We start from the raw sequence: 1,153,433 nt of genomic DNA, 5'->3' as shown, positions 1-1,153,433 counted from the left end.
TTTTCATTTTTTTAAGATAGCTTTTGGTAACTTAATTTATCTTTTTGTTTCCAAAAACAGTAAATAAACTTAACTATTCAGCTGCTAAGATCCAAATGATCAGACATTTTTAAAAAATGCTTTTGTTAACAGAGATCAGTAGTTTCTAAATGGGCATATGTTGAATTGTACTTGAATTTTTGGGTATTTTTCATTTTTTTAAGATAGCTCTTGGTAACTTATCTTTCTGTTTCCAAAAACAGTAACTCAACTTAACTACAGAGCTTCATTTTGTTAATTGCACCTCTTATAATTATATTCCTAATAGAAGGGGCTAATTTGTAAAGGGCTTTTTATTTCCTGATAATACATGGGTTTAGGAAACTACTGAGAACTTTATGTATGCTTGAAATAACTACTTTTCCCAACTAATTTGTCTCAAGAAGTATTCCTCCCTAAAGGACTTAGACACTAGCTCTCCTAAATAAGCAGCGAATTACGTGCTTACTGTCTACTCATATTTTCAGGATTTTTAAATATTGTGAAGAATGTATAGTAGCTGAGAGAAGTAGCTGGTGAGAGAAAAAATTCTGTATCCCAGTTGACATTAAAGATAACCGGGTTTCTTAAAACTACACTTAAACAAGCATTCCTTGACCAACAAACTCTCTGAGGCCAAATCACTTTCTTGGATATTATCCAGGTAAAAATAAAATAAAATAGCCTTTAAGGTTTGTAACCTAGATTTAAGAAGGTTTTGAAACAACTAAAAAGAAATTGCTGGTCTGAATTCTCAGTGCTGGGTGAGTGGGGAGTTGACAATGTCAATAACAGGGGATGCACATTTCACAAATTGATCCCAGCAGAGAAAGTAAGGGTTAACAAAGGCAGCAAGAGCCTAGGGCTTTCACTCATCCCACATTTATTTTGTGAACATTTTAATCTGGCGTTTGAGAGGGAGGAAGAATGATCCCATGTTTGAATACACAGAACATGTAATCCAATACAAGTCAGAGTTGTCATTCACTCATTTACTGATTCATTCTGTTAAAGCCCTTCAACAAAACACCAAGGGAACATATAGGAAAATTTATGAGTCATCTAATGAAAGGTTTGTTCAAGAGGACTTAGAATAGGAATTAGGCTTGTGTTAGGTGATTCTGAGAAGGATTCAAAGTAATGTTTGTCTCTTTATGGAATGCTGCCAAGAAATGGAGTAATTCTATGTTGGCTATCTTAATTCTCATCTAGAAATAAAGAAGAAGAAAAAGGCTAAAGCTGTGATTGTAAAAGAAACATTAGGGACCAGTATTAGAAAAGAAGGATATTGGGCCATTTTTTATGCTTAGGCAATGTTATAATTTTGTCTTGATTCACCAGTCACTGTGTCGCCCTGACTTTTGTTGATGTTATGTGATATTATGTCCAATTGGAAAAACAACAAGGTTTAGTTGTGAGTGCTAAGTTACCCAAACTCTCAGGAGCTACCTTTCTCTTTTTCATGTCACTTATTTAAGAAACATCTAATAAGCATCTAATAGGTATGTGGCTCTAAAATTATAAATATACATTTGAATAAAGTTTAATGTAACAGTTTAGAAATTAGAATGACATATTTAGTGGTTGGCCTATATGAAGGAAGTTTCAGGATGGTGGGAGTAGTGAGTGACAGTTCTACAAACGAGATGATATTTAAGAAAATGTCAAAATATCCATAGCCTTTGCCAGTTGTAAATGAAGAAGACCACTGTGGGCAGAAGTAGCACCTGAAAATGTCCTTGTGTATGAAAAGTGCTCTGATCACTGAGACACATCTGAGAAAGGACCTTACATGTCAGGCTAATGAGTTCATTCCTTCTTATTTCCTTTAACCTTAAGAAACTATGGAGTCATTTCATGCAAAGAAAGCTTAAGATCACATTCACATTGATACTTTTCTGAGTATTTAGTTTGTAGAGTGGGATGAAATATATTCATACCAAAGAATGAATCATTGAGCCTGGTGTGTGCTTGGTACATGAGAGATGATCTCTTCACGTGCGTTTTCCACTGGCCTCCTGATGAGGATGTTAATCCCATGGAACCAGGGTCCCTAGAGGAGAGGAAACGTTATTCATATGTGTTGCAGCCTCTCCAGGCTGGGCAGGTCCACTTGAGACCCAGGTAGACAGAATAAGATGCATGGAGCCCTGGGGATGCTTGACATGCCTTTAACTCAGGAGTCACACAGGCCACAAACCAGTATCTATGTTGACATCCTGTCTCTCTCCTGTCTCTCTCTCTCTCTCTCTCTCTCTCTCTCTCTCTCTCTCTCTCTCTGAAAAGTCCCTACATCCTTAAGTACTAGTACAAACAAATCCAGCCTCAGTCCAGAAAGTGAAGTAACTAGCATCAGCTGTGCCTGTGAGCCTACTCAAGACTTCGGGGCAGTTTATCTCACACAGGCTCAAGGCTGTGAGAACACTGCTTTATCAGACTCCTCCAAGATTGTGAGAAGCTGCTCCTCCTAATTACCCAAGCACCTGGGTGAAGAAGCCAGACAGCCTCCACTTACCCTACATCATGGAAGACATACTGATTTTAAGGAGACAAAAATTATTTACTGTTTTTTAGTAATTTCACTTGACTTTGCATAAGGATAAAAATTCTTGGGAAATTGTATATCAGTATTAAGAATACTCTGGTTTTACAAAATACTCATTCTTTCATAACTTTTCTTTAGGCTACCGTTAAATATGTAATTTAAAATAGTCTGTCAGTAAAATATTATTAAGTGCTGAAAAGCACCAACAAAGGAATACATGGCAGCTCCTCAAAAGGTCTAAAATAGGATGATTCTAACCTTTCATTACTAGTTTTAGAGGCATCTTGTGTGCTGATAAGGAGGTGAAGTAGATATCCTCTCAATGTTATTTCTAGACAAGAAATTATATGATAATGCATTCTAATAAACCCGTGTAGTTAACAAAATAGGAAATGACGTCTTTCTGAACTCTGTGTTATTTAAATTATTTTCCTGTTGAATTAAGAATAATTTTACTTTAACATTAGATTGAGTGTAAGTTGGTTCTAAGATTTGTTTTAAGCAAGAAAATTATCAGTAATTTTTATTGTCTCCTGTTTTCACAAGTAATACATATTGGGACAGTAATACACATTAGGATTTTTTTTCTGATTTTTTAAATTGTTGTTCAAGTACAGTTGTCCCAATTTTTCCCTTGTTGCGTTCCCCTGCCGCATCCACCCACCACTTTCTTAGCCAATACCCACCCTGTTGTCCATGTCCATGGAAACTTTATGCATGTTCCTTGACTAGACCCTTCCCCTTCTTTCTCCCTTACCTAGCTTCCGGATCCCTTCTGATCATTGTCAGTTTGTTCCTTATTTCCATGTCTCTGGTTCTACTTTGCTCACTTGCTCGTTTTGTTCATTAGGTTCCACTTACAGGTGAGATCTTATGATATTTGTCTTTTGCTGCCTGGCTTATTTTGTTTAGCTTAATACTCTCCAGTTCCATCCATGCCATCATAAAAGAGTAGGAGTTCCTTCTTTCTCTCTGCTACATAATGGTCTATTGTGTATATGTACCAAATTTGTTTGATCTACTCATTTACTGATGGATGTTTAGGCTGTTCCCAGCACTTGGCTAATATATATAGTGCCACTATGAACATAGAGGTATATAAGTTCTTTTGAATTGGTTATTTGGGATTATTGGGGTATATTCTTAGCAGTAGAATCACTGAGTCAAAAGGCAGTTTCATTTTTAGTTTTTTGAGGAAATTCCAAACTGTTTTCCACAGTGCCTGCACCAGTCTGCATTCCCACCAACAGTGTTCTAGGGTTCCTTTTTCTCTATATCCTTGACAGCACTTGTTTGTTGATTTGATAATGATGTCCATTTAGACCAGTGTTAAGTGGTGTCTCACTGTGGTTTTAATTTACATCTCTTTGATGGCTAGTGATGTTGAACATTATTTCACATGTCTATGGGCCCTCAGTATGTCCTCCATGGAGATATGAGGGCCCATAGACATATGACATATACAAGGTCATGCACAAGGTCATAAACATGCACAAGGTCTGTTCAGGATTTTTGGCTTTTTTAATTGGATTGTTTGTCTTGGTGGTGTTGAGTTGCATGAATTCTTTATATATTTTGACAATCAAACCATTGTCCAAGTTATCATTGAAAAATATGTTTTCCCATGTGGTTGGCTCCCTTTTTATTTTGCTGATGTTTTCTTTAGCCATGCAGAAGCTTTGTAATTTGCTGTGGTCCCATTTGTTTATTCTTTCCTATATATCCCTTGCTCTAAGAGATATATTGGTAAAAATATTGCTGTGTGGGATATCTGAACTTTTCCTGCCTATGTTTTCCTCTGGGGCTTTTATGGTGTCATGACTTATATTTAAGTCTTTTATCCATCTTGAGTTTATGTTTGTGTATGGAGTCAATAAGGGGTAGATTTTCATTTTTTGGCATGTACTTGTCCACATCTCCCAACACCACTCATTGAAGAGGCTCTTTTCCTCCATTTTAAGTTCCTGCCCTCTTTGTCAATTAGTTGACCTTAGAAACATGGGTTTATTTCTGGACTCTCCACTCTGTTCCATTGATCTATGTGTCTGTTCTTTTGCCAGTACCAGATTGTTTTGATTACAATGGCCTTGTATTACAGTTTGATACCAGGTATTGTGATCGCTCCTACTTAGTTCTTTTTTTAAAAGAAATTGCAGTTCTTTTTTTTTAAATTCCTGAGGACTTTCAGTGTCATTTATGGTTCCATATAAATTTTTGAAATGTTTGTTCTATATCTGTGAAATATGTCATTGGAATTTTAACAGGAATTGCATTGAATCTATAGATTGCCTTGGGTAGTATAGACATTTTAATGATGATAATTCTTCCAGTCCATGAACATGGTATATGTTTCCATTTGTTTGTAGCATCTTTAATTTCTTTCCTCAGTGTTGTGTAGTTTTCTGAGTACAGGGATTTAACGTCCCTGGTTAAGTTTATTTCTAGGTACTTTATTTTCCTTGTTGCTATAGCAAATGAGGTGTTTTTCCTAGTTTCCGTTTCTTATATTTCATTGTTGGTGTACAAAAATGCATTCAATTTCTGAATATTTACTTTGTGTTATGCTCTTTTGCCAAATTCACTGATTAGGTCAAGTGGCTTTTTAGTGGAGTCTATAGGGTTTTCTATGTACACTATTATGTCATCTGCAAACAATGAAAGTTTTACTGCTTTCCAATTTGGATGTCTTTTATTTCTTTTTCTTGTCTGATCACTATAGTTTGAACTTCCAATACTATGTTGGATAGAAGTTGTGAAAGCAGACACCCTTGTCTTGTTCCTGATCTTAGGGGGAAAGCTTATAGTTTTTGCTCAATAAGTATGATATTGGCTTTAGGTTTCTCATATATGGTCTTTATTATTTTGAGGTATGCTCCCTCTACTCACAGTTTGCTGAATGTTTTTGTCATAAATGGGTACTATACATTATCAAATGCTTTTTCAGCATCTATTGGCATGATCATGTGTTTTTATTCTTTCCTTTTGTTTATGTGACGTATTATCTTGTTGATTTGTGAATATTGTACAACCCTTGCATCCCTGGGATGAATCCCACTTGATCATGGTGTATGATCTTTTAAATATAGATTTAAAAGGCTGCTAGATTAAGATTGCCAATATTTTGTTGAGGATTTTAGCATCTATATCCATCAGTGATATTGACCTGTAGTTTTTTGTTGTTGTTGTGTCCGTACCTGGTTTTTTAATTGGGATAATGTTGGCCTCATAAACAGAGTTTGGAAGTCTTCTCTTTTTTTGAAATTTTTGGAATATCTTGAGAAGGATAGGAATTAGCTCTGCACCAAGTATTTGGTAAAGTTCCCCTGTAAAGCTTTCTGGTCTAGGGCTTTTGTGTGCAGGAAGACTTTTGATTTTGGCTTCTATTTTTCTAGCTGTTATTGGTCTATTCAGGCTTTTTGTTTCTTCTTGATTCAGTTTTGGAAGATTATATCTTTCTAGAAAGTTGTCCTTTTTGCTCAGGTTGTCAAGTTTCTTGGAATATAGCTGTTCATAGTAATTTCTTATAACCTTTCATATTTCTGTGCTATCAGTTATAATTTCTCCTCTTTCTTTTCTGATTTTATTAATTTGGTTTTTCCCTTTTTCTTTATGAGTCTGTTTAATGTCTTGTCAATTTTGCTTATCTTTTCAAAGAACAAGCTCCTGGATTTATTAATCCTTTGACTTGTCCTTTTAGTCTCTATGTCATTTAATTCTGCTCTGACTTTTATTATTTCCTTCCTTCTATCTACTTTGGGGTTTGTTTTTATTGTTCCTCTAGTTTTTGTAGTTGTAGGGTTAGGTTGTTTATTTGAAACGTTTCTATCTTTTTTAGGTAGGCTTGTATTACTGCAAACTTTCCTCTCAGGACTCCCTTCTCTGTGTCTCATAGGTTTTGGGCTGTAGTGTGTTCATTTTCATTTGTTTTCAGAAACGTTTGATTACTTCTTTGATCTCATTATTGACCCATTCATTGTTTATTAGCATTTATTCAGTCTCCATGAATTTGAATATTTTTGAGTTTTTCCCTTGTGGTTATTTCCTAGTTTCAAACTATTGTGGTTCAAGAAAATGCTTGATATGATTTCAAATGTATTCAACATTTTGAGACTTATGTTGCATCTTTCCATGTTGTCTATTTTTAACAACGTTCCATGTGCATTTGAAAATAATGTATAGTTTGCTTCTTTGGGTTGAAAGGTTCTGTAGACATAAATTAAATCCATTTGATCTAGAGTGTCATTTAGTGTCCCAATATTCTTTTTGCTTCTTTTTTAGATCTATCCATTGTTGACAGTGGGGTGTTAAAATCCCCTATTATAACTATGTTGCTGCCTATATATTTCTTGAAATCTTTCAAGATATTCCTTATATACTTGGGTGCTCCTATGTTGGGTGTATACATGTTTAAAATGGTTATAACTTCTTGATTGGTTCTTCCATTAAGTATTATGAGGTGTTCTTCTTTGTCTTTTTTTGGACTTTGTTTTGAAATCTATTTTGTCTGATATAAGTATTGCTACCTTGGCTTTTTATCATGTCCTTTCACTTGGGATATTTTTTTTTGACCCCTTCACTTTCAGTCTGTGTAGATATTTTGTTCTGAAGTGGGTCTCTTGTAGGCAGCATATATGAGGGTCATGTGTTCTTATCTATTCAGCTACCCAATGTCTTTTGATTGGAGCATTTTATTCATTTACATTTAAGCTTATTATTGGTAGGTACTTATTCATCATTATTTTTTCTATTTGTTGCTGTGTTCCTCTTCGTCTCTGACTTTTTCTTCATTTTCTTAAAGGAGTCCCTTTAGCACCTCTTGAAATGCTGGCTTATTGGCGATGTATTCTTTTAGCCTTATTTTTCCTGAGAAATTTCTTATTTTGCTTTCTATTTTAAATGAGAGCCTTGCTGGGTAGAACAGTCTTGGTTGCAGGCCTTTGATTTTCATTACTTAGAATATTTTCTGCCATTGCCTTTTGGCTTGTAGTGTCTATTGAAGTCTATTGAGAAACCCCCTGATAGCTTTATCAGAGATCCCTTGTGTGCTACTATCTGTTTCTCCCAAACTGCCTTTAACATTCTCTCTTTCTCTTTGATTTTGTCATTTTAATTATGATGTGTCTTAGAGTGGGCCTCTTTGTGTTCATCTAGATTGGGATCATCTGTACTTCCTGGACTGCTTTACTTTTTTCTCTCATCAACTAAGCGAAGCTTTCTATCACTAGTTTTTCAAACAGGTTTACTACCCCTTGCTCCTTCTCATTCTCTTATTCTTATGATATGGATATTATTATGTTTTATATTGTTTTGCAGCTCCCTTAACCCCCTTTGTTTTTTTAGAGACTTTTTAAAATTTTTTTTGCTTTCTCTGGGAGTTTTTTCTACCTTATCCTCCAACTTGCTAATTCAATCTCCTGCTCTACTTAACATGCTTTTAATTCCTTCTATTTTGTTTTTCATTTCAGATATTGTATTTTTCAGTTCCGCCTTTATCTTAGTGATAGTTTCTATGTCCTTTTTCATGCTGGTGTAATTTGCAGTAAGTTCTTTGTATCTTCCCTATTGCTTTTTGTAGTTCTCACTGAGCTACTTGAACACCTTTATAACCATTATTTTGAACTCAGTGTCTGATAGGTTATTTGTCTCAATTTCATTTAGCAGTCTTTCTGGGGGATTCCGCCTTTACTTTTGATTGGGGGTTGTTTCTTTGTCTCTCCATCTTAAGTGAGTCTTCTTGTTTGTTTCTGCATATTAGATTGACCTGCTTTGACTCCCTGTCTTCATGGTGTGACCTTCTATAGTAGGAGACCTGTGGAATTCAGTGGTGCAGTCTCCTTGGTCTTCTGAGTTTGATGCTCTTGGGCTGCTCTTTATGTGGGCTCTCTGGTTGTAATTGGGTTTTATGTTGTTATTGGGTAGTTCTTTGGTGTACCCTTTCCTCCAGATGGATGACTGAGATCACTTCACTCTGCCTACCACTTCTTATAAACTGTTGTAGAGGTGTTTGAGTCAGCTCAGGCAAAAACATAATCATGTTGATTTTAAGAAGTCTCATATGCATGCAGTTGCTACTGCATGCTCAGTACTGCTGCTAATCTTCACCCAATGCTTGAACTTTGCAGTTGACAATCCTAGGAAATTTTTTAAAATATAAATATATTCAAGAAAGATAATCATCACCCATAATTTCACCTAAATATGTTTCTGTTTAATAATTTTTCCTCTATTCATCTATCATGTTTAATACATAAAATCACTGAGGGTAACATTCAATCCATATCTTTCCCCAGATTCAACTCACCCTCCAAGGGCCTCACCTGAATCTCCAGTCCTTTAAACATCAGTGTTTCTTTTCTTTTCATTACACCTGCTGTTACCTGCCATCAGAAATCAGTGTTTTTAGGCCATTTTACAATTCTGTTCATCTCATTTGCACTGAATAGTAAGGTGGAGAAAGGACAGCATCAACTGCTCTTTATTAATCAAACTCCTTTCTCCTCCCCCAAAGCTTTATGTACCATTAAATGTCATCCATTTAAAATGGTCCAAAAATATGTTCAATAAATAAAATGGTACAAATAACTCAGGAAAACCACTTAGTTGTCTGGTATATAGACATCAGAGCTGCAGACAGCCCTCTAAAGATAATATCAGTGTAAAAACTGTCCTATGTAGAATTAAGTACAAAATAATATACTCTGTTGTATTGCATAAGTAAAGGCAATAATTTTACTCAAGGACTTAAATCAGAAGCAAATAGATTTAAACATTTATTTTACCTATACTTCTTTCAATAAGGAATTTAAAGAAAATGCTGAAAGAAATATAGGTTTTAATTTTAGACAGGGTTGGTACAATATATGCTAGCAATTATTAGAATAAATAAAATATAAGGAAGTACAATAATGTCTCCACTAGGATTCTTTTCCCTAGATTGACAAAAAGAAACTCTACTAAAAAGGAGACATTTAACCACAGCACCCGAAAGACATCAGATGGCATTTCAGAGAGTAACTATTTGTTCCAGGGTCATCTTTATTTTCTTTCAAATGATTCATTATTTCATTCTTTCCATTATTTAACATCTGTGGGTATAATCTCTAAATGCCTTGCATGGTGCTAAATGCTCTCCATTGTGATATGATCTTTACATACAGCATCTCACTTAATCCTCATTATACATTCAAGATAAGTTCTATTATTACATGGATTTTGTAGTTGAGGAAACAGGTTTCCAGAAATTAAGTAATTTGCAGTTTGAAAGTCTATCACAGGTAATGCCTTAATAGAGGGCCTGACCTGATTGTCTTTAATAATGTCTTATTATGTAAATACTATCCATCACTAGCATATTCCACATATATATGTTTTTAACTTTTGGGGTGATGATTATGTTCATTATTTGAATTGTGTTGGTGGTTTTATATACTTACACCAAAGCTTATCAAACTGTTAATCTTAAATATGTGTAATTTATTATATTTCAGCTATACCTTAATCATACTATTAATATATATTCTTATATAAGGAATGAGAGACTTTGAAGGAGAAATCCAAAGGGTTTCAATCAGATCGATATGTGTAAGTTAAAGGAAACTATTTTTGGAGTCAGAAAGTGCTTATATAGCACAAGGACTGATTCTAATAAGTACAGTGATGCAATTAATATGTTGCTGTAATGATGTGATTATTAGTAGTAGTAGTACTAGTATTATAGGAAGCTATAAATGGGAGAGAATATAAAAAGAAAAATACTGTTTATCTTTCATTGAGTATTTCTTTTTGTGAACATTGATTAATACTCTGTGAGGGAGATAGTGAAGGAGTAAGGGGGATAGCTAAAAACCTGAACTTTCATCCATGCAAAAAGTCTTCCATTAATAATCCAATAATAAGTCAGGCTTTGTACTAGATACTGGGGACATGAGATACACAGATGCAGTTCATGCTCTTATGGAACTCCTTTAATAAAATAAAATAATATAATTAATGTAATTAATATAATAAATTAATATAATATATAATATAATTAATATAATAAAAATAATATTATAATATAATAATTAATATAATAAAAAGGGCACAAAGGAAAAACATCTGCCCAGCTAATGGTATAGTTCAATTGGCGTAGGACTATTTTCTTAAAAGAGATATCTTGAAAACTTAGCAGGGATGGTGTGAATGATCAAGAAAAAATAATTAAAGGACTTATGGACATGAACAACAGTGTGGTCATTGTGGCGGGGTGAGAAAGGAGGTATAAGGGGGAAAGATAGAAAGGAAAAATATACAATAAAATTTAAAAAATAAGTAGAAAAGAAAAAGAAGGTGGGAAAGTGCATCTTAATCAGCGAGCACTATGTGCTAAGGCACATTTGAGAGAACAGGATGTTTGGAGAATTTCAAGCAGTTCAGTGTGGCTTCAGCCTATACAGGATGAGATGATCAAGAAGTGAATCAAGAGGGAAAAATATGGTTGTAAATGATTGGAAATAATTCTATATCTAATGTTAAGACATTTGAAAGTTATCATTAATAATGAGAAAGGGCATAACATTTAAGAACTGGATTTAACTTGTGTGATCCACTTCAGTGACTTCTGCATATTTTATTCTATGTCTACATGGTATTTGAAACTCATTTAACAGAATGTGCAAAAGACATCTGTTTTAAGAGTTATAACGAAAGAAGCTAGTTTGAACCCAGAAGGTGCTAACACCCTTTTTTATGTGAGTGCTGTAGATTTTGTTTCAACATTTAAAATCATTTGTAGATGTGAACCACTTTGAGTGTCTGTTGTATTGGAATCTCTTAGGGGAATAACATTCACTAGAATTTATTATTATCTTAGAATCATGAAACCATAAAACATTAGAACTGGGGAAAAAGTCTGAAGTCATCTAATACAATTCTATTTATACATAAGAAAATTTACGATTAGAAAGATATGAATTACCTAATGTCACATAGTAACTGAGAGAACAATTACAACGTAGAAGTGCTACATTTTAGTCCTGATCTCCTTAACGTTCAGTAGGCTGCCTAGTAATTCATATTTTCAATACCTATTACTGTTAGTTAATGGAAAAATGTTATTGATGGCCATTTGAAAAATACTATCTGCAATTTTCAGTGTAAAAAAATTATGTGAAGGTGCTTTAAAATCTTTAAATAAAACAGACAAGATTATGTGGAAAATTTATGGTTCTTTGTCACAAGTCCAACAAAACTTACACTTAAATATTTTTCAAACCAGTGAAAAGTTGAAGCATTCACAAATGCACGTAAGCTTCTGGCTCAAGGTGGCAGAGTCACCTTATTTTCTTCCCAAAAGTCCATTAAAGTGATAAGTGATAACAAAAATAATGATAACAGCATTTAAAATGGGAGTTCGGGGAACATGAGGAAGTAGCCAACTAACAATATTGACAAATTTCTGAAAATAGAAATCATATGGAATAATATTGAGGGACATCCCAGAAGAAAGAAAACTACAGCTAAAATCCTAGGCTGAAAGCATTGCAGACGTGATGTGTCAGGCCCATTCACCCCACCCAACAAAGCCTTGGATTTCTGAGTTCAGAGATGGCAAATATGATCTGTCTGTCAGATGGTAATGAGAGTAATATGCTAATTAGAGAATCCTATGACAGCTATTCCTTCCAAACTATCCCTACTCCACCACACACAAAAAATAAAGAGTGGTATTCAGCTACAGAACAATTCTGAAATACTATTCACAGAAGTTGGCTTATTTGATCAGAGATAGCGAAGATCACAGAATGGATTTGGGAAACTCAAAACATCACATTCTTTATTTAAGTATTAAGAGGTAAGACTGTCATGCGTAGAGGCCCACCATCAACCAAAAACAGACTCAGTCTTGCTAATGGCATGTCCTGCTCACTTAGGTAGAGCTCACTACTTGCTCTGCAATTCCAGAAAAAGAAAAGGCTGTTGTAAAAAGAGGTTTATCTAGCAAACACATAACTTCACATCAGCTGTATTACCAACCATGTCTATCATTTAAAAGAAATAAGAATGAAAAACAATTACACACACAAAAGAGTAAGATTAACAACTATCTGGTTTTATCAGTCAGGATAGGGTAGTTTATGCTATAAAAAAATGACAAGTCTCAAATGACAATACTGCCATCTTAAATATTACTTGTTTCGGGGCAGAAGGAGAAAGAGCTAATGCGCCAACAAGTGTGTGCTCAACCTAGGACTGACACACATTACTTGTAGTCAAATTATACAGATTAGGGCTAATTACACAGACCCACTCACAAACAATAGAGTCTCAAGTATATCAATATGGACTTATTAAAGGAAGCAGGGTTACCAAATGTTTAGGACAGAAAAGTTCAGTCATTTGGGGAACAATACTAATGACCCAAGAAGAAATAAAAGTTTTGGAAAACAAATACAATTTAAAAATTTTAATTATTCTCTATAGCAAGATCAATTATGTTATATTCACGAAGAAACAGGTGTTACACTAAATGAGCAATTGGGGAATACGGTATTTTTAATTAAAACTTTTATTGTTAAAATTATATAGGCAAGAGAGTTATCAAAGACACAAAGAGGGGAAATAAATTTGAGCAATCCTGAAAATAACTGGGTGTGTGTGTGTGTTGTGTGTGTGTGTTTGTGAGTGAGAGAGAAAGAAAGAGAGAGAGAAAATGATAGAATTAATTATTTAGGAGCAAAAATGGTCAATTCAGATGTTCCAACATCCATCTGATAGTAGATCTACAGAAAGAAAAATAAAAAGGAAAAGAACAAATGAATGAATTAACTAAATTAACTAATTAATTATTTTTAAAAATTTCAGGAGCTGAATAAAGATAGAAATAGTCACAATAAAAGGAATAAATAACATGAATCATAAAACATTCATATTTAGACACATTTTTGTAGAATTTAAGAACATTAATGGTATAATAACAATCAGTTCAGAACTATATATATATATATATATATATATTTTAGTTACCTAAATGATATAAATTATGTCTCATTTGAGCTTTTCATTTGTACTTCTGGATATTAGAAGGTAGTAGAATAACAAATTTAAAGTTATAGAAAAATATTATTAAATCTATAATCTGAGACCCTTAAAATATTAATCAAATGTAATGGCAAAAAAAAATATTGTATAATATAAATGGTCTCAGAAGCCTGAATTAAAAAAAAATATTATTTGAGAGAATACATTTTTTTAGAAAAGCAGCTAAACATTTAAAAGATATAACATTAAATAAATAATAACTAAGTCATGATTTCAATGTTAAAAATCCAAGGGTGAGAGTTGGGTTATTAAATCTAGAATGAGTTAGCATCATAAAGAATTTCATCAAGAGAAAGTGAATTCTAGAATACAAATTTTATGAGTGAGAAACTAGAAATTCTCAATGATATAATGAAGCACTTTTTTGTCTTTTCACAAAGAAAACAAAAAAAGGTAATTTATAACATTCAGAAAAGTTAAAAATAAAAGTTATAAGAAAAATGTTCTAAATATATATTTAAAAATCCTCAAAACCCAGCAACCTTAAATATGGCCCTTTTTTGAGGTAAATATATTTTAGCTTTGAACCTAAAATGTTGTCTTTTACAGGTACATTTCATCAAAGCAAATAAATAATATTTAAACAACCATAATATTATAAATGTTATTCACTGGTTGTCTTTTATTAATAAATAATCAGCATATATGCAAACATGGAAGACCAAATTATTTTAATAAGAAAATATCATAAATTTCAACCATGTGTATAGTATCTTTTATAACTTTATGTGTTAGAAACTTAAAAAAAATTAGCTAAACATGATGAAAAAAAGTTTATTATTTAAGTTGTATTATAATTTATAAAATAGCAAAAATAATTTAACTGACTATACTTGGTAGAAGAACGAAGTCAGACAAAGAAAACTAATGAAGATATTGTTATTATTTTTTTAATGTCATAGGAACAAGAAATATGAAAAAAAAAGCTTGAGATTTTTCTAAGGAAGATGTTAAGTAAAGTTTTACTTACATAGACGTGATTTTTATGTTTCCCTCAAAAAATAAAGGCTACCCTAAGAAGGGGATTTAGTACTCTGAATGATATAGTCTCAATAATATCACTTTTGAACTACAGATATATGTGTCTTTAAGCACTCATGTTGCTATTGTCAAAATATATTAAATCAGAATGATAATAACAAACTACCCATTGTCATTTACACAAATTTGCATTGTCAATGACAGAATCATATCATTTGAAAGAATTTTAAAGATTACATCTCCTATCACTATTACTTTAGATGTGGAGAATTAGGTACAAAAACACACAGGGAAGGTTCAGATCTAACTATTAAACTCAGATCCACAGTCTTCATTGTCTGTGTTCCCATTTCAGCAAAGAGAGACACATGGCCTATTTCCTTCAAATTCTCTTTCTGACTTTTCATACAACATATGCCAGCAAGTTCTTTCAAATTTATGTTTGAACTATATTTCAAGTTTTTTCACTTCGTCCCATCTTAATTACAACCAAACTAGTCAGTGAGTCAACAATTACTTGTACCTGTGCCTGCTGCAGTACTACTTGCTGGTGTGAGAGCAAGAGACCCTAGACTCAACTAGCTTATATTATATTGGGAGCAACAAATATATATACATAACATATATATATATTTGTTGCTCCCAATATAACATATATAATATATATTATTTATATATATAAATATTATATATTTTTATATATAGAAATATATATAAATATATAATATTTAGATATAAAAATATATATAAATATAAATATATATAAAATCACTAAATTACTAAATAAATCAAACAGAAAATTGATAAATGCTATAAAGAAAATAAAATCCCAGTTAGATAATCACTTTTTTAGTAATTTTTAGGGAATACTTTTCTCAGATAGTCCAAGAGCACCCTGATCAAACAACTCAGTTCGCTTTGTCATGATGGTGTCTTTTTCTTCTTTCTTTTTTCTGGAAGATAAATTTTATTTTATTTATTTTATTTTATTTCAGTGTTTTTATTTTTTCCCTTTACTTTTATTGTTGACATGAATACCGATAGATGTTCCATTCCCCCTCCCTCTGCTCACCTCCACCCATCCTCCACCCCTCCTTCCACCTGGCTGTCCTTGTGGTGTCTTGCTACTGCAGTCATTCCCAACTAAGACAGAGGTAAAGACATGTAAAGGCTAATAAGACTACCTGAAGATTCTACTTCTGGAATAGAACCATAAGGAAATCTGCAGATATTCTCATGCATAAAACAACCATAACTAGTGAATATTAAAAAAACATGTTTAAAGTTTTTTTAAAAATGCCTGAAAGATATATAGATGAAGAAACATTTATTCAATTAAATCTACTAAATCTCAAAAGGACCTGTGAGTCTGTGAAACTTGAGTCATAATCTGCTGCTACCCTCCTTCTCCTCCCCAACTAAGCATAACAGAAGCTCCACTCTAGGTGGGTGTGGGCAAGAAGACTAATCCATCTCCTCAGCTCCCAGGCTACAGAACATCCCTAGGAGAGGAAGAGAGTGCATTTTTTAATCTCCCAACTTTGTATCACAGAAGTTAAACTCCAAGTGAGTGCAGGCCAGTGGTTGAATTACTTCCACATTGAGCCTCAACCCATGGGTGCAGGTTTTACCCCAGCTGTGGCAGAACATTGTTGAAAAAGCATATGTCCCCCACAGATATCTAGGCAAATACAGGGTCCAGCAGAAATAAGGCCTGCTTAAGTGTGGTTGTGTTACAGAAACAACACCCCTCCAGGGGGTCTTTGTTACTCTAGGTTCTTTATGCCTGCAGCCATATCAGGACTCTGGTTTTCAGTGCCAGAGTATGGTAAAAAGGAAGGAAACTATTTAATTAAAAGTTATACACGTTTAAAATAATGGCAGTATTCTGCCATTAAATTTCAATCCCTTCAGAAACAAAGATACACCCACAAACATACAGTCTTACCCTACCTTCCTTTGCCCAGTCAGGCCAGCCTCAGAGCATTCCAGTCAGAAGTACCACCTTCTAGAAAGAAAAACAAAAACAAACAAACAAAAAAACAGAAGTCCCCAGCTCACTTCTCTCAGTTCCTCCCAGGAACCAGTAAACCATGCTGGGCTGGGCGGGTGCGCAGGTCTCCAGGCGTTCCCGGCACCATCAGCTGTGTCTCTGTGATCTCCAGTTCTTAATCCAAAACCACGTGGCATCTCCTCACTGCCGGCCAGTAAGAGCCTGTTCACCCTTTTTTTCCCCCCTGCATGGTCTTGCATTATTCCCCATTGTCTCCCATTGTCCCCATCCCACATGGCAGTCTGCTATTTTGTTTAAATTCCAGCCTGAAACCTCCTCCATAACCCCATTTCCAACTCCTCCCATAATCTGTTACACTTGCTAGCATTCCCATATTCCCTACCTTTCTTGGTGGCCATATAGTTTGAGCAGGCCTGGCCCAATGACACAGAAGCCACCTTCAAGCCTCCAAGCCATTCTTACAGGTACAAGAAGCCCCTCCAGCTACATTGCATCACAGGTTAGAGTCACTCCCATCTCCCTGGCTCTGTACAGGCATGAATTTTAATATTAAAATGCTGGAGAGAGAAAGATGGTGGAGAACTGAAAAGGAGTCAAGCTAACCTCCTCCTCCCAAGACCAAACTGGACCTGCGACTAAATAATGGAGTAATCACCTGGAAAACAATGGAACTATAGTGGGAGAGGAGCCTTGGAGCTGTGGACAGACAGTGGATTCAACTCTCACACATCCCAACGGGTGAGAAGTGTGGTGGAGGCTCGAGAGGATGGCCGGCATGCCCATGGGCACTAGCACCAGAGGAACATTGAAACAGCCAGTTAGCTCCCCCCGAGAAGAATGGGGTCTGAATCATAAACAGGGACCTCTAAACTACAACAGCAAAAACCAGGAAAATACAGACAAAATGCAACCCTGAAAAGCTTAGGGGCGCTCTCTGCCAGAGACAGGTGGCTAGGGATGCAAAGAGACATTTAAAGGGCCAACACAAAAATTGCAGTGGCAGCCACCCTCCTTGATCTCTGGGTAGAGGCAGCAGCAGGGTGGGCTGGTGCCTGGGAAAAGACTGGTGAGGAAAACTTTGAGAAGAGAACTGACGGGGAGGCCAGTGGAACCCCGGTGATAACGCACCTCCCACTCTGCAGCTACCATCTCACTCAGGCATAAGGGAATCAATTAACCTGCCTTTTGTGTGCTCCGCACATAGCTTATGCACGTGGGAGCTGGGGAGCTAAGTGCAGACAGTCTGGGAGAGCCCTGAGGAAAGACTGGAGACGGAGGCGTTGGGGAAAGAACGGGAGGAGGAACCGGGGAGTCCCGACTCCCTCCCAGTTAGGTAGTCTCCATTCTGAGCAAGCAAGGCACGCCCCCAAAGAGGCAGAAGCAAGGCGCACAGGAAACAGACTGCCCGAGATTGAAACACAGTCCACACAGGTGGTGGATCCTTGGCCAAAGGGGTCACAGAACTGCCCAGAGACCCCTGAAGAGAGACTGGAAACGGAGGCGTTGGGGAAAGAACGGGAGGAGGAACCGGCGAGACCCAACTCCTCCTTTCTCTAGTCTCCATTGCATGGGAAGAGGCCACACCCCCAAAGAGCCAAAAGCCGAAAAGCACACAATAGAGAGCCCAAAATCACCGAATACAGGTACACACACTTGCACCGAATGGCCGGCGGGGGTTGGAGAGTGTGTGTGGACCCAGGTGGGCTGGCGACGGGTCACGCAGGCTGGCAAGGCCTCCCACAGGTTGGCAACGATGGGGTCTGCGAGGGAGTGCACAGATTGGCAAGCACAGCTGTAAATCGACTGGCGCAGGTTGCAAGTGCAGAGCAGGCCCCAGAAATGGTGGATCCTGGGCCGAAGGGGTCACAGAGCTGCCCAGAGTCCCTGGAGGAGAGACTGGAGACAGGATTTACTGGAGAGTGCTGGAGCTGACTTCCTCCCATTTCCATAGTCTCCATTTGGCGAGGGCAAGCAATGCATCCAAAGAGCCAAAAGCGGGGAAAGCACTCAATAGAACACCCTAAACAGACCAGGGCCGGGGTGCCCCCTGGCTAGAGGTGCCAGACAAGTACGCGAAGTTGCGAAGAAGCCCCCAGGGCTGGGGCAAGCACATGCGAGCCCAGACTGGCAGGGGATACTGCCGACCAGGGAGGACGATAAAGGAACCAGCAGGAGACTGCAGAGTAATCCACAGAAATAGTGGATCCCTAGTTGAAGGGGTCACACAGCTGCCCAAAGAAAGAGTCAGACACAGACAGTAGACTCCTGGCAGTCTCAAACAAACGACCCAAGGCCATATAGGGTCAACAACTGACATCATTAGAGGCAGGCCCAGAAAGAAAACTAAACGAAAAATTAAATAAATAAATAAATAAATAAATAAATAAAAAGACCCACCTACTACCATAGATGTTTAATTCAAAAAGTTAGGAAATCTAGATGACCCAACTGAAGCAGAAGCAAAAATAAATAAATAAATAAATAAATAAATAAATAAATAAATACCTGAACAGACTCTCACAAAAATGGGAAGAAAAAGAAGTTCCCCCCGAATCAGTGGTAAAGGGGACTCCCTACAGAGAGTGCTCAATGAAATAGAAACAAAGGAACTATCAGATATTGAATTCAAAACAATGGTTCTAGAAAGCTCAATGAGCTCAGCCAGCTCAAAGAGAAGTATGAGAAACTGCAGAGAAACTATCAGGATCTTACAGCAAACTATAGCAACCTGGAAAAGGACATAGAAACTATCAAGAAGACACAAGAGGATATGAAGACTACCATTTCTGAATTGAAGAACACAGTAGAAGGAATCCAAAGCAGGCTGGATGACTCCGAGGAGTGAATCAGTGGGATTGAGGATAAGGTAGAAAAAAGTCACAGAAAGAACAAGAAGGGGAAAAAAGACTCCAAAAGAATGAAGAGGCATTTAGGGAAATGCAGGACAACCTGAAACGCAATAATATCCGTATAATAGGGATACCAGAAGGAGAAGAAGAGGAGCAAAGGATAGAGAACCTCCTCAAAAAAGCAATGATGGAAAATTTCCCTAATTTGAGGAGAGAAAGGCTCTCATGGATCCCGGAGGCACAGAGGACCCTACTCAAAAGGGACCCAAGGAGGTCCACTCCAAGACACATTATCATTAAAATGGCAACTATCAAAGACAAAGAGAGAATCCTCAGAGCAGCAAGGGAGAAGGAGAAAGTAACATACAAGGGGGCCCCGGCCTAGGAGTTGATTTCTCAACAGAAACACTAACAAGCCAGAAGGGAATGGCAACAAATATTCCAAGCCATGAAAAGCAAGTACTTACAGCCAAAGCTGCTCTACCCAGCAAAGCTCTCAATTAAAATAGAAGGGAAAATATGGAGTTTCCCAGACAACAGAAGGCTAAAAGAATACATCTCTACCAAACCAGCACACCAAGATATGCTAAGAGGACTAGTTTAAGCAGATGAAGGAAAAGAATGAGAGAGAGAGGAACACAGGTACAAAGAGAAAAGATGAGTAAGTTTCTATCAGTAATATCTCTCAACGTGAATGGACTAAATGCTCCAATCAAAAGACACAGGGTAGCTGAATGGATAAGAAAACATGACCCACACATATGCTGCCTGCAAGAGACCCACCTCAGAGCCAAATACCTACACAGATTGAAAGTAAAAGGATGGAAAAAATATTCCAAGCAAATGGGCAAGTGAAAAAGGCCGGGGTTGCCATACTTGTATCAGACAAAGTAGATTTCAAAACAAAGGCCATAAAAAGAGACCCAGAGGGGCACTTTGTAATACTTAAAGGAAGAATCTATCAAGAAGACATAAACATTGTAAACTTATATGAACCCAACATAAGAGCAGGCAAATATATAAGGAAAAACTTGGATGACTTCAAAAAAGATATAGACCGCAACACACTGATAGTAGGAGATTTCAAAACCCCAATGTCAAAAATGGACAGATCTTCCATACAAAACATCTATGAGGATATTGTGGAGCTGAATGATGCACTGAATAAAACAGACTTATTTGACTTATTTGACTTATATATGTCAGAATAAAACTGACATATATATAGACTTACATCCCCAAGAAGAAAAATAAAGTCTTTTCAAATGCTCATGGCAGTTTTTCAAAGATAGGCCACATGATAGGACACATAGCAAACCTCAGCAAATTCAGGAAAATTGAAATAATACCAAACTTTTTCTCAGACCACAAGGGCTTGAAACTGGAAATCAACCTCAAAGAGTAACTTCAAAACCTTGCAAACTCATGGAGACTGAACAGTAGACTATTAAACAATGAATGGGTCAATAATGAGTTAAGAGAAGAAATCAAAAAGTTTCTGGAAACAAATGAAAATGAACATACAACAGTCCAAAAGCTATGGGACACAGCAAAGGCAGTCCTGAGAGGGAAGTTCATACAATACAGGCTTACCTCAAAAAGATAGAAACATTTCAAAAAAGAGACCTAACACTACAACCTCAAGAACCGGAGAAACAACAAAAAATAAATCCCAGAGCAAATAGAAGGAAGGAGATAGTCAAGATTAGAGCAGAACTGAATGACAAAGAGACAAAAAGAACAATTCCAAGGATCAGCCAATCCAGGAGCTTGCTCTTTGAAAAGTTAAACAAAACTGACAAGCCCTTAAGCAGACTCACCAAGAAAAAAAGGGAGAGGACCCAAATTAATAATATCAGAAATGAAAGAGGAGAAATAACAACTGATACCACAGAAATACAAAGGATTGTCAGAAACTACTAGGAACAATTATATGCCAAGAAATTTGAAAACCTTGATGAAATGGACAAATTTTTAGAAAAGTAGAATCTTCCAACACTGAAGGAGGAAGAAACAGAAAGCTTGGACAGACTGATAACAACTGGGGAAATTGAAGCAATAATCAAGAAACTCTTGGCACACAAAAGCCCAGGGCCGGACGGTTTCACAGGAGAATTTTACAAAACATTTAAGCAAGAGCTAACCCCTGTCCTTCTCAGGCTATTCTAAAAAATCCAAGAGGAAGGAAGACTCCCAGATTCTCTTTATGAGGCCAGCATCACCCTAATCCCCAACCAGAAAAAGACCCTACAAAGAAGGAAGACTACGGGCGAATTTTTCTGTTGAACATAGATGCTAAAATCCTCAAAAAAATATTAGCAAACTGCATTCAGCAATACATTCGAAAGATTATCCACCACGATCAAGTGGGATTCATCCCAGGCATGCAGGGATGGTTCAATATATGCAAGTCAATAAATGTCATACATCACATAAACAAAAGAAAAGACAAAAATCATATGATCATCTCGATAGACACAGAAAAAGCATTCGATAAAGTACAGCACCCATTTATGATCAAGAGACTCAGCAAAATGGGAATAAATGGGACATTCCTCAACGTAATAAAGGCTATATATGAAAAACCTACAGCCAATATCATACTCAATAGGAAAAAACTGAAAGTTTTCCCAGTAAGATCGAGAACAGGACAAGGATGTCCGCTTTCACCGCTTCTTTTCAACATTGAATTGGAAGTCCTAGCCACAGCGGTCAGACAAGAAAAAGAAATAAAAGTCATCCAAATAGGAATGGAGGAAGTAAAGCTATCATTGTGTGCAGATGACATGATAGTGTACATAGAGAACCCTGTAGACTCTACCAAAAAACTCCTCAACCTAATAAGTGAATTTGGCAAAACAACAGGATACAAAGTCAATATTGAGAAATTAAAGGCATTTTTGTACACCAGCAATGCAATAGAAGAAGAAATCAGAAAAAAAATACCATTCAATATAGCAAGAAGAAAAATAAAGTACCTAGGAATCTATTTAACCAAAGAGGTAAAAGACCTGTACGCAGAAAACTATACAACTTTGACGAAAGAAATTAAGGAAGACACAAATAAATGGAAGCATATACCATGCTCATGGATTGGAAGAAATAATATCCTCAAAATGTCCATACTACCCAAAGCAATTTATAGATTCAACGCAATCCCTATTAAGATACCAATGACATATTTCACAGAAATAGAACAGACATTTCAAAAACTTATATGGAACCATAAACGACCCCGAATAGCTGCAGCAATTTTGAGAAAGAAAAACGAAGTAGGAGGGATCACAATACCGGACATGACACTATACTACAAAGCCACTATACTCAAAACAAACTGGTACTGGCACAAGAACAGACGCATAGACCAATGGAACAGAATAGAAAGCTCAGAAATAAGCCCAGGTCTGTATGGGCATCTAATATTTGACAAAGGGGACAGAAGCATAAAGTGGAGCAATAATAGCCTCTTCAACAAATGGTGCTGGGAGAGCTGGATGGCTACATGCAAGAAATTAAAATTGGATCATCAGCTGACAATATATACAAAAATAAACTCAAGATGGATAAAAACCTTAAATATAAGTTGCAACACCATAAAAGTCCTCTAGGAGAACATTGGCAGGAACCTCTCAGATATCCCATGCAGCAATATTTTCACTGATATGTCCCCAAAAGCAAGCAATATAAAGGAAACAATTATCAAGTGGGATCTCATTAAAATAAGAAGCTTTTGCATTGCTAAAGAAAACATCAGCACAATGAAAAGGGAGCCAACTCTATGGGAAAATATATTTCCTAATGATACCTCAGACAGAGGTTTGATCTCCAAGATATATAAAGAACTCACTCGACTCCACTCCAAGAAGACAAACGGTACAATCTAAAAATGGGCAAAGGATCTGGGCAGACAGTTTTCCAAGGAGGAGATACAGAGATCCCAGAGACATTTGAAAGGATGGCTCGGCATCACTAGCCATCAGAGAAATGCAGATCCAAACCATGATGAGGTACTACCTCACACCGGTCAGAATGGCCATCATAAACAGATCAACAAACAACAGGTGCTGGTGGGGCTGTGGAGGAAAGGGAACACTGGTACACTGCTGGTGGGAATGCAGACTGGTGCAGCCATTGTGGAAAACAGTGTGGAATTTCCTCAAAAAGCTGAAAATGGAACTGCCTTTTGATCCAGTGATTCCCTCGCTGGGACTATACCCTAAGAATCCCAAAATGCCAATTCAAAACATCCTGTGCTCCCTGATTCATAGCAGCACAATTTATAATGGCCAAGTGTTGGAAGCAACCTAAATGCCCATCAGTAGATGATTGGATCCAAACATTATGGTACATTGACACAATGGAATACTATGCAGCAGGAAGAAAAAAAGAATTACTAAGCTTCCTGACAGCGTGGATGGAACTGGAGAGCGTTATGCTAAGCGAAATAAGCCAGGGGGCGAAAGACAAATACCATATGATCTCACCTATAAGTGGAACCTAACCAACAATACAAAGATGCAAGGAAAATAAGACCAGCAACATTGAAAGGAAAAGAAACTAACAGAGACAAGAGGGAAGGAGGGAGGAGGGATGGGGGAAAAGGAAGGGAAGGAGAAAGTCAAGGAACATATAGCAAGGACTCATGGACAAAACTAAAGGGGAAGAGTTGAGGGAGGGAGGGAAGGAGGGGGCAAGGGAATGTGGTGGGGGGTAGACAGAGACAAATGTATTTTAAAAAATTAATAAATTTAAAAAATGAAAAAATATTAAGGGAAAATATAATTAGTCATATACTAGAAGCCAGAAACAATGGAAAAAATACAATAAAAAATCCATACCAATGAAGAATGCTAGACTTGCTAAAGTGTGGGAGGAGCTAGAACACTGACTATTAATGTTCTAGAAGTTAATGCAGAAGAAAACAGGATGAGTACACAGTTAAAGACATTTATACTTGACTTGTGGTGGTGAACACAATACGATATACAGATGGTGTATTAGAGAATTGTACACCTGAAACCTATGTAATTTATTAAACAATGTCACCCCAGTAACATCAATTAAAAATAAAAAATAATTTAAAAAAATTAAAACAAAACAAAAAAGAAATATAGAGAGAAAAGCAAGCCAGTTTTTCAGAGAAACCCACCCATTCCTGGCACTAAAAGCAGAAAAAAAAGATTTTTCCTGGGAAGAAATCCTTGTGTGATGTAATGAAAACCACATTCAATAAACCCTTCCAATAAATAAAAAAATTTTTTAAAATAAATAAATAAATAAATAAATAAATAAATAAAATGCTGACCAAGTTACCGTGTTGTAGTTGGTAGGGTATGTGAATGTCTCGCACAAGATGAACAGTAATTTGGACATTTCACCTAAAATGTCCCATGGTATGCTTGAGTGTGATATTGTTATGTTACATAATTACATGCTTTTGATTTTGTGATAAAAAGGGGAGTTATTTGTGCTGAACCCTGTATATTTCTCTTGATTGACTATAGTGACCATATCTGTTCTCTTTACTTTCATACTTTATCATTATAACTGAAACGAGGTACTCAGTACTTGAAAAGAAAATTGACTAAAAACTCTTGTATTTTCAGTTACCTAAATCCTTTCCATCTGTATTGGGTTGAATAATTTTCCTCCAGGATCCGTGTCCTGCCCAGAACCTCAGAATGTGACCTTATTTAGAAATAAGGTCATTGCAGATATAATTAGTTAAGATAAGTCCATATTGGGATAGAATAGTCCTTTAATTCAACATGACATATGTTCTTATAAGAAGAGAAGAAACTGAGAGACAGATGCAGGTGGAGACAGAAATTGGAGGTATGCTGCCAAAAGCCAAGAACATCCCCAATTGCCAGTGAGTATGAAAAACTAGGAGAGAGACATGGGACAGATTCCCTCTCAGCCCCAAATAAGGAATCAATTTTGGGAATACCTTTTCTCAGGACTTCTAGACTGAACACTAAGAGAATAAATTTCTGTTTTCAGATTCCCAGTTTGTGGTGCTTTGTTATAGCAACCTTTAGAAGCTAGTCTGTCATGTTTCTAGATTCAGCTCAAATGCTCTCCCATCCTTAAATTCCCCTTGATTCCCACGACCCTGAACACTCAAGGAGGAAGAGCTCTGTCTTGTTCTTATTTGTGCCCTTATTATCTAGAAAAGCACCTTGTGAGTACAATAGGAAATTTAATATCTGCTTTTGAAAAGATGATGTAACTTCCTCCTGGAAGCAATATTCTCCTCTTTTGAATGCTTACAACAGTTAAAGGAAGATTGAGAGGTTGATTCAAGTTAGTATCAGAACAAAATAGTGACTCCAGTGGAAAAATGTGGAACAAAAACTGCAGTACATAATAGAAAACTAGTAACAATAGACTGAATTGATATAAATGCTCTAAGGCAGCATTACACAGCTTTTTTTCATGATTTTTAGGAGCTATGTCAGGTCTCTCAGTATTTTTCCAGGAAGCACTTATGTTTTTCTAGGAATTCTTGAAATCTACAATGAAATGGGAGGATATCTTAGAGAACACCTTCCTCTCCACCCACTCAGGATATGGGGTATTGACAGGAAGAATGATATTGACATTCCCTTGTGTTGCACTCTCTTAGGAGAAACCCAGCTTGCGTTCATTATGATTATTACAACATCCTACATCTGGAAGTGAAAACAGTAAGAGAACTGGTGACAGCGATCCCTCTCCTCTAGTGGTGCAGAATAGTATGTAAAATACTAGGTGAAAGGAGAAAGCTTGATGTTTTATTTGCATTCTCAGAAAACACCCTAGGGTCTAAGAAAAAGAATAATGTCTCATGTTTACTGTTCAGTTTATAACAAAATACAATCATAGAAATCTTATTTCTATCCCTGGATTTTCTGTCTCGGTTTGCAGTTTGTTGGCAAGCTTATTATGACAATATAGACCTAGAGAATGGTCGACATTCTCATGAAAAATACAAATCTTAATGACACATTTCACAGTATATGATTTGAGATGCTCATCCTTGAGTGTGCATAATACTCTGAATCATCATTGTTGTGGCATCAAGATATGATTGATATTAGATATCATACCTAGTGTTTTGTCACCCTTAAGATTTAACTTTTAAAATTAGATTCTTTCAAACATTTACCAACTGCACATTATTATCTCTGGAGAAATGAATATTTGGGTAATTGGGAACTCTAAAATGTTGATGTAGGGATTTATGATTTGGATAAAATTGCCTTCTGCAACATGAATTTTTGAGAGACTGGAAAAATTCTTACATCCCCAAAACACTCAGAACTTATGAAGTATATCAAGATATATTCAGATTTATACTGAGGCTTTATTGCATTTTTCATTTAACAGAGTTGTGCCTCCTTTGATCTTTGATCCTAAAAGACTCAACCCAACACACTATCATATCAAACTGAAACAGATATATTTTCATGCTCAATGAAATGTAACTTTTAAACCCTGGACACTGTTTTACAAAGTGTCTCATGTGAAGTGAAAAACATTTTATACAAGAGAATTTATGTATTTGAAAAAATGAATTTAAAAAATAAAATAAAAATAAATTTTAAAATAAAAGAGATTTACTGTTATCTCCCCCAGGCTCTCCCTGTCTTCCTCACATACATCTATTACTGCATCGGTAAGTTGAGGAAGGGAGCTACGTATGTTTCCGGTGCCATCTCTCCCTTTCTTGTTCTCTAACAGGGATCTGCCAGCCTGTAGAGAGCAAGAAATCTGCTGCTGCTCTCTGCTGTGGATTTACTGGGTGCCTCCAACACACACACAGGACTTCACTTTCACTACTGCCTATGCCTGGCTGTGCAGAGCTGTCCAATTTGGGGGTGCAGTGGCAGGAGCTTAATATTGCCACACCTCAGCCATGCTCTCTAATAGTTTTATCAAAAATAAAGCTGAATGGATGGAACTAGAGAGTATTATGCTAAGTGAAATAAGCCAGGGGGCGAAAGACAAATACCATATGATCTCACCTATAAGTGGAACCTAACCAACAAAACAAAGATGCAAGTAAAAGAAGACCAGCAACACTGAAAGGAAAAGAAACCAACAGACAAGAGGGAAGGAGGGAGGGGTGGGTGGGGGAAAAGGAAGGGACGGGGGCAAGTCAAGGAACATATAGCAAGGACTCTTGGACAAAACCAAAGTGGGGAAGGATTGAGGGAGGGAGGGGGGATGGGGCAAGGGAAAGTGGTGGGGGGAAGGCAGAGACAAATGTATTTGGAAAACTAAATTAATTAATTAAAAAAATAAAGCTGACACTCTGATTTTCCTCTCCTCAAAAAAAAAGAATTTAAAAATTACTTTTACATTTCAAACAACTTTACTGCTTCATATTTTTACAGTGCTAATAATTTCACCATTCTTATCTTTACCTGTAATTATTTCTCTGAATATACTACTAAAAAAGTAGGTGGGTTCAACTTTTCATTGTTATAATCCATTCTTCATCATTATACTTTATCATATTTTATCAATCAATGTGTCCTTATCAAACTTTTGGGATATTTTAACCTAATATTTTTTATGATTCATATTATATCAATAAGTTCATAAAGATCTAGGTATAAGCTAAAAAGTTAGAAACCCCATAGAGAGGCAATTCTGTCAATCACGATATCCTCTTACCTCTTCTTCCAACAAAGATGGATATGGACTGAGCTCGTTTTACATGTGTGGCATTAATTTAAGTACTATACAGAATTCAAATAACAAAGGGGCAGTGAGCCCTAACTGGTATGGTTCAGTTGGTTAAGTTTCATCCTGCAAAGCAAAAGGTTGCTGGTTTGATTCTTTGTCAGGGCACATGTCTTAGTTCCAGGTCAGTTCCATGCAAGAGGCAACCAGTTGACTGATGTTTCTTTCCTTCTCTTTCTTCCTCCCTTTCCCTCTCTCTAAAAGTAAGTAGCTAAAATCTTTTTAAAAAAATAAAAAATAGATAGCAAAATATCAAGGAGATTAAACTTTTGACATCAAAAAGATTAAAAAACACCTTGATTTACAAGGCAATTTGTGTTTAAGTTCCCCCCCCCCCGAGTAACTCAATTACTAGTTGTAAAAGGAAAACAGAGGTGAAAGGGTTTCTGAAGACTGAAAAGTCTACTGCTAAATAGGATGAGGTTGAATCTCATTTTGTTTGTGATTTCAGAGCCAAAAATATAGACTTCTTGGGGGACCAAGCATTCTGACATTTGAACTTCTCATCTTTAAGCATATTTCTCTGAAATAACTTAGGAAAGAACACACTTTTTTATTTATATCATTATGAAAAAAAGCAATACAGGTATCCCTTGCTTTTTGAAAGTTTGCTTTACATCACTTTGCTTTTATGAAAGATCTACCTTTGTATCTGGTTTTACTAACCAAAAGATACCTGAAGAGGATTTTTGCTTTTAAGAGAAAAGATGAAAAATGAAAATGGTGTTCAGTGTTTTGTTGCTGTTATTGTTTTGCTGAAGCCATTACAGAATCAGTAGCACCTCCAGCAAGGAGAGTGGCCTCATCAAGCTCCTTCTCCTGGAACCACACTCAGCATCTCAGCATCAAGCCGCTTTGGCTTTGAACTCTGTTTGTGAGCATCTAGGCTTTATTTTGATTTATTTTGTACATAGCAAGATGTGTCCTAAGGTAATTGCTTCTTCACTTTACACCATTTTCGCTTAGGAAAGGTTTCAAAGGAATACTCTGGGATAGCTGCAGGAATCTGTAAATCACCTGGTCCTAGAAAATCTTACACAAATGGCCATATACAGTAGTGAGATACAAAGATAAATTTTATTGCAGGAAGCTCCAAAGGAGGGTGAGGGGGAACTGTGCCAACAACGTATGAGTAATCACTTTCTATTTTGATTGGTGACTTTCCTATTCCTCTTAAAAAAAAACATCACTCTGTGTCATAAACTTCAAGACTGAAGCATATGTAGACATTATATTTATATCTGTGAACAGGTTTCCTAGCACCCGAAGGTTAGGAGAGGCAACCCAATGCTTCCATTTAGAGTGAGGTGAAGGCAGAGGACTTGTGCTCATCCTCTGTGGCTCACTGCACACAACTTCAGCCAGAGAAGCTTGGCTTTTATCTGATTATTTTTTAATGTTGTACTTCTGTGTAATACTGTTTGTAAAAAAAGATTTTGGAAAAAAATGTTTAACTATTGATCTATCCTAATTATTTTATTTTAAAGATAAAAAAATATGAACATTTAGAGATTGAGGAGTTTCACAAGGTCACAGCTATGAATTTTTTAAAATTATTTTACAAAGTCCCTGTTCTTGTTAGGTTTATCTTTTCTTTCTTTTTTTTTAAATTAATTAATTAATTTTTTCAAATGCATTTGTCCCTGCCTACTCCCCACCACTTTCCCTTGCCCCCTCCCTTCCTCCTTCAGCTCTTCCCCTTTGGTTTTGTCCATGAGTCCTTGCTATATGTTCCTTAACTTTCCCCTTCCCTTCCTTTTCCCCTGCCCCCCGCCCCCCCGCTCCTTCCCTCTTGTCTCTGTTGGTTTCTTTTCCTTTCAGTGTTGCTAGGCTTATCTTTTCTTATTCTTTCTCATAAATACAGACCATCTAAAGAAGGATGAAAATAGTCTTTTTAGCTTTGCATCTCAGTACTCGTAAATGGAACTATACATACAAGACTCCAAGAGGGGTCAGTAAACAAAGCCCAATTAAAATGAATAAATTGCTACAATCAGATTATATATATAATCTATACACACACACATATATAAAATATAGTTATATATGATATATATGCCAATGTTTTTAGAACACAAACCCAAAAAATACTTTTAAAATAAATCTTGCCAAAATACTTATTAGTGAGTATTGATAAGATTTACAGCATGGGAAAAAACATGAAGTCACCTTAGTACTTTGTATCTGAATACTTACAGGGTTCTATTTGTCAATAATTGGAAAATTCAAGTTAATTAATGTGATTTTACGTTGTATTTTATCTTACTTTTCAGATGTACAGGATTCTTACCAAAAATATATTTCTGGTTTGTTGGTTTTTGATATAAATGTAGTCAAAGTGAAATATAAAAGACAATATCATTATGTACAGAAAACTGTAATAACATCAAGAAAAAATAACTGGATCAAAGGACATCCTTTTTACTTCACAGTCGCATTTCCTGCCACATATTTGTAAACAAATAAGCTTATAACCACCACACCCACTGGGAGTAGCTCTAGCCTAACATAATAGAATAACAATGACCTTTGCAGTCAGAAAGGCTGAACTTCAAAGCTAAGCTCTCTGAAACATTTTTCTGAACCTCCATTTTCTCCTACATTTAATGGAAGTAGCAACACCTGTAAAGATGAGGCAATAATTACATGAAATGATGCAATATACAAATCTAATAACAATCTCCTTGGGACAAGGTACTGTAAACAAATATTAGATGCAATTACATGCTAATAATGACACAAACTAGAATCAATAATAGTAATAAGTGAAGTTATACATTTCTAAAAGTGAAAGAGGCAGATAAAAACGATACCATACAATCTCTTCTCTCTCTTAGTATTCTATAAAAAGAAATAAAAGAATTTATAAAATGGCATAAACCAAAAGAAACAGAGGGGGGAAATAGTGATCCATTAAAAAAAAAATAACAATTATTAAGTGAGGGAATGTTGAATGAGGTAGCCTTAACCTTGGCCATGCGCACAGGGTCTCCAGCCAAAATATATGCTGGTCCATTCACAGAGCTTCAGAGACACTTTACATTTAGAAATCAGGCTACAATGTAGATGAGAATGAGTATTCAGGCTTAAATTATGGGTCTAATTAATAGAACATAAGTAAATGGGAGTAGTTCATTCCATGTAAGAACACAGAACACATATGCAGTCTAGTATCTATGTCTGGACAAATATTCTTTATAAATGTGCATTTACTGTCTGGGGAGAATGAGGCCCCAATGAGGACAGGGCTTCTTAACCTGATGTGAAGGTTCTCTCAACACAGCTGCCAGCTTCACCCCCAAGCCTGTCTGTGAACAGGTGGTCTATGAATACTGGGCATCATGGACTTTCTATTTTTCCAGATATACATAAACATCTAAAATGGAGGATCCATAAACACTTGAAGAAATGAGAGGAGTTCATTATTAAACCAGATAAAAGAAAAAGAATTTAAGAAATAAGTTCCAGAAAATGTAAAACTTTTATCTGTAGACAAAAGCAGGATCTATGACAAAGAAAAATTACAGAACTGGATGTTAAAATTATTATTGCCAAAATAAAACAAAAGACAGGTGAAACAGAGACTAAGGCAAAGAAATATCCTGGAAAATAAGACCAAAAAATGATTCATAAAATGAAGGAAAAATTAAAAACAAAGAGGGCCAACTGAGGACTCATAGGTGTTCCAGAAAGACAGAATACAAAAAAAATTATGGGGAAGAAATTTATTAAAGAAACATTTAAGAAAATTTTCCACATCAGAAAGAATATGAGTATTCAAATTAAAAGTTTACAGTGAATACTAAGCAAAATGTCTGAAAATAAAATTGAGAAACAAGATATATCAATTTTAAATTGCAAAATTCTAAGGATAAAGTGAAGGCCCTAAAATGATCAAAGTTGAAAAAAAATAGGTCAGTTACAAAGGCATGAAATAAAGAGTGGCCTGAGCCTTTTGTTTTTTTTTTTTTTTTTTTTGGCAACAATGAATGTAGCAAGACAATGATGAAATGAATCTTCAGAATTGTGAGAGAAAATATTTTTCAAATTAAAATAGCAGACTTTGACACGATACCATAAAGTAAGAAGGCAGGTAAAGATATTTTCTCCATGAAAAGATTCAAAGAATTACCTTTATGCACATTTAGGAAATTATTCCAGGATATAATCTAGTAAAATAAGAAATTGATCTGATTAAAATGAAGACATAGGCTTAAGAAAGCAGAAAAGTAAGTCCTGTGTCGTCAGCTATGTAGCAGACCTGAAAGTCTAAATTAGAGCATAAAAAAAAGAGCCTGAGAGAGATTTTTCTTGAAGTAAAGGAGATCTTGAAGATTTTTCAAGAGATGGAGAAATATTACTTTACTTGAAGCTGCAGACATGACCAAAACAAAACTGAATTTCTGTAAGATCAAGAAGACAGTAGTGCCTTTGTTCTGTTTGTGTTGGTTTACATTTTAATTCTGTGGGTCAGAATCTCTGACTACTCATGCCAGCTCTAAATCCATTAGTGAATTGCACTGGACAGCCCTCCTTCAGCAGCAGAGTTGACCACCTCTTTTCTAGTCCATAAAGGGTTTTCCCTCAACCTTCTTCCTGGAGTGGTAGTTTTATATTTCCCCAGTGTTTTTAGTCAACTATACCAAGTGGTGTATAAGCTAGTATGTGTGTGCCTTGCTTACTTTTTAAAAATGTAGACTGTGAGGGGGTACTTTATCTACATTTGCATGTTCAAATTGCAATTTCTCATCTTTAATACAATTTGCCATTGAGATATTGTACCTTAGTAGACAGCTTTAATTCACTTTATTGCTCTCTCATATGTGCTATGTGAAGTAATGTTCATCAGCCCTTAAGCATTATCTGTAAAATTGTGCTGTTGGTCCAGTTTGGATATCTGGGAAAAAAGTTCTTGTAGCCGTGTGCCAGTCACTAGTGAAGCTGATTATTTGTAAATGATTTACTCAAATTGTTCATCAAATCAAACCAATGATTTTGTAAGTATCTCAGAAATTAGAACTGTGACAAACCAGATTTAGAAGAAGGTCACAGAAAAGCAGCAAACATTCAAATTCCCAATTGAAACCCAGGGTTCTCTCTCTCAAAAAAGTCAAATTTGGCTGGGTGGAGAAGATCACTGGAAAGACAAGCAAAGGGCCAGTGGAGTGACCAAAGTTCTCTTCCAGAGACATTTGATGCGTGCCAATAAATATGGATTTTGCTAATGTAGGAATAAGAAAACCTTGAAGCTCGACCCTCCCTCTCCACCCCCAGTTTGCTAAGCCCCTTTCATTCTAGTGCTGGGGTGGGTATCAGTTTCCCACAGCTACATGGTACATGGCTGTTGACTACTCGGTGCACAACAGAAATTATACCATTCACAGGAAATGAACTATTCCTGCAGTCCAATATCTGCCAACTATACAAGCTGAAGAGTGAAGATAATTTCTAGGAACTGGTTCTTATTTCTTTTTTAAACATAGCAGTATAGATACACACACCATCCTTTACTTAAAAACTAAAAACAACACAGATCTTAGCATTTGCTCTGTCTGTACTTAGACAAAGGCTTACAATAAATGTGCACGCTATATCCATAGGAAACATTTTTGTGATTATAAAATATTTTAGTTGGAAAGGTATAACTTAAAATAATGAGAAGTCTTGGTTTTAGTGTGGAATGTATATGCATGTTTTGGGGACTTGGCCCTTCTGATGAGAGGCCTTCAGTACTCAGTGTAATGAGGCTGTGCAGAGTGGTGCACATGCTCACATACTGAACAACAATACAAAGGAGATGAAGCTATGTCAACCTGAGAGCAGTGTCTCCATTGTTGTGTTGTTTACCAATGCTCTGTAAATGGGTTTCAGTGACCCTATATCAAACTATTGCCTTCAGGGGACTTTCAGTTCCTCTTCTGTCATGTTTCTTTTTACACAGGCTCAAATTTTCTGATTTGTTTTTACTTTGAAGACTCTTAAATAAATAAAACTTTGAAGATGTTTCAATTAATATGAATAACAATTTTATAAAATTTTTAAAAAAATTTTGAGCTTAAAACAAGAACAAAAACAATAACCACCAAAAAAAAAAAAAAAAGAAACAACTCCTCTTGAGAGGGCGGGGTTGAAGGCCATGCATGGGAAGGTTACATTGAACATGTGAGCTATTCCCTAATTACTAATTTCCAGAAAATACATAGTAACTAAATCTTATATATAAAGTAATAGCAGGACATTACTTAGTAAGATGGAAGGAAACACCATAAAAATTAAGCCAAAAGCCAAAAAATAGCCATGTGTCCAGAATAAACGAATGGGGAAGAGGGGCCATTACTATTGCTTTTCAATATGGGCCTATTCTATTACTGTGGTCTTTATGTAGGAATTGCTTTGATAAAATAAACAATAAATTTAAATAGCCACTTAATGTCTCCAAGATAGGTTTTCCATAAAAAGCCCAACATGTTTTCATGTGTCTTGATATGTCTTCATGTACAAATGCTTTATTACTGAAGTGTATTACTGAAGCAGTTCTGGGAGAAACCAGTTACACAGTCTTCTGAGCTGGACCAGGAAGGAAAAGATTCTACCAGGGGTATTTCAGATGAAAGTCACACCTCAGGCGAATCTTGTAAGATCTTGTCTTGAATGTAAGTAAGGGAGTTAGGCTTTTACCCTCCACTCTAAGTTAAAGACTGTCCTTGCTAGGGGACTATGCGGGAGGAAGATGAGAGGGACACAGCCTCCAGGTATTCTTATCTCTCTGGTGGTTCAGGCAAAGTGAATGTCGTAGCCCCTGGACAGTCATCTAAGGAGGGGCAGGTGTTCTCTTTTACAAACACAAGCTCAGAATACTGGAGTAAGGTGACACAGAAATGGAAAAGAGAGCTGAAGAGATGTTGTTGGGACACCAGTGATGTCTACTGCAGAATTCAATTCAAGCTTGCTGGATTTGATAGTCTAACCATGCTTTGTAGTTTAAACTAAAAATAGTCTTACCCAGTTTTTGTAGTAATGGGTCATCCTCTCATCCCCCCACCCCCAAACACATTTATTTTGAACTTTTTAAGCTCTTGCCTTTCCTGTTCTCAAACAGCACAAGCTATTAAGTTATACCTAATTTATAAAATGCTATCATAAAAACAGGCTGTGAGAAAGACATTGGACAAGTTTATGTAATTAGGTTGTGGCTTTGGAAGTTGGGGTGGGACAGTAATTCAAGAACATTTCTAAGAGGAGGTAATGCTAGTGTTGAAGTATGAATTAGTCTTGTCTAAATGAATAAGTGAGAAAAAAAGTCTTTCCAAGGGGAAGTCACAGATGTCAGCCAGGTGCAGAGAGGGAAACCTGAGAGAGCGTGACACATTTTGGAAGCTGAAAGTTCTTCAAAGCAGAAATAAGCATGCATTCATCAACCACTTTTAACAGGTTATTTATTAATGACAAAAAGATCTGATCATGAAAATAGACCCAGAAGGATCTCCAAAGTATTAATCTTTTCATCTTAATTTGTTTTTTATGTATTTAAAACCAATAAGATTTGTAATGAATCACTCAACTTATAATCTTTAAACCCACAAGAAAGTTGCCCAGTCTACTTCTCACAGAAAATACACTGCAAAAGCATTGTTTTGCCATACACAACAGGGTGAAGAAGAAATAAGAAAGTACAGTTCACCCTAGTATTATCATTCACCTTGAGCAATAATTCTTCCTAAAGACTATCGCTAATTCTAACTTTTCTATCCTTGCCCTTTATGAACAATATTGCATTGAACAAGTTTTGTCAAACACACACACACACACACACACATACACACACAGACACGTGTGTGTATGTGTATATATTACATTCACAAAGTTATTGTGTGGACTTAATGAAACCTTATACACAATAAATTAACCAAGGGCATGACTCATGCTAGGTGCTAAACAGATTAGTTTATTTCCATTTTCAGATTCTGGGCCCTACTCACGTACTATAACTTCAGGAAAAGACTATTTCATAATTGAGTTTTATGTTCCAGAACCCCTGCTTGCATTATGTACATTATTCAGTCTCAGAGGAAAAACTTAAGATAGGTATTAAAATTATTCCCCTTTAAGTGAAAAGGTTCAGGAACAAAGGGATTAAGTAGCTCTCCTAATGTCACATGCTAGGTAGGAGACAAAACCTGGGGTTTAACAGAGGTGATTAAAACCCTGAGTTTCTTCCATGACAAAAAGGGTTGTTTCTGCATATGAGATAACAGAATCTGCCACAAGTAATGATTGGATGTAAATATTTATTTAAAATTTCTCAAGAAGTCCTTTCAAATGAAAAGAGAAAAACAAAACTTTAAAACTTATTTGGGTATTTGCAATCATGCCCATACCAGCTGGCAAATTTGATCTTTTATAATTTTATTAGATGGTTAGAGTATGTAAATATGACACACAGATAATTTAAATGAACATGATGCTTCTAGGCTGATACAGGGTGAATCACCCTGTGATAAAATTTGTAGAGAGCATTTTACAGTCATGTTGTTTTCAAACTAAACCAAGACTCAAGATTAGAATGGTGGCACTCTAAAAGGAATTGAAATTTCCTGTGAGTCAAGATTACCTAATTCTGACTCATACGCTGCCTGTAAAAAATTAAATAAGGCAAAGGGTTTTTCCATAGGAACCAACTACAGAAGGCCCTATGAAGCTGACACTGAAATGAAGCTGGGAGGGCAACAAGGTTAAAGTTGAATAACATCTGTGAAAGCAAAATGATTGGACAGGGAGTGTCAAAAGTATGATACCAGTTCTCTGCCAGCTCAGTGGGGGCTAGTGAGCAAATATTAAAATAATCCTATTGTGAGCAGTTTTTGGCTGAGATGGCCCCAAGATCATGATCTCAACTCAAAAGCTTATACACATATGCCAGAGTTAACAGCAGGAAGCTTCCTGCTAACCACTCCTCATAGTTGGACAAGTCTCCCTGAAGGGGGATTTCAGAGTTACATCCCTCCATGTTTGCCACAATCCATCCCTTGTAGCCTGTGGATTCATTTCTCTCTATGCATTTGTGTGACATATACTCATGGGGAGGAAATTTCAAAAAGTAATGTAGCAGCTTAAATCACTTTCTCCTCCCCCATTCCAGGGCCATAACTGGCACTCATCCATCTCTCTCTTTATCCATCCCTTTAAATTCCAATGCCCTCATCTAACACCTAGGCTAGTCTCAGTTCGTGGCTTACCTTTTGATGTATCTCATCCTCATTCTTGTTGGATCTGAGTTCCTGGTAACCATATTCTTCTCAGGTTAATGTCCTGCACTTACTGGTTTACAGTAACTATTGGCAAAGAAATACTGAGCAGCACCCAACTGGATAATTTGTATTCCACACATATTTGTTACTGACATTGTTGCATAATAGCTGAGGTCTACTCTTCTGCTGATTAGGTTCAGTAATCTGCTTGCTTAACAAACCACTGAACCTATCCGCTGCTTTCAGAACACAGGAGTACGAAGTGCCAGCTGGTAGTCATAGTTTTAGTTTTATAAGATATTGATTGTGTCTATAAGCAAGCATGTACTTCTTGTGGAATAGGATTTCTAATCCTGCAGAACCAAGAATTGAAGGAATTAGAAGTACAGAGTATCCAGTGTGGCATTGGAATTGAGTATGACAGTAACTGGCTCTACTCTTGCCTCTCAAAACTAAATATTCTGTTGATTTCTTTTCCTTTCAGTGTTGCTGGTCTTATTTTCCTTGCATCTTTGTATTGTTGGTTAGGTTCCACTTATAGGTGAGATCATATTGTTTTTGTCTTAGGAGGGAGGCGGGGTGGGGAAAAGGAAGGGAAAGTGAAAGTCAAGGAACATATAGCAAGGACTCATGTACAAAACCAAAGGGGAAGAGCTGAGGGAGGGAATGAGGGAGGGGGCAAGGGAAAGTGGTGGGGGGTAGGCAGAAACAAATGTATTTGAAAAAATAAACTAAAATAAATAAATAAATACATAAAAGAAATAAAATTTAAAAAAACTAAATATTCTTTCTGCTGGAGATAAAATGTTATAAAGAGATCTTTAATTTCAAGAAGACAGTAACCCAGGCTCATAGACCATTGCCTCCCAGCTCATATATCAGTTGCACCTTCAACAGGCCATTATGGTGCTCCACCAGCTAGCTGCTTCAGTACAATATTCTGAGGATCCTAAACACATGGCCCTACCCGTGCACTTCCTTTGCTATGAAGTGGGACCAATCAGAAACAGCTACCTGATGGCATATCATAATAATATCATGTTGTGCGCATATTTGGTCGTGTCTCTCTGGAAGATGTTCTCTGCTGCACACTAATATGTAAAACAAAGAACTTTATACTTTATGCCTACTCTCATCTATCCATCTGAATGTTTCTACCCTAGATCTCTTTGTCTTTGATTTTTCACTATTTCTAATCTAGGCTCTTGAGATTTCTAATCTCTTTGGTCAGCTCATGAGGTCATCTGCAACTTTGCATGAGTCTGTGTATATTCTATTCTGTATAATTCTAATTCTTTCTTCTTTTACATAAACTAGATGCCCAGGTATAACACCTAAAGCTTTTCCCTTTGGAAAGATGGACAATGAGGCCCTTCTTGAACATTTAGCTGAACTTCATGTCTGTTTTGAATAGACATTTATTATTCTAATTTACCCATCATTCCTTCCCCATTCTTTGATAACAAGGTCTCCTTCTCCTTTAGTGAAGAACCCTTTCCTAATAAGACTTAATCAAGTTGACCTGCTCCTGTTGACTGTCCTTTTGCAAATCACAGTGTTCTGTAAACTACCCCAGTATCTTTACAAAAATTTTCTTTTCTTATTCATAAGTTAATGAAAGTAAATTTTTATTGCTTGCTATAAAATCCCTAATTCATCTGACACTTTATTAAATTGTACAACTATATGTGAAATTCTAGGGAAAACTGTATTTCTACAAACTAAAGGAAGTATTTTATTTTAGACAGATGCAGATCTCATGCACAGCTTGGTGAGCAGATGGCCTCTTTGTACTAATGAGAAAAAGAAACCCCTTCAAGTGGCCTTCCTGGTATCTCCCTTGTGCAGATTCATCCTTGACTACCTTTGCTTGAGTCAATTCTTCAGGTAATTTCTATTAGATAGCAGGAATAAACGGAATGTAACAAAGCACAAAATGTTTTTGCAATAGAAAAATGTAATACTTGTTATGTTACACACTTTATTAGGACACAGCTGATAGTGACTTTGAGCTCAGAGAATGGAGTAGCACAAATGAAGTTACTAATATTCTTGGAAATGGGAGAAAGAAGATTTTTTCAAAGTAGAACTACACAGCATAAGCTACATATGAATAAGTTTTGCTTTTCAAAGACACAAATATATTTTATTCAGTCGGCTCTAATTTAAAAGTACCAAAGTTAATCAAAGTAATTATTCCAGTTTCAGTACTGAAAGAACCATTAAAGAGAAGAAACACTCCATTTTAGAAGGACACAACTTTAGCATAAACTTTCAAAGGAGTTTGTTTATATTTTTACTTAAAAGGCTTTCTTTAGGTATACAACCTTATAGAATGGAAAGTTTTGCACAATTCCTTAAATAATCTATTTGATAAAAGAAAACAAGAAGCTTGAAATGGAAATGTTAGGATGAGATATGAAAAGTTGTCATGAGAAAACACAGATGAAAATTTTGATGCCTTAATGAATAATAATGTTGATAATATACGTTCCCCTGAATGTAGTAGAAGGACCTTGAGGCCATCCTCTCAATTTCCTAGCACAAGTCTTCTCTATCTGCAGGCATATGGGGTGATTTTACCAATAAGCATAAAGGCAAATTCCATGTTTCTCCTGGAAACCACTTCAAGACAAGACCACAACTGTGATATAGTCATCCTAGCAGAGGTCGATCCTGCTTAAATACTGGAAACAAAGTAGGAGATAATTACTGCCCTATGACACTTAACATGCCAATCAATTACATGTTTAAATTCTGGAAATGCACCATTTTCTTATTGAACAATATTTTAAAGAGTATCTACTATGGTAGATAGCTATTGGTCACTTCCACAATTTCTGTTGAAGATTCATATGGTTTACAGGTAGTAAAATTTACCTCAGTCTCTAGAAATGGAACAGGTGACTAGACCTTATCTCAACAACCATTCCACAAAGCTGGCCATAATTATCAATTCAGGTGGGGCATTTGACCTAAACTGTTCTAATTTGGTTAATGTAAACACATTTAATGGGGACATTGAAGAAAACATAAAAATGACACTCTCTCTTGTTTTGGGAAGTAAAAGGCCTACAACTTTTGCAGCCATATGTGGATCTAGAAAGAAAGCAACCCTGAGGAGATGAGAGTACAGAGGATGGCAGAGAAATAGAGCCAGAGGACTGCCCTACCTCTTAATCCCTTTGAATTACTTAAAACAATAAAATTATATTTACATTTTAATTAGTTTGAATGCAGCTTAATTCAGTTTCTCTACTTAAAAGCAAAAACATCCCAAATTATATGAAATTAACACTGGAAATGTAAAGTGTTACAAGAAGATTATCCTCAATTAAAATATAGAGGAGAGAGGTATTTAATTTCCCTGCATTCCATGTGAGAAATTGATAGTTATCGCTCTTCATTGGCAAAAATGGTCATTAAACTGTGGTCTGTTTAATGTTTGGGCATAGACCTTTTTCTTAGCAAGGTTGCGGTATTAGGGAACATGGCTCAAAAGTCAAATGGAGCTACTTATTGCTGTTTCTAGTGAGGTCATTCATCACAGGGACAAGCTGGTTTGAAATCCATCATTCTGAAAGAAGATCAGCATCTTGACTATGGGATGCATTTCCTGACCATGAACTTCAATCCATGTTGATGAGATTCAGTATTTTGAGTGATTTAGGATTTGAAGAGTTATATTTTTCTACCTCGAACATTAACATTAGTTCTGGAAGAGATAGTAAAGTTAAAACCTTGGCAGGTTTTAAAGCTGGGACACAGGAAAAGATTGATCCCCAAAGCCTCTCTTAACAACTACAGAAGAGCAATCTTGTTTGTCAAAGAGGAAATCACTTCAGTTCAGGTAAGAGCAGGGATGCAGCTGGGATGAAAGAAGAGCTTATCTTTACCTTGCTTCCTGTGTCTACATTGCTCAATTTACCCAAAAGGATTTTTAAATTGTGGGTTAAGGAGATGGAAATTCTTGTTAAGAGCAGGTTGTTGAGATAGTCAGTCTCAGGATTCTATTTACAAATTTTATGACAGAGATGCATTCTCTTTCCTTGGGATGATGTGTTGGCAGATGGTGAGTCTGAAATTGCTGTGGCCCTTTTTCTGCCATGAGGAACTCCAGCATGTATATGATGGGCAAGCACAGTGAGGTTGGGGAAATTTCAGGAAAATGGAGCTGGAGAATTGACCAAATGACACCGGAGCCTTACTACCTCTGAAATATTTTCATTTACATGAACCCATAAACCAAGTCATGTTTAAGTTACAGTTGGGTTTTCAGTTATTTGCAACAATAGGCAGCTGGGGCATTGTGGATTAATAGTGAACACAAAGTAATAACACTGTTTCTCACAAGAATGAGTTTGCATGGTTCTCTCTTCTACATTGTAAGGAAAATATCAAGTGTTAAAAGGTTGTGATCCTCATCTATTGATTCCAAGAAGAGATGGCAGGAAAATAAAATTAAGTTCTGAGGTAGACCCAAGTGTCTAACTTGCACCTAAAATCTTCAGTTGGATTTAAACGTTAATACTGTGAAAAATCAATAAACAAAAACCTCATTTAAAATGGAATTGAGAACCTAGAAGAGAGAACTCTCTCGCAGTTGTCGCTCAGTGCACACTCTTGACCACTATAAGAAGAGACATACCTTGCATTTCAGACAGGAAATGATACTACTTTATTACCTCAGCAAGAAGAAGAAAAGATTTATTTTTGTCCAGTAACCTCTCAGCCAGCCGGAGGTGGGCATAACTCAGCCAAAGAAAAATCACTATACTTCAAATTTTCAATTTCCTCCAATGAACTCTTCCTTTACAATAGTTCCTCCGAAGTCCATTAAAAACATTCTCCCCCTTTGTTTCTCTGTTTCTCCATGAGACCACATGTCATCGTGAATTGCAACTCTTTGTCATTATCAAAGAAACCCACTTTTCTGGAAAAATATATGCTTGTCTATTTACAAGATCAACAGTACTTTTACTCAATATAGATAAATTAACTTTCTGATCTTCACCTGAAATCTGTTTCTGTTCCCAAGGGACCGGAGACTGTCACCGCCAGTATTCACTTTAGTAGGCAGAAGCTGTAGCTTCATTCTTAATCCTTCCCTTTGTTTCATTCCCCATGCATAATCTGTCACATTTGCTTAAAGGATTATTATGCAGATGGCTCTCACTGCTTCCCTGTCACCCATTCAAGCTACAATTGTCTTTCTTCTGATCTAATTTTTAAGGTCCCTGCCTGCTTTTTCTAATCTGACTTTTTCTAGGACAGGCACAGTGATCTTTCCACCACTCAAATCTTCTATTGATCTCAGACTATTTAATATGGCTGACTTTGACTATGATAGAAAGTCTGATGAAGTCTAGCCATTCCCTGCCTCTCTCATCTCATTTTGCACCATGGGCCCCTTGCAGGCTATACTGCAGCCACACCAGCTTGCTTGTAGTCTCCAGTGCTCACCTCTGGCTCCTGGGAGATCTTAGATTCTCAAGCTGTGGTCTCTGCCTAGAAGGAGATTCTTGGCTTTGATTCCCCTTCTGCAAGAAGCCTTTCCTGACTTACTGACAAGGCCAAATCTTTCTAATATTTTCTCTAATAGTAATATCATTTGCCTCTTCTTCTTAGTCTTTATTATGATTTATAAATATGCATGTTTAATTTAAATATACAATTATTTGATTAATATTATGTTTTTTTCTAGTAAGTTTCAAGTTTCTTGAAGGGTAATACATGTCTACTTATGCACAAAAGTTCCTGAAGAAAAGATGCTCAGTAAATATTTTTTGAAATAATAAGAGTATTCTACAGTGATATTTAAAATACATTTATTCTTTGATTATTTAACAAAAATTAACTCTATATACCTCCCTCACAACTTCATTATAAATTCTATCACAAATTTAGAAGGAAAGTACTTTATGTACTTTAGAGTACAGTTGAAACTGTACCTATTCAACTTTGGCAAAGCCACAATAAAATTGGATGCAGCCTAGAGAAAAAAAATGTTATTCTTCTTTAATCTTTTCTTTGTATGACAGAGAGATTACTCATTCTTTTAAAGAAACTCATACAACTTTCTTTTTAAGATTTATTTATTCTTTTATTTTTAGAGAGAGGAGAAGGGAGGGAGAAAGAGAAAGAGAAATGTCAATGTGTGGTTGCCTCTTGCATGCCACCAACTAGGTCCTGGCCGGCTACCCAGGCATGTACCCTAACTGGAAATCAAACTGGTAACCCTTTGGTTCTCAAGTCAGCATGCAATCCATTGAGCCACACTATTGAGGGCAAGATTACTCATTTTTAAGTCAGAGTAGGAAAGTTCTAGACATCCTATTGTACCACACAGCAGTTTAGTAGTGTCATAGAAACAATAGGGCTGGACAGTTGCTGTGGTAGAGAACAAGACTTAAGTATAGAACTATGCTCAATTACAAAGACAGCATGGATAAGCAGGGATTTTTAGTCAATGAGAAGGCCAGGGGTCAGTGGAGAAAAAAATACTAAAAGGAAACATCAGGGGTAAAGGGGTATTTCTAGCTAAATTGACTTGACAGCATTCTTGCCGAAGGCAGGCAAGTTGATCAGACATCACCTAGGGCATGGTGAGGGGCTGGATATTGAGGATGGGGGTCCTTTCTAATCCTGATTTTGCCAGACTGGGTGATGTGACTTTCACAGGGACAGACACTGAATGCTGAGGCCTTTAGAGCATAGAAGAACCTGATTAAAGTTTAGTTAAGAAGAGAGTCCTATCAGTAGCTTAGGAAAAAGCATAATCCTCCAAAGCTTCAGATTCTTCATCTGTAAAGTGGTCGTAATAACCCCATCAAAATTCTTTCATGGGGTTATTTAGAAAATTATATAATGTCAGTCATCAAAAGTTTTGGACTTTTTTTTAAAAAAACAGACTTCAGATTTCTATTGTTTTTAAGCCTCCTTAGATGATCCAACAGGGGCTTTTCCTTGGAACTCCAGGAGCATGTTCTGATCATTTCAATGACATTTTTACAACTGCCTATTACATTCACAAGTTTTCCTCCTGTAAAACTCTTGTAAACTTAATTAATCTGATACTATGAAAGTGACCTGTATGCAAGTTAATCATCGTGTTGCCAGATAAAGAATGAAGGGACTTATATACTCATGGACACTAAAAAATTTGGGGCATGCTTGATAGATACATTGGCTTTGCAGATATACATTTCTGTCTAAATTCTGCCTCTATCACTTAACTACCTGTGCGCAAATCTTATAATTCTGAACCTGTTCTTCATGGAGATTCAGAGAAGATTTGAAATAATAGATACCAAATCTGCCTTAACTTTGGTACTATTAGTGGATAACAAGTGTTAACCATTGGTATTGCTATTGTTATAATCATAATTATTGTTACAAAAGGTCACCTTCATGAGGTTCATGATATAGAAAAAGCCAGAAATATTAAGACTATGATGTAACCATGTTGCATGATTCTTTATGAATTTTTATATTTATTATTACTATATAATATTATTAATATAATATTTTATAGTAATTTTGACTCATTCAAAATTTAATAAATAAAATTTAATAATCTTTATGAAAGACAAAGATTGAAAGTGAGAGAGAATAAGAGAAGGAGGGAAAAAATGTTGGAAGGGTATAATAAATAGAATTGTAACCCTCCAAACGATACATGGCCTGACGCCTGTAAATGTGATTTTATTTGGGAAAGGGTTTTGGTGGGTGTAATTACATTAAATATCTTGAGATGAGATTTTCTTGGATTTATGATGAGTCCTAAATAAAATTACAAGTGTCTTTATAGAACCAGAGAAACACAAGAGACGTAAAGGAGAAGGGGCCATGTGAAGATTAAAGGAGAGATTGAAAATATGAAGGTACAAGCCCAGGAACATGAAGGGAAGTGGGGTTGTAGGGATCCCCAAATTTGTAATCAACTGAGGCAGAATTGCAGGTAGCCTCGGCACTCCTCTTGTGTCTGGCATCTGAAGTAAGAGCAGTCTTGTTGAGCATCTTTCCCTTTCATTTGTGGGGATTAATTCCATGTAATCCCCACAAATGAAAGTGTTAGTGTTAATACTGAAAGATTTTGCCCTTGACTTGTGGCATCTATATTAATTATGAATAGTTCGTGTCAGAATGAAATTGAATTGTAGGATACTCAGTGTCAGAGAACTGGTGTTAGAACACATTGAAATTCATTGTTCAAAAAGTGTGTTCTGGAGACAAGGCCAAATGTTTAACTGGGCAACTTTTTGATGAAGAGTTCAGGGATATGATTTATGGCTACAATTAAGTATCTCAGGAGAAGCCAAGAATAGAAATAAGGTTATACAGGAAATATTTGTGCAAGACTTTTGTGTAATGACCTGGAACCCCTGAGATGATACATAAGAGACCAACAAGTTTTTTGAGAATATTTTATCAGCAAAAACAAAACCATATTTGACTGAAGGGGCAGAAACAGGACACAATGGCAAGATTCTTAGACTTCTAAAAATCTATAGGCAGGAATGAGATCATAGAGTTACTTGGCTGCAAATATATGCTATCATTCAAGAAAAGGAAAACTGACTGAGGAAAGCACAAGCACTGGTGTGGCCATAGTTGCTCAGAAGATAAAGCTTCAAGCCAAAGAAGATTATTCCTAGACCTTGAAATCTAATAAATATCTTCTGGGTTTTGAATTTGCTGGAAAGCAATAATCCCTTACTTCTTTCCATTGTCTCCTTTTTGGAATGGGTATGTATATTCTATGTCTGTCCCTGTATTGGATTTTGGAAATGGGTAACTTGTTTTCTAATTGTACTGGTCCACAAATAGAGAAGAATTTTGCCCCAGTATGGACTATACTGAGTATCTCACCTATACATGGTTTACATGATTGAGATGACGGCATTTGGGACTTTTATATTGAGATGAGATTTTGGATTTATAGTTTGTATTATAATAATTTGGGGTTTTCGAGAACATTGGAATAGTCTGAGTGTATTTTGCCTCAGAGGATAGATCATAATGGGTTGAACTGTTGCCTCCCTAAAAGCTGCCAGGAGGCTGTGAATATAACTTTATTTAGAAAAAGTATCCTTGTGGAGGTAATTTAATTAAGAATCTTAAAATTATCCTGGATTTAGGTTGTGACCTAAACACCACTCCCTCCACCCATGAAGAAAAAAATAGTTCTTATAGAACATCAAAAATACAAAGATACAGAGAAGATAGCCACATAAAGATGGAGTTGTTATATAATCGCCTTCCAAGAAATGACAAGGGATGCTAAGAACCACCAGAAACTAGGAGAGGTATATGGAACAGATTCTGCCTCAGAGCTCAAAAAAGAACCAAAAGGTTTCAGAATCATGGGGGAATATATTCTTATTGTTTTAGATACTAACTTTGTGGGAATTTATTATTGCAGCTCAAGGAAACTAATCCATAGGGACAAAAAGGAGAACTAGGTAGATTCAGTAGTAGTGTATATTACGTTACTAAGGCCAAAGGTTGTTCCACATTTATCTTCTCAGCAAAATGATGCAAAATAAATGTTCAGGTAAAATTCATTCACCAATTAGACCTCCCATGCTTTACCAGTACTCACAGAAGTAGTTGCTGTTCAGTATATACACTGAAAAAGCTGAAATTTTATATGGGTCTCTTGATTTTACACTAAACAGTCAACTTAGATGTTTAACAGGACACTAAATTTTTTATTGGAATGGATAACAGTTGTGTTATTCTGACATTGATATAAATAAACACCACAAATAGAAAAAAAGAAAAATAACAAAAGAAACACATAAAAAGATTTAAATCAAAGAGATGAAATGGGAAAGTTCAGATATAATTAATAATAAATATAGAGGAAAAAACCTTTTTCCATGAAAACTTATAGTGTAGATAAAGCCAGAAAAACACTGTGCAGGATTTCTATTCAGTCAGAATAATATTCTAAATTCAAATGTGTTATCTTAATATCCAATTACACATATACATTTTTCTCTATAATACACACTAAACACATAGAGAAAAGTAAAAATATAAAATGTGTGAAATGTAAGTTAAAGAAAACAACCCAGATACCATTTGTGTGTGTGTGTGTGTGTGTGTGTGTGTGTGTGTGAATATAGCTAATACCTAAATATCCAGCAAGGATAATAAATATTTCAATTTAAACTGAATAATGATTTTACTCTCTACTTGGTTTCTGCATGAGAGATACACATGGATTTGAAAGCAAGCCAATATTTATAATGCAATATAAAGTATAAGTCATAGTTTAAGATGAGATTTTTGAAATATCAGCAATATACTAATTTACTGCTATTTTCAGAAGAAAAATAAAAGCATTGAACACAACCAATACAGACTGAATGTTAACAGAAAATCTCAATTACAAATCATATTTTCCCCTGTAAACTTTACTTTGCTCTAAGGATAGCTTCAGAGGTTTTAAATCAGAGAAGAGAAAACAGAAAGAAATAATATTTACTATTTACTTAGAAGAATGTCATTTGATAGATTTATATGAATTGGAAATTGATAACTTTATATGTGCTTCAATCTAGAAAGTCCTTTTATGGTCAAAAATCCTATAAAGGAATGCTGTGTGTCAAACCCCCAATTATATTTTGTTGGTCAAAAAAAATAGTTGTCGAAGATAGATACCAGTTACTTTTAAAAACACAGATCTATAAATCTAAGACTCAAGAAATTTCCAGGCCTTTGGAAATTAAATGGATTTCAATTGTTACATGAAAAGAAACTCAATTTCAGAGTTCTGTGCCAATCTAAAATGATCCCAAACCAAAAGGATGATTCCAAACTGGTTCCTTATGCTAATATACAAGGTGTTTGCATCTTTACTGCACCTGGATTGTGGTGCTTAAGCAGAATCTGGCAGAGATACAGAGATGTAAAAGAAAGCAATGTTTGACAATGCCAGATGTTAATTCTTACCTAGCGTGAATCTTTACTTAAAAAATGGAATGTTGATGCTTGTTATTTGAGTAGATGATATAAATAAATTGACAGTTTTTCATTCCCCATGGTAAAGTGGATTTAAAAATATCATACCAGAATATTACTTAAGTTTAAGTAGGAAAAGAAAATAATCAAGCATATACCTATTTCCTTCTATGGGAGTTTTTAGCAATACATTCCATTAATAAAATACTAAAATACACAAATTAAAATTGCACATGCCATCTCTCAACATATTGCTTTATACATAGCTAAATGAAATAAAATGATGTACTCTCTGTACTATAGAGAAGAGATGTTATTATATGTCATTATACAATTTTGTGAATTTTCTAGTAGATTGTGTACATTCCATGTGTGCATATGTGTGTTTGTGAGTGTATGAGGAAAAGCAAATATAGTAAAATAAAAAACTAATTACTATAATTGAGTATCATATAGCTTTTTTAAAAAAAGTGTTATTGAGGTTCAAGTGCTGTTTTTTACTGATGTGTCTTCCAGAACATAACAGCTCTAGTTTCCAGCATATGGGGTAAAAAGAAAGGGCCCATAGAATGGAATATTATTCAACACTAAAAAAAAAAAAAGAGCAATCAAGCTAAGAAAATACATGAATATGACTGAGAGAGAAGTCAATCTGAAAAAGCTGCATAATTACAACTGTATGACATTCTGGAAAAGGCAAAACTATGGAGAGAGTAAAATGATCAGTGGTTACCAGGGATTAAAAGGGAGAAAAGGATGGATAGGTAGGTGGAGCATAGTGTATTTTTGGGGCAGTAAATAGTCATTCTATATGATACTATAATGGTAGATAAATGCCTTTATACTTTTCTCAAAACCCATAGAATCTAAACTGTCAAGAATAAATCCTAATGTAAACTATGGAAATAAATAGATAGATAGATAGATAGATAGATAGATAGATAGATAATAGATAGATGGTATTAAATTATTTTTAATGTCAAATACTTTTTCATTTTGTAATGATTAGGCAGATTGGGAAAGAGGTATAAAGGCCTGAGTGATGGGGCAAGTGGAGATGAAACTTTGAAAACAGCAATAAACATTCACATCTCCTGTTGTGTGCATGGGCCTTGAAATACCAACCTGGTATATGTGATGGTTAATTTTATGTGTTAATTTGATGGGGCCTTGTGGTGCCCAAATATTTGGTCAAACTTTATCCTAAATGCTTCTGTTAGAATGTTTTGAGATGAGTTTAACATTTAAATTGACAGACTCAGTAAAGTGAGTTGCCCTCCCTAATATGAATGAGGCTCTTCTGAACAGTTAAAGGTCTGAATAAAACAAAAAGTCTGAATAAGAGAGGATTCCTCCTGCCTGACTGCTTTGAGGTAGAACACTACCTTTCTCTCCTGTTTTCAAACAAACTGAAACATTGGATCTTTCTGGGTGAGCCTGCTGGCCTTTGGACTGAAACCACACCTTTTGTTGTTTTGATTCTCAGGCCTTCAGATTCAAATTAGAATGACATTGCATGTGCTCCTCTGTCTCCACCTAGACAACTACAGATCTTTCTTGGGACAAGCTAGCCTTCATAATCACATGAGCCAATTTTTTATAATAAATTTATTGTTACATTAACATATAGCTAAACCTCACATACATACCTCATAGATACATATTTTCTGTATGTAGATACATGTAGGAAATTATCCATTTACCTATCATCTATCTATTTATCTATCATTATCTATCTATCTCATTGGGTCTGATCCTCCAGAGAACTCTAACACAATGTAATTTAATTCAAGGAATGTTTCTTGTTTGATTTGTTTTTTTAAGGTATATCATGATGATTGCATAACTTACTAAAAGACTTTAATTTTGTTATTCTTTTTATTTTATTCTGTCCAGAATACCTCCTTTTGTCATTATCTCAAAGTACCTGTTTAGCAGTTATTACAATCAAATAGTCTCCTCCAAGTAGACATAACTAAGAATGCGTTTTCTTTCTCTGAATGTTTATATGACTAATATTTTATACCATACCTTTGATTTAATAACTATTAAATCAAGAGTGAGCAAATTGTAACCACTGGGCTAAATCTGGCCTGCCATTTATTTTTGTACATAAAGTTTTGTTGAACACAGACATGCCCATTCATGTATCTATGGCTGCGTTTGCCCAACAATAGTGCCGATCAGATATATTAAAGATTGTATGTATGGCTGACTAGCCATTTACTGAAATAATTCCATGACCCCTAATTACATAAATATCTAGTTGGTTTTCTTCATATATAATATGCAATTTATTGAGAGACACTATCCTATTTTCTACATATATTTCTATTGCTGCTAATGGAGTTCATGGCATGGTAGATACTTAAAAATGGATGACAACCTGATTTCTTAACTTAGAAATGAATAAAAGCAAGTAGAGAAGAAATAAGAGTTGATATATTGAAGAAATGTAATATGTTTTCTGGGGTTCTAAGAAGCGGCTAGTTTGTATTATAGAGAGGTTTTTTGGGTTCTTTGAAAGGACTTGCTAAATGATGGGCTTTTTGAAGCCGAAAAAAACATTTAAAAAAGAATTCTAATCACCAAGCAAGTGCTATGTCTTGTTCAGAGTAGGTGTTTGGTGAATGAATGAAATGTGTTGAATGAATGAATGAAATAAGTAATCTAAGATGCTGCTGGAGCATTAAAGATGGAAGGGGATGGTGAGAAATCAGGTTAGAAAATTAAGCAAACATCATATTATAAAATGTGTAATGAAATAAATTAAGGACTCTCATTATATCATTTAAGTGATGGAGTGACCACTGAATAATAATAATAATAATAATAATAATAGCGAGCACTATAGGTCAACATGTGTTTAGATAGATCACCTTGAAAAGTTAACATTAGAATATTAGAATAAATGTTATTGAATAAGAAATAGCCAATTATTTAGAGGAATATCCTATGGCTTATGAAGCAAATAAAAATACACTATCCAACAAGTGTATTTTTAACTTAACAAGTTAAAAGTTTTTAGGTATATTTTACATTTATTTATAAAACTAAATAAATTACTCACTCACATATATAAAACATGTTGGGAAAGCAGAATCACTGTACTAAATGTTTGGGTAATGGATATATGATACAAAACTGCATTTCTCTTTAACCTCCACCCACAGATCATATTTTATTTGTATAAGCTGCAATTTCCTGAATGTCCATATATGAAATTTTATTAATTGCCATTTTATAAAGCAGACAGAACTATAATCTCCAAATTAAAAGGTCATTTTACCTAATTTTGTTTTGTGTTTGAAATTTCCTACAGACCAATTTGATCTCTGGTGATGCCACAGACAAGCAAAATATAAAATGAGTGAGAGCTGACATAGAAACATTGCTTAACCTAGCAAATTTTTACATAATGGAGTTTTTCCAATTTATGCACATTTTGCTTTTATGAAAGTATGTTTTTTACACAAAAGTTACATTTACATGTGAGATAAAAATAATAACATTAGAAAGATAAAGAGATTTGAAATCATAGAGTTGGGTATAATATCAGTGCCATCAAACTATAATTTTTGGTTTACCATTAAGATTTCTGTGCCTCAGTTTTCTCATCTGCATAGTGATGATATCATATATTGTTGTATAAAATACAGATAAAATATATATAATCAATGTAACTAAACAATAAAATTCCATATAGCATATTTTAAACCTATATATAGCTAAATTCAATTGCACATCAGGAATAGTTTCACTAATAATAAAACAAATATACATGTATATTATACATAGATCACTCAGTTTTCATAAATGTTAACCTATAAATGCTTCTTTAAAATGGATACCTATTAATTTATTTTAAATAATAACAAAACCTTTACATTACACAAAAGTTTTCTTTCTCAATCGATTAACATTTCAGTCTCATAGTTTTGCATTTTTTGCAAAAACCCTTTTTTTATTGTTGACACTACTATAGATATTCCCCACCTTCCCCACATTGTTGTCTGTATTCATGGGCTATGCATAAATGCATATTTGAATTTGTTCTTTGGCTAATTTCTTCTGGTCCCTCCACCTCTTTCCCCTCTAAGATGTGTCAGTCTGGATCATGTATCCATGACTCTGGTTTTATTTTGTTCATCAGTTTATTTTGTACATTGAACCCGATGGATATATTCACAGAAAAAAATCTCAATGTAGTTAGAAAGCACTTGCCTTTTTCAAAAAATCCAGGTTCTTTACTAACTTTATTCACAGTTATATAACGAAAAAGGAGAAAGTATTGGAAATGATGTTTCAAATATTACTTATTTCCTGTATTTTCTTTGTATTCTCAAATGAAAAAAAAGAGATGTTATCTGAAGCATTGTCTATAGACACACACACACATTTTTATTTTTTTATTTTTTAAGTAAAATATATATTTATTCTGTAACATGTCATAATTTTCTTAATTAACTAATATATTTTTTCAAATACATTTGTCTCTGCCTTCCCCCAACCACTTTCCCTTGCCCCCTCCTTCTTCTCCCTCCCTCAATCCTTCCCCTTTGGTTTTGTCCATGAGTCCTTGCTACATGTTCCTTGACTTACCCTTTCCCTTCTTTTTCCCTCTCCCACCACTCCTTCCTTCCCTCTTGTCTCTATTGGTTTCTTTTCCTTTCAGTGTTGCTGGTCTTATTTTCCTTGCATCTTTGTATTGTTAGTTAGGTTCCTCTTATAGGTGAGATCATATGGTATTTATCTTTCACCCCCTGGCTTATTTCACTTAGCATAATGCTCTCCAGTTCCATCCATGTTTTTGTGGTTTAGTTATTTTTTTCTTTCTGTTGCATAGTATTCCATTGTGTAAGTTTACCATAGTTTTTTGATCCAATCATCTACTGATGGGCATTTAGGTTGCTTCCAACACTTGGCTATTGTCAGTTGTGCTGCTATGAACATTGGGGTGCATAGGTTCTTTTGAATTGGCGTTTTGGGATTCTTAGGGTATAGTCCCAGCGAGGGAATCACTGGATCAAAAGGCAGTGCCATCTTCAGTTTCTTGAAGAAATTCCACACTGCTTTCCACAATGGCTGCACCACTCTGCATTCCCACCAACAGTGGACTAGTGTTCCCTTTTCTCCACGGCCTCGCCAGCACCTGTTGTTTGTTGATCTGTATATGATGGCCATTCTGACTGGTGTGACTTGGTATCTCATTGTGGTTTTGACCTGCATTTCTCTGATGGCTAGTGATGCTGAGCATCCTTTCAAATGTCTCTGGACCCTCTGTATCTCTTCCTTCGAAAAGCATCTGCCCAGGTCCTTTGCCCTTTTTTGGATTGGATCATTTGTCATCCTGGAGTGGAGTTAAGTGAGTTCTTTATATATCTTGGAGATCAAACCTCTGTCTGAGGTATCATTAGGAAATATATTTTCCCATAGAGTTGGCTCCCTTTTCATTTTGCTGATGTCTTCTTTAGCCATGCAGAAGCTTCTTATTTTGATGACGTCCCACTTGTTTATTCTTTCCTTTATGTCCCTTGCTTTAGGAGACATATCAGTGAAAAAATTGCTGCGTGGGATACCTGAGAGTTTCCTGCCAACATTTTCCTCTAGGACTTTTATGGTATTGTGACTTATATTAAGTCTTTTATCCATCTTGAGTTTATTTTTGTATATGTTGTCAGCTGATGATCCAATTTTAATTTCTTGCATGTAGCCATCCAGCTCTCCCAACACCATTTGTTGAAGAAGCTATTATTACTCCATTTTATACTTCTGCCAACTTTGTCAAATATTAGTTGCCCATATAGACCTAGGCTTATTTCTGGGCTTCCTATTCCATTACACTGGTCTATGGGTCTGTGCTTGTGCCAGTACAATATTGTTTTGAGTATAGTGGCTTTGTAGTATAGTGTGATGTCTGGTATTGTGATCCCTCCCACCTTGTTTTTCTTTCTCAAAATTGCTGCAACTGCTCGTTTATGGTTCCATATAAATTTTTGAAATGTCTGTTCTATTTCTGTGAAATATGTCATTGGTATCTTAATAGAGATTGAGTTGAATCTATAATTTGCTTTGGGTAGTATGGACATTTTGATGATATTAATTCTTCTAATCCATGAGCATGATATATACTTCCATTTATTTGTATCTTCCTTAATTTCTTTCTTCAATGTTGTATAGTTTTCAGCGTACAGGTCTTTTACCTCCTTGGTTAAATTTATTTCTAGGTACTTTATTTTTCTTGTTGCTATATAAAAAATGGTATTTTTTTTTCTGATTTCTTCTTCTCTTTTTTGCTGGTGTTCAATGATGCCTTTGATTTCTGAATGTTGACTTTGTATCCTGCTGTTTTGTCAAATTTCACTTATTAGGTTGAGTACTTTTTGGTGGAGTCTACATGGTTTTCTACGTACACTATCATGTCATCTGCAAAAAATGATAGTTTTACTTCCTCCTTTCCTATTTGGATGCCTTTTATTTCTTTTTCTTGTCTGACTGCTGGGGCGAGGACTTCCAATACGATGTTGAAAAGAAGCAGTGAAAGCGGACATCCTTGTCGTGTTCCCGATCTTAGTGGGAAAGCTTTTAGCTTTTGCCCATTGAGTACGATGTTGGCTGTAGGTTTTTCATATATAGCCTTTATTACATTGAGGAATGCCCCATTTATTCCCATTTTGCTGAGTCTCTTGATCATAAATGGGTGCTGTACCTTATCAAATGCTTTTTCTGCGTCTATCGAGATGATCGTGTGGTTTTTGTCTTTTCTTTTATTTATGTGATGTATCACATTTATTGACTTATGTATATTGAACCATCCCTGCATGCCTGGGATGAATCCCACTTGATCGTGGTGGATAGTCTTTTTAATGTATTGCAGGATGCAGTTTGCCAATATTTTTGTTGAGGATTTTAGCATCTATGTTCATCAGCGAAATTGGCCTGTAGTTTTCCTTCTTTGTAGGGTCTTTTTCTGGTTTTGGGATGAGGGTGATGCTGGCCTCATAAAAAGACTCTGGGAGTCTTCCCTCCTCTTGGATTTTTTGGAATAGTCTGAGAAGGACAGGGGTTAGCTCTTCCTTAGATGTTTTGTAAAATTCTCCTCTGAATCCATCCAGCTCAGGGATTTTGGGTGCCATGAGTTTCTTGATTACTGTGTCAATTTCCCCAGTTGTTATCGGTCTGTCCAAGCTTTCTGTTTCTTCCTCCTTCAGTGTTGGAAGATTCTGCTTTTCTGAAAATTTGTCCATTTCATCAAGGTTTTCAAATTTCTTGGCATATAATTGTTCCTAGTAGTTTCTGACAATCCTTTGTATTTCTGTGGTATCAGTTGTTATTTCTCCTCTTTCATTTCTGATATTATTAATTTGGGTCCTCTCCCTTTTTTTCTTAATGAGTCTGCTTAAAGGCTTGTCATTTTGTTTATCTTTTCAAAGAACAAGCTCCTGGATTTGTTGATCCTTTGAATTGTTCTTTTTTTTTCCCTGTCATTCAGTTCTGCTCTAATCTTGACTCTCTCCTTCCTTCTATTTGCTCTGGGATTTATTTGCTGTTGTTTCTCCAGTTCTTGATGTTGTAGTGTCAGGTATTTTATTTGAAATGTTTCTAATTTTTTTGGGTAAACCAGTATTGCTATGAACTTCCCTCTCAGGACTGCCTTTGCTGTGTCCCATAGCTTTTGGACTGTTGTATGTTCATTTTCATTTGTTTCCAGAAACTTTTTGATTTCTTCTCATCTCATTATTGACCCATTCATTGTTTAATAGTCTACTGTTCAGTCTCCATGAGTTCGCAAGTTTTTGAAGCTTCTCTTTGAGGTTGATTTCCAGTTTCAAGCCCTTGTGGTCCGAGAAAAAGTTTGGTATTATTTCAATTTTCCTGAATTTGCTGAGGTTTGCTTTGTGCCCTATCATGTGGTCTATCTTTGAGAAACTGCCATGAGCCTTTGAAAATAATGTGTATTTTTCTTCTTTGGGATGTAAGGTTCTATATACGTCAGTTAAGTCTATTTGATTAAGTGTGTCATTCAGCTCCGTAATATTCTCATAGATGTTTTGTATGGAAGATCTGTCTATTTTTGACAGTGGGGTGTTGAAATCCCCTACTATCAGTGTGTTGCTCTTTATATCTTTGTTGAAGTCGTCCAAGTTTTTCCTTATATATTTGCCTGCTCCTATGTTGGGTGCATATAAGTTTACAATGTTTATGTCTTCTTGATAGATTCTTCCTTTAAGTATTACAAAGTGCCCCTCTGAGTCTCTTTTTATGGCCTTTGTTTTGATATCTACTTTGTCTAATACAAGTATGCTAACCCCGGCCTTTTCTTCTTGCCCATTTGCTTGGAATATTTTTTCCATCCCTTTACTTTCATTCTGTGTAGGTCTTTGGCTCTAAGGTGGGTCTCTTGCAGGCAGCATATGTGTGGGTCATGTTTTCTTATCCATTCAGCTACCCTGTGTCTTTTGATTGGGGCATTTAGTCCATTCACATTGAGAGATATTACTGATAGAAACTTACTCATCTTTTCTCTTTGTACCTGTGCTCCTCTCTCTCTCATTCTTTTCCTTCATCTACTTAAACCTGTCCTCTTAGCATATCTTGGTGTGCTGGTTTGGTAGAGATGTATTCTTTTAGCCTTCTGTTGTCTGGGAAACTCCATATTTTCCCTTCTATTTTAATTGAGAGCCTTGCTGGGTAGAGCAGCCTTGGCTGTAGGCCCTTGTTTTTCATGACTTGGAATATTTGTTGCCATTCCCTTCTGGCTTGTAGTGTTTCTGTTGAGAAGTCAGCTCCTAGGCGTATTGGGGCCCCCTTGTATGTTACTTACTCCTTCTCCCTTGCTGCTTTGAGGATTCTCTGTCTTTGATAGTTGTCATTTTAATGATAATGTGTCTTGGAGTGGACCTCCTTGGTTCCCTTTTGAGTAGGGTCTTCTGTGCTTCCGGGATCCATGAGAGCCTTTCTCTCCTCAAATTAGGGAAATTTTCCATCATTACTTTTTTGAGGAGGTTCTCTATCCCTTGCTCTCTTCTTCTCCTTCTCGTATCCCTATTATATGGATATAATTACATTTCAGGTTGTCCTGCATTTCCCTAAATTCCTCTTCATTCTTTTTGAGTCTTTTTTCCTCTTCTTGTTCTTTCTGTGAGCTTTTTTCTACCTATCCTCCATCCCACTGATTCGCTTCTCGGCGTCATCCAGCCTGCTTTGGATTCCTTCTACTGTGTTCTTCAATTCAGAAATGGTATTCTTCATATCCTCTTGTGTCTTCTTGATAGTTTCTATGTCCTTTTCCAGGTTGCTATAGTTTGCTGTAAGATCCTGATAGTTTCTCTGCAGTTTCTCATAGTTCTCTTTGAGCTGGCTGAGCTCCTTGAGCTTCCTTGGAACCATTGTTTTGAATTCAATATCTGATAGTTCCCTTGCCTATATTTCATTTAGCTCTTTCTGTGGGGAGTCCCCTTTTCCACTCATTTGGAGGAAACTTCTTTTTCTTCCCATTTTTGTGAGAGTCTGTTCAGTTATTTATTTATTTATTTATTTATTTATTTATTATTATTATTTTTTTAAATTTTTGCTTCTGCTTCAGTTGGATCATCTAGATTTTCTAACTTTGTGAATTAAATTTCTAGGGTAGTAGGCACATCTTTTTATTTATTAATTTATTATTTATTTATTTTTTCTTTAGTTTTCTTTCTGGTCCTGCCTTTGATGATGTCAGTTGTTGACATTATATGACCTTGGGTCATTTGTTTAAGCCTGCCAGGAATCTATTGTCCGTGTCTGACTCCTGCTTTGGGTAGCTCTGTGACCCCTTTGACTAGAGATCCACTATATCTGCAGACCATAATTGCGAGCCTTCTGTCTACCATGCCAGCTTCTGCCTCTTTGGGGTGTGGCCTGCCTGAGCAAATGGGGACTATGGAATGGGGAGGGACTCTGCTCCCGGTATCTCAGATAATCCTCCGGTTCTTTTCCCCAAACCCTCCATCTCCAGTCTCTCCTCAAGCCTCTCTATGTAGCTGTGTGTAGCTTTTGGCCAGGGATCCTCTATTTCTTCCAGCCAGTCTGCACTCAGCCCCTAGCTCACACACCAACAAGCTGTGTGCAGAACACAGAAAAAGCAGGTTAATTGATTCTCTTATGCCTGGGCAAGGTGGTAGCTGCAGAGTGGGAGGTGAGTTATCACTGGGGCTCCACTGGTCACCATCTCTGTTCTCTTCACAAAGTTTTCCTCACCAATCTTTCCTCCAGCACCAGTCCACCCTCCTGCTGCCTCTACTCAGAGATCAAGATCAAGGAAGGCAGCTTGCCACTGCCAATTTTTGCTTTGGCCCTTTAAATGTATCTATGCATCTCCAGCCACCGGTCTCTGGCAAACAGCTCCCCTAAGCTTTTCAGGGTTGCGTTTTATCTGTGCATTTTCCTAATTTCAGCTGCTGTAGTCTAGGGAGTCCCTGTTTATGGTTCAGACCCTGTTCTTCTCAGAGGGATCCAACTGGCCGTTTCAATGTCCCTCTGGTGCTAGTGCCCATGGGCACCCAGCCCACCATCTCAAGCCTCTACTGCACTTCTCACCCATTGGGATGTGTGAGGGTTGAATCTACTGTCTATCCGCAGCTCCAAGGCTCCTCACCCTCTCTCGTTCCATTGTTTTCCAGTTGATTTCTCCACTATTTAGTCGCAATTCCAGTTTGGTCTTGGGAGGAGGTCAGCGTGAGTCGCGTTCACTCCTCCACCATCTTTTTTTTCCCTTGCTTATTATAGGTGGTGAATTCCCACAGCTCAGTATTCCTCAGCTTCAATGCAAATTTTCTGCATGCATAGCATCCACCTGTACCTCATGTTGCTTACTGTGCTGTGAGTAATCACACATATTTTTAATTCATCCCACCGCACACATACAGAACAACTATTCTGAAACTTAAACAGTAAAATTTTTGCTTTTGAAATACATTGCTAAAATCTATTAGAATTGATTGATTTTATTTCTAGCCTTTTGAGAGTTTCTTTATATTGCAGGTCTTAAGCTCCTGTTTCATGTGAACTATTGAGACAAAACCTGTGACATATTTTAAAAATAAAAATAAATTACTAAACTTGATTTCATTAGAAAAGTTCAAAAGGTGACATATTTTAAGCCAGCCCTGTCCATTGTTCTTGTGCTTCTAGGTTAACACACCTTTGAAATGCCAGAGGAATCCTTTTCTTCAGACATTTTGAAGGTGTAACCATACCCAAGGGCGCTCATAATCTTGCCAACTATCCTGTACCTTGTTTTCTCCCACTTTCATGTAATCTTCCTTATGATCCTTCCTTAATCTCAAATATATAAAAAAAAACTACAAAACTTATTCTCCAGAGCATTTGAGATCTTGTCAGTTTCAGCACAAATAAACCCATAATTCTTTTTTAAAGAATGAAAATATTCATAGCATTTACTCACTTTTACTGTCTTTAAAAGTCACTCTTTGTATATCTCCATTTCATTTGTGGCCAATTCGCCTAGTAGCTTGACTCACTGGTCTAATAATGAAATCGGATTATCTATTCAATCCTTTAGACCTGCTAAATTTAGTTAAATGCTACATCAGTCCACATCACAATCCCCAACCAACTGCTTTCCAATGAAATTTCAGCTTATGTTTTTCTCACTGAGGTAAAGTAAAAGCTAAAGGAAAACAGGCATTGTAATGATGTACTCTATATAAAGGAAAGTTGTTAAACCTGTATATACTTGCATGTGTGTATTCCACTAACACAAATATGAGTCAAAAATTACAATATCATTTCTTCTCAAGATGTATTAGAAAAAAGAAATAATTGAAAGATAATCTTGCTCTATTATTAAAAATGTTTTCTCTAACACAATGTATTTAAAATAATTTCTATTATTATAATAGTAAATTTAAATTTGTGATTAGGGAAGCAGATGATTTTGTTTTATTGAGAAGGGGGATTATAAATAGGAAATAGGAAACTATACTAATATAGACAGAAACAGTTATTTTTAATTGTACTTGATATATTTTTTTTTAAATTTTTATTTATTTTTTTATTGTTCAAATACGTTTGTGTCCATTTTCCCACCACCATTATTCCCTGCCCCTTTCTCCCTCCTTCCCTCAATTCTTTTCCACTTTGGTTTTGTCCATGGGTCCTTTATACATGTTCCTTGACTTGACCCTTCCTTTCCCTTTCCCCACCTTGCTCCCTCTTTCCCTCTTGATTCTGTTGGTTTCTTTTTCCTTTCAATGTTGCTAGTTATATTTTCCTTGCTTGTTTATTTTGTTGGTTAGGTTCTACTTACAGGCGAGACCATATGGTATTTGTCTTTCATTCCCTGGCTAATTTCACTTAGTATAATGACCTCCAGTTCCATCCATGCTGTTGCGAAGGGTAGTAGTAGCTCTTTCTTTCTTTCTGCTGCATAGTATTCCACTGTGTAAATGTACCATAGTTTTCTGAACCACTCATTTACTGATGGGCACTTAGGTTGCTTCAAGAGCTTAGCTATTGTAAATTGTGCTGCTATGAACATTGGGGTGCATAGGTTCTTTTGAATTGGCGTTTTAGGATTCTCAGGATATAATCCCAGCAGTGGAAATCCTGGGTCAAAACAGTTTCATTTTTATCTTTTTGAGGAAATTCCACACTGCTTTCCACGGTGGCTGCACCAGGCTGTATTCCCACCAACAGTGCACTAGTGTCCCCTTTTCTCCACAACCTCACCAGCACCCATTGTTTGTTGATCTGTTTATGGTGGTCATTCTGACCAGTGTGAAGTGGTATCTCATTGTGGTTTTAATTTGCAAATCTCTGATGGCTAGTGATACTGACCATCCTTTCTTATGTCTCTGGGCCCTGAGTATGTCCTCCTTGGAGAAGTGTCTGTTCAGGTCCCTTGCCCATTTTTTAATTATATTGTTTGTCTTCTTGGTGTGGAGTCATGTGAGTTTTTTTATATATTTTGGAGATCAAACCCCTATTTGATGTATCATTGGCAAATATATTTTCCTATATACTTAGTTCCCTTTTCATTTTGCTGATGTTTTCTTCAGCCATGCAGAAGCTTTTTATTTTAATGATGTTCCACTTATTTATTTTTTCCTTTATATCCCTTGCGTTAGGGGACATATCAGTAAAATGTTGCTGCATGGGATATCTGTTTTCCTGCCTATGTTCTCTTGTAGGACTTTTATGGTGTCTCAATTTACATTTAAGTTTTTTATCCATCTTGAGTTTATTTTTGTGTATGGTGTCAGTTGGTGGTCGAATTTTAATTTTTTGCATTTAGCTGTTCTGCTCTCCCAACATCATTTGTTGAAGAGGCTATTTTTACTCCAATTTATGTTTCTGCCCCCTTTGTCAAATATTAATTGACCAAAGAGACATAGGTTTGTTTCTGGGCTTTCTATTCTGTTCCACTGATGTATGTGTCTATTCTTGTGCCAGTACCAGACCGTTTTGATTACAGTGACCTTGTAAAGTAGTTTGATGTCCAGTATTCTGATCCCTCCTGTTTTGTTTTTTCTTTCTCAAAATTGTTGCAGCTCTTCTGGGTCATTTATGGTTCCATATAAATTTTTGAAATGTCTGTTTTATGTCTGTGAAATACATCATTGGTATTTTAATAGGGATTACATTGAATCTATAAGTTGCTTTGGGTAGTATGGACATTTTAATGATGTTAATTCTTCCAATCCATAAAATTTCTTATCTGTGTTAACACTGAGCAGCTTTGGAGGAACACATAAGTGTATTTTCATGAGTTGAAGAGGGAGCATCATGCTTTGCAATTAGACATTCCACTCTCTCAGCCTGTTCCATAGAGCAGATTTCAGGGCACCAGTAATCTGTGCAAGACACACACAGATGATTATCTGTATTAGACTCCTTTTTAGGGTTACCATATTTTTTATTTAACTGTCTGTAACTCCAAAACTTGCTATTCCAACCTGGTTAAAATTTCTCCATCAAGTTGCTCTGTAAATCATCTGAAAGTGTATGCTCAGTGGTTAGAATTATGTTTAAGATAGACCACTCTGGCAGATGAATGTTATAATAAATATAAGAGGGTCAATTTACAAGCCAGAAAGACCAATGAGAGAGGAACACTATCAAATAAAAGTATAATTGAACCATACAAGTCATTTTATGTTTCTCTAGTAACCACATTAGAAAAGTAAAATAAGAAAAAGTGAAATCAACTTTAAGGATTCATTTTTTCTAACACAATGTATTTAAAATATGGTAATTTCAACTTAAAATTTCTGTAAAGTTATTAATTAAGTAGTCTACAATCTCTTTTAAATACCGTATTCACCTCCAGTATGTAGTATACACTTTCAGCTTGTCCGTACATGCATTAGCTGTATTTAAAGTGCTTAGTGTTCACATGTGTCTATTGGAGAGTCATAACTAAAACCTGGCTCTAGTATTCAAAGAAAAAGATTGCTAGCCCCAGCAGATAAGTTGTGGCCAGAGTGAATAAAAAGTGCTGTCCTAGATGAAATCAGTGGACCTTGATAACTTTTTGGAGGTCATGAGTGAGTGCGAAGGATGAACCAATACATTTTCTTATTTGTTGACTTACGTGTTAATATTATGTAAATCTTATTTGTAAATATTAGTTATTTGTAAATATGAAAAAAGAAAGACAAAATCAGTTCCAAAATATCACTAAGTTATATTAAATATGTCAAAAGCAACTACATAACAATACGTGTCCAAAAAACCAGTCAAATAAACAGAAAATATATGGAAAATGTAATTATTTTGTTACAAGTTTGGGAAGTGTTTTCTTAATCATTTAATCACAGAATTATCATATATCTTTATAAGCTTTCTTCAAGGATCATTTCCTTCACATAAATTACTACTTTTAGAAAACATTTCACTTTGGAGAACTTCATAATTTTCACTTTGTTTCAAGATTGCAGACCAAAATAAATTGTCCAAGTAGTAGTGTATATTGATCTAGTTTTCTTTTTTTTTTTCTTTTGTAGAAAACTTCATTAAGAAAAACAGGTCTCATAATAACTTCAGTAAAATTAAAACACAAAAATTTCAAATAATCAAGTTTACAATTATAGATATTTCCTCATTTACTATTTTTGCATGATACATTTGTTTCATTATGAATGTTTGGCTTTCATGTAAAGATACTTATGAAATAATGACAGGAAATGTGTGTTGGGTCAAAATAATATAGTAGATTTAAAATGAGCTGGGTTTAATTTTAAGCAGCAACATGGCCTACCTGGGTAGCTTTGGGTATACTATTTAACTCTCCTGTGCCACAATTTTTCTATCTGCAACATAATGATATACTTCTTATTCTGCAGAATTCTTGGAAAAGTTAGAGAAAATACATATAAACATCTAACACATGTAATAATTTAACAAATGTAAAATTCATAATATATAATAAGCTTTCAAATATTGTAATAACTATTCACATGGATAATGATTTCTGAGTCAACATAACTTTGTATATAAGAAAACATAAGATTAACATTAAAAAACAATGAAAATTCTCATACTTGAGAGTTTTTCCATTCCTTTGGGAAAATTAAAAAAATATATCGGTGTTACTATTTTCATTAGTACTACAGAAATACATATCTGGGCATTATATGAAAGAGTTAACTTTTAAAATTTTCTATACAATCAGATAAAATCTTTATCTTCTAAAGAATCAAAGTTCTTTACCAACATTATTGTGAGAACCATTTTGACAAAGTGAGAGAAAACTGAAATTGTTGTTTTAAGTCCTGCTCATCTTCTCTTTCTTTTTAGTGGTGAAAAGAGAAAAAAAAGAAAATGAAAATTTCTCTATATAGTTTATCTACAGAACCTGAATGTCTTTTTCTTTCATGAATTTCCCTGAAACACCCACATCTTTTTCTGAATTGAACTCTGAATCTATTGCTGCTTTCCTGTGAGTCCCAAGCTGAAATACTTTTAATAAATGTTAATTAACTTACAAAAATTCACTAGATCAGCATTTGCCAGTTTTTAATTAAAAAAATTTAAAAATTCCAATTCATCACAGTTCAATGCTTTAAAATATACAATTGAAGTGAAATATGAGAAAAATAAAATGAACAATAAAGATCAATAATATACAGTCTCAAGGTTTTTTCATCTCTTAGAGTCAACAGCTATATTAATTTTAATATAATCAAAACAAACAACATGGGTAAATGAATATATGCAGTATTAATTGCAACTATGTGTAACAAAATAATGTAAAAAATATTAAATACCTTATTGTCATTCTAAACTCATAACTAAATGGATACTTGGGAAAGATATAACAATTCTCCATATAAAATACTTGCAGTCACACTTTACTACTATACGTGTTAATAATGAAATATTAGTATGGTAAATGAACTTGCTTCTCACTTATTAACTTCTCTAATATAGGTTGGATTGACTATAGTGTTACTCACAGAATGTAATATATAACTGAACTGCTTTAATGTCTTGTAATAACAGTCACATTGGAGAACCTGTGTTATAGTGGTATGCTAATGGGCATATAAGGATTTTAAAGCAATTTCAGTAAGCTAAGGCTATTCTTTTAAACTTTTATCCAAAATGTAACAAGTGATGTTTTATTTTTAAAATCTATTGTCAATCTTTCATCAATAGTGTTTATTTTGTAAAATTAAAATTAAATTTAAGTTTTTTTAACTAAAAATAGATTTTGATTCTAAACATTGCATGCATGGGTATTATCTGGATGGAAATAAAATTTAAAATGTTCTATCACATTTTGAAGATGCACAAATATATAATATCATGATCACCTAATTGATAATTATTGTTAAATTGTTGAATATCATAATTTTAAACCTCTGTTCTTACAGGCTTCTAAACTTTTCTCTTTTCCCTTTTAAATTATATACTATTGACAAACACCTGTATTTCTTCCTTGCATGGAAATTCTAAAATCATTACAAATAATGAATATAGACAAAAAATAAAGTATAGCTGTTGAAAGTGTATGTTTATATCCAAACAAAACTGATCTCCCACTTCACATAACACTACGTCACAAAAATGTGCTGACCCATAATTTAAACATCATTAACAGAATTCTTATTAACCTCTGTACCTCCATATTCAATACGTTTTTTATGATGTTTTGATATCATCACATAATTAAGAGAATAACCTTAAATATAACACATTTTCTTTAGGGGACTCACAGTTTTTACTGAACCAAGAACACAATTTAGTGTAGCTGAGTTTTTAATTTTTATTTTTGTAGCAATAATTCTTTAATTAACAAAGCAGTTCATTGGTTTACATTTAACATAAACTTCCTAATCTGCATGTGGTAGCCAGCCTCTGAGAAGGCCCCCAAGAAACCACACATCTTGGTGTTGTCACTCTTGTGTAGTTCCTTCTCCCACTGCACCAGGGTTGATCTGAGTGACCAATGGCATGTGGACAGTATGTTGAAATATAACTTTCAAATTAAATTATGACTATGGCCTTTTTAAAAGATTTTATTTAATTATTTTTAAAAAGAGGAGAAAGGAGGAAGAAAGAGAGGGAGAGAAACAGGATGTGTGAGAGAAACAGCAATTGGTTAACTTTCTCATGCTCTCAGCTGGGGACTTGGCCCTCAATCCAGGCATGTGCCCTGCTAGGGAATTGAATGGGCAGCCCTTTGGTGTATAGGCCAGCACTCAATCCACTGAGCCACCCCAGCCAGGGTAAGACGGCAGCTTCTGTCTTGAGTGTATTCTCTCTCTCATTCTCTCTTGGATCGCTGACCCTGAGAGAAGCAATTTTATGAGCAGTGCTATGAAAAGGACACTAGGCCAGGGACAGTAGCTAGTGAGAATTGAGGTCTACCCACAGCCATGCGAGTTGTTGGAAGCTAATATTTCCACCCCATCTGAGTCTTCAAATGGTTGCAGTTCTGGTTTAGAATGACAGACAGCACCCTGAACCATAATTACCTATTCAGAGGTCCCACATACCTGACTCATGGAACAGTGAGAAAATATATGTTTGGTTTTTTTGAAGCTGTTAAGTTTTGGGTGATTTGTTACACAGAAATTGATAATGATACCCTGGATAACTAAACCATGTTTTTCTATCTTTGTAGCTTCCCCTCATCAGAACTGAAGTCCAAACTGTGTGATGTTACAATGCTTTGCCCTTCAGAGCTAGCTGTATTTGTTAGCAATGAAGCTAAAGAAAGTAATCTTTACTTCTGATCATCACCACACTGAAAGAAGCATTGTTTTAAAAATTTCTAGGCATTGTAAAACAAAATAAAAAATACTTTGATGGTTTTATGTATTCTAAGAGTTGATATTCTACATCATTAACCATTTCCTAAATATGTCAGACTATGTAATAATAGTTAACTGGTGCTTGACCTATCTTCCTTGCCATAGAGGTACCCGATATTTATAAGCATACATCTCTGATACAGTCTTTAATTACAGTCTCAGCAATTTTTGTGGTTTTTTAGTCTTCAAATTGATGTACTACTTTATAAGAAGCCCTTGAAAAACCAATGTATATATTTGAATTATTGAACATTAGCTTCTTTTGAGTTTTTAATTCAATATGTTTTCTTTCCAACTTTTCTGGTTAATAATTATCAACTATTGCTTATTTTACTTCTTTAATATAGTGGTTCTGTATTAGGTCCTTTATTATCCCTGCATTATTACTCTTGTAAAATAATAAGAAAATATGGATTTTTTTTGCATAACCCATCTGTCTAAAGTTTCCATGATATGATCCAATTTGAAAGTTGCCTGACTTCCTATTTGCTGCTCTTTCCATATCCTAAATTATTAACAGAGAATAGAAATTTGGAAGATTCAAATACATTAGAAATGAGAATGAAGCAAATAGACTTTTAAGATAAAGTAAACTTAAACCTGTAGAACTTTTAAACTGCAATCAGCAGATAAGACTTATTTAATTCAAAAATTCTATCCTTGACATATTGGGGAATGAAATCAGAGCCAAATATATGCATTGATTTATTATGTATTTTAAACATTCAAAAAATAGTATGAGGGTAATTATAATTGTTATAAAAAGGTACATACAAGCCACTGTCTAAATAAATAAAACAAAACCAGTAGAATTTAAAATCTTTATGTACACTTCTGTAATCCAAAAATCCTCCATTCTCTTTTAAATTGGTAACTCTACTAAATTGGCATGTTTTTCTACATGTTTAATGTGAATTATATATAAATATATATCTTTGTGCAAAGTATTTTATACTTTATGTATAAAGTATAGTGTTGAAAAAGGACTCATTTAACCCTAGTTCTTAGCTAATTATGCAATTCCAGGTTTTAAATTATTTCTTGTAGTTCTACAAAGATAGCCTACTGTATCTGGCTTTCAATATTGTGGCTGAGTAGTCATTGTCCTTTGTGTATTATATCTCTCCCCACCCCACCACCTGCAATGGTGTTGCAGTTTCACTCTGATATATCTAAATATTTCTTGTTATTTAATTATCTTGGAATTAATTATAATTCCTGAATATTTACTTTGTTTCAACAACTGAAAAATTATCAATATCTTTTTGAAATATGTTCTCACCCCTTCTCACTATTATATTCTTCTTGGATTCTAATTAGATGTATATTGGATCTTTTTATATCCTCAGTGGGTATAAAATTTCTTTAATAGCTTCTTTTTTTGTCTCAGTGTTTCATTTTGGGTCATTTATATATGTATTTTTAAGTACACTAATTCTCTCTTTTAATGTGTTCTTAATTTGTTTTGTAATATACTGGTTCTTTTTTACATATGCCAATTTGTTTCTGAAAGCCATGTTCATGTTTTTTTATTCAGAATATTACTTTTATAAATGCATATTCATAACATCTGAAGTCTTAATTCTGTATTTTCTTCCTTTATTTGTTTGTCTTCTCTGTTGACTATTTCATATGATGTTTGTTTCAATTGATTTGTAATTTCTGTTTGTAAATTCCTATTCAATGGTTCGTACGTAATGGAATTCCCATCATATCTAGGTTGAGCTTGAGTTTCCTTAGAGAATTTTTATATTTGCTTCTTTGTAGTTCTCTGACACAGTGCTTCTAAGCCTGTAATATGTGTCATAGAAAGGAAAAAAAAAACCCTCCCCAAAGGTGTTCATATCTTACATTCCCAGACTTTGTGTATATGTTATCTTGTGTGTCAAAGGGTTTTGTCGATGGGGTTGGGTTAATGGTAATGGATTATGCAGGTGGTCCCAGTGTAATCATAAGAGTTCTTATAAGAGGGAGAAAGCAGACTCATAGTAAAGGAAGGCAATGTGATGATAGAAACAGAGTGGAAAGAGAGGAAGAGATTTGAAACATTACACTGATGGCTTTAAAGATGGAGCTGCTATAAGCAGCTTCTAGGAACCTGAAAAGGCAAAGTGACAGATTCCTCAAGCTTCCAGAAAGAACATAGCTCTGTACCTTGATATTAGGACTCCTGATCTTCAGTAAGATAACTTTGTTTTGTTTTCCACTGTGAGTACAGCAGTTTGTTCTACTGAATTTATTATAAAAGCAAAATAAATAACATGCAAATCACCTTGGGATCTTATTTAAAAAGAAAATCTGAATAGTAGGACTAGGAAGGAATAAGAGTTTCTGTATTTCTAACAAGTTCCCAGGTGATACAGATGCTGCTGCTATTTGTAGATCATACATTGAGTATCAGGAATCTAGGGTAATATTAGCCTGAGAACACATTAAGTAAAATTCTCAACTTGAGTTTTCTATGACTATGCAGATATTTGAAGTTCAAACCTAAAACATCATGTGAAGGCAAATATTTTGTAGCACAAACTTTATTGTAGATAAGGTCCCTCATTTGTTAAAAAAAAAAAAAGTTTCATTTTTCTTCCCTCCTGATGTAAATTCAATGATCTGTCTCTGATTCCTTAAGAGGCCTTAAAACCAAAGACATTAAATTTATGGTATAAACAAATATATGTAAGAAAAATTTTATCTTATTTCTTATTTGCCTTGCAGGTTTTAGCTACTCTGTATACTTTCTTGTAATTTTAGATATACATTTATGAGGACATTTGTTTCATTTTATGCAGGATTTCTAGATATTTTTGTAGTAAGAAATTTTTCCCCAGAATGTTTAATCTACTATAATTTTAGAAACAGAAGTCTTCATCTCAATTTACAAATTTAAAGATTCTCTACTCATTTCTCAGTAAAGATCTTCTTAATGATTTCTATTTGCTTTTTGGTGATTTTTGCCACAAAGACCAATACTTTGCTAATTAAAATCTTTATGTCCTAAATAATACTTAACAATGGCTCTGAGGAGTAAAAGTCGATATCAGAAAGAACAAGTGGTTAATACAATTAATGTGTATGTGGATTGCTTTAAATGTTTGGACTGAAAAAGAGAAGTCAGTGAGAAAATTAAGGAAATCTACACTTTCTGTTAATTTTCAGTCACTAACTTAAAAATCTGTAAATTCAATGAGCCATGGACATTATGTATATTGATTAATTCAGTTGATCTTCACAACAACTTTAAAAAGATTATTCTGATTTTAGACACAAGAAAACTGAGACTCATTAAGATTGAAAAAAAAAGAATTTTAAAATGAAAGAGGAGTTTTCATGCATACTATTTGATGTTAATTATCACCCAAAAGGAAGAACCACCAATTAGAGACCCCCCCAGGAGGAGACATATCATGCATTCATTCCCAGTAAGAAGTGTCTGTACTTCAAAATCCCAGAAGGAGGAAGGGAGGCTTCCTCTTTTCCCAGCAACCAGCCCAGCCATTGGAATTCATTGCAATTCAGCCTATGAAAAGCCATCACCATTATGAACCCTTGCTTTCTTCCAATGGACTGTCATTTAAAGCACTTACCCCTTCCAACTTTCTCTTCCTTTCTCGATTAAATAACATTCTTCTCCTTTGCTTGCCATACTTTATCATAGTTTTCACTACAGCATGCTTCTCCAGAATTGTAATTCTCTGTTATTCTTAAACAAATCATCTTTTATTCGTAAAAATAACTGCCTGCTTTCTTTTGAAGACCGCTGAAAATATTTTGGGCCTTTTTTTTTTTTGGTTTCATATAAATTTTTGGAATATTTGTTTCAAATCTGTGATATATGTCACTGGCATTTTAATAGGGATTGTGTTGAATCTATAGATTGCTTAGGGTAGTATAGGCACTTTGATGATGTTAATTCTTCCTAACCATGAACATAGTATAGGCTTCCCTTATTTGTGTCTTCCTCAATTGTAAATGAAATTGTTTTCTTAGGATGCCTTTCTGATAATATATTATTGGTTCATAAAAATGCAACTGATTTCTTTTGTATTCTGATACTTTACCAGATTCATTTATCAGTTCTAGCAGGGTTTTTTTGGTTGTTTTTAGGGTTCTCTATATACAGTATCATGTAATCTGCAAATAATGACAGTTTTACTCCTTTTCTAATTTGGATGCCCTTTACATCTTCTTCTTGTCTGATTGCTGTGGCAGAAACTTCCAGTACTGTGTTAAATAAGAGTGATAAAAGCAGGCATCCTCATCTTGTTCTTGATCTTAAGGGAAATGCTTGTAGTTTTTACCCATTGAGTATGATATTGACTATAAATTTTATTATATATGGTCTTTATTATGTCGAGGTATGATCTCTATTCTCACTTTGCTGAGAGTTTTTATTATAAAGAGATGCTGGAATATATCAAATACATTTCTGTATCTATTGATAGGATCATATGATTTTAATCTTTCATTTTGTTTATGTGATGTATCACATTTATTGATTTCCAGATATTGTATCAACTTTTTATCTCTAGAATAACTCCCACTTGGTCATGGTATGATGGTTTTAATGCATTGTTGCATCCAGTTTGTCAATATTTTCACATCTATGTTCATCAGGGATATTGACCTATAAGTTTCTTTCCTTGTAGTGTCTTTATCTGCCTTTGGAATTAGGATAATAGTAGTCTCATAAAGAGCATTTGGAAGCCTTCTCTTTTCTTGATATAAATATCAGGTATATAAATACCTGATATAAAGCTATACTACAAGGCCATTATAATCAAAGCAGCCTGGCATATAGGTCAATGGAACAGAACAGAGAGCACAGAAGTCAGCCCACATTTTCATGGTCAATTAATACTTGACAAAGGAGGCAAGAACATACAATGCAGTAAAAACAATCTCTACAGTAAATGGTGTTGGGAAAATTGGACAGGTACATGCAAAAAAATGAAATGACCATCAATTTACATAATACACAAGAATAAACTCAAAATGGATAAAAGACTTAAATGAAAGTTATAAAGCAATAAAATAAAACATAGGAAGTATAATCTCAAACATCTCTCATAGCAATATTTTTGCTCTACTATATTTGTTATTATAATAATTATTAATATATTATATTATATTATCTCCTAGAGGAAAGGAAATAAAGAAAAAAAATTAAAAATAGGACTACATCAAACTAAAAAGCTTGTGCACCGCAAAAGGAAGCATCAATAAAATGAAAGGGGAACCCACAGCATGGGAGAACATATTTGCCAATGATACATCTGATAAAGGGTTAATTTCCAAAATATATATAAGACTTACACAGCTCAACACAAGAAAGACAAACAATCCAATTAAAAAATGGGAAGACCTGACTGGTGTGGCTCAGTGGGTCAGATTGTGTCCCTTAAACTGAAAGGACACTGGTTGATTCCCTGTCAGTCTAGCCTGGTTAAAGGATGGGATTGGCTGTGGGAGCAGAGCTTCCTGGAGCAAGCAGAAGTTTGGGCCAGGAGATTCAAACAGAGGAAAGGGAGAACATGCACTTCCTCTTAGACCCATAGCATGGACATGTGAGCTGGGACGTGAGGGAACTTTTTGGTCCTGGAAGCTGCATGGTGAATGGCAGTTCTGGCAATACCCACAGACTCCAGAAAGGAGCCTAAAGCCCAACTGCTACTAGGAACAAGTTAAGCCATCTGGATGATTGTACTGCAGCTCCCTGTGGTTCCTGAAGGACAGAGTTTTTAAAAGGAAGAAGGAACTCTGGGCACAACCTTTGGCTAGTCTGCAGTTGGAATCTGGGCTCTCCTCTGGGTGTTCTGGGGGGAATGGGCTTTGAAGCAGGAGCCTGCCATCTTCTCAAATTGTGCAGCTTTTGAGTAAAAGACCTCTTTCCTTTTCTCACCTAACCTCTGCCTCTAGAATTTCCCTGTGGGTGATGGCAGGCAGCCAAACCCCACTTCTGCTCAGTAACAGAAATTGCACCTAATGTGGGGCACCAACTACCTGTGGCAGGCCCACTCCGAGAGTGAGGCTGCGGGGATTTCCCATTCTCCTGGAATATCCCTGCATTCCCACCCAGGCACCAGCCACCTGAAATGCCTGAGTAGGAAACAGACTCTAAAAAGTGGTGAGGATCACCCAAGTTTTGGGGGGGCATTGCTTTTTGGGGGCCACAATATACAGTACCAGTTAGCAAAAGATAAGAAACTAAAGCTTGCTTGTGAACACTTGTTTGGAATAATGGAGGTGTAGATTCAAATTTTGTTTATATATTCCCAGATTGTCTAGGTCCTTGTGGTCATAGTTTTTTGTTTGCACATCTAGGCCATCAATGGCTGTTCTGTTTTGGCTCCTGGAGGGAGCTTGCTGGGCTGCATTTTAGCAGACTGGTCCATGTACAGCCATCATTCGCTGTCTAAGGAAGAATTGTTTTTTTAATGTAACATTGTATGGTCCTTGCATGTTTTGGACTGTGAGGAAAATGGCCCCTAAATATTTCCCCCAAATTACTGTACCATCATGCAGTTAGATTTGTTTTGCCAACAATTAGGTAAAAGGGGTGAAATCCATTAGCTCAAGGTATTAATGTCATTATAAAATAAAGATTCAGTAGGGAAATGGAACCACTTAATTATGCATAGAAGAGAATGTTCTCAAAAACCTTTCCTGACAGTAAGATACAGGAAAGTCTCGGTAATACCCAGAACCCAGGGGACACAGAATTAGAAGAAGACTTCCTCTGCTCGATACCTTTGAAATAGGGCCCAGAGAGCCAACAACCGTACCCAAGTGTGATGAGGGATGGGTCTTCTCCTCAAAGACACATTAGAGCACCCAATTTGTCCAGGGAGTATCCCCATCCAAAGCAAGACAATTCCCTCTGAGGCAATGCACTGTAGGTGGAGTAAATCTGGAAGGCCAACTCAATGGCTACTATTGGGTCCATACTCTGGTTTCCACTTTACACTTATTAAATTTGGGAGAACTCCAACCCTTCACGTAAGGAGGATCCTCAGAAGATGACAGACATTGTCACATCCTTTTTTGCCAATCCTCATTCATACTGGGCAGATATACAGATTCTCCTTAATATACTGCTGATGGAGGATGAACAGCAGTTAGTTATACATAAGACTAATGAATAAATGCAGTGCCTCCTCCAAGAGAATCCAAATGGAACCCCCAACCCACCTGGTGCAATTCCATTGACAGAGCTGAACTGGAGTCCAAATAGTGGGGACCTAGCCTTTCTAGATCATTACAAAAGGTGCATACTAGAAGGACTTAAGAAGGGGGTGCCTTAGCAAAAAATTCAGAATATTATGCTGTTCAACAAAAACCTGATGAAGATCCTTCTGAATTTTTAGAAAAGATCTATTAGGGCTACCAAAAGCACATTGATTCTGGCCCACAAGCACCAGAAAATTTCCAGATAGTAAACATGACTTTTATTTGGCAAAGTACTCCAGAAATCAGAAGGAAACTCCAATGTTCAGGTGGGGCATTGGAAATGAATTCCTCTGAGCTGGTGGACATAGCCTTTAAAGCTTACAATGTATGGGAAACAAGAAAATTAGGACAGACCACCATTTTCTTAGAAACAGTGTGGGGAAAGTAAAAGAAGAGATGGAACCTGAAAGGAAAATGGAAAGACCCATTAGGCACCAGTCAATGTGACCCCCGTGAGGAGGGCCATTGACAAAGGGAATGCCCAAAATTCAAAAGGAGAAATAAAGGGGTAAAAACCCTCACTGAGAAACACTAGAAAGGGAAGCAGAATCTGATGACAAATGGGTAGACCCAAGGGATTCCCTAGACAACCCCCAATCTATTATTTTTCCCCCACAGGAACCCCAGGAACAACTGATAGTGGGAAACAAGCTAACTGATTTCCTGGTAGATACAGGAGCTCCATACTCCTTGTTAAATACAAAATTAACCAAGTTCAGTTCAGTTGCAGTAAACAGTTACTGGAGTGACTGGACAATTTAAAAAAATAGGTGTTCCTTCAACCTCTAGAGTTGCAGCTTGGGGATCAAAAGCTTATGCATAGTTTTCTCTAATTGCCAGGCTGCCCCATTCCATTGCTGGGCTGAGATTTTCTTTGTACATTTCATGCCAAACTAACTTTCTCCTTAGAAGGAACAATAACATAATTGTGTAGAAGTCCTCTGGAACATGCTCTCTAGCTCCAGGTACTTCTGACTTGTCCAGAAGGACCCAGGAGTACACTCTTACCAGCTTAAGATCTACGAGCAGATTGGTTAAGCCAGTTGGGCTGATGTGGAACCACAGCAGGAGCAGTTAACATCCAATCCACAAAACCTACCCTGAAAGAAGTGGCATGGATTCCACAGAAGGAACAAAACCCCCTTAAAAGGAAAGCTTTAGAGGGGATTCAACCAGTAACCATAAATGACAATGTCCAGGACATTCATCCTATGATGCTCAACCCTTCTTTTTTGTTAGACAACCTAAATGTTACCCTACAGACTACCACAGCCTTGGACCAGGCCACCCTGCTTGGAGGGAGACTCTGCCCTCCAGAATGATTGCTTGGACCAGTTGCTAATGGCCTCTGACTAGGAATTATATACACATGGGACCAGCTTTATAAAAGATGGCCATTGATGATCTGGGTTAGGACTTCCTCACAGTATTCAAAGACACAACAGACCATCATTCACTTTAGAGATTCCCTAGGAGATTGGACAGGCACTCCAAGGTCAATAGAAATTAGATACATCTTGGAGATCTAAATCTATAGGAAAGACTGAGAAAATGAACCATGAAATAAAGAAGACCCAGGTCTTCTTTATATGCCAATAAATACATTAGAAATGAGATCAGTCACTCCCTATTGCTTTCCTCCGAATTAGGGTAACACTCAGAAGTGGGCTTAAATTGAGCCCTTGTGAAATAGTTTATGGGAGAACCTTCCAAATTTTTGTTTTAGGGATACTCTCTTCAGATTTAAAGCATGAAACAAAAATTAAACAATATGAGCAATATTTAAAGCAAACACCAACAATTTTGCACAAGTTTGCTCATTGCAGGTCCGTCTACCCATCTGACAAGACTTTGCACCCATTCTGGCTAAGGGACTGTGTCTTACTAAAGACAGGGAAGACTCAAGGCCCTAAACAGCAGTCAAGCAAAAGACCGGTTGCTATGAGGTCCTGATAAAAACATGCTCTTCCCTAAAGCTAAGGGAGTCAAGCCTTGGGTCCACCACACAGATAAAGCAGGTGCCACCTGAGGAGGACTGGGACCCTGCTGCTATGGTTGATACTGAAAGGAAAAGCTGGACCTGCACTCCTGAAAGCAATTTAAAATTCTTCTTTTGGAAAGGGACAGCAGCTCCCAAAGCTAAGTCCTTTCTTTCCTTTTTGCATTTCCCAAGTGGTGTCTTCCTCGGCAAATTTATTATGCTTAGGTGAAGGGGAGGTGCTACCTAAAGCTCTACTGTGCAATAAGGATTTAGCAAGGACTAGGAACAAAAAGCCTGTGTTTCAAAAAGTTATAGACTGTGTTTACAAACCTAAGGACTTTTAGCTGTGTGATACAGAGTTATTGTCCTTTTGTCCAGCAAGTGTTCAAGGCCAGGTAGGTTCACATGGGACTCGGGCAGAGGGAAGAATATACACAGAGCCTTTGGGATGTCTGACATACTTTTATTACAGGGTGGTACCACAAGCCATGAGTTGTGTCCGGGGATGTCCCAACTCTCCTATATACTAAGTACACACAATATCGCAAGGTGCCAATATTGACCTAGTTATATAACAGAGCTTCATTCTATGCATGCAGGCCCCTACTCAAGGTTATATGAACACCACTTAGTTATATTCACCCAGACATCCAGGTGAGGGAGCCTGACTGACTCCACTGCCCTTACACCTTTCCACTGTTCAAAGGACGAGGATTGAAAGTGAGTGAAGCTATTTAATATAGTCATGTTGTTAATATTTACTTTATAGCTTCTAGGTTTGAATATTTTACTTCAGGTTATGAAAAATATTAGTTCTATTTTCTTCTAAAACTCCTTATATTCTATATATTGATTTTTAACTCACCTGAATATTTCTTGTATAATGTGTGAAATGTGGTTCTATATTTGTTTTATTTCAAGTAATAGTGGTCCATGTGCCTTATTTGTTGAATAAGCCTTATTTTACCCATTGATTTGAAATATCAACTTAATCATTTATTGTTATACAGATATATATGTTTGTCTCTAGAATACTCATTATATTTCATTGATCTACTTGATTATTTCTGTGCTGGTGTCATGTTGGTTTAATTGCTGAGACTTTATAATGGTTTTAATTTTTTAAGATTTTATAATTAACTTTGACATTTAAAAAATAAATAAAATCAGTCTGCATGTAAGAAAGAAAGAAAGAGTGAGAGATGGAATTCCCACCTTTTGTGACAACATGGATGGAATTGGAGAATATTATGCTAAGTGAAATAAGCCAGTTGATGAAAGACAATTACCATATGATCTCACCTATAAGTGGACCCTATTCAACAAAATAAATTAATGAACAAAGTAAACCACAGGCACAGAAACATGGAACAGACTGAAAGTGACCAGAGGGGATGGGGGAAGAGGACAATGGTGGAAAGAAGGGGAAGGGACTAGATAAAGAACATGTATGAATGACCCATGGACATGCACAACAGTGTGGGAATTGACTGTGGGAGCGGGAGGTGGGGGTAGGGTGGGTGGAGAGGGGTAAAGGGGTAAAAACTGAGACAACTGTTATAGAAAAAACATGACTTATAAATTTTAAAATAAATAAATAAATATTAAAAACAAAATAAAAAAAGAGAGTTAGGTTAAAATGGTCATTTCTGAATGGATAAGGTTTGTGAAAGTGGTAGAAAGATTTACAGAGGGTTGTGATAGTTGTAGAAGTTTGTAAAATTTTTAAATTTGAAAAGAAACTTCAGTGTTTGATGACAGTTATTCTTTGCTTGTTTTATCTTTTGGGGACTTGGCTTGATTTTTTTCTGTTTTGTACAGGAATCTTGTGTCTTTGCCATTTGAGCTTCATGTCATTTGGACCTCACTGGCATCATTTGTGGTACCAGCTGACGTGACATAAAATTCCAAGGCTAGTTCCAATCCTTCCTTTTAGCCATTTTGAAAGTGAGTTGAGGTTTCTAAGAGTTTAAATTTCACATTAAAATGGAAAGAATTTGTATGGTTTTAGTAATAGAAGACATTAAGACATAAAGATTCAATTTTGAAGAACAATTTTTTTTTCTTTTTGTGTTATATTTTTATCCTTACCTCATCCCTCCAGAATTTGGTATACTTAATGAATGAGTGATGGCATAAAGTGTCTTTGCACAAGTGCCCATCATTAGATGAGCGGATAAAAAACTGTGGTATATTTGCACAATGGAATATTACATGTCTGTAAAGAAAAGGCACTTTTACGTTTTGTGACAGCATGAATAGACCTGGAGATTATTATGCTAAATGAAATAAGCCAGTCAGAAAAAGACAAATGCTATATGATCTCACTTATATGTGGAATTTAATTAACAAAATAAACCAACAAACAAAATAGAAACAGAGGCATGGATACAGGAAATAGACATCTCTCAGAGGGGAAGGGAGAGAGGAGACTGGATGAAAGAAGGGGAAATGATTAGCCAAAGAACATATATATACATATATTACCCATGACCCAGACAACAGTGTGGTGACAGCCAGAGGGAAGGGTAGGCAGGGACTGGGTGGAAGTTGGCAAAGGTAAAGAATCTGGGGACACCTGTAATAGTGTCAATTATAAAAATAAAAGAAAAGGGGAAAAATACTTGTCTTTTATTTTTTTTATTTTTAAGGTCAACAAGATCTTTCTCATACCAAGATTACTCTTTCCACTATTCCATGTTTGATCTAAAGCCATCCAAAATAGGGATTTGCAATTGACTTTGTGTGCTGTGTAGAATTCTACCTAAATGGTACTTAGGCAATATGATAGTCTCTTTCATACACTGTCAGTTGAAAGACAATTAGGGGAAATATTTTCCAAAAATAATCTGGGGAAAAAGAAATATATATATATATATATATATATATATATATATATATAATTTGTAAATAAGAACTTTTTGAATATATATACACACATAGAAACATAAACACATACCTGCGTATTCTGTTGCCGATTGTTGCTATTGAGCATATGAGCTCACAAACTCCTAGCCCAAGCTTCTCAACATATTCTACATGTAATTCCTTTGAAGAGCATTACATTTGCCATCTCACCTCCATTTCATCGATCTCAGTAGATTACTTCACTGAGAAGATTTGTCATTAAGCATAAAATTATTTGATTTCTCTTGCCTATTTTTCATAACTTTCTAAATTCAAAAATATCCTCCAGTTACAAAGGGTCAAGTACCACCTTGATTTCAAAGCCATTTATTCACATGTGTTTTTAATCCTAATACCTTCTATCTTCCAGAGATTGAGTTCTGTTGATTATTTCTGCATCCCTTTACTTTTAATTTCTCTCTCTGACTACATTCTTTTGTTAATTATGCATAAAACTCTCTCACTATAAAAAATAAATCCTCCTTTGCCTCATACACCATGTGTCCTGTAAATACTGTTTTATCTTCCCTTTTCACTTAAGCTTCACATATGCACATGTGCGCGCGCGCGTGCACACACACACACACACACACACACACACACACTACTCTCTTTCATCTCACCTGACATTTACTTTTCAACATGATCAGTTTGTTCCTATTAAAAAAAACACTAAACTTTTTCTTATTAGAACTGAATTGTCAAATTTAATGATATTTTTATGACCTTAATACAATTTTCTTTTATATTTGGCATCACTAGTCACTACATACTTGAGAAAATGTCTCCTTTCATAACTACTTCTAAGTTTTTCTTGGGAATTATTACATATTTGTCTTACATGGATTTCTGTCCTTGAGTCTCTGCTCTTCATATCTTACCATTCATCATCTGTTAGAAGTTTAGGACATCACCTCCACTCTTATAGTTTCAACTTGCTCTTGATGCTGATTACTCATTAGTTCATATTTCCTATCTGCCCTCTTTCCAGCAAGTTTGAGTTATGTTATCTTGCTACCTGATGGCCAATTTCCTCTGAATGCCCTACAAGTACTTCACATTGTCCAGATTCAAATTAAATTGATTTTCTTCCTCTATTTGCTCCTACTTCATATATCAGTCAAGAGTGCCACTATTAATCAGTCTACATCTTAGAAACACCCTTGACTATTTTTTTCTTCACTTTCATAATTAATGCAACATCATTCTTTAGCAGTTTAAATCTAATCAAGAAACAGAAACCACATAGTAATTTGAAACAGAGAAGCAATGTAAAAAACTATCTATATCATGGAATAAAAGAAAGGATAACTCTAAAAAATACCATAGGGATGAAAGAGAGTATTAAAGGAAAAACAAACTTGGAAGCAGGTTCTTTTCCAAGATTAGGTTTGAGACCTTGTTGGAACTGGTGGCAGCTCACCATTTGGTAGAGAAATTCTCTGGTTTTGACTAGATGAAAGCTGTCTTATACTTTCCAAAGAAACAGAGAACACCTTTCCAGGGCAGGTAGGTAAAAATTGTTTCTGAGATTTTTAATCAGGAAGCAACCACTGAAGTACTCGTGACCAACTCTAGATGGGAGGTCAACAAATGAGGTCAGAGCTTTAGGAGCTGCTAAATGGCTGATTAATGTAAGGCCTGAGATCTATGATGCCTGTGTTAGGTGTTACATGACATGCCTCTGGTTGACGAAGACATGTAGATGGGTGCATGGAGGTTTGACTCAGGAGCCTTCTCACTGAATGGTTAGCATAAGTGTCCTTGAAAAGACTGTGGTGAGGCAGTAACCAGGCCAGAACTGAAGCTGCAAACTTACCAATGGACTGCCTGCTCTGAAAATGCCCCTGCATGACAGAAGTGAGAATAAGCCAAGAGAAGCACGTCCAAACTAGAGAAAGAAATAACTTCTTTTTTTCAATTTCTTTCCTATGCCCTCTACTGCTAATGCTTAACATCATACCTGCTGTAAAGTGAATTGTTTACAGGGTCCAACTTTATTATCACACAACAATATTCATAAATGCAAGTAACTGTCAAATGCAAATTATTTTAAGTATATTTTGAATTTGTATACTAATACCCTTTCCTCTATCATTACCACCTTTTATGACCATCCAAATTTAAAAGAATTTTCTCCACTTATCCAACTAAATGACCTGCCTAAATAGGAATTCCAGGTCACTCTTCTTAAACATCTTTAAAATATACTCATTATTCATAAGTAAACTCTACACTTACTTATAGAGAAAATAAGCTTATTTCTCTATTTTATAGCCTTATAGCTTGATATTTATTGGTTGTATTTGTAATTTAGTGCATATAACAATTAGAATTTTTTTTCAAGCATTTGTGAGTTAACTGGTACTTTTTGATCCATAGTGGGCATAGTTAGGTGGTTTTCAGCAACTGTTTAGGCTCAGTTCTACCTCAAAAGTTTCTTTTTGCATCAGCAGATGACTGAGGTTACATTATTCTCAAGATAAGAGCAGAAATGCAAGAGAGCATATCAACTAGTACAAACCCATCTTCTGACATACATCCTTGTCCTAAGCAGGTCGTAAGATAAATTTAAATTCCAACATATGAGAAGTATACATCTCCTACCAATGTGATGTGGGAAAGAGAAAATAGTTTTGTTAAAGTTAATCTGTATGTTACCTCTTGTATTATTACCATGATCACCAAACTGCTAAACTAATACTCTGATAAATAACATGTAATATGTATTGTCATACCATACTAATATAAATCCAAAGAAAACAAAAAATTAAGATTTTAGTTAATGTGTACAAACTTTTCATAGCTCAGTCTATGATTTTTTAGCATTTTTGAAGTGGTGGAAATAAGTTACAAAGCTTTCCATTATTTCGTGTTATTTATTAATCTCAGCTCATGAACCTATGTTATAGAAAGTATCAATCAAATGTATTCTTTCATGGTATCTTGTTGTTCTTTGGAAAGTAAATTTTTTTTTAAAACTCTAGTACTATTTTGCATGTTTGCCACAATCATTAACCCGACCACAGCTACCCTTTCTCTTCTTACCCGATGTATCCCCATCTGTAGCTTATGTGTAATGCTCAGATTCAGATGTCTACTTTGCAGCCCTTTGTCATTTTCCTCTTTCCATTTATTCTCTGTCAGTAGTGGGTTTCTGTGCCTCACATCCCTATTCATACATTATAGAATGCTTATACGGTCACGTTTTAAGAGAATCAGGGACTTACCACAAAATATTCATGCTGAGTATGTTACTTTTTGGCTGATTCCTGCTCATTAGTAGTTACTGAAAAGAATTGTCCTTGCATAAGGAACCTAAAAGAATCAGACCCAAGTGTGTTAAAGAATAACACACTCAAAAAATTAAGCAGAACTTGGAAGGTTGGATTAATTATTAATTGGTTATTTTGCACAAAATATAATTTATCCAGAATAAATAAAGAAGAGCAAATGAAAAATTTCTCAAAAACTTGAAGGAAGCAAAATAAAGAGTACATTATCTTTATATTAAGCATAGAATCCTGACAAAATGGTCTAGAAAGATGCTTTCTGAACTAAGAGTAGAAATTTGAAAGATGAACCCCTTTTACTAGACAAGTGTATATCTGCCAAGAATCCTCTTTGGAGACAGAAATCTATATCATTTTGTCTTTTAGCTAGCTACAATCTCTCCTAAGAAGTTCTCTCTCCATGTTTTCATTCATCTGTTCTCTGAAAGAAGAATTATCAACTCTGTTTTGGTCTTACTGCAAGAAAACTGAATAGTGTTAAATGGAGGCTCCTGAAGAAAGGCAAGGAGCCTAATTCAAACTGCAGTTCCTAGGATGAGAACAGACATTAGATAAACAGGAACAATGAGGAAGATATAAAATCATTGTCAATGATATTTCTTAGTACCTACTGTGCAAAGATCAATGATAAATGATGTAAGGCTATTCTTAAACTTAATATGTCATCCTTCTTTAATAGGTTTAGATTATTTTAAAATATATCACAGAGGAGTTCCACTAGGTCTTAAAAATTTCCTAAAACTACCCCCCCTTTTTTTGGTATACTCAGGAACAGAAATGCCAGGAAGACTTCAGAACTAATGTGCACCCTCCACTTTCCCTTCCAGTTGACACTCTCAGACTGCTCATTTACTCGCCCTTGGTCTTGGAACACAAAACCCCTGGTGTAGTCATTTTAATTAACTATATTTTCAAGTGGGTCATGCTTAAAATAATGTTTGCTTGGGTATACTACAACCACACTTTTAAGCAAATAGAATAGTTTGTCAAAATAAAGTTACTTCATACAACAACCAACCTATTTCTTCCATCTGTCATCAAATTATAAATCATATAGGAATTAGAAATATAAATCTCATGTTATTCTCATCTATGATACAGTTATAGGAGATATGTATTTCTACTTAGATGAAGATGTTGCATAGAAGTTTTTAGTCATCATTTAATTATAAAAGTTTTCTTTGTGGTAGTTATTTTTATTTACTAAATTAAATATTACATTAAAAGGTGTTGAACAGTTTTATGTATGTAAAAATAATGTTTCATTTACCCAAAATTATATAACCTTTGGAACAATTTGAATTTTATAATAAAAGATTGTTATGATGAGTGCCAAGTACCATCAAGATTTTTAAAAAGATAAAATTAGTAAAATATTGAGCTCATTGAATAAAAGCAATTCATCCTTTCTAGGACAGCAGGTCTATAAGTCAAAGGATGCTACTAAACTCTAACCTTTGTTTTATGCAACCAGGATATTATATCATTCAATAGAAAATCATTATAAATCTACATTACAGACCTTTAATAAATATTTATTTAGGAAGTTTATAAAATATATAGAATAGTATATAATATCAACTGAAGACCCATTTAGACAAGACAGAAATTTGGTAGTTTTATTGTAAATTTTTGTGTCTAAGTTTTATCAGTTTTTCTGTTTCATATGAACCCTCATTAAACTGTGTATTGCTGGGTATGAAAACCATTATCTGGGATAAGAAAGACTCTAGGGAGATTCCTTAGGATTCATTAATACCCTTAAGAATGAAGTGAGAGTATTTGCTTTTCCTGTAGTAAGTATATATTGCTACTAATTATCTCAGATGAAACAAAAAAATATTTCTAACAAACATGCTCTATAACTTATATGCCAGACATCACGATTCTCGTGATTTCTATCTTTTTATATAAGACATTTGAAATTGCTGTTTATTTGGAGAAAGTATAGATGGCATTGAAATTGAAACTCAGTTGTTTGCTCAAGAAATCATTTATTTCCAAGACAGGGAGAATTTGGGGTCTCATGTTTGTATATGAGTCAGAAAGGCTCTGAAGAATCTTTTTTAGGACCCAAAGAGTACCTGTAAGATAAGGAAAAAATTATTTGCCATATAATTGTGATTAATAAAGTGAAGATTGATTTAACTTAATAAACTAATTTTATTGTTATTATGTGATCTCTTAATTAATAGAATATACTTTACGTCATGAGAGATTCAATGAAAACTTGAATTGAAAATTGGTTTCTTTATCCAGACATTTGGAGACTTCTCTTCTTTATCCTGTTGCTCTCTATTTCTGACAGAAAAAAAAAAAAAAAGATTGGCTCAAGTCTATGTAAGGAACTGCCTAGACACTTTCATTTATAAAACAAATATTTATTGAGGCGATTATGTGCCAGGCACTTGATCCAGATCCTGAGAACTCAACAGTAAATAAAAACATAAACACAGCAGCAAATCTTCAACCATATTCAGATGAGGTTTTGCCATAAAGGCAAAAAAACAAAACAAAACAAAACAAAAACATGAATTAAGCGGACCATCAAATATATATTAGATAAAGGATAAAGGAATGTGAGGTTTCTATATGTGGTGCTGGCAGTTTAAATAAGGTTATTACACATTTCCTCACAGTGCCAATGTCATGTAAACAAACATTTAAAATATGAGAAGAAATCAGCCCATGTAAATATAGAGAGACATAGAGAAGCACAAGTGCAAAGACCCTCAAAGGGCCTTTGAGGAGCAGCAAGAGGGACCATGTGGCTGAAAGCAAAGTGAGTGATGGTGAAAGTAGAAGGTGGCCATAAAGCTCATAGAGTTCATGTAGGGCTTATAAGCTAATGCTAAGATGATGGCTTTTACCTGAATATTGGGATCCACTGAAAGCCTTTGAAGAGAAGGTTAAGATACATGACATATTTTATCATTTAAATACTTCTGAAAGGCAACAAAGTACTTCAGGAATACAATAACTATAAACATATTATAATGCTGTGTTAATGTCATCTTTTTAGGCTCTTTGGGAAACCCACTAGTATAGAATGGAGAATTATGTTGACTAAAAGAGTAAAGAAGATGAATGTATCTGATAAACTCACCATGGTGTCCAGCAGTGAGCAAACAAGGAGGGTATATAAACAGCAAATATGATGGAACTAGAAAGAATTTTATATTATCCTGGCACAAAAGTAGAACTGAGTGCCAGCTGGGGATGTGTTGTTTTTAATATGTATTCTAATAGAAATCAGGAGGCTCTCACACATATTAATACAGCATGCAAGTGGTGGCTTACCTTTGAGGACATGGATGTAGAAATGAAGCAAGAAGGAAGAGAAAGAGCTGTCAGTATGCCAAGGAAGCTCAGCCCCAGTGTACAAAAGAGCATCAGAAAAATCAAGAGGACCTCTCTGAACTGTTCTCCGCCTTAACAATCTTTATGTTTGTAGGCGATAACAGATGATACTTATTGAGACAGAGACCATATCTGAAAATATTTTATTAGTAGGATAATATTCAACATTGACAATATATTTGAATGTATTCAAATTTACAACTTTAGGCAATTTGCCTTTGTAGAGTTTGGGTGTATTTCATTCTTCATATAACTTTCAACCTACTAAACACTCACAGGGACTCAGAAAAGCCACCAGCAAAATTTTTCTGTATGTCTACAGTGCCCTGGCTAGTGTTCCTACTAATGGCAGATGTATTTTACAGTCATGATGAAAATTGGCTTCTTTATGAACAGAAGCATTCATGTCTTCATTTGCAAATAATAATTGTTAAACTGCAGTTTACCATTCAGCATCATAAGGGGCATTTGTGGTCTACACACATTAAATTTTGTTGCTAAGATGAGGACTTTCAAGGGAATGGGCAGAGAAGAATATAGACTGAAATGGTTGCATGGGAAAATTAAATGTGAATTCCAGTTATAACCTTCATAACCTTTAATGAAGAATTCAAATTATCTGAACTTCATTCTTCTCATCTTTAAAATAAGTGCAATAATTATGTTTCCCTTGGTTGTTAAGATGACCAACTTAAATAACATAAACAGATTATAGTGGTCTGTATAGTAATATGCACTTGTATGGCTTTATTTGATATGATGATGATAATATTAATAATCATAAATATTAATTGTTTTTCCATGCATAGTTCACTTATGTTCCTTGATATATCAAACTAAAATTCCATTGGGAATTCCAACCACATAGTAAGTTGTGTTTTCTTTCCTCCTTTTCCTATTTTTCTTAACCAGTGCCAGTTTCCACCACATTTAAAATCACTGTCCTTCATGTTTCTTACAAGCTAGACATATGAGCAGGTTTTGTGATGACAAAGGTAAAATTAAAATCTATCACTTTGCTTTAAAACTTGCAACGGCTTAACAGGATGGCATAACATTCATTTCTTTTTTATAAGAAAAAAATCGTGCCAAACAAAATTGCATTACTCTTGTTGCATATTGCCCACAGAATGGTCTGTCAAACACATTAATCACTCTGAGAAATGCATATTTCAAAGAGCTCTGTTAGAGTGCACTAAATTTCATTTTTTTGGAGTAAATGAGGGAGTAGATTTTTGCCTACTTAAGCTGAAGCATTTGCATTTCAATTGATATAATCCTTTTGAGTTTCAGTTTTCTCCCAAGAAAGTGGCTCTTTAAGTGGATTGTCTTGTTTTTAAATTTACTTACCAGTCAAGAGAATACTCCGGAAGCATAGCATTGAATATGATTATTTGATTATTTAGAGTGCTATAAAGAAGTCTACATATTGAAAGCACATGATACTTTTTGAGCCACACAGAGGACACTATCATTTCCTCCAGTAATAAAAGCACTGATGGGTGGATTTTAAGGAAACACAATATTAAACCACTGGGTTGTCTCCCTTCTCCTTCTTCTGAACCCATTTACAGGAGATATAAGAAAATTGTTGGAAACAAGACCACTTCAGAAACTTGTCTCAAAAGCTAAACTTTATGAATCTTCTAGCATGTCTATATGCTCAATCCTATCTCCTAAAAGTTTATTCTGTGTACTAGAAGATATTACTGAGCATATAAACATATAAGGCATCCCAGAGAACAATCCCAAAAGCCCTCACTTTACTGATGAAGAAATTGAACCTCAAGAAGTAGAACAATTTGCCCAAGATCTAGAGAGGATAATGACAGAGTAGTGGCCCCCAAACCAGGTCCTTGATTGTTAACTTACACTGCTTTCACTGTGTTTCCTGTGATCACTAGTATCTGACTAACAATGAATTGCTTCAAGATCTGTTCAGAAGATAGGAAGGAAGGAAGGAAGGAAGGAAGGAAGGAAGGAAGGAAGGAAGGAAGGAAGGAAGGAAGGAAGGAAGGGAGGGAGGGAGGGAGGGAGGGAGGGAGGGAGGGAGGGAGGGAGGGAGGGAGGAGAGAGAAGGAAAGCAAATAAAAGCTGTTTCACTTGACTTCCTTACCTAATATAGATGCATAGTGATTCTTTCTTTTCTGTACCTTTTTCCTCCCCTAAGCCACGAGTTCCTAAAACTGGCTACTTAGAGTTATCATTTGTGAGAATAAGTAAAATTACAGGTGCCAGGGCTCTGCCAACACCTAATAAAATGAATCTCCCAAGGAAAGACCTAATGGTCTTTAATTCTAACAAAGTCATTCTGATGTATGGTAAAGTTGGAGGTCTATACAGACAGAGTTTCTGGAAAGCAGGGATAATTTATTCATCGTATAACCTAATATCCAGAATGAAGTAGGTAAAATTTATTAAGTATTTATAAATTAATGATTAAATGAATTGTTCTTAAATCAGGCAATAGCAAAGAGCCACAGGGAAGATTTAGACTCGGGAAATAAAATGAAAAAAAGTTACTCAAAATATTAAAAATAAAATAAAAATTTATAAAAAAAAACATATATAAGATGAAAAAGTCCACTATATACCCTGAAAAAATGTTAACTTTTGCTTAGTTCATACTCACATTTTAGATGTGAAAAAAATGAGACCTAGGGAGATTAAGCAACTCTCCCATGGCCTCTAACAGGTAGTTAGAGAATTGTGACTTGAAATTAGGTGTCCTGATTCCTAGCTGTTCAGTGAAAATTGAAATTGAAATTGAAATGATCTAGTGTAGTACACCAGTGGTTGTCAAAGTTTATCTCAGGATCAAGGATATCAGCATCATCTGGAACTTTGTTAGAAATATATTTTCTTAGGCCTCATAGCAGAACTACCGAATGGGGCCCAGAGTCCATTTTAACAAACCTCCGGATGATTCAGAAGTACTTAAAATTGGGGACCACTGAGCCAGGCAAACAAATGTATCCTTATCCCTCTTTTTTACAAAGTCATTTTTATGTAGTCATGTAAATGTGATATAATATAAGGCTATTTCCCAATTTTATTTTAGGAACAACAAAAATTATTATATCTTGAAGAGGAGATTAGAAATTAACTTGAGACCAAATAATGTAATGTATTTCCTAATTTGAAATTTGTTTATTCTTTTTGGAATTTTTTGGAACCTCTCTTTATGACATTCCCAGAAACTCCTTTATTTTGTGCTCATTGTTTCATGATATGTCTTCAAGCGCAAATTCCTATAAACATTTAGCTATTGTTTAAATTAAATGAATTTTCTACTGTGATCTTAACCAAAACCCTTTACCTTATTTCTCAGTGCTCAAGTTATAGCACAGTGATTAGTATCAGAGGCTATAGGAATAGAAAATATTAGGATTGAATTCTACCAGTAACACTTATTAGCTGTGACCGAGAAAACTATTTAACATCAAATTTCTTAAAGTCAACAAGTATTAAAAAAATAATGTAAATGCTAATTCCCATATTTGATATATAGTAAAATTTAATATATTTTACATATCTCTACTTTGGGAAATCTAGAATTTTCACTGTTCAAAACAAGGCCATCTTATGATTATTATACTTCCCCTTTCCAAGAAAGTCTACTCCACTATATAAATATACTTTCTTTGGAGTGTCTCAGGCATGTATCCCTCAGTCATAAATTGTATCCATCAATGGTATTCATCAAGCCTCCAATTCTAAATGTGGATGGATAGTTACCGTTGCACATAATCCTTTAATTCCACCTTTTTGAATATTGATTGATCAATACTATTTTAATTTTTTAGTGATGTCTGAAACAAAAATTTTCTTGTCTTTTTTGAAAAGTAAATATGTATTATACTTCTCAATTGATCAATGAATTTAATACCAGTTAAATATACAGCTGAAAATTAAAGTATCTAAGATATTACTTATAAAATAGAACTATATAGATGTGTTTTTTTAATTGTTGTTTAAGTACACTTATCTCCATTTCCGCCCCCACATCTCTCCCCACCTCCACCTCCCACCCCCAATCCCACCACCCTTTGACTTTGTCATGGGTCCTTTATACATGCTCCTTGAAGACCCTTCCGATCTCTGTCCTGCCATCCCCCTCCCCCCTCCCCTCTAGTCACAGTCAGCCTGCTCTTTATTTCAGTGCCTCTGGTTATATTTTGCTTGCTTGTTTGTTTTGGTGATTAGGTTTCACTTATGATGTGTTTTTATAGCCTAAGAATTGTGTAAGGTTTTTTTAAAAATCTTTCAGGACAATCTAACAATAATAATGTGGAGTTTATCCTAGGAATGCAAGGTTGGGGCAACAGCCAAAAATTAGTCATAGCGACTCATCATATCAACAAGCTAAAAAAATTAAGATAATATCAGAAGATTCAGAAAATGCTTTTAAAAAATTCAATGTTTATTTCTGACAAAACTTTCAAAATTTAACAATAAGAAGGAAATTTCTCAACCCAATAAAAGACATTTATAAACACACAAACAAGCTATAGCTAACATCAAATTTAAAGATAAAACTTTTTTGTAGAAATCAACAAGCCATTTTCTAAAACTTATATTGGTAAATAAACAAATTAAAATAGCTAAAGTTTAGAAAAAAATAAACTTGAAAGATTTATATTACCTAAGACATATACTTATATGTGTAGCTTTATCATAAAATCTCAAAGACATTGAATAGAGTCTAAAAGTAGATAAAAACACATATGGCCAAAAAAAATTATCAATAAAGTTGAAAGAAAAAATAGTACCTTCAATGAATAATCTATGCAGCAAAATAAGACAAAACAAAACTTGTTTCTACTTCATATCATATGTAAAAATTAACTAAAAATTAACCATAGATCTACATGTAAAGCCTAAAATTATAACACTTCAAGAAGTAAACAGATTAAACTGTTGTATTCCTGGGTTAAATAAAAATGTCTTAGATATGATAGAAAAAGCTTAGCCCATAGAAAGAAAGAAAATTTTATTAAAATTAAAAACCACTGTATTTTAAGAGTAATGGTTAAGAATAAATGAAGCAATGAATTAGAAAAAAATATATTTTTAAAATAATTTATCTAATACAGGACTAGTATCCATAATGTATAATCAATCTTCAAAACTGAATAATAAAGAAAATCACATTTGTTCCCTTTTCTTGAGGACTTTTGATTTCACTCTGTGTCTCATTTTTAGTAGTTTCAATATTTATATCTTCAAGTTCACTTATCTTTGCTTCTAACATACCTAATCTGTATCAATTCCATTGTTTTTTTATCATCTCAGATATTAAAATTTTTCAAATTCAAAAGGTTAAATTTAACTTTTTATAACTTTCATATACCTACTATTTTCTAATTATTTCTTAAACATATGAAATAAAATTATGAAAATTACAAACTAATGCATTTTCCTAGTCATTCAATGATAACTATAATATATTGTTTGATTTTGCTATTTGTTATGAATTTGATTTTCTTGTTTTTTGCTATGTTAGATGCTAGTAATTCTAGTTTGTTGGATTTTCCATATATTTTTATCCTTTATAACTATATTTGTATATATTTCTAGTATGCAGTTTAATTGCTTGGATAGTTTAATTTCTTCAAGGATTCTTTTTACTTTTGTTGAACAGGATACAAACATCCTTTATTCGACAACTAATTTAACTCCCACTGAATGTTATTTCAAATAATCTATTCTATTCCCCATAAACTATGAGGTTTTCCTATTTAATCATTGGGAGCAGACCTGTTCTTGAGTGTGGGAGTTTTAACAGTTACTTCATCTATAAAAATGTACTCATAATGGAACAAAAATATAAATAAAATAGTTAAAATCATAAAACTCTTAGAAATATGACTTTTGATTTGGCAATGAATTTTTAAAGGTTATACCAAAAGCATGATCATCAAAAATAAAATTAGATAAGTTGCACTTCATCAAAATTAAAACTTCTGTACATTAAAGGACACCATAAAGTTAAAAGATAACATACATAATGGAAGAAAATATTTGCAAATCATGTATCTGATAAGGATCGATCTAGTTGCCAGAATGTATAAAAACTCTTACAATTGAAAAAAAATGGGCAAAATTTGCCCTGACTGTCTCAGTTGGAACATCATCCCCTACACCAAAAGTTTGCTAATTCCATTCCCAGTGACAGCACATACCTAGGTTGTGTGTTCATTCCCCAGTTGGAGCAAGTATGGGAGGCAACCAATGGATGTTTCTTTCTTTTATCAATGTCTCTCTCTCTTTCTCTCTCTCTCTCTCTCTTTCTCTCTCTCTTAAATCAATAAACATATCTTCAGGTGAGAATTCTTAAAAAATGGGCAAAGTTTTGAACAAACATATTTTACATAAGCTATAAAAACAGGTAACAAGAACATAAAAAGTTTCTCAATGTTATTAGTCATTAGGAAAATGCAAATCAAAATCACAAGTACCACTTCACACCACTATGATGGTTATTTAAAAACCAAGGAAAATAACAAGTGCTGGTGAGTATTTACAGAAACTAAGACCCTAGTACCTTGATGATAGGAATGTTAAAAAGTTTAGCCACTGTAGAAAATAGTTTGTCAGCCCCTCAAAAAGTTAAAGTAGAATTATCATATGACTCAGAAGTTCCTCTTCTAAGTGTATAAACAAAAGAACAATAAATGTACTTAAACAAGTACATACATCCACATGGTTTTGCAGCACTATTCAAAATAGACAGAAAGTAAAAATAGCTCAAATGTCCATCTACAGGAAAATAAATAAATAAATTTTTTATATACATACAATGGCATAGTATTCAGCCTAAAAATAAATAAAGAACTGATACATACTAGAACATGGATGAACATTTAAATGTTTAAATGTTATATAATAGGTGACATAAAAGGTCACATATTATAACTTCATTTATATGAATTAGTCTGAGTAGATCAACTTATGGAAATAAAAAGTATATTGATTGGGCTAGGGGCAAGGGAAAACAGAGGGTAACGAGCTTAAATTCCTATTAGGGTAATGAAAATATTTTAGAACTAGATAGAAATAGTGATTTTGAAACATGGTGAATGTACTAAGTGGCACTGATCTGTTATCCTAATGTGTTTAATTTTATGCTATGTGATTTTCCCTTTAATAATAATAATAATAATAATAATAACAGTGAGGATCATTCCCTCTGATGCTTTTGGAGAGTAGTAAAGTTTACTATCCAACTTTGGTAATTTCTTTACAAGAATGTACCAATAAGTACTCAGTTGAAGACTCAATGATGAGCATATACAAATCTCTCTCTCATAGTACTCTTGTGAACTCTTAACTGCCTTGGTCCCTCTGGATTCTTTCCTCTGTCTCTTTAAATCAGAGATATCTTTGGACTTCACCTGGTTCCTAAGTACCTATGCTTCAGTTTAAAAATCCCTAGATAATAAAATGGAAGTTGGGTTCATTTTATTTATCTTCTCTGTCAGGTATTGTCTGGCATTACCCATTATTCAGTGTCTTAAAATCATTGTTTTATGCATGATGTCTATTTTTTTATTGTTCTGGGTTGACGCTAATCTCAGTGTCTGTTATCTAGCATGACCATAATGGAAAGTCAACATTTACATTTTACTGAAGTGTTTCATGCACTTGTGCACACATAGAGGTATATTTTTGTCTTTGGAAGATATAAGTGTACTACTTAAATGTAAGAAATGTTAACCTAAGTCTCCCTGAACATAGAAAAGCATATCTGCATAGGCTCACTATGACATTTCAAAGTATATTTTTTTTGCTGTAGCAATAGGAATTTCACCATTGGAAAGCACTTATTTCAGTGAGTTCCATGACAGAGTTCTTTTTAAAGTTCAAAGGATCTTCTCTAATGAGATTCTACTGCCAAGAGTTAATAAAAATAAGAAGTACACCTGCCCATGCAATCCATTGACACAGCCTTTAATCTTAATGGGTAGAAAATGTCCATATGTTGCCTTGGCTGGTGTGGCTCAGCGGGTTGGGGGTTGTCCCACAAACCAAAATGTCACAGGTTTGATTCCAGGTCAGGGCACATGCCCACATTGAGGGTTCAGTCCCCAGATGGAACACAACTAAAGGAAACCAATTGATGGATCTCGCTCTGTTTCTCTCTCCCCCCAATCCTTTCCCCTCTCTCTAAGATCAATAAGCATGTCTTGGGTGATGGTAAAGATTATGTGTGTGTGTGTGTGTGTGTGTATGTGTGTGTGTGTGTATAAAGAGAGTCTAATCCCCTTTGCATACTGAAGAATGCAAAAATTTTCTTCAAGGACAAAAATTTTCTAACATCTCTTGATTATAAATAGCCACTGACAATGAAGAAAATATACCTTGTTAAGGGAAAGAATATTGATTTTAAAAGAAAAAATATGTTCACCAGGTCTACATAAATTTGATTAAATGATTCTGCCCAATTGGTAGATTAGGTAGAGAAACATTTTTTTCTCAGCTATGGGGACACATGAACCTATGTTTTGACATTTTAAAAATTATATTATAAGCAATTGATTTGAAAGGATTGTTTTTCACTTGAAGAATGGTATGTCACTCCTGGAAGTACAGTTTGTGGTTGTGTCATTCTTGTCCTCAAAATTATTTGTTTGGTAATCTAAATACTTTTTTTTATTATGTTTCTAGAGCAGTTTGTATGAAAAATAATTATCAATCACCATCTTCAGAGAAAACTGCAACAGTAATCTTTCATTAATTTGTCCCAGAGAGGCAGTCCCCTCTGTGTCATCCCCCCTACCATTCAGTCACTATGATAAAGGAACAAAGAAATCACAATTGCATATGAGTCCACTGAGACTTAGTCTTCCTAAACACCCTGTGTTCTTTCAAGTCTCTATGGCCTTGTAATTGCTGAGTTCCTATCTAAAAAACATTCCATACTTTCTTCATTATAAGAAACTTATCTTTCAAGGCCTGTTATGAGCATCATCTTTTAAATGGAATCCTCCCCAATTTCCCTAGTAAATTGAGTAACACAGTTTTTTCTAAAGCACTTCACCACAGAGATCATTTCATTGCAAGCAGATTTCATTCAACAGTTGATTTCCCCACTATCTTTTGAGCTTCTGGGAGTCTGAGCCTTGTTTATGCTGTATCATCTTGAAAGTTATGCCCCCCAGCTTATAATAAATCTTTGAGAAATAATTGCTGGGAGAAAGAATCAAGAAGCAAGGCAGATAAAGAAAAAGTAAATGAAAGTAAAAGAATGAATACTTTATTGTAGGCATCAAGCTGTACAGACATAACTCATTTTATTCTTCATTGTGCTTTGCAGATATTGCTTTTTTTGAGCAAATTTATTGGCATAATTTTACAACATATTTTACTGAATATTTTAAACCCACTGCTTGGAAAAAGATTCTTTCAAAATATTACTGCTCATCGACAAGGAACCTGGTCACTCAAGAGCAATAATGGAGATGGACAAGGAGAATAATGTTTTCATGGCTGCTAATACCATATCCATTATATCCAATCTTCAGCCAAGGAGTAATTTTGACTTTCAAATCTCACTATTTAAGAAATATATTTTGTAAGACTGTTGCTGCCATAGATAATTATTCCACTGATGGATCTTGGCCAAGTAAACTGAAAACTTCTGAAAAAATTCACAATTTTAGATGTAATTAAGAACATTCTTGACTCTTAGGAAGAAGTCAAAACTTCAACATAACCGAGAGTTCAGAAGAAGTTGATTCCAAATCTCATGGATGACTTTGAGGGGTTTAAGACTTCAGCAGATGAAGTAACTGCAGATGTAGAAATTGAAAGAAAATTAGAAGTAGAAACTGAAGATGTGACTGAGTTGTTACAATTTATGATAAAATTTAATGGATGAGTAGTTGATTCTTACAAATCAGCAAAGAAAGTTGTTTCTTGAGAGATTAAATCTATTCTCAGAAATAATGTTGTGAAAAGTATTAAAATGACAGCAAAGGATTTACATATTATTGACAATGCAATGGTAGGGCTTGAGAGGATTTACTGCAATTTCGAAAGAGTTATGCTGTGAGTAAAATGATATCAAACAGCCTTGTGTGCTACAGAGAAATCACTGATGAAGACTCGATTGATACCACAAATTTTATTGGTGTTTTAATTAATTGTCACAGCCACCTCAACCTTCAGCAACCCCCACCCTGATCAGTCAGAAACCATCAAAATTGAGGCAAGACCTTCCACCAGCGAAATGATTTCTACTCACTGAAGGCTTAGAAAATGGTTAGCACTTTTCAGCAATAGAATATTTTAATGAAGGTATGTATATTGCTTTTTTTAGATGAAATATTATTATACTCTTAATAGAGTGCAGCATAGTGTAAACATTCCCTGGGAAACCAAAAAAATCATGTGACTCACATTATTGCAATATTCATTATATAGGGGTGGTACAAAACCAAATCTACAATATCTCCAAAGCAAGTTTTTGCAAACATAAGAGGATTCCTATTCTGACATTTGCACAATCAGACCACTCACATTACAAAATTTGGCCACAGCATCTGAATTAACATAATCTTGAAAAACTCATGCACTTCATAGAGTTCAGAACTTTTTTAATTGCATTTTTCCATTACCACTTATGCCCTTTATACCCACTTCTACATCCATCCTGCCCCCCTCCCTCAGTGACCACACTGTTTTCCATGTCAATGAGTCCTTTTTTGTTTTGCTCAAATTTTAAGTAGCTGAAGAAATCCTATCATGAGACAATCTAATAATGATTTTAAATAAATGTTATAAAACTTGAATATATGGAAAAATGTTTATAGAAATTTTTACTATGAAAGAAATATCAGCTAAAGAGTGAGAAAGACTAAAAACATTTTTGATCTCTCCCTTATTTTTATGTTGACTATTTTAATGTTAAATAAAAATACATAATTCACTGGGTACCAAGGAGAGACAGGAAGATCATAGAAGACTTGTAGCTAGTTTAAGATCTAGTTGAGGTGATAATATACATTGTCTTAAAAATTATTTTGAATAAATTTCCAACTTGATATAGCAGACAGGAAACAAGACTTTATTTTCAGCCTTGAATGAATCATGTCCAGCTTCATGAACCTTCAGAAAACAGTACCTAAGAAGTCTCCAATGAAAATATTCATACACAAGAATATATTATCATGACTGAAATCAAATAAAAAAATTAAAAATCTTAGTAAAGAAAAAATTGAGCTATGGAGGCTAAATTAATAAAAAGAATTCTGAAGGGTTTGATGCCATGTAAAAACATAAACCCAGAGGCCATGTTTGGGACTGTACTCTAATATCTAGCCATTGATGGTCATGGCAGCTATGTCATAATACAACATAAAAGTTTGTGCACACAAGAGAGAAGCTACAAGACTACACACAAAATATGGAGGAAAGTTGCAATGTATTTAAAAGTGAACATTTATCCTGTGATGGTTATCTTTGCAGTATTAAGTTGGCTGTATATGAAGTTAGGGTCAAATTAATATTTGCCACAGCTTTGCCCTCAAATATTTAAATAAACACTTTCTAGATTGTAAGAAATAGTTTCCCATCATGTTTAAGTCTATGCTGATATTTCTCAAAACAATCCCAATACAAATTAAGTGCTGCAATTAACTAATTATTGCCTTGATTGCTGGCTGCTATTATTTTCTTCTCAAAAATGTTAGATATTCAAGAGCAACGATGACCTGTTAGGATACAGTGTTAGATGGACATTTTTTGTAAAGGAAGTTATATCTAATGTTTATCTTACTAAACATTGAATTTTTTTTGTCATTAATATGAAATAATCTCTTTCTGGTGAGCTCCCATCATAAACCACAGGAACTAGGATGATTTAATTTGCTATTTTGAAGCAATCATGCTGCATACTTGCAAGGTTTTCAAGCAGCAGTGTTTCTCTTGAGATAAGAAAAGAAAATTTTAGATCTCAGTGTATATAACAATTAATTTTTTATAGCTAATGCCACTCTTATTGCATGAACAAGGCAAAGATACACATTGTCACGACTTCTAGTCAACACTGTACTAGAGATTTTAGTTTAGAGAAAAAGTAAAATTATCTTTATTCACAGATGAAATATTTGTGTGCATAGAAAATCCAAAGGATTACATAATTTAATTTGCACAATATTATGAGGTACATGTAGATTTTATTATATGGATACTGTTTTTTTCTCAGTCTTTGAAAGATTTCACTAGGAGAGTCTGTTACTGGAGTTTTGTTTTGAGAAAATGTTTTAAGTATGGATTCAATTTTTAAAAACAGACATAAAGTTATTCAGAAATTTTAATTTGTTTTATTTAAGTTTTGGTTAGTTGTCTCTCGGGGAAATTTTTCTATTTCATCAAAGTTTTCAAATTTATTGGCAAAATGCCCTGGCTGGTGTGGCTCTGTGGATCGGGCACTTGCTTGCAAACCAAAGAGTCACAGGCTAGACCCCCAGTCTAGGGCACATGCCTGGGTTGCAGGCAGGGGTGCATGAGAGGCAACCACACACCAATGTGTCTCTCCCTTTCTTTCTCCCTCCCTTTGCCTCTCTAAAAACAAACAAAAAAGTCTTTTAAAAAATTTATTGGCAAAAAATTATTCATAATATCTTAATACCTGTGGAATCTGCATTACTGTGTTTCTTTTTATAACTGTGCTGGTCATTGTTTTCTCTATTTCTTGTCCAGTCTTCCTAACATTTATGATATATTAATACTTTGTTAAAAAACATCTTTTGATTTTATTGATTTTGTTATATGTCTGCTTTCTATTTTATTGATTTCTGCATCTATCTTTATTATTTTTACCTCATATTCTTATTTGCTATTCTTCTTTTAATCTAAACTTCATTTTTATTTTTTTATTACTATTTATGCATTTGTGGTCACCTTCCTGCCACCACTTTCACTTGCTCCACCCACTCCCACCTCCCACCCTCAATCCTTCCCCACTTTGGCTTTGTCCATGGGTCCTTTATACATGTTCCTTGCCTTGACCCTTCCTCTTACTTTCCCTGTTACCTCCTCTCACCTCCCCTCTCATTACTGTCAGTTTGTTTTTCTTTCCATGTTGCTGGTTCTATTTTTCTTGCTTGTTTGTTTTGTTGATTAAGTTCCACTTACACATGAGATCATATAGTATTTATCTTTCACTCCCTAGCTTATTTTGCTTAGCGTAATGCTCTCCAGTTCCATCCATGCTGTCGCAAAGGGTAGTAGCTTATTCTTTCTTTCTTTTCTTTTTTTTTATTTCTATATTTTTCTTTATTTCTCTTTCTTTCCTAATTTCTTTCTTTCTTTCTTTCTTTCTTTCCTTCCTTCCTTCCTTCCTTTCTTTCTTTCATTCTTTCTTCTTTATACTGTGCCGTATTCCACTGTATAAATATACCATAGTTTTTTGACCCACTCATTTATTGACCCACTCATTTATTTATGTGCACTGAGGTTGCTTAGAGCATTTAGCTATTGTATATTGTGCTGCTATGAACATTGGGGTGCATAAATTCTTTTGAATTGGTGTTTTGAGATTCTTAGGGTATAATCCCAGCAGATGAATCATGGGTCAACAGGCAGTTCCATTTTTAGCTTTTTGGGGAAATTCCAAACTGTTTCCCACAGTGGCTGCACCAGTTTGCATTCCCACCAACAATGTACTAGGCTTCCCTTTCCTTCACAACTTCCCCAGCACCTGTTGTTTGTTGATTTGTTTATGTTGGCCATCCTGACCAGTGTGAAATGGCATCTCATTGTGGTTTTAATTTGTATTTCTCTGATGACTAGTGATGCTCAGCATCCTTCCATATATCTCTAGGGCCTGTGTATGTCCTCCTTGGAGAAGTGTCTGTAGAGGTTCATTGCCCATTTTTCAATTGGATTGTTTGTCTTCCTGGAGTGGAGTCATGTGAGTACTTTATATATTTTGGAGAGTAAACCCTTGTCCTAGGTATCATTGGCAAATATATTTTCCCATACGGGTGGTTCTTTTTCCATTTCATTGATATTTGCTGATATTAGCCATGCAGAAGCTTTTTATGTTGAAGAAGTCCCATTTGTTTATTCTTTCCTTTCTATCCCTTTCTCTAGGAGATATATCAGTCAAAATATTGCTGCTTGGGACATATGAGAGTATCCTGCTTATGTCCTCCTCTAAGATGTTTATGGGGTCATGACTTATATTTAGGTCTTTTATCCATCTTGAGTTTATTTTTGTGTATGGTATAAGCTGGTGGTTGAATTTCACTTTATTTCATATAGCTGTCCAGCTCTCCCAACACCATTTGTTGAAAAGGCTATTTTTACTCCACTTTATGCCTTTGCCCCCTTTGTTGAATATTAATTGACCATAGAGACATGGGTTCCTTTCTGGGCTCTCTATTCTGTTCCATTGATCTATTTGTCTCTTCTTATGCCAGTACCAGACTGTTTTGATTACAATGGTCTTGAAATGTAATTTGATGTCAGGTATTGTGATCCCTCCTACTTTGTTGTTATTTCTCAAAATATTCTGGGTCATTTATGGTTCCATATAAATTTTTGAAATATTTGTTCTATGTCTATGGAATATGTCATTGGTATTTTAATACGGATTGCCTTGAATCTTTAAATTGCTTTGAGTAGTATGGACATTTTGATGATGTTAATTATTCTGATCCATGAACATGAAATATACTTCCATTTATTTGTGTCTTCCTTAATTTCTTTCTTCAGTGTTGTGTGGTTTTCTGAGTACAGTTCTTTTACCTCCTTCATTAAGTTTATTCCTAGGTAATTTATTTTTCTTGATGCTACAGCAAATGGGATTTTTTTCCCTAATTTCTGCTTCTGATATTTCATTGTTGGTGTACAAAAATGCCTTTGATTTCTGAATATTGACTTTATAACCTGCTGTTTTTCCAAATTCATTCATTAGGTCAAGAAGTCTTTTGGCAGAGGCTATAGAGTTTTCTATGTACATTATCATGTCATCTGCAAACAATGACAGTTCCACTTCCTCCTTTCCAATTTGGATGCCTTTTATTTCTTTTACTTATCTGATTGTTGTGGCTAGGAATTTCAATGCTATATTGAATAGAAGTGGTGAAAGTGGACAATCTTGTATTGTTCCAGATCTTAGTGAGAAAGCTTTTAGTATTGCCTGTTGAGTATGATATTGGCTGTAGGTTTTTCATATACGGCCTTTATTATGTGGAAATATGCCCACTTTATTCCAACTTTGCTGAGTGTGTTAATAATAACTGGATGCTGGACCTTACCAAATTCTTTTTCCCCATGTATTGATAAGATCATGTGATTTTTTGTCTTTCTTTTTGTTTGTGTGATGTATTACATTTATTGATTTGCAAATATTATAACATCCTTGCATTACTGGGATGAATCCCACTTGATCATGATGGATGATCTTTTAAACTTATTGATGGATGTGGTTTGCTAATATTTTTTGAGTATTTTAGTGTCTATATTCATCAGTGATATTGGCTGGTAGTTTTATTTCTTGGTTGTGTCTTGAATGGTTTTGGGATTAGGATGATGCTGGCCTCATAAAAAGAGTTTAGGAGTCTTCCCTCTGCTTGGATTTTTGGAAGAGTCTGAGAAGGGGGGAGGGAGGGTTAGATCTTCTTTAAATGTTTTGTAAAATTCTCCTGTGAACTATCCAGCCATCCAGGGCTTTTGTGTGCTGGGTGTTTTTTGATTACTGCTTCAATTTCTCCAGCTGTTACTGGTCTGTTCAGGCTTTCTGCTTCTTTTTCATTCTGTGTTGGAAGGGTGTATTTTTCTAGAAATTTGTTCATTTCATCAAGGTTTTCAAATTTCTTGGCATATAATTGTTATAGTAATTTCTTAAAATCCTTTGTATTTCTGTGGTATCAGTTGTAATTTATCCTCTTTCATTTCTGATGTTATTTATTTGAGTCCTCTCCCTTTTTTTCTTGATGATTGTGCTTAAAGGCTTGTCAATTGTGTTTATCTTTCCAAAGAACCAGCTCATGGATTTGTTGATACTTTGAATTGTTCTTTTAGTCTCTGCATCATTCAATTCTGCTCTGATCTTGAATATTTACCTCCTTCTACTCATTCTGTGCTTTGTTTGTTGTTGTTTCTCCAATTCTTGAAACTGTAGGGTTAGGTTGTTTATTTGAAATGTTTCTATCTCTTTTAGGTAAGCCTGTATTGCTATGAACTTCCCTCTCAGGACTGCCTTTTCTGTGTCCCATAGGTTTTGCATTGTTTTGTGTTCATTTTAATTTGTTTCCAGAAATTTTTGATTTCTTCTTTGATCTCATTATTGGTCCATTCATTGTTTAATAGCATGCTATTCAGTTTCCATGAGTTTGAATGTTTTTGAGTTTTTTTTCCTTGAGGTTGGTTTCTAGTGTCAGGCCCTGGTGGTCCCAGAAAATGCTTGTTATGATTTCAATTATCCTGAATTTGTTGAGGCTTGTTTTCTGTCCTATCATGTGTTCTATTTTTGAAAATGTTCTATGTGCTTTTGAAAAGAATGTATATTTTACTTCTTTGGGATGAAAAGTTCTTTATATATCGGTTAAGTCCTTTAGATCTAATGCATCATTTAGTTCCACAATATCCTTGTTGATATTTTGTTTGGAAGATTTATCCCTTGTTGACAGTGGAATGTTAAAATTTCCTACTATCAGTGTTCTGCTGTCTATATCTTCTTGAAGTCCTCCAAGATTTTCCTAATATGTTGGGGTGCTCCTATGTTGGGTGCATATAAGTATACAATATTTATGTCTTCTTGATGGATTCTTCCTTAATTGAGTACTATGAAGCGTCTTCTTGGGTCTTTTTATATGGCCTTTATTTTGAGATCTATTTTGTCTGATATAAGTATTGTTATCTTAGCTTTATTTCCTTTCTATTTCCTTGGAATATTTTTTTCCATCCCTTTACTTTCAGTCTGTATAGGTCCTTTGTTTTGAGATGGTTCTCTGGTAGGCAGCATATGTGCAGGTCATGTTTTCATATCCATTCAGCTCCCCTATATCTTTTGATTGGAGCATCTAATCCATTTGCATTTAAAGCTATTATTGATAGCTAATTCATTTTTTTCCCTTTGTACTTGTATTCCTCTCTTCCTCACTCTTTTTCTTCATCTTTTTAAAGCATTCTCTTTAGCATATCTCAGTGCTGGTTTGGTAGAAGTGTATTCTTATAGCCTTCTTTTGCCTGGGGTACTCCTTATTTTGCCTTCCATTTTAATTGAGAGTCTTGCTGGGTAGAGTTGTCTTGGTTGTGGGTCCTTGCTTTTCATGACTTGGAATATTTCTTGCCATTGCCTTCTGGCTTGTAGTGTTTGTGTTGAGAAGTCAGCTGCTAGCTATATTGGAGAATCTCTTTTATGTTACTACCTGTTTCTCCCTTGCTGCCTTTTGGATTCTCTGTTTATCTTTGATATTTGCCATTTTAATTATTATGTTTCTTGGAGTGAGCCTCATGAGTTCATCTTGAATGGAGCCCTCTGTGTGTCCTGGACTTGTGTGACTTTTTCTCTCCTCCAGTTAGGGAAGTTTTCCATCATTACTTTTTCAAACAGGTTCTCTATCCTTTTTTCATTTTCTTCTCCTTCTGGTATCCCTATTATCCAGATATTGTTACGTTTTAAGTTGTCCTGAATTTTTCTAAACACCTCTTTATTCTTTAGTCTTTTTTCATTTACTCTCTTTCTGGGAGCTTTTTTCTACCTAATCCTGTAGCTAGCTCTTTTGATCCTCTGCTTCATCTGGCCCATTTTTTATTTCTTCTACTGTGTTCTTCAATTCAGAAATTGTATTCTTCATTTCCTCTTGACTCTTATCATAGTTTCTTTGTCCTTTTTCATTCTGATATAGTTTGCAGTAAGTTCCTTGTAGTTTCCCTGTCATTTTTGGTAATTCTCTTTGAGCTCACTGAACTCACTGAGCTTCCTCAGAAATGTTGTTTTGAACTCAATGTCTGATAGTATATTTGCCTCTATTTCATTTAGTTCTCTTTCTGGGGATTCCTCTTTTTCTTCTGTCTGGAGGTTTTTTCTTTATCTTCCCATTACTTGTGAGACTCTTGTTTTTTCTTCTGCTTCTTAAGTTGATCTGTTTTGGCTTCCTGACTTTGTGGTGTGAACTTCTATGGTGGGAGATCTGTGCGATTTAGTGGTATGGCCTCCTTGACCTTCTTAACTTGATGCCCTTTGGAAGCCTTTTATGCTGTTTATGTTGGCTCTCTGGACGTAATTGGGTTTTTCTTGTTTTTTTGGTTATACTTTGGTGGGTCTTACCTTCCAGGTGGTCAATTAAGGGTCACTCTGCCTAACACATCTTGGGTGTTTTTTGCAGGCACTTCTAGAACAAAACCATAAAGCCCAGGAAACAAACCTACATCTGCAGAAATAACTTCCTCTTCAATCTCACTATCAACAGCAAATGAACCAGTATTAATAAAGCTGTAAAGAGATTAAGACCATTATAAGAAAGGAGAGAAATAAACTATTCATATAAAATCTAGTGACTTAATATGCACAAACTTAATATTCAAGAAATGAATATTAAAAAGCTATATAGTAAAGAAAATATCATTAATCATGGAGAAGACCACAGTGCATTTCATCTTGGTAGCCTCTAGAATTTACTGCTATTTTTTCTTTTTGGATCTGCCTCTGATGCTGTCAAATGTTGACCTCATCTGACATTAGGCAGTCTGTTCAAGATTCCCAGGGATCTTCTATCTGTGCCTGTCTCCTTCAGTTGTTAGACTTGTCACTCTGCATTCAGCAGTGAGTCTTAGGCACCACAGGGTGGGGCAGAGTCCCTCCTTGGGAAGGGCTATAGGGTCCTCTCATAATGCTGTTTCTCAGTGGAATGGTCTGCCTGGGCAAAATGGCCGCTACTGTATGGGGGACAACTCAGCACTGGGTTCCTGGTAGCTAGTCTCTCAGTTCTCTCCCCGAAGTCTCCATCCAAAGTCTCTCATCAAGTGTCTCTAGTCCACTCTGTGCCCCCTTTAGCCAGGTATCTACTATCAGTGACTGCCACTCTCTATTCAGAAGTCAGGCTTAGGCACCACAGAGCCAGGATAGAGTCCTTCCTGGGGGCAGGGCTATTGTATACTCTCATGCTGCTGTTGCTCAGAGGTGTGGTCTGCCCAAATAAGATGGCTGCTGCCATATGGGGGATGACTCAGCACCAGAATCCTGCTGGATTTTCCCTCAGCTCTCTCCCCAAAGCCTCCTTCCCCAGTCTCTCTTCAAGTGTTTCCAGCCCACTCTGTCCCCACCTTTGCAGGAACCCAGGGTAAGTGGCTGCAAATGAAAATTTATGTATTGGACCTTTAAAAGGCTCTTGTGTCTCCAGCAGCTTATCTCAGAAAGAGAGCAACTCTGCTTCTTTTTGTAGCTGACTGTTATCTGTACACTTTTTGGGTTCTGGTCTGTAGGCTGGAGATTCTCACTTATAGTTTTTACCCCACTCTTCTCAGGGGGATCCAACTGGCCATTTAAATATCCCTCTGGCGCTGCTGCCTGTGGGCTCCAGCCCACCTACTTGAGTCTCTACCACACTCCTTTCCAGTCAGGTTTGCTAAAGTTGATTTTTCTGTCTGTCTGAGGTTTTAAGGCTTCTGTCTCGCTATTGTTCAGTTGTTTGTTCTGGGTGTTTTTTCCACAATTTAGTTGTAATTTCAGACTGGTCCTGGGAGATCAGTGTGACTTCCATTCACTCTTCTGCCATCTTGCCCCTCCCCTATATAACAATTAAATTTAAAACAGTTGACATTACCAAATTCACTTGTGTATCTATTGCTCACATGATAAAAACTTAACCACAGTTTCCCTCCTGCACACACTGTTTTCTCAAGTATTTTCATCTAAAAAAATACATTTTTTAATCCTGAAATTTTCTGAGTTCATAAGCAAAATAAGAAGGAAATTCCTGAAGTCTATTTAAAAACTTTTATTCTAGAACAGAATAAAAGCATGCTATAAGTGATAATTCCTACGGAAAGAAATTATAGCTATTATCTGATTCATTCTTTTTAGAAAATTAGCAAACTTATGAAATTATAATCTTTGAATAACTCATGTTTCAAGGAAAGTATAAAACAATGTTTACCTAGCCTATTGTTGTAAAAGTTTCTTCTACTACAATTTATTCAATTTTTTACATACTAAGAATCAGAAAGACAGCTATAGTTAAAGAGAGCTCCATTTGCACTAAATTCCACAGAATGTACAACTAGGTTCAGTAAAAAATAGAAATTACTATGACAACTCAAAAATTAATGGCTCCAAGCTATAAAGTGTAATGACATCTTTAAATAAATCAGTTATTAAAAAATTGATATTATTATAGTCTAAGTAAGTGGCTATACCATCCAGGAATACCTGTTTTTATGATTACTGATGGCCAATTATATAGATTTCACATAAATACATTATTTTATTTATTTTGTTCAGTTCTTTTCTAACCAGTTTCTTCAATTTGTAGATGAAGTCAATTATAATTTCTATAGTGTGATGTTCCAACTATATTCTGAGAAATTCAGATATTTTGAGCTTCTTTTAAGATTATTGAGCTACTCAGATAGTAATTTCTTGAAGTGGCCTATTCAATTAGACAGGGCTCTTCCTGAGCAAAGAGTTTTATACCTAATGATGGCTTATCCATCAGAGGAGAAATAAAATTATGAGTACATCATAACTTTTGTGAATAGTATTCATTTTCTAACATAGATATCATAAAATTCATAGCCACTTAGTGAGAAAGTTGTTTTTCATTAAGTCTTTTCTCATATTCAAGACCCAGTATCACTGCTTGGAGGGTTCTCTGACAGAGTGTAACATGCAAGGAAAACTCTCAATCTCTCTCACTTTGTATTTTGTAAAAATGTGACATTCTAATTTTGGGGGGCATCAAACATCTTATAAACACTTCACATGAAAGAAAACCTCATGACTAGTTGCAGAAAATATTCAGGATTTATCGTGTCTGGAAAAGCAATGACAACTGTTATGTTGGACGTTGCTAAAAACCTTTATTGTTAGAACATGGAAAAAACGGAAGTGCACTCGATCGCAAAGTTAATGTATCGTCCACTCAAGGGGTATCCCTCATGTTGAGATCTGTGTAAATGTCCTTGATTCTCATGTGAGGTTTCCATTGGGAACTCCCTAAATTCCTGAAACAAGATAGGATCTGTACAGAAGGTTGGAGTTCCCATGGGAGCACGTGGTAATCGAAAGAGAGCAAGATACCAGTCACACTTTCAACAGCAGATGCTTCCCAGGACATTTTCATTCTAAACTTCAGAAACCTTTCCTTATGGAGTTAATTTTGTATTTTCTAATGCTGGAGGGTAGAGCTAGAGACATAGGGTAAGACAAAGCTCTTAGGCTGTATCCATAATGCATTCAGCTTTTCCAATACAACAAAAGGGGGATGGAGCTGAACTTGAGACAAAATAACTCAGTTTTACTTCTAACTGTCACAAATTCTTCACTGCTCTCATAAAGTCCTGTGATCATGTCTGGGCATCTATTTTCTTTCTTCTCTAAAATACATGGAATTATAATACAGTGTCACTATAAAATAATTCTTAGCAATTGAAAATCACTATAAGGATTATGACATGTTATAAAATGAATGTCATTATTCATTTAAAAGGTTCACTTATTAGCCACTGGTTTGGATATTATGAATACATGATTTCTGTCAATATCTTTGTCACGTGACTTCTGGACAAGCTAAAGATGTTCAAAGAGTCATTTTTTTGTTTCCACACTACTCTGTATACTACCTTCAGACAGATTGTGAACTTCCTCAATAGCTGCTAATTCAAGGAAAATTCTTCCCAGTATTTTAATGCAATATTTAATTAAATCAGCATTTGTAAGAATGCACTAAAGATTATATTCTGTTACAAAATGGAATTGCTGGCTTGTTAATTTTCCTCTTCAATATAATCTGATAAAAATTTAACCATGGAAGTCCAGCTTGTCTCAAGTTGGAAGTGTGAGAAGTAAAAAGCTTGGATCAAAAGTTTTTGAGACTAAAATACAAATTCCTTGTCCACAAATGCTTGCTGTGTGATCTGAGGAAATGCTTATTTCTTGTTAATTTTTTAATTCTTTTATTTTTCTAGTCAGCATTATAATGTGTTTCACACCTACTTTAAAAAGAAAAGAGTAATCACTGTCATTTCCAACCATGAAAATGGAAACTTTAAGAGATTAATCATATCACTGAAAGAAACTATAGAGAATGAATACAATACATAAAGCTACTTTTTAAAGACATAGGAAAGCAATCAAGGCTGGCAGGGGATGAAAGTACACCAGCTAAGCTACTCACTTCTTGTTTTGTCTCAGAAAATTTTCCAATCACATGACACATGGTAGCTTGAAGATTTAAGCAGTCAAACTAGACAACGGAGACAGAGTTCAGAGCTACTAGGGTGACAAAAACTTAAGGGGGAAAATCAATAGAGGCAGGGAACAAAAAAGAAGTAAGCCTGAGATTTGTAGGTAATCCCCCCCCCACTTCAGATGTTGTCCAATTCTTATACTGTGTGTGAAAGCTAAGACTCCTAAAAAACAAATGAAGGACTGTATCCGAGGAGCTAAAAATCTGAGAAAATATTTTGGCAGCGTTGTTATTAAAAGAAGTTAGAATTCCGGGCTAGCCGTGGAGGTAAAAAGAAGAAGACAAATGAAGTAAAAGGGAAGAAATTAGCTATTTCTGATGCTCAATTACACATTTAAAGCTTCCAAGAAATAAACAAATATTTTTCCTGACACAGAAAAACAAGATTTCTCTCAGGAAGGACTGATCTTTGATCTCTCAAGTGTCAGGTGCCTCCAAGTAGTACACTGTCAATATTGAATTTACCAAAACTAATTTTAAATTTTAAAATGTCATTTCAATTTACCTCCTCTCAATTCAGAATTATGTGCAGAAAATGACATTTTGTTTGCCTAAGGAGCAGGTCACTGGAACCCTGCAAAAAGTCCCTTTGAAAGGTAAAAATCGTTTTATATCTGGGGAATCCAATATTTACTTGAGCCAGCAGAATAGTCTGGGGCATAACAATAAAATATTTGGTTCAAACAGTGTTAAATAAACAAGAGAAATGAAATACACATATGGGAATCTGATTGAACTTTTTAAAGGATGTGGCTTTCACAAATATTTCTTATCTTACAGGTCTTTTTTCTTTCTTTTTTCTCTTAAATCAACTCAGTAACTAATCAATGCCCTAAATGAATAACACAGCCATTAAACACACACACACACACACACACACACACACACACACACACACACTCGCGTGTGCGCGCAAACATTAATTTTCACCTAAGGACATTGTTTCATTGCTTTTAGAGAGAGAAGAAGGGAGAGATTAAGAGAGAGAAACACTGATGCAAGAGAGAAGCACCAGTTGGTTGCCCCCTGAATACACACAGACTGGGAACCATGCAAGTCTGGCCAGGGATTGAACCTGCAACCCAGGTATATGTCTTGACCCTGAATCGAACCTGCAACCGTTGGCTTATAGGACAAAGGTCCAACCAACTTAGCCACAATGGCCAGGGCCTATATGTACAATACTAAGCCACATGAATCTATGCTCCCCAAAAAATATTTTTGTTGTCATTTTTTTCCTAAATCTTTGATGAAGAAAACCATTTTTATTGTATCAAGGTTGAAATTACCAATACAATACATTATTTTACTCTAAATAATTTTATAACTGAAAAAAACTCTAGAAATTTCCTTGTTCCATATCCTTGTTTTGTATATTAGAAAAATTGTGTGAAACAGGTGAGCTGAGTTGATAAAACTCACATACCTTTTTCAAGCTAAAATAAGAACATGATTTTTTTACCTTTAACTTTTTTCAGTTTGAGTTGACATACAATATTATGTAATTTCAAGTATACAACCCACTGATTATACACTACATAACTTATTAAGTGATCACCCTGATAAATCTAGTAGCCATCTGACACCATACATAATTATATTATTGACTATATTTTCTATGCTGTATTTTACATCCTCGTAAGTATTCTGTAACTACCAATTTGTATTTCTAAATCCCTTCAACTTTCTCATCCAGCCCCTTAAATCTCTCCGAAATGGCAACCATCAAAATATTCTCTGCATGTATAAATGTTTCTGTTGTGTTCATTTATTTTGTTTCTTATATCTGTTTTGTCTGATGCAAGTGTTATTGCCACAGCTTTTGTTTCTTCGTTTTCATTTTCATGAAGTATCTTTTTCTATCCCTTTACTGTAAATCTATATGTGTCTTTTGATCTCAAGTGAGTCTTGTACACAATATATGCAAGGGTATTGTTTTGTTATCTATTTGGCCTTCATGTATCTTTTGAATTGGAGATTTCATTCCATTTACATTTAAAGTAATTGTTGATATATATGCATTTACTGTTAATTTATTATTTACAGTTTTTATCTTCTTTTTTCTTTTTCTTCTTAAAGAAGACCCTTTAACATTTCATGTAATACTGGTTTGGTGGTGATAAATTCCTTTAGCATATTCTTATCTGGAAAGCTCTTTATCCATCTTTTGATTGTAAATGATAGCTTTGCTGGGTAAAGTAATCTTAGTTTAGAGCTTTGCTTTTTATTACTTTGTATATTTCTTGCCAATCCCTTCTAGACTGCAAAATTTCTGTTGAGATATCATCTGACAGTCTTATGGTAGCTCTCTTGTAGGTAGCTAAATGCTTTTTTTCCCCCTTGTTTTTAAGATTCTCTTTGTTTTTAACTTTTTGCATTTTAACTATGGTGTGTCTTAGTGTGGGCCTCTTTGCATTCGTCTTGTTTGAGACTTTCTGTGCTTCTTGGGATTGTATATCTGTTTCTTTTACGAGGTTAGAGAATGTTTTTGTCTTTTTTTTTTCACCTAGGTGTTTTTGTTCCTTGTTCTCTCCTCCTTCTGGCATCTCCATTATGTGACAGTTGCTACACTTAAAGTTGTTCCAGAAGTTCCTTATACAATCTTCCATTTTTGGATTTTTTTTCTTTTTGCTGTTTGTGTGTTTTCTGTTTCCCTATCTTTCAAATCTCTGATTTGATCCTCTGCTTCATCTACTCTACTGTTGATTCCTTGGAATGTATTCTTCATTTCAGTTAGTGTATTGTTCATTTCTGACTGGTTCTTTTGTTTTGTTTTGTTTTGTTTTCTATCTCTGTTTTTATGTTTTCTATCCCTTTATTGAAGTTCTTACTAAGTTCCTCTATTCACCCCATAAGTTCATTGAGCATCCTTATAACTAGTGTTTTGACTTTGCATCTAGTGGATTGCTTGTCTCCATTTTATTTAGTTCTTTTTCTGTAGTTTTGTTCTGTTATTTCATTTGGTCCATGTTTCTTTGTCTCCTCATTTTGGCTGGCTTCCTGTGTTAGTTTCTATGTATTAGGTAGAGCTTCTATGTCTCCTGGGTTTGTGGAATGGTCTAATGTAGTTCATTATCCTACAGTGTCCAGTGGCACATCTTCCCTGATCATACTTATTAATATCTAGAGTATTCTTCATGAATACCTCTTACATATGTTGTATCTGCTATGTATCATATTAGAATATAATAAATATTTAATATCCAGGTGTCTCATAAATTTAAGTATTTTTCAGTTCTTCCATCTCTGCCTATCTATATACACTTCTCATAACCCTCTCCTCGCTACTCTTTTTGGCTTCTCCAGAATTAAATTAGAGGTAGGGAGCAAAAGAAATTTAGAAGTGATTTCATTAATAGAGATATAACATGTATTTGTATATTTAGGAAACAAAGTTGCTCAAATGTTTTCTCTCATGGGACACTTTTGAGTGTTCTTCAAAGACCCTCCTATATTACTAGCTAATTTATACCTGTAGTTGTTTAACGTGACTGATTATATAGCCCTTAAGCTATTGGCTCAGGGAACTTTCTATTGGAGGACACTTCCACATAACTCTTTCAAGTGCAGACCTTTGCCATCTTGGGTCAATGCCTAAACCATGAGGAAGAAGGTGTGAGCTCATTTCTTGGTGGAACAGTTTGGTTCCACCCTGGCCCATTTCTTCTGTTCTGCAATGAGAGGCTATTTTAAGAGTGAACTATGTACAAGTTCCTGCATTCATATATTGAAGCCCAAATTCAATGAGCTGGAAACAAACTAGTTCAAGCCTGTCCTCCCAGGAAACACATGACATACTGCACTTTTCAAAGAATTTTTCACCACTGGAATCTATCTAAGAGCAGAATGAAATAAGGCTTCTAAAACTTGCTTAATGATCTCTTGACCTCCGCTTCCTTGATGGTGTGGCCTCCTCTAATATTCTTAACTGAAGAAAAAAATTGAATGTAATATTTAAAATTTTTTCAACGTCACACACGACTACAATTTTTACTTATTCTTTAATCTACCACTGATTTATCTACTACAAACTGATTAATCCACTACTTATATAACTGATCATTATTTTTCCAGACTGTCAGTTAAAAAGAAAAAGTGTACCTTAATGGAAAAATATATATTTATTATATTTATTTTCTCTATCTATTGTTTTTATTTTAGAAAAATTATATTTTAATGATTTCTATATGCTTCCAGTTCACTTTAATATAGTAAAATTTTCTTAGTCTGTCCATTTTTCTCATTCTCATAAAGATAAATGAAAGAGCTCTGTAGTGAGCCTGAGAATGAACCAATTAAAGTTTTAATTGTAATTTTTCACATTATAGTCACCTTGAGATATTATTCAGGCTAAGTTTCCAATGATGAGGAGGTTTATGTCTCCATTCAGACAAAGCCAGGAGGTAATATGATAATATCATTTTACCCAATTGTGGTCCAAGAGTTAATATAACCTGTTCAACTGAAAAGATGACAAAAATTGTATGCATGGCGCTTAATTCATGATTTTGTAAGTATGTTATAATTCAGTGATAAACAGGTGAGTTTTATAAGCAGGGCATTGGGCAAGTGACTATGTCCTTAGGAAAACCTACAACTAGACAACTTTCTTGTCACTCTGTTTCAGCCTTCTCACTGATAAAGAACAATCCATCAAGTTGCAAAAGGTTGATTTGATTTAGTCACAGCCAGCTGGGGGGAAATTCAACTGAAAATGGCCAATTTAAAGGCTCTGGAAAGACCAAACCAGCTCATGTCACTGGGGGCCACCAGGTGAGAAAAAGCAATAAAGTGACAATCAATAAAAGAGACAAAGGCTTGGCTCAGCCTCAGCATCACTGAGACTGGGCAAGCATTGCTCTGGTGCCTGCAGAGCAAACACACAGGAATTAGCAGTAGTGATCAGGTTTTGCCTAGGTGGCTGTTATCATGCCCTTTTTCATGATGCCTTTTTTACTTTTCTGATTTTAATATTTGCAACATTCACATCATTCTGGCCAAGCTAGAATTGAAAGTTGTACTCTGAGGCCCTTCCTCATCTCTAAAGATAAAGTTATAGTAGATAAAAGAAACATTTAAAAAGATACAGCCATGTTATACAATTAAATAAATATCTGAAAACCAGAAAACAAAGCACGGTGCAGAGCTGAAGCCATGAACCCTCCAGGCTCCAGATTTAGAAGTAGCTGAGCATTTGACTCATACAGGGATTTAAGAAAAACATTCTCCACGAGAGGTGAGGAAATAGAGTCAGGATCACCCGGTTAAAAGCAGGGCATGATAGAGGACCTTTGCTTAAAAAAGTGGAAAAGCTGAAAAACGCAACCACTCCTCGGCAGCATGGTTTCTATACCTGTGCTTTCTTCGGAAGCAGCAGGCCAGTGACATCCCCACCAGCTCAGTCATTGGATCAGCAATATCTGAAGACACCATGGAGTAGGAACTGAGTTACACACAGGAGGCCCAGTTCTCAACAGAGAGTCCTGGTAAGCTATGTAGAAGCAATTGCAAAACCACTCAAGACGACAGAGAAAGTGACCTTCCCCTGTTAAACACCAGGTAAACAAAAGTCTAAATATATAAAGTACAATAGAACAATAGAAGTTACCAGCAAACTAAACACTTTTAGATAAATTCCTTCCAGATAAAATGAAAATGATATAGTAATCAGACAAAAAGCTTCAACATAATTATTGAGTCCTCTGAATTATTAGTGAATAAACAATATTCATTAAAATAACTAATGAATTAAAAAGAATAAAAATGAAGTTTAAAGATGTACATATTCTATACCTCAGCATTGCCTTTGCTATATAGAACATCACAGAAATTGAAGTAAATTTAGCAAAATATTATAGTTTTTATTATAATATTTTACATGTTATTTTGCATAGCAATGAGTTTTATTGTTAAAAATCCTTGAAATTTTAATGTCAGGTTCACATGATTTTTTGAACTTATGGATACTAAAGTATTTGGTGGGACAGGTATTATTTCCATTTAATTGAAGACACACTGAGGCACAGAGTTGTAATTAATGGTCATATAACTATTGAGAGAGTATTACTCAAACTTAGTAATAAAACCCATTATTTATATTCATAAAACCCATGAATATAGCCCTAAAACAATTCACTGAATTTCTTTTCAATCCCAATTTCCTCAAGTGTAGTTCATTGAAATGTTGGAAAGATAAAGTGCCATATGTAAAGCATCAAATGGGTCTTTAGTAAATGTTGATATCTTTTTTTTAATTTCTGTTAGCAGTTTTTTGCTTTTTTCAGTATTTATTTGACTTTTGTTTCCAAATAGGTTAAAAGTCTGTGTGGTTGGAACCAAGTTGTTTAAGTTTTATATTTTTTATCCACTCTACAACCTACAATAATAACTTAGTCCTTCCCAGCTAACATGTAGACAAAGAAGGTATTAGTATTCATTTAACAATTGTTTTCAATCAAGAAATCTGAGGTTTGGGATTACATGATTCACCCAAGCTCACATAACTCAATAAGAAATTGAGCTGCAATTTTAAATTTGCTTTTCTGATTCCAAATTCATAATTTTCTTGCACATATGGGGCTTTCAATTGTCTACCAACATACTGGGTTTTATTTTTCAGTTGTTGTTTTCAGAATTTCTTAAGCAAAATTATTGGTGGAAGCTCAGTGTATAAAATAAATGAAAAGGAATCTGCTGTTGGCGTGAGGATATAGCAGTACATTCTATAGAAAGGTAATGCACCAGAGACCTCAGGGTTTCTGATTGAGTATATCTAGGGTAGGACCCAAGCTTTTGTATTTTCACAGCTTCCCAGGTGAGGCTGATACTGCTGGTCTGGAAATCAGATTTAGAGAATTACTGTTCCAATTTCTTGCTACTCATATGTGGTCTGTGAAACAGAAGTGTTAACTTCCCTTGGAATGTTTTTTAGAAATGCAGAATTTCAGAACTCACCAGATCTGTTCAATCATAATTTACATTTTACTAAGATTTGTATGCACATAAATGAGCAGCTTTGGTTTGATAGAGTAGGTTTCAGTCTTAGATTGCACATTAACATAACCTAAGGAGATATAAAAACATATATGCTTGGTTCTCTCCCTCAAAAAAAAAAAATTTAATCTAGGGTATAGGCAGGCATAAGTCTTTTAAAAAATGCTTCCCAGGTGACTCAAGGGTGCAGACAAGGTTGTGAGCCACTGGCTCAGAATACATCATTCCCACACTTGCTTTAGGTCAAGAAACATCTGACAATCTTATTAAAAAGCAAGTTCTTGGGCACATAAAATGTTCAGTAGATCAAGGAGGGGCCAAGCACATATAATTTTAACAGGAATTCTAAAAAATCTTATTGCCAGATGAGTTTTAGAATCTTTCATACAGAACTCTACACATACCCCTAAAATAAATTAATTGATTTTTAGTAATACTTTTACTTATAGTAGAATTTTTATAGTGCCTCAGTCAACATTTTGAACTTCGTCAAATAATTTGAAGGTTTATACTTTATTTTCTCTATATATAAATAAACATATATATAAAATATATAATATATAATTTATAAATTATATATATTATATATTATAATTTATAAATTATATATAATATATTTTATATAAATATATATAAATTATATATATTTATATATATATGTTTATTTATATATATAGAATTTTTCTCTCTCTCTCTTTCTCTCTCCCTCTCAAGAGAGAAATCCTCAGAGAGTGGCATGGAACAATTAACTTTGAAAGATGGGAAAGTGTAACTGCAACCCTGCTTGAGTTTTTAATCCATGTATCAGTGTTCACTATTTATTTCCTGTCCTTAGATGTCAGGTTCTTCATTCATATAAAAGAAAGGACATGCTGAATGACTATGGCCGTAAAGAGTATCATCATTGAGCTAATGGTGATGAGTGTGTAAGTTAACTGCCAACCTAACTAACAACATTTTACTTTCACATCTGGTGTCTTTTGACCTATATTCCAGAATGTCTTTATTGATGTAGTTAACTTTTGACTCCCTTCAAAGACCTCCAGTAACATGTTTCAAGCCAGCTGAGAAGTAAGGGAGAACACTGTCTTTACCAATTCATAACAGTGTTTCAAAATGGAAAAACTAGGGTCTATTTTGGGTTTATAGCCTGGGCTGGTTGATTTTAAGATAAGTCTTGCAAAGTGGGGACTTGGTTGAGATGAGGCAGGAGAACATATGACCTAGAAACTTTCGATTGATGGGCACAGTAAAGTGAAGTGAGGGTTTTTAAAGTAAGTCTTGATAAGAAAATTGTTAATTTTAAAAAGTAAGCTCTTTAGTTGGTTTATAGAACCATATATTTTCCAAAGCAAGCAGATAATGTTTTTTTTGCAGGGTCCAGTATTATGTAGCACAAAAGCAAGAAAATGCTTTCCCACCTAGAATGGTTTAGCATAGAACAAAAAGTATGTTGATTTAGGTTCTCTGCATTTAATTTATGGAGCTTGTTTTGTGGCAATAATCATTTGTGTGTTCTGAAGGGTTTTATGGTGAATCCTGCTTCTTTCTCATTAGAGTGTGGTCAGCTTCTCTTTTCTGACAGCTGACTTCTATAGCCAGATAACCCTAAATTAGGGATCTTTTTAATCTACCAGTGGGTAGGGCATTCACCAGGTTCTTCCCCTCAGGTTTTCAGGGTCATGTTTATCCCAGGTCATTTACAAAGGACATTTTTAAGTCCCAGGAGCTGTCTGCCCATTGAACATGGGTGACAGTCAGTTCTGATATAACACCGCTGCTACTCTCTGCAGTAGCTACCCCCCGCCCCCCACCAAGCATCTAGTGTCCTGACCTCCAGGGTTCTTTGTTTATGATCCTTTCTACAGAGTGCAGAGGCCACCCACTGTGAAGCTGTCTGGTGTGACATGAACTGTTGTTCTGGGAAATAAGAATGCAGAAGTACTTCAAATAAAGGCAACCGCTAGGTTAGAAAATGGAAACTGAGCATGTCAGCAAGCACTCAAGCTGAGAAAACTGTTCAAATAGCAGGGGCAGTAAAGAGTAGGAACTAGGCATCTGGAAAGGAAGGGGAAAGGAAAGTACCATATATTCAACAAAGGCTATGATTCCACAAATATGGTGCGTCCTTTATACCATCATGCGTGCCACTTAAGGGCAGGGATACATTCTGAGAAATGTATCCTTAGGTAATTTCATCTTTGTGTGAAGATCATAGAGTGCACTTACACAAACCTAGATGGTGTAGCCTATTGCACACCTAAGCCATATGGTATAAACTATTGTGTCTAGGCTACTACCTGTCCCTCATGTTACTGTATTGAATACTGTAGGCAATTGTAACACAATGGTATCTGTGTATCAAAACATATCTAAATATAGGAGAGGTACAGTAAGCATACAGTATAAAAGATAACAAATGGAAAAGCTGTATAGGGCACTTGCCAAGAAGGGAGATTCCAGGGCTGGAAGTTGCTCCGGGTGAGTCAGTGAGTAGTAAGTGAATATAAAGGCCTAGGACATAGTACTGTAGATTTTACACATAATACACACTTAAACCACACTAAATTTATTTTTAAAAATTGTCTTTCATAGCCTTAACTTACTGTAACTATTTTACTTTCAAACTTTAATTTTTTAACTTTTTAATCCTTGTGTAATAATAATAACACACCTTTAAACACAAACACATTGTACAACTATACAAAAATGTGTTCTTTCTTTAAATTCTTATTCTTTCTATAAGATATTTTCTAGTTTTTATTTTAAAACTGTTTGCTAAAATATAATGCATAAGCACATACATTAGCTGAGGCCTATACAGGGTCAGGATCATCTGTAACACTGTCTTCGCCTCCATATCTCTCCCATTGGAAGGTCTCCAGTGACAATAACAGGCATGGAGCTGTCAGCTTCTGTGAAAAACAAGTCTTTCTTCTGGAACACCTTCTGAAGAACCTGTCTAGGGCTCTTCTTGAGAAGGTTTCACTCTTTTTAGAAATATGTCTGCAGTGGTTTGCTTGGTTTATTTCTTTTTTTTCATCATAGATTTGCTTACAAGCTGGTAATGCAACCTGAACATTTCTCTCTATTAGTGAAAATAATTTGTGTTGGGGTCCATGTTTTCAAACTTTTCAAGGGACTTAGGGAGGAGTGCAAAAGCTTCTGCTAAACCCTTTAGTGTGAATTTTCTTGGAGGAGGGAGGGATCCTTTTTTGCTCTCTTACAGTTTTCTTTACTCTTGTTTCTGTTTCAGCTTGCATGCCTGTTTCAGTTCCAGCAACTTCTCATGGATCAATTCCTCAGAATCATCTATAGGAGCTCCTCAATGTCATCTTTATCCACACCCAGATTAAATTTGGTATCTCAACCACAGCCTTGTTGATGTTTTATCTGTCTTTGTGCTATGACATTACAATAGCTATGACATCACTAGGCAATAGAAACTTTTCAGCTCTATTATAATTTTAGGGGACCAGCATCGTATATTGTCCACCATTGATCTGAATGTTGTTATGCAGCATATAGCTGTATTTAAACTTCATTTAGCTCTCATAACCCTGGTGATACACATCCTTATATCCATTTTATACAAATGGAAGGAATCTGTGATTAAAAGATTGGATTTGTCCCCAGTCTCAGAGCAATGTGGACAGAGCCAGACAACAAACACAATCCAGTGGCACTCTATCTTCTCCACAATCTTGTTTTTCTGTGCAATACGATTTGAATGCGTGTTCTGGAATTTATTCTGTGGTGAATTCAGTAGACCAGTCTTGTTTGCGGTAAAACAAAAGGATTCAACTAGCTTTAACATTTGTCTCAGAAAGGTCTGAAACATTTGTCAACATATAAATTTGGAATTGCTGGATTCTACCTGGTAGAGAATGTCCATATGAGAACACGACAAAAAAAGGAGAGCAGAACTAGAAAATAAAAGGTGTTTATTTTAACTGTATTGTTTTGGTTCTGGGTTTAGCTAGTCTATTTCCAGAACATTTGCAGAGTATGAAAATAAGCCCTTTTTTCACTTAATTCTGTTTAAGTTGGATGTCTTTAAAAAGTCCTCATTACAATTATGTGAGAATTATGTTCTTTGGAATTTTATAAAAGACAATGTTTTTCTTTAATTATTTTTTGCAAATTTTCTAAATTTGTCAAAATACATAATAAAAACATGTTATGCCAATTTCAGGTTGAATAACTCAATTTAATGGCATTAGTTTGATACCATTTCTTTCTACTTAGCGAAGCTAATAACTTATTCATTCTTTAAACCAGAGCTCAGAAATTGCATTTTATTAAGAACATCCCTAGCTCCCCTATAAGAACATTTATCTATCTGGCCCCTCTTTCTCATAATAAACTATACAGTATTTGTGAGCAGAGTTAGTGGTTTTAATAAAAATTACCTCATTATGGGATACTCTGTCCCACAAAGTCCCCCAGTTCACAAAGGATGAAAGAATGAGTTGTTCCAGACACCATTTGCCTTTCAAGGAAAGGGGAAGGCGATTACCTCTAGTGGGGAATGTCCCGAGCCCCTGTGTTCAATGGCTTTTGTTGAGAGGGTTACAAGCTGGTGATAAGGAGCAGGAATTTATAAGTAATCTAATTACATCAGTAGCTTAAGCTTACAGAAAATAGATGTTGTTTAAAGATGACAATGCAGGAACACACCGAACTGCTTTGGGTCTGAGTTGAGTAAACACTTATGGTGCCAGGTGGAATTTGGGTCAGGGTCCAGGAGTTTTGTAAATTTCTTTCCCAGCCTTGAGCTGGTTATCTGGTACAGGATTAACAGAGCTTGAGGGAAAAACTAAGCATGCTTCAAGGGGTGTAATTTACTTCTAAGTCTGATTTCTCCCAGGGGCCCTTGGAGTTATTATCGGGTCTTGCTTGCTTCTGGCATTACCAATGTTCCAGCCAAGGCTTACGGGTCCTCTCCCAGGTCCCAGTTTACGCAGGACTATAGTTCCCAATACCAGTCAAAGCAGCCCCCTACACCCTATCATTTTATTTTTTTTCAAACTTTCCAACATTTATTCTGTCGTTACTGTAAACGTAGTAAAATTTTCGCAGCATCACTTTTATTTTTTATTTATTTTTTCCTTTTTCTTGAATTAATTAATTTATTTTTTCAAATACATTTGTCTCTGCCTTGCCCCAACCACTTTCCCCTGCCCCCTCCCCCTCTCCCTCTTTCAATCCTTCCCCACTTTTGCTTTGTCCATGAGTCCTTCCTATATTCTGTGACTTGACCCTTCCCTTCCTTTTCCCCGCCCACCCCGCCCTCTTTCCCTCTTGTCTCCAATGGTTTCTTTTTATTTCAGTGTTGCTGGTCTTATTTTCCTTGCATCTTTGTTTTGTTGGTTAGGTTCTGCTTATAGGTGAAATCATTTCAAATACAAAAGATCCTATTAGGTATAAACTACCAGCCAGCAAACACTATGCTTCCATCTCTTAGGAAACTATAATTTTTGGTGTTATTTATATTTCTAAAAAAATTCTTTATATAAATATATCTATTTATCATTTGAAATAATAAAGAAAGCCAACTGTACATATGGTACAGTTTTGAAACTACAATGTTTTAAAAAAAACACCTAGTTGAAAGTTTACATTTTGGCATAGGTAGATAAACCTAATGTTTTCTTTTTAAATTAATTATTCTATTATGTATTTCCCACTTTTTGTTTAACCTTGTTACTGAGGACACACAAACACACACATTTAGAGTTTGCTGTATAACACAGTGCTACAGTAAACATCTTTTTACATAAGACTTTGCTTACCTGTGAAAATGTCTCTGTGCAATGTGTTTAAATGGATTTGACCTAATGAAGAAAATCTGTCTAAGGGGTCAAAAAAGAAAAGCAGAACAAAGAAATGAACAGCATCTATCTCCATGGTATTTTCATGATGGGAGATAATAGACCCCTCTTTTTTTTTTCTGATTCTGGTTAAGTTGGAGGTCAAAAACTTATATCCAAATGGTCAAAAAGTATGTATATTTATGTTTTGTGTTAAATATTACAAAATTATTCTCTAAGGTGCTTTTACTAATTTTCCCTCATACTAACAGTTAATAAGGGGTTAGCTTATTCTTTCATAAAGTTCATAAATATTATGTGTCAACATTTTTGTTTTTCCCCACAGGTACAGTGTGATATGAGCTTATAATTTGCTTTATCTTATTTATGAGTCAGTTTATTCTAATTATGGGTGCACTTTTTTACCTGTTTATACAACATTTGACCGTAAGTTTTTCTAACCCCTTGTATTAGACTTGGTTCTTCAGAAAAATAGAATGAATAGATGATGATGATGATGATAGATAGATAGATAGATAGATAGATAGATAGATAGATAGATAATGGATATAAAGATGGAGAGAGGTGCATATTTATTATTAGAATTGGTTCATGTGATCCTAAAGGCTGAGAAATACCCCCATCAGTCATCTTCAGGCCAGAGGACCAGGGAAGCCAATGGTGTGACTCAGTCCTATTCCAAAAAATTGAGAACAAAGGGACAGCTAGTTTAAGTCCAAGAGCCCAAAGTCTGGAGAACAAGAAGCTCTAATGTCTAAGGACAAAAGAAAATAAATATTCTGGCTCAAGGCAAAAGAGGCCATTTACCTTTCCTTTGCCTTTTTGCTTCAATGTGCCCCCAGAGGACTGAGGCACTGGATGATGCTTACCTACATTGATGAGGGCAAATTTCTATATTCAGTCTACTGTGGGAATCCTTGTCCTCCTAGCCATCAGAGATGGAAAATGAGTCATTCCAGACACACTCGTTCTGCCAGGAGAAAGGGGTGGCAATTCCCTCTAGTGGAGAATGACTCGGGCCCTTCTCTGAAGTGCCTTTTATTGAGCACAATGTACAGCATGCATGCAAAGCTTATCAATCAATTCCTAAAGGCTATATTTATAGAAAACAGATAGAGATCATAGATAACAATTGAAGGAACACAGAGATTTGCCTCAGGTCAGGGTCTGTTAGACTTGCTGACTCAGGTGGTCGTTAAGATATGGCTCCTACATTCAGGAATTCACTCCTTCTGTTTGGAGCTTAAATATCTAGTTTATATTAACAGAACTATACAAAGCAAAACAAGCTTCAGTGGGTACAATGCATTCTTCAGGCCTGATTTTCCATGGTAACCCTGAGGGCTAGCGTTGGATCATGTCTGCCTCCTGCATTCCTGGAATTCTGGTCAAGACTTACAGGTTTCTTTCAAGGCCTTGCCTGTGCAGGGCTAATTTCCAATACCACACAGAGTGGTCCCCAACAGCCCACTAAATTACATTCTAACCTCTTCCAGAAACACCTGTACAGACACATCCCAAAATGATACTTTACCATTTTACCAGCGATCTGAGTATCTGCTCGGCCAGTCAAGTTGACACACAAAACAATCCATCATACTCCCTATGTCTGCCTATTCTCTATCTTATTGAGTTTTTGATATTTCTCTGATTAATTCTTAATTGCTTTTTTATGTATTTCTCAGTTTATCTTTAGTATTTTGACTTCTGTTATCTTTTTTATGTATACATATTTAATTTTACATAATCGAATTTATAAAATTTATCTTACGAATTCTGGATTCTACTTTTTTATTTAGAAAAAATTTTCCTTCTCCAAAATAATAACAATATTTCTCTTTTATATTTTTTGTAGAGTTTTATTATTTAGTAGTCATAGGTATATTAATAATAAAAATAGTAAAATTAACATTTGACATATATTGTCAAGCATTGTATTCAGGTTTGTGTATTATCTTATTTAATCCTCAAATAAATTTATGAGATAGAAAATTGAGTCTTAAGTACATTATATTAATTGTCAAAGCTGTGAAGATATTGCTAACAGGGCCAATATTCAAACCCAGAAAGTTTAACTGCAGAGCCTCTAGTCTTAATCACTGCAATATATTTAGTAGATAAAATAATATTTTACCCAAATTATTTAAAATTCAAAACACAAACTTAAGAAATTTAACTTAATACATGAATAATAGTTATTTTAATTTTTTAACATCAAATTAGATGAACATTAAAACATAGGATCTCACTTGTTTCCTTACATAAATTTTTCAGTGAATGATAGCCAAAAGCTGAAATAATTTTGATGTCAGTCCTTGGGTAGAAATAGCCTTGCTGGCCAATACTCTCCCCCATGCTCAAATATGCATGCTTCCCCTCACTCCCATTCCCAAACTTTTCACATCAAAATAATTCATGTAGGCCAGATTAAGACTTTAGAAAGTTTAAGTACTCAAAGATTATGATATACTATAAAATAAAAAATAATGCTAAACTGGAAATCTAAAAATTAATATACGGTGGAAAGAATAACTATTTCAAAACTTTTCTACCTAAAACTTTTAGGATTAATCCATTATAACAGCTCTTAATATTTGAAGGAGGGACCCATCTCTGGTTTCCATAGTAGCATCCTCAGACATGGTGTGCACACTCAGGAAATGCTCAGGATCCTCCATTCATTTGAAGGAAGTAAATATTAGAACTTCTACCTGTGTGTGTTTATAAATATGTCAATGATCTTACAAATATTTAAAGCATAGATAAAAATATTTCTCTATATTATATTCTAGCTTTATTTTTCTCAGGGGAGCATGGTATAAAATATAGAGATCTAATATTATTTTGTTTTTACTTGGTTTACTAGTTGTTTGATTCCCATTTACTAACTCATAGCTTTGTTATTCTTTTTAAATGATAGATTTATTATATGTTTTATATATGTTATGAAATCTCTGTCATAGTTCACTTATCTGTCTGTTGACTTATGTGCCAAAATTACTGCCCTGACTGGCATGGCTCAGTGGATTGGATATTGGCCCATAAACCGAAAGGTGGCCAGTTCAATTCCCTGTCAGGGCACATGCCTAGGCTGAGGGCCAGATCCCAATTTGGGGGCCTGCTAGAGGCAACTGATCAATGAATTCTTTTGTGCATTGATGTTTCTCTCCCTCTGTTTCCTCTTCCCTTCCCCTCTCTAAAAATAAATAAATAAATAAAATCTTTAAAAAATATTTCTATTACTGTCTTGTAGTGTTTTAATATTTTGTAATGTAGAAATACTACCATTAAAATTATTTATTTTATCATGATTTATTATTAATTTTGTAATTATTTATGACTATTCTTACATGTTTTAACATATGAAGTTTAGCATCAGCTTGTTAAGTGGTAAAGAAACAAAACAATCAGCCAGTATTTTATTAATACCATTGTCTTTACAGATTAATTTTGACAGATTTGAAATGTTTACAACATTTATTCTTATTGACTAAGTATAAATTATTTAGGTAACTTATTTTATCTCCCTTTGTAAATAGAGAAAATAAAAAATAGCCACAAATTCTTTGTAGTTCCTCCCATCAAGAGATGAAATCTGTTTCTTCAAACCCTTGGATCCAGGCTGGCCTTATGATGTGTCTGTCAAGGACTAAAACAAAAGAAGTAGCTAGTATACTAAATGGTTAAAATTAAAGGCTTATGTAACTAACTTAGTTGACAAAAGGGATGTGGAAGAAATGGTGTATATGAGAAGATGAAATAGATTTCTCTGAAAAGACTAACGTTTTCATAGGAGGATTGGGAGATGAGTCAGTTTATAATAATATTTGTCTATACAGGTATGTATGGACATTTTCAAGGCCATAAAACTCCCCAAAGGGGAAAATTTTAGTAGATTTACTTTCGGGCCCTCTCCTGGGAATTGAAGCCTCCCCAACAAGAGAATTTATGGCAGTCCTCATTCCTCCAGAGTTTCTGCTTTTAGTCAGATAAGGAAAGCTCTGACAAGACTTCTTCCTGTATCTGTTGAATCTCTAATGTCTTCAGCTTAAAATAAACTTTAAACAACCTCTGAGGTTTTGAGTGGATCCCTACAAGTTTTTACGTTAGAGCCAAAATAACCTGTGGCCTATACTCTTGGCCTTTTAGAATGTTGCTGTGACCATGCGAATAAGCCTGAACCAGTTTCCTGGGAGATGAGACCCCGTGGAGACAGTGAAGGCCATTATCACCACACGGGGCAGAGGTGAGTTGTTCCAGCTGAGCAGAGCTCAAACTGCCAACCAAAAGAATTATGAGTGATTGTTATCATTGTTGTAAGCCATTAAGTTTAGAGGCAGTTAATTATACAGTAATGAATAACTGATGGATATTTAAAGTTTCTTCCTTTAGGTCCTGGACTTTTCCTTTTAATTTTATTTGATAATTCATTTGCATGCATTCACCATTGTAAATGAAATCTCTATTTCTAAGTGGTTGTTGTTTGTAAATGTGCAAGCTGTGTACATTAGTTTTGTACCTGTATTAATGAATTTATTTAGAATTCTAGCAGATTTTAAATGTAAGTACTTAAGCTAACCAGCCATATGATATCATTTTTATATAAGAATTATTTTGCTTCTTCCTTAACAAAGATGTTTTATACACACATATGTGTTTTTTTTATGTATTTACCTTTACTAATATTTCTTGGATAATGTTAAATAATAGTGATAATAATGATATATATCTTTTATGTTTCCTGAATGTAATGATAAATTTTTCTGTGCTCTACTATTAAACATTACACTGACAGTATCACTCAATACCTATATTATTGAAAGTTAAGTGATTTTCATAAAAATATATTTAAAATTTTATTATATGTCTTATGGCCATCAATCTAGCTTTTGCATATATTTTTGTACTAATATGTGTACATTTTTATACCAATAGTATAGCATGTTATATATGTTTTATACCCTTTTTTTATTATGCTACATGCTTTTATACTAGTATATGTTTTGCACTATATTATATACTTATATTTCTTAATATTGTCAGTTTTTATTTTGGAAAAAGCTCCAGGTTTCCATGGTATTTTGTCGTTTAGTGTTATGCTAGAGTACGCTTTTTTTGAAACTTAAATCAATACCTTTAAATTAGTTTTCTTTGTACTGGTGTGTTTGGGTTTTATATCAAGGATATGTTTGATTTTTAAAAATAGTTTTGAACTTTTCCTTTCCTCTCAGTGCTCCAGACAAGTTTAAATAGCACCAGCATGATCAATTCCTTGAAATGTTGATAAAATTCACCTCTAATAACATGTGGTTCTTGGTCTTTGCAGAATATTAGAGATTCCATGGTGAAGATGAAGCTGGTTAGTTTTTGGACATGATCAGTTTCTCTCATGCAATTTGTCTGTTTATGTTTTCTGTGACTTCATGTGTTGATTTGAGCAGTTTGCATTTTCCCAGAAAATAATTTATTGTTTTCAGCTTGCTATAGATTTGAAGGAAGTGATGAATTGTTTAATTTCTTTAATTTCCTCTGTACACTTGGGTCTTTTCCATACACCTTCTAATCTTTTGTGTCTGCTTCAACCCTTATCTTTTCCTGATTAGACTAGATTTTACTGCTTTTGAAATAAATCACATTTGGATTTACCACATTTGTTTCAAATGCATTTTTATTTCTTTATTAATTGTATCCTTCCTCTTTCCTTACATTTCTATTACTTACTTTTCCAAAATCTTGACTGAAATACTTTTTTTTTTTTGCTTTTTCCATCTCTCTGTCTCTCTCTGTTTCTGTCCTGCTGTCTCTCTTTCTTTTTGTCTGTCTCTCTGTTTCTTCCTTCCCCTTATTTTCTTCTGGTCTGTTGGTCAAAAATTTTTGCTCCTGTTACAGTATATCAGTTTAATAGTACATATCCCCCCCAAAAAAAACCTACCTTACATATTTATGGAATAAAAGACATATCTTACACAATAAGCTACCATAATCCACATCTGTATTATTTCATATATCAATAAGAATACATATTGTATATGTAAATATACAAATTTGTTTTATCTTGTATCAATTTCACAAAGCATCTCAAATAAATTGTTAGAAGAATGGCTCACATGTAATTGTTAAAGTGAAACCTGCATACTTAAAACATTAAAAGAGCTCTAATTGTAGCCATCATTTTATATTTTATCTGCAAAACAATCCCCTTCCATGGAAAAGGTTTAAATTTAATACAGAAGATAATTCTAAATGATTAAATATTAGAAAGAAAGAGAAGTAATTATCCATTCCATAGTACATACCTTGTACTTTCCTGTTGTCAAACTAATTTGATTCACTGTTATCTCAAGGCTGCCTAGAGAGTTGTTCATGGTGAACACAGTCAAAGCACATGGGCATTTCTTCTTCAAAGACTGGCAGAACTAAAATGTTCATTCTTTGGAATGATGACAACAACAGTGAGACTAAAAATCATAACAGAAGTCTCCTGGCTGAGATTTGAAGAAGCAGTTCTCATTCTGATGGGAAAGGGAGAGAGGGAGCAGCAGCCCACCAGCTTTCCTTCCCTCTCCTTGTACTTGTGTGGTAGCATCACAGAAATAGTTCCTTCGTTTGGTCTAACATTGGGGAACACTTTACCAATGGAAAGTATTTCATATGCATATAGATGAAAAAGCAATCTCTTTAGACCGGGTTTTTGATCACCAGAGAAGCTATTTGTAAATCTGTTTTTATTTATTCAATTTTCTCGGGTATTGTCAGGCTTCATGCAATCCCCTGCATTACATTTTCTACTTTGTTTGTAATGATCTTAAACCTTTCTCTGTTCACACATTTTATCACTCACACTCTAAGAAATGTACTTGGGCATAAATTTCTCCCCAGTGAGCCTCAGGTAAAATTTCAGCTTTAATTCCCAAGAGTTCCTATACTCTGTCTATTTTCCCTAAAAGAAAAAAAGCAGAAGAAAGAATGGGAACAAATTCTTAAGTTATATTCACTTATTTTTAACAACAAGTCAGTTAAATATAGTATCACAACTGCATCCCTCACTGACATATAGGCCTCTTAACTTATAGAATTGGACCAGACAATGAATAGTTCTATATTTTGGTGTCGCATTACAACAGTGATAGTATATTTTAACATTGAAACCGGGAAATTTTTGAGGATGAAACTAAGTTCTGCTAATAAATCTGCTGAGAGTCAACATTGAGGTCACTAAGGTGGTGGCTGTTCTTTCCTTTTATAACCCCCTGGGACATTTTAGGATCCTGTCATCCCCAAGCCTGTTCTCTTTGCCTCTCATGCATTCTGCAAGGTCTTTATAAAATGTATTATATAAAAAATTGATTATAACTTTTAACAAAACATATGTCATCATATAAGTTAAAAAGTTAACATTATTTGTTAAAAAGTTAGCAACATTTTACATGGTGATTATATGGACATAAATACTTTATTTTTTTCACTAGACAATGTTACAATTACCTTGGCTTGTAAATAAGACAAGTTTATATAGTTTACAGATATCAGTTAAATAGGATGGCTCAATTATGTTCAAATGAGGTTCAAATTTGGCTGAACTGGGAAATGATGCTCCATGTGGATATTTATATAACTGTCTCCCCATTCTAAATATGCTGTAATAAGAAATGTCACATGCATCTAAAACAAATCGCATGTTTGGGTTGGATTGCCCATACTTCACCTTTAAGGGAGTCCTAAGGAATTGTGATAAGTGTTTTTTGAGGGGATGGATAGGCAAGAAATGACAGGAGAATGAGCTTTGGATTCTAAATAAAAGAAAGAATGATGAGTTTAAAAATTAAGAATGTTTATACTGGTACCTTAAATAAGATATTGTCAACTATTTATAAGGCCTCAAGTTGTACCTGGTAGTGATTGAATTACAGAAAGAAATGGTAAAACTGGGAGAATATAGAGCCATTCTTCTAGTGTACAGTTAGTGCATATTGCCAGAGGTTTCTATAAACATGTCAACCTGGTACCTTGCTTGTTCTTTCTGCTCCTTACTGTCACCAAGATTGTAGATACCATCCAAAGGGGTTGGCATAGATTATCAGTGAATTCAGTTTCACTATCTTGTTTCTAATACATCATTTTTTACTTGATCTGCCACAAATTGTACTTTTTACAAAAAAGACCATCGTGTTCTTTTTACGCTGTTTGATAACATGGATTTTACATTTGCTGAGATAAGACTGTGATTGTCAATACCCCATTTGAGAGCCTCCTTTATAATGAGAACTCATAATGCTTTTGGGAAAACATGCCTCTAACTGGAGATGTGAATAAATGTGTGCTCTCGCAAGCGTTTGAGTGTACTGGATATCTAAATAATATATAGATGTGTGTATTTATGAATGTGTAGTAGACTGGAAGGACCAGAGAAATAGAGAACAACCCTCACATACAAACTTGTTCTCAGGTGCATGAGGCTTTTGCCTATAAACAAGTGAGAAAAAGGAAAGACATCTAGGTCCTCCTTCACATGTAAGTAAAACAGAGTTGGCCCCTAAAATCATTTATTCTTGATTTAATTCAAGATTCATTTATTGATTCAATAAAAATGTAGTTTATTCACTATGTAATAAACAGTGGACAAAACAGTGTATCTCTGCATTGAACTTTGACTATTAATGAAAGTAAACAATAAATAGATAAAAAAATAAATAACAAGGCTACACTTGAGCAGATATATGATTGAAGTGTATCAGCAAAGCACAGAAAGTAGTGTGAAGCAGGCAAAGAAAGTACTATATAGGAAGGCCTCAAAAGAAGGAGAATATATTTAGCATTTTAACAGGGTCAGGATGCTTAACTAGAGTGAACAAAAGTATTAGAGATACAGACCAGGGCCTAAAGATACAGCCCATGTATGCAGGTTCTATAGATCCTACTAAATATGGCCTTTGAATCACATGACCCATTCAAATGTGCCATGGTTGAATTGTATCCCCTAAAATTTCTATACTGAAGCTCTAACACCCAATATCAGGTAATTAAGGTATAATAAAGTCATAAGGGTGAGCTCCTAATTTGACAGGGTTTGTAAACTTATCAAAAAATATCTCTCCCCATCTCTTGAGGACACAGTGAAAAGATGACCTTCGGCGAGACAGGAAGAAAGTTCTCACTAGAAAATGAATTGATACCTTGATCTTGGACTTTCAGCCTCCAGAACGGTGAGAGATAAATGCTGTCTGCTGTTTAAACCAGCAGTCCCCAACATTTTTTGCACCAAGGACTGGTTTCATGGAAGAAAATTTTTCCATAGACCAGTGTTAGGGGATGGTTTCAGGATATATTTATATTATATTTATTACATTTATAATCATATTTATTGTGTCCTTTATTTCTATTATTATCACATTGTAATATATACCAAAATAATTATTCAACTCAGCATAATGCAGAATCAGTGAGAGCCCTGAGCTTGTTTTCCTTCAACTAGACAGTACCATCTGGGGGTGATAAGAGAGAGTGACACTCGAAGTATGTTGCTTATGTCGTCTACTCTGTAATCTTGTTTTGAATGCTGCAGAAAACACTGCTTCACAAAGATAGGATGTTGTAAATGGAAGCAAGTTTTTCCATACTTTTGTTGCAATCTCAGGATATTCTGCATTTAATGGACTAAAATCCAGAACATGCGGAGGTTTGAAGTTGTCTCAAACATACTTTAAGGCCACCATCATTTGCAGTCTCAAGCAACTGATCCTCCTCTAGCACAGAAAAAATTGATTCACTTGGCTTATTCACAAATGGGACATGGATCTATCCCTTCCCTGTTTTGGGGTCTTTCATTGTTGGGAAGCAAGGCTCAAAGTCTTTTGGAAGTTGAGATAGGTGTCATGCACCAGCTTGGAGAAAGAAGATCCTGGCTCAGTCTCCTTCAAAATCTCTGCCTATATTTGAAACACGTCAAAAATCCCAATATTCACTCATTACCCCCATAGTTCCAGTTTGACTTTGAATGTAGCCCCTTTATCTGCTGACTTGAACCCAGTTGTCATTCTTCCCTGAAGTGACAGATTGAGTTCATTGAGCAGGTTGAATATGTCAAACAAGGAAGCAAGTCTTGTGACCCATTCTGTGTCACTGATATGTATTGTTAATGATGACTGTTTTTTTCTAAAAGAAATCTCTGGAGCAGCAATCTTAACTCAGAAACTCTAGCTAGTGGTCTACCTTCTTAGAAAGCCATCTCACTTCTGTGTATAAGAGAAGACATGTGTGCTCTGTGTCCATCTCCTCACAGAGCTGTGTGAACACACATGAGTTAAGGGCATGTACTTTAATGTGGTTGATAATTTTTTATTGAGTCTCAATTTTTTATTGAGTCTATTATAGTTTTCCCAATTTTTTCTCCTTTGCTCTCCAATGCCCATCCCACCCCTTGCTCACACACTCAGTTCCTACACTGTACTCCATGTCCATGGGTCATTCATACATGTTCTTTGTCTAGTCCCCTCCCCTTCTTTCCACAATTATCCCCCTTCTCCTTACCCTCTGATCACTTTCAGTCTGTTCCCTGTTTCCATGCCTGTGGTTCTATTTTGTTTGTTAGTTTATTTTGTCCATTAGATTCCTCTTATAGGTGAGATCATATGGCATTTGTCTTTCACCACCTGGCTTATTTCACTTAACACAATATTCTCCAGTTCTATCCATACTGTCACAAAAGGTAGGAGTTCCTTTTTCTTTCTGCTGCATAGTATTCAATTGTATAAATGTATCACAGTTTTTTGATCCACTCATTTACTGATGGGCACTTAGGTTGTTTCCAGCACTTGGCTAATGTAAATAGTGCCACTATGAACATAGAGGTGCATAAGTTCTTTTGAATTGGTGATTTGGGATTCTTAGGGTATATTCCTAGCTGTGGAATCACAATCAAAAGGCAGTTCCATTTTTAGTTTTTAAGAAAATTCCATACTATTTTCCACAGTGGCTCCACCAGTCTGCATTCCCACCAACAGTGTACTAGGGTTCCCTTTTCTTCACATCCTCACCAGCACTTGTTTGTTGTAATTAATGATGGTCATTCTTGCAGATGTGAGTTGATATTTCACTGTGCTTTTAATTTGCATCTCTCTGATGGCTAGTAATATTGAGCATCTTTTCATATGTCTATGGGCCACCTGTATGTCCTCTTTGAAGAAGTGTCTAATCAGACCCTTTGCCTGTTTTTTAATAAGATTATTTGTTTTCTTGGTGTTAAGTCCTATGAGTTCCTTATATATTTCTTAGATCAAAACCTCATCCAGCATATCATTGGCAAATATGTTCTCCCATACAGTTGGTTCTCTTTTCATTTTGATGATGAATCCTTTAGCCATACAGGAGCTTTTTAGTTTGATGTAATTCTCTTTTGTTTATTTTTTTCCCTTTATTTCCTTTGCCCTAGGAGATAAATCATCAAAAATATTGCTACATAGGATATGGTTGATAATTTTCATTACATCCTGCAAAATGTTTTTAAGTACAGGTGACATTTTTCAGCTATCCAGCATTCTTCTGTGGATGACACAGTGCATAAACTCACATTCAGAAGTGACCTTTTTGACCCAAGTAGTGAAACTAGAAAGCCTTCCAGTCATGGCAGCCACTCTGACACAAAATGACCAATTCAGTGTTCCTGATGGTAATCATTCAAACACTTGGATAGTTCTGCTGCTGTGATGTTGGCTGGAAACAAAAGTGAATATAACATATCTTCACGCACATTCTCCTGAAAAATACATTGCACAAAAAGAAACATTTTTGCCTTGCTACATCAGTAGACTGGTAAACCTGAATTGTGTACCATGATGACTCATTAATCCTCTCTAAAAATTGTGCCTCAATATCCTGAATTTATGAATTTATCAAATAGCAGAGGATATTGAGACACAATTTTTAGAGAGGATATTTCATAAATTCATCAAAAGAGGAACATGTGCTGCTTTTTGAACTGTAACCTTTCCTAAAAGTTCATGACAAATGTCCTTAGCAACAGGCAGGATCAACTCTTCACCATTAGTAAAGGGCTTCTTAGCTGTAGCTACTAAGTATGATGTTCTCAGTGCAGACACATTTGATGAAGTGGTGGCCTTCAATAGTTGCTTCTATTCTTCATGCTCACATTTGTTTTTTCTTTTGTAAATCTCCAAAGGCTTACCTTTTAATACAAGGTGCTCAGTCTCCATAAGGCAAAACAGTTTTGAAGTTTTTGTGGCTCTGTTGGATAGCCAGTTGCCACATATTATACAAAGAGGTCTTGGATAATGTTGATCACCTTTTGCAATGAACCCGTAATTTAAATAGGACTCTTGGTATTTTCTTTTAAATGCAGCTTTCTTTTTGTTGGCAGTCTTAGAGTCTTTTGCTGTTCCATAACTGAGTCTTTCCCCTTTTTCAAAGAAGCTTTCCAGTGATGCTTGTTTTTCACTCATGTTGGCTAGGGTTAGCTTGTCAGCTTACTAAAACTGTGACTGAGACAAGTGTGCAGTGCAGGAAAGAGATGTGGATGGAAGAGGTAAATAAATAACAGGCAGGCCACACATGGACTAAAATAAGTGTCAGATTCTGACTTAAAGCCTGCCACCAGATGCAGCTTAATTGTCACTTGCCACTCACTGATAGGGTTTTGATATGAGTCTGCAAGCAATTGATTTATTATTGTCTTTGTGCAGTCAAACCTCTCTGCTAATGATAATCTGTATCTGCAGCCACTCCCCATCACTGCCTCAGCTCCTTCTCAGATCATCAGGCTTCAGATTCTCAAAAGGAGCAGAGATTTAGGAACAGCCTAAATCCCTTGCATGTGCAGCTCACAGTAGGGTTCATGCTCCTATGATGATATAATGCTGCTGCTGATCTGACAGGAGGCGGAGCTTAGGCAGTAATGAAAGTGATGGAGAGTGGCTATAAATACAGATGAAGCTTTGCTTGCTGGCCTGCCTCTCACCTCCTGCTGTGTGGCCTGGTTTTTAACTGGCCACAGACCAGCACTAGTGTGTGGCCTGGAGGTTGGGAAACCCTAGTTTAATCCTGGCTGTGGTATTTTGTTATGTCAGCCTGAGCAGAAACTACAAAATCCATTCCAAGAAATCTGAAAATCATTCATTCTCTCTGAATTCTGTAAGTGAATTTCTAGGCAAGAAATAGCCACATCTTCTAATATACAATAAAATATTGAAGTGAAATGACCTTACCATACTTTCCCTGACCTCCAGATTTTCAGTATTACTTTGTTTTTATTATAATTGGGATGACTTTTTACTCAGAGTACTTTCTTCCCACAAGGTGTCCCATTTTTAAAGAGAACAGATCCAGTACATTGAGTTTAATTTTAATGTTCTCTTTAAAATGCTAATAATTATGGCTCAATTATTGTCATGATTTCATTTTTGAAGTTTTATCCCTTGAGTTGCTCTAAATTGTAAGTGGTAGGGAATCACAGAATTTGCCTCATTACCTACGTGGTCCATTGCCAGTGCTATGTGTTTTTTCAGGACCCGTCCTTTGTAATACTTTCCAGATGTAAGCACACAGTTATGTCTGCTAAAGGCACCTTTACATCATTTGTTTTTATCCTCTTTGACAGCATGTTGCGCTCACTGTGGCTATAGAAAATTATTTCCCAGTTTTCAAAACTGCTATTGTAAGACTGCCTAGATATGTTTTTAGGGATTGACATGACTCTTATTGGGATGTTTGAAGATATTCTTGCCACAGCTGTATGTGTAAAACTTCCAGAGGGTCTTATAAAATAAATACCTTGATTTTTAACAGCATTTGTTTGATGTTAGCATTTAAAATCAGCAAAATTAAAGGGTGTGTAAGCAGATCATTGGAACCACTTTTTAAGGAAAAATATATATGGTTCTTTTAATTACCTGTCATTGAAAATTTGTCATTTCATTTATTTTTTTGAATATATACACAATTTTTATTATACTGACAAAAAAGCTCACTCACTTTCCTATAACCTCCCACAACTCCTCTCCTATTCTTTCTTTGCACTAACTTAACCTCTGGATCAAATTGTGTAAAATTCAGGAGTGTCTAACCTTTTGGCATCTCTTGGCTACACTAGAAGAAGAGTTGTCTTGGGTCACACATTAAATACACAAACACTAATGAAAACAAAACAAAATCTCATAATGTTTTAAGTAAATTTATGATTTTGTGTTGGGCTGCATTCATAGCCATCCTGGACCACATGTGGCTCGCAGGCCACAAGGTGGACACCCCTGGTGGAAATAGAATAGATATGTCATGAACATAATGAAACCTCATATTACTGATTCTTCACAACTATATAATATAGTTGTATAACTGCTTTATTGTATGTTAATGCATGCAAATCAAAAATAGCCTAATTGTTTTCTTGATTCTACAGAGTAACTATTTTAGATAAAAGGATTTGCTGAGTTTTCAGGGCAGGGTCTTTCTTTTGAATTAAAGTAGTTTTCATCAACCCAGAGAGGTTTTCCCTAAGTTGGTTCATTCTGAAGTTAGGCTTGCTTATTGTGGTCATTAGGTGTGTTCCTTAATATGTTTACAGTTGTGGTGATATTTTTCACAACTTGCCCTGGTGAAACTCTAGCACATATAGAACTTGGGTTTACTACTCTGACCTATACTTTTGTGACCAGCAGCGCTGTATCCAGCATTACCACATTCTTTTGTTCTATTTGCCTGTCCTGTGGCTTGTTCTTAGCCTCCAAATTCGGGGTGGGTGTTGGCGTGGCTTTGTCTTCCCTCTCCACAACCTTTCCATTGCTGTTGTTAACTAGAAGTTACTCATCATTCTTCTTTTATTCCAATTTTATCACTCTTCTATAGCACTGCCTTAAGTTCTGGCATGAGGGTGACAACACTACTTGGGCAAAATAACCACAGAGATTTTTATTCTCGTGTGTTTGGCATTTTTGTCCTTGATAAGTTTAAATGTAATCTGGAGAAGCATAAGGGGGGGTGTCTAAACATTGGAACCCCCAACAACAACATATCTGAAAATCTGAAAATCAAAGTTATTTTTAAACCACTGAGGGCTTTCAGTAAGAAAACTTAACAAAGTCATCTCAGAAATAATGGTCTATCATATAGAACATATAAAAATGTTTTTATAACACAGAAAATCTTATTGTTAAGACTTTTTTTACATTATATGCACCTAAACACTGAATGTGAGATTGTCTTTTTCTCCCTCAATTTATTAATTGTCTTATAAAGACAAGATAGTATAAACCTGTTTTCCCTATGCCTCTCTGCCAAACACAACTAGAAACTCTAAAATGGCCCAAAGTAAAACTTCATGAAGCAGTAAAAAGAGTTTATCTAATTTGAGTTGAGAGGAAAATACAATCACAGGGCATCTTTTATTCCTCTGACTCCTAAACAGAGAAAAGACACATAGACCCAGTGTATCCTGACCTGAGCTAGCAACAAAAGCAGCTCATTCCTCCTGCAAATAGAAGGGAGTCCTTATGACAATTTCAGGCAACCTGGGCACCACCACCAAGAAAGGGAGTTATTCAGGACCCCTGCCAAAAGTAAGCTACCAGAGGAAACATCCTTCTTGTTGGACCTCAGACTTTCCCTTTTCCCCTAAGAGATACTGAAGTATAACAGAGTCAGATGAAGCTAACAAGAGAGAAAGAGCTAGATCAAGGGGACTGGTATAGCAAACCTCTTTCTCCTTATGAATACGACTCTTCTCCACTTCCCAGAAACATCAGAGCAGTAGGAGCATGGAATGAGGTGCAGTCCTTCTAGATTAGCTCCTTCACTAAAAATATCCCAGTGCCAGGCCTGGGAAATCCCCTTCTGCCCATTCATACAGCACCAACAAGGACTAATGGGAGCTCCAATGGTACCAGATTAATCAAACAGAGCAAAATACAACAGCAAAGACTCTGAAAATTAAATTGCCATTGGAACCAGAGTCTGCTGCACAGAGGATTTCGTCTTCCCTGCTGTTCACCTGGCTCCAGAGATCTTTCCTTGCAAGATGCTCACAGCTCTCTTGCTCACTATACTGTCTCCTGGACTCACAGACTGAGACTCAGGTTCATTATCCCCCAGTTCTCTTATGTGATGTTATCACTGATTGTTTCTGAGTGATTTATATTGTTATTAGGCAAGTATGGATTTGTATTAAATCTGCATTAATAAAAGCTGAGTGAACCTGCATTGATAAAAATCTAAGTGAATAGCCCTGGTTGGCATGGCTCAGTAGATTGAGTGCCAGGTTATGAACCAAAGCATCACTGGTTTGATTCCCAGTCAGGGCACATGCGTGGGTTGCAGGCCACATCCCCAATAGGGAGTACACAAGAGGCAATCACACATTGATGTTTCTCTCCCTCTTTTTCTCCCTCCCTTCTCTTCTCTCTAAAAAAATATAAACAAATAAAATATTTAAAAAAATAATTCAAGTGAATAGCACAGACTCCTGTGTTGGCTCCCTGTTATTTCTTGGTGCCAGTGTCACCTGTAGGATTGGTGGTCACATAGGCAACTTGGTGCTTTCTGTTCTTAAGGCTCAGATCAGACGATCTGAGAAGGAACCAAAGGCTGGCTTATAGCAAAGACTATGTGGCAAACATATACTCACTACAAAAGAAAATGAATGAATGAAATCTCAGAACATTAGGAAGGAAAAACAGAAAGAGCAGAAACATGGGTGAATGAGTTTTATGAATTACATTTGATGATTGAAACAAAACAATACCTAATATCCTGATACCTAATATCCAAGACAGTAATAATTAAAAGTTGGGAAAGCAAAATGACATAAATGGAAGTGACATTTTCAAAGTTTATTAAAAAGTTGATACCAGAAAACTATTGTAAGTCACATGTATATTGTAATACACATAGCAACGACTAGAAAAACTACACAAAGATATATACTCAGAAATGTTTGACATTCATACACTTTAAAAATTTTAAGTATTCCATAGAAAGACAAGAGAAGAGAAACAAGAAATAAGAACCAGAGGAAACAAATAATAACAATGCAATAGCATCAATAATCACCTTCTAAGTAAAGGTTTTAAGTACACCAATTTAAAACTAGAGATTTACAAAGTTGGATAACAAAAATGACACACGTATATGCTGTTTACAGGGAAGTCACTTCAAAGTCAAAGAAATAGATAAATTAAATGTAAAATAATGAAAAAAATGCATGCAAACATTAATTTAAAAAAAAGACAGACGGAGCCATATCAATTTCAAATGAAGCAGACTCCAGAGCAAAGAACATTACTAGAGAGAGATACATTACATAATGATAAATAAATCAATCTTACCAAAAAAGTATGATTTGAAATGCATATGCAGCCAACAATAGACTCAAGATACATGAGGCAATGATTGATAATGTTATAATAAAAGAGAAAAAAACATGATTATATTTGGGAACTTTAACATAACCTTCTGAGTAACCAGTAGAACTACTACACAGAAAATCAACAAAAACATACAAGATCTGAACAACATAGTCAAAAGACAGATACCATATGTTCTCACTTATAAACAAAATAAACTGACAAACAAAATAGATGCAGAATATGAATACATGGAAGACACTGAAAACTGCTAGAGGAGAGGGGGTTGAGAGGCTGGATGAATGAGGGTGAAATGATTTACAGACACACACACACACACACACACACACACACACAGACATAGACAACAGTGTGGTGATAGTGATAGCCAAAGGGAAAGAGGGATAAGGGGTAGGTGGAAGTGGGCAGAGGGAAGAAAATGAGGATAGAAAGAGACTTTGCTTGGGGCGATGGGTGCACGATTCAACATGCCAATGATATTTTATTGACGTGTACATTTGAAACCTGTATGATTTTACAAAGCATTGTCACCAAAAAAATTCATTAAAAAATAAAAACAAAAACAAAAACATAGACAACAAACAAGAAAATCTCACTGGCATGTAACAAAAAAAACCCACCAACCAACAACCTCAGAATGCACATATTTTCAAGAACCCATATTTACTGAGATAGACCATATTCTGGGTCAAAAAAAAAAAACAAATTTAAAAGAATTTAAACTTATATAGTGTGTGGTTCTCTGACCATAATGGGATCAAGCTGGAAATCAATAATAAAATTAGAACAATAAAAATCTATAAAAATGGAATTCGGGAGAAAGATGGCGGAGGAGTGAATAGGAGTTACGCTGACCTCCTCTTCCCAAGACCAAACTGGAATTGCAACTAAATAGTGGAGTAATCACCTGGAAAACAATGGAACTATACTGGGAGAGGAGCCTAGGAGCCGCAAACAGATAGTGGATTCAACTCTCACACATCCCAATGGATGAGAAGTGTGGTGGAGGCTCGAGAGGGTAGACTGGGTGCCTACGGGCACTAGCACCAGAGGGACATTAAAACAGCTAGTTAGCTCCCCCCGAGGAAAATGGGATCTGAATCATAAACAGGGACCTCTAAACTACAGCAGCAAAAACCAGGAAAATACAGACAAAACGCAACCCTGAAAAGCTTAGGGGCGCTCTCTACCAGACAGGTGGCTGGGGGTGCAAAAAGACATTTAAAGGGCCAACGCAAAAATTGCAGTGGCAGCAACCCTCCTTGATCTCTGGGTAGAGGCGGCAGCAGGGTGGGCTGGTGCCTGGGAAAAGACTGGTGAGGAAAACTTTGTGAAGAGAACTCAGACGGCAGCCGGTGATAACACACCTCCCACTCTGCAGCTACTATCTCATTCAGGCATAAGGGAATCAATTAACCTGCCTTTTGTGCACTCCACACAAAGCTTCTCCGCATGTGAGCTGGGGGACTAAGTGCAGACTGGCCGGGAGAACCCTGAGGAAAGACTGGAGATGGAGGCATTGGGGAAAGAACGGGAGGAGGAACCGGGGAGTCCTGACTCCTTCTCCTTTCCCTAGTCTCCATTGCATGGGGAAAAAGACACACCCCCAAAGAGACAAAAGCCTAAAAGCACACAATAGAGAGCCCCAAACCATTCAGTGCAGGCGCACACACTTGCGCCAAGTGCCTGGGGAGGGTTGGCAAGTGTGTGTTTGGACCCGCGCGGGCTGGCGAGGGCTCACACAGGCTGGCAAGGCCTAGCACAGGTTGGCACTGATGAGGCCTGCAAGGGATTACACAGATTGGCATGCGCAGGTGTAAATCGACCCGCGTGGGCTGCGAATGCAGAGCAGGACACAGAAATAGTAGATCCCAGGCCGAAGGGGTCACGGAGCTGCCCAGAGTCCCTGGAGGAGAGACTGGAGACAAGATTAAGCGGAGAGATCTGGAGCTGACTTCCTCCCATTTCCATAGTCTCCATTTGGCGAGGGCAAGCAACGCATCCAAAGAGACAAAAGTGGGGAAAGCAGACAATAGAAGACCCTAAACAGACCAGTGCAGGGGTGCACGCTGGCCTGGGGGGCCAGACGAGTATTCGAGGTCGCGAAGAAGCCCCCAGGGCTGGGGCAAGCACACGCGAGCCCAGGCTGGGCGGGGGGGATCCTGCCAGGCTGGGGAGCACAATCAAGGAGCCAGCAGGAGCGTGCAGAGCGATCTACAGGAATGGTGGATCCCTGGCTGAAGGGGTCACACAACAGCCCAAAGCAGGAGTCAGACACAGACAGTAGATCCTTGGCAGGCTCAAAGAAATGACGCAAGGCCATATAGGGTCAACAACTGACATCATCAGAGGCAGGCCCAGAAAGAAAAGTAAAGGAAAAAAATAAAAATATATAAATAAAAAGACCCGCCTACCACCATAGAAGTTTAATCCACAAGTCAGGAAATCTAGACAGCCCAATTGAAGGACAAGCAAAAATAAATAAATAAATAAGTAAATTACTTAACAGACTCTCACAAAAAAGGGAAAAAGAAGTTCCCCCCAAATGAGTGGAAAAGGAGACTCCCCAAAGAGAGTGCTAAATGAAATAGAGGCAAGGGAAATATCAGATATGGAATTCAAAACAATGGTTCTAAGGAAGATTAATGAGCTCAGCCAGCTCAAAGAGAACTATGAGAAACTGCAGAGAAACTATCAGGATCTTACAGCAAACTATAGCAAGCTGGAAAAGGACATAGAAACTATCAAGAAGACACAAGACGATATGAAGAATACCATTTCTGAATTGAAGAACACAGTAGAAGGAATCCAAAGCAGGCTGGATGAAGCCAAGGATCGAATCAGTGAGACGGAGGATAAGGTAGAAAGAAGCTCCCAGAAAGAACAAGAAATGGAGAAAAGACTCAAAAAGAATGAAGAGGCATTTAGGGAAATGCAGGACAACCTGAAACACAATAATATCCATATAATAGGGATACCAGAAGGAGAAGAAAAGGAGCAAGGGATAGAGAACCTCCTCGAAAAAGTAATGATGGAAAATTTCCCTAATCTGAGGAGAGAAAGGCTCTCATGGATCCAGGAGGCACAGAGGATCCCACTCAAGAGGGACTTGAGGAGGTCCACTCCAAGACACATCATCATTAAAATGGCAACTATCAAAGACAAAAAGAGAAGACAGCAAGGGAGAAGGAGAAAGTAACATGAAAGGGGGCTCCCATAGAGCTAGGAGCTGACTTCTCAACAAAAACACTACAAGCCAGAAGGGAATGACAACAAATATTCCAAGTAATGAAAAGCAAGGGCCTACAGCCAAGGCTGCTCTACCCAGCAAGGCTATCAATTAAAATAGAAGGGGAAATAAGGAGCTTCCCAGATAAAAGAAGGCTAAAAGAATACATCTCTGCCAAATCAGCACTGAAAGATATGCTAAAAGGACTGGATTAAGAAGATGAAGTAGAAGAGTGAGAAAGAGAAAAACACAGGTGCACAGAGAAAAAATGAATAGGTTTCTATCAGTAATAACTCTCGATGTAAATAGATTAAATGCCCCAATCAAGAGACACAGGATAGCTGAATGAATAAGAAATCATGACCCACACATATGTTGTCTACAAGAGACCCACCTCAGAGAAAGAGACCTACAGAGATTGAAAGTAAAGGGATGAAAAAAATATTCCAAGCAAATGGGCAAGAGAAAAAGACCGGGGTTGCCATACTTGTATCAGACAAAGTAGATTTCAAAACAAAGGCCATAAAAAGAAACCCAGAGGGGCATTTAATAATACTTAAAGGAAGAATCTATCAAGAAGACATAAACATTGTAAACTTATATGCACCCAACATAGGAGCAGGTAAATATATAAGGAAAAACTTGGATGACTTCCAAAAAGATATAGACAGCAACACACTGACAGTAGGGGATTTCAACACCCCACTGTCAAAAATGGACAGATCTTCCATACAAAAGATCTATGAGGATATTGTGGAGATGAATGATGAACTGAATTAAATAGACTAAACTGACATATATAGAGCCTTACATCCCAAAGAAGAAAAATACAGTCTTTTCAAATGCTCATGGCAGTTTTTCAAAGATAGGCAACATGATAGGACACAAAGCAAGCCTCAGCAAATTCAGGAAAATTGAAATAATACCAAACTTTTTCTCGGACCACAAGGGATTGAAACTGGAAATCAACCTCAAAGAGAAACTTCAAAAACTTGCAAAGTCATGGAGATTGAACAGTAGACTATTAAACAATGAATGGGTCAATAATGAGATAAGGGAAGAAATCAAAAAGTTTCTGGAAACAAATAAAAATGAACATGCAACAGTCCAAAACCTATGGGACACAGCAAAGGGGGTCCTGAGAGGGAAGTTCATAGCAATACAGGCTTACCTTAAAAAGACAGAAACATTTCAGATAAAAGACCTAACACTACTATCTCAAGAACTGGAGAAACAACAACAAATAAATCCCAGAGCAAGTAGAAGGAAGGAAATAGTCAATATTGGAGCAGAACTGGATGACAGAGAGACAAAAAAGAACAATTCAAAGGATCAACCAATCCAGAAGCTGGTTCTTTGAAAAGATAAATAAAATTGACAAGTCCTTAAGCAGACTCATCAAGAAAAAAAGGGAGAGGACCCAAATTAATAATATCAGAAATGAAAGAGGAGAAATAACAACTGATACCACAGAAATACAAAGGATTGTCAGAAACTACTAGGAACAATTATATGCCAGGAAATTTGAAAACCTTGATGAAATGGACAAATTTCTATAAAAGTATAATCTTCCAGCACTGAAGGAGGAAGAAACAGAAAGCTTGAACAGACCGATAATAGCTGGGGAAATTGAAGCAGTAATCAAGAAACTCCTGGCACACAAAAGGCTAGGGCTGGACGGTTTCATAGGAGAATTTTAAAAAACAATAAGGAAGAGCTAACCCCTGTCCTTCTCAGATTATTCCAAAAAATCCAAGAGGAGGGAAGACTCCCAGACTCTTTCTATGAGGCCAGCATCACCCTGATCCCAAAATCAGATAAAGACCCTACAAAGAAAGAAAACTATAGGACAATTTCGCTGATGAACATAGATGCTAAAATCCTCAACAAAATATTGGCAAACCACATCCAGCAATACATTCGAAAGATTATCCACCACGATCCAGTGGGATTCATCCCAGTGATGCAGGGATGGTTCAATATACACAAGTCAATAAACGTGATACATCACATAAATCAAAGAAAAGACAAAAACCACACGATCATCTCGATAGACGCAGAAAAAGCATTTGATAAGGTACAGCACCCATTTATGACCAAGACACTCAGCAAAATGGGAATAAATGGGGCATTCCTCAAAGTTTTAAAGGCCATATATGAAAAACCAACAGCCACATCATACTCAACAGGCAAAAACTAAAAGCTTTCCCGGTAAGATAGGGAACACGACAAGGATGTCCGCTTTCACCGCTTCTTTTCAACATCGTATTAGAAGTCCTAGCCACAGCGGTCAGACAAGAAAAATAAATAAAAGGCATCCAAATAGGAAAGAAGGAAGTAAAGCTATCATTGTTTGCAGATGACATGATAGTGTACATAGAGAACCCTGTAGACTCTACCAAAAAACTCCGCAACCTAATGAGTGAATTTGACAAAACACCAGGATACAAAGTCAACATTCAGAAATCAAAGGCATTTTTGTACACCAGCAATGCAATAGAAGAAGAAGAAATCAGAAAACAAAATACCATTTGATATAGAAAAGAAGAAAAATAAGGTACCTAGGAATCTATTTAACCAAAGAGGTAAAAGACCTGTATGCAGGAAATTATTCAACATTGAAGAAAGAAATTAAGGAAGACACAAATAAATGGAAGCATATACTGTGCTCATGGATTGGAAGAATTAATATCTCAAAATGTCCATACTACCCAAAGCAATTTATAGATTCAACGCAATCCCTATTAAGATACCAATGACATATTCCACAGAAATAGAACAGACATTTCAAAAATTTATATGGAACCATAAACGACCCTGAATAGCTGCAGCAATTTTGAGAAAGAAAATCAAAGTAGGAGGGATCACAATACCGGACATCAAACTGTACTACAAAGCCACTATATTCAAAACAATCTAGTACTGGCACAAGAACAGACCCATAGACCAGTGGAACAGAATAGAAAGCCCAGAAATAAACCCAGGTCTGTACGGGCATCTAATATTTGACAAAGAGGGCAAAAGCATAAAATGGAGCAATAATAGCCTCTTCAACAAATGGCATTGGGAGAGCTGAACAGCTACATGCAAAAAATTGAAATTGGATCATCAGCTGACACCATACACAAAAATAAACTCAAGATGGATAAAAGACTTAAATATAAGTCACAACACCATAAAAGTCCTAGAGGAGAACATTGGCAGGAAACTCTCAGATACCCCATGCAGCAATATTTTCACCGATATGTCCCCGAAAGCAAGGGATATAAAGGAAACAATTATCAAGTGGGATCTCATTAAAATAAGAAGCTTCTGCACGGCTGAAGAAAACATCAGCAAAATGAAAAGGGTACCAACTCTATGGGAAAATATATTTGCTAAGGATACATCAGATAGAGGTTTGATCTCCAAGATATATCAAGAACTCACTCGACTCCACTCCAAGAAGACAAACCATCCAATCAGAAAATGGGCAAAGGACCTGGGCAGACACTTTTCCAAGGAGGAGATACAGAGGTCCCAGAGACATTTGAAAGGATGCTCAGCATCACTATCCATCAGAGAAATGGAGATCAAAACCACCATGAAGTACCACCTCACACCGGTCAGAATGGCTATCATAAACAGATCAACAAACAACAGGTGCTAGCGAGTCTGTGGAGAAAAGGGAACACTAGTACACTGTTGATGGGAATGCAGACTGGTGCAGCCATTGTGGAAAACAGTGTGGAATTTCCTCAAAAAGCTGAAAATAGAACTGTCCTTTGATCCAGTGATTCCCCTGCTGGGACTATATCCTAAGAATACCAAAATGCCAATTCAAAAGAACCTATGCACCCCAATGTTCATAGCAGCACAATTTACAATAGCCAAGTGTTGGAAACAACCTAAATGCCCATCAGTAGATGATTGGATCAAAAAAATATGGTACATTTACACAATGGAATACTACGCAGCAGAAAGAAAAATAGAACTACTAAACTTCATGACAGCTTGGATGGAACTCAAGAGCATTATGCTAAGTGAAATAAGCCAGGGGGCGAAAGATAAATACCATATGATCTCACCTATAAGTGGAACCTAACCAACAATACAAAGATGCAAGGAAAATAAGACCAGCAACACTGAAAGGAAAAGAAACTAACAGAGACAAGAGGGAAGGAGGTAGTGGGGGCGGGAGAAAAGGAAGGGAAGCGGAAATTCAAGGAACATATAGTAAGGACTCATAGACAAAACCAAAGGGGAAGAGTTGGGGGAGGGAGGGAAGGGGCAAGGGAAAGTGGTGGGGGGTAGGCAGAGACAAATGTATTTGAAAAAATAAATTATTTTTTTAAAAAAATCTATAAAAATGTACATAATATTTAAAAATCCCCATTTCTAAATAATCCATGGGTTTCAAAATATGCAAAAACTGAATGAAAAAGAAAAAAGCAAACAGAAAATGGGGAATGATTCTGAAGCAGTGATGATAAAGAAATTTATAAAAGTAAATGCTTAGATTAGAAATAAGAACAATTATCAAATGAATAACCTAATTTCTTATAATGAGATACCAGGAAAAGGAAAATAATTCCAAAACAAGCAGAAGGAAAGAGTTAACAATTAGGATCAAAAGACAAAGAAATTCAAAATAGTAAAAGAGCAGAAAAAGTCAATAAAACAAAAAGTAGTTCCTTTGAAATACACCAGTAAAATTGATAAATTCCCAACAAGACTGACAAATATAAAATAAGAAAAGACAAATATTGGCATTATCAGTAATAAAATGGAAAATATCACCACAGATCTTGGAACCATTAAAAAGGTAACAGGGGAGTACTTGAAACAACTTTTCACTCATAAATTTGACAACTCAGAAATAGATCAATTTCCCCAAAACTACAAACAACCAAAACTCAAGCAAAATTAAATCCACAATCTTAAGATGCTAGAACTGTCCAAAAATTGATTTCATAATTGAAAAGCTCCCAAAACATAACTGTCCAAGAACAGAATTTTACCAGAAAATCTTATCAAACATTTAAAGAAGAATTAATCAAGCTTTACACAATCCTTTCCAGAAAAAAAAGATAATGGAATATTGCCCAACTAATCTTTAAGACTATTATTACCTTGATACCACATGTAAAGAAAATCAGTTTGCCTCTTCCAAAAAAGAGTTTGCAGAACAATAACTGTCATACAAAATACCTCTGCAAAAATACTAGCAAACAATATCTAAAATTTTCAAATATTACATTATATTACCAAGTGAGATTATATACCATGAGAAAGTTTTAAGACTCTGTGAGTGAGACTATTTTGATTACATCTTTGACCTTCTGTCCATCAAAGCAACGATGTCTGCCTTTTCTTTGGCAATTTAGTGCTGATACTTGGTTCCTGGTACCCTGGCACCTAACTATTCCCCACTGAATTTAACAATCTCAGTCGGTGGGAATAGGTCCAGCTATAAATTCTGACCTACAGGGAAGTATAACCACATAGAACTTCAAGGAACCTGGGACATCCCTCACATATTTATTTCTCATATTATGGTGAAAGGTATGTCTTTTGGACACTTCCATTATGAGTAGGTCTTACGTGATAAATCCACGGTACCATTCAATTCTTAACCTTAAGATACCTGCTTGTACAGTATATCAGGTCTGTTCTGATATTTCAACTTTTGGTCCATGCTTCACCCAACCAATTAATGAAATTCCTAGAGTCCCTTCTAATCTCTTGAGCTGCGACATTGAATCCAGATTTTCTGCTTAGTGGTCCTATTGCCATCAGGATTTACCTGATTATTAACTTTTTAAAAAAGAGGAGCAAAGGAGCTAAACATTGAGTTTAATAAACTGGGGAGCATAAGCCTACTTGCCTAGCCAGGGAGCTAGAGCTTCATACCCCAGGGGAGTACAGCATTGCTCCACCAAGGGTGTTAACTCTCTTCCCTTACCCTATCTGGTACTGGATTTTTGGTGGTGCAGGAGGAGATGCTTGACCAAAGACGACTGACAGTCTAACTAGGGGGTGTAAACCCACTCAAAGCCTCTAAAAATTTGGGAAGTTCACTGACAGATTTAAAAAGACTTCTGGACTTTTCCAAGCCAAGCTACTATAATTCCAAGGAAACAGAGAATCTCACTCTCGCTCTCTTTTTCTCAGCTGGTGACCTGCACTCCCATTGTGCACTCGCCTATTTTCTCCATGGCCACGTCACCCCAGCAGCCATATGGCACATGGCCATGTGGACTCCACATACAGGCTACAATAGGGAACCTGAATACCACAGCACAGCAATGCACTGCACCTGGAAACACATGCTAAGCTTACTAAATACTGGACTGGATTGGACTTTAATATGGATCAGAAACTGGGCAGTGGCCTTTATTCTGGCCTTATTAAGGACAAGATTGGACCTTTTGGTGAGACTGAGAGAGATGGGGCATTGGAAAATCAGTAGAAGAAACCCCTTAATTTTATATCATCAGTAAAGTTTACCATGGAACCTTGTCTTCCCATGTCAGGAAATTCTTTTCTTCATGATACCACAAGAACTTGTTTTTCACTGATAATTGTCTGACATGGATGATTTTGGCCTAATCCAATATTTTTCCCTTCCTCTAAAACCCCATATCCATAACATTAACTACCACACATATTCCCTAGATATCTGTCCAGGCACATTTTCAAAAATATAACACTACTTTTGATGTGTAGTCCATCTTTCTGCAGGTTACATATTGACCTCATCCTCTGGGCCTACTGAGGCATGAGTTTAGTTATGAGCCTTGAAAAGAGATGTAGAGGAGGTAGCTAGCAAAGTGACTACCTCTGGGAAGGTCATTGTAGTTTCTTCAGGCAAAGCTGGGTTAACCTCCTCAAGACAGGGGCTGAAATCCACAGAATGGTGTACCATACCACTGTCGAATAAGACTCAACAGAATTTAGGGGTTTTATGTCCCATCTTCATTGTAATCTTCCCATTTGTTTCTATTCAAATTTTCAATTTCCCAATCAATGCCCTCACTTTAATAGCATCTGAAAGATTAGGAATTTAATTCGTGTCATGATTTAGCCACTAATAGCATGACAGCCTGGGTTGACTTTCAAAAATATCAGTCTTAAATTTGCAACACATAAGGCCTTTTTTTCAGGGCATAGTAGTGTTAAGGTCACTTAGGCAAAGTAGTGTTTGAAGTCCTGGCTTACCATTAATGCCCTCTACTTTCTCCAGCAGCTGGGAGCAACCAACCAATCTCATTATGCATTGGTTTGACAAAAATGCCCTAAAGTTTCAAATATATGGACATTCAGAAACTTGCCTTTTATATTTGATTAGGAATATCAAACAGTAATATTTGTACATCTCTACAACAGAGACCATTGGTGTCCTCTTTACCACTGGAAATAGCCATTGGTAGCATGAAATCTAATCCAATTAGAGAATCAATTCCAAAAAGTCAGAACCAAAGCAGAAAACTCTGCATTAAAGTTTTTCAAACAACACTCTATAGCATCATCTGAACAAATCAGTTTCTCTAGAGAAACACAACCACTTAGATATATGGGGGTATTTAAGTAAGGAAATTGGCTTCATGATTGTGGGAACTGTGAAATCCAAAACCAGAAGGGTAATCTGGCAGGCTGGAAACTCTCAGGAAGGGGTTGATGCTTTTGTCTTGAGACAGAATTTCTTCTTTTCATAGAAACCTCAGTTTTTTCCTTAAAACCTGATTAAATGAGGCCTACTTACATTATTAAGGATAATTAATAATTAAGTCAACTGATTATAGATATTAACAACATCAACTAAATAATACCTCCAAAGAGCACCTATATTAATGTTTGGATAATTGATGTTATAGTCTTGCCAAGCTGACATGTAAAATTAACCATTATACCATATGACCCAGCAATTCTCCTCCCATGTGTACACTCAAAAGAAGTATAAATGCCCTCACACAAACTTGCACAAAATTGTTCACAGCAGCCTCATTCACAATAGCAAAATAAGTGGAAATTTATTATATTCACAAACTGGTGAATGGATAAATAAATGTGGCATACCCTTACAATGATTTTATGAAGCAATAAAATATTGACACCATGCAACAAGACAGATGTACCTTGCAAATATTATGATAACATAATTAAGTCAGACAAAAGGCAACATGTTGTATGATTTAATTTATATGATATGTCCAGAATAGACTGATCTAATGGGACAAAAAAGTAGATTAATAGTTGCCAGGGAGTGGGGGAAATAAGAAAAGGGAGATTGATAATGAGTATAAGATTTCTCTTAGGTGTTTAAATATGTTGTGGATTTAGATAGTGGTGACTATTTAAATTGACACTAACTATTGATAGTCATGTACTTTAATGTATATAAAGCAGTGTTCAATAAATGGTTTTCCATAAAAAATAAGAGTATAGAATTTAAAAACATACATGTCTACTTTAAATCTTCTTTTGCTCTATGACATATAAATGTATATTTATTTTACAATTTCTATATGGGCTGTAAACATGTCTCTTGATAGAAACTAACATGTTTTGCATACTAATATGAATAATACTTCCTAGTAATAAAATCTTTAAAATGGTGCAAGAATTTTAAGATTTTTGTTAATTACTCTTAGCCTATTATTCTGTGGAGTTAATAATTTTCCTCTCTTTTTTATATTATCTTTTCTAAGCTTATTTAAAAAGACTATTAGTATGGTAGCTAAATTTTCTTAATTTCTTAGAAAACAGTTAACATATTTTTCATACAAAAAAGAAACTCTTTTCATGATTCTTTTAATCAGTCTATACCTTACTTAAATAAATTATATAATTAAACTGGGAGTTCAAACAGACACAAAGAAGGATATATCAAACAGTGGGAAGAGAAATACATACACATGAGTCACTCTGTTTTGCTAAGACATAGAAAGCATATTTAACTTAATAAACTCGTTAAATAAGATCACTTAGAGAGAGTTTCCATGTATGTTTTATTTGTTAAATTAACATCAGTAATGTCCAAGGTGCTAGGAAACTGAAGATGACTAATAGAGGTAGATGCAGAGATAGACACTGGTTTTAGTTTTGGCTACAAACCCAGCCTCAGTTTGAATTGTCTTTTCCTTTCTCTTTACTAGTTGTATAATTTGTATAAATTAACCCTTCTTCTCCTTTGTTTTCTCATCTATAAGATGGTATAAATACATACAAAATCCAGATATTTATGAAAATCAAATATTGATTATAGGTAAATTTTATAGAATAATGTTTGTCATATTTCCAGAGATTAATTAATTATTTTTTTTAAAGACAAAGTCTCTGTCTTGAGGAGAGTTTTGGAATATATGTTAAAATAGAAAACTGAAAAAGCCCAAAGACTATGCCTTGTTTTATTAACTGTGTGTTTGTTGCTTATCAAGTTATGTCATTCAGGGAGACATGTACTTAGTTTCTATTAAAATATTCAAACTGAGAAAATATGTAAATTGATGAGTTGTGAAGCAACTACATTCTGCTATTCATATAGAGAAGCAGGGAGAAAAAGCATTTAACTGAGAAAAAATTAATAAAATACTCATATAGAGATAGGAATGCATAATCATATGTTCTTAAAAGTTAGAGGGAGAAAGATTTCTTTCCTGATATCAATGTAAGAAATGTCCAAACCTGTAGAAATTTTTTCTGAAATTAATAATTTTAATAAGTTTTGAACAAGATAAAAAATAGCATTAAATATACATTTTATATTTTCCAGTGAATATCTACATGAAAGGTGAAGCGTGGTACATATAACAACTACTACATTTATAACTCTACATGACAAATGCAAAAACTTGAAATGATGAAAATATATTTTGAGAAATATTAACAAACCATTTGAAGGGGTAGCATTCACTAGGCCAACATTAACATATCTCTGAAGTAACAGGTCCCCATTGACAGTATTTCACAATGAAAATAAACAAACAAAAGTTTTAAAAAAGAATGCTTCAAACAGCTTCACCTTTGAAAACCTCAGCACACAGATTGGCTGTCAGTATAAGGGACAAGATACACTTCACCAAAGAAGCACTGTGGCAGAGCATAAGGGAACTTCTAGCGTGACCACACAGTCCATGCTGTGGGGCACCACTGCTGCTTTTCAGCACAAGTGTTTTGTTTAAACACTGAATCTTAGATCCACACATTATTTTCTGCTTTTGAATACGAGATACATGAAGGAAATGACCTGCCACCAAATAAAATAATAGTAGGAATTTCAGGTTGAAAGGAACAAAGCAGACATACTGAGAAAATCCAAAGTTATATTATTGATTTAAAATACCATCATCACATATTCCTTCCATTTTGTTGCCACCAAATATTCATGAACATTTAAGTAAAATATGTTATGAAGTGAGTAAGTTAAAAAAATACTTTAACAGAAGTTTAGTTTTAAGAAACCATATTTCAAACAATTTTTTTATCAATTATATGTCGTTTTCTTCTTATCTACATATATAGGTGTTCCCATGGCCTGAAGATAGAGTATTTCTAGTAAGTCTTCCTTAAGTTGAGATGATGTAAAGAAACAATTACCTTGGGATACATCATGCTAACGCATGCACAGAATAAATAGAGGTAAAGCACAGAAGTTCACAGATAAAGTTCAAAACTAGGAAGGCTTGATGCTGTGATGCTGAGTGTGGGTCCCAGAGAAGTTTGGCATGACTACTATTGCATCTTGTGGTGTAATTGCCTCCATAATGGATATAATCCATATTGTAGGTGCCCTTGCAGACATAGGAGAGGCTGGTGTAGCAAGACCCTACGTCAAACACCTGTTCGTGGACCATCTCCGTGGCTGCTGCTTGGCCTATATCACACAACTCAGAGAGACCATGCTGTCGCTGCCATTGCCCTTGACCAGGAAGCAACTAGGAAAGCACCATTCAGAAAAGATGGGGAGCCAGTGGATATTTGGACCCACTGCTTGCCAAACTTCTGTAGAGAATTTTTATGAGCTTAGTTGAGCAAAACTGACAACTGCATGGAAACAAAATGTCAATGGATGGAGAAAATGTTCTGGAGAATCACAGTTTTGAATCTTGTTTTATGCATTACAATAAAAAAGGAAGTATGGTAAGTGTTAACAGTGAATGGCACATGATATTAAACCTCTGTTCAGCTACCTTAGTTTTTAATTTCAGCTGGGAAAGAATTCAAAGCCAAGGGACTCAAATACAAGAAAAAATTTACTTAGAAAGTCACAGTGATAGAAGAAAAAAGTTACAGAGACAAAACAAGGGGCCTTGGAATTTAGGAGTAAGGAAGGCAAAGAACACTTGCCTGCGGGAAAGAGAGTAGGGAAAGTGCGGGTGTGCTCCATAGAGAGAGTGCCTGGGAAAATAAAAGGGTGGGGAAAGATACAGGTTGTGCTCAAGAAAAAAAGCACACACTGGGTCCTTCAACTTCAGGGTTTTTACCTGTTTTCCAAAAGCAAAGACTCTGGGGGAAGTACAAGGGAAAGATGTCAATAGAAGACAGTCATACCCCAGTATTCAGTGGCTTCAGAATTCGTCAAACCTGATACTCATTTCTTTGTGATGGGAAAAATTATTTCAGTACTCTACACTTGCTCTCCCCTTGTCACTCTTGCTAGAACTTATATGAGTCACAACACCACCCCAAAAGAGAAAATGTTTCATCAGTCGTCGCTTGTTCACCAGGCATGGGAATGAATTAATAACAAATCTCAAGGTACCACTGTATTCACCAACTTCCCAGGTGCGTCCATTCAGGGTCATCATCTCTACTGGTTGGTCAGCACCAAGACAGGGTGTCATTGGTGAATACAGCTAGTCCTGTCTTCAGTCATGGTGTTGCTCCACCTGCCCTTGCTGCTTTTTTGCGTCTGGAGCTGAAATATAACTGAGGCCTAGATATTATCTCTAGTTTGACCAACAGACTCTCTCTGTGTTCAACAGACCCAAGGCTTTGTTCTAAACCTTATTTGAGGCAGATCCAACCTCATTGTCCTAAAAGCTTAATGCTTAAGAGGGTGGTCATGCTAGGGCTTGTATGGGCATCATATGAAGCTATTTTCCAGTCTCCCTTGTTCCTCTAAGGGGGTCTACCACATGCTGGGGAGGAAAGGTCAGAGGAGAATCCGAACTGCGTGATCAGTGATATGAAAGGCCAGGGGTCTAAGCTATATGACCAGCAATATGATAGGGGAAGAAAAATTACTTAGGGAGTTGAGATCCCACCCCAGTTTTGCCAGTTGCTAGGTAATCAAGGCTTTCCACCCTGCTGACCTTCAGTGCCTGGCTTATTGCTTCTACTCTCTTCATGTCTAACTGCCTACTACATAAGGTGAATTACATAAAATTTATTGGTCATAGATTAAGGAAGAAGAAGAAAGCAAAGTGGGGAAATATCTGTGACTGAATAAGAAGTAAAATGGAGAGACACATATTTCTTTTATAGTGGTGTATATAGCATAGTTAACAATTAAAATTCATAGCACATAGATATAGCAAGTAGGCAACAAGATAACAATGACAGTTTCCATGGTGTTGTACTCTAATGGGCAACTCTGCCCTGAGGGTTCTGGAAAAAAGGAGATTACTCTGACATACCTTTGGGAATGTTGTTGTAGATGCAAAAAGACGACAGACAGGCTTAGTTCGGGTAAAAATTAACCTTTGTCAAGGAAGATATTAAGCCTGGGGCATGACTACCTGCCATGACTTGCTTTTAGTTAGGAAGTTTTACTTTCAGACCATCCTATGTGGTTACTTCCAGTCTCTGAGTTTTTAAGACCCACCATTCAGGTATCCCCTGAGTTTATCAGGTTTAGAATGTAATCTCAACATTGCCTGTGAAAATTAGGCTTTTCTACAGGATCACAAGAAAAGTATTCCAAGGACAAACACATAGTTTATTCATGTGGAAGGCTGCCCCTGGGTTTTCAATGCCCCATATCTATCCATCCTACCACAGAAAAAGTCCAACAGTGTCCTCAGCAAGGCCCAAATAAAAGCGAGTGCCTAGAGTTTCTGCTTCATATAAAGCTTATTCTTTCAGAGCCCACACAGTCTGCTGTGGCCCTGGTAGCTGTTAGACCCATGGGTGCATGTTCCTAAGTGAGAGAGTACACGCATGAAAAAGGGCAAGTGTGGGTCATGAATGAGAGAAAGAGAGCGAGAGAGAAGGAGCTTTTTTGTTCCCCTTGGGTTTGGGATGGACCAAGTTCTTTTTCAAAAGGACTAATTAACTCCCCAAACTTTTGTGAGCTTGGATGGGTCCAACCCCTAGTTAGAGTGAGGCCTCTTTGGTCAAACATCTCTCACTACATCATTTTGACTGGGGTAACACCTTCTTCATTCACGTTGATTTGGGACTCTTTTTCAGGTCCCAGCTCAAGTTTGTTGAGAGGCTGAGAGGATTTATTGTCCTTTCTTTGTTAGTTATGATCAATTCTCTGTCTTTGCTTGTCTGTTTCCTAGGGTTAATTTGAGTGAGTTCATGTTGTCCTCAACCATAGAGCTTTGACCAAGAAGAGTCCATTGTTTCACTTGGAGGAGATGAGAAAGGTAATAACTCCCAGTGGTCAGGCCTCTTCTCTCAGATAAAATGGAAGAGAATTAATTGTGTGGAAAATTCCAAGAAAAAGCACCTGAATTATTTTGGTCAAAAGAAAAGAGAAGACAGAGAGAAAACAACTTTTTCTAAGTTTAATTAATCAAGCTATTATCCGCATGTTAGACTTAAATTACTCAGAGGATTCAAGTTCAGAAAAAACATCTGAAATCTGACATCCTTAGATGTTTTGTGAAGTATCGATAGATTCTATACTTAGAAAAGATCTCATTTGTGATTAAGGTAAAAGCTCACAACAATAAAAGAATTTGCAACTTTTGCAATCCGTAAGAATTGTTAAAGCCCAAAGCTCAGCTCAGAGGATCTAACAAAAAAAGAAATAAAAAAGAAAACAAAAAACAACAACAAAAAAGGGCTTCAATTGGTGTCACTTGCGCTAAAAGACCATGATACCCAACTTAGATTTAATGTTTGACCTAACTGCTACTTCAGCCTTTCTTAGAAATAGAATCTGAATCAGTCAGCCTGGGGTTTTCTGGTCAAGCACCATTAAGGTAATCTGAGCAGTGGGCACTCTTCACCCCCTTCCCCCACAGAGAGAGGAGGCAATCTGTATAACAAAGTCTTATAGGTCTCTCCGACCTCCCCAAAATAAGATATCTTGCTCTAAAAAAATCCCTTTCCTCTTTTGTTAATAGCTTTCTCAACTCACCCTTCTATCTTTAAAAAATAGAATTAAAAAACCAAAAACTTTCATTTTGTAAAATACCTAAGAGCATCCTTCCAGTTGTTAGATGGGACTCTGCCTAAGTCACTCATTGCTTAATAAAACCCATTAGATATTCAAATTTGTTCAGTTGAATTTCATTTTTTAATATTAAGTAAAGACTAGTTGGTGGTGATAGACGTGTACCTTCTACCTCAGAACCCTTTCTATTCCCCAGAGCCAAAGAGATACTCATATTATACCAGGATTTTTAGCCAGATCTTTCTGAATACAAAACTACCCAAACCTGTAAGAGCTTTCTCAACGGTAAAGAGTTCTCTTGTCAAATTGCTGGCATACCTTAGGGGCCTTTTAATCTTATAATCTGATATCTGCTCACTCTTTCATTTTATAAGCACTCGCTGGTTCATTTATTTTACAAACATTTATTAAGCAACCTCTATGTTACCCATTTAAAGCTAGGTTCTAAGAGGTTGTTATGGAAGGCAGTTTTTCTCTTAAGGAATTTGTGTCAAGAAAAAGATCAGAGAAACAACTGAAATAAAATGCCAAGGTATATGCGTGCACAGTGCTTTGAAGCAGAGAAGAAGGGCACCTACCTTACCTTGTATAGAGTTGGGACAGTGAATGTTTTTTGGAAGAGATAAAACATGAATGAGTCTTTATGTTTAGGACAAGAGGACCTTCCCATTAGAGGAAACAGCATGGAGCAAAACCATGGAGATACGGTAGAATATAGCATGGGGGATTTGGGGTTGAGATGGAGTGATAAAACCAGGCTTAGAAAATAAACTATTTTCTTAAAGACATTGAAAATATATTGAAAGAAGTAAACAGAGAAATGACATTCTAATTTTCTATGTCACATATTTTTCTATGTTAAATGAAAATGAAAATAACAGCTAGCATTTATTGAACATCTATTGTGAGTTAGTAGATCTTGTTCAGAATAACTAATTTTCAGGAAAAAAAATGGCCAAAGAAGTATAGAAAGCTTTATTAAATTTTTGATGGATTAACCAGAAAATAGTTTTTGGAACCAGACTGAAATCTCTGAGTTCATGTGTTTTTCACTACACCATTTGCTTCGTGAATCAGAATCCAGGTTTAGTAGTTAAACTGCAATGCCTTTTAATGTGTTATTCTTGATACTTGCAATTGCACTGGCACAGGTCTCAGAGCTCAGACAGAACTCAAATTCATTGCCTATATCACAAAAGGACTGTTTGAGAGGGAGAATGTCCTGTTAGTATCATATGTCACTATTTATGCACATCACATACCTAAAGTGTTTTTATATTTCTATTGTATAACTTCTTTGTTTTATGCTATATTTTCTTTGAGGTAAGAAATATGGCTTATTTTTTCATAATAAAAACAACTTAAATATTATTTACACTGTACCAGGAAGTGTTGTAAGTAGTTCACTTAAAGAAAAAATAATTCTTAATTCCTGAGAAGTAAGTATTGTTTTCATTATAAAAATAAGGAAACGAAAGTAAAAAGGGATCAGATTTGTCTAAGGTCACTCATCAAGTAAATATTAGATTCAGGATTTGATTGTAGGCTTCATGAATCTTTACTGTGCTATCATGTTATTTTTCATGTTTGGCACGTGGTAAGTAAGCACTCAACAAATATTTGTTGATGAATGAAGGACAAATTAATTAGTTAATACATAATATATTGAAAATGAACAACTCTTCAGTAGTCACTCTCCAAAACAAAGTTGATTTAAATTAAGTGTTAGTAAAAATGAGCTTAATGTATGTAAGCAATATTGTGCATGGAGTTTGCGCCTATATTTTATGAAATAATCAAACCAAATGAATAATACAATTACCAACATTGCTTTATCTTATGTGCATTCTGGTTATTAGGTATTCTTATCATTGGTTCTGAACTCACCAACTTGCTCTACACTATCACTGAGAAGTCTTCTTGCATATCTGGTTGTGGATGTGCACTGGGAGTGTATCATTCTCTGCTGCAGATTTGGGAGTGCTATCCCATGACCCTTCCCATTCTTCACTCACTCATTTTGAAACTTTTTTTTTCTCTTAATTTTCCTTTTTTTTTTTGTATTGCTTTGTTTTTTAACCTTCCTTTATCCACATTTGTCTAGACCTCAGACTTTTTTGGTTTGGATTCATTGTCTGCATATTAAGCCAGCACAGCCTCTCTACCAAACCATCAAATGCTTGTCTTCCAGTGCATTCATTTTCTCTACAAGTATAAGGAACTCTACAACCAAGCTGATCTTATGTCTCAACGGCCCATGGGTTAAACCTAGTTTTGTCTTACCTCTATTGTCATAGTAGAAGAAGCATATTTATAAAACTTAGTCTTTCATTATGTCTTTCTATTTAGCTCACTTTTTCTATCAATATGTTTTATATGCTATGAGAATTAGTTTCAGAAAGGTTTAGTGCACAAAATCAAAGTATGTGGGTTTAGTAGGATCTATGCAACTGATGTTTATACTGATTCAGATAAACATGGATTTTTTTGTTTGTCTCTCTAAGTACTATTCATGAATCAGAATTAAGCAGGTTTGTTTCATTTAAATATAGAAAATGCTTATTTTGTTAATAATATGATGAATTTCAAAGTATTTTAAGTCAAATACAGAATTAAATAAAATAACAATATAAGTATAGTTTACAAAGAAGAGTAAAGGAGGCTCTCCCATATTAAATTTCAACTATTAAGGAATTTTTTTTATGGACTATTTGAAGCCAAACATATTTGTCAGTACTTCTTATGACTGATTGAAATAAGGCTTCATAAGAACATTGAGAACTTAAAACAATTTTTTAAATTTGATACAACCAATAAATACAATTTTATACTAATATGTATGTACTTACATCTTTCTCTTTTTTTTTAACTGTTGTTCAAGTACAGTTGTCCCACATTTTTCCACATCATTCCCCTCTGGTCCCACCCAAGCCCCCAACTCCTACCCCCTACTCCCCGCTCCCACAGTCAATCCCTACCCTGTCCGTGCCCATGGGTACTCTAGATATGTTGCTTGACTTGTCCCTTCCCCTCTTTCTCTTGTTATCCTCCCCTCTGGTCACTGTCAGTTTGTTCTTTATTTCCATGTCTCTGGTTCTATTTTGCTCATTTGTTTGTTTTGTTGATTAGGTTCCTCTTGTACATGAGATCATATGGTATTTGTCTTTTGCCAGCTAACTTATTTCACTTAGCATAATACTCTCCATTCCATCCATGCTGTCACAACTTTCTCTTTAATGTAGTATAATTTACCTTTTCCTGTTTATTAAATGTATAACATTACTTAAAAGAACGTTATTATCAAGATTTAAAATTCTAAGAACTGGAATTTAACTTTTATAGCTTACAGCTTAGTGGTTCAAAGCTTAGTAAATAAGCACCTCTTTGAGCTTTTTAAATAGTATTTGAGCTGAGTTAAGTTTATGAGTTAGCTATAAAATTGCAATTTGGTTTTGAAAAGAAAAACTCATTTAGTGGCACTCAACAAACTAATATAGTGACCCTAAATCCCAACCTGACTGTTCAGTTATTACAGCATATCTTATGAAGACTATTAACAGGCTTAATTAAGACATCAATCATCTATCAGAATTTCAACAACCTTACAATAATTTCATGCATTTTTTAGCAATTTGTGCTAATGCATGGGGGCCATATACAAATGAATTGGATATTAAAGGCCCTCATAAGATGAAGCCATTTAGCATGCATTCCCAGCTCCTGCACTTTCATAAGCTCACTGGAAAAAGATCTAGTACCTTTGAAGAAGGACAGAGTGAATCCTGAGTTGGGGTTCATTTAACACAACCTCAGTATGCTACCAGGTTTTTAGACACATATAGGCATTCAAACAGAATTGGACATTTCCAGATTTATAGACATTTTTACTCAATCTATGCCATCTGTAACTACAGTCTAAGTGAAGCAAATCACCTACATTATAGCCAATTTGCAAGTGGCCGTGTGTGCAAACTTTCTGAAGAGAACATTAACACTTTGACCTGTGTTAATGGACTTGACCTTCTCAACTGAATATCTCTAATAAATCAAGTACACTTAACAAAATACGATTGTAGGCAGGCATTATTTGGTAAATCTGTGTGAAGTCACATACTTTAGTTTATCCTAATGTACGCTTGAATATATTCTAACTGATTGGTAAATTGGGAAATTTACAGGAGATCAATCCAAATGCACCAGTGAAATCACCCTGAGTTCCTGCTCCATGGGTCAGCAGGTGTCAGTGACGGAAAAGGAAACAGGTTGACAGTTAATGGCTACACTGGAATAATAGCAATTTCAAAGACTCAAGAGGATACAAATATTATAATGGGGCCGGTGTTGGCGTAAGTAGACAGGAGGATGGTAGTGATGAGGTTGTGATGATATAATGAGGATATAGTCCCTAACTTGGTACAACCAATGGATTGTGAGGCTGAGGGCATCCCTTGCATATCCCGTGACAGGAAACACATTATGAGACATGATAAGACCAAAAATCTTGTTAAATTGGTATGTCTTCCAAAAGTTGGTCATTTGGTTTATATTTTTCATATTAGTCCTTCATTTAAATTATTGTATTGAAGCTCTGAAGATATAAAAGGGATAGCACTTGAGGGACAAAGTTTTAAATCACTTTTGGTTATTTACACATTCGAGTGAATTAGTTAATTATTTTTCAAAGAAAAAAGTTCATGAAGACATGAGGTAGGGATGAGTCAGTTTTAATAAAAGAAATAGGTCAATGTTATTGGAAGAAATGTGTACACCTTTATATTAGGTGAACACGGGTGACTAATTTCTTAGAGAGACCTTCAAAATGAGCAGGATATCATTGAAATAAAGGAATACTGATGTTTTCTTCTTTTTGTGTTTACTTAAGGTAATTTTGGCTGCTGTAACAAACAAATTCACCAAAATTTTATATTTTAGTTCATTTCTTGAAAACATTAAGATAATATAGTTGCTTTATAATGGCAAAGGCTTTCCACCAATTAATAATTTAGATACTCAATTTTCTTCTATCTCATGGTTTCATCATTTTTGAACACTTGACTTCCAAGGTTAACAAGCCTATCTACATTAAGTTGGTGGAAAGGGAAAGATGTGTTAGACATATATAATTGCAAAGAAGTCTGGGAAATGAGCTTAGTGAAAGCTAACTGACCTCTGATACATTGACATTTTCCTGAGCCCTTGTCTTGGCTCTCTGTCTCCCAGCTCCAGGACAGTAATGTAGTCTTAATAAGACAGAAAGAGATATGTGTAAAGTTAGTGATAAGAAGAGCTTTTATTATTGTTGTCCAACTTTGGTTAAAAAAATATATATATATCTCTTGGTGTAAGAGAAATTGATATTTGAGTAAAGGGGGATGGCAGAACCAGATTGGACTTTTATGCTTTGCTGATATTTATATAGTTATTATGTGTGGAATCAGGGCTTCATAATTCTATTGAATGAATAGAGTATGGAAAAACAGTCTTTGCTCTCCTGGTCTTCCTCCTGTCTCTAGCTACATTGAGTTTATCAGTCATAAAATTTATCCAGTAGTTTTCCTAGTTAAGACACTAAAAATATTGTCTATTTTTATTCTCATCCAAGATATCATAGAGGTTATTGTGGAATTCTTTAATTTACTTCTTAGTTGGATGACTCAGCTAGAATGTGGACTCAGCAGTGTGTTCTGATTACAATGATCTTTAAAGATGGAATGATAATCTAGAAAATGTGATCCCCAAAGTATATAGACAAACAACCAAACTGGATTTTCACTAAGTATTTAAAATAAGTGTTCTGTGTTGGCTGTACCTCTGAATTTACATATTTGGTTCTAGCAAAGCATCTTTGAAAACTGTCAAGTCTGATGTTAGAATCTCAAAGCTGGACTATAGTCCCACAATGCAATGTGCAACCAGAATCTTGATTTAAGAAACTTAAACCCTGTGTCCACAAGCTTTGGGTATTCAATGGATTGAGAGTTATACCAGAATATCAGAGGCATGATAGAAGATTATTATTTACTAGAAGAAACAATAGGAAAATAACATTTTTTTTTTACTATGGCTAACTCCTATTTTTGCTAAGAAAAATTATTTTGTTGTTGTTGTTTTTCTTGAGCATTCGATCTCTATAGTGGGATATTGTTACTGATGAATAATGTCAGATCGGTGCCTAATGTTGCATCCCTAAGTGCTTGTGGAAAACATTATTGTAAAGTTGATCATTAGAGCTTGAGGACCATCATTAATTTTAAATCAAAGCCATAAAAAGCATGAAATGTTCACAATGATAATCAGCTCCTTAAAAAGATGTGAAGATAATTGTGCAGATCTCTTACAAATTGCTTAGTCAATTTTATAAGAGAAATACTGTTGATATTTTTCTCATTCTTCTTCATAAAGGATGTGTCTATTCTCATAACATAAGGTAAATCATCACAACTTTGTCACAGTGGGTGGGCAGAAGGCATAAGCCAGAACTCCAGCATTATTCAGCAGCTGTCACTTCCATTTAAGAGACCCACACATCCTGTCCTAGATGCTTCCTTGGGCAGCTTTTGCAAATTTCTTATTTAATAATTAGGAAAACCTGGAATGATTGTTCTCCAAAATAATTTTAGAAGTTGACTTAACATGAAATGGTAAGCTATTCCTATTACCATTGTTTAGGAATGAGATGTTTCTCTTATTTAGAGACATAGTACAGATTTTGAATATTTTGTAGTGTCATTTCTTGTGTTCTACAGCTATTGCTCCATCTGCAATTTGGTGCAACATACACATGTATAAGTCAGCAGATTTTACTGCCTATCATTAAGCAAAAAGAAAAGCATTTTTGCCTCCGTGCCTTATGGAACAGGGAATTTACTTGTTATTTCTTCCCTTAGGAATTATAATTGTTCCACATACAGCAGAGATACCAACACTACCCACCTCCCAAAATTAAGTAAATTAGAAAACTGTACACAGTAACAGTCTCAACAAAATCTGGATTATGTTATTAAGGTAGAAGAAGGAAATAAATATTTTTTAAATATTTTATTAATTAATTCATTCATTCATTCATTCATTTTTAGGAACAAGGGAAGGGATGGAGGAAGAGAGGGAGAGAAACATCAATGTGTGGTTGCCTCTAGCATGGCTCCCACTAGGGATCCAGCCTGCAACCCAGGCATGTGCCGTGACTGGGAATCAAACCCTTTGCTTTGCAGTCTGGCACTCAATCTACTGAGCCACACTAGCCAGGGCAGGAAATAAATATTATTAATAAGCAGCCAGCAGTGTTTGTCACAGGAGGACTGGGAGAGAAATCTTAGTCCTGCTCCCCCCTCTTCTGCTTCATCACCTGCCTTCAATCCATCTCCCAAAGTGGGAAGAATGGCCAACCTGATTGATTAGACATTAAAACTGATTACGCCCTCTTTTACTAGCAGGCATAGTTGCTTATTCTAAAAAGATGCATGCTTGCTTCTTAAAACGTCTCAAGTGTTCTGTGCTAAACTAATAGACATTTATGCATTTACATCATTAGCCAGAACTACAAAGGGGAAGAGGAGGGTGAGAAGTACCACCAAGCTCCCACAGAAAGCAGCTTGTGTGTTGGTTAAATCCTGAATTTTTCATGATTTAGAACATTGCCTACTTCCTAGTTTGTTTGTCTATATTCCTACCTTTTAACACAGTCCTGTTCTGCCTTTAGCCACCCAGAGTCTTTGGATCTCTCCCATCAAGGAAGCTTCCCACTGGTTTCTTTGGGCAATGCTGTTGATCTCCTGCTTATGGCAGCCCTACATGCCCCTTCCAGTTTTATTACAAGGTGCCACCACCTTATAATTATCCACTTTTTTTTTCTCTCAGCTGAATCAATAGCTCCTTAAGGAAGAAGACCATGGCTAAACTCTTTTTGAATTTCCAGGGACTAACAGAATATTGTTATATAGCCCTGAATTAGTAGTATTGATCATTTTTAATATAAAGATAAAAACTAATAGCACTGAACCATAAGTCCTAATCAAGTCAAATTATTATCTTTCATAACAGGCTTGGAAACTCAGCTGAAGTCAAAAATCTTTATAAAGTATGTGTAAGAGACCTATGGCAGTGGATTTTAAACAGAATCATTTATGTCCCATTTTATCTTTAGCATCAGATTCCTATTTAGTAGATTTGGGGTAGAAATGAGTTTTTTGTAAATTTATAAGTATTCCCCAGGGATTCTGCTTCACAAATGAAATTGAACTGATGAGGCAGTGGCCCATGGCTTCTCCTTCTCACTACACTGTGGTGAGCTTTACGTATGCAGCAATTCTCAGCCTTGGCAAGCTGAACCATCTGCAGAGCTTCCAAACCTCCAGGTACCCAGACTACAATCACGAGAATTAAATTGGAATCTCAGAAAGGGTCCCAATCACCAGTATCTTTTAAAACTTTTTGGGTCCCTATCACCAATACAGTTAAAACTTATTTGAATGTGTAGTTAATGTTGAGAGTCAATGACATATAGACATTCTGTAAGAATTTTCACTTGCTGATACAAAATAATAACAAAATAAAATGCAGTCATCCCTCAGTATCAGTGGGGGACTGGTTCAGGACCTCCCTTGCAGATACCAAAATCTGAGCACCAAGTCTTTTATACAAAATAGCATAGTATTTACATAATCTGCCTACATCTGTTTGTATACTTTAAATCATTTCCAGGTTACCTATAATACCTAATATGATATAAATGCTATGCAAATAGTTTTTATACTGTATTGTTTAGGGAATAATGACAATTTTTTAAAAAGTCTGTGCATGTTTATACAGAAGCAACCATTGTAGTCCTAACTACAAAGTACATATTAACAACAATGTAACTTTTTAAAATATATTTTTAATCCATGGATGGTTGAATCTGCGAGTTCCAAATTTGGAGGGATGACTATATAAGCAAATAAATTAATCCCTACAGGGACATTTTAGCTATTAGTTTATACATGCTTAAATTCTCACCAGCTAGACATTGCCTGGGTATTAAATTACTACTTTATTCCAGTGCTCCTTGCTGGCTTGCTCTACTGTTTGGTGCATACCTGTTCCCCAGGTCTTTGAATCTCTCATTCTTACTCTGCACCCCAGATCCATGAACCTCTGAGTTTTGTTGGTCACATGTGGATTATGGCCAAGAGTCTTCCCTCATCTTTGCACATTGTCATCTCTCTGACTCTGGCTGGCCTCATTTATCACTTTCCATAACTTGCTTTTACCTCTGATACTTATCTCATCCTCTGTCTTTACCACATTCAGCTCTTTCTCTGAAGGTTTGATCTTGATCTCAATATTGCATGTGACATAATATCACACTTGACGAATGTTCACCAAGTAAAAAATATAAAAAATTTTTTATCTTAAAAAAATCTGTAGGATCCCAAGACTTGATGCAAGTAGTGTAAGGAAATTAGTGTAAATTTTTTAAAGAATTAGAACTCATTCAGACTTTTAACACACTCCATTCCTTTGTCCTGCATAGTTTTCATGCACATAATCAAAAACCCAGAGATCTGATGGGATTTACACCTTTGGATGTCTCATATTCTTGTGTCTTTTACATTTCCTATGGCCATCCCCCCTAATCCTTATGGAATGCTTGAACATCGTTGATTATTAACCTATAAATGTAATGCTGAAGTAAATGAAGACTTACAGCTCAAATGACCCAGATAACTTCTGTGTTCTATTCCTCATATTTTCTGGCACACTGTACATCTGCATATCCAAACTTCAGTCTCTACGTTGTGATTACTGTGTCTTTCCTCTCACACATTATCTCCTCCTTCACCCTCTCATTTTCTTGTTAAATATTTCACCAGCTTCTCAGAGTGGACATTTAATTTTTCCTATTCTTTTACCACAAATATTTTGTTGATGGTTTTACATAGTACCTTTTTCATTTTTCACAAGCTTCCCCTCATCCTAACAAGGCTCTGTCACCTGCCTTCTCCAAAACGTCATACAGTACCATGCCCCTCAAACAATTCTATTATGCAATGTGATTGCTCTGCTCAAAGACTCTGAATAGTCCATCTCAACCAAGAACTAATTCCTGGGTCCTTCAAGGTCCTTCACAAAATGGTTTGCTACCCTATAGAAGGGAACTTCTGCTCTCCTCACAGTGGATATTGTTTTTTAATTACAGCTTGAGATTTCCCAAATCTAAACTGTTGTTGTTGCGGGCTGTGACACTCTATTTAAACATTACTCCTTTTTTTTGTATTTTTCTAATATGTTTCCTACTGCATAAACTCTCCAATCATCAAAGCTAAGAGCATTCTCTCTTCTCTGAGAACAAAATACTTCTATTCGTTCTCTTGGTACTTATTACTTTCTTCCCTGTACTGTATTTATGTACACTTTGTCTTCATAAATAGACTAAATTTTCCTTGATAGAACAAAACTTACTTATTTTTATATCTTCTCCCTGAACCGTTATCACTGGCTTATTGACTTTATCCATAGTAGTTTGTAGGTAATTATTTATTGAATTATTTTTAATAATTGATTATTGAGTTAACTAATTAATTCAATTAATTAATGAACAAAATATATTCTCAAAATAGAGTTACAAGCTTGTATTAGGGGGAAAAAAGCACTTTTATTTTACAAAGTATAATATTTACATCTATTTCTATATTTCCTCAAATATATACTTATTTTAAACTGAATCACATTCTAGCAGAAAATTGTTGGGTAGCAATGCCATTAAAGGGAGTCTGAGGCTGTTTAAACATTCAAGTCCCATGGAGTCAAATAGAACCTCTAGGCAACATGAATTGGCTGTGACGTACATTTAAATATTATGTACTTGGAATATTTGTGCAGAGTAATAGAGAGTTAATGTTGATTTCTAAGTAGGATTAATATGGGAGTATTAAGTGGTCTACATTACAGAAAGCAAGATATGCCTTGGCAGGAACTTTGGGACTCTCATATGAATATGATACCTGAGGGCCAGTTGTTGTTTTTTTTTTTTTCCCTAAAAAAATGTGTTACCTTTATTAGCATGAACAACAAGTGGAAAATATGGTATAAAATGCACTTTATATAATCACTGAAAAAACAGGGGTTGAGGTTAACAAAATTTTCTGGGGTGAAAAAAATATTTTTAAATAACTTAAGATATAGAAAACTATAGCTTGCAAAACAAATATCTTATAATCTTATTGGAAAACCAAACACACAAAATTTGCACCAAAAAGGATTAATTAAATATAAATATAATGTACTTTAAATTAATTAAAATGTATAATAATCTAGTCTTTTTCTATTTTTTGGCTCCTTAACATTTTTCTCTTCACTTCTGTTTCTGTTTTGAAGTGGATTTTTTTTCCCTTTATGTAATGTGTATTTTCAGTGGCTAGGTTTCTAGGAGCACTTATTTATGCAAATATGAAATCTTTTTTTCATAAGAAAATATTTTTAATAGCTATTGGGTTTTAGAACATTCCCAAAATTACAAATATTTTCAGATTCTTCCTACTATCAATAGTTGAATATTAGTTTTGATTATACTATTCTCCAGCTTTTAAGGTACAGGGAATAAACAGCATAAATAATAGGTCCAAAATAGACAGGGAGAGGTTAAGAATAGTCTGGGAAATGGATAAGCCAAAAAACTTACATGTACAACCTATGGACATGAATTAAATGGGGGTGGGAATGCTGAGGGGCAGGGTGGTGTAGGGTGGAGAGGAAAAAAAGGGAGGAAAAAACTGGGACAACTGAATGACATAATCAATAAAATATTTATTAAAAATAAAATGATTTTAGGGTAATTTTTCTGTAATATCTCTTTATCATCGCTTTTACCTTTCCTTTCCATTTCTCTTTTTACCATATCATGTTTCTTAATTTCTAACAATTTCTGGGTAATGTGACTTAATTTTAAATTCTTCCAATAGAGCCACATATTCTAGAGCTTTGTGAAAGAAAGATTCCATGGCTGGGGAAAAGTTCTGAAGTTACTTTATATTTAACATAAAATGTCAGAACTATAGGTAAACTTAAGCAAAATTCTAGTGTTAAATCTATTTTGAATTAATCTGAATTAAACTGTAAGTAGAACACCCTATTTTTTTAGAGTTTTTATAGATAAAATATTTTTTTCTTTTTTGTGTTTTTGCTTTTCATGACTTATTACAAGTCCTCTTGCTATTTGACTTATGGCCTACTAAGGATATTTTTATACAATTTGTGACTAACTGAGATACCTTAACATAAAATATTGATTCACCATAAAATGTTTTTTTATAGTTGAGATTTTATCAATTGATTCTTATAGATTCTATTGAGCTAAGGAGCAAATATTGACAAATAGAAGGCCCCAATATATTCTCTGTTGAAATGGAAGTAGTGTAAACATTCCTAGACAAGATAATACACTTTAGTTTGTTAAGCAAAATTCTTAAAAAATATAAAGGAGTGTAAGATGTATGAAAGATATACAGGATTACTCCAATAAGAAAGAGGGAAAGAATCTTAATAAGTTATATTAGCTTCTCATCTTTGTTACCAATAGTCAGAAACCTATAAATAGTATTAATAGTGTGACAGATAAAATGTTTTACATTTCTATAAGCAATACAGAAACTGATATTTTAGCTTCAAATGTTTTGTTGATACTTCATGGCTATGCAAGGTTAACTGGGAATGGTCTCTTCCCAGGATGCAGAGCAGAACAGTTTCATGCCCAGGACATTCAGAGGAAAGTCAGTGCACTTTTCCTGCATTTTTTTCAGCAGCAGTTAGCATATAAACAACAAAAATGGTGCCATTAAAATGTCTTCTATTTTTTTTAACTGACTATAAAGCCAACACATAAAAGAGAGGGTGTCCTACCCAATAACTGCATATTATTCTGTGTACCCATGTTATCTCAACAAACTAATTCTTGTATGGAGGGGAAAAATCAAATCAACTTACTCTAGTTTCATTCTAAAAACTCCCAAGTGCACAATGTAAATAGCCCTTAATATTTACCTTTCATATTTTTATCATTGTTTACCTATCAAATGCCAAATAAATCACTTCCCAGAGGCAATAAAAGGCAACATATCCTGCAGAAGCTAGGGAATTAAGTTGAGAGGATTCCAAGAAATACAGTTCTGAGCATAGACATAATTCTTAAATGTAAGCAATTTATTCTGGAAAAAGGCATTATCTACTGAGAGGTTTCATCACAATATTACCATATTACATAAGTTTCTTTCTTTCTCTAAAATGTCATCAGAGCAATAGAGAGTTTTATTAGACTTAAAAATAGCAACTTTTGTCATCAGTGGATGTTGGGCCTAGATACTGTGCCAACCTGCAGTCCCACATGATAACCACTGGCCACAGGTGGCTATTGAGCCCTAGACATATGGCTAGTCCAAATTGGAATGTGCTGTGTACTGTAAAGTACACACCGGATTTCCAAGGCTTAATATAACAGATAATGTCAAATATTTCATTAATAATATTTATTTTGATTAAATATCAAAATAAAAACATAGGATGTTTTAGGAATGTCATTAAAATTAATTTTACCTGTTTTTAAAAAAGTGTTTTAATGTGGCAATAAAACATTTGAAATCACATATTCTCCTATATTACTACAGAAATTGATCTGTCTTTCCATAAGATTCTCTCTAAAGTTGAGGTACACAGACATTTATAAACAATCTCTGCTTGGCACTATCATCAAAAGAGCTAGAAGTTATTAAGAAAATGAAAATTGACATTATTTATAAAAATTTCCATAATTATCTAATGATGAGAGTTCATTAATATTATTATTAGCTATCACCAAGTTGGTCATTTCTCCCTTGGTCTGAATTTAACAAATTGCTCTTAACTTCTTAAAAAAAATTGATGGAAAAGAAACTTTGATATGTAGTGACTACTTGATGATTAACATCAGCTCTTTAAAGAAAATTTTAAAAGCCTCTCTCTTCACTTTGTTTGGTTTTCCAACTTGTGTGAATTACAGCCTTACTCTATCTAAATGTGGCCTACGTTTTCCTCATTGTAAACCAAGCATGTGAATCAAATGAAAATCAGAATACTAAGGAGTTAAGAAGAAAGAGCAACCAGAGACAGGAAGAAAAAACACAAGTTTAGTCGTCCTGTGAATCCCAAATCCTGCAGTGTACATAGAGTGAACATGCAAAAGGAAAAGATAGTTGTCTTTTCTGGTGTGGGGGCAGTAGGCTTCGGAAAGATGCTGCAGCACAGAAAGATACTAATAGAAAGCGGGAAGTGGTGAGGAGCTCACCAACCCAAGCCATCTTAGGGACAGGGTCTCTGTTCTTTTCTCTCTCAGATTGTTCTGGCTCATAAGAGATAATGACTCTCAATAGATTCTAAAAATCATAAAACACTGTATTTATAAAAAATGTATCAAGTAAAATTTACATATTTATTTAAGAACCATTTTGCTTTCTTAAGTGGTAATTTCTGATTCTTAAATCCACAAATTGAAAATGCACAAGAAAAATGAATCTGGAAGAATTTGAAGCACAGAGAATGTACTTTTGGCTGTATTATATTGATTTTTTTATAGGTGGAAATACTGCTTTAAGATACTCTTAATTCTAAGGAGAATGGTGATCTACTTATACAGCAATGAAAATTTCTAGTAGGTCTTCTTAAAATTTTTGCTTGAAGGATCTCAATATCAAGCCATGTTACTGGCAATAAACCATTGAAACCAAATGCAAATCTGTGGTCTTTTGAGAAATGAGCTTATTTTTCTCCTGAGAGTCTTTTTAGGATTGTGGATGTCTCAGTAATACTAGAGGATATGAAACCAATATAAATTGGTGTGTACAACTCTCTTTTTGCCTGAAATAATCTCCTATAAAGTTTTCTCTGTAGGTTCTGGCTTTTTTTTTTTCAATCTTGGCACCCACTGTCTGCTGTATTCCCATAACTGAGCCCAGAGTTTATTGAAAAAAAGATGATCCCATTTAGCATAGAAGGAGGCAATGAGGAGCAGGTGTGTTTTATCTCAAGCCCAGCAGGCTGTCCTTCTACAGAGGCTCCTTCAGCGGCCTGGCCAGCTATACAGCTCATGTGGAGTGGAGGCCAGCGCTATGGCTCAGCATATGTACCTATATCACTAACTTCAACTATGAGCTGCTGCTCACACCATCCTTTGCTTCTTGAAAATGCCTGCACCAACATGCTTTATTTTCTTATAACCATTGAAACACCTAATTTCTAAATCTCTCTCTCTCTCTCTCATGTTTTCTCTTCTCTCTTTCTCTCTGTCTGTCTCCCTCTCATCTCTGTTTCTGTCTCTCACTCCCCAAGCAGATATTTTAGAGATCCATTCACCAAATAGATTATTTTTTGGTAACAACCCTGCAATAAGAGGGTTTAACTGAGATATATTTACACCATATAAAAAATAATGTAGCTGATTTTTGTCTTTATGTTCCTGGGTGGTAGTCCTGAAGCAAGGGTCTCTTGCAAGTTGTTTATTTGAAAGGTGAAGGGGATGGGAAACAAGATAAGGTAGGGAAGGCACGTGATCAAGCCAGCTACCACTGTGGATCACTGAAGCTTAATTCTAATAGGAAAACCCTAGGAGCCAGTGTGAAGTTTATGCCTCCAAGTTATACCACATAAGGGACAAGGAGACTGGTGCAGTTTTTCATTTCCCTTTTAGTCATTGATTAAACACTGGTCCTAAGTGGTCCTAAGTCCTCAGCACAACTAGCCATATGCTTAGGTTGATGAAACTTGCTCACTTGCCAAAGATCTCAGAAAAAGAATGCAGGTTCTAGCAATTGGAAGTCAGGTGAGCTTGCACAACATTGGTAAAGATAAGGAGATATAGATGGGGCACATGTAACCTCTCGAACTTTTGTTATTCAATGGAACAATTAAATCTTTAGGAGAAAAAAGAACTCTGTAGATTAAAGAGCACTCTAGGTCATTCTAGTTGTTACGGATTGTAGAGCCAAATAAAATAAGTGTAGAATTTGAAACATGATGACCTTCACGCTCATGTATTCCATCTCTGCTTCCCCTTTTTTGTCTCCACAGGAAACATAGGGCTTAAGTCTGATTTTTTATACTGGACTGTGCTGCCAAAGTTCTTAACTTTTTTATAATCTAATCGATTAACCCTTGGTTTCTTTTAGAATCTGGTTCAGAACTAATAGCAAAATTATCTTAATACTTATAGCCAGAGCTGTATTTTGTGAAATTTTTCTGGTTTCTCTCATTTATCCATTCCACTACATTTTTTTAACCTGTCCTTTATCTCATCCTAAAGATGCTCATATTTTGGCCTTAACTATTATAATACATCTATGAATTTAATTTTCTTTCTTTTTTAACTTATTTTAGTGTTTTTAATTTAACTTTTTGTTTTGAATTACACTTGACATTCAATAGTATATTAGTTTCAGGTATGCAGCATAATGGTTAGACAGTTATATAACCTATGAAGTCTACTACCCACTTAGCACCATATATAACTATTAAAATATTATTGACTGTATTCACTATGCTGTGCTTTACACTCCCATTAATACTCCCCATTTTGTAGAAATATACTGATATAACACACACACAAAACTCTTACATATGCAAATATTTATGATTGACAGATGCTTACACAGTTGTTTTCCCCATATATGAGTATATTTGAGTATTTGGGTATGCACATGGTATATTTTAACAATTAAACCAGAATAGTTACAAATCTTGGGAAGAGAGAGAGCTTCTGTAGCACCTTACAAATTGTAGTGTTTAAGTGCTCTCTTTCATGTTAGGAAAATACTTCAGAATATACTTCTTTGATCCATTCTGCTCATATTTACCTTCCTATGACCTTGTGTTGTCCACTGGCTCTTTATGCCATGCATTTCATAGTTCACATTTCTAAATGTGAACTCTTGAACAATTAAATTTTAGAATGTTGTTGTACATGTGGAAATATTTGTTTCTCTTCTTTGGATTCTTTTTTCAAAATTATTTATGGCTTAATTTTGAATCCTTCCATTGTGTTGAGATTAAATGTGTTGCTATGTGCATATTGCTCTGATACAGATTAAACAATGAGAGAGCAGCAGTGGAAGTGCCACCATTTAATTTATTTTACTCTCAGGTGACCAAAGAGATGTCCACACAAAGCAATCACGCTTTTTGAAACAGTCTTTCAAATTTCCTGAGGCTTTTCCATTGAGTCATTATGGCCACATGGGGTTAAATGTAAGAAAATCGATGGAAGTGATAATGAACAGTCATGAATGAACCCTTTTTCTGCATTTTTTTAAGTTCTGAATTACCATGCACTCTAGGTAGATCCTAAAGTATAGTGTCTGCTATATCTGTTCCAGGCACTGCTCCCTGAAGGTTTACAAGACTGTGGCAAAGCAGTCATTGAAACTAAGGGCTGCATAAAAAGATGGCTGAGCCCTTAACACTAAAGGTAAGATAATCAAAACCCAAGGAATCACATCTATGGCCAACATGGGATAAAATACCTATTAATCTCAGTAACATGGGAAGAAGTCTTTATATTCATGATGGTCTACCGTCTATATTCAACAAACTTAAAGTGCAGCAAATCACATTAGGTGAGCAACATTTTTCTAAACTTCCTCAAATGCCTTATAAACGTATCATTGGGAGGCACAATGAGAAGCTCAAATGCCACCAAATATTTAATCTTTTTCAAAAAACTGGTACATTAACCAATGGTAAATTCCATTTACCAATGGAATTCTATGCAGCAGAAAGAAAGAAGGAAGTTCTAACCTTCACATGGATGGAACTGGAGAGTATTATGTTAAGTGAAATAAGCCAGGTGGTGGCAGACAAATATCATAGGATCTCACCTATAAGTGGAACCTAATCAACTGAAGAAACAAATGAGCAAAATAGAACCAGAGGCATGGAAATAATGAATAGATGGACAGGGACCAGAGGGGACGGGGGAGAGAATAAGGGAGAAAAGAACGGGAAAGACCTATTTAAAGGGCAAGTATAAATGACCCATGGACTTGGACAGCAGAGTGGGGACTGACTGTGAAATTAATGGACGGGCAGGGCAAGGGAGAGCAATGGGGGAAAATTAGGACAATTATAATAGAGCAGCAGTAAAAAAAAATTAAACACAAACAAGACTAAGAATAAAATATCTTGTCTTTTGAGCTAAAAAATAAAAACTATACAATAGAGATGTTCCGATTAATTTTTTGAGATGTTTATGTTAATAGTTCAGACTTACATGTCTATCCACATGCATGTGGATATGGCTGTGTAAACAATAGTCAGAAGTGAGATTGTTGAATTTTACATGAGCCCTGTGAGGCTGAAAACAGTGAAGGCTAAAAAAAATCCCCTCAAACTTTCATGTTACTGGAAACAGCTTACTGCAAAAAATGAAACAAAACAAACCATGTTGCCCCTTATAACTTAGATAACATTCTTTGGATGTCCCTTGTGTACCTATTATAAGTCCAAACAGACCGTCCAAATTCCCATTTTTATTATAATAAATGATTATCTAAATTGTTTTGTCCATACTGATTCAGCAAGCAAAATGCTTTGAGAGAGGGTATTACAAATGAACAATGGCCAGTCCACATATAAAAACAGAACTTTGATCCACACTTGCAGCAATGTGCTGTAGTAACTAATGTCTTTTCTATAACAAAGATCCCAGGAAGCCAGCCTGCTTGCTCAGTGTCAGACGTTCAGGAAACCGGGTTGCTATCTCCAGTGACAATCCAGAAAGCTATACAATAAATTCTGCAACAATCAGCCCACAAAAAGGTGAGAACTTGAATAATAACTGATAGCATCCTTAAGTTTTGTTCCTGATTTCAACTTAGGATGAATCAGGGAAAGTAAAATATGCACCACTAACCAATCACATAGGATACCTGCTTCTGGTTAGGCCGCTTTCAGCTTCTCCATGCCAACGGCCTCCAATCGCGGCACACATGATACTTTCCCCGCTTTCTAGTATAAGGCTTTCCTAAACCTCTGCCTGCTTTTGAGTCTCTGCCAAACCCAAGTGATGGTGGCTGACTCCCTCACTCTAGCAAAGCTGGAGTATAACTTTTTCTTCTCTCGTTTTGTTGGTCTTTGCTTATTTCCACAGGTTGTTCATCAAACTTCAGTTAAGCTATTCTTTCCCCCAAGTTTCTAAGCTTTGCTCCCCGCAACCTGAGCCAGCGCACTGACCCTCCTGAGAGGATATTAGCCTCAGTAAAACAATGTCTGATCTGTCGACCAATCACAACATCCCCTGTCATCCCACTTCCCCACCTTCAGTTTCTTCTAGCCTCCCTTACCCCTCTCGGTAAGAGGAAAACTGTTTTTGCTGAACCTTTGCAACACTTGCAAGTCTCTCAGTCAGTGTTCTCTTACACAGCTCTCTGTCCCCTATTGTATCCATTCCTCCTCTCATGCAGGAATTGTTTCATGTAGTCTCTCCTTACCTAGTTGGCCTTTTTTTTCACTTGACAGAGGTTTTATGAAAAAAGTTGCTGATGTCCGTGAGTGTATCACTTATGTTTAAAATTTTATTTTTGTGTGAGAAGATGATAGTTTCTGTATAGCATGTGGCAGGGTGCTGCAAAGAGATCACCCAAAATCATCAATGACTGTAAAAGCATTGTGACTTATAGTTCCACCAGAGCATACATTTGGCAGAACAAGTTAGGTGGAAGTTACAAGGGCAATGTGAGTTTGAATTTTATTGAGTCTGCTTTTGGTTAGTTTTAGGTGACAGGAACCAGAGTTATACATCATCAAAATATATAAATATTTAAATTATTTTTCCAAAAATTAGTATGATATCAGAGATGAAGAGTGCTTTTACATATTAATTCCATTTTTTACTTTTATCTTTAATTTTGTTCATTACCATTTATCTACTTTAGGCCCCCTCCCCACTGCAATCACCACAAAGTTGTCCACACCTGTGAGTCCTTTTCCCTTTTTGCTCCAACCTTCCCCCCACAACCACCACCATATAACCATCAACTTCCACCTATGAGCTTGTCTTTCTTTACTTGTTATTTCAATTTGTTCATTAGATTCCACATATGAGTGAAATTATATGGTATTTTTCTGTTTCTGACTGGCTTCTTTCACTTAGCATAATGTTCTCTAGGACCATCCATGCTGTCAGAAAGGATAAAGTTTTCTTTATTTTTTACAGACAAGTAGTATTCCATTGTGTAAATGTCCCATAGTTATTTCATTCACTCATCAACTGATGCAGTGGTCCCTAACCTTTTTGGCCTCAGGGACCAGTTTCATGGAAAAGAGTTTTTTCATGGACTAGGTGGAAGGGTGGTTTTTGGATAATTCAAGCACATTACATTTATTGTACACTTTATTTCTATTATTTTTACATTGTAATATGTAATGAAATAATTATACAAGTCACCATAATGCAGAATCAGTAGGAGCCTTGAGCTTGTTTTCCGGCAATTAAATAGTCCCATTTGGGGATGATGAAAGACAGTGACACCCAAAGTGTGTTGCTTACATCCAGTCTACTCCGTAATCTCATTTTGGTTGCTTTCACTGTAGAAAACCTGCTTCACAAAAATAAGATGTTGGAGGTGGAAGCAGGCTTTTTAGTGCTTTTGTGGTCATCTCAGGATACTCCTTCTTGACTTTAATCCAAAATGTATGGAGCTTTCATTTGTCTCAAACAACTTAAGCTGTTTAAGACACCATCGTTTGCGATCTCAAGGAGCTGATCCTCTTCTAGCACAAAGGTGATTCACCTGGCTTATTCACAAATGGATCATGGGTCCTTTCCTTCCCAGTTTGGGGCTTTTTTGTGGTTGGGAAATAATGAAAGCTGAGATAGGTGTCATGCACCAGCTTGGAGAAAGAAGGCCCTGGCTAAGTCTCTTTCAAAATCTTTGCTAATGTTTGAAAGGTGTCAAAAATCCCAATGTTCACTCAATGACCCATAATTCAATTTGGCTTTTAATGCAGCCACTATATCTGCCAACTTTAACACAGTTTTTATCCTCCCCTGAACTAACAGATTAGTTCACTGAGGAGGTTGACTATGTCACACAAGTAAGCAACTTTTGCAACCCATTCTGTGTCACTGAAATGTGCTGCCAGTGGTGACTATTTTTTTCTAAAAGAAATCTCTGGAGAAGCTCTCATAAGCAAACACTGGCCAATGATCTACCTTTAGAAAACTGTCTCACTTCTGTGTATAAGACGTGTGTGTTTTGTGTCTCTCTCCTCACAGAGCTGCACAAACAGATTTGAGTTTAGGGCACGCACTTTAATGTGGTTGGTATATTTAACCACATCCAGCAAAATTCAGGTGACATTTTTTGGCTAGCCAGCATTTCTCTATGGATGACTTAGTGTAGACACTCACATTAAGAAGTAGCCTCTGACCCAAGTAGTGAAACCAGAAAGGCTTTCAGTCACGACAGCAACTCTGTCCGTTCATATGCTGGCACAAAATGACCAAATCAATTTTCTTTATATGTAATCATTCAACCACTCAAATAGTTTTGCTGCTGTGATGTTGGTTGGCAACAAAAGTACAAATAACGCATTCTCATTCACATCCTCTGGAAAAGTATATCTCACAAAAACAAACATTGTTGCCTTGTTGCCAACATCAGTAGACTCCTCAACCTGGAATGCATACCACGGTGACTCCTTAATTCTCTCTAACAATTGTGTCTCAATATCCTCTGCTGTCTCATCAGTTTGTCTACTTAAGGTGCTAGTGGAAAGAGGAACATGCGCTACCTTTTGAACTGCAGCTTCTCCTAGAACTTCATGACAAATGCCCTTAGCAACAGACAGAATCAACTCTTTACCAGTAGTAAAGGGCTTATTAGCTTTAGCAATGTGGTTAGCCACTAACAATGATGCTCTCAGTGCACACACATGTGATGAAGTGGTGGCCTTCAATAATTGTTTCTGTTCTTCATGTTCATGTTTTTTTTTCTTTTGAAAAATTCCAGAGGCTTGTCTTTTAATGAACAGTACTTGGTCTCCATGTGGTGAAACAATTTTGAACGTTTCATGGCTTTGTTGGAAAACTAGTGGCCACATATTAGACACAGAGGGCTTGGCGAATGTGAACCACTTGTTGCAATGAACATATAATTTAAGTAGGACTCTCGGTATTTTCTTCTAAATGCAATTTTCTTTTTGTTGGAAGCTTTAGGGTCTTCTGCTGTCTCATCATTGGGTCTTCCCCCTTTTCAAAGAAGCTCTCCAGTGATACTTGTTTTTTACTCATTCTGGCTAGGGTTAACTTGTGGGCTTACCAAAACTGTGACTGAAACAATGCATTGTTCAGGAAAAGCATAAATAGAAGTGAAAATAAAATAATGGGTGAACCATGCACAGACTAAAATAAGTGCTGAACTCTGATTTAAAGCCTGCTACCAGATATGGCTATACAATTACAGTATATCAACTCACTTGCCATTATAAAGCCTGTCACTAGATGCAGCTTAATTGTCACTTGCCACACACGGACAGGGTATGGTATGAGTCTGCAAGTAATTGATTTATTATGGTCTCTGTGCAGTCAAACATCTCTGCTAATATAATCTGTATTTGCAGCCACTCCCCAGTGCTAGCATCACTGCCTCAGCTCCACCTCAAATCATCTGACATTAGATTCTTATCGGTAGCACACAACCTAGATCTGTCACATATGCAGTTCACAGTAGGTTTTGTGCTCATATAGGAATCTAATGATGGTACTGATCTGACAGAAGGCAGAGCTCAGGTGGTAATGCGAGCAATGAGGAGCACTGCACATAAAGATGAAGCTTCACTTGCTGGCCTGCTTCTCACCTACTGTGTGGCTCTGTCCCTAACAGGCCACAGACAGGTACCAGTCTATGACCCAGGGATTGGGGACCCCTACAGTGACAGACACTCGGGCTGTTTCCATATCCTGGCAATTGTAAATAATGCTGCAATAAACGTAGGGTGTTTATGTTCTTTCAATTCAGTGTTTTGGGTGTCATCAGATATATTCCCAAAAGTGGGATAAATCAACAAACATGTGCTGGCAAGGATGTGGAGAAAGGGAACCATTTTGCACTGTTGGTGGAAAGGCAGTTCAGTGCAGCCACTGTGGAAAGCAGTATGGAGAGACCTCAAAAAATTAAAAATGGATCTGTTCTTCTTAGTAGTAGATTCACATACTCATCTAGAGAGAACAAATTCAAGACTCATTGAGAAAAGCTTTTTTTTTTGGATGTAGTTAGTCAAATGCTTAAAATATTTTTGCAAATCTATTAAGTCTACAGAATTATGTACTTTCATTAAATTTTCATTAGAAAGATAGGAAATAATGTTTGACTTGTAAATCAGAAGTGACCATCTTCAATTTCCTTGACACTCTAAAAAAGAAAAAGAGCTGCAAATTCAGTATGTTTAAAGTACTATCAGATATGCTGTGGAGTTCTGTTGAGCCTCATTCCTTCACCCAATCATGTCAGTGGTATTCTTAAAAGGACAACCTACTATTGCCACAATTAATGCTTCTTTAAATCCTGCTAATTACAAATTTACAATAATATCACCTAACGTTTATTTACAGCTATTTGCCAGGCATTATCCTAAAACCTTTTTGTGTAGTATTTAATTTAATGCTCACAAATCATTTATGATGTAGGTGTTCTTATCATCAACTGTATTTTATTGATTAGGGAATTGAGTCAGAGAAACAATAAAAAATCATGCCCAAGGCCACACAGCTAGTTAAATGTTAGAGCTAAGAATTAAGCTCATACTGACTGACTTCATTAAATGACACCTAATCACTATCTAAACTTCATGAATATGTCACTCAATCACTATCTAAACTGAATCCTAAATAGAATGGTCACTACTATTCTTTCAGGTAATATATCATTCTGCTTGACCCATGGCATAAAATCTAAAGTCTGCTTGTTCTATGACTTTCTATTTTGCATCCTTTATCCTATACTAGAAAGTCTTAAAATCTGTTTATTCAATTGGCACATATAAAATATTTTCTTAATCATTAACTAACTCTTGATAGGCAGGGTGACCCTTGTGCAATTTTTTTTTCTTTCATTTTAAGTAATACTTGCTTATTGTAATTTTTTTCTGAAACTTATTTTTATTTATCAATAGAATAGACTATAGTACATCGATACATGTAATTTATTTCCAACAGGTTTACAATATGCCAGGTAATGATGACACAACAATTAACATACAATCACTATTCCTTCCCTCATAAAGTTTATACTTTAACGGTAGAAGAATGAAAGGCCCATGTAATAATTACTAGTGGCAGAGCACTGAGTACTATAGAATTGTATAATGAAGAATATAATCTATTTTTCAAGGGACCAGAACCAAAAATGATAGCTAAGATATCTTAAAAAATGAGCTATGTTAAGGGATTTGGTTTGATAAACGAACATGGGCAAATGCCTGAGGTAGGATAAAACTTGGTATATTTAAGGAAATGAGAGATAGCCAGTATACCAGGAATAAAGTGGGGAGAAAAGTAGAGTATGAAATAGGAGAGAAGTAGTCAAGGACCTGGCAATGTTAAGAAGTTTGATTTACTAATTAGGGAGCTGCAAAGAGAAATGACATTGAGACAATGAAATAATGAAATTTGCACTTAAAAATCTTACTCTTTGCTATGTGGAGAAAATATTGGAATGGGTACAAAGGATTTTCTGATGAAACTAGTTAAGTAGCTATTGGAGCACTACAATAGGTATTGTTAATAGTTTTGTGGTTAGTAAGTTATGGTTGTGGAGATGTAGAAAAGGCAATCAATTGGAGAGATTTTTTTGAGTGAAAAAGGTGAAGGGATTAAGTACAAATTGGTAGTTACAGAATAGTCATAGAGATGTGAAGTACAGCACAGGACATATAGTAAATAATATAATAACGATGTATGGAGCCAGGCGGGTACTTGAAACATCAGGGAGACCACACTGTTAAGTCATGATTTTCTAACCACTATGATGTACATCTGAGGCAAATACAGACTAATACATATTGAGTGTAATTTTTTTAAATTTGTAAGTCATAAAAGACACAATAGTAGACATCTCCCTCAAACCAAACCTTATTAACTTGTTCATTTATGTCTCTCTAGTGGAAAAAAAATGTGTGTGTTGTGTGCTGTCAGTAAAAAACAGTGCTTGAACATATTTTTAAGAGGAATTATTAGTCCAATATACATTGTTCACTTTGTTTTCTTTTCCACTTAAGAATGTATATCGGACATATTCTCATGTTTGCAAATACTAATCTCCTTTATTCCTTTCAGTAATTACAGAGGTTTCTGCTGTAGGTAATACTCAATATTTAGAAAGTGATATATTAATGGAAATGTTGATTACTTTAAAAATTTTTGTCATTGCAATATGATACAATAAAGTCTTCACATATATACTTTGACATTTTTTGATAGTATGTCCGGTAGATAAATTCTCAGCAAATATTCAAAGGATACATACTTTTTATTTTTTAAATGTTTTATTGATTATGCTATTACACTTGACCCATTTTTTTCTACCCTTTATACCCTTCTGCCCTGCATCCTCCCTTCCACCAGCATCCTTCCCACCATAGTTCATGTCCGTGGGTCATGAACATATAAATTATTTGGATTCTCCATTTCCTGTATTATTCTTAACCTCCTCCTGTCTATTGTGTATCTACTATTTATGCTTCTTATTCCCTGTACCCACTCTGATCCCCATTCTTCCCCCTCCACCCACTCTGATCTCCATTTCTGTGATTATATTCCTGTTTTAGTTGTCTGCTTGGATTTTGTTTGTTTTCTTTAGGTTCAGTTGTTGATAGTTGTGAGTTTGTTGTCATTCTACTGTTCATAGTTTTTTGATCTACTTCTTTTTCTTAGATAAGTCCCTTTAACATTTCATATAAGAAGGGCTTGGTGATGTGAACTCTTTTAACATTTCCTTATCTGGGAAGCACTTTATCTTCCCTTCCATTCTAAATGATAGCATTGCTGGATAGGTTAATTTTAAATGCAGGTCCTTGTCTTTCATGACTTTGAATACTTTTTTGTAGCCCCTTCGTCCCTGCAAGGTTTCTTTTGAGAAATCAGCTAATAGTCTTATGGGAACTTTGTAGGGAACTGTCTCCTTTTCTCTTGCTGCTTTTATGATTCTCTCCTTATCATTAATCTTGGGTAATGTAATTATGATGTGCCTTGGTGTGATCTTCCTTGGGTCCAACTTCTTTGGGACTGAGCTTCCTGGATTTCCTGGAAGTCCATTTCCTTGGCCAGACTGGGGAAGTACTCCTTCATTATTTTTTTCAAATAAGTTTCCAATTTCTTTCTCTTTCTCTTCTCCTTCTGGCATCCCTATAATTCAGATGTTGGAACTTTTAAAGTTGTCCCAAAGGTTCCTAATCCTTTCCACATTTTTTAAAATTCTTGTTTCTTCATTCTCTCCTGGTTGAATGTTTATCTCTTCCTTCTGCTCCCAATTGTTGATCTGAGTCCTGGTTTCCTTCCGTTTACTGTTGGTTCCCTGTATATTTTTCTTTATTTCACTTTGCATAGCTTTCACTTTTTCCTTCATTTTGCATCCATACTCCACCACTTTTGTGAGCATCCTGACTACCAGTGTTTTGAACTGTGTAACTGATAGGTTGGCTATCTGTTCATCACTTAGTTCTATTTTTGGAGCTTTGATCTATTCTTTCATTTGGGCCATATTTCTTTGTCTCAGAGATCTGGCTATATTGGAAGAGGCAGAGCCCTAGGTATTCACCAGGGAAAGGCAACCCAGGTCACTGCATTGTGCTGCTGTATGTAGGGGAGGGGTCTGAGTGGGATCAGTGTCCCTTGCTAAGCTTTCAGAAGGATTTTAGTAACTTCCCCCACTACCCACAAGCAAATTAGGCCCTTCTAGTGCTCATGACTGAGTGCACGGGTTTGTGTATGTTCTAGGACCCTGTAGATCTCTTCAACTAACTCTCCTGTGAGGCTGGGAGTTTCTCTCACTTCTGCATCCTCCACAGATTTTTACAGCCAGAGGTTTTGAAGCTTTCTTTGCCCCAGCTGGAACCCTGAGTTGCATGGTCTCTCCCCATCTGTTCCTCCTGGTTTATCTGCATGAAAATGCAATACTGTGCATCTTCTCTGCCCCAGCTGCCCATTTCTGCCCCTCCTACCAGTCTGGATAAATGTTTCTTTTTTAACTCCTTGGTTGTCAAACTTCCATACAGTTCAATTTTCTGGCAGTTCTGGTTATTTTCTGTTTTTAAATCTGTTGTTATCCTTATTTTGGTTGTGCAAGGAGGTAATGTGTATCTACCTATGCCTCCACCTTGCCTGGAAGTCAACAATTACTCTCAAAGGGTGTATATTATAGTTTTTTATTATAGACACTGGCACATTGCCCTTAAGAGGGTTTAACAATTTACACTGTCATCAACAATATAAGGGACAGTTTCTCTGCAAATTCTACAACATTAGATATAAACTACTTTTGACAAATATGTGAGAATGTTATCACTTTTTTAATGTTTTTGGTTTGTTTGAATTTTCCTGATAATTTATGAGAAAGTAAATATGTTAACAGGCTTATTATAATGTATGCACACACACACAATCTCTTTTGTAGCTAATCTTCCAAAAGAAAACTATCTTCTATCAAGGAATGCTCTTTTCTAAGGTAGAAGTGAGCAACTTGAGGTTATTTATATATAATAGATGATCATATCATATAACAAGCATGGCCTCATAAGTCAAAGAAAAGAGTTGTTGGAACCTATTCACAAGAAGCTTAAGTAGCAGCTTAATCAAGAGTTATTCACACAACTCTGGGTAGGGAAAGTTTTCAACCTTTTCCCCAAAGGATTTCAGAATTATTATGAACCAGTCTTCTATGTACCTCCTTGTATCCTTTCTAAATGGAATTTTTAACTGTTTGTACTGACCCTGTTTTATTTGGGGTATGGAAGACAGATAAATTGCCTTTTTACTTCATAGGTTTTTGAGGAAAAACTGCATATATTCATAATACAGAGAGCTTCTGAACATTGAGATTCATGCAGTTATTGGATGACAAGAACATTATTGATATATCTTGGTTATGATGAGGATTTTGCATATGTTAGGGAAGTTAACACTTGTGAACACAAAGGGAGACTACGGTAGACTGCACTGTAGTTTCCAAATCTTTACTTCCTTCCTGTGACAGATTAATATATCTAAATACTCTGCTGTGTGTCTTAGCAGTGCTTCCTTGAAGAACACCTGAAATAAACAAACAAACAAACAAACAAATAAATATCTTTGTATGACTTTGGGTTTGTCTTATGGTTTATTTTGGAGATCAAATAAACAATGCCTTTAAATATATAATGGACTGAAACATTGTTCATTTCCATAGTGTGTAGATGATGTCAGAATGCTTTTTTTAGGTCAAGACAGCTGTGGCCCAAAGAACAGCATGGCCAAGGAGCCAGGCAGAGCTGTCTTGAAGCTCCCATAAGGGCTGGCTTTGGGGTCCTTGAGCACCTGTGGTTGTCTCCTCTTCTGATCCAGTATCTAGTCGCTGCAAAAAGTCTTCCTTCAGGTTTCAGAAAAATTGTCTGACATTTCCCACAGGTGGTTATCTTAGCTAGAATTTTCAAAAACTACGGATGCCCATCTATTTGCCTTCTCAACTGCATTAGTTTCTTAGATTTGCTAGTCATCTTGAAGTACGTATGCTGCCCTACATGCAGTGTACTGGCAAAGGCAGGGTTACCAATGTGATTAATAAGAGTGCCACCTCTTGATACTGGGTGTAGAAGTTTAGTGAAGAAGATTATGAACTCAGTGAGAATATGACAGTGAGAGAGGAGGGAATTTGCTGAGACATGTGACCGGAGAACTTGGAGGCTCTTCCCCCATAACAGGGTCTGAAGTACATTGTACTCTGTTAAGGCAAACACTTGCCCTTTTCTAGGGTGAGATACTGAAAATTAGAAATATCCTCAAAAAATTAAAAATGAAGCTGCCTTTTGACCCAGTGATCCCACTTCTCAAGATATACCCTAAGAATATTGAAACACTAACTTGAAAGAATATATGCAAACTTATGTTCATTGTGGTGTTATTTAAAATAGCCAAGATCTGGAAACAGCCTAGGTTCCCATCAGCGGATGAGTGGATAAAAATGTGGTACACTTACACAATGAAATACTACGTGGCCATCAAAAAAGGAACTCTTACCTTTTGCAAGAGCATGGATGGACCTGGAGATTGTTTTGCTAAGTGAAATAAGCCAGTCAATGAAAGACAAGTACCATATGATCTCACCTATACATGGAATCTAATCAATGCAATAAACTGATGAACAAAATAGAAACAGAGGCCTGGACACATGGAACAGACTGAGAGCTGTCAGAAAAGAGGGGAGAGGAGAACTGGATGAAAGAAGGTGATGAGATTAGCTAAGGAACATATGATCATAATTCATAGACACAGACAACAGTGAGCTGATGGCCAGAAGGAACAGGCATGGGGGCTGGGTGAAGGTGAGCTAAGAAGGGGGGAAAAGAAGGACATTTGTAATAGTGTCAACAATAAAAATAAAGTAAAAAAAAAGGATGGAGAAGTACAGGATTATAGGGTATACATGAATCGAGTTTCACATAGCAAAGGAGCAAAAGTAGCTGAAAAGTGAAGGAGGTAGTAATTTATGTGTGAGATAGAGCATTGGGGACAAGCTAACTACTGGCAAGAAAAGTCATACAGAAATCAAGAGTCATAGGATATGGATGTGGAGCAGGACAGACAGGTCATAAATTGATTATGAATAATGTGTTGTTTCAGGCACTACACACTAGATGCCTTGGTGCCTATGACCAGAGTCCATGGAGAAGCTGCACTGCCACCTAGCATGTGTGATGCAATCTCTGTACCATATGTATGAGCACTTTCCTGCATGAATCTCCCAAAACCAACAGCATGGATGGAACTGGAGAGCATCATGCTAAGCGAAATAAGCCAGGGGGCGAAAGACAAATACCATATGATCTCACCTATAAGCGGAACCTAACCAACAATGCAAAGAAGCAAGGCAAATATGACCAGCAACACTGAAAGGAAAAGAAATCAACAGAGACAAGAGGGAAGGGGGGGGCAGGGAAAGGGAAGGGAAGGGGAAAGTCAAGGAACATATAGCAAGGACTCATGGACAAAACCAAAGGGGAAGAGCTGAGGGAGGGAAGGTGGGAGGGGGCAAGGGAAAGAGGGGGGGGAAGGCAGAGACAAATGTATTTAAAAAGTAAATAAATTAATTTTTAAAAAAAAACAAAACAAAAAAAATAATAATGCAAGAATACTGTCTTGCAATCTCACAAATGTACACTTACATTTGCCCACTCCTGTTCATGTTTAAAATATGTATTGTGCCATATATCAATAACTTGTAGCCAAATTAGATAAGGGCATTAACAATATTGCAGATAACCCCAAGTCATGATTAATTTGGAATAGAATCTTAATTGTCAGGATTATCTATTGTGACATGGTCAGTTTCCACTGAACATAAACAGGAAGGGTCTACTTGCAGTGGACTGCCTATGTGTGAGTGTGCATGGGTATGTGTGTGTACATGTGTGTTTTTGGTGATGCACAACACTGTTAGTTACAGGGTAGGTAGTCAAAACATGGTACTTACAGAAACTTCAGTAGCAGCTCTAACACTAGGCAGTGTAATCTCTATACTCTTCTAAGTTTCTGAATGATGGAAATGTTTTGGCTTCATGTAAAGTGAGTTGTTATAAAAAGAAAAAAAAAACAACCCTGACTAATTAATTAAAAATATCTCCTAGACAAGACAAAATTACAGGGACTATATTTAGGCTCCCATCTGAATGAGTAACAATGACAACAACAAAAAAACAGGAAAAACAACAACAAAACCCTGAAAAAAATAAGTTAACTAATAGTTTTCAAGATCCTGGACATCAGAAAATGAAGAACAGTGACCCCAGAAAGATGGGAAGCATAATGAAATCTCTAAAATTTTCCCATATTTCGATCTTGAGAAAGTTTCCAGGTCAATGTTGAAGAAATGGGAGCACTGGTGAGGTAGAAGGACTCCCTTAACTGACATGTGAAGCTGAGAATCTAGGTAGGGGAAGAAAATGATCGATTGTCAAGGACACAGGGAAACTTTTGGATGATGTGTATGTGCATTTCCTTGAGTGTGGTGATAGATTCATAGGAGTATTCTTATCCCAAGACATTTAATTTCACACTTTTTTTCACGTACAGTATATTGCATATAAATTAAACCTCAATAAAAATGTCAAAAAATGAAAAGATATTCCCTTTTGGTAACTGAGTTGGCCTAGAGAATGAACTCTTCTACTAAAGAAGCTCTTATGAAGCACAATTAATAATCAAGGTGTTTGATATATATGGTACAATAAAAATGGGTAGTTTTGGAGCCTAAGTGGCTTCAAAGGCCTCATGAACTACTCTCACTCCACAACATACCACTGACACTCTATGTGCTCCGATCTAGACTGCATTCAATTTCTACTCTAATAACATGTCGAGAACATAAAATATGACATAATTTAATAAAATGAACATAGATATTTAAAAAAAAAAAAAAAAAAAAAAAAAAAACCTAGACATTCCAGAAAGCCTGCTCAGCACTTTAAAGAATTCCAAAAGCTTGCTTTCCTGGTTCAGAAAAATTGTTGAGGACAGACAAGAACCAATGTGGGAATTCAACTTCAAGTTCAAAATATAGTCTCCTGTATTAAAGAACAAATGCATTAAAGGCAGGTGGGGTGGATGCAGTCTCCTGTTCAGTCCAAAGTATTCACACCAATCCCAACCAGGACTGCTGCCTCCTGCAGGTCACCACCTTCAATTTTGTCTTTATTTCAGTTGTTATGAGAATGGTATTCACTTTGTTTATGATCAAGGTGAGCAGACATGCAGCATCATCCAGTGAGACTGGTGTTCTAAGAGTCCTGTCAATGGTGGTCAGAAACTGTGCAATTACCTGGGTGTGCAAGTCATCCTGGACCCAGCACATGGTGTTTGACTGCTGGCATCCTCGGTTCCCATTCTCCTTGATTAGCATAGTCACTATGTTCTGTTCCTGAGGACAGGCTGAGTTAGGCCACCCCTTGGTCATCAGAGTCTTGTGTGGAAGGGTGGCTGGATGGTATATCTGGTTAGTGATAGACATGACCTTCAGATTTCTGGGGTTCCTCTTAGGAGAAGGAGAGGAGTTGAATCATGAAGAAAAACAACTATGACTTCTAAACCTATCTTAGTATAAAATTTTCATTTGAAAGGAGAAATCTGGCCCTATTTTCTGCATTAAACACCATTTGGTATTACTGAATTTGTTCTTTATTTTTTTATCTCAATAAAAATTAGTGGTCTTGCTCTAGGAAAAAATTAGACTTCTGAATGGACAAACAAGGAAGTTTAAGCATTCCTTATGGATCAAAAGAATCTGAGAGTCATAGAATTGTTGCTACTTTTGCTTCCAATTTTGCTGAATATTGTGAATATTCAAATTCAAGTGAATATTTCCTCCCTTTACACTTCTCCAGAAATAAAGCAAGGGACAGGCCTTTCACAATCTTCAAAAAAATGTTTTTCTTCTTAGGAGATATTTATGTGTCTATGTCTTCACTCAGTTTAAAATATTTCTCCCCTTTCACATATTCCAGCAAGAAATACCAGATTTTCAGGTGGCAGCTAAAAAATCTGATAAACTAATTATTAATACTTATTGTAGTATAAAAGGATGCCATTGCAGATTTATTCACATTGGTGAAAACTCCTAGAAACATCATCTTCTAACAAAAAATAATAAATTTCAAATGGCCTTCAACTAAGGATCATTTATTTATGAAAGGCTAATCATTTAAAATGCTTGCTATAAACTCTATCAAGTGTATAATAAGGCCGTTGGCAATGCTGACCTTGTGGATCTAAAAAGTCACATTGGGCATTATCTTAGTTCATGCTGCTATGACAAAATTCTATAGACTAGGTGGCTTGGACAACAAAATATTTCTTTCTTATAGTTCTGGAGGCTAAAAGTCCAAGGTGAGGGTGCCAGCACAGTAGGGTTCTTTGTGAAGGTTTTCTTTCTGGATTTGTCCTCATAAGGTGTTTCCTTGGTTCAGGCATGATGAGAGATCTCATATCTCTTTCCTTCATTATAAGAACACTAAGTCCAACATGCCAGCTTTGTCCTCATGACCTCATTTAAACTTATTACCCTCCCCTACCAATGGCCCTACTCCAATAACATCATATTGGTGGTAAGAGCTTCAACATATAAATTCATTAGGGGACACAAACATTCAGTCCCTATCAGGCATGAACCATTGTTAAAAATGTCCCTGAAGAGTGGAAAAAGATAATTGGGGGGCAAAATGATATGTAATTGTCGATATACAAATTTCATTGTGGTTCGCAACAGACTGAATTTAAAGAAGAATATGTTGGCATGTCAACAAGATTGAGCCTAATATGGACATTTGTAACTGAATCTTAACTCAACTCTGATTCTCAAGTATGGTTTCTAGTGTGTCTTCTGGTTATCCATGATATTTAAACCCCCATTCATTTCTCATTTTGGTCTTCTACCTTTAAAAATATCAAGCTAATGGGTCATATCTTAATCTTTTTAAAATTTTTTTTTTATTGTTCAAATATATTTGTCTCTATTTTCCTGCCACCACTTTCCCCTGCCCCCTGCCTCCCACCCTCCTTCAATCCTTCCCCACTTTGGCTTTGTCCATGGATCCTTTATACATGTTCCTTGACTTGACCTTTCTTTCTTTTCCCCACCCCCCTTCCCTCTTATTTTTTTGCCAACAATTATATGCCAACAAATGGAACAAGAGGAAGAAATAAAAGGCTTCTAAACTAGAAAAGCAGACATAAATCCCTTATTAGTTGTGGATAACATGATACTTTATAAAGAGAGCTCTAAGGACTCCACAAGAAAAACTACTATACTATAACTCATAAATGAATTCAGTAAAGTAGCAGGATACAAAATTAATATTCAGAAATTGGTTGCACATATAAATAGCAATAATAAAATGTCAGAGAGGGAAACTAAGAAAACAATCCTATTTATAATTCCACCAAAAAATCTAAGAATAAATTTAACCAAGGATGTGAAAGAACTGTACTTGGACAATTATAAGGCACTGAAGAAAGAAATCAAAGAAGATACAGATAAAGGGAAACATATGCTACATCCATTGATAGGAAGAATTAACATAATTAAAACGTCTATACTACCAAAGAAACCCATAGATTCAATGCAATCCCCATCAAAATATCATTGACATATTTCACAGAATTAGAACAAATAATCTAAACACTTACATGTAACCACAAAAAAACTGTGAATAGCCTTAGCAATATTGAGAAAGAACAAAGTTCGGTGCATCACACTTCCCAATATAAAACTATACTACAGCCTTGGCCAGTGTGGCTCAGTGGGTTGAATATTGTCCTGCAAAGCGAAAGGTCACCAGTTCAATTCCTGGTCAGGGCACATGCCTGGGTTGAGAGTGTTGTCTGTTTTCTGAGTGTATAGGAGAGGCAACTGATTGATATTTCTCTCACACATTGTTTTTCTCCATCTCTTTCTACCCCCCTTGCCCTTTCTCTAAAAATAAATAAATGAAATCTTTAATTAAAAAAGATAACTATGCTACAAGGCCATAGTAATCAAAACAGCATACTAGTGGTATAAAACAGACATATAGATAAATGGAACAGAATGGAGAGCCTAGAAATAAACTTATGTATCTATAATCAATTAATATTTGATAAAAGAGGCAAGACCATACAATGGAGTAAAGAAAGTTTATTCAATAAATAGTGCTGGGAAAATTGGACAGATATGTGCAAACAAAAAAAAATGAAACTAGACCACCTCCTTACACCTCACACATGAATAAATTCAAAATGGATTAAAGACTGAAATGTAAGACTTAAAACCATAGAAACCCTCAAAGAAAATATAGGCAGTAAAATCTTGGACATTTCTCATAACAGTATTTTTTTTTCTGATGTATCTCTTTGGGCAAGGGAAACAAAAGGAAAAATAAACAAATGGGATTACATCAAACTAAAGTTTTTGCACAACAAAAGAAACTGTCAACAAATAGGCTAAATAGGAGAACAGACTCACCAATAATACATCTGATAAGGGGTTAATATCCAAAACTTATAAAAAACTTATACTACTCAACAAGAAAGAAATAAATCCAACTTTAAAATGGGCAGGAGATCTGAATACACACTTCTCCAAAAAGAACATACAGATGGCCAATAGAAATATGAAAGGATGCTCAACATCAATAGTTGTCAGAGAAATGCAAATTAAAACCACAATGAGGTATCATCTCACACTTGTCTGAATGGCAATCATCAATAAATTCACAGATGACAAGTACTGGCAAGGATGTGGAGAAAAGGAAATTCTAGTGCACTGTTGGTGGGAATGAAGATTTGGTGCAGCCACTGTGGAAAACATTATGGAATTTCCTCAAAAGATTAAAATAGGACTGTCTTACAACCCAGTGATTCCACCTCTGAGGATTTATTTGAAGAAACCCAAAACACTAGTTCAAAAGAATACATGTACCCTTATGATCATTGCAGTGTTATTTAATAGCCAATATCTAGAAGCAACCCAAGTGCCCATCAATAGATGAGTGGGTATAAAAGTGGTACATATATACAATGGAATATTACTCACCCATAAAAAATGAAATTTACCATTTGTGACAGCCTAGATGACCTTAGAGGGTATTTTGCTAAGTGAAATCAGTCAGAGAAAGACAAATACTATATGATTTCACTTATATGTGGAACCTGAAGAACAAAATAAATGAACAAAGAAAATTGAAACAGACTCATAGATACAGAGAGAGAATTGGTGGTTGCCAGAAGAAGGGGGTGGGGATTAGAGCACTAAGTGAAAGAGGTGAAGGGATTAAGAAGCAGAAATTGGTAGTTATAAAATAGTCATGGGGATGTAAAGTGTAGCATGGAAGTATGGTCAATAATATGGTGATAAGTATGTATGGTGACATTTGTGGTACTGGAAATAGTGAGGGGAAGGCTATGTAAACTCTATGATTGTTTAACCACTAAGCTGTACACCTGAAATCAAACATATTAAAAATAATTTTTATTAAAATTTGATATACTATCTTGCTTTTTTATTCCACTTGCAATGGTAGAAAGGGAAATTTACACTGTCTATCAAACCAAGTATGAAAATAATGCCCTAAAATAGTTTTGTGCTTACTGTGAATTTGATGAATTTGACATATATGGTGGGAACATGGAAAAACCACTTAATTCAATCCAGATTTCTTTGAAAGTCTGTGTAGTATAAGAAATATAATTATTTTATCTGATTGCTCAATCTTTTTTTTTTTTTTTAGTTTTAGTCACCAAACCCATTTGCTTTAAAGATACTAAACTTTTATTTGAAATAAGAACACATATATGGTGACAAATATAGCGTGACTTCTGGGGAAAAAATCTATTTCTGCTAAGCTGGTTATTTATTTTTATAAATAATTGAAATATAAAAATTAAAAGTTATACTACTGTGCAAATTTTACCCCATTTTCAACATGATTTTTCTTTTTCTACACTTAAAGTGGTACACTTTTACTCCCTGAAAGACTCAAGGAGACATGTAGTACACTGTCATGTCGTTGAAGTGGTTTGTCTTTTTAAAAGAAGTTTGAAAAGAAAAAAAGGATGTTTCCTGACAGCTAAGTAACAGCCAGGCCTGTGTCCACTACTTCTGATTATATTGACTAGGTAAGAATCAGACAAATCCAGATAATCAAATGGAAGCCTCACTAACATTGGTTTGTTCACAAGTGAGGACTATCACAGGCATGTACCCAACCAGCATCTTGAATCTCCTTATACTTAGATGCCATTTTATTTCAAAAATACTTTAAATGATTAAAACTAAGTTGAATGATTAAACAATTAGATGAACATATGTTCATAAACAAGCATTACTGCTTTGGCAACATCAGGAATTGCACAATAGTATTAGAAACGAATGACTGAGAGAGGTCAATTCTCTGCTTAGCTCTACTTTGCTTGTTTTTTGGGGGAGGGGCAGGAGGGGGTAAATGAGGGACACTTAGTTTCTTAATGCTTTTGAATAGGTATAGAATAAGAAAAATATTTTACATGAATTAATCAAACTAGATGAAACTTAGAATGTAATTGAAAGATACATGATCTAAACCTAACATGTCATTACAGTATATGCCATGAAACTGCTAACTCACTACTCATCAGGAACAGCAGGAGCCCTCCTATGTGTATGAAATTTGTGTAGTTGTAACAGCTAATGTGAACTGGTTGCAAGTAACAGAACAACTGATAAAAGAAGTTTCACTATGACAACAAAAATATAACAATAACTGGTATTATTGAGCATCCTGTGTGTAATAAGCATTTTTAAATACTTTCCCTGTGTTTATTTTAAATGAGGATACTTCATTTACCTCTCTAATGTAGACACTTTTATTATCCCAATTTTACAGATGAGAAAACTGAAGCCAGCAAGAAGTCTATATTAAAGTTCCATGGAACAGAAAATCTCCAAATAATAAAAAGATCACAGGTAAAAAATCAAGGGTTAGTTATTTAATCAATTAAGTGATTTCAAGGCAGTTGATCAAGTTCTGTCAAATTTTCTTGGATTGCTTCATGTGGTAACAGGATGATTTCTGCAGAATTAGGCCACCTCTCAATAACAAAATATGGCCATGTAGTTCAGCTGCTTTGTAGGATGGGGCTTCTCACCAAAGGTCTATACATTTGAATCAAGGAGAAATTTTTTTTCTCTCGAATATAACAAATTCTTATTTTCACTTCATTTGAGATACTGAGCAACATAACAGTTCTTAAAGTTCACTGACAAAGAAAAGGGGTATGATCATAATTGATTTTGGTCAATTACAAGACATCCTCTGGGAATGGACACTTTGTCCCTGATTCCCGACAACATCTAGATTACTTTTTAGCAAGGAAGAAGGATGGGATATTTGTTGGTTTGGCAACCAATATATCTACTATCATCATTATGCATAAACATTCTCAATTGGGTAAATTAAATAAAACTAAAATTGAGATTAACTTTTTATTAATAATGTTGAAAATAATATCTATGCAAAGATATTTTAGCTATGTGTAGTAAAAGAATACAGACCTACAACACAATAAAATTCAATAAAAAATAATCTTATCAAAGATCTTCCTGTCTTCTAATGCTCATAACTTAATGAAACTTTATAAAAAAAACCCTGAATATGGGGGTAGGAGGTAGAGGAATTGAGAAAAAAGAAAAAAATGACTCAAGGACATGGACAACAGTGTGGTGATTGCTAGGGGGAAGGGGGTATAGGAGGAAAAATACAATAATGATTAAAATTTTAAAAATTAAAAAGAAAAAAGTAAAATGCAATGTTTTGCAGATTTTACCACACTTTTTAAAAGACAGATTACATAGATAATACATATATATGAATGAGTGATTGGCAGACAAATTTATTTTAAACCATTCATCAAACATTTACAAAATATATACCATGCTCTAATGTATAAAACTGCAAAAAATAGGGATAATATAAATTGTGTTCTTTAAACATAAGCATATGCATTAAATTAAAATATTTTTAAAGACAACAATAATGTAGAATAAATTAATAATGCTAAAATCATGTTTAAATGAACTGATGCAGGGGCGAAGGCAACAGTACAACTGATGACTAAACCCAATGTTATCTTTTTTGAAAGTGGAAATCCTCCATTTCAAATTTAAAAACATGTTCTGTTAATTAATGTAGCAACTGGGAATACTACAAAGACAAATCTGGAAAGGTTTCTGTTTAGAGGAAATGGACATATTTTTATTCATTTCTTTTTCTTATTGTTTGGGCTTAGAAGTCACAGGGCACAATTACAGAATAAGGGTGACCTTGGATTGCTTAATTTTTTAAAGAAAGTCATTACAAGAGAAGAGACATTTTGGGTGAAGAAGCAAGCATTAACTGAGTCATGAAACATTCTGCAGTTGGACTTCCTTTACTGATAGCCTGTGGTACTCATTTTAGACCTTCTATCTCATGGGAAGAGTTATTCAGGGGCACCTGGAACTGAGCAATGTATGGTGCGGAGGGTACAGGTGCACGGGCTGGCACCATTGTTTGAGGCAGGGGCATATGCAGAAAGTCCAGTGAGCTGGTCCAGGACTCATTGTCTCCCCGTAATAATCCCAGGCCCAGGAGGAGTGGTACAGAGCAGCACAGACCAGGGATGACAGGTTGCAGTGGTGCCGGGTTCCTGGACCCCACGGGTCAGGAGCAGTACCAGCAAGAGGCATCCTGGGGATGGCAGGTCAAAGCCTGGATTCGGGCTGTTCCATCTTACTTGCCCCCTTCAGTTCCAGCTGGCAGTACTTCTACTGGTATAATTACATCTTTTTCCTGCTTCAGGTGAGATAGGTGATAGAATCTGTGGGTGATCTCCTTATGGAATGATTGTCCAGCAGTAACTTCAGAGTTCTTTCCAGAATGTGCTTTCTTATTTTCTGAAATATTGATAGGCTGAGAATTTTCCAGATCTGCAAGTTCTGGTTCCTTTGGATTAACAATTCTTTCTATGTATGTATTTCTCACCTCTTGCATTTTGCTATTAACAATATAAAGAAATCACTTTCAACACTTTTCTTTGAAATCTTCTCAATGAAATATCCAAGTTCATCACAAATTCTACTTTTCCCAAATCACTAGAACACAATTTATAAGAGGGTTGCCTTTCATCCAATTTCCTATAACATGTTTCTTATCCCATCTGAGACCTCACCAGAAGAAACTTCAATGTTCACATTTACACCAATATTTGTTCATGATGATATATGTATTTTCTAAGATGACAGAGTTCAGAATTCTTATCTATAGCTCTCCACTTCTTTTCTGAGCTTTCACCATAATCACCTTTTATGTTCTTATTTCTATCAACAGTCCTTGCAAGTCAATCTAGGCTCTTTCTAGAATTCACATCAAAACATTTCCAGCCTCTACCCTTTATTCAGATCCAAAGCCATTTCCATACATTTTAGGTATCTGGTACAGCACCCCACTCCTCAGTACAAAATAATCTGTATTAGTCTCCTTAGGTTCCTCGAAGGAAAGGCCATGTGAGGACACAGTGAGAAGGTGGCCACCTGCAAGCCAGGAAAAGAAGCTTCACTGGAAAACAAACCTGCTGTCATCTGGATCTTGGATGTCCAGCAGTATTCAGCACTTGAAAAATTAAGTGTATCCTGTTCAAGTCACCCAGTCTGTGTTATTTTGTTATGGCAGCCCAAGCAGACAAACATACCAAGTATAACAAAAAGTTTTGCCAATAGTACACACAGTACTGAGGCTAGCTAAGAAAAAACCTGAAGTTATAGAAATACTCATTATCACTTGATCCAAGGAGTTTAAACTTGTCTGTCAAGTCTTGAGAATGGTAGAATTATCATTTATAATTTTGACTAAGGTTAATGAAAAATTTCTTACCATATTTTCCAGTTTTACAATTTTTATTATAAGAATCACTGCTTGGATGGTGTGCATAAAATTGAGTTAATGACATCTTTGGGTAATTTTCCTGACTAGTTTGTGCAGGTTTCAATTTTTAAATCTCTGAGTACAAATCAATGGGATATGGTTCACAGGAAATGTGGGGTTCTTGTATACCTGAAAATCTTTAACAATTGCTCTGTAGTCACCAATAAGGTTTTTGAGTCAGAAATTAAAAGACTTGGAGCTTCCTTAAAAAATAGAATTTTAATAGTGGTGTAAATTTGCCACTCTTTACCAATAAAGTAGTGGTAAAAATTTAAAGTATGCATGTCATTAACAATGACAGAATTATGATATTTATTCCTCTTTGTCGGGGAAGGCAAATTACTCAGATGGAATTTAATAATTCATATAAAGCTAATCAGGGATTCTCTGGACAGAGCAAATGGACTACTAATAATACAATGATCCAAATATTATATTTAACCCTGTTGTGTCCCCAACTGCCATGGATAGTGCTGTATTTATTTTGGCATAAACATTTTCCCCTTCTGAGGTTAGAATATAGTTTTTACATGACTAGACATTAGAGTTAATAATGTCAGATTATCTCAGTTACCAGAAAAGACCAAGGGAAGCAAATGTCAATTTGGCTTTCATATAAAGTTTCAGGTAATGGATACAAAATTCAGTGTCTGTAAAGGATAGCACTGTGGTCACAATCTGTGAGACTGTAATGGTAGAGTTCAATAACAGCTTATGATGTTTTTGGAAAAAATAAGGAAGTATGAAACAATGGTTTAAGAAAAGTGTCTTCAAAAGGATTATTCCACAGGTTCTATTCTATTAGTAATCTATAAATGTTAACTGGTAAAAATAGAAAGAAGTATGCAAAAATAAAACTAGAGTGCAAGACAAGGATAACATGTTAACTTGAGACTCCGGACATTCGGATGATTTCGTTTTGCAGATCTGCATTGTAACCTGACAATGCACAAGCTTTGTGTCATTGTGCATTCGATTAGAAGGAAAATCATCTAGAAATTCTTGGACTACAAGCAGATTTATATTGTTACAAATTCTATTTGGGATTTCTGTTCAGGCTTTCATAGCTGTTGCCCAAGTATGATTTGTGTCTCTTTAGGTGAGAGACAAGGATCCAAGCATTGATTCTTTTAAATTTTACTTCTATATCAATTGTTAAAAATACTTGTTAAAGTCCTCTCAGAGATCAAGGGCTGCATTTTTTGGACATCTTCTGCGAAAACCAAGACTCTAGTTTTTATATTTTAGAAGGTGGCTTAGGCAGGTATTCAGGTAAAGATGCTCATTCCTGTTGATAAAACTGGGGGCATTGCAGAGACTCTTGCGATATTTGGCCATTCTTGCAACATGACTGTGTATAAATTCAGGGATGATATTCCCAGTGGCAATGGTGGGCTCATTACTAACTCAGCAGGAAAAAAAAATCAATGCAAACCAAAGAAATTGATATTACTGCCCTTAAAGTCAAGGGTAGGGATTTTGGCCAGAAAAGTTCATTTGTTTCTGAAAGTTTAGGTAACTTTGAAAATTTTGCTTGTTCTTTCTTTTTTTTATTATTATATTGGTTATGTTATCAACAGTGGAGTTTTTGAGTAAGTGTTAAAAGCATTGCAGAACTATTTAATGGAAATCTCAGTAAAATAAATACATTTATTACTAGAAAAAATAGTTTGGGATCCCGAAGAGGAAACACAAAATTCGTATCTATTCTGTGTCAGCAAGATACAACTCTTTATCAGAAAAAGTCTGTGTTCTCTACTTAAAGGCATCTAACAACTAAAACACAGTAAAAATCCTCTGGCAGGAGTAATTATATAAAGGTGTTTTGATGTGCTTAAATGAGCCCTGATGTTTGGGTTCTCACCCATATTTTGTGTTAAAATTTTATGAGAATTAAATTCTTGGCAGATAAAGTATGACTAAAGACCTCTTAAAGATTTTGTTTAAGTCACCTACTAATGTGAGTTTAAAATGGTAACTAATTTATCTTTGTTGTTTGATTTCACGTTAGAACTTAGAAAGTTACACTTGAGATACTCTAGCACTCACTACCAGGTAGCCATCAAAGAACACTAGATATTACCTACCTATAATTCATATATACACCTTTCCTAAATTATTTTTGAGGCAAATTTTGTATTCTATAAAGGGCTTTATCTACTTTCTTATTGCTTACATCCTCATACTTCCCTATCTTTAGTTATATTGACATTGTTTTTCTCTTTTTGAATAAAAATTTTGCTCCCATATAAACTTTTATGGTTACCACTATAGTATGAATAAATCCATTAAACTTTTATCAACATTTTTGTAATATCTATAAACTTTGTCTTCTTTTACTTCTTGTCCTTAAAATTGAATGCTAATTGAACTCAGTATAGGATTCTATGTTTATAAATTTTTTCTATAGAACTTCTTGGTGTAAGGTCATTTAATTCTAACATTTAGTGTATCTAATGACAAGTCTATTACCAATATGATTACTGTTCCTTTACAGATTACTTCTTCTCTTCTCTTCTTTCTCTTCTCTTTTATTCTCTCCCTCTTTTCTCTCTTTTTCTAAAGTTCAAAATTTCACAAATGTATGCCTAGAAGTGTTTAGAAGTGTCTCTACATCCATCTTAATTGGTACTCTGCAGATACTTAAATCTCAAGATTCAAATTTATTTTAGAGCTTAGAAATTTAATTATTTTCTTCTCTCTCTCTATTCTAGTTAGACAAATGTGGAAACTACTGAAAATATCCTTTAAATTTTAATCCTTTTTTATTTAGTTCTATTTGGCCATTTGTATTGTATTATAAGATCATTCTTTAATTTGATATTCTATCTTGTTATTTCTCTCTATAACTATGCCCATTCTGCTAGTTAGAGAATTTTTTTAGTTTTTGATTCCCAAGAGCATGGGATGGCTATCTTTTGTTGTTGTGATCTTTTTTTGCATTTTTATGAAGATATTAAGAGTCTCAAGTTTTTAGTTTCCTGTGGTAACTTTGTTTCTTTAGATGTTAGTTCTTTTATTTACTAAATTTTTTCTCTCATTTTTTCCTTAAAACTTTGACATGGTTACAGACCCAAATTTGTACGTAGGCCACGTGCTGCAGCCTCCCTAAGCTAGGCAGGTCCATTTGAGACTCAGGTAGACAGAAGAAGATGCATGGAGCTGTGGAGATGCTTGACATTCCTTTATTCGGGAGAGTCACACAGGCCACAAGCCTGTGTCAGAGGAGTCACACAGGCCACAAGCCTACCTCTATACTGGTGCCCCAACTCTTTCTCTTTCTCTCTCACTCTCTCTCTCTCCCTCTCTCTCTGAGAAGCCCCAAATTCCTTAAGTACTAGCACAAACAAAGCCAGCTTCAGGCCAGAAAGTGAAGTAACTGTCATGAGCTGCACTTGTGGGCCTACTCAAGGCTACGGGCCAGTTTATCGCATCAAGGCTCAAGGCTGTGAGATCCAAGCTCAAGGCTGTGATAACACTGCTTTATTAGACCCCTTAAAGGTTGTGAGAATCCTACTCCCCCTAGTTACCCAAGTACCTGGGTGAGGAAGCCAGACTACCTCCACTTACCTTACAGGCCTTCTTTATGTATATCATAGTTGATAGGCAGTGACTGTGAGGGAAAGAACAAATGGGAAGTAGGAGAAAGTATACTAACTAGCTCCTTATGTTTGGAGCATGGCTGCTCCGTTTCTTCTGTTTTCCTAGACATTTGCAAATCCACTCTGTTGACATTAAGAAAGTTCTAAAAATCTTGGTAGTAAGTTAGCACAGCTTCATAATTTTGAAGTTAGGCTTCTTTTTCCTCAAATTGTATATGATCTCTACCTCTATTATCTCAGAATCCTTGCTTTTTAACTCTGAAAGTTCTTCATCCCTATATTCTGAGAACTTTTCCTCTTGTGCACCTGAGATCTATGCATTTTTAACTTTCTAAATGAAAAAGAATCTTTTAAGTCATATTTGTTGTTTTATTAACTCCATGCTTTAAACCCAGTATATTATGTCCCGGAAAGTTTAAAATCTTTTCCTAATGCAAAACTAGGGTCAGACTTTCTTTAATCTTAACTCTGAGGCTTTTCTCTTTCTCAGTGTCTTCTTTACCTTTTCACTGTTAAACACATGTATGCCTTTCAACCTCAAAGATCTTTACCTATCAGTCACAAAATTTTACTCCTAAAAAGAAAAACTAGTATTTCCTCACCATTACACTTTCAATCTATTAGAGTTTAAACTTCAGGAAGAAGAGACTAAGAATGAGTCAAGGACTTAAGCTTGGAGGGTGATTCCATGTAAGACAGAGTTTTAGCTTTGGTCTTTCTAAAGAATCCCAAAGTCATGGACAAATGTCTAGGTATTTTCTGCGTATATGGAAATTCTCTTGCCTTTGACCAAATGACTAGCTCTAATAAGGGCAATCAGTTCTACCATCTGGGCTTTGTTAGCCTCCTACAGTGAAGATATCCTAAGGGTAAATTGAGACCTATTGTGGTGGAACCAGTCTGATAATTTCTTAAATTTCCATATGTTCATGTATATACTTCATAATGTTGTCTATAAGTATTAAAAATCTATTGCTAAAATACCTGATAAACACATAATATTTTTGTTTGTTTACAAGTCCAATCATCTTCACTGGAAACTTAACATGTATAGCCATGAGCCATGATTATTCCACATCATATGCTTCTTTACCTCCTGTTCTATCCATTGTATTTGAGGAAGATCTACATTATTTTTGAGATCTTTACTCATATTTTGCTTTATTATTTCTAATCTAGTTGTTAAAGTTACAAGGACCTATTTATATGATAGTAATTGCAATTGATGAGGTAAATTGAGATTTTATGTTCCAAATACTGTCCAAAACCATTAGTAAATTTGTGTCTCTTCTGTAGGGAGTCCAAGAAATATAAATAATTGCTTGTAACACAGACCAAGATCGTGTCTGAAAATTTGCCTGCCAGGGCTGACATCCTTTTCTTTTTTGGTAGTCCAGTTTCAAAGAAAATTGTGATTTGGGACATAACTGAAAGAGAAGAATGATTAAGGACTATAAAATTGAATATTGGAGAAAAATAAGTTATAGGAATTGGTGTTGTGGGATAAAGACAATGTTAAAAGAAAAAAACACTGTGGCAATTTAATAAGTGTGATGGTCTTTAAATTTTTACATTTTTAAAAATAGCTATGGCCAAAGAGTTCTTTTGGAGTCACAATTATATTTATAATCTTCTTATTCCATTTAAAAGATAAATACTATTGAATAAGAAGGTTGTTTTCTCTTAGTCACTTCTAAGATGAATATTTGTGCTCATATTGAAAATTTTCAAGGTGATTACTCTAACTCCAAAATAAATATATGGAACATTTCTGTTATATTAAGAATGTATCGATAAAGCAGGTGTATAGTCTAGCTCCAATAGGAGCCCCTGAAAATTTATAACTCCTTGTTGAAATGGTTGTTTCTGTATTTCATTATTTCTTATGCTTGTGACCTGAGTCCCAAGCCCCCATGATCTCCAGAAGACAGGGGGAGAGATTTTGCTTCCCAAATCAACTTTCAGGGACACAAAGCCAGGTAAAATCAATAGAATTCATATAAGGTTTTTGTATGGTGACTTAAAGCAATTTATACACTAAGGGATACTGGCCTGACAACACCTGGAACTTGTTAGTATTCAGGGATGGTTGTTCTATAAATCTTTTTCTCTCTTAGGCATACACCATTTTTGACAAAACAGGATTAGACAAATATGAAGTTAGTTGAGAACATAATGTTACTAATGTAGACATTTCTTATAAGAATAACAAGTACTCTGACAGGATAATTCTAATTTTTCTAGGACAAAATAAAAGTCATGGTTTGAGGAGTTTAATGAGATTGGGACTTGGACTCAGCTTAGGTCAGCATTGTCAAGCACAAGAGATGAAACGACCTCAAGAGGTATTACTAGAGGTTGTCTGGCTAACAAGTCCTAGCCCATGTCATTAAGATTTAGTGCTGGATCTCAATATTTCCTTCAAATCATAAAAGTCTCCCTCTTTGAGTGGAATATTCTGTTGTGCTATACAATAACACAGAGGCTAATTGACTCCCCATAGCATGAAAAACAACACACAGACAATTCTGAAAATGTGTTATGTTAGGGGTAGTGAGTGTATACTTTTTCTTGCTAATGGAGTAAAATCAGAATTTCTTCAAATAAAAGAAGGAGAGTCTTCAGGGGTTGACTGATTTCTTAAAGTGAGGATGTTTACAAGTGAGGAGAGTCCCTGAAACAAGAAATTCAAAGGCATTCTGTAGTTGTGATTGCACAACTTATGATTACATTCTTTTAGTCTTATATTATTGATAAGGGTGTTTGCTTTACTATTCAAAGTGAACACACCAAACAAGTCATATGAATAGGTAGCCAAATTAAAACACACACACACACACACACACACACACACACACACACACACACAGCTACAGAAACTAAAAGGAAAGGAAGGAAGGAAAGAAGGAAGGAAGGAAGGAAGGAGGGAAGGAAGGAAGGGGAAATTAGAAAGATTAAAAATATATAATTTGTCCTAGATGACTTATATGAAGATATAAATTATCAATATTTATTTCAAAAGGGGTACGTGAGAAAAATAAGTATACCTGTATTTGTAAAATAAAGCTAAAAATTTATAGAATGGGCAGCCCAGATGTTGTTCTAGGAAGAATCTTTCATATTGTGAGAGCAGATAATCTTTATATGGATGAATGATTACAAGTGATAAAGAAAAAAAATCTTCACTTTTCAAAAATTAATGTAGGTCTGATTTAAAAAGCTCAAAAATAAAGCACTGTAACATACAATATAAGTTTTTATTATTAATAACATAAAAACATACATTAGAAAACTACTGTTTCCCCTTTGGGATGTCACATAATCACATACATTTAATTTTTCTTTCTAAATTCCACTGAAATGATAAAAGTATGAAGATATAAACAAACACAAAGTATTACAACAGTTGTTAGAAATGAACACAGTAAACAAGATGTCCAGAAATATTGGTAAATTGCATATACATAAAACAATAGAAAAATTCAAAATGGACACTAACTTCTAAATATGCAGTCTTTCCTCAACCTTCATTGCTTTAAAGAATTCTGTGTGTTCCAATTTCTACCTTTGTCTTTCTTTCTTTTTTTTTAAATCACCAATAATGTATAGGAAACATAATTGGAGGAAGGTGGAAGTAATAAAAAATGTACCTGAGAAATGAATTTAAACTATTCACAGAAGAAAAGAAATGTCTTGGGAAAAAAAAAGAACGAGGAAAGCTGGAATGTTTTGATAAGGGCTGGGGTAGTTTGGTGGCTGCTGGTAAATTTTTGTTTGTTACTTTTCATTATTATTGAGCACATTATCATTTTTTGTCTTTTTTTTCTAGAATATATGTTATTTACTTTATGTGCAGCTCTTCTGAAAACAAAGATAAACTAGAAGAACTTTGAAATCTCTAAGACTGACAGTATAGGAAATAAGAAAAAAGAGTATAAGAGACAAGAACCAATTTATACCACGTACGTTGCTTGACATTTTATAAACATTCATATTATCTTTTTTTTTTTACAAGAGCACTAATTAGCTTTGAATTTTTAAACTTTGTATTGAAGTTTAACTAAAATGCAATGAAGTACATAAATTATGTGTACACATAGTAAACATATCCATGTAACCTTATCTAAATCAAAGAACAAAATATAACCAGCATCCCAAACACCACTTCATAATCCTATCCATATCTCCTAACAACATACATAATTTTGGTTGAATTTGTTAATGAACATGAAATTCAAAGAGATAATCCAAGGTCACACAATTATTGAACAAAATGTATGAAGAGTGGAGAACATGGCAGTCTTGTTTCATATACTTCTGTTATCCAGTCAATGGATATCTTCTTTCCAACTCTATTTGCTCCCAAATATTTTGATTTAAAAGAAATCAGCAAAGATATTAAAGTCTTTCTAATTGAGGTTTCTTGGGGGAAGAGGCTAGTATGTACTGAAGTTTTTGTGTCACTCACTAACTCTACACAGGCAGGACTTTGATCAATTGTTGTCTCCTCAGAGACTTCTGTGTGTAAAACAGCATGGCCCCTAACTATCAGTCTGTCTTCTAAAGCTGATTTTTTAATAGAATTTACAACTTTAAAATATTTTATATGCACACACACACTATATTTATGAGTTTGTCTATTTATTGTCTGCTATATCACTAGAACATAAACTTCCTTAAAGACAAGTACTTTGTCAGTCTTGTTACTGATCTACCATTTTATAAAATATTATCTGGTTCTGAGTGGGTTGCTCAATAAATATTGGTTTATTGCATTTTTTAGAAAAGAAGAGTGGCAACTGCAGATCAAATTAAAGTCAAGGCAAATGAGAAGAAATCATAAAAAACCTGCTCATAAAATTTTGGCTCTAAGCAATTATTAGAAGTCAAGAATGCGATCCTTAGAGTCTCAACCTGATATGATCCTGAGGCTTAAATGCCAAACAAAATATTATGCTTAAGCACATCAAAAAGAAAGCAAATGCAATAACATTCTTTTTTTATAAAAGTCTTTCAGGACTCACAATGTTGCTTTTGCTTTCCATTTATTAATTGAAATCTGCCAAAAGTCCAGAGAACTGTAAAGGGAATCTTCAAGAATTAACAACAGAAATACATGCCTAAGCTTATAAGGATGTAATTTAAGTTAATATAACACTTCAAGGTGCATTGTCTATCCTGCTGGAAAGTAATCATCATGTTAAAGAAAAATTACAAGAGAACACATAGAACACATAGTTTCATAGACCTTAATTGAAGTCCTAATTCAAATTCCACTCTCGTAGGGTAGCCTGAGTTCAAGGACAAACGACAATCTTTGTCTTCACCTTTCTCAGATGAACTGGACTCTCCAAACTATCCAGATCAAATATCCTCTGTATTAAAGGTTCTGACGAGTAGAGGGAATAACACACACAGGTGAAAATGGTGAAGGAGAATGGTATGTTGAAAGTCAATGTATTGATAAGAAGAGACACATAGATCAATGGAACAGAATAAAGAGCCATTAAATAAACACGTCTCTATGGTCAATTTATATTCAACAAAGAGGGTAGAAACATTAAATGGAGTAAAAATATCCTCTTCAACAAATGGTGTGTGAGATGAACAGCTACATGCAAAACATTGAAGTTCAACCACCAATTGACACCAATCACAAAAACAAACTCAAGATGAATAGAAGACTTAAATATAAGTCGTGACACCATATAAGTCCTAGAGGAGAACAGAGGCAGGAAACTCAGATATCTCAGGCAGTAGTATTTTTACTGATATGTCCCCTAAAGTAAGGGACATAAAGGAAAGTATAAACAAGCGGGACCTCATCAAAACAAGCTTCTGCATGGCTAAAGAAAACATCAGCAAAATGAAAAAGGAACCAACCATATAGGAAAACGTATTTGCCAATGATACTTCAAATAGGGGTTTCATCTCCAAAATATAAAAAGAACTCACACGACTCCACTCCAGGAAGACAAACAATCCAATTCAAAACTGGGCAAAGGACCTGAACAGACACTTTTCCAAGGAAGACATACACAGGGCCCAGAGACAAACGAAAGGATGCTCATCATCACTAGCCATCAGAGAAATGCAAATTAAAACCCCAACGAGATACCACTTCATACCTGTCAGAATGGCCATGATAAACAGATCAACAAACAACAAGTGCTGGCAAGGCTGTGGAGAAAAGGGAACTCTAGTACACTCTTGGTGGGAATGCAGACTGGTGCAGCCCCTGTGGAAAATGGTTTGGAATTTCCTCACAAAGCTAAAAATAGAACTACCTTTTGACCCAGTGATTCCACTGCTGGGATTATACCCTAAGAATCTCAAAACACCAATTCAAAAGAACCTGTATTACCCAACAAATGGACCCGTGGTGGGTGGTAACCAGATGTTATTACTGAAACGACAACCCTTTCCCCCCACCCCGCCCCGCCCTGCCCGCTTCCCTGGGATCCCTCGGTTGTAGGTCCTTTGCCTGCCACCCTTGGAATTATGGCTCTGAATGGCACAGTTTGGTGAGAAGGGAAGGAACTCTTTATTCAAAAACTATACAAGTTTGATTAATGGCTAAATGTTGCCCTTAAACCTCAAAATCCCTTTAAAACAATCACCAGCACACACACAGTCCTGCCTTCTCCCCTTTGCCCAGTTAGACCAGTCAGGCCAGTCAGGTGACCGTCCTTCAGAAAGAAAAGAACAGAAGGCCGGGGCTCGGCTAGGCAGGCCTCTCACGGTTCTCAGCACCATCCTCTGTGTCGCCGCGATCTCCAGCTCTTAATCCATAACCATGCGGCACCTTCTCATGGTCCACTAGCAAGAGTCCTTTCTCCCCTCTTCCTTCCCATGTGGCCTTCATACTGTTCCCCAGAGTCTGTGTCCCTTTGTCTCTTCTGCAGGCTCTTGTCTCTCCTCCTCCCTCTCCCAGTTACATTCTGTATTAAGTCTTTTAAACCTTCCAGATTAGCCTGGATGACATTCAAAATAACCCTCTTTGTATATGAGAAATGAAGCTATCCTATTATTGACATGCAAAATGACTATCAACAGCCCTGCTCAAGGCTCCCATCCCCCATAGCGTCCCACCCTGGGGTGGGGAGAATATATTTTTCTTGGACATTCCATTTTCTGGACCCTGTTACAAATACCCTTTGGGGGGGCCCTGGATGTACCCCGTTACACCTATGCACCCCAGTGTTCATAGCAGCACAATTTACAATAGCCAAGTGCTGGAAACAACCTAAGTGCCCATCAGTAAATGAGTGGATCAAAAAACTGGTACATTTTCACAATGTAATACTATGCAGCAGAAAGAAAGAGTTACACCCTTTGTGACAGCATGGATAGAACTGGAGAGCATTATCCTAAGTGAAATAAGCCCCGGGGGTGAAAGACAAATACCATATGATCTTGCCTATAACTGGAAACTAACCAAAACAACAAACAAACAAGGAAAATGTAACCAGCAACATTGAAAGAAAAAAGAAACCAACAAAAAAGAGGGACAGATGGAGGAGGGTAGTGGGGAAAGGAAGGGGAAGAGTCAAATCAAAGAACTTGTATGAAGGACACATGGACGGAGCCAAGGTGCGGAGAGATTGAGGGATGGAAGGGTGGGAGGAACAGAGGAAAGTGGTGGAGGGTAAATGGAGATGAATGTATTTGAACAATTAAAAAAGAAAAAAAAAAGAAAGTCAATATACTGAGAACAGAAACTGAAAGGTGAAAAAGTAAGATAATGGGCTGACTTTAACTCTTGCATTTGTCTCCCTTTTTCAGCTCCTTTTTTTCTTTCTGCCTTCGGGGAGTGTTTTTAGCTTTGGATGATATGTCTGGCTTAAGATATATCATCCAATCATCTACTGATGGGCATTTAGGTTGCTTCCAACACTTGGCTATTGTAAATTGTGCTGCTATGAACATTGGGGTGCATAGGTTCTTTTGTATTGGCGTTTTGGTGTTCTCAGGGTATAGTCCCAGCAGGGGAATCGCTGGATCAAAAGGCAGTTCCATTTTCAGCTTTCTGAGGATCAAAAAATTATGGTACATATACACAATGGAATACTACGCAGCAGAAAGAAAAAAAGAAGTACTAAACTTTGCGACAGCATGGGTGGAACTGGAGAGCATCATGCTAAGCGAAATAAGCCAGGGGGCGAAAGACAAATACCATATGATCTCACCTATAAGCGGAACCTAACCAACAATGCAAAGAAGCAAGGCAAATATGACCAGCAACACTGAAAGGAAAAGAAATCAACAGAGACAAGAGGGAAGGGGGGGGCAGGGAAAGGGAAGGGAAGGGGAAAGTCAAGGAACATATAGCAAGGACTCATGGACAAAACCAAAGGGGAAGAGCTGAGGGAGGGAAGGTGGGAGGGGGCAAGGGAAAGAGGGGGGGAAGGCAGAGACAAATGTATTTAAAAAGTAAATAAATTAATTAAAAAATTAAAAAAAAAAAGATATATCATCCAACTTTCCAAAAATGACCAATCGCTAAGGAGAACGAAAGAATTTCCACTACTAACATCATATTATTTCATATCTTTCCCTGAAGCCATTGCTTATTTACCCTGAACTCCAAAAAATTACCATGTTTTTTTTAAAAATTTATTGATCTTTAACTCAAAAACCATAAATAAATAAACATACAGCTGAATTCAAAAGAAAGTTGCAATTGCTGAGAATAAAAAGGCAAAATAAAAATATCCTTTAATATGCTGAGGAAGTTCCTTCTATTTCTAGTTTTGTGAGGGATTTTATTATAAAGGATGTTGGATTTTGGGTGATACTTATTCTATAACAACTGTGATGATTACGGTGTTCTTCTCCCCTATTTTTGTAGTGTGTTACATAATATTTCTTATGTTTCATAACACTTGCATTCCTGGGGTAAATCCCTCTTTGTCATGATGTATAATGCTTTCTAATATTCTGCTGGATTTAGTTTGCTAGTATTTTGTTGAGGATGTTTTTGCATCTATAGTCATAAAGAACATTGCTTTGTAATTTTCTTTTCTTTAATGTATTTATTTGGCTTTGATATCAGGCTATTATTAGCCAAGTAGAATGAGTTAGAAAATATTTATTCTTCTTTTTTTTGAAGATTTTGAGAAGGATTGGTGTTTCTCTTTTAATATTCTTGGTAGTGAAATTTATCATTAACTCTACCTGATCCGGGACTTCTCTTGGTTGAGATGATTTTGATAACTGATTCAATGTCTACTTATTAGAGAGTTGCTGAGATTTTTAAATTTCCTTTTTGGTTAGTTTAGGTAATTTGTGGGTCTAGAAATGTTTCCATTTTATCTAGGTTATATAATTGGTTGGTATGTCATTGTTCAGAGTATTTTCAAAATTAATTTTATTACTATAGGGTCATTAATAATAGTCCTACATTAATTTATTATTTTAGTTATTTGTGTACCTCTTTTGTTTTTTTACCCTAGCTAAGCATTGTCTGTCAGTTTTGTTAATCTGTTTAAAGAATCAAATTTTGGTTTTGTTGCTTCTCCCTATAAGTTTATTCCTGATTTACATTTTATGTAATATTTATTATTTATTTTCTCTTGCTAACTTTGTGCTTAGTTTGCTCTCTTTCTCTCTAGTTCCTCAGTAAAATTAGGCTGTTGATTTGAGATCTTTCTTCTTTTCTTATTTAAACATTCACAGCTATAAACTTTATTTAGTTCACTACCTTTGCTACGTCCTATAAATTATGATACATTGTGTTACCATTTTCTTTTGTAGTTAAGTATTTTCTAATTACCCGTGGGATGTCTTCTTTGACCCAATTGTTGTTTAAGAGTATGTTATTTAATTATTATATATTTATAAAATTTCTAGTTTTTCTTCTTTTATTTATATTTAGCTTTTTTTTGTTGTGGTCATAAAATATACTTTGTATGAATTCAACCATTTTAAATTTAAAAAAAAAGTTTTGTGACCTCACATATGGTCTATACCAAAGAATGTTTCTATATACTTGAAAGGAATGTGTATTCTGCTGTTGTTGCATGAAGTTTCCTTTACATGTCTATTAGACCTAGTTGATTTCTAGTGTGGTTTATGGCTTCTATTTAATTATTGATCTTCTATGTATTTGTTCTATCTACTATTTAAAGTGATGTATTGAAGGATTCAACTATTAATCTAGAAACATGGCTTCTTTCAACTTCATCAACCTTTGCTTCATATATTTTGGGGTTCCATTTGTTTGTTGCATATATCTTTAAAATTATTATATCTTTTTGGTGCATTGACACTTTTATCAATTTATAGTGTATATCTTTTTCTCATACAACAGTTTTTGACATAATTTATTTTGACTAATATTAATAGAACCTATATCAGAGAAGAAAGACCTTGAAGCTTATTGGACAGTTGGGTATCTCCGGGTAAGAAATCAGGGTCTAATCGATAGTCCCTCTCCAGGGCAAGGACCCACACAATATCTCTGCAGTGGGTTTCAGAGTATTTACAAATTTCTCCTTTCTACGTTGAGATATTTACCATAGCTATCTCAATCACATTTACCATTGCATATTGATTGTGATAAGATCATGTGTCTTTTTTAAATATATATTTATTGATTATACTGTTACAGTTGTCCTGACTTATCCCCCTTTGCCACCTACTCCCACAGGCAATCGCCGCCCCCCCCCACATTGTTCATATCCATGAGTCATGTGCATAAGTTCTTTGGATACTCTAGTTCCTATACTGTACTTTACATTCCCAAAGCTATTCTGTAACTACCTATTTGTATTTCTTTTCTTTTTCTTTTTTTGGTATTCTTTCTTTTTTTATTGTTTAAATATATTTGTCTCCATTTTTCCACCACAACTTTCCCCTGCCCCAGCCACCCCCCATCTCCCACCCTCAATTCTTCCCCACTTTGGCTTTGTCCATGGGTCCTTTATACATGTTCCTTGATTTGAATCTTTCCCTTCTTTTCCCCATTATCATCTACCCTCCTTCCTTCTCATTACTGTCAGTTTCTTTTTTTTTCAATGTTGCTGGTTATATTTTCCTTGCCTGTTTGTTTTGTTGATTAGGTTGCACTTATAGGTGATCATATGGTATTTGTCTTTCACCCCTTGGCTTATTTCACTTAGCATAATGCTCTCCAGTTCCATCCATGTTGTCATGAAGGGTAGTAACTCTTTCTTTCTTTCTGCTGCATAGTATTCCATTATAAAAATGTACCATAGTTTTTTGATTCACTCATTTACTGATGGGCACTTAGGTTGCTTCCAGCGCTTGGCTATTGTAAATTGTGCTGCTATGAACATTGGGGTGCATAGATTCTTTTGAATTGGTGTTTTGAGATTTTTAAGATCTAATCCCAGCAGTGGAATCACTGGGTCAAATGGCAGTTCTATTTTTGGCTTTTTGAGGAAATTACAAACCGTTTTCCACAGTAGCTTCACCAGTCTGCATCCCCACCAACAATGTACTAGGGTACTCTTTTCTCCAAAACCTGACCAGCATCCATTGTTTGTTGATATGTTTATGATGGCCATTCTGAAAGATGTAAAGTGGTATCTCATTGTGCTTTTAACTTGCATTTCTCTGATAGCTAGTGATAATGAGCATCCTTTCATATGTCTCTTGGACCTGTGTATGTCTTCCTTGGAAAAGTGTCTGTTCAGGTCCTTTGCCCAGTTTTTAATTGGATTGTTTCTCTTCCTGGAGTGGAATCACAAGGATTCTTTCTATATTTTGGAGATGAAACCGAAGTCCAAGGTATCATTGGCAAATATATTGTCCATACGGTTGGCTCCCTTTTCATTTTTCTGATGTTTTCATTAGCCATGCAGAAGCTTCTTATCTTGATGAAGCCCCCCCTTTTTTATTATTTCCTTTAAGTCCCTTGCTCTAGTGACACAAACAAAAGATTATTGGTGAAAATATTGCTGCATGGAATATCTGAGAGTTTCCTGCCTATGTTCTCCTCTAGGACTTTTATGGTGTGGCGACTTATATTTAAGTCTTTTAATCATCTTGAGTTTATTTTTGTGCATGGTGTCAGTTGGTGGTCGAATTTCAATTTTTTTTACATGTAGCCGTTCATCTCTCACAAGACCATTTGTTGAAGAGGCTATTTTTACTCCATTTTTTGCTTCTACCCTTTTTGTCAAATATCAATTGACCATGGTGACATGGGTTTATTTAATGGTTCTCTATTCTGTTCCATTGATTTATGTGTCTGTTCTTGTGCCAGTATCAGACTGTTTTGATTACAGTGGCCTTGTAATATAGTTTTAAGTCCAGTATTGTGATCCTTCCTGCTTTGTATTTCTTTCTTAAAATTGCTGCAGTTGTTTGGGGTTGTTTATGGTTCCATATAAATTTTTGAAATGTCAGTTCTATGTCTGTGAAATACATCACTGGTACTTTAATAGAGATTGTGTTGAATTTATGAATTGCTTTGGGTATTATGGACAATTTGATGATGTTAATTATTCTAATCCATGAACACGGTATATGCTTCCATTTATTTATGTCTTCCTTAATTTCTTTCTTCAGTGTTGTATAGTTTTCTGCATAAAGGTCTTTTACCTCTTTGGGTAAGTTTATTCCTAGGTACTTTATTTTTCTTGTTGCTATAACAAAAGGGATCTTTTCCCTGATTTCTGCTTCTGGTATTTCCTTTTTGGTGTATAAAAATTCTTCTATTTCTGAATATTGAGTTTGTATCCCACTGTTTTGCCAAATTTACTGATTAGGTCAAATAGTTTTTTGTTGGAATCTTTGTGGTTTTCTATATATACTATCAGTTCATCTGCAAACTGATAGTTTTACTTCCTCTATTCCTATTTGGATGCCTTTAATTTCTCTTTTCTTGTCTGGTCTTTGTGGCTAGGACTTACAATACTATGTTGAATAGAAGTGGTAAAAGTGGACAACTTTGTGTTGTTCTCAATCTTAGTGGGAAAGCTTTAGTTTTTGTCCATTGAGTATGATGTCGGCTGTCAGTTTTTCATATATGGCCTTTATTATATTGAGGTATGTCCCCCTTATTCTTACTTTGCTGAGTGTTTTTATCATAGGTTCACAAGCTAGTGCTCAATCCATTGACCCACACCAGCCAGGGCTGAGTGTTTTTATCATAAATGAATTTTGTACCTTATCAAATGGTTTTTATGCAGCTATTGATATGATCATATGATTTTTTATTTCCTTTTGTTGATATAATATATTATGTTTATTGATTTCTGAATATTGAACCATCCCTGCATCCCCGTAATGAATCCCACTTGATCGGGGTGGATGATCTTTTTAATGTATTGCTGGATGCGGTTTGACAGTATTTATTGAGGCTTTTAGCATCTACGTTCATCTGTAATATTGGCCTGTAGTTTCTTTCTTGGTTGTGTCTTTATATGGTTTTGGGGTTAGGATGATGCTGACTTCATAAAAAAAGTTTGGAGTATTTCCTCTTCTTTGATTTTTTTTTATAATAGGTTGAGAAGGACAGAGGGTAGCTCTTCCTTAAATGTTTTGTAAAAGTCTCTTGTGAAACTGTCCAGTCCAGGGCTTTTGTGTGCTGGGAGTTTCTTGAACACTGCTTCAATTTCACCAGCTGTTATCAGTCTGTTCAGGTTATCTGCTTCTTCTTAATTCAGTGTTGGAAGTTTTTATTTTTCTAGAAATTTGTTCATTTCATGAAAGTTTTCAAATTTCTTGGCATACAATTGTTCATACTAATTTTTTACAATCCTTTGTATTTCTGTGATAGCAGTTGTTAGTTCTACACTTTCTTCCCTGATGTTATTTATTTGGGTCCTCTCCTTTAGGCCTGTATTTCTATGAACTTCCTTCTCAGGACTGCCTTTGCTGTGTTCCATAGGTTTTGGACTGTTGTGTGTTCATTTTAATTTGTTTCCAGAAACTTTTTTATTTCTTCTTTGATTTCAATATTGGCTGATTCATTGTTTAATAGCATGCTATTCAGTTTCCATGAGTTTGATTGTTTCTGAGTTTTTTCCTTGCTGGTTTCTAGTTTCCTGCCCTTGTGATATGTGAAAATGCTTGTTATGATTTCAATTTTTTTGAATTTGTTGAAGATTGTTTTGTTCTCTCATGTGGTCTATCTTTGAAAATGTTCCATGTACATTTGAAAATAATGTGCATTTTACTTCTTTTAGATGAAGGACTCTCTAAATTCAGTGTAGACCATTTGACCTAATGCGTTCTTCAGTTGCACAACATCCTTATTATTTTGTTTGGAAGATCTATCCATTTTGGACAGTGGGATGTTAAACTTCCCTACTATCAATGTGCTGCTGTGTATATCTTTCTTGAAGTCCTCCACGATTTTCCTTATATGTATGGGTGCTTGTATGTCAGGTGCATATGGTTTACAATGTTTATGTCTTCTTGATGGATTTTTCCTTTGAGTAGAATGAAGTGACCTTCAGGTTCTCTTTTTTATGAGTTTTGTTTTGACATCTATATTGTCTGATATAAGTATTGCTACCCCTGCTTTTTTTCATGTCCATTTGCTTGGAATATTTTTTTCCATCACTTTGCATTCAGTCTGTGTAGGTCTTTTGTTCTGAGGTGGGTCTCTTGTAGGCAGCATATGTGTAGGTTATGTTTTCTTATCCATTCAACTATCCTGTATCTTTTGATTGGCCACAGGAGAGTTGAATAGGTACATTTAAAGTTATTATTGATAGGTACTTATTCATTTTTTCCCTTTGTACCTGTGTTCCTCTCTTTCTCACTCTTTTTCTTCATCTTCTTAAAGCTGTCACTTTAGCATATCTTGTAATGCTGGTTTGGTGAAGGTGCATTCTTTTAGCCTTCTTTTGTCTGGGAAACCCTTTATTTCACCTTCCACTTTGTTTGAGAGCCTGGCTGGATAGAGCAATCTTGGTTGCAAGCCTTTGCTTTTCATGATTTAGAATATTTCTTTCCATTTTCTTCTAGCTTGTAGTGTTTCTATTGAGAAGTCAGCTGCTAACTGTATCGGGGCCCCCTGTATGTTACTAAATTTTTTCTCCCTTGCTGCCTTTAGGATTCTCTCTTGGTCTTTGATATTTGCCATTTTAATGATGATTTGTCTTGGTTTAGACCTCATTGAGTTCTTCTTGAATGGGACCCTCTGTGCTTCCAGGACTTTTGTGAAATTCTTTCTCCTCAAATTAGAAAAGTTTTCCATCATTATTTTTTAAAACAGGTTCTCAAGGTGTGCCCTTTGTATGGGCTCTGAGTACACCCTTTTCTTGCAGTTGATGCTGTTGACAAATCAATGGGAGGTATTTCCCCCTGTCAGTCAGCTGCAAGGGCTGGCTATGACCACTTATAATCAACCTCCACCCTTCATGGAGGATCGGCTGTGCAGGTGCATGTTGGTGGTGTTCTGACATGGTCTATAGCTGTCCACTGGGGTTTCCAGAATGTTACAGTCCAAGGCCAGCCTCCGCTTTTGTTTTACCCAGGGCACCCTGCCCAAGCTCTAAAGCAATCTGAGATGGCTGCTACTTCTGCTGGGATTGGAGATTCCTGGACAAAGTCAACCTGTGAATCTAATCTGGTTGCTGCAAGGGCTCACTGAAGCCAGCTTTTACTTGTTTGATAGGATTTAGGATCCAAGACCAGACATTCTTATGGAAAAGCAGCTTGGGTGAGCCCATAAACTGGATGGGACAAAGCCCCTGAGAGTCTACAAGGTGGTCAAACAGTGTTAGCCAGGTTGATGAGTCTCTGATATGACATCAGCTTACTGGCTCTGTCAGGAGAGGCTTTATCAAAGGGGCAATAGCTTCTGCTTGACTTGATACCAGATACTTCATTTTCTCCCTATATACCACTGGTGCCTTTCAAGCTGCCACCCCAGTGCTGAAGTGCAGAGGGAGTGAGTCTGAGTAAGTGAGTCCTTGTGTGGGTTCTTTTATAGGAACTGCTTGGATCTACAGCAGTTTCTTCTACCATTTAAATCCCCACTGGTTTTTCCAGCCAGAATTTGTGGAGACTTATCTTCCTGGCACTAAAATCTTGGGCTCAGGGGCTTGGTGTGGGTCTGGGACTCCTTGTTCCTGAGGTATCCCTCCTGAATTTTTACTCTTGTGGGTGTTGGACCAGCCTGGTCCTTGTTTGCACCCCTCCTACCAGTCTGGATGAATGTGGTTTCTTTAATTCCATAGTTGTCACACTTCCATTCAGTTCAATTTCTGATGTTTCTGAGTGATGGTTGTTCTATATTTTAGTTATAATTTTGATGTGGTTGTTCAAAGAGATGAGCAATGTCTGGCTACAGCGCCGTCTTGACCAGTGATCAGATAATTTGTCTTTTTAATTGGTGTCTAGACCACAATGAAACAACTATAAGGTCAATGAAGAGACCACCATATATCATGTACGTTACCTAAGCTTTGTGCTGGATACTTAAAAATGTATGGGTTGTATCTTTTGGGGCAAGATTGAGTGTTCTCTGTAAAAAGGAGAATGGAGAGAGTTGGTACATGTATAAATAACCATGATAGAAACAGTAATGGTCACTATGTGTTTCATTTGACAATTTCTAGCCTCTTTGTTGTTTGGAAGAACCTTGTGATAGTTCTACTCTCTAGGCTGTGAAGAAAAGTAAACTGGTTTCTGCAAATTGTAAGATTTCATTCTTTTTTATGGCCAAGGAATATGGGAACCACCATTTTTTATCCACTCATCTACTGATGAGCAGGTTGTTTTCATATCTTGGATATTGTAGATAATACTGCAATGAATATAAAGGTGCATATATCTTTTTAAATTAGTGTGTCTTTGGGTATATAATCCAAAGTGGAATTGCTGAATTATAAAGCAGTTTCATTTTTAATTTTTTGAGGAAACTTCATATTGTTTTCCATAAGAGGTGCACCAATTTGCATTCCTGCCAACAGTGCACAAGGATTTACTTTTTACTGCACCCTTGCCAACACTTGTTGTTTGTTGATTTATTGATAGCCATTCTGACAGATATGAGGTGATATCTCATTGTGGTTTTAATTTTCACAACATGGATAGACATAGAAAGTAGTATTCTAAGTGAAATAACTCAGACAGAGGAAGACAAATACTATATGATTTCACTTGTATTGTGAAATCTATGTATGAACATAAACAACAAAAAGAAACATACTCATAAATGCACAGAATGAACTAATGGTTGCCATAAAGCAGAGGGTTTGGGAGACTAGGTGAAAAAGGTAAAGAGATTAAGAAGTACAAATTGGTAGTTACAATATAGTCACAGTGATGTAAAGTTCAGCATAGGGAATATGGTCAATAATATAGTAATAACTATGTATGGTGTCAGGTGGATACTTGAATTATTGGGGGGACAACTTTATAAATTATCTAACTGTCTAACAACTATGCTGTACACCTGAAGCTAATATATAATAATATTGAATGACAACTGTAATTGAAAGATAAAATTTAAAAAAGAAAGAAAGAAAAGTGACCTGAGACTCCTACGGATTTAGTCAGTAAAATTCTTTGCGCATTTTCCAGACTGTTTTCTGTAACACTGCCTGAATGAGAAATAAACCTTTGCTGTGTTAAACCCTTGGGATTTCATTGTTAATTTGTTATAGTTACATTAAACATTCAAACCCAGCTAAACATATGCCTTATAGGCTCCCACTCTCTATATAGTCAACAGCACTAGTTCAGATTTTTTTCTTTAGCCTTTTTTTGGGGGGTGGGGGACTAAGGAGGAAATATCAGAAAAAGGATATCTTAAATGTGTGAGTGGTTCTCTTAAATGACTGGCAATACAATACACAAAATTATTTTGCATAGTGACGGGGACTGTAAAACAGAAATGAAACAGATACATACAATCAATGCAATCCCACTTTTTTTCTTCCCATCACTGTTGTCTTATTTCCTTAATGTTAATCAGCACCGACCACTACTAGGTTTAAGTTTGTATCAGTTAACCCAAGAATACATTAAAGCTACTGAGTTCTGCTCATATCAACATACTGAGCAATGTGTCATCTCCCCATGCACTTTCACCAACAAGCAAGCAACCAATGTTTTCAGTGCAATATTCACCTATTTGGTGAGATTTTCACAAGAAGCCCTTAAAATTCACATTTACTTAATCCTTTTGAAAATTCCTTTAGAAGATACTATAAAATTTCCCATACTTTCTTACTTTGTTAATATGACTTTCTGACCTTGTTTCCAGGTCCATGGGGCATTCTTGATAATATTTGCTCTACTTGTAAGGATAGAGTAAGAGTTGATTTGTATGGTTTTGGAGCAATGGAATACTCCAACACATCAGGTACTTTCAATTCTTCTCAAATAATCATATTCAAATTTTTGGGTATCTGACCATTGACTGTAAGGGTCCTGATCTTGACCATGAAATTCTATTACCTTTAGACTTCAGTCTTTCTTTAAAATACACTGTATATATCTCATGATGTAGTTTTATTTCAGAACATGAGTTATAAGGAGAAAACATAACTTAAAATATGTTTGTATAATAGCACTGCTTTTTTCCCTTTTTATCTTGTGTTTTTCCTAATGTTATCATTAATGGATATGAAAAGTCAGCCTTTTCATATCTATTGTGCCTACATTACTGAACACATTGAAAGTATTTCAAAGTAGCAGCCAAAGATCTACTTTCCATAGAGACATCTTTTATGTGTGAGAACACAGAAAGTTGATAGCTTCATCATCAACTCGCTGACCCACCATGAGCTATGACCTATTGTCACCTCCTTGTTTGTACCATTTCTGGTTCCATAATCTCCAAGGCTTTCTGTGGATCTATTACTTGAAAATTAACTCCAATAACTATTTTAGAAAGTATTTTTTTTTTATTTTCTCAAACTACAAGCAGTATGGACTGGCCTTGCTTTCTTTAGTTTATAGTAGTTTAAAGAAACAGAGAATAGAAATGACAGTTTCAAGAGTTGTGTTAAGTCTCTTGAACTGGAAACTTATTCAGGTCACAGTATTGTCCCTAGCAGTTCTTTATTCCAGGGATGTAATGTCTAAACTTATATTCTCTTTGTCTCCCAAGAGTCATATATACTTATATACTTTACACACATGCATACACAGACACACACATGTACTTCTCCTCTTTTGTAGCTTCTTATTTCATCATCTCCCCACCCCATGGAGTTGCTTAGATTCTGTTGCAACTATTCATTACTTTCTAGCTGTCACTTTTATCATAAAACTGACTAAGCCCTGATTATGTTAGTCTATCCTGTCATCAAACATAGAGCACTTTTATTAATGAGAATTTTTGTTTAAGATACCTCTTAATTTAATTCCTGGCAAAAATATCAAAATAGCTTATTTAATTTTAATATTAACTGATACAAAACATGAAAATCAAGACAAAATCATAAGACCTGATGTCAGGAGGGTAAAAGTGGAAGAAGAAAGGCTTTATGAAAGTAGTGCAAAGTGAAATGCTGAAAAGCCATTATGTTGTAGATATATTTGGAGATTTTGTTGATAAATTAATTGAGAAATATAAAGAGAAAAATTAAAGATGAATGATGAATTTTGACCTAAGCAGTGGGTGATTTGCAATTCACTTTATTGTAAAAGAGAAGACAGGAGTAAGATTTAGGAAGAACATCAAATTTTACTTAGGGCATATTAAGTGGGAGAGGCTCATGAGATATCTCAGTATATCTGTTAAATTAGGAGTTGGCATATAAGCATTCGTTTAGAGGTTGTAGAGTATAATTTGTGGCTATTAAGATTGTAGGAGACAGGTATGTGTTACCATATATAGAGATATGTAGTATAATGGTGGAAAATAATAGCAAGAATATTAAAGTGCTACCTTGCTTTCTATATCACTTCACAATTTTGTAATGAGTAGTCACATCAATATTCTATTCTTATAAGAATTATATCATAAAGATAAGGGAGTTATTATAATCTTTTCATATGAAGAGACTGAAATAGCAGCTGTTAAGGTTACTCGCTCACATATATATCCATGTGTAGTCCATAGGAAATCTGAGATGGTTGGATTGATTGTTCCCATAAACCTATACTTTCTATCTCTACATTTTACACTTACAGAAAAATTAACATCAATAAAAAGACACAAATAAATTACCAAATTTTACCAAGACTTTATAGTATATAAAACTGAAAAAAAAACCAACAATTTCCCTAGTAGTTTCCTACTAAGAATAGTGACAAAGACATGGGAAACCCTTCAAACCCCTTAACCTGGAAAAAGAGTTCTGTGAGGAAGAGAAATCTCTTTATTTGCAACTTCAGAAGGCATGGTATTAGCTTAAACTTAGGTTATATCCTCTTGTCTCTACAATTGATTCTCTAGAAGCATACATTACCAGGTTTTCCTCCATTTGCAAATGGACAACTCAATTCTTGTAACATTTACACTGATGACACAAAACCACAAGCCAAATGCTGGAAGAGATTAAAACATTATTGTTAAAAGTATGCATGTGATTTCTCAAAAGGCAATGCAAAGGACAAGATAATGTCTAGGTATAAGAGATATGATTTGCAAAAATTGTATAAGTAGAAATTTGAACTTTGTTTTTTTTTTTCTTTTCTTATATTTCACTTTTCTTCCCCATCTGTTAATAAGACAATTATTTGACTATTCACAATAAAGATGAGGATATGGTACCAAGACAATTTTTAACAATGATGAGCATAGTTGCTTATCATCTTTTACTATTTCTTTTGGTGTATATACTTTTATTTTTTTAGTGGAAATACCTTCTTCTTCTCTCTTAATTCATGTGGTTTACGTATAATTAAGGAGAACCATGCATACTCATTCAGGGCATATCATTTTTTTGGTCACTAGGAATACTCAGCATATGACATTAATAAAATATATGAATAATTAAAATGTATTAATAAACTATAGATATTAATATCTTGGTTAAAAAACAAACACAAAGTCATCACAACAGCATAGATAGAACTGGAGAGCATTATGCTATGTGAAAGAAGCCAGCAAGTGAAAGACAAATACCATATGGTCTCACCTATAAGTAGAACCTAATCAACAAAACAAACAAGCAAGGAAAATATAACCAGAGACATTGAAATAAAGGACAAACTAACAGTAAACAAAGGGAAGTGGGGAGGGAGATGATGGGGAAAAAGAGGAAAGGTTCTCAAGGAACACATGCAAAGGACCCATGGACAAAGCCAAAGTGGGGAAAGATTGAGAGTAGAAGGTAGGGGTGGGTGGGGCAAGGAAAAATGATGGTGGGAAAATGGAGACAACTGTACTTGAACAACCATAAAACAAAAGAAATCATAGTATACAAAGTGTAATGCAGTAGTTAATTTTAGCTGTTTTCTAAAGCTTACATTGAAAACTGACCCTGCCAACACTTTTGTCTGTATGTTAACATTATTATGTTAAGAACGAACCAGAATTTCAAATTCACATCCATTCTCATTCCAATATTCTACCATTGAACTGAGCTTAAATAAAAAGCTTTACATAAACATAAAAAAAGAAAACAAATACAAAAATATATCATATTTATAAAACTTGGACTTAAATGATTGTCTTTGACATCTGATCTGCTTAGGTAAATTCTATACTTTTACTAATATATTTAAAAAAAGATTGTCACATATATTTTCCAGACTGAAGTGCTTCATTTGGAAATTGGGAGAGTTGGGAGGCTACTCTTTTTACTTATAGTCAATTAACTCAATTGCCTTTCCAATGACATTTTTTAGAGGTGGAGTAAGACTATATTGTGGAAAATTACTAATTTTGCTCCATTTTAAATGTCCAACTGCACATGAAATTATAAATTATATATTCAGTATATGTGTTTGAGTGTAGTTTCCACTAATTCAAGAAGGTTTCTCATTTCAGAAAATCAAAACAGCTCTTCAGAGTATGTTCCGAATGTCTAGCTCTACTAAATTCCAGGAGCTCAAAGATATATAAAAATGACATATTTACTCAAGGATCTCACAGATTATGTGTGCATATTTATGTTTTCTTTTGAGATCTGGGGAATATATATGTTCTCCCAATTAAGATTTATGCTGTAAATTGAGTAGTTCTTTCATAGAGTCTGATTGAATAATGTTATTTTTTCAAACAAATAATTTCTGCTGTCATATGCAAATTTGTTGAAAAGGCAAAGTTCTGATAATTACTTTATCTCATTAACAATAAAAGAAAATACTCATTTATAAATAGCAACAAGTCAGGTTACTTTCAATTCTTTCATATTGACTCTCTTTTCATGTCTACTTCTGAGTTTTAAAGTTATCTAATTTAAAAAAATATAAAGCTAAGTTTTATAGTAGTAATATTCATAATATTTAATCACATGTAAAGTACACTTACTAACTAGTCAGAACTTTCTCCTTAACAAAAAGAAAGCAGATACAATTTATAAGTAGTGCTAATTACCAACTAAATATTAAACATAGTAAGTGGAGTTTGGGCTATCAGTACACCATCACTGACATTAAACTGCAGAGTATTACAACAGGAGTTATGTTTTCTAGTCAATGTTACTTTGTGAAGGAGAATTTTGGGAAGATGGCAGTAACATAGTTTTAGAATACCTCTGAACATTTGTGTAAGGACAGCAAATCAATGAACATATGGCCAACATCTAGAACAAATTTAAGTAACAAGGTATGTCTGTAGTCCCCCAAATACAAGTGGAACAAATAACCAATAAGAAAAGACCTATTGGTGTTAGCAATAGAATAGAAGGAAGCAGAAGGAAGAAAAAGAAAACTCTGAGTTCCCTGTGCAGTGCTTAATGAAGCAGTACTAGAGGTGTTGCAGACAATAAGATGTGATTTCAAACCTCCAGCAAGTGGCTGAATTGACCACTGTGACATAAAGTCAAGTGGTGCTGGAGCATTTGGGAATCTCTGAACCCTTGCAATTGTTCACTTAATATTTCTTTTCAAAACAAAACTTCCAAATTAATATAAACTGTTGGGATCTACTTGTCACAGTTTTACCCATGGATGATTTTGTCATGATAGGAATTGGTCATTTTGAAAATATGGGCTCCCTTAATTATGCAGTTTTTCCAATTATTTATACATTTCATCATATAATATCAAAAAATTACATCATTAATGTATTACTTTCACTCCCAAATTCTTAAATTTTGGGATGCTATTAAAAATTATGGTGGCAGATACTAAATTTTTCTATATTTTAATGTTTACCTTGAAAATAAATGTATTTTATGAGTAACAAATACAATTAGTTGATTTCCTTGAAGTAACAGGTTTTCTTAATTTTCAAAACTTTAAAATATATCTAAGTTTAAATACCCATAATTTGTCATTTTTTTCAAGTAAAAGTCATGTTTTATTTTTAAAAAGTAACTATTTCAGCTCTCAAATCATATAATGACACACAAAAAAATACTTTTCCTCAAGACAACCTTTATATTTTGGTATGCAGAAAAAGTGCTTTATATATTGCCGATTTTATCACTTTATTAAAAAGACATTTCCTCATTGGTTATCATTTAATAATATTAATTTTTTTCTTCATCAAAAACATTCTTAAGTGTAACAGGTTTTCTTTGTTTCCTTGTAAGTGTATGGTACGGAAAAATATAATGACTAATATAATACTAATTGTTTGATATTACTGCCCTACTTACTGATAAACAACATCATTTTTAAAGCTCCAACCTGGATTTTGCATCATCAGTACAAACGATAACACAGTAATTCTTGGATAGATTATAGAGTGAATATAGATGACCCCTTTCTTCAGCAAATGCCAGCAGGTTACTGAAAGTGACTTAAGGTGTAAGGATTGGAGGGAAAGAGGTAAGAATGCTTTTATCTATGTATGATATTATATATCTGATAACTTTCTACAAGAATCAAAGAAAACCTATCCTAAAAACTAAGTATATTTTGTAAAGTAGCTGATTCAGAAAACAGCATATAAAAATCAATAGCTTTCATGTATACAAAGGAAAAACAGTTATAAGAAAGAGAACTGCTCTGGCCAGGTGGCTCAGTTGCTTGGAGTGTTGTCCTATACACCAAAAGATGCAGTTTGTTCAAGGCACATACCTAAGTTGCAGGTGGGTTCAATTTTCAATCAGGATGCATACGGGAGGCAAGCAGTCAATGTTTCTCACATGACTGTTCCCCTTTCTCTCTGTCTTCATCCCTGTCTGTCTCTTCCCCTTCCTTCTTATCTCTCTAATATCAACAAACATATCCTCAAGTGAGGACTAAAAAAGAGAGAAAAGAACCAGACTGAACCCGGATAGCTGCAGTAATTTTGAGAAAGAAGTACGAAGCAGAAGAGACCATAATACTGGACTTAAAACTATATTACAAGGCCACTGTAATCAAAACAGTCTGACATTGGCACAAGAACAGACATATAAATCAATGGAACAGAATAGAGAACCATTAAATAAACCCATGTCACCATGGTCAGTTAATATTTGACAAAAGGGGTAGAAGCAAAAAATGGAGTAAAAATAGCCTCTTCAACAAATGGTGTTGTGAGAGATGAACGGCTATATGTAAAAAAAATTGAAATTCAACCACCAACTGACACCATGCACAAAAATAAACTCAAGATGATTAAAAGACTTAAATATAAGTCACCACACCATAAAAGTCCTAGAGGAGAACATAGGCAGGAAATTCTCAGATATTCCATGCAGCAATATTTTCACTGATAATCCTTTCCTTGTGTCCCTAGAGGAAGGGACATAAAGGAAATAATAAAAAAATGGGTGGGCTTCATCAAGATAAGAAGCTTCTGCATGGCTAAAGAAAACATCAGAAAAATGAAAAGGGAGCCAACTGTATGGAAAATACATTTGCCAATGATACCTTGGACTTCGGTTTCATCTCCAAAATATAGAAAGAGTCCGTTAAACTCTACTCCAGGAAGACAAACAATCCAGTTCAAAAATGGGCAAAAGACCTGAACAGACACTTCTCCAAGGAAGACATACACAGGTCCCAGAGACATATGAAAGGATGCTCATCATCACTAGCCACCAGAGAAATGCAAATTAAAGCCGTAATGAGATACCACTTCCCACCAGTCACGATAGTCATTATAAACAAATCAACAAATAAGTGCTGGTGAGGTTGTGGAGGAAAGGGAATCTTAGTACACTGTTGGTGGAGATGCAGACTGGTGCAGACACTTTGGAAAACGGTTTGTAATTTCCTCAAAAAGCAAAAAATAGAACTGCCGTTTGACCCAGTGATTCCACTGCTAGGATTATGCCCTAAGAACCTCAAAACACTAATTCGAAAGAATCTATGCACCTCCTTGTGCATAGCAGCATAATTTACAATAGCCAAGTGCTGTAGGCAACCTAAGTGCCCATCAATAAATAAGTGTATCAAAAGACTATGGCACATTTACACAATGGAATACAATGCAGCAGAAAGAAAGAAGGAACTCCTACCTTTTGCAACAGCTTAGATGGAACTAGAGAGCGTTATGCTAAGCAAAATAATCCAGGGGATGAAAGACAAATACCATATGATCTCACCTATAAGTGGAACCTAATCAACAAAACAAACAAGCAAGGAAAATATAACCAGTAACGTAGAAAGAAAAAAGAAACCAACAGTAATAAGAGGGAAGGAGGGAGTGATTAATGGGGAAAAGAGGGGAAGAGTCAAATCAAGTAACATGTATAAATGACCCATGGACAAAGACAAAGTGGGGAAGGATTGAGGGTGGGAGGTGGGGGTGGCTGGGGCAGGGGAAAGCTGTGGTGGGAAAATGGAGAAAATTTTATTTGAAAAAGAAAAATAAATAAATAAATAAATAAAACGAACCATATGGACATACCAAAAAACAAAAAGAAGAAGAAGAAGAAGAAGAAGGAGGGGGAGGAGGAGGAGGAGGAGGAGGAGGAGGAGGAGGAGGAGAACTGATTTAGTAGAACAATCAAAAGAGAATATCTATGTTAAATAAAAATATCTATGTTAAAATAAGACAAGCAAATCCATATACAATAAACTACAAAACACTTCTGAATGAAACATAAATCCAAAGACATGCTGTGTTCTTTCTCAGAAAGGCTCAATAATATAAAGATAATACTTGTGAAGATAATTTATCAATTTAATACACTGCCTCAAAATAGTAGGTATTATTACTCTAATATTTTTTGTAATATGCATCATAAAATGCATGAGGAATACATCCTGATAATCCTATGTATTGATTTCCAGGATTTATTTTTGAGTAAAAGAAAAAAAAATAGCTGGGAAAAAGTCTTAATCTAACACTGTTTATTTAAGAAGCCAGAGATGAGTACCAATCTATGTATGCTGTTAAATCATACTGTTTAACATTAATATATAAAAAATATTTTAAGTGCTATGTATGGGGAAAAGATGGGTTGAGGAGATGAGGAATAGAATCTAGTTCACATTTATGTCTTTTATTCTGAATCATGGAAGTATTTTAGGTTTATTATATAACAAAATTAAGAGTAATAAGCACACCTTAAACATTTAAAGAAAAAAATAAAACCAATAATTCTAACTTTATATTGAATATAAGGCATAATTATATTGAAGATTTTTTCCCAAGTGATTTTTAAATCTAGTGATCTGTCATCATACTCCAAGAAATGAAAAAAAATCAAATATTATGATTTACTAACCCTATTATTAGTGGTAAGGTGGGCAGGTTTTCCCTGAGACTGCAATGTTGAATTATCAGCTAAAATAAATAATCATTTAGATTCATTAAAAACTAAAATGAGCACCAAACTCATGACATATATAAATTTTATTTTAAATTATAGTTTCTAACTCTGTCCATTGAAAAAGTTTAGAAACTATGATCAACCCAATAACAATGAGCACTTCTTTTTCTCAAATTATAATGTACCCAAATGCACCCAAAGTACCCAAAGTTCTGAGCCTGGGGAAAGAAATACAAAAAAACAGGACATTTTCTCATACCACGCAAATGAGAGCCAACACAGGCTATGTGGCTTATGCCAAAAGAACTAAGGGACCAACTTAAAGAGGGTCCCACTGTAGAACAAAAGCATGCTTTGATCATGTTAAGATAATTACTTTAATGGATTAAAATCCACAAAGCATAAGGTCATAACAATTTTTAAAATAAATTAATTCCTCATTAAATTTAAAAACTAAGTCAGTTGTCAGAACCTCCTTTCATGTACTGTGGGAAAATCTTTAATGACAATAATTTTTCTCTATATAACTTTTTAAATAAACTTAGAAGGATGAGCTATGTGATCCAAAACTTTGGAACATTTAATGAACAGGTGAATCAAGCTAAGGGTTGTAAAAAGTGTGTAAGTGCACAAAGAGAAAATATATGCCTTCTGTGAAAAGATCCATATAAACGGACACACTATTTGCAAATTATGTTTTGGATAAGAAATTAATATCCAGAATATTAAAATACTCTTTAAAAGACAACCCAATTAAAAAGAAACCAAGATTTTGATTTGACATTTCTCTAAAGAAGATATACAAATAATCAATAAGTAAATGAAAAAATACCCAATATTATTATTTACTAAAGAAAGGCAAATTAAGATCATGGAATGCTTCACACCCAAAAGAACGGTTGTAATAAAAGAAACATAAAAAATATCAAACACGGTCAGGAGGTGAAGAAATTAGAACCATTCTACATCGCTGGTAGGAATTTTAAAAAGTGCAGCCATTTTGAAAAACAGTTTGGCTGTTCCTTAAGTTAAACAGAGTTCTCAAACAATTAACTTTCCTCCTAGGTACATAGCCAGGAGAGTTGAAAGCATGTCCATACAGAAACTTTTACATGAATGTTTATAGCTTCATAAACATAAATAGCCTCAAAATGCCCAAACCCCAAATGTCCACCAAGTGACAAATAAAGAAAGGTGGTATACCTCAAGAATAGGATGTAATTTAGCCACAAAACTTATGATGAGATAATGAAGTATTGATACATGCTTGATCATGGGTTAACTTTGAAAACATTGTGCTTAATGAAAGAAGCCCTTCAGTAAATTCCATATATTGGATGATTCCATTTATATTAAAATTTTGGACTAGGTAAGTCCATAGATAAAGAAAGACTCGTGGTTTTCAGGAGACAGGGAAAAGAAGGCATGGAGGGTAACTGCAGAAAGTTATAAGGCTTCATTCTGAAATGATAGAAGTATTCTGAAAAGAGATAGTGATGATGTTTGCATTACTTTGTGAATATAGTAAGAACCACTGAATTGTACATTTTAAGAGTGAATTGTATGATTCTGTGAATTGTAGCTCATTAAAAAATAAATTTAAGAATAAAATAATTAAAAAACATCTAGATATTAGACTTGATTAAGTTTCAGAATTGCAAAAGTCTAGCAAAATCTTTCTCTTGAATAGAGTATCAAGGTGAAATTCAAATAAAGAGTGTAGTCATTTATTGCTAAAGATGGTCTTAGATTAGCTATCAATATTTTTAGTGTTAAGGAAAGAAGCTCTCATACCCTATCCCTCAAAGGATAGTGTACCTTCTTAAATTATGTGTTAAAAGGAATTTAGGGTTAGTTACTGGCCATAGACCTGTCTGAAAGTAAATACATAAGAAATCTACTTATTTTTTTATATTAAATATAAATGAGTCTGTCTTAACCAGCATTTGACTGTTTAAGACTTAATAAGTTATTTGGGTTCCCAACTGCCTGTAAGCAAAAAACAGGCTAGGAAAGCCTTGTAAAGCAGCCTTATCCAATCTCTCTTTTTTTCAGATGCGACTCTTTAGTTTGATTATCTCATTATTGTTCCAGTTACATGGCGGTCAAAAACCTGATCATTTTATATTTTGAATGTCTTAAGACCAAAATAAGACTTTTATGGACTTACTTGGGCTATGAGCTGGCAGGGATCGGGGTTGTGTCTATTGGGGTGGGGTCAGTTTTGCTCTGTGTATAGAAGGACAAAAGGAACCGAGAGGAATTATTGATGTTCAGAAAAGGTGGGCTGCACCAGTTACAGCCAGTACCCTCATATTCTCCATTTATTCCCCTGTATTTTCAGTCTCTTTGATGTTAGGTTGGGATACTGAGAGCTGTCCTAAAAAATGGATTACAAGCAGATGCAAAATGGAATACAAGCAGATATGCTGAGTGTCATTTAAATGAGGTATTTTGTGTCTCCTTCAATCTTCCCTTCCCTTGACATTACAACATGGAGTCGTGTGTTCCTGATAGCAGTTGAGAGTGAAATAGCTCTCATCAGCCCACAAATGACATCATGTGAGTGAAAAGTATAGCTTTATTTTCTTAAACTACTGAAATTTATTTTTTTTATTTCATTGTATAACTTGTATATCACAATATGATTAATCCATTGACTTTCAGTAATTTTTTTAACTTAAACTTATAGCTCCATCATGTAAGTATTTATTTATTTTTATTCTTGTTTATTCTATTGCAGTTGTCCCAATTTTCCCCCTTTTGCCCTCCTCCATCCCGCCTCACCTGCACGCCCCACAGTCCATCCCCACACCATTGTCCATGTCCATGGGTCATTCACACATGTTCTTTGAGTACTCCTTTCCCCCTTTTTCTGCATTCCCCTGCCCTGCTCTCCTCTGAGAGCTGTCTTTTCCCTCTTTCAATGTTTCTGTTTTCCCATTAGTTTATTTTGTTCATTACATTCCTTTTATATGTAAGATCATGTGGTATTTGTCTTTCACCAATGGGCTTGTTTCACTTAGCATAGTAGTCTCCAGTTCCATCCATGCTGTCACAAAGGGTAGGAATTCCTTCTTCTTTCTTTCTGCTGCATAGTATTCCACTGTGTAAATATTCCACAGTTTTTTGATCCACTCATTTACTGATGGGCACTTAGGCTGTCTCCCACACTTGATTATTGTAAATAGTGCTGTGCATAAGTTCTTTTGAATTAGTATTTTGAGATTCTTAGGGTATATTCCCAGTAGTGGAACTGCTGGGTCAAAAAACATTTACATTTTTAGTTTTTTGAGGAAATTCCATACTACTTTCCACAGCTGCTGCACCAGTTTGCATTCCCACCAACAGTGCAGTAGGGCCCCCTTTTCTCTACTTTTACCAGCACTTCTTGTTTGTTGATTTGTTAATGATAGACATTCTGACTGGTGTAAGGTGATACCTCATTGTGGTTTTAATTTGCATCTCTCTGTTGACTAGGGCTATTGAGCATTTTGAATTTGGGAATCATCCATCCTCTTGAATTTTTTGGAATAGTTTGTGAAGGATCAGTGTTAGTTCTTCTCTGAATGTTTGGTAAATTTTACCCATGTTGTATTTAGTTCCTGATTGCTACCGGTCCATTCACTGGTGGGAGTTCCCCTCTGGCTGGCTGGCTGAGAGTCTCAGTCCCCATTGCAAGTTGTATAGGTGCTGGCAGAACAAAGCAAAATGACACCAGAACAAGCAAACCCCTCTTTCTACCACAATAATTTCAACAACAAGAGAGCGAAGAATAATAAAAGCAAAGGGAGAAATTGACAAAAGTAGAGAAAGAGGAAAGGGAAAAAGAATATGAGAAGACCAAAGGAAAGAAAAGTGATTATGAGAGGAGAAAGGGGAAAAGAACTACTACTTGTAATGAGCTGCAAGAGGAAAATGGGGAAAAAGAAATACAGTAAAGGTAATAAAATAATAAATGGAGAGAAAAAGGGAACAGTGGAGTACTCAAAGATAAGAGTAGAATAGCATATATGGAAGAAAAATTAGAGCAGCAAAAATAAAAGAAAAATAAAAATAGATAATAAAATAAAAAAGCTATGAAAAATAAAAAATAGGTAAGATAATGAAAAAGGAGCAAGTAGATTTTTCTCAGTACAGTTTAGGTCTTGTCTTCTGGTTTCTCCCTTGGACACTGCTCTGGTGTCTGAGTCAGGTATAAGCCAATATCAGGTGCTGTCCACATCTAGTCCTCAGCTGCCTTTTCCAAGCTACTGGTGATCTACAGTTTGTGACTGATTCCTCAGGACTTGAGTGCTACCAGGGTGGGCCAAGCTACTCTGCAAAGCTGGCTTTTATCTGAACTGGGTCCAGGTTTTTGTCAACAAATGTCTCAAATTACTACAGGATCTACCTCTGCCAGTCTCTGCCTGCTCACCTGCTGTTAATCTTAGACTAGTTGCAGGCCAGACTATCTGGGAGGGTTTCTGCTGAAAACAAGGGGCTGATGATTCCTGGATCTCCTGTGGCAGGTGCCTTTCAGACCTCAGGGAAGATGGTGGGTTTGTTACCCATCCTCTGAGCCCCTTTAAGGTTCCTGAGCCCAGATTTTGGATCTGCCAGACATTTGGAGAGTGTTTCTGTGGCTCTTCCATGAGAGAGAAGTACCAGTCTGTTTCCCAGGGTAGTGCATGGATTGGTTGTGCCCAGCTGCCAGTTTCTGATGACCTCTGAGTCTATTTATTGCTGTCTCCTTAGCAAGGGTTAAGATGCAGGATGGTAGAAAAGAAAGAAAGAAACAAACAAACAGAACAGAACACCAAGACAGAGCAAAACTGAAAGAAGAACAACAAAAAATATGTGCTGAGGAGAATGAACAGGTTTTCAGAGGTTGTCGTGAGGGGATTCCCAGAAGGTAGGGGGAGTAGTACCCCACAGGGTAATGTGATTGATTTTACCCTGGGATGGGCTAGCTCTCCTCAAAAAAGATGGCTGTTTGTAGCCCAGGTATGTCAGGGCCCTGAAAATCCCACAGCCACTCCCCAAAGATATTCCTCAGTGCCTCCTACTCCAGACTCTCCTTGTGTGACTCCAGACTGTACCACCCTCCCTTCTCTGGGGCTCAAGGTGAGTAGCCACAAACACAAAACTGCTTTCCCCCTCTAATGGAGGAAAAACAAACAACAAACAGAAACAAAGATGGTGGTTTTGTCTCCAGCAGTTTCATCTCTCCCCAAAGTAGAGAACCTGTTTATTGGTGGGAATTTCCCCTGTCTGGCCCACTAAGGGGCTCAGCCCCTACCATAATCTCCTCTGCCTTGAGAGGACTTCTATGTGTGGGTTGAATCTCCAGTCCAGGCACATACAGGAGGCCATCTATCCATACTTCTTTCTCACACTTATACCTCTCCTGCTCTCTCCCAAAATCAATAGATTATATCCTGTATACATCCTTCTTTCAAGTCCCATATCATCTTAATGGTGCAGGGAAGGGAAGGGAAGAGTCCAACAGCAAAACTATAACATGGGCCAGTAGTGGGGTGCTCACAACCACTCCCTCCAGTGAGTCCCAGCCTCAGGTTTCCACTGCTGCACTGTCACTGAGCCAGTGGACTCCCGGCATGGTCTCCCCAGCCGACGCTGCCCTGGCCTCCTTTCTGCCCAGGATCTCCCAGCTCCTGGGCCGACCTGCAGCCTCCTTAGCAGACTCTGTCCCGTTCATGGTTCCTGTGGTACCTGGGAACAGGGAGGCAAAAGCTTCCTCCCCTGTAGGTACCACAGTCTCCAGACCCTGGCTCCTGGCAGCAGCTGGGTGCACAGCCCAGCACAAGGCAGAGGCAAGTCTGAGCACCCATGTGCAGGCACTCTGGGGGCTTCTTCCTGAGGAGGATATTTTAAATTCCTCAAAATGTCTCCTGCCCCAAATCTGCATAGCCACAAGGAATAGGCTGGGCAGCAACAGTGGCTGCTGTTCCATCAGAAGAGCCCAGGCCACATTCACACACACACCCGCATGCTCACCCATACACATGCTCACTCACTCACACACACTCAGTCACTCTCAACTGGATTTTCAAGTTTATCTGTGGTTTAGCTGTAAGACGAGTCGAGGGCTGAGAGCAAGAGGATAGTGCTTCAAGCCCCTCTCGCAGCCATCTTGGAATGCCCCCATCATGTAAATATTTAGATAGTGATTTTACTGAATTTATGCAGATGCTTTAAAAGTAAATTATGTAAGTCTATTAATGAGCTGGACTTATGTCCAGGTATAGATTAAGCAACGAGTTAGTTTTAGATGCTATTATTATTATCATTATTATTATTAGCTTTTTATTTCCCTAGAAAATTACAAACAGAAAGGTATAATATAAATTACACATATTAAAATGTGTACCTCATTGGAGACATTTATTCAATGAAATAAATAAATGAAAATTTGGTGATTGAGAATTAAAAATAACTAAGGCATATTAGAACTTAGTAACATTAATAAGGATAAAATGAAGAAAATTTCCACCATTTTACAGAGTTTAGATTGTTTAAAATATAATTTCATACACTAAAACTTTTAATTCCCTTCACTAGTACCTATCAATCTGGAGAAGAAAGAAAACTATGCAAGTAATGTTGCTTTCTGGTCCTGGAGAATGAGGTAAGGATACTGGGGGAAAAGAAGTGAGTAAAGCACAAATGAAGAGACCAGTTTGGGGTCTAAGTTGATAGAGATTAAACTGAGTTTTGAAGTCAGGTGGTAAGCTAGGAGTAGAAAGTCATTTTATTTTTTATTTTCTGGAAATATTCATCTTTCAATAAAATATGAATTATTTCAGTTAATAAAAAGCTAACACACCACAAAATAAGAAAACTAAGTTAATTTTTTCTGTTCAAATATTTTTTTTTATTGTTTAAAAATACAGTTGTCTCCATTTTCCCACCACAACTTCCCCCCACCCCGCCCACCCCCACCACCCTCCCTCAATCCTACCCCTCTCTGGCTTTGTCCATGGGTCCTTTATACATGTTCTTTCATGACCCTTCCCCTTCTTTCCCTCATTATCCCCCTCCCTTCTACCCTTCTTGTCAGTGTCAGTTTGTTCTTTATTTCAATGTCTCTGGTTATATTTTGCTTGCTTGTTTGTTTTGTTGATTAAGTTCCACTAGCCATCAGAGAGATGCAAATTAAAGTCATAGTGAGATAACACTTTACACCAGTCAGAATGGCCATCATAAACAAATCAACAAACAATATATGCTGGTGAGGTTGTGGAGAAAAGGGAACCCTAGTACATTGTTGGTGGGAATGCAGACTGGTGCAGCCACTGTGGAAAACAGTATGGAATTTCCTCAAAAAAGCTAGAAATGGACCAGGTTTTTGACCCAGCAATTCCACTGCTGGTATTATACCCTAAGAATCCTGAAACATAAATTAATTTTTTAAAATCAATGTCTCTCTGCCAGAGGTGATTTGGGTTGAGAAATAATTGTCAGAAAATATCAGGGCTTTACTACAAATTTTCCTAAAATTAAGAGTGGGACAGGAAGCTGCTTACAGACCAACTGCTGTTCAGAATGATAATGGGCTCTAGGGCCTTTGAACTTGGATAAAACAAGTGCATTCATTATGGGCTATTTATTCAAATAGGATGGGGCCAAGGAATATGCAATATGGGGAACATTATAAATGACTTCATGGAAGTCAAAACACTATTGAGTATGCCAGTACATTTTGGTAAATAATGACTCAGTCAGCTATAACACTTAAACTAAAATATCCATTTATACATTAGATGTGTTAATTGGATTAAGAGTTAAAAAAAGGATCCTGAGGGTGTACCAACCAGCACAGTGCCTGGCACATAGCATGCACAAAATAGCTTTGAGTTATTTCACAATTTAAAGTCATCTATGAAGATGAAGTTTTCAATTTGTCTTGGCAAGAAAATTGACAATTTGTTCTCCCTAAAGGCTCAAAATCCAATTATACCATAGAGATCATTAAAAGTCACAAATTCTATCCTAAGGAATGGAGAGTTGGAATGTAATAAAAACTATACCCATTAAAAATGCCTATGAAAGGGGAAGCTCTGTTACCTGTGTTTCCTTAGCAGACATTTTCCCTCCATGGGAATAGGCCTTGTGCAATCCATCAGTCAGGAGAATTAATAGTGTGACTAGCAATTCAGGCCTTACAGAGATAATGAAGCCCTCATAAATTGTGTGAGAGCAAATAAAGCCTGTGAAATGGGACAGTTAACAGAGCAATCAAATTTCAAAACTGCCTTCCTACAGTGGAAAGCATACCAATGATGAAGAGGAGAAGTGAAAAGAGAAAACATCAGCTAAGTACAAGTGTACTAACTCTTAGGAACAGAGGGTATATCAGGTGTTCAAGATGTTCAGGTCTTCTGGGAGGAAAACTTTAGACACTATCATATGAAGCATACGTGTAAGACACCCAGCCTTCACTGTTCAATGTCTTGAACTGTGCATCTAGTCAAAATGCCAGCACTAAGGATCCAATTGCCCTTGTTTGGGTATACCTGTCTCTCCTGGGCCATATATACATTTTCCTACCATTCTTAATTATTTCATCCTCACTAAAGAGATTTCAATTTCAGTTATATAATTTCCCAGTCTTCTTTATATCTAGGATAGGAGTTTGCAACCAAAGCTTGGAATTCTGCTTGAGACCTCTGGAGAAAATTATCTTTTTTTTTTTTTTAAATGAAAAGAAAATAGTCATATGTTGTGTCTCTATCCTTGGACATAGCTTTGGAAGGACATATTTCCTGGGGTACCTACAGTTATCTTGAGCCAATTGAAGGGGACAAGTAGCAGATGGAAGCTAGAGAACTGGAAAGGTAGTATAACAGGGTACAGAGCATGGGTCCCTTGGAAATGCGGAACCCTCACCAACCCTACAAAAAGGGCAGGAAATGCTCACACAGTGAAGAGTACAGATTTCATAACGAAAGCAGATTAATAACCTGAGCCTTCCTAAAGGGAGGAGCTGTGGAAGGAGGCTGCTATTCCCTGTGGCAAACTGTGTATGTGACTGTGAGAACTCATGTGTTCTGGCAAACAGACTCATGGCATAGCCAGGGGAGAAGCTGATACAGCACCTGTGTGAGCTGTGGAGGCAGATGCCCACCCTTGATGCATGTGCATGGCTGGAAACTCTTGCTCTGACTAAAGATGGAAGTTGAAAGAGGGTCAGAGACATCGGGGAGCTGACAAAAATGGTGGACACTAAATCTCTATAAGGAAAGTGGATGTTCAGCCATGTAGGAAGTTTTGAGACAAGCATTAAAAATTGGAGCAGGCAGAGTAAGTGTAACACAAGGTCTGCCAGGAGGTCTGGAAGTCTGCCTAGAGGTCAACATGTTGGTCAGTTGTTCGGTCTGTGGCTCTGTCTGTAGACACATTGGAAACATCCTCAGCACCCCACCTGAATAGAAGACAGTGGCAGAGCTGGCAGAGCTGCAGGGAACCTGCCTGGCCAAGCGCAGAGACACATTGGCGAACTGATGGCTGGAGTAAAGTGTGCTCTGTAGGAGAGAAACTGACACCGCAAGAACAACTCAGGCCCGTGCACCCAGACTTGTGAAAGATGTTTGGAGCTGAACTGGGACCCGTAATGCTAAGCTGCAGACTTCTGCATTTCTGAAGGATGGTACCTGTGAGTGGTATATTCTGAAACTGGTCTGGCTTGACAGAGAGAGGCAGGGTTATTCATTTTGGGATGTTTTAAAGGGAGCAGGACTTAGCAAAAGAAATCTTCCACTATTCTAAATCTGTATAACATTTAAATAGACAACTCCTTTTCTTTTTCAACAAACTCTTGCCTTGGGAGTCACACTTCTTGGCAGTGGGCACGCGAACCCCATAGCTGTTTTAGAACACCATTGGTTGGTTCTGTATGTAACAGTAGGAGAAACCTGGGAGTTGATTCCCTCATTGATCTGGTAAACTGTCCCTAAGAGCACCCAAGTTTAGCTCTTTTTTATGGGAACAAATAAAGGTTCTTGTCATTTAAGCCAGTGCTTCTCAAATATCACTGTATAGACAAACCACTTAGGGATATTGTTGTTATTCAGTTTCTTATTTAGGAGGTGTAGGGTGGTACCTAAGAGTCTGTGTTTCTAATAAACTCTCAGGTGATGTCCAAGCTATTGGGTCACTTATTGGGTCACTAGTACTTAAACTACTTTTAAGTTTGCATTGAGTTACTTGAAGCCAGGTACATAATATATGGTAATGTAGAAGGGTGAGGAGTTTGAATGTTGAATCCAGCCTAAAGATATGCACAATGAACCTTAGGCATTCACCAGCTAATAAATTCATAGATGCAATCACTGTGAACAAGAGCTTTGAGGTTACCATTGTCTGTGTTCAAATCCGGAATCTGTCGTTTACACACTATATGACGTCTCTGGATTTTGACTATTTATCAGAGATCACCACCATGCATTTCACATGGTTGCTTTAAGCTTTAGTTGAGATAATGTGATTAAAAAGCCTAGACCTTGAACAAATTGAATTCCTTTTTATGATGTGATTGGCAATATGGAATTCTTTATTGTCAAGTTGCACTCATGCCAAAGATAACTTAGCAAAATGGTGCTAAGCATGATAATGTGAGAGCAAGACAAACAAAATGACATTGTTTTGGTCAAGGTAGGATAAAATATATAAAATAAAATGGTGTCACTCATGTCAACCAAGATGGCTGCCAGTCAGACATGACATTTTTATTCAAGAAGGAAACTACCAGACACATCTGGCAAGGAGGCATGCCTAAAATATTGGCACACATGACCAGAACAGCTTTGTCTACAGAGAAGGACCACCTACAGATAGGTTCCTGGGAAAATCCCCACTCACCATCAGGGGTCCCAAGACACTTACCAAGAGACCCGGAAGGGTGGAGTACACAACCCTCAAGGGTATAACTTAGGTAGACTTCAGATCATTGCTGAGACAGCTGAGCTCCACACACCAAGGTGCTGCTCCATGCTGTGCTGATATCCTGGCTGCTGTGCTGCCGGAGGCTCTGCCCTGCTGGACCGAGGACTTCTTTTGCCCTGCTGCCATCTATGCTCTGGGCTCTGGAGATTCTGCCTCATGAGATGGTGATAGCTCCCCTGCCTACTGCACTTTCTTTTAGACCTGCAGCCTGAGGCTCCGGAATTCAGGTTCGTTGTCCCCCAATTCTCTTGTGTGATGTTATTACTGATGCTTTCCGAAAGATTATTATTGTTATTAGTTCAGTATTGTTTTGCAACAAATCTGCATTAATAAAGACTGAGTGAACTTTCATTAATAAAAGGCAAGTGAATAGCACAGTAACCTGTGTTGGCTCCCTGTTATTTCTTGGTGCCACTGTCACCTGTAGCATTGGTGGTCACACAGGCAGCTTGGTGCTTTCGGTACTTAAGGCCCAGATCAGACCTGGGCAGGAACCAGAGTCTGGCTTATAGGAAAGACTATACTGTGAAACATACATTTGTGACAGATAGAAAAAGACAGATTGTGATCATCCACAAAAACTTTCTTTGTAGTCAAGTTGCTATATCATAAGCCTGTGATGCTTGTATCAGAGTATCTTAAATTGAAAGTCTAATAAAAATATTCAAAATTGGACTTTAGTATGACATTTACTTTTTAAAAACCTGCCTACCTTGCCTTTGATGAGAAAAAAGATGTTTGACTTTGCAGACTTTCTTTTCCAAAATTGATGAAATATTGCCAAGTGAAATGAGTGTTGTTAGTAGATCTGATCAGTGGCAAGTAAATTGCCTATAGTGACAGAAAATTGGGAGGTAATGCAATTCTCCTAAGTAAGATTGTAAATAGGATTGGGGACATCAGCAGTGCATTTAAATATTGCAACATGCTTTCTGGATTTACAGTGCTTGACGTCTAGGTGATCTTTTCATGTTTACAAACCAGGGTGCTTTGATCAATAAAATGGTTTGAATGCCTCCAGGAATTATTGGAAATGTCCTTGGCATAATGTCAGAGCAAGAGATTTGACTAATGACTTCCCATGACATACAGTAGTTGTGGCCTACTGGGCAAAGTTTCCCATGAATAGGAATAGTTCTTACATATCTTCATCAGACATGTTCTCTTGACATTAGGAGATTCCTGTGACTTCAATGTAGCTACAGTTATATATTGGGCTATCATTTACCTTTTAGTATTACTGCTCTCAAATAAGTCTCAAAAATGTCTGGAACTATATGTTTAAATATTCAGAATTCATTCTCATACAGGGTGAACATTGGTTAAAACTCTCCCTATTGAAGGAGTGTCATGGAGGAAAATGTTTGAGAATATGAGCTTCTAAGGTAGCTGGAGTAGGTTTTAGGCTATTCACTCACTAGTTTAATAAATATAGACATGTTATATACTTATCTGAGACTCAATTTCATTATCTGTAAATTGGGAATCATAATACCGATTTTAGAGCATGTTGAGAATATTTCATTTGATAATAAATATAAAGCACTTAGCATATGCTTGGTACTTGGTAAGGGTCAAATAAATTTTAGATAGAAACAGCTTATTTGAACCTGAATGAAAGCACTTCCTTATTCTCATTTTATTTCTTCATCCTGTAATATTCACAATGGTAAGCTTTGTGGGGAGAAACGGTCCCCCAGTAAGTAGAGCTAAGTCAGCAGCTGGTACACTTGGAATTTGTTTAGGCACATGATTTTAGGAAATAGGAGCAGGCAACTAAGAAGAGTGAAATATGAAAGAGGGCAATAGAAACGTATGCAGATGTGGGTGGCAGAGTTCCATGGGCCTTCCAAGGATCATGTAGAATGTCCAAGAGAAGAACAAAAGAAGGAATATATAGTCTTCTGCTCTTGTCTTCCATTAATTGTATTTTAATGGGAGTTTAACCTCCTTATATGGGTTTGCAGTGTGTAAGTGATGAGTCCATTGATTCCAAAAGACAGACAACATTATTGTCAGAGGATCCCCAGGACAAGAAGTGAAAGGTAAAGCATAGCTGAGGAGTCAGTTTTTATTTAAGATGCAGAACATGAAGGTGAAGAGCTTTGAGGAAGGGCAAAAGAAGTAGTTCATACATGATTTTAGAAGCCATGTGCTTTTAATGAGAATTGAGATCAAATCAATCCCGGGGGTCCATCATTTGAGGACAATGACTTAACTGATTATCCTTATAGTAAAGACCAATATTTAAGCCACCTTATTCTAGTAGATCTAAAATTGGAATCTGCAAGACCCTCAATGATGATGTCTATGCTAAATATCCAATCAAAAAAGACACATTCAGAGTGAGCTGAGATTCAGGTTTTGAAGAGCACCCTTTCCCTTGGTTATAGATCAGAAGGTGCAAGTGGATTAGCATCATCTTCTTAGTCTCTAAGTGTTGAGTCAGGGGTCTCAATGGAGGAAATTAATGACAAAAATATGTTTCTCTTTCAAAATAGTTTCAAAAAGTTATTTATCTCTGTGGAAATTTAATACAGCTTGCCTATTTTATTTTATCATTTAGCTTGATTTTTTTTTTAATTTAAGGGGGAAATATCACTTGGAAAACTTGCTACTGGGTTCTCGGAAACTCTTGGAATGTATAAATACATATAAAATATTGGAATTATGACCAAAGACAAATGTATAAAAGGAAAATCCCACTTACACCATTTCTCTAATAACTGGTGTTTAAAATGGACCAAAAATTAAAATGAAAATATCATGCAAATGAAAATTTTCCATCTTCCTACTAAACAGTATGTCTTCGTTTGAGCTCTATTTAGCCTTTAAGGCAAAACTGGGTTCCAGACAAATGGCTTTCACATTATAAACTGTATTAAATTAATTGACAAATAGATAAACATTGATAATAATAATAAAACAAGAGAAATAATGAACAGTAAAAGGTAAATACGTTTTAAATGTTACTCGGATAGACATTCAATAAAACCACATTTTTCAGAAAACATAATTATTTTCATCATAAAAATCTCTAGTGGTCAAAATTTAAAAAGTTGATTAAAAAGCTTCAGTTGGACTTTAAATCAGCCTAAAAAGAAATTTCCACTTTAATAAAATAGGCAAAACTTTCCTTTGAAACATTGCAACTCATTTTTTTTAAAATGCGTTTACTATTGTTGGAAAAAGACCTGAAGTGGGTCTTTCAGAAAAGAGAGCCTTTCCCATTTGAAATTGACTTCAATGGAGTGGTAAAGACACAATTCCAAAGCATTCAGAAGAGCAACAGAATATCCCTATAATGAGTCATACATTCCCAAATACCCAGATTGGAGGGTTAATCCTTTGACTAAATAGGAGGGCTACTGGCAATTCTGTGACATTTTTAAGTTTTCTCCCAGTGTTCTGATGTCATGATTATCCAGCCTGTCCTAAGGAATTTTTAAAACCACTAAAATACACTATATTGCCTAGATTTATATGAACTTTTATAGACTTTTAGACATCTTCTTAAACATCCCTTACATGAGGGGAGAAGATACTCTGAATTTAATCACCAAATTTAATGTTTTCATGACTTAAATTGATTTTATACAGTCAAGTTTATTTTACACTCTCAGTTACTTACTACTGCAAATCAACACAGCACAGGAATTAAGGCATTTTGTGCCTTCGTCTCAAGTGAAAGAGCAAACACTGCTGTTTGTGAATTTTTTGGCCTATGAATAAAAAATATTTCATTTTTAATTCTCACCAGAAGTTATTTAAATTAAACAGTAACAGATGATTTGGGCAGGCACAGAATACTGAATAAGAACTGGCAAAAGAAATAATCCAGCTCTTTACTTTTACAATGAAAATGAGAATGGAGTCTGCATTGAGAGAGAGAAGTAAAAGGACTGAGTGTTTTAAAAAAGCCTTCTCCACCAAAAGAGCAAAATAGCACTCAGTGGCATTGCATTGTTAACAAAAGTTCTTTATCAGAAACTATAATTTAATATTTAAGTATCTAATTTACATGTGACAAGGTATCATATCCAAAAAATTAAACTGCAACTAGAAAACTATTAACCACTAAAAACGATACCAAACACAACCCAAACATTTATAGGAAAGCAATAGCTAGAATTTGAATAGGAAAAAATGTTTCATCATATTTGGCTCATTAAACAAAGCATCCATTATAGCCTGTAAAAGAGCATTTCTTCTAATTCAGCAAAAGTTTATCCTTTGTAGCATGACTAACATGTAAAGATAGATTTATTGAGTGTGTATATATATTGTGAGACACACACTCGTGCATTGATTTAAATATATCACATCTACTGATAACTGGCTGAACTTTGGAAGGTGCCAAAATCCATATTTCTGCATGGCCTTTGTCCCACTTAATAATGCCTTTTTGTAAACAGAAATTACATAAAATACTCTTATTTTATTAACTGAATATTTTCTTAAGCATAATAATAGACAATGAAGGATTTGCTTTTAATGTACAGGTACAGTAAAGTGTTAGACTGCAGCTCAGCCATCAAAGATCAGAGACTGTAGTACTCATAAGTTGTGCATTATATGCAAAGATGATAGTGGCCGTTGAAATTAAAATGAGAACAACTAGTTTCAGAACAAATAGGGGATAACAGAAGAAACCATGCACTATTCCTACTTCAATGCAAAACTAATTTCTCCCAAGAAACCAACCCTCTGACCTTTCTTACACAAAGAAACAGGTTCTGCACCCTTGGCAAAACAGTAGACTTGGAATTCTTTATTCAAATTCTAGTTTATTGTCTCTGAGTGTGCTGTTCCAGTGTCATCTCCTTAAGCTGCCCTTGAAATTCTGGAGCATCTACAATGTTACAGTCTCTAGGTTAGATTTCATTGAGCCTCAATATCCCTTTCAGTTCTATATAAATAGAGTCCATTATTCATCTTCTTCTGGTTCCTGTGGTATCACGGATATTTCTTCCTTTAAACAATCACTGAAGAATCTGAGGATTGTGCTGTAGAGGTGATACTTGCTCTTCTCAGATACGTTATGACCTTCATCTGGGTAGACCTAATATGTTGAGGGGAAAGGAGATTAAAGTTACCAAAGCAAGTACTGTCCCTCAGAATTTATTCTTTTAGCCCCAAATGACAAAGGAACTTCAGAAAATAATATCTCATGAAAATGGTATTTAATTCAACTCTAAGTGCTTCATATTAAACTTTCCTTATTTATTATACTCATAAAGAACATTTGAGAAAAAGTATATTTTTTATGTATTTAAATTAAGATTTGTTGGCCAAAAAACTTTTAGACAGTTTTTTCATAACTCTAAGCCCCTGACCTCCCTTTTTCTTAGAGCATTTAATTTAGAAAATTTAAGATTGTAAATTCATTTGCTGTCCCTTTGAAAAATATGTAAATCTTCTTTCAGCCTATTGCCAGTTTTACAACCCAGAAAATGTCTTTCTCAATGGCTGGAAACAATCTCTTTGATACATAAACATTGAAGGAGACAGGATCCTTATCTCCCAGTCTCTGGGGAAGGGAAGAAGCCAAATTGTAAAACCCTTGTCATAAAGATCCAAGAAAGTTTATGTTACCTTTTGGTAAAGTCAATTACTAAAAGCAGGTGGACTACCAGTCCCTCCACCCTAGCTTCAAAACTTGTACGCCCTTTGTTTCAACAATGTTGAATTTCACCTATCTTTTATTGTGATAGTCTTGAATGAAGTCCTCCTTGTCTGTTTAATCTTGTGGAGTACTATTTTTACTTGGACAATATAAAAGACATTAGTGACTTCTACAATATAAATACAGATATTATCACATCAATTCCTTAGTATAAAGTGTTTGAACAGTGCCTCACTGCCCTCTGAGTAACTCCACATACTCTTTCAGGTTGTTAATGGTATTGATGTGGGAACTCAAGAGTTGGAAATTTTTAGTTTTAAGTAATACTTAATAAGCTTAGTAGTTAATGCATGTAAAAAGCTATTGTCTCAGAACTGAAGGTATGGCCCACCCCGACTCCAGGAGACCACAAGAGACCATAAGCAATCAAGATGGTATCTGAACCACTGTGTTGCAGGGGGACATCCTTCTGCCCAAAACACAAATAAAGAAAATCACTCAGGACACAAGACACTAGATAAGATAGAAAAATCACCAGTCAATAGATGAGAAGGTGTTAGGGAAATTGCCAGACTGCAGCTTTTATTGGATTAACCTCTCTTTCTTGAATTTCAAATCCCTTACACACGCTTCTTCCCCCTTGAATTCCAATCCCTTACCTACACTTTTTCCTCTTTATAAAAAGGCTGGCTTGGAAGGAAATGTAAGAAAGTCTGTTAGGGTACATAACCCACTGTCTTCTTAGATCACCGGCCATGGAATAAAGCGCCCATGAAGATTCAATCCGTTTCTGCTTACTGGTTCTGGCAGTGGCAGGAGGCACAGACAGTGACTTTTCCGGGTTTCAATGTGACCTACCATCTGTTTACCTATATATCTTAATCTGTCATCACCCTAACCCTGGTTCCTGTGTTTTAGATATGTTGAACTGCTTTTAGTTCTTCCACATGTTGAGAAATCATTTTTTTTCCTTTTTCACATCTTCTTCAGACTTTTTAAAAGTCCTTAATAGATATTTATTAAATATGGTTAGAGGCACAGATATAAATGGCGTTTTACCTTCTCCTTTTTTTCTTGTAATATTTACTCAAACAACTTCCCCCCCCACTTTTTAATGTAAGAGTGATGGAAAATGAGAAAAAGACAAATGTACTAGGAGAGAAATAAAGAATTGTTCTTTCTTTTTAAAAAAAATCATTATCAGTAATATGAATAAAAGTCTAGGAGACATAAACATTGCATAAAAGTATTATGCAATTGTAAAGCATGAGTGGATCCACAATATCAATATAATTAAGAAAAACTAATACAAACTTTGGTAGCTAAAAACAGTAAAAATAATAGCGTGAAGGATGGAGCATCACTGAAAGTGTGCTTTAATCTCATAACTAAAAAACCTAAGTAGAAAAACCCATAAACACATTCTTCTGGAAAAGTGGCTTACCTGCATAGTATAATTCACCCCAGCTTTTATTAGGTGTTTGATTAATTCTGCAGAATGCTGGAAGTGAACTTTTGCTGCAAGACATTAAATCATGATATTTGAAGGAAATATGTTTACAAGGATGAGAACATTTTATGTCATATTTTTCAAAGACATTAAGGATTTTTCTTTACATATATTGCACATATAAAAGATATATACCTGGCTTTAACTAGGAAGCCAGTATATACAATAATGATAAACACTTGAGCTTTACATTAGTAAAAACAAATTAGCTGAAAGAGCATCTATTACTAAGGTTCTACTTATTGTACATGTGTTATTTGGATTTATGTCATTGGCTATTATTTATCAATTTTAATTGTTCACATTTTATACCATTTTAACAATTTTAACACAGTAAATGCTTATCTGGGTAATAATAGAGCAAACCAGTTTCTATTCCCTTCTGAGGATTACCAGGGCCCAAGCTCAGTTAGATAGTGGCATTCTGTTTTATTTTAAATTTGAAAAAGAATACTCCATGTTGAGAAAAGAAAGTATACATCTCATTATTCAAAGACTAAATATTTAATGTGGATCATGCTGGTTTCTCCTGTTTCATTCCAGCTTCTTTCTGCCTGAACAGAATGTCCAAATCTCTGAAATAAGCAGCACAGCAGGCCAGGGCTGAGTGGCAGCATTGGCCCTAACTAGATTTGAAAACTTGATGAATCACTCAGATCTCTGGACAGCACTTTGTTCACACGCTGTCTGAGCTATTCATTTCTATACTATGTACATCTTCAAATTTCTGTAAGTAACTTTTAAGCTACCATTTTCAAACTGTCTTGGTAAAATTGGGGCAGGCTTATCAATAGTTTAAGAACCTTCCTTGTTCTAATTCTATGATACTGATTAATACTACTACATAGCAGGCAATAAAAACTTCCTTTTCAACATCTTGGAAAATAACCATGTTATCTCTTAAGAACTTTATGACTTGCTGTATAAAGTTAAGCTACTAAAAATGTTAACAAATAGAAGCAATAACTGAGGTAAAATGATCTCTCATAATGCTCATTTGTTTATTGTAGGAAAACATTTTGGAAAGGACTCCATCACTGATTGGTATGGATACAGCTGCAAAGATTAGTGGATTTTCCAAATGGATTATTTTCCTGCTTAGTTTCTAGTGCAAAGCCTGTTGATATTTGTCATTTGTCCCCTTTTCTTAAGACTAAACAGAGATGTCAAGGTCAAATTGACTGAGTGAACTGATTTGCTGGTAATTTTGAAGAAAATATTAATGATGGTTTATTGTAGTATCATTGATTGAACCACCAAGTCCATATGGGGAGCTATGTGTGTAGTGTATCCATGAGTGTGTGTATGTGTGCATGTATTTATTTGTTTGCATGTGCAAAGTCATGGGTACATTTCCTTTAACATGACCAGTTCTGAATCTCTGGTGGCATTTCATCAGATGGATTAAGCACCAGGCCCATGACTGAGTCAGACAGAAAAAATGATTTACCTTCATAGCTGCAACATATTGACAGAGAAACTTGAATAGCATTAATATATTCTACAGTGAATACTAGATGTGCAATTATTTAATCTCAAATATAATTTATTCCTACAATTGAAACTTCAGGTAAGAATCTCAACATCAGATTCAAATCCTTCTATGAATCAGTAGTTGTGTGATTTTCATCGTTATAAAATTTAATTATTATTTATTTTCCCAATTTGATAAATAAGAAAAGTAACAATACCTACAGTATTTTTGTGGAAAATACATAAGATAATATTAAAAGCATTTGGCACATTTTGCATATAGTATGTACTTAATAATTTCTACTTATTATGATTACTAATATACATTTAATATCTTAATATCTTAGAACAAAATTCTAATGTCTTTCAAAATGTTTATGTTCTCTTTCATCATTTTTCACCCAACACAGATACGGTATCATTTAAGTTTTTTTTTGTTTTTTCTTTCTTTTTATTTTACAGTAATTTTAGATTTTCAGAAATGTTACAAAGGCAGTATCGAGAGTTCTTGTATATATATCCCTTACCTAGTTTCCCCTAGGTAAGATTTTACATTAATTTACATTATCACGACACATTTGTCACAAGTTCGAAGGATTTACACATTTTTGACTTCTGTTGGTCTGCCATAATTTTTCAAACTTTCCTTCTTTTTTTTTTTTTAATGATTTTGACTGTTCTGAGGAGTATTGAGTTATTTGGTAGACTGTCTCTCATTTGGGTTTGTCTGTTTTTTGTTTTTTTTTCTCATTGTTAAACTACAGCTATGATTCTTTCTGGACTAGAGAGTGGATGTAGAGTGCCATTCTCATGAAATTAAATCAAGGGTACAAACTATCAGTGTGAATTGTCACCATCGATGTTACCCTTGACCATTTGGTTGAGTTGTATTTGTTCATTTTTCTGCTGTAAAGTTACTCTTTCTCCACTTCCCATGTAGTGCTCTTTAAGCAAATCACTAGTTTCAACCCCCTGTAAAAGGGGGAAGGAGGAGAGTTAAGTTTGCCTATTTGAGGGAGGGGGAGTACCTACATAAATTATTCAGAATCCTACCTAAAGAAGGTGGAGATTTGTCTCTTGTCTTGTCTCCCATTACCTATTTACATATATATGTAAATATATACTGAACTGAACACTAATTTAATATTCCCCTGACATGCTTGAAAGTTAAACTCTAAACCTGGTATGATTTTTGCTATAACATCTTTTTAGTTATATACTTTTTAAAATAGAGTATAATTACTGAGGCAGGACAGAGAGAAATAACAAAAACAAGTTCAAGATTTAGGAAATTGATTCAAAGCTTTGATCATTTATGCTCAACTGCCAGGCAGCCCTGAATAAATTAGTTTCCATCTTGAAATTGATTTTTCTCATCTGTGAATGGGGCTATAAATAGCCAGCCTTCTGTTGTAAAGTTTTATACAGAATAATAAAAAATATATAAATCCTTTCAGCCCTGAACATTCATGTAAGTATAAAATGATATTATGTATTACTGGTAATATCAGGCACATACATCTCCAATATTTAATGTGATAAAAAATGAGAGTTGATATGAAAGATTTTAACTTTTTAAGTGAGTAGCCTCTTCAGAATTTCATGTCAGTGCTTCTTGCTATCTTGCTGTTCCTAGTTCAGTTTCCTTTTGAGGTACATTGAATAATAGCACAGCAGAAGTCACTAGCCATATGTGGTTATTTAAATTAATTAAAATTAAGTAACATTTAAAATTCATTTTCTTCATTATTCTAAACACATTTCAAGTGCTTATAAACCATATGTGGCCAATGGCTATTGTGCTCAACAGCAAAGATTAAACGTTTCTACTATCCGGGACTTTTAGTTGCCCAGTGCTGCCACTGAGGCTCATAACTTTCTCTATTCTTAGTCCTGACTCCTTCTTGCCACTTCCCACATGAATCAGATTTTGTGCAACTCTGCTCTTTTCTTCATTAGGTTTGTAGGGTCCCTGTAAACAAGGGACCTTTAGATGTACCCCTTTGCTCAAATTTAAACACCACCAGTGACTAGCAGAAAATATAATACTTACTGTCAGCAGTCCCATGAATTATTAATATATTTTCTTCTTTAAAGCCATGGATATTATGTAGCACACTTGATGCCTATAAAGGAAAACACAAAAATCTGTGTATGTAGATCTACCTAATTTTGCATTTTGACTGAGATTTTAGGATAAGAATACTCTTCTTTCTTCGCTATTTTTTAAATAGTTACCTGGTATGTGCTTTCTTCTTTAGATGGCATACCAAGGTATCTTTCAGAGAAAGCTGAGGCTGTGACCCAAGAAAACATAAATTTAAGAATAAACTAGAAACCATTGGAATAGCATATTTCTTATTTAACTTTAACATTTCATATTTAACTCTCATGCTCCAGAAAAACGGATTGAATCAGAGAGGAGAAAAACAACTGAAAACATTTCTGATAACAAATGACAAATGAGCTCAATTGAGCTTCTTGGCACTAGGATTTTCTTTTTTCTACAAATCAATATGTCATATTAGGTCATTCTATAGGAAGTACTCACCATACAACTTCAAGTCTGTGATGGGTGCAATCACTGATCCGCATTTAAAAAGCTTTTCATCTGATTTTAAGATCATCGATGCAACATAGCCACCATACCCCTGAAAAAAAATATGTATCAATTATTCCTGGAGATAATTTTAGCTTTGATCACTGTGTTTGGTAATACGAATATCAGAATGTCTCATGACCCAATTGTGAGTAAAGACTGTATACTAAACTCACTTTGTACAGATAAAATTTTTGAAAAGAGTTTAAATTTTATATAACAAGTTATTTTAATAACTTTAGGTAAAATATAAAATTAATCATATACCACCAACTGTCAAAGCTCTGCTCTTTGGTGTTACATCAAATACCTGCAAAGCACCCCAAATTCACCTTCAATTCTTCAAAAAGAATTTGAAGCTAGATAAGCACAGTACTTATTAAATTACATATCATTTGGGGCAAATACAGGATTATATTTAGAATCATTTAATAATAATGATGGTTACATAGAATTAAGAAAGGATAATTAAACATTTTAAATCCATCATCATACATATAGATTCTGATTTCAATTTCATACAATTAAATATTTGAAGGAAAAGAGATATGGTAAATAATGTTGCTACTGAAATGAGTTGGATTATTATTTAAATTTAATTTTAAAATATCCTCTTGCAATGTTTTGAACTAATTTAATTATAGATTCCTAAAAAAATAAACCAAGATGTTCAGTTTTCTTTTGCAGTCCATGAGCTGGCCAGAATAACTCCACTGGAGACTTTAACAATTAGAGTAATACTAAGCTAAGGAAATGACCTACTGAGTTATCAATTCATTTTAGAAATTAATTTTAAGCTGTGCTCTAGGCAATGTTTTTCACCTTGCTGGACATTACAGTATCCTAGGGGGTATTAAAAATATTAACACCCAGGCTTTAGCACCAGAAATTCTGATGTGATTGGTTCATGATAAAGTCTACTTTTGAAAGATTTCCCAATGATTCTAGCGTGGTTCAGTGCTATAAGAATATGTTATTTTCACCAAACCCATGACATAATAAATACAGAATTTTATATGCTTATTTGGAGCATCATTTAAATATTGGCACATAAAAATCCAAAATACAGTCAGACAAACTACCAAAGTGGCAGAGACCTTGTGTAAAGAGTAGCAGAATATCCTACTCCAAAATATTCCACTATGGCATATTGATTATTTTGAGCTAGAGGTACAAAAAAAAAACAGCTAATGCAGGGGGAACCTTTCTCTGAACACCCCTAAAGACAGATCCTCTAACAGGCACTCAATTTTTATAGATCCTTTCCCCACCACTTTCATCACCCAGGGAAAACTGACTTTTGTCAGAGAAGAGGGGAATAGAAGTTGATACCATGCCCTGAAAAAAAAGCCACAAATTGTATCTCCCATTTATTCTTCTAAAGTTCCATTCATCTTGCTTAACAAGCATTTATCTCTCCTAAAAGGCCTGGATCTATTCTCTTGTTTCCCTATTAAGATGGTAATTTAAGCCTGAATTCTAATCTACCTCAGAGAATTACTCATTTTAACCCAGACATCTCCCTTGTGGACAGGAGGTAACATGTCAGTAAACATCTTTTCATTTTTCTTTTAATCTGTCTTTTGCTACAGGGGGTCTCAGCCAAGAACTCAGAAGAGTAAAGGGAAAATTATTTTTTATACCCTACATATATCAATTTTGTACTGGAATATTCAGCTAGTATCTAGAAGTTGGAGCAAATTTTCCCCAACAGTTAGGAGATAAGTGAAATAAAGTAATATTTTACAGAGTTAAGCCACCAAGAGTGTCTTTGCTCAGTTTCATTAAGAGAGACAAAAATAAATTTTGATTAGCAAAATTTAAAAGTAACAGGCTTAATTGTGTTAACACATCTAAAGAAAGAAGTGAAGGAGAAAAAAATAATTTCCTTCCACCCTTTTGAGTTCTTGGCTGAGATGTGTTGTAATAACCAAATAAATAAAAGAAAGACAAGCAGAAGTTTATTAATGTGTATTCCCTCATGTACATATTGGAAATAACCAAACAAACTGAGTAATTCTGTGAGGTAGCTCTGGCCACCAACTTGAATACCACCTCCAACTAAACAAAGATGTTCAGGGAGGTCTATTACACATGATTACCCAGAAAAGAATAAACAAGGCTTGTTATGCAGACTGAAGTCAATGCTTTCTCTATTACAAGAGTCTCTTATCATTTAGAGTCATCCTTCTCTTTCTGGTACAGAGAGAAAGACACAAATGGAGATTTCTTTTAAGAATGTAAATGTCTCATAAAAAAGGAACTTCAACTCTGAGTAAAAGCATCTGCTGTTTCTTAAAATAATCAGCTAAAAATAGTCTTTCTGCCAAAGAGGTATATTCTTCTGTGTCATATTCTGCTCCCCTTCAGAAGTATGAAAGGGGCATGATGAGTCATGCAAAGCAAGTAAATAAACAGTGTAGAGTGAGCGCATGTTGAGCCTTTAAAAATTCTGCCTCTAGAGTGAGAATTTTTAGTGTATTGTTTCTACTGCTCTAAAATGGAGATGAGACAAAGTTATCACATTCAAGTGGTTTCAAGTATTTCCCACAAGTATTTCTCACAATTCCCATTGTGAAAAATGCATTTTAGATTATTCATCTGAGGCGATAACTTTTCTGGTTCTAATTTCACAAATGCCCAAGCAAAGTTCAGTTGATTATGATATGTGTCATATATCACATGATATATATGACTACTTTGAGAGGATAGCTGAGTATTCCAACCCACAGAACAACTTTATATCACATATATAGATAACATAAATTCATAAATTGGTATAATTTTTTTTTTACCTCAGTTTAATGTGATTCTTAGAGGTTAATTATCTCCAGGACTAAGAAGATGGTACCCTCTAAAGGAGAAGCAGATCCTAGAAGAATGATTCTCAACTTGAATGTCCATTCAAAGTGCTTGGGAATCTTGTTAAAATGAACATTCTAATTCAGTAGATCTGGTGTGGGCCCCAATATTCAGCATTTTTAACGAACTTCCAGGGCATACTTATGCTGCTGGTCCACAATTTGAATAGTAAGTTCTTATAGAATAATAATATAATAAAGAACAAACCAGAACATCTTCCTAGCTTCAGCGATCATTCCCTAGACCAGTGGACCTTTAAAAAATACATCAGTGCCTTTCAAAACAATTCAGTTTATGGAAAATGGGCTGTGGAGCTCTCTGTGTGATTCTAAAGTGAAACTCAGGTTATAAATCATTGCTGCGACACACAGATTGTATTTCACTATTTTTTAAAATATGAAATGTTGATATTAATGAAGCTAAATACTCTTCAAGAAACAATAGTGAAAGCTGTTGAATACAATTCTCTCTGTACCATTTAAGAACCTAATCCAAAATGCTGCTTTAATTTAATTTATTTTGAGAAGTAACTTCTATTTTTAAAAGAAAATCAACATTGGTATGAGCTAAAATAAATTAAATTTTTGCTTGCCTTCCTCATCACCATTTCATATTTATTCACTGAATGCAAAGGTAAATCATAAAAATGTTTCTGGAAAATATATTCCAGAAGAGGGTAAGGTAGATATAAGGATGGTGATTTTAATTCTGAAAAAGATCACATCTATCAGAAGGGTGCCCAAACTAGCAGTCATCTTATTGATTCTGTAGTCAGTTAGGGGTCCCCTACCTTTTTGACACCAGGGACTGATGTCATGGAAGACAATTTTTCCATGGACCAGGGGTTGGAATGATTTTGGGATGATTCAAGAAAATTACATTCAGGCTTACCTCCTGCTGTGTAGCCTGGTTCCTAATAAGCCTCAGACCAGTACCAGTCTGAGGCCTGGAGGTTGGGGACCCCTGGCTTAGAAGATGTTTCCAACATCATTCAGACAAAAAATAATCAATACTAAAGGCTGCTCTGTTTCAATTGTGCTGTCTTTGTTTTGGTTGCTCAATAATATTTTTCCATTCATTACAATTATTATGTCAGTTCTATATGCAAAGCATTTTCGCATTACTTATACAATTTTAACAACTTTATTTGATTTTTATAAAATGTTGCTTACCTATAGAATACTTTAAAATATTGAAATGAAATTTAATATAAACAGCCACAAGTGTTCTGTGCTGGCTGAAGTTTTTATCTTCCCTTTTGCTCTAATCTCCATGTGATAGTTTTAGAATGTAATGTATTTATGAATCATTGCTTTCCTGGTATTTACAGGCTTAAAATTACAACAAGTGAAAAAATAGTAAGAGTATTTTCTAAAAACATATGTATTACTTCACACAAAAAGTATTCTTAAAAATACTATCATTCTATTTTTTTTAAATCAGCTTTCATGGTTAAAAAGCATGGATTTAGAACTGCTTTCCAATTCTTAAACATTGAGACTTGTATTCAGAATATATGAAGAACTCTCACAACTAATTAATAAGAAAATAACACAATTGAAATATTTGTAAAGAGGAACATAGCTGAATAATAGTGTCGCACTCCTATTTCCTGCTCACCAACAATTTGGCATCCTTTCATGGACAAAGTACCTTTGTGGGAGCTGTGGGATCCAGCACCATGTGCAGAGGGACCCAGGAGGAGTTCCACTCAACTGCTTTCCAGGTAATAGGCATATTGACCTGGGACCGAGCTGTGAACTCTCTCTGCAATGGCTCATAAACTGGCTTTAGCCCCTCTTAGCTGTGGTCCAGGAACTCACAGAGAACACTGTCTTAAAGCAACACCCACAGTAAACAAAGTCTTTCTGGAGTCCAGGTTTCCAGGGAAGTTGCAGCCCCAACAAAACTGATACCGCCACTGTGGAAGAGCATGAAGTTCCTCAAAAAAAGTAAATATAGAACTACCATACGACCCAGAAATTCCATTTCTGAGTGTATATTTAAAGCAAATGAAATCATGACATTGAAGAGCTATCTGCACTTTCATGTTCACTGCAGAATTACTCACAATAGCCAAGATATGGAAACAATATAAGTGTCTCCCAATGGATGAAAGATAAAGAAGATATGGAATATATGTACGATGGAATATATTCAGTCATGATAAAGAAAGAAATCCTGACACATGGAACAACATGGATGGAACTTGAGAGCATTATGTTAAGTGAAATAAGTCAGACATAGAAAGACAAACACTGTATAATATTACTTATATGTGGAATCTAAAAAAGACAAAATCATCAGTTTGTAGAATCGTTGTTCCCAGGGCCAGGGGTGTAGGGGGGTGGTGGTGGTCGGGAGAATGGGGAGACATTGGTCAAAAGGTACAAGCTTGGAGCTATAAAATAAATAATCTCTGGAGATTTAATGTACAGTGCGGTGACTCTAGTTAATAATACGATATTGTATATTTGAAAGCTGTCAAGATAGTAAATTAAATGATCTCATTGCAACAAATAAATTATAATTATTTGAGATAATGGAGGTGTTCACTAACCCCACTGTGGTAATCATTTTATAATGTATATCAAATCATCCTGTTGTACACCTTAAACTTATACAATGTTATATGTCAATTATATCTCAACAAAGCTGGAAACAAAAATATTGGAACATTAAAAAATTTTAAAAAACAAAAAAGACAAAAAATAAATTCTTAAACATTGAGCTAGAACAAATTATACACAAAACAAAAATATTGACCAGTTTCTTGCAGTTCACTATTTTAGCATTATAAAGATCAGCAATGAAATATACTGCAGAACATTTAGGCAAAATCAATTATAATGGATAGAGTTAGGTAGCTAGATGTAGATGTAGATAAACAGACCATAAAATAAAACGATAAATTGTAAATCAAAAAGAAAGAAATCAAGAACTCGAATTTCAATAGAGTACTGCTGAATATCAAAAAGTTGATAAAAAAGAAAAAAATACAAAAACTGGAATTTCAGTCAAATATTGCTGAATATCAATGAAAGGAGTTAATAAAAAATGGTGAATTCCTGGCCCTAGTGCTGCTATTTATCCATCTTTCCCAGTGATTATATTTGACTATAATTAATTATAATTTCTTTACTTTTGGTTCTCCAAATATGCTCTCTTTCCTGAAACTGGCACCTACTTGAGATTGTTCTTTTTGCCTTCTATTTGCTGAATGATTTTACCATCCATTTCATGTTGCACTTTTTCCATGAGGCTATTTACAACCTTCTCAACTTGTTCTAAATTTTCATAGTAATAAATGTTTTTACAACTCATTTAGTCCTGTATGCCTGTTTATTTGTACAGTAAGTAGAGTGCTGAAATGCAGAAGCCCAAAGTCCTTGTAAGTTATTACATATATCAGAACCATTAAGGAGTGAAATGTTCTCTACTATATGCTCTCTTATGAGGGTGGGGGTAAAAAAATAACATAATAACACAAGATTTACTATTTTAACCTCTTTTATTTTTAATTTAATTTTTATTGTATTTTTTCCCATTACCATTTAGTCTCCTTATACATCCTGCCCCCCAGCAATCACCACACTTTTATCTTAACCACTTCTAAATGCATACATAGTTCAGTAGTGTCAAGTGTATTCACATGGTTGTGAAACTGATGTCCGAAACATTTTAATCTTGTGAATCTGAAATTCTAAACCCGTTAAACAACTGCTCTCCTTTTCTCCCTCCCCCTAGGCCCTGGCAACCATGATTCTATTCTGTCCCCATGAAATTGTCAACTCTAGGTGCCTCACATAAAGGGAACCACACAGTATTTGTCCCTCTGTTCCTGGCTTATTTCATTAAGTACAATGTCCTTATTGTACAGTTTCTTTAAGTTTCTTCCATGTTGGAACATGGGACAAGGTTTCACTATATGCACATTTTAATGTCTCTGGAGTTTCCATTTCTTTGAAATGATCACTTTCTTAGATTCTATTGTTTTCTTTCCCACTAATATCCTTACCATTAATGATGGTCTTTCATTTATTTATTTGCTTGCATTTATGTTGGGGTAATATTGTAATACTGTTCACAAATACTTTTATTGAGATCTTGAATATTACTGACAGCCAGAATTAAATATAACAAAAACATGGTGCACTGCAGATATCTGGATCAATTAGGCAAGAATGGGAGTGATTTGTGCTGATTTATATTTCACTTATTTGTTAAGTATCCTTTTATGGACCTAACTGACAATATATGCTACTAAAACGTATGCCCCAGAAAAATTACCAGTTATTTCATGTCATGTGTCTCTTGGTTCACTTATGAATAGTAGAAAATATTTCATATTTCAATCTATGAGCACCAAGAATTTGCTTTATCTAAAATAGTGCAAGGTCTTTTTCCTTTCATCTCTCTATCCTTATAGTGTCTAGCCCAGTGATATGTACAGACTAGGTGCTTAAAATATATCTACATGAAGTTGACTTTATTACACTAAATGGTATTGAACATGAAATGAAAAATCATTACAATAAGAAGTAAATATTGTACAGAAAACATGGAGGACATAACTATGTATGAGGTCATCTTTCAGTTTCTAAGCCATGTTAATCTTCCTACACGCTTGCTCTTCCTGCTGTGCCTTAAATGATTTCTATGACTAGTTCCCTTTGATTATTTATGTCTCAGTTTAAATATCACTTAATCAGAGCACCCATTAACCAGAGGCTCTTCCTGCAGTTAACTTTTATCCATTGTTTTTTTTTGTTTTTTTTGTAAGGCTTATTACCATAGGAAACTATTTTTCATTTGTTTACTATCTGTTTCTTCTCTAGAAAGTAAGCTTCATGAAGAGAGTGCCCTTTGTTGTCCTATTATTCTAAGAGTAGGCACTAATTAGATATCCAATAAATAGTTGCTGAATTAATAAATTATTTAATGCATACATTTCAAAGGATAATACAGATAATTTATAGTAAGGTGAGGAAAGTAATTACACACACACAAACACAATATTTCTACTATTTACCTTTCCAAAGATGCTTAATCTTTTGGAGTCAATGTATGGCAGCTTCAGTAAAAATCTGCAATGAAGAAGAAAAAACTACAGTTATATTTTCCTTAGTTAAATGCACATGGGAATTCATTTTTGGTGTGCACACACACACAACATCAGGTAAACTAGAAATACTTTTATGATTGCAGCTCTAATCATATATATGAGTCACGTATTTCAAAATCTTGCTAATTTAGTGATGGTACAGTAGTTTAGGTATCACCTGGCAACTTGCCAACAAACGCAGATTCCTGGATCTCATTTCAGACCCACTGAATCAACATCTACATAGTAACAATATTCTCGCCAATTTCTACATACTATTTTAAAGAACCTACTAGATTTCTCAGATCACTCTTTTATACCAATGTGGTAATGATAACTGTGAAAGCTCAGAAATTGTTAATTAACTAGAGAAATAATAGACATTGATTATGATAAATAAATAATATAGTAGTATAATTAAGGTCTCTTTCATTTTCATAAATCCAAAGTGAGTTCTAATTCCACAGAGAAAGTATGATAATTCGTTTATTACAGTGCTAAGAGAGAAAGGTACTTGAAAAAAATGCAATCTTGTTTCATCACTAAAACACAAATCTAAGTCACCATAAGTTGTATTATATATCATATTCTTTGTTTCTGTCTTTATAGAAAAAATAATAAAAGTATGTGCAGCCACTTACTTCACAGCTGCTATTTGGTCCTTCACTTCCACCGAACCTAATCTTCGATGAATCTCCTGCAAAATTTTCAGGCCCTGGAATCCACTTCCTCTGCCATCAAATCGTGCAATGATGATGTTATCCGTGTCAACAAGTACTGAATCCCAGTCAATATGGAACTTATCTGTAACCTGCTGGCTTCCTGGTTCTTCATCCCTGCAACACCAGCACATCAGACCAAAAGACGAGTGGTTGAAACTTTGGTAGAAATTTTAGCTTTCATTCTTATTACTTAACAAAAATTATGGAAAAGAGGTATGGTGGCTATTAATAGTTCTATTAATTCTTGATCATAACTTCAGGATAAATTCCATTTTTCCTTTGTAAAATTTTAAATGAAAATTTCTCTGAATAAAATGAAAATGCAAAACTAGATTTAAAACTGTGTATGAGAAGTTAATTTAAATCATTTTTTCAAATGGAATAAATAAGGAAAAATTCACACATTTTCCATCATCATTTCCATAGAATGATCAAGTTTATATTAAAACTCAACTTTATTTGATTTCTCCCCGTGTTTTAGAAATGGCTTGCAAATGGCATACAAGAACTAATAATTCTGATAGACAGCAGAATCAGTTATAGACTCTCAATAATCTTTTAACAAGTAATGCACAACCCTAAACAATGTTGGACTCAAAAAGAAAAACTATTACTTTGCCTAAATTTATGTTGCTGTTATTGTGGTGGTGGTGGTGGTAAAATTCTCACTGAGGAGAATTTAAGCAGTGAAGAAAACTCCTTTTCATCACTAAAACTGACAGCAAGAAAAGAAAGCAGAGACACAAGTTTGAAAAATTTGAATGTTAAAAGTAAAGAAGGATTCTCAAATTATAAAGAATGAACATTCTCTCTGTAAGGAAAAGGTGATAAAATTTTAAATTGTCAGATTCCAATGGTATTTAATATTTTATTTTCCAAAATATAGAAAAGGTAAAAAAAATGAAATAAAATAAAGCAGACTTTCATAAAATCATACAGATTATCTAGGTCCAAACCTAAGTGTAGTATGAGCACACAGTGACTGACCTGAGTGATAGTTTTGAAGTGCATCAAGAGATCTAACTCTGAAAAGATTTCCATTTTTAGTTGGACTACACACCCAATATCTTCACCCTACTCACTCTCTTATAAGAACATCAAACTCTTTTGCCTACGTATTTATGCAAATGTGTTGCCTAGAAGCACTAAAACACAAACAAGTTCTTAGGTTACCATGTGTAAAAGAAAATAACTTCTGCACAGTAAATGGAACTGAGCAGATACAGGGGTTGTTATGGACCAATGAGTTAAATAAAGCAGTAAGAAGTAGGAAACAAGACAAAAACTTTGGACAACTAAAATTTATGGAATGCTGTTATGGACTGAATTGTGTCTCCCAAAATTCTTGTCTTGAATATCTAATGTCCTTTACCTTAGGACGTGACTGTACTTGGAGACAGTGTCCTTAAAGTGGTGATTAAACTGCAATGTGGCCATTAGGGTGGGCCCTAATCCAATCTGAATAGGCCACAGGGATTGACCCTGAGGGCATCTGTGCACAGAGGAAAGACCATGAAAAAGCAGCAAAAGAGCAATCACCTGTAAACTAAGAAACCAAACTTGCTGACACCTTAATCTTGGATTTCGAACCTCCAAAACTATGAGAAAATGTATGTATGTTGTTTAAGATACCCAGCCTGTGATACTTCCTTATTAGCTCTAGCCCTGCTGAGGTTGTTGCTGATCTAAGAGAGATAAACGAACCCCTTTCTTAAATATTGTTACGCATTTTGGGTGCATAAGTTCAAGGACATGACTAGCCATACATTTGTATATGACTAATGTTAAGCTATATCATTTAAGTCATCAGTTTTGTTTTAACACGTTTCATAAGGTTGTGTTATATTTGATAGTAAAATGTATCTGAGAGATACCACTATCTCTGAAGCCAGTGTTAGTGTAGTTGTTTTCTTTTGTGAACTTCAAAGTCAGTGGTGTGTGTGTGTGAGTGTGTGTGTGTGTGTGTGTGTGTGTGTGTGTGTGTGTTTCATTTACCATTGACAATGGCTGGCAAATTATATCGATTCAATAATCCAAGAGATGTTGAAGACCCTCAGCAAATGCTACTCAAGTCGCTCATCAAAATATTTTTGCAAGTGTTGTGAAAAGTATTTATGCCTTGAAAGCATAGCATTATTGTTTGTGATGACTGTTACAAATATTTTGCAAAGCCAACTATTGAAGATTCTGATTAATTGTGTTAAAGACATTTTTTGGTTATAATTTTTTAGCAATGTCCATGTTTCTGTTATTTGAAAACAAAAATTTTTATTCTTTATGTTTTTGTATTTCTTTGTTTAATAATATCTAGATTATAACTGAAAATAAATAAATAATTATGCATTTTATCATATAATATAATAAATGCACACTTGCAGTGTTTTTATTTTTTTAAATTTTATTTATTTATTTATTTATTTTTTGGCATTTCAGCACATACTAGTAATGAATGTCTCTCTCAGATACCCATGACCTATGCTGTAATATTTTTGACCACAACCTCTGCAGGTCTAGTAAACTCATATAAGTGCTTTCTGTTACCCAAGTACTTAAGATTATTACTTTATTACTATACACTACCAATATTTATTTAACCATTTTAAAGAGGAAGTTACCGGTTCCATAGTTTATTACATGTATTATAATTCTTGCATCATAAATAAAGAAATTGTGCCGTGGAAGTTATTTAATCACGACACCCACCATTCACTCCTAAATCACAGTGGTGATCCTGTGTTCCAAATCCAAACCTGCTTTGTCCTTCTATAGTGTTTGCAGTCTTAGCTCTCTTTTTAAATTTAATTTTTAATTTTTAAATTTATTTTAGTTTTGGCAACTTTAGCTCCTGATTAGTTTTTTGGGAATTTTTCCCACACATACCCACATGTTCTAACCTAGAATTCTAATTGCCTATTTCAGAATGAAGTCTGGAATTTTTTTTCCAGTTTCCTAGGTGATAGTGATATAACCTGCTTACCATTTGAGAGATAGCATGAATCACTATGCCTAGCACAGTTTCTGGTACACAGAGAGCACAGCAAATGTTTACTGAACTACACCCTTTCAGGGAAAGCAGGCTCAGGTGAAGTTTAAAGTGGAAAGCCCTTAAAGGGCCTTGAGTTTAAAGAGTGACCCTGTATTTTAAAGCATGGGGATTTATTGCAAATATTAGAAAGCAAAACATGATTTAAAAAGGACAAGATACAAGGATTAACTTCACCCTTTAAGCTGAGTAAAAACATGATAAATGTGAATCCTAACTTCACTCTGAACATAGGCAATATACTAAAACTTTAAGATTCTGTTTCCTTATCTTTAAAAATAGTAAAATTCTGTTTTTTCTCTCTCAAAGAATTTTGCAAATATTAAATAGCATAATGTATTTGAAAATAAGTCAAGGAACATATAGCAAGGACTCATGGACAAAACCAAAGGGGAAGAGCTGAGGGAGGGAAGGAGGGAGGGGGCAAGGGAAGTGATGGGGGGTAGGCAGAGACAAATGTATTTGAAAAAATAAATTAAAAAAACCATAAGAAATGTAATACCATGTAACAATGGTATTGCATTGCTTATGACAACAGAAAATGTTATTACTTTTTTGTTGGAAGGCATTTTTGCTCATATTGAGCATATTTCCTTACAGGTCAGAATAAAGAATGATATAAAATATTTGGACAGTTGTGTAGAAATTAAATTGGGCAATATTTATGGATAAAGATACTGTGCCATGTCGTATGACCTATTATGTCAGAGGGACTTCAATTTTGTAGATGGACTAATGATACCTAAACACAAGAAAATTTAAAAAGTTAATTAGATCTTTTGGAGTGATTACCACTGTGCTGTTAATTATTAAGGCAGAATTTTCCAAATTTAACCACTGACAGCAACTCTAAGGTAATGTAAATGTTCTATTAATCTGGAAGATATGACCCATTGCATTGTTCACAGCTACTTTAGGAATTCATGACTGAGTTAAGTTTAGACAAAATGTAAGTAGTTACAGATATTTTATGGCAGGAAAATAAATCATTTAAAAATATCATTTAAAATAAGGCACATTCTTAAACTTTTATGATCAATGAACAGTTGCCAATTTCTTAAAACAAAAGCCTTCAAACTTCTCATCATGCTTGCAATGCCTACATAAAACAGTACAATTTCATTCCTTTGTATTTTCTCTAAATTACCATTTTTAACTTTAACCTTGTCTTCATGATGTTTCAATGTTAGAGCACAATATTATCTTAACACTTTACCAGCCAATGATTTTAACACAATTCTCTGTCTAGTTGGGTTTACTGTCCTTTCATTTTTTTGTTATATGAGACAAGCATATGTATTTAAAGGTGAGTTATAAGAGAACATGAATTACGATGCTAATGCTACCATTAAAAGGAACAGCCCAGACACTTGCAGAAACAGTGTGGAACAAAAAACATCAGATTATTTTTCTTACAAATAAAGACAAGAAAATACTACTCATTAGGTAAGGTAGAGATAGAAAGATCTTTGGTGGTAGACATGGCTACAAGGCATGTACTGTAGACCAAATCACCTACCACACAATAAATTGGTACCACACTCATGTGTATATTGGCCAAATAGACTTTGTAAGCTTCAATTTATCTGGTTTCTTTTTGTTTTTTCTTTGAGTATGTCCTGACCTTTTTTTTTCCTCCTACATTATTTTTCTTTACTCTCTCTGTTTCAGAAACCTCTGGGGACCCAACGAATGGAGGGTTGAGAATGGGGAAATGCAACTTGGTTGAAAATTGTGAAAAGAACAGTTCTATCTTTTTTAAGAATTGGAAAGGTCACAGTGATATGAAACTTGTCTATTTCCTCACATAGGCAGTGAAATTGAATTAAGATGGTAAACTTTTCATAGAAGTTAAGATATTCGAGACCACAGTCCTTGTCTATTTTTGTACCTTCCACACTGAGCATGTCTGTATGAGTGAAGAATTCAAGATGTAAGAATTTAATGAAAAGCAGAAAAAATAGATGAGTAAAATGCACAATATCTAATAGACCTTTAAAATGACAGAACAAGCCACCTTTTTATGACATAAAAGTACATCATCTGAACTACAACTGAATGTAAGAGATTTGTTCAGATTACATATTTTGTCAGATTCACAAAGTGCTATTTGATTTCATGAAAAGAGGGTTGAATTTAGGTTCAGAAAACATAGATTTTAGTCCTAACTTTGTTACCAATAAGCTGAGTTCCCTTGAGCAATTATATACTCTTTTTATTCTCATTTATTATTTTCATTATTAAGTAAACAATATTTTGTAAATATTTAAGATTATAATCAGTTCATTTTAAAAAGCCTTTTTCTTAACTAGTAAAATTTTGGTTAAAATTAATGGAAGAAAAATATTTTCCAATGAGAGCACATTGCATGACTGATCTATTGCATGGCACTTTTTTATTCTTATATGGAAGACTTTTTAAACTGCTATGGATAACCTTGAAGACATTATAATAAGTGAAATGAGCTGGGCACAGAAGGACAAATACTGTGTTATTCCACTTATATGAAGTACCTAGAGTGGCCAAATCATGGAGACCAAGAGCAGAAAGGTGGGTGCCAGGGGCTGGGAGAGGGGAATGGGGAGTTATTGCTTACTGGGGACATGTTTTATATTTGGGAGGATGCAGTTCTGGAGATGGATAGTGATGATGGTTGCATAACAACGTGAATGTATTTAATGCCACTGAACTAAATACTTAATAGTTGTTTAGATGGTAAATTTTATGTTATGTGCACTTTACCACAACAAAAAAAGCTTAAAAATACAAAAAAATATTAAAATAAAATTGCAATCCTGAGAACTGCATATCTGTGTCCATTGGAGCATGGAAGGAAAGAACATAAACTTGCTTATAATCAATATCCATTCTGCATAAGTGCTAGGTTAGGGCTAGAGTTGTTGAGAAGTAAGTGTTGCAATTTTATTTTAGATATAATAAACTCAAAGAGAGTATGAAAGGAGGGTGAAGAACATAATGGAAGGTAAGATAAGAGCCACATCACACTAAATTCTTAAGAAAAATCAATTGTCAGCACTTTTGATTTTGTTCTTTAGAACACATTCATTTCACAATAGAATGCGAGTTTGACATAGGACAGTGGTAGCCTTAAACAATATTTTTTTTGCCTTAATCTGAAATTTACTTTATAGAAATTTATAAGCAGAGATCATTTAGTTGTAACGTATGTATATCTAAAGCCTAATGAAGAGACACACATTAGTTAAGGGCTCCTTGAACCCTTAACTCTCTTTCTAATTTTATTAACCTAAGATTTCTTTTCATGGGTGAATTGTCCTACACACAGATGGCAGAATGAGTTTTCTCATATATTTACTACACCGTATGAGAAATAACATTATTTTCCCTGTCAGAGAACCGTTTCTTGTCCATGTCCCCATCTTCTTCCATTAGAAATATTATTAATATAATCTTCAAAGTTCTGATGCATGGTTTGTTTACAATATAATTTTTGGCTGACTTACTTTTCTTCTGAGTTATAACTAGAGAAGTGTTTGTTATGGTCAAGGTTATTTATGTCTCCACCCGGACCCTATCTCACAGTTACTAAGCCTGTGTTTCTAGCAGTGATTGTGGCAAGGCCTACCTGATAATACACTGAAAATTACGCTAATTGACTAAATTCTCAAATTGTATTACTCTCCATTACTTGTGCTCATATACGTGCATTTGTAAATCTTGTCCATGTTAAATCTTTGAGAAAAATTGCATGTGTTACTGGACTGAACTTTATAGGCATATGGGGACATCATTGGGGACTGGGTGCAGATAATATATTGACAAAACCAAACTGACGTATGCTCAGTGCCTTTAAACAAGTCACTTTCTTTATGCTTAAGTGTGTTAATCTTTGCTGTTTAGGATGATAGCAATAGTGTTCACCCAGTAGAGTTACAGAGGGATTAAATTAAATTATATTTATATATGTGTGTGTGTATATATATATATATATATATATATATATATATATATATATATAAATTGCCTAGCGAAGCATATTGTTCTCAGTAGGTTTTAAATATGATTAACTCAGTTCTATAATACTATGAAACTTGACCTTTTCATTTTCCATTCTTCTGCTAGAAGCTGAGCTCCCAAATTTGGCCATTTCTAGGCCGCTCTGCGCTGATAATTCCTGAGCCTTTATATAACAATAGTCATTTAAAAAAAAATTTGGCATAGTCTAAATAAAGGGAAATTCAATTGCATTATTTTTTTTCTACTTTTCACAGTGGGTGGGTCAAGTTAATTTAGAATGAAAATATGTATGTATGTATATCTATGTTTTTGTTTATGTACTTGATTTCTTTACACACATAGTCATGTGTATTTGAGCATAATTTATGTGACTCTATATTTCTAAGTTCTTTCTTCTTCTGCTACCACAGATATATACTTATTCCAGCACCATAAAAACAAGAGAATTCTATCCAAAAATACCTCCCTAGATTATACAAGTCTTGATAGAACTTAGGCCTTTTTTTTCTTTTGAGGCATTTTTAAAAATGTTTTCTTTATATTCAAATAACTGCTCAGACAATAAATTTATTTATTTTTATCAGAATTTGGATTTCTGAGTTTGGGAAGTTATTTTACCTTACTAAAACTGAATCTTTTTGCATCCTTCCCCTACTCTTCTTCTTAATTCTCCCCCTTTCCTTCTTCTCCTTTTAATAGATCAAGGCCAATTTCTGTCTACTAAAGACATTTTTTGTGTCTTTGTTCTTTTGGTTTCTCTTGAACAGGAGACAGAGATTGTGTCTTTAGAGTTACACAAAAGCTGTGTAACAAGTAGAAAGCCAAATAATAAAAAGCTTATCAGAACACAGACTGAAAATCTGAACAGCATGGATAATAAGGAGCCAGCTATAAAATTCAAAAATGGACTGTTAGTATTAGCCACACAAAATTAACCTCAGATACACAGTTTAGCACATGAAAATAGCAGAAGAGAACCAACTGAAAAGGGGCTACAAGAATATCTCCCAGGCAGAAATTGTGCAATAAAATGGGAGGAAGCACTGCTCTCTAATCACCTCTGTTGTCCAAGTCCTACTACATTAATTCTTATCCATTGGTCAATTTCCATTTAGAATCATTTTTAGCAGAGTGAGTGAGGAGGTAGAAAGGAAAAGGAGTTTAGCGATCTTTACTTTCAGTTGCTGAGAATGGTTATGTAAGCAGGCAGTATTGGGTAATAGAAAGAATAGAACTTTTTAATTCCTATAAAAATAATAGAAGTATGCATAGGATTATGTGTAAACACATCACAAAGTATTAGTAGAACTTTTCCAGTTGATGAAGAAGTTAATGGTCCTTAAAGACTGTGTAACAAACACAGAGCAATGATTGGGAAGCTGGCATTTCCCAGGTTAAAAAAAATGCAGTTAAAAAAAAATCTAGAACATCTGGGTGAAGTCAGATGAAGACAAAGAGAAGAGTAGGAAACAGAAGATTTTTTTTATGCTGTGTTAAGGAATGTGAATTTCTAACCATTGGAGAAAAAATGAAAGGGTTTTAGCTAAGAAAATTTCATTTTCACATAATTATCTCACAAAGTTTACCCTAGCAACCCTAGCAGCAAAGTGGAAAAGCAACAGGAAATACAGGATAGAACAATAAACTAAAAAAAAAAAAAAAAGGTATGGGGAGAGAGTAGGTAGAGAGCAGGTTGGCAGATTAGAAATGAACCATCCAGATATGATGTCTGCTTGGTATGGGGCTTGAAGAAGAAGAGTGTGGAATCTTGGACAACTGCATTGGTCCAGAAATCAAGGCAAGACACTATGATTCCATGAGAATAATGTTATTTACAATTTTCACCAATACACATATTGTTTGTTGAAAGGAAAGTATGTATATGAAAAACATGGTTTTTATCTTGACAGTTGGAAATGAGTGGCTATTAATTTCACTCTTTACAAATGTTAAAAAATAATTACATAGAAAAAAGTTGACAGACAGCTCACTTTCATCAAGATGGCTAAGTTGTAGGATTTTGATATGCATACCGTTGACTGAGTGATAAAATATCTAGAGAAAAATGAATAATGATCTCTCGTTAGAACTGCACTAGTAATCATGTTCATCCAGTTTCTGGACATCATCCATTTGTTCACTCAACATATTTGTGGAGTGACTCTTATGACAAAAACTAGTTGCTATAAAAACATACAAATCAGTGGGGCATTGTTTAATATGTGTAATACATTTCTATTTTCTTAAGATATGAAATATTCCATATGCTAGTCTATTAATTAGTTTTCTAAACAGTCACACCTGGCTTGTCGATTTTTCTTGAGAAACACTGGTCCAAAATGTCATGGGAATCAGAATTTCTTTACATGACATCTTCACAAATATTCAGATAAAATGAAAAAGTGACAATATGACTGATATGGTTTAAGATATATGGAGAGCCTTTAGACAGAAGGTTATATGAGTATAGTTGTATAAAAAGGCATAGATTAGGACTGTAATAGGATATAAATGATCTGATGAAGACTGGGAAAGAAAGTTTCACTAAAACTTGGTGGATAACATGGATAAATGAATTTGAGGATAAGGAACAAGGTCAAAGGACAAGATAGAGTGCACTGCATTCCATAAATTAATTCTTGAACAGTCGCTGCTTCTCTGACAGACTTTTATCAAATGTGGCATACAGAAGTTAAACATGAAAGAGTAGAAAATGGAAAAATATGATGATTCCTTGGCACTGAACAAAACTTCCCAGCTCAACAGTGCTTTTTTCATGGTTACAGCAAACAAAGAAACAAACAACCTTTATCTTTAATAACAGTATATATGCCTAAATTGCTTCCTACCAGGTTCTAGACATTTAGATTTATAGTTATATATTAATCAAATAAGAATGTGTAACTGTAGCTTATCTCACATAATCTTCAGTCTTGCACTATTAACAAAATTAGAGGTTAGTGTGTAGGTTTTCATAAAGTTCCCCTATTTATGCTTAGGCATTTGAGAGATATACTTAACTAATCTAAAAAGCTATTATAGATTTCAAGATTCTTGTCATCTTTTTGTCTCTCTTCAGCCATTGATACAGTTTCTTACACATAAAATGTAAATGTGCATTGCATTAAATTACATATACATGAGAAAATAAGAAAAACATTAACAGGCCAAGGTGATAAATTTTAAATGAATATAGATGTATATCCATTTCATGTGTGTGTGTGTGTGTGTGTGTGTGCGCGCGCGCGTGTATGAATATGGACTATTGGGTCCTTGAAAACTCCCTGTAATGTTAAACAGAAAGACTGGAAATGGACAATTAGGCATCTGAAAGGAGAAAAGAAGTAGGAAAGGAACAAGGGGGTCATGGCCTCAGAGAGACCACTATAAATTGAGGCCACTGAGATACATTTGTAGTGGCCATGCTCCTTGGATTGTCTATTACAGTAAAATGTCCTGTTGCCATTGCTTCACTAGCCCTTTCAATATCATGAAATTAGGTTTGGGTTTCAGATAACACAGAGAGGTGTTCAGAGGACCATATCTTCTGAAGTTTAGCAATAAATATTTAGCAGAAAGGAGTGTGCTAATTGCCAGTGGTCACTTTCTTCGAGGCCAATCTTCCAGCTACTCAGGTATTTGCTGCAGCCTGTCTCCCACTCATGTATTTATTTTAGAATTTCCTGGTTATAAACCCACTTGTGTATGTGACATCACAGGCTCATTCTGTTGGGAACTAGATATACTGCACAGAATAGCATTAAAGTATGGACACCAAAATCACAAAATCATCTCTTCGCCTCATTTAAATAATAGTCACTTTATTTATTATTCATCGCTAATTGCCCATTTAGAGAAAAATCAATTATCATTATACTCTTTCGTAGAATGGGAAATTCACTTGTCACTGAAAATAGCATTTAACCTTAAGAAACAAAATACTTTAAATTATAAGCAATCTAAAAAAAACAGTTACAAAACGCTTCACACTTAAGCCATTCTGACATGTAAAGATTTACAAGCATAAAGATTTTAGAAATGATCATGCAGTTTAAGACAACAGATCATTTCTTAAATTAAAAATCTAAAAAGCCTTCACTTTAGTTTTATAAGTCATATTATGCTAAATGCCTGATAATTTGCATCTGAAAACCAAGGAGTTTAGATAAAGTACATCAATATTTACTATAATCAGCTTATAGAAACTAATGAATTAATACTCACTTTCATTCTTCGTTTCATCAACAAAAAAGTAACAAAGTAAATTCTATAGGCCTGTCAAAATTATTTTTATATGTTTTAGTAGTGAATGTCTGTTAAATAACTTTATGGATGCTAATTTTATATTATATAAAAATATCAAAAATACTATCACTAATAATACAGACACTAATAACTATGATCATGGTTACAATTCATTAATACTAAGCAGTGGTGCTTATGTTCTACCAAACTCTATGGTGACAAGTTTATATAAATTATGCCATGTTATTTTCTCCCATTTATTTATAAGGGAACAGAACATATTGGTAAATCGTTGAGCTATGATTTGAATACAGGCCTACCTGACTCCTAAGCCAGTACCTTCACTCTCCCACCCTCGCTCTAAAAAAGACCTAAATACTCTTTCTAGCAAGAGAAATTGAGCCTTGTGCTAGTTTTACATTCATCTTATAAACCAAATCACCCCCATCAAAGCACAAATCTGATGCCAGGACAAGCTAGTTGGCTTCTTGGAGTCCAGGGCTGCAGAGAATCTGGAACTCTTGTCTACTTTCTCTCCCAACTGTGATGCTTCTCTGGAGCCCTGGGATGTGCAAGAGCAAGGATGCCTACTAGGGTTCCATTCTCTGAGAAAGCATATTTTTTAGTGAATATAAAGAACAATCCCTTTTTCCCAAGGCAGACATAACTGAGACAGAAAATGAGGATATTTTTTCTTTCTCTGTCTCATTTTTAGGTCTTAAATATTTTCCTCAATATATTAGGCATGTAATTCAATAGGAATTGAAGACAACTAGGTGAAAAAGAAAAGGCAAAAGAAAAAATGAAGATGAAAAAAAAACACATAAGAGCTTCCCCAGAGAGACACCAAGAGCTTTGGGGACTTTCTGGATATTAGGGACAAAAGAGAAAGGTCTGAGCATGAGAACTGAAGTGATGCTAAAGGACTATAGGTAGGAATAAACACTGGGCTAAAGGAAAATATTACATGTTACATTTTTCATATTTTTTGGTTTATTAAAATAAGGTGGAAGATTGCTTCTACTTATTAAAATACCTAAATAAAATCTATATAAAATGAATTATAATCACATCAAATATAATAATCATGCATGCTAGGTGTTTCATAAAATGTATTTCATTTAATCTAAAAGCAGCCTTACGACATAGGCTGTACTGCAATGTTTGTTTCCATTTGGGGAAGCTGAGCCTTATGAGAGGTTAAGTAATTTGCTCAAGGACATACTTCTCGAAAGTGACAAAACTGAAGTTTGAAGCTAGGCAGTTGGATTCCACTGACTGAATACTGTCTTCTACGTTATAACAAATAATGTTATTTTCACTTCTATCATTCATTCCTACTGAGGCTCAGATATAATTCTAGACTGTCATGGCAATATGCTAGCTGGGTTCTTAATATGGAAAATAAGTTATAACTCCCAGGAATATAACATTATATCGATATCAAGTTAGTTAACTTTTATGTCTTAGGGTACCATAGAGTCACAATATAGTCTCATAGAAAGTATGGATTAATTTAATTCTAAATTCAATTACATGTTGAAAATACAGTCGAGTATTCTGAGCACAGGAGCTGCTTCAGGCTGGCCATGAATCCAGGAAGGAAAATTGATAGAAGTGATATAAGTGTAACCAAATGTTTCAGCATTGGAAATAAATGTTTCCTCAATATTGCCTAAACAACTGATAAACAACATAGGGCTTATATGTTTCATTATGTATGTACCTTAAGGAAGTTATGCTAAGTGAAATAACCTAGTCACTCAAAGGCAAAAACAGCATGATTCCAATTATGTAGGGTACCTAGAGTAGTAAAACACAGAGAAGCAGAGGGTAGAATGGTGGTCTCCAGTGGCTGGGGGAAAGAGAAATGGGGAGTTGCTATTCAGTGGGTAGAAAGTGTCAGTTATGCAAACCAAATGTGCTTATATTTAATATGCTGTATTGTGAACACAAAAATTTGACAGGTAGACCTCTAGTTAAGTGGTCTCACCACAATAACAATTTTTTTGTATGAAACTAGCTTAACTTTGATATGATATATATATCCCCAAGAAATAAAATTCCAGACCAATCAATATGTTTTTTTTAAAAGAACATAGGGTTAAACAGACATAAACCAAATTCTATATTTCATGATACCCAGTAGTAACATTGAGTTCAATTTGGGATATGAGAAGTACAAAAAATTACACATCCTTCGATGTCATCAAAGGTCACGTCTCTGAGGAACTCATACAAACTGAAGGTGCCCAGCTAACTACACTTCCTCTGTTGTTGTTATTGTTGATTTTAATCAGGATGCTGTTGTGTGTGACATAATAAAAATTATAAAATCTTTAGATTCCTTTTTTTCCCCAAAACAAATAAGATACTTACATTATTAACAGTAGAGCATACTTGTTTCTGTCCGTAAAGTCTTTGGGAAAGGACAACTGTAAAGGAAGTTCTTTTAAAGAAAGAGCAAAATATTAAAGATGTAGAGTCATTTACATGTAAAACTATAAGATGCAGAGAAAGTTGTTCTTAATTCACATAGCATGCACAAAACTTTACCATAGTCATCAATATGAAGCATTTTAATTTCTGACTTTATTATCTTCTTCTTCAGGATAGCTTCCTTCAGCATAGAATTGCTTTCCAATATAAAATATTCTACAAATCAAAAAATGTAGTGTAAATTACTGACTGCTATGTGTTGATCAAGAATCAGTGCAAAACAACAAATAATTATGCAGCTGTTACATTTGGCAGGCACTGTGCTAAAAGCGGTGATTAAATGCTCGTAATTCCTCTCCTGGATAATAACAACAGTTTTCTAACTGAATTCCAGTGACATTTTCTCCAGTTGCCCCTATACTTAGAATTAGCATTTACATTTTCAAATGCAAGTCTGATCATGTTACTACTCTGCTTATGAATATTTAAAAGAATAAAAAATTATCAAGCACGCAATGAGATGAAATTCACAAAGCCAGGATTCCAATACAAAATTACCAAGCATGCAAAAAATCAGAAAAATGCCACACATAATCAGTTCAAAATTTAATCAATAAAAATAACCCAGAAATGATGCAAATGATATAATGGATAGATAAGTATATTCAAACAGATTTTATATGTCATGTGTTCAAAAAGTAGAAAAAGCATGAGGATATTAAGGAGAAATGTGAAAGAAATGTAAAAGGACACATTAAATTTCTAAAAGTAAAAACTGCAAAATCTAAGGTACATGAAAAGTATGAGAGCTAAAATGAAGAAGTACTGGGTGAGGTTAAGAGCATATTAGATATTACAAAAACCAATTAGTGTATCTGACAATGTAGCAATAGAGACTACAAAATTTAGACACCAAGAAAACAAAAAATGAGAGGAAGAATTGACAAACATGAAGGGAGCATCAGTAACTTGCTAGATTTTTAAGTAATATATTAAATTTATAGATTTATCAAGGAAATTGTACATATTAAAAATAGTGAGCTTTCTAGTCTATAAATATGTATGCTTGTTTATATACCCATTTGGATCTTTAATTTCTCTCAAAAGTGTTTTTTTTTATTTTAGGGGTCTTGAACATTTTGTTAGATTAATTTTGAGTATTATATTTCTGATGTTATTTTAAATAGTATTTTGAGCTACTTTTAAATTTTGCATTGCATCATAGTTGATAAAACAGTTGATTTTGTATATTGATCGATATCTGTAGCCAAGACAAACTCATTCATTATTTCGAATAGTTTTGTGAGTGGGTGTGGATTTCATTTTTTGTTGTTGTTTATTTGTTTTATTGACAACCATATCTTCCACAAATAAAGACAGTTTTTCTACTTATATATATTTTTTCTTCATTTCTCTGGCTAAGACCTCTTAACACAATGTTGAATACAGGGGATGAGAGCATATATTCTTTAGTTTTTCCCAATCTTAGAAAAGCATTCAGTCTTTCCACATTAGGTATGATGTTAGTTGTAGTGTTTTTGTAGATACCATTATAAGTTAAGGAACTTTGATGGGAACTTCCCATCTTCTCTGAGTTGTTGATATTTGTTATTATTATTATTAAAATTAATCAAACTCTTCTAAATTATTTGGGTTTACAATATATTGTACTGAATACATTGATTGATTAATTGTTGGATGTTATGGATATCATGGATTTTTCAGGGAAACCCCACATAATTGTAATACGTTATCCTTTTATAAAATGCTGGATTTTACTTGCTAGTATTTAGTTAAGAAGATGTGTATCTGTATTCATAAAATATTGATATTTTGTCTTTGTAATATAAATGTTGGATTTGAAATCTGGTTAATGCTGGCATCATATTTTCTAAAAGTTTACATAAGCTTAGTATTCATATATTAAATATAATACAGAATGTACCAGTGAAACTAAAGTGGGAGCTTCCTTTGTGGAAAGAATGTTAACTGAAATAAAATTTTTAGTAGATAACTAGATATTAAATATTGTATCTCTTCCTGTTTGAATGTTTAAAATACTTTATGTATTTTTAAGAAATTTATCTGTTTCATATCTACTGCCATAAAACTACTTACAAGGTTTCATTACAAAGTTCTAATATATGTAGAATATGTTGTTTACATCATCTGTTTTATTAATAAAAATGGTAATATAGTGTACTTTTTATGATATAAATTTATCTAGAATTTTATTGATCTTTTCAAAGAAAAATCTTTTTGTTTCATGTATTTTTCCCTACTGTTTGTCTATTTTCTCTATGTAACTTATTTCCACTCCTATCTGTATTATTTTCTTCCCTCAGCTTATTTTGTGTTAATTTGCTCTTCTTTTTCTAGTTTCTTAAGATGGAAGCTCAGATGATTGATTTTAAAGTTTTCCTTTCTTGGAATCAAGATGGCAAAGGAGTAAGTGGAAATCACACTGACTTCCTCCCAGGACCAACCTGGAATCACAACTAAATTGTGGAGAGATCACCTGGAATGAACAACTGAACAATGGCGAGAAAGGAGCCTTTTAACCTTGGACAAACAGAATAATCAGCTTTAGCATAACCTAACTGCCACTTATCCTGGGCTCTGACAAAGGTGGGGATAGAGTGGGCTGGAGATGCCTGAAGAGATACTGGGGAAGGAGGCTTTGGGGAGAGAACTGAGTAGCCAGCAGGATCCTGGTGCTGACTCCTTCCCCATATGGCAGCAGCTATCTTGCTCAGGCAGAAACCATTCCCCTGAGCGGCAGCAGCTTGAGAGGACCCAAAGCCCCCCCACCCCCCGCCCACAGTAGCTTACACCTAGGCTCAATAGTCGAAAAATCCTGACGGCTGAGTACAGAGTCACAGCCACAGAGAGTAGATCCCTGGCTAAAGTGGGCACAGAGTTGTCTAGAAACACTTTAGGAGCGACTGGAGATGGAGGCTTTGGGGAGAGAACTGAGAGAGTAGTGGCGGGATCCCATTACTGACTCCTACCCGATATGGCAGCAGCATGAGAGGACCCAATAACCCTGTCCCCAGAAGGGACTCTACCCCGCCCTGTAGCGTCTCCAAGCTAGCCTTCTGAGTGCAAAGTGACTGGATTAACAACGGAAGGAGACAGCCACAGAGAGTAGATTCCTGGAAGTCAAGAAAAGAGAGCCTAAGGTCAGACAGGGTCAAAATCTGACATCATCGGAGGCAGATCCAGAAGGAAAAAAAAATAAAAAACAGCGGTCTCCTACCACAGAAGTTCACACCACAAAGTCAGGAAATCAAGATAGATCAATTTAAGAAGCAGAAGCAAAAGTGAAGAGTCTCACAAATAATGGGAAGACAAAGAAACACCCCCCAGTTGAAAGGAAAGGAGCTATCTCCAGGAAGAGAAGTAAATGAAATAGAGCCAAGTATACGATCAGATACTGAGTTCAAAACAATGGTTCTAAAGAAGCTCAATGAGCTCAATGAGCTCAGAATTACGAAAAACTGCAAGGAATTTACTGCAAACTATATTGGCATGAAAAATGATATAGAAATGATTAGTAAGAGACAAGAGGAAATGAAGAATACAATTTCTGAATTGAAGAACACAGTAGGAGGAATCAAAAGCAGGCTAGATGAAGCAGAAGATTAAATCAGTGAGCTGGATGATAAGGTAGAAAAAAAGCTGCCAGAAAGAGCAATAAAATGAAAAAAGACTCAAAAAGAATGAAGAGGCATTGATGAAATGCAGGACAACCTGAAACGTAATAATATCCGTATAATAGAGATACCAGAAGGAGAAGAAAAGGAGCAAGGGATAGAAAATTGGTTTGATAAAGTAATGATGGAAAACTTCCCTAATTGGAGAAGAGAAAAATTCACACAAGTCCAGGAAGCGCAGAGGAACATTCAGGAGGAACCCAATGAGACCCACGCCAAGACACATCATCATTAAAATGGCAAATATTAAAGAAAATGGAGAATACTAAAGGCAGCAAGGAAGAAAGAGGTAGGGAGCACTGATAAGGCTAGCAGCTGACTTCTCAACAGAAACACTACCAGCCAGAAAGGAATGGTAAGAAATATTCCAAGTAATGAAAAGCAAAGGTCTGCAATCAAGACTGCTCTACCAGCACAACTCTCAATTAAAATGAAAGACAAAGTAAGGAGCTTCCCAAACAAAAGAAGGCTAAAGGAATACACCTCCGCCAAACCAGCATACAAAGTACTAAAGGGACTGCTTTATGATGAAGAAAAAGAGTCTATGAATACCCAGTTCCTTTCATGGTCACCAATACTTGATATTACCAATATGTTTAATACTTATTAATCTGATTGTGGCAATGATGTGTTCTTTTAATTGTTACTTTATTATTTGTTGAAACTAAACCTGATTTTGTATACTTTTTGCCCATTTCTATTATTTTTTAAAAAAGCTTTACATGACTTTTTGGTATTCTTTATCCATTTTTGATTAAATATTTATAGAATTTTTTCCCTAAAAATCAAAAAAATCCAAAATCTATTAAACCTATTATAGATATGTTACAAACCCTTTCCTATTCTATTACTTATCCTTTAATTTTTTTACATGAATATTACTGTATAGTCTTAAGGGTTTAATACAGTCATATTGTCAATACTTTATAGCTTCTGGGTTTGAATATTTTTCTTCAGGGTAAGAAAAATATTAGTTTGTATTTTCTCCTAAAGCTCCTTCGATTTTACTTATTGATTTTTAACTCTCCTGAATATTTGTTGTATAATGTGTGAAATAGGGCTCTATATTTGTTTTATTTCAAGTAATATTGGTCCATGCCCCTTATTTGTTGAATAAGCCTTATTTTCCCCATTGACTTGAAATATCAATTTAATCATATATTACCTTTTTAGACAGACATATATGTGTGTTTCTGGAATGCTCATTTTATTTCATTGATCTACTTGATTATTTCTGTGCAAGTGTCATGATTGCTGAGACTTTATAATGGATTTAAATTTTTTTAATATTTTATAATAGATCTTGACATTTAAACAAATACATAAATAAAATAAAATATGCATTTAAAAAATAAAAAAAGAAAGAAAGAAGGAACTCCTACCTTTTGCGACAACAGGGTGGAACTGGAGAATATTATGCTAAGTGAAATAAGCCAGTCGGTGAAAGACAAATACCATATGACCTCACCTACAAGTGGAATATATTCAACAAAATAAACTAAGAAACAAAATAAATCACAGGCAAGGAAACATGGAACAGACTGAAAGTGACCAGAGGGGATGGGGAAGGAGGACAATGGTGGAAAGAAGGAGAAGGAACTAAACCAAGAACATGTATGAATGACCCATGGACATGGACAACAGAGTGGGAACTGACTGTGGGAGAGGGGGGCAGCATGGGATGGGTGGAGGAGGGCAAAGGGGGAAAAATTGAGACAACTGTAATAGCATAAATATGATTTAAAACTAAAATTAAAAAAAGAAAAAAGAAAACAAAAGGTTTTCCTTACTTATAAAGTAACAATTTAGAGCCATAAATTTATTTCTAATTATGTTAGGTTTCCCCAAATTGGGATTAGTTTTGTTTTCAATTTTACTTGGCTCAAAATATTTTTTAAATTATTTTTCTCATTTCTTCTCTAATCATGCCATTTGCGTCCTTCTGTGACTGGTTTATTTCCTTAGCATATTGTCCTTAAAGCACTCATATGTTATTGCATATAGGCCATATCCATGCTCTTTATTAGTTATTTCTAAGTGCAAGTCTCATGTCAAAACATTTTCAGCCTCTTGATTTTTTATTTTGGCTTCACTTTTGTTACTCTAGTTTGAGGATTTTATTTTGTTTTTTATCTGCATTTTGAACATTTCTGCACTATCACATTTTGGTTTGCTTTCTTCTGATAAGTCCACAGTCATTCATAGTTTTGTTAGTATGTGTATAATACATGGATACAATGTGTTTCTATTTTTGATGATTTAACATTTTTTTAATCACTGTTTTTATATTGGGATTTATCCTGTTTAAGGTTTGTTGAGCAATTTTTTCACCTTAATCAAGGGATTCAGCAAAGAAAAAAAACCATAAACACAGACAAAAGCATGGTGATTAAAAAAGGTAAAGGGAGTTAGAGGATGAAGAAGAGGATAAAGGGGGGATAAATGGTGATGGGAGGAGACTTCACTTGCAATGGTAAACACACAGTACAGTATTCAGATGATTTATGAAAGAATTGTGTACCCAAAACCTATATAATTTTATTAACCAATGTCACCCCAACAAAGTCAATTAAAAATTTGGATTAGTCTCTATTTCATCAAATATTTTTCCATGCCTCCCCTTTCTGACTTCAATTAAAAATATAAATTAAGTTGGGCTCTGTTCATTTCTTTCATTCTTTTTTTTCTCTGTGACTCCAGTTTTCTTTGATAATGTTTCAAGTTCATTGATCTTCTGTAAGGTTTAATCTGATTTTAGTTCATAAGTGTTAAGGTTTTTTTCATATATTTTAAGTTTATAATGTTCCCTTAAATAATATATCCTGTTTTTTCATATTCTCTTAATTTTTCTTGTTCTTTTAAACATATTTATAATAGCAGGTTTTTTGTATTTGTCACTGGGTTCTATCATCTCTCTCATTTCCAAGTCTGTTTTTATTCACTGTTTTTTTTTTTCCTCATAATGAGTCATATTTTCTGGTTTCTTCACATAGCCAGTGATGTTTTATTAGATTCTGACCATTCTGATATTAATGTTAGTGAGTTCTGGATTTTGTTCTGTTATTTAAAAAAATATTGGACTTTGTTCTTTCTGGCAGCTGTTTTAGGCTATTTGCAAGTCAGCTTAATCATTTCAAAATTTTAAAAAATATTTTCTTCAGTGCATATTTAAGTGACCTTTGCTGTATGGATAGTTCGTTTCTATTGCTGAAGCCTGACTCTTCTGGGATCTCCTGTAAACGTTACAGTATCCTGCACTGTGTGAACTCTACATTTACTAGGCTCAAAGAGTGTCTTCCTCTAACATTTAACTTGTATGTTTTGAGATATTTTCAACAATAGGCTCAAGATGAATACTTATAGTCCTATGCAAATTTCTGAGGTTCTTTCTCCCTGTGTCTTCTTCCTCTCTATTGCCTTTTCACCTTCCCACTAGTCTAAAAGTTTCAATCTGACTCTACAGTACCATAATTCAGTTATCTCTTCAACTCCAAAGGTGACTGATTTCAGAACTCCCAAAGAATCCACAATCTGATGATGCCGAAGTCCTTTATATAAAATGGCATACTATATGCATTATAATCTACACACACTCTTCTCTATACTTTAAATAATCTCTAGACTACTTATAGTACTTAAGAGAGTATAAAGAGAGTATAAGAGAGTATGTATTGTTTAGGGAAAAATTACTAGAAAAAAGAAGTCTGTATATATTCAGTACAGGTGCAACCATCCATAGGTGTAACTACATATTAAACATCAGCAACAATGTAACATTTTTCCTTGAATGTTTTAAATTCACATTTGATTGAACCCATAGATACAGAACCTGCAGATACAGAGGGACAACTTGTACTCTTCTTAGATTGCTTCTCATTTCACTAGAATTCAGAAAATGATTCCAGCCAGAAAGCCAGAGCAATTACAATTAAATCTCACTTGTTTCCCTGCTTTCAGAGATGTGCAAACTGTCCTGTTGTCCCATGCTTGAAAATTGTTGTTTTGTATATTTTATCCAGTTTTCATTTTATTTTTTTTTCTTTTCCTTTCTTTTCTCCTTCTTTCTCTTTTTCTTTTCTCCTTGTTTCTCTTTCTGTTTCGCAAGAGGCCATGTCTACTTCCAATTACTCTACGGACAGGTTAAGAATTTTTTTAAATTGTCAATAGTTTATCAATGATAATGTATTAAATTCAAACTCCTTAGAATGAAATATAAGGTTTTTATGATATCTCCAGTCTATCTCTATAACATATATCTTTGCTTTCTTAAATATACTTTGTCCCAGACACATTGAACAACCTTTTCTTGAAAGTCTGAACATTTTCATGCTTTCTAACGATTGTATATTCACATTCTTTCTGAAATGCCTTTCCTCTGACTTTTTTTATTATTTGTGCCCCCTTTTACAAGAAAAATTATCATATTCTATTATAAACATTTAATTTTCAGTTTCCTGCATTTGGCTTTGAATTCTATGTGTAATTTCAGGTACATCAAACCACCTCCCTTATAAATAAATGCCATTCTCTATAATACAAATTAGAGAAATTGAATGTTTTCAGAGATTTTTTCCTTTCCCCAACATATAAGAAAGTTCATATTATTTAAATATCAATATGTTTTCAAGAAAGCTATCCCAAACATTCAATTACAAAATCTAAAATGTAAATACTCTGTAAACTTCATCATGGATTCAGCATTTAAAATCTAAGAACTGTGATGAAAATTCTCTTAATACATTTACTTGAGGGAAAAATTATTCATTTTTATATTGATAAGAAGCCAATATTACTTGATATTTGTTAACTACAAATGGTGCAATTTATAAAAACTAAAGCCTGTTAAAATTTTAACTTTAAGTACAGATCATCTTGTTAAAATTTGTTTTAATAAAATAAACAATGGTTTATTGTAGGAAAGTGGCTAATTGATTAAATAAATGAATAAATAAATAGATACAACAATAGGCACAATATGAGGGTAATATACTAATAATTGTTCAGGGTTTCTCTTTGCTATCAAATATCAATGGGAAAAATAAACCTACTACATGAATATAGGGACAGTTGAGAAATTTTTACTTCTAAATCAAAGGCCATTCATTTACCCATGAAATAAAAACAATCCATGGTTTTACTAATTCTATTAATAAAATAGAATTATAGTTAAGAATAAAAGAATATAGAAAATAAATTTTATTTAAGAAAAAATAAATATAGAAAATATAAAAGCCATTTTAAAAATATTAAGAGCAGATAGCATTTTATCATGTTGAATTCAGAAAATAAGCTTTGTAAAAATGTTTTGTAAACTGTGATGGGGTGAAGGATGTGTCAAAACATAATATTAAGTGTAGGACTGAGCAGAAAAGGGAAGAAAATAAGAACAGAAATTTGTGAAGGAGAAAGGAGAGATCAGAAAGCAGAAATATAAAGCAGGATGAGAAGAAAGAGATAGAATGGGGAGAAAGGAAAAAGAAAGAAGAGACGAAGAAATGAGTGGAAAAGAAAAAACCTCATACGTGTAAAATAAAAAAGAAATATAAAAATATAAAAGGAGGAGACAGAATAACAGTAATGTTAGTCAAAGGACTTTTGAAATATTAAAGTAAAATTTTACATATTTATACCTTGTCTGAAGTCACTGAGCATTTTATTGAAGGGTTTCTTTTTCATTGTAAAAGTAATATACATCTACTGTAGAGCATTAGGAGAACACTCAAGAAGAAAGAAGAAAATATTACCTGGAAGGCTGCCAGGTAGATGCAAGAGTTTTATTTATCACTTGCAAATATTTTCTTCCTGATTTTTTCTATTCATTTTCAAATAGTTTTGTTCAAGTGGCATAAGCATTTAGACTCTTTAATCACTTAGAGATATAGCTTAAACATTTTTTTAAGAAATCACTTTAGTAAATGTATTTTTATTTTTAATTATTTTTAAAAGTTTTCAATTATAGTTGACATTCAATATTATATTATTTCAGGTATACAGCATAGTGGTTATACACATATAATTTAATAAATGATCTCCCCAATAACTGTAGTACCCGTTGGCACCAAACTTAGTTATTACAATATTATTGATTATATTTCCTGTACTGTACATATCTGTGACTATTTTGTAACTATCAATTTTTACTTTATCCCTTTACCTTTTTCACCTTTCCCCCCCAATGCCCTTCCCAACATATTTTAATCTTTAATCTTAATGGGAAACTAATGGCAACTTTATTAGAATAATTTGAAGAAAATTTAATAAATGACTATTTCCAACTATATGGACAATATGCAGGTGATCACAAAAAATAACGTAATGACCTAGGACTTGTATGACAGTAGATAGACCTGCAGGCCAAGGTGAGGGAGCAGTTACTTGGAAATGTTTGTGTGAAAGTTCAACAGGGTCCTCAAGCCAGAACCTGTAGCAAGCTAGGTGACTGCACAGGGGTGAGGCCAGGGGTATAGCCACTACAAAATGACTTTCTCTTTTCTTCAGCCACCTACACAATATACTTAAGATGAATCTAAATGACAGCCAAATGACAACAGAACCTGTCTTCCATACATATTACTTCTGGGGCAAAGACCAGGGCAGAGAAAAACAGAATTAAGAGTGGTTCTGCAAGGACAAATGGAAAATATTCAGCACAATAATCTATATTCCATTACAGTGCATTTACAAATTATCCTTTTTTAATGTTGCATTTTGTTTTTTCACTATAATCAATAGCTCTATTATAATTTTCTCTAGGATTGTTTCCCCAGTGTAAACTATTACAAGGAAAAACACTAAATAAATAGATATACAAGAGTTAAGGCTTCTGACTTATGCAAAATGTTTGCTATAATTTGTATTTCTACCATGAAGTTAAGAGGTTCTCATTATATCCTCATTAGCAATGCAAATTTTTGATGCTATTAATTTGTTAGGAAAAATTATACAGCAGTGTTTTACTTTGCATTTCTTTGGTAACTAGAGGGTTTAAAAGTTTTCCATGTTTATTAAATAATTCCATTTTTCTTTTTTCAATTTTCTTTTTATGTCGTGTTCTACTTCATGTGACCCCAAAATGAGTTGTAACTGCTTGAGTAGATTAACAAAGTTTTACTAAAAGATCCATTAGTCCAAAGATTTAGTTGTAATTAAATGTACATTTCATCTTAATTGTTTTTTAGAAGAAAATTTAGGCATCTGACCACTGTTCACAGCTCCCTTTTATTTTGCATGACCTTATGATGATCAGAATTTGGTTATAAATGGAGAAATCAGAAAGATTTCCTTTAGACAAAAGTGTTTCATGATTTGCAGCAAAACTTATTAGAAAACAACGTTGCCTTGTGATCACAGAATGAAATTAATTAAAATTTTTAATGATTTTTAAAGTTTTACAGAATATACAATGTACACAGATAGTTGCCTTTTATTGAGTGCATCTTATGTTTCAAATATATCTCATCTCAGATTCCACAAAAGGTATGTAATGAGCTCATTATATACACTGATTTTTCTATCTATAAAATTCAACCTACTTTCTATTTTATCAGATATACTGTTTTTGTCATCATTATTGCTGCTGTCAGAGTTAATATTGAATAGATTTAACGTGCTTACCATAACCTTTTAAAGATTTATACTAATAAGTAGGAACCGAAAGATGTGCTAAAGTTTTTACAACCATACAAAACTTAATTACAAATCTAGAAATTTTGTTTTTATCTGGAATAGGCAAGAAGTCATCATATGGTAGTATCTGAAGAGCATAAAAGGTCTTCCTCTGCACTCTGAAACTGAAATTTGTAATTCAACATTGCACTTTTATAACTGCATTTCTTTTAAGTTTAGGCATCTCAGTAAAACTTCTACTTAAATATAAGCATATGATGTGAGAGTCAAAAAGTCAATAGAATCAGATGCCATCATGCAGAAGCAATTACAAACCCTATTCTGGAACCAGACTGTCCCATCAGAATCCTGACTATGTCACCTATTAGTATGACTCTAGCCAAGTTATTTAAACTTTCAGAATGTGTCCCCTCATCTTTAAAATAAAATAATAAAATTAACAATGTCAGATGGTGTTCTGAGGATTAAATAAGTTAAATATAAGCCTAATTTACAACATTATAGTATCCCACAGAAATCATTAGAACCTAAGAATATTAATTAAATAAATTTGTTTAAATTGAAAGAAGGAAAAGAAACATGGAAAAAAGTAAGAAGAAGTAAGAACAGGTGTCAGGAAGCAATCTGGCTATTCATTGTTAAGATTAACTCAGCCATGCATTTACTTAAACACTCTACTATAAGTTCTTAAACATGTTGACTATGTCCTGTAAGCAATGAAGATCCAACCTCTGTCATGTTGCTTGATAAAGTAAGTGCTCACTCAGTAGACAAAGGACAGTTGAATAAATACATAAAAGAATAAATGAATACATAAAATTATAAAGTTATGAATATCAGGAACAAAGAGCTAAAATAAATATATATATATCTATATATAATCTTCATAATAAAAAGCTAAAATTATATATATAATCTTCATAATGTTCCCAGGAGTACACAAAATGTGTTGCTCTAGAGGAATAATTTATAGGAGGCCCAGGAAAGAATAATCCAAGGGCACAAAGGGACGAGTAGACTAAAATATATTTAAATAAGCCTAAGCAATCACTGCTCATTTAATACAAACACAGTAGATAACTTATTTCAGGCATATAAGATCCAACTCCAGCTGTAACATGCCTAAACCACTTGCTTTACTGTTTCACTTATATGCACAAGGTCAAGTTGATGGTGCCTACACAGCTTTCTTTGTGCTGGGGATTCTTTTGAAGAAGGTTCTGAAGAGTACAACACTCAGAATAAATAACATAATACCTAAGAACAATACTAACCATGGCTATTCTGCATTACTGTGTCCCTGTACTTACTTGATGGGTTGTCTGTGGTGTGTAGGCTGATCACTGGGACTCCTGGACCTGGATTTTAAAAATACATGCATAAACATTTTAAAGACATCTAAATAATAATTACTGGAGAGGTTACATGATATTTTCCCAAATGGAAATATTTCATAGATAAAACATAATGAAACAGAAACCAGACCACTAGACTCATTCTTCTATGGATATTTTATTCAGAAAAATAAGAACATATGGGGAAAGAACCTGTTTATATAGATTAATGTTAAGGTACCTTTTTTCCAAAATCTCCTATAGTTCTATATGTCTGTGGTTTTAGCCAATATGATACAACTTCCTCTCTCTTTCTCTAGTCTTTTATAGAATAGTCACAGATATTCAGAAAGCTGATTTTGGCTCTTTGACCCCTCCCTCATCTGCACAAGCAAGATTAAATTCTACTTACCCACTCAGCCAAGAAAAAAAAATGCATGCATATTAGAATTGTTTCATTAACAAGATAAATAAAAATGAGGGCTAATAATATCTTAATTTTTAAAAGTATGTTACTGAAATCACTAATTATTTCAAATATACTAGTTAATTCAGGTGTAACCATAAGAAACTTCACTTCTCTAGGGAGCTCTATATAGAGGCCTAACTATTTTCCCCTGGCATCATCAAACATGTACTTTCTCTTTTTCTTTTTCTTTTGATTACTTCATTTCAGATATCAAGAGGAAAAATAATTTAAATGGGTTAAGTGTTGGTTTATTCTTCACAGTGTGTTAAAACAGGACAGCTTACAGTATGAGCTGAAGCAGTAGCACTCAGTTTATCACATTACAGGAGGACATGTCTCTCATTTCAACTCTGGGAAATATAGTATTTTATTAAAGAGACAATGATTTCTATGAAAATAACTTAGAGATACCATACCCCTGTATAAGACTATACCACTTACAGATAGAAGAATTGGGGTGAGTGTAATTTGTCTGAATTGAATGGGACTAGACCCAGGAAATTCAATTTCTGCTTATCCTAAACCTTTTCACAATCAAGCCAATATTTTAATGACTATTGCTTTTCTGAAATATAACTAAATTAGTTTATTATTGTAGTATAACTTTGCTGATGTAAATATCTTTGTTCACTTTTTTAAAAGGTCCATGTTCAAACAGCCCTTGTTGATCATGTCTACTTACTACCAATGCCTACTTCTAAATGAAGTATATAAATATAATTTATACTTTGGTAAATACATAATTTATAACTTTGAACAAAAACTTATAAATTAAGAAAATTTATATAGCTAGAAAAATAATAGAAAAATCATATAGCTAAAGAGTAACAGTTACTAATGATAGTAATAGATGTTGATCAGATAAAATCAATAAAATAAAGCTTATCAGAAATCATCTTTTACCTTTACAGAGTAATAAGAAATGTTGATTCATAGGACTAAAACTGGCACCAAAATATGTACATCGTTCTTTCATAAAATTACATGAAATACATTGACGATTCAATAATCCTTCAGTAGAAGCACTGGGAAAAAGAAAACAAAATTAGAGGTACTGCCATTCCAGGTACTTCAATGTAAGTCATCTAAGTTTAAATGTTACCATTAACAGAAGAACTACAGTGTTACTTGCATGGAGTTTTATTGTAAATTATGACTTACTATACAAATACAAAGTAAATTTACATTCTTAATGTTGACATACACAGATTCCTCCTATTTAAGAAAATTAAAATTATATATGTATATCTGTATGTAATATGTACGTATGCTTATAAATAAAGAAATTGATTTCCACAGAACTCACTAAAGCTTATCTTTAACAGCATTTTCCGTATAGGTATTTCTTTGTAAAGTATCAAAAGGACTTACCCATAGAGACTAGCATAAAGTCATCACCAATATATATTAATTGAAAGACTAATAAATGGTTTCTCCAGTCACACACAAAAAACAAACTCATTATTTACTCCACTCAACATTCTAAGCATTAGAATTTGATATTAAATTTTTCCCACTAAATATTTGCAGTGATATAATAATATATATAATGTTAGCAATCATACATTGAGACATCAGGGAGGTAATTAAAAAAAAAAAAGCAATAGTCACTTTAGTTTACAAAATGAGTGATGCTTAAGGTCAGAGAGTATGAAATATATCCCCAAGGCTAAATTTCATATCTGGAAATATTTTTTAAAAAAAGCATGTCATAAATTATCTATTCTGATAGATAAAAACACTATTGATACTACATTTAATATATGTTGATTTGACAAAATATTCTCAATTTTACTTTGGAATGAAACATGATTTGGGCTATACATTTGGAAATGACTCATGGTCATGCTGATTTTGATGTACTGCAGGCATGCACATGGGGACAGGGATTTTGATTTTAGTATCAGAAGCACCAGGAGTAATCAAATATGGTTTAAAAATCACAATTTCATATTTGAAACATTCTTAGTTTACAATCTAATTTTTTTCTAGTAAATGTGATTAATATACACTAGGCACTTAAGTGTCTGGTTTATATACTTTCTGTATTAGTTCCTGGTGTATATACACACATACAACATTTGCCATTTTAACCATTTTAAGTATACAGTCCAATGTCATTAATTATATTCACAATATGTGCAAACTTCACTAGAGGAAGTTTACAAATACATACTATTTACATAATGATATTTAGTGACATAACTAGAATTTAAAACCTTTACTTTCTTTACTCCATGTAAGTTTTCAGATCCACGTTTCCTAGAAGTTAATGTTGGTATTTTCTCATAATTTAGACTATGAAATTACTGAAATAAAAAAGCAAATTTTCATACTAAAGTGTAACATTCAATATGGTAGCACTTCTGATTCTGCAAGAGTACCTAATTTGTTAGCCAGTTATTATTTTTATGGCCTTAACAAGACATTGATTGAGTTTTCTGGATTAAACACTAACATTACCTTACAGTCAAGCCAACTGACATTTGATGAGCTATTTAAGGAGAAATTTATTGGTACTATGTTTTCTTTATAGCACAGCCTGTTATGCTAGCACCAGTCACAGAATAATTGACTCTTCTGCCTTATTCACTAAGGAGAAAGTCAAGCACACAAATCTAAGAAGTCATTGTTATTCAAATCACATTTTAGGCTAATAAAGGGAGGAGAAATTGCAGGAGTTCCATTGATTCAACCTGGCCAAGTCTAATATTCTAACACTAGTTTTCCTTTAAGATTTTAATAAAAATGAGAGAAATAAACCATTGGTCAAATATTTCCACATCTTAAAAGGTTTTCATGACTGTCAAAATCAATCATAGTATAAATTTCAATGAAGATAAGCTTCAGGTATCTAAAAAAAAAAAAAGTGACCAGTACTTTGATTAAGACAACTAAACCAAAATTAGAGTCAGTGTCTTTAAATGAAAAACTGTCCTTCCTTTGGAAGTTATTAGGATTGAGAAAGTGAGTTCCAGACTCTAAGAGAAAAGACACAGAATATGAAAATGCCATATTAGAAGGGGTGATAAAAAGGAGAGGCTTGCTTGAGCTCAAAGCAATTTATCCATAAATATAAATATATGGATGAATTAGGGGGAGATAGGTCACTTTAAACATGCATTTTCACTATCAAAGGAAAGTCTAGGCTACTTGGTAAGACTCAGTGGTGATTCTTCTTCTAACATGATGAATTTTCACTGAGAATATTCTGTGGCAGTTTTGACACTTTAAAATTATGAACTGGAAATTAGAGAGTGTATTTAAAGTCCAGAATTAATAAATTGCTTGCCAGGTGAAAACAAAACTCATTCTTGTGAAGTCCTACTGAAACTTTCTAAGTGAGGAGACATTTTAATACTAGATAGACTTGACCTTAAGCCGCTCTTATGAATTTAACTTTCCATCTGGGAAAATCAGACAGATGAAAATATTCCCCATCCATTGTTTTGTTTTAGTAAACAAGTATTACTGACTTTAATAACAAACAATGTATTTTACACACTGTGGTGGGGAGGCAGTGGAAGGAGATACTTCCACTGGATTCAGTCCAATAAGCATTCTCAATGCTTTTATTTTGTTCAGAAATAAACTGCATGTGTACAATATTAATGCCCTGAAAATTCAAAATGAGGCTTAGCAAAAGAAAAGACCACTGGGGAAATATGTGAATGTCTATGATATAGGTAGTTAAGAAAAGCAAGACTCATAAAAATATTTTGAGACTATAAAGACAGGTGAACTAAAAAGGAGCAGCAAGATGGTCTCCACTTTGGTTCAAATGCTTGAGGATCAGAAAGGTTTAAGCAGAGGGACTGGATCAAGAGTGTAAGGTTTTGCCATGCAAAGTTGGCTTTTCCCCAGCCATGTCAAAAACAACTTCTGATTTCTCCACCCCATTGTTAAGCTATAAAGAAGGACATTGAAAAATCACCCTGTGTAGAGAGAGATTTGCGTGGCTTACCTGTACAACTGTCTCCCTCTGGGAGAGGACTCAGTGCTCAAAAAGTAACTGCCCAGGAAAGAAAACAACACAAGCATCAGATACAAATCAATTTTTGCCACACTCTTTTTACTCCAATTTTTATACTGTCAAAAATGTAGAAGAGCTTCTCTATTATTTAATCACAGCACTTTGATCCCTTTGGAAAATATATTTTTTCTAAAAATATCACACTTTTTCATGATCTCTCTCAGTCTCTCTGAGTATGTGTGCATGTGTGTGTGTGCGTGCATGTGCCCATGTAAGTGACTCCCTGGGGGACGGACAGAGACTCTATTATGTGTGCATATTGTTTGGACTAAGACCATGGAAGGTAAAACATAAATCTGGCAGAAAATACTGCAGTTGACAATCTGACGTCCCATCTGACCTTAGAACCAAAAGTGCTCACATTTTTTGAGTAGTTTCATCATATGCCAAGATCTTTATCACTTCCCAGTTTCCTGATGTTAAATGGCGTACAGTAATTTGCTCACTTTTACTCTGCAAAGAAATAGAAGATATTAATTTTTAAAAATGTAAACAGTATCTCTCTGTTCAACACAAAAATAACAGCTGCCTGTGTCACTTTTAATTCTTTAATTCTCAACTGATATTCACTTTCTTGTTTTCCATCTCAATAATGTGCACACATTTGTATACACATAAAGTCAGGGAAGACAGTGCCTTTATTCTTATGCTGTCGGCAAACCACTCAGAAGATATCTCTACATGAGGATCTCCTGTGCATCATCTGGTCAGGTATGTCATCTGGGCATTTGTTGCAGACATAGAACTTTGACCAAAGTCTCATCTAAATGATTGACAGCTGTGCAGCGTGGACAGATTTAAATAAAACATTTCAGAACAAACTTTATTCCAAATAAATATTAAGGGTTATTTTATTTCAAACTTTATACCATGTGCATCACTACAAGATTTGCTATTTTTAATTAATAATTTATTTCTGAGATTAACTCATGTTGATGCTTGAAGCCATGGTTAACTTTTATCGCTATATGGTATTTTGTTGTATAAATATAGCATTATTCATCTTCTTCTTGACATCTGAGTGTTTCCCGATTTATGCTTTTTCAAAAAGTTGGTTGTGACAATTTTATTAATGTCTCTTGATAACCGTGGCAGGGTTTTCTTGGGACAAACAACAAGAAGTGGGATTGCTTAGTCAGAGGATATACATGTCTTCTACTTAATTAGATAGTGACAAAATATTTCCCAAAGTTATATATAGTCTAATAGAAATATGAGTTTCTATTGGTACACATCTTCCTTACTTCCACATTAATAGTTAATTTCATCAGGGTATTTAAATTTTTGTCACATTAATGAGAATGAAATTGTATCTCTTTTGCTTGCTTTTTATTGAGAAAATAATCAAACCTACAAAAAGGCTGAATGACTAATACATAAGCACTCATAAAATCTTTACATAGATTCACCAAAGTCAACATTTCAAATATCTGCTTTTGCTTTTTTTTTGTTTGTGTGTTTGCTGCATCACTTGAAAGTGAGTAGTAAGTATCAGGCTATATCAGGCTATTTCAGCCCTAAATACTTTAATATACATCTGTCAAGGTTAAAGATATTTTATCATATAAGCAAATTGCATATCACACCTGTGAATATTCATATTAATATCATCTAAATATATGGTCTGTACTCTAATTTCCATAACTTCTCATATAGTATATTTTTTTAAAATGCTGAATCCAATCAATGTTTACATATTGTACTTGGTTTGCCATCTCTTTATTGTTTTTTGAAGTAAAACAGTTATCTTTTTTATTTCTACAACTTTGACCATTTTTAAGGCTCTTGGTGCAGTGATCTTACAGAATAGCAATTTTAACCGGTGTTCCACAGGAATTTTTAAAACGTGCAATACCTGATTATTTAGTCAGGTGCACTGAAATCTTTTTCTTTAGATTGTCGAATTAGAAAATGACAACATACAGCACTACAATAGCCATCTGATGTGAATGAATCAAAATTATTCCTATTTTTGAGCCATGGGTATGCGAAGTACAGTACATGGAATTGGGTAGCCAAAGAACTTATACACATGACCCCGGACACAAACAATGGTGGGAGCATTTCCTGAGGGAGTAGAGGGCACTGGGTGGAGGTGCACAAAAGGAGAAAAATCAGGACAACTGTAATAGCATAATCAATAGAATATAATCTTAAAATTTGTATTATTAGTAAAGATTTAGGAAAAAAGCTGAGGATACAAACTCAAGGAAAATTAATATAAAATGGATGTCCATTGGGAAAAGAAAAAGAATGCACTCATCAATAAATCATTTTGATAGCTTTGAAAAAAATTATACATATTTTTTTGTCAGATCAGCAAAAATATATATATTTTTGGTCTGCCTCAGACTTTTAGTAATTATTTTATGTGTGCCATGAGATGAAAAAGATTGAAAATTGCTGTGGTAGAATATTTAGCACTTTTTATTTACCTGATTGTTTTCTAATTATTTAATGTAGGCTAAACTTTTTAGGCAAGAATACTATATAGGTGATTGGACACTTCTGCCTCATATAAGAATGCACATGCACGATTACATACCCTCACACTCATGACACTGTTATTTATATAACTGTGAAATACATTCATTGTGAAAATACATTTTGCTTTGTAATTAAAAGTAGAATAATACTTGCACATTATGTAAACAGCTTTTCTCTATAAACTTTTCACTCAGTGGCTTTGACATCATTTATTTATGACCTTTCCCTGTATAATTACTATTTCACAGTGATTTTTGGATTCAGATGTCACTGCTATATTTATTAAATAGCATTTTTCAGTAAAAAGAACATCCTCTATTTTTCCCCCTCATATGTTAACTCTCTCTCTTTCCTTTCTTATATTATTATAGACTTAAACATTTAAAATATTATTTTCTGTTACTGTTCTTATTCTTTAGAATAATGAAATTGCTAAAAATTGATTAGTGGAAACTCCTTCAGTTCAATCCTCTATTCTTTGAAAATGATATTAATCTTTAAGCATGTCTTTCTTTCTGCACAATAAGATGTTCCAAGAACATTTTACTTCCTATGTACCATATCTGTAATCAATCATTTATCCACAGAGTTTTCTTCTACTGGGTTATGGTATTTATATATAAAAGTTTGGGGTTAGGCACACTCATTGTTTAAAACATTATTAATTCTGGGCATTTTAGAGGCTATAGATATATAAGTAGTGATAAATAAATAAGTAGGTATGTAGGTAGATACATAAATGATAGATTTCTATGCTTCCTCTCTCTGTATGTATACATTGTATATGTTTGTGTTCTAGTTAATATCTTCAATTAAATTTCATATCAATGTGATTTAAATTTAGATACTGAGAAGGCTTGGTCTCGTCACATTCTCACTGATCACATATACAAATTAATTATTTTTCTCTTTGACCAGGGAAACTATATAGCTAAAAATTAACATTTTATCACTATAAATATAAGTGTAAACCTAATTGTGCATATACATATAAATTAGAGAGAGTATAGGGCATGCTCTCTATTCACTATAGATCTTCTGTCTTTTTTTTCCAAACATATAATCTATATTTTTTTTGTTCAAGGAATTACACAATTTCCTTAAACACCTCTCATAAGTCAAGTACCAAAACTTGGACCTTCATAGCTTCTTTTTTTAATATTTAAATATGCCAGTCTTCTTTGCCCTATTAAAGTTTTTTTCTCTTAATTAGTCAGATTCTCATGGTTTCCTCTAGTGAATTTTAAACAAGTGTATTACTCACACTGCTCTTGCAAGTGAATCAGAAGCAACTTCCCATTTCTATGTTCATTTCTGAATAATTCTGTACAGAAGCACCAGAAGGAGGGTTGTGGCACAAAGTGCCCTATACAGACTGACATCATGCATTTCAAAGGGAATAATAAAAGAGCTTTTCTTCCTTCCTTTGGTTAAGATTTATTACCTCTACACTATCATCATTCATCATATAAACACCTATTAGACCCCTAGAAAAACTTCTGTCTTTTTATTATTATACAATTCTTCACTGCGTAGGTATACCATAACTAATTCATCTAGCCTCCAGTGATGCACACCTCAAATAACACTGTAGTAATTAACTCTGTATATGTGTGTGTTTGTTGCTTAATGTATAGGGAAATATCTTCAGGATATTCAAGTTCTGTCCAGAGGGTATCCAGCCATGTACTATGAAAAATAGAGACATTTATTGAAGAAGATATAAGATACAAGAAACATTGTACATAGGACAATGATGCCTCAGCCCCTTTCAAAGTAGGCACCTTGGGACCTCACACAATTCTCTCAGTCACCATCAGCTGCCCCATTATGTTTTTCTGAATCTCATCAATGGTCTGAACTCTCTTCCCTTTCAAAGGTGATTTTAGTTATGGGAAGAGCCAGAAGTTGCAGGGTGCCAAATCTGAAATATAGGGAGCCTGAGTCATCTGGTGATTTGATGTTTTCCCAAAAAACTGCATGAGATGTGATATATGAGTGGTGCATTGTCATAATAAAGCTGTCAATTACCAGTTGCCTATAGCTGTGGCCTTCTGAATCATCAGAACAGTTTCCATAGAGGAATGTTTGAGCTTAACACAAAATCTGATGCAGATGCATTGCTTTACTCACTCCATCATTTTGAATGTGACAGCCACACAGTATACATGTTCACTCAATGGCATTTACTGTCCCCACTGACTAGTACAGTGATATCATCACTCTTCATGCACAAGCATTCCAGTCCACTCTCCTTGGCTGCCACTTTACCTCAATGTCATGCAAACGGTTCTCGTTATATTAATGATGGCCAGACTTTTTCTGGACAGACCTCATCATATTCCTCTATACAGGAAGCATTTTTCACATCTACCAGCAATATGTACGGTACCTGTTTCCCCATGGACGTGTTACAGAACATATTCAGGGCTTGAATTGTTGCCAATGTGATAGGTAATAAATGGTGCTGTAGTAGACACTATGCCAACCAGAACTGTCTTCTGAAAGGAAGGACCTACTCCATTAGTGACCAGCAGTGCTTCTGAAGAAGGCCCTCAGATCACTGTCTTCTTTGGGAATTGCCTAACTTGAATAAAATTGCCTCACCCAAGTTCATACCTCTTTTGAAGGGCACCCCAATCCCTAGACAGCCTGATTAATATTGGAGCACAGCAGTCCAGCCTTCTTGCCCTAACTTGAGACTTTTCTGAAGGGCCATGCTAGTCCAGAATCCTCTGCACGATCAGCTAAGATCTTCATTCAGATGACACTGCAGCTCAAATTCTTCTGCGCAATCTTAATTATTTTTCCTCCTTTCTAAAGTCACTGATCTTTACTGTAATAATTGCCCCACAATCTTCATTTCACAGTTGGTTTCTGGTGAAAATCTATTTGCAACAGTCATGTTGGTGTAATTTCATTAAAAAATTCAGCATCTTTATATCTATGTATAACATACATATATAATATTGCATTTGTATAATTGTTTTATTTAACTCTGTTAATGTTTGTCTATGTTATATATCAGATTTTTTAGTGTTTTGGTCTTCTTAATTTAAAAATTTTTTAAATTATTGTTCAGTTACAGTGGTCCCTCTGTTTTCCCGATTGCTCCCTCTGCCCCATCCCACCCCTGCTCCCACCAACATTCCCCACCTTAACTCATGTCATGGGTCAAATATGACCCAAGTGAAAGAACAGATAAAACTCCAGAACCCCTCCCATGTCACCTCTATTCATGTTCCTAGGCTTGCTCCCTCCCCTTCCTTAATTTTTTAACAGTTCTTTGTATATTTCTATCCTTTTATGTGAAATAGGAGCTGAAAACAGGTTATCTTTATTATTTTATGTTTACATTAGTTACAGTATCTTATTTCTCCCAAAAAGTTTTTTTCTAATCTTTATATAATCAAATTTACCAGAATATTTTTATTGTTACTAGGTGTTGGTGCATAGTTTAAAAGGCTTTATTTAAGCCAAGATAACAAAGAATTTATTGATGTTTTTCTCTAATTATATATAAGGTTCTATTTTTTAATATTAGAGTTTTGATCTTTTAGAGTTACAGTGGTTGTATGGAATTATTCTTACTATTTTCTTAACAGATACTTAGTTTTAGCAAAATTATTTCATTAGAAAGTTCATTTTTCCCTCGTGATTTTGAAATACCATCTTAATTACATATTAAATTTCCATACGTACCAGAAACTGTTACTGTACTATCTGTGATGTCCCATTAGTCTCTGTTTTTTCATGTCTCAGTACCACACAGTTTTAGTTACAGATTTTTTCAATATCTGTGTTATTTCACCTTTCATTATAACTTCTGTTTGGTTATTGTTTGTATGTAGAAAATTATTGACTTCTGTATGGTAAGTATTTATCCTGCTATCTCACTAAATATTTTTCCAAATCTTATGACTGTCTGTTTATTCTCATTGAATTTACATTGACTAATACCTCCAAAACAATCTTACATAGCAGAGGGGGTATCATGCATCCTTCCTTGTTCCAAAATTTAATGGGAATGTCACTATTTTGGCTTTTGGTTTAAGGCATAAGTATTTTATCATTTAGGCAGTTATTCAACAATTTTTATATATGTATAAAATACATTTACATTAAAAAACAGTAATTGGCATTACATTTTGTGAAAAGCTTTAAGTCAATTATAAAGAAAATTCATGTGTAGGACAATTTAAATTGTGTTGGCATTGCCTTTCAAAGTCTGGTAAATTTCACCTACAAAACCATGTCGACCTGTTGCTGCTTTTTGGTGAAGTTTTTTTGTAACACCATTCTATATCTTCTGTCATTAGTCAATTTAAGCTATCTCTCATGGGGACAGCTTTTGCTATACATTGTCTCATGAAATTGTTCATTTCATCTAAATTTTCAAGTTAATTGACATAGACATCTGCAAAATACTCTCTTATGATCTATTAAAATGTCCTTTGTTTTTTTCTCTTTTCTTTTTTTTTTTTTTGTATACTATTGGTATTATTTATTTTTTAAGTGTTGTATAGAATGTACCAATGAAGCTCTCTGGGCCTCTAGTTTTCCAGAGAATTCTTGGGTATGTCTGAGTTCTTTTTAAGTATATTTTATTGATTATGCTTTTACAGTTGTCCTATTTCTTTCTCCACTTTATCCCCCTCCCACCAACATTCCCCCCCCTTAACTCATGTCCTGGGTCAAATATGACCCAAGTGAAAGAACAGATAAAACTCCAGAAGACGAACTAAGCAACAAGGAGATAGGTAACCTATCAGATACAGAGTTAAAAACACTGGTAAGCAGGATGTTCACAGAAATGACTGAGTATGGACACAAAACAGAGGAAGAAGTGAAGGCTATGCAAAGTGAAATAAAGAAAAATATACAGGGAACCAACAGTGAAGGGAAGGAAACCAGAATTAAAATCAATGATTTGGAGCAGAAGAACTAAACATACAACTGGAATAGAATGAAGAAACAGAAATTTTAAAAAATAAGAAGAGGTTTAGGAACCTCTGGAACAACTTTAAATGACCCAACAGCTGAATCATAAGGGTGCCAGAAAGAGAAGAGGAAGAGCAAGAAATTGAAAACTTATTTGAATAAATAATGAAGGAAAACTTCCCTAATCTGGTGAAAGAAATAGATTTCTAGGAAGTCCAGGAAGCTCAGAGAGTCCCAAAGAAATTGGACCCAAGGAGGAATACACCAAGACACATCATAATTAAATTACCCAAAATTAAAGATAAGGAGAGAATCTTAAAGCATGAAGAGAAGACAGTTACTACAAAAGAGTTCCCTTAAGACTCTCAGCTGATTTCTTAAAATAAAGCTTGCAGGCAAGAAGATGCTGGAAAGAAGTATCCACTAGCCATTTCTAACTTGTTTGTTTTCTTTTTTTTTCTCTTCATTTGGTCCACATGTGTTCTTTCTCTCTCTCTCTTTCTCTCTCTCTCTCTCTCCCCCCACCCCATCTATCACTCTCTCTCCCCCACACCCATGTGTGTGTGTTCAAAGAGTAAGTGCTTTTTTATTAGTTCTACATTTTTCTGTGTATAATCTACATTACTTGTGCTTCAAATTTGTTTATATTTATGTCATTTTTGTTAATAATTTTATAGCTATTTGTCTTGGAAATTCAATACCTTTCATTTCATTCTTCCATTTTCATTTTTAAGTTTGTAGAACTATTTTTATTCTGAAAACTTATTCTGATATAGAGTGTTGCTATTCTTATTATTACTATTTTACAAATTTTGCAATTTTTATTTGAATTCTCCAAAGATTTGTTTAACTGGTTTTACTTTTTAAAATTTTCCGGTTAGAAACTCATTAAATAAATCTATTATTGATTTCTGGACTTGTTACATTGTGATTATAACATACTTTCATATAATTTCTAATTGGTAGAACTTGAGCTTTTTCAATGATCTAATGTAGATTCAACGATTGTCAATGTCCCATATACACTTAAAAAGGTCATATATTTTCTTATTTAGATGTGTTTGTACATATATATGTGTGTATTTATATTAAGTTGTGCTATATCTATAGCTTTACTTAATTTTTGTCCAGTTGATGCACTTTGGACTGAGAATGGCAAAATAAGGTTTCAAGTACAAAGTAGTTTCTGTGCATATGCACTTTATAAAAGTAGCTACTGAACTGTCTGCAGCAACGATATGATATCTTCTTTGTAACTTGTCCCCTTGAGTACTATAAAGTTTCTTCTTTTGGTCTTCTTGTTATTTTGGTGAATGAAAGCTCTCTTGTCGGGTATCAAGATTTTAGCATTTATACCTCATTTTCTTCTAGATGTATATTTTGAATGAAAGATTGAATTGTCTCTCCTTCTTCTTCCTCTTCTTCTTCCTCTTCTCCTCCTCCTCCTCCTCCTCCTGCTTAAAGAGGACTCTTTAACATTTTTTTGTATTATTGGTTTAGTGATGATGAACTCCTTTAGCTTTCTCTAATGTGATTAACTTGATGAATTGTTTCAATAGTTTCATGAGCCAATCTAAAATGTTTTTTTTTAATTTTTGAATATAAATAAAGTTAAATTTATTGCTATAACTGATACCTTTTAAAAAAACTAAGATATTTTTCTATTTATCATGGATATTGTTTAATAATTTGTTTTTCCAGGCACTCTTTTATAATTTTTAAAATATTTTAAAATGTTAGGTTTTTATTTTAGTTTTACATGTTATCTTCATAGTAGTAACTGTATTAATGCGCTTACCTCCCCCCTAACGTTGTCTTTTGTTTCTTGAATATTTTTCTTGTTCTGGTTTTCTTGTTCTGGTTTATAGAGTTTTTAAAAATAATTTTTCATTTTTAAATTACAGTTGATATACAATATTATATTAGTTTCAGATGTACAACCCAGTCCTTAGACAGTTATATAACTTACAAAGTGATCCTCCAATAAACTTAGTGCCCATTGGACACCTTACATGGTTATTGCATTATTGATTATATTTCTTGTGTTGTACTTTATAACCCCATGACTATTCTGTAAATACCAATATGTACTTCTTAATCCCTTCACCTTTTTCAATGACTTATCTCTCATCTGGCAACCATCAAAATGTTCTCTGTATCTATGAGCCTGTTTCAGTTCTCCTAGTTCATTTATTTTGTTTTTTAGATTCCACATATAAGTGAAATATATGATATTCGTCTTTCTCTGTCTAACTTATTTCACTCAGTACAGTATCCACTAGGCTCATCCATGTCGTTGCAGATGGCAAGATTTCATACTGCCTGAGCCATATTCCATTTTATATGTGTACCATTTCTTTATCCACTTATCTATTGAGAGACACTTAGGTTACTTCCACATCTTGGCTTTGTAAATAATGCTGCAATAAACACAGGGATACATATGTCTTTTTCATATAGCATTCTGATTTTCTTCAGATAAATACCTAGAAGTGAACTTTCTGGGTCCTTTGTTGTTTCTTATTATATAAACTTTGTTTTACAGTACATTTTGTCTGGTGTAAGTATTGCTACCCCAGCTTCTTTAATTATTTCCATTGCTATAAATTATCTTTTTTCATCCCTTTACTTTCATTCTGTGTGTGTCTTTTAATTCAAAGTCTGTTATAGACAGTATATGTAAGTGTCTTCTTTTGTTTTTTTAAATTCATTCAGCCACAGTGTGTCTTTTGATTAAATTATTTAATCTATTTGCATTTAAAATAATTTTTGATAGATTATGTATTTATTGCCATTTTATTATTTTTATTTTTAATCTTTTCCTTCTCCTCCTCCTCCTCCTCCTCCTCCTCTTCCTCCTCCTCCTCCTTCTTCTTCTGCTTAAAGAGGACTCTTTAACATTTTTTTGTATTACTGGTTTAGTGATGATGAACTCCTTTAGCTTTCTCTAATATGTGAAGTTCTTTATCTGTCTTTTGATTCTAAATGATAACTACCCAGGGTAGAATAATGTTGGTTGTAGCTCCTTATTTTATTACTTTGAATACTTTATGCTGATCTCTTCTGGCCTGCAATGTTTCTGTTGAAAAGTCAGCTGACAATGTTATGGGATCTCTCTTGTAGGATTTAACTGCTTTCCTCTTGCCGCTTTTAAGATTCTTTCTTTGTCTTTAATCTTTGGCATTATAATTATGATGTGTCTTGCTGTAGTACCCCTTGGATTCATCTTGATTCGGACTCCTGTGCTTCCTAACTTGCATGTCTATTTCCTTCACCAGGTTAGGAAACTACTGTAACTGTTTTTTCAAATAGGTTTTCAATTCCTTGCTCTCTTTCTTCTTTTCTGGTACCCCTATGTTGGTTCTCTTAAACTTGTCCCAAAGTTTCCTTAAAACTATCTTTCTTTTCCTCTTTTTTTTTTTTTTGGATTCTTTTTTTCTTTTTGCTGTACCAACTGGGTGTTTTCTGTTTCCTTATTTTACCAATCACTGATTTGATTCTCTGCTTCATCAATTCTACTGTTTATTTCCTGTAAAATATACTTCATTGCAGCTATTGTGTTTTTCATTTCTGCCTGTTCGTTTTTTTGTTTTCTATCTCTTTGTTGAACTTCCCACTTAGTTCACTATTCTCATAAGTTCATTGAGCACCCTTATTACTAGTGTTCTGAATCCAGAAGATTTCTTGTTTCCATTTTGTTTAGTTCTTCTTCTGTATTTTTGCTCTGCTCTTTCATTTGGTACATGTTTATCTGTCTCAAAAATTTGGCTGCCTCCCTGTGTTTATTTCTATGTTTTAGGTGGCACTGCTATGTCTTCCAGTCTTGGTAGAGTGGCCTTATAGGTGTCCTGTGGCATCCAGTGGCATATCCTCCTTATTCATCTGAGCTTGGTGCTTCGGGTGCACCCTCTGTGTAGGCTGTGTGCACCTTCCTGTTGTAGTTGAGCAATATTTGTTGTTGTCACATCAATGGGAGGGATTTACCTCCTGCCCTATTATCTCTGAGGACTAGAAGAGACCAATATGGAGGTTCTGTTATGCAGCAGCTGACCCCACAAAATAGGGTTCATTTAATCATGGCTCTCGTGCCTGCTGAGTTCACCTCCTGAGTGTGTTGCCCATGTAAATAGTGGATTTGTGCTTCAAAATGTTCTGAAGCTGGCCATTGGATCTGGGGCCCCCCAGGAGGTACAGGCCAGGATCACACAAACATAAACTACAAATAGCTACTACTTGTGCTGGGATAGGGGTGCTCAAGAAAGACCAAGCTGCAAAGCCAGGCCAGATGTCACTAGTGCCAGGCCTGGGGCCATTTAGCAAGATGAATGAGGCACACCAAGGCCAGACACTGCTTGTTTGAGATACTTTAGAAAAGATTGCAACATGAACTGAGACAGACCATTTATATGGAAAAGCCACTAGAAGCTGCTCAAGCAGGTCCAAAAATTGAATGATATGGGGGTCTTGAGGAATCACCAGGGTAGGGCAAACCCTGTTAACCAGGTTGTTGGAGACTCAGATACAGAGCTTGCCTATGGTTGGGGGAGGTCTCAGCAAAAGAACAATGACTTTGTCAGCACTTTTCTCTGGATGAAAGCTGCTTCTGTAACCCTTGCTCTAATGCTGGACAATTAATTTCTTCTCTTTATGTCCCTGATGCCTTTCCAACTACTGCCTTGGGACTGAAGCTCAGAATAAGTGAGTCAGAATAAATCTATGTGTAGGTCCTTTAAGAGGGACTCTTGGGACTCAGCAGTCCTCTTTTTCACTCAAGCCATAACTTAGCTAAGTTTCACAGCCAGACATTATGGGGACTTCTCTTCCCAGCACTCTTAGGGTTCTGCTATGGGGCTGGCAACCCTGGTTCCTCCAGGGCTACTCCTGCAGCTGATATACCCTTCCCAATTTTTAACAGCCACATGTGGGTATAGGATGGACATGTTCCACATCTCTACCCTTCCAACCAGTCTCTCCATGTAGCATCTTCTTTATATCCTTAGTTGAAGGACTTTTGTTCAGCTAGATTGCAGGTGTTTCTGAATGACAGATGTTTTGTAGTTGTAATTTTGATATGGTTGTGTGAGGAGGTAAGCACTGCATTTACCTACTCCACCACCTGGCCCAGAAGTTACATTATGGTTTTAAATGCTGTCTCTCTTCTACTGTTTTATTTATCTTCTTTAAGAATTCCAATAAAATATCAGGTGTACCTCCTTTCCTGTCTTCTTTATGTAACTCTGAACCTCCTACTTCTTTAGTTCATTTCATTCTATTGGCTGATATTTCTTTTCTTGATAGCAGTTAGCACATTGTCAGCCATGTCTTTTTATCCTTGATCACCTTTCATTAATTTATTTTTGGTTTTGTTTTCAATTTTATTCCTGAACTTTGTCACTTTTTAGTTTACAACATTTACTTCTACATTGCAAAGCCATTCTTAAGTTTTGAAAATCTCATTTGATAATTTTACATCTACAAATGCTTATTTAACCATATTTAATTCTTTTTGGAATATTATCTTACTTTATTCTTCTGCTTCATAGTTTTTTCTGAAGACAGAGGAATGTATTTATATACTGAATATTTTTATTCTACAGTCTTTTTTCCTCATATAGTAAGTTTGCATGTCTATTGACTGCTATATTTTGGTATGTACCAGTACCTTGGATTTTTCAGGATAGAGCTGCATAAGGATGATGAATGATTAGGTGGTTCACTAGAGTTCTCTTACTAGTACACTAAGGAGCAGTGTCATTAAGGAGTACTCTTACTAGTACTCTAAGAAATATTACTCCAAAGCGTACCCTAAGATGACACCATAGGAGTAGATTTATGTACTCTGATATTTAATATATTTTTTTCTTGGTAGGGTCCTTAATTTCTGCCACTAATTTCCACATTTCCCTTTGCAAGTGTATTCTAAGAGAAGACTCTCTCTGCCAAGTTTTTTTGCCTCTTGTTCTTAGGTAGTAATTTTTTAAAAACTATAATATTTTTAATAGTTTTGTGCACATTCAACATACTTTATTTTGATTGCTTGTTTCAATACTGATTTTTAAAATGAATGTTAGTAATGTTCCCTATAGATCATGCTAAATTAGCTAAGCTTTTGGTGAATGTCTTTTTCAGCTTAAAGGTGTTGCCTTTGTTCTTAAATTTCTAAGTTTTTTGAATATGGATTTTGTTGAATTTATTGAATCTTGTTTCTACATGTATTAGAATCATTATAATTTTTGCATGTAGATGCAAATGTAGTAAATTATAGCACAGGGATTTAAAGTGAAACAAATTTGGATTTTTTTGTGTTGAAAAATAACTTACTAAATTTTTAATTCATTGAAAAATTAGTTTGCCAGTATTTGGTTTAGTTGTTTTTGGCTGACCTGGAATTGACACTTCTCATACAGTCTTCATTTGATTAGGTTGCAAGATAATGCATGTGTAATAAAATGAACTGAAACATTTTCTTCTCTTTTCTGAATGAGTTTCTACAAACTTGTATGTCCTTCTTGGATATTTGGCAGAACCCACATTTAAAATCCACCTGTGCCTGATGTGAAGAAATGCTGAAACACTGATTTCATTTTCCTTAGAATATAGGACAATTCAGATAATCTGTTTCCAAAATCAGATCTGGTTTTATTTTTCCCCTAGAATTTATCTATTTCTCAAGTTTTAAAATTTATTGCCATGAGATATTCATAGTGTTTTAAAATATATTTTTAAATCTGAAATTATACATCCTCATTTCTATTATTTACATTTTGGAGGCTGTCCACTTTTTAAATTAACCTTGACACATATTAGGTTTAATTACTTTTGCAAAGAACCAGTTATTTATTTTGTCACACACCTTTATTTTTGCTTTCTAGCTCATTAAGTTCTATGATTGTACCTCTCATGCTCTTCCTTTAATTGGATTGTCTTCAGAGAATGTAATCCATTAGCTCAGTAACACTTCAAATACATTTTTGATAGAATATATTTAGAGCCTAGCGTTTTTGATGTGAGAAAGTTTTATTAAATTCTCTATTTTCTTATGCTACTAGAAGAAGAAACTAAAAGAACATTCTATTTTCTACTATGTATATGTAGTATTAGAATTTTTCTTCAAAAAATTTCAACGTCTTGGTACACAGGTGTTTTGACATCTTTCTAAATTTTCTATTCCTTACTCTAAACATCTAGCTGTTTAAGGTCAACAAATAAATAGTATATTAATTCCTCATTTTTATATACTCTCTGATGCATCATAGCATCTTACAAGTATTTGCTGAATAAAAGTGTTGAAAGTTGAAACATAACTTCTGAGACATGAAACGTTTTTCTTTCCAAATGGACATGGAGTTCAAAAGTCATTTTACAGATCCTTCTCTGAAAGAGCCAATGGCATGATACTAAGATATTAAGGTTTTAATACATCTTTTGTGCCCAATTTCAAGATGAAAAATATCTCACAACATTAAAAAGTATACTTTGTTTTATAGTTATACATATCTGGAAATGCTTTTGGTTCAAGGATTTCTTGGTGGTTTATATTTTCTGTTTTTCAGGGAATTGTGTGAGAGTGTCTGTGTGTGTGTGTGTGTGTGTGTGTGTGCATTAGCGCGCATGTGTTTTAAACATAGAAGAGTGGCAGCATTAAAAGTGATCATGAGTAAAAATCCTATGCATTGAAAAATGCCTGAACAAAATGTTTTCAATAATAAAATTTGCATATTATTCACCTCAGTGATGTATATAGGATCAAAATTATGCTTCTAGTTCTATAACCCAAACAACTCTTGCTGAAAACAATTTTAACAACCATACAACCTTGCAATTTTACTTCAAATATTTTTAAGTTCCCTGCTCATGTTCTCTCTACCAGGGCAAATCTGTGATGGGGAATAAGTTTGAACATTTCAAACATATTGGCATAGGTTGCCTTTGATAGTTATGTAGTTACAGTTATAAGACTTAAGTTATTTTCCATTAATATACAAAGGGTTATATCCTAGCAGTGAGCGTAATAAGTTTGATCTTGACTCTAGGTACATAATCCCAGTACCAATCAGAACATGGTAGACAACCAGTAAGTTCAAAATGAATATGAAGGGACTTGAGTCTCTTTATGAGGGCTTGCCTGTACCTCAATTTGTTTTCCATCAACCTTCAGCAGATATACAATCACAGGCAAGAGAATTTAACAAAACAGGGAAGAATCATTTTCACTCCAAAGTAATATTCTTTCTGTAATACTATGATCTTTACCATATTCACTTATTTGAACAGAAAAACAGATTATGAATTTGAAACCACAATGAACTTTGACAAGGACAATAGGGCAATAAACTTTAAATTGAACTCATTTTACTTCTAGTTTTAGAATAAACCTCAGTAAAACCAGTGATTTCATTCATTCTCAAAAGAGAGCTGAAAATCTAGGATACACAGAAAGTGTGTTTTTATTTAGGACATTAGACGTCAGACTTCTCTCTTTTAATTGGTACAGATTTTGTCTTACTAAAATTAAAAATGAATTATATATTTCTATTTACAAATTGGAAATATATTGGTATCAGTAAACGTTTAATACTGCATGTGATTTTTACCTGTTTCCACAGTTCATTCAAATTTTTTACATTGTATTCTATTTAACTTTTAGAGCTTCTAGATAAGAGAAACATTGTAGTGCTTAAAAATAGCATGTTTTAATTTAGTGTCTATTCATCACATAAGGTGAACTAATTGTTTTCAGACAATGTCTTAATCAGATACAGTAGTGTAATTTAATGAAAAATTGTATTGGGTTGATTAGGTGGTAAAATTATGGACAAGGGCATGTTATTTTCCTGCAGTATTTGTAATGAATAATGGCATTCAAAATTATTTCAAATGAAATCATCTCTCATGATCAAATTTGGTATTGCCACATAGAGAAAATGAATGGATTCACCAACATATGTAATTTTTCATTTAACACAATTTTAGAAGATGACAAGGCAATTGCTTATGCTCGTGAATCCAAACCACTTAACAAGATTGAAACAATGCCCCTTAAGCCATATTTGAGAAAAAAGGTGGCCATGTCATTGAGAAAAAAACCTGTCTCCTAACTGTGAGTCGCATTACAAGGTGTAGGATGTAATAGTTTCAGATGTGGAAGTTCAGAAGTTAGGAGTCACGTGAGGCATGCTTTGGAAGAAATGGAAGGGGAAAATATCTGAAGTGATCTAAAGTTCGATGATGTGAGGTAAAAGAAGTTTTGTATTATTGTTTGATTTAGGAACTACATAAGCTGATATTAATACTGCATATTTTACTCAAAGGAACAATTAATTTAGGTACATAGATTTTTGAAAAAGCCAGTTTTTATTTTTATTACTATTATCTTTATAAAATACGTAAAGGTAGAGAAAATGCTCACAAATTCTCTTTACCCAAATTTCATTGAAAGTGATCTAGAAATATTCATAACTATATACATATTCAGAAATATTAACTTTTAATGCAGAAATTCTAGTTATCTTAATCAAAACTAAATAAATGATTCATAATATAAATGCGATGTACAGTGACATCAATAATTACAACAAATTGCTACTAAATGAAACACTGATAATAATGATTATGTCAACTAAATATTAATATTCTAAAAATTGTTTTTCAAATTTATTTAGCATTATGGGAAAAGCAGACTTTAGTTTAAAATTTAAATGTAAAATACAATGATGAAGTACTTTAGTTTGCATAAAATTACAATTACAGTATAAGAAGACTGGAGGAGAGTATATGAATTCCTTCTATTTTTCATTTTTTGTAATTAGTTTAATAAAATCACTTTTGTAAATGAGGAAAAACTAAAATATTTGTGATGCAAATCATCACTTTCTATAATGAAAATAGTCTGAAACTGTTAAGCTCTCAAATCCAGCTAAGCATGACGTACTATAGCTAAGCATCATGGGGGTCTTCCTGACTGCCAGCTGCCAAGTTCTCTTCCTGTCATTTCTCACTTTCTGAGCATATCAATTTTAAGTAGAATCTTCTAGCACGTCAAGGGAAGAAAAAGAGGATAAAAGCCATCAATGTTACTTTTTAGACTGAAATCTATTATACTGTTTTTGGAGAGCCAATTTGGCACTTCAAATCTAAACCTAAGCAAATTTACATGGATGTACACATACGCTTTGTCTGGGTATCTTTTGACATCTACAGATATATTTTTGTTGGAATTCTTATCAAAAAATAAGTATTTTTGTATAAAAATGTTTATATCTGAATAAATTATAAGTAAATATTAGAAATGATATTAATGATAATTAAATACAGTATAGCATAGTCACTTGATGAAATGTTGAACAACTTGAAAATCACATTTAAGAATAATATTACAAACAAAAATTACAAACAAGTAAATAATGTGAGAAAATGTTCATAAATTATTTTTTAATGTTACAATCCTAGATATGTGTTTTGGTTATAACTGTTAAGAGAAAATAATATATTTTAATATAAAAAGGTCTTAGAAATATATAAACCAACAGACAGTGTGAGTGTGGGGTGATGAGATTGTGTTTGATTTTACTCATTTGTTCACTTTGTTTAGAATTTTACCAATTTTATACTATGTTTGTCAATATAGTAATCATATACAATTCATAAAAGAGCTTTTTTGGTAAACTATTAAAATTCAGCTAAGGTGATTTGAAGTATTTACCTAAATTTTGTGTGCATGCATGCATATGTGTAAACATAGTTATAAACTGTATTAACCTAAGCACTAACCTCTGATTCAGTAACAAAGCAAATTAATTTTAGTCATATTGTCAAGATATTCATAAATTATCATGCAGCCATGTTTATTTATCAATGGTACTAAGCACAAATTCTCTGAAATGTAACCAGAATAAATCAAAATGTTTTCTATTTTAATGAAAGCTTTTCTATAATCTTCATATAGAAGACAAACAAAATAAACACGTCTGTTCTATGAAGTTGTTCTGAACATTTCAGAAATAATGAGTTAGACCCATGTCAGGATGGTTAGACTGAGGAACAGAAGCTATTTATTGCCAAGACATACAAAGAAACTTCTGTTAGGGGCATAAACACCTCAATTTCTACATGCCACATCAACAGCCTCCCCCAATTCCATACTTTTTTAAAGACACTATTTCTCTTATTAAGTTGTTGAATAGTTTGTACATCTTGGAATTGTATATAGTGTAAAGATGTGTTATACATCTTTTCTTACCCTTCACTATATCTTAAAATATTCAAAATTCCACGTAATTTTGATGACCTGGGCTTTTAAAAAGCTTCTTGAACATAAAATACTTGGATTTAAAGATTCAATAAGATGTCACAGTCTGTTGTAAGGCTTGGAAAGTGATTTATTTTGTAGGCCAAATGTTTCTCTGGTGTTTATAATGACAAAATTTATTATTAGTTAGCAAACATGAATCAGGTAAAGCAATTTGCTAGTGAAGCTTTCACCAGTTCACGTAAAAGGAAAAGTTTCCTTAATCCCACCAGTCTGGCATAATTATTGAATAGTTGGATATTGAATCACCAAAATGTTTATTCTTATATAAATGCATACATTTATTTAGAACATAAATAAGATCATACTATACATTAGTCTTCAGCCTGTTTTCCAAACAATGATACACTGTGGACAATTAATCTACATTTCTACTGTGGAGATTCTATGTTCCAAATTATTTATTTTAGTTTTTATTAAAATAAAAGTTAAAACATGACAATTATTTTAATAGTCCAGACTTTGGAAAAGTTTTTAATATTAAGCTATTGACACAGGTCTTTGCGAATTCTAAACACTAAGCTGCACAATGTAAATATACATATTGATAATAAAAGGTTGAGATATGCACAAGAATTAGAGGTTATAAGAACATAAAAGTCTATAGTTTGGTTAGAGACCTTTTGTCACATTGATATTTACTGTATATTTTGTAGGTACGAAATTGATCCTTAGCTAGCTTTTTTTGTACAACTCTCATAGAAAATTCCAATTTATCCACAATGCTTTATCTTTATAAGTTGTCTCTTAACTATGAGACTATGATGTTAATTTATTTGGATTTAAAAGAAACTTGATTTCTCATGAATATTTGTAATTGGCAATTCTATTTAAATGGACTCATTAACCTTGTCATATTTAAACTACCACTTGTTAATTCACTGATTTTTATAATTAAATAAATTGTATAAATTATTAATATTCAATTGAAGTCTAGAGAAAAAATATTTTCTTCTCTTTTTATCAGAAAGTCCTTAAAAATATAATCCTGCAATGTATCTCCTTGTGTGGTTATACCATACTTTATTCAACTATTCAATTTTTGATGGCTATACCCCTACTGTGTCCTAGGCAATAAAGCTAGAAAGTCAAAATTGCAAACTTACTTTAATTATTACTTGCCTAGTGAAATAAGTCAAGCATGTAATAGACACAGTAGGTGTACACCCATAATTTCAATATAAAATGTTCAATTTATATTTACTCAAGTAATTGAAAACTTTATAAAACCTTGAAAATATTACTTGTACAAAATAGGTAATATGTATTTGTTGATGAATAACAACAACAAAAATCTTCTCCATATTTCTCTCTGGCCCTTGAAAAGTACCCAACTGTTCATTTCTATATCCCAAGGTCTTCAACTCACAGAATACATATGTAGCTCCTTAAATTTTGTTCAGTGTTGAGACTATATTTTTGGGGGGCAGGAAGGGAGGAAAAGACTGAATTAAGGTTATGGATGAGGATTCCTTTTTCTAACGTGTCCCCAAGTTGGGTATATGGCTGGACTCACAGGCATTAACTGTAGGTTTAGAGTGCCACAGGAATCAGGCCTTCATGAACATGATATCAATGTAACCAAGCCATAGAAAAAGTACTTACCTGAACAAGGAACATAGCTATGTGGTGAAACTCTCCACGGCCTCCTTGCTTAACAGGAACTGTCATAAAGAATTTGCTGCCATCTCTAGAAAACACAGGTTCCTCATTCTAAAATACAAAAGTGATATAACACTCTCAGAATGACATGAAATTTGTGCTACCAGCTATTGCTAATTCGTGCAGGGAATAAACCAATTATTTATTTAAAGTTAGTTTAGAAAACGGCCAAATAATTTTAAAAAGTGTATAACAGTATTTTAAAAAATGAACTGAATGCATTATGTACATTGAAATGATGGGAAGGATTGCAAAGTTTCTTAAGTACTGGATAGAAATAATTTACAATTAAACTAAATACAATTTTTAAATTGGTTCAAGAAAAAATTTCCATATTTTTCCATAAGATACAATTTTAGCAATTTATATTTTAAAAATAAGGACAATATGAACATCTTTACCAGTTTATTAAAATAACATTAATACAGAAAATTTAATAACAATATTTAATATATTTTTCTGAAATCTTTCATTCAGCAACTCTACTTTCTTGAAGATACATTTCTAATGAGGTATAGATAAATTTATTTAAAATACAAAAATCAAAAGGCCATAGAATTGGAAGGAATTCATTGAAAAACCTTTAATTCACATTTTCCATCCTCTCTTCTCACCCCTCCACAAGCACACAAACACAAACGCCCCGTTGATGATTTTTTAATTTAAACTCTAGTGGCATGTTAAAGGAATAGAAATATTTTTGATTAAATGATGGAAAATATATATAGATTGCTTTCTCTGGTTCCAGGGGAAACATTAAGAAAATGGATTTACCTGACAAAATATTGCATTCTTTCTTGTCAGATTATTGAGAGTGATTATACATACAGTATAATGAGAGGCTTTGCTATGGTTTCCTCTATGTCTTTAAATGTGTTACAAGCCCTAATGGATGATCTGGCCCTCCACTCTTTCTGATCTCATCTTCTTCCATTCTTCTATTCCTCATTGTGCATGTTTCTGCTTCAGGCCTTTTGCACTATTTATCTCCCTACTCTGGTTCTTTCTCTTATCATTCATATCACTGCTCTATTTCACCTTACCAGTGAGGTGTTTCCTGATTACCCTATAAAAAAGGTGACCAGGGAAGCCAGATCATCCAACTTTTGTGAATCTCTCTTCCCCTTTCAGTTACCTTTTACTTTTTTCCATAGCGCCTAACACCATGGAACTTTTATATTTTGTGTTTTATGCCTTTTTTGCATATGAATGTATGTGTATATGTGCATATTTAGGGCATAGGTAGGTAGCTTCCTATAGAATGTAAGTACCATGATGATGGAACCTTGAATTCTTCATTGCTGTATTTCCAGAACCTGGGACAATGACTATCTTAAATTGTGTTTAATAATTATTCATCAAATTAATAAGTAAATTAGTAACCATTTTAATAATCTCAAGAGTCTGATCTTAGTTTTATTAGTAAGAATATCCATTGATAGAGATATAAGAATAATATTTTACTTATCGACTTCATGAACACTCATGAAAATATACAATGATATATGTAAATAATTTAAAACTGAAGTAACATACAATTCAAGGATGGGAAAGTTGTATTACTGGACATATAATAAATACTGAAAAGACACTTGTAAATCACATCTTTCAACTATGAGAGAATTAATAATTCTGTATATTTCATCTCTTTCTCCCCTGGGCTAATTCTCTCTTTGGCTTTGCACATGGCATTTCTTCTGCTTGGAACCACATTTTGTCTTCTTCTTCCCCCCTTCCTTCTTTTCTCCCTCCCTCTCTTCTCCCCTCCTTCCCTCCCTCCCTCCCTCCCTCCCTCCCTCCCTCTCTTCTTTTCTCTTTCTCCTCTTCTTCCTCTTCTTCCTCCTTCTCCTTTGTCTTCTTGCTAAAGCTCATTTTTTTTTTGCTTAAATGCATGAAACAAAAACAATTTCCAAATTTCCCTAATCAAACAGTCTCTCCTAGCTAAGAAATCTCTTCTCAGAGATTCAAAAAATGTCCCTGTATTCATCTCTTCATGTCTTGCAGTGCATTCTATTATATGCTTGACTTCTTTCACTAGCCAAGTAATAATTAAAGTAAGTTTGCAATTTTGACTTTTCAGCTTTATTGCCCAGGACACAGTAGGTATACTACCATAATTAAATAGATAAATGCATGTATACAATAGACAAAAAATATTTGTTATACAAATCACTTAATCACAGTTAGTCCAATCTGTTACTTACTCCTCCTTTAATCAATACTCTCCATTTGTGTTTTGCTTCAAAAATATTTTTTTTTTGTGGCATGAGAACATTTGAGCATTTTCCTTTTTATATTAGTTCTCCAAATCTGGTGTCTTAGAAACAGCTCAGTAAAGGAACAGATGGGCACTATCATCTTAAATTCATAGTTGAGCTTAAAAACCTTCAGCATGAGACAATATCTGGCTATAAATGTACCACTCTAGGCAGAACCCTTTCCTACAATCAACTGAAGAAGTAGATCCAAAATCACTTTCCATTCTCATAAAATTAAGCAAGTCAGTGTTTATGACACAATGAGCAGTTAATTGGGGATAACAAATTTTATTCCTGACTAAATAGTTAGTACACTGATTATTCTAAGTCTAAGTCTCTTGAAGCTTGGGCAAACATGCCCACTTCTCTCTGCTCTTCTTCCTGTCCAGAAAGTAACCATATATTGATTATAGTAAATATCTAATTGTCTTAGAAATTTGCTTCATCTCATAACTACTACTATTCTCATCTTTTGAATTTCATCAAATTCTAAGTATTTCAGGAAATTTCCTCAGAGTATCTGAAGAAGAAATCAACTGTGACAAACTAACACTTGCATTTTATTAATGAATAATTGAGAATTGGTTTATTTGCTAAAAATGGTTCTATTAAACATTCATAAATTTGGTATTTAAACTGTATATAAAATAATACCAAAAGAACATGTTTTGTGTGTTAGACTATTATGAATGTCACTGGCAAATAAAATGATAGCAAAATAGATTTAATAAGGCAGAATAATTCCAAATACATGACTATCCATATATGTTTTTCATTGTTTTTATATTTGGTATTTAAGTCATTTTTGTGAGAGTCCAGTATTGGCTACAAAATCAAGTTTTCTTTTCTCCAATTTCATTCTGCACATGAATAAGATTAAATAATTCATATTAATATAGATAGATAAAAGATATCTATGCCTATATGCCTATAATTCAATTGAGCAAAAGTGTAGATTATTTGCAGTCCTTCTTACACATTTTTTTTATTCAGCAAATATTTATGGAGCTTTTCATTTAACCAGACTCTATGTTAGTCATTTGGTTTACAATAGAGAACAAAAATGAAATGAGAACAGTAAAAAGAAAGAAAATCACAGAAACAGTTTTAAAAGTTACACTTGACTTTAACATAACTTGTATTAGGGGATGTGATTTAGTGTGGCTGGAGATGGTGATTTCTTAAGTAGGTGATTTAAGGTAAGGTTTGCAAATGAGCAGCCTTCAGATAAGAAAATAGTTGAGGGACTTCTGTTCAGAAGAAAGGGTTCATACAAAGGCGTTGTGAGAATGAGAGCTAATATGCCTAGAGTGAAGAAAACATTGAAAAGACAGTATGACACAAACTGAAAATGCTTTCAATTTAATTCCTTGTAGACCCAATTAAGAATGTTGGGCTTTATCTGAAGAACAAAAGGGTAGACAAAAATTGTTTTAGATGTGAAAGTGAAGTATGAGAGTGAAATGGGTAGTGATCAAATATATATTCTGGAAAGGTCACTCAGCTAGCCTGAAGTGTGAACAGGTTGGAAGGTTGCTTAGGGGTTGAGCGTGGACAAGTGAAGGTGGTACTGCAGTACCTTGGTTTGATCCTGGACAGTGTTTATGAACTGTAAAATAACATTGAGAAAGGGTTCAAAATAACTACTAGGTTTATGATTTTAATAGCTAGGTGTATAACTCTGTCTTTGAATCCTATGATAAGAAGACATTAGACTGACAAAAAAGGAGATGTGTTCCATTATGGAGTGTTCAATTACTTTTATAGATTTAGGGGGAGATGCCAAGCATGAATATGGATGTATTAAAAATCAGAGATGTGAGTAGCCTGAGGCTATACATTTGCAGATCTCAGTATATGCATGGTAATTGAAATCATAGATAGGTATGTCAAGTAGGGAAAGAATGTAAAAGATGACTGCAAAGAAAAAAAAAACAAACAACAAAATCAAAACAAATCAAACATTGTTCTTTGCAAAAAGTAGTGAGGGAGTTATTAGTGAAATTTGTTCAGTCATATATGGATAATCTACTTGTGTTTTCTTCTGAAATGTTCAGTATGAGACCATGTCATAGAGACATTTGGTTGTTCTTCCATTGTGATCATTCGGATGCCATACTCCTTTGAGTCACAAACTAGCACTGGAAACTAGGACTATCTAACAAAGGAAGTGTTTATCTGAATAATCCTCACAAAAATAATTCATTGGACAATCTAAGCAATGTTGATCATTTCTAGTTTTAATGGATTGCCATTTTTTCTTTGTCAGCTGCACATTTATTTACATGAATTACCCTGAAAAATATCATTGTTATTCTGTAAGTTATATTCTATAAAAACAGAAACAGTTTTTTAATAAAGATGTCACAGAAAGGGCAAGTCATAAATATTTTCATGGAGAAGACTGAATCAAACGTGCAAAGGAACATGTATAAATGACCTATGGACATGGACCACAGGGTAGGGATTGACTGTGGGAGTGGGCGCTGGGTGGGGGAAGGGAGAGCAACGGGGGAAAATAGGGACAACTGTAATAGAACAACAATAAAAAATGGTAAAAATGGCCAAAAAATAAAGTAAATGGTTTCAAACCTAAAAAAAAAAAAAAACACATACAAAACCTTAAAATCACATTACTAAAATAACTTTTGAAAGTTATCACATAATAAATGGGTGAACAGGATGGGCACAATGACCAACATGTGACATAAAAAGCAACCTATACTATACCTGTTTGGAGAGCCACGTATCTGATGTCATCTCATATTTCTGAAACAAAACAATTAACTTCATGAAGCATCTAAAGGCCAAAATAAAAACACACATCTATTTAACAATTGTTTCAGTGTTATTCTCAGGCATTTTCCCCTTTCCTCAATTGGCAAAATATGAGACATGCCATTGCAATTGCTGATTTAGACTAAATGAATAATTATAAAATTGGGATTAAGTAATAATATAATTATAAAGTCCTTTTCTTTCTTTCTTTTTTTTCTTTTTTTTTTGTGAACTACTTCCGAATTCGCGGTAGTGTATAACCAGGATAAAAGAACATTTTCCAGTTTTGTTTCCCTATCACAAACTGTTTTCCACCACTAGGCACTGTCTCTTTTCAATTCTAGTATCATCAGGAAAATAAAATTATTAAGTCCTTCAAAAGGACTGGGCAAACAGCCAGGAATAAAATTAAAAGGTGGACTTTTTTTCAACATTCAATCCATTCCGCCATAGTTATTAGCATTCAAAATGACAAAATATTACGTTCTTTTAATCTTACAAAAGACCAAAACCAAAATTGTATTTCAAAAAGCAAAATTAGACTAATTTATTCTCGAATTAAATATGTGTAGGTGAAAAACTTTAGTTACACTGTCTATATGTAGTATTTTGGGAAATATCATTTTCTGTAAAAACTATTCTATTATTATGAATGAAGAAAGTTTTCATTCATAAAACTTCCATTTAAAGCATTTCTTCTTGTTCATTTTTCTCTATTTGTACTTCATCAATAACAATTTTCCCATCTCTAAAACAGAGACACAAAACATGTCAATTTCCACTGTTCTTATTATCACTCTTTTATTAGAATCCACGAGATTCCAAAATTTCACATACAATTACTTGTCTTATTATTTCATTTATAATGGAAAATAAAATATTTTAACTCTATGAATTGATTTAAATATAATTGAATACCAATAAGGTATCAAATCAACAATATGATAGGTTTCCTATGTTTATTTTTTATTGAAACATTTTAATATATCTTTGCGATTACCTGTATAGATTATTTTTCCATAGAAGAGATGATATACAAACTCTAACTAGAAAAAATGAGTTCCAATTTTTTTTATTTTTTACCTTGTTTTTAAATTTTTTATTTTCTAAAAATGATAAGCATAATATTCTCCAATGGACCCATCATCCAGCGTCAAAAATTACAAAAGCTCCATCATTTTTTATTTCATTGACCCTTCAATACTTTATCAGTGAACTATCTAAAAGTAAGGCTCAAATATCATATTATTTTACCTGTAAATTTGTCATCATGTATTTTTAACGTGTACCTTTAAATAGGCGTATTTATCACATTTGACAAAAATAATGAATATCTATTATCCAGATTATGTTTAGTGTTCCTTGATCCCCAAAAAATCTCTTTGTTTACTTTAAATTATTTTTAAATTACAGATGACATAAAATATTATATTAGCCTAGAATGTATTTCCCAGTAATTAGACATTACATAACTCACTCAGTGATCATTCTGATTAATCTCACACCCATATGACACCATACATATTCCCTATGCTGTATTTTACATCCCCATGACTATTCTGCAACAACCAATTTGTACTTCTTAATCTCTTCACCTTTTTCACCTGTCTTCCAAAACCCTCTCATCTGGCAACCCTCAAAATATTCCCTGTATTTATGAGTCTGTTTTTGTTCTGCTTTTTCATTTACTTTGGGTTTTTTTTAGATTGAATTGTTGATAGATATGTATGTATTGCCATTATCTTTTTCTTTTTCTTTTCTTTATCTTCTTAAAGGTTTAGCCTTTCATGTAATATTGGTTTAGTGGTGGTGAACTATTTTAGTTAATTTTTTTCTGTGAAGCTCTTCATATGTCCTCAATTCTAAATGATAGCATGTTGAGTAATCTTGGTTGTAAGTCCTTGCTTTACTTTGAATATTTCTTTCTAATCCTTTCTGTCCTGAAATGTTTCTGTTGAGAAATCAGCTGACTCTCTTCTGGGCATGGCCTTGTAGGTAACTAACTGCTTTCCTGGTTGTGCTTTCAAGAATCTCTTTGTCTTTAATCTTTGGCATTTTAATTATGATGCATCTCAGTGTGGGTCTCTTTGGGCTCATCTTGTCTGGGACTCTCTGTGCTTCCTAGACTTTCATGTATATTTTCTTCACCAGGTTAGGGAACTTTTCTGTGATTGTTTCACATATGTTTTCAATTTGTTGCTTTCTCACTTCTCCTTCCAGCACCCCCATGATGCAAATGTTGACAAAGAGTCTCCTAACACTATTCTTCTCATTTTTTGAATTCTTTTTCTTTTTGCTCCTCTGCTTAGGTATTTTCTGCTTCTTTATCTTCCAAATACCATATTTGATCCCGTGCTTCATTTACTGTAATATATTCTTCATTTCAGTTAATGTATTCTTCATTTTTGACTAGTTCTTTTTTTTGTTTTTTAGTTCCAATTTTCAGTTTCTTACTTTTTACTAAAGCTCCCATTTTGTTCATCTACTCTTCCCTTAAGTTCATTGGGTACCCTTATAACAAGTGTTTTGAACTCTGCATCTAGTAGGTTGCTTGTCTCCCTGCCCCCCCTTTTTTTTTTTTAGTTTTCTGTTCTTTCATTTGGGGCATGTTTCTTTCTTTCTTCATTTTGGCTGCCTCCCTGTGTTTGTTTCTCTTTATTATGTGGAGCTGATATATCTCCCAGTCTTGGTAGAATGGCCTTATGTAATATGTGTCCTGTAGGGTCCAATAACACAGCCTCCCTGTTCACCCAAGGTGGGCCTTCCAGGTGTACTCTCCACACCCATGTGGGCTGCATACATACTGTTGTTGTAGTTGATCCTTGTTGTTAGCACATCACTGGAAAAGATTTACCCCTAGCCAATTAGCTATGAAGACTGGTTGTGATCACCAAGGAAGATCAGCTGTGCAGGGGCCCACCCCACAGAACAAGACCTACTTCAGTGGGACTCTGGTGCCTGCTAACTTTGTCCCTTGAGTGTATCCTATATGGACGTGGTCAAATGGTGCTCCAGTGTGTTTTGAAGCTGTCCACTGGTTGCACTGGTTTGAGAGCCTCCTGGGAGGTACATGCCAAGGTCAGCCACCACTTGGGTTCTGCCTGGGACCACCCACCATGAGCTATAAAGTGACATGAAGATGGCTTCTCCTTGTGCTGGGCTTGGAGCTGCCCAGTAGGTGTCAGGTTATGAACCAGGGCTAGCTGCCACTAGTGCTGGGCCTGGGGCCACTTAGTGAGAGGTACAGGGCATGAAGAAGACAGATGCTGCTTATTTGAGAGATTTGAGGAAATCCCAAAGCATGAACCAAGATAAATCATTCACATGGAAAAGACACTGGAAACAGCTTGGGTGGCCCTGCAAGCTGGGTGGGGCAGTGACTCAGGGAATCAGCAGGGCAGGGAAAACAGTTTTAATCAGGTTGGTGAAGACTCATATACAGGGCCCATTCACAGGCTCTATAGGGGGACAATTTAGAATAGGAACAGTGGACTCTGCTAGCACTTCTATCAGGGAGAAAGCTGCCCCCACCAGTTCTCTTCCTAATACCAGACAATTCAGTTCCTTCCTCTATCTGTATGGTGCCTTTTGAGCTACTGCCCTAATTCTGGAGCTCAGAGAAAGCATGTCCAACTATGTTTGTGTGTGGGATCTTTAAGAGGAGCACGTTGGGCTCCAGAAGCCCTCCATCTCACACAGCCACAATCGTGGCTGGTTTTCACAGCCAGAAGTTATAGGAACTTCTTTTTCCAGCACTGGAACCCTGCGCTGTAGATTCTGGTGTGGACCTGGGATCCATCACTCCTCATGAGGTACCTTTGCAGCCGAGATATCCCTCCCAATTTTTATCTGCCACATGTGGGTGTGGAACCAGCACATTACATGTCCCAACCTTTCTAACTAGTCTCCCCATGTGGCTTGTTCTTTATATCCTTAATTGGAGGACTTCTGTTCATTTAAATTTCAGGTGGTTTTGAATGATGGTTGTTCCATAGTTTAGTTTTTTTTTTGTTTTTCATTTTGGATGTGGTTGTGGGAAGATGTAAATATTGTATTAACCTATGCTGCCATCTTGCCAGAAGTGTTGCTACATTAAATGTCAGTTACTTTTTCTTTAAGATTTCTTCTCACTTGGTTTGAGGTTTCACTAAAAAATTCACACATAACTGGCACTATCATCTTCTTTGTCTTGGCTACAGCTTCTGCCACCCCCATGCCTTCAGCTCTGCTACTAGAATAGAATAGTTATCACTTCCTGGTCCCTACATTCCAATTTTTTAATGACTTACTAATCAGCTGAATACGAAACTTAACAAGTAAATGGTGAAATCTTAGTCACTCTAAGCTATCCAGGTGAAAAAAGGATGATTGAAATACATTTTCTAATAAATACAAGCCAAATTTTAAGAGCATTGGTCAAACTCAAAAAGGGAATGGCTGACTCATCTACCTCATTTCCACATGTAGCCTCACCATTTTAATTAGGTCAGTTTCTTCCTCTTCATTTCTGTCTATTATAGATCATTAAAATGATGTTTTGGAAGTATTGAAGTATAAATTGCATTAGTGAATGTACAGATATGAAATGTGTGTGATGAATTTTGACAAATCTATTTACATGCCATCAAGGTTAAGACCTTTATATTTTCTCACTCATTCCCTCATGCCAATTCCCATAGTTTCTAAAAAGACAACCACTCTTCTGAACTCCTCCTCATATTTTTCCTGTTTTAGAAATTCAGAAAATTAAAATCATGTATTATGTGCTGATTTATCTTGGATTTATTTCACACTACACATTTTTTAGATTTATTCATATTGTTGAGTGTATCAGTATTCTGTTTGTTCTTAGATTGCTGAGTATAATTCCACTGTGTAGATGTTTTCTTTATCCATTTGTTTGCCTCATTTTGTTCATCCATTTCTTGTTAATGGACAATTGGATAGCATTTAGCTATTGTCAATATAGCTTCTCTGTTTTTTTTTTTATAAATCCTTTGGTAAACACAGGATTTTATTTCTCTTGCAAATATATAGAAATGAAGTTACTGGAAATTATGTATGTATGTATGTGTATATACATACATGCACATATATAAACTTTTGCCTCCTCCCCATGTATAACTCTCAGACACATCTTGCAAAACATTTTCTCTCAGTCTGTGAGTAGTTGTTCAATTTTTAATGGTAACTTTAATGGAAAGTTTCTAATTTTGATGATGTTTAATGTATTCTTTTGCATGCTTAATGAGTTTTGCCTATTTAATGTAGTAAATATATCCTACATTTTCATCTAGAAAATTGACAATATGAGTTTTAGATAAGGCTGTAATTTCTCTTAATTTTAAAATATGATATGCGATAAATGTCAAACATAATCATTTTTTACATTTGGTCATTGATTGTTCCAGCAAAGTTTTTCCCTACTGAATTGTTTTGGCACCGGTGTTGAAAATCAATTGATCATACAAATATGGATCTCTTTCTGGAAATTCTGTTCAGTTCATTTGATATATTTGCATGTCCTATGTATTCACTTCATCCTTTCAGTTTCTGTGGCTTTCTAGCTACTCTTGAAATCAGGTAGTGCAACTCCTCCATTTTTTTCTCCACAAGGTTGTTTTGGCTCATCATGATTTTTTGTATTTCTGTGTATTCTTTTAAATTTTTAATTAAATTTATTGGGTGACATTGGTTAATAAAGTTACATAGTTTTATAGTATACAATTCCAAAATATATCAACTAAATATTGCACTCTGTGTTTACCACCCAAAGTCATACCACACTGAATATGCTTGATCTTGTCCATATACATTTTAGGACAAGACTGTTACTTCAGAAAAATTCTGCTGGGATTTTAATCAGTACTATATTAAAACTACAGTTCAGTTTGAAAAGAATTGAAATCTGCAATACTAAGACATTCAGTTCAAGAATGTGGCATAGTGTCTATTTATTTTAATGACATTTTTGTTTATTTTTCATCATAATAAGTACATAAAATATATTTTTGTTTCTTAATTATTTATTTTGAAACAAGTACAAAGTTACAGGGAAGTTAAAGGCCAGTTCAAGAAATGTCTGCATATCCTTTATACATAGTTCTTATTTATATTTTGTATTATTATTATATCTCAATATACACAGTTTCTAAACCATTTGAGAGGAAGATGGAGGTATAATTCTTTAAAAGCAATTAAAGTTTAGGAGTATTATGTTTTCCTAAAAAATTTTACAGAAATTTTGATACACTAAAGCCATTTACCCATAATTAATTCAGTAATAATTTCTTAAGAAAATTACAGTATTCTATATATTTACAGATTTTTAACAGTAAAATAATCAAAATTAGAAAATGGAAGAAACAAATGAAGTTAGTACACTGTCTTGGGAATTGTAGCCTATTTTTGGAAGATTTCTTATACTTTATTTATACAATAATGCTACCCATAAATAAAGACACTTTTACTTCTCCCTTAACAATCATCATTTTTATTCCTTGCCAAATTGTTCTGATTAGTCTCTAATAAACTTTGTATAATAGTGAGAATTTATATCCTTACCTTATTGAGAATCTTAAGGTGAATGAGAAAAGTGTTTCACCATTGAGTATGGTATTTATTGGGGTATTTTCTGGGTGTCCTTTATCAGATTGGGGACACTAATTTCTATTCATTTATGTTGCAAGCTATGAATGAGCATTGCATTTTGTCAATTGCTTTTTTAAACTAATGAGATAATTATTTTCTCCTTTTCTGTTAAAATATGAATTACATTGATTGGCTTTCAATATCATTCTGAAACTCACAAGATAAACACAGTCTAGTCATGATCACTATTTTCTATAGTGCCAGAGATGACATATTAATACATTTAAGGATTTTTTAAATGTATATGTGTTCATAGGGATATCAGTCAAAAATATGCTCCTTTATAATGTCCTTGTTTATAAGAGTAGCATAACCCTGTCTTTGGTAATGGGATCATGAGATTAACTTCAAAAAAATAAACTGAAAAGTTAGTTTTCTTCTCCACTCTCTAGAAAATGTAGAAATAACATTTATTCTTTTGTCCCTGTTTTATTTAGATATTCTTGACATATAACATTGTATAATTTAAGGTATACAACATAATGGTGTGATATATGTGTATACAATGAAATGATTACTACAAGAAGTTTAGTTAACATCCATCACCTCACATAGTTAGGATATTTTCCCTTGTGATGGGGACTTAAGATTTACTGTCATAGCAACTTTCAAATATACAATAGAGTATTGTTAACTATAGTCATCATGTTGATACTATATTTCCAGAATTTATTTATCTTATAACTGGAAGTTTGTACATTTTAATTATCATTATCCAACTCACCCATGTCGCCCACACCCATCCACCCACTTTCAGGAAAGAAAAATCTAATCTCTGTTTCTAAACAACACAAAGATGCAAGGAAAATAAGACCAGCAACACTGAAAGGAAAAGAAACCAACAGAGACAAGATGGGAGGAGGGAGGGGGGTGGGGGAAAATGAAGGTAAGGGGAAAGTCAAGGAACATATAGCAAGGGCTCATGGACAAAACCAAAGGGGAAGAGTTGAGGGAGGGGGCAAGGGAAAGTGGTAGGGGGTAGGTAGAGACAAATGTATTTGGAAAAAATAAATTAATTAAAAAACAAAACGAAACAGAAAACCAACTGTCTACTACGTGAACTTACACAATGCAATTGTCTTGGAGAGAATTTACCAAGTAGAAATGTCAATAAAGAAGTTAATTTGCCTTATTAAAAAAATAAAATAAAAAATAAAATTTGGTGTTTTTTCTTTTTCTTTTTAGATTTCACCAATAAGCAAGATCATATGGTACTTCTCTTTTTCTATCTGACTTATTTGTCTTAAAATAAGTATCCTGAAGGGCCACCCATATTGTCACACATATTAAGATTTCCTTTTTTATGGCTGAATAGTATTACTCTGTGTGTGTTTGTGTGCACGTGTGTGTGTGTGTGACTTTTTAAAAAAAATATATTCATCCATTGTTGTAAACTTAGTTATTTTTCCATGTCTTGACTATTGGAAATAACATTACAATAAACATGAGGGTACAAACATTTCTACCTGATTTTGATTTTGTTTTCTTTGAATAACTCAGGGGTTGAATTGCTAAATATCATGGAAGTTCTATTTTTTTTATTTTTTATTTTTTAAGTATGTGCCATACTGTTTTCCCTAATGGCTGTAGCAGTATACATTCCTACCACAGTGCAAAAAGTGATCCCTTTACTCCACTTCCTTGTCAGCATTTGTTATTTCATGTCCTTTTTATAACAGTCATTTTAAGACAGTGAGGTGATATGTCATTGTGGTTTTGATTTGCATTTTCCTAATGATTAATGATGTTCAGTACCTTTTATTTGTTTGTTTGTTTGTTTGTTTGTTTTTAATTATTCAGATATATTTGTCTCCATCTTCCCACCACCACTTTCCACTGCCCCCCTTCCCCATCTCCCTCCCTCTATCCTTTCCCACTTTGGCTTTGTCCATGGGTCCTTTATATATGTTCCTTGACTTCACCCATCCCTTCCCTTTCCCGGCCCACCCTCGTCCTTCCCTCTTGATTCTGTTGGTTTCTTTTTTCTTTCAGTGCTGCTGGTTATATTTTGCTTGCTTGTTTGTTTTGTTGGCTAGGTTCCACTTATAGGTGAGATCATATGGTAAATGTATTTCGCCCCTAGCTTATTTCACTTAGCATAATGCTCTCTAATTCCATCCATGCCAATCTCAAAGGGTAGTAGCTCTTTCTTTTTTTCCGCTGCATAGTATTCCATTGTGTAAATGTACCATAGTTTTTTATCCACTCATTTACTGATGGGCACTTAGGTTGCTTCTAGCACTTGGCTATTGTATACTGTGCTGCTATGAACATTGGGGTGCATAGGTTCTTTTGAATGGGTGTTTTGGGATTCTTAGTGTATAATCCTAGCAGTGGAATTGCTGGGTCAAAAGGCAGTTCCATTTTTAGCTTTCTGAGGAAATTCCAAACTGTTTTCCACAGTGACTACACCAGCTGCATTCCCACCAACAGTGTACTAGGGTTCTCTTTCTCCACAGCCTCACCAGCAATCATTGTTTGTTGATTTGTTTATGATGGCTATTGTGACTGGTATGAAGTGGTATCTCATTGTGGTTTAAATTTGTATTTCTCTGATGGCTACTGATGATGAACAACCTTTCATGTATCTCTGGGCCCTCTGTAACTCTTCCTTAGAAAACTGTCTGTCTAGGTCATTTGCCCATTTTTTAATTGGATTATTTGTCTTCTTGGAGTGGAGTCAGATGAGTTCTTTATATATTTTGGAGATCAAACCCCTCTCTGAGGTATCATTGGTAAATATATTTTCCCATACAGTTGGTTCCCTTCTCATTTGCTAACGATTTCTTTAGCTATGCAGAAGCTTCTTATTTTGATGAGGTCTCACTTCTTTATTCTTTCCTTTATGTCCCTTGCTTTAGGGGACATATCAATGAAAATATTGCTATGTGGAACAACTGAGAGTTTCCTGCCTATGTTCTCCTCTAGGACCTTTCTGGTGTCGCAACTCATATTTAAGTCTTTTATCCATCTTGAGTTTATTTTTGTGTATGGTGTCAGCTGATCAAATTTCAATTGTTTGCATGTAGCTGTCCAACTCTCCCTATACCATTTGTTGAAGAGGCTATTTTTATTCCATTTTATACTTCTGCTCCTTTTGTCAAATATTAATTGACCATAGAGACATGGGTTTATTTCTGGGCTTTCTATTCTGTTCCACTGATTTATGTGTCTGTTCTTGTGCCAATACCAGACTATTTTGATTACAGTGGCCTTATAATAAAGTGTTAAGTCCAATATTGTGATCCCTCCTGCTTTGTTTTTCTTTCTCAAAATTTCTGCAGCTGTTTGGGGTCATTTATAGTTCCATACAAATTTTTGAAATGTCTGGTTTATGTCTGTGAAATATGTCATTGGTATTTTAATAGAGATTGCATTGAATCTATTAATTACTTTGGGTAATTAAATGTATGGACATTTTGATGATATTAATTTCTTCCAATCCATTGACACAGTATATGCCTTCATTTATTTGTGTCTTCCTTAATTACTTTCTTCTTTGTTGTACAGTTTTCTACACACAGGTCTTTTACCTCCTTGGTTAGATTTATTCCTAGGTACTTTATTTTTCTTGTTGCTATAGCAAATGTGATTCTTTTTCCCTGATTTCTCTTCTGATATTTCAGTGTTGGTGTACAAAAATGCCTTTGATTTCTAATATTGACTTTGTATCCTGCTGTTTTGCAAAATTCACTTACTAGGTTGAGTAGTTTTTTGGTGGAGTCTGTAGGGTTTTCTATGTACACTATCATGTCATCTGCACACAATGATAGTTTTACATCCTCTTTACCAATTTGGATGTCTTTTACTTCTTTTTCTTGTCTGGTCACTGTGGCTAGGACTTCCAATACTATGTGGAATAGAAGAGGTGAAAGCGGGCATCCTTGTCTTGTTCCCGATCTTAGTGGGAAAGCTTTTAGTTTTTGCCTGTTGAGTATGATGTTGGCTGTCGGTTTTTCATATGTAGCCTTTATTATATTGAGGTATGACCCCCTTATTCCCATTTTGCTGAGTGTTTTTATTATAAATGGTTGCTGTACCTTATCAAATGTTTTTCCACATCTATTGAGATAATCATATGGTTTTTGTCTTTCTTTTTGTTTTGTGATATATTATATTTATTGATTTGAGAATATTGAACCATCCTTGCATCCTAGGATGAATCCCACTTGATCATGGTATATAATCCTTTTAATGTATTGCTGGGTGTTGGTTTGCTAATATTTTGTTAAGGATTTTGGCGTCTATGTTCATCAGTGATATTGGCCTGTAGTTTTCTTTCTCTGCTGTGTCTTTATCTGGTTTTTGGATTAGGATGATGCTGACCTCATAAAAAGAGTTTGGGAGTCTTCCCTCTGCCTGGATTTTTTGGAATAGTCTGAGAAAAATAGAGGTTGCTCTTCCTTAAATGTTTTGTAAAATTTTTCTGTGAAAATGTCCGGTCCAGGGTTTTTGTGTGACAAGAATTTTTTGATTAGTGCTTCAATTTCTCTAGCTGTTATCCGTCTGTTCAGGCTTTCTGCTTCGTCTTCATTCAGTATTGGAAGGTTATGTTTTTCTAGAAATTTGTCCATTTCATCAAGGTTTTCAAATATCTTGGCATATAATTACTCAGTAATTTCTTACAATCCTTTGTATTTCTGTGGTATCAGTTGTTATTTCTTCTCTTTCAGTTATTATTGTGTATTTGGTTCCTCTCTCTTTTTTTCTTAATGAGTCTACTTAAAGGCTTGTCAATTTTGTTTATCTTTTCAAAGAACCAACTCCTGGATTGGTCAATCTTTTGAATTGTTCTTTTAGACTCTATGTCATTCAATTCTGCTCTGATCTTGATTATTCCCTTCCTTCCACTTGCTCTGGGATTCGTTTATTGTTGTTTCTCTAGTTCTTGAAGATGTAGGGTTAGGTCATTTTTAAAAAATGTTTCTATCTTTTTGAGATAGGCTTGTGTTGCTATGAACTTCCCTCTCAGGACTGCCTTTGCTGTGTCCCATAGGTTTTGGACTGTTGTGTGTTCATTTTCATTTGTTTTCAGTAACTTTTTGACATCTTCTCTTATCTCATTATTGACCCATTCATTGTTTAATAATGTGTTATTCAATCTCCATGAGTTTGAAAGTTTTTGAGGTTTTTCCTTGAGGTGGTTTCCAGTTTCAAGTCCTTGTGGTCTGAGAAAATGCTTGCTATTATTTCAATTTTCCTGAATTTGTTAAGGCTTGTTTTGTGACGTATCATGTGGTCTATCTTTGAAAATGTTCCGTGTGCATTTGAAAAGAATGTATTGCAAGGAATGCTTCTTTGGGATGAAAGGTTCTATATATGTCAGTTAAGTCCATTTGATCTAATGCATCATTCAGTTCCACAATATCCTTGTTTATGTTTTGTTTGGAAGATCTGTCCATTTTTAACAGTGGGGTGTTAAAATCCCCTATTAGCAGTGTGTTGTCTATATCTTTCTTGAAGTCTTCTAAGATTTTCCTTATATATATTGGGGTGCTCCTATGTTGGGTGAATATATGTTTATAATATTTATGTCTTCTTGATGGTTTCTTCCTTTGAGTATTATAAAGTGTCCTTCTCGGTCTCTTTTTATGGCCTTTGTTTTGAAATCTACTTTGTCTGTTACAAGTATTGCTACCCTGGCTTTTTATCCCTTGTCCATTTGCTTGGAATAATTTTTTTCCATCCCTTTACTTTCAGTCTGTGTAGGTCCTTTGTTCTGAGGTGGGTCTCTTGTAGGCAGCCTATGTGTGGGCCATGTTTTTTTATCCATTCAGCTCTTCTGTGTCTTTTGATTGGAGAATTTAGTCCATTCACAATAAAGTTATTATTGATGGGTATTTATTCATTTTTTCCCTTTGTACCTGTGTTCTTCTCTTTCTCACTCTTTTTCTTCATCTTCCTAAACCAGTCTCTTTAGCATATTTTGTAGTGATAGTTTGGTTGAGATGTATTCTTTTAGCCTTCTTTTATCTGGGAAACTCTTTATTTCACCTTCTATTTTAATTGAGCATCTGGCTGGGTAAAGCAGTCTTGGTTGCCAACTTTTGCTTTTCATGACTTGGAATATTTCTTGCCATTCCCTTCTGGCTTGCAGTGTTTCTAATTAGAGGTCAGCTGCTCACCCTGTTGGGCCCTCTTGTATGTTACTACCTGTTGCTCTCTTGCTGCCTTTAGGATTCTTTCTTTGTCTTTGACATTTGCCATTTTGATGATAATTTGTCTTGGATGGGCTTCATTGGGTTCCTCTTGAATGGGACCCCATGTGTGCCTCCTGGACTTGTGAGTCTTTTTCTCTCCTCCAATTAGAGAAGTTTTACATCATTACTATTTCAAACAGGTTCTCTTTCCCTTGCTCCTCTTCTTCTCCTTCTGGCATCCCTGTTATATTGATATTATTAAATTTCATGTTGACCTGCATTTTCCTAAATGCCTCTTCATTCTTTTTGAGTCTTTTTTCCATTTCTTGGTCTTTGTGGGAGCTTTTTTCTACCTTGTCCTCCAGCTCGCTGATTCTTTTCTTTGCTTCATGTAGCCTGCTTTTGCTTCCTTCTACTGTGTTCTTCAATTCAGAAATGGTATTCCTCATTTCCTCTTGTCTCTTATTGATGGTTTCTATGTCCTTTTTCATGCTGATATGTTTTGCAGTAAGTTCCTCGTAGTTTCCCTGTAGTTTTTTGTAATTCTCTCTGAGCTCAGTTAGCTCTTGAATTTCCTTAGAACAGTTACTTTGAACGCAATATCTGATAGTTTACTTGCCTCTATTTCATTTAGTTCTCTTTCTGGGGATTCCTCCTTTCCCTGTGTTTGGGGGGTGGTGCTTCTTTTCCTTCCCATTAGTTGTGAATCTCTTCTTTTTTCTTCTTCTTCTTAAACTGATCTGCCTTGATTTCCTGACTTTGTGGCATGAACTTCTATGGTAGTAGATGGGGTCTGTTTGTTTTTTTTTCTTTCTTTTCTTTCTGGGTCTGCCTCTAACAACGTCAGATGTTGACCTTATCTGACCTTCGGCAGTCTGTTTGAGACTTCCAGGAATCTACTGTCTGTGTCTGTCTCCTGCAATTGTCAATCTAGTCACTCTGCCCTCAGCCATTAGGCTTAGGCACCACAAGGCAGGGCAGTGCTTCCTGAGGGTGGGGCTATTGTATACTTACAGGCTGCTACCACTCAGGGAGTGGTATGCTTGAGCAAGATGGAAGCTGAGGAATGGGGGAGGAGTCAGCACCGGGTTCCCCCACCCCCAGCTACTCTCTCAGTTCTCTCCCCAACACCTCCTTCTGCAGTCTCTCCTCAAGCGTTCCTAGAGAGCTCTGTGTCCCATTTCATCAGGGATCCTCTCATTGTGCCAGCTGCTTTGCACTCAGCACCCAGGCCTGTGTACAACTTCTTGCTGGGGCAGAGTGTGCTCAGGGCAGGGCTATCATTTCCTTTCCCACTGTTGCCTTTCTGGGGTGTGGCCTGCCTGAGCAAGATGGAGACTCTGGAATGGGGAAGGAGTCAGCACTGGCTACTTTTGAGTACTTTTTCATATACTTGTTGGCTATTTGAATATCATCTCTTGGAAAAATGCCTATTCAGATTCTTTGCTCATTTTTAAACATAATTATTTATTTCTTTTGCTATTGAGTTGGATGAGTTCATTATATATTTTGGATATTAAGACCTTATTAGTTATATGTTTTGCAAATATTTTAATGTTCCTTTTAAAGAGTTTTGTCAATGTTTTGTCAATGTCAAGAGTTTTGACACCTAATTTATAGGCAGATGAGCTTAATTTTTTCAAGGTCTGACTTAAAACCTTATGAAAACCTTATGTCATCTAAAACAGCCCTGGTCTTAATGCATTTTCTTTCTGGGCCCTGAATTGAATGCATAGAGTTTTCAGTGAGAACTTTCTATTTTTGCTGTTCAGAACTTCAAAGTTTCCAAGCATTGTACAACCTGCAGTTTCTCTTTGATCGTCTCTCCCTAAAGCATGTCTTATTCTTGCACAGGTAAGCAATCAGCTAAAGACCTCAGCAGTCCTTCATAGATAACTGGATAACTGGACTTCTTATCTTTATAGCTCCAAATTCTGTTACTTGTTTTGCTTATTTCAGCCACCAAAAGTCTAATACTCTCATTCTTCCTGACTATTGGAAGCAGTGATACTATGGTGCCTTTCTTAGGTACAATCTCCTTGACCTGTGATCCAAAAAATATCATTGATAGTAAGTCATATACAAGCCCATCTTGTGTATTTACACTATTTCACAGTTAATTTCCTAATATCCTGACGTCCCACATCTGAAAACAGGTTTTTAATATCTTTTGTACAGTTTTATAGTTGATTACAGCAGACATGTTAGTCTGATAACATTTACTCCATTCTCTGCAAAAACAGAATTTGAAATTTCTGTTGTTAAATAACTGAGAATCCTTTACCTAGTACCAAGTATATAACATAATAATTTGAATTGATTACAGTATTTCTTCTACTAAAAACCTTAAAATGGCATATATAGAATTTATTGCAGAATTTATAAAAACTGATTACAGAAGTATAATTATAACCTGATTTCAAAACACAATGGTTCCAAATTTTTTTTTTTTTACTATTTTTACTTAAGGACAGAGATACTGTCTGTTCTTTAAAAAAGACTAATCTAAACTACAAAAAACATGAATTTTTCAGAATGTGTTTAAAGAAAACAGGAAAGAAAGTGTTTATATTCTCAACTTAATCAAAGTCAAAATATTAAGAGACATCCCATTGTTGAGAATGGTACTAAAAGGGCTTGGATAACCCTGTAAACTATATAGGAATTTATTTTTTAAAGTAAGTGTGTTCTCTTCTGCTTATCATCTATATTTCTTGCTTCAAATTTTGGAAGCTTTATGGATTAAAGTATATTCTAATAGAATGACTCTTCCTATTACCTTTCCAAGATAAATATTGAGGTGTTTGCACAAAGGATTTTCTATATCTCTCTAAATAATAGCATAAACTACTTTATATTAAGCATATAAGGAAAGTAAATTATACTTACTTTACTACAAGCACCAGTTGTGGTCTCACAGACTGTGAGAATGGAGATGTTCTGAGGTCGGTTTAACCATCTGACCACCGTCTTGGTATTGCTTACCCATTTAACCATTGTGATATAGTATTCTCTAGTTGGAAACAAAATTAAAATTTACATTTAGAGCCAGTAGACTTGTAGAATACCAATAATGTACACTGTTATAAGCAAGAATAAGTGAAACATTATTAAGATATAAGAATGTCACATCAAAAGAATTTCTATTTTGGAAATATACACATCACATTTTCAAACAGTCACATATATAAATGCAAATATATGTGTATGTATGTATATGTATGTGTATAAACACATGCACATACATATACATGCATCTACAAATATATAGAAAATTTAAGAATAAAATTGAAAGTGAATGATTTCCCAGAAGAAAATCCTTGGAAAGGTAAAAATAATCAAGATGGTAGACATTTATGCATAATTTGTTATCCTCTATTTCTTAATAACATATATGCAAATTAAGTAGAATTTTTCTAGGCTATTTTATATTCTACTTCAATTCTTTAAATATAATCAGTAATCAATTCAAAGGCAAAGCTAGTTCTTAACTTAATTATTTTTTTATGCATGGCCTCGATGTTATTTCCCTTAATGGATGGGGACTTAGGCTATGGAGCTATGAAAGATTTGTTTTGTTGTTTGTTAGTTGTGGGGCAAAGGACTAGTTCCAGTCTTATATATCTTATAAGAGTCATATATATCTTACAGAATTTTTTAAACCCTTTTATATCTAAAACAGTTTAAAACAAAGAAGGAATCAAACTGAAGGAGATGAGGCATTATTGAATATTTGGACCAGAGAGTTTATTAATTTATGGGGCCTATGATGTCTTTGGGCTGATTGTACCTTCTGTATTTGGAAATTTACATAACATAACACAAAAACCCCCAGCCAAAACAAAACAAAATGCAATCATCAACATTGATTCAGTTAATTAATAATAAAAAGAAAAAGAGCAATTTTCCAACACATTTGCCCATTTTCAGAATAGATGAGATGCTTTAGGAATGGCTTGAAAGAACTTACACACACATACCATGGACATGAACTAAGTGGGGGTATTACTGGAGAGAAGGGAGACACCTGGAGTATGTGGGGTAAAGGGAAAAACATTGGGAGAACTGTAAAAGTATAATCAATAAAATATACTTAAAAAAAGAAATGGCTTGAAAAATGTCATCCTTAAGTACTGTCTTAAAATTAATCCACTCAGCTTTTATGTGTCTTGGAAAAAAAATCACCTATGGAAGAAAAATCTTGTGAGTCAAATCCCATGTCCTTATACACATCTGTGTTAGACATTCAGCTTACATGAATCTTACATTTCTAACATTACTGAGTTATCTACTGTAGGAAATCTGTTAGCTCATCAAAGTGAAGATGTCAGTAGTAGGGCAAGCATAACTTATACAGCGAAGCCTGCCATATTTTCTTCAACAATCTTTTTAAGACATTTGGCAGCTTTCACAACCCAGCTGAGTCCCACTTGAAAATTGCCTGGAAACTCAGTGAAATCATAGTGTCATGTTCCCCAGAGTTAACAAGGCAAGATTACTTTGAATCAAATATGTAACTGGTTTAGGATTAATCTTTGGCCAAATTAATAGGCCTGGCAGTTCTTCAGAGAATGATGTCCTATTCATTTTCACTGCATTTTGTTTAAATTGGTTCATATTTGTCACCATGAATAAAAAAGGGGAAATATAGGTATTAAACGTTAATAGGTTTATCTAGAAAATTTAATATGGATAAAATGATAACGGTTACTATAATCAATCAGGAAAGGAAATGCTGAATTCTGACAATACATATTTCTGATTTATTGGCATAAACGCTGTTTGAATTGAAGTAAAAATAGTATAATTGTTATAAACAACTGACCAAGGACTGCAAAATCAAGGTCATATTTCTGGAAAAATATAAATAAAACAGGTATAAAAATATTTTCAAACCTGATCAGATATTTGTCTCATTTAGCTAAAGTGGGTAATATTAACTTTTGTGTCAAGTAAGATAAATGAACATAAAAGATTTTTAAATAAACAACATCAATAACAATACAGAATTTAAATATTCATCTTGAGTGGTTTCCCTTTTAAAGTGGCACTCAAGTAACATGTTGCAGGAACATATTTTTGTAATGTCTTCCCAGACGTTGACACCTTACAGAGATTATTACCTATGATGAAAAATCTTGATTTCTGAAAAATATTTTATATATGAAAAAATTAAAATTCAACAAGTGCAAATTCAGTGAATAAATGATTTTTATAAAGGGGAATAACTTAGGTGTAAAATTAAGTTAAAATTATTATAGCCATACCACTGACATTTCTTTTTGATTAATTTGATCACTTTGTTATTTCATACATAATATATCTATGTTCATAAGCAAAATTTAAGTTGATGTGAGATGTCTCAGTATGTATCTTTTTTATAATTTGAAGAATGAGAGTTCTCCTGAAAATTGAATTGTGAAAACTTTCAGGGGTAATTTCAAACCATGAAATTTCATGATAAAATTAGCATTGGAAATGTCCAAAATGAAAGTTAAAGTAGAGCTTGACACTTAAGGAGTGAGGAAAGATGTATTTACTAACTAAATCACACTCTATATCTTCTATTTCTTTATACCAAGATCATAGGTGCATACTTCTTTATGATTCATATCTATGTATTCAATTTGCTCATAAGTATTCAGGCATCCTCAGAATGAGGAATTAGGGAAGCGTCCTTATCTGGAAATGTTACACTCCTTGGCCTGCCTGCTGCAGATGTGGCTGTCCTCTGGAATTCTATCTTATGAACACATTAGATCAGGTGCTCTGCAACCAGTGGTTAGGGGTGTCCCTTCCTTATAACTATTTTTCCTGTTTGTTCCTAGTGTCCATAGCTATTACCCAGGAAGACCTTGAGAATTAGCCCTCTTGACCACAGGGACAGAGACAACCAGGGCAGGGTTGATTGTACGTAAGTCATGAAAGACTTTGTTTTCAGCTGGGTGGTCTGTCACAGGAGATCTAATTGTTCATAAGGGTATGTGGAATAGAGATCCCTGATCACCAGCAGACAGATGTGTTAGAAATTACACTGGTGTTTTCACTGGTTTCCTGTCCAATCACTACTCTGTGCTCACAACATAATCTTTACATATATAGTTACACTGAGATCATTCTTTCCAGATAATCCAGTATCTTTGCCCATAAACATGTTGTGATAGCATTCACAACCAACTCATATTTACTATCCTCCAAAGACCTCTGTAAATAACTATGTATTACTTGCAATAGGCAACATTTAGGACACCTCCATAAAGATAGATAAATTTGTTAATTAGATTATCGAGGAAGGCACAGGCATTACTTGTCAAAATAAGAGATATAGACTAGATATATGCAAATGAAATAGAGAAAGCATGGTACTATCAAGACCAGAGTGACAGGACAATATGACGCTGTCACATCAATGATACAGGCTGAGAACAGTGGATCACAAAGGTTGTATGATTAAAAAATAATAATAATAAAGTAAATAAAAAGTGACAAATAGTCTGTAGAAAAATTTTCATGATTCATTATCATAAAAATATTTTCACAGGAATTTAATTATTTTAAATTTATATCTACAAATTCCAGTAAAGATACTAAGTGCTTGATATACCTTAAACTCATAGTGTAAGAATTCATAAAATGTTTCTTCTTTAGATGAGATTGTCTATAACTTCTATTTGGTCTGAAGATATTTAGGAAGGGTCACTATCTTAGTTCCTAACTTAGTTCTGTGTATATTCTGAAGGATCAACACAGACCATAATTCAAATAAAATTAAGAGCCTGGATTGAATCAACATTGAAAAAAGTTGCATTCATGATCTGAATTTGATGAAGGAATTCTAGCTAATTCACTTTTTTTTTTTAAGATGGGAGTTGTGGAGTAAAGAACTATAAAGATAAATTATGTCTTTCTCCAATAAACTTGTTCATTTAATTTCTTTTTAGAACAATATAATTACATTGATATTTATTTTACATTCTTTAGAATATAAATATCTGGTTGAGGGAATGTTCTATTCAATGATAAAACTAGCAAGGGGACTTTTTTCTGTCATAACTATAAACATTAGGTTTTACAACTAATTAATTCAACCAACCAAACAATCAACAGACCAAAAAATAATGACCTAATACCTTCAAATTAAAAGCAAATCTTGTTCTTTGGGGTAGAGGTCAAGGGATAGAGTTTATAATATACCCAAAATCATAAGAGAATATCTTTCTATATTCATTTTATTAATATTCCTCCCTATATAAGTACATATATATTCAATATTATTATTGTCATCATGGTGGTTTTATTAGAAATAAAAATGTCATAGATGTTGTCAAATATGAAGTTCAATTTTAGTGGATAAAATGAAAAAAAGAAAAAGTTTATAACTAGACTGAATAATAGAATATGGTTCACTTTTTTGATTGCAATCTATAGGTCATGTGAAGATAAAATAAAAATATAGTAGATGATAAGATAACACACACTCAAAAATAAATGTGAATTATTACTTGGTGAATTAATTATTTAAATATTCTCTTATTGTGAATTTAAGCAGCATCTCAAATGATACTAGAAGCTATGCTTTGGTACAATACAAGCTCCAACATGAAGAATGTGCATTTGATGGCCTTAATAGGGCATTGGGAAATTATATTACTAATAAAATAAGTTGGTATTGCTTGGGATTTAGAGAAATACTGTCACTAATAAATATGGGGATATTGTTAATTACTGGTGTCAAAAATAATATATTTGGAATTTTCAAAAATATGAGGAATTTGAGTTAGCTTAGAAAAATTTAATAACAGGGTAAAGAAAAGTAGGAAGACAGGTAAAAGGAGATAAGTTACAGAAGGATGCAAGTTTTACCATAAGTAAAACTTATGTCCAAAAGACACTAATGCAAACAGGTAAAACAATCAATTTCATGATTCACAATGCACATAAGAAAAATATGGCGGGCATTGGTCAGCTAATTTGGTTGGTTTGGAGTATAGTCACAATACACCAAGCTTGGGGGTTCGATCTCTGGTCGGGGCACATATAAGAAGCAACCAATGAATGCATAAGTAAGTGGAACAACAAACTGATGTCTCTCTCACTCTCTCTAAAAATCAATAATTTTTTTTAAAAAGAAATAAAAACACAGGAGGTTTTCAGGGGAAGCATAAGGATTACCTAGATAAGTCATAGATGTATGTGTATATATACATACAAATCAATTTCTCTGTTTCTATGTACACATGCACAGAAACAGAGAGAGACAGAGATGGAGGAAGACAGAGAGACAAGACAAAAACAAACAGAAACAGAAACAGAGAAAGAATACTTCTCTCATGGATTCAGAAAAATCATTGTGTGTTCTTGTGAGTCTGTTCCTTACTCCTGCAGTCCTGGGACAGCGATAACTTTTTGCTCTTGTAGACTCAATGCTGGTTTTCCATCATTTGTGAGTTTCTCTTTAATCCTGGCCATATCTTTGTTGATAGTCCCTTAATTAACTAAATTTTATTACCCTTTGAGTGTGTTACCTTTTTAATTTCCAGGACCCTGATCAATAAATTATAAAAAATGGTATGCTCTTCTAGATCTCAAGGACCTACCAAGAGAAGGCATAGTAGTTTTCAGGAAAATTTATGTTTGGCTCAAGTACTAACTATTGAATATTAGAAATATTGATGCTCTTAAAACAAAATCAAGAAAAATAATAGTTTAGAACCCATTTGATGTGCACCTAGAGAATGCAGCTCTCTTTAATTCACACCATGGATTGATCTCTCTCTTTCTCTCTCTCTCTCCTTCTCTCTTTTCATGTTTATATATTTCTGGGTCCATTCAAGTAATATCTGGCCTCATAAATGCAGATGACATAAATTTCAGTGATTACCTTTGTTCTTTTCTCCATAAACAAGTGATTCAAAAATACATTTCTGTAAAATTAAAACATGGGAAACATTTGAAAATAGAAGTTTTGAACTAAATTTTGATCTTGATTTGTCCAACAAAAATAGTAAATCACACACTTTGGCGCATTTCACATGCTACAGTTGGCACTCGCATAAGGCCAAAAGGCATAAAAAGCAAAATTACAATGTACATTGTGTAGATATTACATGACTCTCTCCAAATTCCAGACCAATATAATTCCTAAACCAATATACCTGAATTACATTTAAGTGCTTTTTCTTCACAGGATTTTTGCTCCCTCTTGGTAGGATACAATATATTATTATGTGTATTGGTCTTCCAAGAGCTAAGATATGTGATATCTCTTTGCAGTTGGTGACTAATTTTATCATATTGCACCTTAGAGATTAAAAATATGTACACTTAACTAATACTCCAATAAATGACAATTGTTTCATTTTTTAGGATTATTTTTTGTTTGATGATACTCTGTTATAGCTTGCTGAACTCATTAGAAACCTTTTGAGGTAACAAATCAAGGTCAGGAATATCTATTATTAAAAGTGAACATGGATATTTTTAAATTGACCTCCATTTAAAAGACTTAAAAATAATTAAAATTATACACTATCATTTCAAAATTAGGGTAGTAAGACCCAGAGAGAGGTAGAATGAATTGCTCAAGGTCACATAATGAGATGGTGGTAGAGATGTGACTCAAACACTCTACTATCCTTTTCTGTTAATTCAGAGCATCAAACAAATCAGAAGCAAAAATAAGAGTTAAGGATCACATAAGATAACAATAGTTTTTCTAATTATTTCCTTTGTACCTAAATTTTTCATGTCTGGTAGACTGAGCTCAGAAGTAGGATTTATCTAACTAGGTCAATCCTACTGCATTGTACTGTCAATTCAGATGGTCCTTTAAGGTTTTCCATCACAACCTGGATGCAGTGTTCTGTAACTTGATGAAGTAGGCTTTACCTCATTTTCTAACTCTTCTACAAACTAATCCTGGGGGTCCATCTCAACTTTTTTTCTTTTTAAATCTCTGGGTCTTATCTTTTCCACTAACAAAAGAAGCAGACTGTTTTAGGTAGTTAATGAGAAGCCTTCCAGTGTAAGCATTCCATAAATTTTTATTACCTTTCAAGTGGGAAGATTTTCCACACACAGCAGGTTGCCCTCTATGAAAATCCCCAACTCTGATGAAATTTTTCCAAATATGTCAATGCAACATTTGAGAGTAATTTCTTTTTGCATCAGTCTCTCTGCTTTGATTGTTTGTTGATATCATCAAAATAAACTTTGAGCTTAGCATTCAATATAGTGTGAAACTATTTTCCTATATAGCAGCTGCCTATTGCATCCCATTTTTAGGGCTGTTTTAAATTTTCAAGGTGCTGCATATTTGAAAGAATCACCATTGATGTTTCAGACCACTCTGGATTTCAAAATGCACATGGCTATTTAATTTGTTGTTCATTATGGGTGATTTCGCTAATATTAAAATTATGCTCTGACACAATAAAATTTGTTTCTATTTTCCCTCCACTTAAAACTTCTTAAATAAGAAGACTTTTATGTTGGGTATTTAAAAACAAAATCTCATTAAAGTTCTCTGCCTAGAAAAGAATGTTAAAGAATCATTGGTAAGCTATGGGGAGAAAGTTGAAAAAACTGCACAAATTTTAGGGCAATTATACTCTTTTTAAAGAGGACAATTAAAAAAATGGTGTGGGCATTTTTGGGAAGAAAAATCAGTAGAAAAACCATTCTTTGTATCCATCTCTCTGTCACATCTCCTGCAAAAGGTCTAATCCTCAGTATCAGTATACTTAGCCATTTTGTGGAACTGCTAATCACCTTGAAATTGTGAATGGTCCCTGGGAACAGAGAATCAGAATGACTTCATTCCTGCACTAATGGAGGCAACCTCAACCTTAGTTTCTAGTGGATTTGTTGAGCTGGTCACATCACTCTCTAAATTGAAACAAAATGATAATGGTGTTAAACTACCTATTCCCTGGTAAAAGTGAAATTGAAATTGCATACCTTGATTTAAAGCTGTCAGGTGGCATGAGTTCCAAAGTATGAGTTGGTCCATATAGGTTTACAACATATAATTTGATTGTTGGGTTCACTTGACCTGCCTTTGAGAAAATGAAAATTGTAATTGCAAATACATTAAGCATCGGAATATATTGAGGAAAGAAAGAAAATGCATTTTGATTGTTTCGTAATTTTGTGTTAGGATGGAGTTTAATTTCTCTGAAGTAGAAATTATTTTAAACTCAGCAACTTGATTGCTTTCAGTTTTTTTAAAGATAGCTGCTTCTAAAAGTATTTTAGTCAGACAATTAAAGGTGATAGAAAAGTATGATGACTTTTTACAATATGTAGTGCTACTGTGTTCTTTTCCTAGAATGACACCAGAGGGCTGACTTTTCAAAAAAAAAACAACAACAACAACAACTAGTAAATCAAGTAGCTAATCATATTATAGGATAAAAATGTGATGGGAAAAAGCTTGGCTGATTTTAAAAAAGGAGGAAGAAAGGAAAAGAAATACCAATCCAAGTGCCACAACCTTATAATTCCACAGTACCTAATTATTCCATGCATTAATCATCCTAGGTCTTACTTTAAATTTATGAACACTAGATGGAGTGTTAGTGACCCTTAGGAGGTGGGCCATGAGCAGGCCCTCATTCAGTGCCTAGCATGAGTAGAGAGACAGTGGTAAGAACATGAAATTTAAGTTTAATAATTAAATTAAATTATATGTATAATAACAACTAGTTTTTTAGCAGTTACTATGTTTCTGGTTAATAATATCTATTAAACATTACATAAATTATCTCATTAAATGTTCCTACTGCAATACTAAGATATAATTAGAACCACTTCCAGATGAAAATGAAGAAGCTACACAAACTGTGAGAGGTGAAATACAACAACTGAGGAAAGCAGTGTTTAAACCCAAGATGCTATTAACTACTGTAGTTTTGCTTGAGTTCAGTTTCAGGCAATGGCCATCAAAGTTTTTCTGAGCATACTCACAACTCTTAGTGGGCAGAAATGGGAACTTTCACCAACATATCTCAAGCATGTTGAATGAATGAATGAAATAATGTTTTTGTGAATAAATGTTTAACAGAATCATTACCAACTGTGGTTTAAAGTGTTGTACCATTGTGGTGTGGCAGAGCATATGAGCTATACAGAGAGCAAGGAAATTAAATTATAAGTGAGTTGAATTCAAAGACCTGACAAAATCTAAAAAGAACAATAAAACTGATTTAATGGTGACAAAGAAAAATCCATGTTAAAGGAACTGTCATCAATAAAACCCAGAGTTAAATCAGAACAAGAAGCAATATAGCTGATCCCATCAATGGTCAGTAATAGCTCAAGCACCATTTTCTTAGGTTATTAGTAATAATTAGCAAGAAAGGAAGGGAAGAAGGGTGAATAAGTGAAATAAGAGAATACGCAGGATAGTAAAAACACTCTGTATGTTACCATGAAGAAGGGTATATGTCATTATACATTTGTCCAAAACCCACAGAATGTACACCACCAAAAATGAACCATAATGTAAACTATGGATGTTGGTTCATTATCATGTGTCAATAGTGCTTCATCAAGTTGAACCAAATGCACAGTTCTTGTAGGGGATGCTGATAATCGGAAAGGCTATAAATGTGGGGAGCTGGAGCTTTATGGCAAATATCTTCTATCCTCTCAATTTTGTTGTGAATCTTAAATTGCTTTTAAAAAAAAGCTTATAAAGAAAAATGATTAGTGCATATGTGGGAGTGTTTCAAACACAGGTCTGAAGTTTTGAGTCAAAAAAAAAAGAAGTCAAGAAATGCTGTCACTACAGAAATGCAGTGACTATTGACTATTAGAAGAGATTATGAAAATGGTTCTTATAGTAAAGGGCCTCCTGGAAGGTAAAGTATGAACCTGGATCACAAAGAAATCTCCTCTGTCAGACTTTATAAAGCTGAATCACTGCTCTAAAATCCTCCAGTGCCTGGAAAGATCTTGTGCAATTTACTGTTCTACCACACTTAGCAGCTGTCTTTCACATCACTTTTGATTTTTTCAATTGAAATTTTCCTCCCTGAATATAGTGGCTTTATCCATATATTTTTAATCTAACCATCTCACTAGCTTGACCAGGTATGTTAAAATTTAGAGCTGGGACATAGTATGTAGTAGCTCTATTCAATGTGTTGTTCTCTAACCAAGAGCATCAATCAGTATCCTCTGGAACCTTAGAAACTCAAATTTGTGGGCCCCACCCAGACCTATATTCAGATCCAGAATCAGAATCTCAGGGTGGGCCTAAGAAAGCTATGTTTTAGCAAGATTCACAAAACTATAACCAGTATGTGAATTTTAATAAAACACTGATATATACATATCAATACATAAATATCAGTGTTTTTACCAAAATTTGCATATTGATTATAGTTATCTGTGAATACTATCAAAACCCACATATGTATATAACAGTTTAGTGGTTATCCAAGGTTAACCTGTTTCTGAATCACCAGTGAGCCTGAAGGGCTTGTTTGACCACTGGCTGCTGAGGCCCATCCTCCAGCATTTCTCAGCCTCAAAGGGGCAAAGGAAATTTGCTTTTCTAAATAATCCCCAAATGAGGCTGAGGCCACTGGTGAAAGAACCACATTTTGAGGAATGGTTTAGCTCTATCTGTGAGTGAGAGAACTTTGACTATTATTTACTGGAGATGGACCATGGACAAGACGTTAAAGGTCCTCAAGGGTTATGTTATTTGATTATCAAAAATAAGACAAATCTCTGAGAATATGTCACAAGTCAGAAGTTTTGAGCTACAAGTAGATTTCTTTTCTGTAGATAAAGATGTCTCAGTGTTTTGTTATATGAACTAACAAAAAATGATTTATAAAAGTACCTAAAAGAGTATATAGTAGTGAATTTAAAAAAATAGTTTTTATTAAGACACCAACTTTTCTGGTTAGTGAAAAACTATGTTTATATATTTTTCTTTCAATAAACTGATTAAAGAAAGAAGAATTTAAATTAAATTTGATCTCTTTGTGAGTTCTTATCAACGTTATGTAATTTTAGGACATATTTTGTCAGAGACATACATGGTTATTACCACATGTTAAGGCAGTCTTTTCATGTCCTTAGCACTGTAAGCTTTTACTTTCACAGAATCAATTATGTCTCAATTAGCTTCTATATGAAAACAAATCAAAAAGTTGGATACATACATGACCAATTTTAGATGCAAGCCAAACATCAGGCTGTTTCTAAAATTCACCTCTTTAGCATTTTATAATCTTAATCAGATTTTTTAATCCATGGAGTTTAGAAATTAAGCACACATTGCAAGTTCATCTATATCTTTTAATATTTGAATTGTTTCAATAGGTTGGAAATTAGAGGAGTTTATCTACGTGCTTTTTATAGTTATATTTGTGACAAAGACTGCAAATTCACAGAATCTTTCCTCTATGATTCTGAAATACAAGCCTCAATAATAATTAACCTTATTTTACTGGCAACTAAGTTGTCATTAAACGAGATAATGTTTTAATTAAGAACATTAACCTGAGGTTACTGAAATAGAACTGCACATTTCCTTTGTGCTGAATTGCTAATGAAGAGTACTTTACGAGTTCTGAATCATGCTGAATTAAGTAAAATACAAATACATGTTTAGTGTAAGTATTTCATTAGTAAATCTGACTACATTGGGTATTTTCTGCACTCATTTTAATCTAGTTTAATGTGAAGCACAATTTAGTGTGAACTCTAGGCATTACTTCAATGTCTGAAGTACCACTTTTGAAAGTTTATTGCATAAGTAAGAGCAAATCAAAATAAGATATTTGTTAGTGAAAAAAAAACAGTTCTTTAAAAACCAGAGTAGAAAATGAGTCTTTGAAAATTCAAGTAATACACCCCACATAATACTGACAGTTAGTATGATAACAAGGAAAAAATTCCACACCTAGTTTCTTTGATTCTTGCTGGATTAATTACCTATGAAGCTATTCCTACTGACAACCACTTGAGGACTTGGGGTTCTTCCTCTCAGGTTTGGTCACTAGAATATCTGTTCATTTTTAATAACTGTAAGTGGTAGTCATTAACATACACTCAGGACCTTCCTCATGTATTAATTACATCCATCATGTAGTCTAGATATCACTTATTATTATATGGTCATATAAATATCTATGTATGGCATGTGTGAGGTTTTCTAAGAACACTACCCGCACTGGATAGGGCAAAAGTAGGTTATAGTTAGTTGTTCATATGAAAAATAAAACAATAATTAATAAATAATGGTACAAGAATCAACCCTGCGATTTGCATACTCGCAAAAGTAAACCTACTTTTGCTTCACCCTGAACACAGCTAAGTTAAGAATAGTAAATGGAGCAAAAGCTCCGCATGTATGTTAACTTGACAAGGGGATATTTCATTCCAGGTATGTCTTCTGTGATAGGTTGACCTCTGGTAGTTTTATAGAGAAGGACAAAATCAATACATTTGACTTATATCACTATTCTTAAAATGTGACTTTAATCAAAGGACTTAGCCTTTTAAACTCTCAGTTTGTTTATTTGTAAAATAGAGCCAACTGTAAAAAAGATTAAAAGAAGAAAAAACATGAAAAATCTCTCTGAAAACATAAAGAATATTATTAGCATACATGATTTATACAATTAATAAACAAACTATCATTTTAGGCTTAACTTTACTATTAAAAATATTAAATAACTAATTAAATAATAATAAAGTGTTTAGGTCTGTTGACCCCATAACTTCTGAATTACTGCTGATATTTTAATTTCCTCAGATGCTTCTCTTTGTTCATTTGTTTGCATCAGTCTTGTTAAAATTGAGAAGCCTACGAATGTCCAAGTTCAAGCACGAAAGGTCCATAACTGAGAAGGAAATTTGAATACGCAGCTATTGCATAGAGCTCTTATGTGTGATTCTTAAAATCCCCACTTTTATTGGGAAAATTAATTACAAAAAGTTTTCCCTTCTCAGAAGTCAATTTTATTCTCTTTGACAGGGCACAAAATGGACAGTTCTATGTGAATATCTCATGTACTGACATAAACTTTTCACAACATGCCTCTAGTTGTTCACTGTATATCTAAATTATCAGATGATATTTCATTGTAATAAGCAAATCAGATGGTGTGAGAATTAATAATGTATTGAGAATAATGTCCTCTCAGTTTTTCTCTGGAAAAAAGCAGGTGCAAGTATGCTGTACAGGCACAAACTGTCAGTGATGAAACATGGCTAAATCTATAACTGGAAAATTTGCAAGCACTCCTGTTGGAGTACAATAAGAATCTCTTAATGATTACATTAATTTTGTTGTTAGGTCACATTGCTGTTTTCTCCTGAAGAGCGCTGAATATATATGACTTCCAATCCATGTCCAGAGAAGACCCTAAAAATAATGTTTCAAAATTCTGGGATCTGGTCCCTCTCATTCTTGCTGTCCTCCTGAGGTGTCACTCAGCTATTTAATGCTACACCCTATGGAAGGAAGACAGGATGGAGAGAAAAAAACAGTACAGAATCTCCCTGAGGAAACACTCTTCTTATTCCCCACTCTCCATATTTCAGTTTTGTTTTTTTTTATCCCCTGACCATGGAAAACTTGAATCTGGCAGATGATAGGAAAATAAGGGAAGTCACTCCCACTCTGACTACACCTTCACTGCAGGTATAAATTAATATGTGTGATAGATTATTTTTCAGTACTTTGCCCAGTTAATATAATGCACAAATTGAAAAGTATAATCTATTGTGCTTGGAAATACAAAACATACCTTACTAAAGAAATGGCTTAAAAATAGTTTCTAAATGAAATCCGCAGCCATGTCTTCTCTAATTAAGAACTAAAATGTGTAAAGTGGAATTTAAAATTTTTGCAATAAGATATCTTTACATGATTAATGCATAGAGGATGTCACTCATGGGGCTTTTTCTTTCTTATACAAATGTGGGGAAAATAAACTTTAATAAAGAGATCTTAAATTTAAACCTAGTGTATACTAGAAAAATCAACGCAGTCCAGGTGTTTGTGGAACCTGCTCCAGAAGCCTCACAGAGCATTTGAAAACAGTTATGCTCTCTGGGCAGGATTTCCATATTTGCTTCACTCAGTAAACAGTTCCACCTAGCCTAGCTATGCTTAGCCATGACTCTACCCCAGCATTTTATAAAGTATGTTCCAGAGTCTGCTCTGCCAAAACGGTACTGAAGTTAATACTAATAAATCCTTTATGCTTAGTCTATTCTTTATTGGTGATTCTTTATGCTTCTGAAAATTCTTTATGCTTAGTCTACTTTTTACAGGAGATTTATAAGACACATTAACATATAGTACATTAAGTGCTCTAAGAAATCATCTGAAAGAAGCTAGATTTTTTCAACTAAGCATTTCCAATGTATTTGACCATGGCTCTTTTTTCTCTTATCATACCTATTGACCTCTCACAGAATATACCTTGGAGAAGAAGCCCTTGCCCTGGCATCAGTATGGTGTCCTCTCTCTTCTTACCATCTTTCATGAGGGGAGGGGAGGGAAAACAAGAATGAAAGCACCAAGGGAAAAGAATTGCAGCAAAGTAAAAGTTCCCACACCCTGAACTGTTTTTATCTCCTCCTACCGTAACATTCTGTATAGACCGCTATGAACTCTAAAATGATGAATCTGTGGACATGGGGAGCTTCTTTTATTCTCCGAAGACAACTTGTTCATGAGCCAAAAACATGATCAGTCAAGTCACTGGTGCAGAGAGAAGGGCAAAGACCTAGCACCACCATGTTACTTACCTTCGGATATGGATACTGCTTTCCTTTGGGATACAATGCTCCAGTAAAGCGAGGAATTACCATATTAGGCACCAATGAATCATTTATCATCAGGAAGGCAAGCCTTTCTCCATCTGGTGACCACCAGTGGGCGATGTGAGAATGCAGAAGTTCTTCTAGAATAAATGAGTGTTATTTGAAATCCACTGTAGAGATGTGGGCTCAGTGACCCACATACATCTGTCCTTGAAATATCCATTTTACAGATATATATATGTATATATAATATACAGTGTGTTTGATTTTTATCAATTTCATGAAGTATTCTTTATTTCTGATTTACTCCTTTAATCCTAGGAAAAGCAGATACAAAGGAAGGAAGGAAGGAAGGAAGGAAGGAAGGAAGGAAGGAAGGAAGGAAGGAAGGAAGGAAGGAAGGAAAGAAAAAAGGAAGGAAGGAAGGAAGTCTGGGTATCATGGGTTGTCAGGAATATGAACAGAAATGAAAGCACTATCAGAGTGAAAAGAATGAGAACAGTAATCGAAGACTGAAGTATGGCAAAAAAACATATTTATGTCATCATTTATTCATATTTGCAGTTAGTATTGCTGTATGCTTTAAATGATGTCACTATTCTTGTCAATGCAACCACCTCTCCACAGTGTTCTCCTTTTATATCTGTTAATGGTTCATATCTATGGCCATAGGCTGCTACTAGTCCATATTTTAGCTCTATTCTTTATATTTCCCCTACAATTTCAACTTTGTAAATGGCCTCTTTGTACATAAATACTCTTCAAATTATTGGAAGTGCCACTCATTTCCTTTTGGGACCCTGATTGATACAATGTTTAGTACCAAAAGAGACTCAGGAAACAGAACTTCAAAATGATATTTTTGAGATTAAGTTGGAGATATATCCATCTCTATAACTATATCTATATTATTTTATTTAATAATAACCTTTCTGGGGGCTGGAGCATAGATAATTCATAGCAAGGGGTAGAACCATGAGTAATCAATTTCACTGGTAATGGCATGCAATGAAATGCAAATAGAGAGGTAAGGCATTGCGAGCACAAGTGGTTGTGACATTTAGTTGCTACAACAGTGGCAACTGTAAAGATTGTGAAGTATACACTGTTCTTATTATGTAAGAGAGATTACACAGGAAAAAACAAAAATTAATACCATTACTGCAAAATTAGGAATAAGTAAAAAGTCATTCAGACACCTTTGAAGGAATCCCTCCCTTCTGTACTTGTAGGGCAGATATGGCTGAGGTACAAGAGATCATAGTAAGGGTTGCAAAATGCAACACAAATCAGGGGCTCAATTGTACTTGTTTTTTAAAGACAGAGATATTGGTGGAGAAGTGTTAAGACCCTGACACATAGGATCAGGATGCTTGTGTAAATATGTGCATTATGCTTTTTGGGTCAGTCTCATAAATACCACATTTCATAGTGTAATACTGCTACATGTGTCTAATTTTATGGCTGAAGATTGTGAACCTCAAAATTCCCACGACTCTTTTTGTTGACAGAGGCAACCTCTGTATGAAGGCATTGAGGTGGAGTAGAAGAAGAATCCCTGTAAAGTCTAAGAGTCTGCACCCTTAGAGAACAGTTAGAAATCTAGTAGACTGGGATATACTGGGATATCTCTTCTAAAGTGATTGAAAATTGGTTGGAGCTGTACTTATGCAAAAGTAAAGAGGGACTGAATTACAGGTTTTGAAGAAAATACAAACCACATTCACATGTGCTGGCTTGTTCTATTTCCCAGGTAAACTGTAAAGTGGCCAGTTTGGGTAGAATTTGAGCAAGAGAGGGCTATATTACAGGTCAAGGCCATGGCACATCCTCCCCTACCACGTTTACTATATGACCCAGCAGACACAATGGCAATGCAAGTATCCATGGCAAATAGAAATGCTATGGAGCTTTCGACACTCACCATATGATAAGCAAAGCACAGGCATTAAAAGCTTCACAGAAAGGCTAATTTCTCCTGTGCCGATAAATAGTCTCTATTTCTAAAACAGCTCTCTGTTGGGCTCTGGCAGAAGCAATTAGCCTGACCATGGAGAGAAAGTGACTATGCAACCCAAACTGCCCATCATGAGCTGATAGTTATCTGATTCACACCATAAAACTAAACACAAGCAAGAACATTCCACTATAAAATAGAAGTGGTACAAATGGGATTGGCTCAGAACACATTAGTCAATGCCCGTGGCATTATATCTGCAGCTTTATCTTCTCTCCTTATCTCACGTCTATGCCTCAAGATATGTTTCTAACACAAGGTGGCAGAGGAGGAAAAAATGCGGGTCTTGTGTATGAGCAGGTTTGCATGATGTGCTGGAAACACGCTGCCATTGGATAGGCAGTGTACTACTATCTGATTCAGTCATGGATTACAAGCCTACTACAAGAAACATAAATCTTCTGAGGTGGCAGCCTTTTGAACTGTGTGTGAACTGTGTGTGGAAAGAGACTTTGCTTGAAGTGTGAATCCCTAACTTATGAACAATACTAATAAATGGCCTCCTGATCAGCGATCTAAGAAGAGTAGCATTAGAAAACCAGTGAAAAGAGTTTAGGGAAAAAATAAGTGCACAGACTTATCAGAAGAGGTAAAAATGTAAAAATATGAAGACATAAGTGTTCTGTTTAATGACCAGAACACATGCATAGCAGAAGGTGCGCTCAATAATCCGATGAACAATGTGACCAGCAAGTGCACATCAGCTTGTCTCTGGCTCCCAATGTTACCTGCCAGTAATAGTGGCTGTCACTAAACTGTTGATATGGCATAATTTACCAGCAGTTTCAACTGACTACCTAGTGGCAGGTGGCTTATATGGGAATCCTTCCATCAGGAAAGGTAGCATTTTCTCATTATTGACATAGGCATGTATTCTAGGTATGCCTATGCCTTTGCCACCTACAGCACTATCAGCACTGCTATTCATGGACTTACATAATAACCTATCTGTTACTATGATAACCCACACTATGTCACTTCCAAACAAGAAACATGTTATAGCAAAAAGAAGGGCAATGGGTTCAGACCCATGGAATTCATTGTTCCCATCAGGTTTCCCATTGGCTAGATGTACCTGGCTTGTTAGAAAAGTGACATAGCATGATCTATCTGGGTTTTGGCAATTTTTTTTGACAACGACCTTATAGATGACCTTATAGTCATCTTATAGCATGCAAATGTCCCTACTGCATAGCCAGGAACTAAGTGGTAGAAATATAGTATTTACTTTCATTGTCACATCAATAACCCACTGCATACATTTTGGTTTTTCATCATCATTATAAACAAATGGTGGTGGTGGGTTTAGAAGTTCTAACGCCTACAGGAGGATTATCTCCTAGAGAGAATATAGTTGTAATTATGTTTCTTTGAAATGGAAGCTGAAGTTTCCTCCTGACCATTTTGGGCTCAATATGACTGAGAAAAAATGAACCAACAGAAAACATAGTCACTGATCTGGGCCTGATAATCACTCTCATCTGCAAGGAAGAGAATGTGTCTTTCCTTTACAAAGAGGCCAAGGGAGACTGTATTTGGAACTTAGCAAATTCACAAATATTCCTTTGTTCAATTCCATCTCACTTTCCAATTTCACATTTCTATATTCCAATGTCCATTTCAATAGAAAAATGATATTGTAGCATCCTTGTTAAGAAAAAAGAAACAAAGGGATACAATTTGGAGAAATAAAGTTTTAGTTTGATCCACCAGGTAAATAATCTGTCTCGTCAAAATGTTGGCAGAAGGTAAAGGAAAAAAATGAAGAAATATATGATTACCAATTAAGGTCACATAATATGCTTATTTATTTTCTTAATTGGAACATTTCCCCCAAAACCTTATGTAAAAAGTGGAAATGTTGGCTGTAGTTATACATTTCAAACAGGTATATATATAAAGGGGCTGATATCACTCTACAATGAAACAATAGCAGAAGGGGTCTTGTGTGCTCCTCTTTTTGGGACATAAAGTTCTTATTTAAAAAATAAGAATATTCCCATGGTTTCTGACTTTTTGTTGGATATGGCCAACATAAAACTAGACAAATCAAATAAAAGAAGAAAGTTAGTACATGTTATTTATTATTTGGCGCCCACCTATTAAAATCATGTGGGCCTGGCTGGGTCTCTCAACCAAAACTCACTGATCTTAGTACTGTGAAAACTGCAGAGTTTTCTCTTTGTAGGTTCTAGTAATAGGTGCCTCCCCTTCCACCTCTGGTGCCAATGGCTAAAACATTGTTAACTACAAGGTGCTGCATACCCCTCCTATTTAAGAAGTGCACTTCTTCACAGATAAAACTTTGAATACTATTTTGAATATGCCATTTTTTCCATATGTGATCTTAACCTAATTCATACAAGTTACTTACAATTCAAATGAGAAGACATGAGTCATCCACATGAAATAAAAGTTAAATGTCAATTGAGTGTAAACTCTAAGTCTTATGGGACTTGAAGATACACAAAAACCAGTTATCCAAAATCAACGCTTAGGGTTTCTAACAAACAAAGAGGGTTCCATCCTGGGTGCTGTAGTATGTGTGCACAAATACTTCTCAAGAATTAGAATGGCCCAGATTTGAGAGCATCATTCATTTGAAATTCTGCATTATCTACTCTTATTTATTTGGAGTAATCTGTGATTAAAGGTGTTCCTCACAACGATGTTAAAATAGTAGGGTAATACAAATAAACAATTATTTGACTTCCTTCAGGTACAGAAACAAAAGTAAAATGGAAAGGGTATGAATAAAATAATATTTAAAATGAACTTTAAATATTATTCCCTTATTGGATAAATCACAAATTTTACTCATGGTCTGAAACTTCCTATGCTGATTATATTATATTACTTATAAATAAAGTATTTTTAAAAATTGCATTCCATTCCATTTCAATGTAGGTTGGGCTCCTCACTATCTTTCTTACACAGATTTGCAAAATATCACTGCAAAGCAGATGGGAATTTTCAACACATGTCATAACACAGACACTTTAAAATACAGCCTGAACACAAAGCATTTACAGAAAACTGATAGACAACCATTGTGTTCTGAAAAGTAAGCTGACTTTATACATTTGTCCCTTATTAACTTCGACAGATAGGATTTCCTGAGGATCTTATTGCTAGTTCTATGGATCTGTGGTTGATTATTTTTCTTTAATTTTCAGTATCTCACTGTCTCCTTTCTTAAAAAGAATTTTTTATATTCATAACTTTCTCACTGCCTATTTATACCTCCATCCACTGAAAACTTGCTTTTGATAAACCAATTGACTGATTTTGCTCTTGTCAAGTTCTGGTAGCAAATCCAACAGTAACTTTGGTGTCTTTAGCTTGTTTGCCCTCCAAGGACCCAGCAATGTCCATTATTCTTTCCTCTGACATCCATGGGTGCATTTCTAATTTTTTTTGTTTACCTGTCACAGTCCAGTTTTACTGGAATTTAGTAAGTGTCCGATAAATCTTTGTTGAATTAGCGAATAAATGAATATGACTTTCTGTGTCCAAGAGAAGGCAAAATATACAGTGAAAATGGGCACTTTCCATTTTGCTCATCAAAAAATAAAAATGTAATAATCCCATTTTGTTGATAAAGATATTTTTTTTTGTAATTTCTTTCTCTCAGTTGTTTGTCTTGTCATTCTTAAAGCTCAGTGCAATGCTCATTTCTTCTGTGAAGCTACCTATATTTCCCTACGTCATCAGACTTAATTCTCTTTATACTTTTATTTAGTATGCTGATATGTAGTTCTATTTATACTTCTGTTTACCGTGTTCCATTATAATAACATAGTTTTTCACTCCAATACATTGGAAGTACACAAAACATAGAAACCCTTATTCTTCATTGCATTCCTCTCAGATAAGGCTTGACAGATAAATGTGCTCAATAACTGTTGGACTTAATTTCAAAGAATAATTCCTTAAAAATATGAGGGATATTTTAATAAGCTTAAATATAAATAATTTAAGCACATTAGTTCTATTATTTTATATGCTTAAAAAATTGAAAGTGTCAGTCATTTTTTGTTTCTATTTAATATATTCAATATTATGGAAAATTTTAAAGTTGTAAACTTGGCAACTGTGAATTTTACATTTTTTAACAAAATACTAATCTGATACTTCATTTAGTTAAGATTCCATGTTAAATACACTAATTTATATAAATAACATTAGATGTGCTTTGTGGAAATTATATTGAAAATGATATTTCATTTTGAGCATAATTCTTTATTTTTCTTCTGAACCTCACTAACTCTTTTTGTAAATTTTCTTTTCTTTTTTTAATTTTTAAATTATTTTTCAATTACAGTTGTCCCCTGTTTTCCTGCATTATTCTCCTGCCGTACCCACCTCCACCTCCCACGTTCAATCCTCCCTGCCATTGTCTTTGTCCATGAGCTGCACTAACTCTTAAAAAATACATTATATTTTATTTGTTTTACTTCTATTAAAAATCAAATAATACTAAAAATAAGGGGGAAAAGGCTTTAAAATAGCACTTGTAAAGACTCGACATTAATTATTGTGATTGGCAACAATAGGTATGCATACAGATTGGCTAGGTCCTAAAAAGATTTAGTTATGCCTTTAAAGTTTTCCATAAAAACATTTTATTATCTTTTTATGTGATTCCTTATCTAAGTTTCTTTCTTCTTCTATGACATTTAAAGAAGACAAATTTCAATTAAAAAAGTAAGTTGAAATGCTATATATTACTTCTTGAGTCTCCCACACATACTAATTCAGCTTGTAATTGAGTTCTATAAAATAACAAAAGGGAAATTTCCACACTAGATTATCACACACATACTGTTGAAATCAGATGCATTCCTAGCAGAAATCTGTGTTTCAGTGAGTACTTTAAGGGAAAAGAGAAGCACTGGATTCTGGGTGCCCTTGGCACACTGGACAAGCAAAATAATAATGGGAGATTAATGTATGTGTGGGACTCTTGAAGTATAGGTTGTGATGGCAGGTAAAATGTTGAGGGAAAATCAATGACATAGGAATATGAGGCTCTAAAATATATTCCTAAATCCCTCTACCACACCTTAACATTGATTCCTGTGGTAGGGTCCCTTTTCATGGAAATAAAGAATCGACTTAATTCCATGAAGAGTAGGGTTCAGAGTCTTTGCCTGAGGAAAGGGATTAATGAAATCTAACATCTTAGGTGCATAATGTAAGTCATCCTTTAGGGAACAATGAAAGGCACCGCACTGTGACAGCTATAGCTGACTAGGACTATCCACTGGCTTTGAAGATTCACATTCAAGTGCCAGCTCTGCTTCTCATGAGTTCTGAGGTTTGGTCCAAGTTGTCTATCCTCCATGATCTGGGTTTCTTCAGTAAGTGATTAGATATATTAGTAAGGCAGGGATTAAATCACATAGCACATCTAGAGTACCCTAGTATACCTAAAACATAAAAGCCCAAAGGATAGAATTTAATTTGAAGGGAAAAAAATAGTTTTTCCACTTCCCCTTTGGAATGTGCCAGACCTACAAATATCATCACAAAGGTTTCTGTTACCTGTTTGTCCTGACTATCCCCTAACACAATGTCCACTCATAGCCCAAATATAAAAATTTTCATTTCCTAATCAAGAAAAAACCTAATTTTTCAGATAATTGTCTTTCTCTCTTTACAAATGTCTTTAAAATGTAATACCATAAACTATATGAAGCCTTCCCTAAAGGACAGATGCCTAAGTCATCTTGATCATTGGTCAAGTCAGTACAGTTTACATTGAGTATACCCCCATTTGACTTAAAAATTCTTTGATGTTAAGGATCACATTTTGTCACACAATGTAGCATGACAGCGCACTGTGAAGCACCAACATGCCTGCTAAACTATTGTTTTCTTTTCTGAAGTCCACTACTCCTAATGAATGTCTGCTCACTAATTTTGTTACCACTCTTTACTAGTGACCCAAACCAGAAGCCAAATAATTATCCTTGTCTTCCATTTTCCCTAACCATTTAACCACAAAGATCTATTCTATTTTACTGGCTCATCACTTTTAGAATCTTCCCTCCTTCTTCCTACTTTCACCATAGTCCCTTTGCTCATTATCTCTTGATAGAATATAAAAACTTTTGTGGAAGCATGGATGGAACCATGAGGTCATAGCATATGACCTCATTTATAATGGGAATCAATTGAACAAAATAAACTAACAAGAAAAATAGAACCAGAGTCATGGAAACTTGGGACAGACTGATAGCTGTAGAATGGTAGGAGAGGTAGAGAGGAGGGGAATGGTGGAGGAAGGAGAAGGAACTAGTCAAAGAATATATATGAATGACAATGGAGAGGGGATTGACTGTGGGCTAGAGGGGTGGACTGGGTGGAGGGGAACAAAAGGGAAAAAAATTGGGACAACTATAATAGAATAAACAATAAAAAATAAAAAGTAAAAAACACCTTATAGGTACTAACTTGTTCTTTCTGCTATTCAATCACAGCTTCATATTGTAGCCAAATGATCTATTTATATGAAAGAACTAATATTAATACTCCTTTTCTTAAAAAGTTTTACTAGTTCTCCCATTTACTAGCAAAAAAATAATTGAAATCCCAGAGTATTTTTAGGGTCACTATACCTTCTTTCCTGTTGCTTTCTTTTCCTCAAATATCATGCTTCAGTAATAACAAGCAGATTTTAGTTCCCAAGGCATTCGCTATATTGTTTAACCCTACTGTGTTTTTGCAAGCTTTTAACTCTTGCTTAAATTTTTCTTCCTAGTTTCCTCTTATGTGTCCCATTTAATCTTTCAGGCTCAGCTTAGAGGTTTCCCCTTTAGGAAATAGCTGCAAATCCCCAAGAATGAGCTAAGGTTCTCTCCTATGTTCTTTCATAGAATTCTGTGTTTACTATGATTTGACTACTTAAAACACTGAATTGGTCTATTTTTTTCATCTGTCAGGATCTCACACAGTCCAGCAATTTTAAAGATAAAGGGCATATCTTATTTAGCTCCTGTAGGTAAGATATGGTTAGTCCTGGCTACCTAGTTTACCAGAAATATCCAGGTTTTATATGTATTCTCCACTTGTTTCTTCAACTCCCTGGGCCACCCCCAGGCCTTTCAAATAATTTATCTTTTGAAATAAGAAAGCCAGAATTAGCATCTGACATTTTCAACCAAAGAACCCTATCTATTTTGATTTTTCAATTTTTTAAAATTTCATAGCATAATAATAGTTATTTTCACAGTAGCTACTCCTTGGGATAAAACTGTGGCCTCTCAAAGCTTTGATTATTTGATACTGGCATATACACAAATATATACTACAGATATAAATACACATGCAAACATACACATATAAATATCAAGGACTACACCATTTCTTTCTAAATAAAATAGTTCCACCCAGCAAAATTTGTCTCTTAATGTAGGGTTCTGGGAGTACTTTATTTTGTTCCCTGATGTATCTCAAACCCAGAAAAGTTCTTAGAACATACAAGGTCTTAAATGATATCTATTAAGTGAGAGAACAAATGAAGAAATAAATGAGCTAAATAATTTACTTTTTTTAACAGAATTAAAAATATTGACCCTGAAGTAAAGAAATTGCATTTGCCAATGTTGCTTCAGAAAATGTATTTTTCTGGGTGATACTTAGCCTAATATTTCTAATAAAATAGACTAACTCAGTTTAAATCTTGACATATTTTGCCAAAATCAGTTTCAGAGTCTTAAACTTAGGTATTAAACTCAAGCTTTGAGTCTTCCCCAGGAAATTGGTACCTATCACTCAGCTAACAATTGGTACATAATCAAACTGGATAGAGGTTTTCACCATCTGATTCCTTTTTATATTCTCAGTTATTATTAAAACATAATTCAATAGTTATTGCAAAGAGCTCTTTAGGTAGGTTTTATTTTCCTCCTTATGCAATGGTTTTCAAAATGTGACAGAACATTCTTAACAGGAATGATTAAAATCAAGTGGCTTTATTGAGCAGTAGAGGTTTTTGTTTCTTCTTTTCCAGAGTCAGAAAAATTCAACATCTAATTCCTGAGTGCTATAAGGTAATCATTCACTTTCATAAGTGTGTGTGTATATATATATACACACACATACACATACACATATACACACACACATATATTCTCAAATGCAGAATCATATAAGTAGATATAAATCACAACCAATCAAATTATGAGTACATGCAAAGATATGAAAGCATGAAGGATATTTTGAGAGGAAATGCAAAGAAATAGTGCTGTATTGTATTGTTCTGAAATGAAAAGATTTTTCTTAGAGATACTGTATTCCAATAGGTCATTTGTGTTCTTTTGAAACTGAATCTATTCAACTCACCTTCATATAACCAGTCAGCAATCCCATTAAAAATAATTCCTTCTTTCCCAGAAGATGTCAGTCGCAATGAACTGCTCTTTATATCAGGTTGATAGTAGATATTGTTTTCAAAAATATAAATCTGGATCAGGAAACATGTAAAACACATAAGCCAAAGACCCAACACATTAGGAAACCTTTTAAAAACTTTCTTATTATAGGACAATAGTTAAAGAGCTGAGTGTTTTATTTGCCAGCTATCAATTTCTCTTTAATGCATACATTTGTACTTTTTTATTGTTGTTCAATTACAACTGCCCCACATTTTTCCCCATTGCTTTCCCCTGCCCCACCCATGGCCCCACTGCTCCCACAGCCAATCCCCACCTCACTGTCCATGCCCGTGGGTCTTCTATGCGTGTTCCTTGACTTGCCCCTTCTCCTACTTTCCCCCATTATCCTCCTCTCTTCTCCCCTCTGTTCATTGTCAGTGTGTTCTTTATTTCCATGTCTCTGGTTCTAGTTTGCTCACTTGTTTGTTTTGTTGATTAGGTTTCACTTATAGGTGAGATCATATGGTATTTGTCTTTTACCACCTGGCTTACTTCACTTAGCATAATACTCTCCATGCTGTCATAAAGGGTAGGAGTTCCTGCTTTCTTTCTGTGTGTAGTATTCTATTGTGTAAATGTACCACAGGGTTCTTTATCCATTCATTTACTGATGGGCACTTAGGCTGTTTCCAGCATTTTGCTATTGTAAATAATGCTGCAGATGATACTTCCAAAAAGGGTTTGATTTCCAAAATATGTAAAGAACTCACAGGACTCCACTCCAGGAAGACAAACAATCCAATTAGAAAATGGGCAAAGAACCTGGAAAGACACTTCTCCAAGGAGGACATACAGAGGGCTCACAGACACATGCTCAACATCACTAACCATAGGAGAGATGCAAATTAAAACCACAATGAGATATCACTTCACACAGGTCAGAATGACCATCATTAACAAATCAATAAACAAGTGCTGGTGGAGTTGTGGAGAAAAGGGAACCCTAGTGCGCTGTTGGTAAGAATGCAGACTGGTGCAGCCACTGTGGAGAACAGTATGAAATTTCCTCAGAAAACTAAAAATGGAACTGCCTTTTGATCCAGTGATTCCATCACTGGGATTATACCCTAATAATCCTGAAACACCAATTCAAAAGAACCTATGCACCCCAATGTTCATACCAGCATTATTTGCAGTATTGCTTTTAATTATTAATGGCTGTTTCTCCATCATATCAATATCAAATTATCTTTAGAAATCACATTTCTCAGTATTGAAACTTTTAAATCCACATTTTTAACAATTTTCCATTTAATAACCTCTTCAAAATTCGCTTGGGTTTGAGATAACATTTTGCATACTTGAGACTGTTAGATATACCAGATACCATTTCAGTGACAGCCAAGCAACTGACTGACTGAAAAGCTTAAGTTTTGGGCTTTACTTACATAAAAATTCATCTTGTGATCAATGAAATAACTTTTACAGAATCTCTCTGATTCTATCTAGCTCAACACAAAAATACACCAATGAAAGGAAAGGAAAGCAAAGATCCTTTTAATTGATAAGCAAGCACACCTCACTATGCCCTAATCTCTCCTAGAAATTCTTTCCCAAAAAGCATAGGAGTAATAATTATCTTGTGCCTGAGGGCTCAAGAAAGAATTTTAATTTGAACACATCACAGAGTCTTCCAAAATAATATCAGCAGCAACAACAGGTCCAACAGTATAAAATTATTTATAACCCACTTTAAAATAGTTTTAATGATAAGCATTTTAAACTGTTGGCCTATGTGATAGTATACCCTTCATAGAACCATGTTTCATCCACATGTTGGAGGAAATATAATATTGTCCATTATAAGCCAAATTATTATTTCAATTGAACATTCTACTAAGAATGTGAAAGCTGGACTAGTGCCCATGTATTCCAGAACACTATAGGACCATAACACAAGAGCAAACACAGCAAACACAAGAACTTCTGAAATAATTGTCTAATTAATTATGAGATCCTAGATTTATAATTATGGTGTGAACAGTGATGAAACAATGTTAATATGCAGAAAATTACATTGATATTCTATTTTGATTCTGGTGATTTGGCAAGCATTTAACAATTAGAGTATTTAATTAAACATTCTAACACTACCTGACATTTATATTACAGGTGAGAATGCTAATAGAAAAAAAATAATTTGGCAGGGAGGGAAGAAAGAAATATACATCAGGGTATTTAAAAGTGTGGGCTTCATAATCAGACAGCCTAAATTTAAAATATCAGTGACTTGAATAATTTTTTTAAGCTTTGTAAATCTAGTCTTCTCCTTTAATAAATGTCCATGTCTCACTCATACCTTAGACGTCTCTTGAAAAATGAGTGAGGCGATAAATATAGAACATACTTCACATGAGGATATTACTAGAAACAAAGCTGAAGTCATGCAGGCTACTGTGGATTAAAATCCTAAACTTTACTGAGATTACAAACCCTAAATCAAAACAAATCTCTATGGCTTCAGCCAATATGTAAATTATCCCGAACTACTGACTAGTACTATATATTATGTTGTGTGTAAATTATTGATTAGGAGTAGTAGCAGAATAGTACCAGTATTAGTGAATTAGTGACAGTGCTCGGTGAAGGAGGAGAAGAGGTATTAACAAATAATATTTACTGCTTTCAGTTTATTTAAGAAGTTTTCAAGTGATAATAGAAAATAGGAAATAAGCTTATTATTGAAAGCATATGTGTCACACTTAAGGCAAATTTTAAGAACTATATCTCAGGTGTCTTAAAACTGGATGAAAGTTTATACTAGACTTTCACAATCCCTCATAACCAAAAAAGATATTAACTTTACTCTAGCCATCTAAATCTTAAGTTTTATATTTTTGGCATACCACCTCTATTTTCCTTTCACAAACAATATATGAAATAGTCACACAAAGTATTCTTTACTTGGAGGGAATCTCCTTTTTGGAACTGAAGCGTCTCATTGGGACTTGGGAGTAATGACAAGCTGCAGCCAGGCTACTTAAGCCCACATGGCTATTATTAGGAATAGAAGTGACTTAATTCAAAGTAATATTTTTCCAAATCCTCTTTCTGAAGGGAACAAACTCTAAGTCAAAATAATTAAGAAAACCTCCACGATTTCATCAGATGTATAAATTATCCAAAATCATTGACCAGTAATTACATTTATATTTGAAGAACAGATTAGATGATATTCAGAATCCATATGAAACTGACATCTGCTTCAATGTAAAAGAACACGCAATATGGAATCAGAATTTTAATGCCATTTCCTCAAAGCTGCAATACCAGAGATTGTACAAAAGATCATTTTTCTGTGGACAAAAATTTTTTGCTGCCTTCATGAAAATGTACATTTATAATATCCTAACCCCTTTCAATTACTGAAGTTTTTCCATGAATTATATAGTTTCAAATAACAATCACAAACTCTAAATACTACTTTAGCAATGCAAGAGCTGCAAATATTCTCAGGTACTATGTGTGTGTTCTGATGAAATTAAACTCCATCCAAGTGACAATCATCAAGGGCTGCAGCTAGTTTTCAATCACATTGAAAATATGACAAACACTGACGCCATTTATTTTAATGTTACTGATTAAACCATCATAATATTTTGATTATGAGCCACCTGAGCAGTATAACAAATACAAATGACTAGCTATTTGACCATTTAACTATCTAATCCATAAAGCAAGCCAACTATCTATTTTTTTTTCAAAACTAACGATGTTAACACACTTACAGAATAATTCAAAACTGCTAAAGGAACAGGGAGACAACTGAAATACTATATGCTAAACTGTGACAGGTTGAGAAATGTGTAATAAATGTTCCAAGAAATCATTCTAATAAATGTGTTAGTCAATATTGCTAATCACTGAGTGATTGGACGCAATATATGTCATTGCTGGAAAGAAGTTTTTCAGAGCTAATTTTAAATTTTCTGCCTTCTCTCCCCCTGCTGCAACCTCCAGCAATGCTTCAGATGGTGGTAAACAGCCGTGGAGCAAACTCTCTCCAACCCAGCCAACTTGTAATGGACATATAGCAATAAAGGTACACTTGATGTTAAAATTCATTAAGATTTTGAGTTTGAGAGTAATCACAATATAAATTAGCCTACTGTGACTGATTCAACCAGAGATAATACCTAATAAAAACATTGCAGACTCTTCCAAGCTTTTAGCTCGCTTAAAAGAAAAAAAAACCAGCAAAATGAAAATATAATCAAATATTGTATCTATTTTAGCTTAAATATTAATGAAAAGCTATTCCATCTTTAAGGATTTAAGTGATTTTCATAATAATTTTACATTTTAAAATTGATATTATTCAAAAATCCCCATACATTGTAATGATAGAGAATCTGTAAAGTTACAGTTGAGTTGAGATAGTATTTAGGTTACATTCTACTGTGACTTGTTTTATGGGGGAAAACATTAAAATGAAAGGACTATCCCAGGTAACATGTCACTGGCAGAGAACTGGTGAAAGGGGTGCTTTCTTATGTTGATAGTAAAATTATAAAGTGCTTGGGCCATATGGAAAAGTAATACAGCAACTGAAAACAAAACATTCTATCTCATCAGCAATCCCAAACTTGGGAACTTGTCTCATAGAGAAATTAAGTACCAATATATAGAGAATGATGAAGAGTATGATATTTATTTCAGCAGTATTAATGATGACCAAGAAGAAGAGTCAAAGTGAAAATTCATTAAAATAAATGGCTGGATGGATTATGACTCCTTCACTTTATGTGATAACATTTAAGCTTTAAGGAGAATAAACTAATGCCATGTGAGCTGACTTTGAGACATTTCATTGAGATATTGTCAAGTGACAAAAGACACAAAGTGAAAAAAATAATTTCAATGTGAACTCATTTTTGTGCACCAGACAATGACAATAGTAATACAAAAATTATTCTAGCAATAGTCTCACCAACAGATAGACATTGGATATTGTCTACTAGCACTCGAGTGCATTGCCTGCCCTCTACAGTCTTTTTTTTTTCTTGTGTCATTTTTTTTTTAATTTTATTTTAATTTTTTCTTTTTTTTTTAATTAATTTATTTACTTTTTAAATACATTTGTCTCTGCCTTCCCCCCACCTCTTTCCCTTGCTCCCTCCTACCTTCCCTCCCTCAGCTCTTCCCCTTTGGTTTTGTCCATGAGTCCTTGCTATATGTTCCTTGACTTTCCCCTTCCCTTCCTTTCCCCCCCTCCTTCCTTCCCTCTTGTCTCTGTTGATTTCTTTTCCTTTCAGTGTTGCTGGTCTTATTTTCCTTGCATCTTTGTATTGTTGGTTAAGTTCCGCTTATAGGTGAGACCATATGGTAATTGTCTTTCGCCCCCTGGCTTATTTCGCTTAGCATGATGCTCTCCAGTTTCATCCATGCTGTCGCGAAATTTAGTAGTTCTTTTTTCCCTTCTGCTGCGTAGTATTCCATTGTGTATATGTACCATCACTTTTCTGATCCGATCATCTACTGATGGGCATTTAGGTTGCTTCCAACACTTGGCTATTGTCAATTGTGCTGCTATGAACATTGGGGTGCATAGGTTCTTTTGTATTGGCGTTTTGGTGTTCTCAGGGTATAGTCCCAGCAGGGGAATCACTGGATCAAAAGGCAGTTCCATTTTCAGCCTTTTGAGGAAATTCCACACTGCTTTCTACAGTCTTTTATTACTGTGGGACATTAGAAGCCTGAAATGTACATTTTCAAGACTCCCTTGGAAACTAGTCTTCTCATTTTCTTTGTTAGATGAGTTCTAGTCTGCCAAAAAGGAGAGGGTTGCTAGTTAGGAATTGAAAAGACGTTTGTCTCTGGCAGTGGCAGCTCATTGGTAATTTATAAGTAGATACAAAAACATGAGGAACCTACAGTCATTATATTTATACAATATATATGAAGAAATTATAACTAGGGAAGAATATATGCTTGTCTTTTAATATAGGTATATGTTTTGGAAGGTGGATGTCCAATGGGAGAGACAGAAGTAAAAAAAAAAAAAAATCCTAATCAAACAGAAAAGACTGGGAAAATACATTAAGTATAAAATATTCTAAAAAGACTTGATCACATTTATGCTTGTATGTAAATTATACAAATTAGCATATTTATAAATAAGTACCAATATTCATTTCAGTGGTAATAAAAATGATGAGAGGTATGCAGAAATTAGTTTCATATGTGGGTTACATAAACATTAGTTGTTATTTTTTTAAATTTGAAACAAATGTAAAGAGTGTTTTTGTAACTTAGAGTAGGGTTTTTTAACCTGTACACTATTAACATTTAGGGTGGATGTCTCTTTGTTGTGGAGGACTGCCCTGACCTTGTAGGACGATTAGCAGGGCTCCTTGCTTCTGCAGAATTGATGTGGGTAGCAGCCTTTTTCCTCAGTGTGACAACCAAAAATGTCTCCAGACATTACCTAATGTTCCCTGAGAGGGGAGAGGCAATATCGCCCCCAGTTGAGATTTACTAACTTTGAGTGAAATAAGTTTATTTTCTTTAACTTTAAAAAAAAATATGTATCATTGGTATACACTCTATTAGCCATATTAGTTTTGTGTGCACCATACAGTGATTCGACATTTTTATACTTTACAATGTGAAGACTCCACAAATTCCAGCAATCTGTTACTGTGAAAACTTATCACAATACCTTCACTTTGTTCACGCATTCCCCAACCACTCCCCTTTGTTTTTTGCATGTGTATATTCCAAAAATGAAATATATATATATATATATATATATTTATTTATTTTCCCAAAGCTTTAAAAGCCAATTTTCGATTTCTTGTTAAAATGTACTCTGCTAAATGTGTACCTGGGCTGTAAAGATTTTTAATGTGTAGTCCCTACCTTCAATTAGGTTATAATTTCATGTGAAAGACAGTAGGGTAGCTTCTAAAATCCAGTGGGAGGAATGGGAACTCACATTACAGGACTTAGCCATAAGTGATAGGAGTCAAGACAGGGGAACTGAATCTAAATTGTGTCATAAGGGACAAGAAGTATTCTGTAGATTTATAAAGCTAAAGAGGAAGAAACTCCAGGTGAGGGAAAAGAATGAGCTAAAGCAACAATTGAACAGCTATGGAAACAATAGGAGACCTGTTAGATACAGAAACAAATACAATTTACATATATCTCAATATGTCTATGGTTATTGTCAAAGTTAAGATGGTGCTAAACCATATTGCAGCATGAACCTTAGACCAAACAGTTTGAACCCCATTTTTCAGTAATTGACAGCTTTACATTGTTTATGAGCAAGTGAGTGGTTAGGAATATAATTGGTGGCAATAAAAGAACAGAAGGTGAATTGGGGGACTGTGTACAGGAGAATAATTCAAATATTCTTCTTAATAGGGATATAACAGTCAAAATGGAGTTACTATTCCTAACTTATGACTTTCTGCTTATGTTTAAAATGTTTATACATTCAAATGCCAATGTTTTAGTATATTTTACTTGAATCCTTTTAAGTCTCACTCTCCAGAATCAATCATTGTGGTTTTTAAAACTAGTTTCTCACTCTTCAAAATCATATGCAGTTATTATATTTTGCCCTGCTGCTATAGACTTTGAACATTCAGATAACCATATCCTTGGCATCTTTTGGCCCATCTGCCATATTCCAACTTCATCATACTCTCTGATCCAACACCAGTTCCAAAATATGTGCGGAACTTTTTCCTTTTACTTTACCAAAAACGGATTTTAATTTGTAATCACAGTAGCTTATCAAGTTCTTCAAAAATTTAAATTAACTAAACATTTGTTATTAAAGTGAGTTTAATGTGATATTATTTTGGAAATACATGACAAAAAGAGACATTTGCTATGACTTAAAGTCATTATTAGGGACAGATGTTATCATGTTCCAATGAATAAGGGAGTTTCATTATATGAAAATATTAAACCATATTTTTGCATATAATTGTTTTTATCAGAAGTGTAAGAATTAGCCATCTTGAACTCCATTATATATATAAGATGTTGCAAAACATTTAAAAATTTTAATAAATGCAAAAAAGATTGAAATATTTAAGCCATATTCTATTAATGGATCTGCTTCAATTGAAGTTGAAGTAAAAGTTTCCTCCTTCAGCAATGTGCTACATTTCAATATAGAAAATATTTTGAACAATTCTTTAAATCATTTAAGTATAAACTTATAAATAAAAATTCCTTATTTTTATTAATATTACTTGGATTCTTTTGGTAAAGTAGACAAATTTTCAGAATATTTTAGTTTTACACTTAGAATAGCTGAAATGAAAATGAGAGCCAATAAAAGGTGTCATCAAGGATCTAAAGGAACTGGGACTTTCATGTTCTTCTGGTGGGAAAGTAAATTGGTGCAATCACATTGTAAATCTCTGTAACAGTTTTCACCAAAGCAGAACATATGTATAAGTACATGATTCAGCAAGTCCATGTAAGGCACAATACCTCTTGACTGACAATGGGGTTTCGCCAAAAACAAACAAACAAACAAAAACCCAACATCATAACTTGAAAATATCATAACTCAAAATGTACCTTTCCTACCAAACAGCATAGCTTAGCCAAGTCTGCCTTAAATGTCAGCACAAAACAATGTCCAGAAATCGCTAGTAACACAGTGCACAGCAGTGTGCTGGATGTTTATCTTTGTGATCGCATGCCTGACTGGAGCTGTGGCTTGGTGCTGCTGCCAGCATCGTCAGAAAGCACTGTAACCAGAAAAATATTAGAATTCAAAATAAAGTTACTACTGAATGGGAGTAACTTTTGCACCATCATTATAAAATTGGAAATTTGAAAATCAAACCATTGTAAATCTGGGTAATATCTGTATATACCTAACACAAATGTACAGGAAATATATGTATGCATATCCATATCTCTGTATTCCCAACACAGAGGTATATGGATAAATATTGACACACACACACACATGCACCTATATCAAGGAACACATAAATGAATGCTCATAGCAACAGTGCTATTTATATTAGCCTGTTGATATTACAAGTCAGGGTAATGTTTACCCTTGGAAGAGAGTAGTTAGTGCCTGGTAAAGGCCAGAACAGGGGCTTCTGGGATATGAACAAAGTGCTCTTTCTCCTCTGGCCATTGCATAGATGGGAGTTTTCACAAAAATTAGCTCTGCATATTTGGGAGATATATGTTAAAAAATGTTATGCTGAATTTTTATTAGTAATCATAATTTATTTAAAATATCACTATAAAGACTATTAATATATTCCTGAAAGCCACAGTGCATCCTTCAACTTTATAAAACTTCTGTTTCCTTAATTTACCAGTATGCAACAAATTCTGAGTATCCATTTATATAATTCAAAGTAAAGCTATGAACACAAGTTAAATAGTTTGATTACCTCTGACATTTTGACTTTGAATAAATCTCTCTGTGGGCTATTAAGTACTGCTTTCACTTCGCTACAGGACCATCACGGGGATATAGAACAAGTCACTCAAATCACTTATTTTACCTTTGCACCAGTACCTGACATTCTGGAGATAGAATCACTATCAGAGGACTCTCATCCCTTGACATTTGCAATTATTCCTATCAGGAAGCCCTTTTAAAGAGTTCTTATTTCTTAAAACCTTTATAGAACATTGTGCATTTTCAAAGAAGTGAAATATAACCCTGTGTCTTAAATTCATAATTATTTAAGTCACTTCCCTGTTCCAAAGCCCTTTTACCCATACTTCAATTTTAGAGAAAAGTGGATATCAGATAAAAGCAGAGATAACTGACAGATAATTCCAATCAATGAAGTGTAACAGTAGACTCTCTTGGCTACATCAGCCCAAAAATCTTCTTTAGATTAAGAGAATATGTTATGATAAATAGATTGTGTTTATAATTAAAACGATAAAAATTATTTATTGGCCCTAAGGAATAAACTGGTACCCACAGAAGAGAGTCATCAACATTATTATATCATTAAAATATTATTATGCACTGATGCATATGTGTTAAAATATGAGAAGATGGTATTATCTAGTCCTTGTAAGATGGACTTACTTAATTCTTGTATACCCATTTCCTCCCCTACTCCACTTTCTTTTCTTTCATTTTTCCTTCACCACACCATTTTCTTGCTTGATTTGCCTTCTTACAGTTTTCTACCATATGCTGAATTTTGTTGAAATTGTATTTGGCATTATTTACATGCTAGGCACTGTGCTAAGCCTGAGATATATAAACACAAGGCCTTATAGTCAATCGAGATTTCTAATGTAAGAACATACAAATCAATGTCAACATAGCAGGTAAAGAAAAATAAAACCAATGCATGAGACCATTAATTTAGGGGAAAATGTTACTGCCTAATATATGTCATGGCAGTAGAACTTGAAAAATAAAAATATTAGCAAAAATATTAAAAAATGATATTTGTATCAGACAGACATGGGCCCTAACCCCTGGCAATGCTCTTTGTAAAATCGGGCAATTAACTTAACCTCCTTGATACTTAGTATTCTCATTTATAAAATGGTGGTATTAACACTCTTATGATGGTCTACAGGATTAAAGGAACTTGTTCATGGATGTCATGTATGTACCTGTACATAGATGCTCAATATTTTAAAAAATAATTGAAGATAGTGTTGTAATTGGTCATTAAAGATATTATAATTTGGGGAGAATCAAACCTTCTTATCAAGTTATCCTAAGAAATTTAAGCAGCTGAAGGGGGTATGTTAATGACTTTAACACCTATTCCTCCATATCAGCAACATAGTGTACATATTTTGCCTTATATGACCATTCATATCAAATTTCCCATCTTATTTTGGAGGCCTCTTTTATTATGTGGGTATTGAGGGAAAAGTGGAGCCTAGTCTCCAATTATAAAGACAAAAAAGCTGGATAAAACATCCCTAGGTGGTGACCAGACCTTTGACTTGGATTCTTAAAGGAATAAAGTTACAGTTGAGAAATTATTCACTAGAGCAACTGTGAACCCTCAATAATCCAGAAATTCCTATTAAAGCAGTTACCAGATATGGCATCTTCACCAAATTATACCAAACACATTCCTGTGTCCAATGATGCCTGGCTCTTCATGGTTCCAGCTTATTTTCTAGTTCTAGAGTGCCAAACTTCCCACTAATCCTGAGAATTTTCAGGTATATTTTTAAGGAACTAATTTTCTCCTGAAATAAGCCTAAACAAATTCTCTCGCTTCTTCCAGGAATCTTACTTGCTAGGTGGCATGCAACATTTTAACCTTCGAATGCCCATACATAAGAAATCCTTACAAAAATAAAATCAAGATGGATAAAAGACTTAAATATAAGTCGCAACACCATCAAAGTCCTCAAGGAGAACATTGGCAGGAAATTCTCAGATATCCCACACAGCAATTTTTTCACTGATATGTCTCCTAAAGCAAGGGACAGAAAGAAAAGAATAAACAAGTGGGACCTCATCAAAATAAGAAGCTTCTGCACGGCGAAAGAAAACATCAGCAAAATGAAAAGGGAGCCAACCGTATGGGAAAATATATTTGCTAATGATACATCAGATAGAGGTTTGATCTCCAAGATATATAAAGAACTCACTCGACTCTACTCCAAGAAGACAAACGATCCAATCAAAAAATGGGGAAAGGACCTGGGCAGATGCTTTTCTAAGGAGGAGATACAGAGGGCCCAGAGGCATTTGAAAGGAGGCTCAGCATCACTAGCCATCAAAGAAATGCAGATCAAAACCACCATGAGGTACCACCTCACACTGTAAGAATGGCCATCATAAACAGATCCACAAACAACAGGTGCTGGCGAGGCTGTGGAGAAAAGGGAACCCTAGTACACTGTTGGTGGGAATGCAGACTGGTGCAGCCACTATGGAAAGCAGTGTGGAATTTCCTCAAAAAGCTGAAAATGGAACTGCCTTTTGATCCAGCGATTCCCCTGCTGGGACTATACCCTGAGAACACCACAACGCCAATACAAAAGAACCTATGCACCCCAATGTTCATAGCAGCACAATTTACAATAGCCAAGTCTTGGAAGCAACCTAAATGCCCATTAGTAGATGATTGGATCAAAAAGTAATGGTACATATACACAATGGAATACTATGCAGCAGAAAGAAAAAAAGAAGTACTAAACTTTGCGACAGCAGGGATGGAACTGGAGAGCATTATGCTAAGCGAAATAAGCCAGGGGGCGAAAGACAAATACCATATGATCTCACCTATAAGCGGAACCTAACCAACAATGCAAAGAAGCAAGGCAAATATGACCAGCAACACTGAAAGGAAAAGAAATCAACAAAGAGACAAGAGGGAAGAGGTGGGCAGGGAAAGGGAAGGGAAGGGGAAAGTCAAGGAACATATAGCAAGGACTCATGGACAAAACCAAAGGGGAAGAGCTGAGGGAGGGAAGGTGGGAGGGGGCAAGGGAAAGAGGTGGGGGGGAGGCAGAGACAAATGTATTTAAAAAAGTAAATAAATTAAAAAAAAAGATTTGGGGGGAGGTGGCTGCCTAAGGCCATAAGTCTTCTTAGTATGTATACTTGTGCCCAAAGGACAACAAAACTCAAGGGCTCATTTGTTAGGATCAACTTGAAATGTATACATTTTGATAAAAGTTGTCTGGTTTTCTTCCCTCTTTAGCAGTTTCCTGCCTCAGTAATTTTTTTTTAACGATTAATATATAATTCACTTGTACTTGCATAGGAAAGCTCTCAGCCTGGTTGGAAATTAAGTAACTATTTCCTATTGATGGCATTTCCTTCGAAATGAAAATTCCCTAAGTGAATGCGCTGGGAAGGTTCTAACTCATAGGAGCTCAGGAGAGTATTAATTGCCCTCTTGCTATTTACAACAACATCACCAAGACTGAACGAGTCACCCATAAATGTAAGGAGGAACAATTGTAAGTGGTGCCTACCTCTATGAGAAAGTCTAGAGAGAAGCAAGATGCAAAAGATCAAACCTATTTCACAGAAGCCAGGGCGGGTGGTCTTTTTGCTCAGATTCTCTCAGAAAATGATCTGCACTGTGAAAATGGCAGAACACCCGACACTTGAAATTAATCTACTATTAAGACAAATTGTTTTGTTGGTGTTCTCCTATCAAATTTTTAGTCTCCTGCCTACTTTCCTAGATTCGAACATAAAAGACTCTCTTTCTTTCCACCCAGCAGCCAGTGAGCACTATAAAATGCCTTGGTTTAATTCTCCACCATGATACAGATTCCGTGCCTCACTTTCCCTACCTTGAAATAGAATTCTCATTCCTGGCATGCCCACTTCATTGAGTTATTGTGGGGATCAAATAAAACAACATATATGAAAAAGTGATGTAAATTAGAAAGCGGTGTGCTCCCATGTCACTAAAATTATATTTTAATTGAATCACTTCATTTTGTAGGGGAGGAATTCTATCTACCCTTCTAACTTCAGTGGCTGGGCATTAAAATCAAACTGATATCAGATTAACAAGAGAAAAAAATGTTTAATTACATACATATGCACAGGAGTTCACACACACACACATACACACACATACACACAATGTGGCTCAAGCAGCAAGCTAGAAAATTGAGGCTTGTATAACATCTTGGCTAACCAAAGGAAAAGGGATTTTAGGGTTCTTTTTTATCCTCACCTGAGGACATTTTTTCATTGCTTTTAAGACTGAGAGGAAGGGAGAGAGAGAAGCATCGATGCAAGAGAGAAGCATTAATTGGTTGCCTCCCATATGTGCCCATACCAGGGATCATACCAGAGACAGGTGCAACCAGACCAGGGATCAAACCCAAAATCTAGGTTAGTGCCCTGACAGGGAATCAAACCCACAAACTTTCAGTTACAGGGTGACGCTCCAACTAACTGAGCCACACCAGTCAGGGCAGGTTTGAGGCTTTTGAGGCAAGTTACGGAAAGGAGGGGAGAGGAAATATATGGTAAATAAGGTTTGTCATATTATACAGGTAAGATTCTCTCAGGTGATAAAATCTGTCTCCCAGAGTAATGAGGAAGACATCTTTACAAACAGAAATTTCCTTTATAAATATAAATTTCATTTACAAAAAGGAAAATTTATACTCTTCTTTTTAGGTAGTTGGGAAGAGGTAAAGAGCTTTCCTGCCTCTTCAGGCTCTTAGTTGCCTTTAGTTCAAAATAACCCATATGCCAAAGAGTCATATTTTGAGGTGGCATATTCCGGCACCCTTCGGTATTGCTAAAAACAAGACAAGAGGCCCTAAATGGAATTACTTTTGGAGTCACCAAACTGAGGCTTAATTACAGTTCCAGCCTCCTGGCGACCTTGCAATAGCCAACTTGCTTTGTTTGGTGTTGTTCTTGTTCCCCTCTGCATGTAGAAGTCTCTTACTTCACACAAGTCCTCAGAACTCCTTTCTATCTGCTAGATTATTTGTTGCCCAATTCATGAATCATTGAATAAAGCCAATAAAATTGTTAAAATTTAAAAAAACAAAAAAAGAAATCCTTCATTATTCTTTATGTTGGAAGCAAGCTAAGGTGACCTCTTTTTTTTTAGCTAGCCGTCCTCCCTTTTATCCACCCAAAGATTAGAAAAATGAATGGTGCATATGCACTTTAGCCTCTGATATTAAAACAATTTGTTTTATATTTTTATTGTAACTCCTTTTATTTCAAAAGGGGAACATTTTAAAAGAAATTCCATACAGGAGGGCTGAGGGAGACTGGAAGAAATTATCATATGCTTATCAATGGGTCTGTACCTACTGCTTTCCAGTTTATAGGCATGCTGATAAGAAAACAAATTGAAAAATGCAGACGGTGAAACCAGCCTTGGCTATCTCTCATACACATTTTCCCTGCAGCTCTAGACTTTTTATTCCACTTCAGGCAATTTCAAGACATCTTTGGTCACAAATGAAAAAATATATATATATACAGTTATTTTTTTTGTTTTTGTGTTTGTAATGCAGAAACATCCAAACATAGTTTATTATATCTTTTAAAAATACTGGATATCAGTAAAATCACCATAGAAACATAGACTAAGTAATGAAATGTCTATGTCCAGAGTTAATTTGTTTACTCTAGTTAATGTCTTTATGAACTTAAATTTAATTAATCCAATGATGAACTGAGGATAAGAGTCATTTAAATTCAGGCATAACTTGGAATTCCAGGGGGTATAAATGGTGATTGACGGAGGCTTGAGTTTGGACGGATGAACATACAATACAGTGTACAGATGAAGTATTGTATAATTGTGTGCTTCAAACCTGTGTCATTTTGTTTACCAGTGTCACCCCCATAAAATCATTAAAAAGGGAAAAACAGTTGAAATATGTCCCTGTTATTTTCCTTCCTGTGAGACTATATAGAAATGGCTACCCCTTGTGCTTCAGTAATCTGTCTGCTACAACGGAGCATAATTAAACCCTACCTGTGAGGATGCGTAGCTGCTTTAACACCATCTGCTTTAATAACATTTTCTTTCGTGGATGAAAGCATGGAAGAGGGTGTTTAAAAGAGTAATTTTTGATTCTTAGGAATTTATGTTTGGTGTAGGCCATAGACTATTCACTGCTGCCCCCACCTTTTATTCTCCTCACTTGCAATGTGTCCAATAAAATGACAAATCAAAATCTTTCTGTCAGTACTTTTACTGTGACATTGTCCAATTAAAGAATTATTCTATTACCATTTCATAAAGAATAAAGACCACATTCTTTAGATCACAATCCTAAGCAAAATGGACAGTTTAGTAATTATGTATTATTTTTTAAGGCAACCTCTGTCTCAGTAAATCTCATCTACTTGCAGTCACATCCATATGCTTTTTTTTCCTGTCTGTACTTGTTTTATTTACTTCTTCCTTGCTGATGCACTGACACACAGAACAGAAAAATCTTCCTTGGACAGAGCAATTACACAGACTTCCTGGTGAAATAACGCTGTTTCAAATACTGATGTCAGATGATGTTATACATTTCATAATATTTAAAGACACATTAAATATATGTTTACAACTGGGAAAAGGTTTTTCAAGTTTCTTAAACAAGAAGGTTTTAAAATGGAAAAGATAATAATTTATGGGGCTATACATGGATATGTGGCAGTTATGTCATATTACTACACTCAATATGTACCATTTCTGTGAGACAACATTGTCTTAGTTCTTGTTGATGAATTCACAGCTTAAAATAATAAAGTTAAGGAAAAACCAATTAATTTACAAAATATAGTATTCCTACAATACAGCCATGCACAAAATTATTAAAATGTGAGTGAAAAACCTGCGATAGCCTGAATGTGATAATCGGGTGATGAAAACACACATAAAAAAACAGAAAGAAAAGGAATAAAAATGACAGGGTAAAGAGACAAGTGTTAGAGAGTAAGAGTGGCCAGACTATAAATATCAAAGAATTATTGGAGAACTGGAGAAAAATGGGAGAAACATGAAGAAAAGGAGATGCTCTCTGGAAAATTTTTCTTTACTGGTTTGAATCTTCACTCTGAAAACCAGTTCCATCTAAAAACTGACTACGATAATATTAATCCATTTGTGGAGATACGAAGATGAATAAAGTGACTTGAAATAAATTTAATGGTGACCCTAGAATCTTTCATTTCATTTTTAATTGATCTGAACAATTATTTTCTGTACCCTCTATTCTACCTCAGAGACAGAAAATTAAATGGGATCTCAGTGATTTCAATGATACTGTAATATTAAAAGCTAAGGCAAAGGATATCTCAAACTGAATCTCCAAACACCTTTCCTATATGGGTTTTCTGACCACACCAGTACTAATACAGCAGACACATACCCTTTTTTTATTAGGGACTGCTTTTCACATTAGCCTTTGGTGGGTTATGGGTGTGTTTCAAGTTTGATGCTTATAATACTTTAATGTTAGATCATAGAATACACAGAGTAATATAAATAGAAAAACAGATGTGACAGATAGCAAGATGCTTTTAAGGAAAGTCCAAATTTAGTTTCCACCAATAACTTGGTATCATAAGTCTTGAAAATCTATAATATGATTAAGAAGCAAAAGAGCAATTGGATTCTGGGGGGATGTCACAGTGCATATACATTTCGGGGTTTGTAAGTGGAGAATGGGATAGAAAAGATGAAAAGAGATGATGGCTTGATTTGAACTAACTTTCAGAACAGTCTTCCTGAAAATAAATTTTTGGGAATTTAAAAATAGTAAGAAGGAGAAGGAAGATGAAAGAGAAGGGAAAAGCAAAGGGAGGAAGAAGAATGAGAGTTGAGGAAATACACCCAGTACTTATTTCCTCCAAATCATTTAGGCTACGTAGTCTGCAAGTCTGTTGTCCAGAATCTTTCATCACACAGTTCAAGCAAGAGGGTGTCTTGTAATAGCATTTATCCTCCCAGTGAGGACCATCAAGCTTCCTATGGAAGTCATTCATCATAGCAATTAAGTCTCCTTGTGCCAGGCTTAGTAATTGCCTTCCTCATATAGACTTTATCGAGTAAATCTCTCATATCACTTATTCCTGTTTGCATCAGTCACCCCAAGATTGTAATTACTGACACTAACAATCATTTCTCCAGCATGCCATCATTCCTGGAATAATGCTCAGTACTCCCTGGCCCATTATTAACTCAACCTTCCATTCTCTTTCATTCTGCAATTGAAAATTGACACTCTAAAACCAACCAACTTCCCCCTACTCCATACCTCCTCTGAAGGTTGCTTCTCCCTCTTTGCTATAACTGAACCCTGGTCTCCCTTCAGGACATCATTACCCAGCAGCTCTTTCTACTGACTCTTGTTTCTATCTCACACCTCAAGGTGCTCATTGCTCCCTGTTGTTTCCTTAGAACATAATTTTTCCACCCTATTGTTAAAAACCCTTCTTATATGGTTTATGCCAATCAGCTTTACCATTCTCTGCTCTTTGTTGTAGAGAAGTGATATTATAAAATATTAGTTCTAATAAGTGGCAGTATATTTTTTTAAAAAAAAAGTTCCACCATTTAGGGCAGGGTTCAACAAAGTATGGTGCATGAGTAATGCCTAGCCTGTCCCTGTTTTTGTATGGCTCACAAGCTAAGAATGGTTTTTGCAGACCACCATTTGTAATCATTTTGATGAGAGGAGCACTTACTTGGAAACTCAATTAAATAAAAAGTTTACCCACACAAATAATTTCATTCTTCACATTAGTAGACATGTACTACAAAACACTGTATTTATTATTATTTTATTTTGAATTATATCAATAAAATTTTGTGGCAATTTGTTTTCTGTCATGATATTTAAGTACCTACATAATACCCTCAATTTTGTCTCGTGTCCTGCAAAACCAAAAATATTTTCTCTCTGGCCCTTTACAGAAAGAGATTCTGACCCTTGGTCTAGGATGAAATAACCAAGAAACATTGAATTAAACAAATTTAGACAGGTTTTTCTTTCTTTTCTTTTTTTTAAGATTCAGGATTCTTCAAGGCTTTGTCTATGGGTTAGCCAAATATTTTCATTTAGCCCTCCACCCCACCCTATATGGTGGTTCTGGTAGCACTTAGCTGTGTTTAACTTCATTTGAAACAATTTTGTTAGATTGTATTGTGACAGCTTTCATATCAGCATGCATAAATATAAAAAAAACACCTATCAAAATTGGTGAATTTTTGTGTAGCCATTTTAGTATTGAAGATGGAAGAAAATATGCCACATTTTTGGCATATTATGTTTTATTCTTTCAAGAAAGGTAAAAACACAACTGAGACACACAACAAAAGATTCATGCAGTGTATGGAGAAGGTGCTGTGATTGATTGAACATGCCAAAAGCGGTTTGTGAAGTTTGTTGGTACTACTGACATTGTGACCAAATAATTCTTTGCTGTGGGGCTGCCTTATGCATTGGAAGATGTTTAGCAGCGCCCCTGAACTCTATCCACCTGAAGCCAATAGTGGGAGATAGCCAACATACTCAAAATATCCAAATTAATAAAGGTATTGGTGAAAATGAAAAATGTGTCTTTATTTTATGGAAAAGAACTAAATGGACTTTTTGGCCAACACAAAAAATTCATTGTGAATCACTGATATCTATGACATTATATCATATTTCCTAAATGCATCTTATCATACCATTTTTAAATCAGAACTTTTTCTAGACCAAATATTCTAAAGAAATGTTTTCTTAAAAATGTATTTTAAAATAGGTCCTATTTCTTAAACAAAAAAGAACTGGTATATGGATCATTATTTGTATCCTTAAGGACCAATTATTTTCACAGCTTTCAAATTGCATAATGCTTCTCTAAGATGTGGGTTAACTCTATATCAGCAAAGTTCAGTAGCAATAACAAAGCTTATTTTGAAATATTAATATAAAATATTAAGGATTATCTGAAATAAACACAATCAATTTAGAGAAAGATTTTCATATTTAGATATAGGGGTAAGGAACTCCCAAACCAATTGAGTAATATTTACACATTATCCTTACTTTAAGTGTATGTCTACTTAAGTTAAAACACGTGATACTGAATGCCAACACCTTATTCATAAACCAGCTTCCTTTATCAGCTTCTCTTTTTCTCCCCCTTAGATCTACTATTTCCTTATTCTTTTCAAATCACACATGAGAAGTTAATTCTGATCCTTCTTATTACCTAGGGCTCTTCACATGACCATGTTTTAATTTAACTCCATAAAAATAATTCTTATACACACCACTTACAAACTATGCAGCTTTTCTTTTCACACCAACAAGGGTAATGGGTTTGTGTTTCACATCCTTATTAGAGTGAGAGTCACTTCAGTGGACAACATTCCACTCAGTCTTCTCCCACTGAAATAAATCCATTGTATGTATACCTGCTGGAGCAATCTTAAACTCCATTTGAGATGTATAAGAAACCAGAGTGGCTCTCAATTTACAAACCCGTTAATGTATAGCCAACATAGTGCTCCAGGCCAACCGAGTCAACCTCATTTTATTCAGCATTCCCCTATTTTATTTTTTTTCATCTTGAGATTCTCTAATATAACAAGTCCAACATCCAGAGCAAATACCATATATCCCCTTTGAACATAACTTTTTCTTTTGAAAAGTCTGTTTTTATTTTCTGAGAATAGATGCATATCACCTTCACACCCCAAATCAAGAAACCACAATTTGAAGAAAATAAATCCACTATTACCCCTTTTAAAATGCTATGCATTTAACCTGCTCCATCTGCATGTTATTGTGCTATATCCATTTCAATTTTATCCAAGTGTTTTTTATCACCTCCTGCTTCTCAATTTTAAGTCTCAGCAATTCTTCAGTTTCACTACATCTGAATTGTTTTTAGCAGATTCTAAAAACAAACTTTCTATTCTTTAAAAATTCATGTGCTTTTTTCTTGTACAGGAAATATTTTCCACCATTTACTAACTAAATTCTGGATGGTCATGATCTTTGGGAGCAACACAGGCTACCAAGAAAACTTAATAAATATTTTATTAATCATATGATTAAAGCTGAATTAGTTTCTCAGAGAATATATCTTAAGTTTTGAAAATAAGAACAAATTGAATGAAAATCTCAAGTTTATAATATTCTAGGAAAAAGTTGAAATGACTATATATTATTAATCATTTAGGATGTACTTTCAGACTGACTTGTTTTAACTTTTCAAATATACTGGGCACAAAAATTGTTTAAAAAATTAACATTGTTTATAAATGCAGGATTTCACCTACCATTTGACTGATAAAAATGTTACCACATACCCTTAAATTCTAAATTATTTAACACATATTTTGATTTTTATTAGTCAAATACACACACACACACACACACACAGAGGATATATATGAGGTCTGTCCAGAAAAACTCCAGCCATTATTAATATAATGAGACCTGTTTGTAAGACATCAATGTAGCCTAGCAGCCAAGGAGAGTGGACTGGAATGTGCATGCATTAACAATGACAACCTCACTGTACTAGTTAATGGGGGTGGTAGATGCCACTGAATGAGCATGTGTACTGTGTGGTCACATTCAAAATGACTGAATGAATAGAGCAACAAATCTGCATCAAATTTTGCCTTAAGCTTGAAGACTTCTTCATGGAAACTTTTAGGATGATTCAGAAAGCCACAGCTATGGGCAACTGGTGATTGGTAGCTTCATCAGGACAACGCACCCACTGATGCATCACATTTCATGCAGAGTTTTTTGGCAAAACATCAAACCACCCATGTAAGTCAGCTCCCCTACAGCCCATATTTGGCACCTTATGATTTCTTTCTTTACTCAAAACTAAAATCTCTTTTGAAAGGGAAAGGATTTCAGATGATCAATGACATTCAAGAAAATATGAGAGGGCAGCTGGTGGCGATTGGGACAACTGTGTGAGGTCCCGAGGTGCCTACTTTGAAGGGGACTGAAGCATCCTTGTCCTATGTACAATGTTCCTTGTATCTTGTATCTTCTTCAAGAAATATCTCTATTTTTCATAATGCATGGCCGGATACCTTCTGGACAGACCTTTTATATGTGTGTGTATATATGTGTATACATCTATATATATGTATGTTGAGATATATATATATGTGTGTGTGTGTGTATATATATGTATTTATGTAGGTATATATACTGCCCATATATCTACATTTCTAACTTTTCATTCTTTTATGCATTTATTTTTGTGATTTTCTAGGAACACAGCTAGCAACTTAAAAGACCTTCCTTGAAAATTCAAGCAGCTGTATTTTAGGTTCAGTCAGAGACTTAACTGAATTTATTCACACAACTGGTTATACCTTTCATTTGACTCTCTCAGGGTTTCCCCCTCACTCTCTGGCAGTTATGGCCACCCAGGTGACTCTTCCACTTGCTCCTGTCTGAAAGATGGTGGGTTTTTCTTTCATAGATTCAGTATCCATTGCATCCACTTCTGCCTCTGGTATAGCAGGCTGTAGGATTAAACCCTAAAAAAACCAAATGGAGAACTTGCACCTTGTTGTTCACTTTACTATTAATTTTGACTCCCTCCCAAAATCTGCCTGGTTTTCTTCAGGTCTCAGTATCCTTAGATAGCTTCTTTTTTTTTTTCATGTGTGTTTTAAGATTTTGTCCAGAGATTATAGTTAAATTCTCATGAACACTGCTTTGTTAGCAGCTTACTCCTCCACATAAGAGTTGAGAAACCATTTATTCAATTTTATATAAAGCTCTTTCAATTGCAGATTGCTATGGAAGTAGAAGGTTATTTTCCTCTATAAAATTTATCATATTCTTAGTGACATATTTTACTTGTATCCTTTTCAAATTGAATTTCTTGATATCAAGTAAATTACAATTTCAAAAAATTGATAGCAGTTTAGAATGCAAAGCAATTCTATTTCTAAGAATTTATGTAAAAATATGATATATCAGTAGATAGATGTCATTGTTTCCAGTGACAAAATAACGCTTTTTTTAAAAGACATAAAACCAATTAAAATAAAAATGATTAGAAGGTGGTGTAATTTTTCCAAGGAAAAGTCATTTGGAAGTCAGTAAATTTAGATAACACAAAGAAATTAGTAAATATTTAAAGTTGGCTATGTTTACCCCCATGTTAATTTAATTCTGGGACATAAAATGTAATTATTAAAATAATTTTGATGGGTATAGTTTTGGGTACCAATTTGTAATATAATTATCTTTATTCTGCCCATATTAGAAACAAACAGAATACTAGATGTTTTAACATTTATTTGATATATTACCTGCTTTTTTCTAACATGTAGAATTGAAAGTACAAGTCATGATTGATTTTTATTGAGCTTTAAATAGGAATTTTTTATGTTCTTTGTTTCTTCTCAGAGTATGATTCCTCTTCTAACCATTAAACAATATACCAGCATTGAATATTTTTTAAAGACTACTAAATCATCTATTATTCTACTACTCTTAATCAGTCATTATTTGTTCTTTGGTATACAGGATAGGACAAGAGTACATTTATAGGTGTTCGTATGGAAAATAATACAATAATTAACAAATAATAATATAAGAATAAACTCCGTGTTTTCCACATTCACAACAGCAAACCTACTTTTGTCCCACCCTGTATTTCCTTGCCACTTTTTCCTTGATTGTATATTATATTTGTAGCACAGGTAAAGTCTCATGCCACTTTATATGACCATTGCTGACATATAGTTCAGAGAACAAGATATATATAAACTTGTCACCTTTTTCTGTATTCTGAAAGTTCCTGATGTGCTTTAGTTTCATATGCATTAATTACTTTCCATTAAAAGTAATTTATTTTGTGTTTTAAATTTTATTTCGTTATGCTTAATAACTTTAAAAATATATATATTTTAAAATATAAGACATGTTAATAAAAAATGTTAAATTGAATACTATGAAAAATCTCTCTCAAACCTCAGTTCTCTTCAAGGAAAAACCTACTCTTTATAGTGTCTTGTGAATTCTATAATTTAAATTATATATTTTTAATGTAGTTAATATATATATCATGGTTATTATGTCACATACAATAATGACATCATGTTAATTAATCTTTTAAACTTTTATTAATGTAGATGGGCATCGCACCTCTGCACATATAGGAGAATCAACTTAATTTTAATGTCTTCTTAATATTTTGTTTTATGTACCCTAACTTATTTAACTAGTTTCTTAAAGATCTATTTGCTTCGTCTTTTATTTTGTTTTTTATTTATTTATCTTTTAAAATTTTATTTTAATTTATTTTTTCAAATACATTTGTCTCTGCCTACCCCCCCACCACTTTCCCTTGCCCCCTCCCTTATTACCTCCCTCTGTTTTTTAAATTATTAAAAATATTCCAATGAACTTACTTTATAAATGTCCTTAAGCATATATGCAATATTATTGACAAGATAAATTCTATATTTGAAATCACTAAATGTATAATTCCATGTTTCTTATAGGATATATCCTCAAACCAATAAAATTGTGTGAGAGTGTGTAATTTCCTTGTTTTTGATTTCTAAATTAATTCCTTTTGCTTTAAGGACATACTCTGTGATTCCATTCTTTCATATTTATTGAGACTTGTTTTATAAACAAGTGTGTACACTTAAAAATGCCACATGTTCTGTAATTGTTGGGTATAGCATTCTATAAATGTCATTTATGTCATGCTGGTTGATTGTGTCGATCAAGTCTTTTATATCCTTGCTGATTTTCTGTCTACTTGATCTATCTTTTACTGTAAGTAAACTGTTCAAATCCCAGCTAAAATTGTCAATTTGCCTATTTCTCTGTTTTCCAAACTCTGCTAAAGTATATATTTGCTTTCAATCTTTTCCTGGCTCTGGGGAATTATTATTTCACATTCCTTAGAGATTACATTTTTGGCTGTGGTTGATTAATAGTATCACAAAAGAAAGAGTTTCTTTTCACATTTTCATTTTCTTTTTTCTTAAGGAGAGCAAAGAGAGAGCTACTGTAGTACACCATCTAAAGTATGTCAAGTTACTTCTGTCATGAAGAATATTGACATTAATATAGACTACTGTTCCCCTCAGGGAGTTCTCTTCCTGCCATTTAATAAAACATAGTAAATCGCTAGAATACAGAACATTTCCTAATTGGAATATTTTTACCTCCAGGGTTGTGCAGGATCATTTGCATCTAACAATAAATAATAAACAATATTATAATCTTATATTTAAGTTTTATTTAGATAGCTGATAGAATATGACTTTACATCGCTGTAGAGTATCCTGTACAGTCAAAAGTAAGAATAATAGATATGCAAAAGTTTAGTTGTAACAAAACATAAAGAATCTAATATTTAGGAACTGTCACTGATTCTTGTCTACATTCTTATTCCATCCCAGCTGTTTGCTTAGCAGGGACTGTCCAAACTGTTCAGTAAATTTCATTACGTATGACTTAGATTTATAGTTTAAAAATGTGCAATCCCAGAACTTCCATGGTTCTCTCTCCACAATTTATTATTTAATTTAATATTAGGAACAGCATGAGACAAGACATATCAGAGAAATTGCTATTTATGCTGGAAAACAAATAGGAAACAAATATATGGTTGTTGCATTTAGTCCATTATTACTAAATAACTCAAAATTGTTTAAATATAAGTTAAGGGGACTATATGAGTTGTAGTTAGAGATAGGACACAATGGCTATTCTTTCTAGTACAACTCAGCTGACATTTTATGTTTCCAGTTTATTTTAGATTTTTGTCCTTTCACATTTGGACGTCATATCTAAGTTATGGTTTTCTGCTATTAAAAATATGAACAAAAGGAGGGGGGAGGGGGAAAAGGAAGGGAAGGGGAACGTCAAGGAACATATCGCAAGGACTCATGGACAAAACCAAAGGGGAAGAGCTGAGGGAGGGAAAGAGGGAGGGGGCAAGGGAAAGTGGTGGGGGCTAGGCAGAGACAAGTGTATTTGAAAAAATAAATTAATTAAAAAAATATATGAACAAAAGAATTAAAGCATGTGACTCCAGGTAAGTCTATCCTATTTCTTTCTATACTGAGAATTTTTAGTATAATCCAGAAGGATACCTTCAGTAAAAGTCCAAACTTTGCCCTGACTATAACTTCAAAACTCAGCTTACAGATCACTTCCTCCAGGAAACTGCCTTCTCACCCACTGCACAATGAGGTCTATATTAGGATCCTCTCATTTTCTATGTGTTCTAAGTGGTGGATTATCCTCACTTTTAACACTATTTTCAATGAGTAAGTTCCTGGACTACAGAGAGCGTATATTCTATATCCCTAATGAGTATCATCTTCAGAACATACTTAGAACCTGTAAAATATTTTATAATTCATGTTGGATAAAATTCAAACACCTCATATAGGAACAAAGACTACCACCTTCTTCCAAAAGAGATAAGTAAATTTCAGATGTCCCATCATTAATGTAATACTACTTATAATAAAATACTGATTTCCATTTGGTTTTTCTAAGTGCTGAAGAAAACATTACAAACATAGCATAGATAAAAGGTATTTTCAGATAGCACATGGAAGACTGATGGTTTTCTTTGTTTCTCTTTTGCTTTTGTTGTTGTTGTTTTCTTTTGGATATAAGTCTGGCAATATTTCTACTCACTCTCTAAATCTCTAGGGCTGGTCTGACCTAGAAACTGAATATCTAAATATCTTCCATTTCTGCACACTGGCACAAGTTACAGTATTTTGCCTGTGCAGCTTCTTTTGTTATAATCTATGAGAAACCCATGCTTGCTGCCTCCATAACTCAGTGCACACTTGCATATGCTATCAGGATTACAGAATTTGAGCTCCTGCCATCAGAGAGTTTATCATCCAAGGCAGTCAACAACGTTAAGTCAATACATACTTATCAAGTGACTTCTAAAAATGCTAATGCAAACACTTTCAAAACACTAACTGTACTGCAGATAACAGTATGGAAGTTCAGTTTCCTCCTTCCATGGGAATATGCAACACTTAACTGGAAGAAAATAATCTAATGTATGTTTATGAAAAACCAAAAGTTCTTTTTTACATTTCTTTTGAAAAAGCTCTGAATTTAGGTAGAAATGTCATAAATATGCTTCTACCTAATTATAAGACACTAAAAAGTTTATGGGAGTATTTACCTTGTGTTTGATTGTCACACAACAATGCAAATTGTTTTTCTTTTAAATTGTAGATTGTAATTGCATATGTTTGTTTCCTTTCTACATATGCATATACATTGCTATACCATTTTACTTATATGAGAATGCATTTCCTGTCACATTTACATACAGAATATATTAATATAAATATAGGCCCTAGCTGGTGTGGCTCAGTGGATTGAGCATTAGCCTGTGAATCAAAGGGTTGCCAGTTCAATTCCCAGTCTGGGCACATGCCTGGGTTGTGGGCCAGGTCCCCGGTAGGGGGCACAAAGAGGCAACCACACACTAATGTTTCTCTCCCTCTTTCTCTCCTGCTTCCTGTTTCTCTAAAAATAAAGAAATAAAATCTTTTAAAAATATATAAATATATAGCTGAATACACTGCAAATTTTATCAGGCAAAGTGGTTGAAATATTTAAAGGGTATTTTGTTGCCATTTTTGTTAAACTGAAACATAATTATCCTATTAAGGTTCATCATTTATTTTCAATCTAAATATTAAGTAAAGAAATTGTAGGAACTTCTTGATATTGTTTTTCCCATCAAATTTTAATTGACACACAATAGACTTTAGGTGTACCTAGTATTATAATATGGTAAGAGGGGTTGCTTTTATTTCCTGGAACTAAACATGAACATTAGTGTTTATTGAAAAGGTAACCTGTCTTCAATTATCTCCACTAATGAAGATGAATAAGATTTCTGAAAGCCCAAGTTCATTTATGTGGGAAACAGTAATTATGAAAAACACTTGAGTATGTTAATGGTGTCAATTTTTTGGTTTCATTCCCTAGCAATTTTCCTCCACAAGTGTGCTAGCTAGGAGTGAACACCACACACACAATAGTGAAAGACTGACTTGACATAGAACTTGACTCTTATGGGGCTCCTTTTTTTTAATGTACTTCTAGACAATTGTGGTATTCTAGGATTCTAAATCTAAGACTTCCATGTACACAGTACCGACAGTAGTGTGTGTGTGCACAGCTATGTGGGTATGAGTGAGTGTATGCGGTGTGTGTATGAGTATGTGGATATGTATATCTTATATTTGCATATGTTTATTATATATTTCTTGAATGTATCTTAATGATAAATAAAATAATTATTTTTATGTTGTAAACATTTACATAATTGTATATAAAGGAAATCATTGATTTTTAGTAAGAAACATGAGATTTCAATGGCATGAATGAAAAATGTTACTTATAACACCTTCCAGTAAACCAACAAGGACTAAATTCATGCTAGAAAAGTCAATGAAATTGTTCAAAATTTCTACTAATAAAAACATAAGCAATTACATCAAGAAAATATAAAATGTCTTAGAGACAGTAACCACTGCCAATCACCTGAGGTTTTAATACAGTGTTAAGTTAAAAATCTAGTAATAGTAAAACTGAAGGAAATAGGAAAATTTGATAGTTTTATTTTTATTTCAAGAAGTATTCATAAAATTTATTTCGGCACAGGGAAAAATGTAGTTTTAATTAGTATCTGGTTGCATTGAGAAATTAATGAAAGGTTGACTATTACTTCGAAGGGTAATAAGATACTGAAGAAGGCTTTAAGAATGGCATACTATGAAAAAAAGTCAGGTCAGTGTGACTCAATTGGTTGGGCATCATCCCACAAAGAGAAAAGCTGCCGGTTCGATTTCTCGTCGCAGTATATGTCTGGGTTGCGGGTTTGTTCGGCATGTACGAGAGGCAACGATTGATGTTTTTCTCTCACATAGATGTTTCTCTCCTCTTTCCCCTTCCCTTCCCCCTCTCTAAAAATAACTACATGAAATCTTAAAAAAAAACAAAACTAGATATTTTAAATTTTTATGCCATTGGAAGGATGGGTATGGTGATTTTATATTACTCTGAACAGTGTGAAAAAAATTAGCAAAAACAAAGAATTATATTCTATGTTGTGTTCTAATCACAAAAATATAAAGAGGGTGGTTGGAAACTTTTGGAGGTGATGGGTGTGTTTATGGCACTGAATATAGCGATTGGTTCACAGGTGTATATTTATCTCCATCTTTCAAGTTTTATACATTGAATATGTATAGTTGCTTGTATGTACTCAATGCAAAGCACATCCTTTTGTATGTACCAACTTTTATTTGTACTCAATAAACGTATTTTAAAAAATTAGGAGTCTAAAATGATTTTTTTGCAAAATAGCTTAGAAATACACATATAATATCTGCATAATTTAATTTACCTGAATGAGTATTTATAAAACAATTTTTATATTTGGACTGCAATAAAATTTTAGATCTGTGTTTAAAATTCATTTATCTCAAATGTGTTGTTATTTATCAATCCAGTTACAGATTTAAATAATAGTTTCTAAACCTAGTTGTCTCCCTCTAGACTCAGTTTCTTAACAGTCTGTCATGACCTCTTTTACCAGACCTATTTTTTCGTGCCTTACTTCATTTCATAGTATGCCATCCTCAAAACTGCTTTTGGTATCCTATTATCCATGGAAATAACAGTCAGCCTTTCATAACTTTCTCCATGCAACCAGATACTTATTAAAACTACATTTTGCCCTGTGCCAAAATAATTGTTATGATAAAAAGAAGAAGGAGGATGGAAAGACAGAGAGAGGAGAGGGGTATTTATCATATTCTGTATTATGTCTGCTCTGGAAGTGACTGTAGGTCAGTGGTGGAAGATAGCAATGTAAATAAAAACACAAAATATTAAATAATATGAGATAAAATAGAAGAATGCTAGAACTGTGAGAAGTAAACAATTTACTTAGCATGTGGAAATGTTGGGGGATAAAACTATCAGAAGAGAGAAAGTTATTTGACAGTGTTCTGATGAAAACAATGACCGGGTATGCAGAGGAGCAGTGTGTCACCCTCTGGAAATTACAAAGTTTAGTTCAAGTAGAGGAAATCTGTGCTTCTGTTCTGTGATGGAGTGGCAGGAGCCAGATGAATCACCACCTTAGTCACATTTGTATGTCACATCAATGACATTGTGTGTCCCTTCCATGACATTACATAAATTTGTGGAAGCCATTAAGAATCTGCATTTTTAAGACATATCTTTGCAGGTGGGAGATGGATTTGAGTCACTAGCAATTGGAGAAGGGATATTAGAAAATAATTTGCAAAAATATTTACGTGAAAGATGATGAGACAATTAAGTGTACTATTGTAAGAAAGAGTATTTGGGATCAAATTGATAGTTATAATTTATTGAGCACTTGCTATGCTGTGATGGCTAATTTTATGTGTCAAATTGGCTGGGTTATAGTGACTATTTAGTCAAATGCTAGTCTTGTTCAAAGATGTGATTAGTATTTAAAACCAATTGATTTTAACTGAAAAAAAAATGAGGGTGGTCCTTATACATCAGTTGGAGGCCTTAGCAGTCAAAACAGGTTTCCAAAGAAGGAAAGAACTGTAGCTCAAGACTGCAACATTAACTCTCACCTGAGTTTCCAGCCTCCCCGACTGCCCCATAACTGCGTGAGACCATTCCTCAAAATTTTTCTCTCTCCCTCTCTTCCCCTGCTCACATCCCCCTCCTTCTCTATTTCTCTAAAACACATACATTATTGATTCTGTTTTCTGGAGCATTTTGACCTATGTACATGCCCTAGCTCATTGAAACCTCAAAAAACTAGGAATACTTATGACTTTCTTTCACTTTTAATATAAATAAACCTTCTTTAAGTCACAAAGATAAAAGAAATGGACTTGAGCTGAGTTTTAATGATTCTAGATAAAAATTTCTAATCACTGAAATGTTTTTTCCTTCTCACTCTAACTTTTAAATCTGCCTTTCAGTTCTTATGGTAGAATTATGAATAAGTGTATTTTTATATATGAATTTAAAAGAGTTCATATAACTATGTAAATTTTTATTTTTTAATTTTATTTTAAAATTATGTTTATTCTATTGCAGTTGTCTCCTTTTTCCCCCTTTGCCGTCCTCCATCTGTCCCACCCTGCTCCCCTCTTCCACAGTCAATTCCCACTCTATTGTCCATGTCCATGGGTCATTCATACATTTTCTTGGTTTAGTCCCTTCTCCTTTCTACCATTGTCCTCCTTCCCCAACCCCTCTGGTCACTTTCAGTCTGCTCCATCTTTCCTTGCCTATGGTTTATTTTGTTCGTTAGTTTATTTTATTGCATATACTCCACTTTTACCAACTGGCTTATTTCACTTAGCATAATATCCTCCAGTTCCATCCATGACATCTCAAAAGGTAGGAGTTCTTTCTTTCTTTCTTTCTTTTAATGCATATTGATTTTATTTATTTTTTAAATGTAAAGATCCATTATAAAATATTAAAAAATTTAAATCTATTATAAAGTCTCAGCAATTAAAATAACATGGCACCAGCAATAACTGTGTAAATTTTTAAATTGTTATACAATGAGTGATTCTAATTTTGTAAGACAAAGTTATTTTTGAAAAGAAAAAGAACATACTGTCTTAAACTGGAAGTTTCTTCTTTTTTATTTTTTTCCTTTTTTTGATTTAATCTTTATTGTGTTTTTTTCCATTACCATTTGGTCCCCTTATAATCCCCTCCCCCCAGCAATCACCACATTGTTATTGATGTCCATGAGTCCTTTATTCTTTTTGCTCAATCCCTCTATCCCCTAACCTCCCTGCACCCAACTACGTGTCCATCTATGAGTCTGTCTCTGTTTTGCCTGTTAGTTCAGTTTGTTCACTACATTCCACATATGAGTGAAATCATATGGTAATTGTTTTTCCCCAACTGGCTTATTTCACTTAGCATAATGTTCTGTAGGTTCATCCATACTGTTACAAAGGGTAAAATTTTCTTATTTTTTATGGCCAAGTAGAATTCCACTGTGTAAATGTTCCATAATTATTTTATCCACTCATCTATTGATGGACAAGGGCTGCTTCCATATCTCAGCGATTGTAAATAATGTTTCAAAGAACATAGGACTGCTGTGTTCTTTCAAATTTCTATTTTGAGTTCCTTTGGATATTCCCAGAAGTAGAACTGCTGGGTCAAAATGCAGATCCATTTTTAATTTTTTGAGGTATCTGCATACTGCTTTCCACAATGGCTGCACCTGTATGCGGTACCACCAACAGTGCAAATGGGTCTCCCTTTCTTCACATCCTTGCCAGCACTTGTTGTTTGTTGTTTTACTGACGATAGCCATTCTGACAGGGGTGAGATGGTGTCCCTTTGTGGCTTTAATTTGCATTTCTTTGATGATTAGTGACATTAAGCATATTTTCATATGTCTATTGGCCATATGTATACCCTTCTTGGAGAGGTGTCTATTCAGGTTCTGTCCCCATTTTTTAATTGTGTTGTTTGTTTTTTTTGGTGTTGAATTTCATAAGTACTTTATGGATATTAACCCCTTATCAGGTGTACCAACAAACATGTTCTCCCATTCTGTGGGTTGTCTTTTTATTCTGTTGATAATATCCTTTGCTGTGCAAAAACTTTTTAGTTTGATGTAGTCTCATTTGTTTATTTTTTTTCTTTTGTTTCTCCTGCCTGGGGAGATTATGTCCAATAAAAAATTGCTACAACCAATGTCTGAGATTTTACTACCTATGTTTTCTTCTAGGATTTTTATGGTTTCAGGTATAACACTTAAGTCTTTGATCCATTTTAAGTTTATTCTTTTGTGTGGTCTAAGAAGGTGGTCTAGTTTATTTTTTTGCACTATGTTTTCCAATTTTCCAACACAATTTATTGAATAAACTATCTTTAGCCTATTGTACGTGCTTGCTTCTTCTACTGAATATTAATTACCTTTAAAGGTGTGGGTTTATTTCTGGACTTTTCTGGGCTCTCTATTCTGTTTCATTCATCTGTGAGTCTTTTTTTATTCCAGTACCAGGCTGTTTTGATTACTATGGCCTTGTAGTACAGTTTGATATTAGGTAGCATGATTCCTCCAACTTTGTTCTTTCTCAGGATCACCGTTGCTAAGCGGGGCCTTTTGTGCTTCCATACAAATTTTTGAAGTATTTTCTTTTGCTGGTGTGGCTCAGTGGATTGAATGCCAGCCTGCAAACCAAAGTGTCACTCGTTTGATTCCCAATCAGGGTACATGACTCAGTTGTAGGCCAGGTCCGCAGTAGGGGGCCACAAGAGGCAACCACACATTGATGTTCCTCTTCCTCTCTTCCCCTCTCTCTATAAATAAATAAAATCTTTTTCAAAAATTGGTGTGTAGCTGGAAAAAAAATTTTGAAGTATTTGTTCTAGTCTATGAAATACATTGTCAAAATTTTGATAGAAATTGTGTTGAATATATTGATTGTTTAGGTAATATGGATATTTTAATGATATTAATTTTTCCTATCCATGAACACAGTAGGTGCTTCCACTTATTTGTATCTTCTTCAATTTCTTTCTTCAGTGTCATAATTTTCCATGTACAAGTCTTTTACATCCTTGGTTAGGTTTATTCCTAGGTATTTCATTTTTTCTTTTGTAGCAATTGTAAATAAGATTGTTTTCTTATTTCCCTTTTCTGTTAGTTCATTATTGGCACATAAAAATGATGCTGATTTCTGGATATTAATTTTGTATCCTCCCACTTTGCTGAATTCCTGATTCAAGGTATCAGTTCTAGTAGTTTCTTGGTGGAATCTTTGGAGTTCTCTATGTACAGTATCATGTTACCTGCAAATAAAGACAGTTTTACTTCTTCCTTTCCAGTTTGGATGCCTTTTTTATTTTTTCTTGTTGTCCAATTGCTGTGGCTAAGACTTCCAGTAATACTTTGAATAAGGGAGGTGAAAAAAGACATCCTTGTCTTGTTTCCGATCTTAAGAGGAATCTTGCAGTTTTTGCTCATTGATTATGATGCCTGCAGTGGGTTTGTCAAATATATGACCTTTATTATTTTTATGTATGGTCTCTCTAATCTCACCCTGCTGAGAGTTTTTTTTTTATCATAAATGGGTGCTAGTTTTTATCAAAAGTTTTTTCTGCATATACTGACATGATCTGGTTTTTATCCTTCATTTTGTTTATGGGGTATGTCACATTTGTTGACTTGTTGTTTTACTTGTTAATTCAGTTACTTCATTAGATTCCACATATGAGTGAAATCATATGGTATTTGCTTTTCCCCCAACTGGCTTATTTCACTTAGCATAATGTACCAACCTTGCATTCCTGGAAGAAATCGCACTTGATAATGGTGTATGATTTTTTTTTTTCATGCACTGCTGGATGCAGCTTGCCAATATTTTGTTTATGATTTTAGCATCTATGTTCATCATGGATATTGGCCTATATTTTTCTCTTTTTTTTTTTTTAGTGTTTTTATCTAGCTTTGGAATTAGAATAATGCTGGCCTGGTAAAATGAGTTTGGGATCTTTCCCTCATTTTGAATTTTATGAAAAAGTTTGAGAAGAGGTGTTAATTTTTTCTGGAAATGTTTGGTAAAAATCACCTGTGAAGCCATGTGGTACAGTGTTTTTGTTTGCTGGGAATTTTTTTGATTAGTGCTTCAATTTCATTAAGTGTAATCTCTCTATTCAGGTTCCCTGGTTCTTCCTGATTTAGTTTTGGAAGACAGTATGTTTCTAGGAATTTATCCATTTTGTCCAGGTTGTCCAGTTTGTTGGCATATAATTGTTCATAATATTTTCTTACAATCCCTTGTATTTCTTGGTGTCAATTGTTATTTCTCCTATTTCATTTCTGATTTTATTTATTTGGGCCCTTTCTATTTTTCTCTTGATTAACATGGTTAAAAGTTTGTCAATCTTGTTTATCTGTTCCAAGAACCAGCACTTGGATTCATTGATTTTTTTATATCAATTTTTACAATGTATTTCATTTCTTTTTGCTATGATCTTTATTATTTCCTTCCTTCTTCTAACTTTGGGCTTTGTTTGTGGTTCTTTTCCAAGTTCCTTTAAATGTGAAGTTAGATTGTTTATTTGAACTTTTTCTTGTTTTTTTGAGAGAGGCCGATAACGTTATGAATTCCCCCCTTAGGACTGCTTTCCCAGTGTCCCATAGATTTTGGATTTTTTTGTCCTCCTTCAATTGTTTCAAGGTATCTTTTGATTTCTTGCTTGATCTTATTGTTAACCCATTCATTGTTTAACGACATGTTCTTTAGCTTCCATGCCTTTGTGTTTTTCAGTGTTCTGCTTGTAATTGATTTCTAGTTTTATAGCATTGTGGACAGAGAAGACGCTTGATATGATTTCAACATTCTTATATTTATTAAGACTTGTTTGATGTCCTAACAGGTAGTTTTTCCTAGAAAACATTCCATTTGCATTTGAAAAGTATGTGTATTCCACTGCTTTGGGGTGAAATGCTCTGAATATATCAATTCAATCTATTTAATCCAGTGAGTCATTTAAGGTTGCTGCCTCCTTGTTGATTTTCTGCCTTAAAGACCTATGCATTGAAGTCCATAGGGTGTTAAAATCCCCAACTATGACTACATTTCTATCGATCTCTTCCTTTATGTCAATCAAGATATGCATCACATATATAGGCGCTCCTATGTTGGGTACATAAATGTTAATAAGGTTATATCTTCTTGCTGGATTCTTCCCTTTACAATTATGTAATGTCTTTCTTTGTCCCTTACTCTAGCCATAGTTTTAAAGTCTATTTTGTCAGATATAAGTACTGTTACCCCACTTCTCTTTCTTTTCCATTGCAATGAAATATTTATGACTCTTTACTTTTAGTCTGTGTGTATCTTTCAATCTGATATGGATCTCTTGGAAGTGGTATATATATGGACCTTGTTTTCTTATCTATTAAGCTAATCTCTCTCTTTTGATTAGAGCATTTAAGCCATTTACATTTAAGGTGATTATTGATAGATACCTATATAGTGCCATTTTATTGTCAGATTGTTTTCCTCTATTTTTTTCTTTTCTCTTTTTCTTCTTCTTAAAGCAAGTCCTTTAACATTTGTTGCAATGCTGGTTTGGTGTCAACAAACTCTTTTAGCTTTTTCTTGTCTTAAAAGCTCCTTGTTTCCCCTTCCATTTTAAATGACATCCATATTGGGGAAAGTAGCCTTGGTGGTAGGTCCTTGCTTTTTATTATCTTGAATATTTCATGCCACTTCTTTCTGGCTTGAAATGTTTGTGTTGGGAAATCAGATGACAGTTTATTTGGTGCTCCCTTGGAGATAACTACTTCCTTTTCTCTTGCAGCTTTTAGGATTCTCTCCTTGTCTTTAAGCATTGTTATTTTAATTATGATGTGTCTCAGTGTAGGTCTCTTTTGGTCCAAACTGTTTGGAATTCTCTGAGCTTTCTGGACTTTTGTCTTTTTCCTTCACCAGATTAGGGAAATTTTCAGTCATTATCTCTTCAAATAGGTTCTAGACCCCTTGCTCACTCTCTTTTCTTTCTGGCCTTCCCATGATACAGATGCTGTCATGTTTCATGTTGTCCAAAATATTTGATAAGCTCTTTTCATTTTTTCATTTTTTTCTTTTTATTGTTCTTCCTGGGTTTTTATTTTCTACCTTCTTCCAAATCACTGATTAGAGTCTTTTCTTCATCTAACCTACAGTTTATTCCTTCCAGTGGAGTATTTATTTCAGATATTGCCTTCTTTATTTCTGATGGGTCATTTTTTTATGGTTTCCACGTCTTTTTTCATGATATTCAGTCATGAAATCATCACTCTAAACTATCTGATAAATTGCTTGCCTCTACTTTATCTAGTTCTTCTGGAGAATTCTCTTGTTCTTTCATTTTGGGATCAATATCTTTGTCTTCTTATTTTGTCTGCTTTGTATTTTATGCCTTAGCTGTTAAACTAATCAGACTTTTGAAACTGATAGGCTGTTAATCTAATCAAATGGTAATCAACACCCTGGCTTAAGCACCACAAGGTGGGGCAGAGTAATTCCTGTATGGGAGGGTATAGCTTTGCTTCAGACTGCTGTAATTCAATAGGAGCGGTCTGCGTGAGAGTAATGGCTGATGCAGTATGGGGAATGGCTCAGCACAGGGAACCTGGCAGCTATTCCTTCAGTTCTCTCCCCAGAGCAACCAACCCCACACTCTCCTCAAGCATCTCTAGTCCACTCTGCTGTCCCTTTGCCAGAGGCCAGGATAAGTGGCTGCAAATGAGATTTTGTGCATTTGCCCTTTAAGAGGCTTTCTGTGTATCCAGCTGTGACTCCCTGGCAGACAGAAACCCTACTGCTTTTCAGAACTGGATGTTTTCTGGGTTCCTTTCCAGCTCTGGTGCTGTAGGCTGGGTAGCCCAGCTTTGGCTTTAGACCCCAGATTCTCAGGGGGAACCCCATGGCCCTGAAATATCCCTCTAGAACTTCAGCTGCTGCCTTTGGAAGCCCAGCCAGCCTTCTTGCACCTCCTCTGTAATCCTTACTAGTAACATTGTGATTAAATGGTTTCTTCTGTCTGTCCATGCTTATAAAGCTTCTCTCCAGCTAGTGGTCAGTTGATTATTCTGAATGATTCTCTCGAATTTAGTTGTAATTCCATGTTGGTCCTGGGAGGAGGTTAATGTAGCTTCCACTTACTATTCTGCCATCTTGAATCCTAGAAGCCTTTCCAATTGAATGAATCACATGATTTTTCCTTTTTAGGATCTCTCATTTCTTTTTATAAAGCATTCCTTACAGATAAAGTCACTGCCTTTTCTAAATAATGCATATTATATTGTGTCAGTTTTCCTTTCACAAAATGCCACATCCAAATTGGCTTCCTCCATACTGAGTGCTACTAAAAAATTCTCCACTCTCTGAATTCTAACTCAGACCCTCTTTTATAAATTATGTCAATTTTTTACCTCTCTTATCTATAGCCAGAAATTTATTTTGCAGCAAATAAAATTGGAAACTGAAATTAAGGATGAGAAATTATTTGTCCTTAGTTTATAAACACTACGGGACTCTAATTACGTATAACACAAACCTAATTAAAGTATTATAATGATTCACCTCTAATAAATTCATATTGCTGAGTTTGCTGAAAGCTTAAAACATTGACAAAGCTTGTCATATTCACAAGAAATGGACTGTAGGGGAACTCACTTAAAATGCAATATGGCTCCAGGAGCAAAGGCATCTGGGAAATGTTGAACTCTGTTTAACTATCTGTGACTGTTTGATGCTCTACAGCCTCAGGATTGGCTGAGCACCCAGAAAACCAGAATGCAGCCCAAAGATAAACATCATGTCCCCAGGAAGGAGATTAATGAATATATCTGTTACCTTAGGAATGCATTGTTCTTTCTGGTAGACTACATGACCACCCACCATAGTAATATGGTTTTACTATTAATCCCCTATATAAAGGGATCCTGTCATGTGAGGGATATATATTTTTCCCAGCCTGCCACTCCTGGGAGCAGCTGCTTTCCCCATATATGTAAGTTCCTCCTATGTAAGCTCTTATGAATTTGAATACAGCTACAAGTCAGTTCTTTGGAATCAATCTTGAATTAGACTTTGAGGACTCTCCCTCAAACTGGACCGTTAGCCATTTGTAAAGATACATCCTTAATTTATATTCAATTTTATGTTAACATGCACACAAAAAATAATCTTGATAAATATGGAATTTATCTCAAAACTCCCAAAAGATTTTGGAAATTTTCATTACAAACAACTTAGGCTTAGTTATTTATAAAACTAGTGAAACTAAAATTCCTGAAGAAGGTAAAATTAAAGTTATAAAGTTATTAAAATATTTTAAAATTAAAATTAACATCTCTAAAATGTTATATGCCAGATACTTTATAGAGTGCTTTATAGTTATACATTAAACACTAGGATAGCACTATTATTAAAGTACTGCTATTGTCACCATTTTAAAGATACTGAAACTAAGGCATAGAGAGATTAAGAAATATTCTCAAGGTCAACAGCTAGTACAAAATGGATCCAATCACTTGCAAAATCACTTCAATGAGATCTATGATTTTTATAAACTTCTGGTATATTTTATGATTTCCTCAAATATAATGAAGAATGAGAAATTAGTAACATATAGAAATAATTAAAGAAACTAAAGTTTTAATGCTAGTTCTTCGAAAATATCAAACAATTATTTTGATGTAGTAGGCTTCTTTCAAGACTTGGAGAATAAGAGTCACTTAAAACAAATCAAAGTTTTAAAGAATTTCCTAAAGACTCCTCAGTGAGCCGAACGTAAATTTATGTAGGGTTTTCTAAGTTCTGGAGTTTGGGTGTTTGTAATTTGCCTCTGGCTTAAGGACCAGCTCTCTTGTAAAGAGCATCAGAGTAAAACAGGCAGAATGAGAGCACTTGCTCATATCTTGGTGCCCTTTCACCACTGTCTGCAAATTCATAGATTCATGCCTTCTCTGAATCAAAACTGGCATCTTCATATACAGTAGCTTCTGCTGCCACTCTTCAGGAGTGTCATAATGGAACTGATCTAGAAACAATCCTACATAGGTATATTAAATATATCACTTTAACACTTCTCTAAATATACATACGATAAAGACAAACATACTGTATATAATCTGTAGTAGCTGAACTCTTGAATTGCTTTCACTTTAGATCATTGACTTGTTTTCTTCATAATGATTAAATCGATTATTCAACCATTTAGTGTTGATATGGATGGCAGCAAGTACAGAGTTTATATAGAATGTCATTTTGAAACACAACAATGAGGATATTTTAGCAACTTCAGGTATAATATCTGGCAATTTTGTGTCTGCTTTTCTCAATATTTTTGGTAAATCTTTTTTTTCTTCTCAACATCCCTGTAGTCAAAACCTATAAAATCACATTAAGCATATGGGAAATTAAAGACTAGGGATAATCACTCATATTACTGCTGATACTTCACTATATTATAATTAGTTTCTTATTTTAATATTACATTTAACACATAGTTTATATGTTTAAGAAACATTCACCAAGATACAATGAAAATTGTTTTTGCATGTGAAAAAAATCTTCCCTATTTGAAAATTTTAATCTATAACACAGCTGACTTTGGAAATATTTCTGAGAAGCAAGTTATGATTTAAAAGAAAATGAAGAAATTCTGTCATGACAATTACTTCTGCACTATTCTCTACTTTCATATTTTCCCTTCTATATCTCATTCTGATTATTAAAAAAATAAAATAATCACAGTTTTTAAAAAGCTATATACTAATGCTTAAAATTATATTATAAAATGCAATATGAATAAGGACAAGAAGCACAATCAAATATTCTCATTTTGCTGCTGATAAAAATGAGGTGCCAAGAGGAAAAATGACTTGGCCACAGTCTTATGGTAAATCACTGGCAGAGATTCTGTCTCAGATACATTCACTTCTAAGGTATTTCAGGGTCCAAAAATTTTTCAATGAAAACAAACATCACTTAGTAACGGTGTATTATTCTGCAGCCTTCTTGTGATGTGAAATTTCTAGTACTATTTTCCTATCTCACTGGTCAGCTTAAGAAATCATTTCTTAGATTTATAAAATGAAATAACATTAACAATAATATTTACCTTATTAATAAAAATACTTCTATTTCTCCAATAATTATCATAAAGATAGTGGGATAGATATTTCTATTTTACAGAGGTGAAATTTTGGCTTATGGGAAAAAAGAAACAAACATCAACCTACCAAGCTGTTCTTTATGCAGCAGTTCTAATTTTAAGAACTTTAGATGATTTTAACTTCTGTTAAAAGCTTCTGTTAAAGGTAAGAGTTACACTTGGTCAATCATAATTTTTAAAAGTAAATAAAATAAACATATTAATAAGGGTACTGAGAAACTCAATTAACTGAAAGATTTATTTAGCATTAAAAAACCACCCACTCTTCAAAATATAGTTCAAATTATATAATTCAAAACTGATAAGGCACTAAAGGAAAAGACTAATAGGCATATAAAAAATATTGTTTATATCACATAGAAAACATTTATAACAGCTATGTTATTAATCAAGTCCAATCAATTTCAAACTCACTGTTAGCAAAGATTTGTTTCTGCACTCTACAAATTGTTTTAACAACGATTCCACAGGATTGCAAATTTAAATAAAAACATCAGAAAGAAAAAACAAACCAACAGTAACCAGAGGGGAGGAGGGAGGCAGGTAGAGGAGAAAAGAAGGGGAATGGTCAAGTCAAGGAACATGTATAAAGGACCCATGGACAAAGCCAAAGTGCGGAAGGATTGAGGGTGGGAGGTGGGGGTGGGTGGAGGAGGGGAAAGTGGTTGCAAGGAAATGGAGACAAATGTATTTGAACAATAAAAAGAAATAAATTAAAAAATAATAATAGCTAAAAAAAATCAAGAGAATGCACGATGGTGAAAGAGTAGGTGAAAGTTGTTACACTCACCTCCTCCTAGGACAAAGTGTAATTACAACTAAAATATAGGGGGGGGGCGCTGAATAACCAACTGAAGACTAGATTAACACAAGTCTTAAAACCAAAGATTTACCGAACCTACATGCAGACTGGTAGGAAAGGCAGAGACTCAAAATGGGTTCAACCCTCTCCTCCCACCCACTCACATGAGGTAGGTGAGAGTCCAGAGGGATATCTCAGCTGCAAAGGTTTCCCCTGAAGAGCATGGTGTCTTAACCCAATACTAGGATCTCTAGCCTACACACTAAAGCTAGGAAGAGGTGCCCACACAATATCTGGCTGTGAAAATCAGCAGGATTCTAACTGTCAGTGAGTGATAGGTGTCTGCTAGACACCCAGACACCTTCTTAAAGGACCAGCACACAAACTCTCCTTCACAGCCTGGGCTCCAGCAGAAGTAAGGCAGAGCAGACGAGAGTTATATGAGACTGTGTTTTGTGGCTCTGGGAAGAGAGCAGAAGGAAGAGCCACTAGCGTCCCTGTGTTGAGTCTCTCTCCTACACCACAGATGCCATCTTTTTTGGGTTGAGCTCCTCTTCATATGGCATCAGCCTAAAGGAATGAAATAACTCTACCTTCCAGACACCCTGTCAACCTGTCCTCCAGAGTCCATGCCCTGTGGAGGACCAATATAACTCAGAGGTGTCAGTGACTGAGTTGTGTAGTTCTGGAAAGCTGAGCTAGTGACCCTACCTACTTGTCCAGCACCTCTTCCTCATGACAGTTTTACTAGCCCCACCTTCCTGACTCTCAGTGACTGGCCTCACAAAGCTGGGGTTCTTGAGGAGGCTCTGGGCAGAATCTGAAACAGACTAAGTTGTACATTTCTGAGACCGTAGCCATATTTCCCTTCTACATCTAACTGGTACAAAACCACTCTTTCAAATGGACAAATCTTGGTTAGTGTGGGCCTGATGAATTCTGCTGGTTTCCCCAATTATTCTCTGAGACTCCACACCACTAAAAAGGTTTGTAGGAATGTAGCAGGGGTGGCAGCTAGTCTTGGTATAGTCTGGGGCCTTCTTTAAATGGCCTCAGATCCACCACTGGCTCCAAGTTTAAATCTATGTCAATCTGGTGAACATCGCAATGCTCTATTGGTGACTCATTGGAAACCTACTTCACACAAATAACATACAACCAGAGGCTTGTTCAGTGACTGAGCCTAATAGATAGCTAACAGGCAGTCAATAAGCAGAAGGTGGAGGTGGGTCTTGGAATTTCTTGGGTCTGTTGCTAACCTGCTCCCAGGCTCTGTGCTGGTGGAAGCCAACATTTGCAGGAAGCCTTACATTTCCCATGCACACCCAGATCCAACAGAGGCATGCACAAACTATAGATTGCTTTGTAACTTCAAACATTTTATCCCAGGACCAATCACAGGCAGTGTCAGACATGGATCTGCACCAGATCCCACCCAAAAGCCACCCAAAACAATACACTCAATGGCAGGCTTCCAAACACATCAGAACAGGATCCAATTAGCAATACAAGTGGCAAATTCAAAGGGGGGTCTTTACATGAACCAAACCCTGCTGGGTGGGACAAATTCCACTTTACGTGTTCAGCAACAGCACAGCAGCTCATACACTGTCATCAAGGTTGATCCTCACAGTCAGCCATCCTGAGAATTGACCACATGGACAGGCCAACAGTAATCAAAACTCAACTACAACAGAAAGGTTTGCATAACCCAACTCTGCAAGAGATATGATGCATGAGTGGGCATGTTGTTGTGATGAAGCTGCTAATCAGCAGTTGCATACACCTTCAGCTTTCTGAATCATCCAAATAGTTTCTGTTCAGGAATGTTCAAGCTTAATACAAAATTTGATGTAGATTTGTTGCTCTACTTGCTTAGTCATTTTGAATGTGACAGCCAAACAGTATACATGATCACTCAACGGTGTCTTCCACTCTGACTGACTAGTACAGTGATCATCATTGTTCACACATGGACATTCTATTCCACTCTCTTTCACTGCCATGTTACATCGATGTCAAGAAATCGTTCTTGGAGAAGATGGTGGAGGAGTGAATGGGAGTCACGCTGACCTCCTCCCCCTAAGACCAAACTGGAATTGCGACTAAATAGTGGAGTAATCACCTGCAAAACAATGGAACGATGGTGGGAGAGGAGCCTTGGAGCTGCAGACAGTGGATTCGACTCTCATACATCCCAATGGGTGAGAAGTGTGTTGGAAGCTCAAGAGGGTGGGCGGGGTGCCCACGAGCACTAGCACCAGAGGGACATTGAAACAGCCAGTTGGATCCCCCAGAGAAGAACGGGGTCTGAATCACAAACAGGGACCCCTAAACTACAGCAGCTAAAATCAAGAAAATACAGACAAAAGGCAACCCCGAAAAGCTGAGGGGCGCTCTCTGTCAGAGACAGGTGGCTGGGGATGCAAAGAGACATTTAAAGGGCCAAGGCAAAAGTTGCAGTGGCAGCCACCGTCCTTGATCTCTGGGCAGAGGTGGCAGCAGGGTGGGTTGGTACCTGGGAAAAGACTGGTGAGGAAAACTTTGTGAAGAGAACTGACACGGCGGCCAGTGGAGCCCCGGTGATGACGCACCTCCCACTCTGCAGCTACCATCTTGCTCAGGCATAAGGGAATCAATTAACCTGCCTTCTGTGCCCTCCGCACACAGCTTGTGCATGTGAGCTGCGGGGATGAGTGCAGACTGGCTGGGAGAGCCTTGAGGAGAGACTGAAGATGGAGGCGTTGGGGAAAGAACCGGAGGAGGAATCAGGGAGTCCGGACTCCTTCTCCTTGCAGTAGTCTCCATTGTGTGGGAAGAGGCCACACCCACAAAGAGCCAAAAGCCAAAAAGCACACATAGAAACCCCAAAACCACCCAGTGCAGGTGTGCACACTTGCGTCGAGTGGCGGGTGAGGGTTGGCGAGCATGTGTGATCTGCGCGGGCTGGCAAGGGTTCACACTGGCTGGCAAGGCCTCCCACAGATTGGCACAGATATGGCCTGCGAGGGAGTGCACAGATTGGCAAGGGCAGGCGTAAATTGACCCACCCTGCCCGAGATTATGGAGAGGCTCACAGAAATAGTAGATCCCACGCCGAAGGTGTCACAGAGCTGCCCAGAGTCCCTGGAGGAGAGACTGGAGACAGGATTAACCAGAGAGTCCTGGAGCTGACTTCCTCCCATTTCCGTAGTCCCCATTGGGCGAGGGCAAGCAACACACCCAAACAGCCAAAAGCGGGAAAAACACACAATAGAAGACCCTAAAGTGACCAGTGTCAGGGATCCCGCTGGCCAGGGGGGCCAGATGAGTATGCGAGGTAGCGAATAAGCACCCTGGTCTGGGACAAGCACATGTAAGCCCAAGGAGGCGGGGGATACTGCCCCACCTTGGAGCACGCTAAAGGAGCTGCGGTGAGAGTGCAGAACGATCCCAAAAAATAGTCCAGCCCTGACCGAAGAGGTCACAGAGCTGCACCAAGCAGGAGTCAGACACAGACAGTAGACTCCTGGAAGGCTCAAACAAACAAGACAAGGTCATATAGGGTCAACAACTAACATCATGAGAGGCAGGCCCAGAAAGAAAAGGGAAAAATAAATAAATAAATAAATAAATAAAAAGGCCCACCTACTACCATAGACGTTTAATCCACAAAGTCAGGAAATCTATAAAGCCCAATTGAAGCAGAGGAAAAATAAATAAATAAATAAGAAAATTACTTAACAGATTCTCACAAAAATGGGAAGAAAAAGAAGTTCCCGCCAAATGAGTGGAAAAGGGGACACCCCACAGAGAGACCTCAATGAAATAGACGCAAGGGCAATATCAGATATTGAATTCAAAACAATGGTTGTAAGAAAGCTCAATGAGCTCAGCCAGCTCAAAGAAAACTATGAGAAACCGCACAGAAACTATCAGGATCTTACAACAAACTATAGCAACCTGGAAAAGGACATAGAAACTATCAAGAGACACAAGAGGATATGAAGAATACCATTTGTGAATTAAAGAACACAGTAGAAGGAATACAAAGCAGGCTGGATGAAGCCGACGATCGAATCAGTGAGATGGAGGACAAGGTAGAAAAAAGCTCCCAGAAAGAACAAGAAATGGAAAAAAGACTCAAAAAGAATGGAGAGGCACTTAGGGAAATGCAGGACAACCTGAAACACAATTATATCTGTATAATAGGGATACCAGAACAAGAAGAAGGGGAGCAAGAGATAGAGAACCTCCTCAAAAAAGTAATGATGGAAAATTTCCCTAATTTGAGGAGAGAAAGGCTCTCATGGATCCAGGAGGCACAGAGGATCCCACTCAAGAGGGACTCAAGGAGGTCCGCTCCAAGACACATCATCATTAAAATGGCAACTATCAAAGACAAAGAGAGAATCCTCAGGGCAGCAAGGGAGAAAGAGAAAGTAACACACAAGGGGGCTCCCATATGGCTAGGAGCTGACTTCTCAACAGAAACACTACAAGCCAGAAGGGAATGGCAACAAATATTCCAAGTAATGAAAAGCAAGGGCCTACAACTAAGGCTGCTCTACCCAGAAAGGCTCTCAATTAAAATAGAAGGGGAAATACGGAGTTTCCCCAGACAACAGAAGGCTAAAAGAATACATCTCTACCAAACCAGCACTCCAACATATGTTCAAGGGACTGGTTTAAGAAGATAAAGGAAAAGAGTGAGAAAGAGAAAAACACAGGTACAAAGAGAAAAGATGAATAAGTTTCTATCAGTAATATCTCTCAGTGTGAATGGAATAAATGCCCCAATCAAGAGACATAGGGTAGCTGAATGGATACAAAAACATGACCCACACATATGCTGCCTACAAGACATGCACCTCAGAGCAAGAGACCTACACAGATAGAAAGTAAAGGGATGGAAAAAAATATTCCAAGCAAATGAGCAAGAGAAAAGGCCAGGGTTGCCATACTTGTATCAGACAAGGTAGATTTCAAAGCAAAGGCCATAAAAAGAGACCCAGAGGGGCACTTTATAGTACTTAAAGGAAGAATCTATCAAGAAAACATAAAAATTGTAAACTTATATGCACCCAACATAGGAGCAGTCAAATATATAAGGAAAAACTTGGACGACTTCAAAAAAGATATAGACAGCAACACACTGATAGTAGGGGATTTCAACACCCCACTGTCAAAAATGGACAGATCTTCCAAACAAAACATTAATAAACATATTGTGGCACTGAATGACACACGGAATCAAAGAGACTTAACTGACATATATAGAACCTTACATCCCAAAGAAGAAAAATACACATTCTTTTCAAATGCTCATGGCAGTTTTTCAAAGATAGACCACATGATAGGACACAAAGCAAGCCTCAGCAAATTCAGGAAAATGGAAATAATACCAAACTTTTTCTCGGACCACAAGGGCTTGAAACTGGAAATCAACCTCAAAGAGAAACTTCAAAAACTTGCAAACTGATGAAGACTGAACAGTATACTATTAAACAATGAATGGGTCAATAATGAGATAAGAGAATAAATCGAAAACTTTCTGGAAACAAATAAAAATGAACAGACACCAGTCCAAAACCTATAGGACACAGCAAAGGCAGTTCTGAGAGAGAAGTTCATAGCAATACAGGCTTACCTAAAAAAGATAGAAACATTTCAAATAAAAGACCTAACACTACAACTTCAAGAACTGGAGACACAACAACAAATAAATCCCAGAGCAAGTAGAAGGAAGGAAATAGTCAAGATTAGAGTAGAACTGAATGACACAGAGATGAAAAGAACAATTCAAAGGATCAACCGATCCAGAAGCTGGTTCTTTGAAAAGATAAATAAAATTGACAATCCTTTAAGCAGACTCATCAAGAAAAAAAGGGAGAGGATCCAATTAATAAAATCAGAAATGATAGAGGAGAAATAACAACTGATACCACAGAAATACAAAGGATCATCAGAAACTACTAGGAACAATTATATGTCAAGAAATTTGAAAATCTTGATGAAATGGACAAATTTTTAGAAGAGTATAATCTTCCAACACTGAAGGAGGAAGAAACAGAAAGCTTGAACAGACTGATAACAGCTAGGAAATTGAAGCAGTAATCAAGAAACTCCCAACACACAAAAGCCCAGGGCCGGATGGTTTCACAGGAGAATTTTACAAAACATTTAAGGAAGAGCTAACCCCTGTCCTTCTCAGACTATTCCAAAAAATCCAAGAGGAGGGAAGACTCCCAGACTCTTTCTATGAGGCCAGCATCACCCTGATCCCAAAACCAGATAAAGACCCTACAAAGAAGGAAAACTACAGGACAATTTCTCTGATGAACATAGATGGTAAAATCCTTAACAATATATTGGCACACCGCATCCAGCAATACATTCAAAAGATTATCCACCATGATCAAGTGGGATTCATCCCAGGCATGCAGGGATGGTTCAATATACACAAGTCAATAAACGTGATACATCACATAAATAAAAGACAAAAATCACATGATCATCTCGATAGATGCAGAAAAAGCATTCACTAAGGTACAGCACCCATTTATGATCAAAACTCTCAGCAAACTGGGAATATGTGGGGCATTCCTCAACATAATAAAGGCCATATATGAAAAACCTACAGACAATATCATACTCAACGGGCAAAAACTGAAAGCTTTCCCATTAAGATCGGGAACACGACAAGGATGTCCACTTTCACCACTTCTTTTCAACATCGTATTGGAAGTCCTAGCCACAGTGGTCAGACTAGAGAAAGAGATAAAAGGCATCCAAATAGGAAAGGAGGGAGTAAAGCTATCATTGTTTGCAGATGATATGATAGTGTACATTGAAAACCCTGTAGACTCTACCAAAAAACTCCTCAATCTAATAAGTGAATTTGGCAAAACAGCAGGATACAAAGTCAATATTCAGAAATCAAAGTCATTTTTGTACACCAGCAATGAAATAGAAGAAGAAGAAATCAGAAAGAAAAATACCATTCAATATAGCAAGAAGAAAAATAAAGTACCTAGGAATAAATTTAACCAAAGAGGTAAAAGATCTGTACACAGAAAACTATACAACTTTGAAGGAAGAAATTAAGGAAGACACAAATAAATGGAAGCATATACCGTGCTCATGGATTGGAAGAATTAATTTCATCAAAATGTCCATACTACCCAAAGCAATTTATAGATTCAACGCAATCCCTATTAAGATACCAATGACGTATTTCACAGAAATAGAACAGACATTTCAAAAATTTATATGGAACCATAAATGACCCAGAATAGCTGCAGCAATTTTGAGAAAGAAAATCAAAGTAGGAGGGATCACAATACTGGACATCAAACTCTACTACAAAGCCACTATACTCCAAACAATCTGGTACTGGCACAAGAACAAATACATAGAGCAGTGTAACAGAATAGAAAGCCCAGAAATCATCCCAGGTCTATATGGGCATCTAATATTGGACAAAGGGGGCCGAAGAATAAAATGGAGCAATAATAGCCTCTTCAACAAATGGTGCTGGGAGAGCTGGACGGCTACATGCAAAAAATTGAAATTGGATCATCCGCTGACACCATACACAAAAAGAAACTCAAGGTGGATAAAAGACTTAAATATAAGTCACACACCATAAAAGTCCTAGAGGAGAACATTGGCAGGAAACTCTCAGATATCCCACGCAGCAATTTTTTCACTGATATGTCTCCTAAAGCAAGGGACATAAAGGAAAGAATAAATAAGTGGGTCCTCATCAAAATAGGAAGCTTCTGCATGGCTAAAGAAGACATCAGCAAAATGAAAAGGGAGCCAACCGTATGGGAAAATATATTTGCTAATGATACATCAGATAGAGGTTCGATCTCCAAGTCATATAAAGAACTCACTCGACTCCACTCCAAGACAACAAACGATCCAATCAAGAAATGGGCAAAGGACCTGGGCAGTCGCTTTTCCAAGGAGGAGATACAGAGGGCCCAGAGGCATTTGTAAGGATGCTCAGCATCACTAGCCATCAGAGAAATGCAGATCAAAACCACCATAAGGTACCACCTCACACTGTAAGAATGGCCATCATAAACAGATCAACAAACAACAGGTGCTGGCAAGGCTGTGGAGAAAAGAGAACCCTAGTACACTGTTGGTGGGAATGCAGACTGGTACAGCCACTGTGGAAAGCAGTGTGGATTTTCCTCAAAAAGCTGAAAATGGAACTGCCTTTTGATCCAGTGATTCTCTTGCTGGGACTATACCCTAAGAATCCCAAAACACCAATACAAAAGAACCTATGCACCCCAATGTTCATAGCAGCACAATTGACAATAGCCAAGAGTTGGAAGCAAACTAAATGCCCATCAGTAGATGATTGGATCAGAAAAGTGATGATACATATACACAATGGAATACTACGCAGCAGAAAGAAAAAAAGAAGTACTAAACTTCGCGACAGCATGGCTGGAACTGGAGAGCATTACGCTAAGCGAAATAAGCCAGCGGGCGAAAGACAAATACAGTAAGATCTCACCTATAAGTGGAACCTAACCAAGAATACAAAGATGTAAGGAAAATAAGACCAGCAACACTGAAAGGAAAAGAAACCAACAGAGACAAGAGGGAAGGGGGGGAGGGGAAAAGGAAGGGAATGGGAAAGTCAAGGAACATATAGCAAAGAGTCATGGACAAAACCAAAGGGTAAGAGCTGAGGGAGGGAAGGTAGGAGGGAGCAAGGGAAAGTGGTGGGGGGTAGGCAGAGACAAATGTATTTGAATAAATAAATTTTAAAAAAAATCGTTCTTGTTGCATTAACAATGGCAGGAACTTTTCTGGACAGCCTCATTCATATATGCTGTCTACAAGAGACCCATGTCAAAACCCAAACAAATGCACACTGTAAGTAAAATATTGAAAAAGACATTTGTTGCAAATGGAAATTTTAAAAAACACTGGGTATCAATGTATCAGTACTTATGTCTGATTACATAGATTTCAGAACTAAGGCTATAATAAGAGAAAAAGAACATTACATAATGGTAAAGGGGTCAAACAAGAGGATATAACCCTTGTAAACATTTATGAATCCAACATAGGAGCACCTCAACAAAGCAATTTTAATGGACACAAAAGGAGGTATCAAAAGTTATACAGTTATATTAAGTGTATTTTAACATCCCACTGACATCAGTGGGTAGATCTTCCAGACAGAAAATCAAAAAGAAAACAGCAGCCTTAAATGACACACTAGATCAGATGAATTTAACTGATATCCTCAGAGCATTTCATCCCAAGCAGCAAATTATACATTCTTTTCAGATGCACACAAAAAGTTGTTGTTGTTGTTTTTAAGGATAGACAACATGTTAGGGCACAAAACAAATCTCTTAAATTTAAGAACATTGAAATCATATCAAGCATCCTCTCTTACCATAATGGTGTGAAAATAGAAATCACTCTCAAGAAGAAAACTGAAAACACAAAGACATGGAGGTTGAATAATGTGTTATTAAATAATGAATGGGTTAACAATGACATAAGGAAAGAAATCAAAATATACCTTGAGACAAATGGAAGTGAAACAGAGCCAAAATTTATGGAACACAGAACAGTCCTAAGAGGAAACTTCATAGTATTACAGGCTTACCTCAATAAATAAAAACAATCTCAAATAAACAGTCTAACCTTACATTTAATGGAACTAGAAAAAGAACAACAAAATTCAAAGTGAGTAGAAAAAAAGAAATAATAAAAATCAGAGCAGATATAGATGAAATACAGCAAAAAAATGAATACAAAATAGTGAAATTAAGAGCTCATTCTTTGAAAAGATAAAAAGATTTATAAACTTTTAACCAGACTCATCAAGAAAAAAGGAGAGAAGATCCAAATAAAATCAGAAATGAGAGAGGGAAGCAACAACTGACACCACAGAAACACAAATTATTAACAAGAAACCCTTACAAAGAACAGCATGCCAACAAATTGGAGTATCTGGAAGAAACAGATGAATGCCTAGATAAATACAATCTTTTAAAACTGAATTAAGAAGAAACCAAATCTGAAGAGACCCATTACAACTATTGGAATAGAACAACTATTTTAAAACAACTCACACCAAACAGAAGTCCTGGACCAAATGGCTTCACAGGTGAGTTTTATTATACATTCAAAGAACACCTAACTTTGCCAAACTATTTCAAAAATTTCAAGAGTAGGGAAGACTCCTGAGCTCATTTGATGAGGCCAGCATTCTTTTAATTCCAAAACCAGATAAAGACAATATAAAGAAACAAAATTATAGGCCAGTATCCCTGGTGAACGCAGATATTAAAATCCTCAACAAAATATTAGCAAAACAAATCCAGCAATACATTATAAAGATAATACACCATGATCAAGTGGGATTTATTCCTGGGATACAAAATTGGTACAATATTCACAAATCAATTAATATGGCACACCACATAAATAAAATGAAGGATAAAAATTATATGATTATATAAATAGATGAAGAAAAACATTGGACAAAATCCTGTACCCATTCATGATAAAAACTTTTAGCAAAGTAAGAATAGAGGGAGCTTGCCTCAACATAATAAATGCCATATGTGACAAACCCACAGTTAACATCATACTTAGGTGGGAATAATTAAAAGTATTTCCCTTAAGATAAGGAACAGGAATGTTCTTTCACCACACTGATACAACATTGCACTGGAAGTCCTAGCCACAACAATTAGGCAATAAGAAGAAATAAAAGCCACCCAGATTGAAAAAAAAGTAAAAAAGTCATTATTTGCAAATGACATGATAGTGTATAGAAAGCACCCTAAAGATTCCACCAAAAAACTACTAGAATTGATAAATGAATTTAGTAAATTAGCAGGGTATAAAATTAATACTCTGATACAGTTGCATTTTTGTACACCAGTAATGAACTATCAGAAAGGAAGGCTAAGAAAGCAATCCCATTTACAATTATATAAAAAATTAAATATGCAGAAATAAATTTAACCAACAATGTAAAAGAAAAGCACTCAGAAAATTATGACACTAAAGAAATAAATTGAAGAAAATACAATTAAATGAAAGCCATAGGTTGGAAAAACTAACCTCATTAAAATGTTCATAATACCCAAAGAAACCTGTATATTTAATGAAACCTATCAAAATACCAATGATGTATTTCATACAACTAGAATTAATAATCCAAAAATTTATATGGAACCACAAAAGAGTAAAAAGTCACAACAGTCTTGATAAGAACAAAATTGAAGGTATCATCTACCTGATATCAAACTATATTACAAGCCTATAGTAATCAAAATAGTATGTACTGGAATAAAAGCAAACATATTGATCAATAGAAGAGATTAGAAATCCCAGAAAAAAAAAACAAACAAACCTGCCCATAAGGTCAATTAGTATTTGACAAAGGAGGCAAAAACAAGCAATGGAGTAAAGACAGTCTGTTCAATAAATAGTGGGGAAATTGGTCAGATACAGGTAAAAAATGTAACTAGAATACCTTCTTATATCATATAAAAAATAAACTCACAATAGAGTAATGATTTAAACTTAGCTTCAAAACTATAGAACACTTAGAAGAAAACATAGGCAGTAAAATCTCAAACATTTCTCTTAGCAATGTTTTTTACAGATACATCCCACTGGCCAAGGCAAAAAAAATAAATAAATAAACAAGACAACATCAAACTAGAAATTTTTTGCACAGCAAAGGAAACCATCAACAAAACGAAAAGATAACCTACTCACATATTATAGAATTTTACACTGGAAACCAATATACTTTTATTAACTAATGTCACCCCAATAAATTAATAACAAAGAAAAAGGAAAGGAAAAGTCAGCCTACTGGAGAAGATATTTGTCAATGACACATCTGATTAGGGGGTAATATCCAAAATTTGTAAAGAACTTATACAAGTCAATACCAAGAAAACACTTAAATTAAAAATATAAATGGTCAAAAGACCTGAATAGACATTTTTCCAAAGAGGACATACAGATGGAAAATAGACATATAAAATGATGCTCAACATCAGTAATCATGAAAGAAATGCAAATTAAAAGCGCAATAAGACATCACCGCACACCTGTCAGAAAGCTATCAATAAATAAACAGGAAGTATTGGGATGGATGTAGAGAAAAGTGAGCCTTCAGACACCATTAATGGGAATACTGATTGGTGCAGCCACTCTAGAAAATAGGATGAAGTTTCCTTTACAAATTAAAAAAAAAAAATCTAAATGTCTTATGACCCAGCAATTCCACTTCATGGTGTATATCCAAAGAAATCCAAAACATACTAATTTGAAAAAGTATGTGCAATCCTATGTTTATTGCAGCATTATTTACAGTAGTCAAGATTTGGAAACAACCCCAATGCCCATCAGAAAATGAGTGGATAAAAAAGCAATGGTACACATATACAATGGAATATTACTCAGCCATAAAAGAGAATGAAATCTTACCATTTGCAACAGCATGGATGGACCTAAGGATATTATGCTAAGTGAAAAATGTCAGTCTGTGACAGTCAAATAACATATGATTTCACTTATATGTGGAAACTAAAGAACAATATAAATGAACAAAGAGAACAGAAACAGTCTCATAGATACAGAGAACAAACTGATGGTTGCCAGAGTGTTGGGCTGTATGGGAATTCAGTGAAAAAGATGAAGAGATTGCAAAGTACAGATGGCTAATTACAAAATAGTCACAAGGATATAAAGTACAACATAAGAAATATAGTACGTATGGTGCCAGGTATGTACTAAAAATATTAAGGGAACATTCTGCAAAGTATATGATTGTCTAATGAGTATGCTGTACACCTGAAAATACAAAATAATATAAAATAATCAAACATCAAAATAACCCAGATAAAATTAGAACATACAATAAAAATTTTTAAATTTTCACATTAAATAACATTAAAATATTACTATCAAACATACTGAATGAATATTAAGCAAAATTTAGAGAAAATTTATAGTCTTCCATATTTGTATTAGAGAGTAAAGAGCAAACACTAGCACTATAATAGAAAGGATCATATATATGTAAACTTTGACTTCTTGAGAAAACAAGTATAAAATTTATATATATACACCAAAATTGATCATGGAAAATTGAGAAGAATATGTATAGAAAACAAATATATAACAAATGCAAATATTAAAAGAATACCTAAAACCTTATAAAATATGTTTAAAATAGGAAATTTAAGTGAGATTGGTTTTTAGAATTGTATAAATTACCAAAATTTATTCCAAATAAATGTAAAACCTAACCCTAAAACTGTAACGTTTTTAAAATTTTAAAATAATATCTATTTTTTAAAAGTTAATATGCACATAATAGGAAACTGATAATCACAAACAACAATGAACAAAGTCATCTAAAACCACAAGCAGTTTACAGTTTGATAAACAACATGCACCTGGACACATTCATAGTGTAGCTAGTGCAAGATTTTAACAAAATGGAAAGTATAAAACTTGGAATGGAAGAAACAAAACTGCCACTATTAACACATTAAAGCAGTCTGAAAAAAACAGGTGTTGGTAAGGATAGGGAAAAAAGGAAACTCTCACATTGTTGACAGTGGAAGTATAAACCCTCACATAACTCAGAAATCAGTTTTCACTGACTAAGTACATCTGAGCATGCACACACCACATAAGGAAGTCATTCCACTCCCAGAGCAGTATTCCTTTGCAGTCTTTATATGGGCACCATGAGACATGTGTATGAATATAGCAGTGCCCAAACTGTTTTATACATTAATAATTCTCTTTTTCAACAAAACAAACAAGGAAGAAAAATATAACCAGCAACATTGAAAGAAAAAAACAAACCAACAGAATGAGAAGGAAGGAGGAAGGGGGATAATGGGGAAAAGAAATGGAAAGGTCAAACCAAGGAACATGTATAAAGGACCTATGGACAAGCCAAAGTGGGGAAGGATTGAGTGTGGGAGGTGGGGGTGGGTGAGGCAGGGGAAAATGGTGGCAGGAAAATGGAGACAAATGTATCTGAACAGTAAAAAAAATTTTAAATTTTTTCTTTTTTTCAGTTTGTGATAATTCTAAAATATTTAAAAATTATTTCTTAAGAGAATATTTTCAAATGTAGACTTCTGTCTTGAATTTTTATCCTGAACAATGATTAAGAAAAAAATAAAATTGACATTACATAATGTAAATATTAGACCTTAATATTCTTGACTGTTTCAGGTTTCATTATTAACTAGCATTATAAACTAGTAAAGCTGTTATAATAAATCAATAACTAGCATGATTAATAACCATGCATTAATCTGTAAAATCTTTTAAATTAAATGATGAAATAATACTAGTGTTATTTTATATATTCTTGAATTAAAGCACTAGATAAAAGATATAACTGAAAAAAATCACAGATAATGACAATCTTTGCGAGGCAGTGATTTGTGTAAACATTCTCCTAGGGCCCAGGCTGACAGTATTTGGTGCATTCCAATGCCTGTGCTTACCAGCTGCTGTCCCTGGACACCCCAGGCCGCGTACTGCAAGACAGAGTCCTCTACTTCTGGAGGGTTTAACTCCCAAACTTCCCTTGAAAAAAGGTAAATATTTTAACATGAACAAATTGACATCTACAACAAAAATTTAGTGGGATGACTTCTCATGAAATCAGAAAATCAAAGATCTTACCTAGTGTGTATGTTGTAAATCACATATGAAGCAGTATATGAATAATGAAAAATCTGAAATAATAAAAAAGAGTTAATGAGCATAGTTTAAAATAAAGGCTCTATCTTAATATGTCTATATGTTCTTATTAAATTCCAGCAATCCAATAATTAGTTTTAAAGAGAAATCAAAATGTGAAATATTCCAGTTCTGGAGTTTATTACTTTCTTCTGGGACTTCCTGCAACAGACTTCTAATTTATTTTTTTTCCAAACAGCACTCATATCTCTTATTGGATCCACTCTATACAATATAATTGTGATTATGATTCCATCTTTTTCAAAATATTTAGTGATTCTTCATTACCCATAAAATAAAGTTCATAGCACTTTATCATATTCAAGGATATTGGGATTTGTATTCTTCCTCTTTCTCCACCCTTATCCTCCACTACTTTATCTAGTCTAGTCTTCTATCACATTAGACTAATTTTCTTTGTGTATCCGTAACTTCCCCCCTCTTTTATTTTTATTTTTTAAATTTATTTTTACTGTTCAAATACATTTACCTGCTACCACTTTCCCCTGTCCCCCAACCCTCACCTCCCTCCCTCAATCCTTCCCCAACAATGTGAAGGACACATTGGTTTTGTCCATGTGTCCTTCATACATGTTCCTTGTTCTGACCCTCCTCTTTCCTTTCCCTGCTAACCCCCTCGCCTGTTTGTTAAAAACCATCCCACCCTAACTCACGTTCCTCTTTCTATTCCATTTCTTTCATAGTCCACTCTAACTCTCAGGACACCTCACCCTTTAGCATAAAGAATATAACCGTTTGGTTTTTCTTTTTCTTTTTTTGCTTTTTTATTTTATTTTTTGGTCATGTTTATTCTATTACAGTTGTCTCAATTTTTCCCCATTTGCCCTTCTCCATCTTTCCCATCCCCCCACCCTGCTCCCACCATCAATTCCCACTCTGTTGTCCATGTCCATAGGTTATTCATACATGTTATTTTTGTAGTCCCTTTCCATTCTCTCCAACATTGTCCTCTTTCCCCATCCCCTATGGTCACTTTCAGTCTGCTCCATGTTCCCGTGCCTGTGGTTTATTTTGTTTGTTAGTTTATTTTGTTGCATAGACTACACTTATAGGTCAGATCATATGGTATTTTTCTTTCACTGACTGACTCATTTCACTTACATAATATTCTCCAGTTCCATCCATGTTCTTGCAAAAGATAGGAGTTCCTACTTTCTTTTTTAAAAAATGCAGATGGATTTTATTTATTTATTTTTTAAATGTCAAAATCCAGTATAAAGTATTAAAAAATTTAAATCCATTATAAAGTCTCAGTAATTAAAACAACATGACACCAGAAATAATGAAGTAGATCAATGAAATAAAATAAGCATTCTGGAAGTAAACTTAACTACCTAACAGTATAATATATGATTAAACTGATACTTCAAATTAATGGGGAAAATAAGACTTATTCAACAAATAAGTGCATGGAGTATTATTACTTGAAACAAAACAAATATAGAGCCTTATTTCACACATGATACAAAAAATATTCAGGTGAGTTAAAAATTAATATGTAAAATCTAAGGAGTTTAAGGAAAAAATATAAAATAATATTTTTCTTATCCTGAAGTAAAATATTCAAAACCAGAAGATATAATGCAAAGTATTGACAATATGACAATATTAAAAATGTAAGACTATAAGTTTAAAAAGTTAAAGGACAAGTAATAGAATAGCAAAGTATTTGCAACACATTTAAAAAAGGGTTAATAGTTTTTTTCATTGTTTTTAGGAATAAAGTTCTACAAACATTTAATCAAAAAATGAACAATAAACACCAAAAAGTCACTTAAAGCTGTTTAAAACTAATAGAAATAAGCAAGAAATATACAAAAACAGGTTAAGTTTCAACAAACAATAAAGTAATACTTAAAATAAAATATCGTGGTCTCAGATTAATAAGTATTAAAAATATTGGTAATATCAAGTATTGATGACTGTGAAAGGAACTGGGTATTCATAGACTCTTTTTCTTCATATTCTTAAAGCAGTCCCTTTAGCATATCTTGCCATGCTGGATTGGTGGAGGTGTATTCTTTTAGCCTTCACTTGTCTGAGAAACTCCTTATTTTGCCTTCCACTTTAACTGAGAGCCTTGTTGCGTAGAGCAGTCTTGGTTGCAGGCCTTCACTTTTCGTGACTTGAAATATTTCTTCCCATTCCCTTCTGGCTTGTAGTGTTTTCATTGAGAAGTCAGCTACTATCCTTATTGGGGTTCTCTTGTATGTTACTACCTGTTTCTCCCTGGCTGCCTTTAGGATTTTCCATTTATCTTTAACATTTGCCATTTTAATGATGGTGTGCCTTGGAGTGGGCCTCATTGGATTCCTCTTGAATGGGACCCTCTGTGCTTCCTGGAATTGTGTGACTTTTTCTCCCCTCCAATTAAGGAAGTTTTCCATCATTACTTTTTCAAACAGGTTATCTATCCCTTCCTCATCTTCTTCTCCTCTGGTATCCCTATTATAAGGATATTATTATGTTTCAGGTTGTCCTGCATTTCCCTAAATTCCTCTTCATTCTTTTTGAGTCTTTTTTCATTTTCTTGCTTTTTCTGGGAACTTTCTTCTATCTTTACTTCTAGCTCACTTATTCGATCCTCTGCTTCATGTAGTCTGCTTTTGATTCCTTCTACTGTGTTCTTTAATTCAGAAATTGTATTCTTCATTTCCTCTTATTGATGGCTTCTATGTCCTTTTTCATGCTGATATAGTTTGCAGTAAGTTCCTTGTAGCCTCCCTGTAGTTTTTGGTAATTCCTTCTGAGGTCACTGAGCTCACTGAGCTTCCTTAGAACCATTGTTTTGAACTCAGTATCTGATAGTTGGTTTGCCTCTATTTCATTTAATTCTCTTTTTGGGGATTCCTCCTTTCCCTTCGACTGGGTGGTATTCCTTTGTCTTCCCATTATTTGTGAGACTCTTCATTTTTGCTACTGCTTCTGAAATTGATCTGTCTTGATTTCCTGACATTGTGGTGTGAAATTCTATGGTAGGATACCACCGTTTTTTCTCCCTGGATCTGCCTTTGATGATGTCAAATGTTGACCCTGTCACAGATAGTAGATCCCAGGCTAAAGAGGGCACAGAGTGGCCCAGAGGGACCTGAAGAGAGACTGGAGATGGAGGCTATGGGGAGAGCACAGAGAGAGCAGCAGCGGAATCCTGGTGCTGACTCCTCCCCGATATGGCAGCAGCCATCTAACTGTTTTAATAATGTCTTCTTTTCCTATTATAATGTTGTCATGTCCAGTTGTATATGTCCTTTACATCTTGCACATTACCTAATACAGTGTCATGTCTGCATGCAAAATGCAACAGATATTCATTGAGTAATGATTCTGATGGAGAAAATCTCACATAGCTAGAAGTGTTTACTGGTTGAAACAAAATGGGATAAAACACTCCCTAACACCTTCATAGCAAGAGCTGAAAATCATATTTTAAATAGTTGGTTACATAGCAGGATACAAAGTCCATATTCAGAAATCAAAGGCATTTTCGCACATCAACAATGAACTATAAGAATCATAAATAAGAAAAAAATCTCATTTTCTATAACAACAAGAAAAATAAAGTACTTAGTAATAAATCTAACCAAGGAGGTAAAAGGCCGATAGGCAGAAAACTGTAAACACTGAAGAAAGTAATTAAGGAAGGCACAAATAAATGGAAGCATATACTGTGTCAATGGATTGGAAGAATTAATATCATCAAAATGTCCATACATTTAATTACCTAAAGCAATTAATAGATTCTATGCAATCCCTATTAAAATACCAATTACATATTTCACAGATATAGAACAAACATCTCAAAAATTAATATGGAATCATAAATGACCCCAAATAACTGAGCAGTTTTGAGAAAGAAGAACAAAGTAGGAGGGATCACTATACCTGATATCAAACTACATTACAAGGCCACTGTAATCAAAACAGTCTGGTATTGGCATAAGAACAGACACATAGACCAATGGAACAGAATAGAGAGCCCAGAAATGAACCCATGTATCTATGGTCAATTAATATTTGTCAAAGGGGGGAAGAAGCATAAAATGGAGTAAAAATAGCCTCTTCAACAAATGCTGTTGGGAGAGCTGGACAGCTACATGCAAAAAAAATGAAAATTGACCTCTAACGTACATCCTATACAAAAACAAACTCAAGATTGATGAAAGACTTAAATATAAGTTGCTACACCATAAAAGTCCTAGAGGAAAACATAGGCAGGAAACTCGCAGATGTTCCATGAAACAATATTTTCACTGATATATCCTCTAGAGCAAGGGACATAAAGGAAAGAATAAACACATGGGACTTCATTTAAATAAGAAGCTTTTGCACAGCTAAAGAAAACATCAGCAAAATGAAAAGGGTACCAACCATATGGGAAATATATTTGTCAATGATACCTTGGACAAGGATTTGATCTCCAAAATATATAAAGAACTTACATGATTCCACTCGAGGAAAACAAAGAATCAAATTAAAAAATGGGCAAAACACCTAAACAGACATTTCTTGAAGGGGGACATACACAGGGCCCAGAGATATAGAACGGGTGCTCAGCATCAGCAGCCATCAGAGAAATGCAAATTAAAGCCATAATGAGATACCATTTAACACCAGTCAGAATGGCCAGCATAAACAATTCAACAAACAAGTGCTGGTGAGGTTGTGGAGAAAAGGGAACCCTAGCATACTGTTGGTGGGATTGCAGACCGGTGCAGCCACTGTGGAGAACAGTTTGGAATTTCCTCAAAAAGCTAAATATTGAATTGCCTTTTGACCCAGCAATTCCACTGCTAGGATTATACCCTAAGGAACCCAAAACATCAATTCAGAAGAACCTATGCACCCCAATGTTCATAGTAGCACAATTTACAATAGCCAAGTGCTGGAAGCAACATAAGTGTCCATCAATAAATGAGTGGATCAAAAAACAGTGGTACATTTACACAATGGAATACTAAGCAGCAGAAAGAAAGAGCTACTACCCTTCATGACAGCATGGATGGAACTGGAGAGCATTATGCTAAACAAAGTAAGCCATGGGGTGAAAGACAAATACCATAGGATCTCACTATAAGTGGAATCTAATCAACAAAACAAACAAGCAAGGAAAATATAATCAGCAACATTGAAAGAAAAAGCAAACCAACACTAGTGAGAGGGGAGGTGAGAGGAGGGTAAAGGGGAAAGAAAGGGGAAGGGTTAAATCAGGGATGATGTATAAAGGACTCATGGACAAAGCCAAAGTGGGGAAGGATTGAGTGTGGGAGCTGGTGATGGGTGGGGCAGGGGAAAGGAGTGGTGGGAAAGTGGAGACAAATGTATTTGAACATCAAAAACATTTTTAAATAATAAAATTAAGTTAAAAAAATAAATAGTTGGTTACATGTATGTGATCTTCAAGAGATTTTAGTACCATCTTATAAAGAACCCTGTTTCTTTTTAAGGGCCATCTTCCCCAGGATCACAGCTCCCATGATGGGTAACATTAAATCCCAAAGACAGGACCATGGTAGATAATGCACAGATACCTTTACATTTTCGTTCTTAGAAATTAGAGATGAAATAGTGGAACACAGAGTAAATGAGAAAAATTACAAAAGATTTGTTAGGGAAAGAGATGATAAATATGTTGTATTTCAGTGAAAATATTTCTCTAAGCTATGTGGTCTAGTGTAGAAAATTTTTCTCTATCTAGCCATATTAACTTATATAATTATTTTTAGGGTTATAGATCTTATATTGTACTTCTGTTTTCAACATGCAATTATAAAAAGCTTATTTTATTCTTGTAGTGGATGTACATTGCACAGATATAATGCTGCCAATTAAAGCTCCCTAGAAGTCAAATTGTTACTTCTTCTCATTGCAATAATAGCTTCAATTGAACATGATTGGCCACATATTTGGTAAAGCACTATTGTTTTCTCTGCGGTGCGATGACAATCCTTCCCATATTTGTTATAATACTGTATTTTACAGTGAAGCTTTATTCCTTTTGAAATAACTATTAAATTGGAGAATGCCTTCACTATAGAGGTGTAGATGTAAAAATAATTTTTCCTGGTGTCTATTTAGACAGTCACATTGTATTCTATACAATTCCATATTGAATACAAATATAGAGCCTTGAACTTGCTACTATAGCTGACAGAAGTGTGAAATGTGACCATCTATATAAACTCTATTTTTTTTTAATCTGAAAAAGTTCTGTTGCCAAAGCAAACTGCCAGATGACTACTTGGTCTTCAAAGCTGACAAATGTGTACATGAAATTATGGGTAAAAGGAGACTATTCATCCCACCTGTTAATTACCTAACACACTGTACCTGGATTCTAGGCTCACATCCACCTATAGAGAAAAAAAAAAATTACTGTGCATTACTTTTCATCAAACTGGCCAAAACAACCAGAGAGGCAAAACTGGTATAACCATTGAATTTGGTGTCTTTCTATAATTAACATATGACTCCAAAGGTCTTAGATGTCCTCCAAATGATATGATTTGGAGAGGGGGACATATAAACCCACTTTCTGTTTTGTAATTCTTAGCCTGATACAGCATTTGCTTCTCTCACCTGGTGTGTTGAGGTAGAAGGCCACAATAAAGTTAACCTTTACTTGCCTGCAAATCCATAGCAGGTTTAAGTAACAAGTTGTAGAGTTTCAGCCTCATCTGTAGGTATCATACAAAGCGATCAGTTTGCCGTGTACAGGTCAATAGAACTTAGCCTTTTATTTCTAGCCCAGATCTCTTTCCTCTAAGTCCACTCTCTTTGGTGTGTGTGTGGGAATATACCCTGAGCAGGTTTCAAATAGTTCTTGTTTGGTAACTTTCCATAACTAAAATAGCATTCCATGCATACAACAGAATATAAAAAAATATGGTGTAGGAGGAAACTTAAACAGGATTGGAGATAGAGGTTTCTCTTTATTTGTTTGTTTGCTTACTGTTGCAGTTATTTTAAAAGGGGGCTTTTTCAATAAGGATTGAATTTAGCTTTAGTAAACATCTGTAGAAACACTGTTCCAAACGTTTATTTGCATCTCTCTTTCTCTCCCCTTTGGATAGCATTTCTATTCTTTTTTCACAGTAGTCATTTCCTCTTATCATAGGTGTTTCTACACTATGGACTGAGTAGATTTTATTTCATGATAAAAGGATAAAACTGGAGTCACTAAAAGTAGAGACAGTTCTTTTCCTCTAAAGTTTGGTTGCTGCATAATGGGAGACCAACTGACCCTTTTATGAGATCCTTGGGGACATAGATATTTCACAGTCACAATTCACATATACAGTGTATCTTTGAAAATGATATTCCACTGCTTGTTACTGAGTATGAATAGTATGGCAAAGATAATGGGAATGGGGCAAAATTCAGATATCCTACATAAAATCTTGATCAAAGCCTACTCTTGAAATATCCAGTCATTCAATCTTGTGACGCCAAAGGTATTTATAGGGAGATACAGAAAGTGCCATTACAGGAAGTATCCCCATCACCTCTACATTATTTGAGAATCCCCCCCAAAAAGGTAGATTATGAAATAATAATTACTAATACTGATACAATCGATTCTCATTATTTGCTGTAGTTATGTTTTATAAGTCATTGTAAACATTGAACTAGCAAATACTGAACCATTGTTCTTAGGACAAATCCAGGGTTGGGTAGCTGTGAGCCCCTGGTTATAACAGTTTCATCATCCAATCAATACATAACCTTGTTTTATGTATATTTCTTTTTGAAGTCACTATTCTAATATTTAATATCATTAATTCATTAACATTGAACTTATGGTCAAGAAAAAGCATTATAACTCATGGCTCAGTGAAGCTTTTCTAGCACATGTACTTTCTCAATAAACCACAACATGACCTTCTTGCACATAGGAACACTAAAAAATACCTCAGCACTATATTCAAGGGGTATTTTAAATAGCAAAACCATCAACAAAATGCATCAATATGTGTAAAATAGTACAAACAAGATCATGACGAGGACACTGTTTTACAGCATGAAAGCTGAAATAAGAAGGCACGGTGTCCCCTTGTATGATCTCAGCTGGGAAAGCAAGCGCTGTGTACCTCAAACGTTGTGCTGCTCTGCACAAGCAGATGGTAAGAGTACTGTGAGTACTGATTTTAGAAATTAAGCAAGTTTTCAAATCCCAAATCCACAAATAATTAAGTTTGTCTATACTAGTACATAGGCATAGCCTGAGATATTATTGGAAGAAAGAAAAAAGAGGCCTACGTAAGGCCTGACAGAACTTGAATAAGAAAAGTAGAGATGTTATCCAAAGTGGTGGATTTCATGCTGTCTAAAGAAAAAGTAGCTGCATTCATTTATCAGCTATTTATTAAACAACCTCTTTGACACAAGTATTGTACTAGTAATATTAAAAAAAGAGATTGTGATAATAAAATTATCTTCAAAATAGATTAAAATACAAAGAAGTATCAGTTGATAACTTTTATTTACTCTTATGTGTTGTCTGTCAGTTTATAAACATGTATGGAATACTAATTATGTACAACTCATAAATTAAGTATGTTACCAAATAAAAAGACGATATTAAACACACTTTTTGTTCCCAAGGAACTCTTGATGCAGTCAGAGTGACAAGGTTAAGAAACTTTCTGTTAGCCATGGAGTACTCTCTTACTGGCCACAGTTAAATTAGGACTTATAAACCTATAGGTTTTCCAAGAAGCAATTAATTTTTTCAACTTCGAGATGGCATCATAAAGAATGTAACAGTTGACTTAGTCATTGAAGAGACCATGATAGTTGAGAAAAATGCAGCTAGTACACCAAACTTTAGTTAACCCTATATATAACTAACAATTCTTGAAATCAGCATTTACTATATACTGAACTCTTCTGAGTGCTTTACACATGTCATTTAATGTTTAAAGCAACCTCAAGAAGTTGATAGTATCATTCATAATTAACATGATAAACCCTGGAAGCCCTGAAAGTTTAAGTAGGAAACAGCCACAATCTGAGCCCATGTCTATCTGATTACAACTATAGTGTGACTCTCTCTCCCTGCATACTCTTTCAGGAGCTCAGATGGGAAGCATGACTACAGCTTTGTAAAACATTCATTTCTGAACGACCTATTAAGCCACCATCCAAAGATTTATTGACAGGAGTAGTCATGAATTAATTGTGATTACTACAGTTAAGAGAGATTTCATTTTGGAAAAATGATCTAATATAGCAGATTAAAAATGTAAATCTCCTTCTCCTTTAGCTGTTTTTCACAATTTTTTCTTGGAATATCAGTTATTACCTAAGACATCGATGGGGATTCATGTCAAGAAGAGTTATAGTTACAAGGAAAAAGAACAGGTACTTTAGTAATTTATGCTTAAACCAGATGTTTATATCTCTAAGTGCCAAACTGTTTTCTGCACTGCAGTCCAACTGCCAAATTGGTATAAAGAGCATGTATTTTCATAGCCTGGAGAATTTTTAAGGTAGGATTATGTTTTGCCATGGACTCAGTTAGGAAAATTAACCTATGAAGAAGCAAGTCTCTGAGCAAATAGCACTTATGAGAGAATGTAAGTGAGAGAAAAGACAACAAAGGCAAAAGGGCATTTGTTTCCTATGGGAAGTGTTAACAATGGTGACAAGCTTGTTCTAGAATAATAGAATACCTTGCAGGATGAGTGAGCAGTAATTCTATTGTTTCAAAAAGTTATCTTTATTATGTAGTGGAGACTAGACTATCAGGTAGGATATTTTAATGTAGTGAAAAGCAACTCACAAAATTACAAGCTTCTCTCTACCAATTTTTTGAAACATAAAAAAAGCCTTTGTGAACATTATGAGCATTATTCATTAAAAAGGAAAAGAAGTATGAAAGGGAATTAAAGGTATAATTAATACTTGCCAGTATTTTAATCTACTTTCATTTGTTTTCTCACTTAACGTTCACCATAAATTTTAAGGTATTTTCCATCCAGGATACATAACTAGTAAAACAGAGGTTTTAGCCAAGTTTCTCATAACTCATTGTTTTAATATGTTACCACATAGAAGAACCAGGTAGGATTCTTTCATTTTATCACCATTATGGCAAGTAGCAGGCAGTACAACACTCAACATGAGGGGACCAAATATAAATGTTGCTGAAGAAGGTAAAGTTTGTGTTGCTTCAATTTGGCTTTATTTATGCCACACTATATGAAACAAATAAAAATGAACTTGCTATAAACAAACAAACAAACAAACAAAAAACAGACTGTCTGCCATAAAAACAATCCAGTTATTCTGTTAGCCTGCAAGCATCATGGTGCCATCACCACACAGAATATGGTAAAGTAATATTTTTACTTTTTCTTGCTTTCTTTGTGTCTAGCAGGCTTCCTGTTTGGAAATAATAGGATTTGTTGTGTTATTTTACCATTCACAGTTTACTCACTTTGAATTGAATAGTGTTTTCACTCAATTAAAATATGATACTGTCAGCATACTGTGAAAGCAGACAACTTAAAAAGAGATTGCATAAGATAAACATGTTTTCATTTAATAAACTTATTTTAAGAAAACAACAATTGTACTTGAACAACAATAAAAAAGAAAAGAAAATGGAAAAATGGATAGCTGATAACTCATCTTAAAAGCAGAAAGATGCCAAATATTACCCCGGCATCGTTTTCCATATAGAACTATTGTGTCCGAGATATAATCTAACTGTTCTGTCCTACATATTAAAACAGTCAGCACAAGAAGAACATACTTTATTATGTAATAGAAGATCTTTCAGTTAGCGAAATAAATTATTTCCTGATTTATGCCTTGTTAAATAAATTAAGAACCATCTCAGTGAAAACCCCTTCAAGTTGTTCTTAGAATGCAATGTTGCCTAGAATGTCAAATTCCACTTCAAAGACAGTCTATGCATTAGTTTTTCAATAATTCAGCCCTGACCAGTGTTGCTCAGTTGGCTGGAGCATCATCCCACAAACCAAAGGGCTGTGGGTTTGATTCCCATTCAGGGCACATATGTAGGTTACAGGTTCAGCCCCCAGTTGTGGCGTGTGTGAGTGGCAATTGATGGATGTTTCTCTTTCACATTGCTGTTTCTGTCTCTGTGTGTCTCTCACACCCTCACTCCCTTCCCATTTCTCTAAAATCAATAAGCTTGCCCTTGGGTGAGGATAAGGAAAAAGAAAAATAATCATATATAACCTGTAACCTTCACCATAATATAGTAGTGACTAAAGCAACAAACTCAATGACAATGCTACTCTTTACAAAAGTTTTTTTTTATATACCAGACTTTTGCATTGATTATTGAAAATAAGCTACATTTCTACCAATTGGTGTTAAACTATGTCCAATGTATCGTCACTGAAAAAGCTGGTTTGATAACCTGAATAGCACGTAAAGGTCTATTGCTACCATTGGTGCAATTACGCTATCAATTACATTGAAATAAATTGAAATATCATCTAACTACTTATAAACTAGCTTTCTCTCTAGAATGTCAATGGAAAAATAAATATATTGCAATAGGACAGAACCAAAGATGAACTATCTGACTTTAGTGCTAGAACTAGAAGGACAAGGTTGAAAATTACTGCTTCCACAAATAGGTATTCATAGGTCCTCGTTAATGAAGCCAAGTGTGTTCCTCAGGAGAGCGGTTATTTCATTCTATGTAACTTTGGTGAAAAGATTCTTTCATCATTTCTGTGGGATCAAGTCTTAGCTTGTGTTTTCTTGAGCAGGTTACTTAAATATTTTAATTTACTCATCAGGAAAATGAAAAAAGTAAAATATTTCCAACTGTTTCATTATACAGATTAGAGAACACATTTTATGGAGATTATTTAATTATTACATAAAGCTATGCCAAGAGGATGGAGGTAAATAAACAAATTTATTTCAATTGAAACTTTTTGATTTCTTTAATAAAAGTTTTACTATCAAGCAGGAAAAAAACACAATACTTAAAATTAGTCGCATGGATTTGTATTAATCACTTTTCACAATACTATATTCCCATAGAAATTAAGACTCACCTGTGTTGAATTTTTAAATACTGAAAAAAATAATAAATTTAATTTTCAATAATGTATAATTTATGTGCAAATTTACATAGTAATAGCTAGTTATGTTGATTATATTTTTCATATGTTATACAAAATGCTGAAATTATTTTCATCCCATATTTATGCATATTTTTAGGATATATATTCCCAGAAGTAAAATTTACAGGTCAGAAGATACGCACATTTTACATTTTGATTCACACTACCAAGTAATTTTCCATGAAAGGTTAAAAACAATTTAAGCTACTGAGTGTTTCAAAAGCATCCTTTTTCTTTAATGACACAAAAAAGTAATATAACCTACTGTGTTGATTTGAATTGTTTGAATGGCAAAAACAAAAACCCTTCATTATTTAGACTTGCAGTTTGTGATTAAACTTAAGTATCTTGTCATAAGCTTTTAATGCTTTGTATTTCTTCACATGTGACTTTTCTATCAATGGTTTCCACAGGATTATGCATCTTTTTCTTGACCTCTAAAAGTTTCTTTTTATGTTTTGAATTTTAACTTGGTTTACATGAATACGGCAAGTATTTTACCCAATTGATATTTGCCTTTTACTTTGTATGTGTGTTCTATAAAGAATTTTAAATTGTATGGGAAAATATTTTTGCTAATGATACATGAGATAGAGGTTTGATCTCCAAAATATATAAAGAACTCACTCGACCCCACTCCAAGAAGACAAATGATCCAATCAAAAAACAGGCAAAGGATCTGGGCAGACACTTTTCCAAGGAAGAGATACAGAGGGCCCAGAGGCATTTGAAAGGATGCTCGGCATCATTAGCCATCAGAGAAATGCAGATCAAAACCACCATGAGATACCATCTCACACCGGTCAGAATGGCCATTATAAACAGATCCACAAACAACAGGTGCTGGCGAGGCTGTGGAGAAAAGGGAACACTAGTACACTGCTGGTGGGAATGCAGACTGGTGCAGCCATTGTGGAAAGCAGTGTGGAATTTCCTCAAAAAGCTGAAAATGGAACTGCCTTTTGATCCAGTGATTCTCTTGCTGGGACTATACCCTAAGAATCCCAAAACACCAATTCGAAAGAACCTATGCACCCCAATGTTCATAGCAGCACAATTGACAATAGCCAAGTGTTGGAAGCAACCTAAATGCCCATCAGTAGATGATTGGATCAAAAAACTATGGTACATTTACACAATGGAATACTACACAATAGAAAGGAAAAAAGAACTACTACTTCGCAACAGCATGGATGGAACTGGAGAGCATTATGCAAAGCAAAACAAGCCAGGAAGAGAAAGACAAATACCATATGATCTCACCTATAAGTGGAACCTAACCAACAATACAAAGATGCAAGGAAAATAAGACCAACAACACTGAAAGGAAAAGAAACCAACAGAAACAAGAGGGAAGGAGGGAGGGGTGGGTGAGGAAAAAGGAAGGGAAGGGGAAAGTCAAGGAACATATAGCAAGGACTCATGGACAAAACCAAAGTGGGGAAGGATTGAGGGAGGGAGGGGGGGACAGGACAGGGGAAAGTGGTGGGGGGAAGGCAGAGACAAATGTGTTTGGAAAAATAAATTAATTAATTAAAACAAAGAATTTTAAATCTGTATATTATTTTTAAAAGTTATTTTTTCTTTTGGGTTTAGTATAGTACTCCAAGAAACACTTCAGTAACAACAATATAAACTTTACATAATTATTTTTTCTAGTACATTTAAAATCCATGATCCCTTCAGTTCACCTAAAATTATTTTTTTGTTTAAGGTATGGAGTACTGAGGCCTGCCTGGACAAAGTCCAGCCATTGTTAATATAATGAGAACAGTTTGCATGACATCAGTGTAAACTGGCAGCCAAGGAGAGTGGACTGGTATGTGCATAAGAACAATGACAACTTGCCTGTACCAGTCAGTAGGGGTGGTAGATGCCATTGAGTAAGCATGTGTACTGTGTGGCCACTGCATTCAAAATGACAGTAAGTAGAGCGATAGATTTGCATCCAATTTTGCATCAACCTTGTGCATTGCTCTGCAGAAATATTCAGATGATTTAGAAGGCTGGTTTCTGGCTTTTCCCAAAACTAAAATCACCTTTGAAAGGGAAGAGATTCCAGACCTTCAATGAGATTCAAGAAAATACGACAGGGGTGGGGACAGCTGAAGGCAATTGGGAGAACTGTGTGAGGTACCAATGAGCCTACTTTGAAGAGGACTGAGGTGTCATTGCCTTGTGTATAGTGTTTCTTGTATCCTGTATCTTTTCAATAGTTTTTTTGTTTTTCATATTACGTGACTGGATATCTTCTGGACAGACCTCATACTTGGATGTTTTCAGCTGTTTCTAAACTGCTACAAAAGATGTTACTGCCTTCCATTTTTCTTAAAATTTTTCCCCAATATATATGAGGATAAATGTATATTCTGCAATCCTTTTTATGTTTATTCATTATAATCCGTATCGTTTACACTTGCCATAAAAGTCTTGCTTTTTTAACTACAAGGTCTGAATCATTCAGCCAGTCTTATTGACAAGGAATAAATCTTTGCCGATATTCCACAAGTGTGATTTTCAGTGTGCTAATCCGTTGCTTCCTTGTTTCATCTTCTTTCTATACAGTACCAATGATTCCTAACAATGCCAAATTTGAGCTAGGTCTGAATCTGTACTTTAGCAGTGATGTGTAATGTGTGGCTGTTATCCAGACCAAAACAAACAAACAAAAAAAAAACACAACCCAAGAAACCAGACTTCTACCTTGCTATCACATACACAGAGTTTAATTATTGGCTTGAATCTCAGGGTATTTAATTTAATATATACTTTATTTTATAAATATACTGATTATATTTCTTCGTGCTAAATTTACCTTATGCCACAAAAATATGAAACATTTTGTGTTCCATGTCCACATAGAAACAACTTAGTACATTTTTGTTGTCATTTCATTATGCTTTAATCTCCATCAGAATTATTGTTACTTAAATAATAATACTGCAAACATGTATGGTTTCGGGTCAAACACATGCGCTTCATTACTTTGGTTTCATAGTGCATGGCTGGATACTTTCTGGACAGACCTCTTTCATTTAAATTTTTAATACGTGTTGCATGGCAATTCATGAAGAAAGTATAAGCTTTTCAAAAAATGCAACCAGAATACTTAGATATCCATATGCAAAACAATAAACATTTATCTATCTTTTGCAGCTTATATTAACAAAAATAAATCACAGTTCTCAATGTAAAACCTGAAATGTCTAACAGAAAATAGTACTAAATAAAATATTTGTGACTTTTGGTTAGGCAATTTTTTTTTTAGGTACAAAGCTAATAGCACCATAAATAAATGGAAAGCTGACTTGGACTTCATCAAAATGAAGAATGTCTGATTTTCAAAAAAAATATTTTCACTTATTTCAACATTAAAATGTCAGCCACAGACTGGGATAAAAATATTTGCAAATTACATATGATAAAGGATTTGTGTCCAAAGTAAATAAAGAAATCATAATTCAACAATAACAAAACTAACAACTCTTCCCCTCCAAAATGTGGAAATATTTGGACAAACATTTATGCAAAGATATACGAATAATAACTAAGACCATGAATCCATTCTAAAGAAAATTTCATTAGGAAAGTTAAAGTACCATTAAAGACTACTAGAATGGAAAATAATTATACTGATAATACATACTGGTGTTTATAAAAAACAACTGGAAGTTTCTAGTACTTCTGGTGGGACTGTCAAATGGCACTTCAGAAAATAGTTTCACAGTTTTTTATAAAGTTAACATATGATTTACTTAACATATGATTCAGCAATTTACACGCAATGTTTATCAAAGTGAAATGTAAATCTATATTTATACAAAAACTTGTGTCCAAATGTGCAGGTGTACAATGGGGGACCCAAAAAACCCTGGAATTATATTCAGAAGGGTGGTTTTCTTCTAGACAGGTTTCCCCTGTAGGATGAGTGTTCTAGGAATCCACTTCCATCACTGTACTAGGTGATGTTGTTGTGAGAGGCTGCATTAGGCTTCAGTGAATTTTTTCAAAAACTCAGTGTGTTTGTCATTTTCATGATGGGTGATTTACAAGAGCACCTGTCCACTCCAGGCTGAATGTTCAGCAGTTTTTGACCAAAAATGTCATGACGCCCATGCCCCACCCTCCCTATTCACCAGATCTTACCCCAAGTGACTTTTTTTTGTTTGTTTCCCCAGAGGAAAAACATCCTCAAAGGGAAACATTTTGCTGATGTGGAAGTAGTGAAACAAAAAACAGCAGAAGCACTTAAAGGCTTCAAAATCAACACTGTTTTGAGCAGTGGGAAAAAAGTCTCAATAGGTGTATTGCATCAAGTGTAGAGTACTTTGAATGTGACTGAAGTTTGAACATGTAAGAATAAATACACAATTTTTAATAAATAAATTCTAGGTTTTATGGGTCCCCCCTCATATATCTGTTTTCTAGAAAATTATCAACAACTTGGAATCCAAATGTCCCTCAGTTGGGGAACGGATAAAGAGTGATATATCAACACATTTAAATACTATTCTGCAATAAAAAGGAGCTAAGTACTGATGCATACAAGAGCATGCTTAAGCCTCAGTGCATTATGTAAAGTAAAAGAAAACAGATTTAAAAGGCCACATACTGTATGATTTCATTTACATGACTTTTGAGAAAATGCAAAACTATAGAGCAAAACAAATCATCAGTATCATGAGTTAGGATTAAAAGGCAGAGATGAGTACTATGTGATGTGGGGTAATATTTTTGGTTTTATGGCACTATTCTATATCTTGATTTTAGTGGTGGGTCCATGACGATATATACCTGGTAAAAACTGCAAAGCTATACATGGTGGGGTGGGGTGGGGTGGGGTAGGGGAAAGTGGTGGCGGGAAAATGGAGACAGCTGTACTTGAACAACAATGAAAAAAATTTTTAAAAAGGAATATTTACAAGCTAATGGCATTAGAAAGAAATAAACCATTGTTCTTTATGACATACACACACACAAATTGCAGACCTCCACACTAAAAAGACATTTTCCTGTATTTAAGAATACCTTAATATAATAAAAAAAACAAATATGAGTACTTGTCATCTGACATTAAAGCCCAATTCATACGATGAATAAAGGGATAAAGGGATATTTTAAGAACACTCTGAATGTATTAACCCACTGACAGGTATAATTTTATATATTTAAGATGTCTTATTCTATGTCACAAAATATGGTTTTGCAAATAAATGGAGATCTGGCTTTTAATTTTACCATTTTTCAATAAATCCAAGATGCACACTTTTTCTCATTTTAACAGCTCTGAAATTGAGATGACTTTAAAACAATGGAACATCATAATTTAATTGCTTCCTGAAACACAAATAATGGTGCATATTTTAATTGATGATATCCAGATTGGATGAAATACAGTGATTAATCTATTTTAGCAAACAAATTGTGATAAAGAGATGTATGTCTTTGTCAAAAGGGTTAAAGGTTAAAGTGCTGTGACTGCTGTGCTTTGTTGTGTTTCATCCCACAAGACAGTCTTAATTACCTAGTGGCAACTGTTAAAGGGAAAGGACACAGTCAATATGGGAATGAGGCTTTTAGTATGTCATGGGAGTATTTAAAGCATAAGTCAAGGGAATTGTGAGTTAAAATGAAAATTTCTAACTGTTTATGCCAGCATTGTCAATAGGACTTTTGCAATGATGGACATGTTCAATCTGCCCTGGCCACAGCCCTCAGTAACTATAAAGTAATTGAAATGTGGTTAGTGCAACCGAAAAACTAAACGTGTAGTTTTATTTAATGTTAATTTAAATGTAAGTGTTCACATGTGATTAGTGGCCTTGTATAGAATTGCATAGGCTTAGACACTAGGTATGATCAATTTTAGAATTAGAAAAGAAGGACCAGGCAGTTGGTGGCCCTACTACACAGCTCTGACAATATCTGTTGCTTTGGCCTTGATTGTCCTGCATCATCAACCTAGTAGGGATTGGAAAGAAACCAGGTTAAGAAGGTGACTAGCACAGAAGACACTTAGGCAAGCAACAGGAATACCAGGCATTTCTCCTTTCTCACTTCCTATGTAAAGTTTCCAGGTTTTTCATGAAATTAAATATTCAATTTCCTAGCAGAGTTACCTTCACTAATTCCAACTTTATTTTCAATTGTTTCCTCAATGTTAGTAGAAAGAATTATAAAATTGGGTGATACAGGGTAAGCATTATTATTAGTTATATTTTCTATATATAACAACTAACAGAGAAAATGATAAAATTTGGGACCTTAATATAGATCTGTATGAGATTAATCAGAGGTTCAACTTTTCCTTGTTAATGAACAAAAAACTTGGTAATGGTGATATTTTATATCATTTTTGATAATTCTACTTTGTCATTTTTCAGCATATTTTTGTATTTTATATATTATATTCTTTGGTATAAAAAATGTTGGTAAATTAAAAATGTTTTTCAGTATAAAATAATTACTAAATTCAGATTATTTCTTAAGTACTTTAACATGTTTAAATTGTAAGAATCGCACAGTAATTTGAATCTCAGTAAAACTAAGTGGCTTTTAAATTAACTTAAACGTCTTAGTTTAATACCATTAGTGGCATACTGCATGCTTATATATAAATACACACATATGCAATATATGTAGATATACCAGGGTGATTCCATAGGGTTGTTCAACTTGTTCTCTACACAAGACCACACAACTGAGAGGAAAAGAAGAGGCTGAAAGCCAGTCTATATTCTGGCTATTCTATGTCACAGAGCTGTGTTCAATCAGAAGAGAAAACATCTTCCTCCTCACACAACTGCTGAGTCCTAGACAAACAATGTGACCATGGATTCAAGTGATCAGAAAGGACAAGTTTTCATAATTTGTCTATCTGGAGAAAGAGTTCCATTTTAACACAAAAATGCAGTAGCTCTGATGTGTTCTTAAACATGTTCCATGCATTTATCATGCTGTTTGTATATATTTAGGTCTTCATTATTTGAATAAAATCTTAAGAAAAGCTCTATCAGAATTCTTTATTACACGTAACAGAACTGGACTTTAGCTAATTAAATATTAGCTAAAAGGAACATATTAAAAATTTATTAAGGATCTCACAGAATATTTGGGAGGACTAAGAAACTTAAGGGTGGGGCTAAGTTTTTAGGAAAGTTGGCTAAAACTGTACCATGAAACTGACTGGTCAAAAAAATAAAAACAACAGAACATTGCTACTACATGGAACCCAATAGAAAACTTCCCATTCATTCACCTCAAAAAAGACATTTTAGTGCTGGGAACATGATTTTTAACAACTGAGGTCAGTGAAGACAGACACCTCTGTGACTTAGACACACCACAGAGAGCCTTTACCCTCCCTCTGATTCACATCGAACTGGATCATTTTTTACTTTCATATGTTGACACAGAAAACTCCTGGTTTTTAAGAATTGTCTCAGAACCCATCTTGACCCAATAGAGTCAGGAAATTTGTCTACAAATGTAGTACATAAAGGATATTATTATTTATTCAATATAAGGTACACTTTACTAATTCCAAATAGAAATAATCTCATGACTGAAATAAAGCAAAACATAAAATAACAAGAATACCTACTGCAACTATGAAGATAAAATTAAGACAATATATATTATGGCCAAGAAAAATATAAAAATAAAAAATTATAATGGAATTTCAATTAAAATGGTACTTTCAATTCACATATTTGACTTGAAATAGATTGAAAAGTTGTTTTACAAGGCATTTATATCATATAACCAAGCAATCTGAATTATTAGGCTCCAAATACTCTGTTTTCAATATAGAAATCCCCATCTTCCAGAGACATTTGTATAATAAAATGTTGGACCAAGAGAGGATATTTAGGTGTATTTAGTCTAAGCCTCTCATTTTACATCCAAATATTTTATTTATTACTTTATTTTACAAAGACTATATAAATAGTCACAAAAATGTAAAGAATAATGCAAGCATCTTGAAATAATTCACCATAACTGGGTTAAACATTGGGGACAAGGAAGAAAAAGAAGGTGCAATTGTCATAGTTGGTTTCCATGGTCAAGGAATCTGTAATGTAGCTGTAATCATGAGAAGCAGACATTTGGAGTAGATAGTAATGTAAGAAACATATAACTAATGATAAAGTAAAAGTTGTTGATTCAGAAGAAAACAAGATTAATGTACAATGCAGAAAGCAGAGAGGGCCTCATGGAACTTTTGCCCCAGGACCACAGAACAGATTTCTAAAACACATTTCTCATTTTTTTTTGAACAATTTCCTTTTTTGGTGACAGCATTTTCTTTGGTCTGATTCTTTCCTTGCAGTTTCGAATAACACATCATGAAATCTTAGAGATTGTGTTTTGTTTTGTTTTGTTTCTCCACTTTGTTTTTATCTTTGGCCATGCTTTCAAAGGCTCCAATATAGTTGGTCCTAGTTTTGATTTCTCTTCTAAAATAATTTTTAATTTTTAAAAGTATATTTTATTGATTATGCTCTTACAGTTGTCCCAATTTCCCCTCTTTGTCCCCTTCTACCCAACCCCTCCTCCCTCTAACACTTCCCCCCTTAGTTCATGTCCACAGGTTATGCATTTTTTAACCTTCAAACATATTAATGTTTCCTCGCGTGTCACAGGATATCTCCAAAATTAAAAAAATAGCTGGTATTTATAGAATGTGTATTGTGATAAATATCAAATTCATCTGGGAACCATGATTAGAGCTCTCTCTATATTAGAGTTTGTTCTCAAAAACCTCCAAGAGATGGGCATAATTATCCCCGTTTTATGGGTAAAGTTATATAATATGCCTATGTTTACATATGTATCAAGTAGAAGTGTAGATTTTCTGATTCTAAAGTCCATGTGTTTTTTTTCCCCAAAAGTAATACAGCCTAAATTTCAATCTAGCTTAAAGGCATTTGAGCCACCCAGCAGAAAGATGTTATAATTGGTACATTGTCTAATTAGCCAGTTTATTTTAACAGTTTTCTGACTTCTCCAAATTCTCCAATTTCAAAGGGATATTCTCATTCTGAAATGACTATGATGAAAATGTTGGTACACTTAAAGTTGTCCCAGAGGCTCCTTATACTATCCTCATTTTTTAAATTATTTTTTTCTTTTTCTTTTCTTATAGGGTGTTTTATGCTTCCTTTTATTAAAAATCACTGATTGGAATCCCAGCTTCATAATATCTACTATTGATTCCCTGTTAATTATTATTCATTTCAGTTAGTGTATCTTCATTTCTGACTATGTCTTTTTTTTATGATTTCCATGTCCTTTTTTATGCTGTTGAAGTTTTCACTAAGTTCATCTACTACTCTTCCCCTAAGATCACTTATAACATAAAGATTAGTTATAACATCCTTATAACTAATATTTTGAACTCTGCACTTAATACGTTTCTTTTTTCCATTTTATGTAGTTCCTTTTCTTTAGTTTTGCACTGGCCTTTCATTTGGGACACAGTTCTTTGTCTCTTCATTTTGGCAGCATCCCCATCTTGTTTCTATGTATAAAGTACAGCTGCTGTAAGATCTTGGGCTTGGTAGAGTGGCCTTACATAGTAGGTGTTCTGTAGGGCCCAGTGGCACAGCTACTTCAATCACCCAAGCTGGGCATTCCAGGGTGTTCTTCAAGTGGGCTGCATACACCTTCCAGTTATAGTTCAGCCTTGATTGCTGTTCACATGTAGATGAGAGGGATTTACTCCCAAGCCAATTGGCTGCAAGACTAACTGCAACTACCATAAAAAGTCAGCTGCCCAGGGACTGACTCAACAGAGCAGGACTGACATCAGTGGGGCTGCTGCCCACTGAGTCAGCCCCTTAAATGTGTCCCATGTGCAGGAGGTTGAGTGTTGCTTCCACATGATCTGAAGCTGCCCACTGGGTGTGCTAGCTCACCTGTGGCTACCTGGCATGAACTACAGTGATCTGTCAATGGCTGCTACTTGTGCTGGGTTTGGAGGTACCCAGGAGAGGCCAAGCTCTGAATCAAGGCCAGCTGCTGCTAGTACCAGATCTGTGCCACTTAATGAGAGGTATGTGGCAAGCCCAGGCCAGATGCTCCTTGAGAAATTTTAGGAAAGCCCACACTCTGAGCCAAGACAAGCCATTCATCTAGAAAAGCCACTGGAAACAACTTGAGTGGACCTGCAAGTTGGGTGGGGTGAGGTCTCAGGGAATCCTCAGTGCGGAGTGAACAGTGATAGCCAGGTTGATGGAGACTCAGATATGGCACCTGCCTGCTGGCTCTGGGGGCACTGCTTGGAAAAGGAACAATGGCCTCTGCCAGCAGTTCTGTCTGGGAGAAAGCTGCCCCTCCAGCGCTGACCTGGTTTCTTCTCACATGTCCCTGACACATCTTTGAAGCTTCTGTCTCAGCACTGAAGCTCAGAGGCTGTGAGTCTGAGTACACCCATGAGAGGCCCTTTTAAAAGGCATGCCTGGGACTTTAGCATCCTTCTGTCTCCCTCAGCCAAAATCTGTGCTGGTTTTAGTTAGAAGTTACAGGGATTTCTTTTTCTGGAACCCTGGGCTGGGGGATCTGTTGTGGGGTTGGGATCCCTTGCTCCTCAGGGGAAACCTCTACATCCAAGATATCACTCCCAATTTTTTTCCATCACTCACCAGCCTGTTCCACATGTCCGTCTCTCCTGCCAGTCTCGATGTAGTTTCTTTTGTATATCCTTATTTATAAGACTTTTGTTCAGCTAGATTTCAGGTGGTTCTGAATGATGGTTGTTCTGTAGTTTAGCTGAAATTTTGAAGTGATTGTGGAAGGACTAGAGTATCACATTTACTTACGTTGCCATCTTGAATAAACCCCTTTTTGTATTTTAATGGTATTGTCTTCCCGCTTGGACAAGTGATCTCACATTTTCATTCTGTTCTAGACCCCATAATTTATGTTGCTGGTCTGAGTATCATCCTGAGAGTTAAATTTTGTTAGTATTATTTACTCTGGTATACTTCTCACATCTTTTTTTTTTTACCAGGTGTTTAATTAAGTTCCATTTCAAACCATGTGAACAGAAAATCAGCTTTGGTGTTAAGACTCTCTCTACAATAAAGAAACCTGATACTCAGGGATGATCATGCTATCTATTGACATGGTTTATCATTAGTCCAATTATTTCTGTCAACTGATGATGATGAGAAAGTCCAAAGTCGTTACCTCTAAATTCTCAGATTTACAAAGTCAGACTGAGAAGAGCTAAAAACGTTAAGATTTGGAATCCAGGGTCCAATAACTATTGTTGGCTTTTCCATTCAGTCACTTAACCTTTGACAATATGCTTAAATTTGCTCACATAGTTTGTCACTGTGTAAAGAGGAGTATTTCAATCGGATAATCCTTAAGTGCTTTCCAGTTACAAATTGGAAATGATATATGATAAATGCCCAGCATACTGAATGTTACACAGCAGTGTTTCATAAGTGAAAAATATTTTTAAATTCTAGGACAATCTATTTTACAAATTAACTTCCAAACCATGGATTTTTATCCTTAGATGACATCATGACTAATCCACTATTTGCATGTTTGTGAGTACAAACTGGTGAAACTAGAAGTAATGACATACAAAAAATAAATACATATTAAAAAAAATGACTCATGATTTTTAGCACTTATCATATGGTTAATTAATAAAAACTTAAAACTGAAAGAAATTTGCCTGGGGCTGGTAGAACTTAAAAACAAAGGAAAACTGAGGAATTCTTCCTTGCAATAGTTATTGACTGAATTCCTTATGTCAAATAGGCAAAGACTCAGTTTCTAGCAAACACACACACACACAACTATCTTATTATTATAAGTATAATATTATTATTAAGGCCATCATGCACCTTCATGTATGCAATGAAAATACTGTCTAAACATTGAATTCATAGTAATTTGGGGAAAATGGGACTAAATCAAAGTATTGACTTGGATGCAAATTTTATTTATTCTCATGTTTAAATGCAGCTTTAAGATCTTGGCTAAATTAAAGTTTTTCACAGATGCATATTAAAGTAGGCTTTATTTGCACTTTGTAGCTAATTGGAAATAGATTTTAAACTAAACCATGTTTTTCAAATAACTTTTATTGGAGAGATAAAAAAATCACTTTGTGGGAGATGGGATAGAGAGTTGGTCAGGAAAACAGAGTTCTGATCTCATGTTTGCTAAAAGTTCACTGTACAATATGGACAATTCCCCCTGCCTAAACCTTGCACTTATGTAATTTATTTACAAAATGGGAAGATGGACAAGCTTTCTTTCACATTTAATATTCTCAGGTACTTTTTTAAATCTATAATTCCACATAGAGAAATTAGTAATGATGTTTTCTAGTTTCTTTATACTGTCTCATGTTATGAAGAAAGGAATATTCAAAGACAAAAATAAACTTTATTTTTCTGAATTAATAGTGACCTGTCTCCTTTAGTTGTTGTTAAGATTAAGTTCCTATAGTTCTAACAGATTTGGGGCACCTAAGTTAACTAAAAAGGTCATAGCTCTGAAAAATGTCATATTGATTTGATTCAATCAGCATCAATTACTTTCTGGTGATTGATATCAACAAATGCCTACCATGGGTCATAATTATAGGTGATGTTTACAATTTTAGGGGTGAAATACAAGTCATAACTAATGATTACTGCCAAACTAAATTAAGTGTGAAAAGAGAGGGATGTTAAGACACCTAATTCATCCTTAAGGGGAAAAAAAGGATGTCAAGTAGAACTAAATCTGTCGGGGAAAGAGATTGGGGCCTAGAAAGGACAAGTGAATTGTTCAAATCTGAGAAATTACAGTGCATTAATAAAAAAGATCCTGATGGGATGATAGAAAGGAACCTCTGCAGAGTGCACATCAATTGATAATCAATCGTGTTCATTTTAAGCAGTTACTTTCGTCCTTTTCAGATTGCTGTTACATTTACTAAGCTTTTGAGATAGAGACTCATATATTGCTAGTAAATAAAATGTTGTCAACTGGTAGCATTTTAGTTAATTTTAATTTTTTTAATTATTTGCTATCTAAATTTTCAAGATAAACATAGGTAATACTAAAAAAATTGGCAATGTTGAAATGAGAACATAATAAAGAATAAATCCCTAACCAGAATTTCTAATTTCCGTCTTTCATATTCACAGATTTATCTTGCTCCTTTTTTAAGCAAAGATGAGGGGGAAGCAAAGTTTTTCATATCTTCAGAATATAACAAAAGCTGCTTCAGACTCTAGTTTTTTTTATTACCCCAGAATTTTAAAAAATGATTAAATTTTAAATTTAAGCATAAGGAAAACCAATTCAAAACAGAAACAATATCTTCCAATACATCACTGTCTTACTGCATTTCCCATAGTTAATTAACACCCATTTCCAAGGCTGTGTGTGTGTGTGTGTTTAGTCTTCTCTCTGTCTTCTAAAAATGTATTTGTCTTGAATAAAAAGCTAATTCTCTGAAGATTATAGTGAACTCAGTTGAAAGATGTTGAGCACTGTGTGATCAACCTCTTAATAAGTTGTATATTTATTTTCTTTTGTTATTGATTTAAATAAATGATAAGAATTGTCAATTTGAAAGAAATTTACCAAAGGTAGAAAAAGATGGGAATCGATATGACTTGAGAATTTCTTTCTATATACCTGAACCAGTAACTCAGTAGAACCATCTACAAGGAATTAGGATGGGATGGTGTAGACAGGATGTAAATAAACATAATTGATAAGCAAAAAACAAATTGTGACATTCACAGAGCCTAAATTAATACAACATAAATTTTTATCACCCAATGAGAAAAATTTCTGAAGGACTTGATATACTCTGATCAAAGCAAAAAATATTCTGATACATGTACACTATTTGTAAATGTTTTTTAACATACAGCACAGAAAGAATACCTACTATAGGGGTTGTTGTTATTGCTCTTTTTCTTTAAATTTGAGCTTTCAAATCCCAATTAAAATTTTCAAGAATTTTAGCCAAATGCTCACAATTAAAGACATCTAAAGAAGTTATATTTTTGGAATACTGTAAACATTACAAAAAGGCAGTCTATACTTTCATATAAAATGATATTGAAATCTAAAATTCACCACACCTCTATCTTCAATTGGTACATTTACAGAATAGCTTAAAGGTAAAATTAGAGAATATAAAATTATATTACTCTCCAAACATCTACTTGGAGGAATATTTACAAGGAAATCAGAAGAAATAGAAATCTGCAGAATATATACTTTATAAAAATTAGAAAAGTTAAGTTTAATCCCATGAAGAAATCCAATTTAAAAGTCAAACTTGTGGGAATTAACACCAAAGACATTTTTCTCCACCCTGATAATTACTCTAATGAATCTATCACCTGCTTTATCTCCTCCATTCTAACATTTATTGTACCTCCTTTGCCCTTTGCTGTCTTAATGGTGACAAAGAGGTTACACATTGGGTTCAAAAGATATTGATTGGTCCATAAACAATAAAGACCATTATCCTGACTCTTAATGGGCAACCTTATAAGGCATTCACTAAAAAGAATGCAGGAAGAACAATGTTCTTTTTCCCTATGACAAGATTACTTAAAGCAAATTATTTAATTTCCATGCTTTCTGTGACTAATGCAAGAACAAGCTCCAACCTTCAATGATGATTTCTGACTGTTTCATTTGCTTAGGCAATCATTATTACTTTTCTAATTCTTGATCTTTCTATATCTTTTTTTAAAGAGAGAGGAGAATGAAGGGAAAGGAAGGGAGAGAAACATCAATGCAAGAGAGAAGCATCAATTGTTTGCTTCTCATATGTGAATGAGCTGGGGACCAAACCCACAACCTAGGAATGAGCCTTGACAAGGGATGATGCCTAACCAACTGAGGCACACTGGCCATGGCTATATTTATATCTTTTTTGTACTCCTCTTTTTAAACACTTTCTCCAAATAATATTTAACAAAAATAATATTTTGTGTTTGTTTTAATCTAATGTATATATCTATTGACATTGTAGTAGAAGGGAATTTTAATGAAATTTTATTTCTTCTGAACTATGTGTGTCTTAAAAGGACAATGCACAAAATTGTGTTTGAGGTTACTCACCCTGGGCTTCAGCAGAGGGAGGGTGAAGTGGGCAAGATTCATGTGAGGTGGCTGGGGTTTGTTGTTCCTGTAAGAGAGCTAAGGGGATACCACCAGGGTCTCCATGCTGAGTCCCTCTCCCACACTGCAGATGCCACCTTTCTTGGATGGAGCATTCCTCTCTTAACAGCATCAGCCTAAGAGTATGCGAATAGTCCAACCTTCCATACTCCCTGTTGTCCCACCTTGCGAAGCTCATGCCCTGTGGAAGAGGCAGCTGCCAGGGACCTGGACATAGAGGTATGAGCAGACTCGGAGGGTGTCAGTCACTGAGTGGTATAACTCTAGAGTGGAGGACATTACCCTCACATTCCCCTGAGCCTGATTGGGGCTTCCCCTTCACAGGACACCCAATAGCCCCATTCTGTAAATTACCAAGGGCCCCACCCTTCTGACCTCGGATTCTTCTGGAATCTGGGCAGAACTTAGGACAGGCTGAGTTGTGTAGTTGTAGGATGCAGGCTATTTTTCTCTTTCATGCCCTACTGGTGCAGAGCCCTCTCTGTACACAACCAAATATTGGTCTGTTTGGGCCTGATAAACTCAGCTGGATTCACTCTGTCAACTCCCTGAGAATATGCCTGACTAAGTGTGTGAGCATGAGCACATGGAAGCTAGCCTTGGTATTACCTGGAATTTTGCTGAGTGGTTTCAGACCCAGAACTGACATAGTGTTTGAATCTGTATAAATCTGCTGAACACCACTCACATCTACCTGGTGACTCAATGGAAACCTACATTATGCAACTTGAGTATTGCCAGAGGCTCTTTCAGTCATTGAGCCTAACAAGCAGTCAGCAGGTGAAGGCAAGTGGAGGTGCATCTTGGGGTGCACTGAGCCTTTTGCTGACCTGTACCTGGGCTTGGCACTGGTGGAAGTCAGCCTTTGTACATAGTGAGGTCCTTACCACACACACCCAGGCCCAGCAGAGTAGCCACAAACTGCAGGTCATTTGGCAGCTCCAAACAGGTTGCTCAAGTCCAGTAACAGACAGCATCTGATGTTGAGCTGCACCAGTGTCCCTCCCAAGATGACCCAGAACCAAAACATTCAGTGACAAGCTTCAAACAACATCAGAGCAGGATCCAATTAGCTTCGCAAGTGTCATATCCAAAGGGAGATATCAGCAGGCACGCTGCTTAGCAAATTCCACTTTGTGTGGTCAGCACCTGCTGGCAACTCCTATACTGTGGTTGGGTTTGATCCTAACAATCAGCAAGCTTGAAGATCAACCCCACACATGAATAAGGAAACATCTATCAAGTTTCGATTAAAACGGGGGAGCCTACATAACCCACACCAGTGACATTTCTGGAGCACCAAGTCAGGTGATCAAGGAGACTGCACCACTGGGTCCAAAGGATATAAACTACTACATAAAGACACTCTACCAATCTTGAGAGACATAGCATTTCTACCTAATACACAGAAACAAACCCAGAGAGTCAGCCAAAGTGGGGAGACAAAGAAACATGCCCCACCAGGAAAGAATAATAGAAATATCAACAAAAATAATTAAATGAAGGCAAGCAATCTACCAGATACAGATCTCATAAAAATGGTCATAAGTTTGCTCAAGAAACTTAAAAAGAACTTCAACAAAGAACTAGCAAGCAAAATAAAAAGACATATAAACAATAAAAAAAACTAGTCAGAGATGAAGAATACAATTGAAATGAAGAATACACTAGAAGAAAATCAGTATGTTTGATGAAGCAGAGGATCAAGTCAGTGATTTAGAAAAAGTAGTAAAAAACAGCCAATCAGAGCAGCAAAAAGGAAAAAAAAAGAATCCAGAAACAAGAGTATAGTGTAAGGAACATTTGAGACAACATGAAGCATAGAAAACATCTGCATCAAAGAGTACCAGAAAGAGGAGAGACAGAGGAAGGAATTGAGAAAATATTTGAAAACCTAATGACTAAAATTTCCTAACCTGGTAAAGAAAAAAGATATACATGTTCAGCAAGTGGAGAGGATCTGGCACAAGATGAACCCAAAGAAGTCAAAACCAAGATGGATTATAATTAAAATGGCAAATGTTACAGACAAAGGAACAATCTTCAAGGCAGCAAGAGAAAAACAGTTAGTTACTTACAAGGGAGCTCCCATAAGACGGTCAGCTTATTTTTCAACACAAAATTTTCAGATCAGAAGGAACTAGTATGAAAGTGATGAAAAGCAAATATCTACAACAGAGACTACCCAGAATGTCTATCATTAAAACTGAAGGAGGGGACTTCCGGTCAAAATGGAGGCATAGGTAGACACACTTTGCCTCCTTGTACAACCATCGACAGAATTACAGCTATATCTCAAAACAAATAACACCCAGAACTCTCAGAAAATTGAGCTATATGTAAGTGTGACAACCAAGCATTTAAAGAAGCCACATTCATCCAGGAGGGGTGGATTTACAGAGACAGGCAGAGAGGTATGGAGATGCAGTGTGGTGCAGAGAGGCAGTGGTGACAGAACGGATGATCCCACGTTCATGTATAGTGGATAAAAATCAGGAGAAATAGCTCAGGAGTTAGTGATCCCAGCTCCAGGTAGACCACATAGCTCAGGGTTACAACATGAGGAAGATAAATCCCCATAACTTCTGGCTGTAAAAACCAGGGAAGTGAGTAGGGTGGCAGAAGATACTGTGGGATTTTCAGGAGACTCAGTTTAAAGGGCCCCGACGGATTAGAATGCAAGCAAACCCACTCACTCTGAGATTCACCAGCAGAACAACAGCTGGAAGAGTGCCAGTTGCATACAGGAAGTGGGTGAAGTGATGAAATGGAGCAAGTTCTGGGCAAACCTCCAGAAGCCAGGCACTGACATTTTCCTCTCTCTGAGCTCTACCTCTACAGAGTGCCACAAAGCAGTGAAGTGGGTTGCCCTTCCCTGGTGATTACCTAAGGTTGTACCCAGAACAATTTACAGGTGCTTTTCTACAATAGGCCACAGTACTAAGACAGGGAGTCAAAGCAGCTCTACATAATACCCAGAAACAAACATAGATTGCCAAATTGAGGAGACAAAGAAATATGGCCCAAATGAAAGAATAGAACAAAATCCCAGGAAAAGAATTAAATGAAATTGAGGTAACCAACCTATCAGATGCAGAGTTCAAAGCGTTGGTGATAAGCATGCTCAAAGAACTCATTGAGTATGGCAACAACATAAAAGAAGAGATGAAGGTTACACTAAGTGAAATAAAGAAAAAATCAATAGGGAGCCATCAGTGGAGGAGAGGAAGCCAGGGTTCAAATAGCAATTTGGAATGTAAGAAAGAAATAAGCATTCAACCAGACAGCAAGAAGAAAAAAAGAATTAAAAAAATAAGAATAGTATAAGGACCCTCTGGGACATCTACAACTGTACCAACATCTAAATCATAGTGATGCCAGAAGGAGAAGAGGAAGAGCAAGAAATTTAAAAATTTATTTGAAAAAATAATAGAAGAAAACTTCCCTAATTTGGTGAAGGAAGTAGACATACAACTCCAGGAAGCACAGAGAGTCCCAAACAAGTTGGACCCAAAAAGAACCACACCAAGACACATCATAATTAAAATGCCAAAGGTTAAAGATAAAGAGAATCTTAAAACCAGCAAAAGAAAAGCAGGAGTTAACATACAAAGGAGTACCCAAAAGACTGTCAGCTGATTTCTCAAAAGAAACCTTTCAGGTAAGAAGGGACTGGCAAGAGTGTTCAAAGTAATGAAAAGCAAGGACCTACAGCATAGATTACTCTATCCAGCAAAGCTATTATTTAGAATGGAAGGACAAAGTGCTTCCCAAACAAAGCTTTTTAATGCAATAAATGCACTAAAATGGCTTGTGGAAGAAGGGGACTGCATGAAAGAAAGTGAAAGGATTTGCCAAAGAACATATATGAATACCCCATGGACAAAGATAATAATGTGGTGGTGTGGCTGGAGGGAATGGTAGGTGAGGGTTGGGTGGAGGTAGGCAAAGGGGGGAATAAGGACATCTGTAATAATGTGAACAATAAATAAAGAAAATAAAGAAAAAATGAAAGCTATAATCATCACCACTCTCCTCTTCTGTCTTATAATTAATATTTCCATTATTGATGTTATCAACATAAACTCAGGGTCCTCAGAATACTAAGAAGAGAGCTACCATATGACCCAACAATCGTTCTTTTATGTATCTATCCCAATATTTGTAAAACATTTCTTTTTAAAGATGTATGTACCTTTATGATCATTATAGCATTATTCACAGTAGCCAAAATATATAAAAAACCTGTGTCCTCTGATGGATGATTGAATTAATTTTATATATATATATATGGAATACTACTTGGCCATAAGAAAGGATAAGATCCTGCCATTTGCAACAACATGGACAGGGATTGAAAGTATCATACTAAGCAAAATAAGTCAGATGTAAAAAGACAAAAACCACATAATTTCACTCATAAGTGGGATTAAAAACAGAAGGAAATAATCAAACAAATTAAACAAACAAAACTCATAGACACAAACAATGGTAAGGTGGTTACCAGAGGGGAAAAGCATCGGTAGAGGCTGAAGAGGGTAAAGTGGATCAAATATGTGTTTACTAAAGGAGACTAATTGGGTAGTGAGCACACAACACATTTCAGAGATGATGTATAACAGAATTGTACACTTAAAAAACGTTTTATTAACCAATGTCACCTCAATAAATTAAAAACAAACTGAAAACATAAACTTTCCTTTCAAGGAATAGAGTTTATGAGTTGGAAAAAGGGAAATCAAGTCATTTAAGGAAGAGAAGTATAAGTAGTTAATTGTGGATGGAATTTACTGTACATAGGGGGATCACTAGCATAGAATACAGCTGGAAATAAAAATGAAGGCATATTGTTAAAGGCATTTATGGGATACAAAAGAGTTTGAATTTCATTTATATATTGTAGATTTCCAAAGACATTTTTAAGCCTGTGGATGACAGTTATTGTTTTAAAAGCAAACTACTGGGAAATCAGGGGAAATCCCAGGGGAAATCAGGCCTAGAAGTAAATTCTTTAATGTATGCTTTGTTTCTCCCTCAAAAGCTATGATAACCAGCTCATGCTGGGAAGGAAATTCACATTATTCACAGACCCTAACCTTAAACCCTTTGGCGCTCTCATGTTTAGTATGCTCTCATGTTTACTTGTCTCTCTTGTTTACTAGTCTCCTCTCGGACCCATGTAAATAAGTGTGTTTCTGCCTTGTTTTCTTCAAAACATCATCTATTCTCTGTAAACATTAACATACTGATGTAATGAGTGAGATAAGCTGCACATTCCTATTACCTGACCCCACTGATAACCTTTTCAATAAAAACCTTTGAACAAAGGGGCTTGGGGCTTCTCCACTAGAGGGAAGTGCCCTTTCCTCTCTCCTGTCAAACAGAAGTGTTTGCTATGACTCGTTTTTATTCCCACCATTGGTGACAACCCCAGGACAGGCTCTATGGGATTCAGAGTCCATGCTTCAATCTCAGCTGGCCCAGGACAGTAACCCTCAGATCCTGGACCTCTGTGATCCCTGCAACGCGATCCATACCCATGGTACTCAATACTTGAGCTAAAGAGATGTGCCTTTGTCATCATTTCCTTTCCTTTGCTTTTCCTATATTGTCTTCTTTTTTGACCTTTTATTTTTTTGTACTTAGTCCTTTCAGTTACTTGTAACAACATTCTAAATTGGACATATATTTTTCTAATTAAACAATTATATAATTTATCATTAAATGACCATTTACTGTGTATGAAATATGGGCCAGACTCCATTCTTCATTGGTGCTTTCCCACTCCACTATCCCTTATAAAACATTATTGTAATATTCATTTGATATTACAATTCTCTTGGTTTTCTTGGGACTTTTATTTACCAGCTGCAGATATTGGATTTCTCAGTGTCCATAACTTAGTGACTTAATTTATTTATAATGAATATCTCTCTTTCTCTCCATATAGATGCATGAATGCATAAATATTACATGAATAATAAAAATAAGTAATATCTGCTTCCAGCTTTTGGCTGCCTACAATACATACTGTCTTGTACTCTGTACTTTATTTATCAAATAATTCATAACTTTCTTTGTTCTCAGTTTCCTTATCTATAAAACAGGTACAGTAACTAGATAGAAATAAGACATTTATTGGGACAATTAAATACATTAAATTTTATAAAGTACTTGGGAGAGTGCCCTGCATTTACTCTGTACTCCTTTAATATTAGTATTTTTAAAAATATTTTACCACCACAAGACTTCATCTATATATTATAGCTGAGAAAATTAATGTGTCCAACATCACAGACAAAGTCAATTTGGGGAAGGCCAGATTTGAATTCACATGTGCCTGAGCCTCAGAGTATTCTCATATCCTCCACAAATCAATGACCTGATATTCTTCAGAGAGGCTTTGACAAACTATCATTAATTTTTAGAGCTAAAGGGACCCTAAAATTTAATTCAGTTTGACTCTGATAGATCAAAGAATTGAATTTACCATTATCTGTTGGTAGATGGAATAAAACATAAAAAAGCTACTCAACCATGGAAGCTCTCCGCTCATTCCTACCGCAGTAAAATTTTCAGTATAAAAAAGGCTAAAAAAGCACAGATAAAAGAATGTACCATTTCTCATTTTTTTCTGAACTCTACACAGTATGGTCATAGTTGAGGCAGTAAGTACATATCTCTTTCCTCTGACTGACATTATTGCATACCCCATGAATTATTCTTGCCATATTCATCTTTTGTCTTGTTATATGTGGGAATACTTTTGGCCTCCAAGATAGCCATTTCTAAAATCAGGGGTTCCTCTCTCTACTTCTAATTCTAAGACATGAAAATGAAAATTACTTTTCTCCAACTTCTTAATAAAAATTAATTAACTTTCTACTTAGCTGCATCACTTTAGGAGATAATTAAGGGTAGAAAGGGAAAGGAAGACAACAGAAGAAAGGTCCCAGTTATGTTATTTATAGTGTGTATATGTTATTCATATATATATAGTGTGTAATGTCTATATAATGTGTATATATGTTCTTCACCTTACCTACATTTTAAAGATTAATTTTCTTCCAGCTTACTGACTAGAAAGACTAATTTACATGTCTATTTCTATTATACAAATAAGGTTGGGTGAGTCAGTCCTTGTTTTGTTCTTTTAAAAAAATAAAATTCTGTAATTTCCATTCACTTACCTTAAAAAAAAAAAGAACAAGGTTTAGCCTTACTTAGTACTAGGTGACAGGGAGATAAAGATAGACCAGACTCATACCTTTCCCTCAAGTTTCTAATCATCTTTATGAGAGGGTAAAAAAGACACATGAGAATACTTTTTAATAGCATGTGAGTTTGCTTTGTGGTGACAGAGTACAAGGTATGGTAGACTAGGTCCATCCGCCAGTGGTTTCAGGGTTGCCTGAGGTAAGACTCGAAAAATTAGTAGGAGATCTTTCTTTCCTACTTGTTTTTCTTCTTTTTTATTTGAGTGCTCCTAAAAGCAGAAGACCATGGGCAAAAGCACAGACATGTAAGGGAGTAGGGAGTGTGTCGGCATCACACCATGTCAGCATTGCTGGAGCAAGAAATACAAGAGGAGGATGGTAGGTGAAGCTGGAGGGCCAAGTAGGGGACCACCACTCGAAACTATGTCATTCTATGAAAAAAAAATTCTGCAAAAAATACAAAGACATTCTATTTTTCTATCAGAAGGTAGATTATATATCAAAATATATGAGACAGAACAATCATTTTGGAAGAAACATGCAGAATGGAATACAAAGAGAAATTATTGTCATAATCAGGCTTATAAATTAACACTACATTTAAAAAAAATACAACTATCCTTACTAGGTGCCAAGTGCATTATTTTCTGACCACTGTTCCTATGCCAGTAGGGTTTTTTTAATTAAATGTATTGGGTTGACATTTGTTAATAAGATTATATAGGTTCTAAGTGTATACTTTTGTGATATATGATCTGTATATTGCATTTCGTGCCCACCACCCAAAGTCATATCACCTTCCTTCACCATATATACCGCCCCCTTTACCACCCACTCCTCTCCCCTCCAGTAACCAACATACTATTCTCTGTGTCTATTAGTTTGTGTGCATTGTTTTGTATTCATGTTTGTTCATTTGTTACTTTTAGTTTTATAACCGTCATGAATGAAATCATATGATTCTTAACTTTTTCTAACTTATTTCACTTAGCATGATATTCTAAAGGTCTATCCATGCACAATTTTATCTTAACACAGATTTTTTGCAATCAGAAAGATAAAAGTTGTAATGTCAAAAAATTGCTAGTGAAAATTTTAAAATATTCCCGGAAATGATCACATTAGTAGGAAAGATTTCAGCAGCACACGGATTCAAGCAGAAGTGAATAAAAGGCACTTCTCTGTATCTAATTACTTCTGAGAAAACAACCATGCCTAAAATTCTGTGTGTCAAAGATTTGTTGATTCTTGTGTGTGGGAGAAGAAGGCAGTCTAGTTTCATTTTTCTACATGTATTTGTCCAATTACCCCAACACCATTTATTGAGAAAATTATCATTATCCCATTGTATGTGCTTGTTTTCTCTGTTAAATACTTGACAATAAAGACATGGTTTTATTTCTGGGGCTCTCTTTTTTTTCCCATTGATCCATGTGTCTGTTTTATGCCAGTGAGGCTGTTTTGATTACTATGGCCTTATAATATATTTTGATATTAGGAAGTGTGATTCCTCCAACTTTGTTCTTCTTTCTCAGGCTCACTGTTGCTATTTGGGGTCTTCTATATGTCCACATAAATTTCTAAAACATTTTCTCTAGTTCTGTGAAATATATTCTTAGAATCTTGATAGAAATTGCATTGAATGAACAGATTATTTTGGGTAGTATGAACATTTTAATGATGATAATTCATGAAACATATGTGCTTCCACTTATTTGTATCTTCAGGGTATTACAATTTTCTAAGTACAAGTCTTTTATATTATTGATTAGGTTTATTCCTAGGTCTTTCATTTTCTTTTGCAATAATTGTGAACGGGACTGTTTTCTTAAATTCCTTTTCTGTTAGATCATTATTGGCACATAAAAATGCAACTGATTTATGGATATTAATTTTGTATCTTGCTACTTTGATGAATTCCTTTATTAGTTCTAGGAGTTTACTGGTGAAATCTTTTGGGTTCTCAAAGTACAGTATCATGGCATCTGTAAATCATGATAATTTTACTTCTTCCTTTCTAAATCGGATGCTTTTTATTCCTTCTTCTCATCTCATTGCTGTGGCTACCACACACAAGAATAAATTCAAAATGAATCAAAGACTTAAATGTTAGACCTGAAACCATAAAAATAGTAGAAGAAAACATGGGCAAAAAAACCTTGTACATTGCTTGTGGCAATTTTTTATTGGATATGTCTCCCCAGGCAAAGGAAACAAAAAAAAATCAATAAACAAATGAGAAGACATCAAACTAAAATGTTTTTGTACAGACATGGATATCATCAACAAAATAAAAAGTCCACAGAATGAGAGAATATATTCCTCAATACATCTGATAAGAGGTTAATATACAAAATTGACAAAGAACATACAAAACTCAATGCTTAAAAACAAGCAAGCCAATTTAAAAAATGGGCAAGAAACCTGAACAGACACATCTCCAAAGGGGAAATACATATGGCCAATAGATATATGAAAAGATGTTCAATGTCATAATCATCATATAAATGCAAATAAGAACTATGATAGGATATAACTACACATCTCTAAGAATGGCTATCATCAATAAATCAACAAACAGAGGAGAATCAAGATGACGAAGGAGTGAGTGGAAGTCACATTGACCATCTCCCAGAACCAACCTAGAATTACAACTAAATTGTGGAGAAATCACCTGGAACAAACAACTGAATAATAGCAAAAGAAGAACTTTATACCCTCAGGCAGACAGAAGAATCAACTTTAGCACAACCTAATTGATAAGGAGTGCAATAGAGATGTGAGAAGGCAGTCAGGGCGCCCATGGGTGGCAGCATCAGAAGGATATAGAAATGGCCAGTTGGATGCCCCTGAGAAGAGTGGGGTCTAAACCATAAGCGAAGATCTCCAGCCTACAGCACCAGAGCTGAAAATATACACAGATAACAGCCAGCTGCAAAAAATGGCAGGGTTGTTCTCTGCCAGAGACAGGTAGCTGGAGATGCAAAGAGCTGGTTAAAGGGCCAATGCATAAATTTTTATTTACAGCCACTTCTCTGGTCTCCAACAAAGGTGGGGTCAGAGTGGGCTAGAGACACCTGAGGAGAGACTGGGGAAGGAGGTTTTGTGGAGAGAGAGTGACATGCAGGATCCTGGTCCTGAGTCATCCTCCATATGGCAGCAGCCATCTTGGTCAGGCAGATCACTCCCCTGAGTGGAAGAAGCTTGAGAGGACACAATAGCCCCACCCCCAGGAGGTACTTGGCCCTGGCCTGGTAGTGCTAAAACCTGACTGATGAGTGCAGAGAGACAGCAACAGATAGTAGACCCTGGCTAATGGAGGAGCAGAGTGGTCTAGATACACTTGAGGAGAGATTGGAGAAAGAGGTTTTGGGGAGAGAACAGAGAAAGTAGCCATCAGGATCACAGTGCTGACTCCTCACCAATATGGCAACAGCCATCTAGCTCAGGTAGACCACTTCCCTGAGGGGCACTAGAGTGAGAAGACCCAATAATCCCACCCCAAGGAGGGACTCTGCCCTGCCCTGTGGTGTCTAAGTTGGCCTGCTGAGTGCAGAGTGATTACATCAACAGCTGAAGGAGATAGCCACAGACAGTAGATTTCTGGAAGTCTGGAACAGAACGCTTAAAGTCAGACATGGTCAACATCTGACATCATCAGAGGCAGATCCAAAGAGAAAAAAAAGTGGTCTCCTACCATAGAAGTTCACATCACAAAGGCAGGAAATAAAGACAGATCAATTTCAGGAGCAGAAGCAAATATGAAGAGTCTCACAAACAATGGGAATACAAAGAAACACCCCCCAGTCAATGGGAAAGGAAGAATCCCCAGAAAGAAAACTAAATGATACAGAGGCAAGTAAACTATCAGATGTTGAGTTCAAAGTAACTGTTCTAAGGAACCTCAATGAGCTCAGTGAGCTCAGAGAGAATTACAAAAAACTACAGTGAAGCTACAAAGAACTTATTGCAAACTATATCAGCATGAAAAAGGAAATGGAGACTATGAATAAGAGACAAAAGGAAAAGAAGAGTACAACTTCTGAACTGAAGAACACAGTAGAAGGAATGAAAAGCAGGCTAGATGAAGCTGAAGACCAAATCAGTGAGCTGGGATGTAGAAGAAATCTCCCAAAAAGAGCAAGAAAATGAAAAAAGACTCTAAAAGAATGAAGAGGCATTTAGAAAAATGCAGGACAACCTGAAATGTAATAATATCCATATAATAGGGATACCAGAAGGAGAAGAGGAGGAGGAAGAGATAGAGAACCTGTTTGAAAAAGTAATGACAGAAAACTTCCTTAATTGGAGTAGAGAAAAAGTCACACAAGTCCAGGAAGCACATAGAGTCCCATTCAAGAGGAATCCAATGAGGCCCACTCCAAGACACATCATAATTAAAATGGCAGATATCAAAGAGGAACAGAGAATCCTGAAGGCAGCAAGGGAGAAAGGTAGTAACATATAAGGAAGCCCCGTAGGCCTAGCAGCTGACATCTCAACAGAAACACTACAAGCCAGAAGGGAATGGCAAGAAATACTCCAAGTCATGAAAAGCAAAGGCTTGCAACTAAGACTACCCTACCCAGCAAGGCTCTCAATTAAAATGGAAGGTGAAATAAGCAGTTTCCCAGACAAAAAAAGGCTAAAGGAATACACCTCCATCAAACCAGCACTGCAAGATATGCTTAGGGGACTGCTTTATGAAGATGAAGAAAAAGAGTCTATGAATACCTAATTCCTCTCACAGTCACCAATATTTGATGTTAACAATTTTTTAATATTCATTAATCTGTGACAATGAGGTGTTATTTTATTACTGTATTATTTGTTGAAACTAAACCTGTTTTTGTATATTTCTTGCCTATTTCTATTAACTTTAAAAAGCTTTAAATAACATTCTGGTATTCATTGTCCATTTTTTTATTAAATGTTTGTAGAATTTTTCCCCTAAAAAAAGAGCTATTAACCCTTTTTCAGATGTTTTGCAAATACTCTCCTATTCTATTACTTGTCCTTTATTTTTTTATATGTATATTACTGTATAGTCTTAAATGTTTAGTATAGTCGTACTGTCAATATTTTATTTTATAGCTTCTGGGTTTGAATATTTTACTTCAGGGTAAACAAATATTATTTTGTATTTTCTCCTAAAACTCCTTAGATTTTGCATATTTATTTTCAACTCACCTGAATGTTTTTTGTACATTGTGTGAAATAGAGCTCTATATTTGTTTTATTTCAAGTAATAGTGGACCATGAACCTTATTTTTTGAATAAGCCTTATTTTCCCCATTGATTTGAAATATCAACTTAATCATATATTACATTATTAGACAGATATATATGTTTATTTCTAGAATGCTCATTTTATTTCATTCATCTACTTGAATATTTCTGTGCTTGTGTCATGTTGTTTTAATTACTGAAACTTTATAATGGATTTAAATATTTTAATATTTTATAATGGATTTTGACATTTAAAAAGTAAATAAAATCAATATGCATTTTTAAAAAAGAAAATAAAAGAAAGAAGGAAATCCTACCTTTTGCGAGAACATGGATGGAACTGGAGAATATTAAGCTAAGTGAAATAAGCCAGTCGGTGAAAGACAAATACCATATGATCTCATCTATAAGTGGAATCTATTCAACAAAATAATCTAATGAACAAAATAAACCATAGGCATGGAACACGGAGCAGACTGAAAGTGACCAGAGGGGAGGGGAAGGAGGACAATGGTGGAAAGAAGGAGAAGGGACTAAATAAAGAACATGTATGAATGACCCATGGACATGGACATCAGAGTGGGAATTGACTGTGGGAGTGAGGGGCGGGCTGGGATGGGTGGAAGAGGGCAAAAGGGGGAAATCTGAGACAACTGTAATAGAATAAACATGATTTAAAAATAAAAAAATTAAAAAATTAAAAAAAAGTGCTGGTGAAGATGTGGACCAAGGGAATGCAGACTGCACTGTTGGTGGGAATGCAGATTGGTGCAGCCACTGTGGAAAGCAGTATGGAGATATCTCAAAAAATTAAGAATGGATCTGCCTTTTGACCCAATGATCCCATTCTGGGTATATATTCAAAGGAACCTGAAACACTAATTCAAAAGACCATAAGTACCTCTACATTCATTGCAGAATTATTTATATTTACCAATATATGGAAGCAACCTTTATTCTTCAGTAAGTGAGTATATAAAACAACTATAGGACATTTACAAAATAGAATACTACTCAGCCATAAAAAAGAGGGAAATTTTAGCCTTTGCAACAGAACAGATGGATCTGGAGAACATTAAGCTAAGTGAAATAAGCCAGTCAGAGAAAGAAAAATACCATATGATTTCATCATATGTGGAATCTAATGAACAAAGTGAACTAACAATGAAAATGGGGACAGACTCATAGATGGAGAACAGGATTACAGCTAGGGGTGAGTGGTGAGGGGATGAAGGGATTGAGTAAAAAGGAAAAAAGACTCATTGACATGGATAACAGTATGGTGACTGCTGGGTGGAAGAGGGAATATGGGAACTAAATGATAATGGCTAAAAATATATTAAGTTTTTTTGTTTCTTTTTTTATTGTTCAATTATAGTTGTCCCACATCTTTCCCTGTTGCTCTCTCCTTCCTCACCCACTCCCTACCCTGTTCCCACAGCCAATCCCTTTTTAAAAGATGTGTTGATTTAAAAACTATTCTTAAAGTGAGGCCATCAGAATGGAAATTGTATTATTTTCTAATGTAGGAATTCTTTGTGCCCACAAATTAGTACTGGTTACATGAAAAAATATCACACACTGTGTTTTATTTTCTGTTTTCTGCCAACAAATTTAAGGATCAATGAGTTGACATATTTGATTTTGCAAAAAATAAATAAGTTTTAGTATTTTTAATTTTGGAGGAAATGTAATATTTGCCAGATAACTTTAATAGCAGCCAGCCTTCTCTGTGGGTATTTAAGGTGAAAACAAAATTTCACAGCTGAGTAGAAGCCAAATATATGGAAAAGGTGTAGAGAGGAAAGGACATATATTTAGTTTTTTCCTATTTGAATTAATATAAAAAACTAAGGCATTATATATTCTGAATATATGAGGTATATTTTTACTCATATTAAATAGCATAGGGCATAAAACATAGAACATAGTACTTAAAAAATCTACAAGTTTAGGAAATGTAAAATTTAATTGGATTCTTTCTTTTTTTCACCATAGAAAACAAAACATTATTAAGCCTGAAGATTATTTTTAAGTATCCTAAAATTAACTTAATCTCATTTTAAAATATAATTTAAAAGAATGAAAATATTATTAGGACATCGATCAATAGTTTCTCAGAAAAAAGAAAAGCACGTTCCTCTGAAAACATTTTGAAAGACTAATAAAGATCGAAATACAAAAAATACAAATATAGCAAAATTTAATCTCTAGTTTGTAAAATGTATTTTATAAAATTAATATTAACCATGTCTTATATTATTCTTCATAATAAACTCCTATCTCACTTTGTTGATTGTCATTTAATTGTCAAAATCCATGTTAATCTCATTCATTGTTAATGACCTCAGAAATAGTAAGGTAGCTCCTCGCACTTCACATTGAACATTTGACTCAGGCACTTGGGTCATTTACAAGCATTAATTAATTAATCTCTCTATGGTAAGATATATAATTTCCTATCATTAATACTCTCAACCTTGCTGTTGCCCTATTTGTTTCCTCTTTTCTTTCCCCATGCCACTGAATTATCTCTAGGATTTGCTATTTTCTTGGTGTTAATGCTGGAGAAATACATATTTAGGGGTGAAATAATAATAACATGGACTCAGGATTCACCTGTGTAACAATCTGGTCGCAATTGCTGCTTTGTTTTCCAACTGGGTTGGTGTCTCTAGTTCATTAATCTTTAAGTCTGTTCTCATTCTTCCATTGCTAGGTGCTAAGGAAACAAAGATGAATGGTGACGAACCTCCATATGATTTCAATTATTGCTTTGCTTTCCACCTGGGTTGGAATCTCTATTATCCTGTAAACTCTTACTTCATTCTACTTTGGCTTTTATAGGTTGTCATTGTCACTTCCTACCTGGTATAAATAATATCTATTAGGACATCTGAGGCTTCACATAGTTCCTTTGATTTGCATTTGAGTAAAGAAATCATAAAGGCTTACCATACCTCTTGCTCTGGTGGATCCTTCTCATACCTTAAGTGAGTAACTGCTTTTATATCTCTTGAGGAACTATATTGGGAGAGGGAGGTCATTTATCCCTCTGGACACACAGGTAAAATAACAGCATAAAATAAGTTCTTCCTTCTTACTAAGAATGAAAGTGAAGAGACAGCCTTCACTGGGTTTATTTAGTCACATCATTATCCAAATTATCACAGCCTTTTGTTTATTAATTTATATTGTATCATGTATTATTGTTAACTTAGTATTTATACTGTTATATTTTATTTTTTTTACTCCCTACAGCAAATGTATTGCCTTGTATTAAACAGTCATGGATTGCTTAATGGCAGAGGTGTATTCTAGTGTGTTGTCCAATGATTTTGTCATCATGCCAATATTACAGAATACACCTTTACATACCTAGATGGTATAGCCTTTTACGCACCTAGGCTATATGGTATAGCCTATTGCTCCTAGACTACAAACTTGTACAGCATGTCACTACTAAATACTATAGGAAATCACAATTCAATGGTAAGTACTTATCTATCTAAACACAAAAAAAGGTACAGTAAAAACTATCATATAAAGGATAAAAAAAATGGCACACCATGGTAAGTACGTATAAGGTACTTACCATAAATGGATTTTGTAGGAGGGGGAAGTTGCTCTGCATCAGTGAGTGAGTGAGTTGTGTGTGAATGGGAAAACCAGGGGCATACTGTACTCTACTGAAGATTTTGTAAATGCTGTGTATTTAGACTACACTAAACTTCTAAAAAATATTTTTCTTCAATGATAAATTAACCTTAGCTTACCATAACTTTTTTACTTTATAAACCTTTTCATTTTTTAAACTCAACATCTTGTTCCACTGGAAGGTCTTCAGGTACAACATCAAGCATGGAATTGTCATCTTCTGTGATAACAATGCCTTCCTCTGGAACACCTTCTGAAGCCGCTGCCTGAGATTCTTGTGGAGGTGTCAATTTTTTCAGGAATATGTTCATGGTGGTTTGCTTGGTTTGTTTCTTTTTTCATCATTGGTTCGCTTAAAGGCAGATAATGTACCATAAACATTCTTCTGTATTAAGACCTTTTGGTACTGGGGTTCGTGTTTTCAAACATTTATTCTTGGAGGTCTTTTTTTTTTCATTCTGCAGTTTTCTTTTCTCCTGCCTCTTTTTCAATCTATGCATTCTTATTCCAGTTCCAACTCTCCTTTAGTCATTCCTCAGAAACTACCTCACGGAGCTCCTCAGTGCCATCCTTGTCTACACACAGGTGAAAATGCTTGCCATCTCACCCACGCCTTGATTTTTGCAACCTCCTCATCTTTGGCAAATCCCTCAAAGTTATAGACAGACCTCTTGAGTGTATTCTTCCAGATGCTATTCATTCACTCCTTGGTGACATCGCCCCAGGCACAACTAAGATTCTTGATGCAGCCATAGATCTGTAACCCTTTCATAATTGCATCAGTGTCTTCCTCAGTTGTATCAATAGCTTGGGCAAAGGTCCGCCTCAGGTACTAAGCTTTAAAAGCTGCTACTGGAATGCAAACCACCAAAAATGAATATTTCTGGGAATATTATCAACAATAAGCAAATATATGAAATGTGTGTTATTCTTTAAACAGTTCTCCTCCATTTAACTGGAATAGCAATTCAGAAGGGTGTCTTGAAAGAGAACATGGGTTATCCATGACTTTATGTTGCTCTTATACTACATTGGCAGTGTACATTCATTATTTAGCTTAAAGGTCCTGGGGTTCTCAATGTGTCAACTCACCAAGGGTTTCAATTTTGCCCCCAAGCAAGTCTTATCCTTAAAATGCCTTGAAACCTGGCATTGACTTGGCCTCCCTATGGATGAAACTCCTTTCAGGCATCTATTTCCAGAATAGGGAAGTTTCATCCATGTTGAATATTTGATCTGGCAAGTAATTTTTCTCTACGGTCAGCTTTTTTAGAATTTCCAAAAATTATTCAGCTTCTTTCACATCAGCACTTGCAGACTCATGACTCACTTTCACATTATATAATGAATAATGATTCTTGAATCATTTAAACCACTGAATCAGAGGTAGCAGCAAATTCAACATCATAGTGAGGTCCAATCTTTTCTTTCAACATCACAACCATTTTTGCTTTGGCCATAATCATCATGGTGCTGAAGGATATGTTCTGTAACTGGTTTTCAATCCAGGTGATTAGAAGCTTCCCTATGTCTCCAAATATTATTAGTTTTGTTGCCTTCAGTGAAGCAGATCCTTTAACTGCCTCCATCACTTTGCTCGTTTTTGAAGACCATAGCTATGGTGGAATAGGACATGCCTGAGTAGCAAAGAATAACCTTCACTGATTTTCCACTTCATAGATCTAATCACTTTTAATTTTATTTCCAGGTCAATCACTTGATGTGGCCTCTTACTTGCAATGATAGCAGTAAATTTTGAACAGCTAGAGGTCATGGTGAACAAAACAATGTGAGAGTAAATCAAGCATAAGAGACAATGATGCAATCAAGAGACATGTTAAACAGGAAATGTATGAGCCAATTGCTGGCATAACATGACATACTGTTTTACAGAAAACTTTTTTCTCATATAAATAGGAAGAATACACACTAAAATAAATTATAAAATGTATGGTATGATAAATATGTAAACCAATAACAGTCATTTGTTATCATTATCGAGTATTATGTACTATACATAGTTTTATGTGCTACACTTTTATACAACTGGCAATGCAATAGGTTTGTTTACACCTGCATCACCAAAATCATGTGAGTAATGTATTATACGATGGCGTTGTGATGATTATGGTGTCACCAAGTGACCGGAATTTTTTTTGCTCCATTATAATCTTACGGGACTGCTGTAATATAGTGAATGCCTGGTTGACTGAAATATTATGTGGCACTTACATCTGGAGTCTCTCTCACAGTGCCTGACAAGTGCTAGCCACTAAAATATGGTCTGTAGAAAGAACTAATGAATGAGGGTAATCCTGTAGCTGCTTCGGGAGGTTTAGAAAGCTTCCTAGTTGTGTTGGTATTTTATGGCTTACTACCTAGTTCTGAGCCTGAAATTCTAGCATTAGAAATGAATTCATTTCTGTGAGGAGTACTTACAAGGATATTCATCAAATAGATTATACTGGTGAGAGAAGCAGTCTCCCTCTCTAATTGCTCCATACCAAGAAAAGCAAAGGTCTGATGTACCTTCAAACTTCTGTGTTACCTTCTTCCTTCATTCCGTCCACGCTTTTGGAGCCCACAGAAATTGCAAACATAGAAATAAATTTCTAGACTTCATGAGAATAATTTGTAAGGTTACTGTAAAATGAATATATCTTACTTCCTAAGCATAACCTATCAAGTCTGATTAATTTATATACAATGATCATTCTCTTTTGTTGAGATTGGTCCAAGCAGTACGTACATAGTGGCAGAAAAAGCAAATTGATGATGTTATAATTCAACATCTTCAATTTAGAAAGAAGGAAATTAATACTCAAGGTTTTCAACTTTCTCAGACTTGTATGAAAACAATTTTTTAACTTGTTGAAATGGGATATTTTGAAAACAAGTTTCTTTCGGAAGACTTAGGAATATTTAACTGATGTCAAACAGAATCTATCAGGGCAGTCACTCACACAATATTATCTTACCTATTAGTCAAGGTAAGCAAAAAAAAAAAATCTAAATATATGATAACACACACACATACTCATAAAAACACACGCACAAACACACTGTTGTCCTGTATTGATGACACCGTACTTACATTCAATGTATAGGACACTGGTGTTTCAGCAAAAATAATACAGCAGATGGAACTCATTGAATTACCACAGACCTCCTGAGAAGCAATTTTATTTTTTTCATAAACTTGTGTTTTCTTTTCTCTTAATTTTGCTGATCTGATTATAGAATCCCCCATATGTTAAGTCCTTAGTTTTTTTTCTTAGCAAGAGGTAGGCTGTTTCCATTCACAGTTCTAATAACTTCATTAAAATAATCCTTAAAGATCTAAGTAGGATGTGGTATTTTTTTTCTTGGTCTTCATAAATATATTAGACTCAAGAGTAATTTCCATTAGTCCTAGAGAGAAGCAAAACAACTACAGTGATTGACTATAATAAGCACACAATAACATTATTGAATATAACAACAAATAAACAGGAAGAGAGAAAGAGAACAAAGTGTGTATGTGCATGTGTATGCTGTAAAGGGATATCTATAGATAGATATCTAGAGATAGATAAAATCAGTTAAGGTTATATTTGGTCTATTCCGTCCATTTAACAAAAGCCAACCACAGTGACTTAATATATTTAAGCTTTTCTATTTTTCCTGACTGATACTTATATTGTGCCTTTTGTCCCAGTAACTATTACCTCGTGATCATGATATGGCTGTTCCAACTTGACCTTAATATTTTATGTAGGAAAAAAGAGGTAGAAAGAGTTGGCCAAAATTTCCCAGAAATGTCCAATAGAGTTTAATTAGATAATATTGAAAAGATAGTATGACACATAGCCAACCATTTTTGCAAGGAAAGCTGGAAACTTAATGTTTTTATTTTTTTTAATTAGACATAAAACCATGCAAATTTTATATTTTGCAAAACACTAAATATACATTTATATCCACATATAGAAACAAAACTTTTAGCAGAAATATATCATAAATAAAACAATGCAATGAGTAATGTCTTACTTGACAACTTAAATACCAAAAATTAAAATAAATCTATTACATAAATTGTAATTAAAAAAATATTTCAAAAATGAAAACAAAGAAATGTGGTGATAAAAACAATTAAAATAAGTCAAACTGGAATGAAATAAATATATAAGCAGAAATGCAATAGATTGTACTTCTACTATATGTACTGTTTTCTCAAAGAAAGAAAAAAAATACAAAACCAGTAATATACCAAATAGTTAATACTGATTAACAAGAAAAATTTTTGGAGAACAAAACCTGTGGAGAAATTATATTTTTATGCATTCATAAATGTGATTAGGAGAAATCTGAAAGTCAAACACACTTCAGCACAACACAAATTGCTTTGTTTTCAAATAGATTTGGTAATTTTTTAAAAATACAAGTTGAAATTCCAGGCCTCTATTATTACCTATTCTCTTTTTAAGATGTACATTTATAGTCAGAGCAGGCTTTTGTAACATTCATTAGATTGGGCAAAAATCAAGTCAATCATCTTGAAAATGTGTTAATCTTGCAAAATTATATTAAGAAAAATCTAGATTATGCACATATAGCTCAGGTTGTGACCAGGAAAAAAGGTAGTGTACAATTTTCTGATGTAAAGCACTTTATTGCAATGCCAGTAGAATGATCTTAAATTAGGTCTTCAATTAATATGACAGTTTAGACTTTTTTATCATGTATGCTTCATGATGCATAATGAAAACAAAAAAACAATCAGGATTCTTTTACAATTTTACCCTTGCTTTAATGAAGAAGGACAAGATGAGCACAATTAACGGTGAAAATTTAGTTTTGAAAAATTTTTCTTAATAAAATATTTTCTGATAAACATTTTTATAGTAAAGAAGAAAGACATATAACATGATGACTCAGGTAAGTTTTATTTTCTGTGAATTCAGGCAAATGATTTTCCATTCATAATCCAAATATTTACAAGGGGAAAAGGGTGTTTGACTAAATACAAGATGGCAAACCCATATGATTACAGAGTCCATGGAGGTGATGTATGAAAAGAAAGTGGCTGGTGAAGATTGTGAAGCTCTGGGAAGTATTTATCTGAAAGGATAGGAAACTTCTCAGCTCCAACTAATAATGGTCATGCAAAAATGTGCACCAGATTTAAATTGTCCAAAACAATTAAAAATTATTATCTTTTTGTCAAAATTTGCCATCTTCAATGTTAGTAACTATAATAAAAATTTTTAAATACAATACAACAAACAAAATACACGTGAAGCTTGGAGCTAGCCTATCATGAAAGAGTTTAGGACTTCGAGGCAATATTATTGCTCAGGGTCCTTTTAGCTAACACAGCCTGTGCCTTGGCTTTCTGTCTTACTCTATTACAAGACACTTTTTATAGCATCATCCAAAAAACAAAAACAAAAACAAAAAACAAACAAACAACCAAAACACTTAAAATAACAGGAGACAATGCTGTATGCCCAAAATGCAAATTGCAGTGCAATTTTCCTTTGGTATCTGACTTCGCTATTAGATAGATTATCCTCCAACTCACCATTGCAAAGAAACATAGCACACAATTATATTGTTGGACATGTTTATGTTTCAACATAAATAATTAAATCTTTGGTGGATATAATTTACCCCAACTGCATTAAATTATGCTAAACTCCACCACACAAAAACACTGCTATGCAAGAAATAACCACACTAAGAAAATATTTCCTTTCTGTGGGTTAGATATGGTTAGGTTTTTCTAATTTACGCAATGGTTAACCTGAGAGCGGATCTGGATTGAGAAATGTTAAGCGGATCACACAGAATCAAGTTCAATGAACCTGGTCAGTCAGTCAGGGACTGAGAACACCAATGGTTATGACAACAGCAGAAGAACCCAAAAAATGAGCACAAGAACTAATGCATCTCTAAGTAGATTTTTAACCCAATAGTCTAAAATAAAGTGTTTAGAAGATAACTTAACTTGTTCTGAGCTAACTCTGATCACATATAAAATAACTGATTAAGTCCATCAGCACCTGGTTCACAGCAGGTGCTGGGAAACACCCTGTCTGTTTTCAGGAACTGTAGCCCCCACTGACAAGTAGCTACACTTGGAAATAATCGCAAGGCAGGAAATAATTAAGGAGGCCTTGGGAAAACAGGCCACTGAGGAGATGAAACCTGACCCCCGTCAGGGGTGCAGCCCCCTGCCTCCCACATATCACCCTGCTTGGCCCTCAGAGATGGCTGGTAGTCAGTGATGGGTAAGATCCCTCAATGGAAGGGACAGCCTAAGACAGGCAGAGCCGTAGCCATCAGGAAAAAAATTGGGGGGGAATGGAGAATGGAGAAAGGACAAAAAGATCCGCTTCAGGGTCCTCATTCTAACTCAAAGAAGTCTCCTTATTTCCTGGTTGCCTTGCCCTTCCCCCTACCTGGCTCAGGCTTGAAACAATATGGGAGACAGTCCTAAACTTGATCCAGCATTTCCCAGGGCAAATCAAGCCAAAAAGTAAATTCTTTAAAGGATGCTTTGTTTCTCACTCAAAAGCTATGATAGCCAGCTCATGCTGGGAAGAAAATGTACATTATTCACAGATCCTAACCCTAAACACTTTTCTGCTCTTATGTTTACTATGCTCTTATGTTTACTAGTCTCCTCTCGGACCCATGTAAATCGATATGTTCCTGCCATTTGTTTTCTTCAAAGGATCACCTATTCTCTGTAAACATTAATGTTAATGTAAACATTAACATGCTGATGTAATGAGTGAGATAAGCTGCACATTCCTACTATCTGGCCCCACTGATAACCTTTTCAATAAAAGCCTTTGGACAACGAGGCTTGGGGCTTCTCCACTAGAGGTAAGAGTCATGCCTCCTCTCCTGGCAGACAGAGAAGTGTTTGCTACGACTCATGTTTATTCCCCTCATCTGTGACAACCCTGGGATGGGCTCTGCAGGAATCAGGGCCCATGCTCCCACCTCAGCTGGCCCTGGACAGTGACTCTTAGATCCAAGAGCCCCGTGAAAACCTCCCAACAAGTAGGAACTCATAAATATTTGTTAGAGCAAGGGCTTAACAAAAGCAAAAACCTGGGGATGGGACACACACACACAAAACTATGTCATTAACTTCCTAAAAGTATGCTGAATATAGTTATATTTGCAAGCCAAAGTAATGCTACTAAGAGTGCAAGTAATTCTTGTAACTAAAAAGAAATCTTGATGGATAATTCTGTTGATATAACTTCATATATGCCCACCCTCCCAAATCTCATCAATTCTTCTGAGTTAGATATCTTATATCTAACTATCTTTTATACTAAATCATCATATAACTGGTTCATTTTAAATCTTTGTGCATAACGTATATTTCAAAATTGTATAGGTAGACCTCTTGAGCCTTCAGTTTTACTGTCCTGCAATTTTACATCTCTCTACTGTTTTTTATTAGCAATCATGTTCACTATAAAATACAATGGTGATTCTTTATACTCTATGTGGTCAAAGTAGACAATTTCACAGTGGAGTGTCTTGAGCAATTAAAAAAAATATTCTGAGCATAACTTTGAACTAGAGTGATGACTTGTGCATGTATTAACAGGTTATGTAAGTCTAACCCACTAAGGCCAGCAATTTCATTAAATAGTGACATTATCACAGTTGCCCTTAAAACAAAAGTTTTTTTTTTTTCTAGATAATTTTATTGCTAGATCCAAGACTGGATTTCATTGCTAAATCAGAAGAAATAAACTAAATTGAGTATATTACTTCATTTTCCTCTCTTAATGTATGTCTAATAATTTAAATGACTATACTTCATGGGTATTACCACCTTTTGATTATTAGTAATAATCTACTGATATACTTTCAGAATTGTCAGGTGGGCCAATATATTTATATACTAAATATATAAATAAATAAATAACCAAATAAATATTTGGATAAGTTATATAAACTTTTTTCATTGGTAGATTTTATGGTTATGGTTCTGTGGAGGCCTAGAAAGTTCAAAATTTTATGGAAAAGGCCAGCAGTCTGTGAACTCAGGGAAGAGATACAGTTTGAGTCCAAAGGCAGTTTGGTGGTAGAATTCCTTCCTGTTCAGGGGAGGTCAGTCTTTGTTCTATTGAGGCCTTCAACTGATTGGATGAGGCCTACCCATATTATGGAGGGTAATCTGCTTTCTCAAAGTCCACTTTTTAAAATATTAATCTCATTTAAAAACCAAACCAAAAGAAAAAAAATACCTCTATGGAAACATTCAGAAAAATATGTGAGCAAATATCTGGGTATTGCCTCATTTCTACTTAAATATGTATCCATTTTGATAACAGAAATTGTATTTTGATTAGAGTTAAGCAATACACAACATGAAAATAACATTTATAATTTTCTTATCTAGCCACTCCAAATCTCATGATTTGGAAACCAGTGCCCTTACTCACTCTCTCCGTGTGTGTTGAAGATTTTTTTTTTAAGTGATCAACTTAAATTCTGTATGAGTTTTCTTCTCATTGCTTCATCTGACTTAGTGAGAAGTTTGTTCCAAGGCTAACTAGCATGACCTCTTTCATTATTTCAGACCCTGTGGCTAAAAAGCATAATACATTTTAAAACTATGATATATGGAATAACATAAAAGAGGTTTTCTCTTTTCTCATAAAAGAGGAAGCCATCTGTATCCCATCATTTGCCTGAATCTGGCTAGTTACTGAGCTATCACATATAAGAGAATGCCTCCCATTTATTCATTCATTTATTTAGCATGTGCAGTGAACCCAGTATGTGACAGACACTCTTCTAGGGACTACAAATACACGACAAAGACATTACCCTTATTAAACTTGCACTTTAGTACCAGGAAACTAATAATACACATATAAACCAGTAAGTAAATAAATTTAGATAGTGATAAGTGCTATGAAGAAAATACAATGGATAATGGTATAGGGAGAAAGTTTAGGTTACTTGATTTAGGTTGGTTTTAAAAGGTTTCTCTTAAGAAGTAATACAGGGTAAGGCAAAAGTATATTTATAATGAGGTGCTGAGCTAGAAGTCCCCCAAAACAGGAAAACCCCTTCTAACGTGGCTGGGGGAACAGGAAGGGAGCAGGATCATTGAGAGTTACTTTGCATATCTAAAGAACTTGGCCAGTGTGTTAGTAATGCTAATAGCTGTGCCTGCAGGAGATGGGAAGATGGGCTGGACTGTAACTCCTGATGCAGCTGGGAGGCAGTCAGTCCCCCAGCTATAATGCTTTCACAAGAGGCTTGGAGGTGGTTCCTATATCACAGGACCAAGCTTGCCTGGACTAAGAATGGCAGTAGAGAAAGGCAGAAGAGACCAACCAGAGTACTGGTGGGTGTAACCCTTTGTGGGAGGAGTTGGAAATGGGGTTATGGAGGAAGATCTGCACCAGAATTTAAAGTCAAGTGCAGCAGCCATAGGGTTTAACCATTGGCTTGAGAAGGAGAAGCGTCTCTCTACCATGTGGCTTGGAAGTGGTCCCGGCCACAGGATTTGAAAGGATGCAGAAGGAACCACCAAAGATAAATATGGAGACAAGTCTGGCATGTTTGATGATTAGAAAACAAGTCTGTGATGCTGGAATATGGAGAACTAAAGGAACATGTAGCATATGTGGCCTGGAAAAGCAGGTGAGGACAAATTACTTGCAGCCTTGAAGCTACGGCAAAATTTATACTGATTGAAAGGGAATGGCAGGATCAAAACTAAATGAGGAAGCAGACAGGACACAGAGGGGATATTTAGGAAACTTGTAGCCAGAGAGAGATGATTGTTTAGGCCAGTAGAGAGAGTAAAAAGCATTGAATTGGGAATATTGGAACCAACAGAATTGCTGCTGATGCAGGATTATTTTCTCCATGTTTTATGTACATCATATAATACTTTATAATAACCTTGAATAAAGACCAGGCCCTTAAAAAGTGCCTTTAATATAGAAGAATTATCTAATTCTCACAGCAACTCCAACCAACTGGTCCAGATCTGAAAGGAACCCAGCAATCTAGCCATCCTTGGAACTCTTCCAGTAGCACCAAAGTTAGAAGGCAAGGAGTTTGGATCAGAGCCCAGCTGCCAGAGCTAGGCTTATCTTTACAGCTGATACCTGATTTCATAGCATTCTTATACTTACTGTTTCTTCAAAACATGGTTAAATAAACTTGGCCAATGTGAATCAATAGCATTGCTTTTAAAAAGATACACAAAGAAAGTCAGATTTTGTTTATTAACTAGAAAACTAATATCACATATACAAGCCGAGATTCTTTTCTGAGAATAAGTGTGAACATTCAGTAGGTCAAGGATAGCGATGGGGTGGGTCCACAGAGAAGGAGGAGGAGGTACATCAGGAAACAGGACAAATGTGAAATTCTCATTTTCTTGGGAGGGATTTTCTCTGACCCTCAACTTGTTTTGTTTTGTTTGTTTTTTGGCTGGTGAGTTGGTGGGGGTGGTTGGGTACCTCAGACTCCAGGACTTTTCTTAGAAATCCACACATACAGTTTAATGGGAGATCAGAACTACTTCTCTTTCCCTGAGAGCTCTCACTGATATTTGTTAAACAAGCAGGTGAGCAATTCAGCGAGCGTGGCTATTTTATCATATTTAACAACCTGAGGATATACTTTGGAGCCAAACAAATATGAATTAGAATATAAACCCAGTGACTTACTAGATATGACATGAATATTTTATTTGACATTTCTAGCTTCAATTTTATCTTCTATAAAAAAATAGCTTCTTTTAGGTTTCAAGTGATCCTATTAACCAATGTCACCCAGTTAAGTTTAATAAGAAATAGCAACATTTATTATATCAGTTAGTTTTGTTTTGTGTTTTAAATTTTCATTTATTCTGCTATTCCTCTGATTCAGTCCCATTCTCAGTGCTGAAAAAGAACAGTGCCTAACGGACAGGACCTGGACTTGGTGTGAATTAGCCACCTGCAAGTTCTAAATCTCCAAACTATGCTGCACAGAACAATATGAGGATCTTATTTGCAGATTCCTCAGACCAAATCCACAAAGTCTGAAAGGAGGTCCCAGGAATCTACATTTATAACAAGCACCTCAAAAGTTGTTATAATTAATTTCCTCATAATTATATTTGGTTAAAAAATAAAACTGCGATATATTTGAGCTTCATTCATCTATGACTCCCCCTGTCATTTCAAGAGGTATGTAAATCTCACTTCACTCTGGATCCTAGTGCAAACCTACTGACCCTTGACCTCCTACCTGCTGGCATAACATATACCAACAGGACAGAGGCCATCTGTCTAGACTCTTTTCTTTCCTGTCTGTCCTCTTTTGGGTGATTTTTTTAATATACTTATTTCCTGACTTATTTCTTTGTTACTATTATTAGCCTCAATTCCTAATTAGCATGCTGCTTTAGACTCCTGATTGTCCTAAATGACATGGAAATCTCTAGATTCTTAATAGGGTATCTGGTTTGTATGCTAGGCTAATACTGAGTATTACACTTCCCAGATACCATTTTCTTTATAGAATTAGAGTTGGCCAGAAGAAAAACTTTTGCTAGGTATGGAAGACTGAGAAACAGAAGCCACTACTTTCAGAAGGTGTTCAAAGAAAAAGCACATCCATGAAACAAAGGTATATGGCACATCTCAGTTTATTCTCATTCTTCTTCTCTTTGAATCCAGTCCATCTTTCCATCTGCTGCTCTGCTAACCAATTGCAGTCCCAGACCTAGAACATGTCTGTGGACCTACAGTGGCTGCAGTTCCTCAACGCAACATTTTCTTACAGGTTTTGCCTCAGTTCCCCTGAAAATTTCCACTTTGGTGCCTTTTTCTTTTTTTAATTTCCCTGAAAGTTTTTACATGTATACTTGAACTGATGTTTCAAACAAACCTGTTAGTGATTCCTTTTCTGATCTCCCCACTCCCGGTTAAAGACCTTTGCTTTATCTGTTGCTCACCTATTTGTGTGAGGTATAATTTCTGTCATAAATACCTATGCCCACAATGATTTAAGTAGCTCTGTTTTGTTGATGAAAATCAGACAAGTACACTCACTAAACCAACTCAACTCTCAGTCCAATCTCTTTATATTTTACAGTCCAGTGGGGGATATCAAAGGAAAACTCAGTAGGACAATTGGCACCTAACCTATTCTTTTTTAAAGCATACCAGATTATTTTGAGTGAGCCAGGTGAAAAAAATACAGAATTCTTCGCACATTCCTATTTTATTCCCAGAAATCAGTACTGGTATTTTAGGCACAACACTTTTATCTGACATTTTGACCTAAAATCCAAGAATGAAGAAAGGAAAAAGCCAAATTCTCTTGCCTGAAGACTCGGATTTAGTTACTTGACTCTAGCAATAAATGCCAAGGTTGATTGAAATATGCATTGATGAAGGAGAGATTACCATTGTAAATTGTGTTAACCTACTTACTGCATGATTGGCCATCATCAAACAAGCTCATCCTTCCAGGTTGCAATCACATATTATCAAAGAATTAAATCACCCATTACCAGCCCTTTAAGTACAGTCTTAGTAAATGTACATAGAGAATCCTGAGTAAGTTTTGACTGAACAAGAAATGTGCAACCAACTGGCAGACTTCAAATTCATGATACTTTTCCTTCCAAAGAATCACAAAGCATTGAAATTAGGCAGAACCACAGATGAATATGAAACTGTATATATCAGAGATTTTTACCAGACCTATTCAGAGGAAGAGTGAGCTCTGCATTCCAAAGGTTTTATTAACCCTCAGATTTCCCTTCTATGCCCTATAGTTAAACCTAACATGAAAGCCAATTTTTGGCTATTATTCTACATGTCACCTTCTTATTTTAAATAATTCAATGCTTTTACTCTTAACTTTCATTTGAATTATACCAGATGAATGTCAGGTTATGCAGTGGTCACAAGAATTATGCGAGAGGCCACAGACTTGTAACATTCAGGCTTAATGGACTTCACACAAATTTGGTTTTATTGGCATCATCAGCATTCATGTCAGTTGGTGAAAGCTGTGTGCAGACTTGCCTTAAGTAAGTACTATAGGCCTCCTAAGCTGATAAAATAGAAATTTAATCAAAACCTTCTGCTTATAAAACATTCTATTTCTGGACTCACTAGTAATTTGAATGATATTGTTAGCCTTAATTCTCATAAAATAACCTGTATGCATAATGTGGAGCTGCTAAATTTCTTCAGGGCTTAGAAATCCTCTCCCAATAATATATTGCATTGATTCTTCCAAACTCTGCTTTGTTACCCTGCCATTATTGTCCAATCTTCCTCTATCATTTACACTGGATTTTTCATGTTTCTCAAGGTTCAATACTCTGCCTCTTATTTTATTATTCTATATTTTTTTCTCCTCTAGTTTTTGATGTTTGTGCTTTATGTCTATCTGTGTATTAGTTATCCTGGTTTAACTTAACAAATGTAAAGATAATTAAGTTACCTACTTCCAAACCATACAAAAATTATGTATGCATACATAATTTGGAAGTACCATACTCACCCTGCTACAGATGATTTTCTGATCAGGTTTTTTGGTTTCTGTCTTTTTTCAAGTTCTAAGGAAGATTTTTCTCATCTTCATAAAATTTCAGATTACTGTTTTATACAGGTATTTGTTTAGCTTTAACCACATATTTACCAATATAATTCCTCCTATTTCTTCTTGCATCGTTGGTAGCATTTTCCTTCTGCCTAAATTATACCTTTAGCCTTACTTTTATTGATACTTTTTGTTGTTGTTTATCTCAGCTTAAATGTTTGAAAATATCCTTTTTTAATCTTTGCTAATGAAAGATATATTACTCAGCATATAATTTTAAGCTATTTTAGATCACTGAAGATATTATTACAGTATATTTGGGTTTCTCCTTGTTATTGATGAGAGGCCTATTTAATTAATTGACCACATTCTATAGTGTGTCATTCTTCCAAAATCTTTTAAGATTCAATTATCTTTTTAATTCTTCAGTTTTATTATGATATATATGATAAAGTAATAGAAATCTTTCTGCCTCTTTATTTCTCTACAATAATTGATCTTTTTCAAATTCATGTAGGTTGTGAGTTAATTATCTCTTCTTATTTAATTTTATCTTTCAATTACATTTTGCATTCAATATTATTTTACATTAGTTTCAGGTGAACAGTATAGTGGTTGGATTCCTTTAAAACTTCAATTTTGGAAAATAATTGAAAGAATAGTATTATGAAGTCCTGGATAATTCTTTGATTTACCAACTCCAAAAATCTTGCCAACATTATTTGCTTTGTCTCTGCTTCTTTCTCCACACAAACACACCAAAGCTCTTTTGACAAACAATCTTAAGTAGATTACATATATCACAATATTTCCACATGACACTATCAAGAACAGATGACCACAGCACCATTACTATACTTAAGAAAATTTAATTTTAGTAACATTATCTAACACAGAGCCAATATTCAAGATTTCACCAGTAATCATATAAACATTTTTTTTAATTTATATTTTAATCTATGATGCAAAAAATTTATACAATGCAATGGCTGTTATGTCTCTCTAGTTTCCTCTATTTTGGAATAGGTGATCTGATTTTCCCTATTTTTACAGTAAAAATCCAGGCCAGCTGTTCTGCAAAATGTATTATTCTTTTTAAAATGATGCTTCTTCACCCATTTTTTTCTTTCTTCTTTATCTTTTGTGTCACTATGGGCACATGCATGGATTTTGTTTTAATTCAACATATTATTGTCTTTTTCTTCTTGATGTTACATATCTCAAATTAGGTCATATATACCCTAATAACAATATCTATGATGTTTTGAACTTACTCTAATAATCTTTGAATACTCCTTTCCTTTTTAGCATAACAAGATGCTCCATACTCACCTTGTCCTTCCCCGTTTTACTCCTGAAACCAGCCATTACTTTTAAGTTTCCTAGTTTTTAATATGTGTGTGGTAAATGGTATTTAGAAGTCATGACCTGGCCATTAGGTGCACAAACAGATAGCATGATATCCTTTAACCAAAAGGGAAAATATTATTAGGACATAGAATATTTAGATGGAGTCAAGATGGATGCTTGTGCTTGGAGGATATATTAACTCTACATATATGTGGGTGGATGTGTGGGAGTATGTGTGCAGGGGTGAGTGTAATAGGTTTATACTGATACTTCTAAATAAAACCCAATACTATAGTGTTGCTCTACCCTTTTCTATTCCATTTTTGTAACTTCTATCAACCAATAATATTTATGTATTTACTTTTTTGTTCTTTCCTACAATACACAAATAGTTTCAGAATAATCACACCAATACAACTCCCAACAACACACCTATCAAAAACAGTTCATATTTGGATCTTTAGATGGAGAATCAAGATGGTGGAGAAGCAAGATGGTGGAGAAGCAAGATGGTGGAGAAGTGAATGGAAGTCACACAGACCTCTTCCCAGGACCAACCTGGAATTACAACTAAATTGTGGAGAAATCACCTGGAATAAACAGCTAATAGTGAAAGAAGAGACTTATAACCTCAGACAGACAGAAGAATCAGCTTTAGCACAACCTAACTGGTAAGGACTGTGGCAGAGACTGTAGAAGGCAGATGGGGTGCCCAAAGGCAACAACACTAGAATGATATATAAATGGCCAGTTGGATGCCCCTGAGAAGAGTGGGGTCTAAACCATAAATGGAGACCTCCAGCCTACAACACCAGAGCCAAAAAGTACACAGATAACAGCCAGCTGCAAAAAGTGGCAGGGTTGCTCTCTGCCAGAGAGACAGCTTGAGATGCAAAGAGCCATTTAAAGGGCCAATGCATAAGTTTTTATTTGCCACCACTTACTCTGGTCTCCAGCAAAGGAGGGGGCAGAGTGGACTAGAGATGCCTGAGGAGAGACCGGGGAAAGAGGCTTTGGGGAGGGAACTAGGAGAGTAGCTGGCGAGATCCAAGTGCTGACTTATTTCCCATGCAGCAACAGCCATCTTGCTCAGGCAGACCACTCCCCTGTGCGGCAACACCGTGAAAGGACACAATGGCCCTGCCCCAAGGAGGGACTAAGCATTGGCCTGGTAGTGCTAAACCTGACAACTGAGTACAGAGTATCAGCCACAGATAGCAGATCCCTGGCTAAAGGGGGCACAGGGTAGTCTAGACACATTGGAGGAGAGACTGCAGATGGAGGCTTTGGGGAGAAAATGGAGATAGTAGCTGGCAGGATCCCAGTACTGACTCCTCCCCCATACGGCAACAGCCATTAGGCTTAGGCAGACCACTCCCCTGAGCAACAACAGCCTGAGGACCCAATAGCCCAGCCCCCAGGAGGGACTCTGCCCTGCCCCGTGGTGTCTAAACCAGCCTGCTGGGTGCAGAGTGACTAGATTAGCAGCTGAAGGAGACAAACACAGACAATAGATTCCTGGAAGTCTCAAATACACTGCTTAAGGTCAGACGGAGTCAACATCTGACATCATCAGAGGCAGGTCCAGAAAGTAAAAACAGTAGTCTCCTACCATAGAAATGCACACTACAAAGTCAAGAGATCAAGACAGATCAACTTAAGAAGTAGAAGACAAAAAGAAGAGTCTCAAAAATAATGGAAAGACAAAGAAACACCCCTCAGTCAAAGGAAAAGCAGAATCCCCAGAAAGAGAAATAAATGAATTAGAGGCAAGTCAACTATCAGATATTGAGTTCAATACAATGGTTCTATGAGAGCTCAGATGAGCTCAGTGACCTCAGAAAGAATTACCAAAAACTGCAGGGAGGATACAAGGAACTTACTGCAAACTACATCAGCATGAAAAAGGACATAGAAACTATCAATAAGAGACAAAAGAAAATGAAGAATCTAACTTCTGAATTAAAGAACACAATACTCAAAAGAATCTAAAGCAAGCTAAATGAAGCATGACATTGAATCAGAGAGCTGGAGGATAAGGTAGGAAAAAACTCCAGAAAGAGCAAGAAGATAAAAACAGATGCAAAAGGAATGGAGAAGTGTTCAGGGAAATGGTGGATAACATGAGCCATAATAACATCCATATAATAGGGATACCAGAAGGAGAAGAAGAGGAGCAAGGGAGAGAGAATCTCTTTGAAAAAGTAATGATGGAAAAATTCCCTAATTGGAGGAGAGAAAACATCACACAAGTCCAGGAAGCATAGAGGTTCCTATTCAGAAGGAACCTAGTGAGGCCCACTCCAAGACACATCATAATTAAATTGGCAAATATCAAAGACAAACAGAGAATCCTAAAGGCAGCAAAGGAGAAAGAGGTAGTAACATATACGGAGCCCCAGTAGGCCCAGAAACTGAATTCTCAACAGAAACACTACAAACCAGAAGGGAATGGCAACAAATATTCCAAGTCATGAAAAGGAAAGGCCTGAACCAAGACTGCTCCACCCAGCAAGACTTTCAATTAAAATGGAAGGTGCTATAAGGAGTTTCCCAGACAAAAGAAGGCTAAAGGAATCCACCATCAAATCAGCACTGCAAGATATGCTAAAGGGACTTTTAAGAAGATGAAGAAAAAGAGTCTATGAATAGTTAGTTCCTTTCACAGTCACCAATATTTGATATTACCAGTTTTTTAATACTTATTAAACTCTTCGTGACAATGATGTGTTATTTTAAGTGTTACTTTACCAGTTGAAACTAAACCTGTTTTTGTATATTTTTTTGCCTATTTCTATTATTTTTAAAAAGCTTTAAATGATTTTTTGGTATCCTTTATCCATTCTTTGGTTAAATGTTTGTAGAATTTTTTTCCCTTTAAAAAAACAATTAACCCTTTTTTAGATGTGTTGCAAATACTCTCCTATTCTATTACTTGTCCTTTATCTTTTTTATATGTATATTATGATATAGTCTCAAATGTTTAGTATAGTCATACTGTCAATATTTTATTTTATAACTTCTGGGTTTGAATATTTTACTTCAGGGTAAGAAATATTTTGTATTTTCTCCTAAAACTCGTTAGATTTTGCATATTTATTTTCAACTCACCTGAATGTTTTTTGTACAATGTGTGAAATAGGGCTCCATATTTGTTTTATTTCAGTTAATAGTGGACCATGCACCTTACTTTTTGAATAAGCCTTATTTTCCCCATTGATTTGAAATATCAATTTAATCATATATTACATTGTTAGACAGATATATATGTTTATTTCTAGAATACTCATTTTATTTCACTCATCTACTTGATTGTTTCTGTGCTGGTGTCATGTTGTCTTAATTACTGAAACTTTATAATGGATTTAAATTTTTTAATATTTTTAGTGGATTTTGACATTTAAAAAGTAAGTAAATAAAATCAATCTGCATTTTAAAAAAAGAAAGTAGGAACTCCTACCTTTTGCAAGAACATGGATGGAACTGGAGAATATTATGCCAAGTAAAATAAGCCAGCTGGTGAAAGACAAAAACCATATGATCTCACCTATAAGTGGAGGCTATGCAACAAAATAAATTAATGAACAAGATAAACCACAGGCAAGGAAACATGGAGCAGACTGAAAGTGACCAGAGGGGATGGGGAAGGAGGACAATGCTGGAAAGAAGGGGAAGGGACTAAACAAAGAACATGTATGAATAACCCCTGGACATTGACCACAGAGAATGAATTGACTGCGGGAGAGGCATGTGGGGTGGGATGGGTGGAAGAGGGCAAAAGGGGAAATATTGAGACAATTATAATAGAATGAAAGTGATTTAAAAATAAAAAATTTTTAAAAAGCAGTTCATATTTGTGTAGTTTTTAGACTTTATAATATATCTTTCTAAGCATATATTTTATGAATAACATAATGTAAATTAAATATTTTATTTAATTAGAATGTTTGTCAGTGAAATAATTATTCAAGTAAAAGTTACTTGAATTATTTCCTTAGTCTGGTATTTATTAGTTTGATATTCAGTTGGAACCATTTATTTCCATTTGAGTCTATTTCTTTTTTCAATCATTTTAAATTTAGCTTTTTTAATATATAAAATATTTTGATAATTCAAACATCAAACTGTATAAATAGGGTTTTCAGAGAGGTCACACTCCCATTCCCATTTTTTCTACCTTATTTTTATATACATCTCAGAGGTAACTATTTTTCATTAGTTTTTTAGTCTTTCTTTGTTCCTTTTCACAAAAATTGGTTTAGAGAAATAGACATATAGCTGGACATACAGGTATAGAGATATTAAGAATGAGTGAATAGAAATCATATATTCTTATTTCCCCATATTTATTGTATAAAAGTTAGCATACTATAATCATTCTATATACCATATTTCCTGGAAATCACTTTATATGAAGTCAAAGAAAACATCTTCATACCTATTTTATGTAAAAATAGTGTTGCATTGGGTGGTTGTACATAAACTATCTCAAAAGCAACTTAGGCTGTTTCCAGTATTTTATAGTTACAATTAATGATGAAATTTAGAACCTTGGATATACTACATGTTGCTTTTAGGTGTGGAGGACTAGATTCATGGTCAATTCCAAGACAGAAGTTTCTTTAAGGGAAATAGATATTTCCAGTCATATAATTTTCATAGTTGATTTTTAAATCTACGTGATTGCCCTTAGTGTCTTAATCCTCTTATCAGTAGTTGCCACCAACTACTTAACTTTTCTTTAATACATTAACATTTACCTTTCTCCCTGAGAGTGGAGTGAGTACAACTGAATCCAACATTCTAAAAATTAAGTCCAAATTGAGGAGCACAATGATTACTACTATTTTATATTTATGTTTATTTGTGCTGGTTATCATACTCATCATTGTGTTGGACTCTTCTGACACATGCCTCTCCTTATCACACCATTAACTCTTATTTTTTCTCTTATAGTCATTATAAACCCCTATGCATTTTCTACACTTACATCTTACATTTCATCGAGTTGTAAGTTGGTATTTGTATCCCAACAAAGGTCTTTCTGTCATTTCTCTATTTTAAAAATAATTTCATAATTTAGGTTCATCACAGTATCTGTCAATACAGTATTGTCATCACTCTGTTATCCAATAGAATATCAAACCATTCCAGCATTAAGGCAGTCACAACTTTGGTTAAATTGCCTTTATATTTTTAATAAAGACACTAATAGAGGTCCTCACTGGATCAGCTACACAAACTAACCTTCGATGGATCCAGAGAAACTTCCTTTTAAATATTAAACATCCCTTTCAAGTATAGATTTACCCACTTTTTAATAACTAAGTTTTCTACATTCTATACCATTGTTCCTTCACAGTCATAACAATATCTTGTTACCTGTATTCATTAAGTCCCTTGTATTTCACTTATTTATCTAGCTGGTAACCTACATAATAAGGCAACTGAATCATGCTTCAGGACACTATTAGTGTTTTCACCAAAAAGAAAGTCATCTTTCTAACACAACTTCTTCATTTGTTAGACCAATGTTATGGATCAGTAATTATATTTACTGCATGATAATTATCTATTTTGTATCTCACAATAGGCTGAGAGAAGTATCATTAGCTCCCTAGATTACATAAGTAAGGAAACTGAGTTGCGGAGGAAGGCAGTTATTGATACAAAGCACAGCTACTAAATGGCATTGTGGAAAACAGCTTGAGTTTCACACAGCCCAGAAATGTAATTGGCTGCACCAAACATTTTAGGTGATCTCCTAGATTGCTTGGTACCTTCATTTCTAACCTAGTTGAACCTCCTTGACAGTGCTCGCTTTCAATTTTGTGGGGTTGTTTCTAAAGGGATCAATTTAAAACAATGGCAAGGGGACTGTGATAGCACTTTTTAAAATACTATCCAGCCATTAATTAGTAAAGAAAGAAAGCATTAGAAAGGAAAAAGGGGGGGATGAAAAGATAGTATTGGTCTTCAAGAACCAAACACTTTACTGGAAAAAATTCATCTTCAAGTCAACTAAAAAAATTAAGAAGTAATCCTTTTAAAAGTGTTAGAGCCCAAGGAAAAATAATGCATTACCTCTCTTTTTTAAATAAGTTTTATTATTATTCTTTTACAGTTGTCCCAGTTTTTCCCCCTTTGCCCTCCTCCGCCCATCCCAGCCCCAACTCCCAGTCCTTGAACTTTCTTCTCCATGATCTTAAAGTGCTTTAGAACAACTATATGAGAGATAGGTATTAAATAAAGGAAAAACTTAACTTTAAAGATTCTTTGAAGGAGGCATTACCATACTAATTTACAGGCCTAATATATACACGAGGGAATGTTTTAAGATTCAAAAGTTCACATTGTACTAGAAAACCAAAGGTGTTAAATATGTTATCTCATTTTGCTTCCAGGAACTTGTACAACTTCTTTTCTCCATCTTTAACTCAATTACTGAGTAGCAAAAATCTAAATATATTTTCCAGAAAATGTTTCATAAAACATTACTCCTGTAAAATGCTCCATAGAACCAAAAGGTGATAATAAATTTTGGGAAATCCAACTAAACATCCATTATATACATGCCACATATTAAAGACTCTGAAAAATAATACAGAAAGAGGAATCTGTTCCTCAGACCCAAAGCCCAAAGGTAATGCGCCAGAGATTTTTTTTTCTGGTACAGTTTTCTCTCTTTCTCTCACTCACAGCACTCAGAAATATTGTCACATTTTGGGAAATACTGTTCTACCTGTTTCTCAGACTAATCCTTATCACCTCTCATTCCCCATCTTCCCTCCAGCCTTCAGCTCTGCTGTGCACCTTGCACCTCATCACTTCCACCCAGTAAGAGGCAGCCTTTCCATAAATTGTGAGCTCTGTTAGAGCAGGGGCCTTGTCCATTCTCACTGCTATATCCCCAGGGTCTAAAACATCTATAAGCACATAGTAAGACTTAAATAAGTATATGGAGTCAATGAATATTTGATAAACATGTTGGATGAATATTAGTGAGTGAACAAATAGAAACACCACCAACCACAAGTTCACAGTGTATTCAAAGTTATTTCAATCATCCCCTCCTTCTGTAATTAGATGAAGCCCCGTGTACTATGAAAATTGTAAATTTTCACACATGTAAATAAAACATTTGAGGATGTGAATTTTTTATTTGCTAAAGAAGGACTGGCAAAATTCTGTAAAGGGCTAGACAGTACATATTTTAGGATTTGTAGCCCACATTATATCACACATTCCATGATATAACTACTCAACTTTGCTATTATTGTGCAAAAACAGCCATAGGAGATAAGAATAAATGATGCGTGTGGCCATGTTCAAAGAAAAATTGTATTTATCCAAACAGGCAGAGGTGCCCCATATCATTAATTACCCACTAAATTAAATTGTTTATATACTTACAATTTTTAAAGGATATAGAGAAATTAGAACCCTCAGACATTGCTGGTGCCACCACTTTAGAAAACAATCTGACAGTTTTTCAAAAGGTTAAACAGAGTTACTATATGACCCAGAAATTCCACTCTTAGATGGAACTCTAAAACAGATATGAAAACATTTTCAAACAAACAAAACATATTGGCATGAACAGCAGCATTAAATGTCAAAAGTGAAAACAACCCAAATTTCTATGAATTGATGAATGGATAAATAAAATGTGGAATTACCTATGTAATGAAATATTATTAAACAGTAAAAAGGGAGGAAGTATCAACACATGATACAACACAGGTCAGCCTAAAAACATTGCACTAAGTGAAAGAAGCAGACACAAAAGAGCACATACTGTATAACACCATTTATATGAAATATACAGACACATAAAGTAGATGAGTGTTGTCTATGGCAGTGGTGGGGGTCTTGGGGAGAAATAGTGAAAGGAATGAGGAATGATTGCTATGGTGTTCAAGGTTTCTTTTGGGGAGTGATAAGAATGTTCTAAAATTAAATGATGGTAATGAATGCACAAGTCTATAAATAGACTAGAAATTATTGAATTGAATCTTTAAATGAGTGAGATTTTTGGCATGTAAATTGTATCTACATGAAGATGTTAAAAAACACAGATTTTTTAAATATGGTAAAGAGTTTCCAACCCCTATATTCACTGATTCACAAGGCTTGCTTTTACTAAAGAAGTAATTCAATTCATCAAAATGAGAGTTATGCATAATCTTCCAGAACCCATATATTAAATGAGAATGCATACTTGCACAGACAGAGAGGTAGATGTTCCACATTTCAGAGATATTACAGGCATGCATTCAGGAAAATATTTAGATGCAAATAAAGATATCCCCCTGCCCCTTGACAACGGAAACACTGATGTGACTTCATTAGTCTGAATTAGTCACCACCTCTGACATCGATTTTGTATTTCTATTTGAGTCCTTCCTGAGATTTTCTGGATTGGCCTCTAGATTCTAAGCATTAAGGACTCTACCTCATTGGTTCATTGATGCAGTCTCCAGAAATTTACCCAGTACCTTTCAAAATGTTCACTCTTAATTTTGAAACCAGGGAGATAAAAAATGCATAGAATTCAGAATTAGAAAGACTGATTTTAAAACTTCTTAGATCCTGACTTTTGGCATGTAGCTGGTTCCATCTGAGCCTCAGTCAGAAAAAAAGGAATGTAATTATAAAAATCCTCTTACTCAGATCAAAAATTCCATGTGAGACATGTGTAGCCTTTAGAGAGTACTATATAAATATCCAAAAAAATGATAATCATGATTACTTTAGGCACATGTGCCTTTGTTCATTTTTCTTTGTATTTTTTTAGTTTTATTTTTATCAAATATAGGAGTGAGTTGTATAATTATACACACATATAAGTAAAATAAATGCATTCAAGAGCAATTTATAGATTCACCTGAATGTAGTTGGGAATCTAATATGTGAAAAAAATCAGTTATATTTAGATTATATATGTTAGTAAGTTAGTAAAGGCAAGTGTTCTAGCACAGTAATCTTTGTAACTACATTGCTAGAATGATGTTTGAATATATGATGATCCATAAATATTTCTTAAACAGTTTGTGCTCTTGTATTATTAAAATAAATGTATTTTTAAAAATGACATGAACCCTTTGGATAGTTATTTTAAAACATCAAAAATTAGAACATGTCACTGGTTCATAAAGGCATATTCAACCAGAAATGGCAAACTTGATAATACCAGATCCTATCAAATAAATGAACATAATTTTTATGAAATTCCAAGTTCATGTAATGACTTACAGACATATCATGTAAGGATTCTTGAAGAAAAAATCCTCAAGGCTTAAGTAGCAGAATCTTAATCTTAAGACTATGGACTTGATAAACTACAGGTGTTAGCCCTGAAATAATTTGCAAATATGCTTGATCATGTGCTCCTTTCCATTTTTCTGGGTCAAAGGTTGGATCAGATTTGCAAAGTGGCCTTTGGCTACTCACAATGTTAAGAATCATTTTACCACACTTGTATAATCTCATCAACATCAATAAAAAATGGACTCACTCTTTTATGATACCAATTACAACACAAAGACTTAACCGAGGATACTAATCACTACACACTAACTGGATGATAATAGATCATGTTGCACTCCACGTGTAGAGAGTATGCTCTTATATTCAATACCCACTGGGTATTTTCCTTTCCTGTAGTAAAAATGGATTTTCTTTCAGTTGACTTGATGGTCAATGGGAAATATATGCCAGTTGCTATTCTAGAATGACTTAGGTGAAGGATTCAGGAGAAGACTGAATCCATTATCCCAAAATATAATGAAATTGGCTATAACCAGTTTTTATAAAATGCCATGTACTAATTTAACAGTAGGATTAAATTCATGGTTAATTTGTTGGGGTTTTCTTTTTTGAGGTATTTTTTGAAAATGTTCCCAATACCTTTAGGCCAGTATTTCCCCAAAAGTTTTCTGTCTTATGTCTCTTCCAGATACCATTAATAGGTATTATGAAAAACACATTTAACATTTTCTAAGTGTGATTGTCCTTGAGAGACAGTTATTTTCTATTATACTTTGAAAAGTACTGCTTTAACTCAGAGATGAAGAATGCAAAATTATTCACAGGTCACCCAGGAAAGTTAAAATTAATTTGTCCTTAATAGAGATAAAGTAATGTAATAAAAATCACCTTACTGCAAAAAAGAAAAGTGACAACAAAAAACTTCAACATTTAAAGAAACCACTCATTTTTAGAGGCATTCACTATCTTTGTTTATGATCATTTTCCTCTAGAATAAAGTTTACAGAATATAAAGAAAAATATCCCAAAACAAGTAGAATACATCATCTTGTCTTCCAAAGAGGGTCAGTGCTATGCATGATAGAAGTGTAAAGAAATATGAGGAAAATATTCATGCCTGCTCAAGAGCCAATTCTGGAAGAAAAAATAGGAGCCTATTGATCTCTAGTGTTTCCCAAGTGACTACTGTAGATGATCCTCCATATGGTACTAGTCTACCTAAGAAGCTTTGTTGAGATTGAGAATGTACCCCAAGAATTAAACTTTCCATTCTAACACTTGCATTATAGATTTTACATTGTGGAATTCCACTGTAGAAGTATTCCTTACATGTTAAAAACTTTCTTTTACCATCCATGAAGCTTATAACCTATAGGAATAGAAAGTAAAGTCAATGAAAAAAAAACTACCTCTAAAATTAATGGAGCTCATCTCCCTTTTTTTAATTTATAAATGTTTTGCATCAACTGTATATCATAAAGCCTCGCTTATTTATTATCAAAGACAAGTAAAACATCATGCATTTTAAGATAGATAGCTAGAAATAATTAAAAGTTAACATTTTATAATAGAAGGTTAATTGTAAATAAGGTATTTGTGCTTATTTCTACTTTTTTGAACACTGGTATTTAAATTAAAAAGATACCCACAATGAAAAAAAATTGGAAGTTGTATCTAAAATTGTTTAAGATTTCATTGTTACTCTGTAATTCAAAAAAATACCGTCAAGCACCATAGCTCTTGGCATCTTGTTTTTCTCATTTGGTGTTTGGTCCCAACATTCAGATGCAAGTACAGAAAGTATTTCATATAATATATTAGTGTTGTCACCATCCCTCTACCCCTGGATGACAATCATGTCATTTCAAAATATAAAGGGCAATTGTGTTTTGAGAATGAGCTAACGTCTTTGAAGGTGTTTAAGATTTGTGTTATTGGAAAATATCTTCTCCTATTAAAAATGATCTAAGTTGACCACATATTCAAATTTATGTCTGCCATATTGTTATAATTTCAAATAGAGCTTTCATTATTCTCAGAGAATGGTCTGACTTGAACAATAAATTATATCTTTGTTCTACACTAATGCCATATTTCTCATAAAATTATCTAAATAATAACAAAGATCTGATTAGAGTTGAAGTTTATGGGAAATAAGACATTACTGATCTTTATCAAATATTAAGAAATGCAAATTTAAAAAAGGCATATATTAAGCAATTGGATAGAGTAATATGACTCTTTAAGCCATTCAAAAGTATTGTCAACCAGAATTGTTAGTATGGACAGGCAAGAAATATGGTTTCTCCGTAAAATATGACAAACTTTCTGTCTAGTCGACAGAGTTTTGCAGGCTTAATTGCTAAGCATAACATTTTATCTTTGTCTTGTTTTATTGTTCTAGGTGAACTTGTAAAATTTTTTAATCTGAAAAGAGTGACAAACAAATGTTGTATAAATCCTACTCCACACTTCTGATGAGGAAAATAAAAGTTGGTAGCTACTGCTTCTGAATATGTGCAATCTAACATCTTTAAACTAAAACATCACCATCTGTGCTAAGAATTAACATCTTTCTTTTGAACATAAATAATATATGGGTGTTTGTGGAGAAAACAAAAAAAGATACAGCGAAAAGGCAAACTAGTTCAGCACACAGTGGTGTATAGATTACAACTTGGAACCTGGACCAGTGCTTTATTTGGGAAGAAAGGCTGGGTTTTCAGGTGAACTCACCCACTTTCCTGAAGGATAGCTGATATATATTAATAGTAGTGAGCGAAGAGTCAGGAGATGGAATGTCCATCTGTAAAGCAGCAGTGGCAGAATGTTCTAACATACTAAATAGAAAATATGAAAATACTTCAGTTTGAGGATAAAATCGAACTCACAGAATGAAATATCTTTCATGTTTTATATTTATTAAAATACGGTTTCAGTGGAGCCCATTTCAATATCCTTTCCAAATTTTTAAAATTACTCTTTCATCCACTCAAATAGTAATCAATTCTCAGGTGTCATCCCTATTCATTTTTGGAAAACAAAGTTAGAATAAAATACCATATTCATTGAGTTTTTTAAAGAAAACAAAATAGTAACTGACTGAAATCAGTAAGTGATATCAGGTGTTGTGATCAATGTTTTACACAGAGTAAAGCAGGGGCATTAAGAAAGTTCTATGCCTAGTTCAGAAAAAGGCTCACGGTGTGACATTTAAGCCTTGAGGAAAAAGTGGGTGACTAGAATAGCAGAGAATTATACCGAAGAATCAGCAGGGGGAATGGCAGAAGTGTTAGAAACAGCTGTACCTATTCAGAAAACTATGAGTCTGGAGCTGAGTATTGGTCTTTATGAAAAAGACGAGAGCACTTTAAGGAAGTAGCCATGCCTATAGACTTGTTACTATAGATCATAGGGACATATAAGGTATTTTAAGCAAGGAGCTAATATATGCAGACATGAATTTAAGAACTATAATTAGGATAAAAATAAAAAAAAAATGAGCAAGATTGCAATACATATTTAATCCAGACTTAGGAAGGCTAACCTATGTAGGTGATATCTGAGATAAAGTTCAAAGAATGAACAGAAGATACTGAGACAAAGAAGTTGTTGTAGATAGGACATTGTGAGAAATAGGACTACAAGAATAGATACAACTAGATCAAGAAGAAAATAGATTGTCATACAGATTTCTACCTCCCTTTTACTATTGATGGCACGTAACTTAGGGTCTCTAGGTCATGCCCCTCTAGGGAGTACTGTTCAAATCATAATCTAAGTGAATGACATCCTTTCTTGTTTTGAAGTGCGCAGCTGTACACAGAAATCCTAGAAAGTTTTAAAACTTAAGTCACATAATTAGATCTGGATGTTAGAGAAACAGGTAACTTTGACTGCATAGTGAATAGATTTAGAGGAAGATCAGAGCCTCGAGTTCCTGGTAAGACCAGTAATGGTGGAGAGAAAACTATTCCATAGGTCAAATCTTACAGTAAGTGAAACCAAGAGATGCAGAACAATGAGATGTGACAACTTGGACCTTTGAGCTTGCTTTTTGGACAAGTCAGATTCTTTGAACTTGCTCTTCCCACTGTGGTCTATTATACTCTTTCTCCAACTCTTCATAAATTCTACCATTTTATCATTCATAAGTCTGACCAAATATCTCCTCAGAAAAGACTTTCTTTACTTCTGCCAGCCTCAGTGGTAATATACAACAAAGATAGTTCATTTAACTCTCACATTTCACTCAATGTATATTTTAGATAAAACATTACCTCCTTTCACTCTTTAACTGCTTATCTGTTTAATGCCTTTTTGAAACACTCATCCCTAGTAGAAAGCATATTATTTATCTTTTTTCAGATTTATTGTTTTATCAAGACCAATCTCTTAACAAGAATAAAGTCTCATGAAGCCAGTATTTTATCATCACCATAATTATAACCTTATCAAATGAAAATTTCTTAATATATAAATATTTTTAAATTATTTAAAAATAGTTATTTTGTGTTCATGTGGATACTTGTATGATATACTATACTCAGTGTTGGTTTCTCAAAAAGTTTTGCTTTTGTCAGATGTTATGTACTACACTCATCATAACGGTATTAAGTGCATTTCATATGTAAATAAATATGGAACATTTACAAAAAGATTAATGAATGCATTAAGATTAAATAATGAAGTTATTGGGGGAGTCACATAAAACTTTCTGGGCTCTAGTGTTGTGTATTGGATATGAGAATAGGTTCCTAGGAAAATAATTTACTATATGCACATAAATCTCTTGGATCAAGTTTATGCACATCAAGCTTTTAATGGTGGTGTCCATTTGGATGTATGAGTCTAAAATTCTGGAGCAGTCTGGACTGAAGTTTATAGCATGAGATGGTGGTTGCACATGTGTAATTGACCAAGGAGAACATGTACCTAAAAATGAGACACTATACAACATTTTTCAATTGTTGTATAGAGGCAGAAGAGAAGTCTATAAAAGAGTTAGAGAAGTGAGCATTATAGGTATAAGAGGTCAACCATAAGAGTACAGGTGTCTGGAAAACCAGGAGCATAATGGGGTCCAGACAGAGTCTGTGGCCAACTTTATCAAATATGACCAATATAGTAAATAAGAAAAAAATCTGAAAAATAATCTGCACCAGTACTGCAAATTATGACATTTTTATAGATAAATAACTGCTGATTTAATATTAGGTATCTGCTTTGAAAAAAAATAAAGTGGAAATATATTTGTGCCAATCACAATATATGTGTATGTATTCTGACTCAGGTTAGGGCAGGGACCCTGGAGGGCTATAAAGCAGCTTTTCTACCTATCAGCTAAATAACTATGGCCAGGATACTTAATCCTCTGTGACCCAGTTATCACATTTGGAAAATGGAAAAATATAGAGGTACTTATCACATATATTTTATGAGAATTAAATTACATAATATACAAAGTACTTACCACACAATTATCACAAATAAATATTTGCTTTATATACAAAATACTATTTTCATTATATAATTGTATAATCCCCTTCCATAGCATAATATATCCTGCTGCTCGGAATATGAGCTTCAAAGCTATCTTGGCAGAGATAAGGTATATGAAGTTGGATGCCCTAGGGTAGAATCCCCAAGTTCATTTACACAGTTTCAACAAAGTAAGTTACTCTTCTATTTCATCTAAATAAGAACTTATTTTTTTAAAGATTTTATTTATTTATTTTTAAAGAGGGGAAGGGAGGGAAAAAGAAGGAAACATCAATGTGTGATTGCATCTTGCACACTACCTACTGGGGACCTGGCCTGCAACCCAGGCACATGCCCTGCCTGGGAGCTGAACTGGCAACCCTTTTGTTCACAGGCAGTGATCAATCCACTAAGCCATACCAGCTAGAGCTAAATAAGAACTTTTTGAATGTAAGCAGTTTTGAATAATGTAGAATTTTTTAAATTTTTACAAGCCCTGCACTAGAAAAGAAAGATCTCTAATTTTTTAAAAAAGATTTTATTTATTTATTTTTAGACGGAGGAAGGGAAGGAGAAAGGGAGGAAGAGAAACATCAATGTGTGTGGGTTGCCTCTCATGTGCCCCCAACTGGGGACCTGGCCTACAACCCAGGCATGTGCCCTGACTGGGAATCAAACCAGCGACTTTTTGGTTCACAAGCCAGTGTTCAATCCACAGAGCCACATCAGCCAGGGCAAAAGATCTCTACTTTTTGAAATGGTCAGTTTAACAGCTCAGACTATATCCAGGTATCTTTCAGAACTCTTTAATTAATACTTATGATGTTACATTTTTCTAAATGCACTGTCAAACTCAATTCTCTAATATAATCTCCATTTCAATTCCCTTTGAAAAGAAAAGTGAAAAGGAATTCAGGATAAAATTTCTATTTTTTGTAAATAATTGATTCTGTTATTTTTACAGAATATTAGTTTGTCATTCATGTTCTTAATCCCATAAATAATTGCAAAAGTCTTAAACAGATATGACTTCTTTCTTCCTTCCCTTCCCTTCCCTCCCCTTCCCTCCTTTCTTTCTTCTCCACATGTACAGTGAAGTAGACTGTATCACTCTGGTTCCCACCAACAAATTTTTCATCTCCTGATAACCTCTGCCAAAATGTAGCAAGTGAGAAGCATATTCTTTGCAGGCAGAAAGATCTGGTTTGTAATTTCATGTCTGTACTTTATAGTTACAGTGATCCTGAGCAAGTTAATAATCCTGCCATTCTAAAATTGCCTAAGAAAATTGTTTTAAAGAAGATAGTGGTAGATGCTTCATTTTCTTTTCATATCCCATTTGCCCTTACCATAATAATGCATGCTCTAAATTCCATCTGATATTACCTTTGTTGCCCTGCCCCAGTGTTTTCTTCGGCCTCCCCTTCAGTAGTCTACGGAATGGTTGGTAATTAATGCCCCTAAGTTTACCTTTCAGTTAAGAACTGAGTCCACCCCTCTCCTTCCTGTGGGAAAGCACTGCAGTATCTCTGAAGCATGTGTTCTATACCATTTCCCAGAGTTCCTCAGAGGGATTAAACTCCAGCTGCCCACAGTACTAATATGCTTGACTATGTATCCTTTAGTGTGCCTTTTCTTTCCTGTCTCATTTTCTCACTAAGTGGGGTTTCTAAGATCATCTTAGATCCACTTAAGTCCATGCTCAGAGTCTGTTTTTGAGGAAATGCAAAATTAGACAATAAGGCATTGGCTCTCTGTGTTAAAAAAGGATCTGAGAAGGAAAGTATGTTAGCAAGAATCTGTTCAAGTTGGGAAAATATTTGCTGAAGATGGAGATTTGTGATAGGATAAGTGGGAGTAGAACATGGGAACACTGAGCCTGTTCTATGCACAGGTGCCTTTGAAACACAGTTCCGATTTTCTGTGGTGGACAGGCAGTAGTTATGTTAGATAAAAAAGGTTGGAGGCACTCAGCCATAAAGAACACATGGACACCAATGCACAGAACTGACCTGATGAAACAGTAACACAAGCTTTTTTTATCCAAAAAGGATCAAAATATTCTATTAGCATATATAAATCAGAAACCACTGATATATAATGCAAATATGAACTTTCAAATATTTCGAGGATGCTTATTAAACACTGGGTTAAGCTTTGGAATTCCCTGAACTTCATTCAGAAATACGAAACTCCCACCAGGCCAACCACCAAAATAAAAACTACCCAGCCAAGAACTTCCAAAAAATGGAGAGATTTCCTTTCTCCTCTACATAAAAATAGTATACAAGCATTTGGCTTTCCTGAAAATCTCTTCAGCAGCAAGTCACAGAAACAAACCATCAAACACTATGAGAAAGAAATTCCTTGATATCTTAGCTAAATATGGATTCTCTCAGCAACAAAGTATAAAAGCCATGAAGCAGTCATGGTTATAATCATTAAAAAAAGAACATATTCTTTGCTTTATGTCCCATTTTATACAACTGATTTATTAACTTCTCTCTGCCTTGTAAGTTTATTCTTAAAGTTACCAGCTGTGATACTGTTATTGTGATTGAATGAAAAGTGATAGAGGTGGTAAAACAAATGTTTTCAGAATTTTTAAAAAGATTTTATTTATTTATTTATTTTTAGAGCAAGGGGAAGGGAGAGAGAAAGAGAGAGAGAGAAACATCAACATGTGGCTGCATCTCACATGCCCCAACTGGGAACCTGGTCTGCAACCCAGACATTTGCTCTGGCTGGGAATCGAACTGGCGGCCTTTTTGCTTGCAGGTCAGCACTCAATCCACTAAACCATACCAGCCAGAGCTCATATTCAGAATGCATCTAACTTTGTTAGGCATACCAATATCTCTATTTCATAATTTCATATAAGTTCACAAATACAGTTAGAATATATATCAATACACACAGCTTTATGAAAGAAGCTCTGTTAGTTCTATTTTACAAAAGAGGAAACTGAGGTTCAGAGAAATTAAGTAACTCTCCCAGGATCACTATAACTTTGAAGTACAGATATGAGATTCTATGCCAGGTCTATCTGCCTTCAAAGCACACGCCTCTTACTTGCTACATTTTGGCAGAAGCTATCAGTAGACTAAAAGTCTGTTGGTGGGAATTAGAGAAATGTAATTTACTTAATTATATATGTGGAAGAAATAAATAAGATTATGACTATAATGATACATTTTCTAGTGGATTTTACAAAAGTTCACTAGAGGTTGTTTAGCCAAAACACATTTGTAAAATAAGCCTGCAAATAGTTATCTAGAAATGCATAAGAATAATCATAACAGTAAACTAATACACTGCTATATTCTAATTAAACACTAGTGTTTGCTGAATGACTTTCTATCCTTGGTCCAAGAGGAAAAATCATGTCAAACAGCCACCAAATGTTATGATTATTAGGCCTTGTTTTTGTAAATAAGATATTGCTGGAATATTTTATGCCTCATCATGATGTTAATTTAGTCATATTAAGAGGAAGTCAAGTCAAGCATAATTAGAAGTTGATGGGGATATAAAAATGTGAATTTTGGTTAGACACACGTCTCACTATTTCTGTATAGCCCCCTGTTTAAGGCCTCAGGAAAGTGTCACAAGTGGGCACCATTTTCCTTCCTTATTTTAATCTATCTCATATGTGTAGGAAGGCATTCAGAATAGTTACATTTTCTCTACCATATGATCCAATACTCCATATCTGGGTATCTATCCAAAAAAATGAAATCAGGATTTTAAAATAGATATAAGTACTCCCATGTTCATAACAATTCTGTTCACAATAGCCAAGATGATATAACAACCTGAAAGTCCATTCATAGACAAATGGATAAAGAAAACAGGGTATACATACAGTGGAATGTTTTTCAGTCTTAAAGAAAAGAAATAATTCTGCATCATGTGACAATAAGAATGAATCCTGAAGACATTATGCTGAGTGAAATAAGCCAGTCACAGAAAGAGATTCTGCATGATTCTGTGTAGTATCTAAAATAGTCAAGTTCACAGAATCAAATAGTCGAAAAGATGTTTCCATGGGTTAGACGTAGGAGTAAGTTGGAAATTACTATTCAATGGGAATAATGTTTCAGTGAAGCAAGGTAAATATGTTTTAGAGATGTACTGTATAACATCGTTCCTGTAGTAAACAACACTATATTGTAAACATAAACATTTAAGAGGGTTGACCTTATGTTAAGTGTTCTCACTGTGATAATATAAAATTAATAAAATAAAAAAATAAAGGACAAAAAAAAGGGAAACAAACCAAAAAATCATAAATCTAATACCTGTGAAAATACCAAACTGAAAGTCAGGAGATATATACTTAATATTTGGTTCAAACCTCACTCTCTATTCAACCTTGATTAATCTTAGAGCCCAAAGATATCTTGGGGACTATCAAGTTCACTGCTCTGATTTGAGAGAGAGAGAGAGAGAGAGAGAAAGAATGGGAGAGGCTGAGACACTCCTGAATGTAAAGTGAATGACTTGAGGCAATGGAATAAATAAGTGGCCATGGTAACACAGGGCTTCCAACTCTAAGGTTAGTATTTTTAAATTTTATCATATGGCTTCTGCAATATGATTCCAAAGTGTGATTGTAAAATCAGATCGTTCTCCGGTTTTCTCATATATGCAGACTTAATAGATGGAGCATAAAGGAAGTCTGGAACCATAAATAATTTCTTTGAAGAAGTTGGAAAGTTGTATTTTTATAAAGGAGTTTCACTTGAAGATGAAAAAAAATGTATCAGCTATGTACTCAAAGCCTGGGATATGAACTCAATTCTGCTGTTAACAGGTTACAAGGGCAGGGAGAATAAAGTTTCAGAATTGAGTTTTGCACAGAAATGTTGGCAAAGCTGTAATTACTGTGACACTAGAATCGACTCCCTAACATAGTGTATTTCATTGCTTTGAAGATATTAATTTAATTTTTGAAATGTTCATTGCTTACATTAAGATTGAGTTTTTGAAATGTGTTTTCACATAATTTATGCAGGAGAAAAATATGATCTTCCCCTAAACTGCAGAATACTGATTTGAAAATGATCTATTTTCTATAATCATTTTACATTTCATTCCCCACTGAAGAGAAAGGATATTCATTATCTATTTTCCTCTTTAATTTCCTGCATGAAGGTTTTTTATGCACCACAATTCAGGAATATTAGTCACAAAACCCAGCTTTATTAAAATTCTTTTATTTTTACTGTGAGGATGTAAGCTACATTGATTTGATATAATATAGATATGGAGAAGGAAATATCTATGTGTTAAGATGTCAATTTCCAGCCATCATTAAGTGGGTAGATTCATTTCCTGACATCCTTAGGAATACCAATGTTCTACTAAGAGGTATGCTTTCTAAAGACGTTCGTTTGGCCACTATCCATTTCTTTCTTTCCTCCTTTCTCTCTTGTCCTCTTTCTTTCACTTATTTGTATTTTCTATTATCTTTTCTCTACCATCCTACCCAGTACTTGTAGTTTTGCAGTTCTCTTAAAGACATTCATACAAAACGGCCAATTTCAAGTACTCAAATCCTGCTTGCACCATATTAGTAGTACTGGGAAGCAGATACACAGAACTTATAGGAGGCATATACCTTATCCTCAGTAACTCAAGATCCCCTTCAATTATGCAGCTAAATATTTACAAGTATTTTAGGAAGAGAAGGTCTAAGACTTGTTTCATATGCATGAATAATTACAAAACGTAATCTTTTTCAAATACTGGGGCCGCTCCTCTGGAGTTCCTTGTTAGGTGTTTTGAGATTGGTTCTAGAATTTATCTTGTATCACACACACACACACACACACACACACACACACACTGCTTGTGGTAGCTAGCCTCCAAGACAGCTCCATATCAAGTCTTCTTCAATCCTGAATTTAGAGTTGATCTCCATATCTAATAATTTGTGAAAATAATTTGTGATGTCTGAGACTAGTCATAGTGACATTTCCTCTATGGCAGCTCTTGAATTACTCACTCTGGAGAAATGGTAGCTGCCATACTATGAGTCTTAAACAAACCTAAGGAAAAGCCCATGTGGGGGAGACTGAAACCTCCCTTTTATACACTACCTGCCATCCACATGGGTGAATCCTTTAGGAAACAAACCCTTGAGCACCAGTCAAGTCTTAATGTCTACAGGTCTGGCTAGTATCTTGACTCTAACCTGATGAGAGATTCTCATCCACACACTTAAGCCACTCCCATATTCCTGATCCACAAAAAATATGTAAAATATATTTTTAATTCTGTTAAAGCTATTAAATTTGTGGACAATTGGTTATGTAGCAACTTATAACTATTACACAGAATTTTCTGGACTTAAAAATTTTATATATTCTATACTCATACCATAGTAAATATTTTGAGACCATACTTTGTACATGCATCCCACATTATTCTGCATCCATTCATCCAATATAAGCCAATATGCAGTTGTTTTACTATTAATGATTGCATAAATACTATCCAGAGCTGAACCATTAAATATATTTTATTACTTGAGAAAAGTTTGGCTTCACTAAAGTAAATAGCTTGCTTTTTAATTTTATTTTACTATTATGTGCAAAAAATAATTATGTCCATACTCCCCAGATGGATTTTACTTTTTAAAGTATATTTTATTGATGATGCTATTACAGGTGTCCCATTTTTTTCTCCCCTTTGTCCCCCTCTGCCCTGCAACTCCCTCCCTCCAGCATCCCTCCCACTAAGTTCACATCCATGGGTCATACATATAAGTTCATTGGCTTCTCCATTTCCTATATTATTCTTCATCTTCCCCTGTCTATTCTGTTATGCCTACCAATTATGTTTCTTATTCCTCATACTTTTCTCCTCCATCTGCCCTCCTCCCACTCCTCACTCATAACACTCCGTGTGACCTCCATTTCTATGGTTCTGTTCCTGTTTTAGTTGTTTGCTTAGTTTGTTTTTGTTTTTTAGGTTCAGTTGTTGATAGCTGTGAGTTTGTTGTCATTTTACTGTTCATAGTTTTGATCTTCTTCTTTTTCTTAGATAAGTCCCTTTAACATTTCATATAATAAGAGCTTGGTGATGATGAACTCCTTTAACTTATCTGGAAAACACTTTATCTGCCCTTCCCTTCTAAATGATAACTTTGCTGGATAGAGTAATCTTGGATGTAGGAACTTGTCTTTCATAACTTTGAATATTTCTTTCCAGTCCCTTTTTGCCTGTAAGGTTTATATTGAGAAATCAGCTGATAGTCTTATGGGAACTCCTTTGTAGGCAACTCTCTCCTTTACTCTGGCTGCTTTTAAGATTCTCTCCGTGTCTTTAATCTTGGGTAATTTAATTATGATGTGCCTTGTAGGGTTTCTCCTTGGATCCAACTTCTCTGAGACTCTGTGAGCTTCCTGGAATTGCATGTCTAGTTCCGTCACCAGACTGGGGAAGTTTTCCTTCATTATTTGTTCAAGTGTTTTAAATTTCTTTCTCTTCCTCTTCTCCTTCTGGCACCCCTAGGTTTCAGATGTTGGACTGTTTAAAGTTGTCCCAGAGCTTCCTAAGCCTCTCTTTTTTTTTTTAATTTCCTGTTTCTTCATTCTGTTCCAGTTGAACGTTTATTTCTTCCTTCTGTTCCATATTGTTGATTGGAGTCCTGGTTTCCTTCCCTTCACTGTTGGTTCCTGTATATTTTGCTTTATTTCACTTTGTATAACCTTTCTTCTTCCTTTATTTTGTAACCATACTCAATCATTTCTGTAAGCATCCTAATCACCAGTGTTTTGAACTCTGCATCTGATAGACTAGCTATCTCTTCATTGCTGAGTTCTTTTTTTGGAATTTTGATCTGTTCTTTCATTTGGGCTGCATTTCTTTGTCTTGGGCTTCCCACAAGCAAATTGTGCCCTCTCAGGTGCTGATTCCCAGATGGGTGGGCTTGTGTATGTTCTAAGGTCCTATGAGCCCCTCCAACAGATTCACTTGTAAGCAAGGGAGTTTCTCCTGCCACCACAACCCCCAGAAGTTTTTACAGCCAAAGGTCTTGAGGCTTTAGATCCCAGCGCTGGAATCCTGGATTACGCAATCTGTCTCACTCCCCAGTTGTTCTTCTAAGCTTATCTGCACATGAATGTGGGGCCATCTAGTCTGCCAGCTACCACTTTGTTGTGTGTCCTCGGTGCCCCAGATTCCCCTCTCCACCTCTTCTACTGGTCTGGAGAAATATTTATTCTTTAACTCCCTGGTCGTCAGACTTCCATACAGTTTGATTTTCTGGCAGCTCTAGTTTTTTGTTTTTAAATTGGTTGTTATCCTTCTTTTGGTTGTCTGAGGAAGTGAAACATATCTACCTAGGCCTCTGTCTTGGTCAGAAGCCCCAGATGGATTTCCAATATCACAATAGGCTCTGGCATTCTGTAAGTGTTTGCTTGCTTGTTTGTTTTTGTGTTAATTATCTGTTTATTTATATCTCATCATTGCTGTATCACTCACATTTAAGAAATGGACACTAAAGGCTGATTAAAAATTCTTATCACAGACATAGTTTGAGGAATAATGATCCTCCCTGCACAGTCACCAGAGAGAGTCATTTTATGTGGGGTAACCATGTGGAGATATTTGTGCATCTTTTCTCCTTTTTTAGATAAAAAATTTCCAAATTCATCCTTTAGATAGTACAACTAGGATTTTTGAATCACAGTTTAAGAAAAAAGTTGGAGATGTCTCATGATGCAGAATAAAGACTCTAGGTATTATTTCCCTCTCTTTAATAAACACTAATGCCCTCAGCTGACTTGTATTCAAGGCCAGGTATTCAAATGTCCTTCTAATTCACAGTGTTTAATCCAAAATCCAGACCACTCTATTTTGGAATATCTCTAAGATTTCAAATACTTAAAATAAAACATGCTGAATTTAATTAATCTCTGTGTGATTTCTACATATTGATTCTGGGCCTGTATCCTGGGCTTCCATACATGATTAATCAATCTGAGCCCCTACTTTTTATATTACACACACAAAATTTTCCTCAGGTACCATGTATCAGACACTTTGAAGATATACCTTAGAATATGTACTATACTAGGCTTAAGATGAGCATGCGCTAGTGAATAAAACAGGTGTGATGTGGAGTTTACAATATAGTGGAAAAGATATGAATTAAACAAGAAATTAGTTGGTAATATTAAGTTGTAATAAATACTAAGGGGTGTAAAAATGGTAGAATGCAATGGAAGCACTATCTGCTGTTATTTTTATACATTGCTTTAAAACGTGCTACCTAAAATGACTTGAGAATGTTTTCAACAGCCACATCATGCTATATGGCTCACATTGTGCTAAAAATGCTCAAGTATTTTTTTTTCACATGAACAGTTGTTAAATAGCATTTCTTCATAGATATTTTTGTAAATCTGTTTGTTTTTATTTATGTGTGTTTACTAAATGTGAGCTTTTATATCTATCCACATTAACTTTCCTCTTGTGAGAAAATATTTAATTTCTTACACTATTGAGATATATGTGAATTAATTTGTGTTTTTTCAACTATATTGGCCAAGTGTCCCATAGTTATGTCATCTCCAAATATAAGCATGTCTTCTTTGACATTTGTATGAAAGTCATTAACAAGATGGGAAAACCAAAACAGTATATCATTTCACTAATTAACTTTAGCCTTTAGGGTTTAAAAAAAATATTTTCTGTGAATCTTTGGTTTTCCTTCTTATACCTATTTTCTTCTTCACTTTTAAATCATTTGGAGTCACAGACAACGTAAAAGCCCTCCCAGCCTTAGGTGGTCAAGGGCACTGAATTTCACTGGACAAGTTCTAAGGCAGGGAAGGGATATTAAAAGCTCTCATTCTTTCTCTTCTTTTTGCTTGATATACTTTTCACCACTTCTCATCTCCCAAAGTAGTAAAGAACAAAGATCTTTTTATGGGCTTAGAAAATAGGAACAGAGATCTTAGTTTTATTGTGGAAACACTTTTATCAGACCCTCACTGGGCAAGTGAAACCTCCTTGAGAAACAACTCGGGAAATCAGCACTGGCATTCACATCCTGTGTTTTTAACATTTTAATGGTATCTGTAGAGCAGGAATGAGTTAAACAAGCAGATGAACCACCACTCCTCACTGCTTGAAAAATGCCCCTTCAGAAATCCTGGGCTCATTTGAACTCAAAGTCCTCTGCTACTAGAGAGGTTGAGAATCCTTCAGCCAAGGGTTTATGAATATCTGTGGATGTGCTGTCAGATCCAACATTTTAAGTCTCAAGAGAAAAGTGAGAGAAACAATTCAAAGGAAATTTATCAGTATGCAGTGATGAGTTACACAGGATGGAGTAGACAAAAAAAAAAAAAAGGTAAGTACAAATATTGGCTTATTTATACTTTTAAAACGTGTTTTTGGTATAGCTTGGTTTTGTCTTCTAGACTCACAGTTTCAATTTGAGCCTAATTTTTATTTTTTATTTTTATTTTTTATAAATCATAATGAAGTAGAATTTATTCCATTTATGTAAAGCTGGGTCACCATTTTTTTAAATCAATCAAGATAATCCAGAATATCAACAGGCCAAAGAGGAAAAGTCACATGATCATATTAACTGATAAAGAAAAAGCATTTGGTGAAATCCTACATCCACTCATGATAAAAACTCTCAGCAAATTATGTAGAGAAGGAAGCATGTTCAGCTTGATAAACACCATCTACAACATTGCATTTAATACTAACAGATTGGACACTTTTCCCCAAAGCAAAGGAACATGAAAGCAGCACATAGATCAGTGAAACAGTGAAGTGGGTCCAGGAACAGATACACCAAAATATATTCAACTGATTTTTGGCAAAAGCATAAAGGCAATTAAATGAAAAAAAAAAAAAAAGTCTTTCTACAAATGGTATCTTATCAACTGGAAATAAAAAAGGAATCTAGACAAAGACCTTATATGTAACACAAATTTTTTTTAATAATGTTCTATTACAGTTGTCTCAATTTTTCCCCATTGTTCTCCTCTGCCCTGCTCAACCCCTACTCACAGTCAATTTCTACCCTGTTGTCCATGTCTGTGGGTCATTTATACTTGTTCTTTAACTAGGTCCTTCCCACCTTTTCCTCTCTTATTCCCCTCCTGCCTTCCCTCTGGTCCGTTTGTTTCCATGCCTCTGGTTCTATTTTGCTTGTTTGTTTTATACATTAGGTTGCTGTTATAGGAGAGATCAATGGCTTTTGTCTTTTGCTGCCTAGCTTCTTTCACTTAGCGTAATACTCTCCAGTTCCAATCATGCTGTGGTGAAAGGTAGGAAGGAGTTCCTTCTTTCTTTCTTCTGTGTCATATTCCATTGTGTAAATATACTGCAGTTTTTGATCCACTCGTTTACTGATGGGCATTTAGGCTGCTTCTAGTACTTGGCTATTGTAAATAACACTGCTATGAACATAGGTGTGCATAGGTTCTTTTGAATTGGTGTTTCAGCCTTCTTAGGATATTATCCCAGCAGTGATTAAATGGCAGTTCCATTTTTAGTTTTTTGAGGAAATTACATACTGTTCTCCACAGTGGCTGCACCAGTCTGCATTCCCACCAACAGTGCACTAGGGTTTCATTTTCTCCACATCTTCTCTAGCCCTTGTTGTTTGTTGATTTGTTAATGATGGCCATTCTGACAGGTGTGAAGTAGTATCTCATTGTGGTTTTAATTTGCGTCTCTTTGATGGCTGGTGATGCTGAACCTCCTTTCATATGCTTATTGGCCCTGTGTATGTCTTCCTTAGAGAAGTGCCTGTTCAGGTCCTTTGCCCATTTCTTACTTGGATTGTTTGTCTTCCTGGCTTTGTCATATGAGTTCTTTATATATTTTTGAGATCAAACCCTTGTCTGAGGTATCATTGATAAGTATGTTTTCCTGTATGGTTGTTTTCCTTTTCATTTTGATGATGTATTCTTTAGCCATGCAGAAGCTTTTTAACTTGATATAGTCCTATTTGTTTATTTTTGCCTTTGTTTCCCTTGTCCTAAAGGATGTATCGGCAAAAATATTGCTGCATGGGATATCTGAAACTTTGCTGCTTATGTTTTCCTCTAGGACTTTATGGTGTCACAGCTTATGTTTAAGTCTTTTTATCCATTTTGAATGTATTCTGGTGTACAGTCTAAGTTGGTGGTTTAGTTTCATTTTTTTTTTTGCAGGCAGCTGTCCTGATATCCCAACACCATTTGTTGAAGAGGTTATCATTACTCCATTTTATGCTTCTGTCTCCATTGTCAAATAATAATCAACTATAGAGGGATTGGTTTATTTCTGGGTTCTCTATTTGGTTCCATTAATCTACGTGTCTGTTCTTAACGCCAGTACAAGACTGTTTTGATTACAGTGGCCTTGTAGTATAGTTTGATATCAGGTATTGAGATCCCTCTTACTTTGTTCTTCTTTCTCAAGATTGCTGAGGCTGTTTGGGGTCTTTTGGGTTCCATATACATTTTTGAAATATTTGTTCTACATCTGTGAAATATGTCATTGGTATTTTAATAGGGATTGTATTGAATCTATAGATTGCTTTGGTTTGTATGGACATTTTAATGATGTTGATTCTTCTAATCCATGAACACACATATGCTTCCATTTATTTGTATCTTCCTTAATTTCTTTGTCCAGTGTTCTGTAGTTTTCTGAGGACAGGTCTTTCACCTCCTCAGTTAAGTTTATTCCTAGGTACTTTATTTTTTTGTTGTTGCTATAATAAATGGGATTATTTCCTAGTTTCTTTTTCTGATATGTCATTGTTGGTGTACAAAGGTGCATTTCATTTCTGAATATTACTTTGTATCCTGCCATTTGCCAAGTTTACTTAATAGGCCAAGTAGTTTTTGGTAAAGCCTATATGGTTTTCTATGTACATTATCATGTTATCTCCAAATAATGACAAGTTTACTTTCTCCTTTCCAATTTGGATGCCTCTTTTTTTTCTTTTACTTGTCTCATTGTTGTGGCTAGAACTTCCAATTTTATATTGAATAAAAGTGGTGAAAGTGGACATCCTTGTCTTGTTCCTGATTTTAGGGGGAAAACTTAGTTTTTGTCTGTTGAGTATGATGTTGGCTATAGGTTTCTCATATATGACTATTATTATGTTGAGGTATGCACCCTCTATTTCCACTACTTTATCAAATGCTTTGTCAGAGTCCATTGATATGATCATGTAATTTTTTTGTTTTGTTTTGTTTATATGGTGTATTACATTTATTGATTTGTAAGTATTGTTCCATCCATGTATCTCTGTGATGAATCCCACTTGATCATGGTGGATGATCTTTTAAATGTACTGCTGGATGTGGTTTGCCAATATTTTGTTAAGGATTTTAGCATCTATGTTCATCAGTGATATTGGCCTTTAGTTTTCTTTCATTGTTGCATCATTACCTGGTTTTGGAATTAGGATAATACTCATGTCACAAAAAGAGTCTTTGGGAGTCTTCTCTCTTCTTGAGTTTTCTGGAATAGTTTGAGAAGGACAGCGGTTATCTCTTCACTAAATATTTGGTAAAATTCACTTGTGATGCCATCTGTCCAGGGCTTTTGTGTGCTGAAAGTTTTTTAATTACTGCCTCAATGTCACTAATTTTTATTGGTCTAGTCAGGCTTTCCACTTCTTGATTCAATTTTGGAAGATTATATGTTTCTAGAAATTTGTCCATTTCACCCAGGTTTTCAAATTTCTTGGCATATAGTTGTTCATAGAAATGTCTTACACTCCTTTTTATTTCTGTTGTCTCAATTGTAATTTCTCCTCTCTCATTTCTGATTTTATTTATTTATGTTGTCTCTTTTTTTTTATTGATGAGTCTGTTTAAATGCTTGCATTTTTTTTTTTTTTAGTTTTTCAAATAATCTGCTCTTGGATTTATTGATCTTTTGAATTGCTCTTTTAATCTCTATGTCATTTAATTCTGATCTGACCTTGATTGTTTAATTTCTTCTGCTCACTCTGGAATTTGTTTGTTTTTGTTCCTCTCTACATGAGTCTAATTTTTAGGTAAAATAATGCTTGAGATGTTAATGAAAAGTTATTTTAATTATATTCTATTTTTGTAGTTTTTAAAAATAAAAATGTATGAAAACACATATTGAGAAATGAATGTCTGATGTTTCAGTTTACCTTCTATAATTTGAAAATAGTATTTTCTTCCTTCAGGAAATAAGATGGCACCTCAAATTGTTATCAGTGCTTAAAAATAAATTTTACTCAACAATTTTTTGTTATACAATAAAACTTTAGTTTTGTGAGTGAACATCCACCAGATCATAATAATTTAAAATGCTTGATAAAGTTTTGAATTAAGAATCACTACATTTTTATTAACTTGTCAATTTTGGTTTTAACCAGAAATCTTCATATTACCAACAACTCTATACCATCAATCACAATATCATCTAAAGATATACAATGATGTCTGTCTTGGAAAAGTCCAGCCATTGTAAATATCATGAGAACTGTGTGTGTGGCATCAATGTAATCTGGCAGCCAAGGAGAGTGGACTGGAATGCACATGCATGAACAATGACAACTTCACCGAACTAGTCAGCAGGGGTGGTAGACACTGTTGAGTGAACATGTTTACTGTGTGGCCATTGCATTCAAAATGACAGAGAAAAATGACTGAGCAAGTAGAATCTGCATCAAGTTTTGCATTACGATTGAACATTCCTCCACAGAAACTATTTGGATGATTCAGAAGGCCAGAGCTATAGGCAAATGGTGACTGGCATCTTCATCAAGACAACATGCTGGCTCATGCATCACATCTCCTGCAGAGTTTTTTGGTAAAACTTCAAGTCACCCAGGTGACTCAGCTCCCCTACAGCCCAGATTTGGTGCTGTGCAACTTCTGGCTTTTCCCCAAACTAAAATCACCTTTGAAATGGAAGAGATTTCAGACCATAGATGAGGCTGAAGAAAATAAGATGAGGGCAACTTATGGCAATTAGAATGGTGTGAGATCCCAAGATGCCTACTTTGAAGGGGACTGAGGCATCATTGCCATCTATATAATGTTTCTTTTATCTCATATCTTCCTCAATAACTGTTTCTTTTTTCATATCACATGGCTTGATATTTTCTGGACAGACCTCATATAAAATAGCAAAGGCATTCAACTTGTGTCTTGAGATCTGGTTTGAATCTCTGTGTGACTTTTGATAAAATTTAACCTATCAGATCTTAGTTGCTGATTCTGCATAATGTGCATACTAATTCTTATTCATAGTGTTATTTTTAAAATGAAAGAAAAGATGACCCTATTATCATATAGTAGGTAACTCAATAAATAATGATTGAGCTTGAGTTTCTTTTTTATTTTATATATTTTTAATTAATTTATTTATTTTTTCAAATACATTTGTCTCTGCCTTCCCCCCACCACTTTCCCTTGCCCTCTCCCTCCTTCTCTCCCTCAACTCTTCCCCTTTGGTTTTGTCCATGAGTCCTTGCTATATGTTCCTTGACTTGCCCCTTTCCTTCCTTTTCCCCCGCCCCTGCTCCCTCCTTCCCTCTTATCTCTGTTGAACTCGTGAGCATTATGCTAAATGAAATAAGCCAGGGAGCGAAAGACAAATACGATATGATCTCACCTATAAGCGGAACCTAACCAACAAAACAAAGATGCAAGGAAAATAAGACCAGCAACACTGAAAGGAAAAGAAACCAACAGAGCTTGAGTTTTAAAAACAAGACAAAAGTTCCTGTTCTTATAATTTACTTTGGTAAATTTTACTTTCTTTGATCACAGGATGGAAATAATCTTGGCTGGAATGTTTCATAATTTGGCACTAGGTAAGAACTTTGCTCATCTGTTTGCTTTTTCTCCCTCTTCTTCCTTTCCATTTCTCACATCCAAAGTTCAATCTATACTGAGGTTAAGAAAAACTAAGGTAAAATGCTAACTCCTTTACTTAAATTTGAGAGGAAATGTACTTCTCTTTAGCTTCGCATGGACAGAGTCAGAATGAGAATATCTAGAATTTCTGTAAAACTGAGAAATATTTACCAAAAAAAAAAAATTAAAAACCTAAGAGTACTGGAATAAAAACTCTTGGTTAAAACAAGAAAAAAAAATAACTCACAGTCTGGATGGTTATTCAGTTACTATGCAGTGTCATTCAGTCAATGAATTTTGTATGACCTCAGTGATAGTCTCACTAGTTACCATGATGGGCAATGATCCTTCTAAAAACCATGGGTTAATAAATGACAAACCAAGTAATACATAACCCATTTTCTAGAAACAAAAAATGACTAAGAGAAAGATGCAGGCACATGGTGAGAGTCACATATTTATCATAAATTCTCTAACATTTATGAAGATTCTTTTCAAGAAACAGGGGTTTAAGAAATTATAAATCCAAAATTGTGTATTTCAAAATAATTTTCAATTACATACATGTCAATTCCAGTTTCTATGAATGCATTCAGGAAATAAATAAAAAATGGGATTTTATTCTAGAAGATGGAGCATGTGTGAAAAGTTGGCATATGCAGATTTTTATCTATTTGTTTACTTTCACAGATGTCTTGCACAGCCCATCAATTAGGACCCAGCATGCATACCTCTAGATATGTGAGAGTGAAATAATTTTAACATAGGAGAGCCAAAAATTTTGCTTGTGTGTTTTGACATTGAAATACATATTCTTTCTTCTTTTTTTCTCCCTTCCTTCTTTTCTCTTTCCTTCCCTCTTTTCTTTTCTCATTTCTTCCACCATCTTTATTTTTTCTCTCAGTTTACAAATTTAAGTATATAAAAGGACTGGCCTGCTCTTGTTTGGAAACATCATAGGAGAAGTTCAACAGAAAGTTACTAAGGTGCAAACAAAACCTATTTATCATACCTCAATAAGCTTGTAAATACTGAAATATATACTATACAGTTAAATGCAGTATTTAAAACAATATAAGTGTTTAAGATTCCAGGAGTGGGCAATAAATGAGGATTTGGCTAGCTAAGAAAATAAAATGTACTAGAGAAACAATGACTTTTAAATAAACTTTATCTTCTACATTCAGGGAGACCATATGGGGTGATAAAAATATTTTGATACTCCTGTTCAAAAGTTATGGTCCTCTTCTAAGCATCAAAATGGGAGAAACTGCAACTAGTATGTTTCTAATCAGCATTAACTGATATAACATATTTGGTATCTCCGACAATGATTACACCCAAAAAATGCCTCTAACTTATCATCTGCTCAAAAAAATGCCCAAATCCCTTTATTTTCCAAAAGTATATTAATTACCTAATCCTGTATAGCAGGTGAATATTAGTGACTATTTTTCTCTATTATTTTATTATTTTTTGTTCATCCTCATATTCTCTTGTAAGATCATGTAAACCTCTCTAGAATTCATCTTTAAGCAATAAGTTATAAAAATTAGTGGTTCAAGAAATCACTTATTAAATTACAACAAATATTTTAAAGGTTAGAATTAAATACAATAGAATATATTATACTTGCTTATGTAATTAATGTTTCCTAAAATATCTGTGGTAAGAATGTCAGATGAAATGGAAGACTTTCAGATTTTAACTGACTGTAACAGTCTCATAAAATTTTGAAAATTGTGGCAAGAAAGAGATGCTTACCCATTGTTTTCAAAAACAAATGACCTGATGGAAACATTGGGCAATAATATTGATATTAGCACATTGGAATAGAGTGGGATAATATTTAAGAGTCTCTGTCAGATGTAGAGTCATGAAACAAAAAAGGCTTGGATTTGGGTGATGGTGTTCAAGGTGAATTAGGTAGCCTAAATCTGAGTGACACTTCCTTGAAGGAAACAGACAGCAGTTGGGAATCGTGATAGCAATTACTTTGACAGAACAGAGCTATGGTGGGCAATTCAGGTTCAGGGAGTGTTGTGTGGCATTGAGTGGGCAAGTGGTTTCGGTTGAGAAACTTCCTCTGTGGTCAGAAATGGCAGGTGTCAGAATTGCATTTAGGCAGCTTAGTTTTAAATCAAAAATAGGATAGCTCTTTATATAGTATACATCGTGCTAAGTCTGATGACAGGGCACTAAATTTTCTGAGGGACATAAAGAGAAAGTCAGATTTCACAGATTCAGAAATAGAATTCCAGCCAACCTTGTCAGGAAGACAACCTCGAGAATCAGCTGTTATCACTCAATTTTATAAAAAATTTAGTCAGGTCACACAATACCAACCTATTTGAAAGGGCATTTGTATATCCTAAAGGGTCACAAGTTACTATAGTGAAATAAAATGGCATGAAGGGAGGTTTATTCAAACTGTGGCTTGTCCTTAACTTAATGTTTTCTCCACCAACCAAAATACATTTACCTCTGTGTTTTTATAAAGCAAATCATTATAAAACCATGTTCTTACACAGCATTCAGGTGCTGATACTCTTTATGTCTTTCTTAAAAAGTAAGCTCTTAGGTTTTTACTTCACTTTGCATACATAGATGACTCTGCACCAAACATACAGTCTGCAAATCTGTTGTTTAATAAGTATCTCCTAATGAAAATCACCTCATACATATTTTACATTTCTGAAAAAACTGAACCCTCTGTTTATCACACCATTTGGACAGTGGGCCAAATTTGTTCATAGATACAAATTCTGATGAATAAATATTACTGCTCTGATATGTTTAAGATTTATTTTGCACAAAGGGCAGCTTTAAAGTCAGCATTGTCGACAGCAGGACTGATGTTTTTTCTCCTCTTCTATGTTAGGCTGACATGTTAATAGCTGTCAAGAAATCCAAAGAAAAACAGAGCTGAAGGGAGGCCGAGTTCTTCCAGCCAAGCTGTATTATTATTACACCCAAAGGTTATATAGGAGCAGCCGACAGCCTATCTTACTTGCCTCTTCAGACACAGGGGAAAGCAGAGAAAGCTGAGAAAACATTTCAGATCTATTATCCTGGTTACTGCCATTATTGGATTTGAGACTGGACTCCTTTTGGTGTCTTTACCAAGTCACAGTTCACAAACAATCTGGCACCTTTGTCAACAGTTGCAGAAAGTATAAGACAATAATAGGCTGAATCTTGACCAGAAAATTTTGATGCAAGTCTAGAGTATTTTTCCATTACTATCTATTCAACTATCAGAGGGAAATACACACACACACACACACACATATATATATTATTTATTTATTTATTATTTTTAAGTAATATCTAGAATATTGACTAGGATGAAAGCAAATAGGACTCAAACATTCCAAGCAGAATAACAAATCTACCAACTTTCTGGAAGGTAGTTTGTCAATGTATATTAAGATCATTAAAATAACCATATATCTAAAATAATATACATATAAGCCAGTTAATAATAATTCTACTTCATGGAAATTTCTCAGAGAAAATAAAATGTGAGCCATATATTGATTTATGTAAATGTGTAATCATTATAATATTACTTAAAATTGCCAATGACTACCTGGATTTTTCAAGACACTAAACAAACTCTTGGCAGATAAGATTAGAGAAATCTGCAAAACTCTGATTTCTCTACAAGGATTATTATCTGGTCTGTGTAGGTCCAGCAATAAAATAGGTGACCCTTGGACAAACTGACACCTTACAAACAGATAATTTTTTTTCTTCTCACACAGAATATTTGTCTGTGAGGAGAGCCCTTATTTCCTTTCATAAAATTCCCAGTCTCCTAAGATCAGCAACTTCACATGAAATAGTAGAAAGAAAAAATAAAGGCAAACTCTATATGGCTCAAAATGGCAAGTAAAAACACTACAGAATGTAGTTTGAAAATATGCTTTTGGATGTAGAATGAGATAACATTTTTCACTAGATATAGAACTAAAATCATCAAAAAAAGCTGAAAATAAACTATTTAATGTGATAAAAAATGCACGTTGACTTTGGAAACAATACATTCCTGTAGCACTTTGTGAGCCATTCATTGCATTTTAATTTGTATAGTCTTGCCATTTTATAGAAATAGCACTCTCCAATAAACACCACATCTAATAATTTGGCACCTCAAAATACATGCCGATGAATAAGATTAATAAAAAAATGTCATTGCTTAGAGCCTTCTATCCATTGACAAGCAGACTTTTACCTAGAGACTCATATCCCTCCTTGCATTCAGGGGTATAATTCATGGAAATGTTAATTTTTAAGGAAAAAGAAAACTAAGATGATTTTATACAAAATAATTTTAATTTCACCATTGAAGAAACAGGAGCCTTAAGAGGTCAAATGATTTGCCTAAAGTTGTACAATTAGAATTGTCCAACTAGTTAAGATTTAGGCTTTCTATCTCCCTACCTAATGCTAATTAATCCAAGTAATAATTCCTTCTTTTGCCTCTATAGATTCCTATTTAATGAGATAGAACTTCTGTCAAATGATCAAATTTTAACATCATGATCAACTTTAATATATACACACTTGTGTAATTTATCTTCATTACAGATAAATTCCAGACATGGCAGTATTTAATGTGGAAAAAGACATAGCCTTTAATCATTGATTTATATGTGGATAGTTGGTTATATTGCTGCTGTTATGAGAGTAATAGGGATGTTAAACCATTTTGAAGTCAGATAATGGGAAAAGTGAAATACATCATATTTTACATGAAACTGATTTTACCTGAATAATTTCTGTGTTCAGTTCTAGTCAATGCTTTAAGGTGATCTTTGGCAAGTTAGAACACTTCCCATAAAAATCAGCCATAGTTCAAAGAGTTCCAGTAAATGAATGGTTTTCTTTTAAGAAGTGGGTAACCGGGCCAAACAGAGAAATATTCTAACCTCCCCTTGGGATGGGATGTATCCTTTCAGTTTGAGTCATTATTGCAAAATTATGAAATCTGACAATACTGTTTTTGCCTAACCTTAGACATTTGGGTCGAGCTGATGAGTGAGACATTGCAAAGATGGAATAATTTGACTGAATGAATGTGGGGGGTGAAGAAGGTTTACCTGAAGACGGGAGAGAGTTACACAAAGGAGTCAGAGGGGATGAGACACCAAAGATGAGTTTCATAGTCTTTACAATTTTGACTGACAATTGAGTTCAAAGAGGCCCGAGGCTGTAGAATATAATCCTTCAGTAATCTTTGGAATTAGCCTAAAAAAGGTTTCTTGTAGCCAAGTCTATGGTTCTGAAATCAGGACCACAGGTCTTTTTAATTCTAACTTCTGTATTTCTCTACCATGTGCATCATCCATTCTCTTTAACTAGTAATGACAGTTACCTTGGATATAATTTCTTGGTTTTTTTCCCCTATTTTTATTGACATTATAAAAGAAACAAGATTTTCTGTGCTGCTGGAGTCTGAGAGCTTATGGAAGCTACTACATAAAGAGAGACAAAAGGAGGCTTTTCTCCTTGGCTCTCACACAGAATGCATTGCTGGCAGCCGAAGGGGTTCTAGCTGGGGAAGGCCAGAACTGTGAATGCAGTTAATGGCCCTTGTATTTGCAAAAAAAACCCCACAGATCTACAAACTGCAATGACATCTTTTTAAATGTGTCCTATATTTGTAAGGCAAGATAATAATTTATAGGCAGGGCGGATGGTGCTTAAAGCAGATGTGTGTGTCTTCAATGTGTCATCGTGTGGGGTGAAGTGTGAGAATGGCTAATCCTATCATAAGATAATAAAGTCTATAAAAAAAAATTCCAACCTCATAAGTGTTGAAAAAAGACATGGAAAAGATAAATAAGTGAATGAACACGAAATAGAATGGATTAAAGTTTTTATTGTATTTCCATGCACTAAGTCTTAACTTTAAAAGACCTGTTCACATCCAAGTGACTACAAGCTTTGCCTATAATCAGAGAGGGGGAAAAGAGATTCAGATTGGTGTCACTTAAATTGTAGCAATTTTTCAACAACAGCTACATTTTTTTGAAAATTTAAGTTTGATGGTAACTGCTTATAGGTTATTAATCAAACAGAAATATTCAACTATGCTTTTCCCTCATAATTAAACTTTTATTTTGCATAATATGCCATTCGCACTTCATCTGCAGCTGCAATCTCACTGATATAAAAGAAATGTCAACTTCAAAGTTGCCATCTCTTACAAATTAGAAATTCAGCTTGGTAGATTAATGTTATAAGTGGCCTACTCTTAAGATAATTAAATGTGAAGAAACCTTGCTTTAGAGGCAATCAAGCAGAAATTGTTTCCCCAATGTGTACAAGAATAGAATACCTGAGCAACTCAGTTCTGTGTATTTTAATACATATACTGAAATCAAGAAAGCACCATTTTATTGTGTTTTTAAAAATATATGTATGTTAATGAGTGTGATAAAAGTTATTAAAATTTGTATTATTCATGTGAGGAAAATTTATTTCATTACTCCTTTCAATATTAAAATATTATTGAATATAAAGTTTATACTTCTAGAGAAAGAAGTGAGCTCCTAACAAACTTATCTTCACACAACAGCCATAAATACTGAAAAAATATAAAAAGCAACTAGATAAAGGGTTTTGGAGACTGAACAGAGCAGGACATTTCTGAAGCACAGTAGCGAAAAGCCAGGAAAATTTCTTAGCAAATAAAATGGGGAAATTGACACAGGTAGCTGATTCAAACTGGGCTCATCCAGACACTGCCTTACCTGCCTCCTTCTCCCTTGCATGAGGACTCCCATAAGCATTAAGCTCTCATAGGACAATAAGGTTCTGATCAGAATCAAATAATCTTAGGAACAAAGCCTAGAGCCTGGTGACCACATAGACAGAGCATTGGTCAAATGAGAGATAACATCTAGGTCTCAGTTGTGTTTCAGCTCTAGGCTCAGAAAAACAGCACAACCAGACAAAGTCACACCATGGCTGACATCAGGACCAGGCTCAGTGACTAATGACCCCTTGCCCTAACGGTGGATCAATCAGTACAAATCATGACCTTGAAAATGACACACCTGGAAAGATAATGAATAGTCTATTGAGATCCTTCCCTGAAACCTCTCCTAAAATTCATGCCCTCAGGGAACAGATAAATACTCTTAAGACAAAGGACCCACTGCATGTTATTACTCTCTAGAGTTCACATGCACATTCTCCCCTTTCTTTATTTTTTTAATGAATTAATTTATTTTTTTCAAATACATTTGTCTCTGCCTACCCCCCACCACTTTCCCTTGCTCGCTCCCACAACTCTTCCCCTTTGGTTTTGTCCATGAGTCCTTGCTATATGTTCCTTGACTTTCCCCTTCCCTTCCTTTTCCCCCACCCCCCCTTCCCTCTTGTCTCTGTTGGTTTCTTTTCCTTTAAATGTTGCTGGTCTTATTTTCCTTGCATCTTTGCATTGTTGGTTAGGTTCTGCTTATAGGTGAGATCATATGGTATTTGTCTTTCGCCCCTTGGCTTATTTCGCTTAGCAAAATGCTCTCGAGTCCCATCCATGCTGTCGGGAAGTTTAGTAGTTCTTTTTTTCTTTCTATTGTATAGTATTCCATTGTGTAAATGTACCATGATTTTTTTGATCCAATCATCTACTGATGGGCATTTAGGCTGCTTCCAACACTGGGCTATAGTAAATTGTGCTGCTATGAACATTGGGGTGCATAGGTTCTTCTGATTTGGCGTATTGGGATTCTTAGGGTATAGGCCCAGCAGGGGAATCACTGGATCAAAAGGCAGTTCCATTTTCAGCTTTTTGAGGAAATTCCATACTGCTTTCCACAGTGGCTGCACCAGTCTGCATTCCCACCAACAGTGGACTAGTGTTGCCTCTTCTCCACAGCCTTGCCAGCACCTGTTGTTTGTTGATCTGTTTATGATGGCCATTCTGACTGGTGTGAGGTAGTACCTCATAGTGGTTTTGATCTGCATTTCTCTGATGGCTAGTGATGCTGAGCATCCTTTCAAATGCCTCTGGGCCCTCTGTATCTCCTCCTGGGAAAAGCGTCTGCCCAGGTCTTTTGCCCATTTTTTGAATGGATTGTTTGTCTTCTTGGAGTGGAGTCGAGTGAGCTCTTTATATATCTTGGAGATCAAACCTCTTTCTGATGTATCATCAGCAAATATATTTTCCCAGAGAATTGGCTCCCTTTTCATTGTGCTGATGTTTTCTTTGCCATGCAGAAGCTTCTTATTTTGATCAGGTCCCACTTGTTTATTCTTTCCTTTATGTCCCTTGCTTTAGGAGACATATCAGTGAAAAAAATTGCTGCATGGGATATCTGAGAGTTTCCTGTCAATGTTTTGCTGAGTGGGATATCTGAGAGTTTCCTGCCAATGTTCTCCTCTAGGACTTTTATGGTGTTGCGACTTATATATAAGTCCCTATCCATCATGAGTTTATTTTTGTGTATGGTGTCAGCTGATGACCCAATTTCAATTTTTTGCATGTAGCCATCCAGCTCTCCCAACACCATTTGTTGAAGAGGCTATTATTGCTCCACTTTATGCTTCTGCCCTCTTTGTCAAATATTAGATGCCTGTAGAGACCTGGGCTTATTTCTGGGCTTTCTATTCTGTTCCACTGGTCTATGGGTCTGTTCTTGTGCCAGTACCAGATTGTTTTGAGTATAGTGGCTTTGTAGTAGAGTTTGATGTCCGGTATTGTGATCCCTCCTACTTTGATTTTCTTTCTCAAAATTGCTGCATTTTTGTCTTTTTTGGGGGTGTCGTTTATGGTTCCATATAAATTTTTGAAATGTCTGTTCTATTTCTGTGAAATATGTCATTGGTATCTTAATAGGGATTGCGTTGAATCTATAAATTTCTTTGTGTAGTATGGACATTTTGATGATATTTCAAATTCATGGTTGAAATTCAGGTTGTCCTGCATTTCCCTAAGTGCCTCTTCATTCTTTTTGAGTCTTTTTTCCATTTCTTGTTCTTTCTGGGAGCTTTTTTCTTCCTTATCCTACATCTCACTGATTCGATCCTCGGCGTCATCCAGCCTGCTTTGGATTCCTTCTACTATGTTCCTCAATTCAGAAATGGTATTCTTCATATCCTCTTGTGTCTTCTTGAAAGTTTCTATGTCTTTTTCCAGGTTGATACAGTTTGCTGTAAGAACCTGATAGCTTCTCTGCATTTTCTCATAGTTCTCTTTGAGCTGGCTGAGCTCATTGAGCTTCCTTAGAGCCTTTGTGGATTAAACTGCTATGGTAGTAGGCGGGTCTTTTTATTTGTTTGTTTGTTTGTTTGTTTCCTTTACTCTTCTTTCTGGGCCTGCCTCTGATGATGTCAGTTGTTGACCCTATAGGACCTTGGGTTGTTTGTTTGAGCCTGCCAGGAATTTTCTGTCTGTGTCTGAGTCTTGCTTTGGGCAGCTGTGTGACCCCTTCCGCCAGGGATCCACTATTTCTGTGGATCGCTCTGCACTCTCCTGCTGCTCCTTGATCGCCCTCTCAGCCCAGCAGGATCCCCCGCAGGTTGGACTCGCGCGTGTTTGCCCCAGCCCAGGGGGCTTATTTGCTACCTTGTGTACTTGTCTGGCCCCCAGGCCAGCCGGCACCCTGGCACTGGTCTGTTTAGGGTGTTCTATTGTGTGCTTTCCCCACTTTTGGCTCTTTGGATGTGTTGCTTGCCCTCACCAAATGGAGACTACAAAATGGGAGGAAGTCAGCTCCAGGACTCTCTGGTTAATCCTGTCTCCAGTCTCTCCTCCAGGGACTCTGGGCAACTCTGTGACCCCTTCGCCCGGGATCCATTATTTCCGCGGCCTGCTCTGCACTCGCGGCCTGCAAGGTTTGATTCACACCTGCTCTTGCGGATCTGTGCACTCCCTCCCAGGCCCCATTGGTGCCAACCTGTGGGAGGCCTTGCCAGCCGCGCGACTCCACACACACACTCGCTAACCCTCGCTGGCCACTCAGCGCAAGTGTGCACACCTGCACTGGGTGGTTTTGGGCTCTCTATTGTGTTCTTTCAGCTTTTGGCTCTTTGGGTGTGTGTCCTTTTCCCACACAATGAAGACTAGGGAAAGGAGAAGGAGTCGGGACTCCCTGGTTCCTCCTCCCATTCTTTCCCCAACGCCTCCGTTTCCAGTCTCTCCTCAGGGGTCTCTGGGCAGTTCCGTGACCCCCTTCGGCCAAGGATCCACCACCTGTGCAGACTGCGTTTCAATCGGGGGCAGTCTGTTTCGTGCGCGCCCGCTTCTGCCTCTTTGGGGGTGCTTTGCCTGCCCAGAATGGAGACTACAGAAGGGGGAGGGAGTAGGGACTCCCCGGTTCCTCCTCCCGTTCTTTCCCCAACGCCTCCATCTCCAGTCTCTCCTCAAGGCTCTCCCATCCAGTCTGCACTTAGCACCCCAGCTCACATGTGCACAAGCTGTGTGCGGAGCACACAAAAGGCAGGTTAATTGATTCCCTTATGCCTGAGCGAGATGGTAGCTGCAGAGTGGGAGGTGCGTTATCACCGGGGCTCCACCAGCTGCTGTCTCAGTTCTCTTTCCAAAGTTTTCCTCACCAGTCTTTTCCCAGGCACCAGACCACCCTGCTGCTGCCTCTACACAGAGATCAAGGAGGGTGCCCGCCACTGCAATTTTTGCGTTGGCCCTTTAAATGTCTCTGCATCCCCAGCCACCTGTTTGGTAGAGAGCGCTCCTAAGCTTTCCGGGGTTGCGTTTTGTCTGTATTTTCCTGGTTTTAGCTGCTGTAGTTTAGAGGTCCCTGTTTATAATTCAGACCCTGTTTTCCTCGGGGGGAGCTAACTGGCCGTTTCAATGTCCCTCTGGTGTTAGTGCCCGTGGGCACCCAGCCCACCCTCTCGAGCCTCCACCGCACTTCTCACCCATTGGGATGTGTGAGAGTTGAATCCACTGTCTGTACCCGGCTCCAAGGCTCCTCTCCCACTATAGTTCCATTGTTTTCCAGGTGATTACTCCAGTATTTAGTCACAATTCCAGTTTGGTCTTGGGAGGAGGAAGTCAGCGTGACTCCTATTCATTCCTCCGCCATCTTTTCCTCTCCCCCTTTCTTTTTGATGGTGAGTAGTTTTGTTTACTTTCTCCAAGAACCTTTCTTTTGCCTCTGTAACTTTTTTCCTGAGTCCACGCAACCCAGCTCATTCACTTCTGCCTCTGTGACTTTCTTTCTAAAGGACAAGGCTTGCCTAGGCTTGACTCTTCTTCAGGTTTCAAAAGGTCCAAGACAGCTTCACCTAGGCTCCCTCATGTTGCTATGATCCTGCTTCTCCTATCTTAAGCCTTTTTTTTGATTCACTGTCCAAGGCGTTCATAAATGCACTCTCAAAATCTCCGGGACTTGTGTTGTGAAATCTTTCCCGTATGAAGTCAAGAACCAAGAGTCCATATTGTCATTAATGTTTCTAGAAGGGAGGCAAAACTTGGATAAAATTACCAGCCTCTAGGAGATCCCTATTTTGTTGGTGCTTTACCTTTTGGCAGATTCAGAGGAGACAGGCTACAATGACTTCTGGTCAAAGGAACTAGGAAAAGGATCATGGGGGTAACAAGGCTGCCAAATAATAAGGGCTAGAATTGAGAGACCCAGGATGAAAACCATTAATTTAGTGCATAAACTCAATCCAAGGTCCCAATTGACCACTAAATCACTAATGTGGGAGTAAGGAATGGTGAGCAGAATTAAAGTAACTTACAACTAAAAATTACAAGATAACAAAATGTGAGTCATTACCCACTGCAGGGATGGCAGTCTACAATTTTAGTTTAAACAATAAAATTGCCTACTAAAATCAAAAGTATAAACAATCTTCAGAAAAACATAGAACAATATAAAGTCTATACAGAACAGCTTTCACAATTTCCAGAATGGAATCCAAAATTACTAAGTATAAGAAGGCAAAGAATGTGGCCAAATTCCAAAGTAAAAGGTACTCAGTAGATGTCAACCAGGATGGCTCAGAGGCTTGAATGATCAGAATAAGATGGTAAAGCAGCTATGTAATTATGTTTGTGAGGTAAATAAAAATGTATTCATAATGAATGAAAATAGGAAATGTCATCAAAGATACTGACAACATAAAAAAGAAATAAAAGGTAATGTTAGAACTAAAATAAATATATGAAATGAAATCACTGGGTGATTTTAATAGTAGATTAACAAGGAAAAGAACCAGTACACCTGAAAATCTATCAATAGATTTCATTAAATCAAAAGATGAGGGAAAATTAAAAAAAAAAAAAGAAAAGTGGACTCACCCTGAGGGAATTATGGAACATTTTATATATTTAAATGCCACCAAAATGATATAGGAAAAAAAGAGCAATATAAACCCAAAGTAAATGAAAAAAACATAATGATAAGAGCAAAAGCCACAAAATAGAAAATATGCAAACAGCAGAGAAAATTTATAGTGTCAAATTTTATTCATTAAAAAATTAAGATTAATTTTTTTAGCAAAAAATACAAAGGCTAGAAATCATTACTCTTAAAAATGAAAGGTCTTTCAGAAATTAAAATAATAAGTAACATTACAAACAACTTTATGTCAAATATTGTCATTTTAGATGCAATAAAAAATTCCTTGAAAGATAAGAACAGATTTGACTTTGGGTGATGGGAACATAATGCAAAATACAGATGATATATCATGGAATTGTACACTTGAAACCTATATGTTTGTATTAACCAATGTCACCCCAGTAAATTTAATTAAAAAGAAAGTGATACGTACAACTCATTTTCCTAATCCAATGATCAGGTTGGTAGCCATCAAGCATTTTGAAAGTCAAAGCATTTTACCCTTAAAGAAATACAAGAATTGTGAAAGCCCAAACAGAAAAAAGTAACCTGGCTAGCTCTGTATTAATTATAAAAATTGAAATAAATGTTAAACACCTTCTTAAAAGTAAAATTACAAGCAAAGATGGCTTCATGAGCAGATTCAGCCAAACATAAGAATGAAATCAAATCAATCAAATCAATTATTCACAAAATCTTGCATAAAACAGAGAACAATTTTCAGCTCATTTTATGTATTTGACACTTAGAAACTGAAATAAACATTAGGAGAAAAGATACAATGAACGATAAATTTGATTTTTCAGATCAGTAAAGAAGAGAAACTTTTTAAACAGGAATAACTGGAATACCAAATTAAAAACCGAAGTATCATAAACTACTCTCACATTGCATAACCCAACAAGTCAAAGATATAAAATAAAGCTGAAATTATTCAAGTATTAAAGAAATAGGAGATTCTCCAGGTGATAGCCTAGGTAAACATGCCTCACCTTCTCGCACAAACATGTCAAAATTACAACTAAACTATAGAACAATCATCACTCAGAACCATCGAAAATCAAGCTGAATAGAAGTCCCACAACTACGGAATTAAAGAAGAAACCACATCCATCCAGACTGGTAAGAGGGATCGAATGGGCTGGTCCCATACTCACATGTGGTAGATAAAAGTTGGGAGGGATATCTCAGGAGCAAAGGATCCCAGCCCCATACCAGGCCCCCCAGCCCAGGGTTCCAGTTCCAGGAAGATAAGTCTCCATAACTTCTGGCTGTAAACCAGTGGGGATTGAATTGGTGGAAGAAACTGTTGGATTCCCAAGCAGTTCCTTTTAAAGAGCAAATACATGGACTTACTTGGACTCAGTCCCTCTGAGCTCCAGTATGAAGCAGTAGCTTGAAAGGCACTAGTGGAATATGGGGAGGGACTAAGTGTCTGGCATCATGGTAAGAGCTGGGGGATGGCTTTCCCCCAGCAATAACTGCTGGAAGAGTCCATTATTCCTTTTCTGAGCCCTTCTCCCACAGAGCCATAGAGTGACAGGCACTATATCTGAGACTCCATCAACTGGAACCACATTGCTTGCTCCACCCTGGTGATTCCCTGAGCCTCTGCCCCACCTAACTTACAGGGCCAACACAAGCTGTTAACAGCGGCTTTTCCACATCAATGTCTTGTCTTGGCTCATGCTTCAGATATACCTAAATCTTCTCAAACAAGCAGCAGCTGGCCTCAGCAAGCCAAGCCCCTGTACTTCTCACTAAGTGATTACAGGCCAGGCATTAGCAGCAGCTGGCCTTGGTTCACAGCCTGGCCACACTTGGGCACCTCAAAATCCAACACAAGTAGAAGCCATCTGCAGATTGCTTTATAGCTTATGCTGTTTCTCCTGCTAGAACACAGGCAGTGGCTGACCCTCACCTGTACCTCCTGCAAAACCCAAGAACCTGCACACCCAGTGGACAGCTACAGTCCACGTCAAACCACCACCATCCAACCACCTCCACAAGTGACACACCTAGGGAGCAGACACAGTGGGCCCCAGAAGCCTGCTGAAGTAAATCCTGTGCTGCAAAGTGGGCCCCAGCAAAGCTGATCTTCCATGGAGGGCAGAGGTTGGTGTTCAGTGGTCACAGGCAGTCCTTGCAGTTGATTAGCCTGGGTAAATCCCTCCCATTGACTTGTTAACAGCAATCAAGGCTGAACTGCAAGGAGGGTGTAGTCAGCTTACCCAGAGGACATGCCTCAAGTACCTAGGTTGGTTGACAGGGGGGTCTGTGCCACTGGACCCTACAGGACACCTACTACATTAGGCCATGCTACCAAGACACAGAGTCGTAGTAGCTCTACCCAATACATAACACACACACACACACGCACACACGCACACACACACAGTCTACCAAAATGAGGAGAAAAGAAACATGTCCCAAATGAAAGAAGAGGATAAAACTCCAGAAAGATAACTGAACAAAATGGAGATAAGCAATCTATTAGATTCAGAGTTCAAAACACTGGTTATAAAGTTGCTAAGGAACTTAGTGAGGACATCAACAGCATAAAAAAGATCCCATCAGAAAAAACGGATATACTAATTGAAATAAAAAAATTTACTGAGAATCAACAGTACAGTAGACAGAGCATAAGGAAGCATAAAACAATGAATCAGAACAACAAGAATAAAAGAGAATCCAAAAAAATGAGGATAGGGTAAGGAGCCTCTTAGGCAACTTCAAGAGATCCAACGTTTGAATCATAGGGGTGCGAGAAAGAGAAGAGAAAGAACAAGAAATTGGAAATCTCTTTGAAACAATAATGAAAGAAAATTTCCCTAATTTTGTGAAGAGAATAGACCTACCAGTTCAGGAAACACAGTGTCCCAAACAAGATGGATGCAAAGAGGCCCACTCCAAGACACATCATAATTAAAATGCCAAATGTTAAAGATAAAGAGAGAATCTTAAAAGTAACAAGATAAGGGCAGATAGTTATCTACAAGGGGATTCCCATAGTAGTTTCAAAAATTTCGAAAGAAATTGTGCAGGCTAAAAGAGATTAACAAGAAATATTCACAGTCATGAAAAGCAGGGATATATAGCCAAGATTGCTCTACCCAGCAAAGCTATCATTTAAAATCAAAGGGCAAATAAAGAGTTTCCCAGGCAAGAAAAAATTAGAGTTCATGGTCACCAAGCCATTAGTATATGAAATGTTAAAGGAATTTATTTTTTTAAAAGGTCAAAACTATGAACAATAAAAAGCAATAAATACATATCTATCTACAATTGAATCTAAAAAACAAAATAAGCAAACAAGCAGAACAGAAGCAGAAGCATAGATACGGAGAATGTTTTCATGGTTGCCAGAGGGTAGGAAGCTCTGGGGAAATGGGTGAAAATGTGAAGGAATTTAGAAGTACAAATTGGTAGTTGCAGTATCGTCAAGGGGATGTAAAGTACAGGATAAGAAAAGGAGCAGCCAAAAAACTTATATGCATGATCAATGGACATGGACAAAAGTGTAGGGAATGCCTGAGGGAGCTGGGTGGAGGGGGTAAAGGGGGTAAAATTGGGACAACTGTAAATGCATAGTCAATAAAACACATTTCTTTAATAAAAGAAAGTCGTTTATTTTCTATATATCCTTAGAGATGAGAGATTCACTGTGTCTTATTCCAAAAATATTAATAGAGAAAATTAACAAATTTGATTGTATAATAATTAAAATGCTTATACATGCCAAAATTACCTATGCAAAATACGACAAACTGGGACAAATATTTGCATTTTATATAATATACTAATAATGGTAATATATATCAAAGTGCTTTAAAATTACATAGTAGACAAAACTTTAATACATTTAATACCTGATGAACTTCAGTGAAGTGAGAGGATAAATTCAGCAAATGGAAAGAAAAATGCACACAAGATAGGAGCAGACAGTTTTCAGGAAAAAAAAATTTTAAATGTGCTTTAAACATATAAAACTCTGCTTAATTTCTTATAATAAGAATAGAGTGATTAAAATACACTTAGAATTATGTTTTCTTCTGAGAGAACAACCAGAATTCTATGTTGAGCAACTTGATACGCCTGTGGGAGTACTCTCTTTCATAACTGTTGGGGATGCGACATGGAATGGAATTAGAAATTTCTCAACTAAACCATATATTTATTTAGCTTTTGAGCCACAATTCCTATACCCCAGAATTACTAAAAATATGCATAAAATATGAGCTAATATACTTATTGGCTATTTTTGACATTATTTTTAAGAGCAAAAGATCAGAAACAACCTTAATTTGCATCAAGAGGTGATTGGTTATATAAACTATATTACATCATCATAATGAATTAGTAAGTAATTGCAAAAAAGCATGGAGTTATCTTTATATATTGCTATGCAGTGATCTCTAGGATATATGATAAGGTATAAAATAAACAAAGACCAGATGCAGAACACTGTTTAGAGTGCTATCTTTTGTGTTAAGAACATGGAGAGACATGTGTCTTTATACATGTAAATTTACTTATGTTTAAAAAGGAAACACTAGGTACCCTCTGCCCTGGCAGGACTACGCACCTGTTGCTGCCAGGAGCCAGGATCTGGGAACTGTGGTACTTATTGGGGAAGGACCAGTCATATCCTGACCCTGGGCACAACATGAACGGAGAACAGGACAGAGTCTGGCTGAGGAGGCTATGGTCTGGCTCAGGAGCCGTGAGCTCTGGGCCGAGACGGCTGGGGTGCTGCTGGCTGCAGAAACCGCATGGCGGGAGCAGGCCTGCCTGAGGATGAGAATGACTGGAGGGCGTGGAGGGACCACCCCGCCGCCCTGCCCCACCCCACCACGTGCTATTATAGTATTGCTGTGGGACTGTACCCAGCACCACCCAGGAGAGGCCCAGATAGAAACTTTATCTAAAACTGTCAAAGGTTCTGGCAGGCTATGGCCAGCCCTGACCAAGAGAGGCTTTGGGCTTTTGGGGGAAGGTGAATGTGTAGACAACAGGCGCCATCCCCCGCACCCCGCCCTCCCCGCGCAAAGCTTGGTGCTGCAGTGAGGGGACCACACAGAAGCTCTTTTAAAAGAGGAGCTGAAGCAAGACTCAATACTCAGCAGGACTCTGTGCTCACATGTACTTGCACACATACACAGTGGCTCTACCTACAAAGAACACAGAGGGATAGAGTCACACTGAAGAGACTGTTGGACACGACTCACCACCGCTGGCAAGCAGGGGACTGCACAGTGTGGAGAGCTCGGGCCAAAGCCTCTGGCGAGAGTGGTGTCACACTGTGCGGCAGCTAGACTGGGCCGGGCCTCCGCAGGGGAGCGCCGCAGAGAGCACAGCGCTCCCTGAACCTGAGCGAAACCGGCTGGGGCCAGCTGAGATGGGAGCAGGGCCCTGAATCCCGCAGAGCCGGTCCTGGGGTCGTCACAGATCAGGGGGATAAACACAAAACATCGGAAACACTTCTCTGTTTGCCGGGAGAGCAGACAGGGGCACTTCCCTCTGACTGGAGAAGGCTGTGGCACATACCTCTAGTGGAGAAGGCCCTGTCGCCCTCTATTCCAAGGCTTTTATTGAAAATCTTATCAGTGGGGCTAGGTAACAGGAATGCATAGGTTATCTCATTACATTAATATGTTAAGTTTCACAGAGAATAGATGCTTTTAAGAAAACAAGTGACAGGAATTCACTGATTTACATGGGTCCTAGAGGAGACCAATATAAACAAAAGAGAATGAAGAAAAGGGCAAGCGCCTTAATGATAAAGGGTAAGGAGTGCAAATAATGTGAAGGTCCTTTGCAGCCTGAGCTGGCCAGAGAGCCGAAGGGAAGAACAAAGCACACTTTAAAGAAATTACTTTTAGGTCTGATTTCCCTGGCAACCACCAGACCTGATTTGAAGCTGACTCCTGCAGTGTTTCAAGCCTGAGCCAGGTGTGGGGAGGGAATCACTAAGAGATAAGGAGACTGCTTCTCGGCTGCAATGAGGACTCTGGCCATGTCCAAGCCAAGCTGAGAGGTGCGGGGGCCTTTTTGCTCCTTCTCCGTGTCCCCCAATTTCTTGTCTGCTGCCTATAATCGGTCAGTGCCTGGCTTAGTTGCCCCTCCCCCAAGGGGTTTTACCCGTCATTGGGAGGGACCACCACAAGGCAAAGTAGAGAGGCAGGAGCTACGCCCCTGCACGGAGGGAGAGGAGAATAGGTCATGTCTCCTCAGGAGCCTGTTTCTCCAAGGCCTCTTGATTGTTTCCAGCCTTGGGGCTCTCCAGCCTGTTACAGCTCCTGAAACTAGGCAGGGCATTTCCCAACAGAGTCAAAGGCCCCGAACTGGACAGCCAGGAGCTGTGTCTGAGATTCACTGCAGCCAACCAGGTCCTCTCACAGGCAGTCATGCCCGACCCCCAGAGTACAGGCTCTGCAGGTTAGTGAGGCCCGGTTCAGGAGTCCCTTGCTGGGCGCATACCCACCGGCTCTGAAAGGGCCCTTTTTACCAGACACTACAAGTTGCATGGTTATTCAGACCCTGATCTACTGAAATCAGCACAGCAGAAAAATTAGAGATGGACACAACAAGGTGTTCAGGACCCTGCCCAGCCTCTGTGCCTAGACAGAGTTGCTGTCTGCACCAAGTAGGAAAGAGCTTCCCCTTTTACACAGGTTGACTCCTCACGGGAAACAGACAGCTAATTCACCAGAAACCATACATTATTGGAAAGAATCTGAAACAGACCACGTCCTGTGGCCAGGGGGCAGGGAAGCACTCCCACTATCTTCCCTATGCATTTTAACATTCATTTCTTTTCCTTCAAGTTTGTGCCTGTTATTTCACTAGTTGTTTTTTTTTTTTTTACCTTATTTCAAATCTCATATTTTGTTCCCCTCTTCTCTTAATCTATTATACCTTCTTCCATCCTCTTCTTATTTTTGTTTTAAATTTAATTTTTTCTCATCTACAACTTGTTTCTAGTATGCACTCTTATTATTTCTGCTCCCTCCAGCCTCTCAAAACCATTTTCTGTGTCATTAGTCATTTCACATTCTTTCTCCCAGTCTTAAAATACCCTTATTCTCTCTCCACATTTATCAGTCTTCACTCATTGATTGTTGATGTGGTGGTAGTTGTGGCATTTCTTCAATTTTATTCCTAAATCCTCACAATTTTTCTATTTCAAACCTCAAATTTTATCATTCTCCTCTCCTACTTCTTTTGCCTTCCTTCTACTCTTTCTTTTTCTTTTAATTTTACTATATATTTTTTACTTTTTTATCATGTAAATTCTATTGGCTTTCTTCACCTTGTTTCTATTCCCCGTTTTTATTATTTATCTTCCTTCTACTCTCTCAAAAACATTTTTCTTTCAGTTAGTCATGTCATAGTTCTGTTTCCTTTCTTGTAATAGTCTTAACCTTCTTATAGCTTTATTAGTAGTATTGACTCATCTGCTGTTGATAGTGTGCTTTTGGGTGGGGGTTATTACTGCAAGTGTGAATTTTATTTCCTGGGTTGTTTTCCTTTCTTCTGGCAGCACCTGTATAACAGCATACAAAACGTGGTGGATGGTGTGACACTTAGGCAGTCAGCCAGAGAAAAGAACCCACCAAAGAATGTCCCAACAACCACCAAAACCCAATATAACAAGAAAGCCCACATAAACGACATAAAGGGCATCCCAAGAGCATCCAGCTCAGGAGCTAAAGGCACCAATGAGTCCCACAGGTCTCCTACCAGGGAAGATCATACAGTGAAGACAGGGAGTCAAAGCAGATCAATCTAATATGCAGAAACAAACAAGGTCACCAAAAATGGGGACGCAAAGAAAGAACCCCCAATTGGAAGGAAAGGAAGAATCCCCAGAAAGGGTGCTACATGAAATTGAGGTAAGAAATCTATCAGATGTTGAGTTCAAAGCAATGGCTATAAGGATAGTTAAGGAGCTCAGTGAGAATTACAAAGAACTATATGGAAGCTACAGGAATTTACTGGGAACTACATCAGCATAAAAAAGGACATAAAAAATATCAATAAGAGCCAGGAGGAAATGAAGAATACAGTATCTGAAATGAAGAATACACTAGAAATTAAAAGCAGGCTAGATGAAGCAGAGCACTGAATCAGCGAACTGGAAGACAAGGTAGGAAACAACTCCTAGACAGTGCAACAAAATGAAAAAAAAAAAATAAAAGACTCAAAAAGAGTGAATAAGGTTTAAGGGAGCTGCAAAACAACATGAAACATAATGATATCTGTATCATAGGGATACCAGAAGAAGAAGAAGAAGGGCAAGGGATAGAATATGTGTTTGAAAAAGTAATAACAGAAAACTTCCCTAATTAGATAAGGGAAAAAGTCCAGGAAGCACAGATGGTCCCAATCTAGATGAATCCAAAGAGACCTGCTCCAAGCTGCATCATAATTAAAATGACAAAATTTAAAAACATAGAATCTTAGAAGTAGCAAGGAAGAAACAGCTAGTAACATACAAAGGGTGATCTGATAAGGCTATCAGCTGATTTCTCAAAAGAAACTCTATAAGACAAAAGGGAATGGCAAGTGGTATTCCAAGTAATGAAAAGCAAAGGCCTGCAAACAAGACTGCTCTACCCAGCAAGGCTCTCATTTAAAATGGAAAGCAATATAAGGAGTTTCCCAGATAAACAGAGGCTAAAATAATACATCTCCACCAAACCAGCATTGCAAGACATGCTGAAGAGACTGCTTTAAGAAGATGAAGAGAAAGAGAGAGAGAGAGAGAGGAACATAGGTACACAGAGAAAAAAAGGCAGTGAATAAGTACCTATCCATAATAAACTTAAATGTAAATGGGTAAAATACTCCAATCAAAAGACATAGGGTAGCTGAACAGATATGAAAACATGACCTACATATATGCGGTCTACAAGAGACCTACCTTAGAACAAAATATCTGCAGAGACTGAAAGTGAAGGGATGGAAAAAACTATTCCACACAAACAGACATAAAAAAAAAGCTGGTGTAGCAATACTTGTATCAGACAAAAATTACTTCAAAACAAAGGCCATAAAAAGAGACAAAGAGAGTCACTGCAAAATACTTAAGGGAAAAATCGATCAAGAAGATATAACCTTTGTAAATGTGTATGCACCTAACAGAGAGCCACCTAAACATATAAGGAAAATCTCAGAGGACTTCAAGAAAGATATCGATAGCAAGACACTCATTGTAGTGGATTTTAACACCCCATTGTCAACAATGATCAACTATATGACAAGAAATTGGACAATCTAAATAAAATGGACAAATCTAGAAACATATAGTCTTCTAAAACTGAATTGAGAAGAAGCAGGAAGCCTGAATAGACTGATAACAACTAATGAAATTGAAGCAGTAATCAAAAAACTCCCAGCACACAAAAGTCCCAGACTGGCTGGCTTGACAGCTGAATTTTGCCAAACATTAAAAGAAGAATTAACTCCTATACTTCTCAAATTATTCCAGAAAATTCAAGAATGAAGACTCCCAAACTCTTTTTATGAGGCCAGTATCATCCTAGGTGCAAAACCAGGAAAAGACACAACAAAGGAAGAAAACCACAGGGTGATATTTCTGATGAACATAGAGACTAAAATTCTCAACAAAATATGGGCAATCCAGATTCAGTAATACATTAAAAACATCATACACCATGATCAAGTAGGATTCAACTCAGGGATGGAAGGATGGTACAAGATTTTCAAATCAAAAAATATAATAAATCATATAAACAAAGTGAAACACAAAAATCACATGACCATATCAATTAGATGCTGGAAAACTATTTTGTACAGTCTAGCACCTATTAACGATAAAACATGCAGCAAAGTAGGAATAGAGGAAGCATAAATCAGCATAATAAAGGCCATATGACAATTCTACAGCCAACATCAAACTCAATAAGCAAAAACTAAAAATTTTCTCCCTAAAATCAGGAACAAGACAAGGATGTCCACTTTCACCATTTTTATTCAACTTGGAATTGAAAGTTCTAGTCATAATGATCAAACAAGAAAAGGAAATAAAAGGCATCCAAATTGGAAACGCAGAAATAAAGCTGTTATAATTTGCAGATGACATGATTATTTATATAGAAAACCATACAGGCACCACCAAAAATCTAGTAAGTTAATTTGGCAACATAGCAGGATACAAAGTCAACATTCAGAAATTTAAGGCATTTTTGTACACCAACATTAAAATGTTAGAAACAGAAACCAGGAAAAAAACACATTTACTACAGCAACAAGAAAAATAAAATATCTATTAATAAACTTAACCAAGGAAATAAAAGACTTGTACTCAGAAAACTACACAACAAGGAAGAAAGAAATTAAGGAAGATACAAATAAATGAAAGCTTATACCATGTCCATGGATTGGAAGGATTAACATCATTAAAATGTCCATACTACCCAAAGCAAAAGGTATAGTATGTATGAACTATAGATTCGATGCAATCCCTATTAAAATACCAATGACATAGTTTGCAGATCTAGAAAAAATATTTCAAAAATTTATGTGGAACCAAAAATGACCCAAATAGCCGCAATGATCTTGAGCAAGAAGAACAAAGTAGGAGGGAACACAATATCTGATCAAACTATACTACAAGGTTACCATAATCAAAATAGTCTGTACTAGCTTAAAACAGACACATAGGTCAATGGAACAGAGTAGAGAGACCAGAAATAAAACCATATCTCTATCGCCAATTAATATATGACAAAGCAGAAGTATAAAATGGAGTAAAGATAGCCTCTTCAATAAATGGTGTTGGGAGATATGGACAGATACATGCAAAAAAAAAAAAAAAAAGAAGCTAGACCAACAACTTATACCATGCACCAGAATGTACTCAAAATGGATAAAAAACTTAAATATAAGTTGTGACATCATTAAAGTCCTAGAGGAAAACAGGCAGTAAAATCCCAGATATTTTATGCAGCAATATCTTTGCTGCTATATCTCCTAGGGCAAGGGAAATAAAGGCAAAAAATAAACAACTTGGATTACATCAAATTAAGAAGCTTCTGCACAGCTAAAGAATACATCATCAAAATGAAAAGGAAACCAACTGAACTGAATAACATATTTGCCAATGATACCTTGGACAAGGGTTTGATCTCCAAAATATATAAAGAACTCATACAACTCAATACCAGGAAGACAAAAAATCCAATTATAAAATGAGCAAAGGACCTGAATAGACACTTCTCCAAGGAGTACATATAGATGACCCGTAGAAATATTACAGGATGCTCAACTCACTGGCTATCAAAAAGATGCAAATTAAAAAAACAATGAAATACCACCTCACACCAGTCAGAATGACTATCATTAATAATTCAACAAACAAGAAGTGCTGGCAAGGATGTGGAGAAAATGGAACCCTACTTCACTGTTTGATGGATGCAGACAAGTGAAGTCACTGCAAAAAACATTGTGGGATTTCCTCAAAAAACTAAAAATGGAACTACCTTTTGACCCTGCAATTCCACTGCAAGGATTATATCCTAAGATTTCTGAAACACCAATTCAAAAGAATCCATGTATTTTTATGTTCATAGCAGTGTTATTTACAATAGCCAAGTGCTGGAAATAGCGTAAGTGCCCATCAGTAAGAGTGGATCAAAAAATTGATACATTAACGCAATGGAATACTGTGAAGCAGAATGAAAGAAGAAGGCCCTACTCTTCACGATGGCATGGGTAGAACTAGAAGATATTTTGTTAAGTGAAATAAGCAAAACAATGAAAGACAAATACCATATGATCTCACCTGTAACCGGAACCTAACGAACAAAACAAACAAATGACCAAAATAGAATCAGAGGTATGGAAACAAGGAACAGACTGACAGCAACCAGAAGGGAGGTGGGAGGGGGATAAGGATAGAATGAAGGGGAAGGGACTAGTCAAGGAACATGTATGAATGACACATGGACATGGACAAGAGGGGATTGACTGTGGGAGTAGGGGGTGGGCTGGGCAGAGGAGAGCAAAGGAGGGAAAGTTTGGACAACTGTAATAGAATAAGAAAATATTTGATGAAAATTAAATAAAAAGGAATCACCAGACTAGAATTATAAACCAAAATTCAATAAAAATGTTAACCAATTAAGGGATAGAAAGAAAAGCTTGTGGATGAAAGCCTTAAAAGCTAGAATTTCTCATTTGACTGTAGACAAGCTACTTTATAGCAGTACATCTTGTTGCTTTGGAAAAAATAGAAAAAGTAAGAAATTGAGAAAGAAGAGGGAAGTGATATGGTTAAAATTTTATTTATTTACTTTGTTTGGTAGTTGTGAGCCTCAAATGATATCACACATGAGTTACTGCAATGTTTGGAAGGCCCTGCAATTACCAATAATAAACAAGAATCTTGGTGAATTGCTAAGTAAGAAAACATATTCCTATTCCTTTCAGTACTGCTTATTTTATTTTTATTATGTCTCTTCAAGAGGTTATTTATCTGTATTACCCATAACTGCAACTGAAATTGATATCTGGGTTATTCACTGCAATTTATTAAAATGAAGATCATTGGAATTTTGGTTAATAGTAATCTAAACTATTTAATTTACTTTTCAGCTCACAAGTGCTTTGGGGACTTGAAAAATATTCCCTAAATGAACTCAAAAACTGATATGTTGCCTCTATAGTCATCAAATGAGGATTTTTTTCTTAAATACTGATTTCTATGACAAGCAGGCACATATAATAGTTACTCTCTGCTAAGCCTATTGCTACTATATCTCTGTCAGTATGGATATTTTGGTATAAACACAGTCAATGGACACAATAAAAATTAATGACTTAATTTATAAAGCTAACAACTGTTAATCACACTCCACTATGTGGCTGAAAAATTGCTTATTTGCTTAAATATTGCATTATGCACCTGGCAGACAAACTCAATAGATGAAAAAGATTGTGAAGGATCATGTAACTAGTACTTAACTACCTTGAACCCAAAATGGACATAGATCACTCTTGCTTATCTTTTAATAGTGTGAACTATACTCCACTAGATTCCAGGGCATAAGGCAAGGCTCAAAATTGTAGTTACTAGCCTAAATGGCTCATGAATAGCAACAACTCTATACCATGGAATAGGGAAATAGTATTTTGTTAGTCACCAAATAGAGTCAATACATCTATTTAAGCAGGCAGCAAATACAAGTACATAATAATGCAGTGAAAAGACAAACAAGAAGAAAGTGTGGGTTGTAAAATGGGTCAGCAAACATTTTCTGTAAAGTGCCTGATAGCAAATATTTTAGGTTTTGCTGGTCATACACAGTCTCTGCCTTGTCCTTCCATCTTCTCTACTTCTCTCTCTCCCTGCCTCTCCCCCTCTCATGTTCTCTCTCTCACATTTTAAAAAAGTTAACTGTAGTCTTAGTTTGAAAATCAGGTAAGAACAGGCTACAGCCTAATATTGCCAGTGAGCCATAATCTGCTACTTCCTGCTCTAGATCAAGGCTGTCTAATAGAACCACCTATGAAAACGGAAGAGTTTTATTTTGCACTACCCATTATAGTAGTCATAGAGACATGTGGCTATTGAGTACTTGAAATGTGACTAGTGCATAGGAGGCACTGAATTTTTACATTTATTTAATTTTAATTAACTTTAAAAAGCCACAAATGGCTAGATGCTACTCTTTTAGACAGTATAGGTAACTCATCATTTTCCAAACAATATTCCAATTTTATTTCTTGAAACTACATGCAGCCTGTAGGTTATACCAATAAGTTTTTTCTCATCTATCTGCTTGTTTTGGACTAAATTAAATCTTAAAATATTATATAATACTCAGGAGATTTTGCTCATATGATTTCCATTCTTAATATATTTATTTTATTAATATGGTCATCTGGAAATATTTGGCTCTCTCTCTACGTTGTATAGAAGAGGGAAGAGCTGACTTCCGATTTGGTGACTGCTCTAGTCCCAAGGTCTAGCACAGAACTTGGCATATCATGGGTATGCATTTGTTGACTGAAACATGAAAGATCCATAATAAAATGATACTATGGCCAAACAATATAGAAAACACTGAATAAAACTGGTTTTCTCTATGACTTTTATATTTTAATATGAACATGGTAGATTTTCCAAATGGGTTGTCAATTGTAGCATTCTCCAAAATACTGGCAACCTTTGTATTTTGTATTTATTTTTACAATCTTATTAAGACCTATCTGAGTACTAATTCTCAATAAACTGCAACTTGAGAAATGCTGTTCTAGGTCTTATACTAGAGGGAAAATGTAGTTCTTGCAACTCACAGATTTTTCTAGCCCAGTTCTGGCATTGAAGTTAAAGCTTTACATTGGTAAATAATGTGTTTTTCTAAAATGGATTCATTTAAAGTTAAAATAAGTTAGAAAATACTACTAGAAGGACTCTTGTATGGTTTAAAAAATGGTTAGCACAATATAACAATTTGGAAACCATTGGACTTAGGAAACCTTACAGATGATAGCTATGGCAGGGGCTGGTTTCTGGAAAAGAAATCTTATTCAATGTATTTGCCCCAAACTACGCCTCCACAGGCAAGTTTAATAGCAAAAATTTTAGGAGAATAACAAAGACCTCCTCTAACTATTTTCTACTTTTTTTCCCCTAGGGAAATCTTTTTTCTACACAGGCAAGACACATCTTTTAATGCTTACCACTTTCCACATTTCACATGTCCCCTTTCCTACGTTGTACAGCATGTACTGACCATGTCAGATGTTAGCATGCTGATCATCATGCAATAGAAATACACAATGTGAAGGTTGAATATGGCCACAAATTTTGTGCCATTTTCCCCACTGAGAGATGATATGTATACCTCTATCCCTTAAATCTGGACAGGCCCTGACTGCTTTGATCATTAGCATATAGTATAAGTGTTGCTACTAGTTTCCACTAGACTCGAAGGTACTGTCAGCTTGATATCTTTTAGAACGCTCTTTGCCTGAACCCTGAATTACTGTGTCAGTAATCTCATTAGCCTGAGACTGCAATATGTGACATTTAGTCAACAGTCCCCACAAAGCACAGTCTCCCAGCCATCTATTCTAAGGCACTACCCACTCCAAGAGAGTATACCTCTTCCAAAGCAACAAGGAGAAGCCTTCTTAGACCTTTCAGGTCAGCATATTTGCAACTGAAAACCATCAAGTATTTCTGTTGATGTTCACTGAAAAAGGACAATCTCAACCAAACCTCTGACTCATAAAAGTGTGATATATATAACACAATCCTGCTGATTTATGCCAGTTACCTTGGCAATGGCTATGTTATGCAACAATAAATAACAAGAATAGAATGAAAGAGTCCTCAGAGGATGTAATTCTGAAAGGACCAAATAGAAACAAATTTCCTTCTGGTCCTGACAACAAATTAAAATGACAAAAGTCTTTTTGTTTGGAATGTGACCTTGGGCATATAAAACCTAAGTATATATATAATCTGAGCAGAAAAAGTCTAGCCGTTGTTAATATAACAAAAGCGATTTGTGCAGCATCAGTGTAACCTTGCAGCCAAACAGAGTGGACTGGAATGTGCATGCATGAACAATGACGACTTCACTGTACTAGTCAGTGGGGGTGGTAGACATCATTGAATATGTGTATTGTGTGGTTGTCACATTCGAAATGACTGAGCAAGTAGAGCAATGAATCTGCATCAAATTTTGTGTTACGTTAGAACATTCCTCCAAGGAAACTATTCAGATGATTCAGAATGCCACAGATATGGGCAACTGGTGATTGCCAGCTTCATCATGACAATGTGCCCACTCATGCATCACATCTCATGCAGAGTTTTTTGGCGAAATATCAAATCACTTGGGTGACTCAGCCCAGATATGGTTCCTGCAACTTCTGGTTTTTCCCAAAACTAAAATCACCTTTGAAAGGCAAGAGATTTCAGACCATCAATCAGATTCAGGAAAATACAATACAACGAGGGAGCTGATGGCAATTGGGAGAACTGTGTGAGGTCCCAAGGTGCCTACTTTGACGAGGACTGAGTTGTCATTATCCTATATACAATGTTTCTTGTATCTTGCACCTTCTTCAATAAATGTCTCTATTTTTCATATTATATGGCTGGATACTTGGATAGCTTCTGGACAGACTATATATGTACATATATATATATGGCATATATACTTAAATCTCTCTTCTATTTAGGTTCAGTTACAAAAGTTTTCTAAGCTTCAAAGGAAAGTTTGAGATTATAATACCTGATCATTTTACAGAGCTGCAAGATGATAAAATAATATAATTACAGAGCTGAGATAATAAACAGGAGAAAACTAACGTTAATTGAGTGTCTGGTAATTGCCAGGTTTGTACCAGTTATTCTCCTTCCCATTGTAGATTGGTGACAAGTGGACAGGCTCAGGAAAGCAAGTAATATTAACATTGAGGTGTCAGATAAATCATTAACATCTCTGAAAAATTCTGTTGTCATTTGACAATGTGGGGAAGTGTTATTTTACCTATTAATCTCATTAGGTCATTTGTATTGGGATTCAAATATGTCATTTGCTATTAGACTTTATGAAGTTAAAAACTGCTAGGAGATATGATATAGTAATGTTGGCCATGGAGGATGAAAAGGAACCCATTATTTTTCTTGACTGAAAACCTCTAGATTCATGTTTCAGTTGCAAATGCATGTGATTTGCGTCCGGTAAGCACCACGGTGGCACCTACAGAAAATAATCTTGTTCTTTGAATTCTACTTCCCCTCAGTCATTCAGGAGGACAGGTTCTGGGATCACAGTAAAACTCAAACCCAACTTACCACGAAATGCCTATTTTCAAATGACCAGATTATTTTGCTGAACATTGCAGAAACTTTTAGCACTGCTGAGTAAAATGAACTCCAAGTAACAGGGTCATTTGTAGGTACTATTCACAACCCTGTCCTTATCATACCTATCATTTTGTATGAGTCTGTGTTTGGTTTAATCTGTTGAACAGGGTGATTTTGTTTAAGAGTTTACTAATACGTGTGGCTAAGCAAGAAACTTGGTAGTGAAAATTCAGGCCAGAAATTGGAAATCTGCACCTGAGTTCTAATTCAGTCACTTTTTTTGCTGTATGACCTTGAGAAAAATCACTAAACCCTTGATCTTCAATCTTCTCTTCCATAGAAAGGGGATAAGAAGCCTTGATTCACTGGTCCAATACTAAGTAAAATGACAAATTATATATTTGCCCTATATATATTTATAACAGTATATAGGGCAATAGTAAAGAGATCTGCAAATAGAAGTTACTTCTATAATACCACTACTAAGCATCTTTGAGTCAAATTCTTTCCTTTAGTTGAGCTGGGTACAGTAATCAGGAAGAGAGTCATTTATATATGAACACTCAGATTTTCTACTAAGACAGAAACTCCACTAAAGACTCTAAAACTCTAAAACATGAGCCTCAGTTATGGTGCTTAGGTTTCTCTCAGGTGAGTAGATGCACAGCAAGACTTTAAGTAAAATAACGTATAACGAAACCAGTTTTATTTACCATAGGCTAATTAATATAAACACAAGTTAAGTACCTATGATATATTTCTGGTGACCAAAAAAATCACCCAACTTTAAATAAAGACTCAAAACGCTTCTAATATTTAAGGCTGAAATAATTGTGAGCTACACATACACTTAAGAAAGATTCATAAAAGCAAATAAGATCATTCTTTCCCTACGCGCTTATTCCAGGTCAGGGTCATGGGTGGCCAAAGCCTTTTCTGGTAGCTCCGGGCACAAGGCAGGAGGACCCATTCCTGGAGAGGATGCCCTTCTATCACAGGGCCGCTGACACACCCACACTCACTCAGACTGGGACAGTGTAGACACACCGATTCACCTCACATGCCCTCTTTTGGGGTGTGGGAGGAAATCGGGCTCCCACACAAACCTGAAGAGAACTGGCAAACTCCACACAGGCACTGGAGTTTTCTCATCAACATTATAATCAAACGACGTTGAATGAAACAATGTTAAGGACTTGATGGATAAGAACTTTGGCTCTACAATCAACTGTCTGTATATACATCCTTCCTTTGCCACTTTCCAGAAATTTGACTTTGGTCAAGTAATTTAACCTCTTGGGCCTTGTTTTCCTTATCTGCATAATGAATATTTGTTCAACAAATATTTATTGAAGATTTCCTATATCAAGCACACTTATCAGGGGTAGGAGACAGAAGTGAATGAAGGAAGGGAGGGACGATGGGAAGAAGTAACTGCACAAAGGTGGGAACTAAAGAGGTAAGGATATTAATAGTGGATGATGCTGAGTGAAGGATATATGAGAGAGGGCATTTGATAGTCTTCTTCTTCTTGTAACATTTATGTATGTTTGAAATTATTTCCCAATTTCAAAAAATAAGACAAAAAATAGGGCAAATTTATGTCATGGGTTGGATGGAACCCAAGGCTACATCCAGTAGGTGGAGCATAGAAGCTTTGGCTTTCTGTTTGCTACATGATTTGAGTTACTCATTAACACCACAGAGAGATTCAGTAGAGTTGAGCAATATTAGCTGAGACTATTTTTTTCCCTTATGTTTTTAATAACTTGTGGGGCTATCAGAGCTTTTGGCATGAACTAGGTATTCAATAAATATTTGTGTTTTACTTCTTTCCCAAACAAGTATACAAAATTAACAAGAATAATTTATTTTATGGAGTCAGTTGTTATATCTGTGTGAATATTTTTATGGGCTGTGTGAGTATTTTAAAGTGTGACTGCTGGCAAATTTGCACAAAAATGACAGCATAACATAGTAGCTAAATGGGTGGACTCTAAAACAAAACTGTCTGTGCTCAAATCCCAGCCCAGCCATTTACTTGCACCCTGTCCTTAAAAACAACTCTACATCTATTTCCCTCTTATAAAACACAGATAACAAAGTGTGTTTTGTGACTTTAAAGAAGTCAACATTTATAAAATGTCCAAATCAGTGTTCAATATGTAATAAATACTATATAAGTGCTTGTTAGAAAAATTAAAAAAAAAAATTTCAGGAAAGGAAGCCTTGATACAATGTAGGTTTCTAGGTCCTACTTATGACTGGAAAAAATCACAATCTCTTGGGTTTATGGCATTTCAACAAGATCTTCAGATAATTCTTAAAAACATTGAACTTTGAAAGCCAGTGCTTTGGTTATTAGGAGTCTTGATGAACTGATTCCACAGGGGCAGCTAATATAGTAAAATCTAACTTTATTTTTTATGTCAGAGTCTTAGGTCTGAAGAATCCCCAAATCCTTGTGGGAGATTTCTCCCTAAATCAAATTAAATGGACCTATAAAACAGGCTTCTGTAATGATTAGCATCTGGAATTATGGTTCTGCGTATGCAGATTTCCTTGAATTGTTTCTTCCAGGTGGCTTCTCCTCCTTGCTTAGTTTTCCCAGGATAAATGTTGTTCACTGCCCATTTATTTGCTTGTCTGAGGACAGTGTAAATGGTGCTCCTGGGAGTCTCAGACATAGCCCTTCATCCTAGATTACTCATTGTAGTCTCTGTGCCTAAATGCAGAGAGGCGTTAATTGGAAATGACAATCACACATGACAATTTTGGCAGTGTTTTTATTTTATTTTCCAAGAAGGGAATTTAGAGTTGCTGTTAAAAATTGGCTGCTTTCCATGATTCTTTTGTCATTGGAGTCAATTTATACAGTTAAACTAGGTGTCTTTATGTAGTTTGAACGGGACCATAATTTGAGGACAGTTTTTCATGTTAAAGGTGACAAAGCCCACAGAGGCCAAGGCACCATCTTCAAAGGCTATTTCAGCAAAGGAAGGCACGGCAGCCATGCTGACAATTCTTATTGTCCCTGAGAAGTGGTGACTTTGTGACCCTAAGGCCTCAAAGGGACCTGAAATAGGCATTCACTATTTTTATAGATGAAGTTCACATAATACAAAAGTATAATTTAACCACTGAACTGGCATTAATCATCATCACCATCAAAACAAGAAGACAGTAATTGTTATGGGCTAAATTATGGCCCCACAAACCAAATTTCATATGTTGAAGTCCTAACCCCCAGTACCTCATAATGTGACTGTATTTGGTGATAGAATTTTTAGTGAGGTAAATAAGCCAAAATGAAGTCATTGGGGTATGTCCTAATCCAGTATGACTGTTGCCTTTACAATGGAGAGGAAATGTGAATACATATAGGCAGAGAGAAAAGATCATGTAAAGACACAGGGAAAAGATGTCCATCTGGAAGCCAAATAGAGAGGCTTCAGAAAGAAACCAACCCTGCTGGTACCTTGACCTAGGACTTCTAGCCTCCAGAACTGTAAGGAATAAATTTTTATTGTTTAAACTACCCAGTCTGTAGTACTTAGTTACCACAGCCCTAGAGAACTAATACAATAACTACAACAGTACTGATATTTTATAGCACTTTAAATTTCACTGAAGATTTACATGATCCCATTTAAATTTAAAAAAATACATAAATGTTTATTCTGAGATAGGCACATTGATATCATAAGTGCCATGTTACAAATGAAGAAACTAAATGAAGAGCTCAGAGAGGTTTGGTGATTGGCATGAAATCCTATTGTTTTCCCAAGACCTTGGCTCTCTAAGTCCCCAGGTAGGAAGAGGCAGTTTGTGCAGTGTCCACCTCTAGTCTGACTCCTTTAGGTCTAGAAACAGTTGGGATATCATCACGACAATTTCTCTTAACTGGGTTTCCTCCAGTGCCTCAGTCATCAGCCCAGTTGAGGCAGAGAAGGATTAGTGGATGTTTCAAGAACTACATTTGTCCTTAGTAAAACCTTATTTCTTTAGCGCTCTCACATTTGGCTGGAAGGGTAACATCATCTGAGGATCTCTCCTGACCCATTTTGAGTTTCAACTTGAAGTGGGTTACAAATCAAAACACTAGTGTATCCTTTTCCTAAATGTATTAAAATTCAGGCTCTATTGCCATTGTGGAATGAAAGATACATGAGAGATTACTCCACAGTCTTGCTCATTTTCAGAAACTGGGTACTGCCAACTGCTCGGGTGAGGGAGATATCCGTGCAAGATTGTGCGTGCACTTGGAGTTGGAGGAGCCAAAAAGATTTTTTTTTGGTGGTTTTCAGCTAATATGTTTTATCCTCAATGCCTCATGAGGTAATACGGACATCCACTTTGAAACACTGATTATTTTTTTTACTCTTCTGGAAAACCTCTCCCTCCCTTCCCTTTCCAAATCAATCCTACCAAACATTAATGCTTGATTCCTACTGTCTCTTCAATATTTTGTTGCAAACTGCAATCGAATACTCTGAATTCCCACATTCAGTGTCATAAAATGTTCAAGTTAATTATATAATGCCAGTTTAAATTAAATAAAGCAATGTTTATTAGGTTAGCTACCAACTCTGTGCTTAGCCTTTAGTATCTACTTAAGACTATGAATTTGAAACTCATTTCTTTTGAACTCTTCATTGAGACACTGCTAAAAACTTAGCAGAATTCATTTTGCAATTTATTATGCCCAGTGATATGCAACTAAAACAATTACTATCTCAAAATATTGCCTTGTTCTTTCATTGCTATTGAAATTTCCATGTACTTATATATTTCCTGATAATAAATTGCAATTTTCTTGAAGGCATTTTATCCTTTTCAAGAATAAGCTATATTTGATAGGTCATTGTATGACTTTTCTATGCTGTAGTATCAAGTTGTCACAAAAACAGTGGCTTAAAATAAGACAAACTTATTATCTTACAGTTCAGTGGTTCAGAAGTTTAATATGGATTTCACCATAATGAAATCGAGGTGTGAGCAGGGAAGTTTTCTGGAGATTCTAGGGAAGAATGTATTCCCGGGCTTGCTCACGTAGCTGGAAGAATTCAGCTCTATGCAGTGGTAGAGCTACAGCTCATGTTTGTGTGCAGGCCTGTCACATGAAGGCATTTATTCACTTCTAGAAGCTTCTAGGCTGCCTACACTCTCTGGCTCATGTCCTCCCTCCATCAGTGTTGCCTCACTCTGAACAACTTTTCTGCCTTCCTGTTCTGCTTTTAAGGCCAATGTAATTACACTAGATTTACTGGAATAATCCAGTACCACCTGGATAATTTAGTTTAATTTTAAGATCAACTGATTTGCAACCTTAATTCCTCCTTGCCATGTAATGCAACATATTCACAGGTTCTGGAGTTAAAAATGGGTACTATGGAGGTCTAAAAATTCTGTAGGCAGTTCTGAAAACACATTGAATACAGCCACAAAGTTGGCGCTTTCTGAGGAAGTGGTAAGCTCTTAGTTAGTGTGCATGTAGAAGGAAAACCTATTTTTGATCCGTTAGGAACAAGGGCCATGAAAAATAAAGGACCCCACCGGCTGTTTCAGTTGACACTAATGATGGTACCTGTGAAATGCCTCCCTGGGCACCAACTCCTTGCTCTTAAAATCCTTTTCAAGATGAAATTATTCAGGTCCTTCGTCCATTTTTAAATTGGGTTGTGTAGTTATTTTGTTTTGTTTTGTTTTGTTTTGTTTTTTGGGTATTGAGTTGTGTAAGTCCATCTTAAATTTTGGATATTAACCTCTTATCAGATGTATCATGAGTACATATCTTCTCCCATTCAGTGGGTTGTCTTTTAACTTTGTTGATGGTTTCCTTTGTTGTGCAAGACCTTTTTAGTTTGATGTGGTCCCATTTGTTTATTCTTTCTTTTGTTTCTTTTGCCCAAGGAGACATATCAGAAAAAATATTCCTGAAGGAAATGTCCAAGATTTTACTGCCTATGTTCTCTTCTAGAATGTTTATAGTCTCAAGTGTTATATTTAAGTCTTTATTTTAAGTTTATGCTTATGTATGGTGTAAGAAGGTGGTCTAATTTCATTTCTTTTGCACACTTTGTCCAATTTTCCCAACACCATTTATTTAATGGACTACTTTTACCCCATTTTATGTCCTTGCCTCCTTTGCTGAATATTAACTGACCATAAAGGTATAGGTTTATTTCTGGGATCTGTATTCTGTTCCATTGATCTATATGTCTGTTTTTATGCCAGCACCATGCTCTTTTGATTACTATAGCCTTGTAGTATAGTTTGATATCAGGTAGTCTGATTTCTCCAATGTTTTTTTTTTCTCAAAATTGCTATGGCTATTTGGATTCTTTTTTCGGTTCCATATAAATTTGCAGTGTTATTTACTATAGACAGATTTGGAAACAGCCCAAGTGCCCATCAATAGATGAGTCAATACAAGAGCTGTGATATATTTACACAATGGAATATTACTTGGCCATTAAAAAAAAAGAAAATTTACCTTTTTCAACAGTATGGATAGACTTGGAGAGTATTATGCTAAGTGAAATAAGCCAGTTAAAAAAAGACAAGTGCCATGTGATTTCACTCATATGTGGAATCTAATGAACAAAATAAACAAAATAGAAACAGACTCATATACACAAACAACAGACTGACAGTTGTTACTGGGAAGGGGGTTTGGAGGTCTGGAAGAAAAAGGTGACAGGATTAGGTAAAAACAAAAACAAAAACAAAAACAAAAACAAAAACAACTCATATAGACACAGACAACAGTACAGTGATTACCGGAGGGAAAGCGGGTGGGGAGATGTAGCAAAGGGTGAAAGGGTAATAAACAGTGATGGAAGAAGACTTGATTTTGGGTGGTGAACACACAATACAATGTATAGGTGATATATTATAAAATTATACACCTGAAACATATCTTTATTAACCAATGACAACCCAATAAATTCAATAATAATTAAATTTAAGAAAGGAATTCTAAAAAAGCACCTCTCATTCCTTATGATGTTGTTTAAAGATATATTTTATCCAAAGAATCAAAACCAAATATAGTAAAGTAAGAGCAAAGGCCATTCATTCATTCATTCATTCAATTGTTTGTTTGTTTTACCATATATGTGACTATGCCGTCTAATCCCCACTGTGCCTCTTGTCTCTCTGCAATCTGTCCTGGCTGTTCAGACCTTTTCATTAATATCAAAACACATCTTTCTAAAAGAGCAGATTTTCTTATCACAGGGCAAAGATAAGATGCAATAACTGAAGAGTTAGTTCCTCTAGATGTATGGTCAAACAAGGAGTGTAAAGTTGAGGCTCTTTTAGATAAAAATGAGAGATAAGAAATGATATTAGCAAACCCCACTCCCAGGAAAACCATTGATGAGTTCCAATTATTCTACAGTGGCTTCTTTCTAAGCTTCTCTGAGGTACAGTGGCAGCCACACAGGGTTCAACACGGCAGGCAAGTAAGCTGCCACTGACAATCCTGCTGCAGAGAAGACTGAGATCATGTGGACACTGAGAGGGCTCCAGAGGTCACTTAAATCAAAGGACCTGCAATGTCAATTAGTTTACTGGAAAAAGATGTATTGGTCACTGGCATTTTCTAGGCACTGTTCCAAGTGTAATATAAGCAGTCCCCATGATCAAGAATCTTACAGCTTAGTGAAAAAACAATTAAGATATTTACTCAGTGAACAATAATATGTGCTACACTGGAAGTACCATAGCTATGGATGCCCAGAAGAGGGTCCAATCAATGTGTTTAAGAAAGTCTTTCTGGAGAAAATGACTATTAAGTGTTGAAGAACAAGTGGGAGATGCTAAAGCAAATAAAGATGGGGCAGACATTTGAATTTGAGGCAATGGTGCAGGAAGTGTGAAGGACGTAAAGCTAGAGAGGCAGAAAGAACCAAGTCAGAGAGAACTTAGTATAAGGGCAAGAAGCTTATGGTACGGCTCCAATCATAAGAGGAGTGGTCATATTTATGTCTCATATCAATTGCCTTAAATAAAATGTGAAGGATGAAAAGGAAACAAGATCAGTGCGAAGGAAATAGTCCCAAGGCTCTCACAATAGTACAAGAGATATTACTCTGGTGAAAGAGTAATATTAAAGAGGAAGAGGGTTAATTATTCCTGAGAATCAGGTGCAGGACTCAGTGCCGGGGAGCAGAGGAGGGGGGACGGCATTGGTAAACGGAGATAGGGGGAGGGAGGGTGTTGGAAAAGAGAAGAGAAGAGTGAAGTATGATTTCCAGGTTATTAGATTATGTGATTGGCTGGTAAATAGGTGAGCTTACAATTACTCTAGAAAATCATGGTACCTGGCATGAATTGTGCTTAGGAAGGACATAGTTTTAATAAAGCTTTAATGGTTCAAGGCATACAGACAAGGCTAGCTAGAGTAAAGAGAGGTGTTATTATAAGATACATGCAGAGCAATAAAAAGATGAGTGTCATACTGGAAATTCAAAAGCTTACAATTCCCAGAAGGCCAGGGCTTCATGAAGGCTTTATGTCAAGCTGGGCTGGCATTGCAGAAGTAAGAATTTATAGATCTTCACTTTATACCTCTGCTCATTAATATGGTGATGCTACTGTATCTGATGACTTGTCTATTTCCCATTTCCTGCTAATAGTTTTTTTTTTCTCACTCTCTACCTTGCCTGATTTCAGTATTCTAACATTCCTGCTTACTTAGGAATCTGCTTAAAACATTCTGCTAAATGTACGTCCAAAGAACCATGAGTACAATTCCAGCTTTTTTTTTTTTTCCAGGACTCTAACAGAGCATTTAGCTGAGGCAATAATCAGCTATACTTTCAGTATGTTGTTACTACAGATGAAATTCTAGATCCATTCTCTTTTCCACTCTCCTTCCAGCCAATGAAACATGAAATAGTCATGGCTAACAGGAATCAGTTATTTCATATAAGACCCAAAGGTATCACCAATGCTTTTAAAGATAGTTAAAAAAACAGAATAAGAGACAAATGTGTTTGAAAAAATAAATTAAAATAAAATTTAAAAAAACAGAATAACAATGGTAAATTTTTGTCTCATTGATAATTGAATGATTTCTTATGGACTGTGTCAAAGCAACAACCCCAACCAATACTAAGATCCTAAATCCCTAGAGAAATATTGTCTTCAAACTCTCAGGAAATTTCAAAAAAATAAAATAAATCTGTATAGTGGCTCTTACACAGGGTAGGAGACCTTGATTCTGTCCCAAGAAAACTATAAGAATTTTTATGTTAGTGCCATGTTCACAAATACAGAGAGAAGAAACACTATGAGAAACACTATGTTTATAAATACAGAAAGAAGAAACAATATGGATACATAAATACATTTAGATGCACATATCATGTCTCTGTGTGTTTATAAATGTATATCTATATCTCTAAAAACATATATATGGGTATATATATATACCCATATATACACACATGCACATATTATACACACAAACATGCACACTTCACATTATCAGATTGGCAAGCCAAGTCTGAAAAATTTGAAGACTATAACTTTCTTACTGATAATTTCAAATTGAGGAAATACATTTGTAGATAGACTGTATCAAAAGAATAAAAGATTCCACTTATTGGTGAGATCATATGGTATCTGGAACTTAACCAACGATACAAAGATGCAAGGAAAATAAGACCAGCAACACTGAAAGGAAAAGAAACCAACAGAGACAAGAGGGAAGGGGGGGAGGGGGGGCGGGGGAAAAGGAAGGGAAGGGGCAAGTCAAGGAACATATAGCAAGGACTCATGGGCAAAACCAAAGGGGAAGGGTTGAGGGAGGGAGGGAGGAAGGGGGCAAGGGAAAGTGGTGGGGAGTAGGCAGAGACATATGTATATGAAAAAATAAATTAATTAATTAAAAAAAAGAATAAAAGACATGAAATTGGAAAATATAGCTAACTAAAGGACACATACACTTTACACCTGTATTTGTCCCACAAAAGATGAAAGACATGTTTGTGGGTGTTTAAGTTATGGTAAAGCCTTTAGTATACTTATAAAACAAATGTATTTATTGTTAACTTTTTTTTAATCTTGATATAATTTAGACATCTCTATAGCAACCCAGGTGTTTTGTTACATGTTTTGATCAGTAAATATATCAAGCATTTTAAAGAGTAAAACATATAATACTGTAATTAGCTTTGATTTGTTCAGACAATAGCTTGGTAAAATTTTATATTTAAATTCAGTGATATGATTGTCCAATAGAAGAATGGCTTTCTATAATTGAGGTTAGAAAAATGAAAATTATTTACTTTATATTCCCTTTGGGGATATATCCCCTTTGGGAGTGTATTTTTATTTTATAAAACATATATAATCACATACATGCAAAGATTTTGCGGAAAAATATATGAAAATTGTTTAGGAAGTTCTCTTTGGGTTTTGAGGTTATTTGAATGATTATTTTAAAATTTTTCTTCATTTTTCATGTTTTTCTTAAGTATAGTTTTCTTCTAAAATCAGGGAAAAAACAACAAAAAATTATATACAATGTTTTAAAGCAAAAGTGGGTTAAGCCCTCTTAGGTAGGGTTCTCAAGATTAAGGGATGGCAAAGTGTTATGATATCAGTGCCCATTTTCAGTATGCTGCTATTCCTAGGGTACTTCTACGCACTGTATATTTGATTAAAGATAGTGGCAACGTTCAAACTGATGTAATGACTGAATGCTTTGAGAGTTTTTGCATTCCATTGATTGATAGTTAATGCCTTAACAGGTCTAATTATTTTGTTTCTTTAGTGAGTTGAGTAAAAAGAATTAGGCTGAGAGTGCAATGACATGGAATTAGACCTGGATTCCGCAATCAAAAATTATGTTTGTAAGTGACTAGGGCAAGGAACTTGCTCTGAATCTTCACTTCCTGATTTCCACTGTGGCTGAAGCCCAAGGACTCCCCATTGGCTGGTTGGGGGGTGGTTAGTGAGTCAATACAGGCCACGTGAAATGCTTCAAAAATAGCAAGGAGTGATCCAAAGCAGTATGTGAGATACAGATATCTCGGGGAACAATTTTGTCTCATTATACTATTACATTTATATTATCTGGTCAAACTATTTAGAGTGTTCTCTCATGCAGAATTACTGTATCCATATTAATAGTTAGGTTAATAAAAATAATTAAGAGAAAATCATTTCTTTTTTTAAAAAGATTTTATTTATGTATTTTTAGACAGAGGGGCAGGGAGGGAGAAAGACAGGGAGAGAAACATCAATGTGTGTTTGCCTCTCGTGTGCCCCCTGCTGGGGACCTGGCCTACAACCCAGGCATGTACCCTGATTGGGAATTGAACCAGCGAACCTATGGTTCACAGGCCAGAGCTCAATCCACTGAGCCACACCAGCCAGGGCAGAGAAAATAATTTCTTAATCTATGCTTTTAACAAAATAACTTTATTTTCAGCTCTTTTCTTTCCTTTAATTGGCATTTATTTTCCTGTTTGGTGATTAGAATAATTATACTTCAGCATCAACTTGGAACAAATATTTGGCATGCCTTTGAAGATGACAAAGCAAGAAGGTAGATGGAGAAGCTGTGATTTCTTTAACAGGATATTCCTACAAAAATTCCTGAAGTTTTCATCAAACATGTGGCCAAAGAGGGAGAACTGTAGGTACAGATTCTATGTATATAAGTTCTAGCTGAAATACTGAAGGCTTTAATACTGGAAATTTTAATCAAATATTTATTTTTTGTAAAATATGTGAAAAAATTCTAGCAATATAAGAATAACTTTTTAACATGTGGTTTTGAAACCATTGAGCTAATTTAGGTAAATGTGGGTTTAAGATTTTCTTCCTTTATTTTGACTTTACTAAGCTCATACAATTATTTTAAAGACTTCTTTTCATTTGGTTTGTCAAATGTAGTCTCAGAATCTTATTTATTGCTCAGTTTCTGTCAACTTACCTATGACAAATATCACCTGTACAAAATAAGAAAAGAGCAGAAATGAAAGGCAAAATTTTTCCAGATGTCTTGAGTTCTCTTCAGTAATGAAGACTCTTCAGAGGCAAACACTTGAAAGCTAAAAGAAATATATTACATAATATTTTCTCCTCAGATCATGATGTCAGCCTTTATTTCACACAGATAATCGTAAGGTAATTGCATATGCAGTGAGATGGATTTAAACAAAAATTTTTGGTATCAAAATTTGTTTTCTGATTATCACTTATTTAATTTTGACTAATTAGTACTCCATGTGGTACATTATCATTTTATTTCAAAATAATTTTAGTTTATATTTGTGATAAATAGATTCATAATAATACTACTTATAATAAACTGGATTGTGCTCATGGGCTAGTATCGTCTGAGTCTCTTGGGTTCTTTCTGATTTCTGACTCAGACAACTTCACAATGCTCTTAGCCTGGGCAGGTGTTTATGCAATTTGCACATGGATGTAGCCATGAATACATAATTCATAGTTGTCTACACCAGATATAATTACTTCTGTTAAGTAAATTCATCAAGTGAAAGTGTATTCCCCACTGATCATTTCTTGTTAGATATTATGTCTTGCACCAAACAAACCAATATCACTAAATCTTATAAACGTGATCTAAGTGTATTTTTAAGTTAATCAATGCAATCTCCTATTAATGAATTCCTTATTAATCCCTCTCTCTTACTACAAAGTGTAATTAAAAGTTGGATATATCTCATTAAAAATAAATTAATTTTCAAAACCACTGACACTATATAATAGTAATTATATATGAACTATAGCATACAATTGCCCTTGTAATTAAAATTAGATATTTCACTTAGATTATGTATTATCAAGCAATCATTTGACATTTTTAGAACTTAGGATACAGTATTATATTTCTTACAATTGTCAAAACCAATGAAATATATTTGTCCTGTGCAACACACCAATTACTGTTTTTTGAGTTCAGGTTCTGAAAGCAGACTACCTGTGTCTCAAATCTGACTGTACCAATTACTAGTTTGTTCTTTCTTTTTTAGTTTCTTGAAATATATGGTTAGTTTATTTATGTGAGATATTTATTTATTCTTAATGTAGATATTTATCTTATAGATATATTTATTGGATTACTTTTGCTTCATTTTATAGTATGTTGTGTTTCCATTTTCACTTGTCTTACAATATTTTTTATTTACCTTTTGATCTATTTTGACCAATTAGCTATTCTTTTTTGTGTTAATTTCCACATATTTGTAAAATTTCCAGCATTCCTCAATTCCTTCTTTTAGGTTTCATACATTGTGGTTAGAAAAGGCACTTGCAATGACATCAACCCTCTTAAATTTGTTAAGGTTGTTTTGTCACCTAACATATGACCTATACTGGAGAAAGTTCCACGTGTATTTGAGAAGAACATGTATTCTCTTGTTGGATAGGATGTTCTGTATATTGTCATTTAGGGTGATTGTTTTAAAGTATAGTTCAAGTCTATTATTTCCTTATTGATTTTCTGTCTGGATGATCTCACCCATTGTTGATACTTGGATTAAAGTCCCCTACTATTATTGCATTGCTATCTAGTTTAGCCTTCAGATCTGTTAAGAGTTGTTTAATATATTTAGTTGATGTAATATTAGGTGCACATATTTGTAACTGTTATATTCTATTAAAGAATTGATACATTTATCTTAACATAATTACCTCCTTTGCCCCTTGTTACAGCTTTTTACCTAGAGTCTATTTTGTCTGATATAAGCATAGCTACCCCTGCTTTCTTTCTGGTTTCCATTTTTATGGAATAGCTTTTTTATCCCTTTACTTTAGACTTGTGAGTATCCTTAAAACTTATTTGAGTCTCTTGTCCTATATTTTTGCCTTTCCAAATTCTCATTTGACTGTACTTGTTGTCTTGGGTCTGAAAGGGCTATTACTTTTTCCCTATTGTAAGACATATATGATATATTATTTCTTTTTGATATATACCAAATAACTTAATAAATATAAGAGTTTTAGAGACTCACTGTCTTAGAACACTGATATAGACTAATATTTATAAAACCTAACAGAAAAATAAAATATACATTTCAAATGAATACAAATTGAGGATTTCTACTCTGAATCAAGAACAGGAAAAATGCTGAGGGTACAGTGATAAATAACAAATAGCTCCTGCTCCAGACACAGTCATAATGCCATAGTTCACATGAGAATGACTGGCACGGTAAAGATGATTGTTTAATGTTTTGGTGTTTTGCAAACAATGTTCAGTAAATAAATTAGTCCTGAAACATGTATACACAATATATCCTATAAAAGATAATTGAATATTTCATGACTTTATGCATGAATAACTGTTGTTTAGAGAGCTAGCCAACTGACTTCATATATTGATGACTTGGAAGATTTTATTACCTTATCATTGATCATTGAGTTTCCTGATGGTCAGTTTGGTACTAATGAGTTGAAATTGACAGCTATGGGACTTATTTGATTATTCAGATCAAATGTTTTTCAGAAAGACAACTTAAAGTTATATAAAGAGTAGAAGGCATAAAATAATCTTAGAAAGTGAAAAAATGAAATAGTTCTGTTCAGTAATATGAATGTACAATGCGGAGATGTTATTTAAGGTGAAACTCAGCAAATGATTAAGTAAAACCCAGAGCTGACAGATGGCTATAATTCAGCAAGAGAGACAAGTAATTGAGGTTGTTTGCAAGGAAGTAGTTATTATTTTAGACCTAGGAATCTATGCTGATTAAAAAGAGGTTTAAACAGAAGGAAATAATGGACAGTGAAAAGAGATAGAAGTACTTAATAGCAGAATGGTGGTATAGAGAGACAAAAATTGTTCAAGTGCGGAATTTTTGGAATCATGATAGATCACAAAAGAGCGCTGTTAATGGTTTTGAAAAAGTGTAGGATTTGAGCATTGGAATGATAAACCGAGTTAAGGTAGGGAAAAAATAATTCTGAGACAAGTAAATCAAGGGATTGAAAGCCTAAGACTTTAAAAGCATTTTGATGTTGAAGTCAAGTAGAATAGAGACAGGAGTAGAGATGAAGATATATAGTGGGTCAAAATCTAAGGCCATAAATACTTGGAAGTCAATGGCAAATATGTTAGTAGATAACAACCATAGGAAAGGGGGATTTGCACAACTAGCTGACTTGAACTTTAAAAGACCTGAATTCTATGAACATTGGCGTGCATAGGTTCTTTTGAATTGGTGTTTTTGGATTCTTAGGGTATAATTCCAGCAGTGGAATCGCTGGGTCAAAAGGAAGTTCCAATTTTAGCTTTTTTGAGGAAATTCCAAACTGTTTCCCACAGTGGCTGCACCAATCTGCATTCCCACCAACAGTGTACTAGGGTTCCCTTTTTTCTACAATCTTACCAGCTCTTGTTGTTTGTTGATTTGTTTATGATGGCCACTCTGCCCAGTGTGAAGTGGTATCTCATTGCAGTTTTAATTTGCATTTCTCTGATGGCTAGTGATAATGAGCATCCTTTCATATGTCTCTGAGCCCTGTGTATGTCCTCCTTGGAGAAGTGTTTGTTCAGGTCCTTTGTCCATTTTTTAATTGGTTTGTCTTCCTGGAGTGGAGTCATGTGTGTTCTTTATATATTTTGGAGCAACCTAAGTGCCCATCAGTAAATGAGTAGATCAAAAAACTATGGTACATTTACACAATAGAATACTATGCAGCAAAAAGAAAGAAAGAGCTACTACCCTTCGCAACAGCATGGATGGAATTGGAGAACATTATGCTAAATGAAATAAGCCAGGCGGTGAGAGACAAATACCATATGATCTCACTTATAAGTAGAATCTAATCAGCAAAGCAAGCAGGCAAGGAAAATATGACCAGCAACATTGAAAGAAAGAAGAAACCGACAGGGATGAGGGGGAGGGAGAGAGGACGGTAGCGGGGAGAGGAAAGAGAAGGGTCAGATCAAGGAACAGGTGTGAAGGACACATGGGCGAAGTGAAGGTGCATAAGGATTGAGGGGGAGAGGTGGGAGTGGGACGGGAGTGGTGGTGGGTAAATGGAGACAAGTGTATTTGAAAAATTAACAACAAAAAGAAAGAAAGAAAAACATAATAAAAGACTTGAATTCTTGAAAGAGAAATAGAGAGATCTGATTTTAAAGTGGCAATGAGGGGCAAGTAAATTATGTATTGTACATTCTACCTCTATACCATATGGGGGATGAAAAATATTGTCATCCCAACAGAGGCTTTAGAGACTGTGTTTTCAACAAACTGACAGAGTTTACAGAAATAAAAGAGACAAAGGATACATTTGGAGAAGGACTTAAAGACATAGTGCAGCTTTGTGGATCATAGAAGAATAATTCTAAATGACCCCATACAATGTTTTTGTTTCCCTTATTTTGTTTAGGAATGTCTGAGAAGCGGCAAAGTAACTTGATATGTGTGTGTGTGTGTGTGTGTGTGTGTGTATCTCCCCAAAGTAAGAAACTCTACATATGAACATTTATTTTTTCAAAATTATTTCCAAAAAACTTCAAAAGATTAAGAAATCAATATGTATTTGTAGATCTTCTTTCCATAAGCAAATCTAATATCCACTGCCAAATTTAGATAATTGTTTTTTATTATCTGAAATAGATGAATCTTTTATATCCAAAATTTTTTTATTTTATAAGAAAGAATTATTTCTCCAATTTATTTCTTTATTAAAATCTTCTTACACATATTATAATAAATTTCTCATAACATTAAATTAATTCCCTCAAAACAAATTGTGACTATGTCCACTATTTTTGGACATGATAACTTGGTGCTGTGTGAGACCTTCAGTTCTTGAGATTTCAGTAGGCACATTCTATCAGTTCAGTGTAGATGATGAGTTAGTTTCAGTCTAGTTCTGTTATAAAAGAGTAACAAAATACTCTAATTCCTAGAAAGAACTGCCTCCACTGACAAACTGCTTTTTCTTCTGTTCACTTTCACTGGCAGGTGTGAAGGGGAGAGAGTCTAAATGACCAGGTGTCCATATTATGACTCAAAGAAGACTGGTGATATCTAAAAAAATTCCTACCCTTTTAGAATGGAAGAGTAAATGATCATAATAGTTAGATGAACTTAACAATGAAAACTAAAACATTAATTTCTTATTCTTTATTTTAAATGTTCAAAGTGTCATTTTGCTTGGTTTTTTCCTATACAATCCTGGGTTTCAGCAGATTACCCACTGCAGACCTGGGCTGAGGTCAGGTAACATACTATCCTAAACAAAACTACCTGGAAGGCTAGATCTCTGTGAGCTCTTCTTTTTAGGTTCTTGGCAACAACAAAACAATGCCTGAGGGCTGTAAGTACATTTCAAAGAAGACAATTTGTAGATTGTCTTATTATCTTAAAAAGCATGAAGACACTGTGGGATCATTTGCACCAGTGTGTTCTTTGAACAGATACCTCAAGCCTAAGGGGAAGAATTCAAACCATGCAGTCCCTATTAGTTCACACAGGAGAAATGACTGTTTTCCTTTAGATTCATGTGTATCATGAACCTAAACAGATAGATCAAATATTCTAAAACCATAAAAAATGTATCTTTTGTAGACACTGTGTCTAACAGAGAGTCACCACACACTTATTAAGAATATTAGAAATAGTTTGAGCCCTGGCTGGTGTGGCTCAGTGGATTGAGTATCGGCCTGTGAACAGAAGGTTGCTGGTTCAATTACCAGTATGGGCACATGCCTGGGTTGTGGGTGGAGTCCCAACTTGGGGGCATGCAGGAGACAACCGATGGATATCTCTCTCACACATTGATGTTTCTCTCCCTCACTTTTTCCCTCCCTTCCTTGTCTCTTAAAATAAATAAATAAAATCTTTAAAAAAATTGATATAAGGTTTTCCACAAGAACTTAAAATGTTTTACAAATTATAATATCTGTTAAATGGCTTTCCCATTCTCTGCATTTGAACTTGTTATGTGTAAAATTAATTGCAGAATACTGAGCAGTACAGATGTCAAGTTGACAGGGATCCTCTACCAAGTTGCACATAATTTGGAAAATAACTGCATTATTTTCCTGAAGTTGTAAAAGCAAAAATGCAAACCACAAAATAATAATTTTGGTTATTAATGGTAACTGAAATAAAGTCTAATGTACCACTCTATCATTTTAGCTTTATTTATATTAGCTCAGATTAATCTAAGCACCAAGAGGTCTTATTCAAATTTGTAAAACAGAAATGAAACTGTGAAACATATAATGACCTCTATTAGATCACTCCAAGATCGCAAACTATGCAGGATATTGTCATAAAATAATAATTGTCACTAATTACTATTTTTATAATACTGAAAAATTATAAAGAATTAATATTAAAAGTCACTTTTTAAATTTATTTTTTCTTGAATTTATTGGATTTACATTGATTATAAAATTATATAGGTTTCAGGTGTACAGTTCTATAATACATCATCTACATATCATACTGAGTGTTTACTGCCCCAAGTCAATTCTCCTTCCATCACCATTTATCCCTTCTATACTTCCCCCAACCCCTTTTCACTCTGGTCACCACCATATTGTGTCGTCTGTGTCTATGAGTTGTTTTTCATCCCTTGACCTTTTTCACCAAGACCTCAATCCCCCTCCACTCTGGCAGCTGTCAGTCTGTTTTCTACCTATGACTCTGTTTCTATTTTGTTTACTTTTTTCATTAAGTCCACATATGAGTGACACTTTTAAAAATGCTTTGTTCACATTAAATTAGTCACTTTTTAGAGTATTTTGCAATATTTTTAGGAAGCAATTTTAATTTATACTAAACCTGCCTTCCATATTTCCCCTGGAAGTTGCATTCATCCCACCCGAGTACATTTTTGTGAGTTTTAACAGCGGGAAAATGATGAAATTCAAAAAGGTAGTGAATGTCCCAAGATACAGTTATCCATAGTGAATCCAACCAGTAGTTGAAGAACAAATTGAGAACAAAAGTACTACTTAAAACTCTACATAGAATAAAATGCTCTAATGATTTTCTCTTTGTTTTCCAAGAGATTTATCTTGTTTCTCAGTCTTATCTAGGAAAAATGCCCTCTTTGACTTGGAAAGCTTGATCAACCAAACTAGCTTAGTGTGGGCAGTTCATTTGCATAAGCATCTGCCTTTCACACATACAGGGATTCATTATGAGTAGAGCAGATAATGGCACTTAGAGTAGCAGAGAGTTACTGGTTGAGAAGAGAAAAATGAAGTCCTCCACATGGCCGCCAGTCTCTACTCTCACTGTGAACTTCCAAAAAAACTGCTAATCTATTGGTATCTCAGTCACATGATATCATGCACCAAGTACAATTTTCTGGATAAATATAAAGCACTCTTAATTCCCAGAGTACATTTTTAAAATATGAAAACCAAACATATCTAACTTTCTTAAATAGAGCATTTTAAAGTGAAAGCTTTGTGTGTTTTCTATGACTTAGGTAGGTCAGTGTTTTTCATTGTGCAATAATACAGACATCAGAATCCACTTGGTTGTTCCTTATTAACTATGCATCAAATCATAATTTTGGAGACTGCAACCAGCATTTTACCCAGCACTTGAGGTTTATTTGAAAACATCTGACTGATGGTTCTCATTAATAATGACCTCTGCCATCATTCAATCATTGTTGAATCTGCTACCCCACTGAATCCACTGTCAGGGTCACTCTGTGTTTCCTGAAGGCTGCTCTCAAGAGGGTACAAGGGCAAGCCCATTTTTGCAGGAAGTAGAATTCCCTTAAAGGCAACTTTTGCTCAGTATTTCCCAAGTTAAGTCTGTATGAAAATTTCTCAGGTCTCCCTTACAGTCTGAGATACTACCGAACCCTAACTTCTTCATAACCCTTTCCTTCTACAGGTGTCAAAACTCCACCGGGGTATGAGAACCCTCCCTAACTATTTCTGCTCTTTCCCTTTTATCCTTCTCAAGCTTTTCCTTAATAAACCTCTTGTATGTCCAATCCAATCTTGGGTCTGGTTTTTGGAAAAACACACACTATAAAGTATATATAATATACACAATATAATGTCTTTAAATATCTTTCTTTCTTATTTTTAAATTTTTCACATACATTTATCTCCATTTACCCACCACCACTTTTCCCTGCTATACAATATAATGTCTTATAAAGTTAATACATTATCCTCATTTAAGCAAATTGTCCAAGGTCCTATAAGTATTAAGTAGTGATGGAATGAAGAACAAAGTGCATCTGACTTCTAAGTCTCCAAGATCATACTTTTTTTTCTTCACTAGACAATGTTGCTTCCTCCTTTTAAGCATTAACCTTGAATTTAGGTTGACAACTTGAAAATTTCACAATAAATAAAATCCTGAGTTCTCTCAGCACATGAAAATGTCTTTCTGAAATGAGCCCTTTCATTTCAGAATAAGTGACAAACCTTATCAGGCTATTCTCTGTTTTCTCTCTGACCTTGGTCTTACAACTCCTGCCCCCAGCCCCTGCCAAAATCCTTACAATCTATGATGAATCTGAGAACTCTGGAATATCTAAAATAAATGTTTTGGATATCTCTGAGCTTTCTACAATATTCCTACAAATTTTAAACCTACTTCAAAAACTATAGAACCTTCTGCTCTGAGGAAGGGGTCCCTATAAAATTTAGAAGAGCAATTACAACAAGTCAGGGTTAAGGTGATGGAGCAGATACTAATGAGGTAGTACTTCAATTTGAAAACTCTGTAGAGGTGGAGGTCAGGATTCTTGATAGAACAAAATCTCAGTGATAGCTAATTCAATGGTTGTCCTATGAAGAATCAAAATGGCAGCTGGCTTGGTAGTCTGTTTTCAAAGGTGCTTCAGTTATCATCCAAGATGGTGGCAAAGTAGGTGGAAGGTACATTCACCTCCACCCAGGATTCCAACTGGAACTACAACTAAAATATAAAAAAATCAACCTGAATAACCAACTGAAGTCTAGCTAAACAGAAGCCTTAGACCAAGGACTTACAGAAGAAGACGCATGGAGACTGGTAGGAAGAGTGGAGCTGTGAACAGGGCTGACCCAAGACTCATGGGTGGTGGCTTGAATTCTGGAGGAATATCTCAACTGCAAAAATTTCCCATGAAGAGCATGGGGTCTCAACCCCATGCCTGACTTACCAGCCCAGAGTACCAGAGATGGGAAGAGGCACCTACATAAATAATAAGGTTGTGAAAATCAGTGAGGATTTTGTGCACCAGGGAGAAAGATGAGTATGTTAGAGACACAGGTGCCCTAATAAAGGGCCAATGTACAAAACAGCATACACAGCCACTCAGTGTGGGCTCTGGTGGAAGGAGGGCAGAGCAGATTAGAGTCGTGTAAGGAGAGACTGAAGTTGGTGGCTCCAGGGAAAGAGCTGAAGAGACAGCTGCCAGGATCCCTGTGCAGAATCCCTCTTCTACACTGAAGACACCATCTTCCTTGGATAAGTCACTCCGCTCCTTAAGTCTTTGGACTAGGGAAATACAATAGCTCCAACCTGTGAAACTTATACCCTGCTGAGGAGTCAGACTCCTAGGCCAGAGTGGAGAGGTCTTGGCAGACTCTGGGGGTATCAGTGACTTAGTTGTGTGGCTTTGGAGCAGGAGCCATTTCTCCCACTTTCCCATGAACCTGACCCATGCCTGATACAGACTGAGGTGTGTGGCTCTAGTACTGGGGCCATTTTTCCCTCATATGACTGACTGATGCAGAGATTTCCTGTCACACAGCCAAATCTTGATTAGTTTCAGCCTGAAAAACTTTGCTGGCCTCACCCTGTCAACTGTGACCCCACCACACCACATAGGTCTACAGGCACCTGGTGGAGTGCAGCTAGACTTGATACACCCTGGGACTTTTGCTGAACGGTTGTTTATCCAGTACTGACATCTAATTTGAACCTATATCAATCTAGTGAACAGCATTTGTCCTTTCTTGGTGACTTACTGAGAATCTACCTCATGCACCTCAATTATCACCAGGGCTTTTTCAGTTACTGAGCCAAACAGGCAGCCAGCAAGAGAAAGTAGGTAGAGCGAGATCTAAGGGTTCCTTGGGACTTTTGTTGACCTTACCCTGGACTTGGTGCTGGTGGAAGCCAGCCTTGGTGTGCAGCTTGGTGCTACCCATGCATACCAATGCCCAGCAAAGGAAGTTACAAATTGTGAATTGCTCTGAAGCTTGAACAGGTTTCCCAGGGTCAGTCACAGGCAGTATCTAATCTTGACTTACAACAAGGCCCCAGAACAGATACACCCAGTGACCAGCTTCAGACAATATCAAAGAAGGATTTGATTAACTTTAAAGGGGCATATCCAAAGAGAGATCTTGGCAGGCACCAGGCCCTGCTGAGGAAAATTCTGTTTTATGATGTTAGCACCTGCACAGCAGGTTGTAAACTGTGGTCAGGGTTGACACAGTCAGCTAGTCTGAGGGTTGATCCCATGAATGAACAGGCCAATAACAATGAAGGCTCAATAACAACTCAGATAAATCACACAAGAGACATGCCTAGAGCACCTGCCTCAAGTGATCAAGACAACTGTGTCACTGAGTCTCACAGGACACCTTTTTCATAAGGTTACCCTAACAAGATGGGAGACATAGCAGCTCTACCCTATACATAGAAACAAACACAAAGACACAATCCAAGTGGAAAGACAAAGAAATATTCCCCAAATGAAAGACCAGAAGGAATCTTCTGTAAAATAGTTAAATGTAAATGGCAAGCAATGTAAAGATGTAGAGTTCAAAAAAATGGTTATAAGGATGATCAAGGATCTTAGTGAGAACTTCAAGGAACTTAGTGAGAACTTAAACAGCATTAAAAAGGACATAGATGCCAAGAAAAAAAAAACAGTGAAAATAAAGAATACAATATCTAAAATTAAGAATACACTGAAAGGAATAAACATGGAAATGAAATGGAGGCTGAAATGAGTGATTTGAAAGACAAAGTAGCAAAAAACAACCAATGAAAGCAGAAAAAAAATTAATTGATAAAATAAGGGTAGTTTAAAGGGCCTTTGGGACATGAAGAGTAATGATGTCTATATCATAGGTGTACCAGGAAGAGAAAAGAGAAAGCAAGGGACTGAGAATCTATTTGAAGAAATAATGGCTAAAAAGTTCCCTAACCTGGTGAAGAAAAAAGATACATAACTCAAAAGTACAGAGAGTCACAAACAAGATGAATGCAAAGAGACCCATACTAACGCACATCATAATTAAAATGCCAAAGGTTAAAGACAAAGACTTAAAAGCAGCAAGAGAAAGCAGTCAGTTACCTACAAGAAATATCTCATAAGACTGTCAGCTGATTTCTCAATATACATTTCAGGCCAGAAGTAACTGGCATGAACTAGTCACAGTGATAAAAAGCGAGGACCTATAAGCAAGACTTCTTTACCCAGCAAGCCTATCATTTAAAATTGAAGGAGAAATATTTTGCCAGACAAGAAAAAGCTAAAGGAGTTAATTATCACCAAACCAGTGTTACAAGTATTATTAAAGAGTCTTCTTTAAAAAGAATAAGTAGAAAATGCAGAGAAACACAGTTATAAAGAATAAAATGGCAATAAATACATACTAGTTAAAAATCACTTTAAATATAAAAAGCTTAAAGGCTCCAATCAAGAGACATAGGGCAGCTGAATTGATAAGTAAACAATACCCATTCATATGCTGTCTAAAGGAAACCCACCTCAGAACCAAAAAAAACAGGCACACTAAAAGTAAAAATATTGAAAAAGATATTTCATGCAAATGGAAAAAAGAAAGCTGGGGTAGCAATACTTGTACTATAACAAAATAGACTTTAAAATAAGGATACTATATAATGATAAAAGATGCAATCCAGCAAGAGGATATAGCCCTTGTAAATATTTCTACAGTCAATATAGGAGCACTTAAATATATAAAGCAAAACCTGATGGACAGAAAAAGGAGATATTGGCAGTAATAGAGCTATAGTAGGAGATTTTAACACTCCATAAACATAAATGAGTAGATTTTTCAGAGAGAAAATCAACAAGAAGAGTGACCTTAAATAATACACTAGATCTGATGGATTTAATTGATATCTTCAAAGCATTTCATCCCAAAACAGTAAAATATATTCTTTATAATTGCACATGAAACTTTTTTTTAGGATAGGTCACATACTAGGGCACAAAACAAGTCTCAATATATTTAAGAAGACTGAAATCATAAGAAGCATCTTCTCTGACTATAAAGGTATGAAAACAGAAATCAATGAGAAGAAAAAATCTGAAAAACACACAAAGACATGAAGGCCAAATAGCATGTTACTAAATAATGAAAGTATTAACAATGGGATGAAGGAAAATAATGAAAGTTACCTTTAAAAAAAAAAGAAAAAGAAAAAGAGAACACAACAACCCGAAGTCTATGAGACACAGCTAAAGCAGTTTAAAAGAGAAATTCATAGCATTCTAAGCTTACCTCAAGAAAAGGGAAAATTTCTAATGAACAATCTAACTTTATACTTAAAGAAACTAGGAAAAAAACAACAAAGCCTAAAGTGAGTAGAAGGAAATAATAATAAAGATCAGAGCAAAAAACAAAATATAGTCTAAAAAACAAACTAATGATCAATAAAACCAACGGTTATTTCTTTGAAAAAAAGATAAACATTATTGACAAACCTTTAACCAGACTAAAAAACAGAAAGGATTGAAATTTAAAAAAAAGTCAGACTGAGAGAAGACAAGTAAAAATTGACACCAAGGAAATACAAAGATTTATAAGAAAATATTATGAAAACTATCTGCCAACAAATTGGACAATCTGCATAAAATGGATAAATAAATTCCTAGAAACATACAATTTTCCAAAACTTAATTAGAAAGAGTCAGGAAATTTGAATAGACCAATTACAACTAATAAAATCAAAGGAGTAATCAAAAAGCTCTCAAAAAACAAAAGTCTTAGACCAGACAGCTTTACAGGTAAATTTTACCAAACATTCAAAAAAGCAAAACAAAACTAACCTATATTTCTCAAGCTATTTAAAAAAATTCAAGAGCAGAAAAGAGTTACAAGCTCATTTTATCTGATGACCATTATCCTAATTCCAAAGCCAGAAAAAGACACTACAAAGAAAGAAAATTATAGGCCAATATCCTTGATGAACATAGTTGCTAAAATCCTCAACCAAATATTAGCAAACCAGATCCAGAAATAGATTAAAAAAGATCATACACCACAATTAAGTGGGATTTACTCCAGGGATACAAGGTTGGTGCAATACCGTAAATCAATAACTGTGATACACCACATAAACAAAATGAATCATAAAAATCTCATGATCATATCAATAGATGCATACAAAGCATTTCATAAAATTTAGCATCCATTTATGATAAAAACTCTCAGCAAAGTGGGAATAGAGGGAATGTAGTTATACATAATAAAGGCCATATATGACAAACCAACAGCCATCATCATATTCAATGGGCAAAAACTAAAAGTGTTTCTCTTAATACCAGGAATAAAATATGGATGTTCATTTCATCACTCTCATTCAATATAGTACTGGAACTCCTAGCCACAGCAATTAGACGAGAAGAAATAAAAAGTGTCCATATTAGAAAGAAAGAAGTCAAATGGTCATTATTTGCAGATGGCATGATACTGTACAGAGAACTTTAAAGATTCCACCAAATAACTGCTGGAACTAACAAGTAAATTTAGTAAATTAACAGCATACAAATTAAATATCTAGAAATCATTTTTTCTATACACCAGAAAGAAAATCAAAGAAAACAATTACATTTACCATAGCACACACACATGTGCACACATACACACACACACAAAGTAGAATGTAAAATACCTGTACTCAGAAAATTATAAGGCACTGAAGAAAAACTGAAGTATATACAAATAAGTGGAAATATGTATTGTGTTCATGGGTAAAAAACTTAATATCATTAAAATGCCCATACTACACAGCCCTGGACTGTGTGGCTCAGTTAGTTGGAGTAACATCCCACACCCCAAAAGGTGGCCAGTTCAGTTCCCCATTGGGGCACATACCTAGGTTATGGTTTTGCTCCCCAGCTGGGGTGTGTATACGAGGTGATGAATTGATGTTTCTTTTACATCAATGTTTTTATCTCTCTCTCTCAAGATATCAGTGGTGCATATTTCACAGAACTAGAACACATAGTCCACAAATTTATGTGGAACGATTAAAGACCCGAAATAGCCACAAATATCTGGAAAAAGAAGAACATAGTTAGAGGAATCACACTACCTATATCAAACTATACTATAAGAATACAGTAATCAAAACAGCTCAGTACTGGGATAAAAACAGAGTTTTGGATCAATGGAACAGAGTGAAGAACCCAGAAATAAACCTATTCCTTATGGTCCATTAATATTTGACAAAGAAGGCAAGAGTATACAATGGGAAAAGGTAGTCTATTCAATAAATATTGTTGGGAAAATTGGAAATACAGAAAACAAATGAAACTAGACCATATATTTCTATCATACACAAATAAACTCAAAATGGATTAAAGACTTAAGTGTAAGATTCAAAACCATAAAAATCCTAGAAGAAAACATAGGCCTGAGACCACAAGAATCCTAGAGGAAAATATAGGTAGTCAAATCTCAGACATTTCTCATAACAATATTTCTTCTGATATATCTCCTCAGATAAGGGAAACAAAAGAAAAAAAAACAAAATAAGACTACCTCAAAATAAAAAGGTTTTGCAAAGCAAAGGAAACAATCAACAAAATGAAAAGACAACCTATTGAATGGGAGAACATATTTGCCAATGATACATCTGGTAAGGGGTTACTATCCAAAATTTATAAGGAACTTATAAAACTCAACCTCAAATAACCAATATAAAGCAAAACAAACCAAACAATTCAATTAAAAAATGGGTAAAGTACCTGAATAGACACTTCTCCAAAGAAGAAATACAGAGGGTCAATAGATGTATAAAAGATACTCAATATCACTAATCCTCAGAGAAATGCAAATTGAAACCACAGTGAGATATCCCCTCATAACTGTCAGAAGGGTTATCATCAATAAATCAACAAACAAATATTGGTGAGGATGTAGAAAAAAGTGAATCCTTGTGCACTCTTGGTGGGACTGAAGATTGGTACAGCCATTGTGGAAAACATTATGGGGTTTCTTAAAAAAATTAAAAACAAAACTACTTTATGACCCAGCAATCCCAGGGAATATATCCAAAGGAACACGAAACACCGATTTGAAAGAATGAATGCACCTCTGTGTTCATTGCAGGGCTATTTACAATAATCAAGATTTAAAAACAGCCCAAGTTCACATCAGTAGATAAAAAAATGCTGTCAAAGGAATATTATTTGGTCATAAAAAAGAAGGAAATCTTACCTTTTGCGACAGCATGAATGACTCTATGCTAAGTGAAATAAGCCAGTCAAAGACAAGTAACATCTGACTTCACTGATATGGGGAATCTCATGAACAAAATAAGCAAATAAAATGGTGACAGACTCATAGATACAGAGAACAAATGGACAGCTGTCAGAGAAAACAGGGCATGGAGGCTGGGTGAAAAAGTTTAAGAAATTAAGTAAAAAATAAAAAAAAAGTACTAATAGACACAGACAATAGTACCTCTAGTGATTACCAGAGGAAAAGTGGGATGGGGGTGGGAGAAAAGGATAAAGGAGGAATAAATAGTGACAGAAGGAGACTTTATTTTGGCTCATAAACATACAATATACAGATGATGTGTTATAGAACTGTACACTTAAAACCTGTATAATTGTATTAATTAATGTTACCCCAATGAATTTAATAAAAAATGAAAACGTTAAAGGAAAATAGTAAAAAATAAAATAAAGTGTGCTTCAACCTCTTCCTGATACACAAAAGCTCACCAATTTCTCATCATAAGTGACATTTTGAAAAAAATTGTCACACAACTAGAGTTTTTGACAGCATTTTATTACACTAAGCAATTAAGCACATTTGCAAACAATATTTCATGTGGTTGTTTTAATTTTTAATATAAAATAATTTCTGGAGTACTTCCAAGTTGCAATTGTAAAGCTTCTGTAAAGGTAATTGTTTACTTAGCAAAGTGGAAATAGAATGGTTATCATAATAAAAATGTTCAAAACTTGAGTTTAGCACGGCTCTGTGACCTTGGGCAAGTGATACAATATTTTATTATCCTCACCTGAAAATGGAGTAAACATGTTTGTTTTAAAAAGCTATGCAAGCTTTATGTGTTATAACTTCATAATAGCTTATACAGTTGTTCTATCAATTTTGACCACTTTCAGACAGTGATAGTAGCTCTAAAATACATATGTTACCTTTGAGGGGAAAACATTAGATATTAGCACCTTAGTCAAACTAATTTATCCAGAATGCTCTTATAGAAATGGATATAGGATAGATTCTATTTTTATTGGTTAAACAATATGTCAGTGTATAGTGCATAGAATGAATGCCTGAAAGTGAACACTAAATGAAAGCTTTTGTATAAGCAGACACATTCTAATAGTATTTTTATTTTGCACACAATTAATAGTGTGATGTTGGCATCATTCATGAGCAAGGCATATTTGTAAATGTAATGGCACCTTCTCTCACCTTCTATCTAGTTCTCCTTTCTAATTTTTCCTGTGTTCATACTGATAATAAAAACAGTGTCTGTCTGTTAAGAAACATTTTCTCATCTTTTGTTAAAACTGAGTTAAAGGTATAATAAAGAAATAAACCAGAAGTTAATCTTAGGTTATACTTTTAATAATCAGAAAAATTGTATTTCCAATATGTAAAACACTGTGAAGGTTCTCAACTGACTATGCAAGATTTAGTGCATGATAATGACATTGACTCAAAACACACAGAACAAAAAAAAAAAATAGGCACTGGCAATAGATTTGAAGAAACTAGCAAAATTTCCCCCATGCATTCTACCCCACTCCCTCAAACACACACACACTCAACACACACAAAAATACATACTTTATCAGTACCAGGATCCAAACATCAGGATTTTCACTATTTCCTCAAATGCTAACATAGAATAAGATAGAAAATGTCAGGAATTATTTAAGGGATACAATTTTTAGATAACAAAAGGCAACAAAACCATGCGTTTCAAATTTTTAAGGAATAGAGCATTAAACAGGAAGTAATACCTTTGAGAACACTCATTTTTGTCTCTGATTTTTAGATTGGGAATAAAAAATTCCCACATGAACATCTATGTTGAGTATGAGATACCAAAGTAAGAGAAGCAAGATGAAACACTAATGTTAGGTCAGACCAGTCACCTTATCTTCGGTTTCAGAGGTGTGAAAATCTGGGCATTAGGACAATATAAAGCATTTTCTCCCAGCACCCAACAGGAGCTGAAGAGTTAGACCTGCAGCTTTGTTAGGAGAATATTTCTGGAAAGAATAGCAAAAAGTTCAATCCAATGTGTGGTGAGTGATTTATGTAGTAAAATAGGCAGAATTTTCACAAGGGGCTAAGGCTATAATAAAAACCAAGGGAATAATTTTTAAAAGATGATTTGATACCAAAAAAAGAGGCCTGTATTTGTGTTTTGTAATATAAAGATATTTTATACAATTATTTATATATAAATAAGGATCCCTGCTGAACAGCATCGTATAATAGTCCTTTCATATAAATGACTATATGTGCGTGCCCTTATGAAGAAAGAATTTGCTGGAAGAATGAGGAGCCATTAACAATAGTTATCTCTGGGGCATGAGATTATATTAAGCTGCCTCTGAGATATCAGGATTGATTTGTGAACAGCATAGCCAGAATGACTCTGACCAATGAATAAAACAGTTAGTGTGGGAAACAAATGCATTTATTTACTTCATCTCCCCATCATACAGTAGGTGCTCACATTTCTGTTGCCTATGAATAAATAGCAGTTTTTACTGTACTTTTAAACCCAAAGAATAACATCTGTGATGGTGTCCTCAGAAATGATAAATGGCTCTCTTAGTGGGAAGAGAATGATAATGCAACCGAAAACAGAAATTTGAATCTCTCGTCATTGTTTGCTTGTCTTAGGGTGAACTCGTTTGATGGCACATCTATAATTTACATCCTATTTTCTCACATGAGATAACATTTCAGCAATTATGACAAATTTTATCTCTCCAAGTTTTGCCAAATGTAATGTCAAAATTATATGGAGATAACATCTTGTAGTAGGTTCGGAGGACATGTAAGTAATCACTGGCTTTAAATCAAGATAGAGTTTTTCAGTAAGTGTCTCTATAAACCTGGAGAAAGCTGTTCATTTGTTGTGTGTGTGAAACAAAGAGGTGACAGAGCTAAGAAGTTACTCTGGATCTGTCCTTTCCAAATACTCACTCCAGCTGAAACACTGAATAATTTAGTTTCTAGTGGCATACTTACAAAGTTGCTTAAGTAGTATAATATCAATAAAAATCATCTAAGGCAAAGTGCACCAAACATAATTTGAGGAGCCAAAAGAGCATCTGTAAGAGCACCTTCCCAGCACAGTCATGAATCTAAATTGTGTGCTTATAGGTCGTCTATATAAAAGTCAGAATGGATTATTTTGCTATAAAGGTAATAGCACAGATAAAGTAAAATGTGCTTTTTTATTTTTTGTAAATACGAGCTTCAATTTGTTCAATAATGCATTTAATCAATGTCCTAATCCAAATAGGATCTTTTCTTTCTTCCGTCCTGTAAAAAGCACATGCAAATGTATTATGCTCAATAATCAGAATGTTTTATGCTAATTCAATATACCACGTATTTATCCATTCAAGGTTAAGATAAAAAAGTTTTCCATTTCTTGAGGAAGAACTATAAATGTGTGCAATGAAAGATTTGAAATAGTTTATTAATATTGGTTAATATACTTATTAGTCTTGAAAATAGTGATAATTCTCACTTATGTATTACTTAATATTGGCTTTGTGTTATTTAGAAGAGCAAGAAGAATTACTATATGGAAAGACAATCTGCATTTGAATATAGAAAGTCATGGTAATGTTATTGTGTAATTTCATAATTAATACCAACTATATCAGGCCTATGATATCTACAGGACATGCTTTAAATGTCAGATGACTACAGGCTTGCGTATAAAATGATATCTGAATAGCACATGAATAATGTAAGAGTTTACACTGAAATGCTCACATAACTTTATCTGAATTGCTTTTGGCATAGTGAATTCCTTTAAATCCATTCATTCCTAGGCCATGCAACAAAGCTGTATGTAGGTTTTAGTTTGCATCTTTTATACTTTTTATCTTCTTCTGATTCATTACAGCTGGATCAGCCTAGTTTCAAATTTTAGACATCCCAATCTAGAAATTTAAAGTGTAAGTAAATTTTGCACAAATTGTATAATCTTATCTTGCCTAAAATCAAAAGAGAAAGAATGTTTTAAAAAGATAGAAGTCATATAGAAATTTTGGTTTTCCCTGCCTGTCTCTCTGAATAATCGATTCTTTAACACTTTCCCTGCCTAGAAATCATGATTTTGAATTTTCTAAATAATATTTTCATCAATGATTATTCAATATACATATTACATGGTAATACTTGAATCAACAAAGGTGCTCTTTAAAATTAATTTTGGACCACTGATTTTATCATACCCCGTAACATACACTAGCTGAGAAACATCTTCCACCTGCTTCAACATAGGTATTACTTGCCAAGGTCAATGCATTCCAAGCTAAAAAATGAAAAGTATAGAAACTACAGAGTGAACATCTCAGAAGCCTCATTTATGAGAAATATTTATTGGTTCAAAAATAATTGTCAGTGTGAGTTCATGGTTACTCTGGAGGTAGCATTCCTAAAGTACACACAATTCTGTAGTAAAGTCCTTTGAATTTGGTGGCAGAAGAATCTTGAATAACAGGACTATATATTGCCTACAAAATTGTCTTCTCCTCCTCCTATATTCTATGCTAAGAGAATTCTAGATGATACGTCTATCTCAGGGAGGGGAAAACACAATGTTATCCCAGGGGATAAATTTGTTCTATATGAATTATTATAATCTTATTCCTCTTGACCATAGATTTTTGCCTTAATTAAAGTTAGCTAGATAAGATTGATGTAATGGACTGCTTCATTGATTTAAAAGAAAAAGATGCAAACAGAACTGATATAGCCATTTACTTAAAAAATTTAAAAAAAAATATTTTTTTATCACCTTCACCTCTCTGCTTGGAATAGATATGATACACCTTTTTTTTTTATGGTAGCACTCTTATAACGAGATGACAAATATAAGGGAAAGGTAACAAGCACTTACAAATGCCAGCCCTGCCACTGTGGAGTCACAGGGGTATTTACTTATGTGAAATTAATAACATAATTTTTATTAAATATATTTGAATTTTCCTTTACTTGTAGCTGAAAGCCTTTCTAGTTTATTCAGTTTGTAATGTGGGAGTCACTTGAAAGATTTATTTTTAAGCTCGAAATTGATATTGCACATTGAGCATCTTACACTGTTCCTTTTGGTCAAATTCTTTGATTTACAGGTTTACATTGTGATATAAGTGTTATAATCTAAAAGGTCTACAAAAATTACAGGTAACATACATAAATGAATTGTACAAGAGTAAGAATATATTAAAAATGACGAGTACCGAGGTTAACTAGAGAGGGAGCGACCTCCCTCTAGTTATCTCTTGGCCAGTCATCGTTTGCCTGAGGAAATGTCATCTCAATATACCAATATTGCCAGGTCTTTCAAGCTTTTAAGAGAGGAAAAAAGAGGAATATGGGTTTACATGTAACATTTTGCAATCTTTAAATGATGGCAAGTAACTCTTTTTTGAAATTTTTTTTGTCAGTAGTTGAACCAACACCACAGGGGCCAATCTGACCACACCTGTGTGGGGTCCAGATTAATATTTTGGAGTTAAATTCTTTAAAGAAGAAGACCACGGCAATGTCTTTTTGATCTATGTCACTTTGGAAAAATGATGTAACATGAAGCTTTCTTTGGTTGTTTTTCCTATTTTACAATAACATAAATAGATCTTAAATTATCCCAGGACACGAGCATTTCAATAGAAAGTCTGAACCAGCTGCAACCCCATATTTAGCTCCTCACATTCCTTTCAATAAGCTTTAAAGTTGATTCTTCAACTGAAAAGTTGAGTAAGAAAATAGGTCACATCCTAAGCAGATGGCTATGGAGTACTTCATACAAATACCAAAAAATGGGCGTCAGTTTCTGCATGAAAAATAAAGTAAGCAGGTATTTCTGTGTTTTGAAGTGCACTGGGGACTCTCTCATCATCTCTTTCGGTATTGTGCTATGCATATTCCTGTGAGCACAGTTTTGTGTGCATTTTGTAAGTATCATATATTTCATTATAGCTGTCAGGTTGGAAAATATTTTAGAGATGCAACGACAATAATGATCTTAAAGAGGTTGGTATTATGAAAATGAAAACTAACTGGGCTGAAGAAGCAAGTCAGCTACATTAGTCATTGGACTGATATGCACAATATATAATGATGACTTTTCTCTATTTTTTTTACTCATATCTCACAAGTTCAGTATAAGGCTGTGTATATAGCCTCTGTAACTATGCATTACAAAGCTATTAGTAACTGTAGTGAAGTTTCACTGTTGCCTAACTAGCATCTATTCTCCTTTTTAAATTTTCTAAATAGTATTTTGACTTTCCTTAGTTTTCCTCTACCTCTTTTTGTATAACTAAAATGATTTCAGTGAAATTAAGTCCACCCAAGCTGCATAGATAGAGTTGATCTTTATATACTGAGCAGTACAGAGAATCTCATCTTCATAGTAATTGTCTCAAGAATGCCGTGAGGTAGGAAAGAGAGTATTACAGTTTTGGGAGTAGGAGCTAAGGTTGAGGCAAGAAGAATTATGGTATATATAAAAATGCATTCTACCCAATATGATTGGAATATATATAGTGAAGGGCAGTGAAGAAAAACAAAACTAGAGCTATAGGCACAACCTAGAACTTGGAAATCATTGTAGACCAGGAAAAAGATTGAGACTTTATCCTACTGTGGTATCATTGATTAGTTTAAGCAAGTGACTGGCATAGTCATATTTGTGTTTTTAAAACATAATTCTAGTTTCTGTGTGGAGAATGAACCAGAGAAGAGGTGAGGTGCCTTGGTAGTCGAGAGACCGCTTAAGAGGCTATTGTAGCAATCCAGGTGAAGGATGATAAAGATTCTAACTGGTGTGGCTGCTCAGATGGAATAGATAGAGATGATCAAGTGGCATATAAATGCTTTGACTCCCACAAGTCACTATTTATGAAAGTATCACAGGGGTGGTAGATAGGTTTATGATTTCAATGACCGAAAAGGCCATCTTGAAGTGAAGGGATAAAGAGCCAATGCATGGAAATTAAGATCTTTGGACTAAACTTTGAAGGATACAAAGCTTGATTAAAAGAGATGGGGGTCAGAGAAGCAACACCTGTGAGTACAGTTAGTAAACCTGGAAAAGACAAAAAGTATTGGGCAGGGCAAAAAAATAATCACACACATTTGGACACAAAGGAAACAATGAAAATATAAAAAGCAATGTCAGAAACTTAGCTCTGGGCTTATTGTGTTGGCGCTGATACCAGGTAGACTGATTTGTACACTATTCAACAGAAGGCACTGGACCACACAAGGTTTTCAGCAAAGCAATTTATCCAAAGTTATGCTTTACTAGTGTGGATCTGCAGCAGCAGGGCCATGGCTTCTAGAGGTCCAGCTGAGAAGGAGACTAACAGGGGCCTGAGTAAGTCTTCATAGTGCAAGTGCAGAGGGAGAATTAGCTGGGTTTGTTGATATCAAAACAGAACTGGATACATGGCAGTACAAGGATAACTGAGGCTTCACATTTTATTAATTATGTGGATACTGAAACCATTAATCTAGAATGCGAACTCATGGACAAAGCCAAAGTGGGGGAGGATTGAGAGATGGAGAGGGGGGAGAAGGGCAGGGGAAGGTGGTGGGAGGAAGGAGGAGACGAATGTAGTTGGAAAAATAAATTAATTAATTTAAAAAAATGAATGAATAAAATAAAATGAGAAAGCCAAAGAATTTATATGCATGACCAATGGGCATGAACAATGGTGCGGAAATTGCCTGAGGAAGCAGGAGTTGCTGGGTACATGAGGGCCAATGGGGGAAAACTGGGACAACTGTATTAGCATAGTCAATACAATATAATTTGAGAATAAAAAGAAAAATCAGGAAAATATTATGTTTTGGTGAGAGAAGAATAATTGTATAAATATTTTAAATGTTATGATATCATTGCCATATTTCCATAGAATCAAGTAAAACTAATTGTAACTGAGATGGGGACAAATGTTATTTCCAAATAAGTATACAACTGCTTCAAAGTGCAGATGTGTTTATATTGTGGACACCTCAAACCTGGGTATGCCATTTATTGATGGCCATTTTTACATGTCTAATTATTGACCTCCTTCCACCAGCCATCATTAGATGGTAAATTCATGGAGGCCAGAAATTATGTCTTCTTTATAATGACTAATGTTTGGAATATTAAAGAGTCTTGCGATCTGTTAAGGATGTAGCTAAAGCCTCTGATACAATGCTCCTCATGATATCATTGACTTTTCTACACTGAGGTTTGAAGAGTATCCCCTTGAATAAAACCTTTCTCTCTATACTTCAGATCCTAATTTGTCTGCTTCACTGACTTTTTCATCACCACCTGCGTGTTTGTATTTTCAGCACAATGCCAGCAAAAACAGTTCTACTGGATGCCAGTTATCTGAGGAATTATCAGAAACTTTTCTTTCATTCTCTGTTGATTATACTTTATTCCACTTTCTTATTTGTAAGAAGAATCTAATGTATAGAAGATCTCAGAAGACTTAAATATCTAAATTGTGATTTAAAAAAAAACCATAAAAAACAAGGGAATCAGAATAGATGATTATAACCTTCAGCACATTTCCCCCCAATTTTCTATTATAGCTTTCTAAATTCCAGGTACTTTTGAGTTTATAATTTAATTCTTTCTGCATAATTGATATTTCTTGTTAGTTTTGTTCAAACTAATCAAGATTTTATTGTGCAAAAGTTAAAATGACATTTACTTGAGTACTATTTTCAAGTCTAATTGGGTTATTAAGTAAAATGCATTTGAACAATGAGACAGAGAAAGGGATTTTATTCTAACAAGCAAAGATTCCAACTCTACTCAAGACTATTAGAAAAGTGCTTCTCTTACATGTAAAGAAATATAAAATATGCCCAATTTTCTAACATTTCGCCCTAATAAAACCATTTATAGAGCCATTTTACTAAAAGAGTGTGTGTGTATACATATAAAGAAAAAGAAAATTATATCTGATACAGACTTATGAAACAAATTTAAATATGGCAAATAAGGCATTGTTTTTTTTAAATATAAGCTATCACTATATCATGGAAGCCTTAAATATTCCCATGGAGAAAGGGATTTTTCAAATATCTTGAAGTTCTAATAAAAAAGATTTCAGTGCCATAACTCTGCAAAAGCATCCTTCCAAATTGGCTTTATAGATTGAAGCCAGACAGCTTTTAACATAGTTCTCCAATTATTTAATAAAATGAAAGATAAAGAATGACCTCACTGAGAATTTTATAATAAGATATCATTCATGTTTTACTTAGAGGTTTTATTTTGTTTTGTTTTTTTCTGTAGGACAATACTGGGATGGAAATGAATGCAAGGTGACATTTGGTGTCAGGGATAAAGGGTAGTATGCAGAGCTACAAATGAGTCAAGGAGAGAATATCAAATTATAAGCTTCTCAAGGGTTAAGGTCATAGCTTCTAAAGGTTTCATGTTGAGTATTCATCAGGCTTAGGAGATATTACTTCTATTAATAAGAGCCCATTAATCAATGTTCAAACTAAATCACATTTGTATATTTTTTGAAGCTGCAATGTTGTAAATGGAACAGGAGGAACTGAAAAAAAAATCTGTAGTCCAACCATACCGGAAGAGGCAAAATGTCTGTCTTCCCCAACATTTTCATGTCACCCAGTGTGCCATCCAACTGTGTCAGGTCTTCCAAAGGCTTTAGGCCTTTAGTTCCTCATGCTACACTTCCCAGTCCTTTACTATCTGCAAAGAAAGGAGCTGCATGCAGATGATAGAGCTAATCTTTGAGAGGTTCAGTTATCAGTGTCTTCCTTTTTATCTATCCCACACCTATATTTTATCAGGGCCATGATTATTTAATTCATCCTAGTAATACTAGGCAATCTTTGTTACAACTTTCAGTATGCAAAACAAATAAGTATTTGGAATGTTGAAGGAAAAACAGAATATGGAGAACAGGAAAGGAAGGAAATACATCTCCTATCCTACTACAAGGGAACTATGGATTTGTTAAAGATTTTGCTTTATCCAAGTTGAAGACACCTGACAAACACAACTGCAGAACAATCTTCATATATGAGGAAAAACACATAAATATACATATGTACACAAAATATGCATACTTAACATTGGGTTAGAGCAGAGCTTAATAGTCAACATCATTACATATTTCAATATTAACCAAAGAAATGTTCATCTGACTGGAACCAGCCACTATGGCAGGTGCTGGCTATTTTACCTTGGATAGAAGTTTTAGTGAACAATTGAGAAGGGAGGGAATGGAACCCATCAGTGTCACAGCCTTCCAAAGTGGAAATGTAAAGAACATGTCAGCAAACCCCAGTGTGGACACTTAGGTTTGAGAGGGTGACTCCTAATTCTACGTGTTCCTTAGAGCTTCTTCTTGCCCTTTTTTCCCACCCCCTCATACAAAGCGTATTAGCAAGGTCCATAAATGACTGGAAAAGCCCTGAGTACCAAACAGGAGAGCATAGAAAATATGAGACCAGACACCAACTTTCACTGCTAGTTCTGAGTTGAAGAGTGGAAAGCAGACTCTGTAGTTTCCTTGATCTTGAAAAGCTCATTATAAATAGAGATGCCATGCCAAGGCAAATACTTTCTAATAATATGTAGCTTTGCCTGCTATAAAAAATTCATACACTCTGTGTGAAGGTGTTAAGTGATTGAGGATTTGCTTTGCCTGGTATCAAAAACTCACGTACTAGCATAGGAAATGTAGTCAATAACATTGTAATAACTATGTATGCTGTCGGGGGGTACTCATTTATCAGGGAAGGATTGCTTCATAAGTTATATACATGGCTGACAGCTATGCTGTACACCTGAAACTAATATAATACTGAGGGCTGACTATAATTTTAAAAAATTAAAAATAGATCATGTACTCTTTGTGAGCCTTTAAGTGATTGGGGCTTGGGAATTCATGATTTTATTTCATTACAACTAACTTCAGAGATGGAAAATATTTAGCAAGAAGATGAATAAAAATTTTTCTGGACCATTTCCACAATTTATTTCTAGCATTCCTGCCATCCTAAGTATCATACTGCTCTGTACACATGATAGGACTTTCTGGGACTCTGTTTCAGTAGAAGCCTTGAGACATCTTCCCACTTTATCTTTTTAACCCTAGAAAAATTCCTACTTAATTACCCACATAGAGTATTTACCTTCTCTTCTGGAGATTTTCAGCTTTCTCTGACTCTTGAAAACCTTGTTCCCATGTACTATAAATCTTCTATTTATACAGATTTCCCTACTAGAATGTAAACTTTTCAAATGAAAACCAGGAATTCTATAATAACTATTTTTATTTGCATTTCCCAGCACATTTCCTGATGTTCAATTATATTAAGGTGATAAGTAGATGTGTGGGGAAAAAAAGTTTTTGAAGTGGATTAAGATATATGTGACTTTTTCAAAGTTTTTTGAAGGGAAATTTTCCTTCTCTTGATATAGAATATTTTAAAAAATAATGTTGAAGAAAGTTTTTTCCTAAGAGAATCAAGATGGCAGAGGAGTCAGTAGGAGCCGCACTGACCTAATCCCAGGGCCAATCTGGAATTACAACTAAATTGCGGAGAAATCACTTGGAACAAAAAACTGAACAATAGCGAGAGAGGAGATTTATAAACTCAGACATACAGAAGAATCAGCTTTAGCACAACCTAACTGGTAAGGAGTGTGGCAGAGACTCCAGAAGGTGAAGAGGATGCCCACAGGTGGCAGCACCAGAAGGATATAGAAACGGCCAGTTGGATGCCCCTGAGAAGAGCGTAGTCTAAACCATAAGCAGGGATCTCCAGCTTACAGCACCAGAGCCCAAAAAGTACACAGATAACAGCCAGCTGCAAAAAGCGGCTGGGTCGCTCTCTGCCAGAGACAGGTGGCTAGAAATACAAAGAGTAGTTTAAAGGGCCAACGCATAAATTTTTATTTACAGCCACCTGCAAAGGCAGGAGCAGAGGCAGGGGCAGAGTGGGCTAGGTGCCTGAGGAGAGATTGGGGAAGAAGGCTTTGGGGAGAGAACTGAGAGAGTAGCTGGTGGGATCCTGGTGTTGGCTCATCCCCTATATGGCAGCAGCCATCTTGCTCAGGCAGACCACGTCCCTGTGTCGCAACAGAGGCAAGGACACATTTGTCCCGCCCACAAGAGAAACTCAGCCCTGGCCTGGTAGCGCTAAAACCTGACTGCTGAGTACAGAGTAGCAGCCACAGACAGTAGATCCCTGGCTAAAGGGGGTGCAGAGTGGTCTAGAGAACTTGAGAGACTGGAGATGAAGGCTTTGGGGGAGACAACGGAGAGAGTAGTCAGCAGGATCCTGGTGCTGACTCTTCCCCCATATGGCAGCAGCCATTTGGCTCAGGCAGATCATTCCCCTGAGCAGCAGCAGTGTGAGGTGACCCAATAACACCGCCTCCAGGAGGGACTCTGCCCCGCCCTATGGTGTCTAAACCAGCCTGCTGAGGGCAGAGTGACTAAATTAACGGCTGAAGGAGACAACCAAAAACAATAGATTCCTGGAAGTCTCGAACAGACTGCCTAAGGTCAGACAGGGTCAACATCTGACATCATCCGAGGCAGATCCAGAAAGAAAAAACAGCAGTCTCCTTCCATAGAAGTTCACACCACAAAGTCAGGAAATCAAGACAGATCAATTTAAGAAGCAGAAACCAAAAAGAAGAGTCTCACAGATAATGGGAAGACAAAGAAACAAGCCTCAGTTGAAGGGAAAGGAGGAATCCCCAGAAAGAGAACAGAATGAAATAGAGGCAAGTCAACTATTAGATATTGAGTTCCAAACAATGGTTCTGAGGAAGCTCAGTGAGCTCAAAGAGAAATACTAAAAACTACAGGAAAACTTAGAGGAACTTACAGCAAACTGTATTAGCATGAAAAAGGACATAGAAACTATCAATAAGAGACAAGAGGAAATGAAGAATACAGTTGCTGAATTGAAGAACATAGTAGAAGGAAGCAAAAGCAGGCTACATGAAGCAGAGGATCGAATCAGTGAGCTGGAGGACAAGGTAGAATAAAAGCTCCCAGAAAGGGCAAGAAAATGAAAAAAGATTCAAAAAGAATGAAGAGGCATTCAGGGAAATGCAGGACAACCTGAAATGTAATAATATCCATATAATAGGGGTACCAGAAGGAGAAGAGGATGAGGAAGGGATAGATAACCTGTTTGAAAAAGTAATGATGGAAAACTTCCCTAATTGGAGGAGAGAAAATGTCACACAAGCCCAGGAAGCACAGAGGGTCCCATTCAAGAGGAACCCATGAGGCCCACTCCAAGACACATCCCAATTAAAATGGCAAATATCATAGGCAAACAGAGAATCCTATAGGCAACGAGGGAGTTAGAGGTAGTAACACATAAGAGAGCCTCTGTACAGCTAGCAGGTGACTTCTCAGCAGAAACACTGCAAGCCGCAAGGGAATGGCAAAAAACATTCCAAGTCACGAAAAGCAAAGGCCTGCAACCAAGACTGCTCTACCCAGCAAGGCTCTCAATTAAAATGGAAGGCAAATAAGGAGTTTCGCAGGCAAAAGAAGGCTAAAAGAATACACCTCCACCAAACCAGCATTGCAAGACATACTAAAGGGACTGCTTTAGGAAGATGAAGAAAAGGAGTCTTTGAACACCCAGTTCTTTTCACAGTCACCAATACTTGATATTACCAATATCTCTAATACTTATTAATCTGATTGTGTCAATGATGTGTTTTTTAATTGTCACTTCATTATTTGTTGAAACTAAACCTGTTTTTCTACATTTCTTGCCTTTTTTTTAAAGCTTTAAATGACTTTTTGGTATTCTTTATCCATTCTTTGATTAAATATTTATAGAATTTTTCCCTAAAAAAACAAAGAAACAAAAAAATACCCATTAACCATTTTTTAGATATGTTGCAAATACTTTCTTATTCTATTACTTGTCCTTTAACTTTTTTATATGTATATTACTATATAGTCTTAAATGTTAAATATAGTCATATTGTCAATATTTTACTTGATAGCTTCTGAGTTTGAATATTTTACTTCATGGTAAGAAAAATATTATTTTGTATTTTCTCCAAAAGCTCCTCAGATTTTACATATTGATTTTTAACTTAGTTGAATATTTTTTCTATAATGTGTGAAATAGGGCTCTATATTTGTTTTATTTCAAGTAATAGTGGTCCATGCAACTTATTTGTTGAAGAAACCTTATTTTCCCCATTGATTTGAAATATCAATTTAATCATCATTACATTGTTAGACAGATATATATGTTTGTATCTAGAATGCTCTAGAATCTATTCAAGAAAATAAACTATTGAACAAGGTAAACCACAGGCAAGGAAACATGGAGCAGACTGAAAGTGACCAGAGGGGATGGGGAAGGAGGACAATGCTGGAAAGAAGGGGAAGGGACTAAACAAAGAACATGTATGAATCACCCATGGACATGGATAACTGAATGGGAATTGACAATGGGAACAGGGGTGGGTGTGGGATGGATGGAGGAAGGCAAAGGGGGAAAAATTGAGACAACTGTAATAGAATGAACATGATTTAAAACTAAAAATTAAAAAAAAAAAGAAAAAAGTCTTTACTTGAGAAGTAGAAAACCTACTAGCTAGGCTAAATTCTGCCACTGCCTTAGCTTTATGTCATTTGATTTCTCAGCGCCTCTCCTTCCTCAGCAATAAATCAGAGTGTTCTCAAGTACCCTTCAAACATAAAAATTTTGTCATTTCTTGGTAACTCTCTCTTTATTAGAAAGAAGGGCAACAAACCTTCATGACAAACTTTCAGTGAATATTTTCTCTTTTTATCAAATAGAAAATACAAGATAGAATAAACCAAAAGGAAATAACCCAAAACTATAAGTAACTTCATTTCCAACATTCAATTCATCTCTGGCAGCAAGGGAGGAACATTTTGCCCCTGTTTCTATGTGAAGTTCCAACTTGTAAGCAGCATATACTTGAATGTCATGTTATGTTGCCCTTAAGGACAGCAAATGCAAGTGAAAATGGGCCTAAACATAATTGGCCTAATTTGGCTTTGACCTTAAAATGGGCCAGGACTGAACTGAGCCAGACTAAGCTTTTAATCAGAGTTCTACTCTTGATTAGAATGAAGGACTGATTATGTAATCTTTGGATATACAATTAGATTTTGTGCTGTAATGTATACTGGGACAAATACAATGTCATCCCCTGAGGTTTACAACCTTGACCAAGCTATCTTGCATTTCCTATGACCTCTATCAAGGTTACACTTTCATACCTAATTTTTAAAGATGTGTTTTTATAGAAATTAATACAAAGTAAGTGGGGAAATTGATCTCAGCATCAAAGTATCTAAAGAAATAGCAATTTTTCATCTTCACCATATTGTTCATGGACACCTATGTGGCAGGTAGCCCAGTAAATTTAAATATAAAAATAAGAAATTTAAACAATAATATCAATCACCTGTAATTTCAGAAGACGGACTGTACTAATGATTTTTTGAGAATACTTTAATATTCTATAACTGAATACCATAAATTAGTTTTTATTTTTATTATCATTTTTGTGGCACAGTATTATAAATAGCTTAAAGCACATTTTAAATTCACTGTCTCACACTTTCAGGAAGAAAATAGCATGTGAGAGTGTTTCTTCTGTTTTGTTTTGTTTTTTTCTTAACTATACAGTGGGGGAGAAATACTTTGAATTCTTTCAAATAATTAATTTTCCTGTTTTAAGATACAATTGTTAAATAAAAAGCCATTTAATATAAATGCCACTTGCACAGTATGCATTCAAATCAATATAACTACTATTTTTGCCTACTGATTATTGACAGGTTTCATCTCTTAATTTTTTATTATAAGCAGAAGAGATAATAATCAGATGTTAGTGCTCATTAAAGGTATTGTCTAGAATTGTTTACAGCAGCAGTCACATTTTCATGTGCACCTGCTAGTCATAACTCGTGTTCTTTGATGTACAAGAAATGAGTCCTTTTCACAAACAGTGACTGAATACCTACTGCTTTCTACTACATTCTAGGCATGGTAAGGAAAGTAAAGGAAAGAAAAAAAACAATACTGTTTGCCTTCTGAGAGCTTACATTTGATGGTGGAAATACAGCATATTATGAGACTGGTAGGTTTCCAATTACATATTACAGGCCAGATCAAATTTGCATGGAGAAGCTAGTCTTTTGCTGAACTAAAAGAACTTCTATGTATTTGGCTTTGTTTTTACCTGAGAATTTATTGTTATCAGCATGTTTGTGACTGAAATTAGGATTGCCAGCTTTCCTTGGCACCAGGTCAATTCAGTTTTCATGAACGGCCACAACTTTAACTGCCTGAACTATTCATTTACTGAGATGCTTTTGGACCCTATCAAAGGAACTTAGATTCTTATTCTTAGACCAAATGAAAGGCTACACCTCAGCTCAAGTTATTTAATTTCCCAAATGACCTGGATTTTCTGGCAGCCCCACTTAGTGCTTGCGATCTGTCATGAACCTCAAAGAACCACACATATTGTCTGGTAAGACCTCATGTCCGTTTCCCCTGTCTTCCATGAGATTTTCTTGTGCTGAAGACCTCACCCTGATACAATGTCCTCTAACTCTGAGGAGACCTCATCTCTGTTCTTCCAGTAAAGTCTTAAGGCTTCTGTGTCCCCTGAGAGAGGTCTGCAGGTACGAGTAGGTCATGGATGATGAAAAAAGTTAAATCTGTTTGCCTCCTCCCTCATGCCAAATATATATAAAGACTTGATAAAATTAATACAAACATTTTTTTAAATGGAATACAAAGCTCATTTATTCCTTTTCAAAGATAAAATTCCAATCAAGATATTTTTCTATTATAAAGTACTAATTTTTACTAGACACCCAGAGAGAAAAGAATCCTTTTACTCTTCCCAGCTTTTGGAAGTACCTTCATAAGAAAATGTTGAGTCACTGCAGTTCTATAATCACTACAGTTTTACAGTCACTTCAATTATACTAACTGTGGAGGGTAAGAGTCTTACAAGATCTGACCCCTGTTGAACCTGATGTCATCTTGTCATGCTTGCTGCCTCTCCCCCACTGCTCTAGCCACACTGGGCTTCTGTGCTGCTCCAGACTTCTACTCAGGACCAAAGTCTTCATGTTCCCTCCACCTAGGAAACACTTCCCCAGAAAAGCACATGAGCCATTTCTCATGTCCCTAACTGTATATTTTGGTCATTTCCTCAGGGATGACTTCAGAAACTACCCCACTTAAAACAACACACTCTTAATTGCATTTCCTTTTCTGCTTTATATGTCTCTGTACACCACTCAGTAACAAAAAAGGAACAAACTACTGATAACACATGGCAATTTCAATGGAACTTAATGGCATTCTACTGAGTGAAAAAAACCTTATAAACTATATGACCCTATGTACATACCATCTTGAAGATAACAAAATTATAGAGATTATAAAAGTGTAGGTAGGGTATGACTATAAAGAAGCAGCAAAAAGATTTCCTTTGTGGTGACAGACCAGATCTCTAGCTCAGTTGCATTGGTGGTGGTGGCTATATGTGATAAAATTGAATAGAATTACATACAGAGGCATGCCAAAAATGAGTGCATGCAAAAACTGGTAAAATCTGAGTAAGATCTATAGTTTCCTTAATTTTATTGTGCAGGCAATTTTTGATAAATGCACTACTTCTGGTTTTGATAATGTGCTGTTGTTACGCAAGTGCTCACCACTGGGGGAAGCTTGGAGATAGGTGTTGCAACTTTGTGAGTCTATATTTAAAAGAAAAAAAATAAAAGGTAAAATTTAAAAAAAAGTTCTCCCTAGCACTTATCACCATCTAATATGCTGTACAATATGCTTATTTGTTTTCTTTATTCTCTATCCCTCAGTATGAAAGCTCCATGTGCACAATGAATTCTCATTTGTTTTTGGTTCATGCCATAACCATGGCACATAGAAAAGTGCTGGGCACACAGTAAGCTTTCTATGAATAGTTATTAAATAAATTTATGATTAATGAATATATCTTACTGTTAAAATCATCTTAACATAGTGATTAATATCATGACCTTTGATTTTGATCCCAGTTCTGCTATTACCTAGAAGGTCTTAATCAAATCTCTTGAACTTTTTATTCAATTTTCTCATCCAAAAGTTAATAATGCTTAAAAGGTTAAATTTAAAAAAAACAGTAATATAAAGCTGCAGGAAGTATTATTTGAGATAAATTCTTGGAAACAAATACAACAATATGACTCAGTGACCCTTAACAATTAATATCATTTGACATAGTGATTTATCAGAAATGGGGACATACTCTTAACTGCAAGGATGTTCATCATGACATTATTGTATAGTGGGGAAATCTGAAATAACCTAAATGTACAAAAACAGGATAAAGGACTCTATGCTTTGACATATTGTACAGTAATTCAGGGCATTTTTCTGAAAACAAAGATCTCGTTCTATTTTATAAATGAATAATAACTGTGGGTCTAATCCACAAGTCAATTAGTCATATTTTAAATTTCTATTCTTTTTTTAACATTGGGACTATCAACAACATTCATTATTTAGAGAAATTCCCCTTTCACACTATCTTTTGCAACATGGATGTATTTTGTATTACATCTATAAATGCAGAAATAATTTTGTCAATTGTAAGGGAGGGTAAGTGAGCATGTATCACATTATTATGGTCTGCAAATAAAGGCTTTTAAGTTATTAATAAAATGCCCACTCTTAGCATGTTATTATATATGATAGGCATATATATTGGGCAAAATTAAATTGCAAAGAAAAAAATAAAAACGGTTGTTTCTGAACTCCATGTATTAAAAAAAGTAATAGTGACAAAGTGGTATCCCTATATTGAAAATTGTTAATGTTTTTGCATTTGAAATATTGCAGGCAGGATTTTTTTTCTATTCAGAAAGAAAAATGATTAAAATCATTATCAATCAGACATGTCCTAAATTTAAAAGCATAATTATAGGTGCAAAAACTAATTTAAGGTGAAAAATTATACATGAAGAACCTCAATTATTTAATTTACCTTTTATGAAGAGTAAATTTCACAAAAATACACTGGCTTTTTATCATCTCTGCAAAGTATAATGACACACTCTTTTTCTGAGACAGGATATTGAAAGGATGTTAAGAAGTAGAGATGATGCATATGAGGTCTGTCTGGAAAAAGTCCAACCATTGTTAATATAACAGGAATGGTTTGTGTTATATCAGTGTAACCTGGTAGCCAAGGAGAACAGACTGGAATGTGCATGCATGAACAATGACAACTTTACTAGTCAGTAGCGGCGGCAGACGTCGTTGAGTGGGCATGTGTACTGTGTTTGTGGCCACCATATTCAAAATGATGAAGTGAGTAGAGCAATGAATCTGCATCAAATTTTGTGTTAAGCTTAACATTCCTCTGCAGAAACTCTTTGGATGATGAAGAAGGCTGCAGCTATGGGCAACTGATGATTGGCAGCTTCATCAAGACAACACACCTCCTCATGCATCACATCTCCTGTAGAGATTTTTTGCAAAGCATCAAATCACCCGGGTGACTCAGCCCCTCTACAGCCCAGATTTGGCACCCTGCAACTTCTGTCTTTTCCCAAAACTAAAAACACCTTTTAAAGGGCAGAGATTTCAGACCGTCAATGAGATTCAAGAAAATAGGATAGGAGAGCTGATAGTGATTAGAAGAACTGTGTGAGGTCCTGAGGTGCCTATTTGAAGGGGCCAGAGGCATCACTGTCCTATGTACGATGTTTCTTGTATCTTCTTTAATAAATGTGTCTACTTTTCATAGTACATGGCTGGATAGTTTCTGGACTGACTGTGTCTCTTAAAAATAGTGTTTGGATTTCTTCAGATACATACCCAGAAGTGGAATTGCTGGATCATAAGGCAGTTGTATTTTTAATTTTTTTTTAGGGCCCTCCATACTGTTTTTCATAGTGGCTACACAAATCTGGAATCCTACCAACTGCTCACAAGGGTTTCCTTTCCACCTCATCCTCACCAACAACTTTGTTGTTTTTTTTGATGATAGCGATTCTGACAGATGTGAGGATATCTTACTGTGGTTTTTATTTGCATTTCTCTGATGATTAGTAACATTGAGAATCTTTTTATATATCTATTGGCTATCTGAAAGTCCTCTTTGGAGAAGTCCCTATTCAGGTCCTCTGCCCATTTTTTAAAATTGTTTATTTTTTTTCAGTGTTGAGTTATATGCATTCTCAATAAATTTTGATATTACCTTACCCCTAATTGGATTTATCATTATTGAATATTTTTCTCTCATTCAGTAGACTTTTCATTTTATGGATGATTTCCTTTGCTGGGGGAAAAAAGTAACTTTTTAGTTTGATGTCATTTGTTTATCTGTTCTTTTGTTTTCCTTACCCAAGGAGATATATAAAATAAAATTGGTAAGAGAGACATCAGAGATTTTACTGCTTATGTTTTCTTATAAAAATTTTATGGTTTTAAATCTTACATTTAAGCTTTAATCTATATTGAGGTTATATTAATTGCAGCAGATTTACAATAGTCAAGTTATGGAAGCAACTTAAATTCCCATCAGTTAACTGGTGGATAAAGAAAATGTGGTGTATATATACAATAGAATATTACTCAGCCATAAAAAATATAAATTTTACCATTTGTGGCAATATGTACAGACATACAGAATTATACTAGGTAAAATAAGTGAGATAAAGAAAGAAAAATACCATATGATTTCACTTATATGTGGAATCTGAAAACCAAAATATATAAACAAACAAAACAGAAACAGACTCATAACAAACCGTGGATTGACAGATGAGAGGGGGGTTGAGGGCCTGGGTAATAAATGTGAACGGTTTAAGAAGTACCTATTGGTAGTTATAAAATAGTCACAGAGAAGTAAAGTACAGCTTAGGAAATATAGTTAATTATATTGTAATAACTATGTATAGTGCCAGGTGGGTATAGAATTGATGACGGGAACACTATGTAAATTATATGATTGCCTAACCACTATGCTGTACACCTGAAACTAATACAAAATAATAGTTTGTCAACTGTAATTTAAAAAATAAAATTAAAAATTAAAATTTAAAACAAGCAGGGAATTTTTTCTTTCTCTGAATGGTGAAGCTTTGTCTCCCACCTCCCCCAATCATTCTCTTAATGGAAAAACAAACAAATGACAATAGTGTGCACCTGCGTGCTTCTTGGTGTTGGGAATGCCACACACATGAGGCTCCAGTTAGAATATTAAATGACCTAAAAGTCACAAGGGTAGAAAACTTTGTAAAAATTTAAAGTAAACATAATTAAGTATAAATAAATAAAACTAAGTATGATTGTGCAATATTCCATTATGTTTCAGGTATACTGGATTAAATCTCACATAAACAAAACTTAGCTGTGTAAAATGAAGTCTCAATTATTTTACCATAAGCCTTGGCTGAGCTCTTTTCAAAAAAGAGCCCTGGTCAGTTAGCTCAGTTGGTTAAAGCATTGTCCCAATACACTAAGGCTGCAGGTCCAACCCCTGGTCAGGGCACATAGAAGAGTCAACCAATAAATACATAAATAAGTGGAGAAGCAAATCAATGTTTCTCTCCCTTCCCCCCTCTAAAAATAATAAATGGGAAAAAATTAAAAATTCACTACTACAGCTATAGTGTCAATAAAAATATAGTTAAGAGACTGAAAAATCTCACCCTGAAAAATAAAGTAAATAAAAATTCATGCTTCATTACTGTAATTATATTCTCTACTCTTTCTTTCTTCAGAAATGCTAAGGTTCTTTTCATTTGGCTAATTAAGAGGCCCCTGATACCACACATTATCTTTGAGCTGGTTAATTACCAACACACAAGGTTTAACTGTTTTTCTTTTTAAAACAGGCAACATAAAAACAATCATAAGTTGAGTAGTGTAAACGCCATTTAGAAACCATACATTATTTCTATGATCTCACCTATACGTGGAACCTAATCAACAATACAAACAAGCAAGCAAAATATAACCAGAGACATTGAAATAAAGAACAAACATGCAAGCAATATATAACCAGAGACACTGAAATAAAGAACAAACTGACAGTACCCAGAGGGGAGAGGAAGGGGGATAATCGAGGGAGAAGAAGGGAAGGGTCATCAAGGAACATGTATAAAGGGCACATGGACAAAGCCAAAGAGGGGTAGGATTGAGGGTGGGAGGTGGGGTGCGTGGGGTGGGGGAAAGCGGTGGTGGGAAAATGAAGACAACTGTACTTGAACAACAATAAAAAAATAAATAAATAAAAATATATAAAATTTAAAAAGGAAAAATAAAACACTACTTCTGAATTTCTTTTCATGTGTGCATATTATATCCGCTTATTTGTTTCTACTTGAAGTTTTCTATTTCAGTAAGAATTATTATTGCTATTGTTTCCTGAAAAGTTATCCTGTATTTGATCCTTTTCAAATGTTTATACTAAATAAAGCAAACTCCACTGCTTTTGTTTGAAATCTCTAGCAGGAATAGTCAGGGGCTGTACATTCTGCAAGATTTCAAACTTGACGTATTAATTAGAGTCATACATCTCTTCCTGTGTTTATGGTGTGATGTATTTCAGAGGGAAAACTGTTGTCTCTCTTGGATGAATAAAAGGCTTTGAAATTAACTTATCCCAACACAATGTCTCTAATTAACAGTTATCAATTTACCTTTTGGAAATTTCTAAAGAAAGTAGGAGCTGTCTCCCACGCTGGCCTCTGAGTTATTGAACAAGGAATTGTTAGAAAGGTCTTCTTCATACTGAAACAAAATCTGACTTCTTGATGCCATTTAATATTAATGGTCTTAGTTTTACTTTGAGAAATACATCTAATTTCTATTTGCTATGATAACTCCACAATACACAACATATCTATTTATTCTCCCTATATTTTTTCCAAGTTTTCCCTTCCCACAACTACATATCTAATTGCTTAATTATAGTTTCTAAATATTTGAGAATTATGTTTATCTCCAATACCCGACTTCAGTTGCGTACAGGATCTCAGGTGTCTTACAATCGCCACTTAGCATACCAAACATTAACCTCCGATGTTCTAGAGCAGCACCAGCAACAAAAATATAATGTTAGCCCTATATATGTAGGTATAATTTTTGTAGGCATAGTAATAAAAAAATAGGTGAAATCAATTATTAATATATTTTACTTAATAGATACAAGTACATATTATAAATATGATTATTAACATTTTACATTTTTTTACTAAGCCTTCCAAGTCTAGAGTGTTTATTTTTACACTTACAGCACAACTCAAATTAAACTAACCAATTTCAAGTGTTCAATAGTCACTTGTAGCCAGTGGCTACAGTTCTAGATAGTTTAATTTTATTAAGTTGGCTTAAAAACATTTTAGTGTTTTTAAGGTCCATGTGACAGTCTAAATTTACACTGAGTTTATAGTCAATAAAATACCTAAGTTGGCATATCAGTGACAATGTTAAGAACTACATTATGCATAAAACACATATGTTGACTTGGGCCAGCATTCCTATCTCTAGATCGTTTGGAATTTTGATTCTGTAGTCTACTAATTCAACTCTTGATTCTAGCCTGCTCATTCAAAACTTTTATAAGTATTCTTTGATTTATGTATTTAAAACAGGTTTAATCATATTGAACAGGAAAGGACCATGAAAATAATACAATTTGTGATATATTGACAGACACTGTCACACATAATATCAGTTGATTAATGCACTGGCTAGTTAGCCAGCTCTAAAGCCACCTAACGTCACTGGCACTCAGCGTGTAATCACTAACTACCATGTTTTCATCATGTACTGTCCAAAGCTTTCATGCAATTCAATTCTTTCATCTCCAGTTCTGTGGCACCCAATGACTCTCATCTCCTGGTTTTCATGGCCTTGCGTATTCTCTTCCCACCTGGAATCATAGCTACCACTGTGTGGTTTGAAGACCATAGTGGCAGTGAAGGTTTATGAGTCCCAGTCCTAGGTCAAAAAAGGGATTGCACGTTCCTTCTGCTTCTTTGTGTCACTCACTCTAGGAGAATGCAGCCACTGTGCCATAAGGACATCAACAGTCCCATGGAGAGGTCCACCTGGAGAAAAACTGATGCTGTCAGTCACCAGCCAGTACTAACTTGCTGGCTGTATGAGTAGCCGCCTTGGAAGTAGCTATTCCAGCTTCAGTGGGGTCTCAGATGACAGCAGCCCCAGTGGACACCTGACAGCAATCTTGTAGGAGACCGCAGGTGGCAGCTGTATACCGAAGCCCTTCTAGAATGCCTGACACATAGAAGCCATGGTGATGATAAGCTACTGTTGTAAGCCACAAAGTTTTGAAGTAATTACCCAGTATTAGGTTACCAGAACAAGACCTTAACACTTAGTATGATAGTATTTTGCCAATATAGTAATTATCCAAGTAGCCTAATGATTTTATCTATAAAGGCAAATATATGACATAAACAAGACTTGAATGAGATCAGTCAATATATTAACAGTGGTTTCCTTCTATGAGGTAAATACAGGTATTTTAATTATATTCATATTTTTCAGCATTGTCAGGTTCTCTATAATAAACATATTATTTTCAAAATCAAAAGAAATGTCATGTGTGTGTGAAATAGTAATAATCTGAGAAATACATTAATAGCCCCTACAAAAGGGAAAGTTGTAAATACTGTCTTCCAAAGCTTAAGTTTTCTTCCTTCCATTCTTTTCTTTTTCCTCCTAGGATTCTTCTGCTTTAACAAAGAAAAAATTCCAAAATTAATATTAATACCCTTTTTATGCTTTGTTACCCTTCTCTAGTGATAAGGAGGTTAACTGAGAAGGCAGTTCAGCAGCAGTTACACCAAGCATGGGAAGTGCATTTTCTGGGCACTGGAAGGCAGGAGGTTCTCAGAGTCAACTTCAAGTCCCATATATTTAAATACAGCCCCTTTGCTATGCTGCAGTTTCCCTGAGTTTATTATTAATGGGATTATTTGAAATATTAGTGTGCCCAAGTGTATGAATCTTAATAGCTTAGGCAATCCCGTGGCCAGATCATCTACGCCCACAGACTTCTTAAATAAGTGTCTGTAATTGTAAAGCACTGAAGTATTAAGACCCAGACTTTAATTAGATAATTCACTAGAGAAGAGTTACATTTTCAGGCACTAGTGCATTCAGTATTCATTTTCCTGTGATTACTTCTTAGTTAAAATAGATATTTATCATAAAGAGGGGCTTGTCTACAGAGCTACAGACAAGTAGGAACATAATCTCAAATGAACGCCTCTAACTCAAGAGAACGTCAGAGCATAAACTCTGGAGGACAGACACCAATTCTGTAACTCTAGCATATAGATAATTGATTTGTTCCCTCTGTTACACACAACTTTAGAAACCCATTCAGTTTCTACTTTTCTATTCAGAAAGAGATTATTCTCATGAAAGTTTGTGTCCCGTTGTGCCAAAACAACACTTAATTAAAGTGTCTGACCCCAAACATTAGACATAATACAGAAGTTGACAATGTAAAATAAATAGTTAAACTATTTATTAGTTTATTTAATGTGCATTGCTAATCTAAATAATAAAAAACCTATAAATGAGCATTATTTAAAGAGTTTTTAAATACTTGTTTCTACTTGTTCAGCTTTAAAAAAGAAATTTACATATAAAACTAAATTGACTTTTCAGGATGGCTTAAAATGCAATTGTTAAATATTTCAAATGGACTAATAATTTCAAACATATCAGGATAATATATAGAGTGAATTGGATTTCAATAGCAAAAACTATTTATGATTTAACATCATTCAGAATTACATAAAAATAGCGTTTTTCTGACATAGAGAATGTCATATACTAGATAACAATTCTTAACCACAAATACTCTGATCATCAAGACGCATAATGTCTGTATTTCCTCATATTTGAAATATTTATTTTCTTCTTTAAAAACATTTTTAAATTTATAGCATTGCCATGCATTCTACAATGATTTAGTTGGTTATTATTGAGAAACAACTTGTAAGAAGCAAATATAAAAATAAAATGTATAACTAAGTCAGGTGAAGTATAACAAATGCTACCTGAGTGTTGCAAATAATAATACGCAATACACATTCCATTTTTTGCGGTTAATTAGAATACAGTTGATATTATTTGAAACGAATGGAAAAATAAATATGCCAGAGCACAGAATAAATCTATGAAGACATGTAAAAGCTATTTCAAAATGACAGTATGATTAAAACACTAGGTGTTTTGGCACTAGAAAAATGGGATTGTGTCTCAGCTCTGCAACTGTGAAGTGGGGACCTTACTTTAAGTTAGCATCCCTAAGTCTCCCACCTCTGCAAAAAATGATATCAAAGGCAATGGAAGAAGGGCTTTGGGAGATTTAAATTGACAAACACACTTCCCCCCTTATAAGAAGTGTGATCTGAGTATTCAACAAAGGTTTGTTCCCTCTACTATGGTCCCTTTTTAAAATAGTTGTTAAAGGAGAAACAGAGTAATGGATTGAAAAGGGAGAATCAAAGGAATAATCCAAGTCTTTTATTCATATAAATACACACTATTTTTACAGTCCAATCAGCAGTAAAATGGATAAAATATGGCATAGGTAGTGGAATGCCTTAAAGTAAGGAAGTGAGTAAGAGACTATACAACTATTGAACTGATAAGAACAGATGCTACATTTGCTCTTAGCCAAAAATCTGAGAAATATACAACTATTGAACAATGTGGATATATTTCACAAAATTATGTTGAATAAAAGAAGACACATAAAATAATACATACTCTATGAGTCTATCTTTCTATGTATGTATATGTTTATCTATCTAAAATACATAAAGAGACAAAACTAATCTAAGCTGCTAAAAGCTTGCACAGTGGCAGCCCTTGTGGTGGGTAGTGACTGGAAAGAACAGTGATGTTTTATTTCTTCCTCTGGGTGATGGTTATAGGGATCTGTTCAGTTTTTAAATATTCATAAGGCTATCTTGGTAATATGTGCATATGTATGCATGTTAACACTTCAACCATAAATTTAAGTATGAATAGCATATAAACTCATATATTTTCCTGCAAATTCCATGCACTACTCACTAAGTCACTTATAATTATAACATGACAGATTAAGCATCTATCTTAAAGGGAAAATGAGACCAGACCGCTGTTCAAGTCCAGAAAGGAACAATTGGACACTAAATCCGGGATCAAATTATTTTCAAATTATTTTGAAACACTAGAGAAAAAAAATTAGTGTATCATTTTCCTTACATGGTATTTTTTCTAAATCATTGTCATGTACATAGTTAATTCATTTCTGGCTACTTAGGTCTTTTGCCAGGTGGTCTTAATTCTGCTATCCTGGGACCATACATTAAGAACTGCTGTTTCAGAAAAAATCTTCTACACTGTCATATAGGTAAGTTTGGGAATCTCCTTTGTATTTCCACACACACACACACAAAAAGACTAATATCAACTACTATAAAGAGAAATTGTAAAGAATAAGGGGGTACAAGTAAAGAAAGCCTTTGTCACAAACTATGTGTGTAACAGAAGGGTCAGGGCAAATCACCAAGAGAAGGCAGGGGGTGGGAAGAAAATTCCAATATAGGATTAAAGATTAAAAGTGGCTTGCCCTCCCTGTGAAGGAAGGGGCTGCCAGAGAAGGGGGACTGCCCAAGGCAGACATGCAGCTAGTGGCAGATTGACCCTGAGAGTACAGCTGTGGGTACTTCCCAGCCTCAGGAAGCTGTCCTGCACCCCACTCAAGGTGCCTGTTTCCAGGAATGCCAGAATGGTGGAAGGAAACAGGTTTGGGGAGGAAAGGAACCCCAGACAGTGAGAGCCAACCTTGCATGTCTGCTGGGCGTTGAGCACTGTGCCACATGGGTGCTCCACCACTTGGGGTGGATCAACATGAATACTTGTCATGGGGCATGAGGCGCATGAGCGTTCCACCCTGTGAGACAAGTCACATGGGTGTTCTGCCACTTTGGCTCCAGGCAACTTGATGGGCTATGTACCACATGGGCACCACACTAGTCAGGTTCTCTGTACAAGTGGGTTTTGATAGGGACAGCTCTGGTTCTGAGGGCTACAAATTAGGGTCCAAGTTCTCAACTGGAGTTCAATGGTGATCATTTGAGCTCAGGAAGCCATGAACCTGTGTCCTATGGGTACACCCCAGTAGCCACAAACAGGGCAATGGGTGAGAACTGTCTGAGCTCAAGGGAACTAGTGAGGAAATGGGTCTGGTAAAGAGACAGACTCTAGGAGGAGTGAGGATCACCAAATCTTTGAGGGGCCACTGTGCAGAGGTCACTGTTTGGTCCTCTGGACCCACACATAGTTCCCCAGGGAAGCTGTGTGGCTAGAATTGGGGTGGACAACACCAGAGTTCTGAAGAGCCAAAACACCAGTTGGCAGGAGACGAGACCCCAAAACCTGCTTGTGAGATGAAGTTGTGAGTTCAAGCATTGCTTGTATGTTCCCAATTAGCCAACACTTTTTGGGTTATAGCATTTAGCCTATATGTCTGGTCCAGTAAGAGTTATCCTGTGTTGGCTCCTGAAGAGAGCCCTCTGGGTAAAATTTTAGGGGACTGGAATAGGTACAGCCACTCTCCAATGTGTAAGGAGAAATCGGCTTTCTATTGCCATTCTGCTTGGCCTCTGTATATTTTGGACCAAAATGTAACACGGTGGTCTATGTATATGGTTCCCTAAATTGCAATGCCATCATGGAGTTGGAACTATATTGCCAATGATTAGGGAAGTGGGATGAGACCCCACATGTCAAGGCATTCAAGTCATTGCACAGTAAGATGTTTATAAGGCCTAGGTTTCAGCAGTTGTGAGATGTCCTTGCAGACCTAGGGATTTTTAGCTACCAGATACTGAGTTTGAGTATGGTCCTTCCTATTGTTAAAAAGAACAAGGATCAAAACTGAGTTATAGCTAAATCTGAAAAAGCATAGAAGGTTGTGAAAGTTTTAAAGTTGGAAGGAAAGGAAACCTCAGCTCTTGGAAACAGTATTCTTAGTTTGCTTTATTCTTTGCCTGGTTGTTTTCTTTTCTTGCTTTCTGATTTTATAGGGATGTGGTTTGAACTTTGCTGTTTTGTATACATGGGAAATCCTCTGTCTCTGTGGTTTGGTCATTGGGAAATAGTAGAGATCTGTGAGATTGGTGGTTGGGAGAATGCCTCTGCCTTGGGACCGAGGAAATGTTGTTTGGTGGCAGTACAGTCCACCTAGGGGCAAGAGAGCCTGTCTCTGCCACAAGACTGGCTTGTGGGAGATCAGGTCTCTGCTAGACCAGTGGATGCACTGTAGGCGAGAGAATGTCTCTCCCACTGGGGCTTAAGGCCAGTTGGGATCTGGGAAGGGTTGTTTGTGTGACCAGTTGGTAGGACTGGTCGGTGGGAGACAATATTCTAAGGCTAGTTCTATTCCCCTCACCTTTTGGAACTCTGTCTTTGCTTTAGATTTTGCTTTGTTTCTGTTCTGGAAGGTAATGGCGGTTTCTGGGAGTTTGTTAAAACTTCATCCTGAGTGGGAAAGTAAGTAATGAAAGATATAAGGCATGGAGATGTAATTTTGGTGGATAATGGATGGACAAAGATTTTTCTTTTGCTTTGTATTTTTCTCCCTGACCTGATCCCCCATGAATTTGGCATTCTTAATGAGTGAGTGATGGCATAAAGTTTCTCTGCATAAAACCATTAAAACAAATTTCCACTTGTGGTTTTGTTAACCAAGATGTTGACTGGAATGTCATACCCGAAGGAACCATACCTGGGCTCTGGTGGTTACCAGAAGGCCTTGAGAAACTGAAATTGAATTTCAAAGCTAATGAAAGCCCACTGGATAAGTGGCCTGGTACCTTGTTTAGGCTTGTGGTTTATAGCATGGCTGTCTTTCTAGGGAAGGGACGTGGGCTGGTTTCCAGAAAGATGGCAAGGAGGAACCTTAAGACACAATGGGAACCTCAAGGACTTGAAGAATGTAGGTACTCCAGGAAAAGCTTAATGGGAGTTGTGGGGCTTGGATTCTGTGGCCTGAAGGACAGAATAAAAGTCAATCTAAAAGTTCCTTGTGTGAGTTCCAGCAAAAAAGATTTTAAAAGCCAATGTGATTAGTTGTTGCTTTTGTTGTCTTTATGCAAATAAATGGGCAAAAATGAAAACTGGACTTAATGTAGTACCTTTTGAGGACAAAGAGGGTGATCTTAAGGAGAAAAATCAGGCACCAAGGAAAATCACAATGCTCAGTGGTGGACATTAGGCTCTAATGCAGCTAACTGTCTTCAAAGTTTTGTTTTTACTTGGACTTTGAACTGAGTGTGATATCATCAGAGATGTTAGGCAGGAAGAATATGTCAGATTGTCACTTTTTAATGTCATTCCAGCAAAGGTCTTCCAACTGGATTGTCTTCTCAAAAGACAATCTCGTGCACTTATAGACTGATTTGTAATTTGTTGTGTGAATTATCCTGTGTGTTCTCCCTTCTGTTTTCACAGAATATATATCTATGTTCTCATTTACCTGGGCAGTTGTTTACACAGAATAGGCCTCACTTTAGAGGTCTATCTGCATCACTTTCTCCTAAGGCTCAATGGTTTTTTTGGAGTAAGTGATTGAGTTGGTGAAGTATAGGGCAGTCTGTTGGCTTAGAATAAAGCTGTTTTCTTTTTATGTCCTAAGGGTTTTGACAGAAAGGGCCCAAAAGTGTTAAAAGGAGGACTCTCAGAGTATCTCCTTCAGCCCAAGTTAAGTATAGCAGATGAAAGGGCTTTGGAGAGGTGTGACAGACTTTGCCCACCTTCCTCCAAGGATGCCACTCCTTTCCTAATGTTGGGCATTGTAGAATCGGGCCCTATCTTTGTCATTTAGTGTTTAAGGTTTGATTGTGCCTTCTAACCCTCTCGTCAAATTTGTCATCTCCAGAGTGTGACAAGGATGTCAACTTGTCCAGCAATGTCATCCTTTAGAGGTTGAACATGCCACTTTCCAGGGACAGCCAACTGACCTGGCTTCTGCGAGATCCTTCCCCTTGTGTGAAGGCCATCCTGCATTCTAGAACTGCCCCCCTCCTTTTTAGGGCTCTCTGGACCTAGGGGATAGGTAGGACTATGCCCATGGCCAGCAGGAAGTAGTTCCAAGAGACCGAAACTATTACCCATTGCCTTTGTAAGACTGCAAAGTCCAGAGAGTGTTAAAGGGGTCATGCCCAATCACCAAGAGAAGTCAGGGGATGAGGAAAAAAAATTTAAAAGAAGGATTGAAGATTAATAGTGGCTTGCCCTCCCTACAAAGGGAGGGGCCTCTGGAGGAGGGAGGTTGCCCAAGGCAGGCAAATAGCTTGTGACTCAGCAGAAGGGAGCTTGTACAGAACATGTTTGTTCAAGACTTCTGCCCTCTTACACAACCTGGTGGCCATAACGGGGGCAAAGGCAAACATGGCCAACAATGGACCTCATTGGTTGGAAAGCTGGACACGCTCACTGGCATCCAGCACATGTGGGGGTTTGGGAAAAGACTTTTAAACCAAAGGTGAGCTGAAGCCTCTCCCTTGCTTTGCCCCTCATGGGCAGGAACAGTAGATGCCAGGACCACTCTCAGCTTAGGTTCAGCATGGTTGGAAGCCAGGTCTCAGAGGCAGCATCCTGCACTGGGATGTGTGCCTCCTTAAGCACCAGCCCTTGGGATGCTATGACCCAGTGCAGCATGGCACATGGGTCCTGGACTGCTTCCACTCTCTTGTCCTGAGGGCAGCACATGGAGGCATGAGCTGGAAAGTTTCTCACAAATGCAGCTTCCCTTACATGACCATCTGGAGTATTAGGCAGCACACCACAGACACTGAGAAAGAGCGAGCTGCTGTGAGGTGATGGTGGCTCTGGCATCCGAGACAGAGAGCCTAGAACTGCAGAGATGGAGACTTGCTTGATTAAGAATCTTGGGCTACAGACAACCAGTAATGGGGAACTTCTGGACATGGATTTGGACTTTAATCTCCCTGGGGACGGCTGGTTTCCTGTGCTTTGCAGGAGAGGTTGGCTCAGAACAGGAAGGCTCCCAGCCACCTCAAATTGGGAACCCTGTTAATAAAAAAGTATTTCCTTCCCACAAATCTTTGTGTTATCCATACACATGGTGACAAGAGGCCAGTTTCCATGCTTCATGGTTAAAGGAGCAGTATGAAAAAGTTGGTATTTTTATTTCTGTTTCTAGGCTTTCCATATTTGAGTCTGAAACATCATCAATAGGTAGAATTAACTAGTTCACTTAAATTAAGTGTTTGTCAACCCTTGTTGCACATTACAATCCCATGGGGAGTTTTAAAATTCCCATATTTGGGCTATATCCCAGACCAATTAAATCAGGATTTCTTCAGGGTGGGAACTAAGCATTAATACTTTTTATTTTTTAATTTTTATTGAATTTTTGCCTTTTTCCATTACCATTTATCTCCCTTGTACTCCCTTTCCCCCACAATCCCCACACTGTTGTCCATGCCAATTAGTCCTTTTCCCTTTTTGCTTAATTCTTTTACTCCCAACACCACCCGCCAAAAAATGTCAGCCTGTTTTCAATCTATAAGCCTGTCTGTATTTTGCTTGTTAGTTCAGTTTGTTCATTAGATTCCACATATAAGTGAAATCATATGGTATTTTTCTTTCTCTGACCGGCTTATTTCACTTAGCATAATTCTCCAGGTCCATCCATACTGTCACAAAGGGTAAACTTTTCTTCTTTTTTACCACCAAGTAGTATTCCATTGTGTAAATGTTTCATAGTGGTTTCATCCATTCATCTACTGATGGATACTTGGGCTGCTTCCATATCTTGGCAACTGTAAGTAATGCTGCAATGAGGATAGGGTATTTATTTTTTTTTACATTAGTTTTTGAGGTTTCTTTAGCTGTATTCCCAGAAGTGGAATTGCTGGCAAAGCTCTCCAGCTGATTCTCATGTGTAGCCAAGATTGAGAATCAATGCTTTAGTTCTACAAAGCATTTGTTTACTATGCCCCACTTACTATGGAAAATTCTATGAATTAATATGAATGAAGCAAAGTTCTTAAATTTAAGGGTCTTATACCAGTTTAATCAAGGGGATGTACTGATAAATGTATATGTGCAATAAAATGACAGAAATATTAAGATGTAAATATGAACCAGATGCCAGGAAGCACAGAGAAGGGCCAGTTAATTTGACTGGGCACTTAAGAAAAGTTTCTAGAGGTTCTGGTTTATTAATTCAAATATTAAGGTATTTTGGTGGGGGTTTTTTTTAGCAACACTGTGACAGGCATTGTGTTCAACATAATAATAATGTGATAAGTTTTACAAAGGGGATGGGGAATACCATGAGACTTAGGACAGGGGATTTGACAGTCAGAGGAGTCTGGAACAGCTCTGACGTTTGAGAAAAAGTATGATTAACTTGGCATGTAAAGAATAAGAACAAGTTATCAATATGAACGATAAAAAGATGGGTCAAGAGTGAGCTCCAGGCAGAGCAGTGAAAGGCCCATGATGGGAGGAAACACCATGTTTCAAGGAACTGTAGGAAATACCAAAATGGCTGAAAGCAACCGGGGAGTTGTGAGGTGAGGCTGGAAGAACAAGCAGGGCCTTATAGGTTGTCTTACAACCTTTGGTTTTTATCTCAAAAAGCCCTGGGAATGTTTAAACAGAGAATGGCAATCAGAATTTTTTAAAAATAAAGTTCAGTTTAGCTGATTAAAAGGCATAAAAATGATTGAAGCAAAATCTGCAAGTGAGCCACTATATTCTCTCAAACAAGAGATAATGTAAGCATGTTATCCCTCCATACCCAGAATTCTGTTTTTTAAATAATTGAAATATACTTGACATATAACATTGTGTAAACTTAAAGTGCACAACTTGTTAATGTGATACATTTATATATTGTAATATGGTTACCATTGTAAAAATAATTAACACCTCTACCATGTTACATAAGTATCCTTTCTTTTAAATAACTGGAATAATTAAGTTTTAGCCTCTTAGCAAGTTTCCTAAGTATAATTTAATGTTGTTATCTAAATTCACTGTATTATACATATCTCTAGGGCTTATCTACTACTTGTTATAGGTTTGAACTTTGAGAAAACATCTGTCCTTTCCCACCACCAGCCAAAAACCTGGTAACCACCATTTAATTCTCTGTTTTTACAAGATTGGCTTTTTAAAATACACATATAGGTGACATCATATAGTACTTGTATTTCTCTCTGGGACCCTTCATTCATCCTTCCTCCATCCTTTAGACAAGAGTGCAGATGTGAGAATCTAGGCAGGAAAACTCCCGCTGAGTTATTGAAGATTAATCAGTGTTCACACCGAATGCCACAAGTCAGAGAGAAAAGCGGTGGGTCTCTCTCCTTGATCAGATAATATACTGTTAATTTAAAAAATATTCCTCTCAAATATTTGTTATGTCCTAAAAAAAAATGTTGGATAAACTCAACAATATGGATACATGAAGTAGAACTTATTTTTTCAAAATATTTATTTGACCTTTAAGCATAAAAATTAAATATCTAGAGAAAGAGGGAAATGTTAAAGATTATCTGATTTCTTACTCCTTTCTCTAGTATTTCATGGGCATCTTTCTCAAGGTTTCTGTCTGCTTTGTTTTTGAGTCTGTTTTTGTGTAAGAAGTCACCAGATGAAATGCCTACAAAGGTCAAACAAGTAATTCAAAGGTGAGAAGGAGCCTGGGCATAAGAGAACTATTGGAGATACTCCCTCCCACCACTAAGGCGCTTCAGGAGAGGCAGCCAGGTTTAAGCACTATGGACACCAGCAGACCATCTGCAAATTGGAATCCAGCCTTTATTGGAGTTTTTCTAGTTCAGCTCATTTGCCTTATAATGAAGATAAAGACAAATCATTGTGCACAGCCAATTTGCTAGGGTGTAGCTATTCTTTCCTCCTTGAAAGACCTTTGTCTAATACCTAAATCTGTCTGATCCTGCATTTTCCAGCTTTTCAAGGAGACTGGCTTTTCTTCTTGCTGAATTCAGGATAATAGCATCTACCTAAAACAATGTTTAATATATGAAAACTCCTCTTTCCCTACTTTTCTGTTCTGTATAAGGGAGGATAAAAGGAATAAAACAAACTAAGGTAATTTTAGAGGATGTGTTTGGGTGGTTGGATTTTGTTTAATATTTTTTTCCATCTTTGTTAATGGACATTATGCACATGTGCATGCAGACACACACACCCACACCATCTCACACATAGTAGGCATGACACGTAGTTACTCTAAAATCACCAATAATCTCAAATTGCTCTCTCAGTATAAGCTATATAGAATACAAAGAGATTCAAGGTCTTCTATAATTTGGGCTTAACAAGATCTACGTATTTGTTTCTTTCCTCTTCTAATTGTCAACATGTGGGCAAGTTTGAATCGACTGCTATCCTCGAAAGACTGAATGCTGCTTTCATGAAATCCCCTGCTCTTTGCCCATCTGGAATGTTTTTCATTCATCTTTATGTATTGGATCTTCAAAGTCCAGTGTATGCTTCCTTCTTCAACATGATTATCTTATTGTATATGATACGTTTGGTAATATTACTTCCACTGAATTGTATGTTTCTTAGGAGATGATTTAGTCAGCACGCACCATGGACATACACACAAACTTGCATAATGTCTATTCCAGTAGATTATACTTGGCAGATGATGAATAAATAAAATGAGTAATAAATAAAGTAAAATGAGATTGTGATATTTAGTTTGATCATTTTTATTAAAATAATCTAGGACCAATGTATCATAAACTATTTTTCCTGAAGTTGAATGAGAGAGAGAGAATATTAAAATTTTCTTAATATGTTAATGGTGCTAATTTACATTTTTGGTATTAAGTATATTCTCAAATAATCTTGACATATTTAGCTCAAATGTGCAAAGTTAACCTAATTTTATAGGTTATATTCCAGAGTAGCCCTCCATTATACATTCCTTACAGCAATGTATGAGTGATCCAGTTTTCCTGTATCCTTGCCATCATTTGGTGTAATCATTTTTTTTCCACCTTAGACATTCTTATATAAATGCAGTGACATTCCTTGTTTTAAATTTCATTTATTTAATGGCTAATGATGTTAACCATATTTTTGTGTTTTTATTTGCCATCTGTATGTCCTCTTCAGTGACATGTCCTATGTCTGCCCATTTTCTGATTTTTATGGGTTTTTTTGTAACTCTTAAATTTGAGTATTGATATATTCTAGATATTAGTTTTTTGTTGAATTCCTGAATTGCAAATATTCTCTCCCATTCTATATTTTAATTTTCATAACAGGGTCTTTCACAGAATAATACATTTTCCTTGTATATACTATAAATTTGATATAGTGCAGGGACTATTTTCATAGCCATAGATCCCAAAGATTTTTTCTTTGTTTTCTAAAAATTATATAGATTTGCATTTCTACATTTAAATCCATAATTCATTTTGAGTTGTTTTATACTGTAAGACTTAGTTCAATGTATTTTTGTTTTGCCTGGAAGTCCAATTTGCCCCAGAACCATTTATTGAAAAAGACTATCTTCCCTTCATTAACACTTTTGGCACTTGTCAAAAGTCAGTTAGGCATATCTGCATGGGACTAGTTCTGGGTTCATTATTCTGTACTATTGATTTATATGTCTATCCCTCTGTCAGTTCAACTTAGCCTTAATTGCTGCAGCCACCAAGACTTGATTTTTAAAGGTTTATTACCAGTTTAATATAGCACTCATTTTAAGTTAAAATTGTTTTGATAAATAATATTATTTTTAAAATTCAGGGATATTGTAACATTTTTGTTTACAAAAGTCAAATATTTTACTTACTATTACATGTGGTTTTTAAAATGTCATTAGAGATAGCATAGCAAAAATTGACCTAAAAGGCCAAGGTATGTTATAGAAAAAAAAAAGATGTCTTTCATTGAAATCTCCCTGACATTTTTCAGTGAAATTAATTATTTTAAGTAGAGAACATAAACAACTCATCTAAAAACATAGCACATGTGTATTCCAAATGACTAAAGCCATTAAACAGAAGGTCCTTCGAACTGTGAAATTTCATGTGTTCAAAACCTTTCAATGCATTATATGAGGCTTTCTGCCTTAAGTCTATAAATTTTTATTGTCCATCCTTAAGCACATAAAACTTTCCTGAATGATTTCAATCATTTTCAACAGAAACTAATCTGCTGATTTGGCTTTTCTGCATTTACTTTGCTTTTTAACAGTGTGAGTTATATCTAAGCACTAAATACTCAACAACTATACATACTGCTCTAACTGTGCTGTAGAGCTACATGGAATAATGAAATCCTATTACAATAAGAAAGTTTTATTTGTTCAGAATTAATTTCTTGACTTGTCCCACTTTCAGAATTTTCTATAACCATGAGGCTTATGCTTAAATACCACCAAAGAACCCATTCACTATAACCTAAAGAAATGTCTCTTCCAACTATCCACACTGCAATTCAGAGCTTAGCCATTAAGAAAATCTATATTCGCATATAGAATAAGGCTATCCTGAAAATGTCAGAATCCCCCATTTGTCAGATTGCTAACCTGAAATAGTCCCCTCTGAAAGAGATGGACTTGGACCAGCACCAGCACCTGGCAGATCGCTTCATGTATTTGCTAGCCAGTTATGGAAGAAAGTGCATTGCCTACAAACCTCTCTTGTGCAATACTGGCCATCAGTGAACCCTGAAACTATTAGATAATGTCAAGTTTTCTCTAGGTGAGTAGGTAGCCAAGGAAAACTATGAACTGTCACATGAATTTAACACAAATAAAAGCTTACAAAGAAGATAACGTCTTTACCTGTTTGACATCATATGCCAGAAGAACATATTTCAAATCTGGTGAAACTGAATGTCTTGATGCTTTGAAGGTTACCTAAAAACAAAACAAAACAATTATCTTTAAAATTCTGATAACAGAGAGAGTAATGTGCATTTGGATAGACAGATATAGATAGATATACATAAATATAGATGATATAGATATAGATGGATAGATATATAAAATCTCAATTCTCATAACACTGTTACATAGGCACTTTCATTCCTGTATTAAATATGCACATGCATCTATGTATGTGTTATTATAGAGACAGATATAAAAACTTAGGTTATATTAGGCATTTCCCTAAGAAAAAAATTTGCTACCTTATCTTTTCTACATGTTATCACCTTAAAACTATGTTAATATTTTCATTATAAGAAATAAAAGCAAAAACTCATTGAACTTCCTAAGTAACCAAAATGTTTTTATATTTGCATGTTTATCAAAATGAAAAGAATTAGACATTCTGTGGTGTCATGATTTTATGGCTGTAATTTTACAGGTTGTCTATTTGTATTTGGAGAAGACACCTATATTAAAGACAGGATCTCTTTAAAGTAAACTCTGAGAGTGAAATAGCTAAAGCACAAATAATTGTTATATACATAAAACTATATATATGTAAAACAACACAGTACCTGATGAATTTTGACCCTGTAATTTTACCATTGAATAGACCTGATATTGGAAAAATAACTCAAAATAAAATGGAGAAATATGTTGAAAGTGGAAAAATAATTTTATTTGCAATAAAGATTATATTTAACTTCCTATCTAAATAGAAGGCAATCAAATTGAGTTGATTCATCAAAAGCCCACAAAATACAAAGATAATAAAGTATATATGAATTTTGGGCAATCTTCTTCATATATTTTTACAGTGATATCCATCTATAATAATTTTATATACCTTACATCAAGTTAGTTTTCACAATATTATTCTCCTTGAAAAATAGAAATAGGTGAAGTCAAGGTCTCCTTACTTAGAAATCCCCAAAACACAATGGAGAAGGTAAGAAATTCTGACTAATATATATTTGGCAAAGTTTGTGTGGAATAATGGAAAATATATTAGGCCTCTCCACCCCACCCCAGGTTCTGGGCAAAGAGCCCCCAAAACCTTTGGAATCTCCTGAACAATAGAAGTGCCTTTTGTTACTAATAACTAATCCCCTTTGAACATTCTAGGTTTATGCTAATGAATGACTTTAGGTACAGGGTGTGGGGAGAGGGCTAGATAGCTTCTGGATGGGGGCTGGCCACCAGAGACTCCAAGTTCCTGATTAAAGAATTAAAACTTTCAACCCTATCTGGAGGTCAGGGTGGAAGGTCTGGAGATGAAGTTCACTTGGCCAAATATTTAACCAATCATGCCTGGATAATGAAACTGGATTAAAAAAACTCTGTATGATAAGATTTGAAGAATGCCTTGTTACTAAGCATATCAACGTAGGAGGAGGATGGTACACCCTAACTCCACAGAGGCAGAGACTGGGGTCCCTTCTGAATTCACTCTATTTACCTCTTCATCTGGCTCTTCATTTGTATCTTTTTTAAACCAATAATCATAGATACAACTGACCCTTGAACAACACTGTTCAAACTGTGTCAGTCCACTTATATGTGGATTTTTTTAAGTAAATACAGTCTACCCTTTACATCCATGGGTCAAACATCTGCAGATTTAACCACTCAGGATGGAAAAAAGTATTTTTGCTATCACAACTGCAGTTTCTGACCTGCAGATTCCCAGCTAGGGATCAAAATTTTGTTTTTGATCCCCAAGATGGTTGAGTCCACTAATGTGAAGGACTTACTGTAGGGCCAGAAGTTATACAAGAATTTCCCACTGTGTAGGGGTTGGCACCTGTAACTCACCATGTTTTTCAGGGATCAACTATATAGCTCTTTCTGTGAGTTATTCTGGTGAATAATTAAACTTGAAAGAGGATCATGGGAACTGTCAAATTTGTAGCCATGTTCTGAAGAAATGCAGGTCGACTAAGAACTAGAGACTTGAAGATGATACCTGAAGTGGGGACAATAATTGCATCCTTAATCTGCGTGGTCTGTACTAAGTCTGGGTACTGAATTGAACTGAATTGAGTTGAAGGTCTACCAGATAGGGGTCAGAGAATTGTGGTTATAATAACATAGTTTAATCTATGAGACAGATTTTCAAGAGAGTAGAGTGGCCTGGGAGAAAATACTATTATATGGCATTGCTAAAATTTAGACATTTTGCCTATATACAGACTGGGACAAAAGTAGGTTTATAGTTGTGAGTACACAAAACACAGCTTATTCTCATATTATTTATTCTTTATTGTATTATTTTCCATATGAATAACTCTAAGCCTACTTTTGCCCCACCCTGTACATCCAACTTGTACAGGCCATATGCAAGATACCTTTTTTCCTTTCTTTTTTAAAAATTATTTTTTTAATTTTTAAGTCATGTTTATTCTATTACAGTTGTTTCAGTTTTTCCCCCTTGACCCCCCTTCACCCATCCCACCCCAGCCCCGCTCCCACAGTCAATTCCCACACTGTTGTCCATGTCCATGGGTCATTCATACATGTTCTCTGTCTAGTCCCTTCCCCTTCTTTCCATCATTGTCCTCCTTCCCCATCCCTTCTGGTTACTTTCAGTCTGCTCCATGTTTCCATGCCTGTGTTTTATTTTGTTCGTTAGTTTATTTATTTTTTAATAGAGTCCACTTATAGGTGAGATCATATGGTATTTGTCTTTCACCGACTGGCTTATTTCACCTAGCTTAATATTCTCCAGTTCCATCCATATTGTTGTAAAAGGTAGAAGTTTCTTTCTTTCTTTCTTTCTTTCTTTCTTTCTTTCTTTCTTTCTTTCTTTCTTTCTTTCTTTCTTTTCTTTCCTTCCTTCCTTCCCTCCTTCCTTCCTTCCTTTTCTTTCTCTATTTCCTTTTATGCAGATTGATTTTATTTATTTTTTAAATGTCAAAATTAATTATAAAATATTTAAAAATTTAAAACCATTATAAAGTCTCAGCAATTAAACCAACATGACACCATCACAGAAATAATCAAGGAGATCGATGAAATATAATGAGCATTCTAGAGACAAATGTATATATCTGTCTAACAATGTAATATAGGATTAAGTCGATATTTCAGATCAATGGGTAAAATAAGGCTTATTCAACAAATAAGGTGCATGGACCACTATTACTTGAAATAAAACAAATATAGAGCCCTATTTCACACATTATACAGGAAATATTCAGGTGAGTTTAAAATCAATATGTAGAATCTAAGGAGTTTTAGGAGAAAATATTATTATTTTTCTTACCCTGAAGTAAAAATATTCAAACCCTGAAGCTATAAAGTAAAATACTGACAATCTGACTATATTAAACATTTAAGACTGTACAGTAATATACATATAAAAAAAGACAAAGGACAAGTAATAAAATAGGAAAGTATTTGTGCAAGATACTTTTTAGAAGAAGGTCGGAATAATCATATATATTTTTAATTTTTTCAAAAATCAATTTCAATGACAATAAAAATGGCAAAAACAAAAATGGAACTACCATTGATCTATCATCTATCATGAGCTCTATAAATTGCTTAGATTTTTGTAGTTCTTAATTATCCTCAATCCTCATGGCAACACTGCGAGGTAGGTATCTTCATTTTTCTCATTAATTTATGATATATTGAAACTTGATAGACATTAGCCTGCGGGGAATTTAGGCTAACACTGAGGACTCAAGGCCCTCTTCAGCATTACCGTAGTAGTAAGGGGAGGATCATTGTTATTTTAAATCAGCTAAGAGGACAATGCCATCATTCTGTTCCATGGGGTTTAGAAAACCCTAATGCCACAGTTCTTAAACTTTTCTGAAGATCACAGAACAACACACAGGACAAAAGAATACAAGAGTAATTCCTTTCATAAATCCTGCATTATCTCACCAGCAGGAGTTTCTTTTTCTCTAACCTCTGCCCCCACCCCGCAAGAACTTCCCGGTCTGAAGTCTGAATTATTTAAAGAAAACCTCACCTCCCTAGTCTCCCTCCACTCTCATGTGATGTTCTTCACACAAATTAACTTCACGCGTTCACAGGTGCATCTGTGCCTCCAGTAACAGTGTTTTAGTATCTTTTACAGTTCCTACAATTATCCCGTCTGGCACTTTATTAATTATCACTATACTGCTTCTAGCTTATGCAGGGCTCACATACTGGGAAACTTTCCAAATGCCTTTCTAGGGGCCAAGCTGCTGAACTGTCTCTGAATTTAGAGAGTTTTATGCAAGTCACTGGTGCTACAAAGAGACATGCTGATGATAACATGTATAAGAATACATTCTTGCAGCTTAGTCAAGGAACATTGGAAGTCTCAGGCAAATCCCTCCTAGTGTAAGCCATTAATGTTATCATCTGCTTCATCTGGAAATTAATTCCTCTTAACAGCCACAGGAAACCCCTGGGTCTACACTGACCCTAATTACAGACATAAATATGGTTTGGTTCAGTTTCAATTTTATATGGTTTCAAATTAGGGTTTTGCAAACTTCATTGTAGCCAATAATGCTATTAAGTTACCTACATATTTAATCACTTCATTATTATTGAAATAAATGAATGTAGAAATATTTTTTATGTGTGTTTATTGGTGTTATTTAGTAATGGTGCCTACCAGTGTATTTTTGACACTGAACATGGTACAAAGCACATTAGAATGCATGGACTGTGCCATCTAGGGATTTTAATTAAAGCCAAATAAGGTAAGGATAAACAGAGAAAAATAAATACGCAAGTGGTTAACTAAACCAATTAAACAAGGAAGACAGGCATTCGATCAAGGTGAGAAACTAATGTATGCTTTCAATAAGCTTAGGAAGATTTTGTAGTACCTCTTCTGTGTACATCATTCTGTTTGGCTAAAGCTCATTTATTGAACATTCACAATATGACAAGCACCATTGTAGATACGGATAGTGCTACAAAGTTAAGAAACAACATCCACTAGAATCTTCTTTATCCCATATTGGGCAAGATAAGGCAACTACTATATTTCCAGATAGTTCACAGTAGAGCAGGGGCCCAAAACCCAAATGCCTCAGTGGACTGGGTATGTACTGGAATAATTAAGTTGTCCAGGTTAACTGAGGACAAACAAAGTAGTAAGGCTGCCTAAAAGATGCAGGGATCCCTCAGCTCCTAGTAGTCACTGTTTTACAGGAAAAGTACATGTCGAATTTTTATTTTCCAAGTTTTTCAAGATAACCTAGACAACATTTTAATTTAGAATCTCATGATTTGTAAATTATAGCCCAATACTTTTAAATTTATATATGGCGGCTAGATTCTGCCTAGAGGCTACCAGTTGCTAATTTCTGGTAAAGTAATAACTATCATAAACAATGGAGGGGAAAGAAGATGATACTGGATTTAAAGAATGAAATGCTATATTATTCATATATTTGGTGGCAATGTATATGAAAACTTCATGACCCAGTGTTTTGCAGTTAAATAAAATTATAGACAACATTAAGAGAATAAATTTCACAAAATGTATAAACAGCTTTAAAAGATTCCTGGAGAGGTGGGGTACAGGCCCAGGGATTACATGCATTATTACCTTCATGAATATAGCAGAGCTGACCACTGTTTTCATGAAATTTAATGCCAAGAGAACAACAAAATCAGATTTGAGTTTACAACAATTACACTGGTAGATAAGTGGAAAATGAGTTGAATCTGTTGACACCTTGAGGTCATGAGATATGGTAAGAGGCTCTCCTGACAATCCAGGTAACCAATGTCAAGATATTGAGGAAGAAGCAAGGACACAGAGGATACATGCAAGAGACAAAGGGACTTAATGACTAGATTTGAAGACTGAGAAAGATATGTACAAAACCATTTCTGGGTTTTTCAAATGTTTATCACTAGACAGATGTTGCTAAGAAAAGCTAAGCTGGGAAAAAGAAAAAAGAAATTCTAAGGAAAATTTTAAACATGCACATTTTAGATGTATTATGGTTATAGTCCCTTAATGACATCCAATAGGGATGCATACAATTTTTGTATAAAAACCTGTGGTTTAAGGGAGATATATGGGAGCATCATCATTAATTAGTCATGTAGAGTATTAGATGAAAGTTTATGTCCAATGCAAATCCATCCTCATCAGATAAGAGGGGCAAAACCTCTCAACACACTAGGTATGGATCAGTAACAATGTAGTTATTATGAGTATTGTTAACTATTACTTTTATTCTTTAAATGAGTGTTTTATTTCTCATGTACTTTTGTTCAACCTGCTCAACTGTTGCAATACTTTCACCTCTCCCTGTTCCTTATTCAAATTGTATTTCTCTAAAATATCACTGTGATTCTCCTTCCCCTGTCCCTTTCAGCTCAAGTGATTCATGGGACCTCATCTGTATAAAATTATATGCACAGTTCACGTTATCATTGATCACTGTTTCATGATTCCTCTTCTATGTTGTTTGGAACTGCAATTTACATTTTTCATTGCCACAGTGATGTCCCTAATAAGAGGCTCCATTGTAATGATTCACTCATCAGTAACATTATAATTAGGAAAAGAAATAAGATAATGATGGTGGTCCAAGATATCAGACATTGAAAATCATAGCAAGAAATCATTAAACATAAACTTAAATGTCAGAAGTGCTAAAAAATGTAAAATATTCATTTGTATGACTTAAAGCTGAGAAGGGACTTGAGTAAAGGAGAATAAGAGATGCAGCTAAAACTAATACAATTTGATAAGAAGGATTTGGGTGCCTTAAGACTGAGAAATGACAGAAGCATAGGAACTGTGCAGTTCAGATGAGTATTGTTCTAAATCCTGTAACAAGCTGGTGGTAAAAAAAAGGAAAAAAAGGTATAAGCATATCTATTTACCCCTTCCAAAAAATACTAGCCCAGAAAATTGAGCTGGACAATCCTGTAAGCTTTACAGTGTAAGTGAACACATTTTCGACAGAGAATGGTGAAAACAAGGTAGGTCTCAGCGGACCCTATGGTCTTTTCTTCCTGTTGCCTCCACTTCCACCCTTCCAAACTCCCTACACAAACATACACTCCCCTTTATGTTTAATTTATTTGAGCTATAACTTACCTCATTACCCAATTTCATTGTTAATTTATTAACACCTGACAAAATGTTTAGAAAAGGCATCTCTTATTCTAGAAAGGTAAGTATTAATTTTTCAAATGTGTTATATACAGTTCAAGCATTTATGTCATAGTATATCAAGTGATATACTATGAATATGTTCCTTTTACAGTGAAGTCTATAAATGATCATGAAATAAGCATGAGGAAGGGTTCTAGAAAGCCAGTTGACCTTAAGTGGATGGAGAAAGGGAAAATGGTTACTATGCAGTGGATAGAGAGGAAAAGAGGATCAAGAGAAGACAGAAAAGAAGGCAACCAAATTGTAGTTCATGGTTTATGCAGAGGAGCTCATTTTCTCTGCCTGGCTTCAAATAAAAGGAAAGAGGAAGAAGCAAATCAACTGTTTTTATTGTGTATCTTTAAACAAAGCCATAACTGTGTTTATATACAAGAAACTTTAAAGTTAAATATTTTATTATCTTTCCATGTTCTCTCTTCTTAGCAGCCTAGTTACTTACAATAGTGCTTGAATAATATTTCTTTGTAAAACCTACAACATTAAAATAGTATAAACATAGTACTTGACTTATTTTTTTTTGGCACCAGGCATCTTACTGATACTAGAATATTTTGTAAAACAACTCAATGCAGAAAGTGCAAGGCTACAAGTTAGTCGTGTTTAAGACTACTGAATGCATACCTACTAACCTATGTAGAGTGGCTCATGTATATGTTTATTACTCAATAAAGGTGAACAGCCATATTAAAAGTTAGTTGATTTGGATCATATACCATACAGTAAAACATTTAAAAAACAACCTTTATTTTTAACAGAAAGTAAAATTTAATTCTCTGAATTCTATTAATTTTAAAAAGGGGGGCAGGCAAGGTGACTGAGAAGAACACCAATAAACTTTCCCCACAATAGTCAATAAATTAGAAAATTTTGGCTGAAAATGGAAGGAAAGGGGTGCTATAAGTTGCATATTTATGCAAATCATATAATTGAAGTTCAGTTTTTGTTAATCTACTGATTCTTCAAATTGTCTTAATGATTTCCTATCATATTTCAAACACTTTCCTCTTAAATGATGCTGTTACATTCATGTACAACTTCATTAAAGAATACACCATATATAAAGAATTTAAAAATTATGAAAGTCCTAAAAACATCACATTAAAATTTCCAAATGAGATTTTCATCTTGGCCTAATGCAATACATTTGCTATAATGCTTAAAAGTTAAGATGGATGGACTAGAGTTCTCCAGCAGCAAATCATTAAGTTCAATTTTGTTATGATAGTCCATCAAGTAAATATTTGAGAGTATTATTTCTTAGACTTAAATAGTAGACTTACTGTTTTTAAAATGTGTTATATACAGTGTAAGCATTGATGTCAGTAATATGATTTTATTTTAGCTTAGGCAAGAAAATGGCTACTGAGCACCTTGCAATTCTTCTATTTTTGGGGAAAAAAAGGAAAAAAATGACCAACATTAGTTTATGAAAAGAAAATCAATTTGTTTTCTTTTGAGTCAAAGGCCCATTTAAAGTTGATATGACATCATTAGTTTAGCATTACCAATAATTCCCTCAAAATAAGGAAAAAAAGAAGACAGTAACTAAAAGGTTTCTTATTTTTATAAATGTGATATATTCTGATATATTCTGCACTAATACCATGTTTGCTATTTATATGTTCTTCTCTATTTTTCTATCTTTGATGAAATTATTATATATAGATAGTATAATAATTATTGTGTATTTTCTTTTACCTTAATGGACCTTAGTGCATAGAACTAGATTGATTATTACTTTTGTCTTTTGACATTGAGACATTCATGCTAAATTTAGCAAATAAAACACTGAAGGGTTAGTAAAATTTTAATAACAGATAAATAACAAACATGTTATCATTAATGAAAGTAATAATTAACTTGAAAATAACATGAGAAAAATGTAATATCCTATAATAGTCATGAACATAAGTGAACTACAGCTAAAATCAAATATGCATAAATTGGTAACAGAATACTGCATGACAAAAGAAAAAAGATCACAAACGGCCTAATGCTTCTATTACAAGTTCATGGCCCATAAAGATAAAACATGAGGGGGCAGCCTCCAAAATGGAATTATCTTTAGGAGGATGGGCCTCCTGCAGTGTAGGCTTCCCCCATTAGGCAAGTGTTCTAGCAACCCATCTGTATCAGTGTACTAGCCAGTGGTGTTGTGAGAGGCTGTGTTTGGTCTCAGTGATTTTTTTTTTAAAACTCTTTCAATGCATTTGCCCATTTCATGATTGGTGATTTACAAGTGCTCCTTCCCAAGCCACGCTGAGTGTTCAGCAGTTTCTGACCAAACACGGCACCTCATACTCTCTATCCACTTGAAGATCTCTCCCTGAGCCACTTTTATTGTTTGTTTCCCCAGATGAAAATAAGTCCTAAAACGGAAACATTTTGCCAATGTGGAAGAAGTGAAACAAAAAAAACGGCGGAAGCACTAAAAGGCATCAAAATCAATGAGTTCAAAAACTGTTTTGAGCAGTAGAAAAACATCGCTATAGGTGTATTGCATCAAAAGGAGAGTATTTTGAAGGTGACTGAAGTTTAAACTTGTAAGAATAAATACACCATTTTTTATAAATAAATTCTGTTCTTTTGGACCCCCTTTATACAAACGTATAAATTTATATATAAATATATATAAAACTCAGTATGATATATATGTATAAAAGAGTATATATGTATATGTATGTGTATATAGTTTTCTGATGTGTTTGTATGTGTATGTGCAACCATTTTCTTATGGTATACATTGAAGGAAGAATATGTGGGTAGTAGGACATGTTAATGTACCACTTCACACAATGACAAACTCTTACCAAAAGTAAAAACACAAATTATACTCCAGGTAGCAATTTTTCCTATACTTGGTAATATCAGAGTTAACTTAGGCCACTGGGATAGGTGCAAAATATTATCCCTTTTTTCATCATCATTTTTCTATTTATAAATTATGTTAAGCATCTACTTATTAATTTACCAATAATATGTGGCCTTTTGTGAAGTCTATTTACATTCTTGCTCATTTTTCAATGGAATTGAATGATTTTTTTCTTACATTCACTACATTAATCTTTTTCAGTTAATTATGCTTTTCACCATATATTTATCATTTACTACTTGGCATTCTTTAGTCTGCACACTCTAATTTTAATGTGATTATACTAAATACAGGATGCAAACACTATATAAACACTAAGGAGATTCTGAATATATAATTCATTTGAAAAACTAGGGAATAACAGTGCTCAGGTTTTAATCTTTGAACTCAACACTTTTTTTAGTACATTAACAGGTAGATTTTTATACCTATGCTGAAGATGCATAATAAAAAAAATGCTCTATTTCTTACTCATCTGTCAGTATCCATATGATTTGATAATCAAATATCATAAATGTTCCTTCTCTACCAAGGTAAAGAACAATAATAAAGAAAAAAATTAACTTCCCATTTACTCCCAGGTGGCACAGCACTTTCTGTCTAGTTGGAGAAAGAAAGCAGGCCTATAAAATCAAGTCAAATCCAATGGCATGACAATAAAAGTAATTTCTAGAGTGAATTCGTTTGGGTTGAGTTATTTACTAATCCTGCATTTTAATGGCCCAAAGCCCAAAGTCATTTATTGTATTGTTCCTTTTCTATGAAATGTTTGTGTGAAGAGTTTCAGTATTTTTTAAAATGCTAAGATTAATCTATTTTCTGCATATTTTTTTTAATTAATTTATTTACTTTTTAAATACATTTGTCTCTGCCTTCCCCCCCCTCTTTCCCTTGCCCCCTCCCACCTTCCCTCCCTCAGCTCTTCCCCTTTGGTTTTGTCCATGAGTCCTTGCTATATGTTCCTTGACTTTCCCCTTCCCTTCCCTTTCCCTGCCCCCCTTCCCTCTTGTCTCTGTTGATTTCTTTTCCTTTCAGTGTTGCTGGTCATATTTGCCTTGCTTCTTTGCATTGTTGGTTAGGTTCCGCTTATAGGTGAGATCATATGGTATTTGTCTTTCGCCCCCTGGCTTATTTCGCTTAGCATGATGCTCTCCAGTTCCATCCCTGCTGTCGCAAAGTTTAGTACTTCTTTTTTTCTTTCTGCTGCGTAGTATTCCATTGTGTATATGTACCATAATTTTTTGATCCAGTCATCTACTGATGGGCATTTAGGTTGCTTCCAACACTTGGCTATTGTAAATTGTGCTGCTATGAACATTGGGGTGCATAGGTTCTTTTGTATTGGCGTTTTGGTGTTTAGGCTTAATGCAGTCTTCATCTGGACATAAATGTCCAGATGAAGACTGCATTAAGCCTAAAGCATAAAGAAGATGTTAATGTGCATGTTTCTTTTTTTCCTATATTAGTTTACTCATATTTCACTTGAAATACTGAGGGAAATTTAAGGCATACATTCCAACACCTTTTGGAGCAAATGATTCCTCTAACTTTAATTAAGTAGGTATTTATATCCAAATGAGTTTATAATACACAGTTATTCACAACTTCTCCCATTGTTCCACCTTCCCTAACACTCATCATTGATTCCTTATTCCACCTGCTAATACTAGATACAGGTCTAGTAAGAGATTTGAAATACAAAAATAATAATAATAATAATTTCATTGGACTTAACAAATGGTGGTAAATTCCGTTAAGGTTCAAGCTAAGTAGAAACACATAAAGGAAAATTTTGCTGCACATAGGCATCAATTGCTAAGTCCCAATTTTATAAGCTAAAGAAAAAAATAAACAAAACCCCATCCAAATAACTAAACCATGCACATATGACAAGATGATGATTGACTTCACTCAAAATTAGATAATTGCAAATCACTATAACAATTAAGTGTCATTTTTCATCAGCTAAATTGATAATAATTAATATGTTAACAATACTCAGTGACAGCAAGAGTAGACTAACAGGCAATATCAAATACTATTGGTGGACCTTATTAATGCAATTTGATACTATTAAATTTCAAATTGACCTTTCCTTTGACTCAGTAATACTACTGCTATGAATTTAGCCCACCAATATATTTCAAAAATAGTTGCCTCATGTATTTGCAGTAATATAATGGGAAATAAATAAATGGTAGTGCAAGGATATTCTGTGTAGCCACTGAATGATATTATAGGGAAACAAGAAGTGGATAAAAGTGTTGTCACTTTTTTATCTGTTGAAATTAAATACACACTCAAGTGTATATATTGTTAAATATACTGTGTAGGTACAAATATAACAAGACATACAGACATATTTTGAGGGAATTTTTAATGGTACAAATATGCGCATGACTACTTTCATCAAAAGGAGTACTGAGGGGCATAGAGGGATACTTTTTTTCATTGTTGATGCATGTGTACAAGTCCTGTCTAATAGAATTTTTGTGAAAATGAAAATACTTTGTGTGTACATTTCCAATGTAGTAGCCACTGGTTTCATTCAGCTGCTGAACATTTGAAATGTGGCTGGTGTGACTAAAAGATGGAATTCCTAATTTTACATTAGTTTAATGAATTTAATAATAAATTTAAATAGCCAGTTATGGCTTGTGATACTCATATTGGGTAGTTCAATATAATACTTATATTATCTAACCATATGTTTTCAGTATCTTATTCTTAATAATGGCAATGAGGAAGACAAAGAAAAATATTCATACTCTTATTTTACTGTATTTTATTAATATATCAATTAAATGTTAATATTTTAACAGATATAAATCTTGTGTCGAATCAAACATAATCAAAAATGAAAAAGAAGAAAACCATAGAAGTGTATAAATAGTATTTAATAAGGAAGCTCTGATTTATTTCTTATTAAAATAAATGTTTTTTCCTAAGAAAGAATAATTACAATGTAAATGTGTTTGCTTTGTTCTTTTTTGGAAACAGTTACTAAGGGTATATATAAAGATGTAAGATTATTTTGTATATTTGTATGAATTAAATCTCTGCTTAATATTTTATTTATAAAGAATATAATTTGACTCTAAGTATTTGTCCTCTACCATAAATATTGTAATGGTACTGCCTGGATATAATGATTTGCATAATTCTTCTCACTTGGCATCAAATATAATTCTACCTCTTTTTTAGGTAGAAACACATATTTTATCATAATATATTTTCTAAAATTATGATGTAGTTATTCATTATCTTAGGTATTTTTCTTTCTTAATGCTCTGTTAAATCTAATATTATATACAATAGGCATACTTCTCCTAGGTATTTTTTTAATGTAGTTTAAGTAGTTCATTCATGATTATCATAAATACCCTAATAAAAATGGGTTCAGAATATCTGTATTCTGGACATTTTAAAAAGTGAAATAAATAAAACAGATCCTATTTAAGGATAGCCCAGTCAACTGAAGTAGTATGAAAAGGTTCATAATGTCAGATACTATAGATGATAGAAGTTAGGGTTTTTATTACAGTTTCTCCTACTTCTTATAATTACCTTAACAACTGATTATCTGCACTAGTGGTTATGGGGATGCAATTATTTAGTTGAAACAGGAATCTATTACCTGAAAAGAAAAGAAATGAAAAGAAAAGAAAAAGGTATTCAATTAAGGTGAGAATAAAATATTATACTTAGCACAGAGCATAAGAATAATATATATTATTCAAAATATATTACAAAATATGTTATACTGGGAAATCCCTTCTACTCCTTCAAGTTTTAGTAAAATTGAATGTAGCATACAAAATGCATGTAAACATATAAAGACAGATAAAAGAGAAAGAAATATTTTTAAAAATAATAACACCAATCTTTTAAATTTGTTGAAAAATGTTAATGTATATATTCAAGAAGCTCAACAAATTCCAGAAGAATACATTTAAAAAGATCCCCCCCTGAACTCATCATAGTCAGTGACAACAACAAAAAAAAGGAAAAAAAAAACCTTGAAAACTGCAAGAGAAAAATAACATCACACAAAAGATCCTCAGTGAGATAAACAGCTAACTTTTCTTAAGAAGACAGATGCCAGAGATTGTTAGAATGACATATTCAACATGCTGAAAGAAAAGACTACCAACAAACATTTAAAGCTTTTTTACAGTTTATTTATTTATTTATTTATTTATTTATTTATTTATTTTTAGAGAGCGTGGAAGGGAGGGAGAAAGAGAGGGAGAGAAATATCAATGTGTGGTTGATATTTCTTGAGGGCCACTTAGTGGGGACCTAGCCTGCAACCCAGGCATGTGCCCTGACTGGAAATCAAACAAAAGACCCTCTGGTTCACAGGTTGGCACTTAGTCCACTGAGCCACCCCAGCCAGGGCCCAAAAACAACTCTAAATTGAGCTAAACTTTCCTTTAAAAATCAAGAATAAATTAAGCCATTTCTGCATAAATAAAAACTGAGAGCATTTGTTGCCACCAGACATGTCCAAAAAGAAACGCTAAAGGGAATCCTTCAGGCTAAAAAGAAAGAATACTAGACCGTAACCTGAAACTACTATAGAAATAAAATGGATTAGTAAAGGTAACTACATAGACCTGAAGAACATTATGTTAAGTGGAATAAGCCAATCAGAGAAAGACAAATATCATATGATTTCAGCCATGTATGGAATCTAATGAACAAACTGAACTAACAAGTAAAATAGTGACAACTCACTGATGGAAGGTGGGCTGATAGTTCTGAGAGGGGAATGGTTGGGAAGCTGGAGGGATCAAATGAAAAAGAAATAAAGAAGAAAGAACTGATGGACAGAGAAAACTGTGTGTGATTGTGGGGGGAGATGGAAGAGGGCATTGAGGGGATAAATGGTAATGGAAAAATGCAATAAAAATAATGTAAAAACCTAAAATGATTTCAAAATAAAAATGAATACTTTGGGAGTCCTATCCTTTCTAGAAGACATCTCATAAGCAGTAATTCTAAAACTATGTTGATAGAATTACACCGTATGACCATAAAAGTGCAAAGAAGAGAGAAGTAATGGGGATATGCTACATTGGAACAGTTTTATATACTATTTCCATGAAAAAATATACCAATTATAAACATATATGCACTTAATAGAGCCAAAGAATATATGAATTTAAAATTGACAGAATTGAATGGAAAGTGGACAATTAAACAGTAATAATTGGAAACCTCATAATTTTAAGTTTAATAATGAATAGAACAACTAGGCAGAGATCAACAACAACAACAAAATAAGACTTCAGCAATATTATAAAGCAAGAATATGTAAGAGACAGAAAATAAAATCAGAAAACACATTTTTATGAGGTACATATGGAGCATTCTCTACAATACACTATATATTATGCAATAACATAAGTTTCAATAAATGTAAAATAATTGAAATAATAGAAAGCGTATTCTCTGATATATATCATATATATATATACATAACAACATAACATAACATAACATAAAAACTTGAGAAATTCACAAATATTTAAATATTAAATGAAACTCAAATAATCAAAGTACCAAAAAGAAATAACAAGGTAAATAAGAAAATACTTCAAGGAAAATGAAAATGAAAATGAAAATGAAAAAAATAAAGCACAAATTATTACAGAACACAGCTAAAGTAGGGCTTAGAAGAAAATTTCTAGTTATAATTCCTGAAGTAATAAAAAAGATCAGTAATGTGGCAGGATAAAAGATCATTGTACAAAAATCAGTTGCACTTATATGTACTAGCAGCAAACAACTCAAAGATGAAATGAAGAGAGCCTTCCATTTAGAATAGCCACAAAAGAACAAAATGCCCATGAAAAATTTAACAAAAAGTATAATATATGTACACTAAAAATTACAAAGTATGGGTTTAAGAAATAAAAACCTATATAAATTGAAATAAATTTCATTCCATGGATCAAGAGACTTAATTTTGTTAAGGTAGACATGTTTTCCAAATGGAACTAACGAATCAACAGAATCCCTATCAAACTCTCAGGTTGTTTTTACTGGGGGGAGGGGGAGAGAAGGATTTATCAGTTAAGTTAAAAATTCATATGGAAATACAAGGGACCAAGACAAGGACTCACATCTTGAGATGAAGTTTTATTACAGAGCTATAGTAATGAACACTTAAGGATAGATATATAGATTGATAGAATAGAGAGTCCAGGAATAAATCCATATATTTGTGGTCAACTGATACATGATGAGTGCCAAAACCACTCAGCAGGGAAAAAATAATAATCTTTTCCAATAGTGTTGCATGGACAATTAGATACGCAGATGCAGAAGAATAAATCTGAAACCCCTACCTCACATTATATACAAAATTAATGCAAAATGAATCATATAACTAAATGTGAGAGCACACAATACTCTTAAAATATATGAGTAAATATTTATAACCTTGGCTTAGATAATATTTTCTTAAATTAACAACAATGTACATAAGTAAAAAAATAAACAAATTTGACTTCATCAAAATTAATCTAATAAGGAACTTGTATTTTGGATACATGGAGAACACTTAGGAGATCCAAGATTGTGGAGGAGTAAGTGGAAGCTACACTAACCTCCTTCCAGGACCAATCTGGAACTACAACTAAACTGTAAATAAATCATCCTGAATAACCAACTCAACACTAGCTAGAGAGAGGCCTTATAACCACAAACAGACAGAAGAAACCACTTCACCACAGATAAGTAGGGAGTGTGGAGGAGGCAGGAGAGGGCTGACTGCACTCCCACGGGCAGCTTCTGAAGCTCTGAAGGGGTATTTAAGCAGCCAGGGAGTTCCCTTGAGAAGTGTGGGGTCTGAACCCCAAGCTGGGCTCTCCATACTACAGAACCAGAGCAGGAAAGAACCCAAATAACATCTAGCTGTGAAAAGCACAGAATTTCTGCCTGCCAGGGAGGGATGGAGGGAGGTGCATAGAGCCTCTTACAGGGTCAATGCACAAAATTTTGTTTGCAGCCACTTACCCTGGGGTCCGTCAGAGGGAGGTCAGAGTAGACTAGAGACATTTAAGGAGAGTCTGGGGTAGGTAGCTCTGGGGAGGGAATGACTGCCATGATCCCTGTGCTGAATCATTCCCCATATTGCAGGAGCCATGTTTCTCAAAAGAACACTCCCCTCTGAGTGGCATCAGCCTGAGGGGAAGTAATAATCCTAAATTCAGGAATTATTGTGCACTACCCTGTGGAGCTTAAGCCGGGCTGCTGATTACAGCTTGATTAGCTCAACAACCAATCAGTTTAAAAACAAATTAGCTTAACAACTGATTAGTTTAACAGCTAAGCTGTTAAAGAAAATACAAAGAAGCAGCAAAGATGAGAAGACCAAGAAACAGATCCCAAATGAAAAAACAAGTTAATTCTTCCAAAGAAGAACTAGATAAAATGGAGGCAGGCAATTTATCAGATGGAGAGGTTAGAGTAATGATTGTAAGGATATTCAACAGCATGAAAAAAAAAAAAAAAAAGACATAGAAACCATAATAAAGGACCAATCAGAAATAGAGAAAGCAATATTTAAAAGAAATAATACACTGGCAGGAATAAACAGTAGGTTAGATGAAGCAGAGGATTGCATCAGTGATTTGGATGACAAGGTAGGAAAAAAAAACAAAACACCTAGGCAAAGCAGCAAAAAGGAAAAAGGATTTTAAAAAATGAGGAGAGCTTAGGAAACATTCTGGACAACATGAAGAGTAACAACATCTACAGCATGGGAATACCAGAAGGAGAAGAGAATGAGCAAGGGATCAAGAACTTATTTAAAGAAATAATGACTAAAAATTTCCCTAATCTGGTAAAGGAAAAAGTCACACAAGTCCAGGAAGCTCACAGAGTTCCAAACAAGTTGGACCCAAAGAGGGCTACTCCAAGAAACATCATAATTAAAATGACAAGACTTAAAAACAGGGAGAAAATTCTAAAAACTGCAAAGGAAAAGCAGGTAGTTACCTACAAGGGAACATCAATTAGGCTGTCATCTGATTACTCATCAGAAACATTTCAGGCCAGAAGGAAGTGGTATGAAATATTTGAGGTGATGAAAAGTAAGGACCTACAACTGAAATACTTCACCCAGCAAAGCTATAATTTAAAATCAATAGAGAAATAAGGAGCTCCCCAACATGAAAAAGCTAAAGGAGTTTGTTAACACCTAAATAGTATTGTATCAATGTTAAAGGGCTTGCTTAAAAAAACAAGAAGAAAAAGAAGAGAAAGAAACAGTCTAAGAATAAAATGACACTACGTATGTGTCTATCAATAATCACCTCAAATGTAAATGTCTAAAATGCTCCCACCAAAAGACATAGGGTAGCTGAATGGATTAGAAAACAAGACCCACATATATGCTGCTTCCAAGAGACCCATCTCAGATCAAATGATATACACCAACTAAAAGAAAAGGGATGGAAAAAGCAAACAGAAAGGGAAAAAAAGCTGGGGTAAGAGTACTTACATCTGACAAAATAAACTTTAAAACCAAGGCTATATAGTAAGAGACAAAGAAGGATACTACATAATGCTAAAGGGAACAATCCAACAAGAGGATATAACCCTAGTAAACACTCATGTACCCAACATAGGAACACCTAAATATGTAAAGCTATTCTTGATGGACATAAAGAGAGAGACCAACAGGAATGTAGTCATGGTTGGGGATTTTAACACACTAATGACTTCAGTGGATAGATCTTCTAGGCAGAAAATCAACAAGGAGGCAGTGGCCTTAAATGACACACTAGATCAAATGGATTTAGTTGATATCTTCAGAGCATTTCACCCCAAAGCAGCAGAGTATACATACTTTTCAATGGCACATAGGATATTTTCTAGGATAGACCATATTTTAGGACACAAAACAAGTCTCAATAAATTTAAGAAGACTGCTATCATATAAAATATCTTCTCTGGCCCCAATGCTAGGAGGATAAAAATAAATCATAAGGAGCACACGGAAAAATACACAAAGACATGGAAACTAAAAGAACATGTCATTAAACATTGAATGGGTCAGTAATGAGATTAAGGAAGAAAAAGATATCTTGAAACAAATTAAAATGAAGACACAACAATCCAAAATATGTAGGATGCTAGGAAAGCAATCCTAAAAGGAAAATTCATAGCATTACATGCCTATCTCAAAAAACAAGAAAAAAGCTCAAATAAACAATTGAACTTTATACTTAAAAGAACTTGAAATAGAACAACAATCAAAGCCCAAAGTGAGTAGAAGGAAGGAAATAAAAAAATCAGAGCAGAAATAAATGGAAAAGAGTCTAAAGAAATAATAAAGAAATAATAAATTCAAAAGCTGGTTCTTTGAAAAGATAAACAAGACTGACAAATCTTTAACCAGACTCATCAAGAAAAAAGGGAATGGACCCAAATGAAAAAAATTGGAAATGAAAGAGAAGATATAACAGCTGACACCAAAGAAATACAAAGGATTGTATGAAAATATTATGAATAACTATATATCAACAAACTGAACAACCTGGATGAAATGGATAATTCCTAGAAATATACAACTTCCCAAAATTAAATCAGAAAGAATCAGAGAACCTGAATAGACAGATTACACCTAATAAAATTAAAGCAGTAAAAAACAAAAACCTCTCAGCAATCAAAAGCCCTGAACCAGATGGCTTCATAGGTAAATTTTATCAAACATTCTGAGAAGAACTAACACCTCTTCTTTTCCAACTATTTCAAAAAATTCAAGAGGAGGGTAGGCTCCCAAACTCATATTATAAGGTCATCATTATCCTAATTCTAAAACCAGATAAAGACACTACGAATAAAGAGTATTATAGGCCAATATCCCTGCTGAACATAGAAGCTAAAATCTTCAATAAGATATTAGCAAACTGAGTACTGCAGTACATCAAAAAGATAATACACCATGAACGAGTGGGATTTATCCTGGGAATGCAAGTTTGGTACAAAATTCACAAATCAATAAAAATCACATTTTAAAGTAAAGGATAAAAACCACATGATCATATCAATAGATACAGAAAAGGCATTTGATACAATATAGCACATATTTATTATCAAAACTTTCAGCAATGTGGGAATAGAGGGAATGTACCTAAACATAATAAAGGCCACATATGGCAAACCCACTGCCAGCATCAATGAGCAAAACTACAAGCATTCCGCTAAAGATCAGAAACAAGAGAGGTATGTCCGATTTTACCTCTCTTATTCAACATAGTACTGGAAGTCCTAGACACAGCAATCAGACAAGAAGAAGAAATAAAAGGCATCCAAATGGAAAGGAAATACTAAAACTGTCTTTATTTGCAGATGACATGATACTTTACATAGAGAACCCCAAAGGTTCCACAAAGCAACTACTAGACCTGAAAAAAAGGAATTCAGCAAAGTAGTAGGATACAAAATTAATATCCAGAAATTAGATGCATTTTTATATGCCAATAACAAACTAACAGAAAGGGAAATTAAGAAAACAATCCCATTCACAATGGCTTCAAAAAAAAATGAAGTACCAAGGAATAAACCTAATCAAGAATGTAAAAGACCTGTACTTAGAAAATTATAAGATACTGAAGAAAAAAATTGAAGAAGATACAAGAAAGTGGAAGCACGTATCGTGTTCATGGATAGGAAGAATTAACATCATTAAAATGTGCACACTACCCAAAGCAATCTATCGATTCAATGCAATTCCTATCAAGAGTTCAATGGCATATTTCACAGAACTAGAACAAATATTTCAAAATTTCTTATGGAACCACAAAAGGCCTGCATGGTAACAGCAATCCTGAGAAAGAAGAACAAAGTTAGAGGAATCATGCTAATATCAAATTATACTATAAGGCCATAGTAATCAAAACAGCATGGTTCTGGCATTAAAAAAAAAAAAGACACATCGAACTACACACAATTAGTATTTGACAGAGGCAACAAGCACATACAATGGGCTAAAAACAGTTTATTCAATAAATGGCGTTGGAAAAACTGAACAGACACATGTAGAGAAAAGAAACTAAACCACTTTTTTATATCACACACAAGAATAAATTCAAAATGGATTAAAGACTTAAATGTAAGGCAAAAAGTTATAAAAAAATCCTAGAAGAAAACATAGGCAGCAAAATCTCAGATATTGCTCGTAGCAATATTGTACCTGATATATCTCCCCAGTCAAGGGAAACAAAAGAAAATAAAATAAACAAATGGGACATCAAAAAATGGGAAGTAAAAAGCTTTTGCACAGCAAAGGAAATCATCAACAACATAAAAAGACAACCCACAGAAAAGAAGAACATATTCACTGATACACCTGATAAGGGGTTAATAGCCAAAATTTATAAAGTACTTAAAAAACTCAACACCAAAATAAATAACCCAGTTAAAAAATGTGCAAAGGACCTGACTAGACACTTCTTTAAATAAGACATACATATGGCCAATAGATATATGAAAAGATGCTCATCACTAATCATCAGAGAATGACAAATTAAAACCACAATGAGATACCATCTCACACTTGCCAGAATGGCTATCCTCAATAAGTCAACAAACAACAAGTGCTGGCAAAGAGGTGGAGAAAGGAGAATCCTTTTGTACTGCTGGTGGGAATGCAGACTGGTGCAGCCTCTGTGGAAAGCAGTATGGAGATACCTCAAAAATTAAAACTGGATCTGCCTTTTAACCTAGCAATCCCACTTCTGGGAATATGTCTGAAGGAATCCAAAATATAAATTCAAAAGAACATAATCACCCCTATGTTCATTGCAGCATTATTTATAATCACCAAGATGTGGAAGCAGCCCAAGTGTCTATCAGTAGATGAGTGGATAAAACAAATATGGGACATTTACACAATGAAATACTACTCAGCAGTAAAAAAGAAAAAAATTACCATTTGCAACAGTATGGATGGACCTGGAGAATATTATGCTAAGTGAAATAAGCCTGTCAGAGAAAGGGAAATATCATATGATTTCACTCATATGTAGAATCTAATGAACAAACTGAACTAACAAGGAAAATGGGGACAGAATCATATGGAAAGCAGATGACAGCCAGTGATGGAGGGTGAAGGGGTGGAGGAATTGAGCAAAAAGGAAAAAGGACTCATGGACATGGACATCAGTGTGATGATTGCTGGGGGATGGGGGGTATATGGGGATTAAATAAATAGTAATGGAAAAAATACAATATTTTTTATAAAAAAACAAACTCAACAATAATGAGACAAAGAGCCCAGTTAAAATAATGGACAAATGGTTTTAACAAAAATTTCTCTAATGAAGACATATAAATGGTCAATAAGCATGTGAAAAGATGCTCAATATAATAGTAAATTAAGGAAATTGAAATCAAAGCCAACATGAGATATCACTTCACATACACTGAGGTGGCTAAAACGAACAAAAAAAAAAGTCAAGAACAAGCATTAACAAGAATATAAAGAGTTTTCATGTGACCCAGAATTCCTCTTAAGAATGGAAATATGTCAAGAGTAATGAAAACAATGTGCCTACACAAAACTTGCATACAAATGGTCATAGTAGCATTATTAATAATATTTCGTAGGCAAACTGCCCCAAATGATCATTAAGTGATGAATGTATGAACAAATGTGGTATATCCATATATTGGAATACTATTTAGCAATAAAAAAGAATGCAGTTTTTATATATCCTAAAACATATAAAACTTGGACATATACAAGTGAATAAAGACAGTCATAAACATCACACATTGTAGGTTTCATTTATCTAAAACCTACAGAACATTGAAATCCACCATGACACAGAACAGATTAGCAGTTGCCTGGGCTATAGAGGGGAAGGCAGGAATGGAAACGGCCTACTCATGTACAGGTTTCCTTTTGGGCATTATTAAATATTTTAAAGTTAGATTGCAGTGATGGTTGCACAACTCTATGAATACACTAAAAAGCACTGTGAATGAGTGAAAATTGTCGTATGTAAAATATATTTCAATAAAGCTATTGGGAGAGAAGAAAAAACAAAATTCAAGAGTAGTGTGATACAGTGAGGTGTTAGGTAATTTCCACACTCTAATTTCTTTGCCAAATGTTAAAAGTAAACTTTAATTCAGCTCTGATTTTCCCATTAGCTGTATAATAGAAAAATATCAGTTACAAAAGTCATTTTACTTATCACATAAATGTGAATTAATATTAACAGATGAGTAGAGTTTACTGACTTGACTAATGAGTAAGAAACACTTCTTTCAGTGCCTAGTAAACAATGAGTACATGTGAGGATGAAGGGAAGCTTCTTATTGCACTTACATAATTTTTAAATGTCCTATAAATTAACAATTGTTGAAAAAATAACAGAGATAGGCTACGAAGAATCAAGTAATTTTTTGTCTTTGATCTTTGTTAAAAATAAGTATTATTAATTTCAGACCAGAGGATCTCTTTACTTGCTTGCAACTGATGGGCTCATACCTTTAGTGGATAAATAATTATTTTGGTATATAAACTACTTTTTCTTGCAGGTGATTCAAATTTTAGGAGAGTAAATTAAATCTCTTTTTTTCTCCTATATTCTCTCAGGGGCTCTTCTGAATCAAATATTTAAATAAATGATGCTCTGTGAAAAAGAAAATAAATACGATAATTCATAAAGTGTTTCTAGGTGTTTAACCTGTACTATGCCATCATTACTCTAGTCACTGAAGACACAAAGTTGACTAAGGCTTGGTTAGCCTCTTCTCTTAAGAAATTGATTAACTAGTAAGAATTTTAAATAAAGACATAAAAATGCATAAAAACTACTTAATCAAAATATAGTAAAAATTGTCTTTGAATAAGGTTACATATTTCTGGATTTCTAAATCAATAAGGACATCATTAATTATGTCAACTGTTTATTTTCTCTTTTAAAATTAGTTTTAGTTTAACATTTCAATACAGGAACATTATGTCTTTAATAATGCTTGATGGCTATCCCACTTATTTCCTAAATATTGTTTAATAGGTATTTTCATCCAACCACACCCTAAACTTCATTCTCACTTAGCATTCCCAACCCAGTGGTTAAATCCGCAATTCATCGTCACATATCCAAAATCCCAGGAATTATTATCCTTAATACCTCCCCATTGTAATCTTTCCCCTCACCACCCCTACCACATTTATTGTTATCTTGCTTTATTTTACTTCTTATTATTTTTCAAATATTTTCATTTCTCTCCATCCCCATCGCCACTGCCTCTGCCAAAGTCCATCTGCTTATGATCCCAAGCATCGTTCACTTCAACAGTGCTTTTGTCTTCTCCTGAGCCACACCTTTTAATTTATTCTCCAATTTCAACAGAAGAGATCTTCATTTCAAAAAGCATATCTGATCATCTTTAAAAGTCTTTTACCTATGACCTGAATGATCTGGCATCCACCTATTTTCCATGCTCACCTGGCTTATGTTTCCTTGTGTGGCTCTAGCCACACTGGCATCCTTTCAGGGTTTTTAATGTTCCATGTCTCACACTATTCCCACTACCTCAAAGTTCTATTTTCATCTAGTTAACTTTTCTTTACTCATCTTCACTTCATTAGGAAGTTTCCTATGACTTCTTCAAAGTAGATCAGGTCAATATATTAGAAATTCTAACATGAGCGCAATATTTTACCTTCAGCCTTTTATTCCTATGTCTCTCTTTTATTCCATATCATAGCTTGTAAGTGTTCATATATCTGATTAATTAGTGCACTCCTTGCTTATTATATCATTAGGGCCAGGACCCTGCTATTTTTTCACAATCATGTTTTCAGCAGCTGGTACAGTGTATAGGATAGAATAAAGACATAATAAAAGCATTGAATGATTCAATCAAATGACTGTAGGTAAAACAGGGCATTTTTAACCCACAGATATGATGGGCTGTATTGCTATGTCTTATGTTAATTTGTTCATTTCATTGCAAGCCTTTTTTCAGGTCAGTAAAACTTCCTTTATTGTTCTGTTAGATAAAGAAAACATATATAAATATATACATAGAGCAACTAAATGCAATGTATGTTCTATTGTCAAGCTTAATCAAAAAATATCAAAACAATTGCTGGTTCAATATCATTTAAAAATGTGACAGACAACATTTATTGTTCTATTTCTGGCAAAAATGAATCAATTAGTCAAAAAAACCTATTCATGTTATCCTCAAACAAACCCTTGCATGCCTATTTTTCATTTTCTTCATTGGTACTATTTTAGTGGAAATGATGAATCTTCTTTTGTCTACAACACTGCTATGGCCTTCAAAGTGGCCTCCCAGTTTCTACTTTAATTTCCCTATAAAGTATACCTTATTCTGTAGAGTGCTCTTCTAAAATATGATTCAGATATTGTGACTTTCTTCAAATTGTGCTTATTGCTCACAAAATAAAACCTACACCTACAAAACTCAATATAATATTCTTCCTACTTATCCCACTGGGTTCATTTTGTACCATTCTCCACATCTTCTACTAAGTATTTTCTGTTCTTGGAATAGATTGACGGTGTTCCCACACAAAGTTCTTTGCAATTATTGTTCTTTCAGCTGATAAAACTCTTCAACCCAACCTTAAAATTTTGCCTCTACACTGAGCCTTTCCTAAATACATAATGATTCTCTAGCCCCCACCTTATGCTATTTTTTGGCAAGAACTCAATGCTAGCTACAATTTCTTGTAATTTTACTTGCTATTTGTTTATTGTTGGCTTACCAAGCCTGCCTTGTTCCATGTACCCCCAGAACCTGGAATATTATCTGACACAAAGAGCAAGGTCTCAATAAGCAGTTGTCAAAGATATTAACAAACTAAGACATATGGGTCATTTCAAGAATTATGCAGAATAATTATAAACATGGTGAGGGAGAAAAAGCTCTGCAAGATTTAAAAAAAAGATGAATACATAATGTAAATAAGACTATTTCAGACAAATTTATCATGGGAAAGAAGGAAGGAAAAACAGAGAGGTGTATGACTTGGCAGAATAAGTGTGTATGTGTGTGTGCATGTAGCATAGCCAAGGTTGGTTCTCTTTGTTCACATAGGCAGTATTCCCACAATAACTGAAAATATTTGTATGGAAAGGAAAAAATATATGTATATACATACATACACACAAACACACAGACTCATATATTTAATGCAAGTAAAATTGGTAAAATGCTTAAGTAAGAAACACAAATTTACAAACTTTTTATACATAAAACACTAAATAGTTTGTTTTTTTTTTACAAGGGATTTTGAATGGAATACTCATCTTGGTATATTAGAAGCAATACTAGGCTAATAAACCAGAAATCTGTACTCTATTCTCAAGACTATCATACATGTTTTAATCACTTCATTTCTCTGGACTTCAGTTACATTTTATTTGAACTGAAACAGGAGACATGGAGCGTGTTTTCTAGCTCTCTAATGTGCTGCCATTATCAATTAAGATGTGCTAAAAATTAAACTTCCTTAAATGCTCATGCATGTTCCATGAGCAAACTAAAATACTAATCTGTTTCTGTTGTAATATGAAAAACTCTGTGCTCTATAATATTGATAGGTTACAAAAGTTCTGCTGATGCATGCTTGTCCCTCAATAAAGCTTCAGAGACCAAAGTAGTCTCAACTTCAAAAACTTTAAAGTTCTCTTGAACATGTATTGTTTTCTGCTTAAATTACACCAAAATTGATAGAATAATTACTGTTTTTTAAAAAAAGTATAACTTACTTTCCGTGACTGGGAGATAGCCCAATATAAAATTTTTCATATAAAATGAAAGGCAGAAATATTCATCACATGCTCCAAGGCATATAACTTGTCTTGAATTAGTCAAAATGAACTTACTGGGCCTGGATAGAATCCAGAACATCGCTGTCTCAGGAAGCTGAATTCCAATACAACTGTAATTAAATGCAGTAAAAACCTCACTGTCTGTTAGCTTCCATACTCCTATCTGACACATACTAAAGCAATTTACACCTCTAAGAAGACTAAATAAGAACCTTTAAAGGAGGAAATATTAGACTTGTAATAATTTTATTGTCCATTTTTAAGAGGATAAATCAGACATGGTTGAAATAAGCTCTGTTGAAATAGTGAAGCAAATGATGTCTAATAAAATGTTATATTTATATCAGTGTTTTATTTCTATCAAAGAAGACCTTTAGATATACTATGTAGGTAATTTTTGTTTCTCTGAAAGATGACTTATTCAAGAATCTGCATAATGATTTATATAATTGATAATGTGGATTTATTAGCAACAATTTACACTGTTGCAGAAAAATGTTATATCATCTAAGGTACTTTGTCCCAGTGAATGAATTTGTTAGTAGCATCTCTTTCCTAGGTCGTTCACAGTGGTAATTTAGGATGAGATGTAATACAGGATGGTCTCTTGTAAAAACTTTTTCATTTAAGGGGAAATGCATGAATAACTGTATGGAATTTTAGAATAATCATATCATACTTTCAAACATATGGAGACAAGGGTATCTCTTCTCACACTTTGAATTTTTACCCAAGTAGACTTCCAGGGTGAGGATCAGAACTTTTCTCATTTTTCTTTACATCACTTTATGACCATCACTTTAACAACTATGCTGGAATTCATTTTTATATCCATCTAAATTACAGAAAAATTTAAACAAGCTAAATATTTATGGCAGACTCAAGGTTTTCCTTCCTAAATTAATAAATATAAAAGAAATATTCCAATCTTTACTGAAATACATGTTACTTCATTTCTGTTTACCTGAATGTACATAGATAATATGAATAAAGTTAGATCTTTCTTTGATGGCTAAGAGTTGGAAATTAAATAATGTAAATAGATACAATAATAATTTTCAAAATGAATACTGTGACTAAAATTAGCTTTATATTTTAAGATGAGTAATAACAATGAAAGAAATATAAACATATCTAACAATAGTGTGTGATTATTCGGAAAGGTAGAGATATGCCCAATCTAAAATCAATTATTTATAAACAAGGTGCCACAATGTCAATAATTATGCTTGGTATAATTATGCTGGAGTCCCTAATGGTCATAAGCTTTTATCCTCTAACTTAACAGATGAACACCTGCTTCCTGGTCAAAGAAGTTGATGGTAGTCAAAAAGGTGATATTAATTCATCTGAACAACAAGAAAAATCTCAATTAGAAGTATCCCACCAAAATTATAAGAAAACTGGGGTTCCTCTTTGACCTGTATCCTGCACTGTCCAAAGCAAAGAAATTTAAGAACAAATGATTCTATTCATGCATGCTGGTCTTCTTTGCAGAATTGTCCATGAAAAAAAATAAAAAGAAAGAAAGAAAATTGTCTTAACATAAGGAACCTGTAAACCACACTTTAAGATCTTCCCTGTCAATTCCTCATTGGACAGCCATTGCTTTGATTCCACCTTGAAAAACTACCTTATAACCATTACATGTTCCTTTGTATCTCAGTCTAAAACAGGATTTCTCAAACTTGGCACCACTGACATTTTCAGTTGGATAATTCTTTGTCTTGAGGAGCTGTCTTGAGCATTGTAGAAAAATTCATGGAATCCCTAATGTCTGCTCATTAGATTCCCTCAGCTCCTTCCTTCCAGCCATAACAATCAAGAATGTCTCCCAAGTTGCCAAATGTGTCCTAGGGGCAAAAGAATTCAGACTGAAAACCACTGGTCTAGAGAACACAAAAACAAAAACAAAAAACTACACTGTCATGTACATGGTAACATGCTTAGGTGTACAGTTCCGGTGACTTCAATGGTTAATCAATACTCATTACACTACTGATGTTAATCACTATTAGGGTACTGACATATATTGCTAAGTCCAGATCTTTTGCAAAATAACAAATTTTCCATGACTATAGCCTGTATGTGAGGCCACTTGACCAGTCAGAAATATATGATCATCTTTCTTTATTTCAAATTTTAAAATATAAAATTTTAGGTGCCTCTATCCAGCAATTCTTTACTTGTGCTGCTATAATATTTCATAGGCATGTATTTTATCAAACAAGAATCAGAAAATAAATTCCTTAATTTCATGGTGGTACAGAAAGTTGGATGTATCCCCCAACCTCCATATATCTAGTGGCAGAACAAATAAAAAATAAACCAATAAAAATACTATGATGGCATGCAAGCCAGCTAATGCTATTTCTGTGCATGGTATGTCAATAAACATTTCCTGGTTATAGTTAAACCTGCTATCATGTAATGACCTATAAATAGAGAGTTGGACCAAAAGAATGTGTAGCTAACATTTTCCTTGGAATCCTTTTGCTGCCATACATAATTCCTTCTCTCTGATTGAGGCTATTTATATATAGCATGTTTTTAAAAGCGTACAGATTTTCAGAATCAAAGAGATTTAATATTTTCATCTATTAGTTATAAGGTCTGTCTGGAAAAGAATCCATCCATCATTAATATAAAAAGAATGGTGTGTGTGACATTGATGTAACCTGGCAGCCAAAGAGAGTGGACTGGAATGTGCATATGTGAATGAACAATGACAACTTTACTGTAGTAGTCAGAGGGCAGTAGACACCATTGAGTGAGCACATGTACTATGTGGCTGTTGCATTCTAAATGATTGAATAGAACAATGGATCTACATCAGTTTTTGCATTAAGCTTGAACATTCCTCTGCAGAAACTATTTGGATGATTCAGAAGGTCACATCTATGGGCAACAGGTGAATGACAGCTTCATCAGGACAATGTGCCTGTTCATACTTTGTGTCTTATGCAGACAGTTTAGGGCAAAACTTCAAATCACCCACGTGACCCAACCCATCTACAGTCCAGATTTGGCGCCCTGCAACTTTTGGCTTTTCCCAAAACTAAAATCACCTTTGAAAGGGAAGAGCTTTCAGACCATTGAGATTCAGGAAAATATGACCGGGCAGCTAATGGTGATTGGGAGATCTGTGTGAGGTCCCCACAGTGCCTACTTTGAAGGGGACTGAGGCATCATTGTCCTATGTATAATGTTTCTTGTATCTTTTATCTCCCTCAATAAATGTCTTTATTTTTCATATTACATAGATGGATACCTTCTGGACAGACCTTGTATGTCTTTCCATATTAGCATGTGAACTTCTTTTATCTTTTTGTAACCTTAACAATGCTTAAGCACATGGCCTGGACACATGTTTCCAATTTCGTTTTAATTTCAAAAAGTGATTTGATACAAGTATTTGTGGCTGCTGGTATGTTCTGCTACAACAACTGGTGAGATTCAATTTATTGACAGCAGAAAGAGAACAACAGCTAATACTTGTGAAACATTTCCTCATTATGTCATTGTGAGTGAGATTTTGTTTGAAATAGCTCTGGCTGTAAGAGACAATATTTTCAAACTCTTAGAAAAGATTGGAGCAATTTTGGGGCTAAGTCACTTCTTTTATATAATTCCCCTTCAAAAAGTTATATAGCCTTTAATTTCCTCCTTCATTAGAAATCCACCTGTGGTTAATCCCAAAGAACACTTTATGAAAATTATTTCGGGAAAGTAATTTATTTTGTTTTATTTTTGACAGCCATGGTTATTATTGTTCCAGAGTCTGCTAACCATGAATACATAGCTAAAAGTACACCACTATTTATATTTAAAATGTGTTTAAGCAGGAAAATGACAATGTGGCATTACTTTAATTTTTGAAATAAATTAAGAGCAAAATGTCTTATTAATAATAAGCCAATCTGTTATCACATTTTTTATCAGTAATGTGATTTTTTCCAGGTAACTTGTCATACTTTTATTATAAAGCTTTTTAGAATAATCTGATTAAATTAATTATGATTATAATTAGAATTATAATTGTTCAGTGAAAAACTGCAGTATGAACAAAATTCTCAAGCTCTAACAAGAGATTTTTTCCTAAGAGAAAGGCCTCGGAGAGAACATAAATCCAGACTTTAGCCTAACATAAGCTTACAAAACACAACTGTATTTAATAATGCTATCTCAGAGTCGGGAGGAAATGATGCAATGAGTTCCTCTCAAATCATCAGGAATCATGGTAATTATTATTTTGGTTTGCAGTTTTGGGTTAACTCATTGCAAACATATGTCACACTTATCTGCCTACCGTTCCATTGAATTCTGACACTTCTAGGACTTAGAGATTGCTTAATTATCTGTGTTGTGAGATAAATGTCTTTAGGGAGCCTATGAATCTTAGAATATCAGTGAATTAGAATATTTGCTAAATATGACTTTGTGGTAATTAAGAGTCATAACCTACATAGACGAAAAAAGAAAAACCTTAAAAGGGTTTAAGACGATTAAACATACAGGCACAAAAATAAAACGACATTAATCAGCATATGAAGAAAAGTACAATGACAAAAAAAAGTACCAATAATAAAATTGGGATAATAAAATATTAAGTAAAAGTTTTGTTTTTGTCTCATTTTGATGTATCATAGAGGCTAAGAAAGCAAGGGATAAATAATAAAAAAAATACATAAATTGTGACTAGAGGGAAGACCTCATTAACTTGTGTAAGGGGGATGATCATTAAAGAATAGTCACATAACCAAATATTCAATGAAGTACTGAGTGTCTACACCTAACTTAAATACTTGGTCACTAGCAGCATATACTACCCTCCAAAGTGATACTTTATAATAAAGGGCACAAAGTTGAAAATACATTTAACTTTTTTTCCGAATTAATTTTATTGAAAATCAACTCACATTGACATTAATCAGTAAATAATTACTATACCATCTCATCATTAGCAACTCCTGTGTTACGCCTCCTGTCCATTGATTTCAGCAACTCTCAATGACTCCTTAGACTCTTGTCTGGTATCCCTAAGGACCATCCAATTAAGACATAGTAGATACTGCTCTATTCTACTTAGTAAACTTTTTCATGAGGATTAGTATTGTCTTCCATAAGGAAAATCATATTCTTAAAAAGTGAGCAAATGTCTTATATATACTCAGTATTCCAAGAATGCTGTAAAGAGTTGCACCTAGAATATGTGTTTCTTTAATATCTATGAATTACCTTATTAGTTTAAAAACAAAAATGTCATTACCCTCTGTTAGTAATAACCTAATTGCTAAAGTATATAGGCTGGTTGGTTCGAGATACCCTAGTAGATATGAACCCATATAATCACTTCATGATTTGCAAAGACCATTTTCTCTTAACACATAGAAACAATAAATAGGAGAATGCTCTAGTCCAGGGGTGTCCAACCTGTGCCCTGTGGACCACTTTCAGCCCAGGATGGCTATGAATGTGGCCCAACACAAAATCATACATTTACTTAAAACATTATGAGTTTTTTTGTTTTCAATAATGTCTGTGTATTTAATGCATGGCCCAAGACAACTCTTCTTCTTCTGGCATGGCCCAGAGACACAAAAAGTTTGAACACCCCTCTTAGTCCATCTCTTCCACTTGGCCATCCTAAATACATATGAATACTAAATGATTCCAAATGTACAAGATGATATAAGTTTAAAACAATGATTTGCTCATTGCTTTATTTGTTGTAGTCTTCTGAGGCCTTGTATGATGTTTTGTCTATATCATAAACTTTTCTAATATGCAATATACTGAACCTTTAGTTACATAGAAAAGTGAGCAAATAACTTTTCAGTGGTGTTTTATGGTTAGATTTTGAATATTTGCAACAATTAATTCATTATCATTTATTCTTAGGCAATCATAGCTAAAACTAATTTTAAGGTGACTGAATTTAACAGAAAGGCAACATTTATATTTCTTTCTAAGAAGAAAATGCATACATTCATTTATCTGAACAATGGTAATGATTTTGGCATAGGAAATAATATTGATAGAATACTAAATTTTAAAAATAAACAAATCAACTCCTATAGAAGGCCAGTTTTAGAAAAGCTGCCTTCTGCTTGATCCAGAAAACCACAATAGAGTAGAATGAATTCATAACAAAGGAAAAGTAGAGAGGGAGAAAAAGCTAATAATAACTTTTTGGAGTAAACATTTTTTAAAAAAACATTGCAATTTGACTAATTTTACATAAAAATATTGGAAGAAATATTCATCATAAGGAATTATTATTCCTAGAAGTAATGACTTATTTACTAAAAATGATAAACAGGAAGAAAATGAAACAGATGGTCCCATGGATATTTTCCATCAATAGATATACTGATTCTAATGGTATCTCAGCCCTAACTTTTCACCTAAAATTATTTGCAAGTGATACAGATGGAGAAAAGAAAGATATGTCCACCTAGAGAACATTCTAAACAATACTACAATGCATAAATGATTAATTATTCATTACTTACAAAAGTTGTGTTTTCCAATAATAATGTGGTAGCATTTGTTTCTATATTCAGTTTAATGACATGTCCATTCTCGCTTTTATACACCACATCTGTATCTGCAACAACAAAGATATCAACAATAGACAAACACATTGACTATCGCATATAATAACCATTGAAGAAAAATGTGCATAATAAACAGATACATTAGAATGATCATTGTTAGCTTTTAATAACCTGAGCAGATTTCTAAACTTGGCCCAAATTAATCATCTTCAATGATATGGAAGCCTGCCTAGCCTGTGCTCTATTGTGCAGTGAAAATAAGGTTAGTGAGAGAGCCACTCAGATTCCTGGTTTAACAAAAAAGTTAATTAAAATATGGGCAATTGGCTGCCCATTCTGAGATGACAAGGGTGGAACAATGAAAAATGCCTCCAGTTTCCTATGTAAGCTGTTACTGATTAATGATCAAGTTAAACTTGCAGAAAGTGTTGTCAGTTAAGCATGATGTCACAATTTTAAGGCTACTCATATTGAACCACCATCATGCAGGCATTTTCAAGTATCCAGTCTTACTACTGTCAATTCCTACTCAACCTCCTTCTCCTTTGGATTGAAATTTTGTCTCTGGTATTTTATCTGGTTTGTGTGATCACAGATCAAAATTTCTGATGAGACTCTTTTTGTGTGTAACATTCTAAAATGAAGACATTTCAAGCTCCACTAATTATCTCCAATTTTTATGATGATGGGATTTTCAATAGATGTATTATATTCATGTATTACATACTGACCAGTGTTGCCTCATTTTACAAATCTTTAAAAAGTTTTATACATATGTGATTTACCAGCATAGTAATAATGAAACTGCCCTCATTTTAAAAGCTAATTAAAGATACAACCACTGAGACACAGATGGCCAATAGACATATGTAAAGATGCTCAATGTCACTAATCATCAGAGAAATGCAAATTAAAACCACAATGAGATGTCATCTCACACTGGTCAGAATGGCCATCATCAATAAATCAACAAACAACAAGTGCTGACAAGGATGTGGAGAACGGGGGACCCTTTTGCACTGTTTGTGGGAATTCAGACTGGTGCAGCCACTGTGGAAAACAATATGCAGATCCCTCAAAAAATTAAAAATGGATCTGCATTTTGACCCAGTGACCTCACTTTTGGGAATATATCAGAAGGAATCCAAAACACTAATTTGAAAGAACATAGCACCCTTATTTTCATTGCAATGTTATTTACAGTCACCAAGATATGGAAGCAGCCCAAGTGTCCACCAGTAGTTGAGTGGATAAAACAACTACAGGACAGTTACACAATAGAATACCACTTGGTTGTAAAAAAGAAGAAAAGTTTACCTTTTGCCACAGTATGGATGGACCTGGAGAACATTATGCTAAGTGAAATAAGCTAATCAGAGAAGGATAATACTATATGATTTCATTCATATGTGGAATCTAATGAACAAACTGAACTAACAAGGAAAATGGGGACAGAATCATATGGAGAGCAGATGACAGCCAGTGATGGAGGGTGAGGGGTGGAGGAATTGAGCAAAAAGGAAAAAGGACTCCTGGACATGGACATCAGTGCAGTGATTGCTGGGGGATGGGGGGTATATGGAGACTAAATGGTAATTAAGGAATTACAATAAATATTATATAAAAAAATAAAAAAGATAACTGATAAAATTTGATAAAATCAGGATTATAAAAACAAACAAAATTTATAAAACTGTTAGCATACCATTGTACCTACTTTGTCAACTTTAGAGTAATGATGTTTTTATTAAAATAATTAAATTGTTTCTGGACAGCCATTGATTTTATACATATTTTGAGCTAAATTCAACCACATTCATCAGTAAATTAACATTTAGGAATATCTCAGTCTAAAAATATCAAACAGAAGGAAAACTATTAGAAAGCAGTCTTGAGTTGTTTTTTTTAAATAATCATAATACCTTTCCAGGTTTACCCACTAACCTTCTCTATAGTATTAAATATCCCAGTGCCCCTGCCCTTCTTGGAAGAAAGGCAGTATTGAAGAGGATTTAGTCCACTGTTGGTAATGAATCAAGTTATATAAATTACAACCACTCAAATCCTGAATGTCTTCATCTGTATAATGATAAAAGAACACTGCAATGGAAGATTATGAACATTATATAGAAATGTCTGACACTTTGGCAAAGCAAGATTTCCTGACCTGTTTTCCAATTCTTTAAATATTATAAATAGTAACATCTACAAATTATATGGTGAGAAGCAATCAATAAAAATGAAGTTTGTTTTCCTTTCTTTTTGTGTTTCATTCAGAAGACTGAGAGTTCGGTGTAACTCTCGTATTAGAGTCAAGGATGGCATGGATAGCGAATAGGTCTTGACCTTAACCACACAGGGACAGCGACATGTGAGACCTATGCCTAGAGTATACAGAAAAACAAATGGTGTTTTAAGAAAGAAGAAAAAGAGACAAATACCTCCAAGTTACTCTTGGAGACAGACTGTATAGAATGCAAGATAGTCCTATGGGATCTTTAAAATAAGGCCCTGTAAAAAAAAATTTTTAATATAGGAACATAAAATAAAATAAGACTTTGTACAACTTTCTTAATGCCTGTTGTCAATTATAAATACATTGGATTACTTTACCATTTATTTTACCTGTTGTCCTTTCTAGAGATGTTGAAGAAATAACAGGTTTATATACATCATAAACATTTATTTTGTTTTATATTTATTTCCTATCTTTTCTGTGTTTTCTATTCCAAATATATGATCCCAGCCTTACATCAATACCAGTCACCTGTGTTACTTGATCTAGACAGCTGATTCTGGCCTCCTGCCTTCTTAATCTCTATTAATCCTTGCGAGAATCAATAGCGCAACCAAACCAATCCCCTCTGTTATTTTTCTTGATATTCTAAATTCTGTATCATTTCTTGGTATTCATGAACATTACCATCATAGATTAGCAAGAAGAGACAAATAGCATGCCTTAACAAATCACCATTATAATAGATTCACGACAAATTAAGAGAGAAAGGATGTCACCCCTTCTGCTGCCCACTGGAGATGGATATAGCAAAAAGTCACTAGATGAGTTTCCCCCACCCCGAGAGGGGAAGTAAACTGCAGAATTCTAAATAGGGCTGAAGTCTGTGGACTTAGGAAGAAAGAACTTAGGGAACAATTTTAGTATGAATGGTGGTTTGATTACAATGGAAGAGACAGAGTAACATGTAGCCCCATAGTCTCTCATAGCAAGAGAAAACCCCAAACAGCTGAGAGATTGTACAGGAGGAAGAACAAGGAAAATTAGTTTATATTTTCCTTAGAATTAAAATATAAGGAAGTGAAGCTTGTTTGAGAAGATAAAAATTACCGTTAATATGTTTTAAAGGTAAATTTTGTTAATTATTTAGACTTGAAAAAAATCTACAGAATTTGAGATTCCATAATTCCTTTAGATTTGCTCCCCTGTGAATTTTACTGTCAATGTTACATTAGTAGGAGAATTTTTAAAAAATTCAAATGTAATTCTCTAGCTTAACATTTAATATATATTCTTGCATAAATTATTCTTAAAGCATCTAATATCTGTCATTATTAATACTTCTTAATTTTTTCTGGTCTTTCAAATCAGGTCCTTTGGGTATCATATTTATCCTACTTTACCGTTTGATTTATAATCACTAGTGGAATCTCCCAGTTTTGAAATTCCCATTATTGAATTTAATAAATTACTTTCAGGAACTGTATTTCAAGACTGTCAGCTCATATTTTGTTTAATATTAGGTAACGACATATGAGTGAACCAGATCAAGGAGTGAAGTACCTTAACAAAGGAAGGTTAAGGTGGGTATATTTGAAATATTCTTAAAATGAAGTATTATGCGTGTCTATACAGTACTTTGATTGAATAAACTATCTTCCTTTTCAGCTCAATGAAAGTTAAGAGTCAATTATCCTAAACACATATTCAAGTCAGTAAGCTTTTTTTAATGAAAAGGTGTGAAAGATGCAATCGCTGTCTAGCCTGTCCATCCTAAGCTCCAAGAACGTATTTTTGAAGTCTGTTCCCCTATATTACTGTCATTTCTCTCCAATCCCTTTTCTAACAAAGGGAAAACAGTAGTTATCCTAGTTCAAGATCTTTTCAAGTAAATCCAACCTTTTAATGTATACCTCTTCCACACAAAGCCACTAGTAAAACACTTCCCATTACATCCCTTTGTGCCTCTACCTCAACTGTCAGGACCATGAACCAGAGTAACCTACGTCCATAAAATTTTACTTTTAGTTATTGAAAACTCTTGCCCATGAAAATAAAGCTGTAAATCAATACAAAAACTCAAATTTTTCTTGTGAAAATTAATTTATCTGAACCATATGCTCCTAAAACTGAACAATTTTCTTAATTGTCAAGCAATTGTTTACTTATACTCACTTTAAGATGCTTACCTCTCTGTCCACCAATCTTAAACTATTACATCCTGAAATGTGCACAGCTACTGCCAGACCCTCATTAAAAGGCCTGTCTTAACAAGCCATATACATACCTACCTCCCCTAACCATGCCTTCTTCGGCACATTGTCAATTGTCAAAATGCTGTCATCCCTGACTGCAATAGGTAATAACTTCGTTTTTCTTAACAGGTTATTTTGGATGTCTTCTGGGAAGTTGACAGTTGACAAAATTTACCTCCCATGTATACCAGTAAAAAGTCACCTTATTGGTTATTGTTGATGTTTTTGATAATTTAATTTTGACATAATTTGCTTTTAATGTTTCAAAATCAAATCTATCATCTATCTATCCACCTATCTACCTATCTATCATCTATATCTAATCAATCATGTACCTAACAAGGAGACTTTTCAAAAAATGGAAAAAATCAAATATTTAAATCCAAATATGATCTTCATCTTTTAAAAAAGTCTATTTTTGTTATATCTAATATGAAATTTGTATATCATCACTTTTAAAATTCACACTCAAACAATAAACTGAGCATTTTTAAAAAAACAGTAAAACAAAATGATGGAATAATTATCACAGAAAATATTCTAATGAATTTTGCAAGGATTTGTTAAATATTAAATTAACAGTTGTTAAGTAATTAAATATATCAATTGATAGATCTAGAATACTGAGCTAATCATAACTGTTACACAGCAGGCCTCTCAGTCATCTCTCTTAAAACACTGGTCACGACTATGGAAAACTTTCCTCACTTGAGACTCAAGTTCCACATATATTTTTTAAGGTTTTATTTATTTACTTTTAGAGAAGGGAAGGGAAGGAGAAAGAGAAGGAAACATCAGTGCATGGTTGCCTCTTACTTGCCCCTTACTGATGACCTGGGCCAACAACTCAGGCATGTGCCCTGACTGGGAATTGAACCAGCGGCCTTTTGGTTTGCAGGCCTTCACTCAATTCACTGAAACACACCAGTCAGAGCTAAGCTCCACATATTTACGTGAGAAAATTGAGGCCACCAGAAATGGCTTTATTGTCACTTTCATCTACTTCAAAATCTTGCTGCAGACACATTCTTTCTCCCCAGACTTCTGTAAAGAGGTGATCTTTCTCCTTAACTAAACATAAAGCTGTTGTGTAACCAAATCAATATGCTTCAAGTGCTTAAATATCTTTGATTTTTTGCTCCCTCTTGTCAGCTAATTGTACCTTCCATCATGTATATATTTCTTTTCTACTTTAATAATAATAATAATAATCACCATAATCATCTTCATTCTGTTCTTTTGCTCTCTCCCAGGTTATTTTCCTTTCACAATAGGTCTCAATAAACATTTTGTATATGGGGTTTCTGCCTTATTCTGTTTGTCTGCCATACATGTTAATCTCCGTATCTCCCTGAAGTGCAACTTCAGTCCTCACTCTCCTGAAATTGCAAACTTCCGATATCATCCATGACCTGCAATAATCAAATCCATTTAAGTGTGCACTTCCCCCACACTTAACTGTGCCTCACTTGACTTCAAGGCATGTGACAATGATAAACAGTAGGGCTTTTAAATTCTCTTCTGTTGACTTTCAAACATTACTTTACCCTGACATTTTTTCTTCAAAAATCTCTGTCTTCCACCTATCCTATTGCTACCTAAACAAAGACATCCTTCAAAGCTCAGTTCTGAGCTTTAATTTTTTTCCAAGCTGATATTCTCTGAGTGATCCCTTCTACTCAGATCTTCTATATTCACTTTCAACTCAAGTTCTGACCTCTCCCATATTCCAGTTTTATATTTCCAATTTTCTACAAGATCACATAAATGCCTTGCAGATATATAAAACTCAGTAGACTAAAATTAAACTCCTTATAGTTTTCGGTACAGATCTCTCAAAGTTATACACACACATACTTATGTTCATTATACCTTCTCTATCTCTTTGTCTTCTATATTAATATGGTTCCTTAAATACTCTCACTTGGAAAATTTGGGGTATTTTTGCTTTAACTTTCGCTATGCCTCTAGCTAATTCTCATCACACAGCTTAACATTCTGTGTAACATTTTGTAATCTCTCATATGCTCCAAAGACACTCATAGAGCCCTAATCAAAATAAACTATATGGTTAAAGACTGTCACTTAGGTTACTCACTGTGTAACTTCAAATACACTTTCATAGTTATTATCACCTGATAGTCTATAAAATAGTCCAAATAATCTGCTCTTTACCATTGTCCACATATTTCATACTTCACTCCCACTCAGTTTTGTTTATGACATCCACTGATAAATATGCAAGTCCAGCCTAGACATTTCTGCTTTTTCCAAGCACTGTTAAATTCCCAACAATTCTAAAGTTCTCACTTAATCTCTCTTTTCCCAACTCCTATATCAGTCATTTAATGTTTAATATTTAGTCATAAAATTCCTTTAAAAAATGCTTTCTATCCTTATTTAGTTTTGATATGTTCATTCTTGGTTTTCAATTATTTTATAAATTCAAGAAAGGGTCTATTTCTTGTTCCTTTCAGAACTGAAACTATTCACACCCATACATCTTATTGTCTACATTAATATGAGCTTACTATTCAATTATCTGCAATAACATGACCTTAATATTTTAGGAAACTCTTGCCAGAGAAATGAAATTGCAAATAACTTCTTTTTTTTTTTTCCAGGAACGTTCTGAAAACCCCTTCACTGAAAAATGGACTCCTTAACTAACTCTCACTAAAGTAACTATCTCGTTCTCTTAGAATGACACATAGCTCAACCAGGTAACTATTCACTATTTGAGAGCTCCTCCCAAACCCTCATCTCCCTAAATTCACTAATGCTAACCTTTTACAAAACTAATTTCACTCAGTCCTAATCTATATTCCTTATTGAAATACCTGCCAAACTAGATCCAAACAAACAAAAAACCTTATAAGCATTCTTCCTTTACCCGTCTTCCTCCATAATGCTACTCACTCTTGATCAACACAGTGATATCCTGTACTACAGTGAGCAAGAAACTCAGATGAGTTTATCATGTTTGACAGATTATTTGGTTGGTAATTTGGGGGAAGCAGCATTAGTAGTTTGTAACTTCTATAGTACCCAATGTGGGTACCTATCCCATTGAAGAAGGATCACAACATATTTCTTTGGTACAAAATTAAAGTCTTTTCACTATTTTTATCATCCATATTTAATGTTTTCCACTACTTTGACTTTATTTAGAGATACATTTAGCACTACTGACAAAGACTCCCTAAATTGAAATTTAGTCAGTTTTCTGTAATCCCTCTTCTAGAGTAGGCCTCTAGACTTGCCTTTAGAAAGAATTGTGCTAAGTCATTTTAGTGAGAATCCCCCTACTCTTGATAATCTTAGTAATCTTCCAGCCATTGTCCCCCTTTCTCTAACCCTTGGCAATAAACACCCAGGAGTCTGCTGTATTCAGTGTTGAAATCAGTCTCTTTCCCCTTGTTGCAACAGTCTTCCCTCTGTTGTAATAGTCTTAAATGAAGTCTTCCTTGCTAAATCAACAAGTGTTAGAATAATTTTTCTCTAAAACAATTGTGCAAATCTAAACTTAGATAACCTACTTTCATTATGTCCTAAAATTAAATTTAAATTATATAAACCAATATAAATCCATATTAATTACTGATAACAGCTGGGGAAATTGAAGCAGTAATCAAGAAACTCCTGGCACACAAAAGCCCTGGGCCGGACAGTTTCACAGGAGAATTTTACAAAACATCTAAGAAAGAGCTAGCCCCTCTCCTTCTCAGACTATTCCAAAAAATCCAAGAGGAGGAAAGACTCCCAGACTTTTAATGAGGCCAGCATCACCCTAATCTCAAAACCAGATAAAGACCCTACAAAGAAAGAAAACTACAGTCCAATATTGCTGATGAACATTGATGCTAAAATCTTCAACAAAATATTGGCAAACCACACCCAGCACATATGAAAAAGATCATCTACCATGATCAAGGAGGATTCATCCCAGGGATGCAAGGATGGTTCAATATATGCAAATCAATAAATGTAATACATCACATAAACAAAAGGAAAGACAAAAACCATGTGATCATTTCAATAGATGTGGAAAAAGCATTCGATAAGGTATAGCACCCATTTATGATCAAAACACTCAGCAAAATGGGAATAAAGGGGGCATATCTCAACATAATAAAGGCCACATATGAAAAACCTACAGCCAACATCATATTCAATGAGCAAAAACAAAAAGCTTTCCCGCTAAGATCGGGAACACGACAAGGATGTCCGCTTCCACCACTTCTATTCAACGTAGTATTGGAAGTCCTAACCACAGCGGTCAGACAAGAAAAAGAAATAAAAGGCCTCCAAATTGGAAAGGAGGAAGTAAAACTATCACTGTTTGCAGATGACATGATAGTGTACATAGAAAACCTTGTAGACTCCACCAAAAAATTACTCAACATAATAAGTGAATTTGGCAAAACAGCAGGATACAAAGTCAATATTCAGAAATCAAAGGCATCTTTGTACACCAGCAATGAAATAGAAGAAGAAGAAATCAAAAAAGTTAGTTAGTTAGTTTAGTATGTTAGACCAGGATTTGACAAACTCTGGCTGTGCCTGTTGTCCAAACTCATGCCTGCCAAATTTGGGCCATAGCTAGCTACATTTATTCATTTACATATGTCTATGGCTGCTCTCACATGACAATACAGATTAGAGTAGCAACAGAGAGTTTATGGCTCAAGAAGCCTGAAATATTTACTATCTGGACCTTTAAAGAAAAAGTTCACTGACCTCTATGTTAGATTATTAATTATTTGCATTCAAAGACATATTTTTACTTACGTTAGTCATTGATCATTGCAATGTCGGTAAAGGAATGCTCTTTTATCCCCAAAATAGCCATATACTCAAGAGTTTTTATTTTCCAACATGGCATAAGAAATATGTTTGCCTTAAAATGATTTGAAATCCTGGGAAATATTAGAAAAGTAGGTGTGCAAAATAAATTCATTTTTGTAGAAAAGAAACCAGAATAAAGGCCATCTTCATTTAAAAGTCATCATAATTGTAAGTAATCATCATTAATTCATATGGAAGTATCAATCCTGTGAATGGCACTTTCTGTGATAAAGAGCCCTTTTTAGGCTCAATAATGACTCAGTTGATGGCCACTCAACTAAATGATGTTGTTTTGATTGTAGCTAAGTGTGAATAGCAGCAATTTTCACTTGATCATTTCATTTTTCATATTATTTGCAAAAAAGTTCACATAAGAGGAAAATAAAACAACCTTCTCTAGAAATTTCAAATATCTCTTCTCACCAGAAACTTTGTACAGAAGTAGCTTAAGTACCATTTTGAACTGGTTTTCAACTTTCTTCAGTTAAAACCCTCAGAAGTCACTAGAGCTTTACTAAAAGCTGTCTTAACTTCAGACACATATATGCAACCATCTTTATTAGAGTGGTCCGCTCTATTGAAGTCAGTAGGCAAAGGGAAGACATAAACAGATTCATGCCTTCTCTTCACTGAGTATCTCACATAAAATGAATATAGACTCTTGTTGGCTTTCCATGATCCAAAAGGTCTAAATGCTTACACTGCACAGACAACATGCAGAGAATAGACCTTATTTTAAAGTAACAGGTAAACTGCAATATACAGAGAAGAAATGAGGCTGGGAAAGTATTTAAATCACTCTGTTGTCCTTTAATTTGTTTTTGTTTTGGCAGGCACTAACTTGTTAGCATTTTTCCCTCATTCTGAAATTGTTATGGGGTGCAAAGGAGAGGGTCCCCCAATATAGCAAAGAATATTCTGCACAGCCCATGGGGGGGTTGGGGAAGGGGATGATAAAGGGTTAAATACTTTTCATAACAATGGCAAATTGGTAGCAGATTAATAGTTGTGCTACTGCCCCAGGCAAAAGGTCTACATGATTTTCAGACCATATAATGACTCCTGACACAGCTGGGGGGACTTATACTGTACCTGCAGGAGAGGCAGAGAGGTGGAGGCTTTGGTGTCATGGGGCAGTCTTGCCCTGACTAAAGGGGAATTTTTAAAGATGGCAGCCAGAAAGGAAAAAAAAGAAAAAAGAAAGAAAAAAAAAAAAAAGGAAAAAGGGGGGGGGGGGGGGGGGGGGGGGGGGGGGGGGGGAAAGAAGGTAAATGATACGGGAGAAATGGCAAATACAGCATGTTGTAGGAGAAGCTGGATATGAGGTCATGTAGGAAGGTCAGGGTCAGCACTTAAAATAAAGGTAGGCAGAGAGAGAAGGGGCCAGTTCCCCATGGGGTAACGAGGAAGCAACAAGCAGCTGTGCCATTCTACACTGAAGAGGCCACCATGTGAGAAGGAGTCTGACTATAGTGGGAAAGGAGTTATGATTACTCCTCTGAGGATTCTGCTATGTGGACTGGTATAGTAAGGAAGAGGGCATGTGGTATGTAGTGCAGCAGCAGTCGTGCATGAGGAAAAGGTGTAAGGAGAGAACTGATAGAGATGTGCATGGATCCAGCAAAGCTGATAGAGCTGTGTAAGAATATGCTTAACCAACTATGGATTCATGGGAGATGCATGGAATGCTGATTTCTTCTTCTCAGAAGGACATATGGAGAGGCCACTCTCTTGGGAGGAGTGCCTTCCTGGACTTCACCATGATCGAATGCAACATGGCACACGTTTTCATGGACTATTACATGGAGGCTGAGGACAGCATACTCCAGATCCTGAAGGAGAGAGTTGCTGCAAGAGGATGGCAATTCTGTAACTCTCAAGCACAGATTATAGAGGGATGGTAAACTGTATGCACAGCTGGTTTAAGAAGAGATGAGGATATGGGGAACTTTTGGGCATGTTTTTGGCTTATTGCCTGGGTGGGGAGTAAGGGAAGTGCTAGGTCTTGTGGGAGAGCAGAGCTTCAAGTAGGAGTGCCCCCAGCCCTCCCAAGGTTGGAATCCTGTAAATAAAAACCTGTTTTCCTCAACATTAATTGTTGGATCATGCATCACCGTGCCACATGCATGAATCCTGGTTTGCTTGGTTACAAAATGACTCAGCTGGGCAGATCTCAGCCTCCAAATGTACTTTTGAAAGATAGGTTACCAGGTATCCAAATGTATTTTTGAAAGGCAGGTTACCAGGTATCCTACACAAGCTAAGAGTTGTGTTTTGTTGGGTTTTTTTTTTTTATTTTGGACTTTTACTCCTGTAAAGCACCTCACTGTATGTGAAGATACCATTTGGCCTTCACCACAATGGGCAATGGTGATTTGTCCGTTTCTATGAGTAATAAATTCTCTTTGTCACTGATTCAGTGGCCACACATTTACATATACAAGGCCTGTCCAGAAAAAATCCAGCCACAGCTAATGTAACAAGAATGGTTTGCATGACATTGATGTAACCTGGCAGCCAAGGAAAGTGGACTAGAATGTGCCTGTGTGAACAATGATGACTTCGCTGTACTAGTCCGTGGGGGCAGTAGACACCTTTGAGTGAGCATGTGTATTGTGTGGCTGTCACATTCTAAATGAGCAAATAGAGCAATGAATCTACATCACATTTTGCATTAAGCTTGAACATTTCTCTGCAGAAATTATTTGGATGATTTCAGAAGGCTGCAGCTATGCACCACTGGTGATTGACAGATACATCACAACAATGTGCCTGATCATGCACCATATCTTGTACAGTTTTTTGGTAAAACATCGAATCTCCCAGGTGACTCAGCTCTGCTACAGTTCATATTTGGTGCCCAGCAACTTCTGCCTTTTCTCAAAACTAAAACCACCTTTGAAAGGGAAGAGATTTCAGACCATCAATGAGATTAAGAAAAATATGATGGGGCAGCTGATGGCAATTGGAGGAACTGTGTGAGGTCCCAAGGTGCCTACCTTGAAGAGGACTGAGGCATCATTGTCCTATGTACATTTCTCATATCTCACATCTTTAGTATATGTCTCTATTTTTTATATTACATGGCTGGATACCTTCTTAAAAGACCTTATATATGGTACTTTGTAAGCAGGGTGAAAGTTCAGCTTCTTCACAGCTACCTACTTAAAAGCTATTCTTCCTCATTTCTCAACATCTCTGTTCCCTCAAAGTTTTAATTTTAATATTCATTTCTACATCATTAAAAATTGGCCTCAAAGTGTGTAGTGACATTTCATTAACTTAATTATAAATAAAATAATCTTTCGTCAGACTTGTAAATTAGAAACTCAAAATAAACATTAACTCATCACATCAAACTTGTGCTTCCATCCTGCATCCCTGACAACCATTTAGAGCTCTTAATTCCACTAATTAAATACCTATATATGTAGACTTAACCATTAATCCCTTAGCTATTTGTTACCCTCCTTGGATCCTTCCTGGCCAGTCCATGCACTTTACTTAGTGTCCATTAACCATTGACAATGTTCTGCTAGCAAACATGTTTACTCTTCAATATCTTTGATAAGACTGTGTCCTTAGATGCAATTTCTTGCTTCAATGAACATAGGTGTGTATAGATCTTTGTAAATAAATGTTTTCAATTTTTTTAGGTAGATAACCTAGCAAAGTTACCATTGCTAGGGCACATGGTAACTTTGTTCTTAATTTTTGGAGGAACTGGCATATTGTTTATCACAGGGGCTATGCCAGTTTACATTCTCACCAGCAGTAGGTGATGGTCCTTATTTTCCTCACAATCTCTCCAACACTTGTTCTTACTTTTCTTTTTTTTTTTTAATTAATTTATTCACCTTTTAAATAATTTTCTCGCCTTCCCCCCCCTTTCTTCCCCTCCCCTCTCGTTTTCTGAGTCTGCTATAGTTCCTTGCTTCCCTTTCCCTGCCCCCTCCTTCCCTCTTGTCTCTGTTGATTTCTTTTCCTTTCAGTGTTCTTACTTTTCTTGCTAATAGTTGCCATTCTAACAGGTGTAAGGCAGTCTCTTACTGCAGTTTTGATTTCATTTCCCTAGTAGATTGTTCATTGTGACATTATTCACAATGGCCCAGACATGGAAACAACTGAAGAGTCCTCCATTAGATGATTGGATAGAGAAGATTTGGTACATATATACAATGAAATACTACTCAGTCATAAGAAAATATAAAATACTGCCATTTGACTATGGCAGTATTTTAAAAAAAATAAAAAATAAATAAAAAAATAAAATACTGCCATTTGAGATAACATGGATGGATCCTGAGACTATCACACTAAGTGAAATAAGTCTAAGTTCAGAACACTTATGATTTCACTTATATGTGGGATATAAAATTGAAAATAGCAAATTAACAAACAAGACAAACAAACAAACAATTCATAGACACAGAGAGCAGTATGGTGGTTACCAGAGAGAAAAGGGTGGAGAGGAGCAAAAGGTAAAGGGGGTCAAATATATGGTGATGGAAGATAAACTTTGAGTTGATACATCATAGAATTGTACACTTGAAATCTAATAATTTAATATTTTAAAAATCAATCAAACTTCAATAAATTTAATTAAAAATAAAAAAAAATAAAAGTAAATGCAATTTCTTGCCAGTGGTCTTTTGGTTCAATGGACCAGTGAATCTATTACCTTTGTCTATCCAGTGCCAGCTCATCTTAGGCATATTTTCTTATCCTATGGAAATGTTTTTCCAGTCATGCTTAATATCAGGACATTTAAGATGACAAAAGAAAAACATGAGATCCAAGACAGTACCTTTCTTCTTCTTTTCTGATTATAAATTAATATAGCACTGTGAATTAGCTAATATATCAAGAAAAATAACTGAAAATTTAAATATGTTTTCTTCTAGAGCACACATCTGAGATCTCAAGGTACATTATGGTTTGCATCACTTTTTCTTCTCTTAAAATTATAGATTAGGCATTACACTACATCATTTAAAATTCTCCATTGACTATTTCAAGTGCCTAACACTTTCAGCCCAAAGTGATGTCGTAGAAAGAAAAATAAATTGAAACCTGACAGCTGGAAATGTGGAAGAGAAAAAAGTGGCCATATTTAATATGTAAAAAAAGAGGAAATTCAGATATTGTAGCACTAAATATAATTTTAGAAATAAGCACTGAGAAATTTTGTTGTCTGACAAACTAATTCAAACATCTAAACAGAAGGTGCTGTGACTCTTCAATTGCATAATGGCATACCTTTATCAGTTTCTGCATTTTCAATTAAATCTCTAGAGACTAAATTGATCACTGCACTCCAAGAAGTATATAACTGAACCATAAGGTGAGATGCAATTGAAAAGAAAATTGACTTGGTTGAATAAAATAGAAATATTGCATTGATTTAAACAGAAACACTGAAATAACTGACAAAAATAATAATTAAAAATTCACATGAATGCAGTCAGACCCTGGGATGAATAATGGGAATATAAAATAGATGAAAATGCCTACAAGATGATTACCAGTAACAAAAAACTGTAGTTAATTCTATGGGTAAGTTTAGTAGCAATGAGGCATTAACTTTGAGCAATAGGTTTTTATTTTTGAATTTGGATGAAATTGCTTCTAAAGCATAAATAAGCTTTAAAAAAGTATTAAAGTTCAAGAGAAAAACAGTGTTAAAGTTCATTAAAGAAAAATTCTGCTGAGCCCAAGCTGCATAATGGGTTTAGTCATATGTATCATATGTTAGGATGTAACATATTCAACTATAAATAGTTACTATACAAATTGATGGACTTAGAAGATTGATCACATAAGGATGCATGGGTAAGTCATTGTTACCATTTTCTATTTCAGAGTAGGAGGTGTAAAAAAAGTAAAGTATCATTTCTGTTTCAAGTATCAGAATCCCCAATTCAATTGGACTTAACCCAAAAAAAAGATTGTGTGGTACAACTGGCTTTAGGTACTTGATGCAGGAGTTCAAATGAAGTTATCAAGATCATGAGTACTATCTTACATCTTTTTTTTTACCCCCTGATGGCTCCATTCAGAAAGGCTTTCCCTTCATGATCAGAGGAGACTATGGCACCTAGAAACTTACAGCCTCTCACTTTCAAGTCCAACAGGAAAAAGTAAGATTCTCTTAATCAGAGATTCATTGCTCTCATTGGTTCTGACTGGGCCAGGTAAGCGTTCTTGCCCTGGGTGTTAGGGACATGCAATGTACTGGCAGGCACAGAAATAAATCTCATGCCTATACCTGCTGAGTACTAGATATATGTTGATTTTTAGGAAAAAAAATTATTTTATGAATACCAGAAAAGGGTCAAGATTGCCTGGTGAGACAACAGATCTATTACACAGTATACGCACATTAATGATGGCTGATTTTAACTATGGTGTTACTTATAACAAAAATAATGCCTCTCCAAACTTATCATAAATCAGCATTTCATCATGCAGTAATGCAGTGCATTTAATTATATATGCATTTGTATGTATATATGTGTGTATACATGGGTACTTAGTAGCAGAAGAATAGGTCCATATAAGGAAATATATTTTAGTAATTATTAAAATTCTGAGAAAATTTTCCAGTTTGCCTGGGCTCCTGCCATATTACCAAGTTATGCTTCCCGTAGAGAAAAATAACTTTGCCTGAAATAATAAGATATTTTTGTGGCCCATTAGGGAAGCTTGCCCGGAGGAACATGTGCTTTTGCCAGGATGTATAGTCAGAGATCCAGTCTCCTGAGGGGGGAAAAACATGTTGGCAGCAGGTCAGTCTGGGACTGCTGAGGAGATTAGATGTATGCCCTGGAAAAATTACAAATCTGCATCAAAAGTTTAAGTCTCCTGTTGAGTTGTTCGAGTTATTAGATTTGCCAGACAGAATTTACAAATAAATCTTGTCAATTGTTTTGTGCCTTGCCTGGTGAGGCTCAGTTGTTTGGAGTATCACCCTGTAGACCAAAAGGTCGTGGGTGGATTCCTAGTCTAGGCACGTACCTAGGTTGTGGGTTCAGTCCCTGGCTCGGATGCATCGAGAGGCAATCAATCGATGTTTCTCTCTGCATTGATGTTTCTCTCCCTCTCTCTCCCTCCCTTCCACTCTCTAAAATCAATGGCCATGTCTTCAGATGAGTATAAAAAAAAATAAATAAAAACCAACCATTTTGTATTATAATGTCATTGCTGTGAATGTTTTTTCTGTTTTTATTTTACTGTGATTATTTTTCCTCAAATTACTGACCCCATTTCTCCATTTCTACCTCTGATTATGATTAAGCAAATCTTGAATACTTGACTGCTAAACATCATCAGTAAGTTCAATCAAGGTCCACCCATCCCATTCACCATGATTCCATTCTAAAAGAAAAAAAAAATACACACACACACACACACACACACATATGTATACATAGTTTATATATGTGTGTCTATATAAGCATATATAGCGTAATGTATATAATAATAAAAGAACCAGTATGTTTTAGAGATTTAAGATAAAATCCAACTAATACTTCCTAAGAATTTAATTTTTACATGATTATATTTGCTATTTTTAATTTACTTTTACCACCTGAAATATAAAAGAAAAAATAAAATGCATGTCCCGAATAAGTTGTATGAATACAAAAATATCCTAATGCATATAAAAATGCAGTATCTTATCTATACAGAGCATATGCCCAATAAATGATCCTGCATTTGTTGATGATGGAGGAAGCAATGTTGATTATGATCATATATTTGGCATTTTTAAAAATTCTTCACATGACCTGTTTTCCATCCTTACTGTTATCAGACATTGTCATTAGTTTCTAAAAAGTACATGTATTCTTTCTAGAAGGAAATAATCAAATTTGCTAATTTACCACATTACTTAGATTAGAACTGAATATATACTTGGTATTTTTGTGTCCCATTGAATTAATGTCTTCCTATTTTGAGCATTGTGTAATCGCTATATACGTCCGATGACAACTCAGCAAGAAAAAATCTAGTGAATTCCTAAGGGTTAATTATCCACTCAATAATGGTGAGGGAGAAAAAAGGGGAGATTAAAGTCCAAAGCCATTGATGAAAGAAAATCAACTCCAAGTTATGAACTGATGAATAAACAAAATGTATTATATCCTTATAATAAAATACTATTTGTCAATAAAAAGAAATGATGTAATGACACAGGCTACAGGCAATTTAAACCTTGAAAACAATCTAATTGAAAGCTGTATATTGTATAATTCAAAGGAGAGGAAATATCCAAATGGAAAAGTCCACACAAATAGAATGTAGATTAGTGGTTGTCAGGGCTGGAGAGAGAGGAGGATGGAGAGCAAGTGGTAATGAGTATTGGGCTTATTTTGGGAGGCAATAAGAACACTTTGGACAAAGTTGTGATGATTGGATAACTCTGGGAATATAGTAACCAATAAATATTCCTGAAAAAGGGTGAATTTGATGGTATGTGAATTTTATCTTAGTAAAATAGTTATTAAAAATACATAAAGTAGAACAATGTTGAAAATGATCAAAGAGGAGAAGGCTGAGATGCCAAAAGTTTGAAATGCAAAACTTCTTTTGAGATTTTTTTTGGCCAAAAAGCAAAACTGCTGACAGAATAAAAAAGAAACACATGTGCTATTTACCTGTTATGTGTTCTAACTACTCAAAGTAAAGCTAAATACTTAGTGTGCTTTTGTGTTAGGGTTGTTATCTGTAATAGCAACCATGTATTTTCCTTTATTTTGAAACTTCTTATCTTTACTTCTATTAATACAAGGCTCTACACATGAATAAACTGATTATTTAAGACTTTAGTCACACAGATATACTATTGGGTTGGCTAAAAAGTTTGTTTTTTGTTTTTTGGGTTTTTTTCCCCATAAGATGGCTCTGGTAGTGCTTAGCTGTCTTGAACTTCATTCGAAACAGTTTTGTTCAATTATAGTGTGACAATGGTCATATCAGCGTGCATTTTTAAAAAATGTATCAAAATTGGTGAATTTTTGCATAGCCATTTTAAAATTGAAGATGGAATAAAGCAGTTTTATCAGTATATCATGCTTGATTATTTCAAGAAATGTAAAAATGCAACTAAACACAAGAAATAGATTTGTGCAGTATACGGAGAGGGTGCTGTGACTGATCCAATACGTCAAAGGTGGTTTGTGAAGTTTTGTGCTGGAGATTTCATGCTCTATGATGATGCTCCATGGATGGGTAGATAAGAATCACAACCTGTAGTTCCTGCATCACTTCACCTGCATTTACCTTCATCACAATTGCTCTAGGGCACAGCCAGAAGCACAAATATGATAAACTAGTAGATAACTATGCTCACAGATACAGATAGGATATAAAAATAAGTACTATTTTGTCCTTATCAGAATGTTCTGATATACAAGATAAGAGACAGAATTTTTCAGTCTATGGTTAGAATAGTTAATCAACTAGTCTTAAGTGTTCACCATGTCCATGGGATATATGAATGGAAAGACAAAAGCACCTAAAATCTAGTCAGTAAAATAAAATAAAGTTATGTGGTATATAAAAAACAAACAAACAGCTCTGGCTGGTGTGGCTCTGTGGATTGAGCTCCAGCCTGAGAACCAAAAGGTTGCTGGTTCAATTCCCATTCAGGGCACATGCCTGGGTTGTGGGCCAGGTCCCCAGTAGGGGGTGTGTGAGTGGCAACCACACACTAATGTTTCTCTTCCTCTCTTTCTCCTTCCTTTCTCCTCTCTAAAAAGTAAATAAATAAAATATTTTAAAAAACAACCAACCATTTATTAACATCTACAATAGGAAAGGCATTCTGTTAGGTATTTATACTTATATCATTTAACTCTCACAATAAGGGCCCTTTTACATAAGAGAATGATTTAACCTCGGAGAACTTAATTAACTGGCCCAACAATTTATATAATTAAGAAAAGGGTTGAGCCAAAATTCTGATTGAAGATAGACTTTAGACACAATTTGGCAAAGAAAGTTGAAATAACTGTTCCAGGGGATGCTATGACCTGATCTCTATCCTCTTCCAGCAGACACCCTGTCCAGTGCTGACTAGTGCAGTACACAGAGGCACTGGTTAAAGGGACAGCTCCTAAAAGTCCTTGCAATGTCCCCATATAGGAAATACCTGATGTCTGAACATGGAAAATTGAGGAGTGTATGCCTCCATGTCTATTCTGTCAGCATCGGACATCAGAATCACGTCAGAAACTGATAATAGCAGCACATTAGCATTTGGCTAACAGTGGACGTAGTTCCTCCTTGACTGGTGTACACAGACCCACTTCTGAAGCTCAACAAGAACAGGGTGCTAATCTCCATCCAATTATCTCGAACTCCAGTAGGGTGGGCTCAAAGAAACCCAGTGAAACACATTATAATCAACCTGTCAAAAGCCAAAGGCAAAAGAGAAGCAACTCATCACATAAAACAGACCCTTGATATGATTATTATCAGATTTCTCATCAGAAACTTTGGAGAACTTGAGACTGATGTATTTAAAGTGCCATAAAAGAAAAAAATCTGTCAAGAAAGAAGCTTATATTCAGCAAAACTGTCCTTCAAAGAAGTAACACAAATTTCACTAAAAAAAAAGTCTACAGGTAAAAGGGTTAGGATATTGTTAAACAAAGCTAAAGATATTTGCCCGTTAATGTTTATTGCAGTGGTATTCAGATTTCTAACTGTGATGGACTAGTTTGCATAAAATCTATTGTTATTACTTCCACATACTTTCTTTACTCTAGTAATAAGGAGATTTATTAACATCTCATAAAATGATGGCACACTATTCTTTGGACATATTGCCAAATATAATTTGTATTTATGGAAAGAGTTGTGTTAGCTCCTTGAGGGCACTTCATATTTAATAATTATATTTGTTGTATATAGGAAAGCTTATGATTACCAATGTGAGGGGGTCGTTGTGTTCAAAAGTAATGGTTGGAGTACGGTTATTTCTTATGCTTCCATAAACTCTGTAGCTGAATTCCTAAAAAAGCGTAAATTCATGTGCTCTCTGGTGTCTTTTAAATGCCTGCCTTCATGGGTTTAAACCATTATAGCCTGGCTGAGAGGCAAAAGGACCCTTATGATTTCTCAACATCTTCTATTTTATATGAAGTTTTTGCTTTAGGTTTTAGAGCAGTGTGGTCATCAGATTTAGATTTTTGAGAGAAAGAAAGATTCTGTTAAACCTTCAGAGAAATGTATTGTAGTTTAAAAAAGAATTTCACTTTTGTGGTTATGGACACTCAGTGAGTAATAGAATGGTATGTGTTTATAATTGGCATTCCCCTTGTATAATGATCTACCTGAGGACAGAAGGTGGGGGTAATGATGGATAATGACAAGATGTAGCCATTCCCAGGTTGAGGGACTTAATATTTCATAGTGCTCTGAATTCCATTTCCATTCCTCACAGAAACTTTAATCCCAGTACACACAGGAGCCCATGAGAATCCAAAGTTCTAGCTTTTTATTGAGCCTAAAAGCCATCAGTAAAATGCTTTCTCTCTTTCTTCCACAATAGTTTTATGATGGAGTCAATGATAGGCCAGCCTCAAAGCATTGCTAGGTAATGTTCTCACACACACACACACACACACACACACACACACACACACACACACAACTTGCAGTGCTGTACATAAAATATCACAGGAAAATAACCATTTTTCATACCTCACAAAAATGTTACCTAAAACAACATCAGATAGTTAATTTAGACTGAAAATTTCTTTACACTAGGTAGACATAAAGTTAAATGATTTCTAGAGTGTTACATAAAACTGTACTCTTTATCCTCCTACATATTCTCCATGGCAGACAGCCAGGGAGAACCTTTGAAGACAGAAAACTCATCCTGGAGCCATTGAAATTTACTCTTGCCCATTCTGAAAAACTGGCTGATATTGATAATTGTTATAAAAAGTTTACCCCATGAGTCTCATAGGCTGCCAAGAATGTAATTGGGCTGAATGGGAGGTTGGTATTAAGCTTGCATCTGGTTCTGAGTCAAGGAGCCCTCATTTTCTGACTAGCATCAAGGGAAGCTGCTTTCATTTGGGGAAAACAGATGGAACATTTTGACTATAATGAGGTTCATTTTGAGGAACTGCCCCAGCTTGTCCAAACCTGTGGCAATTTGGATAGGATTTCAAATAAACAATGAACACCTGTAGGAGTTGAGTTTACTATTACTGGCTCAAATAAAATTAGTATTTATTATGTATCTACTATGTACGAGGCGTAAGTCCACCCATGATTTGATCAAACACGATGTTGCAGTGCTAATTTTGATCCCCCTTTCACTAAACAAATATAACTAAGAGAAGTTAGTATTCTATAATAGTAAAGAAATTTTAGAATATATTTAGATCATGTTTTCATTTATTATGCTAATAACAGTTTTAGCAGAACTCAGCATTTACATATACTATTAAATTGGAACTTTAAAATACATCCTGTTGTCCCTGAGTGCTACAACCATTGTCTTGAATGTCTTTTCAATATTCTAACATATATTTTGATTGCAATACATCAACAACAAAATTCGATAGACATTTGTTATATTTCTACTACATATCAGGCACTACTGAGTCTATGTGCTAGGAAAAACAAGATATGAATAATGCATCCTTATTCAGTAAAGAAGCTCACAGTTCAATGATGGAAACAGGCAAATACACCTATTTCAGTACAAAGAGGAGAGCGGAGATTAAGAGTGAAGACGTGTTATCAACTAAAGGCAGTGATTAGCCACCACAGGTATGTTAAAACGCTAGTTTAAACTGAGATATGCTGTAAGTGTAAAATAGACAATGGATTTTGAAAACTTAGTATAAAATATAAAACATCTCATGTTTAAATAATGATTTTATGTATATATATATGCGCTATTTGGGATATGTTGTATCAAACAAAATATATTAATACAATTAATTTCACTGCCACTTTTCACTTTTTACAAGGTATCTTTTATAAAATTTAGAAATTATACTGCATCAGTAACTCACATTAGATTTTGATTGGGCAGCACTGTTATGGCCTTTGATGTTAAACCTCTTGTCTTCAAAACTCATTTTATCACTTACTAGCTGTGAGACTTTAGGCAAGTTACCTAATTTGTATTGCTTCAGTTTACTCATGTATAAAAAGATGCGACAATAATTACAGTAGTTTACTGAAGAGTGTTGTTGGGATAAGTAAATGAAGTAAAACATGTAAAAGGCTATGGCTATTAAATAAGGAAGAATAGTGCATTAAGTAGGCACACAGTAACCATCTCAGGCCAGGAAAAGGAAACTCAAGGAAAAATTCAAAAAAGAAAAAATATAATGGTTTCAATAAATGTTACAAGACTTTCAGAAAACTGTTCAAATGTAACGGGAGGGGAAGAGTATTCCAACAATACAGAACAATGAATAAAGTCATCAAAACTTGAAAGGACCAAAGAACCATAGTCCATTCTACAGACTGAAAGTGTTTTTCTAGGTGTAATACCGCAAACTTATTTGAAGCAGTGGTTGGAAGAGAGACTAGAGAGAAGGCAAAAAGCCAGGTCACTGTGCTGCACTATATGTACTATTCTAGGGAATTTATGGAATTAGGAATTTTCTCTATAAAATTAATCATACTGTCCCAGGAGAGTCAAGGGAACTATACAATGAGAAAAAAAAAGAAGTAGGAATAAATGATATCATGTAGAAGATTAGTAAAATATTAATTTAAGCATTTCTAGGACGTAAGCCGTATTTCCTCCTTCCCCACTTTTTAAACTCTCCAGCCATGAAGGTAGCCAGTTATCCTTTTCCGCTGATTGAGACTACTAGGCCTCCAGAATTACACTCACTTAATATACCCACTGTAAGCTACACTATAAAAATGAATTTTGGATTTTATAAATATCCATTTAAATAGTCATGCTCAGATTCTATTATGATAATGAATAGAAACCAACACACATACATTGTTTCTAACTTATAAAGACAAAATAGACTACTTCCCAGGTCAAAGGGAAAAGGTTAGAAGCTCTTGAAAAGAGTTCCTTTTGTCTTGGAGATATAATTAGTGTTAAAAGATAAACTAAGACACATTAAAATTTTCAAGATTTTATTTGAGTAAACCCAGTCAAAATGAACAGCACCAAACAGACAATCTTCAGGAGCTGCCTACTGACAGGGGCTTGTGAAAAGGTGTTTATAGAGAAGACACAGAAGCAAAACAAAGAAATTATGTAATTAAAATTAATAATAGCCATAGCTTAAGTTGCCCTATTTACAAAAGTGTATTTGGCTGTTTGTGATTAGTGTTTACTAAATTCATTTTTCTCAAATTCTAGTGCATTGACTGTGTCTTAGCTGTTGGTTTGCTTAGTAGGCTGCCAACACAGTAGATCAACCATTACTGGCCTCCTTTTTTAATTATTTTACCAGCATTTACAATGGCAGGTCATAAAGGAAAAAAAATAATAAGAAAGGTGACTCTTCTGGAAGGATTATGATGGACTAAATTTTAAATATATTAATATAAGGTAACAATATAGAAGTAAAATAGACAAATATATATATGCATATGCATTTATTCTATAGACTAAGTTTGTGATAGGAGAACCTATAAAAATAAGTAATAACCAAAAATATTTGAAATGAATTTTAACATCGAGTCATTTTGTTGTCTTCTCTCGATGTCTTAAACAGCTAGATAAAAAGTTATATGCCAACATTCTATGACAGTACTGAAATGCACTTTCCTAGATGATGCCATCATAATAGATACCCACCCTAAATACTCCTTGGTAGCATGTTGTTAGCATGCTTCTCAGAGCTTTCTGTGTCCCCTCTCTGCCGTAGCGCACTTCCATGCTGAGTGTGCCCTGTCTGTGTATATGGCACGCCCTCCCTCTCGGGGCGGAGTGCCGTCCTATTCAGTCTCATTCTCACACCATCTCTACCACTCATTCATGGCTCGACATTATAAATTTCTTCCATTTATGTGTTTTTATATTAGATTTTTATACGTATTGTCCTTTAGATTTAAAAATTAATGACAGAAATTTTAGAAAGAATAAAATTATAAGACTGAGATGCATCTTCAAATGAAGAGAAATAAAAAGGAAAAAAGAAGTAAGAGTAAATACTACACTAAATTAGCTCTAATATTATTTCAGGACTTAAGCTCCTTAGGGGATCTATATTTTACTGACTTTTTACTAAACTACAAACCTGAGACTTTTAAAAAGAAGAATATTAAAAAAAAACAAATTTTGAAAACAATGATCAACTCAAAAAAAATGATGCAAAAATAATGATGTTGGTTTTGGAAGAGCAGATTGAGACATGCTCAGGCAAAGAGTGATGGAATGTAACAGAAGGTATTAAAAATCCAAATCCATGCAAACATTCAAAATGTTCCTCCTCTGGACAGTTTTTTCTCTTAGTCTGAACTGTAATTGCAACTAATGGGCTTCAACATTCTCAACCAGTGCCCAGTGAGAGAGGTCTGTTTATGTGTTATAACATTTGGGCCGTCTATGTGTTCATATGTTATGGTTTGATGCCCAGGTTTCTTTCTGTGCCATGAAATCCTGGTCCAGGATGAAACTGGAAAATGATGGTGCTTTGACATGATGATAAATGAGGTTCACAGCAGTAAGGTTGGGTTATTCTCTTATATTGTTGGCAACAGAAATAGATTTACCAACATGTCTGCCCAGAATCATCATCTTCTACAAAGTTTTAAAGTCAAATAGCCAATACCCACATTATATCAAAAAAGTAATAGGCAAATCTTCATTTTGTTAGACACCCAAATTATAAATTCTTGCTTTAGAACAGGGGCTTGTATTAATAAGGATTTGTTTGTTGTAATTATAACCAAACTCATATTTTGAAAGTTACAAATTGAAAGGACATATCATAGTACAGCTGTATTTAGTGAGAACTCTTCCCCTTAAAACAAGATTTGTCATGTTTCATTTTAAAAATGAAACTTAAATGCACTTAAATGCAATAAAATGTACAGAGGTAAACTATTATTCAAAATTTTAAGAAAGTTATCTTTTAAATAAAACCCAGGGAAGCTTTTGTGAAAGTAATTTAATTTGAAAGGTTAGTTCTTTGCACAGAGATCAAATTGAAGTAAAAATTGTTTCAGTCATAACAGGAGAGAGGTGACACCTTCTAAATACCAGACCTTTAAAACTGACCACAAGCTAAAATCACAAAGTAAAAAATGACCCAGTAAATCCATCATGTGGTTTCATTATCTTAGTCAGACACTTTATATATTGTTATCTAAACTTAAATAAACATGTCACTGGATGGAACTACATTTGAAAACTTATTTTAGAATGCTTTTAATTTGAAAATCAATTTAGTTTCCCTCATCCCCTTGTAAATAATTTTATAGTTTTTTTTTACATTATTTTCCTGATTCTTCTTATTCCTTCAAACTCTTCTAACATACATACATTTGGCAAAACTGGAACACAGTGTTCAAATAAGACACTAATTTTGTTTTCCCATTTTATGTTTGTATTCTCTCCTAATCACCAAGGGTTATATTTTTTGTTTACTAACAAAATAAATTTTGTTACCATTTTACATAATAAAGCTTGCCTCAGAAGTAAAAAATACTTCATATGGTATTACTCTAATAATAATTTTTAAATGTCATTAAAATGTCTTGTGTCTTTAAGTTTGCCATAATAAATAGTAGTGCAGTTGAATCAATTCCACAAAAATAGTGACTCTCATAGTATATTCTCTCCTGTTTTTAATGACATTTCATTCGTATGTTTGTGTTTTGTGGGCATATGCACATGCATGTATTAACATGCATGCATGTATTTATACATTCTCTTTATTGCCACCAATGAAGCTTATACTTTGGCTGTTCTTTAGCACTACCATAAATTTCCCCTCGGCTCCCCAAATTTCTTAGGAAACTTTAACCTTTTAAAACAAAGCTAGGTACTTTCTCAGGATAATATTTAAATTTTAAGAAAATGGATGGAGAGGAGAGGTAAACTGTAATCAATGTTCCCATCATGGAACAGGTTCTTTCCATATATAAGTCATCTATTTATTAATACAACCTTTTAGGTAAATAATATTATTACCACCATTTTATCTATGAGTGCACACAACTAGAGACATTTCGTACTCTGTACTTAGTCATATTGATAATGAGTAAAGAACCCAATACTAAACCACATTTCTGACAAGAACATCTATGCTTTAGAGCTACATCATAGTATTTCAAAATTCTATGTAGATTAGTAGTTATATAAATAAATAGAAAGCCAAATTTCAGAAAACTAAGATTTTATTCTGTGGCTTTTTCAATTTTTCACAAATGTAATATAACATATAATTTTGTCCTCTCAATTGTTAATTTCATTATAAAATTATCAGCACTATAGATGGACTGATTGCATTGTTTATTATAGGATGTTTTATGAGAAATAAATTTTGGCAATGATCTTCAAAAACTGAAATGAATTACCAGTGATACAAAAATAAGAGTAGGTGTTTAGTATAATTTGGGAAGTATTACTGTTCCTAGGAATGTTCTACTTGTAGAAACTGCTCCCATTAAAGCATCTTGCAATCTGTTTTCTGAAGAATACTACTCTTCAAAATGTTTACTTGGTGCTCTAAACTATTGGTTCCATGACTTAAAACATTAGAAACACTGTGTTATATATAATTTTAATCTTCAACATTTAAAAATGCATTTTAAAGAATCTGAAAGGACCCTGATTGGAGGAAAGAGGATAGAGTTATATGGATTAATACTCTAACCTTAGTTTGGAAAGTATAGAGCTATTATTTTTTAGGGGAAGAAAATAATCAGAGATCTATAGATAAATATCTTGGTGAAATTTCTCCAAAACAATGTTTTTCACACTTTTAAATTAGTATTTACTTAAATAGTTAGTAAATGCAAATTCTTTAAAAATATCATTAACCATAGTTGTCTATAGTGGAATTTTACAACATGTTTTTAAAAACACAAATTATTTTAAAGTAAATGAACTTGGGAACCCCTAGTGTTTGATTCATGGCAAACTCAAAACCTATGAACACATCAACTAAATGACCAAACTGCTCTGCTTGTTACCTTGCACTTTCTAATTCAGTACATTTAGCATTTCCTCCAATCTTAAAATATAATTTCCCACAGTTGAGCAAGTTATATGTGACTATTGCCATTAATCTTTATATTCTGTACTAAATATTTTTATAAAGTACATTTATTTCAATAGTGTTTTATCCCTCATTGTTGCAAATATACTAAATCTTTTAAAATGTATTACTTCTACCTCCTTGGTCTCATTTTTGGTCACGTTTTAATATAAAATTGTATTCCAAAGTTCACATTGTACAAAGGAATAACAATGTCCTTTAAAGAAATACTAAAGAGCATTATTTTCAGAGCCAGAAGAATTAACTGATAAATTTGAGTGCATGTTACTGCAACTTAAAGTCAAGGACAATATTTATAGATAACAGGAAAAAAAAGTACTGCAAATATTTTCAAAAATCTATTGCTTTTATCTTTAGATTGTTGTTTATTTAAATCTATTCTCCTCTAAGATGGCACCAAAAATTAATTGTTTCTAGGAAGAGTATGCTGGTGATTTCTACTTGTTAGCGATATAAAAGGTGAACTAAAGCATTGGATGGTTAAAGAGAAGACCACAGAGTGTTAAATAAGGCCGGTGGTGGGTAGGGGCACAGAGCTCTTCCATTTGAGGTTATAGAAAAAACAACTGCATGCTAATCAAGAACTGCATTTGGCAGGGTTCTCTGTCCTTCCTCTAGCTGCATAACTCCCTACTCGTGGAGCAAGTATTCCATGAGGTATACAGGAAGCCAGCATTTCCTACTGGTAATATACTCATCCAGAATCCATATGTGCTCAGGACCCAAGCAATTCCTCCCTGAGCCCTCTTTCAGAGCCTGCAAGAGTCCATTCCTTAGGTCTTTCCTCCTTAGGATATATTGAGCTGCCTGTACTGACATCTCTGGGTCTAATGAGTAGCAGGGGAAAAACGTTCATGGGAGGGTGTCAACACCTTCAACATGCAGGATGGAGTATGCACACATGTTTGTTCGAAGCTCCTCAAGACACTAAGAGACAGAGTTAGACACAAGGCCAGATGCTAGGTGCTAGTTCGCCTGTGCCATAGAGTTGTGGTGCAGAACTCTAAGGAGTCAGACAATTTTCAATTCAAACTTGACTTTCCACATTGTTAAGGAAGTATCTTCATCAAGGTAAAAGGATGGAATCTATTTTATTTCACAGTGCATCCTCTTGACTGATAAATATTTAATGTGAAAAAATATGTCCATTTATATTCCTGCTCCGGTTCCAAAGACATCATGATTGGTCCTGTTCTCATTACATCCCTCTTGCTGATGGTGAGAGGCACACTTATCATTTGAATCATTTGGGATGGCTAAGAAGTGGAACTGGATCAATAAAGTGGCCTGGAGGTTGAATGGTGAAGACCTGCTGGAGGCTGAAGCCATGATTCAGAATGTCTATAGAACCATCATGAGCCAAGAAAGACTAAACAGACAAAAGAGTACCACTCAATGCAGATAAGGGATGCCAGCCTGAGCTCCACCGCTCTAGGAACTCAGCTATCAAGATCAACAGAGAAAGCAGCAACCAGGGGGATAGAAGATAAAATAGACTGGTGAAAACAGAAATGCCAGAGGGCATTTCACTGCATTGATCTCATCTCAGCACCATGAGATTAGAAAACAACCCTTCCCCAGATGCCACTTTATGGTGAGAGTCATGAAAGGGGAATTAGCTGAAAGATTGAGCATTTTTAACCAAAAGAGTCAGCATTACATAAAGGGACAGTTGAATCTAGTATATTATAGGTTAGTGTAATAGTTTAGACATAAATGGACCAAAATAAAGCATGTTTTACCACTACTCAGTAAGTAGTAAGACCAAATCAGTTAAAGAAAAATGTCAATTTATCTGTATGTTTAAGGTAAAATATTAGCAATTTTGTATACTTGTAGACAAATATTTATTGATACTTTACTCCTGTCTATTTAAACAAATGGGTGATGACAGTATGACCATTTACCCAAGTTTTTTCCCTTCTAAAAAACCTCAAAACCAATTCTTCAAGTATCTGTTTTGGGTTTCATTGATCTTAAAAGCCTAGTAGTAAACCTTTGAAACATTATAATTCTTTCAGCCTAAATGAATCACATAAAATATGAACAGCTATCCATACCTTGCCAAGGCTTGGTGTTTACTATGTGTCCAATGCCAGGCTATATCTAGGAACCTCTGAGATGAATCAGTTTTTGATGTCGTTTTCAAACATCTTACAAGGTAGAAACAGAACACTGTAGTGGCATAGGAAAGGAGTGTTCAGTGCTGCTTCAGATGAATATAAATAATTTCCAAATGTGGTGGACACTTGAGCTGAGTAGCTATTTGACCTCTTTGGTAAGGCCACTCAAGGTAGAAGATACAGCTTAAACGAAACTGTAGAGGAGTTAGATAACTTATCATGGTTTAGGAACTTAGTTCAAGCTGCTACAACAAATTCTAATGGACTGGGTGGCTTAAACACCAAACATGTATTTCAGTTCTGGAGGCTGGGAAGTCAAAGGTCAAGCAGCAAGTTTTGATGAGAGCCCACTTGCTTGTTAGCAGATAGCTGCCTTCTCATTTTATCCTCACACAGCAAAAAAGCAAAGGGAGAGAGCAAACAATTTCTCCAGGCTCATTTTGTAAGAGTACTAATGCCATTCATGAGGACTGTACCCGCATGGCCTAATTCCTCCCCAAGGCTCACTTCTTAACAACAGTACATTGGGAGTTAGGATTTCAACATAGTGATTTGATGAACACAAACATTTGATCTATAACAGGGACCAAACTATTAAGCATGATTGGGTTCTGTAATTGTGGAATAGATAGACAGGTTACACATTGTGGGGGCCCTGTGTGTCATACTAAGGGACTTGAATTCTAACCTAGAAGGGTAACGAGAAGTCAGTAAAAAAGATTAAGCCAGGAACTGACTTGTTATATCAATTTGATGTTATATTGATCATGTTGCCACCTCAAGGTGAATAGATTAGAGAAGAAAAGACTCAAAACGCATATGCAGAACTTGCAGAACAAGGTAGGCAAAAGATGAGTGGAGTCTGAATTCAGGTGGAAGAAAGAGCATGAATACAAGGAGGTAGAACTGATTGAAACTGGACGTCATTTAGACATAAGGGATCATGAAAAGGGAGTCAAGGAGGAATTCAGGATTGACAGGTGATGCTGTTATTCACCATAGTTTGGAAAACAGTAGAATTTGTGGGGAGCGATAATGAGTTCAATTTTGAACATGTTGAACTTGAGGTACCTATGGGTAGTTAAAACCCTGAATTTTTTACTGGAACATTAGTAAAGCGATGTGTTCAATTCTCAAAATAATACTTAGTTTCCGAGAGATATAATTGAATAAAATAAATTTCAAAGCACAATGGGGTCATAGAGACCTATAGGAAAGGGCATTGAAGAATGCCAATTGCTCATGTGATAAAAACAGAGAAAGAGGGAAGGAGGAAGGAAAGAAGAAAAGAAATAAAGGAGTTTGGAATTACTTTTTAATCTATAATTATTCCACAATCAGAGCATAAGAGCAAGGGGAAAGTAATCTCTTTGTGCATAACTAAATATTGACAATATTCTTTATAGTAATACTTATACCTGAAGTAAATAGTACACATAATTGTCTATCAGAGAAAGATAAAATACTATTTTTGAAATCAGCTTTCTTTGGGTGTAATTTTTATGTAATAGATTTGCTCAGTTTAATATTATAAATGAATAAGTTTTGAAAAATATAAATAAGCATATAACTACCATCACAATGAAAATACAGAATTATTTAAACTACTCTAGAGCTTTCCTGTTTAGTGACTAGGTTTTAAGTTTTACTGAAAAAGAAAGACATATATGCCTATATGACCATGTTTAAGAGTATTTTGGGTTTTGAAGTTGAAAAAATATAAGAACACACTTGTTTCAGTCACCTTTTAGCCTCTTGACATAAAAGGCATAGATGAGCTAATCAGTAAAAAATGGTTAATAATGAATTATGCATCATGAGTATATATCTAGTGAATTTAATTTCACCTTTCCCTTAGGATAAATACTCAAAATGCACTCTGTAGTTAATCCCCCATAACTGATTATTTAATCTGAAATGATCTTTTTCTTTAACTCATTATGTGTACGGTCCCGGCTCTCAAATCGAATCACTCTCGGTATAAGCAGATTTTGATCAGGCTAGATAATATCTCTCAATCACATTCATTTTACAATTTATTTGCTCATCATGCACATCAACTGTTCTCTCTTTCCATTTATAAAATCTAGCAGTAGCTAAATCAGACTTACATTCATTGCAACCCTGGAGTGACCCTTCTGTGACATTTCCCAGGATTCTGACAGGGCAGCCTGCGAGAGACCCAGAATCAAACAGTGCGGTCACCATTATGTGACTAGTACCTTGACAAAATGATGCAAATTTCTAGAGACATGTGCAGACAACTGGGGAAGTAAAACAGCTAATTTAAAAATAGAAGCCTGAATACATTTGTAAAGATAAATGAATCACTTTATTCTAAGCATTTTTAAATTCCTGCAAGAACAGCACCACCGAAATCTAGATCTAAATTAGTTTGTTTTAAAACACAGAACCAAGAAGACTGCCTATTTGGCCAAGGAATGTCACCTTGGGAGATATTACTTGAGTTCAAATAGATAAAACTGGTATTTTATTATGTCTCTTCTAGTTATGTGCCAAAAGAGAATAACTAATAGAAGGAGAAAGAAAGGTTTTACATGGTCAGGTCGTTATGAAAAATGCAATCCATTCACACAACCAAATGTGTGATTACTTATGTGGACAACAGGCAGAGTTAATGGGCCTCTGAAACCTATTATATCAGTCACTAGAAAGTAACTATTAAGCTAAAATGTAAAACCCCCATCAACACTAAATATTCAGATGAATACTATGGCTAATTCTAAAAAGGAAAATTACTACATTTATTGCTGTATGCTGAGAAAAAAGAAAAAAAATTAAATGTAGTTTTCCACTCTTGAGGACAAATTCCATATCCTCTTTGGCTTTCTTTCCATATCATCTAGCACAGAGAATGGGAACAAAAATGTTCAGTATGTTTCCTTATGTAAGCCCTGCAACCTAAGGGTAGCCTGATAGCATGGTCAACCATTTACACTTTTTTCTTTAAACTCTAGTCATAGGACTAAAATTAAATCTCAGAAGTTGAAAATTATCCCAATTATTCACTGTTGAAAACTGAGATTTTATTTTGCATATCCTTACTAATTTGAATTCATATTATACACAGTTTTTGTGCCTCAAAATTTTTATTTTTGTTGCTCTCTTTACAGAGTATTTCAGGCTCACCTTTCCTTAACTCGCACTTTTCACCCTCACAGAGCATTTGGTTAAGGGACGGGCTGGAAGGCATTCTGGGAAAATAAGTTTAGTATATTTTTTCTTAGGTTTTATAATGCTAGCACTACCATTAAGGAAGACAAAACTATTCAATTATTGCTATGATAATAAAACCATGGAAACTGCATCTCATGTGGTTTAAAACTTTAAAATCAAACTTATAAAATAAAAACTGACTTATTCCAAATTTTGACAACCGTCTGCCATATGTCCAACCAAATTAGTAAGGTGGCCTCCAAGGAGTTAAACACAGGTCCTTGCCAGTGCTCACGGTCCGCAGTTGCAATGATCACTTGTCAGTCTCTATCACAGCACAACCGCGTCACACAGATGATCTCTTTAGCTGTCTCTGCTGTTAGAATGTAGGCATAATGGAAAGAGCTATGTCTTAATTAGGTTAATACTTTGCAGGATTAAGAGGAGAACCCAACAATATATAAAGCAAGCATATATTGTTTGCATGTGTATTGTATATTTAATATTATTAGGGTTTCATATTATATGTTCAATAAAAATAGAAAAACAAGTAATAGAAAAACAAGAAAAATATATGTAGACAGGCTACATATATATAGGGTTCACATAGTACAAATACATTTGTCCTACCACCTTTTACTTTAGAAAGTTATGTTTCTCTTTATTGACCTTCAATATCATTATTTTAATATACTTGATAATTCCAAAAGTCACCATATAATAGCAATGTTCAAAATAGTGTGTGAGAGCTTGATTAAGCACACACGCCCAGACATAGTGGATGCTCAGTCAATACAGGTTGAATATGGTTTGTCCCTCTGAGGAAATCTCCGATTCCACTCTCCATGACAAAAGAAAATAAGCTTAAATAAACCATAGTGCTGAGACCTTAAAATGGCATTTACCTATGTGGTTTTATATCGCAAATGTCAAGACTGATGGGAGACAAGTTAAATTTTTAGCAACATCACCGAGATAGTAATATAGTCTCCATGCTGGGTTGAACATTTTGTATTTTATTATTATTTATTATTTTTATGGTAAAACATCCAAACATGTACAGTTCTGATCTGCAGTTTTGAAAAAGTTCAAACATTTAGAGAAGTTTAAAAAGGAAAGCGTCAGCGGGAATGACGGCCATGGAGGCAGGCGCAGGGGCTCCGCCCATTGCCACGTCTGAGAACATGGGAGAGTCCAGCCGCTGCGTGTCATCAGTACCCTGAGCACTTACAATGAGGGCCAATTACAGGCCGAGGCCTACTCACAGGGAACCAAGTTCAGTCAGCTTTGACTTACATTAGGATAGAAGAGAAAACCGTTACTGATTAGAAAGGCAGGAGGAGAGCACAGGCCCTATTTAACCAACTTGTTTAAAGTGAAGGTCTGGGATTTTAAGCATTTTCAGGTAGTCATTGAGAGCCCCCATAAGTTGAATTCCACCTAAGTGAAAGTTTCTGCCTTTAGTCAAGTCAGGTTTGCCCATATAATAACCCCTTCAAGATCACGTGTAGCAAGGGAACAGGAGTTTCACAAGCATTTCAGTTCAAAATGAGTATAAATTAATATAATAAAACTAAAGAGCAGGCAGAGTAATGAGAGCATTGAATGGACTGAGATCAATATTCTTGTCTTGGCTCTGCTACTAGCAAACTGTGCTAGTAATGGATCCCATTCATTAACCAGTGAAGTAGTCTAAGTAGGCTGGACAGATTCTAATGTCAGTTCCGGTTCAACCTTTTGGGCTTTAATGAATGTCCACCAGGCACACTCACGCACATACACACACATTCTTATGCAGGTGATACTTTATTCCTTCAAAAAATGATATATTTGTTCTAAATGTATCTATACAGAAATGTCTAGGTATTAGCATTGTATAACGTGGATTTTAATCATTATTCATTATTTAATACACAATTGTTCCTTCTTAAATAGTATTTAAACTTAACCAGTACACAAAACAAATGTGAATGAAACACTTAAAACATATAATTCTTATAGTAGCTAAATCCAGGAGACTAACTGCTTTCCTAATTTTCATGTCTTCCATTGAAAATTTTCAACTAATTTCTCTCATATATGCTATAATAAAAATAATAAAGTGGAAATTGTGATTATGTCAATACACCTCCAAATATTTCACCATATAAAGAAGCTAATGGACAAGTGGCAAAATGCTTTCAAAAAGTTTGGCATACTGATAAAATCTTTGGTGTTGCTTATTCAATAACACATTGAAATTTTGGTACTTATAGTCATATGGAAGTAGAACCTTCTTCATTAGAAGTTTCTTAAAGACTAAATTATGCATATTTAAATGGAATTTTTTCACTTTTCCCATCTAATTATTCATCTTCAATAACTGAATAGTTTCTTGTTATACTGTCAATTCTTAATGAACACATTTGAAGTGATAATTCTACTTAAAGAGAGGATAGGTTTTTTTTTTTCAACAGTAATAATGCTTGTGAACATGTGGCAGGCAATACAGTAGGAAAACCACTAGCTTCCAAGTCAGAAATCCCTGCCCTGTACTTTGCATTTAGTAGGTCTGTTACTTGTGTCAAATCAAAATCTACGATCCTCATAATCTTCATGGAAAAGACAACCATAAAAATACTGGCCCTTAATGTGCAGGATTTGATATTAAATAAGAAATAATATTTTATAAAGTAAAGAATACTATGTTTATATATTTATTATCTCCTAAAAATATGCATAGATACATGGTTAAGTTAAAAAAGAGACTCACTCTGGCCTGGTAACTCGGTTGTTTAGTGTGTCAAGCCCCATACACCAAGGTTGTAAATTCAATCCCCAGTCAGCACACACAGGAATCAAACAATGAATGCATAAATAAGTGAAAAAACACATTGATGTTTCTCTTTCTCTCTCTTCAATAAAACAAAAAAAAAATTAAAGAAAGACAAAGAGAGGTATATAACTTGGCCTCACTAGGAGACCCAGAGTGTAGACTTTTACTCAGGAGGAAGAAGAGCAACAAAGTTTTCCCCAGAAAGAAACAAACTGGCAGTAGCTAAGTGTAGGAACCATCAGGAGGAGCTGGCTGACTGACTCCAGGTGGAGACAGATCAGATGGAGAGTCTTTCAAGCTCCAAAAGGAGAAGGGGTATCTGGAGCTTGTGCTGCTGGCCCACAAACCTAGCAGCAAGATCCTCTATAAAGAGAGGTCAGGGCCAGACCTCAGGTAGAAGTAAGATTTTCATGTAACAGCATCACAAAGGAAGATGGCTCCGTTGGCTGCTGCAGCCCGTGCTACTACTGCCCCGGCCCCTCAGACCAGCCAAGAGACACCCTGTAACCTGGCAGCTTCAATGGGTATACCAGTCAAGTTCAAGTTCTCCTCCTTGACCCTCCCCACTTCCCTGCTGTGAATAATTCTTTTGTCCTCACCTGCCTGGAGGTGCAAGTCTCTGTGTTCCAAAGAGCCCAGTGCAGCAGCAGAGATCAGCCTTCCATCCCCCTGGAGTCACCCCTTCCTCCTTGCTCTCTGAACTCTTTAGACATAAAACACATACACAAGGCCAAGGGATTTGGAAGAGGAGGGGGGAGTGGGAGGGGAAGGCAGAAAACAGGTGTGTTGCTTCCTTGGCTCTCTCGTGTGACCCTCTCCTGCCACTGTCATCAGATAGGAAGGCCTCCTCTTGTTTTGCGTCCTCTTTTGTTTCTGTGGCCTGGTGACGCCAGAGAGCTGGTGCCTTTGGAGACAGGGTGGGAAGGTAAGCTATATACCCAAGGCTGCCTGCTGGGCATCTCACCTCATCTGGGCCTCTCACCTCATCTGAGCCTCTGGGGATGGATGGGGGAAGTGAGGCCCGCCTTTGGGCAGGTGGAAAAAGGGAACTGGCATGGGTTGCGGGGTAAACTGGAGTCCTGTCCAGAGAGACCCACTAACGACACACCAAGCAAAGCCCAACTAAGTCTCCCCTACTAACCCATCCCTTGGGTAACTAGACTAGTAACTGCTGCTCTCTCAATGCTACCTTATTTATCTAACATTTTTCTATGTGATTAGATCCTCCTTTAAATTGAGCCATCTATGAACATCACCTTCCCCCACCCATATTTATTCTGAAATGAGAACCATCCTCCCTGACTGCCCAGCTGCTCCCTCCCAGCAAAACTGGCTCTGAATTGAATTTCCCACCTACTGAAGATCCCTCCAAATTCAGCTCCCAGCACTATTTTCTGATTACAATATTATTTCACCTTAACATCCTCTCGGTACCCCCTCCTTCCCTTCAGCCTCCCCTCCTGGCTTTCCTTATTGGGCCTCTTAGATTCAGGCAGCAGAGGGCGCTGTACGCCTGTTCCGCTGAAGTATTCTACACCATAAGCAGTGAAATGAGTTGGCAAAATAGTGCAGTGGAGGCCGCTGGGACAGAACCCCTTCAGAGGGACTGTGCCTTCCACTCCGCAAAGTCTTTCCTTGCCCTCCCCTCCCCCATCTGCCTTATTTCTCCCAACAGTGACTCAAGGGGGTGGGAGAATCAATCGAGAAAGGGATGACAGTTATCTTTTCCGTGTTTCTCATTCCTCAGGCCACCTAGGCCCTAGTTCTGGCCTTTCCCTTTAAGGCCTGTCACCCTCCCGCAGCCCAGGATGCCAAGTTCTCTGTCCCCTTGGCACTCCTACATCCACTCCAGAAACAGAGCAAGGTTGTCACAGCCTTGACGTTCTTCCCAAGAAGATTTTAGGTCTGAGGCTTCGGCCACCAATTCTTCCCCCGACCCCAATTTTTGACTGCCAACTGTGAAGGGACATGGCTTCTATGATCCCAGTTTCTCCTCCTCCATCTTGCCAGCTCTGGATCATGGTTTTGGCTTCCCACGTTGCCTTACCTTATGTTTTACTGGGTAATTTTATGAGGCAAAGAGGTATTTTTTAACACAGGGCAGGGGTGTGCCATGCCATCCTCCATGCTGCACAAAAAATATTCCATGTGCCATAGCCTGAGGGTCCTTCCCTGAACCTGGACCCTTCTCTTGGTTATTTTGTTCCTCTCCTGGTTTCTAAAAGGCACTTACATGACTAGGAGTACTCCTGCAACCTTGGCTTAGGTCACACTGGCCATCAAAGGATGCCCTTGAACTGGATACACTGCTTCTGAAAAGTGAGTCAGCCTGTCTTGAGCCATCTTTTCTCTGCCTCTGAGTGTCTCTAGCTCTTTTCTTATTGTCTGAGCCCCTCTGGATGTTTCTGGCAGCCTCTAGATGGCTGTTTTCTTAGTGTCTCTCCCTGCCTCTTTTCTCTGTCTTTTCATCTGACCTCATCCCTCAGATTCCTTTCTGACTGTCCCTGATCCTCCAGCTGTCTTTGACTCTGGGTTCATTAGGACATGAGATTTTATTTTCATAACCTGTTTTTTGAGAACTTTAGGAGTTAGTGTGAGACTGTGATCAGGCCCTACCTCTGCTAACCACAATGATTAAATCCCCGACCTCTCGCCCCATGCTGTCTTTGTGATTTTCTTTTTATATTGTTGCACCTGCCCTGAGAGCTGGGGTTGGCTGACACTGAGCCTCTTCCCTCCCTCCATGGTGCTGCACTGTCACAAATAAAAAGCTCTTTGGAAAAAAACTCAGATGATGCTATGTTTAAGATCTTCTGTCCAAAATGTAGATGATGTGTTTATTCCTACACCAGCCATTTCTTAGAACCTTCCGTTTTCTTTGAAACACATCTATCTATAGCTTGTTCCAAATACATATTATTTATCATAATATCATCACTGTCATCATCATCATCATATTTATCATCTTTTGGTGTATAGCAGTATTATTACCGTCTTGCTCCCAAATCTATTAATAAAGAAAAAATACATATTATTTACCATAGTATTGTTGTCACTGCCATCATCCTCATTATCATGGTATCTATCATCTTTTAGTATACAGTGGTATTACTACCATCCTGCTCCGGAATCTGTTAATAGAGAAAAAATATCCCTGACCCTCTCTGACCCTTATCAGTAAGTATCAGCCAAATGTTAATGAGAATCCAATCCTGTTAAGGACCTGCTAGCATAATAACCTGTGGAGGCCTGCGTAACATCCAGGTCTGCGAAACTATTTTAGCAAAAGTACAAAGGTTTATGCACGTATCACAATGCATTACTGCTACACTTGGCGTGATCTTGGCTTTTTAATTGCAACTAGTTTTATCCACTTGGTTCCTAGCAATCTGTTCTCAAACAGGACCTCCTGTAATGTGAAAACCAGAAAACTGAAACACTTTGGAGTTTGCTTCAGAGAAAAAAGGTATCGAAACATCTTCCTACACCATTACCAGGGCTCAGGAAAAAGTTTTGAAATGAAATGGATGAGTAACTACATAAAAGACTTGAGAAGGAATAAATTCCCAAGGTAACCTATGATTGACACAATGTTATATAACATAATTCATCAATGAAAATATTTTGATGTATTATTAATACAAGACAAAATGAAAATTATAGCCTTCACTTCCTTAATTACATTCGAAGGGCAGGAAAGATCAAGTGACTCAGTCTAGTTGATATAAAAATAAATCCCATTTTAATTACATGAGATTCCTCAAAATGCTAAGTTTAGAAAATAAATAGAAGGGATTACTACTTAAGGTCAAAACATTATTAATCTGTGAGTATTCATTCACTCCCTATCTTGAAAAAGAGAGGGAAAAGAAAAACACAATTAGAGAGTGGGGAAGAAATGAGAAGAAAAAAAAAGTTGAAAGCAAGAAAAATTAAGTAAGATGTGAAACTGAAGTGGTCAGAACTTAGATCTTGTCTGTTTACACTTGAGAGCAAATTTCTTTAGGATTCCTGTAGTGAATAAACATGGTGGAGTCCCTTTCTTCTTGTTTCAGAGAACTTTACCATGCACTATAACAAAATAAAGGGCAGAGTATGTTATTTGAACATTATATGGGTGTATGTGTGTAGGGGGCAATTGGTAGGGGAGGACATTGACAACAAAAATTTGTGCCCAGGAGTTATTTGGCAATATCCAGTAACATTTATGGTTGACACAACTGGGAGATGTTACCTGCACTGTGGTAAGAATCCAGGAATGCTGCTAAACAGGCTGCTGTGAACACCATAGATTCCCACATCTAAAAATTCCCTGTTCCAAATATCAAGAGTGCCCAAGTTGATGAACCATAACCTAGAGTAGTTCGCAAACATTAGCCACCAGAACTACATGGTGGACTTGTTAAAAACACAGATTGCTTTAAAATTTATGACTCATTAGGTCTGAGGTGGGGCTCTAGAATTTGCATGTCTAAGAAAAGCTTTGATGTAGCTAATGCCACTTGTCTGGGAACCACATTTTGAGAGCCATCATCTTGACCTAAATTGTGCTGATACAACCACTCATAAAATCCCATACTTCTCCTTATATAAGATAGATATGTTGTATCTACAATCACAAATGTAATTTCCATCTTCCCTTCTAAATTCTACACTCAATGTCTGTTCAGTTCATCACTGCTTTTTTTGCATAGCAGCACTCAAATTTCCAGTGAATAAAAAATTCTTGAATGTAAGTGCTTATAATAGTACTACAACATTTCAAAGTCAAAGAGTTTGAAGATCATTTCCTCTATAGAACAACAACAAATTGCTTGTTAATCATACAGTTTTGACATCAAGAGATAAAAGTCTAGGAGGATAGCAGTTACTACTGCTTGTAAATCTTCTGATTTGAATATTGAAAGTATCAACAAACTATGCTCACTGTTTTAAGCCTTGAAGAGACACTTTAAAATATTTATACAAGTCATTACTACTAATGAAAATCACTTGAATATTACATAACCCAGACTGACCAAATCAAAGAAAGGACTTGTTAGAACATACTGTTAAATTTTTAAACATTTTATTAGCGTGAATGTAAAATAAAGATAAATTTAAAAAGGATAAATAGTAAAATAGTTTATAATACAGACCAGTAGCCTAAACCCTTGTTAAGCCTTCCTTTCTTTTATGCAAATAGTATTATCCCTAGTTTTCTAACTCTATATTCTCAGATAAAACTAAAGCCACACAGTATACAGAGCTGTGAAAGACAACTCTTGTTTTACAGCTCAGGGACCAAACATTGATTATTCTGACAAGTGTTAAAGGTTCAATTTTTCCCTTACCTTTCTCTCAATTATGAAAGCCTTTGAGGGGATGGAGGGGGAAAGTCTGTGATAATAGTTTTAAATATAGTTGCATCAAATGCATTCAAACCATACAGACTTCATTTAGTATTTTTTAGATTTGTGTTCAGTTTAAAACTTGGTATCTCTCATTAATCATCAAAGGCATGAAATAAATAGGATCTTGATATACTGTCTTCTATTTTGTAATATATTCATACGTGAGAAACCAGAAAACATCTTCCAAAAACACTTTTATCTCCATCCTCTCTTACAAATCTTATGCAATGCTTCACTGAACACAGAATACTATGCAGAAAAAAAATATGACTTCAGAAAATCAAGATTTAGGCAAACACAGAAACACTTTCACAATAACATCTAGAAACACACATACATACATACACACAGTTATAGTACAGTTGTTCTTGAAAGATTGAAATAAAAACATAAATCAAGAATAGGACCCAGCCAAGCTGACCGGTAAAAGTAGCCCTGGTGAGAAGGGGCAGGAGCACTAAACTTAGTTACAATAAAGGAACTGGATTTTGTTGTCCATACAAGGCAGAACTGAATCTACTGCATTAAAGCTAAGAATTTTCAACAGTGCAAGCCTAGTGAAGAGAAAACCTTCACTTACCAATGCAAGCAACTAAGAAAAAGTTTGTCTTGACCTGGATCTCAGGAGGATTTAGAAAATCATAATAATCATTTATACTAAAAGTGAACAAGCAGGTGGAAGTAGAAAAGTTTCCTGGAAGAGATAGATGATCGTTCATCTGACTTCAAATTGCAAAGAGACCACCTGTATGTCCTCTTTGGAGATACATCTATTCAAGTACTTTACCCATTTTTTTTAAATTGGGTTGTTTGTTTTTTGGATGTAGAGTTTTATAAGTTCTTTCTAAAGTTTCGATATTAAGACTTCCAGCCAAGATGTAAGTGTATGTACATACCCTTTTGCCTCCTCCCACAACCAAAAGAACAGCAACAAATTAAAAATAAACAGAACTGCCAGAAAATTGAACTGTATGGAAGTCCAACAACCAAGGAGCTAAAGAAGAAACATTCATCCAGACTGGTAGGAAGGGTGGAGAGGGGCAGCCAGGGCGGAGAAGACGCATGGCAAGGCGGTGGCTGGCAGACCGAGCAGTCTCACATTTGTGTGCAAAGAAACTGGAAGAACAGCTGGGGAGTGAGAGAGAACATGCGATCCAGGGTTCCAGTGCGGGAAAAGCAAACCTCAAAACCACTGGAGGTAAGAACCTGTGGGAGTTGTGGTGGCAGGAGAAACTCCCAGCCTCACAGGAGAGTCTGTTGAAGAGACCCACAGGGAAGAATGTACACAAACCCACCCACCCAGGAATCAGCACCAGAAGGGCCCAAATTGCTTCTGGGTAGCGAGGGAAGTGACTGAAAACTGATGGAAAGCCTAGCAAGTGGCATTGTTCCCCCTCAGACCCCTTCCCTACACATAGCCCCACAACTCAGTGATCTGGGTTGCCCTACTCCATCTAATACCTAAGGTTCCACCCCTTCCAATGTAAGAGGTGGGCTGAGACAAAAAAATATGGCCCAAATAAAAGAACAGATCAAAGCTCCAAAAATAGAACTAAGTGATGAACAGATAGCCAACTTATCAGATGCACAGTTCAAAACACTGGTAATCTGGATGTTCACTGAATTGGTTGAGTATGGTTACAAAATAGAGGAAAAGGCAAAATCTATGCAAAGTGAAATAAAGAAAACTATACAGGGAACCAACAGTAAAGGGAAGGAAACCAGGGCTCAAATTAACAATTTGGAGCAGAAGGAAGAGATAAACATTCAACCAGAACAGAACGAAGAAACAGACATTCAAAAAAATGAGTAGGAACCTGGGACAACTTTAAATGATCCAACATCTGAATCATAGGGATGCCAGGAGGAGAAAGGGAAGAGAAAGAAATTGAAAATTTATTTGAAAAAATAATGAAAGAGAACTTCCCTAATCTGGCCAAGGAAATAGACTTCCTGGAGATCCAGGAAGCTCAGAGAGTCCCAAAGAAGTTAGACCCAAGGAAGCTCACACCAAGGCACATCATAATTAAGTTACCCAAGGTTAAAGATAAGGAGAGGAAAAAGCAGCAAGAGAAAAGGAGACAGTTACCTACAAAGGAGTTCCCATTAAGACTATCAGCTGATTTCTCAAAAGAAACTTTGCAGACAAGAAAGGCTGGCAAGAAGTTTTCAAAATCATGAAAAGCAAGGACCTACATCCAAGATTACTCTATCCAGCAAAGCTCTCATTTAGAATGGAAGAGCAGATAAAGTGCTTCCCAGAGAAGGTAAAGTTAAAGGAGTTCATCAACACCAAGCCCTTATTATATAAAATGTTAAAGGGAACTTACCTAAGAAAAAGATCAAAAACTATGAACAGTAAAACAGAGGGGAGGAGGAAGAATGAGGGACAAGGTACAGGGAATAAGCAGAATAAATAGTAGGTACAAATAGTCAGGGGGACGTTAAGAATAGTATAGGAAATGGAGAAGCAAAAGAACTTATATGTATGACCCATGGGCATGAACAAAGTGTGGGGGGGATGTTAAGAGGTGGGGCAGTGCAGGGTGGATGGAATAAAGGGGAGAAAAAAAATGAGACAACTATAATAGCATAATCAATAAAATATATTAAAAAATAAAGTTTGGATATTAACCCCTTATCAAATGTATTGGCAAATATGTTCTCCATTTCATTGGGTTGTCTTTTCATTTTGTTGATGCTGTATTTGGCTGTACAAGAACTTTTTTAGTTTGACATAGTCCCATTTGTTTATTTTTTTTCTTTTGTTCCCCTTGCCTGTGGAGATATATCAAAAAAATATTCCTATAATAAATGTCCAAGATTTTACTGCTTATGTTTTTTTCTAGGGTTTTTTATGGTTTTGAGTCTTACACTTCAATCTTTTTTACTTATTTAGTGATTGATTGATTGTTGTTCAAGTACAGTTGTCTCCATTTCCCCCCCACCCCACCAACCCCCACCTCCCACCCTCGATCCTACTGCTTTTGGCTTTGTCCATGTGTCCTTTATACATGTTCCTTAATGATTCTTCCCCTATATCTCCCCATTATCCTTCTTCCCCTTCCCTTCTGGTTACTGTCAGTTTGTTTTTTATTTCAGTGTTACACTTAAATCTTCAATCCATTTTGAGTTTATTCTTGTGTGTGCCTTAAGAAGGTGGTCTAGTTTCATTTTTCTGTATGTATCTGTCCAACTTTCCCAGCACCATTTATTCAGCCCATTGTATGTTCTTGCCTCCTTACAGATGGCCAACAGACATATGAAAGGATGCTTAATGTCATTAATTACTAGGGAAATGAAAATTAAAACTGCAATGAGATATCACCTCACACATGTCAGAGTGGCTATCATCAATAAGTCAGCAAACAAATGCTGGCAAAGATGCGGAGAAAGGGGAACATTTTTGCACCGTTGGTGGGAATGCAGACTGGTACAGCCACTGTGGAAAGCAGCATGGAGATACCTCAAGAAATTAAAAATGGAACTGCCTTATGACCCACTACTTGGAAAGAATATATACACTCCTATGTTAATTGCAGCATTATTTATAAGAGCCAAGGTTTGGAAGCAGCCCAAATGTCCATCAGTAGATATTGATAAAACACTCATTGTACCTTTACACAATGGGATATTACTTGGTTGTAAAAAAGAAGAAAATTTTACCTTTTGTAACAGCATGGATGGACCTGGAGACTATTATGCTAAGTGAAATAAGTCAGTCAGGGAAAGATAAGTGCCATATGATTTTACTCATATGAGGAATCTAATTAATAAACCAAACAAGAAAAATAGAGACAGACTCATAGATAGAGAATAGGCTGACAGCTGTGGGGGTGGGGGTTTAGGAGGTGGTGGAATTGAGCAAAAAAGAAAGAACTCATGGACATGAACATCAGTGTGGTGATTGTGGGGGGCAAGGGGTGGGTGGAAGTGGAAGAGGTTATAGGAAGCATAAACTGTAATGGACAATATACAGTAAAAGAAAGAAAGAGAGAGAGAGAGAGAGGGAGGGAGGGAGGAAGGAATTGCAAATAGACATACATTGGTCATATGGAAAAGCCCTTCCCAACTTTATCCTTCAAAATTTTATATAACAAAGTCTTTATCTCTGGGTTCACAAAACACAGTTAACCACACCTTTAGCTCTTACCATTACATTTATTTATTTTCTTCTCATTCTGGTGACTAACTTTATAATTTTATTTTATTGGATTTGACTTTACTAGTTATTTCAAATTACTGTTGGAGTTAAAATAAGAAACTGAATTGAGAAATGATAAAATATGCATTTTACATTAAATTATAAAGATTACAGATAAAAGAAGAACATCTTTTTGAAAAAGGAAGAAAGGAATTAAATAGATAAATGAAACTCTTATAAGGCTCATTTAGTTGAATATGTCATTGAACTTACTGAAAACCAATGTAAGAGAAAACAATGTTCTTCCAATAAACTTCATTTTTAATGAAATTTTTTAAAGAAAATAAACAGTTTTGTCAGTACAATCACTTTTCTTATGAAAAATATCACACACACACAATTACCTATCTTTTTTAAGTGATTAAAAAAGGGGCAGCATAAGTTTTCTAATTTGGTCTAAAATATTTAACAAGCTTCATCTCATTTCTCTTGTTATGCTATTTGGTCTACAGATTTTATATGTTTAAATAGAATTTATCCCAGATCCTCAATAAGAAATCTATTTTGCACTCAGAACGGTGACCTGGATAAATATATACATCACAGTTTTTATTTTATTTAATGTTTATAAATAAAAATCTTCCTGCCCAACTGTTTGAAAAGCCAGATGATATTTTAATAAGAATTTCATTTATTTACAATAACTGCTCTAGGAAGAAGATAAAGGTATCTCGAGTCAGGGAAATTGAATCACATACCTTAAACGCCAAATAAAACTGAATTTATTCATATGCCCTAAAAATTTCTAAAATTCTGTTTTGTTAGCTGTGCTTTGTAGAGTACATTTTTTCAAGCTAAAGTATTTGCAATATTTTTATTATGGTAAAATATACAAAATGTGAACTTTCCCATTTTAACAATTTTTAGTGTATAGTTTGGTGACATTAAGTACCCTCACATCAATGGCAGCCATGACCGCTACCCATCTCCAGAAGAGTCCCATCACCCCAAAGTAAAACTTCATAACCATTAAATAATTCCCCATTACCAGCTGTCCACAGGGCCTGGTAACTACTATCTCACTTCTGTTCTACAAATCTGATTGCTATAGGTAACTTGTATAAATAGAATCATACAATATTTTTCATTTTGTGTCTGGCTTCATTCTAGCATATTTTTTTTCAAAACCCATCCATGGTGTAGCATGTGTCACAATGTCATTGTTTTTTAAGGCTGAATAATATTCCATGTATCATTTTTGTCCAATTCTTTTAGTGACAGCTTTTATAATACCACTACCAAGTCATTTATCACCTACAAATTTCACACCTATTTCCTACTGAATGAACTTAAACATACTAGTAATATTCTCAATATGATTCACACATTGTAGTGCAAGCTGTTGTTCCCTACATGATTAAGGTAAAGAGCACAGGTTATGAATATTTAAGTCGCCATCTGCTTTCTTGTCCAGCATCATTTCTATTTATATAAACACCATGGAGACATTTATCTGTGAGATTGTTATAATCATAAATAACTTCATACTAATGCTTTGTTTATCAATATGAATTTTGGGGGGAATAAAACTATGCTCTGCTCTCTTAGACTCAACATAAATCTATAACATGCTTCATTTCACTTACACAATTAATGTAACTGAGGAAGGTCCTCTTCTAATCACTTCCACTACACTTTGAATTCACAGACTCCCTTTTCTGAATATATGCCACAATCTGAAATCTCCAGGGAAAAACTGAGATGGATTCCAACTACTTGGGCCAATAAGTATTGTACTACAAATAAGTAGGGGCTGTAGAAGCAAGTGTTTGGCCATGAGATCAGGGTGGGTAGAGCTCTGGGTCATAGCTCAATCTGCCCTAAAATGTGTAGGAATTGGCAAAATATATTTCTTCTTAACAGTTGGAAACCTAAGTGGTTAAATCAAAGGGTAGTTTGTACTTGTTAAGGAGCTACACAGCAGAAACAGAGTTACGTCTCCTGCCTTCTACACACTAGAAAAGTGTAATTCACCAGGAATCCCCATGGTAAAAGTCTTACCAAAACTTAGAGTCAATTCAAACATCACCTTTTCCATGGAAATTTCTCCTCAGATAGAATTATGTAAGCGGCAGGATTAGATGATATTTATGATTCTAAAAGTATGCATTCTTGGTATATAGTTATCAATAAATATATTCTGATTTAATTTGTACAGTCATGTGTTTAATCACCAGATGTAACCCTATGCTTCCTTTAAAGAAATACTGTCATATACTGGGAAACTGTCATATCTTACAGATTATTGAATCTAAAATTTGAATTAACTGTTAGTTGGTAGAATAAATTACTGTTATTTTGGAAGAAAAAATATTAATTGAACTGAATGCAGTTTATTTGGAAAGTGTTTCATATAGATCCCAATCTTTACATCAACAGCTCTGCACACAAACTGAATAAAGTTTCAGAATCAGGAATCTTTAGACAAGTAGTTTCCTATGGCTTTAAAATTTTACCAGTTTTAGTTTTTCTCTTTTCAATTTTTATTATTGTCTATTTTCAGTACTCCCTCTCTCTATCCAAGTATCAATAACATGCCAAGGCTGTAGATGGGCCTCAACGAATGGCATAAATGGCATTTAAAGTGGCTGATATACTATATCTAATATTTGAGCACTGATTAATGTGCCCAAGAATCCATTAATTATCTAAAATCAGGTGATTTCTTTTTTTTTCTTTTTTTAGTTACTGATTTTTAGAGAGGTAGGAAGGGGGAGAGAGAGAGAGAGATTGATTTGTTGTTCCACTTATGTATTCGTCAGTGGATTCTTGCATGTGCCCTGACAGGGGATCAAACCTGCAACTTTGGTATATGGGACAATGCTCTAACCAATTAAGTTACCCAGCCAGAACTAAAACTAGGTGTTTTCTAATTGAGACCTACAACCTATCATCATTATACCACACAAGCATTTGATGTAGTGTTTTCTTAAGTTATATTCAGTAATATTTAATAAAAATATATTGAATTTATCTATTTATAATTTATCTCAGGATAAAAAACAGTTAATCATATTAAAACCCTAAGAATTTAGAGCTAAATTTGTATACAGTTTATTTAAACCAAATGCCACTAATTTTATCCACTGCACTTAGTTTACATGTGATGCTGAACATAGAGGTAGGCTAATAGAATAAGTTCAACATGTCATTGTAGAGTGACCACTCTGAACTGAGATTTCAGATTTGTGTAATAATTCCACACCTAATGTATTCATTTTACTTTGCATTGCAATAGTTTTTTTTTTTTTTAACTGGTATCTCTGAAAAAAAAATTGTTTCTGCCCTAATCGTTCCATTACCTGAGCGGTTTCAGGAAACAAAAAAATAATAATGTCACTTCCAATAACATCTGCCCCATTGCTTTTATTTTAAAAAATTACATTTCAGCCCTGGCTGGTGTGACTCAGTGGATTGAGTGCTGGCCTGCAAGCTGAAAATTCACTGGTTTGATTCTCAGTCAGGGCACATTCCGGGGTTGTAGGCCAGGTCCCTGGTTGGGGGGGCGCGTTTGAGAGACAACCGATCAATGTTATCTCCCGCACATCGATATTTCTCTCTCTCTCTTTCTTCCTCCCTTCCCAACTTTCTAAAAATAAATAAAATCTTTTCATTTTTATAGAGGGGAAGAGAGGGAGAGAAACATCAAAGTGTGACTGCATTTCACGTGCCCCCTGCTGGGGACCTGGCCTGCAACCCAGGCATGCGCCGTGACTGGGAATCAAACTGGCAACCCTTTGGGTTGCAGGCTGATGCTCAATCCACTGAGCCACACCAGCTAGGGCTAAATAAAATCTTTTTTTAAAAAGTTACCAACAATAATGTATCTTTAAAAAATTACATTTCATCTGCTAAATAAAAGGAACTCTAGAATCTCACCCCTTTTTAATATTTCACTTCTTATTTCTTGTGACTTTGTCACAAGAAAATTTCCTCAAGGTACCTTTCTCATTTTTTTCCATCTTTCTAGAATGTCTGTTTCCCATAAAAACTCAAAAGTTTGGGATCACTGTTAACATGACTGGTGCTTGTATTTTTTGCTGGTCAAAGAATTTCTTTTACTATTTTGCACATTCAGTCACATCATATAAAGAACATGCAAGCAATCCTTACTTTACACAGTATGTGGGACTGTAGAAATGTTCATGAAATCAGAAACTGCATAAAGATCTTAATAATCAGTAGGAAAATTAGGATTGTTGTGTGGCCTTTGAAAAAAATTTCAAAACATTAAGAACTCTCTTATCATCGGTTGTAAATATATGAAGAAATGAAAAAAGTAGTAAAATAATAGTTATTTAGGACAATATAATTTAAAACATTAGAAACAATGAGGTATAAAGATTTTTTGTTTGTTATAAGAAACTCATTAAGAATATTTTGAACAATGCTCATATAATTTAATGATACAAAATATCTTCTCTATGCCTTGGTGAATTATCATATGAAAAATCTCCGAGAGTTCCTTTAATGTGAAGTTATATAAGCCATTACACTTCCACTGGGACACCTTCACCTTTTTTTTCAAAGCCACTTTCCTCCTCTATGTCAACATGCTCCCCTTCACTGAGTTCCCTATATCTAGAGACTTTTGAATGGCAGGTACATCAACATTCCCTCATCAGCAATTTACTGTACAATTCCATACATACTGCATCCAATTTGCACTTTAAGCATTATCACTTTTCACTTCTTTCATGCACTTTTATCTTTGTTGGTATTTCCTTCTTTGATTATTCATTTTTGTAAAATGCCATATGGGTTTATCAATTTGACACAAGGAGGCAACACCACTATATGCTTTGCTGTCTCTCTGTGAACTGAGTAAGAGATATGCAATGGCCACTCGCAGATAAAATGTGAAGAAGTAATGTGATTGGTCATTGATCATGATGCGCATCTCCTGTTTACATAGTAATCTGAGGACTAAAGAGGTAGCAGTAAAATATGCATGTTACGCAAATTATACACAGTTAACATGTTAACTAAAATTTGAACCATGCTACCCTGGCTGGATGGCTTAGTTGATTGGAACATTGTCCAGTACACCGAAGGTTGTGGGTTCATCTCCTGGTCAGGGCACTTACTTGGGTTGTGGGTTCGATCCCCAGTCGGGGAGTGTACAGGAGGTAACTGATCAATATTTCTCTCTCATACTAATGTTTCTCACATCTATATTTCTTGCTCTTTCTCTCTTTCTCCCCCCTTTCTCTAAAATCAATGAACATGTCATTGGGTGAGGATTGAAAAAAAGTTGAACCATGATGTTTAGCTAATCCATGGTAACTAAATTAATGAATATCAGAACTGTACAAAAGGAGGACTCTGTGTGTATGAATGTGTATGCATTCCAACATTTGTGTGTGTTTTCTGAGAGAACAATTACTTATCTCATCTCACCGTTGGATACAGAACCTAGGGGACTTTTTGGTCCCTTGCCTCATACTTCTTTAGCTTATCCAAAACATTGTCAGTAAGGCTGCTTTCCTCTTTATTAATCCATCTAATAACACTTGCCTTTAAACAGGTGCCTCACTCTAAAAACTAAAATTGTACTTTGTCCTTTTAGCAAATTAAAACTATAAACAGTAATAAAATAGAATTATTTCCTTAAAATTAACTAAATTCAAAATACTTTAGTTATTTATTGCCTGTTTTCCGTTTTTGAGATAAGTATACATAGCCTAAAACTCAAGGAGTTTCCAATACCTCCTAGAAGAAATGACCAAAAAATGAAGTTAATTGAACCAATGAACAATTAAATTATATTATATGAGAGAGGTCAGTATTTAGCTAGAAAATATATAATATGAAATATAATATTGTGTGTGTGTGTGTGTGTGTGTGTGTGTATTTCTGACCATCAACTCAACTAACCATCAAAACCACTTGGAGCCTAGGTTAAAGGAAGAATGGTTAGCTTTACAAGGCTGGGGATAAAAAAACGTGCAACAGGATAAAAGATTATTTATTTTTTCAAAAGATTTTATTTATGTATTTTTAGACAGAGGGAAAGAGAGGGAGAAAGAGAGGGAGAGAAACATCAGTGTATGTCTGCGTCCCGCGTGTCCCTCACCAGGGACCTGGCTCACAACACTGTCCTGTGCCCTGCCTGGGAATTGAACGAGAGACCCTTTGGATCATAGGCTGGTGTTCAACCCATTGAGCCACACCAGCCAGGGCTAACAGGTTTTAAAGGTCTAATATAGGAAATGGCCCTGAAGAAAATCATGAAAAATGAATTAGTGCCTATCAAGTAGCTAAAGAGAAGAAGTGGGCCATTTTGGAGAGAGAAAGCCACTTCAACTAAAGTTTAGCCTGCTTTTTCAAACAAAAGCAACTACTCTTCTCCTTCTCTGCATACTCCTTGGATATTGTCATCTTTATTTTTGCACTCTATTCTCTTCAAGGTCATCCTGGATATTCATCTCAAACAAATGAAATTTGTATACCTCTAGAGAAGAGAATGAGAAACCCTCACAATATATTACTTCTGCCAAAATATATACCATTAATAACAATGAAACAATAATAAGATAATAATAACTAACACTAATCAAGCAGCTGTTCTGTTCATTGCACTCACTTGCGTGCACACACACACATGGAATCTTACTGGATTATCTCAACAACTCTTTTTAAAAGGTATTATTTTTAGTCTAACAATACTGAGTAACTTACTGAAGATTTAGAAGCTAAGCAACATCCCAGCACATAGTTAATTATAGACATGACAGGAATTCAAAACTACATCCGTATACCTTCAGAGTCTCAGCTCTAAAGATTTTGCCAACTGCCATAGAAATAGACTGAGATTTGAAATTCAATCAATGCTTTTGGCTCTGAGTAGAACAGTGTCCCAAATACTTCAGATAATACTTGCATAGCATGTTTTTTAATTTTAAATGATTGCCAAAGAGCTTCTATCTGCTAAAAATATCAATTTATGTACCTTATTTTCTATAATAAAATTTAAAAAATGAGGGTTTCTTTTTCTCCACATCTTCTCTAATATTGTTATTATCTGTCTTTTTTTAATAATAGCCATTCTAATAGGTGGTATCTTACTGAAGTTTTGATTTGCATTTCCTTAATAGCTAGTGAAGTTCAGCATCTTTTCATAGATCTGTTGGCCATTAGCATGTCTTCTTGGGAGAGATGTCTGTTCCAGTCCTCTGCCCATTTTTTAATTGAATTTTTTGTTTGGTGTTGAGTTGTAAGTTCTTTATATATTTGGAATATTAACACCTCGTTGGAGCTGTTATTTGTTAATATCTTCTCCCATTCCATTGGTTGACTTTTTGTTTTGGTGGTGTCTTTTTCTGTGCAGAAACTTTTTTGTTTGATATAATCACATTCATTTGTTTTTGCCTTTACTTCCCTTGCCTTCGGATCAAATTTATAAAATCTTCTCTGAGACCAAGGTCCATAAGTTCAGTACTTTGTTTTCTTCTATGTAATTTTTTGTTCCATATCTTATATTTGGGTCCTTAATCCATTTTGAATTAATGTTTGTACATGGGAACACTCTAGTCCAGTTTAATTATTTTGCACTATTTATTGAAGAGGCTTTCTTTTCTCCATTGTATGTCTTTGGCTCCTCTGTCAAAAGTTATCATACTAAGTGAAAGAAGTTAGTCATAAAAAGCTAAGAACCATCTGAATTCACTCATATGTAGGACATAAAACTGAAACTCATAGACACAGACAACAGTATCATGGTTACCAGGGGATAGAATAGGGGGGTAGTAAAAAGTGGACCAGACATATAGTAACATAAGATGATTTAACTTTGATTGGTGGGCACACAATGTAATATATAGATCGTGTATCATGAAAATGTGCACTTGAAATCTGTATAATCTTATTAACCAATATCACCCCAAAATTTTAATAAAATTAAAAAATTCTTTGTACTTTTGTAGTTGATAGAAAATTTACTCAGAAACTTGGAAAATACATTTAGCATAAAATTATAAGAGACACATATATCCAAAGAGTGCAACAGTTTAGAGGCATGCATAAGGGAAAAACTCCAGCTGGTAAAATGTGTTCCATTTCTATTCATACTATTGAAATATTATCTGGGGGAATATTTTATTATATTGTTTTTAGACAGAAAAAAGTTGATTTAGTATTAAATGTAAAGATATACATACTCTCTAATCCAATGAAAACACTTAATGACTTTTTGTACAGCTTTGCAAATTGAGGATGATCTTAATGATGGCCTAAGTGAACCTACAGCCCAGGAAGTGTTGGCAGATACCATTCCTGAGTTGAGTCAGTGGTAGCATTATCAGCCCTGTTTCCATAATAGTTTCTAAAGCATTTATGAAAGACCTTTGTTTGAAAACAGACCAGAGCTTCAAAGTAAAAATTATCCCCAAATATGTATATGTTATTGAAGATAAGCACAAATAAAATACCAATTAAAATATTTCCTCAAATGTGAGGTTTGTCTTGAGCCATCCTACCAAGAGGAGTTTATCAGTGCTTCTGTTTGCTCCACTCTGTTGTATGTGGCTCTGTTACAGCATCCGTCACTCCTCTTCACCAGAACTGACTGCTTTTTTTTTTTTTTAAGATTTTATTTACTTTAAGAGAGGGGGAAGGGAGGGAGAAAGAGAGGTAGAGAAACATCATGGTGTGAGAGATAAATCGATTGGTTGCCTCTCACATACTCCTAATTGAACACCTGGCCCACAACCCAGGCGTATCCCCTGATTGGGAATCAAACCAATGACCTTTTGGTTCACAGGAGACAACTCAACCTACTGAGCCACACTAGCCAAGGCTGAATTGGCTGCTTTTTGAGGACAAGGAATGAATGATCCATCCTGGTATTTCCCAGGACACATTTCAATGTGTAGTGAGTAGTAAGTGTTCAATCAGCTTTGTTAAATGAAAAGGGACACAATTAACTTGGCCTTGAAATGAGCCAATGTTTCAAAGCTTTGGTGATAAAGATTGAAATAATTATACATACTCTCAATAATCAATAAATAATATGGTCTAAATGTATAATTACCCAGGAAATGTCATACCAAAGATTTTTATTTGCTCTGGTCTGCTTTATGTTTTGTTTTGTTTTTTTAATTTTTGCTCTTGCTACTGCTGTCTAAAATTGACATTATTACATAATAGGTAGATCATACTAACACAATCACCCATATATATGAGATATTAATATTTTTCAGAGTCCATTAATATTAATTATCACTCCTTATTTCTGGGATAGATTGCGCAAAAAGCTATGACCACATTATTAAAAAAGGAAAGGAGCCACCATGTACATATTACATTTATGTAAAGATACATGGAAAAAGGTTGTTTGAGCCAGGCTGGAATTCAAGTCTCTAGAAACTTAGAAAATCTTGTAAGGCAGAAATTTAAATTTGGATATGAGCAAGTCTGTCATGGTATCTGAATGATACATGAAGAATTGCTCTTAGTTACATAAAGTTAAATGAGAAGCTCACTTAGAAAACATCATTTAAAACAAAAACAGTCTCTTTGTTTAAGAGCAATAAAGAAATAAATGGAGTTAATAAAGAAAAAAGGAGGAAAATGTTAGGTATATTCAATATGTGAGGCCCTGTGGGTAGATATAGTATGAAGGGTAGCCTTATGTTATATTGATGTTCTGTTTTTAATGTGAAATAAATAGAATATAAAATATTTAGTAAATGTGATGTTACCTAGAAAAAAACTGTTTTATATAGAAAAAGAAAGGATCTTACTAATAGAACTAGTGAAATTTTGGAAATAGAAAATTTAGTTTTTTATTTATAGATGTACTTTTGTTTTTTTATGTCTATGTGTCTTTCCACAGACACACAAAAATAGCTAAATCAATCCTGCACAAATAAAATAATTGAAATTAAAGAAATCAATGAAAGTTTATTTGTTGGTTTTTAATTGGCTATAAATACATAGAAAACCAAATGGCAATCCTTAATATCAATTGTATTCATAAATTTTCAATGCAATAACATGAAAATGTAGAATACATATCTTTCACAGCCCATGAAACACTTATAAAAATTATATATTAAGACCCAAAGAATATTTATAACAAAAAGAAATGCACAGAGAAAATTCTGTAATCATGACTGTAAACCCCATAATGAGGCAGGATCCCAACCATGGGAAATAATATGGTCTCCAACCTTTAGTGATTCAGACAAAAAATACAGAGATCTTTTCCTTAAAGAGGAAAAAAAAAATGCTGTGCCTGATTTAAGTAACAAGCCACTTCTGAATTGATCACAATTTCCAGAGTTGGTTGAAGGATTTCTCAACCTTGACACTTAAAATTTTGAATAAATACCCTTCCTGACAGCATGAATGGAACTGGAGAGCATTATGCTAAGTGAAATAAGCCAGGTGGTAACAGACAAATACCATATGATCTCACCTGTAAGTGGAACCTTATAAAAAAAAAAAAAAACCTAACAAATGAGCAAGATAGAACCAAAGACACGGAAATAAAGAACAAACTGACAGTGACCAGAGGGAAGTGGGGTGGGGGGATCACAAGTGATCCTCTTCCACAGAAGAGGAAGGGGCAAGTAAAGAACACGAATAAAGGCCCCATGGACAGACAACAGGGTGGGGACTGACCGTGGGAGCAGTGGCGGGGGCTGGGAGGGGCAGGGGAAAGCAACAGGGAAAAACGTGGGACAACTGTAATTGAACAATAAAAAAAGAGTATTAAAAAATAAAATTAAAATTTGAATAAATATTCATTGTGGAAAGGCTGCGTATTTGGATGTTTAGCAGCCCCTTGTGTCTTCTGCCACCTAGAACCCAGTAGCACCTCCATCGCAGACAATCAAAAATGGCTCCTAACATCGCTCAATGTCCCCTCAAATGCAAACTCGGTCCCCCATTAATAAGCAATAACTTAAAAGATACACACACATACAAACACACTCACTTGCTTTTTAAACAAGGACCCCTCAAAAATAATGCAAATGATTTCAAGTATACAAAATTAAACTGCAAACAACCAATCATTCTGTGTGTTCATCAATTATCTATGGTATACTAAAAAGAAATAATCCTTCTGCATCAAGTCTAGTACCCTGATGTCACATATGAGGAAGTGAAGACTTGTATTATTTCAATGGCTTTCTTAATCATACAGCTAGAATGCAGCAAAAGCAGCCACCCAAACCTTTCTATTCACATATATCTTTCTCATTTAAAATCAAGTCTTTAATTACAAGGATTATTTCCTAGAAGAAGATTGCTCATTCTTTGATTCAGATTTTAGCAAAATCTATTAACAGTTTATATAAAAGACCAGTCCACTGGTAATGTCTGTCCTGAAGCTGAACGTTCCACCTAACATAATTAAGTATACGTGTCCACAGAGGATGTTTTCAGAGGAAAGATGACAATGAAATCCAGGGTAGCAAACTGAGTGCAAATGGTGAATACATTATCAAAAATCCTATTTTTCAGCTAATGGTGTTCTGTCTACTTTTCTATTTGGAGTATGGGTAATTTATACAGCGTTGACTAGCCTGATTTTCTCAGAATAAACTATGTGGGTTTCCTGCTCTGCTTTGAAAACAGCTTATTTTCCTTATTAGCAATAATTCTGACAGTATTCTAATCAAATTCCAAATCCAACTTCACAGATACCCTGCAGTATTGAAGATTCAGAAAACGGTGTTCAAAATGCAGTTCATGGGGACATTTAGGCAAATACAAGCCTGTTTGTCATATTTTATTTATTTATTGTCAATAAATTTATTATTCCAAAGTGACTAATACACCTGGAAGTGCTGATGGTGACACTGCACAAGATTCCCTGCCCTTTAGTGCGTATACTATTTTTGAATCCAGGCCTTCAAAAAGTGAAGAGATAGTGTTGGGCCTAGAATTGAGGGTCAATACCCAGAGCATGTGCATTTGGAGCAGGTTGAGTCACAGACACAAGGAAGTGATCTGGTTTGACCGCCAAAGCATTAGAGACCAGCAATGAATAGGATTAACACCAGGGAGAGGTCAAGGCCTGTGGAAGGGTAAAGACTTTGCTGTGATTTTTCTGTATCATTTCAATTCCCAGTACTAAAGCTTAAGTGTCTTTTTTTTTTTTTTTTTTTTTTTTTTTTTTTTTGGTCTATTTCCCATCCAGAGACCGCTGGTCTCAGGCAGAATGGTTTAGATAGCACCTTCCCTGTATCACTTCAGTATCATACTTCATTCTTCCAATCCAAGTGCACTTTGTATATAATCAAGATCCTGACCTACTAAAACTCAGAATGTTTTCCTCAGACTCCTGATCCCATGATGTGGTAATCCTGTGCTAGGGTCACTGACCCCTGTAGTCACAGACCTTTTATCCCTGGGTCCTTTCGTGTCTACTCCTTGTCACTCAAGCCAATGCCCAGATGCTGGTGTTCACATTTCTCCAGGATGAATGGCATTCATGAACCTTTCTCTAGACTCCTGAAAGCCTCTCTTGCCTATCTTGTTCCCTTGGAACTCTCTCAGGACAGGCTGTCTAATACTATAATAGCATCCCTGGATCCTTTTCTTTTGCAAGATATTAGTTTATGAAGAATCATTGTGCATTGGCATGAATAATAGCTCTGAATCTCTACTTTGATGTCATCTAATTTTCATTACCTTAAAAAGCTAGTACGTATCTGTTTAACCAACCCAATATAATGTGCCTGGCAGAGTTTCTATGCAGATCGGATCTTAATAAATAAGGAGGAAAATTTATGCCACCTTACTTCAGTATGTTTCATTTAAGTTTTCAGAGTAACAGCCCCCATAAGAAAAAAAAACGAAAAGAAAAACAAAAAACACTTCCATTTAAGGCCTACTTTTAAAATACTATGAATGCAGGAGTCGAGTGAGCAATAAAATACAGAGCAATTTGTTCATCTACCACTTCAGGGATCTTGGCAGTGTGCTGTCTTTATTAAGTCATATCTCAAAAGAACACCATTCTTGCAATGGCATTGCCCAAGGCTTTTCAGTTAGAAAATTCACTGGAAAGCAAAAACATGGAATTATCAATTCAACTGTTTCTTCATATATGTTGTAAAAGGAATGCTGTTTTCTAATGTGTTCCAATTAGAATATATTAAATTGTTTTACTTGTTTGTTGTTTTATTTTTGGTAAATAGCTGAATTCCACAAATACCCAAAAACTTTGTTACTGCTATTCATTTTTCCAAAGCTAAATAATCTCATTTTCCCTGTCCTGCATAAATAGATAAAAATACTGTGCTTGTGTTTATGCATGCGTGTTTTATAATGTTTCACATTAATTTCCTGTCAGTTACTAAGCATGGAAAAAAGAAAATCTGACCATAGATCTGATACTATTTGAAAGATCTTAGAATTGTCTTGTTCAGGAACTTTTCCAGTATTTGAGCCCCAATCTGTAGTCATTCTGTTAAAGCTGAATAGCAAGCATCACTTTGTGAGACAAGTAACTTCACCAGTGGACATATCTGCTCATTATTAAAATAGCTTTTCTTAAACCAAACACCAATCTACCAACTGCCCTCCAACCTCCAACTGCAAGTCCTAGTTTACTCATTTATTTGATTCATTTTCTTCATGGCAAAGTATTTTTAAGTAGCAAAAATGGTTATATGCAGCCCTTGTGTCCATCCCATTTTTTTCCTAGACCTCTCTAACAAAATACTTTCTTCAACCCTTTGTCATACATAGTGCCTTTAGTATTCCACAGACACTCCTCTGAACATGGTCCAGGTTATTTATGCATATATTTTAAAAATAAAAAGAACTGAACACAATACAAGTGTGGCTTCTTCAACAGAGTAGGGGGTAATCTAAGAGTCATTTTAGATTCTATATGACTGTTAGTGAAATCCTGTACCACCACCTTCCTCACACTGTTAATGCTCTCAACATTAATTGTTTATTTGTTTTTCTGAGGGGAAGGTAATGACAAAGTGGACTAAGTGAAGGTTCCAGATAATACTTGATGCTGGGGAAGTGAGCATATAAGAGAATTTCTTAGTTCACACTTATTCTAATGATAAAATAAGCATGCATTTTTAAAACTGCTGGAGACACCGTAGTTATTGTGTCTGTGAAGTATCATTTGACTTCTATTAATATGATTACAAAATAAATATCTCCTTTGCTGAGCTCTTTTTATATACCACGCAGCATGGAACTACACTTTGGGACGTTATTTTATGCATTTTAAGCTTTATTATTACTCTACTTTATGATCACTCATCCTGTATTATTGTTTATTTTCCCAAACATTATATTTATGCTAGCTTGTTGAATTTTATTATCCTTTTAAACCTTTTGGTTTTTTTTTTCAAATAAGGTGAGGTAATATACTGACAAATAGAATTCGGTTTAAATATCATAGCATAGTAGTCCCAAATAAGAGAAGCATATTCATATATAAAATATTTATTCATTTTATTTAATATATTCCAAAAGCAGTACTAGGATTTGAGGGAGGGGGAAACACAAATGTATAAAGAAAAAAAAATTTCCTCCCTTTTTCACAAGACTTTAATTCACACAAATCATCACCAAGTTCAGTATGCATCATTTCAGTTTCTCTTTATGTGTGTTTCTTTTATTCTTTTTATTTCCTTTCTTCCTCCTATACATTCATCAACCCTTCCTACCTTTCCTCTTTTCTCCTATTTACATAGCTAAAAATCAATCATCTATCTTTTTTTCATCATGCTATATACATGTGCTTCTTTTTTTAAGCAGAACAACATTCAATTTTAAGAACCTACATAATATTTTAGCCACTTATTTGCAGAACATTAGTTTAATTTTATTACTATGTAAGAAATATCATTTTAAAGGTTTCTACAAGTGACATTGTTAGTTCAAAGTTTGCACATTCAAATGAACTGAAATATTAGGCCATCCACTCTCCTCAGGAAAAAAAAAAACATAAAAATTAAACTTTTACAAAAAGTATACAATAGTGCCTTCATCATATACATTCTGTATTAATGGATATCCTTAATCATTCTATATTCTTAATCAGTCTTAAATTGCTTCCCTTTTTGGCAATATTTATCACCTCAACTGCTACAAATCATTACATGGATGAGTAGATTCAGGTCCTTCCCCTATTTTATTGTTGATTGTTGTCAAATCTCAGAGAAAAATATCTGGCTGGAAGCAAACCCTTGGTGATGAAATAATGCACCCCCTCCCCGGCCCTTCACCATGATCCCTCTCTTTCCAACACCCAAGGAAGAGCAAAATTAGTTTTTGGTAACAAAATTTAAGAGAAAGGGTAAATAGTCTTAAAGGAATTATGTAATTGCCAGAGGTTTAGCAGGAGAACAAAGATGTTCTTTAATAGGAGTCACCATGTCAGGTATTTATTATCATAAGAATTTGACAGCTGTCAGAGGGGAAAGGGGAGGCGGGCTGGAAGGAAGAAGGTGAAGGGATTAGCCAAAGAACATATATTCATGACCCACAGATACAGACAATGGTATGGTGATGGCCTGAGGGAGCGGGGAGCAGGGGCTGGGTGGAAGTGGGAAAAGGGGAGAAGGTAGGGATAACCGTAATAGCATAAACAATAAAAAATAAATAAAAATATAGGAAACCAACAAAAAATAATTTCAATTTAATTTCAAAATCATGTGTAATACCTAGAGCAGTTTTTGATCAAACACATATTCTCTTAACTACCACTTCCTTATGTCACAAGCCATCTCATTTAATAATGCAAACTCATTACCCCTCTCCAGTTGATTACATAATAGGCTACACCTGTTAGGGGTCAGCACCTGCTCTCAACTGCCAGTTTCCCCTAAAGTCCTCCTTCCATCATGTCCCTTGCTCTCCTTAGAAATTAGCGATGGAATTCCTTCCCCAGAGAGCATTTGTGTGTTTCAAAGGGCAATATTTTCATCCTCTATCCCCTAGCTATAATACTTGTCCTTTCTAGTTAGCTGAACATGTGCATATTTTGCCTTCCAGCCATGCTAGGCAATTTAGAGTGGCCCTTACAAATAGCCCATTAATGCAAACACAACACAATCCCCTCCTACAGACAAATGATAAAACAAACTTATTATTCAGAACCTCAAATCACTTAAATTGACATGAGCAATAAAATATTATGACTTTTGTCTTAATAATTGATGCCAATGAAGCCAAGGCCAAGGTCTTAATTACATTAATCAGCAACCTCTTTTCTGTCATTAATGCATTTCCTTAATCTCCAAAATTTTATATATATTTTATAATTATAAGTATATAAATTTTATATATTTATAAATTATATTAATATATTTATAAAATTATATATTTATAATTATAAAAATATAAAATTATATAAATATTTAATATATTATATAAAATATAAATGTTTTTATATTTTATAATATATTAAATATATAAATATATAACTATGTATACAGATATTATATATTCATATATAAAAATTAAATATATAAATACATAATATACATAAAATATATACTATATGTTAAATACATATTAAATATAAATATATTTATGTATGAAAATTTAAAATATTAAGGATGACTCTCACTTGATCATGTTCTACAATCTAATGTGCTCTTGAATGGTTTGCTAATATTATTTTAGAATATTTGCATCCTTATTCATCAATGTTGGGAAACACCCTGTCTGGTTTCAGAAACTGTAACCCTGCGGACAGGCAAGAGGGTCCAAGGCTGGAAATAATCAAGGAGGCCTTGGGAAAACAGTCCCCTGAGGAGACGAAATTTGTCCCCCTGCAGGGGCAAAGCCCCTGCCTCCCTCGCCTCACCCTGCTTGACCCTGTGATGGTCGACGATCCATGACTGGTAAGTTTTTCTCATGTGGAGAAAATGACCTAAGACAGGCATCGGCCGGTATGGGCAGTAGACAACGGCATGGGGGTCGCGGAGAAAGGGCAAAAAGGCCCGGTCCACTCAGCTGGGCTTGGACATGACCAGAGTCCTCATTCCATCTGAAAGAAGTCTCCTGGTCTTATGGCAGCTCCCTCCCCCGGCCCGGCTCAGGCTCGAAACAATACTGCAGGCAGTTCTGAACTGGATCCAATGGCTCCCAGGGGAAATCAGGCCTAAAAGTAAATTCTGTAAAGTGTGCTTTGTTTCTCCCTCAAAAGTTATAGCCAGCTCATGCTAGGAAGGAAATTTACATTGTTCACAGACCCTAACTCTATATGCTTAGGCACTCATGTTTGCTACACTCTCAAATTTAGTCATCTCTCTTGTTTACTAGTCTCCTCTCGGACCCATGTAAATCAGTGTGTTCCTGTCATTTGTTTTCTTCAAAGCATCATCTATTCTCTGTAAACATTAACATGCTGATGTAATGAGATAACCTGTGCATTCCTCTCACCCTGCCCCACTGATAACCCTTTCAATAAAAGCCTTTGAACAAAGGGACACAGGGCCTTCCTCACTAAGAGGGATGTGCCATGTCCCCTCCCCTGGCAAACAGAGGAGTGTTTGCGAGGACTCCTCATATTTACTCCCCCTGTCAGTGACACCCCCGGGATGGGCTCTGCGGAATTCAGAGTCCCCGCTCCCATCTCAGCTGGCCCTGGATGGTAACCCTCAGTTCCTGGAGCGCTGTGCTCCCCGCCATGCGCCATGCGCTCTGTTTGTTGCCCAGACCAGGGAGGAGCAGTGACCCGCGGCACTCCCCCATGCGACACCTGATACGTGGCACTTCAGGGATATTGATCTGTAATATTCTTTTTTTATACTGTTCTTATCTCTTCCAGTATCAGGTCATGCTGGCCACGTAAAATTAATTTGGAAGTGTTGCATTTTTTTCCTATTTTTTGAAAGATTTTTAGAGGTATTGATTTAATTCTTCTTTAAAAATTTGCTGGCATTAATCTATGAAGCCGTCTGGTACTGGGTTTTATGTTTTTGAAGATTTTGATTACAGATTTGATTTCCTGGCTCATTATTTGTCTGTTCGTATTTACTATTACTTTATGATTTACTCCTGGTAAGTTGTATGTTTATAAGAATTTATCCATCTATTCTAAGTTATCCAATTTATTGGTACACTATTGTTCGCAGAAGCTGCTTATGATCTTTTGTATTTCTGAGGTGGCAGTTATAGTGTTTCCTCTTTCACTTATAATTTAATTATTTTGAGTCAACTCCCTTTTTCTCTTTGTTTAACTAAGGTGTGTCAAATAATTTTTTTTATCCTTTCAGTGAACAATCCTGGAGAATGTTGCAGGTGCAGTTGAGAAAAATGTGTATTCTACTGCTGTTAGATAAAATGTTTGTATATGTCTGTTAAGTCCATTTACTCTAAAGTATAGTTGAATCCATTATTTCCTTATTTACTTTCTGTTAAACTGATCTATCCATTGTTGAAAGTGGGATATTAAAGTCCCCCTATATCCTTGTATTACTGTATATTTTTGCTTTTAGATCTGTTAATAAATGTTTAATATATTTAGGTGCTCCAATATTTGGTGTGCATGTATTTATAACTATGTTTTCCTATTGATGAATTGACCTCTTAATCATTATGTAATGGCATTCCTGGTCTCTTGTTTCAGCTTCTGACTTAAAGTTTATTTTGTCTGATAGAAGTATAGCTACCCTTACTTTCTTTTGGTTTCCATTTAATTGATTCAGTTTTTTTATTTCAGCTTAAGCGTGTCCTTAAACCTTAACTGAGTCTCTTGTAGACAGCATATAGTTAGGTCTTGTTCTTTAATCCATTTAGCCACTCTGTTCTTTAATTAGAGAATTTAAACCGTTTATACTTAGGGAAATTATTAACAGGGAAGGATTTACTATAGCCATTTTGTTTATAGGTTTCTGATTTTTTTTCTTGTAGTTCCTTTGTCCTTTTTTCTTCTCTTGCTGTATTTCTTTGTGAGTTGGTTATTTTTTTTTATAGCTGTATACTTTGACTCTTTTCTCTTTATCTTTTGTGTATTAAAGATTTCAGCTTTGTGTATGACATGATGCTTTCTACAAGTTATAGTAGTCTGTTTGAGGCTTATAATAACAGTTTCAATTGCAAAAAATGTTTTATATATTTACTTTTCTTCCACTGAATATATGGTTTTGATGTCCCAATTTACATATTTTATGTTGTCTATCCATTAACAAAATATTTTAACTACAGTTATTTTTAATAATTTGTCTTTTAATGTATGCTATAGTTCAAAGTGATTTAAAATGATTATTGCAGAATATTGTAAATTTGAGTGCATATCTATCTTTTGTAGTGAATTTTATACTCTCATATGTTTTCATATTGATTGTTTTTTCATTTCAGCTTGAGGGCTCCTTTTAGAATTTCTTTTAAGACACATCTACTAGTGATAAATTTCCACAGCTTCTGTTTATCTAGGAAAGTTTTTATCACTCCTTCACGTCTGAAAAATAATTTTGCTGGTCAAAGTAGTATTGCTGACTTTTTTCTCTGTTTATATGTTTTGTTTTTGTTTTTGTTTTCCTCTTGACTGTTCTGAATGTACTTTATCCCAGTGTATAATTTTTCTGCTGAGAAATCTGTTAAATATCTTATCAGGAATCCATTGCATGTGATGAGTTTTGTTTTTGTTGTTGTTTTTGCTGCTTTCAAAATTTTCCCTCTGACTTTGATTGTTGAGAATTGGATTATAAAGCATCTTGGTGAAGTTCTCTTTAGGTTGAATCTGTTTGGTGTTCTTTGAGCTTCATGTTAACTGGTGGCCATTTCTCTCCCCAGATTTGGGAACTTTCCAGAGATTATTCTTCTTTAAATAAGCTTTTTGTGTTTTTCTGTCTCTTTTCCTTTTAGGGCTGCCATAATGAGAACATTATTTTGTTTGGTTGTGTTGCCTGATTCACACAGGCTTTCTACACTCTTTTTCATTCTAATTTATTTTTTCTCTTCTGATTGGATAATATCTAGACATCTGTCTTCAACTTCATAGATTCTTCCTTTTGCCTTTTTGATACTGCTATTAAAACTTGCTATTGAATTTTTTTTATTTTAGTCATAGCATTCTTTAGCACTAGAATTTTTTTTGCTTCTTTTTTTATGATTTCTTTCTCTTTTTAAAACTTCTTGTTTTGTTCATGCATTGTTTTTTCATATGCTCTCTTGAATCTCACTGAGTTTCCTTAAAATATTTATTTAAAATCTTTTTCAGGTAGCTGGAAGATCACCATTTCTTTGGAGTTTGGTACTAAAAATATCATTGTGCTCCTTTTATGGTGTCATGTTTCCTTGCTTTCTTCATTTTTCTAATTTAGCATTGACATTTGTACATTTGAGAGAACATTTATTTCTTCCAAAATTTTCAGACTGGCTTCAGTTTGTAAAGACTTACTTAAATGTAGATGAAAGGGCATCAAGGGGTTGGGGGGTAGCAGTGTTCTGAAAATCCCTGGGAACACACAGCAGCATAATGTCAAGTTTATCAGCCAACATCAACCTCAGTGTAGACTGTAGGGGTCTTCTCTAGTGGAAACTGGAGATCCTGTAAATGGCAGTCGTGTGAACTGAACAGCAAGGCACCATGGCATCCTGATCCTAGAGAGTTTGGTTGGGCACCCTGGGGCAGGTCTTACTATATCGGTAACAACAGCTGTAGCCTGGGGAACTGATGCATGAGAGTGGACTCTGCAGCTCTATTAGCTGGGATCAGCTTTGGTGAAGACGATGTGAGTCCTTGGTAGCAAAGGCTGCTATGGTCCAAAGCAGCGAGGCTTGCTAGGGTTCCTCTGATCCCCTGTTCCCTGAGGGGTGAAATTCCTCTGAGGGAGTTCCTCCTGGGTCCAATCTGCTCTAGAGCAGGAAATGGGTGACACAGATGAAATGCGTCCTGTGCTTTTCTACATAACCATCCTCAGTTTTTGAGATCCACAGCCTTTTTTTTTCCTGCGTCTTCACTATAGTCCAGAGCTTTCCTTGCACTGTTTTCATCAGTTTGAAACTGTTTATGTATTGTTGTGTTCTTGAGGAGGGGTTGTTGTTTTTGTAGGGGAGACAAGCATTGAGACCTTGTAACCTTCCATCTTGGTAACTCCACTTCTCACTATATTCTTTAATGGCTTTTTTCCCCCCAGTTCTTCTTATCTGTTAAGACTTTATATATTCTGTAATGGCTTTTTTTCCCAGTTCTTCTTATCTGCTAAGACTTTATCTCAATCCTATACCATGTGAGGAAAGTCTGTGGTAAAAATAATAATATTTTATAACATAATAATATGAAATGTTAGAAAGCCATTAAGATGGGTATTCTAATTCCAATTAGGCATTTCATGGTAAAGGAAGTAAATTAATATTTTCACACACAAAATATGCTGGTTAAATGTAAAAACTACTGTCATAGAAAACTCAAACCTTATCTACAGTAATACTACTGTTTTTGTCACATTGACAAGTGAAAAAAAAAATCTCATTTAGAATTTTGTTTAACCTTACCAGTCCCTGCCTATTTTGGCTATCTTTGTAAGGGATACTTCCTAATGTGATGTCCCAACACTTGACTGTCTATGGTTCTCAAGAGATGAGAGTGAGATTACAGATTCCATCAAAAACTCTGGTCATATCGTGAATCATAAAGTCTTAAAGGAACTTGGTGCCAGAGGTGATGGTACTAATACCTGTGTCTGGAGAATCTGGAATACCCAGGAATGCAAGTTTCAGATTTGCTTCTTAATGAGCTTTTGCTACACATACACTTATACAAGTTAAACATAAAGCGAAGCCCAGCAAACATAACAGGTGCTATAAAAGAGTAGCGTACATTTGGTCCTGTCCAAAATGTCCATGGAGTTATTTAGTCAATAGTTAACATGAGCCCCACTCTTATGCAAGATGCAAGTCCTGACCCCTCTACCTAAAGCTAGGTTACCTAAAGCTAACCTATAGCTAGGCTACAGAGGCAGTCAGGATTATTATTGGCAATATAGTCAAAACACAATTATTTAAACCCACAAAACATGGTAGTATTTTTATGTATTAATCTTGTAAACCAAAACTAGAAATTATCATTATAAGCCACTTGAACCCAATGATCTTTTCTACACATGGACATTTTGGACAGGACCAAATATCTTGATCCAGGACCATTTGGCTTGGACCAATAATGTTCATGGATATTTTGGGCAGAACCAAATTTCCTAGACCTTCTGGCATGGACCGTATGTCTCCATGGGCATTTTGGACAGAATCAAATGTCCAGCAAGGCTATATAAAATTTCCTTGAAGATTGATGTGGTTATAATAAAGCAAACACTCATACTTCTCAAATATTATTTTTTAGTTAGTATGAGACAGCAATTTTACAAGGCATTGCCACCTCATTGTACAATATAACACAGTGATACTTCTCCCATTAAATGCTCCTTATATAACTTATAATGTCCAACATCAAAATTGAAATTTGCTGAAATTGCACTGTGACATCCTTTTTGCAGTTTTCTCTGCCACTATCCCAGGCCAAGCCATTCTTTTACTTATCTCTCAGTTCCTTCCTCCGCAAAAACCTTCCACAGATAGGTATGTCTATCCATACAAACAAAACATCATTTAAAAGACATGACTTTATTTTGTTTACATATATTGCACAAAACATGGCATATGTCATTTATAAAATTTATTTTAAAATCCTATTTCTTATGATGTTTCTGAAAAATAATAGTTTTCTATATCAAGAAAAATACATATCCTGAAATTCTCCAAATAGAGTACATACCCTAGCCACATTTGACTACTGAGCATTTCATGTGTGGCTAGTCTAAGCTGAAATGTACTTTAAGTATAAAATATAAACCATGCTTTAAAGAATGTAAAATATATTGGTAATACATATTCTGATTACATGATGAAATGCTAAAATTTATGAGTGAAATTATTTTTTAAAATTAATTTTACCTGTTTTTTTCTTTCTGCTGTGACTACTGACAATTTCAACATCATATGCTTGTATCTGTATCTTTCATTATATTCCAATTGGAGTGCAAGGTTCTACAGAGACCTCAGCTGGGATATTTTTAGGAGAGTGGCTACACAATATAAGGGAGTGGCATTTGAAAGAGTTTCATTGTCTCAAAACTAAATGATTAAAAAGGTTTCCATATAAATAAATAAACCTGAGCAAATGGTCCCATCACTGAGAAAGTCATGGGACATGAACAAATTTTAAAGTTTTAATGCATTCTTCTAAATTGAACTAACACAATATCTAAACTAAGATCACTGGAAATTATTTATTCTCCTCATTATCAACTGAAGTTTATTTAGAATTAAACAAGTAGAGAAAGTCAGGAATATAAAGTGTGGTTATTTACGAAAAGTATATGGAGTCATCCTCTGATTGATAAGGACAGAATGAAAGTCATGGGAAATTACCATCTATGGGTGGTACAGCTTCCACCATTTGCAATTTCAGTCTTCCAACAATAGCAGTTTATTCTTTGCTTTGCAGAATGATGCACATTCTTATCCCCAAAAAATACTCCACTGACATAGTCACACAGGCTTCTCACCTAAACTGTCAAGTCTAAACCCCCAAAATGGAACTGCTTTCTCACATACCACTGGTTGAAATAAATAATACTAAAACATATTAAGTATGAATAAAAAAAAACAAACTAAGACTAAAGTATTCTATGCTGCCTGTTCTATAAATATCAATATAACAATTTATAATATTAAGGAAGTTTCCATTTGGCCTCTCACAGTGAACAATTCTGGAGTGAACAAAGCTCACCTGAAAGTAACAGACCTCATTTAACAACCTTGCATCAACAATTTTCTCCCCCAAATTCATTCAAGTTCACTAAGAAATCTCCCACAGAAGCTCACCTCAGGGCAGTCACTTCTCATATGCTTCAGGAAGAAAACGTAATGAAACAAAGGTCCTATTTATGTCACCTGTTCTATAAAGCGCCTTGGGGTGGGGATAGGGCTTTAAACTTTCTGAGAGATGGAAGGGAACTTTGAAATAGAAAGCAGTCACTGAATTCGACATCCTTAGATTTTAAGAGATGTGAAAAAATTTATGCATGTATATTTAACTTAGTCCCCTCATGGAATTCCCTCCTATATTTTTCACTATTTGCTTAAGTCTAATTGATTCAGATGAATATAAATAAATTGATGATGCTGAGGATCAATATCAGGTTTGACATTCTATGAATATACACATTTATACATGTAGAAAGTTCTTAATGGTAAGAACATGATAAGGGTTTAATAAATAATTGGTATATTAAATGCTATTGAGAAAGAATGATAAAAAAGTAACAAATTTAAATAGGGTGACTGCATTATAGACTAAAAATAAGATTGTTGTCCCCTGGTGCTGAGGCAGCAGCAGACCTGTGTAGTTGCCACCAGGTCCAATGTTAGACAAACCCTGGGAAAAGGGTCACAAATTGGGTGATGCTAACAGTGACATTAACGGTGTATTTCTGCCTTTTATTGCTAAATATCATTGTGATGTCTCAGTACTCACTGACTCATTTCTTAGTCATCTGATATGTTCTTAAGTATCTGATATTTCTCCCAATTTCTGTCCTGATCCTCCCACGGATATCTTCCCATAAAGTTCCTGTTGCCACAGAGCTGCTTGCAGATGTCTCCTGATACGCACTGCTGCCTCTGAGACCAAGAAGGGAGTGGGGGCCCTCCTTCTTCTGGGTCACAGATGAGGTTGTTAACTCAGAGGAGGGATTCACCAATCTTTGCTTCCAGGAGCTCCCGATGCCCTCATCCATAAACCTATGCTATAAGCCTGCACTGTAATTTTGGAAACCCTCAGCATGTCCAAGTAACATGATGCTTTCTGCCAAAGAGAAGAGAATCCTCTCTGTATTTATTGAGCTGTTTGACAGAGACCCAGAAGTACAGCTTTTGAATCTTATGTCTTATACCTTTTATAATGAAAACAGTTGCACTGTCACACATAATTTTTGTTATAGTTTCTAATTCCTTGATCTCTGGAATACGTAGGATGCAACTGAGAAATAAATGGGAATTGCAGATATTCAGTTGTTTGGACAATTTACTTTCTGACCTCACCCCACTCCCTTTTATGAAATGTTCTATCAAACTCAGATTTAGTTATTGGACAAAGCCACAGAAGAACTCACCTTAGGTACAGAGCTCTTCCAGGACCCATCTCGGCTGTCATATGAAATAGACTCCTGGGGATATATTCCCACCAGTTGGCCAGACATTTCTAAAATCTAAAACAGCAGTCAGAGATTTTATATATAAACTGGATGAACCAGAAAAATTCACAAAGGAAGAGTCAAATTCTGGTTACGGTTCTATTAAATTTCTCTGGAACTGTAGAGTGAGGGGAAGGAGCGTGTTACCTGGAGTGCGCTGCTCCAGGATCTGAAGGTTACCGTCCAGGGCCAGATGAGATGGGATCTGGGACTCTGAATCCCGCAGAGCCCATCCTGGGGTTGTCACGGATGGGGGAATAAACACGAGTCATCACAAACACTTCTCTGTTTGCCAGGAGAAGGTACCTGGCATATCCCTCTAGTGGGGAAGGCCCCCTAGCCCCTTTTTCCAAAGGCTTTTATTGAAAGGGTTATCAGTGGGGCTAGGTAACAGGAATGCACAGGTTATCCCATTACATCAGTATGTTAATGTTCACAGAGAATGGGTGATGTTTTGAAGAAAACAAACGGCAGGAATACACCAATTTACATGGCTCTGAGAGGAAACTAGTAAACAAGAGAGACGGGTAAATATGAGAGCGTAGTAAACACAAGAGTGTCTAAGGGTATAGGGTTAGGGCCTGTGAATAATGTAAATTTCCTTCTCAGCATGAGCTGGCTATAGCTTCTGAGGGAAGAACTAAGCACACTTTAAAGAATTTACTTTTAGGCCTGATTTCCCTGGGTACCACCAGATCTGGTTTAGGACTGATGGTATTGTTTTGAGCCTGAGCCAGGAAGGGGGAGGGAGTCGCCAAGAGACAAGGGGACTTCTTACGGATAGAATGAGGAGTCTGGCCATGTCCAAGCCGAGCCGAGGGGCATAGGCCTTTTTGCCTTTTCTCTGTGTCCCCCAACTTCTTGTCTGCCGCTCAAACTGTATCATTATCTGTCTTAGGTTGTTATCTCTGCATGAGATAACTTCCCATCATGGATTATGGACCAACACAGGGCAAAGCAGAGAGGCAGGAGCTACACCCCTGCCAGGGGGGACAGGGCATGTCTCCTCAGGAGCCTATTTTTCCAAGGCCTCCTTGATTATTTCCAGCCATTGGGCCCTCCAGCCTGTTGGCAGGGTTACAGTTCCTGAAACCAAACAGGGTGTTTCCCAACTTGAAACTCTAAAGAAGGTATGTAAGCCTTTTGAATTTCCATTCTTATTGATTTGATCAGGGAGTTAAAGTAGATTCCTACAAACTAATTGCCATCTCTCAAATATCTCAATTGAGGTGAAAATACAAAGAGGTTCAATATCTTCAAAACATTATACTTGGCTTCCGGAATACTTCTCCAACTAGTCCCGGCTCCACACAGCCCTTTTCTTTCTGTGAAAGATGAGTTGGAAATCTTGTTGGTCAGACAATAAGACATTTATTGGGATACAAAAGTGCTATAATAGGCAATCATCCATGATTCATTCCCTCCTTCCCCTTGCATTTCCATTTCAACTCTATTCTGTGCTATCTGTATAAATTAATTCTTTCATAGTTCTGTCATAGTTCTCTCTCTCCTGCAAGCATGTTGTGTATACCAGTAACAAGTCACATATTAAAGGGAAAAGAGAAAGTTCTCCTAGAACTGGAGTCTAGGTCAGTTTTGCCAACTCGTTCTTTGTCATATATGACTTGTAGCATGGGACATTGACAGAGCTGTTGTTAAGGTGATACTTTGATACCAAAATGTACAGCTTCTCCAAGTGTACCTGAACGCCATGGGGAGAATCTGTGATTAGCAGGACAAGAGTGTTTTGTTTTGTTTTGTTTTGTTTTTAATATTGGACCAAAATAATCTGGAAAAACATCAAACTCTAACCCTTACCCCTAATAATTAGCAGTTGGCATTTCACATAAAATATGCTCACCTGAGTCAAGAGTACTTCGTAAGACATCCTTTATCACTCAGTTAACAACAGGATCTATCATCTATGGATATATACAATTTCAATAGGAAAATTTCAGAACCCCAAGTTGAGAAGATTCAACGTATTTCTACATTATTAATATACTACTTAAATAACTACTGCCCTATTTCTCATTTTAAATAGCACCAGGGGACATTTTAATGGTTTTAGATATTTTTAAAATGTATTTCAGTACTTTCTTTTCTATAGAATTCAAGCAGCACATACATTTTTGAGGAAAAATGGACTCATTTAAGTCATAAAAAACAGGAAAAAAATGGTCTATTTTCAAATAAATGTTTGAAAGCTTACCTAAATAATTTGGAAACTGGGATAAGTTGGGCAAAAGATTGAATCATGGAACTAGTGGTGGGCTTTATCTCTTAATCCCACTACTAAAAATGTGATATCAGGAGACCTCAAAGTGTAAACTGTAAGTATAACCTTTGTCACTCATTTCAAATTAAATAGATCTCATTAGTTTCCTTTCAAGATAATTATCTTCTTTCTATTAATCCACTCAGCAAATGAATAGTAGACTCTCCTAATATATTTTCCTAGTATTGGTATCAACAGGTATTTGTGGGGCACCTCTTAACTATAGAGGGCACCTTTTACATTCAGTCATTGTAGAGTTGTATATTTAAAAATGGGTCCTTTTTTTCCTAGGTATTTAATTGTTTTTGAAACAATGGTGAATGGCATTGCTTTCTTAATTAAGGCAATTCCTTTCAAGATTATAATGGCATATTTCACAGAACTAGAGCAAATGTTTAAAAAAATTATATGGAAACATAAAAGGTCCTATATAACAACACCAATCCTGAGAAAGAAGATCAAAGTTGGAGGAATCAGACTATGTAATATCAAACTATACTATAAGGTCACACTATTCCAAACAGCATGGCACTAGAATAAAAACAGATCCATAGAGCAATGGAACAGAATATAGAGCCCAGAAATAAATCCACACCTTTATACTCAATTAATATTTGATAGAGGAATCATGCGCATAAGGTGGGCTAAAGATATTTATTCAATAAATGGTGTTGGGAAAATTGGACAGATACATGCAGAAAAATGAAACTAGATGACTTTCGTATACCATACATAAGAATGAATTCAAAATGGATCAAAGACTTAAATGTTAGACCCAAAACCATAAAAATTGTAGAAGAAAACAGAAGCAGCAAAATCTTGGATATTGCATGTGGCAATATTTTATCAGATATATCTCTGAAGGTAAGGGAAACAAAAGAAAAAATGAACAAATGGTACCACATCAAATGAAAAAATTTTTTTGCACATCAAGGGAAACCATCAACAAAATTAAAAAACAACCCAGCGCATGGGAGAAGATATTTGCTGATACATCTGATAAGCGGTTAAAATCTAAAATTTTAAAGTACTTACAAAATTCAACAGCAAAAAACAAACTATCCAGTTAAAAAATGGGCAAAGGACCTGAATAGACACACCCCTCTAAAGAAGACATAGAGATGATCCATAGACATATGAAAAAATGCTTAATGTCACAAACCATCAAAAAATGCAAATTAAAAACATAATGAGATATCATTTCACACCTGACAGAATGGCTATGATTAATAAATCAACAAACAACAAGTGCTGGTGAGGATGTGGAGAAAGGGGAACACTTTTGCACTGTTGGTGCGAATGCAGACCGGTGCAGCCACTGTGGAAAACAGTACAGAGATACCTCAAAAAATTAAAAATGGATCTACCTTTTGACCCAGTGATCTTGCTTTAGGGAATAATTCAAAGAAACCCAAAACACTAATTTGAAAGAACATATAAGCACCCCTATGTTCAAGGCAGCGTTATTTAAAATCGTCAATATATGAAAGCAACCCAAATGTCCATCAGTAGATAAATGGATAAATCAACTATGGGACATTTACACAATGGAATCCTACTTGGCCATAAAAAAGAAGAAAATTTTACCCTTTGAGACAGTTTGGACCTGGAGAACATTATGCTAAGTGAAATAAACGAGTCAATGAAAGACAAATACCGTATGATTTCACTCATATGTAGAATCAAATGAACAAACTGAACTAACAAAGAAAACAGACAGACTCATAGATGGAGAGCAGGCTGACAGCCAGTGGTGGAGGGTGAGGGGGTGGAGGGATTGAGCAAAAAGGAAAAAGGACACATGGCCATGGACAACAGTGTGGTGATTTCTGGGGGCAGGGGTTATCAGGGGATTAAATGGTAATGGAAAAAATACAAAATAACTGTGGAAAAAAAAACACTAATCTAGGAAAAATAAAAAAATAAAAATGTGTCATTTTGTAAAATAGTTATTTCTAAATTGTACAAATGCACCACTCTCACAGACAATCAATTCAGATATTTCCTCTCTCCTCAAATGTGGAATACCTCCTTCCTTGCTTTTATTTTCACCAGATGTCATTGTTTCACAGAGAAAACAGAAGCCATCAGGACAGCGCTGTCTTATTCCCCCAGCACCCTATATCTATGCATCTGCTTGTTTCATTGTGTTCTGCCTTCCCCGTTACTGTAGATCAACTATGTTGCTCCACTCTCTAAAAATACCTTCTTTTGACACCTAAATTCTAATCTTTTCACCTTTTCAAGTACAAACCTCTAGCAATTAATTAATGGAATTTTCACTATCCAATATCTAGGAGATTTCTCAAGTGCCTCTTCTTTACTATAAGCTTAAATTTGTAGTTAAGTATTTGATACAAGATTAGTAAACACAGGGAAATTCAACACAGTGGTAAGGCTCAGGATCTTCCAGAATGTGTATGTCTTTCATGCTGCTTTGTCCAGACTCAGCTGTGATTTCAATGTTGCTTATTAGCTATACAGTGATGCTACCAGTTTAAAGCTGATTACTTTTCAATTGAAATGGGCATGACACTAGTATCAACAAATTGTGAGATGATAGAGAGGAATATCTCGAATAACCCTCTTCCAAAAACCCATAATGCACTGGACTACACACCAGGGAACCAGGATTGTTCCCTGCATTCTATCAACATTGCATCCACCTTGTTACTTCTCTCTGTGACTTGGCTAAGAAAATTGCTGGATAGCCAGCCATGGGGGTGGGCCATTCCATGGTAACATATTACGCATCGCAATCCAGATACAAGCTGCAAAATAAATTTTAACTTTGGAAGGATATATTACCATCTAATTAGCTTGATATTCTCAGAAGATAGAATAAACACAAGACTTCAAGTTTACTGTTTTGCTTTCAGATTTTGTAATGATTCCATTTGAAGATGTACAAAATGCAACAATCCTAGAATTAGAAACTACTGTATTAAAAAGATAGTACATGCTCTCAAATATTTTTGTCATTAAAGTATATGTGAATGCACATATATTGTATTTACATAAACCTATCAGGTATACAGACAGGCTGATCAGAATTGTCTCCCTCTGGCATCGGGTCGGCAACCCTACTTTTTAACATGCACGTACGCAAACGCTGTTTACAGCACATGCATATCTATCATGTAAATTGCAAGTACAAAGATAAGCAGGACCCTCATTTTATGCATTAGCACAAAATTAGGGGAAGGTCATGTGTTTGAGAACCACAGTCAGCAGAACCCTTGCTAAAGGAAGGTGCAATTAAGATTCAGGCCCTGTGTACTTGGCAAGCTTTCATCTCTCCAGCTTTTGGCATGGAGCCCTTAATGGGCCTTTTAATTAATACAGACCTTGTTACTTCCTATTTTCATTTTTACCAGAGGTCATATACACAAGGGTAGACTTTAGAGGTTAAATCTTTAGAAACAACTATTGATAGAATATTAATGTACATGGGCACAGATATCAAAGATAAATACAGATGCAGCTGTTAGTGCAAATATCTGGTTATGATGGGGCCTTGGAATTTTCTAGCAGAGCTCAGACTTGAACTGAGGAAATAGGCAAGAATCAAAAATGAATAACCTTAAATAAAGGAATTGGCTCAAGTACAGCCATATAAACAAATGCCAATGAGACAGGGTGCAAAGCAAAAGGGAGCCCGATGGAGAACATGTTTCCACACAACCCATGGTCGAGGTGTGGGGGGGAAAGGAAGAAGTGGATGATACATCACAAGATACTTTTCATAACAATGGCAAGTTGATAGCCATGTCCTTCCTGAAGGGAAGCTGTGCTGCCACCTAGGCAAAGGCCTATGTGGCCTTCAGTACATAGAGTGCAAGGTATGAGGTCACATAGGAAGCCCTGAGTCAGCATTTAAATTTAGGGCAGCCAGCCATTTGAAAGGGTGTAGAAAGCCCCCACTGACACACTCTGAGGTCTGGCGTGTAAGGAGGTGCCACACAGTTTGAGTTAAGAATTACAGGAGGAAAGAGGAGACCTGCTTCAAAACCTGCCTGGGAGAACATGGTGGCATGGCCGATGGAATTTCGGGGACCTGAGCAGCCAAGCATGGATTAGCGGGAGACGCCTGGAATGCTGAACTGTGACCAGGAACGCTGAGCCGCAGACTTCTGTTTTTCTGAAGGACGGTTCCTCTGATTAGTGTGTTCTGAAACTGGCCTGGTTTGGCAAAGGGAGGCAGGACTGTGTGTTTGTGGGTGTTTTAAAGGGAGTGGAACTTAACAGCAGAATTTCACCATTATTCTAAATCTGTATAACTTTTAAATAAACAATTCCTTTCTTTTTCACCAAACTCTGCATTGTGAGTCACGCTTCTTGGCGGTGGGCAATTGGACCCCACAGCTGTTCCAGAACAGCCTAAGCTGGGATTCTGTAACACGGAGACAGACTAATAATAAACAGAGAAAGACTAAGGCCAGTTGGAGAGTCAAAAGGAGAAATTTGAGCAAAACTAACAGCTCTTTCACTAGGCAAACAGGCTAGTAAAGCTAGATTAACAGTAGGACCACATTTTACAGGCACAAATGAGATTTCAAGAACAGCAAAGGGTACAGATATTCTAAGATATGAAATAATAATGAAGCTTCATTATAATGCCACAGAAAGGCTCAAGGACAATCTTGACAACAACAGCAATCAGAGAAATCTGTCCCCATCTTAACAAACATTGCTTATCAGCGGAAATCTGGAGATTGTAAGTCAATGGCAATGCTTTCCTTCGAAGGCTCTTCATCAAGTCTTGATGTTGAAATAGTGGTTCTACATTTTCACCTTTGATACAAGTTTGCCCCAGGTATTTCAAGATTTCAGCAGTTTTCTTGAAGTTTCTCTCTCTCTCCCCCTCTTTGAGTGAAGTATTAAATGGCATTAAATGTTTAGAAAGGCCAGGCTGCCTTTATAATATTTTCTCTGGACAGATCCTGGCAGAGCCCCAGGTTCAATTTCATATATATTAATTAATGCAATTTGATGTTACATATACATACATCTGTCTCAAAGTTTCCATGACAACATATGTTGTGGAATTAAAATCTTCTTTTAAAACAAACAATAAAAGAGTATATGAATCCGACATGTGCTACAGAATGTACTCAGTAGTCAATGAGACATTAATTGCTGTCCTATTGTGTGTCAGGAATTATATGAAGTGTTGGGATAAAATATGAATGTATGGGAATGTGCCTCTCCCAGAGAAGGGCAGAACTAGCATCTGGCTAGAAAAAGGAAGATATAGATGTAGACTAGCTCAGTCATGAAATTTGTATATAATCTTGACAAGTTGGTTGCTTGTTTTACACTACATTTACTCATCTCTTCAATACCAAAGTTAAATTAAATTATTTTTAAAGCCTAAGTTTGAAATAAGGTTCTAAAATCTGATCCCACATTGTAGAATTTGGCATGGTAATTATAGGTCTTTATTAATCATTCAGGTGGCACCTGGATAAACCTGGCATAAGCTTAGTGTGTACTAACTGAAGGAAGAAGCTCAAACACTTCCTCAGAATAAAATACGCATCTCTAACACCATGAACTACTCAATCAAAAGCATATATTAAATCCCTTAAGCTCTAGTCAGAATGTCAAAGACATGTTATGACAGAAAAATCTGAGTGGACAAAAACCACTGAGAGCTGTAAAATTACCTGATTTAAACAAAGTCAAATGATTAAAGCAGTCAGTTGGAGAATTAAACTTGATGACTAATATGCTGAAAATCCCCATCATCCACAACTGCCTCTGAACTAAAACGTAAGGTAGAAATCTATGTCTGGCTTTTAGTCAGAAAGTAGGCTTTTTACAGCGCCCTAAATATCAGGTCTAAAAAACTGCATTTTTGGCTTGACCAATCAGTATTTCATTCATAAAGCAACAGATGCAGTAGCTTTTGCAGAATCCTGATTATAAACAAAGGAAAATCTAGTTCAATCAAGTTAGTGATTTTTTCAAAATTTCAGATGCATTTATGTTATTTAAATATATTGTTCTGATTATGCAAGTAACATTTTCTTATCATAGACTATCTAAAAATAGAAAACATATTTCAAAAATGAGACCTAATTTATAAAAATCTCACTACACACATAAACTATTGTAGGGGCTCTGCCTCTATTTTCTGCGTTTTGACATTTACTTCACTCTGTTTCATGAATTTCACTGACTCATGGTCTCTGTTTACTGACATTTTCCTGTTTCCCTTTGCATCTGCTTTCTACATGCTTTCCATTTAGATACATAGGAAAGAGTAGCTGAAGAGCTGTCAATCACTATTCATCAGAGTAACTGCAGTGAGGCAGAGCCTGTGGACTAGGACACTTTGTGACTTCCTGGCCAGCCTTTCAAAAACAGCCTCCCCTTTCAAAGCCTTTCTCTGGTCCAGTTAGCTGTGTTCCAAATGGGACAGCTCCCTGGCACAACACTGGGTGGCCCCTTAGAAAGTGGGATGCAGCCATGACATACACAGTGAGACATCACAGAAAAGAGAACTTACACGCGATAAAACACTCCGTGGCAAAAAAATTTAAGAGCAATTATTTACAGTACTAATATAAATAAATAAAGAACTGTGTATATGCTATTGGGTCCTAGTACAACAATGACCCTCTAATGAATCCCCCTAAATAATACAGTGGAAGCACCTATCTATTTTATTTATATCGAGAGGCTTTATACTAGGATGAGGAAGTTCATCTGCGCTCCCAGTAAAAGCTACGGGTTTTGTTTTTCAAAAACAACATGTTAAAATGTGTGAGAGGATAAGCTGCTCAATACATTAAGGAGGTAAGGATGAATAATCCTAGACCCTTATACTCCATTGAATGGATCAAAATAGCTTAGTTCTGTGCCATTAAAAGCCTTAATATAGTCATCCATGTTCACTATGAAGGAAACAAAGATTGTATACAACTGCATGCCAAGCCTGGGCTAATAACACTACAAGTATTGAGATGAAAATGTGTTTCCAAATTAATTGTGAAGAATACAAAACAAATTTGTATTTTAAATACTCTATAAATATACCTTTGGCTTTATAGAGTGTTTTGATTGTTGTTCCTCAAAATCTGCCCATGCTCATTTAGTCAAATGTCCATCCAAGATGGACAATTCTCCATAAATCTAGAATTTATACTAATAGGTGATTTAAAGTTATGTACTGGGTTGGCCAAAAAGTTTGGGTCCCCCCCCCAGCCGCAAGATGGCCCTAGTAGTGTTTAATTGTCTTTGTCTTCATTCAAAACAATTTTGTCAGATTGTATTGTGACAGCTATCATATCAGCTTGCATTACAACAACAACAAAAAAAAACCCTTATCAGAATTGGTGAATTTTTGTGTAGCCATTTTAATGTTGAAAATGGAAGAAAATACACATTTCCAGCATATCATGTTTTATTATTTCAAGAAAGGTAAAAATGCAAATGAAATGAAAAAATAAGATTTGTACAGCATATGGAAAAGGTGCTGTGACTGATCAAATGTGTCAAAAGTGGTTTACGAAGTTTTGAGCTGGAGATTTCTCACTGGACCAATGCTCTACAGTTAAGCAGACCAGTTGAAGTCGATAGTGATGAAATCGAGAATTAATTGAGAACAATCATTGTTTTACCAGGCAGGAGATAGCCGACATACTCAAAATATCCAAATCAATAAAGTTATTGGTGAAAATGTAAAATCTGTGTGTTATTTTGGGGAGAAAACTAAACAAACTTTTTGGCCAACCCAATAAATATTTTCCATGATCCTTCATAATTTTTTCCAATACAATAATAAAGTGTTTACAGATAGTCATTTGATCAAGCAAGCAGCAGCTCTCACAGTCAATGAAATGTGAACAGAGTAGGCAGAAGCTCCCCTCTCCGCCCAAACCCTTTCCAGTTGTTGACAAATCCTATCATTCAATTTACATGCCTTTAGAAGTCTAATTAGCAATTTAGAGTAAGTTTTTATTTGGAACAAAAAGCCAGGTTTTCTTCTTAAATCAGTTTTATCTCTAAGGCCCATACCATGCATAGTTTATAGTAGGTGCTCAGGTAAATGTGTGATAAGCCTTAGTGAATATCTAAAAAGTAAGGCTAATTCTACATTTAAAAAAAATAATCAATGTTTTATGAACATTTTGAAACTAATAAAAAGTATAACCTATAGGAACCTGTGAAAAATAGGTTTGATGCTGAAAAGCAAAATTATCTACCCCCACACAGTATCCTGTCTGCATTTTCATGATTTGACTATTCCATTGCTGGTATCCCAATTTTATTCTCACTTTTCTAAGACTTTATTAACACTTTGTCAAGGTAATACATTCCTTTACCACAAGGCGAATGCTCCCAACTTTTCCCAATCAACTAGCTTTTGTTAAGAGAGTTCACAGGAGCCCCCGTTTGACAGAAAATAGAATTAAATGAATCTTTTCTGCATTTATTTCTTTTTAAAAATAATATAGTCTTAAAATTTGAAACACATAATAGTTTTATAAATTAAAGTAAATATAATTAAATAAAAGAAACTCATAAAATGAAAGACAAATTAGCCAAATTCTCAATCAAAACATTAATGTGACCACTGATAAAAAATAATTTGTTTAATTGACTTTCGACCAAGAGTACTCACTGAACTTATATTCTTATATTCTAAGGCCAAAAAGAAGTATAAAATATACTGTATTTCATTAAGAGATTTATTTTTATTACTATACTGTATCATAATTTTGAAGCTAGTATGCCTATCATAGGATTAAAGAAATGAGTAAATATGTTAATATTTTAGGAAACAAAATTTTCAATGAAAAAGAAAGAAATATGCATACAAAATGTGTATTATTTGTTTGTTTTTTTTCTTAGTACAAAAAGACAAGCCAATAAAGAAGTAAATAAGTGGGCAGGGAAGACTGTTCTTGTTTAAAAGGGAATAGCAAGACACCTAAATGTAATACAGGAACACAGATTTGAGTAAAACTGTAATAATTTTAAGTGTGGATGTTAACTATTGTAATTAAGTTATGGATTGTTTATTTTTAATAGTTCATTTTTTTGCATTTTTTCATTACTATTTATCTCCCCTACACCCTCTCCCACATCCCCCCACCAAAATCACCACACTGTTGTCCACATCCATGAGTTCTTTTTCATTTTTGCTCCACCCTCCACCCTACAACCCTGCCCTGGAGCTGTCAGCCTGCACTGTGTCTCTAAGCCTGTCTCTCTTTCACTTGTTAGCTCAGTTTGTTCATTAGATTCCACGTGCAAATCAATATTACACAAAATCAGATGGCACTTGTCTTCCCCTGACTTGCTTATTTAATTTAGCATAATGTTCTCCAGGTCCGTCCATGCTATCCCAAAGTGTTAAATTTTCTTCCTTTCTTTCTTTTTTTTTTTTATGGCTGAGTAGTGTTCCACTGTGTCATGTACCATAGCTGTTTTATCCACTCATCTACAGATGGACACTTGGGCTGCTTCCAATTCTTGGTAATTATAAATAATGTTGCAATGAACATAAGGGTAAATATATTCTTTCACATTATATTTACCCTCCAGGTTTCAGGTTTCCTCAGATAAATTCCCAGAAGTGAAACTGCTGGGTTGTAAATTCACAGTGGCTGCGCCAATCTGCATTCCCATCAACAGTGTACAATGCTTGTCCTTTCTCTACATCCCCCTCAGCAATTGTTGTTTGTTGATTTACTGATGATAGCCATTCTGACTGGTGTGAAGTGATATCTCGTTGTGATTTTAATTTGCATCTCTGTGATGATTAGTGATATTGAACATTTTTTCATGTGTCTACTGGCCATCTGTATGTCCTCTTAGGAGAAGTGTCAATACATGTCCTATACCTCATTTTTTAATTGGATTTTATGTTTTTGGTGTTGAGGGTTTCTTTTCATTTTTATTTATTTATTTCTTAAATTTATAAGTCATGTTTATTCTATCACAGTTGTCTTAATTTTTACCACTTTACCCCCTCCACCCATTCCCCCAACCCCCACTCCCACAGTCAATTTCCACTCTGCTGTCCATGTCCATGGGTCATTCATACATGTTCTTTGTCTAGTCCCTTCCCCTTCTTTCTACCATTCTCCTCTTCACCCCATCCCCTCTAGTCATTTTCAATCTGCTCCATGTTTCCATGCCTGTGGTTTATTTTGTTCGTTAGTTCATTTTGTTGAATAGAGTCCACTTTTAGGTGAGATCACATGGTATTTTTCTTTCATCAACTACCTTATTTCACTTAATATTCTCCACTTCCATCTGCGTGGTCGCAAAAGGTTGGAGTTCCATCTCTCTCTCTCTTTATTTCTTAAATGCAGATTGATTTTATTTATTTTTTTAGATGTCAAAGTTAATTATAAAATATTAAAAAAATTTAAAACCGTTATAAAGTCTTAGCAATTAAACCAACATGACATCAGCACAGAAATAATCAAGTAGATCAATGAAATCTAATGAGCATTCTAGAGACAGCCATATATATCTAAAAATACAATATATGATCAGGTTGATATTTCAAACCAATGGGTAAAATAAGGTTTATTCAACAAATAAGGTGCATAGACCACTATTACTTGAAATAAAACACATATAGAGCCCTATTTCACACATCATACAAGAAACATTCAGGTGAATTTAAAGTCAATATGTAGAATCTAAGGAGTTTTAGAAGAAAATAGAACTAATATTTTTCATGATCTGAAGTAAAATATTCAAACCCAGAAGTTATAAAGGCCATATATGAAAAACCATCATACACAATGGGCCAACATCATACACAAAGGGCAAAAACTAAGAGCTTTCTCACTAAGATCAGGAACACGACAAGGATGTCCGCTTTCACCACTTCTTTTCAACACTGTATTGGAAGTCCTAGCCACAGTGGTCAGACAAGAAAAAGAAATAAAAGGCATCCAAATAGGAAAGGAGGAAGTAAAACTATTATTGTTTGCAGATGACATGATAGTGCACATAGAAAACCCTGTGCACTTCACCAAAAAACTCCTCAAACTAATAAGTGAATTTGGCAAAACAGCGGGATACAAAGTCAACATTCAGAAATCAAAGGCATTTTTGTACACAAGAAATGAAATAGAAGAAGAAATCAGAAAAAAAAATACCATTTGATATAGCAACAAGAAAAATAAAGTACCTAGGCATAAATTTAAATGAGGTAAAAGATCTGTACGCAGAAAACTATACAACATTGAAGAAAAAAATGAAGGAACACACAAATAAATGTAAGCATATACTGTGCTCATGGATTGGAAGAATTAATATCATCAAAATGCCCATACTACCCAAAGCAATTTATAGATTCAATGCAATCTCTATTAAGATATCAATGATGTATTTCACAGAAATAGAACAGACATTTCAAAAATTTATATGGAACTATAAACAACCCCGAATAGCTGCAGCAATTTTGAGAAAGAAAAACAAAGTAGGAGGGATCACAATACTGGACATCAAACTATACTACAAAACCACTATACTCAAAACAATCTGGTACTGGCACAAGAACAGACCCATAGACCAGTGGAACAGAATAGAGAGCCCAGAAATAAGCCCAGGTCTCTATGGACATCTAATATTCGACAAAGGGGGCAGAAGCATAAAATGGAGCAATAACAGCCTCTTCAACAAATGGTGTTGGGAGAGCTGGACGGCTACATGCAAAGAATTGAAATTGGATCATCAGCTGACATCATACACAAAAATAAACTCAAGATGGATAACAGACTTAAATATAAGTTGCAACACCATAAAAGTCCTAGAGGAGAACATTGGCAGGAAACTCTCAGATATCCCATGCAGCAATTTTTTCACTGATATGTCTCCTAAAGTAAGGGACACAAAGGAAAGAATAAACAAGTGGGACTTCATCAAAATAAGAAGCTTCTGCATGGCTAAAGAAAACATCAGCAAAATGAAAGGGTAGCCAACCTTATGGGAAAATATATTTGCTAATGATACATCAGATAGAGGTTTGATCTCCAAGATATATAAAGAACTCACTCAACTCCACTCCAAGAAGACAAATGATCCAGTCAAAAAATGGGCAAAGGACCTGGGCAGACGCTTTTCCAAGGAAGAGATACAGAGGGCCCAGAGACATTTGAAAGGATGCTCGGCATCACTAGCCATCAGAGAAATGCAGATCAAAACCACCATGAGGTACCACCTCACACCAGTAAGAATGCCCATCCTAAACAGATCAACAAACAACAGGTGCTGGTGAGGCTGTGGAGAAAAGGGAACACTAGTACACTGCTGGTGGGAATGCAGACTGGTGCAGCCACTTTGGAAAGCAGTGTGGAATTTCCTCAGAAAGCTGAAAATGGAACTGCCTTTTGATCCAGTGATTCCCCTGCTGGGACTAGACCCTAAGAATCCCAAAACGCCAATTCAAAAGAACCTTTGCACCCCAATGTTCATAGCAGCATAATTTACAATAGCCAAGTGTTGGAATCAACCTAAATGCCCATCAGTAGATGACTGGATCAAAAAACTATGGTACATTTACAGAATGGACCATACTACGCAGCAGAAAGAAAAAAAGAACTACTAAACTTCCCGACAGCATGGATGGAACTCGAGAGCATTATGCTAAGCAAAATAAGCCAGGGGGCGAAAGACAAATACCATATGATCTCACCTATAAGCAGAACCTAACCAACAATACAAAGAAGCAAGGAAAAGAAGACCAGCAACACTGAAAGGAAAAGAAACCATCAGACAAGATGGAAGGGGGGGTGGGGGAAAAGGAAGGGAAGGGGAAATTCAATGAACATATAGCAAGGTCTCATGGACAAAACCAAAGGGGAAGGATTGAGAGAGGAAGTAGGGGAGGGGGCAAAGGAAAGTGGTTGGGGGGAAGGCAGCGACAAATATATTTGAAAAAAATCAATAAAATTTAGAAAAAGAAATTGTATTCTTCATTTCCTCTTGTCTCTTATTTAAAGTTTCTATGTCCTTTCTCATGCTGATATAGTTTGCAGTAAGTTCCTCGTAGTTTCCCTGTAATTTTTGTAGTTCTCTCTGAGCTTCCTGAACTCATTGAGCTTCCTTAGAACCGTTGTTTGGAGCTCAGTATCTGATAGTTTACTTGCCTCTCTTTCATTTATTTCTCCTTCTGGAGTTTTCTCCTTTCCTTTTAAGTGGGGTGTATTTCTTCGTCTTCCCCTTATTTGTGAGACTCTTCTCTTTTGCTTCTGATTCTTAAGTTGATCTGTCTTGGTCTCCTGATTTTGTGATGTGAATTTCTATGGTTGGAGACAGCTGTTTTTACTTTCTGGATCTGCCTCTGATTATGTCAGATTTTGACCCTGTCTGACCTTAGGCAGTCTGTTCGAGACTTCCAGTAATCTACTATATGTGGCTCTCTCCTTCGGCTGTGAATCTATTCACTCTGCACTCAGCAGAGCACCTAAGACAGCTCAGGGCGGGGCGGAGTCCCTCCTTGGGGTGTGGTTATTGGGCCCTCTCCTGCTGTCGCTGTTGTATGGGAGAGGAGTCCACACTGGGATCCCGCCGGCTACTCTCTCCATTCTCTCCCCAAAGTCTCTGTCCCCAGTCTCTCCTCAAGTTTCACCAGAAGTCTCTGTGCCCCCTTTAGCCAGGGATCTACTATCTGTGGCTGCTACTCTGCAGTCAGCAGGCAGTTTAGACAGCACAGGGCAGGGTGGAATCCCACCTAGGGGTGGGGCTATTGGGTCCTTTAACACTGGTGCCATTCTGGGGCAGTGGTCTCTGCCTGAGCAAGATGGCTCCTGCTGCATGAGGGGTGAGTCAGCACCCAGATCCCACCAACTACTCTCTCAGTTCTCTCCCCAAAGACTCCTTCCCCAGTCTCTCATCAGGCATCTCCAACCCACTCTGTCCCCCGCTTTGCCGGAGACCAGGGTAAGTGGCTGCAAATAAAAATTTTGTGTTGGCCCTTTAAATGGCTCTTTGCATCTCCAGCCACCTGTCTTTGGCAGAGAGCAACCCTGCCGCTTTCGCAGCTGGCTGTCTTCTGTGTACTTTTTGGGCTCTGGTGCTGTGGACTAGAGATCCCTGCTTTTGGTTTAAACTCCATTCCTCTCAGGGAGATGCAACTGGCCATTTCAATATCCATCTGGTGCCGCCACCTGTAGGTACCCTGCCTGCCTTCTCAGATCTGTACCGCATTCCTTACCAGCTAGATTGGCACCAAAGCTGATTCTTCTGTCTCCGAGGTTATAAGGCTCCTCTCTCACTATTGTTCAGTTGTTTGTTCCAGGTGATTTCTCCCCAATTTAGTTGTAATTCCAGGTTGGTCCTGGGAAGAGGTCAGTGTGATTTCCACTCACTCCTCTACCATCTTGATTTTCTCCTGGTGTTGTTTTATAAATTCTTTATAACTTTTGGACATTAACACCTTATCAGATGTATTCGCGAATATGTTCTCCTATGCAGTTGGGTTGTGTTTTAATTTTGTTGATTGTTTCCTTTGTTGTGCAAAAACTTTTTAGTTTAATGTAGTGCCATTTGATTACTTTCTTTATGTTTCCCTTGCTTGAGGAGATACATCAGAAAAAATAATGCTACAAGCAACGTCCATGATTTTACTGCCTATGTGTTCTTCTTGATATCTCTCTATATCTTGTACTTTAAATTATCCTCCCTATTCCCTTCTAAAAGCAACCAGGGATTTTTAAGAAAGGGCTAATTCCCTGTGAGCCTGGAACTGTGGATGATAGTAAAACATCAAATACCCAGAGTAAGGAACAGAGGAAGAAAGGGAGAGAGAAAAACTGTGCATGAGAAAGAGACCCATTTGTTATTACTATATCCTCTTAATAGAATGACATTTACAGAGAAAGGATGAAGTTTTTCCTGTTATTTTTAAAGGTAAATGTATTTGTTTTCATCTGATGAGAAAAAGCTCATTTTTTAAAAAAGACAGTAATCAATATATTATGAATATATGAATAGTAGGATATAACAATCATTATTTGTAAACCTCAAATTAAAAATCAATTTGTGTAAATGTTGTAAACATATGCAACTATATGCTAAAACCCTCAGGTGAAAGGTTGTAGGAGAGCAACATGGTGTGAAAGTAAACGACCACCTGAGAGGTGGTTTGCTTCTTGCAAAAGAATATTCTTTTCAGTGGAGAGATATGCTGATTACTCTCTTAATCAAATGATCAAACATATCACCCTTAATAAATGAATCACCTGATAAAATATGCTTTTGATATGCTACCAAATGAAGTCAGTAAACTCTGAATTATTCTTATCAAAATCAAAAATCAAGAGAAATTATGTCCTTAAACCTAATTTCAAATATACACATTTTTAGGGGATATAGGAACCAAGCAAATAACAAAAATGAGGATAAATCAAATCTGTAATATAGGGCATTCTAAAGAACAATCACCCTAGTTACTATAAAAAATAAGCAAATAATAAATAAATACATACATAAATACATAAATAGGCAGAAGGCTGTTCTTTATTAAAGGAGAAAAGCAAGACAACTAAATATAATGTGTAAATTTTGAATATAAGTGCATGCAAAAGTATTTAAGAATGTTCTGCTATGATGTCTTCAACTTAATTTAATAATAGAGAAAATAGTGTACATATAGAACAAGCAAATATGGACAAATATGGTCAACATTTACAGTTGATAGTAGGTATGATATTGCTTGTACTTTCTTTCAATTTTAAGTATGTTTGAACATTTCAGAATATAATTTTGGGAAAAAATGTTATATTTTAAATTATCATAATTATTATTTTTCAGTTTTATCATAATGTGAAACAAACTTGTTAGTCTAGTTGAAAAATCAGCTAACATTTATTATATTACCCAATAGAAAACTGACATTCAGCTTAAACAAGTTGACAGAATATGAAAAGTCATTCTCTCTTTCTTAACAAATGTGGGCTAACAAAGCTGTGAGAGTTTTTTGTTTTGTTTTGTTTTGTTTGTTTTTCATTTGTCACCATCAAAGTTTTCACTTTTAGCTGCTAAATCCAAAGTTTTTCACTTATTACTGCAAACTGAGTCAGTTCCCTATGACCTTAAAGCTATTGGTTTTCAATGCCAACTGTTAAAACAACTGTTGATCCTATTGGGGTGTGGAATAAAGATGAAAGCAGCCCAGGCAAGAAGGCCACAGATTTTTAGTCTTCTAACCTGTAGCTCTTGCATTTATTACAAGAGTAGATTCTTATTAACCTGATGTTTGATTTTAGTTGGCATCCAGTACCCTGAAATGTTTTCTTGACAATTTTTTTGGACAGTATATCTGTTTCTTTGGGAGAATTTGACATCTTCATGCTTTCATAACTGAAAGTCCATTATAAATTAATTTCTTCTTTATTGTTCAAGTACAGATGCCTTCATTTTCCAGCCACCACTTCCTTCCCATCCCCCCACGCTCATTCATACCCCCTTTGGCTTTGTGCATCATTAGCCATAAGAGAGATACAAATTAAAACCACAGTGAGATACCACTTCACACCAGTCACAATGGTCATCATAAACAAACAAACAAACAACAAGTGCTGGCAAGGTTGTAGAAAGAAGGGAACCCTAGCACACTGTTAGTGGGAATGCAGACTGGAGCAGCCACTGTGGAAAACAGTTTGGAATTTCCTAAGAAAGCTATAAATGGAACTGCCTCTTGACCTGGCAATACTACTGCTCGGATTACACCCTAAGAATCCTGAAACAACAACTCAAAAGAACCTATGCACCCCAATGTTCATAGCAGTACAATTTACAATAGCCTAGTACTGGAAGCAATGTAACTTCCCATCAGTAAACGAGCAGATCAAAAAACTATGGTACATTTACAGAATGGACCATACTACGCAGCAGAAAGAAGGAAGGAGCTATCACCATATGTGACAGCATGGAAGAAACTGGAGAGTATTATGTTAAATGAGATAAGCTAGGTGGTGAAAGACAAATACCATATGACCTTATTATAAATTAATTGAAATAAGAGAATTTGCTACCAATTTCTTAAAAGTATTAATCTCAAATCCATTTATTTACTGGGATTTATACACTTCTTTTCATTCACAGTTGATCTGGTAAATTCATCCAGTTAAGAAAATCATCTGAGAATTTATCTTAAGAATTTAGATGGCATTGCGATGAAATAAAAATTTTCTTTTCTGATTTCAAATTACATTTTTACTCAAAATTAAGACTATATAAACATGTCTTTAAGCATGTAAGTTAATACAACACAAACTTCAGAAATAAAAAATAAAGAAATACCTGAAACCGAAGTAAGTAGTCCGTGGGTTGAGACTAAAGCAAAATTTCAGGATTCTTTCAGATACAAATAATGTAACTTGGAGAATCAGAGAACAATTTTAACATTAACCAAGTAATTCATGTAAATCATAAATAGTACAAATTAAATATATTCTTATTGCATTATCAGTATCCATTAATTAGAGTGGGAACAGTAGTTTATAATACCATCGTGGTGTTTTCTTGGATTATATATGTGAATTATCAAGAAAAAAAAATATCCTCCCAATAGATTCCCTTTGTGTTTTCTTGAATGTTATTTTATTTTATTTATTTTTAATTTTTATTTTTATTACATATTTGTTATTCTTTTAGAGTTTTCTGAAGTCTTCCCCCTTTGCCCTCCTCAGCCCAGCCCACCCCCAAATCTCACAATCATTCCCTGCCCTGCTGTCCATGTCCATGGGTCATTCATACATGTTCCTTGCCTAGTCCCTTGCATGTTATTTTAAAATTGCTGGATCTCAGTTTCTCTCTGTGTAACATGGCTCAAATAAATAAAGTGATTTTCTTAGAATCCATCACGGTATGAGTATTCAATAAATTATAATTATTAGAGATGATGATACTAATAATAATAACAGTAAAGCAATGAGTTGTTTTGATTGCAAAGAAGGAAAAAGAAGAAAAGGTGAGATTGTACATCAGTCCTATGATTGGGAAAAGGAAAATTGAGAAACTTACATCTGGTTTGTCTCAAGAGGCTGAAAACATAAGTGTTTAATTACTTTTGCTGTGACCCCAGGTTGCTTACAAATATTCAAGGGTTAAAAAAAGGCCTTAAAGTTACTATAGCACCATAATCATATATGATATATACAAATTTATAGCATACGACTTACCTTACCTATCGTATTTTATATATTCATGTTAATATATAACACAATATATAATTTTGTAACAATATCATATAAAGCTGCCATAATTATACATAGTATATATAGTTTGGTTATTAACAGAATTGCAGAAGCCACATTCTTTGAAAAACATTTATGGAAAGCAAATGCCCATTAAATTAAGTATCCACAAAATATATTGAGCCCTAAATATGAACAAGATGCTGTAAATAACACACTTTCTTTCTGTCCTCAAGAGATTTATAGTGTGGTAGGCAAGGAAACAACATAATCAGGAATTTCAATCTAGCTTGTTATATGCTGTGACGTTGGTTCATTCCAGATACTATTGAAAGTATGAAGAAAGAAGCAAGCAGAGCCATCTGAATTGCCCTGGAGGGCCATGAAGTATGTGTTCAAGCAGTTGTCAGAATATGTGCCCATCTCTGTCTCCACAGCTACAGCTCTGGTGTGAACTACTTCTGTCTCCTACCTGATCTACCACAATTACCTTCTGTGAGCCAGTCCATGATCCTACCCTTGCCTCCAAGACAATCTTCTGAAACCAAATTGGTATCTTTGCACAGGAAATTATTTCATGCTGTTACCCTACTTTAAAACTTCTCCTCTTACCCAAGTAAAATCCAAATGCCATTCAACAGCATAAAAACTGCTAAATAACATGAAACTCATCTACTTCTTTGACTTTGTCTTACAATACCTTCAAGACACCCCAGAGACTAATACCTCATTGCAGACTTCCAAAAAAATTGCATTTGCCCCGATCTCGGAAAGTTTACATTTTCAATCCCTTGTTTTTAAAACGTTCCTTAATATTTACAAATGTGTGGATGCCCTCCATAATTTCATTGTCGTGTCCATCTCCTTCCTTAGAGAAGTCCTCCCTAGTGTCCTTGGACTTTATCAACATCTTATTCATTTAATTCTTTATTGACTGTCTACCATCCTTAATTATATAATGTAAAGTTCACAAAAGCTTGACTATCTCTTTCTATTTACTACTAGCAACTGAACCAAAGCTTACATGATATTTGTCTTCATAAAAACATAGTAGCCAAATGAAATTTCAGTACTGCTGCTAAATTGATCAAATAAAACTACAAAACATCCAGTTAAATTTTAAATTCAGATTAAAAAATATATAATTTTAGTGTAAATATGCCCTAAGTACTGCATAAGGTAGGCTAAAATGCGGAAACCTTCACTTGTGCATGGTTCAAACATATCAATTAAAAAGGACATTTTGGGACAATTAGGGATATTAAAAAACTAAAATAATGGTATTATGAAATTAACGCTAATTTGGGTAGATGTGATAATGATGGGTTGGGTATGAGGAAATGTCTTTATGTTTTCCAGATGCACACTGAGGTATTTATAGGTAAAACAGCATGTCAGTGTTTATTTTAAATTATTTAAGAAAAAAAGTTAAGCAAATATGGCAATATGTTAACATGTTTAAAGCTAAAAGTAGGAAAAGAGGGGCCTTCTGGGGTTCTCTCGCCTCCTCCTTGTCTCCCACTGGAGCCTTCCACCCCTGGGATGAAGTGGGTGAGTCCTAGGATGAGGAAGGCCGCAGTGGAGAGATCCGCCTCCCTCAGCAGAGCACAGAGGTGAGCAGGCGGAAAGGTGCAATGAATGCACAGATTCAGGGCCTGCAGAGATTTCACTACACTCGTATCTCTACTTCTTTGTAACTTTACAAATTTTTATAGTAAAAAGACAATAAAGATATATATATTTATCTAGGTCTACAGGTGAATTTGAACCTTTTAAAATCATACTCTTGTTTCTATTTCTTTGTGAGAAATATAAATTTTTCATAAAAAAGAAAATAAAGATATATGTAACATATTTATATGAATGATATATATTTTATAAATGTTATATATGTAGATATATATGTATGTGTATATATACAAACACACACATATATATAGATTCATATATATATGATTTGCAGGTGAATTTGAAAATTTTTAAAGAGGCTGCACTGTACTCTTCATATTTTTATACTCTTACATAGCTTTTTTGAGAACATAAAATATAATCAATAAAGATTTGATTGGCAAAAATATATTTAAATATGAATATAGCTGCTGACACAGAATTCTCTACTTGAGGAAGAAGAGATAAAGAAGCCTGCTTACCTTGCTTACTTGATTCTTTTAATTAACAGTATATCAATTACCCTTGCCTCCTTTATAAAATTTGACTAATACAATTAACTACCTAACAGATTTTTAGTAATAAATATAAGGTATATAAATTGTATAACCACTGATTATTCCACATTATGACAAACACTTAAAAATACATTTAATAAATCCTAATATTCAGTCCCGCCTGTATGGTCAACCTTAATTACAGGTGGCAAATTATTCTTAAAATATCGTTTCAACTCCTCCGATTGTCTTTGGCAATTTTGTTTATGAAAGACAAAAGTATATATCACATCTTGTGTAACATAACACAGGTATGTAGGTATAAATGTGCAGAATCTCATATTTGTTTAATGGTTATATACTTCATATTTGGTCATGTTTGTTATGCTCTATTTCTTTTTTGGGTTAATGTTAGAAAAATAGGTAAGGCAACTCTACATGGCTGAGAAATTATTCTAACCTTTTCTTGTAGGAATCAAAATAACAACAATTAAAAAAAACAGGAATTCATTATATGTTCAAAATAATTGTAAATTATTAATCAAATTATTAAGTGTTTTTAATATATATTAATTGATAACATTGTGGCAAAACAATCATGTTGACATAAAACTGGTAAGTAAAAATCAGGACAATTTTTAGAAAGACTAATTTGGTATGTTGCAAGTAACAAAAACTCAGCTTTTTTTTTTTTTTAATTAATTTATTTACTTTTTAAATACATTTGTCTCTGCCTCCCCCCCACCTCTTTCCCTTGCCCCCTCCCACCTTCCCTCCCTCAGCTCTTCCCCTTTGGTTTTGTCCATGAGTCCTTGCTATATGTTCCTTGACTTTCCCCTTCCCCTCCCTTTCCCTGCCCCCCCCTTCCCTCTTGTCTCTGTTGATTTCTTTTCCTTTCAGTGTTGCTGGTCATATTTTCCTTGCTTCTTTGCATTGTTGGTTAGGTTCCGCTTATAGGTGAGCTCATATGGTATTTGTCTTTCGCCCCCTGGCTTATTTCGCTTAGCATGATGCTCTCCAGTTCCATCCATGCTGTCGCAAAGTTTAGTACTTCTTTTTTTTTCTGCTGCGTAGTATTCCATTGTGTATATGTACCATGATTTTTTGATCCAGTCATCTACTGATGGGCATTTAGGTTGCTTCCAACACTTGGCTACTGTAAATTGTGCTGCTATGAACATTGGGGTGCATAGGTTCTTTTGTATTGGCGTTTTGGTGTTCTCAGGGTATAGTCCCAGCAGGGGAATCACTGGATCAAAAGGCAGTTCCATTTTCAGCTTTCTGAGGAAATTCCACACTGCTTTCCATAGTGGCTGCACCAGTCTGCATTCCCACCAACAGTGGACTAGAGTTCCCTTTTCTCCACAGCCTCGCCAGCACCTGTTGTTTGTGGATCTGTTTATGATGGCCATTCTGACCGGTGTGAGGTGATACCTCATGGTGGTTTTGATCTGCATTTCTCTGATGGCTAGTGATGCAGAGCATCCTTTCAAATGCCTCTGGGCCCTCTGTATCTCCTCCTTAGAAAAGCATCTGCCCAGGTCCTTTGCCCATTTTTTGATTGGATCGTTTGTCTTCTTGGAGTCAAGTCGAGTGAGTTCTTTGTATATCTTGGAGATCAAACCTCTATCTGATGTATCATTAGCAAATATATTTTCCCAAATGGTTGGCTCCCTTTTCATTTTGCTGATGTTTTCTTTAGCCGTGCAGAAGCTTCTTATTTTGATGAGGTCCCACTTGTTTATTCTTTCCTTTGTGTCCCTTGCTTTAGGAGACATATCAGTGAAAAAATTGCTGCGCGGGATATCTGAGAGTTTCCTGCCAATGTTCTCCTCTAGGACTTTGATGGTGTTGCGACTTATATTTAAGTCTTTTATCCATCTTGAGTTTATTTTTGTGTATGGTGTCAGCTGATGATCCAATTTCAATTTTTTGCATGTAGCCATCCAGCTCTCCCAACACCATTTGTTGAAGAGGCTGTTATTGCCCCATTTTATGCTTCTGCCCCCTTTGTCAAATATTAGATGTCCATAGAGACCTGGGCTTATTTCTGGGCTTTCTATTCTGTTCCACTGGTCTATGGGTCTGTTCTTGTGCCAGTACCAGATTGTTTTGAGTATAGTGGCTTTGTAGTAGAGTTTGATGTCCGGTATTGTGATCCCTCCTACTTTGTGTTTCTTTCTCAAAATTGCTGCGGCTATTCGAGGTCGTTTATGGTTCCATATAAATTTTTGAAATGTCTGTTCTATTTCTGTGAAATACGTCATTGGTATCTTAATAGGGATTGCGTTGAATCTATAAATTGCTTTTGGTAGTATGGACATTTTAAGGATATTAATTCTTCCAATCCATGTGCACGGTATATGCTTCCATTTATTTGTGTCTTCCTTAATTTCTTTTTTCAATGTTGCATAGTTTTCTGCATACAGGTCTTTTGTGTCTTTGGTTAAGTTTATCCCTAGGTACTTTATCTTTTTTCGTGCTATATCGAATGGTATATTTTTCCTGATTTCTTCTTCTTCTATTGCATTGCTGGTGTACAGAAACGCCTTTGATTTCTGAATGTTGACTTTGTATCCTGCTGTTTTGCCAAATTCACTTACTAGGTTGAGGAGTTTTTTGGTAGAGTCTACAGGGTTCTCTATGCACACTATCATGTCATCTGCAAACAATGATAGTTTTACTTCCTCCTTTCCTATTTGGATGCCTTTTATCTCTTTCTCTTGTCTGACCGCTGTGGCTAGGACTTCCAATACGATGTTGAAAAGAAGCGGTGAGAGCGGACATCCTTGTCGTGTTCCCGATCTTAGTGGGAAAGCTTTCAGTTTTTGCCCGTTGAGTATGATATTGGCTGTAGGTTTTTCATATATGGCCTTTATTACGTTGAGGAAAAAAACTCAGCTTGAACTAGCCTAAGCAAAACAGGATTTTCAGGTTCACTAACTGGATTGTTACTTATTCCATTTGAAATTTTGTGTGATTCTCTAATCTAAGGACTCAGATTGTCCATTCATGCCATAATCACTGAGTAATTCCCACATTTGTTTTAGAGATTCTTTCAAGTTCTTTCCATAGATGATCATTTGTAAACAAAAACAGGTTCTTTTTCTTTCTACCTGATCTGTATGCCTTCCCTCCCTCCCTCCCTCCCTTCCTTTTTTCTTTCTCCTTTCCTTCCTTCCTTCCTCCCTACCCCTCCCTCTCTCCCTTCTTCCATCTCTCTCTCTCTCTCTCTCTCTCTCTCTCTCTCTCTCTCACTGCATTAGCTACAATTTGTAGTATGATATTTAAAAGGAGTGGTAACAGTCCTGACCAGTGTGGCTCGGTTGGGTGTCATCCAGAAAACTGAAAGGTCCCCAGTTGGATTCCCAGCCAGGGACATGCCTAGGTTGTGTGTTTGGTCCCTGGTCGGGACATGTCTGAGGCAACCGTCATTGTCTCCCTCTCTTTCTCCCTCCTTTTCCTCTCTCTAAAAATAGATCCTTGCTTTGTTCATTTTCTTGGTGAGTAAGCTTCTAGTTTCTCACCATTAATATCATTTTAGACATATGGTTTTTCTTTTAGATATTTTAAAAAACAGGTTGAGGAATTCTTCTATTACTAGTTTACTGAGCTTTATGATGAAGAGTTGTTGGATTCTTGTCAAATGCTTTTTCTGTATCTCTTGATATTATTATGCAATTTTTCTTTTTTAGCCTATTGATGTGATGGATTATATTCATTCATTTTTGAATGTTGAACCTGTCTTGCATTTCTGGTAGAAATTCCACTTGGTCATGGTGTATAATACTCTATATACTATCGGACTTGATTTGTTAATATTTTGTTGAGGATTTTTCCATTTATGTTCATGAAAAATATTGGTGTGTAGTTTTCTTGTAACATTGTTTGGCTTTGGTATTAGGGTAATGCCAGCCTCATAGAATAAGATATGAAGTATTCCCTCTGCTTCTATCCTCTGAAAGATATTGTAAAGAACTGATATAATTTGGCATTTAATTTGGTAGAATTCAGTAGGCCTGTTGTTTTTTTTTGTTTTGGAGGATATGAAATATTAATTCAATTTCTTTCAAATAGACCTATCCAGGTTGTTTGCATTTTAATCTGTGAGTTTTCTCAGATTGTGTCTTTCAAGGAATTAGTCTATTTCACCTATGTTATCAAATTTGTGGGCAAAAAGTTGTTCCTTGCATTCCTTCATTGTCCTTTTAATGAATGTCAAATCTATAGCAATGTCTCTCTTTCATTTGTTATTAGTGATTTGTGTCCTCTCTCATGTTTTCTTGGCCTGGCCAGAGAATATCTATTTTATTGATGTTTTCATATAAGTCCTTTGGTTTTGTTGATTTTTCTTTTAATTTCCTGTTTTTAATTTCATTGATCTCTGCTCTAATTCATATTATTATTCCTTCAGATTTTGGGGGGGAATTTAAATTGCTTATCTCTGTCATTTTTTAAGATGGTAAATTATTTTGTTGATTTTTCAACATTTTTTTCTTTATTCTCTCTGTTTCTCAATTATTTCCTATTGCCCCTTTTAAAAGTACAATTGAATAGGTGGGAATGAATATGGATAGAAAGTGAAAGTGGGGCAAAAACTATTTTAGCTCATACTTTTTTTTAATATCCAACTTAAGCTCTGCTTCACAGTGAACTATCCAAACTTTTACTTCATACCTCTCCTTCATTCAGAGGAATTTAGATGGAAGGAGAGACCTAATAATATGAAACTAAGAGGGACAGCATTGGAAATAAGACCATTATAACCAATGAGAACTCATTACTGAAATTTAGGTTCTGAATATCAGTCTAGAAGAGCAAAGCTAAAAAAAAAGAAAAAAGAAAGAAGAGAAAAGGAAAAAAAAGTGATAGACTATCACCCTAGTAATATTCTAAATGTCAGTCTTACTATCTTTAAAAGGAATACTGAGAAAGCACTTTTCCTAACATTACAGACAAACTCAAAATACCTTTAGGCGTTCATAAAATTCACACATTGTATGTTTAAATTCAAAATTTATATTCCAGGCAATACATCCCTATTACCATTACATCTCAAAAAAATTAGGACAAAATGGTGTAACAATACCAAGACAAATTTTATTTAAAAATCTTCCATCTGCACACAAGCAAACAAATAAGTATTTGTTTTACATGTCCCTGCCTCCTGCTATACCTCCACCAATATTTCTGCAGCAGGAGTGAGCTTCCGCTCCTGCACTTTCTCTCGCTCAGCATTCACCCACCAATGCCTTGTTTCCAGCTTTTTCCTTCAACAGTGTAATGAATTTCTTCTATTAAACACTGCTAGTAAGTTGCAAAGTGCTGGATCCATGATAATTTTAAGTTGCTCTTTTGATTACATTTTTAAAAATATTCTTCCTATTTCTAAGGTCCCCATTTATTTTTCTGGCTCCTTTCTCTTATTCTTATATCCCATGGGAGGGAGTTCCCTGGCATAATGCTCAGATCTCTTTCTCCTTCATTCAATTATCCATTAGCATGTTAATCCATTTACATAGCTTTAATATGACCTTTATAGGAAAGACTTACAAGTCCATTTGTCTAATATGCTGACCAGTCTTGCACATGGACTGAGAGCATTAACATTGTTTTGACCCTCAGCTGCAACACTGCTGTGTGCAGTCAATGATTTTGTATCACCTCCCCAAACATCTATGTTCTCATCTAGAGGAAGGGAAATAATAAGATTTCCTATCTCATTGGATGATCCTACTGAACTACATAGTTAATCTGAGTGTTTGACACAAATAGACAAGCACTCAAATATTTACTAAGGACAACAGTGTGGTGATTGTAGGATGGGGAAAGAAGTGGGTGAGTGGAAGTGGAAGAGAGTATAAGGGGGTAAATGGCAGTGGAAAAAATACAATAAAAATATTTTTTTTTAAAAAGAGTTATTACTTCTACTTTCCCTGCTGGTTTTAGCTAAGTTGTTCTACCTTCCAGGGAACTTTCCCTGTTCTCCTTAAATAATCTGGCAATAGCCCTGTGGCTTCCAAGGGCTGACTGAACTCCCCCTGTTATAGAACTATCAATGCTGTTATATTTATTTATAGTACAGGTTGCATATTTTATATCAACAAGTTGACTGCACCAACAATTCTGTTGGTCATAAATTTTTTGAGGGCAGGCAGATACTGTATCTTGCTTGTGTTTATATTTCTAATACTTAGTCTAAATTAAATAACTGGCATAAGGTCAAAGTAAAGGTCTAGGCTAGGATGCCAATACGAACCTGATTACTTTGACTTCAGTGATGGATGTATGTTTACCACATATGTCAGATTATAAACTCCAGGAACTGGTCAACTAATCTAGTCTCTGATCAGGGTTTATTAACAACCTTTTTCTCTGGTTCAGAGCTGAGTCAATAACCAGTAATCACAAGTAATGGCCTCTAGCTGTGTGATAGTACTACTCAAAGGATGTGGGCCAGTTAAGAGGGTTTCATACTTGGTAAGATTTTCATCCTGCTGCGCTCAGAGCAGAATCAATCTTGTCTTTCATTGAATGTGGAATACTGCAAAATTACAAAAGCTTTTATACTTATTGAAATCAAGTATATGCTAGAAAGCCTGCAGAGATTTTCTTAGTTCTGAAGGGTATGATTACCTTGTCATTCACTGTCTTAATACCCAGGAGTTAAAGAAATAGCAAAACAAAAATTGCAGTTTTCAAAAACTACCACCAGAAAGTGATTGTTCATGTTTCTAAACCCAGAATATCTTACATGTACTGTTTTTCTTCTTTCTAAAGTCTTTATTCAATGTTTTTTCTTCCATAATTCATGTTGAGAATGGCAATTCTCTAATTTATAACTCCATAAATTAAACAACATAATCAACAAAATTATATGTATTAATGAAAAATTATTTTCATAATGCAAGACCCCAATTTTATATTCTTAACTACATGAATTTTAAAAAAGACTTTAAAAGCTAGTTATATAAGGAAACAAGCATTAGAAAAAATTAGCATAAATTATAATAGGGTCATTGTTAGAGCCATAAGGAAATCAACACTCATCCTGTTTAAGAACCTCTTGTAAAATATTTCTTATAAGCATTCATTCATAATCTAAAGACATTTATGGAAAGTAGCAACATTATTTAATTGTTCTACAACCCTGTTTGTTTAAAATTTTTTTTCCTTTTATTAGGGTGAAATATGTTTCCCTATAATTTTCCTACATTGATGCTAGGCTAAATCTAAATATACCCCTTTTCAAATGATGTTTCTTAAAATGTTTGAATATCAGAATTCTCTCTTTAGTACGTTTCCACTGTGAGAACCACACAATCATAGTAAGTTTGGATCTACGTCCAAATAGTATATTCAGCAAAATAACACTCAGAAAGAAAAACATTAATTAAATAAGTCTGAGTAGGTTTACATAGTCAGAAAAGCAAAATGCTATTGAAAACAGCAAAACAACCTATGGCATTGAAAATCTTTAAGGAAGGGAAAGGGAATGTGATAAGGTAAAATTAGTTTGTAAACCAATCATCTTTAAATAATGTTTGATGAAAGAGCTCTACATTCAGGTATTTTCATGAAAAAACTTGTTTAGCTGTATTTAAAAAGATGAGTCTGCAAATATTTTCATGAGAGTTAATTTAAGAGATCACTTCTGCCATCTGGTGGCAATATATTCAAATTACCAGCAAAGTGTTTGAAGGACAGGAAGAGTTCAACTTGAGAGTTCATCTTGAAAATGTAAATAAAATGCACATGGCAGTCATACTGTAACAGCAAAGGTAGAGAATAAATTAAAATTGCAAAATGATCAAACAGCTCCAATTTTGTGAAAAATATTAATAGAAAGGGGTTATGTGATCCAAAAAATTGAGTTAAAAATCATAATACTGTATTTTGTCGTGTATAATGCATACTTTTTTGCCCAAACTTTTGAAGGAAAAATAAGATTGCACATTATACATGGGTAGTACCCGAAGTACCATGTATCTTTTCTTGTGTTTTGTAATTGTTACATAAAATTTCTTGTACCATAGTATGTTCAAAATAAATGCTAAAATTCCTTTATAATACAAAAAAAAAGTATCTCAGTATAAATAAACAAATAATTGAATTAAAATTTTTTAAGGGAAGATTTTTTTCCTGAAAGTTTGGGCCAAAAACTGGGGTGTGCATTATACATGGTAAAGTACGTTGACATTGTCATACTCGTTTGGACAAACTTCGTAAACTTTTGATTTTCAAAACAAAACTAATTCACTTTGTTCAATAACAAAGGCTTCCACAACTCTAAGCAGAAGAGTCATTAGTTTGTCTTTTTATTTCAAGAAGACAAATTTCATGGATTTAAAAAGCATGTACTTTGTTTGTCTTAAAGATTCCGTAAGTGTAGTCTTGGGACTGGCAGCATCAATGGCACTTGCTAGAGATGCCAGTTTTCCTAACACTGAATCAGAAACTGAGGATGCGACCCAGGAATTTCTGCTTACCAAGGCCTCCAGGTGATTCTGGTGCATGCTAAAGTTTGGTTTATCTTACATCTTCTGAGCTCCTATGTTTGTAATATATGACTTGAATTCCAGAACACACATTGGTTGCTTAAACTGATATTCTTGTTTAAATCCACCTACTCATTTTACAAAACATGCAATGCAGGAATTAAAGCTTAACTTTCCAATTCACTTTGTTTGCAAAGGGCAAAACTGGAACCAGTCTTTGAAACTGTACAGATTTGCTCCATGTTTATTCTTCTTTCTGCAGGCTTTTATTTTCTTTCTCTGCAAATTGTCATCTACTACAATTTTCAAGATCAAGCTTTCAGTCCTTCATGAATTAACTTCATTCTGATATGATCAATTACTATGTCTTTTTCCTTGACCTTTTCTAAGATAATCATGGGGCAAAAATAAATGACCTTAAAAAATATAAGTATGAATTCCAAGGGATAAGTGTTTCCAAGCCTATAGATGAGCTCTCAATTATCCTGTCACCTAGAAGAGATTAAACAAGAAAAATGACCACCAGGCTGTCTTTGATAGAGGATTTCAGTTAAATGTATTTTGCTTGTGGATTTACTTTTTCAATGGATTTTTTTTTTTTTTTTTTTTTTTTCCTGGAGAAAGTTCAACGTTAAAACCAGTTTCAAGTGAGACTATTCTGGTTGAAGCAGGGAATCATGCAGCTGTTCCTTCCACAGCTCCGGTGACATATGTTTGGAACCCAGGTTTTTTTTGCATGGTCAAATCTGAAAACTTTGACCTAAAACATATTTTTTTTTTCTGAGCATCTTTGTAGTATTACAGATAGATTCACAAGGATTAATATGAACAAAAAAGAATTTTTTGCTTAGGCAGAATAATCAGCCAATAAACTGAACAAAGGGAGAAAAAAAAAACCAAGAAATTTTTCAGATGTTGAGTAGAAAGCTGCATTCTACATGTGAAGCAACCATTAATCCTTCAGCCTGGAAGGCCGTTTGATCCTTTCTTGTTCACACAGCATCTTCTATTCCTTCTTAAAAACCTCACTGAAGCTCTACTTCTTTTTTACAGGCTCCACCACAGAAACTAAATCTTTCTAATGCTATAATATTTATCTTGAACAGATTTCTAACATTAAATGATACCCAAACATTTTACTAAAATTATTCACCCACTTTTCTATCTCACCCCTGAGTTACAGTATAATTCCTCATTCATCTTTCCCATTCCAATGCCAAATATAGATGTGACATAGACAGGCACTCAGGAAATGTGTATTTATTCCAAACTACACAGGATAATTCAGGCAATTATCTTTGTAAAATTGTTTAAAGGCTCAAAATATTATTTGACCACTCTTAACACAAATGCAATTTTGTTTATAATAATCCAAACTTCAGATGTGAGCATACAGATTACTTTTGAGGACATTTCCTTTCCAGTCAACATTTGCATTAATTTATTTGTTTATACTTTTAGTATAACAAGGCTACAGATAAATCATACTGTATTGATAGTAGTCTGATCATTTATTGTTACAGATAGATATATCAAATTATGATTTTCCACCTATTTTAGGGAAAAAAATTCCCTCTGTTATGCAATCAAATCTTAGAAAACCATTTCAATTAAAGCTCAAACTCAAACAACTTTCTGTTAATGTACACAGATTCTATGCTTAAAGTAACTGATAAAATTAGTGAAAACAGTCCATTTTCCTCAGCAAGTAAAGAATAAAATCATATATTTGACCAGAGATCCATCATAGAAATAACTACAGTAATATTACCATATGAAGACAGTTTGTTATATAAATTTCAATAATAATGTCTAATTTTACTCAAGGGAAATACTTTGAATTACTTCAAGTTTAAAAGAGGAACACCCATGACACAATCACACATCTGCATAAACACAAAACAACATGCAACTCTTTGGTGAAAACATCATACTGCATTAAAACATACCCACATGTCCACTTGATCATAAAAGGACTAGAATTCCTATGCTTTAAAGATAATTAAATTTCTACATATTAATATTTCTTCTCATAATTTTGATAAAATTCAATTCAAATTAGTGGCAATTTAAATACTGCAAAAAGAGATAACTAAAAGTATTAAAATGAATAAGTATAATAAGATAGGCTGTTTCAAATGTTTAAAAGAAATGATGCATTGAAAAAAATGGGCTGTGGGAGAGATTATAAAAGGTAAAGGGGGTCAAACATGTAGTGACAGAAGGAGATTTGACTTTGGCTGATGGGTACACAGTGCAATACAGATGACACAGTACAGAATTGTACACCTGAAACCTGTATAATTTTATTAACCAATGTTATCCCAATAAACTTAATAAAAATAAAAGACAATTACTACATTATAATAAAATAATAGGAAATTAAAGTATTATTGAGCATTTTATTTGTTGACTTTGCATATCACTGGAAGTGTTCAAATACATCCTTTGATCTCAAAACACTATGTGTTGTAATTTTTCATCCTGTGCTCCTTGAAGACCTGAAGATTTCGCATAGGCCTCTTAGGACTGCCAGGAAGAAAGAAGGGAAATATAGCACACTCCAGACCACTGGACCCTGACTTAGGCTTTATTCAAAGAAGCTTTTCACTCTTTCTCTTCATTTCCTGATTCCCTTCCACACTCCCTCCCTCCCTTTCCTCTTTCCATGTATAATTTGTTAGATCAAAGTCTCATAACAAAAAGAGATAGAGAAACACTGCTATAAGGAATTCAGGTAAATTTTCAATAATTTTTCACACCTTAATTCCCTTGTAATGGCTAAAATACAGGCATGCTGAACATATTGATGACCTTGAACAAAGTGATGTCCTTGAAATTGAATAACTTTCCCAAACTCGCACACTGGATAAAAGCCAAACTTTAAAAAGATTTCTTTAATTTCTAAATTGTTGTCAGTTAGAAATCTTAAAATCCAACCCAAAACCTAGAATAATTGCTATTTTTTATTGATACTTCTAATTAAGTATCAACTTCTTATTTTATAAGTATTAAAGCTAGTTTTATTAGCTTTTGCATAGAATTTTAATTTCATCATAAATTCAAAACATATTAAGCATATACTTCACACAAAGATGTACAAGTTCATTAGTGCTTCTTAATAATTAATAATTTAATTCCTTTCAGTTGAAAAAGGCTATTTGATACTATACTTCTCAAAGTTTCAATGACTTAATTGATCTTACATTCCCTTTACATCACAAAAACATGTTATGTTGATTCAAAGAATTTTAAAATCAGTCAAGAAAAAAATTGGCATTGATAACTTAAAAAGTAAAAAATATTAAATATTAGTAGTACTTTCCATATGCTCTCTCAAACTCTACTAAGTTTTAGTGGAAACAAATAGAGTTGTATTTAGTTGATATCATACTATATTGACAAGTAGAACTGCAAGCTTCTTAGAATCTGGGAAGAATTTCTATCCCCTATACTGTCTCTGGGGTTGAATTAATACAAAGATGAAGGGATTAAGACAAAAAAAAAAAGGTCAGACTCCGACAATAACATGATGATTACCAGAAGAAACGTGGGGTCAGGGGAGGTAGAAGAGGGCAAAAGGGAGATAAATTGTAATGGAAGGAGACTAGTGAACACATGATACAGTATACAGATGTTGTATTGGGTTGGGCAAAAAGTTTGTTTACTTCTTTATTTTCAGTGGCTCTAGTAGTGCTTAGTTGTTTTTAACTTCATTCTAAACAATTTTGTTAAGATTGTATTGTGACAGCTATTATATCAGCATGAATTTTAAAAGAACTTATCAAAATTGGTAAAAATTTGTGGAGCCATTTTAATATTGAAAATGGAAGAAAATATGCAACACTTTTGGCCTATTATCCTTTATTATTTCAAGATAGGTAAAAATGCAACTGAAATTAAAAAAATAACAACAATTTGTGCAGTGTATGGAGAAGATGCTGTGACTGACTGAACATGTCAAAGTGGTTTGCAAAGTTTCTTGGTATTACTGACATTTTGGCTAAATAATTCTTTGCTGTGGAGCCAATCTTATGCATTGGAGCATGTTTGGCAGCACCCCTGGCCTCTACCCACTAGAAGCCAATAGTAGGAGATAGCTGACATGCTCAAAATATCCAAATCACTAAAGTTATTGGTGGAAATTTAAAAAAAAAGTCTTTTATTTTATGGGAAAAGCATAATGAGTTTTTGGCCAACCCAATATTATAGAATTATACAACTGAAACCTATATAATTTTATTAACCAATGTCACCCCAAACAATTTAATTAAAAAACTCACAATATTTAGATCACTAGGCAAGGTGGCAGAAAATAAGTAAATAAATAAAAATAGACTAATAAAAACAAAAACAAGGGAACACAAAAAAAGGCCCAAGAGAGTGCACATTTTGCCAACATTGTCTTTCTGTTGGATCTAAAATTCAAGGGGTTATTTTAACCAGACATTTAGACTAGCCATCTGACTGCCACGTAGGTTCTTCCTGAAGTAGCCCACATTCAGGGCTTTATTTTCCAATTAATCTCCTCTCTGCAATATCACTCTTAAAATGTCTAATAGAAATATCAACTTCCAGAAAATACCTTGGAATACAATTTTTTATTAATTCTCTTTAGAGTGTCAGAGAGGCAAGTACTAAAGAGATGGGAAAAGATGCAATAAACTGCTCATAGAGCTACTAGTTGGAATCTGCTTAGACACTGAGAAGTGATCCAGGGACCCAACAGATACACCTATCCTATACATATGCAGATCTTGAAAGACCCAGAAAAGCAAGAGAGAATAACACTGAGTCTAGATAAAGGATCCTTCCTTCAAAGTTAAGAAGGAAAATAGTATCAATGAGTAAAAATGTATAGAACATCATCCTGTGGACTCAGAGGGAGAGGTAATGACTGATTTTCACCTCTCTGAAGACAAGATATTTTTCCTAAAAAATAAATAGTTTAAGAATCTGTTAAAGATTTTTAATAGTTTAAAAATTTGTTAAAATAGTTTAAAAATCAGAGAGTTAAAGGATCTATGAAAATGTGTGTTGTATATAATCATAGCATAAAACTAGAAGGGGTAAAATGGAGATAAAAAGCTTATAGGATGATATGAAGAAGAAACATAATTAAGATCTTTAAGGAATCATAATTTATATAGCAGCACTGAGAGTATTAATAAGAATTAATGCCATAAAAAAGGGAAATAAATAAGACAGAAGATAAACTTAGGACATTCAGAATACGTAGGTTAGTGAAGAGATAAAATTAATAAGGGAGAAGATGACAGATTAAAAAGTCTGAGAGTAAACAGTCATCTTAAGCATTATAGAGGTTTTGGGGAAGAAACCAGATGATTCTATTGTTAAAGTGTCACTTCTCAGCAAAATCCCAGGCACTGACTACCAAACACTGTTTGTGTCCTCTTTCTTTAAAACTGACCTTTTAGATTGCATGGAATCAATAAATCTATAATTAGAAATTTTCATTATAGAAGATCAGAAAAGCTGATAACATATTAGTACTAATATATAACAAAAATAAGAATCACTTGGTTGATTTTAATATGGCTCTAAGAACACATTTTTCATTTTCACCAATAACTTTATTGATGTGGATATTGTGAGTGCGCTGGCTATCTCCTTCATGGTAAAACATCGATTACTCTCAATTAATGTTCTCAATCAATAAATGGCTATCAACTTCAAGTGGTCTACCTGACCATGGAGCATCATCAAGTGAAAAGTCTCCAGCATGAAACTTCACAAACCACTTCTGACACATTCGATCAGTCACAATACCTTCGCAAATCTTTTTTGTGTGCGTTTGCTGGGAAACTCCCTGTCTGGTTTCAGGAACTGTAACCCCACCAACAGGTGAGAGGGCCCTAAGGCTGGAAATAATCAAAGAGGCCTTGGGAAAAACAAGGCTGCTGAGGAGACAAAACCTGTCCCCCAGGCAGGGGCTGCACATCACCCTGTTTGGCCCTGTGATGGTCAGTTGTCGATGACGGGTAAGATTTCTCATAAGGAGAGACAACCTAAGACAGACATCAGCTGGTATGGGTAGCGGGAGAAAGACTTGGGGGACATGGAGAAAAGGCAAAAAGGCCTGTGCTCCTTGACTTGACTTGGACATGGCTTGAGTCCTCATTCTATCTGAAAAAAGTCTCCTTGTCTCTTGGTAGCTCCATCCCCCCACCTGGCTCAGGTTTGAAACAATACTGGAGACAGTCCTAAACTGGATCCGGCAGTTCCCAGGGGAAATCAGGCCTAGAAGTAAATTTTTTAAAGTATGCTTTGTTTCTCCCTCAAAAGTTATAGCCAGTTTATACTGGGAAGGAAATTTACATTATTCACAGATCCTAACCCTATACATTTTGGCGCTTTCATGTTTACTACGCTGTCATGTTTAGCTGTCTCTTTTGTTTACTAGTCTCCTCTTGGACCCATGTAAATCAGTGTATTCCTGCCATTTGTTTTCTTCAAAACATCATCTATTCTCTGTGAACATTAACATACTGATGTAATGAGATAACCTGTGCATTCCTGTTACCTAGCCCCACTGATAACCCTTTCAATAAAAGCCTTTGGAAAAAGGGGCTCAGGATCTTCCCCACTAGAGGCAAGAGCCATGCTCCCTCTCCTGAAAAACAGAGAAGTGTTCACGATGACTCGTGTTTATTCCCCCCATCTGTGACTCCCCCAGGAAGGGGTCTGCGGGATTCAGAGTCCACACACCCATCACAGCTGGCCCAGGACAGTAACCCTCAGATCACAGAGCACCGCACTCCCCGTGACGTGCTCCATCCTGGCCACATGTGTTTCAACTGCATTTTTAACTCTTGTAAAATAATAAAGCATAATATGCCAAAAATGTTGCTTATTTTCTTCCATCTTTAATATTAAAATGTCTACCTAAAAAGTCACTAATTTTGCTGTTTTTTAAAATGCATGTTGATATGACAACTCTCACAACATGATCTAAAAAAATTGTTTGGAATGAAGTTAAAGACAATGAAGCACTACTAGAGCCATCTTACATAAAACAAACAAACAAACCTTTTGGCCAACCCAATACAAAGACAAAATGTAACATCCTTGCCCTGAGAAAACCTAGGTCAGCAGTGTGGGGTCCAACATAGCTGAGCATAAATTTGGCAGTCCAGGGAGCATTTTTAAAAACTAGAGATTCCTGAAAGACTCATGGTTGAAATAGAACAAAACTGACATTTCATAAGGGAAAGCAGGAATCTGTCTCTAGTACAAAAGTAAGTGTAGGGACATAACAACAAGAATAAAAAATAATAATAATAAATGTTTAATTCTCCATCTTTTTCTTTCTTCCAACACAGTCTTCATGTAGGCAAAGTTTTTTGGACTAATTTTTAAGTAATTTAAATTTTTTTTCTTCCCCCTCCCATTTTGAAATATAATTGACAAATAAAATATAGTATATATTTAAGGTACTACTTGATATTTTTTGATATATATAAACATTGTGAAGTAATAACCACAAACTAGTTAGCATATTCATTGCCTCACATAGTTATTACACTCCTTACTCTGTGTGTGTGTGTGTGTGTGTGTGTGTGTGTGTGTGTGTGTGTAGGGGAAACACTTAAGGCCAGCCCTCTACTGAATTTCAAGAATAACAATACAGTATTATTAACTATAATCACATTGTTGTACATTAGATCCTGTGAGGAGAAAACAGTTTTTTGAGTTGCTGTATAGGCATTTCACAGTGTGACAGTCCTGCTCATACTCAGAGTCTGGACATTTAGATAAGGATGTGAGCTTTGGATGTCCTCCACAAGTTCCAGCTTTGCTTTTCCTGGGGCCCCTTTTAAAATGACCACTTAGAACTGAGCCCATGAAGTTAGTGACCTCCGCACAAACCACCTTATAAATTAAAGGTGCTTTTTACCCAGTTCTTTATCTCCTGCTCCCCTGTGACCCAGGACAGAAGACAGCCCTTCCCAAGACTTTTTTTAGTCACCCTCCCCCCTGTTCTGGCATACAGGATCTGTAAGTAATAAATCTTGTGACTTTACTTCCTTTATGTGAATGTGCTGAAACTGAGCCTTTAATCAAAATGACCCTGGGGCTCTCACTTCTCCATGGTGGGAGGTCTGATGCTGTTGACCCGTGGGGGTGGCTTGTGCCTTCTCATTCAGCAGGTCATAGTCTGCATGTTTGTAATTTAATACACCAGCTATGGCTCCAAGTATAGATCTGCAGAATTTCTTTAACTTGCATAACTTAAACTTTGTACCCTTAATCCTTCTTCATTAAATAACCTAAGAAACCTTCCTCCAGCTCTGTATTTTACTCTCTGGAAAAATTATTAAACTCTCCCAGATCAGTTTCTTCAACTGTAAATTGAAGATCATAAAATTAATTCATAAGGTTGTTGTGAAGATTAAATAACATTATACATTACAAGCAGTTAGCCCAGTGCCTGACACTTATTCAGCACCCAATAACTAGTTATTATTGCTGTTGTGATTCTCTCTGTGGTGCTTGAACAAAAGTAATACCCAGAAATATTGGTTGACTTGCACACAGCCATGGAGCCTATGGAAGTAAAAATCAATTCTCAATAAGTATAGAGACAAAAATTTATAAATGGTTTAAAATTTTTAGAGAACCTTTAGTATCCTTTGTGATGCTTACAATGGCTTTAGAAGTAAGGAATAAGAGAAATTATCCCCTCACTCTAATGGGTAAAGACATGGCCACTAAGAGAGGTCAAGTGACTTGCTCACTATGTCGATCAGTCCTAATTTCTGGAGGCCTAATTCTTCACTTGTTAGATACTCCATCTGACATATAGAGAGGCTGCTTTTTCTGCCTGTATATTGGGAAGGCCATAAAGAGCAACACATTTAAGTGGTTCTGAGCATCAGCCCAAGGCAATTAAGCAGTACTTTTGCTATACAAGGCCTCCCTCACTTTTCTGATTTAGAGATTTTATAATGTCTTTATTGTTTGACTATAATAGGATTCTGATGGCTTTCAACTCCAAGGAGTGCAATAGAAAATATATTTTGTGATGGGTGTGCAGTGACAGCAGAAAAACTAAACAACTAGTAAGACTGGTATTGTCAGAAAACCAAATGAGCATTAAGACTCCTATGAAAGAGAGGAAAATGTACACATACAGCTAATTAATGTGTGTATTTTTTCACTTACAAAAGTGAATATTATCAGAGAACAGGTAGGTGCAAACTACCTGCTTTCAGATGTTGTTTGCAAGTACACGGTAGTGACAGGTTAACAGCTAGTGTGCACGGCCCCTTTACTGAAGTTCAAGCTCATTCAAACTGCCATAGGTATTGACAACACAAAGGTGTTATTAACTGAAAGTGAAAATAAGATCTGATTTTAAATTATTAAATTTTAAATCAGCAACTCTATATGACCAGTCAAAACAAAGAGACAAGCACCTCATGTCATATAATGGAGGTTTCTTGTGTGGAAATAAGCAGCAGAGAAGTTTCTATGAAACCTGACACCATTCCCTAGAAACTCTTTCAGGTCAATGTATTAATAGTTTTCTAAACCAAATAACTATTAAAACAGTGGTTTAAATAATACCTTTATATGGACTTTATATGAATCCCATTAAAGTATCCTTACCACACAGTCACCCAACCTGTCTATATTACAAGCAGAGATGGAGAACACACTACCTTCTATCCTAGTCTAACCAAAAATTGTAAAACTATATTCACCATATATGACTGATGACAGATGAGCAAACATGTATCCCCACTGACTTCTATTTTAGTTAATTCTGAAGTCTAAATGATAAATCCAACCCCTTACTACCAGGATGGCCTTCATATCCAGTGGTATTTCGATAGCAACTCTCTTAATTCCTTGTTTCTGTAGGTTTAACTTTCTTCAACCATTTATCAGGATTTCTAGCTCATAATTTGGGTTTACTTCCTTGCATACACTCTTCATTGTAAACTACGTCATTCAGAATCAGCCCAATTCAAGACAATAGTTATGATCAGCATAGAACCTTCCTTTTGACCACAACTCTAATAACTGTTCTATTTCTTCTCCATGTTTGAATTAGATTTATTCCTTTAGCTGTTCCAACCCTTAGATTCCACACTTACATTTATATCCTTGGATGAAAAAAGATTCATAAGATATGATTAAGGACAAAGTTCAACTGAAAAGTTCCATAAAAGATGCCATGACCAGAATATTCTCTTCTCACACTTTCCATGCTGCCTCAAATGCTCAATTCTCATTTGAAACAAGGCACAATTAATATTTAATTCATAAATAGATTTGTAGTGCATTAAGTCATTAGGGATGATAAAAATAATGTTTCCATCTTAACAATATAAAATGGATTATCAACTTAACTCATGTCACTTAGCAAGTCTATTAGAAGTTGAAAAAATAGAATCTACATTTAAAAATGGCAGCAGAGAATTGTAAAATGCTGATATTAATAGTACTATTATTAATAACCTTCCCCAAATTATACTAATAACAGGTGTTATGATATTATCAGAATCAACAATGTGTTAGCCATCTTGTCATTTGCTTTATGGCTTATTTTTCTACAATACCCAAATTTAGATAATTCTCAATATGAAAAACAGAAGAGATCTCAGGTATCATTCAGTCAAGCTCTCTAATTATGCAGATGAAGGATATAACGTTCTGGAAGGTGATGAGGTTTACCCAAGGTGAATATTCAACTATTAAGCTAGGATTCCTCAGTTTCAGTCCAATACTCTGTTGTCTACTCCACCTTAAGTTTCAAATTCCAGTTCTGTGTGTATTTTATTTCAGAGATCTTGTATAAATTGATTGGAAAAATTTTACTTTTTTCTACATTAATTATATAGCATATGTTTAATCTCATATAAAATTAATTTCTCTTCATGTTATTTGCCTTTCTCTTAATATCCTTTTCATTAATTTACATTTGTTTACAGCTACTATGCTTATTTATTACCTAAAGTAGCACAATATGTGAACTTAAATTCTAATTCTGCCACCTTCTAGCTGTGTGACCTTGAACCTACGTGCTCTAAATCTCAGGTCCTCATTTATAATATGAATATATCTCTACTTAAATAACTATAAGCATTAGATATAATAAATTAGAAATGCAGAGCATGGTTCCAGGCAACTATTAGATGCCTCCCAAACATAATTTTTTAGGAGAGTTAGTAATAAATTTATGAAGGCAGATATTACAACTTCATATATTTTTTTCTTCTCTGGAGTATTATGCAAATAGTATTTAATTTTCATCAGGAATAAAAATGAAATGTGAATATAAAAAAGAAGTAGAATTATGTTGACTAGATCTACTATTGTGTGTGCCTCTGTGAACACATGACACCAAACAATTGAATAAGATGGAAAAATTCAGTTGAGTAAATGCTTGTGCATGAATGACTTACCATAGAGAATCTTAGTCATTTAATGATAAAAAAAATTATCATTAGCAATTCATCTACCGAAAGATTTTCTGAAATGCACCTACATGCTTAGTACTTATTTATTCAATGTAAATATTGTAATTGTTGATTGCGTTTCATCTAAATATCTCAATGGCTCATTTAAAGACACTACATGACAAACCTGATTAGGTACAATTAATCTTTCAGAAAGAAATACACACACATACACACACACACACACAAAACATGATGCAAGCACAGCACTTTGTATTCAAAGTTTAATATGTAAATATGAGTTTATTATTATGGCTAGCTGCACAACTTTTTTTTAGTTACAATCAATGATATAAAATAATTACATTATCTCAAAATCACCGAGAATTCTAGTCACATTCAAACAGTCCAATATGAGTAAAAGAAAATCTTCCCTTACTATTATCTGATGTAATATTCCTTTACATCATAGATGTGTTTTATTAATATATAAACATTATTAAATGTTAATTCAATCATAACACAAAAAATTTACTGTAGACATTTTCCGTACTTCAATGTATCCTGCCAAACATTGAACATGAAAGACCTGGATTTTAGTCAGAGCTAATTACTGCTTGATTTGAAAGAAGTGAATAAGACCTTTTTGTATCTCAACTTAATCATCTATAACGCAAAATTAGTACCCACTCTCCCTCCCAAACAAGGATTTTCAAAGAAAGGCAAATACATATGTTGAAAAGTAATTGTGAATTCTGTTTATATAAAGTTCCTTTTACCAATATTTCCCATTTTAATTTTAAGGAAAATAAAAGAGCTGATCAGAGCAACTTCAAGTTTTTACTTTCAAATTATGAAGCAATAAAAGGCTGAATGTGCTAAAAGGGTTAAAAGTTTAATTAGTACAGTAACATAAGCAAGTGTTAACCTACTAATTATATGCCAATACTGAATTGATCAACTTTTTTCATCATTAATTTTACACACACATACGCACACACACAGCATTTTTCTTATTTAACCTTACATGCTATGCTAATTCCTACGACTTGTTCTCCCAATGGCATCCTTTTCCTTCTCCTAGGTTCCTCTGCCCTCTACGATGGAACGGATCTTCATTTCTTCCACAGAGACTACTTCAATTATTATTAACTCAAACTGATCCCTTACAGTTCCAATGTATTAAAAACAAACAATACTTCAGAAATGTATCACCTAATTGTTGTCTAATGTTTCAGGTCTGTTATTTGTAACTATTTCTAATTCTCTAGGTCCCATAGTTATATTTTATTTCCCTTAACCATGTCAGTGGTCTGTGCCTACATTAATCATGACTCTGAATGTACATAAGTAAAAGGTGTATCAAGTAAAGCTGAGGCAAAAAGAATAAAAAGAATGTCATAAAACAAAATGTGCTGGTGTGTGTCCTCCATCATAGCGAAGGCAGGGGTGAGGGAGAGAGAGATGTGTTTCTGATTCTGGGAAAAGAAAGTTAATCAAACCTCATCATAGTTCAGAATAAATATTTCTTATACCTCTCCACTTGCCTCTACCTCCTGCTTGATTACTAATTTCACTTCTTTAACACATACATATGGGTAAAGATACTGCGCACCATAGGGGGAGAACCTTTATAGTCAGTACTTCCTTGAGCGAAAGGACTGTATTTATTCATCTTTATATGTAAAAGATTTTTGCTATTCTCAATAAATACATGTTGAGTGAATAAAAGGGCAGCTGGACATATAGATGGAAAGATAGATGTCAATGTCAAGTGTCTACTGAATGTACATTTCTGTTGACAAACCTAACTCCTGATCCAACAAGGACAAGACCAACCATAATTTTGTACAATTTATTATGACATGAGAACACCACTTATGTTCCTGCAAATCTTTCAAATGGTAACAAATCCCACTTGAAATATACAAAACCCTAGGCAGGGCTCATAGCTAGAACTCAGTAATACTTGTTGATGGACTCTAAATATAACTCTTATCTCTCTAACTCAAACTTTTTCCTTCTTTTAAATCAAAATATAGGTTTTTTTCCAAAAAGTATGGTTTAACATGAAAATTTAGCTCTCCTAATCTAAAGTTTGTTTTCTATTTCCAACTCCTTTTAAATACTTTAAATAATCATTGAATTTCTGAAATATAAAAATATTATTTTCATGAAAATATTTTCTCTGAAATACTCAATTTTATAAGTAAATACTTTCCCCTATTCTCTCTGGGGTTTAATATAAATATTGTCATTTTAAAACAAGCTGGAATCTTAAAGAAAAACATTTCCTTAAAGCAAACTATTTAGATTTAAATTTCAAAGAAAAGTTTCAGTATTTGCAGTTAATATATAAGGTTGCCATAATATAATTTAAAGTATAGGATTGACCAAAAAAGTCTGCTTAGTTTTTTCTGTAAAATAAAAGACACACTTTTCATTTTCACCAATAACTTTATTGATTTGGATATTTTGAGTATGTCGGCTATTTCCTGCACGGTATAACATTGATTGTTCTCATTTAATATCTCAATTTGATCACTATCAACTTCAGCTGGTCTACCTGACCATGGAGCATCGCCCAGTGAGTAATCTCCAGCATGAAACTTCTCAGAACATTTTTGATACATTAGATCAATCGTAGCACCTTCTTCATACACTGCATAAATCTTTTCTGCATTTCATTTTTTTACCTTTCTTGAAATAATAAAGCATAATATACCAAAAATGTTGCATATTTTCTTCCACCTCCAATATTAAAATAGTTACACAAAAACTCACCAATTTTGATGAGTTTGTTTTTCAATACATGTTGATATGATAGGTGTCACAATACCACCTAACAAAATTGTTTAGAATGAAGTTAAAGACAACTGAGAACTGCTAGAGAAATCTTAAGGAAAAAAAAACAAACCCAAACTTTGGCCAACACAATACTTTTAATATAGATTAAACTTAATTAAAATGTTGGTAAAAGTATAATTTAACATATAGATCATATAGAAATAAAGATTTTTTGTAATTTGGAGTAAAGTACATATGTTTTAATGGAATACTTTTTTTAGCATTTCTTTAATATTGGCAGAAAATGATACATTTTTGACAGTATGATACTTTGAAATATAATAATCTAAAAAAGGTCAGCCATGATAATGATTAATATATTCTTAACCTAATTTTCAATTCTCTAAGGTATGAATCGGGAATAAGAGATGTCATAATTTCAACAGCCTTTTCTGTGTATACATTACTGAGAGGAGGAAAAATGTAGTAAAGTACACCAAATAATCTGGCTCAACCTTATGGTAAACATGGGAGTAAAGCAGTTTATCATAAGACCCCACCCATCACTGCACTGAAAATGTTCGGATTCTCCCGGGGTCAGTATCAACCCTCTATTTTTCTGTGGCCTCTACCTCCTTTTGACTTTTGAATAAAAGGAGCACTGTCTTCCATCCCAGCATTGGCAAGGATGGTGGGGGAAGGCTCCCTTTTTAGGGCTAATGTAGAAAAAATTACAAACGTTTACTCTATCACTCTATAAGAAAATCAGTTAATATGTTGGCATATTTAATATTTTTGTACATTCATGAAATGCAATTGTGAATATAACATGCATATAATTCTGTCTTCTATTTTCACTTAACATTTAATTCTGAGCACGTTTATATGTCATTAATTTTTTTCAAAATATCAGTTTTAGTGTTTATAGTATTTTCATTAAATAGATGTAAAATAATTTATTTACTACGTAGCTACTTTTGCACCTTTAGTATTTATATTTATTCAATTCTCTCTCCTTATAAATTACGTTGCAATAAAATGTTAAATTATCTTCTAAAAATATCTTAGTTATGAATTCAACTGCACCTTATTTAAATATCAGCTTTGTAGATGGTTATAAAAAATAAAACATTTTGTACAAGAAAATGTAAGTTTTAAAAGTCTGATTCTGAGCTGAGTACAAACTAATAGAGTAATAACTCCACCAGAGTTGTATCCAGTTTCCTGTGCACAAATATCCAACAGCTTTGGGAACACAACCAAATTGAATTAATAGACAAATCCCTGGTATGAAAAAGAGGGTCAAACAAACAAACAAGGAGAAAATAACAAGCTAGATTCATTTGATTTCCTAATTTTGAGTCTAATTCCCTAAATTATAAATTCCCCTAATTATTGTAAATGTTAATATTGATATCATCTGCAATTATTTGTTTTATATTTCATGAAGAAACAACACTGGATTTTGACTTTCAATATCCTAGATATGATTCATCAAAATGAGACTGCCAAAGGCACTTACATTAAATCTTCGATGTCCAGAACATTTCTAAAAGCAGTTATCAGGATCCCTGTAATTTGATATCATAAGTCTCCAGACTTTTGCTTTTTTTAATTTACATACTTTCTTACCTTTACTTTTTTTTTTAACAACTTTGTTTTTTACACATTTTACTTACTTAATTTTCACTCTACTTCTATTATTCCCAGTGTACAGAAGAAACCAAGCCTTAGAGGGATTAAAAATTGCTGAAAGGCCTTGGCTTTTCTCATTTTAATGTCTTTCCTATTTCACCATGTCATAGTGTCACATATCATTTAAAGATAACAGGTTTAAATATCTATGTTAGGATATTACATGGAAGATAAGTCCAATTAGTTCTAACATGAGACCGATAAGAACATAATTATATCCAGAGCTTCATAGATTATAACTCATCCCAGCTGGCCATTTTTCAGAAGACGTGTGCAACAACTCGCATGCTGGGTGGACATTGGGAAGGACAGGTTTGTAGAGATCAGAGAAAATCTATGCACACCATGAGAAAAAGAACCAAAACAAATCCTCCTCTGATTATGAATCACTTGAACTCATCTTTATATATTGAAAAATATATATAATAGCTTATCTCATTTGCTAACTAAACTGGTAAGCATCAGTTGGGTCTAGACAGGGTGCTGACTGCTGGGGCGACACAAATGTGAATGCACTACCATCCCTATTCCTCAAGGTTTACTTCCTTAGAGTGGGTCTAAGAGTGATGATGTTGGCCCTCTGTGGCCAAGTGAGAAATACTGGCCACTGCTCTGCAGTGGGATAAGTTAGATTGAGAGTAAGAATTTAGAAACTCTTACAGCAGTTTAACATCCTTACAAGATCCAAACCCAGGGCAAATAGACTAACTGCACTGAGCATATGAACCAGTGGAAGAGCCAATAACAGATTAACTATACACAGTAGAACCTTAATACATGATACATGATGTTATAATTTAAATTAGTCTGTCCACTGTAAACCAGATGCGTTTAAAATCCAAAATCTATTTTTGATCAAAAAATAATTTACATGGGATGACAGCTAAGGCAGGGGAGGTTAGGGGTTAGAGGGATTGAGCAAAAAGGAAAAAGGACTCATGGACATAGACAACAGTGCAGTGATTGCAGGAGGGCGGGAGAGGAGTGTAAGGGGACCAAATGTAATAGGAAAAAATACAATAAAAAAATTGGTCTACAGGATAAATTTTGAAATTGGCTACTGGTGAAGAGTTGAAGGTAAGATTTAAAGTACAGTGTTAATTGATTCATTTTGAATAAAAGCTCAAAATGAACATCCTGAGATTACCAAAATTGCTTTACAATCTCTTCTTCCATTATCATCACCCTTATACTGGAGACTGATTTCTTCTCTACCAGGACTGTTATTAAAATAAAAAATAGAAACAGTCTAGATATATGTTATCCTCTGTGAGTAGTGCTATCATCAATCTAACCTGGATATATTAACTTAAAAACTTAATCAGCAAACACACTTATTACATTGAAACCTTTAAATATTGATATTCCAATTCCTGGTCAAAATCTGAGAATCGGCATTTAATATGAATAACCATTATTTCAATATTTGTTTAATTCTTAATAAGAAAAATGTTCATAAGCATAATAACAATCTCATTTAATTACCTGTAAACACTTTCAAAATAATATTTGATATCCATTTATTTTTTCTTATGTTTCAACTCATATTTTTGAAACATAAGTTTAGATCTGTTGAACACAGTAAGATAAAAGGGGTTGTATTTGGAATATGTTATTTTATTTCTTTTAGTAATTCACTTTTACTGTGTTTTTCAAAGGTACTGATTTATAATAAATTGGAAATAAAAACATTAAATTTGAAAATAGTCTTTCCCTACAGATTTAGAAGCACTCTCTTAGAAGAGATTAGACATATTATTATTATTGAGGCAGAAATTTCTATGTGTCAGAGTCAAACTCGAAAGTTTAGAGAAAGATGATTCTCACAGCCACAAGTTAAAAAATAAATATTAAAAATTAAAAATAAAATTAGTCATTGGCTTTGCCCCTCGGCATCAGGTTTGATGTGGAATAAAATATGGGCTTTCAGATTCAGGCAGGGATTCCAGATACAGAAAATAATGTGTCAAATACAGAGGAACAAGAAAGATTTGAGGACTTCTGAGGAATATCAAGTAGTTCAATGTGGTTGAAACATAAAGAAGAAGAATAGGGAAGAGGCTGCGCTTGAAACTTAAAATACAAAGGGAGGGGTACAGAATTTACTCAATTGGCAAAGGTGTTCTTCCGATGATTTCTGAGAAATGCATTGATGATTTCTAGCTGGGCCTTAGAAAGTTGTATTTGATAGGAGGAATTCAAGACTCATGAGACTAAAAAGGGCGAAAGCAATTTTTCTTCTTAATTATTTATGAAAAAAACAAACAAACATATTATACATCTGTTAAGGAATTTTAAAAAAAGGAAATAGGCAAAAAGAAAAAAATCAGATCAAAATCCAACTATCTGGAAACACTGGTACACAATACAGCAACGTGATATTGCATATTATTAACACTTTTGAAGACATGCTTGTTCACTTTTTATATCATGAACATGTGAAAAAATATGCTTATACATCTTTCTTTTATTGAGTGTATATGTTAACATTATATGGATGTACCTGGGAAGATAAAGACATTATTGAACTATTCAAAATGAAATTGTTAATAGCAGTGAGACCTGTGATGGTGAGATTTCAAAGAGGCAGTTGATACATGTATTAGATATTGAGAAAGATATGGTAAAGTGAAACAAGGAGAGAAGGTAGGTTTTACACTTAAACATAGTGATTAAAGCAGGCCCCACTTCTTATCAGTTGTGTCTTTGGAAAAGTATTTTATTTAAGAATCAGTTTTCTGGGGTTAATAACTTAACATTATATGCTTATCATATGAATTATGTACATAAAACATCCTGGGCAAAACCTAACATAGAAGGCACTCAATTATATGATCATCAAATGTATGTAGGGGAGGTGGAACTCAGGGATCCTTGGAACTTTTGTAGATTTGCCCCTAGCTCTAAGTGGGAGGAAGCCAACTCTTTTACACAGGTTGGCCCCTCCTATGCACACCCAGGCCCAGGAGACAGAGACATAAACAGTGAATTTTTTGGTACCTCCGGACACATAGCCTGATGTCAGTTACATACCACATCTGGCATTGACTATACCTGGATCCTGCCCAAGTGGACCCAGAACCAACACATCCAGTAGTATGCTTCAGATCACACCAGAGTTTGACACAACTAGCCACACAAGCAGCAGACCCAAAGTAAGAGTCCAGCAAGCAACAGATCCTGCTGGGAACAACTCTGCCTTTGGATCTGGCAACAACCCCCTGGGCAGCAGCTCATACATGATGATCAAGGTTTATCCTTAGAGTCAGCCAGCCTGAAGGGTTAACTCCACCCATGAAAGAACCAACATTTAAGATTCAACTACAACAGGAGGGCACACATAACCCACAGGAAACATTCCTGGAGCACTTGGCTCAGGTGATATGAAAGACTGTGCCATTGAGTCCAACAAGACACCTTTATCATGAAACCATCATGATAAATTTGAAAGTCATAGCAGATCTACTTAATACACAGAGATGGAAAAGGAAGACACAGCAATATGCCCCTAATGAAAGAACAAGAGAAATCCTAGATAAAGAATTAAATGAAATGGAAGCAACCAAGATACCAGATGCAGAGTTTAAAACAATGGTTATAAGGATATTGAAGGACATTAGGAGAAGAATGGATAATCTCAGTGAAAACTTAAACAGAGATAGTAAACACTAAAGAAAACATAAAAACCATAAGAAAGAACCATTCAAAAATGAAGAATACAGTATCTAAAATGAAGAATACACCAGAAGGAATCAACAGCAGGTTAAATGGAGCAGAGGATCGAATCAGCAATTTGGTGGACAAGATTACAGTAACCACCTAGGGAGAACAAAGAGAAAAAAAAAATTTTTTTTAAAAGTAGAGTATAAGGTTCCTCTGGGATAACATCAAGCATAAAAAGCATCTGCATTATAGGGGTCTCAGAAAGAGAAGAGAGTAAGCAAGGGAACAAGAACTTGTATATTAATTGTGGGGGGAGGGTAGAAGAGGGTATAAGGAGGAGAAATGGTAATGGAAAAAATAAAATACAAATTAAAATTTAAAAAAGTAATTGTTGATAAATGTAAAAAAAAGATAAAAAATGGCTGAAAATTTCTCTAACCTGGTGAAGGAAGAAGTCACACCAGTTCATAAAGCAAAGAGAGTCCCAATCAAGATGAACCCAAAGAGGCCCACACCGAGACACATCATAATTAAAATGACAAAAGTTAAAGACAAATAGAAAATCTTAAAAGCAGCAAGAGAAAGAAAGTTACATACAAAAGTTGCCATAAGGTTGTTACCTGATTTCTCAACAGAAACACTTCAGGCTAGAAGAGACTGGCATCATTTGTTCAAAGTGATGAAAAGCAAGGACCCACAATTAAGACAACTGTATACAGCAAGGCTATCATTTAAAATAGAAAGGAACGCAACAGGAAGGAGTGCAAAAGTAGTTTGATTGCCAAAGGCAGGGTAGCTGTGAAAGTTAGAAATCAATGCTGTCTAGGAAGTGGTTCATCTCTGGGAGTAAAGTCTCAAAGTAAGTAAGCAAGTAAGTAAATAAATAAATAATTGGATTTAATTAAATTGCAGGCAAAATAAAGAGTTTCCAAGACCAAAAAACAAACAAACAAAAAAAAACTCTAAAGGAATTCATTACCCTACCAAACCAGGATTGTAAGAAATGTTAAAAGTCTTGAAGAAAGAAATCTATGTAGAGAGAAATATAGGCATAAAGATTAAATTGCAATAAATAAGTACCTATAAATGATAACCTTAAATATATAAATAGATTAAATGCTCCAATGAAAAAAGACATAGGCAGCTGAAGGGATGAGAAATGACCCATATATATGCTAACAACAAGAGACCCACCACGGAACAAAAGATCACACCAGCTGAAAGTGAGGGATGGAAGAAAATATTCTATGCAAATAGAATAAAAAAATAACTGGGTAAGCAATACCTAGACAAAACAGACTTCAAAACAAAGCTATGAAAAGACAACACGGTCACTACATAATATTAAATATATCAATCCAACAAGAAGATATAACCCTTGCAAACATATATTCACTGAACTAGGAGCACCTAAACATATAAAGAAAATCTTGATGGACATTGAGGGAAAGATCAACAGCAATACAAACATAGTGGGGGATTTTAACACCGCACTAACATCCATAGTTAGATCTTTCAGACAAAAAAATCAACAAGGCAACAACACACATCAGATGAGTTTTATTTATATTTACAGAACATTACATCCAAAAGAAGCAGAACATACATTCTTCTCAGGTGCACATGGAATATCCTCAAAGATAAATAACATGTTAGGACCCAAAATAAGTCTTAATAAATTCAAGAAGATTGAAATTATACCAAGAGTCTTTTCTGACCACAATGGTATAGAACTAGAAATCAATGAAAATTTAAAAAAACTGAAAAACATTCAAACACATGGAGGCTAAATAACAAGTTATTAAACAATGAATGGGTTAACAATAAGATCAAGGAAAAAAATCAAGTTGCCTGGAGAGAAGTGAAAAGGAATATACAACAACCCAAAATCTGTAAGACAAGTGAAAGCAGTCCTGAGAGGGAAGTTCATAGCATTACAGGCCTACTTCAAGAAGCAGAAAAATCTCAAATAAACAATCTAACCCTACACCGGAAACAATAAGAAAAAGAGCAACAAAGCCCAGAGTAAGTAGAAAAAAGGAAAAATAAAATAAAGATTAAAATGGAAATAAATGACATAAAGACTAAAAAAAATACAAAGATCAATAAATCAAGAGCTGGTTCCTTGAAAAGATAAATAAGATTGTCAAAACTAAACATACTTATCATGAGGAAAAAAAGAGAGAGAAGTCAAATAAATAAAAATGGAAATGAAGGAGAAGTAACAACTGACACCACAGAAATACAAAAGATGGGAAGAAAATACTACAAAGAAATACGAGGTCTGTCCATAACGTACCAGCCACACACTATGAAAACTAGACATATGTACTGAAGGAGATATAAGCTACAAGCAACATTGTATATGGAAAAATGACTCCTCAGTCATCTTAAAAGCAGGCGCCATGGGACCTCACACAGTTCTCCCAGTCACTATCAGCGTCCCATCATATGTTACTGAATATCACCTATGGTCTGAAATCTCTTTCCTTTCGAAGGTGTTTTTAGTTTTGGGAAAAGATAGAAGCTACACGGTACCAAGTCTGGGATGTAGGGATGCAGAGTCACCGGGGTGATTAGATGTTTTGCAAAAAAACTCTACAAGAGATGTGATGCATGAGGGGGTACGTTGTCTTGATGAAGCTGCCAATCACCAGTTGCCCATAGCTGCAGCCTTCTGAATTGTCTGAATAGTTTACGCAGGGCCATATTCAATTGTAATGCAAAGTTTAATGCAGATTTGTTGCTCTAACCACTCAGTCATTTTTTAATGTGATGGCCACACAGTACACATGCTCACTCAACAGAGTCTACCGTCCCCACTGACTAGTACAGTGAAGTCATCATTATTCATGCATGTGCATCCCAGTCCACTCTCCTTGGCTGCCAGGTTATATGGATGTGGTGCAAACCATTCTTGTTATATTAACAATGGCTGGACTTTTTCTGGACAGACCTCATATATGTCAACAAATTGGACAACCTGGGTTAAAAGAATAAATTACTAGAAACATACAATCTTTTAAAACTAAGTCAAAGAAGAATCAGAAAAACTGAATATACTAATTACAACTAATAAAATAGAAGTAGTAATCAAAAAACTCCCAGAAAACAAAATTTATGGATCAGTTGGCTTCACAGGCAAATTTTACCAAACATTCAAAGAAGGATGAACATTTATCCTTCTCAAACTATGTCAAAAAATTCAAGAAAATGGAAGACTTCCAAGCTATTTTTATGAGGCCAGCATTATTCTAATTTCAAAAACAAATAAAGACACTATAAAGAAAGAAAATTAAAGTGCAAAATGAAAGGGAGACTAAAGAAATCCAAACAATGAAATCAAACAAATTAACAACAACAACAAAAGAAACAGAAACAGAAAGAAGAAAAATAAAAAAATTAAATTAACAAAAAATAAATGCAAGTTCTGAAGGACAGTAAAGAGAAATTTGTCTTAGCTGTTGGTGTTAGCCTTCTGACTTCTTTCTGGATCTGTCTTTGGTCTTCTCACAGCTCCATGTCTTACTATATCACACTTGCAAAAAAAAAAAAAAAAGCCTCCTGCTGACTTTAAACCTGTCAAGCTAATTGTGCTGGTCTTCCTGGATTCTGCAGGCAGAGAGGGGCTGGGCTCCATTTTTCTCCTTTCCTGCGGTTCCATGAGGATGGTGGCTCAGTTTGGCCTACAATAGTCACAGGTGCCCAGTTTCCAGCCCATGCCCTCAGAGTGGTGTGCAGCCCACACTGTCCATTCTGTGCATATGTGCCAGGCTGGTACTTATAATCCACCTTGTTGTGCAACCCTTTGATTAGTGTGTGAGGTGCACTGAGTGGGAACAAAGGCCATGGTAATCAAAACAGTCTGGTACTGGCAAAAGAACAGACACATAGATCAATGGAACAGGGTAGAGAGCCCAGAAATAAACCCCAGTATCTATGGTCAATTGATATTTGGCAAAAGGGGCAGGAGCATAATAAGGAGTAAAAATAGCTTCTTCAGTAAATGGTGTTGGGAGGTCTGGACAGCTATATTCAAAAACATGAAACTCGACCACCAACTTACACCATACACAAAGGACTTGATCAGACACTTCTCCAAGGAGGACATACAGAAAGCCCAGAGACATATGAAAGGATGATCAGCATCACTAGCCATCAGAGAGATGCAAATTAAAACCATGATGAGATATCACCTCACATTGGTCAGAATGGCCATTGTAAACAAATCAACAAACAACAAGTGCTAGAGAGGTTGTAAAGAAAACTGAATCCTAGTACACCCTTGGTGGGAATGCAGACTAGTGTAGCCACTGTGAAAAATAGTATTGAATTTCCTCAAAAAACTAAAGATAGAACTGTCTTTTGACCTGGCAGTTCCACTGCTGGGACTATACACTAAGAATCTTGAAATACCAGTTCAGAAGAACCTATGCACCCCAATGTTCATAGCAGCACAATTTTCAATAGCCAAGTATGGGAAGCAACCTAAGTGCCCATCAATAAATGAGTAGATAAAAAAACTATGGTACAATTACACAATTGAATACTATAAAGTAGAAAGAAAGAAGGAGCTCCTACTCTTCGAGACAGATATGGATGAATCTGGAGAGCATTATGTAAAGTGAAGTAAGTCTGGAAGTGAAAAACAAATACCATATGATCTCACCTATAAGTGAAATCTAATCAATAAAACAAACAAGCAATCAAAATATAACCAGAGACATTGAAATAAATAACAAACTGACAATAACCAGAGGGGAAGGGGGAGAGGGATAATGGAGGAAAATAGGGGAAGGGCACCAAGGAACATGAATAAAGGACACATGGATGAAACCAAAGAGGGCAGGACCAAGGGTGGGAGGCAGAGATGGGTGGGGCTGGGGGGACTGGTGAGGGGAAAATGAAGACAACTATGCTTGAACAACAATAAAAAAAAACATAGGTTTACCAAAAAAATAAATACATAAAAGAAAATTACCGGTCAGTATCCCTAACAAACAGAGATGCTAAAATCCTCAACAAATTATTAGCAAACCAAATTCAACAATACATTAAATAGATCATATACCATAATTAACTGGAATTTATTCTGGGGATCAAGGTTGATGCAATATTTGCCAATCAGTAAACATGATACATCACAGAGTCAAAATGAAAGATAAAAATCACATGATCATACCAATAGATGCAGAAAAAGCATTTGATAAAATACAGCACCCATTTATAATAAAAACTTACAGAATAGTGGGAATCGAGGGAACATACCTCAACATATTAAAGGTCATATATGAGAAACCTACAGCCAACATCATACTCAAGGGGCAAAAACTAAAAGTGTTACCCTTAAGATCAGGAACAATACAGGGATCTCTATTTTAACCACCCTTACTCAACATAGTACTGGAAGTCCTAGCCACAGTGATCAGACAAGAAGAAAAAGAAGGCATCAAAATTGAATGGAATTAGTAAATCTGTCATTGTTTTGAAAGTGACATGATATTGTACATAGAAAATTCTCAGGAGTCCACCGGAAAACTACTAGATCTAATAAATTAATTCTGTAAAGTAGCAGGATACAAAATTAATATTCAGAAACTGGTGGCAGTTTTTTACATCAATAACAATCTATCAAAAAATAATTAAGAAAATAATCCCAGTTGTTATGCAACAACAACAAAAAATAAGCTTCTTAAGAATAAATTTAACCAAGTAGGTAAAATACCTGTACATGTAAAATTATAAGATACTGAAGAAATAAACTGAAGACGATAAAAGTAAGTGGAACCATATACTGTGTTCATGGATAGAAAGGAACATCACTAAAATGTCCATACTACTCAAAGCAATCTACAGGTTCTATACAATTCCTATTAAAATATCAATGGCATATTTCACAGATCTAGAACAAATATTCCTGAAATTTATATAGAACCACAAAAGACCCTGAATAGCCTCATCAATTTTGAGAAAAAAGAACAAGGTTGGAGGTATCACACTACCTGATACCAAATTATAATATAAATCCATAGTAATCAAACACCATGGTATTGGCACAAAAACATACATAGAGATCTATTTAACAAAATGAAAGCACATGAGTAAATCCATGCCTTTATGTCAATTAATGTTTAACAAAGAAGTCAGAAATATAAAATGGGGTAAAGACAGCCTCTTCAATAGGAATGGAGATTTCCTTTCCCAATAAATGGCATTGGGAAAATTGGATGGATAGATGCAAAAAAAGAAAAGAAAAGAAAAGAAAGAAACCAGACCAGCAACATGAAACATAAATAATAATAAGCTCAAAATGGATTAAAGACTTAAATGTAAGTGGTGAAACCATAAAAATCCTAGATGAAAACATAGGCAGTAAAATTTCAGACATTTCTCACAGCAATACTTTTGCCAATATATCTCCTTGGGCAAGAGAAATAAAGGAAAAAAAAAACAAAACAAAACACATGAGACTACATCAAACTAAAAAATTTTTGGACATCAAAAGAAACAAACAAAATGAAAAGGGAACTCACTGAATGAGAGAACTTCTTTGCCAATGATAAATTTCATAAGGTGTCAATTTCCAAACTATATAAAAAATGTATGCAACTCAACACCAAAAAGAAAAACAACCCAATTAAGAAAGGCAAAAGACCTCAACAGACACTTCTCCAAAGAGGACATACAGATGACCAATAGACAAATGAAAAAATGCTCATCTTCACTAATCATCAGAGAGGTGCACATGAAAACCCAAATGAGATATCAACTCATTCCTATCAGAATGGCTGTTATCAATAATTCAACAAACAAGTTCTGCTGAGAATGTAGAGTAAAGGGAATCTTTGTGTAGTATCAGTAAGAATGCACACTGGAACTGCCTTTTGACCCAAGTGATCCCACTTCTGGGAATATATCTGAAGAAACCTGAAACACTAATTCAAAAGAATATATGCACTCCATGTTTTTTGCTACATTATTCACAATAGTCAAGATCTTAGAAACAGCCCAGGTGCCCACTAGCAGATGATTGCCTAAAAAAGCTGTGACACATTTACACAATGGAATATTACTTGACTATAAGAAAGAAGGGAATCTTGCCTTTCGAGACAGCATGGATGGACCTGGAGATTATTACGCTAAGTGAAATAGGTCATTTAGAGAAATACAACTACTATGTGATCTCACTTATATGTGAAATCTAAAGAATAAAATAAACTGACAAACAAAATGGAAACAGAAGCCCGGATACATGGAACAGAATGACGGCTGTCTGAGGAGAGGTGTGTTGGGGGATGAAAGAAGGTAAAGGAATTAAGCTAACTCACATACACTCACACAAAGACAAAGACAACACTGTGGTGACAGCCAGAGAGAAAAGGGTATGGGGAGTGGTGGATGTAGGCAAAGGTAGGATAAATGAGGATGGGAAGAGACTGCTTTGGGTGATGGACTCACGATTCAGTATGCAGATGATATTTTGTTTAGCTGTACAATTGAGACCTGTATGGTTTTGTGATCCAATGTGACCCCAATAAATTCAATTATAAAAAATACATGTGCGGGAATGACTATTTCTAATAAAGATGCATTTCTACGTTTCAAGGTTATCCAACTAGGAGAAGATGCTATAAAAGTGGAGATTCAAGCATATGAGCAGATATGGAGGCAGGCTGTTTTTAAGCTAACCGTGTACACAAGTATTCATCAGAGGCTACAATGACATTCACAGGTATTTTATTTAAGAACCAGCATAATAAGTGACATTGCTGCACTGCCACCTACCTACGGTGACTTCCAAGAACTAAACAAAGCTTCCAAATAAGCTTAAGTTAGACTTTCTCATGAGACTTAAGTACTAAGAGAACCTGGTGGGACATCTCATGAGAATGAAGAAAGAGCTCACATTCTGCATTTAGATACAGTCTGTGATAATGAGTCCCAGGTTACACATTCTATTCATATAGTTCTCATTGTATTTCCTGGGTACGTGAGGAACCTGTAAATTGGCCAAGTATCTGGTCATTGCTAGGCAAGTGATCTGGGTTGGATAAGAGGAGTGAATAAGCATAAATCTACGCTCCTACTGGAAAAGCAGCCCAGTGCATACAATGTGCTGACAGTGAGTCGATTTCTTCAGTGATGTCTATAAAAACTGCAAGCCTCTGAGAGCTTAGATTCTGTTTAATGATGTTTAAAGGGTATTTTTGTGTGTAAAATTTTTAAATAAATATTATAGATCCTATGTTTCACTTAGAATGTAATAATAACACTGTAGCTTTTCCCCAGGATGTTTTCACAAGGTCAAGATCACCAATAGTTAATAAAGAAATTGCTTAAAATGATTAAAATGATTAATTCCAAATATATGATTTTGGTATCTTGTGAAGTGTTAGAGTAGAGTGTGTGTCCAAGATAATGAAATGGCTTAATTTAGCATGCAGTTCACGGCTTAAATATCCATCCAGTCCTTTGGCATTTCTATATCAAAGTGTCATTTATACACAGGAGTAAATGTCTCTTTAAATTATCCAAGCTAACCTGAGAAGGGAGAGGAGGCACATGATTTCTGCTTACTTTCCAAAGTCAAAGACCACAAATTTCTATAGCTTGGCCAATATCATGGTGAATAAAACAGAATGTTATTCAGCATTTCAAATCTAATGACTCACATTTTCTCCACAATTTTGTTGTTCTCTTCTCCAATAGAAAATAAATTGTTAGCAAGGAAAAAAATGACTTACTGAATTGCTATGGCACATTAGGAGAATGATTTATGAGAGATCTGTGTATCACAACAATGTTTGGTAGTGATATCTCCTTTTTATTAGCCTTCTGTAGTCACAGTGCTCGTCACAAGTAATCATAGCATACAGGCAACAATATGGCAACTCCTTAATTTATAAATGATTCCAATGATATACAAATAAGTTAATAAATTGCTATCTTGCTTTCTCTACCTATAATTCCAGTGATTTTCAACCTTTTTCATCTCATGGTACACATTAATTAATAAAACTCTGTGGCACACCACACATATTGTTTTGCCAATCTGACAAAAAAAATAGGTATAATTTCAATCCATTCACACCAAAAGGCTATTGTTATGTTGGCTGTTGTTATTTTTTATTTGGCGATCTAAGGCAAAAGAGGTTAATGCCCCTGACTAGTCAGGTATTGCATGTTTAAAAAATTCTTGTGCGTATTGCTTGAAAATCCTGCATAAATACCACCACCATGATACACACTCATCTCCAACTGATTTCAACTGAAACTTAGGTTATTAAAAAAATCAGCATAGAACCTCAATTAAATGCATTTATTTATTCAAAAAAAAATCTTGAGCACCTGCTTATCTCCAGGAACTGTATCAATGCTAAGTAAACAGTATGATTTGTCTCCTGCCCTCATGAATTAAGTTGCCTTCTTTTTATAGCTTCCATAAATTACCATTTAATTTGCAGGCATAAATGCACTTAATTAGAATATTAGAGAAGAATGGACTATAGGTGTGATAATCATTATTAGATAAAAGGCAAAGCTCCTTTTATCTATCATAAAATAATCTACTCTATGCCTTGAAAACAAGCAAATATATTATGTCTAAATAAATTGAAGGGCAAAGATTAACAGCTATCTGACTACAGTGATTAATATGGTCAGGCAAATTGGAATAGTCAAAGAATTAAAACCTGACTTCCTATTCACCAACACATTTCTTCTGACTAGATTACCTAATCACTTTTCCTATTACCTTCCACCAAGACCAACTAAAGTTCATGGAGCCACTCACTGATTATATTTTTGGTTATTTCTTTTGTAATTGAAATGCTTCTTAGAAGTATTTTAAAATAATAAAATCAGAGATAACCTGAAGAAAGCTGAGGTGATTTCTTCAGCATGGCAAAAAAAGACAAAGTGTAATATACTTCCATGTCTTTTCTAAGTCATTTCAACTTTTCAAGGACTCTCCAGAGTTTGTAGTACTTTGGACTGAAAACAAATGCCACCAAGGAGAAAAAAAAAACTCATTTGTTTGCTAAATTTGAACCACATACATAGGTGTCTCTCAAAATCTCTTATTTTACACCAAAACGAATAATACGGAGAAACGCAAGAGATATAACACATGTTTAAAGTCACAAGACTAAGCATGTTCATGAAGGAACCCCGATACTGAACAATTGATCTAATGTTTGGGGAATATTTCTATTGATGATCTATCTCAGGAAATGATTTCCTCTCACATGAGCCAAGATATCTGTTTCTGATTAAATGGCATATGTAATCTTTGAAGAATATTAATATTGTTGATTCAAATATTAACTACAAATACCATTATTTACTTTGATTTTAATTATATAGAACTCAAAATACATATAACATAGAAAAAGGTACACACATACCATTGATCCATCGAGCTTCTGGATCATGAAGCACAAAGTCTTTCCTGAATAGGTCTTCTAAAGACAATCGGGTTTCTGATGAATTTGAAAGTTCATCTAAAATGAAATAAGTCTTAGATTAGGCACGTATTTCATGTTCAATTTTTAAAACTGATGAATCACAAAAGTTGAAATATTTTGCTTCAAAAAATGTTAACTAGATAATAATATAAAGTGATCATTTAAACATGGGTTTTGGCATTTGAAGATTGCCTGTTTCATAATATTTTTCAATATATTAAATTATTTTTACCATTAAAATTTTCTTGATCCAGTACAAATTTAATACATTGATCCCTGGTTATGTATTGATATATAATATGAAAGCACTTAAAAATTCCTTTTTTATATTGTGTTCCCAAGGGCATAATTTTCACAGTTTTATCCTAATCCAGGTAATTACTTTTAAAAATCACTTTGACTAATTCCCTTTAATGATAAATTCATGTTATAAATGCCAAATATTAGAGAGTTGAGGACACTGAATATATACAACAAAGAACACTTCCAATCTCAGAAGAAAGTTCACCAAATTAACAGAAAAAAATGCCAGTTCCACCAAACAAATACTGGCCAACAAATAAGTCAACTTAAGAGTTGAAAATATAAAAATTCAAATAATGCAATATCAGAAAATGAATGAAAAGCACATATTTGTATTATTCCCTGACATAAACTAGGTTTACTCCCCTTTTTAATTCCAAAATCTAGGACATGGAAAGAAAATATTCTTAAGCACCAAAATTAGGCATAGCAGACAGTATTAGATCACAAGAAACTATGGACCGGTTAACAATATTTCATTGTCTTTGAAAAATAGTAGCATTGTTTATTTACTGTACAAAATCATCTCTGTTACCTTTCAGTTCTGACCTTCATTCTGATTGAAAATAAAATATCAAAGGTATATACTAACTTCATTAGGCATTGTTTTTTAAAAGTTCAGTACTTATTACAGGGAGTGTTTTGTTTTTCCAGCTGAAGAGCTGGATCAAATAATCAAAATTTATTTTAACATGAATTAACTATGTATTCAACAAGCAAAATAATTGCTAAGGACCAAATAAAAAATGCTACTAGTAAAAATAGTGCAAATTGATTCCAAGCCTAGTAAAAGACCTTGTGAATATTTATAGATTTGTATAACAAAATGCTACATTTGACTGTTTAACAAATCAAAATTTGAACTTTCTTTATTCATTGAAGAAATACAAGAGCACTTAATTCTCAAGGTATTAAGTGAAGTATTGTAAGGTGGTGGACACATAACTATGTCTTGCTCTTAGGGGTTCACACTTGCAAAGCATGAAAGAGTATGACAGATGCCAGAATACGGATACAGAGAGCTGGATGAGTTCAGAAAGGGGGAGGGAAATATGTGGCAAAAGTAATTTAAAAAGGAATTAGATAAAAATAAAATTACTAACTTTCATTCACTGCTGTTTGCAATATAAAACAGTCCACCCACTTTGGAAGACAGTTTGGCCGTTTGGTATAAAACTAAACATAGAAGCCAGCAATTGCACTCTCTGATATTTACCCAAATGAGTTGAAAACTTATGGCCACATAAAAACTTGCACACAGATATTTAGATCAGCTTTATTCATAATTGTCAACATTTAGAAACAAACAAGATGTCCTTCAATAGGTGGCTGGGTAAACAGTGGTATATTCAAACAAGGCGATGTTACACAGTAATAAAGAGAAATGAACTATCAACCATGAAAAGACATAGAGCAACCTTAAACGTGTATTACTAAATGAAAGAAGCCAATTTGGAAAAATATATGCAGTGTATGACTTCAACTCTGTGACATTCTGTAAAAGGCAAACTACGAAAATACTAACCATATCAGTGATTGTAATAGTAATACATGGCACAATAAATACACTTCTCCAAATCCACAGAAAATACACCAGCAAGAGCGAACTCTAATGTGAGATATGGACCTTGGCAGGCAGTGATGGGTCACTGAAGTTTCATCAATTGTAACAAATACGTAACTCTGGTTTGGGATGTCCATAGTAGGGTTGGTCTTGCCTTGTATGAAGCCAAGGAGCAATGGAAAATCTCTGCATCTTCAGCTCAATTTTCCTATGAACCTAAACTTTTCTAGAATATAAAGTCCATGACTTTTTTTAAAGTTAAATGACTTGGACCTTACAAGTTTCAAAAGAAAGAAAAAGGGAATTGGAAGGACAAGAGAAGAAATATTTTAGATAAAATAATGAGTAATTGTTACTGAAATACATTCATTTATATACATAAAAATGAGAGGTAAGAATGTAACTTTATTTCAGTGGGATATATTATGATAACACAATCTATTACACAAATGATCCCTACCTACTGAAATAAAAAATTAACTGTATGTATTATATATAAATATCCCTTATATACCAATATCTGTTTCTCTTTCAATATTTTTTCTCTTTCTAGGTAAATTCCACATATTTTGTTTCCTGTATATTTTAGGCAGATATAAACATTAAAAAATACCTTGTAAGGCAAATGCACTACAGCAAACAATATTATTTTCAAATAAATTTTCAAATTATATTTCAGTAATTCACATTCATAGTTTCATTTGAGCTTTAAAGTCAATTTCAAGTCATCAATTTAATAATTTTATAAAATAGCACAATACATAAACAGTAAATTGAAAAACTTTAAACATTTTATAATACTAAGGTATTTCATTCAGAACTACTTATTCCACTCTCACTTTATGTACATTAATATATTTAATCTTCAATTTATCACATAGATCTTTTAAATTTTTCTGTTAGGTACGGTCTTAAGAATATATATTTTGTTATAATTGTAAAAGGAGCATTTTCTATTCTGATTTTAAATCATATGCAGTTAATGATTAAATTATTAATTATATAAGATTTTCTTTAAAATTCCAATGGTAATTAATTAATCCTTTTATTTTTCTATATATTCAATTATATCATCTAAAATATTATTTATGTTTTCTTTCCCATAGTTTAAGCAATTCATGTATATATTATATATATTCACGTATATATTTTATATATACACACATATGTGTGTGTGTGTATATATATATAAAATATTCAGGCAATTGCGAATTCAAGTGCAGTTGTGAGGAAGATCCTTTATACCCTTCATCCAGTTTCTCTCAACAACATGTATTTCTTGAATAACTATGTCACAAAAATAAATTCATACTCTGCATCAACTTTATTCAGATTTCACCAGTTTTACATATATTTATTTGTATACTTATGAGCATGCATGTGTGTGTGTGTGTGTGTGTGTGTGTTTGGCTCTATGCACTTGTATCTCATAGGACAAGCACCAAACAAAATACAGAAAAGTTCCATCACCACATCTCCTGTGCTGCCCTTTTACTACAACAGTCTCCTTCTGCAGCCCTTGGCAATGACTAATCTATTTTCCATCCCACCATTTTGTAATTCAAGAATGGTATGTAAATGAAATCACACAACATGTAAGGTTTTAAGATTGACATTTTTCAATCAATATAGTTCTCTTTGCAATCTGTCCCAGTTGTTAAGTATATCAATACTCCACTCCTTTATTATTGCTTAGTAACATTTCAGCGTATAAATGTAGAGCAGTCTGTTGAACCACTCACTGCTGAAGGACATCTGAATTATCATTTGTACTTTGGGTTAATATGAATAAAATTGCTATGAACCCCTTTATAGATTTTTGTGTGAACATAAATTTTCCTTTCTTTGGGATAAACACCAAAGTTTGCAATTGCTGTGCCATGTGGTGAGCACATAGTTAGTTTTGTAAGAAAATGTTATATGCTTTTCTAGAGCAGTTGTACCATTTTACATTATCACCAGCATGTAGAAATCTTTCAGTTTCTCTTCACTCTTGACATAATTTGGCGTTACTTTTTAATTAAGCTATTTGGATATCCATGTAACAATATTCCCTATGTTTTTAATTTGAATTTCCCTAATGGTTAATAAACATCTTTTAATGTGCTTATTTGTGATCTGTATATCATCCTCAGTGAAATGTCTGTTAATGTCACGTGTCAAATTTCTAATTAGACTGTTTCTGTTAGTGCGTTTGTTCGTTTGCTTACCTTCTGAGTTTGGAGAGTTCTTCATTCTACATACAAATAATTTGTCATATATGTCAATTTAAAATTCCCTTAAAATTTCTATCCCATATTTTTATCCTCTTAAAAAAAGACTTTTGCAGAGAAATAGTTTGTAATATTGATGAGGTCCAGTTTATCAATTTTTCCTTTTATATTTCATGCTTTTTTTAATCCTCACCTGAGATTTTTTTCCCCATTGCTTTTAGAAAGAGAGGAAAAGAGAATGGAAAGAAAAGAAAGAAACATCAATGAGAGAGAGAAACATCAATTGGTTTTTTTCCTGTACATGCCAAACCAGGGATGGTATGTACCTGGATGGGGAATTGAACCTCTGACCTAAGTATGTGCCCTGAATGGGAATCAAATCTATAACCTTTTGGTTATGGGATGATACTCCAACCAACTGAGCCATACTGGCCAGCACTAAATTATGCTTTTGATGACAAAGGAAATGTTTCACCTAATTTTATGTGCTGAACATGTTTTTCTCTTATATTTTTTTTCTAAAGGGGTCAAGTTTCATATTTTACACATAAATTGCTGATCTATTTTGGGTTATTTTTTGTATATAGTATCAGGGTTAATTTTAGGTTCATATTTCATTTTATTTTATTTTATTGCCCAATAGGATACCGAATTGCTCCAGCACCAATCATTGAAAAGTATTTATTTCATTTTAGTGAATTAGCTTAAAGGTCAAAACAGTGTTCAATAATAATAGTGTCAGTCTTTAATTTTTTTATTGTTGTTTAATTACAGTTGTCCCCACAACCCCCCCCCCATTTCTTTCCCCTGCCCTACCTACCCTTCACCTTCCCCCCTCAAAACTCCTCCCCCGTTGTCTTTGTCGGTGGGTCCTCTATACATGTTCCTTGACTTAACCCTTTTTCTTCTATTATGGCAACATCTTTACTATTTCATTATTTAATAAGATGCTTTTTCACAATTTTTGGGAGGGAATACTTATCATGCTAATGTAAATTGTTTTTATTCCTGCGTTACTAAATTATTATTTGAAATTATTACCATGTTACAACACTCTTTGAGCCTCCTTTATATAAACATACTTTGCCATCTATGGTGTTGATATAAATATTATATAAGTGATATTTCCAATTTCTAACCATCCTCTATTTATATACAAAACCCAACTGTGCGTGGTGACTGAAGATTATTTTTATATTGCTATATTAATATGCTAAATGGTTGTTCAGCTAAACAGTTATTGCGGATGAATGAAATTACATGATGCATGGTTTTTCTACTTTGCATTTTGTTGATCTGTTAACATTTTAATGTTTTTAATAAATATTTTAAAACTTATTTATTTTCTATGATATGAAATTGTTGAATAATTTTAATAATAAGGATTTTTCTTTTAACTCCAATAATGAGGATTTTTCTTTTAACTTATTTTACAATCAATCCATTCAAGTAATAATTGTAATTAAATATGCTCTTTAAATTATAATCAGAGAGAGATACATAGTAACTTAAGGATCCATTTCCTAGGCTTCATTTATTACTGAGAGAGTGAACTATATACCACATATTTTTTCTTTTCCTTTTTTCTTTGTTCTTGTTTTCTTTCTTTAGCTGCCAGGTGCTATCTCTGAGGTCTCTTGAATTTTTCAATCCTAGAATAAAGACTTCCTCCCTCTACATGTAATGAATATTTCAGCTTCTCCTTTAATAGCCTCCCAGGCTGGCTTCCAATCCCCTCTCTCCCTTTGTCTCCATGTCTCATAGTCATCTCTTTGGGTGTTCATCCATTGTAATTAATTATCTCTTTTCCAAACACCTATCAAACCTTATTGGATATTAGTTTCTTTATTTCACAGAAAAAGAACTTAGGATCAGCAAAGTTAAATATCATGACAAAAGTCAGATGGTTATTAAGAGGACTGAAACTGGAACCTTTATCTCCCTGACAAATTAAGTTACACTGTCTCTCACAATGTTCTCATTCCTCATTCTCTTTAAGATTGTTTTAATTATGCCTTTGGAAAAAAAGTCAATATACAATTTTACAAACTATATTATGAAGAATATATATGAAGAGTAGTCTTCATCCAGAGAACCCGTCATCCAACTGAAATTATATTCCTCTGTTTACCCTCTCCAGACCTCATCAGCATCTTATTCTGCTCCAAATTGCCATGGCCCTTCCCTTTTTCTCAAGTAGAGCAGTGTCACACCATTCACTAGAAAGTGAGGGTTTCAGGTGGTTTTCTTCAAGAAAAGTATCTAGAATCTGCCGGACTAAAATTCCCAAATTTACCCTTTGATAATTGTTGCACACAATGAAGTATTAGAACTTCAGGATCATTCCCTGTCACATTTTATCAGCAAACATTTATAACTCACAGCCTGATGACTCAGGAAATTAATTTATGTTAGAATGTTACTATTTGATAGATTTTAATAATTTTCTTAATATTTTAACTCCAAAACTGCATGTATCAAACACAGAATCCTGGATTATCACTCATTCATCCCAACAGATCACATTGAACAATGACTCAGAATAAAACTGGTATCAGATTGTAAATAATTTTAAGAGATGATCCCTCATTCCCTGGCAGGGTGGCTCAGTTGGTTGGAGCATCATCCCATATACCAGCAGGTTGTGTGTTTGATTCCTGGTCTGAGTATATACTAAGATTGAGGGTTCAGTCTCTGGCTGGGGTACATATGGGAGGCAACTGATCAATCTCTCTCTCTCTCTGTCTGTCTGTCTGTCTGTCTCTCTCTCTCTCTCTCTCTGAGTCTCCAAAATCAATGAACATATCCTTGGGTGAGGATGAAAAAAAAAAAAGAGAGAGATGATACCTCACTTAAAAGTCCTTCGTGATAAATCTTCCGAGAAAGTTCTGAAATTAATACCTATTCCTTAATATCAATAAAATATAGCTTAAGGTTAATATTCATCTCTCATAGGCTTTATTCTTCCCTGCTATGGTACTGAGTAACATATCTCTAGTTGTTTTATAACTAAATATGAGATACCTCTCTGAAGTGTGTAAGTGTGAAAGCGTGAAAACTTAATATATATTAAGAGTTGCTATTTAAAGGATAAATATTTGTTAACCAAACAGGACCCTATGATTATGTTTTTAACTATGAATAGCAGCACAAAATTCCAATGCGATACACAATACAACCATAATCACAAGTATTTAAAGAACAGGAAGCAGAGTGATTATTTGTTAAAGAGTTACAAGACACAGAATCTTTAGCTAAAACATTTAGCTTTTGATACACAAATGTAGTAACAGAACTGAAATTAAATAATTCATTGCATGTTCTTTTCTCTGTTCCTGTCATTTAAGATCATAGACTGCTTTTTGGTATTTTTTTTCTTTCATCCAAAAATTCCCATCTTCCTTTTAAGTGATCTTTTGAAATAAGTTAATTGCATAAGCTTTAAAGAAAAAAGAATTTTCTTGGGTAAGAGTTTCAATTCTTGGTTTCTCTTTACTAAAACTAATTGGGTTACTTGTTATCTAGCTTACTCTCAACTTCATAGGTACAGAAGTATTTCTTTTCATTTAAATCCTATTTGAAATAATTTCCTGTTAAAAGAGTAATAAAAAGAAAAATCTGTCCAGGTACTTATTCAAAATTTCCCACAGGAAGAATGGAATGATTTTCCTGTCTCTCTCAGGATATTCTCTCTCCTGTCTGTACACCCAGTACACCACCATCTCCCCTTCCCACTGTTATACTTGTCTCTACTCTTAAAAGTTACTTTCATTTTCCATATTTCGTGTCAATATAGACTAAGTCCTCTAGTGCATTTCTGTTTGAAACATTATTACAGTTTTTAGGTCACTGAGAGGGTATCATCCTTTTATCCCTCTTTATGTATCTAGTTGAACATAGAGAATGCAAATCATAGCTGTCCAAGCTAAATTCTAGATTAAAAAAAGAACATTTGTTGTTTGTATATTCCCTAACCAGTCAGCAGACAAACCTTTAAGTTTTATTTTACTTCTTAATAGCTGAAGCATTAATTCCCTTCTTATTTTTTATCTTTTTCCCCTATTCTTTTCTTTCACTAGGATGCTGAAATACTATACAGCAGCCTAAATATTGTCAAAATTTACATCATTTGAAATCAGATATAAGATCTCAAGTTCATTTTAATGTTTCCTATTTTATTACTGAGACAATAAAGGTTTGTGATTTACCAGTTAAGAAATTACATAATTTGTAATGTAAATTTGAGAAACAAAAATACATATTATTGAAACAAAAAAATCACAAGCTATGTCCTGGCACAAGATACATCTTTTAAAAAAATGAAGACATATATAGAAATCATTAGGAAAGTACTCAGCTCACTAAATGCCAGCCATTGTCATTGTTATTTTAAAAACATTAAAATGCATAGGTCAATATGAAGCACCTTTGAATTTTACAATTCTAGAACCACAATAAAAACTGGTTTTTGTTCTTTTGGAATATTCATCTCTTTCAGAGTTGTTGCCTTCAACCAAAACATTTCCATATGTTCTCAGTTTTACCTTACCAGAAAGCACAGTATTGAGTTACATCTCATAGTTAATGAAAAAATTTCTTCATAAGTCTCTTTTTGAAGGAAGGGTATTTGACCATATTGAATTTGTTAGGTCAGAAATATGAATCACACAAATAATAAATTATAAACCAGTTCTGTCAATGAAATAAACTGCAAGCAGCCTGTCACTTAGTATTGCTGTGAACCACAATTCATCCATTTGAACAAAAGCACAAAAAGAATTAGTGCATCGCATAACACCTGTTCTTTAAACCCCCCAAATTAACCTTGTTCCTCTTGGCATACTGGGTGTTTTCTTTCTGTATTTCTTTCTTTATCCTTTCCTTACTCTGCTTAATATTTTATTGAGGCAATAGTTAACTTTCTTGAACAAAGAGGCCAGTCAATTCCTCATTAACTTACTAAGTAGAACCAGTTTGAATTCAGATTAACTCTGTATTTTATACAATTTATAATATATAAGAATCTAATTAAATATATTTCCTCAGGTTATCTTCCAACTGATGTTCTTTATTTCTTGAGCATATTTCCAGCATGTGACTTTCATATAGAAAGACATTTTAATATAAAGAAATGCATTTAAAAAATTTAACTATGTGGGAAGTTACTAAATTCTAACCAAAGCTGTCTCTCCTCTGAGTACAATGAAGAGGACAGATGGCAAATAAGTTATTACATATTTATTTATGTACCTGTTTCTCCCCCTCACTACCCTGCTCTTTTTTTTAACCACACATGAGAAGAATATTTAAAACATTTACATTAAATGTGAAAAGCTGAAATATAAATTATAAGAAGTTTGCCTCCTACAATGCATTTATCTCATCTAAAGTTCCCAACATACAGTTATCCTTATAATCCTATTCTCCTGTTCTCAATTTTCAAACAGGAACAAGCAGAAAGACTGAAGTAACAGTGATTGGAGTTAGAAAGTCAGATTCTAGCCCTAATTCAAACTTAAATAACATATAGGTCCTTGGCTAGATCACTCAATCTATTTAGGCATCAGTTTCCTCACTTGTCAAGAGAAAGGCTTGCACAGAATTACACTGCTGCCCGCTCTGTTCTAGGGCCTCTAACAGCCCTCTCAGGACAAAGACGGGAGGAGGAAAGATGGTGGTGTATGGTTAGTCCTCTTCTTTAGCCTGTCTGACTTCTTCGTACAGATTTTACTGAAATGCTCTGCATACCACACTGGAGTGCACACACACTCAATGTAACAAAGCAGCTTCCGTTTCCAAGATCCCCTAGTTTCTGTTTCAGTTCCCCTTGTTTTCAAAAGAGGCCTTAAGTGCTCATCAAAAAAAAATACATTTTTGGGTTCTGGAAGCCTTATTAAATTCTACCTCAAACTTGTCGTTTCTTCAATAAATAAATCAAGAACTTTAGAATATATTCATAGGCTTCATTACTCAAGTTCCTTAATTATTCAAAATGCTAATCATTCTCAAACTTCTTTCTAGACTTTTACTCAAATCAAATCTCCTGAATTTGAGTAGAAAACCTAAATATAAGAATTGCACTTACACAAAGGTTTTTCATATTTCTGAGAATTAAAGGAAAATTATACAATAACACACACACAAAGGAATGATAAGCAGGAAGGCCCTACTTTGAACCTTTAAGCTCTCCCATAGCCATGTTTAAGTAGCTTCCCCAGGTATACTATTTGTTTCAACCACATTACCATAAGCAAATTTTTATAGTATACCTTTTTAGTTTACATCAGAATTTTGCAGAGTGTGGTTCATGGAAAAATGGTAAATGTGGGTCCGAGAAGTCAAAACTTTTTTAATAATAATATAATTAATTTTAATGAAACTACCTTTTTACACTGGGTTAAAATTGTCACTCTTAGTTAGTAAAAACCGATGGCAGATAAAACTCCAAGGACATTACTGTCAACATTTGTACATCAAACTATACCATAGTCATTCTATTCTTATTGCCATATACACTCAATTAAAAAAAATATGTATAGTTTCTTGACTAGACCCTTCCCCTTCTTTCCCCCTTAGGAACACGAATAAAGGGCTCATGGACAGGGACAACAGGGCAGGGGCGGGCGGAGGGGTCCGGAGGGTGGGTGGAGCCGGGGACCGCAAAGGCAGAAAATCAGGACAACTGTAATAGAACAACAGTTCTCACTTAAGAATGTCCTACAGTTCTAAAAATTGTTAACTGTATTAAATATCAATACTTGAGATCTTTTTTATATGTGTGTGGTAAAATTTGAAGTATGCCAAAAAAATAACAGACAACACTTCCACTGTTTACCAACATGATGGTTATCTCAAGGAAATGTATAGGGACAGTTTTTTGAGTAATAAACTGAACTAACTCTATTTTTCATGAAAGACAACACTTAATGAAAGGAATGACTAATAAACTACAATTACTAGATTTAAGTATTTGGCAAATGTTTTTCGTCAAAATGAATAGGATAATCCTTTCCTGTTACAAAACATACAAGTTACTGCATGTGTTACAAATTATAAAATTCAAACTATCAAGCAAAAACCTGAACTTAGGAAATAGGAAACTTGATGTTCATCTTGAATTTGACTGCTTCCCGATACTTTTCTAGTTAAACTTTTCTAATGGTATCATAAGTGAATTTTGTTTGGTGCTGTTGTTTTTATGTTGTATAATAAACTCTACCAGCATGTGGAGGATCTGCATAACTCAGTGAACCAATACTTTCCCAATGACCAATGCATGAGGTTAAGGAGTCATGTACAGGTAAAAGATCCTGTCAAAGTAAAAGAGAAATCATTAGATTTTAATGTAGCAGAGTATTAATATTTTATTAACATGGTTTCAGATGCAAAATTAAAACTAACCTTGGAGAATCCAACAACTGTCTTGGATTCTCAGGAAGTATCAAGGAAGGATATCTATAATTATTTGAAAAACATTAAAATACATCTTACATTTCTAACTACATATATTTTGAGGCAAGCCTTCTTTCATATACTACTTCAACCAAAACAATCCATTATGAAGCAATCAACATAAGAACACATACGAAAATGCTGATATCTTCCATTCAGTCAGACATTAAACAGTTGTGCAAAGATGTAAGTGTATGCTATTTTTATTAACTTCTTTTTGTTTTAGAAGATATAATTTTTGTCATATGTTATATATATTTACATATGATTGTTTTATTTTTGCCATTTTAAATGAATTAAGAAGCATTTTAGAAAAAGTCTCAGAAATTTTTCTTTTAAATTTCTAACCCAGTAAATATTAATGGATATAATTCAAATGTCCCTCAAATTATTTTTGGGACTTCAATAATTTGTTAGAGTGTCCCATATTAAGCTCTACTATGTGCACTTTTTGATGTATCGTATTGTTTATCAACTTTTCAAACAGCCAAGTTTATAGTAAATATTATTCTAGGCCTATAATGATGAAGGCTCTCTTTTTGGTTTGGTAACATCATAATATTTAGTGATCATACTCTATTACATTAACATTAAGTTCATCATTAAAAACTTGCATAAAATACTTCCCTGACAGTCTCTAATTTTTAATGCAAGAATAAATAATTGGATAATTTTTCAATGGTCAATATTTACTAATAGCAACTATCACGCATGGTATAACAAGTACAGGGAATTGTGATAGCAGTAAAGATATAAACCCTATACTTGATGTCTTAAAATACAATAAAGGACTCAGTTTGATTACAAAAGATAGAAGAGGATATATATGTGTAAAATGTGTCAGTAAAATCTATAAGAGTGCTATCAGTGAAAATGGAGAGTAGGCAACTACAAGTAACTGTCTCCACACAGAAACATCAAAATGTCAATTAAAACTCTCAGAATAAACTTTTTCAAAACTCTAGAAAACAGACAAAAATTTACAATAATTAAGCAAACACTGAATCAAAGCAAGGCAACTTAAAAACAGTAGGAAAAGCTTTAAGAACTTTTTATTTGTTGTTACCCCAATAACCTTCATGGTACAGTGGTGATTTAAGTCAGTAGCCTGTATTTAGATTATGGGATCCTGGTTCCTGCTTTCTGAAGGAAACAGAGCATATATTATTTTCAAAGAATAGTGTTTGCATCCTCTAAACTGTCTGGGGGATGTCTGAAGAACTGACACAAGTTACTTGTCTTTGTTACACATGAATAAGAACACTCAGGAAAGAAAAGTAATGGTCATTCAAAAAAATTATAAGGCAAATAAAAATGTCTTATGAGGAAAAACATAGAGTTATGGCATAGGATGAGGCACACAAAGCTTGAGAGGAAAAGCTGAGAAAAAAATCTTTGGGAAATTAGACATTCAAAATCCTTATATATATTGGGGAATTTAGAAAGCCACATGCAGGTCCAGAGCAAGATGCATGTTGATAAAAGACCTGAGGGAACCCTCAGGCTTAACTCTCTGCTCAGTAAAAGCAAGAAGCAAAGGGAAAGGCAGAATTATAAATGACCTGGTTAAGTGTTGACTAAGTATCTCAGCACAGAACTAATTTGAAATGAATGTGTTTGTTTCCAATTTGTTCTTGTTTTTCCTTTGCCTTTTTCCTTCCCCACTTTTGACTTCTAGCATTGAAAGAGTTCTCTGTTTAGAAAAAAGCGGCAGAATACAATCTAAAGGAACACAGACTTTAGAGACCACATGGGATAAAGAATGTTTACTTTCCAAAATGCTTCAGTAAAGTCAACTATACAAACAAAACAAAAACAGGTATAGCCTACAGCGAGCAACAAAAACACTCTGAAGAGGAGGAAAAGTCCAATTTTCAAGGTTACCACATTATATAATAATATTCAAAATGTATAGTTTTCACCAAAAATGAAGAAAATGCCAAGAATCCAAAAAGTGTGATCCGTTCACCAGAGATTAACAGAACTGACCCTGAGGAAGCACAGACAATTTAGTTATTAGAAAAAGACTTGAAATTCTTTGTCTTAAATATACTCAAACAGCTAAAGAAAACCATAAAGAAAGAGCTAAATGAAACGAATGTATGAAAAAAATAGATAATAAAGGGAAGGGGAACGTCAAGGAACATATAGCAAGAACTCATGGACAAAACCCAAGGGGAAGAGCTGAGGGAGGGAAGGAGGGAGGGGGCAAGGGAAAGTGGTGGTGGGGAGGCAGAGACAAATGTATTTAAAAATAAATAAAGAAAGAAAGAAAAAAAATAAGTAGAATCTGAAAAAAATAGATAATATTATTAAACAGATAAAAATTATTTTTTTTACCCCCACATATATTCTGAAGCTGAAATGTACAATAGTGGAAATAAAAGCCTAACTAGAGAATTTAAGTAGTGGATTTGAACAGGCAGAAGAAATAACCAATGGACAGATCAATTTAAATTATCTGTTCTAGGAACAGAAACAAAAATAATGAAGCAGACAAAATAAAGAGAGCTTTGAAGAAATGGCATATCATCAAGGATATCAACATAAGAGTAACACAAATTCAAATAGGAAAAAAAAGACAGAAGAGGCATAACAAAATTTTGTATAAATAATGACTCAATACATGCCACATATGATAAAAGACATGAATCTCTATGTTCAAGAATCTCCAAAAAAATACAAAAAGAATAAACACAGAGACAGCCATACTAAGACACATTATAATCAAAATGCCAAAATCTAAGGACAAAATACAATCTTGAAAGCAGGAAGACAGAATCAAATTCACCCATATCAGGAATTCTCAGTAGGTTTAACAGCAGATTTCTTATCAAAAGTATAAGGCCAGAAGGAAATGAAGCATCATTTTTATTTTAAAGTGTTAAAAGAAAAGTGAAAAATTCTATAGCTGGCAAAACTATCCTTCACAAATGAGGGAGTAACTAAAATCTTCCCAGATAAACCAAAGTTGAGGGGGTTTATCACAAGTACAATGTATCTGTCCTCCAAGAATGTCAAAGGATGAAATAAAAGAACATTAAACAGTAACTTAAAGCAATGTGAAGAAATGAAGAACTTTAGAAAGGATTACTACATGGGTAAATATAAAAGCCAATGTTACTATCTATTTGGTTCATAACTCTCCTTTATATTTCCTATATGATTTAAAAGACAAAGGCATAAAGAAATAATTGTAAATCTATGTTAAATATTCACAGCCAACCAAAACTTATGTGACACAGTGAAGACATTACTCAAAGGGATATTTATAGCTTTAAACATCTCCATTAAAAAAGAAAGATTTCAAATCAATAACCTAACCTTATGCATAAAAAATTAAATTAAAAAATCAAACAAAGTGATATGTAGCAGAAGAAAGAAAATAATAAAGATCAGAGTGATGATCAGTGAAACAGAATAGAAAACAATAGAGAGAATCAAGAGATAAAAAAGGTTCTTTAAAAAGGTCAACAAAATTCTCAAACTTGTTGCTAAGATAAAAATGAAAAAAGATGCAAACAACAGATATGAAACTAGATGTGTTAGAAAAAGTTTTACAGAAATACAATGGATTTTGAGAGAAGATTATGAACAACTGTATCCCAACAAATTAGATAACCCAATAAAATGGGCACATTTTGAGAAATCCACAGCTACCAAACTGACTATAGAAAAAATAGAAAACCTGAAAAGATGTATAACAAGTAAAGACATTGGATCATTAAAAATAAAAAACCTTCCAAAACAACATTCAGGAGCAGATGATTGCATTTATGAATTCTACCAAATATTTAAAAAGAATTATCACTAATCTTTCTCAAATTCTTCCGAAAACAAGAAGAGGAGGGAATATTTATTAAACTCTATTATTTTTAAAATTATCCTGATCCAAATCTAGACAAAGACAAAAATGAGGAGAAATGTTTTATCTGCATGTATATGGACTCAAAAATCCTCAATGAAACACTAGCAGAGAATCTCTGAATATCTTTTTTAATTATCACACCAAATTTTTCAGGATATCAAAAGGATTCCCTACCATTAACAAGAGCACTTTACCACAGGAGTGTAGGGATAGCTCAAAAACATAAGGTCAACCAATGTATCAATACAATAGAAGAAAGAGGAAAAACACATGATCATTGCAATCGATAAAATACATGTGAGAAAATCCATCACTCTTACTTTTTTTATAAGACATTCAAAAAACTAGGATTAAAAGGAAACTTCCTCACCATGATTTAGACCATTTATTTTAAAAAAATACAGTTAAGATGATAATCATTTATGAAAGACTGCAAGCTTACCTCTTGTGATCATGAAAAAGACCATGATGCCTACTTTCACCATTTCTATTCAATATTTTACTAGAAATTCTAGCCAGAATAATTAAGCAAGAAAAAGAAATAAAAGGTAGCCAAATTGGAAATAAAGAATTGAAACTATTTTTAGTCAGATAAGTGTTATCCTCTCTATATAGAAAAGCCCAAATAATCTACAATAACCTACTACGATATATCTAGTAAGTAAATTTAGCACAGTTCCATGTATACACTCAGCACCCAAAAATCTGCTGCATTCCCAAATACCAGTAATGAGCAATCAAAAAAGATATTTAGGAATTAACTTTATTCACAGTAGCATTCAAAAGAATAAAATAATTAGGAATAAATTTAACCAAGGAAGTAAAGGCTCTTTCACTTAAATATATAAACATTACTGAAATGTGACAATGTGGGTGAACCTCTAAAACATTATACTAAGTGAAAGAAGTCAGACCCAAATGTCACATATCACTTAATCCTGTCCATAGGAAATATTCAGAATAGGTACATTTGTACAGACTGGGAGGGGATTGGTAATTGTCAAGAGCTAGGGGAAGGAGAAACCTGGGAATAATCGCTTAATGGGCTTCCTTTGGGGTGATGAAAATGTTTTGGATTGAATACAGGTGGTGGTTGCACACAGAATAAATATACTAAATGCGACTGAATTATTAATTTTAAAATGGATAATTTCATGATAAGTGAATTTCATTTTAATAAAATTAAATAAAATTGTTATCAGTGCCATGCTTTGAGTCAGAGAACAAAGATAATGAATATGATGATGAGAACTATGTTCTAATTTGAGTAATTAGAACTTCTAAGTGCTGAACTGTAATCCATAAAAAATACAAATCCATTGAACTTTTCCTCCTAATATTATATAATTATAGAGGATGCCCCAGAAAATGCAAAGTAAACTGTGTGTCTAGCATCAGAGATATTCTATACCCCAAACAAAAGCTAAATTATGACGCGCAGAGATAAGGCACAGTTTTCAGTGTGGTAGGGATGTTTCCCAAGACTAGTTCCACTGAATCCAGTTTTTCTAGTTTGCTCATTTGAACTTCAAACTCACTAGGATAATCTTAGTCTTAGAAGAACTGTGGAAGAACAGACCAAAATATTAAATTTTTCCAGCAATTTTTAAAAATTTTCCAGGAAAATGGTGTTATCATAGAAGTCAAAGTGCCAGAGAGTCTCCCATGTTGGCTAAGATGGTGCAGGGGGAGGTGCGTGCACGGAGCCCACCAAAAGTTAGAAAGATGAATGGACAGGGCCTGAGCATGTGAAAAGCTAGAAAGATAAATGGACAGGACTCCAGCCACCAAAGGCTAGTAAGATAATTGGGTAGAAAAAACACCCTCTCCTACCTATCCCTAGAAGAACCACAGGCTTGAGCAGAAGGAGAGATGGTTTTGAGATGGTCTTTGAGGCACTTAAATAATCCTCTTTCCTTTTGCGCCAACCTGTCTCACAAGCGCACAAACCTGGCTCTCACTGTGGCAGGTAGCGCACCTGAGTTTTTGGTTGCAAAGGCAGAAAGTGGCATATTATTCAGTTAAAATTGTTGTTTAACTAAAGGTAATTTTTTTTGTTTGTTTTACAGAGAGTGTCTCTTCTTGTACCTTATAAACAAACTCTGGAATGGGGTTTGCTAAGTTACAGTTTAGAGCCAAAGAACTGGATGTTAAAACCTCTGGCAAATAACTGCATATTAAAATATCCCATACAAACACAGGGGCAAAGGTGTTAAAAAACACATTTTCCCCATGAAGATGTAATTTTTATTTTAAGTAAATTTACCTCTGAAAGATCAGACTATCTTGGTCCCCCATTATTGGAGGCAAGGTTTTCCTATTTCTAAAGTAAATACTTACATTAGCAGGGCAAATAGATATATGACAAAATAATTAAAGTTGTACAATGACAAATAATTTTTATACAATTTGGTGTAGGGAAAAATGTGTACTTATATTTTATCATGGATATTTGTTGTCTCTACCAAAAATATGAGAGTTTGAATAAGAATTCATATAGAATTTTCAGGCACAATTTTTAATTGCCCACTCCTATCATTTCCTCCCTGTTAATCTCTTGTCTACCCCAGCTTAATTCCTTCTCTGCTGTGCATTCTCTTTAAGAAATACACAGAATTAATTCACTCATTTAGAAAAAAAATCAAGAAGCAGAATGAATCAGAGCTCATTTCACTTTGTTTTTCTGAAATGTTTCTTGCCCATACTTTCCTTTGTTGAAATCATGCATCTTAACCTATATTTCAAAAGTTAAGACACATGCTAAGGCCACAGAGCCTGGGATAGTGACCCAGCTTCTCCATGTTGCAGCTGTGTGAGAGGCAATGTACTATAACTGTTGGTTTCGACTGCATGATGTAGATTATGAATGAGTTCATAATAGCTATTTCATTTTCCTGGTATGGGGATAAATAAAATGGTGCATGCAAACCATGCACTATTGATACAATGTCTGGCATGTGGTAAGTAGTTAATCAATAAATGTTACTCATTAATACAGACTCTTTTCTCACTCTAAACATTTTATAACATAAACTAAATCTATTATTTATCCAATTACAGAATACCAAAAATGAGAATAAGTAAGGAATTCAAATCTGAGTAATAACTGAAATGTAACTGTAAAGCAAAGACAAAAAAAAAATCCTCTTACTTCATTAATGCCAGAGAAAATTATCTTTCATTCAGAGATAAATTAGAAAAGTGACAACAATACATGTTATCTGGGGGAAACTATTCGAATCTGTCATTGTTTTTCTTTGGCAGCATGAATTATATCTGGGTAATACCATACTCAAATGTGTTCATCTGTGCTGTTCTTGGAAAAACAAGCAGAGACTATTTATCTTATGTCTATCAAAACAGCATGCCTCATTTTTTAATTTAACAAAGCAAAATAAACAATTTGCATCTTGGTTGATGTTGATGTTTACAAGTGAGTAATGCAAATCTCACAATCTGTAAAACATTTCCCCTTTATAAAAGGATAATGGGATAGTTTAATTGTTGCTTTGACATTTTAAAACACAGGTCAGATGCTTAAATGACACCTTTTAAATTACAGCTGCCAAGCGATTGCTTGTATATAATATTACATGACATTTTAAGTAACTATAACCAGGAGCTATTATTTTGGTAGAACATAATAGTAACCAGAATAAATTCATTTTGAGTTTTTGCATACCAATAACAAATCAGCTGTCACCAGTCCAATAAAGTATTTTACTTTACCAAACGCTTTCTGGAAAAATTATCTCTTTCTACAAATGGCGACAGATTAATCTTTTTTTAAGCCTTGTGTAAAAATCTGGTATCTAAGACAATATGAAGAGAGAATCCTTTACTTCAGATTCACATGTGCAGGTACACATTTAGGAGAGGTCATGAACTTCAGTCAGTCTGGTATCAAAGTCAACTAAATCACTTTCTCTGCCATACTTTCTCCACAAACTAGCCACCTAAGTCATTCAAATGTTTCAGGCCTTAACTCTATTATCTAGAAAACTACTGTTTTTTAGATGGGTGTATTAGGAATACATGAGATAGTTCTGCACTCTCTTTGGAAAATATAGACAAGTTGGCATTTCTTCAAAAAAAGGCATACATCCTTAAATGTTAACTTCTAGTTTTTGTTTTGTTTGTTTAATTTTTTCTGGATAGTGTTGCCTAAATTCCTCTAGCTCCATGCTTCCTTAGTTCTAAATCTTTGCTCAAATGAACTCTTTGAGCATAATTTAATGGATCAAATTCTTATCTCATATAAAGATTTAATTAAACAACACCACAGTGGCAATCTCAGTGCAAATCCTTCTCCAAAATGGCTTCTGAACCTAGTGCAAAATTAACACTATTAGAGGTATTTCTAAAAGTGAAAATAAAGACATTTATATAGTGGAACTGAATGATCCTTATTCAATTCTTGTTTAACTGTGATCAAGTAGAGTTCTCATGGCTTATACATGAAAGTTTTGCTTATTTTATACTCTGATAGACTCATAAAGACCAACCCAGCATGCTCACTTAGAGAGTAAAAGAAAGAGGAATTGCCTAAAGAAGCAAGAGCTAGAGCTAATGATGAAGACATAATTTCAGTGCTTTACAACTTTGTTTTCAGTCAGCCATGATAGTAAATTAACCCGATGACCCTGTTTTGACACTGATTGATTACACACATCAATCAAAGGGCAGCAGGCCACTGTTGCTGAAGAACTGATAGAATATGCACAGGTCACCTGGGGCTATTTCAACATGGCAATGAACCTGAAGATTGTGATCCTCTACCAAATACTTAGTAACTCATAAATGAAGTATCTTTCTTCTCAAATAGGTAGCTGTATTGTGTACAAACTGTTTCCTGACCATGTTCATTCTCATTCTACATATTAAATATAAATATGAGACTGAAAAGTAAATGCATAGCTACATAAGATTGGTTTCCAGCCCTGGTTGCTATGGCTCAGTTGGTCGGAGCATCATTCCACAGACATAAGATTGGTTTCCACAACTTTAAGCATGAATGTACTCTCATATGTTTGTAGAGTATAATTTTTGACCTCATCGGTATATGTTATGAAAATAAATGCAGGTACTCTGTTTTCTTTAAAAAAATTCAAATTAAACCAAAAAAATGGGATCAATGCATCTAAAAATGTCTGTTTTTTAATCAGAAAAAAAAATGAAGTGAAAAATGTGTTCCTTTCAGAAATAGATACTTATTGAAGAAACACTTGAATGGGTAACCCAGTCTTCAAAAATAATTAGGACTTCACAAGGCAGGGAAGTTGCTGACAAATTAAGACACCTGTGTCAAATTACTTCTGTAATAAAATTTGCAATCAAACCAAAATTACAATGAACATGTGTTTTTCGGGTTATAGGCTTGCATTCCTTAGCACTTACCTGCAAAATGTGATGCTATTTTGAGCAAAACAGTTTCTAAATCATGTCTCAGACTAGGAAACTTCTTACATGCTTCCCCCACCAACCCCAACAACAACAAAAAAATCTAAATATATTTTCAAGGAAGAAAAGGTTGAATGAAAGAGCTCATCAGATTTATTTTGTTGCTATATTTGTTATCAAACAAGCCACTATTGTTGCTATTGCTGTTGTTACTATATTAGATCATCAACATTAGAGCTGTAATCAACTTTAAGAGATCATTTCCCATTCTGGCAAAGCAAAGACTCCCTTTTCTTCAACAAAAAAGTTGAGGCCAAGTGTAGTAACTGATTTGCCCAAGGTCATATAGATAGAAAACATGTACAGATTTCTGACCTCCATCCTTATTGGAAGGATTGTTCTAGAGTCAGCACTTTGGCCTATAGTCTAGTTATCTTTTTACCTTGCTGAATAATCTCAGGATCAGAAATTTCCTCTCCTGATGTGAATTCCCCTTCCTGGTTGAAAGTTTCCACCTCCTGGGCCATGGGAACACATTGGTGGGCAAAGGGTAGATGAAAAGGGAGAGGGGAGATGTGGTATGTTATCTCCCCAGCTGCTAGTTTTCCCTTGTGGATCTATTCTGGCACAATGGAGGGAATTCAAGCCTGAGAGCAAAAAGAGGAAGGCTTGGTGCAATCAGAGCACCAGAGTCTGAACGAAGACAAGCACAGGTACAAACGCTAAATCGAAAGTGTACAGCAGTGGTCTTGATGCACATTCTAGCCTGCAGAACTAGACGTTAAACAAACTCAGTTTTTTTTTCTTCCTAATTTGATAACTTCTAAGAGTGATTCCAGGCTTATGACTCAAGTGTTGGGTCACAAACTGTTAGGTTTCTGGCCTTATATTTCCCTCTGATATGTTTGTTTGAGCCTTTTGTAAAGGCCATGTAACTGGGGCAATGTATGTTTGTTCATAACTCAAGCATATTTCTAACCACCATCATTACACCAACCCCACTTCAATTTTGTAATTTTCCAGATCCCCAGGGGCACTGAATTTACAAAGAGAGAGTATAGAACACAAATTGTCTGCTTCCTGTAACAATACCTTTTCCACTCCAGCATACTGACTTCTTTTTCTTTTTTTCATATCATAACATCCCTGCCAAAATTAAGAGTGAAACCTAAAGATATTTGGATGTGGTACGTGAAATGCACTTATTAAACTGTAACTCTTCCCACTTCTATTTATATGATTAATCTAATATGAAATCAAGTCCTTAGGTTGGAGATGCATTGGTTGTTGTGAGTTTGTGTAGTTGAGAAAGAAGAGGATTGAAGGTCATAGATAAAATGCAAGAGGATACCAGCCAATTACCATAACACCTAGAAAGTTGTAAGAACTCCATTATTGTCTCTGATTAAGGAATACATGAATGAGCAAAAAGACCATTGAAAGACTGACTCCAGATTTCTACGTGTCACAATGTAACATGGAAATCACAGAAGATCTATATTCCTGAGAGATGTTATATTTTTATTTGGAAATCTCTCTCATGAAACACAGTGCTTGGCATTGTATCTAGTGGTCAATAAATTCTGAATAGCAGTCATAAGAGGAAAGCAGCAGCAGTACTGGACACTTTACTAAACACTTAAAGTACATTATCATATGTATCTCTCATAATAACACTATAAAATTGGCAATATATATTATACCCATAATACAGATGAGTGAAGTAAAAGACAAGGCCACATAACTGGCAAGTTCCCAAAACTAGTAAATCATAGAGCCAGACTTCAGACGAAGGTGTGTGTCTTGCCCAAAGTCCTTACTTTAATAAATGAATAAGTGTATGACAAAATGAGTGTAACTATACTGTGTTTTTTATTGGGGCACCCTTAAAAGGGCTCAGTAGAGGAAGTTTAATTTTGTGAATGGCCAACTCTTTAAGTTCTTTGTAATACAAACACTCAAGGACCCCAAAGTATCAGTATGGCTGCAGGGAGTAACAAGAAAATCTTGAGAAAGAATCACCAGGAAAAAATTCTGGAATCAGGATGGAAGGAAGCTTAAGAGAAACACACAGGCATCCTGGTGCCAATTTCCTCCATCTGGCTCACCGTCTACCTATAGAAGGCAGTAAGTCTGAGCCATTCATTTTTTAGTAATTATGTCAAAATTCTAGGTTTAAGTGAAACACTATTCTGAACATAAGCTCATCTTCCAATAACAAAAATTCTTGGCACTCTGAAGGAACTTAGATCCATCACATTGCTCAATTGTACTGTAACTGTGGATGTACAAATGAGGCAATTACAACAGAGTTCCGAAAGACAATGCTGGATGTGCCAGCTCCTACCAAGAAATTTTTCCTTTCTCTTTTTAAATTATTTTTCTTCCCCTTTGCTCCATCCTGGCTCTTAACTTCTCAATCTCTTCGTATGTTAAATAACAACCACAAACTATATTTTTGAGGAGTTACACAATTCACGTCTGTATTTTTGACAAAGATGGCATATTTCACGAAGTACCACATTGAAACAACTGATATTGCCTTTTGTATAATTAGCCATCAAAATTAGCTGACTAAATTACTCTGAAGTAGATCTACTGTTAATCATATTTTGTAGTTAAGGAAACATAGTTAATGAACTCTAGAATAACGAAGCTAGAGCAGGAACTATACAATACAGCCATAATATAACAGAACAGAAACACATTCAACAACAGGCTACAACTTCATAATACCAGTTGAGTTTTGAACTAGCTCAATCTTGTCCCAGAAATGACTATGTTTTTTAATTCTGAGTTGTATATGGGTGTCCAGTCTCCATGGAAGCTAGTGGGTGGGTGTAGCAGCATGCCAAATGTATTTGTTCCTAGAAGACATTTGGGGGAGTTTTAAAAAGGGAGCAGACTTTCCCTGCCTGGCATATGAACACCTAGTAAAGAGTAGTGCAAATTCCGTGTACTGAAAGAATCTCCGAAGAAGAATTAGGCCTACTGAAAATTTGAGTATTTATGTTAAACATTGCAAACTAAAAAACATAGCCCAAAGCTTATTACACGGGCAATTTGGAGAGGTTCTTTAGAGAGAGAGAAACTTAGAATGTAAAAAGTATAGGGAGAGAAAAGAAAAGAAGGAAAAAAGCATTTAGTGCTTAGCTCCTTCTCTTTTGATCTAATCCTCTTTGTCCCTCAAAGCCTGCCTTACCATTGTCACTACAGTTGGTCTATCAACTACACATGGGAACCTTCAGACCCCACTCTCTCATCTTCAACCCACAAGAAAAGTCAAATGTACCCTGAATTTATTAAACTAGCAAAGATAAATCTCTAAGTAGCAATGGAGACCAAAGATCGCCTTGACATTCTCACTGTACATTTCAGCTTCCCCAAAATATCTTGCATGGTATTTAAACAAAATTACTGTGTCATTTGCAAAATGTTTGGTTATACATTTTTTATTCCAACCAACGCTAATGCACCCTGAGATACCACATATGGCTACCCTCTTAAGGCGTTTGAATGTGAAATTATCATCCACAATACCATCATAAGAGAGGAATAAAGACCAATTACCTGGGGTTAAGAGGATGACTGACATAGTGATGAGTGAGCATACAACTAAAATCACCAGCAGGGCAATAGCAATTCCCTTCCAGTTTCTCTGTGGAGGGCTGTTACTTCCCAGTTCCTACCAAGATAGAAAAAAAAGTTTCATAATTATAAATGCTCCAAGAGAAATGTATTCATAAAGAAATGATTCCGTGCATGGCACAATCACAGTTTGAATGCTGATTAGAATCCTTTTCCTCTTTGGTACCTCATTTAATTATGCAAAGATGCATATATTATAAATGGTTATCTTTTGGGGGCAATCTTATTTCTCTAAGTGATAAACCAGGAGAGCTGTATGCCTATTGTCCAAAACATAGGGGATTTTAAATGCACTGACTATAAACACTAGGATGACAGCCAGAATACTCTGAAAAATAATTATGGAAATAAAGTATGTCCATTTACATCTTTTTCTTGCAACAATAGAACTTATAATAAAGACTTAAATACAAATATTCCCAAAGCACGACAGACTACAGTTCTAACTGGATGGGGGGAAAAGAGATGAGAGATGGAGAAATCATTCAAAATCATGCTCACTGCAGAGCAGTGTGCAGTTGCCACACAACAGGTCCTTTTTAAACAGTTCCCCCACCACTCATAAAAATCAACAGGGTGTAGTAACTAAATTAAACGAGTGCTTCTATATCAATGTTTAACAGCATCCTCTCCCTGGGCAGCATACATGATATTGTCAAGGAGGTAAGATTGATAGGGAAGGATAAACTTGAGCATCTCTCACAGTGCACAGAGTAAAGTTCTTCATTTTCAGATGATCTGTGTTCTACTTTCTTGACTAGAAATGTGCAAACATAATTCACCATAGCACAGTACACACCACACTGGTTTGAAATGAATGCCAGATTTTCTTTGCAAAAAAAGTTTATAAAACAGGGGGCTTCCTGTTTCTTCCTACCCCATCTCCCAACCTCTTTCCCTCCTTCCCCAATAGAACCTTCTTTATTCAGAAATATTTAAGTGATTTGGGGACAAATAAACAAAAGATAATGTTCACTGTGTGCATAAATCACCCAAGAAGCCACAGAGAAGCATCAATTTAAACAAAGATAATCAGCATAGAAAGCAGTTAATAAACTATAAATGAGTTCCTGTGACTCTCAGACTAAAAAGCATTGAAGCCAATTTTCATATAGTGAAGCTGGCATTCACTTCTGGTATAAACACTTTGGATTTGAACTAGGCTCTAAGTAAATGCAAGAAGAAACCACGAGTAGGAGGAATTTTGTTCTTGTTTGTTTTACTCCATCTGAGATCAACTATTTTCAATTTTTCTTCCAGGCTGATGACCCAAATTCAGCAGAAGGCAATTCCACTTTTTTAAGTGACTCACTCCACACCTCTTTTTCATGTTTCTAAATGCTTGTAATTCAACACCTGTATTCCCCTTGCATTTTGCTTAAAATTTCAATTCATATTTTCCACATAAGTCAAGACAGTAGGTCCTCAGATTATCAGTGTTAGAGTAACAACATCAAGACAAGAAATAGTTGGATTAAGACCATAAACCAATCATTTTCTGGAATTCAATGTTAGTGCAGTTTTCTAGGTATGGTGTGAAGTTAATTCTCTATATAAAGGCTCTGCTTCAAGACTCCTCAGGGGTCTGAGTGACAGAGTGATAGAGTAGAGAGATCAATGCTGTAAATCAAAGCCTAGGATGGTCAGAAAGTTCTGAAACACACATCTCAAGAACTAAGAGAGAATAAAAGAAGGGGCAGCAAATAGGAAGTGGATGCCTGGACCACAAACCTTAAACACATTTGCATTTGTTGGCTGAAAGGGAGGTGAGCAGAGTAATATTGCTTCTCAGTGTAAGAAAAAGATTAAGAAAGGGTAACTGATTTCTCAGTCCAGTAAAATAATTAAGAGTAAATAAAAATTTAAATAAACTAACTCTGACTCGATTTATTGTCACTTAAATTTAATGCAAACTGTTAGAGAAATGACCTCAGATTGTGTGTTTTGCTTTTTCAGTATGATATAATCACCACGTGCTGTCCAACAGACATTGTCTGAGACAGAAATAATAGCTTAAATATCTTACTATGTGTATTTATTGTACTGGGTACTTTATGTTTATAATCTCCTATAATCCTTATAAAGAGAAGGTGACATTACTATTATTTTGCCAGATTTACAGATGAGAAAAATGGGATTCAGAGAGATATTTTAAAATAAATCCACTCACTGTTAATAAGTGGAGATCTCAGGGCCTAGTCCATAAAGTTGGGCTTCAGAAGACATATTCTTAACCACTATATTATGCTGTTCTAAAAGTAAATATTTCTAGGATAATATCATGAATCAACCAATAAATCAATGAATCAAGGAATGATTTGCAACCCAACATAATAATGGTTGTACTTTAATACTTTTTTGTCAATAATCAATAATTATATAAAAGCTTTCTGAATTCTTTAATGCTTTCAAATAAATTTGTGTCCCTAGTCACAGCAAACTGAGAAAACATACTATTTTTAAAATAATGAAACACTTCAATGATAATGTTTTCTTCTTAAAAGGTACACGTGAGAGTATGTGGCTCCTCTGAAATGACTCACCAATGTCCACGGTGTCTACAAAACCCATTTCAGGAATATGTAGACATTATTCCTTCCACTGGAAAAAAAAATGTCTAGAATACGTTGTATCAATAGGTTGTATCTGAGAGATGAGAAAGCAAACATTCTTGTAAATTTCCCCAGCTTCAGGTTTTTTTCAAGTGTGAACTATAATAATAATGACAGTTATTTTAAAATCTTGCAATAATTAGAACAAATTATTTAAACAAAACTCAAGTGTACAATAAGAAAGTTCACAGTAAGTGTGCTGCATGGGATGTTCTCCCTCTGCACACTTTTACTTATTATTCAAGTCTCATCTCAAACGCTCCTTCCTCAGGAAGCCTAACCCAACCATCTTCTCTAAAACAATATGCCATATCCCCTACTATTTCCCTCACTCAGCTAAAATTTTCTTCATAAAGCTATCATTTTAGGGTATATCAAATGTCAAATATTTAATCATATATATATATGTAATATATATTAAGCTGTTTAAGTGTTCATTTTATCTGCCTCAGCTCTACAGAAGTGACCTAGTTCGTCTTGCTCTCTGCTATATCCTTCGCATTTTGAACAGTGTTTGGCACATACTGGATATACAATAGATAATGCAAAATGAATGAAGTAATGAATGAATGAATGATAGCAGTTATGATGATGACAACTATGACAACAGTGGTAGTAATAGTGATAGTAATGATTAGAGCCATGTATAAAGACTCCCCATATCCCTGTTCAAGTTATTATCTCCTAAAAGTGAGAATAGCATCTTAGACAATTTTTGATCATTTGACATGTTTAACAATCTCTGATTCTCTTGATAGGTGCTCAGAAAATGACAACCCAATTAAATGGCATAAACAGAGTCCTGAAAGGGTATAGAAACACACTGCCCACTAAGTACATATTACTATTAAAGTTTTAAAATTTAGCTACTTGCTAGAGATTAGTTTGATTGCAATTATTGTGGCCTCAATTATCTGATGCCTGGATTCCAAAACAGAGTTGCCATTCTTGAAGTAACCTTCTCCTTCAACAATCTCCTGCGTATTAATTTTCAATGCTGCAGGACACAGTCCCAACTCGCTTTGTGTTTCAATGACTTCCTACCAGCCAACACCTGAAAGCAATCGGCTGCCCAGTCCAGGGTCACAGAACAGCTAAGGTGCTATGCAACAGCCTGAGAAATGAAACACTGAATGCTTGCAACATGGTCATCTGGATGCTTTAGAAGCAGAACAGAGCCAATGCTGGGATATTAGACTCCCAAAAGAGGTTTGAAAGTACAAGGACAAATATCTCATATTCCCCATACAGAGGTGCTTTTGAAAGTCAGTCCTCCAGTGAATGGACACATCAGTTGAAACACTTGTGTCCAATTCCAGATGATATTCAGTGCTGCAACTGTCTAGATACATGGTGCTCCAGATCAAACTAATCTCCATCTACAACCTAGTTATTTATGTTGTAGGTACTGCCGATCCAAATAATCATCACCTTTCAGATAACAGTTTAATCTATAATAAAAAGATGTCCATGACACATATAGTTTACCTAAATCCAAACACATTTTAAATTTGTTCACATGTAAAGGACAAAATATTGACCATCACAGGTAGAAAACAAAGAAGGTTTAAATATCATTTCATTTGTCAAAATAAGAAAAAAAGCCTAACAAACATATTCAATTTCCTTACAAAGAAAGTAAAGTGAAGATTATCAAATTTTTTAGTATTCCATTTGTACTTCCCCTTAGAAAACTCCAATATCATCTGTCATATGAATCATGAGAAGAAATGTGATACCTCCATATTTAAAGTAGTCTCAAAATTGATAACATTTAGAGAAAGATACAAGAGACAAAAACGTTGTGATGCCTAAATTATGTCTGTAAATGTATGGATGTGAGTGTGTTTTAAAATAGGTATTCTTTAACTACGTGTTTATTTTCTAAGAACCACAGGGAAGGTTCTTTAAAATATCTTTACTGCTACTTGAAAATATAAACTTAGATTTTCAGATTAAAGTATTAACATCCAATGCATTGATTCTTGGTCTGGTTTTCAACACAATCACATCAATCATTCAAAAACTCAACTGTTCACTTTTCTTATGTGCCTTTCCTGTATTTATCTTATTGCTTCAAAATCCTTCTGATGTACTTAGGTCTTCACAAAAACAGGCTACTACCATTTTCTGAAATAAATAAATTCCTCAAATTTTAAATAAAATGGGATAACAAATTCTAAAATTAATTCTCTGTTAAATAGCTCAAAAGTTTGATTTTTTTTTTATTTAAGTGATCTTACTTTACTCATGGTGTTCACGTTCACAACAGTGAATAGTTTCAATTCTGAATAGGTCAGAAATAGTCCAAAAACATTTGTAAAGGAAAATATCTTAAAGGAAGTTAAAATACTGTTATATGTTCTATAATGTTTCATTATACTAGAAAAAAATCCAAATTGATAAAAACCACTTTTACATAATTCCTAAGAAATGTTCAGCAGGCCCTGGCTTGAGAAACCTAGAGATATGGGGGTTCAACAGTTAGCCAGTTATTTTTTTTTTTTTACAGATTTTACTTATTTATTAGAGAGAGGGAGAAAAAGAGGGAAACTTTGATGTGCATGAGAACCATGGATCAGTTGATTCTCGCACACCCCCAAATGGGGACTTGGCCTGCAACTGAGGCATGTGCCCTGATCAGGAATCGAACTAGCAGCTTTTGGGTTTGCAGGCCAGTGCTCAATCCACTGAGCCACATCAGCCAGGGTGGAGAATTTTTTAAATAATCCTATTTAACAATATATTAACCATTGGTAACTACCAATATAACTAGAAGTTAAAGAAGAAAAGGTAATATAGCAAATCACAAATTTTTCTATAAGAAATTGGGGAGGAAATAATTAATTTCCTTGTATTGATACAAAAATTTCTCTGAACATCAAATCAACATTTCCTAAAAATGAGGTGTTGATTTTTGTGGCGTTATATAACTATGCAAAATTTGGAACAAAAATGAATGATTATATTTTAATTTTTTTAAATAAGGGGAAAATATGTATAAAAATACACACTAAGGTGTTTGGGAAGTTCAACAAAGTGCATGTGTCTTCTTCCTAGCACAAATAATAATTGACAAAATATACCATCTGAAATAAACCAATAAACATTAAAAAGTAAGATAATTTTTAAGGAGCACCCCAAAAATACAAAGACACAAATTTTGCTTCTAAAAAAATAAAAAATTCTGGTGTCCTGTAAAACATTTTAGAGTATACTGAAAGCAAAAATTTCCCAAATTTTATTAAGTTCATATTGTCTTAATATTATATCTGAGAAAGATAGGACATAGAAAGATCTAAACTCTGTTTAAATAAATAAAAACATACTAAATAACATTTTAATGAATTTGTTACAAAAGCTCAATGTCAATAATTACATATAATGAAATTACATCTACTTTTTAAAAATACAGTTATAATTCCCTACACATATCCATTAAGACTATCAATAAAGAAAAAAAAGTCATAGAGATTGTTTCTCATGCTTAACTGTAGCTTAATACTTATAATACCTATAGCTTCTTAACCTTGCCCATTGTATCCATGGAAGTTCACAATTTCATTTATCTTGCTGCACTAATTTGAAGATTCTATGCTAAGCAAAGCACATATTTTTGGTAAATTATTGCAAGTTATACCTTTTTCAAAATTATGCTTGTGATAATTTGTGCTGTAAATAAATGTACATGAGTCAGTGCTGAATCAGTGCTGCTCATAGTACAAGCTAGAGGCCACAAAATCACTTGGGAGTTTGTTTAAAAAATGCAAAGCCAGAGTATTTTATTGCTATTTGCATTATTTTTAAATTCTGATTTGGTTTTATTTGTTCGCTATTACTTTTTTTTTAATAAAAGAACTAACAGTTATCTCAATTGTAATTTCACATTTATCAAATTACATTTTTATTGCTTGTGACACTTTCCTAGATGGATTACCATTAAATCAGAAATAAAACAAAGATGACAGCTATCATCAATATATTACGCAGTAATAGTTGTACATTTTAATATCATGATTTAGAGATTTAGCTGAACATCTGCAACTCTGAATCTGTTTAGATTTCAAAACCACCACCATTGAAACTATGTAAAAAGTTAAAAAACAAACAAACAGATCTGATACCAGCAGGATGGCAAACTAGGAAGTTGTAGGTCCTCATTTCCCCTACAGAAACATCAAGCAAATAACAAAAGACTGATTAAAATAGCTTTATGGGAGATATTCAAACAAGTTAAGAATCTGCAGCAACTAAAAAAAATCCAATCAAGAAAAAAAACAAACTAAAGAGGGAAAAATTTAAAGTGTTTTTCAGTGTCCCCACCGACTTCCTGACACTGTGCAGCAAGATCAGGAGAAAGTGGCCCAATGACCCCATTCCTTCTCTCAGATGAAAGTATATGATTGGGGTTTCTCTGCAAGTTCTGGCCAATCTGTGGGCTACCCAGGGGGTTTCTGTGCTGTCTGGCTTGGGGATTAGACAGAAACAGCAGCATACTTTCTTATCTAAGGTTGGAAGCCATGGGAGGCAGTGGCAGTTTCCATGATGCATGAAAAATGCAAGGAATCTGTAGACATGCAGAATCTGAGGGCAAAAGATTATAGGATAGGTAGAGGAACACAATAGAACACTTACGGCCTCATGACAAAGCCGGGGTAAAACTTTTTAGGAAATAAAATATTTAAAAACAGTCATGCATACAAGAGAATTTGGGGGGCGGGGAGTGCAAACACAGGCCCCGGGAAGACAAATGCTGCAAAAAGACCTGGTTCCCATGGTGGCTACAAATCTATAAAATATATACAAAAGGAAATGAGAGGGGAATCAAAACACGTCACACACAAAAAATCAACTAAACACAAAGGAGAGGTAGTAAGAGAGGAACCAAAGAGCTGTTAAGACATAGAAAACAAATAAAATGTCAATTTATAGTCATTTCCTATGACTAATTATTTTCAAAGTAAATGGAATAAACTCCCCAATTAAAAAAAAATCAGTTGACAAAATATATTTAAAAAAGAAACAGAATGCACTATCTGTTGTCCACTGAAGATTCACTTTCGATCTAAAGATACATATTAGTTAAAAGTGAAAGGATGAAAAAGATATCACATGTGAATAATAACCAAACGCTAGCAAAGGCTATAATATTATCAGACAATTTAAGTCTGGATCAAAAACTATTGTAAAAGACAAAGAAGGATATTATATAATGGAAAAGTTATAGTAAAGGATTTTTTTCTGAAGATACACAAATGGCCCATAAGCACATGGAAAGATGTTTAATGTAACTAACTACTAGGGAACTGCAAATCAAAACCATAAGACACCACTTCATACACATTAGGACAGCTATTACCAGGTAAACAGAAAATAACAAGTGTTGGCAAGGATACAGAAAAACTGGAAACCTGTACACTGCTGGTGGGAATGCAAATGGTGCAGCTGTTATGGAAAAACAGTATGGAAGTTTCTCAATAATTAAAAATAAAATTACCACATGATTCAGCCAATCCAACTTTGGGCATGTTGCTCAAACAATTAAAAGCAAGGATTTGAACAGTTATTTGTATACTCATGTCCATAGTAACACTGTTCATAATAGCTAAAAATGGAAGCAACCCCATCGTCTACAGATGGATGAATGGAACATTATTCATAATTAAAGAGGAAGAAAATTCTGACATGATATAACATCTATGAATTTTGAAGACTAGTAATTGAAATAAGCCCACCACAAAGTGAAAAACATTGTATGACTCTGCTTATACAGGCTACCCAAAACAGTCATAGAGATAGGAAGTATCTGTCTCTGTATGGTTGCTAGAGATGGAGGTAGGAGGAAATGAGAAGTCATTGTTTAACTGGTATAGAGTTTCAGTTTGAGATAAAAAAATGTTCTGGAGATGGATGGTGGTGACAGTTGTACAACAATGTGAGTGTGCTTTATGCCAGTGAGGTGTACATTTAAAATGGCTAAAATGGTAAATTTTATGTTATGAACATTTTGCCATAATTTAAAATATATTTTATTTTATATTAATTAAAATATTTTTATTTATATTAATATATATCAAATATATATTAATTTTTTAATTTTAATATATATTTAATTTTATATATTTAATTTTTATTAAAATATATGTTTAATTTATATATTTAATTTCATATATATTTAATGTGTATATATTTAATTATATATTTAATTTTATATATGTAATTTTAATTTATATATACAATATATATAATATTTATATTAATATATAAATATATATAAGCAACATTCACAGTAGCACCAGGTATATTAACTAACTTTAAAACATTTTAGTGTCCAAGGAAGAGAACCACAAAACTTTACTGGATGATTTATAAGACCACTTGAAGGACATAGGAAATCACTGAATTTCTCTCAGGCAAGATTCAATATCACAAAAATGTATGTTTTCCAAGATTAATCTAAAAATTCAAAGTAATTCTAATGCAAATCCTAACAGAACTTATTTTTAAACTCATAAAATGTCCTGGGCATTCATCTTAAAAATAATTCTAAAATAAAAAATAATGATGGATGTCAGATATTGAAAGGTAATCTATATCTGTCTTTATAGAAGAGTATATCAATTAAAAAATTAGAAACAGCCCTGGCTGGTGTGGCTCAGTGGATCAAGCCCTGGGCCTGTGAACCAAGGGGCTGCTGGTTCGATTCCCAGTCAGGGCACATGCCTGGGTTCTGGGCAAGGTCCCCAGTAGTGGGTACATGGGAGTGAACCACACATTGATGTTTCTCACCCTCTCTTTCTTCTTTCTTTCACCTCTCTAAAAATAAATAAATAATTTTTTTAAAAAATAAAGAAAACTATATTCCATAGAAAAAAGTTCTAAACACACAAACACTTATAGATAAATTGTTTATACTTTGACCTACAATATGTTGTTATACCTTCTTTCTGTAAGGAAGGACCTTCCAATGAGACATCTTTATGATCTCTATGGTGCCAAAACAAATAGTCAATTTTTCCACTACCCTACCTGAATTTTTAGCAACATTTTAATCCATTAACCATTCAGTGTTCCCAGAAAAGTGTTTACTTGACTCCTGCAATACTCTAATCTCCTGTTTTGGTCCTCCATTGCTTGCCACTCTTCCATTTTCTTTAATAGTTCCTTCTGAGGCTTTCCTCTAAACTATGGAGCTCCCCCAGACCTTGTCTCTGACCCGCTTTTTTTCTCTCTCATGAATCTACTTCAAATGATATCATCCAATGACTCTTTTTATCACTCAAACTTTCAATCAAACTTATATATCACTGCTAAAAAGAATTAGTATGAAAGCTATTTACAAACAAAATCTCTTTAAGTAGGCAGCTAAAAGTATCACCATATCCTTCCAGTGGCCAAGTTTCTTCCTTTGTATGTACACCTTCCTTATGTATCATCATTAAGAGTTACCTACAGTGCCTACGACTTCTTAAACTGGCCATTAGATTCATGCCATTCACAATTTCCCATATTTTCCCCTGCTTCTCCCATGAGAAGATTCTATGTTAAGAAGTGTACATATTTTGATCAAATACCTTACATTTTTCAAAACTGGGTTTCTTATTAGGTTGCTTCTGCTGACCTATTTAGACAGTTGCTTAGCTCAGTGCAGTCCATGAACAGTCTAAAACTGACCTTTGGATGATGATTAATCTCATCCTCTGATGGCTTGTTTGAAATAAAAATTATTTAGCTCCATCCCAGACCTTATGAATCCCCATGGCCAGGGGAGTCCCAGAATCTTTTAATGACCTCTCCAGGTGATCCAGTTGTGTGCTCAAGTTTGACAGACATTTGCCTAAATCAGCAATCCTCAAAGAATGGTCATGCCGCCTCTGAGATCATAGGAATACAAAAGTATTCAGCCACACCACAGAACTCCTGAGTTTCTAGGGAAAGGCTGAGCAATCTTTGTTTTAAGAGGCTTCCAGATGATTCCTGTACACACTACAGTTTGAGAGCCTCAATGATACCGATTACATCCTAGAGTGGCACAGTTCTGGAACTGCTAAAAGGACCCATCTCAGCCTCGAGGAATTTGGTAGACAAGTGGCTTAGAGTCTTGGAGTCAGAATATCCTGATTTAAATTTCCAATTTTTTACTTGATAGTTTTATTACATATAAAATTGGCCTAATATTTTATAACTATAAACCCAACAGCTAATGTCTGAGACATAATGGTCACTTTGATTATATTCCTGTGTGTTTGTTATTTACCAAATCCAGATTTAGCTTCAGAGACATTCCACTTGGTCAAAGACTATTTCATACTCATCTTTGTATCCCAAATACCTACTACAGCACATTGTTATTGTTCAAAAATATTTAGATTGAAGCACTATGCTCAGCTTTATGCGTTATTAGGTAAGAATAGGGTCTTTAATGTTGAAGGAATTCAGCTCAGCCATGTGAGAACTAGATGACGAACTAGTGATCTGCCTCTGAAATCTAAAAGGAAAAGACATTCCAGAGTGTAGTTGTCAATTCATTTCAGGAGCAGTATGTCTGTTGTTTAAAGTGAAATAGGTAATATGGAAAAGGACAAGATTTTACTCATATGTGAGATATAGAGTAAAAAAATAACAAAAATGAAACAAACTATTAAACAGACAAATAGTACAGTGGTTACCAGAGATAAAGGGGGTTAGGTGAAGGATGAAGAGGGTAAAGCAAGTCAAATATACAGTGACTGCAGACTACACACAATGGAATATACAGATGATGTACTATAAAACTGTATACCAGCAATTTATATAATGTTCTTAACCAAGGTTACCCCAATAAATTTAATTTATTAAAAAAAGTATCTCAGTGAATGCAACTGGATGCAAACCCTCAATTTCTGGGTTTGATTCTCTACCAACATGAGTTGCTAACAAGCCAAATAATCACCTTTGAGCTTGATTTCACGAATGAGGACAGCAAACATAATCTGCTAAGTCTTTCCAAAGCTGCAATATTTTATGTAGCAAACTTACCTCACACCTATGAGGGGGCAAGGACTGTAGTCATTTCTCATTGTATCTGCAATGTCCAGCACAGGTTTTGGTACATAATGTATCCACCTATATTTATTACATATATGAATGTAACAAACTAAGAAACCATTATTTTTGCTTTTATAATATTTAATCTTTATATTTACCTTGCAGTTACTCTCAGAATTTTAAAGGTAAATTAATTAAAAAGTTAATTTTAGTTTTTAAATTATCAGTACTCTTATATCAATAGATACAGCTAACTTTATAGCAAGATGTGATATAAAACTAAATTGAAAACAGACTATCCATGTCTAATGTGAAATATTCATTGTAGAGAGATAGAAAATAGTAAACATACCAGCTTGGTTTGCCTATATTTATTATTTGTGTGATTTAAGGTAAGGCTTTCATTTTCTTGGGCACCAAAGAGAAATAAGCAGTGTATGCACAAATAATGCCATTAGGCATTGTCTGATGCAGCAATAATGTCACAAAACCTATCTCCATTTTCTACTTACTAGATAAAACACAGCCTTGCTTGGTTCACAGACAAAATAAAGGTGACATTAACAAATTGCATATGATATTTGTGAGTCTTAAAAAATTCAAGTGAAAACTGTCATAAACTCTTTATTCTGTATAAATTTAACTTCTGTAACCATGCATCTCAAATTTGACGAATAATAGTGCTATATGTAATTGTTCATGAGTACAGCATTGAGTCGGGAACAGCAGTTCCTTTGCAACAGTTTTATAAGACTTTTCTGGACTTGCAATGACATATATGTTGTTGAAGCCTCAATATGACCTCACGCTGCTGCTAGCATAGACATCAATTTATAGGGTGGGGCAAAAGTAGATTTATAGTTTTAAGTGACACAGTTTAATCTCGTATTATTATTTATTATTGTTTTATTTTCTTTATTTTATTTTATTTTTTTAATTTATTTACTTTTTAAATACATTTGTCTCTGCCTCCCCCCCACCTCTGTCCCTTGCCCCCTCCCACCTTCCCTCCCTCAGCTCTTCCCCTTTGGTTTTGTCCATGAGTCCTAGATATATGTTCCTTGACTTTCCCCTTCCCTTCCCTTTCCCTGCCCCCCCCTTCCCTCTTGTCTCTGTTGATTTCTTTTCCTTTCAGTGTTGCTGGTCATATTTTCCTTGCATCTTTGCATTGTTGGTTAGGTTCCGCTTATAGGTGAGCTCATATGGTATTTGTCTTTCGCCCCCTGGCTTATTTCGCTTAGCATGATGCTCTCCAGTTCCATCCATGCTGTCGCGAAGTTTAGTACTTCTTTTTTTCTTTCTGCTGCATAGTATTCCATTGTGTATATGTACCATAATTTTTTGATCCAATCATCTACTAATGGGCATTTAGGTTGCTTCCAATACTTGGCTATTGTAAATTGTGCTGCTCAAAGCAATTTATAGATTCAACGCAATCCCTATTAAGATACCAATGACGTATTTCACAGAAATAGAACAGACATTTCAAAAATTTATATGGAACCATAAACGACCCCGAATAGCCGCAGCAATTTTGAGAAAGAAACACAAAGTAGGAGGGATCACAATACCGGACATCAAACTCTACTACAAAGCCACCATACTGAAAACAATCTGGTACTGGCACAAGAACAGACCCATAGACCAGTGGAACAGAATAGAAAGCCCAGAAATAAGCCCAGGTCTCTATGGACATCTAATATTCGACAAAGGGGGCAGAAGCATAAAATGGAGCCATAACAGCCTCTTCAACAAATGGTGTTGGGAGAGCTGGACGGCTACATGCAAAAAATTGAAATTGGATCATCAGCTGACACCATACACAAAAATAAACTCAAGATGGATATTGTTTTATTTTCCATATGAACAATGGTAAACCTACTTTTGCTCCACTCTGCATATTGGATAATGGAAGGAAGAAGGGAAAGAAGGAAGGAAGGAAGAAAAAGAGGGAGGGAGGGAGGAAAGGAAAGGAAGGAGGAATGAAAGAATGGATGAATTAGGAAGAACTTCAGGTGAGTTTATATCACTCACACAAATGGCAATCTAGTTGAGGAGATCAACAGTGCACTAAAGAAAAAAAATACTTCAAATTCAACATTGTAGTATAAGATGATTAATGTGATAGGAATCCAAAATAGAGAAAAATTTTTATGATGTTAAATGTTAAGGATGCTGAGAACCACATCTATTTTGATCATTTCCTAGGTTAAAAAAAAAAAGAGAAAGATTTCAATCAGGAAGAGCTTAAATATGAAAGAGGGAAACCCAATTCTTTGCTATCTCTTTAACTTGAACAATGTGTGTTTAATTCACTTCCTTTTTTAGTGGTTAAAGGTTACAATTGCCCAGGAGTCAAATAAGATCCCAAACAAGGGCTAAGAAAATACTCAAGCCATTGGCAAAGGAGGACTGCTTGAAAAGAACAAGTGGTGCTATAGCTTCAAGCCAAGTTCAAAGCCAGCATTAGTAACTGGCTCTTCATAAAACAGGTGACCTTTAGATGCTGCTGAGAGCATCTGGGGGAAATTTTGGCAATTCATCAGATCTCCTTATTTTAACTAACTGCATGTCTACGCCACCAACACGAAATCACAAGCCAAAAACCTTCCCAATAGGTCAGTATTGGGTCAGATCTGGAAATCCCTTTCTTTCCTTCAGAGCAAATGCCATTTCTCAGAAAGGCTCACTGGAGGAAACATCAGTGGCTAAGAATAATTCATCTCTTTTAATAGAAAGACCTTTGGTTTCTCAGGAATAGAAACCAATATTGAAATAGAAACAGACACATTTGATGTAGCTCAAAGCAATACTTTGTAAACATTTATATATTGAACATCTATTATTTATTAACTCTAAATATAAAAGCTCTTAAACTCTAAAGGTTAAGCATTTGCTTCATTATAAAAAAATTTTAATTCTGAATTTTAAATATTAGGTATGGAGGTATAGCCATTTATTTAAAGTTTTAAGATAGCATGTATGTAGGTAAAAAAAATTATAATTTCTTCTTCACATACAAAAAATAATATAAAAAGGCAGCTATAGCTAAGACACCTATTTCATTACTTTTACTTCAAAAGAAAAAAATGCCAAAATTAATGAAATGAGGCAGAACAGGAACTAAATATGCTTTTAATTATTTTTATTGCTTTTGCCATTAAAATGTTAATAAGTATCATATAGGTATTTAGAAGGAAAAGAAGTAACAGATTATATTTCCACTGTGATAATCAATATTCTTATGCTCCTTTTAATTGAAAATGCTAAGAATGTGTGTGTTAAACTTTCTACTACTTTGTAATGTTTGTAACCAATTCTAACACTATACTTACTATATATACACAATAAAGAAAACGACAACAAAGATTTAGACTTTTTAAAAATCAGCAGTAAGATAGTATCCAAGCCATTTTTCAGAAACCAACTGGACCAGGAATAGTTAAGTTAATCCTAGGTAAGGTACACTTCATGTGTATAAGTACATACACATCATGCATCATTTGTGCTCTGCTTAAAGGAGGACTTCTCTGGCTGATGTTTTTTTGTATTTATTAGTAAGGCAATTACTCGCCTCAAAGCCAATCAATGAATGTTTCCATTCATCTGCTGAAGACAGTCTTCTTTTTCCTTAGACTCTGTGAATACAGTAGCCAGTATCTGCAGCAACTCTCAGAATGTCCCCTCAGTCTCCTAGTTAAAAAACGGCTATCCCTCATACGCTTTCAAAAGAGGTTTGCTCCATTGGTTCATTTTGCCTGAATTTTTAGATTATGGATAGTTTTAAATCTAAATTAGAACTTTCGTGTGTTTTACAGGTCTTACATTTTCATTTGGCAAATAAAGAGTAATAAAATTCTATCAACCTTATGTCTGAGTGACAGAGGAGATGGGGAGTGAGAACCCACCCATCAGGAATAACCAACTTCATGTCTCTCTCCCTTTTGTAAAATCATCACTGCTTTGGCTACATGCTAAATATTATAAACATGGTACTTATTAGCATGATACAAGCATTCTGAGACTGTGGGATGTTTAGTGCAATAGTTGTCTCAGGCCAATAGGAAGCTCTCTCCTCATAAAATATATTAATATAAAGGTTCCATATTAATAGTCACAGTGATAAGCTTACCAACACAGACCTTGTCATTTTTCATTTTGTTAAGCTTTCCATAAGAGATTCGTGAAGATAAATTTAAGAACAGTTCTTTGAAGAAGAAAAGATGTAAATACTATTTTGGAAGCTCCCTTCTTCAAAAAAGCAAAGAATAAAGTGGAGTGGGGGCCAGAGGGGGACACAGAGTGAGAGGACAAAACAAAGCAATAATTCTCTCAGATACAAATTTGCATAATCTAATTAAAAAATTAACAAAACCTACCAACTACCATATGAACTCCATGCATGCTGATCATTTCCTTTACTTTTTCCTTACCAGGAGCTTGCCTGCACTGCATGGTGGCACCACAGTGAATTTGGGGGATAAAAAAGGAAACACTGCTTTCTCAGAGTTGAATCAGAACACACAGAACTGGTCCCAGGCTACAGAGACAGATGCCGCCTACAGCCTGTTTCCAGGATTCTATCTTGAGAAGCCATGAGACACTCAAAATAAGGTAAATGCCAACAGTGCCCTCCCAGCTCTTGACCACTCTGATTCCCTGAGGCACATAAATTCCTACTGAAGAAATAAATGTATTAGGAAATATTAGACTTAACTTATCAAATATTATAATTGTAAAACTGATTTTCCTTACTCTAATTCCATGTTCTCCAAGCAACTTCTAGACATTCATTTGGCTTCCCTGAAATGTCTATCAATAGGGACAGAGGGCCTGACTAGACTGACCTGAGTCCTGCTGGCTGCAGGCCATTTTTTCTTTTCTTTATCAAGTTACATCTCAGAACTATGGTTTATTTGCCAGTCTCTGTGCCCTCAGTTAATGTGAATCTGCACCAAAGAGATAGATTCATTTAGTGTGATTATAAAAATCAAAGTATCTGTGGCCCGAACCTGAGGGACAGATCTTATACCAAGGTGACTCAATAAAAATAAATGGAATGTTATGAGAAATATGGACAACGAGACAGTTGACTTGGCTGAGTGACAGCCTGAACTTGACATGCACCTGCCTTTCAAGCTTTCACAACAGACACATTTCCAGGTTTCAGTCAACCATCCCCAGTAGGATATTTAGCAGCAGCACATCCTAATATTCTGAGTGACAATGCTCAGACTCTCAGTAAAAATACATACTTCAATTTGATACCTACATGTTTAGCGATCGAAGGGGACAATTTTTGGTAAAGCAACAACAACACTAAATATATTATACCTGTGTTCTAATAAGGCTATGCTCCCCAAGTTTGGACACACATCCATCTGGAGGACACAGAATCATGACAAGAATATGATAAGCTGCAGAATAAGTTCATAGTCCATTCACAGGGGTGTTATTCTACCTGTACATTTGATGTGAAGAAGTGTTCTTTCTAATTAGTAAATTAAGATACAGTGTTTCACAGTAAGTATAGATTCAGTATGGCGTAATAAGAAAAAAGTTGTGTTATATTTTAAAGACAAATCATTTAAACCCCAAAGATATATCAAGAAGTAGCTTTTATTGAGTTCCTAAGAGTCCTCATTATTTTTTAGTAGGAAAGATTGAAGAATGCTGTTCTAAAGCAAGATCAAAAGAGTTTAAATTGGACAATATAGATTTTATATATAAATATACACATTCACACACACACAGAAGTTGCTTTATATGCAGTTATTTAGTTTTATATTATACAAATTCTACTGTGTGAAGGATACTACCAGGAAGGAGTCATTCCTATGGAGGTAAAGCTGAGATTAATAAAAGCTTAAATAGCACTAAAGAATATTAGACTGTATATAATAAAGGATTTCATACATATATGGCATTGTTTAAATGGAATAATGGAATAAAGATTTTCTCCAAAAACATTTTGCAACAGAAACTTATGCTGGCTGTTTTGAACAGTGAAAAGGAAGTTCTGTAAACAAGCAAATGTTTTACCTGAACAAGCGTTTAAAAAACACTTAACAGTTCTAGATTTTTTGATTATATAAAGTTACAGGGAAAGCAATCAATTTTCCTAGTCTTAGTTTGGAAACACATAGTCTATACTGTGCAATGAGTTTTTGGAACAGCACATTGGCACAGTGCTATAGATTTGTAATTCCAGTTACTATCAAGGTCTTATCATTGATGAAACCTAATGAGTCAGCGATGCAGATCAGGTCACTGACCATTTCATTGTCATAAACAGTGAGTTCTGAAATTCTCATGCCTGTATAATGCACAAAAGTTTCCAAGTGGTAGTAACATCATTACTCATAAATGGGCTCAAGAGTCAACACATCTATCATTCATATAAAGTTAGTGGTAGAAAAATACATGGGAATAAAATATATTGATACAGTGGCCATACAAATGTTTAAGAGACAAGTATGATACCAGTATATTGGAAGACTATTCTTCATCCAATATTTAAGGAGGAAAAACAAAACACACCATTAATTTACCAGCTATTGGAAATGTGTGGTGAGTAAAATTCCATATGCTATGTTGGTTAGTAAACTTAAAGTCAAAATTTTTATGTGTCCAAATTTAACAATATTTTAGTAATTACCTTGAATATTTATTCCGGGAAATATTGAAGGAATGGTAAGTGATAAAGAGACAGAGCCTGATCTGTGATCCTATTACAAACATCAGCCTCACCCTTGCGGATTAGAGGCAGAAAGACAGGGCAGATCAGCAGTGATTACCTTGCCTCAGAAACTGTAAATTTAATCTGCTTTACCTTCATCTCCTTTAAAAAGAGAAAGGGGTTCTCTTTGCTGGCTAGAAAGAGTCTCCTGCACAAATAACATGGGAGCATTGGATAAACGAGAGACAATTTTATTGCATGTGTAGTGTTTTTCCCCAAAACATGCACTGTAACACTGCAGAGATCTTTTTTGGGTTAAGACAATGGTTTCCACATCTGATTTTCAGTGACTTAAGGAAATGTTTTGCCAAAGACTTTAATAAATGATTCCTTTTGTATCAAAAGTATATCAATGCAAGATACTCTTGATTAGAACATTGTTTATCCATTCTAGGATTTCGACAAGATCACAAGAACATTGGAGGCTTCATAGAGGTGAACCTTGTTTACATAGTCCGTGACTAACAAGAGTCATTGTTTGAATAATTTCATTTCCAACTACCATTACCTGAATAGGCATTATGGATGTTTTCACCACTGTCTCAGGTAGCTTCACATTTTCCCCAACAATTTGTTATGACAATTTTCAAACACAGAAAAGTTGAGGAAAATGCACCATGAACAGCTATATACTAAGCAGCTGGATTTCAGAACTATTATTTTGCTATAAAAAGCATTAATTGTTTTTAGGTAAAAAATACGTTCAGTAAAATGGACAAATCCCCCAATAAATCCAGCATTGCTATTTTTCATTTGCCTTGATATGTGTCCCTTTCAAATTTCAGTGAAGTCTCCACTGGCTCCCACTCCAGTCCACTTCTGATCCACTGTGACTTGCTCAATGCATTGTTCAATTTATCCACATCCTTAATAACTGCATGAATGTTGACTATATAGTCCTATATTTCCTGCCATTCCATTGTAAAGAAATCCATTTATTAATCTCTCATCAATTATTCTAGATCACAAATACTTGAATTTGTACCCTGGAAAGTTTCAGTAACATTTAGCTACTCACACACAGAAGCAGGAAATTTAGATATGATAGACTGTTATTGCTCATCAGGTTTGTAGCATGTTAGTATATTGTGAATTAAGAAAATTTCCTGGCAAGGATTTTGATCAACTACTTTCTTAATGATCTTATTCATGTTTTTATAAAATGTATTGGGATGACACTGGTTATATACGTTTCGGGTGTACAATTCTATAATACATCATGTGTATGTTGCATTACGTGTTCACCACCCAGACTGAAGTCTCCATATGTCACTATATATTTGACCCCCTTTTTCTCTTCAACCTCTTCCAGCCTCCTTAGCCCTCTGATAACCACCATACTGTTGGGTGTCTAAGCGATTTTTGTTGTTTGTTCCTGTGTTGCTTTTTGTTTTATATCCCACATATGAATGAAGCCAAAGGGTTCTTTCCCTCTTCCCTTGATTTATTTCTCTTAGCATGATACTCTCAAGATCCATGACAGTAAAAACAACAGCCAAAGGGCTATTCAAAATGTAAGTTTTTATAGAGTTTAATAATAACTTTCACCTCCCCCTTCTCTATTACCTCATTCTCAATAACCCCAAATCTGCACCCACATCTCACTCCACCACAAACACCTTCTGTTCCTTTCCCCAAATCCTTTCCAATTTGTATTGCCAAGAATGAGTCACTACTGGTTCAATTCTTAGCCCTCTGTGTGTGTATGCATATATGGTATTTCACTTTAAATTTTGCAGGCTACCTGGGACAGGAAAATAAATCATATTCTAAAATCTCAAAGTGAAAAAGATGTTACTATATATGTATATCTTTTCAAAAATTTTGTTAAATAAGTCTAAATATAAGCTTATAAATAATATCAGCATTTTCCAAGATTCCCAAAGGATTAAATCCAGTTTCTCTTATCTTGAAGCAGAAATATTAGCAAAAAAAGAGCATCAGCCAAAATTTCTCCAAATGTTATTAAAACCTACTATTATGTAAACTTTAATGATATTTGCATACCAGTATTAGGACCCATAATAACTCTTTCTCAGAATATTTTATTACAAAAATAAAACACTAGGGCTTTTTTCTCCTGCAGTAATGAAAAAAGAGTAAATATAAATAAATTAAGTAGAGCCAAGATTATGATTTAAAGTCTAAGTTTATTTATTAGAGCTAATGTAAAACTTTCCCTAAATAATATATATTGAAATGCAACTGCAGCAAGCATAATAATTAACATAAATATGTTAACCCATAGGGAAAAAAAGGCAAGGAAGAAACAACATACAGAGAAACTGCTTCATTAATTACAATATACCATTATTTATTCCCACTAATACTTTAATCACAAAGTGCAAATGTAACTATAGGCAAGAGAAATAGCTATAATGTAATTACATGTGGAAACCACAACCAAAATTGTTCTTGGGTTTTATTTGCAGCAATTGTATCCCAAGGTACAAGACTCTGAGACAATAGAGAGTAAGTCTTTCTCTTTTTCCATTCTTAGAAAAAAGTGTGAACCAGAACAGACTGACCAATTTAACAATGTTTTTTGCTTGCTGAGATCAATCGATCTTTAATCCACCAAGTGCAGTGCTTCTTACATGCTTGAAATGAAAAGTGTTACATCTAACAATGGAATGCCTTTCCTCACTAGAGCTCTAGGTAGAAAGGTCACCAGTGTGTAACTTAACACACATTCCAAAGTTTTAATATATAATTAAAGAGATTTTAAAATAAACGAACACATATAGAATTACCCTTCCCACTATACCCTCACTTTTACTCATTACATGTTTATTCTTACCTGCAATGGGATATATGGCAATTTATATCACAGTCCCAATATTATAGGCAATATATCTTTGAGCTTATGAAATAGGCATCAACTCTCTTTTTAAAAACAAATAGCACTATAATGACTTACAGCTGACGTGTGAAGAGAGTGGTGGTTACGGACCTAAGTTTCTCTGTGAAAAGACGTAAGCCCTGGACTTGCTCTGCCACTTGCCTAAATTTATGTCTAAATTCCTGAAGCCTTGGTTTCTTCATTCATGAACAGAGTTCATAAGAGAACCAACCTCAGTGATGCTGTGAAGTTTAAATGAGATACTGAGTTTTAAGATCTTCAGAGAGCCAAACATGTTATGAGCATACAGTTAATGTTAGTTAGCTCTTACAATAATTAGTCACAAAGCCACACTTCAGATATTAAAACACAATGGATAGACACAATAGATCAACACCATTGAGAAGCTGAGAATTTGATATAACTATGGGCAATGGTTGCTGTTTTAGAGAATATTAATTTTAAAGGAAATTATCTAGAGGGGAAAGTAGGGGAAAGTAATCTGATAATGACATAAATCCTTTATCCCTCTGGTCCTCCTCCTAAGTATGGTACCTTAGATGTATGCTAAATTGTACATTTTAACTCATGTTTCCAAAGCATCTCATATTTCTATAGCATCATTGTAGCATAGGTCATTTTTGAACAAAAAACATATTTACTTTTCCTTTCCCCACTGAGCCAGAGGCTAGTTTTGTCCAATTTTATCATAACTGTTTAACAGAGCAGCTCCACAAATAACATTTTGTGCCATTAATTAAAGGTGCAGGAAAAACTTCTTGATGCCTAAAGGTCTGACAATTTAGAATACGGGGTCTAGTTTTGACTTACTGAGGCTACTTAGAGATTCTAAACAAAAAAAAATTAAAAGGGTTTGAAAGATAGTGATGCATTATTCATAAGATGATGGCTCCTCTGTTTTCAACTGGTTTAAGAAAAACATGACCAGGTTAAATAAATCAGAGTGTTACAGAGAGCAGGCATATTGTAAAAGTCATTTTCATTTGTCTCCAAAAATTAACAGAGTATGTCATTAACAGCCATGATTTCATAAAAACTACACAGAATTTTTCAGCATGTTAATGTGGAGTCCCCTTCTGTGAATTCTACATAGAATTGCTTACGTTTGATATTGTGAAGAAAACTAACGATAACTTTGCTTATAATTAATAATCAAAACCTATTATCAAATACATTCAGGGAAGCACATTTTTAGCAATGCTTAGATAAATTAAAAATTAATGCTAGTTATTTAGCCCCTCCCCTGCCTGATAATACACTTTTTAGACTGAGTTTAAATACTGAGCTGAAAGTAAAAACCAATTTTTAAAACCACTAATAAAATTATATCATATATGTCAAAACTAAGGTAAACAAGTAATAGTTATCAAAAGTGATTGCTTATTATTTGGACTTAAAAAGACTTGACTGATGTAAAACAATACACAATAAGCACAGTTGTAATAAGTATGAGGAAGGTAAGCTGACATTCTCCTTCAGCAGATATCACTCACTACCTGCTAAAATTTCAATAAAATTGTTAATCTAAAATTATAGTGCTATGTCACAGTTTTTAACTGACATATTATAAACAGTTATGAATTAAAGTTTGTTATTAACATGGTGCTATGATTATCTTATGATTCAAAAAGACTATTTGTAATACTGTAATTGAGTGGTCTGTATCAGCTCTGGGCAGCCCAAGATATAGAAACCTATACTACAGTATCTTTGCATATAGGGAGCAGCCCAGGACCAGAAATGAAATTAGGAGAGGAAAGAGTGAGCTAGTAACAGGGCTGAGAGAAAATGCAAGGACAGATTATAGGATCCAAATAATTGGGGTTCATCAGAAGTTAAATAATATTCAAATGCCCAAATTAGATTGTCAGTATACATATATGTATGTTTCTTATCCAAACATTTTAGAAGGAGAGGGGCAAAAAATGTGTCTGCATATAAATATGGAGTTAAGACTCTGCTACTCAAAGCGAGAAATAGGACACAGGAATAATATCTTGCTGAAGAGAGTTAAAACAGCCTTGCCTGGGTGGCTCAGTTGGTAGGAGTGTCATCCCATACACCAAAAGGTTGTTGGTTCAGTTCTTGGTTGGGCACACACTAGAGGCAATTTATCAATGTTCCTCTCTTACGTCATTCATTCTGTCTCTGTCTCTCTCTCTGTCTCTCTCTATCACTCCCCCTCAAATCAATAAACACTTTCTTGGGTGAGGATTAATTAAAGAGACTTAAACAAACAAAAATCTCAAAATCTGCAAATGCTCTTCTCTTAAAATACTAGCTTAAAAGTGGGTATTGTCTTCTATTCTCAAACAAAAGGTATTTCATCTCTTGCTTGATGTTTAACTTGGCTTTGAACCATTTTGAATAAAGTTAGCAGGTGAGACCCTAGAGCAATGGACAAGGAATGCTGCCTGGATTAGATGCTTAGAGGAGCAACTCCTCTCGCTTTAAATACCAAATGAAAGAGCTGGTTTTTGAAAGGCTTATTCTATAAATTTTTATAGGTTAGACACTACAAACATAAAATGTAATAAATATAACTCTACAATATTAGTTGGAGTGGGACTTATGGCCAAAAAAAAAAAAGGTGTCATAAATTTTTAATTCTATTTTCAGAAAACTAACAGCAAATACCATGCACAGGATAAAAATTATCAATATTAGGTATTCAGATATCAAAACAAAAAACATAAAATTCTATTTACAGAAGATATGTTTGTCTACAGAGAATAATAATCCCAGAGAATATAGAAAAAAGTCTGTCCTAGAACTAGTAAGTAGGTTTACCAAGGTATTAGTATAATCACTGTATAAAAATCTGAATAAAAGAGGTGAACATGGCATCCCTGTTTTTTTTCCTGATCTTTAGGGGAACACTTGTATTTTTGCCTGTTGAGTATGATGCTGGCACTGGATTTGTCATATATGGCCTTTATTATGTTTATATTATGTGCCTCTATTCCCACTTTGCTGAGAGGTTTTTTTATCATGAATGGTGCTGTATTATATCAAAAGCTATATCTGCATCTGTTGATGCAATCACGTGGTTTTTATTCTTCCTTTTGTTTATGTGATGGAATGCATTTATTGACTTGCAAATAGTGTACCTTAATACTGAAAGTCAGCCACAGCAATCATAAAAGAAGAAATAAAAGGCATCCAAATTGGAAAGAGGTAAAACTGCCTTTATTTGCATGCAACATGATACTGTACATAGAGAATCCCAAAGATTTCTTGAAGAAACTAGAACTAATAAATGAATTCAGCAAAAGCAGAATATAAAATTAATATTCAGAAATCAGTTGCATTTTTATATGCCAATAATGAACCAACAGAAAGGGAAATTAAGAAAACAATTCCATTCACAATTGCTGCAAAAAGAATAAAATACCTAGGAATAAACCTAACCAAGGAGATAAAAGACCTGTACTTGGAAAATTACAAGACACTGATTAAAGAAATTGAAGAAGATACAAATAAGTGGAAGCACATACCATGTTTGTGAATAGGAAGAATTAATATCATTAAAATGTCCATACTACCCAAAGCAATCTACAGATTCAACACAATTCCTATCAAGATTCCAATGACATATTTCAAAGAACAAGAACAAATATTTGAAAAGTTTATATGGAACCAAAAAAGGCCCCATGTAGCAACAGCTATCCTGAAAAAAGAGAACAAAGTTGTATGAATCCCACTACCTAATATTAAACTATGCTATAAGGTCATGGAATCAAAACTCCCTGGTAGTGGCATAAAAACAGACACATAGATCAATGGAACAGAATAAAGAGGCCAGCAATAAATCCACACTTTTATAGTCAAGTAATATTCAACAGAGGATGGAAGCACATACAATGGGCTAAAGATAGTTTATTCAATAAATGGCATTGGGAAAATTGGACAAATGTGTGCAGAATAATGAAACTAGACCGCCTTCTTACACCATGCACACCAATAAGTTCAAAATGGATAAAAGACTTAAATGTTACACCCAAATCCATAAAAATCCTAGAAAAAAAACATAGGCAGTATAATCTTGGATATTGCATGTAGAAATTTTTTTATCAGATATGTCTCCCCAAGCAACAGAAACAAAAGGTAAAATAAACAAATGGGACTTGATCAAACTAAAAAGTTTTTGCACAGCAAAGGAAATCATCAACAAAGTAAAAAGACAACACACAGAATGGGAGAATGTATTCACTGATACATCTGATAAGGGGTTAAAATTTATAAGGTACTTAAAAAGCTCAACACTAAAAAAATAACTAATAAATGGGTGAAGAACCTGAATAGACACTTCTTCAAAGAGGACATACAGATAGCCTATAGACATATGAAAAGATGATCAATATCACTAACCATCAAAGAAATGCAAATGAAAACCACAATAAGATACCGTCTCACATCTGTCAGAATGGCTATCATCAATAAATTAAAAAAAAAAACAACTGTTGGTGAGGTTGTGGAGAAAGGGGAACCCTTTTGCGCTGTTGGTGGGAATGCAGACAGGTGCAGCCACTGTGGAAAGCAGTATGGAGATACCTTGAAAAATTAAAAATAGATCTGTCTTTTTACCCAGCAGTCCCACTTCTGGGAAGATATCAGAAGGAACCCAAAACACTAATTTGAAAGAACATAAGCAACCTTATGTTCATTGCATTATTTACAGTCACCAAGATATGGAAGCAGCCATGGTGTCCATCAATAGATGAGTGGATAAAACAACTATGGGACATTTATACAATGGAATTCTATTCAGCTATAAAAAAGAAGAAAAATGTACAGTATAGATGGACATGGAGGACATTATATTGAGTGAAATAAGCTAGTCATACAAAGACAAATACCATATGATTTCACTCCTGTGTGGAATCTAATGAACAAATTGAGCTAACAAGAAAAACAGGAACAGACTCATAGATGGAGAACAGATAACAGCTAGTTGGGGGATGGGGGTTAGGGTGCAGAAGGATTGAGCAAAAAAAAAAAAAGGACTCATGGACAAGGAGAACAGGGTGGTGATCATTGTGGGGAGTGTGGTAAAAGGGACTAAATAGTAACAGAAAAAATGTAATAAAGATTACATATTTAAAAAATCAATTATGTGTATATATACATTATATTTAAATGTTAAAAAATTGACATTTATAATAGCATAAAATATGAAGTACTTATAAATACACTTAATGAAATATGTACACTTGTTTACTGGAAACTGTTCACTGAGAAAAATTAATGGAAATCAAAATAGCTGAGCTATATAATGAGATACACCTAATGTTTATCAATTAGGAAGAACTCAATATTACTAAGATATTATTTCTCCCCATAGTTGATCTAGAGATTCAGTGGAATCTTCATCAAATTACTAGTAGGATGTGTTGTAGAAATTGACAAAGAGATTAGAAACTTTTATTTTTTTTATTTTATTGTTCTATTACAGTTGCCCCAACTTCCCCCTCTTTGCACTCCATTGCCTGTCCCATGCCCTCTCCACAGTAAATCCCCACCCTGTTGTCCATGACCATGGGTCATTTATACGTGTTCCTTGACTAGATACTTTTTCTTTCTTTCTCCCCTTCTACCCCTCCACCCTTCCCTCAGGTCACTATTGACTGTTCCTGGTTTCCATGCCTCTGGTCTTATTTTGCTCATTTGTTTGTTTTGTTCTTTAGGCTCCTTTCATGGGTGAGATCATATGGTATTTGTCTTTTGCCACCTGGTTTATTTCACTTAGCATAATGCTCTCCAGTTCCATACATGCTGTTGTGAAAGGCAGGAATTCCTTCTTTCTTTCTGCTGTGTAATATTCAATTGTGTAAATGTACCACAGTTTGATCCATTCCTTGCTGATGGACACTTTGGCTGTTTGCAAAATTTGGCTATTGTATATATTACTGCTATGAACATGGTGGTGCATAAGTTAACCTGAACGGGTTTTTCAGGATTCTTAGGGTATAATTCCAGAAGTGGAATTGCTGGATCAAGAGGCAGTTCCATTTTCAGTTTTTTTGAGAAAATCCCATAGTTTTCCACAATGGCTGCACCAGTCTGCATTCCCATCAATAATGTATCAGGGTTCCCATTTCTCCACATCCTCACCAGCAATTGTTTTTTGATTTGTTAATGATGGCCATTCTGATCAGTGTGAGGTGGTATCTCAATGCGGTTTTAGTTTACATCTCTCTGATGGCTAGTGATGTTGAGTATCTCATATACCTATGGGGCCTCTGTATGTTCTCCTTGGAGAAGTGCTTGTTCAGGTCCTTTGCCCATTTTTTAATTGGATTGTTTGTCTTCCTGATATTGAGTCCTAAGAGTTATATTTTGTAGATCAAACCCTTGTCTGAAGTATCATTGGCAAATATGTTTTCCCATATGGTTGGTTCCCTTTTCATTTTGATGATGTTTTCTTTAGCCATGCAGAAGCTTCTTAATTTTATATAGTCCCATTTGTTTATTCTTTCCTTTATTTCCCTTGCCCGAGAGATAAAATGGCAAAATATTGCTGCATGGGATGTTGGAAATTTTACTATGTTTTCCTCTAGGACTTTTATGGTGTCACGACTTATATTTAAGTCTTTTATCCATCCAGAGTTTATTCTAGTGTATGGTGTAAGCTGTTGGTCTAGTTTCATTATTTTTTTTGCATGTACCTGTCCATATCTCCCAACAGCATTTTTTGAAGAGGGTGTTTTTACTCCATTTTATGTTCCTGCCCTCTTTGTCAAATATTTGACCACAGCGACATTGGTTTATTTCTGAGCTCTATACTCTCTTCCATTGATCTATGTGTCTGTTCTTATGCCATTACCAAACTGTTTTGAATACAGTGGTCTTATATTATAGTTTGATATCAGGTATCGAGATCCCTCCTACTTTGTTCTTCTTTCTCAAGATGGTTGAGGATATCTGGGGTTATTTTTGTTCCATATAAATTTTTGAAATAGATATTCTAAATCTGTGGAATATGTCACCGGTATTTTAATAGGAATTGTATCGAATCTATAGATTGCTTTGGGTAGAAGTATGGCTGTTTTAATGATGTCCATTCTTCCAATCCATGGATATGGTATATGCTTCCATTTATTTGTATCTTCCTTAATTTCTTAAGTGTTCCATAGTTTTCAACATACAGGTGTTTTACCTCCTTGGTTAAGTTTATTCCTAGGTACATTACTTTTATATTTGCTATAGTAAATGTGATTTTTCCCTTGTTTTTCTTTCTGATATTTCCTTGATAGTGTACAGAAATGCTTTCTATTTCTGAATATTGATTTTGCATCCCATCATTTTGCCAAATTCACATATTAGATCAAGTAGTTCTTTTGTGGAGTCTATGAGATTTTCTACATACATTATCATGCCATCTGCCAATAATGACAGTTTTACTTCCTCTTTTCCAATTTGGATGTCTTTAATTTATTTTCTTGCCTGATCACTGTGGCTATAATTTCCCATACTATGTTGAATAGAAGTAGTGAAAGCGGATGCCCTTGTCTTATACCTGACCTTAGTGGGAAAGTTATTAGTTTTTGCCTGTTGAGTATGATGTTGGCATAGATTTTGTATATGGCCTTTATTATGTTGAGGTATGCTCCCTCTACTTCCAGTTCACTGAGTGTTTTTATCATAAATGGGTGCTGTACTTTTTCGAATGCTTTTTCAGCATCTACTGATATGATCATCTGATTTTTGTCTTTCATTTTGTTTATGTGCTGTATTACATTTATTGATTTGCAAATACTATACCATCCTTGCATCCTTGGGATGAATCCCACTTGATCATGATGTATGACCTTTTTAGTGAATTGCTGGATCTGGATTGCCAATATTTTATTGAGGATTTTAGCATCTATGTTCATCAGAGTTATTGGTCGATAGTTTTCTCCCTTTGTTGTGTCTTTACCTGGTTTTTGAATTAGGTAATACTGGTCTGATAAAAATAGTTGGGAGCCAACCCTCTTATTGGATTTTTTGGACTAATTTGAGTAGGATAGGAGTTAGCTCTTCCCTCAATATTTGGTAAAATTTGCCAGTGAAGCCATACAGTATAGGGCTTTTGTGTTCCTGGAATTTTTCAATTATTGCTTCAATTTCACTAGTTGTTATCAGTTTATTCAGGCTTTTTGTTTCTTCTTGAGTTGGTTTTGGAAGATTATGTTTCTCAAAATTTGTCCACCTCACCCAGGCTGTCCAATTTCTTGGCATATACATGTTTACAGTAATTCCTACAATCCTTTATATTTCTGTGGTATTGGTTGTAGTTACTCCTCTTTCATTTCTTATTTTATTTACTTGGATCCTCTCTCTTTTTTTCTTGATGAGTCTGGTTACAGGTTTGTCAATTTTGTTTCTCTTTTCAAACACCTGGCTTCTGGATTTATTGATCCTTTAAATTGTTCTTGTAGTCTCTATGTCATTTAATTCTGCTCTGAACTTGATTATTTACTTCCTTTCTTCTACTCACTCTGGGCTTTGTTTGTTGTTGTTCCTCTAGTTTTTGTAGATTTAGGGTTAAGTTTTTTTATTTGAGATTTTTCTATCTTTTTTAAGTAGCCTGTATTGCTATGAACTTCCCTCTCAGGACTGCCTTCGCTGTGTCCCATAGGTTTTGGGCTGTTGTGTGTTCATTTTCATTTCTTTACAGAAACTTTTTGATTTCTTCTTTGATTTCATTGTTAACCCATTCATTATTTAATAGCATGTTATTCAGTATCCGTGAATTTTAATGTGTTTGAGTTTTCCTTGAGGTTGGTTTCTAGTTTCAAGCCACTGTGATCCGAGAAGGTGATTGTTATGATTTCAATTTTCTTGAATTTGGTGAGGCTTGTTTTGTGTCCTACCATGTGGTCTATCTTTGAAAACATCTAATGTGCATTTGAAAAGAATGGATATTTTGCTTCTTTAGGGTTAAAGGTTCTATACATATCAATTAATTCCATTTGATTAAGAGTATTTTGTTCAATGCCATAAAACCCTTTTTGCTTCTTTGCTTGGAAGATCTATCCATTGTTGACAGTGGGCTGTTAAAGTTCCCTATGATGAATGTGTTGCTGTCAATATCTTTCTTGAAGTTTTCCAAGATTTTCCTTATATATTTGGGTACTCCTGTGTTGGGTGCATACATGTTCACAAGGGTTATATATTAATGATGGATTATTCCCTTTCTTATTATGAAGCGTCCTTCTTTGTCTCTTTCTATGGCCTTTGTTTTGAAGTCTATTTTGTCTAATATAAGTATTGCTACCACAGCTTTTTTTTTTTTTAATGTCTATTTTCTTGGAGTATTTTTTCCATGCCTTCACTTTCAGTCTGTGCAGGTCTTTTGTTCTTAGGCGGTTCTCTTAGAGACAGCATATTTGTGGGTCATGTTTTCTTATCCATCTAGCTACCCTATGTCTTTGCTTGGAGCACTCAATCAATTTACATTTAAGGTTATTATTGATAGATACTTATTCATTGCCATTTTTCCCTTTGTACACATGTTCCTTCCTCTCTCTCTCTCTCTCTCTCTCTTTCTCTCTCTCTCTCTCCATATTCTTAAAGCAGTCCCTTTAGCATTTCTTGCAATGCTGGTTTTGTGGAAATGTATTCTTTTAGCCTTTGTTGTTGTTGTTGTTTAGCGAACTCCTTATTTTTCCTTCCTTTTTAAATGAGAGCTTTGCTGAGTAGTCTTTAAATGAGTAGTCTTGGTTTCAGGCTTTTGCTTTTTATTACTTGGAATATTTTTTGCCATTCCCTTCTGGCTTGTAGTGTTTCTTTTGGGAAGTCTGCTGATATCCTGATTGGAGCTCCCTTGCATATTACTAGCTGTTCCTCCTTTGCTGCCTTTAAGATTCTTTCTTTGTCTTTAAGTGTTGCCATTTTAATTATGATGTGTCTTGAGGTGGGCCTCTTTGGGTTCATCTTTATTGGGACCCTCTGTGCTTCCTGGACCTGAGTGACATTTTCTCTCATCAAGTTAGGGAGATTTTTCTCTCCTAACTTTTTCAAACAGGTTCTCTATCCCTTGCTCCTGTTCTTCTTCTGATATCCCTGTGATATGGATATTATTATTTTTCATGTTGTCTCAAAGCTCCCCTAACACTTTTCATTGTTTCTTTTTATGTTTCCTTGTTCTTCCTGGGAATTTTTTTATACCTTGTCTTCCATCTTGCTGATTTGATCCTCTGCTTCATCAAGCTTGCTTTTAATTCCTTCTACTGTGTTCTCCATTTCAGATATTGTTTTCTTCATTTCCTCTTGGCTCGTATTTATAGTTTCTATATCCTTTTTCATGCTGGTGTATTTCACAGTAAGATCCTAGTAGGTCCCCTGGAATTCTTTGTAGTTCTGAGCTCCTTGAGCATCCTTATAACCATTATTTTGAACTCAATATCTGTAGTTTGCTTGCCTCAATTTCATTTAGCACTCTTTCTGGGGATTCATTCTTTCCTTTTAATTGGGGGTAGTTTCTTAATTTTTATATTTATTTATTTTTGTTAAAATTTTATTTATTTTTAGACATAGGGAAAAGGAGGGAGAAAGAAAAGGAGGAAAACATCAATTTGTGGTTGCCTCTCGTGTGCCTCCTACTGGGGATCTGGCCCGCAACTCAGGCATGTGCCCTGACTGGGAATCGACCCAGCGACACTTTGGTCACAGGGTGGGACTCAGTCCACTGAGCCACCCAGCCAGAGCTGATTAATCTTTATATTTAAATGCAAAATCCTATCTAGTCAAGCCAACTTGAAAAAGGAAAATGTGGAGGACTTGCACTACCTGATTTTAATATTTGCTATAAAAGTAAAGTCATGGAGACACTCTGTTACTAGGGTCAGGCAGGTACATAGACAAATGGAAGAAAAAGTCACATGGAAAATAAATCCACATATAAATAGTCAATTGATTTTAAACAAAAGTACAAAAGTAATTCAATGGCTAAAGGATAGGCTTTTCAAGAGATTATGTTAGAATAATTGGCTGTCCATATACAAAACAGTGGGCCATAATCATAACTATATACCATGCAACAATAATTTAGAAAGAGAGAGTTAAATATAAGAACAATAAAACTTTTAGAATTGAATGATGAAAATGCTTTATAAATGATATTATTGTTGTTATATGATTACATACATTTATCAATACTAATGAAATTGTGTATTTAAATCAGTAAATATTATTGTATGTAAATTATACATTAATAAAGCTAACCATAACTGTATCATGCAATTCTGTTTGATATGTGTTTATCTTCTTAAACTCACTTACTGAATTATATGTTACAAACTGACATCTCAGCCTTGGCTGGTGTGGACCAGTGGGTTGAGTGCTGACCTGTGAACCAAAAGGTCACTAGTTTGATTCTTAGTCAGGGTACATGCCTGGGTGGCTAGCTGAGTCCCCGGTTGGGGACATATGAGAGGCAACTGATAGATGATGTTTCTCTCCCTCTCTTCCTCTCTGTAAAAATAAATTTTAAAATCTTTTATAAAAAATTTGACATTTCGTATCTCTTAATAAATATTAAGGTTATTCAGTGTATTGCTTGTTCATACCAACTTCTTAGCATCAAATAAATTATAAAAATGGATTATTTTCTCCTTCTCTTAACAACCTACCCACCTCCAACTCATAAAAGAAAAAAAAATACACCACAAATAATCAAATTTTATAAAAGTAATAATAACAACAGTAATTTTAAAGTGCATATATAAAAATCAATAATAAACTTAAAGATAATCCCTGGTTTAGGATTCTAGTATTCCTAAAATGCCAGATTACCCTATAATTTTTATATTTATTTCTGAGCATTTTTGAATATGTTATTGTTATAATCATAAAACTCAGCAAAAATTTTCCATATTGAACTTAATGTTTTAATGTCCAATGTGTTTTTTCACAGTGAAATATTGGTCATTCATATTTATAACTTATGCCTTTTTTCATGTGGACTAAAGTATTCATTAATTCAACTAATATTTATTGAGTACCCTCTCTTGCTAGGCACTAATAGAGACAAAACATCATTAATAAAAATCTCAATAGCAAAATAACAAAAGTCATAAGATCATATGTACTTTTAAAAAATAAGTTATATTTACTTCTGCAGGAATAAACATCTTATTCTGGTGGGCTCATGTGCTTATACCAAGAGGTACAGCTCCACTGAGGATGGCATTTCAGAAGAGGACTGATTGTGCAGCAAACATCTATTAGCAAATGAGCTCCACTGAGAAAAGAGAATAGTTTTCTGTGAAGTGTCCATGTTTGTGGTGTCTCATATACAATTACTCCATGGGACTGTCTTACTTCTAACGAGAAGAAACAGGAAAAAAAAAAAAAGAAAGAAAGGAAAACACACCAGCAATCACAGGGGCATATTTAGCTAATGAAACAGAAGACCAAAGCTTTACTCAATTCTGAAATGAAATCAGAAGTTGCCTAAAGAAGGCACCTATTTCAAGTTTCTAATTTAAATAATGTAAGAATTCCACTTTGTTCTTAGAGTGATCAGTAAGAGAAAACTGAAGTGAAGCTTAGGGGTTATGGTGGAATTATGTTTAGAAACAACCTGATAAAGAGTGAAAAACCTCTTCTTCATGGTTCAGCTGACAGAGAAAAAAGCAAACACCAAACATATATGTAATATTGTTTATGAGCACTCAATTCCAGATTCATCTTCATGTTGTTAACCTTTCCACATTTTATAGACACAGCTATTCCCACTATAGCTTTTGTGAGGGGTAGGAGAGAATTCTCATGTTTAAATGAGTATGAACAAATCAGAGGAGAGCAAAGATATGAAATTAGCTATAGAAACTGATTTAGGATTTTCAAAGACATTCCTTCATATGACCTTTCCTAGATAACCAAGAGTAAAAGAACTAGTAATTCTCTCTCACAAGAGAATTCACTGAGTAAAGAAAATGAAGAGTTTTTCAAATCTTTCAAAAAACTAATTATCTAAGTTTAACTAATGAAATCTACAAGAAATATAATTTATCACTACATGTGGAGTACAAAACAAAAGTTGCATCTTGCTTTTTTAGGGGATTAGTTTCTCATTGCAAACTATTTCAGGAGTGTCCATCTAGTTAATATAATGTTGCTAATGTGGGAAAAACTGTAAAAGGCAACCACTGAACTACAAGACTGAAATTTAGTTATTGTTTCTAGAATGTGTCTCAACACATCACCGCTCTCCTAGGAAAAGCCTTAATTCCCAAGCTTTAGACTCAAAGCTTCCAAAGTATAAGGTTTTTGGGGTTTTTTACATAGATAAAAATGTCTGTGCATTTTCACCAGTATTTTTCACCTATCTGTCTGAAAGTAAAAGACATAGATTTTATTTTTTATATTTTAGTAAAATAATAATAAAGTTTGCATTCTTAGTTCCTATCTCTAGGACAATTTTAAGTGTCAGTTTCCACACAGTCTCCTGAACCTAAAGACACATCTTTCATTATCAATTTTTTTTTTGCCTCAAAAATCATATAATCCCAAATTCAAGATCTTTCACTCTATTCACTCTTCCACAATTCATTCAACCAATACTCAACAGTATTAGGACAAATCACTTGCTACCACTGGGTAAAACACTGTGGAAGTATCTTCAAAAAGATTAATGTTCTAATAATCTATAAAAATGCTACCCAAAATATAGTCATAATAAAAAATCATATAAAATATAAGTCAACATGTGATTTTTATTTTTTAAAGCAGTAAAATATTAACTTTTTATTAGAGATATATGATTGCATTATACATTCTGCAGTTTAAAGAAAGTCATTAATTACTAAATGTATAGAGAGCTTTTCCATAGCTTAATTTGGGCAAATCTTGCTACTAAAAGAAAAGTCTACTGAACTATTATATTCCAGCACAAACTCCTTACCACTTAGACACCAGTAACAAGCAGTTCATGGTCTGACACTGATTCACTCAACATCTTCAGTAGCACTCTTGTAGACCAGACTCTTCTCTCCTTCTTCTCCCCTTCCTCATTCTCCTTCTCTTTCTTCATTGACTTTGTGATTCCTTATTCCACAGAATAGTAAAGTATGGTGAATGCAGTTTTCTAAAGTTTGCAACATTACTTATCTACAGAGATTCTCTTCATGGTATTTCCCTATGTTTGTCTCAAACTCTTACATGAGAATAAATGTGTCAGCCTACCATGGGTTAAATATTATTTCCAAGCTAATCAATTATGGTCATGACCATGAAAAATTCATGGAGAATTGGCTTATGATGGTGATCTTTACCTCAGGGAAATTTTTAATTTTGATAAAATCAATTATCTATATTTTTTATTGCTGGTACTTTTGATGTTTAGTCTTAGAAATCAATGTATAACCCAAAATAAGAGAGCTATCTACTCTTATATTTCTTCTAAGGGTTTTATAGTTTCATTATAGTGAAAGAATCACACCATGTAAATATGCTATTGTAAAAGACATTAAACTGTACACTTTAAACTGGTTAAATATATGGTATGCAAATTATCTTTAGAGCTATTTAAAAAAAATTGCTTCTGAGTAGTCACACTCAAAAATGCATCTTTACAATGAATTTAGTGGGCAAATAAGTGGTATGATCAAAAATTGTTTTAGAAATGAAGGAAAAACTGATCCTCCACACAGGGCACACAGGAACAGCTTCACATCAAAGGCAGTCAGTAGACGGATTTGAAAGACATTATCATAAGAAAGAAATTTAGATATTTAGATTTCAAAATATTTTACTATGCACATACTTTGTTATGCATACATTTAATAAAATTTTTAAATACATGTAGAAATAGTCATATATGGTTCTTATTATGTTATACTTTAAACTACTGAAAGAGAAAAATATGAAGAATCCAACAAAATGGCCTTTATTACAAAACCAGCTATTCTTTATAAATATCCAAGAGGACATAGTAAATGAAATGCCCAAATGACTTTGTTATGAAACATGTTATCCTATAAAATAGTGTCATGTATGGAGTACAAAGAAAGCGCTATTGAGTACAGAAAAAGTAAGAAAAAACTCAGGATTTGAGTTTCATTATCATTCTCTTAGATCCCTAGAGTAACATCAGACAGTACACTGTGCTAAAAGACAGTGTAGTATTCCAATCTGAGTACCCCTAAAGATCAGAAGTTTTAAGGTTATTCATTGCCATTTTGCTTTACTGTCTTCTTAGTACACGGATTTCACTGGTCTCTAAGAAATGGAGGGTCAGAAAATCCAGAATCACCTATTGGCAAAGAATTGAGGATGCATTAGCTATTTTAAAGTGGCTGTGTATCCCAATTATGAGAGAGGAAAAGTAGAAAATACTATCTTTTTAGGAAATGACTTATTTCTCTTAATATCTAAGAGATATATATATATGAAATAAAAAATATACTCTGTATACTTATCTTATATAAAAACACAGGATTTGTATTTTTTTAATCTTATTAGAACTGTGCAAAAATGTTACACTAGAATCTCTTTTGGAAAAACAAAAATGGAATACGACTTTTTAAAAAATTTAAACTTTAAACTTTTGTTGGCAAGTGTTTCTGTGCTGAAATGTCTTTTGGATGAACCTAGAAATGGAGGAGCATAGGTCAACAGCAGGACTTCTCGGCCAAGAGCTTTATCAAAATCACCCTATTAGTATAAGCCTTGGAGTATAACAGCAGTGAATCAGAAACATTATTAGCACCTACTTAATAAAGAAGGACAAAAGGAAAATGGTAAGTGTCTGTAAAAATAAAAAAAGATAATCTTGCCATAATCTCTCATGCTTGCCTTTTAGTGTCACCAATAAAGGTGATTGTATCTCTTTGACTATCTTACAGAATTCTCAGAGTAATCCATCTAATTGGTGCTGTCTCAGAACACCAGCAGATAAATGGCATCATTAAGTTACTCTGCAGAAATGTCTCCTTTCTCACTAATGCACAAACTCCTCTGGCAATCTCCCCTCAGACACTCAAAGTAGCATTTTTGTCTCCCTAGTAGGAGTAGCTGTAAATTTTTGGATGTAGTCCATATTTAGGGGGAAAAATGCATTTGCCTGTGGAGTTATAAAAGCATATTTTTAAGATAAAAATAAAGAGAAAATTTGCTTGATATAACATGTTTTCTGATTTACAGAGAAGAAAGTTTATTCTGGCCTATGATTTTCCACCAGACATTAACAAATTATCATCTGGAGTGATACAAGTGACAGGATTCATTAGCAGCCTTAGCGAACTCTCCATTTCTGTAAAGGTAACTGTCTCAGATTTGGATTGGACAGGTTCTGTCTATCTTTATTCCCTCTTCTACACCTCGCAACATGACATTTGAGCATTGTCTCATTATCAATAACTATGCTGAAGCCAAGAGAAAAGTAGAGCTGTAAGTGGCATCTCCAAATATCTATTAAGAGAAAAGAGATGAGCATACAATTCATTTCCCAGGGAGATTTAAGAAACATGTTTCTGTCCCCAAAAATGTGATGAAAACAGAGGAAATGTTCTTATGGCATGCGTGGGTTTATAAAGAAATTTGTCTACACAATTTTTACATAACATTCAGGAAAAGAAGAAAGGCTGGCATTTGCTGTTAAAGTGATGAATACAGTAACTTTTTCCCCTTACTATGCGAATATGGAAAAAGCCCATAAACTTTTAGAGCCTTGGTTTATCATATAAAAAATATTAACATTATTCTTTTAATAGATTTTTACAAAGTGTATATAAAATATAATGCCCTAAGTAGGTGCTCAATACATAGTAGTTATTTATTAATATGCATCAAGAAGTAAGTCATGTAAAATATATCTGAGTGTGTATATATACATACACACACATATATAAGGATAGTTATAAAAAGATTATTATTTAATCACGGAACTCAATATCGACAGTGCATGATTTATCCCAAAGCACTTCTTAAAGGCACAAAGCAACTCTACTTATGCAGAAGAGGTCAATCTGCAATTTTGGAATGTTCTTTTGTGAAGTGCCTTGCATGAAGGCTTTTCAATTATAGATGGCCCTTAAAATTTCAGAAAGCCAGGAAACAACACTACACATACACACACACACACACACACACACACACACACCATATACACATGCATGCATGTGCTTTTACTAAAGCTTTTTAAATCATTGAACTTCCTCTTTGGTTCATAACACCTTGTCAAGATGCAACAGACCATTTCTAATATAAAATGAAACAAAATAGGATTCTATTCTGGAAATAGAGCTCTGCCTTCCTGAAATGCTGAGGAGTAAAAATCTTATAGAGTAATATTAAAGTTAGGAACCAGAACATGCTGATCTTACACATATCCTTATACTTCACAGAGTGAGGGGGAAGGCAAGAAGAAATATGCTACAACAAATTGGAATCCAATTATATGTTTATCAACTAATGAGGTGCATAAACATTCTGCCGTCTCCCTGAATTTTCTGCATCATATTGGGGTAAAATTCTGTCTGAATTTCTGACTTTCCCATTTAAAAAGCTGATGATTGGTAATGTTTCTTTCTTTTTCCACAGCTCATATTGCCATAAACTTCTAATTCCCTGATAGATAGCTGTCAATGAATAATTCATATAACCAAGGCCTTCACTATGTGAATTTTGTATTAGATCTTTTGACAGGACACACTCTACAATTATTCCCATCAGAGTTCTGGAAGGTCTCAGAATTTCTCTGTAGATTAAACAAAAATGAAAAGACGAAAAAAGAAAACAGTGCTCTGGCCATACATCCAGAGCAGTAACAAATCAGATCTCAAATTTCACCTAAGAATTAGGGAAAGAGATAGAGAGTTTATATATCAGAATTTTATTATCAGAGTTGGAATTAATTCTGCAGGTTCTAGTGTTAAAGAACTTCAACATGAAGTGGCAGGGTTCACATATCATGTAATTTTTAAATCATCTTTAAAAATAAAATGGAGAGAGAAGACAATTAGGCTGTATTTTTAAGTATAATTATACAATTATGTATAACAGGAATATAATTCAAATGTAAGACTGATGTAGATAATGACTAGTAACTACAAATGTCATACACAAGAGGATCCCAAATGTATACACAAGAATCCTGGTTCCCCAGGGTGCTCTCCAAAGGTAGGCAATTCTGTGTCCAATCCAATCAACTGACAATACCACATTACGCTGCCTTTGTAAGAGGCACATGCATGATACATCTCAGTACAGTAAAGACAATGAGAAATCTTTCACATGACAGTTATAAGTGGTTTAACTCTGTAGTCCCCAAATTTTTTGGCCATGGAATCCTAATAAAGGAATGCAGTACTGGTTTTCTATGCAAAACAGCTTAGAGAAACTACTAAATTGACTTCATGTTTCAAATTCAGTCTTCATGATAAATGTTCACTATTACGCTTCAGAAAAACATCAATAAGTTTAATGATTTTTAAGAACAATACTTCATATCTCTAGTAATATGTTCTGAAAAATCACATTGTAGATCAGAAGGCAATCACTCATAAATGCTAGCTGTTTGTGAGAACTCTTTAAAAGCAAACAGTCTAAAATAACTGTGGGGAAAAAGTATAGATAATCCTGGTCAACCCAGAAAGTAGTAAGAGTAAATTCAAGTGGATATTTGGAGGGAATAAATAAAAAAAGTAAAACCTGAAAAAAATTTCTTTTAGAAAACAATGTGCTCCACTCTGGATCATGCAAACAACTTACACTGAATGGGAAAAATGACCATTTACACAGAATCAAGGAAAAGCTAACATTCATCCGGGTCCTTTCTCTCTCATTTCTCTGTCTCTCCATATTTATCTATTATCTATCTATCTATTAATCTATCCATACATTGTCTTTAAAATATTACCTTATATAAAAGAAAAAATATTTTAATATAGGGTTTGTTTCTTCATTTTCACCAAATAAAACTAATCAATACAGTAAGTTAGTACAGAGTAAGCCCACTCTTCCAAAAACTTAAGTCCCACAGTAGTCTTGTTTCCTATCATCATTGGGTACATACCTAAGAAAGATTTTGATCATGAAGCATTTCTCGTTTTTAAGAACCTTAATTTTAATATCTTTTCCTTTCAGCAGCTCAAGGTAAAGACTTCGGATCAGAATAAATGACTTACATATTCTTTAATGAATTCATATATTATAGGTCAAAATTAGAATTTTTGTATTCATTTGTAATATTTCTACACACCATATGAATAAATTTTTTTCCTGGGAAAAAAACTGGAATGTCCCATTTTAGGCACTAGGAGCATAGGTCAATATTTCTGTCAGCCCTAACAGTAGCTGTTACTATGCAACACCAGATATTAATTTCTTCATCCAGTAGCCCAAAATTAAGCTCCTACTATATAGTCTGGGCACTGAAGTTGAATTATTTCACAGCTAACAATTATACTGAAATAATATTATATGAAGAATGATTTATAAAAATACTACCTATACAACCACAACATCAATTTACTCTAGAATATTTTTGTTCAATTTTATTATGTAAGTATCTATAAAACACATTTCATCATTACAGATTATTTCCAGGGCATATGAATATAAAAAGTTGGATGAATATATATGCTTATGTTGATTGCATCTAATATTACACTCCAAAATAATCATCAAATTAACAATTTGCACACATATTTGATTAAATCAAAATATTGTTCTCAACACAAATGGAATTCATTCAAAGTTTTTTAAAAATGGCCAGCTTCGTCTTTCTGAATTATAAAATAAAATATATTAAATATATTAAAATACATATCCCTATATTTAATGTTTAAATTTGTTAATATTTTTCAAATTTTAATTAAAATATTGACACTATGAATTCTTCTCCCAGAGCCATCAAATTGTCACCCAAAGTTTTTGCCATTGTTTTTCATATTTTCTTACTCAAATGTTTCTTTATCTATGGTTTATTTAAAACCTGTTTTTGTTTTTCATCTTATGTTTTAGCTTTTAGGTAGATTTTGAAGTTTCTAGTTCAGCAGAATAAATATTTTCAAAAGACATCACAGCTGTTCAGTTGAACCTAGTATCTCTACTGTGCCTTTTTTCTGTGAGAATTCAGTGCTTGCCATTACATTTCTGAAAGCAGTAGGGAAAAAAAGTCATGAACAAGAAAGTGTTCAATAGTAAAGGAAACAAAATGCAACAACTTCAGATAGAAGACTTCAGAAGTCAATTTCCAGACTGACCCTTTGTGTGACTTTAAAATCTGCTCTTAGGAAATGGATCCACAGTTTGGAAAAATGAAGGATACACTATTCAAAACTTCTGTCAAGACTTCCTTACTCCAAAACCTCATCAGCTAGAAAAAAAAAAACAAAACAGCTATCTTAAAAATGTTACTGATCATTCACAAGCATACAATATAATTAATGTTTCTTTTAATGCTGCCCAAATCAGCACAATCAAATCAATTTCCTCTAAATAAATGTTGGCTGTACTTGTAACACCAATTTGTTGATATTTTATACATACCAAAAATGTAAACACATTTAAACTACTAAAAAGTGATCATGAAAGCACTATAATGTGGTGGAATGGGCTTGAGCATTTTTCAGTATGCTGAGCTTGGTTTGAGAAGAGAAAATGTCAGGGTAAGTCCTATGGGTGGCAGCCTCTAAGATGGTCCCCAAAGTCTCCCTCCTGGTAATTATGTCTTCTATAATCCTCTCGTTGAATGTGGGTTAAACTTTGTGACTTGCTTTAAAACAACAGAATGTGGCAGAAGTGATGAAATGTCATTTCTAATTTATCTTTTTAAAAGCCTTTGGCTTCCATCTTGGTCTTTCCCCCTCTGTCCACCACCCCCTCTGTCTGATTGCTCACCTGGGGAAACCAGATGCCATGTCACAAGAAAGCCCTGTGAAGCAAAACGTCATGGCAAGCAACTAACAGAAGGCTCTAGGCCATAGCCAGCAAGAAACTGAAAATCACATGAGTGAATTTGGAAGTAATTCTCCTCTAGTCTTCTAATGAGACAGCAGCCACTTTCAACAGCTTTGCTGCAATTTCGTTAGACACCTTAAATCTGAGGCCCTAGATTCCTAACTGAAGGAATAAGATAATAAATGTTGGCTGTTCAAAGCCGTAAGTTTTGGCCTAATTTATTATAAAACCATAGATAACTAATACAGGTGTCCTATATTCTTACTCCTTGTATCCTATATGCCTTAATAGGAACTCAGTAAATGGCAGCATCTATTATTTTTAAAAACAGAATGAAATTTATTAATCATCTATTTCATACATGACATTGTGTAGCAGGTCTAACAAGTATGAAGATGAATAAGTAAAGTGCCTTGCCCTATGATTATAGCTAAAGAAGTTGCCATGAAACGGAAATTGAAAGATTAACAGGAAAATAAAAATTTAAGTATCCATAGCATATAAATAATAATAAGTCATTTAAATTGTAATACAAACAGACCCACTGTCTCACTCCATTTTCCATTAACATCTTTTTGTCTCATTGATTCCAATACCTATTGAATAGAATTAAAGTATCATCTTTTAAGGAGTCATAAGATGGCTTCTCTCTGCTACTGGACAAATATCATAACTATGAAGTCATGTTTGTTCATTAATTAAATTGTTCAGGGGTTAAAGACAGTGATGAAGCCTTCAAATGAGAATCTTCTGTTTTACTTCTAGTTCTGTTACTTACCAGCTCCTAAGAACTTAGGAAGTAAATTAATGACATAGTCATAATTTGTTTCCCCTAGAAGTTTGAGATATTAATGTCCACCTATTTCCGAGGGTTATGCTGGAGACAAAATAAGATGAGTGCATGAAAAAGCAAATAACCTAGTAGTGAGTCTGTAACACAATTAGAACTCAATGTTGGCTAACACAAGGGAATACAAAGATGAATGAGACTATCAACACCGAGGTACATGCAGTTTTTAAGAGGGACTTCTAAACAAATGGTAACACCAACAAGCATGGTAAAAGCCACATATATGATTGGAAAATGATTCATAGTCAAAAATCAACTTTAAAATCTACTGAGTGCCCATTTTGTGCAACTATGTGTCAATGACTAAGATGTGTGAAAGCAAGACAGAGCCCTTGACCTACGGTAGAAGATTAGGAGAATAAGTGGACATGCATAAATTGCTGTCAGATAAGCCAGAGAAGGATAGCTAAAATTTAAAAAACACAGGCCACAGTGAAAATGGGGGCATAAGATTAAATCTGAAGGAAGCTTTGGGAAACTTCTTGAAGGTTCTGTGATTTCAAATAGATTTTTAAAAAATGGTTACGAATTAGATTTGTATATAGGAAGAAAAGGGGCATGCGCAAAAGAGGAAGCAATATGACCAAATCTGCGGATGAGAAGTACATGAAAGTAATTCTATCAAGATGAGAACACATACAGAGGAGGGTGGGCAAGAAGGGGAGAAGAGGGAGAGGTAGAGCAGGAGGGGGAATGGGAGAAGAGGGAAAGAGAGTGAGAGAGAGGTGAAAAAGATCGTTTCTTGGGTATGTATCACAGGTTGCTATAAAACACTGTTGAAATGCTGTTATATGATAATGAAAGTGTCCACATTTTCAAGAATTTGATCCTTTATGTGCCTGAAGATATCACTTTTATATATAATAATGCTTGCTAATGTATAGATTTTTCTCCTGAAGACAATTCTCTGCTACTTCAACATATTCCTATCTGTAAAATGAGAAAATTCTTCAAAAATTATCTCTCAAGGCACAGAGACATACCTTTCTACAGTTATTATTTAAGATATAAATAACACACATTTATATGTTAGAAATGAGTTCAGCGAAATTCCTCCAGAGTCAGCTCCATGAGAGCACAGCTTTATAATCTGTCTCTGATACAGGCAGTATGGGATACCTCACAGAAACATGATTTGTTCCTAAGATGTTCATCTAAAACAGTTCATCCAAACATCCCTTGATTCCCTCTAGTGTATAAAACAATACCTTTTTATGCTCTAATAAAGTATTTTAAAGTCAAATGGCACCTTCGGTGTTCTTAGATAGTGAAGCCCTAGGGGTGGACATGGAAACAGTGAAACTCAGCAGCCCTCTGTCATCGGCATGACCAAGCCCCTGAAGGGTGAATGCATTTTTATCTATAGCAAAATAGAAACCAGTACCTTAAAGCATAACATAATCAATTTAGTATCCCTGAAAAAGAATCACAATTATAAGGGCTTTGTTTATACCCTCTGCAAAATACTTTATGAGAATAGAGAAATCTCCCTGGCTGGTGCTGCCTGGTGTGTTGAGTGCTGACCTGGGAACTGAAAGGTTGCCAGTTCGATTTTCGATCAGGACACATGCTGGGGTTGCAGGCCAGGTCCCCAGTTGAGGCCATGTTAGAGGCAAACAATTGACGTTTCTCTCTCTCCCTTTCTCCCTCCATTCCTCTCCCTCTAAAAATAAATAAATAAAATCTAAATAAAAAACAAAAAACAAAACAGGCCCTATCTGGGTAGCTCAGTTGGTTAGAGCATCATCCCAATACACCAAGGTTGCTGGTTCAATACTTCATCAGGGCACATACAGAAATCAGCCAACGAATGCATAAATAAGTAAAACAACAAATAGATCGATCTCTCTCCCTTCTTTTTCTTCTTCTTCTTCTCCTTTTCTCTAAACTCAGTAAGTGATTTTTTTTTTTAAATAAGTAAAAAAAAAGAAAAATCTCTCACTATTTTTTACTACATGGTCAATATTAATAGTTCATTCTACTTAGTATTTCTTGTAATTAATTAATTTCTTAGAACATAAAAGTTGACCAAAGTATTATGATTCACAAATCTGAAGCTAATTTTAGTAGTCCTTAAAGAGATTAAGACCACAGACAAAAATAAAGCTATTCTAGGCAGTAATGAGCAGTGTCAACATACATCGGTACTTGGAATAATGCTTTTAAGAACATTTGCAATTCTCAGGATATGATCTGAGAGCTGAATACACCATATCTCCATGAATACCTTCTCAATATTGCACTTAGTTTCTCTTCACCAGAGTTAAAACACAATTCAATTTAATTCTTGCTAAAATGTCATAAGTCCCAGAATGGTGAGGAAAATTAATCTTGTTCAGCGACTAATCACCTCAAAACCAAAGACTTTATTGGAAAATCTAATAAAAATATTCCAAAGTACAAAAGCAGGTAAGTGACCATACTATTAAGTCACCTACCAAATTCTCCTTTTTAAACATTTTTTACATCATTCCAGCCTCCAAATCAGAAACTCAAAAATATTCCCATTAACCAAGGAATAAACTTTAAGTCCCTTGATCTGAAATTCATGTTCAGGCATATTTGGCATCAATCCTTGTTTATTTCATACTAATTCTCAAAACAAATCACTATATCTAATCCATCTCATAAAAGTCATACATAGGCTATCTCCAAATGTGTCTTGCTGAATACCATGCCAATCTAACAATTAAAATGCTTTTTCCTATTAATCCTCTTGAAACACCAATTGGAAATCCAAGTCCCACCTCTTTATCCTTAATGAGGTCTCATATTACTATTTTTACTAAAATTAGCTTCTTCATTTTCTAAATATATTTAGTAAATATGATATGAGTCATTTGCTTAGTATTTGATGATACCAGAGTGTATATGATATGCGTGTGGATGCCTGTTCCTCTGTCTTTTAATACTGGCCACCAGCTGGACCTAAAAATGTTAAAGTAGCATTTTAGAGTGAGCCGAGACATCCTAGTGGGATTTAGTGAGCAGCGTCCAGTACTTACACACAAGGCAATAGAATAGATCAAAATGTATCACGTGTACTAAGGGTAACTATCATTTGTGGAAATTTTGCTTTATGTACATGTGTAGATGTATGTGTTTAGTGGGTTGCAATGAATATTTATTTCTTATAGTGCTACGAGATTAAAAATAATTGAAAACCACCTTCCTAAAAGACCATGTCTTCTACTTATTAAAAGAGTATTGGATAAAAAAAAAGTCTGTATTAAATAAATATTTAAAATGGGTAGAATGGGAAACTAAATAAAGGTAAGAGAGAATCAGATACACATGCGGGAGGCCAAAATTAAAGAACAGAGTGAAGGCTTTGGGAGCATCAGTGACTATGTTCTGACTGAGAAAAGTGGGCAATGTGAAATTGCCAAGGTCAAATTTCATTTTCAGTATTGCCTGGAGTTGGCTCTGATTTGGCACAAGCCTGTGTGGCACATTGACTACAATGCTCAATGAGTTCATCTTTGTGGGTTGTCATAAAACTCAAGTGTAATTTACAGCAGGTAAATTACAATATGCAATTGTAATAAGCATATGAAAGAAGGGCTTATTTTTGTTCAATGAGTAAGATGGGACATTTGGCACTCAATAAAATTCATAAATGGTGTTTTTCTAAATTCATAATTTTCTTATGCACACTTTTTTGTTCTATTACACAGCCCAGAATTGGGCATCCACATTTTACATACATTAAGTAAACAGAGCTTCACATTTTAAAACAAAGATTACATATGAATAAACATTAAATAGCTTACAGTACTGAAATAGCACCGTCTGAATAATCATTTTCAAATACATGGCTTCTTCATCTACTATACACCTCAATTCAAATATATACAAGTAAATTTTGGATTTGCTTATATATTCAAAAATGATATAAAATATAGCTAAGTGTATATCACGTGGCAGATAGTATCATCAATTCACAATTCTTTCCTTCCCCATTTGAAACGGCTTTATTGTGGGGTATACACAATGTGTATATACCTCTCCTTATTACTGACATTGGGAATGATCTTGTGACTTGTTTTAATGATTGAATGTGACTTGATCTAACGATCCACATCAAATCAAGCTTTAGAAGTACACGTACTGCCCCTCAGGTAAACATCAGTCCCTGAATGCAACACACATGGAGAAGACATAAACCCAACCAACAGTCTGGAATAGAGTCACACGTGCAGTCATTTCAGTGAATACATTTTGTTGTTTTTAGTCATTGAGATTTTTTGATGGTTTGTTATGTTATACAGCATTATTTTAACAAAAAATGACTAATACATTTCATGGCTCAGAATATCATAATAATCAAATTAAAGTCCTAAAAATTTATCACAAGAATCCATTAGCACTCTTGAAAAGTATCAGTAGTTCAGGCCTTTCAGCATAATTTTCTTGGTGTATATACAATTTTTAGTTTATAATCTGGTCTAATACTTAATATAAAAATCACTTTTTACTACTTGCCATTCTCTATTTATGAATTAAGACCCATTCTCCTGCTCATTTCAAATGTAGCCTGGTATAATTTATAATCACTTCAATTTTGACATATCACAATGATTAAAATGCGGAAATCAATATAAACTTACTGACTGCCATCTAATGTATATGTGTGTGCATTTTGAATATCTTCAAGATTTTTGCATTACCATTTTTTTAAATAAAAAATAAAGTTTTGAAAGTAATATCAGAAAACAATGCTATTTAGCATGTATATAAGAAAGGCATTTGGAAGTAAATACTAGGAATTCCTGATTTATTAATGAATAACTCTACTAAAATTGAATATTTTTGGAATGACTTAAGAGTAGGACTTTCATGGAACTGCAGTCTTTAAGAGGATAAAGTCTTTCTTTTTTATTGTTGTTCAATTACAGTTGGTCCCGTTTTTCCCTCATTATATTCCCACGCCCACCCAGCCCCCACCTCGCACTTTCAATCCTCCCCCACCATTGTCTTTGTCCATGGGTCCTTTATAAATGGTCCTTGATTTGACCTTTCCCCTGTTACCCTCCTCCCCCTCCCCTCTGGCCACTGTCAGTTTGTTCTTTATTTCCATGTCTCCGGTTCTATTTTGCTCACTTGTTTGATTTATTGATTAGGTCCGCTTATCGGTGACACCATATAGTATTTGTCTTTCACCTTTCACCACCTACCTTATCCAACTATCTTTTTTTTTTTTTTTTTTTTTTTTTTTTTTAGAGAGAAGGGACGGTAGGGAGAAAGAGAAGGAGAGAAACATCAATGTGTGGTTGACTCTCACATACTCCCCACTGGGGTCCTGGAGCAATTCAGGCATGTGCCCCAGCTGGGAATCAAACCAGCGACACTGGTTTGCAGGCTGGCACTTAATCCACTGAGCCACGCCAGCCAGGGCTATCCAACGATCATTTTTAAAGATGCCAAGGTTGTCCCTAGGGAAATCGTCAAAAGATAGACTCTCACATATTGTCATGTACTTAACTAAAACAACAATGTTGAGCAGGTAAGGTCTGTGAAAAAGCTAAAGCAACAGCTTTAAAAAAAGCCTGGGATAAACAATCAGAGATACTTTACCTAAATATACCCTTAAAGATCATCCTAGGTCAGGGACCAAAGGCTAGGCTTCTTATTAAAATTAGCATTTTAGTAACACAAGAAGTGTGTGGCTTCTATTCTACATAAACTCTATGTAATATTTTGGAGAATATAAAACTATGTCCAGGGAAATTAAATGACTGCTTTAGGACACAGCTATTATTTCCAGAGTCTGGGAAATGCTATTATTTTATTGGTTCCTTTAATCATTACTGTGGAAGGCAAAATCTACAAACTGAGATTCATGAGGAATGAGATATAAATGTAAGAAAGTTCTACAGTTTCCTTAGAAAGTACCATGACTTTGGTTTATATTTCCCCCCTGTGGAATGAATGGAATTGGGGATTAACAGACAATGTACTGTGCTGTTTATCTTTGTTATGGGGACCTTGGGAGAAAACCACTTCCTAGCAGCAGAGCATATGGAGAAGTTTGCCCAGTAAAAGTTTGATGAATTCCATTTTGGCAGAAGAGCTCTGTTATATTAAAGTGAAATTTCTATGCACACAATTTATTCAAGAAGCATTACTTCTTTCAATATTAACTTATCTGATTTCAATAAGTGTAATTTTTGTTAACATAATGGATTTTTGTTCATATCAATTACTGATCAACATCTTAGGAAAAGAAAAAAAAATGCTCTTTTTAAATTTTATGTTAAAGTTTAAATGTAGATATACAGTTGACCCTTGAACAACATGGGATTAGGTGCACCCACTCCTGTGCAGTTCAAAATCTACGTGTAAATTTTAACTTCCAAAAACTTTACGAATACATGTCTGGTGTGGCTCAGTGGATTGAGTGCTGGCTTGCCAACTGAAAGGTTGCCAGTTCAATTCCTAGTCAGGGTACATGCCTGGGTTGTAGGCCAGGTCCCCAGTAGGCGGTGTGCAAAAGGCAACCATACACTGATCTTTCTCCTTCCCTTCCCCTTTCTTTAAAAATAAATAAATAAAATCTTTTAAAAATTACTAATGCCCACTAGTAAATAAAAGCCTTACTAATAACATAGTCAATTAGCACATATTTTGTATGTTATATTATGTATTATATTCTTACAATAAAGTAAGCTAGAGAAAAGAAAATGTAATTAAGAAAATCATAAGGATACATAAGCAGGACGGGGAGGGGGGGGGGGGGGGGGAAGGGAGACAAATGTATTTAAAAGTAATAAATAATTTAAAAAAAAAAAAAGAAAATCATAAGGAAAAGATATTTACATTACTGTGAATATTTACTGAAAAAAAAATCTGTGTTTAAGTAGACCTGCACAGTTCAAATCTACGTTGTTCAAATATCAACTGTACATATTACAATCAACAGTGGCTTTAGATTATGTGACTATGTATAGTCAAAATAAATAAATACTGAGTTATATCCATTGACATTTTATGTTTCTGACAAAAATTTTTTTTGTCAAAACATAAAGGGATTAATGAAAATAAAATAGTGGCAAATATATGAAAATGATGACAGAAAACAACTGTTGTGACATGAATAAAATCTGGAAATAGAAGACAAGAAGAAAATGGGAAAAACTCATGACAAAAACGAAGTACTAAACTAAAATGACAGATTTGATAAAAATATGACCAATAAGTTAAAGAAATAATAGCCCAGGGTTTTATACTTGTGGCAAATTGACATACTGAACTAATATGTGTCATCTTCCAACTAAAAAACACAAAAATGGAAGACAAATTACATATCAGGTATTTTAAAAATACCTAATTGTGTTTTAAAGAAATAGACCAAATTTTCATGTGATAAATATATAAACTCATCTTCAAAAATATTAAGCATGGGAATTAAAGACTCTTTTTAGAGCAGGCTGAGGTGGTATATGGAAACTATGTGAATATGCCAGAAACTGGGGTTTCAATTATTACTTTGTTAGTATTATTTACTAAAGCAATACCTAAAACATAGGAACAAGAAAGAGAATAATCAAAGTAAAATATTGGGAAGTGAGCTGACCAACAAAGAGGAAGACAACCAAAAGAAAGTTAGTATAGACATAATATCATGAAGCAAAAAAATATCTTCAGGCAGTAAGCAGTTCTAGACACAGATGGGGCATTACTCAGCAACACAAGGATTGAATAATACTGCATTAATTAAATGACCTCATTAAGAGATTTAAAATATCCCCATAATCACTTATTCCAGACAGTTTTACATATAAATTCAACCAGACTTTGAAGAAAAAAGATAGGAATTACAGCCTTACATAAACTCTTTCAAAGAATGCAAAAAGAATTAATAAATAAATAAATGAGAACACAAACACTAACTGATTTGATGAATAGCATGTAACGTTAATACCAAATACTAACAAGAGTAGAGAAAGAGAAAATGAAAGGCCAACTTCACATATAAACAGAGATTTAAAAACAAACAAAATATTAGTATAATAAATCTAGAGTTCAATTTAGGAAAGCAAGATTGGTTTAATGTTAAAAATCCCAATAAATTAAGTCATTTTGTAGATAAGTCACATTTTTCTAAAAAATATAAAATCATTTCACATCACTTGCCTTCTTCGGCAGTTAAACTTCTGGCAAAGTTGCCTCCTGCTCTTGATAGACTTTGCTCGTAATTTTAAACTTTTTAGCATACAAACAGGACCAGGGTTTTTCTCAAATCTCCCATGGTTAAACTCGCTTTTTACTTAATTCATTTGCATTTCTCTGGATACTAAACAACTTCCACTGAAGTCAGTAGAAAACTTTTAATGGAGGAAAATAAATCATTCCAAAAATAAATAAAAGCATTTGATGGAATTAAATTTATTTTTTAAAGGAAATATGGCTTTTATCACATACCTACAACAAATGTTACAATTAACAGTGAAATGTTTAAATAATTCCTCTTGAGGCCAGGAATAAATAAGAATTAGAGTTATTGAAACTTCTGTATTATAAAACATATGTAAAAAAGTTAAAGGGATTAAAATGAAATGAATAAAATGTCACTAACAATAAATAAAATTTCTTTACATATAGAAAAACACAAAATAGAAATAGTAAAATCAATGAGTCTCTAGCCATCTCTTGAGTTTGTAGACAAAAACAAAGCAATTTCCATAAATCAGCAACAAATAGAATTTAAAATAATAATATATTATACATTCATATGTATGTATATATAAACACATATATATACATATGTGTATATATAAATATATAAATTTTAAAACAAGAATAAGCCAAAATTTTTTAAAAATAGAGCAAATGAACAGAACAAAGATCCCAGCACCAGACCTACTCATGTATGAAAATATGACTTATCATGGTGCTAATAGGATTCATTATGGATAAATCCATAAAGGTTGGTTATTCAATTAATTATTCTATATATCTATATGAAGAAAGTTATCCCTATCTCACTCTCTAAACATCAATTAAATCCATGTGAATTAAAACATAAATGTAAAGAAAAAGTTATAAAAGTTTTAAAAGATAATTAAGTGACATCTTGAGGACTTCAAGATAGGGAAATATTATATAAACGAAATATGAATAATACAAATAAGAAAAATATTAAAGAAATCTGATTAAGATTATAATCAATCTTATATTGGTCAAATAATCCTACAAAGAAAAGGCAAGCTACAAACTGAGAAGAGACATTTTTAAGCCACATAATTGAAAAATATTAGGATCTTGACTACATGAATACTCTTACAAATAAAATTCAGTGAAAACTATTTTGAACGAATGCTTCACTCAAGAGGAGAGTAGAAACTGTAGAGTGATAAGCAAAAAAATAAATAAAATTGAACCACTATCTTATACCATACACAAAAATTAACTAAAAATGGATTAAAGACTTTAACATTAAACCTGAAACCAATAAGCCAAAAAACTCCTAAAAGAAAACATAGGCAGTGAGTTCTCTGATATAGGTCCTGAATCTGACATTAAAAGCAAAAGTAACAAAAGCAAAAATCAACAAATTGGCTTCATCAAAATAAATAGCTTCTGCATCCAAAGAAAACCATCAATAATATGTAAAGGCAACCAGACTGAATGGGATAAAATATTATGAATCAGATATCAGATAAGAGGTTAATACCCAAAATATAAAGAACTAATGCAACTTACGAGAAAAACGTCCAATTAAAAAATGAACAGGCAACCTGAGTAGACATTTTAACAAAGAATACACACAGATAGCCAGCAGACACATGAAAAGATGCTCAACATCACTAATCATCAGGAAAATGCATATCAGAACCACAATGAGATATGACCTCACACCTCTTACATTGGCTATTATCAAAAAGACAAATTATAACAAGTGTTGGCCAGGACGTGGAGAAAGGGGAACCTTGCACACTACTATTGGGCATGGAAATTGATGTACACTATGGAAAACAGTCTGGAGGGTCCTTACAATATCAAAAGTAGAGCCATATGATCCAGCCATTCCACTTCTGGATATTTACCCAAAGAAAATGAAAACACTACCTCAAAAAAAAAATTGACCCTCATGTTCACTGCAGCATTATTTATAATAGCCAAGATATGGAAACAACCTAAGTGTCCATTGATGGATGAATGTATAAGAAATTGTGGTATATATACACAATGGAATTATTCAGCCATAATAGAAAAGAATTCTTGCCATATGCAATGATATGTGTGGGCCTTAAGCGTATTATGGTAAGTGAAACAAGTTAGAAAGACAAATAACATATGACATAACTTATTTGTGGAATAATAAAAACAAAAATAGCCCTAGCTGGTGTGGCTCAGTGGATTGAGTGCCAGCCTGCGAACCAAAGGGTCACTGGTTTGATTCCTAGTCGAGGACACATGCCTGGATTGCGGGCCAGGTCTCCAGTGATGGGCATGGGAGAGGCAGCCACACGTTGATGTTTCTCTCCCTCTCTTTCTCCCTTCCCCTCTAAAACTTACTTTAAAAAGAGGAAAGTAGGGAAGGCCAATGACTATATATGTATATGTGTATGTGTATGTACTTACATTCATACATTTTTACATACATACAAGGTCTGTGTGGAAAAAGTCCAGCTATTGTTAATATAAAGACATCAGTTTGCCTGACATGGAAATAATCTGGCAGCCAAGGAGACTGGACTTGAATGTGCATGGGTGAACAATGATGACTTCACAGTACTAGTCAGAGGGGATGGTAGATGCCACTTAGTGAGCATGTGTACTGTGTCACTGTCACATTCAAAATGACTAAGCGAGTAAAGCAACAAATCTGCATGAAATTTTGCATTAAGCTTGACATTCCCCCATGGAAACTATTCCAATGATTCAGAAGGCCACAGATATGGGCAACTGGTGATTGGCAGCTTTGTCATGACAATGTGCCACTCAAACATCACATGTCATGCAGAATTTTTTGGTAAAACATCTAATCACCCAGGTGACTCAGCCCCACTACAGCCCAGATTTGTTGCCCTGAGACTTCTGGCTTTTCTGAAAACTGTAAACACTTTTGAAAAGGAAGAGATTTCAGACCATCGTTGAGATTTTGAAAAATACAGTGGGACAGCTGAGAGCGATTAGACAAACTGTATTAGGTACCAAGGTGCCTACTTTAAAAGGGACTGAGGTGTCATTGTCCTATGTACAATGTTACTTGTATTTTGTATCTTCTTCAATAAATGTCTCTATTTTTCATATTACATGGCTGGATACTTCTGGACAGATCCCGTATATTCATATATATGTATATAATACACATGCATATATATTCATATATGCATATATGAATATATGTATGTATGTATGTTCATCCTCATTAGTAATAAAAAATGTGAATCAAAATGTTCAAGATATATCAGACACATCAATGAGATTTGGGGAAAAGAATATTACACTATCAAATGTTAACAGAGAATTAAGGCAATTGAAATTCTTATTTCCTCATGAACTGATTTGCTAGTACCTGAAAATAATTTAAATTTCAAAAAAAGAACAATGGATAAATAAACTGCAGTATATTCATGTGTACAATGGGACACTCCATTGCAGTAAAAATTAACAAACTACACCTAAACATCAACAAGAATGAACATGAGAAACAAAATGCTGAAAAGCAAGATACAAAGACTGAATATATATGTGATTGTGTTAAAAATACAGAAAATTATGTAGTAAAGTTTAGTGGCATGTCCCTGTGTGAAAAGTCTTTAAGAAATACAAGGTAGTTACTCAAAATGTAAGATTAAAAAGCTCAAGAATTAATAAAAATATTTACTTTCTGGGTAGTATAATTAATCAGGTTAATTTATTAGAAATATATATCCACCAAGGTCATTAAAACATATACACCCCAGTCAAGTAGACACTAACATTTCTAAAAGTAATATGTTTAATTTTACATTCACTCTAACCAAATATAAATAATATAATACAAAAAAAAATTCTACCTATGCTGTTTAAAAAGAATAATCAGTAAAACAAAGAGCAAAAGCTTGATTTGGAATTTTTAAAAAGTCATTATGTTATGGTAGAATAAGCTGCCAGAGGGGAAATAAGGGCAAGGCCTCCACCACTGCAATCTAACAAAGGACTTAATACAGGAGGCTAGAAGCAAAGGAAGACATGTCTCACTCATTGACCCAGTAATTCTGAGCCTGGTCTGATTAGGCTGCCAGGCATAGCAAACAACACAGACTATGATAGTGCAGGTCGGTGGGGGGCGGGGAAGCCCTTGTAAGTCTGTGTGTATCATCTCCACTAATGGGAAAAGGAAAACCTTGAAACTGTATTCATCCCAAGGCCTAGAAGGGAGAAGGGGACTACAGTGACCAAAGGAAAAGCCCTTTGGCTTTGGTTAACTGCCTGCCTCTCATTATGTGTACAAAATGCACAACATAAGGATTTAGGTAGATAGACCCCCATGCCTACGTTTGAGTAGTCATGTCGCCCCACAAAACCTGGCACTACCTTTATGCGTCAATCAGTATGTAATTTCATCCCCATCTTGCCAACCATGTAAGTCCTCAGAACAAAGGGCTCATTCCCTTGGCCTCTTGGCTCTGTTGTCACATTGGGGACCCTCGCCAGTCAGCCTCTGTTGGCCATCTGGCCTCTGGCCACCTGGGTGCTGGCCGCCCTTGCTCTAGCCACCCTTGCTTTGCTTTTCTATTAGAACTTAGCATTAATAAACTTTGCGTGCATGCTGTCAGCAAGAAGAACCGAGTTTCTGGAAGTTTCTCCTGTGACAATTACAAACACATGTAGAGAAAAGAAGAAATAATAGTAGGAATTTAGAAATATTTAAAATTGAATTTAAATTGAAACACCACATATCAAACATTAGAAACATAGCCAAAGGGGTATGCAGAGATAAATTTAGTACCTTAAATTGCGTATGTTAAAAATTATAAAAATTGAAAATTAGCAAGTTTAACATTTAATTCAAAAAGTTAGTGGGGGGAAAAAAGAAATAAAAGAACCAAAGGTAGGGGCTGCTTTTTTTGTATCATACTACCAGTGAAATAACTATTGAATAAGGTAGAATAAGGTAGAATAAAGTAGATTATTACTCTTACTTTCCTGAACTCTTATTCCAAGGTTTTTCTTTAATGTTTAAGATATCATTTAAGTAAAATTTAATTAAGTCAAATACAGAGAACTGATAATATGATTCTATTGAGTATCGTCTGGCTTATCCTGTCATTTCGATATTCCGAACGTGGGAAGCAAAGCAGTGTGAAGTGTTTGAAAGAGATTCAGAAAACAATCCAGTGCGGGCGTGCACATGCAGGCGCCGAGTGGCTGGCCAGGGTTGGCGAGCGCGTGTGTGTGGACCTGGACCGGGCGGGCTGGCAAAGGCTCCTGCAGGTTGGCACCCACAGGGCCTGCGAGAGAGTGCACAGATTGGCAAGGGCAGGTGTAAACTGGCACCCACACAGGCCTGCGAGTGCAGAGCAGCCTGCAGAAATAGTGGATCCCTGGCCGAAGGGGTCACAGAGCTGCCCATAGCAGGAGTCAGACACAGAAAATAGACTCCTGGAAAGCTGAAACAAATGACCAAATGTCATATAGGGTCAACGACTGACATCATCAGAGGCAGGCCCTTAAGAAAACTAAAGACTAAATAAATAAATAAATAAATAAATAAATAAAAAGACCCGCCTACTACCGTAGAAGTTTAATCCACAAAGTTAGGAAATCTACATGGATCAATTGAAACAGAAGTAAAAATAAATAAATTAATTAATTAATAGACTCTCACAAAAATGAGAAGAAAAAGAAGTTACCCCAAATGAGTGGAAAAGGGGAATCCCCAAAGAGAGAGCTAAATGAAATAGAGGCAAGGGAACTATCAGATATTGACTACAAAACAATGGCTCTAAGGAAGCTCAATGAGCTCAGCCAGCTCAAAGAGAACTATGAGAAACCGCAGAAAAACTATCAGGATCTTACAGCAAACTATATGAACCTGGAAAAGGACATAGAAACTACCAAGAAGATACAATGGGATATGAAGAATACCATTTCTGAATTGAAAAACACAGTAGAAAGAATCAAAAGCAGGCTGGATGAAGCTGAGGATTGAATCAGTGAGACGGAGGATAAGGTAGAAATAAGCTCCCAGAAAGAACAAGAAATGGAAAAAAGACTCAAAAAGAATGAGGAGGCATTTAGGGAAATGCAGGACAACCTGAAATGCAATAATATCCATATAATAGGGATACCAGAAGTAGAAGAAGAGGAGCAAGGGATAGATAACCTGTTTAAAAAAGTAATGATAGAAAATTTCCCCAATATGAGGAAATAAAAGGTCTCATGGATCCAGGAGGCACAGAGAGCCCCATTCAAGAGGGACCCAAGGAGGTCCACTCCAAGACACATGATCATTAAAATGGCAACTGTCAAAGACAAAGAAAGAATCTTCAAGGCAGCAAGGGAGAAGGAGAAAGTAGCATACAAGGGGGCCCCGATATGCCTAGGAGCTGACCTCTCAACAGAAACACTACAAGCCAGAAGGAAATGTCAACAAATACTCCAAGTAATGAAAAGCAAGGGCCTACAGCCAAGGCTGCTCTACCCAGCTAGGCTCTCAATTAAAACAGAAGGGAATATAAGGAGTTTCCCAGACAAAAGAACGCTAAAAGAATACATCTCTACCAAACCAGCACTACAAGATAGGCTAAAGGGAATGGTTTAAGAAGATGAAGGAAAAGAGAAAGAGAAAAACAGGTACAAAGAGAAAAAATGAATAGGTTTCTATCAGTAATAACTCTCAATGTAAATGGACTAAATGCCCCAATCAAGAGACACAGGGTAGCTGAATGGATAAGAAAACACGACCCACACATATGCTGCCTACAGGAGACCCACCTCAGAACAAGACCTACACAGACTAAAGTAAAGAAATGGAAAAAATATTCCAAGCAAATGGGCAAGAGAAGAAAGTAGGGGTTGCAATACTTCTATGAGACAAAATAGATTTCAAAACAAAGGCCATAGAAAGAGACCCAGAGGGGCCCTTTATAATACTCAAAGGAAGACTCTATCAAGAAGACATAAACATTCTAAACTTATATGCACCCAATATAGGAGCACGCAAATATATGAGGAAAATCTTCAAAATCTTCAAAAGTATATGAGGACGACCTCAAAAGATATACACAGCAACACACTGATAGTAGGCGATTTCAACACCCCACTGTCAAAAATGAAGAGATCTTCCAAACAAAACATCAATAAGGATATTGTAGAGCTGAATGACACACTGAATCAAATCGACTTAACTGACATACATAGAATCTTACATCCCAAAGAAGAAAAATACACATTATTTTCAAAGGCTTATGGAAGTTTTTCAAAGATTGACCACAGAATAGGAAACAAAGCAAGCCTCAGCAAATTCAGGAAAATTGAAATAATACCAAAGTTTTTCTCGGACCACAAGGGTTTGAAACTGGAAATCAACCTCAAAGAGAAACTTCAAAAACTTGCAAACTCATGGAGATGGAACAGTAGACTATTAAACAAAGAATGGGTCAATAATGAGATAAGAGAAGAAATTAAAAAATTTCTGGAAACAAACTAAAATGAGCAGACAACAGTCCAAATCCTATGGGACACAGCAAAGGCGGTCCTGAGAGGGAAGTTCATAGTAATACAGGCTTACCTAAAAAAGATAGAAACATTTCAAATAAAAGACCTAGCACTACAACTTCAAGAACTGGAGAAACAACAACAAATAAACCCCAGAGCAAGTAGAAGGAAGGAAATAGTCAAGATTAGAGGAGAACTGAATGACATAGAGATGAAAAGAACAATTCAAAAGATCAACCAGTCCAGAAGCTGGTTCTTTGAAAAGATAAATAAAATCGACAAGCCTTTAAGCAGACTCATCAAGAAAAAAAGGGAGAGGACCAAAATAAAGTATATCAGAAATGAAAGAGGAGAAATAACAACTGATACCACAGAAATACAAAGGGTTGTAAGAAACTACTAAGAATAATTATATGCCAAGAAATTTGAAAACCTGGATGAAATGGACAAATTTCTAGAAAAGTATAATCTTCCAACACTGAAGGAAGAAGAAACAGAAAGCTTGAACAGACCGATAACAGCTGGGGAAATTGAAGCAGTAATCAAGAAACTTCCAGCACAGAAAAACGCTGGGCCAGTCAGTTTCACAGGAGAATTTTACAAAACATTTAAGGAAGAGCTAACCCCTGACCTTCTCAGACTATTCCAAAAAATCCAAGAGGAGGGAAGACTCCCAGACTCTTTTTATGAGGCCAGCATCACTGTAATCCCAAAACCAGATAAAGACCCTACAAAGAAAGAAAACTACAGGCCAATTTCACTGATGAACATAGATGCTAAAATCCTCAAAAAAATATTGGCAAACTGCATCCAGCAATACATTCAAAAGATCATCCACCATGATCAAGTGGGATTCATCCCAGGGATGCAGGCATGATTCAATGTACGCAAGTCAATAAACTTAATACATCACATAAATAAAAGAAAAGACAAAAACCACATGATCATCTCAATAGACGCAGAAAAAGCATTCGATAAGGTGCAGCACCCATTTATGGTCAAAACACCCAGCAAAATGGGAATAAGTGGGGCATTCCTCAATGCAATAAAGGCCATATATGAAAAACCTACAGCCAACATCATACTCAACGGGCAAAAACTAAAAGCTTTCCCACTAAGATTGGGAACACGACTAGGATGTCCATTTTCACCACTTCTTTTCAACATCATATTGGAAGTCCTAGTCACAGTGGTCAGACAAGAAAAAGAAATAAAAGGCAGTCAAATAGGAAAGGAGGAAGTAAAACTATCATTGTTTGCAGATGACATGATAGTGTACATAGAAAACCCTGCAGACTCCACCAAAAAACTACTCAACCTAAAAAGTGAACTTGGCAAAACAGCAGGATACACAATCAGTATTCAGAAATCAAAGGCATTTTTGTACACCAGCAATGAAATAGATGAAGAAATCAGAAAAAAAAATGCCATTCGATATAGCAAGAAGAAAAATAAAGTACCTAGGAATAAATTTAACCAAAGAGGTAAAGACCTGTACGCAGAAAACTATACAACATTGAAGAAAGAAATTAAGGAAGACACAAATAAATAGAAGCATATATCGTGCTCATGGATTGGAAGAATTAATATCATCAAAATGTCCATACTACCCAGAGCAATTTATAGATTCAACGCAATCCCTATTAAGATACCAATGACATATTTCACAGAAATAGAACAGACATTTCAAAAATTTATATGGAACCATAAATGACCCCGAATCGCCACAGCAATTTTGAGAAAGAAACACAAAGTAGGAGGGATCACAATACTGGACATCAAACTATACTACAAAGCCACTATACTCAAAACTATCTGGTACTGGCACAAGAACAGACCCATAGACCAGTGGAACAGAATAGAATGCCCAGAAATAAGCCCAGGTCTCTACAGGCAACTAATATTTGACAAAGGGGGCAGAAGCATAAAGTGGAGCAATAATAGCCTGTTCAACAAATGGTGCTGGGCGAGCTGGATGGCTACACGCAAAAAATTGAAATTTGATCATCAGCTGACACCATACACAAAAATAAACTCAAGATGGATAAAAGACTTAAATATAAGTTGCAACACCATAAAAGTCCTAGAGGAAACATTGGCAGGAAACTCTCAGATATCCCACACAGCAATTTTTTCACCGATATGTCTCCTAAAGCAAGGGACATAAAGGAAAGAATAAACAAGTGGGACCTCATCAAAATAAGAAGCTTCTGCATGGCTAAAGAAAACATCAGCAAAATGAAAAGGGAGCCAACTGTATGGGAAAATATATTTGCTAATGATACATCAGATAGAGGTTTGATCTCCAAAATATACAAAGAACTCACACGACTCCAATCCAAGAAGAGAAATGATCCAATCAAAAAATGGGCAAAGGACCTGGGCAGATGCTTTTCCAAGGAAGAGATACAGAGGGCCCAGAGGCATATGAAAGGCTGCTCGGCATCACTAGCCATCAGAGAAATGCAGATCAAAACCACAATGAGGTACCACCTCACACTGGTCAGAATGGCCATCACAAACAGATCAACAAACAGGTGCTGGCAAGGCTGTGGAGAAAAGGGAACCCTAGTACACTGTTGGTGGGGATGCAGACTGGTGCAGCCACTGTGGAAAGCAGTGTGGAATTTCCTCAAAAAGCTGAAAATGGAACTGCCTTTTGATCCAGTGGTTCCCCTGCTGGGACTATACCCTAAGAATCCCAAAACGCCAATTCAGAAGAACCTATGCACCCCAATGTTCATAGCAGCACAATTTACAATAGTCAAGTGTTGGAAGCAACCTAAATGCCCTTCAGTAGATGATTTCATCAAAAAAATATTGTACATTTACACAATGGAATACTACGCAGCAGAAAGAAAAAGAGCACTACTGAACTTCAGGACAGCATGAATGGAACTAGAGAGGATTATGCTAAGCAAAATAAGCCAGGGGGCGAAACACAAATACCATATCATCTCACCTTTAAGGGGAACCTCATCAACAATACAAAGATGCAAGGAAAAGAAGACCAGCAACACTGAAAGGAAAAGAAATCAACAGAGACAAGAGGGAAGGAGGAAAGGGGAGGCGGGGGAAAAGGAAGGGAAGGGGCAAGTCAAGGAACAGACAGCAAGGACTCATGGACAAAACCGAAGGGGAAAGATTGAAGGAGGGAGGAGGGGAGGGGGCAAGGGAAAGTGGTGGGGGGAAGACATTTCAAAGACAAATGTATTTGAAAAAATAAATTAAAAAATATATAAAAATAAATAAATAAATAAATAAATATTTCTTGGACCTATAAAAAAAAATGAAGTTTAGCTCAGGAATGATATTGTACTTTGCTATATATACACACAAGGAGAAAAAAAAGAGATTCATATATGATTCTCATTAAAATAAGGAATAGAGTTTCACCAATTTTCTCTGAAACTCCTAACAAAATAGGTCATCATTTCCCCCAATATAAAAGGGACAATATCAGCTCTTTGTATCTTGATGACTTTGAACACTTTCTAAATTCAGTGGGGTTTTGTGAGTTCCAATAAACATTGATGTGATCCATCTGCTGCCTCACTACAGTGGTTACATATATCATATAGCTTTACTCTGAGTATTTAGTTTCCAATCAAGGTTAGATGGCAGAATGCTACCATAGCCCAAAGGTTGTTACAATACCCCAGTATAAAAGGCTGAAATCAACTAACTCAGTAACCCTAACATTTTCCTCTCCACAAGGGTAGTCTGTGGCTGTCCTATATGAAACACAGCATGTTATTTAAGCACCTAAAGGACGTCATCCTAGTTCAAGGTTATTAATTCATGTTCCAAACCTACTTATTCTGTCTTGGTTCCTTTGCTTCATACCTGGTTTCTACCTTACTGTTCAACATTTTCTTATCAATGTTTCCACAAGACAGTTTATTTCACTTTCAGTGCTGAAGGATTTCCCAAGCATGAGTTCTTCAGGCTGCTTGTCGTTTCCTCTCTAAGCTTCTGTCAATTGCTTAAAGCTGAAATCCCAAACTGATAAGATATCCTAAGACCCTGTTTATCTGAGGTCAAGTTAAGACAAACACTACCTACCTATTCAGTAAAACCTGACTGGGAGGCTGCATGTTCCTTTGGAGAAGAGTTCCAATAATATCATTAAATTTTGGAAAAGACTTAACAATATGGAGATAAGTAAAATACTTCTGTCATACAGTTGGTAGGATATGGGAAACATTAAAAAGAGAAATGAGAAAAACTTTATATAACCACTGGATCTAGTACATAGAACCACATGCTTTTCAAACTATTCATCACCTGTAAATATTTGCTTATGATTTTATGAAATATGTGAAACGCTGGCTTCTATACAAATAAGCTTTCTCCTTGTCCTATACAACATACGTACACAAGAAATAAGTGGCAATTTTATTTCCCTTTGACAACAACAAAAAAAAGCAAGTGATAAATTGGAGTATAAAAGGTGTTGGAACAGGACAGCCGACATAGTTTAAAATGTTCAAGACTAATTGGAATACCCCATGATGCCAAATGTAGGGAGCAAGACCAATAAAATGGCAATGGTCTGGTCAAGATAGCATAAAGTACATAAAACAAAATGAAGTGACTCATGTCAGCCAAGACGACTGCCAGTCAGCCATGACACTTTGGTTCAAGAAGGAAACTATCTATATCATGCTAGACACATCTGGCAAGGAGACGTGTTCAGAACAGCCATGATATCTGTACACGTGATCAGAACAGCCATGTCTGCAGAGCAGAACCACCAACAGAGAGGCTCCTGGGCAAATTCCCCACTTCACATCAGGATGCCAAGACATTATCAAGAGACCCAGAAGGGAGGAGTATACCACTCTCCAGAGTATAACTGAGGCAAGTGCCAAGCCACTGCTGAGAAAGCTGAGCTCTGCACACCAGAGTGCTGTTACGTGCCATGCTGATCTCCCTTGGCATTGGCTGCCAGAGGCTCTGCCCTGCTGGACTGAGCACTTTATCTGCCCTGATACTCACCTGGCTCCAAGGATTCTACTTTGCAAGATGTCGACAACTCCCTTGCCCACTGTTGTATCTCATGGACCTGCTGACTGAGATTCTGGGACTTGGGTTTGTTATTCCCCATTGATTGCTCTGTGTGTGTGTTACATTTCTCTTAAATTGTTAGGGTGTAAGATATTAATGTATGTTGATATTCTACTTTGAGTGAACCTGAATTCAATAAAAGCTGAGTCAATAGCATAGTTACCTTGTGTGATTCTTGTCTATTCGATGATGTGGGGTTTCTCAGTAGGGAGCTAGCCGAGTAATAGCTTGACTGAACACATTCTATAGGAAAGAACATATTGCGAACATATGTTCGTGACATCAAGTCAAATTTCTGACCTCCGGGTCTATTAAGTCCTGCTTCTTCCACATGGGTTTCTTAATAGTCATAGGGTACACACTAGAAATATTCAAAATGGAAATTACCCACCAAAGTACCGTATGACCCACTGCCTTTCAGGCTCATCAGAATTGGGTCATCTAGAAAAATTTTTTAAAACGTAGTTTTTATACAACTTTTCATAGTGACACTGAAATCCTGAATGGTATAGCTTCAACTGATTCAAGTCAGAAATGTAGAACAAGATATGCTCTGCTTTTGTTAAAACACAAAGATTATAAACTTTCCTCTTAATTATATTCTGCTAAAGTCATTGAGATTTACTGACTAGGAAATGCACTATTTTCAGCCAATGGTTCTATGCAGTATTTTCCACTGTTCCACTTCTGCTAACAAAGACAGTTCAAGGGCAAATACTAATTATGATTTTGACACAGTTTTACTTTTATGTTAGCTTTGAAAGTAATTCCATGGTATGCCCAAATTCCCTTGTCAATTTCCTCTTCTACTAATTTCTAAGTTAATGAACTAGTGAACTCAAGGAGAGGCTCTGACTTTTAAAGTATTTTCCCTTCCCAAAATTTTAGTTTCACTTTTCAGGAGAACACTTCCAATGAAGATTATAAAGAACAAACTAAAAGAATTTAAAACCTTAAAGAAAAACACTACAAAAGGTGTCTAAAAAATTATATATTCATCACTGTTGTCTCAGTTACCACTCATTAATTGGGATACACATTTGAGGTCCAGTTCTCCAAACTACAAAATATATGCATGAACAAGAATACCTTGCACTCAAGAATGCAATGGTGTTTGTCATTGAGAGTCTAAGAAATTTACAAATCTATTCTCTTGAGATCTAACAGATGTTTATGGGATCATTGCATAGCACATTGATTTATTTACTGTCTAGCCTTTGTTGAGTTGGACATCTGACTCTCAACTAAAAGCAAACATATTCACATAGTTTTCATGTGCCTTGGTTCAGAAATGACAAAAAAATAAACAGTAAAACAAAAACTATGATAGCATAAAAGAGAGAGTTACTACCAACAGAATGATTTGGTCCCATTTACAACTTCCTAACTATCATATAAGATGTTCTGATATTTAAAAACCTGAAAATAATACCCTGACTCATATATATACACATATATAAGCATTATATATTAGCTATATATTATATATTAGTGTATATTTATATATATTACTATATATTTATATTATATATTAGCTTATATATTATCATTAGCATATATTTATGCATATATAAATCATATATATATACATGATTTATAGTAACTAATGCCAATTAGTTAATTTAGGGAAAAGCAGTAAAGTAACATCATGGATTTTAAACTTATTTAAAAAGCATATTTGTTTTTCTTAAAAATATACATATATACAAATAATTTTAAATTGTAAATAAAAAAAGAAAAAGATCAAAGCTATGAACAATAAAATGGCAAAAATAAAAAAAAAAAAGACTAAAGGAACCAACTCATGTAAAGTGCTTAACACAGTGCCTGGCCAAATAAATCTCTGCCCCCCCTGAAAAAAAGAAAATTAAATAAATAAATAAATAAATAAAAATGTTTCACTCATAATTACTGTTGAATATACTAAAGCAAGTATAACTAAATGAAGCATTTCTAAATATGCATGTAGATAATACATATATATAAAATACATCATTTAGAGCTTGTGTGTATATGTGTATGTGTATTTTTAAAATTATGCATTGAATGCCAATAAGCCACAGCAAGGAGTGCTATTTGGCCACCCAATTATACTTAGGCAGGTAAGTCTACTTTTGCTCATTAAATAAACCTTATTATTTGCATTATTCTCACCAATTTTGTACCTACTTAATAAGACAATAATATAGAAAAGTATACTGAAAGACTACATATACTTTAATGAAGTATTTCCCAATATTCTTGTTATTTTGAGTTAAAGAATATTATGACTATGCATATAATTTAATACTTTTATATTTAGCAATATATATTTTTAAGTTTATTATTAAACATATAATGTCTGGTAAAAATTAAACTTTTATCTTTACACAGTTACCTTTATCACTACTGGTTATTTTTGCCTTAAATCTTAATTTGTCTCATGTGACCTTTTCATTGTGGCTTTCAGTATTTGCTCGATGCATTTCCCCATCCTTTCTATTTTCTTTTAAATATCTTTTCTGAGATTTAGTTGACATTCAAGACACTGCAGCTATTTAAAGTTTCTAAAAGAAGGAAGAGAAAAACTACACTTAGAGCACCAATATGTCCAGGTACAAACTATGTATTTCCTAGTATCTCTTCTAAGTGTGGCCCTGTCATAAAGTTCTCAGCCAATGAACAGTAAGCAAAAGTTTTTTGAGTTTGACTCTGAGTAGGCTCTTTGAAAGGGATACGGAGAGCTGAAGGATGCTTGTTTTGTCCTTCTTCCTCCTTTCTGCTACCTGGAATGCAGGCACAATGAATGGAACTCCAGGAGCAAGTTGAAAGATAAGTGTTAGCAGGGGCAGTAAATAGACCACCTCTGTCCATTCCTGCCCTGCAATGCAAGCTCTGGACTTCTTTTAGAGGAGAGAGAAGATCTACTTTGCCTAAGACACTGTTTTTTGTGGTGTTCTGACAAATGTGGCTAAACCTAATTTCCATTGGTGATTTATGTATATACATTTTTAAAAAACGAACATTTTTACGTTAAGCGTGAAATCTGCTTTTTCTTACTTAAAATACTGAGTACATGTTTACTTATTATTAAATGTTATTTTATGTACAATTTAATTTCTTTAATTATAATTTATTTAACTAAATATTATGAAGATTTAATTTGCCAAATTGAATTTTGGAGGTTTAATTTGAACATTATTCAAATTTGATTTATTCCTAGGTTTTTCTATTTATTCTCTTCCTTTCTAATCAATTATTTTAAGTCTGAATAGTCTGGGACAATACCTATTTGGTGGGATGCTATGAAAATTAAGAGGCAAAAATGCATGTAGTTGGCACATCATGGGTGTTCAATTAACACCAGCTAGTATCAGCAAGTTTACTGTAGACCTGCTTAAGTCTCATTTCTAGGCCTTTTGCATAATATATTAATTTCAGACACATTAAATAGAAAAAGTCTATTTCAGTGTACCATTAAAATAACAAAATTACCTTGAAAATGCTTTCATTTTACTAATATTTCTGGTATCAATAGATAATATTTACTTTTTTTCCTTTTTATTGAATTTACTGGGGTGACCCTGGTTAATAAAATTATACTGGTTCCAGGCACACAATTTTACAATACATTATCTGTACATTATATTGTGTGTTCACCAACCCAAGTCAAGATTCCATTCGTCACCATTTATCCCTCCTATACCCTCCTCCACCTCTGCCGCCTCTCCCCGATTCTCTCTACCCCAGCAATCACCACACTGTTCTCCTTGTCCATGAACTTTCTTTTCTTTTTACTTAACCCCTGTCAGCTGTCAGCCATCTATCTATGAGTCTGTCTCTATTTTACTTGTTAGTTCATTCTGTTCATTAGATTCCACATATGATTAAAATCATATGGCACTTGTCTTTTCCTGACTGGCTAATTTCACTTAGCATAAAGTGTTCCAGGCCCATCCATGCTGTCATAAAGGGTAAGATTTCACTTTTAAACAGAAATATTTTCAAGTTTTAATGGGAGCTATTTCCCTTTCAGGATTAGGAATAATAATAGACAGAAAAAGAAAAGGCAGGCTTCCTATTTTTCAGTTCTAGTAGAAATTTTATGTGAGTTTCCTCTCTTTTTATAGTTTCACTCTTTCCCTAAACAGAAACCTCTTCTAGAACTCTTTGTACCTTTAAATTTGATTCCACTGACATTATTATCTTGAGAACGTCCTGTTAAATAATTTTAAAACTGAACACCAGATAGGGTATAGTATAAAAGCAAACATAAATATATATTAATAAATTTATGTAACATTAAAAAATGCTGAAATATTTGCCTCTTGATGTTTTAGCATTGGTCCATGTGTCTGTTTTATGTTAGAACCATACTATTTTGAATACTATAGGCTTATAATAAAGTTCGAAATGAGGATATGCCATGCATCCAGCTTTGTTTTTCCTTTTATACAACAGCTTTGGCTATTCAGGGGTCTTTTATGATTCCATATGAACTTTAGAATTTCTTCTCTATTTTTGTGAAAAATGCCATTGGAATTTTAATAGGGATTGTAATAGATCCATAAGTGTCTTGAAATTTTAAAAATATTAATTCTTCCCATTGATGAACACAACTTCCCACTTATCTCTATCTTCTATTTCTCTCATCAATGTCTCATGATTTTGAGTGTATAGCTTTGTCATCATCTTACAAAAACTTATTCCATGAATTTATTATTTTTGATGCCACTGTAAATGGGAATAATTTCTTAACTTGTTTCTGATAGTTCAGTTAGTGTATAGAATGTAACTTAACTGTGTATATTAATATTGAATTCTGCAACCTTACTAAATTTGTATATTTTTCTAACTTTTTTAGTGGAGTCCTTAGGGTTTTCTATAAGGCTATATCATCTGCAAAGAGAGAGGACTTTATGTCTTTCCAATTTGGATGCATTTTATCTCTTGCCTAATGTCTCTAGCCAGGACTTCCATTATTATGTTGAATAGGAGTGGTAAGAGTAGGTATTCTTATCTTGTTCCTAAACTTAGCAGAAAGCTTTCTAATTTTCACTGCTAAGAATGGTACTAATTGTAGGTACTAATATATGTCCTTTATTGTTGTGAGGTATAGTTCTTTTATACCCATTTAGTTGAGATGATATTTTTAATTTTTCATTCTATTAATGAGATATATCACATTTATTGATTTGCATATGATGAATCATCTTGCTTCCCACTTATAGTGTATGATCCTTTCAGTGTGCTGTTGAATTTGTTTTCTAATATCTTATAGAGAAAATTTGCATCAATATTCAGAATACTATCATTGAGTTTCCTTTTCTCGTAGGGTCCATATCTGGCTTTAGTAGCAGAGTAATGATGCCTTCATAAAATGAGGATGGGAGTGTCCCTTCTTCTAATTCCTCTAATTTTTTTTGTAAGAGTTTGATAAGAACTGGCATTAACTTTCTTTAGATAGTAGAATTCACTGGGGAAACCATCGGGTCCTAGACTTTTATTTATTGGAAGGTTTTTAATTACTGTTTCAATCTCCATACAGATTATTGGTTTATTCAACTTTTTTTTTTTTTATTACTTCACAATTCAGTCTTTGGTCTTTGGAGGTTATATATTTCTAGGAATGTATCATTTTTTTCCAGGTTATTAAATTTGTTTTGTATAATTGTTCGTAGTAGTCTCCTGATCCTTTTTATTTCTGTGGTGTCAGTTGTAATGTCTTCTCTTTCATTTCTGATTTATTTAAATCTTCTCTCTTTCTTCTTAGACTAGCTGAAGGAAGTCAAGTGTTTATCTTTTTAAAAAGCCAGCTCATAGTTTTGTTGATCTTTCTGTTGGGAAATGCCCTGTCTGGTTTGTGGAACTGTAACCCTGTCAACAGACTGGAGGACACCAAGGCTGGAAATAATCAGGGAGGCCTTGGAGAAACAGGCCCCTGAGGAGACATAACCTGTCCCCCCTGGCAGAGGCTATGCCCCTGCTTCCCTGCTTGGCCCTGTGATGGTCTCTTGTTGACGATGGGTAAGACCCCTCGATGGAGGGGTGACCTAAGACAGACGCCTACTGGTGTGGGAAGCAGACAAGAAATTGGGGAACACGGAGAAAGGGCAAAAAGGCCCACAACTCCCAGCTTAGCTTGGACATGGCCGGAGTCCTCATTCTATCTGAGAAAAGCTCCTTGTCTCTTAGTGGCTCCTTCCCTGTGCCTGGCTCAGGCTCAAAACAATACCAGAGTCAGTCCTAAACCAGATCCAGCAGTTCCCAGGGAAATCAGCCTAAAAATAAATTCTTTAAAATACACTTTGTTTTTCCCTCAGAAGCTATAGCCAGCTCATGCTGGGGAGGAGATTTACATTATTCACAGATCCTAACGCTATACCCTTAGGCACTCTTATGTTTACTATGCTCTAAAGTTTAGTTATCTCTCTTGTTTACTAGTCTCCTCTTGGACGCTTGTAAATCAGTGTGTTCCTGCCATTTGTTTTCTTCAAAACATCACCTATTCTCTTTAAAAATTAACATACTGATGTAATGAAACAATCTGCGCATTCTTGTTACCTAGCCCCGCTGACAAACCTTTCAATAAAAGCCTTTGAACAAAGGGACTCAGGGCCTTCCCCACTGTGGGAATGTGGTATGTCCCCTCTCCTGGCAAACAGAGAAGTGTTTGCGATGACTGGTGTTTATTCCCCCCCATCCGTGACACCCCCAGGACAGGCTCTGCACGATTCAGAGTCCTCGGTCCCATCTCAGCTGGCCCTGGATGGTAACCCTCAGATCCCGGAGCAGCGCGCTCCTCGCAATGCGTTCAGTCCCCGGATGCAGCAGTTGCTGCCTGGACCTGGGATGAGCAGCAACCAGTGTCGGTGCTCCCCTACACACCATGCGACACTTTTCTTTTGTTTTCTGGTCTTTGTTTCATTTAATTGTGATCTGATCTTTGTTTACTGCCTTCTATCTGCTAACTTTGGGCTTAGTTTATTCTTTGTCTAAATTCTTAAAATATAAAGTTAGATTGTTTAATTGTTACCCTTTTTCTTTTTTTTTACTTCATGTAGATATTTATATCTATATACATCTCTCTTAGCACTGCTTTTGCTGTATCCCATAAGTGTTGGTATGCTGTATTTCCATTTACATCTGTTTCAAGATAACAAAGGGAGACCCAAAAAATGGAATTTATTTACAAAAAATTGTCTATATATTCTACATGTTTAAACTTCAGGTAACCTTAAAATTACTTCCCATGTGATGCAATACACCTATCGAAACTTTTTTCCACTGCTCAGTACAGTTTCTAAACTCGTTGATTTTGACGCCTCTCAGTGTTTCTGCTGTTTTTTGTTTCACTTCTTCCGCATCAGTAAAACATTTCCCTTTGAGGTCTTTCTTTATCAGAGGAAAACAGAAAAAGTTGCCTGGGGAGAGGCTGGGTGAACAGTGAGGGTGGGGCATGGGGATCATGCCATTTTTGATCAAAAACTGCTGAACACTCAGCACAGTGTGGACAGGTCTGCTCATAAATCACCCATCATAAAATGGGCAAACATTTATGTCTTCAGAAAGACTCCCTGAGGCCAAACACAGCCTCTCACAACAATGCCAGCTGGTACACTGATACAGATGGGTTCCTAGGAGACTCACCCAGTGGGGCAAGCCTATACTACAAGGGGCTTGCCCTTCAGAAGATAATTTTGGTTTATTTTGGGTCCCTCGTATATTTCTATTTCTCTCTTATTTTCTTCTTTGATCCATTGTTTTTGCAGGAGTGTGTTTGTTTAATTGCTACACATTTGTGAATTTTTCAGTTTTCCTTTTGTTACTGAATTCTAGTTTTATACCATTGTGGTCAGAAAAGATGCTTGCTGTGTTTTCAACCTTCTTATATTTGCTAAGGCTTGTTTTGCGACCTAACTTATAATGTGTCCTGGAGTATTTTCCATGTGTACCTGAGCTTATTCTGTGTTCGTTTAGTACAATATTCTATATATGCATGTTAAGATCATTGGTCTAAAGTATAATTCAAGCCCATTATTTCCCTATAGATTTTCTGACTGGTTGATCTACCCATTGTTGAAAGTGGTATATTGAAATCTCCTATGATTATTGTAATGTTGTCTGTTTCTTCCTTCAGATCTGTTAGTATTTGCTAATATTTTTAATTGCTCCAATTTGGGTACATATATATTTATAATTATGTTGTGCTTTTCATGAGGTAACAATTTTATCATTATTTAATGATCTTTTTTGTTTCGTTACAATTTTTGAGTTAAAAATCTGTTCTAAGTATAGCTGTCCTTATTCTTTTTTGTTTGTTTGTTTTGTTTTCATCATGATGAAATATATTTTTCATTCCTTTACATGGAGCCTACATTTGTCCTTAAAGCAGAAGTAAGCCTCTTTTTGGTAGCACATAGTTGGGGTGTTTTTTAATCAATTCAGCTGCTGTATGTCTTCTGACAGATAATTTAGTCTTTTACAATTAAAGTAGTAATTACTGATAAGAGAAGACTTAGTAATGTCACTTTATTAATTATTTTTTGACTGTTTTGAAGTTTCCTTATTTATTTCTTCCTATTTCTCTTTCTTTGTGAATTGATGATTTTCTATAGTGGTATACTTTGACCCCCTTCACTTTATCTTGTGTGTATCTATTGTAGATTATTGCTAGATTATTTTCCATTCCCACTTAATCTCCTTTTACCTCCCACCCCCCGCAACCACCACACTGTTGTCAGGTCCATGAGTCCTTTTTCCTTTTTTAAAACTGATAACAACTTACATTTGATTGCATACAAAAATGTAATCCTTTTATTGCTCTCCTAATAGTTTGTTTTTTGATGTCAACATTTCCCTCTTTTTCTATTGTGCATCACTTAACAAATATAATTTTTTTTGGATCTCCTGTCCTTTAAACCCTCACAATTGAATTAATTAAACATACCACCATATTACATTAGAGTATTCCTAATTTGACTATATGCTTACCTTTACTAGTGTGTTATATGATATTCTTTTTCTTTTTGTTTCTTTAATTGCATGTTTTCACATGTCCAGATTACAGTTTATTGATTCTTTCTTTTATTTGGTAAAATCTAATGTTGAAGTTCTCTGTTAAATTCTTCTGTTCAGTCATTACATTTTTCAGCTTTAAAATCTTTTTATTATGACTTCTTTTCATTGAACTTCTTATTTTTTTCATGCACTGTTTTCCTAATTTATTTTAGTTGTCAAAGTTTTCTTGTAGTTCACTGAATTTCTTTAAGAGAATTATTTTTAAAAAATATTTCAGTTTGTGCTTTTACAGTTGTCCTAATTTTCCCCTTTACCCCTCCACCCAGACTACTCCTAACTTCCATAGTCAATCTCCAAATAGTTGCCCATGTCCATGGGTCCTTCATATATGTTCTTTGATTAATCCCTTCAACCTTCTTTCAGTCAGTATTCCCTCCCGACCACCTTACAGCTGTCAGTATGTTCCATGATTCTATGCCTCTGGTTCTATTTTACTCATTAATTTATTTTCTTTATTAGATTCCTCTTATAAGATCATATGGTATTTGTCTTTCACTGGCTTATTTCACTTAGCATAATAGTCTCCAGTTCCATCCATGCTGTCACAAAAGGTAGAGATTCCTTCTTTCCTTCCACTGCCTAGTATTCCATTGTGTAGTTACCACAGTTTCTTATCCACTCATCTACTGATGGGCATTTAGGCTGTTTCCAAATCTTGGCTACTGTAAGTAGCACTGCTATGAACATGGGGGTGCATAAATTCTTTGGAATTGATGTTTTTGGATTCTTAATGTATACTGCCAGCAGTGGAATCACTTGGTCAAAATGCAGTTCCATTTTTAGTTTGTTTGTTTTTTTGAGGAAATTCCATACTGTTTCCCACAGTGGCTGCACCTGTCTGCATTCCCACCAACAGTTCACTATGGTTCCCTTTTCTCCACATCCTTCCCAGCATTTGCTGTTTGCTGATTTATTAATGATAACCATTTTAGCAAGTGTGATATGATATCTCATTGTGATTTTAATTTGCATCTCTCTGATGGCTAATGATATTGGGCATCTTTTGATAGTCTATGGGCCACCTGTATGTCCTTGGAGAAGTGTCTATTCATGTCCTATGCCCATATTTTAATTGGATTATTTGTCTTCCTGGTGTCAAGTCGTATAAACTTTTTTTTATATTTTGGAGATTAAACCCTTGTTTGATGTATCATTAGCAAATCTGTTCTCCCATGAAGTTAATTCCCTTTTCATTTTGATGATGATTTCTTTAGCTGTGCAGAAGCTTTTTGATTCTTTGTCAGGCAGTTTGTAGATTCAATTTTTTCAAGTTAGTCACTGGTATTTTATGTTTTCTCTGTCAGTGTCATGTTTCTTTAATTTTTCATGATTTTTGTGGTTTTTTTGTTGGTTTCTGTGCATTTGAGGAAATGTCTCTTCCAGTGTTTAAAGACTGGCTTCAGCAGATAAATCCCTTCATGTTCAGCTTATCCAGAGACTGTGGGTGGGCTTCTAGCTGGAGTCCTTGAGAAGGTAGGTATGGTGGCTGGGTCAGCAGGTGGGCAGGCTTGACACTTTGGTACACAGGAATCAGCATAGTGCCTGGGCATGTGAACTTAGAGGTTCGGTTTACTAGGGGAGGCCTGGTGCTTGAGTGTGTAGTCATGTGCCTATGACTTGTGTCTATGTAGTTGAATCTAGATCCTGGATCCAGAGAAGCCATCCAATGTGCCAGAGGCCACTTGGGTAGCCTGATATCTGGCTCTGTAGGTCCAGTCTGGTACTAGGATGGATTGGGAGGCTGGTTCCATGAGGCTGGGAACACAGGGGCTAGTCTGGCTCTAGGGAAACCCTAGAGCTTAGGGTCAAGGGAATAGGCCTGTAATTAGAGTTGGGAGGGTGGCCGGATGGTTGGTCCTGAAGGAGCCAGTCTGGCTCAGGAGCAGGTTGGGAGCCTAGGTCTGTGGGAGCTGGCCTCAAAGGCAGGGCCATGGAAGCTAGCCTGGAATTGAGGTAGGCCAGAAGCCCTCATCTGTGGGAGCCTGTCTAGGAAAATGAGGGCTGACCTTTTGCTGAGGTGGGTTGGGGGCCATTGTTGTACAAGCTGGGTTGGTGCTGGGATAGGTCAAAAGTTTGTGCATATGGTGCTTGGCATGGTGTTGGTCCTGGCTAAGAGCTTGGGTTCATAGGTGCCCAAATGATGCCTTAGATAATGGGGCTGGTTGAGGCCACAGAAGCCACCTGAGGCTGAGGGAGCTGGTCACCACTGGAGTGTGCTAGGAGCCTAGATTTGCAGGAGTCCACTGGGAGCCTAGTACCATGGGAATCAAATGGGGCCATGGGAGTCCCCTGGGTCCCCTGGAGCTGGCAGGCACCTAGGTGAGCCAAGGGTGTGGGTTTGAGAGAGCCTACAGGGAGCCACCCAAGGCAAGGCCTCAGGAGATGGTCTAGTGCTAAGGAGGGTGTGCTATGGGGTTTGCAAGAGGTGGGCACTCTACCCTCTCTCCCACATGGAGGTTATTCTCTTTCCACGCTGGGCTACCAGAAATTGGGCAAGAGGTGATGGGGGTAATGTAAGTCTATCTTTCCTACTCACCTCAATGCATCTTTTGTTTTATTTCTGTGCATCCTCAGTGCTATAATGCCTCACCTAGCATCCTTAGCTCTTGTAAAGGTATTTTCATATGTGTTTGCTTTGGAGGGGAGTGAACACTAGAAATAGCTGTGCTGCCATTTTGCAGTCATCACTGCTCCCCTTCTCATTTTTGTTTCTGTACTTTTGCACTTCAGTTACCCTCCACAGATATTTGGTGAAGAGACTTAAAGCTAAGAATTGGGGATTTAGTGTTCAAGTAAAAGCTTTCTAATAAGATTACATTAAGCTCACTCTTCCCTAGTGACTGACTTTATAAATCAATGGAGACATTGGAAACTGTAAGAAAGGTGGCAGAAGAGTGAGACATGAGTGTATGTGTGAGCAACAGCGCCTAGAGAAGGGAGGGGTTGTGTTTAGCAGTGACAGCCTCAATCTCAGTATGCCTTAAAACCATCATTAATAAAATTAGGCCAATCACACCTAATTGTCAAAATTTTCTAAGGAAAGCTGTGGATCTTTTCTTACTAAAGCTTTTGGAAATGAGGCAAAAGTGTTTCAAATAGCTGTGGATTCCAATAAGAATAAAGGAGCAAATACAAATACCTCAGTTCCCAAAGTACAGAGACCTGCCCTATATAGTTGCCACAAGTACTATTATTTCTAATTCTATTCCCAACAGTAACTGCAGTGGCATTTATTTCTATCCAAAGCCACTGGGGAAAAAAATCCATGCAACACTTTTCCAGACCAGACTCTCGCCTTTCTCTCATTTTCACTCTCTGACCCACTACTGCCTGAGAGGAGCCCCAGCCTGTGGAACTTTCTCCAAGAGCACACAAGTGTCACAATTTGGACATATAGTATGTTGGCATTTCATCTAAGTTTATTATATATATTTCCCCATGGAAATCATGCTTGAAATAGCAAAGTACAACTGTTCATTAATATAATTCTAAAGTAAGTTACAGTGAAGTCTTAGTTCTTGAACTTCATTCATTCACCAAGGTTGTTCGAGAAATCATTTTTTCAAAAACCATTTTCCCATTAGAAATAATGTAAAATGAATTAATCATTCCAAACTCCCAAATGATTCCTTGTTTTCACCTTTCTTATATACAGTACATGGCTAATGTACTGTTTTCTATAAATCAACACTTTAAAAACAAAAAGTCCATAAAATGTAAGTGAAAATTTAACAAACAGGAAATGAAACGGTCAGCAAAAAATAAAACTTTGTGTATACACTAGAACTTACCTTTAATGTTGAAAGCTGTTGATGACTAAATATGGAGTAGAAGGATGGAGGGATATTATTGTTTAGAAGGGGAGTCTCCTTCCATAAAAAATGTCAGGTAGCTGTTTCTGTGGCGTTCTTTCTCTCTTTTATTTCTTTGCTCCACTAGAGGTTACTTCCAGCTCACTGGGCCTCCATCTCACTAAAAACCTGTCTAGTGATGTTTGTTTTTGCCTGCATTTTAACAGTTCCTGAAGTGAAATACTGAATTGTAGTTGAAACATTTATCTCAAGGTTTGCTACTTCTTTGTCAGGGCAGTATTTCTCAATAAAACTTTGCATTTATCCCCACTTCCCAAGCATCTCCCTGATTAGTGAAGGATGCATATCCTCTTTTTTTCCTATCTCTTCAACTGAAAATTGAAATAAGTTCAAGAACTGAGTTCCCACTATATTAGCAAGAAAGGGTTGTTGGGTAGACAATCGAAGTTTTGTTCAACAACTGAGACTTTTTTTCTGTGAACAACTTAGTCAAGAACCAAATTGTTTGAGATGAGAGATGTTCAAGAACCGAGGATTGACTGTGTAAGACTTTGGTATGTCAAAGTGGGAACCTCACAACGACACAGTACTTTTTCTCAAGTAAAGATTTTCTTAGTTGCCAATAATTATCAAAAACAATTTTGGAACATAAGCTGTTATTAGGTCAGCATACATAACAACATATTTTTTTCTGGGTGAGTTTTTAAAAGATTTGGGTTGTATGATATACTCTAACATAAGCAACTATTCCATCCAAGGACAGTGAGCAGAAAAAAAAATGTAGGGCCTTTGGAGACTACTTGACTAGTGAACTCAAAAGCCAAAAGAATCATACTTATGTCATCATTTCAGTATTTATTCAGTTTATTGAAAAAACCCTTTACCATCTGGTTAGTCACCCACTGTAAAAATTCAATAAATAAAAGATAATTATAGTAATACATCATAGCTGTAATCATCATCATTCAGGACTGTTTGATCACTTTTATAGAATCAGGCTGACCTCTTTCACTTCTACTAGTGGAAAAAGCCAAGTATCTTTCTTTGATGGTTTGTCCATGGACTTAAATTCATTCATATTCTCTCTCTTTCTCTCTCTCTCTCTCTCTCTCTCTCTCTCTCTCCATAAAAGTGGTTTTAAAAAGATACATACATCATGTCTTCATATCAGCAGTGTTTTCTTTTTAAAGTACCTGATTGCTTTCTATAACAATTTGGCATTAAAACACCCAAAGAAATTCTTTAAGATAAAACCCAAACTCATTAGTATGGTATGCAATGACTTGGCTTCGAATATACTTTCAGCCTTATTTCTCTTAACTGTCTCATAAACCACTTGACCCACTAAAAATAAGTCACACTTCCTATGTTCACTGCTCACTAACTTTTGCCACTTTGCATAGTTTCCTCCACTTGGAATCCACCATCTCTCTCCCTGGCTTTGCAAGGTGCTACTATTATTGAGGTCCAGTTAAAATGTCATCTTTCAAAAGGCTTTTTGCAATCATGTTTTATAGATATAATTTGATTGAATCCCCCAATAACTCATTTCTTGTAATACCTAATATGTCTCACAGTGGATTTTATGTCAAGATATTAGTTAAATAGAAAAAACAGATCTCAGGTTCATCTGCGTATCACTGCAGTGTAATCTATTTTAATATTAAATGCAGATAAGCTATTTATTCTCTGAGAAAAAAATAAATTTCTGAACAACAAGGTTTACTCTCTAGCATATTAAGTACCAAAAATTACCAATCAATTCCCAGGAAAATATTGGGAATTAATTGGTAATTTTTGGAACTAGCAAAATTCCAATGTGGTTTAGAAATATTTCCATTTTAAAATTATGTCTTCTTTTTGTGATGTTCATGTGTATGACATGTAGTAAAGCTTTTCTATATAGTTATTTTAATAGAAATGAAATGTCCCTTGGCTCCAAATGTCACCCAACCTACTGCTGTGATTTTCCACTGGTCTTCTCACTGATTGAATCACAGGTATGGTACTTTTCTCATCTTCTCAAATCATGGTACAGGAACAGAAGTATGATGTATATACTCATGTCCTATAGCATTAATATTCATCATATCAACCACCCACTTGCTTACAGCACAGAGAAAATTATGTATGCTCTTATTTTTAGATATTCATGATAGTAGTACCATTCTTCCGTTTCATTATCATTAGGACTTCACTCCATTCTTATTACAATTTACTGTCAAACACAAGTTAGGCAATTTGAACTTTACCTATTTCTCCATTAGTTCTGTAATCAACTTATATAGCTTGATCTGTACACATTATATTTCATTCACGTCTGCATATCTGTGATGGACAAGTGGAACTGACACACAAAGGAGACATCAGCAAGTGGTCAGGGAAGCTCCTAATAACAAAACTTCATTCTAAGGAAGATGGCGAGACTCTCCAAGTGTAGTCTGAAACCATGAGTCAGGTCTGGCTGGAAGAATAATGGACCACAGCTCATGGTCTAGCACTTAACACAGCCATTCTCCTATGGGACTCATACCTGAGTCCTAGAGAGAAGGAATAGCATTAAAGCACAAAAGAACACATGGAAATGCTGCTTTGCGGAAATACCAGACTCCGAAAGTACAAGACAAACTGAACAGTGTCTGAAGTGAGATTGTGCAGAAATCTCTTCTGTGGAGATAGCATCACCCATTCAGCAAGCATCAGTACTTCAGGGGAAGAACATTTCCATCTTTCATACCTTTATTCCATATAATGATAGAAAAACATCATTACAACCCCTTAAACTGGAATAAAGAAAGTAATTTGTCATGTAATGCCCTGCATGGGGACAACCTAAGCTAACTGATGAGGCCTATGAGGAGGCTAAGTGCCCCCCTCAGTTAACTAGATGGGGGCCAAGGGAAAAACAAAACAGTATATCACTTTATTGTCTACATGCAAACCCCACATGGACTCAGTTTTCTTCTCAAACTCTATATTCTCTTTCTTTCATCAGCAAACTTTATAAAGAATAAACTACACTTCTGTTTCTTTTTTCTTACCCCTACACATTGTCTGACCTCCTCCAATATGATTTCATCTTTTACCTCTCCATTGAAATATTCTAATCAAGACACCATCATCTCTTTGCAGGCAAGATCAATCCCTTCTTTTCAGCTCTCATTCTGCTCATTTCCTATGCAGTGTTCAAACTATGGCACTTTCAAAATTCCCTTCCCCTCTTCTTCTGGCTCCCCTTACTTGCCAGTCAACCTCATTTAGTTTATTTCAGTGCCTTCAGGTTCTATGAGGTTGATATTATTCATGAATTTACCTGACATCACTTATTTGCTTTAAACATTCAATATTCAAGGTTCTAACATGACATGTCAGAACAAATTCTTGGACATCACCTCACCTCCCGTGAGTGTAACTGCCTCACATACATAAATGACACTCAAAATTATATACCTGCTTTGCATATCTTGGTTGACTTCAAAACAAAATTTTAGCTCTATGGTGTGAGTGCAAACATTTCACACTCAAACTGTCAAAATGCAAAGTTAGACCCTATCTGAAATTGCTCCCCTCTTCTTCAAATTCCACCTCCATTCTTTATCTTGTTCATAGCATTACCACCTAACAACAATTTAAAGTAAAACTAGAGAAATTTTCAATATCTTCTTCTCCTTTTCCCAATTCTAGTCACTCATTTCCACTAATAATCACAAATTTGCATATTTCTCCTCATTTTATAATTTTTATTCATTTATTGCTGTTCAGTGACAGTTCTTCTGCCCTTTTTCCCATTGCTCACCCCTACACCATTCATGCCCCCACTCCTACAGTCAACCTCCCCATTGTCTGTGCCCATGAATCCTCTATTCATAGTCTTTTGCTTGCCCCTTCCACTTCTTTCCACCATTATCCCCCTCCCCACTCCCCTCTGGTCAGTATCAGTTTGTTCTTCATTTCCAAGCCTCTGATTCTATTTTGCTTATTTGTTTTGTTCATTAGGTTTCACTTATATGTGAGATCATATGGTATTTGTCTTTCACTGTCTGGCTTATTTCACTTAGCATAATGCTCTCCAGTTCCATCCATACTCTCTCACAGAGTAGAAGTTCCTTCTTTCTTTCTGCTGTGTAGCATGCCATTGTGTAAATGTACCAGTTTTTCGCTCCAGTCACTTACTGATGGGCATTTTGGCTGTTTCCAGAGCTTGGTTAGAGTAAATAATGCTGTTATGAACATGGAGGTTCATAAGTTCTTTTAAATTGGTGATTCAGGACTCTTAGGGTATAGTCCCAGCAGTGGGAACACTGGATCGAAAGGCAGTTCCATCTTCAGTTTTTTGAGGAAATTCCATCCTGTTTTCCACAGTGGTTGCACCAATCTGCATTCCCACCAACAATGCACTAGGATTCTCTTCCCTTCAAAACCTTGCCAGCATTTGTTATTTGTTGATTTATTAATGATGTCCATTCTGAACAGTGTGAAGTGGTATTTCATTGTGGTTTTAATTTGTATCTCTCTAATGGCTAGAGATGTTGAGAATTTTTTTATGTCTATGAACCCTCTGAACATCCTCCTTAGAGAAGTATCTGTCCAGGTCCTTTGACTATTCTTTAATTGGATTGTTTGTCTTCCTGGTGTGGAGTTGTGTGAGTTCTTTATATATTTTGGAGATCAAACCTTTGTCCGAGGTATCACTGGCAAATATGTTTTTCCATACAGTTGGTTCTCTTTCCATTTTGTTGGTGTTTTCTTTAGCCATGTAGAAGCTTTTTAATTTGATGTAGTCCCATTTGTTTATTCTTTCCTTTATATCCCTTGCCCTAGGGGATATATCAGTAAAAACATTGCTGCATGGGATATCTGAAAATTTCCTGCCTATGTTCTCCTCTAGGACTTTTATGGTGTCACGACTTACATTTAAGTCTTTTTTCCACCTTCAGTTTATTTTGTTGCATGGTGTAAATTGTTGGTCTAATTTTATTTATTTATTTATTTTTGCATGTTAGGGTCTTCCAGTACTATTTATTGAAGAGGCTACTTTTCCTCCATTTTATGTCCCTATCCCCTGTGTCAAGTATTAGCTGACCATAGTGACATGAGTTTATTTCTGGGCTCCCTATTCTGTTCCATTAATCTATATATCTGTTCATATGCCAGTATCAGACTGTTTTGATTACAGTGGCCTTGTAATATAGTTTGATATGAGGTATGGTGATACCTCCTACTTTGTTCTTTCTCAAAATTGCTGCAGCTATTTGGGGTTGTTTATGGTTCCATATAAATTTTTGAAATATTTGTTCTGTATCTCTGAAATATGTCATTGGTATTTTGATATTGATTGCATTGAATCTATAGATTGTTTTAGGTAGTATGGACATTGTAATGATGTTAATTATTCCAATCCATGAACATGGTATATGGTTCCATTTATCTATGTCTTCCTCAATTTCTTTCTTCAGTGTTCTATAGTTTTCTGAGTACAGGTCTTTTACCTTCTTGGTTAAGTTTATTCCTAAGTACCTTATTTTCCTTATTGCTATAGTAAATGGGATTTTTCCCAATTTCTGTTCCTAATATTTCATTGTTGGTGTACAATAATGCCTTCAATTTCTGAATGTGGACTTTGTATCCTGCCATTTTGCCAAATTCATTTATTAGGTCAAATAGTATTTTGGTGGAGTCTATAGGGTTTTCCATGTACACTACACAGTGACAGCTTTATTTCCACCTTTCCAACTTGGATGTCTTTTATTTCTTTTTCTTGTCTGATCACTGTGGCTAAAACTTCCAATACTATGTTGAACAGAAGTCGTGAAAGTGGACACCCTTTTCTTGTGCCTGATATTAGTTGGAAAACATTTAGTTTTTTGCCCGTTGAGTATGATGTTGGCAGTAGGTTGCTTGTAAATCACCTTTATTATGTTGAGGTATGCTTCCTCTATTTCCAGTTCGCTGAATGTTTTTATCATAAATGGGTGCTTTACTTTATCAAATGCTTTTTTCAGCATCTATTGATATGATCATGTGGTTTTAGTCTTTGGTAGTCTTTAGTCTTTACATGATGTATTACATTTATTGATGCGTATATTGTACCATACTTGCATCCATGAGATGAATCCCACTCGATCATGGTGGATGATATTTTTAATTTATTGCTGGATCCAGTTTTACTTCAAATATTAACTTTACTACTGATAAAAAGCTGTTCGGTAAAACTGGATTTGGTCTTTGAGAATGGCAGGCTGCCTAGTGCTCTTTATTCACCTGTCCCTTCACCTGTACAGCGAGACAAAAGCAGCGTCCCTCACTGAGCAACACCAATTTGGCCAAGATTACATCATGGCTCAGAGGAAGCTCTTAGGCAGGTCATGTCGTTTTTTCACCTCTTTCCATTATAGAAGCATGATATGGTTATAATCATTTTGCTATCAGGTTGCAATGTATTATATAATAGTAAGTAAAATAAGTGTGTATGTGCATGTGTGTAAAAACAAGAGTTCAAATACAGATGATCCAGGTCCAACATTCCTAAGCATCAACCAGGAACATCTGTGTGTGTGTCCCAAGAATAAAATTCACTCTATTCCTGGTCTGAAATCACCTCATTTTCCTCCTCCATACAACTCTTCCAATTTAGTTTCTATTCATTGTTCAACCCAGACAATTAGAATAGTCTCCTGTCTTGTGGCCATTTCTCCTGTCTCTGCTAGGCCACATACAGTTCATGCATTTTTTCACACTCATCACTCAGTTTATAGTGCTTTCAGCAAAGTCTCTACTTGGAAAAATCCACCAACTTTTTCAAAGCTTAGGCCAAGAGTTACCTATTCTTGAAAACTTTATTGATCTCTCCAGGCATAACAAAGTATGTATTTCTCTTTACCATTGCAACACTTTGGTAATTCCATTGGTTACATTGTTCAGCAAACTATGTCCCTAATTATATTGTGAATAAACTTTATTATCTTTACATAGCTAATAAGTAGCATAATATCTGTCATATAATGAAGGCTTTCTACCTATGTAATGAATTGGAACAAATCTTATCAGTTTATGGATAACTGGCTAGGAACTGTACCCTACACAGCTATTACCCTCAAGAAAATATTCAGTGAAAGTCTGGCTTAAAAAGCTATTAATGGAAATAAATTGAATCTCTATTCTAGGAGTGGTTTAAGTGCAAATCTGGATATATTTAATATCCAGATTTTTTTCACAACACATATAAGCATAACTTTTAGTTTCAATGAATGTTTCACTAATAAAAATAACATCAGTATAAAATTTAAAAAAAGAAAAACATATAAGCTATATATTTTACATAGTTAATATATTTTAGACCTAAAATTCAGTTAATTAACACTGAAATTCTAATGTTTAATTCTATCTTTAAGATAAGTATCTTAATTAGATCTTATCTAAGTATCTAATAAGTATCTAATTAAGATACTTATCTTAATTAGAAAGCCACAATGTATTAATGTGGCATCTATTTTTTTTTGCATCACAGAAGGTTTTCAACTCTGTAAAATAAAATCTGAAAGCAATGATAAAGACAGGCAGTCTGGGGATACAGAGTAAAGAATGCATTTATAATATAATTATGTTAATACTTTTTACTTTATTCCCACTAAAATGTATACAGTATTGCCAAAATAAAAATTTATTCTGACAAGATTTTTCTATGTATTCCTTCAGCTTTGAAATACAATATGTCTCTCACAGTATCCTTTTATGAAGTGTTTGCAACTATTTTAAGTATTAATAAATACTTTACATTACCAGGTCAAGTATTTACCACAAAGTTCTTCTTATGCAAGCTATTTGTTTTGGCTTTAAATTCTGACATCTCCATGGCAATTGCCAGAAACATTGTTATATTTCTTTTATATTACTGAAATATTTTGCTATATCTGTGGCTTAATTATAACAGCTGTAGAAGTTATTTTAAAAAGCCAATGTATCATATTGGATATTCATAAGTATACTATAGTTACTTACATATTAATAGATTGCTAGGGCTTTATTTTCAAATCATACTAACGTACACAAAAATAAGTGTCACAAAACTTTCTTTTAATGTCAAATGATTTCTTGGTCTACTTAGTGTGATGGACATTTATTTTCCTGTTTTAACTCAGTACTTTCTCTAGATTAGTAAATAGCCAACGTTTTCAAGGATAAAAGGTGACAAAAATTTTTCTACTTCAAATTAGTAAGACAGATTCTTTAAGTAGTCTACCAAATTTGAATATTATTTTGAACTGCAGAATATCCATTTCAGCCAAAATATTTCACTACATGTTGCACAAATCCTTCTATCAAGCTGATGTATTATTTGAAAATACTGTCTAGTATTTTGTTTAACTGCCCATAAGCATTTTATGAGGGCTATAAGAGAAAAATGATTAAAAGAAAAATAACAAGAAGATAAAAAAGAAGAGAAATCAACACCTTGAGTCAATGGACATTATGATACAAATCTAGATAAATCAAATACTTGGTGGTTTCCTGGCTTAAGATCTTTTAATTTAATTTACATAAATTTTTTTCCATACTTAACATCAAGTCAAAGACCATGGTGAGATTTTTCATTCAGTTATTCTCGGTTATTTTTAGCAGCGACTAGTTTTATAGTTTTTTATAATTCTATAACTCTTTAAAAGTGGCTAATTTCATAGTTTATTATAATTTTACAAAAATAATATATAATTAGATGAAAATCTGAGGAAATAAAAACAGAGAAAAATAGACTTTTTTGCTGAGGCTTTTTCTTAAACATAAGAATCATTTCAGTTTTAGTCTTTGAGAGAACGTCCAGCCTTTATGGGTTCAGTCACTGAGATGTTCTGCCACTAGGGTTTATGCACACACCGTAATTGAACTTATACTGATACTGGTACCAAAAGCGAGATATTCCAAAATTAAACACAAACAGTTGTCTGGCTTTAGCAGTCAGACAGCTGGCGCCAAGGCACTGTGATTGGAGGCTGGCAAACAATTCTCCATATTATGCCAAAGCAAAGTTTGGGAAACTCTTAACATGCTGTCAATTGGAAGTCAAAATATATGCCCAGTACTTAGTAAATAAAACACAAGAAATATTATGCAGGCACACTAATATGCAAATATAGAAATATGCATATTTACATATAAGCATTATTATAACTTATTTGAGAAATAAGTAAAGTTTACATGGGTGATAGAAATATCAGCAAATACTATTAAGATTTACATAATATTACTATTCACTTTTTTTATCAAATATTTCTCTTCAAGATTGGTTTCAATATATGGGGCAACAGCTTGGCTTCTTCATAAATAATTTAAAAATTGTAGATACAAGTGTTGTCTCTTTAAAGTAGTCCCTGCAATAATAATAACAGTTATTATTGTTATTATTATAATTTCAAAGGAATTGCTAACAAGTATATTAAAATATTTATAACCCTCTGACTTGAATTTATCCATTTTCAAGATAAAAGTCTCAAGCACAGAAGGCTTGACTGATTTGACCAAAGTCAAATAGTTAACAGTGAACAATAAACTCTAATCAGTAACAGTTCTTCTTCAAATTATAAGATCTTTCCGTTTTATATGAAGCCAAAATAAATCTAATGAAAACTCGGAGATAACTGTAAGTGGCTTGATTGGCAACAGAAGACCTTCTTGGACAGCTCTTTTTATGATGCCAATGGCTTATGAATTCCCAGCACAAACAGCACCAGGGCCAGTGAAGAGAGAGGAAGATCAACGTGCTACTACTGATTCATTGCAAATTCCAATATCTAAAAATATATTATATCTTATGTGTAAATTCATTATTGTTTCATATCAATAATCTGTAGAAAAAATATCTGAGGATGTTGAAAATAAGATGGTTTTTGTTTTTTTCAGAGGAAGAGTAAAGTAAGAAGCTGTAGAAAATTTAACAACCAAGAACAATAAAAATATTAGTATAATATTTTGTCTTATAGCAAAACATTTAAACAGGCAGTTTGTGAAAGGTTAGTCTTAGAAATACTAGAAACACTGCTTATTTTTATGTTTTCTGTGAAGAGCTGTGGCTATCAGTAAGTTCTCTGTTGTAACACAAGATTTAAAAATGGAGAGACAGATCTGGTATTCAGTGCAGGACTTGATGGTTAATAGCTGTGTTGTTGATGTGCAAGTTACTGAAGGGTGAACCACACTTATGTTGTTTTTATTTATAGAGGACACTATTTTACTTTTTTTTTTAGTAGAAACTGCATTTCGGTGTGTAGGGAAAACCTGATACAGAGCTGGACTTCAAAGTAAAAGTGAGAAAAATTTTATTATCATCATGGTCGTTTGCGATATATTAAGGGGCTGCGATGAAAACAATATTTTAAGAACCTTATCTTGAATATAAATTGTCCATATCCAATTCTAAAATCTAGTGTGAAAAAATGTGATGCCCTTCCCTGAAATTCTTAACTCACTGTGACACTGAAATGTTAAAGTTGTTCTCCTTGATAGGGAAAGCCAGCTTACTTAGCTCCAAAACAGAGTACCCTATGAGTTAACTATCTTAATTTTCATAGTGCATAAGTGCCTCTTGCAAATTAATACAGTCATACCTCAGTATTCCTTGGCTTCAGAACTTGTCAAACCCTGTACTTGTTGCATTTTGATGAGAAAAAGAAAAATATTTCAGCACTCAGTGCTTGCTCAGGACTCATCATATTTGCTAGAACATGTATGAGTCACCACGTCGCTCGCAAGAGAAAAATACTTCATCATTTGGTTTCCCACTTGTCATGAGTTCTGGAACAAATTAATGATGAGTACTGAAGTACCACTGTATTTGTTATCAACTTGAGTTAAAAATTCAAAATTGTCTTTTCATTCATCACAGTAGAAGAATGGAAGAAAGCCAGAACAGCACAATAGTTTTAATTTTCATGCCATCAACAATTGATTGGTGGTGGCTGGGTAGAGTGTTGTTGGTGAAGCATTTTGTTGACCACTTTTGTTTTACTGAGAATACTACAATCGGTTAGTAATGTCTGCCATAGAAAAAGAAAGCAACTGAGAATCCCTGATGTTTGATTAGGGAGCTTATTACTAATACAAAAATGTTGTATGGAAATAAGAGAACAAAAATACTCTGCTCCCCACTTTGATATTTATTATTACTAGACAAGGCATCTATTGCATTTCCATTAGATGTCTGAAAGGGACCTTCCCAAGAATTAACAAAGGACAACTATACATTAGTACACATGTCTGACAACCATGTAAGAACATGGTGTTAACAGCATGATGTTAAATCAGTAAGATATTTTATGAACCTTTTTTATTTTATATATAAAATGTAGATAATATTTACCTCAAAATTTTATTTTGAGAATTTAACAATATTTAGTATAGTGTCAAACACATGTACACATGAAATGCTTGATGTATGGTTACAATCATTGCCATGAACATTTCAAAACAGCTTTGACTGTGTCTGTGGGTGGGGGTGGGTATAGATAAAGGTTTTCGGTTGGTTGGTCGTTCCCTGAATTCCTTAGCCAAGAGAAAATATTTAATATTAATCATGAGATAAGGAACAAGAGTTAGGGCTTAAAGCAATTTAAACATTTCACTGCGAAACTGCCCATGATGTAGATTGAAGCGAACAGCCTACCACCCAATAACTCAGATGGCAAATACTTAACAAATAATTGAGGCCAAGTCTTTACTATTGCTTACTCCCCTGCTCTCTTGGTACATGCACATTTTTGTGCCCCAAGAAACCATTTCCAGCCTGTATTATTTTTACAAAGAGAAGTCTATTTTTTTAACTTTCTTGCACAGAGCTTTTCTAGAGTAATTTGCCTTTCCCTGTGGAAACCTGAGAGGTCACACAGAGAATAAAATTAACAAGTGTAAAATGAAAGCTAAAACAAAAGAAAAAGAAAAACCTAAGCATTTTCATGTTAATCTAGTAGATGGAAAAAAGCTAACAATTTCTAAAGATCATGTGCTCATCCCAGAGAGATAAAAAATTTACCCTTCAAGGAAAGAGGGAGGTATCACTTTAAATTTTCAAGTAAGAGCTGACTTTCATGCCAAGGTCATATTGTCTGTGATTATCAGCTTCTAAAGTCCCAGAAGAAATGAAAAGACTACTAAAATATAAGTATGTATGAGTATGTATGTGTACTATGTAGGGTCTGAAAAAAAATCAGGAATAGTGGTTTCTCAGCAGGAGTAAGAAATAGTGGGTAATTTTTTTTTACTTATGTATTTCAGAATAGCATATGCTATTTTCATATTTAGTGAAAGCATTAAAATTGGTCTAATAAACATAAGTGCACATGTGCACACACACAGCTATTCTCTATTCAAAGCATACACAAGGAGCAGTTGGCATGACATATTGACTGCTATTTTTCTTGCCTCCAAACGTTCCCCAGTAGTGCAGAAATTACAGCAGAAAAAAATTCCTGTTGAGAATAAAGGTTCTACAATTTTCAGGGCCAACTTTAGGAAAGCCCATCTATTGATCTGAGAATTCATGTACTGGGGGAAAAAAGGCCAACAGGTTTATTAGTCTTTATCTTCTGCAGCAGCGTTTCATGAACAGTGATAACTGACCCCTCCAAAGGTTAGGTAATTGTTTAATGGGTTGTGAAACAGATGCCTTAAAAATTGATAGGACTGAACAGACAATATAGGAATTAGAGGACAAGGTACATAGTATAGAAAAGTATTCATTTTTTTTCCGGGGTGCGTGTGAGAGAGAAGAGGGAGAGGAGAAAGGGAAGAGAGGGAGAAGAGACAAGAGGAGAGGGACAGGAGATCGAGAGGAGAGGAGAACCAGGAACTTGACTATGACGCAAAATGTATTTATTATGGAAGGTTGGAGGAAAAAATGAAAAATATGGATTTGAATAATAAAATTTGGGAATAATAGAATTTAAGAGAAAACAGCATTTTCTTTACCTTCATCCCATCACTTATTAGAATTCTCCTTTCTTTAAGATCAAAGTGCCCTGTAAAGCATTCTCCCTACTCTCAGAACTCAAATCCCTATTGACTTGAGGACTAGTTTATGTTCCCTATCTGCAATTTTCTGTTATAAAGCCACTTTATACTTCTGGGGCAGGAGAAGAGTCAAGAGAGAGATGGCAGAGATATGGGGTGTACATGTGTGTAAGACACAGAGGCTGCATTCCACATCTGGGGTAGCAGATAAGTGAGTTTTGCATGAGTCAGTTGATGTTGTAGAAAGTAGGGATTCACATCCGGTGCAGATCTACAAGAGGATAGCAAACTGGAGGAGGAGTTCCCATCTGTGCCGGGAGTTCCCATATCTTCTGGTGGGAAGGAAAAGTAGGGAATAGAGGAAGAGGGTGGGCAAATAACACCTCAGACCCTGAAAGTTGCCAGTGGAGTCAAGTATAGCCTGTACTGAGAAGGCTGGAAGGGAAAGAGGGCTAGTAATCATATATGAGACTGCATCTTTAGTCTATATTTCAGAACCAGGTCTTAAATTTAAAGAAAACAAAAATAAACAAACAACAACAACAACAAAACACAGATAAGACCCTGGCATGGGAGCTTGGTTAGAGTGTCATCCTGATATGCGAAGGTTGCGGGTTTGATTCCTGGTCAGGGTATGTACAGGAATTGACCAATAAATACGAAAATGAGGAGACCAACAAATCTCTCTCTCTCTCTCTCTCTCTCTCTCTCTCTCAATTTCTCTCTCTCTCCCGCCCTTTTCTCTCTTCCTCCCTTTGTTCTCTCTCTAAAATCAATAAATATAAAAATAGACAACATTCTTTAAATAACAGAAAGTGCCTAAAATTTGGAATGTGACTTTCCTTTCAGAAGGGAGTAGAAGCGGTTACTGGAGAAGATAATGCCACCTACCTAGCTTCAACTGAACTGCATGTAAACATAAACAGAAATACACCCATAGACACATGCACAACATACTTGCACAATTACATACCTTTCTTTAAATTGTTTGAATGATCACCTTCAATTTGTATAACAAAATAAATTCTGTCATTGTAAGTAAGCCTTTAAAATATGACAAAGTTGTCACCTCTTTGCATTGAACTTTTTTTTTTTTTTGCAGGTTGCTAATTACGTTACATGATTTTTAAATGAAGGCTTATTGTGTGCTAAGTACTTTAAAATCCTGATCTCAATCCATTCTTTTTTATTATTTATTTATTTATTTATCATATTTATTCTATTACAGTTGTCTCAATTTTTCCCCCTTTGCCCTCCCCCCACCCATCCCATCCTGTCGCCTCGCTCCCACAGTCAATTCCACTCTGTTGTGCATGTCCATGGGTCGTTCATAGATGTCCTTTGTTTAGTCCCCCCTCCTTTTTTCCTCCATTGTCCTCCTTCCCCATCCCCTCTGGTCACATTCAGTCCACTCCATGTTTCCATGTCTATGGTTTATTTTGTTCATTAGTTTATTTTGTTGAATAGAATCCACTTACAGGTGAGATTATATGATATTTGTCTTTCACCAACTGTCTTATTTCACTTAACATAATATTCTCCAGTTCCATCCATGTTGTCACAAAAGGCAGGAGTCCCTTCTTCCCTTTTTAAAAAAAATGCACATTGATTTCATTGTTTTTTTAAATGTCAAAATCCATTATAAAATACTTAAAATTTTAAATCCATTCTAAAGTCCCAGCAATTAAAACATGACACCAGCACAGAAATAATCAATTAGATCAATAAAATAAAATGGCCTTTCTAGAAACAAATGTATATATCTAACAATGTAATATATAATTAAATTGATATTCAAAAATCAATGGAGCAAATAAGACTTATTCAACAAATAAGGTGCATGGACCACTATTACTTGAAATAAAACAAATATAAAGCCCTATTTTGCACATTATACAAAAATATTCAGGTGAGTTAAATATCAATATGTAAAATCTAAGGAGTTTTAGGAGAAAATGCAAAATAATATTTTTCTTACACTAAAATAACATATTTCAAACCCAGAAGCTATCAGGTAAAATATTGACAATATGACTATATTAAACATCTAAGATTATATAGTAATATGCATGTAAAAAGAGTTAAAGGACAAGTAAAAGAATAGTAACATATTTGCAACACATCTAAAAAAGGGTTAATAATTTGTTGGTTTATTTTCTTTAGGGAAAAAATCTACAAACATTTAATAAAAATATGGATAAGGGATACTAAAAAGTCATTTAAAGCTTTTTAAAATTAATAGAAATAGGCAAGAAGTACACAAAAACAGGTTTAGTTTCAACAAATAATAAAGGAACAATTAAAATAACACATCATTGTCACGATCAGATTAATAAGTATTAAAAATATTAGTAATATTAAGTATTGGTGACTGTGAAAGGAACTGGGTATTCATAGACTCTTTCTTCATCTTCTTAAAGCAGTCCTTTAGCATATCCTGCAATGCTGGTTTGGTGGAGGTATATTCTCTTAGCCTTCTTTTGTCTGGGAAACTCCTTATTTTGCCTTCCACATTAATTGAGAGCCTTGCTGGGTAATGCAGTCTTGGTTGCAGGCCTTTGCTTTTCATGACTTGGAATACTTCTTGCTATTCCCCTCTGGCTTGTAGTATTTCTGTTGAGAAGTCAGCTGCTAGCCATACCAGGGCATCCTTGTATGTTACTACCTGTTTCTCCCTTGCTGCCTTTAGGATTCTCTGTTTGTCTTTGATATTTGCCATTTTAGTGATGATGTGTCTTTGAGTGGGCCTCATTGGGTTCCTCTTGAATGGTACCCTCTGTGCTTTCTGTACTTGTGTGACTTTTTCTCTCCTCCAATTAGGAAAGTTTTCCATCATTACTTTTTCAAAAAGGTTCTCTGTCCCTTCCTCCTCTTCTCCTTGTATCCCTATTATATAGATATTATTATATTTCAGGGCATCCTGCATTGTCCTAAATGTCTCTTCATTCTTTAGGAGTCTTTTTTCATTTTCTTGCTCTTTCTGGGAGCTTTTGTCTACCTTATCCTCCAGCTCGCTGATTCATTCCTTTGCTTCATCTAGCCTGCTTTTGATTCCTTCTACCACTGTGTTCTTCAATTCAGAAATTGTATTCTTCATTTCCTCTTGGTTCTCATTGATGGTTTCTATGTCCCTTTTCATGCTGATATAGTTTGCAGTAAGTTCCTCATAGTTTCCCTGTAGTTTTTCGTAATTTTCCCTGGGCTCACTGAGCTCATTGAGCTTCCTTAGAACCATTGTTTTGAACTCAATATCTGATAGTTTACTTGCCCCTACTTCATTTAATTCTCTCTCTGGGAATTCCTCCTTTCCCTTCGACTGAGGTGTGTTTCTTTGTCTTCCCATTATTTGTGAGCTTTCTTTTTTGCTTCTGCTTCTTAAATTGATCTGTCTTGATTTCCTGACCTTGTGGTGTGAACTTCTATGGTAGGAAACCACTATCTTTTCTTTCTGGATCTGCCTCTGATGATGTCAGATGTTGACCCTACCTGACCTCAGGCAGTCCGTTTGAGACTTCCAGGAATCTACTGTTTGCATTGCACTTTAAAAATACATTGAAAATACATCGGAAAATAAAATTACGCTGCTTATGGACACTATCGATAAAGTTTCTAAGATTTTTCTATTTATGACTCTGCTCTGATGTCTACTAGCTGTTGCAACACATTAAGTTATTTAACTTTCTTGAGTCTCAAGTGACCATATATATGAAATGGATGTAACACACCTATACATTTATAGGTTGTTGTAAAGACATCTAATGATGATAATATGCATCAAATACTCAGCAAGGCTGGTACCTATTGAAGAAACAGCAACTGTTATGATTACTAAGAAATATTAATGCTATACAGATTAACAAATTAACATGAATATATTCACTCCCCTCAAAGAGCCTGTCATGTGCAGTGATTACGAAAGCAATAAAATTAGCTCCCTTGTTTTGTGTGAGGATAATGCAGAATGCATACTGACCCTCACTTATAGCCGAACATCTTTCATGACAGTGGCTGCATGATAATGTGTACTCATTTGCACAGAAACAAGAAAGCACATAACACTGGGGAAATCAGAGAAGGCTCAGGGAGTCTGAAATCAAAACTGTACAGTGAAATATGTGCAAATTCATACAGAGGGTCAGTTGAAATAACGTAAGCAAAATAATTAACCTCTCATTTTAGCATCCCTTAATTTATGCAATGACTTCTTCATGTTTTATATGTACTGTATATAAAGCTCATAAAGAGCCTTGTGTTTTGGGTGTTGTCTCCCAAAAAAGGTGAGGCCCCGAAAAGTTTTACTAGGAGTAACTGTTAGTTTAACTCAAGTCTCTGAGAGAAGAAGCCACACTTGAACGTTGCCTGCCAAAGAGACGTTCAGTCATACTGGAGTAAACAGACATACCACTAGAAGGTTAGGCTGGAGTCGAATGTTAAGGTAGAAAGTGTGATTTAGTCCAGGGGAACCCCATGACATAGATTTAGAACAATAAAAACAATGGAATAGAAAATAAGACTTGTTCCAGCCTAAGTATGTTGTCTTGATTACAGTGAAGTGAGAAACCATAGGTGGCAGTCCCTGTGGGTGCACATGCAGGATTCCTGGACCAGCTATTCTTACTTTTATCAGGTATCAATATCACGCAGGGAACTTGATAAAAATCTACTGGCCCAATCGCTAACTTATTCTAACAAACCTGGGTCTCTGTGTACATTATTAACTCTCCAGATAATTCTCATCCCTACCACAACGTGAGAACCACGGTCTGACAAGAGGTAATGTGGGCCTGATCTAGTGGAGTGGCTGTGGGCTTATGAGAGAGTATGGAGAGAGTCACTAAAAAGAGTGACCTATAAGGCTGGATTTGATTCATGTATCCCAGTTTTTCGATAAAATATTTTGCAGCTACAGTATGTTCCAAATAGAAAGTGTAGAAAGTTATTCCTAGTGGGTTTCATTGCATGTTAATGATGCAATCAAAGAGAGAGGAAACTCTCCTGAATTGAGACTTGGAGTCTTGTATCTTCTACAACTCATGTATTCACTCACCATTCATGATATGAGTGTCTTCAGAAAAACAAGGTGCTGGGATAGGGCTTGGATGATTTCTTAGGGCACTTCAAACTCCAAATGCAGTTATAACTTGTACAAAAAATTTAATATTAATATAAATCATATAGTGATATAAGTACTTAAAATTCTTCATGAGAAAATGTGAGGAATATAACAATGACAAAAAGATTACAAACATATGTACCACAAAATAAACATATACATTTACAAGAATAATGCTCTTATAGAATGGAATAAAGATACACTACTATGTCCATTCTTGTTTTAAACTGTTGAATTTAGAATTATTTTTCTATACTTCATAATCTTAGATTGGTAATTTTGTGTAATTTATTTCTTAGTTTTTGAATACACACTGCTTTTTATCTGCTAGAGAAATTAAAATATTTCAATTTTAACTCAACTTGAAACACAGTTATATAGACTAATAAAAGTAGAGAACTCCCTGGTAGGATACAGTCTAGTTCAAATAATAAATTACAGTTGCCATGTTTCCTTTTTTTTTCATTTTGAACATTAAAGCTCCTTTCTCATCCAAACTTTATAGCCTCAGCTTGCTTCCCCTAATTTAACTAACTAAATTAACTAATTTTGGTATTACATTTTAAGCTTCCTAGTTGACTATCAATAGTTCTCAATTCTTTGAGACTGAATTCACAGATATTATGTATTAAAAAATATTTATTGTATTTCCTAGAAAACTCTGAATGAGAGCTACAAAATTTTCCTCTTGATTTTCTTTTATATGTATCTGCAGTTTCAAATTTATCACAATTAATTTAGTACCTAAAAAAAACCCATAAAAGTATAACAAAATAAATTGTTATCAGATCTTGAGCATTTTAATAGAATTTTTACATGATTCATTTTCATTAAATGTAAAAGTTACTAAAATGCCAACATTCCCAAATAATATAAAAAGTAAATAATAATAATTCTGACTTTCCAAATACTAAAATCATGTCAGTTTATTGGGAAAATCCTGAAAAAAAATTAAAGTATGCAAAATACTAATAAAATGCTAGTGTTCATGGCAGGAACACTACCTATAACATAAAAATAAATTATCAAATGGCTGAAGAAACTGTGGCATATCCATATAATGAGACACTACTTGGCTATGAAAAGTAATAGACTACTGATACACACATCATCATGAATGAATCTCAAATACAGTATGTTAACTTAAGAAGCCAGTCCTTAAAGTTTGCATATTAAATGATTTTATTGATATGACAATCTGAAAAGAGCAAAATCACAAAGATGAAAACATATCAGTGCCCTCGAAGAACTGCCAAGTAGGCACGAGTAAAGAGAGGCAAGGGAAAAGTTTTAGGAACTCTTCCATATCTTAATTGTGATGGCAGTTATATGGATGCATGTATTTGTCAAAAATCAGAACTATTTATTAAAAATAATGGATTATGTTGCATGTAAACTACATCTCAATATATTTGGTAAAACAAAAAGAAAAAGAAAGTTTTGAATTCTAACTGGAAGAATCAGCCGCTTCCTGTACTGAAATATAAATGATCTCCTGTACTCTGAAAAGTAGCCTCATGCTGAAATAATTTACTACTAAAAAGTGTCTGTATGGAAATGAAAAATACAATGTCATTATTTCATTAAATTCCTAGAATCTTACATACTCACATAATTCAAACTATTCAGAATATTTTGTTTTACATAACTTGATAAGTAAGTTTACACATTCTTTGGCTATAATTCTAAGCAATGATTTAAAAATTAAATCTTGAGAAGATCATTTCCCATCCAAATGTCTTGATGTCTTAACAGTGCAAAATGTAGGGTTTGCTTGCATTCGGACCATTGGAGTGTCCTAGGACCATGACTATAAAGCATTTCCAGCTCTTTATTTGAAATGTGCCTTGATGTCAACAGTCAATGCTAATGTGCCTTGGTTTAGTGATTTCTTGTTTTCATTTACTTGAGGTCTTCAGACAGGTACACATCCATTATGCTACATGGAAAGCTTAACCTATTACAATTGGTTATAAAGAGGATACTCCATTAACAAGAATAATCTGAGGCCTAAATAAGTAATGTGAAATAGCTACTTTTGCTCTGAAATCAATCTCTTTCTTCCAGATATTTAATTAAATTGTGTTTCCTCTAACTACTATTGGAAAAACTAAATTGATACAACTGTTATAAGTAGTCAAAATGAATATTTTAATAAAACTCTATGATAGATACGTGTTCAATAACATATCATTCCGAAAGTGTTAAGTATTTCATAGCTAAATGTAACTACCTCATACCATATTTTATGACAGTTCAAAGATTTTGTTCGTTTTTATTGTTTGATTTTGCTATGTGGATAACTGACAATATGTTCATAAATATTAAATTTAAAAAATATCAGTTTACTATGTCTCAAGTAATTTTTATCTAAATATAGAATAGTAGCACATGGTGATTAAGTGGCAATTTTTCTTACTCAAAATGGAAGCAGAACTTATTGACTTATTTTTCTCATAGTGTCTTTGTAGAAATTTATCAGATTTGACAAAACAGTTGGACATACGTTCATTTGTGTAACTTATAAAGAATATATGGAGAGAGTGCTCCATAGTTAAATTTCTTAATAGGATGCACCGAACAGGCCACAATAAACATATTGTGATAGAAAATAGTACTTAGAGAGTGTGGCTCACCCAGTGACAGAATTTGTTCAACATATCATGACAACAAAATCTGCAAACCAGACAAATGACAACAGTACTCTATGTGAAGAGATGTTTAGCATATACACTCTTTTAAAGGGTAAGTAAAATTGAATTTAAGCTTTGTTGACAACTTATGACAACAGCTTGCATTGCTGTCAGATGAAGTATTTGACAAAGAGAGTTTTGATGGTGATACTACTACCAGAGAACATAAGAGAAAGGGCTCATCAGCTGTGTGAGGCAAGCAGCACAAAAGAATGAGATGAAAAAGCATCTTTATCCTGACATGAAACCCTGGGTCCAACTTTGATCTCTCACCTCTTCTATTTGCAACACGTACAATGTTATCTATTGTGTTATTATAAGTTTAAAGGTTTTCACATATTTTTTTAAATTTACTTACCTAGAATAAATGCATTTACCTTGATACAATGTAGAAATGCTTGGAAACATACAAACCACCAAGAGTGAATCATGAAGAAATACAAAATATGAGAAGACCAATTACTATTAAATATATGAAATTAATAATCAAAAACCTCCAAACAATGAAAAGCCCAGCACAAAATGGCTTAACTGGTTATTTCTACCAAACATTTAAAGAAGAATTAACACCAGTTGTACTCTAATTCTTCAAAGGAATGGAAGAGAAGGTAGTATTTCTAAACTAATTTTATGAAGCTAATATTATCCTGATACCAAAGCCAGATAAGAATATTAATGGAAAAATAAAACCTTCAGGTCAACATCCCTGCTGAACATAGGAGCAAAATTTCTCAACAAAATATTAACAAACCAAATTCAATAGTACATTAAAAGAATGATACACCATGATCAAGTGGGACTTATTCCTGAGATGTATGCTTCAACATACAAAAATCAATAAATGTGATATACCACATAAACAAAAGGATAAAAATTACATGACCATTTCAGTAGATGCTGAAAAGCATTAGACAGAATTCAACATGCTTCCACAAGAAAAACACTAAAATGAGTTGTGTGAAGAAGGAATGGGCTTCAACACAGTAAAAGCCATCTATGACAAATCAATTGCTAACATCATATTCAATTGTGAATACTGTACACTGTTCCTCTAAGATCCAGATTAAGACAAGGATATCCATTCTCACCACTTTTATTTAAGAGAGTACTGTCCATCTTAGTCAGAACAATTAGACAAGATAATAAAAGGCCCCTAAATCAGAAAGAAAAAACTAATATTGTCTCTGTTTGCTGATGATATGATATTATATACAGAAAACCCTAAAGATTCTACCAAAAAATATAAGAACTAATAAATTCAGTAAATTTGCAGGATTCAAAAATCAGTTGCATTTCTGCATAATAACGGTGAAATATCAGAACCAGAATTTTAAAAACGTCCCATTTACAGTAGTATCAAAATAATAAAATCTTGGAATAAATTTTGCCAAAGAGGTGAAAGACACCTACACACTGAAAATTGCAATATTGATGAGACAACTGGAAAAAGGATACAAATAAATGAAAAGTTACTCTATGTCCATGGATTAAAAGACTAAAGATAGCTAAAATGTCCATGCTACACAAAGTGATCTACAGATTCAATGCAATCTCGATCAAAATTACCATGCATTTTTGACAAAAACAGAATAAATGATCCTAAAACTCCTATGGAGCCACATAAGATTGCAGATAATTATAACAACCTTGAAAAGAAAGAACATACCACACTTCCTGATTTCATACTATATGACACAGCTCTAGTAATCAAAACAGTATGGTACTAGCATAAAAACAAACACAAAGATCAACAGAACAGAATAGAGGATCCGGCAATAAACCCATGCTTACATGGTCATTTAATTTTAACAAAGGAACCAAAAATGTAAAATGGGGGATATAAATGGTGTTGGAAAAACTGCATATTTATGTGCAAGTGACTACAGCTAGATCTCTATTTTACACCATACACAAAAACAAACTTAAAATGGATTAAAGGCTGAACATAAGACACGAAACTTAAAACTCCTAGAAGGAAACTTACAGGGTAATGCTCCTTGACATTGGTCTTAGCAATGAATTTTTACATTTAACACCAAAAACACCAAAAGAAAAAAATAAGTGGGACTGTACCTAACTACACAGCAAACGAAACTGATGTCCCATCCCTATAGAGATGGGCAAAAATATTTGCAAACTACATATGCAATAAGGTATTAATATCCAAAAAAATAAGAAAAATAAAAAACACATAGAGCTCAAGAGCAAGAAAGCAAAAAAATAAAAAAATAAAAAACCCCGCAAACAACCAAACCAAAAAAAAAAAAAAAAAAAAAAAAAACCACCACCAACCAATCAAACAAACAAACAAAAAAAAATTAACAAAATGGGTAGACATTTTTGCAAAGACATGTAAATGACCAATAGGTACATTAAAAGATACTCAACATATTACTCCTCAGGGGAATGCAAATCAAAACCATAACATTATATTTCCTCACCCTTGTTAGAATGGCTATTATCAAAAAGACAGGAGATAACAAATGGTGGTGAGGATGTGAAGAGCTACCACAGGATCCAGCAATCCCACTTCTTGGTATATAAACAAAAGAAACTAAATCATTAACTGAAAGAGATTTCTATATTCCCATGTTCACTGCAGTATTACTCTCACAAGAGCCAAGGTATGAAAGCAGTCTAGGCGTCCATTGACAGATGAAAGGATAAAGAAAGTGTGGTATGTGTACATAATGGAATATTATTTAGCATGAAAAAAAGAAATCTCTCTACTTGTGATAACATGGATGAAGCTTGAAGAAAGCATTATGCTAAATGAAAATAACTCAGAGAAAGACATATGTTGCGTCATTTCACTTATATGCAAAATAGAAAAAAATTTTAAAAGTCACCCTCAAAGAAACAGATAGTAAGATGGTAGCTGCCAGAATCCAAAGTGTGGGGAAAATAGGAAGTTGATAAAAAGGTACAAACTTTCAGTTATAAAATAAGGTCTCAGCATCTCAGGTAATAACACAGGGACTATAGTTGATCACTCTGCATTGTATAATTGAAATCTGTACTCCTTAACATGATGGAGAGATTCTTTTCACAATGTATATGTATGTCAAGTAATCATGTTGTACACTGTACACTTCAAATACATATATGACCATTTTACTTGTCAACTACATCTCAATAAAGCTGAAGAAATTCAATTCTGTCTCACATAAAGCAATACATGCTGCTTAAATTTTAAAATATTCACACAGGTAAGAAAAGAAGCATATAGAACACTTCTAATATAGCAACAGAAAAGCAATAACTGTTAGTACTTGATTTACATTCATTCATAGCCATTGCTGTATTTCCCTAAGTAATTTCATTCATACCCAAAGTGTGAACTGCCAGCTATTGACAGTTGACTCACTAATCTTTACCTCCAGCCCAGTAATTTTTGATTTTCAGATTTATATATTCATTTACTTTAGTTTCAACATTTACATGTTTTGAAAGCACTCAACAAGACAAAAATGAAACACATGGTCATTACCCCTCCTTGGTCCAGGGATCTCAGCTTTCCTCCCACATAGTTGATCAGCCATTAGTATGAGACCTCCTGAACATCTCTTTCTCTTCTCTCCTCAAAAGATTCAACATATTAGACTATCTAACTTGCCGGTTAGGGATCTCTGAAATCTGTCTTCTTTTCTCCATCTCTACTGTGCTCACGCTAGTCCACACTATCATGATCTGTCTTCTGCATTACTTTATGGCCTTCTAACTGCTTCCCTGCTGTCTCTTTTGTGCCTCCTGAAGATTCCTCGCCACGAATGCCAGAGGAATTTATCCAAAATGCAACATACCAATGGTTTTTATCTTACTTCAAGGATAAAGTTCAAAGTCTAGAATATCATAAACATCCTTAGGATCTGTCTTTTACCTAAAAGGTGAGTACAACACAGTTACTAGCTCTGGGCATTGGGGGTGTTGGTGGAGTGATTGGACAAAAAAGAAAAAGACATGGACACTGACAACAGTGCGGTGAGGGGAGTGGGGGGAGGTGGGAGAGGGTATTATGGAGGGATATATGGTAATGGAGAAAATGAACGATTCAAAAAAAAAGATTTAGTCTGGATTCAGATCCTAGTTCTGCCAGGATTGTGTGACCTGAGATACTTTTTTAATTTTATTTCAGTGTTCTCATCTGTAGAAATGCAAATAATAATCACATCAAAAGATACTGAGAGTATTTCATGTAATAATTGTAGAGGGCTTGATACACAGAAGGTATTCTATATTTGTTACCTAGCATTTTTCATATCACTTTTCTAATTCAACTTCTCTCACATGAACTGTTACCTTCTAAACTTTTGCCACATGTCTTATTTCTGCTTCTAAGTGAAAAAAAAAAAGCAGTATAACCATTTTTCTTTCTTCTCTTCTCCTAAATTCCTAATTCCTGACTTGCACATAATTAACTATTTTATTTTTCAATATAGTTTACATTCAATATTATCCTGTATTATTTTGAGATGTACAACAAAGTGGTTAGAAAATCATGTACTTTACAGATTGGTCCACCCACCACTTTGAGTACTCATCCTGGTCCCGTACATACAAGAGTGAGCAAATGCAGGTTTACAACTGTGACTATACAAAACAAAGTTTATTCTTGTATTATTAGTCATTAATTATTGTATTAGTTACTTGTCTACTTTTGCCCATCCCATATTTATCACAATATATTGACTGTATTCCCCGCATCCTACATCTCTGTGACTATTCTGTAGCTACCAATTTGTACTGCTTAATTCTTTTGTCTTTTTTACCCATTTCTCCAACTCCCCTCCCCTCTGAACACATAGGTGACTTAATTCTCTCCTCCTATAGATTTCGGGAAAGCCCATTCAAACTCCCAGTTAGAATAGATTCCCTTTTTTCATAATCTCCTAAGACCACACTTTTATTTTCATAGTGTTTCACAACTGTGACTTTGAATGTAATTACTTTATTTGCATATTTACTTCACTGATGTCTTTCATTTAATAAACCATACATCCAAAGGGGGCTGAAATTATGCTAGTTTGGGTTCATCATTGGATATAATACTAACTATGCATTGTAGGAGCTAAATGTTTATTGAATAAATTAAATGTGACTTTTTCAGCTTTGACATTGTTACAATTCTACAAGAATAGTTTCATAATGTCCCAAAGTATTTAAATAGCATGGTTAATTAAACAACACATTTTGATGAAAGTGGAGTTTGCTTCCAAATTTTATGACTAACATTCTGGAGCAACTCTGGAATGTTATTAATCATTTTCTTAGAAAAATACTAGTTTCCTCTCCAGTATTTTTACCCATCAATCTAACCCCAACAGTTTTGTCTTTCTAAGCATTTCCTCACACTTTCTAAGTATATTGCTGCTGCTAGAATACATTCTTGTTTACCAGCCTCATTTAAATTTTTCACTTAATATTTTTTTGCCTGTCAGTGCTCACTTCTCATCTTGAACATAGTCTTTTACAACTACTTACTCTTTTTGATTTCCCAAAATGCCATTTTATGAATTGTCTAATTATCAGTTTGCCATATACTTTGTGGGATGTACTTAGGACTGCTAGTTTATCCATTTTATGAAATCTAACTGGATTTTAAATTTAAAGTACTTTTGAAAGTCTCCAAACAAGCATTCCCACAGTGCCGATTAACCCATGGTTTCCAGCCTTTTCACTGGGTCTTGTGTCTCTCCCCTGTGCTCTGTGATAAAGGTAATTTGTACATTATCCTCATCTTACTTGTTAAAAAAAAATACACATGAACATGTATACACCGAGATCGATATTATACACACACCAAATACTTTAATTTTAATGAATATATTTTATTTTTAAGGCCACTGAGCCACCGTGTTTTTATTAAAACAATCACTGATTAATTCAGTATTTTCTGCATAGCTAGAAGCATTCCAAGGAGAAAACACACACACACACACACACACACACATACACAGAGTTGCTGTTATGCGGCCTGGTATTGACAGGTAACCCTTATTTCAAAAGATTAAATATCTAGATTTCTTTATGGTATCTCCTGATTTTTAACTGTTGGTAACAAAATTCTAATAAGCACAGAATCTACATTTTTGGGAGAAAACACATGCTGGAATATACATGCCATATGTACTCTTAATTCATATCTATGTATATGGGATATACATGCTATGTGTATCTGAATTAAGCCAGTTAATAACTTTTGACAAAGTAAATAATTTTGCAGTTTTGGAAACAAAATAAACTACAATTTTGGCTCTATCATTTATTAACTGATTAATATGTTAGTTACATATAAACAATTAAATCATATATCTATATATCTATACAATATATATACATACATTTCAACCACTACAATATGCATTTCACATAATTTACTTACAATTATTGTTTTGTATTTATTCTTCTATAAATATTAATTAATATATTGATAATTTTCTATGTAGGTATCTAGGTTGAAGAATGGGCAAGATAATTAGAAATTATATGAACCACAGAGCAGTGCCTGGTACAGCAATAGTGACTTGTTGTTGTTATTTCCTTTTTAACCTTCTCAAGAATCATAAAAAGCACACTATGTTTGCTTTGTTTTGTTTGTGGAAATATCAATGAAGTGAACTCCCAATTAAAGCAGATCTAATAAATTCTCAAGCTCATTTGTGTTGGTGACATATGGAGGCATATCGCTCCCCTATCAAGCGTGGGTATGTCTACACCATACATAATCATCTGAAAACAGATGACTTTATAGCACAATTCTTCTTGAATGAATTTCTCTTAGAATAATATTAAATTCAAGGTGTTCTTTATAAGATCACATGGGAAATCTATACAAGGAAAATAATCGGAGATATACTATATTTTCCTTATCACTGTCTCAGCAACCTAATAGAAGAAGTATTTGGTAGTAGTAATACCTACAGTTTTGATGGCAATCAGTAGATACAGTGGTATACTTATAAGTAGGCAATAAAAATGATTAAAAATAGACTTTAGTGTTGGATAACCTAAGTTCAAACATTTACCTTGCAACAAGGCTAAGGAAAATGTTCACTTAAGTCTCCCTGAGTATCAGAATTTCCATCTTTCCAGTAGGAATTTTAGTTTTTATAGGGTCGCAATAAAGATTAAATTGGATGATGCTTATGAATAACATAGTGAACATTCAGTGAATCCGGGTCATTAGTGCTATTACTATCACTGCCATCACTCCTCCACAGCCAGCAGATAGGCCATCGAGTTCATACATCTCTCATTATTGATGTCAGATAATATATTCTAATAAAAATGCAATCATTCATATTTTCCATGAAAATTGTTCTCTATGTTATCATAAGAGCAAAGGCAAGCTAGCATCATTAAAGGTCATAAGAATAAGGCAGTATATTTGTATTTTCCTACAAGCTCAATTGCAGGTTAACTGTGAGTCTTTGGCTAGTCCCTTAACTCTTAAGGTTATTTTTGTTCCTATTACTAAATTTTCACAACTTCTATTTTGAGAATTTAGGACAAGGTTTAAAAAAGATGCATACATCCTTCTGTTATGTGTCATGTATGATAAACATCAAACATCTTGATGCATTTACAAAAATTAAGTGGTGCGTCCCTATTATATAATAAATAGTGGAGAAATAAATGCAATAAAATGTTGCCAATTTTCAAGGGAGTACACAGTCTAGAAACCAAAAGTACTCAACCTAAAACTTCAAACCTGTGTTATGAGTGCTTATTATCTTACACTAGAGTATTAACATCTGCTTCTACTATCTCCAGCTATGTAACTTTGTAGTCTGTGCCCCTGATTATCATCTATAAAACTGGAATAATAATAGTTACTTAGGAATATTGATAAATAAGACAGTGTATGTTCTCACTAAATACAGAGGTTAGTTTATAGTAAGCACACAATGTGATTTGGTTGACAATGATCATGGATACTAGGATGTGTAATATTAATGCTTCTAACACTAATAGGTTAATCAACTTCATATTGAACATACAGTATTGGCCTTCTTTAGTAAAATAAAACATTTTAAAAACTACATGTGCTTACCTCAGTTGAAACATAATTTAAATCAGTAGTAATTTATTTTATTAAATTTATTGGGGTGACGTTGGTTAATAGGGTCATATAGGTTACAAGTATACATTTCTATGACACAAGATCTGTATATTGCACTGTGTGGCCACCACCCAAAGTAAAACTATCTTCCATCACCATATACTAGACACCCTCCACCTACCACCCCCTGACACTTTCCCTCTGGCAACAACCCCAGTGCTGTCTCTGTCCACGAGATCCAGTTTTATATCCCACATATGAGTGGAATCATGTGGCTCTTAGCTTTTTCTGACTGATTTATTTCTTTTAGCATAAGATTCTCCCATCCATGTTGATGCAAATGGTAGTATTTTGTGCTTTCTTATGGCTGGGTAGTATTCTACTGCAATTGTGGTCAGAAACACAATCATCACAAAAGTGATTTTTAGCTCATAAGCATTAGAGAGACAAATATTACATATGAGAAATCAGATCATGTTTTCTTACAGTCATTTCCAGTATACACTACTCTACAGAGGAGTGCCTTAGCATAGAAAGAAAGCCAAGGAAATTTTACTCCAGCATTCTCAAAGAGAAAATGTAGTTGATATGTATATGAACTGAAAAAAGAACAAAATCTCGCTGTCTCCAATTACTATTAAAAGGAATCCAGAATCTTTAAAGCATCAAAATTATTTACATTATGCTGTTTTTTTGGAGGGGAGTAACTGGAGGAGTCTTGGGAAAAATCTTCTAAGAAATCAATTTGTTTCTTAGTTTATTAAAGTACATTTTCTTTCTTTACAAAATACGAAATGGCTACTGTTTGACTCTTATGCCAGTACAATAACTGGAAACTATATAACTTACGAGAAACACATTTTTCCTAAGGTACATATTTAATTTAAATGCCATACTCTAAAAAAGTCATGTATAAGTGGAAGGAAATAAAAAGTTTTTATAGAAAATGCAAGGAACCAGCAGAATTTTCTTGCTGCATACTGACTGAACTCACAGGAAAGCTATGTAAGGCTAAAGATCAAACTTCAAGAAGAACTAAAATCCCTTTCTCTTCCCTTTCTCCAAACCTCTAATCTAATTATCTCTTGAGTTCACTATTTTACATATATTTAACAGCTAAAATACCAAGGTCATGAAGTAACATTTTACACAGGCAAGTGCAAAAATAGGAATTGTGTTCTTTAGAATTCAAGCAAATCAAGAAGCTATATTGATAAAGAAAAACTCTATATGAAATATTCAGTTCAGCTCAACACATGTTTACTAAGTTCTTTAAAAGAAATACAAACTAAATCCTTGACAAAACATTCATAATTAATTATAACACTGGAACTGTGCCTGCCCTTGAAAAGAATATAGTCTCATGGGAGACAGACAAAAACAATAATAACAATGAAGGTTAAGTGACATATGACAAGTAGGCCAAGCCTAGCATAGAAGAGGTATACCTAAGCTTAACAGGAGGTATAAGAGAGAGTGATACTTGAATCTTGGAGGAAGTAGGTTAAACAAATAAACAAGGCAAGGGCAATTCTAGACATAAGTAACCAATAACTGTGCAAGCAAAGGCCAAAACACATTTGAATCAGTGTGTTTCAGGAGACAAATTACTTGAGTATGAAGACTGTTGGCAAAGTAATCTAGAGCCAACCTCAGTGATGCAGTTCCCAAAAATGCTTGATTTTCATGGGCAAGAAATTAGATGCTTTAGGATGGGTGATGGGTGGCACTGAAATAAAATAAGATCGACTGTGTATCTGGTAAGTGCTTCTGGAAGCATTTTGTAAAGGAATGACAATCTTTATTCACATTAAATTAATTAAGTACACATAATGTTGAGGACACATGTTAAACTACTGAGGAAAAACCAATACTTACCAAGTCACTGCTGTCTGTAAAGAGTCCTAGTATAATAGGGGAAGTTGTAATATAAGAAATGAATTAAAATGCCATAGTCTTAAATAAATAACAACAACAAACAGTCACATAAAAAAGAATTCTTAAATGAGTCTTATATTCTCTTTATGTGTTGATAATGGAGAAAATAAAATGAAATAGACATTGCTAAGAAATTCAGCTTTAAAAAGGGAGGCAATGAAGGAAGCAGGGTCTTTGCATATCTTGTGCCTCCATTCTCAGAGCTGCTGCTAAGTTGGTAAATCTGTAACTAAACTCATCTTAAGACCTAGACATAAACATTCTGGAACTGCTGTATGGACAAATACAGACTTTATTTCCTTTCTCGTAGTTTTCGTCACCCTCATTTGCATAATGAACTAACCAATCCCAGTTTCTAGCCAGCAATCTTTCATTTGCATGAAAGAATTGCATTTTGTGGTTTTTGCCTTTATAAACTCTGCCTTTCTTTGTTCTCTCTGGAGCCCAGTTTGGGTGGCTACCTGAGTCTGCATGTTTTGGATTACAATCCGTTTGCTCAAAGAAATGCTTTTTATGGTTTATTACAGCCAAAAGTTTTTTGATTAACATTGCTTACCATGCAAATTTCTTTTATCATTCAAAAAAGGGGGTCAGGGGAGAAGATGGTGGCCAAATAGGTAGAAGCTGAGTCCACTTGCTCTTGCTCCCAACTCAGATTCTCTGCTAATCTTCCAACAAATAACCTGAACAATTAATAGAATTTTAGCTAATATGAAGTTGGAATCCAAGGAGTATGAAACACATTTAACAACAAGTGGTAAGGAGATTTTATAAGTTAAAGGGAAAATACCCCTTGCATAGCACCTACAGCTGTGGAGAGACTAGCCAGAAATCACAGCCTTGTGGCTCTCTCACCTCCCAGGGCACAGAACCCCGAGACCCGGGCCAGGAGTGACTTGGGAAGATACAGGAAGTCAGGGAGATCCAGGCTACACACACAAAGTGAGCAGAACATCCCCAGCTGCAGTGCAAAACACCAACTGGGAGAGTGCCAGAGAGAAAGGGACTCTATCTCCCAAAAGGATAGATGGCTATACCTGGGTCAGGCAAAGGCAGGCTGCAGCCAGCCATGACCTTGAGAGACTTTTAGCTTTTTGGAGAGGTGGTATGTGTATAAAACTGGACTGTGATTTGGTTTGCAAGGGTGTGCCACAGAGAGGCTTTTTAAAAGGGGAGCTGAAGTGTGCTGGGCAGGGACCCCATGCATATCTGTCCTACCAGCAAAGGGAAAAAACTGACAGTGCAGCTTGCTCCCACTGAATACAGCTGGGAAGGGAGATTAGAAAGTTGCACAGCAAAGGGATTTCTGGCCCCAGCCCAATGCAGCTGGCAAGCTGCAGGCTAGGCAAAACAGAGAGTTCTGAACTGTGTCAACTGTGATGGCAGTGGGCTGGGAACTAGATGGGCAAGAATGGAGCACCTGAGATTATTTACAGCCAGGCAGAACCCTTTTCCCCAGCAAAGTTTAAACCTCTGGGAAGGGGAGGATGCACCCAGCCCCCATCTCCTGCAGAACTGCAAGCACTGCATCCAACAGGGAAGATCTGCAGGCAGGACAGGCTCAGGAACCACCTGCAGAAGAAGACAGAAGGCCTATCTGCAGGAGAAAGATAGGAAGAGAAATTCCACAAGAGCCCATTTTGCTAACCAACAATACAAAGATGCAAGGAAAATAAGACCAGCAACACTGAAAGGAAAAGAAATCAACAGAGACAAGAGGGAAGGAGAGAGGGGGGTGCAGGGAAAGGGAAGGGAAGGGGAAAGTCAAGGACCATATAGCAAGGACTCATGGACAAAACCAAAGGGGAAGAGCTGAGGGAGGGAAGGAGGGAGGGGGCAAGGGAAAGTGGTTGGGGGGGAGGCAGAGACAAATGTATTTGAAAAAATAAATTAAAATAAAATTTTAAAAAAACCAAAAAAAAAAAAAACAAAAGAGCCCATTTTGTACGTCTCTCAGAGAGACGGATACACTGGTTCCTAAGGTCCTGTTCCTCGGAGGTCAGTAAGGCAGGGAGATCAGAAAATCAGTGCAGCAAGGGGAGGGTGGGGATGGGATCAGGGCCTTGCCCAGCCTCAGCTCACACACACAGCTGCCATCAGCACCAAGCAGGAAAGAGCTGACCCACTTACACAGATTGACCCCTCCCTTGAAACAGACAGCTAGTTCATCAGAAATTATACACTATTGGAAATAAGCTGGGACAGACCAGGACGGGCGGTGCAGGGGCAGGGGAACACACCCAAAATTTTCCCAGAAGATTGAACAGTACTTTCCAGGAGAGAACCAGGGCTCCCACCTTCCCAATAACAATAGAAGTCCCCTCTAGAGCCAAGCGAAGGTAGAACATGCATTGCTTCCAAAAGCTGGACAGTGAGATGATAAAAAGCCACAGGTGGATCCAGAAGGAGAAGACAGAAGACAAACACCAAACTCTGCTGACACAAATTTCACCTTGTTCTTCTTCAGAATTTCTGTTATTTTTCTCTCACATAGCCTTTTAACATTTCTCCTTTTTCTTCAATTATATTTCAACTAATTCACTATTTTTGTCTTTTTTTATTTTTTATTTAGGTTTTTATATTTTTAATTTTATTTTTATTTCAAATCTCACATTGTACCCTTCTGTTGTCTTATTCCATTTTGCCTTCCTCCTGCCTTTTTTTATTTTCATTTTAAATTTTATTTCCCCCTTCTATGACGTGTTCCTCTTCCTTACTCTTACTATTCTCCTCCCTCTATCCCCTCAAAATCATATTTCTTTCCTTTAGTCAGCTCACATTCTTTTCCCCATTCTTATAATATTCTTATTTGATTTCTGTGTATATTAACTGTTGCTTGTTTGGTGTAGATATTGCAATTATTGCTGTTTTTCTTCCATTGTATTTCTATTTGTTTACTATTTTTTTTGTTTATTTACAAACTCATAGGTTGCTCTCCCGCTGTCTGCCTCTATTTTGCTATCCTCCTGCCCTTGCTTGTTTGAGTTTGGAATTTTATTTTTCCCTATCTCTTACCCTGGATTCTATTCCTTACTATTATTATTTCTTCTCCCTCCATCCTCTCAAAATCATTTTTTCTTTACTGTAGACATCTCATATTCTCTTTTTAATAATATTCTTATTCTCTTTCCACCTTTATTAATCTTTGTTCATCTGTCATTGCTACTACCCTGTTGTGGTTTTTCTTCAATTTTGTTCCTATTGGTTCACTATTTTTTTTTTTAATTTCAAACCTCATATTAAAATCTTCCTTTTCTTACTCCATTTTGCCATTGCCCTTCCCTTTTTCACTGATGCTTTAAATTTTATTTTCTCCTTTTCTTCACCTTGTTCCTATTCCCTATTGTTATTATTTCTCCTCCTTCTTGCCTCTCAAAATAATTTTTCTCTCCTTTAGCCATCTCATATTCATTTTTCCTGTCTTATAATATTCTTAGTCTCTTTCCACATTTATTAATCTTTTCTCATTTGCTGTTGATATCGCAGATGTCATAGCGGGGGTATTTTTGCTGGTGTGGGTTTGGTTTTCTGGGTAATTTTACTTGTTTTCCCAGCACATATACAACAGCATACAAGATGTAGTGAGGTTTGGGACTCTCAGTCAGCCAGCTGGAGGGAAGAACTCACCAATGAATGAGCCATAAATAATCAAAGCCCAAGTACAATAAGAGAGCCCATATAAACTGAATTAAGGGCATCCCTTCAGCATCCAGATCAGGAGATCAAAGAGACTGGCCACTGAGTCCGAAAGAACTCCTACCACAAAAGGTCATCCCACAAAGACAGGTAGTCAAAAGCAGAGCAAAATGAGATGCAGAAACAAGAAGAGTCATCTAAAAAGGAGAGGAGCAAAGAAATAACTCTAAATGAAAGGAAAGGAGGAATCTCCAGAAAAAGAGCTAAATTAAATTGAGGCAAGCAATCTATCAGACACATATAGTTCAAAATAATTGTTGTAAGGATGCTCAAAGAACACAGTAAGAACTACAAGGAACTTTATGGGAGCTACAAGGAACTTAGTGGGAACTACAGAGCAGCATGACAAAGGATATAGACACTATCAATTAGAACCAGGAAGGGAAGGGGAAAGTCAAGGAACATATAGCAAGGACTCATGGACAAAACAAAAGGGGAAGAAGGATTGAGGGAGGGAGAGAGGGGAGGGGACAAGGGAAAGTGGTGGGAGGAAGGCAGAAACAAATGTATTTGAAAAAATAAATAAATTAAAGAAAGAAAGAACCAGATATAAATGAGGAATACAATATCTAAAATGAAGAATATACTAGAAGGAATTAAAAACAGGCTAGATGAAGCAGAGGACTGAATCAATGAGCTGGAAGACAAGGTGGAAAGAAATACCCAGACAGAGCAACAAAACAAAAAAAGACTCATAAAGAACAAGGATGGTTTAAGGGAGCTTCAGGACAACATGAAACATGTTAGGAACCATCCCACCTGGTTTCAGGGACTGTAGCCTTGCCAATCAGGTGTGAGGGCCCCAAGGCTGGAACTCAGTAAGGAGGTGTTGGAAAAATAGTCCACAGAGGAGACAAAACCTGTCCCCCAGGCAGGGGCTGTGCCCTCACATCACCCTGCTTGGCCCCAGAGGATGGCTGGTTAGTCAATGACAGATAAGACCCCCCGATGGCAGTATCAACCTAAGACAGGCACAGTCACATAGGGGACATCATGGGAAGGAGTTGGGGAACATGGAGAAGGGGCAAAAGACTCTCACCACTCAGCTTTGTCATGGCCGGAGTCCTCATTCTCTATGAAAGAAGTCTCCTTATCTCTTGGCTGTTCTGTCCACTGCCTGACTGGGTCAGTAAAACAATACTAAAGGCAGGTACAGTCCTAAACCAGACTGGGCAGTTCCCAGGGGACAATTAGGCCTGGGAAAGGGATGCACTGAATCCTATGAAACTTACTTTGTTAAGAATGCCCTCAAGTTAATGAGTACTGATGTCTGGGTTTGAGCATAGAATGTGATCAATTTCCCAGGTTACAGGGTTGAATGGGCACCACCCTGTCTACCAGACCCTGACCTGAGGCAAATCTCTTGTGTTCCTTCAATTGTTATCTATGATCTCTATTTGTTTTCTGTAAACATAGCCTATTGACATTGATTGATGAGGTTTGCATGCATTCTGTATACCCCTGTACATATGGTTCTCAATAAAAGCCACTTCAAGAGAAGGGCTTAGGGCATTCTCCATTAGAGGGAATCGCCACCCCTTTCCCTGGTAGACAGAGAAAAGTGTCTGGCATGAATTATTTTATTTCCCTATCTGTGATGAACTGGAGCGTACTCTGTGGGAAAGAGTTCACCCTCCTCCTCAGCAATGTAACAACATTCACATCATATGAATACCCTAAGGAGAATAAAACCTGTTAGAAAAAAAAATGACAGAAAATATCTCTAACTTGGTGAGAGAAAAAGTGACACAAGTCCAGGAAGCACAGAGGGTCCCAATCAAGATGAACCCAAAGAAGCCCACTCCAAAACACATCATAATTAAAATGGCAAAATTTAAAGACAAAGAGAGAATCTTAAAGGCAGAAAGAGAGAAACAGCTAGTAATATAGAAGGTAGCTCCATAAAGACTATGAGCTGATTTCTCAATAGAAACACTATAAGCCAGAAGGGATTGGCATGAAATATTTCAGGTAATGAAAAGCTAGGACCTGCAACCAAAACTACTCTGTGCATCCAGGCTCTCATTTAAAATGGAAGGCAAAATAAAGAGATTCCCAGACAAAAGAAGGCAAAAAGAGTGCATCGCCACCAAGCCAGCACTGCAAAATATGCTAAAGGAAATACTTTAAGAAGACAAAGAAATAGAGAAGAGAGGAAGAGAGGAACACAGGTACAAAAGAAAAAAAAATGGCAATGAACAGGTACCTATCAATAATCTCCTTAAATGTAAATGGATTAAATGCTCCAATCAAAAGGCAAAGGGTAGCTGAGTGGATCTAAGTGGATAAGAAAACATGACCCACATATATGCTGTCTACAAGAGACCTACTTCAGAACAAAAGATCTACAAGGCTAAAAGTGAAGAGATGAAAAAAATATTCCAAGGAAATAGACATGAAAAAGAGCTGGAGTAGCAATACTTAAATCAGACAAAATGGGCTTCAGAAAAAGGACATAAAAGAGACAAAGAAGGTCACTGCAAAATACTTAAGGGAGTTTTTCAACAAGAGGATATAACCTTTGTAAAAATATATGCACCCAACCTAAATACATAAGGAAAATCCTGGAGGACTTTAAGGAGATTAACAGCAATACAGTCATCTAAGGGATTTTAACATCACACAGTCAACAAAAAATAGTACTTCCAAGCAAAGAATCAACAAGGATATTGTGGCATTGAACACACTCTAGAGCAAAAGGACTTACTTGATATTTATAGGACATTTCATCCCAAAGAAACAAAGCAGACATTATTTTTAAACACATGTGGATCATTTTCAAAGACAGACAACATGGTAGGATAGAGAACATGCCTTAACAAATTTTAAGAACTGAAATAATATCAAGCATCTACTCCAATTACAATGGCTTGAAACTAGAGCCAACCTCGAGGAAAAAACTCAAAAACATTCAAATACATGGAGACTGAATAACATGTTATTAAATAATGAATGTATTAAAAATGAGGTCAAGGAAGAAACCGAAAAATATCTGGAAACAAATGAGAATAAACACACAACAATCCAAAACCTAGGACATAGTGAGGCAGTCCTAAGAGAGAAGTTCATAACAATACAGGCCTACTTAAAGAAGATAAAAAAAAAATCTCAAATAAACAACATAACCCTACATCTTCAAGAACAAAAGGAATATCAACAAAACCCAGAGCAAGTTAAAGGAAGGAAATAATCAAGATCAGAGCAGAAGTGAATGACAAAAACCTAAAAATACAACCCAAAGATTCAATGATTCTAGGAGCTGGTTCGTTGAAAATACAAAGAAAATTGACAAATCTTTAACCAGGCTCATCAAGAAAAACAGAGGGAGGACACAAATAAAATCAGAAATGAAAGAGAAGAAGTAACAACTGATACCACAGAAGTAAAAATTACTGTAAGAAATTACTATGAAAAACTATATGCCAAGAAACTGGACAATCTAGGCAAAAAGGACAAATTTCAGGAAACATACAATCTCCCAAAACTGAATCAAGAAGAAGCAGAAAGCCTGAACACCAATAACAACTAGTGAAATTGATGCAGTAATCAAAAACTCCTGGTACACAAAAGCCCTGGACCTCATTGCTCCACAAGTGAATTTTAACATTCAAAGAAGAACTAACACCTATCCTTCTCAAACTATTCAAAAAAATTCATGGGGAGGGAAGACTCCCAAACTATTTTTTACCAGGCCAGTATTACCCTAATTCCAAAACCAGGGAAAGACAAAACAAAGAAAATTACAGATCAATATCTGTGAAGAACTTAAGATGCTAAAGTCCTCAACAAAATATTGGCAATCCAGATCTAGCAATACAATAAACAGATTATACACCACAATCAAGTGGATTGATTCCAGGGATGCAAGAATGGTTCAACATTCACAATCATTAAACAAATACATCACATAAACAAAATGAAAGACAAAAATCACATCATCACATCAATAGGTGCCGAAAAGCATTTGACAAAATCCAGCGCCCATTTATGATAAAAACACTCAGCAAAGTGTGAATAGAGGGAGCATACCTCAACATAATAAATGCCATATACAAGAAACCTACTGCCAAGATCACACTCAATGGGCAAAAACTAAAAGCCTGTCCCCTAAGATCATGACCAGATGAGGGTGTCCACTTTCACTACTCTTATTCAACATAGCACTTGAAGTTGTAGTCACAGTGATTTGAACATGGAAAAAATAAAGGCATCCAAAGTAAAACAATCACTATTTGCAGACAACATGATAATATGCCTGGAAAACCCTATAGTCTCCAAAAAACTTACCAAAAAACTAGTAAGTCAATAGTCAGAAATGGATGGCATTCTTGTACACTGACAATGAATTATCAGAAAGAGAAACTAAGAAAAAAATCCCATTTACTATAGCAACAAAAAGATAAATAAAGTAATGAGAAATAAATTTAACCAAGGATATAAAAGACTAGTACTTGGAAAACTACAGAACACTGAGAAAGAAATGAGGAAGATAAACATAAATGGAAGCATATACCATGTTCTGGACTGGAAAGGTTAACATCATTAAAATGTCCATACTACCACAATCTATAGATTCAACACAATTCCTATTAAAATACCAATGGCATATTTCACAGATCTAGAATAAATATTCCAAAAATTTATATGAAACAAAAAAAAAGACCCCAAATATCTTCAGCAATCCTGAGAAAGAAGAACAAAGTTGGAGTCACAATACCTGATATTAAACTATACTACAAGGCTGCTGTAATCAAGACAGTCTGGTACTGGTATAAGAACAGACACATAGACCAATGGAATAGAATAGAGAACCCAGAGATAAATATATGCCTCTATGGTCAATTAGTATTTGACAAAGATGTCACAATACCTGATATTAAACTATATATACAAGGCTGCTGTAATCAAGACAATCTAGTACTGGTATAAGAACAGACACATAGATTACTGGAACAGAATAAGGAGCCCGGAAATAAATCTGTTTCTCTATGGTCAATTAGTATTTGACAAAGGTGTCACAATGAAGTAAAAATAGAGTAAACATACAATGGAGTAAAAATAGCCTCTTCAATAAATGGTGTGAGGAGAATTGGACTGGTACATGCAAAAAAAAAAAAAAAAGAAAGAAAGAAACTAGACAATGAACTTACACCTTACACTAGAATGAACTCAAAATGGATAAAAGGCTTAAATATAAGTATGATACCATTAAAATCCTAGCAGAATATACATGCAGTAAAATTTCAGATATCCCTCAGAACAATATTTTTGCCAATATATCTCCTATGGTAAGGAAAATAAAGGAAAAAATAAACAAATGGGACTACATCAAATTAAAAAGTTTCTGCCTGGCTAAAGAAACCATCATGAAAATGAAAAGGGAACCAACCATATGGGAAAATATATTTGTAAACAACACATCAGACAAGGATTTACCGTATTTTGCCACATACAATGCACATTTACTTTCCCAAATTTTTGAGGGGAAAAATAAGAATGCATATTATACATGGATATAATGATTACCTGCCATGGGTATGACAATCCCATGTATAATGTGCATAAAAACAGGGGTACTCATTATACATAGCAAAATATGGTAATCTCCAAAATATATAAAGAAACCATAGGACTCAAAAACAAGAAGACAAACAACCCAATTAAAAAATGGGCAGAGGACCTGAGTAGACACTTCCCCAAGGAGGACATATACAGAGGACCCATAGACATGAAGAGATGCTCAACATCACTAGACATCAGAGAGATGCAAATTAAAACCACAATGAGATATCACCTCACACCTGTCAGAATGACTACTATTTAATAAATTAAAAAAAAAAAAAAAAAAAAAACGCTGGCGAGTATGTGGAGAAAAGGGAACCCTAGTGCACTGTTGGTAGAAATGCAGACTGGTACAGCCACTGTGGAAAGCAGTATGGAATATCCTTAAGAAATTAAAAATGGAACTGCCTCATGACCCAGTGATTCCACTGCTGGGAATATATCCTAAGAATCCTGAAACACCAGTTCAAAAGATCTTATGCACCCCTTTGTTCATAGCAGCATTCTTTAGAATAGCTAAGTGTTGGAAACAGCCCAACACTTCAGTGAGTGCACTTCAGTGAGTGAATGGATTAAAAAAATGTGGTACATTTACACAACGGAATACTACACAGCAGAAGGAAAAAAATCCTACCTTTGTCAGTAGCATGGATGGAACTGGAGACTATTATGCTAAGTGAAATAAAAAGACAGTTGGTGAAAGACCAATACCATATGACCTCACTTATAACTCGAATCAAATAAACAGAAAAAAATAATGAGAAAAACAGAACCAGGGACATGGAACAGACTTAGAGCTGTAGCGTAGAAGGAAAGGGAAGGGAGTCATCAAACAACATGGATGAATAGCTCATGGACATGGACAACATAAAGCAGACTGACGGTGTGCAAGAGGGGTGGGCTGGGTGGAGGGGGGCAAAAGGGAAAAAAATTGGGACAACTGTAATAGAATAAACAATAAAAAACAAATTTAAAATGGGGGCAATTACTAGCAATAAACAGATATTATTGTACCATTTTACATAAGAACATTAAATATTTAAAGGCATTACATGATTATTCCAAGGTCAAATAGCTCAAAATTAGCATATCTAGGTTTCAAAATAAAGTTGTTTTTATTGCATTGCTCCTAACTATGAAATATCTTGGTAAAACCCTTAAGTGAAAATGATTAATTTGGAAGACAACGGGCAATTAATAGGTGAATTAGGTCCTCAGGATGAAAAGAAGTGTATCACATAAAGGAATAAATCCAAGCAGATGACTCAAGAAATTTGAAAGGTATATTGCAATTAAATTCAAATATATAATGATTTTTATTATACTAAATTAAACATGGGTGTATTTACAAAATCAGTCTTTAAAAGTTTCAAGTTCCATGGTCTCTCAATAAAATTACAGTATTTAAATTTTCCATGTGCACATCCACTGCAACAACACGTGGCCTATTTTAAAATTTAAGGTTTTTGCATGAACACCGCAGATGGAAAATCATATGGCATATTTTTAAAAAGCCTTCTCCTTTTCTCCTTTTCAGGGTTAAAATCAAAACTTAATTTGTTGACCAGGTTGGTCAAATAATTTAAAATTTTCATACTGGAAGATATTATGTGAGTTTCTATTAGATGGGAATAAAAATGCTTCTTAATTTGGGCCAATATTAAAGTAAGTCACTCTTTAATACCACATAGGTAGAGGCATAGTATATTTAGCAGCCTAGAAAATAACATTAACACTCTTGTTCTGAGGCAGCTCTGAATAATCAACATTGTAAACATTAACGAATTTCTTACCATATAGGCAAAGTCTCATAGGGAATGAAACACAGGTTTTTAAAACCAAACCTACTGGGTCATTACCAGAAAGTTAAAATTTTTATTTCATTTCTCAATTTGTGTCATGTCTACACCACGGATAGCAGTTTGGCTATCGACAGGGCAATGATATCAGTATGACAACAAGAGCATAGAGAAAACAAATGAGGCCCATATAGGGAAAGTCAGACAGAGTGGATTGGAAACAGGTCTCAGGGAAGCAAGGGCAGTCACAATTCTGTCAAGCAAGACTGCAGTCAGGAGGCAGGTATGGGAATGACAGTTTCTGTGATGAGTTGCCACAGAAAATCAGGCAAACCTTTTACATTTTTCCAGAGCCAGAGGACGACCTCACATTAAGACCAATGTAGGCCCACTGAATGTTACTGAATAAAGAAAGAAGGAGGAAGTCAAAGGAAGGACAGATTGTGAAACTCTCATATAACTTCCAGACAAATACATGTTCAGTGACACAAATAATTATTTCATATAGAAAATGCACATCACATGACAATACTGATCAATATTTCTTTCTGCTTTGTCTCAAAGTAGGCTGAAGTAAAAATTAATTTAAAAAAACCCTCAGTGTATCTTAAAATCACTTCTGTTGATACAGATGATTTCAAAAGGCCTTTCAAAATCCACAGGGTTTAACAATTTCATACCATCCATCAGAACCTGGTACTTAGACTTGGAAATGAGGTAATACCCTTGGGTAAGCTTAAACCCAAAGGATTCCTGCCACTGCAGCAGAATTGGAATAATAAAGCTTTTCATCAACTTGCTGAAAGCCAGGGTTGTCACTAAACCATCTTCATGGGATGTAGCTTTCATTCCTTACATTGACTTGGCACCCAGACCAAACCCCCATTCATTCCACATCCACAAATGTTCTCAATTTGCATGGCACGCTCCAACCCACCAGCCACGTTTGCCAGGATATTATGTTATATTCCCAAGTCTGCTTCTCAACTCCAGTCCACAGAAGGCTTGCTTCTCAAACACAGAATTTCTCTGCAAAACTAACTCCTATGTTTTAAATGCCATTTTAAAAAATTACTCTAATTTTGAATTAAAACTGTTTTCTGATTTTTTTCATCTGTAAATCCTGCCTTCATTTCACTATAATACAGGGTGGGGCAAAAGTAGGTTTACAGTTGTAAGTACATAAAACACAGAGTTAATTATTGTATTGTTATTTATTAATTATTGTATTATTTTCCACACTAACACTGTAAACCTACTTTTGCCCCATCCTGTAAAGAGTACCTTAAGGATCTGAGTTAATTTATTAAGCATATTAATATGCCCCAAAATGTATTTATTATATTGAGTGCTGAAATAATAGTAGCCTAGTGGTAAATAGCTAAATTTAATATTACAGTATTTAGGATTTAGGTTGACATACTGTGCACTGGAATGCACCCCATTAATATTCACTTAGAATTAAGCATATGTATGTCAGCAAACGAAAATCTTAACTGTAGCAATACCATAAAAACAAAATCAAGGAATACTCAGGAAAAGATTATAAACAGAAATGCATACCTTACCTCTCCTGCTAAAACTCATCCAACAAAACTGCATGGAACAAGACTGTCAGAATAAGCACTTTTGAGCAGCAAGTAGTAAATAAATAAATAAATAACTTTTTTAGTCTTAAAAGAGGAAAGGTAAGCAATGTATGATGAGTCAGGATGGGGATAGATTAAACACATACAGATTCATGAAGACCGGACATAAAACAAACTGTGAAGCCCTAAGGATGAGTGCCGATCACCCTTATCACCCCTCCATAGTGTAGGCAGGTGAGGCAGAGTAAAACTATGGGGAGTTTCTTAAGAGCAAGAGATTTGTAAAATAGGTCTATAACATGTTGGAGTGTACAATCGCCATCTTCTCCGAATTAATGCTATTCAAGAACACTGCTTCCCACTCTAACATATCTCACTGATTCTGAGACAAAATATGTGAAATAATAAAGCACTGCATCCCTACAGGGCCAGGGTGGATATACCCCAGCTATCTCAAATGAGTCTTCAGGGAAGACTTTCTCATTATCCTCTTGGAAATTCTGCTCTGCTATAATCACTGATCATCCTTTCTACTGTATTCTATAGACTTTACAAGGGTTATTTTTAAGAACTCATTTAAAGGGTAACAGAGTGATGGAAATTAAATATTAATGGTCATGACTAGTCATGTCATGGATCTCTATTTTATACTTACATAAATGAATTATTTATTGATTCTGGAAAAAAGTAAAATAGACTTTCAATTTCATGTGTAATAAACCCTATGTAAATAACTCAAGGACTTTTCATAATGAAATATTGAACTCATTTAAGACAGAGCATCCATGGTCATGTTATTTTAAGAACTTATGGACAAATAAACCCAAATGTGTATATACACAATGATAGAATTTATACTGCAATAAGAATATGTCAATGAAAAAGGTATTTTAGCATACTGTGTGTGCTTCATGTAGAAAGCAATTGAAGAAATTGGTTTGACAGTATTGTTGCACAGACCATTCCCCCAAATACAAAGAAATCATTTAATTTGATATGTTAAAAGAACATGCAACCATATAGTGACCCCTGAGTCAGCATTGACTTCTTAAAGGTATGCTGAACAAAATTTTATGTCAAATCAAATTAGATGCAGGTCAAAGTGAGGATTTTGGTTATAGCATCTAAAGGCAACCCTCTGATCGGAATGATTGGCGTGTGCCTTCTGGCAAAGGAAAACATTGGTACATACAATATTTGCTGGGCTGCCTATTTCTATAATAAAGCAGGCAGTTTTGACCATCTTTGCTTAATGTAAAACTTTTTCACATCTTCCAAAGAGTCTGTAATAAAGGGTTATGACATCACAGATTCAGGCAAGGGAAGTCACACCAATGTGTTTTCTAAGTGCTAAAGTGCTTAGGGAACAGTAAGTATTTAGTTTAAAGGTAACATAGATAAAGATTAACCTCACCACTTGAAAATTAGCTAATTTGTGGATAAAGTACAAAGGCATCAGCAGAGCTTTATGGAGAAGTAATTGCAGGTTAAGGTCAGAGCTAAGCCATGCATCATTGGTTATTACTTTTGCATAATGCTGATTGCACCGTTAACAAATTAAATGGTTTTGACCTATATTTTGCTTAAGGAGCTAAATAGTCATAGTATCAAGTAGCTTTAACTAGCACATAATTGTTAATCAAGAAAAAATAATAAGCCCTGGCCAGTGCAGCTCAGTTGGTTGGGTGTCATCCTGCAAAGCAAAGGTCACCTTTTCGATTCCCAGTCAGGGCACATGCCTAGGTTGCAGATTCGGTGCTTGTTCCCGTCATGTAGGAAAAGGCAATCAATCAATGTTCATCTCTCATATTGATGTTCCCCTTTCTTGCTTTCTCCCTCCCTTTCTTTCTCTCTAAAATAAAAATAAATAAAATTATGTAAAAGTTTTCAAAAGGAAAAAAATAAATTGACTATGAAAACAGGTCAGCTACTGAAGTATTGTTGCCTCCTACACACCAAAAAAAAAAAAAAAATTAAAAGAAAAAATAAAAAAAACTAATAGTTTATTTCTCTTTTTAATATTGGTATTATTTGTTTTGTGATGAGATTATAAACAATATATGGACAAAGTATTTCAATATATGAATGCACTAAAGTGGTATTCATTTTATTGTTTCTGATGATATACATTACTATCAATTGGCGTATTACTACTATATTAAATAAAAGAACATATCTTCATGTGTCAATATTCTAAGAAGAGAAAGACATATGAAGTTCCTTGTATTATATATTATACAATATATACAGAGCTCTATACATATATATTATATTAAATATAATTCAGTAGCCAAAACAAGCCAATGTTATTAAGTCCAAAATTTTTCTGGGTTGGTGATATTGTACAGCTAATCTCATAAGCAGGAACTAGCAGAAATTAGAGAAATTATAATGATACTATCAACCAGTGGCAATATATTCAGTTCTTCTTAGGGGCTGAAAATGCTAAATGAGTTTCATGTGTTGTCTCACAACTGTCTTCTCAACAGCAGTTGGGCACTGGTTTGGGGCCATTTTACATATATGGAGCCTGATACCTACTTGTCTAGTATCATTATTCTTACTAATCTAATGTTACACACTTAGGAAGGAGCAGACCAGGACTCTAGAACTCTGCTGGCACATTTGAAAGCCTGTACTCTTAGTCACCATACCAGGTTGTTTCCTGTTCAAGAAAACCCAGTGGTTTTAGGGGCAATTTAGAAAAATTTCAGAACACGTCCATAGACATCTTTATTTTTCTTGTTCAAACTGGTTCTTTCTGCCTCATATATCCACATGCACTCAAAGTTTAAAACAAATAAAACCACTTAAAGAAAACAATTTATTGGTTCTAATCATTCAACTGCAGTTACTGTTAACATTATAGATATATTACTCAAACATAAAGGACAATAATGAATTCTAAAAAATAATAATAATAATGTGAGGAAATAAAAATACTGCTTTAGGAAAAGTCAAATACAATGTCAAATTTTCCATGTCAAATAAGTGAAAAAAGAGCATTGTTTCTTAGTCAAACATTTTTAATATGTTGGCAAATTGAGTGTTTTTGTGGCCCATTAATAAATTATCATCTCAAATATTCATTCTCACAGCAAAATAAAATCAAACAAAGGTGCAAGAAAACATTAATAAGATAAAGGAACTAAGCAAGCAACTCATCTTTCTGAAAAGCACACATAAATTCAGCAAAACAATGCTCAGTTGAATGAACAGTATTATTCACGGCAAGGTACATATTAATCCTTACAGTACAAAAATGGTATCAGATTTATACCACTGCTCAAATGTTTGTTGATTGCTATTTGCAAAATAAGCAAACTGCTTTAAAATATAAACGTTTTAAATATGCCTTTTTTGTGTTGCTTGGATTTATTTAATTTTCTTTCTATGCCATTAGCATCTATGGTAAATCTACAGTAGAAATTCAGTGCCTTTTCTCTGTGTTTCTATCATGTCACTAAATCTGGGAAGTATACACTGTGAGACATCTGTAGTTCTTCCCTGTCCCTGCCAAAGCAGCTTCTTCTTGCATCTGCTTTGGCACAAATTCATCTTCAGGAAACACAATTTCTTCTTTACAGTTAGTGTGTTATTTATTTTTTCTTTGTTGTTCTGAGCTGCAAGACCACATTGCCCAGAGGTCTGTTTGCTTGCTCAGAAGATCAGCAAGAGGAAAAAGCAAGATGACAAAAGCAAGGCATAAAAGAAGAAAGTTAAACAAGACAAAGAAAAGTGATAAGAAAACAAAGGCAAAGAAGCAACACCCAGAGAATATTGCTGACTTTACCAAGAAGGCAAATGAATGAGATTACTGGCATTTCACATGGCTCTTTTCATGTTTAAACACACAAGCACACACACAAAAATGTGCATATCTTAAATTTTGTGAAGTAAATTTTTCCAATGAAAGCAATGAAGGAATGGGTTAGTATAGAACATAAAATATGTAAACACCATTTTCTGCCAAAATTTGGACACTTGGACAGAATGAGCATCTTATGAGGACAGTAACATATTCCTGAGAGAATGCTAGACTTTCATAATTCAGTCACTTAAGTTAGAGAAAGGCATTAAATACCAAGGATCTCTCCTTGGAATCAGGATGTCATAGTCTAAGAACAGAAAAAACTGCCGCAGAGGTGAGTACTCTTGTCATTACAACTAAAAAGTGAGGGCTGGCCCAAGATTAAACATGTTGCCAGTTTACAGTGACTCTCTGGTCTGAGAATCGATCTGCTCAAGGCCAATCCTAGAAAGTGTTTCAGAAAAAACATGTCAAAGCAAATCAGAGGGACCAAAAACAAACAGGAAATATGAAGATTATTTTTATAGCTTTGTAAAATTTTTCTCTAAACTTCCACTTCCAGAAAATTTAAGACTATAATGTTGGCACTGTCTTTAATTAAGTTTCAAGCCCAGGGAGCCATTTTTTACTGGGAGCCATCCAACAAAGGGATTGATGTCCTGCCACTGAGGATGTGGACAGCCTGTGCTCCCTTTGCCTGCTGCCCTGTGTATTGCTCCCATTGCTCCCACACTGCACAAGTCTCAAACACAGAGCCTTACTCAGATGTACACCCAACACCTCTTATAGGCCCAGGAACACAGGTGGTGATGAATACCTGCTCACTGAACAGTGGAGAAAAGTGAAACTGACAGGATAAATATACACAGCAGATTTTGGAGCTCAGTGAATGTATTGCTCAGTCAAGTAGCGAGAGGCAGAGGCAGCTGCCATTAAACACTTGCCCTATGCCCTAGGACCTCATTTTAGCAATTTGTAATCAATTAAAAGGCATTATCCTTTTACTCAATACTATATAGCTAAGGTTAAATGGAGGTAATAAAATGGAAAACAAAATAAAAATGGAGAGGCAATTTAAAGCAGTTTCCCTAGAGACTTGGATTCTAATCCTAGCTTTGCCAATAATTAGTTTTGCCATTAACTAGCTTTAAAAGTTTTTAGCAAGGTGGTTTAATTCTCATGAAAGTTAGTTTCCACATCGTAAATCAAGGGCTTGAATTAGTGGGTCTACTAGACCAAAAAATTCTATCATCTATCCTCTAGCTCATAACTGTACATATCAGACGACAACTCGGACTCTCCACTTTCACTGCCCCTTTCTTGCCAATCCACTATATTGTTAGTAGCAAATAACATACTACAGTTTCCCTGCATCCAGTGTGACTCTCTCTAATTTATCCTCCGTACTATACTGAGTCATCTTTGCCTAGAAACACAAATCTGACCTTGGGGCCCCCTGCTGAAAACCTCTAAAGGCTTTCCATTCCCTGAGGCTCAATTCCAAGAACATGGCCTTCCACAATCTACCTGCTGTGTTCCAAGTTTTATGTTATGATATCCTGATTTTTGGACTCATTGCTCTGGCCTCACTGGGTTTCATTCAAATGTGTTAAAGTAATGTGTGCTCTTTTCTTTCTGGAATGTTGGTATTCCTTACAAGAACCTTCCTCTCTAAACTTTATTCAACTAACTTATATTATTTTCATACTATTTACTGTTCAATGGCTGTAAAACATTTAGCAGAGTAGCCTTAAACACAATAGGCACTCACATATTTGTTGATTAAATAATTTTAAAATGACTTAGGCCAAGACAAGTAATTCTCTGGTTTGTACATGGTCTGCAATACAGGGTACCTACTGCACTGAAGAAAAACTGGAGCTAGAAAAGCACTAATTGCCAAGACTGTTGAAGGAAAACAAACCCTCTTCTGTAACTGTACACAAGTTACTCTGCAAAAAGCAGAGCAAGGCTAACTGAAGAGACAGCTGCAAAACACACAATGATATAATGTGTTTGCCGATCTGCAAAATCATTTGAAAGTTGCTGCTTCAACAGCTGGTATCTGGAAAGTGTAAGCATCGTTCGGTCTAGTTAAAATTAAACAGAGCAGGAATGTTTATTATGCACACAAAAAGGAGGTTCGAATGTTGAAGTTACAGCACTTTTAAAAGTCTGGAACAGTCAACAAAACACTTGTTGGCAGTTGGAAAAATTTTCTATAGTCATATTTCTTCAGTCATCTTCTCTTTCTAATTCTACAAATCTTATGATCACATCTTTGATATCTCCCTCAACCTGGCTCCTGTTACAAAATCCTTTGAGCCTAACCTGTGTCTACATTGAGCAAATAACATGCACATGCTTAACCTTAGCATTATTTAACATTGGTTACCATTAGAGAATTAGTTTAAAAAACTGGTTCCATTACTACAGAAAACTAAATATTTGTAACTTCTCAGTACCAGACCACCAGTAAACAGAGGTGTAAATCTAGCTGAATAGTGTAGCAAAACGGTTCCCTAGAGCCTACCTTCTGTCGAAACTGCTTCCCTAATCCCACTATCATGCTTGAATTTGCTTGAATTTTCTAAATCAATCATATTCCTTCAGTTTAATAAAAATTTTGCAAATTTGTTCTGTAGAACTGGTGTTGACTTTAGAAGAGGAAAAAAAATTGTTGCACTGTTACGTGCAGGAAGAATTCCTTTAAGCAAAATTGAATGTTTCTTCTATGGAACTACTTCTCAAAGTAATGGGCAAGAATGATCTAGTAGGCAGTTTCTCCCTCATGTATCTGTAAATTGAACACTTTGTTTATGAAAATCTTACTAACAACATGTGGAAGACACATATTTTTGTCCACCTTCACCCACCCCCTACTTCTCCTTCTCTCTGGCCACCATCACCTGTTATCTTTGTCTATGGGGTACGCATATTTGTTCTTTGGTTAATCCCTTCATCTTCTTACATGCAGTCCCCTCCTCCACCCTCCCCTCTGACAGCTCTCAGTGTGTTCCATGTGTCCATGACTCTGCTTCCCTTTTGTTCATCAGCTGATTTTGTTCATTAGATTTCACATATAAATGAGATCATATGGTACCTGTCCTTTTCTGACTGGCTTATTCACTTAGCATAATAATCTCCAGGTCCATCCATGCCATCACAAAAGGTTAGATTTCCTTCTATTTATGCCCATATAATATTCCATTGTATAAATGTACCACAGTTTTTTATTTAAAAAATGCCAATTTGAGATGTCATAGATTCTTTTAAGTCAATAAAATTTTATGGCCCAAGGAAAAAAAGTGAAATTGGTTTCCTTTCGTATCTACTAAAATATCTCACACTAACATATTTCCCTAACTAATTCATCCAGTAAGCAGTACAGTCACCTGTGAAGGGTAAACATTTTCTCATCCTCCTATTGCCTTAAGAAGCCTGTACCCTGGTCTCACTAGGAATGGCAAACTGCTTCTTCCCTTTTTGGATTCCTCTCGCTGACTTAGTCACTGCTCGCCGGCAGAGGCGCTGTCACTCTCTGCTGGAGGAGGCAGGGAGAAGAAACCAAACTGCCTCTTTTTTCTTTTATGATCTCTTTGCCCTGAAAGTCTGGATACTTTGCTCTCTGTTCATGCAGCCAGAGTCAGGGCCCAAGGCTTCATCCAGATAGGCCACTTTACTGAACCTCACTGTCCTCATTTGAAAAATGCACGTAATACCTGCCTTGTGGGTTGTTTTGCAGATTACCGAGTTTACGTGAGGAAAAAAAAAAACAGGTCCTTGCGTTGTCTGTAAAAAGCTCATCTGTTTCTATCATAAAATTCACCACAATTGCACTCTGGATCTGCATAGTCTGCATAGCAGGTATTGCTCCTCTGGGCTCTAAGAGCTAGAGGCGCTGCTTTTTTCGCTTGGTGATTGCTGAGGCCGGTGTCTGACGCGTGGCCAGTTCTTGGTACATGTGTAGAAAATGACTTCCCTAGAGCTAGTTAAATTAACTTCTTTGCTTCTTATGTTTTTATATCTTGTCTACATTAGAAGTAGTCACTTTGTGTTTTAAGAGGCCACCTGCTTATGTATAGCTTTGTAACAAAGACAGGTAGAAAAGGCATAATGGATTTTTAACTGTAGAATTTCACTAATTAGCTTTCTTTTTCTTTACAAAACCAGGTCAAATCAGAATAACTGAAGAAACTTCATAGCAGTCAAGGGACATCTTTTCTGTTCAAAGTCACCCAGCCCTGCAGCATCCTATCATTTAGATATATATTTGAATAATGGAATTTCTCTATGATATTTATTGTTAACCTGAGTATGATTTGCTTTAATAAGATAATTAGGTAAACTTCTGTAGGTAATAAGAGAGTTTTGATTAGATAACAGGGAGGAAAAAAATTCAACCATAAACAAACATAATAAAATATATTTTAAAGCATAAATAATACTATGTTGGACAGGGAGATTAAAATAAGTCATAGAGAGGTTCAAAATGAAAAACGAGAAGCCAAACATAAAGTGCCAACTTCAACATGTGTGTGTGAGGATGTGTGCGTGTTTCCTTTTCTCACAATGGGAAAATTACTACATTAGGTTGATGAGGCTAAAAATAAAATACTGTTAAAGAAATACTGTAAAAGTTTGGGAGTATGCTACCCTTGCTTTCATCAATTCAGCTCAGCCCAATGTAATGTGGGTAAGCATCTCCCTCTCTAATCTATTCACCCAAGAATAGTGAATTGGAGAAAAATCATATAACTATAAAAGACAAGCATATGTGTGTGGCCCTTCATCTCCTCATCTTAATAACATTTCCCCATTTACAGAGTTGGCTCTTCAGTAGAGACTTGAGAAGTGCCAAGGATCTTTTCAATTTATACACAGTGGAAAGAACTTGGGAAAGAAAATAAGAATGACTTGAAAAAAATTAAGATTAGACTGCAAGTCAGTCCTATTTCTTGCACTGAAGACCCATCCATTCTTGCAAAAAACATGAACTTGGTCACTGCAGTCCAATTATTGCTACTGTTTGGTAGTCCTAATGCCCTCTCTATCCCCCACCTTCCATACAATCCCCTCCTATTTTTCTCTTGATCAATTACCACACAGAACTGATTATTTTCTAAACCTGAGCGGACCAAATATTGCAATTTTTCTTATGCTTTAATTTCTATGCAGAAAGTATCATTAACACCATTTTTTTCTCAAAAGTTTGTTAAAGAAAATTGTATAGGTAGTATATTGCCTGTAAGGTAGTAATATTAGAAAATATTTTCTTCTCTCTGACCTTTATGGATAAAATATTTCGAGAACCACACTGTCCAAATACGGCAGCCACTAGCCATGTGTGATCATTTGAATAAACAGTATGGAATTTCCTCAAAATACCAAAATGGAACTGCCTTTTCACCCAGCAATTCCACTGCTGGGAATATTCTCTAAGAATCCTGAAACACAAATTCAAAAGAACCTATATATCCCTATGTTCATAGCAGCATTATTTACAATAGCCAAGTGGTGGAAACAGCCTAAGTGCCCATCAGTAAATGAGTAGGTCAAAAAACAGTGGTACATTTACATAATGGAATGAAAGAAAGAAAGAAGGAACTCCAACCTTTTGCAACAGCATGGATGGAACTGGAGAGTAATATGCTAAGTGAAATTAGCCAGGCGGCGGTGAAAGACAAATACCATATGATCTCACCTATAATAGGAACCTAATGAGCAAATCAAACAAATGAGCAAAATAGAATAAGAGGCATGGAAACAAGGAACAAACTGACAGGGACCAGAGGGGAAGGGGGCACGGGATAAGGGAGGAAAGAAGGGGGAGGGCCTAGTTAAAGAACAAATATAAATGACTCATGGACATGGACAACAGGGTGAGGATTCACTGTGGGCGATGGGGGAGAAGGGAAGGAGTGCGGCAGGGGAGAGCAATGGGGTAAAATTGGGACAACTGTACTGGAACAACAATAAAAAAATAAAAATTGCAAAATGTTAAAAAACTGATTTAAAACTTTAGTTATTTAGCCACACAAACCCCATCAGAAGTGCTCAATAGCCACATGTCAATACTGGATAGATAGAGAATATTTCATCAACAGAAAAAGTGCTAATATACGCCGCTGCTATAGTGTTAAAAAACGTCTTGCTCTGAGTAGAGAAATAAAAAGGTAAGCAAAATTATAAGCATTCCAATTTAGACATAAAATAATGAAACCTTCCTAACTAAATACAACTGTCAGAAATACACACTTTCGGGGGGCGGGGGGGAAGAGGCAAATATGTCCATCGGGAAGTATTTAAACCAAAGCTATGCAATTTTTAAAAAATCCTCTATAAGAAGCTGAATTAAATGGGTTTACAATTCTAAGGCCATTTAATAAAAAAAATGAGATCAATTCCACAAAACCACAATTTACCTTTCTTAATTAGCAGGTATTTTTCATTTAGTGACAAGCCAGGGAAGGCTGGACTCTAAGTTACTAGGTTGTAGAAAATTTCTCAAGTTTAAAATTAGCAGCTTTTATTTTTTAATTAAGTAAAGAATGGAAATGGATTATGAATCTGTGGCTGAGTTTTGATCAAATGTTAAATAATCTTGGTAATCAGTATTTTAAGATTGCACAAACACTAACTTAACATAAAATTTAGAATTTTTTTTTAATGTTTTATTGTTATTCTGTAACAGCTGTCCCATTTTGTCCCCCTTTGCCCTCCTCTGCCCAGCCCTTGCCCCACTCCCACGGTCAATCCCCACACTGTTGTCCATGTCAACATGGTCATTTATACTTGTTCTTTGATTAGGCCCTTCCCCTTCTTTCCATCATTATCCCTCTCTCCTCCCTGCTAGTTGCTGTCAGTCTGTTCCAGGTTTCCATGCCTCTGATTCTATTTTGCTCCTTAGTTTATGTCCTTGAGGTTCCTCTCATAGGAGAGGTCATATGGTATTTGTCTTTCACTGACTGGCTTATTTCACTTAGCGTAATATTCTCCAGTTCCATCCAAGTTGTCACGAAAGATAGGAGTTCCTTCTTTCTTTCTGTTGTGTAGTATTCCATTGTGTAAATGTATGACAGTTTTTTGATCCACTAATTTACTGATAGGCAGTTTGGTTGTTTCCAGCACTTGGCTATATTGTAAATAATGCTGCTATGAATATAGGGATGGGTAAATTCTTTTGAATTGGTGTTTTGGGATTCTTAGGGAATATTCCCAGCAGTGGAATCACTGGGTCAAAAGGCAGTTCCGTTTTTAATTTTTTGATAAATTCCACATTGTTTTCCACAGTGGCTGCACCAGTCTGCATTCTCAGCAAAAATGCATTGTTTTGTTTTGTTTTTTTCCCCACATCCTTGCCAGTATTTGTTGTTTGTTGATTTACTAACGATGGCCACTCTGACAGGTGTGAGGTGATATGTCATTGTGGTTTTAATTTGCATCTCTCTGATGGCTGGTAATGTTGAGCATCTTTTCTTATGTCTAAGGGCCATTTGTATGTCCTCCTTGGAGAATTGTCTATTCTAGTCCTTTGCCCATTTTTTATTTGGATTATTTGTCTTCCTGGTGTTGAGTCAGATGAGTTCTTTATATATTTTAGAGATTAAACCCTTGTCCCATGTATCATCATCAAATATGTTTCCCATACAGTTGGTTCCCTTTTCATTTTGATGATGGTTTCTTTACAATGCAGAAGCTTTTTAACTTCATGCAGTACCATTTGTTTATTTTTTCCTTTATTTCTTTTGCCCTAGGAGATATATCACCATGTATTTGCTATGTGAGATATCTGAAATTTTCCTGCCTATGTTTTCCTCTAGGTCTTTTATCGTGACATGACTTACATTTAAGTCTTTTATCCATTTTGAGTTTATTCTGGTTCATAGTGTAAGATGGTGATCTAGTTTCATTTTTTTGCATGTACCAGTCAAGTTCTCCCAACACTAGTTATTAAAGAGGCTATTTTTACTCTATTGTATACTCATGACCTCTTTGTCAAATATTACCGTCATTATTTGCAGATGACATGATAGTATAAATAGAAAACCCTGCAGGCTCCACCAAAAAACTATGCAGCCTAATAAGTGAATTTGGCAAAATGGTGGGATACAAAGTCCATATTCAGAAATTGAGAGCATTTTTGTACACCGACAATGAAATATCAGAAAGAGAAACTAGGAGAAAAAATCCCATTCACTATAGCAACAAGAAAAATAAAGTACCTAGGAATAAACTTAAGCAAGGTGGTAAAAGATCTATACTCAGAAAACTATAGAACACTGAAGAAAGAAATTAAGGAAGATACAAGTAAATGGAAGCATATACTGTGTTCATGGATTGGAAGAATTAACATCATTAAAATGTCCATACTACCCAAAGCAAAGCAATCTATAGATTCAACGCAATTCCTGTTAAAATACCAATGGCATATGTAACAGATCTAGAATAAATATTCCAAAAGTTTATATGGAACCAAAAAACCCCAAATAGTCTCAGCAATCTTGGGAAATAAGAAAAAAGTAGGCGGGATCACAATACCTGATATCAAGCTATACTATAAGGCCACTGTAATCAAAACAGTCTGGTACTGGCATAAGAACAGACATATTGATCAATGGAACAGAATAGAGGGCCCAGAAATAAATCTATGTCTCTATGGTCAAAATTTATAATCCTTTCTAACATGGAAGCTACATCCAAAAAACAGAAGGGTACGCATTTTAAAGAATGACACTAATGTAAGGGGAAGTGAAAGATACCTGCATCCTATAATTCCTTAATGCTTTTCTTCTTCAAATAAAGATTTTTAACCTCAAGTTTTCCTGACAGAGTAGCAACTGTGAATATGCAGAAATACTGCTCCTGAGAACACTTCAAACTCCCACTATCCTCTTATTGCTCCACTGTGAGGGACAGGGCTGAGGCTGAGTACATAGCAAAAGCCGGAACATTTTAAAAAAGAGAAGTTCTACACACCTTAACGATAAATGGGTACTTCAAAAGAAATAGTCTCCTTGCCAAGGAATCATTTTTGTTTCCTTTTCTTGGACTGACCTCCTATGCTGTTTGTGCATAGACACAATTGGTAGATCCTACTTTAAGACCTCATTATTTAGACATGATATGAAAAAAATTTGAACTATCTTTAAAAGTCTTTTAGATTGTTTTAAAATATTTTAGATTTTTTTATTCTTTTAGAATTTTTAACCTTAAACAAATTTTTATTACACAAATGCCACTAACTGGATATTTTTCTACTTTCTATACAATTATTCTTATTGTCTACAGAAAGGTTGCTTCTTCTCATTGGGTGATAGCAAACACTACAACCTTGATTTTAACAGGATAGTAGTAAAAATGCCTCAGTGATTTAAGCTGAAAGCAGTACCTTGGTACGTGACTCTTACACTTGGTTATCAGAAATATATAAATGTATTTTTATTCAAAAATACAAAATAAATTATTTGTAGGCAAGGACAATGACAGTAGTCTATCACCGTATGCTGTGAACTGAAACTAGTAACTGGTGGCTGTAGTGACTTTTCTTAAAGATAGCCAGTCTTTTCTTCCGTCATTTCCTTCAGCTGACTTCTCTGAAGTTATAGGTGAGAAGCACTGCCTTGAGCTTCCTCTCACACTTCTCATTAACAATGGTAAAGCACTATTCCAGGATCACGCCACCTCCCACACCATCTCCCATTCCACCCATCCCACCCATCCCAGGGTCTTTCCCTTCCTTAGGAATTTCTGTGACTACAGCTTCTGCTGTTGTTAACAGGAGGCCACCCCAACAGCATCTAATAAAGCACTTTTTTACAACCTTAGTTGGATTAATGATTCCCTTTTTTTCTAACATACAAGATCTGCAAGCATAGCATCATAGCCAGCTTCTGAGGAACTTTGCATAATTTTCTCAACTATCAACCATCCCTAAGACCGGCATTCTTAGCAATGGTTACTACAAGAATGGTTGAGGTCCCATTACTTTCTTTAATTTTTTTTGTTTGTTTGTTTCTCAAGAGAGGGAGAGTGAGGGAGAAAGAGAGGGAGAGAAAAACAGATGTGAGAGAGAAACATCAATTGGTTGTCTCTTGAATGTACCCCAACTGGGGACCAAATCCACAACCCAGGCATGGGCCCTGACTGGGAATTGAACAGGCAACATTTGGCCTTGTGGGATGATGTCCAACCAATGGAGACACAACAGTCAGGACCCATTATTTTCTTAATAGGATTAATAGAATTAACCAAAACAGAACTAGGTAAGTACCATGAATTGAGGAAAAAAGAAGTTTCTTGTTTCCAAATATCAACTTCTTGTTGTCTCCCTTTCTTAATGAATGACAAGGACATTGATTTACCCTTTCTTAGGGTTATTTTTGGGGGATTAAACTCTGTAGTTCTTAGGAATATGAAAATATAATAGGCAAGTCAGTCGGTAGCATTTTAGTTTAAATTAGTATAAAAAGTAAGCTTCCATTATGTGGAATAGCTCAAGTAGACAAACATAAAGAATAATGAAGTCATGGTACATGAGAACAGGATTTGGAAGAGTCTAGATCCTGAACCCTACTCATCAGGGTAGTCCTAGTTAGTGTTCTAGGCCAAACTGCAAACTGCATTGATGAGAAAAGTGGGAAGAAGATTAGGCTAGCAGTGTAAACAGAGAGAGATTTCATAATTTTTGTAAGTGCTGTACCTGCTAAGGGAAATAACAGTCTTATAAAGTCTTATTTTTCTGCAAAATATATTAGTTATTTCCACCAAAGACACCAATGAGTGTGACATAGTTTTCTTCTAAATGAATCTTCCTTTGTTGTGAATCATTTTTAATCTGCATATGGAAAAGATTAAATGCTATGTGCTTAATGACTTCGGAAAAAACTATTAGCGGAATGTTTTATCTCACCACAGGGCTTCCTGTACACCTATGTGAAAATGCAAGAATTACAGCAGAGATTGGCAGTAGTAATGGTTATTTGAAACTACTCCTATACAACAAATGGTCTCTCTCAGTGCTTTCATTCTTCAAATATAGCACTGCTCTAGATGGAAAAGACGCCCAACCAAACCATCTGTCAGAGAAGATAGAGTTCAGCTGGAAAAGGCCGTTTGTTTTGCTGCACTCTTACACTTCTTGCTTCAAGCTAGATGAACTGTGAGGGAACATAAAGTATTCTATTCTCAGATGCAACAAACTGATGGACAGAAATAGTGATGGGACTCAGAGTTGGTGTAATTTCTGTACAATATATGTTCAGAATACAATTGTTACACTCTAGAGACATTTTATTATATACTTCCTGCTGATTAAAGGTCAACTATGTAGGAGGTTGGCCTCCTGCTTTATTTTAAAACACTGTAGGTGTTTAAATATGTATTATGTATTTTGTATCATGACAATGTTTGATCTCAAAAGTGTCAAGTAGAAGATTTTGGATACTGTTTGACATGTACTCCAACTCAAATCTACAACCTATAAATTATGTCTTATAAAATCAGGATATTTTTAAACATCCCATGAAAACAATGAATAAAAAAGGGAATAATAACACAATGACTATCTTCTTTAAAACATCTTGCAGTCTAAATACACATTTAAAACAATATGGTGCTATAAATAAAAATAAGGAATGGAAAAAAGATCAAAGGAGAAAAACAACACACCAAAACCAAAAAATATTGAATCCTAAATGAGTCACAGATTTCCTCTCAAATACATTTGGGAATTAAGAATGAAACTAAAATAAAAATAGTGTAGCATGGCTCTATGGAGACAAAAAGATCCTCTCAGGTATTTGCTATGTTCAAGCTGAAGATTTAGAAGTTCAAATCACTGAAGAATGATTCTTAATGTTAAAAATGAAAAATATAAATCAGGTGAAAACAACTTAATAGTTAACTATAAAATATTTTGATTCCCAGTGCTTAAAAAACAATAGATTCCAAAAGAAACAACAGAATTCACCTGATCCTGATACTCTCTGCACTACCTATGGCTACTGTAAAAGCCACATATAAAATACAACATATCCTAAGTAGAAAAACTACATATATGCATACAAGCAAACATACATACATAAATAGATTTTATATCTATCTATCAATACATAGATAGATAGATAGATAGATAGATAGATAGATAGATAGATAGATAGATAAAGATTAAAGAGTTCTGTGCATAGGGCAAGATGATGGAGGAGTGAATGGAGGTCACACTGACCTGCTCCCAGGACCAATCCTGAAACAAACAACTGAACAATAATGAGAGAGGAGCCTTATGACCTCGGACTAACAGAATAATCAGCTTTAGCACAACCTGACCGGTAAGGAGTGTGGTGGAGACTCGAGAAGGCAGGTGAGGCACCCATGGGTGGCAGTGCCAGAGGGATATTTAAACAGTCAGTTGGACCCCCTGAGAAGGGTGAGGTCTAAACCATAAGCCAACATCTCCAGCCTACAGCACCAGGGGTCAAAAAGTATACAGGTGACATCCAGCTGCAAAATGTGGCAGAGTTCCTTTCTGCCAGAGATGGGAAGCTGGAGGTACAAAGAGCCTTTTAAAGTGTCAACTCAAATTTTTATTTGCAGGCACTTACCCTGGTCTCTAGCAAAGGTGGGGGCAGAGGGGGCTAGAGATACCTGAGGAGAGACTGGGGAAGGAGGCTTTGGGGAGAGAAATGTGGAAATAGCCTGTGAGATCCAGGTGCTGAGTTATTCCCCATATGACAGCAGCCATCTTGCTCAGGAAGACCATTCCCCTTAGTGACAACAGTGTGAGAGGACACAATAACTCTGCCCCTAGGAGGGACACTGCCCCACCCTGTGATGTCTAAGACTGACTGCTAAGTGCATAGTGACTAGATCAACAGCTGAAGGAGACAGCCACAGACAGTAGATTCCTGTAAGTCTCGAACAGACTGCCTAAGGTCAGACAGGGTCAACATCTGACATCATCAGAGGCAGATCCAGAAAGAAAAAACAGTGGTCTCCTACCATAGAAATCACATCACAAAGTCAGAAAGTCAAACCAGATCAATTTAAGAAGGAGAAACAAAAAAAGGGAAGAGTCTCACAAATAATGGGAAGACAAAGAAACAGCCCACAATTGAAGGGAAAGAAGGAATCCCCAGAAAGAGAACTAAATAAATAGAGGCAAGTAAACTATCAGATATTGAGTTCAAAACAACAGTGATAAGGAAGCTCAATGAGATCAGTGACCTCAGAGAAAATTACAAAAAACTAAAGGGAAACTATGAAGAACTTACTGCAAACTCTATCAGCATAAAAAAGGACATAGAAACTATCAGTAAGATGCAAGAAGAAATGAAGACTACAATTTCTGAGTTGAAGAACACAGTGGAAGGAATCGAAATCAGATTGGATGAAGCAGAGGATTGAATCAGTGAGCTGGAGGCGAAGGTACATAAAAGCTCCCAGAAAGAACAGGAAATGAAAAAAGACTCAAATAGAATGAAGCAACACTTAGGAAAATACAGGAAAACCTGAAACGTAATAATATCCATATAATAGGGATAAAAAAAGGAGAAGAAGAGGAGCAAGGGATAGAGAACCTGTTTGAAAAAGTAATGATGGAAAACTTCCCTAAATTGAGGAGAGGAAAAAACACATGAGTGCATGAAACACAGAGAGTCCCACTCAAGAGCGACTCAATGAGTCTCATCCAAGACACAGTGTAATTAAAATAGCAAATATGAAAGACAAAGAGAGAATCCTAAAGACAGCAAGAGAGAAACAGGTAGTGACACATAAGTGAGCCCCAATACAGCTAGCAGATGATTTCTCAAAAGAAACACTACAAGACAGAAGGGAATGAATATTCCAAATCATGAAAATAAAATGCTTGCAACCAAGACTGCTCTACCCAGCAAGGCTCTAAATTAAAATGGAAGGCGAAATAAGGAGTTTCCCAGACAAAGGAAGGCTAAAAGAATACACCTCCACCAAGCCAGCATTGCAAGATGTGCTAAAGGAACTGCTTTCAGACGATTAAAAAAAAAAAGTGTGAGAGAGAGGAAGACAGGCACAAAGGGAAAAAAATGAATAAGTAACTATCAATAATAACTTTAAATGTAAATGGATTAAATGCTCCAATCAAAAGATATAAGGTAGCTGAGTGGATAAGAAAATATGACCCAGACATATGCTGCCTACAGGAGACCCACTTCAGAACAAAGGACCAACACTGACTGAACGTAAAGGGATAGAAATATATTCCAAGCAAATGGACAGGAAAAACAAGCAGGAGTACCAATACTTATATCAGGCAAAATAGATTTCAAAACAAAGTCCATAAGAGACCCAGAAGGACACTTCATAATACTCAAAAGAAGAATCCATCAAGAAGACATAAACATTGTAAACCTATATGCAAAGTGGGAATAAAGGGGGCAAACCTCAACATAATAAAGACCACGTATGAAAAACCTACAGCCAACATCATACTCAATGGGAAAAAACTAAAATTTTTCCCACTAAGATGAGGAACAAGACAAGGATGTCCGCTTTCACCATTTCTCTTCAGCATAGTATTCGAAGTCCTAGCCACAGAGATCTGACAAGAAAAAGAAATAAAAGGCATCCAAATCGGAAAGGAGTAAAAACATGTCATTGTTTGCAGATGACATGATAGTGTACATAAAAAACCCCATAGACTCCACCAAAAAACTACTCGACCTAATAAATGAATTAGGTAAAACAGCAGAATACAAAGTCAGTATTCAGAAATCAAAGGCATTATTGTACACCAACAATGAAATACCAGAATCAGAAATCAGGAAAAAAAAATTCCATTTGCTAAAGCAATAAGAAAAATAAAGTACCTAGGAATAAACTTAACCAAGGAGGTAAAAGACCTATATGCAGAAACCTACACAAAACTGAAGAAAAAAATTAAGGAAGACAGAAGTACATGGAAGCATATACTGTGTTCATGGATTGGAAGAATTAACATCATCAAAAGGCCCATACTACCCAAAGCAATTTATAGATTCAATGCAATCCCTATTAAAAAACAATGACTTATTCACAGATATAGAACAAACATTTCAAAAATGTATATGATACCATAAACAGCCCTGAATAGCTGCAGCAATTTTAAGAAAGAAGAACAAAGTAGAAGGGATCACAATACCTGATATCAAACTATAATATAAGGCCCCTGTAATCAAAACATTCTGGTACTGGCATAAGAAAAGACACAAATAAATGGGACAGAATACAGAGCCCAGAAATAAACCCATGTTTCTATGGTCAACTGATATTTGACAAAGGGGGCAGAAGCTTAAAATGAGGTGAAAATAGCATCTTCACCACACAGTGTTCAGAGAGCTGGAAAGCTACATGTAAAAAAATGAAATTCTACAACCAACTTACAACATACATAAAAATAAACTCAAGATGGATTAAAGACTTAAATGTAAGTAACGATACCATAAAAGTCCTAGAGGAGAACATAGGCAAGAAACTCTCAGATATCCGATGAAGCAATATTTTCACCAACATGTCCCCTAGATCAAGGGACATAAAGGAAAGAATAAACAAATGGGGCTTCATCAAAATAAGAAGCTTCTTCAAAGCTAAAGAAAACATCGGCAAAATGAAAAAGGAACCAACCGTATGGGAAAATATATTTGCCAGTGATGCCTCGGACAAGGGTTTGACCTCCAAAATATGTAAAGACATGACTCCACACCAAGAAGACAAACAATTCAATTAAAAAATAAGCAAAGGACCTGAACACACACTTCTTTAAGGAGGACATAGAGGACATACACAGGGCCCAGAGACATTTGAAAAGATGCTCAGCATAATTTGCCATCAGAGAGATGCACATTAAAACCACAGTGAAATACCACTTCATACTAGTCAGAATGTCCATCATAAACAAATCAACAAACAAATGCTGGCAAGGTTGTGGAGAAAAGGGAACCCTACTGCAGACTGGTGCAGCCATTGTGGAAAACAGTTTGGAATTTCCTCAAAAAACTAAAAATGGAACTGCCTTTTGACCCAGCAAAAGTGGTAGCAGGAAAATGGAGACAAATGTATTTGAACAATTAAAATAAAAAAGTCCCATGCAACTCCATAGCTAGACTCCATTAAACACAATAGTGGTTAACAGTCATCTATAACAGTGATTTTAGACCATTTTTATTTCATGGCACACAAACTACTAAAATTCTGCAACACACCAAAAAGCATATTGCATTTTTTACTAATTTGACAAAAAATCATAGGTATAATTTTGATTCATTCACCAGATGGCTATTGTTGTGTTGTCCATTGTTATTTTTGTAATTTGACAGTTTAAGGGAAAAGAGTCAGTGCCCCTGACTAAATAGTCAGGTAGCAATGGGGGAAAAATGGGGACAACTATAATTGAACAACAATAAAAAAATTTAAAGAAAATTCTTGTGGCACAACAGTACATTGCTTAAAGTTTGGACTCGTCTGGTATCTGGAATCTCCTCTTTACAAACTGACTAGCCTTAAGCAAATTACTTTCAGTCTCTACAGCTGATTTGCATCATATTTAAAATGGGCATAATAAGATACTCATCTAAACTGCTTATTTAAAGTTTTAATTTTGTTAAAAATTCTGTATTTTATTAAATATTTTAATAAAGTTAATAAGAACTTTAATGAAAATTTAATAAAAAATTGTGCCTGAGATTTAATAAGACTTCAATAAATGTTAGGTACTTTTTCTACTACTGTTAATATTATTATCTACATCATCATAAGTATCCTCTGGCAAGTTTTAAGATGGATTGCAAATGTTGCTTAGAAATGTAAATAGGGTCCACTTAATGTTTCAAATATGAAAAACCCTTCTTATTTGAGAAAAAAATGAGAGCTTTTCTTCTATATAACATCTACTTCTTAAGAGATGATACCATAGAGTCTTCCTTAGAAGAAGCTTTTATTAATTCATTTCATATGTATTTATTAAATGTCTATCCACATCAGACTTTGTAAGGTAGGTGCCAGAGATTTAGTAGTGAAAATGAACAAGGAAACTCCTTGTTTTCACTAACCTTATATTCTTCAGTGTTTGAGAGGGGATGCAAAAGAACAAAGATAATAAATAAAAACAGAGCATATTAGAGGGTGGTATGAGCTGTGAAGAAAAATAAATAATGCTTATAAAGAAAGTGTTATAAATTCTACATAAATTTTTCCAGAGAAAGAATTACTGAGAAGTAATTCATCTGATCTAAGCCTTTTCTTTAAAGATTTTATTTATTTATTTTTAGAGAGAGGGGAAGGGAAGGAGAAAGAGAGGGAGAGGAACATCAACGTGTGATTGGCTGCCTCTCACATGAGCCCCCACCAGGGACCTGGCTCGCAACCCAGGCATGTGCCCTAGACTGGGAATTGAAGCAGTGCCCCTTTGCTTTGCACGCCGGCACTCAAGCCACAGAGCCATACCTACCAGGGCATGATCTAAGTTTTTAAGCAACTGAAAGAATATTACATGAAGATGTTTGAGAGACAATAATTCCAGACTAATAGAACAGCAAGGGCAAAGGATGTCTGAGGAACCGCAAGAATTCCAGAGTATACACAGAGAGTGATATACAGTTATATAAGCAATAAATATATCAATATTTTCCAAATGTGAGACTACACAATTACACACACACAATCCGTACTGCAGACATTTAATTGGGTACCTTTGCCACAATCCACAGTAATATCATAGGGCTGAGTGTCATGCGTAAAAGAGTTTGAGAAGAGTTTGAATTCAGGGATGTATAAGGGACATATATTTTATATGTTCCTGTAAACCATTGAAAGAACTTTGACTTCTACTCTGAGTGTGATAAAGGAAATATGGAGAATTTTAAGGTGAGAATTGCTCATTTAAGTCTCAGCCTAATCATCTAGGACAGATATATCTATTTTAATTAGCATTGTTGTAGTTATATGAATCATTTCCAAGGAAAACAAGGCTGATAGGATCACTAAGTTGTGATGAGAAAGTAGTAAATGAGAAATACAGAAATAGAGTTTAAGAGGAAATGAATTGAATCAATTAGCAAACCTCAGTAAATATATCAAAGAGAAATGCATTGCATAGATGAGCTATTATACAGGGTCCAGCACAAATAATACCCCTTTTTTATCACAAAATCTTTTATTAAAAAATCACAAGCATGTAATTCTGTAACATAACAATATAACATTCAAGCATAACATATGACATTTTAGCTGAAATGTTCAAATTAAAACTATAAATTATTACACCCTTACTATTACCCTACCAACCACATTTAAATGGGCCTTATTTCTGCCAGACCCTGTTTATTACAGATATAGAGTAGCATTTATCATGACTATTACTGAAATTACTGTTTGAAGCCCGCAACAAAATTTGGTAATAAGATCTTAAAGAATACAGACACATGCTATTCAGTTTACCTAGCTGAATTCTGAATCACACTAACTACAAATGTTGTAGTATATTCATTTTCTTAAACATTCTTCAAGACCCCAATCTGCTGCTGCTTCATCCAAATGGTATGTGGATTAAGCCAGCTCTCAGGATTTTCCAGCATCCCAAATTCTAGTGGTGAATTTGGTCATTTATTAGGGTTTATGGTAGATTTTAAATGCAGTATAGAAATAATGTGTTAATAGCCAAAGAACCTGAAAATAGTCAATAAGATCTCTAAGCCTAAGATTTGAATCCTGAGCTGAACTAGTGACTAAAAATGGTTGAAGTTGACTGACTTCCAGTGGGAGTATCTTCATTGTACCACTTTTGATGAGAAACTGTTCTGGTAACTCCTGAAGGTAAGTTTATAAGTCCATATTACTAACTCCACTTACTCAAGTCTCCTCTGTTTCCTCAATACTTCATAATAAACCTTTGCCCATGTCACATTTATCTGTCAGAACTGCCCACCATCTCACCACTACCAGGTTGCACCTTATCAATCCATGTTAAAAATGTGACTTAAGGCCCAATGTTAATATAAAGCCACTCCTGAGAGGAAGCTCTCCTCTTACGGCTCTACATTATTTTGTCATAGTATGTGGTTGTATTCAAACTTATGCCTCATTTTGGTTGTGCTTTGTCATCCAAGTGTTCTCTGACAAGCTCCTTCAGGACAGTTACTTTGCATGCCATACTCGTACCTCCTAAAAAGTGAGAGGTAAAAGGAAAGCTCAATAAAGATTTATAAATACCTTAAAAATTTCCAAGAGGACATGGTCAGAAGTCTTATTTGGTTTTGCTTATAGTATAATAAATGTAAAGTTCAAGTTTTTAAAAAGTGTTCTATTTCATGGGAATAGGTACCCCCTAAAAGGAAGGAAAAAACATATATATATATATATATATATATATATATATATATATATATATATATATTTAAGCATAGCTTCAGTTTTAGCCATTATGGATTAACCCAAGTAAAACAAAATTACAGTATATTTCAAAATAGGAAACTTTGAAACCCCAATTATTTATAAAGTATTTAAAATAAATAAAATTTTATAGAAATAATTTTAAAATATGAATTCAGAAGAGAGAGGAGAGGAATAACTGTTGAGGTGGCTTACTGTCAACATACAAAGCCCAGGAAGGAGAAGCAGGCAGATCCAAGAGTCCAGCAAGGCAGGTGTTAATATATTCTATTAAATATCTGACAGCTGAGGGAAGAATATGCTCCAATGATCAAATATATGTAAGATGAACTCTGATTCTTCTCCCCCAGCTGAAATCTTTTCTATTTCAAATAAATTAGAAACCCATATGTGAAAAATCTCTGAGAAATACCACTGTACTTTATAGATTTCCCACAATTAATAAATAAAATGAACATCAAGTTCCTTAAAAAAATGGTGCTTCAATGACATATATTTTTCCTCAATACTAAAACATCTTGGATTGATATGAAGTATTCCTTCTGTGTATTTCTCTTATAACGTATTCTTTATCTATGCTTTTGTTCCATTAAGTACTTGGATGTCATGGCAAATCTACTTTTTCACCCATCTGGAAGTAATAAAGTAAGTGCTATACTGTGTGTTAGTATACAAGTGAACATAGAAGAGAAGCGAGAAAAAATGAGAGCATCCACTGACAAGTCTCCGTGTTGCTTGTTGAGGGTAGAGTGCCATATAATATATTGCCATGGTCATTAAAGGAAGGAATACTGTGCAGCTAAACTAAAGGAGAATCAGCTGTTAAGAATTCTGGCAAAGTATCAGAAAGCTTCTACCACTTCTAAATGACCGAAGTCTCACAATTTTGGATTGTTATCTAATGCAGGGGTCCCCAACCTCCCTCCTCCCTGACCCAGCCACGGACAAGGTTTGCATTATTGCGCCCACCTGCTGTCTCCCACCCCACTCCCTGGCCTGAGCTCAGCCTCCTGTCTCCCCCAACATCCCCAATCCGTGGAAAAATTGTCTTCCACAAAACCGATCCCTGGTGAAAAAAAGGTTGGGGACCACTGATCTAACTTACAGTAATAACTACAATAACAACAATAGTAACTTCTGTGAACACACAGCCAAAGTACCATTGATCATGACAAAACAATCACATAAACTTAACACAAGTAGTCATGAAAGTGTGAACATATGTAGACACTTTGAGTGAAGAAGTAAATAAGTAGGTAGATTTTAAAGCAAAAGTTCAAACTACTATTTGAAAATATATACACACTTTTAGAAGACAAATGTGTAAGATAAGCCTCTTCCTTCTGCAGTTGCCAACCTAACAAATATCCATCTATTCATCTTTACAGGTGTGCAGGGGTGTGTGTGTGTGTGTTGTTTTTTATCATACTAGAACACAAATAACATTTACACTTACCATCTTTAACAGTACAAAGACATGATAAAATATAAGAGAGACAATAATCACATCATCTTAAAGTCACATCTTTCTTGAAGGCCACCATGAAGCAGAATTAGAATCCTCTCTGTTTCATGAGTATAAAAACGTCTTTTGAATTGGAGATCATCCCTCATCCTCAAATTCCACGCTGCTCTCCAGTGTAAGTATGCCCAGTCAGTGATGATGACTAACATGTAATGCATGTCCAAAATATACCCCTAAATCTCCATCAGACACTGTCCCAATTTAAAATTATTGGACAGGCAAAATCTAATACTAGGAAGTTGACCAACACAGCTCTCCAATGCATAACACAGAGAAAATTATTCAATAAGTGCTGTGTCACTGAGGGGATCTGAGATACTGTGTCTTCCAAGACTAATTGGCAAGCATATGAAGCACTGAGTAATTTCCTGTTGAATTCACATCTTGTATTAGTGTATTAAACTTCATACATAAATGCCCTTTCTGGTCCCCTGGCATCTACATCACAGCAAGTGTTCACAGACTGTTGCGAGGTAAGTTACAATGGCTTGAAAATCACTCCAGGCTCTTACAGAGCAGCATGGAAGAATGAAGAGTGTATTAGTCAGAAAATCAGACCACCTGAAGTGGGCTCTGCCAGCGTGTTATAATTGACATGCTTACAAACTCCCCTAAACCTCAGTTTTCTCATCTATACATCAGAAATTTCAATGTCTAGCTCACATTACACATAGAGTCCCAGAATAGCAAGAGCAATACTCAAATATATGATAATTAAAATAAGTTCTTTTTCTGGCAGTTCTTTTTTTTTAATCTACGAATATTCCACTAGGCATATAATATTCAAATTACTTTTTTTAAAGTCACTTAGAGTAGCTCCTTTTTGTGTGACTATGTTATCTATTAAATAGATGTTTGGTCTATTTGTATCTCTCATTTTTAACATTTAGGGATTCTTTTATTAATTTATGTAAATTAATTTAAGTAAAATTATGTAAATTATTTATAGAAGTCCAAAATCACTTCTACAGGATAATGTATATTCTTGGAAGAATATACTTTTTATCCTGTCACTGTCACAGTTTCCTCTTCTTGTCACAGGTAAATATTTTCAAATGTTACAGAAATGAAAACATAAAATTGTCATTTTTTGCAAATGGCATGATTCTTTATACAGAAAATCCTAAAGACCCCACAATAAAACTATTAAAAACAATAAACAAATACAATAAAGTTGTAAGATACAATATTAATGTACAAAGATTCACTGCATCCCTATATACTAACAAAATTTCAGAAAAGAATGGAAAAAATAATTTTGCAATTGCAACAAAAAATAAAATTCTTAAGAATAAACTTAACAAAGGATGTGAAGAACATATATACTAAAAACCCAAAAGCATTATTAAAAGAGATTAAAAAAACATGATGACATGGAAAGATGTTGGGAACCATCACACCTGGTTTCAGGGCCTGTAGCCTCACCAGCAGGAGAGAGGGCCCCAAGGCTGGAGCTGAGCAAGGAGGCCTTGGGAAAATAGTCCACGGGGAAGACAAAACCAGTCCCCCTGACAGGGGCACAGCCCCTGCCTCCCTCACATCACCCTGCTTGGCCCCAGAGGATGGCTGGTCAGTCAATGATGGGTAAGACCCCTCAATGCCAGGGGCAACCTAAGACAGACACAGTTGCATGGGGGCCATTAAGGAAGGACTTGGGGGACACAGAGAAGGGGCAAAAGATCTTAAGCCCTCAGATTTGTCATGTACAGAGTCCTCATTCTCTCTGAAAGAAGTCTCCTCCTTATCTCTTGGCTGCTCTGCTCCACCCGCCTGACCTGGTCAGTGACACAATACCAAAGGCAGGTTCAGCCCTAATCTGGATCAGGCAGTTCCCAGGGGACAATTAATTATGCCTGGATAAGGAATGCATTAAATCCTATGAAACTTGCTTTGCTAAGAATGCCCTCAAGTTAATGAGTACTGATGTTTGGGGCTGAGCATGGAATGTGATCAGTTTCCCAGGTTTCAGGGCCAAATGGGCACCACCCTGTCTACCAGACCCTGAACTGAGGCAAATCTTTGTGCTCCTTCAATCATAGCCTTTTGACATTGATTGATGAGCTTTGCATGCATGCTGTATACCCCTACGCATATCCTTCTCAATAAAAGCCACTTTAAGAGAGGGGCTCAGGGCATTCTCCCCTAGAGGAAATCACCACCCCCTTTCCCTGGCAGGCCAAGAAGTATCTGGAATGACTTATTTTATGTTCCTCCCTCCATAGCAACCCAGGTGGACTCTACAGGGATTGGGTGCCCCCATCAGAAAGATATCTCTGTTCATAGATTGGAGAATCAACAATGTAAAAATGTCTATGTTTCCCAAAGCAATATACAAATTTAATGCAATTCCCATCAAAATCCCAATGACATTTTTAAAGAAATAAACAAAAATCAATCAGATTTGTATGGAACCACAAAAAACCCCAAATAGCCAAAGCAATCCTGAGTAAAAAGAACGAAGCTGAAGTTATCACATTCCCTAATATTAAATTATACTACGAAGTGACAATAATCAAATCAGCATAATATTGGAGAAAAAATAGAAAAATGAACCAACAGAAAAGAATTGAAAACCCAGAAATTAACTCACACATATGTGGACAAATAGTTTTTGACAAAGGAGCCAAAAACATACAATGGAGAAAAGAAAGCTTCTTCTAGAAATGGTGTGGGAAAATTGGAAAGCCACATGCAAAAAAAAAGGAACTACTGTTTGTCCCCATATACGAAAATTAACTCAGAATGAATTAAAGACCTAAATATAAGACCTGAAATAATAAAGTACTTAGAAAGAAACACAGGTACTAAACTTATGGACCTCAGTCTTAGAAAGGATTTTATGAATTTGACCCCAATGGCAAGGGACATAAAGGCAAAAATAAATGAATGGGTCTCTATCAAACTAAAAAGTTTCTGTACAAGAAAAAAAAAATCATGCCAACAAAACAAAAGGCAATCAACCAACTGGGAGAAGATATTTGCAAACAGGGGTTGATATCCAAAATACATAAAGAACACATACAACTCAACACCAAACAAACAAACAATCTAATTAAAAAATTGGGAGAGGACCTGAAGAGACACTTCTCCCAAGAAGACATAAAACAGCCAACAGATATATGAAAAGATGCACAAATTCACTAGCTATTAGGGAAATGAAAATATCAACTACAATGAGATACCACTTTACACTTGTTACAATGGCTTGATAACAATGGCTTGATAACAAGCCATTGTAACAAGTGTAAGTAATAACAAGACAAGTAATAATGAGAGTTGGAAAGATTGTGGAGAAAAAGAAACCCTCAGTCACTGCTGGTGAAAATGTAAGCTGGTACAGCCACTTTAGAAAGAGTGTGGTGGTTCTTCAAAAAATTAAGACTAGAATTACTATATGACCCAGCAACCCCTCTTCTGGGTATCTACCAAAAATTTTGAAAACATATATTCACAATACTATTAAAAGAAATTGGATTGTTTCCAATCTTTGCTACTATAAATAGGCATACGGTGAATATCCTTTGGTGTACTTTTTTTCATATTTTGCCAACATACTTTGTAACAGGGTCTTAAGAGAGTAGTTGCTGGGTCAAAGGGTAAAATAATACATAATTTTACTAGATACTGCCAAATTCTTCTCAGTATGAAATTGCACCATTTCGCATTCCCACTAGCAATTCTCACAGTCACATCCACAGTATATATTACCAAACTTTTTCATTTTTGCCAATCCAAAAGGTAATAATTGGTATTCAAGTATAGTTTAAATTTTTTTCTCTTTTTATGAGAAAATATGAGCATTTGTATTTGTTTTTCTAACCAATTTTCTATTATTGAACTTTCTTGGATTTCCTACATTTTATAACCCTGCTTATGAATTTTTAAACATTTTTATTGATTTTAGAGAGATAGAGAAGGGAGAAAGGGGAGAAGAGAAAGACAGACAGACAGACAGACAGACATCACTTTGTTGTTCCACTTATTTATGCATTCATTGGTTGATTTTTTTATGTGCCCTGACTGGGGATCAAATCTGCAACCTTGTCATATCAGGCGAATGCTCTAACCAACTGAGCTACCTGGCCAGAGCATAAGTTTTCTAAAGAGATATTAAAATAGTGTCTGTTTTCTTAGTACATCTCTGTAGATTTAAAATTAGTTGAGTCATGGTTAAATTCAATGAAGTTCTAACAGCCATAATTATGTAGTAATTAGACCAAATTTTACATAAAAAGACCCAGTACCTGATATTCCCCCAAAACCCTGCTTCCTTAATTATCCCCTTTTTCTCCTCTATCTCCAATCATAGTCTCAACTGACCTTTTGCCTGCAGACTATAAACATTTTTCAATTCTTGTTATCTTAAAAAATAAGAAGGAAAACCTCACAAATAATGTAAAACAAAATTGAAAAAATGGAAAATGCTGAGCTCTATGCCACCTCCATTCTTAGCCTTTCTCCTCCCTTGCTGAACAAAACTCTTGAAATTTTACTTACCATTGCTTTTTCTTATGCTTCAACCTACGGAATTGTTTTTCAGTTCCCAAAATCCTACAAAAATTTATTGACCCCAATTCAAAGCATTTCTGCTACTTTACTGAAACCCCCTCCCCTTGGATTTTTTGAAATAATTTTTTAAATATTTTACTTATTTATTTTTAGAGAGAGGAGAAGCAAGGGAGAAAGAGAGGAAGAAAAACATTAATGTGAGAAAGAAACATCAATCTTCTGCCTTTCAAACGCACCCCAACTGGGAATCAAACCCACAACCCAGGCATGTGCCCTGACCAGGAACTGACCTAGCAAACTTTTGCCTTGCAGGAGGACATTCGACCAACTCAGCCATCCTAGTCCAGCTCCCTCCTTGAAATCTCCTATTTCCTTTGGTTGTGTGATACCTTTGTCTTTATTTTCCTTCTACTGCTCTAGTCATTGATGTTGGTGGCCTTCGTGGACTTCTCTTTCCCCATATGCCCATTAGTTCTCTTTTTTCTTAAGCCTGTTTCATTGATCACCACTTTTCCACTATGCACACTAAATCTAAAAAGCCTATTTACTTCCACAGTTTTCACAAATACATATGAGGGGAGACCCAAAATAAAAAAAGAAAAAACAAAGGAATTATCTTCTGGAGGGCGAGCCCTTTATGTTATAGGATTGCCTCGCTAGGTGAGTGTTGTAGGAACCCACCTGTGTCAGTGTACCAGCTGGCTTTGTTGTGAGAGGCTGCACTGGGCTTCAGTGATTTTTTTTTAAAGACTCTTTCAATGTGTTTGCTCATTTCATGATGGGTGATTTAGGATCCACCTGCCCACATTGTGCTGGGTATTCAGTGGTTTTTTGACCAAAAAGGGCATGACCCCCATGCTCCACCCTTCTTATTAACCCCATCTCACCCAAAACATTTTTGTTTCCCTGGATGAAAAAAGTCCTCAAAGGCAAACATTTTGCCAATGTGGAAGAAGTGAAACAAAAAATGGCAAAAGCACTAAAGGGCATCAAAATCGACAAGTTCAAAAACTGGTTTGAGCAGTGGAAAATAAGTATCTCAATAGTTGTATTGCATCAAATGGAGTGTGCTTTCAAGGTGACTAAAGTTTAAACATGTAGAAGAAATAGACAATTTTTAATAAATGAATTCCATTTTGGGGGGTCCCCCCCTTGTATGTTGATGACTTCCAAATACATGCCTTCCTGCCTCTCTTTTCAAGATTGTGTCTCAGGTCCACAATGTTTGCATTTCAAATTTTATATATCAAAACCTAACTTCTTTTCAGCTGGATTTATTGTTCTTTATATATTTTAGGAGTTCCACACCATCACCCTAAATCAACAGAGCTAGAAACACAGAGGCATTCTGGACTCATGCTACTACCTCAAAATAGATCCATAGTCAAATATCCAGCCCTGATGATGTACCATCCAACTTGATTAGCAAGCCCTGATGAATCAAAGCTACATTTTCAATTTTATTTTACATCTATCCTTTCCTTAAAATCACAACTTTAGTGTAGGTACATTGCTAACTCGCCTGAACTTTGTTGTCAGCCTCTGGCTAGACTCTCTACCATAGTGTATTACAACTCCAAGTTCCCCCTACAAACTGCAGCCAACATGCAACATAAAATTCATCGTGGCAGTCACCTATTTAAAGCCTTCCAATAGGTTTATCATCTTCCAGAGTAGAGCCCAAGCTACTGGGAATATCTTACAAAGACAATGATTTCTATGACATTGTTCCCCCAACCTCATCATATACCACTTCCTTGAACTTTATATGATACTTACATAAAATTGCTTGTAATGCCCTTATAAGTATCAAATGACTTGGATCTATACAATTTGTGCATGATACTGCCTCGTTCTTGAAATGACTACCATCACACCTTATTTATCCTAGTTCCTGCTCATGTTTCAAGTCTCAAGTCAAAGGTCAGCTCCTCCAGGAAGTCTTCTTTGATCCTCCTACTTCTACCACCAAGGATGAGCTAAGCAAGGCTCTTACAAGAGACCTATAGCATTCATGGCAAACATTATCACATTCACCAAAACATTGCGCTGATCTATTTCTGCCTATATTCCACTTTAGGCTGTGAGAGCTATATCATGTCTTGTTCAGCAATATAAATCCAGTAAATAGCAGAAGTCCTGGTGCATAACTTTCAATCTGTAAATGTTTGTTGCCTCAGGCATATAAAATACACTCTTATTTTCTCTACATAGAAAAACTTCCATGTAAAATATGTTTATAATAAAAATACAAAAGAATGAAGATAAGAGAACTAAGTTCAGGAAAAAAGAAAGTAATAAAAACAATGGAGTGGCTGAGTGGTGAGAAATAGAGAGAGAATAAGGGAAGACATAAAAGAAACTTCCTACTCAAGAGAGAGAATAAGGAAAGAAATAAAGGAAACTTCCCATTCAATTGCAAAAGAGTAGAAATAATTAACATAATAGACTTTTTAAAAAATTCAGCCAATTAAAGAATTTTGTGAAATTCATAACTAACACAATTTCACAATTTTGTGAAATTCATAACTAACACAATAGGGTATATTTATTGTAAGACAGAGGTGGTGAGGAATTGCTGTTATACTATAATCAGCTTTATTCTTTAAAGAGGTTTTAATATTTCTCAACACAGAAGTGAGGATAATTCCTGGAGAAATCCAGTATAACACACTTGCATTACAATCTATACTAATAAGTTGATAATTATAGTAATTACCTCTAAGAAAAGCACTCTTCTTATGTAATATTGTGTAATATTATGTAATATCCTTTTGTTAAAATCAGCTTCTTAGAGTTTCCACTATACTGAGTTAGATGCACATCCACTACATCTATCTATGCCCAATTTGATAACATTAAATATATATTGATGTCATTTTCCTCTTGGTTTGATAATTATAACTCTAAAATATCCATACATTATTTGTGCAATTTTCTTCAGAAATTAACACACTTGCAGCTTTAATATAAATTGACAGGAAGTAAAAATATTTCTCATTAACTACATATATCTTACATCCTTTTTATTTTTTAAATATTCATCCTTTTTAGGACTTCAGTGATAATTTTACAGCATAATAAATTTGGTAAAATGGTTAGCTAATACTACCTGAGTTCTTTTTTAGTACAGACTCCATCATAATACTTTAAAACTTTTATCATTACATTTACTTTCTTATTGAAATGCTCAAAGTATATGTTAATGGTATTGAAATTTTAAGTTTTTGACTTTAACTTCTCCTTTAGTATATAATGCAGTTCAACCTCCAAAAATTTTTAGCAGGTCAGAGGCTCCTATAGTTCAACGTATGCTTAGTCTGAAAGTAAAAAAAAAAAAAAAAAAAAAAAAAATCCTATTAATGAAGGCAAACTCCTGGAACAAGGTAGTTAACCTGCTGTGAATTCTAAGCATGGGGCACTTTCAAAACAATGTCATAGCATTTATAAGAGTTGAGAACTCAAAAGTCATAATCCAACTGTGATCTACCTCATTTTATAGTCCTGATATAATTCTAAAAATAAAAATATCAAGCAATGCTATTTTCATACAATAACTGATTTCATTACTTTATTAACATAAAAAAGACTGCTATATTAAATAATGCTTTTCTCAAGCAATAATGAAACTTGGCGATTAAATATTCTTTAAGATTTTCAATATCCTCTTTGACTTTCATATTATGCATTACTAAAAACTGATATTTATTTTTCTTAGCTATGTTTAGCAGAATACTATTACTTAAGGTAACAATAGCTTCTACTAAATTATTCTTTTTTACTGCAATTACTTGAAGCAAGATGCTGTCACCACTCACAATTCAGAAATTCCAACAATATGGGAGGTTGCAAATGTTTACATTAGGATATCTACCTCTTGTACAAATGTTTGAAAGTGTACTGGGCAAAGAGATGAATTGCTGCCTTTCTTATCTAACATTTATCAATATCCACCTACTTCGAAGACCAGTATTGGCCAGGGCCATTTATTACAGTTGGCTTGGCTTTGCCTGCTACAGCTCTCCCATGTATGGCCTCTGTACAGTTGTGATAAATTGAAACATTCCTCCAGGGCAGCTTCCAAAGGGAATGCTACTCCTGTCAAGTCCCTGACTGCAGCTGTGATCATCTTATAAAAGTTCAAGAAACAGAAGAAATCTACAGAAGCTCATGAAACCTTTTTCTCCTTTGTCCTGTTGGAAATTTCCTCTTCTTTTGCCCTATCCAATGCAGGCTAAGCAGAGGCGGCTTAGGTGCAGGTAATCCTCATTAGGCAGCACAGAATCCCTGCCAACAAACTATGTTGTGGTTAAAAACAAAACAGCCAAAGCTCACATCATTCAGATGACTGGACGTCAGTTTAAGTCCTGTGTCCTTCTTGACCCACGATGCCTCTTAGGATAGGCGCGACTACCCTTGAGGTCACTACTCTTCTTAGGTTTTATAGACTTCATTGCAATTGCTTATTCAGAAAATTAATTGAATGGTCTATTCCTTCCCCTGTCTGGGCCCCAAACTTGAAGACAGTGAAGTTAAAACTAAGGTTGTAATACTCTCCTCTGTCAGTTTAGCTTGTGCTCAGGGCTGCCTGATCCCACAGGAAGTCTCCAACTGGCATTACTCCACAGAGCCCTTTAGAGGCTCACAGGAAACACAGTCCCCTCCTTGGGATCCTGTGTATTTCCTGTGTGCTCTTCTAACTTTATTTAAAACCCTTTTGATCTAGCTTTTGTAGTTCTTGTCCTTTGGCTGTGCATCAACTCACTCTAGATTTTTTTTTCTGTAAGATTATATTCCAATAGGCTAAATATCCATTCCACCTGTTAAAGCTAATTCACCCAGGCCTCATCAGTTCACCTTGCTAGTACCCATAAACTAATCCACAAACTGAGGGTTTTAAATGAGATTTTGATAGCTCCTTCTCCAAAATGCTGGACCCTTTTTTGTTCTAATTATTTCTACTACAAACACAATTTATAAGTATTTCTCTAAAGTGCCTTCATTCATAATTCAAATTTAATAATCTGAGGTACAACTGGCCTCAACAAGTACAGCAATTTAAAGAGAGACCGACCAGTAAATAGGCAATTATGAAGTATGATGGAGCTGAGAAAAGGGTCCTATGGTATTGCATTGGCGGGCACTTAGCCCAGACCGCCAAGTTAGGAATGCTTAAAACACTTCACATAACTTTATTCCCAAGTCTCACAAATCAGAGTCAATTTGGAATAATGCAATTTTTTTTCATAGAGTTTGGAAATGGAAGAACCCATCTCTGACCAATGAAATACAATTCTTATTTGTGTGCCATTTTAGGGTATATTGAGATTATACAATAGCAGTGAATAATTTTCCTGTCCTTTTTTGTGCTTTGAGTAAGAGAAAGTAGGTTAAAAGTAGGGTAAAGTATGATCACAACTAGTTCTGCAGGACTTAAATGTTATCGTACCAAGAGACAACTTCAAGTCAATTTCTTTGTTTTTTCCTTAGTTAAGTGTGTACATGTGTGTGTGAATGTGTATATATTTCTCATCTTCCAAAAATAACTGGTGGCATGGTCCATGTGGTGTATGCCACACCAGTTGTCTGAGGGGATAGAGCAAAGTTCACCATCTGGAATATCATTATGTCTACATATCCATCAACCATGAAAATGAGGGAAGATCAAGGTATGAAGCAGTATTTTAAGCAGAACAGAGAGTATGGAAGACTGGGGAGCACAAGAAAGGAACTTCCCATCATTCAGTTTATACAGGGGTCTTCATTCTGACATAGCCCCCCAGCTTCCCTCCTTATGTAAAATTATACCCTTGACCCAAGAGGTAAATAAAGGAGAAAATTATCATAAATAGGGACATACTTAATCGACGGCCATATCTACACTTTGCACTGCAATCCACTTTAAAAGGTTCTATCACTAAAAGCAAGGTACTTTTCATGTGCTGTTACTGTCTAAGAAGAAACAAGATCAATTTTAAAAGATATCCCATAGAGAATATATTACATTCCTGAAAATCCCAAAGCTTTTTTCCAGGTAATTTTCTCCCTATCTGAAAAAGCTGACTTTATGTGAGCTCTTTGGAACTCCAACAATCCCAGCTTAGCCGTTTCTTCCAGCATAAAATGTGACAACATAAAATATTTCACAGTGGCAGAATTCATTAACTAATTATACCTCAGAATTAAAGCATCTTCATAGCCATAATAACCAAACTCTGAGTGCAATGTTGTCCCCTCCTTTATAATGAATGTACACCTTCTCAGAAGTCTAAGCCTATGTCTTCCTTCATGGCACCACCTGACTCTGGTTGGTCATAATTTCCCTGAATTTAAAAATTCATTTAGAATATATTTTCAACCAAGCAATACATTAAATTTATTCCCAAATAAATATCATGACTATACCTAGATAAAAATTACTGCCTTATATCTATTTCTATTTTACAATAAAAATACAAATTCCTGTCCATTAAACATCATTGTATTTGAAGGACTATTTTCTATCAATTACAACTTGCCTTCACTTTCCAAAGGTGCATACGTTGATGGAGTATAGCCAATGCCACCACTCTTATTCTTACAACATTTTCATCATCAAAAACATCTTGAAATTCTCCACACGCTCATATGGGGAATATTTATACCCAGATATGGATATGTTGTTTTGCCTAATGTTGTTTGAGTCTGTTGTGGATTTGAGATGATTAAAAATTCTTTACATCACGTTTTATGCAGACAAGGGGTCCATTTTTCCTCCTCTTGTATTTACGTCAATCTGTGTCCTGGTCTTAACCAATAAAATGTGGCAGACAAGATATCCTATAACTTCTAAGACTGGTTCCTAAGAGATCTGCAATTTTTCCCCTCACTGCTTGGAATGTTCACTTTTGGAAGGCAAGTGCACAATAAGAAGTCTTAAGAGTCATGTTATGAAGAAGCCAAGCTACCAGTGTGAAGAGAATGAAAGGCCATGTGAAGGAGCACCAGACATGAAGGGACCAGACATGAGTGAAGACCTCCTGGCCTTTCAGCATAGTTTAGCTACTCCTGAATGCAGCTCAGTTAATGCACCAGATGGAATAGAAGAGCCGTTGTGAAGCCCTGCCTGAATCCTGGCCAACCAAATCATGAAAAAATAAAACAGTTGTCTTAAGACATCAAGTTATGGAATAATGGATTATGAAGTAATAGTTGAAAGAGTCTACCTAAGATACTTTCTAAATAACTGTAGGTTAGCAAGATAATTTATTAGACTTCCCCTTGTGGCTCCTTAAAAGCAATACAAGCTGCTTATTTTAAGTATTTTTACACAAAATATTTGCGTTAAAATAATTTTTTAAGGTCCAGGATAAAAGGAACAGATGGCCCTTTCAAGGTCTTAGTGTAATGCAGTGTCATGTTAGAACCTGGGTTTTAAATATAAGTTGGTTATTCACAAGTCAAAACAAAGGTGAGTGGTTTTTGTTAAGTGATACATATTTTCAGGAAAAAGGAAAAGATTTTTATTTGTTTCTTTATTTCCTCTTATCTCTTTATTTGGAAGGAAGACAGAATGGAAGAAAGGGAGGGAGGGAAGGAAGGAGGGAGGGAGGGAAGGAGAGAGATTGTAATCCAGAGTGCCTGGAGCTACCCCTAGTCTTTCTAATGTAAACACTTACCTCTGCAAATATCAAGATGACAGATAAGAATTTAGAAGAGCACTTTGGAGCATAAACCTCTGTGTGTATGTGTATGTGTATGTGTGTGTGTGTGGGTTTGTACACACACACACACACATACACACACACACACCTATTTCTATTAACAGAATAACAAAGTTAAATTTTGCTGGGGCAAACTTATAATTCATCCACTGAGTATGTCATGAGATTCGAATAGTACTGGGGAAACAAGGGGTGTGCAGTGCCACAGCATGCGTGAGCATTCCAGGGGCGAGAGGAATCCTGACTTCCTGATAAAGTGCTCTGTCTCACAATCATTGTATTATCTGACCTAAGATTTCCAGGTTAATTTGGGAAAGCAACAGCTCTAACCTAAGAGACACCGGATTAGAATATATAGGAGGGCTGATTTCTCCTGATAAAATCAAATGGTGTCTCTCTGGGTGACTATGTAAGTATAAACATAAAGCTCATTTTAAGTCATATTCATTACTTATAACATAAAATCAGGAATTCTTCAGGCATCATTTCATATACCTTTTCTATCTAGGTCATTTGAAGACATCAAGTAAAATAAACTATGGAAACTGTACTTGATTTCTATTAGTGTATCCCCTAACCTGTGTCCTCATTCTTCTCCTAATATCCCAACTTGGACAGCGGTGGAATTCCAGATATATGCAGATATATATTCCATGATGGATGAGATGAGCTATTTCTTGAGTGGCAGTCAAAAAAGTGAATGACAACGAAAGGGAAACTTATGATATGTCTTAAATGAGACTGTGTGGGTTGCTGTGCCATGTCTCTCCTACAGGCAGCTCTGACAGCACCAACTCCAGGGACAGCTACTATGAAGCTGGATCTGAAACTTTATTTTGCTAGGTCCTAGAAAACGGCTTTTCACCTCCTTCTGTGCAATTACTCCATTTCATCTCCTCCACAAAGAGCCATCTGAAATTACCAAATTGTTCTCTTCTGTCATTCAAAAGCACCTGAACCAATTTGTGGGAAGGAGGCTGTCAGGCAGAGTTGGCTGACTGGCTATATTCCAGAATCTCGCTGTTGGGGAATCAGGTCTGACAGTGGGAGCTCTACAGAAAGCTTTGACAAAACCGCTTAAGAAGGTGCCTGTGAGATCAAGTGTAGGCCCAGACCGTACCATTTTTATGAGGTTGAGAAGGTTAAGAATATTTTTGAGAACTTGGAAATAAAACTTAAGTATGACCACACATCCATCTTTTTCAGTGTCAGACTGAGGGATTGTCTAATCAGCCCACACAAGTATCAGACTCTTTTTTGGAGATTGTACCTTTCTTGGATTTATCATTTAAATCGACATAGGCGCACAGTCTGTAACGTTACCGATGTGAATTGTATAATACAGATACGTTGCAAAAACTTCCTGTCTGCTATGAGAAATAACCCCAAAAGTTAAATGTTGGCTATCCAACAGTTAGCCTTAATTTTGAAAACATTGTATGCTGTTCCTTTCCTGAGTACATAAATCTCTCTTCCACAAATACTCTTTAAACAGACTCTACCATCTTAATGTTTGTAACTTGACTAATGAGTTAAATCCTTGATATATGTTCTTTATATATCCATGAGAGAGCCAGGATTTTTTATTTGTAAACACACGATTTGATAGCAATCAGTAATGTCTTGGAGAACTTCAGATATGATCTGCAGCAGGTCTTCCTGTTCTCTGCCACTTCATCAGACAAATAAGAAATTTCAGGAAAGTTGGGCTTCACCCCAACCATTACACATGTGAAATCCTGCTCCTTGATGCTCCCAGGTAGGATCTACATAATAGCTCTAATCCTATCAAATCTGGTGCCTAGAAAACAATTTAAAAACTAAACATAAAAAGAACAAAAACGACATCTTTTAAACCAGGTAGAACATACCATTGCAACACTCAGCCACTTTTTCTTTTTATAACATCAATACCGACGACAACAACAACGAAAACAGGTTTCTCTGAGCCCACTGGATGAGGACCCTTCTACCAATCCCAACCTAGGGACAAAGAGCTCTGGTTTCTAATTAACCAAATTCATTAGTGTTATAACCTTGAACAAGTCAGCATTTATGATTCTCAGATGTCCTATCAGTAAACCAGTTGACTTAATCACCACAGTTGTTTCTAAGATCCTTTTTTCTACAAGTTTTTTCATAGTTCCTTATTTTATTTTATTTTCCCCATTAGCATTTATCCCCCTATAACCTCTTTCACCTCCACCCAGTCCCCTCCACCCACCGCAATCACCACACTATTGTGTGTGTCCATGAGTTTTTCGTTTTTGCTCCATCCCTCCACTCGCCAAGCACACCCCAAGAGCTGTCAGCCTGAAAAGAATTGCATCTTTTAAAGGGCAAAACTGAAAGAAGATTAGATTCTATTGTTTAAACCTCTCAGTCAGAGAAAAGGAAACAATGCACATTCACTAATAATCACCATCTACAGATTTTATGCTGGCAATTTGACCATTACCGCCCATGCTCAGGTCATTTAATATGTGCCTACCTACAGCATACCCATAAGAATGGATAATTTATCCTTAAAAATTTTAATGGAAGTCAGCAGATGGTACTGTACAGCAGTTCCATGTTATGGTAACTATTTAATTCTTATCCCCTATATAACCTCTTGGTACTTTGTGACCTCTCAGAAGGACCTTTACCTTGTTACAGAGTGACTCACTTCACAGTTTATATAACAATTATGGGCTTATGTCGCATAACCCCAAAGCAGCAATTTTATACCATGATGCTTTTGTTCTGGGTTTTCCCTTAACTAAAATCTCCTTATGTGACCAATAAGCAATGCAAAGCTGACATTTCAGAGCCCAGGCAGCTAATCCTAGACTGTATTTACTTATTTTCAAATATTTGCACCATCTGTGAGTCTACATTATTTTTTTTTCTTTTGGATTCATCGTTACAGCTCAAGGATTCTAGCTCTGACTAGGAATGAAGCAGCACTCCAAATGTAGAATGTATTATATGCATGAGATGGAATGGGGAAAGAAAAATAATGAATTCAGGAAAAGCAAATTCATATTGAGTCCTCCACCTTCAAAATACAAACTCTGTTGATTTTGCTGAATTTATAGGAAATATAAAAACGGATGCCATATATTGTCTTGACCAACCCCCAATCCATGTTTTCTCTGGAACCAGGATGATGACATATAATTTCTGTATCAACAAAAATAAAAGCTCAATATCTAAGGTCCTCTTAATTTTTTCCAAAGTAACAGAGAAAGGAACTTTAAAGCTTGTATTTCCAAAATCTGGGGACCTCCATATCCAGTATAGTTTGTTTTCTCATCACTTTACCCAATTTGTATTAACAACAGAAAGGAAGGAACAAATGAACAAATGAGGAAAGGGAAGAAAATAAAGGAAGGAAGGAGCATCACCATTTTCAGCACCCCATGGATAACAAACCTATTCCATTACTAATCCTCACAGTTCTTCAAGGTAAGTACCATCCCATTTCCAGATAAAGTATTAGATTCAGACATTGAATAACTTGCTCAAACTGAGGTTAATTGAATAGAAAGTCCTAATTTTTCCACTGGAAAGAACATTGTATGACTCAAAAATATTTCTTCTTGATTTATTTAGCATGCGAAACTTTCACATATCTGTTAGTGAATCTTGATATCCTGACAAAATTATCACAGCCTCTAGAAACAGCCTTACTTTCCAAGAAATCCATTGAATCAAAAAAAAAAAGTGCTGTTGTTTCTCTCAATTCTCCAAGCAAGCTCTAAAATTCACCTTCATACTTTCCAGAGTTCCTAAGTGCATCCTTCCTTTCTTAAGAAGGGATCCATCCAGTCACTAGCCCATGGACTATTGAACTGTGATTTCAAATGGTGATGTAGAGATCCATGGGTGCTCATTCCTGCTGAAGGGAAGACAGCAGGCTTAAGAATGCTAGTGTCTGCATGGATGGTGGGATGTGTTGTCACTTCCTTGGAACAGTGGGCTCACAGTTTATGTCAAGAATGGCTTTACGGCTCTGGGTTGGCTTCTTGTCATGGCAAGTTAGAGAAGAGGCACAGGTGATTCAATAAAGTCTTGTGGCCAGGTACCATAAATCTAAGGACCACTGGCCAAGAACCAATACATCACAAAGGAGAAACCAAGAACTGTCAAGTAAGTTTTGCCTACAGATTCAAAGCTCTTAAGAATACAAATGCTTTTAAAAGTTACTCTAATGTAAAGTGTGAAGGAAGGCAGATGAGCCACCAAGCCACCAACAAAGGCTCTCTACTAACAGCTGAATCTGGCAGCAAGACACAGAGAAAATGGCCATAACTAAAGAGACAAATGCATTAGATTTAACAACTAGAACAATTTTTCAAAATCTTATCATCATCTATGACTGAAGGAAGTATTTTGAAAGACAAGGTCACTGCAGACATCACAGTAATCTAAATGTCAAGGACTCAATCTTGGACAGAGACCAGACTTCAGAAATGTAGAGAGGTAGAAGGAACTAGGTTTGGATTTGAAGGAGGCACAGATGCAAGGGAGACCAAGGAACCAGAAGTACCATCCTGTAACACAGCAGTGCTGAATCTGGGAGCAAATAGACACTTTTAAGAAGTGGTAGGTGCAGAAGAACCTCTCCTAATGCCACTGTGGCACTAATGTTGGGCAAACCTCACTTTAGAGTAACGGTAAGCAACCTCCATAGATGTAAATGATGGTGGGTCTCTTCCATTTCAACTCTAGGTTCAATTCACATCCACCTATCACAGTTAATATGATTGCCAAGAAGTGGAATACACATATTTCCTAGTATCAGAGGAAAGGAATAGCTCTGAAGAAAGATATTGAATATAGTTTCAAAATATACTCACTTTATTTCTTGGAACATTTATGTTTTATAGTACTCTGAAAACAGAAAAAAACAAATAACAAAAACCATATGATTCCACTTATATGTGGAATCTAAAGAACAAAATAAATAAACAATATATATTCAGGGAACAGACTGATGGTTTCCAGAGGGGAGAAGGGTTGGGAAACTAGGTGAAAAAGGTGAAGGGATTAAGAAGTACAAATTGGAAGTCACAGAATAGTCACAGGGATGTAAAGTACAGCACAGAGGAGATGATCATTAATATTGTAATAACTATGTATGGTGTCAGGTGGGCACTTTAAATTTGGGGGGACCACTTTGTAAAGTATATGACTGTCTAGCCGCTATGCTATAAACCTGAAACTAATACAAAATAATATTGAATGTAAACTGCAAAATTTTTAAAAAACCAAAACTAGTGAAAATGTATAGCCCTTCCCTTAAAATCCCTAAAAGCTGATAGGATAGAAAATCTATTCATAAATTAATAGATTCTAGGAAATGAAAATTATATTTTAACCTAGCCAAACAAATTATCTACTACTATATTTGGGAAATTCCTCATAAATTTCAGACTTTTCCTCTTGAAAAGGTGTTTTTGACCTCTATTCGAAATGTGTCTTGATTTCTAACCTCTGATTTTGTGTCTCTGAGAGAAGAATTGTTATGCAAGTTTGTGAAACATTGGTTTAAGGGCTTCTTCATTAAAAAAAATTTCTAGTACTTGTTTCAAAACACGTGAATGAAAAAAAATATGGCTATGTCTTGCATTCATTAATTCATTAAAACCTGTCATAGGGGTGAGATGTGATTAATGGAAGTGTCAGTATCTGAGTTTTCACTTATTCAATTCCCCTTGCCAAAAATAAACCCAGTACCAATAACAGGAAGACCTACTTCTACCCTGTACGAGTATTATTAATGCAACTTCAAGTGGTCTCTCTGGTCCATCATTTGAAAATAAGTTTCAGGAAAGCCTGCCATTCACGTTCTCAGTTATATAATTCAGATTTGTCATATTTATGTTTTTTGAACAGAGACTTCCAGATGGAATAAGAAATTGAATCTTCACTTAGATCTCAAAAAGGGGGTGGGGATAAAGATAATAAAAATGGCTTTTTTCTTCACTTTTCTTCATTTTCTACCCTGTAACGTGATACATGGAGTTTTGTATTGACCTGAGAAAATCAGTAAGTATGATAAATTCCAATAGTGTTAAAATCAGATAATATACAGCTTGGCTTGATTCTATTTTCAGACATAAATATTTTGATTTTACACTTAAGTAACTTTTCTTAAATTTCAACTCAACATATCATCAACTTCCATATGCAAATTATTTCTAAATCAATCATTTATAGAAACCAAACTTTTGGAAAGAGAATGTTAAACCATGAACACTTCAAAGAATATCTTAAGTCTTTTGGTAAAACAGGTATCTAAAAATAGCAAAATCTGTCAGGTTGTTATAAATTTATTTTTACCTGATGCCCTATAATAATCTACTTGTAAAATAGTACGTTTAGGTCACATCTGGTATGTGTACATTTGGGTTATATTATTAGGGTAACTAAATAAATTATAAAACCAATGAGAATAGGAAGCATGGATAGTTACTAACATTTTATGTTTACAGACTTTTAAAAGTCTTACCTAGGTATTCTAAATCTAGTATATCACGTATCTGTTAGTACTATTACACATGTAGAAGACTTTACCATTATTTCAGTGTTAATATTTATTGATTGTATCTTGACTTCACTGTTTACTTCTTGCTAAATATTTTCTCTCAGAAAGCAAAAATTTGACTTTATTTTTGCTAATAAGTAGACCAAGTGCTCTGTGTTCGTGCTCTTTCATTTTTCTTACTCTCTTACCTTGTCTCCCACATGCCAAGAGATAGGTGGTGATATTTTAAGCCAGAAGTATACTTTGGTATAGCGTAAGCATGCTCTCTTCATTCAATTTCTTCTGTTCTGTGTATCTTAAGATTTTTCCAAATGAACACTTAATTCCCATTATCCTAGATATTACCTACTCAAACTATAAAATGTACATTATTTACATGCCCTTTGCTCTTATTGCCTAGAGTTTATAGTACACCAGTGGTGGTGACCGGTACTCTCTGTGCATTTTGAAATACATATATGTGTGTGTGTGTGTGTGTGTGTGTGTGTGTGTATACACTCAGTTATATTTTATATATATATATATATATATATATGTACAAGGTCTGTCTGCAGAAAGTCCAGCTATTGTTTATATACCGAGAACAGTTTGTGCAACATCAATGTAACCTTGCAGCCAAGGAGAGTGGACTGGAATGCACATACATGAACAATGATGACTTCACTGTACTAGTCAGTGGGGGTGGTAGACATCATTAAGTGAGCATGTGTACAGTGTGGTCATTGTATTCAAAATGACTGAACAAATAAAGCAATGAATCTGCATCAAACTTTGTGCTAAGTTTAAATATTTCTCCGCGGAAACTATTTGGGTGATTCCGAAGGCCGCAGCTATGAGCAACTGAACATAGCTGATTGGCAGCTTCATCGTGACAATGCACCCACTCATGCATCACACCTCGTGCAGTTTTGTGGCAAACATCAAATCACCCAGGTGACTCAGCTCCCCTGCAGCCCAGATTTGGCACCCTGTGACTTCTGGTTTTTCCCAAAACTAAAATTATCTTTGAAAGGGAAGAGATTTTAGACCATTGATGAGATTCAGAAAAATACAATGGGGCAGCTGATAGCAACTGGGAGAGCTGTGTGAGGTCCCAAGGTGCCTCCTTTGAAGGGGACTGAGGCATCATTGTCCTATGTACTATGTATAATGTTTCTTGGATCCTGTATCTTCTTCAATAAATGTCTCTATTTTTCATATTACATGGCTGGATACCTTCTGGATATACCTTGTATATACAAATATATGTGTGTTTGTATATATATGTATATATACACATAAATATACAGCATTTTAATGTAAATGCAAAATTATCCTCACAAAAGAATAAAATAATCTTCTCAAATGACTTAGAAGCATAGTAGCAAAAAGAATAAAAATACTAAGTTTTATCACAGGCTAAATATTATATAAACACATTCACATAAACTGTCTCTAACCCTTGCAACATTCTCACCATCCTCTGGCTTTAAAGATGATAGAATGGTTTTAAAGGGGTTAATCAGGGGTGACCCACCTGCAGCCTGTGAGCCACATGTGGCTCAGGATGGCTATGCGTGCAGCCCAACACAAAATTGTAAATGTACTTAAAACATCATGAGACTTTTTTGTGATTACGTATCGCAATGTATTTAATGTGTGACCCAAGACGCTTTTTCTTCCTGCATGGTCCAGGGATGCCAGAAAGTTGGAGACCCCTGGAAACAGTTTGCCCTAGGTTGCGCAGTAAATGGTAGAAGAAGGATTCAATCTGAAATCTATTTGACTCTGTCCTCAACATATACATCATGCTGCCTCTCCCCAAAATATAATTAAATCTGAAAATCATTTGTTAATTCCAAATATATTGTAAAATATATTGTACTATCTATTCTGGTTAGTTGAATAAGTATATTATATAAAAGTTGGTTCTAAAAAGATTATTACCATTTTAGCAATTTTCAAATGGACTTCAGCATGACAAACTTGAAAAGAAAATTATGTTTTATTATGTAGAAAACATTACGAAAAATACTATTAACATCAATCACTAAACAGAAAAGTTCAAAATAAAATATTTATTTTATCAGTTTTGGATAAAAGCAAGGTTTCTGTATTTAGCCTGGCAGTGGGTGTATATTTACCTTACATATGGGTATGTCTCAGACCCTGAGGCCCAGGACACCTTAACAAAAATGAGTCTACAATAGATCTCCTTAAGAATCTGCTTCACAGCTTTCTCTACCATCTCAAGAGTAACAAAGCTTTCCTTAAGTTAATAATAAATAAGAATGTCTACCAGGTAGAGGGGAAGGTAGGTGTACAGTTGAAAAGCCTTAGAGAATAGGTGCTGTCTAGGTAGAGAAAACTAAGCAGACTGGTTATTATTGAAGAGCTTTTAGATCACATCAATACATACTTTAAAACAACAATGTGATAATAATAATAAATACTGAGCAGTATGACTTTGAAGGCGGGCAGCATACACTACAGCAGAAATATTTCTAACTTTACATGACAATGTGTTTATGAAGATGTTTACATTCCCTCCATCATTTATTTGCCCTTTTTGGAACTTTTACAGGTCTGCAGATGGGAACATTTCCAAACTTTCTTAGCTGATATATGTCTTAGTGTATGCCCCCGCTGTGATATTTTGGCTAATACATAAATTTGAGAAGCACAAGCATAAAGTCACTCAGCAGCTATGAAAATATATGGAGGTTCTACTGTGGATAAAATGCTAAAGAGAGTATCACATGCTACAGAGTAATTGATTGTGAAAGAAAGAGTCAGTCTGCACAGCAAACTTCATTGCTGCCTTATTTTAAGAAATTGCCACAGCCACCCTAACCTTCAGCCGCCACCACCCTAGTCAGTGAACAGCATCAATATCAAGGCAAGAGGATAATGATGACCCATGAGCAAAAAGGTTATGGCTCACTGAAGTGTCAAATGATGGTTAGGATTTTAGCAATATGTTTAATTAAGATACGTATTTTAGGTATAATCCTATAGCACTCTGAACAGACTACAGTATAGTATAAACATAACTTTTATATTTATTGGGAAACCCATATATTTGTGTGACTTGCTTCTTTGCAAAATTCACCTTTTTGCTCTGGTTGAGAGTTGAGCCCGCAATATTTCCAAGGTATGCATGTAGTTGGAATATCAAGAAATGACATTTGTATTTGAATATTGAACAGGAATAGCTGTAGGAAAAGTTTTGAAAAAAAAATCTTACGAGTTTTGCTAAACCCAACACTGAGTCACTCATTCCCACCTCTGATGACAGTAGACAAAACCTCCCTGGGGGTCCTTAGGGCTCTTTCGCTACACACATTCTCCCGCCAGACTGACTGAAATTTCATCTCCTAAAATAATCCTATAAATTACACCTCTCTTCTGCAAACATTGTCCTTCTCCAAGCTAATTTCCTTATGAAGTGCATTACCCTGAAAACAACATGCAACATATTCAGCAACTAATTCACCGGTTTGTGAGACTTAGCCAATGTTTACTTTCAGCCTGGCCCCTTGCATCACAGGACAGTAAAGAAGTGGGTTTGCCCTGACTGGTGTGGCTCAGTGGATTGAGCCGACCACTCTGCAAACTGACAGGTTGGTTGCCAGTTCAATTCCCTATCAGGGCACATGACTGGGTTGTGGGCCAGGTACTCATTTGGAGGCTTGAGAGAAGCAACCAATCACTGTTCTCTCGCATGTCATGTTTCTCTCCCTCTCTCTCTTTCTTTCCCCCTCTTTCTAAAAATAAATAAATAAAATCTTTAAAAAACAGAAGTGGGTTTGGATTGAATGGAAGTAGATATGTAACAAAATATTCTCAATTCTGTATGTCTGCATAGTCAGGTTTAACAGCCAAACCAAATGATACATATTATATTGTTAATATATTATTTATATGCAAGAATACAAAAATGTATACTGAACAATGCAATGTTCTATAAAATGTTAAAATAATACCTCATCTGTAGGTGGCTCAATGATCCTCTATGCTTTTTATTTTTATTCTGTCTCTGGGTTCCTATGCCTATACTAGTGTACTTGGTATGAGACATGCATTATTCAAAACATTTTATTGAGTATTTCATTTAATCCGAACAGCATGTAAAAGATCTACAGTCACCTCCATTTACAGTAACCTCCATTAGTGAAATATAGAAAATGAGTTATCCTGCCCAAGAAAATACAGTGATTACAGGTAGATCTGGGATACGAACTTGAATCTAGTTTCTAGTTTCTAGTTTCTAGTGCATAACCCAAAGACAGTAGTAAAAAAATAATTTGTGGTTGATAGCACAAAAGTTCACAGTCCTAGCTGCAACATTCTAGTACTGAATATGCTACATGGTACACTGTAAATAAATTAACAATATGTTCATAAGTACTAAGGCTTATAAATGATTTAAAAAAACCCAAAATATTTAAAAAGGTTTATTTTTATTCAGACTGGGAGAAACTTGGTTTCAGTGTTCTGTTTCCAATGTAATGTCCTTCTTAAGATAATACAGCATTAATATTTAATGATACAATTTTCTTTAACTTGTTTTTATATAATTTAATATTTCTTAAATGTGCAATTTGCTCAGTCCATGAAATAAACAAAGACTAGAAGCTTATAAGCAAAGGATGTTCTGTGGTATGTTCTAATCTCAGTGGATTAAATGCCATATATATGAAGATATAATATAGATATAATATATAATGAAACTAAGGGATAGTAGAGAATGCATAGTATCTCCTAAATCATAAGGACTTTTGCATGAGGACTACAGACCATCTAAATGATTTTTTATAATCCTATCAGATAGACCTCTCTCACTGATTGGATACTATATATTTTATGTTGAATGCTTAGAAGAAAAGTAATAAATCTTCTATTAAATAAAGTTTTTGAATATGACTTCTAAAAGTTATTTTTGAGGTTCTGTGTTGAAAACAACAGTTCATAGACTAAATGATGGTATGTTTATATATTAGTCAGGGAAACATGAAAGTATAACTTTTTGGTAAGTTTTTATAAACATATATATGACATTTGAACCTGGTTTGCTAGACCAGACATGAAGTAAAAATACTGAATCCTAATTGCTATATAGAAACATTTTAGGTTAATGTTACTTAAAGGTCAAAAGTACAATACAAAAGACATTTTATACATATACATTTAATCACAATTTTGTCCCATGAAATTATTTGAGCAAGAGGCTGCTACATGTTCAGTTATAAGTGATCAGTTTTCCACCAGAATTATATAAAGAAAAATGCATAACACTATCTTTGCAACACAAATAGTTGCTTACAAAATGTATGTTTTAGTTATACTTCAGAAAGTAGGATGGGTTTTTCTTTTCTGTTTATTAATTAATTATTTTTTTGTTTTGGTTTCTGGTTTTGTTTTGGTTTGGCTTGGTTTTTTGGAGCTGAAAGGACAAATATTTCAGGAAATATTTCTACCCTCTGGATTCAGCAGAAGAGTGCCACCTGGTGGAAATATGGGCAGATTCTAACCCAAATCTGACTACAAATTGTACTCATTCAACAAACCTTAAAAGTCTCATAGTTACAGTGGGTTAATGATACAAACATATTTATGAAAAGCAAGTTCCTATGCACTCATCAAGATTTGTATGGTTCTTTTTATCTTATTGCTATCAAAAGAAAAATTGTTAACTTTAAAATTCTGAGAGCTATTATTATTTGTTGAAACTTTAAAACATTCTACATCCATTTTACATTCAAGGTAAATCTGTATACACAAGCAGTATTTGCAGTTGTTCTGTATTCTTCTAATAGAAATGTGTTGAACGGTGGTTGTGCAAAAATTAGGAGGTAGGGCTTTAAACTTAAATAAACTTATTTTTTAATTTGTTTTACTTAAATGTCATAGACTAAAACTAAATCTCATCACCACCACTTTGAAAACAAGCTTGATCAAATTGCTTAGTTAGTTAGGTCCTCTGTATTCTCATTTCTAAAATGGAAATAACAATAGGACCTACTGCAAAAAAGTTGCCTTGAGGGTCAACCAGGAAAATGCATTCAGTAAATGTGATCAGCCTGGATGATAGTACTCTACACATGGCAAGCATTTTTAAAAAGCAAGTTAAGAAAATAGGTTACAACTAGCAACTCATGATTTTGGATCCCTCAGTGTAAAAATGGGATATTGATCAAGTTAAGGGGGAATTACTGCATCTAACTTTAGCAAAGTATTTATTTTTAGATAGTTTGTAAATGTGAAGTGTTATGAAAACAAAAAAGAAGTAACTGTAGTAAACATTTACTTTATCACTGAAGCTTTAAAGGAAATACTCCTAAGATGATAAAAAATATTTCCAATGATTCAGAATATTAATAAAAGTATACAATCTCTGCTATGCTTATTGCTGCTGCTCCCTGAGGAAGGAGTGCCTCTCGCCACAGCAGCCAGTGCCAGAGGACAGCAACAGATAACACAGAACAGAGAGGTCGAGCTCTTTAAGGACCGTAACAACAGCCAATTTATACATATGGTCATAACCATCTCAAGCAGAGGAAAGACTAAGTAAGGTCTTCTATTGTGCTGTAAGTGAAGATAGGTGGCTAATAGCTTCAGGACAAGGCATTTTTGAGGTTTCATAAAAATCTCTGCCGAGGAAAACAAAAAAACCTTTCTGGCAGCATTCAAAAGCTTGAATCACTCAAAATCAATACACAGTGAGTGATTAGCTGGAACACACCCCCTATTAACCATTAAGTAGGACTTCATAAAGCTATATTTTTATTGAAATTTGTGAATAATTTTTTTCAGGAATATCACAGAAGCCTGAATAATCAATCATGTCTATGTGGAGGTATTATATCTAGCACCACATGGGAGTTGTGTGACAATGGCAAAATTAGACCACGATGACTAATACTGTTAATAAAAACTTAGTAATCTTACGAGTAGTTTAAGCATCCACAGCAGTTGTCCACATTATCTGGCCATTATTTTACATATGTGTCAAGCTTTAGACAAAGACTATACTAGATACAGGTATTTTCTGGGAGTGCTTAGAAACCCCCAGAGAGATTCTGCCATGTATATTTTGACCTGACTTTCCTTCTCCTTACAAAATTAACCCCGTTCATTTTAATTCAAGTATAATATGCATACCACTGACATTTTAAATCACATAAATACTCAGAAAGGCACTTTAAAAACTCAATTAAAACAGTTCTACAAATGGCCACTCCCTGAATATTTGGAATGGCCATGAGAACGCTAACAAGAAAAATGGACTGAAGCTTGAATGTGTCTCTCCATATGAATTGGAAGTACCAGGTTAGCCCTGACAAAAGGTTTTGCTATGCACTATTTACACCTACATGTTCAGCTCCCTGTGCACTGCTAGACTTCTTCCTCCCCACCTCCACCAACACTGAACTGTTTGCAGCCCCTCCAGTAACCAGCTGGTGTCACAGGTTAGTGAGCAAAGATTTCATGTGGGGACTCTCACCTGACTAATCATTCTTATTGGTAGCATCATTCCAAGAGCAATAGAGAAGCTCAGTGGCGTGTTAATGAAATTTAGGGGATGAAAGAGGATGTCAAATCCTAGCTCCTCTCCTGAAATGATTTTAGAATCTGCTAACCAGTTGCTACCTTGTAGTGTGTGTTGAGGGAGCAGGGAAATGAGATATAAGAGGAAGAAACATATAATATAATATAAATGTTTTAATCCTTTCATACTTATGAAAGGGAGCAAAGAGGCTGGTTTAAGAAAACAACTGCTTTGTACAAACTAAAATATTCACCCCAGGAAACTGGGGGGAGGGGAGCTTTGAGGCTTTAAGTAATACCACCTGTGTGAAACATACATGAGGGAACTGAGATGGTGAGGGACGGGTAGAAGAGAGAAACCACAAACCAGGAGAGATGACCAAGACTAGATTATGAATAACAGCAGCCCCGGAATCGCCTCCTCTGCCTCACGGCCACTCCTGGACAATTTAAACAGCTCCCCTCCACTTGTTCCTCGGTGCTTACAATATGCAAAGAGCAGAGCCGCTCCTGGAGCCTAGTCGTTTGCACCCCTTTTCACCCCACTTCTAGAAATTAGCTGGGAGTGTCTCTGCCAGAAATGTCCTGCAGCCTTCAACAGTGCACTCGGGGCAAAAGGCCCATCCTGTACCCCAGCGCCTCTCTGCTCCAGCTTCGTGGTTATCCGCTGACATAACTAAGTGTAGCTTTCTCAGCTCACAGCCTCTAACTGATGTAAACGTGACAGCACCTGGAGCCAACGCATCACAGCCTCCCTTCTCCTAGGCAAGACACCTCAGCGCTCCAGACCCTACAACTTTGGGGGAAATCGACAGCGAACTCCCCACTCCCCCCAACCCAGGGCCAGAGACGCGATGGAGATCCACCGTATGGTTATGATACAGATTCGTAAAGACAGAAACAAAAAAGGGGGTGGCCAGTGCAGAAAAGACGTTGAGGGGAGAGAAACAATCATCAGCTAGCACAGGACATCTCATCTCTGTAAACACAAACACATCTGGACCCAACAAATCATCAAAGCCAGTGTCTTCCCAGCTCTCCACAATAATTGTCTTTTTGCGCCCAGTCTCCGCTCCACTCAGCAGACCACAGATAACCTGGTATACCTTCTTCCCCCTTTCAGCCTTCTGTCCCAGCCTCCTCAAAAGGAAAAAAAGGAAAAAAGAAAAGGAGACGAAAGGAAAAACTCTGCCGGCCTAAAGGTCATTTGCCTCCTCGGGTAGCTTTGGCCAGCGCTCCTCTCAGCTAGCGGGCTCGAACCCGGCAAGTGAACATCCCCAGGAGCGCACCAGTTCCTCCAGTGTGCGTTACCAAGAGCCAAGAGACCCCTTTTCTTTGGCCCCGGCCACCTCTACCGCCCTCGGAGGTCTGCCCGCCGGGGCTCCCCAGGCCATCCCCAGCCTTTACCTCTCTGCCCCCTTCCCCGCGGCTCTCCACCTTGCGCATCCTCTCGTCCGACCCCGGAGCGCACTCAGACGCTCTAACTTCCTGCAGAGTCCATGAACAGCGAAGGAGAGCCTGGAACTGGGGCCGGGGGAGGGTGGGAGCGGGAGGCGTGGGAGCCGAGCCGGGAGGAGGGGCCGGAGGAGCGCAGACCGTAGCCTCCCTTCCCTGGAGGGCCTGGCCGCAGCTGCCAACTCACCTGGTCCGCCGGCTGCGCCTGGCTCGCCCTGGCCCCCGTGGTGGGCTGCTGCTCTTGCTTCATGGCTGTCATCGCCGGCCGCCCGCGTTGGTGCTCACTTCCTCGCGGGCACTTCAGACTAGGGGACCTTCACTTGGCAGCGATCGCATTTCACAGGCGCCCGACGCTCTCCGAATTGGCAGAAGGGAAAAGAGGCAGCGATGGGGTGGGGGAAGGGGTGCTGAGGAGGCGAAGACGGGCTGCACCCGGCAGGCTCCCTCTTGCAGGATCCTTCCTTCGGCTACCGCAGACCCTTTAACTCCCCACTCCCCCCGCCCCCCCACCACCACCACAAAGCTTCCAAAGCCTCGGAGATCAGATACCACCAAGTACCAAGTTAGTGGAGCGGCGAGCGGCCGGCGAGCAGCACCTGACCGCGCTCGAGCGACGTCGCGCGGCGCCAGAGATGCCCGGCTCGCATTCTACCGCAGTCTGCGCCCCCCGCCCGCCCCGGGGCTCCCAGCGCCGCGCTCAGCGAGCAAGGTGGAGCAGCGGAGCATCGCGCTCCAGCATCTCCTGAGCAACCGCAACGCAAGAGAGAACCCTGCGCAGCGCGCGAGCTCCCCACAGTTGTGGCAAAGGCTGTGGGGCTCAGCGGGCCCCCTCACAGCCCCCTTGACCCCCGCCCCCCATGGGCTCCTGCTAAAACCCGGAAAAAAGGAGTGTGCCCATGCAAAGCCCTCTGTGGCTCCCGCGCTCCCAGAAGGCAGCGGGCAGAGGGGAATTGGGGACCCAGAGCCCCACGGAAGCCACCAACATCTGTCAGGACTCCAAGAAGTTGTTCAGTTTTTGACTTGAGGCTCTGTGCCTCCTGATTTGAGGCAGTGGACAGCCTGCAGCCTGGATTTCTTGCTGCCTGCCTGATTGATGCCGGTGGAAATCGGAAAAGGTTGATTTTAAATAGTAATTACTGATAATGATATTCCGAAACTCACTTTTTCTTTTTTCATGGACACGTAGGAAAACCTTCAAATATTAAGCCCCTTTCCAGCCTTCTCTTCGCTTAACACAATCTTCTCTCCTTCGAAGTTTGTTTACTGAGCATTAATCTCTTGCCAAACACCCTGTAAGGCTTGGAAGGATTGCTAGAAAAGAGACTAAAACCAGGCCAAATCTACCAAATTCCTTGCCTGCGGGGAGCCTATGTTATACGGTGTGGGTACTGGGAGCATGGAACCGGTATACAAATCAATGAGTCAATGTAGATCTTTGGAACTTGAATTCGTGTAAGTATTATAAAGTCCACCAGTCTCATCCAGATGAACTAGCAATGGCTTTCCCTGGTGTTGGAAAGGACCTACCCAAAGCAGATGGGCAATGAGCAGTCTCCAAGTCTTAGGTACAGGTTGTTGAATATTGCTCAGGAGAAAAAAAGGCAGGAGAGAGTTCAATATCCAGATGTTACTGGATGAAGTACGAGGTTTGTGAAGAGGTCACAGCAGAAAGGGCAGGGAGTATGGATGGGAGAGAAGAGAGGAGTAGCCTTGAGCTGTGTTATTGGCCATGGACCAGCTCTCTCCTTGTCTGAGTTACTTAGTCCAAGAACTAGGCACTTCCCACCTGAGGGGTTGTTGTGGTGTAGCAGGAGTTGTGCTCCTGCCTGGTTAATTCTTAAAACACTTGTCCTGCTCATTAATTGTAACAATAGTTCATTTAAAATGCACATTTTTAAAAAATCTGTTACCAAGATCTAATTAAATTGGAGAAAAAAATATAATGATTTTTCTCTTTAGAAAGATGGGATTTGGGTAAAGAGAGCTTTTCAAAATTAGATAGTCAAGTGAATATTGTAAGTGACCTATAATAGTGTGTTGGTCCATTTCAACAGAAACAACTTTTTGATAAAGTAACTTTGCTTCTTGAAAAAGTACAAAACAAAGTTTTAAAATGAAACACTGATAAAAACAGCTTTGGGTCAGTTAATCCAGCAAATCTGACAATCCAGATATTTCCTTACATGTATTTTTGGGGAAGGAAGTGTTCTTTTACATTATTCAAAAAATATTTGTTTTTATATTTTGCTCTTCTGTTCATTATTTTAGTATGTTCATCCTTTGAATGTGTTTCCATTTTGGTCAATTGACTTGACTTGAAAGAGCTTACTTATGTGCAAAGATTTCTGTTGACATCGGATGAGTCTAGACAAGAAGGAATTATCTTCATCCGATTTAAATTACTTATTAGAATGAATTCAGCAGTACCACTTGCATCCATTTTCAGAATTCAGCATAAAATTTACTTTATTTACAAATCAAGATATGTTGTTATAGGTTTCATATATAAGATGTATATGTGTGTATTTTTTTTAAAAAAAGGAAGGTTTTTTTGATTTGAGTCTTTCTGTTGGGTGTTACTTTCGTCTAAACTAAGAACATTATTTTATAGCATTGGGATATAAGTCAAGGGCATTAATTAAAACTTAATCACATGTAAACTGTTTTTTTTCTAACTTTATTTTTTATTGTAATGAAATTCAGTTACAATGTAGGATTTTTTTTTTTTACTTTATTTCTTACTGAAGGAAAAGTGCTAATGTCTCAGAAAAAATAAAGGAGTACCTTACATTTTAAGAGAGAATGTCTGCAGCTCAGATTTGTATGGTTTCTGATTATGTTATCATTTAAAAAACTAAAACATCAATTTACAATGAAACATCTACAAAGATTTAAAGCTACTCTAGTGCAGCATACACAAGATGACCTGAGTATAAGTCAGTATGTTGGCCTTCTTGCCCTAGCTCCATTATAGCAAGGAGGCATGAATTAGAGTAAAGTCATTTATATCCTGCCTCTGCTTCCTTACCTGATAATATTGAAGAATTTGGACTAGGTGACTACTAAGATCCTTTCTATTTCTAAATATCTATGGTCATATATTGATTTTATGAATCAAAAGACAGTCATCTGAATGGCGCATTACTTACATAGCTTTAAAATTTGGTGGGACCAGTCAATTACCTGATAGAAAAATACAGAGTAAAATCAATTAAGTGAAGATAAGTTAATTACTCCACAAAGGATCCTTAATACCCACCAAACCTCCTCATGCTCTCTAGTTACACATAAGTGTAGAGTGACAACTCTTGTCTCCATAATATTTTTTAATTCCAAAAATTAAAAATTTATTTACAGAGTATTATTTCTGAAATGTAAAGATCTATTAAAAGAGAATGTTGTAGAGATTTACAGAATATTTTGAGTACTTTTCTCATTGTTTTTGATGAGCTAACTCATGGACAACCATACATTTTATAATACTTATACCATGATAAAGGCAGTTTTCCTAAGTTTTCTAGAATGGAATCGGACTCTCATAAATGCAAAAGACGCAGAGAGATCATCAATTTTGGATTATAAATGTCTAAACCTTGCTTGCAATACATGGCCATATTACTAAAGAAGATTTCTAGGATTAGACTCTATCACCCCCTTCTGAAAAATTGTAATGCCTCAAATCCTAGTTTCAAGTCTCCATATAGATATCACCCAACATGTTGCTTCCTTAATATGTTGACTTGTGTTTCTGAAGTCACTGAAAACATTTCTTACATGCAACATTGTGGACATGTACAATGTCTTCCTTTTCTTGATACTTGATTCTTTAAAAATGAGATGCCAATGCAATATATTTCATTTTAACTGGGATTATTAATATGAATAATTGAGGATAATTTAGGAGATTTAGATAACAATTAAATTCATTCAAAATTGTTATTAAAATGTTGAAGCATCAGGACTGAATATGGGTTGTGCCAGAACATTTAAGTCATGTGTGTTACATGTAGTCTTCATTATCAAATACTAGCCCCAGAACCAAAAATTCCAAATTTATTTCAACAAAAACGAGTAACAAATAAGACCGGGCAAAAAAACTCTGATATGTCTGAGCAAGAAAAAAGTCCCTTGAGATTTTGTGCAGGGTAGCCTTTAGAGACTAATTCCTCAGTTTCAGATAAATTAGATCAGGCAAAAAGGAATCTGTAAGCAGGTAGTTGCCTGGAATCTCTCCCCACTTTTTTTCTTTACTTTCTCTCCTTTCTGAGGTAAATCTGCAGTGTCCTGCAAAGGCCACCTTGATGGGATTTCCCTAGCATTAGCCAGTCCTCTATTGAGTGTCTGTAATGAGCACAGCATCAGGAAGACAGAGTTCATGAGCTGTGCCTTCGGAGACCTGGCCTGAGATGTGCCCAATTAGCTTTTCGCAGATCAGGAAATAGCTTTAGTTCACATCTTTTGCTATCATTTGCTTTCGATTTATAAATCACCTCCACTCACCTCAATTGGCTTCTTGAATTCCCCAAAGTGTATATCATGTCACTGGTCAGAAAACAAGAATGCTGAGAAATCCTCAGAAACAAGTTATATTTGAGAAGCTCTAACCAGTAAACCATAGTAAAAATCTATTTTAAAGAAAGTAAAAGAAATACAGACACTACATATTTAAGTGATGCCCTTGTATACTATTCATATGGTGCTAAGATTAATTTGGTATTAATTTAACTAAACTTTTTGTCAGTCTCTGTCTATGGCAGGAAGGCCTTCCTGCTGTAAAAATTCATGGCCCAATTATGATCTCTGGTGGAGGCAGACAGAGTTGCAATACCCTGAGAGCCTTTCCTGTTGCTCACTGGAGACCTAAACATATTGACAAAGTGCTGGTTCCTACTGAGCTCCTGAGCTATACAGTCTCCTTGATTACTATATTAACACAGGTCACATCTTCCTTAATCCTATAGCCCTTCTATAACATATATACATAAGGGTAGTAACAGTATGATTTTTTCCATGTAATATTTTCTCTTCATATGTATAGCTGAATTGCGACACCAAAAAACTTGAGAATGTGGGGGTTTTCCCTGCTATCACTATTAATTTTATCTACTAGATACTTGACAGAAGGTCTGTGTTTGTTTTATTTCTTTCATTTTCTAAAAGTAATTATTTAATGAATTGGTTACACTAATTAGCATTGTAAAAATTAAGACTTTCTGTCTCTTTTAGCTGATATTAGTGGGTATTTTTCCCTTGATCTTCACATTTTCTTAGAAATACAATAAAATTTTATGAATCAGATTCTGTCCACAAATGTCAGAAAGAATGTCAGATATGGGGAGGTTTACAAACATTGGCATAACACTTGCTCTTTTCAGGTAATGATGTAATGAGTCTTTTTTTAATGAACAAATTTCTTTGAATCTGATTGTTATTTTCTCCCTAAGCAAGACTAGATTTTGTAATAATTCAGAATAACCTCTTTATCTTTGTTCTTGGAAAGTACATTATTACTAAGTCTTCTCTTACACCAGTACATCATGATGGATACCTAACTTCATTCCTCATGTCATTCCAAAACAGCACAGAGACATTTCCCATTCAGGAAATCTTTTAGGAATTGAAAGAGAAAACTTTTTTGGAGGGAAGGAAGGATTTCCATCTTTTGTAACAACTTCACCATGCTAAATTTATTTTGAAGAATTTAGTATTAGATTCAGACTCCACCAAGAATTTTCCCTGAACAAACAAGAGAACATCTAGTCTAAAATTTAGGTGAAACAGTTCCCAACCATCCAGCCACATCGAAGAGCCCCTGGCACTTTTGTCCACTGATTGACTTTCCACCATTGGGAATTATTCTTCTACCATCTCCAAAGAAAATTGAGGCCAAATCTTTGGATTAACAGTCAGTCCTTTTACCATACAGAGCTATCTGTTCAGATTATACAAATATAGTTTCAGGACATCTTGGGATGTAACCGCTATTGAAATAAGACACACTGAAATACATCTCTCATTACTCTCATTACTGAACACTGTTCAACTTTGTTTAACCTATTAGCCTAGATGGGTTGCTTGCTATTGATGTAGATGACTTGTCATAGTTTTATATTCATCTATCTGGCCATCTGTTGTCTATCTGTATGTATTTGGAAGAATAATTGAGTTACTCAATATCTACCTTGTAAATCTAAATATTTACTAAAGTCATATATCTTTATTCAAATCAAGGAAGGAGGAGAAAATGATTAAGGAGAATGGAAGGATGAAAAGAAGGTAAAAAAACAAAAGAATGCATTCTAAAGCCATTTGGGATATTATAGTATATTGTCTTTTACTAATGCTTCCATAAAGATTACTGGATACGTTAATTCATATTAGTTAGGCCCTAAGTATAGCTCTCACCATTGGTTATATTCTATGTATTCATATAATTTCATAAAGCATAGTCCAAATTTTAATTTCCTTATTCCTTTCTTGGTTCCTTTCTTGGTTGATTTATATTTGATATTTTCAATCAGTATTAAGCTTTTATTTTCTTATAATACTGTATCATTTCTGCACTTAACAATTGATCATAAGCATCAGTGGAGGAGGTCGAATCTATAACAAACATCACAGTATATTTAAATTGATGACTAGAGAAATATCCTTTAATTTGCTATTTTAATAAGTCATCAGTGTTTATACAAGTGTTTGATCCTAGTTGATAGGACATCAAAACAGCCCGAAAGGATGGATTTTCTTCAGTGGTCCCCTTCCCTTCCCTGTGGAAAGACCATTAACTCTTCTTACAGTATATTCCTCCTGGCACAATGTATGCCTTTTTTCTGAACTAGTTTGCTCAGCATTCTAATTGTCACAAGTGACATCTTACCCTTCCTATTAAACTGAAAATTCTTGGGAAGAGAAAACCTGTTGGAGACTGAGGTATAATTTGTGCGTGTACAGTGGTATGGGTAGGGACCTATACCAGTCTCCCTGTTGAAGCAGAGGTCTTGTAGGAAATATACTTTGAAAAAAATTGTTCTTTTTTTTCACTGTTTTATTGTTGTTTAAGTACAGTTATCTCCATTTTCCTGCCACCACTTTCCCCATTATAAAAGATTTGGGTTCTTTAAGCACAGGGATCCTCTTCTACACAGAAACTCACTGTGTGAGGAGGCATCTATCTGAGACAAGGAGAGCTCACACAAATATGGTGATGTTTGTGCTATTTGCCATACCATGAGTAGTCATGTTCCTTGTTTCTGACCCAAGAGATTCATGTCTTTTGAAAATATTCATAAAACTTTTAGATTAACTTGTTAGCTTGTGAGCCTTGTAAAATCTCAAACACTTCATAGTTCTTAATAGGCCAATATCAAGGTCTAAGGAGGTTGCTGCAGTCTAGGTTCTGTGAACTCTTGAAAGTGACCTGCCAGGGCTTCTTTCCAACACAGGACCCCATACTGAGGAAAAACTAAACTTGGAATCAAAGGTGAGCAGAATAGAGAGAAGAAAGATAAAGGAAAAAGAATATCCAGACAAAAGGTGAGCAGATCCAGGATATATAAGCACATAGGCCATCATTCTTTTTAATACTACATGAAAACAAAAAACTGTCTCTTTGAAGTCGAAAGGCCTATCTACACTTTTAACTACCTAAATGCTGAAGAATACTAAATTCACATACAAACGAATAACAGAAAACTATCACTGTCAAATACCACATATAGTTTAGTTTTAAAAACAAAGTTTTTAAAAGAAAAAAATTTATATCCTAATAAAGCAGGAATTTGCAAACTAAAACCCACAAGCCAAACCCAGCCCACTTCCTGTTTTTATAAAGTTTTATTTCAATATAATTGAGTTTAATCATTTACATATTGCTTATGACTATTTTCAAGTTACAATGGCAGCATTAGACACTTGTGACGCAGAACATATGGCCTGTGAGCATAAAGTATTTACTGTTTCATACCTTTCAGGAATTTTGCCAACTTCTGCTATTGACAAAGAAAGTTTGCCAAAAGTCATGTTCAAAACATTTTTAAAACTATAACATATTTCAAAATGAGCTAAAGTACATTAAGAAAATCATACAATATATGAAAGAACAACATTAATCAAAATTAGAAAAACTCAGAAATAAAGGGACACAACTCAAGAAAGAACTAGGAATATTTTAAAAGACATATTAAAAGTGTAGGAGTAATATAAGAGCAATTAGTCACAATGCTAAGAAAAATCAAGGTCAAAAGGAGAAAAATGTTAAAAAACAAAAAGAAGTGAGGAAAGAAATAAAAACATTCAAGAGAAAGGAAGACATATTACAGATGGCAAAAATGATCTAACATATTATTTTTTCACAGTAATATTTTATTTTAGGAAGGAAAATGAAGTTACATATTTAAGATATTCAAGAAAACAAAATGTGGACTAGGGATTTTTATATTTATATTGAACTATAATTTGAGACCTTTCCTATCTAATTCTCTTTTCTTCTCTCTGCCCTTCATAGTGGTCAAGGCTGCATCACCATCTGAGGGCTCTTGCCACTTCTTCAAGTCCCTCCTTTTGTCCCCTCACAGACATTTCCTCCAATAACTCTCTTGCATATCTAATTACACCTGCTTCCCAGAGGACCTTGGTTAACACAGGATAGCAATAATGACCTACCGCCCTGGCAGCGTTGCTCAGTTACTTGGAGAGTCTTCTCATGCACCAAAAGGGTCTGATCCCTGGTCAGGACAGGTACAGGAGACAATAGATTTCTCTTTCTCTCTCTCTCTAATCAATAAATATATCTTCTGGTGAAAAAAAAAATGGCCCACCTAGTTGTAAGCAGTTGTAAGATAAAATATAGGGTATCCAATTAAATTTGAATTTCAGATAAACAACAAATGATTTTTAGCCTATGTTGTCCCATGTGGACCATTTGGGACATATTTATATTTACTTATTTGAAATTGAAATTTATTGTTGGTTAGGTTCCACTTATAGGTGAGATCATATGGTATTTGTCTTTCGCCCCCTGGCTTATTTCGCTTAGCATAATGCTCTCCAGTTCCATCCATGCTGTCGCGAAGTTTAGTGGAAATTTAACTGGGTGTCCTGTATTTTAATTTGGTAAATCTAGCAAACTTAGTAGCAATGATTATTACTTTCACTCAGTAATAGTAAGTGTGGCAATAAAAAACAAAAACAAAAAAAAGATTCCTTAGAGAAATGGTTGAATCTATATCAGGGATAAAAATATACCATATAAACCTAAAACATTTTACATAAACTAGCAAATGCTATTAGGATAATGTTAAGAGGAATTAAAAACCAACCTTGAAAAGGCTCTGCCTGGCCAAAAAAAATTTGAACTTTAGTAAGAATAGAAATTATAGTAGATGGGAATCCATCATATATATTAAAATTCTAATTGGTCCTTTCTAAGGATGACAGGGAACCAGTTTATTATCATGAAAACTAGGTGAAAGAAAAGAATCAAACATTAATTCTGCCCACTTTGGAACTGTAGCACTGTGTAAGCAAATTGTAAATATGAGAAAACATCTCGAATAAATAAAATTATTCAAGCTAATGTATAAAAATAATGAATAATATTAGAGTATTACCATTTTTGAGTCTCCAATTAAAATAATGGATTGATGTGTTAAGCATCAGTATGCCCCCTGATCCAAGAACACAGCAGTACCTATAGTCTTGCCAAAGGCATCAAAATTCTTTCTAATCTAAGGTCCTGCTGTCCATTTGCAGGAAGTACAGAGAAGAGAACATGTGAAGCTGCACCATGAGTGTATAATCAGCACCTTCACTCCAGGATAAACTCAACAAGACAAGTGGCCCAAGTTCATCAGCAGATATATTTTAAGGAAAAGGAGGAGTTTGGTTCCAGGGTTGGGGGAAGAAATAACTTGTTGGTTTAAGTGGGGTTTCAAAAACATGTTAATTAGAAAGTTAATTACTATTGATGAAAGCTGTGCCTCAGAATGCACACTTTAGTGATAAACTATAAAGAAATACAAGAAATTATCACTAGAAAAATAGGGACAGTGTTTACTTTTGGAAAGAGAATGAACAGAATGTAAGAAGGAGGCTCCTGGGTGACTAGCAATGGCATGGGTGGTAGTTAAACTGGTATTTGCTTTATAATAATTTTGTGTGATTTCCTGTTACCTGTGTTTTAAATAAAATGTTTTTAAAATGCCTAGTAGAGATCTGGGCTATTAGTAAACAATCAAGGGTGGCTATTGAATAAAAATAAAAAATAGGGACTATGTTTAGAACAGTTTCTTCCCAAAATTTTTATAAGGGATGATAAACCTTCAGCTCAAGGTCATGCTCTCTCTCCAATGTATGTACAGCTACAAAATTGCTCCCGCCTTTCCAAAATATGTGTGTAGCATTGAAAGTGGAATACTAACCTTGTTTATGCTTTTAGAGCTTCTCATAGTTAGCAAACACCCAGAAAAACAACAAGAGATTATAAAGAGAGAGGCATTTATGTTTTGCTGGGGCTCTTCATGGCAAGGCCATTATCTCATTTGCATCCTGTTATATACTGCACAGACTGAGCCTGCACTGATATCATAGAGAAAATTGTAGATAGTGGTCTATTTGTTCAATTCCAAATGTATGTGGAAAAAGCCATAAGTCCCAGTTGGAGCCCACTCTTTCTCATTGACTGCAGAACTACACAGGCTGTGTGATGTAGAGAACAATTAATGTTCCTCCTAGCTGGATTTGGGGCTTCAGGTGGCTATACTTTCTCAAACTCCGTGACATGCTTCTTTATAGGGCTATGGTCCTCAGTCTGCAATTTTCTAGCTATAAATGGACATGTAGTTGCAATTCAATCTGAGCTTCAATTAGCATTAGAAGAATGCCTTCTCCTTACTTGTGTCCAAACTTCTGTCTTATGCAGCCTTGAAACTACCTTTACTCACATTGTGAAAGTTTGGCACAGTGGACTGTGTCTGAGAGTCCATCAGGGTTCTTCCACCTGCCAGGAGTGGTAAAAATATCTGATTTTGTGCATCCTTGTAAAGACATTCTCTCCAAATGCACATTTTCTCCACCTAAAAATGTTTGCAAATTAATCTAGACTACTCATTGAAGCCATTCTTGCTAACTTCAGTGAAAAGTGATTTCCTCTGTTTTCTATTCCTAGGGTACTTAATTTCTACATCATGCATTTGTCACATACCATTTATTTCATTGTACCATTATCCATCACACTAGCATTCTAGCATTCTTTCCACTCTACCACTCTTTTGAGTCCATTCCCATCTTTGAATTTTTCCTGTGAATAATAATAGTGAAAATAATAGCTCACATTTATTGACTGCTTAATGTGAATCAGGTACTGTCTAATGCTTTTAATGCAGTAATCCTACAGGGCAGATGTACCTATAGGGTAAATCCTACCTCCATTTAGAATCATGTAAGCCAAGGCTTAAAAGGTGATATCTAACTTTCCACACCTATTTAGAAGCATAATAGAGATTTGAACTCAATCCTATTGCAAATATCCTTAATAATGCCTTGTCTTGGATCAAAAGCCACAAAGAACAGGTGTCTATTTAATTTAATCCATTAGGTTTCATAAAGTGCCCACTATGTTGATTTTCACCTGGCTTGATATTTCCATTTAATTTACAATAAACTGTGTGTGTGTGTGTGTGTGTGTAGAAGGGCAGAAAAAGTGCTTCCCAGATAAGGTCAGGTTAAAGGAGTTCGTCATCACCAAGCCCTTACTATATGAAATGTTAAAGACACTTATATAAGAAAAAGAAGATAAAAACTACGAACAGTAAAATGACAAAAAACTCACAACTATCAACAAGTGAACCTAAAAAAACCCAAAAGCAAACTACACAAACAAGTACAATGAGAACAGGATCACAGAAATGGAGATCAGAAGGGAAAGGGAGGAAAGGTGAATGGAGGAAATGGTACAGGGAATTAGAAGCATAAATAGTAGGTAAAAATAGACAGGGGGAGGTTAAGAATAGCATAGGAAATGGAGAAGCCAAAGAACTTATATGTACAGCCCATGGACATTAGCAAAGAGGTGGGAATGCTGGTGGGAGGCAGGTGCAGGGCAGAGGGGAATAAAGGAGAGAACAAAATGGGAAAACTGTAATAACATAATCAATAAAATATATTTTAAAAAAGAAAAATCTGCACAGTGTATAATTCCATGTATATGACATTCTTGAAAAGGCAAAGCTATAGAGACAGTACAGAGATCCATGGTTGTTAGAGCTCTGAGAAAGATGGACAGAGAAATTAATAACTGGGGCAACAGATTTTTAGGGCAGTGAAACTATTCTGTATGATACTGCAACAGTGAACATAGGTCATTATACACTTGTCAAAACCCATAATATACACAGCACAAAAAGTATATACTATATTAACTATGGAAGCTAGTTATTAATAATAAATCAATATTGGCTCATCAATTATAACAAATACACTATATCCAAATATTAATAATGAAGAACTGTGGGTGTTTGGGGCAGGTGTGGGGTATATAGGAACTCTCTGTAGTTTCCTCTCAATTTTTCTGTAAACCTGAAATTGCTTTCTAAAATAAAGCCATTAATTACAAAACAAAGCAAAAATTAGGTGTTATTTGATTGCCTAAATATCAAAATATAAAATTGACGAAAGGAGACTGGCTTCAAACTAGACTGTGCTTGCTCTAGGTGAAAAATACACAACAGGATTTTGAAGAGGAAAGGAGGGAAGGAAGGAGGAAAGGAAGGAAGGAAGGAAGGAAGGAAGGAAGGAAGGAAGGAAGGAAGGAAGGAAGGAAGGGAGGAAACTGGAGGAAGAAAGAAAGAGAAAGAAAGAATTGGAGGAAGAAAGAAAGAGAAAGAAAGAATTAAAGAAAGAAAGAAGGAAGGAAGGAAGGAAGGAAAGAAAGGAAGAAAGAAAGAAAAAGAGAGGAAGGAAGGAAGGAAAAAAGGGAGAAAAAATGAGAAAGAGAAGGGACCTCTCTCATTAAACATTGTATATTGATTGCTGGTTGAAATAATGTGTTGGGTTAAATTAAATACATTATTAAAATTAACTTCACATCTTTCTTTTTACTTTTTTAGTGTTATTACTAAAAATTTTAAAATTATAAATGACACTGTATTCTATGGGACAGTGCTGATCTATGAAATATTTAGCCAAGTTTCTGGCATATAATAATTGTCCTTTCAAATGTCTCTTAGACACTCAATGATGTCTTGACTTTCTTGTAGTTATCTGTCATTATTTTTCTTAATTACAGTCAAAATTTCTTTTTTATTATTACTCTTTTCCTTTGATGAGTTCTAGTAAAAAAGATTAAGGTCAGTTTAATGCTCTGGACCTCACCCCAATTCTCCAACCACACTTGCAACTGAACTTTCCCAATCACCACCTCTGGACTGAAATCACCGCCAGAGGCCCTGTTGGTAACTTGCCAGTATAATCTTGAGTCAGAATCAGTATTGCTGGGTGTCTCTGATGTGTTCATTTTTCCTCCTGTTCCTGGATATTCTGATCATAGAGCCATGTCCCTTTGAAATACTCAACTTTCAAGAACAGTTTTGTTTTTTTTTTCTTTTTGCTTTATACCTCTATCAGTTTCCTATGCTGTGCAACAAATTACTAAAAATTTAGGGGCATTTGTTATCTGAGTTTTCATGGTTTTGGGGTCCAGCCATGTTTTGGCCAGGTCATCAGCTGTGGATTTTAAACACTGACATTAAGAGATTGTATGGGCTGTGTTATCCTCTGGAGACTGAACCAGGGAAAAATCTGCTCCTGAGCTGATTCAGTCTGTGGTAGTTCACTTCCCTGTAGCTGGTGTATGAGGGCACAGGTTTCTTACTGATTCTTGGATAAAGGCTGCCCGCAGGTCCTAGGGGCCACTCACAGTTACTCCCCACCACATGACCCTCTTCACAGGCAGTCTGTAGCACTGCTTGCTTCTTCGAGGCCACCCTGATTTGCTGAATTGAAGTCTAATGTAATGCATTCTCAATAAGGGAGTGACATTCCATCACCTTAGCCATATTCTGTCAGTTGGAAACAAGTAATGGATTCTTCCTGCACCCAAGAGGTAGGGGCTACATAAGGGTGTGATTACTTGAAGTCATGGTTGTGTGTCTACACATACCTTACTAGTGCCTGGGTTTCTTCCTTTCCCAATCTGTCTTCTCACTTTTCTCTCTGGCTCAAGCCCACGTAAGTCAGTTTTTCTGTTTCTTCCCGTCATTTACCTAGAAGGACTGAATCTCAGGCACCTGCTGTTAGGTCTTTCCAACATGCCCACGGTTTTTTTCTTTTTCCTTCTCTTTTATTCCCCCCCTCCCCCATTTCATTTTTTTTTCTCTGCCTTCCTTGTATTTCTTGAATAAACTTCTATCAGATTGCTCTTCCCAATATAGTAACTATATACTCTGGACAAACTACAAAAAAAATTAGCTGCCTGCAGGCAATGGAGAATGAAAAAGCATCCTGGGAGGAAGTCAACACTTGGAAGATGGGAGCAGCACTGGGTGAGTTTTCCATTTCAGAGAATCTGGCCTGAGGTAAGACTTAGCTTTCACTTTGTAAAGCAGTTGAAATATCATTTAAACATTCTGCTTAATGAAATGCACACATATAGAGCAGATTCCAAACAGGTGACCTAAGAATGTTAAAACTTAACTGAATTTTGAGCTTCCACAACAAAAACAGAATTTACATTTTGAATCCAATCAAGTTAGTTGCTTTATAAAACAAAAAAGAGATCAACATTCTTTGGAGGAATATAATGGGCTCCAAAGTCTCCATTAGGTAACATCCAGAATATCCAGAATACAACAGAAAATTATTCTACATGTAGAAAGAGAAAAATGTAGGTAACCTTTTCAGGATAACAGACAGACAATCAATGCTGACTGACCACATCAAGAATTATAGTAAATGTGAATGGACTAAACATTTTGATTAAAAGGCAGAGAGAGTCAAAATGGATTTTTAAAATCTCCAACTATATTATGTTTATAAAAAATGTGCTTCAAATATAAAGACACATATAGGCTGAAAGTAACAGTAAGCATTAGAAGTTTGGAGCATTAAGATAAAGTATATTTTAAGACAAAAAGTACAATCAGAGATAAAAGGGGGCATTTCATATTCATAAAGTTAATTCACCAAAGGCATAACAATCATAAATTTATATATGCTTATATTTGTTTGTTAGAGCTGACATAAAATACTACAGACTGCGTGGTTTAAACCAGAGAAAATTATTTTTCTCACAGTTCTTAAAGCTAGAAGTTCAAAATTAAGGTGATAGTAGGTTTGATTTCTTCTGAGGTCTCTGTCCTTTGTCTTCATATGGCCTTCCTTCAGTGTCTGCTTGTGTCTGTATCACTTCTTATAAAGACATCAGTTATATTGAAATAGAGTCCACCCACATGACAATCTCTTTCAATTTGATGACCTCTTTAAGGACTCTACCTCCAAATACAGTCACATTTTAAGGTACTAGGATTAGGAGTTCAAAGTATGAATTTTGAGGGGACACAATCCAGACTAACACAATGCCTCACATCTCAAACAATACATGAAGTAAAAATGAAAGAATTCAAGGGAGAAATATATAATTCTAGTTGGAAGATTATACCAGTATACCAGTCCCCTTTCAGAAACTGATTAAACTAGACAAAAAAAAAAATCAGTGAAGACCTTGATGAGCTGAAAAATGGCATCAACATTTTGACATAATAGTATTTATAGTATATACATTTAACAACTGCATATTACTCTCCACCCCCCCATATGTAACAAGTCAAAATTGCTTTTTAAAAAAATCAAATTTAAATTGGCCATGCTTTTAATAAAAAGCCTATATAGGAATGTTAGGCCAGGGTGAGATTAAAGTTTAAAAAATATCAAGGTTCTGAACTGTAACCATTCCCCATAATAAGAACTAAGTGACTCTCTGTTCTGAATCCTAACCTATGCATAGGGAGGGAATAGTCTATCCACATGGGAGTGGTCAAGAAATTAGATACAATTTTTAGTAAAGACAAATCCTAGAAAGAGGGAAGGTGGTAACACCAACACTATAGGTCAGATGGTCCCAGAGTAAAAACGGTAATAATGCTTTTTTTTTTTAATTCTAAGAAAATGTTTGCATTCCCATATGTTGGAATTGTGGGGGCTGAGTTTGTTCATTATTTCAGGGGCATCCTACCTTTCTGCAAGTACGTGAGTGGGCCTATCAAAGAATTTACATTAAAAAGTTTTAGTGTTTTAAATGTTAAAAAATATGCCGTGTGAATTCCACCCTTGTAATTCTCTGACATAGTGCAAGATAGAGCATCTCAGCCTAAAAGCCCCTGCATTTTCTTTCACACTTTGCTTGATACACTGCAAATGGACCTGGAAGGAGGCTATGAGGAAAAAAAGACCATGCCCTTGAGACTACTGGAAGGTCTGTTGAAGAAATCTATGGATTGACAGAAGCTGCATATGAGGGGCTCACTGCCCTCTACTGGTACTGTGATAAAGGAGCAGAATGAGATGTGCTTGAGTACCCGTGAGTGGGACAGATTGCTCAAAAATTTCCTTATTCTATGATGCCACATGCTTGTATGCCATCAGATCATATAAGTGATCTGAACTTCAGAAGACTAAACTCTATTGAGGCATGACTATCCTTAGCAAGATCAAGGCTATTGGATGCTACAATACACACAGCATAGTTCAGGAACTCAGTGCATTTTAAACCTCTTGTGCTTTCTTGCCATTAGAATTCATAGCCTTGTGGAAGTTATTTGATAGCTTGGATAGTGCTCCATTCACGGATCAGATCCATTCATTCTCTGCCATTTGTTTCATCTCATATTTTATTAATGTTGCAGGTGTGTTCAGCAAGTCTGTTCTACCTAGACATCCTACAATACCTTAAATATATCCTTAGCCTGATAAGTATCATTGTTGTTGTTGTTTTAATAATCAAAATTAATCATCACTTCCACCTGGCTACATATTTTCTTTACTTTCATAACTAATGCCTCAACCTTCAGCCTCTGAAAGGACCTACAATTTATCCTCCCAGCCATGAGCTAGCAAAAGGCTATCCCACTAGGTATAAATGGTGCACCCTTCTGCCTGTTGTTTCTCTGCTATTTCCAGAGCAACTCCAGCCAGCCTCACTGCATTATGCTCATTCATTACTGTCATAGGATGACCAGCTATCCCTCCCAAGCAATATCCTAAGGCAAGTGAATCCAGCAGGACAAACTAGGGTCAGTATCTCCAGAGGTATCAAACCCAAATACAGAGAGCTCAGTCTGGGTTTGGTCCAGAAGTACCAAAGAAAAATGAATCAAGATACCTGCCCCTTAATAAAAGCTCAACTTCAACTCTAGAGTCTAGCCCTCAAACCCACATGACTAGTCAAATTTAGGACATTCTGCTACCACCACCAAAGGTGGTGACAGGCCCCTATTGGAAGGAGAAAACACTATTCAGAGGGAGGAAGCTTTAAAGAATCATTGAAGTAGATCAGAGGCTCTCAAGAATCTCTGGGACAAGAGATCTGGGGGGTCTGTAGTGCTGTCTCTTACCCCTGGTACAGCAGTGAGAACCCCCAAGAAGCTGAGTGCGAAGACCTAAGCAGATCCCCAGAGGACTGCTTTCTTTGGGAGCTTCAGACTGCTGCCACCACCTCCCTGCTTTTTACTTCATTTATTTCAACAATAACTCTCCTCTTTGAAGTAGTTGAAATCCTCAGACAGAATTTCAAAACTCAGTCTGCCTCTATTTAGACCAGCAGCATTGGCTCCCATCTGATTTTTATCCCTGTGGCTAATTTCCCGGGTCCGGGTTACCCATGAGCCACATTGTTTTGTTCCCAGCCTCTCTGGTTTTGTCTGTATTTAGAACCTTGGGCTCCGGCTAGCAGAAGCCTTCCACGAATCCGAGAATCCAGACTTTTACCACCCTTGCTTGAGCCCTTTTGTGGCTCTGCTTGATTAACTGATCACTGCAGAAAGCAGTGAATGATTTCTGCAAATCCAGGATTATAGGCAGCACATGAATTTTAAACAGGCAAAAGGAGTACAGCCTTTAAAGCAGAAACAGTGTGCTATCATCTGACTCTTGACAGAATAGGAAATCCTTAGAGGAACAAGAACTGTGTCTCTTATTTAGCTATGGGGCATATAGCTCCTTACCTATTATAAGCACTAAATGAATTTTGGATGAATGAAGGAATACAAGAATACATCTGTCTACAAGACAGCATGGACTTTATTCTCATGAAACTTGCAATTTTAAAATGTTTCTATCCACAACATATTATTGTATAGATAGTATGCACTTAAGTTATTGAACCCCTATTTTATGCCACAATACTTAGATGCTTCTTTTCAACTTATTCAGATAGAAATGACTGTAGGGAATGCAAAATCTTACCTCTATCCTAGTCTAGTTATGTTATCTAGATATAAGCATTAACTTTATTTTCCTCATTCCTAGAGTTAAGAGTCTCAGTCTCAAAAGTATCAATTAAGCTAATATGTGTAAACCAAGAAATCCAGTGTGGATGTAACAAGCATTCTGTGAATTTTCCTTTGCCTCCCTTCATAAATTTCAAATTTCTTGGCATTATTTTTAATATGTTCCTGAAAGAAGTGAGAAAACAATGGTGTTGACTGTGTTTATGTTACTGATTTCCATGTTGGAAAGAAACTATGAGAATCAACTAAGGAACTTTTTCAAGTCACCAAGTTTGTTGTCTCCCTATTACCTCCACTATAATGTGTAGTTGGTAGCATATTTTCAAGTGATTTTGATAGCCTTAACCACTTATCAAATATCCATTCCTTCCTGTCCTGCTCAAATTTTAATTCTTGGCTGAATATTAGAATTCCTTGGAGAAATTGGCAATTTCTGGTAGATTTTTAGCTATCTGGTAATCTTACAAAATTCCTCTATTCCATTCACTTTTCTACTTTCCAAGATAAATACTTCTCTTCCTCTCTGTCCTCAAATGTCCAATAGGCATCTCAAAGTTCTCATGCCTAAATATGGACTCCTGATTTATCTCCTCCCAGAACTTACCCTACTGCATCAAACGAAAGCTCCATCGCGCTATTTACTTGGATTAGAAAACTTGGGGTGATCAATTACTCCTCTCTTCACTTCTCTCCACTCACATACCATATCCAATCCATCAGCAAATCCTGTTGACTCTCATTTCAAAACAGGTCCTGGATTCATCCACTGCTCACTACTTCCACTGCTAGAAACCTAGCCCAAGCTGTCAACATCTTTTGTCTGGTTGGTTGCAAAAGCTAACTGCTATCCCTTCCTGTACCCCTGTCTGCCTTCCACTTCCTTAAAACAGCCAAAGTGAGCTATTTAAAAGTGAAGCCGAATGACATCATTCTTCTACTCAAAAGTGCAATGGCCTGTTGTCTCAGTGGAAGCAAAAGTCAAGTTTCTTACAGTTGCCCCACAGGCTCTCACTGATTTGGCCCCTTTACGGTCACCACCTCTGAACCATTATCTCCCATCATTCTCCTGCTCTCACCCCTGCAGCCTTACTGGCCACCTTGCTGATCTTGAACTAGAAACTCTCCATGCATCTCTGCTGTTTCGTCTGCCAGGAGCACAATTGTTTCTAAAATCCAAACAGCCAGTTGTTCACTTCCTCCTACTCTGTCAAATGCCACTGTGTCAGAAAGATCTTTCCGAGCTACCTTCTCTAAAACACTCTCCATGCTCCTTATTCTGACTTATTTTGATAAAACCCATCACCAGCCAGATCCAGTGTCCTAAAGCTTAGATTTTCTGGTTTGGAACCATTTGTCTGGGCAAAGAGGTTCATATTATGGTCAGTTCATTGACAAAGTTCACTGTCTTGATGATAGGAGATTGATTCATGGGTCCATTAGCCAAATCATCAAGTTATTTTATAACAAAATAGTGTCAAATGTTTGTGTATTATTTTCACTTCTCAGATTTATCTTCCAATTATAGGCTATTATGTTAGATCCCTAATGTATCCCAGCAGCACCTTCCAGTGCTTGCTATTCACTCTGGGCTGCGTTGAAACTCAGTTTCCTCTCCTGCCCAACAAAGCTTAATTTATTAAACCATTGATACTTGGCCCAAATTGTCTATTTTATAACCAATCTTTCTAGATGACTATTGTTAGATTTACAACCAGATGCTTATTATATATTTCATTTAGTGGTATTTGCCTGGCCTTTTAAAATGTGAAGCCTTTAAGGTGGAGGGGGGTGTATGGAGAGAAAGAAATTAAGAATGTCTTCCCATAGTCCTTCACTAGATAACACTAAATTAGTTAAATTGAAAACAAAATTTATGCACTTTCCTATTATTTTTTACCCCTGACACTATCTTATAACTCAAGTTCTATAGCAGCAATATATTTTTCACTTAAGGGATTAAAATTTTTGAACCCCAAGGTTTTTCAGTGCCTTTTCAAATATAGTACACTATAAATTAAATAAGATAGATGTTCTGTTCTTTTTGTATGTATTTTCAAGTTCTCTGTTATAATTACTGGAATAGTTGCTATTTTAATATTACTATAATGTCTTTACAAATATCCTCTTGGAATATAGATTTTTGTAGAAAGGATATAACTCCCAATAATATTTAAAGGAAGAAGAAAGACATTTAGATAATAAATCTGTATTCTTCACACATAGCAGTTTGTATTACTTTACTATCAATTGGAAGTTTATTTTTTCTACTTCTTGGAAGTTATTAATAATTTTAAAGACATTTCATCCAGATCTAAGCAATGAGAATTTACTGGAGATAGTAAATCAAGGAAATATATGTAATTTAAACATAATGTAACAAAGTCATGGAGTTTAAATCCTAATAAACAAATATTGATCAAGGATTCTGATAACATCTTCAAATGAAACTGTAGATATGAAAGTTATTAATATTTATTGCTTCCCATTGCTTTATAAAACTGTCAATTAAAAAATATTACATCACTTTGGTCTTTACTGTGATATTGCCTATGTTCTAATTAATAAAAAATACATTTGTGTTTTATTTTGTCAAATTAAATATTTAGCAATCATTCTCACTTATAAGAGCTATTTTCCTTGTGAGTAATTATATCCATATTCACCCTATCTTTTAAAATAATTTTGAGCAAATACATTGAGTTAATATAAATTAATGCAAGTTATAAATGGTTTCTAGAAGAAAAATACTATTCTTGTTAAATGTATATGCAATTATCTCAACACAAATGTAAACCAGCTCCAGTTTTATCTTCTAAATGCCATTCTTTAACCAATATAATGCACAATCAATTTTAAGTATCAGGCTGGATGCTTTATAATGCTGCTCGAGGGAAGACACAATTTTTTCATTTCATCATCAGCTCTTGTAAATTGTATCCCCAAATAATCTATGAACCTCTGATTAACCAGATGTCATTTTCTACTCTCTGTCCCAGATTCAAATGTAATCATGTCTTCAATAGGGTACTAAAAAAATAATTGATAAGCTTTTTTCTTTCTCCTCCATATATCCACCCTAGCCCCCACCATATAGAGTATGAATGAAGCATTGCTGGTATTTATGTACGTAACTTTTGGAAAAACGAATTTGAATAAAAAATGTATCTGTTCCAGCTTTTGTAAGATTCATCTTAAATGCAGTATATTGCAGAGCAGATTCTCCACCCACCCTATATCACATCCTCTCCTCTTTTCTTCTCAAGCTCTGTGCTGGTGGTGCAATGGTGACCTTCATTTCTCAGTGTAAATCTGGGCTAACCACATGTGACTCTGTGGGAAGTATTGGCAGCCTAGGTCTCATAATTGAATAGAATTTTGAACTAGTCCTTTGTCTAACAGCCTAATAATACTTGTGTCCGGATTGTAGTTGGTATATAAGTTCCAACTCAAAAACCCTGTCTTATTTACCTATATAGCTAGCCTGTCCCTGATAGGCTCTCTTAACTGGAGCCCTGCCAACCTTTTAACCATTCCTCCCACTGGGGACAGGTTTCTGCCCCACTCCTTATGTCTGTCCAGTGAGGTAGTCTGTGAGAAGGCAGAAGGAGGGGCAGAAATGGAGGAAGAACAGGAACGATGTTACCTCTTCTGTCACTTTAAAATAAAGGCTTTTGGTGGCAGCAACCTCCCTGTCCCTACCACTGTTAGAGGTCTAATTTTTTTTCTTTATCTGTAAGCATATTAAAAAGCAGATCAAACCACAGTGTTAGTCAGTGTCTTCTCAACTAGAGCCTGACTTCCCCTACTGCTTGGCCTACCTGCTATTAGACGTTTCTTGGTATTGAGCCTGGGCACCTTCCTCACCTGGCCTGGCCAAATACTGCGTGAAGTGTGAGGGTCACTCATTTCCTCTCTTGGGTTGGTAGCCTCTGCAGTCTGGGTAGTTGGCCAGCCTCATCCTGGCACATTTTGCACTTTTACACAGCCGGTTCACTAAGGAGCTGCCCTGCCTCGGGCTATACCCATTGCTGTGCTGATACACTGGTTCCCTGCCAGATGGCTCAGTCAGATAGATATGTTAGACAAACTGGATCATGGGCCAGGTTTGTATTCTTTTGCTGCACTCCCTAAAGCTCCATTTATTTATTGTATTAGTTGTAATTATATCATTCCCTATCAGAAAATGAAAACCCAAATAAGTGCCCTTCACATACAAAGGTGATGCTGGATATACACGTTGAGTGGACTTTCCATTAGCATAGATGATCTGCCCTTCCCACCCAGTGTTCTCTCCCTCACCCACACAGCACACATGGTTTGCATGCTAACTGCTTCAGCATTCCTTATGAAAAGAGAGTGAGGTCATCTGGGCCATATAAGAGAGAAGCCACCACCTGCACCTAATGCTAAAATCACAGAGCTAACTAAATCTCAGCCCCAATTGGAATAACATTTAATTTGTCCCACGTTGGTTGATAAAAGAAATGTTTTCTTCAAGTGAAATTAGATTTTTTTCAATCTATTTTGGATGAACAGTTTTCTAAAATTATTACATTTTTCTTTTTTCTTTTTTTCTTACACTGGGGATTTCAAATAGGATAACTTTGGTCAACATTTGGAATGTCAGTTTCTGTGCCCCTGAAGACTATTAGCATAGATGTAATTGTTAGCTCCTAAAATAGGCACCCTCATATAGCTTGGCTCCCTAGGTCCCTATGTTTGTTTTATGGTTTTCCTATCTATCCCTTCACATTTTTGCCTTTGCTGATTGCTAGCAGCATTTTCCCTTTTAATCTGTTTTGACCTGGGAGATGAGAGGGCCACGTTTGGTTGAATAGGTCATAACATAATAATACATTGATTCTAACTGAGTGCCTAGGGATACCTCTTGAGACCATACACATGAGCTTTTAGAGAGAACAATTTTTGAAATACTATGGCCTTACTCTTGCTCATAGCTGCAGCTCTGCCCAGTTGATGTGTCCGTGCAAATACTATGAGAATACATAATAGCTAGAAAAACATTGCCATTTGTTCCAAATATCTTTACAGCACATCCTCACTGTCACAGAAACATTGAGACAGAACTCACACAGGTGCACTCTTCCAGTCATAAACTCCCACACATTTTCTCTAATAGATAATTTAACACACATAGGTATTCTTAGAGGGATCTAGGCGTATATAGAATCCTCCTCAGAGTTTCTGCTGTGGCATGGTTTGCATTTACAATTGTTTCTTTTCAGGATGAACCAAGTAGCAGTTGTTTTGTACTTGAAAGTTTTATTCACAAAAGACTCCTCAAAGACAAAGACATCTCTTTTTTCTTCCCAGTTTTTTCTGCTCCTTAAAAAATAAATAATTGAAAGAGTCTCCTTACCTAAGTGCTCTGCCTTTTGCTTTTTAAAATACTCTCCAGGTGTATTTCTGAATGACAGGAGGCGGCCAAATTAGTAGGTCTGCCTGCTCAAGTTAAAGAGAGAAGTAAGATAAACTTTGAGATTTTCCAGGCACCTTCATTTATGGTGTGAGAATCACAAACTGTGAGAAAACTTCCCTTCAATTCTTGAGATGGAAGTCAAGAAGACTCTTTGAAGAATGGTTTGGGATTTTTGAAAAACATTGAACATTGTCTCAAAGATTCACAGGAAATTACCTCCTGGCCTAGGCTGGTGATTTGCTATCACTGCTCATGTTCCCAAGGGGAACTAACCATGTTCAGGTCAGTATCATCAGAAGTGAGAACAAAAGTTCATTGTACTGGGCACCACAAATGATTTCACTGAGCTTTAAAATGTTTCATTTTAAATCATGAGCAATGTTTTAATGGGATGCCTTTTGATCTAGCTACACTCCGCAATGCTAGTGCCTTCCTTTCTTTGGGGGCACTAAAATTGGGATGTAACGCCTGAGTTGTTTTTACTAAAAGAGGTGAGTTGGGTGTTATTGATAAAGACAGACGTAACCAATATATTTTCCAAACTTGGCCAATATACAAGGAGGTAAGTGGAAAATCCAAGCAGGTTGCACATATTTGGAAGGAAGGAAGGAAGGAAGGAAGGAAGGAAGGAAGGAAGGAAGGAAGGAAGGAAGGAAGGAAGGGAGGGAGGGAGGGAGGGGGGAGGGAGGGAGGGAGGAAGGAAGGAAGAACTAAAAGCTATACAAAAGGAATATTAAAAACTGCTGAGTTCTATTTGTGGTCATTACCATTCTACTCTCCTTTTTTGCAATCTCTGGATTGTGCTTCATCATCAAAATTGTAGGGGAAGGTGCTTTTCTCAGGGGATCCGTAAAGAAGAGGAGTAGGTATCCAGAGGAGTAGGACCATCTGTCCCAAAGCATGCTGATCTTACGTCACTGTTCACCTTTCTATCCCTAACATGTAACACACTGCCTGCCTGATCAGTGTAGCACCTCTCTGCCCATTTAAGGTGATCAGTAAAAGACTTCACCAATGTTCTCTTCTTCACCATTCTCACTCAGCCAAGGCTACTTGCTCCTACTCTGGGTTGGAAATGAAAGTGTAATTTCACAAATTAGTGCAAACTGTCCCAGCTTCTGTTTAATCAGAGCAGCAGTGCAGAGGGTTAAGCTAGACCTGACACTGCAAGGCTCTTCTCCCAGAATCCTTCCTCAAGTTGTTGTAAAATCTTGTCCTAAAATGTGTCTACCCTGCTTTCTTATGAGTTTAAATTTTTCCATTTACTAAAATAACAAAATGTAACATAATTCAATAACACCACTGTTCTCATTGTGGTGTGTTTCCTTCCAGTCATTTTTTTCTCTAAAAATGCACTTATCCTTGACCCTGTAGATATTGTAAATATTTTATTATCCATTATGCTTTTACTCTGATCTTTTTGGGTGAAGGCCCTATTTGTATCACTGCGTCTTCCTTGTACTTTGAGTTGTTGGAGATAGCCTAGTATAAGCAGGGTAGACACAGACTTTGGAATCAGACAGGCAAGTTTAAATTCTGAACTTAATGAAATGTGTGAGTTGGGCAACTAAACCTCTCCTCGACTCAGTTTTCTCGCTGTGATTATAGTCAAACATTGTTTTGGATGTCAATAGTCTATGTGTACCACCTCACCACTGCCTAATGCGGAACAAATATAATAAATATCATCTCCTTTCCTCAAGTCGAGAGGATAGGGTCCAAATTGTTATACTAATTTGGCATTCACTGGTGAGCAGTATATATATTAATTATCTACTAAGACATGTTTTATTAGATATACAAGTATACACTGGTGTATCAGTTACTTCTTTATAAGTGTTTCTGTGGATTTGTACCTGAATCTATATATCAAAGAATAATTATTCTTTATCAGGTCTCAAAGAGAAAATTTTTTCTAATCCTACACTAATTCTTCTGGTTATTTAAGGATGTTTGAGATAAATACCCTAGAATTCAAATGAAGTAATAATAAAATTCTCATATTTACTAAATGTGTTTTAGTAGAAGAATAATTTTATTTTATTTAAAAGGTTCATCATAAGCAGTTGTTCATTAACATGAGGACAAAGAAGTTCCTGGAATTTGTTGAGTTAATGTGTTATTAATATCTTAATAACACATTAAAAACCTTCCATCAATTCAGCAAATATTTATCAATTGTTAAGTATGATAGAACACAGTACTAGGTTTTGCAGGGTAAATACAAAACAGCTGGAAAACGTCTTTGCAGACAGACCTGAATAAAAAACAAATTGATAAGCAGTTCAGTTCACTAATCTCCAAAATGCTCTCCACCTACCATAAAGACTGTAGGTGTTTGTAATGAAAGCAGCCTGAGCCTTGAAGTCAAGCAGGCAAAACTTCGGGTTCCTCTTTACCACTTTAGAGTGGCATTTCCGTAGTCACCTGTCACCTCTGAGCAGCATACCTCATCTGCAAAATGGGCTGTAGATAACACATACCTCACATGCCTAATACAGTTCTTGGCATTAAGTGCTCAGTTGCTATTATTTTCAATTATTTTCTTTTCATTTTTCTTTATTGATCACACCTACTTATAGACTTTTTTAATAAACATCAATCTGTATGACTTTCATATTTGTTCTATTTATTTCATCTATAGGGTCATTCACATTGGTTTCAGTACTTATTCTATGTTTATAACTTGCTAATTACAGAAATGTAATTGGTAATTGCAAATGATACTCTCACACATTAATGTTTTTAGAAAGCCTACTTGTATGACAGGCACTGGGAACACAGATTTAAATAAGGCAGTTCCTCACCTCATAGAATTGCTGTTATCCTTACTCAGCTTGGAGAACTCCTATGCATCCTCATTTATGTGAGCTTTCTCACATAGTCACATTTCTACCGTAGAATAAGGCATACAGGGTAATGAAAAAACATTTGCTCCACATAGCAAGTGTATAGGGGGTGGGCTTTGTTCAGAATGACCTTGCATCCACCAAGCCTTGAACATGAGCACCAACCCCAGGCAGCCACCCCTGTTCCAGGCAATGTCCCACAGGCATTACAAGAGATTGCCACAGACGCTCCTCCCTATGCATGCTCTTGTACAGCAGCATCTTAGCTTGGTAGTGACATTACGGGGGGTCTTTCTAATGATCCTAATCTCTTTTTTTGGCTCATAAAATAGTGATTTTTAAAAGTGTTTTCTCTGTTCAGATTTTGGAATCCTTCAAAACTCCTTAATCTAGCCTATGAATTCAAAGTATGATACAGTTCACCAGACTTCCTTTCAGAAGAGGTAGGTTTAGAATAAGAAAACAGAAACTGGGGATGGAGAATTCAGGATAAGAGAAGGCTGTCCCTGAGCAGAGTTTTTAGGTAGAAGTCAAATATGTAAACGAGGAAGATGTTTCACATATGTAAATGAAAAATACCTACGTTCGATGGACAATTAGTGGAGTTTATTTCAGGAATCATAAGTAAAATCTTAAGGCGGGATGTATTAAGAACAATTTGCAAACATACATTTGACCCAGCATCAATTAAACTTTTGCTTTACTTTCACTTACGCATATTTGTTAAGAGGGAGTGTTGCCTGAGAACAGCATCTCTTTGGGTGATTTACCTTCCTGTCCCTTTCATAGTGACGTAACCTTAGGAGACCTTCCTTGCGTGTTGTGGATCTGCATGGAGAAATCCATCGAGGTGACTACAGTTTGAAGAAGGAAGCTTTTTCACTTTGGAGGATATGAGAAAGATTAATTAGGAAGAACACTGCAAGTGAAGAGCAAGATAATCTAGTAGGGGACAATTATGATACTGAAAATATGAGATAATGAAAAAATACTGAATGAGGTCAGTAACGATGTGATGAGAGGAAGGACAGATTAGAGTGTTGTTAAGACAGTGACATTGGCAAAACTCAGAGATAACCGAATATGGTGTGTAATGGGAAAGAGGGACAGAAGTTTTAGTTCTGTCAGCTCAGCTAAGGACTATGGAATGGAATAAGGGAGGAGAAAGTAAGTTTAGTTTGGGGCATACTGACAAGGAGAGATATCCAACCTGTAGAGAGAGATGAGTCTGGGGCTCAGGAGAAAAGGCATGGAAGAAAGAAGGAAGCTAAGGATGGGTGGCTATAGAAGACATATTTAATAAAAAAGCAGAGACAGGAAAATGAGAATGAAAGATCTGAATCTTTGTAGAATCAGAAGAGGATTATGCCACAGAAGCTAAAGGAAAAGAGAGGTTTAAGAAGAAAAGCACTTAGTTGAAATTTGGAAAACACTTGCTCTGTTCAGCAATTTTAAATAATTGTGATTTCAGGAAGTTTCAGGAGAATGATGGAGCAGAAAGCCCGACTACGAGTCAAAGAAAGCCTAGGAAGTGGGGTAGGCTACCCTTCAGAGAATCGTGAAGGAAAAGGGAATTCTATTTGAACTAGTTAGCCACAGGGAAGACACCTTAAAATATTTTTTTTTAAAAATTTTGGAGTCGTAGTAAAGAATATATGAATAAGAGAGTTTTAATTGGGAGAAAGATTAATTGTAAATGTGGTTTAGAGAGTTTTAAGCAAGTTGACTTGCAAAAAGGAGGAGAGAGAAGTGTTGCAGAAATTTCCCAATAGGAACAGAGAGAGAGGAGATTATAAGCCATGTGCTAAGACCACAGTGGAAATGCAGAAGAGACTTAGAACAAAACTTCCCAACTTTAATAAGCAATAGAATTACCAAGGGGTTTTATTTAAATGTGTGTTATGATTAACTCTGTCTAGGGTTGAACCTAAGATTCTGCATTTCAGATAAGCCCTTGGGTTATGCCCAAGATACTGGTTCTCTCACCCCAATTTGAGAAATAAGGGCATAGAGGGAAGTCAATGAATAAAGCAGAAAGGTTTTTAGATGTAATAAGTATGAGTACAAACCAAGGGCATAGTTAAACAAAAGACAGAAAATGTGATGTTAAAACAGGCAAAGAACAAGAATGCATTCTACAGATAAGTCATGGATTCATTAGGAATGTTCTAAATTCTTACTTCATCTCCATATACCATTACCTTGCAGCGCATAAAACAGGCACATTAAGTCAAGTCTCAGATTTTAAGGATTTCATGGTATGTATAAGAAAACATTTAAAAAGCTATTGATTAACGCATAGATACCTAAGAACTTCAGAAGTAAACAATGGTCAGACCCTATGAGAGATAGTAGGTAGAAAGAGCAAATATTAATTTGAATTAATTTCTTTGGATCAAGCTTTATGAGGGATATTCAACTCACTATTCATTTTGAAATTGAATCAACATTGAATGCACTATCATCTGCCTTCCCTAAGTTCATCTTTAAAAGAAGATATGACAGATGTAAAGTTCCTATCAATCTGAGAATAGTAGAGAGGAAAATGAAGTTTCACCTTGCATTGAGTGATTCTTGAAGTCTCTCTCACAGTGGAGAGCTACCTGAAGTGTGGGTTTGAAATCATTTGGTTCAGACAGAAAAGACACAAAGAGTAAGTGGCATGAAGAAAGAAACAATGTTAGAACTCCAGAGATTACCTAGTGCTCTTCTAGGCACTTCCTCCTATTTGTAGAATCTGGGACACCCTCCTGGACTCCATTCTGCTACTGTGTCCACTTAGCCAATGGGCAGTGTATTGTTATTGCCATTCTTACCCCTTCAGTTTTGTTGTGCACATACCATGTACTCGGAGCTGCTTAGGGAGTTTGGAGCACACAAACATGGGGAAGAAGAAAGTTGAATGTCTTCAGAAATTTGCTAGCTGGCTTGGAACAGTGGAATAAACATGTAACTGCATTATGAACTAGCATCACACAAATAGCCCTCTGCAGAATGAGATTTGATAAAATTCTACCAGAAAATATGGACAAAAAAGAGTTTAATGCTGATAAGCATTGGTAAAATACTGTATATTAAAGCTTCTCCTGCAATATAAACAGGAAAGTATGTACATTTTAATGGTTCTGAGAATTACTGCCATAAATAAATCTGGCTAACTTTTTTAAAGGAAAATATTCTGAACATTTTTGTTTTGTTTTGTTTATAAACCATTGAACTTTCCTATCATAATAACTATTAATATATTGAGAACTTAGTATTTCTCAGAGGACAAATAGGGGAATATTAGTGTAATGATTAACTGCTATAATCAGTTTAGCGAAGTTGTAATTAGGGAGGCCAGAGATCATTTCACAATCTAGGAAAGAGATTAATGAATAATGTGAACATTGGATGAGTATTTTGAGCATTTACAAAGTGGGATATTGTAAGTTGGGATGGAAGTCGAGAGGGTTAACAGAATAAATAAAAAGACAGAGGAGGAAACAGTTCAGGATTCAGGTGTGTTTAAATGACAATGAGAAAATCAATAGCCCTGAAAAGAAGGGTTTTAATCAAGAGAAAATCAATTTGACAAGGCTGATTATAAAGACCCTTGCATTTTGGGTTAGGTTCTATGAAGATTAAAGTATACATTAGTTGCATCCAGAGGGGAACGAATAGAAAATATGCCTTCAGTATTCTGACCAAACCATTTCATTAATTTTTTAAAAAAAGATTTCATTGTTGTTTCTGTTTTTAAAAATAATGCAGGTATTTGGTCAAGAAATCATAATTTAAAAAAAGTAAACAAAGGAAAGTTAAAATCACTCATAACCCCACTGACCAGATATAATGCAGTTGACATTGGGAATTTCCTTTGCCAATTTTTCCTAAGTATACACATGCGTACACACTCATTTTACAAAAGTCATCTCACGCTATGTCATGGTGGCTGTAAACTAAATTCCTAAGAAGCAAGTGAGTTACTACAAAAGTATGTAGCAGGGTAGAGTGGGTGAGGTGTTAAAGATGCAGTCTTTCACACAGACACCATTACACATTAAATATGTGAAATTTTCTTTGCTTCTAAAAAAAAAGAAATAAACTATCTCCTTGCACTACATCCCTTTTTATATTGACACATACAGCCATCTAGGTCCATTTTTAATTTTGCCACACATAATGCAAACTCAGGTATAAGAGGTTTTATTTTTTTCAGCTTTAACATTAAGAAAAAAAAATAGATAAGTGGTACCAGACTTTAGTCCTCGCTGTGTGGGAGGGAAAGACAAACTGGAAGGTGCTGAACCAGAGTGCCCACAGCCCTCTGAGGGTGCAGCTGCTACGCAGGAGCAGCTACGCTGCCAAGCAGGAATGCGGCCCAGAGCTGGCGGGTCATCATGGTTTCCAAGACAAGAAGGAGATCCACACGAATGGGATATTTTCTGATTTTTAAAAGTTAGAAATTGTTTAATAACTTTAACAAGAGACTCAGAATTCAGTAGTGAGGCAAAACACACTCAGGACTCTGTAATTTGTGTCTTTGCTTATATAAACCCACAGAACAATACAAAAAGAACAATCAACTTTATGGTTCTTTACAGTTAGGAAACGATACTACAGTGCATCCTCTATGGCAGAAAATCCTAAAGCCCCAGAGTAATGGGCATTTTTACTTATTGAGCTTTCCATTCTTCAGATGTGGCCTGGCATAATATTTACATTTTATTAGCATATTATGAAACTGTCATTATAAAAAGACTCATTTAGAAAGTGTGTAACATTTCAAAAATATGCTTATGAATGCATATTTTGCTGATTTGAATAGGTATTTACCCACTGGAGGAAGAACTGTTACCAAATGCCACTTAAGTTATTTTTGAGAACTCCCTTGAATATCGATGCAGCTGTGTGCCTTAGCAGAAGTGGGAACAAAGCCACCGTGTCAAACCCTGGGATAGCAGTGAGTAATTAGTACAATGTCTGTAATCAGGCAAAGGTCAGGTTAGAAAAAGAGGAATATAAATGTCTGTGACACACAAAAAACACAGAGACGTCATCTGAACAAGAAGAACCAAAAGAACAGTTAATCTTTAAATAAGTACATATGTGTGTATTCTCCACTTAAAATATAAACTTTTCTCTCACCTGAAAATTTCTGTCCAGGTGATACTAAGCTTTTATCTATTTATATCACTAATATTGCTTTTAAATAAATATGCTTTAGCTACTCCAGGCTGACACAAAGAGAGTATTCATAGTCAGTCAAGATTGCCTAAGCATGTAAACTGTAAAATAATCTGAAGTGTTTGCAATATCAGACAATGTTAATCAATAGCAATGACAGTGTAGAAGAACATTAGAAGAAGAACATTATATAAGATAGAAACATTGAACAAATGAAGCTCTCGCAACAAAATTTTGTATTTGGTCATTATGGAAACACAAATTAAGTTACAGATGAAACAGGAACCCTTTACTTAGCTTAGTAATATGTCTTTTCAAAGATCTAATTGAAATACTTTTAAAATCATACTATGAATCTAACGCAATTAAGTGGCTCACTATTTAAAGAAACAAATAAGTGAAATGTATTTTTTAAAACTTATATTGACTTTCAGTTTTTCTGATTTCCAAATTTACATTTTATGTATTTGGCTTTCTTTGAGTCAGAAATATCACTTTTTTCCCCCCAAATTGGCAGGACAAGAACAGGTTAGGTTGTAAGACACCTGTCAAAGTTCAAGTTTCTAACTTTTATCTTGCTTTTCCTGTTTAGAATTAGTCTGAGAAATTTTTAACAATATCTACCACAATTTATATGTCATGCCCAGGGATTATTTTAATCATATGAGGCAGAGGAAATATTTGTTTATTGTCTTAAGGTCTTTTTCACCCTAGTATTTTACTGATGTCATCACGTCTACCATTTGAATCGCGATCTTTAGATTAACACTCCTGTCGATGTACAACTTCATAAATTGACCAATTAATCTCCACTCCTGCCCCAGTTAATGTTTGGAATTCCTAGCACAGTGACAGGAAGAAAATGGAAAGAGTCTTTTCTTACTGTTGCATAGACTTGGTGGGTTTATCTGTAAAATAAGGGGTTAGGCCAGACTATCTCTAAGGTGTTCCTGGCTTTCCTCCTGGTAAGTAGATTCAAGATAAAACCCCTAAAAAGTCAATGAACAAAATCAGAGTAACCTTACAGTTATTTTTTAACTCATAGAGTTATTAATTTAATAAGGATTTATTAAATAACAGCTAGATGTTAAACACTGTTTTAGATTCTAGTGATACAATGGGTAACATACAAACATTGTGTGTTTTACTACAAACTTAATGTAATGACATTTACATGATAGAAAAAAATAAAAACATATAATACAAGTAATTCATTAGTTCTAATTCTAGGTATTATGAAAGTGCATATAAATGGAGACATCATCTAGTCTTGAGTAGTCACAAAAAAATGGCGCATCATAAATGTCCCCAAGGGAGTGCTTTTTATCTTGGGTTCTGAAAGAACACAGGAGTTAAGGGAAGATAAGAGATGGTACAGTCCCAAAATGGGGGAATAAAATTGCATGTGTGAAGGCTTGGACCAAAATGAGTTTTGTATGTCTAATATAAATAAACCAGTAGTGGTAGATGTCAGAAAATGAAGGTGTAAATGGCAAAGATATGGCTGGAGAGATGGGTAGGGATGAATCAAGCAAGCTCACACGGAGCTACATTAAGAATTTTGGAATTCATTCCAAATACAAGTTTAAGTCATCGAATGGTTTAATCTAGAAAAGGAATGATCAGCTATGTATATATCATTTTGTCTCTTGGAGGAATAATAATGATCAATATTTGATGAGGACTTCCTAACAGCAGCTATTTTTAGGGGTGTTACATGTGGCAATATATTAATATTCATAATAACTCAATGAAATAGATGCCATTACTTTCATCACTTTACAAAAAGATCAATTCAATTTGCCCAATTTGACAGAGCTAATCAGTGAGCAGTGTGACTTGAATGTTAGCAACCTTAACCTCTATTCTTATTTGATGGTAAAAAGGGATAAAAAATTGTTTTAAGGGCCAAATAGCCTAGGTAAGAGATGGTGTTAGTTCAGGCTATTGTGATAGTACTATCTATAGAGTAATGGGAAGAATCAAGAGATACTTAGGAGGATCAATAGAAATTGGTAGTTGATTGGATGTAGTAGGTAAGGGAGGAGGAAAAAAGGGTAATGTGTAGGTCTGGGACTTGAGTAACTGGATAGACGGTGGTGCCATTTATCAACATTGGAACCTCTCCCAGAGAAGGAACAGTCTTAGATGAAGAAAGATTTTGCTAAGGCAAAAGTTACTATCAATCAAAATCATCCCTGAAGAGCCACCCTAGAGGATCTTTGTATTTGCATTTCTAGTGTTACTTAATATTTCAATATTTCCTCTCTCCTTCATCTTCTTCTGCCCTCCCTTTAACATGGTTACTCGGAAGGTGTTTGAAGCAATCATTGTACACACGAGAGGACCAAAAAGGAAGGTTATTCAGTTATTTTTCTCTCTTAAGCTATCATGACTAATTGTCCTTACTTATTTTTATCCTTCTATAATTTTTTAGCATGATCAGACCAGTCTCCATCATTTTCCTTTTTGTCATATGTTGAACTTATAAAACCAGGAATCTATGCACAAGTTAGTGTTCCAAAGAAAATGTGCAATATGGACACATTTTGACATATAAACAGTAGCAGTTATTTTCAGGCAACTGATGTTAAAATACTTGCTTCCTTGGACTACAAACACACAAAAATAAAAGTTGGCTGGTGAAATTGCTGTTTTGACTTTCCACCTCTATGGTAGCAGGCAGTGAATTTCCAACTTCTGTAATTCTACTTTCCTTTTTCAATAATAAAAGCTTATATTATTTCACTTGCCATACCTTATAGGTAACCATTCACTCTCTTTGACCAATCATTAATCAAGCACCACATAACTGCTTGAGTGACCACATGGCAAAGTGAATACCCTGGGAAGAGTAAGAAGCTACAAGGAGGTAAACAAGTTTTCCCCCAGAACCTTCTGTCCAGCTGGTGGGACAAGATATGAATATGTTTAAGAAAGAGTGAGTGGATATAGGAGGGAGAAATGAAAAAGATACAGCAAATAAGAAAAGATTACTTGAACCATGTATGTGTTTTGTTGTTTCCAAGAAAAGACAAATTTTTGTGCCTTGGAAATTTAATAAGGATTTACAGAATGTGAAGGCTTTGAGCTCAGTCTTACAATATGTATAGATTTTAGCTTGAAGGAGAAAAAAAATGAAAGAAAATGATAGCATAATATTTCAATTATGAGTAGCTCAGAGGAATGTGTATTGTAGGAAATATATCAACAAGATTAAAAGTTAGGAAATACGTGTTTTTACACAAATTTAACCATCATTATAGGTATGGGCAAAGCAGTAATTTCCTCTTGACCTTTGTTTTCTCACCACTAAAATAAGGGAATTGAATTAAGTGCTCTCTAAGCAAATTTTGAAGTTTAACATTAGTTCTTATCTTACAGAAAAAGTAAATTCTTCTTACTTGCTCTGCATTTTCTGAAACTAACAAAAAATAGTGTTTGGAAATATGCATATTATAGTTTAAAACAGATAGACCTGGATTCAAATCTTGACAGACCATTTGTTATCTAGGAAACTTGAACAAGACAGTTCTTAACCCTGATGAGCTTGATTTTCTCATCAATAGATGATAGATAGATAAATAGGTAAGTAGAATATAAGTACCTGTTATAGATGTAAATATAAATATAGCCAAATAATTAGGTTTTTCAATAGTATGAAAATCATACTATGTTATCATACTGTGTGTAGTATCTGGTTATGCGGGAAGCACTGAAAAATTTTTTGCTACATCCTTTACTATCCATGGGTGAGATAGCCCTGGGCTGCAGTCATGAAACTTGAGTTCAAATCTCTGCTGTACAACAGACTCTCTAAGTGTCTAAAAAAATGGGATTTGAACTGGGTTATTGTTTATATCTACTTCAGTACCACTCAAACATTTGAATGGAAACAGAAAGTCAAAATATATATGGGGCAATATAAATTGTATAGAACACAGCAATTAAGGATGCTAAACAGCCAGCAAATACTATAGTTACCCCTGTGTTCACATTAATTTTATCTTTTCACTAGGCAAATATTCCCTTCACACCATTCCCTGCCTAATATTTTTGATAACTTACAATTTCTTTTCAATGGGCTTTGTGATTCTTGGATACTGTTGGATACTGTTTAGGTTGCACAATATTTTCATTCTACTGTGCCAATTAACATCACAATAAATAATTATCAGCAGCTTCAATATTGTCTCTAGCATACTAGATAAGCTATTATTTTTATAGCTTATGAGGAAAGCAACATAAAGTACACCACCAGTTTCCATGCCAAGAACATTTCACCTAACTAAGAAATGCCATGCAGTAAATCTCAGAGACAAATGCCACTTATAAACATGGTATTCTAATGTGTATTGAAGTTTCATGTACTAAAGATTGGAGTAGCTATCTGTAGTCAATGAATAATGGGGAGGAATGATTAATGACTTTGTGAGATAAGGGATAATTAGATTTGGCATGTGCATCCACCATTTAAACAAATTGATATGTGGAATGCATAGCTGAAAGAGTTACAGACAAATGACATTAAGCTTCAATGATTCAAATGTGTCTCCTGAGAATAGATGATCCAAATTCTTTTCTAATTTTTCTTCAACAATTCAACACAACCATAAAGGTAACCATGGATCTTATTTTTATGCTTGCAATGGTTGCCTCAGCAACAGAATAACAGACTCTGAAGCCTAGCTAAGTCTCTTCACACCTTTCTGCCTTCTGGTCATTTACCCTTTTCCCAGAGCTCTGTCACTTACTCAAATAGTGCTCTACAGTTATCCTATCTTTGGACACGGTGATGTTGGAGGAAAACAAAAGCTCTTAGCAAAACTGTGAAGAAGGAACAGTTACCTACAATATGTTCTATAAATCTCCCTCTCCCACCCCAGCTCCCCAATGCACATACACAATCACACGCCTTGGCAAGTGTACCTGTACCTTCATAGGTACTAAACAAATCTACTACTTTATGGCTGCTCACCTCTTTTCCAAGTGGCACATTAATAAAGACTACCTTTTGCAGGTAATGAAATGCTTTGGATCCTCTTTATTCCTAACAAAACATTTATATTCCATGTTCCTTGTTTGACTTTTCTTGTCAAACAAGGAGGACATACAGAGGGCCCAGAGATATATGAAAGGCTAATCAGCATCAGTAGTCATCAGAGAGATGCAAATTAAAATGACAATGAGATAGCACTTCACACGGGTCAGAATGGCCATCATAACCAGATCAACAAACAACAGGTGCTGGTGAGGTTGTGGAGAAAAGAGAACCCTAGTACACTGCTGGTGGGAATGCAGCCTGGTGCAGCCACTATGGAAAACAGTACGGAATTTCCTCAAAAAACTAAAAGTGGAACTGCCTTTTGATCCAGCGATTCCACTGTTAGGATTATAACCTAAGAATCAAAAAACACCAATTCAAAAGAACGTATGTACTCCTATGTTCATAGCAATGTTATTTACAGTAGCCAAGTGCTGGATACAGCCTAAGTGCCCATCAGTAAATAAGTGGATCAAAATACTGTGGTACATTTACACAATGGAATACTACGCAGCAAAAAAGAAGAAGAAGAAGAAGAAGAAGAAGAAAAAGAAGGAGATCCTGTCTTTCGTGACAGCATGGATGGAACTGGAGACTATTATGCTAAATGAAATAAGTAAGGAGGTAAAAAACAAATACCATACGATCTCACCTATTATAGGAATCTAATGAACAAAACAAATAAGCAAAACAGAACACAGGCATGGAAACAAGGAACAGGCTGACAGGGACCCGAGGGGTGGGGGAGGCAGCTAAGGGAGGAAAGAGTGGAAGGGCCTAGTTAAAAAAACAAGTATAAATGACCCATGGACATGGACAACAGAGTAGGGATTGACTGTGGGAGCAGGGGAGGGAGCAGGGGAGAGCAATGGGGGGATATTGGGACAACTGTAATAGAACTGCAATTTAAAAAAAAATTAATCTATGAAAATGTGTTAATGCTACACTTCTAAATCTCAAAGTAGAAACACATTGGTATGTCATAATGAGGGAAAAGGCATGTCAAAAGTAATGTGTTACTAATTCTAGTATTAGTTAATGATATTAGATAAAATGCAAAAATTATGTAAAGGAAAATTTATATTAGAATTTTTTCAATGTTAGGATAAAAAATTACTTGTGTTCAAATGTGCCTTTAGTTTTATTTTCTCCTACTAAGATTGAAATAACTGAGGTTACAATTAAAATTCAGTACCCTTAGCACTCTGGGGAGTGAAGTTATGGGTAGTCTGGTGGCACAAAACGTAGGTCTAGATCATAAAAATAATCCTTTGAGAAAAAATTTTGGTGGATGTTAACTGATACATGGCTTTTATTTGTCACAGATATCTATAATTTAAATGAACTCATATAGACATAGCAGAATATATAAATGGGTGCTATTAGGAAGGGGTAAGGCGTTCCGTAAGTCAAATCCCTGCCCATCATACTTTCTTTTGTCTTGTTTTCAGTAGGGCAATACACAAAAGGAACAGTAGTTAAATAAGAACCACAACACAATATTAAGGGTTTCACAAAAGCCTGATATCTTACTACATAGCTCTGGGGAAGGCTAGTTTTGAGTAGCCTATCTACATGGAACCTCATATATTGCCCAAATATCTTTACCTCAAGAACTTATCACCTTCAGACTGGTCATGTAGATGAAGGAAGGAGAGATGAGATGAAGCATGAGATGGCCAGCTCTGGAAACCTATCCCCTTGGGAAGCTCTTTCACCTACATTTAAGCACAGGAAATAGAGAAGAGATAGAAAAGGAATAAAGAAGATGGATGTGCATAATTTAATGAACACACACACATGAGTGAGGAAAAACTTCATTATCTTTTGCTTATTGAATAATTGGAATAGGGTGTCTTCCTTGAGGCAGGGTGTGGGTTTGGGGATGAAGAGTAAAAGCCAGGATGGTTATGGGAAGAAAAGTGTAAAAAACATGACCAGAAACATACCTTATAAAAATATGAATATTGAGAATTTGAGGCTAAGAGAGGAGATATTTGGGGACAAAAAAACCATTCAGGGTATTTAGACGGAAAAAAAGCAGATATAAAATAAGAAACATAGAAACTTTTATATATATATTAAATATATAAGTATATATTAAATATATTATGTACATAGAAATATATGCATATTTTACAAGTTGAACTCTAAACACTGTGAGGTATTAAGGGCATCAATCTTCCCACACAGTGGAAGACCCTTGTATAATTTAAGTAGACCCCCAACACTCATGGATTCCCAACCACCAACTGAAAATTTAAAAATCCACATATAAGGGGACCTGCACAGTTCAAACCTGTGTTGTTGAAGGGCCAGCTGTATAGACATAAGTTTCTCCCACTATCTGAATGTAGAACATTCTTATGAAAGCTTTTGTAAGCTGAAATGGCATAAAACAAAGAAGCAATTACCTCAGGGCACATCTTGCTAAGGAATGCACAAAATAAATCAAGATAAAGCACAGTTGCTCACAGACACAGTTCATAGCTATGGTGCTTGATTCTGAGATGCCCCAGGGAAGGAGCTTGGTGTGGCTGCTCTGGCTGCTGGGGGTGTGTAGCACCTCTATAAGGGCTTTTTGGAAAACACATGCTGAATGCTATTTTAGCTTTCACTTTTCTTCATAAAAGAAAAGTCCTCTTCAGATATCTTTCTGTTAGCAAAAGTATTCTATAAGTATATCTATATCTATATCATCTATATATCTATATCTATATATATAATGATTTAGTACACAGTGATACACATACGCACACACCCATACATATATAACTTAGTCACTAGGGAAAGAGATTTATACATATCTGCACAGTAAACCTAGAAAACAACTTATACTAATCCAAACTATTTGTGTTTTAATTTACAAAATAATAACTCTTAATCACATATAAACAAAATATTAAAGAAAATACCAGAGTGAGGAAACATACAGCTGACTAGTCAGAAGTAAAAATGACACCGAGAATAGTAAACATCTACAAAAGAGATTTAGTGTATTCAAAGGAAAACAAGTATTTATTGCATTTATTTAAGAGACTGCTGTCTAAAAAAAAGAGTATTAAAAGGAAAAAAGTCTCTAGAAATTTTTTAAAATTTAGCATATGGAATGAAAAGTAAAATGAGCAAAGCTGAGGATCTGGCTGATGATCTGAAAGATTAAAATTGAGAAAATGCCCCAGAAGATAAAAAAGCAAAGATAAAGGGATAAATAGTAAAAGGGAAGATTCTTTTATGGGGAAAAAAATCTAGGATTCCAGATCTTATTGAATAAGGATTCCAGATAAAAAGAACTGTGATGGTGAATGGAAACAACTAAATTAATAGTAATTAAAAAGATTATCTTTAGCTGAAAAGGTATATTTTTATATTAAAACACATAGAAATGTTGATTAGAATGATAAAAGAGCTATATCCTGTGAAGTTGCAGAATTTCAAGGATAAAGAGAAACTGCAATCTTCCATACAGGGAAAAATAGGTACAACATACAGAAGAATAGGGTTAGCAGATTGACTTCTCATCAGAACACTGTGTGCTTACAAGATAACAAAGAAACAACTTGAGGAAAATAATATCTACTCAGACAAATTATCAGTGAAGTGTAAAGGAAAAAAAAGTTCATTTTTTTTCCAAATGCTCAAGAAAATGACTCCCTGGGGAGTGTTTTGCATCCTACTGTGTGTGGCCCAGATTCCTTTCCTCACTGTCACCCCTTTCAGGTCTGAAAACTGCATCCCCATCTGCTGGGAGTATTGGTTTGCAGCTGCTTCCCTACCCACTCACCAGCCAAATATTGTCCTGTTGATGGAGAGTCACCTGCTCGGCATCACTTTGTGCCTAACACCTACTCTGTTGTCCCAACTTGGAGCAGTTCCGCAGGGCCTCCCAGCTCAGGAGTCTCATGGGGCTTCACAGTCCAGCTTCCCTTTACCCAATCCTGCTTCCTTCCTTTAAGCAACCCCCTTCCCATCATTCCACACTAGGTAATCCCTAGGAGCAAGGCCCAAATTCCTGAATGTGAATCTTTGTCCCAGGAACTTACAGGGCAAAATTTTAAAATAAGAAAAACATTCAAGAAAGAAAATGGTAAGGTGATTTTGAATTAGTGGTCAGTAAAGATGCATGAAAAAACATAAGTGCAAAAGAAAGAAAGAAGTCACTAATGCCAATGTTTGGGATACTCTCCTTTGAGCATTTGAATTTCAGTGCCATTGTAATGGGGCACAGCCAGGGCCCCCCGCAAAAGGTATTTGTAACAAGGTCCAGAGATTGGGGTGTCCAAGAAAAATATATTCTCCCCACCCCACGGCGGGCCGCCATGGGGGATGGGAGCCTTGAGCAAGGCCATTGAGAGTCATTTTATATGTCAATAAAAGGACAGCTTCATTCCTCATATGCAAAGAGGGTTATTTTTCATATCACCAAAGCTAATCAGGAAGGTTTAAAAGACTTAATACAGAATGTAACTGGGAGAGAAAAAGGAGAGAGAGGGGCCTGCAGGAGAGAACAAGGGACACAGACTCTAAGGAACAGTGTGAAGACCACGCGGGAAGAAAGAGGGGAGAAAGGATTCTTGTTAGTGGGCCAGGAGAAGGTGCCACATGGTTATGGATTAAGAGCTGGAGATCGCGGGGACACAGGGGATGGTGCTGAGAACCACGAGAGGCCTGCCTAGCTGAGCCCCAGGCTCTGTTCTTTTTCTTCTGAAGGACGGTACCCCTGACAGGTCTGACTGGCCTAACTGGGCAAAGGGGGGACGGCAGGAATGCGTGTGTGCGCTAGTGATTGTTTTAAAGGGATATGGAGGTCTAAGGGTGACGTTTAGCCATTAATCAAACCTGTATAACTTTTGAATAAACAGTTCCTTTCCTTTTCACCAAACTCTGCCATTCAGAGCCATAATTCCAAGAGCGGCGGACAAAAGACCTACAACCGAGAGACCCTGGGGAAGGGGGGGTCATTGTTTTGGTAATAGCATCTGGGCACCACCCCCATCACAGGTCCATTTGTTCGGTAGCATCATGGGATTGCATTTCTTTCTGTACAATTTTAATTTCAGTATTTGAGTTACATAATTATAAAAATTAAAATAGTTACATAATTTAAAAACTCTAAATGTTGTTTTCATTGTGCTTATACTTTTGGAACCAACCCAGAGGAAACTAGAAACAAAACTCATTACATATTGAGTATAAATTTTATAAGCTTGACATTTTAAAATAATAATATAGACAACATACTTTAGGAGAGAAAGGAGAAGAGACCCATAGTTGGGTTAGTCACTATATGATTAATTTTTTGAAAAGGGGAATCAAATAATACTGTCTAAAATTAGTAAGTCATATAAAAATCTACCTGAGGAAATGAAACTCAGACATTATGAAAAGGAATTAACTATCTAGAGTGAAATGGAAGAGAATGTGAGAATTTTGTACTCAATTTGAGATTCATCTCTACCTGTTTTTTAAAATGTGTAGATAGTTCTTTAATTTAAAACATAACTTTAAAATATTAAAGAGCACCTTTATCAATAAAATACTGGGTAAATAAATTATGGTGAAATAAATTTTAATGGTCACTTAAATCCTTCAATTTAGATAATGCCCATAACTTCTGAAAGTGCTTTCACATGTTGCTGAAGTAAAAATCATTTATTGATCACTTCTTCTGGGCAAGCCATTGCTTTCCCTATTAACACATTTATTTTCATCCAGAAGACAGATGAGAGAAAATATCTTTTTGTCCTTTTGGTGGTTAAGTAAACTAAAATGCAGAGAAAGTTGTTTTGCCTAAGGTCATAAAACTCACCCTGGCGATTCTAAAGTTCTCTTCTCGATAGTCCTCCCAACCCCAGATTCTTGTGCTTTGCTTCTCCTCCCAATCACTGGGAAATGAGTAATTCCCGAAAAGGTTAGCTCAGAGAGCCAGTATGGGAAATAGGTAAAAATAGATACAAGGAGAATTAGGAAATGGGTAAGTAATTAATACTTTCTTTTTCTTATTGTTGTTCAATTAGAGTTGTCCCAAATTTTCCCCCATTACTGTCCTTTGCCCTACCCAGCCCCCACCTCCCACATTCAGTCCTCCCCTCACCACATTGTCTTTGTCCATGTGTCCTTTACACGTGTTCTTTGACTTGAATCTTCCTCTTCTTCCCCCTTTTATCCCCCCTCCCCTCTTCCCTCTGGTTACTGTCAGTTTGTTTTTTATTTCATGCCTCTGGCTCTACTTTGCTCACTTGTTTATTTTGTTGATTAGGTTCCTAAGTGCCCAGCAGTAAACGAGTGGATCAAAAAACTGTGGTACATTTACACAATGGAATACTATGCAGCAGAAAGAAAGGAACTCCTATGCTTTGCAACAACATGAATGGAACTGGAGAGCATTATGCTAAGTGAAATACACCAGGCAGTGAAAGACACATGCCATAAGATCTCACCTATAAGTAATTAATATTTTCTATCTAGTTTTATATGCCAGGCACTGTGGTAGTTGCTTATACAGATTTTGTGTCATTGATCCTCATAATCTTTTCCCCTAAGCAGAGTTTCTCAACCTTGGCATTATTGCAAGTTTGGGCTGAATAATTCTTCCTTGTGGGGCTGTTTTGTGTATTCAAGGATGTTTAGTAGTATCTCTGGTTTCTACACACTAGATGCCAGTATCATCTTCACCTACATTTGTGACAACCAAAAATATTTCCAGTTGTCCCAGGAAAGGAGAGGGAGGATCAGCCACAGATGGGCAGCACTGCCCTACAGGTATGGGTTATCTTCCTGAGCTGTATTAGGGAACAACTTCCCCCACAACAGTGGGATTCTGGTTCCTTGAACTTGGGTTCTCTTTGGGGTTTTTATTTTCAAATATACCTCACTGTGAAATTGGTACTGACAATGTTGAATTTTACTTTACCCCTGTGATTCTGGAAACTAGCAATGGTTAAGAAATCCCCCTACCATTTTGTGTTCAGGAAAAGGCTTACTGCAAGGAACCTGTCTCTCCTATACCATTTAAATATTACTAAGGGTTTTCTTTCACCTCTCACAGGGCCAGAATCATTCTCTAAATTCCCAATCTTTGCTTCATAAATGAATAGTTGAACTGTTTTGTCCCCACCAATCAATCAGAACAAAATGCTTGTAACCAAAACTTGGTTAAGTTCCTCTCCCTTTCTCAGAACTTTGGACTTTGATCTATCCTCCAGCACATACAATCCCTTCTTAATGTCCTGTCCTGAGAATAAAATGACCTGAGGATATAACATTTTCTGGTCTACAGTCCTACCACCTCGCTCCTACTCATCTACCTCATCAAGCTTTGTTTACTCTTCCAGGTGAAGAAAAAACTTTTCTGCCTAACTTTTGGGAAGCTGGCAGATCTCATGGTTATATGTTCTTCCTATTGCAATATTTTCCTCCTGTTACAGTAATTTCCATCTATGGAGTCCTTTGCCAAAATTTTTTGAAACAAGTTTTTCTTTACCTAGATACAAACTTATTTTTTTTATTTGACATTATAGTAACATAAAAGAAAAGAATGGTATATTTCATGATATCTCTGCCATTTAGGACAGAAAAAGCTGCATTTAACCTAAAATAGAATTTTAATTTTTAAAAAAGTATGTGGAATATACATCATAAATACATAACTGAGTAAAAATAACAGCATTGAATGCAGTGACTTCAAGGGTCACTGATAGCCACAACTTTTTAAGTGAGTTAGCTTGGGACCCTCAGGCCAGAAGCAAGAGAAAATAGCTGCCCAGGAACTAACATCTATGCATTTGTCAGCATGGGCCACAATTTTCTTGTTAGTTGAGTATTAAAATAGTCAAGGTATCGCTGGCAGAAGTGGGTGACTCAATGAGAAACTGATGAGATGAGAGTCATTGCCTGAGGCACAGAACTCTTGCTTAAACTGCCTCCCAAAAGTCTGCATTTATGAGAAGCCAACTTGTCTCTAAGAACAGTCCCAATGCCTAAGAAATGGCTCCCCACTGGTAAGGTTAGTTCAAGGAAGCAGAGATGAAACAGAAATAAAACAAAATATGATCTGTCATGGAGAGGTTACCTTTTGTGGTCATGATATATTATCTCCTGAGTGTGTCTCTTCCATCCTGAAATCACCTTTATTCATTCCATAACACAACAGGGAGCATAGCTGGTGTGGAAGTGGGGATGAGGGAAGGAGAAATGAGGGAGCAAAAATGGTGCCACCAGCATCAGAGTTTTGTCTGTAATAATTTTCTAGACATACTTCACTTGCCTATTCTGTTAAACTTGCTTCTAAAATTTTTCGCTTTTAAATTTTAGACTTGGCTTCAATTGTTTTTCTATTTTCAAGAAATAATATTCTAGATTAGAATTTTCTGTAGCCATTTAGACATAAAACACACCTAATGACATGAAATCATGTTTTTTCGCATGACTATCACAGCTAGTGATACTCAAATGAATGCAGAGGTCCCATGTGTGATAGAGAAGAGGAATTGCCTCAGTTCCCTGATGCAAGCTGTCAACCAATCTCCACACTTTCTAACGCTATTTCTCAACCATACACCCTCCCTTTCTTCCACTGATGAATACTCACACTGACATTAACATTGAGCCTTTGGATCAACATTGATTATAATCTCAAGGGGATTCAGAGGCCTAAAAGGTAGTAAATGATTAAAGTCAACAGATACGAGATACAAAAAAGTGGTAGAACTAATGACTAAGCAAAGTTGAAAGATATTAAAATTCAATTAAAAAATTTTGCAGAATTCTGTTAGAGCAAATTATTGATTCCTATGTAAGAGCTCTCTCTCTATGTTATGTATAAACTTATATAAAAGTTTAAAAATAGCTATTGCAAGGTCAGAGAGGTTTTTTTTTGTATGATTTATATGTTGTTCAATAATTTGACAAAACAGTAGATACTTACGTTTAATTTTTGACTTTCTTACAAGGCCAGTAATATCTAAACCACATTTTCAGCAAGGAAACAATTCTCTGACCATTATATATGTTCTACCTTTTTGAGTGGCTATAGGATTTCATGTACACCACAGTCTATTGGATTACACTTGAATGTCCAACCCATTTTTATTACCTGCCAAGCTTCTGTTGGCATCAAAATTTGAAAACTAATGTCTGTAAAAGCTATAATTCTTTGATTCTATTCCAGATTCATAAATTCACAATCTCCTTCTGCACGTTTAATCTATACTAGTTAATATACATATATATTAAGAATGGGTAGATTATTTTCCCAGAAATAAATATCCAAAAAGGATCTATATGTCACCTTGGAAAATAGGCTGGTGAGAGAGAACACCAGGATCATGAAAAATAATAGGTGAATCAATGTTATCTTGAATGGTCAAATTAACAATAATAATTATGAAAATATTAAACTTGTTGAATCCTCAACAGCTTATGTCGATCAAGATATATGCACATTCAAGGGCAAGATGGCAGAGAAGTGAATGGGAGTCACACTGACCTCCTCCCAGGATCAATCTAGAATTACAACTAAATTGTGGAGAAATCACCTGGAACAAAAAAACTGAACAGTGGCAAGAGAGAAGACTCATAACCTTGGGCAGACAGAAGAACCAGCTTCAACATAACCAGACTGGTAAGTAGTGCAGGGAGGGACCCAAGAAGGCTGGCCGGGTACCCACAGGCAGCAACGCTGGAGGTATATTAAATGGATGGTTGGATCCCCCTAAGAAGAGTGGAGTCTAAACCCTAAGCTAGGATCCCCAGCCTACAACAAGAGACCAAAAAATACACAAATAACAGCCAGCTATGAAAAGTAGCAGGGTTGCTTTCTGCCAGAGACAGGTGACTGGAGATGCAAAGAGCTGTTTTAAGGGCCAATGCATAAATTTTCATTTGCAGCCACTTTGGGCTTAGGCAAAGGCAGGGCAGAGTGCGCTAAGGAAGCCTGAGGAGAGACTAAGAAGTAAGCTTTGGGGATGGAACTGAGAGAGTAGCTGGAGGGATCCTGGTGCTGAGTCATCCCCCATGCAGCAGCAGCCACCTTACTCAGACAGACCACTCCTATCAGAGCAGCACCAGCCTGAGGGGAAACAACAGCCCTGACCACAGCAGGGACTCCGCCCCACCGTATGGTACATAATCCTGACTTCTGAGTGCAAAGGGACTAGATTAACAACTGAAGGATGCAGCCACAGACAGTAGATCCCTAGAAGTCTCCAGCAGACTGCCTAAGGTCAGATGGGGTCAACATCTCACATCACCAGAGGCGGATACAAAATGAAAAAATGGTGGTAAATACTGGAGGCTACCGAGAAGAAATCCACTGTGGTCTTCATGATTTGCAATATTTTCTTTACTACATAGCTTTCTAATGTTTATTTCTGGAACATCAGTTTTGTGCATATTAAGTCACTAGATTTTATACTACAGTTTATTTCTCTCTCTTTTTTTAAGTTGTGAAACATTGCAAATATGCAAGGATACATCTGAATGGCCAAATGTCAGAGAATTCTTTTTTTAAATCATATTTATTCTATTACAGCTGTCTCAGTTATTCTTCCTTTGCCCCCCTCCACCCATCCCACTCGATCCCCAGGTCCCAGGGTCAATTCCCACACTGTTGTCCATGTCCATGGGTTTATTTCTCTCCGTTCTTATAATAGTCTTAAGCTCTTTACAGCCCTATTAATACTGGTTCATTTGTTGTTGATAATGGGATTGCAGAGGGGACTTTTGTGAATGTGGGTTTGTATCCTGGGTTTTGTGGTTTTGTTCTGGCAGCATCTGCAGAACAACACTCAAGACATGGTAGGCAGCATGACACCAATTCAACCAGCTGGAGGGAAGGACCCACCAAAGAATGATCAAATAACAACCAAACCACAATAACTTCCAGACAGCTAAAGTAAATCACATAAAAGGCATCCCAGAACATCAAGTTCAGGAGATCAAGAAGACTGCACCACTGAATCTCCCAGGTCTCCTACCATAGCAGTTCACACCACAAAGTTAGGAAGTAAAAACAGATCAATTTAAGAAGCAGAAGCAAAAAAGTAGAGTCTCACAAATAGTGGGAAGGCAAAGAAACAACCCCAGTTGAAAGGAAAAGAGGAATCCTCAGAAAGAGTGATAAATTAAATAGAGGCAAGTAAACTATAAGATATTAAATTCAAAACAGTGATTATAAGAAAACTCAATGAACTCAGTGAGCTCAGTGAGAATTACTAAAAACTACAGGGAAACTAAGAGGAAATTACTGAAAAATATATTAGCATGAAAAAAAAACTTAGAAATATCAAGAGCCAAGAGGAAATGAAGAATACAGTTTCCAAATTGAGGAACACAGTAGAAGGAATCAAAAGCAGGCTAGATGAATCATAGGATAGAATCATTAAGCTGGAGGACAGCATAGAAAAAACTCCCAGAAAGAGCAAGAAAAGGAAAAAAGACTCAAAAAGAATGAAGAAGCATTTAAGGAAATGCAGGTAACCTGAAACATGATAATATCCATATAATAGGGATACAAGAACGAGGAGAAGAGGAATGAGGGGTAGAGAACCTGTTTGAAAAAGTGATGATGGAAAACTTCCCTAATTGGAGGAGAAAAAAGTCACACAAGTCCAGGAAGCACAGAGGGTCGCAATCAAGAGGAACCCAAAGAGGCCCACTCCAAGTCACATCATAATTAAAATGGCAAATATCACAGACAAAGAGAAAATCCTTAAGGCAAGAAGGGAGAAACAGGTAATAATATACAAGGGAACCGGTATGGCTAGCAGCAGCTTACTTCTCAACAGAAACTCTACAAGCCAGAAGGGAATGGCAAGAAATATACCATGTGATGAAAAGCAAAAGCTTGCAACCAAGACTACTCTACCCAGAAGGCTCTCAATTAAAATGGAAGACATAATAAGGAGTTTCCCAGACAAAAGAAAGTTAAAAGAATACACCTCCACCAAACCAGCATTGCAAGATATGCTAAGGGGACTGTTTTAATAAGATTGAGAGAAAGAGTGAGAGAGGAATACAGGTGCAAAGGGAAAGATGAGTAAGTACCTATCAATAATAACTTTAAATGTAAATGGATTAACTGTTCCGATCAAAAGACATATGGTAGCTGAATGAATAAGAAAACATGACCCACACATATTCAGCCTACAGGAGACTCAGCTCAGGACAAAAGACCTACGCACACTAAAAATAAAGGAATGGAAAAAAAGTATTCCAAGCAAATGAACAGGAAAAAAAAGCCGAGGTGCCAATACTTATATCATACAAAATAAATTTCAAAACAAAGGCCATAAAAAGAGACACTTCATAATACTCAAAGGAGGAATCCTTCACGAAGACATAAACATTGTAAACCTATATGCACCCAATATAGGAGCACCCAAATATATAAGGAAAATTTTGGAGGACTTCAAGAAAGATATAAACAGCAACATGCTGATAGTAGAGGATTTTAACACTCCACTGTCAACAATGGATAGATCTTCCAAACAAAATATCGAAAGGATATTGTGGAACTGAACAATACATTAGAACAAATGGACTTACCTGATATATATAGAAACTTTCATCCCAAAGAAGCAAAGTACACATTCTTTTCAAATGCACATGAAACATTTTCAAAGCTGGACCACAAGATAGGGCACAAAACAAGCCTCAACAAATTCAAGAAAATTGAAATCATAACAAGGATTTTTTTGGACCACAAGGGCATGAAACTAGAAACCAACCTCAAGGAAAATACTCAAAACCATTTAAGCTAAGGGAGACTGAAGAGCATGCTTTTAAACAATGAATGGGTTAATAATGAGATCAAAGAAGAAATCAAAAAGTTTCTGAAATGAAAATGAACACACAACAATCCAAAAGCCATGGGACACAGAGAAGGCAGCCCTGAGAGGGAAGTTCATAGCAATACAGGCCTACCTAAAAAAGATAGAAACATTTCAAATAAACAACCTAACCCTACATCTACAAGAACTGGAAAAACAACAACAAACAAAGCCCAGCACAGTAGTAGGAAGGAAATAATTAAGACCAGAGTAGAACTGAGTGACATAGAGAGTAAAAGAACAATTTAAAGGATCAATAAATCCAGGAGCTGGTTCTTTGAAAAGATAAACAAAGTCAACAAGCCTTTAAGCAGACCCATGGAGAAAAAAAGGGAGAGGACCCAAATAAATAATATCAGAAATGAAAGAGGAGAAATTACAACAGATACCACAGAAATACAAAGGATTGAAAGAAATTACTATGAAGTAACAATATGCCAAGAAATTTGAAACCAGGGTGACATGAACAAATTTCTAGAAAAATACAACCTTCCACAGCTGAATGAAGAAGAAGCAGAAAACATGAACAGACCTACAAGAGCTGGTGAAATTGAAACAATAGTCAAAAATCTCCTGGCGCACAAAAGTCCTGGGCCGGATAGTTTCGCAGGAGAATTTTACAAAACATTTAAGAGCTAACCTCTGTCCTCAGACTATTCCAAAAAGTCCAAGAAAAGGGAAGACTCCCAAAGTCATTATGAGGCCAGCAACACCCTAAACACAAAAGCAGATAAAGATACAACAAAGAAAGAAAACTACAGGCCAATATCACTGATGAACACAGATGCTAAAATCCTCAACAAAATATTGGCAAACTGCATCCAGCAATACATTAGAAAGATCATCCACCATGATCAAGTGGGATTCATCCCAGGGATGCAAGGATGGTTCAATATTCACAAACCAATAAACATAACACATCACATAAACAAAAAGAAAGACAAAAATCACATGATCCTATCAATTGATGCAGAAAAGCATTTGATAAGGTCAGGACCCATTTATGATGAAAACACTCAGCAAAGAGAGAGTAGGGCGCATAACTCAACATAATAAAGGCCAAAAATGGAAAACCTACAGCCAACATCATATTCAATGGGCAAAAATTAAAAGATTTACCACTAAGTTGGGAACAAGACAAGGATGTCTACTTTCACCACTTCTATTCAACATACTATTAGAAGTCCTAGCTACAGTAATCTGACAAGAAAAATTTTTAAAAAAAGCATCCAAATTGGAAAGGAAGAAGTAAAACTGTCATTGTTTATAGATGACATGATAGCATACTTAAAATAGCCTATAGACTGCACCCAAATTCCTTGACCTAATAAGTGAATTTGGCATAACAGTGGGATACAAATACAATATTCAGAAATCGAAGGCATTTTTTTGTACACCAACAATGAAATATCAGAATCAGAAATCAGGGGAAAAAAACTCATTTGCTATAGCAACAAGAAAAATAAAGTACATAGGAATAAACTTAACCAAGGAGGTAAAAGATCTGTACTCCAAAAACTACACAACACTGAAGAAAGAAATTAAGGAAGACACAAGTAAATGGAAGCATATACCATATTCATGGATTGAAAGAATTAACATCATCAAAATGTCCATACTACCCAAAACAATTTATAGATTCAATGAAGTCTCTATTAAAATATCAATGACAAATTTCACAGATTTAGAAAAAAGCATTTCAAAAAGTTATATGGAACCATAAATGACCCCCAATAGCTGCAGCAATTTTGAGAAAGAACAAAATAGGAGGATCACAATACCTGATCTCATACTATATTACAAGGCCACTGTAATCAAAACAGTCTTGTACTGGCATAAGAACAAACACATAGAAAAATGAAACAGAATAGAGAGGCCAGAAATAAACCCATTTCTCTATAGTCAATTAATATTGACAAAGGATGCAGAAACTTAAAATGGAGTAAAAATAGCCTCTTTAACAAATGGTGTTGGGAGAGCTAGACAGCTACATAGAAAAAAAAAAGAAAAGAAAAAAAGAAATTCAACCACCAACTTACACCACGCATGAAAGTAAACTCAAGATGGATAAAAATCTTAAATATAATTGATGACACCATGAAAGTCCTATAGGAGAACATAGGTAGGAAACTCTCGGATATTCCACCCTGCAATGTTTTCCCCAATATGACCCCTAGAACAAAGAACATAAAGGAAAGAATAAACAAATGGCACTCCATTAAAATAAGAAGCTTCATCATGGCTAAAGAAAACATCAGCAGAATGAAAAGGGAACCAACCGTATGGGAATATGTATTTGCCAGTGATACCTCAGACAAGGGTTTGATCTCCAAAATATATAAAGAAGTCACATGACTCCACTCCAGGAAGACAAACAATCCAATTGAAAAGTGGGCAAAGGACTTGAACAGACACTTCTCCAAGGAGGACATACAGAGGCCCCACAGATGCATGAAAAAATGTTCAGCCTCACTAGCCATCAGAGAGATGCAAATTAAAACCACACTAAGATACCACATCACACCATTCAGGAGGATCATCATAAATAAATCAACAAACAAGTGCTGGTGAGGTTGTGGAGAAAATGGAACCCTAGTGCACTTTTGGTGGGAATGTAGACTGGTGCAGCTATGGTGGAAAACAGTTTGGAATTTCCTCAAAGAGCTAAAAATGGAACTTCCATTTGACCCAGTAATTTCACTGGTGGGGTGATACCCTGAGAATCCCAAAACACCAATTCAAAAGAACCTATGCACCCCAATGTTCATAGAAGCACAATTTACAATAGCCAAGTGCTGGAAGCAACCTAAGTGCCCATCGATAAATGAGTGGATCAAAATCTATGGTGCATTTACATAATGGAATGCTAAGCTGCAGAAAGAAAGAAGGAACTCCTACCCTTTGTGACAGCATGGATGGAACTGGAGAGCATTATGCTAAGCGAAATAAGCCAGGGGTGAAAGAAAATTATCATATGATCTCACCTATAAGTGGTACCTAATCAACAAAATAAACAAGCAAAAAAAATATAACCAGCAACAGTGAAAGAAAAAACAAAGTAACAGTAATCAGAGAGGAGGAGGGAGGGGGTTAATGGGGGAAAGCAACTGAAGAGTCAAGGCAAGGAACATGTATAAAGGACCCATGGACAAAGCCAAAGTGGGGAAGGATTGAGGGTGGGAAGTGGGGCCGGATGGGGCAGGGGAATGTGGTGGCAGGAAAACAGAGACAACTGTACTTGAACAACAATTAAAAAAAAACCAAAAAATATATCAATTTATTCATGTTATTCTCCTTATATCCAATACTTTTCATAACAAAGTCTAACCTCTTTAGTTAAAAAGAGATATGTGCATATTCAATAATTTGCAATTAAAATATATATTCTTTAGTTTTTTTCTCTTTAAAAAAAGATGAGAATATAGTATATGATTTTTTAAAAAGAAAATACTCCTTTTTTGTTTGTTTTTTGCCTTGGCTGGGTTGCTCAATGGGTTGAGCGCCAGCCTTTGAACCATAGGGTCACCCTTTGATTCCCACTCAGGGCACATTCCTGAGGTGCAGGTCAGGTCCCCAGTAGGGGGCACACAAGAGACAACCACACTTTGACATTTCTCTCTCTCTCTCTCTTTTTCTTTACCTTCCCCTTTGTCTAAAAGTAAATAATAAAAATCTTTTAAAAAAAAGAAAATGCCTTTATTAAAATTTTTCATATTTAAGTTTTTCTTTAAAGAATGACTAGAATAGTCCTTAAATATTTTGAAATTATTATAAGTAAAGCATTAATGGCACAAATCATGAATATTATAAAATTGCCATGGGCATTATATGTTCTAGAAATTAGCATTTTAAAGTAAAGTTTGAGTTTATGATCAAATGATAATGCATAGAGCAGTTTTACATAAACTGAAAAAAAGTTACACTATATGTGTATATAGATATATGCATATATATATACCATAACATACATATGTGTACATCTCTATCTATTATCTATCTGTATCTATCATCTGTCTATCTATCTATCTATCTATCTATCATGTATTTGCTTATCTTTTCTGAGCCATCGTTAGAATAGTATCTCTCCAAATTTGTTGGCCTGACTTTAAAATATGGCTTTTAAGTTTCTAGGGATCTGACACTTAGTCAACCTGAAAATAATAGCCCTTTAAAATGAAATAAAGTGTGAATAAAATTGTAACCTATCCGGAAACTTTTTATTATTCTTTATTTTATTTCACCGGCTGCTTTGTTTCTTCTTTCTCTTACTACACCCATAATTTTAAATATTTAAGGATGTTTAACTTTTTAAACATTTACTTAGACTAAACGGTAAATTTACAAAAAGGTATTTCCTATTCCCTTCAAATTATAATGCACAGATGAAGTAATATAAAAATTATCATGAAAAAAGGCTTTTCCATGTTTGTTACATCAAAAAATTCTATGTTTTGATTTATGATACTCTTTGTTAGAGTTTACAGAAGAATTTGTTAAGAGAGAATGCATCTTCCAATGCAGTCCTATTTTAAGAAACTTCTTTCATCCATTTCTAATTTGTGCATACAGTTTTCTCTTGGGAGTAGAGTCCTTGAGTTGGATGCCAAGAAAGCCATCTTGTAGGAAATCACTCACTGTAAGACACTTGCACAGAATAGACAAATATTCTCTTACTTTCTCACTGCAAGATGCTGTCTGTGGAAATTATCAGTAATTCTAAGCATTCATATAATCACTGTTTAAAATGACATTATCAGAGACATGGCGTTGACAGGAAGAATTGCAAAGCAGTAAAAAAGATAAAGTAATTTGCAGAAGTACAGTAGTCCATCACAAAAATGCCAAAATAGCTTTAGGTGATGGAAATTATATGCATGTTCATGTCTTTAGAATTAGAAGACATAATTTAAGAAACTAGTTTATGTGAGGAGATAATCTGACCTGTGTGTTAAAGTATCTAAGTTACACTAAAAAATAAGATTATAATTAAATAAAATGAACTTTGTATTGCCAAGAGTATGTAACATGTCTTCCAATAATTTTTACTTGGTTATCTGAAATTTTGCCTGCATACTTTCAATATAGTCACTGAAAATTTGTGTAATTAAAAGGAAACAAAACAGTAAATGATTTATCAGATATGTGTGCTTACCCTCAGTACATAGTTTATTAGAAAATATAAATATTTGCTTGCCTGGGATTGATATTAATAGACTTTGGAGACTAGTTAATGATCTATAACTGTGTTAACAATTTTTTTGTGTGTTTTATAATATGGATTTATAAAATCACAATGTGGCCATATAAAAGAAAAATTATAAGAAAGCACAATCAAGAGAAAGGTAGATTTAGATCTCAGTAGGTACTAGGGACAAATGGTAACATGCAAATCATTTCTAAGTCATTTTTGGCAAAATATATTCTTTTCTTGTAACCATGGAGGAATTCAATCAATTCAAGCACTCATTCCATAAAACAGATTTTCTTTCTAACAAAAGAGAAAATTGAGAACATTTTTCTTAGTTGATCAGAAATTTTTGGTGTCATGTAAAAATGTTAGAGGGCAATGATCTCTCACTGAGTTATTGACAAAGAAAAAAAAAAAGAATGCCTTTTCATCACTAATGAGACTTTTTCCTTAGCATGAAGAAGCAGGGAGATCACTTACTGTTCCTGAAAAATGTGAGGGTTGCTACTGTTATGTATATACAAACTCTCCCTCCCCCAAGATTGTACATGGTCATGTAAAACATTGGCAAGACATGCATTTAGTGTAGAAACATAATCTTGGCTGTGAAACAGAGCAAACTGTTTATTTATTCATATATTAAACAGTTATGTATTGAGTTTTTGCTATAAGTTAGGACCTGTTCTAGATATAAGGAATAAGGTAATGAAAGATAGAATATATACTCATAAAACTTAAGTATTAGTAGTAAAGGGCAGATAATAAACAAGCAAAAACAAGAATATAAATATAATTATTTTTAATAGCGAGAGAGCTGTGATAAACCTAAAACAGAGGTTAATACCAGGAAATAGGGGCCTGTTTTAACATCTTTAAAATATGCTGCAGTGGCTAAGTGGTTGGGTACTAAGCAGCAAGGTAACTGATATTGGAAGCAGTTCAGATGGGAATTCATGTTTGTCCACAGTAACTTGGGAGGCAAACCAGGTGCCAAATTAGCCTGTAGCCCTAAGGAAAATGGTTAGAGTGTAAGAGTATGTGTATGTATTCATAAAGTAATACAATAAAAAGTTTATTTGGGAAAAAATTGACTGAAAAACTGAAAGAAGTAAAATAAAGTGGTCAGATTTGAGAGTGCCAAATGGTTATCAAACCTTACCAATTAGAGAACTAATAGAAACAGGTAAGCACAAAAAAGACACTTTAAGAAAGATCAATTCTTTTGCAGCCCTGAACTGATGCAGATCAAATTAAGGCTGTGGCCATATCACTCAAAGCTATTATGCCAGAAGGTCCCAATATCACCATGATTAACTGAAATATAAAGTGTGAAGGGAAACAATTAAAGAAATCAATCAGGCTTGAGAAATAGGTCTGGAAAAACTTTTAATGTGATTATAAGTATATACAGCATGACTGGGATAAAATAGATATGCCTCCTTTGGTTTTGAAGGATTGTATAGCCAAAGCTTCCATAAACTTAGCCTTTTAAAAAGGCTTTGGTATTTGAAACCTAAAAACAACTCCTAGACTCATAATCTTCTGGAAGCAGGAAACATGTGGTGAGGGGTGTTTTCCCCATTGGTGTATTTTCAGAAAATACTGGAGATGTCACTGTGTTGTCTGGGATTAAGGGCCACAGAGAGCAGTAGACAAAAGAAATTCCTGAAGAAAAGCAGAATCTGATGAAAAATTTCTCCCAATTTAAGACTACTTCATGACTTATACAATGAGATTTCATAAATGCTATGAACCAAGAATTGCTTTGTGTATCTTTCTTTCCAGAATGAGATAATCACTTTAGTTATTTTCTGAGGAACCACTGTTGTATATTAGGTAAGGATGATAAATTTTACTTTGTTTGATAGTTTGCTACATCAAGAAGAGCCACATCTGGATCTCAAAGAAAATGTTGTAACTCACCTGATAATTATAAAATTTGAGCGGCAAAGCAGTAGCTGGATGGGACTTTTGGTTATTTCTCTTTAGAGGGAACTAATTGTTTAATTTGTGAAAGAAGGGAGCAAAGGGATATTTCAGGCACATGAGAATGGGCTGTGACATTTCAGCTAATCATCATACCCTTTTCTACTTCTCCCTGGAAAAAATAACTTATTATTTTTGTTTGCAGTTAAGATGACCATACACTCTAGAAAATGTAGGCAATAAGATATATTGTGGTTCTAGGTCTAAAAACCAGGTACTACAAACCACTCATGCATGAACTTCCATATTCTTTCCCCCATTCCCAAGGCTTGAAATGAAGTAATCCACAGGGCAATTTTGAAAACCAAGTTTTGAAGACTGGTGGAGGCAAAATTTAAAAGAACCTTGTTTTGATAATCATTATTTGGAAGAGAGTCACCCAAGGGGAAACACTGTGTTTTATCAGTTATGTGAGAGAGGTATAATTTTTATGATGTCAAGTTACTGATATTTTAAAATTTATTTTTATAGTAGTAATCTAAATAGAGCTATTTATAAGAAAAATCTTCTTAACATAATAAAAACTCTAGGAAGATTTTGTAGCTCAATGATATAATCATTACCCCAAGAGGTTATTATCCTTTCACTATTTTCAATGCAAAGACAGAGAAGTCTTTGTGTTCATTGTTACATGGCCACAAGGTAGTTGCCATAGTTTCAAACACTATGATCATTGGTGAGGGGAGGATGCGGAGGGAGCAGGATGTGGAGGGATGGTAACTGGGGCTAAAAAAGGACCATTTTCTTCATGAACTCTCCCTTTTAGTCAATAAGCAAAATTTTTTACCAGAATCCCCCTCCCACCCCAATCCATATGTTGAAGTCCATCTCCCCAAGGTAATGATATTTAGAAGTAGGGCCTTTGAGAACTGAGTAGGTCATAGGATAGGGTCTTAATGATGAGGTTAATGTGAGGACACTAAGAGAAAGCAGCCACCTGCAAATCAGGAAGGTAAAAACCAGGAACCAAATCTTCTGGCATCTTAATCTTGGCCTTTCAATTCTCCAGAATTGTGAGAAATAATTGTCTGCTGTTTAAGCTTCTCAGTCAATGGTACTTTGTTATAGTGTCCTGAACAGACTCACACACCACCGTATATTTACTGTCTTGACCCAAGGCTATGCTAAATTCCCCTTTCCTCTTATTTATAATTAGTTGAAAGAAATCTGGACCATGAAGATATTCTGCAGAATTGGTTCAGATATCCAGACATGTTGCATATTAGTTCACTATATCAATGTTGTTATGTAAATTGGACCAGAATAGCAAGAAGTTACAAATGCATTGAGTGTCTTGTAAAGACATATGTTTCCCAGAAAATGGAAAATAAACCTCATGGAGATTTAGGGGCAGCTGCCTCATTGATATTTTTAAGAATCCAATGGTCTGGGTCATGTGGGAAAAAATCAATAGAATTAAAAGACAAAGTATTACACCACTTTAGATTAAAGAAGCAGCATATTTCACATTTGGGAATAATTTTTCATCCATTAACTGGGTGACAGCAAAGGCTTACTCTTTTCTCTGGGATGCAGAGCATAAAATAGCTCTGTAGCAGGTCCAGAGGACAAGTGGTTCTACTGCTTGGATCACATGGCCCAATGGATTCTATACTATTACATTTATCAGTGGTGGGAGAAGATGCCATGTGGAGTTTATCATTAGCTTTAATAGGAGAATCACAACAGACCCTAAGGGTTCTGATTCAAGCTTATGCAATCTGCAGCGAAGAACTGTGCTTTACTCAAAAAATATTTTCGCAGAAAGTATGGATCAGCTTATTATGAGATATTCAAGTAATAATTTAGCCAGGTCTTTTCTTCATTAACTGATTTCTGAGAGACGCGTAGTCATAAGGGGGATGAGGCCAGAAGAAATTCATCATATGATGGAATTGCACATTTGGATTGAGCAAGAGCAGGGACAGAGCACACACATAAGATACACACGCTGGTAGCCGAGACCCCATGTCATTCATCACTATTACACTTGTATTTCCTTCTCAGCTCACACCTGTGGCTCACAGCAACATGAGAAGGACCATTATGATTAGCTGACAGAGAAGAAAAATCATTGAGTTCAGTCATAGGTGGCTGGCTCATTATGTGGGTGCAAACTAAAAATGACCATGAAAAACAACTCTGCAAGTAAATCTTCCCAGTGGACAGAGCTGCGGGTGGTGCATTTTGTTTTCCACTTGGAGTGGACAGAGTAGTGGGCCAAGATGAGACTATATCTGAGACTCATGGATTGTGCTGAATGGCTTAATTGGTCAGGAGCCTGGAAGGAAATAATTCAATGACTGAGATAAAGGAGGTATGTGAGGAATAGGTATGTAGATCTATGGAGTCATCACAAAGTGTGAACATTTTTGTGCCATATGTTAAAATTCAGCAGACAGCATCCAACATAAAAGAGACACTAACCATCCAAGCTGAAGTGAGTCAGTTCATGTCAGTAGCTGCTCTCATTGTCATCTCCATGTCAGCACAATAAGCAAGTAAATAGAGCAGTCATGGTGGCAGGGATGTAATCTATGCATAGGTCTAATAGCATGGGCTTAATTCAGTAAGTTTGATTGAGTTAGTGGCACTTTCAAATACACAACATACCAATAACAGAGGCCAATAGTGTACCTCCAACATGGCACCACGTTTTAAGAAGATTAACATGTTACTTGGTGGCACATAGAGTGCAATAGATTCCTTTTTCCCTGGAAGAAGAAATTTTTCATCTTAACAGGAATTGTTCGTATACCAAAAAGTGGATTCGCCTTTCCTGCCCACAGGGGCTCAGTCAACATCATTATAGAAAGGGCTACATTTAAAAAAAATTTTTATTATAGTGTAGTTGGCATATAATATTGTATGTGTCAGGTATATAATATAGTGATTTGACATTTATTTAGTTTATAATGTGATCACCACAATAAGGCTATTAACCATCTATCACAATTGAAAGTTATTACAATATTTTTTATATCCCTTGCACTGTAGACTAAATTTCACTTGCTTATTTATTTTGTTACTAGAAGTTTTTATTTCTTAGTCCCTTTTACCTTTTTTCATCCATCCACCCCCTATTGTTAACACTATAGCCTTACATTCTCCTGAAGATCAAGGTAAACTGTCTTCCAGAATAATGACAATTTATAAGGATAATTTCTTTATATGTTGATCTATTGGTAGGAGAAGCCCAAAGTAATTTGGTAGTGGCTATAGCTTCAACTTTAATGAGGTTTTTGTGATTTTCTGTGATCTAGGTTTTTAAAACTATGGAGTTAAGATTTGTGGGAACAAGAAGAAAGAATTCCCTCAGTGAGTCAATTTGACTAATGTATAAAGAAATCATACAACTCAGCATCAAAAACAATCATATTTAAAAATAAGCAGATGACCTGAATAAACATTTCTCCAAAGAAGACACACAGATGGACAACAGATATATTAAAAAATGCTCAACATCACTAATCATCAGGGAAATGCAAATCAAAACCACAATAAGATATTATCTTACACGTGTCAGAATAGATACCCAAAAGTCAACAAATAGCAAGTGCTGTCAAGGATGTAGAGAAAAGGAAACACTTGTGCACTCTTGGTAAGATTGTAAATTGGGATAGCCATTATGGAAAACTATGAAAATTCCTCAAAAAATTAAAAATAAAACCCCCATATGGCCCAATATTTTCACTTTTGTGTATAATATGAAGAAAGCAAAAGCAGTAATTCAAAAACATAATATATGTAGGCCCTGGTCAAGAAGTTTCATTGGTTAGAGCATTGTCCTGATACACTGAGGCTGCAGATTTGATCCCCAGTCAGAGCACTACAAGAATCAACCAATAAGTGGAATAAGAAATTGATCTTTCTCTCTCTCTTTCTCTTCCTCCTTTTCTCCTCTAAAAATCAATTTTAAAAAACATATATGCATCTTTACTCTCATTGCAGCATTAATTACAACAGCCAAGAGGTGTCCATTAACAGATAAATGGATGAAGATGTGATGGAATATTCCCATTTACTACCACATGAATAGATATAGTGGGTATTATGCTAAGTGAAAAAATCTAGACAGAGAAAGACAAAAGCAGTGATTTCACTTGTATGTGGACTCAAAAAAAAAAAAAGAGAACAAAACAAACAAAGGAAAACAGAAATAAATACATAGATACAGAGAACAAACGGATGGCTGCCAGAAGGGGCAGGGTATATATTTTTGGCTGACAGCTCTCAGCCAGGACTTTCCTCTGGGAATCATCTTCAGCCAAGGAGAGCTGACACACCCACTATTATGCCCTCACCCCTCATTCAATGATTGACTGATAAGGTGGTATAATGTCTACTCCTTTGTACCAAGTTAGGATTATTCTACAAAAACATCCTGATACCAGAGCTCTTAGTGGGAAAGATGCTTCCGCTGAGGTTTTAATTTCGACTGTATTTCTCTGTCCAGTCCAGTTTCCTTCACTCTTCCATGGGTGTTAATTTGAAGGACAGTGCCCAGTGACCTTCTTATTTGCACACCTCTGTCCTATAGTCTAATTTCTGAAGAGTCCTACATAAAACACTGGTTAAAAATGGTCTATCTCCAAACGTGGTATTTGAACTAAGACTTGAGTGACAGGAAGGATTCAGACATAAAAAGAACTATCTGAAAAGAAAAAAAAATAAAACAAAACTATACCACCATGTGTGGGGATGTACTTTATTTTTGTATTTTCCTCTTGAGGTGACCCAATCATACCTCTATTTCCTATTCTAGGAAAATTGAAAAAAGGTTACTAAGAAGTTTTGGGGTCTTACTGTGCCTTAAACATTATGCCCATGTGAACTTTGAGCAAGAATTGGATATATCATTAATGCCATATTGTAATCAATCACAAACATATAGCAAAGTGAAACTTTTACCATTAGAGATATCAAGTCATGTTTATGGAGAGATTAATGTATTAAATGCTCATGGTATAGTTTGTTAACTAGTAAATAGGGGTCATTAGCTAAAGAAATTCTTCATCAGTGAGATTTTGGTGATCTCAGAGCACTTAAATGAGAATTAATATTTATAATCCCTTTCAAAGCATTCTACTGAAGATCTTCACATTAGAATTCAATACACATACAGATCTGAAGTATCTATATTTTAAAAAGTTGATCTTTAACTGAGATTGAGACATAATGTTTAACATGAAGTTAGGAGAACAGTTATTCAGTGGAAAATATTTTTTATGATCTCTGCTAGCTATATTGCAACAGTCTTATTACTATTATCACCTTTAATTTTATAAAGAAATTGTTACATTATCTTGGGTCCTGATAACGTGGCCAATTGAATGTCAGACACGTAGTTACATAGCTGTCTCAGTTTAATCTCTACCAGAGTAGCTATCTCTTTATATCAAAGTGGTTATTTTCACAAGAGTATAATGTCTAGATTAAGCAGGCTTTCGACTTGAACAAAAGTCTTTATTACTATTTAAGACATAGCACCAATCAAATAAGTTTAAACTTGAAAAAGAGGTTTAAAATGGACATTTATTGATTTATTTATTCTAAACACTTAAAAGTTTCAGATTAATATAAACTAGTTATCTATCTTATCTAAAATGAACTATTGCACAAATAATTAGTTTACTAAAATGTTTCTTAGAGAAACTGACATTAATACATACAAGTATACATTTGTGTATTTATATATATGACATATATGTGTGTGTATAAATATATATATGAAACAATCTGTTTACTCTGGCTAGTAGTCTTCATTCCTTTTGACCTTTTGACCCAAGCTATCACTAACATACTATCTTCCTTCTCTCCATTCTCCACTTTGGTTCTACCTTTTTTACTAATTTGAAACACTTCATATATTCATAAATTTCTTGAAAGCATTTAAACACACATATTCAATATGCACATATAAATATATATGTATATACACCAAACTACAAAGGTAAGCAAACTACAACTTGTGTGATAGCCACCTTTTTTTGTAAATTAAGTTTTATCAAACATAGTCATGAACATTGTTTACATATTATCTATGGCTGTCTTTGTTCTACAACAGCAGAGTTGAATAGTTTAAAAAAATACTATACAAGACACAGACTAAAATATTAATTACTTTTGGGCTATTTAAGAAAATCTTACCTGACCTCTGCTACATACACATTATATTAGTTTTCTTTTGCTTTGTAATGAACCATCCGAAACTTCATGGATTAAAACAGTAGTCATTTATTAGCTCCAGATTCTGAGTGTTGGCAATTTAGGCTGAGTCTGTTTAGATAGTTCTACCAGTCTCCCTACAGCTTACTGACACAGGGGCAGTTGGTTGCTCAGCAGAAGGCCAACGGTCAACGACAGCCACAATCCTGGGTTTAGTAGTCAGTGCTCTCTTGTCTGGGACCTCTACCACTTGGTCTTTAATTCTTAAGAAGGCTAGTGCCAATTTTTTTGCTCACAGAGTTATCAGGGCAAAGTTCTAAGAAAGTAAGAACAGAATCTGGATAGTAGCTTAGAGTTCTAAATTTGAAATATCACAACCATTAAATATGGTCAAATTAAATCATGAGATCAACCAAGTTTCCAAGGGTCGTAGAAATTGACTCTACTTCTTGGTGGGAATATTAGCAAAATCACAGTTTAAAAGGGTATTATATAGAAATTGGAGGAATTTATGACCATTTTTTCCCTATGCACCACAGTCATATATACCTTAGATTACATTAAGCCCATTACTGTCTGGCAATTGTAGGAAATAAATTTCCATATAAAAATACTTTTCAGGACTTTAAATATAAATCTATGAAAATTTGGAAATATTCATAGTATAAAATTTTTACTACTTTCCGATATTTCATCCTGTCTTCCTATTTAGAATATGTTGATTATAACAACCTATATTGACGGACAGCTTTGTCATTCTCTAGTGTTATCTATGCAAGCCTGTAATATAGCAGTGCCCTTAGGGGTTATTGGTGATTGCATTTACTGTATTTTACTGTGTATAATGAACACCCACATTTATGTGTGCATTATATATGGTATTATATTGATGGGGGGAGTACCGAATTCCCACCCAGAGTCCACACAGTTTGCTGCGGATGGAGGAAAATAAAATAAATCATTCCACACACTTCTTGGCCTGCCAGGAAAAGGCAGTGGCAATTCCCTCTAATTGAGAATGCCCCGAGCCCTTCCTTGAAGTGGCTTTTATTGAGAATGATATGCTCAGGGGTATACAGCATGCATGCAAAGCTCATCAATCAATGTCAAAAGGCATTGAAGGAGCACAAAGATTTGCCTCAGGTCAGGGTCTGGTAGACAGGGTGGTGCCCATTTGGCCCTGAAACCTGGGAAACTGATCACATTCTATGCTCAGACCCCAAACATCAGTACTCATTAACTCGAGGGTATTCTTAGCAAAGTAAGTTTCATAGGATTTAATGCATTCCTTTTCCAAGCCTAGCTGATCCCAGGGAACCACCTGATCCAGTTTAGGACTGTACCTGCCTTTAGTATTGTATCACTGACCCAGTCAGGCAGCCAGACAGAGCAGCCAAGAGATAAGGAGACTTCTTTCAGTTAGAATGAGGACTCCAGCCATGACAAAGCTGAGTGGTGAGAGTCTTTTGCCCCTTCTCCATGTCCCCCAAGTCCTTCCCATGATGACCCCCATGCAACTGAGCCTGTCTTAGGTTGCCCTTGCCATCGAGGGGTCTTACCTGTCAATGAATAACCAGCCATCCTCTGGGGCCAAGCAGGGTGATGTGAGGGAGGCAGGGGCTGTGCCCCTGCCTGGGGGACAAGTTTTGTCTCTTCAGTGGCTTATTTTCCCAAGGCCTCCTTGCTCAGCTCCAGCCTTGGGGCCTTTTTGCCTGTAGGCGAAGCTACAATCCCTGAAACCAGGTGGGACAGTTCCCAACATTATGTAATCATTTACCCATGTATAATGCACATCCTTATTTTCTGCTCAAAAATTTGGGCAAAAAAAGTGTGCATTATACATGGCAAAATATGTATGGAACAGTTGTTGCTAAACAAAATGATCAAATAATCTTTTTATATTCTATAATTGTTTAGCTATATCTTCTTATTTTAATACCCCTTTTTAATTTTCTGCTTCTGGGTATTGGCTAAAAACGACATTTAAAGTAATGTTAGGATGGCCTTGAAAGCAAAAAAAAAATGTATTTTTTATGAAAGACTTCCCCAAATTTTTTAAAATTTTAATGCTATTTAATTTGATTAACACAGCAAGAATTCTCAGATAAGACTTGGTCTAGGTTTGGTGGTCAGCTGCGAAACTGATGTCTCTCTAACAGGTAGCTTTGAAAACATTTGAAAAAACCTTAAAACTTTATAAGTGCTATGATCTGAGTTCTTCTGTCTCCCTACCTCCCCCTCCCCCTATTTTATATCTCAAAATCCTACTGCCTATATGTTATGGTGTTAAGAGGTAGGACCATTGAGGGGTGATTAGGTCATTGGGTTGGACCCCTTATGACTGAAATTATTGCCAGATCTCTTATTATTGTAAGATCTCTTATAAAAAAGACCTTACAGAGCTCCCGAGTGCCTTCCACCATGTAAGGACACAGCAAGAAGTGAGCAGTCTACAACCCAGAAGAGGTCTTTCACCAGAACCTAACCATGCTGGCGCCTGATCTTGGACTTCTAGCCTCCAGAGCTGTGCGAAATAAATTTCTGTTGTTTATAAAGTACCAAGTCTGTGGTATTTTGTTACAAGAGCTCAAACAGATGAAGACTATAAGTATTAGTGATGAGCTGGTAATTGTATTTTCTACATACATACACACACAAAGACAAAATTATATTTTACATAGTACAAAACCTGTTTATCAAATAACGACTATTTTTTTGCATACTAGTATTGGTGAAGTCTTTTGTTCAGTGTTCACATGCTTGTTTGATCTCTATGGAATTCAAAATTTTATTTTTTAATTAGTTGTCAATATATTAAGATCTGAAGGGAGAGAAAGATGGCGGAGGAGTGAATGAGAGTCACGCTGACCTCCTCCCAAGACCAAATTGGAATTGCGACTAAATAGTGGAGAAATCACCTGGAAAACAATGGAATGATAGAGGGAGAGGCGCCTAGGAGCTGCAGAGAGACAGTGGATTCAACTCTAACACATCCCAATGGGTGAGAAGTGCAGTGGAGGCTCGAGAGGGTGGGCTGGGCGTCAACGGGCACCAGCGCCAGAAGGACATTGAAATGGCCAGTTAGATCCCCTGAGAAGAACAGGGTCTGAACCATAAACAGGGACCTCTAGACTACAGCAGCTGAAACCAGGAAAATGCACAGACAAAACGCAACCACGAAAAGCTTAGGGGGGCTCTTTGCCAGGGACAGGTGGCAGGAGATGCAAAGAGACATTTAAAGAGCCAATGCAAAAATTTGCAGTGGCAGCCGCCTTCCTTGATATCCGAATAGAGGCAGCAGGAGAGTAGGCAGGTGCTGGAGGAAAGATTGGCGAGGAAAACTTTGTGAAGAGAACAGAGGTGGTGGCCAGTGGAACCCTGGTCATAACTCACCTCCCACTCTGCAGCTTCCGCCTGGCCCAGGCATAAGAGAATCAATTAACCTGCCTTTTGCGTGCTCCGCACACAGCCTTTGCGTGTGTGGGCTGGGGGCTGAGTGCAGACGGGCTGGAAGAAATAGAGGATCCCTGGCCAAAGGGGACCCACAGCTGCATAGAGACCCTTGAGGAGAGACTGAAGATGGAGGGGTTGGGGAAAAAACTGGAGGATTATCTGAGATTCCCAGAGCAGAGTCCCTTCCCATTCTTTAGTCCCCATTTGCGCAGGCAGGCCACACCCCCGAAGAGGCAGAAGTGGCGCAGGAGCCAGAAGGCTCAGAATTACAGTCCGCAGAAATAGTGGATACCTAGCCAAAGGGGTCACAGAGTGGCCTAGAGATCCTTCGGGAGAGACTGGAGACTGGATTGACCGGAGAGTCCTGGAGCTGACTTCTTTCCATTTCTTTAGTCGCCACTTTGCGTGGGCAGGCCACGCCCCCAAAGAGCCAAAAGAGGAGAAAGCACGCAATAGAAGACCCTAAACTGACCAGTACCAGGGGTGCGCCTGGCGCCAGGCAAGCGCTAGGTCGGTCAAGACTGCTGGGGGAGACCGCTGGTCCTGGGGCAGGATGAGCGCACTCAAAGAACCGGCATCAGAGTGCAGAGCAATCCACAGACTTGGTGGATCCCTGACCAAAGCGGTCACAGAGCTGCCCAAAGCAGGAGTCAGACACAGACAGTAGATTCCTGGAAGGCTCAAACAAACAACCCAGGGTCATATAGGGTCAACAACTGTAACCATCAGAGGCATACTCAGAATGAAAAGTCAAGAAAAAATAAATAAATAAATAACAGACCTGCCTACTACCATAGAAGTTTAATCCACAAAATCAGGAAATCCAGACACATCAATTGAAGCAGAAGCAAAAATAAATAAATAAATAAATAAATAAATAAATAAATAAATAAATGACTTAATAGACTCTCACAAAAGTGGGAAGAAAAAGATGTTCTCCCCAAATGAGTGGAAAAGGGGAATCACCACAGAGAGAGCTAAATGAAATAGAGGCAAGGCAACTGTCAGATATGGAATTCAAAATAGTGGCTCTAAGGAAGCTCAATGAGCTCAGCCAGCTCAAAGAGAACTATGAGAAACTGCAGAGAAACTATCAGGATCTTACAGCAAACTACATCAACCTGAAAAAAAACATAGAAACTATCAAGAAGACACAAGACGGTATGAAGAATACCATTTGTGAATTGAAGAACACAGTAGAAGGAATCCAAAGCAGGCGGGATGAAGCCGAGGATCTAATCAGTGAGAGGGAGGATAAGGTAGAAAAAAGCTCCCAGAAAGAACAAGAAATGGAAAAAAGACTCAAAAAGAATGAGGAGGCATTTAGGGAAATTCAGGACAATCTGAAACGCAATAATATCTGCATAATAGGGATACCAGAAGGAGAAGAAGAGGAGCAAGAGATAGAGAACCTCTTTGAAAAAGTAATGATGGAAAATTTCCCCAATTTGAGGAGAGAAAAGGTCTCATGGATCCAGGAGGCATAGAGAGCCCCACTCAAGAGGGACCCAAGGAGGCCCACTCAAGGACACATCATCATTAAAATGGCAAATATCAAAGACAAAGAATCCTCAAGGCAGCAAGGGAGAAGAAGAAAGTAACATACAAGAGGGCCCCGATAAGGCTAGCAGCTGACTTCTCAACAGAAACACTACAAGCCAGAAGGGAATGGCAACAAATATTCCAAGTAATGAAAAGCAAGGCTCTACAGCCAAGGCTGCTCTACCCAGCTAGGCTCTCAATTAAAATAGAAGGGAGAATAAGGAGTTTCCAAGACAAAAGAAGGCTAAAAGAATACATCCCTACCAAACCAGCACTACAAGATAGGCTAAAGGGAATGTTTTAAGAAAATGAAGGAAAAGAGTGAGAAAGAGAAAAACACAGGTACAAAGAGAAAAAATGAATAGGTTTCTATCAGTAATAACTCTCAACGTAAATGGTTTAAATGCCCCAATCAAAAGACACACGATGGCTGAATAGATAAGAAAACATGACCTGCACATATGCTGCCTACAAGAGACCCACCTCAGAGCAAAAGACCTACACAGATTGAAAGTAAAGGGATGGAAAAAAATATTCCAAGCAAATGGGCAAGAGAAGAAAGCAGGGGTTGCAATACTTATATCAGACAAAACTGATTTCAAAAGAAAAGGCATAAAAAAGAGACCCAGAGGGACACTTTATAATACTCAAAGGAAGAATCCATCAAGAACACATAAACATTGTAAACATATAGGCACCCAACATAGGGGCACCCAAATATAGAAGGAAAATCTTGGACTACTTCAAGAAAGATATAGACAGCAACACACTGATAGTAGGGGATTTCAACACCCCTCCGTCAAAAATGGACAGATCTTGCAAACAAAACATCAATAAGGATATCGTAGAGCTGAATGATGCCCTGAATCTAATAGACTTAACTGACATATATAGAACCTTACCTCCCAAAGAAGAAAAATACACATTCTCTTCAAATGCTCATGGCAGTTTTTCAAAGATAGAACACATGATAGGACACAAAGCAAGCCTCAGTAAATTCAGGAAAATTGAAATAATACCAAACTTCTTCTTGGACCACAAGGGCTTGAAACTGGAAATCAACCTCAAAGAGAAACTTCAAAAACTTGCAAACTCATGGAGACTGAACAGTTGACTATTAAACAAAGAATGGGTCAAATGAGACAGGAGAAGAAATCAAAAAATTTCTGGAAAAAAATGAAAATGAACAGACAACAGTCCAAAACCTATGGGACATAGCAAAGGCAGTCCTGAGAGGGAAGTTCATAGCAATACAGGCTTACCTAAAAAAGATAGAAACATTTCAAATAAAAGGCCTAACACTACAACTTCAAGAACTGGAGAAACAACAACAAAAAAATCCCAGAGCAAGTAGAAGGAAGGAAATAGTCAAGACCAGAGCAGAACTGAATGACATAGAGATAAAAAGAACAATTCAAAGGATCAACCAATCCAGAAGCTGGTTCTTTGAAAAGATAAATAAAATCGACAAGCCTTTAAGCAGACTCATCAAGAAAAAAAGGGAGAGGACCCAAATTAATAATATCAGAAACGAAAGAGGAGAAATAACAACTGATACCACAGAAATACAAAGGATTGTCAGAAACTACTAGGAAAAATTATATGCCAAGAAATTTGAAAACCTTGATAAAATGGATGAATTTCTGGAAAACTATTCCTCCTTCAGTGTCCCAACACTGAAGGAGGAAGAAACAGAAAGCTTAAACAGACCGATAAAAGTTGGGGAAATTGAAGCAGTAATCAAGAAACTCCCAGCACACAAAAGCCCTGGGCCGGATGGTTTCATGGGAGAATTTTACAAAACACATAAGGAAGAGCTAACCCTTGTCCTTCTCAGACTATTCCAAAAAATCCAAGTGGCGGGAAGACTCCCAGATTCTTTCTATGAGGCCAGCATCACCCTGATCCCAAAACCAGATAAAGACCCTACAAAGAAAGGAAACTACAGGCCAATATCGCTGATGAACATAGATGTTAAAATCCTCAACAAAATATTGGCAAACCGCATCCAGCAATACATTGAAAAGATTATCCACCACGATCAAGTGGGATTCATTCCAGTGATGCAGGGATTGTTCAATATACATAAGTCAGTAAACGTAATACATCACGTAAATAAAAGACAAAAACCATATGATCATCTCAACAGATGCAGAAAAGGCATTCAATAAAGTACAGCACCCATTTATGATCAAAACACTCAACAAAATGGGAATAAATGGGGCATTCCTCAATGTAATAAAGTCCATATATGAAAAACCTACAGCCAACATCATACTCAACAGGCAAAAACTAAAAGCTTTCCCACTAAGATTGGGAACACGACAAGGATATCCACATTCACCACTTCTTTTCAACATTGTATTGGAAGTCTTAGCCACAACGATCAGAAAAGAAAAAGAAATAAAAGGCATTCAAATAGGAAAGAAAGAGGTTAAATGATCATTGTTTACCGATGACATGATAGTGTACATAGAAAACCCTGCAGACTCCACCAAAAAACTACTCAATCTAATACGTGAATTTGGCAAAACAGCAGGATACAAAGTCAATATTCAGAAATCAAAGGCATTTTTACACCAATTTTTTACACCATTTTTTACACCATTTTTTACAACAATGAAATAGAAGAAGAAATCAGAAAAAATATACCATTTGATATAGCAAGAAGAAAAATAAAGTACCTAGGAATAAATTTAAACAAGGAGGTAAAAGACCTGTATGCAGAAAACTGTACAACATTGAAGAAAGAAATTAAGGAAGACACAAATAAATGGAAGCATATACCATGCTCAGGGATTGGAAGAATTAATATCATCAAAATGTCCATACTACCTAAAGCAATTTATAGATTCAACAAAATCCTTATTAAGATACCAATGATGTATTTTACAGAAATAGAAGAGACATTTCAAAAATTTATATGGAACCACAAATGACCCCGAATAGCCACAGCAATTTTGAGAAAGAAACACAAAGTAGGAGGGATCCCAATACCAGACATCAAACTATACCACAAAGCCACTATACTCAAAACAATGTGGAACTGGCAAAAGAACAGACCCATAGACCAGTGTAACAGAATAGAAAGACCAGAAAGAAGCCCAGGTCTATATGGGCAACTAATATTTGACAAAGGGGGCAGAAGCATAAAATGGAGCAATAATAGCGTGTTCAATAAATGGTGTTGGGATAGCTGGATGGCTACATGCAAAAAATTGAAATTTGATCATCAGCTGATATCATACACAAAAATAAACTCAAGATGGATAAAAGACTTAAATATAAGTTGCAACACCATAAAAGTCCTAGAGGAGAACATTGGCAGGAAACTCTCAGATATCCCACGCAGCAATGTTTTCATCGATATGTCTCTTAAAGCAAGGGACATAAAGGAAAGAATAAACAAGTGGGACCTCATCAAAATAAGAAGCTTCTGCACGGCTAAAGAAAACATCAGCAAAATGAAGAGGGAGCCAACCATATGGGAAAATATATTTGCTAATGATACATCAGATAGAGGTTTGATCTACAAGATATATAAAGAACTCACTTGACTCTAAGAAGACAAATGATCCAATCAAAAAATGGGCAAAGGACCTGGGCAGACACTTTTCCAAGGAAGAGATACAGAGGGCCCAGAGGCATTTGAAAGGATGCTCGGCATCACTAGCCATCAGAGAAATGCAGATCAAAACCACCATGAGGTACCACCTCACACTGGTCAGAATGGCCATCACAAACAGATCAACAAACAACAGGTGCTGGCGGGGCTGTGGAGAAAAGGGAACACTAGTACACTGTTGGTAGGAATGCAGACTGGTGCAGCCATTGTGGAAAGCAGTGTGGAATTTCCTCAAAAAGCTGAAAATGGAACTGCCTTTTTATCCAGTGATTCCCCTGCTGGGACTATACCCTAAGAACCCCAAAATGCCAATTCAAAAGAACCTATGCACCCCAATGTTCATAGCAGCACAATTTACAATAGCCAAATGTTGGAAGCAACCTAAATGCCCATCAGCAGATAATTGGATCAAAAAACTATGGTACATTTATACAATGGAATACTATACAGCAGAAAGAAAAAAGAAAACTACTATATTTCGCAACAGCATGGATGGAACTGGAGAGCATTATGCTAAGCGAAATAAGCCAGGGGACAAAAGACAAATACCATATGATCTCACCTATAAGCGGAACCTAACCAACAAAACAAAGATGAGAGGAAAATTAGCCCAGCAACACTGAAACAAAAAGAAACCAACAGAGACAAGAGGGAAGGAAGGAGGGGTGGGTGAGGAAAAAGGAAGGGAAGGGGAAAGTCAAGGAACATACAGCAAGGACTCATGGACAAAACCAAAGGGGAAGTTTTGAGGGAGCGAGAGGGAGTGGGGTCAAGGGAATATGGAGGGGGGAAGGCAAAGACAAATGCATTTGGGGAAAAAAATAATTAATTAAAAAATAAAATAAAATTGAAGCTAAAACTTTAAGAAAAATATATATTAAGATCTGTAAATTTTACATGAAAGTATAAATATCTAGCTCATATAGTGTTAGAAGATCTCACAATAATGGTACCCCTTCTCCACCTGACAATCATCCCAAAAAGCTGGAAAGTTACTGACACATTTTTACAAAGTAACATTCTCTAGTTCACTGCTCTGTCATACAACCCATACAACCACGTCCTCTCATTCCTGTTGCTCATCCTGTCCATATGGCATTTGAATTTAGAACTCAGTTTCATATTAACCTTTCCTTGGATCTGTGTTTGTTCTTATTGGGCTGGGTATATATACTCATAGCAATGCCCTAGGAATTTACCTCCTGTGGGGGTACCTCTGATTCTGCATACAGTTAAGGTCAATTGTTAAAACACTGGTCTTTCTTATGGCGTTAATTTTCTGTTTCTGTGGCTTATTATCATCTAACATCTGTTCTTTTGTACCTGTACATTGCATCACATCATACTGCTGAAAAAGAGATATTTTTCTCTATCCACTTAGGGAAAGCAATGACTTTTTTTATGTTTTTATTTTTGTATTTATTACTTGGTATATATTTTAATGTGGGCTGAATTCAGTTTCCCATGTATACTAGGAAGAATTACTTATGATCTTAAATTTTTCTCTGCAGGAAGCTCCATTTTATTGTCTTTGATAACTGGTACATTAAAATAACTGAAGTTTTCCTTTAAAGGATGGCCTATATCTTCATGGAAATGCCAGTTTATTTCTTGATCACATTTGTTTCCTCATCTTAATGACCAGCTGACCAGGAATCATATCCACTAACATGACCTCACTCTAACAATTTCATGCAGATGGCCTGTTCAGATGTTTGTTTAATGATTCCCCTCTGCTTTCTTTTTCGATTCACCACCTATGCTACACTTCTGAATTCTCATCGGGTGCATAGAAATACATGGAGATATAATAAAGCATTAAAAATATTTTAAGGAATGTAATGAATTTCCCCTTTCTATTCAATAGTTACCATATTACTATGAAAAAAATTGTGGTTTAGGGTTGCACATGGTTCTTTAAGAACGCTTTACCGTTCCTTGGTTAGGAGTTGTTTTGTATGTGTATGTCGCTGTATGGTTAGCATGTCGCAGATTGAAGACAAACAAGATTGAGTGTTTCAATCACAATTACTATGACAGATATACTTAATATTTAAATTAATTACCTCAGATAAATCAAATGTGCTAGAAAGACATGGCCCAAAAATAATCTGTAGATAATCTTAGAGGTTCCCAAACTTCCTTGTTCACAACATGCTTAGAATCTTAGCAATATTTTCACAAAACCACCAGGAAAAAGGAAATATTTCACATCCTTTTATTAAGTAGTTAAGTTTAAAAAAAAAGTAATAATTGTTTATATCCTCACAACCTATTGATCTTCATGCAGCTTCTTAAACTTTGGAACCATATTAAGCACTACCATTCTCATTGCCTTGACCACACTGATTTCCACATGGTACCTGCTATCTGTGACAGTGACTACCACAGTGTCAGTTCCTAAAAGGTATGGCACAGGCAAAAGAAATGAAATGAGTGGAAAGTGAACCTCCTCTATGTAAGTTTGTACACTGTCTGAAAGATGGCATGTGAGGTCCCTGTGGTGCCCTAGGGTACTTAGACACACAGTTTGAGAACCATGACTCTATGTATTGACGGGTACACAGGTGTATAGCTGTGTACACTGGGTAATTTGATGAGAAATTTTTCCCTTTGGCTATTTAATATAGAGAAAGATCATAAGTGCCTGGTATTTTGAAGATAGCTAGGTCTTTAGTAATCATTAGGTAAAATGTCTTCACCTGTCCTATGAGTAAGCTAAGGCTCACAAAGGTTAAGGGGCTTACCCATCTTCATAATTTTTGTTTTATTGTTTTTTGTTATTTTTTTTTTACTATTATACCATTCAGAAGTACTCTGTGTAATATATTTTACAGTTTGGAAAATGACATGAGACTCCTTTCAAAATTCAACACTAATGGACCACAGTCTAATCTCATTTAAAATACAGAAATAAATTGGTTAAATTTTTAATTGCACATGTGTGTTTTATTACATATTTTATTCCAAGTGCAGAATCCTCTTTGGCAAAGGGTAACACAATATTCTGAATAGACCTTCTCAGTGCTAGATGCTTATATGTCAAAAATGAGATCTCAGGAATAATGGCCTGGTATGTCTGTAGAGGTAGCAACTACTGCTGCTCCACAGAACATCCCATATTGTGCCCAAGCTTATATGTTTATGAACTTCCTTCTACTGCCAGGAAAAAATATTTTGTTTTCTAAATTCATTCTGTTTCTATGGTACACTTTAAGCTCCATTGGTATTTTTTTTCTCTCTCAATGATGTCATTCTCAGTAGAATCTGCATGCTATTTAAGCTCTATTATCCACATCACCAACTTGGCTCCTAGAATTTGCTAACCAATATAGAGAAATAAAGACATAATTAAATAATTAATTTCAATTGTTTCCTCCAAATTCACAAGAAACTAATTTCAATCCATCACTTGAATATTTTTTTACCTCTAAACTTGCATCTTGAAAGACCAAATCTATAAAGATATTTAGTTTAACTATGTGAACAAAATCTTCAAATTTAATGCACAAGGATCTACTTAGGGGTCGGCAAACTATAGCCCATGAATCAAATTTGCCTACTTCTTGTTTTTATGTAGCCCTTGTGAGGTAAGAAATGTTTTATATTCTTAAATTATTATATTTTGTTTACTTTCATCTTTATGTTTATTGTTGACACTATTACAGATGATTATATTTTTAAAAATTCTATAAGTACCACATAATATTTTCGATTTTGCTTCTTGATAATCTAAAATTAAATTATTTACTATCTGACCCTTTACAGAAAATGCTTGTATGACTTTAGTATACTGATTTCTGTGCCCATTTCAATATTATGTTTGTCATTGTCCACTAAATAAAACTGCTGAAGCTAAATTAATTGATTAAGACTTCCAGTCAAGATGGAGGCATAGGTAGATATACTTTGCTTCCTTGTGCAACCAAAAGAAGGACAAAGGACAACAACCAATTTAAAAACAACAACAAAAAAACAGAGCTGCCAGAAAACTGAACTGTATGGAGGTCTGATAATCAAGGCGTTAAAGAAGAAACATTCATCCAGACTGGTAGGAAAGATAGAGATGGGCAGCGGGGCCATAAAGGACTCATGATAAGGCAGGAGCTGATGGACTAAACAGTCTCACATTCACATGTGGATAAACCAGAGAAATAGCTTGGGAGTGAGATAGACTATGTAATCCAGAGTTCTAGACCAGAGGGAAATAAAGCCTCAGAGCCTCTGGCTGTAAAAACCTGTGGGGATTGTTGCAGGGGGAGAAACTCTCAGCCTCACAGGAGAGTCCATTGGAGGGACCTCTGGGGTCCTAGAATGTACACAACCCCACTCACCTGGAGAATCAGCACCAGAAGGCCCCAATTCACTTGTGGGTAGTGGGGGAAGTGACTGAAAGCTTGGCAAGAGCTGAGCAAGTGGCAATGTTCTTTCTTTGACCCCACCCCACATAAGTACCACAACACAGTGAAGTGGGTTGTCCCACTCTGGTGAATACCTAAGGCTCTGTCCCTTACAATGTAACAGGTGCATCTAGACAAATAAATATGGCCCAAATGAAAGGACAGATCAAAACTCCAGGAAAAAAACTAACTGATGAGGACATACTCAACCTATCAAATTCAGAGTTCAAAACACTGGTGATCTGGATGTTCACAGAAATGATTGAATACAGTTACAAAAGAGAGGAAGAAGTGAAGGCTATTCAGAGTGAAATAAAGAAAAATATACAGGGAACCAACAGTGAAGAGAAGGAGCCTGGGACTCAAATAAAAAATTTGGAACAGAAGGAAGAAATAAATATTCAACCAGAATAGAATGAAGAAACAAGAATTAAAAAAAAAAATAAGGAGAGGCTTAGGAACCTTTGAGACACGTTTAAACATTCCAACATCTGAATCATAAAGGTGCCAGAAGGAGAAGATGAAGAGCAATAAATTTAAAACTTATTTGAACAAATAACAAAGGAAAACTTTCCCAATCTGGCAAAGGAACTAGATAGGCAAGTCCAGGAAGCTCAGAAAATCCCAAAGAAGTTGGACCTGAGGAAGAACATACCAAGACACATCATAATTAAATTACCCAAAATTAAAGATAAGGAAAGAATCTTAAAAGCAGCAAGAGAAAAGGGGAGAATTACCTACAAAGGAGTGCCAATAAGACTATCACTGATTTTTCCAAAGAATCCTTACAGGCAAGGAGTGGCTGGAAAGAAGTATTCAAAGTCACAAAAGCAAGGACCTACATCCAAGATTACTCTATCCAGCAAAGTTATCATTTAGAATAGAAGAACAGATAACTTGCTTCTCTCATAAGGAGAGTTAAAGGAGCTCATCATCAACAAGCCCTTATTATATAAAATGTCAAATGGACTTATCTAAGAAAAACAAGAAGATCAAAATAACAGTAAAATGACAACAAACTCACAACTATCAACAACTGAACCTAAAAAAAGAACAAAAACAAAAATAAAGCAAACATCTAGAACAGGAACAGAATCACAGAAATGGAGATCACATGGAGAGTTATCAGTGGGGAGGGGAGAGGGAGAAGGTAGAATTGGGGAAAAGATACAGGAAATAAGAAGCATAATTGGTAGGCACAAAATAGACAAGGAGAAGTTAAAAATAGCATAGGAAATGGAGAAGCCAAAGAACTTATAGGTATGACCCATGGACATGAAATAAGAGGGGGAATTTTGGAGACAGGTGAGTGCAGGATGGAAGAGGATAAAGGAGAGGGAAAAAATGGGGCAACTGTAATAGCATAATCAATAAAATATACTTAAAATTAATTGACTGAGTAATTCACCTGCACTTAATTCAGATGATCAAATTCTGTTAACTTCAATAAATTCAAGGAGCTTTAATTTCAAAATAGGTATTATGCTAGGCTTGGGGTATGTAAAAATTATTCAGACAAGAAGCTCACAGTTCTATAGAACCTCCTCATCTTCCTTCTAAAATATCACCTTTACATTTAATTATATATGACTATTGAACTAGTTGTTGTATTTTGGAGAATTTAGAGGATTGAGGATCTCCTTTTAAATCTTTTGATCAGTAAGAAAGTTTGCTGAAGGTCAGACAGCAATTTTTCTATCTCCCAAAATATAAGCCCCAGTCAGATATTTGACTTCTTTTATCACTTTCAGTCAATTCACACAAGAAATTGAATAACATCCACAGAGCTCTTGTTGCAGTAAAGCGTAACAATAAAGGTCAGCAGCTGTCATATTTTTAACTCTGACTACTGTAAGACTATTTAAATGACATGTTCTCAATTTTAATTTGCACAATATTGTATAAAGTAACAGTGATTAAACCTACTATAAGAATTTTTTCCTTTACATTTAACTTTTAACAGAAACATGAACTCCATTGTTCACAATTCACTACTTACTACTTTGAATTTACTTGATATCCCCAAAAGACTATAAGTGACTCTCAAATGCTTCTCACTTAATTTTAAAAGAAATCACACTGATATACATGGCAATTTTTAACCTTAAATTACCTATTCAGTTTCATAAAATATTTTTCAAATTGTGTATTTGGTGGACACAGAAATAATTTCTTTATTGTTAGAAAATTAAAGAGAAATAAGTGTGTCTACACAGAGACAAGATACAATAATTACACTTTCAAAATGACAATAAACTCATTTAGTAGAAAAATGGAATATTAGGTGACATTTTATGCATTTCCTTAAAGTTCCAATTTTTTAGAGTTCTATTTTTAAAATATAATTAATGCTCCAAAATTATAGGTCAAGAGAATTATTGTTTTAGCTTTATCTTTAACCCACAGAAGCTGTTTAGGTTATATGCCAGTGACTGCCATTCACTGATTCACTCAACAAGCATTTATTAAGTAGGCACATTATGTGACACCAAATTATTGTTATGTTTCAAAATTTGGTTTTCTTTTAAAGCAAATAAGTCAACTTTTTAATAGCTATCCATTTAAAAATCTGGATTTTTTAAAAATTTCTTTTAAAATTTTAACTGCATAATGACAAATAATACTATATAGTGTAGTCATTCACTATAGTATATTCTCCAGTTACTTGAATCAACATATAGCTCACTGTTGATATTTACAATATTGTTTTATGATGCATGTGATTATGTATATGTGACTCATTTCACCTTATGTGATTCAAGGTGATATGTTTTAAGATCCCCTTATTTCTCTGGTTCGCTTGTCACTTTAACAGTTTTCACAAATCCTCTACCGCACCTCCAATATGGTCTTTTCTTGATTTGCTGTATTTTATTCCAGCTAGACTTTTGCCTCACCTCTACAGTTTTTCCTGCTTTTTATCTTATAGCCTTTTACCTTAATGGGTGGTAAAAAATCCCTGAGGCAGTGCAGAACCAGGTAACTTCAGCTGAAGGAAAAACAATATCAACAACCTCCACAGCTGTATTTTAGGATCCTGGTCTCAGGTTTGAATTTTTTTTTTTTTTTTTTTTTTACTGTTCACTATATATCTGTCTAAAAGTCAGTTAAATAATCAATCAACTTTTTTATTAGGAATGATAAAATACAGTCATGTAGCGCTTACAGTTATATAACACCTCCACATCCATTATTGTATTTTATTCTCTCTTAAAAACTCAATGAAAGGTAAAACAAGTAGTTTTATTGTTATTACCATTTTTCTGGATGACAATACTGAGGTCCAGTGGCCAGCTGTCACATTTTCTATTACTGCACAACTAGCAAATGCTAAAACTTGATGTCTTTTTATATCAAAGGCTACACTATATTTTTTCATTTTATCATGTCTCAGCTTTTCACACTATTTATTGAAATCAAGTACCAGAAACAAAAAAGCAAACAAACAAAAATCTGCCCTGTATCAGATAGGGTGGGAAATGCTAAGCACAACTCTGAGACCTAAAGGCAGTAAGTATATTTCTAACCTCAACTGATACAGTAAAAAGAAGTGTTACAAACACACAAACCTTAGCACTATAGAGGAGGAGACATTACTTCATGCTGAGATAATCATGGGAAGGACAAGTTACAAGGTGATATATAAACTGGGTCTTTAAGACTTAAAGGGATATTTACATTAAAAGAAATGGCAATACTATTCTGAAAATAAGCAATAAAATTAACAAACTAATGAAGTGATAATGTGTGAATCATGATAATGGACACAAATTGGAAAGTGAGTTATTTAGTATTTAGTTTGGGTAGTGTTCAAAAATACAGACTGGAGTAAGCAGAGAAAGTCCATTACTCATTAATTTCATGAAGTATCACAAATTATTTAAGTTTTCTGAGGTTCAGTTTGTTTTTAAAAAAGTAGTTATAAGAGACAAGCTCCAGGGAGCTGACATGATTAAAATGAATAGAAACTCTTAGCGGAGTGCCTGGCAAGAGGTGGCACTCGGCGGCGGCAGCAGTGCTAGTAGTAACATCTAAGTAAGATGCTGGAGTCAGGATGATTATTTAATGACATTGCCCAGAAAGTATCAGAGCACCCTTATGACTATTTTTAGCTTCCACTTCTAACAGGATGTTATTCCTATTAAATAATTTATTATAATTTCAAAAAATGGTTTGACATTATCACTTCTATTGTTTTCTGGAAAAAAAAAAGGTTTTCTAAACCTATTAGTATTTACAGGGAAATATTTAACCTGATCCAGCAAATGAGATGTTTTCATTTGTCATAGCAAAATAAATGTGAACATAGGACATGCATGCACAAACAGATACACATCCCAAAATGTTATTATATACAGAAGAAACTAGGATATCTTTCTATATAGAACATGCCTCCACTAATAAGCTAATTAGAAATTAGTGTTATGGATGTATTAAAACCAGTTTTTACCCTGTTAGCCTCTTTCTTTACATGTGACCTAACTAGATTAGAATGAAACTACTTTCAGAAATCATTAAATATTTAAACAGAATATTTTCTAATCCCAAACATTCTTTATTGTTAATCTATTACTATAACTGAAGATGTGATGGTCATATAACACCATGCTTCTTAATAGAAACTTAGCAAAATTTTTTTGTCCTTTTTCAATTTGCTGTTTTCCCTAGCTTTCTATATCCCTTTTACTATTGCCAATATTTCCTTAAAACTTCTTTCCCTGGGTACATAATATTCACAAGTTTATTGACCTATCTTTCTCTGAGAAGTGCCAGAAAGCTACTCTTACTCTTCTGTCTGGAAGGAACCTAAGCATAAAAAATTCAAGTTATAAGGTCTATTGTATTCACTAACCAGAGAGTCTGATTTATTTTGACTATGTATATGTGCAAATGGTGCATTTATATATATACACATATATATATTTATATAGGTCAATTAAGTATATATAAATATATTTAACTACATATAAATATCAATTAAATATAATTATATATTTATATAATTTTATATTTATATATTTAATTGATATAATACATAATATATTTTATAAAATATACAAATATTTATATATTTAATTTATATATATTTAATTCAGAGGGAAGTGGGGAGAGATGGAATGAAAGGGAAGGGAAAGAGGAGAGAAGGGGAGGCTGGGGAAGGGTCAGGAGAGTAGGGGTAGAGATTGCTCGACTAGACGAAGCAAATATGTCCAAAGAGCACATAAAACAAATCAAATAAGATTTTTTTTGTTTCCTAGGCAAACTATTGACTTAAATTCAGCCTCTTATAATGAAATAACAAATCATAGGGTGAATATAAACTGAACTTTCAGTATGTTATTCATTTCAGGTGGCCTTGGCCCCATTGCAAACTCTTCTCCAACAGGTAAATCGAAAGAGAGAGAGTACTTTCTCTATTACCTCATCCTGTGCCATGTGCTCTCCCCAGAATAAACGCACCCATTGAACAACTGAACTCATTCTGAACATGCCAACTTGCAGCTCTGTAACCAGGATGAATAAAAATAAACCCTTTTCTTGGAAATGCTAATCTATTTTTCTCAGGCTGTGTTTTCTAATGGTGTGCATTTAGGCATGCTTGAAGCTGTGAGCCCTCTGGGGGAATATCAGCTCCACGCAACTTGAGGCAATCATTATTAGAAGTGAAGCAGCTCTCTGGGTTCAGCATATGGACCAGGAACTGGCAGAGAGCCTGTGTTCTCCGAGGAAGGATGCCAGTGCCCTACCATAGTTTCCGTAGCTGTTGGGAAAGATTTCAGCTCTTCAGCTTTTCCCAAGATAAATCTGAGTTAGCACCATATGTTTTCAGAATAAAGAACAGCTTCCAAATTATTACAGCATACTGTACTCTGGCCCAGGATATTCAACCTGCTTCAGCACTGTAATCATAGTACCAGGCAGAGTTGGAGAGAGCAGCAAACCTGATCTCACAACCCTTTGTCAAACATTTATCTACAAAGAGTAGGACTCCTTGGGAATTTCCCTGAGATAAGAAAAAAGTGTTGCTACCAGTCTTAGTTATTTTGGAATCATAATTGTGGCTGATTCTTAGACGATGTTGAGTTCCCAAGTATTGTTAGAGTTTGGGGAGCTCAGTTTTTATTTTAGGTGTACTTTTTAAAAAAATTTTAAAACCACTGAATAGTTATAATTCTCAATTACTGTGCTACATGCTGAGGCATTTAAGATACATTTAAGATTTCATAGCATTCTAATGAGATAAAGTGGGCACATCATCAAAAACTGCAAAATGGTGTACAGGTGTATTTATAGGGATCCATATAGGGTTTGGCAGGATCACAAAAGGGAAGCACCTAGATGTTTCATAAAAGGATACCTGAAAAAAAAAACAACTGAGTTTAATCTTAAAAGAGGTGTAGTGGTATATACAGTGAATAGTGGAGAATGGGTGGAAATTTTGGGTTAAGAATATAGCATCAATAGAGACACCGAAGCAAAGAAAGTAAAATGGAAAAGGAGGATGAGTAGTTGGAATTTTTTTGCATAAAATATTCAGATGGAAATGGAAAAAGTAATTCAGAAGATATAGACGGGGACAGCTAATAAAGAATCTTTCATTGATGCCATTCATTCAGGGACTCAGCGTGGTAGATTAAAAATGGGCACACATTCTTTGACACTTTTCTCACCAACAGGTAGAATTCCTTTCTCTTGAATCTTGGCTGGCTTTAACATTTGCTTGGCCAATAAAATAGGATGAAAATGACCTTCTGGGACGCCTGAGATTGTGTTGTCAGAACCATTTTATAGCCTGGACCTCTCAGGACTCTTGCTCTTAAATTCTAGCCATCATGCTGGGGGAAAGCCCAAGCAGCCCTATGGAGAGGCTCACAGAGAGACGTGGAAGTTCCTCAGCAACTGCCCTGGCTGGGCTCCCTGCATACTCTCAGCATCATCTTTCAAGGCACACGAATGATCCACCTTGGAGGCAAATCTTCCGGCCCTAGTTGAGCTGTACCATCTAATGACACATGGAGGAGAGATGAGCCTTCTCCTCTGAGCCCTGCCCAAATTATAACTCCAAGTGCAGCAAATATTATTATTGGGGTGATAAGCCACTGATTTGTGAGGTTAATTGCTAGATAGTAATATGATTCATTGGAACAATCATTAAGTATTTGCTGGGTTAGACTTTATTTCTGAGAAAGATTCTCTCCTTGCCTAAGCTGCAGCCAGGTTCCTCTCAGCCCTCGTATTGACTGGGTCTCAGCCTTGGCCTAAAAAACTACAGGCTATCAACATGCCCACTCTCCTCTTGCCACATTAAAATAATTAAACACTAACACAGTTTCTGATAATTTAAGGCCTCATCCCTAGGATGACTGCAGCCTCCCTTTAAGTCCCTACCTGAGAAAACTCAAGGCTCCTAAAGAATTTACTATTTGTCCTAGGCAATGTCTGTAGATAGAGCCTGAACTCCCTTTCTTACAGCATTTACTAAAGAAGACTGTTAACTGAGAATTTTTCTCTGTCCCTTGGAGATGTGTATATAACTACCACAATTTAAGAACGCCTTTCTAAAGGACCTGACTGGCCTGAAACCATTCATTTCAAATGTTATCATTAGGAATGATACTGCCTCAGTTTCCCGGTCTCTGTGGTGGATATAGTCTTAACACTTGAATTTGTCACCTGGAAGATACAACATTTACATGGACCGATCCTTTGTCATTTTTCATTTCCCTGACTCTCCTGAGCTCCTGTTCGTCCTTCTTCTGACTTCTTCATTCTCCCTTTAAAATGCTTAGTTACTTCTGTACTAATCAAAATTGAGTTCAGTTCATGCTAGATTCTCTTTCCTATTGCAATAGTATATTACTGATTAAAATTTGTTTTTACCACTTTAGTGCCAGGTTTTATTTATATTTTGCAATCTTAAGGCATGTAGATTTCATCTTTAAAGCTATCTTCTGTCCAATAGTAACTGCTGCCTGTGTAGATTTGGATTCTAGACTTAACATGAAAATAATGCAAATATTATTTAGTGCTGATTGTCAAAGGCAGAAAAATAACTGTGGCAGCATATGTGCTTCTCATTGATCAAAGATGCTACAGTGAATGCTAAGCCTCTGAAAATGTTTATGTTTTAATAACATTTTGGCAGTTAAGTTTATGATAGCCATAAGAGAAACAAAGTAGAGTTAAGGAGACTAGTCAAAAAGCTATTCATGTTGCAGAAGAGAGAAAAGGAAGGCTGACCTAGGGCAGTGTGATAGAAATAGAGAGGACACAAATATAAGGACGAGGATGGAGTTGAGTAGAGTCCAGTGGTATGCTTTGCTTTCTCCAGCAGGTGGCTAGGTGAGTACTTGTGACACTATGTGATATGGAGGTGTAACCAGCCAGCCAGCAGGTGGCAGAGAATAACATGATTTCACAGTTGAATTTTAGGACCTAGGAACATGTATATATCAGCTAACTGTCATATTACATGTTCAAGTCTCTAATGCAGGAAGAGGTTTTGTATGAAGGTACAGATTGTTATCATAGTCACACAGCTGGTAGTTGAAAGGAAGAAAAGGAGAGTGAACAGCAGAGCTTGTTGATGGAGAAGAAGTGGAAAGAATGTTATAACCTGGCAAACACTAACACTCATAATAAAAATTAAAAAGAAAGAAAGAAGAAAAGTAAAAAACAAAAGAAAAGAAAAAAAAAGAAAATCCACAAGGGAAATGGAGGAAGAACAGCACAGAAGTTCTGGTAGAAGCAAGAAAGCATAATATCACAAAAATCAATATAATACAGATTTTTAAATGGCAATCAACACTGTCAGGTGATACAAAATGGCCTCATTAGATAAGGACTGAAAAATACTCATTGATTTGTCAAGTAAGAGGTGACTGGTGACTTATAAGAATAATGTACATAAATTAATATAGCTATATAAGTTAGTTTTTCTGGAAGCCAAACCTCTTATAGATTTAGCTGAAAACAACCACCAAATACATTAGTTCATGGATCCACAGGTTAGAAATCTTGGGTAGATTTAGTTAAGTGGTTCTACTCTGGGCCAGATTTCACTGATCTCAGTTGCTCTTGGGTAAGATTGTTCATGAATCAGTAGTCACTGGTAGGATCTCTGGCTTTAGTGAGTAGGGCATCTTCCCACACGATTTCAAAGTCTCTTCTAGTCTATCACCAGCTTGCTCAGATGAAAGTTAGCAGGGTTCCAAAATAAGAATAAATATACTTAAATATTTTTGAGACCCTGTTCAAAATACATATATTTTTTTCTGTAGCATTGTATCTACCTAAAAAGCACATAAAAAAGCCTGGATTCAATAGGTGAGAAAATAGACTCCATATCCTGATGGCAGAAACTGCAACAAATTGGCATTTTCACAATTGATCACAGCATCAGCGATGAGTTCTTGGAATTTTGGTTAACAGCCATAGTCGCAGTGCTCTATGTATAAAAATGGCTTCAAGTAGTTATTTTACCAAAAGCTCTGTATGGTGTTGGAGAGAAAAAGCACAAAGCCTTGCTTATTGTCCTCCAAATCCACAGACAGCCAGAGAATGAGTAACCTTACCCTGCCCTACCAAAGCAGCAGAAGATGCACTCTCCTTCGCAGAAAACTAAGCCCTCATTTAACTTAACATTTTCACGTTTAAACTGAATGATCAGAATTTGTCTTTTTTTAGTGATGAGAGGGCCAGGTTATTAGTTTAGACCCTCCTGTTTAATAAAAACCTGCATTAAATATTACAAAAGAGCTTCTTAAGAGCATGGCATAGACAATATAACACTAAGGAATTACCCAGCCCAAAAGGGAAGGAATAACGAAAACCCAAAGATTTACGCTGGTACACAAACTGATTCTGCCCTGAAGGTATTTGACTTTCTGGCAGAGGACTTCTGAGAGTCAGACCAGAATCAAAGCCCTGAATTCAACTAAACTGGGAGGTCTAATAGGGCTCCTTCTTGGTAAGCTGATATTCGAAGAGTTTACCCTCAGGCTAATGGTGAACAGGAAGTGGTAGGGCCTGGGTAGAATTATAGTCATATATTGAATTATCTGTATCAAGTCTTGTGCTTGATGCTATGATGAAGTTTCTCCTTGGAAAAGTATTTGTTAAATTGATCCTAAAACAGTTTTCAAGTAGAATTTTCATCACATTGAAAATAATAACTAGGTGCATATATACAATAGATCTATGAAAATAAACAGAAAAATCATAACTGAAAATCAAAAACACAAGGCAGAAATATCGTATGTTGAAGTAAATGGACATCAACCATAAAACAAATATATTGACAGTTTTTAAATAGAAGAAGGTGCAATTAAAGATATCTGCAGAGGGCTGGGAACTGTAAAAAGTGACACAATATGACCCTCGCCAGTGTAGTTCAGTTGGTTGGAGTATCCTGTAGACCAAAAGGTAGCCGGGTCGATTCCTGATCAGGGCACATATCTAAGTTGTAGGTTTGATCCTTGGTCGAGGCATGCATGAGACAGCAACCAATCGATGTTTCTCTTTCACATTTCTCTCTCTCTCACCCCCGCCACCCCCTCAAAGCAATGAAAAAAATGTCCTTGGGTGAGGATTAAAAATAAATGATATCAGACTTGGTTTAAATGAGGACCAGTTGAAAAGAATTATCTAGTGTTCTGTTGAGAAAGATCAAAGGAAGACTATATATGAGAGAGACCAATAAACACAGATTACACCATAGCGAGGTTTGGATGTGTAATCAGAGTCCTAGAAGGAGAGAAGAGAGGCTATGGAAAAGAGGGGAATTCCAGTCAGGATGGTGAATAGGCAGACATGGCTTGCCTCTTCACACAACCACATCGAAATTACAACTAAAATACAGAACAACCATCACTCAGAACTGTCAGAATTGAGTTCGATGGAAGTCTGAAAACTACGGAATTAAAGAAACCACATCCATCCAGACTGGTAGGAGGGGTGCAGATGCAGAATGGGCTGGTCTCTCATCCATGTGTGGTGGATAAAATTTTGGGAGGGAAATCTCAGGAGTGAGGAGTCCCAGCACCATATCAGGCCCCCAACCTGGGGTTCCAGTGCCAAGAATATAAGTCCCCACAACTTCTGGCTGCACAAAGCAGTGGGAATTGAGTCGGTAGAAGAAATTGCTGGACCCCCAAGCAATTCCTCTTATAGAAGTGATACACAGACTCACCTACTCAGACTCACTCCCTCTAAGCTCAAACACTGTGGTAGCAGCTTGAAAGGTAATGAAATACAGGTAGGAAATGTTTCACATCAAGGTGAGCAGAGGCCATTGCCCCTTTTCTATACCCTTCCCTCACGAAGATGGCAAGCTGGTGCCATATTTGAGACTCCATCAACCTGGATAACACTGTTTGGTCAGCCTTGGGGATCTCCAGAGACTCTGCTTCACCCAACTGATGGACCTACCCAAGCTGCTTTTTCATAAGAATGGCTGGTCTTGGCTCATGCTTCACAACTTTCTAATTCCTGTCAAACAAAGCAATATCTGGCCTTAGTGAGCCTCAGGCACAGCACTAGCAGCAGCCAGCCTAGATTCATGGCTTGGTTTTGTCTGGGAATCTCCCAGCTCAACACAAGTAGCAGCCATCTTAGATTGCTTTATAAGTCAGGCATGGTAGCCCCAGGCAAAAATAGGTGGATGCTGACTTTGCACCACCCAGGAAACCCCAGGGCCAGCGCACCCAATGGACAGCTACATACCACATCAGAGTACTACCACCCTGCTCCTGAATAGCTGATTCTCCATAGATGGAGGAGGTTGGTGGTAAGTGGTAACAGCCAGTCCTTGCAACTGACTGGCCTGGGTAAGTTCCTCCCATCGATCTGCCAACAGCAGCCAAGGCTTGACCACAAGAGGAGGGTGTACTTAGCCCATACAAAGAGCGCACCTCAAATATGTAGCTTGGGTGATAGCAGGGCTGGTCCACTGGACCTTACAGGACACCTACTACATCAGGCCAGACTACCAAGAAAGAGAGTCATTGCAGCTCTACCTAATACATACAAACAAACACAGGGAGGCTGCTAAAATGAGGAGACAAAGAAACTTGGCTCAAATGAAAGAATAGACCAAAACTCCAGAGAAAAGAGCTAAACAGAATGGAGATAAGCAATCTATCAGATGCAGAGTTCAAAACCCTGGTTATAAGGATGCTCAAGGAACTTAGTGAGGACCTCGGCAACATCAAAAAGACTCAGTCAAAACTGAAGGATACACTAATAGAAATAAAGAACAATTTACAGGGAAACAACAGTACAGTGGATGAAGCTGAAAATCAAATCAATGATTTGGAACATAAGAAAGCAAAAAACAATCAATCAGAAAAGGAAGAAGGAAAAAGAGTCCCTCAAAATAAGGAAAGTATAGGCAGCATCTGGGACAACTTCAAGAATTCCAACATTCGCATCATAGGGTGACAGACGAAGAGAAGAGAGCAAGAAATTGGAAATCTATTTGAAAAAATATTGAAAGAAAACTTACCTAATTTGGTGAAAGAAATAGACATGCAAATCCAGGAAGCACAGAGAGTCCCAAACAAGATGGATGCAAAGAGACCCACTCCAAGACACATTATAATTAAAATGCCAAAGATTAAAGATAAAGAGAGAATCTTAAAAGCAGCAAGAGAAAAGAAGTTAGTTACTTTCAGGGGAGTTCCCATAAGACGATTATCAACTGATTTCCCAAAAGAAACTTTGCAGGCTAGAAGGGATTGGCAAGAAATATTCAAAGTCATAAAAAGCAGGGACCTACAGCTGCGACTGCTCTACCCAGCAAAGATATTATTTAGAATCAAAGGGCAGAAAGAGCTTCCCAGACAAGAAATAACTGAAGGGGTTCATCATCACCAAACCATTATTACATAAAATGTTAAAGGGACTTAAGAAAAAGAATATCAAAACTATGCATAATAAAATGGCAAAAATGCATATTAACAACTGAATCTAAAAGAAGAAACTAAGCAAACAAACAAACAAACCAAAAAAAAACAGAGACAGAACCATGGATACAGTGAGTGTTTTGATGGCTGCCAGATGGGAGGAGGATGTGGGGGAAGAGGTGAAGAGGTGAGGGGATTAAGAAGTACAAATAGGTAGTTACAGAATAGCCATGGGGATGTAAAGTACAGTATAGGAGATGGAATAGCCAAAGAACCAATATGCATGACCCACCGACATGAACAATTGTGGGGGGATAGCCTGAGGGAGTTGGGGTGCTCAGTGGAAGGGGGGAAATCAGGACAGCTATAATAGCATAATCAATAAAATATAGTTTTTTTAAAAAGGAGCTCTATCTAAACAGATAGTGGTTGAAAATTTTCTAGGTTTGCAAAACAATAAACTGCAAATTCAAGAAGCCCATAGATCCCAGGCAGGATAGATAATTAGAAAGAAATCTGCAACTAGATATGTAACATTGAAACTGCAGAATAAAAAAAAAATAGACTGAGAGAAAAATCTTAAGAGAGTTCACTGGCAAACAAAAGAAGAAAAAATACCTTAAAAGGAGCAAGAGTTTGACTGACAGTTGACATCTTAACAGTAGCAAAGTAAAACAAATGATAGAAGAATAATCTCCTTCATACATAGAAGAAAATAATTACTGCCCAGAAAACATTTCAAAAGCAATTGGTGGGGAAAAAAAAAAAAGGTATCTTTTAGTCAAACAAAAGGGAGGAGGCTCACCATGGCAGACTTTCACTAACGAAAATCTGAAGGTTTTACTGCAGGCAGAAGGAAGAAGATCCTTGGTATGTCTGAGGTGTGAAAAAAAAAGAAAAGAGCAGAGGAAGTGGAAATATGTAGAAAAAATACATGTTTGGGACTGAATGATCTCAAATCAGAGGTTGGAAAATTTTTCTCTATATGGCCAGACTGTAAATATTTTAGGTATTGTATGTCATATGATCTTTTTTGTGAGCATTCTGCTGTTATAGTGAAAAAATAACCATAGACAACATGTAAAAAATTGAGAATGGGGCTGATTCTAATTAAACTTTACTTAGAAAAACAGCAGTGGGCCTGATGTGGCCTGCAGGCCATAGTGCAGACCCCTAACTTTAGTGAACTTCCAGATCTATCCCTGAGCTCTTTTGGTTATCTCCATGCTTAGGAGAGATACAAAAGGCTAAACAAGTTCACACCCTTTCCTTAATTGTTGTATATTAGTTGTGCTACAGGGCCAGCATCCAAAACTTTAGGCCAGGCTCTGACTCCTCCTGCTAGTCACAGGTGAAGGCCTTAGAGATCATCACAAAGCTTCCTTTTATGGCCATCTAACTCTACTAAATTGTAGGAAATATCAACAACAATGAGGCAACTAGAATGAGCTCAACAAAACACAGATCTGACAATATCGTTTTCCTCTTTACACTTTTTTAAGGACTTCTCTCTCTGATCGTCAAGCTCTAATTCCTTACAATGACATGAAGGTCCTTGTGATCTAGTGTTTACTTTCCTCTATACCTACTTGTCTTGCACTACATCCAAGCTGATCTCACCACTTAAGCTGAGCAGCATAGTCACCTGAGTATGCTGGGCTGGCTGCTGCTGTGTGGTTACATGGGCTGTTTTCACTTCCCCTTTCATCCTCACTTTGTGCAGCTGGAAAATATTAGTCTTTTAAGTCTCAAATCAGGAAATACTCCCTCCAAAAATTGAGAATGCCTCAAATTCAGCACACACAGTTCCTCTGGGCTCCTTGTGCTTTGCTAATGCCACCAAGCACAGCATGACACACAGTATGTCCTTGTTTGCCTGTCTTCCACAATGAGCTGTGATTTCCTTGAGGATCCCTTACATCTGTGTCCCAGCTAGCTATAGAATGGGCACTCAATTAAGAATGTAGTGTTTTATCATCACCCTAATCCCAAAACCAGATAAAGACACTACAAGGAAAGAAATCTACAGGCCAATATTGCTAATGAACATAGACGCTAAAATCCTCAAAATACGGGTAAACCGCACCCAGCAATACATTAAAATATCATGATCAAGTGGGATTCATCCCAGGGATGTAAGGATGGTTTAATATATGCAAATCAATATATGTAATGCATTACATAAACAAAAGAAAAGACAAAAACCACATGATCATCTTGATAGATGCAGAAAAAAAATTCGATAAAGTACAGCACCCATTTATGATCAAAATACTCAGTAAAATGGGAATAAAGAGGGCATACCTCAATGTAATAAAGGCTATATATGAAAAACCTATAGCCAACATCATTCACAACGGGCAAAAACTAAAAGCTTTCTCACTAAAATCGGAAACAAGACAAGGATGTCTGCTTTGACTACTTCTATTCAACATAGTATTGGAAGTCCTAGCCACAGTGGTCAGACAAGAAAAAGAAATAAAAGACATCCAAATAGGAAAGGAGGAAGTAAAGCTATCATTGTTTGCAGATGACATGATAGTGTACATAGAAAACCCTGTAGATTCCACCAAAAAACTACTCAACCTAAAAGCAAATTTGGCAAAACAGCAGGATACAAAGTCAATATTCAGAAATCAATGGCATTTTTGTACACCAGCAATGAAATAGAAGAAGAAATCAGAAAAAAAAATACCATTCGATATAGCAACAAGAAAAATAAAGTACCTAGGAATAAATTTAATCAAGGCAGTAAGAGACCTGCATGCAGAAAACTGTACAACATTGAAGAAAGAAATTAAGTAAGACATAAATAAATGGAAGCATATACCGTGCTCAGGGATTGGAAGAATTAATATCATCAAAATGTCCATACTACCCAAAGCAATTTATAGATTCAACGCAATCTCTATTAAGATACCAATGATGTATTTCACAGAAAGAGAATAGACATTTCAAAAATTTATATGGAACCACAAATGACCCCGAATAGCTGCAGCAATTTTGAGGAATGAAACACAAAGTAGGAGGGATCACAATACTGGACATCAAACTATATTACAAGGCCACTATACTCAAAACAATTTGGTATTGGCACAAGAACAGACCCATAGACCAGTGGAACAGAATAGAAAGCCCAGAAATAAGCCCAGCACTCTATGGGCAACTAATATTTGACAAAGGGGGCAGAAGCATAAGGTGAAGTAAAATAGCCTCTTCAACAAATGGTGCTGGGAGAGCTGGACAGTTACATGCAAAAAATTGAAATTGGATCATCAGCTGACACCATACACAAAAATAAACTCAAGATGGATAAAAGACTTAAATATAAGTTGCAACACCATAAAAGTCCTAGAGGAGAACATTGGCAGGAAATTCTCAGTTGTCCCATGCAGCTCAGTATCACTAGCCATCAGAGAAATGCAGATCAAAACCACAATGAGGTACCACCTCACACCGGTCAGAATGCCCATGATAAACAAATCAACAAACAACAGGTGCTGATGAGGCTGTGGAGAAAAGGGAACACTAATACACTGTTGGTGGGAATGCAGACTGGTGCCGCCATTGTGGGAAACAGTGTGGAACTTCCTCAAAAAGCTGAAAATGGAACTGCCTTTTGATCCAGTGATTCCCCTGCTGGGACTATACCCTAAGAACCCCAAAACGCCAATACAAAAGAACCTATGCACCTCAATGTTCATAGCAGCACAATTAAAAATAGCCAAGTGTTAGAAGCAACCTAAATGCCCATCAGTAGATGATTGGATCAAAAAACTATGGTACCTTTACGCAATGGAATACTACGCAGCAGAAAGAAAAAAAGAACTATTAAACTTCGCGACAGCATGGATGGAACTTGAGAGCATTATGCTAAGCGAAATAAGCCAGGGGGAGAAAAACAAATACCATATGATCTTACCTATAAGTGGAACCTAACCAACAAAACAAAGAAGAAGCAAGTAAAATATGACCAGCAACATTTAAAGAAAAAAGAAACCAACAGAGTCAAGAGGGAAGGAGCGAGTGGTGGGTGGGGAAAGGGAAGAGAAAGGTCAAGTCAAGGAACATGTAGCAAGGCCTCATGGACAAAGCCAAAGTGGAGAAGGATTGAGGGAGGGGGGGGGGGGTGGAGAGGGGCAGGAAAAGTGGTGGTGGGAAGGTGGAGACAAATGTATTTGAATAAAAAAAAATTTAAAAACAAAAAGACTGTAGTGTTTTAAGAACTTCTTGGGTGAAGAAAAACAAGAATAACAATGACACAAAAACCCACCAAAACTGATAACCTTAAGTTTATCACTGAATTAATTTAAATAAAAATCACCCATTAATCAAGTACCCTATAAATATCGAATAAATTATAAAGAGGTCAAATTAATGAAAATATTATTGTATGGTAATTATGGCATTACTCTTTCAGCAATTTATCAAGTCAGTGATTAAAAAAAAGTAACATTTAAATATGTCCTTAATTCATATTTCCTTAATTGGAAATAATGGGAATGGGTATAGAGAGAAAAAAAACCTTTTTTAAATAAAGCCCATAATTTCAAACAATCAAATATTTATATCAGTTGACCAATTATGTGTATAGAGTATTACAAATTCATGACTTCCTAGTTTAGTAATCCCTTCAGTTAATTATGTTAATTTTTTATTTTGAAACATAATTCTAAAAGTTAACTTTTATAAACTCTATATGTTGTTTAAATTTTCAGTATATTATTTAAATAACCTTTAGTACGCATCGTATTATACAATTGCAATTTGTTCATGCCTGCCTACATTTTTGTGTGTTTCATTTGTTTATTGATTTAAAACACATGACAGAACTGCTGGTATGATGCTATTTCCCTTTAATTATTTTTCAAATAAAAGACTTTAAAACAGTTTTACAATATTTACCCTATTCTTTAATAACATATTTCCAACCAAGATCTGTTTGTAAGATTACAGAATAATTTTCTTTTATTGCTTATTTCAGTAATGTTTAACATTTTCATGTAATATAGAGTTAATTTAATATTGATTAGTGTGAAATAAAATCATTTTTAGTGTTTATTTGAATGTCACATATATTTTCTTAACTGTTTCATTATAATTTAACAATATTTAATAGGCATTGAAAACAGACTGTTACCTACACATTTGCCTGAGTTCAATTAGCAAGCTGTGATTCTGTCTTTGAATATAAATGGTGAGTGATTGTCTCAGGCCTTTACGGGTAGATGCTGGTAAGGGAGTTTTCTTAAAGGCACCTAAATGAATTAAAATAGAATAGAAAGATTTTGTCTGTCCCTGCCACGCCCCCCCCATTTAAGAAGCTTAGTTTGATGCTTATCAAGTAATATTTTGAGAGACTAAAAAAAAAAAACGATTTTAAAAGTTCTCCTTAGGGCAAATATTTTCAAGGGTCAATCGGACATCAAGCAGCTATTAGAACTGAGTAGTTTACCAGATTGGTTAGAAAAAAGGAAAGCCCTGAAATAATAGATAAGTAATAGGTTGTGCAGCAAAATCTTGATCACTTGAAATGTTCTTTAGGGCAAGAGGGTCAGCATATTCTAGCAGGACACCACACTGTAGGATCCTAGGTTGCCAAAAAGTCAGATAAAAAGGGTTAAAAGTTCATGGTTGTTATGTGTCTTCATCAAGGCATTTCATCCCTCTGAACATCATAATTTGGAAAATCATGTATGAAATTTAAATAAGTAACTTGGGTAAATTGTTAGTAATTCTTTTTAACTTCATATGAAATTAAGAGGTTTGATACAGGGATAAAGAGAGCTAAAGAATTGTTTGATAATTTGATCAATTTCCCAGTTTACCAGTGTAGTCAGATGCTATGTATTGGACTCAAGCAGGAGTGGAATTTTGTATATGCCTTCTTGAAGTTTATAGTGAATCCAGGATGTTCTCAACAATGATTGCATAACCCTTTTATTTTATTATTATTGAATTAGAATTAGAATTACTCTTATTGTCACTAGCTAATATATGGTAAAATAAATAGATTAAAGGTTTCTTCTCATGCTGTTTTAATTATTCAGTTATATGTTAGATTACAGTAGCCAATCACTTCACATAGTATTTGGCTCATTTCATTGTGCATATTGTGTAAGAACTGCTCATATGCAAAGAATCAGGGAGCTGGCGATATTTATGGACGGGACAACAGTGACGATGGTGGTGGTACCAAGGTCTTTCACAGACTTAGCTATGAAATTCTGAGATAAAATTGTGCCAACAGAGGAAAAAATTACTAGATTTGGTAAAGAAATGAAAGAAAATGAATACTCCCACAGTTACTGGAGTATACATTTTTATAACCACTCTAGAAAGCAATTTAGCAATATGGCAATAAAGATGAACAATTTTATAACATATATCAAACAATAAATATCCAATATTTAGAACTTTCGCATATGAAAATAGGGAGACATATATTGGAACTATAATGCTCACTGCTTCATTATTTATAATAATAAGATTAAAAACAACCTAAAGCTCATCCATGGGAACATGAAGTAATACACTGTGATGTATTTGTAAATGGGATACCAACGTAGAGGAACACTATTTTCCTGACTTTCTTAGGGTTCCTTTCTGGGTATGACAATAAACTAATAAAAATAGACTACCAGGAGAGAAGCAGACAAATTTACTTAACATAACTTTTCTGTGATATAGAAACCTTCATAAGGAAACACTCATAGATATCAGTTAAACCTGAGGATTTTTATGATAGGTTTGATGGAGAGTGTATATTCTTGGAGAAATATGACAAGTCAAAGAGCATGAGACAGTGTAGTAAATGAGGGGAAACAGCAAAGCCTGCTCATTAGGATTCTGGACTGCATCTCTTTGTCTTCAAAAACAAAGGTGCTCATTTTTTTGTGGGTGCAAGGAAGGCACATCTCACTGGGAGTTTTATAACCGCTTCAGGGTAGAATGATAGGGTGAAGGTCAGACTGATCTACCTGCTTCTGCTGTTTTCTCAAGCTCCTTCAGCTTAAAATATTCAATTTATCAACTCGCTACATTTTTGGATAGTGTGTCCTGAATGCCCTAACTACGTGCCAGGTGGAATAAGTTAGAGTTACCTCTACCAACATAGATAAAACTCAAAATAAAATATTGAGTAAAAGCAAGGCATACAACGTTTCATGAAATATTCTATTTAAGTAAATATTATAAAAGCTGAAACAATACTACATACATTTATGGATACATAAGTGTGCAATAAAAGTATAGAATACATACTATAGAAATTGTAGTTTTAACATACACAGGACCAATACCAAAAGACTTAGCACATTCTCTGACCCCCCTCCCTCCATAGTGACATGTAAGGATATGGAAGACCTTCATTGAAGGAAGGAAGGAAGGAAGGAAGGAAAGAAGGAAGGAAGGAAGGAAGGAAGGAAGGAAGGAAGGAAGGAAGGAAGGAAGGAAGGAAGGAAGGAAGGAAGGAAGGGCGAGCTTTTCTTTTATGTGCACCAAACTTCTAATTGTGATTATACTGGAAGAGGAAGGAAATGAAATAATATAGAGGAAGAGCAGGAAAAGGATCTCAACCTCAATGGTACCTGTCATGTTTAATTGCTTTTAAAAATCTGAAATAATTGTTTCCTTAATTTGATGAAACCTGATGTTCATTATAATCTTTTTTATAACACTTTGTTCTTACCCGTATGAAATACTTCACAATAAAATTAAAAACTCCAACCATGACAGAAACAACAAAGAATACTAAGTCTTTCTAAGGAAGATATGGAGTTAGAAAAGTTAAATTTTTGTCACACCCTGGGTGGGTAGCTCAGTTGGTTAGAGTATCATCCCGGTACACCAAGGTTGCGGGCTCGATCCCTGGCCAGGGCACACATAAGACTCAACTAATGGATGCATAAATAAGGAGAACAATTTGATGTTTCTCTCTCTCCCTTCCTCTTTCTCTCTCTAAAATATCAATAAATAAAAATTTAAAAAAAAGAAATTTCTGTTACCACAGTTTACAAACACATACCATGGGCTGGATGGGGTGAATGGAAACGTGGGTTTTTAACACAGAGTTTGGTGCATGATTCACAACAGCACCCTCCCTTGATTGCTTTCCGTGCTCTGTTGAAATCCAGATTATCAAAGCAATCTTGACACCAAAAGTTAAGATTAAATTTAAGAAATGGCAGACTGAATTTACTTATTAGAGTTTAAAATGGACCCATTGTCCTCAAATAGTGAGCATTCAACCAGTCTGGATAAGGTGTATAGAAATGGCATTTTAACTAAAGAGCAGGTGTTTTCTTAATTATGAAGTAGAGTGAGTTGCTTAAAATAGAAAAAAAATCCTCCTTTGCTTTTTCACTCTTTCCCTGCAGTAAAATGGAGACAACTAGTAGCCTTAAATGCTATTAAAGCTCCTAAGATTATTAGAGAGTCAGAAAGATTTAGAATTCCTAATTAAATTTTATTTGCAGGCTTCAGCTGACAAACATGAAAATTACTTTTTAAAGGAAACTATTTTAGAAAAGCTTCCATGGGTAATTATTTCTTTAGGGACTAAAAACAATCTCAGCATTCTGGACTGGATACTAATTTGAAATGGCAAAACAATCTTCAAAATTCTCAGTCTGGGGTTTCTATTCATTATTCTACATGATGATTATTTTGAAAGGACATTTGAAAATTTTGGCTTTTCCTGCTAGGACTTCCAGGTATATGCAAGAGACACTTCTTGAAGACCAACCTAGCTCTCACTTCTAAACAACTCAGAAAAAGAACCTGTGGGTTAGATTATGTTATTTTATGCAAAGCACCAGCAGGACTGGCAGTCAGTGTTATCATAGGAAGTCCTTAATAAAAACGTGTGCGCTCTTCTTACTGCATGTTTTCTGTGAATATGATCCCCCACACTCATGGCTGCATTTGTCCACACATGCCTAACTACTTCCTACACTTCACCTCTATGGGACAGAAGCATCTCTCCAACTGCTTACCTGACACCACATCTGGATAGTCAAAAAGAATCTCAAACTCAACATGTTCAAAACGTGATCTTCCATCCCAAATGAGTAATATACTTAGTACACACAAATTGTATTAAATAGTAGCATCATTCTTCTGGCTGCTAAAGTAAAATATATAGGTGTCACATACAATGTTATATTTCAAATCCTGGTGACTGCATCTAAAACGATACATATATAAATCCTCCCTACAGGCAAATCCTGTTGGTTCTCTCTCTCAAATAGTGCATACATCTCTGTTTTTCTCTACTATCCATCCAGAATACTAGTCCTGGGTACTGTCATCTCTCTCACCTGGGCAACTTCTATTACCTGGCAAATGGTTTACTGTTATTTGTATTTGCTACTTTGCTATCCATAGCCATTTTTATTTGTTTCAGATATCTATACATTACTTGATAAAAATCTATCTTCCTCTAAAGTTAAACTCTATAGAGTCAAGAAATGTGCTTGTTTCTCTCAGGGTCATATCCATGCTCCCTGCAATTGTATTGTATTGTCATCCTGCCTTATGTGTTCTAAATTCTGGAAAACAATTGCACATATGTGGTTGTAATTATTTGCAGCAGCAGCATCTTGGGAATAATCTCATAGCTTTTCCAGGTAACTATTTTAACTTTGAGATCATTTTTTTCATGACAAAAACATTCTGCTTTTTGTGTTTAAAACAATAATTCCCTCTCTTAAAGCACCAACCTTCTCTCTAGTCTTTACATAGATATTGCTAATGTAGTAAATAGGGTGACTTGCTTTTGATCACTTTCACTTGACTTTGCCTATTTTATACTAAAAGAGCACCAGAGTTTATAAAAGGTTGTACTTTAGTAGGAAAGGAAAAGAGAATACATACTGAGTTTCCCTGTGTGATAATTTCTACACATATTGTCTTAATTGGAATGGCCCCTGGGTTGTCGAAACTATTTTTTAATCACCTCTTCATAGGTGAGGAAACTGATGTTGCAAAACACTCAGCCACTTCCCACAGTATTTTAGCATGTAAATGGTAGAGGCAACACCCCAGTTGAAGTCTCTGGTAGCGAAATCCCTATTTTTCTTCCTTCCAAAGTCCTATTTTTTGATAGGTAGTTTTGAGAAGAGATTTTTTTTTCAGCCATACACAGGCCCTAACAGAGCAGTTCTCTACCTTGAGTATGCATGAAAGTAAACGGGGGGAATTTTAAAAATCAGAATTTCTAAGGTAGAATTGAAGTTCCAGTATTTTTAAGGCTCTCCAGGGGATTCCAACAGGTAGAGAATGTTGGGAAGCACAATTTAAATACTTTTTAGGAATGTTTCATTATGTCTTTAAATTTAGTGTATAAATGAACATTAAATTTTAGACAGAAAACAATTATTCTTCAATACAAAAGGTAAAATCAGGGAAATTATGCTTACTATTTATCAATATATCTGAAAAGATGTACACTTTTACTTTTTATTATATTTAATATGTATTATGCCCATGCATGATTAATAAACCTGCACCTCCCCTTCCCTACTGGGAAAATAGGAACTCTTAGACACTGTAAATTCTATTGATGGAATATGCCTTTTTGCTGTTTTTGAGTTGTTTACACATTCTTTGCAAGATGTGTGTGTGCGTGAATATATATATTTAAGAAAAATGTTAATTCAATAATAATGCACGAACAGAGTTTTCTGAAAAGAGGTCTTAATAGGCTCACAAAGAAGGCAGGAGAGGAATCGTCAGTGGAACTATGTGGAATGCACCACAGGCTGCTGTTTCAAGGACACGGGTGAATTTAAACCTGCTATACTCACATCTACACCCAGCCAAAATCACTCAAGGCAATAAAGAATGGCTTCTATGAATAAAATATAAGCCAAGATTGTTTCTTTTAAGAAAAAAAGACATGTCTATGCTAAATCATAAAACCTGTTTCTGGGACTGTTCCCTCTAGCGATGTACTTGTCTGCTTGGCTTAGTCTGATTGTCATCCTCTTCAGCAGGGCTCTCATTCAGATAATCATCAGGTGATATATGTGCTTTTTAAAAAAACAGCTGGCAAAGAATGCATAAACGTGCATTTATTCCATTTCCAATCTGTGACTCATTTCTGTCCTTTCTCCGTTTGCAGAATTCTACAGTGTCTCCTTATTGCCCCTCTATCTTCTCTGTCTTTTTCAGATCCACTCTCATTATCTCACCTTGGGACCGAATCCCTCTCATGCGCATAACTGGACAATCCTTAGTGTTCTTATTCTTTCAAGCTCTTTGCTCTCTGGCCTTGCCTCAGTGTCACTGCTAATGACATGGAACAATGTGAACATGTGATCTTCTGTCCATCTGAGAAAAACCTAATCAAAACTTTTTGTTGAGTCACCAGATTATGGACCAGGAAAATCCCTCCCTTTTACCCTCTCAGTTTCTAAATGTTTTAAACTAAGGTGACCGTTAATGGGCCTTATGAACATTGCTTCCGTCCTTTGCCTCAGCCATGTCCTCGCCCGCTGCCCTCTACAGTGCTCTCTGTGAATCCATCACTGTTTCTCACCACACGGGAGACAGAGGAGGGTGAAGACAAGGAAAGAGCAAACATTATGGGACAGAGGACCAAAAAAAAACAAAAATAGATACGGATGAGAATAAGGAAAAAGAAGATGAAGGAAAGTTTATTTAAAAAGGAAAAAAGAAAGCATTCTCTATTGCTGACTTTTGAAGAATAAGGGTATTTATGAATTCTATGATAAGAACTTAATTGGCAAGCTGACAATTGCATAAACAATGATTTATTAATTTCTATTTATGCATAGAAAACAGTCATTTAATTTCAAAGTTAGGAAAGTAACATTTTGTCCTTTATAAATACTGTCAAAATACTTAGAAACTAATTGGCATTGATTTGGCAGATCTGTTTTTGACTATCTGGAAAATTTTATGCCTGAAGCCAAATACACATTTTTATTAGGTAAAGGCTAAGTGCATTGATAAATGAACTTTAGAACATTCTAAATTATTTAATGTGTTTTTATATAAAACTCAGGTAGGTAAAGAGAATCAGCCAATCAGTGTAAAAAACTGTGAATTTAAAATACATTTAATTAACAAATTAGTATTTCTACACTTATATTTTTATGTATTATTCTTAGAGTAAATGAATCCATATGCTGTAAAGAATGTGTATATCTTTTTTTTATAATCATACATTGTTAATGGTTTGATACCCAATACTAGGGCAATTGATGGGCTAACTTATTAATAAATGTATCAGATTGAGTATAGTTAACATTGTTGTACACTCATAAGAATTCAGGGACAAAACATCAGCATGATTTTTATTGTAATTTATCATATCTGAATAAGCATATGTGATTTGACATGGTACTAAATAATCTATTGCCCTCTGGAAAGAATGTCTGAGGTACTGTTTAATAATTCTCTTCCATATATTTATTCTGAACATTGATCAGAAATGGCAGTAAGAGCTAGTTCTTTTCTGTTTTATCTAAAAAATTACAATACTGTAATGTATTAAATGACTGAAAAGAAAAACTTGCTTCTGTGCACTATTTAAGGGCCAGAGGCTGTTGAGAAATAATGACTAGTGTTTGCATAGTTGTCAAGCATATTTCCAAACACAAAGAAATAAGGAATGCCACATTTGCATGAAGTACTATCTCTTATCACCACATAATGTATTTCTCATTATACTTTTATGAGCCTGTGGGGTTTCATTGTGTGTGTGTGTCTTAGAGCATCCACATATTAACCTAATAGATTATGATGATATAAATCTACCTACTAGTTTATTAAATTCAAATCCATTTTATTTAAATTAGGGCACTGCATAAACATACACAGTTGATTGTTAACAACACCTATATATATAATTATAAATATATTTGTAAGTATAATTACATATATAATTGTAATATGAATAATTTTATATATAGAAGTTTGGTTACTTTTTGTTGAATTATATATACTTAAGTACATATATAATTTCATATAAAATAAACATATATAATATATTTCTATATATAATATATGTGTGTGCACACATATATTCCTCAAAATAACTATTAGATTGTTGTGATTATTATACTCATTTGCCACATGGGAAAAGAAGAAGATTCACAAAGAGGTTTAGTAATTTGCCTAAATTCATCATCACGTAATTTAAGAGACCAGAATAGGAATTTGGAGCAGTCTAATGTCAAAGCTTGTACCCCTTATTACTATACTAAACTGAGTAAAGACTGAGTTAATACATTTAAAAAAACACACAAAGTATTCCTTCTTTAGTCTTTGTAATCTTATTGAGGATGTTGCAGGTAAAACTGTGATTTCTGTAAAGAAATGACTGAACAGTTGGAGGATATCCATCCTGATGTTCACAGGTCCCTCAGATATCTGGGCCTGGTTGAAAACCTCATTTTTAGACTTATATTAATTGCTCGATAGTTTCTTATTTTATTTGGATAGTGATACCCAAAGATTAACAAAATAACAGTGCTACTAACATTACTCCTTATCTTGCTCATTTTTTTTTTGAGAAATGCAACAATAGGAATCATTCAGGTTGTTATTTTCTTTTATTCATCTTCATACTTTTAACATCTAAGAAAGTGCTGAGCAGTAAGGTACCCAATAATTACCTGTTGAGGACATGATAGGTATTGGGAACAGGTGTCCATTTAGAATCAATTTGGTTAGTGTCATGTTGTTCTAATGTTATGTTTTTACCATTTGCTTAAAGTTGAAGGTAAATTTTAATTTTCAAAATTTGACAGACATTAAATTTTTAAACCAATTATGCCACATGATGAACCCCATGATCTTACTAGATCCTGAATGCATGTTCTAATTCTATATTTAGGTTATGCAAATAAGTACATTAGCTCTTTTTATCTTTGTATTTTCCTCATATTTTGAATATCCATGAAATATCCCTTAGTAATGAAATAATGTATAAATATAGAAATATAAATATAGAAATATACATATATGAGATATGCACACATGCAGCTATGTGTGTTAAAAAAACCCTGCAATTTGTATTCATTCCTAACAGCATGTAATGTGTAACATGATTGGTAAAAAATGAGGCACATATATGTATATATAGAAATTAATATGTGCTTATTTGTGGTGTTTTTACTAGAAAAGACTACTGCTGACAGGTTATACCTTATAATGTTCACATAATTAATATATATCTTAGGCTATAATATGCAACTTGTCAAGTCATGTAATTTAGAATGATGGTAAATCTAAATATTTTGCTGTTTACTAATGTATCACTTAAAGTGTTTCTCTGGTTCATAAACTGAGTAAATTGCAGAATGGCAGGTGATATCTGTACATATGCTAAGGTTAACATAAGTTAAGATGAAAAAGATTATCTACTAAATAAACTCAGATATACTAAATTAATCTAGGATTTTTTTTTGCTTTTGGTAAAAATGTTTTACTGAAAACTGAGTTATAGATGTGTATACTTAATTAGAGAGTGTATTGGAGATTGTACCAAAACGGTAGACTGAATACACAATTTTACTCTCCTGTTTTTCAAAATCCCACAAAATGAGAAAAAGCCAGAGAACAAAGTGGGATGGAGGAGAGAAAGAGAAGAAAAGAGAGCAGGAGGGTGGGGTGTACTCCTAAAAAAAAAGGTTACAAACACACTTGTAAATCTTCATGATGAGCATCAGAAAATTGAAAAGTGCCATCAACAAATCAGGAATTTTGAGGAATCCTTGAAAATGAGAAAGCACATTAAAAAATATGGAGATAATAAAGTAAACATAAGAAACGAGACTGCTGTATCGTAAGATCCTCTGCTCACTTTCTAACAGTCTGTGAGACCTTCCTGATCAGAGCCGGTGCAGGCTAAGCACGGGGGCGGGGTGGCGGGGCACCTGGTCATTCATCAGGGCAGCTATTGGAGCAGACGGATTGCTACTTCCGTATCTCTTCTCAATTTACACCAATCAGCTACCATCAAAAATTGTGTTTGCTTTACACTTTTAATTTCCAATTGAAATAAAATTAAAAAATTTACTTGACAAGAATTGAAAAGTGGATAGAGTTATAAAGGAAAGTAGTGAGCTCAGAAATGGATTTTTTTCCAGCTTTCAGGAAATAAATACTGTGAAACAGTTATGTATAATAATCTAGGAATATTGCAAAAATTGTATTAATACAAAATTAAACCTTGAGAATGTCAACATAGGGGTGACTGGTAGAAATTGAGCACTGAGGTTATACCGACAGTGAAATTATGTTATGGTCATTATGTTCATTTCTAAGTAGATACTATTCAATATTTTAAATTATCCTTAAAAATTATAGTATACACATGTATATTAAACATTTGTGAATAACCATTAGGCATATGATTCATGATGTTTAAAACCAGAAAAAAATAGGAAAACTATTTCAGTGCAGCAAAATAAAAATCCTCTGATCAGATGTCAGGAAGAAGACCATATTAAAACCATTCAGTTACCTGCTCTCCTCTCAGCCACCTCTTTGATGACCAGCTCTCAGCATACTCTGACCAGTTTCTACAAGAGCGACGCATAGCGTGTCACCTTAATGTCCTTGCCTTGTACCTCATCATTCCTCCTGTTTTCTAGCGTTTGTCTTCGACATATAAATGCAGGAAGCTAAGGATAAACATTTGCTCAGTGTCTATCTATGACCAATCAGAATAATGGGTGGGGAATTTATACCCCATCAGCCCGAATTTTGAGAAGTGGGAAACAGGAGCGGGTAGGTACATTCTTACCCCTTTCCCTTGATCATGCTGTCCTGAGTTCACACAGCTTCCAGGAGAGTGGTTCTGAAGGTCAAGCATCAGTTTACTTTGTGGCAGGCAGCTCAGCAACACATTTTCTGCTGGCTCTCCCTTTTCCCCTTTACGTGACCTCATGCTTCTCCCTCTCTAATGAAGGAGAAGCACGAACCCTTTGCCTTTGACTCTTTTATGAACCCCAACTTAAGAAATGCTCAGTTAATAGAAATGATAAAGAGAAATATGTTATATAGGGTGGGAGCAAAATAGGTTTATAGGTCATATGGAAAAATAATACAACAATTAATAACTAATAATACAAGAGTAAACTTTTTTTTGTAATCACAACTGTAAACCTACTTTTGTCCCACCATGTGTGTCTTTATTATAAAAGAAAGACCTTAATATAAGGTCAAAAGAGGGAAAGGGAGGGAGGGAGGGAGAGAAAGAGAACAAAATTAAAGACTATCCCAAAATCAGCTATATGCTGTATGACAGTGAGACAGTTAAAAATAAGATAACATAAAGTATGATAACAAAATAATGGAAAAAGTATTTAGGACAAAATTTAACAACAAAAAAACATTGCACCAACACTATGAAGCCAGTTATAATAGCAGAAAATAAAATGAAAAATGGGACAAGCTAAACATATTCTAATGGTAAAAGTAAAATTATGAAACCTTAGATGTGTACTAAATTATATGAAACTAAGCTGATAAAAATACAAGGAAAAATGTACTAATCCTTAAATGTTAGGTCATTCAGGACACTTCATTCCAAATGTATTTGGTAATGATATTATATTCAAAGTAAAGAGAAATAATAAAATTAAAAATCTAATGATTTGATGTAATAACTATATATATGTAATGTATATTCTATATAGAATATATATGTACACAGAGAGATGAACTCTTAAGACAATATGATTTTTAAATACTTATGAAAATATATTTTAAATATTCATATAAAGGATCATAATTAAAATCAGAACAAATGATATACCTGAAGGCCACATGTTCTGAATAAAATATTTAAAAAGTAAAATAAAAAGTAAAAGCCAAAAATGGCCAATAAGAATAAGAAATATTATTTTGCTTTGAAACTTTACTATATTTAAAAATGACTTTGTATTAGAATAAAAGTATAAAACGAAGTTGTAAAATATAATTATGTGAAAGATGTAATTATTAGCATCTGACCTTTTTTTGGGTCCTGCAACAAGCTGTGCTCACTCTCACTTCAGACCCTTGGCACTTGCTGTTTACTGCCTAATCTGTGTATTATTTTCCCCACTTCTCAACTTGAATAATCATTCTACCTGCCTCAAGTGGTGTTTGGGAAGATTATATAGATTAATTTGTGTAAAGAAATTATAAGAGTGCCTGGCATACTTGTAAATCTAAAAAGCAATTTTGTAAGTGCTATTTAGCTATCATCATCATTGCTGTTATTTTTCCTAATTACAGATATTGCACATTTTATTCAATTAGCATGCATTTACAAATTTTTTTAAAATTTGAACTCAATGTAAGTCTATTTTTATAAATTACAGATGACTTATCTTTGACACAGAGAATAACAAATGTATTATTTGTGTGTAAATTATTGCTTAAATAGTGTTACTGAATACCAGCACAGTGTGTTCCCCCTCCAAAAACTGGTAAAAATTTTCCATTGCAATAAACAGCTAGAAGCTATCAGATTCAAAAGCCATTTGGCTAATTTTGGCATGACCAAAAATAAGGAAGTGATTCACTTTTATCTACATTTATCTATGAATTTTTAATAACAAGTAGACAAAACATAAAAGTTTTCCCAGAAACTCCTACAGAGGTCAGGTGTTTCTTAAATGAGTATCTAAGTAGGAGGGGAATCTCTGTGTTTGCTCTACTATTATTTTTATGAAATTGAATAATGGTTTCTATCATTTAACAATATTATTAATTGTGGTAATTCATAGTCTTATTTCTATAATGGCTGGGGAGAAGGAAAATCAAATTTAAAGAGTCTTAAAAGAGTCTCCAAGGTAACCAAGATCTTCTTTAATTGTTTAAAAGGGAGTAAGGTATCAAGGATTTTTAAATTCATTTTGAGATGCAACAGGAAGTATACCATCTATTCTCCAAAATGAGATGAGCACTGTCTCCATATATTACCAGGAACATTTTCTAAGCTTCAAGACTTTGAGGAACATCTCTCTGATCTCAGCTTATTATTATAATAAAATGAACACCCCTTTGACATGAGAATTAACAGTTAAGGATGAAATGAGAAGGGAGGAAAAAGATTTCAGGAGTTTGTGTGATCAGAATAAAACCTATTAGGATTATACAAGATATATGAGTGAAATCCTAAAGCTTATACTACTGAACTATGAAGAACTGGAGAAAACAGGAGAGTTGACAGAAAGTTCATTTAATTCCTTTTTTCTCTATTTATCTTTAACTATCTATCTAGCTAGCTATCATCTAAATATTTATGGTGTGCTGAGTTCCTGGCACTGTGCTAGATATATAAGATGAACAAAACAAATATTTCTTGCTCTAATATAACTTACAATAGCTGGGGACAGAGTGGTTAAACAAGTAATTAGACATTACATTCAATACATTACATTAAGGGTAAGGATTTAAAAAATAAATAGTGCTAAAGATGTGCACAAAACATCTTCATATTTTAAATTTGAAATAATTGATTTTGGAATCTCTAGTGAAATGTGATGTCCACTTTGGAAAAATAAATGTTACTTATCATGTCTCTCTGTTGCAAATAAAAGAAACTGAGATCCAAGTGGCTTAAACAAGTGTCAGTAACTGAAAACTTCACTGGCACAAATGACTCTATGACGTTGCCATGGTGTACACCCTTCTGCTCCCTGTATGTCTGGGTCATCAGGAAGCTGTTTCTATCTTCCAGCTACTTTTTTTCAGGAGGTTTTTTTTTTGTTTGTTTGTGTTTTTTTCACATCTGCTTCTTTTCCTACAGGAGTGACTACTTGCCCCAAGCTTGCTTATAAACCCTGTTGAAGTAGAATTTATTTTCTTGTCTTTTTAGTAAATATCCTGAGGTTAGTTCTGATTGGCTCTGAATGAATCAGATGCTCATCTCTGAACCAGTCATCATGGGCAGAGGAATAAAATGTTTTCATTGTTGAGAATAAAATGTCATGTGTTCTCAAGTTCATATTGGACAGAGCTCTCCCAAACTCCTCCTCCTGGAGATGAGGGAGCCTGGACCCCCTGAAAATTAGGGCAGTGCTCTTAGAAGAAAGAATGGGACTTTTGGCCAAGATGCAGGCATAGGTAGACATAATTTGCTTTCTCGCATAACCAAAAGAAGGACAACAACAACTTTAAAAACAAAAATAACCAGAACTGCCAGAAAATTAAACTGTGCAAAAGTCCAACAACCAAGGAGCTAAAGAAGAAACATTCACTGAGACCGGTAGGAGGAGCTGAGATGGGCAGCCAGGGTGGAGAGGCCACAGGCTGGAGGACCAGAGGGATGAGGCCATGGCTGATGGACCAGACAGTCCCACATTTGCATGTGGATAAACCATGAGGAACAGCCAGGGAGCAAGACAGGCCATGAAATCCAGGGTTCCAGTGTGGGACAAGAAAGCCTCAAAACTTTTGGAAGTAAAAACCTGTGGAGGTTGCAGCAGCAGCAGAAATCCCCAGCCTCACAGGAGAGTTTCTTGGAGAGACCCATAGGGTTCTAGAATGTATACAACCCACCTACCTAGGAATCAGCACCAGAAGGACCCTATTTGCTTGCCGGCAGCAGGGGAAGTGACTAAGAGCTGAGCAAGTGGCATTGTTCCCTCTCAGAATCCTCCCCCATATACAGCATCACAACTCAGTGACCTAGGTTGCCTTGTCCTGGCGAATAGCTAGTCTCTGCCCCTCCCAATGTAATGAGTACTCTGGGACAAAGAAATATGGCCCAAATGAAAGAACAGATCAAAACCCCAAAAATAGAACTAAGTGATGAAGAGAGAGCCAACCTAACAGATGCATAGTTGAAAACACTGGTAAGCTGGATGCTCACTGAATTTGTTGAATATGGTCGCAAAATGGAGGGAAAAGTGAAAGCTATGCAAAGTGAAATAAAGAAAAATATACAGGGAACCAACAGTAAAGGGAAGAAAACTGGGACTCAAATCAATGACTTGGAACAGAAGGAAGAGATAAACTTTCAAACAGAACAGAATGAAGAAACAAGAATTAAAAAAAATGAGGAGAGGCTTAGGAACCTCCAGGACAACTTGAAATGTTCCAACATCTGAATCATAGGGGAGCCAGAAGGAGAAGAGGAAGAGCAAGAAATTGAAAACTTAGTTGAACAAATAATGAAGGAGAACTTCCCCAATCTGGCCAAGGAAATCCAGGAAGCTCAGAGAGTCCCAAAGAAGTTGGACCCAAGGAAGCACATACCAAGGCACATCATAATTAAGTTACCCAAGATTAAAGATAAAAAGAGAATCGTGAAAACAGCAAGGGAAAAGGAGACAGTTACCTACAAAGGAGTTCCCCTAAATCTGTCAGAATAACTGGTTTCTCAAAATAAACCTTACAGGTAAGAAGCGGCTGACAGGAAGTATTCAAAGTCAAAAATACAAGGACTTACATCCAAGATGACTCTATCCAGTAAAGCTATCATTTAGGATGGAAGGGCAGATAAAGTGCTTCCCAGATATGGTAGAGTTAAAGGAGTTCATCATCACCAAGCCCTGATTATAGGAAATGTTAAAGAGATTTATGTAAGAAAAAGATCAAAACTATGAACAGTAAAATGACAAACTCACAACTATCAACAAGTGAACCCTAAAAAAACAAAAACAAAACCAACTAAGCAAACAATTAGAACAGGAACAGAATCATAGAAATGGAGATCAGAGGGGAAAGGGAAGGGCAGTGCAGGGTGGAGGAGAATAAAAGGGAGGGAAAATATGGGACTATGTAATAGCATAATCAATAAAAGATACATTAAAAATATCAAAAAATAATGATTAAGAAAAAGAAAAGAGAGAATGGATGTTAGGTAAGCAAACACCAAATATCTATAGCAATATTTATCAAATATCTTGTTTGTGAGAATTTAAAAGAAAAGAACTCTTTAAAGTATGCATGGCATTAAAAACAGACCATACTAAAATATACTATTATTTAATTTTTTTGTTCTTTTTTGTTCCCTTCCTTCCTCTTCCTCCCCTCTCCTTCTGTTTGTCTCTTTTCCCAACTTTCTCCCTCCCTCCATCCCTACCTACCCTCTTCATTTCTTCCTTTTATCTTCCTTCCTTCCTTCATGCCTTCCTTCATTACCAATATTAGATGAAGTAATAGATAAAATTTTCAATCTAGATATAAATGAATCCTTAGTAGAGATGTGATATCCTGGGAAAATAATTGGGGCTCAACTGGGGTCTACTAGAAGATCTACATATCTCAAAAAATTAAAAATGACTTTTGACCCAGCATTCCTACTTCTGGGAATATAGCAGAAGGGACCCAAAACCCTAATTTGAAAGAACATAAGCACCCCTGTGTTCATTGCACTGTTTTGTACAACTGCCCAGATGTCGAAGCCTCCCAAATGTCCATCAGTGGATGAGTGGATAAAACAACTATGGGACCTTTACATAATGGAATTCTACTCAGCTGTAAGAGGAAGAAAATTTTACCCTTTGCAACAGCATGGGAAGTGCACCATGGTAGAGTCATAGAGTCATTTGTGCCAGTGAACTTTGCAGCTACTGACACTTTTTGTTTAAGCCACTTGGATCTGTTTCTTTTATTTGCGACAGAGTATGGGTGGACTTAAAAAACATTATGCTAAATTAAATAAGCCAGTCAGAGAAAGACAAATCTCATATGATTTCACACATATGTGGAATCTAATGAACAAACTGAACTAACAAGCAAAACTGAGACAGACTCATAGATGGAGAGCAGATGACAGCTAATGGTGGTGGTCGGTGTTGGGGGTCAAGGCTGGGGGTGGAGGGATTGAACAAAAAGAGAAAAAGGACATAGACAATGGTGTGGTCATTGCTGCAGGAGTGGAGTATAAGGGGACTAAAAGGTAATGGAAAAAATACAATAAAGATTAAATAAAATATTTTAAGAAAAACTAGAAATGACACATTGAGAATGTTGTGGTGAGAACACCAACAGCAAGAGAGTTTGTTTTATGGGAAAAAATTTTTGACATTTGGGGGCTAGCAAAACATAGACCAAGGTTTGTAGCAGCTGTGGAGGGGAAGTAATTCACTGAAATATTTCAAAAGTTGTCTGGGAGAAAAGATTGTTGACTTTTTCTGTGCTGCTTCAGACTTCGAAAATTAAACAGAGTTGGAAATTTAAGAGATGGTTTTTCTGTTTCCATGCAAAGAAGAGGCTGCGGAAAGAGCTGAAGAAGCTAGGACTTTTTAAGAACCATGTCTCTCACTATTGTAAGAGTCAAACCCAGCACTGATTTCAGTATAGAAACTGCAGAAGAAAAGCTGACAATCACATTTCCCAAACTGTAAGGGAAAACACTATGATACTGTCAACTACCTATTATGAGGGGTGTTCTCACAGAGTCTGGGTTATTGCTTGTAACAGGTCATGGACAGTTCTGCCCATAGAAAGCCCTGATGGAAATAGGAAATTTTCAAAGCAATCCAGAGCAGGTGCAAATAAGAGAAGATGGACCCAGTCTGATCACAAAAATTTTAAGGCCCAAAACATTCTTAGCCCCAGTTTACTTTTTGTACTGCTTATTTGCTGCTTTGTGAATAAACTAAAGCTTGCCCTGAGTCCGAGTCAAAATTTTCATACAAACTTGAACCCAAACCAGGCTAGGAGGTCTAGCTTATCTTACATTTTCTCTGAGATATTGGGACAAATCACCCCAGGAGGCATTTCCGTGAATAACCTCACAAGCCCTGTTCAACTCCTAAATACTATGATTCTCACTTATTCCCATTATCTATTGATCTATGAGGTCATTATCTATAAAGGAGAAGCTTTTTGAAATCACAAAGTGAATAATTTAGCACATCCTGTGTACTTGCTGTTTTGTTCTTTGTCATCACATCCACATTTATTAAAAACAAGCAAACAAAACCTCTATCCCTTCTATTCCTCATCGAAAGATAATTTCGTGCAGTAAAAATAATAGCTCCACATCTTTTTAGCAAGACACTGAGTCCTTGGTTACCTCATTTCATAAATGTTTCTGGTACACCTAGGCTACTTTTATAGGTTTGCTGTAAGAGTCAATTAAACTATTGAATGTGAAAAAGCAAGAAACTTATAAATCCTTAGTTACAGGTAAAGCTTTGCTTTTATATTGCCTCTATCCCAGCATTCAGTGCTAAAGCCATTTTTTTTTTTTTGTCATTGAAGACCACATTTGCAATCAAAATTCTATTCCCACCTCAGGCAATAGAACAAGTAGGCTGGCACATGAGTGGGTAAGGGAGTAAGGATATACTGCTGGGATGGAAGTATCCTGGTATGTTTTCTTTTAGCTCATGTGTAAGGGAGTCAAGAAAGGGCTGAGCAGAAAATAGCATCTTCAGTTGCAAAACTACTTCCAGGTATAAGTTCGATAAAAAAAAGTTGTTGCTATTGTCCTTGTTGTTTTCTGGGGGTTGTTCTCTTTTAAACTTAAGAGCATAAAACTTGTAATTGAAGTGATTTCTCTTATTGATATGCTTTCATTTGTGGACATATCATGTTAGATGCCATAGTAGTAAGAAAATAAATGAAGACATCCCTTGTTCTTGGTTATGAAAAGTTTTAAGCAAGTTTGTTGCAGACATAAGAGTGGAAGGCCACTTCGATGAGCAGGGATATTGTAAAGATAGACATGACTATGAGTTCACATGCAGTTTTGGTTTCTTTTGCTTCTCTTCTTCTTCTCATTCACCCTCTTCTGTCTTGGTGTCCCACTTTTTCCCTTCCATTTTGGGCCATTTGAAGAAAGATCATGGTGTTCCTCCATGATCCAAATATTTCAGACTCTGGACGTAACAGTACCTCAATGCACCTTGGGCCTATTCTGCTCATGCTGGTCTGAATCCTACTGTCCTTGACTTTTACATCCTTCCTGTCAATTGTAGCCTATAGGCCCCACCTTCCAACAGCAGGTTGTTATTTCCAGATCTGCACATATGCAGTAGACATACAGGGAAATTCAAGGGAGTTATCTACAGAATCATGTTTACCTCTGGGGACAATGTTCAGAAGCAAGGAGCAAAGGAGATTTGATTTTGGCAATATTTTATTTATTAAGCAGGGCAGCAGATATTGCTATTCATTGTATTCTTCATAAATATTATGTCTTAAATCCTACGTGATGAATTAAATTTTCAAAAGAATGAGTCTAATATGGCACATTTTTAATATTATATCAACAAAACTCTACATTTTTATGTATCAGGAGAGGCCAAATGGTAACAAATATTTATGAGTAAACATCATAAAATATTAAAATATAAAATTATGAACAAATTCCCATGCAGTGGTTTGGGTGAAACAAGTTTCAGTGAGCACTCAATTCTAGAAGTGCAAAGCAGATACACTATGCCTATTCTACCTCTACCAGCAATTATAGAGTTACTTTTGATTTACTCTTGGACAACTGACTGAAAATAAACATTTTTCAAATAGTTTGCTCATAAAATACTCTTTTTATTTTTTAGGTTTAGCATAAAAATTAGAAACTTGAGAGAATAATAGAATTTCAAGCTTGAAAAGCTCTTTAAGAGTTACCCGTTCAAGTAGTTCTTAGTCTGCTGTTTATCTTCTACAAAATACTTTGCCAAAGAAACTGAGTTCTAGCATCATTGAAAAAGAAAGCCACTCTGTCCAAGAATGATGATAAGTTATTTGGAATTCTGTTGTGTGTATCATTTACAGGAAGTATCAAAAGAATAAGAAATTTCCGGTGGTAGTTTTGCCATCAATACTACCTTTGTTGAGTTGCATAGCTCAACAACTTATAAAAAATAGATTAAAGCCAGGACAGGCTGTATGGAAATTCAAGAGAATGAAGGAAAACAGTTTACAGGGATCTAGGATAGTCAAGATATTAGTAGTTTGTGTTAAATTTTTGTTTTAGTAAAAACAAGACTCACTGAAAGAAAATAAGTTCATTGAGAAACAGCAGACAAAACAGACCAATAGCATAGTTTTATTTCAAGTATCACAAAAATATATATAGCAGAAAAGTGGGTAATTCAAAATGAATGCTGAAATAAAATAATGATATATAAGCAAATCAAATACAGTAAAAGAAGTTAAACATATTATATTTTGAAAAAATTGTATACAGTAAATATGATACATATTTCTAATAGAGAGAACATTAGAATATCAAACCAAAAACAAAATTAAGAAAGTGAATTTTAATCTTAGTTGTATAGTTAAAACTTTAGTTTAGCTTAGTTTGCTATAAGAAGCTACAAAAATTAACCCAACACTGCATTTTTCCCCAAGAATATTATTAGATAGTTCACTGTGTCACTTGCCATGAAGCACCATGTATGAAAATGATGCTAAAGCTGAGTTGAACAGACTTAAGCTTTTAAAAACCGTTATTAGGAAGCAAGTGTCAAATATGATGTTGATAATCATCAACTAAATAAAGATTTGAAATTCTCTGACTAGAAAGGGGACCACTTCTCCCTCTCCCCCCCCCTTTTCTTTTATTCTAGAACTCTGAGGAGCCACAATGCATTTAGAATGGAAACCAAAGATAATAAATGATCATACTGTATAAGGTGAAGTTTTCAGAAAATTTCATTACTTCACATAGGTTAATGTACCAGAAAATTAACACAAATTTTAGTGTTATGTTCACCAAATGAATGCTCTCCCTGACCCTAGCATGTATTGTCTGTTCCATCCTACTAACTATGACAAGAAACCATGTTTTTTCTGTGTCCAATGGAAGGCAAAAATTGGATATAGCACTGCCAATAATAATATATTAGCTTCCTTTTTCTAAGCCAGATATTAATTAATTTATTCAACAACTATTTTTTGCAATGTACCCATCAGTTGCGAGTGACTGAGTAATTGTAAACAGTCCACCAACTGAACAAAGATGGTTTCTCTCCTAAAGGTACATATAGTCTAGTAGAGTATATATGATTTTATCTTGTGTTTCTGGCATCATAGTTAAGAAACCACTGTCTACTTGTTTACAGATTTACAGTGGTATCCTTCTCAGAGAGTCATAGTTTTAGGTCTTCTATTTAGGTCTTTAATTAATTTTGAGTTAATTTTTGTATGCAGAATGAAATAGGAGCCCCAAATCGCTGTTTTCCTTGTGGATATCCAGTTGTTTTAGCACTATTTATTAAAAAGGTTATCCTTTTCCCATTGAGTAATCATGGCACCCTTGTTGAAAATCAGTTAGTCACAGATACATAGATTTACTTCTTTACTCTCAGTTATATTCCATTTGTATGTATATTTTATGCCAATACCATACTATTCTGAAAACTATAGCTTTGGACTAACATTTGAAATCAGAAAAAGTGAATCCTCTAGCTTTGTTTTCCAGATTGCTTTGGCTACTTGGGAGTTTCTTGTAAGAACATACAAATTTTAGAATGAATTTATCCATTTTTGAAAATAAAAAGAATGGCAGAATTTTGATAGTGATCAAATTAACTCTATAGATCAACTTGGAGGTTATTGATGTCTTAACAATAGTATATCCTACAATCCATAAACACAAATCTCCTTTGACTTATTTAAATCTGTAACTTATTTCAACACAGTTTGTAGTTTTCAGTGTACAATATTATACTTCCTTGTTTAAATTTATTCATAAGTATTTTATTCTTTAAGATGTTTTATATATGGAGATGTTTTCTTAGTTTTATTTTTAATTATTTATTTTTAATTATTCCAAGTATATAGAAATACAACTGAATTTATGTATATTGATTTTGTATCTTGCAACTTCTCTGAACTCATTTTTTAGCTCTAATAGATATTTTTGTGGGTTATTTAGATTTTTTGTAAAATGAAAAGATAAATTTCTTCAATTTATTTAAACTAAAAACCAAACAGCTCACCCATTTTTACATACAAGATCATATCATCTGTGAATTGAGATAGTTTTATTTCTTACTTTCCAACTGGATGATTTTTATTTTCTTTTTTAAAATTTATTTTTTGCCTATTTCCTCTGGCTAGAAGTTCTAGTAAATGTTAACTAGAATAGGTGTGAAAACAGATATCCTTGGCTTATTTCTGATTTTAGCAGTAAAGCTTTTAGTCTTTTGCCATTAGTATGAAGTTAGCTGTGGGTTATTCATAAATGTCCTTTATCAAGATGAAGTTTCATTATACTCCTATTTTGCTGAATACTTTTATCATAAAAGTAATGTTGGATTTTGTCATATTTCTCCTGGATCTTTTGAAATGATTGTGTGTTTTTTTCTCTCCTCATGCTACACTCTATTTATATAGTATATTATACCAATTTATTTTCTAATGCTGAAGCATCTTTGGCTTCCTAAGATAAATCTTACTTTGTCTTTGTATATCATTCTTTAAATATGCTTCTAGATTCAGTTTGCTAGTATTTTGTTGAAGATGTTTTCATCTATATTTATAAAAAATATTGTTATGCAGATTACCACATTGTCTTTGTCAAAATGGTATCTGCAAAATAAGTTCAATATAATGAGTAAGGAAGTGTTCATAGGTATTGTTTTTTGAAAGAATTTGAGAAATAATGGTATTTTTCTTTAAATGTTCTGTAGAATTCACCAGTAGTCTTGGGATTTTCTTTGTTGGGAGGTTTTAGATTGCTGACTCAGTCTTTTTATTTATTATAAATCTATTCATATTTTCTATCTCTTTTGAATCAATTTGATAGTTTGCGTGTTTCCAGGTCTTATTTTATTCCATTTAGATTATCTAAATTTTTGACATACTTTTGTTATAGCATTTTGATAATTATTTCATTTCGGAAAAGTCAGTAGTAATAACCTTACTTTCCCTTTGGATTTTAGTAATCTGACTCTTCTTTGGTCAGTCTAGCTAAAAGTCTGTCAATTTTGTTGATCTTTTTAAAGAATGGACATTTGGTTTCATAGATTTTCAGTTTTTTCCTTATTTCTATCTCATCTATCTCTACTTAAATATTTATTGTTTAGTTCCTTCTGCTTGCCTTGGGGTGAACTTGTTCTATTTTTTTCTAGCTTGTGAAAGTAGAATTTAAGTTATTACATGATTTTTTACAAAGGCATGTGTTTTTAGCTATAAATTTTCTTCTGAGCACTGGTTCTACTGCATTCTATACATTTTGGTATGTTGTGTTTTCTTTTTGTTAATCATAGTATTTTCTTATTTTTTTTAATGAATCTTTGACTCATTAGTATTTAAGAGCGTGTTGTTATTGTTGTGCCTTAGCTGGTGTGGCTCAGTGATTTGAGCGATGGCCTGTAAACAAAAGGGTAGCTGGTTCCATTCCCAGTATAGGGCACATGTGTAGGTTGCAAGCCAGATCCCCAGCAGAGGGTGCACAAAATGCAACCACACATTGATGTTTCTTTCCCTCTCTAAAAATAAATAAATAGAAAATTAAAAAAAGAACTTTAAAAAAAGAGCGTGTTGTTTAATTTCTATATATATGTGAATTTTCCATATTTCTATCCTTTTTTCAGTTTTCTAATTTTATTCTATTGTTTCTGGGGAACATGATTCATATGATTTAATATATTTAAATTTATTGAAACTCTTTTTGTGACCTAATGATTGTCTACCCTGGAGAATATTCCATGAGGGCTTGAGAATAATGTGTATTCTGCTGTTGCTGGCTGGGGTGTTCTACACTTTTCCGATAGGTCTAGTTGATTTGTAATGTGTTCAGATTCTCTATGTCCTTGTTGATTGTCTGTCTTTGCCTACCTATGTTAAAGTTTGGGTTGAATTCTCCAACTATTATTGTTGAACTCTTTATTCCTTCACTTATATCAGTATGTGTTTTGGGTACTTTAGGGCTCTTTTTCAAATGCATATATTTTTATAATTGTTACATCTTCTTGAAGGATTGGCCTTTTATCATTCGTATAATGACAATTATTCTCTATACTATTTCTGTCTTAAAATTAATTTTGTCCAAAATTAGTATAGCCACTATAGTTCTGTTTACATGAAATACATTTTTCTATTCTGTTACTTTCAACTTATTTGTATTTTTAAATCTAAATGCATTTCTTGCAGCCAGCATGCAGCTGGATCATGTTTTATTATGTATTGTTCCAATCTCTGAGTTTTTATTGGTGAGTTTATTCTTTTATATTTAATGTAATTACTACTGATAAAGACATATTTCCCATGTTAATTTATTTTTCATGTCTTATCTATTTTTATTCCTCAAGTTTCCTATTACTGCCTTCTCTTGTGCTAAATACACATTTTATAGTATACCATTTTAATCCTCTATTGTGTTTCTTACCACATACTTTTGAGTTATTTTCTTTGTGATGTCTCTGGGAATTGCAATTAACATCTTAATTTTTAACAATCTAGTTTGCATAAATACCAACTTAATTTTAATCGCATATAAAACTTTGGTGTTATAATGCTCCATCTACTATCTTTATGTAGTTATTGTTATAAATTATATCTTTATAAATTGTGTGCCCATAAACATAGATTTATAATTATTTTTCTGTGGTAGCTATTATGCTTTAAGTCAGAAGAGTTACAAACAATAAATACATTTATACTTTTATAATTACTTATTAACTAACTTTTACAAATGTTCTTTATTTTTTAATGTGGCTTCAAGTTACTGTCTAGTTTCCATTTATTTCAATCTGAATGACTCCTTTTATCACATTTATGTAGGGTAAACATATTAGTGAAAAACTTTGTGTTTATCTTGGAATATCTTATTTTCTCCTTTATTTTTGAAGAATAGTTTTGCCACATGTAGAATTCTTTGTAAAGATTGTTTTTTAATAGTTATTTTTTAGTATTTTGAATATGTCATATACCACTGCCTTCTGACCTCAGTGGTTTCTTATAAGAAATCAACTCGAAATATTATTGAGAATCACTTGTACATGGTAAAGTACTTCTTTCTTGCTACTTTCAAGAGTCTCTCTTTGTCTTTGGCTTTTGACAGTGTGATTATAATGTGTAACTGTGGATCTTTTTAGGATTATTTTACTAGGGATTTGTTGAGCTTCTTATAGAGTCAAGTACTGCATAACAACATGTTGGTCAATGATTGGTGGTTCCTTGAGGTTATAAAGTAGCTAAAAATTTCCTATTGCCAAGTGATATTGTAGCCATCTTAAGGTTGTAGTGTAATCCATTATTCATATGTTTGAGATAATGCCGCTGTAAACAAAGCTACTGCATGGCTATCGTATAAAAGCGTAACACATAAAGTTCTGTACAGTACATATTACTTGAAATATTAATAGTTTTTACTCATTTATATATTTACTATACTGTATTTTTTACTGTTATTTTAAACACTTCCTACTTATAAAAAAAAGTTTGCCTTAAAATAGTATGCGATTTTATGCTATCAGTGACTTCATTCATTTCATGTTTACCACATCTCTTCATTGAATCATTTTCTCATGTGCTTGATTTAATATTGTGTAGATTTATATGGTAACATGCTGTACAGCTTGTATCCTAGAAGAAAAGGCTATACTATCTGGCTTAGGTTTGTAGTAGGCTATGCCATCTAGGTTATGGTAAGTGTACTATATGATGGTCACACAACAAAATCGCTTAAAAATCTCATAATGTATCCCATTGTTAAGAAGTACATGGCTGTATTTGTAGATTAATATTTTTCATCAAGTGTGGAAAGTGTTTGACTATTGTTTCCTCTAATATTGTTTCTCCATTTTTATTTTTCTCATTTTCTTCAGGATCTCACATTATACATAAGTTAGTATGCTTGCAGGTGTCTTCAGCTCTGTTTATTTTGCTTCAATCATTTTTCTTTCTGTTTCCAGACTTTATAAGCTCAATTGAGCTATATTCACATTTGCTAATTATTTTTCTGCTTGCTCAAATCTGCTGTTGAGTGCCTTGAGTGAGATTTTTTTTCAATTGTTATTTTTCAGCTCCAGAATTTCTATTTGATTCCTTTTTACAATTTCTATCTCTGTCCTGATACTCTCTGTTTAGTAAGACATTGTTCCCTTAGTGCTTTAGACATGATTTCCTTTAGTTCTTTGAAAACATTTAAAATAGCCAATTTAACTGGTTTATCTATTAATATCATTGTCTCAGATTACCCAGGGACTGTTTATATTAATTATTTTCTTCCTCTGCATGGGCCAATACCTTCTTCATTATTTGCATATGAAATATTTTGTTGTTAAAAACTGAACATTTTGAATATTATCATGTGGCAACTATGGAGTTCAGATATATCCCCTCCTTTAGGGTTTATTGTTGCCATTTGTTATAGTACTTGTTTTTGTTTGCTTAGCAACTTGTCTAAAATAATATTAGTAAGTTTGTTATGTTTCATGTTAGTGGTAAACTAATGATTGGATAGAGCTTTTCTTACATTCAGGAACCAAAAATTCTCCCAGGCTTTGGAGATGGACTCTGTATGTGTTGGGGCACAACTTCAACACTAGCCAGAATTTTTACATCTCTGCCTTAGTATTTACCACTGGCAGGCACAGAGACTGAGGTTAGCCAGAGGTGAGAGATTAAATCCTTTTTAGGCCCTGTACCGTTCTGTAGCATTATAGATTTTTTGGAATATATTGGAGCTTTTAAAATTCTTTGTTTCCCCCAAACATCTCATTCTTTAATCTTTATTCCAAGCTTTTGGTTAGTCTATTGTTTGCTCCAACTGTTGCTCATCACCACAGACAAGAGTGAATAATATAGTTTCCTGAAATATTTTTGACAAATGTCTCTTTGATAGCCACAGGAAGAGCTTGAGTTATAAAAGATTAAGGGAGCTACCAGTCGGGTCAAACAGCAACCACAGTTCTTTGTGAATGGGGTCTAATCTGCCCCCTCCAGGACTGTTACTTGTTCTGGGGATACAGGGTGTCTTCATTTGTGCCACCACTAAGGTGAGGAGTAAGGGGTGAGACCAGGGTAAATTAAAGCAGCACAAAGCTCACTGTCCTTACCAAGATTCATCTGATGGTTCTTGATTAAGGGTTCACCTATTTCTGCAGCATTTTGGTCAATTCAGATAGCTTTTGCCAGCTTTTTTATTGTTTTTATGGGTAGACGGAATTTTAGAGTTCTGTTCTTTGCCATTTTTGTTTTGTTGGAAATTTCTTTTGAAATAAGTCACTCTATAGACTTATTGGAATCCTGATGTGGTGGTTAAACATATTATATAATCTGACAGCTGAGACAATCCTTATTCCTTTCCAGTTAGCTCATAACTGACATTTTATTTTCATGATTTCTGACTCAGTTTTTTTTCCTTGTGTACTCCCAAAAAGATTTTAGGTAACTTACATATATCCATATGTCACAAAATTTTTATTAAGAAAAGATGTTAGAAATGAGAAACTATCAGAGCTAAATTGTCACTTGAAATCAGGAGGAAGAGTGCAGAAATGCCCAATGTATTGCACATGACATCTGGAACTATTTAGAATACAGAGAATATACTAGATTGATTGAAGTACAAGGCTCAGATGTGGAATGCTTTTGCTATGAATGAAGATAACATGATTTTCTAATGTTGAAGAAATATAAGTTATAATTAAGAAAATAAATGGTTTCATATCAATTAATGTAGTCTAAGAGTTTAAAATTATTTCTAATATCTTCCTTCACTTCTTATAATTATAGCATTATAAAGTCAGCAAATATTGTTGCTATTGCATAGATAAGGACAAAGAATGAAAAACTGTAAGTAGGTAGCTCTGGTGATGAAATAGAAACCAGACTTAGATTTATATAGTCTGATATACAATGCTTCCTAGAGCTTAGCAAGAAAATCAGCAATTAAGAGTGGTACATACGATGTTTGTATAAATGAACATAATGAATATCAAACATAAAGTAAATGTTTAATATTGTTACTTATTATGGTCTTTGATGCCTGACTTCATCATTATTGTATTCTATCATACTAAAATTAGCGAGTTATTAAGTGGATTTAAAATATAATTTAAAAAAGTAAATAATGTTACTGTACTTGTATAAATTTTATCACTCATTCTTTTGACATATTTATTATGTAGTGAAACTTATTTATCTAACCATTTATCTATCCAATCATCTATTTGCTCATTAAATTATTTAGTAAGCTTATTCTTTAATGATTAGAGATACAACTGTGGAAAATATATAGCTATCTGAATCTAACTTACTTTCAGGCAACTGGGGGAAACAGAAAACTACAAGTAGACTAGATAAACCTTACTGATCTATGGGACTGGCGAAGATGACTTTCCTTATTTGGTTTGGTCAATGACAGGCATGCTGGAGCTAATCAGGTGAGAAAAATGAAAAAAGCAAAGAGAAGCTGGTGATTGGTAGAATTTTAGATATGTGGGTAATATCAAAGTGTAGATATATAGTAGATTGTGAGTCATGGCACAGATGGCATGTGCAGTCCATAAGAATAATACATGTTCCCAGTCCTCAATGGCTTTACACTCTGGTTAAGGGAATAAGACATTTATATGTAAAAGTACATTAAAAGGATAGGATATCACCAGAAAGTAAGAAAATTATGCAACCGAGCTATATACACAGAAGCAATTCGTTTTTTCAAGGATGGACTAAAATGTGGGCACAGTAGATCAGGAAATAATTCAGGAAGAACAGAGGACTGAAAAGGATAGTGAGTAATAAGTCATACTTGGGTAAGCTGATGGGAAGTAGTTTGAAAATAAAGAAATTTATTGGGAGCTTGTAAGGATATTTGTTATAGGTGAGGCTTAGCGAGAAATATTTCAGGCTCTTTTTAGAAGCTGATACTTATATATCATTTTCAGATTTTCAAATCTTAGAAACTTATTAAGTATTTTTTATTCTATCTCACTTGGAAAATATAAGTGAGTGTTTCTTTTCATATCAAATATTTCTTCATTATTAATTTAGTGCTCAGATGTCAAGGCTGCTGCCTTTCTTTTACATATTAAAATTGGTGTATGAATCATATTGATTACTATTATTATATAATATTTAGAATCTTATAAAACAAGGAAAGAAAATACTGAAGTTTTACTCATTTAAAACAATGAAAGAGAAATGGTTAAAATCTGATTGGAAATAAATTGTGCTAATAAAAATATGACCTTAGGGAAAATTGTTCCTGATGTTTAAAAACATTAATATTAGACTGAATACATAGTATTTTTTTCAATTATAATGTAACAGTGATTAATGTAGTGAAAATTTACTAAACAAATATTTAGTACTCTTGGCAAAGTACAATGACATTATGAGTGAACTTAAAAGGGTACAGTGTAAATATCTTTAGAAATCAGATAAATGGTTAGAAGAATTGAGAGAACAATGAAACATTTGATTTATTCAACATTAATATGAGTCACTTACCTATTCAAAACTCACAGTTTATAAAGATTCATTGTGTTTTGAGGATCAGAGATTATCTTAATTGTTCAATGAAATGGCATATCCATGTTACTAGTATTAAAACTGTAAATTCTCAAAAGTTTGTAAAAAGCAAATGACTTAAAAATCAGGAGAGAGAAGCCTTATACCCTCAGAGAGACATAAGAATCAGTATCAGCACCGCCTAAATGCACCTGCACAAAGACACAAAAGACAAGGTGGGCAGAGTGATCCTCAGTCAACAAGCAGGAGGGAAGAACCCATAAAAAAACAATCAAACCACAATCAAAACCCAATCACATCTAGAGAGCCAGCATAAACAGCGTAAAAGGCATCCCAAGAGCATCAAGTTCAGGGGATCAAGGAGACTGCACCACTCAACCTCACAGGTCTCCTACCATATAAGTTCACACCACAAAGTTAGGAAGTCAAAAGAGATCAATTTAAGAAGCACAAGCAAACAAGAAGAGCCACACAAATAATAAGTAGATAAAGAAACAAACTCCAATAGAAACAAAAAGAGGGATCCTTAAAAGTAGTGTTAAATGAAATAGAGGCAAGTCAACTATCAGATATTGAGTTAGAAACAATTGTTATAAGGAAGCTCAATGAGCTCAGTGAGTTCAGTGAGAATTACCAAAAACTACAGGGAAATTACAAGGAACTTACTGTGAAATATATCAGCATGAAAAAGGACATAGAAACTATCAATAAGAGACAAGAGGAAATGAAGAATAAAATTTCTGAATTGAAGAACACAGTAGAAGGAATCAAAAGGAGACTTGATGAAGCAGAGGATAAAATCAGTGAACTAGAGGACAAGATTAAAAAGAAAAACTCCCAGAAAGATCAAGAACATGAAAAAACACTCAAAAGGAAAGAAGAGGGATTAAGTAAACTAACACCAACATGAAACATAATAATATCCATATAATAGGTATACCTGAAGGAGAAGAGAAGGAGCAAAAAGAAAGAGAACCTGTTGGAAGAAGTAATTATGTAAAACTTCCCTAATTTGAGGAGAGAAAAGTCACACAAGTCCAGGAGTCTAGGAAGCACAGAGAGTCCCATTCAAAGGGGAACCCAAAGAGGCACACTCCAGGATGAACCATCACCAAAATGGCAAAATTCAAAGACAAAGAGAGAAAATTAAAAACAGCAAAGGTGAAACGGGAAGTATCATATATAGGATCCCTGATACAGCTAGCAGCTGACTTCACAAGAGAAACACTGCAAGCCAGAAAGGAATGTCAACAAACATTCCCAGTCATGAAAAGCAAAGGTCTGCAACCAAGACTGCTCTACCCAGCAAGGGCTCTCAATTAAAATGGAAGGTGAAATAAGGAGTTTCCCAGACAAAAGAAGGCTAAAATAATACACTTCCACCAAACCAACATTGCAAGATATGTTAAAGGGACTGTTTTAGGAAGATAAAAAGAGAAGAGAGAAAAAGAGAGAGAAAGAGAACACAGGTACAAAAAGGAAAAAATGGCAGTGAATACTGCCTAACAATAATAACTATAAATGTAATGGATTAATGCTCCAATAAAAAGACATAGGATAGTTGAATGGGTAAGAAAACATGACCCACACATATGCTGCCTGCAAGAGACCCGCATCAGAACAAAGGACCTGCACAGACTAAAAGTGAAGGAATGGAAAAAAAAATATTCCAAGCAAATGGGCAAGGAAAAAAAGCAGGGGTAGCAATACTTATATCGGACAAAATAGATTTCAAAACAAAGGCCATAAAAAGAGACCCGGAGGGACACTTTATAATACTCAAAGGACGAATCCATCAAGAAGACATAAACATTGTAAACTTATATGTACCCAACATAGGAGCACCCAAATATATAAGGAAGATCGTGGAGGACTTCAAAAAAGATATAGACAGCAAACACTGATAGTAGGGGATTTTAATACCCCACTGTCAAAAATGGGCAGATCTTCCAAACAAAACATCAACAAGGATATTGTAGAGCTGAATGATGATGGAGATCGGATGGACTTAACTGTCATATATAGAACCTTTCATCCCAAAGAAGGAAAATACACAGTCTTTTCAGATGCACATGGAACTTTTTCAAAGATAGGTCACATGAATGACACAAAGAAAGCCTCAACAAATTCAGCAAAACTGAAATACTAACAAGCATTTTCTTGGACCACAAGGGCTTGAAACTAGAAATGAATCTCAAGGAGAAACCTCAAAAACTTCTAAACTCATGGAGACTGAAGAGTCCACTATTAAACAATAAATGGGTCAATATTGAGATTAGAGAAGAAATCAAAAAGTTTCTGGAAACAAATGAAAATGAACATATAACAGTCCAAAACCTATGGGACACAGCAAAGGCAGTCCTGAGAGGGAAGTTCATAGCAATACAGGCCTACCTAAAAAAGATAGAAACATTTCAAATAAATGACCTACCCTACTACTTCCAGAACTGGAGAAAAAACAGAGAAATAAATTCCAGAGCAAGTAGAAGGAAGGAAATAATCAAGATCAGAGCAGAATTGGATGACATAGAGATGAAAAGAACAATTCAAAGGATCAACCAATCCAGGAGCTGGTTCTTTGAAAAGATAAATAAAATCAACAAGCCTTTAAGCAGACTCCTCAGGAAAAAAAAAGGAGAGAACCCAAATAAGTAATATCAGAAATGAAAGAGGAGAAATAACAACTGATACCACAGAAATACAAAGGATTGTAAGAAATTACTATGAACAATTATATGCCAAGAAATTTGAAAACCTTGATGATATGGACAAATTTCTAGAAAAGCATAATCTTCCAACACTGAATGAAGAAGAAGCAGAAAGCCTGAACAGACTGATAATAGCTGGGGAAGTTGGAGCAGTAATCAAGAAATTCCCAGCACACAAAAGCCCTGGGCTGGACGGTTTCACAGGAATTTTACAAAACATTCAAGGAAGAGCTAACCCCTGTCCTTCTCAGACTTTTCCAAAAAATCCAAAATTAGATAACACTCCCAGACTCTTTTTATGAGGCCAGCATCACCCTAATCCCAAAACCAGATAAAGACCCTACCAAGAAAGAAAACTACAGGCCAATATCATTGATGAACATAGATGCTAAAATCCTCAACAAAATATTGGCAAACCACATCCGGCAATACATTAAAAAGATCATCCACTGTGATCAAGTGGGATTCATCGGGGGGATGCAAAGATGGTTCAATATACGCAAATCAATAAATGTAATACATCTCATAAACAAAGGAAAGACAAAAACATAATAAAGGTCATATATGATAAACTTACAGCTAACGTCATACTCAATGGGCAAAAATTAAAAGCTTATTCACTAAGGTTGGAAACAAGACAAGGATGTCTGCTTTCACCACTTCTATTCAACATAGTATTGGAAGTCCTAGCCTCAGTAGTCAGACAAGAAAAAGAAATAAAAGGTATCCAAGTTGAAAAGGAAGAAGTTAAACTATCATTGTTTGCAGATGACATGACAATGTATATAGGAAACCCTGTAGATTCCACCAAAAAAACTACTCAACCTATTAAGTGAATTTGTCAAAACAGCAGGATACAAAGTCAATATTCAGAAATCAAAGGCATCTTTGTATACCAACAATGAAATAGAAGAGGAAGTCAGGAAAAAAACACCATTTGCTATAGCAAGAAGAAAAATAAAGTACCTAGGAATAAATTTAACCAAGGAGGTAAAAGACCTGTATGCAGAAAACTTTACAACATGGAAGAAAGAAATTAAGTAAGACACAAATAAATGGAAATATATACCGTGCTCATGGATTGGAAGAATTAACATCATCAAAATGTCCATACTACCAAAAGCAATTTATAGATTCAATGCAATCTCTATTAAAATACCAATGACGTATTTCACAGAAATAGAATAGACATTTCAAAAATTTATATAGAACCATAAATGAACCTGAATAGCTGCAGCAATTTTGAGAAAGAAAAACAAAGTAGGAGGGATCACAATACCAGACATGAAAATATATTACAAGCACACTATAATCACAACAATCTGGTAATGGCACAAGAACAGCCCCATAGACCAGTGGAACAGAATAGAAAGCCCAGAAATAAGCCCAGCACTCTATGGGCAACTAATATTTGACAAAGGGGGCAGAAGCATAAAATGGAGTAAAAATAGCCTCTTCAACAAATGGTGCTGGGAGAGCTGGACAGTAACATGCAAAAAATTGAAATTGGATCATCAGCTGACACCATACACAAAAATAAACTCAAGATGGATAAAAGACTTAAATATAAATCACAACACCACAAAAGTCCTAGAGGAGAACATTGTCAGGAAACTCTCAAATATCCCATGCAGCAATATTTTCACCGATATGTCCCCAAAAGCAAGGGATATAAAGGAAACAATTATCAAATGGGACCTCATTTAAATAAGAAGCTTCTGCATGGCTAAAGAAAACATCAACAAAATGAAGAGGGAGACAACCGTATGGGAAAATATATTTGCAAATGACACCTCAGACAAGGGTTTGACCTCCAAAATATATAAAGAATTCACAAGACTCCACTCCAAGAAGACAAATGATCCAATTAAAAATGGGCAAAGGACCTGAGCAGACACTTTTCCAAGGAAGAGATACAGAGGGCCCAGAGACATTTGAAATGATCCTTAGCATCACCAGCCATCAGAGAAATGCAAATTAAAACCACAATGAGATACCACTTCACACAGTCAGAATGGCCATCATAAGTAGATCAACAAGCAACAGGTGCTGGTGAAGCTGTGGAGAAAAGGGAACCCTAGTACTCTCTTGCTGGGAAATCAGACTGGTTCAGCCACTATGGAAAACAGTGTCGAATTTCCTCAAAAAGCTGAAAATGGAACTGCCTTTTTATCCAGTGATTCCCCTGCTGGGACTATACCCTAAGAACCCCAAAACGCCAATTCAAAAGAACCTATGCACCCTAATGTTCATAGCAGCACAATTTACAATAGCCAAGTGTTGGAAGCAACCTAAATGCCCATCAGTAGATGAATGGATCAAAAAACTATGTTTTTTTTGGTACCTTTACACAATGGAATACTATGCAGCAGAAAGAAAAAATGAACTGCTACACTTCGCAACAGCATGGATTGAACCTGAGAGCATTATGCTAAGTGAAATAAGCCAGGGGGAGAAAAACAAATACCATATGATCTTATCTATAAGTGGAACCTAACCAACAAAACAAAGAAGCAAGGCGAACATGACCAGCAACATTGAAAGAAAAAAGAAACCAACGGAGACAAGAGGGAAGGAGGAAGGTGTGGGTGGGGAAAGGGAAGGGAAGGTTCAAGTCAAGGGACATATATCAAAGACTCATGGACAAAGCCAAAGTGGGGAAGGATTGAGGGAGGGAGTTGGAGGAGGGGGCCAGGGGAAAGTGGTGGTGGGAAGGTAGAGACAAATGTATTTGAACAAAAAAATAAATTAATTAAAAAAATTACAAAAAAAACCCCAACCCACAATGAGATACCACTTAACACTGGTCAGGATTGCCATAATAAATATATCAACAAACAACCAGTGCTGGTGAGGTTGTGGAGAAAAGGGAACCCTAGTTCACTGTTGGTAGGAATGCAGACTGGTGCACCTACTGTGGAAAACAGTGTGGAATTTCCTCAAAAAACTAAAAATGGAACTGCCTTTTGTCCTAGCGATTCTACTCCTGGGATTATACCCTTAGAATCCCAAAACACTAATTCAAAAGAACATATGCACCCCAATATTCATAGCAGCACATTTTAACATAGCCAAGTGCTGGAAGCAACCTAAGTGCCCATCAGTAGATGATTGGATCAAAAAACTATGGTACCTTTACACAATATAATACTATGCAGCAGAAAGAAAGAAAGAGCTACTACCCTTCTCGGTGGCACAAATAGAACTGGAGAGCATTATGCTAAGTGAAATAAGCTAGAGGATGAAAGACAAATACCATATGATTTCACCTAAAAGTGGAACCTATCCAGCAAAGCAATCAAGCATGGAAATTATGAGTAGCAACATTGAAAGAAAGAAAAAACTGACAGGGACTGGAGGGAGGAAGGTTGGGGGGGTAGTCAGGAAGGGAAGGGGAATGGTCAGATCAAGGAACAGGTGTGAAAGACAAATGGATGAAGCCATGGTGGGAAAGGATTGGGGGTGTGTGGTTCGGGCAGGGGAGAGTGGTGGGAGGTAAATGGAGACAAATGTAATGGAACAATAAAAATAATTTATAAAAAAGAAAACTATAGGCCAATACCGCTGATGAATATAGATACTAAAATCTTCAACAAAAAATTTGCAAAATGCATCCAGAAATACAATAGGAAGATCATCCACCTTGATCAAGTGAGATTCATCTCAGGGATGCAAGGATGTCACTATATTTGCAAATCAATTAGTATAACACATCACATAAACAAAAGGAAAGACAAAATTCACACGATTAAATCAATAGATGCTGAATAAGCATTTGATTAAGTACAGCACCCGTTTATGATCGAAACACTCAGCAAAGTGGGAGTAAAAATGGCATGGCTCAACATAATAAAAGCCATATATGAAAAAGCCATATATGAAAAGCCATATATAGCCAACACTCAGATGAGGAACAAGACAAGGTTGTCTGCTTTCACCACTTCTATTCAACATAGTATTGAAAGTCCTAGCCACAGCGATCAGAGAAGAAAAAAAGAAAATAAAAGGCACCCAAATTGGAAAGGAGGGAGTAAAACTGCCATTGTTTGCATATGACATGATAGTGTACTTAGACAACCCCATAGACTCCAAAAAAAACTACTCAACCTAATAAGTGAATTTGGCAACACAGAGGGATACAAAGTAAATATTCAGAATTTGAAGGTACTTTTGTACCCCAACAATGAAATATCAGAATAGGAAATCAGGAAAGAGATTCCATTTACTATAGCAGCAAGAAAAATAAAGTACCTAGGATTAAACTTAAACAAGGAGGTAAAAGTCCTGTACTCAGAAAACTATACAACACTGAAGAAAAAATTAAGGAAGACACCAATAAATGAAGGCATATACGGTGTTCATGGATTGGAAGAATTAACATCATCAAAATGTTCATACTACTCAAAGCAATTTATAGATCCAATGCAATCCATATTAAAATATCAATGATGTATTTCACAGATATAGAACAAACATTTTAAAAATCTATATAGAACCACAAATGACCCTGAATAGCCACAGCAATTTCAAGAAAGAACAACAAAGTAGGAGGGATCACTATACCTGACATCAAACTATATTACAATGCCAGTGTAATCAAAACAATCCGGTACTGAAAAGACACATAGATCAGTGGAACAAAATAGAGAGCCCAGAAATAAACCTATGTCTCTATGGTCAATTAATATTTGACAATGGGGGCAGAATCACAAATGGAGTAAAAATAGCCTCTTCAACAAATGGTGTTGATAGAGGTGGACAGCTACATGCAAAAATGAAAATTGACCACCAACTGACACCATACACAAAAAGAAACTCAACATGGATAAAGACTTAAATATAAGTCACAAGACCATAAAAGTCCTAGAGGAAAACATAGGCAGGAAACTCAAATATTCCATACAACAATATTTTCACCGATATATCCCCTAGAGCAAGGGAGATAAAGAAAAGAATAAGCAAACGGGACTTCATCAAAATAAGAAGTTTCTGCATGGCTAAAGAAAACATCAGCAAAATGAAAAGGGAACCAACAGTATGGGAAAATATATTTGCCAATGATACCTCAGACAGCGGTTTTATCTTTAAATATGAAAAGAACTCACATGACTCCATTCCAGGAAGACAATCTAATTAAAAAGTGGGCAAAGGACCTGAACAGACACCTCTCCAAGGAGTATTTACAGAGGACCCAGATGCATATGAAAGGATGCTCAACATCACTAGTCATCGGAGAGATACAAATTAAAATGACAATGAGATACTGCTTCACACTGGTCAGAATGGCCATCATAAACAAATCAAACAATAAGTGCTGGTAAAGTTGTGAAGAAAAGGCAACCCTAGTTCACTGTTGGTGAGAATTTAGACTGGTGCAGCCACTGTGGAAAACATTCTGGAATTTCTTCAAACAGGTAAAAATGGAACTGCCTTTTGATCCAGCAATTCTTCTGCTGGGATTAACCTCTGAGAATCTGAAGCAGCGACTCAAAAGAACCTATGCATCTATGGGTCCTATAAACCCAATATTCATAGCAGCACAATTTACAATAGCCAAGTATTGGAAGCAGCCTATGCCCAAGAGTAAATGAGTGGATCCAAAAACTATGGTTCTGTTGGGAAACGTCATGTCTGGTTTCAGGATCTGTTTCCCCACTTATAGGTGAGAGTGCCCCAAGGCTGGAGCTAAGCAAGGAGGTCTTGGGAAAATAGGCTACTGAGAAGTCAAAAACTGTCCTCCCTGACAGAGGCACAGTCCCTGCCTCCCTCACATGACCCTGCTTGGCTCTGGTGGATGGCTGGTTAGTCAATGATGGGTAAGGCCATTCAAGGCAGGGGCAACCTAATACAGGCACAGCCACATGAGCATCAGGGAAGAACTTGGGGAGCACAGAGAACGGGCAAAAGATCCCCACCCCTCGGCTTTGATATGGCCAGAGTCCTCATTCTATCTGAAAGAAATCTCCTTATCTCTTGGCAGCTCTGCTCCACCTGCCGGTCTCAGGCTTGAAACAATACTAAAGGCAGGTATAGCACTAAACTGGATCGGGCAGTTCCCCGGGGGAAAATCAGGCCTAGAAGTAAGTTCCTTGAAGCATGCTTTGTTACTCCCTTAAAAGCTATGATAACCAGCTCATGCTGGGAAGGAAATTTACATTATTCATAGACCCTTACCTGAGACATATCTCTTGTGTTCCTTCGATTGTCATATATGATCTCTATCTGTTTTCTGTAAACATAGCCTTTTGACACTGATTGATGAGCTTTGCTGCATATCCCTGTGCATATGGTTCTCAATAAAAGCCACTTCAAGAGAAGGGCTCGGGACCTTCTCCATTAGAGGGAAGTGCTACCCCCTTCCCTGACAGACTGAGAGAAGAGTATCTAGAAAAACTTATTTTATTTCCCCATGACAACCGTGGGATGGACTCTGCAGGATCGGAGCCCAGCTCCACCTCATGGTACATTTACACAATGGAATACTATGCAGCAGAAAGGAAGAGCTACTACCCTTTGCGACAGCATGGATGGAACTAGGGAGCATTATGCTAAGAAAAATAAGCAAGGGAATGAAGACAAATATCATATGATCTCACCTATAAGTGGTACGTAATCAACAAAATAAACAAGGAAGCAAAATATAACTAACAACATTGAAATAAAGAACAAACTGACAGTAACCAGAGGAGAGGAGGGAGGCAAGTAACGGGGAAAAGCAGGGGAAGGGTCAAGTCAAGGAACATGTATAAAGGACCCATGGACAAATTCAAAGTGAGGAAGAAGGATTGAGGGTGGGCAGTGGAGGTAGGTGGGGCATAGAAATTGATGGTGGGAAAATGGAGACAACTGTACTTGAACAACAGTAAAGAAATAAATTAAATAATAATAAATTAATTAAAAACCACACAGAGGGACATCTCCTCAACTTCAGTTTCTGAACATCAACCAGAGTGAATGAGTATATGAACCATGTGTCACATGTGCGTAACAGATGTTGTTTTGCTGATAGTGTTTACATAATAAAAACAAAATTAAAATATAAATGCACATTTTAATCTGTAATAATATTAAGGAACTTCTGATTTTTAAAAAGGATCACTGCAGACAAGAAAGTATAAACTAAAGTTATTAAAAAATATATATAGTAAATATTGAAAATAACTGGGGAAATAGTAACAATAATATGTTCCTCAACAAATAAAGTGTCACCATATGTTTAAGTTAATTATACTTGGGTACATCCTTCTCTCCATAATAATTTTGACAATTCAATGTTTTGGTCCTCAGTCTTTACACAGTATTTTCTCATGCCTCCTATAACTGTCAAGCATTGGCTATTCAAGTTACATTCTAGGGTGGATTCTCTGATTGGAGTTACAAATTATTTTCACCTACTCTGATTTAGGATGACTTCATGGATCCAGCACAGACCTAACTGAGTGTGATATCCATAAGGGTCTTCTAAAGAGAGATATTAATTTTATTTCCTCACCTGAGCAGAGAATCCTACTTTGTGACATATTAAAAACGCCCATAGATTGATGATCGGGAATCTACTTAAGCTTTAACGTTTCCAAGAATTCAAATGGTGTGGTTTGGAGTAATCTTTATTTAATTAGATAACAATTTCTATCTTTTGTAGCCAGAGTTGGATTCTGCCATTACTTTAAAACGATATCACTTGTGAAAATGACGGTTTTATAGATGAAAACAATTTTGTTCTTTATACCTTGATTAATAGCCTGAACCTTAAGTTCTCTTTTTAACAGTGACGTCAGCATCCTCAGCACACCGCAGGGGCCAGGGTGTGGCTGCTGCCTCTCTCGGAGTGGCGCTGCGCTCCTCGCCCCCGGGGGTGCCGACCACTCCTCCGACGCAGCCGCTGTGGTGAAGATTAGTCAGGGCAAGCCTTGCTCAGCCCTCCTCGGTCATCTTAGTATGGATCCAGTGGGGTGTGATGCAGGGAGAGGGTTTGTTTGGTTTGTCTGATTTTTTTAAAACGGTTTTTAGCTGATACTCATAAAGAGCAGTGAATTACCTAGAACGGTGCCGCTAACAAAGGGAAATCCTGTTGGACAAGGTGCACATCTTGCCAGAGTCGTGGCACTCTGCCCTTCTGGCCGAGCCCTCTGCTGGAGAAACAAAATCAAGTCTCAAATAATGCCTTTGTCATTGTGCCCTCTAGTATTCTAGCTGTAGGACAGTACTATTCATACCTCTGTGAGTGTAAACCATGTCGTCCCTGCTTACAATCCGTGGCTGTGACCGTCCTTGAGCAGAGCTGTATCTAATGATGTTATTTCAGAATGTTTTCTTTCCAGATGATAATGGAGAAGCCAATAGAAAAAAATGGTGCCAGGTGCCACAACAGTAACAGAACTTTGCAGTTTTCTGGGGATTTGTTTTTTACTTTTTTTTTTTTAAATGGAATGTGCTGGATGTCTCTATAATTTTGTTCAGATGACTGCAGAACGTGGAAAAGCTGTTGCTATTGATGCATACTGTTATTGGGCTTTTTATATAAATATATATATAAATTTCAATTTTTGGAAACTTTAGCTGTGCTGTCAACTTTGGAAAAACTATCCCAGTTGTACTGTGTTGGGTTGGCATTGTATAGAAATTAACAGCCATATTAGTCTAGAAATGTTCAACATAATTTTTTTCCATCTGTACAGGGGTAATGCACTGTATTAAATAAGTAAGGGCTTAATCTGCATGGGTCTGATTACAGAAACTAATAAAATATTCTCTAAATAATGAAAAAAATTCTCTTTTTATCTCACCAAAATGCCTATTATTATTACTTCTACATGAAAACAGCAGGTCAATTCAAAATTACTAATGGTTTGAATTTATTTGACATTCAGCAAAATACACGTATTCACATACTCACAAACTGCCTCTCAGAACACACAAATGTGTCTGTGCAAATACAAACTTGAGAATGAGTAAAACAAAACAAAAACCATGCAGTCACAGAACTGATAAATCAAAATTATCACCTCTGTCATTCTTTATCTGATCAAAATATACCTTTGATGACAGAAATAGTGAAGAACTTTGGTACACAAAACATGTATCAAAACCAAACAAAAGTAACTGTTTTAAATATTTTCTTCAAATTTTTTAAATTAGAAAAGATCATTTACTAATAACACATAATTTAATTTAGATTTCCCTTAGTTCTTTTTCTCAATTACTAATTGAATTCCTAGTGAGTTCTGATGTGATCACTAGACATGCATGAAGGAGAGAGAAGGAAAAATCAAGAACCTGGTTAATATTCCACTTGACTGGTCAGTCCCTGGATTATTGACAGTTCACTATCTTATCTTTGATAGTTCACATATGATAGGTGTTATCCACTTAAAGTCATGAAGCTTGATGTGGCTCCCATGGAAGAAGACATTTTAAATAATAGCTACCCAAATTGTTAATATTTGTAAGTCTACATATTGTGATAAAGGCACTTATAAATAACAGCTTAGCACAAACATACATTCGCTCATACTATATGACATTGGAAAGTGAGTTCATCAAAATTCAATCAACTTTATTTTTTAAATACATCTGACATTTTCAAGATTCATTGATTATGTTTCATTTTCTAATATTCAAAACTGGCTAGGTCAATCATGTAACATCACATTATATTTTAAGAAGAAAAAAATAGACACAACAAAATTTTCCCTGGTAACACATGAAGTATCAGTTAGAGACACTCAAGAAAATAGGTTGGCCCTCAGAACTTTTTATGTGAATTATTTAAATTAGCTTGGCTAGAAAGACTTAACTGTATTCCAGCCTCACTGAGTCAGGGAAATCGCTCTGCCTCTGTGCTGTAAGTGTAGGTTTACTCAATCATTAACTTCTCAGTGAAGTAATTTTGAATACGTCCTTTCTCAAATAAACTATTAAAATTATGAAATTATTTAATATGCAAAATACCATAAAGCTAAAGGTTTTCATATGAAACATTAGACAGAGTCTAGTGAATTAAACAGAGTCCTGATTATTAGGTTCAAATTCAAAATGGTCCACAAGTACATAGTATGAAGTCAGTAGAAGAATAATGTTATTCATAGGAAAATATTAGCATGGGTAAATATTATAAAATATATATGTCATGAATTAAAATTAAAGTTAAAGTTAAAATTAAAATTAAGGAAAGCTTGTTCTATTTGAGCACCCTGTTCTTTGAGCAACATGTTTATTCTTTCTATGCCTTGCTTTCTGTTCTGCAACATGAGGTGCTAAAATTAAGGAATGTTTCAGTTCTAACACTCCATGAGTCAACAATCAAGAGTAAAATGTGTTTAAAATATTACAATAGCAACTACACTGGGTATTTATGAGAACTTAGCCTATTACAAATAAAATATTTGCATTTTACTGATATTGCATAATTTAAAATTCAGAGCCATCCTTTGAGATTGGTTTATTTTACCCATTTCACAGATATTGAAACTGAGAGTCATTTAGCAATTTGGTAGCCAAGCCAGGATTCAAACCTGCATTTTCTTGACTTCAAATACTCTTTTTGAAAATCATAGTTTCTTAATGAAGAGAAAAAACAAGGCAGCAAGAAAAATACAGCTTAATTTGAGAAAAGGAGGTGGTAGCTTCATAATGACAACTCTACTGGTAGAAAGCCAAGTGATAGAATGGCCTATTGGTAAACAGCCAGTAAGTTCATGGCACCCTCACTGTGTAACAAAGAGCACCACCTATTTATATAGTGTGCTTTCTGAAAACACACCACTACTCAAAGTCATGTCGAATTCTCATGTGAAAATGATGAAGAAAAAGATCAGGAAGATATTTTCATGTATGTGGACTTAGAACTCTCATTGTTATGAGAGATTAGTGATTTATAACTCTCATTGAAATGCTTGAGACCAAAATGCCAATTCAAAAGAACATACGCACCCCAATGTTCATAGCAGCACAATTTACTATAGCCAATTGTTGGAAGCAGCCTAAATGCCCATCATTAGATGAATGGATCAAAAAACTATGGTACATTTACACAATGGAATACTATGCAGCAGAAAGAAAAAAAGAAAACTACTATATTTCGCAACAGCATGGATTGAACTAGAGAGCATTATGCTAAGTGAAATAAGCCAGGGGACAAAAGACAAATACCATATGATCTCACCTATAAGTGGAACCTAACCAACAAAACAAAGATGCAAGGAAAATAAGACCAGCAACACTGAAAGAAAAAGAAACCAACAGAGACAAGAGGGAATGGGGGAGAGGTGGGCGGGGGGAAAAGGAAGGGAAGGGGCAAGTCAAGGAACATATAGTAAGGACTCATGGACAAAGCCAAAGTGGGGAAGGCTTGAGGGAGGCAGAGGGAGGAGGAGGCAGTGGAAAGTGGTGGGGGGAAGGCAGAGATAAATGTGTTTGGAAAAATAAATTAATTAATTAAAAAAATGCTTGAGACAAGAAGTGTATGAATTAGAAAGATTTAATGCATGGAGGAAACAGCATGAAGGAACACCACTGTGATACACAAGAGAGAAAAGGAAAGAAGAAACAAACAAAATACAGTGTTGTTACTATGAAATATAAACAAAAAATATAGCTTGTTAACGTAAAAGGCCAGACATCCTAAGTTAATATCCTTATTGGGTCATAAAAAAATCACTGAGTTGGAGATCTTTTCTATATTATCCTATCACAAAAGCAATATCTTGTGGTTAGAAAGACTAATGAACCATCTACCTCTCCTGGTTGAATGCCAGACCAAACTTAAAGCAAGAATCCAATGATTATTTGTCTCCAATGATACTAGTGCCAGTTACTGGAAATCATATCAGTGGGAGCAAAACTGGTATTCCTTGAAATTTTCTAAATTAAAAAAAAAGATTGCATCTGTAAGTAATTTTATTCTACTGGCTAGCTGATCATATAACACAAAAAAAGAAAAGAACAGAATAAAAGAAAGGAAAAGAAAGAAAGAAAGAAAGAAAGAAAGAAAGAAAGAAAGAAAGAAAGAAAGAAAGAAGGAATCTGTTCCAGACGTAGCTATCTAGAGTCCTTTCCTTTCCCCTTGGTTGTACAAAATTATAACTAAATTTACTCAATTTATAAAGTTAGTCAATTTTAAGTTAGTCAATTTTTAATTAAGTTAAAATTAGAACCTTTAAAATATTTATTTTTATTTTTTAGAATTATTATTATTGATTGTGCTATTATAGTTGTCCCAGTTTTTCCCTTTGGGCCCCCTCCAACCAGCATCCTTCCCCTCCTTCAGGCCATCCCCACACCATTGTTCATGTCCATAGGTCATGCATATAAGGCTACTCCATTTCCTTTACTGTGCTTTACCTCCCGATGGCTATTTTGTAACTGCCAATTTATACTTTTTTTTCTGTTTTATTTTTTTAAATTTGTATTATTATTCTATTAAAGTTGTCCTAATTTTTTCCCCTTTGTCTTCCCCTGCCTAGCCTACCCCCACTCCACTGTCAATCCCCACACTGTTGTCCATGTCCATGGGTCATTCATACAAGTTCTTTGACTACTCCCTTCCGTTTCCTTCCACCATTATTCCCCTCCCCACTACCCTCTGGTCACTGTTAATCTCTTCCATGTTTCCATGCCTCTGGTTCTATTTTGCTTGTTAGTTTATTTTTGTTCATTAGGTTCCTCTTATAGGTGAGATCATATGGTATTTGCCTTTCACTGACTGGCTTATTTCACTTAGCATAATGCTCTCAAGTTCCATCCATGCTGTCACAAAAGATAGAAGTTCCTTTTTTCCTTCTACACCACGGGTTTTTGATCCACTCATTTACTGATGAGCACTTAGGTGGTTTCTAGCACTTGGATGCAAATTAAAACCACTATGAATTATCACCTCACATCGATCAGAATGTCCATTATTAATAAATCAACAAACAACAAGTGCTGGTAAAGATATGGAGAAAATGGAACCCTAGTACACTGTTGGTGGGAATGCAGACTGGTGCAGCAGCTGTGTAAAACAGAATGGAATTTCCTCAAAAAACTAAAAATGGAACTGCCTTTTGGTCCAGTGATTCTGCTGCTGGGAATATATCTTAAGAATCCTGAATCACCAATTCTGAACACATACACCGCTATGTTCATAGCAGCACTATTTGTACTTCTTTTTTAAAAATATTTTCAAAGATTTTATTTATTTTTAGAAAGAGGGGAAGGGAGGGAGGAAAACATCAATGTATGGTTGCCTTTCACATGTCCCCTCTAGAGACCTGGCCTGCAACCAAGGCATGTGCCCTGACTGGGAATCAAACCAACAATCATTTGCTTTACAGGCCAGCACTCAATACACTGAGCCACAGCAGCCAGAGCACTCTTTGTACTTCTTAATCCACTCACCTCTTCACCCATTCCCTCATACCCTCCTCCAATCTGGCAACCATCAAAACAATCCCCATATCTGTGATTCTGTCTGTGTTCTTCTTATTTGTGTAGTTTGTTTTTTATACTCAATTGTTGATAGATATGTATTTATTGCCATTTTATTGTTCATAGTTTTTATCTTCTTTTTCTTAAATAAGTCTCTTTAATATTTTCTATAATAATTGTTTGGTGATGATGAACTCCTTTAGATTTTTACTGTCTGGGAAGCTCTTTTTCTGCCCTTTGATTCTAAATGATATCTTTGCTTAGTAGAGCAATATTGGCTGTAGGTCCCTGCTTTTCATGACTTTGAAAATTTTTTGTCAATCCTTTCTAGCCTGCAAAATTTCTTTTGAGAAATCAGCTGTGGCTTGAATGGACCTGAGAGAGGTTGAACAAAGAAGATTCTAGCATTGGCTATATTTATATTTGTATGAGTTTTGAATGGTTAGTTTGATGGCTTCATCAGATAAAGGCCTGTAAGTATGTTACTGAATAATAGGAGTTGTTGTTGTAGTAAGGTCTTGCTTGAAAATTGCCCTATAGACACTTGCTAATGGGTATGTACATTTGTACATCAGTAGAGACTGGCACTGTGACTTTTTGTGCTCAATAATATGTATACTCAAGGATCCGAAAGTACCAAAAAACCTAGGCATTATTAATAAAATAATGGCCTAAAAATTAGCCAGTCTCATGAAGGCAAAAAAATATATATACTTTTTAAAAATGCAACTGATCTATATGAATAATAACTCAATTTCCTAACATATGGGGACAAAAGTGTGTATGATATAGAGAGATCTGATCAGATCACTAGGGGTGATAGGGAGGATCTGTAGGAGGAAGCAATGGTAAACAGTCTAGGATGAGATTGACTGAAAAGCTGAATGCTCCCAGAGTGCATGGAATTATCTAGGAGTTTCCAAACCACAGCCTGTGAACCCCATGCGCCCCAGTATGGCTATGAATGCAGCCCAATGCAAAATCGTAAATTTACTTAAACCCTTTTTTTTTTTTGCTCATCAGTTTTTGTTAGTGTTTTTATATTTAATGTGTTCTTCTGTTCTTCTTCCAGTGTGGCTAATAGATACCAAAAGTTTGAATACCCCAAAAGAAGGGCTCTTGGGCTCCAGGACTCCCTGGCTCTCTTGCTTCTTCCTTGAGGATGCCTTGATGTTTTTGCTGCAGCTGCCTGTGTTTCCAAATGGACAGTATTTTGGATATAAAGGAACTCCATGCACAGCTTAGGATCAGGCTGGCCTAGAAGGTGGTGTCAGGGTTATTCTCTTTTGGGGTGTTTTAGAGGGGACCTACTCTGAGGCAGAAGCTTGCCATTCTTCCAAAATTGTGTAGCTTTTGTATCTTATGTTGTTTTTGTTGGTAAACTAACTCTATAGAAATAAGATAACTAAAAACAGTAAGAATGCTAGGAAAACTCAGGTGTTAGAGTTTAGCCTTAAATAGGTAGGCTTAAATGACTAATGCATGTGGAAAGCTGTTATTCCAAAATTGTGAAGCTTTTAAATAAAGACTCCTTTCCTTTATCACCAAATCTTTGCCTCTGGAATTCTGCCTAGAGGGTGATGGCAGGCAGCAGGACCCCACCTGATGTTTGGTAACATGAGCGCATAATTTGCTAGGTCAGAAAACTGCTGGGAAGATATCATTCTCTGGTGTAAGAAATCATGTCATGCTTACCTTTCCCTCAGGGCCAGAGTGCCTACAAACTGTCTTCCCAATACAGCTATTTCATTTACATATTACCCTAAACACTAGAAAGTACTGTAACAAATCTTCTGGATTCATTATTGTCTAATATTTTGCACTATTAATTACTATTTTGTAAAAGGCAAAAGATTTATTTGTTCTGAAGAGAAACCAGAGTATACCATTTTTATTAGCATTCTTTAAAAATTAATTTTTCTGAAGTGAATTCTCAATGGTTTATCTGTTCAAACTACTCAGTAGATTTGTATCTTCTATAGGATAAATCTGAGATTGTTAGCATGGCATGCAATTCCCTTCCAACATCTGGCCTATTACTTTTTTGTCCATCGTCTCCTACTTCTCCCCCATCTTAAAACTTACACTCCAGCACAACCAAAAAAAACAAAAAAAAAAAAAAAACTGTAGTTGTCTAAACATGGCATGTTCTTGGATGTTTTATGACATTGTACATGCCGCTCCATATACTCGTCCTTCTCCATGCATGTTACAAGAAAATATCTTTTCACCTTTTCTGATTTCTGCAGGCAGTGCAATGAATCATTGCTTCTCCTATGCTTTCCCTGAATCTCCTCTATGCTTTATAGGTAGCATGTTTGCCATGTATATTTTTTATCCTGTATCTCTAATTAAAAACTTTGATGATCTAATCTACAGTACCTTGCTCAGTACAATAGTGTAGAGGTTAAAAAGAAAGGGCTCTGATTAAAGAGAGATGGATTCAACTTCCAAATAAAATTTACTGTAGCTGGATGACTTTGAACAAGTTATTTTTACCTCTGTGGGCTTCAGCTTCCTCACTTGTAAGACAGTCACCCGATTACAAGGTTGTGATGATTAAATGCAGTGATACATATGATAATTAAGAACAGTCACTGAAGTGACATCGAAAGAATGGCAGCATAAGTGTACTCTTTGCTCTCTCCCCTATGTGAACAGCTTTAATTCAACAAAGGATTCCCTGCTCAATGCACAAACACCTGTGACATCCACACATTGAAACATCTAAAGGTGGACAAATGGGAGTGAACTAGGAAGGAGAGAAGGGAGAAAACCTGAGACAAGCCAGAGAGACAGCCCTGCAGCCAGTAGCTCATAATGGGGCTCAGCCAGAAAGAGGAAGAATCAGGTTGTGAATGGCAGTGCCTTCAGCTGGGAGAAGAAAGAGATTTGGTGGGCACTTCTGCAGGAGTGAGAAGTATGCAGCTGAGCCCAGAGACCTGGGCAAGGACAGAGCAACTTGCAATCACGGTCCACATTCCAGACAGAAACAAAGCCACAGAGCCTGGCCACTCACCACCACCCAGAGCTCAACTCCCTTCACTCTTGGTGTCAGTGCAAAGCACATTATCTGCAAATATGAGAACTGGTACTACAGAACCACTTTTATTTCTGAGGAAAGGGTGGACACTGTGATGGTCCTGGGGTTGGAGCAAAAAGGGAACAAAACCCTCAAAGGTCTGAGGCCACCATTACAAGGGAGGTAAAAAGCAAATAAGCCAGCTGGGTACCCCCAACATACTCTATCCCCACATATTGTTGTTATACCAACAGCAGTGTCTGGCTATGGAGGACAGAGAGGATTTCATAGGTTTGGAGCCCCATCATCCACAACATTCTCCGGCAGTATTGGTCCCCTAGGACCTAGCACAGAAGAGACCACCTACTCAGGTAACCACCATCCCACAGAGATTTGAATGGCCAGAGAAGTGGAAGAGAAGCTAAAAACTTGTGATTCAGCACTATCCACTAGAAAATAATAGAAATCCCTCTTCATATTAATCTGCTAGAGAAGTGGCAATTACACATAGATACCTAGACAAAGAAGGAGTCTATCAAATACCATGAATAACCATGGTAGTGAGGCAGCAAGAAAATAAAAACAATATCCAGAAAACAAACTTAAAGACATGGAAATATAAGATATAAATGACAGAGTATTCAAAACTACAAATTCTGAAAATACTTAACAAGATGCAAGAAAATATAGACAGGCAATTTAATGAATCAGAAGGCAAACAATGAACAAAATGGGTACTATAACAAAGAGACTGAAACTTTAAAACAAAATCAAACAGATATTCTAGAGATGAATAACTCAATAAAAAAGGTCAAGAATGAGTTAGTGAGCATAAGAAATAGAGCAGACCACATTGAAGAAAGGATCAGTAATATTGAAGATAGAAATCTATTCAATTAAAATGATGCAAAAGAAAGATGAGAGACTTAAGCATAAAAAAAAACTTAAGAAAACTATGAGAACTATCTTATTCCATCAGAAAGATATATATAGGAACAGTAAGCATACCAGAAGGAAAAAAAAAGAAGGAAATAAAGAACCTATTCAAACAAATAGTTGATGGGAACTTCCCAAACCTATGGTAAGAGCTAGACCCTTGAAACCAAGAAGCAAGCAAAATACCTAATTACCTCAGTCCAAATAGGCCTTCTCCAAGGCACATTGTATTAAAACTGCCAAAAAGTAATGACAAAGAAAGAATTCTTGAGGCAGCCAGGGAAAAGAAGAATGTAACCTATAAAGAAAGCCTATTAGGTTATTATCAGACTTCCTGGAGGAACTCTGCAAACTAGAAGACAGTGGAACCAGATACTTAAATGACTGAAAGAGAATAGTTGCTATCCAAGAATAATATATCTAGCAAAGTTATCCATTAGATTTGAAGGAGAAATAAAGACTTTTCCAGATATACAGAAGCTGAGGGAACTTATCACCAGAAGACTTCTATTGCAGGAAGTACTCAAGGGGGTTATTCTACCTGAAACAAAGAACAAAAGGTCACAAAAATACAAATAAGACCACCAACAAAATTACAGCATAAACAGGATAATTTGTGAACACAATAACATAAACAGGGTGGGGATAAAGGTCTGAATTTGCAAAGGATGGAGATCAGATGCATTAGAAAGAAAAAGGGCATTGTATACATAAAACTTTCTTTCTCATAAACCTAATGATAACCACACACAGAAAACCCAAAACTGAGAGACATAGCTTTAAAAAATGGGAAATGAGAAAAAAATATGAAATACCACCAAACAAAAACAATAGGAACACAAACTAAAGGAGGCAGAGAGCTACCAAAAAACAAAAAAATAAGTGGTTATAGTAAATACTCACATGTCAACAATTACCCTAAATGTAAATGGACTGAATTCACAAATAGAGGCACAGAGTAGCAGACTGATCACAAAAACAAGAACAAAAATACAAAACAAAACAACAACCTTATATGCTGCCTTCAGGAGAAAAATCAAAGCTGCAAAGACAAATTTAGACTCAAAGAGAAAGGGTGAAAAATGATTCTCCATGCAAATAACACTCACAGAAAAGCAGGTGTAGCCATACTAATATTTGACAAAATAGATTTCAAGATAACAAAGCTAACAAGTGACAAAGATGGATATTTTATAAAGATAAAGGGGACACTACATCAAAAAGACACAACACTTCTTAATATATATGCACCCAAACACGAAGCACTGCAATATATAAAGCAACTACTAACAGAAATAAAAAGAGAAACAGTAAAAAATGCAGTCATAGTTGGGGACCTTAATACTCCATTGACAGCTCTAAATAGATCATCCAAACAGAAAAACAAGAAGGAAACATCAGCCTTAAATGACACATTAAATCAAATGGACATAGCTGACATATACAAAGACTGTCATCCCAGAACATCAGATTATACATTCTTCTCTACTGCACATGAACCATTCTAAAGGATAGACTACATGTTGAGTCACAAAATTAGCCTCAACAAATTCAAGAAGATTGAAATCATACTAAACATATTCTCTGACCACAATGTTTTGAAATTAAAAATCAGCTACAAAAAGGAAGTTAAAGAACCCAATTACATGCAAAATTATAGCACTTAACTAAGGGCCAGTAAAACTTTGGAAAACTCCCTCACTGTATTAGTTTGTTCGGGCTGCCAAAATGAAGTTCTACAAACAGGGTGGCTTAATCAGAAATTTATCATAACAGCATAATTTACAATAGCCAAATATTGGAAGAAACCTGTGTTCATCAGTAAGTGAGTGGATTAAAAAACTACGGTACATTTAGCTCTGGCTGGTGTAGCTCAGTGGATTGAGTGCCAGCCTACGAACAAAAGGGTTGATGATTCCAATCCCAGTCAGGGCCAGGACCTCAGTAAAGGGGATGTGAGTGGCAACCACACAATAATGTTTCTCTTCCTCTCTTTCTTCCTACCTTCACTTCTGTCTAAAAATAAATACATAAAATCTTTAAATAAAACAAAAACCTATGATACACTTACATAATGGAATACTTTGCAGTGGAAAGAAAGAAGGAGCCCCTACCCTTTGCAAGAGCATGGATGGAAGTGGAGAGCATTATGCTAAGTGAAGTAAGCCAAGAAGTGAAAAGCAAATACCATACAATCTCATGTATAAGTGAAACCTAATCAACAAAACAAACAGGCAAACAAAATATGACCAGAGACATTGAAATAAAGAACAAATTGACAGTGACCAGAGGGGTGGAGAGAGGGGGGTAGTGGGGGAAAAAAGGAGAAGGATCATCAAGGAACATATATAAAGGACCCATGGACAAAGTCAAAAGGTGGAAGGATTGAGGGTGGGAAGTGGTGATGGGTGGGGCAGGGGAAAGTGGTGGCAGGAAAATGGAGACAACTGTACTTGAACAACAATTAAAAAAATGCAAAAAAGGAAATCAAGATGGCAGATGAGTGAATGGAAGTGACACTGACCTCCTCCCAGGACCAATCTAGAATTACCAGTAAATTGTCAAAATATCACCTAGAACAAACAACTGAAAAGTAGTGAGAGAGGAGCCTTATAACCTCAGACAGATACAAGAATCAACTTTAGCAGACCCTTACTAGGTAAGGAGTGTGGTAGAGACTTGAGAAGGTTGACGGGGCACCCACAGGTGGCAACACCAGAAAGATATTGAAACGGAGAGGTGGATCCCTGTGAGAAGAGTGGGACCTAAACCATAAGTGAGGATCTCCAGCCTACAGCACCAGAACCCAAAAAGTACACAGATAGATAACAATCAGCTGCAAAAAGCAGCAGAGTGCTCTCTGCCAAAGGTGGGTGGCTGGAATGCAAAGAGCCTTTTAAAGGGGCAATAAATGTTTCTTTGCAGCCATTTACCATGGTCTCTGGTAAAGGCAAGGGTAGAGTGAGCTAGAGACACCTGATGAGAGGCTGGGGAAGGAGGCTTTGGGGACAGGACTGGGAAAGTAGCCAGTGGGAGCCTGGTGCTGACTCATCCCTCATACAGCAGTGGCCATCTTGCTTAAGGAGGTCACTACCTTGAGAGGGAGCAGCGTGAGAGGACCTAATACTCCCAGCCCCAGGAGGGACACTACCTTGCCCTGTGGTGTCTAAGCCTGACTGCTGAGGGCAGAGTGGCTAGATTAACAACTGAAGGAGACAGCCATAGACAGTAGATTCCAGGAAGTCTTCAACAGACTGACTAAGGTAATACAGGGTCAACATCTGACATCATCAGAGACAGATACAGAAAGAAAAAACAGCAGTTTCCTACCATGCAAGTTCACACCACAAAGTCAGGAAATCAAGACAGATCACTTTAAGAAGCAGAAGCAAAAAAGGAGAGTCTTACAAATAATGGGAAGACAAAGAAATATGCCCCACTTGAAAGGAAAGGAGGAATCCCCAGAAAGGGAAAGAAATAAAATAGAGGGAAGTCAACTCTCAGATATTAAGGGAGCTCAATGAACTCAATGAGCTCAATGAAAATTACCAAAAACTAGAGTGAAACTATGTGGGCTTACTGCAAAGTATATCAGCATGAAAAAGGACATAGAAACTATCAATAACAGGCAAGAGGAAATGAAGAATAAAATTTCTGAATTGAAGAACACAGTAGAAGGAATCAAAAGCAGGCTAGATGAAGCAAAGGAACAAATCAGTGAGCTGGAAGATAAGGTAGCAAAAAGCTCCCAGAAAGAGAAAGAAAATGAAAAAGGGCTCAAAAAGAATGAAGAGGCATTCAGGGGAATACAGGACAACCTGAAACATACTAATATCCATATAATAGGGATACCAGAAGGAGAAGAGGATGAGGAAGGGATAGAGAAGCTGTTCAAAAAAGTAATGATGGAAAACTCCCCAAATGTGAGAAGAGAAAAAGTCACACAAGTCCAGGAAGCACAGAGGGTCTCATTCAAGAGGAACCCAATGAGGCCCACTCCAAGACACATCATCATTAAAATGGCAAATATCAAAGACAAAGAATCTTAAAGGCAGCAAGGGAGAAACAGGTAGTAATATATAAGGGAGCCCCAGTATGGCTAGCAGCTGACTTCACTACAGGAACACTGCAAGCCAAAAGGGAATGGCAAGCAATATTCCAAGTCATCAAAACCAAAAGCCTGCAACCAAGACTGCTCTACCCAGGAAGGCTCTCAATTAAAATGAAAGGTGAAATAAGGAGTTTCTCAGACAAAAGAAGGCTTAAAGAATACACCTCCACCAAGCAAGCATTGCAATATATGCTAAAGGGAATGCTTTAAGAAGATGAAGAAAAAGAGTCTATGAATACTCAGTTCCTTTCACTGTCACCAATGCTTCACATCACCAATTTTTTAATACTTATTAATCAGATTGTGACAATGATGTGTTATTTTAAATATTCCTTTATTATTTGTTGAACTAAACCTGTTTTTGTATATTTCTTGCCTATTTCTACTATTTTTACAGAGCTTGAAATGACTTTTTGGTATTCTTTATCCATTTTTTGACTAAATATTTCGAGAATTCCCCCTCCCCCCCAAAAAAACCCCCCAAAAATCCCTATTAACCTTTTTTTTTTGATGTGTGGCAAATATTTTATATTCTATTACTTGTTCTTTAACTTTTTTATATGTATATTACTGTATAGTCTTAAATATTAATATAGTCATATTGTCAATATTTTACTTGATAGCTTATGGGTTTAAATATGTTACTTCAGGGTAAGAAAAATATTATTTTGTATTTTCTCCTAAAACTCCTTAGATTTTGCTTATTGTTTTTAACTCACCTGAATATTTTTTGTATAATGTGTGAAATAGGGCTCTATATTTGATTTATTTCATGTTATAGTGGTCTATGCAATTTATTTGTTGAATAAGCTCTATTTTCCTCATTGACTTGAAATATCTATTTGATCATATAGTACATTGTTAGACAGATATATACATTTGTTTCTATAATGCTCATTTTATTTCATCAATCTACTTGATTATTTCTGTTCTAGTGTCATGTTGTTTTAATTGCTGAGGCTTTATGATGGATTTAAATTTTTTTAATATTTTATAATTGCCTTTGACATTTAAAAAATAAATAAAATGAATCTGCATTAAAAAAGAAAAATAAAGAAAGAAGGAACTCCTATGTTTTGCGACAACATGGGTGGAACTGGAAAATATTATGCTAAGTGAAATAAGCCAGTCAGTGAAAGACAAATACTGTATGATCTCACTTATAAGTGGAATCTATTCAACAAAATAAACTAATGAACAAAAGAAACCACAGGCATGAAAACATGGAACAGACTGAAAGTGACCAGAGGGGATGGGGAAGGAGGACAATGGTGGAAAGAAGGGGAAGGGACTCGACAAAGAACATGTATGAATGACCCATGGACATGGACAACATTGTGGGAATTGACTGTGGCCATGGGGAGCAGGGTGGGACAGATGCAGGAGGGCAAGGGGGTGGGGGGAAATGAGTCGACTGTAATAAAATAAACATGATTTAAAAATAAAAATTTAAAAAATGCAAAAAACTTCATATTTCTAAGAAATGATTGGGTAATAGAAAAATAGTAGGTGAGATCAAAAGATATAAGACTATTCAGTACAACAATATAACATCAAAATTTCTGGGATGTAGCAAAAATATCAATAAGAGGTAAGTTTATGTCATTACAAGTCTGATTAAAAAAATAACAAAAAAAAAACCCCAAGAAAATCCCAAGTAAATAACCTAACATTACATCTTAGAGAATGAGAAAAAGCATAACAAAAGCAGCAAAATTCAGCAGAGAAAGAAAAATAATTAGAGCAGAATTGAATAAAAAAGAAAACAAAAAGATTAAAATATTAATGTAACAAAGAGTGTGTTCTTTGAAAATATTAATAAAATTGACAACCTTTGGCTAGGCTCACTAAGGAACAAAGAGGAAAGACTCATATAAACAAAATCATAGGTGGTGCCAGATAGCAGAGGAGTGAATGGAAGTCACGCTAACTTCCTCCCAGTCCAATCTGGACTTACAACTAAATTGTGGAAAAATCACCTGAAACAAACAACTGAACAATAGTGAGAGAGAGCCTTACAACCTTGGACAGATAGAAAAATCATCTTCAGCACTACCTGCTGGGTAAGGAGTAAAGTAGAGATGCGAGAAGGCTGGCTGGGCTCCCATAGGTGGCAGCGCTGGAGAGATAATTAAGTGCCCAGTTGGGGCCCCTTGAGAAGAGTGGAGTACAAACTGTAAGCTGTGATTCTCAGCCCAGAGCATCAGAGCCCCAAAAGTACACAGATAACAACAAGTGGCAAAAGGTGACAGGGTTGCTCTCTGCCAGAGATAGGTGTCTGGAGACATGAAGAGCTGTTTAAAGGGCCAACGCACAAATTTTCATTTGCAACAACTTACCCTGGGCTCTGGCAAATGCCAGGGTGGAGTGGGTTAAAGATGCCTGATGAGAGACTGGAGACAGAAGCTTTGGGAAGAGAATTGAGTGAGTAGATGTCAGGATCCCGGTGCTGAGTCATCAATAAGTGCCCATCAATAAATGAGTGGATCAAAATCTATAGTACATTTACACAATGTAATACTATGCAGCAGAAAGAAAGAAGGAGCTCCCACCCTTCGTGATAACATGGATGGAACTGCAGAGCATTATGTTAAGCGATATAAGCCAGGGGGTGAAAGACAAATACCATATGATCTCACCTGTAAGTGCAATCCAATCAACAATACAAACAAGCAAGTAAAATATAACTAGATACGTTGAAATGAAGAACAAACTGACAGTAACCAGAGGGGTGGGAGTAGGGTAAAATAGGGAAAAGAAGGAGATGGGCCACTAAGGGACAGGTATAAAGGAATCATGGACAAAGCCAAAGTGGGGAAGGATTGAAGGTGGGAGGTGGGGATGGGTGGGGTGGGTGAAAGTGGTGTGGGGAAAATAGAGACAATTATACTTGAAAAACAATTAAGAAAAGCAAAACAAAGTGAAGTAAGTACAGTAAACATTAAAAAAAAGGAAAACGAAGGCAGAAAGAAAAGAAGGGAAACTACACAGACGTCACAGAAACACAAAGGATCATACTGGGATACTATAAAAGTCTATGTGTTAAATTCAGTAACATGTAAGAAATGAGTAAGTTCCTAGAAATATATTATCTTCCTAGACTAAATCATGAAAAATTCCAAAGTCTAAATAGAACAATTGACAGTGAGGAAATTGATACAACCAACAAAAACCTCCCAAAGAACAAGTGCGGGTTCAGATGGCTTCAGTAATTAATTTTATCAAACATTCAAAGAAGTCTTGACATCTATTCTTCTCAAACTCTTCCAAAAATTGAAGAAGAGTCAGTACTTTCTAATAAATTTTATGAGGCCATCATAATCCTGATAAAAACACTGGTAAGGATAACACAAGGAAGGAAAACTATAGACCAATGTCTCTGATGAATACATGTGCTAAAATCCTAAATAAAATACTAGCAAATTGAATACAACAATACATTCCAGAGGCAAAAGATGGTCCAACATATTTAATCAATCAATGTAATGTACTGCAATAATAATACAAAGGATAAAAATCTGGTGATCTTATCAACAGAGACAGAAAAAAACATTTGATAAGGTACATTATTTCTAATTGACATTCAATAAAATAAATACGGAAGAAAAACACCTTGACATAACAAAGGCCATATATGACAAACCCTCAGCCAATATGGTACTCAATGGTGAAAAACTGAAAGCTTTTCCTTTAAAATCAAGAACAAAATCAATTTTATTCAACATAGTTCTCAAAGCCGTAGCCAGAACAATCTAACAAGAAAAAGAAATAAAAGGCATCCAAATTGGAAATGTAGAAGTAAAAGTGTCACTCTTTGCAGATGACATCATTATGTATATAGAAACCCTAAAAGATTCCACAAAAAGCTATTAGAAATAATAAAAAAATACAGTAAAATTGCAGGATACAAAATCAATGTACATAAACTCAGTACTTTCCTATATACTGACAATGAAACCTCAGAAAAAGAAACAAAAAATAATAATTTCTTATCAATCACAACTAAAATAATAAAATTCCTAGAAACTATCTTACCAGAGGATTTGAAGGACCTAGATATGGAAAACTACAAAATGTTATTTTAAAAAATTGAAAAAGATACAATGAAATGGAAAGATGTTCCATTTCTCTCCTCTCATCACTCATTTTTTCCTCAGGCTTCAGGAACAAACTGGCTTTGAGAAAAGACTCAATGTTTTTCTGAGGAAGAGTAGTAATGGGACTAGTTACCATTCTTCTCATTTTCCAAGTGGATTTAGCTGCATAGAGTCATCTGTCTGCTAAACATAGGCCAGAACTCATTAGCTAAACACCTACAATGTCAGATGCGGTGAGCAGCATATGGAAGAATTTTTGCTGACAAACGTAAAAACATCCTGTTTGATTACAAACTTTCTTAATGATTATCCCTTATCATTTAGTTTGTACTTCATGAATATTAGTATTTACCTATAATGAAGAACTAGAGGATTATGAAAGAAGAGATATATAATTAATTTCTACAGTTGTTATGGAACATTTTTGTAGACTCACATACAATATATTGCATACACATCCATGTGACAAAATTTTGTTTTGCTTTCTGTCCACATTCTTTCTAAAATTTTAGGTGAAGTACTTATTCATTTATTTTTATTTTGCTTATATCATGAATATACACTTAGTAACCACTAAGCTTTTATTCTAATACTTTCTGAATCAGAGTCTGCATTTTAACTTGTTATCAGGTGGTTCTTACAGATTTGGGGAAGCTCAGAGACAGATCTTCTTCTACATTTTATGTGTCTTTATTATAGAAAATTGGGGAATTTCTTTAATTCCTCCCCAAATGTGCAACAAGTAAAGAATTTGTGATTAAAAACCAAGTGGGAGTTTTCCAGAAAGAGAAAGTACAGAGTAAATGTATTAAAAGGGCATGCTGTATTAGTGCATGCATAGGTTAGTCTCAGGGCTGAGAAGCAATTCTTGCTAGTGCACAGCATGGAATGTGTCATGGGGTAAATAGCAACTGGTATGTTTGGCCTGTTAGCTTGTGTTTATTTTATATTTTTTATTTTATTTATTATTTTTTTCTTTTATTGATTTAAGAGAGAGGGAAAGAGAGGAAGAAGGAGAGGGAGAAGAACATCAGTGTTAGAAATGACCATCAATCAGTTGTCTCTTGCATGCATCCTGACTGGATGAACTTGCAACCCAGGCATGTGCTTGACCTGAAATCAAACTCTCAACGTTTTGGTTTTTGGAATGATGCCCAACCAAACTGGTACACACTGGCTAGGGTGGTAGCTTGTGTTTAGATTTAGAAAGGCCTTACATAGTATGATTACATGGAGTTATCACATACAGTAACTGATCTGACAAATTTAGCCAGATAACTCTGTAAGCCATGGGAAAATAGGATGAGTATGGCTGAAATCTAAAGTTAGAGAAAGCAGTTCATTTATTTTAAAATAGGGAGTGAGAAAAAGCAAAAGCAGTGGTAGTGAAAATGAGGGAGGAGGACAATTTCCATAGACTTACTAGTGATAGAATTGTCATGAGTGGAGATCAGTTGGATATAGGAAGTGAGAAAGAGTGACAAATTAAAGGTAATATTGCTAAAAGAATTTTTAAAAATGAGAGCTTAAGAAATATTTTCAACAACATGAAGCAAACAATATCTATATCATGGGAATACCAGAGGGAGAAGGGAACAAGCAAAGGACTGGGAACCTATAGGATCTGGCACAAATAACACTTCTTTTTTATTATAAAATCTTTTATTATAAAATAATAAGCATGTAATTTTGTAACATAATAATATCACATTCAAGAACACCATATGACATTTTAGGTAAAATATTCAAATTAAAACTAAATTATCACATCCATATAATTACCCTACCAACCACAATCGAGCAAGCGTTTCTTCTGCCAGGCCCTGAATTTAAAGAAATAATGACCAAACACTTCCCTAATCTGGTGAAGGAGAAATTCACACAAGTTCAGGAAGCTCAGAGAATCCCAAACATGATTTACCCAATGAGGCTTATGCCAAGACATACCATAATTAAAGTGACAGTGCCTAAAGACAAGGAGAGAATCATAAACGCTGCAAGTTAAAAGCAGGCAATTTGCTACGAGGGAGCACCAATTAGGTTTGCATCTTATTACTAAACAGAAACATTTCAGGCCAGAAGAGAGTGTAGTGAAATATTCAAGGAAATGAAAAGCAAGGACCTACAGCCAAGACTACTTTATCCAGCAAGGCTATCATTTAAAATAGAAGGAGAAATAAGGAGCTTCCCAGACAAGAAAAAGATAAAGGAATTTGTTAACACCAAATCAGTACTGCAACAAATGTTAAAGGGCTTGCTTTAAGAAGAAGAAAATGAGAAAGAAAAAAATAAAACAGAGGAAAAGAGTCTAACAATAATAAAATGGCACTACATACACATCCATCAATAATCACCTTAAATGTAAATGGTTTAAAAGTTTCAACCAAAAGGCAAAGGGAAGTTGAAAGGATAAGAAAACAAGAGACCCAATTGAGATAGTAAGATATACACAGACTAAAAGGAAAAGGTTGATAAAAGGTATTTCATAAAAATGGAAAAGAAAAGAAAAGAAAGCTAGTTAGCAGTACTTACACCCAACAACATAGACTTTAAAACTAAGTCTATAGTAAGAGACAAGATGGACACTATATAATGATAAAGGGAAGAATCCAACAAGAAGATATATCCCTAGTTAAATTTATGCACCCAATATATAGAAGCCCCTAAATATGTAAAGAAAATCTTGATGGACATAAGAGGAGAGATCAATATGAACACAGTCATTATTGGGGATTTTAACACCCCATTGACTTAAATGGATAGACTGACCAGGCAGAAAATAAACAAAGAGACAGTGGCCTTAAATGACATGCAAGATAACATGGATTTAATTGATATCTTCAAAGCATTTCACCCCAAAGAAGCAGAATATGCTACTTTTCAAGTGTACATGGAACATTTTCTAGGATAAATCACACATTAGAACACAAAGCAAGTCCCCATAAATTTAAGAAGATTAAAATAATATCAAGCATCTTCTCTGATCACAATGTTATGCAACTAGAAATCAATCACAAGAACACTGAAAAACACTTAAAGACATGGAAGCTAAATAACATGTTATTAAACAATGAATGGGTTAACAATGAGATCAAGGAAGAAATCAAAAGATACCTTGAAACAAATGAAAATGAAGATGCAACAAGCCAAAATATGTGGGATACTGGGAAAGCAATTCTCAGGGAAATTCATAGAATTACAAGCCCATCTCAAAAAAAAAAAGAAAAAAGAAAAAGAAAAAGAAAAAAGAAAGAAAGAAAGAAAAAGGAAAAAGTTCAAATAAATGACCTAACTTGACACTTAAAGGAACTTCAAAAAGAACAACAAAGAGAGCCCAAAGTGAACAGAAGGAAGGAAATAATAAAAATCAGAGCAGAAACAAATGAAATACAGACTAAAAATTGATACAAAAGATCAATGATGCCAAGAGCTGATTCTTTGAAAAGATGAACAGGATTGACAAACCTTTAACCAGACTCATTAAGAAAAAATAGAGAAGACCAAATAAATAAAGTCATAAATGAAAGAGGAGAAATAATAGCTGACACCAAAGAAATACAAAAGATTGTAAGAGAACATTGTGAACAAGTATATGCCAACAAACTGGACAAACTGAACAAAATGGATAAATTCCTAGAAACATACAATCTTCCTAATATAAACCAGGAAGAAAGAGAGAATCTGAATAGACAGATTGCACTAATAAAATTGAAACAGTAATAAATTTGAAAACTTCCCAAAAATTAAAGCCCTGGACCAACTAGTTTCACAGGTGAACTTTACCAAACATTCCAAGAAGAACTAACCTTCTCAAACTATTTTATAAAATTCAAGAGGAAGGAAGGCTCCCAAGCTCATTTTATGAGGCTAGCATTATCCTAATTCCAAAGCCAGATAAAGACACTATAAAGAAAGAAAATTATAGACCAATATACCTGACGAGCATATATCCTAAAATCCTCAACGGAATAGCAGCAAACAGAGTACAGCAATGCATCAAAAAGATCACACATCATAATCAAGTGGGATCTATTCCAGGAATGCAAGTTTGGTACGACGTTCACAAATAAATAAATGTGATTCACCACATAAACAAAATGAAGGATAAAAACCACATGATCATATTATTAGATGCAGAAAAAACTTTTGATAAAGCCAGAACACATTTATGATCAAAACTTTCAGCAAAGCGGGAATTGAGGGAACATACCTAAACATAATAAAGTCCATATGTGACAAACCCTTGCCAGCATCATAAGCAATGGGCAAAAACTACAATCATTCCCCTTAAGATCAGGAACAAAAGAGGAATGTCCACTTTCACCTCTCTTATTCAACATAGGACTAGAAGTCCTAGTCATATCAATCAAACAAGAAGAGACCAAAGGCATCCAAATTGGAAAGCAAGAAGTAAAACTGTTATTATTTGCAGATGATATGATATTGTACATAAACAACTCCAAACATTCCACCACGAAACTACTCGAACTGATAAATTAATTCAACAGAGTAGCAGGATACAAAATTAACATTCAGAAATCAGTTGTATTTTTATATGCTAATAACCAACTAACAGAAAGAGAAATTAAGAAAACAATCCCATTCACAACTGCTTCAAAGAGAATAAAATACTTAGTAATAAGCCTAACCAAGTATGTAAAAGACCTGTGCTCAGAAAATTATAAGACACTGAAGAAAGAAATTGAAGAAGATACAAATAAGTGGAAGCACATACCATGTTCATGGGTAGGAAGAACTAACATCATTAAAATAGCCATACTACCCAAAGTAAGCTATAGGTTCAATACAATTCCTGTGATGTGTTTCACAGAATTAGAACAAGTATTTCAAAAATGGCCAGAAATAGCAACGCCAATCCTGAGAAAGAACAAAGTTGGAGGAATCACACTAGTTAATATCAAACTATAGTACAAGGTCATAGTAATCAAAATAACCTGGTACTGGCATAAAAACAGACACATAAATCAAGGGAAGAGAATAGAGAGCCCAGAAATAAACCCACACTTTTATAGCCAATTAATATTTGACAGAGGAAGCAAGCACATACAATGGGCTACAGATAATTTATTCAATAAATGTTGTTGGGAAAATTGGACAGATAGGTGCAGAAAAATCAAAGTGGACCACCTTCTTATAGCACACACAAGAGTAAACTCAAAATGGATAAAAGACTTAAATGTTAGACCTGAAACAGTAAAAATCCTAGAAGAAAAAACATAGGCAGCAAAATATCTGACATTGCTCACAGAAATTTTTTATTAGGTATTTCAACCCAGGCAAGGGAAACAACAGAAAAAATAAATATAAATGGTATTACATCAAACTAAAAGTTTCTGCAGAGCAAAGGAAATCATCAACAAAATAAAAAGACAACTCACAGAATGGGAGAACATAGTCCCTGATACATCAGACAAGGGGATAATATCCAAAATCTACAAAATACTTACAAAACACAACACGAAAAAACAAAAAAAAAATCCAAATAGAAAATTGTCAAAGGACCTGAATAGACATTTCTCCAAAGAGGACAGGCAAATGGCCAATAAATATATGAAAAAAATGATCAATACCACTAATCATCAGAGAAATACAAATTAAAACCACAATGAGATGTTATCTAACACTTGTCTGAATGGCTCTCATCAATAAAATAACAAACAAGTGCTGGTGAGGATGTGGAGAAAGGGGAGTTCTTTTGCACTATTGGTGGGAATGCAGACTGGTGCAGCCACTGAGGAAAGCAGTGTGGAAGATACTTCCAAAAATTAAAAATGTCTTTGCTTTTTGACACAGTGATCCTACTTCTGGGCATATATATTCAAAGGAACCAAAAGCACTATTTCAAAAGAACATAAGAACCCCTACATTCATTACAGCATTATTTACAATCACCAAGATATGGAAGCAGCCCAAGTGTCCATCAATAGATGAGGAGATAAAACGACTATTGGACATTAACACTGTGGAATTCTACTTGGCCATAAAAAAGTAGAAAATTTTACTTTTTGCAGCAGTATAGATGGACCTGGAGAACATTATGCTACGTGAAATAAGCCAGTCAGAGAAAGACAAATACCATATGATTTCACTCATATGTGGAATCTATTGAACAAACTGAACTAAAAAGGGAAATGGGGACAGACTCATAGATGGAGAGCAGGATGACAGCTGAGGGCAGGGGGAAGTTAGGGGGTGGAGGGATTGGGCAAAAAGGAAAAAGTACTCCTGGGCATGGATGACAGGGTGGTGATTGCTGGGGGGTGAGGAGTATGAGGGGACTAAATGGTAATGGGAAAAATGTAATAAAGATTAAATTTTTAAAAAGTAATATTTCTATTATTTAATAAATATTGAGAGCTTGCAATGTAAAGAGACTCTGAAATATTTTAAATGTTTGCTTCACTTAAGAAGGGCTTTAGATTTGAGATTGGATAACTGAATAATAATTTGCATTTCATATGTAGAAATTAGAAGATAAGAAGGGAAATATAGAGATCAATGGGGGAAATAATGTGTTTGGTTTTGGAAATGTTTGAGAAGCTCACATAGTATCCAGGTTGTTACAACTATCATGTTGTTGGAAACATGTATCCAAAGTTAAAGAAACAGATCAGGGCTGCAATTAGAAATATGAGAATCTTCTTGTTCATGGATAAATGATGATTTTTGTACATAAAGAGGGAGAGCAAAGGTTGCAATCATTGAAACATAAATACTTAATGAAAGGAAGAGAGGACAAAAAAATTAAATGATCAAAATGAAGTAGAAGGAAAATCAGCAGGAGAAAGGTCAGGAAGGAGAATGTTTAAAGAAGGATATTATAGTAAAAAATCCCAACTTTTTGCATACAATCTAAGTAGGATTAAACTGGAAACAAAAAATTAGGAATTAGGAAGTTGCTGTTAAATTTTAAGAGTTCAATTTCAGTTGCATGGTGAGTGTGATAAAGTGAATGAGTAGTGAGGAATTGGAGGTCAAGTAGAGTACTGCTTTGAGGATTTTGTTATAGGGGAGGAGTTGAAGTAAGAGTAAAAACCATGGTATTACTGTTGTGAAAAAGGAAAAAACTCTGATGTACATATAATCACAATGGAAGAAGCCATTCCAGATGGAGAAATGATAGTAGCAGAAGGTCAGCAGGGTACAGGGAGTGATTATTGATGGAGCAAAGTCCTGTGGGAGGCCTCAGTGAGAGATTGTGTTTATCTAACAAACACAATATCTGATAGTGTTTCTGACTTCAGGATTTGATGCCAAGTGTCCAGTTTTTGCTCTAATTCTCCCAGTTATCAACCTTTATAAGCCTTAGTGTCAGATCTATTAAATGTGAAAATAATTTTACCAACTCTCTGCATTACTGGAAAGATCAAATGAAATAAGTTTTATAAAAATGCACTGGTTAAGGGTGCTCCAGAAATAAATTCATGAGAGAAGGGCAAGGAGCCATTCGGGAAAGAAGCAAAACAGCAATCTTTGCCATAAAGCAAGGGTAAAGAAACAAAAACCTTCATAAAGTCTACCTGACAATGAACCTTTATTCTAAATATGCATGGAGCACTCTTTTATTATTTTTATATTTTACATTTTTATATAAAGTAACATAAATATTCCGTATATCTAAGGAAAACTAAGTCTCAGTATTTGTTGCTAAAGTAAATAAATATATTTCCACTTATTCTGAATCACACTGATCACAAATATTTGATTTCAAAGACCTTTTTTAGTTTTTGTCTATGTAACAGTTCAAGGAACAGATTTACAGAATCACAATAACTTTTTCTAATAATTACATAGAAATGTATAATATAAAAATTTTAGATTTTGCTTCTTTACCTCTTTCTGCAAAATGCCAACTGCAGTGTTAAACTCTGGGAATTATTTCTCTGTTTTGCATGGTGTTTGCTCTGTTGTATGAATACTCTTGGCTTTTTAATAGGGAGAAAAGCAAGTTCAGAATGAGTATGGCTTGAAAAGTCCTCTGCTCATTGCTAAGATAAATGAATTCCACAGTTTCTTCTATTGTTAGCAAATACTGCCTATTTGTTTTACTTTTGAACCACTTTATTCTCACTCTGGTGCAGACTACATTGAAGTCAAAGAGTAATTTGTTTTCCTATTTTGGCTCTTCTTAAAGAGGGTTTTATAAGAAAATTATGTATGATAAACTCAAGTTTTGCATTTCACCGTTATAGTAATCATTTATAAAGAATTCAACAATGGCACATATTGCAGTTGTATTTTATGTATGTAATGGGTAGTCTCTGTTTCAAAGTGGTTTTTCAACTATTATCTTAAGTTGTCTATACAAGAGCAAAACACATTATGGCTATATTTCAGGTGAGAAACCTGCCATGAAGAAAGCAAAGACAGTTTTCCCTAAGTCAGATAGAAAGGTTTGAAATGCTAAACTGTTAAAAGCTGCATTGTTCACATTACAAAAAGCCATTCTTAAGGTATTTTTGAAAGCTTTTGTAAAGATTTACACTTCCATGAAATCACTAGAGAAAGGAATAAACAGAAAAATTCTCACTTTTCTCTTTTTTTCATCAGCATTCTAAACATCTAGAAACTGCTTTCACTGGGACTGGCACAAATAACGCCCCTTTTATTACATAAAAAATGTTTCATTACAAAATCATAAGCATGTGATTCTGTAACATAACAATATCACAATCACGCCATATGACATTTTAGGTGAAATGTTCAAATTGCCGTTCATCTCGTGCCAGACATTCACATAACCTTACCAACCAGACTCAGTGGTGCTACTTCTGCTGGACTCTGTATTTAATATGCAACCTGCTTGCAGAAGAACGGCTTCAATTTAGAGAAAGCAATAATTCAATGATCTAGGAAGTTTCTCATGTCTATTTCCTTAAAGGTCAACACAGGTAAAATAAATATATTAAATAATTAGATTGCAATTCCATCCTGATTAGACAAATACAACTAAGCCAAGCAAACTGGATTCTTCTCTGGTAAACCAATTAGAAATGCTGAACAACTCACTCACTATCAAAACAGGCGGAGAAATCAGTTACACAGAGGCTGCCCAGAGTATGTATCTCATCAAATTATTCAGGCTATTTTCCTGACCTCTGAGTACACATTAGATTGCAAGAGGAATCATTCCCCCTAAAATATATTTTTTAAGTCTAAGGTCTTAGGATATAATATTCTGGGGAAAAAGTTATAAGACATTTTGAGACATATACTTCTGCAAATTTAAGCCTACTATGTGGCATTTAGACTGCTTCCAAGTGAGAACTGTGTAGGTGAGAAGAGGGCCAATTTTTTTTATGCCAAAGGAACCTCCAGTCAAAGACTACATATCAAAAGATTTTTATTAACTGTGGAATCCCCAGAATTGTGAGAGTACATTATGACATGGTAATCACAAGAAGTATGAATAAAACTGTACCAAGGCACATTATAAGCAAATTGCTTAACGCTGTTGACAAATATAAAATCTTAAAAGCAACCAGAGTGACAAATAACCCCCTCAGCAGAAACAATGTAAGTCTACTCAACTAAAGTTGAGTAATACCTTTAAACTGTTGACAAAAAAAATAATGCTGTCAACTTAGAGTTCTAGATAAGGTGAAAATATTTTTCAAAAATTAAAGTGAAGTAAAAAGAACTTTTAACATATACCAACACTGAATTTTATAACCAGTAGACTTGTACTACAAGAACTATTAGAGAAAGCCCTTTAGGCAGAAGGAAAATGAAACCAGATGGAATCCTAGATCTGCAAATATGAATAAAAAATACAAAAACTGGTAACTGTGTGAGCAAGTAGACTCATTTAAATTATTTAATTCTCCATAACAGACAGTTAACTGTTTAAAGTAAGATAGCAACAATGTACTAAAAAGTTTAAAATGGCTTCAATAAAAATGGCATACGAAAAAGTATGGCAGCAACAGTGCAAATTCTGGGATGATATAAGTAGAAGTATACATTTGGGAGATTTTTTAATATTATATGTCGATAGGTATATTACTTGAATTAATTTATAGATATGTGAATACTATAAATCATAAACCAATCACAAAAGAATTTAAAACCATAAAGTTATAACTTATAAGCCAAAATAGAATATAAATTGAAATAATGTTAAAAATTCTTTAATCCAGAAGAAGACAAAAAGAAGGAAAACAGAAAAAGAGAGGAAATAGAAAAAATAAAAAAACAAGTAACAAGGAATTAATATTCACATTACACGTAAATGAACTCAAAACCCCAACTGAAGATAGAGATTGTCAGATGAAATTAAGACAAAGACTTAACTATAGAGAATGCCTATAGGAAACCCACTTGGAATATAAATATGCAAGAAGGTTAAAAGTAAAAGTCCTATTATGCTAACATTAAACCAAAGAAAACTGGAAGAAATATATCAATACTTGACAAAGTAGATTTCAGAGCAAAGCATATTAGCAAAAAGAGAGTTTATTAGGATGAAATAAATCCTTGAATGTTTATATGCCTAATAACAAAGCAAACACATAAAGTAAAAATCACAGAATTATAATGAGAAATAGACAAATCAGTAATTATAGTTGGAAATTTCAAGACTTCTTTCTATAAATATCAAAACAGAAAGAAAATCAGTAAAGATATGAAAGATGTGAATAACACTATCAATAAACTTGACCTAATTGACATTTATAGGACACTACACTGTACAAAAGCAGAATGTACATTCTCTTTAAATGTACACAAATCATTTAACAAGATATAACATATTCTGAACCACAAAATATCTCAATAAATTTAATGTTTAAAATCATGCACTGTATGCTGACCACAAAAGAATTGAGTTAGAAATATGTAACAGAATGTGTACGTAAAATCTCCAAATATCTGAAACTAAATAAAATGTATCTAGATAATCTGTTAATCAAACCAGAAATCAAAAGAGAAATAAGAAAGGATTTTGAACTGATTGAAAATGAAAGTACAATGTATCGGTGAATTCAGGCCCATATTTGCCTTCAGAGATACTACTTTAATTATGTGCCTTGTAATGGCCATATTTTAATCTTCCTCTCCATTAATTATGTTTCTCTCCATCAATTTTTCAGATGTTTTCTCTCATGTCTGTCTAATACTGCTTGTAATAGTAGAAAGCATGTGGAACATTGAAGGGTTGGAAGAAATAAAAGGATTCAGTCATGCCAAATTTATTGCCATATAATTGCTAAACATACCTGTATATTAATGGATTTTTTTTATTGACTAAATGATGGGTTTTTGGAAATTTTGTTAAACAAAGTCTCTCATATAATATACAGAATAATATGCACTTCATTTTCAATTCTTATCACAGCATTTGAACTCTTAGGCTTATTTTATATACAGAATAATTTGTATTGGTGATCATGTTCTACAGATAGTAGTATATATCAATTTGACCATTTATTTTTCAATTAACTCACACTGGATTCTGAAACATAATGATGTTTTGTGACTGACAGGTGGGCATTGATACATTTATTTTTATTCTCAGCAATAAAAAATGTATCATTCATGTTTAAACTATACCCATATTTTCAAAACATGTTGCTTCTGATTTACATGATTAACTTATTTAATGAGACAGAAAGAAGGTCTCAGGCATTGTGCTTAGTTACAAATAATGTGACATTGGATAAACCGCAATTGCACATCAGTCCTCCTAACTTCGTTATTATCTACAAGCAGGAATAAATTAAAAGTCAATTGAGTTTTTACATTCATGTGTACAGATTTTCAGTTTGTCACCACCTTTTAGAAATTTTGTGCTTAGTTTTCTAGATTGCCTTTACTTGATTGGCTACAGAACTTTAAAAATAGTTATGGAAATCATAACAATATATGCTTTATAGAAATCAAATATGAACAGAAAAATCATCAAGGAAAGCAAAGATACCGAACTATATTTTATTTTAATAAAATGATGGGAACTGAACATCCATTTCAACAAGTGGATGGGAACTGAAGATAAACTGGAAAGTTTTAGAAGGCCTACCCATCCACCATCAGAGTGATTATCATGTTATATTTTAAATATCTATTTTATTTTCTTTAAACAATAATTCCTGTAAGGCCAAAACTGGCCTTACTAAGTTTACACATTCAGCTCATAGCATACAGTACTGGATAAGTAAATATTCGTTGGATTGTTGAATAAACTAAATGTTATATATTAATAATATTGTTATAATTATGTAATAAATCAAATTATAGCTTTGGGAAAGTGTAAAATTACTATTAAAATTTATTTTAAGTTTTCCATTAATTTCTACATTTATGAGATGTGGGTGAATGTCTACATAAATGTAAAATATTTAGTTTTAGTAATTTGTATATTTACAAATTACTAAAATTAACTCTCTTTTTGAGAGTTAGGTATGCTTTGAAATTAACTTGTTATTTATGTTACATAAATAATGTAATTGTTCTAAACTCTCTATATCCCTATGTTAAATATTTAACTTACAAATTAAAGATTTCACACAATTCATTTTATAATGCCATTAAAAATTTCTTCAAAATAAGTCAAATATCAAAATCTAACTTTAGTTATTTAGATATAAATAGTATTGAAATTAAGGAGAGGCAGATCTTGAACATAAATAGAAATGACATTTTTATGGATATAGTAATACAAGGAATGTTAATTTAGCTCTATAGAAACTGTTAGAGGTCAAGTAGGACAAATTAATGGATCTCAAAGTTTACGTGATCGGTTCTACTTATTTTCTTGCTCCCAAAAGTCATAGATGCCACAGATTCAAGATCTGAAATATGAATTCATTTCCTCAGCTCTGAGACAATGGATAGATGGGAAAGCAATCATGCATTAGTTTCTTCTGGAATAATGACAATGATTTGATTGATTTTGGAATTACTCATAAACCTGGATTAGTTTAGAAAAATTTGGGAAATTTTCAGGTGTGAGGGTTTTAGTTATTTTAATGCTTTTAGGAACATATGGGTAAGAGATTAAATTATTTTGGCTCAACATTAAAATTGTTTAAATATCCACCAAAGACACTGTTTTATAGTGCTATTGTGTTTAAGAACTGTTATGGTAGTACATTTTATAACCACAGTAGCAACAAAGAGAAATGAAGAGCTACTTATAGAGCAAGTGATAAACACAGATCAAATGGGTTTTATGAGCAACAGAGTGGGTTATAACTATTCAAAGCTATTTTCTGTAATGACATGCGGAACCAATATAAAAGATACAAATTTATCCTTAACCACAGATACTGAAAAATCTGAAAGAATTAACGAGATTTGTTTTTCTTTTCCACATTATAGAACACAGTTCTCTTGGAAGGATTTTTTTTTTAATTGTTAATCCTCCAAAAAGGGAGGTCTATGATAACAATTCTTCTAGGACTTATGTCTTCCAATTCGTGTGAGCATGTTTATTTCTTCCTTTGTATTTCGCAACTAGTTCTAGATGTACTACAACAGGAACTTAAAGATTGATGTATTAGATTTTTAAATTATGTGTTGTATTTTTCTACAACTTATTTTTGGCAACATTTTTACATTTAATATTACTCTATATTAGTTTCAGATGTATAACATAGTGATTAGACAATCTTGTACTTTAGAGAGTGTTCCCCCCAATATTTCAAATACTCACCTAAACCCATAGATAGTTATTAAAATATTATTGACTATATTCCTTATGCTGTGGTTTACATGTCTGTGACTTCTGTAACTCCCAGTTGGCACTTCTTTTAAAAGACTTTATTTATTTATTTATTTTTAGAGAGAGAGGAAGAGAGGGAGAAGGAGAGGGAGAGAAACATCAATGTGTAGTTGCCTCCGGCATGTCCCATACTGGAGACCTGGCCAGCAGCCCAGGCATATGCTTTGACTGGGGATTGAACTGGCAATCCTTTGCTTTGTAGGCCGGCATTCTAGCAACTGAGTCATATCAGCCAGGGCCCAACTTGCATTTCTTAATCCCTTCCCATTTTTCATCCAGCCTCCCAACGCCTTCCTCCCTTTTTCAACTGTCAGTCTGATCTCTATCTATGAGTCTGTTTCCATTTTCTTTGTTTTTAATTTTGTTCTTTAGATTGCACATATGAGTGAAATAATATGATACTTATTTTCTCTGACTGGCCTATTTCACCTGGCATAGTATCCTCTAGGGTATTATAGGGTATTATGTTCATTGATTTATTGATGATAGCTGTTCTGAAAGGTGTGAGATTTTGATTTGCATTTCTCTGATGATTAGTGCATGGTACTAGCATAAAAACAGGCACATTGATCAATGAAACCAAACAGAAAGCCCAGAAATAAACCTACATCTATACAGTCAATTGATCTAGGACAAAGGAAGCAAAAACATTAAAGGGGGTAAACAGTTTATTCAATAAATGGTGTTGGGAAAATTGAACAGATATAGGCAAAAAAAACAAAAAACAAAAAAACTAGACCACATTTTTACACCTTATACAAGAATAAACTGAAAATGGATTAATGACTTAATGTAAGATCTGAAACCATAAAAGTCCTAGAAGAAAATATAGGCAGCAAAATCTTGGACATTTCTTGAAGCAATATTTTTTTCTGACATATCTTCTCAGGCAAGGGAAACAACATAAAACATTTTTAAACTGGCAAGTTATTTTTTCAAAAGTATATAAGCATAAGAATTAGTAAACAAACTCATTTAAATTGGGGCCCAAAACTATGTCTTTGTATAGAACAGATGGAAAGGTAGGAAAAGAAAACACAAATGTGAAAACCATAAAATATACTAGATTAAATGTAATTGAGCAGTAATTTGCCTCTGGGTTTAGGTGTAATCAAGGAAGAAAAACGTAGTTATCAATTACAAAAAAATATCATTCAAAATAACAACAGGAAAAATATACTTGCACTCATACATATGTACATAGATGTTGGGAACCATCCCACCTTGTTTCAGGGACTGTAGCTTCATCAACAGTTGAAAAAGCTCCAAGGCTGGAGCTGAGCAAGGAGGCCTGGGAAAATAGGCCACTGAAGAGACAAAATCTTTCCTCCTGGCAGGGGCTGTGTTCTTTCCCATCATCCTGCTTGGCCCCAGAGGATGGCTGGTTAGTCAATGACGGATAATACCCCTTGATGCCAGGGGAAATCTAAGACAGGCACAGTCACATAGGGGCCATCATGGGAAGGACTTGGGGGGCACAGAGAAGGGCAGAAGACCCTCACCCCTCGGTTTTGTCATGGCCGGAGTCCTCATTCTATCTGAAAGAAGTCTTATCTCTTGGCTGTTCTGCCTGACACCTGACTGGGTCAATGAAACAATACTAAAGGCAGATACAGCCCTAAACTGGATCAGGCAGTTCCAGTGGACAATTAGGCCTGGAAAAGGAATGCATTAAATCCTATGAAACTTACTTTGCTAAGAATGCCCTCGAGTTATTGAGTACTGATGTTTGGGGTTGTGATCAGTTAGAATGTGACCAGTTTCCCAGGTTTCAGGGCCATATGGACACCACCCTGTCTACCAGACCCTGACCTGAGGCAAATCTCTGTGTTCCTTCAATTGCTATCTATGATCTCTGTTTTCTGTAAACATAGCCTTTTGACATTGATTGATGAGCTTTGCATGCATGCCGTTTACCCCTGAGCATATGGTTCTCAATATAAGCCATTTCAAGAGAAGGGCTCAGGGTATTCTCCACTAGGGGGAATCACCACCCCCTTTTCCTGGCAGACCAAGAAGTGTCTGAAACGACTTATTTTATTTTCATCATCTGCAGAGACCTAGGTGGGACTCTGTGTGGAATGCAGTACCCCCCTCACATTGACACATAAATAACATATCATCAGGGAAAATTGTATTAATAAGAAGAGTAATAAATAACATTTTACCAATCACGCTTTTGTTCATTCTTTTGCTAACACTGGAACAGTTCAAAACCAAGAGAACAATACTTTCAACAGCTCTTGGTATACCTGTAAGTATGGATGTGAAAGATAAAAAAAAGTCCTTCCATAACTCCTCCCCATTTTAAGAATCTACTTCATATAGACATAGTATGCATACCATAAAATGTACCATTTTTAAAGTAATAGTTTGATGAATATATATGGGTGTATGTGCGTGTATATATATCCATGTAGCTTCTACCACAACATAAAGAACATTTCTATCATCCCCCAAGAATTTTCTTATTCTTCTTTCCAATCAATGCTCCAATGCTCCCACCTGCCACAACTTCTGCCATTTTAAACTTTATTTTAGAGCTTTATTATATTTTTTTTATCAAAAAGTAATTATGCTTTTGAAATTGAAAAATATAGCAATTGAATTACTTTAAGGTTAATATTTCTTCTAATATTCTACTCATGCTTACCCACTGAGGTAACCCAAATTAAAGCTTAAAGCACATAATTTTCTACACCAATCTTTTTATTTATTCAAACATTTATTACAAACATTAAACATATTTCTTTAAATGTAATTTTAAAATTTACATTATTTTACAACTTGCTCTTGTTCTTTGTTCCTTACTTTTTCTATTTCTTTCAATTGCATACTATAGACCTCTCTTTAGATTAATGTTCATACATTCTAATTTCTTTAAATACATACAACTACCTCAGTTTATCAACTTTGTATTATTGATGAAATATGCTTGATTTCAGATATTTTGTCTTCTGAGAATACTGCATCAAATGTCTTTTTATGTAATATGATTAATTTATGCTTGCATGGTCATTAATAGATACCCCAAATTAGGACTGCTGGGTAAAATACTCTGTACATTTTTAATTATAACTGATATGCCAGGTTATAGCAATTTATATTTCTGCCTGAAGCTAGAAGAGACTTTGGACTTTGGATTCTATGTACGGAAAATTTTATAATATCCCTTTATTCTCATATATGTAATTTAAATCAAAACAAAAAATAACAATACAACACATGTAAGAATATCCAATATAACTTTGACTTCTCATGATGATAACTCTGTACATCTTTTAACTTGTAATGGACTTAACATGTGAAGTAATGGAATATTTTTAAATGTTCCATTTTAAAGTGTTAAAATTTTTGAATTACTGTTTCTTTTAGAAATATCACAATGCTGGTCCCATCAGCAATAAAAACCTGCTTTTGGTATAACTTTCTTACTAACACCAGATACCAATCTTCAAAAATATTTAACATCTAAAGAACCAGAAATATATGTCTCATGTTTTTTTAAAATTTACATTTTTCTGACTGTTAGGTATGTTTGAGAATCTTTTCATAGATTTATTGGTCATTTTCATTTATTCACTTGTGAATTTGATGTTTAAAAATAAATTTCAGGGGCTATACGCATATCACATGAAGCTACAGTTGAATAGGACTTCTTAATTTTCTAAAGCATACTATCCTTTCACCATTCTGTGCAGTTTGATTTTATTTTTGTTTGGCAAATGAGAATACCAAAGCTTAGAACATTTACCAAATTTGCTCAAACTAACATTGTAAATTAATGGTATTTCTGCACCTAGAGTTTATTCTGCAGAAATGCTGGGTCATTGAACAAATATAGCCTGACTTCCAGCTTTGAGCCAGGCATATGTTAAGCCCTGGGGCAATGGAGATGAACAAAAACAACAATTATCTGCATTTAAAGATCTCACAGTCTCAGACCATATCATGCATTCTATTAGAATTAGTTTACTCTCCTAACTTTGTCAAGCTTTCTGATTTTATAGTAGTCCTTCAGGCTTCTTCCCAACAAGGGAAATGGTGCTGAATGGAAGAGAGGAGAGGAGAAACATTTATTGCTAGATTCCCGCACTGGTCAACGCCTTACATACATTAAAGAGGAAGGAGCTCCATGTTAGTACAGCTTGTGGGTATCTCAAAAAATTGCAAAGTAGGGTGGATAAACTTGTCTTTAGCACTCTTGCCGTACTTGTGTATGCTGGGGTCATTAGTAGAAATATGTTCTTTAAGTTTCTATGTTTTTGATGTGTGGCTTTCTTGATGCTAAAGTAGAATATCTGTCGTTTGGTAGTTTTTAGCTCATTTATTTTTCAGACTCTTCTTATGAGCTAAGTACAAAGGGAAAAAAGGAATACAAAAAAAATTAATAGAATAGAATAGAAAAATATGTAAAATAAAAAAGTAAAATAAAATAAAATATAAAATAATGTTCCCTGAAAGGAGTTAATAGGCAAGCAACCCAAATAACTAGACACAGTATCCTTTGTGAAAGCTATACCAAGGCTGCTATAAAAGCAACCTTGGAGTTCAGTTGTTGGGGAAACTTCTTGGAGGATGAGGCACCTGTATTAAGAATTAAAACCAAAGTAAGATGCCAGAAAATGACATCTTTATATGGAGGAAAATGCACATAAAGCAGAGGATTGCCATGACAAAGGCTTCAAGGAAAGTAGGGACAAGAGGTGAGCTAGGAAAAAGCAAACTTTTCATGCAGCTGCAGAGCAAAGTGTGAGGAAAATAGTGATGAGGGCCAGGGATCTTCAAAAGTGTTGCAGGAACTTGGTTTTCTACAACAGACAAAAAACAAACAAACAAAAAATACCCAACCAGAATTTTTAATAAGTAGATGATGAGATTTAACTAGAGAAATCTCATTCTAGTTGTAAAATGAGGAATGGATCCAAAAGGAGTGCAACTCAGAACTCAGAAGTTCTTTTGGAAGCAATCTGGGAGAGAAGTAATGAGAGCTTTAAGAATATGGCAGCAGTTATATTGTTGAAGCCTGACTCTCTCTTACTACCTCAACTACACACCTAGTATTAGATTATTCTCCCCATGTATTAATTTACACATTTACTCATTCATTCATTCATTCAACTAATATTTATTTTGCTCCGTTTATAAACAGTGAGGATACAGCAGTAAGCAAAAGGAAGTTTGTGTTCCCATAAAGAATATATCCTCACAGTACAGCTTCCTCAAAATTTATGAATGTCTGCTTCAATCTTTAGTTATACTAGTATGATTTGCATTTCTCAGCACACAAAAGAAAAACCTGACTTTTGTTGACATTTCCAGCACTAAAACAAAGGATGAAGTATTGGGGTAAAATAAACCAACAAAAACCCAAAACACTTCATTTTCCTGAAATTATATCACACAGGTAATTAACTGCTTTCTTACTCATAACACGTACTGTCACAGTTTCAATACTTGTTGGCAATCTATATTCTGCAAAGTTCTATTCTGAATATTTTAAATGCATTATCTCATTTAATCCTTATAACAACATAATAATTCAGAATTGAAATAGCCAGCATAATGATTCCTCAAAACGTGTTCCTGTTCTAATCCCCCAAATTAACAAATATGTTACATTATATAAAAGTAATTTTGCAGATGTAATTAAGATGGCAGAGTAGCATGGATTATCCAGGTGGGCCCAATATAATCACATGAACCGTACAAAAGTGGAGAACTTTTCATAGTTATGGTCAAAGACAAAATAGAAATGTTTGAAAATTGGCACCTTGGGAAGGATTCCCCTTGTTGGTTCTGAGTAGGGAGCAAAGTGTGAAGACCAGAGATCCGTCGGGGGCTTTCCAAACTAACAGCGAACAAGGAAACACAAACTCTACAACTGCATGGACTAATCCTGCTAAGGACCCGAATAAACAGGAAATGCATTCTGCCCTAGAGCTTTCAGAAAAAGGTGCAGCCTTGCCAGCATGTGGCTTTCAGCTGGTTGAAACCCATACTGAACTCTGGCCTACAGAATAGAACATTGTATTGCTTAAATCACTATATTTATGGTAATTGTTTCACAGCATTAATAGACACCTAATACAAGAGCTTTAATGACATTGTTTTTAAGTAAATGAGGGAACAGACTCAGTGATTTAAGTTATTGCTCCCATTTGAAGCAGTGAAGTGACTGAGCTAGGATTTGAACCTGGTGTACCTTATTTCAGTATTCATTCCTCAAAAGATGTTCCTGTCCTAAACAGGATATACTATTTTTTCTATCATAGATGTTATTTGAGTTTGAGCATTAGGTTACTTACATTAAATAATTGACATTTTAGAAAGTATATTTTTATTTGAGAAACTGATTGTAGACATTGTGTCATAGCACACAATGAGATAGATGTGTTTCATGGAGATAGGATAATTCTGAAATCAAATATAATTCCCAGACTCTAGATGCAGGGACCAAACAAGGGAACCCCATGCCTGAAAAATAAGTTAGAGGGTGATTAATCCATTAAACATTTTATTGAAAGAGGATCTCTTTGTATTGAAGAGAAAATTGAAGCCTACATTTTAAGTGACTTGTTTTTAATCTCTGGACAATTCGGCAGAACTGGGACTAGAATTCAAGTTTTCTATAAAGCTGAGTTCTCTCTTAAGAAGAGATGAGAAGATGAGAGATGTGCAGGAGATGTGCGTGTTGAGGAGGCTGTGCTGGTGAGATGTGAGGAATGTGTAGAATTCTGTCTTTGTGTGTGCACGCATGTGTTCTATGTTCACATTCAATCCAGGGTGATTAAAAAAGATTGTTTCCCACTTAACTATAAAATTAGTAACTGTTTTATATAGAATAGTTAGAAAATACAAATAATTATAAAATATAAAAGAATAAAAACAATAACTATAAGCTATTGAATTTTTTAATTTGTTTTTAACCTCTATACCACCAGATATTCTTTTCCCCTTAGTTCTATGCACCAGGAAGCTGACTCTTATCAATGTACTGTTAAAATGTAAGGTCCACTGGCTCCTAATTGGTTTCAGTCAATGGGAAGAATGAGTAGGAGACAGGAATGTGGGTAAAAGGAGAGTGAGATAGAAGAGCCTGGTCCCTCTCTCTGCTGGGCATCTTTCTCATAGAGCTTCCTTCTCTTCTTGCTTCTGCAGAGGTAGATGTGGTGATACTCCCTGCTCTTAGTAGTGCTAGGGTGCTGCACCTTCTTTGTTAGCACCACAAATTAGCTTTCTGTTTTACTTGCAACTAAAGTATGCAAGAAATTCCATTTAAGACAGCAGAAAATTCCATAAAACCCAGAGACTAATATGTTATAAGAGTCTGAAGCAATGTAGCAATAAGTACTGTGAATAATCAGGAAATGAAGTTGGTAGTACTCAGTCAAGTAAACCACCAAAAATGCAAACAAAGTTATTTTGAAAGTCATGGGTCCTTTAATATGTTTATCACATTTTTATTTTAACAACATAAATATTAGGTCAGGATTAATATGAAAGAGAAGTATTTATTAGAATATAAACTGAAAATACCGTGGATCTCTCAGTGGGGCACAATGAAGTGTAACATTCTAGTATATGCCCTGGAAACTAGTACATTATCCATGGAACATGCTTTACTCTTCAAGAAAACTGGAAACTGATTCTTTTGCTGACCATTATTAGTTTAGGATTCTCTTGCAATCCACCATTGAAGATATTGGCTAGCAATGTTCTTCCAGTTAGATGCTGACAAGGAAGAAGGGCATTATTCAACAGAGCCTTGGTGATGGAGTGAAGAACAACTTCTGACCTTGGTCAAGGCATTAGACTCTTCAGGCTAAGTTTCCTCATCTGTAAAACATTTGTAATTTCATGTGGCCTAATTACTGCCTTATAAAATTCTAGCAAAGCTAAAAAGAGAAAAAATACAGGATACTACCTCATTGCTAGGTGTTGTTAAGGTAAAATACATATGGCAGACCACAGATTTTGGTGTGGATTATGAATTTGCCTACAGCCTTACATGGATATCATAAGACTGTATATATAAAACTTTAGTGGTCCAGATTAGAGCTGAAGTGGCTTTCATATCATGAGTCCATAAAGAACTCCTGCTCAGGTTGGGGCAGCATTTGGCTGTTACAGACATTAGAGCACATTCCATGAAAACATGAGGTATGAATGTCTCAGACTGAGTCCTATTGTGGTTTCCAAGGAAGATATTGCCAACCATACAAGTAATGAATAGAAATTTTCAAACCAAGGACATGATAAACACACGCATGCGGTTGCCTTCCAAGGCTAGGACTTGATCAAATTGACAAATTCACTTGGCTCATTGTAAATACAGGCACATTTGCAGCCTGATATTGCCAAATATTACAAATTAATAAAGTTGTTTCATGTTATTTTTCCTATGTAATTTTGTTGGTTTGGATCAGGTTAAGGGTTTTTTCCTCTAAACTCTCATAAATTAGCTGTTTTGAACTCAGTTAAAACTTAGAATTTCTGTAAGTGATTATTACTCCTATTAGAGAGAAGCAAGTGGTGACTTGACAAGAAATGCCAACATATACAATCATCCAGCAAGGTGTTACCAACCAAGATCAAGAACTTTTGTCCTCAAGATTGTATTAATAGAAGCAGATAATGATTGTATACCGAGCACTTTTCTTTTTCTCTCCAGATCTCCTCCCTCATGTAAATATAATCCTTTCCATTCCACAATTCCCATTTACAAAATGCATGATTTATTTTTCCCAGTCTGTTTTCATATTGACTTCTTTTGTTTGCCATTTTATCAGTTCTTGGTTCTTTGTAAAATATATATATAATTGGTTGTTGGTATAATTATAATGTTACAGTTTTTCAAAGGTGAAGTTTCTCAGAAATGTGTCCCATTTATAACCTTCATTCAAATTGACATTTTTTGCAATATTTAAAATTCTTATAAACCATTTAATGATTATGTTGACTAGGGTAAGCAAAATAACTCTTTTATATTAGAATAACAAATTGTTTTTCTACCTATTACTTTTTTAGTAGTACATACTATACCTAGTGACTTCCTTGAAAAATATTTGGTGAACTAAGAAATACTACTATACATAAACATATTCAGGTAAGGTATACCTGGAAAAATTACCTTTGGACTATGGCTCTGCCCAATTTATAATTTGAATATTTAAACTTATGTATTTAGAACCATAGAGTTACAGATTTAAGATACTAATATGACCTAAAATATAAAGCCAGTAAAAAATAAAATGCCTGGTGTCTTTTCAATTAAAGAAATTAAAAACTATCTTCAATTTCTATTTTATATAATTTTTGTATTCTGGTAACTAATGTCAGAAAAGAAAACACATAAAAAAGTAAATGTCTGAGCTAATATCTGCATGTGTTTTGTCTCTCAATCATCTTTTAAATGGATATACCCCCCACCCTCTTGGGCAATTTATAATGTCATTATTATATCTGTACACTACAGTTTATAACAAAGAAAGTAGAATGTGATTTACAGGTAGGGAGATCAAAGAATATTTCAGAAGTGAAGGGATATTATTAAACTGAAGAGTGACAGATGATTACACCTAGCCTCAAGCCACCTGTGATATTAAAAATAAATTAAATCCCTGGAAGAAAAGCAAACCCATTCAGTTTCCACACCCATCCATAAGCTTGATGTTTATTACTTTTGCACTAGCAGCTTAGAGAAATATCCCTACATAGATTGATTCCTTCAAAGTTTGAAAGAAAAGTCCTTTGTGAAGGGGATCAGACCAACCTTTCTAAATACTGAATCCTAGAATTTCTAATTTTTCCACATTCCTATCCTAAGTGTATGGTTTTCATTATTTATAAAAAAGTGAGAGCTTTAGGTATTTGGTTATACCTGTCAGATTTGCAAATTTACAGGTAATTTTTATTCTAAGAATGTATATGAAAAATGATACCTTACCTAGCACACAACATAAGAAAGGTAGTTTATATGTGCAGTTTACATTGCAAACAGATGGAACCTAATATGTTCATTAGAGGGATTGTGAGAAAAGAACACTAATGATGTTTCCAAAGTTTGTTTCTCTTTTTCCCTCAAACAGGTACAATGTTCACAATCAGTTTTAGAGGAATGCAAAATGTTACATAAAATCCACTGAGAAAAAATATATAATTTTGCCTCTCTTTGACCAGTTTAAGATTGGTCATAGAGGTAATTGAATTTAGTCATCTGCATATGTTATTATTGGGAGATTATGCATTTCTTTTCTCAATATCTTTATTTTTGTTTAGACTCTCTTCACACAAAAGACCCAGTTTTTCAATCACTTATTTGAAATAAGATATATAATTCACTACTTTTTTTGAGAAGGGGAATAATGGCATTTAACAAGTTCAATTTAACCAAAAAATATACATCAACTACTGTTCAACATACGAAAGGAACAGAATTAATCAAGGCATAGAGTTTTCACTTTCTATTATTTCACAGTGTGGAATCAAAATAATTATTTTGGTTATCCTTGCCACAATAATGGTGTATATATAACAAACATATCTGCTGGTCAGCTGGTTGTCAGTTGGTCTAAAATGGTCACAGCTGAGGTATCCAAACAACGTGAGTCTCTGCTCCACATGTCTTTCATTTTCCAGCAGGCTAGCCTGGGCAGGTTCACATGGCAATGGCAAAAAGCAAGAGCAAATAAGCTTCCTTGTGCAAGTATATTCAAGCTTCTGCTTGCATCATATTTGCTAAAATCCCATTGGCCAAAGTGGTTTATACAATCAAGCTCAAAGTGAGCAGATACCACAAAGTAACATTGCAAAAGGAAATGGAAGGTTATGAATTTCAATCTCATATTTTTTCACACAAACATGAAAATTGTATATAGATGTAAATGCAGTGTGATAATTACAATATTAGAATTGATAGGGTAAACAATACATGTAATTCAATTTGTAAAACTGCTATGTCTTTTCAAGAGTTTTTCTAAACCAGGTATCTCAGAGGAACTGAGTGGTTCTTTGCCACACCCCAGAGGGGGATAAGGATATTTTATTTTATTTTATCTTTAATTTTCTTATTGTTCAAATGCATTTGTCTCCATTTTCCTGCCAACACTTTCCTCTGCCCCACCCTCAATCCTTCCCCACTTTGGCTTTGTCCATGGGTCCTTTATGCACATTCCTCAATTTGACCCCTCCTCTTTTTTCTCCCATTATCCCCCTACTCCTTCCCTCTTGTTACTGTTGGTTTCTCTTTTCTTTCAGTGTTGCTGGTTATATTTCCCTTTGCAACAGCATGGATGGAACTGGAGAGCATTATGCTAAGTGAAATAAGCCAGGGGGTAAAAGACAAATACCATATGATCTCACTTATAAGTGGAACCTAATCAACAAGATAAGGGCATTTTAGACATTGTGAATACATAGAAAGTGAGCACATGGAGAGGGTTCAATTTGTCAGTGAAACTATAGGGATAGCACATAATAGCATGTCAAATGGAGATGTGAGTGGCAAAGATAAAGTGGGCGCTAGAGAGTGGCAGTTGTGAATCTGAGAAACAGGAAATTAGGATCCACAGCCTTGAGAGTATATATACCATGGTGGATAATTCTCATTAGAATAGGTTTTAATTGGATGGGAATAGAGGGAAGAACTGAGATACCCAGAGGGCAGCAGTTGCACAAAATGAGAGGGATGGATGCAAAGAAGGCAACCATGAATGTTCCCAATGTGAATTATACTGCTTCACAGTACTTTTGAGATGTAGTCCTGATCATGTTTATATATATATATAACATATATATACACACACACGTATCTCAAGTAATTTCAGAATACCATGTTACTTTACTTAGTAATTAAATTTACCCCACATCTTCTACCCTGAGTTTTAATGCACCTTTGAAAATGCATTAAAAATACCCTTTTATGTTTCATACTTATATGCTTACCACTAGATTGTGCAGAGCCAAATGAAAGCATAAAATTATGTTAACAACGAGAACAAAAATAAAAATCTTTAAAGAATTGGGTTTTGTAACTTGGTGTAATGGAAATGAAAACACTCTTCCAAACTAAAGCCTAAGTTAGTTCTGTGAAGAGTGAATTTAATGGAAAGAAGAGAGAATAAAGGTGTAGGTCAGGAACATGGAGTAATACTTGAGAAGATGGGGGTGGAAAAGGCTAACATAAGAAGAAATGGTGAGATTTATGATTCTGCTGTCATGGTAATATTTGGAGAGTCAGTTTGGACTTTATTGTGCTTAGCAATTGCTTTTTAAAATCTGTTCACGTGTGCAGACCCATGTGACTCACACGTGTACACACAAACATATGCATATGATCAGGTAGTCATACAAGCAGTGAGTAAATTAAAGGAAAGATAACATGAATTATCTGCAAGCATATGTATGCTATGCAAATTATACTAATAAGATAAAATTTTGCTTTCTGTAAAATGGAATAGATACTTACATTAAAGCATTAATTGCATTGTATAAATAAATAGTAAGGATTCATCCAATATCTACATTAAATTTAAAGTTTATTTAGAACAGTGCCATTTTCAGTTTGTTGATACTATCTAAACTTGATTTTTTACTTGGTTCTTTAAAGTTTTAAAATCTGTGTGCATACATTATCAAATTTTGATATGGAAAAACCTTAAGGATAGTTCACTGATTTATTTATTCATCCAGGAAAAAAAAATGAAAGTATTACTCATTCTGGCTGTACTAAGTACCAGATATGTGTTGAAGAATAAGTCACAGTCTTACTCCTAGAAACTCACTTTGGAGTAAGAGAGTAGATGCAACTAAAATGATAGACTGTAAGTTGACAGATAGGATGTTAAGAGCAGAGTCCAAGAACTGCAGAAAGAAAGTAGGTGGTTAAAGATGATTTCTGCAGGTGTTCTTGTTGATTCCAAGGTTTTGGAGTGACACTGATGAAGAAGTAAAGGACAAAGGAGGGATAAAAAGATAGTCCGACAAGGGAGAAATAGCTTGGCTCCATGGAAAAGGGCATGAAATATTCAGAGAACTGAAAATAGTTGGCTGTAGTTGAAAGAGTGTTCATGAAGGAAAGTAATATAGGAGAGGTACCTATTTTCCTGAGAAACTGTGAAACCAGCACCCAGGTTTATGGACTAACCTACTGATGCACGGATACCCCTGGCTATCCAGAAATAGCTCACATGCTAATGCTCTGTAATTATTGATGGTTCCATATCCTTCTAATATCCTCAGATTAAATATTCTTTGTAGTTACTTTTCATTTTTATCCTTTTTTATTGTTTTCTCCACTAAAATAACTTAGTCATCAAACCCTGATCATTGTCATTTAAATGTGTCTTGGATCTGCTGTCTACTCTATGGTATGAAACTTGCTATTTATTTTTAGTTGCCTGTCAGTTACAAAAAAAAATCTCATTTTTATGGGTGCAAAATCTCAGTTGTTTGTGTAGTGGGTAGGGCAGTCTTAATTGTTGTTTTCATTGTAAGCAATAGAGATGGTTTCTGACTAACATAACCCCCAAAAACTATTTATGGAAGTAATATATAAGAGTGTTGAATCTGGAAGCCATTGCAGCAGGAGTTTTTAACAGCTTTTTGTAGAAGCCTGATATAATTGTATCTCAGTTGCAACAACTTTTCATTGGGGAGCTCTGAACAGAGAGCCAGGAGTGGCTGGCTTGTGAACCAGGCACAGGTCTAAAATTTTATTGACTATAAACCAGAAAAGAAAGATTTTCCAAAGAATGTATTTTCACTCTGGGCACTTGAGATGGTCCTGTTAGGACCTCAGAAAGTACCTCCTCTTTGATACTTCTTTGTTTCCCCAGCCATGATTCCATTTTCAGCCCAGCTTCCACAGTAGCCCCATGAGGCATGAATCAGTTTTCTGGGCATTGATTTAAAATTCCTGTCTGTTATACTTGACCTGGTTTTCACACCACACAGGTGATGGTGGTCTGTTCCTATAAACCTCCACAGGCCATTCCTTGTGTTGGCTCCAGCTATGCCCCTGTCAGTCAGTGAGCTTGTCTGAATTCAGGCAAGTTCATGTCATATTCAGATACTATCTGTTGGGCTCTATAACTTTAATAGTCATCAATGGCCAAGGCTTCATACAATATCTCTCACTTGTTAACTTTCTCTCTGTTCTTCCCATTCTTATCTCTAAAAGGCATCAAAATGATTCCTGTCCTCTAGTTGATATAGTCTATTATTTTTCTTGTATTTGCATTATTTATTCTAGTTCCAGATAATTTATTTATATTTATCAAGGCTAGAATGTCTCATCCTTAATGCATTTTCTCTCTTTCTTTAATACTTGCTAATAATTTAATCTACAATCTGAGATTTGTAATGTAGTCAAACAAAGCTAATATGATGTGAGCATTAATTTGGAGGTCCATTTCTGATTCTCAATTTCTATAGCTACTTGAGTAAATAATCCTTCCTTGTCCTTTTTGCTATTTACTTAAGTAAAAACCCAGGAATAATTCTGGCTAATGTTTCTTCAAGGGAAGCGACTTTTATCACTTTAGAGCAGTATCTTAAATTATTGGTGTGACTACTGCTCTATACTTTTCCCCTTCTCTCTTGATGATTATGGAGTCTGGACTACTTGAGCCACAGATGAGAAGACAGCTGCCCGGGATGAGTAGGTCAGGCCTAGGGCAGACTTTGGAATAGAAATAAAATTTTCTTGCTTTAAGATAGTCATATTTGGGGGTTGATATATTACTGTAGCATAACCAAGTTTACATTTACTGACAAAAATATAAAACATTAAAAAAATTTCTAAATTATCTCAGTTTGTAATATAATTAGGATTTGTTATCTTTTTTTCACTTACAGAAACATTATAAAAGTTTACCTTTAACAAATGCACTCTTCAATATATAGAAAGTTTATTTATTTTATAGCACGCACAACAGATGTGACACTGGTTGTTTGTTATTTTAGATGTTAAATATTAATAAAATCCTACTGAAGTGTTTTGAGAATAACTAAGTTTGAATCCCCACAGAGCAAGAGAAGCGGCAATGGAATATCAGTAGCAGCAGTACTGGAGACAGTAAATTCAATGCATTATTGAAAGCTGGTCTGAGGTCAAAGGATATGAGGAATGAGGGGAAACTACCTTCAGGAACAAACAAAACTTTAACTTCAAAATCTGAACTATGACTAGAAAGATTCCCAGATCAAAAGTAGTCAAGACTCTTCCACAGATAAATGCTGGGAGGAAAAGTGAAAAAAGATACTGCTTTAACTATTTGAATGGGGAATGGGATTTTAATAGAGGGAAGTTATCTTGTAAGTGTATTTAGAACAGTAAAGAAATCAAAACTCTGTTGGTAAATATAACATATGGAAGAAAAAGGAACCGGAGAATGACAAATGAATTTAAAGTCAAGAGAGCAGTAAAATAGCTAGCTAGATAGATAGATAGACACATGTATTCAAGTAATTTTTTCCTACATTTTAATTTTAATAAAATGGCATTAAAGAAGATTTAACATCTACCTGTTTCCAGGTTCTTTATGTAATTGTGTTAAAAATGACATTGTTAATATGTTCAACCTGTGATTATATGTTCACACATGTTAGCTTTACAAAGAAAAAAGGTTGTTTCTTTTTATAAGACTTCCGTCTACTTAAATTATGCAGCAAAAGAAAACTAATTAGCTTCGGTACCAGCAGCATTAATAATTAACACAGGTTTGTTCACCTCGATAACAACTAATTCAGAGAAAAAAAGAAAAAAATACAGTTTACAAGAAAACAAACATGAGGGAAATACATTGCAAGCAAAAATGAGAATAATTTTGATCAGATAAAGAAGAGGATGAGAAAGAGGGGGAGGAAGAAGAGAAATAAGCCATATGAGATATATGGCAAATTATGGAATCGTACACTCTACTGCTTGATCCAATATGGTTTACTACTAGGAATAAATAACGTGATAAACTTCCCTTTTATATTTCTGAAGACAACCAAAAGTTCTAGTAGTGGTAAATATTTATAAAGAAAACAAACATTTTAAAAATAAATTTAATGTAAAGCCTAGCATGGGGACCAACACACAGCCTGTGGGCTGCAGGTGGCCCAGGGTGGCTATGAATGTGGCGCAACACAAAATCGTAAACTTACTTAAAGCCTTTTCTTGCTCATCAGTTTTGGTTAGTGTTCATGTATTTAATGCATGGCCCGAGACAACTCTTCTTCTTCCAGTGTGACCCAAAGATGCCAAAAAGTTTGGACACTCCTTGCCCCATAGGATCAATGTGTGAGGAATGACTAATTGCAAGTATTGCAAGTAGACCTCTGTTTATTTAAACTACTGTAACAGTGGGAAATAGTACCTCAAATTTCAATTGTGATTTTGACTTAAATAAAAGACCACCCCAAATCCAATACTCCAGTTCATTTCTCAAATAGATTTTATATGCCCCTGTTAGAATAATCTCACATACATCTTATCTAGTAACTCATATTCTTTGATGATGCTATTTCTTGTATTAACACAAGATATAAAGTCCTTTACAGCTTGGCTGCAACGATCTTTCCAGGCACAAATGTCATTCCTACCCCAAATTTACACAACAATCAATTCTTCGTTCCTACATTCAGCTTCTCTCTACATTTGGAGCATCCTTCACTTCCTCTAACCATGGGCTTCCAATTCATCTACCCTCATGCAGTTCATAAATGATCTCCTTTGCAAAATGTTTCCGCAATGAGAGTAAAGTTATAGGGAGTAAATAAATACATAAAGTATCAAAGAGCCTTGCATAGATCCATGATGATAATGTTCCATAAATTGAGAAGTGTGATTAACTCAAACCTCAAGAATGCTTAAAAGGAAATATATATAAAGGAGAAAAAGAAATGTAAAATACCCTCTGCCACCACCAGTCTTCCCAGTCAGAATTAACGCTTTGCTGCCTCCTGTTGTCACAGTCTGGTTTGTAATATAATTTAGTCCATGTTTGTTTTTACCATTATATAATAATCTTTTGGGAGAAAATGCTGTTTGGTTTATGGTTGTATTTATGCTACATCTTTTATATAGCAGGTGTTCAAAATGCCTTTGAATTTGAATGGACTAATTCATTGTCAACTCCAGCTGAAATTTGCTTGCCAAAGAAAATGAGCAGGTCCAAAAATGTCACAGAGACTTTAGTTCTCTTTCAATTATTACAAATTCAAAAAAATGTTCAATTCAAGCAAAATATAAGGAAAATGTATTTGCATAGAAGGGCTGCTTATAAACCATACAATTTAACCATAGAGAGAGTATATGTGACCTTTTCATAAGAATTTTCATAATAGGGATGTAGAAAAATCCAGATTGAAGCTGAAACATGAGAAAACATAGATAATATTGGTAGCATATTATTTATAAAGGCAAAAAAATTAAAATAACTGTTTCATGGGGAAAAGAGTTAAGGAAATGTTCTTAATTTAAAAACAAGCTTTTGAGTATGAATTCATGTTTAGAAGAATCAAATAAGAGTATATGAGAAAAAATATGATAATCTGTGATATAACAAGCCCTGAACAATCTGGGACCAACATACTAAAGGGACAGGTGTGAATCTTGGCCATCTCTTTTTTCTCACAAGTATGGTCAACTTAGGTGCTCCTCCTGGTAAAGGGACAGAGATGCTAATGTTATATGCAAAATAGACATTTTATGCTGTGTTAGCTATAGAAATAAGTGAGAGATAGGGTTATGCATTGCGACTTAGAATTATTGTTTCAGTGAAAAACTGCAACAACAACAACAAAACAAATAAAAAAACTTCTCTGAAGCTGTTTAGTTCATTAAATTTTGTGAGTACTATTTTATGAGTGCCTTGGCAGACATTCAATTATGGGAGATGACTGATCAGTAAGACCCAGTCTCTTCACTCAAGGAGTATAATCTTGAACCAGGAGTGAGAGCTAACAACCCAATAAGATTCAGTATATTTCTGACTCTTTCTACATGAGCAAGATTATTGCAAGTCCAACTAATTCAGTATTAAGAAAGTGCTTAATAACTCTGATTTTTATTTAATAGCAAAGGTAACTTCAAAGAAGCACAACCTTTTACAACTTATATACCTTAGGAAGGATAACATTCTGAGGGAAGTAATGTATTGTATAGCAAGAAATAAAATAACAGAAAAATGAAAAGGAGGGAGAGAGGGAAGAAGGGAGGAGGGAAGAATGGAGGGAAAAAAGAGAAAAAACGGAGAAATGGATGGGAAGGGAAAAGAGAAAAACCAAGAAGTAAAGTTCCACAAAGTTATGGCTTAGAAAAACTTGCCTGTTGGTAGAGAGGCTATATCAAGTATAAGATCCTAGAAGAGAGTTACTTAAATAGTAGAATAAATATGGGGTCAGGAGGTTGGGAAATAATAGAAATGGTGAGTATAGGAGAAAGTGTCAATGACAGAGTGAACAAAGTTGAAAATGTGGACTAATGATGGAGCAGAAAAAAGGTTGTGGTACGTATTCTAGCAGCTTCACTGAAGTATAATTTGCATACCATAAAATTCATCCAGATATATGTACACTTCAATGAGTCTTTGACATGCTTTTTTCTCCCCAAAATCTTTAAAAACAATTAGGGAATCTATTCAACAGCAATGAGTTTCGAAAAGACATTTTTAACCTTTTGCAGATGTGTCCAAATGCCTAGATTCTCATCACCTCATTACCATACTGTTTCATGATGCTATTTATTTGTGTAATTTACCTTTTTAGCTATTAAATGATGAATTTGGTAATTTCATTGTTATTTTATAGATGTATCCATTAGATAAGTTGCTCTTTGGATCTGATTGGTTGAAGCAGTTAAAAGAAAATCACTATTATGCTTTTGGAATAATTTGCGAAGATACTTGTACTCCCTATGTAATTATATCTGGAAGAAATTTCTGAGGTGGAACCTCAGGGAAGGGGCTGTAAATGATACTGATGAGAACTCTGGAAAGAACATGAATACAATGACCTCTTCATTAGAAGCTTGCTAACCTTAGTTAAGTTTTGTGATAATTACCACTCAAGGCTCACCCCTAATTGAAAAGAAAACCTGCACTTATAAACAATGGCCATTTTGATATCAGTTTATCACATTCCCATGCTTTTAAAGGTTTTTGGAATAGGTTTACTGGATTTTAAATGAGAGAAAAAATTAAAAATAGATGACATTTATTAAAAGTGTTATCTTTTCTAATTTCTCTTCTAAAAAGATAGGTTCACTTTAATCAAAGTTATTGTAATTGCTGCTGTAGGTTTATCATCTCAAACTATGGCACAGAAATTATGTACAAACATTGCAATTACAGAGACTGCTTAACCATGTAATTTGACAGACACATCACAGAGTATCTCTTTAATTAATCTGATGCTGAGGATCAAGGCATCCTGTTTAAATTTTCAACTTCTGAACACTCAGAAGAGTATGCATTTGTTTTTAAAATTAAGTTGATAAATCTATTTTCCTATTTTAATTATGGCCATGTAACAATTAAATTTGAATACTAATAAATACAATGTACATGTTCATGAATGGAAAAAATTACGTATCTATATTACACACACTGTGTATATATATATACAGTATATATAAATATATAAATATAAATAAATACTGTTTAAATATATACTGTTATTTTTATATAAATATATAGTTATTTATATTACATATTACTGTATATATTACACACACTGATGTATATATCTTATATATATACTTATATAGATAATAGATACAGATATAGATATAGATATAGATGATATAGATATGTCTTCATCATTTAATACATTTGGGAGACTGTGTTTCAATGTGACTTCCTCCAGCCTGTCTTTCTATTCTAGCCAACATGCAAAGAACATATTCATCATCTATGGTCTTAGTTCTGGGCTATTATTCTTAATGTAAAACAACACCAATCATAAAACTGCTATGAAAAAATGTAAACAGGATGATACAATAGGAAGTAATTTAAATATTTGCTCAGCAAAGCTTTCTCTGAGGGGGTGAGATTGGGGTGAGATTAGTTTCCTGGGGTGAGATTAGTTTCCGAATAGTTTTCTATAGGTCTGTCCAGAAAAACTACAGCCATTGTTAATAAAACAGGAACAGTTTGCGCCACATTGATGTAACTTGGCAGCCAAGGAGAGTGGACTGGAATGCACATGCATGAACAATGATGACTTCACTATACTAGTCAGTGGGGGTGGTAGACGTTTTTGAGCATGTGTATTATATGGCTGTCGAATTCAAAATGACTGAGCAAGTATAACAACAAACACGCATCAAATTTTACACTAAGCTTGAACATTCCTCCACTGAAACTATTTGGATGATTCAGAAGACCACAGCTATGGGTAACTCTTGACTGGCAGCTTCATCAGGAGAATATGCCCGCTCATGCATCACATCTAGTACAGAGTTTTTTGGTGAAACATCTAATTACCCAGGTGATTCAGACCCTCTACAGCCCAGATTTGGCACCCTGAGATTTCTGGCTTTTCCCCAAACTAAAATCACCTTTGAATGGAGAGAGATTTCAGACTTTTGATGAGATTAAGGAAAATACAATTGGGCAGCCGATGGTGACTGGGAAAACTGTGTGAGGTCCCAAGGTGTTTACTTTGAAGGGGACCGAGGCATCATTGTTCTGTATACAATGTTTCTTGTATCTTGCATCTTCTTCAATAAATGTCTCTATTTCATACTACATGGCTGCACACCTTTTGGACAGACCTCTTATACATACCTACAATAAAGTCTAATTTATAAATTAGAGCAAGAGATTAACAATAGTAAATAATAAAATAGAACTATTATAAAAGTTTACTATAATAAAATTATGTGAATGTAGTCTTTTTTCTCTCTCACAATATCTTATTTTACTATACTCACCTTTTAACTTAAAGAAAGCACTACACAAATTCTCTTTGTCATAACTGCTCATGAACTGTTAGCATCACTGCTCTTGCACTTTGGAACATTATTAAGTTAAACAAGAGACACTTGAACACAAGCACTTCCATACCACAATGGTTGCTCTGATAACCGAGAGACAGCTACTAAGTGGCTAACGGGCAGGGAGCGCCTACAGCTGGGGATGAGGGACAAAGGGGTGAGTCGCGTTCTGGGCTGGAGGAAGCAGGACTCATGAAATTTTGTCAGGCTACTCAGCATGGCACAGAATTGAACATTTATGAATTGTTTGTTTTGGGAATTTTCCATTTAGTAGTTTCAGACCATGGTTGATGGGGGTACCTGAAACCACAGATAAAGGGGAACTGCTGCAACTGAAAATAAATAAGTATAGGGCAGAAAGAGGAAATGGGGGAGGGGAATGGGATGGGATTAGAGAAAGGCAATTCAGAGTCACTGGACCTTGAAAAGACGTTTGCATTTTATTCTCAGATCTATGGAAATGGACTGATTTTCGCCCCCCACTAAAATAGGTTTTAGGCAAGGGAGTGATACTATCTCATTTCTAATTTAAAATTCTCTAGAGTGTGTCATGGAGCATACCTTGGGGAAAGGCAAGAGTGGGAACCGTGATATCTACATGGTGGCATGTTGTGCTCCAGGTAAAAGAGGATCACAACTCAGACCTGGAAGCTGAGAATGGAAATTGAGAGAAGTGGCTACATTTTTACTTTATTTTCAAAGTGAACCTGGAGGTCTTCCTAATGGCTCTAATGCCAGAGTAGGGAAATGAGGAAAAGAAGAAACTAAGAAAATGCCAGGAGTTTGATAGAGCAATGCTGCCTGATTATTTTTTATATTTTTTTCCTTTTCTACCCTCTGTTTTTATTATTGTTCATAGGGAAGAGTATTAGCAGAAAAATGTGTTGGATGATACAAACATTATTTTAAATGGATTTGATGTTACTAGCCATTCAGAGGTCTTTATATTAGAATTAAGACATTTTATATTTATGAACCGATGGGGGTTTTTTCCTAATAGTTTTCATATCATTCTTAACATGGCTGTGGGATTGATACACTCTGCCGCATTTCAGCTATGATACTTTTTTCCTTTTATTTTTTTTCTTTTCTCTTGCTCAAATATGTTACAAGCTACACTCACCTAAGTAATATTCTTTAGTTCAAATGGCCATTTTACCCCAAACCAGTGGTCACAAATGTGTATCAGGTCCACCCCACTACACAACCCAGTGTTCAGATTTTGCACGACATATGCATATTCTAGCAAAAATGTGAGAAAAATGAGACTCTTAAAAGAAGTGTAAGCATCAGTCGTTTTGGTGAGAAAGCTTATCCTTTTCTGTGTTAATTATTGTCGGGCATAAGTTTAGAAGAAACTTCTAAACCAGCTATATATCTCTTTAGAGTTTAATGCTCAGTGGCAGCAAAATGGAACTACATCAGATTTATTGGTGTGATCTATTAAAATATTAAATAAGTAGAGGAACCAGCAGTTTCAAGTTCTGGCAAATGGTTTTATGGTAGAAAATTAAAGTTATGAAACCTTGAGTCCACTTGTGTAGCTTTATATGTCACTTGATTTCAACTACCTATTTTCATCTCCCAAAGTTTGTGTGTACAAAGAAGCTGTGTAGCTTAATTGTGAGGTCACAGTGCGACCTGTGGAGCTACAGTGCAAGGGCTTAAATTCTAGCTGAATTCCTTACTACCTGTGTGTGGCACCTTGTAAATTACCTAGCTTCCTTGAGCCTCAATTTCTTCAACTTTAGTATGAGCATGATGGTAAGATCAAACTCTTAGATTATTATGAGAATTGAATGACTTAATAAGGGTGAGACAATTTAAAAAGTGCAGGGTTGGTATAAGCTCTATAGAATTGCTATCTACTTTTAGAATTATTTTGCTGTGTTCTTCACTTTTTCAGTTACTCAGTCTACTAGTAAGGATCCTACTTAAGAGTAAAATTAATTGACAGCACTCACTTTTATATAACTGACGACAGCCTTTAACCATGTGTAAAGGCTAAAATGACCTTAGGGGAATGCAATTGATATTATAATGGCTTAATGGAACCAATTACATTATATTAGCATAAAACTTTTAAATAGAAAATATATTTGCCAGTAAAAATGTCCTATCTTTCAATAAGGATGTTCATATGCCAACTGTTTATTAGTCAAGATTCAAGAAGTATTCATTACTTATACTGTTTTATGATTTTTAATTCAATATACATTAATAAGTTAATTCAGAAGCAAGAAAGGTTTTGATAATATGATATTTAACTCTAAAATAATCTTAAATATAAAACATCTAGGAATTAGGTCAACTGTTCAACAAATACAACTAATTAAATCTTTCTAGGGAAAAACTGGATCATCTGGTAACTGATTTAAAGTCATAAAATAAAGTCTTCACCGCAATGAAGACCATTAACGTTCTCTTTGGATCCATTTTTCGCATTCGCTTAAAAGTAACACAAAATTAGTAATCGAATGTATAATGCATCATTAGCTCTGAATGGTGTAATTAATATTGTTTCAAAGACAATGAGTTTTGCTATCAAACTTCAAATCACTGGAGGGTAGTTAATATAGAGAAATAGTATTTTTGTAGGACAATAATGCTTAAGTTGTAAATATAATCTTTCTAATTTGAAAGTTCAATTTGAAAAATTATATTTGAAGTAAAAAAATTTTTTGATTTTCTTTATTGTTTCATTTTGCTAAAATGTTATTTTTTTAAATAATGTTTGTAACTATTATAATTAGTCACTTTCACTACAACTATCCCTATTACTTCAGCAATAAAATGTGTAGGATTAGTACAACAGAAAATTTATTAAGGGTTTTATCACAATTTACTGACTCTTTTGCTGTGGGATATTTATAGACCATTATAAACTTTGTGTTGAGAAGGAACAGTTAGAGGATCTCTAAAATAAATTAACATAACTGGTTGAAATAGACAGTAGAAAATGTTAATGGTCTGCAATGTTCTAAATTAAAGTCTATTTTAGTTATAATGTTTAAAAAGTTAATTATTTAAATTAACACATTATTCTCCCTTGCAAAGAAAAGCTTGCTGCATGTCATTGAAAGTTTTCTTGATGTGAATATATAATAAACTTGACTGTCAATATTATTCAGTTCAGACAAAAAATATTACATGTTTACATAAAATTGAACTTATTTAAAAATAAAAAACAAAAAATATCATTCTATACTACAAAATATAAAATAATATTGGCACTAAGTTAAATTAAAAATTGAAAGTAGAACACATGCTCATTGTAAAAAAAAAACCAAAAATAAATTAATAAATAAAAAGTCAAAGTCTCTCACTTAGTTACCCAGTCTCAATTCCCAGAAGTTATCATAGCTGAAAAATTGGAGTATACCATTTTAGACCTTTTCCATATATTTATTAAGAAATGGCTTCATACATATATTTATACATGAATATATATTTTCTATAGAAAATGAATTATAATTAGGTCTGTTGTCTTTCAATTTGCTTATTTCAGTAAAAGATAAATTTTCTTAATTTTTACTGGTTGCAAGCAATCTATTGATTTTACATAATTTATTTTACCAAAGATCAACATTGAGGTTGTTTACAGTATTTCATTTTTATATACAGAATTTCAGGGGCCATTTTCACAGACATGTTTGAGCACAAGTTGGTGGCTTTGCAGGACTGGCTTTTAGAAATAGAATTAATCAGTTAATGGATTTAGGCATTCAAGTTTTGGAAATAGGCAAATTGCTCCGAAATGGTTGAGCCAATTCACTCTCCTGTCAATAGTACATGATAGTGCCTCTGTTCCTCATACCCTCTGAAACACTAGATATTATTCATTTTTACATTTTGTCAATTTTATTGGTTAAAAATTGCTGTCTAATCATTATTAGGACTTACATTTATTTGGTTGAGACTGAAATGGGGTTTGGGTCATTTGGATTTCTATTTTCGAGAATTTTCTGATTATATTTTGTGTTTATTTTTCTATAGCATCTTTTTGTTCTTTCAAATTCTATGAGTTCTTTATAAAGTGTGGCATTTTCTTTTTTGTATTTTATATAGGTTACAAGTAATTTCCAAATTTGTCACTTGTCCCTGAAATTTGTTTATAGAATCTTGGTAACTGTAGATTGTAATGCCTCCTAACCATATTCTTCAGTGTCAATGTATTTTAACAGTGACATTTAAGATATTTTATAGATATTATCAGAAAGCATAAGTTTGTGACTACATTAATTATAAAAGATAAATAAGATCAAATTTATAGTAATTCATATAGTATTACTCTACACTTGCTCCAACATATTTTTCTAGATATTGAGAATAAAACAATAAAATAGACACAAAGACACACTGCATTCACATCATTAGCTTCAAAGAGGTGCAGCCTGAGTGAGGAATTATGAAAAATAATAGAAGTTAAGGGAATAACAGTTCTTAGAAAAATCTAAGAGACATCATCTTCCTTATAGCGGGATAATGGAGAATTAGCACACACACTCACAAACACTGGGTTATATATTAGTGGTTACAAACACTATAAAAACTGGCAAATTTTTCTTAGGAAGAAACCAATTGATATTTGTGCCAGGAAACAGAATATTATTAATATGTTTGATTGTGCCCTTGTATACTATAAAAGAAATATAAACACATAGTTTGCATAATTAAAATTGTATTTTATAAGTTTACATCATTCTCTAGTTTTCTAATATATTTATTAATGTGGCTAATCATTTTCATTGTTTATCATTTATTCTTTAAATAGTTTATGCATGCAAGGGGAAAACATTCAGAAAGAGCCTTAATAATCTGACTTGATGACTCCTTTCAGGGCTAAATATATATCTTTTGTAATGAAAAGTTTTCAAGCTATGAGAGTATATATCCATAACATTTACATTATTAAGTATGACCAAGTGTTCTGTAATCACTACCTTCGTTCAATAAGTACTCTCACTCAACTAGTAATATATCTAAGATAACTGAGCACAAATCTATAGGTGGGACAGAAAACATTTATAAACTCAAACAATGCACTTAATAATAATGACAAATATTACAGGAAACAAAACAATGCAGGTAATAAAAAAACATCAAAACTGTCCCCAAACTGTTGGGATCTATCATATAATTAAATATTAAAATTTCTTAGTAAAACATTCAAAATAGTTGCCCTGACATCTTGATTCTCTTTCCCCATGAACATTATAAACATTTTAATAAACTCAGGTAAAGAAATTTTTTATGAATAAGTTCACGATTAAACCAAAAAATGACCCTCAGCCATTTTATTACTGAAATTATTAGTCATGGAGGTGAATGAAACTTCATTTTCTTAATATTAAAAATAGACATATCAATATTCTGGCAAAATAACTATTTTTAAAGCTTGGTTATCTTTTTTAATAATGAAAAATTAAACATCTAAATAGGTTGTGCTTTGGGGAAGATGGGCATTAGTCTCAGGTTTTTATTCAGGGCCACTTGCCTGTTTTTTCCTGTGTTTCTTGTAAAACTTTATGGTATCTCTACCTGTTTCTTTAATGTGTACTTGTTCTCTCCAACTTTTACTTTTTATTTACAATATAGCTAAAGTATAATATTGCTTATACCACAGAAAACTAAATGAAGATTCATGTAAACCAATTTTAATGTGTCACATCTCCCAATGGTGTTTTACAGCTAAGACAAGCTCTAACAATAGAAAGATTTATTCTTTCCAAAGCAGATTTAAAATATGTTGCAGGTGCTCGTGGTTTTTAAGAGGATATGAACATCATTTTCCAAGAGACTAATAATGGCACCATGTGATTATAATCTAGTTTATCTTTTTGCTAAACAATAGGTAAAGGGGTAGATAAAATAAGTTAGCAAGTTAGATTATGGTTGCAGAAATTGAGCTTCTTAAAGTGGCCTGCATACCATAAATTATGGTATCAAAATGTGACCTCAAATTTTTAATTAATTTTCTTATCTTTCAAATTGAGTGTCAACTTTGTGTAATTGTGAGTCCTAAATATGTTAACACAAGTAAAACATCGGGCATAGCACCTGACACACAGAAAGTGCTCTACTTTCATTCTTTTATTCTAACTGAATAAGTATTGAGCCTCAAATCTGGTTTACATTTACAAAATACATGTTACAGTATGCATTTGTCAGAATTATTTGGTTGGGTCATCTACTGTATGCTCTTAATCTCCTAAACAAATCTTCCTCTTTGCTCTCCTTCAACTGCCTAGTCTGGGTTCGATGCACATGCTGTTTGCTATCTTAATAACCTGTGTTTAACTCAGTCATCCATCACTCGCCTGCTTGCTCCATTAAGTTCTGAATCCCTTTAGTGTTGAGATCTAGTTATTAGAGATCAATAATTTTGGAATTGCATGGAAGAATAAACAAATTGCATCAATTTATTTCTATATCCTGATTTAATTTAGTGTGAAGTAAACAAAGCTACATTAATACTTTGTTACTAAGAACAAATATTTGCTAATATGTGTAATTAGGAGAAAAATACTTTGGATATGAAGAGTTCTGTTTAGCTGTCATGGCTCTAGGCAAAACTCAGATTTTGAACTTTATCCCTTGTCTTGAGAAAATACTGTGATGATGATAAACTAGTAGATTAGGCATAATAGGACTTGTCCTATGAGATATCCCTATTATCAGGTTTTCTTCAATTTGCCAAGACAGCCTATAGTCTTCATCAAATGCACGTTGGAAGAATGGATAAATGAGAACGCTACCAATATAGGACAGAGTTGTTGCCCTTATAAGCGGGGGCGCTTTTAACATTTGGTTGAGTTATGTAGGGTCTGAGCTGCTAAAGCATTGCTTTGATCAATAAATCCCTGTAGTACAAAACCCCTAGAAAAAAATTTCCATCATTGCCTCTGTGATACTGTGATCTAATAAGAAATATACTCATATAATTGATCTTTCTTCCCAGATCCTAACGAACAGCTTCGAAAACCCTTATAATTTACCAAGTTATAAAAGTGAAAGGCTCATCTTTTGTATTCACAATAAGCTCCTTTCAACCATACCCGAATTTATGCTAATGAGTGATTCTTGGTGGGCTCCTAGATAGCTTCAGGTTGGGGTCTGGTTGACAGAGGAAAACAACTATGTGATTAGAGGAGAAAAGGAATTTTCAGCCTTTCTCCCATGGGACTTCAGAGAGAGACTGGATGTTGATTATCAAGGATCAGTAGTTCAATTAACCATGTCTATGTAACGAAATCTCTGTAAAAATCCCAACCAAGGGGGTTTGGAGAGCTTCCTGGATGGGCAACACATCCACAGATACCAGGAGGGTTGTACTCCCCAAACTCTTGCACGTGGGACATGTCCAGACCTCTTTCTATATACCTTTTCATCTGGCTGTTCATTTGTATTTTTTATAATATCCTATATAATAAACATCCAATAGTACATAAATCATTTCCCTGAGTTCTATGAGTCATGATAGCAAATTTTGAAACCTCACGAAGGAGTCATGAGAATCTCGGATTTGTAGCCAATTTAGACAGAAGTGTGGGAAATCTTGGGACCCTCTATTTTAAATTATCATCTAAAATAGGGGGATAATCTTATGGGAATAAGCCCTTAACCTATGGAGTCGGGCTAAGTCTGAGTAGTTAGTGTCAAAATTGCTTAATGTGAGGGAAAAACCCACACAGTTGAGTCAGGCACATTGAGTAGGGAAGCAGTTTTTTTCTTTTAGTCTTTTATTTTACCTTCATCTAAGTCAAGTCTAGACTCTTTAATCTTGATTTATTTCCCCATTTTAACTTTCCACTTATTTCATCCCAAGGCTATATAACTAAGCCTGTCAGCAACCATGTTGGAAAGCTACATATGCTCCAGGATGAGCTTGGCCATGCTCTGTCTTAATCTCTGCTCTCTTATTGGTTAAATCATTCTTGTCAAGCAGGACCTAGACATTCAGCCACACTTGAGGAAGAGCCAAGAGTGGAAGAAAGCAAACTTTTAGCTATAGAGAGTATACTTCAGGTATATTAATTAAGGCAGATAATACTAGCTTCAATAAAATATAAATCCTGAAATCTGAGTGGCTTATAACAATTTAAATTTCTCAATAACTTTGCAATTTCATGAGGGTTGATGGTGGCCAGAGGCAGGTACTTTCCTTAGGTCCTTAGAGTCCTGTACAGTCACAGATAGATCACAGGAAAAGAGAACTGAAGATTTGTTGGAATTTGTCTGGAAGAGGCATATATCACGCCCACTCACATTGCATGATCAGAACTCAGTCATATGGTCACAGAGTACTGTAGGGATGCTGGATAATGCATTGAAGTTTGTGCCCAGGAAGGAGAAGGATTCAGATATCAGTGAGCACTGACATAATCTGTCACATGGGGGACCTCAAAAAGTCAAGCAGATAACCCCCAGAAGTATCAACCCAGGGGTATGTAACTTTGTAAAAGAACCCTCCACAGGTTCATTTAATTGAGTGTGTATGTGTATGTGTCGTATACTCTGGCTGTAATCTCTGTATGATTGAGGAAATTTAAACAATGAATTTAAAAAGGGTGGGCAAAAGTGGACTTATGGTTGTAATACAAATAATATAATAATTAATAAATAAGAATAACTGTATTACATACTAACAACTGTAAACCTACTTTTGCCCATTTTGTATTGTAAAAATGCTATTTAAGGAAGCTTTGTGACTCCCTTTGTCAAGTTAGTTGTTCCATAATTTACATATGCCTTTAAGACAAGAGTGTTATATAAATAGTTCAATTCCTTAAAGAAGTAACACATTTGCCATAATAGTTCAAGGCTAATATTAGTTTGAGTTATTTGAAAAGCACATTCCCTGAGCCAGAAGCATTGAAACTAAACCAAAATCTTGAGTGATTTACCTGTCAGAGGGAAATGATTCTATTAATCCAACAATAAATGAAAAGTCTTCATTAAACGTATGTTATTGGACATAGGTATCACCAAATTATCATTTTTTTTTCATTTTACATCTCCACTGCCAAGAATATCTTCTCACTAGTTTAAATGTGTTCAGCTGTTGCAGCTGTTGAAGATTAACAGTAAAGTGATTGCTTGGTATGTTCCCATGAAATGAACTGTGTAGCAAATCTGAATGGGCCTGGTTGGCTCAGTTGTCGAGAACATGAAATATATGAGGTCATTATCAAGGTTTCAATCATTGTTTAAACTGGGAAACCTTGCTACAAAACCCCCAGACTAGTCATATTACCCTCACAAAGTAATAGATAAATATTTCCAGATAAATAGATTTTAAAAAGAGGACCACAGGGTACCCTTGGAGAAAGAATCTGAATACTGAAAAAAATTCTACAGAGCTCAAGAAAAATAATGCACTCATATCACAAAATCTCACTGAAAAATTAGCAAATATTGGTTTTACCAAATGAAGAATGAAAGTTTTATAAATATTTTATTGTTTAATACAGGTATAAATGACCTTGTGTAAAGAAATGTATTCTATATACAAATTGTTCATTATTTTTGGCTGTTTACAACACATAAATTGTTGTAAATTAGGTTTGAACATGGCATACTATCTGCATTCAGAAACCCTTTCACTCTGCAATGAGTTATTCAGATGGAATGACACATCTTCCAAAATTTTATAGTGAATGCTTAATAACTAGTATAAATGCTAGACTACAAAGACAAAAGAAAAGAAAAATCCTTACCATCAAGATCACTTCTTTCTAGTGGAGAGTAATAAATGCAAAAATAATGAGATTATAAGGTGCCTATTAAAACAGAAGTTTATGTAAAGTTCAATGAAAGCAAAGAACGAAGGTCACCTATGCTGACTAGGGGAGCCAGAAAAGGTCTCAGCGTAAATGTGAAGACTGAGTAATATTTGTTTCTGTGTGTGTAGCAAGACAGGAAGGAATAGTTAGAACAAACAGAATAGCAGAGGTTAAGCATGAAGTTATGAAAAACAATAGAGCGTAAAGTAGGGGCAAAGGGAATAAAGTAAAATAATTTTTGATATTATGCTTTAGGTAAAGAGGACCCAATGAAATATTATGAGAGGCAGAATTACATAATGTTTATTCAGAAGGTTTGCTTATTTGGAAAATTACTTGTGTTGCTGCACAAGAATAAATTGTAGCAAAGATAGTAATTTTCGCATACTTTTTGAATAAAGAGTCATGTAAGCCTCACTCCTAGAGATTCTTAGTGGGCCTAAGTCAAGGCCTGAGAATTTGAATTTCCATGCTGCTCTCAAGTGGTGCTCATGCTGCCAGCCTGTGAACCTTATTTTGATTAGTACTAGATTAGAGGCCAGGAAAATGTCCCAGGAGTAATCGTAATGGTAATCTGAAATAAGGTACCGGCAATATGGGTTTGAAAAAAGCTAAAGACATGTTGGCAAATGAAATAATTAAGAGCGATGGGTCTTAGAACAAATAAACAGCTTTGAAAACATAAAGATAATCCTTCCACTTCACTGAGATATACAAATGTCTCAGCTTTTCATTAGCTTTCATCTTCACCCCGATCGCCCTCCCTTACTCTCCTTCCTTCCTTGCTTAAAAGATCAGTCA

The 1,153,433-nt window shown here is 35.1% G+C and overlaps 1 protein-coding gene and 1 pseudogene across 1 annotated transcript; one reads left to right on the top strand and one right to left on the bottom strand.

Moving 5' to 3' along the window:
- The first annotated feature begins 180,169 nt into the window (after positions 1 to 180,169).
- Positions 180,170 to 187,870, top strand: LOC129071621 (putative transmembrane protein 183BP; annotated as a pseudogene).
- Positions 187,871 to 241,140: 53,270 nt separating this feature from the next.
- On the bottom strand, positions 241,141 to 956,682 carry DPP10 (dipeptidyl peptidase like 10). Its single transcript, XM_054574986.1, has 26 exons — positions 956,566 to 956,682; positions 783,802 to 783,916; positions 759,372 to 759,467; positions 627,741 to 627,835; positions 594,267 to 594,341; positions 410,650 to 410,702; positions 410,469 to 410,550; positions 354,865 to 354,985; positions 344,484 to 344,638; positions 337,659 to 337,756; positions 329,589 to 329,712; positions 313,861 to 313,899; positions 308,816 to 308,923; positions 288,836 to 288,927; positions 288,406 to 288,453; positions 285,345 to 285,466; positions 283,949 to 283,996; positions 271,414 to 271,512; positions 271,237 to 271,306; positions 257,490 to 257,684; positions 256,777 to 256,831; positions 248,835 to 248,934; positions 248,522 to 248,580; positions 248,337 to 248,409; positions 244,745 to 244,818; positions 241,141 to 242,736 (listed from the first exon to the last, which is right to left on the bottom strand). The coding sequence occupies exons 1-26, from the start codon at positions 956,635 to 956,637 to the stop codon at positions 242,602 to 242,604; spliced, it is 2,403 nt and encodes an 800-aa protein (XP_054430961.1). The 5' UTR covers positions 956,638 to 956,682; the 3' UTR covers positions 241,141 to 242,601.
- Between the last annotated feature and the right edge of the window lie 196,751 nt (positions 956,683 to 1,153,433).

This window comes from Pteronotus mesoamericanus, unplaced genomic scaffold (genome assembly GCF_021234165.1).
Source record: "Pteronotus mesoamericanus isolate MK-2021 breed Mesoamerican mustached bat unplaced genomic scaffold, CSHL_Meso_final contig_27, whole genome shotgun sequence".
Lineage (NCBI taxonomy): Eukaryota > Metazoa > Chordata > Mammalia > Chiroptera > Mormoopidae > Pteronotus > Pteronotus mesoamericanus.
Note: the sequence above shows the minus strand (reverse complement) of the source record. Positions and strands in the feature narration are given on the sequence as shown.

Coding starts and splice junctions, on each gene's coding strand:
- DPP10 (XM_054574986.1), bottom strand. CDS start 956,637: ATGACAGCCATGAAGCAAGAGCAGCAGCCCACCACGGGGGCCAGGGCG. Junction 410,551..410,649: donor ATTTACAACATACACACTAG/GTAAGATCTTTG, acceptor CCTTTTTTCAAG/GGAAGTTTGGGAGTTAAACC. Junction 271,307..271,413: donor GCTTCATATTGATGACTATG/GTAAAGTTTTGT, acceptor TTTCTTTAAAAG/AACTTCCTTTACAGTTGTCC.